At 34.5% G+C, this 1,153,433-nt stretch overlaps 3 protein-coding genes, 1 long non-coding RNA gene and 2 other non-coding genes across 10 annotated transcripts; 5 read left to right on the top strand and 1 right to left on the bottom strand.

The window, feature by feature from the left end:
• Positions 1 to 35,011: 35,011 nt before the first annotated feature.
• On the bottom strand, positions 35,012 to 126,543 carry LOC118195843 (adipocyte plasma membrane-associated protein-like). Of its 5 annotated transcripts, none has more exons than XM_085810054.1 (9): positions 126,368 to 126,543; positions 46,842 to 46,940; positions 42,426 to 42,538; positions 41,870 to 41,959; positions 41,419 to 41,535; positions 40,165 to 40,336; positions 39,950 to 40,084; positions 37,087 to 37,360; positions 35,012 to 35,640 (listed from the first exon to the last, which is right to left on the bottom strand). In XM_085810054.1, the coding sequence occupies exons 1-9, from the start codon at positions 126,526 to 126,528 to the stop codon at positions 35,443 to 35,445; spliced, it is 1,359 nt and encodes a 452-aa protein (XP_085666180.1). In that variant the 5' UTR covers positions 126,529 to 126,543; the 3' UTR covers positions 35,012 to 35,442. The 5 variants fall into 5 exon arrangements, with proteins under 5 accessions (XP_085666180.1, XP_035223067.1, XP_035223068.1 ...); XM_035367176.2 differs by lacking the exon at positions 126,368 to 126,543 and adding an exon at positions 51,100 to 51,255; XM_035367177.2 differs by lacking the exon at positions 126,368 to 126,543 and adding an exon at positions 49,485 to 49,602.
• A 283-nt stretch (positions 126,544 to 126,826) lies between these two features.
• Positions 126,827 to 166,030, top strand: LOC118184906 (uncharacterized). Its single transcript, XM_085810057.1, has 3 exons — positions 126,827 to 127,480; positions 160,220 to 160,346; positions 163,942 to 166,030. The coding sequence occupies exons 1-3, from the start codon at positions 127,190 to 127,192 to the stop codon at positions 164,184 to 164,186; spliced, it is 663 nt and encodes a 220-aa protein (XP_085666183.1). The 5' UTR covers positions 126,827 to 127,189; the 3' UTR covers positions 164,187 to 166,030.
• A 37,141-nt stretch (positions 166,031 to 203,171) lies between these two features.
• Positions 203,172 to 705,391, top strand: LOC146992778 (uncharacterized). The gene is made up of 5 exons (XR_015038827.1): positions 203,172 to 203,176; positions 203,387 to 203,481; positions 522,552 to 522,591; positions 616,440 to 616,548; positions 705,102 to 705,391. It is a non-coding gene; the product is annotated as an uncharacterized LOC146992778 (long non-coding RNA).
• Positions 379,928 to 380,000, top strand: TRNAR-CCU (transfer RNA arginine (anticodon CCU)). Its single transcript has one exon. It is a non-coding gene; the product is annotated as a tRNA-Arg (tRNA).
• Positions 705,392 to 706,750: 1,359 nt separating the features above from the next.
• On the top strand, positions 706,751 to 1,122,170 carry LOC118198020 (small conductance calcium-activated potassium channel protein 2-like). The gene is made up of 9 exons (XM_035369612.2): positions 706,751 to 707,185; positions 718,353 to 718,954; positions 980,910 to 981,005; positions 1,019,625 to 1,020,046; positions 1,076,587 to 1,076,722; positions 1,102,433 to 1,102,543; positions 1,105,306 to 1,105,433; positions 1,108,944 to 1,109,013; positions 1,119,716 to 1,122,170. The coding sequence occupies exons 1-9, from the start codon at positions 706,753 to 706,755 to the stop codon at positions 1,120,076 to 1,120,078; spliced, it is 2,361 nt and encodes a 786-aa protein (XP_035225503.1). The 5' UTR covers positions 706,751 to 706,752; the 3' UTR covers positions 1,120,079 to 1,122,170.
• TRNAT-UGU (transfer RNA threonine (anticodon UGU)) lies at positions 944,511 to 944,583 on the top strand. Its single transcript has one exon. It is a non-coding gene; the product is annotated as a tRNA-Thr (tRNA).
• Positions 1,122,171 to 1,153,433: the final 31,263 nt, after the last annotated feature.

The following is a 1,153,433-nucleotide window of genomic DNA, read 5'->3' as shown; positions in this document are numbered from 1 at the left end:
ACGTTTACCCTTTGGATTAAAAAATGCCCCATATTTTTTTAGCAAAGTTATGACTAAAGTCCTGGCTCGATGCGAAGGTTTCGCTGTACCATACCTGGATGACATTGCCATTTACTCAGAAAACTGGGAAGAGCACCTTAAAAACTTAACTTCTGTTCTAGAGAGAATACAGAAAGAAAATTTACGACTAAAACCATCAAAATGTAAATTTGCGCAAGATCAAGTGAGAAACCTAGGCCATGTTGTGGGACAAGGACAACGAACCCCGGATGAAGTAAAGATCCTGGCTGTAAAGGAGTATCCTACACCTAAAACCAAAACAGAAGTACGTGCTTTCTTAGGACTGGTAGGGTATTATCGCCAGTACATACCGAGATTTTCGGAAATTGCTTCACCCCTCACGGACGCTTTGAAGGGGGTAACAAAAAAGGGAAATATACAATGGTCTGAAGTATGTGACAAAGCTTTTAAAAATTTAAAAGAGTTGCTATGCAGGAAACCAATTCTGTATGCTCCCGACTTTGATAAAAGGTTTATTATACAAACCGATGCCTCAGACAATGGCATGGGTATAGTACTGTGCCAATTAGATGATGAACAACGTGAACATCCTATCTTGTATATAAGCAAAAAATTTACTAAGTTTGAAAAGAATTATTGTACTACTGAAAAGGAGTGCGCTGCTATCACCTACGCTATCAAGAAACTGCATTTTTATCTGGATGGTCAGCAAGAATTCTTGATTCAAACTGATCATAATCCTTTGGTATGGCTACAATCCAACGCCAAATGTAACTCTAGATTGATGCGCTGGGCACTTTCATTACAACCTTATAATTTTAAGGTCATTCATCGCAAAGGATCTTTGCACAAGAACGTAGATGTTCTGAGTAGAATTAATGTAATAACTCTTAGTGTATGTAACCACGTTCAGGATTTATTTATTTATTTATTTAATGTATACTCAACTGATGTATTTGAACGTTCTCCATTTTTTTCCTTCCTATTTAAATGTGGTGTAAAAATATTTGTTTAAAACTTAAAAATTTTGGCCTGAAGTTTGGAAATTTATCAGAGAAGTTACCTTTACTCTTTAAGCAATTGAGCAAGCCGAGCTTATAAACTTTCGAATTTTTACAGAACTTTTCCCTTCGGCAAAAGTCTCTCCGTTGGGGGAGAGGTTGTAACAGCTTTAAATAATATTAAAATCTTGTAGTTTAAATAATTTAAATAGATGAATATTAAGGTATTTGTGAATGGCAATATTTGAAACCAGACTCGAGTGCCTCGTGCGACTCTCGCACGAAGAATGTAATTTATTTTTAAATGATAGAATATGTTTTCTTTTTTTGTTTGTATGTCGCCATTTTGAGTGCTAAATAAAGTTTTTTCTGTGTTCCATCATTGGAGTTGCTTCATATTGCCAAAGAAGTATCACAAGGTTTGGTTATCAACTAAGGAATTGTTGGGGTGATTTTCTGAAGATCAGGGGTAATTTTATCAGTTAGCTACTTGGCTTTTCACTAGAGCAGTTCTCTTTTTCTCTTTCGCTTTTTCACTAGAGCAGTTCTCTTTTTCTCTTTCGTATCCGTTCACAGAAGTTTTGTTAGCGCTATGTTTTGATAGTTTTGAGTTGTAGACGTTCATTTAATTTTATTTAATAGTTTAACTTTTAACATATAATATTAGTTCCTTTTTTCTGATTTTCAGTTATTTTCCATATGGATCGGAGAGGTGTGGCCATTTCTGAAGCACTGAAAGTGCTACACGAATTGCCTTCAGATAATGAATCTGATACATATCCCGGTACATGTGCAAAACAGGCAGTGTTGGTCTGTGCTTTTTCAAAGATGGTGTCACTTTCTTCGAAAAGTGCCAACATGGGAAAAATAGACGAAAGTGTAAATATGAAATGCAAATATCATATACCGAAGTTACTTTTTTCTTCACTTATACGCATGTAATCATCATATTACCAAGAAGAGCTTTTTGGGGATGGGTAGAATAACAGGCCTGCCCGTTTCACACCCTGGGTAATGCTAAATCTGCTACGGTATTCAGAATCTATGTTTATTAATTGTAGGCAAAATCATTTACCATAATACGAGCCTCCCAGCAATGCTCGTTTCAGCACTTTTTTCGAAGCTCTATTCGGGGAGCCCGCTCCGGGCACACCCACAGAATTAAAACGGTAAAATTTACAAAATTTTACCTGTACACTCCTCTAGGCCTGATTAGACTGCGTACCATTTTTTTGGTCGAAACACCAACTATAAAATATAGTGTGCCGGAAAAGGTGAATGCAACTTTTGTTTGTGGAAAATCAATTGGAAGACCTAAGAAAAGATTAAGGGAGCGCCTGGATGAGAAGTTTGCCATTCTAAAAATTAAGAACTATAGGTCAATTGCTAGAATGAGGGTATAATGGAAATGGTTTGTGAACAAGGCAAGGGTTTCACAAGGGACTATCTTGCCAATGTTGATGATGATGTCTAACAAAAATGAAGCCAATGAACATTTCTAAACTGAATAAATTTAACTGACGACATTTAATTCAATCATTAAGTAAGAAAGGGAAAAAGAAATAAAAATATACATGGTAAGTAGTAAGTACATGGGTGACAGAAGTGATGTCACAGAAAAGTGGCGTGACTATCACTATCTTGGATCACGTGACGCCCGGAAATGACATCACCATCATGGAATCACCGGAAGTGACGTATACGTGTTTGAATGACGTCATGCTTTTCCAAAGTTCCGTTTTTTATTTTATGGTAAAGTCAATATGTTTTCAAAGTTTCGTTTTTATTTTGTGGCAGCGACTTCTTGAACCACGTGTTTCGATTGGCATAAGTTTTATTTCATTATTTTTTAATTATTCAAACCGTCAGTATTTTAAATTATTCAGTCCAACATTATTTAATCATTTAATTTATTCTATTATTTAATACAGTAATTTTTAATGAATAAATTTTTTGTAATTTTACAAATTTTAAAAAACAGCCCCCAGATGAGATTCGAACCTTCCATCTCCGGCATGAGAGATCTGAACGTTATCTCAAGGCCGCACTTTGTCTCTTGAATTCTATAATCTGATCTTGTCAACATCTTTATTACTTGACCTTGTTCAACGGAAATGACCGCGATACCACTAGGCACATGCGCGAACCTGCTCTTGTGTTCCAAAACCGCACCACAATTTTGAGCTTCAGCGACGGATGTATGCAATCTTAAGGACCAATCCGCTTCTCTCATTCCTGTTTCAACTCGTGTTTATTTTTTGTACTTCGCCTACATATTTCCTTGCTTTGACGACTGTAGTCATTACCTTATTCTGATTTCTGACTGGGATTTAGTTGATAGTTTATAATCTGACTGTTTTAGGGGTTAGAGAAAAATAGCTTATAAAAGCCTAACTTGGTTAAATAAGCATATCGCATTAAAGTATAAAGTACTACTGTGATTTCTGCTCTGGTTGCTGCAGCGCCGGATCTTTGATTTTTCTGATGTGGGGCAAAAGCTAAAACTGCTGCCCTCACCCATCATCCTTTAAGTTTCTCTAAAAAGTTTTAATTTCTTTAATAAATACAGAAATAGGTGGGGTTTTAGGTAAAAAGCTAAGCTCCATTTTATACTAAATTCTTAACGTGCCACTTTTTTTTTTCCCTATAAAGGAAAAAAAAACGTAACGAAGTTACATAATTCGAAATTCGTCCCCTCCCTAGGAGAATCGCCTTTCTGGTGAGCTTACTTTCGGATTCAAGCCTAATCTTAACTCTAATCCTGATTGCTTCTAACCCTCCAGTCCTCGCCACCATTCGTTTTGCGTTCTAGGGACAACGGGCAACCCCTAAGCTTCTCACTATTCCGTATTATTGCATTACTGGTTAAATTAGGTTGGGCTAGATTATATGAATATGGCAAAGACATGAGGACTACCTGCTTAGAGGAGAGGTGCTTTCGTGGAGGAACTTTTTAAAGGAAACTGGCTCGTATTCACATTGCACATGAGGAAATCCACGAAGAGAAACCACGCAGCCAGCCCGTTCTTTTGGGTTTGAACCCAGGCAAGGTCGAACTACCAGTATTTAGCGGTCGTAATCACTCTGCCATTGCTCAGGCCATTTGTTTGATTATTTACTATGTGTTTCGCCATAAGACACTGCATGGAAAGGGAGGAATGCTTTGTGGAAAAAATTTTTAAGGAGACTGACTGGTGTCTGCTTAGAGGAGAGGTGCTTTCGTGGAGGAACTTTTTAAAGGAAACTGGCTCGTATTCACGTTACACATGAGGAAATCCACAAAAACAAACCATGTAGCCAGACCATTCGCCTGGGTTTGAACCCAGGCAGGGTCGAACTACAGCGATCTTAATCACTCGTCCACTGCTGAGGACATTTGTCTGATTATTTGCTATGTGTTCGCCATTAGGCTCTGCATGGAAATGGAGGAATATCCAGCGGAAAAAAACTTTGCAAGGAAAACTGGCTTGTATCTATGTTACACACTGGGAAAATCACGGAAATATTCATACAGCCAGCCCATTCACCTATACTTGACCCTCGGGCCGAACTACTAGTGCTCAGCGGCTTTTATTGCTCACCCACTAATGGAACAATTGCATACAAAATATGGGCTATTGCCGAAAGGAAGTATTCTGAAACGATTATACAGAATATGGGTTATTACTGAGAGTATTCGTGCTTTCTGTCTTGTTTTTCGTACTTCCTATTTCATAAGTAATTTTAAATTCTTACCTGCCTTAACGCTATTAAAATATCACGGAATTAGTAACGAAAATTAAAATTTTACACTGTAAGCCTTTTGTTCTGCAAATAAGTGCATGGAATCATCATAATTTGATCTGCAGTTTGATTTTCGGTTGCCAGAATCGCGAGACTTGATAAACATTCCTGCTCACCGATGACTGTAGATATTTTTTAATATGTTTTAATTTGCTTAAACTTCGATCTGAAGAGGATGAAGTGTTCGTGATTCGTCCTCAAACAGTTCATCAGATTGCTTTTTGTGCTTTTGAATTCTTTATTTGTCAGAATATACTCAACTGCATTTATTTTGGCTATTGTTTTAGACTCTCGTATCCAATATTCCATAGGAGTTTTCTCTCATTATAATAATTCCTCAGTTTTGGTCAGTTCTTTCGTTAACTAAACAAAACGCGGAGGAGGATTTCCTTAAGAATTTCTATATTTACTCGATTGAATTATGGAAACATATTTGCAAAAATTTTCAGGTTGAGTAAATTCACAGCATGTAACAAATCTCCTACCTCATGCTTTGATTCCGCATCAAGAGAAATATCTTTAATTTCTTTTAAATATTTGAATATTTCCGGTAAATTCATTAGAAGGACTTTCACAGCCACATATTTTTCCGACCATTTCGTCTGGCTGCTTCCTTTTAAGTTGTATTTTGTACATTTTTTAATAATATACTGTCGAGTAGTGCATCCGACAAAAAAGCGAAGTATTTTCTGAGTAATTCCAAACAGATTAACTGCTTCGGGGCACGAAGAAGCAGAATGCATACTGACAAAATACGAGGAGTGAGCCAAACATGGCACAAATTCATCCAGCTTATTCATTTCTGTAATTCTAGCTTTTGCTGTTTTAGAAATGCCAGCCATATTAGACACGCTGTCGTAAGACTGACACCGACATTGTCCAATATCTAAACCATCAAGTGTCAATTAAGACACTAATTTTCCACAATGCGTTCAGAAATACATTCTCCTATCTTTCCACCAACTTCTATGAAATCAATTAAATTTTCCTTTATCTCACACAGTCACGTATTGAGTCACCTGGTTCATTTTTTTCTGTATGAGACACATATGGGGTAAATATGATTCCTTTCCTCTTGTTAGGTGCTTTGACTTGTTAGGTGCTTGTACTTAAGAGTTGAATTATGTTTGACAAGCGGAGGGATTAAATTCAAAAAATTTCCTTCGTTAGGTCGAGGACACTTTGTGAACAGGCTACTTGGGATTTCATCAGACCCACGAAAAGAGAGACAGATTGTTGAAAGATATATTACCGCATCCATGACTATATAGAATTTTTCTCCATTTTTCTTTCTCTGTATGAATGAGTCGCTCAGTGTCGTGATCGATGCCTTGGCACGATTTCATTTGTTGTACTCGAATTTTCCACTTTATCATGCGCCTCTGTGGATTCCAGACGGTTCGCGCTCAGTTAATCTTGCTAAAACGTTTTTCCAGTTAATGAATACTGTTGTATTATGTAACGTCAGCACTATGTTTCTGATAAATCTTCTTGCAGGGTGTACAAAAAACTGCATTCTTGTTTTTAGAATATGTAAACCAAGATCTAAGCTTTTTATTATTTACTAATGTTCTGTATAACATGTCAAATGTCTGCCATGACGTTCAATGGGATTGAGGTTTACGTTTTCCCGGATGTTTACCGGCTAATAATACTGATTGACTGCTTAAGAAAGATTGTTGGTGACCGTTCATTTTTTTTATGACTAGCGAATTGCATGCGTTCAACAAATCAAAAATTTTTAGTTTTTCGTCTTTCTGCTGCCCGCTCCCATTTAAATGAAGAGATCTTTATATCACGGTTTCATGTCCTCCAGCTATTCGTTTGATGTCGATAAAGAAGTTTATTCTTTCGAATGCTGACTTGTAGATTGTTTGGGTATGATATATGCAGTCATGTTTGGTCGTGCAAATCGCAAGAAATATTAATTCCCTCTAGAATCTCAGCACAATCGGAATTGCGGCAGGATCTGACGGTTTACTTCTTCCGTGAAATTATTTTTTCTTCTTAGCTGAAATTTGTTTTCTTTGTATGGCCTTATCTTTGGCTCGTTTTCTGTATTCTGCTTTTCTCCCCTTCGACGCGCAGATGGTTCCTTATCTAAATGAAAATCACTATGAATTGCTTAATGAGAATAACTAAGAATTGACATAATTACACTGAACAGTCCTAAATAAATGGTCGTGTGTAGCTAAATATAGTGCGGGCTATTAAAAGCAAGCATATCTTAAAAAAAAAAAAAAAAAAAAAAAGAGTGCAGAAGAGACCTAAAAACTAAAAAAAAACCATAGAAATAATAAATCTACCTTTAAAATCCAACATGCGTTCCACCGTTCCGAGTCAAACCAAAGGTGAGCCTAAGTTGCCAACTGGCTGCAAAAAAATCTAAATGCCTTTTTTCACCTTGAAGACATAATATCTGTGTCTTGTATATACTCGATGAATATTAAATTGAATTATTTCATTTGTCCAGGATGGCCCAAAGTTAATTTTTGGGGTTAGCTCTTAAAAAATACACTCATGTCCATAAATTAAGGATAATGCAAAATCAGGCAAAGGAAGAGTTAGAAGCAAAACAAATTTGACTCATTTGTAAAGCTTATTTATTAAAGAAACGGTAACGAGCAAAAAAAGATGCGATATGTTTGATATTATTAAAAAAATTAGCAATTTTTTCTCCCTGGAGCAAATTAAAAAAAAAAAAATACCTATTTACAAAAAAAAACAATATTACATGGTTGGTATGATTGTTAATACATTGTATGTCTCCCAGACGATGCAATACAGTCCGTACAACGCCTAGGCATGCTGAGTGTCAAATTATCGATCTGATCTTGGGGGATATTACACCACTCAAACAGCAATGCTCTCCGAAGTTCCGGTAGACATGTAGGAGAAGGTTGACGGGCTGGAACTCGTCGGCCAAGCATGTCCCACACGTGCTCTACTGGACTCAAGTCCGGTGAGAATGCTGGCCAGTCCATACGGGTGATATCCTCCGAAGGCATTTGTTTACGATGTTTGCACGGTGAGGACGGGCGTTGTCATCCATAAACACAAATTGTGCGCCCATGGAGCCCCGAAACAAACGTACATGTTGTTCCAGAATGACGTCTCGATAGATTTGGCTTGTCATGGTTCCAATTGGAACATGCAGGTCAGTTCTGGAACCCAGAATAATGCCACCCGAAACGAACACTCCTGCACCACCGTAACGGTGTCGTTCAATGATGTATTCTTGGTGGTAACGGGTACCTGGAGCTCTCCATATGAAAGTCCGGCGAGAATCAGACCGCAAGCTAAACCTGGACTCGTCGGAAAACATCACACAAGCCCACTGTTGTGGTGTCCACAGTGCATGCTCTCTAATCCAGGCTAACCGCAGGCGCCAGTGAGTTGCAGTAAGTGGAACGCATCTGACAGGTCTACGAGCATATAGACCAATCTGCCCGAAGCGTCTGTACACGGTCTGCCTTGAAATTGTACCAGTGGCTAAAGAGAGCTGACGAGACAGGTCTGAGGCTGTGCTCCGCCTGTTTCTTTTGACAGTAACTGCCAAATACCGGTCCTCATTCAGCGTTGTAACTCTGGGGCGACCTGTGCTGTAACGTCTACTCACATTACCATCATCTTGGAATCGTTGCCAAAGCCTGGAGATGACATCCAGTTGGGTAGCCCACATTCCAGACGGCCGATAATTCTACCACATAAAAAATCATCCAAATGCGTCCTTTGTGTCATAACTATTCGGTTATTGCTCTGAAATGCTTATAAAGTACCTGGAAACAATTTTACTTCTTTGCCTGTATTCCTTATATCACTCTCTTACACTCTCGTCATTGTGACGTACCATCGATGTCATCTGGTTACTTCCTGAAATTCGCATATGATTCTTGAAGATGTGTGTAGTGATTTTACAGGTGATATATTTATTTTAGAGTTCGATTTCCGCGTGACTCCGAATTATCCTTAATTTGGACATGAGTGTAGTTACAATGCTTCTCCATTTCCCAGCAGACATTGCTATGGGAACCAGGTGACTTCTTCTATCTATCCTTCCATTTATTATTTGAATACGCCCGGCCTAGACAGCAAATAATACAGGGACTCCAGCTATTACTGATAGGGTCAGTCTGATTCTATCAGTGACACATGGACTCCCTCTATTGGCCTCTTTCTCATCTTGTAATTGGCTGTACTTTATTTTAACTCATGTTCCTTTAAAAGGGTTCTTATTATTTAATTACAAATCTTCTTAAAAGAGGTTTTTAAACTTGGCCTTAAAACATTGTACTAAAATTAGAGAGCTGTTTTAGTGAACAACATACCAAAACGATCCAGCGTTATATTTGAATTTACCGCCCTCAAAAGTTGCCGCCCGGGGCAAAAACCCCGGCTTGCCTCCCGCTAGATCCGGGACTGGGTTGCTGTTGAGGGAACGTTCTTTTGACCTTGAGGAATTTTCTGCGCCATTGCGTTTCTTTCCTCGATGTCTACTAAACCATCTTATTCTGAATCTGCATCTAAAGTAAGCATTTCTTGCTTCTATCCGTCTCCCAGATTACCGTTTTTGAACACAAATGAATTTTTTTTTTGCATGTTTTTTTTTTTTTTTTTTAAATTTTTAATTGTTAGCTGCTGTTTGAAGATCACGATTTTCCTATGCGAGACTCTGATGACGACGTAAGACATCCTTTTAAACTTTATTACATCGGTGTTTAACTTTATTACATAGGTTGATCAAATCTTTCTGGAAAGACCCCTGGTATTGCCCTTCTGTTACCAAGTGAGTTCCTTATTTGAATTAAATATTTAAATCAATTTCGTTATTTTGTAGATTCTGTCAAAATATTTTTGATAAGTGTGGTACTAGAAAATGTATTTATTTATTTCAAATTATTTACTTACATTTAGACTTCTTCATCATCATCCCGTGGCTCTATAATATATTGCTGGTTCCGATGAACTTTCAGTGTGTACTTTAAGTGTGATTTTTTTGAAAATGTTTGATAACAATATTACCGAAAGGATACAGAGACAGTCCGGTAATTATTTGCACAATTCATTCGCCGGACAACAAGCTATTTGAACCAGTCGGACACCTTATACGGTTCCGTATCCAAGTAGAAGGCTTGGTCAAGCCCATCAGCAATTCCTTGACGGCTGTTTTGACTTTAACAATAAAAAAAATAAATAAAAAATTGGCAGCCGTCATGAAAGTGCTACAGTCAAAAGACAAAATCGAACTGGGCTCTGGATGGACGCGATTACATTTCGACGACCTGTGGGTGCCATACGAAACAAGAGAGTGATCAATGTTTTCGTGGATAGACTTAGTAAAAAGTCCATCTTGTCTATCCCTTACGATGACGAAGGACTGTGGTGTGTTAAGGCGGCTATTTAGGCCTTGACACATTTGAATAAGGATAGAACAGCCATTAATGCATTGAAAAATCGTGGTCGGCCAACTCTTGTGAATCATGCGAAGGAACTGCTCATGGCTACAAATGTAGCCTCAGGGTCTTAAACGTTTACTAAAATCGATACATCTGAAGACCACTTAGATATCCAAATTGGCGTTTTCTCTTGGGAAAATTTGAACAAGGTAAGTTAATTTTTTGTCTCAATAAATTTCAGATATTTCTGTTTACGAAATTTTTAATGTTTATTAATGGTATTCTACATTTTATGGCTTTTTAAAAACAGTAACTTGATTAGTCTGTCATTTTTCTATTTGGCCCACCAGCGGCCGAGCGGTAAAGTCGTTGAACACTGGTATTTCGGTCCGAGGTTCGAATCCCGCGAACGGGCTGGCTGCATGGGCGTTTTCGTGGTTTTCCCCATGTGTAACGTGTATACGAGTCAATTTCCCTTAGAAAGTCCTCCACGAAGGCATCCCTTCCCTTAGGCAGATAGCTCTGGTGTGCTTTGCCATAATTAAATACACCACACCATTTTTCTATTTTGTTTATTTGACAAACGTGTGACTATGTTCATGGTAAAACTAATTTTGGTGCTCTAATAATTAAAAAACATACCACTGGAGAGTTTTCAGTATTAAATACATATTTTCAATATTAATTAATTAATATAGATTTCAATAATTATAATATAGGATCAGTTTCAATAATAATTATAATTTCAGTATGGATAGAGAAAATGAGAAGACTAACATTATATTTTATGATCATTTCGTTATGCTTCCATGTTAAAAACATAAATTGTAAAATCAGAGTGCACGGTGAATTTTTATTTTTAGACTACTTTATATTTTATGCATGTCATTGTACTACAATTTTTTTTGAGTGGTTGGCAAAATAATGAAGATCATGCTAAGAAACTGGATGTATTGCAGGCTTCTGTTGAATTTAATTCTTTAAAGCCCTTCGCATCTCCTATGAACTTAATGCCTGATGCATTTTTTCATACAGAATTATTGAATAATACTAATAAGTCCTCTCAACATCCTGAATACTTAAGACAAGCTGCTCTGGAACTGATTAATAGGATGCCTGCTGAGGCAATTCTTATACATACAGACGGCAGCAAGAATGAACACGGGCATACTGGTAGTCGGGCTTTTGTTAAATTTGGTGTAGAGAAAATATCTCTCAAGCACGGAAATACCGATTTCTGTTCCGTTTCCAGCTCTGAATTAATTGCTACTGATATGGATTTAGAACTGTATGCCAGACAGACATTTATCCGGGGAAATCTAGATTCTTACGGACAGCCGAAGTGTAATTCAATACCTAGATAATTGAAGAAGTAGTATACGTATATCTGAGAGGAATTCAAGTAATAGAAAAACTCAAGACCTTGTTTCATTCTTCTGTTCTCCATATTTACAATGGCTACTATCTCATGCAAATCTAAAATATAATGATATAGCTGATAGGCTAGCAAAGGAGGATACTTCCATTCTTCAAGTTTATGCTGAACCTTTTACCTACCTTGAACTATACTCAGAAGAAAGGCTTAATTAACAGTTCTTAAAGACAACTACGACACACTCATGGTAGCGTACTGCAGGTCCTGGTACTGTTATTGGTTACAAGGGTGACAGGAAAGACAAAACGCCTTTACTCAGTTGACATCAGGAGATTTAAGGACCCTCAGATACTTTCGTGGTACTTAAAAACTCGCATCTTGTGCCAAATGTAAAAGCCATGATGCCAATCAGCTGAAGAGACCTAATTTCGTGTTCAAAGTCATGAAGGTGAATGAACTTATGGATCTGATCTAATTTAGATTGGTTTTGGTTTGTTTTATACGATTATGGCAAAGTCTTCATGGCTATCTGCCTACGGGAAGGGATGCCTTCGTGAAAAACTGTCTAAGGGGAACTGGCTCATATAAACACGTTAGACATAGGGAAAACAACGAAGATGCACATGCAGCCAGCCTTTTCGAGGGATTCGAACATCGGACCTAGCTACCAGTATTCAGCGACTTTACCGCTCAGCCGCTGGTGGGCGATCTGACTCAGATCAGAAGGATTAGTAAGAAGAAGAAGAAGAATTTTATGCATGTGATGCAATTCGTTTAGATGTTAAAAGTATACTGGATAAAAATTTGTAATGTATTTCGTATGTATAATGTATTCGCAATGTATAATATGTTCGTAAATAAAATACAATTGCTGAATGTATTTTATTTCTAAATTGTTCGATGATAGATTTTTGAATTAGTTTTAGCGAAAAGATTTGCAAGATGCATTTTTCGTTTAGATGTTAAAAAATTAATGCCGGTGAATTTTTATTTTTAAATTACTTTAACTTTTTAGATTAACTTTATATTTTATTCATGTACGCAATTCGCTTCGATATTAAAAAGGAAACTTCTCAAAATTGAATGGATGGGGAATTTTTATGTGACTAACTTTATATTTTAGACATATATGCAATTTGTTTAGATGTTAAAAAATAACTAATCAAAATTAAATGCACGGTGAAATTTTAGATGTCTAACACTATGCATGTAATACTATTCGTTTTGATGATGATCAGTGCAGATAATGCTGTCAAGTGATTCGACGGTAAGATTGCTCCAAAGATCTGTATAAGTGCGGAACTACCAAGTGTCCTCATTGCGACCAGCTTGTCTTGGCTACTGAGCGCCGTTGATATTCGCGATGCGTTGTCCTGAAGAAATCCGATGACAAGCTCAATTTTTTTTTTTTAAATTTTGAAACGCACTAGTCTTCGGGGTTGGGGACATCTCGTAAATTCAGTGTTTACGGGTTACAAGTCATGCCAAGATTTTGCACCTGGTTGTTTACATCACAACACAAGAGTTACACTGCCGTGGCACATAACATGAAAGGGTAAGATAAAACAGAATATATATAGTTTGCATGATTGATTTAATAAACCTGTTTCTTCAATGCTGTTAATAACGTTTTTCATTTTAATGGGCAGTTTGTGATCACACGGCTGATAAAGAAAGGTACAACGCCAGATGTGATGTCTAATGGGTCTGTGATCATGTTTTTAAAACGCCCCACTCATAACATCCAGGTCATAAACTCATGAAACTTGTTACCGATAGCGTTGTCCAATCTCCCGGGGTGCTTCGGTTTCAACGAGTTGAAAAAAAGAATACTTCCCCCATCTCTTAAAATCACGAGAAAATCAAAATTATGTCGGACCGCTGCCTGAGGCCAACTATTACAGCCCGAATACCATTAGTTGGTTATGGCAAAGCACACTAGCGCTATCTGCCTAAGGGGAGGTATACTTTTGTGGAGTTCTTTCTAAGGGAAACTGGCTCGTATACACGTTACACTTGGAGAAACTACGAAAACGTCCATGCAGGCAGCACGTTCGCCTGGAATCGAGCCCAGGCCAGAACTGCCAGTGCTCAGCGATTTTATCCGGGAGACATTTTTGGTGTAGCACCTAGGTGCCTGAGTCCGAGACCCTACCCCTCAAATCGAATATCATAAGTAGTTTTCGAAAGATAGAAAGTCAAATAACTGAACATATCAGTAGTAAGATAAATGATACAAAACAATAAGTACATATTTACAACACAAATTAATTTTTTTTTAAATTTGAAGTTTTTAAGGTAAGGTAAGAATAGATGGATCGTGCAAAAAACTCAAGAGGTCGCGAAAATGTCATCTGGAATAGCTGGTCGAACTGGTGAATAAACCTGCCAAGCTAAGAAATTGATTAATACACAATTAATACACAGAAAAGTAGGTAAGTGCAGATCCTAAGGTGAGCTATAGTAAAAGGAATTTAGGAAGAGATTTTGCATGCAGTAAATTGAGTGGAAAAGCATACATAATATTAAGCTAGAACACAGTGATTAATAGAGAAGAAAATACACACAGCTCTGTGATAAATACAAAAAAACTGGTTGACAAAAATTGTATGCCCACGGGCTGTGTAATCAGCAATGAGTATATATAGGATACAAAATAATAATATAGTAAATTCTAAGAAATAACATTTTAACAATCGTGTACATTCAGTCTTTTTAATACATATCAAGAATTACACGGTATTCTTGGAGCATAAAATGTCTTCAAACATTGAGAACAGAATAAACAGTTTATCAATTGCCTGTTCAGCTGCTTGTAGCTCAGGCATTTTCGCAGAGATTTTACTAATAATATATGTTAATGAAAGTCATTTAAATATGTTATGAGGTTCCTAGAAGAATTTAAGTACATCATTGAATGCATTGACACCAACATTAGTGGTTTGTTTTTTCACATTACTTTTATTTGGAACAGAACTATTTGACATATTTGAATTTATAGTATTATTATCATTTTTGCCTTTTGCCATACTGCCATAACTAGTACCAGAGACAACATGAGCATTTTTGTTTACAGTATTCTTATCAGTAACAAATTTTGGTATATGAGATTTAGTATTTGCATTAACAAATGTCTTAATGGATGGAAATTTCGGACACCTACGATAGTTTGCGGTGTATCCTGACTGTTTACAGCTACAACACAACATTTTCGAGCCTTTTGGTCGTTTTTGTTTCAGTTTGAGGCCCTGCACATTTAACGCAACAGGGCTTCAATTTACATGTATCAGATGAATAGTGGAAGTGTTGGCAGTTATGACATTGCACAACAGTTCCAGGGGCATTATAAGGAGTAACACTTACATCGAGACATATAAAAAATGACAAATCGTATATTTTATCAATACTAAGTTGATTTTCTACTTGGGTTTGGAAGAGTGGCATTGGCACTTTAGTTTTAAATCTGTAAATTTGTAATACCTTGAGTACTTTATATCCAAGTTTTTCTAGTTCCTTCTTTTAGTATCAGTCTTCAGGTTTTTCACAAAATCAGAGAATTTGGTTTGACCATGATAGGCTTAATTTTAGAGGCCACAACCTCCATAACTTCGTGCTCACCCTGTATGTTTACGTTGTCAGTATTCTTAGAAGTATTGTCCAGATCTTTCTTAGCTAGACTTTCAAACAGGAATGCCAATATTAGGTTTGATTAATTTAGTTGGCCTGGCCACATTACGAGGCTGCTTAAAGTCATCATCATCATTTAAATCGTTAGCACTGCGCTTAGATTTTTAAGGTCTTTTTGGTTTAGGATTATTAACAAAGTATCATAAGCAGTTTTCGAAAGATAGAAAGTGATGTAAATTGTGTATCTAATACTAGTGCAAAACTGAGTATTAGATACACAATTTACATCAGTTTTAACATTGCATGGAAATGATTTAGCATTTTTAGTACACATAGAAATAACATCATAAGCAATATTGTTACGAAATGTCCATGCGGAGTAAGATAGCTTCCCCGCAAAGCAGGTTTAGGCTTTCCAGAAAATGGCAAGAAAAGACACGGTTGCGATATTTTGCGAGGAATCGTCCATCTGGAGACGTTTGCGGCAAAATTGGTGATATGCCATAGACGGATGGAGAACCACCTTCTGGAACGAATTCTTACTGCTTTAGCCCAGAATATTCTCGAACACAAGCCATAAACTATATAAACCCTGTTGGTACGCGGAGAGTCCAGTCCGTGCGGAGTTAGTATCAAGTGGATAATCGGTCAGTGATTGCCTAGTCTAGTGCCGAGCTGGTCGTCGAGTGCATCGAGAGAGTCTCTTATTATGTTGGGAGCTAGTGCATCGTCGAGTTTGATCTTAGAGTGTGTTAAACGACTGAACCGAGTAGTCGGGAGCTGCACTATAGTGTATCGTCAAGTGCATCACGAGTTGGAGTGCATCGAATGGAGAGTCTCGAGAGTAAGCAGAGTTTCGAGAACAACCGAGCAGAGTCGGGAACTGTACTCTGGTGCTTTACAGTGAAGCTTTCTCCACCGTTATAGCCTGATAACCTGAAGGCTGTGCGCTGATTGTTCCAGCGTGTTTATAGTGGATCTTCGACGACTGTAAACGTGATTTTGGAGATGTCTTGAATAATACTAGCCAATAAAGTGTGTTTTCGTGCTGCATTAAGTGTCGTCGTTATTCACTCTAAATCCGCGCAAACCCATAACGTACGTGAAGAAGAAGAGAAAAACGTAACTATATTATCATCAGAACTGAGCACACCAGAAGATTCACACTAACCTTTAAATAATTGTAGGAGTTCTTGGTATATTCCTTTTTTATTGTGGTAACGAGTAGCAACGTTTGTTTATTATGTTCATTAGCGGCGCTAGCCAGTGTCTCATTAAAATCCATACCCATCTGTTTAATAGCATATTGTAGAATATGAATTTGTTAAGATGGATGCAACAATATGGAGGAAGATTACTTTCCTCCATATTGTTGCGTTTTTCACTTCTGACACCAGTTGTTACGTTATTTTTTCCCTTCACGTTTAGACGGGTTAGTGTGGATTTGGAGTGAATAATGAAACACTTCCTGATGAAGTATTGAAACACTCTTTATTTACCAATATTAATCAGGACAGCTCCAAATTCCCTTTTTACAGTCGTCGAAGATCTACTATAAACACGCTGACACAAGAGCGACACAGCTTTCAGGTAATCAAGCTATCACGGTGGAGAGAGCTTCACTGCAAAGCACAAGAGTACAGCTCCCGACCCTGCTTGGTCGTTCTCGGAACTCCACCTACTCTCGAGACTCTCCAGTACTCCCACGTACTCTACAACTCGATGACACACTGAGCACAGCTCTCGATTCTTCGGTTCGGTCGTTCCCGGAGCTCAGTACGCTTTCTCGACGATGCACTAACCGCGATATACGAAGACACTCTTTCGATGCACTCGACGACCCACTCGGCACTCGCTGCCCGGCTGTCAACTCGATCGACTCCGCACGGACTGACTCGTTAGACGAGACACTAACTATCTCGCACTCTCGAGGCACTCTGACTCGCCCTCTCGACGAGGCACTAACTGACTGCGGACCAGCAGGGCTTATATAGCTTTCGGCTTGTGTTCGAGAACATTCTGGGCTAAACCAGTAAGAATTCGTTCTAGAAGGTTCTCCATCCGTCCATGGCATATCGCCAAATTTGTCGCCAAATGTGGCAACCCTGCCTTCCCTTGCCATTTTCTGCCAACCCTAAACCTGCTTTGCGGGGAAGCTATCTCACCGCGCCTAACAATATCAAGTGTAATCCACCAGAATCGTAGATAACAGTTACCACAGCACAGAAATAATCATACACATAGACGACGTAATCCACAGGTGAAATGAGAAAAGCTAACTTTGATTTGCAGTGGTTACGGGTGAGGTTCGAACTCGCAACCTTTCCTTTTGCAATCTAGCACGTTGATCACTCAGCTACGTGTGATGATTTTAACCGCTCGATCACTGGTGGGATTAGTTGAGAATGACGACTGCGAAATGACGAATGAAGAAGTAGATGATCGTGAGCCAGCCGAGTGTGAAAGCGGTGACAATGAAGAAGATAAATAGCCTTTAAAGCATAAGAAGTTAAACGATTTATTAAAATAGGCACAGGAACTGTTTGATTTTGTAACGGAGATTGAACCAAAAGAAGAGAACACTTTATGACATGTTTCGAAAAACGTTTACCTTCTTACAGCGAAACACTTAATAAGTTGCATCACACATTGTTCCAAAAAAAGTCACCAGCTATTAAAAAAAATAATTGCATCATGTACCCACTTATTAAGCAGTACTAGAAATCCTTTCAACTAACATTTGGTTTATTTCCCCCTTTAATTACACTAATATTTGGGTTTGTAAACTTATGCATACTTCCTAAATCTGAACTGTACCTAATTCGTATTTTCTATAGAAAATTAAGTTTGCGAAATGCAATTTTGCTTGTACGTGCAATTTGTTAATGACGTAACCTCCTTGTTCGGCAAGAGTTTACTATATATATCTTCTACAAGAAAATAGTTAAAAGAAAATTCCTAGTTGGTACACCAAAAAGTTGCTTAGATACTGTGGTTCCGTGAAAATATTAACATAAATAAAGTGCAATGAAATGTGTAATAAAGATTAAATAAACAATATAAACACTTGAATATTTACAAATAAAATTACATATTGCTTACTAATTGTAAGCAATATGCAGATCAAAGTAAGGCATACTTTAAACATTAGAATTAAAGTGCGACAAATGACTTGAGCAAAAATTTAATTATTTTCTACAAGAAAATTATACATACAAAAGATTTCGTTTATTAAGTTTCCAATGTAAAAGCAAGCTTTAAGTTTAGGTAATATATAATTAAGATTACAAGAAGGGCTCATATTTGTTTGTTGCAAATCTTTGAATAATTCATATTTGTGAATTAAGTAAATCATGGTGGATTATTAGAGCAATTCCTTTTCGTACATTTGCCTATCATATCATCAATCAGCGAGTCAATAACTTACATAACCAGATATATATTTATTTCTTGAAAATCGTAAATAATAGTAAAATAGTAAGTAATAATAATAGTAACTTAGATTGGCGCAGATTTCATACAAAACTCAAAATACAGATTTCTGCAAAATCTCCACCAATCTAGAATTTCCTTCCTTTTATATTCTATATTTTACATATGTCCTCTTAACTCTACATTTTGCATGGCATGTTTGTTTTCTGTGTAAATGCACTTACTTGTCACCATAACTTATTAAAACTAAAAATGGATCCCATAAAAGTAAAGCTTGATTAACATCACCTAATGACTTAAGCTCAGAATCGAGGCACAAATATTTCTCCTTCATACTTTATTGACCTAAAAAATGCAGAAACAGGAAGGAATGAGGAGTATACAATTTTTCCAGACAAAATTCTGTTGTGAGCTTTCTACCTTGGCACGCATGTTTATATTCATAACGAATTAATCCAGAATTAACCCTGAATAAAAATAATGATTATTCAAAACTTTGGCTGCACTGACCTTTTTTAGTCTTTTGCTTCTGGAGTGCTAAAAATTTTAGGGAAGGAGACCTAGAATTTTTTTTTTGCATAAAGATCCAAAAACTAGGTACACCACTGAATACAAGCAATGAAGAATTTTTGTGGAATCCCCTTTCTTGAGCTCCTAAGCATTTTTGTGCGGTGCTTCCTTTCCTTGATTCACGAGCAAACTGCTATTAGAGATGATTTAAACTAATAAGAGGTACTTGAAAATTCTCCCAGACACATTAAATACTGCCCAAGCACTTATAGAGAAAACAGGGAGAGAATAACTAAGAATAAAATAACAAGAGACACAAGTTTAAAAAGAACCAAACAAAATGTTGAGAATGCACAAGTTGAGGAAGATAGTGAACAAAAATAAGTAGTTAAGTCAGGCTAACCCAGTTACCAATAATAAATATTAAATTTGGTGACACTGTGGTAGCAATGCTTGATACAGGTGCAAGTTTAAGTTTACTACAGCCAGACACCTTGCAATTGATAAAAAAAAAAAAAAAAAAAAAAAAAAAAAAAAAAAAAAAAAACAGTATACAAAGGTCCAGTACATAACCAGGTCTGTAAGAATACATACACTGAATAATGTCACCATCCCTTATCCCTCTGCTGTAAATTTAAAGTTTCGTTTAGGAAATAAATGGCAGGCAAAGTATTTTTTTTTACACAACACAACTGCAGTGCAAAAAGTATCAAATGTTTTAAGCTGTGACTTTATACCGCAAAATAATTCATTTATTGATGCAAATAAAAATCAATTAATTATTGATAGCACTACTTTGATTTAATAGACAGTAAAAAAATATGCTTGAGAACAATGTAGGAAAGGTGAAAAATAATGTCAAAGCAGATAATTTAGATATTGTAAGAGTAGTATTAAATATTAAAATTCTTCCTAATATTGCAGAGATAGTAACACTAAGCAGACCAGCTAACACTCAGCAAAACCAAGAAGTATATTTTCCATTGATTAAAAAAATTAGAAAAAATGGGTATGACTGAATATACGAGATAAATGATACACCAGATAAATGACAAAGAATATATTTTAACCATAACTGAAAAGAATTCTAATCATAAAATTATTTTAAGGACGGGTGAAAAGATTGGTAAGATATATGAAATAGAGGAAAGTCTATTTGAGAAGCCCATAAGGCAATAAAATTTACAAATTAACCATATAATATTAAAAGGAATTAGGCAGCTAAGAAAGGAGGAGCTAGTCCCCGATGTCTTTGATTTAAGCCACTTAGAGGCTGAACAAAAAAATCTAAATGACTGAAATGCTCATGAAAAACTCAGCGGTATTCTCGAAATCATACTCCACTCTTGGAGAAACAGATACTGTGGTGCCGCAATTTTATTTACTGTATAACTTCCTAATTCAGACTAAACCGTATACTATTCTTTGAATTTCTATGAAATATGTACAAGAGGAAATAGCCAAATTATTGGAAGCAGGCATCATTGAACTATCAACATCAAGTTATACAAGTTATAGCTTACCAGTAATTCTTGTAAAAAAATAAAATAAAAAATAAAAAGCACCACCTAATGCTGACCCCAGTAAATTAAAATTGAGGATGGCAGTAGATTATAGACTATTAAATTGCATAACGAGGACTCAAATCTATTTACTTAAGATTTCAGACATTCTCCAAAAAATAGCGAGTAAAAATTACTATTGTGTGCTAGATTTGAAGTCGTCATTTTTTTTCAGATAAAATTAGAACAGAGAGACAAGGAGAAATTAGCATTTTGCTTGGAACTTGCAGTTTTCGACCGACTAAGTTACCTTTTGGTGCCAAGAATTCATCTGCGTACTTTGCAACTCTAACATCAAAGTGTTTACTTGATATGCAGGGTCCAAATACACAGTATGTTTTAGATGACATAATTGTAGCAGCTGACAGCATAAATGAGCTAGTAAGTATTTTGCAAAAAGTGTTTGATAAGTTAAAAAAAATTCAACTTAACCGTGGACTCAGCCAAAATACATTTTTATAAGAAAGAGATCACTTATTTAGGTTTATGTGCCAATAAGAAAGGTTTTGTTCAATCAGAAGAGAATATTCAAAATGTGGTTAAATTTCCTAATTTTGATTCTATTAGGTATGTAATTAAAGGTAACTGGGGGTCGAAACTAAGCACTGGTAGCATCGAAGGCCTTAACTTCATGCATTCAAACACAAAGATGTTAAACTATATCATTAAAATAATGGGGAAAAAGTGTACTTACAATCAAATAATATTATGCAGATGGTCAACTGCAGTTGGAAAATATAAACAAAATAAAAATTAGGAAATTATAAAGGTTGAAAGTACGGGTGAAGGTAATAATAGCACACATAAATGGAATAAATAAGTACAGGTAGTAACAGTAAGATTGTTACAGAGTAAGAAAGATATAATATGTAAATTAAAATAGATTTATAAAATATAGACCAAGTAGGCGTTTACATATGAATAATAATTAACGGTCATAAAATGAGTAATTTAAAAATCCCGGTATGTTAAGTAATTTTAAAAAATGAAAAAAATCATGTAACATTAAGTTAAATAGCAAAATCATTAACATTATGTATTAGGATTACCCCAAAATGAATGTAACATGAACAGAAAATATAATAAATGAATTAATTTTTTGAGTACATAAAAAACTAAAAAGGAAAACAAAATGCTAAAAAATTTAAATATTACATCTAAAATTAAGTACAAATCATGTTTATGGTCGAAAAATATCATAAATAAGTTAAAAATTCGATTACTTTAAAATCATGAATGTTAAATTGTACGACCCAAGTTAAAAATTACATCTAAAATTAAATAATATAATAAGTTAAAAAACGCGTAATTGAATAATTAAGCTGGTAAAATTTAAAAAATAAGTTAAAACTTAGAATATAATGAAGATCACTAACATTAAAAAATATAAAAGAAGTTAAAAATTACATCAAATTCAAACAATATAATAAATAAAACTCGTATCCCTTTCCGTGTAGTGCCTAAGGGCGGAGCACGTAATAAGTAAAAATAAATAAATAAATAAAAAATAAAACTTGTATTTCAACAACTGTGCTCGTAAAATGCATTAAATAAATTAAAATTGAGAGCATGTTGGTTAAAAGGTATGAAAAAGTATTCCGTGTATAATGAAATAAAACAATAAAAATTAGTAAGGTAATTAAGATTACAGAAAGTAAATATTATGAATAGAAAATATAAGAAATAAGCATTAGAGTGTATGGTATAAAGGAAAGTAATTTAAGAAATTAAATATATATCAAATAGCGTGTATAGGAAATTTAAAGGCTTAAATTGTACGGTAATAACTAAACATTTTCAGCAAAAATTAAGTAAAGTTCCCGCGAATAAACAGGGTCGAAAGTAAGATATATTAAGGGTACAATAAAAAATTACGGAATAACATATTTGGAATCCAAAAGCTAAAAATCCTAAAATTGAAGTTGAAGATAATTATCGCCGAAAAATAAATAAAAGATAATCTGTTATCAAAAAGTCTCTTACCTTGATTTTCCCTCTTTCTAGATAGCTGGCCCATCCGCAATCCGTGTCCGGGCTGTTGTGCATTGCGCTTGCTACCAATGAACTGTCACTTCATACTATTCACATTATCAGTTACCAATTTCACTTCTGTAGCAATGGATTTTTTTCTACGACATTCATCCGAGGTCTCATTTAACAACCATACTAATCCCATTGCCGACAGCAAGGGATTTTTGCTTTTTAATTTTGTTACACTGTCCACGTGAGATTTACTATTTAAATGCCGATTTAAGAAATCCAGTTTTCAACTATCTGCCATTTTTTCCCCACTAACAAATCATTATTTCCACATTCATCACAACAGTAAACACAAATACTTTCTTCACACAAGTACTTTCTATACAAGTATTTCCCTTTGTCAAGTTGAACCTCTAATATTACCTTTGTTTAATGTAATTTAGAAAATTACGTATGGCAACAGTGGTGTTTTTTATATTTACGTTTTGAGCTTGTTCTTTAATTGAGAAAAGGACAAAAATGAGTTGCATTTCACATGTATTTTGAGAAATTAATGAGTATTATTTTACGCCATTTATATTTTGAGTGTTGTTTGAGATGTCGAAGCTTGAGTTGTCACTTATTGGATTTGTAAATAATCTGTTTGTGTTGTAATGAGATGTTTCATTGACTAATTGATTATACTCAATACTGAAGACGATAACAGATTTATGGACCTTAGACACACTTGGCATTACTGACCCATCAGTCGAGAAAAGCCACATTGAACTGCAAGAAGCTGCTCGTTTGTTTATATTTCCTAAATACACATGTAAGTAGATGATCGTTTTGAGGTTGATTTGCCCTGTTTGGAAGATCATCCACCACTGCCAGAATATTCTGATTTAGCCGAGAGGATACTGAACAAAACCAAGTCCAATTATGAAGATCATGAAAATGTTTTTAAGGGATGGCTAGAAGAGGGAGTAATTGAAGAAGTTGCTAAAATTGATCAAGGTCAAGTTCTTTATCTTCCTCATCGAGAAGTAACCAAAGAGAATAGTACAACAAAAATCCGACCGGTGTTTCACACTTCGACTAAAGTAAAGGGTTTTCTTAGTCTTAATGACTGCTTAGAAAAAAGTCCAGATCTAATAGAGAAGATTTCGAGTATTTTAACACGATTTCGAAAAGAAGGTATAGGTGTTATTGTTGATATACCAAGTGCCCTTCTACCAAATAAGTGTTTCACCCACTGGTAGAGATTTTTTGAGGCTCTTATGGCTTGATAGGTGATGGTCAGCTGAAAGAGTACAGGCACTGTCGTGTAGATTTTTGTGTAGCAAGCAGCCCTTTTCTTCTAAACTATACTATTCAGTTTCACTTACAAACTCTTTCAGAGAAACTGGTGAATCCTCATATCTAAAAAGTATCATTCAAAAACTTATGCACATTACTATGTTGACAACTGTGTCAGTTGTGTCAAACATGAAAACGAACTTGATCGTTTTATGAATGAATGAGGTGAAGTAATGGCTCTTAGACGGTGGGAATTCAATGATATTAATGATGATTCTTCTGGGCTCGGTTTAATATGAATAAACAATCTGACACTCTACGAATAAATAATGATAGTATAAAAGAGTTATGTTTTCAAAAAGTAACTAAGCGGTTAATCTTATCACAGCTCATAGCTTGTTTGGTCCTATTGGTATATGTTGTACTGTCATCCTTATCCTTAAGTTATTGCTTCAAAAAACGTGGATGCAGAAGATAATATGGGATGAAGAAATTGATACCTGTACGAGAACTGCATTTTAAAAATGGCTGAAAGATACTGACTATCTAGAAAAGATCCGTTTTCCCAGACATTTTGGTTCAAGGAATTCAAGTGAAAATACTTTAGTACGTATTTTCTGTGATACCAGTAAGCCGTGGCCGCTTTCATCCGAATAAAAACTTAGTTCTGTTAAGGTACAAGGCATTTCTCCCACTTCTCTAGCGTGCCTTCGTGGTGTAACGGTAGCACGCTGGGCCGGTATTCCAGAGGTCCGTGGTTCGATTCCCGGCGAAGGCGGGTTGCATATTTTTCATTTTTTCTGCTTCCAATTAACCTGACGACTCTACAAAAGTATAACTGATACAAGCCAAGAATAGAGTTGCAGCAATTGGAAAAGAAGAAACTACTATCGCGAGTTTGGAATTATTTGCAGCTTACTATATCATCTCGACTTTCGTCCTCAATTTTATCCGAGATACAGAGTGAAGAAGTTTATTTCTGGACTGATACTTCCACTATTTTAGCATGGATAACGAGATAAGAAGCATGGAATGTCTATCCAGATTAGAATGAAAGAAATAAGAAGACTAACAAATAAAAGCTCTTGGAGACATATTCATGGATGCATGAATCCGGCTGATCTCCCTAGTAGAGGTTGTTCAACTCTAAATTTATTGAAATCTTACTGGTGGCTGGTCAAAGTTGGCTTTACTTGCCTGAAGAAGATTGGCTAAAAGGTGACATAAGATTGTTAGAGAAAAGAAAAAGAACATAGTTTCATCTGTAACAAAATGTTTAGTTTCTACATGCTTGGTTAGCAAGAGAGATTGGTATTACTGATATTTTTCCAAGGGCAAAAGGACAGTTAATCTAATTGCCTGGATCGTAAAATTTGCCTACAATTGTCGATCTGAGCAAATTGAGAGAAAACATGAAAACCTTGATTCTGATGAAACTTTTGAGGCTGAGAAGTTATTGATTAAAACGGTTCAAGAAGACTGTTTTGTGAATGAAAAATTAAAATCTTTAAGAGTATCCAACGATGATCCCAATATTGGGAAATTTTCAACGGAGAAGGTGGGAGACGAAACTTGTGAAAGTTCTGCCTCTGGATGACGTACGTGAACATGAACCTCAGATTCACAAGACTAGAGCAGATCGTACTATCAAAGTACCTAAGAGACTGACGAATTATTTATAATTTTCTTATGTAACTTATGAACTATTTATAATTTTCTTTTGCAAGTTAAATGTTTAAGATAAAAAGTTAACTTAGGTGGAAGGATGTCAAGTTGAACCTCTGTCTAATATTACCTTTGTTTAATGTAATTTAGAAAATTACGTATGGCAACAGTGGAGGTTTTTTCATATTTGCGTTTTGAGCTTGTCCTTTTATTAAGAAAAGGACGAAAATGGCTTCGAGTAGCATTTCACATGTATTTTGAGAAATTGAGTATTATGCCATTTATATTTTGAGTGTTGTTTGGGATGTCGAAGCTAGAGTTGTCACTTATTAGATTTGTAAATAACTGTGTTGTAGCGAGATGTTTCATTGACTAATTGATTACACTCATTTCCATTACTAATTCTTCTGATATTCAAAGGCAAAACGGCACATCCTTAATGGAATTAAATTGTAATTTAGTTTTGCTATTTAACGTCTCTGTTTCAATTATTTCATTAAGTTGTTCTATTTTAAAATTATGCGATGTCTGTCATTTCATGATTTCCATGTAAATATATGAACATACAGTATAATGAATAAAACATATAGCTATAGTAGATAACGCACTGCTCAGCACATTAAGGGACAGCACAAGCGTACCAGTACAAATTCCTAAAATTTTGTGGCACAACACATGCGCGCGTATTAAATGTCTAGGAATATTTAACGAACATATTTAATAAGACTTACTTTAAAAGTAATGTAAAAATATAATTATTATTTTCGTTATTTTGGTTGACGGCGTGTCTGTGAGCTTGCTAGATCATTTTCTTTCTGCACTAAATCTTTCAATGGCGTGCATGGGCAAAAGCGCCCAATTTGGAGGAAAATTTGCTGATGAGTATTTCCCAGTCGTAAAATCTGTATATACATTTACTTTTTTTAAAGAGGGAAAGTCTGCTTTAGCTTAAACTGCTATAGCACATGAGATACGGTAGTGTCAGAATTTTTTGAAGCAAGTAAAAAGTTGATAGCGTGCTTTAGAAATTATATTTGATAGTTCTTCAACATTCTATTTCATTAAAAACTGTGTTAAATTTGTATTTCTCAGTCTATAAATACATTCGTTTGCCCACATTCGTAAATACTTTTTTTTTTTTTTTTACTTTGAATGCGTTTTTTTGAAAACCAATCTAATTTCAGTCAAAAGCCAATTATTTTATTCCTAAGGAATGCACTAAACGCTCAATAACAAGCTAATGTAATTTTTTACCCATAGCACATTTAAATCAGACTAAAAATTTAAAAACGTTTACTCAGTTGCCCATGCAAGCCAAATATGAATAACCCGCATTTCCCTTTTGCTACGCAAAGTAAAATCTTCAGTCGTGAGTTCGGATCTTGAGCTTAATTTGTTTTCAACGCTTCTGTCTAACTTTCTTTGCTTCGTGTTCAAACTGATGTAGATCAGACTGATGAAGTCTATGAAATATTACACTTACATTTCATAGACTTTAATTCTCCCCGTAAGAATTTATTAAATTTGAGATTATAACTTAACAAGAATTGATACCATATTGGCTATGTTTTCGTTTCACTTTTATATGAAATGTACACTGCGAAAAAAAAAAAAAAAAAGAGGGAACAGTTCTATACTTCCCGTTCTACTGGGAAAATTGATGAATATTACATTTTGTAAAATATGGTGCGAAATTTATGGAGTAATTCAAAAATTTATCTTGGCGCACTTTTTTCAGTTTGCGAAAAGAATAATTCACTTCTTAATTTATAGCAACCTATTTTTCTTTCCCTTTTTCATTGTACAGGAGCGGAAAAGTCATCGCCTTTCAAATCATTTTAACAAAGTGCATAGACACATTTGGAGTTATTATCGCTTATAACAAATATGCAGAGTTTCAGAACGCGCCAATATGTAAATTCACGTATATCTCAGGAAATATTGAATAAAACTAATTTTTCGTAGGTATGCTTGGAAACACATTTACTTTAAAATGACGGTAAAAATTTTATAGGTTATAATTCAAAATTTTTTTTCGAAAAATTTACAAAAATTATTTAAAAATACAAATTTTAAAAGTAAAAAATGGGTGAATTTTATTTAGAATAAATCTAAATTTCAAGATGTGAAAATAAGAATAAAAAGCTTAATAAAACAGATATTAATAAATATATACCAAATTAACATCGAGGAGCTGATTTTTTAAAAACAACTTGTGCGATTTTTACCAACCTTGGCAATCTGACATAATTTGAGTAGTAAAATCAAGATATGGAAAAATATTGGCTCATCATTTCAGAAAAAGTCAGCTTGTGTCAAAATACCTGTATTAGAACAATACTATGTATAAATCTAATACATATCCTAAGTCACGTTTTCGAAACATGAAAAACGTACGTTAAATTTCACGTCAATCGACCCAGTAAAACAATCTTTCCCCCCCTTTTTTTTTTGCGCAGGGTATATTGTTGCGTGCGTACGGGTTCGTTACGAAATGAATGCAAAAGACCGACGATAAATGAACAAAATTTATTATTATCACAACAAATATGCTTAAATTTCCTCAAATTATCGTGCAGAATTACAATATCTCACAGTAGTTATCTTTTAACTACTCAAACGTTTATTAGAACTTAATTCAAATAAATTAATTAAAGAAAGCTAATCCGCGAATTCGTTACAGTCAACAAGAGCAGTTTTCTAAACATCAAACTAAGTAACTACCACGAACTGAGAGGTTTTCCTCCTTTTATAAGATTTTAAAATCGCGCGCGAGAACTTTCCAGTACTTTCTCGAAATCAAAAGAGATATTTATTAAATGTTAAATGCACGCGCTCTTGTATTTTCAATTTTCCTGCTTAGCTTTCTTTTAATATTCGTCCCACGCTGCACTGCGCGGTAAATAAAACCATTTAATTTACAAATCAACTAACATAAGCTATTTATATACCAAATCCGTAACACTGTCCCCTTCCCAAGGACTGCACGTCCCGAGCAGTACAATCCCTGGACAGGAAGCCAAACTTACAATTGTGGCATAAATGCAATAATAAGCAGTACAATAATAAACAATAAATGCAATAAATAAAACAAATCAAATGCTGTCATATACAAATCAAATATTAAATACACATATAGAAACAAAAAGGACATGGTCTTACACTATTTACAATTACGTACTATGGCCATAGTAATGAGGTAACATGTCGTAATGGACGACTTTAGGTTTAGAGTTCGAAGACTTACGGATACGAACCACGACGTCATTCAGCCTGTTTAGGACTGTGTACGGACCATCCCAAGGTGACTAATTTCGGACAAAGTCCCTTCCGTCGAGTCTGATTCCACAACCACACCTTGTCTCCGTGGAATTTATGTTCAGTAGCTCTTGTGTCGTATCGGGTCTTCATCTCCGTCTCCAAGTTGACTCGCTCTCGTGCAAAGTTGTGCATCACTTCAAACCGGGCCTGGAGATCTTGAATATATTCCTCAGACGATGAAGTAGCATCCGGAAGGCGACCAAGCAATAGATCACAAGGCAGACGAAGGTCACGACCGAAGAGCATCTGTGATGGGGAATAGCCGGTAGTCTCGTGGACAGCACTGCAGTAAGCCAGTAAAAACAGTGGTAATTTCTTGTCCCAATCCTGTTGGTTGCTGGAAACCACTAATGAGAGGTTAATAAGGATGGTTCAATTGAACCTCTCTACCATGCCGTCCGACTGGGGATGTAATGGCGTCGTTTGGGTTTTGTCAATGCCGAGTAGTTTGCAGAGTTCTTTGATTACTGCCTACGTAAAAATTTCTCTTTTCAGCTATGGATCTAGGAAGTAAAAATTCGGTTCTTGCGGGTATTGTCTTGAGCTATAATGTTGTGGATAGATTTAACTTCCTCATTAACTCCAAATAACGCTATGTCCTCAGATGTAGAATGCAATTCGTTATTTTTAAAGTCCAAGGAAAAATTGTATTTCCTTAGGAAGTCGAATCCGAGTACGCAAGAATCGGTGATCTCTCCTACATATGCCGTGTGATGGTAAGCGGTACTTCCAAACGTGATGTTAACATTTTCGTCGATGTCGATCTTCTCACCGGACACAGTCTGAAGGGTAACGCAGGGTGGCGTCCAGATAAGTTTGTTTCCCAGTTGTTGAGCCAAATCTTTTCGGATGATGGTAACGTTGGCTCCTGTATCTATCGTCATATTGCAGGAAACTCCATTAATATGTTCTATTATGAAAAGTCCATTACCGCCGCCTCTCACTGCAGAAATCTGAAGAGCTTTAAACTGGGGCTTATTATCTGGCAACCTCCGCCCCGCGAGATGGCGACTAATTAGTTTCCCTGCTGTTTGTTAGGAGTGGTCTTAACATCCGTACCCTGGGGTATACTGCAGTTTCGTCGTATGTGTCCTTCAGCACCGCAGTTCCAGCACTTAACTGTCGGTTTCTTATCACCAATATTCCGTCTCAAGGCGTTCAGTTGTCTAGTTAAATCGTCTAGACGAGCGGTGACTTGATCCCCTGGCTCCTGGACTTGAGAGCAGCTCTGACTGGGTGGCGGTCTCGACGAGTGGCTTGCTGGGCAGCCTCGAATTTCATGGCGTACACTAAAGCGCTTTTCAAATCTTTAACATCCGCCATTCGTAGAGCCTTCTGTGTTTCGGGATCCCGGATGACATCGATAAAGTACTGCAGGAACAGGATTTCCCTAGTTTCTCTCGGGCACTCCGTAAAGGCGAGGTGGGACAGCCTTTCAACATCTGTGGCGAGTTCCTGGAGTGATTCGGTGGGCTTCTGTTGACGGGATTTTAATTGAAGCCTGCTGTAATCTTTTAAACATTTCTCGCCAAAGCGCAGCTCCAATGCGCCGGATAAAGCTTCGAAGTCAAGTCTGGTTTTCTGGAAGCGTCTACAGGATATCGCTGCGTCTGCTCTCAGAGAAGCGGCGAGATGACAGGCCTTAGTTTGGGAATCCCATCCATTCGCATCCGAAAGGATAGAAAATTGTGTCCTATACACTTGCCAGGAGGTCTTCCCATCGTATGTAGATAGTTTTAGAGAGGGACGAGCAGGCATTGGTAAAAATTAAAACCATCCGAATTGCTCCCTGCCGTCGCTACGAATTTCTTTAAAGTATCCAGTTCTTTCGCAACGTCTGAAACCCCATCATCAATTTGTTGTTCGACGGCAGAAACTCTTTCTTCCACATGTTCTTTTACAGAAGAAACTATTTCTTCTTTCACCGAAGAAACTTTCTTCAATTTGATCTTTTACCGAAGAAACTTTCTTCAATTTGTCCAACTTTATTTTCAACTGCGTCACTTCTGCCTTCCATAACCTCGAATTTGTTTTTCTATCACGCTAGTAATTTCTCTTTATTTTGTCATGACCTGCTTCAATCTTCTCTTGAACAGTCTTCATTTCTACTTTAACGGATTCCTGGCCCAATTTCATCTATTCCTGTGCCGCCTTCATTTCTTCAATAACGGATTCCTGGCCCGATTTCATTTCCTCCTTAACGGAGTTGACGGCCCCTTCCATCTTTTCTTGGAAAGCAGTAAATGCAGTCATTTGCCTGAATTGTTCTTCCATCGCTCTTGTAACTGGCATTCAAAATCCCACTTCTGACACCAAAAATTGTTGCGTGCGTACGGGGTCGTTAGGAAATAAATGCACAAGTCCGATGAAAAATGAACAAAATTTATTATTACAACAAATATGCTTAAATTTCCTCAAATTATCGTGCAGAATTACAATATCTCACAGTAGTTATCTTTTAACTACTCAAACGTTCAATAGAAAATTCAAAACAGCTAAAGAAAGCTAATCAGCGAATTCGCTATAGTCAACAAGAGCAGTTTTCTAAACATCAAACTAAGTAACTACCACGAACTGAGAGGTTTTCCTCCTTTTATAAGATATTAAAATCGCGCGCGAGAATTTTCTAGTACTTTCTCGAAATCAAAAGAGATATTTATTAAATGTTAAATGCACGCGCTCTTGTATTTTCAGGCTCAGCTTTCTTTTAATATTCGTCACGCGCTGCACTGCGCGGGAAATAAAACAATTTAATTTACATTTCAACTAACAAGCTATTTAAATACCAAATCCGTAACAATATGTTCAATGAGCTTTTAGAATATTTTATATCAAAGAAGAGACTTATATCTCAGTGAAAACCCTGGTAAAAATTTACCAAGCAAAAATGCTCCTAAAGAAAAAAAGAATGAGTTCATTTTTATAATTGGGGGGCTTATGAATTGAAAAATCTATAAATCAAACATAAAACTGCGCATAATGCATTTTAAAGTGCAGCTAGATAGTTTATTACAAATTTGTTATAACACGTAAGAAATTCATGTTAAATTTCATGCGGGTATTTTCTTTCCATTTGAAATTTAAGACATACTAGGTTTAAGAAATAAACGCTAAAATTTTATGTATTTTTAAATTGAGACTTAAGGCTTATAATTTACAATCTCACACTGCAATCATTCATATGTATCGAAAAATATAGCAAATATTGTGAAATTACTACTATTGGCCCCACCAGTGACCGAGTGGTTAAGACCACTGAATGCTGGGAGTTCGTCCTGACTTAGATTATAGGCAAACGAGCTGGCTGCATGGCTTTCCTCTCAAGCGTAATGAGAATACGAGTCAGTTTTCCTTATTAAGTTCTCCACGAAGGCATGCTTCAACTTGGATAGCCCTCGACTTTGTCATATTCTAATAACCTAACTTTCGCTACAACTCCTGTGCACTTTTAAAGCAGCAGATGTTTAAACTACTGCTGTGATTAACAGATATTCAGAATCCTCGTCGAAATCGCAGTAACCATACAGTAAAAAAGTTTGCGAATCGGAAGTGACGATTCCTAACGTTATGATAAAAAGAAACTTAAAAACAATCGTACGACACATGTAATGAGCAATATTGTAGTAAGCAATAAAATTAACATAAATTTCAAGGTTCTAATTTAAATTCCTCACCTACTCACTTTCTTACAGAGATAACAATCAATACACATATTTTAGTGCTTTTAACGTGAATAATTTTTCTTCAGGTCTCTACTTTTAGTACAAAATAAGATCACCGACAATACACTAAATAACAATTCATATACGTGATTAAAATTGGATTTTCAGTCTTTAACAACTTGTTTTGGCAAGCTGTCTATGGCCAGATTTCCAACTGAAGTTTTACAGGTACTCTTCTAAATGGAGACCGACTAACGTACTTAGAAAAACTATTTCCCAGCTGTGTGAAGTTGGCAGAACTTAATTTCATGACATATTAACTCAAATATGAAGGAAAGTTGTAGTTGGCGGTCTTCTGAATCCGATGGAAGAACGCAGAAGTACCGAAAACTGGTTGACATGTTCTCCAGCTAACCACTGGCGCAGTTGACACAAGTTTCAGCATTTGTAACTCTTTGCCTTTCCGTTGATTTCTGGTTCTAAGGTACCGTTCCTATAGATTGAACACTATTTTTAACTATTAAATACTAGTATTAAAATACTTTATAGTATTTCTAATATTACAAACTACCTTAGCTTCTTTCATATGGTGAAACGTCTAGATAACATTGCCTTAGTTCAAAGAGTGCAATTTGAAGCGATTCATCGGATTTCAGACCACGGCGTTTCAAAAACATTACACATACAACAGTAATGAACGGTGCATGAAGTTAATGTTTTGACTACTCGAAGGTTTTGTCCACTTCAAGTTTTGAACTTAGCTTCCCCTGGTAACACGACTCACGCCTACGCCCTATCAGAGGCCCGTTCAGATCTGCGCTACTGAACGCCTTTAAATGCTTTGTTAGCGATTCTGCAGCTCAATCGAAGCTTGGAAGCTTTTAGTTTGAAAACACGAAGAATCCACGATGTCCTGAAATCAAGGCAGTCATGCGTAGAGCACCAAAGCTTCAGCTCATTCGCCCGCCAATTTTAAAACTGAAATGCAGATGCAAGACAGCCGATGCTTTTATACATCATACTTTTAAAACCCGAGTCATTTATAATGAATCTGAAGTTATCTGGAGCAATTTTCGAATAAATCGACAACGTTGTTTCAGAAAACCATGCAGAACTGCAATGTGCTTGTACTTGGAAAGTTTTATTTACTTGGTGGTGTTATTTCTTCTATCGTTAAGAACGCCCACAATCGTCACAGCAAATATTAACAAATTCAAGCATACCAACTTAAAAGCTAGCAATTTGTCTTCTGTTTTTAAGACAATAGAAAGGCGAAAACTTTGTTCGAATTTGCAATAAGTAATTTACCACTACAAGAAGTTTTCTCGGAAGCCTATTTCTAACATGTTCGGGGTCATGCTGTTAAAAGTACTTCAGAGCTACCTGCCGAAACCGCAATTGCGTCACACAGAAAAACTTAGTTCGTGTTGCTTTGTAATAAGGCAGATTCTAAAGATTAGAAGAGGACATAACAGTATTTAAGATTTTAGGAGATTTCATGCAGAACTACTTACTTATTGAAGTCTGAAATTACAGGATTTCAAATCGCAAACAAAGCAACAGAATAATCAACGTTCTCACCTGGCGAGAAAATCCGGCAATGAAGTAAATCACTAGAATGCAAAGAGCTTATGGAAGCTGACGTAAAACCTAAAACAGTACCGTTAGAATTCCGAAAAAGCAAGAATTTCAAATCAAGCGATAGCACAAGCCCATGCCTAGCAACTTACCTCGGAAAGCTGTCGATGAAAATTAATGCTAGGGAAGAGGTTAGGTCAAATTTCAAGAACTCGAAAACAGTACACGAAAACTAATTCGGGCAGATTTAGAAAATTAAGATGGTGCATATATTTGGTGAAGCTTTAAACGTAGATGACTAACCGAAATTGATACATACAATTTTGAGCGATCTGAAAAAATTCGCAAGTCGGGAAGGAATTACAGTAAACGGCCAGTCAAAATAAGAAAACTGAAAACATTTGAAAAGGTCCTAAATTCCAAGGTTCGAATAGCGAATTCCGAAGCAAAGATGTTTTGGAGGGCGAAATTAAACAAGTTAGGAAATTGAAAATAAACTTAGAGTCCCCTTTCCCCATTAACATTCAGGCTCCTCTAAAGCTATTTCGTAGTCTATGAAGAAAGTTAAGAATTTTTTTAATTAGCAATAGCAAAATAACGGCAACTGGTTTTGAATAAACTGCTGAAGTATTTGTACATTTATGGTTGAACTACCGATTTCTTGAAGCTTTAAGAATTTCAGGATTTAAAGTCTATGGCGGTGATTATTTTAACCATAGTCAGTTATGTGAAAAAGATTAAAGTTTTAGTCTTGATTAAAATATCCAAGTTTCACACTTTGATAGTTTGCGTGTAGTTTGAGAAGTAAAGAATTCAGAACTCACTTTTAAAAGTTTATTTATAAAAATTGATTTTTCGGCACTTATATACATTTCATTCAAATTCACATTAGACATTGCGTACACTTAAAGACAATATATACAATATATCAAAATTTCTTAAAATTGCTTTCAGCGTTGTAAAAAACTTACGAGTTCAATTCCTGAAAGCTTTAAGTAATAACAAGCTTGTTTTAAAAACAGCTAAAATTTAAAAACTAGTTCAACTATAAAAATTTAAATACTATGAATATAAATTATGTCACAAAAAAGGAATGAGCGAGACTCGTCGCATACGTTTACAAATAGTTACCAGAGTCGACTCGTCAGAACAAGAACAGCGCTGTGCGCTTTAGGTCCAACAACGTAAGAGGCAACAATAAAAAGTTACATAAAACAGGTAAAACTGTCGTACAAGATGTCCGTTTAGAAATTACAACTTAAGGCGTCCCAAGTAGTCATTTATGAAAGATCCAAGATATAAATAACCATCGTGCTCTTTGACTTCAGACAAATCGCTGATTTTTCCGTCCGGAGAGTGAAAGCTTCGCAAGATTTTTCCATTTTCATCAAACTCGATGACAAGGCCATGCCGACGAAGTAATGGGAGGACGTAATCACCCCGTTTAAACTGGAAAAGAATTTCAAAAGAGTGCAGGTGTATATGCAGTTTACCCTTATCAAGCTTCAATTTCATATTTACAGAGAGTGTTCACACATTTTTGTAACGATTGATCTAAACAAACCTTAGAATTTCATTCAGATATGTTCAGTCTGATAGCCCTTTTGTTGAACTATCCTATTACATCTTGATTTCCAAGATAAGTCCTTTTCTTAAAACGTTGATATTATTCCACTTTTTCACAATCTTCCAGAGTCCATTCAATGTTTTTGGATACCGCTTATAAAGAGGTTGTTTAAAGTCCAAATGCAGAGTAATCCATGGGTGACACAGAGGTTGAGTGGTATGCATTTAAAGGGAATAGCTTTAATACCAGTTTTATCTTTTTTCAAAAATAGAGCAGTAAATCTAGAAGTATGGCTTGGAGCTTTATTCTGATGGAACTTAACAGTGAAGATTGGATAAAGAGATGAAATTTCTTTAAAGATAAGTGTTAAAACATTTGATAGTAATCCGAATTATTTCACATTTGTTTTTACTTTCCTTATTTTAAGTTTTCCGTTATAAGAGAATCAAGTAATATCCACAACACCTTTAGAAAAACTTTTGTTGTTTTCTCCGAACCAACATTTTTTGTAGTAATTCAATCTGTTTCTATTGCAGTCAGACAGTATATCCAAGCCTCAATTGTAACTATATTTAAGTTTTTCACCTGCCAAATAATTTTCACACAGCAATCTGCACATAGTCTTACGCTGAAAAACATCGTTACGCGATGGATACAATTTTTTGTTTTGATTAGCTTTAAATCAGATTTTTAATTTTTGTTCAGTCCATACAGAGATCTTTAAGAATTTTGCAATAACTCTTTGGAGGTGGGGGAGCTGGATTTTCCTTTAAAACACGAGATGCGAGTTTAGATTTAATAAGAGCTGTAGGTACCTTCGCTCGATATGCATTTTTGCTCTTTTACCAGTCGCGTGTAATCGTTGACGTTTCTTTCATATTAATTACATTTCTTATACATGTAGAAATATTAAAACCACGATTTTCGCATCTTTTTTTAATAATTAAGTATTTCTCCTCGATCCACTGTTTATTTTTCAGCGACATTTTATAGAAAAGAATACTTTTAATGCTGCAGATAATAAACCTTCGAATTTGATGCAAGTCACGTTTGTATTTTATAATATTTATAATTGATGGGAAAATCAAAATTGTTACATAAATGTGTGAACACTAAGAAAACTAAAATTGAACTAAAAATAATTTTATAGCAAGATTACAAATTTCTCTACTACATATTTACTAAATACAAAATTAATCTTAGGAAATTTTTAGCTACAGCAAGACTAATACTTTATTCCGATTTCATGAAGTTAATTTGAGAGTATTTAAGATACTGCTTATACAAAGAAACTAAAATTTGAAATACGAATAACTAGTAGAACTAACCTTATAAGCAACTTCTTTTAGAACTGGATAGGATGCCATTTCAGCAAGGCTCACTAGTAGAGTTCCGAAAGCATGATGCAGTCGCGCCCATATGATCTTAACGGTAGGATAAGGATTCATATAATCCATAAATAAGGGGTTTGTAAAGTTCCTTGCTGATGTGAAACCGACCCAATAAGTACCCCGTGAACTAGTTCTTATGTTATCAGGCTCACCAGGTAATACATCAGCAAATATTTCCAACTGACCCTTCTTGCTGCCTTTTAAATTATACCTACAAGTAGGAAAAATGAATTTCAGCATGTATTCCATTAATGCAGTTAAAAACTCACTTAAAACATCGAAGTTAGACTAGAATTCTGAGGTGAATAGACTGTAGATTAAACTCAAATTGCAAATTTAATACTATATTGAAGGAGGAACTTTAAACATACCAATAGAGTGGTCTCAAACTGGCAGATCTCGAAAAATATTACATGATCAGCGAACACTTTTAACCTATTCATTTGTTGTAAATATGCTTTACAGTTTTGTACACTTAGAACTATGAATTGATATCATGCTCAAAACGATTAGTGAAGGAAAAACAAAACGATAGATTGAGTGCTATGTCAGGCAAACTTCCCAGGTATCAGTAAATATAATTTCTCTAGGCACAGTCAGCCATTCAGTATTCTGGCATCCCTAGTTTTTTCCCCTTCGTAGAGTTTGCCAATATATGCATCTTTCACTTAAATCAATCATCGATTGATTAACCACATGCATAGCTACCCAAGTTCACTTTGCAATACAGATGACAAATTAACAGGACCTGTTTATTCCTGCTTGCCATACCTACACATCAATACCCATCGCTTAGAATTTTGCATAACACTGAATGTTGCTTTCATGCGGAAATTCAGTTGAATTAAAGTTATACATCGGATTTTAAGAGATTGTCCTTTTCATTCGCAGATTCATTTATCTGAAATCTGTACTAGTATTTTGCGCAGTAAAATTGCAAGTTTTATTTGTAATAAGAAAATCAGTTTAAAAAATACTCTGTACACGTTAAAATAAGAAATTTATAAAGGCAAGCTTCGGAAGAAACGTTAGTTTCTGAAATTTGGTTACTAAAGCAAATAATCTTGAAATTGATAAATTTAATTACACATATGTACATTTCTGTACCAGTGAAAGTAAGATTAGCTTCTCAGTCCAACCCAATTTAATAGTTTTCGTAGGTTTATGTTTACAATCCTAACCCAATTTAATAGTTTTGGTAGGTTGTTTATTTTTAAAGTTTACTGCTTAAACTTTATCCAGAGATACAACTTAAAATCAGTTCGTAAGCCAACACAAATCAACGAAACCCCAAGTGATTTACGATGTCAGTTGAAATTATAAATTGTTCAAGAACAGTTGAACCTTCCAACGCAGATATGAAACTAGTAGGTTTTACAAGAGGCGTTAGATTTAATTTGAAGGAATTTCGGAATTTTAAGAATTATTGGGATACAATTCCTCTGAAAAGAACCTGGTGCACACATTCTGAAACAGGAATATATAAATGTAGAATAAAATGGGCGAATTTGCAAGTGAAAATGCAGCTAACGTTTAAAGGATACTTGAAAAATAAAGAAAAATTCAGAACAGTTAAAGCACTGAAAGGTTTACAGATGTTATTGAAACACTGAAAAAATTGTCCATGGAAAAGTTTAAAGCCAGAACTTATTGAAATGCTAAGAAAGTGAAATCGAGTATAAAGGAGGTTGGGTGGTTGAAGCCACCAGAAATCTACAAACGGAGCTAATTTAGAGAGCGATGCAAGTCAAGTATATGATCAACTTTTGTTAGTACTTGTCTAAAGGATAACCTCGATTTTTTTCCTATAGAAAGCTTTTTTACGCAGTTTAATATTAAACCTTCGATTGACCGATGAGCAAATGCAATTTGTGATCAAGAGTTTGCTTCGGAGAAAAATTGATAGAATAAGAACTGAAAAGATGCTAAGGGAGCAAGAAATAAATTTAGTTACACATATGTACTTTTCTGTACCAGTGAAAGATTAGGTTCTTATTCTAGCCCAATTTAATAGTTTTCGTAGGTTTTTATTTTTAAAGTTTACTGGTTAAATCAACAGAACTAATTAAAACCGACAGTCTGAGAAATTAAACATTGAACTGTCAACTGTAACCAACATATTTCTTGCGGGTAGCAGCCTTTATATTTCAGGTAGAAAATGATACAAACGCATTATGGTTGATGCACATCTTGGTAAGAATTTAGTATGCGCCTCGGTACGTGAAGAAAACAAGAACATTTAACCGAAAGTCAATTTTAACCATGGAGGGGAGAAAAGCAAGTTTGTAAAAGTATAGACAAAGCATAGAAAATACAAATGGACATTGAAATAGTTCTATTACAAATTTTTAATAAAAGTTATTTCAAGAGAATTTCAAACGGAAACTCGCAATTGCGTTACGCAACACCAGGCTATAAAGGAGCGATACCCATACATATGGGTTAAGTACGATGAAATGTACACCATCAGGTCAGTTCCTACAGTAGTGGCAAATTCGGTCGGTATCCTTTCAAGTGGAAGTTACCTGTGCAAGGAGAAACATTACCCAATGATTTTATTAATGATGAAAATGATTATCAATTATTAAATTACATATTTAAAATTAAATGGATACTCTTAAGAACGGTCCCGTTTATTATCGTACAAAATATTTCCGCCCCGTCAGCGGCTTTAAGACCTTGCAATCGGTCCGTATGCAGTTGGAGACGAATGTAGAGATATAATTGCCACTTCAGCCAGCAGCGTAGCAAGGCAGTGTTGCATAGTGCGGAAAAAGCTCGATAAAATTTGAAGTCATACCTCAATATCCTTCGATTAGAAATCTCGCAAATCAGAAGGGCCGTTTTATCATGTGTTAGCTGAACACCATTCGGGAAATGAGAGCTCCGAACTAAAACTTCGGTTTCTCCAGAGTTCATATTATATTTAATTACACTAAAAAGGAAAAAATCAATGCAGTTAAAATTCTTACTTAGTTAAATTTGTCTTTTTATAATAGCTAAAAAGTTTCTTACCGACCATCTCCTTCATATTCAGTCATCAAGTAGTAAATTGTAGACAGATCCCACCTGCGACTCGCATCAGAAAAATATATGTTGCCTTCATCGTCTATGTCTAAATCATCTGGAAAATTCAAATTCCGTCCCTCTACTAGCACATTGGAAGGTAATATGCGCGTCAGAGCACCTAAAATATCGAGCTTAACTTAAATGGGTATACCACTGGGATAAATAAAGTATCAGATTATTCAGAGCACAGAGCAAATTTGAGGTTGGTTGACTTTTAATGGCACAAAACCTTGAGCTATTAGCAAATTTGAGGTAATTTAAGTCAAACTTCTGTTGCCTTCAGTTTAAGGCGGAATTTTGAAACTTTAGATACCTATGAATAGTTTAAAAACTGACATTAAGATCGATTGAATTTCCAAAGTACAGATTCAAGATAAGCACACTTATGCCAACACGCTAAAGATTATTACAACACATTTAAGATAATTTATTCGCCGGATAAGTGAGAATATGCTGCGGAAGAAAGCAATAGCCAATAACCAATAAATACGTAGTCCGTTTTCAAATACGAAATAAGGTATTTGAATAATTCAGTTTCAATCTTAGATTGTAAAAAGCATCTGAAAGATTGCCACTCAGAGTATTCTATACATACTGTAAAACCTGTTCACATTAGCGGAAAGAACTCCTTGGAAATATCCTGAACTTGATAGAGGTTCGTCAAGTTGAAGGATATAGCTAAATGTTAAGCTACAAAATAGGTTCCAATCTAGCAAATAGCGGTTACTTGTTTTGATCAACGTAGCAAATAATTTACGAGTTATGAAATGCTTTTGATATAATCCAATTTTTACTCGCTGTAGCATAAATATTAGGTAATGACTTCAGATTTATTAAAATCCGAAAGAATTACACGTGGGCGGTTGTGGAAAAACGTTAAATGGAAGAACGAAGACTCGTTAAGCATACATATGAAATACAAAATGCATCAAGATGCGACGGCAGATTTAAGAATCACGTTTGGCATTCAGTTGTTAGTTAAAGGCAAATCGACTCAAGGGCTATCTGCCTGTGGAGTAGGATGCCTTCGTTTAGGACTTTGAGGGGAACTTGCTCGCATACAAGCTACCCACGGAGGAAACCATGAAAGCAGCCAGCCCGTTTTGCCCGAGATTTGATCTCAGAGCTACCAGTGTCAAACGACTCCGCTTAATCCAAATTCGCTTCAAAAGACGTTTGAATTTATGTTTGATGGCTTACCCGTTGTAAAATTCATGCTGAAAATACCGTAATAGGCATCAATTACATAGAGAAGGCCATCTTTTCCTTTTCTCAAACCCAAGGGGCGTCCGCATAGTCGTTCTTCGTACGGCATGTCTGGAAAAGCAAAACATTGCACTAAGGAAAACATGGATAACATGCATGAACACCGAATTTTAATATTGGTTCTACATTGAACAAACCTTAAAAATTACTATAATAAATGTTTAAGATACAGTAAGGCAAATTAACATTAGAAATAAACTAGCTCATAAAAAAGAGTGGATTTCATGTCCTGGTAAAGAGGATCTGGTAACAGTCTTAACGTTACAGTAAAACGTTAACTACTTTGAATGGAAGAAACCAAACGAACAAACTGAACTCGTTCCACTTTTAGCAGCATACAACTACGAAACCGACCGAAATTTGAATAAATATTGCCGAAACTTACGGCAAAATCTACCAGTTTGAGCGACAGTTGTTACTTTATCATCCTTCACTTTGACAATTCTTCCATCCTCCAGCCCAGTGTACAAATATCCTGAAATGAAAAATTTGCTTTAAAAGAATATTGGCTAGCGACATCATAGTGAATAAAAATTATGTTGGAGATACTCAACTTATAAATTTAACAGCGCAAGTTACTTTTATTTAAGCCATGATAGGATATTTAAGGAAATTTCAAGTACATTTAAGCTATTGTACATAACAGCCATTCAAGTATTTAAGATATAAATTTCATGCATTTAAAAAAATCAGAAAAAAGGACAAAAAGTTGTTAAAGGAATAGCCTTCGAAATGACAGGGTTCTTTATACTCTACAGTAGCAGAAAGTAAAATACGAACCGTACAAGAAATGATCAGGGGATCATTTTCGAGGCATAGGTGCCAAACTTAAGAACGAAGACGAGTTAAAAGTTTTGTGTAAGAGAAGAGGTATGAAGTGATTTTAAAAGAACTTGAAGATTTGTACAGCATGTTCAGCGATTGACCTAAAGTAAACTTACCGTCATGAAATATAATGGATTCCGGTCCGTTCAAGATGCCTTTGAACAAACGCTCAGCTTCATTCAACTTCCAGTTTTCTTCTAAAGGACCGCGGAAAGCAGGAAATGGTATACTATAAACAGAATTTAAAAATCAGAATGAATTCACAATAATTTATAATACGTATAGCCTGTAGCTTTCCAAAATCAGTTCTTCGTAAGGATTTCCATCTTAAAGAAAGCGTTAAATTATAGTTTCAAGTTCAGCATCTTGTGACTTAACGTTATTTCCTAACGTTGCGAATGTATAATCTGTTGAACAGTTTAAAATTTGATGCATTTTAAAGTAAACAATCAACTAGTACCGTTTTATTTCTTGACGTCGCTGCAAAATCAAGCTAAGCTGTTAATGGTATTACTAAATCTAGGTATACGTAATGAAACAAATGCAGCGAACAAACAAAATGAGTCTTTAAAAGGATCTGCAAAATTTAAACGGTCAAAGGAAAAAGCAATTATGAATCCTGTAGGCAATTCAGAAATTTTCAACTTAAAGAGCTTAATTTCTCCAATAACACAGCCTATGGTCTAATAAGTTATCTAAAATGTGCAAAGTGTGTAATTGCCTACGGGGAGGGATGCCTTCGTGGACGACTTTCTGTACTTTTTTGCCGGCGCAAACGATAAAGTCGCCAATAATAGTACAACTGATGCCAAACTGAATACTTCGCTGGTAACCTTTTACGGCTCATTTTCAAAACAAGTCGCAGCCATTTGTTAACAGATTGATTGTTTCTTTCAATACTGGCATACAATTACATAGAATATTTGCAATAATAATTAAATTTTATGCCCTACGACCATTCGCGGTAATTAATGATGATGCAATCACATCGCTCACCCGAAGGCGAAAATATAGAAAAGGCAAAATCAAGGGTTAAATTCATCCATTCTAATGATAATGCACTACGAAGTAAAGCACTGCAGTTTTACAAAATTTCTGAGTAAGCTATTCGTACGAATTGAAATAATTATTGCATTTAAACTTATATTCCAAATTGAGATTTAGCTTGAAATTAATGTAGATCATTACCGAGGGAATGAGATTTATGTACCGTAGTTTACGTGAGATGAGATCACTTGGGGTCACGTGATACGAACCAGCGAATCAGGATGTTGAACCATGATAGCATAGTAAATTCTTAAATTAACGTCTTTACAAATTTAATGTCTTTATTGGCTGTTTACAAAATTTTAAACCATATTAATATGTTTATGCCTTCAAAATAAAAAATTCGTAGAACTAACATTTGTTAAAAATTTTTATGTGTAAACTATGTTGTCGCCAACAAAGTCTGCTTGGCGAGATTTGGGCCGGCGAAACGGAAAAGTACCCGACTTTCTAAGGGAACTGGCTCGTATACACGTTACACATGATGAAAAAGAGGAAAACGCCCATGCAGCCAGCCCGTTCGTGGGATTCGAACCTCGGATCGAACTACCAGTGTTCAGCGACTTTACCCGCTCGGACACTGGTGGGCCTAAAATGTCCAAAGATAAAGTGACAAACTTGTTAAGAACTAGGAAGTCATTTCGTCGCGTATTTATAGATTAATACAAGAGGAACAACTCTGGAAAATTATAAAGGGTCATGTTGCAATTGACAATTTCAGATTTACAGCAATAAATTCAAACTTAAACAAGATCTCTTCATACTAAAGTATTCGGTGGTCGTAAAAAATGAAGATTCATTAAATAAATGCCATTAATAGCCAGACTACCAAGGTATACTTGAGCTAAACCATTAAAGCAACTAAAAAATTAAACGTAGAAAAGTTATTTTAGAAAAATGGTTATTCCGAGTTTCGGAACCGCGAAAACGCGATTTTACACGAAGTAATCAACATAATTACTTACACACAATAATACAACGGACTAAAATGATATCTGCAAAGATACTTGCAGAATAAGAACAATTAGGCAACAATTTTAAAGCGGCGTAAGAGAAGTAAACTTTTACATATGCCAAACAAATTCTGTTGAATCTGCTAGGGAAATTCTCATCTGGCAAGTACGGAAATAGCGTGCTTAATATTACGAAATGATCGATAAAGAACAAGTTGCCAAAAGGTAGACTGATTAAGTAATCAGGGGGAAGTAGATTTTATAATATCAAGCATCAGAATTTCTGCGATGAATCATGATTAAGTTTAAAACAAAGTAAAATCTTTGGAGAAAGCTTATGAATATAATGCGTTACTCTAAATGGGGCTGATTAAAATACTCGGAGATTTGCATTAAGTGGTTGCGCTGAAATTGGATGAGATTACGGATGCATAATTTAAAGAAATTTGAAAACAACGGAGATAAATTGTGTCCAAGGCTAAAATTATTCGAAACACGGATCTTATTAAGAGTTATAATCTTTTATTACTTCTAAATGCCTTAAAATCAGTCTACATCGGAAATCCTGCACGTGTAGTGGAAGAAAGTGTTATAGAAGCTGCACATTTGAATAAAATCGATTGCAATATGAAAAAGGTGATCAAAGGTCTATGTTTACAGCAGCTATGCTAGCAAGATTTAATGAAACACATTAACAATTTTTTAATTTAAGGCCCAATATTAGGTTAGTTTATCATATTTAGAATTTTATACTTGTAACAAAGAATATTATGTTTCACTTGTACTAGCCTTTATCATTTTAAATAAAGTTAACCCAAATATTGAGACAGTATATAAGGAGAAAAATTACTCATTTCATGGTTCAAGAAATGAAAAGAAAGCTCAAGCAAATATTTTACGCTACGTAATACTTCGGAAATTGGAAAGTATCAAGATTCCACTTAAGCAATTCTTAGCAATTCTGTGTGCCGAGTTATAACAAAAGGGGAATAACTCGGTTTATTGCATATATATACTATATAAATGGACATCTATGTGACGGAAGATACAACTAAAGAACCCCTTTAACATTAAAATCTAATGAAAGGTTACATATAAACTAGCTAAATTTTTAGTATTGCGCACTTTCATCAAGTTTAGATAGTAAAGGTATGAGAATATTATCTTCCGAAGTTAAGAAATTTTAATTTGTGGTCATGTAATACGCGGCAGGCGTAGGCCGTCAAATTAGTTTGGTATGGAAAATTAACGCAGGGAGACTCGTTTTTATTTAATGGGTTAGTATTTTTTACTAAAGCCTAGAGAAAAGTCATGATGCAAGTTGACAATTATGTTTTGGAAGATGTTGGTTTTAATACGGGAACCACAACACTGAAAAATAGATATTTGACATTCTAGGGCTTCGAAATACAAATTGGTTACTGAAATAGGTAGTAACTGATGTGGAGGTTTGCAAGTACGAGAAAGATCTCAAAACTAGTTTTAAACGGATAAGACTAAAAATTCAGATGCCTCCATACAATATTGATAATTTGGGTGAAAAGAGTTAGTTTCGTAATGAAATTTGGGAGGATTGTCATGGCGCTATGGCTAACAAAGCACTTAAATCCTGTACTTTTACATGCTGCAACATAAGACTTTACAATTTTCTGAGTGCAATATCCAAAATGGATAGTAAAGTAGTTAGTGCTAAGCCACTCCTAGCTTTACAGAATAAATCTATTGTTAAATTACCTTTTGCCGCTAAGTTCACTGGAACTTCGAACCGCCACGAAATGAGAGTGCGTTAAATGTGCATGATAAGGCTGCGGAATCGTTATCAAAAAGTGAAAGATTTCAGAAATTTTTATATGAATTTATCCAAGTAATTCTCTATTGGTAAACCACCAGCCAAGTTATATGCGTCAAGGATAAAATATTCCTTATAAAGGACTTCGTGTTAACACGTTGAGCGCGGCACCGGAATTTTCGTTTGGCCGACAGTATTAAAGTTACAAAATAAACATAGTCTCAATGAAATGTGATCAAATTTAGTTTTAATGAAATTTATTGAAACGTTCTAAACAAAAATACGGCTTATCTCGCTGCCGGCTGGAACGGACAGCAAATTCGGCGCCGCGCTCAACGTGTTAAAGTTTCTCACCGAGGTGGTAAGTTTAATTCTTAAGAGTCATTCAATATTAATTAGGAGTGCAGTACAGATGAATACATTAATGAAGGTAGGAGCTGGATGTGAATACTGCTAAATAAGAACATGGCAGATGTTTAAAACTTTCTCCCAATTTATTCAACGGTTAGCACACTAAACTACTCTGTTATCGGAACCCGGATGCAAAAATTCATGTATACATGGTTGAGTGTTTTTAGGTATGGATGCACATATGTATTTACGCATGTACATTTCTAAACCCTGTCTCGATAATAGAGTACCTTAATTGAATTAGATACACTTTAATTCTTAAAGAAAAATCTAATTTCGTGAATGGATGCATGTGTTTGGTGCCCATTTTCTACTATTGTAAATAATTTTACCTGTAAGCCTTAGGCCTGAAGTCCAGAAACGTCGGTGAATACCTTACGACAAGATAGATCGCCGCCGTTAGGAGTAGGATCTTCACAAAAGTCTTCATTCTGAAATAAAAGTCACCATAAATAACTCAATTTTAAGAGGGCAGTTATGATTAGCCATTACATTCCCTCCGAGTTTATAATAAGAGTTCAGAAGGATTTCCGAACACTTTTGAAGTACTGAATTGGTGGATTATAAAAAATTGTAAAGGCTACCGAGACTAGTTGCTTGTTCAGAAATGTGGGTCGTTTTCTGCTAAATTACGGCTACTTTACGTAGAGGAAAACTTAAAGCTTCATCCTTTGACCAGCAGACAGAAGCACATCCGCATATCAAAGCATCTTGCTGCTTGTGGTCATTGCGCGTTTAATTCAAGTACATTTCTGTAACGGTGCCATGTTTGGTTTATTTGATTAGGGAAAGACTCGTTAGAGCTGTTTGCCGAATGGCACAGATACGTCAGTGGAAGTATGAGGGATATTGGCTCGTATAAATGTTACACACGGGAAAATAATGAAAATGAACCATGCAGCCAGGCTGTTCGACGGTATTCGAACCCCGGATCGAATTACCAATGTTCAGCGAATTTACCACTTGGCCGCTGTGGGCTTCAAAGTAACAATGTAAGGAGAAATTTCTGAAGCTGTTTCACGTGCAGTCAAGGTCGATTTATATTCATCTTAATACAAAATTTAATCTTGCGTCAAGCAACTTATTTTAACTTCAGCTGCACGGAAAATGTCTAGGGATCTGAGCACCCAAGACGACAGCATACCAACGCATAATTTGTTCTGTGAAAGTGTTCGGCAACTCCTAAAATTAATCCAACTCCAACTGTTCATTAAAAACTTGAAGTTACCACTTTGAACTCTTAAAGTGAAAACAACGCCCAGTAACCATCCAAACAGGATACATTTAAAATCATAGCTGAATATAATGCTGAGAAGTAAAGTGACAAGTATTGTAGAATCCGCGCACTTTTCATTAATACCCATTGACCATAACGAAAGAGTTTAAATAACTCGGAAGAAAATTATTCGATATTGCGCCTGCCTGCAGCATTTAGGCCCAACAACTCCACCCAATTCTAAAATCGGTTGTCAAGCATTAAAAACGCTTCTAATATTTCGCCTTAAAAAATATAGTGGCTCTCAAATTTATAATAACATGCTACCGAGTTTTAAAAAATCAAGTTCATTATATGAAGTTGGAAAGACAGTAGGAATCAAGTTAGATTAGTAAAAGATTCAATTTTTCCGGGCCTCGATAGCTAGCTGACGAAAGTGTTTAGAGGAAAGGAACAAAATACTCGTAGTTAAGTTTACAGCTTGGAGTTCTTAAAATTTTGAAAAACAGTGAATATTAATGGGCATTATCCTGTAGGATTCACATCCCGCGAAACTTCAGGTAAAAAACAAATTGAAGGAGACTTAGAGATTTCGAGACACAGAATTTTAAGACTCATTACTAGCTTCCTATATTTTACAATAAACGGGCTGTTTTTTTAACAAAACTGCTAGCAAATTTAAACTAACGCAATTTAAGAACTTAGGTTTCCAAGCGCAAAGGAGCTATTGATGTTGAACGTTATATTAGAGGTCATTCCCGCAAGATTATTGAGTAAAGATTTTTCTTTCCATCAACGACGGGGCATAGAGTAGTCCACAAAGGGCAATTAACGTATCGCCAGATGTTCCCCCGCCAACGGAATTAACTTTGCTATGTAGTATGAGTGTGACCACGAACACTTAACATTTACCGATACAAAAATATAAAATATGTTAAAGGCAATGTACATTGTTATTTATGGTTAAATTAGAGTACATGGATCCGGATACCCCGCATGAGCACGGCTCATTTTTACATAGTCGAAAACGATGCAGATAAGTCATGAAGGGTCCATGCCCTGGTTAGGAGCTGTGTTATAAAAGTGTTGAACCAAGTACTAATGGAGGGAACATTTTTCGTGAAATTCCTCTTAATTAAAATCCACGAGGAGTTATGAATATTCGGGACAAAATATACGAGAGCTAACTGCTTAGGTGAAGGAACGCCTTCGTGAAAGCCTTTCAAAGGAAACTGGCTCGTATTCAGGTTGGAAATGTAGGAAACAATTCTTTGACTATTCCAGTTTAAAGTTCAAATCGATTGCTATAGATTATTTAAATAGCAAAGCGCTCGAGGGATGTTTACACTTGAATGCTGCAGATATAGGTTAAGTACATAAGCATTATGCATTATGCATTATGCATAGACATTTCAGTTAATTCAAAAGTGCATATATCATTTACTACTTCCAAAAGAGTTTACACACACAAACTTGCGTATACGGTCACTTAATCGCATTTCGCAGCTACTAGATACACAAACAATTATAGTTGTCAAATTCTTACAGAATACACATCAATAAAGCTAAGGTTAATTTCTCAGTTAATTTTTAACTACGTAGTTTTTTATCTGAATTTACACGGGCCGGTTTTGTATTCGTGACTTACGCTGAAATTTTTATTTCAAAATTCACGCTATGCAGCTCAACTTTTTTATTAAATATGGAAATTCGTCCAACATTACGCACTTAATGAAATATTAGGTAGAATATAGCTTACCCGGAAAAAGTTACAAAATCAGAGCATTTCTCGTTATCTTCGTACCTTGGGCTTTAAGTGAGCTTCAAAGAAAGGAAACGCCGATTAAACACTTTCCGGAATGGAAAAAATTAATCTGATAAGATCCTAGTTATTGAAATAACGATAACCGTGCTTTACAGAACGAATGAGTACCTCCATTGTAGATAATTCTAAATAAGAAAAGCCAGAGTTTATGCCCTTTGTATTTCTTAATTGAAACGTAGGAGGCTACTGTTGCAATAGTTCAGAATTAAAAGAATGAACTGCAAGTAACGATTTTGGTTGATCGTTATTTAGCATTAATTTCCCCCCTTTTAACGCAATCTTCTCAATTAAGAGTTCGTTAGTTTAAAATGTTTCCGAGCGAAAAGACTAATTTTTAGTTCACACTGCTAGTGATAAGATGTTCAAGTTAATAGCCTAGAATCACATCGATACGTATTGTTGCAAGGATTTACTGCTTAGAAGACTGCTTAAGCTGGCTCAGTACCGTCTCGGTTATCAGTAGGCGGTAGTCATAAATAAAAAGGGGCCGTCACTGAAAAACATGTTAGTATCGCAGATATAGGGGCTGGTTAACTCGCTTAGTGAAGCCTGTGGCAAAACATGTTGTGCAAGCTTTCTTCCCATTTTTTTTCGAGGGAGGGAGATGAGTTTGGGATGAATAACAAACAAGTTACTTGCGTGAAATAGCCTTTGAATTGAAAGAAAATAAGTTTCTTTTTGCAAGTTTTGAGGGTTTCATCCTGCACCAAGATTTTTTCAGAGACATGAAAACGGAAGAACCTAAACAATTCTAGATTTAATATGGATATGATTAAAATAATCTGTTTATACAATGATCATTATATATGTATATATAATTTTTTAATTATTTTTTCCAAGATGTAGAAGTAATGGATTTTTCAGATCCTTACGATTTTAAAAGTAAGTTTATAATTAATTCTCATTCGTCATTACAAATTGTAATTAATGTCCGAAATTTTAAGTATAAGGATATTATACAGAGTTTCGCGGCTATTCCAAGAGACATAAGTGTTTTATGTTTAAAAAAAGGGACAAGTTACATACGAAATTTTTACTTGTTTCTGGTTTTATGTATTTAAAACGTTCAGAAATTAACATTTAAGACAAACAAAGTTTAACACAGTTTAAGATTTGGAGATCTTTGGAAGTAAAAGCATGCGGCATATACTTAGTTTGCCTTAAGCAAAAATTATGTAACAGACGGAGACTTCAGTTTTTAGAAGATACAGCACAAGAGATCTGGGAGGCATAATCGAAGCATTATTGAAAGTGTAAGATGAAGCGAGGAATATTTAAGCGCGGCTCTGATAAAGAAGCTGTAAAATTTTATCGAAACTCATATAGCAGAGATACTGCTCTAACTGAAAAGCACATATTTCATGAAATACCATAGTAACGAAAGCACGAAAATGAAGCAAACGGTTAAATAATGAACTCGGGCACTCAAAACGGTGCATGCACAAATGAAGCTGAACATAAACTGATTAAAAAGAAAGAAATGTAAAGCTACCATTCTAACAAAATAACTTCAATACAGAATAAAAAGCATATATAGCAAAACACTTACCTAAAAGCTAAAACAAATAAAAAATATCTACTAAAACCTTTAAAAACAAATATTCCAAACGACCAACAGCGAACTCTCACAGAGCCGCTGTTTTATGTACAGCCAAGCGCCACGGTAGTGCCATGTGAGTTATTTTCCGCTATTTCCGCGCAGCTTCACTGGGCATGACGTCATCTCCACCCTCATCTACATGATCCTGCGCTTGCAGTTAAAATGAAATTTATTTAATTTGTTAACGTAAACTATTCCCGTTTGCGACAGAGGGTGGCGAAGCAGTGCGCTCTTTTAATTTCAGAAGTAAAAGCAAATTTTGTAAAAACTTATTTCGCGCAGAATAATTCTGTCGTACTGCTTTGTTCTGATTTACAAGATGAAGCTCTAAAGTCTTCAGTCAGGGTTGCCGAAAATAAGTTATTTACTTTTTTTCTGTGCACAAAAATTTGCTTTCGTTTACAGGGGGGGGATCTCGCCATTTTTTACACAAGCATATTTTGAAATGTTTGAAAAATGCTTGCTTTGTTATTTGCCTGTTGCTATGAGCTGATGAAAATATCTTTGATTATATTCCGCTGGTAGTCGCTGGATAGCGTAGCCAGATTGTTAATCTTTCAATTTAAACTTCGACTTGCTTTAATCTGAGTCATCGTTGTCTATCCAACCTAAAGGAAGCGAAAATTAATTTTACTAATCGTTTTGTTTCTGTAACCTCAAGCTGAAATTAAAATTAAATTTTTGAATTGTTTTGCTTTACTTAGTGTTCTGGTATTGAGATAAAGACTAGAAGATAAATCGCCAGAGAGCCTAACAAGGTTTGACTAGTGTTTAGATCAAGACAAACTGAGTTCAAACTTGTAAATCTAATCTCAAGAACAGTGTTTCTCAGCCGAAGTTTCTTGGACCCTTGCCGGTTCGCAGGACATTGATAGGAGTTCCGCAAAATACAGCGATGATTAACTCGTATATTGATATATTTTTGAGTCACTTCTGTGTTGTATTTCATATTCTTGTTTTCCAATTTACTTTGATTATCTAAATTTTATAATTACCGTAATTGCTAAATTTTGTTTATTCCGCATGGGTACTTTCGGGGTTTAAGTGGTTAGAACTTCTAGCTAACTTTTGAAATACTTTGTGGTTTGAACCCAGGAAGAGGCCACGACTCATTTTCCATGTTTTTTGGTCCGAATTGTATAATGGTCTATATACAAATTCACATATTAATTACTTAATTCAACTTCTTTATCTTATGCTTTTTAACACTGTCAATATACCGTTAAGTCAGAGTGACTGCCTTTTCTATACTTCCATACTAGATCTAGTGTTTTTAACGTATGACTACATTTCTCCATAATGATATGATGGGAAAGCCAAAATTAAGACACTATTTGATATGTGAGCGAACGTGGGCACTATTTGATGTGCGCGCGGTCATTTTGAATGAATAAATTGAATAAATAAAAATAAAACAAAATAAAATATATATGTGTGTGTAAACTCTTTTGTTTGTTTTATTTGTTCTGTAACATCCTCAGATTTCCATTAGTAATAATATGCATTAAACACCAGCGGCTTTTTAAACTAAAAGAGGGAGGCCTACATCAGTTTTTTACAAACTTAGTGAATTATTTTCAGAAGTTAAAGATAGAAATAAATGTGTATAACATTAATAAAGTTGGGTAATCTTCTTTGATATCACGAAGTGGAACCGAACTTTAGCCAGACTGACAGCGACTTAGAATAACAACTGAGCCTTGAGCAGGGTGTAAAAGACTATTTAAAACTAAAGAACAGATGGCACAGAGGGTGCTTACAACTCAGGCAGAACATAGGCGAGATAATTTAAAATAACAGTGAGTTCAAATGTAAAATTTAAATTTTATTAACAGAAGGCTACAGGAGTTGGCTCAAAACCTAACCGGCGTAGATGTTAAAATGTCGGCAATTATAATGAAAGGCCAAAAATTACAAATCTTAGCTCAACTGGCAACCTTGTAAGATGGCCTAGAGAGGAACATGCTCTGTCTTACAATTTAAAAACCTCATTTTAAATATCCACGAGCTAATTTGCATTCTGGAGTAGAAATGGAAGAAAGAAGTGACAGTAAGGTTCTAAATCATAAAAATAACTGGTTAATCAGCATAAAGAAATTTTACGCGCTGATGAATAAAAGTAAGTATTAACACAAATTTACACGTATATATTATTTAAGACAGCAAGTGATCTTCTTTTGAGTTTGTTTCAGACAAAAACTTAAAATATCAATAACAAGCATCGTTTAAAGAATATTTTCCCAAGTCTGTATTGATTCTAGATTAAACTCTCTTCGAAGTCTCTGCTGTTGTATAGTAAAAACAGATCAATATGTTTCTTCTGCTAGTCTAGGACTTTAATTATGTCACGTCAAAATTCAATCCCATGACTCAACGATGCGTTGTGAAAGAACTACGAGTCCTTTAGATTCAGACTTACAGAATACTTTGGAGTATGAATTGGTGCAGTTTACTCGGTATGCGCTAGAATCTAGTATAAAATGTCAGACATGTTTTCATAAAAGATGGAAATGACATATTGTTACGTGCTTATAATTTTCGGCAATAATATTATTCCTGAATAAATTTTGTATAAAATAAACTTAAAAATTTCATTTAAAACTTTTTAATTTTAAACTAATTTTCCTTTAAATAATGTAAAGAAAATAATATTCATTTACGATATTAATTTAAAAATTTACGCTTTCATTACAATTATTACTTACTACAGAATTCATACTGTCCAAGTGAGAAGTCTGTAAGACATATAATGAAATACTTTTGCTTATGTATAAGCATTTACAATGAATTTAAGCTTATGTGAACATAAATCTGAAAAGCTTGCATTATTCGACAAACAACGGTATGTTTGCAGTCTTATGAATCTTCGTCTGAAAAATAAATACTGTAAGCATCCCTGGTAGTTCATAGACAAAGTTCTGCATATAAATATAGTGAAAAAAAATCGCATAAGATATATTCCATAATATTAATAAATAATGTTTTAGTAATTTATTGCAAATTTCAACTTTTTTCGTTTTTTGTAGTTTGGGAAAATGTTTAAAATATTTCCAGGAAAACATTTTAATACAACGAAAATGTTAATTGACATAATATATCAATAAATACGAGGCAGATACTTCGAAATAGACGCTTGTATAGCTAAATACTTCTACAGTCACTTCTTGGACACAGAGGTCCCACCGCAATCCGAATGGTTAAAGACTGCTGAATACTTGGATTAGACGCTTGGATTAGACGCTTGTATAGACCTCTACAGTCATTTCTTGGGCACAGAGGTCCCATAGCAAGCCGGAATGGTTAAAAACTGCTGACTACTGGGATTTATACCCGGGGTCAATCCCAGATGAAAGGGCTGATTGCATGGTTAGTGTTCATGGTTTTCCCATGTGTAGTTTTCCTCTCCACGAATTTAGGTAGCTCTCTTGCGCTTTGCCGTATTCAGACAACTCAACTCAATTTTAGAAAGACCTTTCACAGCTCAGAATTTTTGCGTACTACAGCTACTGTTTGCAGAATTTTTAGACAGTTTCATTGTATTTACAGATACAGTTTACCTAAAATTTTTGTGTTTTAAATGTTCTATTTTATAACCCTGATTCTTCACCATCTTTCTACACCGTAACTGCCAAGATAATAAAGCCTTTTGTAGTATTGGAAGATATATTTTATCCCATTTCTCTTGGATAGCTTTCCAAAGTCCAAACAGGGTTGTAGGTCAAAATTTGGTCAATTCGCTGTTTAAAAGTCCAAAAGCCCAAAAGTCCATGGGTGACATATTAGTAGGAATCCGAGTGAAGTGTATGACTTTGATATATGTTTCGTGCTTCAATTTTTCCAGGAAACTAACAGTGGGGTTTTACGTGCTTGCTTTCGCTTGATGCAATTTTACTGATCGATGGCACTGGGGGTAAACAGAAGGTATTTCATATTTGAAAATTGGGGCTAAAATAGTTTCTGATAGCATGTGGAGTTGATCTAATTGTATGTGGAGTTTATCTAAATTTTTCTCCGCTCTCTTTATTTTTACTTTGTCGTTGTATGAAAAACCATCAACAATCATAAATCCTTTTGAAAAACTTTCTTTAGATTATTTGAACTTTTCTTTAGATTATTTTTTCCTTCTCTTCGATGATAATAAGTGGATTTCCTTTTATCGCAGTCATTTAAATATACTTAAGATGCATCTATTGTGACAACATTTTACCATTTTTGTCCGGATAAATATTTCTCATAACGAATTCTGCAGCGCGTTCTATGTTAGGCTACATGTCGTAGAAAAAGACAATGCACGTTATGTTTCTTCGCCTTTTTTAGATTAAAATCAGCATTAAACTTATCAGGGTCAATGTTCCTTCTAACCTTCTTCGGGAACATGCAAGGACCTGACTCGGAACAGAGAGCTTACTAAAGCTATGTTCAAAACTGTGGGAAGTAAACAGGATACACAAGAAGGGTATACAAAACCCTTTATTTTTCTCTATTTACAATGACTTCCGTACTTCGGAATACACCGACCCGCTACTTGGGGTCAAAACGTAAAAGTATAAAAATAAAACTAAACTCCAATTTAACTTTAGAATAATAAACGTGGAAGATTGGCCTTATATTAACAGGAAGCGTATGTAGTACAGAGAACTGTGAACACTACAATACGTTTAAACTTTATCAAGAGGATTAAAACCTCTGGCCTGGAAGGCAACAAGCAACTGCGTAACTTCTAAGGTAAGCGGCCTGCTTCGACTCACTGCTTCCTCTCTCTCGCTTGGCAAAAAGCCACAACTTAAATACTTGGCGTTCGCCAGACAAACTTTGCATAAAAACCTTAACGCTTATAATTCTGGCCGGAAGTAGAAAATACGAAGTAATAGTAAAGATTTAAAATAAAATAAACGTTAGTAAAACTTAAGATCCTTACATACTTCCCGCCAGAGTTAATTAGTTTGAAACTGAGGTCTAAAACGACCTTGTTGAAAAATTTAGCTCTAGAATCTAACGCGAGGCCAATCTTTTACAAATATTTTTCGCTAGAAACTAGAAATTTAAAAGAAAGAAATTTGTTTTTACAATAGCAGCTCCCAGGATACAAAATTTTTTTTCATCTGTACTGCATCTAAACAGGAGCTTTTATTCAATTCTGGTTCCTTCCAGATCTCTGGAAGGAAAACTAGTTTAATGAAATGTTACACAATGAAATGGCAAGTAACATATATAATTATATTTAACTTAACATTCTTATTTCATTCATGACTATTTTAATTATCTCTCCCCGTGCTCTCTGACATGTGTTGTAAAAGAACACCAAACACGAATGTGTTTCTGTCTACGTGTTCCACACTTCCTCCTACAATCAAAACACTAACGTGTTAAAACTCAACATGCCAAGACCTCGTAACACACCCTAATTTCAACTCTAAACCCTGAGGTACTATTCTAAAAGTGTCCAACTCTGAAGTGTAGCGTCAGAGAGCCTAACTACATCATTCAACCTTTAACACATATTCACCATGATTTAATCTGTTTACAGTCACACGAATAAAAAAATTTTAACATTACTTTCACTTTTACCATATCAAGGTATTTCTTAACATTTAAAATAACAGTTCACATTGTATATAAGAACATATTAACAAGCCGTTAATTTTACACATTTGAAAACATACATTAGTAGTACATTGTTAACTTCTATTCTTTTCCAAGCAAGTGCCAATTCTTTCTACAATGAAATACTACATTTCAAAAAGTCTTTCAGACTAAAACTTCTTTCTTGCTAGAATGTTTTAAATCAAATTTATACAATAACTTTTTACAATATTTAAGTCTTAACACAACGCTATTATACATCAACTTTAGTTTTACGCGCGAGTAATTGAAAAACATAATACCAAAATCGGTAACAACTCATTTCTCGCCCTTTTGGCGATAAAGGTAGACCTCGCATGAGGTAAAACTTCTTGAAATCTGCCACTTGCAGTAAGAATGAAAGATTAACTTAAGTTTGGAAAGTAACATAAAATTTTACTTATCTTTGTGATATTCGGCCATTCTTTTCTGGGCCCAGTCCTTAAAGGTATTGCAGATAGTTGTGTGATTTATCCTCCTTCTTGTACGGGCTCGCCCGTACAAGAAGGAGTGCCTTCCTCTGGAAGCCTCAGTGCCTTCCTCTGTGCCTTCCTTCTCAGTGCCTTCCTCTGGAAGCTTCCTTTTTTCACCAGTTCGGTCACCCTTGAATACTTTCTTTTTCTCCTGTGCTTGTGGTCTTGGCCGTTTGATGGCAGCTGGTCTTGGCGGAACCGGGAAACTTCTTTCGTGTGCCTGCTTGGACCTCGTTGCTGGCCGTTCAAATTTTCCTTGTAACTTTTCTTCCCCCGCTGATGGTCCTTCCGCAGTTCGGCTACATTTGCTGCGGAGAGTCCTGTCGGATGAGTAGATCTTCCGTTTTAGAGCCGGGTTATAGTTGCCGTCATTTCTCCTGGCTCTCTTCACATACGTCTTCCTTCTCCCTTCTTCATTCTGGGGGTGTTCGTGAACTCTCTTTTCTGGGCGGTGGAACGGCTTCTTTTTCTTGCTACCTTCAATTTTTCCGCAGGGAAATTTTCTTTTCACTTGCTCCTGCCTCTTAATGGCTTGCGCTTGTACTTGTCGTTTTTTCACCTCTGGAGCTTGTGCCTGCGGTGTCTGCCGTGCCGGATCCTGCAAAAGATCTGAAAAATTTACATTTTATTACGATCGAAGTAGGGTTTGATTTGATCAATGTTTGCGGAGCAGGTTTCACCATTTCTGGCTTTTAAAACTACTACAGCGTGAGTTATTTTTTCTATAACATATGGTCCTTCAAATCGTGGAAAAAATTTGGCAGTCTTATCTTCTGGTGCTGAAGAAAGTGAATGCTTAATTTTTAAAACTTCATCCCCTTCTTTATAAGTTACTCCCCGTCGTTTCAAATCATAATAGAGCTTCTGTTTTCTTTGTGCTACTTCCGTATTCTTCTTTGCTTCCTTAATTAGTTTTTCTATATCACCCATTTTAAATTCTGGGGCTCTTTGTTGCACATAAAATAAAATAATTTATCTAACGGCGTTATAATCTTTCTGCCTAAAAATAACTCAGCAGGAGTTTTGCCCGTTGTATCATGTTTTGCGGTCCTAAGGGCGAAAGCAAATTCATTGACATAGTTATCCCAGCTTTTTTGATAATTTTTAACATAACTACGGATAATTTTCACTATATTTCTATTGACCCGTTCCGCTATATTTGATTGCGGCCGATACGGGACCATTTTTAAATGACGTATGCCCAGTTTTTGGCACATGTCTTCAAATATATCACTTACAAATTGAGGACCATTATCCGATATAACTTTTAGGGGCGCCCCGTATTTTAAAATATATTTATTTAAAATAGAATCAGTAACTAATTTCGCGGAGGCTCGTTTTAAGGGAACAATTTCGGTCCATTTACTAAAATGATCAACCATAACAAGGAGATAGCGACTTTTATTTAACTGACTTTTTGGGAAAGGGCCTAATAAATCGATGCCAATTATTTCATTTGGAAATTCGGATTTAATACTATTTAGAAACCCGGCCGGGCGGAAATTAATATAATTAACTGCTTGACATGTTGGGCAGGACTGGACATATGCTCTTGTTAGTTTTTGCAGTTCAGGAAAGTAGACTGCCTCGCGTACGCGTTGGATAGTTTTTCGAATACCAGCATGAGAAGCTAAAGGGCTGTCATGGAGCTCCTGCAGGATATTTAATCTAAGACTAGCTGGGATAACAGGTCGAAATTCTTTGTTGGAATTCGTAGTTTTTGTATAGAATAATAGACCATCTATTAGTTCGTAATGGGCCGCCCTATTTCTTATCGCCACAATATCTTGGTGGCTAAAATTTTCAGGATCCTTTAAATACTCATAAACGCTTCCAAACTCAGGATCCTTACCCAGTTCGGTTATTACAGTTTCTCGGGAATTTATTGTACATGCTGTGAGCATTGCCACCTTTACGGTATTACCTTGTTCATCTATTTTAATTCTTGATAGGGCATCTGCTACGATATTTTCCTTTCCGGGGGTATGCTTGATTACCAGATTATATTCTTGCAGCTTGAGTGCCCATCTTATTAACCTTGGGGATAAATTTTTCCCTGAGTACAATCTAGTTACTGCCGCATGATCAGAGTACACTGTTATCGGCGCCTTTCCAAAATAGACTCGGAACGTTTGCACTGCTAACAGAACTGCAAGTGCCTCTCTCTCGGTCGCGGAATAGTTTCTTTGTGTTTGATTTAAAGTTCGGCTAAAAAATGCCACGGGCTGCTGATTTTGCGAAAGTACCGCTCCTACCGCATAATCCGAAGCATCCGCTGAAATTTCTAAATTCTCATCCTTTTCAGGAAATTTCAACACAGGGGCTTGCGTTAATGCTTGTTTTAATTTTTCGAAAGCACTATTGGCTTCGGCCGTCCACGAGAATCTTGCCTTTTACCTTTTTAATTTTAACAATGGTTCAGCAATAGCTGCAAAATTTTTTATAAAGGACCTATAATATGAACAAAGTCCTAGAAAAGAAGAGAATTTCTTCGCCGTGGTTGGAGTCGGATACTTTTGTACAGCAATTATTTTTGATTCGTCTGTCTCGATTCCTTTCTGAGATATCTTGTAACCTAAATATTTTAATTCAGGGGCTGCAAATTTGCACTTTTCGACATTAACTTTTAGACCGGCCTCATTTAATAAAGAAAACACCTGTCTTAAATCCTGTACATGTTGGTCGAGATTATCACTAGTAATAATGATATCGTCTAAATAGATAAATGTGGACTTTCCAAGAACAGGTCTTAACACAATGTCCATGCATCGCTGAAATGTTGCCGGGGCCCCTGAAAGGCCAAACGGCATCCGCAAAAATGCATAAGTGCCAGACTTGGTTATAAAAGCAGTCTTAGGCACGTCCTCAGGCCTAACCCCTATTTGAAAATAACCAGTCGTTAAGTCTAAAGTCGTCATAAATTTGGTTGATTTTATGTTCCTTAGAATTTCTTCTATGATCGGTAACGGATATACCGGATATTTAGTTATGGAGTTTAATTTACGGTAATCAATCGCGAATCTCCACCTTTTCGGATGTGTCAAAGGATAGTCATTATTTTTCTTACATAAAACTACCGGGCTAGCATAACTACTTGAGATGGGCGTTATGATCTTTTTACGTAGCATATCGGTGATATGCCATTCTATAATTTTTTTATTATTCTTATCATACCGGTATGGTTTTTGGCGAACTGGCATTGCATCTCCGGTGTCAATACTATGGTTAGTAACCTGAGTAAATCCTGGAATATCACTAAATAACGAAGCAAATTCACTTACCACCTGTCGGATTCTTCCTTGCTCGTCATTAGGGAGGTGGTCAAGTTTTAACATCGGCGGTTCAGCCTTTTCAGTACGAACTGGTTTCATTGTCAGCTTAAGGGACGCTTCATTAAAATCCAGTGTTGCTTGTGCGTCTGAAAGAAAATCTATTCCTAAGATTATTTGTGCTTGCAGATTCTTTACTATAAAAAACATCACCTTTACTTGTTCGTCCTTGATACGGATATACAGAGGTACTTTACCTACGCACTTACATCTTTCTCCTTGCGCAGCTAACACTGTCGTATTATCCGAATTATATATGCGATATTTACGAAAATACTTCCTAAAAAAATCTTCTGCCACACAGGAACACTGCGCGCCTGTATCCAGGAGTGCGGTGGCTGGGAAATTATTCACCAACACTTCAATCTTCGGAAGAGTCAAATTTTTCACCATTACTGTATTTAACTTGTAGGAAGAGGGGTTTTCTTGGCCTTCGGATTTCCGCACCCTCCCGTCAGCAGAAATCCGTTTTAGTTTAAATTATTTTTCATTTCCGTGCTTTCCTTCTTTTTCCCCTGGCCTTGAGACTTTTTTCCTGGATGGCTATTGAACTATCGACGTTCGCCGGCTGTTTTTGAATGCTCGGGTTTCCTTGCCCACTGATTCGCTTTGCCTCCGTAGCCGTGTGCTTGAGTTTGCTGTAGTCTTGGCGTACCAAATTGGTTTCGCTGTTGATATTGGCGTCTTCTTTCGACGTCCGCCGTTCTTCTACTTTCAAACTGGATTGCTAGCTCAAATAACTTTTCCAGTGTAGTCGGATTTCTTAATTCAATAAAGTCTTGCACTTGGGGCAGTAACCTCGGTAAAATCACTTGAATTATTTCAGGATCCGGACGGTTTCCATACAAGAGCTTGAAAACGTGAATTTTTCTTAAAATAAAGCTCGAGAGGTTTTCGATTCTTTGTTGATGTATGCTGAAAAGTTCCGTTTCTAATTTCGCACGATCCCTTACAACAGGGAAGGCTTTTAGTAGGGCAGTCTTGAAGTTTTCGTAAGTATAAGTGGGACTTCCTGCTTGACCCAAGAGACTTCTGCCTATACATTTGAACCAGTTAAGCGCTTGGCCCCTCAAAGCGCTGGTAGCTAAGGTAACTTTTTGAAACTCGTGCACGGGGTAGAGCATGAAGTGGTCATCCAAATTTTCCAAAAAACTGGTTACCGGTGAGTTTCCATTAAATGTTGCTTCTGGTTTCATCGAAGCGCGCATGGTCTGGACGATGTAACCAAATCCTTCCAGGGCGGCAGCTGGCATTTCTGGATTCTGAGCCGTTTGTGCAGGCAGCACAGGTTCTTCTTGAAACTCGGCCATGGTTATTCTTCTTCGTTGGGCGCCGCTATCAGGTTCAATGTTCCTTCTAACCTTCTTCGGGAACATGCAAGGACCTGACTCGGAACAGGCAGCTTACTAAAGCTATGTTCAATAACTGTGGGAAGTAAACAGGATACACAAGAAGGGTATACAAAACCCTTTATTTTTCTCTATTTACAATGACTTCCGTACTTCGGAATACACCGACCCGCTACTTGGGGTCAAAACGTAAAAGTATAAAAATGAAACTAAACTCTAATTTAACTTTAGAATAATAAGCGTGGAAGATTGGCCTTATATTAACAGGAAGCGTATGTAGTACAGAGAACTGTGAACACTACAATACGTTTAAACTTTATCAAGAGGATTAAAACCTCTGGCCTGGAAGGCAACAAGCAACTGCGTAACTTCTAAGGTAAGCGGCCTGCTTCGACTCACTGCTTCCTCTCTCTCGCTTGGCAAAAAGCCACAACTTAAATACTTGGCGTTCGCCAGACAAACTTTGCATAAAAACCTTAACGCTTATAATTCTGGCCGGAAGTAGAAAATAAGAAGTGATAGCAAAGATTTAAAATAAAATAAACGTTAGTAAAACTTAAGATCCTTACAAACTCACACTTGACACTGAGTATTTTAATGAATTTGCAAATCTTACCTTTGCAAACATTCGAAACATTTCTTTTTTTTCCTTGGATTTGTAATTTGGAACAAATTTTCCACTTGAAGCAAAACTCGGAACTTTTTTTTTCCTGTTGATAGTATTACCTATCGTAGCTTTCGATATTGAAACGCCACGGGTTTCTCACCTTTTTTTAATAACATGATATGAATAATATTTTTCGGAAAGAGCATAAACATTGCCTTCCATCCACTGCTTCTTTAAAAGCGCCATTTTGCATGAAAACAAAACTGTCAAGTAGCAGACGATAATTTATATTTTTAAAAATATAACTGCGGTTAAAAGTAAATTTACGAGCTGGCAAATTTTGTTTTACAACAAAGCAAAATCGTCTAAATTTGTGTGAATAGCCTCTGTATATGTTTAGGTAATATTTTCATTATAAAGTATGTATTAGCCTCTAAAGAACAAAACAAACAAAAGGCTGACTAAAAACTAGAGATTTCAGACTTATTGAGCAAATTCTATTCTTCTCCAACACAATTTCGATTAAGAATGCTTTTCATTACTTGAATCATAAGCTAATTACATAAAACACATTATGTACGAGGAGCCATATGTAAGTATCGTTAACTATGTACTGATCTGCTACAGGGTGATCAGCGAATAAGCCCTGATTTCAAAATTAAATATCTCTACAACAAAGATCGATAGAATTATGCGGTAAACTGTACGATTATTAACAAAACTGTAAAAATGCTGTACAAAAGTTTAAAAAATTTAGTTACGAAAATCGTTAACAGTTGGCGCTCTAATCGCAATGACCTATCAATAGCCTTTAAAAATGTGCTTTGAATTCGAGAGTGATCAGTACGACTGATGGCTAGTGAGAAAAGGCTAGCGTAGAAAGTGAAATAATGTATTCCATTGAACAACGTGTTTTTTTTTTTTTTTTTTTTTTTTTTTTTTTTTTTTTTTTTTGTTCTGGAATTTCACCAATTAGAACACAGTCCTACGGCAAGTTTTCAAAACCGATTCAATGTTCCAGTTGGACCCGATGCGAAAACCATTCGCATGCTCTTCGCGAAATTTGAACGGACTGGCAGCGTGACTGATGATCGAAAGGGAAATGTTGGGCCTAGGCAAACTGCAGTCACTCCTGAAAATGCAGCCAAAGTTTCTGGAATTGTTCAGCAAAATACTAGGAAAAGCATCCGACGAATGTCATCAGAGACAGGTTTGAAGTATACGAGCACGCAAAAAATATTAAAAATTAGCCTACGGCTGTTTCCATACAAAATCCGAAGTCATCAGGCCATACCCATGAAAGCTGTGCAACAAAGGGTTGACTTTGCGAATCAGATTCTAACAATGGTCGGTGAGCTGCATCTGGTTCACAGATGAGGCACATTTTCATTTGAATGGAATCGTTAATAAACAAAACTGGAGACTTTGGGGTACCGAAAATCCTCATTTGTGTGAAGAGAAAGCACTGCATTCGCTTAAAGTTACTGCATGAGCTGCGGTACGCGCCAGAGTCATTATCGGACCATTTTTCTTACGAGAAACGATAACTCTGAAAGTTACGTTACAATTTTGGAACAATTTGTCAGCATTCAACTGACGTTGGAGGATCGACCAGGTATCGACTGGTTCATGCAAGATGGGGCTCGACCACATCGAACAGATAAAGTTTTCGCTTTCTTCATGAATACTTTGGAACTAGAGTAATTGCGTTAGATTATCTGCAATTTACTGACACAGGAATAGCTTGGCCTCCATATTCTCCCGATCTGAGTCCTTGTGACTTCTTTCTGTGGGGCGCATTGAAAGACACTGTCTATCGAAACAATCCCGCTACTCTAGATGAGCTTGAATCGTTGATTGATGTTGCATGTGATTCCATTTCCGTTGAGACGTTGCAAGACGTGATGTCAAATTTCATTGTTCGTTTACGCCACCTCATTGTTTCGAACGGTGAACATTTTGAAAAAAATTGTATTTTGATTGCAAAGGCTACTTCACTTTATTGTTTTTTTACTCCTTTCAGAGAAAGAGTTTCCAGTGCAGAGCGCCATCTATTAACGATTTTCGTAACTAAATTTTCTAAACTTTTGTACACCATTTTTACAGTTTTGCTAATGAACGTACAGTTTACCGCATAATTCTATCGATCTTTGTTGTAGAGATATTTAATTTTGAAATCAGGGCTTATTCGCTGATCACCCTGTATTTGTAACAACCTAAGAATATATTAGGTCATTCCGGAAGTAATGTCGCTTTCTCCACAGGACTTCTTGATCATATTCTAGCACATTTAGCCAAGTGACCTTTACAGCTGTATAAATACCACTCAGCAAAAAAGCTTCATTCAGATTCTGGCTTGCAAAGTCGAGGGTGCTAATTTGTTGTTTTAGTAGTCCCTCTCGAAAATGGCAGTCACCAGAAGAGCACATCACACACACCTGCTCTACGAGCATGCAATAGGGCAGTGACTGCCGTAAAAATGTGGAGAAAGTGTATGATAAAGCTGTTTGAATATCGTTAGCGATCTTTGCTTGACGGCAACGGCTGTGAGAGCCTTATCTATTTTGAGAATAGTGCTTTGAAAGAAATACGTATTCAGATATTGAAGGAGGTTTATTAATCATCAGCTATTCATTGCCATTTGAAGGAACTTGGAATCATGTCTAAGTTTGAAAGGTGGGTTTCATATGAACACATTGATGCTTGCTTATTGAAGAAAGGGATCAACTTTCAGTAAGGAAGGACAGTCACATGAAGATAGAGAATCAGTGTAGTGTTTGCCAGGTAGCAATCTAAAAGGTGGTTGCTTACTTTGTAGAGTCATTAGGATTTTTGAAGCAGGAAGACCTGAAAAATGTGCAGTGCCCCCTCCTGGACTCGAACACGCCCTAGTGTACTACCGTTACACCACGAAGGCATGCAGAAAGGAGGGAGAATATAACTCATAACTTATTACCTTGATAATTACACCTAATACTTTCAATATCCTGATTTAGTAAAGGGTTTTACCTTTATATCTGAATTATGTTTATATTTATAAACAGGTTAAATTATGCGAAAATATGTGGCGTGAACAAAATTTAATTTAAATTATATTTGGTGTTTGGTTTAATGCCTGCTATCGTCATGAGGAAAAAGAGCTTGTAACGAATGGTTCGATATAGAAAATGGATTCCATGGACTACTGTTAACTGATCACTTTAACTGTTTGTTGTAATAGAACGGTCGCTGTAATTAGCGGCCACTATAGCGAACGTCGACTGTAAAGTCAAATTGGAGGTATTGCATCCTTAGTAACATTTTAAGTGAATAAGAAAAACGGCATGCATTCTATTTTAAGGTAATATTTAACACTTTTTAACGACTTATTGATATAAATTCAAGCAGAAAAATCTTATATTATTCTAGCTTACACGCTGATAGATCAAACCAGTGTCTTTCAAACTTTTGTAATCGCGGAACACTTTTTAAGTTCTAAATCTTTTAAGGAACAATAGAGTAAATTTGGGTTTTTAATTCTAATAAATAACAATACAGATTTATTAGATAATAAAAGTAAACATTTATTCCAATTTTTATATCATACCCGTGACAGAAACGCTTTTAGTTTTACACAAAATTACACATAAAATTAATTAATGAAACAACTTATGTTAAAAAAAGTAAAACATTTTTTATTTCCAATTACTTCAAAGTGTTTGAGTTTTTAAATTACTAATTATTTTAATGTCAGGCACAATGATGAAAACCTCAATTCCTATATCAGATGCAATATCAAATCACTTTTCAATAGTTGAATGTTGTAGCAGCTCAATGCAAAAAATTGTCTCGCACAATATGTTGTTGCTGAAAAATGCGAAATACAAGCAACTCGTTTTGATAAAATTAAATATTTTTCTCCCAAACTTGTCCAAAATTTTTGTTTTATGCCAGAATCAATTGCCAAATCAATTTACTCCAGTTTCATTATTGTTCTCAGAAGACTTAGTGACTGTTTGCGGAACACAGTTGGGGAAACGCTGGCTTAAGCCATGTTGATTTAGCATACGAAAATTAAAATACCATTTTAAAATTGCGCAAATTCGTTACGCATAAAATGAAAATATTTCCCATAATAATTCAATATGCCAAAGTAAACGTGCAACGTTTATTTTAAGCTATTGGCTACTTTTCTTAAAACAGACTCTGTCCTGATTTCAAAATACAGAAGCACTCACTCAACCAGGTTACATAAAACAGCTGAGACTGAAAAGGAAACAGATATTAAAATAACACCTTAAGTTTAATATGAGAGTAGATTCAGATTAGAGATAGGGAGTTTGAGCAGTTCAGGATATCCTGCCTTCCGGATGTTAGAGTTGAACTTAACTAGGGTAGCTTGGTAAATTTTTTTTCCGACGGCCGGCAGTAGACATAGCGTTGGCCACTTCTAATGCGGGAAGCGGTGGTCACTTTATTATGAAAGCCCCTAATAGGTAGATCACTGTTGCCTCCTATGAAGGGACGAACAATTTACGTCCATGCAATCTCCGGGATTTGAGCGGATTTGTTGTTTATGTTTTGCAGTGTGTACAGTTGCGATAATTAGGTAGCACTGTTTTTCATCTCTAATAGGCCCAGTATATTCAGTGTTGTCTATTTCCGATAACCTGAGAAGCTTCATTTTGCGCTTTGTTCTTGTGTCAAAAACAATTCTTTAATTCATATTGTTACAGGTTGTCAATCACAAAAAGCCTTATCAGTAAGCAGTATCGGTTTTATTTATCTCCATGTTAATTTGTTTTGTAGTTAATAAGTAAGCATATTATAGGGAATAAATCTCTAACTAGGTACTGTAACTATTGGTAAGTTAGAATATTGACAGAGAAGAGCTAACAAACTAGTTATATATTATAAGTTATAAATATATTATACAGTATTTCTGAAAATTCAGAATTTAAAAAACGTGTAATCAGACGCTACAGAAATATTTTAATTGCCATTTTGAGTTCGAATCTAAGCAGAACTAAATGGTGTGGTGTATTGAATTACGGTAAGGCACACTAGGGCTATCTGTCTAAGGGGAGGGATGCCTTTGTGAAGGACTTTCTAAGGGAAACTGGCTCGTATACACGTTACACCTGGGGAAAACCACGAAAACACCCATGCAGCCAGTCCGTTCGCGGGATTCGAACCTCGGACCGAACTACCAGTGTTCAGCGACTTTACCGCTCGGCCGCTGGTGGGCCTCAGAACTAAATGTAAAATACTGTTAGAAAGTAAAGCACAATTCCGCTAATTTTAAATATGTATTTTAAACGTATATTATTTGAATATATTTCTGTGTTATTCTGGGAATTATAACATACTAATTAGAAAACGCAGTTTATAATTCGCCAAGTTTGTCTTGAACAAACAGAAATTACGAAAAGAAACACGAACATCTACAATCTGCTGTATAGCTGAGATCTGTTTGCTAATATTTATGAAACTATTGTTACGAAAAAGCAGCTCAGAAGCCTCTTGCTGCATTAAAATTAGTTCCTCTAGTTTGGTATGACAGGAACTACTCAATCTTATTAGAATATGTTGGCCCAATAAATCGACCATTATCGCTGAATGTATCGTGCCAATTTATTTTATGAAACTATAACACGGGTTTTATTTCATTATTAATATAGGTATAAACATTCTTAATATAAAGTGCCGAAGTTTATGAAAGTAATCTCAAAGTGTAGATGAATTCAGAGCCTTATAAAACTGGGTGCCCGAAGCAAATTTATTTCGGAGGACACTGGTAATTTTTTTTCAACGTAGTTAGTATTATTGATGCGTATTACATACAGTATTTCATTATTTTTCACTTAAAATTAATTAAAGAGAAAAATGTATTTCACCTTTAGTGCCTTTTATTTTTTACGTTTCGAGTTTATTTTATGTGTTGCTTATACAATTTAACGATAGAAACCTAAAAAAAAAAAAAAAAAAAAAACAGAAAAACTTAAACAATTCTTATTACAAACTCTAATTAATTAAATTGTAGAGGTTTAACGCAATAAAATTGTATATCGATTTATCAGGTTTAGGAATACAATCTAGACACAACAGTTTCAGCCCCCCCCCATCTGAAAGAAATCATTTCCTGTGACTGTTCTTCAGACATAGAAGAGATACTTATTCTCTGTTTTAAAAATTATGAAAATATGCACTAACTTTAAAGATACCGCTTATCGGTACTTTTCCGTTAACGGGGAAGGCCGTTAACGCTAAGCATGAATATTGGGGCGAAATCGAATAAGGTGGCAGCAATCCTAGCGATACATAAAAATCTTTATGGGGGAATTGTGCATTATTGTGAAGGAAAAGTAATTTATTAACTTTTTATTCCGATATTCTATATTCTAATTTTATAATTCGTAATTTTATATTCTGTTTATGAATTGTAAAAAAAATGTGTAGAACATATATATCAGCTAAAACATTATTTGATTCAAACAACAACAACATAATAATAATAAAGGTTGTTTTGTCTAAACGTAAGCGTCAGTTGACTGAATAAAGTCAGAAAACATTATTTGGCGTCAGCCAACCGTTATAGTGTCGCACATAAGAACAATTCTTTTTTTTTTTTTTTTTTTTTTTGGTTTCCCCAACGAAAGGGGAAACTGCATCAATTTATCGATTTTTTTTTTGAGAGTAGAGAATGTCTTTATTGTAAGACGAAGTTACGAGATCTAGTTCTTATTATATATATATATATATATATATATATATATATTATGAAACTGCGATAGTTTATTTTATTTTGATTTATTTGTGCTATCGTATTTTGTATTGCTGAATTGTGTTTCACATAAGTGATTCATTATTTAATGTGCATTTAAAGGAAAATATTATCAGTTTCAAAATTTAGTGAAATTAATTAAATTAATTATAACAAACCTCAATTACATAGTTCATACTTTAACTAAAGCTAAAAGTAAATTTAAGGAAGTATTAATACGAAATTAAGTTATCTTTAAAGAATGAGATTTATTTAAAATCGAACCATGGCTTTCATGGGACGTGGAAAAAAGGAAAATTTGTTAGTGTTAGCTGCTGAATTAGAAATTCAAGTGGATACAAGTATGAAAATTATAGCAATAAAAATAAAATATTTGAAACTGAGACATACGATAAAGCATTTGCTAAAGAAATATTTTTCGATCTTCACCAGCTGAAGACAATACTTCAAATTTAGCTGTTGTTAATCAGACTTCCCGACATAAAAACTGTGGAAACAACAAACAAAACAAGACTAGAATTTAGAATACTTCAAGAACAAGGTGAGACTTTATAAAAGTGCTCTGAATGGGCGAATAAGAATGAAAATTCATATGCTTTTGATAATAGTGTATTACTCCACTCTGAATATGTCGTTAGTGAAAACATTAAGCAAGTTGTGTTGATTTTAGGAAAAAGAAAGGAAATTCTGAGAATGGCGCATGAAATCCCTCTTGCTAGACACCTCATCGAGAAAAAGAAAATTTAACGAATCAAGTACTCATTCTTGGCCTACTATTAAACAAGCTGTTAAAAAGTTCTACGAAAGTTGTAAAGAGTGCCAACTGAGAAGGACGATTAAATAGAAAGATAGAATCCCAATTCAACCTATCGTTAGACCAGAAGCACCCTTGGAAATATGGAGATTGGATTGTATGGACCATTAGAATCTCCATCTGGAAGAGGTTATCGGTTTGTGATATGTGCAGTTGACCTATACACCAAATAGGAAGAAGCCACTCCGGTCAAAGAGTTAAGTGCGAAATTCCCAAAAATATGCAACGCTTTGATGAGGATTTTTTTCCTCGAACTGGATTTGTAAAGATCATTTGTTCCGACCAGGGAACTAATAATTTCGCAGCCAAACTCACCCGAGCTTTTGAGGACCTCCTTGGTGTATCCGCACGATTCTCCACGCCAGGATACCCCGAGAGTATGGGTGCTGTCGAACGTTGGAATAGAACCTTAAAAGAGGTGATGAACAAAAATGTCCAAAAACATGGGAGAAGTTGGGATTTGCATCTTCTCTATCTCCTGTTTGCCTATAGAGAAGTGCCACATAACACCACTGGTTTGTCTCCCTCCAGATGGTGTATGAAAGAATGCCACCAGGACCTTTATCCTTGTTGAAAGAGATCTAGACAGGTAAACGCAGCATTATAGTCACAGCTTTCGGTTTAATTGAAAATTATCTACAAGATCTTTTACAAAAATTTAAAAAAAGCTCGTGACATTGCGTCAGCAAACTCCAAAATATCTCAAGAAGAATACACTCCAAGATATAACTTATGTTCTAAATAAAAGACTTTCAATGTGGGGGACAAAATCCTCGTGTTAATGCCATCATCACCGCATAAGTTGCTCAATACTTGGTAAAGACTAGCTACTGTAATCGAACTTACAAGACCCCACTCTGCCAAAGTCGAAATGGAAAACGGAAGTAGCAGAGAATTCCACATATATTTAAGTTAAGACCTTACATTGCTCGTGTAGATCACTTTTGTATCATTTTTGGATCCAGATCAAGACTATCTGGTGCATAATGGAGATATCTTAATTATGCTCCATCCTATGAATGTGAATCCTATGAATAAATCTGCTGAAAATATCTGGACCTATTTAAAAAATTCGAAAGTTGACTTAAAACATTACCAAAGAAAAGGACTATTTAGTGTATTAAAATCTTATGCCAATATTTTTGGTAACAAACCGGGCCAAGCCAATGTCGATGGACATGACACAAATGTTACAGCAAAAAGATTAAGACAAAAAGTAGTCCAAAAAGATTAAGACCACTGGGCCTGTTTCGCTACAAGATGAAGTTGATCGCCAAGTTAAAAAACTATTAGAATGGGATCTTATAGAACCCAGTGACAGTGAATGGGCACATTCTATAGCATGCGTTGCAAAAAAGAATGGTAAGTGTTAGATTGTGCATAAACTTTAGGCTTTTAAATAGCTTCACAGTTCCCAATGCCTATCCGATGAAGATTGATAAAGATTTACTCTTCGAAATAGGGAAATCCGAAGTTATAACAGTTCTCGATTTAACCTAGGGATATTGTAAATCCTGATGAAAGAAGGAGCCAAGTCTTACACACCATTTACTTACACATCATTCTGGCCATTATCAATGGAAAGTTTTTCCCTTCGGTTTGAAAAATGCCGGAAGTATCTTTCAAAAATACATGTATAAGGTACTTACAAACCATAAGAAATACTTCTGTTCATACATTGATGATGTGGCAATATTTTCTGAGACTTGGGATGACCACCTCCATTACATCGACCAAGTGTTTCATGAGTCTGAGAAACGTAGGTCTAACCGCAGATCTAGAAAAATATGATTTCGGACTTTAAATGTCGCTTCACTTTTCAAATTGTAGCTACCAAATATTATCACCCGTGTTATATTTAAAGAAATTAAATAATGAAGAATCTGCATAAATATATGTATATTTCTCGCACTGTCATAAAACAACGGTACCTAGAGCTATCAAATTTTGAATAATATAATCTTCCACCAAATATGGGCATCTGGAAGCCCTAATTTGGAATATGAAATTCGTTTTAGTATCGATTTCCTATTTTGTAAGACTTCAACGAATTTTTTATTAACAAACTTAACGATTTCAAAGCTAGCAATGGCAAAACTATACGAAGGAAAGGGAAAAAAAAAAAAAAAAAAAAAAAAAACAGAAAAACTTAAACAATTCTTATTACAAACTCGAATTAATTAAATTGTAGAGGTTTAACGCAATAAAATTGTATATCGATTTATCAGGTTTAGGAATACAATCTAGACACAACAGTTTCAGCCCCCCCCCATCTGAAAGAAATCATTTCCTGTGACTGTTCTTCAGACATAGAAGAGATACTTATTCTCTGTTTTAAAAATTATGAAAATATGCACTAACTTTAAAGATACCGCTTATCGGTACTTTTCCGTTAACGGGGAAGGCCGTTAACGCTAAGCATGAATATTGGGGCGAAATCGAATAAGGTGGCAGCAATCCTAGGGATACATAAAAATCTTCATGGGGGAATTGTGCATTATTGTGAAGGAAAAGTAATTTATTAACTTTTTATTCCGATATTCTATATTCTAATTTTATAATTCGTAATTTTATATTCTGTTTATGAATTGTAAAAAAAATGTGTAGAACATATATATCAGCTAAAACATTATTTGAATCAAACAACAACAACATAATAATAATAAAGGTTGTTTTGTCTAAACGTAAGCGTCAGTTGACTGAATAAAGTCAGAAAACATTATTTGGCGTCAGCCAACCGTTATAGTGTCGCACATTAGAACAATTCTTTTTTTTTTTTTTTTTTTGGTTTCCCCAACGAAAGGGGAAACTGCATCAATTTATCGATTTTTTTTTTGAGAGTAGAGAATGTCTTTATTGTAAGACGAAGTTACGAGATCTAGTTCTTATTATATATATATATATATATATATATATATATATATATATTATGAAACTGCGATAGTTTATTTTATTTTGATTTATTTGTGCTATCGTATTTTGTATTGCTGAATTGTGTTTCACATAAGTGATTCATTATTTAATGTGCATTTAAAGGAAAATATTATCAGTTTCAAAATTTAGTGAAATTAATTAAATTAATTATAACAAACCTCAATTACATAGTTCATACTTTAACTAAAGCTAAAAGTAAATTTAAGGAAGTATTAATACGAAATTAAGTTATCTTTAAAGAATGAGATTTATTTAAAATCGAACCATGGCTTTCATGGGACGTGGAAAAAAGGAAAATTTGTTAGTGTTAGCTGCTGAATTAGAAATTGAAGTGGATACAAGTATGAAAATTATAGCAATAAAAATAAAATATTTGAAACTGAGACATACGATAAAGCATTTGCTAAAGAAATATTTTTCGATCTTCACCAGCTGAAGACAATACTTCAAATTTAGCTGTTGTTAATCAGACTTCCCGACATAAAAACTGTGGAAACAACAAACAAAACAAGACTAGAATTTAGAATACTTCAAGAACAAGGTGAGACTTTATAAAAGTGCTCTGAATGGGCGAATAAGAATGAAAATTCATATGCTTTTGATAATAGTGTATTACTCCACTCTGAATATGTCGTTAGTGAAAACATTAAGCAAGTTGTGTTGATTTTAGGAAAAAGAAAGGAAATTCTGAGAATGGCGCATGAAATCCCTCTTGCTAGACACCTCATCGAGAAAAAGAAAATTTAACGAATCAAGTACTCATTCTTGGCCTACTATTAAACAAGCTGTTAAAAAGTTCTACGAAAGTTGTAAAGAGTGCCAACTGAGAAGGACGATTAAATAGAAAGATAGAATCCCAATTCAACCTATCGTTAGACCAGAAGCACCCTTGGAAATATGGAGATTGGATTGTATGGACCATTAGAATCTCCATCTGGAAGAGGTTATCGGTTTGTGATATGTGCAGTTGACCTATGCACCAAATAGGAAGAAGCCACTCCGGTCAAAGAGTTAAGTGCGAAATTCCCAAAAATATGCAACGCTTTGATGAGGATTTTTTTCCTCGAACTGGATTTGTAAAGATCATTTGTTCCGACCAGGGAACTAATAATTTCGCAGCCAAACTCACCCGAGCTTTTGAGGACCTCCTTGGTGTATCCGCACGATTCTCCACGCCAGGATACCCCGAGAGTATGGGTGCTGTCGAACGTTGGAATAGAACCTTAAAAGAGGTGATGAACAAAAATGTCCAAAAACATGGGAGAAGTTGGGATTTGCATCTTCTCTATCTCCTGTTTGCCTATAGAGAAGTGCCACATAACACCACTGGTTTGTCTCCCTCCAGATGGTGTATGAAAGAATGCCACCAGGACCTTTATCCTTGTTGAAAGAGATCTAGACAGGTAAACGCAGCATTATAGTCACAGCTTTCGGTTTAATTGAAAATTATCTACAAGATCTTTTACAAAAATTTAAAAAAAGCTCGTGACATTGCGTCAGCAAACTCCAAAATATCTCAAGAAGAATACACTCCAAGATATAACTTATGTTCTAAATAAAAGACTTTCAATGTGGGGGACAAAATCCTCGTGTTAATGCCATCATCACCGCATAAGTTGCTCAATACTTGGTAAAGACTAGCTACTGTAATCGAACTTACAAGACCCCACTCTGCCAAAGTCGAAATGGAAAACGGAAGTAGCAGAGAATTCCACATATATTTAAGTTAAGACCTTACATTGCTCGTGTAGATCACTTTTGTATCATTTTTGGATCCAGATCAAGACTATCTGGTGCATAATGGAGATATCTTAATTATGCTCCATCCTATGAATGTGAATCCTATGAATAAATCTGCTGAAAATATCTGGACCTATTTAAAAAATTCGAAAGTTGACTTAAAACATTACCAAAGAAAAGGACTATTTAGTGTATTAAAATCTTATGCCAATATTTTTGGTAACAAACCGGGCCAAGCCAATGTCGATGGACATGACACAAATGTTACAGCAAAAAGATTAAGACAAAAAGTAGTCCAAAAAGATTAAGACCACTGGGCCTGTTTCGCTACAAGATGAAGTTGATCGCCAAGTTAAAAAACTATTAGAATGGGATCTTATAGAACCCAGTGACAGTGAATGGGCACATTCTATAGCATGCGTTGCAAAAAAGAATGGTAAGTGTTAGATTGTGCATAAACTTTAGGCTTTTAAATAGCTTCACAGTTCCCAATGCCTATCCGATGAAGATTGATAAAGATTTACTCTTCGAAATAGGGAAATCCGAAGTTATAACAGTTCTCGATTTAACCTAGGGATATTGTAAATCCTGATGAAAGAAGGAGCCAAGTCTTACACACCATTTACTTACACATCATTCTGGCCATTATCAATGGAAAGTTTTTCCCTTCGGTTTGAAAAATGCCGGAAGTATCTTTCAAAAATACATGTATAAGGTACTTACAAACCATAAGAAATACTTCTGTTCATACATTGATGATGTGGCAATATTTTCTGAGACTTGGGATGACCACCTCCATTACATCGACCAAGTGTTTCATGAGTCTGAGAAACGTAGGTCTAACCGCAGATCTAGAAAAATATGATTTCGGACTTTAAATGTCGCTTCACTTTTCAAATTGTAGCTACCAAATATTATCACCCGTGTTATATTTAAAGAAATTAAATAATGAAGAATCTGCATAAATATATGTATATTTCTCGCACTGTCATAAAACAACGGTACCTAGAGCTATCAAATTTTGAATAATATAATCTTCCACCAAATATGGGCATCTGGAAGCCCTAATTTGGAATATGAAATTCGTTTTAGTATCGATTTCCTATTTTGTAAGACTTCAACGAATTTTTTATTAACAAACTTAACGATTTCAAAGCTAGCAATGGCAAAACTATACGAAGGAAAGGGAAAAAAAAAAAAAAAAAAAAAACAGAAAAACTTAAACAATTCTTATTACAAACTCGAATTAATTAAATTGTAGAGGTTTAACGCAATAAAATTGTATATCGATTTATCAGGTTTAGGAATACAATCTAGACACAACAGTTTCAGCCCCCCCCCATCTGAAAGAAATCATTTCCTGTGACTGTTCTTCAGACATAGAAGAGATACTTATTCTCTGTTTTAAAAATTATGAAAATATGCACTAACTTTAAAGATACCGCTTATCGGTACTTTTCCGTTAACGGGGAAGGCCGTTAACGCTAAGCATGAATATTGGGGCGAAATCGAATAAGGTGGCAGCAATCCTAGGGATACATAAAAATCTTCATGGGGGAATTGTGCATTATTGTGAAGGAAAAGTAATTTATTAACTTTTTATTCCGATATTCTATATTCTAATTTTATAATTCGTAATTTTATATTCTGTTTATGAATTGTAAAAAAAATGTGTAGAACATATATATCAGCTAAAACATTATTTGAATCAAACAACAACAACATAATAATAATAAAGGTTGTTTTGTCTAAACGTAAGCGTCAGTTGACTGAATAAAGTCAGAAAACATTATTTGGCGTCAGCCAACCGTTATAGTGTCGCACATTAGAACAATTCTTTTTTTTTTTTTTTTTTTTGGTTTCCCCAACGAAAGGGGAAACTGCATCAATTTATCGATTTTTTTTTTGAGAGTAGAGAATGTCTTTATTGTAAGACGAAGTTACGAGATCTAGTTCTTATTATATATATATATATATATATATATATATATATATATATTATGAAACTGCGATAGTTTATTTTATTTTGATTTATTTGTGCTATCGTATTTTGTATTGCTGAATTGTGTTTCACATAAGTGATTCATTATTTAATGTGCATTTAAAGGAAAATATTATCAGTTTCAAAATTTAGTGAAATTAATTAAATTAATTATAACAAACCTCAATTACATAGTTCATACTTTAACTAAAGCTAAAAGTAAATTTAAGGAAGTATTAATACGAAATTAAGTTATCTTTAAAGAATGAGATTTATTTAAAATCGAACCATGGCTTTCATGGGACGTGGAAAAAAGGAAAATTTGTTAGTGTTAGCTGCTGAATTAGAAATTCAAGTGGATACAAGTATGAAAATTATAGCAATAAAAATAAAATATTTGAAACTGAGACATACGATAAAGCATTTGCTAAAGAAATATTTTTCGATCTTCACCAGCTGAAGACAATACTTCAAATTTAGCTGTTGTTAATCAGACTTCCCGACATAAAAACTGTGGAAACAACAAACAAAACAAGACTAGAATTTAGAATACTTCAAGAACAAGGTGAGACTTTATAAAAGTGCTCTGAATGGGCGAATAAGAATGAAAATTCATATGCTTTTGATAATAGTGTATTACTCCACTCTGAATATGTCGTTAGTGAAAACATTAAGCAAGTTGTGTTGATTTTAGGAAAAAGAAAGGAAATTCTGAGAATGGCGCATGAAATCCCTCTTGCTAGACACCTCATCGAGAAAAAGAAAATTTAACGAATCAAGTACTCATTCTTGGCCTACTATTAAACAAGCTGTTAAAAAGTTCTACGAAAGTTGTAAAGAGTGCCAACTGAGAAGGACGATTAAATAGAAAGATAGAATCCCAATTCAACCTATCGTTAGACCAGAAGCACCCTTGGAAATATGGAGATTGGATTGTATGGACCATTAGAATCTCCATCTGGAAGAGGTTATCGGTTTGTGATATGTGCAGTTGACCTATGCACCAAATAGGAAGAAGCCACTCCGGTCAAAGAGTTAAGTGCGAAATTCCCAAAAATATGCAACGCTTTGATGAGGATTTTTTTCCTCGAACTGGATTTGTAAAGATCATTTGTTCCGACCAGGGAACTAATAATTTCGCAGCCAAACTCACCCGAGCTTTTGAGGACCTCCTTGGTGTATCCGCACGATTCTCCACGCCAGGATACCCCGAGAGTATGGGTGCTGTCGAACGTTGGAATAGAACCTTAAAAGAGGTGATGAACAAAAATGTCCAAAAACATGGGAGAAGTTGGGATTTGCATCTTCTCTATCTCCTGTTTGCCTATAGAGAAGTGCCACATAACACCACTGGTTTGTCTCCCTCCAGATGGTGTATGAAAGAATGCCACCAGGACCTTTATCCTTGTTGAAAGAGATCTAGACAGGTAAACGCAGCATTATAGTCACAGCTTTCGGTTTAATTGAAAATTATCTACAAGATCTTTTACAAAAATTTAAAAAAAGCTCGTGACATTGCGTCAGCAAACTCCAAAATATCTCAAGAAGAATACACTCCAAGATATAACTTATGTTCTAAATAAAAGACTTTCAATGTGGGGGACAAAATCCTCGTGTTAATGCCATCATCACCGCATAAGTTGCTCAATACTTGGTAAAGACTAGCTACTGTAATCGAACTTACAAGACCCCACTCTGCCAAAGTCGAAATGGAAAACGGAAGTAGCAGAGAATTCCACATATATTTAAGTTAAGACCTTACATTGCTCGTGTAGATCACTTTTGTATCATTTTTGGATCCAGATCAAGACTATCTGGTGCATAATGGAGATATCTTAATTATGCTCCATCCTATGAATGTGAATCCTATGAATAAATCTGCTGAAAATATCTGGACCTATTTAAAAAATTCGAAAGTTGACTTAAAACATTACCAAAGAAAAGGACTATTTAGTGTATTAAAATCTTATGCCAATATTTTTGGTAACAAACCGGGCCAAGCCAATGTCGATGGACATGACACAAATGTTACAGCAAAAAGATTAAGACAAAAAGTAGTCCAAAAAGATTAAGACCACTGGGCCTGTTTCGCTACAAGATGAAGTTGATCGCCAAGTTAAAAAACTATTAGAATGGGATCTTATAGAACCCAGTGACAGTGAATGGGCACATTCTATAGCATGCGTTGCAAAAAAGAATGGTAAGTGTTAGATTGTGCATAAACTTTAGGCTTTTAAATAGCTTCACAGTTCCCAATGCCTATCCGATGAAGATTGATAAAGATTTACTCTTCGAAATAGGGAAATCCGAAGTTATAACAGTTCTCGATTTAACCTAGGGATATTGTAAATCCTGATGAAAGAAGGAGCCAAGTCTTACACACCATTTACTTACACATCATTCTGGCCATTATCAATGGAAAGTTTTTCCCTTCGGTTTGAAAAATGCCGGAAGTATCTTTCAAAAATACATGTATAAGGTACTTACAAACCATAAGAAATACTTCTGTTCATACATTGATGATGTGGCAATATTTTCTGAGACTTGGGATGACCACCTCCATTACATCGACCAAGTGTTTCATGAGTCTGAGAAACGTAGGTCTAACCGCAGATCTAGAAAAATATGATTTCGGACTTTAAATGTCGCTTCACTTTTCAAATTGTAGCTACCAAATATTATCACCCGTGTTATATTTAAAGAAATTAAATAATGAAGAATCTGCATAAATATATGTATATTTCTCGCACTGTCATAAAACAACGGTACCTAGAGCTATCAAATTTTGAATAATATAATCTTCCACCAAATATGGGCATCTGGAAGCCCTAATTTGGAATATGAAATTCGTTTTAGTATCGATTTCCTATTTTGTAAGACTTCAACGAATTTTTTATTAACAAACTTAACGATTTCAAAGCTAGCAATGGCAAAACTATACGGAGGTAAGGGGAAAAAAAAAAGAAAAAAAAAAAAAAAAAAAAAAAAAAAAAACAGAAAAACTTAAACAATTCTTATTACAAACTCGAATTAATTAAATTGTAGAGGTTTAACGCAATAAAATTGTATATCGATTTATCAGGTTTAGGAATACAATCTAGACACAACAGTTTCAGCCCCCCCCCATCTGAAAGAAATCATTTCCTGTGACTGTTCTTCAGACATAGAAGAGATACTTATTCTCTGTTTTAAAAATTATGAAAATATGCACTAACTTTAAAGATACCGCTTATCGGTACTTTTCCGTTAACGGGGAAGGCCGTTAACGCTAAGCATGAATATTGGGGCGAAATCGAATAAGGTGGCAGCAATCCTAGCGATACATAAAAATCTTCATGGGGGAATTGTGCATTATTGTGAAGGAAAAGTAATTTATTAACTTTTTATTCCGATATTCTATATTCTAATTTTATAATTCGTAATTTTATATTCTGTTTATGAATTGTAAAAAAAATGTGTAGAACATATATATCAGCTAAAACATTATTTGAATCAAACAACAACAACATAATAATAATAAAGGTTGTTTTGTATAAACGTAAGCGTCAGTTGACTGAATAAAGTCAGAAAACATTATTTGGCGTCAGCCAACCGTTATAGTGTCGCACATAAGAACAATTCTTTTTTTTTTTTTTTTTTTTTTTTTTTTTTTTTTTTTTGGTTTCCCCAACGAAAGGGAAAACTGCATCAATTTATCGATTTTTTTTTTGAGAGTAGAGAATGTCTTTATTGTAAGACGAAGTTACGAGATCTAGTTCTTATTATATATATATATATATATATATATATATATATATTATGAAACTGCGATAGTTTATTTTATTTTGATTTATTTGTGCTATCGTATTTTGTATTGCTGAATTGTGTTTCACATAAGTGATTCATTATTTAATGTGCATTTAAAGGAAAATATTATCAGTTTCAAAATTTAGTGAAATTAATTAAATTAATTATAACAAACCTCAATTACATAGTTCATACTTTAACTAAAGCTAAAAGTAAATTTAAGGAAGTATTAATACGAAATTAAGTTATCTTTAAAGAATGAGATTTATTTAAAATCGAACCATGGCTTTCATGGGACGTGGAAAAAAGGAAAATTTGTTAGTGTTAGCTGCTGAATTAGAAATTGAAGTGGATACAAGTATGAAAATTATAGCAATAAAAATAAAATATTTGAAACTGAGACATACGATAAAGCATTTGCTAAAGAAATATTTTTCGATCTTCACCAGCTGAAGACAATACTTCAAATTTAGCTGTTGTTAATCAGACTTCCCGACATAAAAACTGTGGAAACAACAAACAAAACAAGACTAGAATTTAGAATACTTCAAGAACAAGGTGAGACTTTATAAAAGTGCTCTGAATGGGCGAATAAGAATGAAAATTCATATGCTTTTGATAATAGTGTATTACTCCACTCTGAATATGTCGTTAGTGAAAACATTAAGCAAGTTGTGTTGATTTTAGGAAAAAGAAAGGAAATTCTGAGAATGGCGCATGAAATCCCTCTTGCTAGACACCTCATCGAGAAAAAGAAAATTTAACGAATCAAGTACTCATTCTTGGCCTACTATTAAACAAGCTGTTAAAAAGTTCTACGAAAGTTGTAAAGAGTGCCAACTGAGAAGGACGATTAAATAGAAAGATAGAATCCCAATTCAACCTATCGTTAGACCAGAAGCACCCTTGGAAATATGGAGATTGGATTGTATGGACCATTAGAATCTCCATCTGGAAGAGGTTATCGGTTTGTGATATGTGCAGTTGACCTATGCACCAAATAGGAAGAAGCCACTCCGGTCAAAGAGTTAAGTGCGAAATTCCCAAAAATATGCAACGCTTTGATGAGGATTTTTTTCCTCGAACTGGATTTGTAAAGATCATTTGTTCCGACCAGGGAACTAATAATTTCGCAGCCAAACTCACCCGAGCTTTTGAGGACCTCCTTGGTGTATCCGCACGATTCTCCACGCCAGGATACCCCGAGAGTATGGGTGCTGTCGAACGTTGGAATAGAACCTTAAAAGAGGTGATGAACAAAAATGTCCAAAAACATGGGAGAAGTTGGGATTTGCATCTTCTCTATCTCCTGTTTGCCTATAGAGAAGTGCCACATAACACCACTGGTTTGTCTCCCTCCAGATGGTGTATGAAAGAATGCCACCAGGACCTTTATCCTTGTTGAAAGAGATCTAGACAGGTAAACGCAGCATTATAGTCACAGCTTTCGGTTTAATTGAAAATTATCTACAAGATCTTTTACAAAAATTTAAAAAAAGCTCGTGACATTGCGTCAGCAAACTCCAAAATATCTCAAGAAGAATACACTCCAAGATATAACTTATGTTCTAAATAAAAGACTTTCAATGTGGGGGACAAAATCCTCGTGTTAATGCCATCATCACCGCATAAGTTGCTCAATACTTGGTAAAGACTAGCTACTGTAATCGAACTTACAAGACCCCACTCTGCCAAAGTCGAAATGGAAAACGGAAGTAGCAGAGAATTCCACATATATTTAAGTTAAGACCTTACATTGCTCGTGTAGATCACTTTTGTATCATTTTTGGATCCAGATCAAGACTATCTGGTGCATAATGGAGATATCTTAATTATGCTCCATCCTATGAATGTGAATCCTATGAATAAATCTGCTGAAAATATCTGGACCTATTTAAAAAATTCGAAAGTTGACTTAAAACATTACCAAAGAAAAGGACTATTTAGTGTATTAAAATCTTATGCCAATATTTTTGGTAACAAACCGGGCCAAGCCAATGTCGATGGACATGACACAAATGTTACAGCAAAAAGATTAAGACAAAAAGTAGTCCAAAAAGATTAAGACCACTGGGCCTGTTTCGCTACAAGATGAAGTTGATCGCCAAGTTAAAAAACTATTAGAATGGGATCTTATAGAACCCAGTGACAGTGAATGGGCACATTCTATAGCGTGCGTTGCAAAAAAGAATGGTAAGTGTTAGATTGTGCATAAACTTTAGGCTTTTAAATAGCTTCACAGTTCCCAATGCCTATCCGATGAAGATTGATAAAGATTTACTCTTCGAAATAGGGAAATCCGAAGTTATAACAGTTCTCGATTTAACCTAGGGATATTGTAAATCCTGATGAAAGAAGGAGCCAAGTCTTACACACCATTTACTTACACATCATTCTGGCCATTATCAATGGAAAGTTTTTCCCTTCGGTTTGTAAAATGCCGGAAGTATCTTTCAAAAATACATGTATAAGGTACTTACAAACCATAAGAAATACTTCTGTTCATACATTGATGATGTGGCAATATTTTCTGAGACTTGGGATGACCACCTCCATTACATCGACCAAGTGTTTCATGAGTTTGAGAAACGTAGGTCTAACCGCAGATCTAGAAAAATATGATTTCGGACTTTAAATGTCGCTTCACTTTTCAAATTGTAGCTACCAAATATTATCACCCGTGTTATATTTAAAGAAATTAAATAATGAAGAATCTGCATAAATATATGTATATTTCTCGCACTGTCATAAAACAACGGTACCTAGAGCTATCAAATTTTGAATAATATAATCTTCCACCAAATATGGGCATCTGGAAGCCCTAATTTGGAATATGAAATTCGTTTTAGTATCGATTTCCTATTTTGTAAAACTTCAACGAATTTTTTATTAACAAACTTAACGATTTCAAAGCTAGCAATGGCAAAACTATACGGAGGAAAGGGAAAAAAAAAAAAAAAAAAAAAAAAAAAAAACATTTTTATCTCCAGCGCGCGAGACTGTGTATTGGAAATTCTAAAAATATGCTCATTTTAAAATTATTTTGCTTTATTGCTGTTGAACTGAATTTTATAGTTTAAGTGCAAAGAACATTTAATAAATAAAAGTAACACACAAAAGGTTAAAAAAAGGCCCTTTGGGCGTAATGTAAAATCTGAAAGCTTTCAGATCTTTTTTTATTACTCCATTTCTATGAGCAAATCTCGCTGTTATATTGTCACAAATAACATTAAAAGAATTTAAAATAATTTTTCTTTACATTTAATAGTCCTTAAAAGCTACGATCGCGCTTAGCCTGAATGGCTTTTAAAGTGGCACATAATTTCGTAAGAAAAACACGACTTCCTCAGAGGTCATCTGATTTTAAGGACTGAATCTGTCGAATGATAATGTCTGTCGAATGATAATGTCTAAAGGTTTCTATTTTTAATAAGCCATTACTTCAGAAGCAAATTATCTTTCTGCTTGTATTCGCGTAAAATAATAAGCTAATTTTCTTTTCCTCCCCTTTAAACTGAACATATAAAAAGGAGCAGTTAATGAAAGGTTACCGCATTCGAAAGTATATAATTTCTATTTCTGTTCGAAAATACGTAATATTAAGAAAATTATGCATGGCTCCTTCATAACATCAAATGAAGTTTCATTTAATAGCGATCATGAATTCAGAATGTTTACATAGGTTCTGTAATTAGCGTTGATCTATGCTGATTTATCATACACTTGAATTAGAAATAAAATGCGAATACTCATCTTCTTAATTTCAGAAAAATAATAGGAAGAAGGGAAAAGTGCTATATGGGGTATCTAAAGATTACCAAGCAATAAGCCGCCACTTGCAGCGTACAGACACTGCTGTGCAAAGATGTTGTCAGCAATGGTTGCTACAAGGAAATTGCCGACGAAATGAAGGCTCTGGAAAGCCAAGGAGCACAAATGCGAGGCAAGATGGGATGACTGTTCGCCAGGCCCGGTATCACTGTAGACTATTCAACGCACCACAGCCACGTGTATACCTCCCGTGGTACCGTCCACCATCTCACGGCGCTTGTCGGAGGCGGGGTTACGCTCACAGAGGCCTTTAAGACGTTTGCCTTTGACCCCACAGTGCCGACGGAGTCGTCTGGAGTGGTGTCGCAGCCGATCATCATGGCTGCCATCAGACTGGCATCGTATAGTGTTCAGCGATGAATCCCGCTTCACTCTTGAAGCAGATGACCACCGTGTTCGTGTCTGGAGAGGAGGGGGCCAGCGGTCCCAATCAGCCTTTGTTTTCCAAAGGCATACAGCCATAACCTCTGGTGTGATGGTGTGGAGCGCTATTTCTTATGACAGCAGGTCATCTTTAGTCATCCTCCGTACATCTTCAACAGCTCAACGGTGTGTTGATACCATCCTGCGACCGGTTGCATTACCTTTCGTGGCACGTCATTCTACGGCCATTTTCCAACAAGATAAAGCCAGGCCACATACCGCTCGCATATCTCTGGACTGTCTCCGTGCGGTTGATATTCTTCCTTGGCCAGCAAGGTCACCAGACCTTTCACCAATTCAGCTTGTCTGGGACAGACCGCCAGATTCGAGCACCACAAAATATCGCGGATCTGGAGCGACAACTGATGAATGCCTGGTAAAATGTGTCGTAGGATGACATTAGGAACCTTTACCGTTCCTTGCCTCGACGAATTCAAGCATGCATTGCCGTCAGGGGCGGTTCGACCAACTACTAACTTGAACACTCAATGGGTGATTGTGACCCGTGAGCGGGTACTATGACCTTGATTTTTTAATCATTTTATTATCTGTGTATGAGCTATACGCATATTCAATTTCATCAAAAGCAGCCACTTCCTTCATGGTGCTTCGATTTTTTTTTGCAAAAGACTATACTGAGTATTTAACATTTGAACTATAATAAACAAAGTATTCTTTACCTGCTGTTCCTTCAACTAGACAGGAAAAAAAAATAAGTGTTTAAAGTATGGTTATTTTTTTTTATTAGTTCTCAAAGAGTATGTACACATCTTCTGTTTTACCCTACATTTTATACTGCGCCAAACAAGGTGGAAAATGGCTTTTTTACTTTTTCGTATGAAGTAAGAGAAATATTGTAATCGCGAAAAATTTCGGTTTTTATATTTCAACAGAAATATCCGTTTTGAACGTTCCCATAAGCATATTGACTTTTTTTTTTCGCGTGATATCTGTACGTACGGAAAAAATAAAGGACATTTTTTTTCCAAAACGGACTGTAAAATGGATTTTTCCGTGACGTCAGATTTTTTCGTACGTACGTACGTGTGCATGTATCTAGCATAATTCAAAAAAGATTAGCTGTAGAACGTCATAATTTTGTACATGGGACTGCTATAAGATATAATTATGCATTTCTTTTTTTTTATTGCGATACGGCGAACCAAAAGTTTTTTATATACATATACCCACCCCTCTCACCCGGCTTAAAAGTCCTTACCTGACCTTTATTTTCGCAATCGTTGGTAGTAGTCATGTACTTCATATTACATAAGTGTTTTAAATGACGAAATATTCATATTTTGGGAATGTCCAGTTTAAAATAAAATAAATTTTGGACAAATAACGAAATCTAACTTTTAATGCTGTCTCCTGGTTTCTAGATTTAATATTTGGGAAAGATTTTTACTATTTATGGAAAAAAAAATTGTGAGAAGTTTGACCCCCGGTAAATTGATCGGGATATTTAATTTCAAAATTTGCAATTTTTTATGTGATTTTCAACTTGCCTCGAAGGACCGGTTAATTGACCCTTTGCGGCACAGTGTGTCCGGTCTGGACACACCTAAAAATTTCCTTCTGTACGTACAGAAAAATTGAGTAAAAAAGGATTTATATTTTACTGTAGCTGAACCTTCTTTATTTATTTACTCTGAAAACTTCTTCTTTCCTCTTCTTTATTTATTTACTCTAACTCTTCTTCTTTATTTACTCTGAACCTTCTTTATTTATAGTAGATGGCAGCTCAACACAAAACAGTCCATATATTTTAGCCATGTTTAGTTTTTTAAGACCCTCATTTTTCAAAGAAATCTTCCACATTTTTTTTAGGGTATAAAAGGAATTATTTGAAATGAAATTTCTATGTTGTATTTTTGGCTGTATGCTAATCTGCTTATTCTATATTAGTTTTAAATTTTTACCTTGAAATCTTGCCTAAAATCAAACGGCGAACCCTAAACCGGGCTCACCGATAATCTAGGACAACTGAGAGTCGGTATTCTTTGTTTCTCCGCATCTCATCGGTCAGTTCATTGACAACACTGCTCGTTTCAGCACTCTTTTCGAAGCTCTATTCAATCAGTGTGCCACTTTGGGCACACCCACAGAATTAAAACCATAAGTGCTATCTTCACAAAATTTTACTTGTGTACTCTAGGCCTAATTAGACTGCCTACCTTTTTTTTTTTTTTCTTTTTTTTATCAAAACTCCGACTTTAAAAGGTAGTGTGCCGGAAAAGGTTAAGTTAGGACATTTCTAGGAAATAAATTTAAATATAGTGTAGCAAAAAGTGTGTATAATTTAATGGACCGTTATAGGAAGCCATGTGCTGTCCACATCAGGTTTTTAAGTTTAATAAGATTTTTTAGAAAACATTAGAAATAAGTTTATTCCTTGTGTATTAGAAAATCTATAGATTATTACGATTTTCATTTTTCTGTTATAGGCTTTAATATAAATTAGCTTTCATTAGAATAAATTCTATGAGTATTTAGTGAATTTCATTTTATAATCTAAAACGCGTCTAATTTCTTCAGATGTTTTCAGAGATTTCTAGTTGCGTTCATAAATCGAAATATTTGTTCATATGGATTTTTAATTTTAATACAGAGAAGTGGTACCCTGGTGTGCCTTGATGGTAAAAAAAACAGCCATTAGATACCTAGATATACTGGTAGATCAAGTGTACCACGCAATGTTGCATTTTTACCCTGATGGCGAAGAATACTTCATGGACGATAATGCAACTATACCGCGTGCAAGAAGTATTCAAAATTGGTTCGCTGAACATCAATCTCACTTCCAACACCTTCCCTAGCCACAAAATAGCCCGTATCGTAACCCCATAGAAAATGTGTGGGTTATGATGGAAAGACGCATCCGACAGTACTCTCCTCTTCCATCTAATTTACAAGATCTAAAAAGTTGCATAGCAAATTTATGGTATTCTGTGAACGTAAATGCACTCTAGAAGTATTAGACTCGATGCCCAAACGAATCAGAGCAGTTATCCGTGCAAAAGGTGATCCAATAAAATATTTATCTTGGGTTTCTAATCCATTTCTCAGAAATGATTGATTATGGTTTTATCAAACAGAACAAAATAGGGAAGGAAGTTCATATTGAGCTCATTGTTTCTGGTACTTTTTAACACTACAAGTAATAAAGGATCTAATACAATCATTAAAATTTAATAAGATTAAAATTATATCATTTAGTTTCATATGCAGATTGATTGCATTTATATGTGTAGGGAAAAAAAAGGATAAAATTATAGTTGAATTTTCTTTGGATTTTTCTCTTTTTTATTTTAATTTAAATGCATTTTTAACCCCAAACCACAAGACTTTTCCCCTACAAAGAATTCACTTCTTTTATATAATAAATTGAAAAAAAGTGCACTGCCCTACATAGGAAATGCAACACCGGTACTTTATTCATAATTCGATATTTCGTGTCGACATAATGAACCTCAAACGCCAGATCGATTAAAGTACCTTGTAGAGACATTAGGTATTTTCGAAGCAGGAGTGATGAAAAATGAGCAACGCCTTCGCCGGGAATCGAACCACGGCCTTCTGGAATACGCGCCCAGCGTGCAGACCACTACACCACGAATGCACGCTAAGAAGGAGGGAGAAATACCTTATATACTCCCCCTTTTTTTAAAGGGCGACTGGGGATTTTAGGGGATCCAATCGCCCAATCCTGGGTGTGGAGAATCATCATCCAACACTTTTTAGTTTGGGCGCCACTGTAGAGACATCAGAATTATTTTTGAAGAAGGAAAGATGGAAAATGAGCAATGCCTTCGCCGGGAATCGAGCCACAGACCTCTGGAATACGCGCCCAGCTTGAAGACCACCTCACCACGAAGGCACGCTAAGAAGGAGGGAGAAGTACCTTATAACCTATAATGAACTATTTTATAAAATATAGAAGCGAAGTGCAATTCATTGAAATTTGCCTTTAAAAATGCTTTTACCTTGTTATTTATCAACCTAAAATTGGAAATTAAAAGAAGAAAGAGAAGACAAATAAAAACTGAACTAATATTACACTGCTTCTTTGGAAATGGAAGCTAACTAATATAACGTATTTCTTCGCGTATTTACCTCCCCCTAGCCTTTTAGCACCAGGTTCTGAAAATTTTTAAATTATTCGCGTATTTTTTCCCTCATTGCGTTCAAAGAATGTGTTTCCCTAAATTTTAAAATGGATTTATCCCCGTAGTGACTGTTTTTATCTTACTAATAATGTCAAACCCGGGCAAACTACTTGCGAAGGTCACACTGATCCTTGCCAGCCTAATAGAAGAATCGACCCATCACAGTACAGCAAAGACGAATTGATAATCAATCTGCGATTTCTCTAAGTGATTTGCACATTCGTCTTCTATAATATGAATGATTTGAAGTCCAAGGAGTAGCCGAGACAACAGTCACAACGGGCGAGTTTTATTTGGTATTGTAATGTTAATGTTACTATGTCTTGAAATGTAGGTTTCTTTTAAAGAAATAACATTGCGATTGTTACCTGTAGTTTTTCCATGATACTTTTCATTTGTTATGTTCTTACTCTAACGGCCCTTTTCGGAAAGTGAACTATTCTCTTGTCGATTTTTGGATGATGAAATTAGAAAAGGGGGAAGATAGGAGAGGGAATATGATATTATGCATGGGAATGTTGCCTAATATTTGGAAGCGTTTGTATCAAAAAGAGACTGATTTCACGATTTCGGAAGATGAAGTGTTCCCGCTGAGACTGCTGAAGCTTAAAACATTTTGTGAGCGTCTCATATCAATGAAACTCACGCAGGTATGACGAGGAAGTCAACGAATTTTAAGCGCTCCAGTGGTTTAGGTGAGATGGGCTTCGGCTAATGACTGTTAGAGGACAGGGAAAGTATAAAAAATAAGCAAAGCGAGATCGCGCGACAAGTAAGATGCATAAGCAAAAGTAGGGTAAACAGGTTAATTCATTCGTTTACTGCTGAAGCCTTATTTCATTCAACGAGCTTATTTACTTCTTTTCTATTTTCTCTCATTTAAAGAGCATATTTCAGAAGAAACGCATTTGCTTGTTGAATAACGCAGACTGGAAGTGCGCGGTTTGATTTATACGCAGAATATATTTGCAATAAATATACTAGAAATTTTTTGTAACTATTTCTGTCTTCTTTCTGCGGAATTGGAGATTTCTGGCACTTCAAGAAGCTCGCAGATGAATAGCCGATTATTGATATTAAATAGATTGTGAATTTTTTCCAATAATTTCTGACTCTTATATGATGAACTGGAGATTTCTGACACTTTAAAAACCTCTCAGAGTAATGCACAATTAATTATTCACAATAAATATATTCTTTAATATGTTATTGTAGTATAATATGTAATAATAAGTATAATAAAAATGTTATGTATAAAAAATCACGTTAAAAAATTTGAGAGCCTTCATATTTTACATTACGCCCAAAGAGACGTTTCTTTAACGTTTTCTGTGTTACCTTTATATATTAAATATCATGTTCTTTGAACTAACCATAAAATTAAATTCAACAGCAATATCGCAAAATAATTTTAAAATGAGCAGAGCTTTAGAATTTTCGATACACAGTCTCGCGCGCTGGAGATAATTTTTTTTTCCCGGTACAGAGTTGTTATTGCTTGCTTTGAAATCGTTGAGATTGTGGATCAAAAATTCGTTGAAATCGATAATAAAACGAATCTCAAATTCCAAATTTGGGCTTCCAGATAACCGTGTTCGGTAGAAGATTACGTTATTCAAAATTTGAGGGTTCTAGGTACCGTTGTTTTATCCGAATGCGAGAAACATGCATACATTTATGTAGATTCTTCATTACTTAATTTCTTTAAATATAACACAGAGCGATAATACTTGGTGGCAACAATTTGAAAAGTGAACTGACATTTATAGTGAACCAACGCAAAATGACAAAACGAAATCTATAATCCTTCAGGGCAAATTGCCCCTTTGGACTAATAAAAACAATAATATATTGCTTTATTCGCAATATATTGTTTTATTCGTAGTAAATAAATTGTGAAACTATTTTAACAATTTCTAACTTTTTGCTCATGAACTGAAAACTTCTGACGATTAAAAAAAAAAAAAAAAAAAAAAAAAAAAAAAAAAAAAACTAGCAGATTAATACGTAGATTATTCTTAATAAATATATTTTTTATAAAATTTTCGCGATTTAACACTCATAAAATGGAGGTTTCTGCCATTTTAAATACCTCTCAGATGAATACGCATATTATTCACAATGAATATATTTTTTTAAAGATTTCCAAGAAACAAGTTTTTTAAAGATTTCCAAGAAACTGGCATTTAAAAAAATACGACTACAAATCGCATAACTTAGAAATACCGAAAACTTAGGTAAACATTTGGTGTGTTTTGATTAAAATGTGTCTAGATTCTTAACTATTTTTATTATTTATTCTCATAAAATAAGGGCCCCATTGGAGAAAAACTCATACTACATAATAATAAATTATCTCATTCTCATATGCTTGTACTTGGGGTGTAAGTAGAACACGTTCCGCAAAATTTGTGGCTCGAATCCCGGACGAGAACATACATGGCCTTTAAAATTTCCATGTCTTCGAAAAATCTAATAATCTCTTTTGTGGATCCCGAACTAAAGTAAGGATAATTATTCGCAACAAGAATTTTGTAGAGTGGGCCTCATGCCTTTTCCTAGTTACCTTTTAAATGGGGGTGAATGTAAAGAAATTGACCCCTGAATGTGCTGTCGGGGTATAAACGGTTAGCTCACTCATCTATCACTTAAACCTTCATCGTTCGTATGTTTAAGAAGGTACAAAACAAATGATGTCACGGTCGAAAATGTCTATCATCTGTACAACGTTACCTATGATGTGATTATGAATATTTCGCACTAGAAAGAAAGTTTTGATGTTATTTATACTATCTAAGAACTAATACTACAATACCATATAATCATTTTCCCGATAAAAAAGGTAAAAAGAGAAAAGAAATCCCAATTGATGATGTTTGCATATGAAAATATTACAAATAAATTATTGAATATTCTAAAGTTACTAATAATTGTAGTAGTAAGGCAAACTGCAAAAAATATGTACGTGATTGAAAAAAATACTAAGGCGGTTTTCGCCATTAATACCTCAAGAAAATGTAAATACCTTTTCAATAAATGAATAAATTAATTAAAGGATTTATGTTTTTATTTTAAAGAGTATTAAAGTAATTATCTCATTATTTTCTTTTAAACTTCATATTCGTTATAACCGTCGCCATTGATATGTCGGTTGCCAAAGGTTGATAATGCCGACAGCTCACCAGTGGCTGAGTAGTAAAGCCGCTGAGCACTGATAGTTCGACCTGGGTTTAAATCTCAATGAATGAGCTGGTTACATGGACATTTTCATGGATTTTGCCATGTGTAATATAAATAACAGCCAACTTCCCTTCAAAATTCGTCCACAAGGACGAGGTTTTAAGGACACAAGGACTTTTCCCAAACAGATAGCCCTCGTATGCTATGAAAATAATGAAGCAAACCAAACTAAAGCAACTATAATGCCGATAACTTAGCTATTCAGATATCGGTTAATGCAGGCACATTTGCGATTGTAGTGTCTTAACTGCAAGTTGGTACTTAATGTGTTCATCCACAGTCCTGTCGGATAACTGATGGTGGTTAAAAAGGAATATGAGAACCTCGGATTCCAACCTTTTCTTATATTACTTAAAAAGGGAAAACTCAATATGAGTTTTCAATGATACGCGTATAATCATCGGTTTTTTTATTAGGTACTTATCCTATTATTTTTAGTATTAAATTGCAGACAACAAAGAAATATTTTCCTGTGCAACAAGTTATTGAAGCATTCAGCCAATAGCATTTTATTCGATAATACGCAATATTTCACTTTACTATTGCAAGGAGGAGGGAGAGTAATTCTGTATTTTGTTGTACAAAGTACGATTATAAGTGTGGCAGGTAAGTGTTTTATCTCAACTGTTTCTTTCAGTGCACATTGCTATGCTATCTGAACAGGAACGAGCTTCTCCTAAGGGAAAGAAGGAGAACACTGATTACTTTTGTGTTTTTAACTTGCATGCATTTCTAGGAGTTCATTTTCCCTTTATTATTGTCTTCATGTTTTCCTCTTTTAAGGAATGGATATTGCTTTTACATAAGAAGAATTCATCAATTACATGCGAAAGAAGAATTTCATAGTTTAAAATAAATGTCTAAAATTTATGTTAATATTCTGATAAAATATACTTATTTTTCAATACATAAAAGTACTTGATGTAATTTATAGAAAATCAGTAATATGTATAGATATACACGCAGGATTTTCAAAAACGTAGCAACTGGCATCCTTTATTTAAATACTAGGCCTACCTGTTACTGACCCCTAAACACTGGTATTCGTGTCGAGTTTCAAATACTGGTGAATGGGCTGGCTGCATGGACTCTTTCGTGATTTTCTCCATGTGTAATATTAATACCAGTCACTTTCCCTTAGGAAATCCACCACGATGCTATTCCTCACCTTAGTTAACTTCACAGTGGTCTAATGAATTTAAACACAGTCCTTAAATGATGACCCAGACATATACTTCCAAATATGCTTTTGAAAAACTGCACAAAATATTATGAAACCAACTTAAACGGCGGAAGTGTGTGAAGAGAAAAGTAATTTTTTTAGGTGGTTCTTGTAGAACAAGATTCGCGGAGATATTCGAGAAGAAATATACTATTCTAAGATATTTTTAACTCACATAATTAAAGACTTAATGTCGACATAACTGAAGTCCTATTATAAGGTATTTCTCCCGCCTTCCTAGCGTGCCTTCGTGGTGTAGTGGTTCTGCACGCTGGGTCGGTATTCCAGAGGTCCGTGGTTCGATTCCCGGTGAAGGCGTTGTTAATTTTTCGTCTTTCCTGCTTCCCAGAATAACCTAATGTCTCTACACTATTACCAGCATAATTCAAGTCTTTTGAAGCAAAAGAACAGCTACGGAAAAGAAATTAATAATTTTGGTGATTTATGACATTTATTATTAAATATGTAACTGGAATTTTGTGTATTTATTGAATGTGCTTTTCTAGTGACTTCGACAAGTAAAGTTAAGAAACTTCTTGTTTTGAACCAACAAACCATTTTGTTTTACTAGCCTGAATACTGAGAATATTTTGTAAGGTTTTACTTTAACTGAAGAGCGATTTCTTTCGTTAAATCCTTCCTGAATTTGTATTTTTTCCGTCAACTCCATCGTATTTAAGTAAGTTTAAACAGACAAAGAGAAAGGAAAGTTAGGAGTATTGATTACTGGAGTTAGTTAGAGTTTTCAACCTGGCAGCTGTTCGTGTGCTGACATTTTCTAGTATTTACATTAATAGCTATGTTTAATTTGTAGCTGGACTATTACGTATTTTGTATTCCACTATTTGATTTGTAAATATGTAAATATTTAAAGTATTGTTGTATTCTTAGTTCGCAGGAAGCAGTTTTTAAATTCTCTTAATGTTTCAATTTGTAAACCACCATCAAATAAGCTTTTAGTTGATTTTACGATTATTGCATTCAATTTGTGTTACTGGGAACGGGAAGATAATTTGTGCGTACTCTGGGCAGGTTAAACTGGCTTTTAGCTTAAGTGAAATTAGGTTTAACATCACAGTTTTCTAACTGGAATTTGTTTTAGATCTGTGTTAACAATTACATTTTTCCCCCCTTCAAACCACAATAGGTTATTTTTAGTCCACAAAAATAACCTCCCTGTAGGCTTCAGCTTGCAGTAAGCCGAGGCTATTAGCTTACAATTCTGCACTTCATTTCTAGAAATTTTGTAATTCCAACTATATATCTACGATTTGACTGTTGAATTTTATGTGGCGTAAGCGGAAAAAGAGTAACGTTTAATAATTAAAAAGTTAAATAGACCAAATAAAAGTTGTGTCATCAGGAGTGAGTCGAGAAGGAGATTCGTAAATTGCGAGCTCAAAAAATTTAAACTCAATGGTGCAGCAGTCCATAGTTAGCCATGGCCTACAGTGACCTTAAATCTACTTTCTAGACCGTGAACCCCAGGGTGCATGAGCATCTACCGTGGACACGTGGTCAGCTTGCTGCATGTCCTCCCTCCCCGGTGTTTAGTCCCCAAGCGAAGTTGGCACTCATTTTATCGACCCACTCAAGGGATGAGTCAACCTTGCTCAGCCTAGGGATCGATCCTCGAACCTGTGGTGCTGCTGCGCAACGCGCTAGCCACTGCGCTAACAGGCTTTAAATTACGAACTCAGCGAGAGCATAAAAGATCTCAACAGACCCTCTGGTGGGAGGTTAAAATTTGAGTCCTCTCATATTTAATCTCCCTACACAGGTTGAAAGTAGTTTCTACCGAAATAAACTGCAGTGAATGCATTAAGATACTTCTTAGCTTCGTGAGGAATACCGAAATATTCTGCATGAGTTTATAACCAAAAATTAAGGAGTTCTTGATTGTATTTAACTCCTTCTTGGGTCTACTTGGGCGAGGTGAAGCGGCACGGCAACGTATGCTTCTTAAGCTGCTAATAGGCCCACGTTCCAGCAAGATTGGCGACTTCGGTTTCTGAACGCTATGGGGGTCCAATTATAGTTCAACGAAATAACACTGCAGTCACGACAACAAGTTCTATTTCTGGATGTTCACGCCCAGCTTTAGCGGTGAACCGTAATGATGCTGCTGAGTCAACATCTTCTAGCCTGTACGGTGTTGGCTGACTTCATATGTAGGCTGACTATGTATGTAGATTAGCTCTCCTGAATTGGTATAATTATATTAAACGTATCAAAATCTCTGGTGAGAGGCCTTCCCGGGAGTTCAATATTGCCATTTATTTATTTATTTATTTTTAACTTTGAGAATATTGGAATATTAGTCTACACTTGAGCTGCTTCTTAAAGCGAGCTTTCGCCACCATGGACGAGATGGCGCTCACAGTTAGATGAAATGTGACGTCAATCAGCTCCCGAGATCTAAGTATCTTAAAGTTTTGTAGTTAGTGGGAACTATAAGTATATCGATTCCATGCAGAGTGATGAATAATTCTAATTTATTAATCCGCAAGCAGCTTTTTTGTTATAGACCGAGGGGGTTTCTACACATAAAAGCAGATCTACTCTATCTTATTTTGGCAATAATGACAATAAAAAGTAGGAAAAATATTAATTAATTAATTACAGTATTTTCCGGCGTAGAAGACGCACTTTTTTCTTTGAAAAGAGGTCTGAAAAACGGGGTGCGTCTTATACGTCGATACTGCGTCTTATACATCGATATTCAGTTTTTGACTACATTCATTTCTGGAAATTTCCTCTATTCGCGATTTTCTTTTTGTTTCCTTGCAAAGTTTGGGAGTATTACAGTTACGTAGAGTTCAGTGAATGCGCATGCGCCATCATCGACTATCACAGCTGGGTTCGTTTAAACTTTCCATTTTTTTTGTGAACGACTTTTAAGTGTGTTAAATTTCTACTGCTCAATTTTCTTAAATCTGTTGGCAAGTTATGGCTAAAAAACAACGTCGATACTGCTATAACATAGCATACAAGCTATGTGTAATTGCGTATGCTAAAAAACATGGAAACAGGGCTGTAGATAGGCATTTCGGGCCACCCCAACTGAGAAAATGATAAGAACTCGGCGGAATCAGGAACAGGATCTAAAAAAAGCAACTCACAGTAAACATAACCTACAAGAGGGAACTGCACATTGGCCTGAATTTGAGACAGAGCTGAATACTTGGATTTTAGACCACAGAAAAGGAGGACTTTCAGTTTCTACAAAAATGATTATTCATCAAGCGAAAAGCGATGGTGACTTTGCCGATTTTACTGGATCAACATCATGGTGTTCAAGATTCATGAAGAGAAACCAGCTATGTATGCGGACTAAAACAAAAATATCGCAAAAGATGCCAGACGAATATGAAGAAAAATTATTGAATTTCATCGATTCATCATTAATGCGCGAAAACGAGAAAGTTTTATTCTTCAAAAGCGTGTATAAAAAGGGGGAAACGTCTTATATGCCGCTGTGTCTAATACGTCGGCAAATACGGTAATTACTTTAAATGTTTAGAAATGCGTCCCCAAGGTATTCAAAAATGTTTTCAGATTTTTATTTTGATTTGTAGAACCTCTAGAAGTTGCCAAGATTCCACGGAGCACAGGTTGAGGACTACTAGTCTATAATATTCTCTACCGAGACATATACATTCAATTATAAAGTTCCGCAGAAAGTTTGAATATTTAAGGAAGTGAGGCTCTAAGACATATTTAAATGAACACGTTTCTTATTTTAAATCTTTTCTGCCTTTCTACTGTATCGTCTACTCAACTAGAAAATATAAGTGAACTGAGTTTAACTAATGAACGAGTATTGAATTATAAAGAGAGAGAGAGATTTGGCAACCACAGCCTGCCGTGCTGAAACGCGTACAGTTCGTTACCACCGCATGTTCCTAAAACGTATTCGCTGTAACCTCCCTGATGAGAAAATGTTGAATCACCATTCGCTGATCCGACTGATACGTAGCAGTGTCACTTGTTTGGTCACGTGACAAACCGATTGGATAAAAGCCGAAAAGTACTGTGGTGCATGTTATAAAAGTTAATTTATTCGTTGCTGCATAAAACACAATAAACTTCATACGGATATACATTTCAAAATTAATAATAAACCATTAAAAGATATAGCTAGCAAAGAATATAGAACACGGAATTCTTCAGATATATACGCTTGAAATATTTTAATTGGACAATATAACAGGTATTTACTAGGAAGAGAAATTTCGTCGAACAAAATTTGTATAATGATGTAAAGGAAATTTCGTTACTAGAACGTAAAGGTAATAATAATTATGCATTAGATTACTGTAGTACGTTTTTAATTTAAGAAAGAGATTTTAATTTTTGGAGAGTGAGAGCTTGATATGAAGGGATGTTTTTTTATTTGTTTTATAATAAAATAAGAACGCTTTTGTATTTTTGAATATTTTTGGTAGAAGAAGGATTTAATGTTTTAATATTTCATTGGTACGTTAGCATTTTCTGAAATCAAAATTGTAAAATAGAATACTATTATCTTTTGCATTAATAACGGAAATTCTAATAAAGAATATTGTTTTTGATTATTTGAAAATATAAAGCAAATCCTAATGAAGACTATCTTTGAAAAGTTTATGAAAACAAATTGGAACATTACTTTATCACCAAATATCGTATCGAAAACCATTAAATTTTGGTTTTAGATGCGAGCGTTCAGCTGCACACCAAGTTATGCAATAACAGGAAAAAAAATTGAATAACTTGGAAACAGTCACTATGATATTTATAGACAAGGTTGACATGACATAATTGATAATTTCAAATATTGTTTAATTCATCATGTGTACTAAACAATTATTTATTTACATACAAGACTTTATATCATTCATTAATGCAAAATCCTTTACATAGTTCAAAGTCATAAGAATATAAGAACATAGAATTTTTCTGTATAAAAAATTATTAATACAGTCTTGATTTCCTTTAATATATGACAGATAGCTCCTAAAGGCTCAAACTATGGTGCCATCAATAGAAAAATAGTAAATGCACCCGCTATTAGACAGTTACAGGATAGATAATGTGTTTGCAGTGGTCTTCTGCTTCGAGAACGTGGAAAGTCCGGAAATATCTATTAATGGGGTGTACCCTGATAACAGGAAGTATCTGTTGCTGGAGGCTCGACTGTACCTTATGACTTGATACGTAACATTACAGAAGGCAGTAGATATCAAAGATAAATTTATTACACAAATAACTTTTATTACGTGGGTAGACTGTACACGAATAAACAATCAGTTAGATTTGGAAAGCATCGTTTAAAAAATCAGTTAGACTTGAAATATATTACTTCATACAGATATGACATAAAACTGATGCATAAAAATAAACAAGACACTGGATGTGCACCTGGATATGTGAGAAAATGGGATTTGAAAGTATTACCAGTGTTTAACTGTCTAAATATATGTCCCAGAACATTTGCTTAAATAAAACTATGATAACTTCTGTTGTTCTTGTTGAGCGTTACTTTTGCATAGATTATCGCAAGTTGCAATAATCTATGCAAGTAGATTATTGCAACTTGCAGTCATTGATATTATTTTGAAAGTTGTATTTGAAGTAAGGTGCTGCAACTTTGTTTTGATGTTTAGAATGATGAAAGACAAACCTGAGTGAAACTTATACTTTTCAACATCTAAATCTTCCAACCTTATGCAAATAATGCTTATTTATATCATCATAACATGGTTTGGTTTGGTTTATTAGATTACGGCAAAGCACTCGAGGGATACCTGCCTTAAGTGAGGGATGCCTTCGTGGAGAACTTTTTAAGGGAACCTGGTTCGTATACACGTTACACATGGGGAAAACCATGAAAACACCCATGCAGCCAGCCCGTTCGCGGGATTCGAACCTCAGACTGAACTACCAGTGTTCAGCGACGTTACCGCTCGGCCGTTGGTGGGCCCATCATAACATGAAATAAAAGTCAGAGAAGAAAAAAAAATCTAAATGCATTTTAATGAAAAACAAATAATTAACACCAAACAGCAACACTTGTTTTCAGGAACTGAGGAGTAAAGTGAAAGAAATATTAATTAGGAAATATGTAAACTAACATGGAAATATATGTATATTACAAAAATGCATGAAAGCTAATAATTTAGGTAAACTGTGTTTCAAGAAAGAGAAAAATTTCTGTTAATGATTTACTACGATTAAATTATTAGCATTTATGTGTACATTTGAGAAAAAAGTATGAAAAATATTTATTCAGCCAACATGTTTTACTGATATCAAAACTCAATATTTGGGAAACTCAAGGTGTACTCACGGTTTGGGAAAGAGGCTGGAGGTCAATAACACACCTCCAAAGAGCGTAACGCACATGTTGAGTGTGAGTGTGTGGGAGAACATGCTGATAATGATATCCCATTTGGAATATAGTTTCTTAAAGAAATTGCTGTACGAGGCGAGTAATGTGAGGGTGGGTCAAAATGAAGGTATCACCAATTGCGGCAGCAGACAGAGGAACAGTAGGATCCAGTATGTCGGTTTGTGTACCTTATTGAGAGCTCCATGTGGCAGAGTATACAGGTCTATGTGCCCAACTAAAGATACTCCTCCTCATACAAGAACACTATACCTCATGAAAAGATATCACTTTTCCGAATATTAGTCGGAATATATCAAGCTTTTACTTCTCTCTATATGTAAACATGTCGAGAATCAGTCTGTAAAGCAAAATTTAATTTATCAGTGAACTGAATAAATCTCAACTGATTTTCACTTCACTTTACATGATTTTGCTCCCAGTTCAAACGGGAGGCACAATGTCGGTCGTTTAGCATAGAGGCATCTTTCATGTAGCAATTTGAGTATTGTCGTGGCATACTAGTATTCTAGTCATTCATGTAGCAAAAATAAGCCCGGATCTAAGCTGAAATGGAATCACAGTCCTGTCGCAACGTACACGAAGTCGCAAATACCGGTCATCTGCAGAAGAGATAACTTTTAGCCTATCTTCGAGACTATCTTCGAGAGGCTAAGCCTCTCGAAGATAGTCTCGAAGGTAGTTAAGAATTGGTTCCATAACCAGCTTACCCAGAACTGTCGACATTTAGCCATCTTGCAACGCCAGAGCGTCGTTGACCTGCTTCTAATCGGCCTCTGCCTCGATAACGCAATTCTGATGACAAATGTTGCCATCTTGGATATCTCGAAAGTTTTTAATGTACTATCGTTCACTGAATAGCGATTCCCTCTTAAACAGCGGCTTTTAAACTGTATCGTATTTACGTAAAGCCATGGCAGCGTCACTATATTGTATAATGCTACTGGATGTATTTTATTTTTATTTGCAAGATATCCAAGTTTCAAGAATTTTTAACCACATTTAGACGATTTGTCGCGATTTTCCAGTTTGTTGCTAAATTTTCGGAAACCAGTGTATTTTAAAGAGACTTTTATATTTATATTTAAGGTTTTTATATTTGAGTTTTACTATCGAAATTGTATTTAGTTTATTTCCTTCCTTTCTGCCTCTTTTTGCCACGACGTTCCTCATTACAGAATATACGTAGGTTTGAGTAGCAAGCAGATTTTACTGTAAAGCTGAAAAGAATTACAAATAGGTGTATATAAGCTTTGGCCAGCTCTCCATGGCTGCCTTGCTGAGTGAAATATTGAGGACTCCAACGCTGGTCTTGATTAGGGTACTGCAGATTGAGGTTAAATACATATTTTGTAAGTCGTGTATTTGAATTTCAGTCGCAAGGTAAAGCTTGCAATCTCTACTCAGGTTAGTTTAAAATTGCTGAATTTATAGAAATTGAGAGAAGCAGCTTGTGTCGAAATCAGGTCAAGTTGGATGGTAAATTTGGGTTTGTACATTTTAATTTAATATCTGTCAAGTGGTGAAGAAGAATAAATTTGAAGTGTTTTTAAATCCCTTATCTATTTGTTTAGCATTAGACATTCTGGTGGGGATAATTCACTTGCGAAACAATCTAAGAACTTTTTAATTTTGGTTACCTAAGTTATTCATACTCACAGCAGGTGTTAAAACCTCTCTGACACAAGAAAGACATTAAGAAACATAATAAATTGTTATAAAAGTAACTTCCGTTAGATTCTAAGCAGGTTTCAAGCAAAATTTGTGTATATGTTGCCGCTAAAGCTTGAAACTCGTTAATGTGCACATTACATAGATGATTTGCAGATTAACTGATTTACTTCGTTAAAGTGCGGAGCAAATCAGTTAATCTGCAAATGCGGAATCAAGAGCTTTTCGCATTTTTTTTTTTTTTGTGTCATTAGGTGCACATTAACGGTTTCCGTATTGTTAAAGTTCAAAATTTTGTTTCTCTCATTTCCTTTTCTCACTCCTGATTGTTTGTTTGATTGTGCTAACTCGATTCTTTAGATATTGAAAAATAAATAAATAACATTAATTTAAGCGTACAGAAACGTTGCTGTTGTTCCAGCAAAGATCTCCTTATCACTTTAACGACTGCCTAGTAAATGTGAAGATTATCTGGATAACTTGCAGATTACCTCGTAGAGTCATTAGGATTTTTTTAGAGGCAGAAAAGATGAAAAATAGCAAACGCCTTCGCCGGGAATCGAACCACGGAACTCTGGAATACCGGCCTAGCGTGCAGAACCACTACACCACGAAGGACGCTAGTAAAGTGGGAGAAATACCTTATATACTCCCCTTTTTAAAGGGCGACTAGGGTTTTAGGGGACCTAGTCGCCAAATTCTGGGTGCGGAGAATCATTATCCACAACCCTTTTAGTTCGGGCGCCACTTGTAGAGTCATTAGGTTAATTGGAAGCAGAAAACATGAAAAATATGCAACCGCCTTCGCCGGGAATCGAACCACGGACCTCTGGAATACCGGCCCAGCGTGCTATCGTTACGCCACGAAGGCACGCTAGGAAAGTGGGAGAAATACCTTATAACCTAGGTAATTTGAGAAACGAAACAATTTTCTGCACTTTAACAGATCACCCTAGTTCACTGGTGGTGAACCTTTTGGGGGCCGCGTGCACAAAATGGAATGATCGCGTGCCACATTAAATTAGAATTATTCATAAGTTACCTCAAAATGCTTAGACCTGAAAACTGGAATCTATTTTAAAAATGAAAGTATTAAAACTCACCGGCAGTCTGCAATAAATTTGAATTCGTTCAGCAAACTTTAGCTGCTTCAACTTTGGCGTATTCTTTGACATGTAATATGATTGGCCCAAACAATTGAAACGTCATAAATTGGGTCAATAATATTTTCTATGGCGATATATGGAAATATTATATCTAGGCTTAGGCCCTCTTCCAAGTAGCATTATGTGATAAGTAAATGAAACGTTCAAGAACAGACTAAAACACTCATTTAAATTACATAGTATCATTTTATTGTGATTATTGATTAATGAAGTAATATTTTATTCGCGTGCCGGCTGATGAGGCTCTGCGTGCCTACTGTGGCACGCGTGCCATAGGTTCGCCATCACTGCCCTAGTTAATCTGCAGATTAGCTAGATAATCTACAGAAATATTAATGTCAGCAATTTAGCGGTAATATATATATTTCTAGGTTCTTATTAATAGCATCGGGAGATGCAGATGCTATTTTTAGTTAAAGTATAAAGGAAATGGCTTGTAAATAATTTAAATCATCTTCCAACTGTGCAGGAAAGCCTCCACATTATTCAGCATCAGGTGTGCTATCCGCAACCGATCAAGGACAACAACGAAAAAGATTGCAACAACCGGTTTCTCGCTCTTCTCTGCTGCTGGCGTTCGAAGGTGTAGGACGGGCTTCGGTCTGTCCTCTCCCTGGCCGATGCGATGTGCCATTTTCCTGCTTCTCTTTGCTGTTCCTTCGATGCTGTCTGCTATACATGAAAATCCTTTTCAGTGAGATTTTTACATGAAGATTCAAGAAAATAATTACTCCTGTTTCCTGTATATCGTTGCAGAAAATAATTTTTGTTCAGCTTCTTCCTCCTTTCAAGAACTCTTCGCGCGCACGTGTTTGTGAGATCTGAAACTTCCTGATTTAAAGAAGAAAAAGCAGAAATATCATGATGAATTAAATGCGCTTAATGACTGCCATCAGAATTTGATTGTTCCTTTTACACCAGGACTTTGTTTTGAGCTGATGGAGAAAGATTGACTTTATTCTGAGTGCAACATTAATTCTGGTGATGCGCATCACTCGTGCTTGATGTTCAAATTTATTCGTCTGTCTGGTTGATAATTTTATTAATATTAATGCTTATTTCTATATCAAAGATGAAGAATAAAATATAATTGATTCTGTAACATACAGTTCTCATACTTTGGGGTAAGTACTTTGATTTCATATTCCCTTCTAGATCTCACATTTTGTTCTGCACGTTAGTAAGTATTTATGGGTTATTGATACACAACGCGATTTACTAATTAAGCAATTCATTTGATTTACATTTGCTAATCCTTTAATTCAACACACCATCTATTATAACACCAACCAGCAAGAAGCGAAAGTTAATTTTGTTAATTCTTTTAATTTTTGCAATTCAAGCTAAAGTTCAAATATATCTTTTCATGTTTTATATTCTGATTTGATGGATAAAGTAGGAAAGATAAATTATACGGCAGTCTCAAAAAGGCTAGATTATTATATAGGTGATATCCTGCTCTTAAATCTCGTTTATCAGTAAAAATCTTTAGCAGACATTAGGGTAGCATGAAAAATTGGGTTCATTTAAATGAATGATAATCTTGCTACATTTTAAAATATATGTGTATAATTAAATTTTAATACAAAAGCTTAATCTACAACAATGGGATAGTCTTTAAAGAGCTAAACTTAGCAATGCTGTGGTGTTTTTGAATCATACTGCTATAGCTATTATAAAAATAACATGTGTCATTTTTTATAATATTTTAGAGTAGTTTTTTATAATAGTTATAATAATGTTATTTTTACAACAGTTTTACGATAGTTACAGTAGCAGTATAATAGTTATTTTTAAATTTCTAGGGTTATGCAAATGTTTCAAAAGAGAAAGTTTTGAATAATTTTCGTATCTAATCAAATTAAAAACCATACTTGTTACAAGCAATTGAGTAATTGCGATCTATTTAAGGTATGTGCCTACCCTAAATTCGTCGTTTCGGTGAAATTTTTTTTATTTATTCATTTTATAGGGGCCATACATTTAGGTTTCCAAAAATGCTTTATTTTTGTTTTTACGATAACTAGAAGCAAAGTTATAGTATATAAAATAAACCGGAAGTGAATTTTTGGATGCCGGAAGATGGCATTTAAATGGTCGTAAAAATATAAACAATAAGTTTAAACAACTATTTTCTAATTATTAAACAATATAAAAGCTGTAAAACAACACATCTTTCCCTGTGTGACACTTTGCTGATAAAATGCCTACATGAGAAGACTCAAAACAATAATGAGTGTTTTAATAACCTTTTGAGGACTATTTTATCTAAAGAAACTTTAGTCCAACTGAAAACATTGCTTTTAGATGCACATATTGCTGTATTATTACTTAATTCAAGATATTTAGGACTTTTACCTATTTTCAGGTACATAGAAATAGAAATTAATCCCAATATGTTTAAAGCTACATGGGAATAGACAAACAGCGAATTCTGAAATCGAAACGCCAATCTCTACAAGCAGCAAATTTATCCAGAAAAGTGCTAAAAGAAAGTCAAAATTAGTTAAGAACGAAGTAAAAGGAGGCCCTAAAATACAAATATAGCGAGTTTTAAACGTCTAAAGTGGCTACAAATTTTTTTGTGCTGTATTAAAATCTTTAAATGCATTTTCTGAGAAATTGTGTTTTTTTGTTACTTTTGATTGCGATTACGTTAATTTCTCAAAATGCATGTAGAATATTGAAATGAAATTTTGCCAAAATGTTTTATTCCTCTTTAGCTGTGTTCTGTATCAAAATCTGACCTCTTTGTATTTATTTATTGATTTTATTAACAGTATTTTCAAGAAATGAGGATTTTTTTTTGCTTTAATTTTGAGTTTTTGTACCAAGTTTTGAGTATTTCAAAAAATTTTATAAGTACAGCAAATCTTTTGCTGCAGAACACAGTTAAGTATGTTATTTATATACTATGTAAAGATTATTGAAGTATATTCATTATAATTTAATATAGATCTGGCGTAAATGAAACTTTTCACTTAAATTTTACTAAGTATTGCCTATATTTAAAAAATTAATGAAACGTTCTATAAAATCCCATTTAAATTCATAGTTTTATATCCCATCTTACTCAAAAACATGTGTGTTTAATTAAAATTTTATGAATTTGAAAAAGAGTGCTTCGTATGTAGGCACATACCTTAAATTGCAATTACTTTTTGAATTTTACCGAGACACTTTAACTGTACCAAAATTTATATGCTATATAAATTTTTTTAGATTAAACACAGCGGATAACTTAACCTAATTTACGTGTACATTTAAGTTAAAATGAAAAGACATTATTTGTAAAGCTGAAGTGAATAATGGCATTTCCTTGTGCTTGCTGTTGAACTGTAGTAGTAGCATCTGAGAGATCCGTGTTTCGATTTCAGAGAGCATTGCTGAATTTTCACTTCTTCATAGCAAAAACCTACTAGTTTCTACAAAGCAGATGGCTGTTCGAGAATATAGGGCTCAAACCCTGGTCACGTTTAGGATACTTGAATATAAAGCACACAAGTGCTATCGGCTTAATGAGCCTTTGGGGAGGAATTTCTAAGGAGAATTGGCTTGTATTGGAACTGACTCATTCTTCCGCTGTCTTAACCGCTCTGGCTTTGGTGGGGCGAAATACTGGTCGAAGCGCATATTTAGAACGCATATTAATTAATACTACAATAGTAGCACCATATTCTTCTCGTAAATAAGCTTTTTATTAAAGAATAAAGATTAAACATGTGTTGTATAGTATTTTTACAACAGCTCAAGAACATACTTAATAGAAAATAGGAAATAGTAACTCACATTTTTGGTAAGTGTGTATAATCTTTTGACATCTCTTTCCAGTACGCTAAAGAAGCTTAGCATAGTCTCTACAGCTTATTTCATTATGCTTCTGAGGGGAAATGCAACATATATTTATAAACGTATATGTCAAAATAAGATTCACAATTGGAAAGATAAGCTTTAGCAAAAGAATTACCTTTTTCCGAGACCATATGAGGCTTGTACACCATTTTCGTAACAGGAGAAAAACATGTTAGCGCTGACTGCTGCTTTGCATTTTTAATTTTTCGAAGCTCACCAGTGGCCAAATGGTTAAAGTCACTCGACGCAAGTAGTTGGATGCGGGTCCAAACCGAGGAAGATGTTGTGTGCATGGGTATTTTCTTAGTTTTCGCTATGTCTAACGTAAATACGAGTACGTTTACTTTAGAAAGTTTACCATAAGGGCATCCCTCTTATGTATGTTTCCTCGTATTCAAATGGCAAACAAATAATAACAGAAAATTTAGCAATCTGGAAGAACGAATTTAATTGGAATAACGAATCATTCCAGAAGAATACTGTTATATTTACCAGAATATTCTGGAGCTGCTGTTCACGGAATGCGTGCTCTAAAACAATACTGATATAACACTGATGCAGCACCATGTATAAAAAGTATTAGACATAAATAACCGGATCACTTTGCATTCAAATGAAAAAACAACCGGTATATGACTTGTCTTCTAGAAGCAAGAGCGTTTAAAATGCTGCAGAATGTGGATGCTCCGACGAAAAGTTAAAAACACTTTCAGGACATTTACAGACTCAGGAATTTTACAGTTATTGTGTTCTCACAGTCAGTAATAAACATATCATTATTAACAAACCATTATTCAGAGTAGAATGAATATAGTAAAAGTCATTCTGAAGCCCTCATCGAAACCTAAAATAAGTGTATAAAATAAGTTAGGAGTATGTGTTTCTGAGGTGGAGAAACTTGTTGAGAAAGAGCTATTCCAAAGCTGGTTGAAAAACTGGTTGAAAAACTCACGAATGCTAGCAATACATAAATAAAATGTTGTACGAGTGTGAATAATGTAAGGCATCTTTAAGGCGTCGTGTTATTAAATATCATAATGTTGAAGAATGGAGGAAAATAATTAGCGTGTTTTGCATTTTAAATTCGTTATTATGCAAGAATTTTATTTTCTAACTTTAAGTTTGAAAGTTTTAGATCAATAAAAATAATTTATTAAATTAAAAAACACATCAGTATTCCGTAATTGCTTGGGCGTGGCTAAGGTGATTAATACTTTCATATACTGATTTGAAGTGTTACAACCTTTCGTTGAGAGCATCAACTAGGCGTTCTTTATTACAGATGTAAAAACGTATTTGCGTCGTAATGAAAAACCGTATAATGTAGGAAAACACAGAAATTTCTATCTTTCTAATTAAAGGCATACATTTTTGTAAGAAACATTTGCTAAGAATAAATTTCTTTTTACTTTAAAGTACTGTGATTCTTTTCTAAATGATACTGTGTGTTTTAGTCATATATTTCCCTCTTCCATAAGAAAATCTAACAAAAAATTAAAACAATTAATTACATTTTGAAGTATTTATTAGTTTACATTTATTCTTAACACCGCAAGAAATGCACATATGCATACATCTGGCCATCAATTAATAAACCTTTAATTATTTAAAACTGTGAAAGTAATTTTATTATAAAGCAGTTTTATTATTGAATATTTTTTCTGAGGTGTAAAATCTTTAATATGATTTCAGTCACTTAACTCCCTCATTTTTAGGCAGTAGACTAAAAGTTTACATATAAAGATCAAAATGACATCAGTCATGGTTCTCGGTATAGAAAATCATCCAAGTGAAGTGAAAAGTCATTAGTTGCCTTTTCTGATCTAATTCTATGCTTCGTAAGATGACCAAATCTTATACACTAAAAAACGAATATAATATGTATTTTATAAAGAATTCAGAACATCAAATACACTAGAATTTATGAGGTATTTGACAAGTTCCAAACCCATCTAACAGACGAGTTTCAATATTTATCATTGAGTCCTGAAAAAATATTTAAAAAATGAAATTATCCGCTTTCTTTTCCAAACCTCTGAAAACAAATTAACCATTATTATATCTTCCATTTTTGATACCATCATCCTATATCTTATATTTTTTGTTATCATTCTATATTATAATCTATATTTTTGTTAGAAAATATTCATATTCTTTACCATTAAGATCTAATTTTGCTATGACTGAATTACCGTATTTTGTTGGGAATTTTCTCAAAGATATCAGCGGATATTTATCGGATGTTAATGCTTTTAATTTATGAATATCTTAGTACGATATGACACTCATTTACTGGTAAACGTGTTTTTAAAGGCTTTTTGTACAGTCCATATATAAAAGGAGAATTTAAAAAGAATGTCATGATATCCTAGAAACAAAGCTACAACGCGATTATCTCCTCAAAAATTGTATTCTCAACCATCATAACCTTTAATTTTATTAAACTCATTTAAAAATAATAAGAAATCAGCTTCTTTTAAATTTTAAATTTTATATTTTACAGCACAGTATTTATTACCTACACATGTAGAACTTTCTAATTATTCAATATTATATTTTGCAAGTAAATTACTGACTGTGTCATTTAGTTCCATTTATTAGAAATATAAATCTAACCATTCTTCGTAATCCATAACATCCTCTGTTTTTCATTTCTTTTATGAATTGTTTTCTGTATTCTTCATCTGTTTTTGATTCCCTAAATATTCGCTGAGCTGTGTTATTTTCTTGTTCTTTTTCAGCTAATTTAGGATTGAATCTGTATAATACACTGTCAATTTACAAAACCTTACACTTAGAAAACATATATCATTCTCCTGCTTTTAATTCTTCTTTTGATAAATTTATTAATTCATTTGTATTATTAGGTTCGAATCCCGCGAACGGGCTGGCTGCGTGTGTGTTTTCGTGGTTTTCCCCATGTGTAACGTGTATACGAGCCAGTTTCCCTTAGAAAGTCCTCCACGAAGGCATCCCTCACCTTAGGCAGATAGATAGCCCTCGAGGCTTTGCCATAATCACACACACACAACAACATTTGTATTATCATTTTTCAAATTTCTCTTAAACTCTATTACTAATATTTCTCTAAATTTAATATTATGAAATTCCTCATCGAGTATACAAATGTAATATTTTATATCTTATAATTTACGAATACATTCATATGAATCATATTTAATACCTGTATGGAGTAATTTTATTATGGAATTTTTCAATGATTTTTGAATAAAACTCTTATAAACGTTTTTAGAATCGTAAGAGATATGTATTATAATGAAATAAATGTTTTCTTAGAGTAGGAAGTAATATTACTATATATTCATCATAATGTACAGTATTCAGTCTAGGTAAGAAAATGATTTTATTTATCGAGTTTACATTATCACGATAATGCAATTCTTTTAAGTTTATTAAATTGTCTATTTCTTCAAATGAAGTTAATTTATTATTAACTACAACTTAATTCTTTTAAATATATTAACTTTTTTATGCCTTCAAGTGAAATTATATTATTGTCATACCATTCTAATATTTTTAAATTTTCTAAATTTTCTATTCCCTTAAGTGAAGTTATATTATTTACAGAAATATGTAATTCTTTTAAATTTACTAAAAATTGATTTTTATTCTAAATTTTTATTCTAAATTTCATTTTAAAATTTAATAAATTCTAAATTAAATAAATAAAATTAATTCTAAGATTTTTATTCTAAATTTAAACTATCAAAACTAAAAACTAATTAAAAAAATTAACTAAAAAAAGCGTGTTTCCTGTTTCTACAGAATGAAGAAGGTTTTCTATATCTTTTACTTTTCTACATATATTAACTAATAGATTAGTAGTAATTCTGTAATAATTTCTTTTAAGAAAATCATGTGATGCATGTTTATATAAATCCGGGCTACACCAGTCTACTTTATCTTCATTTTCATTTAAAATGTTTTCATTCAAATCTTGATTTTTAATTATTTCATTAGAATCTACTAGATGTTTTAACTCTTCTAGAGTATTTTCCGATAATTTCTGATATTTAGAAATTAATTTCATATTTAATATTCTAAAATTTTTTTAATGAAATTATTACTTAAAGTTTAATATTATTAAATTACACTCACGTTTGTGAAAATTGCAACACCAAGAAGGAATCGTCATAATTGAATGCAATTTAATACACAGTTGAGTGGTAGTGATACAAATAAATGATTAAATGTTCAAAGCAAACAAACAAGAACAAGAGATCAGAATCAGTATTTTGTGTGGCCACCACGCGCCGCAATAAGTGCTGCTACACGACGTGGCATGGAGTCAAACAAAGTTTGAATGTCTGACTGAGGAAGAGCATTCCATATCGTTTGTACGCGTACCCAAAGTTCGTCTGCAGACGCAACAGGACGAGGATCACGAGCAAGACGCCGACCAATGACATCCCACACATGTTCAATTGGCGACATATCCGGGGAACACGCAGGCCAAGGAAGAAGCTGTACCTGCTGCGCTGCAAAGAAGGGTTTAACAATCCGAGCAGTATGAGGGCGGGCATTGTCCTGTTGAAATACAGCGCCTGGCAAGCTTTGAAGGAAGGGAACAGCTTCGGGCTGTAGAACTTCACGGATATACCGGTTGCTGTTCAGATTGCCCACAATTCGTAGCAATTGAGATCGTCTATGATATGCTATGGCGCCCCAAACCATAACTCCGGGTGTTCGTCCACTGTGGCGTTCGATAATGCACTCCGGAAGGTGGCGTTCACCGGCATAGCGTCTGACACGAATGCGGCCATCATGGTACCACAAATTAAAGCGGGATTCGTCAGAAAACACGACATGCTGCCAATCAGCACGCCAGTCTCTATGCTGATTGGCCCATTGTAGCCGCAGGCGGCGATGGTCGTGCGTTAGGGGGATCCTGTATAAAGGAGTCCGTGCGCGCAGTCCACACTGCAGCAGACGTCTACGAATTGATGAAGCACACAATGAAACACCTGTAGCTATTGACCACAGTGCTGCCAATTGTCTAGAGGAAGCTGTACGGTCCGTCCGCGCCATGCGGACCAGGTGTCTATCATCGCGAGCTGACGTCACATTTCGGGGTCCACTCCCGGATTTCCGAGTTGTCCGACACTCGTCCGTCCACTGCTTCCAAACGCGCATCACTGTGCTGCTGTTACGCTGCACACGAGAGGCTACTGCACGATACGACAATCCAGCTTCACGAAGGCCGATGATTCTCCCTCGTTCAAACTCTGTAAGTTGTTCAAATCTCGCTCTCTTTCGTCGACGAGGCATAAGTACAGATTGAGTTAACGTTTACCACTAGCAGATAACCACCGATAACCATACACGCCTCGCTACAGCCGTCTATTTATTCGGATCCATCAGCCGTTCAGAGGGCGCTGCTCAGCATACGCATGCGCTACGGATTTGCAATTCTAATCATTTGCATATCATGCGCTACTTTGCATTTCCTGAAAATTTCAGCTCACTCGCGTAAGTCCTTCATGGTGTTGCAATTTTCACAAACGTGAGTGTATATCCCAATTTTTTGTCATCTAAAATAGATTTTTTGTATGATTCTTGATATCTAGCAATAATATCGGAATTAATGAGATTTTCATTCGTAATCATAAACGGTTCAGATAATTTTTGATAAACTGAAATATTTTTCCAAACCATTTTATCTTTCCATTTTCTTATGAAAGATTGAGATAATGTTTGATATTCAGAAATTAAATCCCAGTAAATAGCATTTTCAAAATTTCTAATTAAATCTTCATTTAAAACACTGTTTTTAGAAACCTCGCCCCAATTAACATCCATTTATTAAGGATAAAAATTCATACACTCCTAAAATTGTTTCCATTCTAACACTTCAATTTTCAAATAAGTTTCAGTAGTTTCCTTCTTGCTTCGAATTTTTAATTTAAACATATCACTGATATGAATATGTCCAAAAAAATTATTATCTATATTTAAATCTGCACCCAAAATAAAAAAATCTGCTTTTGAAAAGATGAAGAAATAACCTTACAGATTCATAAATCTAAAACTCCAAATTATGATATGTACTTAAGAAAAACGGAAAGTGTTCAAATTTATAAGGTGAAAAGAATTGCAATAACTAAAACACAATTAAAGAAAAATGGAGGATCTTTTTTAATTTTTAACGCTAATCATAGCCCCATTGATAGCTGATGCTAAATTTGCAGTTCCACCTTTAGGAACAGGTACTTTACTAGGTTTAGTTTGTGCAACGTACAAGAAAAGATGAAAGGATCTGAGGGCCTTAAAAAAGCGTGGAAAGGAAGTATATCATCTATGGGAATTTCAGGACAAATGGACTGAAGAAATTTGAAAAATGGTTTAGGTCTGTTTTTACATCAGATACATTACTTAAAAAAGATTTAAAAACTTAAAAAGGAAATTATTAATTTAGATGTATCTACTAGTCCTGGAATTCACTGAGGGTTCCTTATTATAATGATCCTAAATATACATATACGGAATGTTTTGAGCCTTTGGGTGACTATACATGAAGTAATAATTAAAATAAAAGAAGTTTTATTTCTGTGAATGTTAGGGAATTTCTTAATATATCTAATAAAAGCTATATTTAGCCTATATTGATGCTTTTTTACAACATCCTGCTTCTGTAAAATGTGGTTTTTATTGTGTGAAGTATATTTCTAAAAGAAATAATGATATTTCGCCAAAGAAAATACTCGCTTCTTTCACGAAAACCTAACGAAACATAGCAAACATAACGAAACTTCTAGCATAACGAAAATTTAGCTTTAAAGCGATAATAAATTAATACCATTTTTTTCAAAGATGTTGAATATGTGCGAGAATTTCCGATCTCTGAAGCTTCACTCTCAGAGAGCAAAACTGACAGCGGAGAAGATACAAAATTATTTGATCAGATAACCTTTTCGGATATTCAAAAACCAGTGATTTATTATAGTTTGGAAGGTGAATTTTTTATGACACTAACATATATATATATATATGTTTTTAAAACAGAGTATAATAATAGAGTATTTTTATTTAATAAAACTGAAAGAAAAATAGTGTTATTGTAATTTAAGAGGTTGACGAAATGCTTTTAAATTTCATAGATAAAACTCTTTATAAAAGAGTAAATAATTATTTATTTATTATAAAAAGTTTAGGATTATTATAATATTCCAAACAAAATAAATAAAACCTTAAAAAATAAAGCGAAAAATAAATGTGAAAATATTATTAATTAATTCTTACAGAGGAACGACCGCCTATGACTGCCCTTTACGACATCTGAAAATCATCGTATAAATCCAGAGAGTATTGTAGTACTTCCTTCTAGCCGAAAGGCCTTAAAAATAAAATCGTAATAAATGGAAACCACAAAAATAAGTTGTCGTTGTAAAGTTGAAAAACCATTAAAGGAGTTTTATACTCAGTTCCGTTATGCGAAATTTCATTATCACAGTATTTGTAATATTTGTAAATCAAAAATTCACAATGCAAAATACGATTAGGAATGTGGTAAGCAATATCCTCATGCTCATAAAAACGGCGTTTAAAGAGTAATTATTATAGCTAACCAACAATTTTTTCGCAAAATTTAGTTACTAATTTTATTTATTTAGATGTTATTATATCACGATATTTTATATATAAAATGAATAAATAATTCTTAATTAGTTAAGTATATTTTCCAATATATTTGGTTTTAAGATGGAAAACATTTCCTTTCAAAATGTTTCCTAATAAATAGAAGACACACTGAAAGCAAAGGCTGTAAATGAACGAAAAACTTTAAAATAACTCATTATTAAACAATCTAGCCGTTTATAAGAATGATAATTAAATTAAACTATTAGCCAAATATATGAGAAAGACATGTGAATATAAGTATGTTTTAGTAGATTTATTTAATTGAGGTATAACAAATTACTTATATAATAAAAATAAGAAAGAATTTATTAAAAAAAAACAGAAAAACTTAACAAAATTAAAAAGATATTTAACTCATTTCATTTGAAATATTATAAAGAAACAAAAGATTTTATATCTATAAAGGTAAAACAGATTATATAACCCGTTTGATATAAGTGTTTTACTTAATTCTCATGGCATATATGTAGATAGAAAACAAAAACAATTTATTAAATACCCTAAATAATTTAGAAAATACTACATTTATACTATTTGAGATTTAATAAAAAATACTAATGAACTTCAATAAGAACAAAAAGATGCTTCCATAAATCTGGAAACAGTTTTTGAACCAGATTGTAAAATTACAAGTTTTCATGAAAAATATATATAAAATGTCAAAACCTATAAAAAGTTATAGATTAATAGCATTAAAAGATTTGAAAACTGCTAAATATTACAATATTTTACGAGATTTATTTAGAAAAGCGATTGGAAACATAAACGGTTTCCAATCGCTAGTAGTAGTATCATTACACATAATCCTAAATTCAGTGATACATTTCATCCTCCAAAGCGATGTCCTCTAAAAATGCTCGCTAAATATATACAGATGCTTTAATCCATAAAACGGAATATAAAGAATTGGATATAACTGAGTGTGTATTTCAATTTACAGGCAATCCAATTACTTGAGGGAGATAAACTGAATGAAGAAGTATTTGTCAGATTAAAAATGACAATATCTGTTTAGATAAACGTATAAAAACGGCTCTAAAGATTCAATATCCTGACATTTTCTGTGAAAAATTGAATTATAAAAAATAACTAAAAATTATATTACATATATTAAAAAAGGAACATTATTACAAAAACATTATCTGTAAAATTACGTGAACTGTGTAATATTCCATTAGAAATATATTACTTAGAGCATGTTAAACTTTTTGAAGAATTTTTAGATATTCAAATTACTATATTTTGGGCAGAAAATTTTAATCAAAAATTATATAATGGAGAATATAAACTTACATGTATATACATTTGTAAAATTAGAAATCACTTTGATGTTACTAATTGTGGTACTGGTTTTTTAGGAAAAAATAACTATGGTCATTATTGCAAAATGACAAATAAAAGATAAACACAAATTTCCTTTAAAATGTAGCAAATATTTTGTAAAAAACAGTATTTGTCAAAGAGAAGAAATAAACTGCAATGATTGTTTTAGATCTTTTAAAGATACAAAATGTTTTGAAAATCATAAAAGAGAAAAAGTTTGTGAAACTCTATGGAAATGCCCAAAATGTAACAGGAATATTTCAAAAAAGGAAAGAAATACAGAAGAATATATATGTGGAGAAATCTTATGCAAAAATTGTATCGAATGAGGTCCAAAAGAGCATAAATTTTATTTGAAAAGAAGAGAAGCTAAAGAAGGTATGCGCATAAATAGTTGCATAAAAAAGAATAGACAATAGTGTGTTATGTAAAGAAAAAGACGGAACTAATTGTTTAAGTATGTGCGTGGATAAACTTAAAAATAAAAATTGGGGTTAAAATGCACATATGGAAGATTTACAGAAAAGTACATGCTTTCTTTTACTTTGAAACAAATCAAGAAACAGGTATTCATAAAGTTAATTTAGTAATAAATCATGATTTTAGAGGAGAAGAAAAAATATTTAAAAACAATGAAGAATACTGTAAGTGGTTATTCGATGAAAAACGTTATAGTTATACAGTAATAGTTCTTTATGGAAAGGATTTGATTTTCAGTTTTTTAAAAAATATTGTTTTAAAAATTAAAATATTAAAGTGTATGCTACCTATCAAGGAAATAAACCCATCTATATGAACGTTGAAGACTTTGGTATGATTTGCTAATTCTATTAATTTTACACTCGTACCCTTGAAAGACTTTCCAAAAACATTTGGTTTTAATGAATTAGCTCATTAGTTTAACGCATCTAAAAACCAAAATTATATAGGAAAATATCCAGGTAAATGCTATTATATTTATTATGTTTGTGATTATATAACTTCAAATTAAAAAAAAATCCTTATTGGTATAATTCTGTAAAAATGATTCTGTGAAATTCTTGATTTTCTAACAGAAATTATTAAATATTGTAGATCTAATGTAAATATCTTGAAAAAAGTATATTTAAAACTTCGGTAAAAAATTCTTAAAAATTGCAGATATTGATCCATTTAAATATGTTACATTAACAGGTCAGGGCTTAATTTCTGAAATTACTAGAAGAACCGGAGCCCTATGGAAGACCATCAGGAAAGAGGAACAAGAATAAATAAATTAATAAAATGACTAATAGAATCATGTATAATAAAAAATTAATTATTAAAAATATTAAAAATTTTTAAAAAATTCTGAAAGTTTTCAGATTTTACATTACGCTAAAAGGGGCACTTTTAAACGTTTTGTCGGTTACATTTATTTGCTAAATATCACGCTCTTCGCACTTAAGCCATAAAATTCAGTTCAACAGCAATATCACAAAATAATTTTAAAATGAGCATATCTTTAGAATTTCCGATACACAGTCTCGCGCGCTGGAGATAATTTTTTTTTCGTACAGTGTTGCCACTGATCGCTTTGAAATCGTTGAATTTGTTAATCAAAAAATTCCTTAAAATTTTACAAAATATGAAATAAAAAATAAAACAAATTCTAAATTCCAAATTTGAGCTTCCAGATGACCATATTCTGGTGGATACGTACGTTATTCAAAGTTTGATGGCTCTAGGTACCGTCGTTTTATCACAATGCTAGAAACATACATACATTTATGCAGATTCTTCGTTATTTAATTTCTTTAAATATAATACATGGCTGTAATTTTTGGTGGCAACAATTTGAAAAGTGAACCAACATTTAAAGTTTTCAACTAAATTAGGATCTCTAACGACTGGCTCCTCAGTTATCTAAACAGTTAAAATCGTCTCCACGCAGCAAAGCCAAGCCTAGAATGTCAATATAATCTGAAGGGTGTCTAACAACAACTAGAGAGCTAATTTCCAATACGGAGCATAAACTCGGAACTAACTCCGCTACTATTTCTCACGAACTCTTAAAATGCAGCTTAAACACTTCTTCTGAAACACAGATTTTGCATACTATGTCATTAAAATTTACATTCCGGCAGGAAACTGAAATCAGGAGGAAAAGGAAATTTGAACTAAAAATAATTGGTTAGAATAAAATAAGGTCTTTACAATATTAATATACAATATGCTTTAATTAGAGGAGAGAAAGACTGTATATAGCAGCTCATAAAGTAGATGGATTTTATGAACATGATGTTTTTAAATTTCATGGCTGTTATTGGCATGGGTGTACTAAATGTTTTGACAAAATTATAGCAAATATGCATAAAGAAGTATGTATGAAGACCTATATATGAGAAAGCAATAAAAATAAATAATAAGACGCAATATGGGACTATGATTTTGAAAAGCATAAAGGAATTAAAAAGTATATGAAAAAAAGAATGAAAAGATATTTAATGCAATCTTTGAATCCTAGAGATGGTTTTTTAGCCGATGTTTAGCTACAAAATTATTGTATGTAATGAAAAATAATGGAAAAAGGTAAATATATTATTGTTTGTTCACTCTACGCAGCTGTTAATGTCTTTCATAATTACCCAATTGGATATCTCTACAAAATTCACAATCCTATGAAATTTGATAAAAATTGGTATGATAAGGTACATACTTATATCATCCTGTATTGCATTTTAAAGAAGATAATTTGTTATTTTCATTATGTAAATCATATTAAATGCGAACATTTTAAAACTATTGCCGGAAAGAGAAAACACACAGAGTGTTATAAGTTAAGAAATAAGGGAATGTCAATTTATTGATGATTGGAGTTTCATAGGTATTTGAATAGCAGAAGTTAAATTAGCTATTGAAAAAGGATACAAAATTTTAAATAAATTTGAAGTACGGCATTTTAAAAGGAAATTGAACAATTTATTCAAAGAATATGTTCAAATGTTTTTGAAAATCAAATTAGAAACAGATGATAAATGATCTACCATTCTTAAAAATAAAAAAGTATATAAAAGAATTATTAAAGAAAATATATGACATAGATAATCTTCTGCGTAGAGGTGGCTTTATACTCATGGAATGGTCATCTAATATAACTTATGTATTAGAAGAATTATCACAAGAACTCAGAGAAAATGCACTTTAGTTGGACATTTTCAGGGAACAATCAAGGAAGGCGTTGGGAATAAATTAGCATCTCCACAGTGACACATTTGATTTTAATATGCTACCTTCTTTAATTTCCATTGTCACTAAAAGGAATGTGCTGTCTCAGAAGTTGCGAGACTCTTTGATCCCTTAGGCTGGTTAGCCTCAGTTGTTATTTCCGTAAAAATACTTCTTCAAGACTTGTAGACTGATAAGTTAGATTAGAATGAACCCCTTTAAGCCTCAAAGATCGGTGATTAGGCTCGCTTTCATGGGGAGTTAACTTCACTGAGTAAATTAAAATTCCTAGAGTGATTTTAATTAATAATTATCATAAGATAGAGTTACATGTCTTTTGCGATTCACCTGAGTTTGCGTGAATTGTGCAGCTATTTATGCTAAATCTTTTAATGAAGAAAAAATTAAGATGCTATTGATATGTGCAAAAACAAGAGTTGCACCACTTAAAGTTCAATCTTTACCAAGAAAAGAATCATGTGCTGCATTATTGTAGGCAAATTATTATTTCGCATACCTAAGGAATTCATTTTGAAGTCGTCGAAGATTTTTCCTCTAAGGCTTGTGTGAGAGGAAAAATTAATTTTTAAGCAGTTCATTTTGAAGTCGTCGTCGAAGATCTTTCCTCTAAGGCTTGTGTGGAAGCATTTAAAGGGTTTATAACCAAGAGAGGAAAAACCAAAGGAAATACGTATTTAGTGTCCGTGGGACGAACTTCAAGGGTACTAGCGAAGAAATACGCAAGGCCTTCTTGTTATGTAAAAAAATGAACATTTCCAATCTTTATGACTTCATAAAATATGATATGTAATTTCATTCCTTCAATCGCACCATATTTTGTAGGAATTTGGTAATCTGCAGTAAATTCTATGAAATACCATCTTCGAAGATCAGTGGGAGCAGTGATTTTGACTTATCCTGAATTCAGAACCTTGATAACACAGGCTGAGGCCTGTATGAACTCGAGGCCTTTGTATCCACAATCTGATGATCCAAACTATATTATTGTGCCACACTTTCTCATTGGTACATTTCTCTCGTCATTACTTGAAGAAAATTTAGAACAAATGAAGAACGTTCTTGATAAGTGGACAGTGAGACAACTAGTTTTCCCAAAATTTTGGAAAAAAAGGAGCCGACAATATCTGTCTGAGTAAGTTGTGGACATTCGAACTGCCAATGGAGAAAATAAAATACCTGTTGTCAAGCTCTGCCCTTTGCTTGTCAAACACTCCATGTTTGAACATTTTTGAACATTAGCTTATTATACGAGGGCAATCCCAAAAAAAGGTCTCCTATTTTTTTGGGGACGTAGAGAAAGTTTTAATACGGTTGTTGGCAACACTGTTGTGAGTGGTGCCTTCTCCGTTACCACATAAGCACGCAGGCGCTTCGCTCGGATGCTCAGTCTTGGCTTGGCAGCCATTCGAAATGGAGCTCCCGATAAACGTTACCGCCAAGTGCGAAGTGCGCGCAGTTATTCAATTTTTGAACGCAAAAGGCGTTAAACCGGTTGAAATTCACCGCTTATTGACAGAAGTGTATGGACAGTCGTGCATGGATGTCAAAAACGTTCGCAAGTGGTGTAGAGAGTTTACAGCCGGTCGTACTGAAATTCATGACGAAGAAAGGAGCGGGAAGCCATCAGTTGCCAACGAGAGAATCGCGAAAGTTGAGTTCCTCAACTTTCGCGATTGTTGAGTTCGTATTCGTTGAGTTTCGCGATTGTTGAGTTCGTAAAATTCGTAAAGATCGGAGGATCATCTGGATGCTCCTGAAGCTCCTCAACGCTTCCTGAAGGGTATGGCGGCAAGCTGGTATGACATGGGCATTGTAAAACTGCCACAGCGTCTACAAAAATGCATCGATCGAAATGGCGATTATGTTGAAAAATAAAGCATTCTGCAATCTTTAAAGTGATATAGCAATTATAGAAAATAAACGGTTCTTTGTATATCTAAAAATCTAGGAGACCTTTTTTTTGGGATTGCCCTCGTACCTTTCAGTGGTGTTATTTTGCAGGTTTTTCATCACTTGCCATTAATATTTCTTCAATCATTTTTCAGGTCATCTAGTTCGCTCCTTTGAAGCTCTTGGAGTGCTTTAAGGAGCGCGGCATGTTAATTTAAGTTGATGCAAGATGGCGCTGCTAGTACAAGCGCAGTTTATTTTTAGTTATCATGTGACTATCGCGTTTTGGCGACGAGAGTAGATGATTTGTGTTTTCGCTGTTATTCGTAACTTTTTTTTTTTTTTTTTTTTTGCTTGAGAATAGAAAACGCTTTTTTTTATACAGTCCACTGCTTATTAGCGTTATTTAGCATCGTATCATCAGTCAGAAAGAATATAAAGAATAACCAGATCTTCCGACGCGTTAGTGACATCAATTGTTAGCATGTCCATCTAGAAATTGGAAGATCCGAGGTCCATCTAGTAATTGGAAGATCCGAGGCCTGGATGCTGCTGATTTTTCATGTCTTCTACAGAAATACCCAAATGATAAAATTTTATATCTAAATAATCCTTTTTCTGTATATTTCAATGAAAATAATAACAGGGAAAAAGAAACAGAAGCTAGGAAGACCGTTTGTTACTCGGAAAATAAAGTTAAACAACACATTTTTGAGCGGTTTCATTACATATGCGGAAATAGTTATCCTGGGGATAACACCCAAGATTTCAGTCGTTTCCAAGAAATAAATTTATAATACATTTCTTATGCAACGTACAGATCCATTTGCTACTCCCAATAATCACTAGACAAGAGTTTAAAAATAAGTTCTAAAAACTAAGAAAACTGATGAACTAAGAATTGCTCATGTGAAACGAAACACATTAAGTGTTTTAAAAAGCTCCTTGTAGTAAGTTGTTCCTTACCTTATTATAAGTAGTCTTAGAAGGGTGGAATAAACCAGTTCCTCATATGTAATATTAAATCTGAAAATACTTGTAAGCAATTATATTTTAAACCTTTTTTACCCAAAGAATAAGTTATCGACTTACGGATCATATAAAATGAAATACCATTTAATAAAAACTTCGAGGTTTAGTATTGCTACAAATGGTAATGCGAATAAGTGCTTCTAAATCAATGTATAGTGTTTCTTATAAATTGGAATTGCTTAGGTTGTAGAGACATTAGGACTTTTTTTGGAAGCAGGCAAGATGAAAACGTAGCAACCGCCTTCGCCGGGAATCGAACCACGGACCTCTGGAATACCGGCCCAGCGTGCAGAATTACTACACCACGAAGGCACGCTAGGAAAGTGGGAGAAATACCGTATATACTCTCATTTTTAAAGGGAGACTGTGGTTTTTAGGGGACCCAGTCGCCAAATCCTGGGTGTGGAAAAACCTCATCCAACACCCTTTTAGTTCGGACGCCACTGTAGAGACATTAGGATTTTTTTGGAAGCAGGCAAAATGAAACACTAGCAACCGCCTTCGGCGGGAATCGAACCACGGACCTCTGGAATACTGGCCCAGCATGCAGAACCACTACAGCACGAAGGCACGCTAGGAAAGTGGGAGAAATACCTTATAAGGTTTCTTTAGTAATATTTTTTAAACGGTAACCTAATATATGGATCGGTCATATTTTGGATAATTTCAGCTTATGGGAACGAATTTCTTCGTGTTTGATTTATTCGGTTATGGATAATTTTAAGAAAAAAGGGTTATTTTTCATTAACGTTTTAATTTTCAAACGCAACCAGTATGAAATATTTAGTTTCTTAATTTTTTTCCCCCGATGTGATCTCTCCTAGATATTAATTTTCACAATCTAGAGCCCTATTTTATTCATGGAATAAAACCTTAATCATTGGTTGTAGACCAATAGTTAAGCCGGAACCATTGGTCTACAACCAATCAAACATTCGATATTTAATAAATCAGGCAATCCTTTTGAAATATCCCTCATAATACTATGATAATTTATTACCGTAAGATGTTCTGTAATAAATTCAGTTTAAGTTTCTCGCACTAGCTGCTGACTGGCTAAAACTACTGAACTCAGGTAATTTGACCTCAGTTTGAATACTGGCTGCATGTTTCCTTGCTGTGTAACATAAATACGATCAGTTTCCTTTAGTATTCCATGAAAGAATCTCTTCCTTTGGCAGGTAACTGCTATATGCCTTTGCTGTATACAGTCAAACAAACAGACAATTTAAATTTCAAGAGCAAATTAAAGGCATATGCCAAATTTGGGATTATTTGTCAAAAAAAAAAAAAAAGTTTACAGAAAGTGAGGAAATCCTTTGTAAAAAATTTGCCAAATTGATTAAATTCCTTAGGTATGCGAAATAATAATTATTATTTCAAAAGTATCACATTGGTATACATTTTAACTTCGCAGCATGAAAGCTACGTATGTGTCATAACTAATATGCAAACTTTATAAACTAGGAAGATAGCTGGGTCAGTTTTCTCTGTTTCTTATTTTGTAAAGTTAATCGTTTTGATAAATGAATGGGGTATTCATTGTTTACTTCGTATGTTGTCCTTATATAGACAATTTTATTCGGTACTCCCCATTTATGTATTACTGTAAAAACTCTCTATAGATAGCTTGGGATGAGTAATTTTTAATGTTAAAAACCCTAAGACAAAAATTTCAATAATTTTAAATAGGAATTTCTATTGTACCAGCTCTGAAAAAGTAATGACTAAGTTAAGAAATGATATGTCAGCTCAAATTTGAACTAGATTTTTCCTACTACAAGCAGGAAATCGGGCAAAAAAACTGTTATGCACAGAGAAAAACTCAGCTGTGGGGTAATCTATTGTATAGCAATCAAAGAAAAAGCACTATGTAGCAATCAAGCAAATTGTACCTGTGTACCAATCAACCTGACTTCTAAATTTTGATGTTCGACTAGAATTTTCGGTTCTTAAATTTCAAGTGAATGTTGGTTCTTAAATTCCGAAAGTTGGTTACACTATTTCGAAATTCTGTTTATGACTTTCTCATTGCATTATATTTACTTTAGAAATTGACTTTTTTTTTCAGCCTTCTTCAACTCAATTGTACGGAATTAACTTTGGTACATTAAACTAGATCTTACATAAGATATAATGAGATATAATAATGAAATTTAAGCATTAAAAGATTTTAAATGAATCGAATAACAATTAATCATGGCATTACATAAATTTATATTTCTCGGTTACCCCAAATCCATCCATTAATAGTAGTGGGATCGCGCAATTTATTTCAAACGTCACAGAAGATAAGATTTACTATACACTATCAAAGAATGAAGATAGCAAAATCAGAACCAGCTAAATGTTTTAACCATATGCCAACAAAGTAAAATACTCGAAGATTCAGGTTGAGCTATCTAAATAATTCTGAAAATAATTTTAAGCTCTTAGCCATCTAAAATTTGAAAGCGCTAGCTAAAAAGAGAACATACTGGAAGAGCTCTTTGAAGAAAACATTGGTACACTAAGGGTTTTCGTGCCGTTGACGATGACATTTTGTTTTTCTAAAAATGTCGAAGGGAACACCGTTGCTTTAGTAACGAGCGAAAAAGTAGTTAAACTTACTTTTATGGTGCACAGCAGTGAAAGAAATTAACTTTTTAATTATCAAGGAGTCACGTTTTAAGACAATCAACCTTTAAGCTTACCAAGGAGAAAGGTACCAGCGAAATTCGCATTGCAAAAGAGAAAATTTGAGCCGGAATGTTAGTTCCATCACAACATTTCATACTGAGCATTCTAGACAGTAGGAACTTCACTTTCATTCAGCTAATTTATATTACCGTTAAAAAACATTCTCAGTAATTAAAAAATTGCTTTAGTGACATTCACAGGTACTTTATAAATGGCAGTAAATGTGAGTCTAATTCTGATAACGTTCTTATCAAATAACACATTTGATTCATTTAACTATATATAGATTTTAAAATATAGATCCCATCAAATTTCAGAAAAATCATAAGATTCATATTCTCAGGACATAAAAGATTTTCCTCGCGTGTAATGTAAATACGAGAAGTTTAATCAAAGAACAATGGGAGGGATCTATGTATGAAGCCTTCAGAAATGCCCAATTGAGTGATTGTGAAAATAATTATAAATTATTTAAAATTATATCAGAATATTCCGACACTACCTTTTAGCCAATTTTTTATAATTTATTCTATCTTCTTTAATGGGTTTTAGAGGCCTAGGTATTACTGTATATTACTGTGCTTTCTGCTATGGTCTTAGTGGTGAACGTCAGCTAACATTGGAAAAGTCCATGGTTCTAATCTCAACGAGGACACAGTTGAATTTTATATTTTCTGCTACGAAAGGCCTGGAAAGGTTCTCTAATGGCGTTCTAACGACTGGCTTGGTTGAATGGGCCTTGTACCTCTCCCCACTCACCTTTTAAGTGGGATAAAAAGGAAGAGATTAACACATTTTACCGTGCTTGTTATCAAGATGTAAGTGGTTAACTTGAAAATTTCATGGTTCTTATTCTGACGAACGCACAGATGATTATCAAGTTCCGAAAAGCTTGATAGTCGCTATCAGGTGAACTGCGAATCTCATAATGGATATTTTTACTAGGAAGTATATTACAAAAATATATTATTTCCGTAAGACAACTACATCCCTTTAATATGAACAGTTAACAAGCAAAATAAAATCGTTGTGTTTTTATACAGGTCATATTCTTCTAAATTCCTGGCAGGGGATCATAAATATTAAGAAGCCCTGGCCTTCCCAGTTCTATTAAGGAAAATAAATTAATGACAATTTCAAAAAAATTGTTTTATCTCGAATGCAATTTGGAAGAATGAAGATATTACACCTTGTGCTAAATTTAATACTATGTTATGCGTTAAAATTGGTATTGGTTGGGAAGTTAATAAACCCGGCTAACTAACAATATAACAAAACAATATAACTGAGCTCACTCTTATTTGATAAAAAATCGCAATTTTTTAAAAATGAGATTTTCTATTTAAAAATTTTGTATGTGTGGTGGTAGAAATAAGTATTATTATTTATGTTAGTGATATAAACGTTAGTAACACTTATTGTAAAATATGCTTAACTATATTGTTTTTAGCAGTGGCTTTAAATAACTCATTATTTTATTACAAAGAATATACTGCCTCAGTTTGGTAGATAATGTAATGATCATGTGCCTGGTAAATGAACTGGAGGTTTTTGAAATAGTGGACTTGTAAATATTGTGGATGATTAATGCAATAAAGTAAAAATGAACAAAATAGTGATGCTGTAACCTAACATATGAATAGAAAAACTATGCTGCAGAAGTTTTAACATTCAAAAAGGAAATATTAAATGAAAGCATAATTCTTAAAGCATTATAAAAATCGTAATTTCGGAAAATTATTTGTCTAGGATTAGATAAAATCTATTTGTGTAATTTTAGAAATGTTAACATCTGTTTAAAAATGTAGAGATTTAAACTAATTTTAAAATGATAACTTATATGTACACAAATTGAAATGTAAGCTGATAATGTAAGCGTATACATATGTAATGTTTTTATCTGAAATTTACTATGATTTAAAAAGTTTTTCACAAGAGTTTCTAGAGATAGGTGTTTAATATTAAACAATGCTATTTTAAAACTTGCCTCATTTCGTATAATTTCATTTAATTTTATATACTAATAAAAATTCTTATTAAATTATGAAGTTAAAAACATTGTCTTACCTTTGAAACGAAAATCGACTTTTGAGTCCTTTGTCGAGCCATAATCCAAAATAAGTAACCGATTCCAATAAATCTAAACTGAAGAAACAAGTCCAGTCGAGACTACAAACATTGTAGATGAGAATTAAATGAACTCTGCTTTTTTGCTTAAAATAATCCATTATTTCAGTTTCTGCTTAGTTTCCAGCTCTTGAAAAAGATATCAGTTTAGAAAATAAATAAAATGTTTGAAAAATCTTCAATCTCTTTTAAGAGCTCAGTTTATTACTTAATTACTTTCCATTTAATTTGTGAGATAAAAAGGTGCTTTGCATTTGATGCAGCTTCATCCGTCTTCAGTGAATACATTTGTTGTATCACAGCCAGAAACACGATTTTCGCTCGAAGTTCTGCCTGAAGACTTCATCAGAGTATTACATATCCTTTGAATTCGTCTTTTCTAATGATCTCTTATCAGTCTTGAATAAGTTCAGCCACAAAAATCCGAATCCTTCTTACTTTAAAATCATTGATTTTGGAACTAATGCTCTATTTAAAATATTAAGTATTCCTGTGGTAGGGCATACTTGGTGAACACAGCTAAGCATGAAAATGCATCAAAACTCTTCTTTTTTGACTCGACCAAGGCATTCCGAATTACTAGTAGCAGAATTACTTGGCTCCCTTTTGCGTACTGCGAAAGCTCTCTCATGAAAGTGAGTTTAACGATGTTTCTCGCATGAGAATGACCCATTAAGAAATTTAATTATATAAGGAGAAGCACGCGGCGTGTGCTTCACACAGATAACAGCGAATTTGTGTCGCATTCCCGCACAAATCACAATGGACATTCTTGCGATTGTCTTGTTGGCCTTTGCCTACTTCCTCGTTGTGACTCCATTTAACGTACAACAGGATGCATTTACGCTACCGAAGATGGGACATCGTCTGAAAGGGAAGGAACTAAAAACGAAGCAAGTTAGGTCAACTTTTGTTTGCGCAAATGACTGCGTTCGTATACGAGAGTGCTCAGCATTCAATTACGAAGATATAAATGGCACTTGTCAACTAATGGCCACAGCTGATTTGTCGAAATCAGAACCGGAACCCAATTATCGAATAGTTAGAAAGAAGGTAGGCTCGACTATAGGTTTTATAAATATTTAAATTTTACCTGTAAAGTATCTTAGACAAATGCCTGTATTCAGATAATTCTACTGTGTTTATCTTTCTGGTTGTAAGTAACTTGTGATTTGCCCTATTGTGCTCAGGAGGCATATTTGGAGGAGGTTTTTCAGCTGATCTTTTCAGCTTTCATAATATGACTTAAACAGAGATAAAATTCAGCCGAAACCAGGCTTCGGTAAGTTTTAATTCTCAAAGTCAAAATCTTAATTTCATCTACAGTACCCTGGGGCACCGAGTAAAATGAGCTCCAGTATTTAACTGTTTAAATGAATCGCAATATGATCTGAAAATTCTGTACTAATACAACATTTCTTTTAGCTATTAACTCTCATTGATATTAGCTCTTCTGAGGACAAAGGTTAGCACCTGTCCAATAACTGCCTGGACAGTATCTAATAAATTTCAGAATGCTCTGTATTCAGAAAGAGGGATATTTTGGTGCAACTTATCCGGTTAAGAAAACTGAGTTTTTAATGAACTAAAAAGACAAAATCAGGGAGTGATTTTTATCTGACTGCTAAAAACGTGTTCAAAAGCCTTTTTCTATTCAAGACATATCCTTCCTTATTACTATTAATTTATTCACCTTTAATTTGTTTCATTTCAGGAACGATAATCTAAATTAATTTGTTATTCTTTTAATTATCCTTAATTTACATTAATTTTTGAATATTTTACTTATCTTTCTATATTTCATCTAATTTTAACTGTTAATTGTTTTGTTTATTATCATCTCTTCCCTTTTCCCGCAAGTCTTCACTAGAGCTTAAAATGTTAGAAATTAAAACCTGGGCTTAAATATTGTTCACGAAATACTCTCTTTTCGACACAATATACACAGAAACAGAGCAATGTGTGGGAGTGGGAAATTTTGAAAATTTCCTAATTCATGCTATATGAAGGTTCAGATATGCCATTTACATAAAAATAACGTCCTCTAAATGGCGTTCCTTTCTGAGGTAACATTTCTGAATTCGCGAATGGACATTTCTCATAACTTTCTGCAGTACGTCCGCAGTAAAGGGATCGAATCTTTTCACATATCGCAACTTTGAGTGCATCTATCATCTTTGAGTTCATCACATATCGCAGCTTTAATACATCCAAAATTTTCCAAGAAATTTTATATCTTCGTTATTTTTGGCTAAAAAAATTTCAGCAAATATTTGCCGACTGTTGAGATCACTATCCTGCAGTGTACGGATTACCTGGAGCTTATATGGATGCAGATTTAAATCTTGATGCAATATTCTACCCAAGCTCCGACTAATCCTAATAACTGTTAGTTAATCCTAATGACTTCAAATTCAATGTGACTTATCTCACTTGTTTGATAGTAATATCAGAACAAGCCTACGAAATTCATCGCGGCAAGGAGTGCAAGACAGCGCCTGTCGTTGGCAAAAGCCTTAAGCACTATACAGGTGACAATACGACTTCGCTCAGTTCTGCTCCCAGTTTTGATGAAGAGCACTCCGGGGGGGGGGGGGTCCAAGGGTCTTCCGCCTCTCTTTCCCTACCACCAGCCTTTTGAGAGGACTTTCGGCCGCATATTTACAATGCCCCCACACCACACAGACACTATACATTTACAAACATCCATACCTTATCCGGGATTCTAACCCGGGCCCTTCGGAACCGCAGTAGGCTAACCGCTATACTGTCTGGGGAGCTCAAGTTCAATGTTGACCCTGTTGCTTCAAATCTTTCCACCCATTTCTTCATATCTGAAATGGCATTGTGTATGCTACAGTGTTATGGTCTCCCCGTATTGGTATATTTAACAATGCCCGTGTATTACGCAATTCAAAATTTCTCACTCTCACGCCCACTCTGTGCATGATGTTTCAAGAAAAGCACCCGACCATTAATTTGTTGATTGTTTGGACACAAGTCCGGCTTATTTTAAGAAATGAATCAAATGAGGTATATTTTTGAACTATTTTAAGTTTGGTTACGTGATACCTATTCGTAAAAATAGTGGAAATTTTGCAACCGTTCAGCAAGAAATTTAAAATCATGAAGTTATTTCTGATCGTGCTGAAGACTTTCACGCAAAACTGGCCTTAAAAAGAAGTGTTAAAATAACACAATTTAAACTATTTTCAGCACTTTAGAAAGAGGCTGATTTTAGGTCTCATACAAAATTGTAACTTCATGGTACATAAATTTTGAATTTCCGCAAACAGGAGTGATAAATATCCTCATACATCAAGTTAAGCTTTGTACGTTTTTGTTAAAAAGTGTGACGCAAGGCTTCATTGTCAGAAAGCTTACCTCAACTGATTCGTTTTCTAAATTGGGGCTATGGGTCTGTGAATAATGGTTCGAAATGTGCTTAGCTTTTAAAATACCATGTACAAAAACACGTAAAGTTTTTAAAATGCCATATATATTTATAAACACTAGAGTTTATAAACACATCAAATTTATAAACACTGGAGTCTAATACTAGAGTTCAGCGTTTACTAAGAAGCTCTTAAAATTTTCTATTTAGCAATGTTTATTTTTTCTCGATTTTTAATGCACACTGCTTTGGATGCTATTGCTATTATATTTCATGTAGAAGTAGAGGCTTGTAAGATTCCAAACCTAGAAGTTACTGCTATGTGTCTGGAACGTTGAGAATTGGTAAGCGAATAATCGCTTTAGTTCAGTAGATAGAGCACAGATATTCGAGAAGGGTTAAATATCCTTTATTATTCCAAATAAAGTTCACAGAAGACTCCTTCTTCGAGCTTGCAATAAAGCCTCCAGTCGGGCTTGAGCTCAGGAAACTAAGGAATAAAGCTTAAATTATCAGGGTCAATGTTCCTTCTAACCTTCTTCGGGAACATGCAAGGACCTGACTCGGAACAGAGAGCTTACTAAAGCTATGTTCAAAACTGTGGGAAGTAGACAGGATACACAAGAAGGGTCTACAAAACCCTTTATTTTTCTCTATTTACAATAACTTCCATACTTCGGAATACACAGACCCGCTACTTGGGGTCTAACGTAAAAATATAAAAATAGAACTAAACTCTAAGTTAACTTTAAAACAATAAACGTGGAAGATTGGCCTTATATTAACAGGAAGCCGTATGTAGTACAGAGAACTGTGAACACTACAATACGTTTAAAAATATCAAGAGGATTAAAACCTCTAGCCTGGAAGACACCTGAGTAAACTTCTAAGATAAGCGGCCTGCTTCGACTAACTGCTTCCTCTCTGTCGCTTGGCGAAAAGCCACAACTTAAATACTTGGCGTTCGCCAGACAAACTTTGCATAAAATACTTTAACGCTTATAATTCAAGCCGGAAGTAGAAAATAAGAAGTGATAGTAAAGATTTAAAATAAAATAAACGTTAGTAAAACTTAAGATCCTTACATACTTCCCGCCAGAGTTAATTAGTTTGAAACTGAGGTCTAAAACGACCTTGTTGAAAACTTATAGCTCTAGAATCTAACGCGAGGCCAATCTTTTACAAGCATTTTTCGCTAGAAACTAGAAATTTAAAAGAAAGAAATTTGTTTTTACAATAGCAGCTCCCAGGACACAATTTTTTCATCTGTACTGCATCTAAACAGGAGCTTTTATTCAAATCTGGTTCCTTCCAGATCTCTGGAAGGAAAACTAGTTTAATGAAATGTTACACAATGAAATGGCAAGTAACATGTATAATTATATTTCTCTTAACATTCTTATTTCATTCATGACTATTTTAATTATCTCTCCCCGTGCTCTCTGACATGTGTTGTAAAAGAACACCAAACACGAATGTGTTTCTGTCTACGTGTTCAACACTTCCTCCTACAATCAAAACACTAACGTGTTAAAGTTCAACATACCAAGACCTCGTAACACACCCTAATTTCAACTCTAAACCCTGAGGTACTATTCTGAAAGTGGCTAACTCTGAAGTGTAGCGTCAGAGAGCCTAACTACATCATTCAACCTTTAACACATATTCACCATGATTTAGTCTTTTTACAGTCACACGAATAAAAAAAAATTAACATTACTTTCACTTTTACCATATCACGGTATTTCTTAACATTTAAAATAACAGTTCACATTGTATATAAGAACATATTAACATGCCGTTAATTTTATACATTTGAAAACATACATTAGTAGTACATTGTTAACTTCTATTCTTTTCAAAGCAAGTGCCAATTCTTTCTACATTGAAATAATACATTTCAAAAAGTCTTTCAGACTAAAACTTCTTTCTTGCCAGAATGTTTTAAATAATATTTATACAATAACGTTTTACAATATTTAAGTCTTTACACAACGCTATTATACATCAACTTTAGTTTTACGCGCGAGTAATTGAAAAAACATAATACCAAAATCGGTAACAACTCATTTCTCGCCCTTTTGGCGATAAAGGTAGACCTCGCATGAGGTAAAACTTCTTGAAATCTGCCACTTGCAGTAAGAATGAAAGATTAACTTAAGTTTGCAAAGTAACATAAAATTTTACTTATGTTTGTGATATTCGGCCATTCTTTTCTGGGCCCAGTCCTTAAAGGTAGTGCAGATAGTTGTTTGATTTATCCTCCTTCTTGTACGGGCTCGCCCTTCAGTTCCTCCCTCTAGATGCTTTCTTTTTTCTCCAGTTCTCTCACCCTTGAATACCTTCTTTTTTCGCTTCTGCCTGTGGTCTTGGCCGTTTGATGGCAGTTGGTCTTGGCGGAACCGGGAAACTTCTTTCGTGTGCCTGCTTGGACCTCGTTGCTGGCCGTTCAAATTTTCCTTGTAACTTTTCTTCCGCCGCTGATGGCCCTTCCGCAGTTCGGCTACATTTGCTGCGGAGAGTCCTGTCGGATGAGTAGATCTTCCGTTTTAGAGCCGGGTTATAGTTGCCGTCATTTCTCCTGGCTCTCTTCACATACGTCGTCCTTCTCCCTTCTTCATTCTGGGGGTGTTCGTGAACTCTCTTTTCTGGACGGTGGAACGGCTTCTTTTTCTTGCTACCTTCAATTTTTCCGCGGGGAAACTTTCTTTTCACTTGCTCCTGCCTCTTAATGGCTTGCCCTTGTACTTATCGTTTTTCCACCTCTGGAGCTTGTGCCTGCGGTGTCTGCCGTGCCGGATCCTGCAAAAGATCTTTAAAAATTTTCATTTTATTACGATCATAGTAGGGTTTGATTTGATCAATGTTTGCGGAGCAGGTTTCACCATTTCTAGCTTTTACACTACTACAGCGTGAGTTATTTTTTCTATAACATATGGTTCTTCAAATCGTGGAAAAATTTGGCAGTTTTATCTTCTGGTGCTGAAGAAAGTGAATGCTTAATTTTTAAAACTTCATCCTCTACTTTATAAGTTACTCCCCGTCGGTTCAAGTCATAATATAATTTTTGTTTCCTCTGTGCTACTTCAGTATTCTTCTTTGCTTCCTTAATTAGTTTTTCTATATCACCCATTTTAAATTCTGGGGCTCTTTGTTGCACATAAAATAATTTATCTAACGGCGTTATAATCTTTCTGCCTAAAAATAACTCAGCAGGAGTTTTGCCCGTTGTATCATGTTTTGCGGTCCTAAGGGCGAAAGCAAATTCATTGACATAGTTATCCCAGCTTTTATGAAAATTTTTAACATAGCTACGGATAATTTTGACTATATTTCTATTGACCCGTTCCGCTATATTTGATTGCGGCCGATACGGGACCATTTTTAAATGACGTATGCCCAGTTTTTGGCACATGTCTTCAAATACATTACTTACAAATTGAGGACCATTATCCGATATAACTTTTAGGGACGCCCCGTATTTTAAAATATATTTATTTAAAATAGAATCAGTAACTAATTTCGCGGAGGCTCGTTTTAAGGGAACAATTTCGGTCCATTTACTAAAATGATCAACCATAACAAGGAGATAGCGACTTTTATTTAACTGACTTTTTGGGAAAGGACCCAATAAATCGATGCCAATTATTTCATTTGGAAATTCGGATTTAATACTATTTAGAAACCCGGCCGGGCGGAAATTAATATAATTAACTGCTTGACATGTTGGGCAGGACTGGACATACGCCCTTGTTAACTTTTGCAGTTCAGGAAAATAGACTCCCTCGCGTACGCGTTGGATAGTTTTCCGAATACCAACATAAGAAGCTAAAGGGCTGTCATGGAGCTCCTGCAGGATATTTAATCTAAGACTAGCTGGGATAACAGGTCGAAATTCGTTGTTGGAATTCGTAGTTTTTGTATAAAATAATAGACCATCTATTAGTTCGTAATGGGCCGCCCTATTTCTTATCGCCACAATATCTTGGTGGCTAAAATTTTCAGGATTCTTTAAATACTCATAAATGCTTCCAAACTCAGGATCTTTACCCAGTTCGGTTATTACAGTTTCTCGGGAATTTATTGTACATGCTGTGAGCATTGCCACCTTTACAGTATTACCTTGTTCATCTATTTTAATTCTTGATAGGGCATCTGCTACGATATTTTCCTTTCCGGGGGTATGCTTGATTACCAGATTATATTCTTGTAGCTTGAGTGCCCATCTTATTAACCATGGGGATAAGTTTTTCCCTGAGTACAATCTAGTTACCGCCGCATGATCAGAGTACACTGTTATTGGCGCCTTTCCAAAATAGACTCGGAACTTTTGCACTGCTAACAGAAATGCAAGTGCCTCTCTCTCGGTCGCGTAATAGTTTCTTTGTGTTTGATTTAAAGTTCAGCTAAAAAATGCCACGAGCTGCTGATTTTGCGAAAGTACCGCTCCTACCGCATAATCCGAAGCATCCGCTGAAATTTCTAAATTCTCATCCTTTTCAGGAAATTTCAACACAGGGGCTTGCGTTAATGCTTGTTTTAATTTTTCGAAAGCACTATTGGCTTCGGCCGTCCACGAGAATCTTGCCTTTTTCCTTTTTAATTTTAACAATGGTTCAGCGATAGCTGCAAAATCTTTTATAAAGGACCTATAATATGAACAAAGTCCTAGAAAAGAAGAGAGCTTCTTTGCCGTGTTTGGAGTCGGATACTTTTGTACAGCGAATTTTTTTGATTCGTCTGTCTCGATTCCTTTCTGAGATATCTTGTAACCTAAATATTTTAATTCAGGGGCTGCAAATTTGCACTTTTCGACATTAACTTTTAGACCGGCCTCATTTAATAAAGAAAACACCTGTCTTAAATCCTGTACATGTTGGTCGAGATTATCACTAGTAATAATGATATCGTCTAAATAGATAAATGTGGTCTTTCCAAGAACAGGTCTTAACACAATGTCCATACATCGCTGAAATGTTGCCGGCGCCCCTGAAAGGCCAAACGGCATACGCAAAAATGCATAAGTGCCAGACTTGGTTATAAAAGCAGGCTTAGGCACGTCCTCAGGCCTAACACTTATTTGAAAATAACCAGTCGTCAAGTCTAAAGTCGTCATATATTTGGTGGATGTTATGTTCCTTAGAATCTCCTCAATAATAGGTAACGGATATACCGGATATTTAGTTATGGAGTTTAATTTACGGTACTCAATTGCGAATCTCCACCTTTTTGGATGTGTCAAAGGATAGTCATTATTTTTCTTACATAAAACCACCGGGCTAGCATAACTACTTGTGATGGGCGTTATGATCTTTTTACGTAGCATATCGGTGATATGCCATTCTATAATTTTTTCCTTATTCTTATCATACCGGTATGCTTTTTGGCGAACTGGCATTGAATCTCCAGTGTCAATACTATGGTTAGTAACCTGAGTAAATCCTGGAATATCACTAAATAACGAAGTAAAGTCACTTAGCACTTGTCAAATTCTTCCTTGCTCGTCATTAGGCAGGTGGTCAAGATTTAACATCGGCGGTTCAGCCTTTTCTGCACGAACTGGTTTCATTGTCAGCTTAAGGGACGCTTCATTAAAATCCAGTGTTGCTTGTGCTTCTGAAAGAAAATCTATTCCTAAGATTATATGTGCTTGCAGATTCTTTACTATAAAAAACATCACCTTTACTTGTTCGTCCTTGATACGGACATATAGCGGTACTTTACTGTAGTAAAAAATATTATTGAGAAGAGATATGCAGTAAAAAATAATATCACGGCACCATATGTTGTAAAAATATTAATTAGAAGACTTATATGTAGTGAAAATATTTGTAGCAGTAAAAATACTTATATATTTTAATTTCTTATGTAATGAGAAATGTGTTAATTTCTGTAAGCTATGAGAAATATTTAATATAATTATTCAGGTGTATAAGTGATAACCAAAATTTTGAATATCAATTTTATCAGCGATGAAGTTATAACAATGATTGAGAGTACATCACGTTGTTTCCGCAATAACCCGAATGACAGGGATAAAATATGTGACCCACAGAGGATAGCAAAATAAAGTACTTACCCCAGAGTATGACAACTGTATTTTACCAAATCAATTATATTTTATTCTTCATCTTTGATATTGAAATAAGCATTAATATAAATAATTTTATCAACCAGACAGACGAATGAAATTGAACATCAAGCACGAGTGATGCGCATCACTAGAGTTTACATTGCACTGAGAATAAAGTCAATCTTTCTCGATCCGCTCGAAACAAAGTCTTGGTGTAAAAGAGACAATCAAAATTTAATGGCAATTATTAAGCATACTTGATCAATCCTGGTATTTCTGCATTTTCTTCTTTAAATCAGGAATTTTCAGATCTCACAAACACGTGCGCGCGAAGAGTTCTGGCAAGGAGGAAGAAGCTCAAAAAAAATTATTTTCTGCAATGATGTACAGGTAACAGGAGTAATTATATTCTTAAATCTTCATGTAAAAATCTCACTAAAAGGATTTTCATCTATGGCAGACAGCATCGAAGGATCAGCAAAGCGAAGCAGGAAAATGGCACATCATCTTGGCCAGGGAGAGGACAGACCGAAGCCCGTCCTACACCCCCGAACGCCAGCAGCAGAAGAGAAAAAAAACCGGTCCAACAACTGCCACCAAGGGCTTGGACGATACGATGACGATTCTTGAAACGATATCGTCTGAAGGTAGATGCCGGCTTGCTAGCACATTCCCTCCGGCCAAAGAGAAGCACAGATCACCGCATGAACACTGCACTTCACTGACGCTGAGCACTGTATGATAAATTTCACCGAAACACAGTTTATTGCACGATAAATTTACTGACGCACAACACTCATTACATGTATGATCTGGTATAATAGTTAAATCAAATGAAAAATAGTCAAAAATTATTTTATCATAATTTCACTGTCTGGGATAAGTGCTACACATATGAAGTACAATCAAAAATTAATAACTAATACATATCATACAAGTTACTCATATAATTACAGCATACACTTTCATTACAATCTGTAGTCAAGTTACAATTTTCTCTTTGTAAATGGAAATTGTAAGCTAATGCCTATTATTACATTCATACATTTTCACTGTTAAACACAACTCTGCATTAATGATCATTTTCTTGAAAAGTTTCTAATTATACAGATTCTATAAATTTTTCTGGATGACATCAATTTGCCCTTGAAATTACTAAATTCATCTAGACCAATTACTCTACAATTTCATTTTTTTTAACACATTAATTTTCTTCTTCCTCTTTTTATTATTGTTATATATGTATATATATTTTACTACTCAAGCTTGTTTTAGTAGCACAATTTTCATGTCTAGCTCGTTACTTGTAATGATCACTAAGTGTACTGCACACTTTTTTTTTTTTTTTTTTTGTAAATTCCATGACATTAGTCAACCCGGACCAGCCTGCAGCCAACCAAACGTATGAGTGAAGGTGGCCAACCGACACCCGAACTAATCATGAAATCTCAAAAAGGAATTCTTTTGTTGGAAATAAATCCACTAAATTCATAACACTTACAAATGTGTGTATGTTTTCTATTTATTTATTTTTTTTAACTTAGTGAACAAGAAAAACAAGCTCGATGAAATAAATGTTCTTAATTAATCAAATTGAACCTTGGATCAACTCTTTTAAATAATTTGCTACAATGAATTTTTGTAGTTTTGTTGTCTTCGATGTTTTGAATTAAGTAGTTTTTATTTCGAAAAATTTTTATTATTTTGAAAGGTCCATTGAATTTTGGCTGAAAAGCATGAGGTGGTTGTAAAGCCTTTAAAAATACCTCATCTCCAATATTAAATTTTGGTGGTTCTCTGCCTTTAACGACTTTATTTTGAGACTGAAAATATTTTTCTTCGTTTTGTTTCACTAATTCTCTAGTTGCTTTAATGTGTTCTCTCTGACGTAACAAGTATTGTGAAGGATTATCTACCGTTGCCGGTTCATTATTTGTATCTAGAGGTGTATTGAGTTCTCGCCCAAAAAATAACTGTGCGGGAGTAAAACCTGTCACTATGTGTTTAGAATTGTTGTAATATAATTTGAAAAAAGCTAATCTATCTGACCATTCGATTACCTTATTGGATAAAGAAGCTATGCTTTCTTTCATAGTTCGATGAACTCTTTCTATGATTCCATTAGACTGTGGATAATAAATGGAGCTTTTTCGGTGTTCAATATTGAGATCTTTTAGAAATTTTTCAAATTCAGCTGAACAAAAATTTGAAGCATTATCAGATAAAATTACTTTTGGAATACCAAATTTTGAAAAATAAAGATTCATACACCTTATTATTGTAGCAGATGTAATATTTGACAGAGGAATAGCTTCTAAATATCTTGAATAATGATCAATAATAGTTAGAATGAAAAATTTGCCATCATGTGATCTGGGCAATTTACCCACAATGTCAATTGCTAACATTTCTCCAGGTGCTAAATCAGATTTTTTTATATTGCTTGTAATTGTTTTACATGACCTTGGTTTATTCTCCAAACACTGTTGACATTTTTCACAAAAGTTTTTTTGTATCTAAAATCATGCCCTTCCAGAAATACTTTTTCTTAATGAATTCATAAGTTTTACTAGTACCAAAATGCGGAGCATGAGCAATCTCTAAACAAGGTTTTACTAAAGAATTTGGAAGTAGAATTTTATTTTCTAAATGCCTTGTCTTTAAATGATGCGCTCTAGGTCTTAATTTTATCATTACTACACCATTTTTTTTATCAATAAAATATTTTCCACAAATATCAGCTTTATTATTGTTAATTTGGCTTAAGATATCCTTAATATTTTTGTCATTTCTTTGGTGATTAACTATATTTTGGATGCTTAACTGAGTATTATCTGAATGAAATAAGTTGATATTGTTTACACTATGAGATGCTTCAGGAACTCTAGAAAGAAAATCTGCAGGATTGGAGAAACCAGGTATATGTTTTAGAGAGTAATCAAAATCCTGTAAATACAACAACCATCTGGCAACAATGTCAGGCTGCTTATCCAGCTGCATATGAAAAGTGAGTGGTCTAGCATCAGTTAAAATAGTAAATTTTTTGCCATATAAATGTTTATAAAAATGCTTGACAGAAGAAAAAATAGCATAAAGCTCACGCCTGATCGATGGGTATCTAGACTCAGAAGGAGTGAGAAGTTTCGAATAAAATTCTACAGGAAAGAATTTATCATCAATCTTTTGTAACAGAATACCACACATAGCTACTTTAGAAGCATCAGTGATCAAAAATATCTCATGATTATCATCAATGTTCCTTATAGTTGGTTTGTCCAACATTATTGATTGTAATTTATCAAAGGCATCTTGGCAATCTTGATTCCAAACAAAGGGAACATGTCTTTTAGTTAAGTGTACTATTGGCTGAGTGATCTCAGCAAAATTATGGATTAAGTGTCTAAAATAGTTCATCATGCCAAGAAAAGCCTGAACTTGTTTTACATCCTTTGGAATAGGAAATCTTGTAACCTTTGAAATATTTTCTTCAGAAGGAGAAAAACCTGCTTGTGAAATATTGAAACCCAAATAAGTTATTTCAGAATTACAGAGCTGCACTTTAGCTGGATCTAGAGTTAAATTAAATGATTTTAATCTGTCAAACACTTTTTGAAGAATTACTTTTAACTCACTCATACTATCAGCTGCAATAATAATGTCGTCCAGAAAAAATTGAACATTACTACCTTTAATGTCATTTAAACATTTTGAAATTAATGTATGGAAATAAGAAGTGCTATTGCGAGCTCCAAAGGGAAGTCTACAAGGATGAAAATTACCCAGTTCGGTGCAAAATGCCAACTTTTCTTTATCGGAGGCCTGCAAATTGATCTGGAAAAAGGCTGACTTCAAATCCAGTACACAATACAATTTCCTACCAGCAATGTTATGCAAAATCTCAGAAATTTTTGGTAAACAAATTTTGTATGATTCTGTGATACAGTTTAATAGACGATAATCTACAACCATACGAAATTTTGGTGCATTTTTATCTTCACTAGGTAAATTCTTTTTCCTAACAAATATTACAGGAAAACTATAACTTGAAGAAGAGTGTTCTATTATGCCTGCTTCTAATAATTTTGCAATTTCTTGTTGAGCATACTGTTTTGCAATTTTAGGAATAGGGTAAGGTCTAGTTTGAATTGGGAAATTGTGAAGAAGTTTAAATTCTGGTACAACTTTATCAGTAGATCCTAAAGTATTATATGATTTTGAAAACACAGCATAGTTATTCATTAGCAATTCTATCATTTCATTTTTTGCTTGTTCATTTAAATGATCTAGTTTAAAGTCTGATACATTTAATTCCTCTTTTCTAAGTTTAATTACTTCTTGCAGATTTAGTGTGTTGATTTGTAAAGTCTCATGATTTTTGGGACTAACAATATCCTCAAAGTGAAATGGTACAGCAGTTCCAATAACAGAATTCTTCCTAAGAATTAATTTCTCATTGGTGTTGTTTTCAACAATAGTTTGAATGTGGTTGTGACAATCAACTATATGTAAAGATTCATTGATATGGCATTTATTTTTTGATGGCTTTGGAGAAAGCAAAATTTCTTTAAATTGTTTTAAAGCTTCAGGAACAGCTAAAGAAATGATTTGAGATTGACCTGGCTGGACAGTTATATTAGAAACCATTCTTAATGAGTTTAAATTACAATTTTTTTCTTACATTAACTGAGTTGCTTAATTTTTTATTGGGATAATTTTCTTCAAAGTCCAAATGAGTATTATCTACTATGAGTTTCTTATTTATGGAATCTAACAAAATTTTGTTACTTTGAATGAAGTCATAACCTAGGATTATCTGATAAGTGGAATTCCAATTGTTTTGGGTGACATAAAATAAATTAGTGAACCATTTACTTTGAATTTTAAATTTTAAATTAACTGCAGACATGTAAGGAATGCATGAATCTTCAATAGTTTTTATTCTTACCATCCGAGAAACAAATTCAACTTTAGTGAATTGTTTAATTTCCTCAATAACATCTGGTTGGACTAAAGATAAATTAGCACCAGTATCAAGAAGAGCCTCATAAGTCTGAGAACCAATTTTAAGTTTGATTATTGGCAGATAATTAGAATTTTCTGAGTTACAAGACATCAACAATTTGGTTGAGTTTCTATTATTACATCTTTTATTTTTTGCAAACTTGTGTTGGACATTATTGCTGTTACTTTTGATCTTTTTTGGATTATGATGTCTATACAAGTGTTCTTTATAACCCCAGTCTCTGCGGATTCCTGCAAGGGGTCTAAAATTTTTGTTGTAATCTATCTGGCAAGAATCCTTAGCTAGTTTAAATGCTTATTCTGACCTTTTTTGTATTGACTATTATTTCTGTAAGGATGATAGTTCCTCCGCCAAGTGTTTCGAAATTGTCTGTGTCCCCTGAATGTGTTGTTTCTAAAATTATGCTGGTCTTGCCTAGGAAAATACCAACAATCTGTTGTTAAGTGTCTTTTGCTACATATATGACAAGATACACTATTAAAGTTGCTAGAATTTTGAGATGTAGAAGCATTGTGATTTATTCTTGTATAAGATGTGTTTATAGGCTTATTTTGAGAAAGTTGATTTACTTTATCTGTTAGCTCCTGAATAATCTTATTCTGTTCAAGTCTTTCTTTGAGAAGATTATTAATCTCTAAATTTTGCTCAACATTTATACTGTTCAAATATGTTTTCTCATCATTCAATGCATTTTCTATATTACTTGCCAATTCTACAGCCTTATCAAAGGAAGATGGACCCAATTTCTTAACTTCAATCCTAATGTCTGTTCTGAGGGCCTCAAGAAATTTAGTGAGCTTCATTTTCTCTTTTAATTTATGTAAACTAGAATCCTCAACCGAATCTTCATTTATGTATTTTGTCGCTGTTGTAGTAATCTCGTCAGCTAATTCCCTAACAGATTGGTTACACTTTTGAGAAATGTTTGAGAATTGCTGTAGAATGTCCTGAAAGGATTCAACTCGTGCAAATTTATTCTTTAATAATTTTTCTAAATTTTCAAATTTATTTTCCTTAGCCACTCTTGGATCATTAATTAGGAAATCTAGAGCTTTATCCCTACAGTTTATTTTCAGAATGATTATTTTCTTTTCCTCTGACCATTTTTCTAATTTAGCAACACTATTTATTTGATCAAGAAAGAAATTTACATTTTCAGATAAGTTGCCACTAAATGTGGGCAGAGCAGAAGCTAGAGAAGTTGCCATACCAGTGTTAGATGTACTTTTAAGCTTTGACATGGATGAAGAAATATAGTTACTTATGTTGCATTACCTCACAATCTGCTATTTCTATTTTAATGTTATTGAGATCTACATTATTTTACACAAACACTTAGCACTCTCTCTGATAATTTACATATACATTTACCAAACATGCATATAAGAGTAGATAGCAAAGTTAAGGTAATTTTTTTTTATTTTTTTATTTAGTAATTAATTAGGATCTCCTGTAACTTTAACCATGCATATATCAAATTAGTGCTGCAATATAAGTACATTGATCATTAACACTTCTGGATTTTAATACTGCTGAACATTATTTTATCATTACATACCACAATCCAATGAAATTACTGAAATCAGCTTTTGATTCAAATATCTTAAAACTTTCTTTAAATATGCACATATATATAACAATACATATGAAATTGAATTTTTTGAATTATCCAAAATAGAATTACTCTTTCATGGCATATTACCCATCATTTATCATAAATTTTCAACAATATAAATCATATGTGTAGCAAATATACTATAGGTCACACATTTTATTTGAATTCTCAACCTGAACTAAATGATTTTAAGTTATTTCTTTTGTCACGGCACAATATGTAGTAAAAAATATTATTGAGAAGAGATATGCAGTAAAAAATAATATCACGGCACCATATGTTGTAAAAATATTAATTAGAAGAGCTATATGTAGTGAAAATATTTGTAGCAGTAAAAATACTTATATATTTTAATTTCTTATGTAATGAGAAATGTGTTAATTTCTGTAAGCTATGAGAAATATTTAATATAATTATTCAGGTGTATAAGTGATAACCAAAATTTTGAATATCAATTTTATCAGCGATGAAGTTATAACAATGATTGAGGATACATCACGTTGTTTCCGCAATAACCCGAATGACAGGGATAAAATATGTGACCCACAGAGGATAGCAAAATAAAGTACTTACCCCAGAGTATGACAACTGTATTTTACCAAATCAATTATATTTTATTCTTCATCTTTGATATTGAAATAAGCATTAATATAAATAATTTTATCAACCAGACAGACGAATGAAATTGAACATCAAGCACGAGTGATGCGCATCACTAGAGTTAACTTTGCACTGAGAATAAAGTCAGTCTTTCTCGATCCGCTCGAAACAAAGTCTTGGTGTAAAAGAGACAATCAAACTTTGATGGCAATTATTAAGCATACTTGATCAATCCTGGTATTTCTGCATTTTCTTCTTTAAATCAGGAAGTTTCAGATCTCACAAACACGTGCGCGCGAAGAGTTCTGGCAAGGAGGAAGAAGCTCAAAAAAAATTATTTTCTGCAATGATGTACAGGTAACAGGAGTAATTATATTCTTAAATCTTCATGTAAAAATCTCACTAAAAGGATTTTCATCTATGGCAGACAGCATCGAAGGATCAGCAAAGCGAAGCAGGAAAATGGCACATCATCTTGGCCAGGGAGAGGACAGACCGAAGCCCGTCCTACACCCCCGAACGCCAGCAGCAGAAGAGAAAAAAAACCGGTCCAACAACTGCCACCAAGGGCTTGGACGATACGATGACGATTCTTGAAACGATATCGTCTGAAGGTAGATGCCGGCTTGCTAGCACATTTACCTATACACTTACATAGTTCTCCTTGCGCCGCTAACACTGTCGTATTATCCGAATTATCTATGCGGTATTTCCGAAAATACTTCCTAAAAAAATCTTCTGCCACACAGGAACACTGCGCGCCTGTATCCAGGAGTGCGGTGGCTGGGATATTATTCACCAACACTTCAATCTTCGGAAGAGTCAAATTTTTCACCATTACTGTATTTAACTTGTAGGAAGAGGGGTTTTCTTGGCCTTCGGATTTCCGCACCCTCCCGTCAGGAGAAATCCGTTTTAGTTTAACTTATTTTTCATTTCCCTGCTTTCCTTCTTTTTCCCCTGGCCTTGAGACTTTTTTTCTGGATTGCTATTGAACTATCGACGTTCGCCGGCTGTTTTTGAATGCTCGGGTTTCCTTGCCCACTGATTCGCTTTGCTTCCGTAGCCGTGTGCTTGAGTTTGCTGTAGTCTTGGCGCACCAAATTGGTTTTGCTGTTGATATTGGCGTCTTCTTTCGACGTCCGCCGTTCTTCTACTTTCAAACTGGATTGCTAGCTCAAATAACTTTTCCAGTGTAGTTGGATTTCTTAATTCAATAAAGTCTTGCACTTGGGGCAGTAACCTCGGCAAAATCACTTGAATTATCTCAGGATCCGGACGGTTTCCATACAAGAGTTTGAAGACGTGAATTTTTCTTAAAATAAAGCTTGAGAGGTTTTCGATTCTTTGTTGATATATACTAAAACGTTCCGTTTCTAATTTCGCACGATCCCTTACAACAGGGAAGGCTTTTGGTAGGGCAGTCTTGAAATTCTCGTAAGTATAGGTGAGACTTCCTGCTTGACCCAAGAGACTTCTGCCTATACATTTGAACCAGTTAAGCGCTTGGCCCCTCAAAGCGCTGGTAGCTAAGGTAACTTTTTGAAATTCGTGCACGGGGTAGAGTATGAAGTGGTCATCCAATTTTTCCAAAAAACTGGTTACCGGTGAATTTCCATTAAATGTTGCTTCTGGTTTCATCGAAGCGCGCATGGTCTGGACGATGTAACCAAATCCTTCCAGGGCGGCAGCTGGCATTTCTGGATTCTGAGTTGGTTCTGCAGGCAGCACAGGTTCTTCTTGAAACTCGGCCATGGTTATTCTTCTTCGTTGGGCGCCACTATCAGGTTCAATGTTCCGTCTTACCTTCTTCGGAAACATGCAAGGACCTGACTCGGAACAGAGAGCTTACTAAAGCTATGTTCAAAACTGTGGGAAGTAGACAGGATACACAAGAAGGGTATACAAAACCCTTTATTTTTCTCTATTTACAAAAACTTCCATACTTCGGAATACACAGACCCGCTACTTGGGGTCTAACGTAAAAATATAAAAATAGAACTAAACTGTAAGTTAACTTTAAAACAATAAACGTGGAAGATTGGCCTTATATTAACAGGAAGCCGTATGTAGTACAGAGAACTGTGAACACTACAATACGTTTAAAAATATCAAGAGGATTAAAACCTCTAGCCTGGAAGGCAACCAGCACCTGAGTAAACTTCTAAGGTAAGCGGCCTGCTTCGACTAACTGCTTCCTCTCTGTCGCTTGGCAAAAAGCCACAACTTAAATACTTGGCGTTCGCCAGACAAACTTTGCATAAAATACTTTAACGCTTATAATTCTGGCCGGAAGTAGAAAATAAGAAGTGATAGTAAAGATTTAAAATAAAATAAACGTTAGTAAAACTTAAGATCCTTACAAACTAAGCTAAAATGATATAGCCGAAGCTATCAAGATTCCAACAGAGTTGGCCCCTTAACGGTAACTAACGGCGAAGCTATCAAGGGCCTAAAGTACGGCTGGTCGTAAAAAATCTCTTTAGAGAGAGTATAGCTAAAAGGCTAGCGCGCGCTGCACAGAATCTCTGGCTCTCTAAGTCAGTAGAACTTCACATTAAATACTCTTTCTCCTCATTTGCATTTGCCCGCGATTCTGAAAATACGCTCTGGCTGGAAGTTGTAAGCTAAATTCAGAGAGGATAGGAAAGTAACTTTTAACTAAAAATTAACTGTTAGATAAATTAAGATAAACCTTACAGGCTTTTTATACTTACAGTAACTGAAATTAAAACGTCTACTTTTTAAACACTTTTTGCAATGATTTATAATAAAAGAAAAGAATTTAAACAAAATTGTAAATTATTTTTTTAAATCTTTTAAAGCACACACAAATTCAAAAATTCAAAAAACAGTAAAGTAAAATCTTTTTGCAGGACATTTGAAAAAATGAAAGGTTCAGCAAACAACAAAAGTAATCACAAAATCATACGCGGACGTATTCATTGTTATAACTAATTTGAATTATTTAGATTTTGAAAATAATATTTAGTTTATTTGCTATAATACCTTTTAGTCCGTTCGGCATTGAACAGAGTAATTTTTCGCAGTTATTAAAACTAATTTTGATCACTCTTCTTTTAATACCTTTAAATGGATATGGCGTCGTTTCTTAATTTTTCTTCCACATGCGCACATAAATACTTAATTTCATTTGCATCTAGAAATTAGCGGTCCTATCCTTTACATGTGGTCAATTTTAAAGCAACTATAGTCTAACAATTAAGCCTGTTTATTTCGTGATCGTTGTTTTGATAAAAATGAAAATAATGTTATGCGCCCAATTTTTAAACATTTTCTTTCAGAATTTGTAAATATTTATTTTGATTTATTATTCCATCAACGATATAAAGGCTACCTGCTTCAGAGGCTGATATAGATCCCCATGTCATTATCAATCCACCACCAAATTTAAGAGTATGTTTTAAATTTTATTTTTTGTATTCTTTATATGGACTTTTACAAACAGGTGTTTGCTTTTCAGAATAAAAGCTATTAAATTTTCTTTCATCCATAACTACAACTTTCCTCTAAAATAAGTCCGAGGTTCGAATCCCGCGAACGGGCTGGCTGCATGGGTGTTTTCGTGGTTTTCCCCATGTGTAACGTATATACGAGCCAGTTTCCCTTAGAAAGTCCTCCACGAAAGGCATCCCTCCCCTTAGGCAGATAGCCCTAGTGTGCTTTGCCGTAATTAAATACACCAACACCAACACCACCTCTAAAATAAATGAAAAGATTTTATTTTTATGAAGTTTTGATAACTGCAAACTTCTCAGACCATTGATATCGCTCACGAACAGTTTCCCCCCCCTTTGTAACTTATCTGCTGAAATTATTTTTTTATCGAATAATTCTTATTGCTTCTAGTTTAGATATTTTTCCAAAATACTTTTCTGCTTTCACAGCCAATTTTTAGGCACTTAATTTCGGTTTCTCCATTACTTTCTTACACGATCCAATGCATTTCAGAATCTGTAAACATCTTTCGTTTGCTCGGTTTTTATTTATTTTCGACGGAGTTTCTTATCTTAAATCGTTTGATTACGTCCTGTACTGTTTATTGATTTCACTTAATTATTTTTACATTATATCTTACTGATATTTAAAATACTTTAATAAAAGCTCACAAATTGCTAAAGTCATGTGTCCATGTTTCATTCCCATCCTTAATTATCAAAAAGAAAATCAGCTAGCGAAGAACAAAGTAAGCAAATATCGCTACTTTTCCGTTTCGCTGGCGCAAATCTCGCCAAACAGACTTTATTGGCGACAAAAATACAGTATACACATAAAAAATGTTAACAAATGTTAGTTCTAAGAATTTTTTATTTTGAAGGTATAAACATTTTAATGTCGTTAAATTTTGTAAAATAGCCAACAAATAAAGACAACAAATTTGTAAAAAGAAATTAATTTAAGAATTTACTATGCTTTCATGGTACAACATCCTGATTCGACGGTTCATACAGGTTCCTGTATCACGTGACCCCAAGTGATCTCATCTCACGTAAACTATGCTATAAAAATCTAATTCTCTCAGTAAATATCTACATTAATTTCAAGTTAAATCTTAATTTGGAATACAAGTTTAAATGCAAGAATTATTTCAATTCTTACGAATAGTTTACTCAGAAATTATGTAACTTCGTTAGTGCATTCTCATTAGAATTGATGAATTTAACCTTTGACTTTGCCTTTTCTATATTTTCGCCATCGAGTGAGCGGCGTTATTGCATCGTAATTGACTCAATTACCGCCCGCGAATTGCCTTAGTGCATAAAATTGAACTATCTGGTAAAAATTATATGTAATTGTATGCCAGTATTGAAAGAAACAATCTGATAAGAAATGGATGCGACTTGTTTTGAAAATGAGGAGTAAAAGGTTACCAGCGAGGACATTCCGTTTGGCATCGGTTGTACCATTATTAGCGACTTTATTGTTTTCACCGGCAAAACGGGAAAGTACCCAATTATCTCAATGCTGAAAACAGGAAATTTATAAAAAATTTAAAATTATTGCACTGAAGAAAAATTTTTAAATTATAAACTGTCGAACTTTTACATTTCGACATTACATTATTTTTGCTATGTTACTAGATGGATATTCTAACTACTGAACTATATAAAAATTACAATACATTGCTTTCGCACTTACTATTTGAACCGAAAACTTTCGACTGCTATCTGGATATTCTAAGCACTAAAATGTATAATTCCAAGATATCCTTCAAAAATTAGATTATTAAAGGATCTAATTCTCCTTCCCCAAATGAATTTGGAAAATGCAACGTGTCTTTTGCAAATGCGTTAAGAGAATTAGTAATATGATACTTAGTCTTTGAAGACTAACTCTTGTAAAGAATTACAACATTCCTGTGAGGGGTTCTTAGAGTCTAGTGGTTAATGCAATCCAGCTACTCCTTAAAAGGTATCGAGTTCGATTCTCGGCAACGGCATGGTTGATTTTTCTGTTCTTGCTCATAGAAAGCCGACTTTACAATCATTATTACTATTAAATAGGCAATTGAACTAAAACGTGCTGAAAGATAATTGGTCATTACCTTGATTCGGTAGACTGGCTCTTGCCTTCTTTTCTAAATTAATATTAAGGGGGTTGATATAAAAAAATTAATGCCATTCTTTGCGAGTGTCTTTGGAATGCAGTGGTTGGTTAGAATATCTAGCTAACAAAAGAGTTTTCGGAATCTTTGGATTCTTTCTGTATGGCTAATTTTTCAAAATCCCTGTTTGAAAAAAAATTAACTACTCTGTTCCCTTGACTCTGTTCGTTAAGGTTAAACAATGAATTCCTGTAGTGAAAAGAGAACTCTAGATCTACATGAAATACGCATATTTATTATCCGGTGTTGTTCACAAGTACCAAGTTACATACTTGGCGAAAGATATGTGGTGACCAGTTAATAACACGCCACCACATATCACACACGGTTATGACCATATGACACCGTGTGACACATTATTAAAATGAATGATGCGAATGCTTATCACATGTTTACCAGTTTACGTATATATATATTCAAATAAATCAGTTTAAAATATATACTATACTTTATCATCTTTTTGCATTACTTACTTAAAGAAATGAAAATAAAAAACATAAAAAATAATAGCAAGCTGCATTTTAAATGAGTCGTGAAGGAATAAAAAGACAGGTTATCCGAGTAACTGGAATTCCAGATAATCAGAGACCGAATAATTTGAATCCAATAGACTTGGACATCAAACAATTGTAATTCTGGAATAAAGAAGGCTTTCTACCTATAATAGCAAAATTTTTACTCAAACTAGATGGTAATGAATAGAAATTCAAAAATTTAGTAAAATTCTGCATTCGAACTGTTAAAAGTTAATGAAAGGATAAAGTTGGCAAGTAGTCATTCTTGTTCTAAGAAAATTCTTACATTATTCTCATTTTACATTTATTTCTGTAGGGCAACAGGACTAATAACAATAAAAATCTTATCTTTGATGCTCTCGTTGTACAAATATAAAGACACTCAAAAAGCTAGACAAGATTTTAAACAACTCATTAGAAAAATTATTCGAGGTATCTTAACAATTTTTATCGCAAAAGAAATATGAACGTTTAAATGATTTTGCTACATTACGAATAGATTTCAGAATGAGCTCCGTTGGGCGAAGATGGTTTGGATAACGTATTTTTTCAGAATAGACAACGCTTCGTTTACATAGGCTCACGTAAAAAAAGTCTACTGGGGTAAAATAAGATCTCTTTGGACGGTAAAGAAATCAGTGGAGCAGATACATGGAGGTGGGGACGTAGCATCCAGAGGGCACAAAATGATGTTACGAAATTTTAGAATGAAACATTTTCCATTCTTGGCAAACAGGGTGGGGCGAGAGATCTTCCATTGTCCCTGGGAGCTGAGAACCAACCCCTAGCTACGGCTCTGTAAGAAATACGCCAGTCCTGCCCCAGGGCCAAAGGGCTAGTTCATCAGCTTCTCGCGGCTGAAACCGAAAGAAGAAACTGATGACGTAGTTGGGTTCGCTTGCTCAGTTCTGCTGTTCAGTTTCTTAAGCATTTGCTTGAGAATCAAAACGCTTTGAAAAATAGTTTAATAACCAATATGAGCCGAGATTTTAGCTCATGAAATTGCAATATACATGCATTTATATATGAACTAGAAATGAATTTACGTCATACCAAATTAAACTCTAATATGCATAAAACGTAAGTAAAACATGCATAAACATAACTATTTTTTTAATTAACAATGCGTAAACATAACTAATTTTTTAGGTCGAGTGTACCCTAAATGTAGTAATTCTTTTTCATAATCATCTTTTTAAATATATGTAAATAGTAACCCACCGATAACATACGTAAATTTCTACATTTACGAAGAATTTTTTTTGCGTTAAAATATAAGTTAGTAGCAAAGTAATTTGCATTATAGAAATATTAAATAAAAATATGCAAATACGTTTTGAGAATACATGCTAAAGACATTACACATCTAGCTAATTAAAAATTAGTTAATGCTAATAATAGATTTCATAACATATTAAAACGAAACAAATTTCATTTCTTCCATTTTTGCTTTTCAATTAGCGTTGATAATGAGTAGTAGAATTTTGTAAGCTTTTGCAATGTCTATTATGAAAGCAATATTATAGAACATCAGTATTATTATTTAACGTCAATTACTCAAAAAATAATGAAAATATTTTAAAATAGTATTTATATATTTTGGAATAATAGCATGTATTCTTACATTTTAAAAGTATATACTCTGATACTAATTTATGTTTATCAGAATTTCATGGTTTATTTTATATAGTAAAATTTAGCAGTCTAAATTAGTATATAATAATATATAATATTTTATATAGTAGTCCAAATAATTAACTGAAACGTGCATAAATTAGGTCACAAATTAAGTGAATAATAAAAAAAGTAATGTTTCAAATTATTATTTTTGGTAGGAATAATATGAATCAACTTTTTTCCTATATAGTTTGGCTCGATGATCCTCTATTACTCTTCATCCATTTATTTGCTTTCTGGTCAGCTTTTCTTGCCGATACAAGGGTTGCATTCTTATTCAAGTGCCGAACCCTTATAAATGTTCGTAAACGGCAAAATAAACGAATTGCACTCTTATTCACGGAGGGAAAACGTTTCTGTAGTTCAGAAATGAGATTTTCTGAAGTTCAGAAATGAGATTTTGAATTACACCTCTACCTTTTCGGAAAGAACTGCCATGAAAAGAACGGAAAACATTTTCCATTTTCATCATCGTTTCCATCCAAACTGGTGATGGTACAGTTAATCCTCCTTTAGATAATAAAAATATCCAATTTGAGTCGTTAGGAATATCTACGAATTTTTTTGATATTTCACCCAAAGTAGGATCTTTATCTTTCACACGATATGCAATATAATCTGACACATAAGCGAGCGATTCTTGTTCATATGCAGATATATCTTTCGTTGAATCATAAATTTCGGTTTCCCAAGGAAGTGACGTACATTCATCATAATGTCTTCGTAATTAATTAAATCATCTTCGTATAAGGAAGACTCAAACATTTGCGCTTTTTCATTTTAAGAAAAAGCTGTTTCTAACAGCTGTTTTGTCAAATATGCTTCAACTTTCTTCACATCTTCACAGTCATTAGCATTTGTCTTTAACGACAATTTAGGCAATTTGTTTGCCAATAGCAACCTTTTCAGACGAATTATTACGTCTCATGGAGACGGATGGTCATTAAAACGCCCTAGACCCCGAATCTGGCTGAACAAGCTTTCTAATCTGGCTGAACAAGCTTTCTAATACATCTTGGGTCAGTCTTGATGTTAAAATATATTTCACATTTATAGATTTTACATCGTCAAATAAACCGAAAAGCGAATTTATCGATATGATAATACCTTTCTGAAAAGGTAGCATTGTCTTCTTTCCGCATATTCTGAGATCAAAAATCATTTGCTTAATCTCATTTAATTTTTCTTTTTGTACTTCATAATAGCTTTCTAGGCCGAAAGCAGCTTTTAAAGGCTTATTGCTAGGGGGTAATGGTACACTACTATTCATAATGTCAAAAAAATCATCAACCATTGAAAAAAAATTACTTGTTTCAGCATTACCAGTCAAATGCATAATTGCTTTAGCTGTTGTGGAGGTAAATAATGCTTTTGCTGGTGCTACTTTCTGTCTCTCGTTCCCTTTTACAGATAAAAATTGAGGTTTCAGTTTATAGCACAGTTTAATTTCTCCGATATCTTTATTGAGTACTTCATTTATAACGTCTTTGTTTATAATTGTACCATTTCCGAGAATAAAACCTTTATCAAGAAAATGGTTTCTCAAAAGCTTTATGCAATGCGGCATATCAACGAAAACCCATATTTTGGTGCTGAACTTGGGACTGTAAAAGAAAGATTTATCTGTTGAAATTTGTAATTCTTTCCAGAGGGTCTGACTACCTCCCATGTCAGATACAATTGCTTTGACTCGAAGCCCAGACGATTCAAGTGCAAACAAAATGGAAGACAGAAGATTTTCCTTCATTTGACGATCAAAATCAAAATAAATGGGCTGTTTCAATTGCGAAATGGGTCCTCGAACCAATACAAATTGAGTCTTTTTAAAAGGACCTAATATCTGATCTAATTTTAAATCATAACAGAGTCTTGAATCTATATGAATTTCATCGAAACATAATACGCATAATCTTTCTTCGTCAGTTGCATTTTGGCAAGTTTTTTCATCAGTAACAGGCCAGGAATAAAATGCCAGGAATGCAACTGAATCTTGAGCACCATCTTTTCAGTGTACTTGCACTTGGAAGCGGAATACCTATTTTTTCTTTCCAGAAGTGGTATGACTTTACGGATAACGATCTGATTACTATGCTTTTTGAAATGTCGTCTGGAGACCATTTAATTCGCTTTTTTTTCATTAATGCATTTATTTGAGTTTCGATAAATATGTTTTGAATATACGTTTTCATTTTTCTTAGTTTTTCATTTTCTTGATTCACTTTTTTAATGTCTTTCCTCAGTTTCTGAACTTTTTAAATGCTGCTTTCTCTCAGTCTGTAAAACAGAAACCTTATTCTCAAGAGCTGATAGTTTTGTGATTAAATCATTCACATTTTTCTGGAGGTTGGAACAGTTACAACATTGCTGAGTAATAGTATTTTCAGTGAGCTCCTCATAGCTATTATTGTTATCGTTTTGAAGTTCCAGACATGCCCTTTTAGGACTTAAATTCTGAATTCTTTCAAATGCACTTTGTAAATTTTTTCTTTTTTGTTGCCTTTGCTGCCTTGGTTTGTTCTGATAAATGACCAAGTCAGGAATACAAGCAGTTGGAATAGCAGTTGACTTCAGTATCTTTTTTGCGGTAATCCTAGCAACCTATTTTTCATATCATCCTCATAATCAGATTCAGTGAAGTGATTGCTGCATATTCGAGCACTCTTTGTGTTAACAATATCCGCTCTTCGACACCTATGCAACCATTCTTTCGTTAACTGAATATTTTTGTACGGAAATCTATGAAATACCACGCTAGTTTCTTTCGTATTATGATACGCATTGCTACAGGTAGTAACGGCACACGATACCATTTTTTCAATGATTTCTCATTACAAGAACTTTCTAAATACAAAATCCATTTAAAAGTATCATCAGTTATAACTTTCAAGTAAAAAAAAAAAAAAAAAAAAAAAAAAAAAAAAAAAAAAAAAAAGCTCTTTTTCTGAAACTAACAGGACTAAAGAAAGAGAATCCAAGAACTAAAGATTCCATCTTTCGCACTTGATGCTCTGGTCAGTCGACGACGGGACGAACCCAGTGACGTCACATAACATCCGGTATGCTCCCCAAGAGGGGTTCGTGTCGGCATCGTTCTTCTCAAAGGGATGACCCAGCCCTTCTCTTTCTTTAGCCCTGGTCCTGCCCCGGGTTAAACAGTCTGTTCCAAGTCCTGGGGGCCTACCAATCCACCGACGTCATTACTACTGAGTATAGATTCTTGGCTTGCCAAGAACGGACACTATTCATCCTGACAGTCAAAACCTGTGCATTTTTCGATTATTTTGATATATGAACTAAAAAGAGAGATTTAGGATGAATCACAATATAATGATTTAAAACTGAGGGTTAATCCATTCCTAATAACAATAATTTTCTTCCGCAAGCTACCATATTCTTAATTTGAGGGATTTCAGACCTTTCTTTGGATACATACCTATTGTGCACTCTATTCTGTATTTTGCTATATATTTATGGATTTTAGAAGACCCTTTTAACGTTAAACATTTGTAGCATTAAAAGAGCGTAGAACTTGTTTCTAACATTTCTATGCTGTTTATAGCAATGTGTAACTCAGTGGTGATCATTTGCTTCTTATTTAACATGTATATCCATTAAAATATAGTATATCTGCGTACTTGCTGTGACAAAAGGGAAATGCTTTGAGTGCTGTTAAAGCATTTAATGGATATTTTTATTATGAAGTGCAAGCTACAGTTGTATAATGAAGACAAAACGTTATAAGGTTCAGTGTGCCTTAGAAATAATGTCACAGATTAGCAGTTCAATCAATCTAGAAGTACCTTCACTAAATTTTCAATGAAGTTACTCATTATTGCAATAAATTTATAAAACATGATGAAATCTCTAATTCATATGTCATTTGAATTCAGGGCTTTCATACAGAGGAAGAGCACATTTTCATGATTATCTTAACACAAATTAAAACGACATTTTTAAATTTAAAAAATTTTATAAAACAGATTTCAGTTAATTCCGTTTTACAATTATGATTCTAAAGTTAGAATAAAGGTCTGGAATCTATCATAAGTTGTTTTTGAGAATATCTTTAGTCGATTTTCAAAGTACAGATTTTACAACTGTGTAGTACTGTTTCTTTTCTGTTATTTCAGTATTTATTCGCCTGCCGTACTGATAGGCTCTAAATTTGAAATTATGTTTAATTTCGAATGCATAAAAATTGCATATTCAATATTCTTATTTTATCTTATTCTGTTATCTTCGTGAATATGTTTTTCTATATGAATTCTATTATTTCACGAATCTTATTCTATTATCTGTATCAGGGCTTCTTAAACTCTTTTTCATTCAGAACCCCTTTCTCTCATTGAGATTTTTTCCCTGTCCCACACACTAAATATAAAATAAAAATATGAAAATAAACATTTTTCCTTAAATAATTTTATTTCTTTGGTAAACAATATACATATGAAAAGCGGATCTTTAGGATTTGTTTCAAGTATATGAAAATTACTGAAATAAAATCACGTTTTAATGAGACGAATATGTTTGGTTTTTGCTGTATAACAAGTTAAATCTTGGTGCAATACTTAATACTGCTGGACATATATTGTCTGCTGCTTCTTTCAGCACTGAACAATATTTGAATTTAATAAGCGTTCAAGCTGGAAAAGCCGTTTCACATAAGTATGTGGTGCTGAATGGCAAAACAACAGTTAATACCATTTCAGAAACTGTGCGAAAATCAATTTCAACATCAATCTAGAATTCCTTCAAAGACTTTTATGAAATCTCAAGTTTTAGTTTAAGCTGCTCGAAAGCTCAACAAATTTCTTTAGGGCTTTATATGGAAGGTGATTAGTCTCATTAATGTCAATAAAAATGGTTTTTGAATCCAAAATTGTTTTAAATCATAATTCGATATAAAGTAAAGGGTGGTTATAACAAACTTCCCCAATATATGAACACCTAGTGTCCTATCCGCTGAACCAATCGAAATGACATTTCAGATATTATAATTCAAAGATATACTCTCTAGAGTGTGGGGATTTAAGACAACAGCACTCTCAAGTTTACGCTTACACTGAAAAAGAATTTCAAAATTTTGGAACGGTAACAAACGCTGGCCAATAACAATCCCAGTGGCTAGAGAGGACAGTCTAATGCTTAGCGTCATCTGCAATTTGAGGAAATATTTTCAGGACAGAAACTGGGAAAAGTAGACGAAGCACCAAAACTTCGTTTACTGATTTTCAGGTTTTGCTCCTCACTACAGTTTTAGGACACTGGATCCATATCGGAAAGATCTGAGCTAGTTCAAATTAGATCCACAACAACGAATGAGGATCGGTATTTGGCAGTTTCAACAGGGCGATACGGGACTGCTGCACAGCTCCCACGTGAGCTGTATGCTACCACCGAAACCAGAGTTTGCGGTCTACAGTTGGCCGAAGGCTTCGTGAAATAGGGCTGTATGTCAGAAAACAGACCCGCTGTTTGCGTCTCGTTCACTACAGCACACAAGAGAGTGTGTTTAGCATGGTGCAGACAACATCAGCCTTGAACTAGACTTAAGTGGAGCATTGTGCTTTTCACAGATGAGACGAAAGTCAGCCTGTATCTGGAGACAGCATGGAGCAGCACGATACCATCCCTCCTTCATCAGGAAAAAAGGATCATTACGGTGGTTGAGTAGTGATGGTTTGCGGTTGGACGGCCGTACATTCCTGCATGTGTTTGACAGTGGCTTCCTAACTGCTAAGAGGTATAGAGAGGAGATGGTTAGAGCCCTATGTTTGACTTTTTAGCGGTGCAGTTGGTCTATGGTTCTTATTAACGGACGACATCGCTGGTCAACATAGAGCTCAGCTGGTCGACGATTACCTGGAAAATGAGGATATTTGGGGCATGTATTTCCCAGTCAGATCTCATAACCTTAACTCTATACAGCATGTCTGGGATACTCTTGGGAGGAAAATCTCATCTCACCATCCCTCTCTGAAAATCATTCCTGAGTTTAGAAATGCTTTGCTTTAATGGTGGAGGTGGCTGTCAGAAAGACTCATCAACTACCGCTTGTCAAGTATGCCGTTACGTTGCGCGATCTTTCTGGCTGTGAGAAAGGGCCATATCCCATATTAGACTCATCTCAATTCGATATCATAACATGAATTTTCGACATCCCTTCACTATGAACTTTAGTGAAAATAATGGGTACATTAAATGAGTTTTGAATGGTACATCTCTTTCTGTATAATAAATGTATATTCATACCAAATTTCCTTCAAATCTGTCCATTGATTTTTCAGAAATTCTACATAAGGTGCAAATTCTCTTAATTTTACCGACAAGTGTATTTTACGAAATAAATATAGCGATAGAATTCCTAAAATTCTTTTGTCAAACAACGCTGTCGCCAATAGAACTTTGGAAATTAGCAACGACCATTTCGAGCAATTTATTACTTGACTTAAAGAAAGTGCAAAATTTACAATTCAATTTCACGAAACAAGCAATAATTAAAAAATAGCTCAGTTTTTAGTGTATGTACATTTATATAGAAGACATAAATGAAAAATTATTATTTTGTCGTTCTCTGGAAGACATATACACTCAAGTTGATGAATGTTTTAAAACTGAAGGATTAGAACAGAAAAATTGCATTGATGTTTGCACAAATGATGCAAAAGGCGATGACGGGGAAAAAGTATTGGTTTTAGATAATTTAGGTAAAGATATTGGTAATGATCATGTAATTTTTATACATTGCCTGATCCATCGAGAGGCCTATGAAGCAGCAAAATTGGCAACGGAGTTGAGCGATATTTTCAAAATTGGAAACTTTATTAGAAGCCGTCCCCTTAGCAGCTGTTTATTTCAGATATCCGTAAAGAAATAAATATGCTTTGAATTCAAAAATTTATCTTTACATGCAAGAGTAAGACTGATATCAAGAGTGTAAAGTTTGTTTAAGAGTATTGGTATTAAAAGACGAAATTGTTACATTTTTTACCGAACAAGCATCTAATCTTTCTGCTCTTTATCAAAATATGTTATGGCTATCAAATGCATGCTATTTGTCAGATATTTTGGAGAAGCTAAGCGATTTCAATTTTTCTCTTCAAGGAAGAAATAGCAACCAACTTTTGAAAGAATAGGGTGGAAAATGATTATCGACAGTTTTAAAATTGAAAACGATAATTGTAAAATTTTAATTGAAAAAATTATTATAGATAACTTAAAATTATAGATAACTGTTTATCAAATAGTATTATGTACAGGTATTTTTATAGTTGAAAAAGCATTATGTTCATGAAAGAAATGTTCTTAATAAAGAAGATATATTGTAAGGATCTTAAGTTTTACTAACGTTTATTTTATTTTAAATCTTTACTATCACTTCTTATTTTCTACTTCCGGCCAGAATTAAAGCTTTAACTTATTTATGCAAATTTGTCTTGCGAACGCCAAGTACTTAAGTTGTGGCTTTTTGCCAAGCAAGAGAGAGGAAGGAGTTAGTAGAAGCAGGCCGCTTGCCATAGCAGTTTTACTCGGTTGCTGGTTGCCTTCAAGGCCAGAGGTTTAATCCTCTTGATAATTTTAAACGTATCGTAGTGTTAACAGTTCTCTGTACTACATACGACCTTTCTATTAATATACGGCCAATCTTCAAGTAGCCACTTGTTTATTAATCCAAAGTTAAGTCTAGATAGAGTTTAGTTAATATTTTTATATTCTTACGTTCAGACCACAAGTGGTTGGTCTCTGTATTCCGAAGTCCGGAAATTATTGTAAAGAGAGAAATATAAAGGGTTTCGTATACCCTTCCTGTGTGTTTTGTCCGTTTCCCACATTTATTGAACATAGCTTTAGTAAGCTCCCTGTTCCGAGTCAGGTCATGTAATGTTCCCGAAGCAAGTAAGGAGGAATACTGAGCCTGATAATATTATGCATAGTAAAGCAACATTTTTACAAAAATGTACTATATACAGGAAAGCAATATACCTCAACGCTGATAAAGAGAATCTTTTTATTTTCTTCGAAATAATCAGTCTTGTTTGATAACTTTCAAAAACTTTTATGTATTTCTTTAAATTATTTTTATGCTTTTTATATTAATTTAACATCTTTTGTGTATTCAGAGATTTCAGTAAAGTAGCTTTCAAGTAGATACAATTAGGTCAGTCATATATTTAGTTATGGCTAAGTATCCAAGAGCAATGTAGTAGATTTTTTGAAGGTGCAAGCAATTTCCTGAAGATAAAAGCAAGTGCTTTTTTGTGAAGAGCTGCCTAAAGGAAACATCTTCGTAGTACATGTGGAAAAAATCGTTAAAACATTTATTTAGCTATCCAGTACAGTCAAGAATCGTACCTCTACGAAATTACCAGAGTTCAGTAATTTTCACCCTTCGTCAGTACGTTTGTCATTAATAAGCGTTTAAATAATTTACAGACAGTGTGACTGTATTTCGAATACAATAATCAATGAAAGTTTCTGCATGTTCAAATAACTTAAGAATTCGTTCTAGAAACTGATTTTAATTTTGCGTACAATTTACTTTCAAGTATAACTTGGCTTCTGTATTTTACACTCTTGTGTAAATGGTGAATATTTCCATGATATGATGAAAAATGACTTCACTGCTCAAACGGATTAATAAGAATGCGCACACAAATAGTTTTTCCTCATACCTGCCTCTTACTGGCATTTACGTAGCCATTATTACTAGAATATAATTATTTAGAGTCAGAAATAATTTTTTTCTTGAGTTTATTCTAAGTTATTTACTAGGGTATTTAAATTCTGTTTTGATTTTTCTGATTTCGTAGTCATAAGTTATTCTAGTTGTATGTGCAACCTGGTAGTTGAGTCACCGATTTTCCCAAATCTGTAAGCAACGTCAGCGTTAAAGCCTAAGTTGTTCGTCTACTGACCTTGATTAAACTGTTTGTTTTAAGCTAGATGGTTTAAGCTCACTACCACGGGAAAAATAAAATATAGATATTTTCATAGGATGTGACATTTTCTGCTAATCTTTTATTGCGTACAAATCCATCTGCCACTGCCTTTATTAAATATAAATAAGTATATTTGCAATATTTTTTGCCATTTAAAATAAATAAGTATATTTGAAATATATGTTTATTATTCAAAAGTGATCCATTTTTGTTTGACTGATTTATCCTATTACTCTAATACTTGCGGCAGAAACCAAAAAATAAGGGGGGCTACTAATATTTTGTATTCCCCACATTTTATATTTTTGAAAATTTAAACTACCTTTTCAGATCACTTGTATGCAAGAACCTTGCATGCACGGCGGAACGTGCCACGATGTTCCTACTTCCGTAAACGATGTCAGAGGGTATATTTGTTCTTGTCCATGTGGTCGTTGTGGTCGTGATTGTAAGAAACGTGAGTATTTGACTTATCAGATAAAAAAAGATTTAATTTTAACTCAATTTATCAATTCCTTATTTTGTTGACTTAAAAAACGTTACCAAAGTAGGGAATTGTTTACCTTTTCGATACTTACGTATTAACGCAATCATCCTGGTAGAAATCATCATATTTTGAAAACGCGCCCAAACTCTGGCAACCATGCACAAGATATTTCTTTAAGCAAGCAACATCGCCATTTTCGTTTATGTTCTTTTTGTGGGATTCGAATGGCTTTCATAGAATAAGAGTGCTATCTTGTGTTAAAATGAAATAAATGCGCTTATGGGATTTGCCAGCCGTGGAAGAGACTCTTGAAAAATTTCTGAAGGAATATAATATTTTGCTGAAAATTCACTCTGAATCCATTCTTAAGGCGATCGTCACGAAGACAAAGGAAGCAAAGACTCGCTTGTAAGCAAATGTATTTATTGATTTTCGGGACAAATGCTTAATTTAAACTTAAAAATGTATATCATAAATAATATTTTGTAGTCTTCTTTCGCAGTTAATTTATTCACTCCCAAGATTGCGCCAGGGTTATTGCGTTAATGAGTACCAACTGCGATCCTTGATTTATCTTTCAATTTAAAATTCTACGTTGTTTAACAAATTTAATAATTTAAAATTATTAATCATATTTCTTAATAATTCATATCTTTACCTCAGTTTTTAATGACATGTTGATGTGATTTGTAGTACATCTATTTGATCTAATTTATAATATATTTAGTTGGTAATTTAATTATATCATTGAAGTTGTAGATACATTAGGTTAATACAAAAGCCGGAGAGATGAAAAGTTAGCAACCGCCTTCGCCGGGAATCAAACCACGGATCTCTGGAATACCGGCCCAGCGTGCAGAATCACTACACCACGAATCCACGCTAGTAAGGCGGGAGAAATACCTTTCATACTCCCCCTTTTAAAAGGCGACTGGGATTTTTAGGGGACCCAATTGCCAAATCCTGGGCGGTGAGAAATCATCATCATCCACCACCCTTTTAGTTCGGGGGCCACTGTAGAGAAATTACGATTTTTCGGCTATGGAGAGATGAAAAATTAGCAACCGCCTTCTCCGGGAATCGAACCACAGACCTCTGGAATACCGGCCCAGCGTGCATAATCACTACACCACGAAGGCACGCTAGGAAGGCGGGAGAAATACCTTATAACGTAATCAACTAAAGGTGCTCCAGCATGATATTTCATGTGCTTAAGAAAAGGGTAATCATTTGTTTACTGCCTAGCGACACGTATTCTAAACTTTTTAACGCATTTATTACTAATATTTGGCAAATAAAACACAAGAACATTTTAACCACTTAAATTGTCTCAATGAAAACGAAATTTCTGGCACCACAGTCTACAGTTCTTAACTGAAAATTGATCTCAAAATTCTGACAGGGGCAAGGGTGAGAGGACTCTAAATCTCTAAATCAACAATGTAAATTTCAATTAACATATTAACATTTTCGTGACCCTTAATAATGTACAACCACCTTAATTTAACTGCAGCAAAAATAATACAGGCATACATCATATTCAGAAACTGTTTAGTATTATGTACCACTAAAAGTGAACACTTAAGTTCACTTAATTTTCAGCCTTATTTCAGCATATATACACACGTGCGTAAAATTAAGATAATTTGCAAATTATATCTATGTTTGCGAAAATCATTAAGTAAATGCCAAAGATACTAATTATGCTGCCGAAGATTTACGCAAATATTCAGAATCAAATACTTAAGCGTACTCATGCGTGTCTGCGAAGCTGTGATTGCGGAGGGGATATAAGCGCATGAAAAGTTCCGACGATTGGTCTGCTCGTCTCCTTCGCAACATTCGCCTGATTATCGCAAGAGATCGGTAAATTTTACAAAGTGTCGGTTCAAATGAGTAGCCACCAACGTATGGATGACGGAAGGAAATGAAGAAATACCGGTATATGAGGCAGACCAATCATAAGCGCAGGTAGTTACAGAGTTCAATGTAACTCCCATTTTCGTCTGCAATTTGTGGAAACAGTTTCACTATACTGGATCCATATGGAGAAAACCTGGATAATGTCGACCAAAATTCACAATGATGAATGAGAATCGTTATTTGCCCCTTTCAGCCAGTACCTCCTACATACATGTATGTAGGAGGTACTGTTTCAGCGCAACGACATAGTATTGCTACAGCTTCGCAGCTGTCACGTCAGTTTTATGCTGCAACTGAAACCCGAGTTTCACGGTCTACAGTTGCCCGAAGGTTTCATATGATAGGGATGTATGGAAGAAGACTAGAGGTTTGCGTCCCGCCCACTGCAGCACATGAGAGAGAGCGTTCAGCATGGTGCAGATAACATGCGCCTGTTCTGTCTTGAAAAACACTGGCTAATATGCATTATACCGCCATTCTTATAGCAATCTCTTGCTCTACATTTTCACCTTTTATTTAAGAGTTATGCCGTATACACATTTGGCATTTTTACCTTTAATTTTCCAACTTATTTTCTGAAAGATCCCTGTTAGACGTTTCTAGGTATATTTTCTCTCAGATTTATTAAAATTTTGTAAAGTTACCCTGAAATCACCCTGGGTTCTACTTACTGATATATAGCGAATAAAAGGCGTATCGATCAGTGAATTTTTAATTTAGCAGCTGTGTCATTTGGTACGTAGATGACGGTACTTACGGTATTATACCGTCGACCTTGAAAGCTAGTTACCATCGAATCATCAAAATTGGCGGAGATCCGAATAATTTTGGGCCAATTATTCCTGTGGATTCCCAGAGGAACTGACCTGTCTTTATTTAATAAACAACCAATATTCGGCACACTTTATTTTTGCGCTTCTAGAAAGGCCCTTTTTGATTTATACTATATTGTTCGACCCTCCAATTTTATAGGAACCTCTGTTTCGGAGGCTATGAGTAGAAACTTCCCACGGGTAATTTTTTCAATTTAATGTTGATTTGTCGGCTATATTCAGTTACTCGTTTCAACATTTAATAGGTGTTAATTCACTCGACCATCTATAAAGGAACGGAAGTGCAGTCACAATGTGATTCTACAGCCCACTAACAAAGCTCCTTTTCGAATGAAAGTTTTCTTATCACAATTTTTCATGTTGCATCGCCATTGCTTATTCTGTTTATAAATAAAATACTACATCGTGTCCATTAATACACAGTTTTTTAATTGTATACTTTCCTAACTTAATACTAAAATAATTTACTGCTTGCTGTTTTATAGAAGGCAGATTTTAAATTTTTAATCATTTTGTAAAAAAAAAAATACAATAGAAGTTAACTTGTAACTTTATTTACAAAAACCAAAGGGGCTTATCGAGAATCAATTGGGGTTATATTAAACGAAAGCGCAGATGTTATGAGTGCGTTGTTACGTGGCTCTCATCCATAACTGGCATTAAATCGCGTTGTTTGGCGATAGTTCACAGTCGACTGGATAATACTTAAGTACTTGGATGACCTTCCACGCGGAATACTTAAAGAAAGAGCTTAACTCAAACTTAAATTTAAATGGATTGCGAAACCTATATTTTTATTTATTTTCTAGTTCATTTTGGCCATGTGGAAAGAGCATGCATATACCTCTTCAATGCTGGATACCAGAAAGTGAAAAGCCCTGAAGAATGCATGTCATTTTGTTGGGATACTCAAGGCTGCAGATCTGCAGATTATATCAGTAAAGAAGGAGCCTGTTGGTTAAACTCCGTTACAGGAGACGAAGAACCTCTTACGATGGACTGTGATCAGTGGTATCCTGGAGTAGCATACCTGTTTTTTAACTGCACTTGCTGATCTCCTTACTAATAAAATTTCATATTTGCTATCAACATGCATAGGCAAATCTTAATTAAAATAATACACAGGCTGAATGAAAAATTTTAAGACTGACTCTATTTCTCTTCCCGAATATTAGGCATGGCAACCTTACACATCTGAACCTGCAATTGGACAGCAATGATAATAGCTATTATTTACAGCGACTGAAAGCACTTGGTACGTTTTGTAGTGGTGGGTTAGAAAGAAATCTTTATGACTACATCTCAGAGATAAGATACACACATATATTGATTGAAATTTTGAGTTAAACTTACGCACAGCCATCATAAAACAACTTAAATGCTAGAGCACGTTTTCATTTAGCCGTGCTTTAGTCCTTCAGTGATGGGAGCACTTCAATTCTATAAAACTAGTAAAAACGTACGTGACTGATAAAGTACGTTCTGGAAAGTTATACACTACAGTTACGGATGTCAACCAGCTATAAGTAGTGCATCCAAGAGTAGGCAGTAAAGCGTGACTTATGTAAATGCCTTGAAAAATATTTGCGTGGTGTCATAAAGACTGGATTTGCTGAAAAAAAAATAACAGTGGTTTAACTCTAGGACAATGCTAGGTGCTGCTGCTATGGCATTGACAGCACATCACGGGAGAAGATGTTCTCTTTAGATAAGATAGCGAAAGACGCCATGCTCTCAGTACTATGTCATGAAACAGTCTATATCATATTTTTAAAAAGCATGATGAAAAAATATAATTTAGTGAAAAGAACTGAGATTTGAAAAATTAAAAAAGGGGGAAAATGTGTAGAATACATAGGATTATCTAATTCTGAAAAAGAGAAACAGTCTTAAAACTTTACAATCAGCCTAGGTAGTTTTGAAGCGCACTGAAGTTTACCCAAGTATTTCGGGAAGGAAAAAAAAAAAAAAAAAAAACTTTATTCTGATGTTTAGAGCTCAATGTGTGGATAAACACGTAACTGATTTTATTTTTTCTGCTTATCAATCTGTTTTTAAGAAATATTTATTTTTATTAAAATGCTGTATTCTGTGTAGAAGCAGATTTCAATTACCTTAATAAACAGTGAAAATAAATTTGTTTTTGGAAATAAAACTATAAGAAAGTCTGAAACATAAAGCACAATATTGTTTGCTGCAGAAACTAATAAAATAAGTAGCAATACAGAGTGGAAAAAAATTTGCATTTTGTCGAATATTTTAATATTACAAATTATTTATGTGTGTGAATGTGATTTGAAATAACTTTCTCACTATATTAAACAATCTGAACTCACACAAAAAATGGTTTTAGTTTACTTTTCTACCTAAATATGTTGTTTCTACAAAATGGTATATTCAGAATGTCCAGAAAGTAATGCATATGTAGTTATCGAAACTCAGCTTATAACGTTTAGATAACTTGTAGAGACATTAGGTATTTTTTGGAAGCAGGCAAGATGAAAAATTAGCAATCGCCTTCGCCGGGGATCGAACCGCGGACCTCTGGATACCGGCCCAGCGTGCAGAACCACTACACCACGAAAGCACGCTAGGAAGCGGGAGAAATACCTTATAAAATAAATAATTCTAAATTTCTTCATTTCTTACTACAGCTTGATACTTGATGGCGTTTCGATTATAGTAAAGTTGTAGCCTTGGAGAGAAATTACTAGAAATTATCTTCGTCACAGATTATAGCTGCTCTTCGGTGAATTGTGTTTTTTCTTATTAAATTTTCAGCTGTGAAAAAAAAATATTCACATGTAAATGTTTTTTCCAAACAAAGCCATTATTATTAATGCAAATTTTGTAACTGAGCTTATTTATTTTTTGACAAATTCGAATAAAAGTTAATAAAATCTATATCTTTGACTTCTTGAATAACATTTCTATCACACTGTGACTTAATTAGCTCCATTTACAGATTTCCTGGTGCGATGTTTATGCTCGTTTTTCATGCTAATTAACATAATGTAAATTCAGACTTAAAATAACTAAGATACTAAAATCTTGAAATCTTTCAACACCGTATTTGCAACAAATGCATAATTGAAAAGTCTTCGCGGGTAGCACAAAATTGCTTCGAAGACCACGGGCAGCCCGCAATCCACCAGTTTCTAATCACTATTTTACAACATTTACAGTAGGTCACTTGTTACTGTTAGGTACAAAATAATGAAAGGGTCGAATCATTGACTATAGAGGCGCAGCAATTATTCAGATATTCAGTGATCAGTTCATCTGCAACTTTAATTAATCATTGGTAAGAAAAAGCATCAGAGGCATTTTCTTAACCCACCACTAAAAGTTAGGAAAGGAACATTTAAGAGCATTTTGTTTTACCTTTCCTAATTTCTCAGTTCTTAACTTCGTGTAATTTTCTGCTACTTTGGACGGATCTAATTCGATGTAGATGATTGCTTTAAAATTATCTGGTGTGCAAGTTGAAGAATTTTCTTTAGGTAACAAGAACGTAAAGTTCAATTAAGTTTTCGTAGTTCTCTTTTGGAATGAAAACACTAAAATGTAAGTGCATTCAGATTACACTTGACATATGAAATTTGTGTTTACAGTTTCTCCCTCTGATTATAATGATATTTTTCAAACAATGCATCTGCATGATCGAGCAAGTTATGGTTGACAGAATAACTTCTAGGTCAAAACATTGAAAAATCGAACTACTTTTCGGGAGGAAAAAAATATGAAATTTACTATATTGTTTAGTTAGATTTAAATCAGTATTCGATCAATAGAAATACTTTGTCATCTAATTTAATACCCTTGTTTGTTTATTTGAAACTGTGCATGCTTTTCGCTGTTTTGTTGTTTGATGTATTTATTATAAGTTCGTTGTAATGGATATATCATCAGTGTTGTCCTTCGAGTTTTAAACACATTTATTTAAACTAGTTTATTTCTCCATATTTAACGCGTCTATTGTAATTTAATTCAATCTTCTGAATTATTATTACTTGTTTATTACATTTAAAAACGATAATTTCCATCATTATAAAGCTTTTGAATTAATTTTGTCTTCTTGCCATTTATAGTATCAGACTGGTAAAATGTGTTTCGAAAATATATCTTCTGCAATAATTTATCGTCTTTCGCTACTCCCTGGTAAATGCATTTAAGGAGAAATTCTTGGAACCTTTATAATGTATTCAGCAAGATACTAGTTACCTGATGAACTATACTAGTTTTTTAGAGTGTAATTCTTGCAAAACGTCTTCCTATGAAACGTAGTATTTGAAGAGACAGCTCAAAATATTAATGTAGCAAAAATTGTGTAGAATGTAACATCTGTCTTTAAACTCATTCTTGATAAGAGATGCTATAATGAGAAAAGGAGTTATTTTCGCAGATAACATTTTGTTATTAAATGTTGTTATAAGAAAGATAACTTTCTGTTCTTTGATAATAAAGGAATAAATAAACAAACTAAATCAGCCAAACTAATGAATAAATTGAAACTCAGATTGAGATTATCAGAGAAAAAAATCATCAGGGTATTTTTTAACAGACAAATGCAATTTGGTCCCGGATATCCGAATATTTAGAGTTCTACTGCATATTCATAATTTACATTCTTATTAATTATAATTAATCCTTTCTGATACCCAACCAATCCGAAAAGCGTCATCTGTTACTACTGAGGGTTTCGCTCGCTAAAGATGCAACACATATCTCGGTAAACTATTTATAACTACAAAACTTAAGAGATTCGGAGTTAAAAGAAAAAAAAAAAAAAATCAGTTGAACTTACAGTTTCGATTTTCCTCTCAAAATACACTTAGTTTTCTAAACATGAAATAGAAGTTACAAATGCATTTCACAGCGAAGTTGAAAATGAGAGATAGACTGTGGAATTTGGATGAAAAATATGTATTCTCATTAGATTCGCAAGGACTCTCTGTTCAAGTAATGCTCGCCATTCCAATGACTGTGTATCTTTTCAAGCGGAACTAAGCTGAACATTCGCAGCCTATTCAAGTATTCATTGAAAGAGCTTTCAAAAGCAAGGGGAAAGTGTATCAGACACATATATGTGAACAATTTACTCCCGAGTTTCAGCTACAATTAAGGGCAATTTAGTTTCTTTCTTTATTGTAGTTTCTATTAATTTTGAATTTTTTTAAGGAATTAACGCATTTCGCAGTGCGTTTCCTCGTAGTGTAATCGGTTAGAAACACGAAAATATGTGCCCATATATCGGAGTCCCGGTGAGAGCAAAATAGATTTTTCACGTCCCCTGCTTCGAAAAGCGTCATGTTCTCTAAAGTGGAGTCCGAGATTCGATTCGCCAGCACCTGTATTTCATTGACTTGGTTTCATGCTCCTCTATTTTCAGTCGCTTAGAGCTTAGAAAAAAAATCTGTTGTATTCTACATATGTTATAGGGATAATAAAACTACTATTAAGAGAAATATTCTGGTTTTTAAACATTTTTCTCTTTCACAAACTTTCACATATCGTTCACAAGTATTCTTTCATTAATAAATTTCCTCAGGCCACATGTAACATTTATTAAGACTAATCTTTGCAGTTTCTTTAAACAACAACCAAATAATTATTTTAATATTTTAATTTTAGTGATTCCCAAATGAAATTTAAAAAAATATTTGATTTTTTTTAACTCACTGTTTTGCATTTTCAGCTCGTTAACTGCGAATTTTTTTAAATTCAGGTTTTGTCTTAAAAGTAGATTCTTTCTTCTTCCAGCAGGCCCATCTACAGTCTGTTACTTAAGAACAGGCACTTCAAGGTTATTTCCCTCCCAAACCTGACTCATAAATATGGGAACGATTGTTGAGGAAAAAAAGTCGAGTCATCTAATTTGCTAAAATTCCCCAATTTACTTTTTGAGGTAAAGACGACACATAGGACAAGCGTAAATGAGGGAGGGCCAAGAGGACCTTGAAGTGCCTATTTAAAGTAACAGACTATAGCTATTGGAGGATCTATGTTTCGACTCTAGTTGAATTTTCATGTTTCTCTCATTTCGAAAAGCCTAATGAACTCTGCCGTTCTTTTCCATGTCTTTCATATACTTTCATATTTTCATCATGAATCTTTCAACTTGTTCCTGGAAACTGTATCAAGTTTTTTTTTTTTTTTTTTTTTTCGAAAAAAAAATTAGGAGTGGGTGGAAAGAGAGTTAATACTGCAAGTAAATAATTTTAACTATTTAATCAAAACTTTCTGCTATTACATTTCAATTAGAGTCATTCTCATTTCGTAAAACGTATTCAGCTACTTTATGTATGCTTAGCAATGCTTCATTTTTACGAGTTTCCTTTATATCTCAAACTCGCTATTTAGCATTAGCTTTCGAATGAACTTAAATAATATTCCTACTTTAATTCTGGCTTTAGTTACAGGAGGACGTTTATATCAGGTAAGTTTAATATAATCATTAAGACTTTAAAAAGTGTTCCATTTATACTAATTTAGTGTAAGTGGTTGCAGCACAAGCCTTTTCGAAAGGGTCGACGTCTCAATTGTTTTGAATATTTTGTGATCCAGTTGGTAAATATATCCTGGATAAAAATGTTCCCCTTTTCCAGTCACTTTTTCACGCGATTATGCCATTCACATTAAAAGCCATGGAAATTTTGTGTCCAGATTCCTATGCAAGTAATGTTAGAATAACCTCTAAATCATGGCGGAACATAGTTGCCTGCTCTTACTACTTTATTCGTAGTTAAGGAGCTGAAAATGTACAACAATGAATTTAAAAAAATCAAACAAAAGCACAATATAATGGCAAGATTATTTAAAGTTTATTAAACGTGTCTGTTGGATGGATGCATAATCATTTCCATTATGAAGTAAAACTCCTTAAAAATTATTTTACATGAATCTGAAAATAGCCTGCATTCCGAAAGTGGTACAAAACAACAAAGAACTTCAACTGCTTCTGTTTCTTGCTTGCTGAACCATTTAGTGCCTCCAACACTGAAGGAAACATAGGAATGGGAACAGAAATTGTGAGCTGGGTTCGATTAAGCCAGTTGGGATCTTTTTCGGTGCTGATGGGGTCTAAAAGGTTGTTGGGCTTAGGAGCCCATATAGAATATTATCATTAGGCATAATAGTGAGATTTCGGTCCCTAAAATCTGGTGGACTTAAGTATGGGTCCATCATAATTTAGCTCTGATCATAGATAAAGCTTCTTCTTGGATATCAGATACTTTTTTTATTTTTTGTATTATAATTACCAACATGTATTACACAGAAATAGTCACATCTATACGCATTAAGAAAGTTTGCAGCTGTCTGTCTGTGGTTTAAATTCTCAAAATTCGCATAAATATAATAGCATACAGTAACATGTTTTTGCATAGCGCCATATTTTTGCATAACGTTATAACTAAAGAGATAAAAAGCCAGCTTCTCCACATAACAATATATGCATTAACACTAAATGATGGGGCTGAAGCAGTCGAAGAATATGAGACAGTTTTTCCTAGAATGTCTTCTAGGAAGGCATCCCTCCCTTCAGGAGCGGTAAAATCGCTGGAAACTGGTAGTTCGATCCCGGGGTCGAATGGGCTGGTTGCAAGGGCATTTTCGTGGTTTTCTTCATGTGTAACATGTATACGAGCCAATTTCCCTTGGAAAATCCTCTACGAAGGCATCTCTTTCCTTAGTCAGATATCCCTCATGTGCTTTGCCGTAATCAACTAAACCAATCTTCCCTTCATACTCTGACTCTGCTTTTATTTACTCTGACGTAACTGACGAAACATACGGAGCTGTTGGAGAATTACTGAAAGTCAACGTTATTATATTTATAGCGGCTCCACCTGTTGAACCCTGAAATACTTAATTCGAGATTCCTCACAGGGGCATTGTATTAATAATAAAAAAGAAGTTATATTTAACACTGAAAACATTTTACATTTTCTAAATCAGCACAAATATATCGTTAGCAATGAAATAATATCTCATATTTTACCTGAGACGAGTTCCTCATTCACTGCAGCCTAGTTACGACTTTGGTAAAAATAGTAACCTTAAAATCATATACAGTTCTTTTCGCAACCTTCCCTCAAACAGTTATTTTTGGTCAGCTATATAAAAAAAAAAAAAAAAGAAAAAAAAAAGAAAATGTTTGCCTTCAAATCTAATAAGTTTCAACTTAGTAACTCAGCATCGTTGAAAAACATTTTTGGTCATTGTAAAATAAGGATTAAGAAACTGAAATTTCTCTTTTCAGTTTTTTTGTGACTTATGAAATGTATAGACTTGCTTCATAATTTTGTTATAAAATACGTAACGTTATTAAACATGTGCTTTTGTTCTTCTTTATTTAATAATCTCAGAGACGAGAGAATATTCTTTGTTCTTCACTAGCGAATTAAGGAAGATCACTTCTGTCGACACGTAGGCAAGCACAACTGTGGAATATTGACATTTCGAAAGGACGTGGAAGTTGCTTTCTGCATGTGGCTGATTTAATTGCTTATTTACTAATTTCAGTTATCTAGCATTAGATAAGGGTGTAAACAGGACTTTTCGTTTATCTGACTGTTTTGCCTTTGAGAAGCAATGTGTAGTTTTGATTGGAATTATTGCATTTTCTTATGCGTACTCTCGTGGTGTAAATGCTTAGCACGTCAAAACGGCAGCTAGGAGATCGATTGTTGGAATCGCAAAGAAAGAAGAGTTGAGTTTACCCGTTTCCTGCTAATTAAATTCCTATACTGTTCTCTGTAGTGACGCCCAAATTAAAATGTTCCAAAACGTAATTCGTCATCCCCTGGATTTGGTCTATTGTGTCTCATATCTCTCTCCAGTCTCTCCTTTAGTGTATAAGGTATTTCTACAGCCTTCTTAGCAAGCCTTCGTGGTTTAATGGTCAGCACACTCGGCGCGTATTCGAGAGGTCCGAGGTTCAAATCCCGGCGAGGGCATTTCTCATTTTCCCCGTCTCCAGCATCAAAATAACCTAATGTCTCTACACTGACGCCCGAATTAAAAAAAGGTGGTGGATGAGGATTCTTCAGCATCAGGATTTGGTGATTGGGTCCCTTAATCCCCAGTCACCCTTTAAAAGAGTGAGAATGACTGGGGTTAGGACTATATAAGGTATTTCTCCTGCCTTCTTAGCATGCCTTCATGGTGTAATGGTCAGCACACTCGGCGCGTAGACGAGAGATCCCAGGTTCGAGTCTTGGCGAGGGTAGTGCTCATTTTTCAAGACTCCAGCATCAAGAGATTGTTTTTACTAGTGGAACCATTCTTCCGTGCATGCTGTCGCTGACGACCATTTGGTGGTCTATGTTTCGAATTACGGAGACGGCAGTGTTGATGTCTCTTGCTTCTTCCTGCAGTTGATGTTTCTTGCTTTCGAAAAAAAGTCTAATATTTTTCTACGTTTAGGCTTTTATAGTAGTAGAATATATAACTTGCTGAAAAATATTGTAATATGTTTTCGCACAGGAAGGAAAAATGTATGAACCTAAGGCGTGTGCCCAACAGCTATAAATGTTTAATGCTGACAGAACGTATATGTTTGATGAAGGTTTGTTGCACCGCCTATCAGGCTCTTGCACACTAAAAGATGTTAATGGCATCGATGTGTAAATTAAAAATCACCGATGTTTTGTCTAAGATTATCAAAAATTAAGCATTAGCTAGCTGTGGTTTAGCATTTTTAATAATGAAGACGTAGTGAATTTTTTGCAGCGCTATGCACCAAGTACGGTGTTCTGAAGAGGATTATGAGCCATTGTTAATCACTGATGAAGAGGAATACAGACATAGGATACAGACATTTTTTGTATACAAGTGTTGATGAAATCAACACCTGTCTAAAAAATTGTCTATTTTGGACCATATGCTGCTACTTATAAATATTTTCTCTTTTTACAGCATTTTAAGAAAACCTCAATAATTTACGATACTAAATTAAACTATAAAAATAAAAATATTTATAAAAAACAGTCTAATTGTAAACTTTTTTTTTTTTACACAACATCTTAACACACTCTTAAAATTCTTAAAATGTGATACTAAAAATATAAAGAAATACTTACAAAACAATGTACTTAGAAAGAAAAAAGTTTAAAATTGTCAAAAAACAAAGTATCCAAAAAGAGTAAAATTAGAATGTAATATATATTTGTTAATATAATATTTTAGTAATGTTTTTGATCGATATATGGGCGCACCATTCTTTAAAAGCACAAATTATTTGCAATTATTAATTGCATATTATTTGTATTCATGAAAAGTGTAATTTTAACACCCTGAAAAATAAAAAAAAAGTAGAAAGTAACTCTAAAGATACAAAAAAAGTTTAAAATAGTCACCTCAAAAAACAAAAACATCAAAAACGATTAAAATAAAAAAATAATACTTATTTATTTATTTATATTTAAAGTTTATTTGAATGTGTTTGAACACTAGGTGGCGGCACGAGTCTTTATATCAATTTCGTTCATTGCAAATTATTATCGCACCTCGTTGAAAGGTGTTTGAGACACCCTGTTGCCTCAGCCCAGTGCCCTACGCCGAATCGGAAGATTCAAAACTACAAAGTACTATGCTTAGTAATAAGTTAAGAAAAAAAAAAAAAAAATAACAGATCTGAATTATTAAGAATTTTTTAAAATAAATTATTAATGTTCATTAATTGGAGGAAGAATGTTCAGAAAGCTGATTAAGCTGGGAACATAAAGTACTTAATTGCACAATGCGAATGTAGTCGTAAAGTTAATTATATGTAATACACAATTTAAGAAGCATAAAATACAATAGTATACAGTAAAAATAATACAAAATAAAAAATACAGAAAGTAAAATAAAAAAATAATATGACACAAACTGCTAATTATTCCATGATTACCTTGGCTTAAGTATGGCTATGAGCCCCTTTTTATGAGGGACATCAAAATAGTTATAGTTATAAATCCGGAGATCAGGATGATTAAGACTTCTCATTTCTGCATGAAATTTTCGTGCAGGGTAGTAATAAAGTTGAACAACCTTAGTTGATCTTAGTTGAACAATGCCAAGTTCTTCGTGAATTACATTGTTACGAATGCACCAGTGTGCCTTGGAGATCTGCCGCAGGACGCAGTTCTGTGCAGTTTAAAGTTTTTTTTTTCTGTCAGATTTACAAACATACGCTCAGAGAATGAACAGGCATAACATAACTTGAGACACAACAGTGACTTAAAAATCGGTAACTTGTTGTCGATAGACAGAACGCTGTTTCGTGCAATTAAGAGGTATAATTTAACTTCACGAGCTCGAAACTTCTGGATAACAGAATGTGTGTGTGGGGTTGAAGTCAGAGAATTAGTGAGGATCGCTCAGAGATAAGGGACTTGCTCAGCCTAGGGCAGAGTTGTTCCATATAACTGCAAATACCGGTGAATATTCTTTTATCTGGTGAACACAACTGCAGTGGTCTCGTCCACGTTGACTTTGACTTTCCATTTAAAATGCCAGGCCTCTAGTGCACGCATGTGAAGATGTTGAATGACTGGACTAAGAAATGCGTTTTGTGGAAGGATCGCTGTATCATCAGTCTACACAGCAAGCGCAGAGTGGAATGTGCTATGAATGTCGTTCACATAAATATTGAATAAAGTGGGGACAAGTAAGGACCCCTGTAGTACACCTGCTAAAATAGCACGGTAAATTGATTGTGTATTAGAAATTTGAATGACAAAGTGTCTATCTGTTAGGTAGGATTTAATTACATGCGTAATTGCTATAAGGTATTTCTCCCGCCTTCTTGGCAAGCCTTCGTGGTGTAGGGGTCTGCATGATGGGCGCGTATTCCGGAGGTCCGCGGTTCGATTCCCGGCGAAAGCGTTGCTCATTTTTCATCTCTCTTGCTTCCAAAAAATCCTAATATCTCTACAGTGGCACCCGAACTAAAAAGGGTGTTGGATGATGATTTTCCACATCCGGGATTTGGCGATTGGCTCTCCTAAAACCCCAGTCGCCTTTTAAAAGGGGTAATATATAAGGTATTTCTCCCACCTTCTTGTCATGCCTTCGTGGTGTAGTGGTCTGCATGCGTATTCCAGAGGTCCTTGTTTCGATTCCCGTCGAAGGCGTTGCTCATTTTTCATCTTTCTTGTTTCCAAAAATTCCTAATGTCTCTACAATGCAATCTGGGAACTCCAGATTGTGAATTTAGTAAATGAGTGCTTCCATCGTCGATCGAAGCTTTGGCTATATTGTTGAACAGTCCTCTCGTGAATTTCTTTTTATGCAAGTCCTCTGAGATGTATTCAACAACACGGCATAGTTGATAAGAGGTAGACAAATTCCTGCGGAGCACAAACTGTTGAGGAATCAGAATATTGTTCCTTTTCAAATGATTTCGTACACATTTGAGGGTGACTGTTTCCATGAGCTTACTAAGGCAGGTTGGCAAACTAATGGGCCTATAGGAACTAGGTTCATTAGCTGGTTTTTGTGGCTTGAGAATTGCAGTAATTTGAGCTGTTTTCCATTCGGCAGGGAAGTATTTTCAACATAGTATAATATTAAAAACCTTTGTCAACTTGAAGATTATTTTTAAAGACAGCATTTTAATCATGTTATTAGTGATCTTATCGATTCCCCGGCTTTTTTTCGGTTTGAGGTCTTTTATATAGCCAGTAACTTCCAACGGCCAGTCTGGGGCAATGTTGTTGGCGAGTAGGTTTGTTGTGTACCTAGAATGAAAGTCAGATACTATATTTTTAGTGGTTGTATGATGAATGCTGTTTGTGCAAAATTGAGATTGCAGATGCAGAGCTAAGAGCCTTCTCAGTTTCGGTGTATTAGATCCCGTTGGGGCCTTTAAAGGGTGGAATAGCTTTGTAGCATTTCTTGAAGCTAGAAGCCGCTCTACAGATGGAATTATCATCAGTGCAGGATAAGTTCAGGTAACTAGCCCAGTCGTTTTGTGCTTTTGTGTTAATAAGAACTGACAGCGTCGTTTAGACTATTTAGTTGCTATTTATCTCCGAATGCCTGGTCCTTTGGAACTGTCTCCGAGGAACGTTACTTTTCTTTATGAGATGCTTTTGCTCAACACTTCTGTGAGATTTGGAAGCGTTAGCAGTTCTACTAGCACATTTATGAGCATGGCAACATAACAGTTTTTACGTAAAATCGCACAGTGTTCTTTACCAAAAAGTCATCTGCAATATCTCAGCCCAAATCCGAAATAATTAATCCAATATCAGCGTCATTTGCTTCCCCATGTGTAGGGTTAACATTTTCTTCGTGGCCGCTCTCCGGTAGTCGAGAATTCACCGCCGCTAGGCAGGGCTGAAACAAAAGGTCAGGAGAAGAATGGCAAATTATTATTGCTGGAAACTTTGACTTTTATCGAATTTGAACGAAAAAAACGACACAAATATTTATATTATTTAAAAAATAAAACAAAAATGATAATAAGACTTATAAAATATAAGAAAATTATGTTAAAAATTATAATTTTAGGTTCATTAAAAAAAGAGAATGCGAACGGGTCCCCAGAGTATACAGTGGTTAAAGGAATCGAAAAAAAAAGAGGTATAAGAAAAGAGGTATAAGATCCTTCTGGTATTGGTTTTCATTTAACGGATGATGAAAAATATGATACGAAGAAAAAAAATTAAAAATTGCTTAAATCCTGTAGATGATCATAATGCTACTAAAAAAAGTTTGTACTAAAATATATAGATATAATTATTTTGAATTAAAAAATGAATCAGTTGAAAAAATTACAAAATTAGATAAGAGTTTGATAAATTTTACTTAAAAAATGCAATACACATTGAAACCATAAAAGAAGCTGTAAGGATCCTAAGTTTTACTAACGTTTATTTTATTTTAAATCTTTACTATCACTTCTTATTTTCTACTTCCGGCCAGAATTAAAAGCTTTAACTTATTTATGCAAATTTGTCTTGCTAACACCAAGTACTTAAGTTGTGTTTTTTTGCCAAGCAAGACAGAGGAAGGAGTTATTGGAAGCAAGCCGCTTGCCATAGTAGTTTTAAGAGCTTTCACTCGGTTGCTGGTTGCCTTCAAGACCAGAGGTTTAGTCCTCTTGATAATTTCAAACGTATCGTAGTTTTAGCAGCTCGGCGTACTACATACGGACCTTTGTTAAATAAAGGCCAATCTTAATGCTAGGCACTTGTATACTAATTCAAAGTTAGTTTTAGTTAGAGTTTTAGTTAGTAGTTTTATATTCTTACGTTCAGACCACAAGTGGTTGGTCTCTGTATTCCGAAGTTCCGGAAATACCTGTAAAGATAGAAAAATAAAGGGTTTCGTATACCCTTCCTGTGTGTATTGTCTACTTCACAAGTTACTGAATATAGCTTGAGTAAGCTCCCTGTTCCGAGTCAGGACAGTTCATGTTTCCAAAGCAAGTCAAGAGGTGTTGGTGTATTTAATTATGGCAAAGCACACTAGGGCTATCTGCCTAAGGGGAGGGATGCCTTCGTGGAGGACTTTATAAGGGAAACTGGCTCGTATACACGTTACACATGGGGAAAACCACGAAAACACCCATGCAGCCAGTCCGTTCGCGGGATTCGAACCTCGGACCGAACTACCAGTGTTCAGCGACTTTACTGCTTGGCCGCTGGTGGGCCGCAAGTCAAGAGGAACACAAGTCCTGATAGTGGCGCCCGACGAAGAAGAATAACTATGGCCGAGTTTCAAGAAGAACCTGTGGTGCCTGCAGAAGCGGCTCAGAATCCAGAAATGCCAGCTGCCGCCCTGGAAGGATTTGGGTACATCGTCCAGACCATGCGCGCATCGATGAAACCAGAAGAAGCATTTAATGGAAACTCACCGGTAACAAGTTTTTTGGAAAAACTAGATGACCACTTCATGCTGTATCCAGTCCATGAGTTCCAGAAAGTCACCTTAGCTACCAGCGCTTTGAGGGGCCAAGCGCTTAATTAGTTCAAATGTATAGGCAGAAACCTCTTGAGTCAAGCGGGAAGTCCCACCTATACTTACGAAAATTTTGAATACTGCCTTAGTAAAAGCCTTCACTGTCGTAAGAAATCGTGCAAAATTAGAAGCGGAACTCTTCAGCATATACCAGCAACGAATTGAAAATCTCTCAAGCTTTATTTTAAGAAAAATTCACGTCTTTAAATTCTTGTATGGAAGCCGTCCGGATGAGATAATCCAAGTAATTTTGCCTAGGTTACTTCCCCAAGTACAAGACTTTATTGAATTAAGGAATCCGACTACACTGGAAAAGTTATTTGAGCTAGCAATCCAGTTTGAAAGTAGAAGAACGGCGGACATTGAAAGAAGACGCCAGTATGAGCAACGAAGCCAATTTGGTGCGCCAAGACCACAGCAAAGGCAAGAACACGGCTACGGAAGCTAGTCGAATCAGTGGGCAAGGAAACCTGAGTCTCCAAAAACAACCGGCGAACGTCGACAGTTCAATAGTAAGCCAGAAAAAAAGTCTGAAGGCCAGCGGAAAAAGAAGGAAGGCATAGAAAGGAAGAAAGAAGATTTAAACTAAAACGGATTTCTGCTTACGGGAGGGTGCGGAAATCCGAAGCCCAAGAAAACCCCTCTTCCTTCAAGTTAAATACAGTTATTGTGAAAAATTTGATTCTTCCAAAGATTGAAGTTTTGGTAAACAATATCCCAGCCACCGCACTCCTGGATACAGGCGCGCAGTGTTCCTGTGTGGCAGAAGATTTTTTTAGGAAGTACTTCCGTAAATACAGAATATATAATTCGGATAATACGACAGTGTTAGCTGTGCAAGGGGAAAGATGCAAATGCATAGGCAAAATACTCCTCTATATTCGCATTAAGGATGAGCAAATAAAGATCATGTTTTTTATCGTAAAAAATCTACAAGCACATGTAATTCTAGGGATGGATTTTCTTTCAGAGGCAGAAGCAACGCTGGATTTTAACCAAGCGTCCCTTAAGCTGACCTGGAAGAAAAAAGAGAACCACCCACGTTAAATCTCAACCACCTACCTACGGGAGAGCAACAAAAAATTCGCCAAGTGGTAAGTGAATTTGCTTCGTTATTTAGTGATATTCCCGGATTTACTCAAGTTACTAACCATAGTATCGACACACTAGATTCACTGCCAGTTCGCCACAAGCCGTATCGGTACGATAAGAATAAAAAAATTATAGAGTGGCACATTCGAGATATGTTACGTAAAAAGATCATAACGCCCATCTCAAGTAGTTATGCTAGCCCCGTTGTGTTATGTAAGAAAAATAATGACTATCCAGTAACACATCCGAAAAGGTGGCGTTTTGCAATTGACTATCGTAAATTAAACTCCATGACTAAATATCCGGTATATCCGTTACCTATTATTGAAGAAATTTTAAGGAACATAACTTCTACGCAATACATGACTACGTTAGACTTAACAACTGGTTATTTTCAAATCGGTGTTAAACCAGAAGATGTGCCTAAGACTGCTTTTATAACCAAGTCTGGCACTTATGCATTCTTGCGTATGCCGTTTGGCCTTTCAGGGGCACCGGCAACATTTCAGCGATGTATGGACATTGTGCTAAGGCCTGTTCTAGGAAAGACCACATTTATCTATTTAGACGATATCATTATTACTAGTGATAATCTCGACCAACATGTACAGGATTTAAGACAGGTGTTTTCATTATTAAATGAGGCCGGTTTAAAAGTTAATGTCGAAAAGTGCAAATTTGCAGCCCCTCAATTAAAATACTTAGGTTACAAAATATCTCAGAAAGGAATCGAGACGGACAAATCAAAAATAATCGCTGTGCAAAAGTATCCGCCGCCAAATACGGCGAAGAAGCTGTCTTCTTTTCTAGGACTTTGTTCATATTATAGGTCCTTTATAAAAGATTTTGCAGCTATTGCTGAACCATTGTTAAAATTAAAAAGGAAAAAGGCAAGATTCTCGTGGACGGCCGAAGCCAACAGTGCTTTTGGAAAATTAAAGCAAGCATTAACGCAAGCCCCTGTTTTGAAATTTCCTGAGAACGATGAGAATTTAGAAATTTCAGCGGATGCTTCGGATTATGCGGTAGGAGCTGTACTTTCTTAAAATCAGCAGCCCGTGGCATTTTTAGTAGAACTTTAAATGAAACTCAAAGAAATTATTCCGCGACTTAGAGAGAGACACTTGCAGTTCTGTTAGCAGTGCAAAAGTTCCGAGTCTATTTTGGAAGGGCTCCAGTAACAGTGTATTCTGATCATGCGGCGGTAACTAGATTGTACTCAGGGAGAAACTTATCCCCAAGGTTAATAACATGGGCACTCAAGTTACAAGAGTATAATTTGGTAACTAAGCACACCCCCGGAAAGGAAAATATCGTAGCAGATGCCCTATCCAGAATAAAAATAGATGAAGAAGGTAATACTGTAAAGGTGGCAATGCTGACAGCATGTACGATACATTCCCGAGAAACTGTAATAAACGAACTGGGTAAGGATCCGGAATTTAAAAATATTTATGATTATTTAAAAGATCCTGAAAATTTTAGCCACCAAGATATTGTGGCGATAAGAAATAGGGCGGCCCATTACGAACTAATAGATGGTCTATTATTCTACACAAAAACTACGAATTCCAACAACGAATTTCGACCTGTTATCCCAGCTAGTCTTAGATTAAATATCCTGCAGGAGCTCCATGACAGCCCTTTAGCTTCTCATGCTGGTATTCGAAAAACTATCCAACGCGTACGCGAGGCAGTCTACTTTCCTGAACTGCAAAAGTTAACAAGGGCGTATGTCCTGCCCAACATGTCAAGCCGTTAATTATATTAATTTCCTCCCGGCCGGGTTTCTAAATAACATTAAATCGGAATTTCCAAATGAAATAATTGGCATCGATTTATTGGGTCCTTTCCCAAAAAGTCAGTTAAATGAAAGTCGCTATCTCCTTGTTATGGTTGATCATTTTAGTAAGTGGACCGAAATTGTTCCCTTAAAACGAGCCTCCGCGAAATTAGTTACTGATTCTATTTTAAATAAATATATTTTAAAATACGGGGCGCCCCTAAAAGTTATATCGGATAATGGTCCTCAATTTGTAAGTAATATATTTGAAGACATGTGCCAAAAACTGGGCATACGTCATTTAAAAATGGTCCCGTATCGGCCGCAATCAAATATAGCGGAACGGGTCAATAGAAATATAGTGAAAATTATCCGTAGTTATGTTAAAAATTTTCATAAAAGCTGGGATAACTATGTCAATAAATTAGCTTTCGCCCTTAGGACCGCAAAACATGATATGACGGGCAAAACTCCTGCTGAGTTATTTTTAGGCAGAAAGATTATAACGCCGTTAGATAAATTATTTTATGTTCAACAAAGAGCACCAGAATTTAAAATGGGCTACATAGAAAAATTAATTAAAGAAGCAAAAAGAACACTGAAGTAGCACAAAGAAAACAGAAGCTGTATTATGATATGAAACGACGGGGAGTAACTTATAAAGTAGGGGATGAGGTGTTAAAAATTAAGCATTCACTTTCTTCAGCACCAGAAGATAAAACTGCCAAATTCTATCCATGATTTGAAGGATCATATGTCATAGAAAAAGTAACTCAGGCTGTAGTGGTGTTAAAAGCCAGTTATGGTGAAACCTGCACCGCAAACTTTGACCAGATAAAACCGTTTTATAATCGTAATAAAATGCCAATATTTCAAGATCTTTTGCAGGATCCGGCACGGCAGGCACAATCTCGAGAGGTGGAACAACGACAATCACAAGAGCAAGCCATGAGTAGACAGGAGCAATTGAAAAGAAAGTTCCCCCGTTGGAAAACTGAAGGTAACAAGAAAAAGAAGCCGTTCCACCGACCAGAAAAGAGAGGGCACGACCACCCCCAGAATGAAGAAGGGGGAAGTTTGACTAATGCAAAGAGAGCCAGGAGAAATGGCAGCAACCATAACACGGCTCCAAAACGGAAGATCTACCCATGGGATAGGAGTCTACGCAGCAAATGTCGACGAATGGACGAAGAAAAACCAGCCGCAGATGCAAGGAAGCAAGAAAAGTTTGAACAGCCAGCAACGAGATCCAGGCAACAACGAGACAGAGTTGTCCCGGTTCCGCCAAGACCAGCTGCCATCAAACGGCCGAGACCACAAGCAGATGCTAAAAAGAAGGTCTTCAAGGGTGACCGAACTGGAAGAAAAAAGGAAGCACACGGAGGAAGGAACCGAAAGGTGACCCTGCACAAGACGGAAGATCAACCAGACTGTAGTCTTCGCCACTTTCCAGGACTGGGCAGAAAAAAGGATGGCTGAATATCACAAAGATAAGTAAAACTTTATGTTACTTTGAAACTTTTAAGTTAATTTTTAATTTTTACTGTAAGTGGCAGAATTTAAGAAGTTTTACCTCATGTGAGGCCTACCTTTATCGCCAAAAAGGCGAGAAATGAGTTGTTACCTATTTTGGTATTATGTTTTTCAATTACTCGCGAGTAAAACTAAAATTATTGTATAATAGGAATGTGTAAATACTTGAATATTGTAAAAGCATTGATAATCTTTGAGAAAGGTACCTTAAGAAAATTGTAAAAATTATTGTATAAAATTTTATTTAAAAGATTCTGGCAAGAAAGAAGTTTTAGTCTGAAAGACTTTTGAAATGTAGTATTTCAATGTAGAAGAATTGGCACTTGCTTGGAAAAGAATAGAAGTTAACAAACAATGTACTACTAATGTATGTTTTAAAATGCGTAAAATTAACGGCATGTTAATATGTCCTTATGTACAATGTGAACTGTTATCTTAAAAGTTAAGAAATACTGTGATATGTTAAAAGTGAAAGTAATGCCAAAATATTTTAACTTATTCGTGTGACTGTAAAAAGAGCAAATTATTGTGAATATGTGTTAAAGGTTGAATGAATGTAGTTAGGTTCTCTGACGCTACACTTCAGAGTTAGCCACTTTTCAGAATAGTACCTCAGGATTCAGAGATGAATATAAGGTGTGTTCAGAGGTCTTGTTATGTTGAATTTTAACACGTTAGTGTTTTGATTGCAGGCGGTAGTGTTGAACACTTGTACATAGACACGCACGTGTTTGGTGTTTTTCTTTACAACACATGTCAGAGAGCACGGGGAGATAATTAAATAACGTCATGAATGAAATAAGAATGTTAGGAGAAATATAAATATTCATGTTACTTGCAATTTAATTGTGTAACATTTCATTAAACTAGTTTTCCTTCCAGATCTCTGGAAGATGAAAATTATTTGTCCATGGAGTTGATAATGTAAAAACGACTTTTTAATTTCTAGATTAGATAATTTCTAGTGAGAAATGTTTGTAAAAGACTGGCCTCGCGTTAGATTCTAGAGCTAAAAGTTTTCAACAAGGTCGTTTTAGACCTCAGTTTCAAACTAATTAACTCTGGCGGGAAGTATGTAAGGATCCTAAGTCTTACTAATTTATTTTATTTTAAATCTTTACTATCACTTCTTATTTTTACTTCCGGCCAGAATTAAAAGCTTTAACTTATTTATTCAAATTTGTCATGCTAACGCCAAATACTTAAATTGTGTTTTTTTGCCAAGCAAGATAGAGGAAGGAGTTATTGGAAGCAAGCCGCTTGCCATAGTAGTTTTACGAGCTTTCACTTGGTTGCTGGTTGCCTTCAAGGCCAGAGGTTTAGTCCTCTTGATAATTTCAAACGTATCGTAGTTTTAGCAGTTCCGCGTACTACATACGGACCTTTGTTAAATAAAGGCCAATCTTAATGCTAGGCACTTGTATACTGATTCAAAGTTAGTTTTAGTTTAGAGTTTTAGTTAGTAGTTTTATATTCTTACGTTCAGACCACAAGTGGTTGGTCTCTGTATTCCGAAGTTCCGGAAATACCTGTAAAGATAGAAAAATAAAGAGTTTCGTATACCCTTCCTGTGTGTATTGTCTACTTCACAATTTACTGAACATAGCTTGTAAGCTCTCTGTTCCGAGTCAGGACAGTTCATGTTTCCAAAGCAAGTCAAGAGGAACACAAGTCCTGATAAAGCAATTAAAGATGACAGCGAAGCCTTTGATGATATTAGAATAAACGACAGTATTTTAGAAATTAGAAGATAAATACTTACAAATTAAAGATGTTATAGATACAAAAGAGAGAAAAATACAAAATGTTGGAAATTTAATTAAAGGTCAGGATGCTGGAACAAAAAGGATATTTTTGAATTATTAACGAAGCTATTTATTCAAATGATTTTAGTCTTTTTTTATGCTCTTTGTATAGTCTTCTATTAACCTTAATACTTGGAATATTATTCATTTTTCAAGATTTACAAAATATGGAATATTGGATAAAGATTCTAAATTTTTAATAGATGAATGTATTAAAATTACATTATTTTTTGAAAGTTATTTTTTAGATTTTGTTAAAGTTCGAATTAAATTTAGTGATAATAATTATGAATTTGGTATACCTGTAAATAAAGATGAAACCTTTTTTACCCATACTCATAATGACGCTGGATTTAAAGTAGGCATTTGATAAAAAATGTCTTCCGTTGTTCAAACTTATTTTAAAAAATTAAGTGTTAGACTGGAGGTTTGAATCATAGTCCAAATAAACGGATGTAAATTGGGACGAGGTTTCTAGAAACAGTTGCTTAACTGAAGATTTAATAAAAATTTTGAAAATACTGTTCTCCGGGGTTTGACTTTTAGATATTAAAAATTATCTGAACCTTTCATCAGTGAATATAGAGTTTTTGGAGATAATATTTCACTTTATTAGAAATTATCCGAACCGGTTATCATTATGCATGAAAAGCTCATAAATTGGAGTAGAATATCTAGATATAACGTACTATCTGAAATTCATTTTACATAACAAAGATAAAATGAATTTAGATACAGTTTCAGAATGTCAAACTTTAAGTAATTATTTTATTTTACAAAATATTAGAAAACTGAATATGAAATTAGTTTCTATATATTAAAAATTAACACAAAATACTATTGAAGACTTGAGAGATATGGTAGATTGAGATGAAATAATTAAACAACAAGATCTGAGTGAAAACATTTTAAATGAACATTAAGATAAAATAGACTGGTGTAATCCTAATTTATATAAAAAGTGTCGGAAAATTTCATTATAATAAATTATGATAGAATTAGTATTAAATTATTATCTCACACATGTGCGAATCTTCAAAAATTGTTTTTACTAATAATGGAACTTATAAATACAGACGATAATTTACTCACAAAATATAATATTGAATATTTAGAAAAATCTGATGATAATAAAAATCATAGTGTAAAATATAAAAATTAAAAATTTAAATGACGATGATTTCTTTCTTTTAAAAAAAATTGAAGGATATGAAGGATAGGAACGTAAATTGTTAGATAATAATCGCATTTTAGACTATTTTGAATTCTTGTTTTATAGATGGAATCAAAAATCTTTTAAAAAGGGTTTACAAATAAATGGAAGAATTCAGTAATTTTGTATATTATCTTAAACTCTAAAATTGAAAGATTTAGAGTTTGGGAGATATAATCGCGTCTTACTGAGAAAAAATTAAAGTAAATTTGGTGATGAATGTACTATGAAAAAGAGGATTTTCTTAAAAATCGTCATGGAAAACTTTCTGATAGTGTAATAATGTAATCTAAAAAAGTAATAAAGAAAATTACATATTCAACTAAACGTATGATAGATGGAGAATATTTGTATGATTTGAAAAAACTTTGTAATTTCACTTATTATTTTTGCTATTAATTAATATTTCTCCTAGCAGGGGATCGTAATAGAAATATTTAAAAGTACATTATATTTAAAATTTTTCTAGTGTTACTTTCTATTTTTTTTTTTTTTTACTTGGGTGCCTTGATATTTTATAAATATTTTGATCTTTTTTCATGTTTTTTAGTATCATAATTTAATAATTTTGAGAGTGTGTTAAAATGCTGCGTAAAAAAAAAGGTTTTAAATGAAACTGTTTTTAATAACCTAAAATTCAGTATCGTAAATTATTGAGTTTTGAGGGCGTCTTAAAATGTTGTTAAAAGGCTTCAATGTTTAAAAGTACCAGCGTATGTCCCATAGTATAGGAAAATAGACATTTTTTTAGACAGGTGTTGATGAAATCAACATTTATTTATAAAAAATATCCGTATCCTATAGTATGGGGCATATGCTGCTCAACAGAGATGTGCAGTCGAGGTTTGACTAGCAAATTCGAGGTTTTCATGGCTTAAGTATGTGACCCCAGCTAAGAGGATTAAAAATATTAGCCAGAAAATATCTAAATTTCGGATCTGTAGCATTTCTTTTACGCATAAATAAATTTTAAGCAAAGTTAATTGGGAACTTTAAGGCTCTATTTGGGTAAATTAGCACGAGAATAAAATACAATGTACTTCGTTTCTTAGAAAGAAAAAAAGGAGTTTTTAGTTTTTCTCCTTCATTTTCGTTGAATTTGTAGTTTATCAAGGTCTTTAAAAAAAGAAGGTTGCAAAGGTTACAATTTCCTAGGCATACAAATTTCGGCTGATGAATAATTCAGTACACTTATTAACATTAACCATAATGCACTTAAATTAAGTAGCTGAAGAATACTTCAGATGTATTTTCGATCGAGGGGAAAAAAAAATAGTGTGAGTGCGTGAGAGATAAAAATACAGCTCGCCATTTTATTAGAAGAAAGAAAAAATGAAAGCAAGTTAATTTTTTCGTCTTCATCCTTTTTTCCATTTTTCCAATTAATCGATGATTACATTCAGCGTACATTGAAGAAAATGTAATGCTGGTGGCGCCATCTGTACGCTGTTGGAAGAAATTGCTCTTAGAGTTTCTGACTGAAACGAAGAGAGCTCGAAAAGGAAAGTTAGGAAGTTAATCTTAGCAGGGCCGGTGAAAGCGGCTCAAATAAGTTTTTATCATTAATTATAAGTCCACAAAATCAGTCTTTTTGAACATAATCCAAACGATTTTTTAATATGAAGTGTCTGGATTCCAAAAAGCAAATATTATGATAAAAATTAGCAACATTTTTAATAGTTTCTGATTTACAAAACAATGCTGCATCGTGAAATGTAGCTGTTTTATAAAACTGAAATGCATACATACAGAACTGCTAATGTTTTTAACATTTCCTATCTATAAATAAGGAGAATAGTTTGAAATGTTTCCTCTTCGATATTTAGTTCATATTGACAAAAGTAACATTTATTATTTTATAAAGTGTACTGAAAGTGACTGAAATGAAATATTTTGTTAACCAAATGTAATACATGAAACACAGGAGCGAAACACTAAAATAAATGCAAGGTACATGCAAGTTAAGATTCCACTTGTATGTATTCGTTTATTACTTTACATTTCGGCTCCGAGGATCGAACATTTGCAGAAAAAACACACTTTAAGATTTTGTAAAATCGCCAAATAGTCCGTCATAGTAGTAATCGTCTATTATAATAGTAAATAGTATGAGCGTCATATTTTATAGTTTTCATCTGCATATCTGTAGCATTTTGACATTTGATTTTTTTTATCGTTAGGTACTTTTAGCTAAGCAGATTAAAGTCTATATTTTTTAAAATATTCTGAGTTCAAAATTCAGAGACTGACGCATGTACTACTACTCACTGATTTTTGCGAACTCGTGTTTTACACTTCGCGCTATAGGATACTGCATGTGAAATAACCGTTATAATCCAAATAATGTACTGCTCTACAGGTATGTTTCTGATCTACCTAGCTATAGCATTTCTACAGCACATAGTTATATTTCTGCCTTTCTTAGATATGTGAAAATACTATGGTAATAACTGTTAGAATATGCTGGAGAATTTTAAATGTGCTTCCTAACTGATGAACAATGTACGATAATTTATTGAGAGATTTATTGCATGAAAATCTCAATGAATATATGACAATAATGGACTATATAAATATTTTCACAAATAAATTGCACTTCGTTGGTTTATTCAAGATTGACGAAATAATGTTTTAGAAGTTTTTTATTTATTAAACCACAAAGAACCTGAAAATTCTGAAAACATAGTGAACATCGTTAATATGCCGTAAGACGACAATTTCTGAAACTGAACAGTATTTCGGAAACAAAAAACATTATCTCTTCTTCACATCCATAAATCAAAATCCTCTGGATCCGCAGTTGTATTTTAAGAAAGGATTGCGTACATCCAAAGTTCCAGAAGAATGGGAGGGTACTCTTCTATTATCAGGACAGGATTCAGAAATAATTGTATGTATGGCTGTAGGTGTTCATGTATGCATGTATACATGTAGGTACGTATGCATATGTACGCACATACATACATACACATATACGCACATAAACGCGTACGTACATGCATGCATTTCCATCCGGTCCCAATAATAGAAGAGTACCAATGGAAGATGTAAAGACGTTATCAAGAAATAGTTAATTTACGTAGTATAAAATCTGTTTTCACACTCTTCTCACTTGCTGAGAATTATAGCCGCATAAAACTTAGATTAAATTCACCGGAATTCTAGTCATCGTCATAGACCTAGTTTAACACACTTGAAAAAAACTTGCACTTAAAAAATTAGAAAATGAGATTTTCTGTATTTTTCGCCATGTGTAACGTGAGTAAGAGCCAGTTTGACCTAGAAAACTGCCAATGAAGACATCCTTTTCCTTAGGCAGGTAGGCCTAGTGAGCTTTGCCATCACTAAACCAAACAAACAAAATTTGGAAAATGTGCATACTATCAATTTTAAACATATGAAATATGAGAAATGATACATATGAAAAATGATAAAATTTTATGAAGTCAACATCATGTAGCCTCATTGCCCCGAACAGCTCTGTTAATTGCAATAATTCTTATTTTGGTATTATGTATCCGAAACAAGAAAAAAAAAGAAGGTGTATAAAACAGAGAATTTCCTCTCTAATTGCCGTAGAAACGAAAACTGCTTACTTGCATATTCTATGTGTAGTCCTTCGGACTCAAAATTAAGAGCGCAAGATTTGCGCTTTTTGAGATTCGGCTAGCCAGAATAGCTACTAAGCGAAAGAATTATAACATAATTAAATGCTCCTTCATTTAAGAATGAAATTATAATATACTCGCTGTTTGGGGGAAAATGAAACGCAACTCAAGGAACATAAAGTATTTTTAATCGAAGTCAGTTAATTAAAAGTAACTTACACTTGTAGTTTTGAAGTTCTTTCGGAGAAAAAGATATGCGGATTTATTCCGAATATTAATGAGTATAGAATTTTAAAGGACTTGAAATAAAATAGATTTAACAGAGGCTTACAATGAGGAAAGCGAGATTGCCCTTTTGACTGGGATCTTAGTTGAGTTAGATTCAGGGCTAAGAGCCGTGAAAACGAAACTTGGTTAGACGGTAATTGGGGAAAAGAATTCATGTGCAGTTGATAGCATTTTTACTACTTTGTCTATGCATATATCATCAATATTTGGTGGTGAGGTAGGGAATAGAAAAAGAAGGAGATTTCACATAGGAATGCATGGGCGCATATGCCATGTAGTAGGGCAATGACCCCAGTTCAATGATGGAAAAAAAACACATAAAAAGGAAGTAGCAAGGAAAAAAAAAACATTTATTATCTTACATGTAACATTTCTTTGCATCGGTTTTACAGTCTTACAAGAGGTGCTCGAACTGCTGGCCATGTGCTAGAATGCATGACTCACAAAGGCTTTGCATGGACAACCGGACCTTCTGGAATATACCTGCCATTTACATGCATATCTGCGAGTTCATTTTACGTATACGGGTTCATGTTACTTCAGCAAAGTCACCTAGTCGAATGACGACTGGCTGTACACGTGCTTATGTATGGAAGTTGTGTACACACAGCGCCCTCTACATCACCATGCGTTTCGTCTGCGCCCATACTTTCCTATGTGAAAAATCTCCTTCTTTTCCCTATTGCCTACTTCCCCACCAAATACTGATGATGAATTCTGAATCACCCTGTAGATTGAAATTCCAGGAATAGCTAATTCACCCCAGGCTATTAAAGAGAAAGATAGCTTACTGATTCTGAAAAAAAAAAAAAGTTAAAATTCTTCCAGACAGAAGATACGAACTAGAATTGCCTTAGAAATGCGATTTTGCGCATTTATCTGATAATAAAGAACTAACCTGGAAGAGGCATGAAAAAGTGAATAATAAGTTAAAAAGTAGTAAACATTCATATGATTATCGAAAGGTGTTCCAGGAGTGGGAGAAAATGAGTATTATTTGAACGCGTTTTTCCGGAGACTGAAGTGAATAACGAATGTCACTATTTGCCTCATAGGCCAGTGATTAAATTTTAGGGTGGACGGAAAGTAACTCCTTATTTTGAATTTGGAATAGCTATTGATGTTATGTGTAGATTGCAATGAAAGTTACGTTGTTTTGTAGACTGTAGTATGGTATTATTTGCAATATTTTTTCCTTTTTCATATGTCTAATATTTTTTCTTTCCTTTTTACTTTTCAAAGATTGTCTAATTGACATAATTGTCTTTGCATCCAAAATAGCAAGTTTTTCGTGTTCACACCTCCACCGCCGTTGAACCTGTGTTACAGATTGCCACACCTCATACGTTGCTGCAATTTTCGCTCTGTCCTGAATACTTAATCGTTGTGACATCTCTCATTCAGATGCTCTGAAAAGAAAACGAAAAGGAGAAATATATTAGACATATGAAAAAGGAAAATATATTACAAATAATGCCACACTACAGTCTACAAAACAAGGTAACTTTCATTGCAGTCTATACATAACATCAATAGCTATTCAAATTAAAAAAATAAGTTCTTTTCGCTCACCCTAAAATTCCAAAAGATGGAAACGCTCTTTAAATGACTGCTTATTTAAAGGAATAATCTTGTAGACATCTGATATTCTTGATCGTTTTTAGAATGTATCTAGTCAGTTTAAGTGCTGACACTGAAAAGGCCTTTTTTATGTATCTGTTGCACCCAAAGAGAGAGGTTTGCTTAGAATTTTCCAGTGTAATGAAGGGCAAAAAATTTATAGAAATCGTCGAGCAGTATTTGGAATTTGTTTCAGCCCTTATTTGTTGAATGCATCTATAACGCATCTTTCAGAAAACTGACCACTACCGTTTGATACTAAAAAACTGGAAAACCCATTCGACGGTTACAGTTGTGCAACTGGAGATTTTAATTTTAATGTGTTCACTTTATAGAACAGGCAGAGTTAATCATGTCTGGAGGATGTTTTAATTTGCGCGGTTTTGGAGATTATAAAAATGTCACTTGTAAAAATGTTGACAAGAATTCTGGAGAAACTTCCGTTTTAGGAACAATATGGAACTTAAATAATGACATTTTAAGATAGTGTACTAATTTAGAGTCATTGGTATATGAAATGAAAAGAACCAAAAAAATTTATTTTGTCAGTTGTACCAAAGATTTCGATCCTCTTGGCTTGAACCAAGAACTCCAAGAACATTGCTTCTGCTACAACTGTTACAAGATTTATGGAAGTCAAAAATTATTTGTGATTGTGAATTATCACCAGATATTGTGAATAAATTCTCAAAATGGTATAAAGATGTACATGAACTAAAAAAAACGGAATTTTACCTCGATTTATGGCAATTAACTCGGTTTTTTGTATTGCATGCTTTTGTTGATGTTAGCAAAGGGGCGTATGCTGCTTGCGTCTTTATTTGACTAATAGCTAATTCTGATGTGAAGGTAGTTCTTGTTAGAGCAAAGTTTAGAGTAGCTTCTTTCAAACTTTGAGTATACCACAGTTGGAATTGATGGCTTGTAGAATAAGCGCTAGGCTTCTGAATTTTAGTATCAAAGCGCTTGGTGTACCAAAGTGTAAGTTTAAGAAATCTTAAACTTACACTTTGGTCTGATTCTACTACATCCATTTTGTGGATAAAAGAGCTGAGAAAATGGTCAGTTTTCGTGATCAACCGAATTAAAGAAATCTGTCAGTTGACAAATCTTCAGGCATGGAAACATGTTCCGGGAAATATGAGGGAATATGAATATTGTTGATTCTCTGTCGCATGTCTCTTCTGATCGAGGCATGATTGCTTCCCGATAGTGGCAGGGCCTTCGTGGCTAAACTAAAATCCGGAATGTTGGTCAGTTGGCGAAATTGATAGTCAGCCTATAAGAGTAGATGTTAGAGAAAAAAGATTAAAATCGTGGCTGCTGATTTGGGGAAAGACGCATTCCTTTGGGATCTAAACAGCATATCAAATTATGATAAATTATTTCGAGTCTTTACTTGGGTTTTAAGCTTTGTAATTGTTTTTTAGCTCCTTTTTATGTTTGTTTTCAAAAGCCGTGATTTTAAGACTGTATTAAAAAGGGAAAAAGTATCGAAATCGGTAAATTCGCTCTCGTATATATCTCTGCAATTTTATTTTGTAAAGATATAGAATTCTTCTCATTAAGTACTTAAAGTTGTAAAATTTCCCCCCTCCTTATTGCGTGTGAATTGGAAAACACTTCCAGCTAGCAGTCGGAAGTTCTATAGTTCCGACGAAATCATAATCGATTGTCTCACCTTAGTTGCTCCAAAAATTCCGAAATCTCTCTATATTTGCGCCCAAACTAAAAGGTGGAGGACGATAATTCGTCATCACCATCGTGGCGATTGGGTTCTGGTCTCTCCTGTTGTCTTTTAAGTGCGGGGGGAGGAGTATTTAAAGTTTTTCTTCTTTCTCAGCGCATGCTTTCGTGGCGTAACTGGAAAGCACTTCCGGCTAGCAGTTGGAGGGTCTAGCGTTCAAGTTCCGACGAGGAAATTGCATATATTTACGTCTCTTGCTGTAAAAAAAAATTGCTCAGATCAGTATATTGATTATTTTACCAACTGAAGATTGTCTTCAAATGGATCACACAGGAACGGAACATTTTTATGTGTTTCCCGCTAGGCCCACCAGCGGCCGAGCGGTAAAGTCGCTGAACACTGGTAGTTCGGTCCGAGGTTCGAATCCCGCGAACGGGCTGGCTGCATGGGTGTTTTCGTGGTTTTCCCCATGTGTAACGTGTATACGAGCCAGTTTCCCTTAGAAAGTCCTCCACGAAAGGCATCCCTCCTCTTAGGTAGATAGCCCTAGTGTGCTTTGCCATAATTAAATACACCACCACAACACACCACCCTTCTATATAGTGTTCATACAATTTTCATGAAATTCTGCATCTTGTTTTAAGAAATTTTACAACAAGAATACGTGTCTAGTATTTATATATATTTAAGGCAACAAGACCCGTAATGACTTTTCCGAACATCTTGTGTATTTCATATAATCTTCATTTGTCCAGAAATTTTCTTCCTAGTTCCTTTATCAACTGAAAAAAAAAATTAAATAAAAGTAAAATAATTAACATTACAGTGTTACATTTTTTATTATAATATAGTATTCCTCTTCCTCAATTAAAAATAATTGGCCCATATTTTAAAAAAACACTTATATCATTTATGTTTAGATTTTACTAAATTGTTATTTAATTTTCGGTCTGTTTTTTTCCACGCAGTTCATTCATTGCAGAACTTATGTAACTTTGACAGTTTCCCTGTAAATTTAGAGCTGTGTGTAAAAGTTTTGGCCTGCTAGCTGTTGCTTCCTTCCGAGTAAAGTGTTATGCCACTGGCGACTCGAAAGCTAGTCTCGACTTGAATATTGCATCTTATATTAGAAGAGATGAAGAGAGAAAAAAATGTGTTTGGCATAGACGCACACAGCTGATTAATGCTTTTATCCGAAATATTGTGAAGTTATCGATTAATTTGATGAGTTGATTTATTTTGTTAACTTTACTGCTCATTGTTGCGCAAAGTTTCAGTTATGTTGTAAAATAAAACAATAAAATAATTGATTCACCTTCGTTTAATCTTTATTTAATATCATTTATCTATTATTTATTTTCGTTTAAGCCTCAAGATGTGTATGCAACTTTTAAAGTTGAATTTATTCTGTCATTTTGAATTCTGATTGCCATGCAGTTCGAGTTTGTCGCATTCACTATTAGAGAATAGGAGGATTTTCTAGTTGGACAAGCCTGGATTTGGTATGTGTGAATTTCTGTCTCGGTTTGGTTTATCTGACTATGGCAAAGCACTTGAGGACTATTTACCTAGGGGAAGGGATGCCTTCGTGGAGGACTGTCTAAGAGAAGCTGGTTCGTATATACGTTACACAAATGGAAAAAGACGAAACGTCCATGCCGCCAGCCTATTCAGGGCGATTCGAAACTCCGACCGAACTTCCAGTGTTCAGCGACTTTAACGCTCGGCCGCTGGTGGGTATTTCTATCTCCTTCTGTGTGAAGATTCAGTTGTTAAATTTATAATAGTTGTAAAAGCAGCTTGAGAAGCATAGGCTAGTAAATTTGTATTTGTATATTTTAGTTTAGAAATTGGTGAAACAGAAGCAATTTACAGTGATTTTACTTCTGTGTTTCTTTATTTAGCGGGAGAAATTCTAGTGGTGATAATTCCATCCCAATACCCCTTCACATACGTACCTCATTATTTTTATTGGACTTCGGCAAACTAATTTTATTGTACCTATAGCAGTTGTTACATACTATATTTAACATTTTACATGTTAAGTTCCTTTATCAACTGAAATTTCTATGTACTTTGAATAGCATCATCACTCCTTTCGCCAAAGCTAGCGAGTACAATGCTAGCAGATCTTTTGAAATATAATATAACATTTACATTTTATTTATGTTTTCGGTATTCTGTTTGCTACTGTTTTATATAACTATCGTCTATTTTTTACAATATTTCAGAACTCTAAATTTCTTTTTGTTGACAATTGTCCAAAACAATAAAAAAACTTCAGAGACAAAGCTTTACAAATTCTGGTTTCCAAGAAAAGTAATTCTGAATTTTCAAAAATTTAGAAGAGTTTTTATTTTTATTTTTATTTTTTTTTTTTTTATTTTTTTAAATCTCAGAGAAACTTTCCCCAGTGTTCAACGCTAAGTTATATTACATTGCATATATCATCATCGCGACTAGGAAAATAATACCATTGCCAGAAATCCAAAATTTCTCATATTTATCTTGCACATGGCTTTGTTCTCAGAAAGGTTCATTAGGTGAAACGTAGCAACTTCATCTTTCAAATCTAATTTAAGTGTAATTACTTAGCAGTTTGAGAGCTCCACAAGTAATAAACGCAATTCTTAAAAATTTAAATCTTTATTTTATTTTCTAACGTCAGTATCTAATTAAGAGAATTTAACAAGCATTGAAATTAATGATATTCTAACTGAGAATTCTACAGCAATTACATCTGATACTTCTCATAAGTAAATAAGTTATTAGCAATTTCATAATGAAACAAGAAAATAGTATCTTTGACTTGCAATAATGCTTATTCTTTATTATTTCCTTATATTCTGGCATTTTGTTTCGAAAGAGGAAAGGTACACTTGGTTTATTTATTTATTACGGCAAAGCACTCGAGGGCTATCTGCCTTAAGGGAAGGATGTCTTCGTGGAGGACTTTTTAAGGAAAACTGGCTCGTATACACGTTACACATGGGGAAAACCACAAAAACACCCATGCAGCCAGCCCGTTCGCGGGAGCAAGGTACACTTGGAAAAAAAAAAACCTGTGAAGAATCAATTTATTCATATAACTTTCCTTGCTTCAAGATACCAAATTTCAGCCACTTGGATCTTTTTGATGCTTTGTCTCGAAAGAATAAAGGTGTATTCGAAAAGTCTTTAGAGAATCAGTTTAATATCATTCACAGAGCCGGTACAAGGGTGAGGCAACAGCGAACGGAAAGGACGGGCGCCAAGTTAGTTGCTAAAGTTAAACACACCTAAAAAATAAATTATGATTGTTAACTTTCAATTTTGAAACGTATCGAGAACCACTATTTTAAAATAAGATATTAAAAAACAATAAAAAGAGCTCAATGTTCCCTTGATTTGTATTTGTTCACTCGAGCGCTTTCCTTTAATCAGTTAACCAAATATAACCCAAAACTTGATTAACTGTTAATGATTAAATATTTGGAGTGGGACATAAAAATCATTATCATGTATTTTATATAATTTTTAGCTCATTCGTATTATTTTATACTCATACAAAGTTCAAATTAATATGAGATATCAAATCATAAATCATCGTTATGGGTTGAAAATAATAAAATCTTTAAATGTCTTTAAAATATTACAGTTGTCCTCTGGCATTTAATACTGCGAGAAAAAGGAAAGGTTAATAAAGCTTTGTAATCAAAAATTCTAAAAATATAAAAACTGTACATTTAACTGAAAGAATAATGCAATATTGAATCCCGGCGAATCTGTTGGTTGTATGGGTGTTTTTTTCCGTGTATGAGGTAAATACGAGCCAGTTTCTCTTAGAATGTTCTCCACGAAGGTATACTCCTCTTCTTAGACTGTGAAGAAAGTTTAAAAAAACTTAAGGTAAAAATAAATTATACAAAATCCTCTCTTTGAAAGGTGAAAACAAATCTTAAAGATTTCAGATTTTAATGGTGGCCCTAAAAAGGTTTATTAAGGTTTCTTAAGATCTCGCAGACTAACAGTCTGCTCTTGCATTCGCTCGTGGTGCGCTGACGCCACGTATAGTTCAACAACAAAAATCGCAAAATTTTCAAAAGCTATGTAACAGCATATGTTTAAAATCCCCAATGCAATGTTAAGTGTTGTCATACATTTTTATATTTTTTTCAGTCTTTTCTCAGCTGTTCATTTTTCTTGGTAAAAGGGATAACACAGTTTTTTCTTTTTATTAGTAACTTTTTATATGCTAACTTTATTTATTAAATTATCACGTTCTTCACCCTTCCGCCACATAAAATTCAGTTCAGTAGCAAAATTCCAAAATATTTAAAAACAACATATCTTTAGACTTGTCGATAGCGTTTTAAAGAATGCCATACGTCTTTTTATATTCGTTATTTATTTCTTTAAAAACTAGCAGCTAGCGCGTCCAGCCACCTAAATAGTTATTTTAAAAATGAAACAATATATAATGATCTTAATGAGCTGGTGTAATTCCATAAAAATATAGAATATTTCTAATTAGACATTTTATAATTTTAATACATATTTATTTAAATACCCATATTAAAAAGTAGAAAAATATTTTTAAGAAAAGTGTTTATTGCTTTTAAATAGCTTAATTTATTGCTCAATAACTTTCCAGATTAAATTTGAAAGTATCTTAGGCTTTACTGGAAGGCAACACACTGGAACGTTGAAGATAGACGTATATTATTTCCGGCCGCGTAGACACATTGCTTTCATAGAGTCTAGTTTGTTAATTAAAACTGAACTTTAATTATCTTACATTTTCCCTAAAGGCAACTACCGCGCTAGAGATAAAAATGTTTTATTTTGAACAGTGTTGCCACTGCTAGCTTTCACATCGTTGAGTTTATTAACCAGAAATTAATTAAAGTTTTACAAAATATAAAACAAATTTGAAATTCCAAGTGAGCATATTCAAGTGGAGGACTACGTTATTAAAAACTTTATGTATTATTAAGTATTATTAAGTGTAGTATTTTTTTCACAGTGCGAGGAACATGCATACATATACGAATGGAGATTCTTCGTTATTTAATTTCTTTAGAAATAATATAGAGCGATAATACTTCGTGGCAACAATTTGAAAAGTGGTTCGCTATATATATTGAACAGATGCCAAATCTCATTTCGAAACTAATATCACTATTTTTTATGTGGAACATAAATCACACAATCAAGTGGATTTTGAAAAAATATGGCGTATTTTATTTCCTCAAAATAAAATTAAAATTAAAAAAAAAAAAACACTTGATTACAAAAAATTTACAAAAAACGTCTTGAATATTAATGTGATGCTGTTTTTTGTTAATTATAATACTGTAATATTATTTTAGTGCTATTTGTAATTTATCGAAAAGCTACTTTCTAACGTTATCATTTAAAATTTATAAATTATTATATGTATTAACTTCCTGAATGCCTGATATTATGATTTAAAATATTATAAGAGAGATGGTATGATTTGATACAATTATCTTCGCTAAATATAGCAGTGTAAAAATGCATTTAATTTGATTCTATATAGGGGCGCGCATTTACCTTTTTGCCTTAAGTGAAAAGATACTTAGGTACGGCTCTAATTAGTCATATACCATTTTTTTTCTACAAGATCACATTTTTTCCGCTACTCGGTTCATTCTGATGCCTCGAAAGAGAATCCATTTTGGCTAATCTTTGGAATATGGTAGCAGGTAGTTTGGCGACATTTTGGTAAGGCGATAAAGGTTACTAGCTAGGACTTTAGCAGTGTACATGGATATAGTCAAGAGCGTGCGCAGTGCCATTTTTGTGCAATTCTGATATGATTTTTTAAATCAAAATAGGTCGACGTGTACATGGATGATACCGTGTATGTGCAATTCGTAAAAAAGCGGCAAGCAGTCGGCGATTCTGCACTTTGTCCCAATTTCGCACCTAATCTTCGTCATGATTAAGCACTTTTGTTCCATAAAAGTTCTAGCATAAGCGTAATTCAGCTAGCAGATTGTTGGAAAAAAATGTTGGAATTGTTGAGTTAAAAAAAAAAAAAAAAAAAAAAAAATGCCTTTACTTTGTGAAAACAAAATTGCGTCCAAACAAAAACTACCAGGTTGCTGTAGCAGGGTTGATCGCCAAATTTTCGCCAAAAAATCGCCAAGTTACCATAATCCAAAGATTAACCTATATTTTTTATTTAAATTAATCAGTTATTTATATTTTATTATTTAAGTTAACCAGTTATTTAAAATTTCAACTTTACTATAGCTTCTCCTTTCCGTTTCCTCACCAGAATGTGTATGAGGTTAGATACGTAGTATTTAATGCTTTTACGTTTTTGGTCTGCGCGGGCATGCTATGTTTAGTTTTTGTCAGCTCTGATAAATTGTATTTAATCGGCTTTACGTTATCGCTACCAACATTTGAATTTGATACGTCGTTTAGAATTTCTGAGCCAGCTTACATTAAAATGACTTCTATACTACGTTTCTACGTAGTACATATAGTCTACAACGTAATCTACTATACTACGTTTTAAATTAAAATCGATCATTACTTTAGTTGCATCACAACGAGTTGTGGCTGATTTCGTTAGAATAACAACATGCACTTATATAAAAGTTTATTTAAACCTTTCCAAGCCTCTGCAGTTCCTTCAGACCTAGCGATGATTCGCTTTAATGCCTGTTAGGGTATTTTTGCAAAATCCCGGAAGCCATACATGAAAAATCTGCTTAGAATCTGTTTAATGCTTTATTTTCTCCAGAATATAATCTTACTGCTTAGAATCTGTTTATATGCTTTATTTTCTCCAGGATACTATTTTATGCTACTCGGTTCATTCTGATGTGATGTTTTGTCTCGGAAAAGAAGTTATACTTGAAATTCTTGTAGAGAATCAATTTAATATCGTTTGTACCAAGACATGAGCTTTCGGGAGATATGGACGCATGCGCATGCTATCTGCTTAACGCGGTTTTCATTGTTCCACACTTGATTTTTTGAAAAAAAGAATGTAGTTTATTATGCATATAGATAATAATTTCTTCTGTGATTAAAAGATGAAATGGGAAAAGCACTGCTCCTGTCTTAAAAATCCATGATCCATGATCGGATAATAATCGGATCCATGATCGGATCTTATAAATCCATGATCGGATGTATATTTTCTTATGCATCTATGATATTTGTGTAAGTGCCAAAAACGAGTACTTAACAGTTAGAAACCTAGTTTATCTCTAGCAGTACTGATCTGAATATGTAGTGTTGTCTATCTGATAATGTAAGAGATCTTTAGCTATCTGGACTCAAGACTTTTAGAATTTTAATTAACCGGCTCGGTTCTTCTTTCTAGGCTTAGATATCTGGTGTTTTTAGCTTTCATGGCTGAAGTTAGAATTAACGTTATTCTGCTAATTTGTTATTTTACGTCAATAAAAGATTTATTAATTTGCCTTTAGTTGAATAAAAACAGGTTATACGTTTTGGTTTACGCGAATAAATACTAATTCCTCTGCTTGATTTTAGTGAATAAAAATAAAAGCAAGATTACATTTTTCATTTCAGAACCTGAGTAAAATCTTGTTTTTCCTTATCCATTTATGTCAATTGAATTAGCTATGGGTAATTCCCTTAGTCCAGTACTTGTTGACATTTACAGGCACTATTCTGAGGTCAAATTACTTTAAGAAACTTATTTTCGGTCCTGTGGATGACATAATCGCGCTTTGTGATGACAATAAAAGTTTAAAAGATTTTATCGGTTATGAATTTGATTGATTCAGTCAACCAATTTACTTTCGAAATTGAATCTGGCAGCTCCTTTCCTTCCTTTGATATTCTAATTTTGCCCAGTTAATCGGATTTCAGCACCATTGTTTATCATAAATCTTTTTCAGTTTCTTTGCTTTCCTACACTTAATCATACTACCCTGCTAAGAAAAACTTGGGTTAATTTTGCTCTTATGTACGTCCCAATTTAACAATTTGTTTTTCAGAATCTTTGCGTTTTCAAAAGCTCTATTGAAAATCGGTTACGACTGACAGAGGATTTTTTTTCCCATGGTCATTGGCCCAAAAAGTGTTTTTTTAATTGGTGAATTGCTTTTAGGTATCAAATAGGTTTGTAATCACGTAATGTATTACGTTCACTATAATCGTTATTTATGTAGATTAAAACTGAAATTATCTAATATTTCATAATATAAAACTTTCAAATGTTTCTGCCACTCCTACTGCAGGTCGGAACCCTTGCCTTTAAAAGCTATTGAGAGGCCCACCAGCGGCCGAGCGGTAAAGACGCTGAACACTGGTAGTTCGGTCCGAGGTTCGAATTCCGCGAACGGGCTGGCTGCATGGGCGTTTTCGTGGATTTCCCCATGTATACCGTGTATACGAGCCAGTTTCCCTTAGAAAGTCCTCCACGAAGGAATCCCTCCCTTTAGGCAGATAGCCCTCGTGTGCTTTGCCATAATTGAATAATCCAATCCAATATTCCTTAAAAGCTCTTGATTTAAATGAAGTTATTGAGCTTGATGACATTTCTAATCCTTTCATTATGCTTATTTGAAATAAGTTTTTATTTATTACTATTTAAAATCTTCCTTTGTGAAAACGTTTGGAAATATTTTGTCTGTCATAAATTTAGGCATTTTGCTTTCTGTTCAAGTGAGGTAACTAAACAAAATTTTCCCAGAACTTATGAGCAAGTAAAGATTTTATAGGAAGATACTACATAGGGATTATTAGCGTTTTTCATGTAATTTCATGCCCATGGTTCGTAAATTCGAAAAGATTTCAAAGTGTTATGAAAGGCGAAGAAACAACAGACAACCGTTTATGTGGAAATAGGTTGAGAAGAATCGAGATGCTTTGATCACAGTGTAAATATTTTCTTCCAGTTTCATATAAGACTTTATATAATATCAATAGAGACTACCACAGCGGAATAGCTCTAAAATCAGTACTGAAAACTTTCTTCCGTTGGCAGATACCTCAAATAACCTTATACTGGAAAAGGTGAAGAGAAAAAAATGCATGTGGGGCGTAGACACATTCAAGTGATCAGTGTTTATTAATGTTTAATAATGTTTTTACCAAAGCATTGTGTACACTGAAGTTTTTGATTAATTTCGTGAGTTGATTCAGTTAGTTCACTTTACTGAGCATCTCAGACGGTATAGTGGTTAGGAGCCAATTGCGATGCCAAAGGGCCCGGGTTCAAATCCCATAGAAGGCATGGTCCGTCCATTTATAGGAGGTAACGGTGGCTGTCTATTAATTGCCTCCAGAATAAAATGGCCACCACTTCTGACCTTAGGCGTAGCCATTGTCGAATAGGCAAGTGCCCGCCATTAGATTAAAAAAAGTTAACTTTAATCATCATTGTTGCACAAAGTTTGAATTATTCTCAACTTTTTAATTTGTCCATTCTCATTCTCATGTAGTTCATTCCGTAGCGAGTGTCGAGCGTTTGCTTTTGATTCGTTAGAGAATCGAGTGCTTACTAATTACTTTCATGACACATAATAGGTAATTTCAAGTAAATCTCTAGTCTTCACCGCTGCTCTGATTGTGATCGTCACTGTCGATTCGGTATGGCATCTTCTACAGGTGAAACATTCATTTGCCATCTTGCCCTCTCGAAAACAAGATATCTTTCTCCTTGCGGCCTTACCAGGTGCCAGGTACTTAAGCCCACTGAATACTGGCAGTTTAGCGTGGTTTGGATTCGATCCGAGGCGGACGGGCTAGCTGCATGGTTGATTTCTGTTATTTTTTCCAAGTGTAACATGGATACGAGCTAGTTTCTCTCAGAAATTTCACCTCAAAGACATCCCTTCTCTTATACAGATAGCCCTCTCGGCTTAGCTATATTTAAATAACCTAAAAACTTAACCTCTCCTTGTGACTTATTTTTGGTGCAAACTGCAGTCTATTATATCCATATATTTGATCTTTATAAATTTTGAAATCTTTGCAAACTTTATGATCGACCTGTATTTCTGATAAAGAGTTAAAGATGATAATAATTTTTTTAGCAGTTTGTTTTTGCCTTTTCCTGCAAAATTAAAAGCATTTTCCTGTTTATATTAACATATAGCTCTGCAAAATAATTATATTCTAAGCTGTATAACTATATCAAACTGAAATAACGCTCTTTTGGAATTTGGGATACTTAATTCGGCGACAGTCATAATATTATCATTCTAACATTTCCCCCTTTATTTTACTAAGAAATTTCAATTGGCAGAATAGAACATGCTGCATCAGTCTTGTACTGATGCTTTAATAATATTTCAAACTTAATAATGCAAGCGGCGCTATTTTTTACTCTTCATCGTCATTGTTAAGCTCAGTTAAACGAGAGCGCTTCCTGTTTGCCAAAATATCTTCATTTCTTTGAGTTCTCTTCTGTAACATCTAGATTTCTGCTCTTTAGTTTAAAAAAAATTACCGGCGATGCTGTTCGTTCCTTTCAAACTGCAACTTCAGCTGTCAATTACGAAGTTTCCTTAAGAAGTTGCGAACTGTACTTGGCGAGAAGTTTTTGGCGACTGTGTCGCCAACTTTTCGACGCGAGTGAAAGCTATATTATTGGAAAACATTGGCTGGTTTAGCCAGTGAAGGGAGCGGGAGATAATTTTTGAGGCTGTTTTCAGTATTTTGGGTTTAAGCCAACTTTCCACATGGTTAAAACGCTTCGTAGTTGTTGATTTCTATAAATCTACCATCCCGAAAAAGTGCAGCAGTTACTTCTGTCAAGAAGATGGTAAGTAAATATTACTTTGCATCTTCCGAGACTTTAACCATTTGAATAGGGTTTTTAGCCCGCTAGCTATTGAATTTAAAACACATGCACTTCTGAAAAAAAAGAAGGATGCAACAGAAAAATTAAAGTTGCTTATGTTCATTTTTCGGTAATTTTTATCTCTGCTATTTATAAAACAAGGAGATTTACAGATGAGATTGTTGTCCGTTATTTTCTTCGAAAATCTTTCTAAATTCTTCGATTAGCGGTACTTTAAAAATCTGAAATCTGCAATAAATTGCAGCTTTTAAAGATATTTTTTCTCTTAAAAATGTTTTAAACTCATCATACTTTCTAAATTATTCAGAATTTAATAGAAATTATGTAAGACCCATTTACATTTTCATATTTCTCAAAATGTTTTATGGACATTGGCCGGGGGTCCTGTATTCACCTAAATGAAGATTACAACATTTGAAGATTACTATTTAAAAGCTATGTCAAATAAATAATAAAAACTTCACCTGGTATTTTTTCATTTAAGAAAAAGAAGTGTAACAAAATTCATAGCAGCTATGAGTTATGCTATCATGTTTCTGTAACAATATTCAGAAAATTTTATATACCTCTTTTATGTTTTTATCATATCTTCAGACAGTTATGTAAACTGTTTGAACATATGTACTGGATATGTAAAGTCCAATTTTGTTTTGATTTGGACACCTGACGGCTTTAATATGAAGTAGGATTATCACAAGATCACTTAATTAATGCAGTGCTTTATTCAAAAGTATTTTTTAATTCATTTGTCCATTTTTGAAAATCGTCTGATAAAATTTCAAAAGGCCTTAATCATTTTCTTCAGAATTCCAAATCGTTTACTAAAAATGCATAGCACAGAAGGTTTCTTTTTTACTATAGAATCCCCGTCTCTGAAAACGTCTGGAGGCTGTCGCCACCAGTTGCAGTTTTAGAAACAAGGAGAAAAAAATTATATTTTGACAATATTTTGAAGTATGTAGCTCTGCGCTTTTAAACCGTTTCTGCAACGAATATAGATTTTTTTAACCGAGTACGCTAAAATTAAAGGATTTTTTAAAAAAATTGCCGTAAAAAATTTAAAGATGTAGACAATTTCTACAAATATTGATTAAACTTTGAGATAGACTAAACGAGCTGCAGTGATACATCTGCATCTAGCTTTAAAATAGGCTTGCCTTTAGCTGTGCGGTGAAACAGTAACAAACTTAGTTGCGCCCTAGCATTTGTTTGAACTGTTTATAAAGTGCCCCCGATAGAGCACTTGCTAATACGGCTAATTCAGTGCGATGTGCTTTATATATTAAGAGAACGAATTTGCTTATTGCCTCTTTTTACTTGTCTAGTTAATTGATCACTGTATATGTTTTATATTTATATAAGGCGCAAATTTAGCAGCAGCATTTCGTTTGCAAGTACTCCATTTTGTAATCAAATTCAAGTGTATTAGATTTGTGCATTTAATACGCTAAAAAACATACAACCTTATCGATATCAACAATTGTATTTCTGATAGTTTTTGATATAATTAAAATTTTGCTGTACTTCACACCGAGTGAGACTGCTGTTTTAATTAGTCCTTCTAGTAGAACAGTTCTGGAATTCATTTTCTGTATTAATGTACGCATTTTCTGAGTAATTATTTTATTAGCTTCCGAAATTCTATTGCTTGAGTAACTATCTAATTAGCTTAGTTATGAGTTCAGAACTTCTAAATATGCAGATGCCTTAAATACGTTATATTCATAACTCATTTCAGTGGGGAAATATAGAATGATTTTAAGTAAAATATCTATTTTGTATTATGTATTAAATTATAAAACACTTATTTCAGTTGATATTCAAGCTTTCATGTGTTCTTCAGCACATCGAGGTGCAGCGTTTTGAAGGATTCTGTAATTCATTGCTTAAGTTCAATAATATCGCGTTCTATAATTACGTAAATGGCAATTTTTTACCGCATAGAGATGCTTATCGTATTTCAATTAACATTAACCGAAAGTTAGCGTTTTGAAGACTCCGTAATTTATTTTTGAAGTTCAAAAATACCTCGTAATGTGATTATGCAGATGTTTGGAAATTAATGCATAAAGAAAACTGAAACTGAGTTTATATCACTAAATTGAACTGTCACATCACGTAAGTATTACTGTAAATTTCTTTAATTTTAACCTGTAAATTTCTTTGTGGATAATTTTAAAAAGAGCATACTTTCATAGTCGTATTACGCGACATTGTTGAACGTAAGAAATGAATTACGGAAATCATTACACCAGTAACTTCCAAATTACTGAAAAAACACGAAAAATTGAATTTCGACTGAATTTCAGTATATGCCAAAGAAGTTGCACAGATTGAAGTATTTTAAAACTTAGTATGTATGACAAAAACCATTTGAATGGCTGCGCAATGTAACATATTGGATTGAATATTTTGCTTTAGATCCTTACCATGCATCACTGAAATGAGCTCAATAATTTCATTACCCTGTTAATGGCAACTGGCATCGTAAGGGTGGGTAATTAAATAGAAGTGGACGGGAACACCTGCATAATCTTTGGTGATTAGTATTCCGTCTTTACTAATCACCTATCAGTAAGCGACGAAAAATGTTGAAAGGCAGTATGCATAAAAATAAAGGCTAACCTTTGGAATATGGTAACAGGTAGTTTGGCGACATTTTGGTAAGGCGATAGAGGTTACTAGCTAGGACTTAAGCAGTGTAATGGATAAAGTCAAGAGTGTACGCAATGTCATTTTTGTGCAATTCTGGGATGTTTTTTTAAGTGAAAATAGGTCGACGTGTACATGGATACCGTGTATGTGCAATTCTTAAAAACGCGGCAAGCAGCTTGCGATTCTGCACTTTCTCCCAATTTCGCACCTAATCTTCGTCATGATTAAGCACTTTTGTTCCATAAAAGTTCTAGCATAAGCGTAATTCGGCTAGCAGGTTGTTGGAAAAAAATGTTGAGTTAAAAGCCTTTACTTCGTGAAAAGAAAATGGCGTCCAAACAAAAACTAGCAGGTGGCTGTAGCAGGGTTGGTCGCCAAATTTTCGCCCAAAAATCTCAAAGTTACCATAATCCAAAGATTAACGAAAATGAATACAAATAGAAATCACTTTAATGTTATCGACTTTTACACATATAACGAACATGTTAGAAGTTTGATCAAATATTCATAAGATAAGCATTCTCTGGACTTCGAAATTCAAAAGCATGCATATATAAGAACTTCGAAATTCAAAGCTTTAAAAGGTACGATTTCTGCTTCTTCTGCGAATTCTATTTGATATGCTTAGCTTACGGTATATGACAGTTAACTTTTTATAGTTTGGTTTATTTAATTACGGCAAAGCACTCGAGGGCTCTCTACCTAAGGGAAGGGATGCCTTTACGGAGGACTTTCTAAGGGAAACTGGCTCGTATACACGTTACACATGGGGATAACTACGAAAACGCCCATGCAGCCAGCCCTTTCGCTGGGATTCGAACTCTTGTGTTCAACGACTTTACGGCTCGGCTGCTAGTGGGTCCTAACTTTTTGTGTTTCAGAGAAAGAAAATTGTCCCTAACCAGTATGGTCAAGTCCTATTGATGCATAACTATAATTATGCTATATATAATTTTTTAACTGTAGTAGTTTGCCGAACCTTTTCTATACACATCTAGAGTTTTAGATTTGAGTTAAAGGAGCGTTCCCCCCCCGGCCATTATGAAATATCGGGGAAACTTTGGGGCTTCTAAAGAAAGCTATAAACTGAAAAATATTTTTGCAGAAATTCATGATAAAATTGGCTGCATGATTAACACCTTTATTATAATATAGTTGTTTCCTCAGATGACAAAATATTCCCCAAGTAAAAAATGTTTAGGTTATTTTATAATAGCTAAAGGCATGAGGACTATTTGCCTGAAGGTAGGAATGTCATTGTAATGTAATGTAATATACGAGTGTGCTGCAGCCATCCTGGACGATTATAATTGGCCTCATGGTTAACGCAGCACGCCCGACACAGATTAAAATAAAAATACAATTAAAAACATCAAACCAAAATTTCCGATACTACTCTAATGCCATTTATAAAGTTCATAAAATCTTTTGCAACTCTTTCCTGCTGCCATAAAATTCCTTTATGTTACTCTGTTTTTCCGTAACATGTCGCAATAATGTGCAGTCTTCGACGAAATGTCGTGCATTGCCTTCAGCAGTACAAAAATTACAAGACTGTTATATTGCAAATTAAATCTTTTCAGGTACTCCGGAAAAGGTCGTATCCGGTAATTATTTGATTGTAATCAAAATCACTTATCATTCTCATATTTTTAGAAACTTCAAAGTTCAACAAATAATCTTTCCCTTTTCCCGAAATGTTCCATTTCTCTTCCCGGCAATCACAAAAGAAATCCTTGATTTGAATAATTCTTCTTTTTTGCACGTGAATATCAAACGCATCCCCGGATTAGTCATAGCAGCCTCTCTGGCCAGTATGTCGGCCCCACCCTCTCATTGCCTATAACACCAATGAGGGCTTTCACCCAATTTATTTTCACTTCATGTATTTTCTCAACTTTTACAAGGAGATCTTTTATATACGAGACTAAAATATTAGTATTATCACCGTCTGCTGGTGCTTCCAAACCACATAATGAGTGTATCGAATTGTAGGGTTCAAGTCTAATTTTGCCGTAGTCTATTCTGTACAAAACAAGTAAACCCCATACGCTGTACCAATTTCATTGTTATATAACTCAAACCGTCAGTAAATGTATCGAATTCCCCGCACAAATTTGGGCTCTGATATTCCACTGCTTTTCTTAATGCAGGATGTATACTGTTATTATTAAAGACAGAAAATCATATATTATATTCAGGTGACAGGTGACGGAGGACGGGGACGCCTGGTGTTTAACAGGGGTAAGCAGGCATATGTCCCACGCCTTCCACTAACCAGATGCAACAACTCCCTGGAGCCGCACAAGGCCGCACCTGGAGCTTATTGATATTCCATTCAGATTAAACATGGCCATACAAGGGCGACATTGTGCTACATTGAAATTTGATGTACATTTGTGGGTGGGGCAGTCTTGTTAGTACATTAAATAGAGCATAAACACACATGAAATGTGCACATAAATAAATAAAAAGAATACATGAATACTAAAAACACCTATAACTTTCAAACACCTAAGACGCTTCAGACACGTAGACACCTAAACACTTAAAGACACTTGAGAAGGTACACAAAAACAATTAAACACTTAATACAATACACAATACAATATGCAATTGAGGTAATACAATGTACAGTGACAATATGCAATAATAAACGCAGATAATGCAATACTCACATGCTCAGAAGATACGTAACGCAGTGCATATGTACACAGTACACATTACGCAGGACACATGAGTGATAATCTGAGATATTAGCATGTTAACGCGCGCAATGCAGTAGCTATAGTAGTGTACAATCAATGTGGCTGCAGAGGTAATACAATACGCAATAGAGGTAATACAATATACAATAATACAAAGTGCAATAATGAACACATATTATGCTGTACTCATATGCACAATTGATACCAGACGCAGTACACGGATACATGGGATGCAGTACGTAGGACACAGGATGCAATGCAATATGCAGCGGAGGTGATATAATATACAGTAATACAGTAATAATCACATATAGTGCAGAATTCATATGCATATAATTTACATAACGCAATACACAAATACACAGAACACTTTACTCAGGACTCATATGTAATAATCGGAGATATTAGCATATTACGCGCACAGTGCAGTAGCAATGATAGTGTACAATCAGTGAAGCCATAAAGGTAATACGATGTGCAATAGAAGTAATGCAAAATACAATGATATAAAGTGCAATAATGAGCAAATGTAATGCAATACTCATAAGCACAAAAAGTACAAAACGCAGGAAATGATATGCATGACGCATAAGTAATAAATTAATGCATTAGCATTTACGCGCGCAGTACAGCAGCAATAGTAGTGTACGAGCAATGCCGCCATAGAGGCAAGTACTTGTACAGGGTATACATATGATGCGATACGTATTAGACATACATAAAATACAATATGCTGGGATAAGCATATGTAAAGCAAGACTCATGCTCAATTGATACAAATCGCAATACGCAGATGCGCAAAACGCGTGTGCTTAATATACGAAACACTATACACCGACACATAAAATACTATACCCATTGCACATAAGTGACAGATATAAACATGTTACATACATTGCGCATTAAAACACATTACGCAAATTTCATTATACTCATAATTAAACATTACATCAACATAATTAAAACACCCAAGTAAACATAATTACACATAATTAAACATTACAATGTACACATTACGTATTAAAATCAAATATAAGCATTTTCCGCGCACAGTGTTGTTGCAATAGCATAATTACAAATCAAATGGCAATTTCCAAAGTTTGGTTATTTCGTACACAGGCGCACATTTCAATCTGGCGATAAATTGCAGTCTGGCAATTATTGCAATCTTGCAATTTACAATAATAATTACATATACACATATACTGTAGTGCAGTACTCATATGCGCAAAATATACAAAAGGTACAAGAAGCAAAATGCAGATATGCAGGAGACGATATGCGTGACACATAAGTTATAATTCGGAGACATGAGTATATTACGAGCGCAATATGTATTATATTCAGTAAGACCTCCGTAAATAATAAAATCAATAATTTATGAACGTAATTTAAATTTATCATAATAAAAAGATTAAATTATCGAGAGGGGCTGCATACCGGCGAATACGATTTGAAAACGATTTGGAGGGCTGTCTGAAGGGAAACCAGCTCGTACTCGCATTATAAAAGGCGAAACCCAATCATGCTACCAGTCCGAAATACAGATGAGGTCACGTGCCCGGCTGGGCAAATAAGTGATGCTCATGTATCTGAAGAATTTAAGTTTCCGAAAAGAAGTTCGAAGCTTCCGCCGATTGTCATTAAGGATTCAAACTGGAAATGGAAGGATATTACTGATCTATTGGATAACTCCGGCTACAGTGAATTTAATACAAAGATGAAAGCCGTAGATGAATTTGAAATCAAAGTCAATTCCAGTGAGACTTATCGTAACATCACGGACCTCCTTGACGACAAAAAGATTAAATTTCATTCATATCAGCTTGCTGAAGACAAAAACATCAGAGTCGTCATTCGTAGCCTTCCGATTGACACCCCAGTTACGGATATCCAAGATGCTCTCATTGCAGAAGGATACGCTGCTAAAAAGGTTGTACAAATGTCTCGCCGAAAAGGTCCTGAAATTGCCCCCATGCCTCTATTCCTGATCTTGCTAGAAAGGAATGAGAAAACCAAAGACATTTTTAATAATCTAAAGTATCTTATGAGGCTAAAGATAACAGTTGAAAGATACAGAGGTAGGCGCGGTATCACGCAGTGCTTCCGATGCCAAGACTTTTACCACGCTCAAAGTCAATGCCGTCACGCACCACGGTGTGTCAAATGTGGTCAGGGGCATGAGTCTCGTGACTGCACCAAGCCCAAGGATGTGCCACCAAAGTGCTGTCATTGCGGACTTCCTCATACTGCCAGTTTTAAAGGTTGTTCGTTCTACCCCAAGCCTCGCTCATCCTTTGTGCAAAAAGGCATATCATATGCAGATAGAGTAGTCAACAATAGTAATGCTACTCCCCCACAGATGGCGCCACAAGCAACCTTCTCACAACTCAGTGAGCTTCAAGCAAAGCTCGACGAAGCTAATGCGGTAATTCAAAAGCTCACAACAGCCATCTCTATGTTTGCTGATGTAGCGAAGGCAATTCCTACCGCCTCTATGATAGAGGACACAGTCAGGCCAGCTTCCCCCAACCATGGATAATCCCACCTCCCGGCAAAGTTCTCCTGTTAAGATCCTGCTCTGGAACGCGCAGAACGTTACCTCCAAGATACCGGAACTTCATGAATTTATCCAGCAAAATGACGTAGACATCTGCTTAATTACAGAAACCCATGCTAACCCTTCGCACTCCTTAAGGATAGCCAATTATTTCAGCTACCGTAGTGACAGACTCCACCACCGTGGTGGCGGAGTGCTCATTTATGTTAAAAAGACATTTGATTCATATCTGAAAAGTGCAGAAAATTGTGATGGAATGGAAAGTGTTAAAGTGATGGTGAATCTACCCAACATTGGGGATGTCACTTTCTGTGCGGTGTATAACCGCCCTGGGAACAAGCTCAGTGCTGAAATTCTGGATAGACTTATTAACTCAGACTCCCCCACCTTTCTAGGTGGCGATTTAAACGCCAAGCATCTCGACTGGGGATGCCGCAACTCGAATTATAATGGACGCATAGTGCATGATTTTGTGTGTAATTACCCTGTCTTTCTGCATGTGCCGGATGAGCCTACCTATAGGCCAAATATACTCAACCATCGGCCTGACATTCTGGATATTTTTATTACGACGTTCAATATTCCTATGGCTATTACGGTAACATGTGACATGTCTTCTGATCATGTACCTGTGCTTGCTTACCTTGGAGTGGAAAATGCTAAGAACCTACCGCCAATTAAGCATACTGATTGGAATCTTTATCATAATACTTTGATGACCACTGATTTTAATTGTGACGCGTTACAAAGCACTTCGGATATTGAACGTGCTATAACAGACTTTACTTCGTACCTGCATTCTGCTAAGTCCCTAGCTACGACTGAGGTTGACCGTGTCAGACATGAGCACACGCTTCCTGCCAATATTCGCGAAATAATCTGCTTTCGAAATCATCTCCGAAAGGAATTTAATCTCACCTGGGATCCTGCTATCAAAACTCAAATTAACAGGCTTAATAGGAAAATCAAGCAAAAGATTCAGGACCATCGTTCTAGCTTATGGCAGGATAAGATGGAAAAGATCAACAACGAACCTGGCGCCATCTGGCGTCATACAAGGACACTAAAACGCCCCTGCTCTGTCAGAAAACCGCTTAAATGCGATAATGGATTTGCTTACTCCTATCAAGACAAAGCGGAAGTCTTTGCGGAACACCTTTCTAAACAGTTCATTCCAAATTCCTTCCCCTCAGATCATAGTTCAGACATTCAAGTTCATTACCTTAACGATCAATGGCTGCACTCCCCTTCTACGGAACCTTCTATCAAACTAACCACGCCGCACGAAGTGCAGAACATTATTAAGGGACTTAAATTAAAGAAAGCTCCAGGAAAGGACAAGATCACGAACCAGATGCTGAAAAACATGCCTTTTAAGACCGTATGCAAATTAACAGGCATTCTCAATGCATGTTTGTATCAAAATTATTTCCCGCTTTTCTGGAAGCAAGCAAGCATCCTGATGATTCCTAAGCCAGGGAAAACACAGGATTACCCGGCAAACTTTAGACCCATCAGTCTGCTGTCCTCCATAAGCAAGATTCTGGAACGCATTATTTATCTCAGAATGCAAGAAAACTTGGACTTTCTCGTTGATCACCAGCACGGTTTCCGGAAAGGACTTTCGACCACAACGCAGTTAGTCAGGCTCACGGAGTTCATCGGCGCGGTTATGCACAACAGAATGAGTGTCGCTATCCTGATGCTAGACGTGGCAAAAGCTTTTGACCGCGTCTGGCATCCAGGGCTAATCTATAAGCTAATTCATCTCGGTTTCCCCAGAAATCTGATACTCATTATCAAGTCCTTCCTTGAAAATAGAACTTGCACCGTTGGAGTTGGAAATGCAACTTCATGTGTCAAAAATATTTACGCAGGTATTCCTCAAGGGTCAATTTTAGGCCCGCTTTTTTACATCATCTATACCAACGATTTCCCTTGCTTTTCCGAGGATACAAATGTTCTCGCAGCCAGCTACGCTGATGATACAGCGATAGCTACCAAGTCTCTAAACCCAGAGTATGCCTTGTCAAGAATTCAGGCGAAAATCCCTGCTATTGAGGGGTGGTGCAGTCGCTGGAAAACGTGCATTCAGCCAGAAAAGTCCAAGATTCTACTCATTCGAAATCGCAGACAGAGGAAACGGGTCAGAACTGAGGTTAAACTTTTTGGCAAAATCATCCCTACAGTTGATAAAGCTAATTACCTGGGAGTTACCCTTAACAAGAACTACAATTGGAAGGATCATATGCTTAGAGTAAGCGGAAAAGCACACGGGATCATTTTCAGGCTTTTCCCTCTCCTAAAGAATGAAAACCTCACCCTCAGACTGAAAAAGAGGATTTATGAAACTGTCATCCGACCCATTCTCACGTATGCTTCCCCAGCCTGGGCAAACTACAAAGCAAACGAAATTAGCAAACTCCAAGTGCTTCAAAATAAGGTGCTAAGAATCATCACAAAAGCTCCTTACTATGTTCGGAATAGGACTCTCCACTCCGACTTGAAAATAGATACTATTCAGGACTACCTCAGCAGAATAAACAACAACTTTTTTAATAATATTATCAATGTGAATCCCGTTAATTTCACGGACATTCTTATCTACGAAATCCTGGCTGAAGACAAAAACCTCCGCCCATTCGCCGCCCACCTCTTGAGTTCAGAATTCTAAGTTCCAGTTTTCCGGTTTTCAAGCAGCATCGATCGGGGTCAGTTTCTGGGAGGGTGACCTCCTACGTGACTGGCTCCGACGAATGAACAGTTAGTATTCGGGCTATCCTACACAGGTCATCCGAAGTTTCTTTCTCCGGCCCCTGCTTGGCGGATTCCATCCAAGATGTAGCAGTACTGGAGCAAAGTGCTTCTTTTTCTCTTTTTATCTCTCCAGCACACTTCTACCTCCACGAGAGAAAATTTCTTTCAGGTTTCTACTCTGTCAGGCCCCACATGGGATCACATCAGGAACTGGCAAGAGCAGGACTTTAATTTCCTGCTGAAAGCCAGTATAACCGCAAAGTTCCAAAGTTCCAAAGCTACCAGTCCGTTCGCCTATGCTCAAATCAGCGTCGAAGTACTAGTATTCAGTGGACTTAACCGCTCGGCCTTTAGTGGGGCCGAAGTAAATAAAGATGTCAGTTGCTTAACTAAGATACTGGTATTCTTTGGTTAAGTATTTACGATTAAAGATAACGTAACTTCAATATTTAACGGTTAAAACTTTTCTCGTTAATCTTTGAAAACATTTATTGAAACACTATCATCAGAGATAGAGGATTGCATATCTTAACAAATTTCACTAGTCTGTAAATTCTAGACATGTCTCGTCCTTTTTAGTTCATAGTCTGTGAAATTAATAACATTCAAGCTATTACTATCATTTAGTTTCGCAATTGATGACTCTAGTTAGTATGTTGTGGGTAGCATGTGCTATTTAAACATTACGTTCTAACCAATGTCTGTCTGCTTAAAGAACCACATGTCTGTCTCGTCTCGGCACTTTTATTATTTGCAGTAAATACAACGAACTTATTTTAACTTCAAAGGAAAGGATGAATTATTGTATGAATAAATGTATATGTATTTGAAAGCTTTGAAAAAATTAACTTTTATTTATACGGACTTTGGATCTAGTCTTATCAATTCAAGGCCAAGTATAAATTTAATACTGAGCACTATATAAAAGTATGCTTCAACGGGGATTTGCACCTGTATTTATTATTACTTAAAAGAAAATGCCACATCTGTACCTCCCATCCAAGAGATTTGCTGCTACATATGAATTATCTGTCGTCTCAGTATGTAAAAATACGCGATTTGCGATTTTTCATATTTGTTTTCGTATAGTTTTTAAAATGCATAAATTCCCCTGTCTGTTGAGTGTTTTTAATTATTTAACTACTGATGTTACCAATTTCGAGTATTTATAATTACTTTCATATTTCATGCAACAATTCATTTATTTAACTTGCTGCTTGTTCGGAATTTATTTAAAAAAGCAATCTGTTTCAGCGAAAATACGAATTTTTTTTATTTCGCTTTAAAACTTTTTTTGCACTATATTTCTTATTAATCCCATGCCTTGGAAGCCACAAGAATTAAAAATAAATTTGAAATAATTAGTTGGTAATTACTTAATGAGATTAGATATATGCTGTGCTTCCATACGAGGAAGAAAAGAAAGTACACAAAACTGTTTTCTCGTAGTAATTATATCTTTACTTTAGCGACATTAAAAATGCAAAAATTATCACAATTCTAACTGTAACTGAAATTAGTAGGTAACGGTTAATGTTTTTAACGAAAATTTTAATAATTTTAGCCTAGATGTGATTTAAAGGGAATCGCGTCTTTTATTTACTGTTGGTTATAAGAAAATGACATTCGCACGTTCTTTAAACTGTTCGTAACAAATCACTTTAATATACGTAGTAGGGCAATCAATTTCCACATTAATGTATAACAGTTCGCTGGTTTTGCTTTTGTTTTTGTTTCGAAAGTCGTGCTTTTGGTTTTGATTTTTAACAATTTATTTGCGAACATAATCTTTGAGAATTTAACTTGACAAATAAGTAATAAGTTCTTGTTGACAGATTCGTAACGGACATATTTCGAAGAACGTAACAAGCTGTCAAATCGATGGATGTTTGCAGGCAAACGTTTAACATTTTATTTACACTGTCATACGCAATAAAATAACCTTTCTGAACGTGTTCTGGTAATGTGACATTGATGGATGGTAAACTCCAGACCCTTCATTCGTCTTTGTTTTGGGTAGCTGACCAACGACAAAGAGGATCCGTAATGATGAATTCGTGGAATGAAACAATTCGTATCATGTAATAGGACCATTAGAAATACAGAATTACTAATTTCTTATTTCGTCCTGCTTCAGAACTTGGGCAACACTACTTCTATTTTACCGCAATAAATCTTCACTTAATAGGTTTTTACAACTGCGAACAACTCTTTAAAATGTGAATATTAACTGAAATGATAAACAATTCATTTCTATAATTGTTTGACAGAAAGAGATTTTTGAAATTTATTTAAGAGAAAATATTAAAATAGTGTTACTTACTGGAAATGTAGCTATTTTTGGAATGTTAGAACTATTTTTTTAAAAGTTCTTAAAATGAAATAATGCAAACCTGCGAGAAAATGTATAGATCCTCCCTCTTTGAATAATTAAGTTGCTTCTAACTAGGCTCGTCGTATAATTGGCCGAGACGAAACATCGCTGAATATTGCTAGTTTGTCCTGGGACCGGACCCAGGCGAAAGGGCTAGCTAACTACATGTTTGGTTTCCCCATGTAATGGGAATATGAGCTAGTTTCTTTTACAGAATCTTTCACGAAGACATCTCTCCATTTAGGCAGATAGCTACCATGTGCTTTGCCGTGATATTCAAGTAATCTTTAATCTGACAAGGTTAACCAGCGACCGATCGGCAAAGTCAGTGGAAACATAGTTCGATCTGATTCAACTTGCAGCGAATGCTGCGGCTGCATCAGAGCTTTCGTGCTTTTCTTCTTATGTAATAGGGATACAAGTCAGTTTCTTGGTAAAAGTCCTCCACAAAGATATCCAAACCCTTTGGCAGATAACCTCAGCGTCATAATCAAAACAATCTAATCCAGTGTTTCCCAACCTTTTTTGTGCTATGCCCACCTAATCCTCTCTAAAATTCTTAAAGCTCCCCCTAGCATATACATAATTTTTAATATTTAAGAATTGAAATGTTCACGAAAGAAACTTGAATGATAGCTTTTAGGAAGACATGACTACGAAATTTTCTGAGAAAACACGGTAAGTGAACTGTCAAAACATGGAGAACTGAAATTCAAGAACAAACTCATTTTAGTAAAGGTTTTTTAATATTATTATTAATATTATTTTAAGTATTATTATTTAAGTATTTTAAGTATTAGTAATTTTTATTATTTAAATTTAGAGAGTTCCTTGCGCTTGACTTGCTGCAAAGAAATTTTATGTCAGGTTCCAATTTAGATAACTTGAGTCTCAAGTCTCCCAGTTTCATTATATCTAACCGATTTTTTTAGCAGCAAATCATTTATGACACTAAATCCGCATTCAGCAAAATATGAAGATGAAACGGTAACAATAGTTCTTTTGCAAATTTTATTGCATTTGGATATCTGATTCTGGTTTCCTCACAAACCTATGTCATCGCTCCTTTTATATTAAATAAAGTTTTAATTGACTCATCATTCTGCATTTCTGCGACTTCTTCTTTTTACTGCATATTTGAAATATCAGCCAAGTTCACTAGCATTGGCTGCATCATCCAAGTTGGAAAATCAATTTGTTTTAAGTTACAAAATATTTTAAATCAGCCGATAAAATTTTCAGATGATCATCAATAACAAGTATAGCGGTAGTCGCATCACATTTTTGGAGCTAATGAAACTTTTCAAAATTTTTGAGGTAAATAGTATATGCCTGACATAATTCAACAAAGATAATGAAACCAAATATCTTCCTTTTGCATCGAGATAAGTTTTATTTGCTCCTTGAAGTTGTTCATTTAATATATTTAATTTTTCAAAGATATCGGCTAAATAGCTCACAATTGCCTTGTTATCATCCGTGAATGGATTTTTCACTTCAGGTTTGTCGCTTAAAAAATAACTAAGAGTATCAAATAGTTCCATAAATCTTTCCAAGCAGTTCCCTTTCGACAGCCTTCTTATTTCAGTGTGAAGTACAAGTCTCATATAGTCTTCATTTTGTTCTTCATAAAATAACTTGAAAATACGTTCACATTTGGCCCTAGCTTTAATAGTATTGATACACTTTATAACTGAATTTAGTACTTCATTTGGAACAGGTGAATTGTTTTTAGCTTCCAGGTTTTTTTCTATGAATAACACAATGCACAAGAAGCATTTCTGGATTCTCATCTTTTATCAATTTTAAGCAACCCTTTCTCTTATTCCGTGCTTTATTTTATTTTTCAACTATGATATTAGGAGCACCATCTGCAGTACAAGATGTATTATATTTTTTATTGGTATATTTTTTATATCTAAATAATTTGTTAGCTTACTATAAATGCCTTTGGAGGTAGTGGTGCTTTCTAATGATTTACAGAAGAACATTTCTTCGGCAAAATCCCGTTTATGAATATATCTTACATAAGTTACAAGTACGGCTTTACCGTCTCTCAAAGTTGGTTCATTTGCACCGAAAATGTTCTTGTTTTCAGCTTTTCAACAAAGTTGTTTTCAATATCCTCACTCATTTCATCTTTCTTCTGCAAACAGTATTGTTATTTAGTGGCATAGCTTTAACGTCTTTGTCATCTTTTTCTACAGCAGTTTTAAATGCTGATATTGATGGTTTGATTAAACTCTCCGCTATAGTACGGCTTTTCTCAGATTAAGCGATGAGTAATGAAATTTGATAAATAGCCTCAACAGCACGATTAACAGTTGCATTAGGAGCAGTAACTAGAGACTTTAAGGAAAAACTTTGAAAAAAGAGTAATATTAAAGTGTGAAAATAATTCAAATCTTAATTCATATCAGCAATATGTTTCGCATGTGCCTCAAGACGACCTAGTTTCATTGATTCGTTGGTCAGGCATTTATTGGCATAAAAGACAGAAGTTGACAGTTTATGCACCGGGTATGAAACCAAATTTTAAATATACCTCAATACCGACGAACTTTTTTCCTGCTTGCACCCCTCATTTCACTAAGGGCTGAAATAAATAAATATAAGATCAAAATAAACAAAGCTGAAAGCAGCTGCTGTTGCCATTCAAGGAAAATGGAAATAATAAGATAATATACCGGCTGCCATTTCTACAGTAAAAAATAAATTCGTTGGCCGAAATGTGCGAGAAACGTCTGGAAAGCATAATGTGTCAGTTATTTAAATGCCTTTTAAAAGCATTTAAATGTCCATGTCTACAGCGAAAATTCTTTATAAAATATTTAAAATGCACCGCAATTTAAAAAATTTTTCGTATAAATCACTTATATTTTTCTTTATTTTGGGGAATAAAAAATGAAATTTCGAAACATTTTTACTTCATGAAGCATATTTAGAAATTTGAACGTCCTTTGTCCTCTTAAAATCTGGACGAGTCCATTTTCGAATTGGTCCCCTTAACAGTCGCATTGCCCCCTTGTGGGGCGTGGGCCCCACGTTGGGAAACGCTGATCTAATCCATCCTTTCCTATAATTAGGCGTTCAAAGAAATGAAAACGACCAAATATTTAGTAAAATTTATAACTAATTGCATTCGACGGGTAAAAGGTGCTTTTAGAGTTATTCTTTTCTCAGATTTATGAAACAATTTCGTGTATTTATTATTTTGGGCTTATGAAAACAAGTGTTATATGTTTATGTTATTGGCTTTAATATTATATGAAATGAAGGATTTTCAAGCGTCATTTTTCTACAGTATTATATGGAAGTGCGAGTAAAGACCGACAATGATTATTTCTAGGATCAAGAAATTTGAAAAATCAATAATGCTGTTGCCGAGATTCGAATCGCTATTATCTAGTTTGCTAGTTGTGTGTATTAACTACTAACCTCATAACAGCACTTACGGGGAATGCGATAGTTCTTAACAATTTTAGTCAAATCTGGATTGGATTGTTTAAGTTATGGCAAAGCAGGCAAGAGCTAAGGCAAGGGATGTTTTTGTAGAGGAATTTATCAGGCAAACTGGCTCGTATCCACGTTACATTGGGGAAAGTCACGAAAATTTCCACACAGCCAGCTTTATTCTCCGAGTATTAAATTCTATAAAAGTACCACTGTTTAGTAGCTTTACTCCTTGTTGAATACGAGAAAGAATGGTAGGATTATGGGCATAAAGGAAGCCTTTGAAAAGAAGTTTCTAAGCGAATTCATTGTACATATGCAGGAAACCTTGGAAAAATGTCATGCAGCCAACTCCTTCTTCAAACTATCAGCTTTAAGGGATCTCTTTCACTCTCCAGGGATGTGCATCAAAGGAAATAAAGCCATTGTTATTAAGAAATTATCTGTAGCAACCTTATTAATATTTATTTAAATACAACAACTTCATTTTGCTCCTTTGGTTAATGTGGACTTTGAATATACCTGCACTAATACTAGTTTGACAAATACACCGAACACGGAAGGAGATGCACTAATTCAACAAAATTCAGGTGCAGTTTGGCTTTGAGTTCAGGGTGAGCATTTAATAGGTGAGTAGCTTAATTAAATGACTTTATCTTCAAACCGTCAATCCGTATTTCAAACCTATTTTAAGTTAAAGTTAACGTAACCAGCGGTCGAGCAGTAAAATCGCTAATCAGTGGTAGTTGGATCCGGCGTTCGAATCCAACTACCACTGATTAGCGATTTTACCAATCCCCGCCGAACCGACTGACTGCGTGGGCATTTCCGTGGTTTTCCCTATGTGTAACATGTGTAAAAGCCAGTTTCCTTTACGAAAGTCTTCACGAAGACGTACGCTTTCTTAGGCAGATAGTCCTCTAATGCCTTGCCAGAGCCATATCTTATTAGCACCACCGCTTTCGACATTTGGTGGAACTGCCGCGTTTTGGCGTCTATGAGTGTTTGTATGAGCTTATTGTATATGTGCTTGAGTACACTCGGATTTATACGCTTATATTTAATCGTTGTTTCGCAGAACCCGCCTGCTGTAAGAATGCAGCTAATATCTGTAATATATATGTTTGTTCCTTCTTCCCCTCAAGAAAATTTTGTTTCTTATAAAATGCTTTATTTTATTACCATTTATGAATAAAACAGTACCGTAAAGATAGCCAAACAATCTTTGTTTACCAATTCGCGAAGTCATCAATTCATTGGATAAATCATTCAAATCGTAGGGATGCGGGTAATCAGAAAGTACTGAAACATATTTTGTTTATCACACTTATGCATAAAATAGCACTACAGAATGTTATAAAGAATTAAAAAATATTATAAATGATTTAGTTTCCTACTCTGATGATATAATAATATATTTATAGCATAGAAGACAGAGAAGATGTTAACGCGTCAGTGATTGACTAGGATGCACCCTTATGTACTTGAAATTTATTTGGGCTCACCAGCGGCCGAGCGGTAAAGACGCTGAACGCTGGTAGTTCGGTCCGAGGTTCGAATCCCGCGAACGGGCTGTCTACATGGGTGGTTTCGTGGTTTTCCCCATGTGTAACGTGTATACGAGCCAGTTTCCCTTAGAAAGTCCTCCACGAAGGCATCCCTCGTCTTAGGCAGATAGCCCTTGAGGCTTTGCCGTAATTAAATAACCTAATCTAACCTGAACTTTATTTGTAACGGACAGGACTCCCTTCAAGGTTTTAAATGATTAAGAACTCTGAATAAACTTTGAAACTGAAACGGTTTCGATCTACTAGCTTTCTGTGTCTTTACCATTGATGGGCCTCGATCATGCAGTTTAATAATGTGGGTCGTAGGTGCCTTTTTGAGAAATGCCTTATGCTAAGGATTTCTGCTGAGAAAAACCGTCTCATTAAAACTGTCAGAGATCCCAGAAAGATAACTTTTTATCCATTTAGAACAGTGGAGCACCAAAATCATTTGAATCATTGAAAATTATACTAAAGCTATCAGTAATAAAAAGCAATGGATGATTTTTTTCAGCGTTTTAGTCTTCGAGCATTGCATAAAGTTATTTCTTGCAATCAGAAGACTGAGGCTAATCCGTGAATTCTGCTGATAGGCTAATTCATCTTGTAAAGACTTATAGGATAACAATGCAACTAATTCTGATTAGCCAGTGGTGCATTTCTAATACATTTCTATATTTATCTCGTATGAAAGATCCGGATTTTAGGCCGCGGATCAAGAAGGAGGTAGCAAATCATTAGCCTTTGCCAGGAGTTTGCACATTCTCTAATTAATGGTTCTGGACGAGAAACATGAGTTAAATGACTATGTTGGAGGTGACAGTTCTCCTGAAAATATACGTGCTGGCACTTAAGGAATAATAACTTATTCCTATTACCTCGAAGAGATGGTTTCGTTTTCAGTTGGAGATAAAACTCTTGTCCGTTATAAATAGACACTATTGCTAATCGATGTCTTTAAGATCTTTTATTTATAGCTGATATACTATTTAGTGTAGAAACGTTAACGATTTAAGAGGTCATTTTATCTGACCTTAACAATATTTTGTAACAAATGTTATTTTATAAAATAGGTTTTGAACACCGTGTAAATAGATAGAGTGCAAAAATTCTATGTCTAACTTGCGTGCATACTGTTGTGTGCATTCAAAATAAAATCGAATGGTTGATTAGTTTTCTAGTAACGGATACAGCCCAAGTCTTTACGTACATTAAAAAAAAATCGTAAATGTAACTTTTAAACCACGGGACGCATTTCTGCTTATATCAGTTTAAGCTCAAGGAAGAAATGCAGAAGCAAACGGCAGAGCTTGCTTTGAGTTGAATTCGCTTAGAGTTGAATTTAATTCATTTTTAACTGTAGAGATTTTCTGGCTCACTCCCGAGTGTAACGTAACTACAAAACCGTTTTCCTTTGAAATTCTTCCGCGAAGGTATCTCTCATCTCGGGTAGAAAGCTTTGGCGTGTTTTGTCGTAATTAGTCAATTCATACAATTAATTTTTCAAACTATGAGAACGTGTGTAAACACCTAATTTATAGCGTTACGTTCAACCCGACTACTTTACAATTACTAGATTTACTTTAAGACATTTACTATCAATTATATTCCATGCCAAACTTCAAACCTTTGTTAGCCCCACCAGGTGCGGAATGGTTAAGACCACCGAATACTACTAGTTTCCGCCCAGGTGTGCCGGCAGCTGTATGACTGGATTGGGTTTCATTGTTATCCCCCATAAGTAATGTGAATACCCGCCAGTTTCCTTTAGAAAGTCCTCTGCGGAGGCATTCCTGCACTTAGGGGATAGCGATAGCGTGCGCTGCCGTATTCAAATAAACCAAACCCCTTAGGCAGATAGCTTAGGTTAGCTTTCCCTATTCATGTAACCTAACCTAACCTAATCAGACCTTTGTTTATTTGATCATACATCTCAAGTGCTTCAACTATTTGAAATTTTAAATAATACTAACAACTCGCAAACGTGCATCCATTATTGTGCACTGAAACTGAGAGAAGGAAACTAAAGTTCGCAAATCCGATCTCATGAAGAAATTTAGAAACAAAATGCAGTATTCCAACTACAAGTGCTCCATCATAGTGACACTTGTATTTGATTGAAAAATTTGGTGAATAAAATTAAAACACTTGGTAATTATTTTACTTAACTTACTTTAACACTTAGCATTTGAAACACTTTGCAATTATTTTACGGCACACACAGACGCATTAATCGTCAAATAATCGATAACGATCAAAGATGTATATCTTTATTTTACGGTTATCTGCATATTACAACCAGAATTTAAATTATTTCTACATTGTAAAATATTTAATGCTGGTATTACACCGGTGAATGCAAAACGCGACAGGTAGTTTTACTTCAAAGGCCTTTTTTTTCTAAACTATTTAAAGGGCAGATTTTTATCAACAAATTTTTGACATTAGAGAAAAAAATTGTTTTCGATGCTATGTTGAAGATAGGTCAACCAAACAGAAGAAATAAAACATTGCCATACTTAGGTACGCTACATTTAAATATATAAAATTCCTAGAAGTAAAGATTACTTGAAGCCTCCTTGATCGGTATAGTGGTTAGTGCTGCTGGCCACCTTATCGGTGGGCTCTGGCTCGAATACCGGAGAAAATTTGTGTTTGCGCGGCATGTGGGTTCTTAAAATAGTAGCGAGCCGAAAGTCCTGTCAAGAGGCTTTGGTGGTAGAGAAAGAGAAGGTGGTGACCCTCGAATCCTTTCCAGGGAGTGTTATGCATAAAATCTGTAATAGAATGTAACCCGTTCTCGTGTTGTAAAAAATCGATCATTTCCCTGTGGTAAGGAGGAAGGGGACGTTCTCGATTATGAGATGATTCTCGGTTATAAATGACTCCCGACGAATGCATTTTAATCTTTCACTGTAATTTCTCCTTTCCATACTCCTCACCAGGATGAAATTAAGTTGTAGAGTGCCTAGACGTAGAGCTTTCGAGAGCGTCGCTTGCAGTATCGCCAAGTCTACCAGTGAATATTTCGGCTTCAGCATTCTTCTAGCCGACGTTAAAATGCACCATTAAAATACTGAGCCAAGTTAAATAAATATGTCTAGTCTCCGAAAACATTGTCTTTAGTTTTAAACTTCAGCTTTGTTATTTTAAATACTCTCAAGTGGCGGAATTCATTTTTTGTACACGCAAGTTGTGCATTGTGTTAATATCTTCAATTCTGTTGAGCATCCTGTCTAAAGATTTAATAAAAACGTTCTTAAGAGTTTTTAAATAATATTTTAGACGGAGAGATAGCTCGTTTGTCAGTCTCGTACGGTCAGAAAGTCTTTAATTTCTACACATATATATCTTATAAATATATAGTAAAATTTGTGGCGGCAGCTATCTGTAGAAATAACCAGTATTTCAGGTATAAACAAATATCTATATGGGATATCTCCTATATCCATTCCAAGGCGACCACCTCCACAAGAAGACGAGTCGTTTGAAAACAGAATGGCTGGTCGCCCATGGGAGATTTCATTGTAATATACGGGTTATTGATAAAACCCAGCTAAATGGGTTACACTAATTGTTTGAACAAATAAATATTATACCTTTTTTTTTGAGGGGGGAGTAAGCAAAAATTGCCTTTTGCGGAATTGATTTCTTAAAAACTTATAATTTTTGCATAAAGGGAAAGAAATTTCGAACGCCGCAGGTATCGAATTTCACATAATTGAAATCTACCAACAAAATTCAAAAGTTTCCCATTTTTAATTTGTAATTCAATATTGCCTAGTTTAGTTATTCTAAACAATTTTTCCGATAATAATTTGATTGAAATATTACCGGCAATGCTATTTCTAAAGATGAAATCATGCTGTAATGCGCAGAAGATGCGTGTCATTCTTCGTAATATTACTTTTAGTTTTTTATAGCAAGATGCCTTTTAATTATCTAAAATCTGGTTGATGTTACAGATATCGGTTCTTAATTTTAAGCTTGACCGAAAGCGCTCTTTTAGAAGTCATTTTAGAAATGCAATCTATGCAATGGATTTCCGGATAAATATTTGTATTATTCAATTCGGTATTTAATAAAATTCCTACGAAGAACTAATTGCCTATGATTTCATGCTTTATGGATAATGACATTTTGTGCTGTTATCCCCTCAATATTATTTCTGATTTGAAGCTGTACCTGCGTACTTACCCTTTAAATAACATTGCTACGAATTTATACAACACATGCACACATACTATCTACAGTTATTAGACAGTTTCAAATCAGTTCTTCCGTCATAGCTTACTTTGCGAAAGCTATATTTTCTGCACAGTTTATTTGGAATAATGTTTTAATATGGATAAAGAAAATTTGATTTGGTTTGACTTATTTGTTTATGGTAAAGCACTCAAGAGCTGTATGTCTAAGAGAAGACAGGCCTTCGTGGAGGACTTTCTACGAGAAACTGGTTAGTAACTACGTTTACACATGGGAGAGAAAACCACCAAAATCCCCATGCAGCTAGCCCTTTTTACTTGGAGTCGAACCCAGCTCGAACTACCAGTGTTCACTGACTGTACTGCTCAGCTGCTGATGAACGAAAGCAAAAATGTTGACGAATTGAGGAGAATTAATGAGTGAAAGTATCGATAATTTACTTTAATAACTACTGGCTGAAGTTGTCGAAAAGTAGAAAGTACCAATGATGACTGTTCATTCCTTTGCTAGCTAACTCGTTTGTTCTTTTCTAAATGTGTAGTAAAAATCTATCGAGGGGTAAGTTGCGCAGTAAGCTAGGTGACTTATTAGATTAAAAGACAAGGCTGAACATTGGAGTTCGAATCCCGGCCAATAGTCTGGTTGCATGGTTGTTTTCTTTAGGTATTATGGAAATGCCAGCGAACTTGCTCACGGTCCTCCTTGGAGATATTCTTCCTCTTCACCATAACCCTCTACTTATTTCCTAGTCAGATATACAAAAAATGCTAACTAGGTATACGAAAAAGCAGTATCGAACAGCAATTGAGTTCCCACTTGGGGATATTCACTGATATCCGTCGGTCCACCAACGACCGAGGGGTAAGATCGCTGAAGGCTGGTAAATAGACCCGATTTTGAGTCACAGCGAACGGGCTGGCTGATGGATATTTCAGTAGTTTTCCCATGTGAACGTGAATATGACCTCGTTTCCTTTAAAAAATCTTCCACGAACGCATTCTTCCTCTTCGGGAGCTAATGTTCGCAGATTTTTGCAAAAATCTGTTGAACAGAACTTAATGATCAGTCATTCTTTTCGTCTTTGTATTTGCGCATTGAAATAGTTATGATGAATTCGAAAACTAGCTAATTTTTCTTGGGGAAACTTTGCATGGGGATCTCATTCTCTTAAGCTTAGTCTATGATGGGATGCCTTATGTTTTAAGGGAAACTTAATTGTATTCACGTTGTACATGAGAAAAGAGGTTGAAAAAATCCCTGCAGTCAGCCCGTTTGTTGGAGGAGATTTGAAGTCGGGTCAAATTACCACAGTTCAACAATTTTATCGATTGGCTAAATATGTAAGGTGCGGAGTTTAACCACTTGCGCTAAAAAGACGTGCCACGCACGTCGAGATGCTTTTGTCTCAAACCGCGAGCCACGTGAACACCACGTCGATAGGCATTTATCGCAAAAATGAAAATAACGTGGTGCACACGTCGTCGCATAACAACGAGCTTGTTTATTTCTCGAGTTACAGCTATGGATTGCACTCGCAGACGCGGAGCGGCGTAAGTGAAACACTTTACCGCTTGTTATATTGTAGCGCATGGCACCGCAACCGTGAAGGTTAGTCGTAGCGCAAGTGGATAACTACAGGATTTTTTTTTTCGGGGGGGGGTGATTCTTGTGTGGAGTTTACATATGCTAATGCGAAGTTTGACTACGCTCTAAATAACATGACTTTAGATATTGCTATTGTTTTCTCTGATGTACAAATGGCCCACCAGTTTCTAAGTGATTAAGACCGTTAAACACTGATAGTTCGAGCGCCAAGAAACGGGTTGGTTTCATGGAAAATTTCCCCTTATGTAATTTGAATACGAGAAAGTTTCTCTTAGAAAGTCCTCCTCAAAGAAAGGTGCCCCTTCCCTTAGCCAAATAACCATCATGTACTTTACCATATATAAATATGCACAATACGCGTCTATTTTTAAAAATTAAATACAGCGACGCACACAGTCGTATCAACAAAAATGAGGGAATGCCCCATAGAGTGCTTTTAACATGTTGAGCTCGGCGTCGAATTTGCTGTCTATTCCGTTTAGCCGGCGCGAGCGCTCAAGCGGTGCAATGTTGCAGGATGACCCGCGACTTTATGCACTGAGTAGAGTTTATCTGTAGGTGAGCTTTGTCGGCTACCGACATACAAGCCCTGCCTGTACGTGTTAAAGCTCGTGGTCGCGAATGTTAATACTGTCGGTCCAGCGGACCGACGCCAGCCAAACGAAAATTCCAGTGAGGGACCGACGCCGGCCAAACGAAAATTCCAGTGAGGGACCGACGCCGGCCAAACGAAAATTCCAGTGAGAGACTGACGCCGGCCAAAAGAAAAATTCCAGTGCCGCGCTCAACGTGTTAAGAGAAATTGGTTCGTATCCACGTTTCACAAAGGGAAAGTCACAAAAACAAACAGCCAGCCAGTTCTCCAGGATTCGAATCCTGGAATAACTACCAGTATTCAGAGACTTCACCTCACGGGCGCTGGTGGGCCAATACCCGTTTATTGAAGCGTTGATGCCTAAAATCCTCACTGTCTGTGTAAGGTGCTTATATTAAACGGCAGTACTGTAAACTATCAAATTCTCACCCAGTTAATAAACGGATTCTATTTTTAAAACTGTACTATTATTCGCGACGAAAATTTTAATTTTACGGAAAGTGATTAAAATGGAAAAACAATTGAAAAATTTAGAAAAATATTTAAAAACATGTGTTAATCAGATGCGTGTAGAAATAGACGTGATACGATTTTTTTAAAAATTGTTTATATTTGTACCCCCATATTTATTTTATGCGTTCTATGCTTTTACAGTTACAGTACACAGTACTTGCAGTACACCCTACCTTTCTTCTATTTTTATTTTTTAGTTTTTTCTTACATATTTGCTGATGAAAGGCTTAAATTGTTTCCGAAATTTTGTGTCGCAAACTTGTGCACAAAATTTTTAAGCCTTGTATGGTATCTTTATTACGTATTTTATATCCGCATAATTTTTTGTACATGTACACACATAGGTAATTTTTTCCTATTGAATAAGTATTCGCTTTGTTTTTTCGAATTTGCTTTCATTGAAAAAAACTTCACTTTACAACTCGTGTTTATTTATGTCTGAGTTTCACCTAACAAAAGGGAAATACCATATTTACTGTATTAAAATATTCCATTGTACGAGTATATATCAATTTCTATGGAAAAATATATTCCTTTCTAACAGAAAGGGCGTAAGGTACAGATGGTTAATCCGTGAAATTTTCGTAGCCCCGGAGCATCTCAACATTCTTTCAGAATTTATTACTTTCTGTAGCCATGTATCTTTGTCAGGTTTTCGAAATCCTAAAGGAGAAATAAACTATTTCTATTCATGCTGAATCTTTTCTTCTTCAGCTGTTTCTTTTAGAAGCCAGAGGGTTAAATCACAAGGGTTTTAGTAGCATTCCTTTCATGTATGAAAATCACAGAAAGTATTCCCTTGTAAAAGTACCTAAGTGAGCTCACGCATAGACTTCAACCATCTGTTTAATTCTCAATAATAAACATCTTGCAGTCATTGCAAGTGCTCTCTGCTGGCGGCGTTTGAAGTTTATTTTCGTTAAACATACTTTAAGAGTAATTTTCACCAGTCATTTATCAAAGGAATATGTCTTAGAGGAAGAGTTAGTAATCCAAAAAGTATTGCTTTTTTTCCAGAATGCCGCTGTTATTGAATAGGAAGGTGAGATAGGTTCTATCAGTTTAGTTTACCTTGAAATTTTATCCTCGAAATACAGGGTCAAAGAAACAGCTAGAAGTTAGGTTTCTGCGCAAATTGTTCAGAAGGGCATATTTCGCACGTTTAAGTGTACATTGAAATTGGGGAGAAAGAATTTAGGAATAAGAGTGAGAGTTTTTAACATCTATGACGAGCAAACAGGAAAGAAATATTTGAAACACAAATCGGTATGAAATGTAAACTGCTTTTTTCCTTTCCTCCAATCCAGGATCTAATCCGAGCAAATGGACTAACATTATGCTTAATCTATTATTTTGTATATACATTTATATAGATAAATTTAATACACAATATTTATTTATATACAAATCTCTCTGTGTGTGTAATTTATTCCCTCTTCGTCTTTAGACCAAGGAATTGCATTTACATTAGCATTGAAACTAGCAAAGAGAATGAAATGGCTCATTTTCTGCCTTGTGAAATATAATTATAAAGCTAATTGGCAAGAATTCTAGCATTAAATTCCTGCAAAAGATAAATATGAAATATAAAAACTCTCCAGTTGAAAGAGGAAATTATCTACCTAAAGAGAGGAAATTAACTTTCTAAGAGTAGAAATGTATTTACGCAAAATATCTTAATATGTAAAACTTCGAGAAATGTATTATATTAGTAGAGTGGAGGATGTTGCACTTCTCGTGACAAAAAAGAACCTAAATGCATTTCAAAAGCAATTGTTGCTTCGTTTATGAATTAAATATTACGTTTTAATCTTCGTAGCATTACTAAAATATACGTAGACAATAAGCAAAAATTACTTTGTTTCATTTAGGCCTAATGGGAGGAGGCTGGTTAGGCCGTTGGGTGGAGCTTCTAAATATTATTTTTGTCGTTTCGTGATGTGCATTGTAAACAATTATCGTATTAAAATGTGTTATTCATTTGTGTCAGTTGTATGTAAACAGAATTTATTTTTCCTGTCTCAAAAAATAAGCAAAATTACGTCAGACTTTCAGTACAGTGCATTTGTCAACCAGTTCAGTTAAATGCACATATGAGCACTACCGAACCTGCTTTTAAAACCTCAAGGAAGAGTTACAGTTTACTGGCCAAGGTACTGATGAAGTATCCTGAAATGATGGAGTATCCTTTTTGTTGAGGGTAAGTGCAATGTTTTTAATAGTTTTTCCAGTGCTTTACCAAAAACGAGGATTCTGGTCTTATGTTTGTCTTATGTTTTCGATGGGCAAAATTTAGAGAATGTGGCTTGATCACACAAATATTCTGCCACTCTCAACTGCAACAATAATTTTTAAATTTCCGTTTTCTACGATTTAGATAAATTAATGAGATAAAGTTTAACTCAAAATTTTTGTTGCGATTATTTATTTTACACGTAAATTAATATGTATTCATTAATTTATGATTTTTAAAATAGTAAACTCATGTAGAAACTGTTAGGTTTTTTAGAGTGACAAATCAATTGTGCCTTCGCCAGAATTCAAACCATGGATTTTCAAATTGTTAACTGTGTGTTCTACCCCCTACACCAGGGTTTCTTAAACTTTTTTCAGTCACGACCCCTTTTTATTACTACAATTTGTTTCCCGACCCCCAGGACCCCATAATATTACAAAAATTTTGCGGTACCCAATAAGTATTGCGCAAATCCGACGCACGCGTGAGTGAAACTGTCAATTTTTTCACTTGTACTGTAATATACTATTCCAGTTTTAGGTCACTAACTTTAATTTCTAATTTTAAGACATAGAACAATGCGAACATTTTAAATAAGTAACAGACGAAATGGCAGCGTCACGTGCAAAGCAAGGAAAATGAACGTTTATATTTTAAAAAGAATGCGTCGAAACGTTTTCGATTTTTTTTGTCTGTATTGCCTTATCTTTATCTACTTTCAAATACATTGTAGAAAAATATTTGGTAATTATAAAATTATTATAATAATTTAAATAAATATCAAAACTGCTAAACTTTTGGCGACCCCCTGCTGCAGGTCACGACCCACAGTTTAATAAACCCTGCCTTACACCATAATAGTTTTCGCAGGGAATTTCGTTAGCAATTCTTTGTTGTTTAACAATCCTAAACTGAATTGCGCATTCAATCTGTTTCGTTTTTATTAAAAAAAACTAATTTTGTTATTTTTCAGTAAAATTACTAAATACGTTATGTGCAATCATGTACATTATTTTTAAATATATTCATCCTTTAATTAAGGTACGTTAAGTTACCTTTATTAGTCACTCACCTAAGAAGTCTTTCTGAAATATCAAATATAATCTCACGAAAACAGTATCAAGTTTAACTGAATTTAGCATATGGCTTAAAAAGCGTTAGGCTAATTTAAGGTCTAAATACCCCTATACAAACATAATAAGTTAATGATTAGTATTTGCTTTTGTACCAAAAAAAAAAAAAATCAACCGATTTTTATTTTATTTTGACTGCGTTCTTTTCAGTTTGATGGTCAGTGCTAGTAAACATTATCTATGTCTCGTTATTTGACATTAGTTTATATTTATCGATGTTAATTATAATAATTAACTATGATAATTATGGCGAAAATGTTGAAGGCAAATGAAATGAAGCGAAAAATTTGGAAGTACATTTGAAATAACATTTGTGTGTTGGTAAAATAAAATCGACTGCTTGACTGTAATTCTACAGATAGATAGATGTACGACCTGTTCTTGAACGATGACAGAAGGAGGTTTTTGTGTTTTTCCTTATGTGTAATGTGAATACGAACCAGTTTACTTTAGAAAGGCAAGGCGCAGGTAGCCATCGCATGCTTTCTATGTAATAAATTAACTGAGGCAAGTCAGTCAAAATGACAGTTGTTGGATAATGCTTTCGTTTTCAGGCAATGTATGTAGCAGTTAAGCATATCTTCGACGGGCCATTTTAACAGACTAGCGATTATAGACGGGTGACGAACGTATCACACATACAAAATATTTCGAACGAACAACTGCTTGGTACAATATTTCTGCTTTACCACATGATAAAATCACCACAGATCACACCGGGGTTATTATGTGAAAGAGAAACTGGCTTTCCATCATGATGCTGATGAGGGGTTTCAAATTGACAGCTGATTAGTTGAAAAGGAACAACTTACAACTTTTTGCGAAAGGACGGGAAAAAACACGAGTCTTTTTTTTTTTTTTCTGTGGTAAATAGGAAGAAAACCTGTTTGAAACAATTGGCTGTACGAAAAAAAATGAATGTGTGATAGCAGCCTTAGATTGTGCTTTTGCTTGAGTAAACTTCATACATATTGTAAAATGACTTTAAAAAAGGTAATTTAGCATGTCCTTTTTCAAGAATAATTTTCTAAGCTTAAAATAACTTGACGCGGCGGAAGCTATATTAACATTCATACATTTGTGAATCCATAAATGTTCTAGAAATGTCTCCTTTTATAGACTCTCAGACTTTTCTCACTGGCCAATGAATTGAAATTTCAGTCGCATAATTTTTATTCATTGCCAGATATTTCCAGGAATTTCTGTATGAAAATTATATGATGTTACTATTCTGGTAGATATAAATAAACCTGAAATTAGTTTAACGATTGTGAACCACGTTTGGGATTTGTAATGAAAAGATAATTAATTTTGAGGGCGCAAGCATATATATACAGTTATTTTGTCGGTGTGCAAGGTTTTATTTTAATAAATTATTTTATTATTTCGGCTGTTCGATACTTTCATCAACTTCTGTCACAATGCAAATTAGTCTAAAAAATAAATGGGAATTAATTTCAAAGTTTATCGGAATGCTTTTGTCAGCTCAGGCTGGCTGATTTTTTGTTATTGGCATTAGTTTGCCGGTAAAGATTTCCTTGCTAGGATTTTACGCGAGGAGGGAGCCAGAGTGTAAATTAGGCTTTGCTGAACTACATTCACTACATGAACCAAAGTACATTCGATTTACTTTGAATTTTTTTTTTACTCATTATGTGTAGGCACTACACGGAAAGTGAGGGATGCCTTCGTGGAGGACGTTCTTAGGGAAATTGGCTCGTATACACGTTACATATGGGAAAACTTCCATGCAGCTAACCCGTTCGCCGGGATTCGAACCCCGGACCGAACTACCAGTGTTCAGCGGCTTTTACCGCTCGGGCCGCTGGTAGGCCCTTTGAATTTGTTTGAGAAGCTGTTATTCTACCAGCAAGTTAGTGCAGTTTTGTTTCCGTGCATTTCACTTTGTGTAATTGTAAGGTCGACGTGTTGATAAATATTTTTATTTTGGATTTTACTTGGGTTGTGATACATCTGTCTAGGACGGGACGAAAATTGGGACGGCAGTCTTTTTTTGATACATTGATGAGCCGAATTAACGACGTAACCGTTTAAATGGAGAATTAGTTTCCTAGAATCATTTTATGACTTTAAAACATTAAATTTTAAGATGTATGTTTTTTAAAAGAGCTTTCCATTGAACATTAAATTATTTATTTTTTCATTCCATATGAATTTTTTAAATTGGCTTTTCAAACTGTAATCATGAAACCCCGAGAGTAGTTTTTTGTGCGCATAAAAATGTATATAGATCAATGACAAACTGTTCAGTTAATATTATTCAAACAAATGAATGTATGGCTATTATCTGAATATTTTACATTTCTCTGTTTCTTTAACTGTTAGGTCCTTCAGTAAAATTTCCGAGCTTAATTGAAAGTTTGAAAATCGATAGAGATGACAAATTAAATCGACGTTGACTTTTCTTCTCGATTATAGAGACAGATTCTTCTTAAGTTGCCTGATGCAATGAAAAAGAGTATGAAAATTCATTAGTTCTATTCAACTGGTGAACCTGAAGTCTCATTTAATTGCATTAATAACGAAAAGCCGCTTCAAAACTTTTGAGACTCACCCCTTTCACTCCTAGATAAACTCGAGAACACAGCAGATATATTGACTATTTTGAGAGTATGAAGTATACCTCTACATTATCCTTAGTTGAAGATTTATTGAAAACTGCAGCTTTCATCTTTGGCTACAGTGGTGTAGAGTACCGAAGAATATGAGAATTGGCAGTATTATTGCAACGTTTATTTTCTCTCCCTTAATGAAAATTGAAAACGAATCTGCGGTTTAAAAAAAAGGACTTTTCTATTTTGCATGTAATGCTATTTTCACGAAGTATACATGTCAAAAGGTGAATATCAAATATATGTGAATTTGTACATTATACAATAACATATATTTTCCTGTTTGCCTACTAAAATATTTCATTACCGCTATGTACTTTATACAAGGAATATTGAATCCACCCATGTAGAAATTTCGGCTAAAATCATTTATGAATATTTCAGTTTCCATTGCTTCATTTCACTGTTTAATAGCAATTCCTGAAATCATTGACTGTGCTACAGTTTCTCAGTAGTTTACTCAAATCTGTAGCACTGAACTATGAAACTGTACTACTAAACTCGGTAAACTACTAAAAACTGTACTTCAGTGCTGTTGTTTTTTGCAGATTTACTTTTCGGAACCATGTGCATCGAATATGATTCACAGCTTTTGTGTTGCTTGAAGTCGTGTGAATCACCTGTGCTTAACAAACACACAAATTTATGCGATTAAGATTATTTCTACGGCACCAGAAAGTTGCTCCATAATAATGATTTTCTGGTTTCTGAAAGTTTTTTGTGTAAAGTACGATATGATTTTCATATGTACTTTCATATAACTTCTAAGCAATTATCACCCACGTGGAAATAACTGCTGTAACTTCTAAGTAAGTATTATCTATATGGAAGTAAAATTAAGTATTGAACTAATTTTTGGATAGACGGGACAAGCAAACACTAATTAAAATCTGGTATGACAGAGTATTTTACCTGATTTTTGCTGTGACAGTCAATGTGTTAATCGAGAGTTTGAATTTTTAGAGATAGTGGTGTAAATGGGTGCATTCTGTGTATAATCATTAGTTAGCCTTTATGATCTGCATATATATTAGTGTAATAAAACCTTGTTTTATGTTTGTGTAAACATTACAGAAGCAAAATTCCGTAAATGCAGTAAAAAAAATTATTTTGTTACGTACATCAGTTTCATGCGGTTATGTAACTGTTAGTGCGACAAAAATTTATTTTGTGTGACTTAATCCTGGAATAATTCATTTTTCTTGGGGAAATTATAATTTATTAATGTTAAGTTATAACATTTAATCCAGGAAAGAATCAGCATATTTCTAAGTAAATGCATAAATCCTATCAGTAAAGAGTAAAATTTATATTCGCCTAATTCAAGACATCTTTTTTTTATTTTTCTTTAGATTTCATCAGATGTGTTGTATATAAAATGTTTAAGAGGTAAATTATTAATGTATGGGGAAGAATTGTTTTTTAAATCATAAAAACAAACCAGAATTTAAACCTGTAAAATGTTTCATAAATATAATTATCATTCAGTTATCATTATTTACCAGAAGTTTCAAATGTTTCTCAGATTTTTATGATAGTTATAATCATTATGTGATGCTGATCAAATTTGCTAATTTATAGATTGATAAAATTTATATACAGCGAAATATATTTAAGATATCTACTCAAAGTTTAGGTTGTTGGAACATGGAGTACACGAGGCTACCTAAGAGGAGGGATGCCTTAGTAGAAGGACTTTCAAGGAAAAGCTGGCTCATATTCACATTGCTTATGGGGAAAACAAACAAAGCAGTTAGCCCATTTGCCTTAGGATTGAACCTGGGTTGAATTCCTAGTATTCTTAACCATCCAGCCAGAGGTGGGGCATCTAGGTAACGAAAGCAGTAGTTTTGTGGTTGTAAATATTAACATTCAGTATTAGCTCTCATGGTGGAATTTTAAGAAACAGTTTACATTTATGTTATTTATTTCATTTATGATTGGTTGACAGATAATGATACCTTATTTATTTTAAGCAAGGAGAATAGCATAACTATGTGCAACCAGCTTGTTCACCCGCTTAGTATGGAAACTGAAAGGAATTATCAACATTTAACAGCTCGGTCACTGGAGAGATGAGAGTTTATGAAATGTGTTATCTACATTTATACTAGAGTATGGATAAAGATTTATACTAGATAAGGCCAATAGGACAAGGATGCCTTCGTAACAAAATAATTGAAACTGGCTCGCATTCACGTTACAAATGGGACAACACACGTAAAGCCGATGCTGAGCCCGGCGAACGGAAACTACCCCTGTTCAATGGTGTTTTCTCCTCCCGTTAGTGGGCTATATTAGAAAATCAGTTGTATGTATAAAATACACTGGTGAAATTAATTAAGAGAATTTGTATATTTTATCGAATTGCATGAAAAGAACTAAAACTGAAGGAAAATCACCACTGCTTCTTGATAAAAATGCCAATCTTGTACGGCAAATACGTAAGCGTACACGTGTGTGTAGGCTGAGCCAGCAGAAAAACAGGCTTTATAAGCGCGTGAAGGATAAGACGAATTGCGTTCGTTAGCACACCTCGGCGAATTTATAGGTGTTACCTTGCAGCAATCGGTTAAATTCACATTGGAGCAGTAAAAATGAGTAACCACCAACGTTTAGATGATGGAATAAGGTGGCGAATCGTAAGTCCAGACATCCAGAGAGTTTAATTTAACACCCAGCGTCATGTGTAACCTATGGAAACAGTTCCAGGATACTGGATCCATCGAGAGAAAGCCTGGGCAAGGTCGTCCAAGAGCCACGACGGCCAGAGAAGATCGCTATTTGTCCATTTTAGCGAGGCGTAACAGAGGTGCTACAGCTTCTCAGCTCTCTTGGGACCTGTATGCAGCCACAGAAACCTGTGTAACAAGAGTGACCAAAAGACTGAATGAGAGAGCGTCTTTGCGAGAAGACAGACCGACGAGTCCCGTTTTAGCCTAAACACGATTCTCGCCGTACTTTCATATGGAGAGAGCCAGGGACCTGCTACCTACCATCCAATGTCCGCGAAATTAACAATTATGGCGGTGTAATGGTCTGGGCAGGCATCATGTTGGATGGCCGCACACCTCTCCACGTCTTTGATAGAGGTTCTGTGACTGGTGTGAGGTATAGGGATGAGGTCTTGAAGCCCTATGTTCGCCTTTTCCGGGGTGCAGTGGGCTCCGAGTTCATTTTACAGGGCGAGAACGCGAGGCCACAGAGAGCTCTTCTGGTCGACAAATTTCTCGAGAGTGAGGATATTCGTCGTATGGATTGGCCAGCCAGGTCTCCAGACCTCAAACCTATATAGCATGTCTGGGACGCTCTGGGGAAGGCAACTGCAACTCGAGCCTCCTCTCCGAGAACCATCCAGGAACTGAAAACAGCGTTGCTGAAACAGTGGGACCAATTGCCACAGGCACTGATAAACTGCATTCTTATTTCCAGTATGACATCACGCTGCGAGGTCTGAATGGCTGTAAGAAGGAACCATACCCCCTATTAACCCCTCTCTTTTGTGTCTGCAACCACTGTTTCAGACCTGCAGACTCCCATGAGTGTTACACACGAACATGTGTGTCTATTGTAACTGTTGAATATTTATTTTGTTTGCATTATATCAACCTATGTTTATACCAAATTTTATTAAAATCTGTCCAGTAGTTCTGGAGATCGTAGAGGAAATATGAAAATTCTCTTAATTTATTATGTGAGTCTAGATATTTGGAAAAAACACTTCATAATTTCAAATTTGTGTTTTAGTTTAAATAAAGCTTGCTATAAAATATAATTGGTTATATTACAGGAATTTTTAATTACTATATTTCGAGAATTTAAATAGCAATATTGGACATTCTTATATTTATGCACAGTGAATAAATAATATTTTATGGAACCGAAAAATGAGAAATACTAGGTTATTATATAGAACGTAATTTAGAAATTAAAACAAACTTTTCCATAAGGTTTCATGACTTCGAATTTATTTGCTTTACATAAACTTTTATAGAAATTTTATAAATACTGCATTTTAAAAATACATAATATTTGGCCTTTTTATGTTACTGACCAGCAAATAATATTTTATGCAACTCAAAAGCAGAAAAACGAGGTCGTTACATAGCACGTAATTTAGGAATTAAAGCGAAATTTTCCTTATTTCTTCAAAAAAATAAATACATAGGAAAGCAACTGTTTTATTTCGCTGGATAATTTTCGTAGTAGGATGCAGACAAATATTTCCAGAGAGAAGCATTAACCAGCCTGTTCATGTAAAATTTCTGTTTTAAAGAGAACGTTCGAATAGGTCTCGAAACGATTCATCTTATTCTTCTACTCCTTAAATTTCAGAACCTTTGACATCATTCTTAAGGGCTCACAAGCGGCCGAGCGGTAAAGTCGCTGGTAGTTCGGTCCGAATCCCGCGAACTGGCTGGCTTGCATGGGCGTTTTCGTGGTTTTCCCCACGTGTAATGTATATACGAGTCAGTTTCTCTTAGAAAGTCCTCCACGAAGGCATCCCTTCCCCTAGGCAGATAGCCCTAGTGTGCTTTGCCGTAATTAAATAAACCAAACCATCATTCTTAAATACGTAATATGGGAATAACATAAACGAAAACGAATGTCTGCACGAAAGGCAGAACCTTGAAAGATTATTGTAATCTATTGTCAAATCTTTTGTCCCAGAATTTGTTAAAATAAGAAGAATGAGCAAATTAGACAGAGGTTTGTTTTAAAGCATAATAATCAATATATTATTAAAACCTTTCACTATAAACTTACTGTTTGCACATCACTGTAATTTTTTTTGTGTGTGTGTTGTACAGTGAGTTAAAATTTCATATAATGGAGATTTACTGAAATCTAATTTTTGTACTTGTAGGGAATGTTTATTTACATAAGGGTTGTGGGACTGATCATAATGTACATATAAGCTATAGCTGTCTATTAGAAGTTTTAAATCTTTGCTGTAACGTATAAATTCTATTTGTAATTAAAGGGTTAATGCGCTCAACAAAATATGAGATAGAAACTTAACGTAGTAGGGACGTAGAAGAGGTAGAAATACGTAGATAAACATTAAAAACTGTTTATGGTTCTGCAAATCTAAGCTAATTGAACGTTTTGAATATTAAAGTCTTGAATAAAAATTTAATTGCAGTATAGTAACGAATGCAATAAGGAAAATATTAGAAAATCAATATCATTAAAAAAAACAATATCTTAATAGTTCAGGCAACGCAAGGTTTTCTGTAAACCTTGGGTAAAAGGTTCCTTTTATAGGAAACATTTTTCTTGCTATTAAGGGAAACATTTTCCATGATAGCATGGGAAGAGATCTTTCATGGTTGTATGTATTATGGTTATATTCAAGGAAACTGAGACCTGTGTCAGCACGGAGAGAAGTTTCATTTCTTAAAATGGATCATTAAATCTCCAGAGTATTTTTAAAATTAATTTTGATGCAAAATTTTCGTAAACGACTCATAGTATCCAAATAATAATTTAGTTAAACGTTTAGTTTACGCAGCCTCGGGTGATAAACAGTACCTATGAATATATAAATAAAAAAATCGAGCGAAATATAATTAAATGTAAAACTGACAGAAAATCCTTTATAAAGGGATTTATTGGCTAGATTCACTAATTAATAGACGCATTTTTTCGAATACAAGAACAATCGCAAAGCGCTTCCAAATGCTAGAATGTGCAATTCAATTTTTTTTCCAATTTAATTTTAGATTTAAGCTGCAAAACTCATCTGTGGGTCTATTGGTGCATCATTAGTATAATGCAAACATGTTAGTAGAACAGTACAGCTGAAGTGCTTTTCATAAGTTAACTCAGACCATTTTAATAAGACTTAATACATCCCAGACAATTCCAGTTTGGCGTGAAGCTTTCCCACAGCGGGCCCTCGGTTTTAAAAACATTAAATTCAGTAGTTTAATACTCATGTCAATGCCCCGGAAGCAGCTTGCATTCATCTATTGTGACGGCGGTAAATGACCTTCCGGAGCCATTAGCATTCTAAAATCAATTCTTCATTGTATCTAAAGAGAATATGTCTTATCTGGTGGACTTCGACAGATACAAAGGAACTCTAAAATCTTCGGCTACAGTACAAGGCTGTAAATATTTACACTTGGTAGAACCAGTATGGGTTCGGATATTCGATTTAACTACTTAGAATCGAGTTCATTTTATTTAATAAAATGGCTCATTCGAGTAAACCAATTATTTTCGGAAGTGGCATCATTTATTTTTAATTAGAAATTTATTTTCAAGCCGTTCCCCCCCCCACTCTGTTCGCACTGTTATATTTTTCAACAAAACTAACAGAAAAATATGAAAATCTGTTAAATAAACACATAATAGTTTATTTTTTTCACATCTGTAAATAATGTTTTTATTCGTTTAATGTTCTTTAAATGACTGAAAACTATTTAATCGGAACCAGTGCTCTTTTTCGTTTAGATATCGATAATTAAGAATAACGAACTCACGAATGAGACCTTATCCACGTGTCCCAGTCTTGCCACTAGATGGCGGGAATTCTTCCTTTCTTTTTCCCTAATTGAGATCTGAGAAGGAGATTAGATTCGAGCCGCTCTGAGGAGCGTAAAGACGAACTTCGGATTTAGAAAACAACTAAAATGTACTGTCATTAAAGTAATTATCAACTATCATGTAAATTCTGTAATTATAAAGATGTGTGAAAATAAAAAGTCATTAAGACTTAATTGAAGTTGCAATTTGAATCGAACATAAATGCCGACATAGATCTCCCAAATAGAACTATGGATTAGAATCAACATCAAGCCTAGTGACTAAATCAGGTTGAATTAAAAAATTGGAATAAATGCTGTTGAAGCAGGGTCTAATAGGTGAATACGGCAAAAGTGGCTACTAGAAGTCTTACAAAAGTTTGAAGAGTAAATTATGCAGAATGAAATAAAGAATGACAGTAAAATTTCGAAGAAAATTCCGTAAAAGTTGCTTTTACTGAGATCTTCACCGATTTCTGCACAAATAAGTTTTAACGAGCTGGGATAACTAATGTTAGGATGGTTAAAATTATACTGCGATACTGTTAAGCCACTTCCATAGAAATTTGAGTTCCATATGGAGCCTGAGAAGGAATGGTACATAAAATGGTTACAGCCGAAAACATCGCAACAAAAACATCTCGGACGAAAACGTCGTGGAGAAAACAACGCAAGGCGAAAATTTCGTGGTACAAAACATCCTGGGAGAAAGGAAAACAAAGAGAAAAACTCCGCAGTTCTTAAAACATCGCGATCGAAAATAAAGCGGCTCAAAAACTTTGCCGTTTAAAAACGTAGTCGTCGAAAATACCGAGTTAAAAAATAAACTGACTACAAATCATCGCATAACGATAACATCGCACACATGCGATTTTGAAAGCCCATACTGACTTATTATGTAACTGACTATCGTTATAACTAACAAATCGAAATCCAAAAAACTGATTACATGCTATACATGAAAATGTTAACGACACTTTAAGAAGAAAAGGAAACAAAACAATGCACAGTTTTCACTAAAATGATATCAGATTAACCAATGTGAAAGAAAATAATTTGATCATTAACTAAGCAATTTTTATAGAGGTACCCTCATGCAGTTACTTATCTTCCCTTTTCTAAGCATTTTTAGGCTGTATTTTTCTTAAAAATTATCAGTAAAAGTTTATAAAAATGTTTAATTCAATAATGACCTTTGTTAATGTAACTATGTAAATTTAGAATTCTACTATGTTCTATAAGTCGCATTAGTTTTCTCATTTTCAATTTTTAAATGCTGATTTCTTATTTTTTCATCAAAACTTTATTAGTTCGTTCAAAAATATGAATATAGAAGCAAAAGAATCCCTCTTTCTTCTTAGGCTACCAAATCATTATACGAACATGCATTTACAACTTTTAAAATCTGAAAACGCATGTGTGTGATGTGTTATTGTCCCATACGATGATTTATAGGTACTTTATTTTTTACCACGATATTTTCGACGACGATGTTTTTAAACTGCGAAGTTTTTGAACCGTTTTATTTTCGACCACGATATTTTGTACCACGATGTTTTAGAATTGCGACGTTTTATCTTCACTTTCTTTTCTCCCACGAAGTTTTGTACCACGATGTTTTCACTTTGCGTTGTTTTCTCCGCGTTGCTTTCGGCGGGCACCACATAAAATGTGCCCCTCATAGGAGATCTTGGATGGTGAAAAGAAAGGCGCTTTGCCTCTGTGGCAGCTAGGGTCTTCACGCATCTGTTGCCATCTTATAGCACTAGTTGGATGGCGGAGAAAATGAGTGTTTCCAACTGTAAGAGCAGCGTCAGCTTCCAGGTAGTGGTATCCAATACAGGCAACACACGCGATAGGAAAATATTCATTATTTAACAAATTACATCATGAAGCACAACACGTAGTTCGGCTATGTGTAGGTGAGGGGTGAAACTGCATGTCAGGTGAAAAATCATTCTTGCCATAGAAGATGATGTTAAGCAAAGTGATTTAGCACCAGTTATGGATAAGCGTCGATATTATAACATACACACTTTCATTTTGATGTAACCAGGGATAAAACAGCTGCAATGCAGCGTAGAAAATTGTGTCAAGAGAATATCCATTTGAAAAGCAACGTGGATCGAAGGCTATGGAATAATATTAGTGGCAATACTCTGATTCATTTGCCGCTGGTCGAGAGAATTAACATCTGTTGAATGAAGAAAAGAACAGCTGGATCTGGCCGACAAAACAGTGATAGATTGGAAAAATTACTTTCTGGAAGTTTATACTCATAGTTTTATAAACAGAGCTTCCAGTTAAATCGAAAGGCCTTCGGAAGTAGTAGAAATCCACGAAAGCCTTTTCGCAAAGCTCAAAAACGAAGCAGATCGAATAATTCCTCCGCAATAGCTGTTTGGTGGATTGAGCAGAGAGGCTGACGAAGGTTTTATTGTAAGAGATGCAGATAAAAGTGTTGCTCAGAATTCTGCAGGAACGACTACCGCAACTCTAGCGGAATGTCTGCCAACTTTCATGGCTGGATGGTAGGCAGCTTTAATGGTCGACGGGATAATATGTAAGCACCGTAAGTTCTTATAACTATACAGCTTTTTGTTTTGTATGCTATTACTTTTAGTACTGAGCTCTTCATTACCGAAATTTTATGCAACTTTTTCGTTATAAATACCTAAATAGCTCTCATAATTTTGCGTGAAATTTCATTTTATAATGTATTATGCTATACTCTATTGACTATATCATAATTCTTACCCTACAGTTGCAGGTGCTTAATTTTTTATCTTTCTTGTTTGTAGACGCTCAGAACTCTAAGATTGTTTATTCTGAAGCGAGGTTTTTCATATGAACATCAAAATGTTCTATTTAACTAAAATAAGGATCTCTAAAAATAGTTACTTGGTTCTCCTACCTCAGTTTTGACAGTTTGTGGGAAAAATCAGCCACACTATAAAACGATACTACGGTTTCTTATACAGTTTGTTAGTAAAATATGCAGGCCTTAATTTATCAGTTAATATTTGAAGTTTTGAAATTAAAACATTACATTGGAAAAGATAATTATGTTGCATTTGTAAATGACTCCATTCTTCGATTGAATGCACGTGTCAGCATTTCGTATGGAAAAGTCAAAATTTATTAGGTTCACACTTGCAATGTAGCTAATTTCAGCTTTTTAGCTGAATGTATAGTGTAGGAAATGAATTTGAAAGGTTTGTACTATTGAATACCGTGTAACTAACAAAAACTAAATCCTTTAAGAAGTTCAAGGCACCGTCAGCTTCTATCAAATGGAATTTTAAGTTTCCGTTCGAATCATTCTTAAAAACATTTCTGCTTACATTAGATTCACGTTGCAGCTTAAAGCCGATTGAAAAGCTGCAACATGAATTTGAATTAAATTTTTGGAATGCAAAGCAGAAAGTAATAGAAAAACCTTAGAAATAATAAAAGAAAAGTTGCATTTCTAGAAGTAGATTAACGGAGTACATTAGTTTTTCTTAAACATGCGTGTCGGGTTTTGAATTCCTAAAGTTTTAAGTTACTCTAACAAATAAATATTTAGTGTTCTTTCTTTGTGTTTCGCTTCCAAATCTAACTATTCCAAAAGTATGGTAATTTGAGTGCATAAAACTCAGCCTGCGTCAGTGACATAGTAGTAGCGTGATAAGGGCAGAGAAGGGTCCGCTCGTGGTTCTTGAAATACCGTAATTATTGCCATAGTGTTGATCTAGTCCCTAGCGTGAGTAAGTGAAATATAATCCGTTGATGAAGCCTGAAGTTAGGTTTAATTTATTACTTATAGCCTCCAGAGCAGTGAACGGATATAGTTCTTTCGAGTGGAAGTCAAGTTGCGTGACTCAATTTTCGGTTACTTGCAGTTAACAGTAACCTTTACTTTTAAACCCTGTTAGGGGTACGAAAGTCTAAATTTTACTTTTGATTTAATTTTATTTAAAATTTTAGTAAAATTACAAGTCTAATTATTTCTAGTTGTTTAAAAGGTATTCATAGTTTTAGTGTCTATTAATACGTTCGTTCGTTAACGATAGTTTAGTCTTGATATTTAATGGTTTAGCATCTTAAATTTATTAAAACATTTCACTTCGGAATGCGCTAGTCAGTATATCAAATACTGAAAAGAGCAAATGTGCGCACCGCATTCTCCATGAAGAACATATGTAAGAGTTCGTGCGCTAAACGCAAGTATTTGTGGTCTTGTGGTTTGTTAATACACAACAGTGTTTTGCAATCGTGTTCCACAGAACCTTAGGCTCAGACGTGATATTTGTTTCATTTAAGATGACGAATACTTTGTCTCTTAAATGAAACAAATATCACGTCTGAGCCTAAGGTTACTCTACAAATAACTCCACAGAACTTAAGATGACTACTCTACTTAAACTCTACAAATAACTTCACAGAAACGTTTAAGATGATTTCAGGCACCTTCTTCAAGATCAATGTTAATTCTGGATTTCGAATTAACAGCAGAGTAAAAACTATTCGCATGTTGCTCACGGCACAAAGTTAAGATTATGATTCTAAATTTTCACATGTGATCAATGGGAAGTAATAGTAAAACTTCAACTATCGAAACTGTCGCGTATTCTCCAAACGGTTTTCTAATATCATCGATTTTTCAATATCCCATTTTATTTCGGGTTCTATGGTATGCGCTGATTGTGACTTCTGCGATTTCATAAATACATCTCTACATGGAATCAAATAATATGCTACAGTTACTGTAAGGAAAACTGTAAAAATAATTTTTAAGAAAAAGGAAACTACATCAAAATAATTTTAAGAGGCATTATTAATGAAGAATTTAAACAAATAATGAAGAAAATTGCCCAGTGATAATTCAGTACCCGGCGCAAAAATCTGTTTCATCATCCGGCGCGCAGTGTGTCAAATGTTAATGAAGATAAAGGATGTGGTGGAGATGCATCCTCTCACGATCATGTTTCCTTAGGCTTGGATTCCTTAAACTGTGTATAATTTATTTTTCCTAGCATAATTGAGTTTGTCCTTGAGACCGATTAATTTCAATCATTTCTTGCGGTCATTATTCTGCTACTATATATATAAAACGGAAGTGTTAAAGCTTGGGTCGGATTTTTGGACGTTTGTCAGGTGCTGGATTTAAAATGACTGGAATCAAGTTTGAACTCTCTTGGGACGGCACATATCACAATTAAGCTTTCGCTTTTTATAAGTTTTCTGCAAGTACAGGTAAAAGTATGGGAGACACGAGCGATGTACCATAGTTCAACTGTAATGCCTTCCCATACTATTAAAAAATTTGCAAGCTTTATTATTTACAAAGAAAAATTGAGAAAATGAGCAACAGAAGCTTTCTAAAGGATCTAGAGTCCTCCTATTTTGGTACACCACGCAGTCTGAGCATATACACCGCATCCAGTATTTATTAAAAATAATGATCAGGACATAAATGCATTACCATATAGTTTCAACACCATTTGAAATTCACAAATTAAATTGAACATCTTTTTGGTGTAATAAAAATAACACATATGTGTTATTACTTATTATATAATAAGTAACAGATAAACATAATAAATATTGGGAACACAATGTTACAATTGTAGAGACATTAAGATTTTTGGAAGACGGAGAGATTGAAAAATTAGTAACCGCCTTCGCCGTGAATCGAACCACGGACCTCTGGAATACCGGCCCAGCGTACAGAACCACTACACCACCAAGGCACGCTAGGAAGGTGGAAGAAATACCTTATACAATAACCTGTAATAATGATGCTAAAGAGGTCTCCATCGGGTTATTACAGTTATAAAAGTTTATTAGTTTATAAAGTTCACAAGTGGAATCCTTTTGAAAATATTCACAGGATGTATAGTTCATTAAATTTATTCAGTATGAGAAATTACACTTGACAAAGGTCTAGGCCGTAGGAAAGATTCGTTGCATAATTTTTTGAAACTTCGGATACTGATGTTTATCTTTAATTAGAAACCTTTGGAACGCCAGGAAATCAGTTTGTGTGGATTTCATGTGATTATCATCAGTTAAGGGGCATGAGAAAGTGTAATGATCAGGAGCTCTCTGTTCTCCACATATGCAGATGTCAGAGTTCGCCTTTTTTCTTGCGTAGAAATATGTGGGGAAGGGTCCGTGTCCTGTTGTATAGTAATTTAATGAATGATTCGAGTACAGAGATGCGAAGCTTACATTGGGGATCAAGTTATATGCCCGTCTTCCCTGTGAAGCATTATTACACGAATCTTGCCAATATTTTGAAACAGATCGTTTTAGTTGAAATCAGAAGCAGAAGAAGAAATTTTGAAGCAGATCGTTTTAGTTTTGAAGCAGATCGTTTTAGTTGATCGTTTTACTTGAAATCTGAGTGAGTCCAAGGAAAGGGGATTTCAATACAATCTTGATTAAGATCTGCTTCTTTGGCTAATTCATTTGCCTGATCATTGCCAAAATGTCCACTATGCCCGTTTATCCATGAAATTTGAATTTTGCAGTTTGAAATGAAAGAAAGGAAAGCATTTATGTCGGAAATCAGGAAAAAATTTCTAGCATACTGAAATTTTTATTTTGAGTTTCAAAGTGCCCAAAGAAAAACAGCTAAAAACAATTTGCCGGCTATTTACGAATTTGTTAAATTATAGTAAGTAGTCTGGGAAACTTCTAATAATGGAGTATAACTGTTTTTAAATTTAAAAATATAATTAGACAACTCTCTTTTAATGCAGAGGTTGTGGAAAAAAGAATAATTCCATTTATGAGAATGCTTCTGAAGGGAAAAAGTAATTTCTATCATATATCAGCTAAAGGTATTCGAGCGTCTTGGTTCGATTCTTGGCTACGGCGCAGCTGATTTTTCAATTTTTTCTGCTCGAAAAATCTGTTTACAATGAAAACTAAAATGACTGATTAGAGGAAAAATATGTTATATAAATGTAACTAGATCTAAGGGCTTTTACTTATAACTTAATGAATTTAATTAAAGCACTTTTATAAATTTAATGGTGTCACTGAGTTTCAGTTAAACAAAAAAATTTTTGCCCATTAACCCTTTGCACCAAGTGTGTCCGGTCTGGACACACCTAAAAATTTCCTTCTGTACGCACAGAAAAATTGAAAAAGGATTTATGAGTTACTATAGGTTCTTCTGAATCTTCTTTATTTATAGTAGATAGCAGCTCAACACAAACCAGTCCCTATATTTTAGCCATGTTTAGGTTTTTAAGACCCTCATTTTCCAAAGAAATATTCCAGATTTTTTTAGGGTATAAAAGGAATTGTTTGAAAAGAAATTTCTCTGTTTTTTTTGGCTGTATGCTAATCGCCTTATCCTATATTAGTTTTAAATTTTTACCTTTAAATCCTGCCTAAAATCAAACGGCGAACACTAGGTGTGCCCAGACCGGGCTCACCGATAATCTAGGACAACCAAAAGTCTGTATTCTTTGTTTCTCCGCATCTCATAGGTCAGTTTATTAACAACAATGCTCGTTTCAGCACTCTTTTTGAAGCTCTATTCAATCAGGGTGCCCACTTTGAGCACACCCACAGAATTAAACGATAAGTTCTATCTTCACACAATTTTACTTGTGTACTCCTCTAGGCCTAAGTAGACTGCCTACCCTTTTTTTTAAATCAAAACTCCAACTTTAAAAGGTAGCGTGCCGGAAAGGTTTAAGTTGAATGCCTTTTCAAACTGCTTGTTAGTGATCGCCTAGCTTATTCCAGGTTCGGTACCATACGATTAAAAGGCTATCTGTATTGGGTTTTCGTTTTTTTTGAGGGGGGGGAGTTGTGTATATACGTGCCTGTTTTCTTCAGTAACTCCTTCAAGATAGCATCTTCTGTCTAGCAGTTCTACTTAGTTAATACATTGAAGTATTTGTACTAAAAATGCATATGAAATGATTCCTGTAACATATTTGAATACGCTTTACGTCAGAGTTCAACATTTTTTGTGTTCAAGAAGTAAACCACTTTTAATGATACCCAAATATTTTTACAGAATCAGGTTTAAAATGTATTTTTAACTGTTACTATATAATTTTAAGGCTTGTAAGTTTATTAGAATTCATGCCTATGAAAAAAACTTTTATCAGCATTGTAACTTCTGATATTAATTATGAAAATATATGTAAGTTTTACGTATTTTGATATTCTAATACAAAACTTAACAAGCTCGAAAAAAATTGCACAAAACTTACGTAAATTAGTATCTTTTTTATTTTCCTTAGTTATTCAAATTATTTTGTTAGAAAATAAGTGTTGAAAAGCAATAAATATTTATTTTTGAGCAGCACTGGTAGAAAGTTAAAAAGTGAATGGGACTTGGGTATATGGAGAAGTGAAAGGGTGTCTGACAAGTTTCTTCAAAGTTTTTGAGGAAAATGAAAGAACTTCTTCTCGAAGTTAATAGGAGAATAGGTTAGGTTATTTAATTACAGCAAAGCCTCGAGGGCTATCTGCGTAAGAGGAGGGGTGCCTTCGTGGAGGACTTTCTAAGGGAAACTGGCTCGTATACACGTTACACATGGGGAAAACCACGAAAACACCCATGCAGCCAGCCCGTTCGCGGGATTCGAACCTCGAACCGAGCTACTCAGTGTTCAGCGACTTTACTGCCCGGCCGCTGGTGGGCCCTAATAGCAAGATTATAAAAAAGATTATAAAGCAAGATTATAGCGTAAGCTGAGAGCAGGAATAAATGGTTACAGCTGAAAACATCGCGGCAAAAACATCGCGGACGAAAACGTCGCCGAGAAAACAACGCAAGGCGAAAACGTCGTGATACGAAATATCGTAGTCTAAAGTACAGCGGTTCAAAAACGTCGCAGTTTAAAACATAGTCGTCGAAAATATCGTTGTAAAGAATGAAGTATCTACAAATCATCGCATGACGATAACATCGCAGACATGCTTTTTTCACGCTTTAATAATTGTAAATGGATATTCCCATAATGATTTGTGAGCGCAAGATGGAAAGAAGGATAATCTTTACTTTCATATTTTTTATTAACTAATAAATTTTTGCTGAAAAAGTAAGAAGGAAATTTAAGCATAGAAAATTAAGGCAACTTATAGCACTTAATGGAATTTTAAAATGACATAGTTAACTAACAAAGGTCATTAATAAATCATTTTTTATAAAGTTTTTACTGGTAATTTTTCATTAAAAGTATAATCTAAAAATGTTTAGAAAAAGAAGGTACGTAACTGCATGACCTTATCTATAAAAAATTGCTAATTATGAGATTATTTTCTTCACTTTTGTCAATCTAATGAGAATTATTTCTTGTTCTGCTTCAGTTTATTCTTAAGTATTAAGTTTCCTTCTTACTTTTTCAGCAAAAATTTATTAGTTAATAAAAAATATAAAAGTAAAAATTATCTTTCTTTCCATCTCGCTCTCACAAATCATTATGGGAATATCCATTTACAATTATTAAAGCCTGAAAAAAGCAGGTCTGCGATATTATCTCCTGCGATGATTTGTCGATACTTTATTTTTTACCGCGATATTTTCGACGATGATGTTTTTAAACTGCGAAGTTTTTGAACCGCTTTATTTTCGACGACGACATTTTGTACGGCGATGTTTTAGAACTGCGATGTTTTCTCTTTGCGATGTTTTCGCCCGCGATGATTTTGCCGCGATGTTATCGGCGGACACCGGAATAAATGTAATTGCATTCAAAAATGAAGGTTTTGTACAACTTTCAGTCACAGTGTAACATTTAAGGATCCTCTTTCTAGGACGCACATAAACTTAGTTAAAGGTTTATGGAACTCATTAAAATATCTCTGCATCGAGTTAGCCATTCGTGATTTAATACCTTTTGAGTTTATTGTGTCCGAGAAATGAGGTTTGCTATAGAAGTATATGTATATAAATGTGTGTGTTCAAAAGTAGTATGATTGGAGGTTCTCAGGGGTGGGATTAGTGAAATTGATAAAAGCAAAAACATAAACGTAGTAAAAGAGTAAATGTAACCTGAGTGTTTGGAAGGTGATTTTACTTTTCATTTTGAGTTTTTTAATGAAAGAACGAGGAAATCTCTTAAGTTATTATGAGACACGCAAAGCAGTGTTTTATAATTGATTACTATAAGGCATGTTAGCTGTCTCTTCAAGACGAATGATTATACATCTCAGTCAGCCCTACGGTCACATACAAGATACACAAAAGTAATCTCAATAACAGTGTTTGATATAATCAAGAATAGAACACAAACATTTGACACTCTATGTGGCTGATAAAACAAATCCATGCTTTCTAGTATTTACCTTCTAAAGAAACCGACTATTTATAGTTATCAAAAATAATGAATTTTGCTTGTCTGATGAAGAAATACAAATGCCTAAAATGGATGAAATGAAATGTTTCTTTATAAGATAATTGCTTATGAGAACTTTAATTTTCAAACTAAGTATGTCCAATAAAAAGACTGTAAAGTTAATCGTTCCATTTCGTTCTTCGCTTGTTGAAATACATAACCTAAGAGATATATCTCCTGCGTTAAGAAAATTACCTTGTCGAAACGAAGCTACTGGCTAAAATATATTATCTTGCTGGAAGTATCAAGTTGTTGCATATATCTTTCTAAGGAAAATTATTTGTCGTGTGTTGTCCTTTAATTAAAATGATCCTTTAGCTCAGTGATCATTAATTTAAATTTTTCTCTACAATGGCAATGCTTAAATTCAATCAAAAGCCTATTCTTTGAAATAAATAAGCTATTTTATAACTATTTTCTGAAAGTAATGTTTTGGCAATACTTGTTTCATGTATTTCAATACCGAAATTGAGTAAGATTAAGAAATTCTGAACGTGACATTCAGAGGACTGAAATTTTTCCAATTTTTTAAAATTTTTATTGGGTCACTGAATCTTTGAAACAGCGCTTTCTAACTGCGTTGTAGCATTACTTTTGAAATGAGTAATATCTAGATATTTTTTTTTTTTGCTTCTTAAATTTTAATACATAAAATATGCCTTATCTGCCAAAACGAGTCTTGTAAAAAAATATAATTACCTATTGAAATCTTACGTTTTTTTTTACAACGGAGCAAATGAAAAGTAATCGTTTTTGTGAAAAGACCACCGGAGCAGAAATCTCTAAAGCAATATCGAAAGATTCTAGTGTTTATATATTTAGTTTTCTGTAACAAAGATACGTCTTGTACTTTGCGGTGAACAAAGAATATCGCTAAGTATGTACAAGAAATTGTCAAACAACAAAAGAATTTTTAATGCGAAACGCCTAGAAGGCTATAAAATAAGGAAATAATTTTAATATTGTATAGATAATTTGTTTTTATTGCCTACATATCAATGCTTTAAGCACTTTGACATTCCAGAACGCAACATTATGCTTTGCGCAAATAACACGCTGTTTATCTAGCACTACTCCACCAATGACCGAGTGGTTAGAAAATGCAGAATAATAGGATTTCGATTCGGGTTCGAACTCAGGTGAAAAGGCTGGCTACATGTATGGTTTCTCCCAAGTGTAGTTTTACTTAGGAAGCCCTTCGCAGAGGCGTAACCCCTCTAGGCAGATAGTTTTCATGTGCTTTGGCCACACTCAGGTGACCTTGCCTAATACGTAAAAATTACGTTTATGAACTCTTTATAACTAGATTTTATAGTTCTAAGACCAGATCCTAAGAGTTCGGATGTTATAACAGGGAGAGCAAAAAAGAAAATACTTCATTTCTTTATAGATTTTAAGAAAAGACTTCATGGACATTAACAGAAGAATGTCTGTAAACTTTATTGGAGGAGTTAACAGGAATCAACGTTATATTCATAAATTTGCAGAACTAGTTTCGAAGGTTTAAATATAGAACCTTCTTTTTCAGTTGCAGAACTGAAAATGACGAAAGAGAAGCCAGTCATAGAGTAAATGCTATAGGAATGGAGAGGAAAAAACTCAAGCTAATAGCGCCGACACGTTTGGTTAGCTGATACTGTTGACAGAGGCTTTTCACCTAACATTTTTGACTAAGCTGTTAAAAAATTCTCATCTCAACACATCAAAAAACCATTCTGGTTTTAGATTATAAGAATTATGCTGTAGTTCCTTTCTTTCCATTGATTAGCAGTAAAGTTGAAAGCATTTTGCAGAAATTCAACTTTCGTGACATTTTCTCTTCTGTCGATAAAATTCGCAGATCCATGCTTAAGGAGTCCATTCTGGATATGAACCCATGGGTATTTATAGAATTCCTTGCCAATGTGGTTTAATTTACGTAGGTGGAACGAAGAAAGCCTGACAGTTTCGGTAAAAGGAATATGAGGCATATGTTAGGAAAAAAGAAAAACATTACTTCTTTATTGTCCAACACTGTTGGTCAGAAAATCGCATTTTCCTTTTTTTGTGCAGCCAAAATTGTTTCAAAAACATCTTCCGTCGGCGAATTAAATTTTCTCGATGCTTTTCATTTATAAAAGCTTTCAGTACTAGTTAATGATCCCAACTGCAGTATGTCTTTATCTCAGCTTTTAAGGAAATTATTTCATAATATTTTTCATTTTTCATCAACAATGTCGCCAGTAGTTTGACTTCTTTCTCTCATTCTTATCCCCTTATCTTATCAATGGCTCATTTGCACTTCATCAGCTCAAGAAGGTTCTGTATTTAAACATTCGAAATTAGCATTGCAAATTTATGAATTTTAAGCTGATATGCTTGTTGCTTTAATTCTTTCGATAATCGTTATTCAGCGTGTTATTTTAATTCAAATCTGTGAACTTGTTAAAGGAAAGACAGAATGTTTACTTTATGAACATTTACAGAAGAATATTTGTTAATTTGATAAATTTACTAACTAAGCAATATAGGTATAATATTTATAAGCACAGGACTGAAAATTATGAATGGAGTACACGAAAATCCTTTCGGAAAGCTAATACCATACAAACAATTCTTATCGCACTTTAAAAATTTCTTATATAATGAAATATGAAGTATTCGAAGATTTTAATAATAAATTGCTTTCGATGAACTGGACACTAAACGGGTTTTTATATAAAATCCAGTTACAAATGTTTATTGTAAAACTTCGTGTAAAATTTTGCATGTTAGATGTTTACACATTTTAACAAGAATTTCTTATGAACAAATAATATGGTTTAATTATACTGAATTTTCGCAGCCTAAATACAGGATGCTTTATATAACGCATTACCGGTTATCAGCATGTTTTCATTTAAGACTAAGATTCTTTTGACCTTTGTTTATGAGACGAAATCTTTTTGATTATACTTATCTAAAATATGATAGAATAATTTAAAAAAATAACTTGCAGTTTGAAAGGAATTTTGTGAAAGTTTAATTTCATTATTTTACAGAATCGTAAATTTTTTAACTTTGTTTATGATGTACCTGAAATTCACATTCCAAAATGAGTGATAATTTCTGTAGAAAAAGTGTGTAAATTACCGTACATTATTAAAAATTTCCAAAATATATTTTGGTGTACTGAACCTCTGAAACATCCATTCTCTAATAACAACGTATTCGTTTCTTATAGCAATGTATTGAAACACTTGACGCCCTAGGCAGATATATGTTGCAATAAAAAGTTTTGCTTGCCAACGCAGAAGAAGCTCTTCATAGTTAGTTTGTTCAAAATAAATAGCGGAAAAATGAGGGATGATGAAACATAAGTGCATCGGTCTTTAATAATGGATTGGTTAGATTAAGTTATTTGAATGTGGCAAAGCACACGAGCGCTATCTGCCTAGGGGATAAATACCTCCGTGGAGGAGGTAAACTGGCGGTGTCCGCTAAAACAAAATATCGTCACCGAAAATGAAGCGGTTCAAAAACTTCGCAGTTTAAAAACATCATCGTCGAAAATATCGTCCGTGATGTTTTTGCCAAGGAGGTTTCAGCTGTAACCAAACTGGCTCCCATTTACGTTATTCGTAGCGAAATACCCGAAAGCGAAACATTGGAGCCGTTCTGATCGCCTGGGATTGAACCCGAATCGACTTCGCGGTATTCAGCGATCTTAAACACACGATAACCATTGACACAACCAACATTATGTTTTAATGAATTATTTACCTAGGGCGCTCGAGGACTGTCTAAGCTGTCTCTCTGTTTTGACTCACTAGTGGCCGCTGAACATTGGCAGTTCGGTCCGGGTTTGAATCCCGGCACACTGGCCGATTGCGTAGGCGTTTTCGTGGGTTTCTATATTTCTAACATATATATAACCTTATTTTCTTTAAAATATGACAAAGCAAACAGGTAGCCTTTGAGTACTTTGCCATGTGCAATAAAAACAAAGGCGGGGATATTTGTAACCGAAAACATCCCATGGGAAGGAATCCGTGGATCTTATATATCTCTTTTCGCTAAGAACCAACCTCTCGACAGAAAACCTTGAATTATCGCAAGTAAAATAATTAAATGAAAATATTTAAAGTGTCATGCATTCATTCAAACTAAAGTAGCATGAATGTCAGTAAATATCAGTCTAACAGAGAAAAATAGTTTTGAAATTACTGCATCAATTCAGGGAATGTTCCATCGCTAAGAAATTTAAATAGCGGCTTGCCATGAGCTCCATTTTAGTTTTACAGTAGTTTTACGATGCAAATAAAACTGGCTGCAATCTACCATTCTTTTCAGAACCGACAGATTGACTTGCAGGGCATTAGATGTGGTTGGTTCTCTTTAAAAATGTTCTGCTCACTGCATTTCGAGGTTTCGGGCTTCTTTCTTTGATCTGGTCACGAAACCGCCTTATCAGCAATTCATCTTCATGTTTAAGAGTTGAACGGGAGATTCAGTTCCTTAAATATCTTGTGGTGGGAAGATATCCTTTTATTCGATTTGCTCTTGAATTATAGTCCGTTGTTAAAATATATTTGTTAAGATAGTGAATGAATACATTTTAAAGGACGGTAAGTAGGCAGACAGAACACTCTATTGGGCTTTCGAATCCTGAGCAGAGCATGGAAATATATGAATTTCTGTGAGAAATTGGAGCGCTTAAAATTTGCAGAACTGAAAATCATCTCTAGGAGCTGCTTAGGGAGGAGGAATATGAGACCCTCAGTTTGAATCGCCTAGAACGCTGTCAGGGAAATACATTTTTCTTATCCCATCCACATTTACCCTCAACTATTGTTCACGTACCTGTTTTTTATCATTTAGTCGTTTTAGTTGTGTCTATATTAGATTTATAATTACCAAGCATCTGTGGACAATTAGTAAAACATCAGCATCGCAAATTTTTAAAGCCATACAGCAAAATAACCTTTCCTGTAATACGAATCTGTCAAACTGCAAGTATTTTCAATTCAAAATAGAAGTCTTTTCAATGTATAAAAATATTATGTATTTCATATAACATATGCTTTTCGATTATCATCTAGAAATGTCGCCTATCTACCACCCCCAGCCTTACACCGCGGCTTAGTAATTAAGCAAAATTTACCATTGGGCTGGCTATAAAAGCTGAAAATTTTATTGCTGTTGAATACGTGAACAGCACATGTTTGCTAAACATAGTATTTTCTTGGAGTAGAATAAGTAGATTTGGTAAGCAATTATTCCCAAAACATTTCGAATAAGTCCTCCTGAGAGTCGAAGGAGGGCTTTCTAAGGGAAAATGGTTTGATCGACGTTATGCATGGGGAAAACACGTCGAAGCTAAGCCTCTTCGCCTGTAGCCGAGACTGACTCGAACTACCATAGTCGCAATTTCGCCTGTCCGCCGCTGGTGAGCAGTTTCATGCCAGCAGAGACCTTGCTTAATAGTAGTATTAAATTTAATAATACAATTGCTATCGAAGAATGAGTGGATCGTAATGAATGACTTTGAGCGGAGAAATAATCTAACTGAAGACAGCATAGTAACAACGTTAAAATATAATTCAGAGCTTAAATGGGCCATTCATTTCTTTTTTTCGATAGTTGGAACTTCCCACTTTTTTTTTTTGTTGTTGTTAAATACTTTATGTTCGTATATGAGCCCACCAGTGGCCGGGTGGTTAAAATTTGACAGTTCGACCGAGTTTCTACCTTGATGTGCGGTTTGGGGGACTTTCGTGGTTTCCCCATGTGTAAGGTGGATTAAGAGACAGTTTCTCTTAGAATGTCCTCCACAGAGGCATAACTCCTCTCGACCCTTAGGCAGATAACCTTGGTGTAATTTTCTATATTTGCACAACCTAACCTAATCAATTATATCCAAATAATTACGAACATTTCTTATAGAACTGCAGTTTTGACTATTTTATGCGTAATGACAGTAGTTCTGATGATAACTCGTTCAAAAAAAAACAATTAGTATTTTCTTTATGTGTATTATTAGATTTATCAGTAATATTTGATAAGAAATCCCTATTCAATAGTGATCTCAAGCAATCATTTGATGCTATGCTAGATTCCTTTTTAAAGTTGCTTAATTATATAGACTGAAAAGATGAATACAATTTTGAGAAAAGCTTTTCACTTTTCTGGTATAACTCTTGAAAGGTTCATTGTAACTTCTACTCGGACGTGAAAGTTTCCCATGTCCATATTTTTGAACTTATCGTGTCTAATAAAAAGGGACGTGGGAATGGGAAAACAAATGTGACTTCGAGCTTCGTCTGCTACACTTTCTGTTCCGTGTAAGAATTTCAGAAACCAGACGACATTCAAGTTCTTCATTAGAAAATAAGCAAAAGAATAAAGTCGACGGGATCTCTACCATTACGATGTCTCTCTCATAACAAGGAAAATCTAAAAATAAAAGGAAAAATATCACCAAGGAAAGGAACCATTTCAGAAAGTGACAAAAGATGTTTAAATACTTTTTTAACATTGTAACTTAAGAAGCATATGGAAAAATTAACGCCTCAAAAACAGTTTTAAAGCGAATATCTTTTATAAAATGAATGTATGACTATTTAACGGCAGCTAAACAGGTTATATGTATGAGGCTTTCATGCTTTAGGCTTGAGTAACGACCATGGAAAATATTTTTTTTATAAAATCAGTATGGAACACAGTGCCAGCTAGCGGCTGAGCGGGTAAGTCGCTAAACACTGATCGTTCGACCTGGGTTTGATTCCAGGCGAACAGGTTGGCTGCATGGGTGTTTTCCCATGTGTAACGTGTATACCAGCCAGTTGCCCTTAGAAAGTCGTCCACGAAGGCATTCCTCCCCTTAACAGAGAGCTCTAGTTAGCGTGTGATAGATTAGATAGTGTTCTTTGTGGTAATCTTAGTAAATCAAACCATTATAGAAGACAACGTTCTCTTTAGACTAATATTTTACTGGGATTTGCTGAAGTACGAGTTGCGTATATACCTTTAAACCTTTTCTGCTCCACTTATTTTTATTGAAACTTGGTAATTTTACCAATTAAGCAGAATAGTTTTAGAGAAAAATGCTACTATGCTCCTGCGCAAATATTTTAAATAGGTGACATTCAGTTAAGAGTGTAATAAATAACACATGCAGGAACACATTTCCGTGCTTTCTGATGTTTAACTACTGGATATTTATAGAAACGTCCGCACACGAACATTTAATAAAACTATTTCTTACTCTGAACTTTTTAAATCGGGCTTCAACATTTTAACATGCCTCTAAGACTTATTAAGAAAAAAAATATTATAATCATAATTATTCCATTCCTCAAAGGAAATGTATAGAGTCGTTAGTTTTTTTTTTTTTTTTTTTTTTTTTTTTTTTTTTTTTGCAGACTCTCTTTTGCTTGCTGCAGTTCTTTAACTAAATCTTCCTCGTAGGAATTTTTAAATTTTATGAAATGAAATATGGAGAGTTGTATATCTTAATAACTAGGTTTAGTTTATTTCCGGGAAGTTTACATCTGGATAACAAAATATAGCTGATTTGGAATACTTCATTTTAAAAATTTTGCGGCAAAAATGCGCTTTTATTCATTCTCGTTGCACAACAGCGGCCGAGCGGTAAAGTCGCAGAACACTAGTGTGTTCAGTTCAAGCGAACGGGTTGGCTGCATGGAAGCGTTTTTGCTTTTCTACATGTGTAACGTGGATACTACCCATTTTCCCTTAGAAAGTTCTCCAGAAAGGCATCCCTTAAATTAAGCTCCTCGTTTTTTGTCATAATCAAATAAATCAGCCTATACACTTATAAGTTATTTTCTTCCTCCTTGTCGCATGCCTTCGTGGTGCAACTGGAAGCATACTCGATGCGTATTCGCGAGAGTGGTCCAGAGTTCAAGTACCGGAAAGGGCACTGCCCATTTTTCACGTCTCCTGATTAAAAAAAAGAAAAAAAACTAACCACTCTATACATTTTTTTTTTGAGGAATGTAATAATTATGATTATAATATTTTTTTTTCTCTGCTTTTGAAATAAGTTAAAAAGAGAATTTTTCTACTCTTTAATTCTTAACAAAAATGTGATTACTCTATAGCTGATTAGAAAAACTGAGAAATTATGCAAAATCTTAGACTGCGAGCTTTGTTAAAGCATTTTATAGAATCTACTTTGATTTCGGATCAAAGTGCATTCATGATTCATCCGTGCGTTTCCGAAATGCGGGGGTTTTGTTTTAATTTCATTGTTATTTAATGGCTCTAAACGTGTTTATAAAACCGGCGAGAGTTTGCTCTTATTACATCTTAAACTTGAGAATGTAGTTTCTCTGCCCCAGTTTCGTGGAAGATAGAATTTTAATGGTGAAACTTTCCCGCTGATGGCAAGAGTTTCTTCCTGGCACATCTCGGCTGAGTTTAATCAGCTAGGGTGGGATGCTTCCAAGTCGGAAACGGACTTTTCCTAAATCATTTTATGAAAATCAGGTATGATTTCATGCTAGTTTCAGTCTCCCAACTGCCACTTCCCCCAAATAAGTTCTAAGCTTCAAAGGAAGAGAACTGCCAAGATTAGTGCGGAAAGCTCTTATTTGAGTGTTTCTTAGTCCAATGTGCATTTTCTTGCACTTCCCCTCTTGTGTATCAGTATTTTATTTCACTTCAGCTGTTCAGTTCTTAAACCTAATGTTAATGACATTTAACATTAGGTTTAAGAACTTATAATGTACGCAAGATTTTCAACGCTTTTGGTTATTTTTACTCGGCTATACACAAGACCAGAATATTCTGAATATCGTTTAATAATAATTTCATAAGGACTAAAAGAAAAATTTGTGTACTTAAGGTTAAATAAAATTTGGTATTTTACGCGAATATTATGCAGGACGTTGGAAAAAATTGATTACACCATTATTTCCTTGAGTATTCATGTTCCAAACACATTTTCATTAACGAGGGTTTTTTCAATAAATATCAGAATTCTATGAAAATTGTCTCAACTCCATGAGTATGAAAGTCAGTCTTTTATATGGCTTAATAAGGAGAGCGAAAATTCAAATTAATAAATCATCAATCATGCAGTAAGCAGTTAAGAGGAAAATGTTTCGTACCTTTTCCTGCAAAATTAACTAAGTTATGCTTAGTTGACATCTCTCTCCAAAACAAGGGAGATGATGCAAATGTAAACTTACTACACCAAAACGAGCAAGGGTTTGCAGCTAAACTTGTTTTCAAAACCTTTAAACTTAAAATGATAATAGGCATGGAAAATATTGTAGTTATTCAAGTCATTCCGAATGTCTATGAATTATTGTGCTTAAAATGTGTAAAATATTTCCTTTGTAACTAATTAAAGTACCACTGACATTTTATTAATTAGAATTTTTTTCTACAAGGTTCATAAAAAATTAGAAATTTAAAAAACCGTTAAACTATCAGAGTTGAAAATGTTTCATAAAATTCTGCTTCTTATTTTCAGACGCATTAGAATGCCCTTTATAAGAAAAATGCTTTTACAACATGGAAACGCACTGGGGGGTTGTGAGCAACCTTTATGTGTGAATTGACTTATTCTGTTTCCCGTCGATAGCTATATATCATAATAAAATAACACACACACATTACACAGTTTCAATACATTTATTTTCCATAGCGGCTCTCTGGCGCTAGGTTTCACCTTACAGCGTAACATATGAATCGCAACTTCCAATGTACCACAAAAATCAAATTTTTCACAGAACACATTTCAGTGCCAATTCCGGCGGCGCATGCGCCATTAGCCAAGATTCCACTCTGGCGCCAAGCATTTCTCAGCTAATACAAAACAATGTGCATTCTAGGTTTAAAAAATTCTAAGCTTCTAGCTATTTTGACCGAATACCTATACCACAAAATTATGATAATCTTTTTGTCATAACGTACATCATCAAAGGACTCATAATGAAAAAGCATTAAGTGAAATTATTGTATTCAGACTTTGAAATTGCATTGCATGAGTCTGTTTAGTTTTTGTAATTCCCCAAAATTCATAGTAATTCTAATTTTTCTTTCTGAAATACAAATGGTAAAGCAACCTATATTGTAAAACTGTTTTCATATTTTAGGCTTTGGTATTAAAAATTATCAGCGATCTTCTGTTCCGTTGAAGTTCAATGTTTCATACAGCAGAGCGGAGAATTTTAATTGTCATTCTGAGAGTTCCCCAGGAGTTTTAAAAAATACTGGGTTTCTTTAAAAGTTTTTCAAATTGCCCGAAATATGTTGGAAACATAATATTTTTGTAGCAGAGATTAATTTTTAATTGAGCTTATTATTACCCTTTTCCTTATTACAACCTGCTTGAATTAAATGCCACTGCCTCTATAAAACAGTTAATATTTTTATAGAAAATAGTGCTAATTTAACTCTTTAATGCAATAAGTAATAAGGTATCTCTTCCGAAATAAGCTTTTTAGCTTCTGTACTCCAGCTTAACGTCTTTTAATTCTTTTTTTATCAGATCTGGTAATTTTACTTTGGCGATTGTAACTAAGACAGTTACCTTTTCTCACTTGCGATCTTTGATTGTAGATAGCCCGTTATTTTCATTTCTTTATTTGGTAACGTAGTGAAAGATCACTCATGGACAAAGGTAATTGTACTCCCCTCTACTTATAATCTAAACTTTCCTGAAAAGGTTAAATTACCCGACCCGGTGGACATGTGTGAGATTGCTATTCGTATCCCCCTCGATTTAATAGCATTCAGTTTCTGCTCGTCTCCCATTTCCGTAGACCACATGTTTCTGGCACGAGTACAGTCATGACAGGCTGTACAGGGGAAATGGATTTTGACTATGTAATCTTTCTCCATTAGCAATCGCTGCCTACTATTTGGACGTCAAGGCTCTGTGCATTTCCTTCCCCTGTGTAAGAGGGAACTGCTCCCAAACCACGTATAAATTTGCTGCGCAATCATTTTGAGTAAACTGACTCGCGAAATCGCAGCTGATCACCAGTGCGTTCTCCAGTTTGGTAGAAAGAACAATGCCAAACTATTCTAATCTCGCCGAAAAATAATTTAAAAAATAATGTGGTTAGCTGATAATTTAGTGAACCCTTTTGTTAGTTTTAGAACAACTATGTTAAATACGGGTATCGGTTTATTTTTGAGTAAAAGTGACAATGTTTTAAAAAGAGCGGCGCAGCTTATTTTTTTGTCCTGATGTGGCGAGAATCGGGAGTCTCGACTAGATGTTATACTTGCACAGAAAGTATTTATTTACAATAGAACATTCGACTTAAAAAATCATCTTGTTTGAGTCAAATATGACTTTCGTCTTTTAAATGTTAACAGACTGCTTGTAGAGATGTGAGGTTATACAAAAAAAAGGTCATACGTTAAGTTTTGATGTTTAAGGTTGATGTTAAGGGTTAAAATTTAAGGCTTCAAATTAAAATTTGCAACAAATTCCTTTCTGCACGTGTAATTTATTAGATTATTTCTCCCTACCAAAGGAACTCGTCTTTTAAATATGATAAATGTATCCAAATAATACAGACTGGGTACTCTATAAAAACGGAAGGGAAATATTTTTTCAGTTGCGCAGAGATATAATATAAGTAAGTTCTGAGTTTTTGGCATCCGCCATCATCTTTTGCTCTCAAAAATGAAGTAGATTACTATGGATTTCACATCAGATATAAAGCAAATGCCTTAGAAAGCAGACTTCTCTCGCTGGAAACAGTAAATCAAAAATCCTAAATTAGCGTAAAATATATACTATTTAAGGATCTTGAAGACTCACCAGTAGTCGAATGGTAGAATTTCTGAACATTAACAGTTTAACCTGGGTTTAAATCACGGAAATTCTGCAGGGGTGATTTTGGGGTTTTCCCAGGTCTAATGTACTTACTAGCCGGTTTTCCTTAAAACTTCCTCCACGATGGCATTCCTCTCTCTCTCAAGCAGATATCCCCAACATGCTTTGCCAGAATCTAAATAATCCAGAAGTCTGTTAAACTCATAATAATATGCTCCTGCACCAAAATATATCCCAGTTAAATTCTTGCAGTAGTAGTAAGGTTTAAATGTTAGTTTATTTCCTAAATCAGTAATCGGTTGTTTTTGGTATAATTAAGGCTACGATGATTCTGTAAATTTCAGTACAATTCCAAACGTAATTCCGTAAAACATTAAAGAAAAAAAATCGTATATGATTGTTGAGAAACAGAACTTTACTTGTTTTATGCATTATTATTATGGTTTTAGTGTTTTTGAAACGAACTTTTTGCGTCGTCATATTTCTTTCCAACGATTATCATAATTTTGTTCTGACAACAATTGGAACTATTTTATATAATATCATTTCGAAGAACGCACTTCACTGGTTTTTGAACAATGAAGAATAAGTTTTAATCGCATAGCTAACATTTATGTTGCGTCAAGACTCATATAGTGTCATGACTCGTACTACAAGAAGCTGTAGAAATATTTTTATACCTGCATATGCTCTGACACAAAAACATTAAATAATCATTTTGGCTGTGTCAAGAAATGAGTGAAATATTTCCTTTCTCTGTCCCCCGCATCAATTTAAGAACCTTTAAATTGACATTCACAAGGCATACACAAAAGAAAAGTGACATTTTAAAAGTTAATACAAAATTTCTCACCATATAGGAAAATGATATGCGTCATAAGTAGCAAACTTTGCATAAGTAGATTACAATCTTTCAATATGTGTATTTTGCGTCTTTTAACATGCATCCACGTGGCAGTCAGATTCATGCCGAACTCGTAGTAGTTTGTCAGCTGTAATGGTCTACAGGACCTTACTTTATCACAGAGTTCCTGGGTAGCCGTAGGCAGTGGTGTTACGTAAGTGCTGTCTTAAACAAACTGGTAAAGAAATAGCGTGGCATAAGATCTGGGCAGCAGAGTGGCCAAGGGTCATTATATCCATCTGTAGCGTATCCGATCCAGTGTTGTGGACGAACACAGCTGAGTAGTACACAATTTGTAAATTCCCTTTGAGATTGAAAGAGAAGCTCCTGTCATTTGTAAAATGTAATCGTCACAATTATTGTTAATTTGAGGTATTGTAATTATTATCAATTTGAGTGATCAGTTTTCTTATGAGTCGAGAAAGAGTGGTTAATCTCAATTGCTCTGGAGGAGAGAAGGCATTTTCTAATGGGACGATTCGTGCAAAGTGTTGACTTGCAGAATTTAGCTTTTGAACTGTGCAATTACTTCATGCTACTGTAATCACAGATCTTGATTCTCAAAAACGGAGCATATAGAAAGCCTTCTACTGCTTCGACGCTATTTAGGAAACTAAACACACGGCCAGTCGCCAGTCAGTAAACACGAGAAGCGAGCTGTTGTTACTGCATGAGAAAATTGGAAAAGTAATGTTGCTGACTGGGTAAATTGTGCTTATGACAAGGTGAGAAATAACTTTAACTTTTGAATGTGCAGTATTCTGTTGCGTATTCCATATATTTAGTTATCTTATGCGCAAGTTTTCCTTTTCAAAGTGCTGGATTTATTCGAAAACTCCTGACTTCTCTTTGTTGTTACTAATTGATTTAAACTTATTAATATTATTGCAAACCTGAGTTCTAGTTTTGGCTTTGCTTTTACCTTTAGTAATAAGAGCGAGAAAGTTAGTTTTAAAATTTCGAGTATTTGGAAAATATTTCCTGTAGAAGCAAGTTTTGACAAGCTCAAGATTTTGTGTTTACAGTATGCAGACCTAGATCATTTTTAATTAACTTAATCACGCAACTATTTTCATAGAAAGTTTAAAAAAATGGGGTTTGAAAGCAAACTTTTATGTCCTTAAATATCGATCTTAGATATACTTGGTTATATGTATGTTAAAATAATTTTGTGAAAAGCTTGTTTTGTGATTTGAAAGATTCTGTAAATAAACGTGTAAAAAATAGATCTTTGACAGAATAAAATAATATTAATAATACGTTAATACCGCTGTTTTCAACCTTTTGACTAACACCTACCATCTAAACAAAATTTGAAAAACTTTAGTACCACCACTATATTTTATAATGATCATTTTTCAATTTCTCAATAGAAATATTAAAAAATATACATATATTTTCCCATTTGCACAACCTATTAGCTATTTGTATTAAATATAAACGCATAAAAATATTAAATTAAAAATTGGTTACCATTTTAAGTATCAAAAATTTAAGTTGTAATACTTTAATTTTAAAATATGGGCCTGTTTAGGAGAGATCAGTTTCTTTATGTCTGGTCTTTTTTCACTTAGTTTTAACCCTAAATTAGGATCCACTTTTAATTTTGTTCTGTATTTATTTTTCAAATATAACATGGAAGAAAATCCTCGTTCATATAAATAGGTTATGCAAAAAGGCAATAAAAATTTAATGGATTTATTTGAAATGCCTTTAAATTCTTTTTTTTTTCGGGTCAGCTAAAAATTAACAAGTGTGTTATTGTTAAAATCTTTAGTTAGAGCTCGATCACATGAAATTTCTATCTATTGTTTTTTCTTCTCGAGATAAAATTTCATGCACATTTGAACAAAATTGATTTCTAGTTCATTTCTCGTTTTCATAATGCTCTGGAAAATACAGTTTGAAATTATTTATCAATGAAAAACAACGATTTTTAATGTAGGATGCTACTTCTCCTTTTATTTTCAGTTGGAAAAGTTTTTAAAAGTAGTAAAATGCTTGAAATATTATTATCCAATTCCCTAATTATTAGCTCGACGTTTTTTACTATTGCATTAATTTTTCTGTAATGGTAAACAAATGAACACTTTGTCCTTGCAATCCTAAATTTAATTCATTTAACTTTCCGAAAATATCAGCTAAATATGCTAAAATGCCAACCATAATTCACTAAATAAACATTTTTGCTACTGAAACTCTGAATTACAGTGGAAAATTTGAATTTCTGATCGAAGTTCAAAAAGACGATTTACAACTTTGCCTATGGATAATTACCTTACTTCGGAATGGGGGGGGGGGAAGCCCGAGCTCCGTCACTACGTGTGACAATGCACTTCCAAGGAATATCATTCTCAGACATAAATCCAAGGAATATCAATAATAATGAATCCAAGGAATATCATTCTCAGACATAAAATTGTCAATTGTTTTGAAAATTTCATTTTCAAGTTGCTCTATCATGAACAGATTCATAAAATACTCTTGAAAAATCCTTTATCTTCTTCGAAACGTATGTAAGTTAATAACGGAACAAAGTTCGTTATATCAGTACTTTCATTCAATTGCAATACAAAATACTCACTGTGTTTTATTGCTTGAATAAGTGTCTTTTTTTCGGAATTTTTCATTTCAAGAATTCCTCGATTTCCTGTATCATTTGATAACGGAATATTAAGTTAATTAGCCGCTTTTTGTTGAATAATGTTAAAACGATATCTTTAGCTGACTGGTAATATGAAGTTTTATCCAATAGTGTAAGCTTGCCCAGTCTTAGCAATTCTTAATTTACAAAAAAAGTTTCATTACTTATTTACTATTTTTAAACTCCGATAATTTCCTCTTAAAACATTCTTTTCGATTTATCCTCTAAATTGGCATGCTTAGATTCAAGATGTCTTTTAAGAAACGATGTTTTCATACTTTGACTGGAAAACAGTTCACCGGAAACTACACCTTGAGGTTGAGGGTCCGTTTCATCTCCATTCCAAGTAAACCCAAATGATAAATACCTTTCGTTATACATCGGAGGGCCATTACATTATGACCACACTTTTAATAGCATGTAGGACCACTTTTAGCCATCAAAGCTGCCAGCACCCGGCTTGGCATTGACTCCATAAAGTGCTGATAGGTAGTCTGAGGTATACCTCAGACTGCAATTGCCGCACATTGCGAGGGGGGTAGCGTGGCAGCACGAATTTGGTTTTCTATGTGGGACCACAAATACTCTATTGGATTAATGTCAGGGGAATTTGGAGACCAAGACATGATTTGAAAGTCACTGAAAGAAAATTAAGAAATACTAAGCAACAAATAAACAAAATACCTGCTGTTAGAGAGAGCAGACCGACGTAAAAATTATTCTAATTGAAAAGAGAGCAATATGAAACCGAAAATGATGGCGATATAAAGTGTAGCTATGCTAATTAATCGATCAACTCTCAAAGAAAATTATGAGATACTATTATCTTTTTATAGGAACTTATTTCCTATTAAATAGAGCATCCATTGCTATTACCTCTTCTGAAAACATCGTTTATAACAAATTTTGTTAAGTCTATGGCTAAATATTTGTGAAAATACAAACGCCTATTGCTTTGCTTATATTTTTACATGAGCATATAGTCACCAAAATATACATTATGATAGCTATATAAGCTTTAGAATTATAGGAAGCTTTATCGATTGGAAACATTAAATATGCTCTTAGATTTGCAATTCGGCTTTGAATCCAATGATAAAAGTAGAATTGTAGAAGTAAACGCAAATGGAAACGTCTAAAATATGCTTAAATGCTGATATATGCTATATGATATAATTTAGACTGTTTAAGTACCATATGGTATAATTTATTGCATTTCTGCCTAAAATGTCTAATAATCCAGAAACTCACTACAATAGCTTAAAACCTGTTTTAAAAAGATAGTGATGAGGGTAGAAAAGCGTTTCATATTCAAAACAAGACTTTCATGTTATTAAAACAATGGCGTTAACATTTAGAGAATTCCTCCGAGAGATTTATTGAGTGACATGTTATTACACTACACGGTGAAAGGATTGTAAATGACTGCACGTTTTCCTGAACAACATTTTTCACACCAGACTCTTTCTGTCGCAGTATGTGATGTTTCATTCTTTAACGACGAAAGAATGTAATTAGGTTGAGTTTTTCCCTAAAGGGAGTTTACTGTACCGCCCTCTATTTCAAAATAATTATAACGCCTTTATTTCCTTTTGAATTTTGTTTAAACTGCTATTTTTATATGTTCTAGGAATTAAGATTTTGTGTGTCATAATTTTAAAACGCCAGGTACGCTAGAGTATTTTCGTAACAATTACTCAAACCACAGTTTTCCAGTACGTTGGTTAATGGTCCCATGCTGCTGGATAAGTAGAGAAGGCAGTCGAGTTCCTTTATGAATGAAGCAATGAAATTGAATTCATCGAAATATGAATGGATGATAATCGATTTCTATTTTGATGAGTCCTTATGAAAAATTTATATTTTGACGAGTTTTTATGAAAATCGATTTATATGATGGCTTCAGTTAGCAGTTTATAAGGAGTAGCTGGATTAGATTTACTCTAAAAGAAGAAAAATGTGTATTTCAGTTTTTATCACTGAAAGTACGATAAATCTATTTCACGATTGCTTTTAAAAATCTCATTACTCTAAAAGCTGGAGCTTTTTCTCTCTCATACTTTAATAATCTTACTTTTAGTATCCGTATATCAAAGGCTTATGAAAATCGAAAGAGGTGAACGAGTAATTTCTCGATTGTTTGCCGATGATTCTGCATATGCATTCAGTTCGGGAGGATTACCTCTTTTTTCAAATCAGATAATCGAATGCACTGAATTGCTCTCAGGTTTCTTTCTGAACTGCATGCAGTTTTTCTTTTACATACGAAGACTGAATTCATGCATTAGGCAATCTGCACATACTTTCATACAGTATTAAAACTGGAAAATTAAATTTACGTCTTTGCTGCGTTTCTATCTCGTCTAAAGAAAGCTAATTTTGATATTTAAAGCCAACTTTCTTAGTCTGTATTATTGCTTAATGTTATGAATCGGTGTAAAGTCTGAACTCAACACAGCATCTTAAATTGGCATCAGTATCTTTGGTTTCATTTATCGATTATATATCAGTAATAAAACAATATTAATATAAAGAGTGTTTATTTTTATAAGATTTGAAAGCATGTTCCTTCGGAGCTTTGTGAAGTATGAGCAGTTTGCTTTTTGTTAATCATTAACTGAAGTAAGGATGCCTTAGTTTTTGGCCAAGCGTAGAGTAATTATTATACAATGTGAGAAAAAGTTCTTTTAATTACAAAAGTGCACGGAACAAAAACTATTATAATTAAACATGTACATTTTTTGGAAATCGTAACTACAGTAATTTTTTAATGAATTGTACTGCGGTATTAAATTTAAACACGTGTTCCTTGTGTAGTTTGGAGGTCAAATCGTTCTTCCAATTCTCGCCCTGGATTCAGCATCTGCTCTGTAACGTTTAACACAGGTCCTCGAATATCATGTGTCCGATTCGCTAAAGAGTCAACCATCTTACCACTCGCAGAAAGCATGTCACTTCTTGGAAGGTAACCAGTTTCTTTTAGACATTTCATGTTGATTCTAGAAACTGGAGGGTTGCGTCCGCCGCTGATGGATAATTTAAGTTCTACTATACCCGATTCCCCACTAATTATTTCTTGCCGTGATATAGTGAAAAAATGTATAACACTAAGGACTGTGTAATGATAAACATTTCACATTTCGCACTTCTCAGGTTATTTTGTGTAATTTTTTTGTAATCAGGAAAGGACTTTTTATTTACCAGGTATTTACTGATGAAAAGAAATGGTAGTTCTTGTTTCTATGAAAGGGCAATGGAAGCGAGTGCGACTCTTCGAATCATAAATGTGAAGTGTTATTAGACCAATAAAGTTGGTTATTTGATTATGGTAAAGCACTTGAGGTCTATCTTCCTAAGAGGAGGGATGCCTTCGTGAAGGACTTTCTAATGGAAACTGACTGGTTACAGATGCGGACATTACAGATGGGGAAATCCACAAAAATGTTCCTGCAGCCAGCCAGTTCGCCGCGATTTGAGCCTTGGACCGAACTACCAGTGTTCAGCCACTGCACCGCTCGGCAATACACCTATAGTAGGAAACCTTTGAAATTGAAATGGAATGAATACGCTTCAGAAGTTTCGCCAGGAAGCACAAATAAAAACTCCTTAAACGGAAACAAGGCTTTCAAAGTTATAGTCTTCTAGGAAACGACTTATTTATAATATTAGTTATAATTTATAACTTTAGTAATTGCTTTGAAATTAAAGCAATATATTTTTACGCATAAGTTTAAATAATTTGTAGAGAGAATAAGTTAATAAGGAAGCAGGAGAAATGAAAAAGGAGCAACGTCTTCGCCGGGAATCGAACCACAGACCTCTGGAATACACGCCCAGCGCGCAGACCACCACCACTATGGCATGCTATTAATGCAGGAGAAGTACCTTATAAATCGATATTAATTTTATTTTCAAATTAATTACTGTTTTAGAACTTCTTTCAATTTGAATTTAATCATTTTAGAATTCATTATTAAATTTTATTTGAATATGCAAATACACTGCATTATTTAATGGACATTGTTTATGCTTTTTTTCAAATCTTTCATTAATTAAAACTTTTGTTTATTAATTAACGACGTTCGTTAAGTAATTTTGTAAAAGAAAAAAAATTCAAATTTCAGAAGTGGAAAATATTATTTTAAGAGATTGAAAAGTTGGACTGGCGTACTTTCTTCTACTCTCAGCAGCCTTTTTTTCCATACTGAAAATTATACAAGAAAGATGCAAGAAGGATACCGAAACTTAGAAGCCTTTTTCGTTATTTTAAATGATTTATTCGCTTAAGAATTTTCCTAACCTTTTTGTGATGGCAACTAGTGGTTATGAAGCATCGGCAACAATAGATTAAAGACATGAGCAGCCAAGAGACATTGACAACAAGAGACATTGACAGGCGCCACTGTTCTAAACAAAACTGATAACTTCAGTTTGCAGCTCAAACTGGGAAAATCTGAGTATCGCAAAGCATACGAGGACTGTATACTTTAAGAGAGAGATGCTTTTGTGAAGGATTTTCTGAGGGTAACTGTGTCGTATTTACGTTACACAGAACTGTAAAAATTAAGTACATGTGATATAATTTGATTAAGGGTTCTTCTACACCTTAAATTCTCAAAAACCAAATTTCTAAAATTTGTTTCATTTTAAAAGTATTTTTTCCCACCTCTTTTGCAACCACTCTCATCGATATAGTTGCAGTAGTTTTCTTTCTATGATCAAATATAAACAGTCATTTCACTGATTAAAAGATCTGACTTTAGCATTGAGCTGTCAAGGTGTTTATCATTTGTGCATCAATTACTATCAACGTTAGTTTTTTTAAAACATTACTCTAGCTTTGAGGTAGCAGCTTTGAAGCATGCTTATTTGGAAACTTTTAAGTGATTTCTTTAAGTGATTTAAGTGATTCTTTTAAGTGATTTAAGTGATTCTTTTAAGTGATTTAAGTGATTTCTTGTGATATCTGTGGATAATGATTTCTTTTAATAGTATTCTTTAGTGTTTTGGGGAGTTTATCATTTGCTAAATATGAACGACTGGGAAAAAATAAAACATCTACTACAAATTATTAAAATTTATATATTACTAATATATCATTTAGAAAATAAATACACTATGCTCATCATTAGAAAATTGTGATTAAGAATATATAAATTAAAATTAAATTTTTTCTCAATTTTTAAAATGTGCTTTTTCTCATTTGTACGCGTAACATTTAAAGCATGTTAAAGTTGTCCTTTGAAAGCTATATTAAATAATTTATATCTGTGATATACTTTAATACACTGTAGAGAACTTCAGCTGAAACACTTGCTAAAAGTAAGATTTACTTCAAAAAAAAAAAAAAAAAAAAAAAAAAAAATCATAGTTGTACCATTGGTCGTGTACAAATTTTAAATAATTTTCAGTCGACATGTTATATTTTGATATTAATTATGCTGTACCAGCTACTGGAAATTATATATTATGATATCATTTAGAAAATAAGTACTTTATACATTTAATAACAAGAAAAGTACTTTTAAAACAATTACATTAAAACTTGATTTTTCACTGTTGCGTGCATATTTTAAACATGATTAATGGCACATGCTTGATATTAACAAACTTCTTTATATGAAAATTATTTTCTTACTGAATAAAAATTAAAAAATTATGCATGGAACGATTAGACATTTTATATTGAAATGCATTTTATAAACTCAACTCAAAATAAAATGACATCCAAGAAATTCTCAGATTTTTGGTTCACAGTACTTTTCAGATGTTATAAAAGCGATATATTAAATATAAAATTAAAAATAGTCGGGCACTCCTAAGACCCGAGAATCCCTCGGAAATACGCAGTGTAGACTGTATTGGTTCATTAGAACCACCGTCGCGTATGGGACATAAATGCATTATTTGCACTGTAGATTTTTTATATGGTAGACAAGGCACTGCCAGTAAGAAATATGCAAACAAAAAGGACTTGCGATGTTCTCATGAAAGGTTTTCACCAAATTATCTGCAGTGACCCAAGGGACTAATATCATCGCGCAGCTAACGATTGCTTTTTTAGTCATCTGGAGAAAGCTTTTAGATTTTCTTCTCCAGCTTAAACCGAAAGCATGGGTGCAGTAGAAGAAGGAATAGACAATGAAAGAAATGTTGAATAAGAATATTCAAAATCGTTACTGGGATTTGCATCTTCCATTTTTGTTGTTAGCGTACCGTGAAGTTCTCCACAGCACCATTGTTATTTCTCCATACCAAATGGTGTATTGCCGTCTTCCAACAGGACCGTTGACATGGATTAAGGACTTCTGGACTGGTAAGAAAGAGATAACAGCCACCGCTACTTCTACCATTGAATCCTATTTAGACGATTTGCAAGATACGTTGCAAACTGTTCTTGATAACATGTATGCTCATGCATATGATAACGTCAATAAAAAGCAGAGCGATTACGCTCGTGCGTATAATTTGATATCACATTCAAAACAGGAGATCAAGTGTTGATCCTTGTTCCATTATCATCACATAAATTACTAAACACTTGGCAAGGACCGCCACTGTTATAGAGCTTACGAGACCACATTCTGTTTTATTTCGGTGGGAAAATGAAAATAAGAAGAGTTTCACATAAATAAATTACGTCCATATGCATTTAGGGTGCAACAGGTAGGGCTAACCTTTGAACAGGATGACGACATTGGAAACCTGCTGACCAAAATAAAAAGTTGCTAAAACATATTAGAAAGTAAACTGAAAATTGTCATGGACAACTGGTAAACAACAACATAATGAACTTGGTTAATATGTTATGCCAGTTTGCAGATGTTTATAGAAGCAAACCGTGATTACATTCCCAGTTTGCCACTTCAATATAACCCATGACTAACTTGACTAAGAAGAGAGTGCCGACTAACATCCCATAGAACAATGGAGAGTCATATGGAATGGCTGTTTATAAATTAAAACGTCTTTCCCACCTGCCATCACTATTCACTCCAGTACTAAATCAAACTTTCCAACTATACATTAACGCGTCAGCAACAGCTATTTGTACCTGTCAGTCTCAAACAGATAATATAGGGAACGAACGCCAAGCAACAGTTTTCAACAGAAAACTAAAAAGTTTCAAAGCAGATGGTCTACAATTGAGAGAGAAGCCTGAAGTGTTTTGGCAGCTCTTCAGAAGTTTGATGCATAAATTTTGGAGCAGAAGTCCAGGTCGTAACCCGACCATAATCCTCTTACGTAACTAGCTCAAACTCAACCCCACGGAGACTAGCTTCTACGTTGGGTGTTGGCCTTACAAAGGTATTGAAGCATAAATTATGCAATTATTTATGGTTGGCTTGGCACAGCGCGAGCGCCAAGACTCATGTGAATGACATGAGTCTTGGCCATTAGAGCCACTCTAATGGCATGCTATTGTACGTATATGCATGACAGCCATGTTTAGTGCAGTACATGAATAACTTTGCTGGAACATGTTACCTCCTAGATGCAGATTACCACAATCAATGTCTGTCTATTTGGTACTTCAGTGTCGCTTCTATTCATTAGTAATCTATAAATTTTATTGTGTTTACTTAATTTTTGTATTGTATTCTGTGTATTTCAATTTGCATATTGCCTTAGTGTATTGACCTGTTAAGTAGTAAGTTCGTTGTGTTATGTTTTCAAATTAAGTTTGCGGTATAATAGTAAATACATATATAAAGCTCTCGGCTAGTACCATGAAATATTGTGTGCAAATGTTTTGTTACAGTTTCTAGTATTGTGCAAAATGTAATAGTTTCTAACCAATATTCGTGGCCGCAGAACCAACTTTCTGATAAGCACATTGTATATTGATTTGTTATTTTGTAGTATTCGCCATTTTATTTCAGTGTATGTACAGTATTCCATTAAGTATCTTGTATAATTGATTTTATATTAATGTGGAGTATAATAGTTTAGGGTTGTATAATGATAAGTAAGTGCGATGTATAATAGTAGTATTGAACTAGACTTTCTTGGTTGTAGAACTTTGTAAATATGTATTGAAATGTTTTGCTGGATTTAATGTTTTGAAACGACTTGTATTCTAACTCTGCTACAATATATTATCCTCCTAATTATCACTATGACTGTTTCCAAAAGTTATTGTCTAGTGTTCTTTTGATTAGTTTTAGCGTTACAGTACAGCATCATGTACAGAATTGTCTATTTTTCTGATACGAGCAGTGTACATGTTGCGTTTTATTTGTAGTATCAGCTTTACTATGTCAGTGTGTAATTTTCTGATACAGGCAGTGTATATGGTGTGTTTTATTTGTAGTATCAGTTTTATTATTTTAGTGTGTTGTTCAGTATTACAGTAATATATTGCATAACATGTTTTTTTTTTAGTAATGTGCGGAATTATAGTAAGTGTATAATAGCAAGTCAGTGTGATGTATAACTGCAGGCTGGAAATTCCATTGTTAGTCTTAAATTTTACTGCTTTTGTTTTACCCTTACCAGTTTTGTATCAATGCAGCTTTATACTTCTAAGTATTTTTTTTAATCTATGCAATCAAGAATGTCATATGTATTCAAGGTAGTCCTTTGTATTCCCTATCTAGATGTGACTCTGTAATCTTTTTTTTTAAATTTAGACTTAATAAATGCCGTTATGTCTTCTGCAGGGCAGACATCATACTGCAAGGGCTTGTTCCCGGTCAATAGTCCTCCTTAGCAGTGTAAAAGTAAAAAAAAAAGTCAAGTGAAAACATTTTGCTGTGGAACTAATAAAGAAGAAACAAATAAGTTGATTTCGAAACTCTAAATAAGCCGTTAACAGATACATTTATGAAAACTGTAAGTTCAAGAATTATGTGATCTTTCTAACGAGTTAAAAAAAAAGCTTAATTCACTAAAACTTTCAGATAATGAATTTGAGAATCATATAGATTTAGATGAATTAGAACAGAAAAATAACCGTAGCCAATATTATCAAAAAGCCGTCAAATGGCAGGACTAGACAGAGAGGGAATAAAGTTGTATTCCAACACTGCCCTGAGTCTTAAATATTTCACAGAATGTAACTTCTGACAGGATTACTAGAAGTACTGTGAGATTGTCAAAGTTAGAAATATCGAAATTTTGTGGGGAACATAGTATGTGGCTAGACTTTTGAAGCAGTTTTGAAGTAGCAATACAAAATAATGAAACGCTGACAAAGGCTGAAAAATTCAACTACTTGAAATCTTATTTGTCAGGATAAATCTTTTTGTCTCTTACGACGGCTTCAGGAATTTCTTTTAAGTAATGAGGATTTTCTTTAAGTAATTTCTTTAAGCTCAGGATTTTAAGTAGTGTTATTGAAAAGTCGTACTAAAATGAGAAAAGCATTAATGTTGCACGACGAGTGGTTACAGTTAAGTAGCTTGTTAGGTTGGTACAGTTAAGAAGGATACCAACACTTAACATCACCGCAAGTGCGTACGTAAATGTAATATATTCTTTGATTTTGCAAAAATTGGCGGAAGAAATAAACCTGGAATACAATAAAAACTGCGATAAGAGAACTTAAGGAAAGAAGTAGAATGTAGAGGAACAGCTGGTTTGATGATTCATTCTAGTTATAGAAACGTTGATACTGGAATCTAGAGAAAATCTTCTAAAGGGAATACGGGAAGTGCCACTGCATTAACCAATTCGTAACAAGAAGACTATTATTTTTGTAAGCTTAAAGCACATGGTGCAGAAAATCGCCCATTGGCAGTTCCAGATGGAAGGCGAGAAACCAGATAGAAGGCGTTGTCTGAAACGTAGGCATATCAGCAAACAGTGTTGGCTCAAAGACATATGTAAAATATGCAACCAGCCACATAATTATTTAATTTGCGATAGAGTAGTTGAGAAGAGCGAAGCCACACCCGAATCGCAGAATACATCAACTTCAGTTTTTAACTTATTCACGAAAAGAAATATTATACTACAAACTAGTAAGTAGTGCTCTTTTAAGGGCAGGAAGAAAACAAGAATTTTTGGCAATTTTACATGTTTCTATGTGTCAGCGTTGCTTGGTTAGAAAGGAAATTGCGGATGCTTTAGCGTTAGAAGTGGTTAGGAAGGAAACATTTTTTTCCCTAATGGCAAATTGTGAACAGTTACAGTGTAACCCGGCCCTTTAATCTATACAAGGCCAGATGTGGTGGTCTCTTTATTATGGAGGCATCTAATATGTGGGCCACTATCGCCTCCTATGAAGGGCCGGATACCCGGATAGCTTACAATGACTAGTCGGGTGCTGTCCGGACCCTGCAACTATCTATAATGCGACACACTAATACTACAATATACTGCAAAATGCGACACACTAATATACTATAGACTAATATGCGTTGACACTAATACGTGGGTACGATATGCACATAAAAACACATTAATAAAATTATTCTGTTATTTTACAATAACTTACGCATGAATACGATACACTGATATATGTAGACACTTGCACTAAGATACGTAGACACACTATATTACGATATATATAAAATTAAGTATGGGTACACGTAGATACTGCGTAAATTCGATATATTTTGAAATGCACATTTATGTGAATATTAATAATACACTATATTACTACAGGTGTTACTCTGTATGTACTTATAAACTTTATAAACTTTCTTTTATAAACTTGTAATGTATGATTAATGCTTTGGTTTCCTCCCCTACATTTTCATCATTTGAAGAAATATCGGTGAATTTCTTTTACGATGTTATCTAATCCCTTTTCAGAACTGATAAGGCGAGGATTTTTTTCTCCCTGTAACTTTGCCATCCGTAAGTTTCCTTTGACTTTTAAATTTCAAAAATCAGATTTTTCAGCTAAATATCTTCTTTTGTAAAGCCTATTAATTTCAAATGTCTGGCTATATGATTTGAAAAGTATCCAAACCACATTGTATGTATTTATTACCTTCAAATAAAGTAGGATTAAAATTCTAATTCAAAGTTTCTTTAATTTTTAGACTTTTGTAATGAACTTGATTGCAAGTAAAAAAAAAATTCTCTTTGCAACCTTCTAAAATAGCAAAATACTGACAGAAGTATGCATTTAATGAAATATATATAATGTAATGTATATATAAATGTAACATAAAGCATAAAGAACGTGATTGTGTATACTTCATTTGATTAAGACTTTGATTTGAATATGAAGACGTTGACTGAAAGGACAAATTATAATGTTGCGAAGGGAGACTCTGTAGGAATATTTTCTTGATCCAAGAATATCGAATGAAGAGTTCTTAAAGCTGCGCAAATATCTAGAGAAAGTTTGCTTTTTCTAACTAAAATGTTTAATTTATTTTACTTCAACTGTAGAAATTTAGCTGTTAAGTCAATAGCTTTCTTTTCAAAGGCACTGCATTCTGTTTCACAAATCTGCTTAAAGGTTTAGTTCAAAATTTTACTGAAAAACTAAGGAAGCGTTCTGAATAAAGCAACGGAAATTATTGGAGTAGAGAAATGCACAGAATAGCTGCTAATGGCTTTTAACATTTAAAAGTAAACACTATTAAAAAAATTGACTGCAAAATCAAAGTGAATCGGAAATTGGTAATGTACAAGCTTAACTATTGTTACATGTTTACGGGCTCGTAATGGACTGAATGCACACAAAGCGATGACAGCTTAATAAAATTCATTTTACCAAAAGAAACCTCTTACAGTTCTGGAACGTTTCACAAAAGTACTCGCAGAGCTCTTCTCAGTATGGCAAAGCATAAACAGCAACTACAACTTCAAACTACTAAGAATGTCAAACACAAGACAATATAAAAAACGTCAATGCGTAATCTCCCTGAGTGATCTCTCAAAACTCTGAGCTAAACCTCTGAACTAAACTAAATTGATGTTACTAAACTCCGGACTTGCATAGATTTTCCCCAGCCGCCGAGAAATTTCCAGTACCTTCGGTCTCTCGAAATTGTTAGAAGGTTACAGTTATATAGGGTCGGCTACAGAACTTGGCCACCATTTTTTTCCTATTTCTATGTTAAAAAAAAAATTACATAGAAATAGGAAAAAATGGTGTTCATGTTTGGCAACTTTTGGCGATTACTCGCCAAATTTCTAAACATAAAGTAGTTGTCAAAACTATCGCAAGCTTGGCGCTACTTCTCCAGTTTGGCGAGATAGCCATTTACTTCAGTGTTAAATGTAATTGTCCTTGCAACCTTATTTTTATGACTGAGTTATTACATTCTTAAGACTTTTTCATGTTACATTATACAAGAGATACAAGAATTTACATATAATTTCACTGAACTACAGGTTGTCTAAAAATGTGGTTGCCAAACTTAGCATGCTGGTCTGCCATATCATTACAAACCAGATTATACGTAGAACTTGTGTCCGAAGATGCGAACTACTATCGCTAGAGGGCAATGCTCGCAGGCGTAGAGGGGGAGACAAGATGTCGAAAGAGGTGTTAATATGACTTTTATTAAAGAACATGATTAAATTACAAAAGATGTTCTAAACTCCTTCCATCTGCAACACTTCACAAACTCGGCGCATGCATTGACGGACCCGTTCAAAATCACCAGATGTGTCAGGGACACGTGCCGCTGCTTCCATAATCCTAGAAACGAGATCCATGTAGGTTTTTACGGTCGTTTCAAACACCATGGATTTCATGTATTCGCACAGATAGAAATACAGGGAAGTCGGGTCGGGGGATCGCGGTGGCCATGCGACTAGTCGCTTCTGCCAATCCAGGGCTCAGGATATGTTCTATCGAGATATTTCCGCACAGTGCTGCTAAAATGTGCAGATGCTTGATCATGGTGAAACTAGATGTTTCGGCGTTTAACTGCTGAAACGTCAGCCAACAGAACCGGCAACTCTTTTTCTAAAACAGTGCGGTAGGTTTTCCCATCGAGGTGTTGAGGTAGTACTTAATTGCCAATTAACATATCACCAATAGTACCAGCCTAAATGTTTATGGTGCAACATAGTTGACTTCCAGGGGTTCGTGTACACCTTTTTCGGTTTTGATGCACTCACTAGTGCATTTTCTGCAGGTTCAGGAAACTGTTCCGTGTAAAAGAGGCTTCATCGGAAAAGAAAATTCATGATGGAAAATACCGTTGTGCGACGCGTTTGGGTAATACCAGCGTGCGAATGCAACATGTTGGGGATCATCATCATCGCACAATGCCTCTACTGTTTGGACGTGGTAGGTGTGCAGCGTGACCTCCTGCAGTATCAGCATAACGACGGAGCCCCACCAGCGGCCGAGCGGTAAAGTCGCTGAACACTGGTAGTTCAGTCCGAGGTTCGAATTCCCGAGAACGGGCTGGCTGCATGGGCGTTTTCGTGGCTTTCCCCATGTATAACGTGTATACAAGCCAGCTTCCTTTAAAACTTCCTCCACCAAGGAATCCCCTCCCCTTAGGCAGGAGGCCTCAAGGCTTTGCCGCAATCAATAAAAACCAGCATTACGATGGAAAGATGTACACGAAAACGCGATCTGTTGCTTGGAGACTTGTTTGCAGGTTCATCCCTTGCACAGCTTCCATTGCGACAGGTGTGCCTGTAATGCTTTGTCGACCGATGTGGCTACTTACTTGGAAAACTCCTGCCTCACGCAATCTGCGATGCAATTAATTGTCCAAACAAAGTACGACTTGGCTGACGTGTGTTTGGGAACCGCTCAAGTTACATCCGACCAATTCCATCAGCAGTACCATACACATGTAATACATATCGGCCAATTCTGAGTTAGTAAACCTATTCAACCTTTTCCTGCAACGTCCTCGGCTGGAATGATTACCCTTCCCACTCTCCCGTAAGCCTGCCAACATTGCCCTCTAGTGATCATCGGACGCTCATTTATATGTAAATCTTGTTTGTCTTCGTATGACAGACCAAACTGTTAAGTTTAGCAACGACCTTTCGAGACACCTTACATTTACATGTATATAAAGTTCATAACACTATATTTGCCGATACCGTCTTGCTTTGGAAATTTCATGCAATTTTAAATTTTCGACGGAAAATTGGTTGTTGGGTTTTAAATCCGTGAGAAAATTCGCCCTTGGCGATCCAAAACTCCATATTTATAAATATTCGATTTTCTACAGAATATTAGCAGCGAATTCTCTTGCTGTTAAATATTTCTCGATAAATAGATTGATACATTTTTTTAAAAAAGTTGAGCATGCAAAAGTTGGAAGACCTCCCTTGTTAGAGGTTTCATGAAGGCGAGACTGATTTCGATTATCATTCTTTTATATGTAGGTTTGCCCACCAGCGGCCGAGCGGTAAAAGCCGCTGAACACTGGTAGTTCGTTCCGGGGTTCGAGTCCCGGCGAACGGGCTGGCTGCATGGGCGTTTTCGTGGTTTTCCCCATGTGTAACGTGTATACGAGCCAGTTTCCCTTAAAAAGACCTCCACGGGGCATCCCTCCCTTTCCGTGTAGTGCCTAAGGGCGGAGCACGTAATAAATAAATAAATAATATATGTAGGTTTGGTTTGGTTTGCTTTGGTTTATTTAATTATGCTTTTATATGTAGGAATAGCAAGAAAAGTATGTTACGTTTACAAGTATAGCATGATAAAAGTAAATACAACTTTTTTAGCTAATTAATTTAATTAGATATTTTCATCTAACCACGTATCTGCGCAATTTTTATTTATCCGCCAATTTCAGTTTGAATGAGAGTTGCGTTTAATAGGCTTTTATAGTCTATTGCTATTCATTAATGGTAAAAATAAATTATTACAGTGAAGTTCTACAGAAATTTATCATGTTCTTGCTTGGAAACAATTGCATACAATTCACAAAAATTTCTCTTCCACCAATGAATTTATTTGTATTACACGTTAACAAATCTAATTTCTAGAAAATCGTTATCTAAATACCTCATAGTTATTTTCAGTTAAATTAGTTTTAGTTTTTATCGTTTCTAAGTTAAGAAAGAAGGGGCAAAAAACAGAAGGGCACCAAAATGCTTGTCATTAAATATTGATATCCTCACTAATAAATTATTTTAAAAATCATTTCAAGTGGGTGTTGCGTAAGGCAAGAGAGCTACTAATTCAAATAGTTTTCATAATGCTGCCTATTGGCAACATTATCTATAAAGCATTTAAATTGATAAACTGTTGAAATTAATCTTTGTCCCTTAATTATACCTAATATAGCCTAGACTCTGGTTAAGGAAAATTAATAACTTAACAATTTTTTATATTTGTTTTCATTCTAACTGAAAGGAAACAGTTTTATCAATAATAAATTCAACTTTTCATCTTGAGATGGCTTTCGGTCGCTTTGTGCTCGCAATCTTCGATCAACAAAATAACTCGTATAATTATCTTTCAAGAAGTATTAAAGTGTTTGAGTTATCTGTAATGTTTTTCATTCATTTATTTAAAATACTTCCAAATATCGGATCATTAATTATGGCCAGTGTTTAATTAACGGAAAGTTTCTTTCGATTATTAAATGAACCGATAATTTAAAATAATGGAGGATTAAGTCTGTGCACTCGAGGGGTAGTTTAAGATATTTGTTGATGCCGCAGGTTCGTGCTGTATGATTTTAACCAAATACTGAGGAATAAATTCTGAAATATTCCAAGTTATTACTTATTTTCATTTATAATAAGCTTTTGTAAATAAAATTGCCCTTAGAATAGCATTACATCTGATACAGCTAAACTATTACAAGACCAATTCAATTGCTGAAAAGTAAAAATGTACAGCCTCACAATTTTAATAGCTATTTTTTTAAAATATTGGGTACTACTCTTATATGCGCCCTCAGATGTATGGCTTAGCCAAATGTGGCTATAAGTGTTCTGCGCTGGTTGAAATGGCTTATGCTGCCCTGAGAGACGTGGTGGCAAAATCTCAGTCACGTAATTTTGGATTTTGAATTGATAAAAATGTACAGCCTTACAATTTTAATAGCTATTTGTTTTTAAAATATTGGGTACTACTCTTATATGCGCCTTCAGATGTATGGCTTGGCCAAATGTGGCTATAAGTGTTCTGCGCTGGTTTTTGGCGCGATTGTGTGTTCTGCTATGGTTTTTGGCACGATGTTGTTCGTATGGAAGCCTTTTTACGTTGAAACTTGATTTTGATGGAGTGGTTTTATTTGTTGGTTGGTTTGGTGGGCGTTTTGAAATGGCTTATGCTGCACTGAAAGACGTGGTGGCAAAATCTCAGTCGCGTAACTTTGGATTGTGTGCAAGATAAATTTAGTATTAAAAGGTACGGACGAAATTTTATTCACGAATGTATGCTGGAATTTGTATGCTCTGTGTCTCAGAAGATAGAGGGGGATGAAGGGGTGGAAATTGATGAGTTCTGCTGATGTTTGAAATTGATATTTCTGCTGTTTGAAGAAGCATTCACAATAGTAAGTGATTTTATTTTATTGTTGTTCTTATTTTGTAGAATTATGTTTATTGCATTTTTGCTATGAATTTTTGTCGTTATTGTTGTTTTTTGAATTGCTTGTAATTAATTTCATTTTAGTTTATTATGTTGATTTATGCGCAGTGCCGAGGTTGTGTGCGATGCCTAGATTGTGCAATTCGTTGATTTGTTTTTAAAGTTACATGGTATATACATGGTTACATGGTAAGTAGTATGGCTGTGTATACATGGTATTATTTGAAATTTATTGTTGTTATGTTAGTTTAGGGTAGAGTAGACTTTAAGGTACCCCTTGTATTATGGCAAAGTTGTTGTTCCATTTATAAAGCCTGAGTAGCTAAATGTTATGGAAACCCTATTGTGACGTAATCGGGTGCATGATTCTGGGAAATTTTGAATCATGGGATGTTTTGTAAGCGCTTTTGTGGTGTGTGTTGGTTTTACACTGGTGTGCAAAAATTAAGGACGAAGTCGAAAAATTAGCATATCAGCTGAACGAAGAGGCAGAGCGGACAGAAAGACCAATCAGGAGATTAAGTAAGGTGATGTACGGTAGCACATGCGCAGATATGCAGGTAGACGTAATGGGGGAGTGTCTGAGTAGTATAAAGCATGTTGTCGGTGTAAGATCAGTATTTCTGGCAAAGAGATTGCACGCCGTATAGCAGTTAAAATCACACCGAGTTGAAGCCTCAACTAGAAATGTCGAATAATCAATCTGTTAGACGACATCTGGATGCTTTTACCCGAGGTCGAATCATTGGGAAGTTGGAGGAAGGCCGCAGTGTGACAAGTGTGGCTGCAGAGTTCGGAATTGCTCACAGCATCGTTTCACGACTTTGGACACAATTTCAAACTACAGGAACAGCTATCCGGGGGTTTAGTAGTGGTCGTCCACGAGAAACCACACCCGCAGATGACAGGTATATTGCCTTACAGGCCAGAAGAAACAGGCTTCAGACAGCGGGAGAAATCGCTAGACACACGACACAGGCGACTGGACGACCGATATCGTGTTTTACCGTGGCCAGAAGACTGCACGGTGGTGGTCAGTTTCCACGACGTCCTGTACGGTGTGTACCTCTAACGCCTGCCCATCGGAGAAGGCGTTCTCTGTGGTGCCGGGAACACCGGAATTGGAAAGACAATGAATGGGGACGAGTACTCTTTACAGATGAGAGCAGATTCAGTCTGAGTAGCGATTCTCATACTCATCTGGAGAGAGCGGGGAAGCCGCAATCATCCCTCGAACATCATTGAAAGGAACAGGTATGGAGGTGGCGGTGTTCTCGTTTGGGGAGGCATCATGCTTGGTAGTCGTACAGACCTTCACATCTTCGACGCAGGTTCAGTCAACGTGACTCGTTATTGTAACGAGATTCTTCTTCCATATGTGCGTCTTTTTAGAGGCGCTATGGGTCCGCAGTTCCTTTTCATGGACGACAATGCACCATGTCATCGCACAGTAGCTACCAAACAGCTCTGAGAGAGTGAGGATATTGAACGTATGGATTGGCCGGCACGATCTCCGGATCTCAATCCCATCGAGCATGTATGGGATTTTCTAGGCAGACGTTTGGCAGCTCGTACCTTACCACCAGTAACGATTCCGGAGCTTCGATTGGCGCTGCAAGACGAATTGGCAGCAATGCCTCAACAACTCATTGACACCCTCATTCTCAGCATGGACAGACGCTGTGAAACCTGCCTAGCAGTCAGGGGAGATCATATTCCCTATTAAAGACCGGATGTTTCTTGCTGGACACCCATCACAGGGATGTTTCGTCCTTCAGTCGCATTGCGCTCTATGCTACTTTTTCAATAAAGCTTCTTTTTATCCCTCTGATTTCTCTTTTAGTAAGTGTTGCTTACATTACTCATGTCCTTACGTATTGTGGATCTTATGGTATTAAATGTGTTGATTTGGAAAGCTTTTGTACAAAGTTATATTGAAAAAACAGTCTCGTCCTTAATTTTTACACACCAGTGTATTGTTTTGACGGTAGAATGGCTGAAAGTAGTAAGATTAATTTGAAGTTTCTGTACTATTTGGAACAAAAGGGGAAAAGAGCGTTAATTGACTGGCGTGTAAATGAAGGTTTACTTAGTAGCATTATAAGTGTCCTGTATGTAGGAAGGATATGCGTCTAGTCGAACGTAAAAACCGTTTAGATTTATTTGAATGGGTTTGTAGGAAGAAAGATTCATATGGTCACTATGTGAAGCGTTCGATCAGAAAGAGTACCTGGTTTGAAAAAAGTCATTTGAGTATGATTGATATTTTGATTATTACGTGGCTCTGGGTGTACGAAGCGAACTAAAAATCATGGTAAGTGAATATTTGCTTTTGGTAGTGCTTAAATGTATAACATGTTTTTCCTTTTTTGTTATTTTATTGTTTGGTTTAAAATGTATTTTATTGAGCTTATGTATTTTTTGTTTGCCTATATTGTAAAATTTCGTGCTCCTTTCACTTTTTAAGAAGTGAAAATATATCGATGTGTACAAGGACAAAGGGAAGGGAGTGCGCAATGCAAGTTTGTGCAATTCTGGGATTTTTTTAAAGTAAAAATAGGTCGACGTGTACATGGATAAAGTTAAGAGTGCGCAATGCCATTTTTGTGCAAGTCGGGTATTTTTTTAAGTGAAAATAGGTCGACGTGTACATGGATAAAATCAAAGGAGTGCGCAATGCCATTTTTGTGCAATTCGGGGATTTTTTTTTTTAGTGAAACTAAGTCGATGTGTACATGGATACCGATTTGTGCAATTGTTTGTCTTGTTATTTTGGCTTTGTGTAGCGGCGATTTTTGCCGCTTCGCAAGCCAAAATGAGTCAAAGAATTGCACAAAATCGGTATCCATGTACCGCCCAAAATCGCCAAGTTTCGCCAAGGAGTACCCTAAACTATACTTTTACCTTAGTTTATTTTAGCGAGGTGTGTGCAATTCTTAGATTCCTACGCTGCATAGATTATGCAGTTGTCTGTTTTTTTTTTTTAAAATCAAAACAGATCGCTGTGTACATGGATTCTTTTCGACTATTTTTGGTTAGAAACTTTACGTTTTTGCTATCTAAATTTTTTGTTTTTGTTTCGGATATTTGGCGTAAATTGTGTGTTAAAAACGTAGGTTCTGCACGCTCGAAAACCGCGTTTTTGGAAACATTTTAGGCTTAAAGTTCAAAATGTAGACAAAACATTTAGATAGTAATATTTAGCCGTGGAGTTTCTCGCCAACTGAGGGCGTATATAAGATTAGTTCCAAGTATTGTTACCGACTTATTACCAAGTAAATATTTTTCGCAATAATAGATCTCACCCTGAAACAAAGGGAACAAAATAAAGGCAAAAAGTAAATGTGTAAAAACTTAATTTTTTTAAAGGCTATTAAGTTCAAATGGCAGAAATTTAATCTTCAAAACAACACAGTTGCATGCTATTCATTACAGAAAAGTGTTCCCTAATTCCTTTTAATTTCTTTCGAAAGAAAAAGAAAACTCTCATGCTGTAATGATGAAATAAAAGTTTTTACGTATTATCCCGTCGAATATAAAACTGTCTTCAAACAGCACGATTTGCCGCTAGTTAGGAATAAGTGTGAGGTAACAACACATTTATAACATCTGGACTTTCGTGTAATGTAAACCCGATTGATTCTCTATAAACCATATTTTGTTTTTATAAACCAGTGTAATAAATTAAGTGCTACAGTTTTATTTTTTTTTTTGGTTTTGCATTTTGAGAAAACTGATGATTAAAATTTTCAAACTGCCTTTTGCAAAACAGCAAGCAGTGGATTATTTTTAAAGTTGGAATACGACTATCAGAAAAAGAAAAATGTACACAATATGGTCAGCTAGGTATGGCAAATAAAACGGTAATAGTTTGGAACATTTACCTGCCGGAAGTTTGTACTCACCGTTCTAAAAAGAGCTTCCAGTAAAATGAAAGGGCCTATCAAAATAGTAAAGATCGATTAAACCCTTTTTAAGAAGAACCAAAACGAAGCTGGTCGAATAGTGATTTTTATTAAATAGAGAAACGACAGTTCCTTCAGATTCCTCAGGAACGATTGGCGCAAATTTGGCAGGATCTCTGCCATCTTTCATGGCTCGATGGTGCCAACCTTCACAGACAACGGGATAATACGTAAGTACTAAAATAAGTAATTACAGTGGATAAAGTATACTTTAATTGCAGCAGTTATCATAAATCTCTAAGCTAGACAAAATTTTTTCTTTTGTCAACAAGAGCTGCTCTAACGCTCTACTTACATTTTGTTAATATTAACTGGTTTAAAATTCTTTTTTTTAATGTACGTATATATTCTTTTCCCATCTTTAAGCTATCAGATTTTGTATGTTTTGTGCTGAAAGGAAAATGCTTTTAGTGTGTTAAATTAAATGTACAAAGTCATGCATGTCAAAAGAATGCATAGATTATAAATTCAAAATGCTTAAACGCATCAAAACAAATCAAGCGTTAAAATATGGTAAAGCAATGTATTTTTCGCTAGAAATGGAGTAAAAATTGGGAACGAGAAGTTTCTGCACTCGTTTCGAGAGGGGTGGACTAGTCTCAGTTCAGCTGTGAAGAGCTAAAATTTCATACGCACCACCATAGTCCAGTTCCATTGACCGCAGCCTAAAGTAATTTAGACTTGCACAGTAAGAAGCAAAAAATTTATGTGTAGGAAGAAACACTGAACATGGTACCTACTCTAAAGGATTACAGCTACTATCAAAAATAACAAAATTAACCAGTGGGCTGAAAACAAGATCGAATAAAATTTTGAATTTGGACTTTGACGGTATGGCATTTGTAACAAATATTGAACCAAAAAACACAGGTAACCAAAAAACTTCAGCCATTGTTAACATTTTAACGGTCAATTCATTTGGTGATACTTAGTGATTTTTGAGTAAATATGTGCTTCTGTAATTTCAATATTATTTTTAATGAACATTGATAAAGACTCACTAAAGGGCGAGCACCAATTAGTTCTAACCAGAATTGAACTGCTTGTCAAATCTTGGGGAACATGGCTCAATGAGAGTTTTTATGGTTTTCAATTTATTTAATGTGAATACAACACAACTTCCATAGTCCTTCACGAAAACATGTCTTCGCTTGTGCTTTGCTATACTACAATAGTCCATATTAAAGTTTACATGAAAATAATTTCAAGACTGTGATACTGAAACGTATGAACATTGTTTTGAATGACAGATTCTAGTAATTCTAATTAACGTTACATGCTATTAGTATTTATATCAGTCATTTAAAAACATTTCACACGTGTCATTACAATTTCTGAAGAAAATGTCTTCATTTTCTTCAGTAACTGGCAGTTTGATGTCACCTGTCAATCAAAATATTGTCATTTATCATTCATTGTATACAAGCTTTACTAATTATTCCCGTACTTTTTCTATGCGATTCAAGTTAAAAGAGAATAGTATAAAAGAAGCATCTTACTATTTGAGCCCATTACTTGCGAAATTTGACCCTCTATTTTGTAAAATCAGAAGCCTTTATATTTCGTAATTTTTCTACAGACGTTTGGAAAATGATGATGTACCAAACAACATATACTTACAATGGACTCGAATATGAATTCGTCTTTGAGGGAGGATTCAGCTGCATGTTCTTTGAATTCTTCTTAGTGCATGTATATAGCAACACTGTTAATGCATAAATTAAGCTTTACGGTTTATCTAAAATAGATTTTATTAACAATTCATACACACATTCATATATATAATATACAAGTCGTTTAAAAACTTTTCACGAACTATCGTTCATTGTTTGAAGACACTATCTTGTGTCTTTATCACTAAAAGATAAATGTCATTCAAGTTTCCATTCAAGTCATTCAAGAGTTAAGTATTTAACGCCTAACATCGCACGCAAAGCAAGTGAAATGATTCTTTTTGTATCATTAAGACACAGACTCTTTTAAGCTCTGCAACGGATCAATTTGATTCTTACTCGCAAATCATGCATTATGACAGTGGGGTATGGTTTAAAAATTTTCTTTCCTTCTCCTTAGTATATTTAAAGCTCTGTATTAAAGCTACTCTGTATATTAAAAAAAAGTTACGTTCTAAGATGGTTAATTCCACCCATTTATTTTTATTGTTAACACGTTAAGAGTAATATATATATATATATCTGCTTACGTTAAGAGTAATAGATGTACATGTTTGAAATATTTCACAGACATTTTTTATTTCTTGTTCCTGAAATTAATTGGTATTGTATTTTAGTTTAGAAACTATACGTTACTACACTCGCCACAGCACATGTGGCGGGTGATTGAAACCAGTAGTTTGACAGCAAGAAGTTTAATTGTTTTCTTGATGTGCAATGTAAGTACAATCTACTCTAGCGTAGTTGAAAAAGTTTTTCATAAAAATACCATTACTCAACTGGATAGTCCACACTTTGCCACAATTAAATACCTAATGTAAGCTTCTCCATACATCCTAAAACGGACACCTCTCTCATGCTTTGCCATTGTCAGTTAATTAATCCACTAAGAAATTCCACAATCTTTTTCTGAATGAGCCTTTAAATTGTTTCGAGTTTTAAGATGTCATAAGATTTTTTTTTAAGTAGTGCTTCCTTAACTCTATTTGGATAAATTGTTGCAGACCCAACGATTTTAGTGTTCGACGGTTGGCCATGTAAATCGCCGCGTAATTTCATTTCTAGTTCATGTAAATGATGTGTTTTCGAGTCCATGTTTGCCTGAAAGCCCCAAAAATCTTAAAAATCATGTTATTAATATTGTGGAGATAAGGAGAGAGAGTAGACGAAGCAAGTATGACAAAAATATAATTAGTGACTTGACGTTATTTCTCAAATAAAATGAAATTGCATTCATTATTTTGTTAAACAGGAATTAGACAGTTTTATCTTCATTTTTATGTTACTTTACCTTTTGTGTTTGGAAATTATAAGGAAAAAAAGCATTTGCAACTTGACCATCATTTTATAGTTGCTGTGACATATCTCACTTGCCTGACAGCAGTATCAAAAGTCCAGGAATTTTATCGTGGCATAGGACACAGGATTGTGTCTGTTTGGCACAGGCCTTAAGCACCTTATTAATGATACTGTTACTTTGCCTACCTCTGTCCAATGTTTGAAAGTGAATACACCGGGGGACGAATCCGAGAGTCCCTTATCACAAACCACTCGAGGGAAGTGCCTTGCATGCCACGAAGATACTACATACTTAAAATTATCTATGCTTTCTCTGGGATTTAAGCTGTGGCCCATCGATACGACAGCCAGCATTGTTACCCATTATTATACTGACCAGGGCGGCGATATTGTCATTTTGAATAATCCTACGTAATGCTAATGCATTAAGTTTCTTGTTATACTTAAGTCATCCATTATCTTGTTTTGCTTTAAGGATCAATGAGAATATTTCCTTAAATTTAGGCGAGAGGTGTTGACCGAATTGGTATGAAAGATAGGGAATTTGTTTGTTTCTATTACCACTGAATAAATACCATTTAAGCGATTACTGTTTGTTCCGATAAAACTATTGCTACTGATCCCTTTTCTGTTGCATTTTCCGTTGGTTCTTTGCTGTATGAATCTATTTTTTACTAACAGCAGCTAGTTTCTGGTGTTTTCATAAATTTTTAACTGCATTTTGTGTTCTTACGGTAAGATTTATTATTACAAAAATATTGGCTACGCATCATTAATTTGTCAGTTTTAAATGTGATAACAGCTTCGAATGAAAGCCGGGCAATTTCTTAATGCAGCTGTCAGTCACAGCCTATATTATGTTTTGATATTTGGTACATGAAAAAAGACATTAACCGAGGACTTACGTTGTTTAGGCTAAATTTTTCATCTATAAAAAAGTAATACTCATTCAGTTCCAAAAATACATCACCTGTTCTTTCTGAAACTGAGTTGCTGCACTTAGAAAAGTAAGCATAAAGAGTCGATATCACGTACAGGACAAATTACATCTCGGTAGCTGAGGCAACATAAACCATAACAACGAGCTACGGAAACTTAAAACGGCCGAGTATATATATATTTATATCCGTATCTTTATGTCCTTCTTTCCGGATGTAGGACTAATCATTGAGTTCATTAAATTCTGAATTCGACCTTTGATAAATAGCACTTCAAAGGACGACAATCCATTTTTTTTTACGACATGCGTGATAGATATTCCTTAATTTCCCAGTGATACATCTGCTTTAATATGGTATATAGTCGACTGTAGTTATATCCATTATTTCTAGTATATTTGAAAAGAGTTTTTATTTTTAGTTTCAGCTTCACTGCCTAAATTTCCTCATACGTTTAATCCATTTTCATGCTTAGACATGATAGAAAATTTTATGTGCTGTAGAGATAGGAAAGTTTTCATATTCGGTCAGATGCTTCCTAGGGCAGTTACGTTAGTCTACTCACTAGAGTTTTGAGTATAGAGATAAAAAATATTTTTCAGTGAAAAATGCTTCAGCTAGCATTTATATATACCTACAAACTAAGTACTCCATTTGTAAGTACTCTATTCTCTCTTATCTCAGGCGGTGCTGTTTGCTATGAAGCCTCCAAGTGCCCTTATTAAATTCGCAGTAGTCTTTAATCACAGTCTCTAACGTTTAAAATACATAAAAAGATAGTTTTTAGAGATCGTTAGATATTTCATACCAAGAATATGAAAACAATGCGTTCTCCAGGATTCAAACCATAAATCTTCTAAATACACTTACTAATAAATAAATACTTGTCCATAAATTAAGGATAATTCGGAGTCACGCGGAAATCGAACTCTAAAATAAATACCGTATTTACGCGAATCTAATGCGCATCGTTTTTGACCAAATATAGTACTCAAAATTGGGGTGCGCATTAGATTCGATGGCGCATTAGATTCGAGTGCAAAGTTTGCCGATGACGTCAGCAGTTCGCCGATGACGTCAACCAAATTTAAATCGTAACAATGGATTACTGTATTTCTCGACTACATTTACCGTTACATTTATGGTTGACACATTATTGCATAGAGGATACAAACTGCAGAGTACGTAGTCACGAAATGGAGGGCAAGCAGAGAAGAATGTCATATGACGCTACTTTCAAACGTAAAGTAATTCTTTATCCTGAAAGAAATGGCAATAGAAAGGCTGGGAGAGAGTTAAACGTAGCTGAGAGCAATGTTCGCTTGTGGCGGCAACAGAAATTGGCACTGTTTGCAACTAAAACTAGTAGAAAGAAATTCACTGGCCCTCGCAAAGGAAGACACCCTAAAATTGAAGAAAAAGTTTTGGAATTTGTACGTGAAAGGAGGAAGAATGGACAACCTGTGACTAGTGACACTATAAGAAATAAAGCAAAAGAGGAGGCTGAAGTTCTTGGAATACCGAAACCAGAGTTTAAAGCTAGCCGTGGATGGGTGGATCGGTTGATGAAGCGGATGGGCTTATCTCTAAGACGCCGTACAACAATATGCCAAAAGCTTCCTGCAGATTTTGAGGGAAAACTACTAACATTTTAGCGGTATGTCATCACACTTCGGAAGGAAAAGAATTTTTCAATGGGGCAAATTGGCAATGCTGACGAGACGCCAATTTGGTTTGATATGCCTCCTAACTACACCATTACGTAGAAGGGGACTAAGGAAGTTATCATCAAAATAGTGAATAAAGACGTTTACTATTAATCACTGATTGTAGAAACTGTTAGATAGATAGAAATGTTACGATTTATTTCATGTTCATACTTTACGATATGTACCGTATATGCAGTAGTGGTAATTAACAATGATTGTTTCACATAACAATAGCCCACTAATAGGTTAATTCTATGTTCTGCTACTTTATGTATAAATCTATTGTTGTATAAAATATGGTATCTAAATTTAAATAAAATTATCATACCATTGATTGATAGTTTATATACAAATCCATTGTTGTATAAAATAAGATTCAATAAATTCCTCATACCATTGATGCGCATTACATTCTCCGACAAAAAATTGTTTTATTATTTAAAGTTTTAAAATGGGGATGCGCATTAGATTCGATGGCGCATTAGATTCGCATAAATACGGTATATCACCTGTAAAATCACTACACACATCTTCAAGAATCATATGCAAATTTCAGGAAGTAACCAGATGACACCGATGGTACGTCACAATGACGAGAGTGTAAGAGAGTGATGTATAAGGAATACAGGCAAAGAAGTAAAATTGTTCGCAGGCGCTTTATAAGCATTTCAGTGCAATAACCGAATACTTATGACACAAAGGACGCATTTGGATGATTTTTTACGTGGTAGAATTATCGGCCGTCTGGAATGTGGGCGTACCCAACTGGAAGTATCAGACGAACTTGAAATTGCCCAGAGTGTCATCTCCAGGCTTTGGCAACGATTCCAAGATGATAGTAATGGGAGTAGACGTTACAGCACAGGTCACCCCAGAGTTATAACGCCGAATGAGCACCGGTATTTGGCAGTTACTGCCACAAGAAACAGGCGGAGTACAGCCTCAGACCTGTCTCGTCAGCTCACTTCAGCCACTGGTACGACAATTTCAAGGTAGACCGTGTACAGACGCTTAGGGCAGGTTGGTCTATATGCTCGTAGACCTGTCAGATGCGTTCCACTTACTGCAACTCACTGTCGCCTGCGGTTAGCCTGGAGTAGAGAGCATGCATTGTGGACACCGCAACAGTGGGCTTGCGTGATGTTTTCCGACGAGTCCAGGCTTAGCTTGCAGTCTGATTCTCGCCGGACTTTCATATGGAGAGCTCCATGTACCGTTACCACCAAGAAAACATCATTGAACGACACCGTTACGGTGGTACAGGAGTGCTCGTTTGGGGTGGAATTATTCTGGGTTCCAGAACTGACCTGCATGTTAAAATTGAAACCATGACAAGCCAAGTCTATCGGGACGTCATTCTGGAACAACATGTACGTTTGTTTCGGGGCGCCATGGGCGCACAATTTGTGTTTATGGATGACAACGCTCGTCCTTAACGTGCAAACATCCTAAGCGAATGGGATCCTAAGCGATTATCGGAGGATATCACCCGTATGGACTGGCCAGCATTATCACCGGACTTGAATCCAGTAGAGTACGTGTGGGACATGCTTGGCCGACGAGTTGCAGCACGTTAACCTCCTCTTACATATCTACCAGAACTTCGGTGAGCATTGCTTTTTGAGTGGTGTAATATCCCCCAAGATCAGATCGATAATTTGATACTCAGCATGCCTAGGCGTTGTGCGGACTGTATTGCATCGTCTGGTAGACATACAATGTATTAACAATAGTACCAACCATGTAACATTGTTTTTTTGTAATTTGCCCCAGGGAGAAAAAGTGTTAATTTTTTTTAATAATACCAAACATATAGCATCTTTTTTTGCTCTTTACCTTTTGTTTAATAAATAAGCTTTACAAATAAATCAAATTTGTTTTGCTTCTAACCCTTCCTTTGCCTGATTTTGCATTATCCTTAATTTATGGACATGAGTGTACTTACTGAATGTGCTAACTACTATGTCCACAACATCATATATACGGGAGAGAATGCGATACTTCCATATATATATACTACTTCAAAGTCAGAGTGGTGAGTAATCCAGCTGAATGAATCCATGTAGAAACAAATTATCGTTCACCACATTTTCAGATTGGGTGCAATTATGAAGACCATTAAAGTTTTCGAAATATGAAATAGGAAAAATCAGCTGTGCTTTCGCCAGGATTCGAACCGTGAATCTTCCATTTGCTAGCTGGATGTGCTAAGCATTTATTCCACATGAGTATGTACAGGGGCGGAGTGCGATAATTCGTATTAAGTTTATCATTTATTCCTGAAATTTTTATCTTCAGAAAGGAACGTATTTAATCCGCCCATGAGAGTCCTTCTTTGAAATGTAGTTTACTTTGAGATATAGTTACTAAATATAGTTTCTTTGAAACATAGTAGTCTTTGTAATTTAATACAGTGTACTTACTATAGGGTACTGTATTTAGGGTTTATTTACTTATAATAATTACTATTATTGAACACCTTCAAGATATGTAAATTCACCTAACATTCGTCTTACTAAGATACTGTTGCGTAAAATTCTGAAATAAATTAGACCTAAATATTACAACAAGATCATGTAAGTTAAAAATACTGATGAAATACTAATACTAACTAAGGCTTATATTATGCTAAATGAAGATTTGTAATGTTTCTAACTACTTTGTCTATGCTGAACGTAGTGGAACTTATTGAACTATGAAGCAACTTATCGCCGAGTCCAAGTGTGTAAAGTCCAGAGAAGGGTTAAAATAGCCTTTTATTCCCTCAAAGAAATAATGACAGTTGGCCCCCTTCTCGGGCTTAACATAAAAGCCTCCCCTTGGGCTTTAAACTCAAGATAAGAAAATGAGAAACTAATCTAATGCTAAGCTATACGCAATACCGAAGCTATATGCAGTACTGAAACTATACGTAATGCACACAATTACCTAACTTTGTTGGCTCTTAATCAAATTAGTCGGCGTATATCAGCAAGCACGTAAAATACGGCAAAGCGTAGTGACTTAACAACGAAGCAGCTTCACTGCAAACACACGCCACTAAGAACTTATAAGCTCTTCTGCTGAAGTAAGCGAAACTTCCTTTATATATTCTTTTTACCTCAATTACACGCAGCGAGATACTAAAAACTCTTTCTGGTACGGAGTTGTAAGGAGGAAACAAGAAGAATTTAAAGGAAAGTGCTTCAAAATTTAAAATAATCCTTACAGATTCTTTAACGCTTCTTTATTTCTAAAGTATTGAATGGTAGGTCAGCTTGAATTTCTATATTAAGTTCTTAACCTTCCGAAAGCCGGACCCACGAATAACGCCTTAACCTTTTAATGCTGAATATACGCGGGGATCGTTCTTATTGCATCTGCAGAAAATGGGATTCGAAATGCAATTCGTTTCGCAGGAGGGAAAAGTATGAATTTTATACACTCTGTCAGATGGTTGAGACACACCGACCCACGAAGCAGCAAATAGAAACTAAGGAATGCTAGTCGAAAGATTTTGATATCACGGCGGAAATGCTTTCATCTATGGACTAAAGTTAAAGTCTAAAGTTTGATTCCAAATTTTTAAAAGCAGTTAGGCTTCAAGTGCTTTGCCATAGTCAAATAAACCAAAGCAACCATTGAGTAAAGTTTAAGGCTGATGTAGGAAAAATTCTTGTATAAGACAACACAATATTTGGAAACAGTACTGGCTGTCACATTAGTGAGTGGTTAAAGTTGAGGAATAATGAGAGTTCATCATTTTATTGGCGGCGGGTAAATGTGTTAACTGCATAATGTTTTTGCGATTTTCTCACGTATAATGTACATACCAACCAGTTTCCTGTAGAAAGTGCGCCTTAGAGCATCTCTCCAATAAGCAGATGACCTTTGTGTGCTTCACCATAATAGAGTAAAGAATTTTGCCGCAGTCAAATAATCCTATCCACTTCCCTTGTAGGAAGCATAATAGTAAGGTATGGATCAGACTGAAATTGTGAAACTACATCGCGTATTGTTTTGCAAATACGTATATTTTGAAGTTAGCTTAATATTTTGAAGTTAAAATAAAGTTTTTAGTTAGTTACTGAAAGAGGAAAAAGATTGTTAGAGTCATTAGGATTTTTTTTGATGCAGGAGACGTGAAAAATGGGCAATGCCCTCGCCGAGACTCGAACCTAGACCTCTCGAATACGCGCCAAGTGTGATACCGTTATTCCACGAAGGCATGCAGAAAACAAGGAGGAAATACGTAATATACTTTCCCTTTTAAAGAGCGACCTAGGATTAGGGGACCCAGTGACCAAATCCTGGTAGTGCATGCAGAAAGGAGGGAGAAATACCGTATAAAATTGCGTATTGAGATAATAAGTGCTACCTAACTTTACTATGGTGTCAATGCATATCAAACGTCATCTTCAGCATAACGGACTTAATTTCAGGAATTCAGCGAAGATGGCGCAGATGAAAAATATATTTAGACGCCACCGGGGTGTTGAAAGCATTTTTTTTTAGTACCTTTACTATACGGAGATTTTTTTTTCATATGAGCGCCTGGGACATTATAAACTATCAAATAAATATCTCTTGTATAAACGTCCTCGTAATGAACATGAATTTAGAAACTCATGGTTGTTAATTCATCTTCACTGCGAATCACTAGTATGTAGTGGGACGTTCGTAAGCGCTACAGTTTGCGGGTTTACCGACTCATTTTAAAGGAATATTACTGGTGGTATTGAGAAAAGCTAAATTACCGGATAAATTTGGTTGCATAATAACTACTTTTTCTGAACCTATTTCTCTGTATCGAAACCCTTTTCATTTTGAGCTCATCAAGATGTGACATTTCTTCTGCCAAACGATGTGCTACATGTACAGTAAGGTTAAAACGATGAATTTAGATTGAATAAGCTAATTTAAACAGAAGTAAAAATTCAAATCAGGGTCATACGATAATATATAACTGCAACTGATTTTGACAAAGTAAAGCAGTTTATTTTCAAAGCGATATGATACAGAGAAGCTGGTTACATAATAGATAAGTTTCTTGGAATCTAGTTATCAGTATTTTTAAGTAATATAGCTATTCTTAACATATTTATAAATCTTGAATTCTTCAAATGTACTGCAGCAAAGAAATAAGAAAATTAAATAAAATATTAAATTGTTTAACATAATAAATAATTTTTTAAAAAAATTTTGGCTTTTATATTGCATGGTTTTATAAATTTAATTAAGTTTTCTTATTAAAAGTTATCATGTTTGTATTGATATTCCTGTGCAAAGAATAGAAATTTTGATAACCTTGATACGAGATCTCGGAAAAAGAAAGTTTCTTTAGTTATGAAAGAAGGGTTCCTGTTAATTGAGAACTAAATCCAGAGAATAAAAATTGATTGCACCCGAGGGAACAGGATAAAATGAAAAATGCATTAGGCCTTAGGAAGCTTGTCTAGTTCCTAAATGAAGTTTCCTAACTAATTGGAAGGTTCGCTTCTATGTCCTAAAGTTTTTAACTTTTTATCTCCTTACTAGCGCATATCTGGAGAATATTTGAAGCACTAGGAAACTTCATAATTATTTTGACTATATAAACCCTATTTAATTTTGAATTACATATTTTTAGGAGATGATGTCATATTTGAAATGAAATTAAAGCGTATAAACGAAAGAGTTAAGGAAGTAATAATGGCATTTATTCTTAGTGTTAAGTTTGAGATTTTAAATGCCAGTCAAGCTAGTAACTATGTTACTAACATCAGATCGTTGTCTATATTTCTTAGCACGTATGCAGCCTCTTTGCTGCTCTTCTGGTCTAAGAGGAAAATATTAAAAAAGGTGTAGATTAATTAGAAATGTACGCTTATACTTATTTTCAGGCTTATGCAAAATGTTGGCGAGTCTAAACAATTCTGAAAATTCTACCCATGAATTAGCTTAATATTAAGAATAAAAAATTGACTGACTCAAAACGAAGGATTGAGAAGCCAATGCCTGGTATATACTCCACAGCAAATCTCATTCCCCTGATACTATTGCATAAATTATCTATAATCTTTTGAAAGGTTCTCGCTTCCCTACTGATGAACTAGTGATATTCTAGAAGGATTGTCCAATAGAGAACGAATTACTACTCTTCAGTGAAACTTTCATTTATTTAAATCGTAGACGGACTTCTCATTTCAAGTTTTATAAGCTCAGAAAGCACCGATGTTTCGTTCTGAGATTGATTTCTAGAGATTGAAAGTTTGTTTTGGTTTATTTAATTAAGGTAAAGTACACGAAGACTATCTGCCTAAGAGAACGGATGCCGAGGACTTTCTAGGAGAAACTGGCTCGTATATACGTTACACAGGAAGAAAACCGCGAAAACGCCCATGCAGCCAATCAGTTCGCCAGAAGTCGAACCCCGGACCTAACTACCAGTGTTCAGCGACTTTACCGCTCGGACGCTGGTTTGCCCATGACAATTGAAAGAGCTAGATGACTTCATGAAGATCTCAGTTGTTTAATATTATTTTATAAATTTACCTTCATAAATATTAAGAAATTGTTTATTTTTTGTGATCTCGTATTGATTAATCTTATGTTTTTTCTCTTTAATTTTTAAAAACAGTGCAGTTTTTTTTACTTAATTCAACATTTCCCGTACAGCGTCTTAATATTTAACTAACTGAGACATTTGTTTTCCCAATGGTTTATATTCTTACCTTATGAGCTAAGGGTTACTTTTAGCTTAAAATATGGTATTAAGTATTTTTATCTTACTGTAAATTATTAATGTTTCTTTAAAACCCTCATGAAGAGCAACGAAAAATACGCATCATCCAAGTAAAAAATACTGCAGTCTGCACGAAAACACAGCTACTTGTTCTTTGCTGTTATTAAACTGTATGTGTGTTTTTTTTGCATCTGACGGGAGATATTTTCTTGTTTGCCAATGGAATATTTAAGGATGGCGAGGAAACGCACCTCTAAGAAATTTTCAGGGGCAAACTTTCATCTTTTAAACTTTATCTCACATTAAACATTTTTTAACCTCATTTTCTAAAGTGAAACAACCGCTTATTTGTGTTACAATTTTTTTAATTCTGAATGTTCCACATAATAAGGTACTGATACTTTTTCTTTCTGTATACTTGATTCATCTCTAGCTGAGTGGATAAGACGCTGAAGATCAGTTCTCGTTCATCCTGTTTAAAACCAAGCTAGTTGCACTGCCGTTTTCGTTGTTTTCTCGATGTTCAAAGTAAATACGAGACAGTTTATCTCTGAAGTTGAACTGCAAAAAGTCTCCCATCTTAGACGCATAGCTCTCGCATACTTTGTTTCAGTTAATTAAACCGGTCGAGCAACTTTTTCTTATGTTGGTTAAACAGACGTAGTTCACAACTGCAATAAGATCAAATGCATAAAAATTCGCATATTGGATAATGTAGATAGGTAAGATAGATGATGATTCTTACTATTGTTAACTGCACCTATATATATGTATAGTTTTTCTCTTTTTTACTTAATTCATCGGTATTTATAACTGCCATAAGATTAATTACACAGAAATTTGCATGTGTAATATAGACAGACAATGTAAGTACTAACAGCGAGAAATATGGGTAGCTTAGATATATAGTAGCATAAACAGATATATATGATTATACTCCTAATTGTAATAAACAAGTAGACTTAGAAAGTTAATGTTCAAAGCAGTTTTATGCGAAAATCGAACTGAGCCTGTTATATAATTTTAGATGATGAATGCAATATGATAAAACATGTTTTTCTTCTGTCTCACAAATTCCTTTTCTACAAGACCTTCTTTTTGTTGAGATACAAGTTATGTAGACGGTACTAAAAACTAACTGATTCTTTTGGGGTAAATTAGTTTTAATGCTGTCTGAGATTGAGTACTGTGTTTATGGTAGTCTGGGAAAGCTAATTTCATCACGCCGGTAGTCTCAATGATTGAATATCAAATCTTACTCGAGTACTTTTTCAAAGTTTGGTGACTAAAGGAATAAAAAAACTCATCCAGCCGGCACTTTAATTGCAGCTTAGAGAAGGCTGAAGAAGAGCAGCAGAAGAGCATTATAGTTGTTGCCTTTGATGCAAGGTTAGTTGCTTGTTGTGTTTTGTGTATTTATCCTCGGAAATATTTTGAAGCCTTGCTATCATATCACTAGATAATTTTTCTGTGGCCGAATCTGTTCAACCATAGAAAGATCTATTTTTATTTTACAGTGCATTTTATTTTTTTAGTCTGTTGATAAGATTTTAAAATTAAATAAAAAAAGTAACTTAGTTTTATTCAAAATCTATGCCAAAATAATCGATTTTGAGGGCGATTCGTCACATGACTCTCTTCGTTAGCAGAAAAATAGTTTACGTGTTTAATATAGGCAGACATTATAGGTACTCTAAGATAGAAATGTAGACGATTTAGATACATAACCAACATAGATAGTACATCATATAACATAATACCCATTATTACAATAAAAGCCTAATCAATAGTAAACTAATTTCGTTTGGTTGAGACAAAAGCATTTTTGAACAAGACCTTGTATTCATGGAAAAATGAACGCTTTCAAACAAAATACCGTCCCCATCCAACCAAGCTGATTTAAACTAAGGCAAAGCATGCGAGGGCTATCTGCTTCAGCTTAGGGATGCCTTCGTGGAGAAATTAATTTTAGAAGAAAAGTAATCATGCTATACATATGGAAAACTATTCGACTGAACCAGTTTTCTTCGAATTGTATAGAGCTCTATAAAACCATGGTCAAAGTGCAAATCTGCCTAATTTTAAAATGCTTTTCTAAATCTGAATATCACACTATTAATGTAAGACCGTTAATTTGAATTTAGAAAATATAGCCGTTACTTAGGCTCGTAAATTTGAATTGAGTACTTTTATAAATTTAACTTGAAATGCCGTTCATGTAAATAATGAATAACCTAGAACCAAATGATGAAACTTTACGAACTAAAATAGATCGATGACCAGTGACTGTTTCTGGCTTGAAAGGCAAGCAAGTTTCTCCAAAATACATACATCATTATCTTTACTTAAAAGTATGATATTACTCACAAACAAAGATAACTTTTGGTTAACTTTCACGTTCAGATATCTTGCATTTAATTAATGTGTCTATCTCGTAGCCGATTTGTCTGACGCTTGTATCATAATCTGAAGGAAAGCGTGGGTATGCAAAAGGGTTTCACTGCGATTTTTCAATTGCGACGAGCTCGGTATGATAGGAATGCAGAAATGGTTAAATGCGATGCTACCAAAAATCCACTTGGAGCGCGAAGGAGAAACATTCTTAACATTCTTATGCCATATCATTGCTCATTGCACAGGATGAAACATGGGTGTGGTAATCGCCTCTCAGGAGTATAGCCCCGGGAACTATTGAAGAAAAAAGTTATATAATTATAACAGCCGTACAAATCAGTATAATCAGTACAAAAGTATTCCACAAAACGTAAAAAAAAACTGCATAATAATCACATATGTAGATATTATTTCTTTAGCCTTTTTTTTCATAATTTCGATTATTAGGAACATCGCAGGAACAATTTCTCATAGATCAAACTTCCGTAAAACTATATTTTTGTTTCAAATTTCCTATTTTGATGTTTGTTTTTGATCTACACGCATAATTAAATTATAAAAATTTTGCAACTAATAACTAAACTTCGTGCAAAGTTTTGCTTTTACCAGTTCCACGCTCGTTCTCTGCTCCATGTATTCCAAAGTTTTCTCATTGTAGAAAAGATATTTCCAACAAAACTACAGCGCACTGATATGGCAAAGATATTATGTACAATGGTAATTGGATAGTTAAAGTTACGGTTATCTTTAGCCGTCAAAGTACGGGTATATTGTACGCTACTTTGCCACTTAAATAACTTGCATCAGTGATCACATTTGCCGGACAGCACTGAGTATTTCTCAAACTGCAAGTGCTACAGGGGATAAACAATTGAAACTAATAGAATTCTGTTTCGAGAGCAAAAATGTTACAAGGTTGTTACTCTCCTCATCATAGTAGAGGTGATTATCAAATCACAATATAATTCATGTACGAAAAATTTGTTATTCAACCCGCTGATTCAATTCATAAAACCGGCGCCTGGAAATATGTATTAAAAGCAGGAGTCTGGCGGTCGAAATGGAAGAGTTGGTAACTGTGGACATAGGCCAGATCATACCAGCCAAAACTGAAAAGCAGTCAAATGAGTGGCGTCTATATGGCTCACTATGAAACTCAAAAATTCGTCAGTGTGAATGTTATTGTACTTGTTCGTATACCTGATGCATATAACCCAAGATAAGGCAGATAATGTACAACCCTACTGTTCGTTTCTATAACACATCCCGTATCGCGAAAGAAGTGGAGATGCTCCCAGTAAAATCATTCCATCAGTTTGAAGAACAATGCTCATGCGCAAATGTTTATTATTTCATACAATAAGAATAAAAAAATAGTCTACAACCCATTATAGTCCCAGATTTAATTTCGTGTAGGTATGATTTAATTAACAAGATAAAGGAAAACTTAGAATAGGAAACCTTGTTTTGTGGCATTCGTTTCCAAACAGTTTCAGAGATTCTTCAGGCAATACATGGCTTCTTTCGAAACATCAACAGAACAGACACTATTACGGATTTGGGCCCACCAGCGGCCGAGCGGTAACGTCGCTGAACACTGGTAGTTCGGTCCGAGGTTCGAATCCCGCAAACGGGCTGGCTGCATGGGTGTTCTTCCCGTGTCTAACGTGTATACGAGCCAGTTTCCCTTAAAACGTCCTCCATGAAGGCATCCTTCCCTTAAGGCAGATAGCCCTCGAGTGCTTTGCCGTAATCTAATAAACCAAAAAAAAAAAAAAAACCTATTACGGATTATATTACAGCTTTCACATTGTTGCCGACGGGTTGTATACAACACTAATGAATACACAAAAGGATAATAAAAGTTCAATAGAGATATGTCGTTCGCATCTCTGTAAATAATTAGCCACAGTTATTAAAGTTCCTACTCTCTTATCTTAAGATGTGTATATGATAATGCTCATAGCTCCAATCGCCTAAAGTGACGTTGCGGGCAGAAGAAGCACACGTCTTTCTCTGGTTTTTGAATTTCAGTCGCTTATCTTCATTTAGCATAATTTAGACATAGTTTTGTAAAAACACTCATTAGAGGAAGGACTGTGATTTCCTCTGTGAATTAGACATGGTGATACACATCAGCATTTTTCCTGTTTGCACGCATGCACGGCAGTGCGCTTTCATTTGAAGTTGCGCAGATGCTTTTTAGTTCCTGCGTAAAGAAATTTACCTGAAGCGAGACCGCCACCTGTACATCCATTCTGGTTTATTAGGTATCGCCGGGCCTTGATAACTATTATGATCCCGCGCCGCACTGAATTCCAAGAGAAAGCACTTTCGAGGGGCAGTCGGATGATGTCTCACCCTTCTTCTCCTATTAGTAATTTCTGTAGAGGATTTCGGCTAGCCGTGTACTTTGAGTGTCCCCTTTCCGCACAAACACGGTAAACTTAAACATCTATGCCTTCTCCGGGATTCGATCCCGGGCCTTTCGGTACGGTAGTCACCGACTCTAACCACTATCCCGTCTAAGCGGTTCCTAAGCACCGGGTGCAAAACGCCTACGAATGCATAGGCAACACATTCATGCTGATACTGCATATAATTAATATTAAACGAAAGAAAGAACGGCTTATCTTGGCATACAATTTATATAAAGCTCAATCTATTTCGAGAGCAACTGATACAGATCTTTTTTCAAGGAGTGAAGGTGGGGGTCACCCTCGAAATCGATTGAGTTTCATGTAAAATGTAGCCCCGTTCAAGAATTTGTTTTGGCCTAACTTCGTATTTCACATCGTCGTGTGTTTTAACCATGTATATATTTAATATTATCCAAGAAAGTTTTGTTCCACAGAAGTTTCAGCAGCGTGTAACTGTGAGAAAATATTGATCTACCATTAACGGTAGTGGTTTTCTAAAATCGCTCTTGGATCCTTCTCATGCTTAATAAACATTAAAGCTTGTGTTACAAATATTTAACATATCCAGGATTTGCGTGCCCATATTCAAAAATTGCCATTCCTCTGTAAAATAATCCAAGCTGTTGGCAACTCGGATGAGGCGTGACATTGAATACTAATAAAAATTATTCGCATCACAAAAGAATCATGAGTATAAATGTTAAAGTTTATACTCATGACGGGATGACATCATAACGGGATGAGTTTCTTTTTTGAAATTATTCCTTTCTCTCTTTTTTTTCTTTTTAAATTCAGGGACTAAAAGTGTAGTAGCCCATTGAAATAAGGTACATTTAAACGGAACAAAATGCACTTTTTTGAATTATATAATACTCAAAATTTTATTGAAACGTATGAACAGGATAAGAAAGGAACATTTAGATCGCAGGAAAATAAGTATCTATATGAATAAAAAATGGACATCTGATCTCATCCAGACGTTTTTGCTCTTACGATACAAGCTATAAACTCTATTAACATACAGAAATATTTTCCAAATAATTTTTAAGTTCGCCTGAACTAATACATTTGTTCTCATAGTAACGCTAAGTATAATTAATGACTACGTGTTTCAATTTTCTAGACGGTGATTTCATTTCCAAAGACGCTCATTTATTTACATAATAAATGACATCGTGGAACGTTTCCGTATTCTTTGAAAGTTAGTATTGCTCTTTAATCCTTCAAATGTAGACATTTAGATAGATGGCTAAAAATGAGGAAATTTTTTTTATGCAAACTAAATATTATTAGCTGCAGTTAAATTCAGAAAAAATGAATTGGTTAAATAATCATTTTAAAATTCTTAATCTTTAAAATATATCCCTGCCAATATGATTTTAATAACCAAAAATGTAAGCTGAAATTTTTCATACCTCAGTTCTACTAAAAGGCTGTTTTTTAGAATTGCGGCTTAAAACGTTTTCCAACAGATGAGATCGGAAGGCTAAGTTAGGTGATTTGGCTATGGCAGAGCATACGGAGGTTATCTGTCTAAGAGCAGGAAGGACATCGTAGAGGACTTTCTTAGGGAAATTGGCTCGTATTCAAGTTACCCGTGTGAAAAGCCACTAGAAATACTCCTACAGTCAGCTGTACGTCTAGAAAGGTTCAAATCTGGGTCGAACTACTAGCGTTCAGCAATCTTTACCACTAAGAACTAAGTAGAAAATTGATGCATCTATACGATTGATTAAAACCCTAAAATTAATTCAGAAATCTAAAAATTGAACACCATTTTATTCAAACGTATTACTTCATGCATTGTCTGGGAAAACGTTAAACATTGACAAAACTCGAATCCCGACAAACAACCTAATTCCCTGATTATTTCTTTAATAAATTCTGACACAGCACATGAAGGCTCTCCAGCAGCCGAAAGTCGCTGAACACTGGTTCTAGGCCATAGGCCTGGATACAAGGGCATTTTCGGGTTTTCCTATGTGTATCGTGGATGCGACCCAGTTTTCTTTAGAAAACCTTCCACGTAGGCATCCCTTCCCTAAAGTAGATTGTTTCCGAGAGCTTTGCCATAGTCGAATAAACCAAAATAAACAGACTCGGGCCTTGAAGTCCATGCGTCAGGGGGGAGGTAAAGGGGCGTCTTCGTAGAAGACCTTTTTTAGTGAGATTTGATTACAACGTTTTATTTGAATTCTTATTTTCGAAGTCTTTCTCGTGCGTAATATGAATATAAATGAATATTTGCACATCTAATATGCTTATGTCGAATATGATATAAGGGCATGTCGATAGCTTGCGAGATGGGAAATGTATCATGAGACTAGAAAATCAGTCTTGCAAAAATAGTGTTTTAAATTGCGTGCAAATATACATTAATTTTACGTTAGATAGGTTTTCTTTTACTACTTCGTTTTTCGTAATAGGAAACATGTTACGTAAAATAAAACTTTTGCTTTAAGAAGGGAAACTCCTTTCGAACATTGGTTTATAAGAATCGCGTTTGGTTATGTTTCTTCAAACGCTTTGCAAGCATTCTTTATCAATTCTGCAAAAAGAACATTTTGCTCTGCCATTTTAAAAGAAATGATCAAATTTAATATCACTTAAAATGCCGCAACTCAGTGAGTAGATAGAATTTCAAGCAATCAAGTTACTGTTTCCATTTATTTCATTTGCTAGTCATACCTTTGTGCTGAGAATGTCTTAATTAATGACGAATAAAATTAACAGTATCTTGCAGGATTCTAAAATAATACTTTGATTAGAGCTGAATGCATGCTGTATATTGAGTTACTGTAGCAGTGCCTTAACGTATTTTTAAAAATAAGTATTTAAAAATTCTGTTAAATACTTCGAAATGTCAATAAAACTTTGCTAATATTTTATAGTGGAGGTTACATTTTATTTCTGTTGCAAGTACGCTTATAAATAAGATTCGTAGCTTGTGTTTTAATCGCTTTTTAAGTAAGTGTATATAGTTAAAAATCATTCCATACACACAAAATAGTTAGTCTCTGGCGACTTGTATCGAAACGGGCTTCCAGCGTAAAATCCCTTCATGTTTTTCGTGGCGTGTTATGTGAAAACATCTCAGAAAATCCTTACTGAGAGGTATTCCTGCTCAATTAGTTCTCGAGCGCTTAGCTACAATTAACCTAATTAAACAATTTCATTGCTCATACTGTGTCAGAGTTCGCTCTTGTACATTCCGTTCCATCGCGTGCCTTGGATAATTGAGATCAGTATGATGGAATTCATGAGACAGGAATGAGTGAAAAGGTGAGCTTTTGCGCAGATGTAATTAATGTAATTAAAAGCCTTCATTGTGCAACGTGTCATAAAATAATACGTTACAAAAGATTCTATAAATAATCAGTATTTAGAGCTCTCTGAAAGAACTTGTATTCTGACAAACTTTCCAAAACTTGTGCTGATTTTATGAAAGGCAATAGTTAATTCGTGTATTGAGCGCAGATTTCATTCCAGCAGAATCAAGGTGAGAATTCCAATCTTGAATAATACTTAAAGCAGAACTGATTATTACTGTGAAATAGATTTACCAAGCTCTAAATCTTGAATTAATATCTAAGATGTCCTCCCAAGACGTTACTCATATTATGTGTATTCGATATATTTTTTCCCTTCACTTTTGTGGTCCAGCGGATAGAAGAGCTAAACACTAGTATTTCGAATGGAGTTCGATTTCGGAGAACGAGCTGGTTGCTTAGCAGTTTTTGTGGTTCTCTCTATGTGTAACATGATGTGAAACAGTTTTCCTAAGGATGCTTTTCACGAAGGCATCTTGCTGTTATTAAGATCACCCTAATGTGCTTTATCATAACAATATATGCAATTTTGTATTAGTTTACTCATTTGATTACATTGGTGCCCAGCAGCGAGCGAACCGTAGAGTCACGGAACACTGGTAGTTCGACCTGGGTTAGATTCCAGGCGAACGGGCTGGGTCCATAGATATTTCCGTGGTTTACCTCGTGTGTAACGTAAGTACGAGCCTGTTTTCCTCAGAAATTCCTCCACAAAGGCATCCCTGCTTTTAGGCAGATAATCCCCAAAGTTCTTTGCCATAATTAAATAAACCAAACCTCTTTATTGTGTTTTAAGTGTGCTCAGTTTCTGTCTAACATGTTCATTTGCTTCTTTTTTTTAATATATTAATAACTTGATCCTACTTGCTGTTCGCTGTTTACCATTGAAAAATATCATTAGTCTAAAACCCTAAAACGTCAAAGTAACAAAAAGGCATTTTTTTGGGGCACGCATCATTAGTCGTAATTTGATTGCACGGATTGAATAAAGAAACATTAAGTTTTTGATTGAGGCATTGATATGTTCCTAGTTACTCTACTTTACTCTCGTTCGAAATATCTGACCTCAAGTCTTTATATACATATCAAACGGATCAAGTCATTCCGAGGAAATATATCTTAACTGAGTCTAGAAAGAAATTTACATAATTATTTTTTTACTTATGTTACATGTTGTACTATTGTTTTCCTGTGACATGTTCTTCGTTACTATAATATGACCTAAACATCAAACATCCCAGTGATTAATCGCTAATTTCCAAGATTCTGAATAAATCAGAGAAGTGCTGATTGATTCTGAATAAATCAGAGAAGTGAGAGAAGGCCTTCTCGAAATCCAGACATGAGATCGCTTGATTTTTACTAGCGAAGTCACTAAAATTTTTCTTTTATTCCGAGATTACTTACCTGCCGCATGTGTAATATATGGCACCTTACGTTTGTCAGTAGAACATGTTCTTTTAGACGGACAGCATTGCCTGGATCTGTAAGCCCCAGACAAGTGAAATATTCCACGAAAATTCTTTTGCTAAGCTTTGAAGGTACCCTGTATACATAATATGCTAACGTAGATTGTAGATTTTTAATGGTTTTACAGTAGTTTAGTATTGTTTACTCAGTTAATAGTTACTATACGCGAAAAACGTATGTTAACATTAAATATACATCTGAGCTCCACAGGAAAATGACTTGAATTTTTAATGATATACTTGTTTAAGATACATCAGTGAACAAGTAAATTGAAGTGCCACTGAATTAGACATAGACTATGAAAACTGTGTCGTCGCATTGAAAACAAGGCGCCGTATTTATGTTGACGTGAAGGCGTTGTGGTAACTGCTTATATAGCTAAAACTATGGTTGTTGTTAATCAGTCGTCTCAATTACCAGTAGGGGTAAAACTTCTTCATCGCGGATAGACAGTAGGTGCTAGATGCATGAGCCATTCAGTTTCGGAAATCGTCAGAGGGCTAGGGTTTTCAAGATCAACAGTGTCAAGAGTATACCGAGAATACACGGATGGTGTGAAAAAGAACTAGAGATCGGGTAAACTGCAAAGGGCATAATTAGCCTTGAACGAGCGTAGCATGAGACGGCTCAGCCTCATTACACATGGACGGCTCAGCCGTATTGCACATAGCCGGCGAAGCCGAACATTAGCTCAGATTACCATCCAGCTGAATCAGGATACCAGTCGTATAGTCAGTAAACGGACAGTGTAACTCTCGCTTTGGAAGAGTATCATTGCTTAATGCATGCCATCCAGCTGCAATTCTTGCCTGGGCAAGAGAACACAAAAGACTGAAATCGAGTAGCCTGGAGTAATGAGTCTTGATTCTGACTGTTAACACCGACGGGAGGCTGAAAATATGGCGTCCAGGGTCATGAAGCTATGGATCCTGCATGTCAGGTTGAAACTGCATAAGGCCATGAGGCTCACTCACGGCCTCGGGCGTTTTCTGTTGGCAGTGTTTGCGATCTTTGGTATTCGTAAACAGCCTCCCTCAATATGATTCGGTATGTAGAGTTGTAGGGTGATCATCTTCATCAATTTATATTGTCTTGCCATTCACACGGGAATGGAGTATTCCAGCAAGATAACTGCACCTCTGACAGGTCTCGCTTGCCTACCGCCTTTTCGGATGAGCATTTTGTTGCCTTCATTGCCATGGAATGGCCACCTAGAAGTCCTGACTTAAATATTAACTGAGCGAGCACCTTTGGGGTGTTTTGGAGAAAGGTGTGAAAATACCTCACATAGAATTACGGTTAGCTCTATCCGGTTTCTGGCAAGCCATTTCAGTAGAATGCTTCCCCAAATTTATTGATTCTATACCTCTTCGTGTGGCAGCCATTAGCAAGGCCAGAGGAAGCCCACCTCGTCATTGACTTGCTATCACTAATTCAGTGGCACTTCAGTGTATGTGGATTATCACTTGACAGGTCGTTGAAGCATATGTATCGAGAATACCGAATATGTTTTAAATTCTTTCATTATTCTTTTCAGAATGCACTTTTAAAAATCTTTTATTTTTTTCACAAGATTTTTCAAGCTCAAATCTTCCTAATACTTGTTGAAACCTAAAATTTTAGGTTATCTATAAACTTTATGAGATCTTGGTAGCTTTCTTTGATGAATTTAGATTACTGAGCCTTCAGCCGTATGTACATATAAGTTCTAAAAGAAATCACTTTTTCTATTTTTTCTGATTAATAATAAATACATACATATTTTAATAATAAACTTAACATTAAGGTATATAATTCAGATATGTTACATGAACGTTTATTATGTTTTAAAAGGAAGAAAGAGTATATTATTAACCTTAGTGTAAAGTTTATACTGTGTGTTGAGTTCGGTTTAATTATATCTACAACTCTAAAAGTTTTACTGGTTTATTTCTAGGATGTGACATTATATTTTAATTAAAGACTTCATGTTATATGTAAGTGGGAAAAGTAGCCTTAACTGTCAAATATTTGCGCTGTTTTTTTTTCTGTAATGGACTTGGGGTGAGAGCATCCGTCGTGAAAGTAAGTTGGTGAAGCAGAATGGGTAATTTAGGGTCCATGCATTCTACTAAGATATACAGCTAAGGTATCCGCGCTATCATTAAGGAAATATGTGTGTTTGAAGATACTGCAGGATGTTCTGAAATTTCGCGTTGTTTGTTCCATATGAAACTAATAATGAAGAGATTAATATTTCAGAGTATATCGGTGTTTCGTAAGAGAAACAATATTTCATATATTTTGTGTTTTAACCACTGCTGAACTTCAGGAAGCATTGTTGGGTGAAGCAACGAAAATCGAACAAGTGAAGTATTGTCTTATATTATGGCAAAGCGAATGATTTAAGTGAAATAAAAATTCGTTTGTTCTGGGTCAAGAAAACAAGCAACAGTGTTTTTGGTCATACAAAAAAAAAAGGGGGGGAGGGCAAATACATAGTTTCTGAATATACAGGATAAGCAAAACAATCTTAACGAAAAAAGCAAACAAAGTTACTGTTGTTGGGGGTATAAAGTGGATATTACTACCTACTTCTCAACGTGTATGACAAACAAGATTTTTTTCTAGACATACGAAACATTTAACACTAATAGCCGTATTTGAAGGAAACTGCAAAAGCAAATGGACTCCGTAAGGAATACTTTACAACTCATTGTAGATAGCTCCACCATACAATCGAACGAACCAAAGTCCACATCTTTCATTTGCAACTACTCTCAATGTGACCGAGTTGCAGGATTTTATGCACGGTTTTATGAAGCAGGAAATGTCTTTAAGATTGTGTTTGTTTCAGTTAGAAAGAACATTGCCTCATGATAGTGTAATGCTGCACTTTCTGCCAAATAAAATCGCAACTCATCGTTAGAATTGTTTTGCAGTAGGCGCAAAATTTATCTGAAAGTATGTAAGAAAAAGCTAGTGCTTAGATTGGCTATTTCATTATTTCCAATTAGTGTGTACATATTCACACTTAGAGCTTATGGTTCATTCCCACTTAAAGAATGCTTTTAAGCTTTTATTTCTATAATTAAGAAAATTTTTTTTTGAAAAGCACTAAACTCTGAATATAATGGAACGGAGTGATTTTAATGTAGGATTTCATTGTAAATGATAATAATTTTTATTTGTAAATAAATTTGTAAATAATTTGTCCATTCTATCAATTGCGAAGCCGTTGAGCTTTATCAAAACTTTGCCATTTCATGCATATCTGCTTTGCCATTTAGGAGTCCCAAATCGGACAAACTTCAAATGCGCGCGACAACGAAATTTTCCCCCCTTACTGACCTCTTTTTACCCTTATTCTTTTAACGTGAGCAGAAATGACAAAATAATTGATCCCAATTTTTTATTCGTCATTCAACATTCCAGATAGTATTTTAGAATATATATAAAATATGTATTATTTCTTTGTCGTAAGTAATGTACTTTTACGTCCGGATCATCCAATAAATCAAGTTGGAAGGACAATTTAATTGACTGTCAGTCCTCACCCAAGTCTCGCTGAATACATTTCTTTTATCGATCGACTAGCAAGCTTTTGTAGTTTGCTTAGAGAGTGGCTTGTTTTTAAAATGAATACTCGAGTGTAAAACGTTTTATTGGGAATTTATAGGATAGGAACGTTTTCGAAATAATAATTTATAGGTTAAAGAAAAGTTTGAAGGGAAAAGTAAAAACGGAAATTTCCAGCTGAAGTTTGATTTACAAAAGAAGCAGCTGTTGTGTCTGTGAATCGGAAAAGAAATTTCATATACTACGGTAAGTTTTCGTCGTATGTATATATTTATTTATAATTATAAAGTAATAGAGAAATATTAAATTTTAATAATTATTACAGGTATACAAGGTAAATCAACCTTTATATGACAATATTCTAACCGCTCAAAATAGACCTGAAAGAAATGAGAAAGAGGTGCAGTCCAATCTCAGTTTTCCCATGTTTTCTAATTTACGTTTCTATGTTAAATGCTAATCTTTGAGTTAATGAGTCTTTGAATCTTACTACTGCGAAAAGGGCAGGGTCTGGTAACAAATCTCTTAAAATGGTAAAGACAGTGCAAAAATCTACGTGTTGTTCTGACGTATCTCACTTATCTGATAGTGTCATCAGATTAAGTTAACGATTTTTTACTATGGTAAACAGCGCAGAATTGCGTCTATTACTAGTACGACTTCTGGGCACCTTGGTTGGGAATGTGCAACTTCGTTTAGCTCCGTCCCAGTTTTGAACGAGAACTCCTCGTGGAACAAATGCATGAAATCTCCCTTCCTCTTTCCCTACTACCAAATCTCTCAAGACAATTTCCCTCTGATAGTGTTTTTAGTGCTCCTATGTCACCAGAGTCCCAAATATCCGAGCTTTCTCTGTGATTCGTGTTCAACGATACGGTAGCCAGCATCGTTAACCACTATATCAATCAGGGAAACCAACTAGAGTAATGAGAATATATCAACATAATCAAGAAGTTTATTCGAAAGAATAATGAAACTTAGAAACCGTTTTGCAGTTTTATCTACCATTCAAAAATAAAGACATTGAGAGGCGAGATGATTTTTGAAATTTAATTGAGAATGTTTTATAAAAAGGAAAAATTTCTCAAAACAAATCTTGATGTAGCTCACTATCCAGATGTGAATGATTACGTTAATAAATTGAAGCGGAAACATTAGAATTCCCACTTGGTTACTATAGCACATTAGGCAGTACTTTATAAGAAAATAATTAGTTCTACTATATTAGACCAGATATTTGCTTAGATATTTTTCGTACCATGCCTTACACTTCGAGTACTGTCACTAGGAAGAATTCTTTACAGTGTTCAGAATTAGAATTTGTACACATTTTCCGCTCAGCTGTAAATAACTTTAGATGAAAAAATAATTGCATAAAATTCAGAAATTTCGCTGTGAATTCTATCATACCGTCCCTATACTACCGAAAGAGTAAGCGTACTAATTGTTTTAGGTGAGGCTGGAATTAAGACGGTGATTATTAGGATAACCCCAAACTTATTTAACAAATTAAAGTCAACAGTTAATCGTGAGATAAAAGATAGACATTTTAATGAAGTATATCTTTTAATTATCAATTTTAGATGTTAGCTATATGTTTCTGATTCTTTATGAGGCAAAACGTTTTGAAAACTTTGCACACACTTTATTTATTAGCTAACCGAATCTGATTTAATTAGGTTTTCTAAATTTGAAATAGTATTTTATGTGTAATTACTATTATGGTATTTGGTCCACCGCGTATTCGCATCGATCGAAGTTTTGTGATTCGGGTTGTGATATAAAACTCAATTTATATGATTTGATGTAAAACTCAGTTTTAAATTTGCTGTATCATTATAGGACACATCTTAGTTGTCAATAATAAACGTGCTACAGTCTTCTCTTCTTTCGTTTCTATAAAGAAAGGCGCAGAATTTCAGAGAACAAGTTTATTTGTCGACTGTTTGACGAAGCGCTTCTCTTTAATGATTGAGAGCGCAAGGAAACACAATACTTGCAATTAAAGGAAGGGTGCTGACTAAGATGGGCCTGGGGTATTGTTCTACATGATTAGAACTTTGTTAAGTTCAAATAAATTTCCCCATTCTAGTATGGTGGCATAGTGATTGTATGTTTCGATTTCCGAGGATCTTTTAATATAAAAGTTGTTTCTAAGATTTAGCATTTTATACTTAAGTTTTAAATTGGTTTTAATTCAATAACAGGCGATAACTCGTACAGGTTTTCTCTTTTTCCCTCATTTGTAGTTGTACTGTAATCGTAAATTAATAGAATGCATTTCTTCATGCTATGTCAATAAAAAATTGGGAATATATAAGATTTTTTTGAATATTGTATTCATTGGGTAGACTTAGCTTTGCAGGTAACCGAGATTTAAATTTGAGTTTCTGAAAAGAAGGGAGTTTTAAATGAATTCTGTATCAAATTTTGTTTGCTATACAAGGGTTTTTAAGACAAGTCTCCCCCTTTCAACCTTCAAGAGTTGAGCTGAACAAAAACCAATGCTGAAACCTCGAAATAAGAGTAATTCGTTCCGAATTTGATTTATTTGTTTATGGAAAAACTCTCGATGGCTATCTGCATAGGAGAAGGGATGCTTTCCCGAGGACTTTGTAAGGGAATTTGATTTGCATCCGCGTTTACACATAGAGAAAACCACAAAAACGCCCATGCAGCCAGTCCGTTCGTCTGGCGTCGAGCCACCAGTGCTCAGGGACTTTATCGCTTGGCCCCGTAGTGGATTTCGTTTTCATTCGCTGATTGGCGTTTCAATTTCTTTCGAATACGCCCTAGCTCTTCACTTTAAAGATCCTTTGCTATGACTTATCGCTTCCGAAGAAATTTTATCGATTCAGTTTCCCATAAAAAGTAATTATCTAAATTTTTTTCAATATTGCAAATGACTGCAGAAAAAGTTGTAATATGAACACTGAAATGTTTAAAGACTTGTTAAATGGGTGAAATAAGTCTTGTAGGGTTTTACTTATAAGGAATTTAAAATCAATATCTTAAGCTAAAATCAATATCTAGCTTAAGCTGATTCAATTATTTAAATAGCGCGCATTAAACATCGGTTAGCAGAATGGCTAAAGCCGGAATAAACTTTGACAGAACTGGCGAGAAGACGTAACCTGCAAACGGAGGATACTAAAAAGCTATATCTTTAAAACATTCAAACCATGTTTAAATGCTGCTAACTAATTTGTATTCTGGTGAGATTTACTGGAGGAAGTTACAGTAAATTCAAACAAAGAAGATATTCTTTCGTTCAAATCATAATATTTGCTTAATTAACGTAAAACCTTTAGGAGATTTAGATAAAATAATGACTTAACTGTACATCAGAGCTTCTACTTAAATTTTAGGTACATAACGTAAGGTCTAGGGTATAACGTAGGTTCAGTAGAATTAAAAGATAAATATATGTTCTTCCGCCTGCAAGGGATTTAATTACTTAATGCACTAAATCTTTTGTTCAAGGGTCTTCGATTCAGGTTAGGCAGCTTAATAATAAAATTACAGACGCTTTTAATGACCAAATCATAAATAAACTAATTAGCGACTACTATTTTTTAACTTGATGAAAATTTTTCTGTTCTTTATAGAATTAGCACATTTTTAACAATAGAATATATCCAAACAAAATGTTTCTTTCCGAAAAAGAAACCGAATGGCCGGAAGTTATTAATTTCGTGAAACGAGCAGCTAGCGTATGGATGGATGGTGAATTCTTCAGTCATGTGTGCCCTGATGTAAATAAGTTCTTCAGAAGATAATCATTTTGTTGCAAAATACTGCCAAGAGAATTACGGAGTTCATTAGTGGTATTCCTTCCGAAGCCATCGAAGCAGGAGCAGTTTCATCGGTAAAAGCATAAAACATGTCATTTAAGCCCATTATTCGGTAATTTTCATAAAACGAGAAAGAAATGACTGCAATTTTTTATTTACAGACAAACTAAATGTGAGGAGACTGTATAAAAAGATATATTTCATTTACTTTAAGTTGGAGCTATGTAGAAGTCATTTATTTAATACTCGTATAATTGCAATTCCTATGTCTCGAATTTATGCTTAAAACTTTCTCTCATTAATTCTCTTTAATGACTTGAAGAAAGTATCCATTACGCAGTTGACGGAAATGCCTGTTTTTGCCTTATGTGTGATAACTTTCATTTTCTTCTAAAATGATTTTTCTGCAACGTTATTACCTGATATTTTTGCGCGTATCTGTCCGGGCATATATAAGTTTTCAACTATTCCTTTTTGTAGATAAATTACAATAACCACGAGGAAAAGGTGGGTTAAGTATTCGAAAAAAATTCGAGAATAATCAACCTAGTGAGGACTTTATAAAAAAAACGTGGTTGCTATTTGGTTGACTGACTTATTTGACTATGGCAAAGTACACAAGGTTAATCTACCTGAGGGATGCCTTCGTAGGGGACTCTCTAAGGGAAACTGACTCGTATTCTCGTTATACGTATGAAAAACTCCACGCAGCCAGTCAGTGGGATTCGAACCTCTGTCGAACAGCTAGTGGTTAGCGATTTTACTGCTCGGCTGCTGGTGGGTACTTGTACAGGGAGCCCAAAAGATAAAACATTCTGTGCAGCTAGCCTATTCGGATCTCCGAAACTGAATTCAAGACAGAATTATTTCTTCTGTTTTACCTAATAAACATGAGCGAACATACCTTTAATATGCAGTTTTTGTGTTCTGCCTATAGATGGGAAGTTGACCAAGATACATCTTGCGCATATGATAAATGCATCAACTGCCGATCATCAAAACTGCTGAGCACTGATAGTTCAGTCCGAGCTCATATCACGGAGAATAGGCTGGCTACATGGAAGTTTCTTTGGATTTCCCCATGTGTAATAACGAGCCTGTTTCACTCTGAATATATTTCACAAAGGCATCCCCCTTTTAAGCAGATACCCTTCACAAGCTTTCTCGCAACCTAAATACCCCACTGTAATTCTTCCGAGCCTGCCAACGGCTGAGCGGTAAAGCGGCTGAACACTAGTAGCTCGACCCGGGCTCGAATTCCGTCAACAGCGTAAGCTACATGGGCGTTGTTTCAGTTTACGCCATGCATAACGTCGATACAAATCAGTTTCCCTTCGAAAGTCCTCCACAAAGGCATCCTTTTCTTAGGCAGATAGCTGTCACGTACTTTGTCATAATGAAATAAACGAAACTTAATTCTTGCGTATGACGGTGTTCTCGACATGAGATTGAGTTGTAAATAATGTGTTAAAAAAATTAGTTAAAAGAAATGGTGTAAGTAGTGAAATGATTTCGTGACCCACAACGACGAAGTGAGCTTTCAGTAAGTAACATTAATATATCGACAAAAATAGTTATTTGATTTCTTATGGTAAACCGTTTTTAGAGTTTTATTTGTCACCTTATCTTAAGCACTGGCAACACGATGTTTGAAGTATTTCAAAGTTGTTGTAAATATTGAAGACTCCATTTCTAAACGATGTGCCCTTCTCTTTAATTGGGTGAAATTTCAGTACCGTTCCTGGAGCCGGCCATATATATGTCATGATATAAAATGAATGATTTGGAGCTTGGCGGTGGCGTAATAGATGAGTAGCAAAGAAACTTGGCAAGGCAAATATGTCAGGACTCAAGATAACTTTATTATTGAGGAAAGCAAGTCCGGATTCGCAATATTTTGTTCACATACGGACGAGCGTCTTATGAGCTCTACATTTTCGTTAGATCAGCACATATTCCTTTAGCCGCAAAGCTTCTGGCCAGGAGGAAAGCTTAAGCGAAAGTGACGCATCATTTCATAGAAAGAAGGGAGGGAGTCAGTTTTTAGTTATGGTTTACAATTCGGTGATTGGTCAAGAGGCATCTGCATTAAGAGTTACGCAAGATTGTATGACCAATTTGAATGACGCAGTTTAGACTTAAGCGCTATCTCTAGGACAGACAGATGAAGTTCCTAAATGAAACAAAAAACACAAGAGGCCATAGCGAATTAAATCCAGAAGTTTGCTCTCATATTTTCTATCTAGCGTATATGTCACAGCTACAACTTTTTCCACATCTCTAAGTATTGCATGGCTTATTAGCTACACAAGCTCTTCAAATTATTAATATTTTGCAAGGAGAGTTTCTGCTCTTCATTCAAAATGTCATTCATTCAAATGATATGTAGGCGAACTTGGTGCATTCGTAGGGAATGGCCGGTATCCATCGGTTATTTAGCCATCTCACAAATCAGAACCTTTCCCAGGACGCCCCACACGAATCGACCAGTTTTACATATGCAAAAACAGGAAAAATCTGACCCAGGTTTGATTAATAACAACCCAGGAGATGGATTCCATCACTTTTACGTCCTCATCAAACATTTCAAGAGGCTGTTCGGCTCTTCAGCATTTTAAGTGCCCTCATGCCTCCCATACACCATATATTTAAACAAGTCACCTAACAGCGCTAATAGTAGCGGTTCTTTAGTAATCTATAGAGGTATATTTTTCAAGGAGGGAAATTTATTCGTTAAGAAAATCGTGTGGCATATTTATATTTAACTGTAAAGAAACACAAATTAAATGCCTTTAAATTTAAAACACGCACCAAATAATTTGAGAACGGGTTATTCTTAGATAATTATGCGATCTCCTAGGATATTATGAGGTTTTAGAGATGTGTTCCTTTGACATTTCATTTGCACTCAATGTATCGTATTGAAAAGCCTTCTTACTGCTTTCATAAATACGCCATCGACTGGAAGTTTGAAATCATTGAGTAAGGGCTTTCATTATTAATATTCATTTCATATACATAGCGGGAGCTAAAGCGATGTAAAATTAAGGAACACAGCTCTCCTCTAGTCAGGAGAAAGTCATAATGTGTGTGACATTAAGCTTGCAATGTAATGTAATGGTCCTTTACCTCGAAACAGGTATCTTAATTAAAATAATTTACTAAGTGACAGTTGACAGTTGAGAGCAGAATCTGAACACCCGTGCGGCTTACTTATACTATTCGGGTCTAGTTCAGGTTCCGCAACTATCCGGGGCAACACCTCATGGGCCCTATAAGGGCTTGCATTGATCCTGTATACATGCTTACATAGTTCATAATACATGCTTAAGTTCATAATATATGCTTACATAGTTACGTTCATAGTACATGCGTATATACAAGTAGTTTATAATACATAGATCTTTCATAATACGTGCTTACACATTTCATACATACACATGCTTACATAGTTCATACTTGCTTACGTAGTTCATAATAGCCTGTTACCTAATACATACATAGTTCATAATAATTTTCATTGGTCATATTATATACATGTTTCATAATATATAGAGTGGGCCATAATACATGTTTCATGATATAGTGAGTGGGCCATAATACATGTTTCATAATATATAGAGTGGGACATAATACATCGCCAACTTGGTGAAGTTCGCTCCGATTCTTATGTAACTGTAAATGCTCGATTCCACAGTAACTTTATCTTGTCCTATGGAACTATAAATGTGTACGCCTTCCTGCAATTTCGAGAAATCGAAAGTACTGGAAATTTCGCGGCGTACAGGGAAAAATGTTACAAGACCGGAGAGAGCATCAGTTTTAGTGTTAGTTCGAAGTTCAGTTCAGTGTTTAGCTGAGAGAATTGGGAGTTCAAAGCACTGAGAGATCACTGTGCAAGCTTACACATTTGAGGTGTTTTTTTTTTTTTTTTTCGTATTTCCTTGTGTTCAACGCTCTTAGTAATTTGTAGTAATAATTAATGACAGTGCTCTGTCATACTGAGACGAGATGCACGAGTACGTTCGCGCGAAAAGTTATAATAGTAAACTATTTCTGGGAAAATAAATAAATTTCATGAAGCTATTATCGGTTCTTCGGACATTCATGCCGTGCGCACGTAACACCATACATTATATAGATGTGCATTTCACAAACACTGCACAATTAAATACGTCTTAAATTGTTTAACTTATTGGAACTGTGTGAAATGTTTGAACATAGGACTGTAGCTCTAATTTAATAAATCAATAAAATAAGTTTTTAAGATAAAATTTTTTTCACGCGATATCTTTTGTGAAGGGATAAATTTAGATTTTTATATGGGCATTCCACAAAGAAAGGTCCTAATGAGGAAGTCCCTGTTTATGATGTAAAAGTCTGTTTACATAACCAGATTCCTCCTTCCTAGCGTCCAAAACTGGCAGGGAAAATATGGTCATAAATATATAATTCGGAGTTTTCACTCTGGATGCAAAAATATCAGTTTTAAGGGTCGCGCAGAAGTTGAATATCTTTAACCAAACAATTTTGTTTTAAGCAGTCTCGGAAATTTGCTTTCGAAAATCTACTAGTAACATGCGTAGACATACCGGTGATCGAGTAGATAACACCGCTGAATGCTAAGTTAGACCTGGCCTCAAATCCAGGCGAAAGGGCTGGTTGTATGGGAGCTTTCAAGTTTTTCCTGAACTGCAAATAGTGTCAGTCTCTCTTAGAAAGTCTCCACAAAGGTTCCTCTCATACAAATAGCCCTAGTTTGCTTTGCCATAAACAAATAATCTAATATAGTCTTAGCTATATCTGTTACGATCGCTGAATACTATGGGTTCGATCCTACGTAAACAGGCTGGGTGCATGGCTAATGTTTGGGGTTTCTCTCAGGTCTAACATGAATACGTTATTTCTGGATATAAAGTTTTTTGGTTATAAGTCAGTGTCTTTGGTCTATTGAAAAGATAAAAATGCCCGAAACAGCTGTACCTTTTAAGATTACTTAAAATATTCAAGAACATACGCCCGAAAAAGGTCAGTCAGTGTTTATAAAGGAAAATTTAATACACGTGTAGTTCATCAGCTGTTATTAGTAGGCGCACGTACATCTTCTGGGATGCATATGTCTTCCGTGCTCATTAAATACTTGATTTTTTTAGGCATAGCCCTCTAGCGTGAAATTATCAAATGTTTTATTTGCTGTGAGAAAAAGCGCTTTGAAAAAAGTATTGGGTAATCTAAAACGAAGTAGTTATTCATTCGTAAATTTTCATTGTCATTTAATTGGAAGTAAATGCTACGATTTCAGTCTTGCGATGTATGAGTTGACATAAAATAACTGCTGCTATTGTCATCAAACATTCAAGGTAACAGAAAAAATAGTATTTCTACTATTCTAACTAATCCGAGTTAAAATAATACTCGGGATAACGATTGTTGGAGGCGGTAAAGTAACACGAATCATCGCATATTCGTAAATTTGCAAATTTAACAGATATTGTAATGATTCTTCTTGCCTTACCACTTACTGTAATATTTAAACTATTCTTAAAAGTATATTCACTCAACTGTACTCCAAGGATAATTATTTCCTTCTGGTTGCAATCAGCTTACACATCCACAGATTAAAATTCAGTAGCTTTGTTAATCTGCTATTGATAGATTACAACAGAAAGGTTATACTTATGTACTATAACTAGTATAGACATAGAGAATATAGTTTGCGCTTATGGGCGCGATTGCTACTGGAGGAAAAAGGATAAAATGAATAGGCTGGGGTTTTGTCTTTGTACTGTATGTTTGTACGTCTGGCAAGGTGAGTAGAATTAGGTGGGACCATTTTCCACGTTGGCGAAGTCGGTAAATTTAGTCTGCCACCCAACAGCTGGTGGTAGTCCTAAAATTTCCAGTTTTTCCTTTGAAGTTATTTCTAACAAGTTATTAGTGTTTAATTCAATATATTGGAATTGCCTAAAGTAATTGTCGGTCCAGATGTCAATACATGTGAATTACAAAGTACAACCCAAAAAAAATTTATGCAGTACCAATTTCCAGATTTTAGATAGAAAATAAATATAAATTTTAATTTTTTTCTTTGTGTTATTACTGTGTTGTATATTTTGTTTGTTTATAAATATTCAATAAGTGAAATTCAAAACTTAGTTTAATTTCATTTTTATGCTTGGGCACGTTACCTACTTTCAGATCGAGCATTTGAATTTGAGACCACTACTTTAGGTGACCTGCCCATCTAAATCAAATTTTGTAAAACGCTAAATACTATAAAAGAGCGTACTTACCAAAAGAACTGAGGCGACCTTCAACTAATAAGAATTATTTCCGCTAACAATGAATAGCAAGGGGAGGGGACTTTTTATGTCACAAAGCATGAGCTGCAATTAACGTTTAAATTCTCTCTTGCACGTTTTAATTTGCATAACTTTCAGGTTTGAGCAAATATCTGTGACGGGAATTGGATGAAAGTTATTACTGTATTTAAATTAAGCTTGATTGTTGATAAAATTTAAAGGCTGATAATTTGCTAAGTATCATATTCTAGAGGATTTAACAAAAGTGTACGAATCACGATTTTGCTTAGAATATCAGGTGATGAATATTATTTTTTATTTCTCAGTATATTAATTTCTTATTTAGGATAAAAAGTTAATGTACTCTTGCTCCCGAAGAAGAGGGATCTAGGTCTAATTGTTCTCGAAATCAATAATTTTATTCAATGTCCGTGACGATCTAAGATCGTTTCTTTCTTGTGTAATTTTTAGCTTTTACTTTGCGTGTTTCTCTTTCAGATAAAACGTATGTTGTTTTGTCACAGCACCGATTCCAAAAACGAGCAACTTGTTTGATAGGGTCTCTCTAATCTTTCCATTTTCTTCCTAGAGCGAAGGACCTTCAGTTTCTCAGAACAATGTAGTTTAAATCGATAACTTCATTCTTGAATATCGGCTCAGATTTCCTACGTAAGAGTATTAAATCTTTTACATTTAACTTGCTCAAATCTGATGAATATTTTACTTGTTGAAATTTCTGCTCTGTATTTTTGCACTAAGTTAGATTGTACGTTTACAGAACCCTCTGCTCTTCAAGCTATAGCACTGCAATTGTTTAAAAACAAATCTGTGCTTTATTTTGAAGCTTTTGACTAGATTTGTATGTCTGGGATCAATAGTTAAGGAAAACAATTATATTGCCACTTTTTTCTGAATATCCTGTATAATTTTACTGCTTCGATTTATCGATGTTAAACACAAATATCATTCTAGAGAAAATTTTTGTCACGCTTAATCTTAAGTTTATTATTTCAAATGGAAATAAGGCTAGGATTTGGAAAAGACTTGAGAAAAGAAAAATTTATAAATTTAGAAAAGATGTGCAAAATTAAGTGAACTTGCATTTTATGTCGAATTTCTAAAAAACTAATTTACAGATTTTAATGAAATTTGGTATGAATATACATTTATAATATATATATCTGACATTCAAAAGTATAATTTTAAGTACACATGATTATCAGTAACGCTCACAGTGCAGGGATATCCAAAATCCACATTATTATATCAAACTCAAAATGAGTCTAATATGAGGTATGATCCCCTTTCACAGCCAGACAAGTCGAGCAGCGTTACGGCATACTGGAGAAGAAGGAGTTGAGGAGTCCCTCTTGCAGTGGATCCCAGTTCTGCAGTAAGGCAGTTTTCAACACCGGGATGGCTCTCGGAGAAGATGGCGAGATGAAATAGCCCTCCCAAAAGCGTCCCAGACATGCTGTATAGGTTTAAAGCCAGGAGATCAGGTTGACCAACACATGGGGCGAATATTCTCAGTTTCCAGGTAATCATCCACCTGCTGAGCCCTATGTGATTGAGCGCTACCATCCATTAACATGAATTAAGGATCAACGGCTCCCCGATAAGTGAAATACAGGGCTCTAAAAGCTCCTCCTTATACCTCATAGCAATCAGGCAGCCTTTGACAAACTCATGCAGGGGTGTGTGGTCGTCGAACGTAATGCCTGCGCAAATCGTTACGCTTCGACCTCCGTAATGATCATTATTGCTAATAAGGGTGGGATGGTATCATGTTCCAGGTTCTCTCTGGATAGAGGTACGCAGAGAATCAATGCTCAGGCCTAATCTTGATTCATCTGTAAAAAGCACGGTGCTTGACTGAAGTCTGATCTATGGCACATGTTCTCGGAACCATGGCTAAACGCGCTTTTCTTGTGTGTTGCAGTAAGCGGGACACAAAGAGGGATCTTCTGGCATACAATCCTATCTCATGAAGCCATCGAGTAACTGTAGACCGTGAATCTCGGGCTGCAGTGGCAGCATACAGTTCACATGAGAGCAGTTCTGTATCGTCGCAATGAAAGTGCCAAATGACGATCCTCATTAGTTGTTGTGGATCTCGGTCGATCTTGTCCAGATTTCTCAATATAGAACCAGTGTTCTGAAACAGTTTCCTCAAATTGCAGACGACATATATACACTTAGCTCTGTAGTCACCTGCCTTGTAATCGACCTGCCTCATCTCATTCCCTTATCCATACGTTCGTGGCTCCTCTTTTTACGTTATATCTTACAAAATTTTAGAAGTCCAGCGAGAAAGGCACCGAATGCCTTGAAGGAGTACGAGCTCACAAATCCCCCGAAAACCTCTCGTGCGCTTTTATTTCCTCCACAATCAGAGATCAGGAGACACACACATGTACGATTACGTATTCGACTCTGAATATTTTTATAATTCTTTGTCGGCATAAATAGTACCTTGGCGTCAATAATTTTTGCAAAAGTAATTATAATTTGCAAATCCTCTAATTTTTCATACGAGGGTATATATGAACCAATTACTGTTAATATCTGGAATGATGGTAGTGCAAACTACAAAGCGGATAAAGCGATGACTACTGGTCGTTCGTCTAGGATTCAAATTCATCGTAGGGGCTGGCTGGTTGCATTGATATTTTCGTGGATTTTCTCATGCATAGCGTGAATATCAGCCAATATCTCTCAGGACGCCTTCTACGAAGACATTCCTACCTTTAGGCAAAAACAAAGATACCTTTGCCATATTTAATTAATAAAGCAATTAACCCTCGACACCATCGGGCGGTTATTAAACCTAGATGTTTTCCAATTACTTAAAATTTCAGTCTGAAGATGAACATGAATGGTGAAAGATGAGTGTGAATGGAAACCTAATTTGATTTTCAACCCACATTTTTATGTTATCTGCTCTTTATTCAGAGCTTAAATTGCGGCGGTACTTCTTAGTTTTTGAGGATAATTCATAATTGTAACCGGAGCCCTAAAAAAGAAGGCTCCGGCACTTCTTTTATGCAACTGAACAACAATCTCAGAAGAAATGTGATCTGGAAAATTATATTTTTAGTAATAAAATTATATTAAAAGTTGCTTATTAAATTTTAATTTATCTATTTGCATTTTCATTAATTTTAATTATTTAATTACTTTAACTATTATTTAATTATTTTAATAATTAATCATTTAATATTTTAATTATTAATGAATTTATTACTCATTTTATGTATTTATATATTTTTCGTCTTTCCTGAAGGTCTTCTATAGGGCTCCGATACTTCCAATTTTAGAAATTAATAGGGCTCCGGTACTCTAATTTTATAAATTAAGTCCTGCCTTTATTACATAGACAATTTTCCGCTGTTCTTTTTTACCCTCCTGGTTGTAAGCAGAGACGATCAAGTCTACGATATAATCATGGTAAAGAGGAAGATTGCGCCTGTTCTTGGCTCTAGCCTTGATAACATATAAGTTACAATACAACATCGCCCTCCTGGGCAACCACACGGACTCCCTGGGAGACAGAACTTAAGGATATGTAAAACATCTTGTAATGACCTTGCGGATTAATAAGGCACCATGAGGAAAACGACACCAACATTTATTAAAATTTAACTTTCAAAGAATAATGAAAAAAAAATTAACATTTAAAGAATAAAGGCAAACTCGGTCCTACAACATAATTAACCTACAACCTCGCTCCTACAACATAATTAACCTACAACCTCGCTCCTACAACATAATTAACCTACAACCTGCCTCCTCTGAGGCTAACATGCAACTGGCCTCTCTCACTTGCTGGGCTCTGCCAGGCAGCTGATTGGCTGGCTCACCGCTGCCAGATACATGACACCCCCCCCCCGGTAAAATTGTGCTACGCCAAAGCGAAGCAGAATCGGAAAACTGAACCAGCAAATACAAACTTAAATTGTATACTTTCACATACCAAATTAATTCAAAATATATGAACATGTATACATGATGTAATAACATACTATGAAATAAATGCAATAAACATTCATCTCACAACAGATGAACAGATGGCTTGATACAATACCGGAGTTCTGTAATAAAACATATATGCAATACTATTTCGAAACACACTATTATAATGCAATATTAAATGGAAACCAGTAATTTGATTTTCAAAACAGATGGAAAGTAGCTCTCGTACAATTCCGGAACAAAAGAAAGTAACTAATGCAAAGTTTTAAAACATATTAGTTCATACTTAGTTCACACCTATTTCATTCACCCACTAGTCTTGAAAGACCATCTGCATTTTTTAATTGTGCACCAGGGCAATGAGAAATATGAATATTATAGCGCTGAAGTGCCATTGCCCACCTCTGTAATTTGGCTGAATGCGGTGCCGACTTATACAAATATAATAATGGATTATGGTCTGTGATCAGCTCGATATTCGATCCAAACACCCAACACTCGAACTTTCTTAATGACCACACAACGGCATAAGCCTCGCGTTCAATAGTTGACCAGTTCTGCTGAGTTTTCGAAAGTTTTTGACTGGCAAAGCTGATAGGATGCAAACTGCCTTTGCTGTCTCGTTGTGACAAGCAAGCACCAACACCATATGAACTAGCATCACACTGTATGGTGTAAGGTTTTTCTGGTTCTGGAGTGTACAGTTTTGGTGCTTCACACAGTCTACGTTTCAGTTCTTTAAATGCTGATTCCTCGACATCAGTCCATGGAATTATCTCAGGAATTTTCTTTTTCGTAAGCTCCGTCAATGGGCGAGCTATTTCTGCATAATTCTTTATGTAATCACGATAATAGTTGAATAAGCCTAATGCACTCTTTAGAGCAGTCTTTGTTTTGGGACTTTTTATAATTTCAATGGCTTGTAATTTTTCAGGATCAGGTTGATGTCTTCCAGCTCCTATTATATGTCCTAAATACTTTATCTCCGAACGTGCAAAAACACATTTCTTCACATTCACAGTAAACCTGAGATCACTTAATGTAGTTAGCACAGCATCTAAATGTTTGAGATGCGAATTCCAATCTGGTGAAAAGATAGCAATATCATCAATATATGCTTTGCAAAAATCATTGTTTTCTTAAGGCATCATTCATCACTCGCTGAAAAGTAGAAGCTGCATTTTTTAATCCAAAAGGCATCACTTTCCAACGATATTGGGAACGATGTGTCTTGAATGATGTTAAATCACGACTTTCTTCTTCTAAAGGTATTTCCCAGTAACCTTTCAAGACATCTAAACAGGTGATAACATTCGCGTGTCCAATTTTATTGATTAGATCAGTCACATTCTCCATTGGAAAATCAACAGGTTTGGTTACTTAATTCAACAATCTGAAATCAATACATAAACGCATATTTCCGTCTTTCTTGGCAACACATACGACAGGGTATGCTATTTCAGCTTCACTTGGCTCAATAAGACCCAAGCTCTCCAATTCCTCGATCTTTTTATCTACTTCAGGTTTCAAAGATTCTGGGATCTTATAGATATATGGCTTTTTTTCTTTCAGCTCCAGGTAACAACCGAATTCTATGTTCACCAACGCTGGCTATTTGGATCTCCCCAGAAAATAACGCGATGTGCTTGAGTAAGAGCTCGTGTAATTCATTTTGTTTGCTATCCTCTAAATGACTAATATCCACCTCGATGTTCCTTTTAGTTACTGCGCAATCTCCTTTATTTGGAGTGGTATGAATTTCCCCAAACTCAGAATCATCTTCAAATATCACTCCCACAGTTTGTGCTCGAACATAAAATTTTCTTATTTTGTTCACATGAACATGCCTCACACTCCCATCGGGTAATTTAACTTTGTAAGAATGAGGATTTACTCTTTCAACAATTTCACCTGGACCTGTCCACCTAGCATATAGCTTGTTGCTAGAGTCTGGTATAAGTAAATATACTAGATCACCATTTTTAAATTCTTTCAAACTTTTGCGACGGTTAAAATAATATGCATAAGCTTCTTGTTTTTCCGCGGCAGATAAAGAAGCGAGCTCAGATGCTTTCTTTAAATTTATCTTTAATTCTTGTAGATAATCAACTGCTGAATTACTCAGATTAAGAGGTAATGGTATTTCACCGGACCATGATGATTTTAACACAGATAAGGGACCTCTAGCTTCGCGACCGTACATAAGCATAAATGGAGATACACCGGTAGTGCAATTTGGAACTTCACGATACGCAAAAAGTAAATAAGGTATGTGCTTGTCCCAATTAACAGGATCTGTGCGAATTACATGATGTAACATTTGTTTAAATACCCGATTCCATTTTTCCACTGAGCCGTTTGATGCTGGGTAACCAGGTGTCGAAAAACGAGGATGAGTTCCTAACCTTTTTTCGAATTCTTGAGTTAATTGTGAGGTAAAATTAGTGCCTTGATCGCTACAAATTATTTCTGGAATACCGGTTCTCATAAAAATATCTAAAAGAGCCTCACAAGTAGCTTTAGCAGAAAGACTTTTTAAAGGTATGACTTCTGGCCATTTTGAATGATTATCTATCAAACACAAACAATATTTATGTTTCCTTCCTGAAGGAGGTGAAATTTCACCAATAATATCTATATTTACCGTATGAAAGGGATATGGCGCGCGAACAATAGGAGTAATCGGAATTTTATCCGATTGTCTTTCCGGACTTTTTAATTGACATCTTTCGCATGTTCTACAGTAATTTTCTACATCTTTGGATATGTTCGGCCAATAAAATGAAAGCTTAATTCTTTCTTTAGTTTTCCTCATACCTAAATGATTTCCGAATATGGAATCATGAGCTAATTGAAGGACTTTATTTGGATAATTCTCGGGCAAAACTAACTGTTGTATGTTTTCCCCACAAATTTTTTCTTTATGAAATAATAATTCGTCCTGTAAAAAGAAATTATTCTTCCCTACTTCTGCGTCCTTAAAAGAATTTATTAACGTTTGGCAGTTTCTCTGATCGACCTTAAATTTATTCGATTCCGAATAACTGTTTAGTCTTTCATCATTCTGATTCGCAACTGAGCTATAAAAAAGATTTACATTTGACAGTTCAACGGCGCCAACCTCAAGTTGTTTTTGTTTATGAGTTTCCGGTTTCGTCTCGGAGAAGACTGTTGATTCATTCTCGTCTTCAAATATGCGATCCCATACATCTGGTGTAATTAAACATTGAACATTTAACTTATCTGTCAAGGCGAAAAGAGCTTCTACGCGCGAATATAGACAACTGTTTGGTTTTTTGTAATAAATGGGAATAGTTGCTAACGTTGCCTCTATGACATCGCCAAATGCGGAACTTAAAATGATTTTACCCTTACTTTCTATTTTTAAATCAGGAATTAATGTAGTGTTCAAAATTGGTATTTCCGTACCTGAATCTTTTATAGCTTCTACTTGCTTCCCTGCAATGTAAATAGGAATCTTTTCCAAGGAATAAAAATTAAGTTTTCCGTCGGAACACTCGGGTTTTTGTAAATGTTTAGAATTTACATTTGTAACAACCGCATTGTCCTTCGACTTACTTGAAGTGTTAACTTTCGGTTTGATTGGGAAATTATCGTTCTGTTTATTGGACCTCTCAAATTTATTTCGCCTGTTCGGGCAATCCTTAGCCAAATGTAAACTGCTACTACACACATAACATTCTCGCGGTTTAAACGAATGTTTCTGTTCATTTACCACTAAATCTTTTCTTAGCGCTGGTGGAATATATTTAGAGTTTTTGTTGTATGAATCACGAAAATTAGCGCGTTTTTCACCTCTTATGTCATCAAAAGATTTACCTTTTGCGATGAAATAAGTGTCGCATTCCTTCGCTAGTTCTTCTGGATGTAGCCAACTTTCACCTTGTCGAACTGCAACATGGCACGCTAAATCACTATCCAATGTTTGAAAAAGTTTGTCGGAAATTATTAAGTTAATTAAAGACTCAAAATCATTGACGTTTCTACTTTTACAATAATGGATCTAACATGATCTTAAACGAGAGGCGAACTGCAAATGAGTTTCCCCCGTCAACTTTTGAGCTTGGCGAAAATTTTCTAAACATATAATTGGCGATGGTTCATATTCCTTAAGAATTAAAGATTTAATTTTTTCATAATCTTTCAAATCATCATCTTTAATATATACTAGAATATTAGAAGATTTATCACCTATCAGTTTAAGTAAAATTTCAGACTTAAACTCATTTGGTACATTCTTATGCTTAAAAGCCCTTTCTATGGAATCAAAAAATAAGTTCCATGCTTCACCCTTTTTAGGTACAGAAATCGATAATGCTTGTACAGCTTTCAAAAGCTTATCTAATGAAAGTGTATTTTCTACGTTATTACTAGATTCGTTGCTACTTTCGATTTGCATTAAACGCAATTTCACAATTTCTTCTGACTTTTTCCTTTCTTCAACCGTAGTATTAAGAAATTCAATAACAAAATCTTTATCTTTCAAATATTCTTTAGAACTTAAAAGCTTATCTTTTAATTCTACAACTTTTAAACTAGAATCGGCTTCTTCACCTAGTTCCTTCAACACCGAAATCAAATCACTTTTAACTACTCCTTTAAACATATTTAGAAGAAATTTTCCTTAAAGTTACAACAAAAATTTCTCACCTCTTCTCCAAAATCCAGTCGGCTTCGTAAGCTCTGGTTCTCGTAAGAGAGCGTGCTGTAATGACCTTGCGGATTAATAAGGCACCATGAGGAAAACGACACCAACATTTATTAAAATTTAACTTTCAATGAATAATGAAAAAAAAAATTAACATTTAAAGAATAAAGGCAAACTCGGTCCTACAACATAATTAACCTACAACCTCGCTCCTACAACATAATTAACCTACAACCTGCCTCCTCTGAGGCTAACATGCAACTGGCCTCTCTCACTTGCTGGGCTCTGCCAGGCAGCTGATTGGCTGGCTCACCGCTGCCAGATACATGACACATCTTCTACCATCTGCCGTCCGACGGAACTTTAAAATGTCCCCCTCCGCAGAGATGTTAGGATTTTATGAGCATTTATACCTCCTCCGGGATTGGAAAGATACCTCAGCCGGCTTTCCTACCACCATGTTGAATAGGGCAGCGGGCAGCACTCGATTAAACAATTTATTATTATTGTAAGATTAAATGTATTTAATAAGAAATTAAATACGTATTTTATGTCAACCTTGTTTTAGATCTAGATTAAACAGCGACATTATTCCTAAATCTGTGTGTGGTTAAGTGTTAATTAACTGTAGCTTCCCACTTACTCAGCAAGTTTGGAATTATATTGTAATCGTTACTGTTTAAATATTTCCCACTGTTTTAATTTTGTTTCGATTTACACTATTTTGAGTATAAACTCACCGAACTTATCCAAGTAATTAAGTTAAAAGCAGCCCTTTACAATATACGCTACGATATTAGTGCTAAGCACTTTAATAAATGCTTCCACAGTTATTACTTCTTTCTGTGTAAATATGCTACCAAACTAATTTAATTGAGGCAACTTCAAAGAAGAGCAATTCATTATGTGATATTAAGGTTTACAAATAATCTCAGGTATACTCTCTCGTCTATATGTATACTCAACTTCGTTAGGTGGTCAGTTTAATTTCTGAAATGAAGGAAAGATATTCAGAAATTTAATATTCTCCTCAAGTCTTTATACGATATTAGATTAAAAATCTAAATTTTTAATAATGTTTTAAATCATATGCGAATGTAAACTGAAGCTATAAGGTATTTCTCCTGCCTTCTGAGCGTGCCTTCGCGTTGTAGTGGTCTGCACGCTGGGCGCGTATTCCAGAGGTCCGCGGTTCGATTCCCGGGAAAGGCGTTGCTCATTTTTCATCTTGCCTGCTTTCAAAAATACCTAATGTCTACAGTGACGCCCGAACTAAAAGGGTGGTGGATGATTCTCCACACCCAGGCTTTGGCGACTGGTAACCTAAAAACACCAGTCGTCCTTTAAAAGGGGGAGTATATAAGGTATTTCTCCCGCCTTCTTACCGTGCATTCGTGGTGTAGTGGTCTGTTCGCTGGGCGCGTATTTCAGAGGTCCGCGGTTTGATTTCCCGCGGAGGCGTTGCTCGTTTTCTATTTTGCCTGCTTCCAAAAATATCTAACGTCTTTACAAATCATTTTGAGATAAATCGTTTCAAAACTGCATTTCTGAATTTTCACTGGGAGTGTTATTTATACGTTTTAGATGGATAAAATTTTATGGGAATTTCTAATTTCTTATTTTTGATTCTGTTTCGTCAGTAATATCAGAACAACTTTATGAATTTTTATTCTGCCGAGGAGCGCAAGATTGCATCTGGTATACTCCTGAGCTTCGGATGTCCTATTAGTCAGTGGTCTCAAATTGGCGGCTGGAGGGCCGCATGCGGTTCTGAGGCAGTTTCATGCTACCCGAAAATACATTTCAATTATGTATTTATTGCAAATATGGTTTTTCTGAAGTTTCAAGGTATTGGTTATTTGAAGTTTAAGGGGTGTTGGAAAACAAAAAATTTTCAAAAAATGGTGATTTCGGAGTTTTGCATTTTCAAATTCTCTATGCTTTTATCTTTCAAAAATACCATTCTTTAATCTCCATGAAAATTAGAACTGTGAAAAAAAATCTAGTTTTAATTTGTCATCGAATGCTTTGACAAATGAGGATTTTTACATAAAAACGCGTTTTTCTTCAAACGTAATATTTTTATGCTCGATGTACCTTTTCTCAGGAACTACTGCTTACAGGTATCCAATATATTTATGGCTTATTTATTAGGTTTACTAATGTTTACTGAAATGAATTTTTTGTGATAAACTAAGGAAAAAAATTTTTTTTTAATTTCTTGTGGGAGAAAGGTGCTAAATTTTACTATACCTAACAAAATATTCTGTAAATTACTCTAAAATTCAAAATGTTTCAAAAGCTCATTTCAGTATAATCAGACAGGTATAATATAATTATACAAAAAAATTACAAGCGTTTATCTACAGCAGATTTTGAGAAAAGGTACATTGAAAATGGCCAATTTAACATTGTCGGCATGAGGGTTGCTGATAACCCTTAACATTATCTTCAAATATACGAGGGTCAATCAAATATAAACGAGCCTTTTGTATAAAAAAATTTATTTTACAAGAAAAAGTTACATTTCTACAAATTATTTTTCTATATAATTCCCTTCTTTTGTTATACATTTCTCCCAACGTTGTGGTAATTTTTTCCATTCCGTTCTCGTAGAATGAAGTTGTAAGAGTATCTAATAAGTTGGACACCAATGTTTGCACTTGATGATTGGTCTCAAATCGCTTGCCTCCAAGTGCTTCTTTGAGAGATCCAAACATGTGAAAATAACATGGCGATAAGTCTGGACTGTAAGGCGGATGATTGTTTTCCAGTTCATTTCAACCAGTTGCTGCTGCGTTGCAGCTGCTGTGTGAGGGCCTTGCGTTGTCGTGGAGGGCAAACACCTCGCGGATGGGACAATCTCGTCTTTTGCGCCGATACTGAAGCTTAACGTGATCCAGAATAACTCAGTAGTAGATTGCATTGATGGTCTGACGTCCGTGTAAGAAACCTACCCTCTAATCCCCAAAAAACCGTGGCAAAAAATTTCAAGCGTTTATCTACAGCAGATTTTGAGAAAAGGTACATTGAAAATGGCCAATTTAACATTGTCGGCATGAGGGTTGCTGATAACCCTTAAGTTAACATTATCTTCAAATATACGAGGGTCAATCAAATATAAACAAAATTTATTTTACAAGAAACAGTTACATTTCTACAAATTATTTTTCTATATAATTCCCTTCTTTTATTATACATTTCTCCCAACGTTGTGGTAATTTTTTCATTCCGTTCTCGTAGAATGAAGTTGGAAGAGTATCTAATAAGTTGGACACTAATGTTTGCACTTGATGATTGGTCTGAAATCGCTTGCCTCCAAGTGCTTCTTTGAGAGATCCAAACATGTGAAAATCACATGGCGATAAGTCTGGACTGTAAGGCGGATGATTAAGTGTTTTCCAGTTCATTTCAACCAGTTTCTGCTGCGTTGCAGCTGCTGTGTGAGGGCCCTGCGTTGTCGTGGAGGGCAAACACCTCGCGGATGGGACAATCTCGTCTTTTGCGCCGATAGTGAAGCTTAACGTGATCCAGAATAACTCAGTAATAGATTGCATTGATGGTCTGACGTCCGTGTAAGAAACCTACCCTCTAATCCCCAAAAAACCGTGGCTGACACTTGCCCCGCAGACAATAGAGTTTTTGATAGTCTTTCACGAGATAGTCGTTTTCGAGATAGTCTTTCACGGGGTTTTCTTCGCCTTTCTTTCTCCTCCATACCTGTACGCTTAGATTAATGATGCACCCAAGTCTCATCACAGGTGATAATTTTATGCAAAATGCTTCCCCTTCTTCAAAATGAGTTCGAAGCAATTGAGAATTGCGAACTCATATGGCATTTTGATCATCATTCAGCAGCCTTGGAGCCAAACGTGCTGAGATTTCTCTGAAGCCCAACTGCTTTCTGATCATTGATTGGATACTTCCATAGCTGACATCAGGTTCTTCCGAAATTTGAAGCACTGTGAAGCGTCGACCCCTTTTGATAAACTCACGAACACGTGCAATGTTTTCATAAGTCCCACAGGTGCAAGGACGATTCTTGATTCGCAACATGTTCACGGCCTTGCTTGAATTCGTTGCACCAAACCTTCACTCTTGACTAAGGGTAGCTTCCGCGAACTGAGCAAGCAGCCTGCCGTTAATTTCGGCTGGTTTCACGTTTTCACAGACGAGGAACTTTATAATTATGCGTTGCTCAACTGTTCTCACTCATTGTAAGGGCTACTAACTTAAGCACTGGACAAGCCGGCTGATGTGGTTTCTCTTCTCTAGGTATCCACCCCTAACGACTACAAATGCTCAATCATACACAAATACCCTTCCCCACTCTCAGCCACTAAAGGCTCGTTTATATTTGATTGACCTACGTAAATTAATCTCTAAATGGAGCTAATTAATTTACATAGTGATGTAAATCAAAGATTTGAAGAAACAGAATTTATGAACTTCTTTTTGTAATTCTTTTAAAAAAGAAAGAATCAAATTTAGGAAATTTTCCACTAAAAATAATCGCTTTGTTTGGGAATACAATTATATGCGAACAACCTTTTTTTACAGTTGAAAATTACTAAGAAAAGAACTCGAGTGACTAATCAGCATCTATATTCCTTGATGAAACTAATTTCTAGGGATTTCTCTCCAACGCTAAAACTTTGTCAGAGTGATGACACCATCAAGCAACAAACTCTAGTAAGAAATAAAGAAGTTTATGATTATTGGCATTTTTTTAGCTTAAATTCGAGTAAGTTACTTAATGATTAATTAAGCATATTGTAGAAATATTTAAAATAAATATCACTCTGCAAGTTCAATACCTGGCTATCAGTACATTTGAAAAACAAAGTGGAACCAATAAAAATGCGTTGCAGAGACGAAACTGTAAATTTCAGACAGAAATAAATATAAATTCAATTATTTTTACTTCCTTGTACGAAGTAAAAAGGAAGTATTGTAATCGCGAAAAGTTTCAGGCAGCATATTTCAACAAAAATATCCATTTTGACCGCTATCGAATGCAATTTAACGATGTTTTTGCGTGATATCTGTACGTAAGGACTAAAAAAATACTCTTTTCCTTCAAAAAAATTATAAAACTGCTTTAAAATTAATTCTGAAGAGAATTTTTCGTGACGTCTGTACGAACGTATGTACGTACGTACGTATCTCGCATAACTCAAAAAAGAGTAGCCTCAGAACGTTGAAATTTTGTATATAGGACTGCTATAACATGTAGATGTGCACCTCGTATTTTGGTTGCAATCGGCCGCACCAAACGTATAATATATATATATATATATATATATATATATATATATATATATATATATATATCCACTCTATCACCCGGCTCAGTAATCTCAGTTTCTTTACTGTTATATGTTTGTAAATTGTACATTTTTTGCTTTAAAAATGATTGAATTATGTTGTTTTTATCTTCCGGTTAAGGATTTTATGCCTTTAGTAAATCTCTGTGCAATATTTTTAGAATTATCAGCAATTTTAAAGTTATTTAATTGCCGCTAAGCCTGTTTTTAATGGCGGCCATTGATGTTTACATTTGAAACAGCAGATTAGTGGATTTGTTGCCAATCTAGAGAAACTTAACTTCGCAACAACAAAGGTAACGCATTCATTTATTATTGCCAATTAAATCATGCTTAATTCTTTCTGGAATTTTTTCGAGGAAATAAGCGTTTGAGATTTACTTCGTAATTTTTAATATAGATATTTTGAGTTTTTATGTATTTTTGCCTTCTCGCGAAGTGAGAACTGAATTAATTAAATGAGAAATACTCAATCGTCTGTGAAAAACTGTTTCTTTTTTGTTTTGTTTGTGTAATTTCTTTTATACATAGTTCGAGCTTTATTATAGTATTTGAATAGAACATGTGGCAACGATTAAATAATTTTTTAAATGATATACATTTTGTGCATTCTGAGTTATAATATGAATGAAATATAATACTGTTAAGTAAACTTAGCGCCAGAGTGTTGCTATGGTAAAGAAAGTGAATTTTAAAGAATGCATTTATTCTATTGTGGTTTATACGCTGTCGGCGAAGTAGGTTTAATTCAATCTAATAAGTTTAAATAAAATGCAAGAAAAAATGCGTATAATTTAATTTTCCGTACAAGTGTAGTGGTGTACACATCAGATTCTTTTCTTTTGGGATGAAAATTGTTTTAATCCTAATTCTGTACATATGGTTCCAGTTACAAATGGTCTTAAAACAAAATCTCTTTTGTAAACATTTTGATTTTGAAAACCTTTTGAGCACATTGAGAGGGGAATGAGAGACAAAACATTCTATAACTTTCTGTTGAACGTTTTCGATATACTGTGCACAAATTATCCGTCTGAAGTCGTTTTGTAAAAAGTTAACTCCCTCCTGTGCGTTCATTCATTATGCAAGGGGTTAACACATCCATCTAGCAAGTAGCGGAACGCGGTTCAAATCCCGGCGAAAGAACAGTTTATTTCTCCCATTTTCTGGCTTCGGAAATCCTAACAGTTTGTACAATTTTTTCCATATCGATCGTCTGCTTAAATTTATGATTTTTAAAGCAAACAACGAATATCTAGCCCATTTTAATGATTAAAGGTCCCATCTTAAGTAAAGCAGTTTTTGCCATTAAGATTTTGGCTGATGTATCATATATGAAAGCCTTCAAAGAGCATATTCTTGTGCATTTTTCGTATAACGGTAAAAAATTTTCTAGATAATTAAAATGTAATGAATGTTTTTTGGTAAGTGAATTTTTTTCTTCTGAAGGGATCATGGAAGAAAGATTCACAATTACTCCTTTTCGTACACTCTGATGTATAGAAGGTACAAGTACCTATATAAATTTTGTATTTTTATTTTTTGCTTCGATGACCTTAGGCATGTTTCTTCATTCTTATTTTAAACCAAAAGAAACTCTTCGACACTTCACCTGAGTTTTTTATTGAATTAGACAGAAAATATTTTAATACATTTTAATAGCGGAAGAGTTCGAAATGGCAAAGTGGTCTTCATTTTCTTAGGGTTATTTATAATTTTTTTAATACTCTAGAGACGATACTTTTATTTTTGTTCCATAAATGTATAGATTAAGAAAAGACCTTTGCGAGTCCAACATGGCGATTTTTTATTGCTTAGCAGTCAATCGTATTCGAACACGTTTCCGCGGAGTGTTGCCCTTCTAAATTGTGCTGTAACTGCTTTTTATTCCCTTCCCCTCCTTCTCTTTTTTCCGCGCGGAATTATGGTAGAACTTCGGAGCCTGCGCATTGCGAGCTGCGAATCCCCTTTCCTTTGTTGATCAAGTACGACAGTTTTTATGATGGTGGTATCATTCCGAATCTCTTCCGCCTCTACGCTGGGATGGAGAAGCAATTCGCTTCTCAGTAACAAAGCTTGGAAGAGTGAGCCAGTCGAGCTCAGATGGTGAGTATCTGTGTTTTCCTTTAGGCCAGCCTGGATTTTGCTGTCAACAATGAAAGTTCCTTTTGAGCTTTGTTTGTCAAATGCATAGACTCTGTTTATTGTATAAAACAGATTATAAACAGCGAGAAACATCTTTTGGGGGATTATTTGTCAATTGCATAATCTTTGTTTTAATGCAAAAAAGATGCTGGGTTTAAAAAACTGACAGGTAACTTCGTAAAACTTTGTTTACTCGAACTTCGGTAATGCAAAAATTTTCCGTAGGACAAATTGAATGTTCATACACACAACATTTATTAAATTTGAATGGTAATTTTTATTGACCATTTCTAAGGAATACTCTTGAGATGTTTCGTGTTTTTATTTTTAATGATTAAATAAATATTTTTAAATAAATCCTGCCCCCGATAAATTGTTGCTTTCAAACGACGATAAGTAATATCCTCGTTTGAATGTCGTTGAATATCGAATCATATAGTTCAAACGACGATAAGTAATATATTTATCTTCAGTATTATTATTATTAAGTAATATATTTATCTTCAGTATTGCAAACTACAGCATTAATCATTTAAAGAATCATTTTATCTGTACTACTTAACAATACTTTACAGGTGCTAATATATACCATGGATGTATTAAAGTTTGCAAGTATCTGTAATTAGATTATACAATTTTTATGTGCATTTCTTAGCTACCTCGCTAGCGTCTGCATTCAAGATTATATTTAATGATTATAATGAAATCAAAGTATACAATGTTTGTGTATTTCTGCTTTTATTTTAATTTAAACGGTAATATAATTTTACAAATATTTTGATAAATTTCTGTTTATACCACAATGCGTTAAAAATGGATAACTGAGAAACGCAAAATGGTAAGCCCTAATGAGCGGAGCTTTTAAAATTAAAATTCGTTTTGAATTTTCATTCGTACAACATTTCAACAGTAAAGATATAGTTTACAAGTTGACAGCTTTAAATATTGTTTTATATATAATAAAAGAAATATTTGTCTGTAAATGTGGTCTCTATCCGACAATTTGTTTTTACATAAAGCCCACCAGCGGCCGAGCGGTAAAGTCGCTGAACACTGGTAGTTCGCTGCGAGGTTCGAATCCCGCGAACGGGCTGGCTGCATATGTGTTTTCATAGTTTTCCCCATGTGTAACGTGTATACGAGCCAGTTTCCCTCCACGAAGTCATTCCTCCCCTTAGGCAGATAGCCCTCGAGGCTTTGCCGTAATTAAATAACCTAACCTAACCTAACCTTTCTTACATAAATTTTAAAACTTTATAATAAATTCTTCTTTGAGGATTAGAATGTAATCTAAACTTTTCAGATTGCATGCTTTTTACAACGTAATTTTGAGTTTTTTAAGCTCAAATTAATAAACTCACCGAACATTTGTCTATCTAAGCTGAAGTTGTTTTTATTCATATTTTTTCTCTTTCGATAAGCGTACGCCAACTATTACAAGCAAACGATAGTAATTAATGCTTCGAAATCCTTTGTGAATCCATAAATATGAAATGTGCATTCACCTGGTTTTCTGCGTCATCGTCATCTTCTCAGGTAACTAAACTTGTGTTGTTGGGAGTATTTAATAATACACTTAAATTGAAAACTTCAATTTACTTCAGGTATACAGTTCCTGGTTTTTATTACTCTAAGGAAACGTATGAAGTACTGCTTGGTATTTTTTAATTTGTATTTTATGCATTAAAAGCACTTAATACATATTTCTTACGAAACTGAACAATAACAGCTTTAGAGTATTTTTGTCAGTTAAACTGTTGATGATTTTACAATATTCTACTATTATCGAAATCGGAATTCAAAGAAAGTATTTTATCAGTTTTAATTAACAGTTTGAGAGGACTTACGCTATTTACTTCTCTATTGGAGTACATTTAAAGGCACCATCACTCCGTGTAGAATTTTTCTAATAAATTTCCAAATGTTCACAAAGTCTTTACCTGGCCTCTAGCTCAGCAACCGTTGGTCATAGACGTATATTTCCAACTTATATTTAGGATCTTTCGTACATTATTAACATTCTCGTTTTTTACAAAAATATACATATCTAAAATGTGACTCTCGCACGACAAAAATTGTACGAAATATTTCATTTCAAGATTGAAAACCAGTATTTAGAGGCTGTAAACAAATTGAAAAGTGAATCTGTACGTAATTAAAAATAAAATATCAATATAGAAAAAGTTTTCCGATGTTAACAAATTAAGGATGGAGATATCCCTGAAAAGTATTTATCAGTGTAAATTTTTGCAAAAAGAACAACTTATTAGCAGAATCTTATACGATTATGGTTCTAGAAAATACTGTCAATCTGTCAGAATTTGCATATAGAAAAATGGTAAAATTATTTGATTATTTGTGCAAACTAAAAAATGAAAAATATTTTTTGCTTGAAGAAATTTTTTTTTGTTGAAGTAAAACAATTTTCTGCGAGTATTGATAAAATTTATAACGCTTGGAAATTTATTTGCTACTTGTGTGAAAATTCTTTTGTTGTACATATTGTAACAAAATCATGAATTAATCACTAACAAATTACAAAAAAATCATTTCATCCCATTTAAGATGGAAATGCCAACCTTGAATTATTCTAATTTATTTAATAACTGACCCCTCAAGGCTAGTTGAAAATGACATATTCAGGTTTTAAATTACATATATTAGTCTATTTTTATCGCATAGTGTCAAACTTTTTTTTTAATAACCAATATAAAATTTTTAAATGCAAGTATAGAGTCAGGGGAATTGTACGAAAGTTTATAAAACTGATCGTTTTAAATTTTGAAAGCCAAAATATGAATATTTGCCTCATTTTTGTAGTTGGAAGTATTTATGCCTGCAAATGCCGAGACATTTATAGGCAGTGTAGCATTAAAAAATCGAATTTTTCCGTTTCGAATATATTTATATGGCATCGAAACAGTTCTCAGTATCGATGACTTGCGTTTTGTTTTGGGTTTATTATCTTTCTGTAAATAACCTACTTGTAGCATTCTAAACTCCATTATTGTTCGAGTGGTTAAGAAATCCTCGTAGTGCGTCCCGGTATCGCTCCAAGGCGAAAGGGCTTGCTGCATGATTGGTTTTCGTTGTTTTCCTCATATGTAAAGAGAATACGAGTCAAATTCCCTTAGAATGCCCCCCCACGTTGGCATCCTTTCCCTTAGACAAAATGCAATATTATAGCAACCGTAACCCAAAACATAATGGTAATCATATAGCAGTATGACGTGTTCCTAGGGGCAGTAAAACACAACCTTCTAAAATCTAGTTTCATCCCCCATCTTAAAGTTCAGTTCATAGGAATCCAACATTGTACTACTTAATTGATTTATTTAACAGGTAGGTTATCTAATAATATCGATGCATGTAAGCTACTTTTTTAATGTGATCCTCATATTAAAATGTAGCTCGCGTTCATGGAGGAATTTTTAAGGAAAATAGGTTTATATTCATGTTACTCTGCGAGGATATTCGTAAACACCCCTCCCATAAAGTCAGGCCTTTCACTGGGAACGGAACTCGCGACGAACTATCATGTTTAGCAGCATTTTTAACTACTCGAGCATTAGGATGCTTTGTTTGGCAGAAACATGCCTTGTTTTTCGTGTTTTATAAATAATTTTTGTGCCCATTTTGTACTGTAATTTCCCTAAAAATATTCAGTTCAAACAATGAGGACTGCATAAGTAATCATCGTAATACACGATAAATAATCACCTTAATACACGATATGGCCGCCATAAACTGTGCTTAAAATTTTGTGTTATAAGAAACATAAACTAGTGCACAATGCTGCTCATTAAATGTTTTTTCATCATCGTAGGCACCAACGAAATAAGTTATTTTTATGATAAAATATCTACATCTGGATCATTTGATTCCCACATTTATTCTTCTCTTGAAATCTATTTTCTCTGGTTCCCGTTTTCTTGACAAATATTTGTAAATTTCGTAGCCTCTAGAGAATCGTTTTCGGCATTCTTTTCCGAATGTTGTGCAAAATAGATGGCAGCACTTGGAAAAAAAAATAGAGTACACACTTTGAAATTTATAGCAGTGCTATTGTTTTACTATATGATTTAACTATAGATTTTATTTACGGGAAAACATTGAATTTCAGCTTTTCCGCGAGTGTTACTACCGTATTTTTATAATGTTTTTTTTTCGGTATTTTCTTAACGACTTTTAAATATCCTATGCTACGTCAATTAAATCTGCTTTATGCTGAAACATTTTTATAAAAGCTGGAAGTCAAAATAAACTCCGAAAACAACGAAGCTCCACATTAAATTAATTCAAGATTTTCATTTTTTTAACGTCCCAAGGGATTTTTGCCATAATTTGTGAGGAAATGTTTCGGCACTGTTTTTTTCGTACTGTTATAAAAAATATTCTCGAAAATGGGTAATTTTTTCCAACTGAGTATGAAAATATTTTTAACTTTTGTGTTGTATTTCTTTTCTAAATACTGACGCTTTAAAGCACTATGCGATAAATTTTTATCGTATGCTTTCCAATTTCATCCATAGCTCATTGGTTTAATTATTTAAAAATAATTACAATTTTTTAATTATGAATGCAGTGAATCCTCCTCTGAATGTCTGGAGGCAAATGTAAAGGGAAATTCTGAAGTTCATTTTATATACGAAACACATTCAAAACTAATGTTAATGTCAAACCTAATACGTACAAAACTTTTAATTTTGAAAAAAAGTGAAGAAAATGGCCTTGCTACTTTTAGTTTTGAATAAATGCAGAAATTAATTGCTATGCCGCTTTTAGCTCAAGTAATTGAAGTTCTACTTAGTTTGAAGAGTCATTAGATTAATTTCTAAGCAGAAAACACGATAAATCAGCGATATTGTAGACGGGTTTCTCTCTAGAGCTCCCAGTTGCTAGCTTGATGGCTTCCATTTACATAACTAAGGCAATCCATAAAGAAAGGAGAAAATTCCTTACATGCTCTTTCGCTTAAAGAGCGACTGGGAAAGAGGGGATCCAGTCACCAAATCCAATTGTCAAGAATTATCATCCACTACATTTTATTTCAGGCGCCACTTGTACAGCGATTGGATATTTATCGGAGCAAGAAACAATAAAAATTAGCAATGCCCTCGCCGAGGTCCGAACTCAGAATCTCTCGGTTGCTAGCCGGACGTGCTTCCAAATGCACCACAAAGGCACGAAGCAAAGAACAAGATAATTCTTTACAAATTTGTAAAATATATAAAAAAGCTAAAATTTTGGGTAACATACCACATTTCTTTTTGTTTATAATTAACCTATATTAATTCATTTTAAAGCGTGCATATATATATATGTAACTCACGTAGAGTAAGGTATACCTACAATAACACGGTGGACTAGTATAAACTTTAATTATTAAACTTCATTTGAAGAAATTTAACCGTATCTGTTACTGCTGTTGTAATTTATTTCATTTGTCTGATATTAATATCAGATCATCTTGATCTGATTGATTATTTTTTCAGAAAATTTATCTCTGCCAAGAGCGCAAGGGGTACACCTGCCATTGGTTTAGTAAAAGGTTTCACACCTTCATCCCAATATTAAGAGGAGAATTCCCTAGGAAATTAATCTAAGTGTTACCATATCTGTTCCACAAACTCTTGCGAGGACTTTGGGTTCGACCTTATACCGCGAAAACAGTATGCATTTAGAGACATCCATGCTTTCTCCAAGATTCGAACTCTGGCCAGCTTCCCTATCAGCACGCCGACAGGATGGTTAAGCAAATTTAAATCAATTAAATATTTTAATATATTACAGACCAAAGTAACTCAGAATAAGCATTAATATTAGTTAAGCTTAATTTAAACACTGTTCTACTTTACCTTGGATTTACGTCATATATATTCTTTACACCAGAAGGTTATCCAAATTTAAGCGCGCTCAAGAAAGTTTGAGAGCTAGCAAAGGTTAATTGCAGTGCATGCTTGCTGATCGAAGAGCCGTCTTGCTGTACATAAGAGATAGCACGGATCTTTTTGCAAAGAAAGGATACCGGCATCTATTCCCGTTGTTGCTGGAGTCTTCACAGGGATTAGCTACGAGACCTTCCAATGCATCTTATTTTAGAGGGTTTGATTCTTCTAACTGTTGTTTTAAATTCAGACGGCCTAACTTGTTAAAAACGTGTGATTTATTATTTATATCTGACAGTAACATCGGAACAAGTCTAGGAATTATGTTAGGGAAAGGAGCGCATGATTGCGTCTGGTTGTCAGCATAGGACTTGAAAACCTTTACACGTGACAGTAATGCTTTACACAACTTCGTCTCAACTTTAAAGAAAACTTTCCCTGTGCGTGGTCCCACGGGCTTCTACCTCTTCTGTCCTATCACCAAACCACTATGAAAATTAACAGAAGCCGGTATTTCTATTTGTCTTCCTGATTAATTAAAGACTGCTTTTATTTCTCAGTCGTAAGCGAAGAAATGGTGACACAGTTTTTAATCTGAAATGATGTAATTTTCCAAAATTAATGGTTAAAATTAAATTTTAAGTTATTAGTTAAATTTTATTTTCTCTTTCAAAATAACGAAAGAAAAACAGTCATTCAAATTCCTCGCTTCCATTCAAATTATGCAGGAACTTAGTAGGAATAAGGTATCAGATGAAATTAATAAAACATAAAAATAGTCCTTTCTAAAAATAAATTTTATATAAATCTAGTTTTCACCTGTAATTTGTACAAGGGAAATGAGAGTAAATTTCTGTTAGAGAGTCTTCATCTGTTTCCCTTAGTTAGATAGACTTTGCTTTATTATTTAAGCAGTTAATTATTTTTGCTTTATTATTATAAGCAGTTAATTAAACAAATGTATCAAGAATTGCTAATAAGTATAAATTGCATTGGTCAGCATGAGATACTTGGAGTTTAAAGTAGGTGATTATTATATTACGAGAAAGTTACTCAAATGTTATCCATTAAAGGATTTCAAAGAGAAATTATTTTTTTTACCAATAAATTGTGTTTCATTATTAATTTTTCATCACATTTGATAAGCACAGCTTAATGCGAATGAAAGCTCCGTATCTGCAAAGCTCATCATATGTGTTTTTTCCCTAACAAATTGCATTCATTTTTTGCATAACATTTATGTATTTAAAATTAAATTTTTTTTCAGATTAAGTTTTTTCTTATTTCGACTGATCTCACTTGTCTGACATCAGAACGAGACCACGAAATTCATCGTGGCATGAAGTGTAAGATTGCGCTTGCCGTTCGCTAGGGACTTGAACACTATACAGGTAATAGTAAGAATTTGCTCAGTTTCGCCCTAATTTTGATCGAGGGATCCGGGAGGGGGAACACCTCTTCACTTACTACCAACCTCTCGAGAGGACTTTCAGCTCGTTGTGTATTTAGAGTGCCTCCTGCATAGGAGCTATGCTTTTAAAAACATCCATGCTTTTTTCGGGGATTCGAACCCGGGCCTTTCAGTACGGCAGTCATCTCTAACCACTATCTCAGTTCGGTGGCAGAATAAGTTTTATCTGCTTCTATTGAAATAGCTAAAAACTGTGTTAGGATTAGATTATTTACGACAGTTCCTCATTAGTTGTCTTCTTTCGAGTGAATTTATTCGTAGAAAGTTCCTCTTCACTTTAAACTTTGGGGAAAAAAAGACGCGAAATCGTATGCAGGTAGTTTCTTTATTCCCCTAGAAGAGAACTTGAGAAGTAATAACTCCAAGTTTTCCCTCCATTCAGCCAATTTCAGGCCATACTTTTTGTTATCGGTCCAAGTGTTACTACATGATTATTAATACTAAAATTTTGGAAACTAGGGATAAATTAAAAATTGATATTCTGAATAGCCAGGATAAATTAAAAATTTATATTCTGAATAGCCAGGATAAATTAAAAATTTATATTCTGAATAGCCAGGATAAATTAAAAATTTATATTCTGAATAGCCAGGATAAATTAAAAATTTATATTCTGAATAGCCAGGATAAATTAAAAATTTATATTCTGAATAGCCAGGATAAATTAAAAATTTATATTCTGAATAGCCAGGATAAATTAAAAATTTATATTCTGAATAGCCAGGATAAATTAAAAATTTATATTCTGAATAGCCAGGATAAATTAAAAATTTATATTCTGAATAGCCAGGATAAATTAAAAATTTATATTCTGAATAGCCAGGATAAATTACTAAATTCATTTAATTTTCCTTTTTGGAATGCTTTAGCTTCTAAACATGAAACGCTTCCACGTATGATTTATTTGGTACGCAAACCAAGGAGCAAAATTTATGAATTTCCTTAAAGAGTGAAGAGAAACACACCAAAATAAAACATATTAGCAAAGCAACAACCTCATATTTGGCATAGATTTTTAATGAAGACTTACTACATCTCCTTAGTTTTTATTTGGTGTATTTGATTATAACAAAGCGCAGGAATTCTATCTGTCCGAGATGGGAAAACATGTCTTCGTGGAGAGCTTTCTAAGGGAAATTGGCTCTTATCCACGTTACGCATTGGAAAAACGACAAAAGCTACCATGTATCAGCCGCTTCGGTAGGATTGGAAGTCATAAGTTTCTTTCCGCTCTACACCTAAGTGTAAAGAATGTAACTTTTATGAGTAAAATACCTTTGTAAGATGTCCATTTATGTTTTTAGTTAATTTTGGTCTTAGCTGATCTTTAACAGAGATGTTGCTCAGTGCAAATTTTTTTTATACTTTGGAAATACTGGTCACTTTTGGAAGTGGTCGTCTTAGAGAGATGGCCGCAAGAGAGTTCATTGTATATGAAATGTTTAAAATTAATTCTTGGAAAATGTATTGAATCCTCTATAAGGAGACTTTCCACGTTTCTAATTTATTTTGGTCTTTGATGGAGATGGTGTAGAGTCCAATAGACGAACTTCTGTCTGCAACTAGAGTAGTAGGAAACTACACAGGAGAAGGGTTAAAGTACCCTTTATTAAATCTTTGGAAATTTACACTGCGTCTACTCGACGCTAACAAACTTCGTCTCTGTTTGGGCGGTAACTGAAAATCAAGTAACTAAACTAAAAATGTGAAGATATTAACAAACGACAGAACTAGACTACAGGGCTCAGCGAAATCTCGTAACTTAAACCTCCTTCGAAGCTAATGGCTGCAAATAAATGCAATTAGCCACTTGAACCGGGAAGAAACCATGACATCAACCTCATAAGATTTTTAAAAGACATCTCTTTTTACCATATGATTTGAAGTACATTTTATCCTGCTCTACCTGTGGCTAGAGCATTTCTCAGTCATTTCTCCGTGCCTTCATCTCATTGGAAGAAACCCCCACATCATCCTCATAAGTTTTTTAAAAGACATTCTTTTCTACCATATGAATTAAAGTTATTTCCCTTTTATCCTGATCTACCTGTTGCTAGAGTGAATGGACATTTCAAAGTCATTTCTCCATGCCTTCATCAGCACCTCAGGTCCATTTCATCAATTCACTTGATACAGTGTGTTTTGCATCTTGAATTTTATTCACCATTTGTCTGGCGCATAATAATTCTCGAGGTTTTGTGCCATTAAAAAAATCAATCAACCAACCAACCAAGCACTTGAACCAGCAATAAGCAAACGTACCTACGGCAGAGGTTGCGGCTAGATCCTAACTCTTTCTCCTACCGAAACTCGGCTTTTAAATACTTTCCATAAAGTAGAAATTTGCATTCCTTCACGCGCGTTACAACATTTAACTATTCTGGCACTGATTAGGGGGATGAAGGCTTATAGGAAAGTTTGAACTTAACCTTATAAATTGTTAGTTAAAATAAATATAAATCCCTACAATAGTCTTGGAGAGATGATGTTTAGTACCAGTGTTTGTTTCACTCATGTACTGGCCACTTCTGAACGTGGTCGTACCTTTGCGTTCATTATATATTAAATGAACTGTTTATTTTGAAAGTAGTGCAAGTCTATTTTTTTTCTGTTCGAGATATTTAAAAGTTAGCGTTTAGTCAATAATAAAGTATAAATAAATAAATTGTATTGTACTAAGTTTGCCAATGTTTCAACGAATTTAGAAATATGTAATTTGATTACATAAATGACTTTTACTTGAATTTAACTAAAGTGATATATTCTTTCCGGGTCTTAAATGGACACAACTTTCATAGTTATTGAATTGTAAAAATTATTTAATTCCAATAATCAAAAATTTAATTTAACTTGAAATACAACGTGTTTTGTTCTGAGCTTGTTTACAATAAATAAATAAATAAATAAAATATTGATTTTTATTCTCAACGGTCAAAAGATTTACTTATTGTTTAACTATTTAATGATAAGTTTGTCATTATTGCGAGCTTAACTTTAGATACTATTTTTCATTTAGGCTCATTATGTGTACGTTTTTTGAAATATTCGTGATACACAGGAGGTATATAAAGCAATAACTGCGTCATATCCTTATAGGTTTCGTGTGTAATGGGTCGAACATCTTTATACAAAGGCATTAGCGGAATTATTTCAAATTTTGGCGGTTTCCCTCGGCCAGTTGGTGATAAATTTGAAGTCTTAAATTCTCTCTCCTCCATCGATGTTTTTTATAAAATAGTACATTTTTCATTTTTATAAAGCCTCATACAACATATTTTCAGCCAGCTTACTTTTTATCCTCCAGTATTCCTTTTCTTTTTTTTTTAATTCCATTTTCTAGATATTTTGTTGAAATGAAATTTTCACGTTTCATTTCGTACCAGTTAAACTTGTTATTTCTTCAACATTCTTTTATAATTTCATAATAATTCTCAGTAGTGTACAAGAAATTCACTTTTCGCAGTGCCATTTCTATAATACCAAAATCTGCATCGCTTGGTAGATACGAATGCTCGGAAAGTAAAAATTTATGATCGATGATTTCAATGTTATTTTCCGAGGACTGGACAATTCTTAACCACATCAAAGTAACATTCTGAACACATTTGTTTCCTGTTGCTAAAGAACTTATGCTTTATTGGCCTTGAAACCAGTAAGTTTATTCAAAATTTCTGCTGATCTAACGTTGATTTTTTTGTCTAATTATTAATTTTACACTGGCATGTTTCTTTTTAGTTTCCTTTTCGAAACAGATATTTAAAAAATAATTTTCTAACTTACACTCGCATCTATATTACATTAAGTAAATACAATATGTAAGATTGCTGTCTTAATTTTGACAAAACAGCTTTATTCGCAGTATCTAAAAACAATTATTTAATGTTTCAAAAGTTGGGGCTAAGGAAAAAGGGCAATTACTTTGATGTTGTATTAAATTATAATTTATTTAAAATGCTCACCTAACACTTAACAAAATCGAATAATTAATCAGTTTTAAAGAATAAAATAAGAACTACTTTAAAAATGCTTAACAAAATTAATTCTCATTTGAAATATCTTTACGCAATCAGCTTCTATAACGTCAGGTAGAAATATTTCAAATCAAAACATATTTAAATGCAAATGATATAAATACTTACCTGCATAGGCGCACCGCAACTACAAGCGTATAAATTTAATTTATTAGCTGCCACATTCGAAGCAATTCACTTTTTGTCTTTTTAGATGCTTTCCTTAGGGAAAATAGATATGCATTTCCATTTAAGAAATGTGTCCTAATAAAAGTTCATAAATGTTCCTAATAAAAGCATTGCGCAAAATAAACGAATTGCATCTGTATTTACATCAGGATAATGTTTCGTCAGTAATTAAAGAGCCAGTTACATCCTTCCCTTTATGGTAAGTTGTACCATGAACTGCACAAAATATTTTTTGGAGCCGGTAAACTGTGTTCATCCATGAATGGGAAGCTACAGTCCAGCCTCCTATGGACAATAATTTAATCCATTCTGAATGAAATATTGTTTAATCAGCACAATTTTTAGATATTGTTCCCAATGATGAATCTTAGTCACGCACACAGTAAGCAATATAGCCTGCAACTTCTTTTTCTGTAGTCGAAAATACCTTGGTGGAATTCCATTCTTATTCCCAAGCCACTGGAAAAGACTTCTCTATGAAATCCAAATCATCAACAGTAGAATTTAATGGGAAAGCATCTTTCTCCTCAGTTTTCAAAGCCCTTTCAGTTTCGGAGCCATTTCATATGTTAAATATGAATCAATCTTTTTACTTTCTTTAGTTATCACACTTTTGAAGATAATTTTGGAAGCTTCTTAGCGAGTACTTATTGCTTTAAGCTGCGTAATAACTTTAGTAGGTGATGATGGTCATTAAAACTACAAAGCCTTAGAATACTACCAAAGAGACTTTGAAGTGCATTTTGAGTCAATCCAAAGGTTGGAATGTATTTAACATCATACGATAATTTCAAATTCTGGTGTGGTCCAAAAAGAGGATGTATTGAAATTATCATTACGTATTGGAAAGGCAATATTTTACATTTTCCCTAAACTCTTAATCCACTGATGACTTTTTTCAATAATTTCAAAACCTGAATTTGTTTCAATGGTCATTTAATCATAATGCTACTTTTAGCATTTTATCCGAGGGAGGGCATCGCTTGGTACTATTCGTAATATCGAAAAATTATCAATTAATTCAAAGAAGTCAGTTGCTTTCTGATTTCCTGTGAGATGGACTGTACCTTCTGAAGTAGTTCTTGAAAATTGCGTTTTCGCTTGGGCCACGTTTTGTCTCTTGGCGACATAAACTTGACCATTAAATGATTTGGTTTTATTTCGTGACACAGTTTCATAGGATATAACTCTTTGGCCACATAAACTAATCTAGATCCTACTAATGAACCTGGCGACTTCTCGCACAGGCGTGAAATAATACCAGCACAGAAGAAAGGTGAAAATAACCCTTTATTAATTTCAACTATAAACTTTCTGTTCATAGTTAATGTAAAGCACGTACTTCGTGCTTTACAATAACGCCAACAACCTGCGGTGGAACATAAACTTGATTACACAAATCAATTCAAGTCTAAAAAGAATAGAGCTGGACTAGCACTTTAAATTGCGACTAAACTAGGTTGACTCGACAACCTAGCAGGCGCGATAATTATTCAAATGGCCAAAAGGCTTATCAGCGTAAGAGCAAGGTCAAAAACGAAACATGCGCTGACTAGCGAAAACAGGCTCTGAATAAACTCCAAGATTCACCCGTTTAAATACTCACTTTAAATTAACTTTAAATTTACATCCTGGCAAGGAAATGCGAGGCGAAGTTGAGGAGTTCAGGAAAGATAACAAAAATTTGAATATTGGGTTAAATGAACAAAGGGAAACTCTACAAATCTCCTGAATCTATATTTAAAGCATCTTTAACAGTATCAGCATTTAAAAGTTTCATTTTCTAGAACAAATCCTTTATCCAAAAAAATGATTTCTCTGTAATTTGAGGTAGTGCGCTGAATATGAAAAACATGGAAGTACTAGATCCTCCTCAGATGGATAATTATGGCTTTCATTTCTGTTCCAGGTGATTGAACCAAATTTTCTTCTTTGGAGAGTTAAAGTAAGAAAAAAAAATATTGGCTGGCTCCAGTGCGAAAGGAGATCTCTGACTCAGACAAACTGCATTTTCTGAAAAGGATCGAGAATCTGGTCCAATTTAGAATCATAGTAGAGCTTTGAATCTATATGGATTTCGTCAAAAACTGAGAACAAATATTTTTTTCTCATTCAAATGTTCGCAGCTTTTTTACTTCCTTTTACGAAGTAAAAAGGAAGTATTGTAATCGCGAAAAGTTTCAGGCAGCATATTTCAACGAAAATATCCATTTTGACCGCTATCGAATGCAATTTAACGATGTTTTTGCGTGATATCTGTACGTAAGGACAGAATAAAATACTCTTTTCCTTCAAAAAAGTTATAAAACTGCTTTAAAATTAATTCTGAAGAGAATCTTTCGTGGCGTCTGTAGGAACGTATATACGTACGTATCTCGCATAACTCAAAAACGAGTAGCCTCAAGAACGTTGAAATTTTGTATCTAGGACTGCTATAATATGTAGATGTGCACCTCGTATTTTGGTTGCAATCTGCCGCATCAAACGTATATAAATACTATATTTATATATATATCTACTCTGTTACCCGACTCAGTGATCTCAGATTCTTTACACTTATATGTTTGTAAATTGTACATTTTTTGCTTTAAAGATGATTGCATTTCTCTTCTAGTCTAGTCATGATTGTATTATGTTGTTTTTATCTTCCGGTTAAGGTTTTTATGCCTTTAGTAAATCTGTATGCAATATTTTTAGAATTATCAACAATTTTAAAGTTGTCTAAGTGCCGCTAAGCCTTTTTTTATGGCGGCCATTGATGTTTACATTTGAAACAGGAGACTAGTGGATTTGTTGCCAATCTAGAGAAACTTAGCTTCGCAACAACAAAGATAACGCATTCATTTATTATTGCCAATTAAATCCTGCTTAATTCTTTCTGGAATTTTTTCGAGGAAATAAGTGTTTAAGATTTACTTCGTAATTTTTAATATAGATATTTGAGTTTTTATGTATTTTTGCTGTCTCGCGAAGTGAGAACTGAATTAATGAAATGAGAAATACTCAATCGTCTGTGAAAAACTGTTTCTTTTTTGTTTTGTTTGCTTAATTTCTTTTATACGTCATTCTAGCTTTATTATAGTATTTCAATAGAACATGTGGCAACGATTAGATAATTCTATTCTTTAAATGATATAAATTTTGTGCATTATGAGTTATAATATGAACGAAATATATAAGTTAACTGTTATATAATTATTGGATTATATAACAGTTAACTTAGTTTCCGTTACATAATTATTATATAAGTTAACTGTTATATAATTATTAATACTGTTAAGTGAATCTAGCGCCAGAGTGTCGCTATGGTAAATAAATACTAGAGTGAATTTTAAAGAATGCATTTATTCTATTGTCGTTTATGCGCTGTCGGCGAAGTAGATTTAATTCAATCCAATAAGTTTAAATGAAATGCAAGAAAAAAAATGCGTATAATTTAATATTCCGTACAAGGAAGTCATGTGATGTACACATCAGATTTTTTATCAGAGCAAGACCATCACTTCCTGGACTACACGGAAATTTAGCTCATCATCAGCTTAATGAGCTAGCACTAAATAAAGTAATTCCCATTTTTTCATTCTACGAATCGTAGCTTTTGGATGATAGAGCTCTTATGACAATGTAACGTGAAATATCTTCACTAGTTCATCTGATTTCTAGAAATGCGTTAATCTGAGTCTTGTAAAAATATGCTTTAGATGTTTTTCCAAATTATCCGATCTATGCTTTGTTTCCCTAAATTTCAGTATTTGAGAATTTTAATTTTTGATAAAAATTTCTTTGTGGATGCTTCCCACATTCTTCATCGCTAAGCAAACATTCTAAAATTTTTCTTTTTTCCATTTTTCAATACTTTAATGTAATTTTCTAAGGATATTCTGTCTTTCAAATTAACAATGCATTCTTATTTATCTTTACACTTAAGAAATTCAAAGTTATTTACATTGTCATTTGTGTGCTTTATTTCCAAATCATTCACTTCACAGTCATCGTTAATTTCGTATTCGGCCTCAAAATAAATTTTCTTTGGACGTGTAGTCTTTCAAAATCACTCTGCATTAATTTTCTTTTCTCTTGTCTCCGATTTCTTGGTGTTATTTCTTTTACACGGTAAATTTTCTTTCGGCACAGCATAAGATTTTTAAGAATTTCTTTTGCGGCAATGGAAGCATATTCATAATAACTATATAGAAATTGTTCACTACAAATTCTTGTATTCTTCACATTAATTTAATAGAATCCTGTCTTAGACATTGTATTCATACTATCATCAGAAGTAAATTATCGTTTGGAAAAGCATGAAATACAATATTCCTTTCTTTCTCACTTCTGTAAGTGTTACGGCACGTTGCTACTGCGCAAGAAACCGTATTACATAAACCATACTTTACAATATAGAATTTAAAAGCAAAACTGACTAAAACCTATGTGTGTACAATTTGTTTTACACATTTACATTACTAGAAAACAAATATTTGTGATTAAAATTAATTTGGGATATCCATACTTCTAGAATATCTCTCAGCAGACTGGAACTACTGTTTTAAACTCGCGAAATCAGAGCTGATGCAACATAGTCAGTCAACTGGATGCGTCAGATTACTTCCGGTTAATTCCCACTATCGCTTCGCAAGGAGTCACTAAAAGGAATGAAGTAGCCCTTCTGTTTTAACACTGGTTTCACTTAGCAACAGCTTAACTCTGAGCTCACAATGACCTCCTGGACATCCTCTATTTTTAGCATCGGACAAGCCACCAGCTGATTTACGTTCTTGGAGTTATCGTAAAGAAGTACATACTAGCCCGAAATTATGGCTGTCATAAGAAAACTTTTCTCTCCCAGCTTGGCGACATTTCTAAGCATGTCTTATTTATCCCATTGCAAAATAACGGTGACTGATTTTCCGTTTCCTTTTTATTTTCCCGATACTCTTCTATCTCTTACTTTTTTCCCTGGTGACAGTTTTTCATTACAACCATAGTAATATAAGCATTATGTTCCAAAAGCCATCCCATCAGAAAAGAAATAAAGGAACTTGAGACAAATAATTACGAAATTGCGTGATTCGGTCAAACAGTCTGTGCAGATGCAAGAGGGGGCAGAGAAAGAGTGCTCAAAATAGCTTTTCACATGCATGGAACTTCAGTAAAAGCTTTTTTACATTATTTTTCATTTAACTGTTTTCAAGTATTAGCAACTTAATGAAAGTGGATGTACATCTTTAAAAATGAAGAAATTTTATTATGTTTTTCAGGTGACTTTATGTAATCACGAGAGCATAGCCATTAAAGAGAAAGAGACGATACTGTTAACCAAACCTTCATTATAGCATATCCTTTGTATGTTTAATAATGCACTCAAGGCCATAATGAAATCTTTGTTTCCGAAAGAATTTTTACTGCTTCAAAATGATGAAAACTGAACTGCCATTTTTAAATGAATCCATTTATTTTATTTTTCGTTTTAAATCGGGGAGATTATCTTGTTCGATTGCTTTTTACTCTAGGTTGTATAATCAACTTTTATTAAGACCTTCATAGGTAGTTTCTGAATTCTTTTAATTTTTAAAAAAAAAGTACTTTAAGTGATTGGATAATTTAGTTTAGGCGAAGCACTAGAAGACTGCCCATCTCTGGGTAAAATTCAAAACTAATAAACAACTTCAGATAAGGGACGAAATATCCATAGGCTACTGTTTTATGAAAGAATAATATAATGTCCGGTTTCATAGTGGAATTTATGTTATATACATTTTATGAGGAAATGCTGCTCGTGGCCTTATAATGTTCGTTTATTTATAGCTTAGTGAGTCATTTCACTCTCACTTTTTTTTTTTTTTACAATCAACTTTGTCTATTAAGCCCCTGTTTCCAACAACGTGTACAACGCAAGTACATCTTAACTCACGATGGAGATATGTACTGATTAATGCGGCGTAAGCTGAAAATATCCTAAATGAAAACTCAAAAATGCATCCGATATGCCTAACCTAGCGAATACCATGATCTAGCCTGACATGAATGTATTCGGAACTTTCAGTACACATTAGATTACGACACATCTTTAAACAGTTAAAAAATTAAGTTAAACACTGTAGTATTATAACTTTGGTTCACGTCATATGTCTGAGACCAGAAGGTTATACAAATTATGATCATGCGAAAAAGAGTTTATATACTAGGTAAGTTAACTGTAACTCATGCCTATCTGTCGCCTACCATCTCAAAAAACGCTCCTTTTACATTGTGTTGGTCAGACAGCACAGTATTCCCGGTTGTTGCTAAATTTCGGGACTGACTTTAAATCTTTAGTTGTAATAAAAAATCAAATGCAGTGTTAATAAGTAAATTTGTAATCCTCAAATAGCTCTACACTAATAGCACCGTTAAGTAGCGAGAGAATATAAGAAAAATATAATAGCAAAATTATTTCATGCAAAATCTATTTTTTACAACAAAGTGCTGAGCACATTTGTAGAGCCATTAGGTTTCTTTCTGGAACAGGAGATATGAAAATTGAGCAATGCCCTCGCCAGAATTCGAACCTGGACCTCTTGAAACGCTCCGAGTGTGCTACAGTTACACTACTAAGGCAGGCTGGAAGGAGGGAGAAAATACATTATACCTTATTTAATATTTGAGTGTTGAAAGAATACAATAAAATTAGTGCACAGTTACGCAATATTAATGTAAACAACTGAAGTCAGAGAATCTAAAGAATAAATGAAACGTTTAATTAGCAGCGGGATGGTGGAGATATTGCTATGAAAACTTGATAAAAAATGTCTTGCTTCTGACAATATTCAAAAGTAACTAATAAAAAGCACTGCGAGATTTACTAGGAGTTCCAAGTTATAGTATCCTTCGAGAAGATAAAATTAATTGTTCAGTCAATGTTCGCTAATTCATTTTATTTATTTACTTATTTTATTATATAGATCTCTGTCGCAAGCAATAGCGTACATGAAAATCAGCACTGTTGGTCCTGTTATATCCTATCCTAGCACACAACAGATAATGCTAACACGGAAAAGATTTATAATTCAAAATAATCGTTGCTTTCAATATGCCTACATAAATAAAATCTATGCAAAAGATGTCATCTCTCTTTGCAGGAAAAACACCTGCCGGTAGTGTAAAAACAGCACCTTTTGCTGCTGCAAAAATGTTGTTTTTACACTACCGCTCAAGTTTGCAGACTTAGCTCCATGTTCAGGTTTTTGACTGTTGAGTAGATCTGCTAACAGTGATGTCCTACATTAAACTTCCTCCTCCTCCTTACTCAAAGAAACCAAAAGCATTATAATCTTCCATAAATTGCGAGCTCTTTCACGTCATTTCAACGGCAGAGGTTATAGATATTATTTTGTTTCGCAAATAGTACACTCTGTGGCAATTCACTGAAACAAATATAGAAATGTGATCTTATATCAGTTGCATGAAGAAAAATAACAATAACGAATTTACTAATAAAGTTGGAAATTATACTGTAGATTCAACTCACAAGGAATTTTTAAAAAACTACGCCTTTTCCCCAGTCCTAAAATACAATTTACTCTACAGTTTGCTTAAAACATCAAGTACTCAAACTGATTCTGAACGCCTGTTTTACATTACATATCACATTATGCCTACATTACATATCACATTATGCCTACATTATGCCTACATTAGGAGGTACAGATGATGTACATGTAAAACTACCAACCGGTAAGTCATGTAATAAACAAACGTCTGCACCTAGAATTGATTCTAAGTATTTTTATGAAATTAACTGCAATCCATATTTTAAATATATACTTCCTATAAATGAGTACTAACAAAAGGAACAGAATAATACACTATCTGCAACTCAATTGCAGTATAATTTCGAAAGTGACATAAAATATTCGTGACCTTGTCCATATCAGTAAAATAATTACGGAACTGTGTTTATCTGCATCAATTGTAATTAAAACATTCTTCATATTTGATATCTCTAATAAGGTTTCATTTTCTATTTTTCGAACACACTAGCAGGGCAAAACTAGAGGTTATGACAACAGGCATCATTCGAACCATCACAAAATTATAACTCAGCATCACAAGAGAACAATAATTGCTCAGGTGGCACAAGACCACAGCGTAATTTCATAAACTTACCTCAATCCTGAAGTTATTCCGAAGCACTTTTGCAATATTTGTGAATATCGATGAACGTCCTCGAAGAAATTCTTCGTTTCTTCAATAATTCTGAAGACTGGTAAAGCTGTTTTAGCAACTCATGGATTATGTTTCCCTTTACCATGACATCAGCCAACTGCAAGAGAGTTATCTGTTTGATGGTCTAACCTAGTTTTATCGAAAGTGTCCAGGTGGTGGAATTCAAATGTCTCAGGCACATCTTCTATCTTTCGTTAAAGAATTTTTATAAAGATTCATTACAGTGAGTAATTTTATCTGTCCATATTCTTCAAAGGTCCTGTATTAAAAATTTTTTTCGTTACTATTCGGGATTTCAAAACTAAGCATACATGCGATGTAGTCAGCGTTAGCTAACTATTGTACAGAATGGGACGGCATTAAGTACTGAGTGTACAAGATGTGCACAAACTCTTAAATATTGCTGTTGTGATTTATCACAGTTGTCTGACAGTAACATCAGGTAAGTCCAGAAATTTTATCTTAGAGAGAACAGCTGGATTGCGTTTGTCATTGAGATGGACCTTGGACACCTTAAAGATTACAGTACAAGTTCCCCCAATTTCGTCAGAATTTTGAAGGAGAATCCCCGCGGGGAACGGGTGCAAGAGTCTCCAACCTCAAGTTACTTGACTTTCAGCTCGCCATGCATTGTAAGTGTCCCGATGCAGCGAATACTTTACGCACCTAGAAATGTACAAGTTATTGTAATCAATCAAGAAAAAGGAATTTTGCTTATTTATTGAGAAGCACAGTTCGTTTCCATACGAAAGGAACTGATGAATTTGAAAATATGCAAGAATTCATAAAAATTATCTGTTTAACCTAAATTTCTATTTTACATATACATCCTCATTTCACTTCCTAATTAACAAAGAAGACGAAAAAATACCACTATTGGATTAATCTGCCTTTGTTAAAGCTATATATTTTGAATAGACTTCTTGAAGCAACGTAGATTAAACATAAAATTTACAACCGAATAGATTTTTCACTTTATTTACTTGTAGCATTTGTTATGCGAGGCTTTCTTACTTAAATTAGAGATGCTATAGTTTTATGAAGATACTTTCACAAGTTTTGATCTGGAAGTATAATTTAAAAGAAAAGAATTTATCTGGCCATCAGGTTTTTAATTTTTTTTGGAAGGAAAAGGAAGTCAATTGATGAAATTCTTAGCCTTTCAAAGCACCTCTTGTTCAGAAGCAACATGCCCACCCCAGAAAATTCGAAGAGTTTATAAAATAGCTCATAAACCCCAATGGTTTGCAAGATAACCTTTCACAGCAACTTCTAGGAACCATCTCTCCTGAATTGTCAGGAAGTAGTTTTGACTTGTACTGATTTTCTAAACAGCTTCCCGTTCCCTCCGGATTTCCGATCCTGAAACTGCTTATAGCGCTATTTCACCATCAATATATTCATTCTTTTCATTTTTTTTATATTTCCTGGTTACATAGGATGCTAAGCATAAAATACAGCAGTTTCTACGGAAGGGTAGAGGGGTTATGATTTTAACAACTTTCGGGCGGGATTATCATCGAAAAACACATTCACGAGGCTGTTACCATACAGCCCCCTCAAAAAATCAATACTACCATCTCCTAAGGGTTTCTTCAAAGCAGCACGTGGTACCCAATGCTTGCTTTGTTATTTTTCGATCTAGTTACCGCGCTTTCTTTTCTTCGGAAAAAAAATATTTACAGTTTTCATGAAATCTGAAAAATTTTCTCTTTTTTGCTGCTTTCGTATCTAAACATAAACTTTCAAAAACCACGAATAAAATATTACTTTCCTTTTCCTCTCTTCCTTTTCTTTCTTTCGTTGCTGAATGAAACATATCCGAAGTCTTTTCTTAACCTGTAACTTTCCTTTTTTTGTCGCATAAGTTGTAAGGCAATTTCAGTGGTACAAAAACGGTATGTGGTAAAGGGAATTAAAGTTTCACTGACAGAAATGCTTGGTTTACTTTTTTTTTTAGGATTTCATTTTTAGTAGTTTAGTAGTTTGCATAACAACGATAACAAAGAGGTGCATAAAACATTTAACAATAACAATTAATAATATCAACTATATTTATTTTTTAATTTTACTGAACATATTCAAATACTGAAATAAAAATTTTTTTCACGAGAGCATTTACACAAAAATCATGTTTTAATTAAAAATTATGATTATGTAAGCAAAGCAGTATGCCTGAAATTAACTGCGAAACCCCATTTATAGAAACTAATGGCGCAGAAAAATCCCAAACAAACACCACGATAAATATTTTCAGTGTCAACAGCCCAGCCTACTCTTAAATTTACCTTCCTATTCTCATATCAGAAGAGTTATGTGACTCTAATTGTCCAAGTCGTTTCAGAATCCTAATCTCATTCATGTAACTATTATAATTTCATAATAAATAATTTCCAACCCTCTGCCCCCATTCATCAAGCTGATATAATTTTAAGAAGTCAACAAACTCGTTTACAACGCAAAACACTGCTTTCACAACTCTACTTTCCTCAGACATCGTAAATAAAATGCATCGTGGTCATTTCAGAATAGTTCCATTAGACCGGTAATTGATGCTTACAGGAAAAATTCGAACTAATAACCAGGGCACAGATATTTACAAAACATACCATTAGAATTATTTATAATTAAAGAATTAAAGGTGCTAAAATACATTTGGAAAATAAACAGCAATGATCTATTTCCAGTTTTAGGAGTAACTTAAACCTTGAATAAAGAACGAAAAATTCTACCTATTTATGAACTTCGATCGATGAGCCGGTAACTACCTCAACTACGTTGAAATCTTTTCTTGAAAGTATTTGCTACTTTCACTAGTCTCTAATGGAAAGGAAGCCTTACACATACGATAGAAAACATTGCACAGGGCAATTTTCTGTTTCCTTTTACAACGAAGGCTTGTATCGATATCATCTGGCGTAGGTTTTTGTTTCGTTAATAGATTTCGAGACTCTGTATTTTTCTTCTTGTTAACTTAGAGCCTCTCGTTTCGTTTTATAATTAAAAGATGTTCTAAGTACCTGTCTGAAGGAGATACTAAGAAAATTATTAGTTAAAATTCTACATGTGAAAATGATTATGATTTCGGTAGCTTAGAAAATTTTGAAATGATCATCAAAACTCTGAAATTAGTCGCGTGCAAAGAACTGCAGCTATTGCTTTTATCCTACATACCGTGAACACTTTCAGTCCTGTTGAAGTGTCTATAATATGTATGGCTCGGTTACATTATAGTCCAAATGCAACTAAGTGTGTTATTTTCCATATACTAGACCTAATAATGAATTAAAGAGTTGGCATTTTGAAACTGTTAATTGTGTGTAAAGGTTTAACAGAAGATTTTGGACATTCAAGAAAAGCCTTAAAAGAATGACATTAAACGATGGGCCAAGATTGAGTAAAATCGTTTAATACGACTGCCTCTGGAAATCACTAGTATTTGTGTCAACATATTAAACAACACGGATACTCACATTTTCTGTATTGACCATCTATCCTGAAGACCAGAATAGTATGGAATAATGAATGTTTTTTTTTTTTTTTGTTTTTGTTTAACTGATTATGTAAAAGTACACTAGGGCTATCTGCTTAAGGGAAGGTTTGCCTTCGTGGGAGACTTCCTAAGGGAAACTGGCTCGTATACACGTTATGCATGGCGAAAACTACGCAAACGTCCATGCAGCCAGCCCGTTCGTCTGTAATCGAAACCAATGTTAAGAGATTTTACCGCTCGGCCGTTGGTGGGCCTCTGAAATAATGAAGTATTGCTTTAAGAAGGTTTTTATTGTATTTCAGTTTAAGTAACAGTTTGAGTTTGTCATGTCAGCGTAACATGACTAAATACCAACATCAGGGGGAGATTCATGAAATGGGAAGACAATTTGACCTAAAAATTTAGAAACTTTTACCTTAGGATACAGGGCACGTTTACTATTATTTTACAACACTTTTCTTTGAATCTGAAATGCGATTTAAGGCCTCTTAGAAATGTGGTACCCTTCGGGATCGCAGCTTGCACTATTGCATTTATCCACCTCTGACAAACATATTGAATTAAATACACATTTTATGCTATTTAGCGTGCCAATCTGTATTCAAAGCTTACGTAAATACAAAATGGGTACGATGTTCATCACACAGTAAAAAAGAAAAAAAAGTCACACATTTAATGAAAATATTCTGATTTTATAGTTATAGAAAAGTCACTTTTTCCGCATAATCACAAGCGAACGTAATATTCTGCAAAATGAGCATTGGGAAGAAGAATACGAGTCCAACGCTGTCCATATGAAACGAAAATACTTGAGGCGGAACTTAATCTTTTCGATCCCATAGATTTTTATGTCAGTTTTGAAGATGACGTAGGTGTTGGGGATGATATGGGTCGAAATATATAATAAAAACTCTTATTATCCATTTTATTTTGTCACATATACAGGAAGCACCGCTTTTGCAAGTTTTCCGGGGAAGGTACTTCGTATTTGATCCTAATAACACTTACCTTCTTAAGAATTACTTTTTGTGTAAAAATGTGCATTACTTCTTAAGAATTACTTTTCGTGCAATCATACTTTCCACCATATAAATACGCAGAATTTAAAAAATTACATCCTGTATACTGCTTTTCTTATATAATACTGTCCGTTAATGTTGGTAGAATTTAAGTTACCCTGATTTAATACATTTTTTAATACACATTTGTTAAAAATTAGCCTTCTCTAATTGCAGAATTTTAGAATAAAAGTCAGTAAATATTTACTGACTTTTATCAATTGAAGTATTTATTTTGAAAGTTAGTTTTTTAACCTTTACCTCTGAAGTGTTTCATGAAATAATATCTTTAAAGTGTAAATTCTATGCGAACGTATTTGAAATAAACAGAAATGTGTGTAAAATGATTGATTTTGTTCCTCAAATAAATGTTATATGTAAGGAAGTAATACATAGTTCTATTTGTAATACTTTATTAAAGAATTACGTTTTGACTCGTAAAATAATTGCATTTTTATCAACTCTATTTAAAAAAAAGGTATATCCGTACAATTAATAGACTTAATGCAGTCAATATAAATTTCGATAAAACTAGTCAAAGTACTAAAATTAAAAACGAAACTATAACTCTTTAAAAAGAATCCTCTCGGCTATTTACTTATATAGCTTAATTAACGTTGGTTTAAAATTCACATACCTATAAATTCGCATATATCGTGTACGTTTATAGAAAAATGCAATGCAATGTTTTCAAAGACAACAGATAAAATTCAAGAATGACATCATCATAATTACTGAAATTTCTAGAGTTTGTCAGAGAGTAACAGAAGAGGCTCTATTTAGACAGGGAATGGATGGAATGCAAAATGGTTAAATAGATAACAGGGCGCAAGTCCCAAACAATCCTTATACTAGACTGCTATTCGTAACAGCAATAACGCAGATTCCTGTACGAGCATTAATTTCAATTTTCAGAGGATTCTCTGATGGCACTGATGGGTATTAAATCACCTTGGCACAAATAAATGTTATTCTCAAATCTGAGTACAGTTAAGCACCTTAAGTAGTATTTGAAAATCTAGATTTTAACTGAGAATTTGATAATTATTTTAAAGGAAATCAATCAGATAAACTCGATGGCATTGTGGAGCCTACTAATTTCGAGTTCAAAGTCTCAAAATCTGTTTCTATAATTTATCTTTTCTGTACGAATCTAGCCTACAGTCTGTCGTCCAAAGGTAGTTAACGTACTTTCATCCACCATATTAGATACTGAGGCTATAATACTACTGCCATCAAATATATCTTTTCTTTTGGTAACAGAAAGTGACGCGACGGAGGTCTGATATCTCTCTGAGTATTGTTTAGATAACCTTAATCCATCCATAAAAACAGCAATTTAACGATTTGAGTGTTGAAGAATTTTCTTGCATATATGCTAAAAGTGCGAAATAAAATTTAGCTATTTTTTGGGAAGATAATAGAAATAGTTAACTCTTATTATTATGTAAATGTTATTTTTACCAATAAAAATATTTTTATTCTCACTTTTTTGTTCTGTTGCGCAAATTTCATGAATTTCATTTTTACATATAGCACAAATTAAGTTGGATCATCTAATGCCATTAACGTTTTTATTGCATACTTCACACTGCCGTTTCTCCCAGGCAGTTATTCTAAAGAAAACGTTTTACTTATTGAATTTTTACTTGTCACTTTTTACTTCTGTCTTTACAACACGTTGTAAAGACAAAAGAAGTGTGAAATACACCATACGAAAACGATTCTTCTATTCAAATGGTGACTCATTAGAGTGAGCCTCTATAATAGCGTATCATGCCCAAGAGATTAATTCTTATCTTATTAAAATCCACAACTGATATGAATACAACTACATTCAATTAATGCAAAACTTATAGTAACAAACAGCAGCGCGATCGCGCTTCTACCCATTTTTGGCACAACGCAAGATAAGCGAGATAACGCTTCGCCGAACTCAAAAGGTTAATTGATATGGATTTAAACAAATGATTCTTGTAGTTTCACATAAAAGAGTTTGAAAATATAGAACGAGAGAGGAAAGTACATTTACGCCTTTCAATATCTGTCCTAAGTTAAACTTCTCTTGGGCGAAATAGAAATATGTCTCGAATCTCGTAAGAATACTTGCCGGATGCTTGATACTTTGAAATACTGTATTTGATTTTAAACATCAGTATATTGCATTTTATGACTGAGTAAACTGAATTGTTTTGACTAAGAGAAAACACCTTAAGGCTACCTGCATAAGCGGAGGAATAGTTTCCTGGAGGATTTTCTGGGAAAAACTACCTTGTCTGGGTCTGGCTTAGAGTATATGTAATTTGGAAGTATTTTAACTGTCTCACACTTTTGACGAAAAAAATTGTTTTTCGAAGGGAAATTTTCCGAGTTAACTAACTAATGAACGTATGAGATTTTACTAAGTTTGATGAAATTATATAAATATTCAATTTTATAAAATTTACCATTGATTGTACAGTTCACACAATTTTCTAAAATATGTGTTTATAAGATATTCATTAACTACCTACCCATGTTCATCCGGGATTTACTTCTGAGGTATAGTTATAAAAACGAGCGGTAAAACATCACCATTGTTCATTTATGCTTTTTCCACGTCTTAGGTACCTTTTATTTTATCTTAGTGTTTGTAAAAAGAGTGAGAGTCGGAGAAATTTTGCTAAATACAGTTCATAGGGTTATTTCAATCGCAGTTTTGAAATGCATAGGAAATCTGAAAACACCCTTGAGTTTCAGTTACACTTGCAGATTAAAATCCCATTTCAGTCAGTTCATGAACAGTTATGTATGTTACTGTTTTTATATGAACCGGTTCAGTAGAGTAGTTAAAATTTTTTTAAATTGAATCTTAGAAAGAAAGGAGAAAAAAAAATCATACCGTGAAAAATAAACGACTGGCACAGGATTTCTACAGCAGTGTGTTAAATTAGGGTATCGGCAGACAATTTTATGATCATATTTGTGACAGGAATTGTAGCTTCCTCTAGCATTTAGGAATTAAACTATATGAGAGCGAAATGTCATCATAAAAGAAGGAAATTTCAAGAATTCATACCAAGTTTATCCAGCTGATGCTTCCGCTTGTGAACAACAATAATCAGTCTGACAACTCGATCAGAATAGTATTCGTTTAAAGAGGGGGTGGTCATGACTGCTTCTGTGAAGTCTTTATGCATATGAATTTTACAATATTGTGTAAAAATGTTAAGCAGTATAAAATATTTATAAAAGATGTAGGAAAATGGTGAAATGTCACACTGCTGCAGACTTAGTTTTGTTTATGGCCATCTAATACTCCATTTTGTATGTAAGGATCTTAAGTTTTACTAACGTTTATTTTATTTTAAATCTTTACTATCACTTCTTATTTTCTACTTCCGGCCAGAATTATAAGCGTGAAGGAGTTTATGCAAAGTTGTCTGGCGAACGCCAAGTATTTAAGTGTGGCCTTTTTGCCAAGCAGAAGAGAGGAAGCCGTGAGTTCGAAGCAGGCCGCTTACCTTAGAAGTTACGCAGTTGCTACTTTGCCTTCCAGGCCAGAGGTTTTAATCCTCTTGATAAATTAAACGTATTGTAGTGTTCACAGTCTCTGTGCTACATACGCTTTCTGTTATTATAAGGCCAATCTTATTCTAAAGTTAAATTAGAGTTTAGTTTTATTTTGATATCTTTTAAGTTAGACCCCGAGTGGAGGGTCATTGTATTCCGAAGTACGGAAGTCATTGTATATAAAGAAAAAATAAAGGGTTTTGTATACCCTTCGTCTGTATCCTGTCTACTTACTACAATTAGTGAACATAGCTTTAGTAAGCTCTCTGTTCTAGTCAGGTCATTGTATGTTTCCGAAGAAAGTTAGAAGAAACATTGAACCTGATAAGTTGTCTGGCGAACGCCAAGTATTTAAGTGTGGCCTTTTTGCCAAGCAGAAGAGAGGAAGCCGTGAGTTCGAAGCAGGCCGCTTACCTTAGAAGTTACGCAGTTGCTACTTTGCCTTCCAGGCCAGAGGTTTTAATCCTCTTGATAAATTAAACGTATTGTAGTGTTCACAGTCTCTGTGCTACATACGCTTTCTGTTATTATAAGGCCAATCTTATTCTAAAGTTAAATTAGAGTTTAGTTTTATTTTGATATCTTTTAAGTTAGACCCCGAGTGGAGGGTCATTGTATTCCGAAGTACGGAAGTCATTGTATATAAAGAAAAAATAAAGGGTTTTGTATACCCTTCGTCTGTATCCTGTCTACTTACTACAATTAGTGAACATAGCTTTAGTAAGCTCTCTGTTCTAGTCAGGTCATTGTATGTTTCCGAAGAAGGTTAGAAGAAACATTGAACCTGATAGTGGCGCCCGACGAAGAATAACCATGGCCGAGTTTCAAGAAGAACCTGTGCTGCCTGCAGAAACAGCTCAGAATCCAGAAATGCCAGCTGCCGCCCTGGAAGGATTTGGGTATATTGTCCAGACCATGCGCGCTTCGATGAAACCAGAAGCAACGTTTAATGGAAACTCACAGGTAACCAGTTTTTTGGAAAAATTGGATGACCACTTCATGCTCTACCCCGTGCACGAGTTTCAAAAAGTTACCTTAGCTACCAGCGCTTTGAGGGGCCAAGCGCTTAACTGGTTCAAATGTATCGGCAGAAGTCTCTTGGGTCAAGCAGGAAGTCCCACCTATACCTACGAAAATTTCAAGACTGCCCTACTAAAAGCCTTCCCTGTTGTAAGGGATCGTGCGAAATTAGAAACAGAACTTTTCAGTATATATCAACAAAGAATGGAAAAAAACTCGAGTTTTATTTTAAGAAAAATTCACGTTTTCAAGGTCTTGTATGGAAACCGCCCGGATCCTGAAATAATTCAAGTGATTTTGCCGAGGTTACTACCCCAAGTGCAAGACTTTATTGAATTGAGAAATCCGACTACACTGGAAAAATTATTTGAGCTAGCAATCCAGTTTGAAAGTAGAAGAACGGCGGACGTCGAAAGAAGACGCCAATATCAACAGCGAAACCAATTTGGTACGCCAAGACTACAGCAAACTCAAGCACATGGCTACGGAGAAAAAGCGAATCAGTGGGCAAGGAAACCCGAGCATTCAAAAACAGCCGGCGAACGTCGACAGTTCAATAGCAACCCAGGAAAAAAGTCTCAAGGCCAGTGGAGAAAGAAGGAAAGCACCGAAAGGAAAAATAATTTAAACTAAAACGGATTTCTGCTGACGAGAGGGTGCGGAAATCCGAAGGCCACGAAAACCCCTCTTCCTACAAGTTAAATACAGTAATGGTGAAAAATTTAACTCTTCCGAAGATTGAAGTCTTGGTAAATAATATCCCGGCCACCGCACTCCTGGATACCGGCGCGCAGTGTTCCTGTGTGGCAGAAGTCTTTTTTAGAAAGTATTTTCGCAAATACCGCATATATAATGCGGATAATACAACAGTATTAGCGGCGCAAGGAGAACAATGTAAGTGCGTAGGTAAAGTACCTTTGTACATCCGTATCAAGGACGAACAAGTAAAGGTGATATTTTTTATAGTAAAGAATTTGCAAGCACACTTAATACTAGGAATAGACTTTCTTTCAGACGCACAAGCTACACTGGATTTTAATGAAGCGTCTCTTAAGCTGACGATGAAACCAGTGCGTGTAGAAAAGGTTGAACCGCCAAGGTTAAATCTCGACCACCTGCCTAACGACGAGCAAGATAGAATCCGACAAGTGGTAAGTGAATTTGCTTCCTTATTTAGTGATATTCCAGGATTTACCCAGGTTACTAACCATAGTATTGACACCGGAGATGCATTCCCGGTTCGTCAAAAACCATACCGGTATGATAAGAATTAGGAAAAAATTATAGAATGGCATATTACCGATATGCTACGTAAAAAGATCGTAACGCCTATCTCAAGTAGTTATGCTAGTCCGGTGGTTTTATGTAAGAAAAATAATGATTATCCTTTGGAGCATCCAAAAAGGTGGAGATTCGCTATTGATTACCGTAAATTAAATTCCATAACGAAATATCCGGTATATCCGTTACCGATTATAGAAGAAATTTTAAGGAACATAAAATCAACCAAATTTATGACAACTTTAGACTTAACGAATGGTTATTTTCAAATAGGGATCAGGCCTGAGGACGTGCCTAAGACTGCTTTTATAACCAAGCCTGGCACTTATGCATTTTTGCGAATGCCGTTTGGCCTTTCAGGCGCCCCAGCAACATTTCAGCGATGCATGGACATTGTGTTAAGACCTGTTCTCGGAAAGTCCACATTTATCTATTTAGACGATATCATTATTACTAGTGATAATCTAGACCAACATGTACAGGATTTAAGACAGGTGTTTTCTTTATTAAATGAGGCCGGTCTAAAAGTTAATGTCGAAAAATGCAAATTTGCAGCCCCTGAATTAAAATATTTAGGTTACAAAATATCGCAAAAAGGGATCGAGACAGATGAATCAAAAATAATCGCTGTACAAAAGTATCCGACTCCAAACACGGCAAAGAAGCTCTCTTCTTTTCTAGGACTTTGTTCATATTATAGGTCCTTTATAAAAGATTTTGCGGCTATCGCTGAGCCATTGTTAAAATTAAAAAGGAAAAAGGCAAGATTCTCGTGGACGGCCGAAGCCAATAGTGCTTTCGAAAAATTAAAACAAGCATTAACGCAAGCCCCTGTGTTGAAATTTCCTGAAAAGGATGAAAATTTAGAAATTTCAGCGGATGCTTCGGATTATTCGGTAATAGCGGTACTTTCGCAAAATCAGCAGCCAGTAGCATTTTTTAGCCGAACTTTAAATCAAACACAAAGAAACTATTCCGCGACCGAGAGAGAGGCACTTGCAGTTCTGTTAGCAGTGCAAAAGTTCCGAGTCTATTTTGGAAAGGCGCCGATAACAGTATATTCTGATCATGCGGCGGTAACTAGATTGTACTCTGGAAAAAATTTATCCCCAAAGTTAATAAGATGGGCACTCAAGCTGCAAGAATATAATCTGGTAATCAAGCATACCTCCGGAAAGGAAAATATCGTAGCAGATGCCCTGTCACGAATTAAATTAGACGAACAGGGTAATACCGTAAAAGTTGCAATGCTGACAGCGTGTACAATAAATTCCCGAGAAACTGTAATAACCGAACTGGGTAAGGATCCTGAGTTTGGAAGTATTTATGAGTATTTGAAGGATCCTGAAAATTTTAGCCACCAAGATATTGTGGCGATAAGAAATAGGGCGGCCCATTACGAACTAATAGATGGTCTATTATTTTATACAAAAACTACGAATTCCAACAACGAATTTCGACCTGTTATCCCAGCTAGTCTTAGATTAAATATCCTGCAAGAGCTCCATGACAGCCCTTTAGCTTCTCATGCTGGTATTCGAAAAACTACTCAACGCGTACGCGAGGCAGTCTACTTTCCTGAACTGCAAAAGTTAACAAGGGCGTATGTCCAGTCCTGCCCAACATGTCAAGCCGTTAATTATATTAATTTCCGCCCGGCCGGGTTTCTAAATAGTATTAAATCCGAATTTCCAAATGAAATAATCGGCATCGATTTATTGGGCCCTTTCCCAAAAAGTCAGTTAAACAAAAGTCGCTATCTCCTTGTTATAGTTGATCATTTTAGTAAATGGACCGAAATTGTTCCCTTAAAACGAGCCTCCGCGAAATTAGTTACCGATTCTATTTTAAATAAATATATTTTAAAATACGGGGCGCCCCTAAAAGTTATATCGGATAATGGTCCTCAATTTGTAAGTAATATATTTGAAGACATGTGCCAAAAACTGGGCATACGTCATTTAAAAATGGTCCCGTATCGGCCGCAATCAAATATAGCGGAACGGGTCAACAGAAATATAGTGAAAATTATCCGTAGTTATGTTAAAAATTTTCATAAAAGCTGGGATAACTATGTCAATGAATTTGCTTTCGCCCTTAGGACCGCAAAACATGATACAACGGGCAAAACTCCTGCTGAGTTATTTCTAGGCAGAAAGGTTATAACACCGTTAGATAAACTATTTTATGTGCAACAAAGAGCCCCAGAATTTAAAATGGGTGATATAGAAAAACTAATAAAAGAAGCAAAAAAGAATACGGAAGTAGCACAAAGAAAACAAAAATTGTATTATGACTTGAAACGACGGGGAGTAACTTATAAAGTAGGGGATGAAGTACTAAAAATTAAGCATTCACTTTCTTCAGCACCAGAAGATAAAACTGCCAAATTTTTTCCACGCTTTGAAGGACCATATGTTATAGAAAAAATAACTCACGCTGTTGTAGTGTTAAAGGCAAGAAATGGTGAAACCTGTTCCGCAAACATTGACCAGATAAAACCATTCTATGACCGTAATAAAATGCAAATCTTTTCAGATCTTTTGCAGGATCCGGTACGGCAGACACCGCAGGTACAAGTTCCAGAGGTGGGAAAACGACAAGTACAAGGGCAAGCCAATGAGAGACAGAAGCAAGTGAAAAGAAAATTGCCCCGCGGAAAAATTGAAGGTACAAAGAAAAAGAAGCCGTTCCACCGTCCAAAAAACAGAGTTCACGAACACCCCCAGAATGAAGAAGGGAGAAAGGACGGCAACTATAACCCGGCTGTGAAACGGAAGATTGACTCATCCGACAGAACTCTCCGCAGCAAAAGTCGCCGAACTGCGGAAGGGCCATCAGCGGCGGAGGAAAAAGTACAAGAAAAATTTGAACGGCCAACAACGAGGTCCAAGCAGGATCACGACAGAAGTTTCCCGGTTCCACCAAGACCAGCTGCCTTCAAACGGCCAAGACCACAAGCAGAGGACAGAAGGAAGATGTTCAAGGGTGGCCGTAGTGGTGAAAAACGGAAGCTTCCAGAGGAAAGCACTGAAGGGCGAGCCCGTACAAGAAGGAGGATCAACCAAGCTACGGTCTGCAGCACCTTTAAAGACTGGGCCCAGAAAAGGATGTCTGAATATTACAAAGATAAGTAAAATTTTATGTTACTTTACAAACTTAAGTTAATCTTTCATTCTTACTGCAAGTGGCAGATTTCAAGAAGTTTTACCTCATGCGAGGTCTACCTTTATCGCCAAAAGGGCGAGAAATGAGTTGTGACCGATTTTCTTATTATGTTTTTCAATTACTCGCGCGTAAAACTAAAGTTGATGTATAATAGCGTTGTATAAAGACTTAAATATTGTAAAAAGTTATTGTATAAATTTTATTTAAAACATTCTAACAAGAAAGAAGTTTTAGTCTGAAAGACTTTTTGAAATGTAGTATTATTTCAATGTAGAAAGAATTGGCACTTGCTTTGAAAAGAATAGAAGTTAACAATGTACTACTAATGTATGTTTTCAAATGTGTAAAATTAACGGCATCTTGATATGTTCTTGTATACATGTGAACTGTTATTTTGAATGTTTAGAAATACCGTGATATGGTAAAAGTGAAAGTAATGTTAAAAAATTTGTTATTCGTGTGACTGTAAAGATTAAATCATGGTGAATATGTGTTAAAGGTTGAATGATGTAGTTAGGCTCTCTGACGCTACACTTTAGAGTTAGCCACTTTCAGAATAGTACCTCAGGGTCTAGAGTTGAAATTAGGGTGTGTTAAGAGGTCTCGTATGTTGAATTTTAACACGTTAGTGTTTTGATTGTAGGAGGAAGTGTTGAACACATAGACAGAAACACATTCGTGTTTGGTGTTTTTACAACACATGTCAGAGAGCACGGGGAGAGATAATTAAAATAGTCATGAATGAAATAAGAATGTTAAGAAAAGTATATTCTATATGTTATTTGCAATGTCATTCTGTAACATTTCATTAAACTAGTTTTCCTTCCAGATCTCTGGAAGGAACCAGAATTGAATAAAGCTCCTGTTTTGATGCAGTACAGATGAAAAAGAAAAAAGATTGTTGTATATTCCGGGAGCTGCTATTGTAACAAATTTCTTTCTTTTAAAATTTTCTAGTTTCTAGCTAAGTTATGATTGTAAAAGGTTGGTCTCGCGTTAGTTTCTAGAGCTAAAAGTTTTCAACAAGGTCGTTTTAGACCTCAGTTTCAAACTAATTAACTCTGGCGGGAAGTATGTAAGGATCTTAAGTTTTACTAACGTTTATTTTATTTTAAATCTTTACTATCACTTCTTATTTTCTACTTCCGGCCAGAATTATAAGCGTGAAGGAGTTTATGCAAAGTTGTCTGGCGAACGCCAAGTATTTAAGTGTGGCCTTTTTGCCAAGCAGAAGAGAGGAAGCCGTGAGTTCGAAGCAGACCGCTTACCTTAGAAGTTACGCAGTTGCTACTTTGCCTTCCAGGCCAGAGGTTTTAATCCTCTTGATAAATTAAACGTATTGTAGTGTTCACAGTCTCTGTGCTACATACGCTTTCTGTTATTATAAGGCCAATCTTATTCTAAAGTTAAATTAGAGTTTAGTTTTATTTTGATATCTTTTAAGTTAGACCCCGAGTGGAGGGTCATTGTATTCCGAAGTACGGAAGTCATTGTATATAAAGAAAAAATAAAGGGTTTTGTATACCCTTCGTCTGTATCCTGTCTACTTACTACAATTAGTGAACATAGCTTTAGTAAGCTCTCTGTTCTAGTCAGGTCATTGTATGTTTCCGAAGAAGGTTAGAAGAAACATTGAACCTGATAAGTTGTCTGGCGAACGCCAAGTATTTAAGTGTGGCCTTTTTGCCAAGCAGAAGAGAGGAAGCCGTGAGTTCGAAGCAGGCCGCTTACCTTAGAAGTTACGCAGTTGCTACTTTGCCTTCCAGGCCAGAGGTTTTAATCCTCTTGATAAATAAAACGTATTGTAGTGTTCACAGTCTCTGTGCTACATACGCTTTCTGTTATTATAAGGCCAATCTTATTCTAAAGTTAAATTAGAGTTTAGTTTTATTTTGATATCTTTTAAGTTAGACCCCGAGTGGAGGGTCATTGTATTCCGAAGTACGGAAGTCATTGTATATAAAGAAAAAAATAAAGGGTTTTGTATACCCTTCGTCTGTATCCTGTCTACTTACTACAATTAGTGAACATAGCTTTAGTAAGCTCTCTGTTCTAGTCAGGTCATTGTATGTTTCCGAAGAAGGTTAGAAGAAACATTGAACCTGATAAGTTGTCTGGCGAACGCCAAGTATTTAAGTGTGGCCTTTTTGCCAAGCAGAAGAGAGGAAGCCGTGAGTTCGAAGCAGGCCGCTTACCTTAGAAGTTACGCAGTTGCTACTTTGCCTTCCAGGCCACAGGTTTTAATCCTCTTGATAAATTAAACGTATTGTAGTGTTCACAGTCTCTGTGCTACATACGCTTCCTGTTATTATAAGGCCAATCTTATTCTAAAGTTAAATTAGAGTTTAGTTTTATTTTGATATCTTTTAAGTTAGACCCCGAGTGGAGGGTCATTGTATTCCGAAGTACGGAAGTCATTGTATATAAAGAAAAAAATAAAGGGTTTTGTATACCCTTCGTCTGTATCCTGTCTACTTACTACAATTAGTGAACATAGCTTTAGTAAGCTCTCTGTTCTAGTCAGGTCATTGTATGTTTCCGAAGAAGGTTAGAAGAAACATTGAACCTGATATGTAAAGTGTCGTTTTTTTACCAAAGAGGCCTTGAAATGCAGTTCATAGAATTATAGCACCTGCTTTTCCATCGACAGCAGACTCACTTTCAAACACAGCAATAAATTTATTGAATACGTTAAATTTCACAAAAAGAAATATGCACCAAAAGGAAATGGCGACATATTTAAGTGCAGTGACAATGCGTCATTAAACACCCATTCCATTCTCTGTCGCTGACTTCTGTTAATGACTTTGCGCCCCCATTTGTCTTTTTGATGTTCTCGAAGCAGATCCCCGTCAGTTGACTCCAACCAAATAGAGGAAAACTCTGACGATCTGTAAAGGGTCGTTCATACTGGGGTTTATCAGAGCTAACGGAGGTATCTGGCATAGCCGACGCAGGCCCAAAAGTAGTTTTTCCTCGTAGCACAGCGAGTTGAACTTCACGTATAGCGGAACTAGACGACACATAGAACTGACCCCGTTAGCGCAGATAAATCCCAGTAAAGGGCCATTCACTGAAATTTCGAGATGAATCCTAAGACTGTAACTGCTTTGTTGTCCACAGAAAGTGGACACAAAGCAGTTAAAGTTATCTCACCGTTGTAATTTTGAGCGCTTTATTAAACTTCGAAAAAATGGGTAAATATATCTGGCTAAGGTCGCTATTAAAATTCCTAACATTTTATAGATTGGTGTCAACTATTCATTATTACCGGGTTCTAAGAAACTTAAAAGTGGTCATGCTTGATACAATAAACTGAACCTTATCTCAATCTTAAAATGTATGATAGAGTTTAGATAGACCCGTACACCATTCCTCCAATCCCGTGACCACACTAAAAAAGACTGATATACAAAGCAAACGCAAATAAACTTTGAAACGTTATTACTTTTAGATTTTCGTTCCTGAATGAAAGCTTTTAAATTATTAAAATAAACGAAAGCTGTTTAAAACCGGCTTACAGTAGTTAGCTCAATAGCTCCCAGCAATAATCTTAGTTTGACTCTGAATTCAAATGGGAGGGCTTACAATATTTCCAAAGGTAATATGATGCAGATGTCTGTTCATGCAGATAAGATATCCTGTTTCTTCTTCGACAGCGAGTTGTTCAGTATAATTGTACAGGATATCACAGGTTGTACAGGATAATTAGAGATAAAAAAAATACAGAGGCTATTTGCATATTTTTAGACAACTTTGCTTTGCTCTAAAAAATCGCGTGCTGGAAAAAATACTTTGAAGGAAGATATGGACTATATTTGTGCTTTTTGGCGCGAAGTCATTAACAGAACTAAATACGAAGAAAATTATTCGTATTTAGTTATTAAAAATGCTGTGAACGTCATAATGTTTCGTTATCTAAAGCAACTCGGATAGTATTATCAATAAGATAAGAAAAAACATCAAGGTGTGACTTCAAGGAGAAAAATTTTTCAAATTGCATATCCAAGGAAAGAAACGGAATATTTCGAATGGTGCAAAAGAAAGAATTTTAATATTAAAAGACAATTTGCGAAGGACAGTTGCATTATCATCAAAATGCTCAGTGTCAACTGTAAACAAAGTGATTAATTCCGATTTAAATCACGGGCGAAAAAGCATAATGTGCATCCTCTTTCTGCAGGACATATCGCCGAAAGCTGAATGTGCTGCAGATTCTCTGTGAGGAACAATTATTCGGGAAAAAATGAAAAAAAAAATTTCAAATTCAATGAATCTTGTGTATATTTAAATGACTATAATAAAAAGAGATCCACTTATTTTCATCAAAGATAAGAAAAAATCTTAGAAGATGGTTCAAAGTATCTGAAGAAAGTTATTTAAAGGGATTTTTGATGTAACGACAAATAAAATTAAAGAGAGTGTAGAAACCTTTGAGGATAAACACCATGTATTATCAGGAATATATTTTATACCTAGTTTTCAAATACGAAATAACTTCTCTTTACCCACAATGCCATCAGTCAGTAGAACTGCATCAAGACAAAGGAAGGAGCCGCACTTCAAAATCCGCTGTTAATTTCCTGCAAAAAATGGAACAAGAAACATGTATCAAGGCCGTACACTTCACTCATATTCTTACTAAATCTGATGTATTATCCACGGATTTTTGCGCCTTTGGACTTTTAAAAAGCGATTTGTCCAAAGTGGACCTGCAACACTCCTTGGACTTTGGAAAGCTGTTCAAGAGGAATGAAATAAAATAACTCTTTGAGTACTAAAAAGAAAAATAAATTGGTGTCTCAGAAATTACGATCCAGAAAAATAGTTGAGAATAAGCTGTATCAAATGAAACTTTTAAAACACAAAATATATTTGTAAATACAATGAAAATCGTCTAAAAAGTGGGCGAACAGCCTCCGTAACTGATGATAAAGGTCCAGAATAGTTTGCGAAGATCAAGAAATTATTCTGAAGAATAAACTTAAACCCAATGGTAAAACGCTCAAGTCAGATTGCCACTGGAAATGAGCCCGAAACAACAGCTCAGTTTACCTTAGTTTTAAAGCTGACGTGCAATTCTAACATTTTTTTTTATCTAATAAATCTCAAATTACCGTTTAAGTTACACATAACATGAATCGTAAAATTCTCATGCAGTTAACTCGTTAACCCTACAGCAATACAACACCAGAAGAATTACCAGGGTTATGCGGCTTTAACCATTGGATTAATGGTGAGCTCCAAAGCTTTGCAGATATTAAAGCAGGAGCTGAAAACTTTTATGCATTTAACTATACAAATGAGGAACTACTCCCTGAGAAAGAGTGACATATTAAAATGGCAAACAAGAACTTAACGTAATTTTATAGATACTTGGCAGGTGATTACGATGCTCATCGAAAATACTTTGTATTTGATTTAATATTAGTAATAAATATTAGCTATCTCAATGAAAATGTATTTAAAGTTGGAATATACACTGCTCGACATTGAAAATGCAACACCAAGAAGGAGGGGTCAGAAATTTATGCAAATTTTAGAATAGACGTACGTCACAGAGTTATGCGAATGATGTGAAATGCGCAGTTCTCCGACGCACTTGAAGTAAGATATAAGGGAAGGAACGTGCAGAATGGGCAGTATTCGTGCCGTTATTTCTGCCAGACGAATTATCGAAGAAAGTTGGTTTTTGCCCCGGATGATACGTGTAATAGGAGAGAATGCCAGGCCGCCGTCAACGAAGGCACTTCCAGCAGATAGATGATTTTACGAGACCCGATAGACGATTTTACGCTGATCGGACTGAGGAGGGCGGGTTGGTCCTTACGTCAAATCGCAGCTGATACCCACATGGATGCGAGCACGGTGCATCGGCTATGGCGAACATGGTTGGAACAAGGCAATTTGAGAAGAAGGAGGGGTGCAGGTGCAGCCAGAGTGACGTCAGCACGAGTGGATCGACGCATCCACCGACAAGCTGTGGCGGTCCCTCAAGTCACTTGTACCGCGATTCTGCAGCATGTGCAAGATACCCTGGATGCTCTGGTGTAGACCAGAACCATTTCCCGTCGATTGGTTGATCGTGGCCTGCACTCACGGCGTCCGTTAAGAAGACTGCCATTTACCCCACAGCATAGACGCCAACGTTTAGAATGGTGCCGAACTGGAGCGATGTGGATGACAGAATGGCGAAAGGTCGTGTTCTCAGATGAGTCACGCTTCTGTTTATCCAGTGACAGTCGACGTGGAGACAGATCTAATTCGGCAGTAACTGTGGAACGCTCCACGGCACGACAACGTGGCATAATGGTTTGAGGCGCTGTTGCCTACGATTCCAGGTCACCTTTAGTTCGTATTCAGGGCACTATGACGGCCCAACGATACTTGGATAATGTACTGCGGCCGGTGGCAATCCCCTACCTTCAAGGGCTGCCTAATGCAATTTTTCAGCAGGATAACGCCCGACCACACAGTGTTCGCATCTGCCAACATGCTGTGCAAGGTATACAGATGCTTCCCTGGCCACCGTACTCTCCTGACCTGTCACCAATCGAACATGTGTGGGATGTGATTGGACGCCGTTTGCAGACTCTGCCCCTGCCTCGTTCAGAAGACGAAGTGTGGCAAATGGTTGAAAGGGAATGGAGAGTCATCCCTCAGGAAACCATGCGCACTCTTATTGACTGTATGCCTAGACGTGTTTCTTCGTGCTTCGCAGTTCGCGGTGGTCCTACATCCTACTGAGGCGACGCCGTTCTCGCTCTGTATTCTGACTAAAATCATTTTGAAATAAAGATCACTTATTGCTGCTTTCTGTCTCTGTCTTTTTTTCCAAATTTCATCACTTTCTAACCACTCTTTCTTGGTGTTGCATTTTCAATGTCGAGCTGTGTATAAAATTCTCTCTATGGTCGCAGCACTGATACATGGACATTTGCAACTGATTTTGATGAGGGAAAACACAAATTTGAGTCTCAGTTATATGAATCATTGTGCATAAGAAAGAAGCATCTCAATAGTATATCAAATTTCTATGTAACCATACTTCTAAGAGTTAAACTTAACGTTTTGTAAAATACTTCATTTAGCCAAGAATCTCTATTAAAAGTACTGCATAAATAAATTTTGTTTTATCTTTGTCTGTAAACCCTAAAATTAACTAAAACTAGGACTTTTACTAAGGATTTTTCACCCCTGTTCTAGGCTTATTTTTCAGCTTAATTTTTGTTCTACTTATGGCTGTGCTAAGAAATGCTGAAAGTTTCTTTAGGGTTCAAACTGCTGAAGGTTTTCTTTTCAGAGTAGCACATTTCCCTGTTAGTGCCTTTTACAGTGGTGATAATTCTGGGTTACTGGATACAAAGCGGAGAAATAAAATTCCATTTGAAATACCTTATTTTCTTCTTCAGTCACTTTCACCGCTGTTAATGTTAAATTAATTAGACCTCAGCAAGGAGAACGAACTTTATGGCAATCAAGAAACTAAAAGATCTCAGGATCGTTTATAAGGTATTTCTCCCGCCTTCTTAGCATGCATTCGTGGTGTAGTAGTCAGCACGCTCGACGCGTATTCGAGAGGTCCGTGGTTTGAGTCCCGGCGACGGCATTGCTCATTTTTCGCATCTCCTGCTTCGAAATAACCTAATATCTCTACAGTAGCTCCCGAACTAAAAGGTGGTGAATGATAGTTATTCACCACTGGATGGCGACTGGGTCCCCTGAAACCCCAGTCACCCTTTAAAAGGCATTTCTCTTGCCTTCTTAGCATGCCTTCGTGGTGTAGTGGTCAGCATGCTGGACGCCTATTCGAGAGGCCCGTGGTTCGAGTCCCGGCGAGAGCATTGATAATTTTTCCGATCTCCTGCTTCGAAATAGCCTAATGTCTCTACACGTTTGCTTAAAATCCTACATTGTTTATACGTAAGAATCTCTATCATATATACTGGCATCTGCAGAAGCTGAAATCAATAGCCGTCTCTCCAACGCACATAGATTTTCTTATCAATATAAAATGAATTTTAATACTTTGAAACTGTAGCAAGATTCGTTCATACCTGAAGCTTGAAATCATTCTTAAATTCTGAACTAAAGGAAATATTCGAAATACTTGGATTTCAGCTTAGTTCTCTAATTACTGGAAACAAACATATTGTAAAGTTAGTAACGAATTGAAGAAAGGAGTTTAAAAGTACTTAAAGTTAACATAGGAAGCTTATACAGTTTATATGTGTATAAGCTTCCTATTTGCTAGCTATATTTGTTTTAATTAATTCATTTTCTTATAATTAAGATCTGTACTGTCACTTCTTCTTTCGTTGGCCCTCACTAGGATGCAAATAAGTAAACGTGTTTAAAGGGAGAACTTTGAAAGATTTAGGATATAGAGCTTCTTGCAGTTAATGCTCGCAGTTTTTAACCTAACCCAGCTCTAAGTTTCTTATTATCAATTTTTCGAGCCGAAGATTAATGGCGCAATTTAAAGTTTGAGCCAACGATTAGTTAAGCCACTTACTGTAGTGTCCAGACACGAAGCCATTCAATTTGTAATTTTAAGTTTCTTTCGTCTACTACCCTCAAGTGGTGAAGATTGATTTTTGAGCACAATTTGTATCTTGGTTAAGTTCAAGTTATAAATAAAATTACTTTAATTCCTGCTTGAGTCTTAACAGTATTTTCACAGATGAAGCGATAATTCACTTGTCAGTTTACCAGGGTTTTAAGAACTTTTACAAAGGGAAGGACCAGCTCTACAGAAACTATTACCAATTCATGATTAGATAGGTTATTTTACTGTTCCTTATACTTGGCGTATATGTGAAAATGTGGATGCTGGAATCTTTATTTGATAGCTTAAATATTATTTTTTGTTACTAAATTCTTTCAGGAGACATTAAGCGTGGCTGTTATTTACTGTAAAGAACATAACGGGAATTATTACGCAACAGTTCAGTTAGTGCAGTTTACGTCAATACGTAATAATAAAATACGTCAGGATTATAAATTCCTGTCGAACATTTAACAACAGAACGTATGCGCTCATTATATAAAACTTGGTCCAAGCTGTAGCTATTTAAATATATTTCTGTAAAATAACCAAGCATCAGGGGAAAATAATTCACGTCGAAAAAATTCATTTCAATGTGAAAATGAATTCCACTCGGGATAATGCAAATTTTTCCTCACGTGAAGATAAAACGCCTTCACCGTAAACAAAATGAAAAATCTTCACCGTATTTGGTAGAAGGGGAGAGGTAAAGCTTATACACCCATAATAGCGCGTCAATAAATCTGTAGATTCAATATTTCCAAGATGCTGCTTTTTTTATTTCACTTGCACAACATAAAGAAAAAATGCTATTTTGATTTCTTAAAACAGATTTTCGAGAAATTGACTTGTCTTTTGTTAGGATCTGACATTTTTTTCTTTCACTATATAATTTCTAAGAGAATTTCCTACATCAGCAGTAAATGATACAAGATGATTGCTCAAGCGTGACTTTTAGAGGGGAAATTCTAGCTACGGACTGGAAGTACGTTAGGCGTTAAAAATTATAGTCACCTAAATCATCACGTTCGTGGTTAAGTAATAAATTACATTGTTGTTCGTCATATTGTTTCCCAAAGATGAATGATCTGCCATCTGTTGTATCGTGTCTATTACTTCAAAGAATAATCCTTTCAAATAACTTTACAAGACTGCAATAAAAATATTTATCAACCATTTGCTACTTCAAAAATTTATAATGTGTGAAAGTACTTGAATGTATGGAATGCATTCTGGACATAAAATCCTTCAATTGATAGTAACTATGATATATTTTCATAAATAATGAAATTGTGATAACCACACTATAATAAAAAAGATCTGCTACCTTTAAAATCTTAGCTTTAGTATAGCTTAAAATAATTTATACATTACTCCCGTTTTCTTACTAATGATTGTATGGAATATACATGCATATGAGAATGTGGAATAAGCAAAATTCTCGAAATTCTCATTAACATTTCGCTTAATAAATGAATAGGATAATGCCATGCGCTTTCTATCAAAGTTTCCTTGAAATGGTTTTTGCCTTCGAAAATAAATTTTGCCACCAATTACCATGCAAAATTGACGATAAAATATCTAAAGCCAGTTTATTAAACAAGATATTCGCAGAAATTCTGAAATATGCGTTAATTTCTGCAAATTAATACTCGCGTTATTTTAAAACAGATTCGAGAACTACGAATCTTCTTTTTTGCAAAATTGATTTTAATATGGTAAAAATATGCCTTTTCATTCGATCGGCTAGCATATCTATTAAAACGAATTAACAAAAATCATATTGCGTTTAATATTCATAAACAAAAAAGTGATTTGAAAAATTCTGAAGCATTATAATATTCTTTCACTGTAATTCAAAGTAAAACTCGAGACCTCTATTTCCTTACACTTTATGAAAGGGTTTATAATAATAGAAAATAATTATAACAATATCAAATTGTTTTCATTTACTGTGTAGAGGTCATAAAGTTTTCTTGAAGAGAGAGACGAGAAAAATTGCAGTACCCTTAACGGAACTCGACCCTAGACCTCTCGACTACGCATCGAGTATGCTTCTAATTACACCATGAAGGCATGCGGAGAAGAAGGAGAAAATACCTTGTAACGATTTTAAAGTGCATATGAATTCAAAAAAAGTAAGCAACTTTTTTAAATTAAGTTTGGAAAAAGAAACGTTCAACACACGATGAACAGTAATCTCGTTATCCGACCCAGACATAATTTTTTTGCAATTAACTTGAAATATTAAAATAAAATTTAGTACCTGGTTTGGTAAGACTAATTTGCTATAAATACCTCGTAATCTAATAAATAATAATTGAATGGACTAATTTTTAGCAATATGAGTAATTTTTGACCTATCGTCTTGTTGCTACTTATGCTCACTTGTCTGACAGTAACATCAACCCAAGCCCACGAATTTCCTCGTTGCAAGCAGCGCAAGATTTTGCCTGTCGTTGGCAACAGCCTTGAGCACCTTACAGGCGACAGTGCTTTTTAGCTCAGTTCGGGCCCCAATTTTGATGAAGAGCATCCCGGAGGGGGGACAGATCTGAGGGTCTCCCATCCCCTCTGTCTTTCCATCAAACCACACAAGAGGACTCTCGGCCCGCTGCATATTTGGAGTGCCACTATACATTTACAAGTATCCATGTCTTCTTCGGGATTCGAGGCCAGGCTCTTCGACACGGCAGTCAGCGATGTTAACCACTATACCGATTGGGCGGCACCTATCCTCTTAATCTATCTTAATCATCTAAATCTTTTGAATTGAATACGGTATGAATTTTTAATTTTTCTTTCAAATGTGTCCATAAATTTTCAACTGCATTTACGTCCGGAGATTGAGGGCCCTTATCTAAAGCACGTGGACAATTATAAAACAAACACAATTTAACATTTATCGCTTTGGATTGTTGTCTTGATGAAAATAAAAACAATCGTGTGTGCCCAAATTTTGTGCATTCTTTTGAAGATTTTACTTCAGAATCTGTAAATATAATTTTGATTCATTATTCCATCTGCGATATGAAGATTATCTAATCCAGCAGCTGGTACTTGATCCCCCTATCAATATCGATCTCCTATCATGTTTAAAAGTAGGTTTTATACTTTTCCTGTACACTTTTCATTTGGCCTTCTCCAAATATGTGTTTGCCAATCCGAATGAAAGATATTAAATTTGCACTCGTCCTTTTGATATTTCACCCTGTTATTTCAAAAGGCTTTGTTTTTATGAAGTTTTGGAAATTTCAGTCTTAAAATGATTAATCTTACTTAAGAAGTGTTTCTGTCCCTAGCAACTCGCCCAGTGAAAAAATTGTTTTCTGAAAATACTTCTGATTGCTTCCGGATTAGCTCATTTTCCAAAATGCTTTTCTGTTTCACAACCAATTTGTGAATACTTAATTTTGGACTATCTTTACTTCTGGAAGGGTCCAACGCTCCTCAGAATCTGCAAAAATCTTTGATGTGCTTGACATTTATTTTCTATTGTGTTTCTTGTCTTGAAACTCTTCTTTACGTCACGTACTGTTGAACAACTTTGCTTTACAACTTACCTGTCTCTTACAAACATCTTTACTTATTTCTTACAAACAATCCATATTAAAATATTTTATTACAAGCTCGCGAATAACCAGAGATGATTGTCCAGATTATCTTCTGATTCCTAATCATCAAAACGAAATTTAGCAAGCAAAGAAGAGATTAAACTGATATCTCAATGCTGATTATAGGAAACTCCTGAAAATTTTGAAATTTTTACATTTTAAAGAAAACTCGCAAAATTAAAGTTGTCTGACATATTTTGAGGCTAGTTTTCACTCTCTATAACTTAAGAATTTCTTTTTTTAATAGTGTAGGCTAAATTTAACTTTTGTTTATGAAAAATCAATAGGATTTCGATAGTTGATTTATAGGGATATGTTTTTTTAATTATGTCTTATGTTGAAAATTGCTTTATAAAATATCAAAATATCCGAACTTATGCTTTGAGCCATTATATTTTCATTGTGTTGCACATTTTCCACCATTGGATGTGGATTTTTGTAACGTTGAATGTTTCCTTATGACACTGGGCTCACTCTTTTCAATAAATTGCAGCATTATTAAACACTTAAACGAAAGTAAACATTCTGAATTTCCTCTTGTAAAATACCTAGTTGGATTGCCCTTTCCCAAGCGCTGCAGTTGGATATTCTTGCTAGTGTTACAAATATTACACTCGCATTTTGCTTCTAAAATGTAATCGACCCAAAAATGAATAGCACTTTTGGTACTTTATCCTTTACTGAAGTTTTGATACCAGTGATAGATTCAAATTTTTTGATCGTTCGTGTTAATGAATACGGTAAAATCTTCAGACCTATCCATATACAGATAAATGTCTACGTCAAGGACTTTGTAACTTTTTAAGCAGCCATGTTTTTAAGCAGTACCATATTTCCGCTAGTGAGAACTTAATATGAAAATCAATGATATTTTGGCAGCTAGTTGATTACAAATAAGTTTATTTGAACAAGTGCGCTGTCAGACCGCTTGGTGGTTAGCTGAAGCTGAATGCCTCGCAATTGTCACAGAGTTCCTAACCAAATAAGGCACAGAAGTTAGTCCCTGGGGAAAATAATGAAGCAAATCCCGAAGTTCTTTTAATTCTGGTAGATGTTTTTGTGTGGTAGATGCGGATTTGATAGTGGTAGAATTAATTAATTATGGGAAAGCACACTTGAGCTAGCAAACTATAGGGAGTTATGCCTTCATGGAGGATTTTCTAAAAAAGTGTCTCTTGTTTATGTTACATGTGAAGGAACTTGCGAAACTCTCATGCAGCTTTATATGTTCAAACGCTGGCATAGAAAAAAAAAGATAAACTACCAATGTTAGGCGGCTTTAATCACTCGATCACTGGTCGGCATTGTTGATGGTAGGGAAGAAGAAACACAAACCCATGGATTTGATTGACATTTAATCAAAGTTAAACTAGAAGTTAGGCAAATGTCATGAAGTCTAGTCAATTATTGGATATTTTGAAACAGTGTTTTCTCTGAAGAAGCCTATTTGCACTAAATTGCAGAATGACATATGATTCCTTTTCAAAAGTTTTGCCGAATATGGGAAAAATTGTATGAGGTAAGTTTTTACGAACACAGCATAACACGAAATATTTCTATAGGTTTGGCCGTAGAGACAATAATTGCGTGTACCTTTGGTAAAATTGGTGACATCCAACATTATCTGCTTTATTATATTCTTACCGGAAATAGCCATTTTCCTGGGTCTCGGATAACAATTTCTCAATCTGGAAAGGCAAAGATACACACAACAAAAATGGTTTAATGAAGGTCCTAAATGTAATCAGATTCATTAATGTATATAAACTTTGATAGATTTAATATTTTCAAAAAATATATATACATATATTGTTCTTAGTATTATTTACTCATGATTGCATCATTATATGTTCCAGCAACTATTTTTGAATCTTTATATTTTACTAAAATTGTATTTATGTTTCTGTACGGAATACCGTATATGCGTCTGTAGCTCGCAATTCTATGTATTCTCGTATTTATATGCATCATTTTATATTGAAATATATACATTTGTTCACCTCTATTTATCTAGTAACTGCAGTTATGTATTCTGTGCTTCTGCAGTGCTATATTTCTAATTCCTGTTCTTCTAATTCCAGATAGTTCAACACAAAGATACATTACTCTTTTGTACGTTCGCCAATGCAGCTGAGACTGCAAGCAATAAATCATTCCTTAAGTGCGCTGTATGCTTGCATGTAGTTCTATGAACCCAACCCCTCCTTGTTTCCTGGACTGCTTTGCTTTACTGTAGTTTCACGAGGATATTTGATCATTGTCTGTTCACGTCAGCATCGTTAAAACGTTGTTTTCTCTTTATTTCTGTTTATGTCAGTTACAGTTTTTCTAAAAATCATTCTTTAAAAAACTTTTCCTTACTACTATCATCATCTCCTTACTATTTATCATCTTCTGAATTCTGTCTTGCCGTGGCTACCTTTCATTTTATGTTTTCCTGTTATTTACCGGACTCTGTATTATCTTCGACGGCCGCTAGGTGGCGCTCTTGAAAGCCGTTGGGTTACATCGTTAATTTATAAGCGTTATTCTAAAACATTTTTATTGATCTAAGGCAAAAATATATAATAGTACAATTTGTATCATATTTTAGAAGGCTATTAAATTAAGTTCAAGGTGCATTGAATAATTATTAGCTTACAGTAAAATTAATTAAATATAAGCCAATAATCATAACATACACACATTCATCTCATTTAACTCAATTATTTGACATCACATACGTATAAGGTAACTCGTAGAATTATATTATGAAAAAATACTCGAGCGATATCTACCTACGTGTAGGGATGCCTTCGTGGAGGATTTTTAAAAAAACTGGATCGTAGCTACGTTACACCTTAGAGAAATTCAGGAAAACTCCTGAGCAGCCAACCGATTTGCCGGAATTTTAATCCTGTTCAAGCAACTAGCTTTCAGCTCCCATGCCACTCTACGTCTGCTGGGCTAAGATTATTCCTGTCAATGCATTCTTTTAAATGCCATCATAACCTTTCGCATGAAACTTTACCGCAAACTGCAAATGAAAATTGCAAAGTAAAATCTAGCCAGTATATCACACAAATTAATCTAGTTATTCATAAGTTGCTTAAACATTTAAATTAAAAACATTTTTGCAGCCAGAATTGCTAATTACTTGTTCTTTTAGATGTGTATATAGATCATACAACATATATATATATATGTGTGTAAATTGCCTTATTTCTATGAAAGATTTTTTTATTTAAAATATAAGGTATTCTAATTATATGCATTATGATGTTTCTCAGCTTCTTTAAATAATTAAAACCTATTATTTAAAAAAGCATAAAATTCCGAAATACCTTGTAAATTTGGCTGCAAAAAGCGCAATAAAATTTCTGTCCTGAGATCTATAAATACGCCATCTTGTAACATTTACGCGAAGCTGCTGTGTTCTTATCGAACTAACGTCCTTGAACGCGAAATTGTTCTCTTTAAATAGCAGAATATATGTCGCATCATCTACCCCAACCTTAGGGAAGTAATAAAGGGGAACGATAGAATTTAGATGCACGGTAAATCATTTTTGCGCATGACTTAGTTTTATGCTGGTTACGAGGTGTAAACATTTAATCGGAGTTTGCGAAGCGCATAATACCCTGAAGCACTGAGATATGTTTTTAGCACACGAGATAGTTAATGTCCTCAAGGTTAGCCGAATGATCGTATTATAAATCGATTCTAATGAGCAGAACTTTGTGGTTAATGTAATTTAAATAACAATTCAAACTTTATAAAATTGGTTGAAATTCGCAGTTTCGAAGACCTGCAAAGTTTAATAAAACCTGTGTTAAAAGACGCTTGTGACTCTGTTTATATCCATGTTCAGCTGTTCTGAATGATTAGTTTAATTACGAAACTATGTTTGTAAATCTGAGTGAATAGTTTCTCAAGGAATTACGGAATTTTCCCGGTCATGTTCTCGTTGTTTCAACGAGTCGCACACGTCGAAATGATTTGTAGAAGATCCGTGGTTCAAATCCCACGGATACAATTGAGTTTTTATGTTTTCTGTTCCAAGAATATCAAATAATCTCTTCAGTGGCTCCCGAACTAAAGTATCATGGACAATTTATCATCACCACTTAGGTTTATAAAATGTGATGAAAGACAAATGTCCCCACCTGAATTTGGTCGATGCCTCTTCCCATTCGCTCTTTGAGTGACAGTGTAAGGAATTATTGCATTGCTCGAATAAAACCAAATGGTCTTTGCAGTCTTTTAAATAACTGTTTAGAATTATCCAATAACTGACTAGACTTCATGACATTTGCCTAACTTCTAGCCCAGCTTTGATTAAAAGTCAATCAAATCTATTGGCCTTGTGCCTCTTCTTCTCTACCATCAACTGTGTCGCCCAGTGGTCGAGTGGTTAAAGCTACGTTACGCTGGTAGTTTATACCTTCTTTTCTATGCCAACATTTCAACATACAGGCTGTAAATTACATTCGTTATTCAAATTTTGCAATTATTTTGTCTTTTAACATGACCAGACTATAAAAGGGTTTAAAATGCAATTAATCGCTGCCTATGCGGACTGCTGACAAAGATTAGACAAAGAAGCTAGACATCTCAATAACTAGTCAAAAGTACTGTATCTTTCAGTAACAATATTCAGACACAAAGAAAATTCAATTGAAGGAAACCGCAGCTTTGTGAAATTAATGGCAATATATGTATGGCAACTCGACGGCAGGTGCTTTCGCAGAAAAAGCTAGTTTGAAAAACAAAGGCAGCAGAAGTTAGTGAAATTGGAAGGAGAAGTAGCGATATTACACCACGGTCGGCCCAGCTTTTGTTTTGAAGAAATCTGCGCGATTTGAATTTTTTTTTTTTTTGAAGAAATCTATACAGAAAGAAAAGTCTTGGATAAGGGTAGCGCTTTCTGCACTTACAACCTTGGTATATACCTTTCGACTTGTAATTGTCCCATTTTTTCCCTTTCTAACTTAGAGATCCTTTCGAGATCCACTACATTTTATTTGCTTTTTAAAGCAGCTGTCCGCGAGACCATCTGCCGTCAGGTTGCCACACGTGTATTGACATTCACAAAACTGTAGTTTCTTCGCAACTGGCTTTTCTTTGCCTAAATATTGTTACACTTTCAGCATCACGAAAAATACTGTATTTTTGACTAGTTAGTGAGATGTCTAGCCTCCTTAAACAAACTTTCAGCAATGTCATTGTCATCAGTTTAAACATAGAAAAGGATTAATTTTGTTTTATAGGTTTTATTCAAATGGACAATAATATCGAGTAGCTCACTAATATGTAGTGTAACTTTTGAGAGCCTTATTTTACTGCATTTGTGTCGAAGACAGTGGATTATTATAAATTTCCCTTTGTTCGTATTCATTAATAAGAGGTATATAGTTAAAATGTGGATTGGATTAGGGGAATTTTATAAAAATACTTAAAAACAATTATTAGATGCGCAAGATTTTTTATTTCATTACTTACCTGTTCATCCGCTTTACAAGTGCACCAGCTGTACCTTCTAATGTGTAATGTGATACGTAATACATAATGTAGACGTAAATTTGATACGTACTTCTCATACGTAATGTGATACATACTTCTCATACGTAATGTGATACTTAATGTAAAACTGGCGTTCAGAATCAGTTCGAGTGCTAATTTTTTAACCAAACTGTAGTGTAAATTGTATTTTAGGTCCGGGCCTAATGCGTAGTGTTTAAAAGTTTCTTGTGAGTCGACTTACCACAGGGTGTATTAGTTGCAAAACAAAACAACATCTGTAATCTCTACCATTGAAATGAAGTGAAGGAGCGTGATTGAGTTCTCAGTTCGTAGAAGATAATGATACTTTTTGTGCCTTAGTTGAAGGAGAAGAGAATTTAATGCAGGACCTCGCTAGGAGCAGATGTACTCAACATTCAGAAATCTGGACATGGACCTAGGTCTGTAAACAGGCCGCCCAGATGGGAAAGTGGTTAGTGATTCTGACTTCCATACTGGACAGACCGGGTTCGAATCCCGGAGAAGGAATGGATGTAAGTTATTTGTCAGTAGGTAGAAAATGCCAGCTCTGTATCACAGGGATCAAGGATCTGAGGGATCCACAGAGGACGGAGCTAATGAGGCGCTGTGGTGACGTGCTGCTGCTGCGTTATTAAGGACGCTTTACAAACTGTTACCTCCTGTTCGTGACGCCCTCTCAGATTGCAACATGCGGTGTCACGCTCATGTTGCATATTCTTCGGAAGGGAAGTCCTACGTCATACCGTGTTGCAATTTGCGGTGACAACACTCCTTTCAGAATGTTCAATAGTTGCCGCTAGCATGTTGTGATTGGTTGTTGTAGATACCAATAAGGCTTGAGAGACGCTAGATTGTTTTCCATTATTTCTTCTCATAGTGTTTACCCATCTATAATTGATTTTCACGATGTTTCAGTTTTAATCTTTTTCTTATTGTTTTTATATTCGCATATTTTTATCTTTTTATTGTTTAATAATTAAAATTTTGACAATTTTATTTGGTAATTATTAAATATTCCATATGTATCATTAAAGAAATCAACAATATGTTTTTTCAGTTTATTTTAATCTGCTGTTCTTTTGAATTTCAAACTAAATTAGTTGAATTTCAAACTAATTAGTTCTCATTTTCCGTACAACAATTAAGGTAGTATTCTTCATCAAATGCGAATGTCTTCCGAGCTAATTTTTAAGTGATTAGGTACTTCACTTGTGATACACTACTTTTCGATGTTTCATTTTTCATTCGAATCTGCTGCCATTCGGGAAAGCATAACATATTATTTTTTCATATTTAACGTCTCTTATTAATTAACAAACTAAACTATTTAAAAAGCAATATTTTCAGCTCTGAAGAATATTATTTTCTCCATTTTAATCTGATAGATTTAAATAAATATATATTTAACTCATGATAAATCTAATTAAAGGAATTAAATATTGTTTCACGTTTTAAATATACAGAAAATATATAAATTTCTCACGTTAGTGTAAATGCATATTCATCTAATATCCGATGAAATGTTCAGCTATTCCACTTGGGACATCTCTACTGATAAACCATATTAAACTTTGAAAGAACTCTTTTGGACGATCGTTAAAACCTCAAGCCTTTCAGGGCCTACGAAAGGCGGAGCGATAAATTCGCTGTCCGGCGAACGATCTGACCTTTAATCATAGTTCCTAAGTCATAGAAAATCCGACCATAGAAATCAGTGAGCATTATTTTGCAATGGGAAAAATAAGGCATGTTAGAAATGTCGCCAAGATGGAAGTGAAAAGTTTTCTTACGAAGACCATAAATTCAGGCTAGCAGGTATTTCCTGACGATAGTTGCAAAAAGGTAACCAAGCTGGTGGCCTGTCCGATACTGAAAATAGAGGAATGTCTAGGGTGTCGTTGTCAGGACAGCCTTAAGCTGTGCTTAAGTGAAGCACTGATTGTCGGGTATTTGAATAAGAATTAATCCGAGCGTTGGTATGCAAACAGTATTAAAAAAAAGTGTAGAAGGAATTTGAAGACACGATTTTGGATAAGAATATTACTCATGTTTTTACGTAACTGCAAAATTCTTTTCATTGGATCTTAATTAAAAGCAGCGTATTTGCATAAGATTATTTAGTTTAGCAGTCTTTAACATTGGATAGGAAAACAAGAGAATTACAGTAAAAATTAGGATGTTTATTTGAAAATAATGCTAAATTTAAAAAAAATTTAATTAGAATAAATCCTGTAGCTGCTCCATTTGGATTTAAACATTTAGTATATAATGTATCCTCTTGTGACAACCACCTTTATAAGACCACAATTTCCAAAAGTGACCAGTATTTACAAATGCATAAACAAACTCTTGTTTTGATTATCATCTCTCTGAAACGATCACCAAAGATCAAGACTAACTAGAAACGAGCGGTTGAGTCGCTAAACATTGGTAGTTCGATCTGGGTTACATTCCAACCGAAGAGGCTGACTCATAGACGCTTTCGTCGATTGTTCCATACGTAACATGGATATTAACCAATTTCCTCTAGAAGGCTCTCCACGAAGACATCTTTTGCCATGTGAAGCAGATAGATTTCCTCTGCTTTGCTATAATCAAATAAACCAAACAAAACTAAGAAAACATAGCAAGTCTTGAATTAAATTTACGCCAAACACAAGGTTATTGCTTTGCTAATTTTATAGAGCTATTAAGTTATTTGAAAGCAGGAAAGATGAAAAATGAGCATCGCCTTCTCCGGGAATCGAACTACGGACCTGTTAAATACGCGCAGAGCGTGCTGACCACTGTACTACGAAGACCTTCTAAGAAGGAGGGAAAAATACCTTATATACTCTCCCTTCTAAAGGGCGACTGGGGTTCCGGGGCCCAATTGCCAAATCCTGGGTGTGGAGAATCATAATCCACCACTCTTTTAGTACAAGCATTACTGTAGAGACATTAGGTAATTGGAAGTAAGAAAGATGAAAAATGAGCAACGCGTTCCCCGGGAATCGAACTACGGACCTCTGGAATACACGCTCAGCGTGTTCACTATTAAACTACGAAGGCGGGAGAAATACCTTATAACTTCATGGGTATGTTTTGTTTCATCTTTAAGGTAGCTTATTAATTTTAATTTCTGTGTAGGTACCAAATAAATCATACGTGGAAGCGTTTCGTATTTAGGAGCTAAAACATTTCAATAAGGAAAATTAAATGAATTTAATAACTTATTGTAGCTATTCGTATTCAGATTATCAATTTTTAATTGTTCAACAGTTTAGTATTAATAATCATGTAGAACACTTTTAGACCGATAACAAAAAGTATGGCCTAAAATTGATCGAATGGAGAGAGCTTAGAGTTATTTCGTCTGACGTTCTATTCAGCGGGGGTAAAGAAACTAGCTGCCTAGGATTTCATGTCTTTTTTATTCCAAAGGTTAACTGTGAAGAGGAATTGTTTCTCCACGAATGCATTAATTCAAGAGAAGACAACCATCAAGTGATTTGTCGTAAATAATCTAACCATAATACAGCTTTCTTCTGTTAAATAGAAGCAAATAAAACTTATTCGAAAAAAAAATTAAATTGATATATGTTATTGTATAAAAAAGTGGCAATTTCTTAGGGACGTAATATACGATTTTTAAGCGAAAATATACGATTTTGCCAGAGGCATTTCGGAAAAAATATTTTCCTAAATGACTGCAGCTAGCTCAGCATGTTACGCTCAATACCTCCCTCAAGGGATCCCGCTATAACCTTGCTCAATAAAAGAGAACTTTTTTTCCGGTTCCTTATTTTCCGGTGCCTTTCTCTCAGTTTCATTTTTTTTCTTTTTGGATGACTTTTTTCCCCGTGCACCTATTACTAACAGCCGAAGAACGAGAAGATGTTCTTATGCTAATCTTGTTCTATGAAAGAATTGGCTTTTTTTGTTTTGTTATTATACAGTGCGCATCCTTCTGGATTATTGTTTGACCATGTACTTGACATCAAGGTTTGCAGTTGTTTCTAAGATGCTTGTAATGTTCAGAACGTCAAGGTTATTAAATTGGTTTTGAAGACCATCAAGGTTTGCAGTTGTTTCTAAGAGGCCTGTAATGTTTAGAACGTCTAGGTTATTAAACTGGTTTTGAAGATTTCCATTCTGATAAATCTTCCAAATATCTCTCTTGATTGAATACAAGTAATAAGAATGAAGCTTTTTTAAATCGGTTTATTTTTTATTACTCAAGAAATGACTAAACAATAGGTTCGCTCCCCCATCAGATTTTCAATATGGGACCGATTAATTTCAACAAAGTGGTCAATTCATTAAAAAAAATAACTGGACGTTTGGAAACAGGGAACATAAAAAATCATCTGTCCCCTCTCTGTGATTCGAATCAGGGAATTTCTTCTTGCCAGTGACCACTTCCAAAGGCCACTTGCTTGTTTGTACTACGAGAGCAGCCATGGAGAAATATCCGTCCAAATCCGAATGTGGTGATGAATTATCGAGCAACACATTTTTAGTTCGGATGTCGATGTAAAAATTATTTGGTTTTCCGGCGTCAGAAAACATGAACAAAATTAATTCTATCTTTGCTGAGATACGAGCTACGTATCATCTATATCCTAAGACATGCTAATAACTTACACTGCGAGAAGAAGCACAGGAGAATAAGATTATTCCCTCCGTGTTCATTGATGAATTCTTGACTTATAAAATGTAAGTTTTACTTACACCTTTGCTATGAATTTGTTGTTATTTGACAAACACAAAGCATTCGAGAGCAAGCGGCCTAAGTGAAAGAATAGCTTCTTAGAGGTAATAATAATAGTCAATCGTACTCCGCATCTTCGGCACTACATGGACCGGTCCCAGCTGAGAATCCCCATTTCAGGCAAGGGGTGGGTCACCATTCAAAGTCTCCAAGAGGTAAATGTAAGCTAATCATGCTACCTCCCCGGCCCCCCCCAATCCAATGTGGCAGACTTAAAACTTTCTCTATTACCAATGCTACCTCCGCGTGCGCGGGGTCACCACTTCCGATTCCCAGGCACCGTTTCCAGGCACATCTGAAGATCTGACTGGTCGTCAAAATGCTATCCGCCAGTACTACGCGGGATGCCTAATGCCCACACTAGGTCTAACACAGGGCTTACACCACCTTGGCCTGTGGGCCAGTTGAGTTAACAATTCAAGATCACTTGCTTACACCCACAGGTTACGGGGAACCGCCAGGCTTGTGAGTTTATCCTCCTTTGGTCGAGATAGATCCTAGCCAGTAGCTTCATAGGTTTTCTTACTTCGACCAGTGAGGAATTCGTAGAGGTAAGGCAAACTAGTTTTTACTGACGTTAAATCTAGGGAGAACCAATTATACAGCTTACTCGTTTGCCTGAAGTCGAACTCCCATTATTCAGCAGTCTTAACCACTCACACACTGTGGGGGGGGGTTACATATGTAATTAAAGAGTTCCAAAGAGTTATCATTCTAACCAAATTGTGTGCAGATCACGAAGCATAAAACACGCTACAAAAATTCTGGTTTAAGTAATTATTTGAAATAAGCAATATTTAAATATACCTAAAATCTTAAGTAGCATTCTGAGAAACGTGTGCTTATAATCATCATCATCATCATCATCATCTTCGCTCGTGTAATTATTTTAAGGTCAAATACCTTACTGTAAGCAGTTTCTAATGAACTTGTTTGAAATTATTATAAGCTCAGTTTCTAATGAACTTGTTTGAAATTATTATAAGCTTAATCCATCTTTTGTAGCACAGGTACATTTCTCCAATTTCCTTTTCAGTACATTCTTTAAATATTAATTTTTATCAGTAACCTGAATCATAAAATCCCATTTCCTTATGCTAGCTCCTATTTCATTTTCAATTAATTTTAAGAAGTTTTAATAAAATACATTCAGCGTTAATTGCTAGGGCAGTAGCATACTCCCAGAGCACCTTTTCGACGAATGTTGAATAATTCGGGAAATTTCGAGTTTTTCCTATTATTTATAATTTTATTTTGTTAGATTATTATTATAGTTAAGTAATACCTATACTGCATTCCTTTCTTACAAAAATACATTAGAAAGTAAGCCTAATACATACGAAAGTAATCCTATTCCAAAATCTAAATTAAACCATTGAAAATACAATCCGTTTTACTGGATTTACAGAATACAAGAAAAAGCCGTTCCCGACGTTATATATAACTACCTTTCGTTACCCGTGAGCGCCGACAAATAGTTTCAACGCTGAATGATCCTTTTCTTAAAAACGTACTACTGATAAAGATAATCTGCGTATGCATGTTATAATGAAATGTATAAAACGCTGTTTTTCTTCATTAAGTATCCTTTGTAAACATTATATGATTAAATAGTAATCTTTATGTAAAATACCGGTTTTGAATACATTACCAGAATTTGATTGATTTATAAATGCAAATTTCAATTGAAAATGCACAATATACACTCATGTCCTTAAATTAAGGATAATTCGGAGTCACGCGGAAATCGAACTCTAAAATAAATATATCACCTGTAAAATCATTACATACATCTTCAAGAATCATATGCAAATTTCAGGAAGAAACCAGATGACACCGATGGTACATCACAATGACAAGAGTGTAAAAGAGTGATATATAAGGAATACAGGCAAAGAAGTAAGATTGTTCGCAGGCGCTTTATAAGCATTTCAGTGCAATAACCGAATAGTTATGACACAAAGGACGCATTTGGATGATTTTTTACGTGGTAGAATTATCGGCCGTCTCCAGGCTTTGGCAACGATTCCAAAATGATGGTAATGTAAGTAGACGTTACAGCACAGGTCGCCCCAGAGTTACAACGCCGAATGAGGACCGGTATTTGGCAGTTTTGGCAGTTACTGCCAAAAGAAACAGGCGGAGCACAGCCTCAGACCTGTCTCGTCAGCTCTCTTCAGCCACTGGTACGAGAATTTCAAGGCCGCGTACAGACGCTTAGAGCAGATTGATCTATATGCTCGCAGACCTGTCAGATGCGTTCCACTTACTGCAATTCACTGTCGCCTGCGGTTATCCTGGAGTAGAGAGCATGCATTGTGGACACCGCAACAGTGTGCTTGTGTGATTTTTCCGACGAGTCCAGGTTTAGCTTGCAGTCTGATTCTCGCCGGACTCAGGTACCCGTTACCACCAAGAAACATCATTGAACGACACCGTTATGGTGGTGCAGGAGTGCTCGTTTGGGATGGAATTATTCTGGGTTCCAGAACTGACCTGCATGTTCAAATTGGAACCAAGACAAGCCAAATCTATCAGGTCGTCATTCTGAAACAACATGTACGTTTGTTTCGGGGCGCCATGAGCTTTTTTGGATGACAACGCCCGTCCTCACCGTGCAAACATCGTAAGCGAATGCCTTCAATCGGAGGATATCACCCGTATGGACTGGCCAGCATTCTCACCGGACTTAAATCCAGTAGAGCACCTGTGGGACATACTTGGCCGACGAGTTGCAGCCCGTCAACCTCCTCCTACATGTCTACCGGAACTTCGGAGAGCATTGCTTTTTGAGTGGTGTAATATCCCCCAAGATCAGATCGATAATTTGATACTCAGCATGCCTAGGCGTTGTACGGACTGTATTGCATTGTATGGGAGACATACAATGTATTAAAATCATACCAACCATGTAATATTGGTTTTTTGTAAATAGGTTTTTTCTTGTCATTTGCTCCAGGGAGAAAAAATCGCTAATTTTTTTAATAATATCAAACATATAGCATCTTTTTTTGCTGTTTACCTTTTGTTTACTAAATAAGCTTTACAAATAAGTCAAATTTGTTTTGCTTCTAACTCTTCCTTTGCCTGATTTTGCATTATCCTTAATTTATGGACATGAGTGTATTTTTTATTTAGTTAAATACTAATCACTTATGCTATTGTTTCATTTCTATTATATCACCCTGGATATATTAATGAAAAATATTTCACCGCGAACCCTAAATTATTAAAATATTAATTTTAGGCCGTTGAAATTTCACTAATTCTGTCTTACCGTTCCTCTAATTTTGCCTTTTTATCACAATAAAATTTCTATCTGACTAACTGCTCTTTAATTATCGAGAAAGCAACATTTCGTTTCGCCTGCTGTGCAAGGGTTCGCAGTGCTACACAAATTATGATTTATTATACAGGATGTTTACAAAGGACGGGTAATATCTAAAAGCTCGATGCTTGATTATTCATTCCGAGTACTACACCCGTTAACTGAACTGTTCGCTGCATGAAGTTTCAGTGATTTTCCCTTCGTGTGGGGTAAGGCACAGGAGAGGCGCTGCGCTGATGGTGTTACTCCATGTGGTAAATTAGGTTGATTGCGTTTGTTAAGGTTGCTAATTTCTCATATACTGCATATAGAATAAAATATATTACTATATCTACCATTCTTTTTCAAGAAAAATAAACCCTAAGAAATTACATCCTCGTATCGCCCAGTCTGTCTCTTACTTTTCCTTACGCAAATTTTTGAAAAACTTATTCTTACAAGACTAAACTATCATTTTTACAATCATAAAATTATTCATGGAAATCAAATTTGTTTCATGATGATTAAATCTATTGATAGAGCTTAAAAAAAGGCCTACAATCCAATAGGACTAACTTCAACATTCTCTACTGATTTCTTTAGACAAAAAAAAAAAAAAAAAATCAGCCTTTGACTCCATCCGTTGGAAAGACATTCTTCTAATATTACGTTTCATCAACTGTTCAAACTATATATTATTACTCATTATAGATATCTTCAGTAGACTTCAAATACGGGAGTCCAAAAATATAAAATTACAAAAGGATATCCACAAGGTTCGCGTCTGGGATCTGTCTTATAGAACTTAAAGGGACTCATACACCTTAAACCCCTCATGATCTTCGAATACGTGACTATTGCAAGAATTGGGATATTTTATTTACTTTAAAAGCAATTACTTCCAACTTTTTACAGCTGACTACATGATATAGCTGCTTTGGAAACTAGTAACCAGAAAGTTTGTGCTGCCACAAATAATTTTGTAATTTAACCCTCTTCGTGACAAAATATTTCACCATGTTTCCACCTTGCGCGCATGATATTTTAAAAATGACTAATGGTACATACTTGAAATTTGATGGAATTCTTTATATGGGCACTATTTTCTAACTGAACCAACAATCTGATGAATATTTAATTATTGAAAAATTTCATGGACGAAAACATTACAAATTTTTTTTAATAAAATACATTTTATAAACTCAACTCAAAATAAAATAAAAATTTAACATGAAATTTTTAGAATTTTAGGTTCACAGTAGTTTCCAGATGTTATAAAAGCTATATATTAAATATGGAATTAAATTATGAAGCAGAATATTTTAAACTGTGCGCGCAAGTTGGAAACATGACGAAAAATGTTGTCACAAAGCGGATTAAATTATAAAACTATTAATGGCAACACAAACTTTCTGATTACTATTTCAGAAAGCAGCTATATTATGCAGGCAGCTGCAAAAAGTTGGTAGTAATTGCTTTTAAAATAAATAAGTTATCCCAATTCTTGCAACAGTCACCTATTCGAACATCTTATGGGGTTTTAAGGTGTATGAGTCCCCTTAATTGCTAATGAAGCATTCAAACGTTCAATGACAATGTTTCAGATATACATGTCCAAGTCTTTGTAGATGACGTTTTATTGATCTCTAGAAATCTAAACTCCCTAGAAATATTCCAATGATGGGCAAATAAATTTCAGTTAACAGTTCAGTTTCAGTCTATACAAAAACGCAAAATCTTGTATTTACTAAAACCAGGCTCCTCTTTCAGATGTATACGAAAACCAATAATAAGAATTTCACATGAAAAGATCAGTATCGAAAATAGCATCACGTATCTTGGCATAACAATAGAAAACAGCATCTTCTGGCATAAAAATATTAGCTATTTTCTTTACAAAACAAATTCTTTCCAACTCTCTGAAATCTACCTCAGGCAACGTCTGGGGAATATTCTCAAAACTTCAAAACATTCGGTATTTCACAGTAATAGGAAAAAGTTTACTTCACGAAATCCCACCCTGAGGCACAAATCTCAGTCACATGCTCAAATACATCTTCTGTCAAATCAAAGACTCTTCCTACTTTCAATAACAAAAGGTTACAGCACCACTCCTACAAACGCCCTGCAAATAATTACTGGAATTACACCATAACTCTTACACTACAAAAAGAGGCATTTAAAACAAAAGTCCCAAGACTTTATCACATAGGTCACTTTAGCAATACTATCTCTCTCCTCAGATTCCGTAAAGCAAAACTTGAGATTTACAAGCCTTGCTCAAATATAGAGACAACCTTATAATTAATACACATCTATACAATTATCCTCTGTGCATGATGTCTATACAGCCGGGTCAAAAAATTATATGGGAATGGGCAGTGCTTTCGTTGCATTTCAATATAACACAGAAATTAAAACATCGAACATTAAGCTTAACAAATTAAATTCAGTCTTTCAAGACGAACAAATAGCAACCACAGAAACCGTAATATTCACAAAGATATCTTCAGAAAAAAGCATAATTATTTCAGAGAGTGCCGTAGGAATTTAACACGTAGAGCGCGGCAGTGAACTTTCCGTGTGGCCGGCGTCGGCCCCTGGAGACCGGCACTGGAATTTTCGTTTCGCTGGCGTCGGTCCGCGGGACCGACAGTATTAAAGTTAAAAAATAAATATGATCTCAATGAAATGTGATCAAATTTAGTTTTAATGAAATGTATTGAAACATTCTAAACAAATATACGGCTTAGCTCGCTGCCGGCTGAACGGAAAGGACAGCAAATTCGGCGCCGCATTCAACGTGTTAAGCAATACTAGGTTAAAATCATTCACCACTAATGAAAGAAATCCAACATCTTCTCTCGCTTTATCCAAAATATTTAAAACCCAAACTGCACTACACTCGCGCACATGTAGGTACCACAGGAAATGAAATAGCAGTGATTTGTGATAGTATATTACATGGCGCAAAACCTTTAAGGCCGAAAATAAGTGAAAACATTCAAAAGAAGCGTAAACTAAAAACAAGCGGAACCGAAATAGGAGATCTAAAAGCAAAGGAAGTAGTAAATAGTCCTACTGTATAACCAACCATCCTACCTAATGCAATATTATATCTCAAATCAAAGCTTGAAACAGATCTTATATCAATATGGAAATTCAACTATTTCCAAGAAGAAACAGGTCGATGAACTTATAAATCCAAACCAATACCATCAAGAAGCCTCATATGATCAAGTCGCGCCCTCACCTTCTTAATAACAGCTCATGGGCCATTTGTCTCGTACTTTGTTTAAAAATATTAAACAGTGCGGCAAACAAAATTGTACGTAAAAAACTAGTAAATTTTATTTTTAAATAAATGCCTCAAATCTGGCCTTTTGCTGGGCATAGTATATACTAGATAGTTCCACGCAATGAGCATTAAATCCAGAAAAGTCTCCAAGACAGTGCAGCAGCTCATTTCGGGATCTCCTGCATACAGAAAAAAACTTCACTTTATATAAATCTGTGAGAAGTTCTAATAATACTAAAATAACCACAATTTTTATTGAATGCATAGGTAAAATAAGTACTGCAAGTTATTGTCCTCATTCTGTGAGGATCTTAGCGGCAAGAGTCCCTCTAACCAAGAGTTTAAGAGCATTTTTTGATGCTTTAATTTACAGCGGGAATTCATTCCGCTCTTACCAGAATTTATCACGGAATCCCACGAGAGGCCTCACACGTAAGGGCTCATTGAATTGTTCCACCATAAAGATGTGTACATTACGATAAAAAAATAAAAAATAAGAAAGCATTGAGATGCATTGTCTCTAAAATCTGACTGCAGAGCATTCTGAGTTCCTACCTTGTCTAAAATAGTTTGCTGACTGAATTAAACATGCCTTCTCATTTTTCCGCTTGTATTTTACGCCATCTGATTCCTTATGGTTGAAACAGTATCAGAGGAGCAACAGGTAGGTCCGTCAGCTTCCCTGAAATCGAGAGGCTTTGGTTACATATAGAGTACAGATCGTTAAACTTCCTTGACACTGACCGTGAAGTTATGATTCTTGTAATGTCAAGTGGAACCATTTTTAACTGAACGAATTATTGCTTCTACAATTCCAGAGCTTGTCGTGTCACACCTAGTAACAACTCGAACACTACAAGCTCTTTGGACCACTTGTGTGACGTCGCACTCGTCATGCCAATTTTACTTAGAAATAGATGATTGAGATTATTTGGATTGCAGCAAAGCATGTGATTTGTTTAGTGGGACATACCTTCCATGAAGCAATGGGCTTCATGGGAGGTATGCCTTCTTGGAGAATGTTTTAAGAGAAACTGGCTCGTATTCATGTTATGTCGTTTTCCTTTTACCGTGAATTATTGGAGACTTTTTACTGTTGTTATTAATAGAGGGAAGGGGAAATTCCGACCACTACAACTTGATACACATGTACGCTAACCGACAATATGTCCTCTAATCCAGAAATTTCACATTAGACAGCTATGATATCAAATTTAAAAAATTCGTGGTGAAACATCGAAAGATATATAACAGACTTAAATCCACTATCAAGTATCTACATCAAAAAGGCCTCAGCTTGTCTCACCCATAAATTCTACTCTCATAATCTGTAAACAGCGACTCCATGACAAACTTCTTGCAACCCCTTTGTAATTTCTTGTAACCTTTTTAATGTTATAAATAAATTTACAGTTGGAGGTCCTGAAGGGGCAGGACGGTTAGTGTGTCGGGGCTTTACTAATATTGTCTATGACACTATTCTGGTGCCGCACACATTTATTTCTTACCTGAGCTGCTGTTAATATTTGAATCTAACTTAGATGAGGCGGAATGTTCAAAATCAGGCATTTTTTTGCTTTCCCATTGAGCTAACAGCACAAGGTATAGAAGTGATACACATTTAGTATACACTGAATATGAATCTTATTTTTTATTTTTTTTTGGTGTCTGTGTTCTTGTTTTGGAGAATCTGCGTCAAACATCTTGTTGACACTTTTCGTTTCATGCTAATTAATAAAGACAGCAGCAAAGGTTATAGCCACAAATTCAAAGGTTGGAAGGGAGATGTGTATTAGAGAATGTGTATGTGTGAGATTACTGTGTAGACATCTGTCGAGTCACACAAGGTTCTTAAACTGAATCTTTTTGAGGTGAAGTAAAGTGATGTGATGTGATGTGAACAAAAAATAACATTTTTTTTCTCTAATCTTTCGAGCAGTATGAATATGTCGTCAATATTTATTTTATTCTTACTATAACAAATTAATGAAAAGCTTCCTGTCATATCCTGTGTAAATATCCTGGGCAATATGCTTAGAGGTGAAATAAATATTTAACTAATGAGAAAACATGCATCCATTATTTGCCCACAGAAAATGGTGTTTTTGAAATACTTCCTTTCTAAAACCATTATTGGTGAAATCAAGGAAAAAAACAAACATAAGAGACGAGAAAAATGAAGGGCGACAAAACCGGTCAAATATGCGGAAATGTTTGTAAATCAGTAAATGATAAGGCTGAGTAAATTGGTTATTATTCTAAACTAAATCATCTAGTATTTTGGCCCATTAATTTTGTAATTTGTCTTGTTGCGTTTATAATAAATCTTACCCCTGCATGACCTCGTTATATTTTATAAAGACACCTCGCAACAAGCTAGCTGTTTGTTAATATTTACATGCCTGTGTTCTTAACTGACAGCGCATAAAAATCTTTAGGTTCCTTATTTTTCAGATATTAATTTCTTTTTTTTCATTTCATTTGTTATTTGAATTTAAATGAATTCTTAAGTAATTTGTTTCATCAGAAAAGTAATACATTTTATTTATTGTAAGGGGACATTTCTGCGCATTTTAGCACTCTTTTAAATTCGAGAGGGAAACTGTAGAATATAAACTTAATTGAATTCAAATTCAAAACAATTACTTAATGATATATGGAGAAAGTTTAGAAATCCGGTTATGTTAGATTAACCCCTTAACCTACCGAAATTGTATACAAGCTCTCGCAGCATTCGGTACATTTGCCCGACTTGTGTAACACGCTAATCCGGGCAATCGTAAACATGCCGAATTATGTAATTTTCGAAGAAAGTATAGGCGAATAATTATTGATGATACATCCGATGACAATCAGCTACCAGAGTCCTGGCTTTGGAAAGAAATAAGAAATAGTCCAAAAATCTGGGACTATACGATGACTTCTGGCATAAGAGAGGAAGGCTTATGCCAATTAGGAGGAAGTAGAGGAGAATTTGATATATTTAATCTAATATTTGATGATATATTTTAGAACAGTATTGTAACCGAAACGAATCAGTATGCAGATCAAGCACGAGAAAATCCACATAGAACAGGAGTGTAAAAAGTGTAAAGTTCCGTTACATGTACCAGAATGCTTTGAAATATATCATACCGTTACAGATTACTAATTTTGTATTTTGGAGTTTTGTATAAATAAAAATTTTGTAATACTTGCATCTACCACAATTATTCCATCAGACTGTAATTGCGTATCAAATATTCCACGTAATATTCACTTCTGGTCCGATCACCGTACGCGGGCTATGCCCGTGGAAGTTAGGTTTGGCCCGACCATCGTACGCGGACCATGCCCGTCATTGTAGATTAAGGTGTTAAATGACCAAGATAAAATAACTCTAGCTTATATGGCCAAAGTGAAGGATGCCTTCGTGGACAACTTTCTAAGGGAACTGGGTTACACATAGGGAAAATCAAGAAAACGCCCCTTGCAGCCAGCTCATTCTCCGGGTCTGTCTCGAACTACCAGTGTCTAGCGAATTTATCGCTCAGCCTCTGTTGGGTCTTTCGGAAATCTGGTGTGAAATTAATCCATTAGTGAAACAAATATGAGTTAGATGTGGTGTCCGAACGAAAATGCTTGACGGAAAAACTGTGCGGAATTTTTTCCCCTCATAATACTTAACTAAATCGTAATGGAATATATAATCCCTAAAATTCTAACTGAATTTATCAAGTTAAGAGTTACTAATTCAGAATTTAAGACTAATAGTTCTAACCAATTCACTGAATTGTTATAGCATTGTTATGACTGAAGAAATTTAAAAAAAAAAAAAAAAAAAGTTCAATTATTAAGAAATTTTTAAAATATCCCTTTTTATATTTTTGTGTGTCCATTTGACTAATCTACAATGTAACAGTTTTAAAATATTTTAGTAGCATATTAAGACGTGATTTTCTTATTAATATTTTACATGTTAAAAAATAAATTTAGTAACAAAAAGTTTCTTTTGAATGTTCTGAAACTGAAAATGAGGGAATTTCCAGCAAAATAACTGCAGTTTATCGTTTTGCCAGTATAAACTGGCAAAAAAAACTATTTCTATCCTTCAGAGTTATAGATATTGAATTCGAAAATATCTAAAATATATCAGGTGAAATATATATTCTCCATGATAAAAATCTCGTATTTTTGCCACTGCAAACTTTTATTCTGAAGCACGCAATCTCGCTTCAAGGTGGATTTGAAAAATCTGCTAATTTTCTTGTCACAAAAGTAGTCGTATTAGGAAATATTGAGAGCGCAGCAGTACTTTATTAGGTTAGTGTTTTCTGCTCAAGAAGCGAGAACTCTAGCTCTTTCAAATCAGACATTCAAGTTAATTCTGCTTGCCTAATTTAATTCTAAAAGCCGGTTGATCAATTATTCAGTCATGTTGCATTAATGATTAACATATATCGCCGGTAGCGGAATGCATTATTCAATTCACTTTTCCTATAGAATGCTTACACGTGGACTTGCTTATATGCTACACATAGAGAAACTCGTGGCCAGTGTCCGTGTTCAGTTCCTGGGAGCTGAAGTCAGAATGAATTACAGATTACTTGCCGCTATGGGCATTTGACCATTTATGGGACGAAAACTCATTCTGCATATATTAACTCATTGTTTCTTAGAGATAAAAAGAAATGTTTCATTCTTTTGCTATTTCTATGCTTTTGAGATTCTGAAGACCTATTCCTTTTTTTAGCAGGTAAATGTTTTGGTTTTTAAATTATAAAATTTGCTCTTGATTGAGAAATTCGTTAGAATTCGTTAAATTGCAATTTAATCCTTTGTATCACGTAAATTCTTATCACTTGAAACCTTATTTTAAGTACGTTTTATTTTTAAGAAAAATTATTACAATTCATTAATTATCTATAAACATATCTAAATGTAATACGACAAGCAAGCACACACACAATTTACAAGTAACTGCTTATATATTCCTGACTTTATAATCTTACAAGCCAGCCGCAAGTTTGTAAGCGGTTATAATAGTAATTAATTGCATTGATGAGAATCTTTTTTTTTTATCCCAGGCCCGTTCGCGGCATTAAGCGACGAGCAGCCCAGTCAAATGAAAAAGAATCAAAATAAGAATTAAAACTAGCATCAAAAGTGTTGTCATTAAAAAATTTTAAAACAATGGGGGCAGTTCTTGAGATAGTCGTCATCCATGTTATTCTCATGACATAAAGGGCGACATAAATGCCTTTGTAAATAATCATGTCCAGTTAGTATTCGAAAACAAGCAACTCCAACAGATCGAGGCAAAGAACTGATAATTTTATTCTTTTGTTAAGCAGGATGTTCCACCTCTTACCCACAGCTGCATCTCTGTATAAGGACATTCTATTGTCCTTAATTTTATTCACTCTAAATTCCAAAGAGTCGTATCCGACTCCAAAGGAGTGACATCCCACCTCCCTCTAATGCCAAAATGGCACAAACCTCGAAGGAGCGACTTTTCGCTCTAGGAAAAAGCGGTCCCTTCTCACACAAAAAAAACCGAGTGACCCTTTTAGCGTTTGCTCTTCTCGATAGCGAGTTAACGCCCGAAATTCGGGTGAAACCACACACATTACAAGGAGTTATAATAGTCTTCTCAATCCTTGATGTTTCGATTTTTGTATACTTATTTTTTATTTATTTTATTTGCAAATTGAAAATTGGTATTTGCTGTGTGTAAAGTTTATGGCTGAAGTAAAGTTTTAGATTTCTGGTTAATATTATCTCTTGAAAAAATGCTTTACACTATTATTTAACATGCTATTGTGATTTTAAATATCCGACATATACATCTGCTTATGTACTTACAAAAACATTTATTGGTGATGAAGCAGATTATGAATCAAAGTAGACCATCACTGAAATAAAATGCATTGTTTTAGGACAATCATATCTTCATTGTTTGGACATATAGTTTTTCTTTCCAAACCTAACAAAATATATATTTCAAAAAATTACATCCACATTAAAATATTGGAAATTCCGTGTCATATTACACTATTTAACATTCTGAAATACTTAAAGCTATCAATTATTTTACAGAAACATGGGTTTTGCCTTTATCTATGTGTAGTAAGTACTAAAAATAAGGAAATCAATGCAACTTATACATAAAAATTGGAATAGCAAGAAATTTTCAAAATTTGATTTGAGAAATCAAAATGCTTAATTTCATAAAAAAAGTAAAAAATCATATATATATATATATATATGATTTTATCATATGTATTTAATCATATATGTATGATTTTATCATATATATTTAATCATATATATATATGTATATGATATCACTATATATACATATATATATATATATAGTCGAAACAGAAATTAAAATGCTGACAAGTAATGAGACGTAATACCTATTTGGTCTTAAAAATTTTTTGCGCAAAATGATGCAAAAATATGAAATAATAGGTAGAATATGAAATATGAAATAATAGGTTGCAAAAATATGAAATAATAGGTTTCGTGGAGCCACAGCTCCTGGTGACTTTTTAGCAAGCTCGCTGCAATATTTCTACCTATTATATATATATAGTGATATACATTTTGAATTTTGTATGCATACTTTAATTTTAAAAAACAAATTATGCTTATTCATAGCTTTCATTCACAAGATTAGAACATGTAATCATGTAAGCTAAATTTTCCGTTAAATAATCATAATAGTCGGAAAATTAATTTATTAAAAATATTTATTGAAATATTTTTTGGTCAGGAAAATTTGAATGTGCTAAAACAGCTGATCATATAGTATATATGTCTCAGTAAACCTGTATTATAATCTGCTAGATTTAACTTCTTAAAATGCTACTTATAAATGAATATTTTAATACAATTTGTGAATTGATGTTATAGTAAGTTGTCTACTTGAGCATAATATGCATAAAAAAATCGAATAATAAATTTTAATATACATTAAAATAAAAAAAATGTGAATTTAATTTGTCTTACATGAAAATTATTCAGCTTTATTTACAATGCAAGAGATTCAGAAACCATATAATACTCTCATGTATTTAACTCATATTGTATTTAACTTCATATATTGCACAAAATGTTACGAAGGAAATGTTTCTATTTCTTATTAAAAAATTATGAAGAGGTTAAAATTAATTAACCTATTACCCCAAATTATGAATAAAGCTTAAAATCTTCAGTTAGCTTATAACACTTTTACTTTTAAGAAGTTATATGCATACAAATTCCTATACATTAATCATTACAGGTGAATAAATGTTTACATATATTTTTAGACTATAACTTATTTTTATATATGCTAATTCTAATTCCAAGTCTCATATGCAAAGAGTAAAGTAAATTTTAAAGTGAAATAATATGGATTAACTCACGTGTGTAAGATAAAAATTCATTTTTCATAATTCTGCAGAAAATTCTTATGTATTTTATTTATTGATTAAATCTGAGCAGGAATCATTAACCTAACTGCAGAATTATAATAATTTCCCTGAACAAAGTAATCTAAATATAAATGTAAACAAGAAATGCATGAAAAGCGTTTTATTAGGAAATACATGTACATACATATATAAATGGACACTATGACACCAAAAATATGACAATAAAATGACATGACAAAAAATTACATTAAAAATCTAAAAATTAAAAACAATCTATTAAAAAGTACTATAAGTTGAAAACGATATAACTTTACCAGAGAATTTAGTGAAGTATATGATTTTTATTTCTTGCTGACATGCTGCAATTCTTCCAAATAATTTGCTCACTTGTGTTTTAAAAAATCAAAACTATAGTATGTATTTTTTTCACCGCTGTTGTTCCTATTTGAATTAAAAATACATACAAAACTGAATTTAAATAATTAAAATAGATAGTGTTGTGTAAATTGTACAAAAATAAAAATGATTTTAAGAAGTGTTTACAGAAGGTTTCATCCATGCATATAGCTTTTATCGTGTTAGCAGTATGTAATAAGTAAAACTACGTTACAGCACTACACTCTAAAGCAAATTTCAAGACACCTAAAAAAGAGCAAACTAAAACTTATTTTTATTACATCCTTCAATTTTTACATATAAATCTAACTATAAGACTATAATTTATAATGCTTAAGATATTTATATCAAGAAATAACTGTATATATGTTTTAAAAGCGAACTTACTTTTGACAAAGGAGCTACATCCATTGTTACGACTGCCTTCGCTTGAAATGGCGAGCTTCAGCAAACGTGTTCGGGAACTCTGCTTCGACAAGGGGTCTTCTGTCTCTTAACTCACTCCATTCTCCAATATCATACTTGCAAGTGGCGAAGCATATTCTTTTACCAATACAGTAAACCCGCGTTGTTTAACGCGAAACGGAACAAAAACTGCTGTCACTCTTCTAATCCCACTCTGAGAAGGGATTTAGACTATTGTTTACAATCCTTTTAATGTTACGCAAAGGCAGAGGATAATCAGGCTGAGTCATTAAAGAACCAGCTTTAGCAAGTATATCAGCTTGCTCATTACCAAAAATGCCATGATGGCTCGGAAACCATTGGGCGACGATGTTTTCTCTAGAATTTCTCAGTTCAAAAAGCCTTGCTCTCCAAGTATGGATATGTGTATTTTGAATTCACAAGCGACAATATAACAACTTGAGAATCAATGAGAAACACCATAATGAGATCAGGACTGTCTTTCAATTCATCAATTGCAAATGATATTGCCGCTATCTCTCCATCAAAATTGTCACAGTATTTCCTAACAGGATAGCTAATACTGAAAATACTTGAATATGCTCCAGCACCGGCGTTTTTTATAGCGCCTTCTGCAGAACTATCAATATACATATGTATCTAATCATCAGGAGGGTATCTACTATATACAGTAGCCAGAGCAGCACTTACTTTGTAAGGAGAGCTGTTTATTGACATTCCAAACAAGATCCAGGTGGTCCTCCAACATGGTTTGATCTAGAACAGGGTCTAGTTCCTGAGAGGAAACCTGGTGATTTGGGTGTAGGAATATCATAGGTATCATAAAGTTGGTGGAGAAATATTGCGTTTGCTGGTCTGTAATAATTTAGAAAATTATTTTTTCTTCGTAAGATTTTTTGAACAGTGTTTATGGCCCTTCCTATGGTACCTTTCACTTTTCACACGGTTCTAGTTCAGTCTGAAGTTCCATAACAACTATTTGGGGTTGATTTAGCGCCTCCAGTGATCAATCGCAAAATATTATTTTGGAAAAGGTCAAGCTTGTTCTTAACAGATTCTGAGGCGGTTATCAACGCCTTGTTTCCATATTCAACAGCAGGACTAGACTAACATAACTTTTATAGGTTGCACACAAGACATCTGGGATTGAGCCCCAAGTGACACCAGCTAAACGTTTCAATAGTCTTTGATCTGGCATATCCTTTATCAACGGCTGAATCAGCATGTTTCGTCCAAGTTAACTTTGGGTCTAAGTGAATAGCCAAGTAGACAGTATCAAAAGTTCTATTCAGGTCTTTGCCATTAAACTGAAGTTGGATGGCATGATATTTTGTACTGGGGGAAAAACTGAAAGGTGGTTTTATCAGTATTTACGACCACATTATTATCATAAATCCAGGTGTTAAGAACGTTTAAGGCCTGTTGTATTACGAGTTCCAGGCCAGCAAAGTCAGATCTTGTAACACTCATCACCGCATCACCAACAAATAGTAAAACATTTACGCCTAAGACAGAACTGGAAATAGTGTCTATTAAATCATTGATCATTATATTATAAAGAATCGGGCTCAGAACAGCTCCTTGGCGTAACCCTGTTCGGTTTAACCATAACCTGACACAGCATGACCATACTTAACACTTGTAAAGCGTTGCTCGAAAAAATGTTTAATTCATTTAAACAGGTAGCCTGAAATGCTCCAGAAAATCAGCTTCCTAAGCAGTCCAGCTCTCCAGACCCATCAAATGCATTTTTAAAGTCCACAAATACTGCAAGGGTACTTTGCCTTCTTTGAAAGCGATCTTTTATCTCTTGGGCCAAACGTACAATTTTTTAACTGCGCGTTTTTGTCTACGGAAACCCGCCTGGTTTTCAGATATTAAACCAATTTTGTTTAGTACAAAATTTAACCTGTTAGCAATCAAGCTCTCAGTTAATTTACACATTGTGCTTGTAAGAGAAATCGGGCGGTTAACTGCCCATATTTTCAGTCGGATTATTATGTTTGAGAATTGGTATTATCACGGCCTTTCTCCAAGTTTGGTTAATGAATGCCAACGAAGTTATTTTTGAATAATCGCCCAGATTAATACTGAACTCAGGTTGGCCAGATGAATAAGCCTCCGACTGGCACTTTTACCTTTAGCTAAGGCATCAGGGCCATTTTTCAATTCCCCAATAGAGAAATCAGCATTAAAAAGTTGTTCAAAAAGTGGAGAATTGTTACCCTGAATTGTTTTGGTTCACATTTTTTATTTTAATAGTAGGCCTGTAATTGCTTACCCTAGCAAAATGCCGATAAAAAGCGTTTGAAATGTCTTTGTCAGCTCTTTAAAACCTTTTTTAATTGATGATAATCAATAACACAAATTCATTCAAAACATTCCTCATCTTGCCATGATAAGATATTTTGCTATTACAGACAATTCTGCTGTTAAAAACGGTCGCAATATTTTTAATAAAAAAATAAAAAGTTCAATGTATTAATTAGCGCAAATAAACAATATTTATTGTTATTATTATTACTTTGTGGCTGATTATAATTTCGCTGGAGCTTTGTACAACATTATCCAAACATTGTTATTAGGTGATGAACGCGGTAGATGAACAATGTAGAACATGTAATGCTTGGTCCAAACAAAGAATAGCGGGGCTTGGAAATAAGTGTTTTTCTTGATTTCGATAGGAAAGGAGCAGAAATTGAGTTGATTTCTGCTAAAATTATACCAAAAAAAAAAGGGGGGGACGTAATCTATGAATAAGATTTCCTCGAATCTCTTCTCGATTACAAAAATCTTCCATCCTCACTTAACCATCTTTAGTTAATAACATTTGTTCAGTGTTATGCAAATTTTGTTCAACGTCACTAGGCTGAACCGCCGGCATGGTGCAAAATAGTGCTTTAGAATTTATGCTAGTAGTAGTAGCTTCAGTTTTTAAGTAGCTGAGTTCCAACTGTGTGTGTGCGTCTACGAGAAGTTTTTGCGAGGTAGAAATTAGGAGGTGTGCTTGGCGATTGTTGTTCTTCAGCCTATGTTTGATGTCGTTAAGGAATAATGAATAAAAGGAAGTTCAGCCCAGTATCATGAGTTTATGACTTCTTTTGTGAGTACGTTCTGCTGAAGTTTTAAGACGTTAACAAGTCTAAATAAAGTCTACTTAACATCAGAGACGCAGCAACATTAACTGCATCCGAGATTTTCACAAAGCTTTTAAAATTTTAATTTTTAGCTGTTTCGTTTGATTTCTGTTTGCTCAGTAGATGATATTATGTTCGTGTTTCGTCTCATCTATTCATTTTAGCTCATCCATTTGCTTGTGTTTTCTTTCCGACCCCAGCGTAGAATGTTTTTATTCCTTAAAAAAGCGGGAAAACTGTTAGGCAAAAACGACAAAGTTTATTTGATGTTTCTGCTAATCAAAGTTTTTTTTAACACATGAAATATGCGATTTTCTTGTATAAATACCTAGGTGTTATTACTTTACTGCATGAAAAATCGCGCATCATCATTATAAAATGCTCCTCTATGTCTCTGCGATGTATGATCTATGACGATCACTACAACTGAAAAGTGAGGATGCTGATGTCACTACCAAAGCTGTTGTTAGTTAACTATTTCAACGACTAAATTCATCGTCTAGACTTGGTTTGGAAAACCTATTATAGGTTGGCGTATAATAAACGTTGTAGTTAAATAATGAATAATTTTTTTCTTTCAAGATTATTTATTTTGCCGTACTTAACATTAAATAGAATTTATGGATTATATTTGCATATTTGCATTACGTTCAAAACACAATGAAAAAATAATCCATAACTATGTTATATGAACATATTTATGGATATGTTATGTGAACACATGTTAAATTAATATATTTGCATTATGTTCAAAAATAATATAGTGGTATATGGCGGCCATTTTTAGAATCCTATCTCTATTTAAGGATTTCTCCTTAAATCTTGTTAAACTAGCAGATCATAATTTTTTAATTTCTTGTTGAATATTGGCTATTGTATAGTTCGTGGCTGTAGCCCACAGAAAAAAGGAAAAAAAAAATTCTCGGTCGTAAATTTCACGATCACTGTATCCAGTTAAAATTTCAGAATTGGGAAATTAAACGATTGCCAAATTTTTCCTAAAGAGAACTGTTATTTGTTGGCGAAAATGTTGATCTAATCGGTAAATTACTGGTACACTAGGTGCATTCTGAACGTTAAAGAAATTGCGGTATACCTGATGAATCAAAATAATGGGGTGTGAGATCTTGGAGAAAAATTTGAACAATTTTCATCCGTTGCACGTTGATGAACGTTTCTAATCATAAAATCTTCAAGAATTGGCTGTACAATTTAAAAAAGTACAAGAAAAATTATTTATCATTTAAATGATAGAACTAATTGTACACTATTCTACATAAGTTCTTACTTAAACATTTGAGGCTGGAGAATTTTGACTATTTTGAGAATTTTTGAATTTTGACTATTTTGAGAATTTTGACATTTGAGATTGGTCGAGAATACTTTTGCTATGTAATATATCTTCGCCTATCAAATAACTTTCAGATTATCAAATAACTTTCAAACTTTCAAAGTGTATTCCTTATAAATTTAATTTAAAACTTCACAAATATGAAACGGTATAAAATATTTATTAATACGCACTTTGATGCTTTTCTGCATCAAATTACTTTATTTTTGTTGTTTGCCAGTATAACGTAAGGTGTTCTTCTGTTATCGGGAAGGAGTTCAGAAATGTATGAAATGTATCCATGTACAGTGGATGGACAAAAATATGGAAACACCTTGTGAAATGCATGTTTGAAAAGAAAGATTGATTTTAATGAAATATGTAGGTGACGCTGGGATTTTTGACTACTGACGCCACCTATACAACTTCGTAAATGTGCTAAACAGTTCAGTTGTTGTCGGAGTACTGTTATGTGAGGTTGTCATTGCATTATGTCAGAGTTAACAGACTTCGAACTTGGGCAAATTGTTGGAGCACGTATGGTAGGTGTTTCCGTAAGCAAGGTAGCCGAGGTGTTTAGTGTTTCAAGAGGTACTGTATCGAAGATTTATTCCGCATATTTGAAAAGCGGAAAACATCATCTGCTAAATCACAGCGCGGACGAAAGTGTGTCCTGAGTGATCGTGACAGAAGATCATTAAGGGCAATTGTGACGAAAAATAAGAAGACCACAGCTGCAAAAGTTACTACTGAAATGAATGTTGTGTTACCGAACCCTGTGAATACCAAAACAATTAGAAGGGAGCTTCATTCTGGCCGTGCTGCAATTGAGAAGCCACTCATCAGTGATGCTAATGCCCGTAACAGGAAAAGGTGGTGTTTAAGTCATAAAGCCTGGACTATAGAGCAGTGGAAGCAAGTAATATGGTCTGACGAGTCTTCTTTCACATTGTTTCTTACTTCTGGCCGAGTTTACGTCTGGAGAACGCCATCTCAAGCCTATAATACAGACTGCTTGTTGCCAAGAGTGAAACATGTCGGGGGTTCTGTTATGGTTTGGGCAGCCATATCGTGGTTCTCTGCTAGCCCCATGATAACTGTGTCAGGGCACATGACTGCCAAGACTTATGTGAACATTTTGGCCGATCAAGTTCATCCCATGGTACAAACTTTGTTCCCCGATGTTGATGGTGTCTTCCAAGACGACAAAGCCCCTGTTCACACAGCTCACATTGTCCAGGACCGGTTTTCTGAGCACGAGGATGAGTTGTCCCATCTCCCCTGGCCACCACAGTCACCAGACCTGAATATTATCGAACCTTTGTGGTCTACATTGGAACGGAAAGTGCGTTCTCGTTATCCACCGCCAACATCGTTATCTGAATTTGCCACCGTTTTGCAGGAAGAATGGTATAATATTTCCTTGGCAAACATACAGGAACTGTTTTTATCCATTCCGAGAAGACTGCAAGCTGTTTTGGATGCCAACAGGTTTCCTACACCATATTAAGCAAAGAAACATGTTTTTTTAAAGGTGTTTCCATATTTTTGTCCAACCCCTGTATATAGATGTATGTGTTCATATATGCGTGTATATATGTACGTACGTATGTATGTGCGTGTATACACACACATTTATACGCATAGACACATACACACACGTGCATATATACTTACATTTCTGAATCCAGTCCCGATAACAGAAGAGTATCTAACATAATTTTAGACTTCTTTTTACGTTTCTTGTCTTTGTCGATTCAAACGCATAATTCTCCAAAGGAGAATAAAAAGGAAGGGGTGAAGCGCAATTCACCGCTGTTGGTTTTATTCAACAGCCACGAACTGTTTCGTATTTTGTTTTATTTTAATCTGTGGAAAATTCAGTGTTTGAGTTGGCAGTTACAGATGATTTGTGAATTGCTTCGTGTTTTCAGGAACGCTTTTGTGAGTCTCAATAGCAGTGCCTGAGTTTTTATGGAATCTCTGAGATATAAGTAATTTTTTCTCGTACTTTTCACTTAGGATTTACAGGGTGATTAGTTTACCACTTCAAACGCTAGTGTATTAAATGTTTTCAGGGTGTATGTGAAACATAACTTATTGGAAAAGTTCAATAGTCTTAATATATTTATCGCCATATACAAACATGGCAAAACAAACAACAGTTCATTGAATTTTGTGTTAAGACATCATACACTTTTCTTCCTGTATCTCCATTATCCCATTCTTCTTGACACCGAATTCCGTCCTAATGTCTGATAATTCTCTCTAAAAAAGAAGTCGATATCGTTATATTATCGATGGTCTATAGATATAGATGTAAGGGTTGATTGTCTGTATATGTTAGAGTGAATACCCATTAAGACAACCATCCATGATTCCAGACGCTTTTGCTCAGTTGTGGAAGTTTTCATCCTAATGTTCAGTGTTTATATTTGATTATATTCTACGAAATACTGTTCATTTTCAGATGTAGTCGCTAGGCCAAGGTTCAAGGTACAACTCATAAAAAAATATAAACAAACGGGTTAAAAAAACGTGCCATGTAAATACTTTCTGAGACAATTTTTAGGAATAACCTTCATTCTTTTTTTTTTAAATCAAAGATTGCATATTTAGTCTTTTAAGAGTGACAGTTTTAATTTTATCACCGAACTGAAAAATTTTCTGAGAGTAAAGCCATTTTTTTCGTATTAGGGCTGAAAAACGTGAGGAAAAACTTTTCCTTCCCTTCTCAGAAATAGTAGCTGTAGACAATAAACAACATGGCGCGGTTCTTGTTAACACTGTTATGGGATGTCTGTGTTTGTGTTATGGTCTTGATGGATGGTACGCTGCAGTGATGCAATAAATAATATTTTTAAGGTTATTCACTGTGTAAGATGTTTGTAATGAAAACTCAAATACAATAGTGCATGCGAATACTAAATAATCTGCAAGGAAATGCCAGTAGAACCATTCACGTGTAAATGAGTCTAATGTTTGAGTGAACATCGATACTTGGAGTGTTATTTTGGTTCACAGTTATTATTAACATTACTTTTTGCTGACAATTGTAAAGTTCTGAAATGAAGTTTCTCTGGTGAGAAGAAACTAATGACTGCACCTGATTTTCCATCTTTACTTTTATCATAAGAAGGAATGCGCTTAGAGACTGAAAAGCGGTAATTTGAATCAGTGTGTTTATAGTATATGCAAAGCTTTTTTTTTTTTTTCAAATTTATTTAGAATGTATTTTTGAAAACTTGTTTTCAAATTACAATTTATAAATTCTTAAAGCTTCGTTAACGCAGATGTTTAATCATTTGGATATTATGTACTAATAAATTTTAGCATACCTTACTTAAAAATAGAAAAGTTTATGTGTAATTCAGTTTTGAATATTTCGACTACTTTTAATCTGATGTGGTTAGGTGATATTTGTTTATATCTAATAATGATGTTTTATATCTAATAATGATTTGTTTATATCTGATAATCTGATGTGATATTTGTTTATATATTTAAAAATGTGCTAATTATATTTCGCCAAACCAAAGGTAAGCTTTTTAATGAAGTAAACATTTAAATAGTAAAAATTTGCATTAGTGGGCAAGATTTAAGTAATAAGTTAGAAAAGATATGTAAACGAAAGAATCTTTTTTGTATTGTTAAAGTAATGTATGAAAATTTAGTAGAAGTAAAAGATGTAGTAAAAGATGATCATTTAGTAGTTTATGTTGTTTTCCTTTTAGCCCATTTTCTGTAAAAGCATGACATTAGAGTTACATTATGACAGTAAATATTCTGTTCTGTTTTATTAAAACATATGTAATCGAACGCTTTTATGCATCTTTTAATTTTCGTCATTATTAAAGTTTGATGAATAAAATTTCGAATGGTTTTGTCATACATTTCTTTTAAAATAGTTATAAATAAATAATTAATAGAGTTTATGTAATGTCCAATGTTCTAATCTTGGGGGTATAAGACCGAAATAAGAATAATTTATTTTAAAATAAATTAAGTGAAACCTCATACAAAAGTTAATTCCTTAAGATAGACCTCTCATAGTGAACCATCTGTCAGGAAGATAATTTAATAACAGCACTTAAAATCTCTGGTAGTTCTATGAGAAGACAAGAAATTGGCACTTTATCTGAAATTGGATAATTGTTTTATAAAAGTTTCTGTGTACAATCAATTGATTTAGACGTAGTAATTTTTACACGATTATGAATTATGTGAAGGTAATGGAAAGGTATTATTAGACAATTAAACCAAAGCTTTCTTTATAATGAGCTTTGTAAGGGCACTATTTTACCGTTACTTTCAAATATAGTTCAAGTAATATTTAAACGTTATTTTCTTACACTAAATATTGAATGAACTAACATTCACTGAAATCGAAAACAAGTTTTTTCTAATACTTACGCAACAGCTGCAAAGTAAATAATAATTTATTTACTAAAGAAATATTGATTATATTATCTCCTAATATAAATTTGGTAGAATGTACCAAAATGAGGGAACCCAGAAGTAGGAAGTTTAATTCCGAAAAAAATTTTTTAAAAAGGAATTTGAATGTAAATCATGAAAAAACTTTTTAAGGGGTCTTAAATTTAAATCATGAATAACAAAAATTCAAACTTTGAAAAATAAATGTTATAAACCAAGTAATTATCGTCATTGATCGGAAATTAGTTGACTTTTCAAGGGGAACAAACCAACTCCAGTTCAATGAACAATAATTAATAAATGCGAAGGTGTTTCGTCTTTTACTCAAGTAAGAATGCTGATGCCAAACTGGCAATTAAGTTAAGCCAAAATTGTAGTTTCGTTAAGTGAATGGATTTTTAGAAAATTTTGTAGAGGCATTAGGTAATTTTGGAAGCAGAAGTGTGTGTGATTATGGCGAAGACTCGAGGGCTATCTGCCTAAGGGGAGGGATGCCTTTGTGGAGGACCTTCTAAGGAAACCTGGGTCGTATACACATGGGGAAAACCACGAAAACTCCCATGCAGCTGGCCCCCTTCTCGGGATTCGGACCGAACTACCAGTGTTCAGCGACTTTACCGCTCGGCCGCTGGTGGGCCTCTTTGGAAGCAGCAGAGATGAAAAATTAGCAACGACTTCGCCGGGAATCGAGCTACGGGCCTCTGAAATATCGGCTCAGTGTGCTGACCACTTCACCACGAAGGCACGCTAGGAAGGCGGGAGAAATATCTTACAACTTGAGACACTAAAGCCAAATTAGAGTACCAAAGAAATCATTCTGAATGAAGCATTTTCGCTAATACAATAAATTCTTTAGAAATTTTGAGTGAATATCCAAATTATGTAGTAAGATTTACAGGATACTTGAGTAAATGTCCCCCGACACCCTCGCTTTTATGTATGTTAATTCAAGATTATTTTTATAAAAATAATAAGCATGATAAACAGTAGTAATCTTTATAAAACTCAAAGCAATAGAAATAAATATGAGAAACACAAGAAACATAATAAACTATGCTATCTTTTCAGAAACAAATCAAATAAAAGTTAAAAAATTGAAATATATATAATAAGAATTAATGAAATATGAAATGTACATAAAATATAAAAGACCAGAATTTTAATTAACTTACGTTCTTTCTAGTGGGATGTCGGTAATGTGTTTTTTTCTGTTTCTGACTCAGAAGGGGTGATGTAGGCCGTACTATCCGAAATTCCGTTATCGGCAGTGGGGAGTCTTTGAATTATTAGAGGCGGTGAACCTTTGAGAAGTTATTTTTGGTACGTGGGAAGGGACTTGGTATGGTTGAGGTGGGGGTTGTTGCGGAGTTTTTATGTGAGTGAAAGCGTCTGTTAAAATTTTGAATATACTAACTAATGAATGGAAATTAATTAATTTCTGGCTAGTTTTACATAAATTATACCGCAGAAATATTAGTTACAATATTTTACACCGAATTTATCTGTTTGGATAGATGGTTCTAAAGTAGATAGAACTGTTTGTAGAAACAATGTGTCTGTATATGCTATATTCGTTTAACTGGAATGAGAGTAACTGTAACATAAGGCTGTGCAGACGATTTGATTATACTGCACTTAAATTAATTTCATTTGGCGATGAAATACAGCTAATGCTCAGCACTTTTTGAAAGGTATTTTTATATTTTCCTGTATAGAGATTTAATTTTTATGGTATTTAATAAATAGCTAATTATAATTAGGTGTGCATGAGTGTGACTATATTCATACTTATTCAGAAACATAGAATTTTTGCAGAACAAAAGTTGATAATTAAGCTTTTTAACGTCGAGAACTACATATTGTATAAATACCTACAATGTTACAAATTTTATTTATATAAACTCTATAGAAGATTATATGGCAGTGAAAGTTATATACAAAATTAAATAATATACATTATATGCTGGCGAGATATTTCAGTAATTCCCAAACTGTGCGTTGGGAATCTTTGTTTGTTGAGTAACATAAATTTTTTAAAGTTTATTTGAAAACTTATATTATTAAGTTTCTTACATTTTTGTATTGATGTTTGTTTATATTCTGAGAAATACAGGTAATATTTAGAGATGGTTATTGTAGGAAACTGGTCGTCACACTATTTTTCTATTTTTTTAATACATTATATTCTAAGATTCTTTCTTTCTTCCACGCAGAGTATGTATGTGTTATAATAAGTTGCAGCCTGTTATCAGTGGTAAGCTATAAGGAAATACTATATTAAATTTGAACTCTTGTTAATTTCTAATTTGCAAGTCTCTTGTTCTTTTCTTGCTTGTTTATTTTATATTTTGACTTGCGATAGACTTTCTCATCCTGAAAATTAGAGTTTCCTCTAGTTTCATTTAAATTTGGTTAGTCCATTGTAGATAACTTAAAATTTAAGCGGATACTAGAACATGCTATTCGTTGGTAATAAATTTCTTCTTAGGTATAAATTGTTAAACAGAAAACTGGTGCGATGAAATCCCATAGTTTAACTTCCGAATAAAACATGTCAGTAAATAAGTTATTGCTAAATAATTTTAATATTTGTATTGAAATATTGAACACTCATTTTAAAATTACCCATTATTCTGTGTAGTTTTTCAGATATTTGGTGATTGTTTTTGCTTTTTAAAAATATTTCTAAAATTTTAGAATGTTTTTGTCTTGCACAATAATTTGTGTTTTCTGTTATTTTAAGCGAAACATTTAATTAGAATTTGATACATTTTTATGAGAGAAAGCTCTAGTCCTTTGTTGAAAGTTTCAGAGCTCATCCATTGGCTGCAATATTAAAATGTTTGTACCGCACTGAAATGCAGAGTGTTGTAGTTTATGCTATGTTATAATTTATGCTATGCGATGCAATACTGTATGATCTGATGGTTGTGAATCATGCCTATGATTGTTAATTTTCTGGTAACTGTATTTTAAAAATTATATAAGGAGAGTTGAAAATTTGGTAAAGGTAATTCATATAAATATTTTTTATAATACGTTTTTACTGACATGCATAGAGAAGGGCATATACCTCTGGGCTTCTAAATATTTAAAATTTTATTATTTCTTCCAGTACCTGAAGTATCATTTGAATGCCTTTAGATGATTAACAATAGCAAGAACAAACTGCATAGGATGAGAAACCACATTTGGACATATAAATGACATCTGAGTAACATTTACATAGCGTTAGACTAATAAATCAGATAAGTTTAAAACAATTTTGCAACCTTAAATTTTTATAAAAATTTGAAAAGATTCTAAATGATGTAGGATACTTTTAAGGCACTAGCATTTTCTAGTGATCTTTGTCAACTTGAACTTGAGACTAAGTCTTTACATTAAAGCCACAAGTAACTATGTTGCAGTTTAAAATATATAATCTGAAACTGCTCATAAATTACTTGGCTCAAGCGACATCATCTTAATACGCTAGAAGATTATGTAGATGTTGAAACAACAAAAAGCAACGCAATATTCGTAAATTTGTCAGGACTAGTTTCGAAGTGTTAAATATAGAACCTTCACCTTCAGCTGCATAAGTGCAAATCAATATAAGAAATGAAATTACATGAATATCAATCAATCTTAAAGAAAATATCATTCTCTTTATTTATTCCATTCGATAATATAAATGCGGAGGCTGCATGAGCTCGGTCTTCGTGCGTATGGTATACTGCAGTTAAACTCAACGCCAGTATACAAAATATAAGTAAATTTAAGACTAGAAACTAGAACACTTCAGTAAATTTAACACTAGAAAGACTGAAACTTAGTATATCCTGTATTGCCCAAAATGACTGCATTCTGAAGGAATAACTAATGTGTACAGAAATTTGTTTAAACTTAATTTTTAATATTTTTATAATATTTACAGTTATATAACAAGTTATTAGTAAATATTTACAATAAAATAATTTACTTCACTTGGAAAAAAATAATTTATGCATTATTATTTGTACATTTTTGGCAAATGAAAGTGGAAATCTTTTTATGTGTACATCTTTCGCAAACATACTTTTGACATTTTTCACATATATTATTATTTGTTTTGTTATTGTGGCAAGGTCGTATTGACGAATTTGCGTAGCCTGTTGCCCCTTTCCCACTCTTAAAACGTACAAGTAGATGATAATCTTTCACGAATACCATCTTCGTCAAATTTTGATCACACAGTACCATCAGCAGCTGTTTCGGTCTCCTGAAAGGTGTTTTCAGTTTCTTCATCAGAGTCTGAACTACTTAGCACTCTACACCTTTTCCTGGGCATATTGATGACACTTTCATTTTCATCGTTGGTGATCGACTCTTCATCGCTATCTTCAGTGTCAGATCTTTCACTTTGGACATAATCCGCTTCATCTTCAGATGATAGTTCAGAATTTATTGCATCTGATTCTATATTGGATCACTCTTATGTTCTTTAGTTTATGTTCGTTAGCTTTTCCAATAACTCCTTTCTATTTGACATTTCTTTCATGAATTTAGGGCGCAAAAGAAATAAAATAAACAACTTGTTGAAACAAGTATCGCTGCATAAAGATTCGAATAACAAGTGCTACTTTAGATTATTGAGAAACTGCAACTTATCAAGTATACGCCCAAATCGACAATTTATCATGTACTTGTATGTTATCATGTTACCGTAATCGTAAAAAAATGAAGACTATTTCAATATAGAGCCGAACTGGTCATATAAGAAATTTACTCATTTCAATAATAAGAGTCATTTGATTATTTAAAATTTTAATATATATTAATTAAATATAGGTATTACACATAAATATACCGGAAATTAAAGAGGGGGTAACTACAATTATTAATAAACGCATTTATATGTTGTACAAAAAGTCACAAAATTCTAAGAAATTGTGTTATTATATACATAATTATTTTTCTAATTGAAATTAAAAAGCAGTCAAAATGACTTCTTTGGACAATCCAGAGTTAATATTTAAAAGTAACCTTATAAGGTATTTTCTCCCTCTTTCATACATGCCGGTAGCACACTCGGCACGTATTCGAGAGGTCCAGGTTCGAGTCTCGGCGAGGGCATTGCTCATTTTTCCCGTATCCTGCTTCAAAATAACCTAATGACTCTGCAGCGTACATTAAAATGTTTATAATAGTTAAAAAAATACTTCACGTTTTGGAGAAGATTGGGATTAATTTGATTCAGGTAAAGCATACAAGGCTATCCTTGAGCTCCTTGTTACTCCTTGAGCTTCTGTTTAATTTTGACAGAATATTTTAAGAACAAAACTTAACTATAACTACTGTTCAAAGTGAGAGAAAAACGGCTTATTAGGCTAGAATGTCTAAAGGAAACATGAATTTTCTTCAAAAATTTCTAAACTGATCATTCTATGTACGCAGGAAAGACCAGTTTTTGACGCCAAAATAATCTATCGCAGACAAAATTTAGTTAAAAAAAGATGAGATTTACCATCTCATTCTTTCGAAGAAATCTAAATACACTCATGTCCATAAATTAAGGATAATGCAAAATCAGGCAAAGGAAGAGTTAGAAGCAAAACAAATTTGATTTATTTGTAAAGCTTATTTATTAAACAAAAGGTAAAGAGCAAAAAAAGATGCTATATGTCTGATATTATTAAAAAAATTAGCGATTTTTTCACCCTGGAGCAAATTACAAAAAAAAAAAAAAAAAAAAAAAAAAAAAAAAACACCTATTTACAAAAAAAAAAAGAAACAATATTACATGGTTGGTATGAATGTTAGTACATTCTATGTCTCCCAGACGATGCAATACAGTCCGTATTACGCCTAGGCAGGCTGAGTATCAAATTATCGATCTGATCTTGGGGGATATTACACCACTCAAAAAGCAATGCTCTCCGAAGTTCCGGTAGAGATGTAGGAGGAGGTTGACGGGCTGCAACTCGTCGGCCAAGCATGTCCTACACGTGCTCTACTGGATCCAAGTCCGGTGAGAATCCTGGCCAGCCCATACGGGTGATATCCTCCGATTCAAGGCATTCTCTTACGATGTTTGCACGGTGAGGATGGGAGTTGTCATCCATAAACACAAATTGTGCGCCCATGGCGCCCCAAAACAAACGTACATGTTGTTCCAGAATGACGTCCCGATAGATTTGGCTTGTCATGGTTCCAATTTGAACATGCAGGTCAGTTCTGGAACCCAGAACAATTCCACCCCAAACGAGCACTCTTGCACCACAGTAACAGCGTCTTTCAATAATGTTTTCTTGATGGTAACGGGTACTTGGAGCTCTCCATATGAAATTCTGGCGAGAATCAGACTGCAAGCTAAACCTGGACTCGTCGGAAAACATCACACAAGCCCACTGTTGCGGTGTCTACAATGCATGCTCTCTACTCCAGGATAACCGCAGGCGACAGTGAGTTGCAATAAGTGGAACGCATCTGAGAGGTCTACGAGCATATAGACCAATCTGCCTTAAGCGTCTGTACACGGTCTACCTTGAAATTGTCAGTGACTGAAGAGAGCTGACGAGACAGGTCTGAGGCTGTGCTCCACCTGTTTCGTTTGGCAGTAATTGCCAAATACCGGTCCTCATTCGGCGTTGTAACTCTGGGGCGACCTGTGCTGTAACGTCTACTCACATTACCATCATCTTGGAATCGTTGCCAAAGCCTGAAAATGACACTCTGAGCAATTCCAAGTTCGTCTGATACTTCCAGTTGGGTACTCCCACATTCCAGACGGCCGATAATTCTACCACATAAAAAATCCTCCAAATGCGTCCTTTGTGTCATAACGATTCGGTTATTGCACTGAAATGCTTATAAAGCGCCTGCGAACAATTTTACGCTTTGCCTGTATTCCTTATATATCACTCTCTTACACTCTCGTCATTGTGACGTACCATCGGTGTCATCTGGTTAGTTCCTGAAATTTGCATATGATTCTTGAAGATGTGTGTAGTGATTTTACAGGTGATATATTTATTTAGAGTTCGATTTCCGCGTAACTTCGAATTATCCTTAATTTATGGACATGAGTGTAGTTCAAGCGCAATCATTTAATTGCGCATCTGGCTAAAATGCAGTTTCGAAGAATGGAGTGTTTCCATAAGAATATATATTAATTCTGAAATTCACATAATTTTTAAAAACCTATAGCCATTCTAGTGGTTAAGACCAGAATACGTGGTAGTTCGAATCGGGCTTAAGCCCAGGCAAACGGGTGATCTGCGTGGTTGGCTTTCCCATGTTGAAAGGAAATACAAATCGGTCTCTCATAAAACATTCTCCACTAAGATATCCCTAACTTTAGACAGATAATGCTCTTTTTAAATAACCTAACCCAACTTAAAAAAATTCTAAGCTTTTTGGCCAAAAATGTGTTTTCAAACTAAAGCAAAATAGGATATACATTATTAAAGTGGTTGAAATACATTCGTGATATTTTCCTTTAGCATCGGCTGGAAGATGACGAAAACGTGTTTCACGTATTACGCTGCATTTATTTACACGTATTTTTATTTTCTCATAAATTTTATAAGAATTCATATTTAAAGAATACCTAATGTAGTATTTGCGAAATCTAAGTATGAAAGGCTCTAGAACAAGTGGCAGCAGAAAGGATGTTAAATTACTCGGATTTGATAATCTGGAAATAATCTTTCTTGTGACAATATCCTTAGGAAACTGTTCTATTAAATATTTCTTAAAACGATCTTAATGCAGGACTATATTTTTCTTACTCTGCGTGCAGCATTATTTTAAGGCGTCATCTTAAACAGAAGCTAGAACAGTTTATATTAGGCTTGCGAATATTAACATTTCCTCCCAAACTATTATTTGTGAAAAAGAAGTAATTAGACGTGAATCAAAGAGTGACATAAATCATTCTTTTACTTGTGAACTATGATTCTTACATTTGTAAGCTTATACGTAAGAGCGGCTTCATGTTTGTAAGCACATGTATTTTTACATATGTATAAACATATATGTTAGAGCGTTGAAGTGCAAATGAGAGGATTTCGTTAATCGTCAAATCCTGATATATTAGCATCTACGCATCGTAGATAGCTATTATTCTTGCACAAGATTTCTTAGCAGTTTAATGACTCAATTAATTTAAAGTGCAACCGTAAAAAAGGTAGAGGGCGCTGGAGAGTTTACTTATAAACTGTAATTATTTAGTAATTGTGAATGAAAGGAAGAAAGTTTTTTGTTTTATTTTTTAAATTTAAGCTCTCTAAGTTGAATTGTAATAATGTGAAGTTAAAACATATATATGTATACAGTGCAACGATACACATAAAAAAATAAATGAAAGTATTTTAAAAAATGAAGTAATTAAGAATAGTCGAAACTTTGAAATACGTGCTTACAGCTACTCTAATAATTTTGTGTAAATAAATATCGATGCAATGAAAATTAAATACTTTTGTCTCCTCCCCCGCGGACAACTAATATATGAAAATACAAACAGCAATTTTTTTCACTGCTGCAATGAAAAATGAGAAAACAAATATTATAATGAAAGCAGTGGCGTGCAGTTTCAATCCAATGTAAACGGAATCCACTGTAGTAGATGAAACAGAGAAATCTGCAAGGTAATTTGCGAAAAACAGTCCTACAAAATCAGGACTTTTCTAGTTAGCTGGAAACAATGTTTGAAATTCCAGTGCGACTTTGATAATTCAGAATTGAGACAGTTTACAAGAGACATAATGATCAAATTTATATCCTGTGTATGGAAGTTATATGACGATATTAAGGCACTTAGTCTTAAAAAAAACAGCAACTGCAATCTTTTTGTTCTATGTGTCTTTTTTTTTTTTTTTTTGGTAGTTCATGTAATGCTGTTTTGCTCCTTTAATGTCTTTCCTAAAATGTCTTCTCAATAAGGCTTTTCTTTTGTCATCAAAGGAGAGGAGGAACATCATAATTTTCTCATTTGTTATGTGCTTTGTCATTTTGTAAGGAGCTTTCCTTTGTTAAATGTGTTCTGTATCTAAAAGAGATGCTAGAAAATGGAGAGATTTTAAGCAATTTTATACCAAGTACTACTGATACGACAATTTTATACAGCTGTTTCTTCTTTATAACCTAAACATCATTATCAAGACATATTTCTACTATAAATAAGAAAAGGCTGTATAAAATTGTTGGACTCATAATGGCTAATATTAATACAAGGGGCTTCGATAGCGCAAATTCGATTAGTTTTTAAATTAGGAAAGTAATGTTATGGGATAGAGCATTGAGACTTCGTTTTCCTGTGCTTTGGAAGTATGTGCATTATTGACATTATTAAAAAGTCATATAACACTAATTTTTGAATGACTTCTATCAGAAATATTAACAAAAATAAAGTATAAATAGGTTTGTTACTTTTGGACAGGAAATGAAAGATTAAAAGGAAAGTTTTGAGAACTATAAGCATTTCTTATTTCACATATATACTTTGAAGCATATATAGGATGATTCAGTTAATCATGCAGAAGCTTTTGGGAGGGGTAGGTTGCGCAAAGCCAAATCAGAATCACACAGCTATAAAAATGCCAAATAGGAATCATACAGCTATAAAATCATACAGCCTGAAATCTTCCAGATTTAATATACTTTAAGTACTTTCTTTCGGATTACGTTAAAGAGGTGGTATTCAAACCCGTTATAAAGTGCCGAGGATACTATAGCACTACTCTTTGCAGCTGCTGGCAAGGGACGCCGGGAATTTTCGAAAATATACGTGATTCCATGCGTCGATAATATGAAGCTCATGGTGAATATCTTCTGTAATCTGCTTTTCGCAAATGGAAGTAATGAAAATCGTTTTATTCTCTTACATGGTCTTTTCATTTCTCGTGTTCTTTGCACACTAACAGAACAAACTCGGGTTTTCGACCCTGCATTGCTTCATGATTCCAATTTATAACTGAGCAGTGTGCATCTTCCAAACGTTTCTCACATTTAGCTGCATTGGACTGTGTTCAGATTTTGAAAAAGGAATTTTAATTCATTATTTATTAATCTTAGACGTATACTACCAGTAGTTTTCAAAAATAAAGTAAAGAAACTTGAAAATGAAAAAACAGTTTTAATACTGGTTTTTGTAAATACGGAAATAAAATTTTTGTACGTTTCCCTTATAGCATAACGTCCAAATAATAAAAATATGTGTTAAGTTAAATGTTCCTTTACGCGAGATTTTCGACGATATCAATAATTAATAGTTACATTTGATACGCTGTAAATTAATTACGATTTTACTTATTACAAATTAATAACTAAATTCAGCAGTTTTTGTTTTGCGATTTCAACTCTGTATCTAAAGAACAATCTACTCTAGCGCGATTCGGTTGAAATAACTGCACTTACAATATTTGCATAATAAGGTAATGTAAACCAACGCAAACTTTTATGCATTTCTGCGCTAATTGCATTACTAAATATTGAAAACTGACTGAAGTACAAACTAATTTAATGCATATTTAGTCTTATAATCACCCTTAATTATTAATCTAGAATTTTCTGAATTACATATACATATATCCTTATATACATTTTCTGAGTGGCATTTCGGCGATAGTAAAGATGTGTTAAACACTCAGTCAATCACATATAGGCCTACATTACACTTGAGTTTCCCTGTTGGCATGGTGATAGGAGAGTTAGCTGCCCTATCTTTGGGGCCAGGCTCAAATCCCGTAGAAAGGCATGTATATTTGTAAATGTATAATGTCTTTGCGGCAGGTAAAATTTTAAATACTGTTGAGCCGAAAGCCCTCTGAAGAGGATGGTGGAAGGGAAATAAGAATGGGAAACGCTCAGAACTTGGCTCCGAAGGAATAAATCTGAGATGGAAATGGAAAAATGTGTACTACTACTTATAAAGTGCTCAAAGAACTCTCAAACTTTTCTTTTGATAAATTTGGGGAGAAAGATTGCTTGGTAACATTGGGCCAAGATCTGGGAGGGGGGATAAACGCAAGCCCAACTCTTGCCCATGCTACAATTTGTGGACATGATCTGATGTTACTGTCAGACAAGTGGGAAGCCGCAACAACTACAACATAACCAGGTAATTTAATGTTGTAAGTACGCTATACGGTGGAGGAACTCATGCTTAAAAAGTGGTTTGGTTTTCCATATTTAGTTTTACGACTGCCTTTGGAGTAATCTGAACAAAGAAAGCTTGAATCTCGATAAAGACTTTCTATAGGACGTAATGATGATGCACAGTGAATACGTTAAAATTTTATCGCACTTTCATTTCCTTAAAAAATCAGTTTTTGTGAGCGAATATCTTGAACAAGCTAGGAATCAAGCCGGAGAACTTCTAGTTACTATTTGCATATCCTGACACCACCACAACAAGTACATATGGGAAGAACACCTTTAGTTCCTTACATCCTTTCCCAACACGCACACTTAATAAGCGTCTGGCTAGGAGACGAGGCCTAGTCAGTTAGGGTGGTGATGAATTATTGTCCACGCATTTTAGTGTCCGGAGCAGCGGTATAGTCATTTAGCTTTCCAATTAGGAGGAATCTTGAAAAATCAACCATACTTTATCAGGCTCGATAGCTTCCATTGACAACAAGATGTGTTGACTTCTAAACTGGAATGAAGGACAGGAGTTGTGTCTTTAATCCCTTGCATCATTGTTTAAAAGAATATATTCCGTAGTGCAGTTACGTTATTTATTTTACATGAACCATAATAAGAAACTTTATGGGACAGAGTATACTGAGAAAGAAACGTTAAATGATATGCAGGTTATCATGGGAAGAAATATTATAGATTTTACTTTAATAAGAAGTGCATTCAGCGAAACTAAATCTTACTGGAAAAGAAAAATAGGAATTCAGTGATTACTGGAAAAAATATTATTAAACATTATTCATTAGTTATTAAAACAGTATTAAAACAAAAACTAAGTTATTAATATTAAATTATTAAAACATTATTATGTTGGTCTTTGATTCTAAAGGATTAAAATATCATTTAGAAAAATTTTGCATTTCGATATTCGTTTTAGAACCATCAGCTATGAAACAATTTTTTTCCAAGTCTTGGAGCGCTAATGCAAAATGCATTCTTTCTAAAATATCTGTTATTTGTGTAATATGGTGTCATTAATTTTCGGTCTGATGAATTAAGACATTTGGATGTTGGCAGGTTTCTACCGTGCCGTATCCTATTGAAGCACTGGCTTCTAATTGTCAGTGCAGCAATTTCATTTGGAATTCTAATCTGCCGAACAGTGTCAAAAATGTTTGTAGGGTTCTTCTTGTAAAGGAGCTCCAGTCACTGTCTTTCAGACCCTACTAGTCTGAAGCAATTACAAAGTCGTAAGAAAGAAAAATAAACTTTTTATTTAACCTTTATCGGGATCCATTTCATTTACTTAAAAGTTATTTTATATTTAAACGGCTTTCCTATAGCTCTTGCTTTTAAATGGCACTTTCTTATCAGAATGCAAACTGACTAGCTCGGCGTGTATTCAAAAATAAGGTAGAAAGAAGTTAGTAATTGAGGAAAGGTTCTGAAAAGTCAAATCGGAGAGCGTTCTGTCTGCTTCAAGTCCACATTACTAACGCTTGATTCTCTAAAGATTAGAATTCTATCATGTTGAGCTGTTCCTGTCAGATTGTTAACGCTGATTTTCGAGTCAGGGCTAGCTTGCGCGATAGTTAACCTGAGAAGCCGTTAGATTATATTTAACTTCATTAATTTAAAGTGCCCACCAGCGGCCGAGCGGTAAAGTCGTTGAACACTGGTAGTTCGGTTCGAATCCCGCGAACGGGCTGGTTGCATGGGTGTTTACGTGGTTTCCCCCATGTGTAACGTGTATACGAGCCAGTTTCCCTTAGAAAGTCCTCCACGGAAGCATCCCTCCCCTTAGGCAGATAGCCCTAGTGTGCTTTGCCATAATTAAATACACCAAAAATACACACACACCATTAATTTAAAGTTATTGATTACCTTTTGGAGTTAAACCAAAAGTGTTGGTTTTTGCAAGCACGAGTTGGTGCCGCCTGTGAAACCAGATTTGCGTTAATAAAGGGTCCTTTAGACCCTTCTCCTGATTTTTTAGTACTTTAACGACTTGGTGGTTATTCATTAATCAATCTTCTAACGTCGAGCTCAGTTTGTGATAGCCATAAGTAATACTCATATTAATTGAACGCTCTTCTTATTCTACAGATGATCCTCAGCTACTTGAGACTATTTAAAGTAGCTTAAAAATGAAGTTAAATTTAGACTCATGTAACGTAGTGGAAAACTACACAAAATAAATTATTAAGAAATTAATACAGCTTGTTTTAAATGTCGGCTAGCAAAATGGCTAAAGACGGAAAGACTATGGCCGAACTGATGATAGTACGTAGCTTCAAGGAGAGGCACTCTGAAGCTCTAACTGAAACATTCAAACCCTCGGCTTCACTACACAGCAACTTATTTGCATTCTGGTAAGGACTAAGGAAAGAAGTTAAAGCAAAAGGTCAGTGCATAATAACTGGTTATTCAATATAATATCCTATAAAGTCAACATTATTAACGATTTGTTGGAAAATCTAACTTACGGCAGTTACATTGTTTTCAGTAGTGCGATTTGAAAAAGGCTTTTTTTGCCTTTATCAAAAACTAAAATAATTTGAAACTTTTTTTGGTAGCCGCGTAACTAGCGAATTGTCTCGAGCGTATGACCTTTGAAAATATTTGTGCTGGCTGTGGCATGGGAGTTTTGGTGTTTTCTTCCCCTGCGTCACATCAACGCGAACCATTCTTCATGGAAATCCCACCCCATGAAGGCATTCCAATCAGAAGCTCTTTCGTAATCCAAATTATACAATCGAATCCCAGAAAACTGCCTGAGAAACTGGCTGTTTGTTAGCTATATTACCTAACCTCTATGCTGTTATTTCATTCCACATTTTATTATCGAGTTATTTTCTAAAAACATGTAATAATGTTTTTCCCTACTTTCATTTCCATCGCTTTTCATTCGGAATTCCATGGCATCCTCGCTTTACGTTCGCAACTATCTTTGATAGCTAGTTTAATCCTTTTTAATTTAAATATAATTTAGAGCTTGAATCAACGTAGATCCTCATTCTTCCAGAACTGAGCGCAAAAATTACTTTCTATACATAGAAATTTAATTTTTTTGTCAGACATTAATGACATTTCCAAGTAAGGGGAAGATTAATAGAAGATTAGGAAACCAGTGTGATGATTGCATTCTGACAAGTCTGCCGAAAATGTCTGCTTAACGGACACCCACCTTTCGTCAGTGCGGGTTAAAATAAATATTTCATAAGAATTTTCCTAAGTAAATATATAAATAAGATGTCTTAATGTTTTCTCGTAACGCCATCACCACCTTGAATATTAAGGTCTCCAAAGTGTTCGTTATAAGACGGGATAGTTGATAAACCATTAAATTCCATTTAGTTTTACTGTCAGCACCTTTGACTTGTAAGGTATATTTTAATTTTATAACCGTTATTTTAATTTCAAAGTGATTTCATATCAATTCTTGTTTCCACTTACAACTCCCTACCAGAATGAGTTTTTAGAATCGCGTTGAATGCAAATGAGAGAGAAGTGGTATTTAAGGAAGGCTCAACTTATTTCGTGAGAGAGAGCTAGGAATCCTGAGTAGCGCGTGGTTGCCTTCGGGCTAAATCTTTCTTAAAGCTTTTACGCTCGGCCGTATATTACGTGCCTTTTGATATTCGCCGGCTAGTTTAAATTAAGGGCCAGCTACGTTAGATAATTGTGTTATCTTCAGCTACGTCTCTTAGTTAGTTCTAATTTAGTTTCTTATTCTGAGGTTAAGCCCAAGTGGAGGCTTTGTTGTAAGCCCTGAAAAAGGGCCATTTGCTCATCTTACTTTGAGTGTAATAAAGGGGAGTTAACCTTTCTTGAGTCTACGACTTTAATTATTTGAACTCAGTGATAATTCGCTTAACAGTTCATTAGGTTCCTCGACATTTACTTTAGCCAGAAAGAGTGAGGAACCGTACAAACTGTTTATCTGATTTAATGGGTTGAAAGAAAATCCTGGTTAGGAATTTCTTTGTATATTGATCCTAGACCTTAAATAAGGTAAAAAATGTTTGGAAAGGGTCTCAACAATGTGGGTGAGGAGATTTCCATCGGAATAAATGACCTCACTTTTCGGATCACCCACGGAAATAATAATTACTAATTACTTTCATATGAAGGATGTACTCAGTATTGAATTAATATTTATTCCTGTAAATACTTGTGTAGTAAGTACTGTTTAAGTTCTTATTATACTTATTAGCTCTAATTATTTAAAACTGAATCTTCCACACCTCATTATAGGCAATGTACAAATAGATATCTTTCAATTAGCATTTTTATCAAAAACTAAGAGGCTTTTTACAAATTCATAAACGATTGTTGTTTTTCGCAAATCAAAATTATTAATCACCGAAGCATGGGGCTCCCCATTTTTCAGAGGTCTATAATTTAACTACATGTAATATATATAATATATAATTAATAATTAAATAATATATAATTAACATAGTATATAATTAATGTGTCTATAATTAATATTTTCATACCTATCGACATAAGTTAAGCCTTATAGCCATGAAGCAATGAATTAAGTCAGTGAATTCATTCAAATATCTATCTGAATTTTGCAGGATCATATATATTATATTAAATTTAGTAGAACTCTGCCAGAAGACAACATTGAGAATGATTTCGTAAAATGTTCTATCGTAAATTGAGAAGCTTATGTGTAAGATCAATATTTTTGATATTTAAAGGAAATACAACTATTGGTTTTTTATTTTCGAATTCTCTCAATTCCGCAATATAAATACTCGAGCTTTCTGTATCTAATATTTACTCTCATATGCTGTTCGATTTTGGTGATATTGCGGCAAGTGGTTTGTGCTGCCGAGAAGATATTCTACTGCATTTTACAAAAAGCAATATGCAGCATTAATGCTTTTTTAAACCTTTTCTAATAAAGTAATTTGTTCGAGATTGTTCGGCTGAGTGAAGTGACTATGTCTAAGTACGCGACGGCTGTATATGTTTAAAAAGGGATCTTTTCATGAAGGGCTAAGGTAAAGATAATTTGAACGGAATAAAAAACTGCTGGTCAAAAGAATGAGCTTTTTAGAACCTTCTGAAGCGCTGTCAAATGATTAGATAAGCCATCAAATATTGCCAAAACTTGGTGGACTTCAGCAAATTCACTTTTATAGTTTTAACACATTTTTAAGGTTCCAACATCTATTTAAACTGAGTTATACGGACTACAAAAACATAAAGCAATTAAACATATAAAATAATATAAGAACCAATAATTTAAAAAATTCTCCAAAATACTCAAATAAAGTTGCCATAAAATAATTCACAAAATTAATAACAATAACTAAATAAAAATAAGAGCCTTATTATAAAATATACAACAACCATTACATAAGCAAAATTATATATAGTAACAAATAAACTCAAGTATTGGTGCAATCCGAAGCAAAACAGACATACTGCAAAAAGGGCACTGTGCCGTCAGGAAATGTATTATGGCTCTGCCTGTAGTGGTTAATTCCCTTGAGGGCACTGGGAGGAAGTTAAATGTCCTCCTACCTGTTAGCTCTTGTGACCAGTTAGTTTTCCACAGGGACATAAATTTCCAGGCTTGATTTAAGATGTGATAATGGAATTGGCAGAGAGATGGCTAGGGCAAGTTGTCGGTTTGCACCATCTCTTGCCAGTTGGTTGGCTGCTTCATTGCCCACTGAGGCCAGTGAAGCTTGGGACGGGTATTCTCTAGTAAACGAGATAGTAAGTGTTCAATTTAACTTACTAGTGGGGAGCGACTCAGTCCGATTATTGCATGTAGGCTTGAGGTACTGTCGGAAATTATAACGATTTTTTCTTGTTTCCTGGCAAATTTCACAGCTTCTGTGATGGCTAGCAGTTCAGCTTGGAATACTGAATTTCTGCTGCTAAGCTTTGTATGCCGTATTTTAAAGAGCAAATTAATTTTGTAGCCACAGAAGGTTCTTCTCAGACCCATTTTTGTTTTGATCCGCTCGTATAGATTCGAATTGGGAAATGGTCTATTGGAGAATTCACTATTTGGTTTTCTGTGTACAGATGGTTTGGATGTAGATCCAAATTGTGCTTATGTTCTTCATAATCTGTTGGATGACACGTCGTATTATTGAATGTGCTGGTTTGACGCAGTCGTTCTACTGTAATTTTTGTTGCCTCTTGTTCTGTTGTAATGGTGATCGGTGGAATGCCTGCTATGACATTTAAAGCGCTTGTGGGGGCCGTTCAATATGCCTTTGTGATTGCCAGGAGAAAAAGTCTTTGTACAGGAAGTAATTGCCTTTGGGAATGCGTATTGAGGATTTGCTCCAAGCTGAAACGCCATATAGTAGAATTTTTTCTGTTACTTTAAGGTACCATAGTTTTTGTAATTTTGGGGATATCGCTCAGTTGCTAGCAGTCGTGAATTTCTGATAGCTGCATAGGATTACGAGTTTGTCTCTGATATATTTTATGTGTTGATGCAAGGAGAGTCTGTTATCTATTTTGACTCTCAGATAAGGGATACTATTTTCCATTTTGATTTTCTCATTAGATATACGAAGGTTGCACAAAAGAGATTCGTACATCGATTTGCCATCGACGGTACAGCTAACAGCATCGGCAAGATATATTCCTTCGAAATAGAATGGGCCAACGATAAACGCTCCCGTAAACCCGCACTAAGTAATGACCTTTTCAGAATAAACAGGCAGTTCTTGCAATGAGAATGGATTATCCGTTGCCAATATTCTTCAATTTTGAGGATTGATAAAACCTTGGAAATGAACATGAGCTTCGTTTTCCCATAAAATGTTCCACGGCCATGCATTGTTCACTTTTATCCGAGCTAGAAACTGTAGGGTAAACATTTGGCGTACTGGGCAATTCAACAGGAAGAAATCCTGAGCTTGCGAAATTTTCAATGCATACCATTCCAGTACATTTCGCAAAACTGTCGAATAATGCTGATAGGCATGTCTAAAGATCGGGCAACGGTACTGCACGTTCCCACACCACGGCTCATTTCTTCTTGCAGTGCTGTCTCCACATCTTCCACTCACTTCGAAGCAGTTGCTTTTCTCCCTCTGCCACCTGTCTCGTCACATGAACCAGTTCTTCGAATTTACGAATCATCTTCTGCGGACCGTTGACAGACATTGGGTGAGGGCCGCGTCTTATACCCATTAATGTATGGAACTTATTTAAGGCAATTGACGCATAGTCATCGTTCTTGTAGAAAAGCTCCGCAAACAGAGCCCGATTCTTTTTTGACGTTGTGAGTTGCAAAATACCGGGGATGGCATGTACCCGTGTTTTTCTTATAAGTCTAACATGTGTTGCGTATGTCACATCTTTTAATTAGCATATCATTATGAGTACAGTGCATTTATTGATAAAGTTTTGAACTATTTTTGTTTCTTTCGCCAGATAAATTCCAATTACTTCTAGTATACTCAGGTCAAATTTCAGGTCATTCGGACCAGTAGTTCTTTTTTTACAGCCTTTTGAGTGAATATAACGGTGTAGGCTAATACACACATGAATGAATACGTGTTTGTCATTCGCTTGTTTATACCCTTCATACATTCCTCATTTTTCATTTCCTCTAAAGATATCATTTTTCATTTTCCTCAACGCATTTTTGGTAGTTATATTTAATTGAATGTTCATAAAACATTCATCGTAGTGTTAGTCGTACTTTCTGCGACGTAATTGAGCAATTAGTGCAATGTTACAAATTGTCCACTATAAACATTATTTCATAATTAAGTGACATAAGGGAATAAAAATTCGCCATGCTTCTTCATGCTTTATTGTTAAACAATTTCTTCTGTTGTTTAGCAATTACTGCTATTTGAATAATTCATTCAGATCACGTAATCAGGATATTGATCCACCGGAATCATTAAAAGGAGAAGCATTCAGATTAAACCGCGTTGAAGTTTTCGCACATATCTTGCCATTTAACGCATAATTTTGAGCTGATTCTTTAATTCTGAAAATCGATCGATTAAACGTGATCGATTAAAAGAGCTCTTGGATTAAATTAAAATATATTTCCTTATATAAAGCTTATGTATTACTGACATTCGTATATTTGTTAATTTTTACTATAAGCGTTAGAAATCCTATTTTAAACCATTACACTTCCTGTACGATACAGCTGTGTAAATGAAATAAGCCATTACCATAATTTCTATGAGGCGAGCTATAAGATAGATAAAAAAAAACTTTCTTCTATCTCTCTGTTTTTTTTTCTCTGTCCTGAAAGAGCATTCTTCTGTAATCAGCTCATAATATGTTTCATTCCATATCAACTCTGGTCAGTTGGAAAACTGAAAATAAGCTTTCCTAGGCATATTACTTTGGAATTTACAGGTAATCAGGATATTGGTTTACCGGTTATCCACTGAAGTTCTTATCCAACTTCATTCTCTAAAATTCATTCGCTAAAATTTTCTATAACACTGAATACTATTTAAAATAGCTGGCAGTGTAATTGTCTAGCGATCTACCTAACTTCAAAAGATTTAATTGTAAAAAAAAAATAATAAAGGAAAAGAAATGTCCCATATCCGACATTCTAGGCTATTCACTGAAGCAGATGAGTTTTGTTGTTCACATGCAGACAAACACCACGCTAGTTCATATCCTTCCCTTTTCTGACGAGTTTAATCTGCATTGAAAACATTTGAAATTAAACATGTGCTTCAAAATTATGTTTTCAAAGGTACAAAATGAAATTTGTTATGCACATAATACATGTTGCACATTTATGTCATGAATCAGTTGCTAGCAGTCGTCTGAGCCATTTGAGTTACCTCATATTGCAAATTTTGCATTTTGATTACAGAAAGCAAGTATTAACACACAACGAACGTTCATGTATAAAATTATCTTTAGATACATGAAATCATAGATTTCTCAGAAACTATGAATTATAATTTCATAAAATTGTGCGGAGTAATACATAAGATCATAATACAAATATACAATGGAAAAAATTAAAAGCATATGCATATGATATAAAACTGTAGCATGAAACAATAAAAATAATAATAAAATGTTACAAAGAGAGTTCAGAAAAAAAAAGAGAATGATTCAGAAAAAACATTAAGGCTTATTTCATATAGAAAGTTGTCTCCTGTGACTTGTACACTCCTATTTCAAAGTGTTCTCATGCTAGTAATAACATTGCTAACCACAATTTGAGGAATTAAGTTCCACTTCTCCAACAATGCAGTCTTTAGGGCATTTATATTTTCAGGAGGAAGATATTTAAGTGCAACTGCTTTATCAAAATACACCTTTAAGTACTTAATCAGGTTAAGAATGGGATATTTTGATGGTCATGGTGTTCCCTCAATGTCTTCACTTTCCGGAAATTCGTCAGGGAGTATTTTCTCGATGTAAACAAGTATAATCGCCCGTAAATAAAAAATCAGATCCATATGATCTGATAGTCTGTGAAAAGCTACATACTTAACATAAGGTTCTAAGACCTTATCCCGTTATCTCTAACGGGTTACAAAAATTCTGTTGACGACGTGTAGAGGCGTACGTCTATTACTCCTAATATCATCACACATGCATTACCGAAATGGTCATGTTCCATAACGTTTGAAGGAAGATTTTGAGTTTTCTTACTCCGTTCACATGTAAATACTTTTAGAATCAAATGTTAAACTAAACATCGACTCATATTAAAGAGAACATAGGACCATTAGTGTTCACTCCAGTTCTGATGTTCTTTGAATCAATTTAAGCGATTCCTCTTTTATTGGGAAGACAAGAAAGTATGTAATTTGACTTTCTGGCATAAAAGCCTTTTTCATTAAGTCATTTTTCACTGGATACAGTTTACGGTGATACAAAAGTTCGAATGGCTGTTCTGAACATAACTGCCGAATAGTAGACTAGCTGTTATTACGGACAGTTATTGCTATACATTAATCTTGAGAAGCAGTTGTTACTCATTTAAGACCTTGTGTAGGCCTCCTTACAACAGTTCCAGAGTTCTGAAAGTTTTTCCATAGCATAAAGACTGTCTGTTTTGAAATATTTACATATCTCGGTGTTTCCACGATTGTCTCCTTTGCTTCTAAACAGCCGATGATTCTACATTTTACATATTCTTCAAAATGATACTTCGTAGCTCTAACACACCGTTCTGAATCCTTTCACATCAAAATCAAGCGCTGTATTTCAGGAATTCGCTTTGCGCAAAGCGAATTTGGCATATGCAAGATACTGATTTGTATATCAGAAACCTTTTGATTACTTTTGATTGGATAAAGCTAATTAGGTTTTTCTTTTACATATTCCTACCCACCAGCGGTCGAGCTGAATACTGGTATTTTGATTCGGGGTTCAAATACCGGACCAACGGGCTGTCTGCATAAGCGTTTGGTGGTTTTTTTCATGTAAAACCTGTATATGAGCCAATTTTCCATAGAAATTCCACCACGGAGGCATTCCTTTCCTTAGGCAAGTAGCACTCGAGTGCTTTGCCATAATTAAATAAAGCAAACCGAAACTTTCGCAGATTCCCTGCAAAAATGGTTTATTTCGATTGGATATTTCATGAAATAACCTTATTTTGGAGCATGCAAAGATAAATTTGGACATGAGTATATATTACAAAAAGTAAATTGTGAAAAACTGTTATGCGGTACATTATTTTTAAAACAAGTGAGGTTTTCTCACTGTTATATGTAAAATGGCTGTAAATATGTTAGTTCAGAGAAATCATTGATTTGCTCTTGACGTTAGGCTCCTCCATCCCTTTAAAGATCAACTGGATAAAAGGGCACTCCGGGCAGAAAGGCAACGAACGAGCTAATGAACTAGCTAAGACCGCAGCTCTCAAACCAGAAATTGACAAGGAAGTTCCGCTTTCCGCAGAAGTTGCAAAAATGCTCCTCAAGACAACATTCCAAGAGACATTGTCATTACGATGACAGGAAGAAGAGACAGGAAGATTTACTTACAATATCTTCTCAATACTCACTCTCAAGAGGCTCAAATGCAACCGACTCTTCCTCCAGGCCTGTACCAACCACTGGAAATTCCTAGCGTATTACAGACGATTCCTCAGACGGGATGTTAACTGTTCTTCCGGTTTTGGCAGGGAAGATGTGGACGCACTTCATTACCTGCTCTCTGACAGAGCACCTTCGACAGCAGTTCTTTCCTTCCGACTACATCACATATCCTGTGAATAGGCTGTTCACGGACAAACAAGGGCATCTTAGAGATAAAGAAGCAAACGAATGAAAAGAATTATATCCAAGAAAGCAAAGATTAATGTAAAATGTAGAAAGGCGGCCTAACCGTCAGATTGCTAGCAACGACTAGGATGACTTCCTAACCCTGTATAGCCATTAACTTAGTTTGGAGGAACAGGTTAAGTTGCCATATCTCTTTATTGCTGAGATTAAGCAGCTTTCCTTATTAATAGGGAACTGGATAGCGTTTTCTGCTTATGGGCCTTTTCTTGTCAATAAATAATGATGGCGATTTTATTCCGAACGAAATACAGCACAATCTATTGTTACAATGATAAATTATGTTATGAACCCAGCACATAAAGGACTATGAACCAATTTGCGTAAAAGCTCCTTTCGTGATTCATACTGTTTGCTTTTCAATTTGCGAATTAAACCTCGATAGTGTTGCGTGCGTACGGGTTCGTAATAAATTGAATGCACAAGTCCGATGAAAAGTGAATAAAATTTATTCTTATCACAACAAATAAAACAAAGTGCTGAAATTTCCTCAGAGATATTCGTACAATATCGCAATTTCTCACAGTAGTTATATTTTAAACTACTAAAATATACATAGAACTCAAATTCAAAAACAAAGTGAAAGCTAATTCGATCTCACTTCGAATTCGCTACAATCAATAACAACAATAAGTAAACAACTGAATTGAGATGTTTTTCTGCAGCTTTTGTAAACTTTTTAATCACGCACGAGAACCTTCTCGTATTTTCTCGAACTTTCTGGATAGCAAAAGTGTAAAATTACGAGACTTTTATTTATTAAAATGTTAAATGCGTGTGCTCCTGTGTTTTAATTTTTCCGGCATAGCTTTCTCTTCAAATAAGTCTTGTGCTGCATTGCATGGGAATAGAAAACAATTTTAATTACAATTCTACTAAAAATAGCTAAATAAATATAAAAACCGTAACAATATGAACAGTTAAATGCGTGTCTGCAGTCAAGACGCAATGCTAGTAAATGTGTTATATAGTCTCAAAGTTTCATTTTCCTGTTCTAAATTATTCTGACGAATCCCATATAAAAAATACCTTTTGGTGAGAATGTTTAAGCAATGCTTTGCATTGTTATTTAAATTCATGTTTGGAGGTATTCGAATATCATTGACATATGAAATATTATGACAGATATTGGTCTGAAGACTGCATAAAATTGTTTCTGTGTCATTAATAAATGCTTATTTTTTCTGAAACTTCATAAAGGTATAATTATTGAAATAACGTGCGGGAAAACAGATGTTAAAGGTGCTATAGTAACAAGAATCAGCATTAGTTTAAAAAATTAGCAGGACTTCTTTCGAGCGTTAAATAGAATCTTTTTCTTCAGCTACTGGAGTGAAATGACGAATGTAAAGTATGTGATAACAAGAGGTAAAGAATTCTAGAAAGTTCCAGCCAAAGAAAGGGGAAAAGCTATTTACGTCATCCGTTGACAAAAACTGAAAACAACTGTGAAATAATTTCTTTAAAAACTGAAGGTAAAGAGGAATTAAAACTGGAATCATTAACCAGAACTGATACATTTTTATTAATGTGAATTATCGTTAGGAAATTTATTAGCCAACAGAAGACATTTTAAAAGTAATTTTGGCTGCAGAGAGACGGATAATGTGAATTTTTGACCAACACTGTTGAGCAATAGAGGATTTATATGTTTGCACCTAACATAACCGAGGTATAACAAAATTTTCATTCTAATATTCTGAACGAAAAATTTTAGAGAAATTTATATTTTGAGTGATTTTAGGTATAGATCTGCTGTATACAGGTGTGCTGTTTATATAAGGTACCACAAACATTCATTTCATAATATTGTTCACAGTTTAATCTGCAAAGAAATATAACATTCCCCATGCATGTTCTTACGTTGTAAGGGGTTAGTAGGTTCCGCTAGCAGTTTAAAGATCAGTAGTTTGAATCCGGGCGAAAGCACAGTTAATTTTCCATGTTTCTTGAATCGAAATATCTAATGGTATCTATCGTGAAGCCCATGACGCGACGTAAAATGTGATAAATGATAATTCGTCAACTTTCAGATTTGGTTGACTAGGCCTTGTGCCTTTGTTCATCCTTTAAATGTGAAATTATCGCATTTCTCCGTGCACTCTTGTGATGCAAGTGGTTAGCACATCTAGCTAGAAATCAGAAAATCCGTTATTCAAATCATGGCGAAGACTAAGCTAATTATTCAAGGTTCATGTTTCGAAATATCTGTATAAATCTAGACTGAAATGAACGCACGTATGAAGTAATATATACGCTGAAGAGCCAAAACATTATGTCCACCTACTCAGTAACGCGTTGGGCGGCTTTGGTCTGCAAAATAACTGCAACTCGCTTTAGCATAGACGACACAAGTTCTTGGTAGATGACTGGAGACAGGTTTTACCAAATGTCTAAGCAACGGTCAAGCGAAGTCGAGATATTCCGACATAGTGGTGTTTGAGCTCTAAGCTGCCACTCTATGACATCCCAGTTGTGGTCTATCAGATTAAGATCCGGCGGCGAGTTAGGTGGCCAGGACATTAGTTGGAATTCATCGTTTTGCTCCTCAAACCACTCCAATACAATTCTATGTAATGTGCTATGTAATTGCTATGTAATGTGCAACTGATCTGTAATTATATTCAGATAGTCCGCAGCTTTCATGGTCTGTTCTACCACAACTAAGGGTGGATGATGCGTGGACGTCCAACACCTTGGCATCTACTGCTGGTTTTACCGTCATTTATCCACTTTGTATAAATACTAACAATGGCAGATCGTGAACACACTACCAGTCGTGCAGTTTCGGAGATTTTCATTTCAAGTCTTTGGGTCATAACAATCTGAGGCCTAGCAAATTAGCTTAGATCAGCACCCTTTCCCATCACCCGCAAAAGTAAGTGCAATATTGATTCATTACCTTCACCATCAGCAGTTAAATACCATTTCCACTTAATCAATGCCCTTTTATTCATCCAGACGGATTCATTGAAAAATGTGGAGATGGTCATAATATTTCGGCTCGTCAGTGTATACTTTTTTTGTTACATTTCGATACAGTTAAATAAATGGATTAGAATACAATTTACTTTCGTTTAGTGCAGTTGATTATGACAAAGAATACTGAACTATCTACGTTTAATGGGATAAATTTCTTCATGGACTACGTTCTATGGGAAACTTGGTCGTACACACTTTACGCATGGGGAAAACTACGAAAACGTCCATTCAGTCACTCTTCGTGAAAGTCCTTTTTAAGGCTAGCTAAATTATGAAAGAGGGAAAGGTTTAAAAATCCATTGAGGCGATGAATTAAGTTGCTTGAGTCTGATATAAACTATCAGTGTTTAGCGTCTTAAACTTTCCTGGCCAACTAATAGCCAGCAAATTTTCTGAAATAATTGTGGGCAGCAGAAAAGTGGCATTTATCTTTATGCATCAGAATAAGTAATATAAAGTGTAAAACACGAGTTTCATTTCATGAATTTACATTTAAATTTATACTTTAGCAGTGTAATCCTAAGATATAAAAAACTAGAAAATATGGCATATAATCCTGCATGAGTAGTAGTCTTCAGTTACCTGTCGTTCTGAAGCATATGAAAATCGATCTCGGAGTGGAGTCACGACTTCAGGATGTCGTGAACATCATTTTTCTTTGAGACGAGTTACTTCTATTCGAAGAGCCTGGGGTAAAATTTTTCTTTTAAAAATTCAGCGTTATTGCGTGTATGTATAAGCAAATGGATAAAATATTGAATGAATAAATTCAAAAGGAATGCTCCTGTAAAAATTCTTTGAATAAATGGGCATAAGAATTTTAACTTTCAAGATGGTGGTAAAAATGATGGAAAGCTGACATGCAATTGTTGAAATTATTACTGTTACTGAAATTATTACCTTTCATTACTACTTTTTTCCCCAGTCTCTTTTTCGATTCAGATGTGAATTTCGTTTCGTAGAGAATGTTCTAAAATGATTTAAGATTTTTGGTAATCTCAGTTTGAGATTTTCCTTGCTGTTTTGAAAACAAGATTTGGTATCATTGATTAACACTAAGTTATTTAAGTTTTGACGTTTTCTGTAAAAACGACTTTAATTTTCGAAATTATCAAATGATTATCTCAATGCAATGATGAAGTTACCATTGAAACAAAGTAACTTGATAATTTTAATAAAACTTGTTTTTAAAAGAAAACGATAAAAATGAGTTATTGAATTGCTTGTATGCTTTTATTTTTTTACAAATTGTAGTAACTTAAAAAAAATTAATATTTGTTTACCGATAAGCATTTAAAATATTGGGGGATGCCTAATACTTTTGGTCAAACTTTAAATATATTTTAAAAATAGCTTTGAAAGCAGTAGTCAGATACAAAAATGTTTATCTGTAAACAATTATTAATTTCTTTTTAAAGTTACTACAATTTGTAAAAAATACAAGCACGCAAGGAATTCAATTCTTAACTCGTTTTTTGTCGTTTTCTTTAAAAAACTAGTAATACTCTTATATAAGACATTTTCTCTCTCCTTTCTGCATGCCTTCGTGGTGTAACGGTAGCATACTCAGCGTGTATTCCAAAAGTCCAGGTTCGAGTCCCGGCTGGGCATTGCTAATTTTTTCGTGTTTCCTACTTCAAAAATCCTAATGACTCTACACTCTTGGCCCAAAACTTTATTGTTTATCGAGATTAGAGATTACGCAAATAGGGCGCAGTTGCTCATTATATTAATTAAAACATTTTATTATGTAAGAAGTTCCTGGTTTACTTAACAGTTCAGAAGTATTATACCTTCCATAGTTTTGCAATGCATTGTGTTATGGATTAAAAGAAGTGATACCTAATTTTTTTTTTTTTTTTTTTTTCGCAGAGTGTGCAAGAGCTAGTCAACTACAAGCAAATAGTCGAAGTGCGTTAGAAGATGTGATTGGCAAACACTTCTGTGTGCTTTCTGAAATTGAGAAATTTTCTCCATTGATGAACTCTTGCACTGTAATATCTTGATAAAGAAAGCTGTGTTTGGAAATAAATGAGCTAGATTCGAACGTAATGTTGACAAAAGTAATGAAGACAATTAATGTAAAATCCAAAATCGCCAAGTCGACTTTATTTGCAGTTTTTCGTGAAATAAAGTATGAAAAAAAAAATTTTTCTTCTGCATAAAGGTAAAGATGTAAGGTATTTTCTCTTTCCTTAACGCGTGAATTCGCAGTGTAATTGGAAATCACGTTCGCCTAGTAATCGAAAGGTTTGGTTTGGTTTATTTAATTACGACAAAGCACACTAGGGCTATCTGCCTAAGGGGTGGGATGCCTTCGTGGAGGACTTTCTAAGGGAAACTGGCTCGTATACACGTTACACATGGGGAAAACCACGAAAACGCCCATGCAGCCAGCCCGTTCGCGGGAATCGAACCTCGGACCGAACTACCAGTGTTCAGCGACTCTATCGCTCGGCCGCTGGTTGGCCAGTAATCGAAAGGTCAAGATTTTGAGTCCTGGCGAGGGCTCTGTACAATTTTCATGTCTTCAAATAAAAATAGTCAATGGCTCTATTGAGTGAGTCTTTTAACGGGAATTTGCTTGTTTGAGCAAATGAAGACAAGAGATTCTTGGTCTCGGCTCAGACGGCAAACATGCGCTCAATGGCTGATTTAAAGACAAGCTTTGGTTGTTAAGACTAACTTTCTGGGCTGGTACCTTCTGTTGGTGAAGTAACTAGAGAAAGACCTTCAAGATGAAACCTCAGTATCGGTTCATGCCAAAATGCGAAAATATACAACTTAAAATAATGTTGTGAAGGGACCCCATACTAGGTATGCTGTTCAGCGGCACTGATTGCCATATCAGTGGGCCCGTGTTCGGGTCCTGGAGAAAGCAAGTAGGTTTTCTGCTGCTCCTTCTCGTTGATGCATTGTTGGTCTAACTCTACGATGCACACTGGGCAACGTGCTCGGTAATGAGACAGAAGACTTAATGAAACATGGGTTATCATCACTCCCGACTAATGACTACCTAAACTCTCTGAGCTCCGCGAATAAATGCTGAGATATTTGGGGGAGGGGTGAACCCTGCGAATAAATCTGCATGTTATTTTTCATTCATCAATTTTATTTCACTATCATATTTTACCTTTCTTAAGCATCACTCTTTTCAATTCCTGTCGATTTCGAGTATGAACGTTTTTTATCTGAAAATTTTTAAACTAATACCTTTAACTTTCACATATCCAAATAGCTTAATGTGAGAATTAATTGTAGTACCGTCTTCGTGATGGTTAAATGAAGAAGCGTTTAATGAGGTGAATTTGCATTGGAAGCTTATGCCGCAGACATGCATTCAAGGATAGACAGGCATTTTAGGATTTACACTAATTATTATTTAACCATCCATTCAGCAAACATTATCTGTTACTTTAACTTTTCCTTCATTTTTTTTTTGACATCAGAGCAGATTTATGGAGTCGTGCAAGTTGCATTAACGAGGAGCCTCATCGTATTCCATGTGACTCATAAATCGCTCCTCGGGATTCCAAGACAAGCAGAGTAAATACACTCGTAGACAAAATCAATACAATTTGCACATTATGTCTATTATCTGAAAATATAATCACCATACTTCAATGCAATTTGGTACGAATCTATAGTTAGAACAAAAAGAGGTGTATCATTCAAAATGCATTTCATGTACGCACAGATATCAGTAAAGCTCATAACGTTGGGATGTCCAAAATCCACGTTGTGATATCGAACTGAACATCAGTCTAATATGAGGTATAGTCCCCTCTCACAGAAAGACAGGGCGCGCAGCGAGACGGCATACTGGACAAGAGGAAGTTGAGGAGCCCCTGTAGCAGCCGATCCCAAACGCAAAAGATGAAAATTTTGCTCTCAAGATCGTCCCACGCATGTTATATAGGGTTAAGGTCAAGACATCTGGTTGGCCAATTCATGCTGCGAATATCCTCACATTCCACGTAATCGTGGACCAGCTGAGTCCTATATGGGCAAGCGTTGTCGTCTATTAATAGAAATGCAGGACCAACTGTGCTTCTCAAACGCCGAACATATTATAGTTCATAACAATCAGGGAGTATCTGTCAAACACATGCAGAGGTGTACATCTTTACTGCCCTAATGATCCTTTTCTCTGACGAGGGAGGAATGATATCGTGTTCGAGGCTGTCCCTTGATAAAAGTACTCCGAGCATCAGCTTTCAGTTTAAATCTAGACTCATCTGTAAAAAACGCGGTGCTCCACTGAAGTCTGATCCAAGGCGCATCCTGTCTGCAAAATGCTAAACACGCTGTCTTATATGTTGCAGTTGGCGGGACGCAAACAGTGGTTCTTCTGGCATACAACCTTGCCGCCTGAAGCCTTCGAATAACTGCATACCGTGAAATTCGGGTACCAGTGGCAGCATACTGCTCCCGTGAGAATGAAGTTAGAACAGTTCTGTGTCCTCGCAGTGAAAGTGCCCAAATAATGAATCGCATTCGTCGTTGTGGATCTTGGTCGACTTTCTCCAAGTCTTCTCTATATGGATCTAGTGTCCTGAAAATTTTTACACAAATTGAGGTGACATTGAACGTTACATAAAGCTCTGTAGTCACCTGCGCTTGTGACTAGCCTGTTTCCAATCTACCGACACTTCTAAATCTCATTCCGGTATTCATATGTTTGTGGCTACTCGTTTTCCCTTGTAGAGTTATTAGGTTATTTTGAAGTAGGAGGCATGAGAAATGAGTATTGCCTTTGCCAGGACTCGAAACAGACCTCTCGAATACGAGCTAAGTATGCCACCGTTACACCACGAAGACATGCGGAAGGTGGGAGAAATTACCTTATATACTCCCTCTTGGGGCGATTGGGAATTAGTGAACCCAGTCGTCAAATCCTAATGGTGAAGAATCATCATCCACCAGCGTTTTAGTTCGTGCGCCACTATAGAGTTATTAGAATTTTTTTAATGCTGGATACGGGATAAATGAACATTGTCCTCGCCGGGACTCGAACCTGGACCTCCCCATAAGAGCCGAGTGTGCTACCGTTACACCGCGAAGCCATGCAGAAATGAAGGAGAAAATACCTTATACTCTGCACGTATAAATTTTACCCAACTCTTGCGAAAAACATGGCGAATGTAGTGAAAGGTTAATCATAAATCTTCGAAAACCCCTCATGCGTTTTTATCCCCTCAACAATCAGAACCCCACAGACGCGAACGTGGCGCTTAAGTATTCGACTATTAATATTTGCATAATTTTTCAACGGTATAATTAGTACCTTTGGTTTAGTACATTTCGCGAAAATAAATATAAATGATGAATTAGCTTAATTTTGCTCCTGAATTCATTAACACAATAGCAAATATATCATATGTTTTTAGATTACGCCCCAAAATTTCGTGTGAAGTTATCTCCTTCTTCATAAATCTGCTAGTGTTTGGCATAGTGTACTCCGTTAATAATAAAGTTCTGTATTTTGTGTTTATCATAATCAGAAACATCGGCATCTTAAATTATTGATTTTAAAAATTTCTTTTAAACTAGCATTGGAATAATTAAAGTAGTCTGAGAAGTTTCAAGTTTTACTTGCTCGTTATTTTATCATTTAAATTTGAAAGGAAAAACCGATGTGTTTCACATTTTGGCCAGAAGAAAACAAATTTAAAAATCAAATAGCACCCATGACCTTGTAGTAAATTGAAATCATTTCTTTTAGCAAAACTTCGCATGCGAGGCGAAACTATTCTTTTTAATCCTTTGGCTCCTTTTCAGGAATGCTGCGATTGTTTCTATCATTAACGAATTCTTTTCTTTGAAAAGAGACCTTTAACCCTGGTAAATGTTTGCTCCGAACGTTTCGCACTGCTCATAATTAGGTCTCACTTGTAGTTAAAAAACTGGGTTGCACTTTTTGGTAATTTCGTTTTCCGTTGAATAAGCTCTAAATTGTTATTGCATAGAAAGCCTAATTTAGTCATATAAGTATTTAACTTTGAAGAGAAACTTTCACATCTTCGAATAGAAAAAGCTGAAACAGTGATTTTTGTATCTAGGTAAATGTCTCTATATTTAGCTGTACTGAAAAACAAATTTTAACTTAAACTTTTATTATTTTAAATGCGCGGGTATGACAGAGTTGAGGACAAAACGTCTGATCTTGAGATTTCTGGAGTAAAACTGTTTTGGCATTAGCAAACAGTTAAACAAACACAAACAGGAGTAGAAAAGCAAACTTAAGTTTTTAACACAAGTATACATACAAATACATATAGTTTCATTTCCAAATTTTCAAAAACCAAAATTTGTTTATTTAATCTATTATGACAAAGCATTCGAGAGCTAGTTGCCTCTGCAAAGGATGTCATCGTGAATTTCTCGAGAAAAGCAGACTCATATTTATGTTACACACAGGAAAAACATACAAAAGCTTCTATACAGTCAGTCATTCGCCAGGATTTGAACCCGGCGCGAACTTTAAATGTTTAGCTACTTTACCACTGGTGGGCCGACTTTCTAAGGAAGACTGGCTCGAATTCATATTGCTTATGAGAAAGTCACGAGAAGGCCTGGGCAGCTAATCCAATTCGTCGGGGCTCGAACCCGAGTCGAAGTACCAGTTTTCAGTGGACTTAACGAATTCGCCACTAATTAATGAAAAATGCCTTAGAAATTATTTTATGTCACTAAGCATTTAACATTTAAGATAATAGTGTTTAAGGGAAGAATTACCTGTTTTATAAATGAAAGAATAGTTGCATTGCTTGTTTGGATTTCTTTCATCAGTATAGTTCAGTTATATGTGTGTGTTTTCTAGTTATACTAACTGCTATGGGACCAGAGCTAGAGAAAATCATGCGCCTTTTACTAATAGAAATATTGAGCCTTTTACCTTGATTTTGTTTTGTACTAAATGCCATTGCGGACTGAGTTAAGCTTCCGTTTTCGTTTCTTTTTGAACAAGTTCTTTTTTAACACTACTCGATTAATTCATGGTATGCCTTAATGAATTACAGTCACTAGCTACAGGTTTTTTTTTTAAATTATAATCTGCCTTTAAAATCGTAAAAATGTTTTTTGCGAATATATAAATCGATATTGACACTTTTAGTTGACGTTTCAAAAAATGTTCTCTTATTAATCTTGAATTCATATATTTGAAAACTGTCTAGACTTTTTTTTCGAAGCATTTAAGAACGTACGTACGTTATCCTTTCTCTCAACATAAATTATAGGTATATGAATCATATTAGCATTTTATAATATGAAACTTTCGACTAAAATTATTTAATAATTACTGTTATTTACTTCTAAATTTCGTCCGTTGTTGAGCTTTTATATAAATAACTTAAAAAAGGTGTCTACAACGTTTATTCTTTTAAATATTGAATCTACACTATCATTCTTTTAAATATTGATTCTAAACTGCCAATATAAAATTGTTCAAATAAGTTATAAGGTATTTCTCCCACCTTCTTGGCGTGTCTTCGTGGTGTGATGGTCTGCACGCTGGGGGCCTATTCCAGAGGTCCGCGGTTCGATTTTCGGCGAAGGCGTTGCTAATTTTTCATCTCTTCTGCTTCCAAAAAATACCTAATGTCTCTACAAAGTTAAAATAATTTTATGGGAATAATTACGACGTTGATTCTAGAAGGGTTCTGTAAATGTAAAATCTACCGTTTTATGTAGACTCCGCCCAAAAAAGCGTGTTTTTTAGCATAGAAGAGCAGGGTATAAGTGCTATAAATTTCCTAGCCATCGCAATCGATTTTACAAAATTTTTACCCGCATTTTTACTTTATTAGCTAATATCTGTGTTTTCAAAGACGGGAAGGAAGAGCTTAGGGCGTTGTGAGAAGGCAGTTATTTGTATTTGGCTTCGTCGAAAACTAAACTGAACTGTGGGATCTTCGACTTGCTTGACCAAATACCATATCTCAGTAGTTAATGCAATACTTCATAAGTAATGAGTTCTTTTCATTTTTGAAACATTTCTCTTTGGGGTTTATCGGCAGGAAAATGATTATTTTCGATTAAAGAAACTGGTTTTGAGTAACACCTCAAGCTAGCATCAGATTCCAGAAATATATTTTTATGTTAAGTTTTAGGTTTAATTTATGTTTATTTGCTTAACGGCTTACTTATTAATCACTGCAATTATCGTCGGATTTTTGTTCGGTTATGACTCTGAGACCTTTGCTAACTCATTTTTGCTATTCATCAAAAATCCTGGAAATTCTCAAAGAAGAAATCTTTTATGAGGTATCATAATGAAGAATGAATGCATTGTTGAATCATTTATTTCGTAAATAAAAAATATTTTTAATTGAATAAATTTCTTCCGTCTTTCATAGCCACAGCAGACGAAGCTTGGCTCCTCATCGCATAATTAAAAACGAAGCAAGTGTTCTAGTGACTTCTGCTCCAAATTAACAATGAGACTATGTCTTCCTCGATATTGTAGTAAATGAAGTTGGATTACAAAGGAAACAGCAAAGTTTTGCATTGCTTTTGCGAGTCTTAATTCTAAGAGCTTAATTTAGGTCCTCATTGCAACTTTATTCCATTGCAATAATGGTAAGATCTTATACACATTATTAACGCTTTTAAATTTTTCTTTGCCCAACATTCGGAAACACAGTCCAGTACCTTCCTTTTTAAATAGAGAATTGATAGGGTATTAATTTAAATAATTTCCCCCTTCTTCCCATTGCAATTCTTGATTTAGCTACATTATTTTAATATTACTTTTTTACTTTCTTGATTTAATTTATTTACTAATCTGAATCGGTTCCTCCCTTTTCTTTTTTCAGTTTAATGAAATATTTCTTTAGCATTTTGCCTAGTTCATTATTTTACAAATTAACTCTGCTTATGCCTCCTAATATCTCGTGTGATAAGGGAAAAAGCAATATTATGCAAGTAGCATAGCCACAGCAGTTGTTGGGAAGTTGTTTTCCCAAGAGCGACTATTACTTTCATTAATTAATTAATTAATCAATTAATTTAAAATTCATTAGATTCTGATACTAGAATTTTGAATCTCATAACGCTGTGTTGTTTGATGTTCAATAAAATCGAAAATTAAGTACTTCACATATTTATCCTCAGATGTAAGTAAATAATATAAACGCAATAATATTAATATATATAATAGGGGGACCGGAAAGTAATGTCACTTTCTTACATTAAATTCAAACGAATACATTTTTAACAAGTTTTTATTTTTAATCAATAATATAATCACCCTCGTTATCAACAACCATTTGCCATCTAATGTGCAGATTTTCAATCCCGGACCGATAAAAATCAATTGGTTTTTGAGTAAAATACCTCGAGAGGACATTTTGGACACCATCCAGATTTTAAAATTTTTTGCCACTAAGAAAATGTTGTAGGGATCCGAATAAATGGAAATCCAATGCTGCGATATCGGCCGAGTATGGTGGGTGAGTATGGTAGTACCTCCCACCCCAATTCATTAATTTTTTCCAGTGTTCGTCTTGCACAGTGCGGTCTTGCATTGTCATGTTGCAAAATGACGCCTTTTCTGTTGACAATTGAAATTTTTCGATTAAAGATTGGTTCTCTCCAATTGTTCACAATAAAGGTCTGCGTTAACATTTTGTCCAGGTTTCAGCAATTCAAAATGAACAATTCCGCGAATACTCCAAACACCCAGAAGCGCCTTTTTGTCCTTTGTAACCCTTATTAAAACTGCCTTTTGAGTTTTGGATTATCATATAGGATTTATTTTTTTGTCTCCACTAATCAAACGATCAAAAAACGGTTCTGTATGGTGCCATTGAAGCAATACGTTGCATGTGATGGATAGGTTGGCTTTGTTCTTTTTGGACAGATTATGCGGGACTCAAACACCTGCTTTGCTTATTTTTCCATTCTGCTTTAAATGTGTTTGAAATGGATTTGCTTCCACTTCTGCCCTTAGCATGTTGTTGTTGTTGTAGTCCCCTCTTACAGCCAGACAGGTCGCGCAATGGGAAGTCTGAGTTGACAAGACCCAATTGAGGAGTCCTTCTGTCTCGGGATGATTTATACGAGGAAGATGACGAAATGAAGTTGTCTTCCCAAGAGCGTCTCAGACATGCTTTGTAGAATTAAGGTCAGAAGATCTAGCTGGCCACTTCATGCGGCAAATATCCTTACTTTCCATGTAATCGAGGCCAGATTTGCCCGATGTGGACAAGCGTTGTCGTCCATTAATAGGAACCCAGGACCAACTGCGCCCCTGAAAAGTCGAAAATAGGGCTCTAAGCCTCGTCTTGATACCTAATATTTTTGTCAAACCTATCTAAATTTATGGAGTCGCCCGGCATAATGTCTGCCCAAATCTTTACACACCCACCACCGTAATGATCCTTCTGCCTGCTGAGGGTGGGATCTTGTCGTGTTCCAGTTTTCCCCTAGATACAAGTACGCAGAGAATCAGCGTCCACGTGGAATCTCGATCCATCTGTGCTTAGTGCTTCTGACTGCCGTACGGAAGTGCCCGGGTTCGAATCCCTGAGAAGTAATGTTTGGAATGGATGTTTGTACATGTACAATGTCTGTGCGGCATGAGGGCACTCAAAATATTTGGCGATCTGGAAGTCCTCATGAGAGATTGCTGTTAGGAGAAGAGGAGTGGGAGACCCTCGAAACCTCCTCTCCAGGGTGCTCTCCTTCAAAATTGGGGGCGGAGCTGAGCAAAGTCGCACTGCCCTGTGCTCTTATCAACGACGTGCGCAGTCTTGCGTCCTTGCCATGAACCTTTATACCCTGATATCTTCTTTGTCTCCTTAAATACTTAAAGAATTTGCATAATTCAAGATTCTGGACAGAGTTGTATTGTAAAAAAGAAGCAGAGAAAAACAAAACTTTTAACTACAGCTGGTTGATTGAATTCTAAAACCTTAGAAGCTTTCTGCTTAGTGATAGTCAGAGTTAGATATTAATTTTTTGTCACGTACGAGATGTTTTGCAGTTGCTCATAACTTCTGTTACTTCTATCATTTCACTGATTCTTATCAGAGAAAATAAATCCTGGTGTTAGACTAGCAGTTCATTAGATCAACTTTTAACGGTAGGTAAAATAAAGGGTTCAACACAGGGAGAATTATTTAAATAATTCTACTAACGGAATATATATTAAAAGCTCTGCTTGAGAAACGGTTTGCGATGATTTAAAAGAATCCTGAATATGAAGATAAATGTTTACTAATCCGCTTTCCATGAGCATGGGTTTGTTAGAATATCAGAAGAAGAAAGAAAGAAAGAGCAATAACAAACATTTTAGCAAAGGAAATTGGTTGTCAGAACATCAGAATCAGGAGAAATGATTCACATAAATAGCTACTGAGAGCGAAATAGGACGGTGATTCATCTCAATAAATAATGTAATATTGTACTGGTTCAGTCGGAAGTAAGCATTCATGACAACTGGTGCAAAATACACAGGGAATTACTGCAAGTGACAAGTTTGCATTGCATAAGATTTGGGAAGAAACGCGTTTGCCCTTGCATTTCGAATATTGGAGAACTAATTATTAAAGTTAACAACATACCTGTTGTGTTTCTTTAGATACATGTTTAAAATTTAGATTTTTTTTTCCGTTTTTATAAAATCGTTCGCTGAGGTTCAAAAAGATGAATTCCCAATATATAGAACAAAAAAAGTAAATTTTATTTAAAAATAAACTAGTTGCTTGTATACAATATAAGGATTTCAAAGTAGATCCTTCAGAACTTTGAAAACATTCAGTGCCTAGCTGTAAAACAGTAATGATAATTTAGCATTAAGGAAGTGTATTTGCATGCCAGCTTAAGTTTTGAGCATATTCAGTTAGTCCATTCCAAACCCAGATACCTTTGAAATAGAGATTATTGACTCCCTATTAATTTCAGCAGGTCATATATTCGATTTCTAAACTTATATTTTCTGAAAACAAATATTATTTTATCACATCTATGATTTATAAAATGTTTCCTCTAGTAAAAGTGGTGGGTGTATTGACCTCTAGGATGGATGCATTAGCCACATGCTTAAATTTTCTCAAAGAATAAATCTCGCAAGAATAATCTAAGCTAATTCAATAATCAGATGTAGAAAACGGAATATATGATTTGAGGGGAATAGGTTTTAAGTATATAATAAAGGAAGTTAACAGGAATTTGGTTGATCCGGAATCCGTTGATTTAAAAGAAAAGAAAATTTTAAATTTAAATTTTTGAAGCTTATTTCATGCGAAATGTCTTCAAAAATAGCAGCTTTGTAGAAAAAGTACGTATAAAAGCGAATCATTTTTATTTTTCATGAAAATTAACGTAACTTAACAGCTAAGCCAGGATATAGTGAATCAGTGTTACTTTGCACTCAAGGCCGAAACCAAAATTGAAAGGAAAATTCAAATGTTTAAACGCTTGCTCTTTATTTTAAATAACATAAAATGGTAAAAACGTAATCAGTTTGCATTTCAGCGACCCTCGATATAATGATCTGTAAAAAGCTCCCTGACCAATCATCCACTATTCTAATTTTTCTATATTAGAGATACTTTAAGTAAGGTAAAACCAAAACCCTTCCCCCTATATTTTTCTTTTAATTTTTACTCAACTGCTTGTAGAGACATTAGGTAATTTTTGGAAACAGGAGAGATGAAAAATAGCAACACCTTCGTCGGGAACCGAACCACGGACCTCTGGAATACGCGCCCAGTGTGCAGACCCCCCACACCACGAAGGCGGGATAAATACCTTATAAGCTTCTCCCTTTTTAAAATATTTATCTGTGTCTTAATCGTGCAGTGTCGTCCAACTGCACGACTAAGGGGAATTCTCTGTTTTTTCTCAACGCCATGAGATGAAGGGAGCGTTCAGACACTTGTCACAACTGTTTCTTAGCTTTCTTGTGAATTGAGTAACAGGGTTTAAACTGTAGCCAATCAGGGGAGATAAGGCAGTGAATACGTGAATGTGCAGTTACCTCAGCGAAATCGTCTACTGTATGTCAGTTCGTGTTTATTTCGAATTCAGTGTGAATGGTCCGTTTGTGTACCAGGTAGCATAAAGATGAACCGTTAGAACATTTAAACTGACTCTTAATACCAATTTCTGAGACGTAATAGCTGGTTGTCTATCAGCAGAGCCTCAACTTATGTTGATTGGGATCATTAAATCCTAATGGGAACCCTCCATAAAGAAGAACAAAGTTTCGTCCCTTACTTAGTAGCACAATCGCAAGACACCCTGCTCTATTATTCAAAAGTGACACGATCCTGTTTTGTTATTGTGATATTGCACTTTGACACAAAAATGATTGATTTATTTCAAATGGGTAAAATTTAACTTAAGGGATTAAACTTTTTCACTGTAATGACCTTATTGGAAGATGGAGATAATCGGAAAAGTTGTTAAAAGCCTTCCTTACCCGGTCTTGAGATACTGCTAGATCTTATTGAACATTTAGATTTTCTAAACGCGTAGTATACGGAACGTATTAAATTTCTTTACCTGGATAATATGGTGGTTATGATTTGACGGTCTTGTTATTCATTAGTTCCAAAATTCTTCTAACGTTTGGGAACTAACCGTACAGTTCAGAACAAAATTACATGAACAATGTTAGTTGCTCTGAAAAGCAGTAAGAAATTCTGTCGGCTTTGTGTTTCAGCAAGGTCTTTCGTAGTTGCTAACGAAGCTTCAGTTAAGCGTTCTGATGTGTCATTCGATGCTAAACTAAAGATTTCGGAATATATAGTAGATAAGCGTTTCACATCGAAATCCGAAAGCGTTTCAGTTTTAAATTCATTGCTAAAATTCCTTTTCTTACGATTTCTAAAAATAGTAGTAATGCTGTAGTACATAACAATAGCACAATACCGAATAAATTGATGATTCAACAGGGCATGCAAAAAGGGAAATTGTGCAGCATTTATTATAACCAGAAAGTAATGTCCTATTTATTCGTCATATCAAAATAAATAATTTTATAATACATATTCGCTTTGAGCCAATGGCTCACTCTCTATGAATGAATCTTTGACAGCTATTGGGCAAATTTTCAATTCCGGATCTGTAGAATTAAAATGTTTTTTATATGGGAGAAAAATTGAAAATTCCATTTTTAATATCTCTCGCATTTCGAATTATTGCTCCCACGCTACAAATCTTGCAAAGATCTGAGAAACTGGAAATAAGGGGAGGCGATTGTAAGAAAAGTAAGATGAAAAGGTAAAATCTCCCATTGCAATCCTTTTATTTTATCCAGAATCTTTCTCGCAGAGTGACGCCTTTTGTGTCAAAGCTTGGTTTTCTTGGTATCTCGTTGTTGACAATAAGTTGTTCAGTTACAATTTGACCTGGTTCTAGCACCTCAAAATGAATTATCCTCCGAGTATTCACCTACGGTACTTTTCTATTCTGTAACCCTGGCTTTCGGGTGTTTTCAAGTAGTTTTACTGTTTAAGGAAACACGGGCTCTTTTATGAGTAAATAAATCTTTGCATATTAAATGTTTCTATCAGACATTCGTCATTATCATTATTTAGAACAAAGACCTAAATCCAGTTTGTTATTGCGCCAAAACATCAGTTCAAAAATGCTGGTTCTTTGATATTTTTTTTGGTGTGTGACACTAGCTGTAGAGCAGCGGTTCTCAACCTTTTGACTAACGCGTATCATCTAAACAAAAATTGAAAACCTTTAGTACCACCACTACAAAGTACTACTACCATCACCCTTCTTGAACAAACCTCAAATCGCTTAAATTTACGAGTGTTAGAGAAAAAATTCAATCAGGATGTTGGGGTTTAAATTTTTTAATTTAATAGTTAAAAATGTCTTTCTTCTTTGTGTACCACATCTTTATCTCTTGCGTACCACCAGTGGTACGCGTACCAGCGGTTGAGAACCTCTTCTGTAGAGAGTTATTAAAAATGAAATAAAGAATATTAGTAAATTCCTATAAGATGTAAACTTTATTCTGAGATTTTAGGCGGTTTTTAATTTTTTCTATCCTTGAAGCTCATCTGGTTTATATTGTTTGCGTAGTGTTGTAGGGTTCCTGACTCTTTCTGGTCTAAGATGAACGTCGAGGAACCTAGTGAACTGTTAGGGACTTATCTCTGAGTTCAAATAACTAAAGATGAAGGCTCAAGAAGGGTTAAATTACCCTTTATTTTACTCAAAGTAAGATAACAGTCGGCCCCTTTTTTGGACTTACAATAAAGCCTCTACTCGGGCTTAAACTCACAATAAGACCTAAACTATAACTAACTAAGAAAGACTTAGTGGAAGCTAAACAGAAGTATCTAACGTATTTGGCTCTTAATTTAATATCAAAAAGCACGTAATAATACGGCCTAGCGTAACAGCTTCAACAGAGACTTAGGCCGAAGGCAAACACGGGCTGCTTAGGATTCCTAGGTCTCTCTCACGAAGTAAGTCGAACCTCTCTTAAATGTTTCTTCTAACTCATTTGCATTCAATGCGATTCTGAAAACTCATTCTGGGAGGGAGTTGTAAGTGGAAACAAGAATTGATAGGAAAAGAACTTTAAAATTAAAATAACTGTTATGAAATTAAAATATACTTTACATTCACCCTCCCTCCCCAGAATTTAAGTACTCGAACAAAAAGGTCTCTCAACGACCTTGTAATGTTGCGCGCTTCCAACCTGCACGCAACAATAGTGGTGACTGCTGAGAACTGGAAAGTAGACAAAGTCTTGAGAAGGGTTTAAATCCCTTTTTATTCAACTTTAGAAATTACAAATGCGTGCTCTTGACGCTCACAAACTACGCCGACCCGGCGGTAAAATAAAAATAAGAAACTGAAAAGAGATAATAACAAGTGACTAACTACGAGGCTCTCTAAACGTAACTAACCTCACCACGTTCTAAGATACCGCTGATAATTCAGCAAACTTCTGAATATTACGTTGAAAGATTAACAATCTGCCGAGGCAAGCATACAGGCCGAAACGCGTGGTTCTTCAATTTCTAACTAGGCACCTCCACGCTCGTGAAGCAAGAAAGCACACTTTCGAACTCGTTTCCTTTCTATTTAACTCAGATTACTTCCGCTGACAATTCGAATCCTTGCGCGTTCTACTAAAATTTACATACTCTGGCATTGGCAATTCTAGGGGAAAGTAAGGCTTGACAGGAAAGATAGTTTAAACTTAAAATAAATGTTAGTTAAAATAAATATAAACCCTACAACCTTCTTGAGAGATTTAAATCTTAGGAAAAAACTTTCTATAAATTTTACTTTCAAATCATTTCAAAGTTTAGATTTCTCCAACTGAATTACACTACTGAAAATTGAAGTTTTAACTTCCTTTCAGGGCCAACTTTACAAAGTGATCTAAACCTAAGGTAAAACTAAGATAAATAAAATTATTTTTACAATTTTTCTTTCTTCGAGCTGGATCTATATCATTATCTTGAAACATTATAACAATTTATCTTGTCCTTCCAATATATCTGGAAAGAAAAAGTATTAGTAATCTATAAAGGGAAATTTTTTTCACTTTTTCGTACAATTTACATTTTATTGCATTTATTTGTTCCTCAATCAAATTTAATTCACTCATACTTTTAACTCATTCCCCCAACGCTCCCCAGAAGTTTGTTCTGTAAAGATGCGAATGTTGTGTTGAAACGACCAACACTACCATTTAGCCAACTTCCTAAAAGTAAAATAAAATCTAGACACTCTAGACCTAAAAGGACACTTAATTTCAATACTATACCTAGTGCGAAATTGTTTTAAACTGTAAAAAGAGTCTTAAACACACGTATGAAGGTATTTTAAACTTTCGTGTAATTGGAGAGTCTAGCTGTAATACATTGGCGACGGAGAAGATAAAGATCCTATCCGACATGAGAGAGTGACAAAGTGTGTTTATGTAATCTGATTCGACAGAAAGGATATTCTTCTAAAATACAGTCACCACAGGACGGTCCTTCCACAGTCCTAAATTGGCTGAACGACGTCGTAGTTCCATCCGTAGGTCATCAAATTCGAAGTCTAAAGTCATTCATTATAGTCTAGCTCCTTACTGTGGCCATAGTACGTAGTTCCCATACTGTAAACAATGTAAATTGAATACTAAGATTGTAATGTTGCGCGCTCCCAACCTGCACGCAACAATAGTGGTGACTGCTATGAACTGGAAATTACACAAAGTCTTGAGAAGGGTTTAAATCCCTTTTTATTCAACTTTAGAAATTACAGATGCGTGCTCTTGACGCTCACAAACTACGCCGACTCGGCGGTAAAATAAAAATAAGAAACTAAAAATGAATAACAACAAGTGACTACCTACGAGGCTCTCTAAACGTAACTAACCTAACCGCATTCTAAGATACCGCTGATAATTCAGCAAACTTCTGAATATTACGTTGGAAGATTTAACTATCTGCCGAGGCAAGCACACAGGCCGAAACGCGTGGTTCTTCAATTTCTAACTAGCCACCTCCACGCTCGTGAAGCAAGAAAGCAGACTTTCGAACTCGTTTTCCTTCTATTTAACTCAGAATACTCCCGCTGACTATTTTGAATACTTTGCGCGTTCTACTAAAATTTACATACTCTGGCATTGGCAATTCCAGGGGAAAGTAAGGCTTGACAGGAAAGATAGTTTAAACTTAAAATAAATGTTAGTTAAAATAAATATAAACCCTACATTTGCCGCTGCCAGAATTTGGTAAACTTGGAAGCAGGTCCTAGAAACGACCTGTTGAAAAGTTTCCACAATTCTGAACTAAAGTTTAAGAGCCTCGTTTACATAAAAAAACTGTCTTCTCACAAAAGGTAGAATAAATTTCTGTAGATACTTATTTAACCCTCTCTTCTTAGAGCAACCTTTCCTGGACTTCAATCTGTTCTCTTCCTTCCAGCATCTGGAAGGAATAAGTATCAGTATCTTTCTAAATACATTATAATTTACACTTTCTTCACACTGAATAAGTTTTTTGTTTTTAATCGATTTATTTTCCTTAGTTACTGCTTAATTCACATTCATTCAAGTATTCAAATATGAATTTAACTTTACCCTCGCTGTCCACCATATGTGGTGTCAAACGGGAATATTCGTGTTTTAGTATTGCAACACTTCCCCTAACCACAATGATTTGTTAGAATTCAACGACCAAATAGACACACCTTACTCGACATTCTAAAACTCGATGAGCTATTTTAACATTCTTAAAATTCAAGTGTAGGTGGAGAACACTACAAAACACATTCATTCTAAATTCCCCCTCATTCATCTTTAGACATGCAGGCTTTCGCTCTAAAGCATGATTTTATCTACAGTTTAATACTTAAATTTGAATTCATTTCTTTTGAGCATTTACTTTTAGCATCTAAAATTTTATGCTTCTAGACTAAATTGTACTTTTACATAACTTTCAAGTATTTACAAAATTCTAATATATATGATTTTTACAATTTACCATAAAATGAATAAGAGAAAAATAAATTTTTACTTTACGCATTCTTCGCCAAGTTGGCGGCACTGAAACTAAATTTCTTATTAATACAAGAATACAAAGTTATTTTTATCTTCTGCCAAATTTTGGCTTTAACATAACAGAATTAGTCTTTCGACCAACAGAAACTGCTTGTTCTTAGATTTTATACTTAAAGAAAATAATACTTTTGCCTTAGCTAAATAAAGTAAAACAAAACTAAGTCTCAACCGAGACAAATTGACTTCCGTCAAAACATAGAACTTCGTATTTACGCATAACATTTCGGAACAAAAGAAAAAAAAAATATAGAAGATTTTAACTTATCTTTGAGTTTTCGATGATTGGAACTCCGACATCCTATTCTGGCAGAACTGCTCCCATGATATGGAATTCATCGACGTCAGTCGTCTCCTTTGTGTCCTTCGAGTGTCTTCCATGTTGATATTTCTTTTTCGCCCTCTGCATGCTGGCCTCTTGGAGTGGTAGTCGTCGGGTTGCTGTCTTTTCCGTTTTGCCCCTGGACGGCTGGTCTTGGCGTCCTCCGGTCTGGAATCATGCTTGAATTTCTTCTGTTGGTGGTGGTCTTTTCGTTCCTCCTGCTGTCTTTTCGTTCTCGGGAACGGCGGCCTTGTTTGTACCTGACTCTCTGGCCCTGGAAGCGTTCTCCTCGATGCAGAATTTTTACTGCGATACGTTGTAAGTGGTGTTTTCCTCTTTACCAAAGCTTCTTTATGCGGCGGCGTTGCTCTCTTGTATTTCTTAAATGCTGGAGTCTGAACGTTTTCATATCTTCTTTTCGGTACCGTCGCATGACTTGTAGCAGGGCTAGGTTTCTTTTCAGTTCTCTGCTTCTTGGGTGGTGGAGCGGGTGACGTTACTTCTTGACCTTCCACCTCTTTTACGCTTGAATCCTGCAAGAAACTTTTAAGGATTTCAAAATAATTTTGATAATAATATTTTTTCACCTGGTCGGGACTTGCTTTACAGATTTCCCCTCTCTCGTTCTTAAGGTACAATACGACTCCCTTTATTTCCTGAATTACATAGGGGCCTTCAAATTTTGGAGCTAACTTTGCAGTAAAATTATCTGGGGCACTTGATAAAGAAAATTTCCGCTTCAACACTTTATCTCCAACTTTAAAATCTGCTTCACGGCGTTTTTTATCATAGTATAACTTTTGTCTATTTCTTGCCGTATCCGAGCTATTAACCGCCTGGTCAATAAGTTTTTGCACATCTTTTTGTTTAAATTCTTGCTCTCTTTGTTGCACAAAGAATAATTTATCTAATGGCGTAATTAACTTTCTGCCTAAAAATAATTCTGCTGGGGTTTTTCCCGTAGTATCGTGATTTGCCGTTCTTAAAGCATAAGCTAACTCATTTATGTAGCCATCCCAGCGCTTGTGATGTGTGCTCACGTAACTGCGAATTATTTTTATTATGTTTTTATTAACTCTTTCTGCTATGTTAGCCTGTGGTCTATACGAAACCATTTTGATATGGCGTATGCCAAGTCCATTGCATGTGTTTTCAAATATTTGACTAATGAATTGTTTTCCGTTATCGCTAATGACTTTTATCGGTGCACCGTATTTTAAAATGTATCTGTGTAAGAATGCATCTGCGACTGTTTTGGCTGACGCGCGTTTAAGTGGAACAATTTCTGTCCATTTTGAAAAATGATCTACTATTACTAAAAGAAAACGATTTTTATTTAACTCGCTCTGGGGGAAGGGACCAAGAAGATCTATGCCTAAAATTTCATTCGGAAATGCAGCGCGAATGCTATTTAAGTACCCGGCCGGGCTGTAATTAATATCATTTATTAACTGACATTGATTGCAGGACCTGACATACGCCGTTACTATTTTGTATAATTGCGGGAAATATACCGCCTCGCGTACCCTTTTTAAAGTCTTTCTGACCCCTAGATGGCCCGCTGTTTTTGCTTCGAGCAACTCCTTCAAAATGCTTAATCGAAGCGAGGCTGGGATGACTGGTTTATACTCAAGATTTTCGTTTGTTGTTTTCGTATAAAATAATAAATTATCTATTATTTCATAGTTTTTTGCTCTATTTCTTATCGCATCGATATCTGTGTGCTCAAAGCTTTCGGGGTCTTTCAAATAAGCATAGATATTTCCAAATTCAGGATCAGCTTTCAGTTCAGTAATAACCGTATCTCTAGAATCTAAAATTTTTGAAGTCAACACAGCGCATTTAAGTTCATTTCCTTCATCGTCCAGTTTTATACGAGAAAGTGCGTCAGCTACATTGTTTTCCTTACCCGGTTTATATTTTATTGTGATATTATATTCTTGGAGTTTTAAAGCCCATCTTATTAACCTGGGCGTCAGATTTTTCCCCGAGTAAAGTCTACCAACAGCCGCATGATCCGAAAAGACTGTTACTGGCGATTTGCCGAAATAAACTCGAAATTTGTGTACAGCCATTAATACGGCTAATGTTTCTCTCTCTGTAGCTGTATAATTCCTTTGTGTAGGCTTCGACTTTTTACTAAAAAATGCCAAAGGATGGCCATTTTGCATGAGAACAGCACCTACAGCATAGTCCGACGCATCTGCTGCAATTTCCAGGTTTTCGTCCCCCTCCAGGAATTTCAAAACAGGGGCATTGATGAGCGCTTCTTTTAACATTTCAAATGCGGTATTTGCTTCTGCTGTCCACGTGAATTTACTTTTCTTTCTTTTAATTACTAACAAGGGTTCAAGAATATTAGCAAAATCTTTTATGTATGACCGATAATAAGAACATAACCCAAGGAAAGAAGAAAGTTTCTTGGCGGTGTTGGGAGGTGGGAAATTCTTGATGGCTTTTATTTTTGAATCTTGAGTTTCTATACCCTTTTGCGAAATTTTATAACCCAGATATTTAAGTTCCTTAGTTGCGAACTTGCATTTTGAGGCGTTAATTGTAAGACCGGCCTCTTTTAATAATTTAAAAACTTCTTCTAGGTCTTTAATATGTTGTTCCAACGTACTACTCGTTATAATTATATCATCTAGATAGATAGATAGAAGTCGATTTTCCTAGGACAGGCTTTAGAACAATGTCCATAGCTCTCTGAAATATTGACGGGGCCCCACACAACCCAAAGGGCATGCGTAAAAATGCATAAGTGCCCGATTTTGTTATAAACGCGGTTTTATGTATGTCTTCGGGTCTCATAGCTATTTGATAGTAGCCAGACGTTAAGTCCAACGTAGTCATGTATCTTGTAGATTTAATCTTTCTAATAATTTCCTCTATAACCGGCAAAGGGTAAACTGGGAATTTAGTAACACTATTAAGCTTTCTGTAATCGATAGCAAACCTCCAAGCCCTTTTATCCGAAGGAGGAAACTCGTTCTTTTTCCTACATAGTACGACTGGACTCGCGTACTCAATATTTATGGGCGTTATTATTTGGTTCTTTAACATTTCCTGAATATGTTCTTCTATGATTTGCTCTTTCTAATTATCATAGCGGTAAGGTTTAGTCCTACAGGGTTTGTCGGCTGTTAACTGTATCTCATGCGTAACTATTTGACAACTACCAGGCCGTTCTGAAAACAAGTTTGAAAAAGTACTCACCACTTGCTGGATGGCTTGGCTTTCATAGTCATTCAAATGGCTAAGGTCGACTTGTGGTTGTTCCACTAGTTCCACCACCCGCCGATCCATCTCCAGCACGATAGAACTTTCCTGAAAATTCAGTTTGGCCTTCGCGGCTTTTATAAACTCCATACCTAAAATAAGTGGACTTTGCAAGTTTTTTACTACAAAAATTAATACTTTAAGGCTTTCGTTTTGAACCTGTATTTTTAAAGATAGCTTTCCAATACAGTGACAAGTTTGCGCTGCTATGATTTCTGTGTTTTTATTTTTAAATAATCGTAACCTATTAAAATTCTTCTTAAAAAAATATTACTCATAAAATTACCTTCTGCTCGTGTATCGATGAGGGCTTCTACTGGTACATCGCCAACCAGGACTTGTATAATTGGTAATTGTGAGTCTTTTACGATGACCGTATTTAAGTATCTTCTTGAGGGTTTTTTCAAAACTTCCGGGGTCTGAACCCTCGCTTTCCCCCAGGCCCCTCTACTCGTTTAAAGCTTTCCTTTCAACTTCTGCCTTCTGGGTACGCGGACGGTTGTTTTCAAATTTCCTTTTTGGGCCTTGACCTTCGAGCTTCGATGAGTTAGCTTGATAGCTCTTTCCCCCATAAGAGCGGTTTGCATTTCTGGTCTGCTCATTTGAAGATTGCCTTCGGATACTTTGAGAATACGATGCCCCTCTAGCTTTTTCCTCTATTCTGCGATTTTGGAACTTGACCGCCAATTCGAAGAGCTCCTGCAATGTGCTTGGGATTCTAATTTCGAAGTAATCTTGAGCAGCAGATAGCAATCTTGGTAAGATTATTTCAATAATCTCCACGTCGGGTTTCTTCCCATACAGCATATCCGTTAGCTTAATTTTTCGCAGAATAAAGTCCGTCAACTCTTCTATATCCCGTTGATAAAAACTATATAGTTCGGCTTCTAGCCTTGCTCGGTCTTTCACTATGGGGAAGGCCTTTAATAACGATTTTTTGAAATTTTCGAATGTATATGTCTGGCCTCCGAATTCCCCTAATAAAAATTTGCCTATATTTTTCCACCATAGCGAGGCCTGTCCTCTTAGTGCAGATATGGCGATGGCAACTTTTTGTCTTTCAGTCACAGGGTAGAGCTGGAAGTGATTTTTGAGGCTTTCTAGAAATATCGGTACCGAATTTTTTCCGTCGAAATTGACGTTTGGCTTGATTGACGCTCTCATCGTCTGGACCAGGTATCCAAATCTTTCCAAATGGCTTGCCATTTCTTGTTGTTGTCCAGCAGCTTCCATCCAATTTTCGGCCATTTCAATTCGACAAGTGTTCGGGCGCCAATGTAATGTTGCACGCTCCCAACCTGCACGCAACAATAGTGGTGACTGCTGAGAACTGGAAAGTAGACAAAGTCTTGAGAAGGGTTTAAATCCCTTTTTATTCAACTTTAGAAATTACAGATGCGTGCTCTTGACGCTCACAAACTACGCCGACCCGGCGGTAAAATAAAAATAAGAAACTAAAAAGGAATAATTACAAATGACTACCTACGAGGCTCTCTAAACGTAACTAACCTAACCGCATTCTAAGATACCGCTGATAATTCAGCAAACTTCTGAATATTACGTTGGAAGATTTAACTATCTGCCGAGGCAAGCACACAGGCCGAAACGCGTGGTTCTTCAATTTCTAACTAGCCACCTCCACGCTCGTGAAGCAAGAAAGCACACTTTCGAACTCGTTTTCCTTCTACAGTAAACTCTCGCTACAACGATACCCGATACAACAATAACTCCCTCTACTACAATAATATTTTTAATATTTTGTGGTCCCGGTGATTTTGCATATAAACTAATGTTAATCTCCCCTCAATATTGCTATATTCTCTAGAACAATAAACCTCTGTAAAACGATTTTTTCAATCTAAATTTCAGAATTATTTTCTTCCTTTAACCCCTTCGCGCCGACTGTCACGTATACGTGCCAGCAACGAACACACTTATCTACCGGCCGACACGCAGGCGTGCCAGAGCATTGTTGCATTCTCTACCGACTGTCACGTATTTGTGCCAGTATTTTGGAACGTTTTTCAAACTATAATTTCTGCCACAAGATGGCACTGTATGTCCATATGGTTTCAGATACATGTGCATTAGACCTTCTACTTGAAATGAGAGAAGCATGACTTACATACACGTGTTTTTGATTATATAAACAAACGGGGAACTAAATGTTTCCGAATCACGTGATTTATGATGTCTCTTTAAATCGCACTTTATTCGCACGTGGTAGTTGTTTATTGTAAGTACAAGTTTTATATGCGCTAAAGCGTTGAGTATTTCCGTTTACAGTTCAGTTTTTAGAAAATAATTAGATCTTGTTAGACGTGAATTCTTTCTGTTTTTACCGTTTCAATGTCGAAGCGTCGAAAATGTTTAACAGAGCATGAAATAGCAGAAATGATGCAAAATATTTCTGATATTGATTCTGAAATTCTGATATTCTGATATTGATTCTGAAAGATTAACTGAAAGACATTTTCCAAAACTTTGTTCAGAAGAGACTGATAAGAAAATGAGACGACGATGCTTCGTTTGTTCACATTCCCGGAAAAATCCTCCAAAACGGCAAATGAGTTATTACGAGTTCAAGGAATGTAACGTAGGACTGTGTGTAGATCCCTGTTTTAAAATTTTTCATACGAAAAGAGAATTTTAAGTAATATATTTAGTTTTCAGATTATAATGTTAAAAGTCATAAAATGGTGAGTAATTAAAATAAAATGTGTAAAATATGCATTTAAACAAGAAATAAGGTAATTAAAGTATATATATAAAAATATCTATAAAGCATACGCCGTTTAAATACTCTATAGAGCATTATTAAACAATGCGTTGATACTTTGGAAATTTCATGGATTTAGGCTTAGTAGCAAAAAAGCCCCCGGCCCTGGAGAGACGCTCGCGGAAGACACTGCCGGCCTCCGCGATAAGCGCGCGTTTTCGCTACCCGGCTCGAAGGGGTTATAATAATATTTTGATTTTCAAATGCTTTTTTTTTTTCGTTTTCTTTTGTTATTTTTTCCGTCTATTAAGACTCATTGTGGATATTCAACTTATCCCTGAATAAATAGCTATTGTTCAGATTTCAAAACAGATGAAGACCACCCTTTTGGGAATTGGAGTGGGTGAGGGGGGTGAAGTGTAAATGTATGCCTAGTCTCATTTCCCAGTAAGCTTTGGAATTCTGATAAGGTTTAAGGACATCTAGACCTGTCTGGTCACCTTGTCACAGAACAAGTGCCCTTTGTTAGAGGAACAGGGGAAGATGGAGGCGGGGTGTTGTTAAGTGACGTACTGAAAAGTGAGTTCAAAGGTTGTTTTATAGTCTTTAACGATTTTGAGTTCTACGCGAAGCATTTGGTTTAAACTTTTCTTTCTTTCACGCGATATTGTTCCCTAAGATGGCAGGGCGAAAGCAACTATCTTTTCGAGATAAACTGAACGTTATCAAAGATATTCATGAGGGAATGAAGCAGATTGATGCGGCTAAGAAACATGGATTGTCGCAATCTACAGTTGCAACGTTCCTAAAGAAGAGAAAGCAAATTGAAGATGCTGTAACTTCAAATGAAATTAACCCAGAGCGAAAACGACTGAAAGTTGCGACAAATGAAAACATTGATGCTGCTGTTTTAAAATGGTTTCAAGAGATGAGAGCAACAAATGTCCCAATAAATGGACCTTTATTATGAGCAAAAGCACGGAAATTTGCAGCAATGCTAGGGAACGAAACTTTCAAAGCTAGCAATGGTTGGTTAATGCGTTTTCGAGATCGTCATGGAATAACTTTCCAAGAAGTTCACGGAGAGAAAAAGTCAGCCCCGATAAACGACGCAAATGAATGGCGGCAAAACAAGATGAAAGAAATCTTAGAAAAGTATGCTCCAGAAGACATTTATAATGCAGATGAAGCTGGGCTGTTTTTCCAACTCCTATCCGATCGAACATTGGCATTCAAGGGTGAAAAGTGTTATGGAGGGAAGAAATCAAAGCAGAGACTGACTGTTCTTCTGTGTACAAATAGCACAGGAACGCATTGAATACAACCTCTCGTCATTGGTAAATCATTGAAGCCAAGGTGCTTTAAGAACGTGAAAAGTCTTCCCGTGGAGTATAAAGCAAATAAGAAGGCTTGAATGACGTCTAAATTTTTTTCCGAATGGTTACAGAAGTTAGACAATGAAATGAAGAAGAGAAAGAAAAAAATCGTTTTGTTGATCGATAACTGCGGTGCTCACATGTCATTTCCAAAGCTACAAAATATCGAAATCGCTTTTTTCCCTGCCAATTGCACTTCAGTTTTACAGCCTCTTGATATGGGCATAATTACGTGCTTCAAAGGATATTACAGAAAACGGTTGGTGGACTCCATACTTGTAAACTTTGAAAATAAAGTAGAAGACCCTTTCAAAGCTGTAAATGTCAAGGAAGCGTGTGACAATATTGCTGGAAGTTGGTGGGAAGTAACAGAAAAAACCATTCGGAATTGCTAGAAAAAGGCCGGTCTTTGTGTTATGCAAGATAAGAAATCTGATAATGATGAAAATTCCATAGACAATGATCTCTCAGATGATCAAGAATGTGTTTTGCACATCAAAAAATCCGTATCCCAACTTGAGGAAACAAGCGGTAAAAAGTTTGGAATTAGTATAGAAGACTATTTAACAGCAGATGATGATCTTATGGTTTTCGCAGGAGTTACTGATGAGGATATTCTCTCTGAAATTACTGATGAGATAGGAAACAATGATGAAGATGATGATGATATTGATGATGATAATAATACAGGTCCATCGCAGTCCTTATTGTCATCCCAGGAAGCTCTTCAATCTGTGAATTCTCTACGGACATTTTTTTCAAGCCTTCCGTCGACAAATGAAGAACATTTTCGTGCACTAAACTCAATGCATACAGTATTGGTGAACTTAACAGTTAAAAAAAATCAATAAACAAACAAAAATATTGGATTATTTTCAATAAAAAGTGTTTTCAGGTATGTGAATATTTCTGTGCTTATTTTCTGAATTTATCTTATTTATTTATTTTTTTAGTATTTAAACCACTATTATTAGTATTTTACAAATTAATTTCTTATAAATATAGACTTAAAAGTAGTATGTTATGCACCTTAAACTAATTATAATAATAAAAAAAACTTTTATTAAATGCTCAAAATATGTGAGCCCTCGATATAACAATATGCCTCTCTACAACGATATATTTATTTGGTCCCTAAAATATTGTTGTAACGAGGTTTCACTGTATTTAACTCAAATTACTTCCGCTGACTATTTTGAATACTTTGCGCGTTCTACTAAAATTTACATACTCTGGCATTGGCAATTCCAGGGGAAAGTAAGGCTTGACAGGAAAGATAGTTTAAACTTAAAATAAATGTTAGTTAAAATAAATATAAACCCTACAAGATCATGTTCCTATTTATATATAAAATTGCAAATTTATGCATTTATCTATTTTTAGTATTTTATTTGTTTTACTGAAATTGTTTAAGTACTGCATTGATTTGCCTTAGCTGTACGTTGGACTTCTGTCCAGAGATTGTACTGCCCTGGCCATGCAGTCCTTGGGAAGGGACAATGTTCCGAATTTTGTGCGTAGATAGATAGTTTTAGCGAAATTATATGTGAGATTGTTGCATTTTTCTGAATAATCTAACATGAAAAGCTTCAGAGAAACGATGTTCTGCTTGAAAAATAAGAATAACAGGGGCAAGTCTATTTAACATTGAGCAAATGGCTATCTCGCTAATTTGTCGACATATTGCCCAGCTGGCAGAAATTTTGTCGACTAATTTCTGTCGTCAAATTTGGCGACATTTTGGTTTGATCCCTGCATAACTGTTATAGAAAATGTAATTGAATAACTGTAATTGATTCCTATCTTAGCGGATTGACCCACCAGCGGCCGAGCGGTAAAGTCCCTGAACACTGGTATTTCGGTCTGAAGTTCGAATCCCGCGAACGAGCTGACTGCATGGGGCGTTTTCGTGGTTTTCCCCATGTGTAACGTGTATACGAGCCAGTTTCCCTTATAAAGTCCTCCGCGAAGACACCCCTCCCCTTAGGCAGCTAGCCCTTGAGGCTTTGCCATAATCATATACACCAACCTATCTTAGCGGTAACCGTACCCGGCCCTCGTATGCCTTCCAGTTATTTCGAGAAGGAGAAAGTGCTAGAGATTTCTCGGCGACCAGGGAAAATTATGTAAGCCGGGGAGACCATCTGTTTCTCTATAGTTATAATTTCAGACTTGAAGTCGGAGTATTGAGATATTCGAGAGAGCTTCGCCTTTTAGATGCACTTACCACTGCGTTGTGTTTAATGCTCTTAGTCGTTTGAAGTGTAATTAATGATTGTACCCTGCGAAACTATGAAGAGTTGTATGAGTAATTTTGGTGTTATCGCAATTACTTAGTTCTCAGATATAATAAAGTTTTGAGTGCACAGGTGAGTTGATTTATTAAACTAAAGCTTTTAAAGTTGCATATTAGATTTTCAGGAATCAATCTGAACTGATTTCCAAAAGTTGTGTAATAATTTGAAAAATCGAGGATAAATCTGGTAAAAGTAGTTCGAAATTCTAGGAATTTGGGTATATTACGAATAAGAGTCAGCTGCATCCAGTAGCACTATGGAGCAGAGCGGCGCTACCATCCCTTTGTGTAACTACGATACAGCTTAAAACTAACGGTTTAGGAGGGAATCGCTGTTCAATGAGTGACGATATATTAAACACTTTCGAGATAGCTAAAGTGTAAAAATGAGTTCGAGGCACATTTGCCAGCAGAATTGCGTTGCCGTAGGCCGAACAGAAGCAGGTCAAAATTGGCTAAATGTTGACTGTTCCCGTAAGCCGGTTGTAGAATCAGTTTGTAACTGCTAGTTCAACTTCATGAAGAACTACTCAAGGTAGGCCAAGAATGATCACTTCTGCAAATGACCTTATTTTCCACTTAGTGCACATCGCAACAGGACTGTAACTCCATCTCTTCTTAGATTCGCGCTTATTTCTGCTGCGGTAATGATAGTGTCAGCCACGACAGTATGCAGGAAACAGTAGACGACTGCAGTATGGGACCTGCCACTAGAGGGAGCGTTTAGATTGGACATGTAGTCATATAAACTGGATTGAAAATTAGTGGAAGTCTGTTCTGTTAACTGATGAGTACGGCTTTAATTTACAAACGGTTGTCTTATAGAATAGAGAAGCAAACACTTGACATATTTTCTCTAACATACGGGAAAGGAATACCTATGCAGGTGGTAGTGTTCTTATATGAAGAAGAAATATCTTTAGGTGCGTGCACTGACCTGAATGTGTTGCTGCTGAATTCTGAATGCTCAGGAAAACAGAGACGACATACTAGATCCTTTTTTCCACCAGTATGCTGCCGCATTTAGCGATACCTTCATTTTGCAAGCAAATAATACCCTCTCTCACGATCCTCTCTTTGCCCTCCAATTTCTTAAAGAATGTCAAAATTTAAAGGCCTTATCTTAATCTCATGGTTACGCGCTCTCAGGAACCGTGTTGCTGGCCTCAAGCCACTCCCCAGATTGGATTAGAACTGCTTTACTCGATCAATGAGCTTTGCTATCCATGCTCATGCTCATTTACATCATCATAAACAACATGCGACATCACTGTCAGACCTGTATTGCTATTCGGTGTGATTATGCTCGCTATTGAGAAATCCTTTGTATTTAAATTGTTTATCCGAATTCAGGAGATTTTATGCTACTGTTGATATCATAAAATATAGGTATAATAAATATTTTCATCACGTTCCGTTCACTTTGCTTGCGTACGTTTGACTTATCATCCTTTTCCGTTTGCTGCTTTACTTTTGATTATTATTTATAATTTTCAGCTTTGACATATATCATCACATCACAGACCGTTAGGTAAAACTAATTTAGTACAGTTCGAGTTAAAAAGCTTAATTTACGTAATGTGACGTCATCCATATTAAATTGGTATATGAGAGACGTCAAAATGTTTTAGAAAGGTAGCTTTCTTAGTTTGAAAAACTATTACACAGCAGTTTTTCATGGAGACTTTTCAAGGAGAAGTGACTTCCCGTGTTAGAGCTCATGCATCAAAAATACAGAAAAATATAACCAAAGGTGTAGGAATATGAGAGGAGAAATTCGTAAACTGAAAAACAATCATGATTAAAATTTTAGGCTATCAATTACAGCAGTTAAAATTTTATTTTACGTATATGTCTAGGAAACCTTTCAACGAGAGTTTAAAAGATTTAATAAATTCATCTATTATTTCACTTTATTGCTGATTTGCATACACGTGAAAACACTAAAAATACATTTCAAAAATTTTGTCTGCAGCTCTTGAACGAAATCTGTTAAGTGAACGATATTAAATATGTTTGCAGTTGTTCCTGTTTCACACTTGCGTAATTTTTCTCAAACCATAAATAATTTTACTTTTTATTAAAATAAGAGATAAATATGCTCTCTTTTGAATATGTTTCGTAAAATGAAACGTCAAATGAAGAAAGAAATATAATTTCACCATTATTACTTTCTCTAGGGTAGCACCATTAATGTATATTAAATTGTGTTTTACAAAAATTTTAAAACGAATTCGTGATTTTCTGCTTTGCAGCAATTTAAATCTCTTAGCGATAAATATTCTCTTCTGAGATCTTATTATTTCGAAAGAAAATTAAAAATTTCCCTGCTTTGAAACTGAAAAATTTCCAAGAAGTTTTCGTCTTTTTATTTATAATCATGAAATTCCCGACATGTTTTCCTGAAAGTAAACAAAATATTTTTATTCGTCAAATCATTTTTCGAATTCTTTATAGTTTTAACTTTAATAAGTTAAGCGAAATGGGTTCATTTTTTCCATTTATCTTTATAAAAATATTGTAAAATAGAAGAAATACTTTTGTTGAAACAACTCATAGTTTACTGGCATTCCAATTTTTTGTTTTTTTGGGGAAACTAATATTACAATTAAAATAATAAACTTTTATCGCTGCTGATAATAACGGGGTTCAGTAATTTGAAAAAAAGCTGATGAATTTTTTGCTGTGTCTAAAAATGCCTTAATGCTATCTCATTATTTTTATTAAGTAATTAAGAATTTTTAAAATTGACAAAAATAGAAATTCTTAATCAAAATATATTTATGATTGTCATTTCTGAAGAATAGTAATAGATGATAATGGTGATAAATATAGGTAATAGGTGATAGTGATCTTGCAATAAACAACAATAACAACAACAAAAAACTTTTCAGTTTGTAAATTTTAAGGATTTATTAAGGAAGATAAGTTTCTCGATGAAGGTGCTAGATGCTGTATTTCCGTAGGTATTGATACTGAAAACAGACTTCGAGTTAAAAATTATTAATTAAATTTCCAACTTTTTAATATAAAGAATAAAACGTTATTTCCTTAATGGCTGCTTTTCTAAATCGTTAAATGCACCCTCTTGTTGGAATTTAATGTTTTCTTTCCCTAAATTGTAAGATTTATTTTAATTAACACGTTTTTCTTACGTTAAAATCTGCCCTAAACACCTAATGCTCCTTCTGCTCCACTAAAATATGCAAATGAGATTTTTAAATGGAATTAAGAATCTAATTTAGAGAATTAGAATTGGTTATGCCATCCCACTTCAAAGAGATTCCTCTGTTTATTTTGGAGCTGTCTTTCTGCCAATTGTTTAGCTTCCCTTTTGTTATTAATCACTAAGTAACAGTTCGTGAAATTACCGAGCTAGGTACTTTGGGAGAATTTTAACATTGTATTTTGAAACCCGATTTTGAACCCGATCAGTGGCCGAAGGGTTAAAGACTACTGAATGCTAGTAATACAATCTGAGTTCGAACTCAGGCTGAATAATTGATTTTTAATGGTTTTTCCTATGCGTAACGTGAATACGATCCAGTTTTCTTCAGGAAGTCTTCCAGGAAAGCATCCCACCCCTTAAGCTGATAAACGACGTGTGCTTTGTCAAGTTCAAGTAACTAACCCATCAGCCTTATATTTTGAGCTGTTAATAATCTTAATTCCGCTTTGTTTGTCATTCTTAGAGCGGAAGTCGGTTTGTTTTGGCTAGTTTTGTGCTGTACTTTGAGCTGAAGTTAGCAATAAATTTCAGTTTTCTGATATCGATGTTAAAACCGGAGCAAAAGTTAGTCTTTCAGGCGAGAGGGTGAGACTAGTTTTATCCTTATAAAAATAATCCTTCATTCGCAAAAACTTTACCACTTGATTTTTTTTCATTCTTTCGTATCAGAAGTGAGTGTATTATGAAGCTGATTTTTTTATTTGAATTTAAGAGAATAGGATAATCTTAGAGAGATTTCATAGCACACATCAAGCTTATTTTATTCTTTCGCATTATATTAAAACCTTATAGAACGAAACAGAACTCCCTGTGAGAATAAATATTTTTTCTCCGTAGCTTCTCAGCCGGTTGGAAATTTCCATCTCTTCTTTCGAGTCGAAACTTAAGCTCTGATAATATTCGGGCACTTACGTGGTTGGATGTAATTCATCTAGCAATACCTCTCGATTTTTGGATGTGACTAGCGAAGTCGTCTAAATAATCTAAGAAGTGCTTCCTCTTGAAAGACGAGTAAGAGAGAAAAGAGTTTTGTTTTGAAAGAGAAAATTGGGGAAATACTCTTCTTCCTAGTAGAAATAAATGAAGTACCTTTACCTTTATTGCCAGAATGGATCCTGAAATAGTCACTGTACGGGTGTTTCCAGATTGTCTGAGAAGAGGCCTGTGTTATCAGGCATAATAGTAAAGTCTCTTTTATCTAAAATAAAGGAGGCGGAGCAATTTCGGATATGACTGTGTTTTAAATGGGCTTCAGAAGGTATTTTTCGAAGTTATAAACACAAGTTTCACAAATATTAAGCAAAACTGTGCATTGGGATTCACTCACATATTAGACATTAATGTATCTATTTGTTAGTTTAAAATGTGTGATCATTTCCTCTTTTTCTTTTCCTCTACTCCCCTTGCCTTATTTTTCTTCTTTCAGTATTGGCAAGTAAATATGTCGGGCCACTGCTTGATAACTCGTATGCTATAGCCGATTCATCGCTTTGTATGACGAAATATAAGGCTATAAGGAGTTATCACATCCCTTGCCTCCCATGCGGGATCTCGTAGTGTAAGTGGTAGCACGCCTAGCTAGGAGTTGGAAGATCGATGTTTTCGTATTCGAGGGAGGATATAGCTGCTTTCTGGCTCCAAAAAAAATCTTAACATAACTTGAAGCGTGACATAATTATCATGAATATTTGTCAATTAATAGATCGGTAGAACGTATCTTTGATACACACTTTTTGTTTTGGTTAATATGAACGTTAAATTAAGAGTAGTCTCCATTAGGAACAGTCCATGTTATCCAGTTCTCTTACTTTAAGTCATTCTGTTTTTCTATTAACAGTTGGGTCAAGACCTAATGATCGTAACTACTTTTGTTTTGACTTACGTACCACTTAAAAGGTTTTCTTCCGGTAAAGTTTTTTTCTTTTTACTGTAAATCAGCTTTACTTCTCTTGCATCATTGATTCTTCCTTGTCCTATTTCCCGTGCTACTGATTCTTTAGAAATCCTCCATTAAATAAACCGTGAAAGATCTGTTTGTATGATCTCTTTTTTTTTTTTTTTTTGTGTGTGAGTTAATATCTCTCAACTACAGGATGGAGAAAGCTGTAAGATTTTGATTTCTGAATAAATGTACACCGCATTTAAATTTCTTCCGCACATTGAGAGGGGGTTTCATCATATGACGCATTCTGACCTTTTAATACATTTGTAAATATCAAAGAAATGCCTTTTTTTTCGAATCAAATAATTTACGAATTGGAATATATTATTAAATTAAGGCAAAACCCACGAGTTCTTCCTGTTTAGTCCCGTCTCATGTTTAATCACAAACCCACCCGGGATTGAAATGCAAATTTTTGAACAGCCTCTTCCATTACAACTAACCTCTTGAGATTACGGTTTGAAAGACAGATTCTGAGTGCCAGCAATCTTCAAAGAATTGTAAATTCAAAGCGTCTGTGTCTTATCGAGGATTCATATTTGAGCTTAATAGTGTGTGCAGTCAGCCATCATTAGTCACCATGTTATCGGGAGCGGCCTAATTCTTTAAGATAATTTTTGGCTAAATAATGGATTTGTTTAATGAATGTTTTATCACTTTAGCTCTTTATCTTTTCTTTACCATAATTGTTTATAGGAAAACATATTTTGAAAATATAATACGTTTGAGATATATCTTCTTATCATTTGCTTTGTACCTCCTTGTTCCTATGCTTTCGAATATTTATAAAGATATCTGTTGCAATGCGACGTTTATTAATGTTATACGTTCAAAAAAAAAAAAAAAAAAAAAAAAAAAGCACGATAGAAGTGCTATAACTACAACTATGAAAGAGTAAAAGTGGGCTTATAATTTTTGTACTTAGTGTGAAATTACCCTGTTACATCCGCGTAATGAAAAGAGTTTAAATTTACTTAAAATCATCTATTTAGAATCAGCTGTTTAGAATAATATGCTTTCATATATTTCTTTTTATATTTGTATGTAGTTTAAAGTATTCAAAATAATCGTATTTCAATTAATTCTAAGTGTAAACCATTAAAATCTTCTTTTATTAGAAATTTGTAACAGTAAGAACATAACAATACCTGACCGTTTTGAAATTAATATTTTCCCTGCGAGGCAGTGAGTACTGTAGTACTTTTCCCATGTCTAGTACACTGACTACCAATAAGTATTGGGACACCTGTGATAGAAAAGAAAAACTGACTTTATTCAAAATCAATAGTTGGTAGAGCCTCCACGAGAGGTAATTACAGCGTGGACCCTCCGGGGCATACTTTCCACAAGTCTTTGTATGACAGCTAGTGGTATTTTCTTCCACTCGGCTTGGAGAAGACATAGAAGTTCCCTCACCGAGTTTGCACGGGTAGTGCACCCCTGAATTCGGCGATGCAACTCGTCCCAGAGGTTCTCGATAGGGTTTAGGTCTGGACTCTGGGCAGGCCAGTCCATTCGATGAACTCCATTGGAACCATACCAAGCCTTGGTTAACGTCGAAACATGACAACTGGCATTGTCGTCCTGAAAGTAACAGGGGTCCAAACCGTAAAACTGCCACAACGTAGGAAGCACATTGTCATCCAAAATAGTGCAGTAGGCATCGGAGTTGAGCTTACCATGAATGGGGACCAAGGGTTTTAGCCCATACCAGAAGAAACTCCCCCAGACCATAATTCCACCTCCGCCGAACTTGACTGTTGGCACAATTTATTCTGGCAGGAGACGTTCTCCAGGTAGACGCCAGACCCAGACCCTGCCATCCGAACGGTAAAGGGTGAACTTTGATTCGTCACTCCAAAGAACCCGTTTACACTGATCTACGGTCCAATTTCGATGTGCTTTCCACCACATTAACCGAGCAGCGCGGTTGGACTTTGTGATCAAAGGCTTATGGGCAGCAGCACGACCATGAAAACCAAGCAGATGTGCTCTCTTACGGATGGTATTCATTGAAACAATACTCTCGGATGCCTGTTGAAACTCCTCGCGGATGAAGGCCATCGGTATGGTGCGGTTCTTCCGAATTTCTCTGGACAGCACTCGTCGGTCCCTATCTCCCAGTTTCGTTGGTCTGCCGACTCGGGGCACATTCCGACACACACCGCTCACCTTCCACTTCTAATAGGCCACTGTCGGTTTTGGGTACTTCAGATCGCTAGATATGTCCCTTAAGGATCGGCCACATTTGTGATACCCGATAATTATACCTTTCTCGAAATCAGAGAGCTCCAAACTGCGAGGCATCTTGCATGCGACTAAAGCCGATGCTGTTTCCTACACGATATATACCGTCGGAATCTGTGAAGTACCTTAGGACCGAAGATATCGTCATTTGCATAGGTGTCCAAATACTTATTGGTAGTCAGTGTATAAGAGAAAAACTGTGTCTATGTTAAACTGTGTCTATGTTATAAATTTTCCTAATGCTTTGAAAACCCTCAGCTATGGAGATTATTATGATTGGCAAGTAATGAGAGGAGTGCCATTTTTATTGTTGTAAAATAACATAGGGGCAGGAAATAGAGACTCGGAACTGATTTTTTCCATACACTGCCTTGAAGCAATGACGCACTCCTCTTGGTGACCAAAACATTCAGTGACTTACCATTAACGTCAATAGATTTTGGCAAACTCGGAGGTAAACATTTCGTAAATATGTCGTAAATATAGGTATAAATGTATATATTTTCATTTTTTAAATATTTCAGAGTCCTAAATATGCGAAAGAATACCTTTTTAAACAACATTTTATTCTAAACCGAATTAAATGCTACACCTTTCCCAGAACAGATCGCTCAGAACACTTTTAATTTGAATGAAACTTTTTCACAAGTTTTCTCTAATTACATTAGGAAGAAATTTTAATGTAATTCTAATTTATTCAGTTAAATTAAAATTTATTTATTCCTTTAAAAATTAAAATTTATTCGGTTAGAAATTAAAATCAAAATTTATAGTATTGTTAATTTTAAAATTACTCATTATTTCTTTTCTTTTCTATTTACACATCTTCTTTCTGAAATACTTTCTCAAATATGAGATGATTTTCTGCTTCTGAGGCATTCTTAAAATCAAAAATCATAGTCACTCTATAATTAATGTTCTCTTCGGTTCATTTCAAATTAGCGCACCTTTTATTTTAATAATGAAATATGTTAAATATTGCTGCTGGTTTCTGATTTCTATGTACTTAATTTTCTATGAGTGTTTCTAAAAGGAAAGAGGTGTTGCTAATATTAGTTAAAACTTGTAGCTGATTTACTATAAAGTGCTAGGAAATAATTCTTTTAATACTTATAAAATTTTTTTACCCTTGATTTCAATAATAGAGTCAAAAAATTCTACTTTTCTGATATTCATAATTCTCCTTAAGTACGCATCTCATAGACTCTGCTTAAAAACATCTCTTAATAGATTCTTCTCCATTGCGAACAATTCTTGTATAATAATTTAATAGATATATTGGTCAACAGAATTTCAGTTTATGTTTACAATTAAATGTTAAGGTTATTATATACACTCATGTCCATAAATTAAGGATAATTCGGAGTCACGCGGAAATCGAACTCTAAAATAAATATGTCACCTGTAAAATCACTACACACATCTTCAAGAATCATATGCAAATTTCAGGACGTAACCAGATGACACCGATGGTACGTCACAATGACGAGTGTGTAAGGGAGTGATATATAAGGAATACAGGCAAAGAAGTAAAATTGTTCGCAGGCGCTTTATAAGCATTTCAGTGCAATAACCGAACAGTTATGACACAAAGGACGCATTTGGCTGATTTTTTACGTGGTAGAATTATCGGCCGTCTGGAATGTGGGCGTACCCAATTGGAAGTATCAGACGAACTTGGAATTGCCCAGAGTGTCATCTCCAGGCTTTGGCAACGATTCCAAGATCATGGTAATGTGAGTAGACGTTACAGCACAGGTCGCCCCAGAGTTACAACGCCGAATGAGGACCGGTATTTGGCAGTTACTGCCAAAAGAAACAGGCGGAGCACAGCCTCAGACCTGTCTCGTCAGCTCTCTTTAGCCACTGGTACGACAATTTCAAGGCAGACCGTGTACAGACGCTTAGGGCAGATTGGTTTATACGCTCGTAGACCTGTCAGATGCGTTACACTTGCTGCAACTCACTGTCGCCTGCGGTTAGCCTGGAGTAGAGAGCATGCATTGTGGACACCGAAACAGTGAGCTTGTGTGATGTTTTCCGACGAGTCCAGGTTTAGCTTGCGGTCTGATTCTCGCCGGAATTTCATATGAAGAGCTCCAGGGACCCGTTACCACCAAGAAAGACGCTGTTACTGTGGTGCAAGAGTGCTCGTTTGGGGTGGAATTGTTCTGGGTTCCAGAACTGACCTGCATGTTCAAATTGGAACCATGACAAGCCAAATATATCGGGACGTCATTCTGGAACAACATGTACGTTTGTTTCGGGGCGCCATGGGCTCACAATTTGTGTTTATGGATGACAACGCCCGTCCTCACCGTACAAACATCGTAAGCGAATGCCTTCAATCAGAGGATATCAACCGCATGGACTGGCCAGGATTATCACCGGACTTGTATCCAGTAGATCACGTGTGGGACATGCTTGGCCGACGAGTTACAGCCCGTCAACTTCCTCCTACATGTCTACCAGAACTTTGGAGAGCATTGCTTTCTTAGTGGTGTAATATCCCCCAAGATCAGATCGATAATTTGATACTCAGCATGCCTATGCGTTGTACGGACTGTATTGCATCGTCTGGGAGACATACAATGTATTAACAATCATACCAACCAGGTAATATTGTTTTTTTGTAAATAGGTTTTTTTTTTGTAATTTGCTCCAGGGAGAACAAATCGGTAATTTTTTTAATAATATCAAACATACAGCATCTTTTTTTTTTTTTGCTCTTTACCTTTTGTTTGATAAATAAGCTTTACAAATAAGTCAAATTTGTTTTGCTTCTAACTCTTCCTTTGCCTGATTTTGCATTATCCTTAATTTTTGAACATGAGTGTATTTAGATAATATTTACAATCATTATAAACTTATATATATATTTAATAACTAGTTTTCTTCACAGTAACATACACAGGAGTTTATGAAAGAATATATCCTTTATTTCCAAAAATGTTTATAAATAATTTAATAAATAGTTACGTATTTTGTTAAAGGCAAATACATGCTTTTTAAAAAGGTATGCATAAATACCCATATATATTTAATATTTTTTATTTTCAGTGTGTGCAAATCTTTAATTTCTGTACATTCACTATATTTTTCGAGTAAAGTAATTTAGCATATACCAAAATTCTTTACATAAGAAATATGTAAAAGTAAATATTGAATGAAAATTACCCTGTTTAAAAACCTTACCTATGTGCCTAACTGAAAATATTTTAACACTCATAAATTTGTATTTACATCAAGTTAGACATCACAGATATAGTGTTTCAAACTTTGGACTTAAAACTTAATTTTCTAGTGAATATATTATCGCAGATAATATATTCACTAGAAAATTAAGAAATCATCACTAGAAATTTACTAATTTATTCAAAACTTAGCCATGCCCATTTCAAACTTAGTCATACCATCAAATTGAAATTTCCTAGTGAATTTATTATCGCAGAGAATTCAATGCCTCTCTTAGGAATTTTATCCAGTTTAATAGTTCTCTGAAATTATAATAAATAACAACTATCCATTTCGCATTTAAAGCTTTACCTCGTTATGACTGAATCACAATCTAGATTGCCTTACTGTGCATACCAGTATTGCCTCACTTTTCTAAGTAGTTAAATCAACTAATTGATTTAAATTCCAAAATTCCTGAAATTTACATATTACAAGGTAATCCAAAATGCAACAATATGCAAAATGTGTCTACATACCACTTAATAACATTGACTTTACCCTATTTTCAAATTCCCAATCAGCTGTTATTATGATGTGGCACGTTCACGTGGTCATATCACCTTGAACGCATACGATACTTCCGCCGGATTGCTAAATGTTTCTGTATACAATATTACACAAATATATGGTTACAAATAAAGGGAAAGTTAACTTATTAGCATATCTATCTGCATATTTATTAATAAAGGTAAAACGTACTGCACCAACCAAACACCAAGACACCTCTCTACAATTTTTGGATCAAAGCTCATGCTGGATATCGGGGGAATGAGGTTGCAGGCGCTCTTGCGAAAGAGGCAGCCCTCAATATTGAGCACACCACGTTAACACCCTTCTTCTTAATAAGAGTCACATTAAGCGTGCAACATGGAAGGCAGCTATAACTCAATGGCAGGAAGATTGGGACACAATCCCACCATCTCGTTTTTGAGAGAGGTATTGCGGGCACCAATATCTATGTGTTTGAAGAGGTCGGAGAACCCGACCACTACCTGACAGCCTGCCCGCTCGCAGAAACCTGGCATGTTAGACTTCTAGCAAACGTGGTTGCGCACAAAAGATTTCTAGTTAAATATCCAATATTTCATAAAAATTTAAAGTGCATCATGAGCAAACTGGCAACTCAGGGCACAGAACTCTGCAGTATAGAGATTACTTCTTTGAAAATTTAAGTCGTAGTACTCTGCCTCTTCAGTAGCGTGCATTCAAGATTCGTAAAAACATTAAAGTTCATTTCAAAACTTAGCCATGCCCATTTCGTATATACTGTTACGGATTTGGTATTTAAATAGCTAATGTTAGTAGAATTATAATCTAAATTGTTTTATTCTCCGCGCAGTGCAGCGCGTGACGGATATTATGAGAAAGCTGTGCCGGAAAATTGAAAGTACAAGAGCACGGGCATTTAATATTTAATAAATAAATATCTCTTTTTGATTTCGAATTCTCGCGCATTTAAGAAGCTTATATAAGCGGCATGAAAACTTCTCAATTCGTTAGTTAGTTTTTGTTTTAAGAGTTTGTTTAGAAAACTGCTCTTGTTTGACTGTAGCGAATTCGCGGATTAGCTTTCTCTAGCTGTTTTGAATTAAATTCTGTTGAACGTTTGAGTAGTTAAACGATAACTACTGTGAGATATTGTAATACTGTACGAATATATGAGGAAATTTAAGCATTTTGTTTTATTTGTTGTGATAATAATAAATTTTGTTCATTTTTTTCATCGGACTTGTTCATTCAATTCATAATGAACCCGTACGCACGCAACAATACTATTTCTTACTGTGTTTTTTACTTATTCTAGATTACACATGTAGATAGCCGCGACCAGATCCCTGTATATAGAAGTAAGTAGTTATGGCAAAACTCTGCAAGCCAGTATTAATATTGATACTATTTGGGCTGTACATTTCCTACGCGGTCACAAGGTATGATTCTTATTGATGTCGCTGCAGCTTATTGTCTAACGCTAACATCTTAATTGTATGTAGGGAATATGTCCTTGTAACTCAGCATGTATTTTAGTGCATCAGTATGAGTGATATAACTTAAGGATTCGACCAGTCGTATGAATATAACGTTTTACTTGCATATGTAGGTATGTTTCAATTTACCTGAGCGCATCAACACATCTCCTAACGAAAGAATTGGTATAACTCAGTGAATCAACGTCTATTCCGTATTTATATAAAATATTTCTAAATGAACTTCTGATGCGGTGTTCGAGAATCAGGAGCTGCTTGCCCTAGACCGCTGTGGTCTCCGGACAATACCCGAACAGTCTATGCAAGCCGTCCAGGTGTCCGGACCCACTTTCACCTGTTATATGTATATTTATTAATTTTAACAAGGATTACAGGATTTGGAGGCAATTTCATTTTCCATTTAAAAATTTTTAAAAAGTACATATTACAGTAGTATGCGGATGACAAAAAGTGTATTTTATTTAAATCATTTTGGTATATGGAACATAAAAGAAAAGTAGCAAATACACTATCAAGGTCATTGAAAAAAATGTACGAATTTTTACGCTTATAGCAGTTATTTATAAGGAAACTGAGCTTTAAAGTGTGTTTTGTTTTTGTGGTATTTTGATGGTTTAAAGATACCTTAAGGCCTTTATCATTCTTTACACATAATATAAGCATTTTAATAAAATCCATATTTTTGTAGCCCAGTAGCTTAGAATTTTATAAAAGAAATTCATTATCATGGGAGGCTTGGTCAAATCTACTCCTCCAGCCTTATAAGAAGTTTTCAAAACAGTGAGATTGTGTAGCTGCATACGTACACGCCGGAGCACGTATAGAAATCATTTCCTTTAACTAATTATCCAAATAATATCAAGAACACATTTTTTCTGGTAATGCTGCCTGCATCTCGGATTATTATTGATGATTATTGACGTAACAGAAAGACTATAGAATTTGGAAACAGAAAACATTTCGGTTCATATTCTGCGTTTGATTAGTATAGTTGAAACATGCATTTGAAAGAGATATTATGAATATAATCTTACATTGCTTGTTTACAAGTCAGTTTTGATATATATGGCATTATACTTTGTTTTCTTTAAACTAGAAAACAGTAATTTGAAATCTGCAAAATCTGCACTAGCTAAACCATTATTATGAAAATGTCTTACACATACTATAACATACAGGAATACGCTTTGTGCTAGAAAATAATGTTGCTAACACTTTTCTTTTATTTCGTTATTTGCTAAGAAAATGTATTGTTGTTTTAAAAAAAGACATTTACTGCCGGGAAAATGTAAAATACGGCAGCCAGTAGCATTTCGGACTTGCCATTCTTTAAAAGAAACTTGTACGTTTATATAATTCACAGTATAGCATCAAATATTCGTGTCAGGAAAAGCGAAATGCAAATTGAAAAAGATTTTCTTACAATCCCTTTCCTTTTAGTGACGTGAGACCGAATTTGCATTCCTACAAAAATAGTGGGAATCAATGCACAAACGGTAATCTACATTTTTCCAAAAGGCGTTGAGTTAGCTTTTGTGGGGTTCAAATTTTCTAATTTACCCTAATCTTACTCACTTCACTTAAAAACGATTTTTGTAGTTTCCGAATCATGGGTATCAAGTTTCAAATTAAGTTCACTACGTAAAAAATTATATGTACCGCTGATATTTATATAATAATACACTATATTTAATATAAGTATTTCTCTTTGAGTATATATCATAAGAAAGCAGTTATTATAAAAAAATGTCGGATCTTTTCCATTGTAGGGCTACATAGGAAAACAGTTTTCCGCAGAAAGATATGTGCTGTATATTGGCTATTAAATATGTTCCTTTATCTTTTATTATAGTGTTTTTGTTTTAAAACTAAACATTGTTCATAAAAAATTTCAAAAGCGTCTCAATTTACTTAATTCTTGGTTTATTGGAATAAGTAACCTAAAAGGTGCATTTCTTCGGTTTAGAAGAATTTTCCCACATTCGAAATGAGAGGAGGATGGAAGCATGCTTTCTCACTGAAAATGTAAACTTGACTAATTTATCTTTCAAGAAGAATTTTTCTTGGCTTATGTTGTCCTATGACGTGAAAAGATCTAAAATTCGTTTCTTAGAAATGTAAACATTTGATGATAAACAATGAAGAGTCTGCATTTAATTAATATACCTTTCAAGCAAGTACTTATTTGTAATTAATGCAAATGTCAAACAATTATACCCTTCAGAAAGAACCCAAATAATGCTATATACCCATTTTTTTGGCATTGTAAGGAATAATCGCATTTCCTTGTGCACGCTTTGGTGGTGTAAATGCTTACATACCCCCCTGTGGGTCCACGTCGGCATGCTGAAGGGTTCCCCGGACTGGAGAGCTACTAACGGGTCCGCCACCAAGCAGCGGATGGCCTTCCCATCATGGCAAGCTTGAGCAGATCTTGGTGGTACACCTTTTAATATCATACTCACCTCGGTAGTGAGTACTCTGACTTGGCTGGCGATGCTCGTAATGGGGCCGTCTGGTCGGGGCAGGTCTGAGTGAGTGTTACATAACCGGTGATAGAACGTACTTTGGTCTTGGGACCGGTTAATTCCATATGGTGTTGTAAAGCTTGCACATCCGGTTAACGAAAGGAAGATTGCTGGTTCGAATCCAAGCGAGAACATAGTAATTTTCCGTCTTACGGCTCCAAAAATCCTAGTATTCTCTACAGTGGTGTCCGAACGAAAAATGTGGTGGACGATACTCATTATTGCTTGGTCTAAAGAAGATAAATTTGTAAAATTTAGTAATTATATTTGATCAAGGAGAGCTCTATTTGTCATTTACGCAGATTTGAATGTTAATTAAAAATGATTACCACTTGTCAACCAAATTCCGGATTATCTTATAAATATGAATTAATAATAATTTATAATTTAACAGAAGAAGAAATAGATAATGGATTGTGTAAAATCACTTCTGAAAGATAAATGTAATCTTAGTGAGGGAAAAATTAATAGAAATTGTTAATAATTATATAATGAAGACAAACTTGAATAAAAATTGTTATGCACCTGATAACAAAAGTGTTATTCAGGCGAATTAAGCTATTATATTAGCTAACCAAGAAAGTTTGTGCGGTTTTCGTCACACATCAAAAACGGCAAAAGAAAATCTCAAACATTCATTTCACTCTTTGAAATAATCAACACTGGCTTCAGTTACACATTGCCAACGAGACACGAGCTTACAAATGCACTATTTGAAAAAATCCTTTTTTCTGGAGTCAAAAAATTGTGATATAGCATTGAACTTCTGTTCCCGCAGGTTGTTATCCATACCCAAAAATAGGTAGTAGACAGATAGGGCGATATCCAGGGAATAGGGTGACTGAGATTGAACTTTCCAGTGTTTGATCACCTCTTTCATCTGAAAAGTGAAGACTTTTCAGATGTTCATCCAGGTTTTGCCGTATGAGGTCGGGGATCATCGTGGAGGAGGAAAACTCCTCTTCTGCTGACCAGTGCTGGCTGCTTCTGGTGCCAGTGCAGCTGAAACTCTTTGCCGGTTTGACCAGTAAACCTTTTTCCGCTTTCTAAATAATCATAGTATAATATACCAGACCTAGTCTACCAAACACACAGCATTACCTTCTTTTAATGAATGTCCGGTTTAGCGGCCAATGAGACCGAATGAGGAGTCGACCAATGATGTTTCCTCTTCCGGTTACCCTACATGATCTAAGTTTTGTCACATGTCAAAATTTGGTCTAGAAACGAGGCTTTGGAGCAGCAGCAAAGAAAAGCATGTGTTCAACTGTTAGAGCGTGTTCTCTTCGGACAGGACATGGGATACCCTTTTGCTTAGTTTCAGTGTCATCTCAAGTTATTAAGATACGATCGAATGGTTTCTTCAGATACTTCAAACATGTGTGCAAGGTCCTGGCAGGTTTTATAAGGATTATTCTTGATTTCTACCTCTAGCTGGACTTTGTCGAGGATGGATGGACGACCAACACGAGGCTTGTCTTCAAGGCTCTCGTCTGTAGAAGAAAATCGGCTGAACCACTTTCGAGAAGTTTGTTCACACTATGATGTATCACCGAGCACAGAGCATATTCGTTTAACGACCTCTGTAGCTTTATTTCCTAATTTATACTCATAAAGCGAAATAGGTCTCAAAATTTCCTTTTTAAACGACATGTTCTTTGAAGATTACGCATCTTACAAAACAATAGCGAACCGTGCGATGCACTGAAGAACTCTTTACTAAATAAGATTTGAAAAAAGTGTACAAATATGATGTCATCAGAATCAATTTGACCACACTAAAGCGCCAAAGATAACTATTCTCAAAAACCGAACGAACTTTCTCGGTCGCTTGGTATTGAGAAATTTAGTAAGAAAAAAATTGAAAGATATCAAATCTATGATTTTTGACGAAAATCATTATAAATCGATTACGAATATGTGAAAACAATTTTTACCAGAAGACAAAAAAATAATTGATCATTGTAATTTAAGTGGAAAATATAGAAAACTAGTGCACGGAGTTTGTAACTATAAAATTCCAAATTTTGTAGTTCAAATTTAAATTAATGAATAATGCACCATATGGGAAATTTATTGAAAATGTTATAAAGAGAATTGATGCAAGGTCATGTACTAAATACGATCAATCTAAAAAATTGATTGCTAAACTAAATAATAATGGTAGAACAATTTATTAAAAATCTAGTAACTATTCATATGAATAAGAGAAGTAAAATTAAATAAGCCGACTTGTATAGGAATGTGTATTTTAAATTTATCAAAACATTTAATTTATGATTTTCATTACAATGGTATGAAACCAAACCATAAAAACCTTGCATTACTTTATATGGATTCAGGTAGTTCAACATACGATATTAAAACAGATGTGTTTTATGAAGGTATGACAGGTATGATTGATTATTTTGATTCAACATATTATCCTAAAGCAAACAGATATAATATAGCTTTAAAAAATGAAAAAGTGTACATTCTTAGACAAAAAAAAAAAAAAAAACACCGAGAAGATATAAAGCAAATTGGACACAAATTGATATGATACAGGTTTCGACGGAAAATGCAAAATTTTACATTTTGGCTGCCAATGAATGAACGGTTGTCGCTACAGCGCATCTGATCTGCGCAACTGGCAGGATATTTAAGAGGAAAAATTACGATTCCAGGTCATGAATTCTTCATGAATTTCATTTCGTGTACTCTGGTAGACAGTAAATATGCCTCGCATGCAGGTGCAACGAACGATATGCGCAGATGTCAGATTTTGAGAGGGTCGTGTAGTTGGGCTCAAAAAAAAGCCGGTTGGTCTTATCGGCGAATAGCTCGACATTTGAGCAGGAGCGATGCTACTATTAGACGATGTTGGCAGGAATGGATGAAACGTGGCCGCACACAACGTCAAGAAGGAAGCAGGAGGCCTAGAGAAACGATAGAACGTGAAGAGCGAGCAATCGTCAGAGCGGCACTCACAGCCCCAGATGCATCATTATCATCGATTGTACGTGCAACTAGTGCTTCAGTGACCGCAAGGACCATTCATAGACGGCTCACAGAAAGGAACCTGAGGACACGGCGCCCCTTGCGCCGACTACCATTGACCTCTGTACAACGGCAAGCCCGTTTGCAGTAGTGCTGGGGCCATTCGCACTGGAATATCACTGACTGGAGTAGAATAGTCATCAGTGATCAGTCTCCGTTTTGAACTGAGCCCCGATGACCAGCGAAGGCGAGTCTGGAGACGCTCCGGACAGCGGTGTGATACCAACCTGACTCTTCCGGCAGATAAGCCGACAACCAGGAGTGATGGTCTGGGGTGCCATTTCATTTCATAGTGGGACCCCTTTGGTTGTCATCCGTCGCGACCATACAGCATAGCGGTACGTCGACGAAGTTCTAAGTCCCGTTGTGTTGCTTTTCATGTCACGTCATCCTGGGCTTACACTTCTGCAAGATAATGCCCGCCCCCACACTGCACATAATTCTACTGCTTGCCTTAGTGCTTGCTGAACATTACCTTGGCCTGCAAGGTCGCCGGATCTCTCTCCTATTGAGCACGTTTGGAGCGTTATGGGCAGGGCCCTCCAACCAGCTCGGGATGTTGACGATCTAACGCGCCAGTTGGACAGAATTTGGCACGATATCCCTCAGGAGGATATCCGCAACCTCTATCAATCGTTGCCTCGCCGAATAACTGCTTTCATAAGGGCCAGAGGTGGACAAACGTGTTACTGACTTTTTCACTTTGTGATGCTTTATCACTTCAATAAATCATCCAATTTTTCTCAAACTGTAATCATTTGTTTTTATGTACATATACATCACTTCTATCGATTTTCGTCCCATTCTGATAACTTTTTCTTGGTGCGTCTTTTTTTGGTCTAAGAGTGTGTTAGGTAAAAGGACAGGCGAAAACAAAGGTAAAATATTTATTGAATTTGTAGGATTAAAAATAGTAGATAAAAATGTAAGCTAATAAAATTGATGACAAAATAATTAAAATATCCGAATGAACTAAGAAATGTGTAGCTGAAAATAGAACAACTTTTGGAGATTATAAAAACTGTTTATATAATAAAAATGAACAGTATAATCCATGACTCTTATTAGAAGAAAGAATCAGCCTCCCAAGCGGATAGTGGTTAGCGACGCTGACTGACGTACCGAAGGGCCCGGATTCGAATCCCGAAATAGGCATAGATATTTGTAAATGTATAGTGCATAGATTTCTGTAAATGTATAGTGCGGCATGCGGGGCACTCTAAATATGCGGCTAGCTGAACGTCCTCTACAGAGGGTGGGGATAGGGAAAGAGGTGTGGGAGACTCTCGAATCCGTCTTCCGCCGGGTACTGTTCTTCAAAATTGGGGCCGGAACTGAGCAAAGTTCGTATTGTGATATGACGCTCAAGCTCTTGCCAACGGCAGGCGCAATCTTCACCGCTTGCCACGATGATTGGCGTAGGTTTGCTCGAATTAGAGATCTGATCTGATGTTACTGTCCATCGGAAAGAATCATGATTTATATTAATTTGAAATAAACAAATTATCATTACCTCAAGAAGATAAGATTTATACTAGACGATGGGATTCATACAAGAGCATTAGGTCATTATCAAAATAAACCTAAATAAATGATTTTAACCCCGACGTTTTTTTGGGGGTTAAGCCGAACATTTAGGAGCGAAAATCTCCGCTTTCTTCATCCTAATAAATGGATCTATTATTATTTTATCGCAATTGCCTTTAAAAATGTTTACCAATAAATGAATGTCAAATCATACCAAGAAATTCAGAGCTTAGGGAATTTAAATCCTGGAGAATATCAGGTGATATCTTTAAGAAAATTTGCTGCAAAATATGGTGATAGACTGTTGACAAAATTATAAATTAATGGTGAAGAAGATAACTTACTTCACCTTAATATTATATATTTTTTATTTTAGTGCTTTGCAACGTCCATCTCCATTTTTATACAAGTTCTTTTATTTTTTGGCCTATATTTTAGATTTTCTTATCTTAAAAATATGTTAAAAGCATGTAAAAAACCTACTTTTTCCACTTAAAATGAGAGACGTTCACGTTTTTGGAGAAGTACGTCATTTTTCACTGTATGGAACGTATTTAGGTGAAACATTTTATCCAGCTTATGTGGCAACAAAAGCAAAATATAGAAACCAATTAATCATAGAATATGAAATGCGACTATGAATAACATAAACAGAGCTGGACTTCAACAGCTTGTTTTACAAAATGCAAGAACACAGCTGTCACTAAACACCTGAGGTACGAGTTAATGCTATTAATGAGTAAGTTACGCTATGTTCATGTTACATTTTTTAATAAAAACTATAATATTTTCTTTAATTGTCTTTAAATACAGTACACATACCATATAGATCTATTTTTAGTATTTTAAGATGTTTTTGCTAAGGTTATTTGGGTTTCCCAAATAAACCTATAGTTCTAAGGATTCTCTGAATCCATAAAGTTTGAAGGCCACTGGGATATATTAATTAAAATTAGCTTTACACTAAGTTTAAAAAATTATTTAGTTTATTGCCGTTTCATCCTGCAGTAATATATTTATGATATGATAATTGTATGTAAAATATTTTACAGTCTGCCACTGCTTCCATAACTGTCAGAAAACTATTTACTCTTGAGATTGCTTTTCCATTAGAGAAAAGAGGAAATAACACTAAGTGCATTAAACAGCGAATATGAATTAGCCTCTCAACCGAATATCACTCATCATCAATTAGTTGTCTTAATTAGTTAAGTCACAAGGAGTTGGTATTTTCGAAATGCGTTGAGGTGATTTCTGTCTCAAATGCAGAGTTTAATTTAAACAGGTTGGTCGGATTGATCTCGAGGAAATATATTTCAGACCTCAGAACCCGCTTTTGTGATTTTTATAAAGCCAAAACTGATTTATGAGAATGTGAGATGATTTACAACATTTCTAAAATCTGGGTTTTATCCCTATAGGTGAAAATCAGAGTACCTGCTTTCATTCCATCTACTGTATTTTACTTGTAAGGCCTATCTCTATTCTTCCATATAAACTAAATTAGATCCTACAATGAACCTGGCGAATTCTCGCACAGGCGTGAATTAAATACCAGCACAGAAGAAAGGTGCAAAATAACCTTTTATTAAATCAAACTAATTTAACAAAAAGGCACGAACTTCGTGCGTTACAAAAACACCGTTCACCTGCGACGGTAACTAAACGTAGATTATAATACAAATCAAATCTGAAAAATAAAGAGTGGAAGAACGCACTTCAGTTTACGCCTAAGAGGTAGACTCACAAGAAAGCTAACCGGCGTGATACTAAACTGATAAGGCAAGAAGCTTACTATATAGCGTGACCACGAAATAACAACGAAACGTGCGCTTGGCTAGCGAAACACGCTCTGAATTAACTGAGATAATCACACGTTTAAATAGCACTTAATAATCACAAATTTAAATTTACATCGTGCCGAGAGAATGTGAGGGGAAGTTGAGAAGTTTAGAACAGGAAAACTTAAAATAAATTTGTTATGCAAAAAAAGGAAAACCCTACATACTAACCCAAGTGTTCTGCTCATACCGGATTAAAAAGCATATTATCTAGTGAATGCAAAATACTGTATCAAATTTCAATCAAAACTTTGTATTGAAAACAGCCAAATGTGGTACAGCTGCTGAAAGAACAAGGGTGAGTTATTCTAATAAAAAAATAACGCGTTTAGAGTTTTTCATGCCTTCGGTTTGAGACAATTAAAACTCACAACATGTTTACATGTATATAAATCGTAGAAATTAGCACAAAATTCCTAATTTCTTTTCGTTTCTAAATGCTAAATAATTAGAAAATTAGATAAATATCACTGTTCGTAAAAGTTTCTACTTTTCTCAAAGCTTTTCCTTGCTAAATTTCATTTCCTGAATACGAATATGCAATTTATTTTTAACATTAGTTCTTATTTAGAAATTGAAACAAGGCTCTTGTTGCATTTTGTTGTTTTGATTTACATTACTTCTCTGATAACATCAAACAAATCGACGGTTTTTTTGCATGCTATTGGGAGCAGATCTTTTGTGCAGGTATGACTTTGTCACCAGTCCGATTTTGCACAATTCCGTCCAATTTTGCAGAGCAGTTCTTTAGGGAACGGGTCCAGGGTTTCCAACTCCTCTTCCCTTGCCAGCAAACCACTCGAGAGGGCATTCGGCTTGCATTTATTTTAAATGCTCTAAAAATAGTACAGTGCCTCGTCTGGGATTCGAACCCGTGCCAGATGATTCGGCAGCCAATAACGTTACGCACTATACTGATTAGGACGGCATTTTAATTTGCGTTAGCAACGTTTTTCTCGTATTTTGAAGCTTTGGCATTATTGAGGAAAATAAATTAAATGAGTTTATATTCACTTCCTGATCACGAATATGCGATTTATTTTTTAAGATTGGGTTTTGTTTAGAAGTTACAGTAAACTTCACCTTACATTTTAACACACATTAGCAATGTTTTGCAGGTACTTCGAGAATTCGCCATATTATTATTTATATCCTATCGTTACTTCTAACTAATTAATCAAGGTAAAACAAAACTGCTTACCTTGTTCCAATGGGTTCGGCCAGGGCCACTGGATGCATTCTTCTCAGGGACTCTTATCTGCAAATCTTGAAAGAGATAATCCATAAATGATAAACTTTCTTAACACAAACCATATTTAATGAATACGCAAACGGTTACAGGATATTTACATAATGAAAAGGTTTAAATGTTCGGACGACGCAGCGTGCGACTTCCCAGTCCCCAGTTCTCGTGATCTCTAAGCGAGAGTTCAGAGTTCAAGATGACGTCACTCAGCCATCGGATCTCAGCAAGAGTTGAGTTGCAACATCCTCTCGCCCGGAAGGACAATTGCCGTAATTGTCCTTATTACATTCCAGCTCCACTGGATATAGTAATTGCACTGGTCTTTTAATCGTATGCCCATTGGGCAAGCGGACAGCACATGCTCTCACCTTGACATCTCTCATAGGAAAGACTCCCATTATGATCAGCCTTGGAATTTTATCTTCATGCACTAATACAATAGTTCCTTTCTTCAAACAGGTTAGTGTTTTCGCCAGTTTGGAATGATGAGCAGATTTTAAATTCATCAAATAATCCTGCCTCCATTTTCGCCAGATTCTTTCTACCAGCATCTGTTGATGTCTAAATCGACGTGTAAGACTCTCCTTTGTTGAAGTTAATTTAGAGATTCCTTGTGGCAATGATAGTAATCGTCTTCCTATTAAGAAGTGACCAGGGGTCAAAGATTCTGGCTCTCCTAGATCCGAGTATGTAAATGTTAAAGATCTGGAGTTTAATATAGCTTCCACTTCTGTTACGACTGTCTCTAATTCCCTGAATGTCAAGGATGATTTGCCTAAGATTCTCTTTAGAAGAGCTTTAACAGACTGAACCATACGCTCCCAAAAGCCTCCCCACCATGCCTCCCTCTCAACTATAAATTTCCATTTGATTCCTTGCTTAGAGAACTCGTCTTGAACTTCATTGCTTTTCATCACCTCGTTCAATAGTTCTAATTCTTTTTTCGCTCTTTTAAAGGTTTTGGCGTTATCGGTGTACACTATTCGGCACAAACCTCTTCTCACTATGAACCGTCTAAATGCAAGCAAAATTTTTGCTGTGGAAAGGTCAGCCGTAAGTTCTAAATGCACGGCTCTAGTTACAGCACAGGTAAACAGTAAGACGTATGTCTTAGATAATTCTCTTCCACTTTTGACATACAGTGGACCCGCGTAATCTATTCCGGAGTTCTCAAACGGAAAGGCTTCTCGGCATCTGTCTGGTGGGAGAGGTGCCATATCTTGTATGACAGGTTTAGTTCGAAATATTTTGCAGACATTGCAATTGTACAGAACACTTTTAATTTTTCGACAAGCCTTCAGCAACCAAAATTTATCTCTTATCTGATTTAAAGTATCTGCTATTCCTCCGTGCCCTACCACCTGATGACTGTGAAGAATAATTAGATCAGTCAAATGATATTTGTCAGGCAACACGATTGGATGTGCTTGTTTGTAATCCAAATTTGAATTTTCTAATCGTCCACCAACACGAATTACACCACTTTCGTCTACAAATGGATTGAGGGACCTTAGTTTTGATTCTGAACTTAATTCATCGTTGTTCTTCAATGCCCGTATTTCATTTGTAAAATTTCGCTCCTGAACACGTTTGATCCAATACGTTTCTGCCATTTCCAATTCGGTAACCTGCAAACATCCTGATAATTTCGAGGTATTTTTAACATTGTTGATGAACCTTAAGCACCATGCAGTAATTCGGTAAATTCTGTGTAAATTGCTGTAATTTTGGGTTTTAAATAAATCTTCGGAAGGTTCGGTAACGCATGCATTTACGAAAACTTCCTTTGATGTTTTTCTTAGTTCCTTGTTGGAATCTTCAATGTTCTTTGTGGAACATAAAGTCGGTTTTGGCCAGTGTTCCATTTCTTCTTTCATCCACGTGGGCCCTTCCCACCATATGCTATTCTGCTTCAGATGTTTGACATTTTCACCTCTCGTTAGTAAATCAGCTGGATTATGTTCACCAGGCGTATATCTCCAGTTCAAGACCTCTGAATTCTTCTGTATTTCCTTCACTCTGTTCTGAACGAATGGCTTCCACCTTTTCACATCACTTCTAATCCAATGTAACGTTATACTAGAATCGGTCCACATATATACAATTAAATCAATGTCACGAAGTTTCTTTTGAATGTAATTTGACAAGCGCCCATCAATTCCAATCTGGGAAGTGATAATTTTTTCAAAGGTGCTACTCGTGATTTTGATGTAATGAAACTTGTATGAATGACTCCATTTTTCGAATAACGAAAATACAGAACAGCCCCATAGGCCTTCTGACTCGCATCTGTGAAACAGTGTAACTGTAAACCATCCTTTATATCTCTTTTCCCAGCACCTACAAACTGATGTCTTGGTATTTCCAAACTAGAAATATGAGCTAATTCATCACACCAGCTTTGCCAATTCTTTCTGAGATTTTCTAGTATTTCAGTGTCCCATGCTATCTTTTGTTCCCATAAATCTTGTAATAAAATCCTAGCTCGAATGGTGCATGGATTTAAAAACCCCAGTGGATCAAAGAAACGTCCTACAGATCTCAAGATTTCCCTTTTAGTTGGTATGTTATCTATCCTTTTGGCATCTTTTACCAACTCTTCAATTTCTATCAAAAATGTATCATTTGACCTATTCCATATGTATCCCAATACTTTAGAACAAGTCGAATCGTGTGAAAAATCTTCTTCATTCCATACCCTTTGTAAATTCGTTTCATTCGTTTTCCACTTCCGCAAGTTAAATCCACCTTCTTTCAGTATGCGTTTAATATGTTCCGATTACTCGAATGCTTCTGATTCTTCATCTGCTCCAGCGATTAAATCGTCAACATACATATTTTCAGTTAGCATGGAAAATATGTTCGGATACTGTAACTTGTATTTGTCAACATGTACATTAAGAGTTGCTCTGAGAAGAAACGGACTAGATGTTGCTCCAAAAATTACCCTTGTCATACGAAGAGCCTTTATTTTGGTTCCATTTAATTCACCATCGTTCCATAGAAACTTGACTGCGTTTCTGTCTTCATCAGCAAGAGAAATCTGCAAGAATGCTTGTTCGATGTCATCTGTAAACGCAATTCGATTTTGACGGAACTTAAGAAGCAATTCCAGTATGTCTGGACACATCTTAGGACCTGAATGTAAACAGTCATTTAATGACAAACAATTCTCCGCATGTGACGAAGCGTCAAAAACCACACGGAGTTTTGTAATTTCCTTGCTTTCTCTTATAACGGCTTGATGCGGCATAAAATACGTTTTTGGTCCAATTTCAATGTTAGTCTCTTCGGCGATTCCTTCTTTTAAGTACCTATCAATTACTTCGCGATATCTGTCATAGAACTGTTGATTATTCTGAAATCTACGACTTAAACTCTTAAATCTAATTTTAGCAATCTCCAGATTATCTCCTAGCTCATTTGAATTATGATTCCAAGGAAGGCGCACCATATAACGATTGTTTTCAAATTTCACAGATTTTTTGAAATTATCGAAAACTAAATTATCTTCTAATTCGAGTTCCTTATCCGAATCATAACTTATCCCCATAGAATCGAGCTCCCAGAGATTCTTCAGCAAACTAGACAGTGATTCGTTCTGTGTATCTTCATTATTATAAACCACAATCTTCATCGTATTCACATTAGTTTGTGAAATTCCGTAAGCCCTTTCGGTTCCACTAATGGTCCAACCCAATTTTGTTTCAACCGCTACTAAGGAATTAGACAGTCTGTGAACCTTACCCGTAACTATCTTCCAATAAAAATCCGCTCTTATCAACAAAGAAATTTTCGGCGGTTTATTCCCTGGTCCCCATTCATCGGAAAGTTGTATGCCCTGTTTTTTAATAAGATTAACTATTTCATTTCTAGGGGAATGAATATGTGATCCATTAATGACAGGAATAATTAAAGCTTCTATTTTGATTTCATATCGATTCTTCGAATTACGCAAAATGAGCCTGGTTTTTTTTAACATTCTGCGCTTCAGACGTCGTGCAGCCGAAAGAGAATATTTTTATTTTTTCTTCTCCAATAACGGGAAGTTTTAATTTCTTACAGATGTCCTCTCTAATAAATGTTCGCTGCGATCCTAAATCAAACAACAAGCGAACGCTTTGCTGGCGCCAATTGCCTGTGTTTATAAGTTCAGCTCATGCTGTCAGAAGACATGAGTTATTTGCTGTTGCGCAATCGGAAACAGAAGAGACTACTGCCCTTTGGACGGGACTCTTGTCTGACGCATTCGTTTCGTCAGAGTGTATCAATGTATGATGTCGCCGATCGCAAATACCACAAGTTAGTTTTAATTTGCACATCCTCGCTAAATGGTATCCTTTGAGGCACCTGAAACAAAATCCCCTTCGCCTTAACGCTTCCCTTTTTTCTGGCACAGTTTTTTGACATGATTCTGACGTATGATTTTCAGAACAGAATAAACAGCTATTAGATAGTGATGTGTTTAACGCTGCCGCTGAAGGAATTATACCCTTATTATAATCCCGATTTCTTTCGCTGTCTCGAAAACGTTCTTCAAACTGCCGCTTATTTTCCAAATGGGATTTCTTTTCAGTGACTTCAGAATCTGTTGGCTTAATTAAAAATCCTGTACGTTCTCGACTTTCTATTTCTTTTCTTAGAAAATGGAGCAAATTCGTAATTTTTGTCTGATTATTATCTTCATATTTCCTATTAAATTCTAGTGCTAAATCATTCGGAATCACCTTTATTAATATAGGATATAATAAGGTACTGTACGAATTCGGTAAAATATTACACGATTCTAATCCTCTAATTTGTACTTCACAACGATCATATAATTTTCGAAGTGCTGTCACATCGCCAGACCTTTTAACCGAAGTCAGAGTTAATAAATTGTTCATAGGGGTATCTATTATTAGTTCTTTGAGTCCGAAGCGACCTTTTAATATTTTCACAGCCTTCTCGTAATTCTCCGCTGTTAATGTCAACCCTTGTATTGCAGTTTCTGCATCGGAAGTAAGAATTGACTTTAAATAGTTAAATTTATCTACGGCATGTAGACTTTCGTTTTCGTGTACAGCTGTCTCAAATCGTGCCCTAAACCCGGCCCAACTGCACACGTCCTTTCCCGAAAATGTTTCCAGGGCCAATTTGGGAAGTTTAATTTTGTTCTGCGATTCAGTGACAGTTCCATATGAAGTAGAATTAGCGCTATGTGGATTAGTATTTAAATATCCTTTCGCGCGTAATTTCCAAACAATAATTTTACTTTTATACTCTTCTCTAGACATTATTTCATCTTCTAAATTTGCTACATCAATTAAAGTTTCAATACTATTATCCGCTAAGATTAGTTCTTCTTCTTTACTAATTAACTGAGCAACCGTTTCTTCAATTACATTTTTATCCCCCTCATTAGCAATTTCTGTTTCTGTCTTGTTTATCAGCCTCGTAACTACTGCTCTTATAGCAGATCGTTTCTTTTTTAATTTTTCTAAATCCATGTTTTTGCTTAAGCAAAATCTATTAAATTTCAGTTCAAATTCAACCCTATGGCCCACGTTATGGCGCCACAATATTATTATTTATGTCCTATCGTTACTTCTAACTAACTAATCAAGGTAAAACAAAACTGCTTACCTTGTTCCAATGGGTTCGGCCAGGGCCACTGGATGCATTCTTCTCAGGGACTCTTATCTGCAAATCTTGAAAGGGATAATCCATAAATGATAAACTTTCTTAACACAAACCATATTTAATGAATACGCAAACGGTTACAGGATATTTACATAATGAAAAGGTTTAAATGTTCGGACGACGCAGCGTGCGACTTCCCAGTCCCCAGTTCTCGTGATCTCTAAGCGAGAGTTCAGAGTTCAAGATGACGTCACTCAGCCATCGGATCTCAGCAAGAGTTGAGTTGCAACACGCCATAACTGCTGAAGCTTTCGTACTGTGAAGACAGATGTTTTCAGCCCCACAGATAAAAAGGATTTTAATTCAAATAAAATAAGTAACGTAAATTTTGCATTGCCAACAGCAATTCTTTATTTAGTCATAATGTATCCACTTTCTGTTAGAGGCGAACGGACTACCTGCACGGGCGTTTTCATGATTTTCCCCATGTGTAACATTTATACGAGTCATTTTGCTTAGAATGTCCTCTATGAAGGCCTCCTTCCCCTTAGGCAGATAGCCCTAGTGTGCTTTCCCATACCTTTTCTGTTATACCAAAATCAGAGATATTTAATGGCACTTGCGCAATGATCCACCTCTCATTATTAAATATTGGGCACTTATACAACAAAATGTGTACAGAAATAGCGCATTTATTACTGTTAACATTTCGTATCTATTACTTAATTCGGAAGTCGAGAACAAAAATGCTTAATTTGTTCTAATGTTTAAATTTGACTTCTGTTTAAATAGATTATCAGTGAAAAATTGTATGTGTTATTGACCTTAGTTGTAACACTAAACGAAACTAAGGTAGCAACAAGAATCTTAAATGTTCAAAGTCTTTAGCCATTAATCAAACCGTAAGTAATTTAATGTTTTTTTAAATTTTTTATTGTTTAAGTTTTTCATTGTTGTTCATGGTAGTGACATTGTACTCTTGAAGACAGTATTGCGAAACTGTGATTCAGAGCTCGTTCTAATACAACGAGTATGAAATGCTCATATTATGGGATTACTCGTTCTAGTTCACAATCTACAGCAGGTTAAAATGGAAAAAAATATTACTTAGCTTCTATAGAATGCAAATAAAAAGCAATAATAATATTTTTTTATTGAAAACAGTAAATATCTTCTTATAAACTTTTGCTAATAAAGGAACAAGCGTTCTTTTTTTAATTAACGGTATAGCCTTTTTGCTTAAAGAACTTTGTTAAGTACATTTACTTAAAGGCTGAATGCGACAAGCTACCATCTAGTAACTAAATGAAATTTGACGTAACCTAAAAAATAACCAGCTAAAATTTCATTACCGCGACTTGCGAATTAACTTCTGGCACGTCAAATGTACAACTTCATAGCTATACCTAAAGCAATGTGTCAAGAGGACCTTACGGATGCTGTCCATAACAGATAAGAAAAGAGCCAGAAGAAACAATTTTTTTTTTAAGTTTCAAACAGTATAATTTATTTTGTTGATCATCCTGAATATTATTAATTGCTACGAACATTTAAATATGATAAAAAAAAATTCGCTCTTATCCATTTTCTCCCCCTTTCTCCCCTACTGCTTTCTCCGCTGGAGCAACTCAACTGCAAACAATTATTTATTTCTCCGAAGAAAAGGAAAAGAAGCTGCTTACGTGTAACGCTATGTTTGAATAAGCAGGCCAATATTCAACCACTTTGACCATATCTTTCAGGGGTATGGCAAGGAGGCTGACAATGCAACTAGAGTTGCTATGGTTACTACGCTTCATCATCAGGCTTTCACAAAGCCTTCGAAGTGTATTCTTTGAGGAATAAAACCCAGCATGTCGTCTCTTCCTTATAAGTACGTTTTTCTAGCAACTATGAATAGGATAAATGTGAGTTTTTTTCCTTTTAAAAAGACTGCGCAAGGAAATTAAGCTGTCTCAAAAGAAGACATTCGCGTGTTTTATAAGGTCGCGTGCACCTGCATGGTACACCGTCTTATTATTGTTTGAGACACTGTCAATCGAACGCAGTTAGATATAATGAAAGCTGGGGTGGATAAACAAACAGAAGTTGGTATACATTTTTTTCCTCCACCTTTAGCTAACAGATGCTTCTGCTTGCAGAAAGCACGTGCCAAGTGAAGCAAATATACAAGGATATTCAAAATAATTGACCCAGTTCTTCAGATGAAAACAATTTAGTATTTCCTGATCGTGTGGTAGGTGTTTGTTTGTTTGTGTGTGTGTGTGTGTGTGTATAAAATTAAAAATGAAACCTGCGAGTTTAATTTATGCCATACAAAGGCTTTAAAATTGTGACTTTTTGGAGAAAGCAGCTTCTCAACCATTTTTGTGCGATGCAGTTTTTCAGATTCCGGTTGGTAATCCTAAGCGATGGTTGTTTCTCTTTGATTTTATGAAATTGATTCCCCATTTGTTAAGACAGGGTCTGTGCTAGGCATTTTGCAGCTAGGTGCAGTCTCTGTGGGTCCTTAATTCTGGCTGCTTGTTGCCTTTCTACAGAGTTGTATCTAAGGGTTTCAGAGTCCCGGAAGAGCTGAAGATTTTTCGTCCTTCCTCTTTGCTAAGAATGGAAAATATTTAATTATAAAATTTCGTAACTTTACTTTGGCTCCCTCTGGATGCTGCCCCCAGGGACAGGTGCCCCCCTTGCCCCCTTTCTAGCTACGCCCCTGGCTTTCTAATTTCTAAAACTTTTAAAGCACCTACATTTTGCCTTTTGTAAATTCTAAACACATTGCCGTCTCTAAATTTTGCTGCTCGATGCTTCTCTAAATTCTAAACTTTTGCCGCCTCTAAATTCTGCAATCCTGTACAACCGTACCGATTACACAGGCTCTAGCGTTGGATCTGAAGATTATTCGTAGGTGGTATCGGGAGTTGTGTTGAAAATGCTTATGTAAAAGTAGAATGAAAAAGAGAGAGACGTCTCAAAGTTAATGATGCTATGTTCACGCCTCTTTTGTCCACAAACCCTTTACTCATTTATATGATCTCAAAAACTACCCAGGTATTTCTGTGGAGGCTGAAACAACAGATATACAAAAAAATATGGAGAGAATGAGTGACTATTGTTTTGATCACTATTCGTGGAAGCAGAGGAAGTTTCTTAAAATACTTAAAAGTTAAATTTGAATAATTATTCTTACATTGCTTGTCAACTTGTCTCTGTAAATTAAAAGAAAAATGGCATTTGAAATCATGCTATTCATTTTGATTAAATGTAGTATTTTTTACGCCTTCCGAACTTTTGAATACATATAATTATGTCTTTTCAGTCTTTAAATCAACAAAAAGAAGTACGACACAAAGGTTCAATGAATACTTGCATTCTAAATTTCTGACTTTATTAACACCTTATATCCCTGAATACTTTCTATCAAGTCGCTTTCGTTAAGAACTGATAAAGCATACTTTCATCTTTTCCCCATTTACTTTTCTAACAAGAGAGTAAAGACATTAGTTTTTTCTAAAGTTCAATATGCTCTGAAGGCACTAAATACGATTTATGATGCAGAATCTCTACCTTAAGTGTGTGTTTTTACATGCTAGTATAAAGGAAATAAATGCTTACTAAAATAGCAATAATCCTATGCAAAATGGAAGGGAAACATTAAGGTAACAAGGTTATGAGAAATTGTAAAATTCTCATCCGTTAAAAGCCGGTAGAGGTTTTATTTTATTTTGTTAATAGTTATTTTTATTTTTGAACGAGCCATTCCTTTACCTTCTTAATTCCCACGTTTTCCTGCCAGAACCAGTTTTTAGTATTACGCCTTATGCAAATAAGGTAAAAACTATCGTGTTTACTCGGGTGATAGTCCAATTTGTTTTGTCAAATTTTTTGTGAAGATCTAGGATCGACTGCTATGTGGGGAAATCTATTACACAATATTGTACACTCTAGTGCTAAAACATTACTGGTATAAAAATACATTATAATAAAATTAGTAACTTATTAAGCGTCTCCAGATTATGTGCTCTTTATTAAATAGTCTTTTTGCCTATTACACAGAAAAAAAGGCATTTTTCTGTTTTGGATAATATTTTTATGGACATAAAATTCATAAATAATATTTGTGAAAATTTTGACAAAAACTTTATTATAACATAATACATAATTCATAATAAATCACTTTCACTGAAGGTATCAGTATCACTGTTGTAATGTGAATCGGTGTCTGAAGGATCTCCGTCATTCCATAGCGTTGAGATACCTGTCTTTTTAAACCTTTCTGAAATTCTATCGCTTGTTATACAGCTTTGTAATATCCAACTACTCATATGGTTTGTTAACCGATACGTCCAACAGTTGCAGAATCAATACGAGTCCTCTAGGAACTATGATATGATCTTTTTTGTCTTCTGAAAGGTTCTTCTTCACATCATCAACAAGACGTCCTCGGAAGCTATCGAGTACCAGCATCGATGGTTTTATGAGCAATGCTCCAGACCTTTTGTTCCAAACTTTGCGAACCCAATCTTTCATAATTTTTTATCCATTCAACCCCTTTATTGAAATTGCATATGGATTCCAGCCAGTAATTTAATACCTTTAGGAATAGATTTTCTTTTAAAAATAACAAATAGAGATAGCTTACTTCAATCTGCTGTAATGCCGAGCAATGCAGCGCATTTTTTCATATCCGCTTGGGCACACTAAAAGCACCTTTTTCCGAAGCAGTTGGGTTACGTGGCATGCCAAAATAGACTGGCATCTGATCAGCATTTCCAATTCCGGATGGGAGATAATCCATTCTTTGCCGAAGTCGGATAACGTACTTGTGAAAAAGTAGAATTTTGTCCGTATAATCCGGTGGCAGTTTCTGGCAAACACTTGTCCTTCTTCTGATTGTTAAGTCGTTACGCCGCATAAATCTACTTAATCATGCACGACTAGTAGCTTTGAATTTTTTTTTATGGAACATCTTGCTTTATTGTAGTTTCCTTTGCATTTCATACGAAACAGTACATCCATCATTTCGTAATGCACGAACATAAGAAAAAAAATTCATTTTCTATCAATTATTATTAGTCAAAGTTCATTGCTACAGCATATGGAAAAATTTCATGCTTTGGACCTCTGAATGCTCGCCTATTTACATTCGTTTCTTGTAGCGATTGTTTGGATTTTCTCCAATTCCTTACTAATTTTTCACTTACATTTCATTCTTTTTCAGCAGCTTTGTTTCCATTCTCTTCAACATATTCGAAAATGTACAGCTGAACTTCCGCGGTATAACTATTATTTTTTTTTAAACTTTCCCATAATCAAGCAAAAAAGACTTCCAAAACACACCACCATGAAATTCACCGGAAAACGAAATATTGGCAAAGATTCTTTATCTGTACCTTTTTAGGTAAGTGCAGCCCAGTAAATTTAGAGCATGTGCATACTTTCTTTAACGAAGAACGAGTTGAAAGTTTCAAAATGAGGAGGGAATAAGAAATCCTGCACCAGGGAGCTCTTCCATCCTCCCAGGGAAAGCAAGCAATTCGTTATTTCGTTATGGAGTGACCTTTGAGAATGTCAATGGAGTGACAGAACAGATGAATCCATTATGGGCATTCTGGGAAGAATACGGCTGATATTTTTCTATTTTCTAGATGAAGGTCAAATACGCGAATGCGACTTTTATGCAGAGAAACTATTTTGACGATTTTTTTTTTCTGCTTCAAAACGGGCGGTGCGACTGTTACGCGAGGGTCATGAGGTCAGAGTTACTTTCAGTAGGACAGCATGTTCTGCCTTTCGGCCACGTTGTTGCTATTAGTTAATGCTTGCTATTCTACGGCCATACTTAATTCATGCCTGCTAGTGTACGCCGGTGATTCTTAATTAAGAACCAAGTACGTGATTTTGATTCTGTGCAGCTTCAGCTGATTAAATATATCTAGAATTAGTTTAATTTTATATTTTTAGTTAAAGCTCAAGTGGAGGCTTCTTGTACGCCCAAGAGGGGCCATCTGTAAAGCTATCTTGAGTTGGAATAAAATGGTATTTTAACTCTTCTATGGAGTTATTACTTACGCAACAAAAACTCAGTGAATAGTCGCTATATAATTCTTCAGTATCCTAGCTTTCAAGTAACTCTACTATAGCTAAGATATTGCAAGCCAAGAATTGAGAATAAAAAAAGAGAAATTTTATTTAGAGATTAATAGAAGTCTCCAAGCCCACTGTCATGATACTGATTGGAAGAGATGCCGAGCATGAATCTCTTATTGTGCTAGAGGAATATCCTTCTTAATCGTTGCATTACTACCGCATATTGAGAAAACGGAAGGATTAAGTCTTTATTTTTCGCTCCTAAAGAACGACCTATCGACGAGGAGGAAGGAGCAATCGACGCCTGTACCGCCAATCGCAATTACTGATGAATTTAGCTGCAGCTATAGACACAAACGGCCCTTTAAAGCAAGAAATCTAGGAAGTTTTAAAGCGAAAACCTAGGAAAAATAAAACGGAATTATAAAATGAAATTATTTTCTCTCCGGAGTCGGAAATAGATTCTCCGAAATCAGGCTCGGTTGTAATGAAAACTACCTAGATTTTGGTTTCTAGTATTTGAATGGACTAGTTTTTGGAGAAGCTTTCGTTCCCCTCCACCCCGCCAGATCAGCGAAAATACGTATAAAAGCAATCTAAGCATTCCGTCTTTAAACAGGTAGCTTTTATCTATTTTACTATAAATAATCGAATGCAATCCATGGATTCTTATCGATTGCTATGAAGTAATTATATGCAGAAATGTTGAATATGGCTGATTATTTTCCTTTTGCATCTTGTAGCATAATCTTACATGCAATAATTAATCACTTTATTATGCAATTATTTATAAATTAACTACACGGTCGGATTTTTAACTTAACGAATCGAAAGATGCTTCTATTCTTCGTCTCTATCGATTTTCCCAAGGTAACATAAAAGGTACACTCTTTTTTTAACTCATATTAATTTTTAAGACAATTTTGAAAACTGTTACATCCGAATAAATTTTTAAAAGCGGTACAATATACAGATAATGCATGTGATGATGAATTTAAGTAGCATAATGGATAATAAAAATAAGAATATATTGTAATAGTTTAGCTAAAATTGTAAATGTAAATTCCTTATATGTTTAATTATTTGTATAATTAGAAATTGAGTTGTATCATCTTTCCTTAGAATTGTAGAAGGCAATTCATTTTTAAGAAGTCTGTACACCGAATGTCGAAAACCCTTTTTCGGAAGGCGCTTTAATTTTTGAGCTAAGTACCGAAGTCATAATTTTAAATAGATATAAAACTTGCGGTTAAACGAGGTATTCATGAGTCACGCATTAGAATGCGCTAGACGTTCTTTTAAAGTAAGCACGTGGGAATTTAATTTGAAATAATATTATTTCCAACAACTTGGATTATTATGTTATTAAAATTAATTTCCAAATTTTACTAATTTCCACAATTTGAGATATCATTTATTCTATCACCTAAATAATATTTAGTTATAATTCTCTTCAGCAGCTGTGAAACTGCAAAAATGCATTTTCAATTTAATTTGCGTGTGCTACCATCTTTCAATATTGTGTGATGCTTATCCGGATTTCGAACCTGATGCCTGGCAATTATCTTCAAGTAACCACCACAACACCTCAATGAACGAAAACATTTTGAATTGAAAACAGAAATTTTTATGCCGAAAGTTAGGAATTTATTAACATGAGTTTGGTACTTATCATTTATTACTGTATGCATATAATGGCCGCGCATTTTTAGATTTCAAAATAGATTTTTGTCTTAAAGTGCTGAATATTTTTGGTAAATACTTAAAATTCATCGTATATCCTCGTGCGCGCTTTCCTAGTGTAAGTGGTTAGCACATTCTGCTAGCAAGTGGAAGTCGCATGGTTCGAATCCCTGAGAATACACGATTAATTTTTCATATTTCGTGACTCCAAAAACCTAACGATCTCTACAGATACACACATTTTCCGATGTGTGTCCTCTTGTTTTATTCGATAGTTCAAACAAAGACAGGGTGTTCCAAATAAAAATAAACCCAAACCAAATTGAAAAACGTGCTTTGACGTGAAAAAATTTGATTTGTGTTGATACAGTTGTGGACATTTTTAGTGCCATTGCATGCGTAGCAAGGCAGTAAGTTACACGTAGTTTCCATCAATAACATAAGTAGTAGATACTAAATTTATATTATAAGGTATATCTCCCGTCTTCTTAGCATGCTTTCATGGTGTACACACTCGAAGCGTATTCGAGAGGTCCGTGGTTCGGGTCCCGGCGAGGGCTTTGCTCATTTTTCATGTTTTCTGCTTCCAAATATCTTAATGACTTTACAGTGGTGGCCGAACTAAAAAAGAGGGTGGATGATGATTCTTCACCACCAGGATTTGGCGATTGGGCTCCCTAATCCCCAGTCGCCCTTTAAAAGGGGGAGTATATAAGGTATTTTTCCCAACTTCTTAGCATGCCTTTGTGGTGTAGTGTTCATTCGAGAGGTTCGTGGTTCGGGTCCCGGCCAGAGCATTGCTTATTTTTCATGTCTTCTGCTTCCAAATAACCTAATGTCTCTACAACATCAATAGAAGCAGCGTTTTGAAATTCTAAGCTTTTATTTGGAGCAGGCTTGAATTTTATAGCATGTTGGTTTTCATTCCTCGTTAGTGCATTAAAAATATTCAAAATCTGTCTCCTTTGATATTTTTATTTGTAGGTTATTCGTGAGTAAAATTTTGTTGATATTGCTTATTTTTCATATGCTGTGTGGAAATAACGGAAGTTTTTGCATAAACATGAATTTTTACATCGCCAATAGTATAGGTAACTTCTTTAGATCTTAATTTACTTATTATCACATTATTTTTTTCCTGGAATTGAAAAATATTAAATCAGCCGGTTTGTGTCCTTAAATAAGAAATTTCTGAATAAGGTCATAAGATTGAAGATTTTACAGTTTTCATTCATCATTCCTGAGGCTGTTGAGCCTGGTAACCGCAATCTAATATTCATAAGATACCGAATTTCTGGAAATGACTACTCTGGAAATAAATGAGATTCGCTGGAAGCGGTTAATGCATTTACTTTGAGAAGCTTTAATTGAAATTTCAATCCAAGTTGGAAATTTTACGTTAAACTTGGAGAAACTATTTCATTTAGATAGCTATACTCTAATGTAAAGAGAAAAGGGGAAGTCATTTCAGAAGCCACTAAATCTACAGTTTCAGTATCAACTGGCAAACTGAAGCGGTATCAACCGTTCATCCACTAGACTCAGTTACAATTTTATTTAAGTTTCTTGACTTTTTCAAGTTCACCTAATCAGGAAAAAAATACAATATGAGCGAAAATGTTCTATATATTTCGGCATTAGCAATCATTCACATGAAGCCCGGATATACTGTTTTCATTACTGAAATTTTTATACTGTCCATTAGAAATCTTATCAAAAGAATAGCCTTAAAAATTAAAGTGTTATTTGAATTCCAAATTTAATTACTTTAAATTTTTATAGCTTTCACGTCAAGAAATAGAAAAGAAAATAGCGCTAGTTATTTACACTAAAAATAAAAAAAAAGAGTGTTCTTTTTTCTGGGGGGGGGGGAATAATAATCTGTTACACTGAGATAGTGAATAAAAAAATTAGCTGTTTCTTAAGCTATAAAGAATAATTAATTTGAATAATTTTGTAATGTTTCCACGTGAGAACACTGTCAGCATATTACAATTATATAAGTAACTGGAATTTATAAAAATAAACATATACAAATATTACACAAATAAGCGGAACTAATGGTCTATTTCGTTATGAAAGGGAGGATTTATCCTAACTGACTGGCGAACAGTAAACGTCAATTTATGCCCTGGAAACCGTTGATAATCATGTGCTAAAGCATTTTAAAGACGAAGATTGTTAGTTTGTATTAAGCTGTCTGGCTATAACTTCGTAATATATGCAAGAACATATCTAGTCGTCTTCTCCTGTTATGGTAATTACTGCCGTCATTTACTATGCCTCTGGTTTTACCAGCGTGTTTCTGAACAAATTTATGACGGTGATTGATTACTTCGAAAGGAATGATCCATCCGTCAGGTGTAGTGATTAACGTTACGTTACCTCTATGCTCGATACTTCCTTCTTGAATAATGATCGGAATATGCTGAAGTAATGAATAAATGTGATTAAAATGCACTGTTACCGCTAACATGAAGGGAAGTAGATTTATCTGTATTTACGCATATGTGCGGTTATTTTGGAATAGTTACTTCAACTGCAAGAATTTCTGCAAACATGACTGATAACATGTGATGCTGTAACCTGTAAAACTGTTTAAGGCAGTCTAGAAGAGAAACACGTTAATGTGACAATCAAAATCGTAAAACCAACCTTGTATTTAGCGTAAGTATATTGAAACAATCAATCGATTTCGAGGGCAGCTAAAGGTCCCTCCTCATCAGGAGAAAGAAATACCTAGAAAGACGAAAACTAAAGGGGAAGGAGTCTCAGAAACACGCGGTCCTTATCAGCACTGCACGTGGTTATAACCGGATTTTTAATCAGAGTTACACTGGCCGCCTACTTTTACTGAGCCAGGCATCTGATCAAACATGTAACACAAAGGACAAAGAATTAGCGAAGTTAAAAATAGGGAGCGAGGGGCAACTGCACCTTCACGCTCAAAATCTGAACTTCGAAATTCGAAGTTCAGATTTTTCAGACCGCGTGCATAAGGACCACGTGTTTCTGAGACTCCTTCCCCTTTAGTTTCCTTCTTTCTAGGTATTTCTTTCTGCTGATGAGGAGGGACCTTTAGCTGCCCTCGAAATCGATTGAGTGTTTCAATATACTTACGCTAAATACAAGGTTGTTTTTACGATTTTGATTGCTTAGGGCAGGTTAAGTAATTATTACAAAGGCACTCGAGGGCTATCTGCTTGAGGAATAAATGTATCTTAGGTGACCATCCGAGGAAAATTATTTCTGTAACAAGCGAGAAAACCGCAAAATATCTTTTCTGGAGCTCGTTTGGGCAAAGCAGTATCTTGAGCGAACTAAAGTTTCACAGTTTTAATCAAGGTTACTGTACTATAAACTTCGCTCTTGTGTGATGTCACTGACTCCTAGTCTGCTCAAAAGTAACTATTTCCCTTTGTATCTTCATTTCTGGCACTTCTTAAGCAACGTCAACGTTGGGAAGTGCCTAAACCTTGTTTATCTACTGACCTTGGTTTTAATCACTTGGCCCCTCGTAGAGCTGTGAAAAGCATTTACATGGTAAGGCAATCATAGTATTCTTTATCTCTGAAATATCTAAATTTTCCTAAGGTTTGGTAATTTTGTGAAAATATAAATTCTAATTCTACTGTAGTAGAAAAGTTTTTTATTGTCTGAGTTACGATATTTTCTCAGCTCTAGCAATTTTATGGAATCTCGCGTACTTTGCTCTAACAAATTGTATGCTACTTACTTACCTGTCTAACTAGACCATAACACATGACTGAATTTCAGAATTGTCAAAATGAATTTGCGGCTAGATGTACGCATTGTCATAAACTGGGGCTTTAATACAGTGTTACGTTTAACTACTTCTGCTGCGATCTAAAGAGGAGCTAATTAGATTATTCTAAGACATTGGGACTGCATTAAATTTTTTTTTAGAACGCTGCGAACTTTAATAATTTTGCATGTCATTTTTACAGCACTTGCAATCCTGAGTTTCGGAATGCAGATTATTGTTTTTATTAGAAAAGGAAAATGATGTACTTATGAAAGATATAAAGTATCATTTAAGGTTCTAACTACTTATTTTATGGTCATTCCCTTTTCTAACAGCTTCATTTCAATTTTCTGCCAGAATGTAAATTTCCAGAGCACGATATTCAAAACTAGATAGAAAGAAGGAAGTATTTAAAGGAAGGTTTTTTTTAGGGGGCAATCAGAGCGTGTTCTGCCTGCTTGAAAGCCACATTGCTAACTTTGATTATCTAGTGATCAGAATTCTGTGGCGTCGATTTATTCTTCTTATTTGTATAGGCTTGTTTACGCCGACTTCGGCCAGAGCCAGCTTGCGAGCTAGTTATACTAAGAAGCCGTATAGCTAGCTGTATAACTTTATACAGCTATGCAATATCTTTTATCAGTTTTAGTTCCTCCATTATCTTTGATTTAAAACCAAAACTATTGGCTTCTGTAAGCACGAGCTGGTGCCGTCTGTTAAACTTTATTTGGATTAATAAAGGGTCTTTTACATCCTTTCCCTGTCTCTTTGGTAGTTATATGGTTTTCCCCATGTGTAACGTGTATACGAGCCAGTTTCCCTTAGAAAGTCCTCCACGAAGGCATCCCTCCCCTTAGGCAGATAGCCCTCGAGGCTTTGCCATAATTACACGCACACTTTTCTTTTTGGTAGTTATAAGACACAATGAAAGTTATCTTTTAGGGTTCTGTTAAACTTTATTTGAATTAATAAAGGGTCTTTTACATCCTTTCCCTGTCTCTTTGGTAGTTATAAGACACAATGAAAGTTATCTTTTAGGGTTCTAGTCTAATTTTATGCTGCCTAAGAAGACTAGATCTTATTAAGAAAAGCTGGATATTTTTAACTTTTACATTAAAATAAAATTAAACTATTAGAACATGGACTCTGATTCGAGTACCCTAAAATTAAAGCGTATTTATCTTGTCTTTGGAGATCAGTGTAACTGCGAGGTAAATAAAATAAAAAACTTGCTGAATAATCTAATAAACTGATGTAAGAAATTTGTACAGAATCAGGTAAAAACTAAATAGTAACGATTCCCACAGCAAGAAAATTTAATTTCGTTGGGAACGAACCTTGGAAGAGCGGACAACAAAATTAATGTTATTCGGAAGTGACTTTCAGTGTTTTAATTTGCAGAAATTTTACACACATGGGAAATAAAACAACAAAATAAATTTTCCTGTGATATGAATACCTATCAATGAATTGCTTAGCTTGCAATGGAATCAAAGGTTGGAATTTTTCAAAACTCTTATTTGTTACATGTAACTGTTTTATCAGAAAACACAGAATTATTTTTCAAAATTTCTTTAATTAAATCTTCATTAATATTTATTGGCTTACTGGTGTACGAAAAATATGCAATATCTTTTATCCATTATTTGAAAATAAATATTTTAATAAGGAATAATTACTGAATTTTCTTCTTATTAATTGTGAAAATTATTTCGATAGAAAATGAAATTGGTATAGTTATGATAATTAACAATGATTAAAAATAAAAATTGAGATATTTATTCTTCTATATAGCATTTTACTCTTTATATCAAGCAAATATAAATCAAATAGCCTTTTGTTAGAAACGGAAAAATGATGGCAATATTTGTATAGATACATGGGAGTGTTCGGTGGATAACAAAGTTTTAAGTGGACTAGAATATGTTATTTAAAATCGTCTGTAATTATGTCTAATATTCAGGCATTTGTAAAGCATCAAGCTTCGCTCACTTTAATTAATTTATGCAAAAATTTAAAAACGTGTAAATAAATAAAAGCAAGTTAATTTTTGAAAGAGAACAAAAATTCCGGATAACTGGGATTGTATATAACTGGAGATGAGGCCCGTAATTTGCCGTAATTCGCTCCAGTCCAATCCGTCTCATTTTATTCCACAGGAGAAGTGTAGGCAAAGTCTATGAGAAGAAATTTTGATAATTTATTTGTATTACTATAAAACACATTTAGACATTTCGGTAGTTCGCGAGAAACATAAAGCTTTTGTATAAATACCACAATAATAGAATTTTAGGCTTTTGTAGCTGACACTCGTTATAAAGACTCGCATTCTTAAGAAAAAGGATCAAGAAATAACAAGAGAGACAGATCATGTACAATAAGATCATATAACAAAAGATCGTTAAAATGAAAACTGATTTCATATACTCTCTTTAGGCGGAAACCCTTTACGCTGGTAGTTGTTGTGGAATGGTATGCGGTCATTATAAGTTTGCAGGTCTCACTATTTGAAAGCGTTTACTTTTTAAACATATTTTTATTTTAAAACATAAGCGTTTATATTAGGATTTGATCAGTCTTCAAAATTTATTTTGAACATGAATTTTTGGTTTGTGTCCATGGTTTGACAAGTATTGACGATGACAAAAAATACTAAATAAAGATGCGTTTTCTGACTTTTTCAGTGTGCCTATTTTTGAATTGGGCCGCTTTTCTGGGGAAAGATCGATTGTCAGTGAATTTATTTCTTTTTCCAAAATGAATAAAAAATATTCAAACAGAAATCCAAGCTCATTTTCAGCTGGAAAAGAATCTCATCTTGAAAGGAGACATTTGAAAATGGAGAAAACGGCGAGAGGTTCCCGTAGCAATTTCTACTGAAAAGTACGAGTTGGATTTCTTCAGCATGAAAATTTGCCACTCGATTTACCGAAAACATTCGCTGTGAACATGGCGTGTCTCGAAATATCGGTTGTGAAGTGCATGTAGAAGTCGTTCTTACTCTGATTAGTGGCAGTGTTGCCATAGCAACAGATGGCGTTCTGCACAGGGAGGGGATAATATCAGCTGCCTTAGCCGATACTGGAAAGTGGAGTGAATGAAGGAATCCATCAAGGGTACCTTTTGTTTAGAAAAGAAATTAAATGTACTTAACCAGAGTAACGCATTTTAGTGAAGGATATGGCCGTGAATAAATGCGCAGTTCACGACGGCTGAGACAAATGCTCTCTCAAATCACTAGGTACTTATTTGTGTTTTACGGCATTGCTGTTCTATCTTGAGATTAAGTGAACAGTGCGTTCTGAAAATTTTAGCTGATACTTAATAATAAGAAGAAGTAGCAATAACTGTCATTATCATTTGGAAGAATACTTGTAGCTGTTCTTTTCAAATTTGTCTCTATTTGTAAAATTTTCCAATTGCGGAAAATACTCGGAATTATGATAACTGTGAATATTTTCTGAACACTGTTAATGAACACTAAATGTCAAGATAATCTTACAGACGAAGCTGCAAAAATTAAGTAACGGAAAATTTTTTGGCCCTTTACAAAAACAGAATATTTTTTTTTAAATCAAATTTTGTATAAGCTCAAACTAAATATCTGAACTCTACATGAGTGGTTTTAAATAACTTAGATTAAGTTATAGTGTAAAGCACTTTAAGATTTCATATTATTAATTAATTTTATCAAGTCGATCACATTTAAATTATATGCATTCGATGAACAACGATCGACACAACTAGTTTCATTTCTTTTTTTTTTCCAGTAGGTTGACCCAGTTTTGTGGTACAACAATAGTCAAATTACAACAATTTAAAACTGAATTGCTGAAACTGGACAGTTAAAAATACTTGGTTTCCGAGAATGAATGGTGAAATTTCCTAAGGTTTCTAGGAAATATATACATCGGAAAGTGTTTTCAGTTAATTAAGTTACTCGAAAACATTATGTGCTTATGCATTAATGCTTTAAATGCAAAAGTTGCGGCCTCAATGTGGATGAAGCTTGTGCGAATCTCTACAATTGCCGAATTTGGTATTCTGCAAATCTGCGTATGACACATGAATACATTCAAGATTTTCCGAAAATCAGAATGTCAATTTTTTTCTTGAAACTAATATCGGCTTTATTGCGTTCTTAGATATCCCTGCACATTTTTCAAATCGAAATTGAAAAATGCTAAATTGTACGTCTTATTTCAATAAAATGCAGCACTACATTTCTTTATAAATCATGTGGGAGACAAGATGAATTGCCTATTTCCAGAACCATGGAAGGCTGAAATGCGCCTGTCCTATGGTCTGCAACAAGATCTGGTCTTACGTCCCGAATCCTCCAGCAGGCCTACAAATACAAATTCATCCAATAATATTTTAACTAAAGCCTTTGCGTAAGCATATACTCGTGCATTTTTTAATATGCCCAAATAATTAAGGCAATATATTAGAAGGAAAAATGAATCGAGCTGTAAAATAGCAGGGACATTACCTCTTTCTTATGGCACTTTTGGAATTTGAAATTTTGAGTCAAGCCGTTGGATGAGTGAAAGTCTAGACTTATTCCTTTTAAGGCTTTATCAAAAATGAAATTAAAAGTCAAAGAATTGATAATTTTGGCCATCTAAAGGAGAGAACTGCATGAGAATCTGCAAATACTACCCTAGATATTCTTACTAAAGTACGAACCGAAAATGCTTATCGTTGTGAGGCCTGTTATAGAGTTAATGGTGCACCTAATTAAAACTCATTAATTTTGTTCGTGATCTTTTTGAGGGTCTGAATTAAATAAGATCATATTCATCCCATTTCACCCATCATATATCTTCAGCAAGGGTTTATAGAATCCCTCCATTCATTCTTGGAAATCACGTAGAATGATTGAATAGTTGAGGTTTTAGAGTCATTAGGTTTTTTGAAGCAGGAAACGTGAAAAATTCGCAGTGCCCTCACCGGGACTCGAACACTTGACCTCTCGAATACGCGTTGGGTATGCTTCCAATTACACTACGAATACATGCGGAAAGAAGGGAGAAAATACATTATAAGGTGAGCAAATTCATGAAAGAAATGGCTAACTACCTAATTATATGTTCGTTTGGCTGCCACTCATTTTGTTTGCCTGAAATTTACTCACAGTGAAATCATGAGTCTGAAGCTTTTAGATCGTGGCAGAGATGACCAAGATTATCAATTCTTGGACCGTGGCAGAGATCTGAACAACTGATATTTTTGGTTGCCGATTATCTTGGAATCTGCTGAGAGAAACCTTTTAGTTAAATATTATGGTTTTCCCTCTTCAATAATTTTTTAGTCCCAGAACCGAGTTATTCTCGTCAGGCAAAGGCTCTTGTATACTGTAATTAGAGTTCAATGAATATGCAAGTAATGATATTTAAAATTTTTTAGCCTTGTTGATAGTTTTGCCCATCTTTCAAGAGCAAAAGAGATTTTGAAAAAATGACCGAAGGAATATTTAATGATTACACGAATTCATACCGCAACATGATTTTATGTACCGGAATCATTACCAAATTATGGGCACCATATGGATTATCTAGACAATCTGCGAGTAAATGGCCTGCCATATTATTCTCTCTATTTGTTGGCTCTCTATTTAATGGCCGAGTGTTTAATACCGCCTGTTGTTGGTGAAAGCGCTGATTACAGTAGTGCTTTAACTTGCTTCTTTCACGCGTAAAATATATGAAAAATGGTTTTCTTTCAAGTTCGAAATCGGCTTTCCAAAATCTCCATTTTCCCAAGTTATTTCATTCAATCCCGAAATTATTTTGGGAGCCCATGGGACGTGGAGTCTCTTGCGATTGCAGCTTGCGTAACTAGCTCTATAAATTCGTCTCTGATTTCCGCAAAGGTCAAGGGCAACAATAGTTTCTAAATGCTGCATTTTGGTGTGAAAATGCTATGCAAAGCTATTTAAATGGCTAAAAAACCTTTTCATGCAATTATTTCCTTAAAAATATTTTTCATGAATAAATTTTCTTTCAAAATAAAATAATGTTAAAACTACAGGGGGATTTTTTTTTAGAAGTGACCTATTTCATTTGGCTGTAGTTCTGTTAAAACTATCCGATTTTATTGCGGTTTACGGCAAAAAATTTAGGAAGGGTGCAAATTTAATGGTTAGTTTCGTTTTTTGATCTGCAATGTCGAAAAAAAAAATAACGAAAACCGCGACATTCCGTGAAATTCCATACAAGAGGGTCTGCATACCGTTGAAGTCAGAACAGCTTGATGACGTAATTTTTTATTCACTAATTGCTGCAATTCTTAAATTTTCACGAATTGCATGCTTTGGGTTAATATTTATAAACAGTGCAAGCTTACTATTGCATTACATTCCTACATGTTTGGGCCTATGGCTTGGATCTGCTTGTTGCCTTTTTTCTGCTTGTTGTTTTTCTTTGATTTTTAATTTATTGTTCTACTCTTATTAATAAAGTAAAACAAAAATTATCCATCGGCAGGTATATTGTAAAATCTTAAATTTCGATGAAGGAATATCCTTTTTTTTGCTCTATACTTTAGTAAACTGCGCTATAATCTAACATGTATAAGCAAGAATTCTTCAGGAAAGTCTTTTATTTTTAATGTTATTGTATTATTTAAAATATCTTATGAATTTTCTGTGAATTTCCTAACACTTTCTTAATTTATTATATATTGAAGTTAAAATTATTTGGTAATTGCGTATTATGCCGTCGACTTAAGCATTCATCAAGCAGAGCATACTCATCAAGCAGCGCGACTTAGTACCAGTTGTGGCTATATTGGGACATACCACCATATTCCTATCATCTGCGCTTTCGTTTAACGTAACCTATATTGATTCCTGATTAGCCAGCTTTTGTTTTTATAAATAAGGATGTAAATTAACCATTGTGTTTCTATTTTATGGCATTTTGAAAGAAATGATTAAAATTTGGGACCTGTTTCTTACAGAACATCAAGAAGTGGAGTATTTTCAAAGTTATTCGATCCTATCATAAAAAGTATGTATTAGAAGATGCGATATGGTCAGTTCAATATGCCCGACAATTAGTAGATTGCAACAGTTGCCTGCGGGAAATTTATACTCAAAGCATTCTAAAAATTGCTTCTGGTAAACTCGGAGGGCCTAGCAACACTTTTTACGAAGCGCAAAAACGAATTGGGTTGAATACTGATTGTTTATTAATATAAGAGGTGTTAGTTCCTTCAGATTTTCGCAGGAACGTTTGGCACAACTTTCATGGAATCTCGCCGTACAAACCAGAGTAAATATTTTCTGCCGTGCATGTTTTTGAATATACATTTTACGAGCATAAAGAAAACATAAAACAGAGGTTTTGAAACTAGTGCTGGAAGCCACCACGTAAAATATACTGGGCTCGCTGAAGCATTTAAAATTAATTAAATATATTTCGTACTTAAATAAGAATAAGTACTCCTAGTGTGGCTTGTACATTGTAAAATTCTTCTAAGCCCTTTTCATTTTCTCTTCAGTTTGGAAGTATCCATGTCCATTAGCAGTAAGTACAAAAAAGGTGACTGCATAGCGTTTTTTCGACTCTTCTACATGCATGATGATAGTTTCTTTGAATAAATTCTCCACCAAGCCATCTCTTCTTTAAGAGGACAGTCCTTTGCAGAGTTTGTATTAATCAAGATACAGACCAGTTAAGAGCTTTTGCGTGCTTTGTGTTATTTAATAAACCTATTTGGTAATTTGCGTTTTACGTACTACATGTAATTTCCTTTTAATAAGAAATTCCTTCATATTTTAATAAGCTAATCCTTCATATATAAAAGATATTCCTTCATATTTTAATAATTTCAAGTTTGTAAATCTCATTAATGGATTGTAATTTTTGAAAATTACGTCTACACTAAATGTACGGAATAACGGAAATTTCCATTTATTAAAAAGAATTTGTTAACGAGAAAGATTTCAGAGAACCTGCAGTGAATAATATGCATATATGCTCTTAACTTTAATACAAATTTAATCTCTATATGCACTGAGCTATCTAGCTGGTAAATAAGAAAAGGTGTGCATTCAAAATATATTGGCTGTGATTGCTGAAAAAAATATGAGCGCCTTTACATTCTTATGCGATGCGCATTACGGCGTTGAATGGAAAACTGCTATTCTTCCGTTTGACTTTCCAGAAATTTTCTTGAAATGATGGAAAGTTTTTATTAAATTGTTGTCGCTAAATTTTTATGGTTATGGGTTGTTTTGTTTTTTTGCTGTTAGACGCTTAAAAATGTTCCAGTTCTCCATTAAGAGAACAGCTTTTTCTTTGCATAAAAATTATTTCTTTTCAAGCTGCATTTTACCGTAATGTCAAAGCGAAGGCTAATACGTTTTTATATTTAATCTAAGACAATAATTCTGAAATGATGTTCGTAGGAATGGTGTGTGTGTGTATTGAGAATACGGCAAAGCACACTAGGGCTATCTGCCTAAGGGGAGGGATGATTTCGTGGAGGACTTTCTAAGGGAAACTGGCTCGTATACACGTTACACATGGGGAAAACCACGAAAACGCCCATGCAGCCAGCCCGTTCGCGGGATTCGAACCTCGGACCGAACTACCAGTGTTTAGAGATTTTACCACTCGGCCGCTGGTGGGCCCCTAAGAATTGTATAGTTCTAGAATGGTGTTTTATTGATCTACTAAAATATTTTATATAATTATTAAAGAAAAAGCAAAAATAAATTTAAAAGTTTCGGGTTTATTTTTATTTTTTATAGTTTTTATTTAAACTTTTGAAATTTTAAATTTTCCTTTAGTTTGGTTGACTTTATACATTTTAACGTGATATTATTTGTTAGCTTTCTGAATCTTCGAGTAGCAGTGAATGAGCTCTCTCGAGATTCTTTCTGTCCGCATTCACGTATTTTAAATAAAATATATTCTCCTTAACGCTATCGGTTGTATCTGTGACCTGATCCGTCACGGCATATCCAAGTTGCTCTCAAATCAAATTTGCGAGAATCGAATTACACTAAGGCGTGTTCCTCCTCAAGTATACCTATTTGCTTTCGAAAAGAATGGTTGAAATGCACTACTTTATGTCTACCGAAGGCTTCCTGCGAATCCAGCTCAACCCCAAAGGAATGAAATGGAAGGAAAGATAACCAACTGGGATATTTCCTCGCGATTAGCGTTATTTTTTAAACTTATCAAGACTGAAGTTCGATTGCAATAGATCTCTCTTGGAAAGTCATCTAGAAATGGAAATTTTGGATTCCTTCGTCTTTACAATATATTTTGCAAGAAATTGAGGCCATATTTTAGTTAGCAATAAAATTTCAAGTTTCTTCAGAACCGAAACTTGGTGAACAGTAAAAGCATTAAATTATTCTTTCACTATATATGGACTTAAACTGAAGTATCTTCTCTTAAAACGAATTGAAAGGAATACTGAGCAAGAACGTAAAAGTGATGGGATACTTTCGCTTATGTCAATTCCGCGCCAAGTGGTATTTCTACTCATCACTCCTATGGGAAAATGAAATGTAATAAGTTTAACCAATCATAGACAAAAAGTAACACATGAATAACACATGTACTGACATGATTTTTCTGAAGTACTGTCCATTCCTGCTCTGGCAGTTGTTCTGAGTATTTTACATGTGATAGTAGTTTTTTTCGCCTCCTGTTTAGAACGTTACATAAAATGAATGAATTTTTCCTTATTGAAACATCTAAGCTTGCGCAACCTACAATCACGACTGGTATCGGCAATTTCGTGTTGATGCAAATTCTTAAGTGACTACGTAGAGACGCATTGAAAGCGATATATTAAAACCTTCTTTTATTCCTCTGAAAATATAGCTCTGCTCAAGATTTAAAATAAAGAATTTTGTTTTAGTGATGATTAAAAAATCCTGTGATGGTTATTAAATACACTAGTATTTTGCTGCGGGTGTCTGAAGGTTAGATAAAATGTGAAACCAAATTACAAATGTTTATAAGATTTAGGCTTTGCCCACTACTAGGCCAGAGCGATGTTCATTTTATTATGAAGGCTTATAATATATGGCCACCATTGTCTCTCATGAAGAGAGAGACAATTTACATCCATGCCTTCTCCGGAATTCGAACTCGGGCGCATCTGTACTGATATTCATTTAAGGTATTTGAAGGTAATTTCGTCTTTAAGTTAAGGTCTCTCATAATTGGTTTTTTCCTGCTTGCGTCCAGAATCCTCATTTTAGGATATTTAGTATGAGTATTTTATTCTTTTAAAAAGATTTGAGTTGCTCTAAACAAAAATTAAATAATGAATAATGCATTTTAAAAGAAGTTTTATTTTCTTTTGCAGATACTAAGACATATCTCATCACTAGGCTTTACCGACCAAGGTAAGTTTAATAAAATTTGTATTTTTTCTTAAAACTGTACATATATGTGATGCAAAATATTATTTACTTTCTTTGTTGTAATTCATTGTAAAGCATTTATATACTTACCCATGATTATTTTATTCTTTTGCTGAGATACTGCGCAAAAAATCTATTTCTCTCTTACAAATACAATGACTTGAAATATATCTCGAAATCATGGACCTTATAAGAAATAGACTAACCCAGTGGGCGGGGCGTGCGGGAAGACATGTCGGGAAGAGAGAGTAGAGACGATTTAGTTTATCGTAACATTGAAACATATGGCGTTTGTATCACATAACTCTTTTTAATTATTAAATGTGATACGTTGTATAAATGATGAGGTAATAAAAATCACAGTTTTTGCTAATAAGATTTTATATATCTCATGAAACCACTTTTTAGTGCATTTTGAGTATTTTTTTTTTTTTTTTTTTTTACTGCATTTTGAGCATAAGCGTAATTCTTGTCTAAACATCATTACTTTGATAAAACGGAAAAACTCTAAACAAAAAATTTATGAATTTACTTTTGCCTACAAATGCTACATGATGCTATGAAACAAATAAGGTAAAATTAAACAAGATTTGGTAATTTTTTTTTTTTTTTTTTAATTTTATGAACATTTTCAGGCAGTAGTAGCAAATATTTATCATTTCAAATGTTTATAGAAACCAAGGATTGTTTTATTTATTTTTTTCTGTTTTCAAAATTATTATGGTATTAAAAGATGATCATTTATGACAATATTAATAACTCATAAAATTCGGAGCATAAACTTTTCTGAGTGTAAGGAAAAATTAAAAAAAAAAATCCGCAGTAAATAAAAAAATCTTATGCGGGACTAGAAATAAATTAAAAAAAATAATTACTATAAAATACAAGATATTATATGTCCAATCTTAAATTTTTTTTAATGCGCCTAAAGTAACCTTGTAATTTTATATACCTGTAAATACAGCAGAATGACTATACATCCATAAATACATATGTATGAACGTAAACAATTTAGGATATTTGTTGCATTGAAAAATTCGCTTACTTCACTTTTTATTTCAAATATTTGTGAAAACAAGATTACATCTATTTATCTATTAATGTAAATACACACACCTATATATATATATATTTAGAGAGAGAGAGAGAGGAAGAGAAACAGATAATATGATTTATTGATGCTTAAATAAATTAATTTAGTAAATCTGCTTCGAATATTTTCTCTCTGTTTAGATTCATTGTAACATGCAACTGCATGATGCATTCTGATTTTTAAATATTGAAATATTACTGCTTTAATTAATTTAATCAGGTGGTTTTTATCTGGCTCATCATCATAAATATGGTCTTGAAGAGAAGGAAATATATGTGTTCCTACGCTTTTTAAGACTTTTAGAGTCATGAAATTTATAATATTTTTTTATTCAATTTAAACTCCTTTTCAGTCTGCCTAAAAATTATTTCTGCATTTTTGCAGATCATTCGGACGTCACTGGAAGGAGAAGTCAAACCTTTACATCCAGATTTATAATATTTGAAACCTAGAAAACCATCATATGGTTCTGTTGAAACTAAAGCTGAGAAACAGATATTACATTTTACTTTATAAGCTAAGCTTTTAACAACAAAACCAGCTATATAAGATGTATACTTTTCGTTCTTAAATATTCTTATTTTTGATTAGTTATAATGCTAGGAATTAAAATTTACCTGTAATTTAAAAAAGCAGCAAAAATTTATGAATTTTAAAGAAAAACTTTCAAAAATTCATTTTTAGGCATTTTAGTATTTAGTTATAGTTTAGTATTAGTTATAGTTTTAGTAATTGTAAGAGAAAATTACTTGGTTGAATTTTTCTGTTAGTTCAGATTTAAACTATTATTTTCTAAAAGAAGAAGTTACAAATTCGCTTACATCATAGGAAAAGCTAAAAATATATACAAGCCTGAAAGCATGCATAATTATTTAGAACGTTAATTATGCTTGAAAACATGCTAAGTATTTAAAAAGCAATCTCAGTGTCAAAAATAAAAATATTTAAAAGTTCTTACTTGTGAAATGAGGCACTACCACCAGCTTTTTCGTGACAATTGTACGCGCTGCAATAGCCAACCATTGCTAATTTCTGGAAGTCGTCCCTACTCCTCCGGATGTGATCAAGGTGACAGCCGGGAACGCGCCAGACAAGGGAGAAAACGCAATTGGGTTAGTCTATTTCTTATAAGGTCCATGCTCGAAATAGCATTACGACGTATTGTTTCCAAACTGATTGCTTCTTAAAATTTAAGTAATTAATTTTTTAATGAAAATATCTCTTCTGTAAATCAGAAGTTTATGGTATTTTACTAAATTATATTTATGTTTGACAACAGGAATTTAAATTTCTTCACTGTAAGAGGGATTTAAAGCTTTCTACGACAGGTTATGTCTATTGACATAGTGGCTAAAATATTCACAATGCTTTGTACTTCCTTTATTATTTTTTGCATCTTTTATTTAATTGGCACCAAGACTATCGATAAATTTCCAACGCATATCACAAACGACCGGCAGTGCTTAGCACCTCTACGTAAATCGAAAACTGTAGGAATTTTTTGGGGAAAAATAAAATACGATAGAAATACAACGAGAGCATGTGCATTCATTAGAACATTTTTCGCGATAGGATGAACTGAAAGTGACCATGATTAGGTCTGTCGGGCGTATGGTGACGTTGTGCGCTGTCACTCTACGGATTATCTTGGTGCCAATTAAATAATATTAAGAAATATAAAAACTTTTATGCCATTTAAAACTGAGGAATTGACAGAATATTATTGTAGATTTTTAGCTACTACAAATAATTGAAGCTTTAGCGTTATTTGAGATTAAGGAGAACTCTTAACATTTTATAGTTTTTAAGAAAAAAGAACAGTGAGGGTTTTAAATTAGTTTCTTTGAAGATATATCTCCTTTTAATATTGCAATATCAATGTGTAAAAATAAAGCTTCAGAGCAATAAGAATTGAAAATAACTTTCGTAAGTGGAACAAAAATGAAGACTAAGACAAAAAAGGACTTAAAAGAATGGACGAATGAGAATGATTGAAAGGAAAAAGGAATTTCTTATTTAAAAAGATAAGGCATTCCCTCTTCTGTCAATAAAAATTAAAAATTTTTGTTGCTTAACTTAGATCAGCTAAATGTTTGTTCACATAAAAGTTTCTATAACGGCATAATAATTACTGCGACAATATGATTTAAAAATGCCAAATCCATGGAAAGAAATGTATATCTGCTCACCATATTCGTTTGAAAGAAATAACCGGAAGTGATGCATTTTTTTTTCTGCATTTAGAATTCCGTCCTTAAAAATTATACGATGATTTCAATCACATATATATGTTTAGCAAAGAAGAATTTAGGAGCGATTCATGCAATTTATTCTTTCATTAAGTGCAAATTTAATACCAATAATCTTAGTTATCTTTATTTCCTAAGAATTTATTTTGTTAAACTGCACATTAAATATACTGGTGAAAGAATAATGCTAATAATAGCTTTGTTTAATCTTTCATTTCCGACTAGAACTTAAAATTTTTTTCCCCAATGAATTTGTTTTTGTATTTTTATTATGAAGTTTCAGAGTGCTGAAGTATCTTTTTAAGTAGCACGTATTTTGTATCTCCATTCTTCAACTAGTTAATTCGCTAAATACAATTTTTATAGGTTTCAAAAAGTTATTATTAAATTTACTGATAACGATGCTTGTAAATAAGAAACAAATATTCGAAACTAATATTTACATTAATTTCAGCCCTCACACCTTTTCTTTTGTGTATGTGTGTGTGTTTTCATTTTTCAAATTGATTAGTGCGTCGTAATACTTGACGTAGTAGTTACTTCAGTTTAACTAAGTCCTTAAATATTAGAAAAACGTAAGGAATAGAATGTGCTTCTTTCCTTCCTGGTTTAATAAAACATAATGTTTCCTTCTTCTGCACTTTCGAGCCTGATGTATGCTGACAAAAGGAACCTATAGCTTAAATTGTTTTCCACCTACTCTTTAATTTCTTATTAGCCGTGTCTGTTAGTTATTGAGCTGCGATGCTGGATTATTCATGCGAAAAGCGAATGCTCCAAACTTCCGACTGACTAAATTTAATAATGTTCATTAAGATAATTAGGCACTATTGCGCTTCGTTAAAAATACCCTAAAGGGATTAAAGTATCTTTTTCTTCATTCCGCTGCGAGAAATATTTAAAATTAGATTTCAACTCATCTGAAAGTAGTTCACTAAGTGCTTCGTTTATATGGTCTTAGGTGAATAAGAGAAGAAAAAAATATTTCTTTAGATCCAGTATAAGAATAAAACCTTAAGTTAATGTTCTTCCATCTGCATAAGGTTACATCAAAATGCCTGTGTGGAATAGCATAAATTTTAGAACGAGCTGTAATTACTTTATGTATTTATCTATATTATAAATTATTTAATTGGTTTTCTTTTTTTATATTTTTGCCTTCATTTACTGTTCTTTATTTCTTAACTTTGAAGTCGTCTTCTAACAGCAGCCCACAAACGGCCGAGCGGTAAAGTCGCTGAACACTGGTAGTTCGGTACGTGGTTCGAATCCCGCGAACGGGCTGGTTGCATGGGCGTTTTTGCAGTTTTACCCATGTGTAACGTTTATATGAGCCAGTTTCACTTAAAACGTTCCCCATGAAGGCATCTCTCCTTTCAGGAATATAGCCCTCGAGTGCTTTGCCATAATCAAACAAAACAAACCATAAGTTCTAGCACCAATGTAGAGACATTCACTGTCGAGAAATTCATTGTAGAAGACGAGTGTAGAGAAAGTGAAGCAGAGCTAAATCAAGACAGTCTAGGACTCAGATCTTTAATAACCCCAATTCTCACGTTCGTAGTTTTCGTGAAAGAAATACAATATTCTTAAGAGTTGTAGGATGACTGTGGAGCCCCTAAACTTTCGGGCCTTTTGGTTGCAGGCACCAAATCACTTTTCATAGCTAAGAATAGTGCTTTCCATGTAGCTAAGAATTTTGAGAAACTGGCTCCTAATAAGATTACGCTCGCAATAAAATTGCTTTTGTATGATAGAAAATTTCCTTATAAAAGCTCATAACCTTGTAAAGATTAAATAGAATAAAATAAATTCTCAAAAACGCAAGCGTAATTAGTCTGTGAAAAAAACTTTGACTAATGCTCTTTCAATAGGCCCGCAATGTAAATGTCAATGCAGTTCTTTAGATAAATGAACATAGTTTAAGGGACAAAACAAGAAATATTATCTGAAAGATTAATCGATTTATATTTTTGCGAGACAAGAGAGTACAGCATTTGCTATTACGTAGATACATTATTATAAATTATAAATATCATTTTCAATTACATGTTGTAGAGTCATTAGGATTTTTTAAAGTAGGAAACACGAAAAATGAGCGATACTTCCGCCGGGACTCTAACCTGGACCTCTCAAATACGCGTCGAGTGTGCTATCGTTACACCACGAAGGCATGCAGAAAGGAGGAAGAAAATACCTTATATACTACTACTTTTGAAGGACGACTGGAGATTAGGGGAACCGGTCACCAAATCCTGGTGGTGAAGAATCATCATCCACCACCTTTTAGTTCAGGCGCCACCGTAAAGTCATTAGTTTTATTTTTTTGAAACAGGAGTACATGAAAAATGAGCAATGCCCTCGCCGGGACGCATATTTCGCAAGTGCACACTAGCGTAGCCACTGAGGGAGGGGTTTCGAAAATGAGCCAATGAGCTTCTATTGATTGCTCTTATGACGCTAAATATTCGTGTATGTGAGCGTATGTTGTTTACATTTTAATTTGCAGTTGTTTCGCAGCTATAAATGTATAGCGTAATAGTAGAAAAGCTCGTAGTGCTTTCGTTTTATGAGTTTAATTAATCGCTGACATTTCACTTTTGCGGTTTTCATTACGCATTAATATTTGGATTGATGTTCACGGCATATTATCGCTCTTTACATCGAGAAAATGACTCAAGCTACAATTAGCCTCGAATATTATGCATTTACTAACACCTGTGGATTAAAAAAATTCAAGTGTATAGTTTTTTTTTTTTTTTTTTTTTTTTTTATAATTGAGCTAAGAAGGACTGGAAGTGTTACAATTAATCTAGTGTTTTCTTATTTCAGTGCTTGCATTCTTTTGATTTTTAAAGTGTAAGATTCCGAATACATGCTGTGTTTAACCTGATTATATCCATTGTTAACATTAAAAGTTATATGTGAATAGATTGAATATAGTCGTTGTGAATAAGATAAATTCATTCTGTTTGATGAGTATTTCTTGTGTAGACAGTACATTTAAGAGTGATCAGTTATTAAATGTGAAATTAAACTCGCTAAATGTATACAAATGCAAATTAGTTAAGTTCGCGTTGAATAAAATTCTGCATTGGCTATTATTATAGAACATCTTTTTCATATAGACTGCAATAAAAAGTGCTGACTTCTATTTACATATATAACTGGAGTAAATATTTTTCTCATATGCATAGTTTTATGTAAAGATAGCATTTGGACTCAGATGTTTATCATATATTTCTTTCTTCATCTTATTAAGTAATATTTCACATGGATATTTTTGCGGGGTGTCCAGCATGTGTTTGTATTCATTTCAAATTCTTTCAACCAGGTAGTGAAATCTTCACAATTATTTATATTTGATCTAACTTCGCAAATGAAAATTTTCAGAATTGCGTGACAAAATATTTTCAGCCGTCTTGCGTAAATCTTAAAGCACGCGAAAGGTCATGTGACATGACAGAAATATTACTGGATGCCCATTGGTTCATCCTAGAAGCCACTCCCTCGGTGGCTACATGGATGCGCACTTGTGAAATATGCCGCCGGGACTACAACCTGAACCTCTCAAATACTCGTCAACTGTGCTACCATTGGAGCACGAAGGCATGCAGAAAAGAGGGAGAAAATACCTTATAATGTATTTAAATAATTTACAATAGCTTTTGCTTTTTACGAATAATATTCATACCATTGGTCAAATGAAAAATACTGCTAAGCACTGGTATCTAGACCCTAGTATAAATGCCGGTAAAGGGTCTGATTGCATGGATGTTTTGAGAACTTCCTCTCTAATATGGATACAAGCCATTTTTCTTAGGAAATCTTCCACAAAAGCATCCCTTCCCTCAGACAGATAGCTCGTGTAGTTTGTCACATTCATGTAAACAAACCTACGAACTAAATCAATATTATCTTTTTATTCGCGATGTTAACAACCTAACATTGATTATTTATCTTTTTCTTTAATACTGCTTATTTTTGCCATTTTAACATTTTGTGTGGTTTCCCAAATACTGAAACCGATTTACATTAAAAATTAAGCTAGAAAACCGGTTCATATTGCATCAAAATCTAAGCAATATCCATTAATTAAGCAGGCTGACCAATAATTTCTAAGCATTTTAAAGTATCTCCTTGAAATGAAAAATAAAGATTATAAATAGCATTTTGTGAGGTAAAACTAAGTGAAAAAAAATCTGACGAACAGCGATCAGCTTGAAAATATTTTCATAGATACAAAACAGAGTTTACCGTCAACTTTATAATTACTCTGCCAAAGTATTGCTCTAAATACGAATAATATGTGAAATTTATCTGGTATACTAGCTTACTAAATATACATTTAGGCATTAGGTGTACTGGACAGAGTGTATATAAAAAGTGTATATAATTTCTTAATAAGTCCTTTATCGAAAAATAACCTGTTCTCAAATTCATGTTCTTAATTTATGCGACACTGTATGCCTGTATTCTATGAAGTCTATTGGAAATTTGAGGAATAGAACAATGTTTGTCCTTTAGGGGAGAATTAATGCAAAAATGTCAGATTTGATAATGTTTTGTTATGGAAAAAATTTTACATGTCATTATAAATTAATTACCGAAACTGCACTTAAATTATTATGATATACTCCTGTTTAATAAACGAATTACTGTTTCCTAAATTGTTTTATCAGATTTTTAGAATATGAAGCATAAAGCGATCGTACGATTCATATTACAATCTTAAATCGGCAACAGTAAAAATTTTATGACTCGTCGGATCATTTTCGCGTAATGTATCCTAAACAGGTTCACAGATTTGCCTGAACATAGCATGGTTTGTCAAATAGAATCCAAAAGGATTTCAGATTTTTTCTTAAAATCTCTCTTAACGTAAATGACAATTAGTTTATAAAGTTTCTCGGCAATCATAAGCTGTAACTAAATTTTAGATAGACTGGCAGCGAAGTATTGTTAAGCTAAAATAACAACTGAAACTTAAGAAGGGTGTAAAAGACCCATTTAAAACTAAGAAGAACAAAGGGCTTACAAATCAGCGAACTACTTGTGGCGATGTAACTTAAGTAACAGTTAGACAAATTTAAAATTTAAATTAAATAAGCTAGTAGCCTAAAGTTTCACAATTCAATATAACTCGAAGATGACTCAACTTAACTGGTGTGGAGATTCAATATTGGCAATTATAAATGTAAGGCTGAAGATTACAAAACTTATCTTCTCTAGCAACCTAGTAGCATGATTCCAAGAGGCAGAACACGCTCTTTCTTACAAACTAAAAAACCTCACTTTACGCGCGAATTGATTTGCATTCTGACGAGAAAGCGAAAAGGATAATTTACAGTAAAGATCTAAAACATAAAATAGCTGGTTAATTAACATAAAGAAACTTACAAGCTGATAATATAAACTAACACATGTCTTAGTGGCTTGCATAATTTCTGAAATATCCTATAGCTCACACTGTGTTAAGCTTTACTTTTTTCTTTAAGGATACTTACAATGAAAAGACTGATTCAAAATAATGGATCAATAATGGATGGTTCGCGATTAATAGTATAAATATACATACCTGACTGTGTTATTTTCCAGATTTCTTTTTATATGTATCCCTGGGATATGTTTGACCAATTTTTCCCCCTTCCCCCACCAACCACCCCTGTCTAGCTTTTGCATGCTGGCAGTTGGCTTAGTGACGATTCGTCTAAGGACAAAAATCACTATTGCAAGCCTTGAAACTCCATATTGCTCACTCATGTGGCGAGAACCTATACTTTAAAGGTCGATTCGTTACATCATGCCCAAATTTAGAGATTTTATTTTAGTTCTGTCAACACGTTTTAGTACCGACCAAATATGCATTTATTAAAGAAAAAAATTTTATTAATCACGTCTTATTTAAGTTCTTGTATCAAACAATTCTACAGATTCGTATGCATTTACAATAATTTAAATTTATTATCTTTTTCTATGTATAGGTCTAATTAGATTGTAAAGTGGTTAAAATTTTAGATAACCAGTCATTTTATGATTTAGGTCTCTGCTGGCATTTCCGATTTCCTACTAGAAGGCAAATTTGGCAAAACTGAATTTAAATTGAGGAAAATCTAAGTTGTTAATTTGTTGTACGGTAAAAATGCCAGATACAGAGGTAATACAAGTTATACTGCCTAGATTTTTACCGCAAATTCTGGATTTTGAGTTAAAAAAACCCGAGCACTCTCGAACAATTATTTAAGCTCGCTGTAACGTTTTAAAGTAGGCGTAAGGTAGGATATGGCTAGAGATCAAATGCATATTTTCATAGACTTATAGCGTAAGGAAGCCCACGGTCTCACGGCGGCAGATGGTTTGATTGCAAAAAGAAACTTTCAGCAGCGAATGACCATCGCCGAGGTAATTCACAAAAGAGGAAACAGGGAAAAGCCAGAAAAAGTTTAAACTAGTAAGAATACTGAAGTACAGAGGGTAGAAACTCCCCGGGAAGAGCAAATTCCGTCTTAAATTTAGCTGAATGCAGTTTTAATCAAAAATTTATCCTTACCTGTAATTCAAATCCTGCTAAATAACGTGTTAATAGACGAATAGTTGGATACAGAGATAAAATATAATTTCTTGCAAAAAAATATTTCAGAAAGAACTTTAGTAGGTACAGGTACAGGAATGAGGGTTATTGCCTCCATGGTAATCAACGTCAATGTATAGGTAAGGTCAAATTAAATGTGCAGGGGAAAATGAGAACCACGAGATACCTGAAGATTTTGTTGTTGTTGTTGAGAAAAGTCTTCAGGCACCTGTAACTTTGAAAATAGATTTTTTAAAAGCGGCGAACTGAAAATTAATTTTCAGGAAACGATAGTGCAACTGGACATGATTAAATTGGAAGAGAAAGAAATTCAGCCTCCAGCCGTGCTCTTCAAGGATCTGAAGCCAAAAGAAAATGTAAGGATGGACTGCTACTTTATTGTGACGTCAAACGAAAGATTATTTGATGAAAGATTAAGTCAACATGACTACACTAGATCTCACTTCGGGGAATATATTTTCAAACATGTGTAAAACCAGATGTGCCAAAAACCGCATTACTACAAAGTCAGGCGTTAATGCCTTTTTGAGAAAGTCTTTTGGCTTATATGGAGCTCCCACTACGTTTCAGGGGGTGGAGCATGGGATATACTAAGAATTCACCTCAGAAAAAGGACTTTTACTTAGCTAGATGATATAATTGTAACTAATGAGACTAAAGACAAACAAATTAGAGATTTGCACTATGTGTTTTCGCTTTTCAAGGAAGCAGGATTAAAAATAAATGCTCCCAAAAGCAAATTTGGGTTACAGTCGCTGACAAAAGCGTCGCAGAGGAAACAACGCAAGGAGAAAACGTCGTGGTACAAAACATCGCGGGAGAAAAGAAAGCAAAGATATAACATCGCAGTTCTAAAGCATCGTCGTCGAAAATAAAGCGGTTCAAGTACTTCGCAGTTTAAAAACATCATCGTCGAAAATATCGTGGTAATAAAACATCTACAAATCATCGCATGACGATAACATCGCATACGTGCGTTCTTCAAGTTTCAAGTTTTAAAAAGGTGTAAATGCATATTCGCATAAAGATTTGGAAGTGCAAGAAATGTTAACGACACTTTACGAATAAACGGAAACAAAACAAGATATAATTTTCACCAAACAGTATGAGATTAAACAAACGCGAAAGAAAGTATTTTGATAATTAACTAAGCAATCTTTATAGATGTAACCTCGTGCAGTTACTTATCTTCCTTTCTAAACATTTTTAGGCTGTTAATAAGGTTTCTAAAAATTTTTTCATGAAAAATTATGAGTAAAACTTCATAAAAAAGATTAATTTATTAATAACCTTTGTAAATTAACTATAAACATTTAAAATTATATTAAGTGCTGTAAGTTGCATTGATTTTCTACTCATTTTCAACTTTTAAATGCTTAAGTTTCCTTCTTACATTTTCAGTAAAAATTTCTTATTTCATTCAAAAATATGAAATATTAAAGTAGAAATACCCCTGTTTCCTTCTTACGCTCCTAAATCATTATGCAAAATCGCATTTACAGCTTTTAAAACCTGAAAAACGCATTGTGTCATGTTATCGTCATGCGATGATTTGTAGGTACTTTATTTTTTACCACGATATTTTCGATGACGATGTTTCTGAACCGCTTCATTTTCGATTTTCATATTTTGTACCACGATGTTTTAGAACTGCGATGTTTTCTCTTTGCTTTCTTTTCTCCCACGATGTTTCGTATCCGCGACGTTTTCGCCTTGCGTTATTTCCTCCGCAGCGTTTTCGTTCGCGATGTTTTCGGCGGACACCCGAAGTTGTGGCCAAAGAACATTGTTACCTGATATATCTCAGAAAGGAATCGAAACTGAAAATTCCAAGAGAGTTGCAATAAAGCAATTACCTTCCAACTAATGCAGCGAAGACGTTAGTCTCATTTTTAGGATTGCGCTCTTATTATAGGACTTTTATCAAAGATTTTGGCCACATAGCAGAGCTGTTATTAAACATGAAAAGAAAGAAAGAAAGCCAGGTTTACCTGGTCGAGCGAAGCAAACACAGTATTTGAAGGATTAAAAACTGCATTGATGATTAAAATTCTCTGTCGCCAACGGGACATTTGACATTTTTGCAGATACTGCAGATTTCATGGTAGGAGACGTGCTCATGCAAAAGCATAAGTTGCATATTTTAGTGGAACTCTTAACTGAGAGGAATTAACGTCTACAGAAAGGGAAACGTTAATGGCGGTTCAGAAATTTTGAGTGTACAGGTACTTTGGGAAATCAGTAGCAATATTTTCACAGATCATGCTGATATCGCCCGTTTGTATTCCGGAAAGAATTTATCACCCAAACGCATAAGATAGGCCCTTAAACTTCAAAAATACATTTTAATATATAAACACACTCCCGGAAAACAGATGTGATAGAGGATGAATTAAATTATATGACGACGGGAATGAACTCAAATGTGCAATGTTAACAATAATAATTTTAAATTCCCGTGAAACTATTATTTCGGAATTACAAACAGACCCGGAATTAAAAAATATTTATGCTTACTTTAAAAGATTTTTATCATTTTGAACTCTATAATATATCGGCTACCAAAAAGAAGTTGAAAATTGCCAAATTATTGACAGTTTTTTGTCCAAAGTAACAAACGAAAATGACGAATTAAGATCAGTTATCCCAGCAAGTTTGATATTATGTATTTTACAGAAATTGCATAACGAAGCAAAAAACGAGTGAAACAGGAAATTAATTTTCTTTAAGAATCTAGTTTTCTGTTTATAACTAAAGTACAACAGTCGCTATTTATTTTAAGTTTTTGCCTTAAGCCCGGACATCGCAGTTTTGCTTTACAGCGAGAAGCGTTTAATTTAATTCTGCATTGTCTAAAAGTTTATTTTTTTTGTACAAACATTATATTGTGACTTTGGTCCAAGAGACTTTTGAGAAAATTCTGGCGTAGTTGCAGAATATATTTATTTAAGCAATATGTCTTCTGATGTAAAGTGCAAACTGAGTAATTTTCTGAATATTAATGAACTTTAAATGCTTCATGAAGTATGCTTGATAACTATTTGTAAATGTAAAAGTGTTCTGTTAATGATTTTGTATAAATAAAACTGTCGATGTATGCTCAAGATTGTTAAGTTAGCAAGTTCTGATAAAATAAGTTAAAGCAAAAGGTAGTGATGTGAATGTATTTAGCTAAAAGCTAGGTTCTCCAGCCAGTACTGAAGTTTAGTAAATTTTAAGCTTAGAATATTAGGAATAGTTTTGAATTTAAGATACTCGTTGAGATTTAGTGTGTCTTAATTATTAACATGTAGGATTTCAATCAGGAGGCAGAAGATGAAAATACTTGTATAATGGAACATGCTTGTAAGTACATGGCTGGAAAACAGGGAAGAGAAATAAAATTCTAGAATAACTGCAAAGGTTATGGAAGATTTTGATAAAGTTGAACCAATAACGAAAATTTATAAAACGTTTAAAAGTGTTTTGCTGAAGGTTTTCCTTCCAGACGCCCGGAAGGAGATGAGTGCTCGTCAAAATTTTCCTCAAGAATTGCACAATGATATGTAACGCCTGTAAAATTAATTTAAGATTTAGAAATTTCTTCTAAAAAGTTGTTTTCTGTTTAAGTTTAGAAATCAGAATCTTATCAAAGTCATTAAAGACCTATGTTGTGATTACTTAAATTCTGGTGGGGAACGTGGAAAGTTTTTTATGATTTAGATCTTTACTGTCACTAATCCCTTCCAGAATGCAAATTTAGTTTCAGAGTATTTAAGCTGAGGTTGTTCGGATTTTAAGTCAGAGCGTGTATCTGCCTCTCGAGACCATGTTACTAGGTTTCGCTAGCTCATATAAGATTGAGTCTTCGGCTTTGCATTATAATCTCCATTATATTTTAAATTATTATGTCAGTGAGAAATATGAGCCAACTTTAGGTTAAATCAGTTGTGTAAGACTTAGTTTTTAATATAGTTAGTTAATATTGAAGTTTGTTACTTACATTTCATCACCGCAAGCGGTTGGTTGATTTATCAAGTACAAGACGTGCATTTTATTATCCAGTTCTGATCTTTTTAAGACTTTGTAGTTTTTTTTAAGTCGAAGCGATAATTTGCTTGAAGGCTGTTAAGAATTTGGATATCAGTTTATGTACCACATAATACGAAACTCTGTAAGATCTAATTCATTTCGAGTCAATAAAAAGTGGCAAAACTTAAAGATTTGCTGTACTTTTTATAATTATGTTAGCAGTCAAATTAATTCTAATTCATTTTAAAATACAGCCTTTCTTAAAAACATCTATTTAGAAATGCTATAAAATCGTCATTGGTGAAATTCTATCATTTTGTGCTGTAGATTACCATTTTGTAAACTAAGAAATGTGAGAGAGAAGTTAATTTTTCCCTTACTTTTTCCCTTTAAAAATATTAAAAGAGTTCACATCTAAAGACATAAAATCCCCGTTATTTGTAAAGAACTATACAGAAATACCTTTTCATCTGAAGTCGCATTTTTCAAGTCATGCGTCCATAAGTAACCAATTAATTAATTTTCAAATGCGCATTTGCGATGTATTTCTTCAGTTGCAGTATCACGAAAATAAGCACTAGATAAGAAAACCCGCGAGCTGAATGAGTTAATTACGTAGTTATTTAAGTATGACACTTTTCTTCATATTTTAAATGATTAATTAACGAACATTTATTATTAAAAATCAACCAGATTCTACCAAGCCCATTCACGGAGTCACAGCCAATTATTATTTTGTTATTGTCCGTTCTTTTTCACAGAATGCTTTCTATGTTTAGCTATCATTCATGTATCATTGAGTTAGTTTCCATTTTATATTGCAGTATTTCGTTTTTCTTAGCGTTGTTAAGCTTTGTGCTATTTTCCGCCTCTTTTTGTTTTCTTTAGGGGCGTTTTTATTATAAACTTTTCTTTTTTGTCTTTTTTGACTTTTTTGTCGAGCATAAAAGAAACCTGTTACGTGTATTTCTTTTTCTTTTTTCAAGGTAATCCCGAGATGTTTCAAAATGCTGCAGTGTTACTTCACTGCTGTGTAGAAACAAACTGGGATACCTTGCAATCAGTCAGTTGTGTTGCAAGTAAGTTGCAGAGTTATTAAGGTTTTTGATGCTGGTGACGTGAACATTGTGCAGTAACCTCGCAGGAACTCAAAAATTGGACCTCTCAAATATGCGTCGAGTACGCTTCCAATTACACCCAAAATCGTAAGGAAAGGGGAAATACCTTGAAACGTTACCTACCAGCGACCGATTGGTTAAGACCACTGTATGCTAGGAAATCCACCCGGCTTCGATCCCAGGCGAACGGTCTGGCTGTATAGTTGGTTTTCCTCCGAACAAACGAGAATACGAGCCAGTTTCCATAGAAAGTACTCTACGAAGGCATCCCTTCCCTAGGCAGATAACCCTTGTACGCTCTTCCATAATCAAATAACCTAACCTGTATCACGGAAGCTTCGATTTTAAATGTAGATTTTAGAACGTGGCTCCATTTTCCACGACACATTTCTGCAAAATTTTGTTTTCTTCAATGGAAACGTTGAAATTTAGGCAGAGAAACAAACATATGCATTCTTAAGATCCTTTAAGTATTTAGTCTAAAAACCTCCGCCTTGGCAAAAATCAGCCAGAATAGATTTAATAGGCGGAATGAATTATTTGACTAGTGGAAAGAAAATAAAGACTTTGGTTACCTAACCTCCACTATGATTTCGACCCAGAGATAAATAGTAGAAGTCCTGGTTTCGACCTGGTTCGAATCTTTTCCAAGTCCTGGTTTCGACCGAACTCTTCAAAGGGGAGGAGGAGAATTATGAGCTTTTGCTACATTTTTTTTAATCCTCTTTAGAGGAAACTCTAAAGTTTTGCTGCTTTTAAATATTTTGTGATTTTGCTGTTGAACTGAATTTTATGTGCCGTAAATGAGACGTTTATGTGCCTTAAAGTTTAGAAGATATTTCTCCCCCTCCTTGGCATGCCTTCGTGGTGTGGTGGTCTGCACGCTGGGCGCGTATTCCAGAGGTCCGCGATTCGATTCCCGGCGAATATAGTAAATAATAGTAAAAAACTGGTTTTAACATGTTTATTTACACAGCACAAAATAAACTGAAACTGTGGAAATAAACATATAGAATAATGAAAATATAGTTTTTGTTTAAATAAATCTAAATAATAAAAAAATTATTAGGTTATTTACATAATTTCCATAAGGACAGGAATAAGTATGGAGGGAGGCTTCAACACAGAAAGCAAAATTGGTATAACCTTAGCTCAATAGTTATCTCGAGCAACTCAGATCAGCAGGAACCCGCCAGCGTCCTGCGTCAAGAATTTATTGAACGTTTAAAAGACGGGTAGTTAGAGTGCTTCGAACATATTTCCTGAAATGTTCTTCTACGGTTTCTGTCGTATCTTCTAAATTAAAAAAAGATTAAAGATTTAGGAGCTTCTATAAGAGGTTTTGCCTCAAACCTCCTGTTTTATAAATAGGGCCCTGTTAATTAATGTTTTATGGACAGTTTGGAGTTTTTTGGTTTATGAAGTATTTTTGCATCTGTGTATTAAAAACGTAATACAGGGTGGGCTACAAATTTTTGCAAACGACAATCATTTGTTTTTTAAAAACAGTTTGGGAGAGATCTGTAGGAATGACGGCTAGCGATACGTGAGTTCCGGGAATTTTATTTATCATGGAAGGCTTGAAAGGTTAACAATGCGCTTTTTGCATAAAAAACTTTTACAAAAGCACAATTATTTTGTAGCTGCATGGCTCATGTATTCATTATGCTATGATTTATATTAGTCGGTGCTCCGATATTAATTAAATCATGGAGCAGGAAATTCCTGCAAATTTATATACCATCATAAATGTGAGACAAACCCGACGGCCACGCTCTTAGCGTAGCGAGAAAATTGTGCAAGCAATTACAGTTCACCCACAGATGACAGGTTTCTTGTTGCAAGCGTGCTAGGAAAGCTCGATTCCCATTATAGGAGAAAAAGGAATGTTTCTAAGATTTCTTATCCCATGTAAACACAGATATACTTTCTTTAACATTTACAAGAAACACTCTGACCTTTCTTTGTGCCGTTTTGGTTGGCGTCTTTTTGAAGCCATATAATATTTGTTAAACAAGAAACTGCAGCAAGATCTTATCAAAACATGAAATAAACCGATGCATCTCCACAAAACTGACTACCCTGTTTTAGCAAATGGATTGTGTTTCTTAGCCCTGCACAGAAGCTTCGCGGGGATCAGCTTAACTTAGGTAAGCATTTGACAGTGGGACAAGAATTTGAAGACTATAGCAGAAATTGGATGCAGCAGAGTGGTACCGCATGCCGTACTTCAAACGTGCCCATACCACGTGGTTAAAAAAAAGTTCCCCAATAAGTTGGTTTCTCATACAAATAACATCCGAGATCTGTCTTGTGGACCTTTCTCTTAAATTAATTGAAGCACAACTTTTTGTAGTGAAATAGCCGCAATTCTGTGAACCATGTCACTGTGTTCTTCAAAAGCGGCTTTACCGGTTGCAAGAGCGCAAACGTACATGAAAGGAGACATCTGGAAATTATTTTAAAAAGTTAAATTCACGAATATAATTTTTTTGATAAATAAAGGCTCGATAAGTTAAATTAACCACACTTTTTTACTATTCGATTGCCAAAAATAGAAAAAATTATGACCCAACCAATACCGTACGACTAGTTATGATCATAGAAATAAGTTTTAACTTAATGGCTTTGGAAGGCTATTGCTAGCTTCCTCTTACCTTCATTACTGCGAAAAAGGTTGTCCTTGGTCTTTGTTCACTTTCACGTTGTGATATTCTCCCCTTTCTTTGCTGATGGAATCCACCCCTCGCTTCGAAAACTCTGTATAGGTCTTGCTCTTTATTTTGTTTCTGCACTTAATGTCTTTTATCGGATATTATTCGGACCATTATTCGCAGGAATCCCCGCAGAGTTGAGAAAAATAAATAACTATCTATCAATGGGTCGTAAAAGGGAATGAAGCTTAAGGACGAAGAAATCCTCTGCCCAGAAAGCTAATATGGCTCTTGGATTGGTTCTTAAGTCAACAATAAAGATAGAAAAACAAAATACGTAAACTTAAGGGCAAATTTTGAAAAGCAGCTAAAAATGATGAATAATAAGAAAGGCAGTGTCATTTTACGCAACGCGAAAATACAGCTTAAAATGACAGCAAAAAGTATGAAAAGTTAGAGATTAACAGGGTGAAAAGATGAGCTTTTGATATGAAGAAAATATAGAAAAATAAATGGCATAAGCTAAACGAATAAAGAAAAATATTTTGTTTGTTCAAAATTTTTCTTACTTTTGCGATCTTAAAGATTTTATACAGGATGGTCATCTAACTTCCCAGATAGATGAACACCCAGCAGCCTATCCGCTCAACCAATCGAAATGAAATTTCAGGTACTCTTATTTGAAGGTATGTGCTCAAGATTGTGATGATTTAAAGCAATAAAACGCTCAAGATTATAGTTCCAATGAAAAAAGTTCCGAACGGCAATACCGACTTGTTTGCTGCGCAGATTGATCAGCGCATTGAAGAAACATAAATGGCATTGGGACGATACATGCATAACAAAAATTGATGAAGTAAAATATCTGCAAAGACGAACATTTTAAAACACATATGACAGCAAGCAGAGGAGGTGCATTTGGCGCTGTTTTTATAATTCACAGAGATAGACAGAAGGTGTACCGACCACAGAACACCAAGCTCAAAGCTTTGCTTGTGGAAAACCATAATAAGCAGCGTGGGAAGACTGTTTCTTCAAACAGATGGGTTCGAACATGTTAACAAGACAACACTTGCAGGGAAAAAGCGAAATGAGGTTATAAAAATGTTTTACATGAATGGGGAAAATGCTGCCGAAGAAATTTGAGTTGGGAGAAATAAGCTAAGACAAGGCCCATGTTTCGTAAAAAATATACGGATTTGGTAAAACAAAAATTGAAGAAACTGGATGCACATGCGGTAGACCGCGATCTGAATGGCCATGTCTTCCTGTTGAAGATGTTTGGACATGCATAATGCTGCGTTACTGCAGGTCCATTGCATATCGTAAGCAGTGTTGCCCGCAGTTTGAGTGTACGTAAAACCACAGTCCTCAAGCTCCTGCGCTCTGTTCTGCGAATGTTTCCTCATCGATTCCAGCGCGTCCAGATATTGCAATCTGGAGACGAAAAATAACGTATCCACTTCGCGAATTTTTTTCTTATCAGATATGGCGAAGATAGCAAGTGGCCACTGCGGATATTATGGACGGATGAGCCGCATTCCTCATGAACTAGGAACGTAAACTCCAAGAACTGCATTCACTGGTCTGATAAAAATCCTCAAGATGCGCCACCAGTGCCTATACATGACGCTAAAGTGACTGTGTGGTATGGCATCGCCATCGCAAGCACATTCGTTCTCGGTCCGTACATCTTCGACGAGGTCCCTTCCGCAGGTATAAAAACGGGCTCCATTTCAAGTGCTCTGTACACAACAATGTTGCAGATTTGCGTAATTCCAGAATTGCAGCAGTGAGATGTCATTAATGGCATTGTATGGATGCAAGATGGAGCTCCAACACACGGAGCCACATGTATTCGACAAGTGCTCCAACAGCACTTTGAAGATAGTCATCTCCGTGTCTTTGCAGTTTCGTGGCCACCACGGTCCCCCGACCTCATTCGGATGGATTTCTGGTTCTGGGGTTATCTAAAATCTAAAGTGCAGACAACAAATATACGAGATTTTTCAGAAGTAAACGTTGTCGTAAATCGTGAAGTTATACAGATATCTTCTGAGATGTTGCATTCATCATTGTTGTCAACAATTTCCCGAATGCAACGCGTTATCATGTGTGAAGGTGGGCACGTCCAGAATTTGCAATTCCAATAATTTTTCTCCCCCCTGCCTTGTGTTGTCACTGGTTCTTTACAATGCGCTTCTTTGCAAATGTTTTACGCCGGCATTTTCGTCATTTGTGTTTAGTGCCAACGCCATTTATGGTTTTCCAATTCTCTGATCAATATGTATAGGAAAGAAGTGGGTGTTGCCATTGGAAGATTTCGAAATGTTTTCATTGTAACCGTAACAGTGAGAGTTCTGTTGTTGTAAATAATCACAATCTCGAGAGTATATCTTCAAATAACAATATTTGAAATTTTATTTTGATTGGTTGAGCGATAGACAGCTAGGATCTCTTATCGGAGGTAATTTTATATTACCATCTTATACTTACGTTCTGTTTCTAATTGTGGTTTGTAATCAAACAAAACATACAGGATATACATTAAAAACGATTTAAAATATTTGCGTTTCACACAAACTCTTTTCGTTATGTCAGTTTGTTATTTAAGAATCTAGTTTGTCAGTAAGAAAATGAATCAAATATTCATGAATTCACATGATTCATGAATTCATTATTCACTAAGCAAAACGATTTTTAAACATATTCAGATAGTTAATACATGCTACAGTTTTTAGTTAAAAAATGTCTTGTTTTTCACTGATAGCAGTGTAAGGTAATTCTAAAAGGAAACAAAGTGTACACAGACACATTAAATGCCCGCAAAAAATAATTATTTATACTAATTATAAGCTACCGAACAAAACTGCATAGGTTTTTAAGCGCTGTAAATATAAATAACTCGAACTCTTTCTCTCTCTGTCTATACATATATACCCGTATATGTGTTTGGCGTTGCTTACGTATCTCAGCTAAATGTCAAGTTCTAAGTTTGGGAGAACATGTCATATCTTAGGCAATTCTCTCCTAAACTGCCATCGCACATTTCGATTTAAATTTAAAGCAGGGATAAATTATTATAGCTGAAGTGGTGTTTAACATTTCCGAATGGCAGTCTGACATATCACATTTTACGTTTTCGTAAAATATTCGTACTTTTATTTCCTTTAGTATTTTTCATAGCAGTCTATATTGTAATTTAATCTGAAATGTAAATTACAAATAAGAGAAATCAGTATTTCTGAAGCTCTAAAATATTTACAAACACTTACTTTGCTACACAATAGTGAATGATTATTCAGACTAAAATTAGATAGCCGTAATTGACTCTGGAACAACTAAAGTCACTAAAAATTAAAAATAAGTAAATAATGCTAAACTATAGCATTTCAAGATACAGAATTTAACAAAAAGGCATTAATCATTAAAGGCATTGCATCTGAGTGAGATGACCTGCAGAGGAAGGATTATGAAAATTTATGTTATGGATGTTTTAGGATTTATGTTATTTATGTTTTAGGATTTAAGCGATATCTGCCAAAGGGTAGGGACGTCTTCGTGGAGGACCTTTCTTAGATAGTGGCTAGTAATCACTCTAAACATAATGGAAACTTCGTAAAACTCTCTTCAGCAGCTTGTTCATCGGGATTAGAACCCGGGTTGAAATGAAAGTGTTCAGCGGTTTTAACACTCGGCCGCTGTTAGAAAGTCCTCCATGAAGGCATCCCTCACTTAAGACAGATAGCCCTCGAGTGCTTTGCCGTAATCTAATAAACCAAACCAAACCAAAACCACTCGGCCGCTGATGGGCCTGGTGCATTTGGTATATTTTTAAACCGCTGGAACTCCAAATGTGACAAAGAGAATGCATACATAGGAAATGCTTGACTGAAGGATTGTTATGAACAGGATTGCATAAGGAATGGTTGTCAGAGTTCTGAAAATTTAGCAACTACTATTAAGGTTGTTGCGGTAACACGTAAGTACCAAATGATATGCATAAATAATTGTAATATAAAAGTGTACACTTACTCGAAGGAGAATGTGTTAAAATTTTTAAAAGACTGAAGTGTCCATACACCATTTCATTTGCGGTCATATTGCTTTACCTGAGGTTCGAATCCCTCGAACGGGCTGACTGCATGGGTGTTTTCGTGGTTTTCCCCATGTGTAACGTGTATACGAGCCAGTTTTCCTTAGAAAGTCCTCCACGATGGCATCCCTCCCCTTAGGCAGATAGCCCTAGTGTGCTTTGCCGTAATTAAATATACAAATACCATACCATATTGCTTTACCCTTTAAGATTTGTGTAATAAATTAAGAAACTGAGCTCGTGAAATAACAAAAATGGCTTCGTTCTTAACTTAATGTTAGTTCGTAATATGTATATTTATTTTTGACTTCAGTTTTATTTCCTTTTTAAATTTCTAGTATTTATTTATTTACTCTTCAGCTGTATGATTCCTTTTTACTCTAATTTTAATTGGCTCTTTAATTTTCCAGTTAGATCCTGTATAATCTGCAATAGACATACATATTGTCAATAAAAAGTGTTCCTTAAAAGTGTATATTAAACTAAGTAAAAATTATTTAGAGCTGCTTTTTCTTTTGTTCATGATAATCATCAATTTAAACGGTAATATCATCGACTTGAACGTTATGGGTGCTACACCCATAACATGGAAATAAGTATATTTATATTGCTGCGCAAATATAAACATGCATACCCTCATATGTAAATCATGCGAGAGGAAAACCTGGCTGTTATTTGAAGAAAAATCACATTTGCAGTTCTTACCCACTCTATCGATTGGCAACAGGCATGTCTTGGCGAAATGCCGTTACCACTTGATCACGTAGCTATCTATTATTTGCCTAAGGACATTACAAAATAGGAAATAAAACAATAAAGTTCTTATTTGGTATTATGCAGCATACAGTATTTCAGAATAAAATTTCAGCGACCTTTTTAAACAAGAATAGTGTGTAGTGTTGCATACATTCTAAGTTTCATAGAGTATATCATAAAATTTCCTTGTTGACCCAGTCTGAAAAGTTCTGCCTTTTGAAGTTTGACTCAATTTCCGGACGACTTCAGTATTTCTCAGCTTAAGACGTTTCGAAGAGGAAATGACTACAGATTATGGAAAGCCGATAAATTATGCCGAACAGGAAATTAAATGGCTGTCATAAGTGCATAACCCAAATGTACTACTCTTAAGCAAATAAATCGACTAGAGTATAAATCATCTCCAAAGTCTTGTCTTGAAGAATTTTTTAAATACATCTCTGGCTTACATACGTGTCTAGACTGTCTTTAAAAATTGACAGTTTTAAAAAGGGGAAATCTAGAAATGTGAAATATTTAATCCTACTTAAACAACTTTTTTCGAATTATTTAAAGTAATACAGCTGGGACTTCATTATCCCTGATATTCATGTCTATCGATATAATAAATATATTCCTTAGTAAAGGTCTTCTCATTATTTTGATCCATATCGTTTTATGCTATTAAGAAAATTTTGTACCATGAAATGAAACTTCTGGATGCCTCAGTCTTATTTTCAATAAAAGCGTTTTAATTCATCCTTTTTAATTTTTTCTTAAATGTTGCAATCCTCAATGTACTGAATGAATGCGTTCTCATGAATAGTAGGAATATTGTAATTAAAGTATCCAAACGTGTATAAGGACTTCTCATAAGATCCTAAAACTTTTATTTCGATTAGTAAAATTTATACATATGTAAAAATGTCATTAAATATGTAATTTTAGAGATATTTTATTTTCAGCACTTTAATTAAAAGCATATCACTTTTTTTCCAAATCAAAAATAATAATCAGCATTTGTCAGTTTTTTTTTCATACTTGCAAATGTTTGTTAATATTTATGCATCTATGCAATGGACTTAAGGAAAAATGTTGCTTGTATTTACTGCAGACAAATCGAGTTTAAATAGGATTAAGTATTGCACATTTCCTAGATTTTCCCCATTTTAAAACTGTAAATCTTTAAATTCAGTCTAGACACGTATACAAGCAAAAGACGTATTAAAAAATTCTTCATTTCTTTCATGTACTTTCTAGTTTAAATAGGATACTTTGCTAGCTAAAAATAACATTCGAAAACAGAAATATTAACCAGTTAACAATATGGTACTTCAAAACAAACTTACAACAGCTTCTGCGGTTAATTGTATAAATATTGATACATATTTCGAAAATTAGGGCAAGAGGAATAGCGCGTAAAATTATGAAGATTATTAACAACAATAAAGAAGCCATTCGCATTGTGTGATTCGTATATTTGTATAGTTGTGTGGTGATTTTTGTACTGGCGTAGCCCGTATAGGGTCATAGGGCAAACTTTGTTTTGCAAGGTGGACCGGGCTGCGCCCTAACGAAACAAAACAAAACAAAACATATTTCGTAAGTAAAGGGCATACATTTATTAATATATCAATTTCAGTTAGAGTATTAATAATGTACAATATATTTAGTTCATAAAAGTGTTTAAAAGCTCTCGCATGACTCATTTAATTACATTTTATTTATATTTAGATTATAAGGTATTTCTCCCGCCTTCTTAGCGAGACTTCGTGGTGTAGTGGTCTGCACGCTCAGCGCGTAATTGAGAGGTCCGTGATTCGATTCCCGGCGAAGGTGTTGCATATTTTTCATCTCTCCGGCTTCAAAATAACTTAATGAGTCTACAGTGGCGCCGGAACTAAAATTTCTCCCGCCTTCTTAGCGAGCCTTCGTGGTGTAGTGGTCTGCACGCTCAGTGTATAATTGAGGGGTCCGTGGTTTTATTCCCTGTGAAGGCGTTGTATATTTTTCATCTCCCCGGCCTCCAAATAGCCTAATGACTCTACAAGATGCACTTAATTAATATAAAGCGTCGTATCCTTAAGTGATTGCCCATCAGCGGCCGAGCTGTAAAGTCGCTGAAAACTGGTAGTTCGGTCAGAGGTTCGAAGTCGACGAACGGGCTGGCTGCATGGGCATTTGGCGTTTTCATGGCTTTACCATGCGTAACGTGTATACGACCAAGTTTTCCTTAGGAAGTCCTTCACGAAGGCATCTTTTCCCTTAGGCAGATAGCCCTCGAGGCTTTGCCGTAATCACATAAACCAAACCAAACTAAACCAAACCTTTAGGTGATTTGATATCTTAATATGTATTACTTAGACTACTACGGGAATTCTTTTTTAGGCAAGAATAATGTATTCCTGTTGGTACAAAAAGGAAAATTTACTTTCTAAAAAAGAGATTCTTGAGCAATTTATTTTAGGTCTGGAAACATTAGTATCTGCTTTGAGACGACTATTGCGTTTCCACTATCTGTATAAAGTACGACACACGTATTTACATTTCATGTTTACATTTCGTGTTTACATTCTAAGAGAAACTGGCTCGCATTCACTTTGGAATAGGCAAAACTAGGGAAAAACCCATGCAGCCAGCACATTCGCCTAAGATTTGTACCCGAGCCCAAGTACTAGTGTTTAGTGGTTTTATCTATTTGGCCAAGAATGAGTTAATACTGTATTATGTGGCAAGCAAGTCTGCATCCTCTTATCTGTTAATACATACATTGGTACTATCTCATATGGATGTCTAATATTGTAGATGCTATAAGTATACTTAACATTAGATTAACAAATGAAGGGTTGTTCTATTAGATTGATTCTTATCGTACGGTAGTGAATGATAAGATATGTGACTAATACCTACATACACTTTATACATTGATAACAAACTAAGGTATTTTTCAATAAATTCACCAGCTTAAAAATATCGAAATAAAAATGCTTGTTATTAATAAATGTGTTAGAATTTTACCAGAGTCGAAAAAAAAAAAAAAAAACGTATTTCTTCCGATATAATTTCGGCAGCTGATATGATTTCGGCAGCTTCCCGAGCTCGATCTTTCGGACAAGGCGTCGACATTTCCAGGCGAGGATCCCTTTTGAGGATGGATAGTCATGCCATCAGTTGCTGAAAGCAGCTTATTGTTTTTGAAATCTAAGGAAAAATTGTACTTCCTTAAAAAGTCCAATCCGAGTATGCATGGATCTGTAATATCCGCCACATAAGCCGTGTGATGGTAGGCGGCACTTCCAAACGTGATGCTTACGTTTAACTTCTCAGTTATGTCGATCTTATCACCAGACGCAGTCTGAAGGTTAACACAGGATGGCGTCCAAACAAGTTTATCTTTAAACTGTTCAGCTAAATCTTTCCTAATGATGGTAACATTAGCTCCTGTGTCAATGATCATATTGCAAGGAACTCCATCGATATTCCCATTAATGGACAGTCCGTTACTGTTGCCACTCACTGTATAAATTTTAAGCGCTTTAAAACAAGGTTTTTCTTTCTGTGGCAACCTCAGTTCCTTGATATGGTCACTAATTTTTTTCCTGTATTGTTGCTGGGAACTGGTCTCAATTTTCCGTACCTCGGGGTGTTTTGCAGTTTCTTCGTATGTGGCCTTCAACTTCGCAGTTCCAGAACTTTAGAACTAGTTTCTTTTCACTTCTGTTCCGTCTCAAGCCACTGACTTGTCTGGTAAAATCATCTGCTTTATATTCCGTACCCTGGGGCGTTCTGCAATTCCGTCTTAGGTGACCTTCACTACCACATTTCCAACACCTTAGAGCCACTTTCTTCTCGCTTCTACTCCGTATCAAAGCGTCGAATTGTCCGGATAAATCATCTAAACGAGCCATCAATTGGTCCCCTGGGTCGTGGACTCGCACAGCTCTGACTGGGTAGCGATCTCTAAGAGTTGCATGCTGGGCTGCCTCCAATTTCACGGCGTACAACAGAGAACTTTTTACATCCTTTACATCTGCCATTCGTAGAGCCTTCTGTATTTCGGGATCCCGGATGCCATCGATGAAATATTGCAGGGACAGGATTTCCCTTGTTTCTGTCGGGCACTCCGAAAAGGCGTGATGTGACAGCCTTTCAACATCCGTGGCGAGCTCCTGAAGTGATTCGGTGGGCTTCTGTTGACGGGATTTTAATTGAAATCTGCTGTAGTCTTTTAAACATTTCTCGCCATAGCGCAGCTCCAATGCGCCGGATAAAGCTTCGAAGTCAAGTCTTTGGTTTTCTGGAAGCGTCTGCAGGATATCCGCTGCGTCTGCTCTCAGAGAAGCGGCGAGATGACAGGCCTTAGTTTGGGAATCCCATCCATTCGCATCCGAAACGATACAAAATTGTGTTTTATACACTTGCCAGGATGTCTTCCCATCATATATGGATAGCTTCAGGGGTGGACGAGCAGGCATCGGTAAGAATTTAAAATCATCACTCCTGCTCCCTGCCGTCGCTACGAATTTCTTTAAAGTGTCAACTTCTTTCGCAACGGCTGAAACCCTATTATCAATTTGTTGCTCGACGGCAGAAACTCGCTCTTCTATATGGTCTTTTACAGAAGAAACTCTTTCTTATATTTCTTCTTTCACCGAAGAAACTCTTTCTTCAATTTGAACTTTTACGGAAGAAACCTTTTCTTCATTTTGCCCAACTTTATTTTCAACCACATCTATTCTGTCTTCCATAGCATCGAATTTGGTTTCTATTATGCAGGAAATTTCTCTTTTCATTTCGCATTGACTTTCTTCAATCTTTACTTGTACGGCTTTTATTTCGTCTTTAAAAGTTAATTGACCAGCTTGAATGGCCTTCATCTCTTCCTTAACGGATTCTTGTCCCGCTTCAATCCTTTCCTGATTAGATTTCATATTTAGTATTTGATTTGCATTTAGTATTTGATTTGTATTTGATAGCATTTGATTTGTTTTATTTATTGCATTTATTGTTCATGTTGTTCATTATTGTAATGTAATGCTTATTAATGCATGTATGCCACAGTTGTAAGTTTAGCTTCCTGTCCAGGGATTGTACTGCCCGGGACGTGCAGTCCTTGGGAAGGGGGCAGTGTTACGAATTTGGTATTTAAAAAGCTAATGTTAGTTCAATTATAAATTAAATGGTTTTATTTCTCGCGCAGTGCAGCGCGTGACGAATATTAAAAGAAAGCTAAGCAGGAAAATTGAAAATACAAGAGCGCGTGCATTAAATAAATAAATATCTCTTTTTGATTTCGAGAAAGTACTGGAAAATTCTAGCGCGTGATTTTAAAATCTTATAAAAGGAGGAAAACATCTCAGTTTGCAGTAGTTGCTTAGTTTTTGTTGTTTAGAAAACTGCTCTTGTTGATTGTAGCAAATTCGCGGATTAGCGTTCTTTAGCTGTTTTGAATTACGTTCTATTGAACATTTGAGTAGTTAAAAGATAACTACTGTGAGATATTGTAATACTGCATGATAATTTGAGAAAATTTAAGCATTTTTGTTGTGATAATAATACATTTTTGTTCATTTTTCATCGGACTTGTGCATTCATTTCATAACGAACCCGTACACACGCAACAATATCATCTGGTTAAATTCTATATGTAGAAATAATATTTGATATACTAATCGAAATAATGTATCGAAATAAATAAATTTATTTAGACATTTCCGGGCTGGTGAATTTAGTTTTTAAGTTTTAAACTGTTCGATATCTCCAAAACATTTTAGAAGATATTTTTTGAAAGTATCCGTGTAAAAATGAAGCCACGCACTTCAAATCTGCGTTGTTCAAGAATCAGTTACATGTCTAAATAATTCATGCAAATATGGCTAATGTTTTTTATCTTATTTTCATGTGTTTTACTAACATTGCAACTTATTTTTTTTAATCTGAGATTTTATCCTGAGATTGAATGAATTTTTTTATAATCTAGCCATCAAAATTTAATAAAGAGATTGTGAGGTTGAATAAAATATTTGTAAATAATTATTTCTTAACTTCAATATGATTTAGATCATCCTAACCGTATTCTCTTTCATGTAAAATCTTCCAAGATTCAGATGAAATTTTAATAAAATTAGGTGCTAAATAAATCTAAGCTATAGATCGCGCTATCAAGATCGGATGCAGTTACAGAGTTAAAAGAAGAATTAATAAGCCCTGTTAAAGGAATTTCAAAAAGAAGCTCAACTATATTTTACAACAGACAAAGTTACATTCTAGCATTAGAAACTTTATAAAGTTAGCAAAGAAAATTCTAGGCTTCCTCTAGTCATAAAATGATCTTTTTTCTGCTGATCTCGTGAAATTCCTTTCTGAGAGTTGAGACTTTCGTTTTAAACTTTGCTGGATAAGATTTTCTGAAAATCATTTTAAGTTCTTGTTATTGTGATTTTTTTTACTATGACTTAGAAACTTATTACTGTTAGATATCTATTTGTCAATAAACAATAATCTTTCAGAAAATAATGTTCAAATCTATATAGGATATATTTTTTTCGCATGTCCCAATGCGGTGCTAGAATAGTTCAAATTTGTGTAAATCTGAGCTGAGAAATACAGATGTACTTTTATAGCTATTAAATCCGAATCGTTTTAACATTGAATGTAATAAACAAGATTTAAATTTTAAGGAACAATTATTTTTCAGTTAAGTAATAAATCAGTATTCAACCGTTAAAATGTTTAAGAAGATAAAAAAGGTCATCAGAAACTTGATATTATAACTATAGAGATTGTAAATACTTACTTTCAGCATTTTTACAGACACTTCTTTAAAATGTTTGTTTCTAGCTTTCTGAGAATAGTAAACTATTTGAAGCACGGAATACGTGACGAGCTGATTTCTTGTCTGCTATTTGTTTGACTACGACAAAACTCTCCAAGATTATCTGATGCCTAAGGGAAGGAATGCCCTCGTGTAGAAACTTCTTACAGAAACTGACTTTCAATTCCGTTACACATGGAGAAGACCTCGAAGCCGCTTATACAATCAGCCCTTTCGTCAAAATATGAATCCGAGTAGAAGTAACAAAGTTTAACTTTCTTAATCATTCGGCAACTAGTAACCCAACAGTTTGGAGTCTGCATCGATTCTTAGGTTTGATACTAATTGGTTGTTTCATTAATTATAGCATGACATGGACATCGGCGCTTTAGTGGTTTTCCCTCATGTGCACCGTGTATACGAGCCAGTTTCCCTTAGAAACTCTTTAAGAAGGCATCCCTTCCCTGAGAAGATAGCCCTTGCAGGCTGTGGCATAATCAAATATGTCAAACCAACTCCACCCGCTAACAATCTGATCCAAATATTACCTCGATGCTAAAGTGATTCTTACACTGGAACAGCGTCGTGACTATAAATAGTTATCGAATGTGCTATAAACTACTACTGCTGATAAATTGAACTGGATTATTAAATTATTAATTTCATAATCGAATAATTAAGTTATTAATCATTTATTTGAAAAAATATTTGATAGATGCATTTTAGCGTTGGATTTCATATATGGTATTTGCCTAGAATCAAAGTCATTTTTCTGTTGATAGTACGGAAAGGAAAGGAAGGCGTCTTAGAATTGAAAGAGTACGTATAAGTGTTGATTAACTGGAGGTCAGTAAGTGAAAAATTGTATTTCAGTGAACTTACAGTGTAGAGTAACTCAGCTAGCACAAAATGCATAACATAGTGAAGGAGGAAAAAGGGTTTTTTCTTCTGCAAATATTTTTGTTAAAAGTATATTCTTTGGACGGTGCTATGGCTTAGCATCTTATTACTTGAGAACTTGAATTCATATACGTTAATAATTATACTTGAGTACTTGAGTTCATGGTTCTGCAAGTGAACTAATTCTGTCCTAGGTAAACTTTACATTGATTTGTCGCAAAACAAATTAATTCTTATCTTGTGGCGTCCCTTTATAAAATAAGTATTAAATTTTAAGGTAATGAGTCAAGCACGAGGTATGTATTGAATTTTAAATCATTCATTCACGGAGTATCACCATCTCATTATGAGTCTTTTATGAAAGAGTCTTCATGTACTCTCAATTTTTATCTTGAACTGAGTTCTGTCTGAATGTATATCCTGATCTAAAACCCAAGCATTCTAGACTGGAAACTCTCTGATGCTGATTAAAGAGCTATATGAATTCACGAGCATACAGAAATCACCACCTATTATCAGTGGCATAATTATATGAAATTGCCTATCGGGCGTGCATTAGTGATATCGGGCATTCATAAATGCTATTTCCTGCTTTTAAGCTTTTGTTCGTCTTCAGGCAGTTCAGGCGACATTCATTGTTTACTGTCATATACTTTGTGTTCTAGCACTGAAGAATTAACATTTAATAGACATAATTGTGATTAAAATATTATTTGATAAATTTTTAAATAATCCTGAAGATTTTAAGCTTTTTATTTTTATTACTTTAATATTAATAACGAGCACATGGTAAAATTTCTTTTTAAGAATTTACTAATATTTGGTTCATCCGTTGGTGTTTGTCGATATCTACTGACAGAAAATAAATACATTCATATCCGGGAAAATACTAGGCACAGCGTCCATTGCTAACTTAAAAATTGAAAATCACGGTTAATCTGAGAAGTTTCTGAAATCTGAAAAAAGCTGCAAAAAATAAAGGAGAGAGAATATCTATCAATGTAAATAATGTGTAGATAAGAATCTAATAAATAACTGTAATATTACTTGTTATAACTTTTGCTATTTCGTTTTTTCTTAAGTAGTTTCGTTTTACACTGAGGCCCACCAGTGGCCGAGCGGCAAAATCGCTGAACACTGGTAGTTCGGTCCGAGGTTCGAATTCCGCGAAGGGGCTGGCTGCATGGGCGTTTTCGTGGTGTAACGTGTATACGTGTCATTTCCCTTAGAACGTCCTCCACGAAGGCATCCCTCCCCTTAGGCAGATAGCCCTAGTGTGCTTTGCCATAATTAAATAAACCAAAAAAAAAACCGTTTTACACTGATGGTTTGTAATTGGTTTATCTTTTCCCAATAAACGAGCTTAACTTTTTTTAAATACTTTCCGGTAAATCCAGAACCCATTTCATTGGGTTTTAAATATGTTATATATAACTTCCGTACATTCCTGGTTCACTTTCACAGGTCATACGCTCACCAGGGCCGAGTGGTAAAGTCGCTGAACACTGGTAGTTCGGTCCGAGGTTCAAATCCCGGGAACGGACTGGCTGCATGGGTGTTTTCGTGGTTTTTTCCATGTGTAACGTGTATACGAGCCAGTTTCCCTTAGAAAGTCCTCCACGAAGGCATTCCTTCCCTTAGGCAGATAGCCCTCGAAGCTCTGCCGTAATGAAATAACCTCACAGGTCATACATAATCGTTGCATTCTGCATGTAACGTACATTTGCACATAAGTTTCACATTTAGTCTTGTTTAGTTGGCGTGTTCAACTATTCATGGGATAATAGGATACTAGTCTGTACATGGCATAAAGCTATACTAAAAGTTTATTTAATGTTATTCATGTTGATGATGAATAACGCAAAAAAAAACTGGTAATAAAAATAGACAGAAAAAAGTAAAATTTTAATTTTCGGTCGTACCTGCAGTTTAGATATATACCTTAAATTTAAACTTTTCACTCGATTCCATGTGGTATTTAGAGTTTATATTTTATGTATGAATTTTTTATGATTTATGAAAATAAAACGAAATGCATATTTTTGTTAGGAATTATGTTTCATATTTTAAATAAAAGGCGTTACTTATTAATATATATGACTGACACCATTACACTAATTTTTTGCATATTAAAACACAGTTTGGATACATCTTCCTAAATTTTTAAATGTAGTTAGAAACTAAGATCTTTAATAAATAAACATTATTCTACCACAACAGTAACATTCAGCCAAAATAAACGAAACGTTTTGGTTTATTTTATTCCTTTTCAGAGTCGGAGCCAAGGCTGAGTTCAAGGCAAATATTTTTGTTTGTGATGGCGTTCTTATATACGTGATCTTTCTCCGGCAAAAATCCACTCATGCTTCACCTAATAGAAAAAATATAAAAAATAGGTACTTTTATGAATTTAAAAGATTGTGTCCTTATAGCATATTTTTTATCGTTCGCTAAAAAGAATTCGTGTCTTGATTGGTTGTTAAAATCTTTTCTTCGACGCATATGAAGTTACGTTTTCTTAAGTGATCCGAACATATAAAAAACAAAAATTGCATCTCTTAATTAATAAATATATGTCTCGAGTGTTTTAATGAAGAGCTGCTTGTTTTGTGCCGAATCCGATAATTTTGTTGTTTTTTGAGTATTTAGAAATTACGTCCAAGGTATGATTATGAAGGATAACTTTTAATAGATTATCGGCTATAAGTTTGTGTTCAAAACGTCTTGAACTTTGATATTTTAGGTAAAGATAAGCAGTTTTCATTAAAAAAAGGCTACAGGAAAGTACCCGGTTCTTAGTCAAGTAGACCCGTAGTGTTTTATTACAATTTATAAAGAACTACATCGGTGGCTGAAAGGATAAGTACTGATACATTGACCCGACGATAACATCCTTGCAAATAGGTTTACTGTATGGGCATTTCCGTGGTTACATCTAGTACCCCGTTAAACACCGTTTTTAAAGGTGTTAGGCAACACCAAGATTGAATAGCGCAACAGTGAAGTGCGATACCCCTCGTGGATGAGAGTCTGCTTAAGCTTCCGAACGATTCTAGTCGTAACCTTTTCTGTAGAGATAAGTTAATGATGGCAATATGACATCCATAACGGCAAGCTGCTCTTGCCCTGACTTAATCATTCCCCATGTGTGTCTTTTCTGAATCACAATGGTTTTTATTTCTTTTTCTGAAAACAATAATGCCTCAGCACATCATGCATGTGCTGTAGAGTAATTATTAAAGAGTGGTGATATCTCTCAGCTGGACTAGCCTGCAAGGTCCTTACATCTCAGTTCTGCAGAAGATGGGTGGAATGCTGTAGGAATACGTCTCGTATACCACACACTATGTCCATCAACTGAAAAGAGCTCGTAGAGAGAACTAGCAATATATTACATTATCAGCCATCTTTTGTTAGGTGGGAGTAAACCCTGCAAATCCGCTATTGCTGTTAAGAAGTATCATAACCAGTACTAAATATCATCTCTTGCTTTCATTTCATCTATAGAACGAATGTATCTGTGCAATTACAAATCATGGCTTACAGCCTTGTTTTATTAAAACCTTCCTTTTCATATCTTACTCCCTTTTCTCGTTCTCGCACATGTTTTTTTTTCCCATTCATCATTGCCATATAAACCGAAGCCTCCTTGGTGTGACTTTCATTTCTTTACTTTGACGTTGCTGTTGCGAAGGTATTAGGGAAAAAAGTGAAATACTGAAGATCGAATGACTCCTTAACAGCCAAACGAATGATACTTAATATTTGGCCATCGAGGTCTATTCAACTGAATATAAACCATGGTTCTTTCTTTTTCAGATCTCGTTTTTATTTCATTCTTCTTAGTTTAGCGCCTTCTAGTTGCAGAATGGTTAAAACTGCTGAGCATCATTACTTAGACTGGAGTTTGGGTTCGAAATGCGGGCTTGGTTACCTGAATGTTTTTGTGGTTTGAACCGATATCAGTAGTCAACAAGGTTAGGCTCTCCTCAACACTAACGTCAATTACGGAAGTGCGAGAAACGAAGCCACAAAGAAAATATCGAGAAAACTAGTTTTGATAGTCTAAGATTAAGTGACGTCATATGAGAGTAAACCTTGTACTGTAATAACCTTGGTTTTTCTGTTTGTAACGTACATATAAATTGGCTTCTGTTAGAAGGTTCACAGAAGAAACCTTCCCTTTAGGCAGATACCCTTAGAGTGCTTTCTCCCATTTCCAATGAACAACTTCTTAGTTAAGGCCATGCCTAGGCTAGATTAAAAAAGAAGTAAAAAACACTAGAATTAATAATGTTGGCTAGCAATAAAAAAATAAATCATATACACTGCTGACCACCGAAATTGCAACACTAAGAAAGACAAGAGATATCACAACAAAATTTATTTAGTAGATAACATGTTGACCAAGTATCAAATGATTAAATTTATAGACTTCTGTGAAGTGCGGTTCCTTTTAGAATCAGTAGCCAGAGTATCCGCCCATTGGTTGAGATCACCGCTGCCACACGCCTCGGCATTGATTCAAAGAGACTTTGGATGTGTTCTTGGGGTACAGCAGACCAAGCAGCTTTCACACATTGCCAAAGTTGATCTGGTGTGGCGGCTTGAGATGTAATCTGGGTCAATCGTTCAGCAATTATGGACCACAAGTTTTCTATCGGCGAAAGATCCGGAGAGCGAGCTGGCCAGGGAAGCAATTCAACCTGCCGATTGACAAAGAACCCTTGGACAATGCGTGCCACGTGTGGTCACGCATTATCCTATTGAAATATGGCTGTGGGCAAGCCCTGAAAGTAACGAAGGACAACTGGCTCCAACACCTCGGAGATGTAGCACTGACTGTTTCAAGTACCGGCAATGCGTACTACAGGAGTGCGAGAGTGATATCTAATACCGCCCCATACCATAATACTCGGTGCAGGACCAGTGTGGCGGTGCATAACGCAGCTGTTCAGCATCCTCTCTCCGTGGTGTCTCCAGACTCAAATCCGACCAGCGTGGTGTTGCAGACAGAAGCGTGACTCGTCAGTAAAGACAATGTCATTCCATTCTGCCGTCCACATCCTTCTTTCATCGCACCATTGGCGGCGGAGACGTCTGTGGTTCTGCGTCAAGGGTAGACGTAGCAACGAACGTCTTGCGGACAGACCATTCTGCTGTAAACGGCGTCGAATGGTACGCGCAGACAATGGATGATGCGTTACAGATTGAATTTGCTGTGCTATGGTTCGTGATGTGACTGAGTGATCCGTCACTGCCATGCGCACAATGTTCTTGCCATCACGTGAAGTGGTGCCCTGAGGTGGATGCGATCGAACACGTCAGTCCGTCTTACCCTCCTGCATCCAACGGTCACATATCCGCATTACAGTTGTTTGGTTTCGTCCAACACAACTACCGATTTCCCTGAAAGCTAATCCACACTTTCTGTAGGCCACTATCCTTCTTCTGTCGAACTCGGATACTTGATCAAACGATGATCGCTGTTTACTACGAGACATAATTGATTTAAAAAAAAAAAAAAATTGCCAAACTTGAAATCGTCAAAAACTCTAAGCCTTATATAGCGCTTTGAAGAGGCGCCATAGTCGCGCGTGATGTGCGTATGTGCTGAAATTCTAATCGTTTGCATATCTCACCTCCGCTGATGCATGTTGTAAATTTCATGTTATTTGCATGTTTCCTTCAAGGTGTTGCATTTACGGTGGCCAGCAGTGTAGTTAAAACTCCTTAAGGGACAAAACAAAAGTTAACATATTAGATATTTCCTACAACCTTAAGATTGGAATTTGATTAAGTACTTTATACCGACTATTTTAGAAAAGTTTCTTTTTTATCAGTCACGAATTTCTTTAATTGATTAAAGCGCACAGAAATGGCAGCGACCTGAAATTACTCTTCTTAACTTCCAAGTTTCGAAAATTTCAAAGTGATTACATTGCTGCTTGACTCAGGAATCCCAAAACGAGACTGATTATATGAGATGAAAAATGGCGCTGTCGTCTGCCAATTAAGATATGGAAGTGAAAAAAGAATTTCTTCAGTAAACTCGTATTTCTAGATAGCTGTTTTAAAATAAGAATTGAATCAGACTAAACACTTGTCGCGTTATGCATAGTTGTTGCAACTGAAAGAAGACATAATTTCCTAAAATAATATCGTTATATGAAAAGAAAGCTGGAAACTCTCAGAAACTAAAAACAATGGGTGATAAAGAATTAAAACTATGTTCGCTGTTTTTTACGACAGACAAAAAAAAATAGTTCTTTAGACGAAATTTTGCCTATCACAAATCTTGACGACTAAAAGAATTCATGTCCACTGAGTTAAATAATACAAACGCATTTCAAATGGATATTCTGAAACCTCTTTGTCACAGAAAACTCGTGATAATTCAGTGTACCTAGTAGACTGGTTTCGACTTCACGTCAATAGTTCTCGAAATCGAAACCAGCAGCACTCACAAATATTATATCACACGATTCGTTGTTCGGTAGGTTTGTTCGTAAGACACATTCGCATTTCATCAAAGCTTTCTTATTCATTGTATTTAGCTCCTTATGATTTTTTCCCAAAATTAAAGCGCCATTTTAAAGTTCTATTGTGATGATTTATTCAAGATCCAGAAAATTGTGACGAAGGTTTAAGTAGACTTTCCTTCACCTGCTGTCAAGCAGTCATTCGATACACTTCTTGGTCGTGCAAAGCAGCGTATAGGTTGCAAACGGAAGCCTTTTCTCTTTCCATAATTTAATGCTGATTAATTTCATTAACTATTTTTTCTAGCATATCTCCTTTCCCACCATGTATACTCATTAAAACAGAGTTAATGCAATCTATTTGAAATAATATTCTATCTAGTAATTATTACATACGTAGTTATTTCGTAAATGTTTAAATACATCCCTATTCTAGTTTGTCGAATATGTGCAGAGAAAGTTAACTGAGAAATATGATCTTGTGCTATTATATTATTTTCTAACATAATTATTTCCTTCGGCAAGATAAGATTTCGCTTTCACTCATCCTAATTGCTTCTCCACGCTATTTATGCTTATGTTATTCTTGGCTGAGAGTAATCTCATTCAAAAACCGATGAAGTAAGCATCTTCAGAGTTTTCTTTTGCTAAGTATATGAAGATAGAAGGTTTTACTATTTAGTATTATTATTGATAAAATAACATGTACTATGTGTATAAATGTGATTCATACTTGTCCTAGTGGGTATCTTTGGTGGAACTGGTTGTATGCAAATGAATGAGCGAACACTTGTAACTGGAAGGTCTGACAGCAACCTTTAATAATTAGTTATGACATCTGTTTAAAGTATAAACAATAGATATTTATATGTTGCTGCACTTTACACCGTCCACAGAAGCAGAATTTTCGAGAATTTTTATTCTATTACTTTGTTACAAAGAAAAAAGCATCAGAAAATTATTGTTTCTATTGGAAATTTTCCGTGAAAATGTTCCATCTAACAAAACACGGAAAAAGTGGTCTAAAAAGTTAGAAAATGTTGATATTAACATAAATGGCAAAGAACACAGAAACCCCTAACAAACGTTTTTTTTTTTTTTTCTTTTCTGCAACCTAGTCAATTAGTGCTAAACGTTTCAAGTAATAATTAATCAATTTGAACAGAACACTAAAGAAAAAACGTCCAGAATATGCCGAAAGATAAGAAAAAGTTGTTTTCCATCCTAACAATTCTCACCCTCATATTGTGAGACCAGTTAAGGAAAGTTTAGGAGCACTTTACTAGGATCTATAGCATCACCCGTTTTATTTATCAGGTGTTGCACTTACAGATTACCGTTTGTTTTGATCCATGCAGACTTTCTGGAGAGCATTTAGTCCTTATAAGGATGTGATGAATTGACTTGGTAATAGGATTTTTTTCAAAACAGCAATTTTCTTTTTTTATCAATCGGTTTGTTGTCTGACTGATGGGCGCGTGATGTAACTTCTGATGGAAGATACTTTGAATAAATTTTTGTTTCATTTTGAAAACAAATAAATGACCTTTATTTTTTATAATGTGCGAAACTTATATATCCAGCATATTTTATATAATATTTTTGCAAGTTCTACCTCTAAAGAAACACTAGATGTTTTTCTTGCTCGTTTCATATTTATCTCATACAGATTCAGCTGCCAAACAAGCTCGTCAGCTTCTCAGCGGTAAAATTGCTGAATACTGATAGTTAGACCTGGGTTCGATTCCAGGCGAACAGGTTTTCGTTATTTTCCACGTGTGTAATGTTAATATTTGAAGTCCTCCACGAAGGCATCCCTCTTTAGGTAAGAAAGCCCTAGCGTTCTTTGTCGAAACGAAATCAATATAATAAATAATAAGTTGAAGCCGAAATCAATTACCCAAACTCGTATTGGCTCATCAGATCAATTAGAGCAACTACGTGAAAAGAAATATGCAGTCGCAAAAACTTGGGGTAGGAAAAATTTAATTAACACATTGGTCAGCATGGGGGTCACCGGTTCGACATCTGGTTGTTTTAGAAGAGTCGTGGGGGGGGGGTCATCGGTAACCGGCAAAGTAGACGGATCTTTGAACTATTGTTGATGGTTGCCGGTCACACTCTCTGTGTATTTCACTACACAAAGTGACCGACGTGGCCTTTCTACTTATTACTCCGATTTGGCTTGAGAATGTTATTTGAAAGAAACATAATATATGTTCAATATATAAAATAAAGTTTTCATCAAACTCATAATTATCAAACTGCATTTTGGGATACTAACTGTGTTGTGAAAGTAGTTTATACACTCGAAAGTTCAGGTTACGTTGTGCGATGAATATCTACATGTAACTGATAATACGCAAATAAGTAACTGTCACGAACGCCAGAATTTAGGTTGGCCGGCAAGATGATCCGTTCGGCGCATGCAGTAAAATTATTCCATTAGTACCGTGACGGACACTGGTGACCGCACATCAAAGTGACGTTAAGGGGTATCAGAAACCCCTATACCGACAATGTTAATTTGGCCATTTTCGATGTACCTTTTCTCAAAATCTGCTGCAGATACAAGCTTGAAATTTTTTCTGTAATTAAAGTATACCTATCTGATTATACTGAAATGAGCTTTTGAAACATTTTGAATTTTAGAGTAAATTCCAGGATATTTTGTTAGGCATAGTAAAATTTAGCTTTTTCTCACACAAAAAAATTTTAAAAATTTTTTTTCTAAGTTTATTACAAAAAGCTCATTTCAGTAAATATTAGGGAACCTAATAAATAAGCCATAAAAAGTTTAGATATCTGTGAGCAGTAGCTCCTGAGAAAAGGTACATCGAGTATAAAAAAATCACGAGTACATCGAGTTTTGGAGAAAAACTCGTTTTTATGTAAAAATCCTCATTGATAAAAGCAGTAGATGACAAATTAAAACTAGATAAAAGTGTAGAGAATTTGAAAATTCAAAAATCCGAAATCACAATTTTTTGAAGATTTTGGGATTCCAACTTCCCTTAAACTTTGCTAAAAAAGGGCACCTAAATAATAAAATACTAAGTATATTTACTTATCCTCACAGACTAAGCCTGAAAAACAATAGTCGTTTTTCAACCAATTTATATAAGTTTATAAGGTAATCAATGATTTAAAAAAAAAACCACATGGTTCCCGTAGGATAAACCTCCTCAGAAGAAAACGAATAATTCCGAACATCTATGATATGCTACCTAAACATATAAGGTATTTCTCCCGCCATCGTAGTGTAGTGGTCTGCACGCTGCGCACTTATTCCATAAGTCCGTGGTTCGATTCCCGGCAAGAGCATTGCTCATTTTTTATCTTTTCTGCTTCGAAATAACCTAATGTCTTTACAGTGGCGCCCGAACTAAAAGGGTAGTGGATGATGATCCACATCCAGGATTTGGCGATTGGGCTCCCTAAGAACCCCAGCCGCCCTTTAAAAGTGGGAGTATATAAGGTATTTCTCCCGCCTTCTTAACATGCCTTCATAGTGTAGTGTTCTGCACGCTTGTCGCGTATTCCAGAGGTCCCTAGCTCGATTCCCGGAGAAGACGTTGCTCATTTTTCATTATTTCTTCGAAATAACCTAATGTCTCTACAAGCATTTTCATCAAAACATTCACATCTGCTTATTTAATCAGGAATGGTGATTTTCACAATATGAACCCATCATTCGCCAAAGCGAGGAAATTGTTTTGTATTTGCTCCCTAAATTTGCATACAAGATTATGAATTTAAGTAGCTAATATTGCATGGAATTATAAACTAAATTATTGCATTCGTTCTAAAATATCTCTACAAAATTTGCATATAAAGGTACGAAATGTTTAGCTTTCAGTTGATTAAAAATGTAAGGAATATTTTAGCAACTGGAATTCTTTAATCTTGGGGAGGACAAGAGCATTAATTTCCCGATTCATTTCCTTCCATTCCGGGTAGATTGTCTTCCTAAGCTTTTGCACCTTGCTTCAGAAAGTTATGCAACTGATATTACATGTCAAGGATCAGTGTTTGAGGAAATAAAAATAGTCGCTACTTTTCCTTTTGAATACATTGTCGATTTACTGCTGTATCATGATCATATGTTTTTCGTGTTAAATTTGAATGTAACTGAACTGAGAAGAAAACCGTAATAGCTGAGAATTTGGGCAACTGGAAAAGCTGTGACATTCGGAATGTATTGATTTGAAGTTTTTCGGAAAGACATCGATTATCGCTAGGACTTATTTCGCATCCTATTGATTTCAGGCATTCTACGCAAAGACGTTTTATACGTAAAGTGGTTTATGGGCTCTCTTAACTGTTGCTAGACGCAATAATGTTCTTTACTATCACTGTGGTATAAATTCCAGCAGGTAACTAAACAATTTTCGAAAACATTCTCTCCGCTTTCAGCGATTAATAGCAAAAATTGATCAGCCGAAATACATAAACGGAACTTGGCTGTTGCTAATGGATACTAAATATACAAACAAAACAACTTATGTATGTTTCGCCTTGAGATTTCACTGTTTACTTTAATGCGGCCAAGAAAAAGATTAAAAGAAAACGTTTTTATTTGCATAAATGGCCCTTAAGCAAACAGCCGCCAGCAGGGGGACTCATCAAATTCAGTAATGGTTTCCTCGCTCTCTCCCTATTTATACCACTAGCTTTGGCAGATAAAGTTTAATATGAGCATAACACGTTTTTTTCTTTGAGCTTCCTCTGATTTAAAAGAAGAAAAACCTCCACAATATTCGTTTCCTGCAATTATATTTTTTGAACATTTTAACAAACTTTCGAAAGCCTGACTACAAATATAATTTATCTGTCACTTCACGCAAGCATCATGTAAACCACTATTGGTCATATTTTCTGCAAATATAGCATTTATGCGTCTGCACGAATGCATTGTGGAAATCAATGTTGACCATGCCTTCTATATACATACACAATATTTATGTATCTGCACGCATGTGACATGGAAAGGCTCATATAGTTGACTAGTCATCGCTTCGATAACCTCACCGTTCATAAAATGTGTCAAGAAACTCATTTTTTAAGATTTTTTATCCATCCTGAAGATTGCATAGACTTTCTGAAGTGAAAGGCTTGCACTGAAATACGATAGACACAATGGTATATAAGAAGTTAATGAAAGAAATACTATCTGTTTCCATAAAGGAAAAAATGACTAACGGTATTTGCATTTCAAAAATAAGTGAGCAAAATTATGGTAGAAAGGCTATCTTTTGCTTATTCTAAGAGGCTCTTAAAATAATCAAATCAAGATGTAAAAGCCGTTCCTTGATGAAATGTAAATATAAATCTAACAAATGTAAACCTCTGGAATCAAAGCATTTTGACATATTTTTGTTTATTTATGGAAATTGAACACTGGGAAATGGATTGGAAAACATTGGCAGTAGTTTCACTCCAAAGTTACACAGGAAAGAATTGCAATATTTGGCTTAATTGCATGAGCATCGTTTTTCCAACCGCCGGTATTTGTAACATACGGCTTTTTAGATTCATTTAAATAAGAGTTTGTATGTTGTTCAGCTTTGTAAATTCAATTTCTAGGAAACAATCTACATTTCAAGTTTTCGGCCCACAAATTGGAACCGAAAGTTTAGTTTAAACATGTAACTTCTCAAGATGCCTAATGCAACAATGTTTCTTTCGACGTAAATACTCGATGTCTTTACAGAAGGAATGTAAGTAGATGAGAAGCATGAGGAATGCATTATACATTTCAGTTATTTCCACTGGATGTAATTTTTGAGTATTTGAAATACATGAATCTTCAACATACATGAATCAATGTAAGGAAGTCAACTGTCATGAAATTCATTAATGTCTTGAAGCTTTCATGCGCAAGCTGTTCATTGGAAGAGAGAATTCAATACTAAAAATATCTTAATGTTTGAGGATTTGCTGTGCACTGAGAATACTGAGAAATTATTGTTTCCCCAATTGGTAAAAAAATGCATCATTGGAGAATACTAGAGATTGAATTCAGTAGCATGTTTCCTGAATTAAAGGATGGTGGTTTAGATTTTGTAAGAAAAACGTTAAAATATTCCGTTGAAAAACATTCCTGATGAATGTCAAGTTGGATTTCTGGAAGTAAAGAACTAATTCAGCAGCAAAATATAAATTCAATGAGAAATTAATCGGAGTTTCAGTTCTTAATGCGTAAATCTCATCCAAACGTTTGAGAAAGAATTAATTGTTTAATTCTTACATCTGCGGATATATTTTTGTGAGTTGAAATTTTCAGCTGCATTATAAATGAAGATGAAGCAGTGAAGTAGCGTGGTTTTTGAATATGATTTTTGTTATAAACATTTAAACCTCTCGCCGGTTATCAAAAAATGGCCAAGTGGATAAAACAGCTAACATCTCGCAGTTCAACTCAGGCTCGAATTCCGGCTCCAGATATTGTATGCATAAGCATTTTGGTGGTTTTCCCCAATGTATAACGTGAATGTGAGCCAGATTCCAGCAGAAAGTTTTCCAGATAGTGTACCTCTTCTTAGCTGGTAGCACTAGCGTGTTTTGCCGTAATCGAATAATCCAATCCAATGCAGTCCAGTCCACATACCTCAGATATGGTGAAGAAAGAAACAATCACAGATTTCTCATTGATTGTAAACTTTATCAAAACTGAATGAATTTCAAAATACCGTATACAGCACTTTTAGCAAATATTTGGTTGCAAATCAAATTTAGCCCGTTAAATAATGTATTCGAGAGTTTAGTTCAAATAATAGTTAATAAAGGAAATAATGAATTTTTTAAATTTTATTAAAAGTTTTACTGAATTGAAATGAATTTATATGTAATTCCAAAGTGCACTCAAATTAGGTATTTTGAATTTTGCAAATAATTTAGAAGGGATCTTAATGTCTCAACATGTTATAAAGGGGACGAATGATATTCTGAAGTAAGTGATAAAAGAGAATGGGTTATAAAGATTCAGAACCATTGTTTAAGATCACTGTGTTCGTGTAAAGGAAACTGCAATTTAGTTTTATTTCTATTATTTTATGGGGATGAAAGTTCATTGGCAAAAGAAAGGTTAATCAAGGAAAAATCAAGTATAACTGCCGAAAATAGATGTTATTAATTCATTTATAGTCCTTCTATTGTCCGTAGCTTGCCAAGACTGGCATAAATTGGGAAAATAATTTTTATAATTATTTTAGTTACTATAGTCTGTTTTCTATGAAAGAATTGTTTGAGGTTTTGTACAATCAGATAAATTATTGTTTTTTCATATACTGACAGACTTTAATCAAAACAGCTTTCTGTTTTGGTATAGCTTATTGAATGGCCTCATTATAGGTTCCTATAGGTGTAAATATATATCCATAGGAAGGGATATATATTTCTGAATGAAAGAGGAAAGTCCGATTGCACGCGATAGAGTCATTTGCAGTTCGTGTCACAGTATATTCTTTAAAAATCTCTATTTTTATACTTTGTGAGATTATTTTCGTGTTAAAGGGCTTCGCTTAATCGATTGCTCAGTTTCGTTATTCCAACTCACCGCCATATTCTAGAAATACTCTATTTCTTTTCAACCCTTCTATCACTTTCATCTTTTATTTTGACCTGTCATACTTCTGCTTTTTCTGTCCCAGTGCTCTGCTGAGAAAAAATAACGCTACCACTTTCGTATATACCGTTACATGTCAATTGTAGTGTATCTATGGAAACATATTTGATTTTTAAATTAATTTTATACGAGTCAGTAAAAAATAATAATTTCAAAATTTGTGAATATTGAATATTTCATTTTAGGTTTCCGTGACAAATAATTTGTCATTATAATATTTGTAACATTAATTCGCTTTTATAGCTCCTAAATTAAAGAAAATCTCATGTCGTTCGTTCGCGAAGAAATCGTTAATCTGATTCCTTCTTCTTGTTTTGGATTAAATGTATTTTCGAAGTCATTTATATTAAAAGATAGATGTCCATATACTCTGATAATTAAAGCTATCATACTTCACAACAAAAATCAACAAGAATGTCTCAGGAGTGGACAAGCATATAAAAAAAAGAACACGAGAGCGACAACGACGTGGAACATACTACCAACTACTTTAGAATTGTGTTAGCTTCGGGTAAATGTCTTAGTTAGTTTTTAGCTCTTACTTTTGAGTTTAAGCCCAAGTGGAGGCTTTGCTGTACGCCCAAAGAAAGATGCCGACTGTTAATCTTATTTTGACTGAATAAAGGGTAATTAACCCTTCTTGAGTTTTCACTTTCTGTTCTTTGAACCAAACGATTATTCGCTTAGCAGTTCACTAGGTTTCTTGACACTTAATTTAACATGATAAAAGTGAGGAACTGTAAAGTTAGTTATGGAATCATAAAATTATTTTCTATTCACCTTTGTTAATCTTATATTCTTTTAGCGAAAAATTAATCTTGCGTTGTTCCAGTTTATACGTCTTCTTAAATTTGCCATTAACATTAACGGCGCAGAAAAGTTGACATTATCAAAGCAACAGCCTTTAGCAACTTTATTAGGGTTTGGATGTTGATCTACACTCATTTCCATAAATTAAGGATAATGCAAAATCAGGCAAAGGAAGAGTTAGAATCAAAACAAATTTGACTTATTTGTAAAGCTTATTTATTAAACAAAAGGTAAAGAGCAAAAAAAGATACTATATGTTTGATATTATTAAAAAAATAGCGATTTTTTCTCCCTGGAACAAATTACAAAAAAAAACCTATTTACAAAAAAACCAATATTATAGCGATTTTTTCTCCCTGGAGCAAATTACAAATAAAAACCCTATTTACAAAACAAAAAACAATATTACATGGTTGGTATGATTGTTAATACATTGTATGTCTCCCAGACGATGCAATACAGTCCGTACAACGCCTAGGCATGCTGAGTATCAAATTATCGATCTGATCTTGGGGGATATTACACCACTCAAAAAGCAATGCTCTCCGAAGTTCCGGTAGACACGTAGGATTAGGTTCACGGGCTGCAACTCGTCGGCCAAGCATGTCCCACTCGTGCCCTACTGGATTCAAGTCCGGTGAGAATGCTGGCCAATCCATACGGGTGATATCCTCCGATTGAAGGCATTCGCTTACGATGTTTGCACGGTGAGGACGGGCGTTGTCATCCATAAACACAAATTGTGCGCCCATGGCGCCCCGAAACAAATGTGCATGTTGTTCCAGAATGACGTCTCGATAGATTTGGCTTGTCTTGGTTCCAATTTGAACATGCAGGTCAGTTTTGGAACCCAGAATAATTCCACCCCAAACGAGCACTCCTGCACCACCGTAACGGTGTCGTTCAATGATGTTTTCTTGGTAGTAACGGGTACCTGGAGCTCTCCATATGAAAGTCCGGCGAGAATCAGATTGCAAGCTAAACATGGACTCGTCGTAAAACATCACACAAGCCCACTGTTGCGGTGTCCACAATGCATGCTCTCTGCTCCAGGCTAATCGCAGGCGACAGTGAGTTGCAGTAAGTGGAACGCACCTGACAGGTCTACGATCATATAGACCAATCTGCTCTAAGCGTCTGTACACGGTCTGCCTTGAAATTGTCGTACCAGTGGCTGAAGAGAGCTGACGAGACAGGTCTGAGGCTGTGCTCCGCCTGTTTCTTTTGGCAGTAACTGCCAAATACCGGTCCTCATTCGGCGTTGTAACTTTGGGACGACCTGTGCTGTAACGTCTACTCACATTATCATCTTGGAATCGTTGCCAAAGCCTGGAGATGACACTCTGGGCAATTCCAAGTTCGTCTGATACTTAAAGTTGTGTACGCCCACATTCCAGACGGCCGATAATTCTACCACGTAAAAAATCATCCAAATGCATCCTTTATGTCATAACTATTCGGGTAATCTACTGAAATGGTTTTAAAGCGCCTGCGAACAATTTTACTTCTTTGCCTGTATTCCTTATATTATCGCTCTCTTACACTCTCGTCATTGTGACGTACCATCGGTGTCATCTGGTTACTTCCTGAAATTTGCATATAATTCTTGAAGATGTGTGTAGTGATTTTACAGGTGATATATTTATTTTAGAGTTCGATTTCCGCGTGACTCCGAATTATCCTTAATTTATGAACATGAGTGTATTTATGGGTATGGGAAGATGTTGAAATCTTATGGGAAGATGTTCAAAGCTGTGTTCATACAGTGTGGTGGTCCAAATCAAAAGACGCAACAAACTATGTATATAACAAGTTAGATACCAAAACTTTGTATTCTCTTAAATCTGTATGAACATCCGGTGATCAAAAGTTTCATTTCCAGGAAAATTATAAAAGCTCAATCTAAAAATTTCAGGAATGCTGAAATAATATAAAATATTAAAACATTTTCAGAAATAATAAAGGTTTTAAGACTATATATAGTAATTTTTAAGAATTCTACGATTATATATTGGACTTTCTATGAATTGGCTTGTATATTCAGTATTCTTAATGACGGAAATTCAAAGCTTTTAGTCATTTCTCTTGCCTGGAATGAAAGCCGAGACGATTTGTGATTGTTCTGCGGCTATAACCTATCTGCCAATGGTGGTTCTTAGTTCCATAAAAATAGTGTAATTTTATGGAAATAGGTGTTCTCTCCACTAGTGGCAGAGCGGTAAAGCCGATGAACACTGATATGAACACCGGGATTCGAATTCTCGAGAAAGGGCTGGTTGCTTTTGCGTTTCCGTTACTTTCTTCATGTGTGACGTGCACACGAGTCAATTTCCCTTAGAAAGTCCTTCGTGAAGGCCTTCTTTCCCTAAGACAGTAGGGAGATAGCTCTCGTAGTCTTTGCTGAAATAAAAAAAAGGAAACCAAAACTTCCATGTAATCCTGTACTGAAGAATGAAAAAAAATTATATGTGTAAAATGAAAGTGTAAAATGCATGACGAAAATAGGATACTTTGAGAAGACGATGCTGTAGTCAAAAGCCATAATTTTTAAAGAATTTATAATAACCGCTATAAATTACATTTTTTAATAATTATAAATACAGAATAAAAACATACAGAATATAATTATAAATGTAAGCCCTGGAAAATTATTAAAAACCTCAGATCTCTTTACCCAAATCTCTGAATTTAATTTTCATATTAAATGAGACAGCTGTTAATCTTTGACAATAAAAATCAACCTAATCTAGTGCCATTTATTTTACTGGATATTTATCTTGATCAATCTAGTTTCCGATTGTAACAATACTCAAAAAGATCTGTCTGGATAGCTGAAACTAAACTTTTTTCCTTTGAGAAAATCAATCACAGAACATCTTTATCCCTCTAGGGCATCTCTAGGACATTCTTTCCTCGCCAAAGGTTAAATGAAACTTTTGTGCTTAGGTATGGGTAAGAGTTTTTGAAAACTTCGGAAACAAGCAACTAGGAATAAAATGTGTTTACCCCAAGGTGAAGCCGAAGGTGAACTTCTTAGAATGCACAGTTTGAAAACCACTGATTTGTATTGTACTCAAACTGGGAAGATACAGATTAAGGCAAAGAACCTGCAATTTCACTAACAATGCAGAAGTAATGTTCAATAATTAATATTAATAGTTCATTGAAAATATAAATTGTTAATGTTTCAGCTGCTATCAATCACTAATTACGTTATTTATTTATTCATCACCATTATTTGTGTAATGTTCAGTCTTAAATATAAAATTTGCTCATTTATATTATAATTATTAATATAGTCATAAAAATACATAGCTTATGTAGCTTGATTTATAATTTTCTCCAGAATACTCCATTCGTTTTCCATTTCAAGCAGAAATATGTTGCAGCTCTTTCATAGAAGGAGAGTATATAATAGTTATTGTTTCTGCAAATGAAATAATGTATATAACAACCTATCTTAAGCTACTTGTAGATTCCTTTACTTAAAGAACTGTGAACTGATGCTGTATGTCCAGTCAACAAGTTATTGCCACGCAGGGAACTAAAGTAGATAAAAAATTATAATAAATTCATATTTAATATCACTACTTGTAGATCACTAAAATGAATAGGAACTTATGTAGCAGAGTAGTAACTGTAGCTCAATCGTTACCGGTGATCAGACAGTTAGCATTAAGTCAGCAAACTAATTTAGATATAACCGCTTGTAAATCTTCTGCAACTGAATATCAAACAAAAATAAAATTCTACAAGATACTACTTACTATTGGAAAACCTTTCTCAAGATACACATAATAACAAGAGAGCTAGAAAAAGTGAACATAGATAAATTTCACTTCAATGATCAGTTGTAAAAAAGTTAGCGTCTCCGAAATTAAATGCTGTTCAAACTCTACTACTTCTACTTACTAAATCTTTTGTGAAAGAGATCTAATAATGCCACAGTACAGAATGAAACTTTAAAATGACTGTTTTCAACTTAACGTAGTATGCATGAAAAGTGAAAGTGCTAAGACAAAAAGTTCTTTCCAATCTGTCTTTACTTTCAGCTCTTGAGGAAATTATTTCAAAGTTCTTTTCATTTCTCATCAACAGAAGCGCTAGTAGCTTGACTTTCTTCCTCTCATTTTTATAGTCTGAGTACGGGCTTCTCTTTCGTCTTTTGCACTTGTGAAACTGAAGAAGAAGGCTCTGTATTTAAATCTCCGAAACTACTCCGGCAGATTTATGAATATTGCGCTGATTTTTGTTTCTTTAACACTTCCAAAACTCATTATTCGGTGTAATATTTTAATTCAGATCATGTATGCAAATCTTTGAAATTTCGGGCTGTTATATTAAAGGTGTTTTATGAATTCGGAAAGGTACCAGTTCCTCTCATCCCTACTTTTTATCACTTTACTCTTATACTTACAGATTTTAACTTTGCTTTATTTTCAAAGGCTAGGTATTGTTATCATTGTCACAGAAAATGGTGGCTTATATTACAATTTTTTATGTGAATTTATACCTGGGTTTAAATTTTTTCGATTCTTGGGGGGGGGGATAGTTTGAATGTTCAGTAGTCCGCGACTACTTTCTCTGTTTAATACAAATTAATTTCAGATTTATTTAAACATACGATCCCCCTTAGAAATTTCTAAAATATCACCACTTTGCATGTATAATTTTAATAATATTATGATAAAGTGCGTTTCTGAGAGTAATATTTGTTCACATTTAAACATTCTTATGTTTTCAACAACTACCCTTAAGTAAAAAAAAAAAATTAATTTTTTTAATTTCATTTAATCTATATTATCTAAATTTGGAACACGCTCTGAAACACCAAAAATTAGTCATATTTAGAAACGAAACTGGTAGTGAAAGGCTTAAGAATTTGGCTCTTAGCAGAAATTTATATATGTATATATTTGGTAATCGAAATTTTATATTTTTTGGTAAAAGTAAAACAATTCTCAGGAGATTAAGATCCAGCATAGCTTAAAGGATCTCTTTCCATCCGCATTATAAGTAGCTTAGATAGAGCCTAGGCGGAAAGTTTGTGAGAAATTATCGTATTCTCCTTTGCCTGCTTTCGTGATGTAATTGATTAGGAGGTCTTGCTAGAAAATGCAAATGATCCTGATAACAAATGGAAGGTCCATGGTTTAAATCTTGGCGAGGACATAGTTATTTTTTTAACATATCCTGGTTTCGGGAAACTGCAGTGGCATCAAACGAAATTGTGGTGGAAGGCAGTTTGACATCACCTAGATTTGGTCGATTGGGCTCCGTGCCTCTGTCCAGTCTGCCTTTAAGTAGGAGATAATGTGCGGAACTATTGCATGTTTTCGTGCCTGCTGGTCCAACTACTAACTGGTAGATCTGTGGCCCTCAAATTACGGCGAGTTAAATACTCCAAAAATTCAATGGTCTTTGAAAACAAGCTTTCCGTAGTTGAATAAACTAACCTTATATCAAAATAATAAATTACGTCCTTCTAAATATACTCGTATCTCTTTTTCTTATGCATTTTAACAAGTTACAGATCTACTGATAGTAGTCGGCAAGGAAGATTTTAAAATATTAAAATATCTAGCAAAAAGGAACACCTGCCTATTATAGAAGGAAGCTTTATTTTAGTGGAAGTAACCTTTCGTATATAAATCTCCTGGTTACTCGAAATTTACCCATTAGCTCTCTGATGCAAAGAAAGGCAATAAAAAATTGGATATTTATAACATAAATTGAAAAGATGTCCTTTGCAGGAGACGAACAGGCTATCATTTCTTTATCTGGAAGACTACTGGCTTCAAACTGAAACAGAGCTCTTATTAGAAACAGAATAGCCTTTCTCTGATCTACCGAAAATCTCTGAATGGTCTTTAGATCATTCGTCATGTAGTTTAAGGTTTATCTTAATGGAAATCTTATTTATATAAAAAGTCTGTGACAACACTAGAGCATTAAATGTTCTTTATTATTTTCAAAATAAGAGAAACTAGGTCTTTCTTTTGTAAATATGGGCTACTGAAAAGTCATGAAACATATTTTGCATTATAGTAAAAGAGAATGGTATTTTAGCGAGAAAATCAAATAAATACGTAGCATAAGGAAAGGATAACACCAATTTATTTGTGGAGGCTAAAGAAAGGATAACAGCAATTTAACATTTTTAGTTCAATGAATTTGCTTTTTGATTGAATCGTAGCTCGTTTAGTGAGATCAATCAAACGCAAAAATATAGTGAGAGGGGACAGAGATTAGTCAATATTTGTTTTGGAAAATTGTTTTCTAAAGCACTCATAAAATGCAAATGATCGTGTGATTGTATATCAGGAGAAAATAGTATTTGGTTAATCCGACATGTTGAAGCACTGTTTTCCTTACTGCGTAGTTATACATATTTACCTACAGTAACGAATTTACTGATAATTAGTAATTAATTGTTCATAAAATATAGTTTTATTTGTACAGACATTAGGTAATTTGGAAGCAGGAAAGATGAAAAATGAGCAACCGCCTTCGCCGGAAATTGAACCGAGGACCTCTGGAATGCGCACCCAGCGTGCAGACCACCACACTACGAAGGCATGCCAAGAAGGCGGGAGAAATACCTTATATATTTATTAATATTTCATTATTATTTGCGAATCTCTGTTTTCTGTATGCATGTGGATCACAATGTTGAGAGAGTGAAACCATTTTTGAAACCTGACGTCGAAACTGGACTTGGGATCTCATTTCTGGGGGTTCGTGAGGGATCTTGTTTCTGTGGAGAGAAAGTAAGGTACAGAGTGCAGTGAAATTTCAAGATTGCTCCCTCCTAAATTTCTTCAATTCCCTATGTTTTGTTTTATGCTAAAAAAATGAGGACATAAAAAGTCTCCTGAAAGAGCTTAATTTTTGTTCTTCGTCATGATTCAAATGGCTTTGTGTTATTTTGATGATGTTGCGTCTATCAACCTTCATGATTATTCTCTATCGCAATTCGCAGGTTGACAGCCAGCTATAAAGCGATATATTATAATTAGCTCACTTCTACTGTATGACTGAACGCTTTATTCAACTGCATGTCACTATTTTAGAAGAAATCCAGCATAGCTTAAAGGATCCATGTTTAAATTTTTGTTTGAGAAACACCTTTCAAGTATCTATAAAACTTCAGTCGGAATACTTGATTATTGAGATTCTTTTTAATCCAACCCTTCGGACTTCAATTTGTGATATTTTTGGTTGAAAAAGGAATGTAAGCAAAGCAGAGGGCAGTATGAAATGAAAAAATTGATACCAATTGCGCAAAAAGAACTGTGTGAAAGAAATTCAGATTTCGAAATCACAAGTTACATACGTTTGCCTTTTTGACTACTTTCCAGAAGATAAAAAATTTGTTTTTCTCAAATGAGGTAGTAGTAGTGACGTATTGTTTTACGTAACATAACTCAATAGATGTTGTTAAGTAAATATAAAAATACACCTTTTTTGCTTAGTAATGCAAAAGAGAGAAATCCTATCAGAGAAGAGAATACTGAACGCTGCAATTAAAAGGGCCGTCAATTACGATGCCGATAGCCGGATGTATGTAATTTAAACTGTCAGATTTAAGAAGTAAACATGCGCTCACAAAAACACTGGATTTTCCTTTTTTAAATATCTTTTGACTTCGGTAAAGCAGTGAAGAAACATAAATTTCCTGTGCAGTAATTTTAAACTTCTAATCTGTTAAATGCATCAAGTAACTTATCTAACGATCTAAACATCCAACAACTAGGTTATTGATCAAGAGATTTATCAATAGTCCAGTTCTTAAAAATAATACAAAATTGTAAAACAAAGTACACCTAATCTAAAAAAAGAATAAGCATCATTTATTGAAAAACTGCTACAAAGTCTTTGGGCAGTACTCATCTATGAGGTATGTAATGTCTATATTAATTTCTCTAATCTCTGCACAGAATTTAATTTTGATCCAAATCCTTCTAGATCTTGACTGCCTTGCTTGGGATTGTATTCCTACTTTTCTAGGATAAAATAGCACGCTCAGCTGTAAAATTTGTTCTTTCAGCAGGCTGCATAAGGAATAATCACGTTTCCGTACGTCATATTTTTAGCAGTTTTCCTGTACATCAGGCTGAGAAACAAAAAGTGCAATGCATTAATATCAGTCCCTGTCAAACTGAAATACTGGTACACGTAAAAGGTACATTGTATCTATTGCTCAGGGATTTTGTGAACATCTTGTATGTATAGTTGAGACGCAAAAGCAACATTATAGAAGAACTGCTTCAGGCAACGCAGCATCAGTATACTATAACAGTTTGATTAGCTAAAAATGCATAATATTTAATATGCAGGTTAATATGAAAGCTGATGAAAAGCACTACCGATTTCTCCCATAAATACATACTAAAAAATATAACTAATCACAATCGCTCAGTTATCATATTGGTAAATTTTCCTTTATAGTAGTTTGGGAAGGCGATTATTCTTATCTATATGCTAAGCCTGAGCCACGCTGAATCTGTTTTCACTCCTACTTCATTTACTATTTATTTACTTTATTTCCTATTGATTAATTAGCTGTACATCTGGCTTGGAAAGCTTCCCTTTAGAATAGAAAGAGCAACAGAATACTGTTTAATTTAAGGAGGACTGATTCCTAACTTACAATACAATTTACAGTTTGGTAGACTAATATTCGCTTCTAGTTAAACTATTTTTCTCGTTTAAAACTTCCTAGCCACTACTCCTAACTGATATTGTATCTCACTAGCAAGGATTCTCTTTATAGTCTGGGAAACATAAATGCAAGAAATCGTGATTTGGCTGTTGTTAAATACTTGTGCGTGTAATCGTTAAAGCAGATACTCTTTTTCTATTATTCATTTGGCATTTAATACACTGATTCTTTAACCAAAAGTAAAACTTTTGTGTAGATTTGCTTAACGTAAGAAAAATAAACGAGAAAGGGCACATCTAGTTATTTACTCATGAAACAGGAAGTCGGATGCCAGGCAGAAACCAGGAAATTACGGAAAATGCCTTGAAGCAGAGAACTCATTCTGATAGCAGTGGGAGTGACAAAGAGAGGCTTCACACAAACAGAATCCAGTCACCAGTTCTGTTGACATTTCCTTAGACTCCTTTCATTTCTCACTGTATTGAATAACGTAATTGTTTTAATTCTCATTAATTCTTTTTCCATTTCGAAACTTACGCCAATTTTTCGTCGTTGATATTCATTTGGTAGTCTAAAAACGGTACTAAATTATACTTTTAATTTTTTTCTCTTACTACGGAATCGTGGACTATTCCATGGGTATTTTAGCCTGAACATGTTAAGCTGCATACTATGCATGTGCTGTGGTGAGCAGTTTACAGTGTGACTTTATGTTCTGTTCTGCATCTTCGTTATTAATCCAAAGTAACACACTTCATACCTAGCTTATGTCTCGGATTAAAACCTATCTTAATAAATTAAATATATGAAAACAAACCACATATTAGACATTACTTATAAAAGGAATAACGATGAAACTAATATTTGTAACCAAAACAAACAGCTTGGTTCCGTGATCACAACATCAGTTTTGGACCAAAATCTGTCCCTTCATGATCATAACAGTTGAACTTATAACAATATTAGCTATCATATTCATGTTAAACATACAGAAATTACTAAACGTTAGTTACTTTAATATAGGAAAAGATGTTGATCAAATTTATCTATTTTTAATAATATCATTACCAGATATCATTGTACACTTGACATTTCTTTGTTCAGTTACTATTATTTTGCATTAACCACTTATTTATAATTTTATCCTTTAATAAACGTTTCCTTTCTGTTTCCTCACCAGAAATGAAAAATGAGTTAGAGAGTATTTAAGCTGAGGTTTTTGGATTGTAAGACAGAACGTGTTCCTGCCTCTCGAAAGCATGTTAGTTAGTTTTGCCGCCTATTATAAGATTGTAGTTATTCGGCTTTGCGTTATAGCGGCTGTCATTTAAATTCTCATGCTGGTGAGAAGTTCTGAGCCAACTTTAAATTAAATTGTACATTGTATAGTTCTTGACTTTTAGGTTAACTTTTAAATTTTGTATTTGACTGTTATTTTAAATTGCATCGCCTCAAGTGGTGGCTGATATTGTGAGCACAAGAAGTGTGTTTATGTTCTAAGTTCTGTTAAATTAAAAGGTTTGTTAGAAACCTTTTCAAAGCTCTCTATTTCCTTTCAGACATAGCTATAATTCGTTTAGCTACCATTAGGAGTTTGATACTAGTTTAATCACTCAAAGAAAGTCAAAATCTGTACATCACCGGTAACATAATTATTTATTGAAAAGAAAATTCACTACTTTTAAATTGATCTCTTATTCAGTAGAATATGATAAAATCAGCTAAGGGGAGTTTATCAGCTTCAACGGAGGATTTGCCTTCGTGGAGAGCTTTTAAATAGAAACTGGTTCGTATTTATGTCTCGTATGGGAAAGACCATAAAAGCACCCATGTAGTCAATCAGTTCACCGTAATGTGAGCCAGAATAGAATTACTAGTGTCCAAGGGTCTTATCCACATTCTCTAGAGCTTAATTGGATTAAAGCTCACATTGGAATCGCAGGGAACGAAAGAGTACATTCCGAAGCAAAAAGAGCAATACAAGAAGATCAGATTGATGTTGAAGTGCCACTTTCAGAGATTTTGGCCAAACATCAAATCTTGCAAGAATCCCTTAAAATATGGCAGCAAAGATGGGATGAGGACTCTACAGGACATTCCACTTATGCCTTTTTCCCACAAGTTTCGCTCTCTCTTATACAAGCAGATCACATTTTAAATCAAGTCTTGACAAATCATTGTAAATTTCCTCAATATATTCAAAGATTTCAGTAAAAAGAACACAAAATGTGGCTGTGGGACAAGTGGAGAGCTTGCAGGAGCTCTCCATTACATCACGCCTTGTCCAATAACAGTAAAAGAAAGAACATCACTTTTCTCTTTTTCCATTACCATTGCCTTCACTGGGAACATTGGCAAAATGTAATTCTACTTTTAATACCATAAAGTCAATTATGCAACTTATACATGTAAACTTCTCAGACTTTATTGTTTATCGTTAATCTTACAATGTTTATGTCATTCTAATTGTTATTTTTCCTTCCATTCACTTCAATGTAATATTCAATTATTTAGTCACTATAGTGTTTACTTACACCTGCAGCAAATTGTATCTCTGTTTATATGTTTATTTGAATTTTTCTATTATTTTGTTATTATTTTTATTGGTTATTATTATTTTTTATAATTTTGTTATTATTATTTATTTGTTATGATTATGATTATTAATTGTATTTGTTACGATTATTATTTTGATTGTATATATGTTTATTTTAATTTTACTCTGCTTTAATTAATTGTTCATTTATGTAAAATGTTTTTTCTTTTTTTTCTAAATTACACTAGCATTGTAACCTTACTGGCTGTCCCTTCACTTCCTGTTTTAGCTGTCATGACTTCCCCCCCTTTTTTGTTTTAAGTTTACAAAGCTTTCTCTTTCCCTTTCGCCGTTTAGCTTTCCCTCTCAGCCCCTTTTAGTCGATAGGCTTTGCTTCATTTCGCCCAGTTCCCCTTCTTTTTTAGCCATGATGGCTCTCCCCTTCTTAGACCAGGTTTTAGCTTTTTGCTGCTTCCCTTTTTAGCCGAAAGGCACCCTCTCCTCTTTTAGCCGCTTGGCTTTTTTTGTGTCCTTTTTGCTCAGCTGACGTGCTGTGCCTTGTTTTAGCCTATTTGCTTTTGCCCACTCTGGTAGTTAGCACCTGTCTCCTCCTGCCTAATCCGGAGTGAGATAACGGAGTGTTTAACTGGCAGTAATCGTTACAAAACACCGCAGTTGCTTTCAGTAGCAGGAGCGGTTCTAAGATTTTGCTGTTGTATCTCTTACAAGACATTATCAAAAACTGATGCAGATGGATCACATTACGTGAGAACATTTATATTTTGAAAGGAAATAAAGAAGAAACAGTAACCGGTGTATCTACTTTAGGCGACGTTCTATTTATCTGTCGAAAGAATGCGTTTTAGGACATATGGGTATAGCATTCGTGTACTGTTTAATATTTAAACAGATACAGTATATCCGTATATTGTATATTTTTTCCTGTAAGGAAGAATTTGATAAATGTATATGTTATGTAGAGAAATTATCTGATAGCGTTATAAAAAAATTAGGTGAATGATTTTATGATTTATGGAAATTTAAATTTTATTTTGATTCTGAATTATTTAATTTAAGGCTTTAATTTTTGGGGAAAGACAGATGCTTCTGGGAATATTATTTAGTTTAAAAGAGTATTATTTATTTTCCTCTATTTGTAAATCTTGTACAAACTTTTATTCATTGTGAAAGAAGCAGGGAAAGGGAGGCAATTTTCGCCAAGTCATGATTTCGCGCGCTTTAGAATGTTCGAGAAAGAATTTTCATTGTTAGTTGACCTTAAGAGAGGAAAGTACGTGACGGAAAGGTCAAAGGTTGCTACTTGTCTTTCAATGTAAGTCATTCAGGTTTTGGCGATTGAGGGTCCGGTTGTTGGCTAAGTGAAGAAGGGCGCGCATGCGCGATCACCCTTATTTCCGCATTCTGGAGTTGAAAACGAAGATTTTGCCATAATTAAGGGGGCGATAAGTGAAGCCATAGTGGGAGCCCGTTTGGTGAAGGACAAGAAGAAAATTTGAGTTGGACACTTACTTTTGGCTGACTCTCGGACTGACTCGCTGATTTTTGGGCTTGCTGGACAAAATGTGACTCCGAGAGGTGTTTTCCGGCGGGGAGCGGCAAATATGCTCCCCGGCCGCGTTTGGTTTAGAGGCGAGACACACTTACTCTTGACCGGAGAAAGGAAAAGATTTAGTCGGCATCGAGCAGTGCTTCTGGCGGGGAGCGGCAATTATGCTCCCCGGCCGCGGGTTTTCTCAAAAATGCGAAGAAAAAAAAAACTGTTGAGCGAATAACAAAAAAAAATTAACAGAGACTTGGGTCTCTATCTGTATCGGCAAAAGTCAGGACGATGTCCTCTGAACTCCGACTTGAAAACAGAAGGAATTATGTCACCTTAGTCAACTGGAAGCCTGCGTTAGCCGTTCTCTAAAATGCCTAGCTTCATTGTCTACGTTTTCCTTGGTGGAGCTGAGAGTCTGGGCAGACAGCCGTGCGGTGTAAGCTGTTCTCTTGCTTCCAGTGGGAATAATTTTCTTCTATGGAAAACAGTAGCAGGCGTAAGATTTGACGGTATAGCTGATGTAATTTATTGTCGTGCCGTTCGAGTCTCTGGCTTGCGGATTTGCCAAGTGACGTAAGGATAGAGCTAAGATATGAGCTCTCCTCCACTTCAAGATGTCCACTCAAGATAAGTATTATTTTTTTTTTTGGTGTGGTGGAACTTTAGGCAAGTTTTTTCAAAAACGTCCTTAGCAGTAAAAACAACGTCGAATCTAAAATTTAACTCTCAGGCCATAAATTGTTTCCCTTTCCTTTCTTTTAAATCACCAGACAAACCTTAAGTTTTTTTTTTATGAATTTAAATGAACAGACTCTCAGATGAGGTTAAGATTTTTTTTATTGTGTTGTAATTGAATAAACTGATATTTAATCTGGAACCTCTTACAGTATGTTTTCTTTATATATTTAATATGATTTTTTTCCTTTATATCTTGTATATGTTTTATGTTTTCGATCCTCTCACGGCGCGGTCCCGGAATGCATTTTTTTTCACAACGCAAAAATGCTGTACACGTTTCACTATACGATCACTCCCTTTAACGGCAAGTAGTTTCATATTTAACATTTAACAATATAGGAATTTCAGATATGACTGGTACGTAGAAGAAAACTATTTAATCCTCTCACGAAACCATTTCATCATAACATATACATCCTGATACGTACTTACGTTTGTGCTTTATGAATAATTGATGCTTTTGTTTCGGGGAAAAATATATCTTTGTGTGCTTTTCCTATTTATTTTCTATTAGGTTTCGGTTGAGTTTGGATCACGTTAAATTTAACTGTGCATATTTTCATTTAATTTGAGTAAATTTTAGTTAATAATTCCTAAGTAACATTTTACTACTAAAATAAATAAGTTTTCTTCTTCATCTCTGTCACATTCTTGCCACTAGGTGGCGGGCATCTCTTCCTTTACTTTTGCTGTAATTAAGTTCCGAGAAGCAGTCGAGATTGGAACCGCTCGGAGGAGCGTAAAGACTCAGAGTTAAAAATGTACTGTCTTAAAATAATTATCACTTACCTTGTAAATAGTGTATATTAGCTTTTTATTTCAATAAATAATTAAAAGACAAGATGGCCTGCTAATTGTAATAGAAACTCTTACTGGAAAACGTGATTATTAGAAGCCTGGCGTCGAGAACACTGAAAATGCAGCAGGTAAGGAATTTTACATTAATTTTATTGTAAATAGAAGAACCTGATGCAACATTTTTATGGCGCCCGAACAGGGACGCCAGGTTTTTTGAAAAGTTCTAATAAAGTGAATTCAAAAGCTGAATATTAAAATTGAAGATTTTAATACTTGTTCTTGAAGTATTCAGCAGAAGAATAATTTTGTTTTCTAAGTAAGAGTTAAATATTTGTTTTTCATGAGACGTATATTTTTTGTGTAAATGTTTGAATCTAAGAAAGATAATGGCTGAAGTAGATAAATTAAAAAAGAAAAGAAGTATCTTAAGAACTGCCGTTACAAAACTATTTAAGAAAATCGAAAGTGAATTAAATAAATCTGAATGTAGTATTAATGAGCTCGAAGAATTGTTAGAACAGCTTAATGCTAAAACCGAAACACTAGCTAATGCCGATGTAGAAGTTGAACCAATTCTGAGTGAAGATGAATTCGAAAATGAATTCGAAATTACAGAACAATATCGCGAGAAGATAACGTTATGGAAATTCAGGCTTAAGAAACGGATTAAGGAACTTAATCATGACTTAAATGCACCGAACACACAGCAAAATATAAAAGATACACCTAATGTTAAATTACCAAAACTTTCGATTCCCGTATTTTATGGGAACAGTAGTCAATGGCTTACTTTTTGGAATAGTTTTGAGTCCTCAATGCATAATAACGAATCATTGAACAAAGTAGACAAATTTAATTACCTGAAAGCATATTTAGGAGGAACAGCTTCTAGCTGCGTTCAAGGACTTCCGTTATCGCCAAAACATTATGATTCAGCAATTCAAATCTTACACGACCGTTTTGGAAGGAGAGACATTCTTATTAATGCGCACATGAATAATTTGCTGAATATTGAATCATTAAAAAATGCAAATGACATAAAAACATTTCGTAACTTGTATGATAAAGTACAAACGCAGATTAGATGTCTCGAAGCGTTAGATGTTGTATCGGAATCTTACAGCGCTTTGCTGTGTCCGATGATTTTGAAGTTATTGCCTTCAGAATTAACGTTTGAATTTCATAGAACACAAAATGTTGGCACCGATTATAACATAAAAGATTTAATGTCATTTTTACACGCAGAACTTTCATCCCGTGAACGCACGAGGTCAACGGTTTCGCAACAGCAAAAAGTATCCGATCGGCGACAGTCTTCTTCCCCCCCTGCAACGAAAAGCGCATATGGTCTCTCAAATAGACATAATAAACCAAAGATTCCGACCGCTACAGATTTGTTTACAAAATCCGAATGCAGTGAGGAAATTATGAACTGCGTCTTCTGTAATCAATTCCACAAGATTTATGACTGTAGTTTCGTTTCCGGCTTATCATTACAAGAAAAAAAGGACATTTTAAAAAGAAAATGTGCTTGCTATAAATGCCTAAAATTACACCATTTGGCTCAAAACTGCAGAACAAAAATAACTTGTTCTATTTGTAAAAAACAACATGCAATTATTATGTGTAATAAACAAAATCCTTCTGTCGAAGTTTCGGAAATTAAAAAAGACAAACAGATAGAAAATAAAGTACTTTCAAATCAAGCAGGATGTTCAGAAGTATATTTGCAAACTTTAGTTGTTCGCATATATGGAAGAGGGAATAACCAATTTGTTCGAGCGATAATTGACACCGGAAGTCAAAACTCATACATAAGCAGGTATGCAGCAGAAAGGTTACAATTAAGAAGCTTAGGTGAACAAAGTGTAACCCACGGACTTTTCGGTGGCATAGAAGTTTCGGAAAAACATAAACGTTATAGAATAAAATTGGGTAGCGTAGATAAACGGTATAATTGCGAAATCAATGTATTGGATGAAAGAAAAATATGTTCTTCGGTCCCTAAAATCAAAAATATACACTGGATTAGGGAACTTAAAAGAAGAGGAATTTACGTCAGTGATGTTTTTGAAAATTGCAGATTATTTCAGGAGAACCCCCAAGAGATTCATTTGTTGTTAGGGGCAGATGTTGCTGCAAATTTATTTACAGGTAAAATCGAAGTTCTTCCTTGGGGAAGATTAGTTGCTGTAAGTACAAGACTTGGGTGGACAGTCATGGGGAAAGCGAACACTGACAATTATGAAATAGAAAATTCCTTTTCCACGCTTTCGTTATCTTTACATATTTCTGATGCCACTCTGTCAGAACTGTGGAGGCTTGATGTTATCGGAATAACAGATCCAGTTACAAAGAAGGCTAGAGAGGAAAGGGATTTGCAATCAAAATTGCAATTCGAAAATTCTGTATCTCTAAACGAAGAAGGGCGTTATGAAGTCGCACTTCCGTGGGCGGAGAATCATGTACCACTCTCCACCCACAAGGATTTAGCGTTGAAACGTCTACAATCTACCACCCAGAAACTTTTATCTCAAAATTTATTTTCTTCATACAATGCAGTTTTTAATGACTGGTGTAACTTAGGAGTGATCGAAGAAGTTAAAGAAAATATTGCGGTTGACTTTGGACATTATTTACCGCATAGACCGGTGATCAAAGAAAATAGCTCAACACCAATTCGACCGGTGTTTGATGCGTCTGCGAGGAAACAATCGTCTCCTTCTCTAAATCAGTGTTTGGAGTGTGGACCAAATTTGATAGAACTAATTCCATCTCTTTTGTTGAGATTTCGGGAAGGCAAGTTTGCTGCTATAGCAGACATTGAAAAGGCTTTCTTACAGATCAGTGTAAGGCCTCAAGATAGAGACTGGCTTCGGTTTTTCTGGTGGAATGATGTGGAAGAAAGGAAAACGAAAATATTTCGTCATACTAGGGTAGTATTTGGGGTTAAGAGTAGTCCTTTCCTTTTGGCAGCTGTTATAGAATTCCATCTACAAAAGTACATGAAAAATTCTTCATATGATACGGAGATAATAGCTAAACTCTTGCGTAGCTTCTACGTAGATAACGTTGTTGCCAGTTTTGACAAAGAATCCGAGATGATTCAGTTCATCGAAAAATCTCGAGAAATAATGAATGAAGGAAAGTTTAATCTTCGAGGTTGGTTACATAACGGAGATAACTTGAAACAGGAAACTATTTCACCCGTATTGGGTCTGTTATGGAACTCTCAGAAAGATAATTTAACTTTGAATCTGAATTGGCTAGAAGATTTTGAAATGGGTATAATAACGAAGAGAACAATTCTCGCTGTAACACACAAAATATTTGATCCTATTGGTATTGTGAGTCCTGTTCTCTTGTATCCTAAAGTATTGTTGCAGAACCTATGGAAAACAGGAATTTCTTGGGATACTGAAGTCGACAAGAGTACAAAACAAAATTTTGTGAATTGGCATAAAAGCCTTTTTCTCTTAAAAGAAATATCCCTCCTACGTTGGATACATTCCAGCAAGGACAATAGGAAGTTCTGCAGCATTCACACATTCTGTGATGCCAGTAGTAATGCGTATGCTGCTGCAGTTTTCTTGAGAACTGTGACGAATTCTGGAGTTGAAGTTCATCTGTTGGCATCGAAGTCTAGGGTAGCTCCCGTGAAATCTATTACGATCCCTCGTCTGGAATTGATAGCTGCCACGATAGGTGCCAGACTATGCTCTTCTGTTTTAAATGGTTTACAATGGCAAAATGTGGAAACGCATTTTTGGTCGGATTCTACAACAGTTTTGACATGGATTCAAAGGGAAGAGATTGTCTGGGCTGTCTTTGTGGAAAACATAGTCAGGGAGATTAGGAAACTGACGGATCCAAAAACGTGGAAACATATTGCTGGAACAAAAAATCCAGCTGACCTCCCATCAAGAGGTTGCACCGCTAAACAACTTTTAGCAGTTAGATGGTGGGAGGGCCCCAACTGGCTGAAGAAAAATCAGGAAGAATGGCCAAGACAAAGGGAAATACCGGACATGGAAATAGTAAATTCAGAAAAAAGGAAATCAGTCATTTCTGCACTAAATACGCAAAGGGTAGAACATTTTTTTGAGAAATATTCATCTTACCATAAAATGTTAAGAATAACTGCTTGGATATGCAGATTTATCAACAACTGCAGAAGACCAGATTCTAAACAATCAGGAGAACTCACGGTCCCTGAAATAGAAACTGTAGAAAAGAGAATATGCAAGATAATACAAATAGAAGCATTTGGCAAAGAACTTAAAGTTAGCAACCTTTGTACCTTTTTTGACTCAGATGGCCTTATTCGGTTAAAGACCAAGATTACTAGAAGAAGAGAGGAAGAAGAAAATTTTCTCTGTCCAATTGTATTGCCCTCAAATCATGACTTAGTTCATAGGTTAATTTTAGATTACCATTTGCGACTATCCCACGCTGGTGTGCAATTCGTACTAGCCAATATTCGACAGAAATTCTGGGTCCTGAGAGGAAGAAAAACAGTACGTAAAGTTCTTATGAAGTGTGTTCGCTGTAGAAGATATAGCGCAAAGAATATAGAGACTGTTCCAGCACCTCTTCCTGAAGATCGAGTTCGAGATGCTCTGGTGTTTGAAGTGACCGGAGTCGATGTAGCCGGTCCTCTTTATTTAAGAAAAGGAAAAAAGGCATGGATCTTGCTCTTTACTTGCGCGGTTTATCGCGCGATACATCTTGAACTGATAGAAAGTTTATCAACAAATGCGTTCATCTTGGGATTAAGGAGATTTATTGCCAGAAGAGGTCGTCCAAGTATTATTTATAGCGACAATGGCACTAATTTCGTTGGAACTGAAAATCTTTTAAGATCGATAGATTGGAAAGAAATAGAATGTAATTCAACTAGTATGAGAATACAGTGGAAGTTTAATCCCCCAACTGCTTCATGGTGGGGCGGTTGGTGGGAGAGGTTGGTACAAACAGTGAAGAAGATGTTGAGAAATGTTCTCGGCAAGTCCTGTGTCTCTTATGAGGAAATGTTGACTATACTTTGTGATATCGAATCAGTAATCAACTCAAGACCCCTTACGTACCTTTCAGAAGATCCAAATGATCTTACGGCACTAACTCCTTCAATGTTTCTACAAGATGTGCACGACGTCGGAGTGCCTGACTTAGACTACCTGGATACCATTAATCTGACAAAAAGATACAAGTTCTTGCAGAACTTAAGAGAACATTTCCGCAAAAGATTTCGTGATGAATATTTAGCTATCCTAGTGCAAAAAACCATCTAAACGATCTACTCGGACTATCAACAAAAATGACTTGGTGTTTGTCGGCAGCGACAACAAGAAGAGAATAGATTGGCCAATAGGTCGTGTTGTAGAACTATATCCTGGGAAAGACAACGAAGTACGTGTTGTCAAAGTGAAAACTGCAACGGGTGAACTCCTAAGACCTGTGAAACGTATTTATCCTCTCGAACTTGATAGACCTAACTTGTTTAGTGACTTCACCATGAACATAAAAAACTCTGCGGATAAGTGTTACAGTGATATGAACTATCAAACTAGATATGGACGTAAAACTGTAAAACCTCTTACATATTTTTAAATTGCTATACTAATTTTTGTTTCTTTTCAGTATTTTAGAAATTTAATTGTCCTAACAGTTGTCAATTGGAACATGTTATCTGGATATGGTATGAATGTAATGCAGAAAATGTTTAGATGTGTAATCCTTCTTTGTAAGTATTAATTTTAGAGCATTAGTTACTTTTCATATTTGTGAAAGTTGTACTTGAATTTTTGTTTGATTATTGATAAATTTTGTTTTGATTTTCCCATCTTATCGAGGTAAAATCAAAAGGTGGGAGGATGTCACATTCTTGCCACTAGGTGGCGGGCATCTCTTCCTTTACTTTTGCTGTAATTAAGTTCCGAAAAGCAGTCGAGATTGGAACCGCTCGGAGGAGCGTAAAGACTCAGAGTTAAAAATGTACTGTCTTAAAATAATTATCACTTACCTTGTAAATAGTGTATATTAGCTTTTTATTTCAATAAATAATTAAAAGACAAGATGGCCTGCTAATTGTAATAGAAACTCTTACTGGAAAACGTGATTATTAGAAGCCTGGCGTCGAGAACACTGAAGATGCAGCAGGTAAGGAATTTTACATTAATTTTATTGTAAATAAAAGAACCTGATGCAACAATCTCTGTCGAAAGTATATTCTGCTTTCCTGTAAATTCCAGTCCTATCTAAATAAAAAATATACTTTATAATAGCCTTACATAGACTTTCCTAAATAAAACATATTCTAGAACTATCGAATATTTACGTGCCATTTTCAAGCCAAAGGGGAGAGTGAATCAGTTTGATGCTTCTGGTAGTTTCGTGTAAAAAATATTTTGTATTACAGTAAAGCTTTGCTTAACGAAACTTCATGAACTAAAACCTTTGATAGATGATCTACAGGAATGCACAGTAGCTTCCAGCACGTGCTATGATATCATTGTTGCATGCATTATACATCTGCCAAAATTTGTATTACTACAGGTATCTTTGTATATATTCCCTGAGTAATTATTCATGTCATTATATTACAGACAAAATTAAAAATTTTATGTTTTCCAAATTCAATGTACTGCATTAATTAACGTAGTTAAGGAAACACAAATCTTTTGGATATTATAAACTAATATTTGAAAAGCATATGATTAACTCCTTTCCATTAATTTTTTAATGAAAGTTAACGAAATGATGGCACATTTATAAAATCAACAAATATATTATTAAAGCTTTGTTTAAATTTCCTTGAGGTTAATTATTTTACATCCATTATGAATTCTTGTATATCATCCACTATTACCGGAGATTTACACTGGTGATCAAATTAGGGAAATTTTCATATTTGATTGATTATCTCCAGAACTTATGGGACAGATTTTATGAATTTTTTTATATGCACAAGTTGGTATGATACACAAACATATATACATATAGTCATGATACATACACACAACCCTGCATAAGGCTCGTCAACGCAGAAAGGTTTGAAACAGAAGTTGCAAGATCATACAAGGAAAAGAGGCTATTAGAAGCACTCCTGCAGCAATTTTCAGATTCTGAAAGGTTATGGGAAGAGGAAGGCGAGTCGCATTTGCCCTCCCAAGAGCGTTCCAGACATACTCTAAACGATTTAGGTCTGAAAACTGGGCTGGGCAATCCATTTTACCTTTTCCGAAAATCATGCACCTGATTAGCCCTATGTGGACTAGCGTCCTGGTGCATAATAATAAAAACTGAGGGGGAACTGTACGCTGCACCTGATTATCCCTATATGGACTGACGTTGTGGTGCATAATAATAAACTAAGGGGCAACTGTATTGCTGCAGCAGTGAGAGAGCTAAAGAAGAAGCGCTGCAGCTAAAAAAGAAGGCGGCTTCCTAATGAGACTAATGCTGGCGCTGAATTGCAAGTAATAACAGTTGTTATCTCAATTAATTGAATTTTAACCTGTACTCAATATGAGAAAAATTGTTTTTATATATATTACCATTCATTCGGGATATTTTAAGAACTATTTAACCCGAAATTTTCTTTGGGAAATTTCATGGCTCTGTTTCATTAATTAATATCTTCTTCTGCCATCAGCAAAACCACGTCCCCCTCACAAGGAAAAAAAACGATCCATCTTAATTGGTTTATGGCAGATAGCTCATCTCTCCTGAGAAACAGCGTGCAGGAGCAGAGCGTAAAAAAGATGGTTTTCTTTCAAAATTTCTTCATTTATTATACATAATGCATTAATATTTGCATACGTATGGTTTCTTTTTAAACGAAACTACTTATAAACTTTAAAATTACATATGAGACGGATGATGAATGATAACATTTCTTTTCCTTAGAAATGTTTATCTTATTTCTTAGATTTTGCGCCACTCCAAAGAAAAATATTACTGTCTTTTTTCGTTTCATAATGAAGATTTCCCATTTCGGGTAAATTATCTGTTTTCAGTAGCTATTCTAATAATGAAAAATACCATTTCTGGAAATGGAACTCATAATTTAGATGTTGTTTATCCACAGTTGTCCTACGTAATTATAGGATTGTGACTAGCAGGGTTTTCTGCAGCAAACCTCTCTCTCACGAAAATCTTAAATACGTTTGAGTGTTTGCCCTACTACCAAAGATTTCAGTTTTAGAAATGAATCAAGTTAGGACGAAGGAAAATTGAGTCACTAGATACCTTTAAAAAATTATTCAAATTCCGGAATTTCATAAGAATATCATAGGAAAAAATAATCAACGAAGAAATGCTTTTTCGTAGTCGAATTAATAAAAAAATTGTCTATGTTATCATTTAGTTAAAAGTTTCGAAGACCGTATAGAATTAATGCTGAACATGTTTATGCTTCGAATTTAAATTTCGGAAAGATGCTTTTTACATTAAAAAAGCAATGGAAGCTCTTAGAAGCAATGGTTTCAAGTTACCTTTGTAGAAATGCGGAGATTTTAAATCTTGCATTTAATACAGTTTTAATTTCGTATGAACACAAATTCAGTTCTTATTCTTCCAGTAAAAATAGTTAAAAGTCATAACATTAATTACATCATAAAATCTTTCAGGGCCAGATTTGCGTATTGTGAAGCATTTTTGTAACCTGAAATATCTTTAGTAGAATCAGGAGAAACTTATTAGTGGAATTTTGTGTGCTAAGAGTCTGTGTAAGGTATAAGTTTTCTATTATTCTCCTAAAACATTCACGTAACAGAAATAGATATTTAATCTTGCAGCATTTTCGAAACGCCTTATACACTCTACGCAAAAAAAAAAAAAAAAAAAAAAAAAAAAGGGAATAAATCCTTCGGTTCTACCGGGCCGATTAGCGAAATTTAATGTGCGTTTTTCATGTCTCGAAAGCGCGACTTAGGATATGTATTAGATTTTTGTATATTTATATATAGCATTGTTCTAACGTAGGTATTTTGACACAAAATCTGACTTCTGAAATCACATAACTTCCTTATCTTTTCGATATTTTAACTGACTCAAATTAGGCCTAAATATTAAATTTTATAAAATTTTGTGAGAAATTGAAAAATTTATCTTGGTACACTTTTCCCAGTTTGCGCCAAGAATTAAAATTCCACAACCGCCAAGTGAATTTCGCAATTTCATAACTTATGGTAACAAGTTTTGTTTTCTCTTTCTCTGTGCGTGAGCGGAAAAAAAGATACATCGTTCAGTCGTTCAAATAATTTTAACAAAGTACGTAAACCATATTTGGCGTTATTATCGCTTATGACAAATATGCTAATTTTCAAAACTCCCCAATATATAAATTCACGTATATCTTCGGAGAATTTGAATAAAAAGCTCTAATTTTTTCTAGGCATACTTAAAAATACATCTACTTTAAGATGATGGCAACAGTTTTTTAGACTATTCAAAAAATCTTTCAAAAATTTATGAAAAGTGCTAAAAATATAAATTTTAAAAACAAATCAGAAAATAGCTACGAATTTTATTTGTTTTATTTGGATTGAACCTAAATTTCGAATTGTGAAAGGAAAAATCTAGGTAGTTTAATTAAAATAAGAAATATTAATAAATATATAACAAATTCAATTAACTTTGACGAGGTAATACTTTGAGACCTAATTTTTTAAAAACTTCTCATGCAATTTTTATAAAACTTGACACTTTGGCACAATTTGAATCGTAAAATCAAAATATGGGGAACAAAAAGTCGGTTATTTGACTAAAACGATTTTACTTTTCTCCCAAGCTTTCTTCTAATTGCGCTACATTCCATTTTATCCTCTTATTCAGCTGACATTTCACCGACCACCTCAGTATTTCAATAAGCTTAAAGTTATAAACGTAATGTGAAAAGGTATAAAATATGATGAAGAAAGGGTGCAGATTGCGCCCGCTATGATGTGTGTTTTATAATAAAGATTTACTTTTAAAGAATTATTTTTCTCAGAAATAAAATGTGTTGAATCGTCCTGACGGCTAACATTTCCCTGCAACTACTTAGTCGCTGCCACCTTCACGTGGTTTGACCGGTCTCTCTCGCCGTCGGCATCGCTCTATCTCAGGTATGCAGGCGATGTTCTTTCTCCCTGTCATGTAGTGCCCTCTGGGCAATAATTTTCGAGGTTTTTTAGTAAAATTCAAAAATTTGTGACTTCTTAAGGTAAAGGGATTTCTAGGAATCCAAAGTGAAATGACGAAAACAGTCAAAATGACTGCTCTGGCGCTTCTAGTTTTAAACCATACATAAACGCACTTTAAAGATGCAGCTTTATCTTTGTAAACTTATTTTGCATGTAATGGTTTTCTCCCGCAGCTCTCCCGCAAATAAAAAGTTTGAATTCATTCGATGATCCTTTTTACAAACCGCTGCTACACTTTAACACGCTAGAGTGTTACTGATAGAAATCTTAGGCTGAAGTGTTACCTCTAGAAATCCATACTATTTATTCCTATCGGACATGTCCAAACACCTTCATGGAGTATCTTTTCTGCATTTCTGTCGTTTTATCACTACCACGTGTGCACATCTTATGTCACTCACCTAGATCTGGACTACCAGTATTCAGCAGTCTTTAACCACTCAGCCATTGGTGGGGCACGATGGATAATGCTGTCCCCCTGACGAGAATATTATCCATCTCAATCCTTCCAAAATCTTTATTTTCAATTATTATGAGGTTCTCATTATAAGTTTTTCATTGTAGAAATTACCTTGTATAAACATTTTTCTCTTTTTAACGAATATGAATTATTACTCCGTTTGAATGTTTTTTAGATGTTTGGTATTGTACGCTCCATGGCAATTAAAGAAATTCACCACTTTGAATCTTTATACGCACATCTAGAAATACTATTTACCAACCAATTTCTATTCTATTCGCTTATTTATTTCCCTTAAATTCAGAGCCACTTCTCACTTCGAAGTGACGCTTGATATTAAACCACCGTCCTGACGAACACTAATCAAACCCTTAGTCATATTTTGTTATAGAAGCGCAAATATTTACTTAATAGCTCTCTAGCAACTTTCTTTCTAATCGAATAACGTTAGCCTTATTGGATCCTTACATGGGAAATTTTACAGATGCCACAGTACCGGATATTCAGCAGATTTGAAATCGTTCTACTTTGCTTCTGATTCTAACGAGAAACATGTAAGTTGTTCAGTTTTAAATTAGATGCACTTGTGTGTATCTGTCCCAATTCCTGTGAAGCCGTTACCTTTTGTAAAATAGTTATGCTAAGCGAAAAGACATTATTTGCATGAAGACTGCCTCAGCAGCACTATATATGCACACATACACACCATAGCTCAGAGATGGTGGAAAACGAGGTTTACACCTGCACACCAGCATACTCAGAACCCTAGGAAGGAACAGGAATTTTGGAAACTTTTCTGCATGAAACATATTTGCTTAGCTTTAAAATGATGATGCAAGTCTTAAATTTTTAAAACTGCTTTTTATAAGAATTCGTTATTTTACATGAAAAATGAAGTAAGAATTCGTTATTTTACATGAAAAATGAAGATACTCTTTTGATTGTAAAAATAAGCACAAATGTCTGTTTCCTATTGATTATGTGAATATACACAACTATGCATTCACTTGACGTTTTTTGACTGTATGAATAAATACAACTGTGCATTCATTTTGAGTGCATATATAAACATAACTGTAGTTTAACTGAACTGTATTTATTATTAGAAACGGAAGTTGTTTTGAAACTTATTTAGCGCATTATTTTAAATGATTTTGAGAGGCAGGCTTTAATTGGTTTGCATAATGAAATGAAAAATTGTGGTAAACCATTTTGAAAAAGAGGACCCATTTAATTGTTGGAAATTGCCACATGAGGGCAAAAGTAATGCAAAAAATAATACAGATGCACCTTTGATTGTGCTTACTTGTGGATCGTGTACGTAATGTCATTACTCATTCACTGAATCACAATTTCTTTGTATATGTGGTAGTTTTTATACTAAATTTGTTTTTGCACAGCGTTGGTTTATCTGGGGATTTTGGAACAGCTGTTTTATTCTAGTTAATGTTTTGCAACAGTTCAATTGCACATTATTCCAGAAATGAATATGATATTTAAATTTCTTTAGATTATGTTTTGAGTTTATAACATACATACACATTTATGGATGTGTATTTGTATGTCTGTGTACGTGTCTGCCGTGTGCATGTGTAACTGTACCCACAAACAAATGTGTACGTAAACGTTCTATATTATACACAAACATGTCTATATTATACACAAACACATTTATGGAAATTATAGTGTTATTTTCAAGTTTGCCAATCTGTCACGTAAATGCAAAATCTTTTTCTGAAATCTTACGTAAATCTATGACTTAAAATATCTGATAGCTATCTATGACCTGCTCTAAAATAGTTAATCTGATACAGCAGTGAGGTTGGATGATACTGTTAAATATAAAAATGAAGTACTCGCGTTCTGTCCATTTAACACTTCTCCTGCCTGCCTGTAAATAGGATGTCAAACATGTATTAGCCAACAAAAGTATTCGATTAACCAGCAATAACAGACAGTTTAATAGTCAGGAATTAACCCACATAGAGACAACGTAATGAAATGGTCTACAAACTGCCTATTTTTGTATGTACTTCAGCTCATGTTCGATGTCATCGCTAGATAAAAACACGTATCTTGACTGCAGGTCCGTAGCAGTAATACAGGATGGAAATAAGGCAAAAAGCAAAATTTAAAGAGTACGCAGTTTTACAACAATCCCTTCAGATGTAGGCTATTGACATATGTTCAGTATTAATGTGAGATAAAAGGTTTATAATAAAGGTAAGAGCTTAATTAATTTAGGATTTGGACTTTTCTTTAGATTTCAAGCTTTGAAGATTTTTTTTTTTATAAAGAGAGCATTTCGTATAATTTACGTTCTTCTCCATTCTTCTTTTGTTTTTGCTCAGCAACCCATTTCCAATCTTGCACGATTTGATTTTTTTCTCTTCTTATTTGATCAGTTTAATTTCGTACAATCATTTTCATTAACATTACATCAAAATACATGACACTAAAACACAGTTATGTTAGCGGAAAAATAAAGTCAGAGTTAATTTCACCATTATAATTGTTTCCAATTTCTTTTTTCCCCTTCTCCGCGTAAAAAATACATTTGAGTAACCATCAGAGAAATAAATTGAGAAAAGGTTTTAATTACAGGCGCAATCTCTCCTCCCGTCAATAGCTGAAACTCGAACTCAATTTCTCCAGCCGCACTCGTGTAAAAGCTGCTCTTCCCGGGATAATTCCCTAAATAAAATCATCTCATTAGTGTTCAGTGTTTAGAAAGAGCGTCATTTATTTTGCTCTCTATTGGACTTTTCTCTTTAGTTTATAATTTTAAATTATTTTTCCTAGTATTGTCACCAGTTTTTCTAGAACTCATAAACATGTATCTCATCTTGACAACTGCTTTCAGAGCATGTGTTTCTCTTCTTTTACATGCACACTAAGTGCTAAAAATGTGGACATGGACCATATGTTCCTATATATGTATAATTTATTTGCTACAGAAATATTGATTATATTATCTCCTAATACAAATTTAGTAGAATGTATCAAAATGAGGGAACCCAGAAGTAGGAAGTTTAATTCCGAAAATTGTTTTTTAAAAGGAACTTGAATATAAATCATGAAAAAAAAACTTTTTAAGGGGACTTGAATTTAAATCATGATTAACAAAAATTCAAACTTTGAAAAAGAAATTTAATAAACCAAATAATTAGCGTCATTGATCGGAAATTAGTTGACTTTTCAAGGGGAACACACCAACTCCCGTTCAATGAACAATAATTAATAAATGCTAGGGTGTTTCGTCTTTTACACAGGTAAGAATGATGATGCCAAACTGGCAAATTAAGTTAGGCTAAAATTGTAGTTCCGTTAAGTTATTGTAGTTTTACAAAACTTGAGACACTAAAGGCAAATTAGAGTACCAAAGAACTCATTCTGAATGAAGCATTGTATGAAGCATATAGTAAAATTTACAAGATACTTGAGTAAATGTCCCCCGACACCCTCGCTTTTGCGCATGTTAATTCAAGACTATTTTTATAAAAATAATAAACATAATAAACAATATTAATCTTAACCGGAATTATGAAATAGAACTCAAAGCAATAGAAATAAACATGAGAAACACAAGAAACATAATAAACTATGCTATCTTTGCAAAAACAAATTAAATAAAAGTTGAAAAATTGAAATATATATAGTAAGAAATAATGAAATGTGAAATGTGCATGAAATATAAAAGGCCAGAGTATGAATTAATTAACTTACGTTCTTTCTAGTGGGATGTCGGTAATGTGTTTTTTTCTGTTTCTTACTCAGGAGGGGTGGTGTAGACCGTACTATCCGAAATTCCGTTATCGGCAGTAAGAAGACTTTGAATTATTACAGGCGGTGAATCTTTGAGAATCTTTTTTTGGTACGTGAGAGGGTCTTGGTATGTTTGAGGGTGGTAATTCCGAAGTTCTTATGTGAGGGAAAGCGTCTGTTAAAATTTTGAATATACTAACTAATGAATGGAAATTAATTAATTTCTTGCTAATTGTCGTGGCGGAACGAGGAAGAAAAGAAGAAAAATAGCAATTTTCACTGCCAACGAGCTATTTGGAAGACTGTAGAGTATGAAGTTGGCTCATTTTTTTAGTAACAACATAGGAAAAGTCTGAAAACAATGATATTTTACATTATATACAATTTTGTAATTACAAATCCTCCAACTGATAGTCATCCAACTTATACCGTCTTTTGAGGTTTAGGAACAAATTATCATAGCCCCATCAGTTAAATGATTTAGAGAGAGTACTTAACGCCTGCTCTTTTAAGACAATGGTTAGTGAATTGATTAGGTATTAGATTATTTTTGAGAATTTTAATAAGGAGCATGATTTCGCGTTGTAGATCTACCGTACCTCTGCAAATATTTTTAATACGTCGTATTTGATTTAAGATAGTATTACTAATAACTTTTTTGGAGATGTTGTAAGTCCAATTTATTAATTTGTTAGTATTGAAATTGAAGTTTCTTGTTTTGTCATACAGTAAAATTTTTTGGTAGTTAATTATTTGAAGATCAAGATAGTCGATGTTATTTTGCGAATGATTGGTTTTATTAAGTGTAAGGCATTCTGGATAAATATCGGAGCATTCAATCTTATTAAAATTATTAAATGTAATATGATCATCTATATATCTGTAAGTGTGCTTGTAGTAATTTAATTCTTGCTGTTGTACATTTTTTTGAAAGGTAAATTCTTTGATAAATAAAAAGAGATTACAGATGGAAGTACTTGAATGTGCGCCCATTGGAAGTCCCCTGACTTGCTTAAAATGTTGATTTTGAAATTTAATGTAATTATGAAAAATGGTGCATTTTTAGGTAGGTTTTCCATTTACTAAAATTCATAATCGTGAGCATAGCAGGGAAGAGTTTAGGTAGATCTAGTAAACTAATATAGATTTCTTCTAAAGGAAGTGAGGTATATAAGTTTTCAAAGTCACAGCAGTTAATGTTTTGTATGTCGATTGTCTGAATGGCATTAATGACAGGAGTGTTATTATGGATGATACAGCAATATTAATGAATAGTGTTACAATCGTTGAAAATAATTCTACAAATTGTTTCAAGCAGGAGTGCAAAATAATAGTTTATATTTTTCTTAGTTCCATTTGCTATGAATCTGAATTTTTATGGTGTTTTATAGAATTTGGGAAGAGCATATAGGATTTAAAGAGAATTTAGTTTCTATGAAAAGTTCTAATTCTGCTAATTATAGACGTTTCTGTATTGTTTGCTAATTGATAAGTAGTTGCGTTGAAAAGTTCTTTATTAATAATTCTGCTTAGAATTGTTTTCATATAGTGCTACAGTTATTATTTGCTTTATCTATTTTGGTAATGGTAAAAAGTTTTTTTTAATATCAGAGAATAGCTGTGACCAATTTAATGTAATTTGAAACTTGCAAAACTTAATGTACTTTGAATGTGCGGTAGAAATGTGTTTAAGTATTTCCTCTTTCCATTTCTTAAAAGGTATCCTATAGGTAAATTCAGTTGACAGCTTGCTTTAACTATAAATTCGTTGATGCAGTTTTCGAAAGTCTTGTAACAGTAATTTTTGTTGATGTATCTCCCTGGTCTATATTTTACTCCATAACTAATTAGTATTTTTAGTTCATCGTTTTGTATGATATCCAGGTTGCCAATAATTATGTGCTGGTGTTGAGCATCTACGTAAGTACTGTAAATTGGTAATTTGCAATGTCATTCTGCCGACTCATCTTTTTCATGGCGGTTAATAAGCAAGCTGCTTAGCGTCTTTTGATATTTAAATAAAACTACTGGTTTGGTGTCTACAGCTGGGGAGTAAACTTTACATTCGTTGAGGATGCTAGAAACTCGAATATTGTCAAACTGCGGATGCAGAAAATTGACTTTAAAATAAAGTTTGCGTACAGACAGAAAAGTCTAAATTTACAAAAAGCCAGAACCATGTCTTTAACAATTTGTATTTCATCGTAGTTTTCAAGAATGAATTTTTTCTGGCTAAAGTGCCTATGAAAGTACCTTAATCATCAGCATTATGTATGATCATATGACATGGATTAATTTGGAAATTACGCAGCTGAAAGAGATTTAGTTTAATTAAGATTTAGAGATTAATGGAGTGTTAAGGGACTATTGCAAATTTGAAGAGAAAAGAAATGAGACAGAAGAAATTCAAAACTCCAGTTCCATTAATTGTGCACTAAATGCTGCTACAAATAAAAAAATTAAGATATTATTTATTAGATATTATTTTGTAAAAGCCTTCTTCATTCGCTGTACACTTGCCAACCACGAAGAATGAAATAATTCTCACAAAGTTGCTTGCTATATAGGTAAGATAAAGATTATGTAATGTAAACTTTGATATACTGTAATAGTAAAACTTTACTATACTGTAATAGCCATTTCAGTCTCGTTTTCAATTTAGTTTTCTTCTTTTTCTATCATAAAAATATACTCTTGCGCAAAATTAAGGGACTTTGTATATTCTTTCAAATTTTTTAAAAACTAATGGACGGATTTTAATTGAATTTGGTATGAATATATATTTATAACAGAGGACGAGTTGCACCATTTAAAAATAATTTTAAGTACCCATAATTATCAGTAAAGCTCATAGTACAGGAATGTCCGTAATCCGCGCGGTGATATCGAACTGTAAAGATAGGTCGCGCAGCATGACGGCATATTGCACAGGTGGCAGGTGAGGATTCCCTGTGGCAGTCGACCCCACTGTCGGTCAAAAAATAATATTTTCGTTTTTTCTGCAGCCAAAATTATTCAAAAAACCATCTTCCGTTGGGTAACTACATTTTCTAGAGACGTTTCACATTAATAAAAATCTTTAAGTTCTAATTAACGATCTCATTTCCATTCCGTGTTTGCCCTCAGCTTTTAAGGAAATAATTTCATAGCTGTTTTAATTTATCACCAATATATGGCGCCAGTAGTATATAGGACTTCCTTTTTCTCGTTCTTATCGCCTTATCTTATAACTGGCTTTTTTTTCGTCATCTGCTTTTCGGCAGCTGCAGAAAACATTCTTCCCCACGTACTACTTTGCACGAAATTTGAGCGATTCAGACAAGTGCGTATGTGGGGAAAAGGGAGACCCAGAACACTATATTTTCAAGTGCCAGCTCACAAAAGAGCTACACTGCAAAGGAAGGTCACAAATTACGTCTGAGTACATTAAATGCATGCTAACGATACCTCAATTACAACAAAAGGTTTCCTTGATTATGAAGAAACTTTTTGCATATAAAAGAGAAGACATATGTCAAGATGCTATCACATCTGTATAAATACCTCTTATTCTACAACTTGCAAAAATAATGCAAGATTTCAGAAATATTGCAAGTGTCTGAAACAGGCTAAATATGGTATAAATAGTTTTTATAAAATAGCTACATTAAGAATTTGGACTGTATTAGTGTAATAATTAAATCATTAATTAAAAAATATTATAAATAATATACGACTCTATTAGATATATTAGTGTAAATGTAAGTATTATGTGATTTTCTAATGTATATTTTCTGTATTTATGATACATTAATTTACAAAAATAATAATGTAAGACTTCAGTGCTGATGCATTTGTGTGTAACAAGTTAAAAAAATGAAAGGCAATGTATTAATAAGAGAATTCGCCTTAGTAATTCAACTAAGTATGATAAAATGCACAAAAAAAAAAAAAAAAAAAAAAAAACAATTCTTCAATTAGCTCCTTAAAATGATGTTTATTTTAATTCGATGTAACTAGATATACTAATGTAAATATATTGTTTGTATGAAGTACAATGTACAATGAAAGTTTGTATGTATGTTCGAAGTAATTATGTTATTTCAATCTGCCATAATCCAACTTTTGTTAATAGGTTAATTTCTTTGCAATAATTGTATGCTATGTCTTTGTAATTGTATATTCAATACGTAAGTCTAATATTAATGTAAAATTACTATGTAAATGTCTTGGTAGGCTAGCATCCGATGCGGGCCAACTAAAAGCCCAGCGGGGTACAGTAGTGCGGCGGAGCAACACCTGTAAAAGTCACTGACGAAGTTCTGGTGCTCCGTCCACTTTTCCCTGTTCCTGTCCCTGTCCCTGCAGAAAACATTCTACATGTAAACCTTCTAAATTAAACCTGCAAAATTATGAATATTACGCTGAATCTTGTTGCTTTAACTCTTCCACTAATCGTTATTCGGCATGTTCTTTTAACTAAAAAAAAATATGCTATCTTTTCCTAATTCTGAATCTTCTTTAAAAAACGAAGATTCGCTATTTCTTTTTATTTAAGTAAGTATGTCCTTAAATAATGTCACTATGATTTATGAAATGTTTACAAAAATAAATAAGAAAGTTAAGACACAAAAAGATTGATTTTCATGACTAGGATATTGAAATAATCGCTTGCAAAGTCGGGTGATCGCTTACGGTGACATATTTTTGAGTGTATGGAGGGGGATAGGAGAGGATTATAAAACTTATATCTGTTAATTTTTTTATTGAATGAAATACAGAATCATTCTCAAATGCGCGAAGTAAAAAGTCAAATGTTAATAATTCACGTGCTAAGAAATTGCTTTGATAATATCAATTTCTGATATAGAAATTGCCGGGTAGTACTCTCAAACTGGGGCTCTATTGCCAGGTAGTACTCTCAAACTAGTTAGAGTACCATTTTGTCTAGAGTAAAATCCTTGAGGTTCGCAGAAGCATTTAATTGTTATTTTTTTTAACATTTTGCACATCGCACTACATGCGTTACGTTACCCTCACACTAATCATGTCATCAACTTGGCAGACTGGCAGTAACCAGAGTTGTTGCCACTTATCTGGAATATTAACTTTCTCTTTCCAAATTAACTGTCTATTTTAAGACTGCTATCCATCTTGTAGATGGAATACTAAACGCAGTTTCTTATAACCATCAGATGGGATTTGTTAGGAGTTCTTTTCTTTACCGTATTTTAAATTTCTGTATCTCCTTGATGTAACTCATAATGTATTAATGATGATTTTTATACATCTACATAGTTATTATTAATCATAAAATACAGAATAGTTTGACCCATTTTTAAAGCCATATATTATACATGTAGCCACCCAGACGGTATAGTGGTTAGGGGACTCGAAGCCGGGCGAGTCCCGGAGAAGTCTTCTCAAAAGTCGTCAAGCCATAACTGATTAATTTCTTTAAAATAAATTTGGTGTGATTTGGCATTGAGGTACTTTAAGGAATCTCAGCAAAGGACTAATTTAAGTACCATCACTTCTCTACAGGAAGAGAAATTAATGAAATTAAGGATATTTGGTATTTGTTTTTCATCAAAATTGAAGTAAATGGTTAGAAACCCTATGAAGCTGATTCTCCCCCCCCTGAAACGTTATTTAGCTCACTTAGAATTATGCTTTGAAATTCTATTTGAATCTTAAATGCTAGGCGATTTTAAATTAAAATTATTCAGAAATAAGAGACAGTTCCTATAAAATAACTGAAAATATTTTAATACTTGATTGTAGCAAGTTAGACATCAGTAGTTTTTGCTTCTAATTATGAATATAATTCTGTCGAAGACCTCACATATTACCTCCATTTTTAAAAATATATTTATTTAGGAATGGTTTAATTTATTTAATTATATAAAAACACTCATGGGGTATCTTCCTAATGAGAGGGATTCCTCCGTGAAAGAATTTCTTAGAGAAACTGGTTTGTATCCACGGTTACGCATGGAAAACATTACGAAAACGTCCATACAGCCAGCCCGTTCATCGGGATTCGTACCACGGACCAAGCTACAAGTGTTCAGCGACTTTATCGGTCGGCCATAAGTGGGGCTTTATTTTAGGAATAAATCCTGTAGTCTTGGAATTTTGCATTTTTCATTCAGAATGATCCTCTCTGCAAAGTCTGCTTGCCTGATCCTTTCGTAGGTTTTTTACGATCTATAACCAGCAGAAAAGAGCAGTTGTGAACACATATGGAAGCCATTTCATTTTATGGTATATCAGAGGTTTTTCTATTGCTGAATGCTCTCTCCTAGAGATTGAACAGCATTTAGGTAGGACAAGGATTTTGCTTCCCTTATTACGTTTGCCTAAGTGAATATTCTATGAACCTAGCTTATTTCGCTATAAATCACATTCGTAGGATCTTGAATTAATTTCTCACTGTTATACCTAAAAACAACTAATGCTCATGCCATTCTTCTCAAACTGGATCCCTGAAGAACTTTTAGGATATTTTTAACGAATATTTGATGGAAAATTTAATTTTTTATAATGAATCTTCTTTGAAAACATCTTTTCATATGCTGCCTCTGTTAATCAAAGAAACTCGATAACTGTGAATGTCCGGTTAGATTCTGAGTGTGAGAAGGAAACAGTAATACATTCAGAAGAACAGCTATAGTTTTATGCTTTAGAGAGAGATGTATGTGTTTTTGAGTAAGTGTCTTGAAAACTTGAAAACCTCTGTCAACAGGCAATCTATTTGAAAATCCGAATTTGCATTCATTCGTATTTAATGTTTGACGTACTTTGTTTTGGAATGGAAAGGTGGTTGCATAACTTTCACACGTAGAGTAATTTTCTTCCCTTAAGTGTAACACATACTCCTTCTTATTAAATTTATTAGCTAAATACTTAGAGTATTGAACTATTGTAACTGATGTAATTTATTTGATTATTGAAATGATGTAATTAATTTGAAATCATGACTAGAATTTTCGTTCTTAACCCGACACTTATAGTGTACATTCCTTTTATAGAAATTTTGAAAACTCCTGTAATTTTATTGCTCGTATTTCTTTAAATTGCTATTCTGTCATCAGCATTGGTAATTGTGATGTTTGTTATGTACATTTTATTCTTAAAGCTTCATTATGATTTTTCTATCATTTTGTTTTATTTTGTGTGCACATACGCAGCGGCATATCTGTATGCGCCAGACACTTTCACGTTATAATTGACTGTACATAGTCCGTTTCTGAAGCTCCCAAATTAAAATTGACAGCAAATGAAAGAGCTAACTCAAAAACTTATTAAATTTAAATTAATATTACAATTTTTCAAGCCTGTAACCTAGTCTAACCTAGCTTATTCTCTCTGGATGTCTTTTGTATGCTTGCGTGTTGTGTAAAATAATTTATATATATGTTATTTTTATATGATATTAGAAAAAAAGAACTTGGAAATCAATCTAGCTGAGATGAATTAAACACGTAAGAATAATTTTATGGAACGGCATTAAAGCCGAACGTGTATCGTTCTATTTGCTAAATATTAGTCTATTTCAGTTTACTTTTTAGAAAATCATTAGGAAAAATCCCAGCGTTCTAAATTTCTAAACATGTGCTCTAGTACTATGTTATCGAAGATATCATTCTTTAATTTTGACTTCAAATACATGTACCAGGTGTCCTTTCAAACCGAATCGTCGTAGTCCCTGGCATTACCTTTTTTCCAATTAAAGCCGATGAATGTATTGCATTACATGCAGAAAATAACGTTTTTCTGAAACAGTGAGTGTTACTTGGAACTATTAAAGTGAATGTGTTTCTGTCTGTTCCACAAAGAAGCTCACCGGAGTAATTATTAATCGAGTCTTTCCCTTTGTTGTTAGTATAATTGGCGTGAATGGTCTTCGCGGTGACTGCCAAAGTTTTAATCAGGCAAAGTGCACATTTATTGCAGAGAAGATACTTTTGGGCAGGGGCACCTCTACTTTTTATAAAAGCTAGAAAGCATGCAATTACGAGAGTATGAAATTTATTCGCAGAGTTTATACTGTACAAATTTTACATAAAGAAAAATTCATGTGTTCCTCAAATGGTTGCCAACCTTCAACTTAACTTTCCTTCAGATGTACTTAGCATGCAGATTAGACCATTATATTACATTAAGAAACATAAAAGTAAACAGTTTGTCTTCCTTGGTTTTAAATTATATTCCTTTCTCGCAATTTGGACACTTTTCCTTAGATAAATTTACTCAGCTCACTTATTGAGTCGGATGTATTGTAGAGACATTAGGATAATTTGGAAGTAAGAGAGATGAAAAATTAGTAAAGCCTTCGCCGGGAATTGAACCGCAGATCTCTGGAATACCGGCCCAGTGTGCAGACCACCCCACCACGAAGGCACTCCAAGAAGGTGGGAGAAATACCTTATACTATGTTCACATTTTTTTCTTAACTACTAGTATATTTTGTTTTTATTAATAAGCTTCCTAATACGAGTTACACTGAATTGAAATAATACTAAAACTTAAAACTTCCAGTTAAACCAGAAGAAACTTAAAACTTTTTCCTTATATTTCTTCCTGTTTAAATTAAAGTGTCCAAAAAAACTTAATTTTTTGTCAAAATTGAAAAAAAAAAACTTTAAAAACGTAGTTTAAGCAAATCATATCGAATGATTAAAGCATGCCTTCTATATGAATCTTTTATCTATTAATGTGGTATGTTTGAGTCTCAAAACTTCTATTATCTTTTTACAGTCAGTTAATTGCTTCAGACTCAAGAACACAATCATATCAAAAATTAGCAGAAAAATAAGTTTTTGAAACTATTATTCTAACAAATAAGAAATTGAGTCTCGTATTTGCTGGAAAAAAAACATAGAAAATTCAATACTTACAGATTCACATGCAAATGTGCATAAAGGTCTCAAACTCAGTGGGACAGGAAACTTTAACCAAAATAAAATCATAGAACTTACGTATCCAAAGAGGATCAAATCTCCAGCCCCTTTCGGCTCTAAAGCTGCTTGCTCACCAGTGGTCGAGCTAAAGTCGTTAAACACTGAGAATTAGACCCGGGTTCAAATATAGCAAACGGGCTCGCTGCATGACCAGTTTCGTGGTTTCTCCCTATGTATAACATCCCCCCGGGGGTCGACGTAGAGAACTCTGCGAAGCTACTGGCTAGGATCTGTACCTAGGCAGTCTCGGCCACGGGGGTATAAAATTTATGAACTTGGTGGTTCTGAAGGCTCTGGGAAAGGTCACTTATTGGCCGGCCCCGGAGTCTGGCACGTCCTAGCGCGGCGTGGTTCTAGTAACCCGGGGGTCTCCTCCGGGGTCGCTGGGTAATGTCCCGCTGCGACGGGCTCGCCCAAGCGACTGGTAGGAGCATTAGATGACCGGTGCTGCCTGGGGCCTGTCCCCAGGTGGTGCGCTGCTCTCCTGGAGGGTAATAGTGGAGGTTGAACCTCCACGACGTGCCCAAAGGGGGAGTGGACCTGTAGTGGGCTTAAGTTCCCGGAGCAGGGCAGCCAAAATCCTCTATGTATAACATAAATACTATGTATAACATAAAATTTCCTTTAGAAAGTCCTACCCAAAAACATTCCTTACCTTAAGTACGTTAGGTTAGGTTTCATGCTTTGTCCAAAATGAACAAACCAATAAATCGGTTCTAAATCAACTAATCAACTAATCTAGTCTTTGAAATGATTATGAACAGTTTGCATTTTGGGTCCCAAGTGAGAAAACACTAAAACACACTAAACACTCTAGAGCAGCGGTTTTCAAGCTTTTGATTAACGCGTACCACCTAACAAAAATTGAAAACCTTTAGTACCACCACTATAAAGTACTACCACCACCACCACCATCACCACTCTTGAACAAAGCTCAGATCGCATAAATTTACGAGTGTTAGAAAAAACCTCAATCAGGATGTTGGGGTTTAAATTTTTGAATATAATAGTTAAAAATATTTTGCTTCTTTGCGTATCACCTATTTTTCTCTTGCGTACCAGCGGTTGAAAACTCCTGCTCTAGAGATAAAAACAAAAGACAGTCTTGATTGATGTTCCTTTCAGGGCAATTTTGCTTCGTAAACCCATATAGTCCTGCATGATTCTGGAGAAAATAATATGCATCAGTTGTAGAATCATAGTAAACATAAGTTAAACAAAATCTGTTAGGTGGAGAAATAAAATAAACCCTATAAATTAACGTATTTTGCAGGAAAAATTTAAGTTGAGCTGCAATGCAACAAGATCACATTGCATATCGTTAACGTGCTTCTATTCCTGGGCTATTCTAAACTAGACCAAATCCTCAGTTTCTTAACCAATCACCATTTCCTTCCTGACATTAAAACAAGGCTGGGCCGAGTTAAAAAATATAATTTAATTGGATTATGTATAAAAATATTTAAAAGAATTACCTTAAATTCTCAGAACATAATCATACACGTTAGTTAGAGAATATTTTGAGAACTCAGTCTATTAACATATGTTATTTTAAGACTTCCAATGCTACTACTGTTTTTTCACTAATTATTATATATGATGAAAAATGCAAAAGAAATCAATTTCATCAGATCAGTATCATTTTTATCTTAGAAAATCAGTGAAAGTTTCCTTATTAATTTTGCTATTAAGGAAAGGAAAGGAAAAACATAAAGAATTTTTTGAGTGATTATTTCTCCACAATTTCGTTTAAACCAGATATCAGTTAAACCAAGTTACGTTGAGCAGCGTTTTTCTGCATTAGCGGGGGATTCCTGATCGGTACAGTGGTTAGCAATGCTGTCTGCCATATAATTTCGGCCCTGGCTCCAATACTGGAGAAGACATTGAAGTTTGCAAGTGTATAGTGTCTATGTGGCATGGACGCACGTAAAATACTGCAGAACCAAAAGTCCTCTCAGGTGGTTTGGAGTAGGGAAAGATGGTAGAAGACCCTCAGATCCTCCCTCCGCTGTACTTTTCATTAAATTGGGGCAGAGTTACTCAGTTGTTGCGATCGGACTCCCTGATCTTCCAATGGTGAAATTCTTGGGTCCCATCCACTTCTATCTTTACCTGTATTTAGCGCAGTGAATGAGCTGTATGCCTGTCCAATATCTGGAGGAAAACTGAAATAGAAATAATCTTTTGGTAACTATACAAACATATTCTTTTATGCGATTTAAATGAATGTGTACAACAATCTTTTTTGTGAAACAATTGTTATACGAAATGGTTCCACTCCATTTAGTTACGGACTCTAATGTGTTATCGAAAATGTAAACTGTGAACTCTCCTTTTGTTTCACTTCTATGTTTTCTTATTTATAGTATCAGTTTTGTATTCTAGGGGAAGATGTCTATACTTTATAAGATATTTCTTCCACTTCCCTAGCGTGCCTTCGTGGTGTAACGGTAGCACGCTGGGCCGGTATTCCAGAGGTCCGTGGTTCGATTCCCGGCGATGGCGGTTGCTAATTTTTCATCTCTCTGGCTTCCAAAAAATCCTAATCACTCTACAAGGGGCTACCGAACTAAAAGGGTTGTGGATGATGATTCTCCGCACCCAGGATTTGGCGACTAGGCCCCCTAAAACCCTAGTCGCCCTTTAAAAAGGGGAGTATATAAGGTATTTCTCCCACTTCTCTAGCGTGCCTTCGTGGTGTAACGGTAGCACGCTGGGCCGGTATTCCAGAGGTCCGTGGTTCGATTCCCGGCGAAGGCGGTTGCATATTTTTCATCTTTTCTGTTTCCAGTTAACCTAATGACTCTACAACTTTTCTCCCAAAACATTAAATTGCTGCTATAAATACGAAAAATCACAGGATATAAAATTTCTGCTACAGTTTATATTCTGGGGGGGGTGTCTATACTTTTCACTCAGAATACAAAATTACTGCTATAATTAAGAGGCCGTGCCAAATGATATGGCAGCCAGCATCGCTAACCACTGTACTGTTAAATTTTGTAAAATAATTAATTCAAGAATTGTCATTGCATTGTGTAGCACTAATTTAAGAAAAGCAAGCTATCAAATATTAAATTCTAATGCTTTAGATTCTGTATTGGTAATACAGCAAAACGTGAGATGTCAAATCTTAGATCAGTAATTTAAGAAGAGTAAAACTTGAAACTGTACTAGTATTCAGTTCTAAAAAAGAAATAAGTAGTATTAAATGAAGTTAGAATGATCACCATGACAGAAACAAGAAAAAAAACTTAAAAAAAAAAAAAAAAAAAAAAAAAAAAAAGCACCTGTTAACTCCAGAGTGCATGGAATCAGTTGAAGTTGACGTGGATATAATATTTAGTTTATAATAAATATTTTCTAATAGCATTTAAATTAAACGTATGTAGAATGTGCAAAGGAAATTTAGTGCAACTTTTTAAACATGCTTTAATTTTGAATTCATTTATCTGTAATAAAATTACCTGAATATTGATTAACCAGTTTTCTTTTGCATTTAGTGATTAAGAATTTTGTTCTCATTGATGGTATTTCAAAATTTAACATCCTTTTATCTCCTGCACTGCAGAAGGATTGCAGATTTTTATTCGCATCAACAGCTATTAAAAGGAAAATTATTTTCTTCTTCCCTCCCCCCAATTAAAATTTATTCTACTTTCTTTTAATGCATTATTTTCTCTAGACAACTTCGAAAACATTTTATAGCACAATAAATAGAAAACCTTTTCGTCAGTACTTTTTTTTATTTTCCGATCAACAACCACTTTAAAAGAACTTTGATTAAAAGAAACTTGAGCAAAGAAAGTTTATTGAGCACTATCTCTGCAAGATACCTACCTCAGAAATAAAAAGTTCAAGAACTTTTCGAACTTAAAAATCTCAAAAATGGGTATTTTCTTCATTTCCTTGCTTAAAATTTGCTGCTACTGGCAGTTAAGAAACTCTCAATATCGATTTAAGGTAAGAAATTTGAAGTTGAATGTGCTCTGCTTCTCTCTTCGTATCCTGTTTGGAAGTGTCATCTGCAATTGATTGGGTAGCCTTCAGCTTAATGATTCAATTTGTGGATTCTCCTGTAGTATTTCTTCAAAGGGAGGAAAAGACTCATTTCTTACAATTTTATTTTTTGCTTTATTTGAAATTTATATCATCTCTGGAGTGCATTAAGGAGTGGATTATTTCCATTTTCCTTAGATGGAAATAAAAATTTCAATCTGATACCTCTCGGATCGTCTTCTCCTGTCTGCATCCTAGCACTTCATTTCAGTTTTTAATGTCTCTGTGTTCCTATGTGAATGTAAGTAACTTGTAATAAATAAGAAACTTTAAATATATTTTAACCTCGTAGATTCTGACTCTTTTAGGTAGCATACGCTAAATCAGGAGTCAACGATTTATAGCTATATCTAGTTAATCACACAGAAACATAAGAAGGGTGTAAACGACCCTTTTATTCACAACTCCAAACAGTTGGACAGAGGACACTTCTTGTACTTACATACCCAGCCAACATTTATGGTGTACCTCAAAAAGTAAGGAATTCAAATTTAAACTAAGTCTTAAAAGAGCCAAATTCTACACAGAAATAATTAGCGCTCAAGTTGGCTCAAACCTACACCGGTGTGACAAAAACTGTTGGCAAGAGTAAAGCAACACCAAAACGAGATTGCTAACGTAAGACTATCTAGTAACCTGGCCTTCAGTAGGAGGAACGAGGTCTATCCAAGCAATCAAAAAACCTTCTTTTAAATACTCTCACATTCTACCTTATTTAAATACGAGCGAGCTAAAATTAGCATCGTGGTAGGAAAACGGAAAAGAAGAAGTGACAGTAAGGGTGCATAACATTAAATAACTGGTTAGATAAAGTAAATAAATATTTTACTTTCCCTGCCAGAATTTAAGTAATCGCAACGAAGGTCTTTAACGACATTGTTAGGATGTTAAATTTTAACTAGCCATGAGCTAACTTCTTATAAGCAGCAGAAATTACAACTATCTTAAAGCTAATCTTAATCTGTATAACAAAGTGCTGTATTTCCATCAAACTACATTCTCAATAAATCAGCTGCTGATATCCTTCCAGTCACGGTTTTAGCGGAAAAATTCAACACGTTACAATATTTCAATACAATTCAGCTTTTCTGAACCTTTTCCTATTTAAACATTTCATCAAAATATTTTTCGTATAATTTTATCAGAATTTTCATTCATTTTCATTTATTATAATTAAATTTATCTTCCCTACCGCTCTCCAGTAAAATGTACTGAGGTGCATGAGCAAGTGTTATTTGTGTAAGTGTAGCAAAAGTACTATCCAACACTCATCCTACATTATAGAAATTTGGACTTACTAGACCTCAAAAACACCTTAATTTCAAAACTGCAACCAATGTGCTAACAACGCCGCTTAGACGGTATATTGGTTAGAAAAGCCTATTGCGGTACCGAAGGGCCCATGTTCGAATCCCGGACAAGGCATGGATGTTTATAAATGTATAGTGTCTTTGCGGCATGAGGCCACTCTAAATATATAACGAGCCGAAAGACCTTTCATGTGGTTTGGTGGTATAAGAGAGGGGTGGGAGACTCTCTGACCATCCCCCGGGATGCTGTTCTTCGAAATTTGGGGGGGGAGTAGAAGTCCAATCTCCTTGATGCTCTGACATGCTGCCATGAATTGCATGTACAAGACAAGAACAACAGCATGTGCTAACAACATAAGTAGTTAAACATTTGAGTTGGCCGGAGAGCCTAACCTTTGACTTTGTGCCTACTGCTAGCTTTTGCTTTTGACTTAATTTTCTCTTATTTTGCTAGCCTACATTTAAACATTTCATTTATATTGCACGACTTGTATTCTTACAAGTATGCAGACATTTAAATTTTTAACAGAACTTTTAACGTTTGCAATACGAAAAATGCTATATGAAACATTTAAGGTGCAGTTTTATTTTAAGAAAATTCAGTTTAAACTTTACATCATATGCTGTTTATGTTTCATCATCATATGTTTAAGGAAATAAGTTGCTTAAAGATATTTTACAATTTAGCGAAAATTTCCTCAACATTACTATTTTAGACTAAAACAGAATTTCTATTTCTGGACTAATTTAAAATCAAAGCGAATAAACATATCTTTAAATTCAGAGCTTTTTGCGGCTTTTAAGGACAACTAAAATTACCTCTCTTGAGGCAAAATTTTAAATAAATAGCAACTGCTGCCGTTTTCGACATAAAATAGACACTGAACCTGGGAAAATAAATTTCACTTATCGTTTGGTTTTTTTGGAACTCCTCCGTTCGCTCGGTAACGAAATCTTCCCGCGAAGGATAGAGGTTTTCTTGCCGCACTCCGTTTCACCGTCTTGTTGAACTTTCCGTTTTCTCTTCTGGGCTCCTTACTGGAATATTCCAACATTTCACTGTCCTTAAAGATTCTCTAGCTCCGCTGGATTGCTGATTTTAACTTGAAATTTCCGCTGGACCTTTCAGCTGCAACTTAGGCGACCGGATCTCTGGAACATTCGTCTCCTCTGCGGTGTTGGAGTTTTCTCCAATGGGCGCTTCTTCCATAGGACTTTCGGTGTGGCCCTGTCGTTGTAGTTGGGAACAAGCGCTTCACTTCCTTTCCGCACTTTGAGTGTGCATTGGTTGTCCTTAGGCTGTTCGCATGAACTCTTGGATCCTTGTACTTTCGGTTGCTTTCTCGACGTCTTGTTCCTTCTAGTATCTGGTCCAAATCTTAACATTTTTGTATTTTCTTCTGTACCAGCGGCCGAGCGGTAAAGAGGCTGAACACTACTAGTTCAGTCCGAGGTTCGAATCACGCGAACGGGCTGGCTGCATGGGCGTTTTTATGGTTTTCCCCATGTGAAACGTGTATACGAGCCAGTTTCCCTTAGAAAGTCCTCCACGAAGGCATCCCTCCCTTTAGGCAGATAGCCCTCGTGTGCTTTGCCATAATTGAATAATCCAATCTGTACTTGTGGTTCCCCTTCTCTTTTTTCCGGGAACATATATTTCCGATGGCAGTGGAACTTTGCCATTTATAGTCGCTGGTTGTGTCTTCTAATGTTGCGCTTCCTGTAAAACATTTTTAAACTTTTGAATATTACTTTGATCAAAATAAATCTTGCTAAAGTCTAGTCAGTGTCTAGCAATGCACCTGCAGATACATTATTTTTTAGCAATACATGTTGTACTAAAAAACACCAAATATTTTAACAAATACAGTATTTAATTGAATTTTAGCGGGATTTTCTTACCTTCTGGTTAACTGCACCCTCTTATCTTCAGTATCCCAGTTTAGTTTAATTTTGTCTTATTATTTTCCCTCTGTTTTCTCTTTTGCGCTTCATTTTGCTGGCCGCCACTCGCGGTTGAATCTTTTTGCCTACTTCCGAAATACTTCTTCTGGCCAAACTGTGGCCTTCGCTGTGATGCAAGCCTAAAATTTTGCTCATTTGGCCTGCCGCCATGTCCTGCCATACGTGTCTTTTCCACCGCACACCAGCTACGAATTTCACGGGAGCTCAAATATCTCAAGTATTGCTCAATTTCTTAATTCAAAGAAATCTTGTATTTAAGGCAGCAACATTGGTTCGCATTATTTCATCGTCAGGTCTTTTGCAGAATAACAAATTAAAAATTTGGATTTTCTGCAAAACAAAATCAGTCAGTTCTTTAACTTTAAACTGATACATGTTAAAATATTCTGCCTCCAGCTTAGTCCTTTCTTTTGCAATCGGAAACGTATTTCTAAATATTTCAGATTTATAGGTGTCGCTCGCTGGCTCACCGAGCACAAATTTTCCAATGCATTTATACCAGCTAGAAGATTGTCCTCTTAAAGCAGCAGTTGTTACTGTAACTTTCTGCAGTTCTGTAACTGGATACAGTACGGAATGCGAATTTAACTATTGAAGGAAATTATCCACTGAGGCTCTCACATCGAAAGTCACTTAGCGAGTTAATCACACAGAAACGTAAGAATGGTGTAAAATACCGTTTTATTCAGACCTCAAATAATTGAACAGAGGAAATTCTCAGGCTTGCAAACCCAGCCAACATTTATGGCGTAACTCAAAAAGTAAGGAATTCAAATTTAAACTAAATCTAAATCTTAAATTAGCCAAATTCTGCACAGAAATAATTAGCGCTCAAGTTGGTTCAAACCTATACCAGCGCCACAAACCGGTTTGGCAAGAATAAACTAACACCGAAATCAGACTGCTAACGTAGAATATATACTAACGTAGCCGTCAGCAAGGGGAATGGGATCTATCTAAGGCATCTAAAAACCTTCGTTTAAATACTCTCTCTTTCTACCTGATGCAAACATATCCGAGCTAAAATTAGTCCTCTGGCAGGAAAACGGAAAGGAGAAATGATAGTAAAGTAACCATAAAATAACTGGTTAGATAAAATAAATAAATACTTTACAACCTCTTAAGTGTTCTTTGAATTGTGATCATCTGTCTAAATAGGACAATTTTGACCCGGTTAACTCCCTTTGACATCAAAGTTAGAAAGCGCTAAAAGATCGCGGAATGAATCTGCAGTCTGACATCATCGTATAAACATTTGGTAATAAGCGAATAGAGTTTTGTATTTGGTCTTTTGTATTGTTACAGATTGCATTTCAAAATATCCAGTTCTGTGTCAGGTCAAAATTAGGGAAGTTTGATGCCACTCTACATGTATAATAATGTCGAATTAAAAAAGTAGAGAAGATTAAGTTATTTAACTAAGCGGTACGAATATCCGGATTCTTCCAAGCTTTGTTTCTAAAATGCATCATAATTGAAAGTTACTAAACAAAAACTAGAGGCGAACAAAAAATGTTTTAAATAGTAAAAGGTAGAAAGACAAAAATGGTAAACAAGTAGTATCAACACAAAGGTTAATCTTTTTTATTTAGAGCTTCAAAATGGAATTTGTCAAGAGAAACGTGTCCTGAAGCTTCGAACAATGTTGATTAACTAGACCAGTTAAAACAAGTTTCGTTCCGGCTAATTCACTGAGACTTAGAACGGAATAACGTAATTAAATCGTCAAAAGTAATTTGAAGACTGATGGGAGAAACCTTCAAAAATGGGCGTCCATCAGTCAACTCGCTAATACCTACCGTTCTCCAACACTCACTTTTCCAACCGGTAATGTTTTCCTGCCTATATATAACGTACTTTTTTTTTTCGATGAATTTTCTTTAGTAGTAGGTGTGTGTTTGGACGTTTGCTGCAGAATCCCAGGCGTGCAAGTGCAAGTCCGTATTATCAGATAAAAGTATGGTGTTGGTGATCATTTGCTGTTGCTACTATCTAAAGGTACATTTGTGCTGTCTAATTTTGCAAGTCTTTTCCCTTTTCATTCATCAGATACTAAATTGTTTTACATCGCTGCCTGCTAGACGTTGAACTGAATATTGTTGTACCACTTTGCGGAAACATCACTGGGCTTGAACATGCAGCTTTCAAGTTAAACGCAATTTAGGAAGCTGAAGTATCTTGTTCTGACAGCATATTCATACTGTTTTGGAAGAGTTAAAATCCTTAAGAATGCTTTTTAGGAAAATTTCATCGTTGTTACCTGTGTACTCTAGATTAGATACTCCGACCGCAAGAACCAAATACTCGGTTTCTCGATACATAAAGTTCTTACGTGCATGCCAAGCTTAATATCCTTTTCAGATCACACGGAATCGGTGATATGTGATGACTTATCACGGATTTCATATGACGCATTGATGAAAACCATCAAATAATATAGTTTCTTATTGCTTCAATCTCTAACTGAATTACACACTGGTTTTAGGGGTTTCTTCTTGTGAATTGCGTCTATTGAACTGTATGAAGGTGAAACGTTGTATGAATCATAAAATTAGCAAAGCAACAACCTTGTGTTTGGTTTAGATTTTAGTCAAGACTCTATCAATTTCTAGGCAAATTAGGTACAGGTCCCTCTGCATCAGAAGCAAAGAAATCAACTTCTGAAAATGAGGGAATCCCTCAACCACTTGGAATGGCGAAGCATAAACCAAATGCGCGCAAACGATCCATACTGGAAGAACTTTATTGAAATTCGGTTGGTAGCAAAAATCAAGACAATAGAAACACGCCAAAGTAATCTTTGCTTCTGATGAAGAGAGACCTGCACCTGATTGTCTCGATATCAATGATATCTTAACAAAAATCTACGCCAAACACGGTAAAGTTTGTTCCTTTGCTAATTTTATGTTTTACTTTGACGTGTTTCTCTTTTGTGTTGAATACGTGACATTTTGCTATTCAATCACGCAGATACCAGATCGTGAATTCAATAGGAATTTGTCTTGTAGGCAGGCAGTGGAGGACATCAAGCTCCAAAGTTTTATCCATGTGTTCGAATGATATCCGATAAACTGTGCTGAAGATTCTAGTAAAACCCTTCTCTAATTTTTAATCATAGGAGGTCCCCGCTTCTCTACCCTGAATCTTGCGATATTCGCAAGTTGTAGCATAGTGAAATTACAGTATACAATACAACTATTCAAGGATTAAGTTATCTGATCAGCGGCAATCGTAAGAGTTAGGAAGATTATCAAGGATATTTTGCTTTTCCTTGTGGAAAATCATAATTGAGAATATATGTGAATATAGCAGAGTTTAGCAAACTTTTAATAGGCAGTTATTTTAATTATTAGAATTCTGCAATGTTTGAATAAAATTAAATATACAACACTGTCATATCCCAAAAATGAATATTCCGTTCATCCGATTATAGAACACAATGCTAAATCATCGCCAGGTTTTGCACTGACTTTTCTTCGCCGTATTAACTGCTTACCGTTTTACGATAACATGGTTATGCACGGTGTTTTGTATTAAATTAACTGTTTACGTATTGAGATTTAATAACTTATTTTGTAAAGTCATTAAATTTTCTAATTTTTAAAATATGTAATCGAATTTAGAATTTAATTTTCTTTTTTCTTTTTTTAATGTTAGGATTCAAGACATCCTCAAAAACCAGTGTAAAATCATCTTCCAAATGAATAGTCCAGAATTTCAGTGGTGCTTAATGCTGCTTAGGATATTAAGAATTCATTTGCAAGTGGTGAGTTGCTTACAAAATCAAATATTATTAATTATAATTTTATAATCTATCAAGAACAGTACTTATGTAATTTTATAATCAATATTTATTTATTTTGTTGGTGTTTTTGTTTCACCTTAGGAGAAATATATGTTCAGTAATTCATTTCAAAAGCCATGAGTATTCATTCGTCCAAAGGGTAATTCATTCAACCGCTATCATTAAGATTTCTTCGTAAAATTTCAGCAAGATAAATTGACATGTGCACTTTTATAGAGTTAGTTTTTATTAGGTTTTGCGAAGCAGAAGAATTCGAATAGCTAATGTTCCAATTAGTGGCTGTGCTAATAACTTATATCACTAGAACTGCATTGGACAATGAAAATTTTTCCTTATTTCCTCCCCACTTAAATGGCGAATCAGAAGAGATACGACTCAGCTGATCAAAATTTATATAATGACGAATTATCCTCCACCACATCTCTGTTCGGACGTCACTGTAGACTTAGAAGGTTTTTTAAGAGCCAGAAAGCGCGAGAAATCAACTGTTCTTGAAACAATAAAGTTAAGAATCGTATTTATGTAACTTTATAAACAATATTTATTTATTTTGTTGGTGTTTTGGTTTTATCTAAGCAGAAAGATATATTCAATAATTCATTTCAAAAGCCTACAATGACTATTCATTCATCCAGTGGGTAATTTATTTAGCCTCTATCATTAGGGTTTCTTCGTAAGATTTCAGCAAAATAAATTGACATATGTACATTTGTAGAGTTTTATTCTACAAAGGACATCTTCCAACTGTTAGCTTATTAACTGCGAAATTTTATTCTCTCGATTTACATTTAATGCTGGGTGTCTAGATTGAAATAGAGACTGGAAATTGGAATATAGATGGAATCTGCCGTGAGCCCCAAATGGAGATCGACATTCAAGTAGCCCTCACCGGAAAAAAAATTCACATTGGCAATAAATAGTTAGTAAATATAATATAAAACCATTAGAGAAAACGGCAGTACACAGGAGTTGTAAATTATGTACATAATAATATTATATATCGCGTTTTGAAAATGTTTAAATCTTGAAACTCAGTAAAATTTTACTTCTTCTCACAAATAATACTCTCCAGCTCACTCATTTAACAACTACTACTCAACAACTCAATCAAAAGCTTGAGAAAGGTTTAAACAACAATGTGAAAAAGTAACCACTGTTGCCACGTAATTTAAGTTATCAAATTTCCGCTACTAAGACAAATCCTCAAACGGAGATCATGGCAGTTAATAGGTTAAAGTATAAGCCACTTCCCCCACGAGACTTCGCATGGAGGAATGCGAAAATTCGTCTTATCATTATTATTACTGAAAGTCAAATATTATACACTAAGGAAACACATATTCCTTTGTAAAAAGAATGCACATTCAATTTTCAAAAAAGGCACTAGTTCAATACTTTTTCAGAAACTGCATAAATAACCTTCGGGAAAATAAAATGCCTTAACTGCAGATGATAGATAAAACTCTCGTTTATAAAGAATTATGGATTTTTTGTGATTTAATGTAAGTAATAAAGCTAATCCAATTTTCCAATGCCAAGAATCGTAGTGGTAGTTTTTCTTATTTAAATGGAATTCCACTTCTTCACAAAAACATATTTCTCCTTGCATAGCATTTATTTTATGAATAATTCAGAAGTGATTTGTATAAAAACTCAAAGGAGCATTGATGGACTCGCAATGGCCATCAACACTCTTCGCGTCAAGTCATTTCATAAGGATATGGATCTCAACGGATATTTATTATCACTATAAAATCTGCGAATCGGATTTCCACCTTCTCTTTTTTTCTGTTATGGACAATTGTTATCAGAAATTTTAGGCAAAAATCTCATGAATGAAAACAGATATTTTATTAGATTTTTTGCAGTTTCGCAAGTTATTTTATGAATTCCTGTTAAAATAGTTTTGCAAGTGTTTGTATTTAATTACGTGACTACTCTACTCTGTTTTTACTTCTTACAATAACCCTTTAATATGCATTTATTAGGTAAATAGTACGTCTTATTCAATGCCTAAATTTATGAACACGAATAAACAAATAAAAAAAAATAATTATAATACTATGAATACGAATAACAAATAAAATATAATGAAAACAATAATAAATAAACAAAAGAGTCAAACATTTATTGGTTCATAAAAACTGAGAATCTACGAGCCGATCTCTAATCTACGGTGTCTCTAAAATATACACCATACAGGGTAGTTGAATGTTAACGAATGTTAGCTTTGGATATTAACGACAAAAATAAAATATATTGAAACATAGACGAGAATAATTAACAAAGCACAGAAAAATTTTCTTTTCTTGAATCCTGTTACAGTGTATTTATTGAATGTACTGTATTGAATATGATACAAGTATGGTAAGCCTAAATTATATTTAGACAATATTTTAGCTTCGCATTTTTTACAAACTTATATTTTGAAATATATATTAAATTTGGCATTTACTAAACGATCGTACTTTAGTTTTCACTAGAATGTATTACTTTTCTCAGGCCTCTTAATTCACAAGTAATTTTACAAATATGTCGAAATGCTAGACATCTATATCTGACGAAACGTTAGAAATAATTTTCTGGTGAAATATATGTATACGCTTCAGAATTTCTGTTAGATTGCTGGTATTAATTTCAGTTTCAGTATTTTAGATTTCACCCTACTTCTTCATTTCCAATTCACAGTGATATTGCTGGAGATCTGAGCTCCCAATTTTGTATGCAAAATTTTTCTGCATGGAAATTGAGCATTTCTTTTTCTAATATCTGAAGACTGGCGACTTAAATATTAGCATAAATAAATATTTAAACGACCTTCTGGGTATAGTTAAAAATTTGGGCGGAATTAAAGTGTTTGATTTTCGAGTCTATATTTTTTTTTTACTATTTAGATAGAATATTTTAACTACGATTATGGTTAACTTTAGTTTCCATATTTTGATTTCTTTGCATGTTATTATCTCACTTTGATTATAATTTATAAGATTTATTTTTCTATTTCTACATCTGTAAGTTAGCGTTTTAAGTCCCTTCTCCCCCCCCCCAAGAGAGAATAATTAGAGAGGAAATATTTCGTCAACAGAAAAAGTAATGCATGGTTCTATAAAAATAAAATGTTCAAAATTGCTTTATGAAAAGCAGCTGGGGGAAAAATATGCCTTTATAAGAAAAAAATAATTTAATCGGATATCCAGAGAGAATATATAACATCCTATGCATAATGCGATTTTCCCTTACTTAATGTTTTTGTTTTCTTTTCTTTTACAAATTTTCTTACACATTTATTAAAATTGCGTGTTTGGAGATAAGAATAATTTAAATGTATATATACATAGATGTATATGTGTGTGTGATACATATGTAATAAATAATTTTGAAGATGATCGATCGAAGATGTTGAATAAATATTTTTATGGGGATGACGTAAAACATGATGACGGAGCTTGAAGTGGTTGCAAATAATTTGCACCAACGCAATAATTACTAGTAATAGATAAATCCAGTTTTAGTAAACTTCCTTCCGAATACTTTCCAGAGTTATTAGGCTTGTCGAAGCAGTAAACGTTAGAGTTATGTAATGCCCTTGTCTAGATTCGAATTTCGGACCTTTCGATTGCTATCCGGACGTGCTTCCTATTACACTAAGAAACCTTACGACATTACCTTTAAGAAATTCATATAAATAAATTACGTACCGTATATGACCCGCTTTTCTTACCTTTTGAGTCATTCACTCGAAGATTTTTCCCAGGCTTTTTAACAATGGTATCCTGAAATGACAAGCGATAAGGAAAACAATAGTGTATGGGGGGAAATGTTTGAAGAAGTAAATAATTCTGCAAAGAGGCTGCATTGTACTCAATGCAGTTATGCAGCAGAATGTTATTCTAGGGTTAGGAGAAGAGGGGAACACAATTTTGGGGTAAGAAGGCACTTCCGACCAGAGAGAATTCGCCGGATTAAGGAGTCGGATGTTTTCTCTGCCATGATTTCGAAGTGAACATTGACGGCTTTAGTAAATTGCATTTGCTTTAGTTCAAATACAGCTGGTCTAGCGTTATTTTAGCAGTAAATATAGCTTCCGCGAAACGAAACAAACACAGTTTTGGTTTCAACCGCAAAGTGATTCAGTTTGCGAAAGAAACTCGAAATCGTGTTGCAGCAAGGATATTTGATGTTTGTAAAAGTTCCATATGTGTGTGAAAGAAAAATGAAATCGCAGACATCAATATGGCAAAGAATAAATGCACTTCGCGTAAAGGAGTAACGAAGTGGCCTATCCTAGTAAAAGGTGTTGCGAACTGGGTCCTAGACTATAGCCAGAATGGATTAATTGTTACGAGAAACAGTCTACGTTTATTTGCCTTAAAATGGGCAAAAAAAGAATGCAACATTAAAGTTACATTTAAGTTGGTGTAGTCAATTTACTACTTGGAGCAGTGTAGTTCTACGAGAAAAAACAAACTGTTTCGCAACAGCTTCCAAAAGATTTTTCAACGAATTGGTAAGTTTTCAAAAGTGTGCTATTGACCTACGAAGGAAAAAAAATTATTTACTGTCACATATTGAAAATATGGATGAAACTCCAGCAATGTCTCTAGAATGGGAAATAAACAAGTGATGCGAAAGAAACAAAAGCGGTTCAATAAAAACAACAAAAAAATCCCCCCCCCCTCATCTTAATGCTTAGCGGACGATAAAAAAATTAAAACCCATGGTTATTTTTAAAAGAAAGACTATGCCAAAATGTTATTTCTGAAATGGTGTTCATTCATTCATTCGTGTTCATGAGAAAGGATGGATGAACGGAAACCGTGTGAAATTGTGGATACGATATATTCGGCTAACGGTTCCTGTTGTCTTAAAGAATCCAGTCTTAAAGAAAAAAATTGAAGAAACTTAAAGAAAATTTAAAACGACAGTGTAATGCGTAGATGTTAGAAGTGTGAAAAAAAAGCATTTACGAAATGAAGCGAAATGCCTCATGCCGGTCTAGAAATAGTGTGTGAGTGAATTATAAAAGCATGGAATAAATTTAAACCCGGCATGATTCAAAAGTCATTTAAAAAATGTGGTATATCTGACAATCTAGATGGAACGGCAGATGATTATTCATTTATAGATCGGAGTAATTGTGATGGAAACCGAATTTGATGATGTGCCTGACGAAATAATGGAAGACGAATATGACGAACTTTTCATGTTATTTGATAAGGAAAATTTCTAAGTTCATAAAGTATGTCATTTCTTTTAAATGAACAGCATTTAGGTACATGTATAAATCTAATTTTTGTATGCTCAACGTTTTCTTATTTTTAAATCTATCATTTTTATATCTGGCGTATAACACGCACTCGTAAATTTCGATATTATTTTTTGCATTAAAAATCTTGTTATAGCTCGGAATATGCTGTATATTAATATCCGAGTTGTGCGAGTTCCCCTGTCTCCCCCCTCGTAACATGCAAGAGACCGTTGTGATATTGCAGACACAGTAAACATCTCATATAGGACAGGAAGAATAATATTTGCATCGTGTGGGCGGGTTCTGTTTTACATGAAGTACTAAGTGTGTAAATAGAGACCGACTGCTATTTTCAGATGTGCGGATATTTGATAGGCGCCGTAATTATTCTCCAAATAGAGCAAAATTGCTCACGCAATCTGTGAATGAATTATATGCAAGGAACTCATCTTTTATTAAAATGTGCTTAAAAAAAGGCCTTTATGTTCCACTAGAATTTTCGTTTCTTCAAAAACCATCATTACAGCTTTCAACTTCGGTTCAACTGGCCGTTTTCCGCCTTCTTGCAAATTGCTGTTACGAGGCAAGTTAATTTTAACATTCAGTTTATAATATTAAAAGTGTTTTGGAGTTATTGAATTGTATGACATTTTGTGCTCCACCCTGTACATTTCGCGAGAAAGCATACTTTAGTCATCATGTCATTTCGACTGTTTTCTAAACACAAAAAAATATATTTCTTAGATTAGCTATTTCAATAAACAAAGAACGAAAATTATGACATATTTTACACTTCCACGAGTAGATACGGCATCCACTAAATACTCCATACTGGCTTAATGCCGTTTCCAAGTATCTGTCATCCAAAGAACACGTCTCATTGGCTAGTGACAGTTGTGGAAAAGATAGCTAAGCTGGAGACCGCGCATTTAACTACTGCACAAGAAAAGTTCTTGACACGAGGAAAGTGCATTTGCTTTTTGTGGCCTATCATAGTTAAAAGTTTAATTAATCAACAATAAAATTGCATGTAGAAAAATAAGTGAACTAGATTACTTTAATAACAGGAAGATCTACCAATCTGTTTCAAATACTAATAAATGGTTTCTGTTTTGTCGTCTTTAAGGTGGAATATAAAAATATGGACAAATATCACATCTTAGCTAACGAGGGACACTGATTGGAAAAGCTATGAAGAAAGTTATTTTTATGTAAATACAGCACATCGAAAAAAGGCAGTTATACGTACCGATGAGAATCTGAAGAAACTGATGATGTTAACATCGGACCGTCAAATTCATTATTGACATGCTGATGGCAAATTTCGCCGTCTCAAGAGGGTTGAAAACTCCTTTTTGACAGTACTCAGATTAAAGCAAAAATATCATGCGAATAACGATTACTGGAGATATTAAGGAAAAAAAGAAAAATTTGCAGTTTATTGAAATTATTGAAGTCTCCATAATGGTACTTGCATTATAAACAAAAATTCTAGTATAATATACAGCAGCAACCCGTTGCTGCTATATAACGATAACCTACAGATAAAAATTGGTGCGTATTTCTTCCTGGAGAAAACTTTTTGTTGCGTGTTATGCTATAACGGAAAAAATCCAAACAATACTATTGTCAGATAATACCACGTGAAAATTCTAATACTATTCTAGATATTATAAATTTCTAGCTTTGTTTAAGTAACATATTGTCATTTCCCTGGGTAGAGTCTTTCTGTCATTGGCGAATTTTCGCCCTCATCTAGTTTTTTTACCTATTAGAACTAAACATCGAAGTACATTTTAACCTAAAAGTAAGTTATCGGCTTCTACTTTTCACTGACTTAAAATAATTAAAAATTCGCAACTGATGTATCCGTAGCAGCTTTGTGGGGTTGAGACGCAGCAATTAATTACAATGCAGTTATTATTAGTCTAATTACTAATACACCAAGCAATATGTGTTAAAGTAACAGCAATTAAAATTAATTATGTCATCAACTCATTTCTCCCTAATTACATCGATTTGAATAGTTTAGGTTTGGAGTCGTTTTCGGCAAACTAATGACAAGAGTATGGTATACTCGCTTCTAGCTAGAAATTCTTTGTAAATCTCCTACCTTTACGTACTTTACTACCTTGAAGTAGTAATGTACGTCTTCTTAAGCACACAATGCGTTGCATAACTTGAATTGAGAAGCAGAGGAAGGAGAAGGCTGTTTAGCGTCAATAACGAAATATACTATAAAGCAATGAAAATTCATTAATTCATTCAACAACGTTTAATTTATTTTAAATAACGCAATTAAGCTTAATATATATTAGTACATTTTCGTAGATCTTACGAAGAGTTTTGTAACAGCTCCATTTCTCCTAAGAAAGAACTCGTCCTTTTGCAGCTTTTTACCCATTTTCGTACACAAAATGGCTTATTCAAAACCGCGAAGTTTCAGTCGATTGAGTATCAGAAATATTTGAGATGTTTTGTCACCGATCAGCAAAAGTGATGCTGTAAGGTATCAGTACTTGGTCGCCACTTTTGCTTAGTAATTCAGAGCTGGATCTTGTAAAGAATCCCGATTCTTTCATCATTGTTACCAACATATCTGGCCAAGTTAGGCAAACGTTTGCCAATATAAACATCGATATTTCCAGACTTCTTGGGGTCTTCGTGTTTGTCCTTGCATATTAATGCTAATACAAGCCAGTTTCTCTGGGTAGCACTGTATTGTTTTCCTTAAACACAAATATTTAAAGATGTGGTATCCTTAAATAGATGTCGTTAGATGTACTAAAAAACTTCAAAAGGTTTCACGGAAATAGAAATGAGAATTAACAATGGGGAAAATTTAGAAAACACCTTTTCTAATGTTTTTGTTTCAGAATTAAAGTGAAACAGATTAAAGATAATAAGGCTTCTTAATTCGGAAAATTTTTCAGTTGTAAACTTTCATTCAAAACTTATTCGCTATCATTTAATTAACAGTAAGTTAATAAATGTAGTTCAGCAGATAATTATTTAAATGAACTTGATTGCGTTAATAAAAAACATTTCCGGGAAATTACAGTTCTGCAGAATTATCTACGCTTACTGGAAAGTATAACACACTTTTTAATACAGAATGTCCCAAGATGAATTAATGTGTTTCTTCACGAAAATTAATGCGCGTAAAAACACAAATTAGAAAAAAAGGGGACTTATTACAAAGAATAAATTCTAGTATTTATTATCATATATCTCTAAGTATACGTTTTTACAGTGTAAAGAATTCCTAGTCGATACTGTCTGTCTCACGCTAAATAACTTGCAGTATTCTTAGTTCGTGGAAGAAATGGAGCAGTCGATTTGGGTCCTCAAATAATGATTTTATGCTACAATTTTGTTTTTTAAAAATTACTATAAGTTCATTTGTGGTCACTATAATGGTAAAAAAATTGAACGCTTACGCCCAGTACTCCCTTACTTTGCCAGGATAAATCGCAGTCAACTTTATCTTAGTCTAACTACATCTTCTTGCTACTTTTTTTTCCTTAAACCACCTCGACAAAAGTCCTTACCGGCCTTTATTTTCGCAACCTCTGATTGTAAACGTAGACTTCTAATTGTATGTTTTAAATAACGCAGTTATACTTATTTTGGCAATATCAAATTTTAAAGTATCACCTTTTGGGCAAATTACGAAATCTAACAATTTATGCTGTCCCCCAGTTCTTATACTTATATTTTGGGAAATTTTATACTCAAAATTCAAATGCAAAAAGGCTGACTTCTGTAAACGTTGACCGAAATATTTCATTTCAAAATTTGCGATTTTTGACCCGTTTTCTACTTGCCTTGAGAGGTCGGTTAATAAATAAACCGAAATAATTCGAAATCAGTTTTACCCTTTAAATTAATTTCGATTATGTTCTACTGAGATTTACTAGGGTGTAACATTCTTTAACTTATAATTTTTTTACAACTGGTATGCCAAAAGAAATTCAACGCAATTAATTTGCAAATTTTCAAACGCTAAATATGCATTGCTATTATTCTCACACACTTTTGTTACTTTAGAATTACTGTGTTATAAAACAAAAATTTCCTTAAATTAGAAATAATTATAATTTTATGCAAGTCAGGTTTTTCAGTTGGCTTTGTGCCAATACTAAAGCTCGTCAGTGTTCTCTAGAGCACGAATTTCAGAAGACTTTATGAACAAGATCGCCTTTTTCATAAAAATTATAATCAGATCATAAAATAATAAAGATAATCTTGTAAACACGTACTTAAATTAATCTATTAGCAAAAAAGAAACCATTTTATAATCTGATATTTTATTTTTTGTTAATCTATTAACAAAAAAGAAACCATTTTATAATATGATATTTTATTTTTAATTGCGCACAAATGTAAATATTTCGCTCTTCAGTTTGTGTACCACCTCTTAATGTGATTTCCAACTTTAAAATAAAATACCATGTTGGTTTTTGTCATGTAAAAATAACACCTCTTTGTGTTTTATTTTTTATAATGAGTACAACTTTTTCCGAAATAAAAACCAGGAAATCGCATAAAAATTCGGATTTTTGTAATTTTTTTAAAAATTGATTTTTTTTAAATTTTAAGATGCCAGAATGAATAGTTGCACCAGGCTGAATGAAGACTTTTGGGGTCATATTGTACAGTTGCTGGGTTTGCTAAAAATTGCAGTTTATATGCACGTCTGAACCACTGCTGAGTTAAAATACTTGACATATTCTCATCAACCCATTTCCCTTCCCTCCCCCCCAAAAAAGTTCTGAAATCTCTTTTCTTGAAGTTGATGCTTTTTACATTGCCCGAGTTTCTCGCGCTCTAAAATACGACATAATTTCATAAATTAGCATTACACATCTTTAAACAGTCGTAAAGTCCGTCACTAAGTTTTGTTGAAACTTTTGAATGCGGTACTTTTGACTGACGAACGTTGTATTTTCTGGGTATTAGGTGTTTCCCTTTGTTTTTATGTTCTAATTTTACAATTTATTTCATTTCTGAAATTCCTTGCATACTTCTTTCAATAACTTTCCTTCCTTTTCCTTCTTTGTTCGAAAAGACATGTGTCAATATAAAAATAACTATTTTTATTATTAAATATTTAAATAAACTTAATTATTTTTAACGCTTTAGCCATAAGAGCATTTTAAATACTATTTGAGTTGAAGGAAATTAAGATATTATAATTATAAATTTATAACATTTGATTACCATAATGTCACACTTTTGGGTTATTTTCCTAAATTCAATAAGGTTTGTTTCAGTTTGCTTCTATGTATCAGTATGAGAAAGGGTTTCATCACCCAATCATATTAAAACAAAGTGCCGAAACCGATTCGATGTATGTGCCGATCTCAGACTTCAGCATACCAGCATACATCCAAACGCAGAACAAACAGCTGTGCTAAAATCGTCAGCATCATCCTTCTTATTAAGTGTGAGTACCAACATTTATTTAAGTTTTGTTAATAAGTAAAACATTATCCAAAAACTAATAGCCTCGAATTATTAAAAACGAATACGAATTTTTCTCCTGCTAATCACTTAATATTGAAAAACAGTTAAAGGAATTTTAATTAATTGTATTTTTAAAATGTAAGTATATTAGTCATAACAAACGCGAAAAATGTTTGTCTCAAAGAGTTTAAGGATATAATGGCTCACCAAACACTTCTAAAAGTTGTCTCCTTTAGAAGAAAGTTTGAGAAACGCTGATTTAATCGATACTTCTTGTTAAATATCCGATCCTTTTTATCTTTTAAGTCGAGTTGCGCTTATAGGAAATTGGGGTGATAAGGTAAGTTCCTTGAGAGATTTCGAGCAAGCTCTTTTGAAAGAATATGTATACTTAACGAGAAAAAGGATCTGAAAGCATTTCGATCTTATGACCCGTGCTAAGCCAATTTACTCCGTCAGTCACCTCAAAAACATCTCGATCATTTTTAATTACATCTTGGATTACGTGATTAGAAAACTTTACGCCTACAGTCGCCCAAGTGACACATTTTAAGGATTACAAGGAAAATATGTCTACCAACTGCTTTTGCTACTTTGTAGGTTTACTGTGCATTTTTCTTCACGACACAGTTCATGGTATTTTGAAAGAAAAGAAACGAGAGTATTACCTAAAAACCAGAAGAAAAATTGAAGAGTATTTTTCAGTGTTCATCTAGTTGTGTACTAAGAGTTGCATGACATTTTAAGAATTACCTGCGGAGGTAGTTATGTAAGAAACGCACTAATACATTTATTTTAATATATCATTTGCTAACCACTAATATGTAATTTCTGCGATTAATAGAGACAGCTGGGTTAAAAAATGCTATGAATTTGCCAAATTGAGAATTTCTGGGCATGTATGGATTTCATATTTCTGAAATCAAGAGTTTGAATAATTACCCTCAATCATCTGATATTTTAAATAAAAGAAAAATGTATTACCTTCTAGAAAAACTGATCCATCTATGAGTTGTGTCTGAATGGGTGTAATTAAAATTCATGAATAAATCCACACTTTTTTAAAATCATAAGGACTTGAACGTAATTAAATAGATAAGCAACGGTATAATCATTGTGAGCAACAACAAATGAGGTAAGTCGGTAAAGAAGAAAATCGATTAAATGACGTTGTCAACTTGAGTGATATACAAACATTCTTTATTCGCCATCGTTATCAGTTCACCGGTTGTTACCGAGGGATTGAGAAAAGACGTCAGATATAGGGCAGAGACATCGCGTATAAGTTTGACAGGAAAAAAAGAAGAATTATGTGAAAGTTTCACGTCAACATCTGTGTCGATTCCCAGGGTGACTACATTTTAAGGTCTATTCCGAACCAATATATATTATTACGCAGTGCTTTTTCCTTACGCAGTACTTACTCATTACCGACGAGTGGGGGTTTCTTTTATGCTATCCTTCATACTCCGTTGTTCGACTATGTTTTTCAACCTTTTATGTTACATGAGAAGTTAAACATTTGAAAACATGCGAAGAATTTTTATTTTTAGATTTTGCCGCTTACGTTTTGGTCAAAATTCATTTAAAAAATGCTATCTTCATTTCGGATATGGAGTCATGGAGTATCAATATTATTGATGCAGCTCAAATTATTTAATCCATTTTAGATAATATTTCAGCCATGTACGTTAGCTATATCCTTAAGCAATATTTGCTGCAGATAGGATGTTCTTCGATTTTAAATTTTGAATGAAATTCGTGTTTCGATTTCCGCTACAGTCACTCGATTCTGAGATGCGAGAAGGTAATGTCTTTAGCAGCTACCAGTTAAATGAATTCAGTAATCTCTATGGTCGCACTCTACGTTTGTAATGATGTAAAGTATTTTACATTAATTGACTAATTATTATGCTACAAATCTTTACTGTAAGTTCTCCCTTCTATAGACCTCACCAGAATGCAAATTAGTTTATTGAATACTTAAGTTAAGGGTTTTGAGTGTTCTAAAGTAAGAGCTTTTGGCTGCCTCGCCTGCAGTTTACGTTCTATCGCTCAGATCTACCAGTGAATGTCCCGGCTTTAGCCATTTGACTAACTGACGCTTATTGAACCAGCTTAATTAGATCACCTTGTGTAGTCTCTGACTACGATAAATTTAACTTAATGTTATTTCAAATATCCAAAAATAGCGGCGTTTTGTTTGTAAGCACAAATGGTGTCTTCTGCTTAACTTAAAGAGTTCATGAAAAAGTTATTTTAAACTTGCGTAGGACTTTGTCTTAATATTTTTAAACGGACAGTCTAATCGGGTCAGAAGCTTGCTTTCTCAGTTTAATAATGTCAGAAGGACTTTATTTTCTACATACTGGTAACCTGTAATGATTCCGCATGGATATTTAAAGTTTTATTGATGACTTCATTAATTTTGTAACCAACTCTAGAAAGGTCATTTGTTAAAATTGTTTTATGCATGTAGTCATATCAGGTGCCCAATTCATCGGTACCGGCTTAAGATACTCGACAAAATTCGGTGTTTGATAAATGTTTCTTTCAAGGACGTCTATTACTGAGGTACTATCTGTTATTTTAAGACCTGTTAAAGATCTGTTATTTTAAGATCTGTTACCCTGAGACCGTCTGGTCATGCACCCAACGTCATTCTCATAAAATGTGAAATGGCATGACCTTATTAAAAGTAAATTCTGGTTTGAGTTTGCTCGATTTCAGACACTTACTTTAATTCAGTGACTGCTGAGACGTGAATATAAAAAGACAACTCGCTACAAGAAGTAATTAAGCGTTAGAAGAATGAATGCTGGATTTGACTTAACTCACAACAAGAAATAATTAAGTATTAGAGAAATACATGATGCGACGTTACCTGGTAAGTAAATTTGGCGTGGTGATCCAATTTCCTGTTATTCATCGTCTGGTGAAATGAATCCTTTAGGCCTTTTCTTCTGGCAAAATTTCTCCTACAAAAGTTTAATATAATTCAGTGATGTGTAAAGATGTGAACGAATTTAAAGTGTCATTTCTTCCATAAATCCAACCATGCAACTTGATGTAAAACTGAATATCTATTGGTTCCTCCCTGTACCACAAACGGATCACACATTAAAAAGTTATATTCCCCCCCCCTTGCGTGTGGAGTGAGTTATTATTGGAAGGTAATCTTTTTAATTTACTAGGAGTGTTTATTTTTATACAGTTATACATTAATATTGGACACTTTTGAATGGGACCCCTTTTATTGTCTTTCACTTGGGGTCACTCAAGTTTCATAAGAGGGTCGAAAACCTTTTCTCGACGTATGGTCTAAATCAAGGGTGTAGAAAGGTTTTATAGAAAGAAGCAGATTTTAAAACTTTTAGGCTCGGCGAACCAAGTAGTAAGCACGAATGAGTAATTAAAAAAAATAGTAAAAAAAAACTCATTTTTTATTATGAAGTGATATTTTTACTTAATATTTATACATATTTTATTCACAAAAAACGTATAAAAGATTTACATTTACATTTTAATAATATTATTACTAAATTGATTAAAATTTCTAATGCGAAGACCGTAATTGTTTTTTCTCAGGTAATATTTCATCATGCAGAAGTTCGAAATTAGTACATCCTACCATTAAAGTTGTTTGCAAACGGTCATCTGTTAATAATGATCTGAATTACGATTATATATATTTCATTTTCGATCGCGTTGGTAAGTACTTCCAAACATCTCCCCGTACTTATGATTTTAATTAAGCTTATTTCTTTTCCGAAAGATATTTATAAAATTGAATTAAATCCTTTTCTTTAAACATAATTTTTAACATATCATTTTGTAAATTAGTCACTCCAGTTGAAGATCTAAAGTAAGCTCCTCAATTATACAGTCAAATGGATTCTGAAACATGCAAATATCTTTCCTACTTGCATCAAAATCCACAAAACACTGTTGTAACTATAGTATAAGTTCACAAAATACATCCTGCTTGATTTTTTGAGGAATGGGGATTTCGTTAATTTTTGAAATATTTTACAGCATGGCGTAGTTTAGTTGATTATGGTAGAGCACACTAAGGCTAACTGCCTAAGAGAAGAGATGTCTTCGCCGAGGAGTTCCTAAAGGAAACGGCACGTTGCATATGAAGAAAACTCCCAAGCATCAACCCCTTGCACCTAGAATCGAACCTAGGTCGGAAATACCAGTGTTCAGCGATTTTACGCTCGGCCGCTGGTAGGCCTTTGCATCATGAAAAGTGGTCAAATTTATTTAAAATTATTTTCATTTAAAAAATGGAAATTTTTGGCTATATGCCTTTACGATAGAATACATTTCACATGGGAGTACGTTTTTCTTTCTGATTTTAAATTGAATTCTTGATATCCCAAGACGTCTGGGGCAAAGGCTAAATTTCATAGCCAATTCGGTGTCTGATAATAAAGGTTGTGGTAATTTGTTCTTATTAAAAATACCTATGACTTCTTTCAGTTCAAAGAATCTCAATAAATTTCCCACTGCTTAGCCATCGAACAGCTGTATGATAAAGCAAATTAGGATATTCAGCTTCGATCCCTAACAAAAATTCATGATACTGGCAATGGTTAAGTTTGCTACTGATACAACTGGTTCAATTTTTTATGACAGATTGAGGTGTTTTCCACAAACGCTTGTTGGCAAATAATGCAGGGAATTACCACAGGTTTTAAACATTTAGCATCTTCACAAAACTTAAAAGTTTATCCAATTAATCCTTTCCCCGTTTCACACATATTTTTTCCACCAGCAGTTGTCACACATTTTAACGGATTCCATTGCAAATTTTATTGTATTAGCGTTTTCTCGACTTTTTTCCACCTGTAGTTGTTTCACGCAGACTACTCATGGAAGCTAATTCTTCATTCATCTTAAATTCAGCATTGGTCTTCGAATAAACACCAGCAATTGTGCAGTATTTGTAATACACTGACTACCAATAAGTATTTGGACACCTATGCAAATGACGTTATCTGCGATCCTAAGGTACGTCACGGACTCCGCCGGTATATATCGTGTAGGAAACAGCATCGGCTTTAGTCGCATGCAAGATGCCTCGCAATTCGGAGATCTCTGATTTCGAGAAAGGTATAATTATCGGGTATCACAAATGTGGCCAATCCTTAAGGGACATATCTAGCGATCTGAAGTACCCAAAATCGACAGTGGCCTATGTGATTAAGAAGTGGAAGGTGAGCGGTGATTGTCGGAATGTGCCCCGAGTCGGCAGACCAAAGAAACTGGGAGATAGGGACCGACGAGTGCTGTCCAGAGAAATTCGGAAGAACCGCACCCTACCGATGGCCCTCATCCGCGAGGAGTTTCAACAGGCATCCGAGAGTATTGTTTCAATGAATACCATCCGTAAGAGAGCACATCTGCTTGGTTTTCATGGTCGTGCTGCTGCCCATAAGCCTTTGATCACAAAGTCCAACCGCGCTGCTCTGTTAATGTGGTACAAAGCACATCTAAATTGGACCGTAGATCAGTGGAAACGGGTTCTTTGGAGTGACGAATCAAGGTTCACCCTTTAACGTTCGGATGGCAGGGTCTGGGTCTGGGTCTGGCGTCTACCTGCAGAACGTCTCTTGCCAGAATGCATTGTGCCAACAGTCAAGTTCGGTGAAGGCGGAATTATGGTCTGGGGGTGTTTCTTCTGGTATGGGCTGGGACCATTGGTCCCCATTCATGGTAAACTCAACTCCGATGCCTACTGCACTATTTTGGATGACAATGTGCTTCCTACGTTGTGGCAGTTTTACGGGTTGGACCTCTGTTACTTTCAGGACGACAATGCCAGTTGCCATGTTTCGACGCTAACCAAGGCTTGGTATGGTGTCAATGGAGTTCATCGAATTGACTGGCCTGCCCAGAGTCCAGACCTGAACCCTATCGAGAACCTCTGGGACGAGTTGCATCGCCGAATTCAGGGGTGCACTACCCGTGCAAAATCGGTGAAGGAACTCCTATGTCTTCTCCAAGCCCAGTGGGAGAAAATACCATTAGCTGTCATACAAAGACTTGTGGAAAGTATGCCCCGGAGGGTCCACGCTGTAATTACCTCTCGTGGAGGCTCTACCAACTATTGATTTTGAATAAAGTTAGTTTTTCTTTTCTATCACAGGTGTCCAAATACTTATTGGTAGTCAGTGTATCTGTCAACTCATCAAGAGCCATTGAAAACCATTTGAAATTTTTTGCTTTGTCTTTTAATTGACTCTTGATGTGACTTCCGATGTCTTCAAGTCTTCTAACAGTTGTTCTCGTCGGAAGATTGAAAGATCGAAACATATCTATTTTTCTGCGCACATTTCTTCTTTTGCTACAAGAAAACTTGATTTAATTGATTCCACCATCGGTAAATGGTTCTAATTTCTTGGCTAATTAATGAGCTATTCGTAAGGTGACTTTAGTTACCGTTTTATTATCATGATTTTTTTATTTTCACGAATAACTTGCGTTGTTATGACGCATTCTTTCCAATTTTAATGATCGTTCATTTTCTGTGAGAATTAAATACCATGTCGCGTGCTTAGTTTGGTAATGACGACGCATAGTGTACGTTATTATGTCGCTGCATATTAAACATAAAACTTTATCATTTAATTCCATGAAAAAAGAATTGGCCCTCCATTCTGCTTTAAAAGTATGACATTTTACTTCGTACTTGATTTTGAGAGTGACATTGTAACAGTAAGTAATGAATAAAATAAGACAAAAGGAACAAAATATCGCAGATAATTTTATAAGGTATTCTCCCACATTCTTGGCATGCCTTCGTGGTGTGGTGGTCTGCACGCTGGGCGCATATTCCAGAGGTCCGTGGTTTGTTTCCCGGTGAAGACAGTTGCTCAACTTTCATCTTTTCTGTTTCCCCCTCCCCCAAAATAAATACTTAATGTCTCTACAAGTGGCGCCCGATCTAAAAGGGTGGTGGATGATGACTCTTCACACCCAGGATTTGGCGATAAGTTCCCTTAGAAACCCAGACGCCCTTTAAAGGGGGGAGTATGTAAGGTATTTCTCCCGCCTTCTTAGCGGGCCTTCGTGGTGTGGTGGTCTGCACACTGGGCCGGTATTCCAGAGGTCCGCGGTTCGATTCTCGGCGAAGGCTGTGCTAATTTTTCATCTCTCTTGCTTCCAAAAAATCCTAATATCTCTACAATACATCCGACTCAATAAATGAGCTGAGTAAATTTATATAAGCAAAAGTGTCCAAACTGCGAGAAAGGAATATAATTTAAAACCAAGGGAGACAAACTGTTTACTTTCATGTTTCTTAATGCAATATAATGGTCTAATCTGCTTGCTAAGTACATCTGAAGGAAAGTTAAGTTGAAGCTTGGCAACCATTTGAGGAACACAGGATTTTCCCTTTATGTAAAATTTTTACAGTATAAACTCTGCGAATAAATTTCCTACGTTCGCAATTGCATGCTTTCTAACTTTTATAAAAAGTAGAGGTGCTACTGTCCAAAAGTATCTTCTCTGCAATAAAAGTGCACTTTGCCTGATTAAAACTTTGGCAGTCAACGCGAAGACCATTCACGCCAATTACACTAACAACAAAGGAAAGACTCCATTAATAATTACTCCGGTGAGCTTCTTTGTGGAACAGACAGAAACACATTCACTTTAATAGTTCCAAGTAACACTCACTGTTTCAGAAAAACGCTATTTTCTGCATTTAATGCAATACATTCATCGGCTTTAATTGGACAAAAAGGTAATGCCAGGGACTACGACGATTCGGTTTGAAAGGACACCTGGTACATGTATTTGAAGTTAAAATTAAGAACATAGTACTAAAGCACATGTTTAGAAACTTAGAACGCTGGGATTTTTCCTAATGATTTTCTAAAAAGTAAACTGAAATAGACTAATATTTAGCAAATAGAACGATACACGTTCGGCTTTAATGCCATTCCATAAAATTATTCTAACGTGTTTAATTCATCTCAACTAGAGTGATTTCCAATTTCTTTTTTTCTATTATCATATAAAAATAACATGCATACAAATTATTTTACACAACACGCATGCATAGAAAAGACAGCCAGAGAGAATAAGCTAGGTCACAGGATTGAAAAATTGTAATATTAATTTAAATTTAATAAGTTTTCGAGCTAGACTCAGTTACGAGTAAAATGAAAGCTCTTCCATTTGCTGTCAATTTTAATTTAGGAGCTGCGGAAACGGACTGTGTACAGTCAATTATAATGTGCAAGTATCTGGCGCAAACAGATATGCCGCTGAGTATGTGCACACAAAATAAAACACAATGACAGAAAAATCATAACGAAGCTTTAAGGCTAAAATGTACATAACAAGCATCATTGAATTACCGACGCTTTTGACAGAATAGCCATTTAAGGAAATACGAGCTCAACTTTCATCTTTCCTGTTTAAAAAAAAAAAAAAAAAAAAAAAAAAAAAAAAGAAGTACTTAATATCTCTACAAGTGGCGCCCGAACTAAAAGGGTGGTGGATGATGACTCTTCACACCCAGGATTTGGTGATTAGGCCCCCTAGAAACACCAGTCGCCCTTTAAAGGGGGTAGTATGTAAGGTATTTCTCCCGCCTTCTTAGCGGGCCTTCGTTGTGTGGTGGTCTGCACGCTGGGCGCGTATTCCAGAGATGTGTGGTTCGATTCCCGGCGAAGGCGTTGCAAATTTTTCATCTGTCCTGCTCTTTAAATAAACCTAATGACTCTACAACTTGATAAACGATACCGATTAGCAAAATCGCTATAGCAAAACTGCCAATACAACCGCGCTGGGCAGAACGCACAAGCATTCATCAGGTGGAAGTGCTCTTAAAAACAACGACAAACTAGAGAAAACGACAGTAGCACCACTAGCGGTTAATGTTCACAACTTTTCAGTTCAGTTATCGCATGTTCCATAATAACGCCTAATTTGATTTATAAAGTCCTTTTGTGCTCTTTAGTTTTGCAACTGTTAATAGTAGACATATACTTCTTATTTCAAAACTGTTTTAAATGACGTAAATATTCATATTTTGGTACTTCTAAATCTTAAAAATCCATTTTCTAAAAATTACGAAATTAAAATTCTTATTCTCTCCCTGGTTAGTATAGGTTATGTTTATTAAAAATTCATACTTATTTAAAAAATGGAACATAGTAAGAAATTTTCATGAGAATATTAATAACGTAATTTTGAACTTTGAGACCTTATAAATTAGTCGTGTGAAAATTCCTTCGGTTTACCAAATGTAACAAAATTATAAATTAAAGGCATTAATAAATCACAAAAGAATGTAATTGAATGGTATTTGAGGGAGAGAAAAAAAATCAACCTCAACGTATTATAATTTATTCATCAACCGATCCCTAAGTGCAAATTTAAAATGACGAATTAAATCACGAATTTTGAAAATGACTTTAAAAGTCATTAATTTTGAAATTAAGTATCTCATCAGTTTTTGCCGTATGTTAGTTAAGCATTTTGTGTTTTATTTTTTATAATGAAACAGTTTCCTAAACATAAGTATGGGGACCTGGGGAGCGTATAAAAAGTTAGATTTTCTGATTTTTACAAAACTGATATATTTCTAATCTAAAAATGCCATAACGTTAATAACCGTACCGATTAAAATATTTGTGTAGTTGGAAGAACATATGACCAACAGTTGAGAAAAATAACAGCCCAATAAAGAATTTTGTGAACATGTATGTTGTGTATATCTACATAACGTACAGTACGCTTAGTGTAGCTAGAGTATGAGATTTTCTTCTGAATCGAACGTAATATTGTCTTCCTTGGTGTTTTTCTTGAATCTATCTGCAGCTGCTTTATTGTTTATAACATTAACTTTGAATCTCTAATTCGCAAACCATAAAGTATCATTGTGCTAGAAACAAATAATTTAGATCAAGAGACCATTCGGCTTTTTTCCAAACGATGAGACGCGTATTTCTGCCAAAAATATTATACGTATTTAAGCTCATGGCTATATATTTCGGTATTCTAATAATTTTGAGACTTTAACTACCTCTAAAACTTGTTTCTATTCTACAAGCTGACGAAAGGTTCTTCATCGAGTATCCGACGATATTGCAAAAGTCATTTGCACAATTAGTCTATGAATGCAGTGGCTCAACAGCAAGCTTCAACGCACTTATTTTTAATTTACCTTAGCTTGCTTCGTAATTCTGTTTCACAACCTTTTAGAGGGTACTTTTCCTTCGTTTTCCAGCTGTAAGTCTGCACTTTGGGTTTTTTTTTTTTTTTTTTTTCCCTTTATTTTCTAGTTATAACAGCTTTGCCCTATAATTTTATCAATTCGGGGAAGTGCTTTTTATTAACATAAAACTAATATTTTCAATTCACTAGTCTTGTCTTTCAAAGATCGTGCACCGATATACACTTTTGTTTCAAACAAGACAAGCACAATAAATATATACACATATATGCAGAGAGAGAGAGAGAGCTCTTTCTAGAACATTCCCAAGGATTAATCTTCTCTGACTTAAATTTTAAAATTAATGGTAGTTTGAAGATTTTTCTGATGTGTAATCTCAGTTTTTTGCAGTAAAATTTGCGTAAGAATTTTTAAATTTCATAAAATGATAGCATGTAATTTATTTTTATGTACCGCTAAATAAATACTTTTAATTGTGAGGTTTATTTATCTATTTTTAACTAATAGTTCATCTTAAGTTTGACTACTTTCCTATTACTCTCTTTTCACCCATGCTTTTCATGCCAGAATGTAAATGAGATAGCGAACGCAAGCAAGCAAAGGTTTCGGACTAAGATTAAGCAAGAGTTTCGGAAGTTAGTTTTACAGCGTATCTGCCTATTCCAGGCCACGTTGTGGTGATTTTTAGCGGCGTTGAGTGTGTTTCTAGCCATTTAGCTTTGTCACGCCGTTTTACTACAAACCAGAGCCTTGTCTGCGCGTTAAATTTTTCTGTGAAGCGTTAGGCTTATCTACTATACCTTGAAGTTGTAATGTATCTGTGCTTGTGCTTGGCTTATGTAGGCCAGAAGTGCTTGGTTTATGTAAACCCAAGTTGGGCCATTTGTTAAGTTGTGTTCGAATAAAAGGGTCATATACACCCTTCTTCTGATCTCTGTTTTGTTTCACAAGGCTAGAAGATAATTCTTCAATAGTACTTTTTAAGTCTATAGTTTATGTTCCCAAAGAGATATAGACTTAACAAAGTTTAAACGTAATCACCAAAACTGTTCATTCCATTCTCGTTGCTTCCAATGTAGAAAGCCAAATTCGAAATTTTGCACACAGTCAAGCGTGTTTTCAATTTTTGAAATAGCCGAATTAAGTTTTCACAGCAGACTATTAATAAAAGCTTTCCAGATGGATAGCATCTTGACAATCGGAAATCTAAAAATCGGTCTAAAATCATTTTTGATCTTGAAAGTTTATGTTTGGCTACAGTTAAAATACATTATGGAACGAAAGACTTGCAACTTTTCTTAAGCATGTAGTTAGAACTCTATCTAATAAAAGTTTTAGGAAATCTATGCAACCAACTGAATTTATTTTAAACTTACTCATGATGAATAGTACCTGAAGAGAGTTTGTCAAAATGTTTAAACTTTGTTAAGATTCAAATCAAGATATTAAGATCAATTTCACTCAGGATGAATAATAGTACCTGAAGAGAGTTTGTCAAAAAATTTAAATTTTGTTAAGATTCAGATCAAGATATTAAGATCAGTTTCACTCATGATGAATAATAGTACTGAAGACAGTTTGTCAAAAAATTTAAACTTTGTTTAAGATTCAAATCAACAATACTTTAACTTAATTCATTATCTACCAAAAGTTCCAAATGTAAACAAACGACGACTTTGTTAGGCCTAGCGCCACTTAAACTTTTAAATTGTTGATAATTCTACAACTATTGCGTGCAAAATATCTAAAGGGATAAAATCCTTAACCGGAATTTAACAACATAATTCAACCTCTTTTAAAGCAAAAAATGCACAATATACCAACATATAAGAATAAAAGCACACAGCTCACCGAACCGGGAAAGAGTATGTGTAATATGTATGTTTGATGCGGCCAATTGCAACAAAAAGGGAGGTGCACAACTATATATTAGAGCTATCCCATACGCAAAATTTCTACGTTCTACTGTTAATCATTCTTGAGTTATGCGAGATACATACATGCGTACATACGTACGTACACACGTTACTAAAAAATCCCATTTGAATGCATTTGAAATCCATTTTACAATCCGTTTTAGATAATAGAGTCTTATTCTGACCTACACACAAAAAAAAAAAAAAAAATGTTTTTTCCATATGGATTCGGGTACGATCTACAAGGATATTTTCGTTTAAATGCGATAACCGACATTTTTTGCGATTACAATACTTCATTTTATTTCCTACAAGGAAGTAAAAACGTTAAATGAATTAATATAAAGCTTTTATGTTCCCGACAAAACTTCTCATACTACAAACCTTTGAATGTAAACAATAGGAAAAAAAAAAAAAAAAAAAAAAACGGGGAAAAAAACTGTATTAATCTGCATATACTTATAGTGTATAAGTATTTGAAATCGATAAAATCTCACCATGGCACGATCAGGATAAAATCCATAACCATCTACATTATCCAAATTTTCATTTTACAAACATAATATAATAATTATATTATTGCACTATAAATTTTAATGTAAACAATAGCAACTACAAAATAAACGCTTTGCATTGTGAAAATTACCTTGTTCAAAGCATCAGCACTGAATAGTATTATTTCAACTAAATAAAGCACATAATGTAAACAACAGTTTGTAACACAAATTATTCAAAACTTTCAATGAATTAACGAAAAAATTCGAAATTACCAATAAAGAAATATGCGCGCATCGCATGGGTGCGAAGCACTATTCGCAGGCAGAAATGTTACAGTTCTACGCTACCCTATATGGGAATTGCTTTAGGAAGCATTAAAACTCTATTGCTTTCTACTGGCTCAAAACAGTGTTGTTATCAAGATTCATAATTTAAGCAAACTATTTTCTATGCCTGACGCGGGAAAAACATTGAATAGTATTTTTCCCGGCGAATCGGATTGCGTCTTAGAGGATGAGGTTATACTCTTGGTTCATAAGATGCAGGCTGATTTTAGAGCTCGTTTTGGAGGGGAAAAAAAAAAAAAAAAGTTAGTTTTATGGGCCGGCAAATACGATATTTCCAAAGAAAAGTATGCCTGGAAACATTATTCAAAAGCTTAGTGGCGCCATCTGTGAAAGGCAGAGGAAGTGAAATTTAGAAAAGTTTTCAATTTCTTACGGTTTTCCTTCCTTAATCACCCCACGGGCTTACTAGAATCACTCCATTGGAAATAATTCATAGATTGTATATTTCAACTATTCATCCCGCAAACAGCTTTCGTTGTTCAGTAAAAATGCGAAATGCTTTGGTATAAGTTTGCCTTTCTTTTGTTAAGAGTATATTGCGAACACTTGTGGTATAAAATAATTAGTTGTACATTTGTCATTTACTTAAGATAAAAACGTATAGAAACTATATCATAGTGGCGTGGGAGGTAAACATAATTTTTGTTTATTGTAGAGCTGAATGTCAACTAAGCATTAGAAAGGCCTTGGTTAATAAAGAACCTTTAATTTCACATTTTATATTTAGGTTTATTTCATATATATCGTCAGAAATTAAATTTTTTTATTGTTGTTTTGCCCAAAGAGTAATTTAAACTCGTTTAATCCCTAAGAACGCATGATTATTTTTATTTTCAGTTCTCGTTTGTTTTGTCTGTTATTTATTCCCCTGAATTTAAAGATTTTCCTTACTTTTGTAGGGATTAATTGGGTAAATTTATTTTTTAACACAATGAAAGCCAATAGTTATAGAAAACGAAAAGCGGGATAACAGCCTTTAAATAAGCCAAGTGAAATCGAAAACGTAATGGCTCTCTTCCACTGTGTCATCAAAATCAAAAATAAACTTCGAAATACTCGTGTTATAAATTGAAAATGAAAATATGCAAAGCTTCATGTTCCATTTCTGTATTAACTTTCAAATACACAAATCTTTTTATTATCCAGTTATCCTTTTTATTATCCAGTTATCTCTCTAAGTTATATTTATGCTTTTATAGCACGTCTGGAAGAAAATAAAAGCAACCTTTAGAAGTTCTTCAATTATTCTCTGGAGAATGAAAATGTACTTTCTGCTGATGTCTAGTATTATTCAAATTAGTTTGAATTATTGCAGAAATAGTTGTTTAGACTTTATACCAACAGCGTACAGTTTAACTATAAATAAGCTTCACATTTTTTAATCTTGTTTCTTCAGTCAACCCGCCCATTTTTTTCAGATATTCATATCATTACATGCCAAATTCAAATCCTTTTCGCCTGATTATAATAGTTAGCTAAGTATTTATACAGTGAGTTCTAAACAATGTACTTGCAAAATCTGCAAACATTATTACGATTTTTTTGGTCAACTGATAATTTTATTCATTGCTTAAATTTGCGATCATTTACCAAAAGATCGGTTACAAAGATCGGCTGACTGTAAGTAAAAACTGCTGACTACAGAGAAATCTGCAGGTAAAATGTAAGGAAACATTAGGATGGAGAAAAGGCTAGAGAAATAATAAAATAATTGATGCTTAGTATTTTAATAAAATATAATAGCATGAATATTTTCTGATCGAGAATACTACAATTTAAATAAAAGTCTCCAAAAGATTAATATTGATATCTTCCTCCTTCTCACAAATAAATACATTTTAGTTGTAAAAGAAAACATTACTGCTTAAATCTTGTGTTTCTCACATACCTTCAGTGCTTTAGTTTTAAAATAAAAACATCATAACATCACATTTTTAAGAATAAATTGCCAAATTTTTAACGCATACGTAGACACAAAGAAAATAAACAGTTGTCTGAACTGATGCAATTATTCAGAGAGTTAAAGATTTTGTAAAATTCTCTGGAAACATTAAGGGAAATATGTATCAAGAATTAATTAAGAAATGTATCATTGACACTAATTTCCTCTCGGTTGGGAAAAGTTAATATTCGTCAATTTTCTCGTGGCTTTCTGTTCTTCAGAGTTGTATTTAAAAAAGCTGTCGTTTGCTCTGCCGTTTTTAATTTAAATGCCAACCAGTTTGTAGTAAAAATATTTGTAAAATATGTGATTCATAAGTATCAGAGTGGGAAAAAAAAAAAAAAAAAAAACAGCTAAACAGTGGTAGTTTCATTGGCTCGATTTTCGGCAAAAAATATTTTCGTGGTATTTTTCTAGTTGTTTAACTTAAATTTTAGTCCGTTTTTCTCTGAATTTAATTTCTCAGACTTCCATAGAAAGTCCTTCTGCCATAACCAATTAATCAACCAATCAGCATAAAAACATGAGACTTACTTTTAATTTCTGAGAGTGGGTTGCATTTTACATGTAGCATATTTCGGGAAAAGTCAAAATTCTTAGTTTTTAACTGTTGTAGGAATCTTTATAAGTATATAAAATCTTCTCATGCTTCGAAAATTTTACTCCTAGTTGCCGTAAACTGAAAAATATTAGAGCTTGCTTTGAAAGTGAATTAATAGAACTGCATTTAATTTGGTACTGCTAGGGCAAAATTTCCCACCATATTTGCAGGTCTTGTTTGCTTTTACTGACTTCGGTTTCCCCCCAAAAATATCTATAACTGTACGAGATTCAGGTTCTTTAAATTGTGAATAAAATTACAAAAATAATTGGTTCTTCTAGAATTTTTAAGTAAAAAATATTAATGTAGCTACGCTAAATAAGGACCAAATAGAAATATATCAGAAGAAGGTCAAATAAATTCAGTTTATACCACATTTATGCTATATTTTTTGATAAATTTTTCCTGATTTTTGTATTGTTTATTTTCTTTATATTTACTATTACAAAATATGAAAGGTGGTTCAAATAATATAAGAATGAGTTAAATACAAGAATGACCTACATATTCTTTGGAAAAATCATTTGTTGCTGCCTCGACCGTGATCTCAGTATTTTTTTTATAGTTACAGGAATAATTGAACTAATTAACTAAATTTTTTTTATTTATTTATTTTTGTTGTTGGTTCATTTTATTGATAATTAACTTGAAAGGGAAGAAAGATTTTCCTAAAATTATTTTTGTTAGAGATTAAAAAGCATTTAAAAAATCCTACTAAAATAATAACTCATCTTGCAGTGATTGATCTGTATCTAACTGTACTGAATTATGAATGTATTAATTTTATATTTCTGTTCTTGCACTTTGGAAGATTGAAATAAATATACTTCAATACAGTACTTCTCTCTACTTCGCTTACTTCAAAGCTTAGTGGCGCCATCTGTGAGAAGAAGTGGAAGTGAAATGCAGTTAATGATTTCATCTTTCGTACAGCTATCCTTCCCTTTAAGATGGTTCTTTGAATCACCTTGTAAGACCTATCTCTATTATTCCACATAAACTAAATTAGATCCTACAGTGCACCTGGCGAATTCTCGCACAAGCGTGAATAAATTACCAGCACAGAAGGGTGAAAAATAACCCTTTATTAATTCAAACTAACTTAACAGAAGTGCACGGACTTCGTGCGTTACAAAACACAGTCCACTTGCGGTGGGAACTAAAACGTAGAATATAATATAATAAACGTAGAATATAAACGTAGAATATAATATAAAGTCAAACCTGAAGTAAATAGTGCAAGAGCGCACTTAAGTTTACGCCTGGGAGGTGGACTCACAGAAGTCTAACCGGCGTGATACTAATCTGATAAGGCCAAGAGGCTTACTAGCGTACCGCTAAATAACAACGAAACGTGCGCTTGGCTAGCGAAACACGCTCTGAATAAACTGAGATATTCACACGTTTAAATAGCACTTCACCTAACTTTAAATTTACATCCTGGCGAGAGAATGTGAGGGGAAGTTGCGAAATTTAGAATAAGAAATAAAATTTTAAATAAATTTGTTATGCAAAATAAGGAAAACCCTAGAACCTCATGGGAAATAATTTTATCAGACTATGCATATCAGCTATTGATTTAACAAGCAACTTTTACTATTTCAGTTCAGCTTCCGTTTCATAATTTATTGATTCAACAAGCAAATTTGTTGTTTCGGTGAAGTTGCGACTTCAATAAAAGGGAGAAATAAGTCTTTATATAAGTTTCTGCTGTTTTTACGTAAAGTATTGAGAAATATTGTAGTACAAAACAATAATTTGGGCATTTCTCATCTATGTAACATAAAAAGCTATAGAAACTACAGAGGCTGTTCACACATTTTTAGACGATGTATATTGTATTCACAAAACTAAATTACATAAAATTCTTGTGTTTTAAATGTTCTATTTGACATCCCTTATTCTGAACTATCTTTCGACACCGCAATTTCCAGGATAATAATGCCTTTTGAAGTGGCAGAAGAGATATTCTACCACATTCCTCCCGAACAGCTTTCCAGAGTCTTGTTAGGGTTTGGGAACAACGTTTGGATAATGCAGTTTTTAAAAATCCGAAAGCACAAAAATCCATAGGTGACACATCGGGAGATTTAGTAGGGATATCATTGAAGGGTATGGCCTTGATACCAGTTTTTTGTTCCATTTCTTTTAGGAAATTTACAGTGGATTTTGATGTGTGACTGCTAGCTTTGTCCTGATGGAGTCTCACAGTGGTAAAGCGATGGTATTTCATTCAGAAAAATTGGAGATAAAATATGTTTCTGATAGTATTTGGAGTTAATCTTGACATTTTTTCCCACTCTCTTTATTTTTAACTTGCCATTATAAGAAAAACCAGCAACAATAATCAATCCCTTAGAAAAACTTTCTTTCGATTCTTTGAACCATGTACTTAAATTTTTTCCTCCCCTTTTATGATAATAAATGACTCTTTTTGTTACAATCATTTAAATACACCCATTCTTCATCTATTGTGACAATTGCTTTTCATTTTTCTTTGGATAAGTGTTTCTCATATAGAATTTTGCAGCGTATCCTGCGTTGAGCGATATGCTTTGGAAGAAGACGATGCACATTGCGTTTTTTCGCTTTCTTAAGATTTAAATCAACGTTTATCGTTTTGTTTACAGTGGACACCGAGCATTTTAATGATTTTGCATCTGTACTTTGACTAGGGGGATTTTCTTTTAAGATTAAACAACGTACCTTGGCAATAGTCGAAGATGTCCGTTTTTTCGTTGGATACTGGTTTGGAATTTTTGTCCCACTTGAGGCTCCAATTTGACGTTTTTTTCCTTTCTTGTTGATGATATTACCTATCGACGGTTTAGATATCACAACACCATGACTCTCACATCGTTTTTGGATAACGGAGTGTGCATATTTCTCTTCGGAAAGAGCGTAAATTTAGCCTTCGAATCACTGCTTTGTTAAATTCGCCATTTTGGATAAAAACAAAACTTTCAAGCCACAGACGATAATATTGACTTTTAAAAACATAGTACAATTACAATTACTTCTTTTGCAGCAAACGAGTTTTTATTACCGCTTACCGAAATCGACTAAAAAATGTGCGAACAGCTTCTGTATACCAAAGTGGTTGAGGGACGTTGGCATAATTTCTGTTTGTCAGCAGGTCGATGCAACATAAGACTCTTACACCCCCCGGGGGAAGAAATTTTGTTTCTAAGAGTATTATTTCTGCTATATTATTAAAAATTTATCATAAATCTTCTCCCGGAGTGTTATACCTCGTTGTGGTCAGGAGCCTCTTCATATTTGGAGCTAAATTACACTCCAAAAGTTTAAGCAGCTTAGACATCCTCCCGTTGAACGCATGGGTAAGAGAAAGAAGAGAAAAATCAAATCAAAGAAATGACTGAAGAAATGAAAGAAATGAAGATGAAGACGAGTCAAAAACAAATAATGTAAACGAATCATTCGATTAAAATTTGACGGAATCTTATATCGCTGATCATCACGTTCACGGATTATCTCATCTAGAAATTAAATCAGCAATCAAGTTAAACACTTCAAAATTTATTTGTTCAAGTAACGGAAAGATGTTCAGCATCGGGCGAAATCTTGTATTCCATGTCAAAAATCTAAAGTATCCCGGTATACGAAATCAGTATTTACCAAATATCAAAAGCCAGCAGAAGGATTTTGAGAAGTACATCTTAATCTTCTTGCTCCATTACAACTATCAAATAGTAACATCTATTGTCTGACATATATAGAGACAGATACACAAATTGAATGGAAACTATTCTAGTCGAAAACATTTCGGAAGAAACTGTAACGAACGCTTTCTACAGCAATCGGATTGTTAGCTTTGGAATTCACTTGCATCTGATTACTGATCGAGGAACTCAATTTTTATCTAAAATATTTCAAATCCTGGAAAAATCTACGGCATTAAGCTTTCACATTATCATCCGCAGTACAATGGCAAAGTAAAACGGCTCCAAAGATCAATAAAGGCTGCTTTGAAAGACCAAAATAATACAAATTTTGAGTGAAAGGTTACCAATGGTTCCCTTGGGCATACGAGCGGCAATCCATGACGATATTAACTATAGAACAGTGTAGAGATAGTATATGGAGAAAATATTAAATTTCCTGGAGAATTCTTTGAAGTAAAAATAAATCATACAACACCTGAAACTTTTATAAAAAAAATTACAAAAGTATATGGAATTAATCCGACCGAAGGAAACTCAACAGAAAGGTATTCCTAAATTATTTGTACATAAAAATTTATGATCAACCTTTCACGTTTGTCTTCGCAATAGCAGAGTTCAGAATCAACTCGACCCCCCATACGAAGGTCCATATTATGTTATCAATCGTCTGAATTCCGTTATATTTTCTGAATTTTGTAACAATGAATAGATGGAATTATTTTCGTTCAAGCTGTCGGAGACAGATACTTGTCTGCAGTGATGTGTGTCAGAAAGATTATTGCCTTCATCAAAAACTTGTTCACAGCAAATAACAGATCAGCCGAGATTCTGATGCAGCTGATTAAGAAGCACGTCGCAAAGGGAATGACGATGAATAACGAACATGTTCATTCTTAGGCAGGCATGGGTATTATGTGCATCAAGCTATTAATCACCGCACAAATTTTGTTAATCCGGCAACTGGTGCACAAACCCAGCCCAAAGAATTGAACAGGCAGTCTTGAAAGTAAAATTACGAAAAAGAGTGGTCTTCGCAAGGCAAATCTACCTGATCACGTACTTAAATACCTGTTTTGTCATGAAGTTAAGCATAACGGTAAGCATAGCTTAAAATTCCATTCACAGAAATTTTAAACTCGATTTAAACATTACATCCTTTCAGGGTAATACGTCTCCGGAGGTTTACTTAACGGAATAGGTTTTTAAAGAAAAGGGGGAAGCCTTTTTCAGGGCCATAAAATCTTAAAAAAAGAAATGAAATAATGCTAGGTATATGTATACAAGTTTTTTAAAACTTTTTTTTTTAAAATAGAATTAATTAGAAATATATTTCAATAATAATACTAACATTTACTTTCTTTTTGGCATATGCTTAACACTTTTTTCTTTACTTTTTTGCATATGCTTAACACTGTTTTCTTTACTTTTTTGCATATACTTAACGTTTACTTTGCATATGCTCAACATCCTTTTTAACCAACCTGAATTTAATTTTATTAAACAACATGTTTAACGAGCTAATTTTTAATTGCATATGCTTAATATCATGCTTTTCTGCAAACTGAATTTAAGTGCATTAATTGTCATATTTAACAAATGAAATTTGACTTGCATGTGTTTAGTATGTTTAATCAGCTAACTTCTTGTTAAATTTAACTCACATATGCTTAATATCATGCTATGCACTAAATATCATGTTCAAAACAAATTTGACTAATGTATGCTTTATTCAGCGGTTCTCAAACTTTTGACTAACGTTTACCATCTAACAAAAAATTGAAAACCTTTAGTACTAGCACTACTACAACCACCACTCTTGAACAAAGCTTTTCAGATCGCATAAATTTACGAGTGTTAGAGAAAAAAAAACTCAATCAGGATGTTGGGGGCTTAGTTTTTGATATTAATACTTAAAAAAACTTTGCTTCTTTTGCGTACCACCTATTTTTCTCTTGCGTACCACCAGTTGAGAACCTCTGTTTTATATCATAATACTTTATTTCAAAACTTACCGTATATCGTTACCGTTGGCGAGCTTGGCGACAAAAAAGGGCACTGTCGCCAATAAGTTCTCTGGGGAAGCGCGAACCGTTTCTTTGCGGAAGGAAACACAAAATTTTCATGTTGTTAAAAAAAAAGAAAAATGAGTTTGGTCCGTCTGCTATTTTTAAATTGTGCATCCATCCCGCATGTAATTTGACTTTGGAATGCATATTCCTAATTTGATCAGCCAATATTAAAATATAATTAAATGTAAAAGTTTTCGGCATATTTTATAACGCTGATATTTTATCAGTTCAGAAAGTAAAGTCTATTAAGACGTCAATAGTCCAATTTACATTTTCTACCTGAATTCTACAATGGAAATTTTTCTTAGAAACTTCTCAAGTTTTGAGCAAATACTTATTGGATGGTGCTGCCATCTACTGCTCAACTAGCTTACAATTTCTTATAGTTTAGTTTTATTGTTTGTCCATTTTGTATGCATAAGCTCATTTTTTTAGTACTAACTATAAAATTTATGAGTATTGATTGAAAAACAGAAGTTTCTAAATACAAAACGAGGTGTGTTTTTTCTGATTGCAATTATTTATTAATATGCTTTCATTTAAGTGCAGTTGCAATAAATTTGTTCATTCCGCTAGCATTCTAAATGCATTACCATATTTTTAAATGGAAGGAACATTGATTATTGGGTAAAATTTGTTTTTCAGTTTGCGTTAATTATTACCTCTAATTAGTATAGATAATAATTAAAATAATTTTACGCACGATATATAATACTGCTTTCAAAATTTGGTATTCTTAAACGTATGAAGTAAATACGTATTTCAAAATATTAAACTTTATACTTTTTTTAATAGTATTGTTGCGTGCGTACGGGTTCGTTACGAAATGAATGTACACGTCCCATGAAAAATGAACAAAAATTTGTTATTATCACAACAAATATGATTAAATGTCCTCAAATAATCGTGCAGTATCACAATATATCACAGTAGTTATCCTTTAACTACTCAAACGTTCAAGAGAACTTAATTCAAAACAGCTAAAGAAAGCTAATCCGCAAATTCGCTGCAGTCAACAAGAGCAGTTTTCTAAACAACAACAAACTAAGTAACTACTAAGAACTGACAGGTTTTCCTCCTTTTATAAGATTTTAAAATCGCGCGCGAGAATTTTCTAGTAATTTCTCGAAATCAGAAAAGAGATATTTATTAAATGTTACATGCACGCGCTCTTGTATTTTCAATTTTCCGGCTTAGCTTTCTTTTAATATTCGTCACGCGCTGCACTGAGCGGAAAATAAAACCATTTAATTTACAATTCAACTAACATAAGCTATTTAAATACCAAATCCGTAACAGTATATTACATCGCGTATGAATTAAATGCTTAACATAACTTAAGAGTATTAAACAGTTCAGAACTCTTCGTAGTTGGGTTCTCCAAAAATAATTGATAATCTTCTCGGTAGATAGCAGCACAGCATCCATTTTGAGGAGTAAATTCAGAACGCAAGTGATTGTAGTTTCGAAAATTCAGCACGTAAAAAAGTTTCGTCATTATCTCTGCTAATAACTTTTAGCCAGAAATTCTAAATAAAATTTACCTACTTATTCGATTTAATAACTAGTCGCACTTTCTAACCATGCCATAATTACAGTTTCCACCAACCTAATTTATTCCTATAAACCTGGCAACAACAAGCAAAACACCTGTCCTTGGGCTTAAAGAATAAATACAACATTCATTGCAGTTACTAAAACGATATACACAGTAAAAGTTTTTGTTTTCAGAATTATTCTGCCTAAGCCATTTTTAAATTTGACTTTTCATTTAATTGAATATTTTTTATATATTACGTGTACTCCTTTTATTTACATTTGCATTATAATGCTTTATTTTCACATTTTTACATGTTTTTCTCATCTCATTGATGTGATACTTACGTTTTGTTCTAAGAGTATTCTGGTATATAAATAAATTTTTTCATTCCAAAGAATTTAAATTAATTTACATCGTGTAGGGGAATTCTTGATTTGCATATGAGTACGTTAAATTTTGGGAATTGAATATTTACATTAAATTTCTACTTTAGATTTGCATATGTATAGCAAGGACGAAACACGATGTCTGAGCGATTGGTAGGAGAGTGAAATAAGCTAATTCCCCCTGAAGAGTCGGTAATCTTTCGGTTTCCTTTCAGTTACAAATGAGAGGAATACGACCCGATCCACCTGGTCTAAAAATATACCTTATGATCTTGTTTGGGTCGCCTCTTGGTTTCCTTTCAGTTGTTAATTTTTAAGTAATTAATTTTCTTTATATGGCTTTAATTATCATTAACAATTTTTGTCACAATTTTATGCATATCCAGTACTATTGGCCATTGCTGGTAAAGCAATTTTTCCACACCGATTTAACTTTTACTATTTAATACTTGTAAAATTTTTTCTAAAGCTTTTTAAAATTTAAATTTTTTAATATTACTTAAAATTTGCGAATTTGTAAATTGGAATTAATTTAGACTTCAAATTGTAATTCTTTTACTTTATTAACGTTCTGAATTGAATTTATTATATAAGAATTTTAATACGAATATTTACCTTTAATTATATTTATTATATATAATATTACTTCAGTGCTATATGCTGTTTATCAAAAAGGAAATTATTATTTCTTTTTTCAACACTTTTGTCATTCGAACGCTTTTATTCTTGATGCTTTTCCCGAATATAATATATAAAGCTGTGATTAAATATTCTTGTAAGATTTACAATATTATCATTTGAAATAGTTACCTTTAATGAATAAAAAATGTACAAATTATGTAGGGAGTGCTCTTAAGGTTTTATAAAAATTAGGAATATTGACAGCGTATTTGTAACATTTGAAAACTTATAAATTACATAAGATGGAGAATGGATGAGAGAATATGATGAGAGAAGGATGACAGAATGGATGAGAGAAGAGCTCAGAGTATTAGATACTGCCTTTATGCTTATATACTAAAGCTTAAAATCTAAATCTAAATACGTATGTAAAGCCATACGAAATATTATGTGCATGTTAAGTATATAAAAGTCTGTACAAGCTAGTTTCCGTTGACGTTAACCCTATATATTTATGATACCGTATATATTTGCTTTTTTTTTTTTTTTTTCAAGAATCGTATGTTCTTGTTTTGTTTTTATTTGTTGCCTTTTACTTATACATTTTGTAGACTGATATGCATAGTTTTTAAAATTTCTGTCAAATAAATTATATTTTAAAGGTTGTCTTATACTCTATATAATTTAAATATTTTTCCACCTTCCCTTTCGGAATAACCTTGTTACGCATGTTTTCTGTAAACATATTAGGGCCCAAGCTCGGTATTATAATGAGAGAGCATTGGGAATATTAATATGCATAAGATTTGAAATAATTAGATTTTAAATTTTGAATTATTTCGAAGAGGATTAAAAATTTAATAATCTATTTCTCTTATTTTGTCAAACCTTTTTAGAGATTTGTCGCTCTATAATAGTAAAATGTAGCAATAATGTGACATGTTGTTAGAGAGGTTCAGTCAGGATGATTAATGATTCGGTTTGAGGCTTCGTTGTGTTGGAAACGATTTTTAGTGTACTCTAAACAGAAGTATATTAAAAATCGTTTACGAACTTCATACGAAATGTGCAGGCTCAAAACGATATTTTTGTAGTAGTAGAAGCCTTATATCTGAGGACATTCTTTCTTGAGAAATTGTCTATAGCAGTGTACTCAGCTGATGAAGTTCCCATTTACGGCTTATATATTACAATTATAAAACTGATAAATAAAAGGAGGTGTGCGAGCTGCGCCATACTGCAAGAGTTTTAACAAATTATTTTCTAATCGTCTAGCAACCATGTGGTTATAAAAATAATCTACTTTATAACAAATTCACATTTGAATATATTTAAAACGGCGCCTTTAGTTCTTAAAGTTATTGAACAAGTATTTTTACATGATATTTGAATTTTATGTAACCCTTGAACATTTTGATACGTGAATTTGTGCACATTAGGAAAAAAACTTTATTTTGAGCCTCAAATGTAAGTGCATGCAGGATGTTCTGAGAAAAGTAGATAGAAACTATAGAGTATTTTATATTAATAAACTAGTTATTATGATTTAGACCTTTTTTTATAACTTCTCCTTTCCGTAACTCAGAATGCAAATTAAATATAAAAGTATTTAAATCGAGGGTTTTGAAGGTTTTAGATAGAGAGCTCATGGCAGCAGCGACACCTACAGTTTTTGTTCTATTTGCGAATAATCCGGCTTTAGCCATCCTGCTAGTCTACGTAGGCTAATTTGTGTTGCCTGCGACTATAATACCTCTAATTTGAAATTTCAGCTTTGTTTTCTTACCCCTAAGTAAAGGAGTTTATTTGTTCGGTTTTTCTGTTCATTTAAGAAGCTAATAAAAAGGTTGTTTAAACGCTCTTAGGAATTTTTCAATAACACTTCAGAAGGAATGATAATTCGCTTGTCAGTCTAATGTCCAAGTGTTTATGTGTAAGTCAATAAATAAGATTGCTTTCAGCTGGTAAGAGGTAAAAATCTGATATCCTGTGGGATAGACTACCATCAACTGCTCAGAGAAATCCATTCATTTAACAGCTGTATTGGTCATGAGGAAATCGATGTGTCCATAGCCTTTGTGTAAACTCGTAATATCTAAAGTGGCTTGAAATAACGTCTGAATTACTTTGAATTAGTACTACACAATTAGGTCCCTATAAAATATTGTTTTTCTGAATACTGTTCCTAGAATCCTTTTAATCAGAAAGTTTTTCAAAATGAAGTTAAAAAATTTTATGAACATTGTTTCAGCACTGGCGGTAAATTGAAAGATTCCATAAATATGAAATCTAGTTTTACATTTTGCTTCATAGAGTAAAAATTTCAATTAATAAAATTAGCGGAAATATTTTCGAGAATGAATTTAAAGATATAGATTACATTTCAGTACCTATTAGCGATGAAAGTTTACAAATTTTTGACAAAATTAGGGCGATTTCAAAACACTAGTTGCTTTTTTTCGATGATTAATGATTCTGCATTAGGTAAGAAACATCTGCATAATTAGTTTGCGTGTTTGTATTTCGTATTCCTACGAAGATTGAGATTGCTGGAGTGCTTCCCACCCACCTGATCACGAAGTGATCTTATGATCTTAAAAGGGCACACATAAAACCAAAAATAACTAACGAAAACCCATAAAACCAAAAATTCCTACGAAGATATTGAATGAACATTGTAGATACATTAGGTATTTTTGGAAGCAGTCAAGATGAAAAATTAGCAACGCCTTTGCCGGGAATCGAACCGCGGACCTCTCAATTACGCGCTGAGTGTGCTGACCATTACACTACGAAGGCTCGCTATGAAGGCGGGAGAAATACCTTATAGCATAACTGTTTAACTTTCGCATATAAATCTATAAAACTTATATATTGACTTATTGAAGCATGATGAATGCTTTATTAATTGAAAATTTCCTCTGAGGAAACGGTATAAACAAATTTTAAATTTGCAGTTTCTTGCCATTTATGCATTGAAAATAATTTTATTAAATTCTGTATAGCATATTGACAAACTTCGTAATGCCCATTCTTAATTTGTGAAGCTTTGCCTTGTCTGTCGTAGCTTAAAATTTACGGTCATTATTTACGAAAATAAAGCTTGTAACTACCTTTTAGAGCAACCTGAGCTATGGATTCAGTATTCAGCAAAGAAGTTCAAGTTTCATTTATCTAAAGCTTTCATATTTTATTCTCTAGTTTGCATCAGAGATAAGATACACATAGATAGGTTTCACTTCAGCTGATTATTAAAAGGGCTGAAAGCGAACTCGCTGAAGGAGCGATGATTTCAAATAAATGGTAGACTAATTTGAATAAATTCTCAAGTTAAGATACAAAAGTTTTTTAACCATATTTAGTATGTACGGAACTCACCAAAGAGATGCACCTTATGTTCGATACTTCCTGCCAGATAACATGAGGGAACTTATGCATGCTGTAAACAAGGAGTAGGAGAGTTTGCTCAAAAGCTCCTGAATCCTTTGATTGCTATGCCTTCGAAAATTTTCTCGTTTTATGAACAAATTTATTAAATTTAAATTTTATATTATTTTTTACATATTTTTGGTTGTCCGTGTCTACAGTTTATTTATTTTCAAGTTCCGTTACAACCGTGGAAATTCTTTTACAGAATGGTGAAAATACAGAATATCCTTAGAGTTTGGGCATAAGTGTATTATGTATTCATTCAACTTACGTATGCAGTTTGTTTGGTAGTTACGTTTAAAATTGTAGAATATCATTCTCACAATAGTGTACAGGTAGAAAGTGAAGTTAATGGAAGCAGCACGCATCCATTAACTTCATGCATGCGATAGTGCTATTTTTCAGAGTTACCTTTACTTAAAAAACAACTAGTTGAAACACGTTATACTACAACAGTAAAAAAAAGAAAAGTCCCCCTCCTCCTTTACCATTGCAGTCCAAGTGTTTATGTGTAAGTCAATAAATAAGATTGCTTTCAGCTGGTAAGAGGTAAAAATCTGATATCCTGTGGGATAGACTACCATCAACTGCTCAGAGAAATCCATTCATTTAACAGCTGTATTGGTCATGAGGAAATCGATGTGTCCACAGCCTTTGTGTAAACTCGTAATATCTAAAGTGGCTTGAAATGATGCCAAAACAGATATTATTTGCAACAGAATCAAGTTTCTATGAAGGCTGTATGGCACGCAATAAATTCTTCTTATATCAGAATAATGGAATCCCATATTAATAGAGTTAGTTAAATATAAAATATTTACAGCCTATTTGAAAAATTCTGCTTCAGGGTAGTTTCCACCAACTAAAACACTGATGATCCGTCAAGGTTTTTATTCCCGAAGAAAGAGCCGATTACTTGGTTTTTTTTGGTACATTTTTGCAACGTTTTAACATAACTATAACTTTTAGAAACATCCTCCAAATTAAATATCCATTCCCAGAATGAATTATCGTCCAGCACTTTAGCATAGTTAAACAACTACATTAATATTTAAACGCGTAGTCCTCGAAGCCTTGTTGTTTTGTAAAAATCAAAGCTATTTTTCGAATGTTAGGTGAAACTGCAAATTGTCATAGCATCTTGAGCTTTCATGTAACTGAATTGGAAGTATGTTAGCTTGAAGATTTTTAATTTATGCGAAAGTTTAAGAAAAAGAATTAGCTTTCGTATGCAAGCTATTTCACAAAGACTGCAAGAAATTGTATTTCATATTTAGGATATTTCTGAAAGACTGTATCTCTTGAAAAGTTGATTGCTTAGGTATAAATTTCAAATGATTTAAAAAATATATAAGAGGCATTCAGGAATGCTTTGATAGCCGAAACAGTATTAAAAAATCCTCATTTGATTCACATTAACCAGAGATATCCTTTACTGAAGTTTTGCGGATATTTGTTGAGGAGATATGTCGCTAAAGACATTTCAAAATTTCAAATGCAAATTACTAAAAGATACTTTATTCATTATGTAATGCAAAAATATGACATTCTTGTTTCCTTTCGTGGAAAGCGAAAAATTTGATTTTTTTATGAAATTAATTTTAATACGGGCATTAAAATTGACGTTTTCGATTAGGGTAAAAATAGTTTAAATCATATAATTCTGATAATTTCTTCAAGACCAATTTTCCTTGTTGTGGATTTTTAACATTCCATATAGGATATTAAACTGAGTTAGAATAAACTTTTGATCAATAGAAACTTTCTTTGAATGTAAAGTTTTTAAATATACAAATTTGTTTTTTTTTACTAAAGCATGTTATGTGACTAAGATCGTAACCGGAAAGCTAACCTTATTCGGTTGATTTTTTAAACGAAGGCCATGTGCCTACGACCAACCGTTCACAAAATACACTCGTGTGTAAAATTAAAAGAATTTACACATCATGTCGAATTTCTGATTAAATGAAATTTGGTATGGATATACATTTGTATCAGAAAAAGAAATATGCCAGTCAGTCTTCAAAAAGAAAATCCAAAATAAGTCATAAGTAATTTATAATTTTATGTACGCATGATTTTCAGTAAAGCTTATAGTGGAGGGACATCCAAAATTACCGTTGTGATATCGAACTAAAAATAGGTCTTTTATGGGGTATGGTCCCCTCTTACAGACAGATAGATTGCGTAACGTGGCGGCATACTGGACAGGAGGCAGTTGAGGAGATCCTATGACAGTCGATCCCACTACTATAGCAATTCAGTTGGCAACTCCGGGAGGGTTCTAGGAGGGGAATGGCGAGATGAAATTTCCCTACCAAAAGCTGTACAGTGTTAAGGTCGGGAGATCAGGTTGACCAATCCATGCGATGAATATCCTCATTTTCCAGAGAATCGTCGACCAGCTGAGCCCTCCGTAGACGAGTGTTGTAGTCCAATAACAGGAATCCAGGACAAAATGCGCTCCTGAAAGCTGGAACTCGAACCCGGACCTTTCGGACACTCGCCGAGGGTGCTGCCGTTACACCACGAAAGCATGCAGAAAGGAGGGGAAAAATACCTTATACAGTTTTTGAAAAGGATTTTAAACAATGTATTTTTATACATCTTTTGCACGCTATTTTTGTTAAATAAGTAAATTCTGTAAAGTTGAATATTTTCTCTGAATTATTTGACATTATAGAGTATATTCCGTGACACAAAGATTTTCAATCAGTGTTGAGTTTTCGCATGCTTCATTTTTTTAACCATTTAGCAAACATAATGTATGTCAGCTTTGGGTTTTCAAAATATCAGTTAATTTTTTGTATTTAATAACTAACGCGCTTGGTATCTTTTATTTGACTATTTGAGTCATTTTGCAATTCATTTATTCTTTACCGAGACGACACAGTAATCTTCAGCACATGTACGTAAGGTGCTCATACTTGAAAGTAACCTACATCGTGGAGTAAATATATTAACTATTTGGAATATTTTTTTATTTCTTAACGCAGTGAAAAAAGCAGAAATATTTTTTTTTAAATTTTTTAACGCAGTGTAAATAGTTATTTTTATTTCGAAGAACTGTTGTTACATATGGCTTTATTGGAAATATCAGTTCAAACATATGAGATAGCTCAAGTATCACACATGAACAATGATAAATAATAAAAAAGAACAAACATTTATAAAGTAAAAATCAGAATAAATGAACATGGGAACAAAAGTAAAAAGTCAAAAATTTAAACAACAAGGAAAGGAACATAACAGATGTGGTCTTACAAGAAGTTCATGAAGCTTTAGAATTCCAATATAGTTTACTTATCTCACCACGTTTCTGAGACTCTTTTATCTAGTTCTGGATATATAAGAAGATGCTCTGCATTCATGATGCCCCAATTGCAAATTTGGCATATACGCATATACTAGATGGAAGGATGCCAATTTTATTAAGATGATGTGCCATGCAATCGTGACCTGTTTGCAGTCTGAAGTTTGCCACAGCCTCTTTAAGGGGTTTTTGACAAAAGCTTTTCCATGTGTCCTGAATGTTAGCCCAGGATTTGCCTGTTGCTTTTGCTGCCTGGTCAGATTTTAGACTATCCATTAATTTCTCAAAAACATGCCTTTTCATTACCGTCGATACCTACATGGGAAGGGATCTATTGAAAAATGACCGTTTTGTTGTTTTATAAAGAACTTTCAAGATTTGTCTTATTTCTGAGATAATCTGGATAATTGTGTCATGATTTATAACTACAGCCTGGATGGCTGCTTTGAAATCAACTAGAAAAACTGCTTTAGAGAAACAATCTATCCTTATCTCAAAGTTTTCCAGAGCCAATGAGATTGCAAGGATCTCTGCATCAAAATTCGACATGATTTCGAAGAACTATTCGGATTAAATAAGTTAAGTACTAAATAAATTTATATATCGCAATAAGCTTTGAAGCAATATATATTTTAAACTTAAGTCTCGTTAAGATTTTTATGAAAATCCAAAGATTTAATAAAAAAATGGGAGCCATAGGCTGAAATGAAGGGCACTAACTGCGTATTTGTTCTCTTTCTTTCAGCCTAACAATGAACTTTAAATAAGCCATCCTGAAATTAATTACAGAGTAACGTACTTCAACAGTGAATATATATGATCTCTCAGATTGCAGTGTAGACTGTAAGAAAACTGCTAAAGTCTCCAAATAATTTTTAATCTTTTCCGAAATGAATTATTAATGTTACACTTTGTATTCAGTGATCAGTCATAATTTCGCAGTGCCGTATTCTGATTTAAAGTAATTATTTTTTACCTAAAAAATCGTTTTTTAAATTTATTTGCTACTTAAGTGTGTATGGCTTTTGCTGTTCGCTAACGGGTAGCTTGATGGGGTTTCGTGATTATATTCATGTTTAAATTGAAAATAAGTCAGTTTCTTTTAGAGTGACTTGCATGAAGACGACATTCCTTCCCTTAGGAAGGATCCCTTCCCTTACATACTTTGCTACTGTCACCTAACCAAGCCACTAATGCGTAAATACTACTACCATGTGAAATTTCATCTTCATTTTAACCCTTTTCGGCACGCTACCTTTTAAAGTCTGAGTTTTGATAAAAAAATGGTAGGCAGTCTAATTAGGCCTAGAGGAGTACACAAGTAAAATTTTGTGAAAATAGCACTCATCGTTTTAATTTTGTGGGTGTGCCCAAATGGGCACACTGATTAAATAGAGCTTCGAAAAGAGTGCTGAAACGAGCATTGTTGTCAATGGACTGATTGATGAGATGCAGAGAACAGACTCTCAGTTCTCCTGAATTATCGGTGAGCCCGGTCTGGGCACACCTAGGGTTCGCCGTTTGATTTAGGCCAGATTTTAAGGTAAAAATTTAAAACTAATATAGAATAAGGAGATTAGCATACAGCCAAAAAATAACATAGAAATTTCTTTTCAAACAATTCCTTTTATACTCTAAAAAAATCTGGAAGGTTTCTTTGAAAAATGAGGTTCTTAAAAAACCTAAACATGGCTAAAATATATGGACTGGTTTGTATTGAGCTGCCATCTACTATAAATAAAGAAGGTTCAGAGTAACCTCTAGTAACCTATAAATTCTTTTTCATTCAATTTTTCTGTGCGTACAGAAGGAAAGTTTTAGGTGTGTCTAGACCAGAGACACTGTGCCGCAAAGGGTTAAATGTCAGTAAAATAATTTCTTTCGCAAAAAATGTAATGTATCGATATTTGTAAATTGTTTTAATTCCACTTCTAGTGCACTTTTTCACTTGCAAAGCTCTGAAATTAAAATTAAAACAAATTAAACTAAAAATATGAAGTATTTTCTGGGTAATCACTTAAAGACATTCTGGAGGCTAAACGTTTGAGCAATCAATACAAATAAATTCATGAACGTGTACTTGAGTTAGATGTGGGTGTTCCTATGTGGGGAAAAATATTTTTATTTGTGGTAGATTTCTATATATAAAAGTTAAAGGAAATTTCGAGAAAAAGTACAATTTCTGCTACAACTGAACTTCAACAATTTCTTTTTGCCCCTTTTTGTGCTCATGTAATTCCATTATTTGGATTCTTTGTAAATAGCATGAATATTATAAAACTGAACATAAATTTTCAGATTAAATTTAAAAATCGTTTTAAGTCACACTTTACTTCAAATACTTAAAAACTAAAATAAAATCCCCCTTAACTATTACCTTAATCGAAGTACATCTCAATCGATGTAATTAAAGCGAAGTAAATAAAGGGAATATAATATGATTGAATTATTAAGTCTCAACATTACTCGCATCACTTTCTTTTTTTGTCAGCTTTCGTTATTGTGTCCAACTTAACGGTAAAGTGCACGTTTCTAAAGAAACCATGTGAGCATAATATATTTTATGCGAAATGGGGAACTGCGAAATCTCTGTTAAAGAAAAGGCTTTCCATAATACACTGGTTATCATAAATTGAAGGAAAATCACAAAAATCACGATTACTGAAAAAGTTACATGTAGAATTTAATGAAACTTACTCATAATATACGGCACATAGTAAGGTATCAAATAACATAAAAAGAATTTACCAGACAAATATGGTAGTATAGAAATTAGCACATGTACAAAATGAAAAAAATCGAAGGTGTCAGTTTGCTATAGGAAAAATACCTTCAGTATGGAATATAATCGCCTCTAGAAGCAATACAGCACATAGAGCGATGTGTGATGCTTTCAATTACGCGGTCTATCAGTTCCATAGGAAGCGAGAGCCATCGCTCTTGCAAAGCAGTTGCAAGCGCGACAAGGGTCTAAGTGGGTGGATTGAGAGCAGCTAGACATCTCCTTAAAGCATCCCAAACGTGCTCGATAGGATTCAAGTCCGGGGATCGAGCTGGCCACTCCATGCGCATAATTGTTTCCTGTTGAAGATAATCATCTATGATGCGAGCCCTGTGTGGTCTTGCGCTGTCGTCCTGTAACAGGAAAGCATCACCTATTATGCCTCGGCATATGGGCGCACATAAACATCAAGAATGTCATCTCTGTAAATCTGAGCATTCACGGTTCCACTTGGAAAGACATAGAGGTCTGTACGTCCACCCAAACACAGACACTGCCCTTTCCGTATGTATCTCTTTCACGGATGTTTGACGGATGATAACGGGCTCTAGGTTCTCTCCACACCAAATAACGCCTACTATCGCTTTCTAGACTAAACCTGGACTCATCCGTAAAGAGAGCCGCCCTCCATTGATCAGGCGTCCAGTGGACATGTTGTCGTGTCCACTGAAAATGATCCCTTCTATGGCGTGACGTGAGCGGCACGCAAATGGCTGGTCGCCTCGCATACAGACCACCTTCGTGGAGCCTTCTACGCACAGTTGACGTTGACACGAACCTTCCGGTGGCTGCAGCAAGGGAGGATCTAAAAAGAGTCGGAGTAGCGGTTCTATTCCTGCGTGCACATAATGTCAAATATCGGTCGTCGGTGCTCGTCGTAGCAGTTGGCCGTCCTTGGCTGAACCTTCTAGGTGCCGAATCTGTGGTTTGAAATTGCCTCCAAAGTCTATGAACAACAGAAGGACTCACATTTAGCCATTTGGCCACTTCTGTTTGACTTTGTCCTGCCTCTAGTCTCCCAATGGCTCTCCATCGCAGTTCTGCAGGCAAATGATGTGTGGAGGTCATTGTTACGAATTGGTTATCTCAGATTTCTGATTTCACTGTCACAGTGAAATATGTGGGCTTGCTCTGAAACATGGACTTTTATGCTCCTCGCAGATGACGTATTCCGAAAGCAGCGCCACTAATTTGCATATCGCAGTTTTACTCAGCTATTCTTACTTGGCAGCATATTAAAAGTTTACACGGTTTGGCTTATTTTTGAGAGAGTTATCGCTATTTTTGTGATTTTTCCTTAATTTATGATAACCAGTGTAGCATGTTCATTGAAAGAATTCCGCCAATTAAAAATATGTGGTAGATAAAGGTTTCTTTAAAAGTATAAAGGTTTCTTTAAAAGTCAATAAACTACAAAACTGGAGCATAAAAATTTCCAGTAAATTATAAGAACTTTTTGTAGTTTTGTGCATTTGGCAAATTCCAAGTAATTTTTGTGATTCTAGGAAGAAATTTAGCGTCAGTTGGACTGCCACTTCAACTTCTTGATATGCAGAAAAAGAAATCTGAAACTATAAACTTAAGATTATTTATGGTTTATTATTATCTTTTATAATTTGCGCTTTCCCTATCTTGCTTTGTGCTGCAAATACTTGTGCGTTTAAAGTATTGAACTATTAAAATTTTCAACATCATTATCCAGTTTTATTTATTTATTTATTGTAATATACCAGCAGAGGATCTCAGAAATCGGAAACGAGTGATTATTTATGGTTTATTATTATTTTTATACTATTTTGATTGTTTATAATTTATTATTAGTTTTTGGAATTCGCGCTTTTCATCACTTACACTGTTTTGTAAATACTCATGAACTTAAAATATAAAACTGCGCATTAAACTACGTATCAGTATGCAGTTTTCCAGTTATACTTAAGAAGAGTTCGCTTGGTTATTTAGAAACGAAGATTGTTATAAAAAGTAATATTTAACAATAATTTTGTAATTATAATTTTAACTGAATCTCAAATAAATACGCTTAATAAAAATTTTAAAGTTTAATTTACAAGAAAATGTATTAGAAATAGTTCTGAAAATGATTTTATTTTATGAAAAATAGTATTCAAAATAACATTAGTTTTGAAAAGGATGTGTTCAAAGATGAACCATTTCCTTTTTTTTTATGTCAAATTTGTTCATTTGTTATATGAAGGAATATGAATGTTACTCGAACTGCCTCTGTCCCGTTTTGCTGAAATACACGAAATTTTCCTGAATTTTTTTTTTCATCCAATTTGTTCCAGAAATTTTCTCAGTTTTATATGTTGCTTTCCAAAACGTATTTGTAATCTTTTGAGTGGTACAAATCTCCCCACATAAAGTGCTTCTTAGAAATTAAAAAGGGTAAAACTTCCAGAGAAAGGCAAATAAACAAACCCTCAAAACGACAGTCGGTCATTGGTTAATATGCCGTGATTTAAAATGATCCTTCAGTTTTGTTTCCATTTGTGAAACGAACGACATAGTGAAAATTTGGAAGCTTGAAGTTAACTCTGAGCACCTGATAGCACGAGTTCATGTATCGTCAAAACTTGCATACATAGATAACGAAATCGCATTAATCCGAAAGTTTTACCGTATGTTCGAAAGAAAATACGAAAACAACAAGTGTACTTTTTCTTTTCACTTATTACGATTAGAAAAGCATAAAACTTCAAATGATTCCCCCTCATTTGGGCTAGGACAACGTGTTAGGATGAAGGTGTTAGAATAATTCGTCCACTCACCAAGTGGCTATCAAGAGGTTTTCCAGCAGTAGATTATAGTAAGAGTCTGGAAAATGATGATGTTTATAGAATTGAAGCCGCTCATAATAATAAGTGACAAAAAGTCAGTCTTTGTGGCTTTCCGATTGTTAAGCCCACCAGTAACAAAAAGGCCAAACTCATAGAATAAAGAGCACTCGTTTCCCATCATTTTTGAAGAATTTTCTATAAATTTCAAGTTTTTAATTGACATAAAAGTGAAAGAGAGCCAATCGAAAATGTAAGTCTTTTAGAAGCTAAAAATAAATAATTGTTGGAATTTGGATCATAAAAGAAAACAAAAAAAATTTATGAATGTACCAGAGATTAGCATTTTCCGACCAACAGGAGGCGTAATGAATGACTGGTGTAATTCTTTTTTCCGAATGTAAGTTTCATGTTACAAAAGTTTAAGTCTTGCCTTTCCTAACTAATGCATATTAAACTATACTGCTAAGGAAATCTCTCGTAAAAAACTCACTTCGTACAGAGTTCTGAAAGGTTTAAAGTATGAATTATATTAATAAGAGAAAAGATGACATGGGAGTTAAACTCTCGAAGATAAGTTAACGTTTTGGAACAAAAGGCTATATATATATATATATATATACACACCCACAAAGTAAAAAAACAGTTCAAAACACAGTCCAACTGAATGCTGACAAGAGAAACACATGGTAATAATAATGGAAAATAAAATTTAAAAACCGTTTAAAATCCAACCCAGTTTTAATTAGGAAAACGCCACTCGCAAAATCCAAAGATTAGAAGCACAGGGACAAACTGCAAGAAAAAGGGGCGATAATATGTTATTGTATGGGTGTTGTATAATGAGAAAAACTTTTTTAATCGCTTTGTCAGTGAGATAGAATCTTCTGTCAAATCTAAGTGATTAAAATTCCTAATTCTTGATTAGGAGTGGGAAAAAAGGAAAATAAGGCGTAAACTGAACATGTAAAGAAACGAGAAAAGGGTAGAATTAAAACACTTTTGCTTAACATAAAGGATAAGGTTTGGCTAGAGAGAAAAATCAAAATAAGGGAGGTGACTCTAAGATGTCGAAAAACTCAAAGAATTTAAATCTCTCGAACTCAGTAGTGAAGTGAATAGTAGTACCTTTATACACGTATTAGAAGAAATTTTGATACATTTTTCTGTGTTGCTGTCAGATAGATGGACTGAGTTTTGAACTGTTTTTTTACTTTGTGGGTGTATAGACATATATCATCGACGCAACAGATTCAAAATGAAAATTATAGGCATTGTTATTATACGTTTTATTAATATTAATCTTTTAAATAATTCCGTTTTATACTAATGCAAACATTTTCGTAATTTCTTACAAGCTTTCGAAATATATATAAAAAATTTCCATTTCGATCAGTGATCTAAGATCTGGTCCTTATTTATTCTTAGCCTTTAAAATTGATTCTTCAGTGGCTTCTTGTTCTGTTTTTGGTCGAGATGTGGTTTTTCTTTCCTGTAATTTTACAAAATCTGGTCAAATGTTTTCTTTCTAAATTTGTGTTTCCGTATACGACTGTGGGTTTCGTCTTACTTGCAGCCGAAGAAAAAAGTGCAATCAAACATTCGAAAACATCCGTCGAGTCTGTTTTCCAATTAGGATTATTCGGCTTGTCTTACTTTTAGTATTGGTAGTTTTGACGGCGGTAGGGCATGACTGCAAGGATATTTCGTAGTTTTTCCCCTTTCCCTCCCTCTTGAGTCTAAAATACGGCGGAGTTTAGAAATTCTTCCACAAAGGTACCATTTTTAATGTAAATTACGTTCATATGATTTGGTATAAAATAGTAGAGTATTTCTGAAAATTTTAGCTTCTCAACTTACGTGTACAACGTGCACGTTGTGATTTATTATGACTCAAATGCATATTGTTGTTCTGGGAAGAAGGGGGGAAAAGTCTTAGAAGGGAATAATGAAATAACAAATAAATATGTATTATTCTTTAAAATTAGTCAATTAATACAAATAAATATGTCTAATAAATAATAATAAGTGCCCTCGTATCCGAGCACAATACGTTCCACAGCAGGTATGTAAAACTGCGGATAATATCGGACTCTGTATTTACGATGGATTCATAAATATGGTAAAACGTAATCAATTAATTGAACATCATAAGACATTAAAAACATAAAAAAATTCACTGATTATGCCTCTTATTATGTAATTTCACTTAAAGACAATTCTTAAAAGATTCTGGAATCTTAAACAAAAGGAATTCTGTGCTTACATTCTATATTATCACATATATAGCTTGAAAAGATGGGAGAGGGGAAAACGTTTCCATCAAAGCACTGACTAAACAATAACGCGGAGGTCTGAACAGAGCTTACGCAGTGGGACTGATGGTAATTATTGTTACTGGAAAAGCATATTGCAGGCTGTACTTCATTCTGCTACATACAACCTCACTTTAAGCGCATTTTGTAATTGATAAACATCTTGTTGGTAATTTTCGAGTCGTTGGGTTGCGATTAATCGCAGATATAAACTAAAAGAGCATGATTATAAACTCATAATTTGCATACCTTTTACGATCATTGAAATAGTTGCATTTCATTATTTGACTACCTAAATACCCGCACATAATCTTTACTATATCTCATTGTATTCCCTTACCATTATATTCCATTTTAAGCTAAACAATTTCGTCAGGCGAGTTCGGAATATCAGACAAAAATATTTACCTATTCTTTCCGAAAATGTGGAACATTGGTTTACGTGTTTTGAGATATTCATTAAAAAATAATTCACGGAAGTCCTTTCACTTCCATTGTTTTGTGCAGTACAGATCAAATAAGTGCAATTCATCACCTCGTGATCCAATAACAGGCATCGATTCATCTTCTTAAACGAAAGAAAAAAGTCCTTTCTATTCCCAGAAGCATTAATTCTGTCTCTGGTCATAAAAATTCACTTTTTCTTTTAATTTTCATCGTGCCATTTATTACGTCGTTTACAGGGAAGGGGCTATCGGATGGGACCTGACCTCAAAAAGCGAACTTTTTGCTCGCTGCTTTGCAATTTTTTTTTTTTTTTCGTCTTATCCGTTTTCTTCCCAAGGCGTGAAATTATTTTGTTTTCTTGCTTCATTTATTCTGCTTGAAATGACATTTTGACAGATGTGTATACGATATCTTATGATGTATAATTATTTAAACAGAGCAATCTCTTTTCAGATGCTAGAAATTTCATAGATCATGCGGATTCTGGATACTTTTATCTTTACAATAAGTTGCACTAGAATTTATCATGTCCATCCTTAGAAACTTTTTCGCTGCTGATTTTTCTTACAGTTTCTTTCATTCTGGTGCAAATGTCAGAAAATACTTCTGTTTACTTCATTGTGATTTTATTTTTATGTATTTTGTAGTGTAACGTATTGTTTTATTTGCTTGTTTAATAAATTTCGTGCAGTAAGTTTGGCATATGTTTCTGTTTCATCGAATTTGTGGCTACGGGTTTTTATGTGTAAATGTTTATTTCATGCATTATAATGTAGGTATTGTAATTATGAATGAATTGCTATTAAAATTTTGTCAATACCTCGATTGGAAGCTGAGATATAGGCAAATACTCTCCTGATGCAAATTAAGGGCAATTTTTGTAGCCAAATGAGCGATATTTCGTTATTTTTAACACAGTTAACGACATTCTGAAAGTTTTCGGTAAATATATTTTTTAAGCCCTTGGAAAACGTTTTTTCGGGGAAGTTCAAGAATTGTTGAGCCACCTTATATATATACGGCTGCTTTTCAACCGGGAGTGGATGGTGGCTAGTTAATTCAGAGAGTTAGTTTGTAGAGTCTGTTGAGCTTTTGGAAGCAGGAAAAATCAGTAGTGCTTTTCGCCGAGATTTGAACACTAGATTTTCTGATTGCTAACCGGACGTGATTCCAACTATACGATGCAGGCATGTAGTGAGAACAAAATTCCTTAAAAGTTAAGAGAATCGGTTTAGAATTATGTGATTATATTTAGCTCTTTCTCAGTGATTACTGTGTTATAGTTTACTTTGTGAGTGGTATTAGTAATCTGCGATATTCCTCCCATATTAAGGATAATTTGTCTCGCATCTTTTCTTCTCCTAAAGCTATTTAAAGCTATTTATTTTTATGTGAGTTATAAATTTCAATAGAATGTGAATATCTGCTTACTCATCTGACGAAATAATTAATCAGATCTCTAAGAACCAGTAACGCGTAATAATAATGACTATTTTTCTGGGTAATTTTAGCCTTGCTATCAGTATCATAACGTTATATGGCTGGAAAAGAACTCATCGTAAAATAAATTGCGTGTAACAGAAAGGTCTCGATCACGGTACGATTTCTGAAAGCACTGCTTTATTAAAATAAGCGTATATTGTTACTATTTTGGGCAAGATGAGCAAGATTCCAACAAACGTTCTATCTTGCTTGAAGTAAAATTTCATTCCTAAATTATGCTTGAACCGATACAGAAATCAAGCAGCAAGTTGAGATTTACAGTACCAGTAACTATGTTTTAGGAAAAGAATGATTTCGTAATTTCCAACAGTAAACCTTATAAAGTTTACTTGCTGCTCATCCGTAAAATATTAACAAAATTATTAAATATATTAAAAATTAATTTAAACATTCAGTGAATTTGTTTTTCGCTAAGAATTAAGACATCTAAAATTAAGCTGTTGCTTCATCTTTCTTGACAGTCTTATGTGGAAACAGCGAACATTTTTCCTAATACTGTTCGATAAGATAAAAATCTGAAATCGAGATTAGCTTCCCTAACTTGGGGTTAACATATTGGTATCTTTAAAGAATTCCATGAATTAATAAAAAGGGAATGAAATTTCTCAAGAAAAGTGACAACAATCAAGTGAATAAATTTAGGAAAGCATGCTCGCATGCAGCACATTTGTAATTCGAAGGTTCTCTCTCTCTCTCTCTTTTTTTTTTTTTTTTTTTTTTTTTTTTTTTTTTTTTCATTTTAGACTATTTTTCATTTCGTCGCTCGCAATCAGTTCATAATCAGGAGCTTCCTGAGCAAATTGCGAGCATTCTGTTGTACTGTTATTGATCTTTGGTAGCATAAACTCAGTCGAAACTCCTAACAGACTTAGAGCGAATTTTCGCTGTGTTTTAAAGAACTGCCATGTCTTAAGAAAATTTAACAAACTTTTTATTAAATCAGAACTGGAGCATAAATGCAAATTTAAATGCCTGCAACTATAATGCAAAGCCAATGAATATAATGTAATATGAGCTAGCAGAAACCTAGTAACATGGCCTCGAGAGGCAGAAGCACGCTCTGTTTTAACATCCGATAACTTCACCTTAAATACTTTTAACCTGATTTGCATTCTGGTAGGTAAACGGAAAGGAGACATGACAGTAAAAATCTAAATAATAAAATTGGATTAGATCAATATAATGGAACTGAACAGTGCGTTCAAGCAAAAGCAATCAGGACGCCAGTCAAGAATGTTATCCTAGATGGAGTGTTTAAGTCATTATTTACGACTTGCTTTGCCTGATGCTGTCAATCGAATAACACTTTCTTGACCTGAATTAAATGCTTGGATGCTTATTTTATGTTGTCGACCACTGCTGTATTTTTACGGCAGCAGTTTTACTGCCTGGCATGTGTTTCAACAGCCATGCGATTAAATTGCATGGCTGTTGTAAATGCAGTGTAGAGAGTCAAGTTTAATTTGATCCGCTTTAATTATCTACATTTTGCAATTATGGTTATATTTTTCCATTTATCCACAATAATGTCCACGCAAAATTATCCAGATGAAGCCCGGTGGCGCAGTGGCTAGCGCGTTGCGTAGCAGCACCACAGGTCCGGGGTTCGATCCCCGGGCTGGGCAAGGTCGATTGAGCCTTTCATCCTTTGAATGGGTCGATAAAACGAGAACCAAGTTATCTTGGGAACTAAACACCGGAGATCCTTGCGACGAACTGACCACTTGTCCAGGGGGCATATGCTCATGCTTCCCCGGGGCCCATGGTCAAGAAACCAGATATGGGGGTACTCCAGGCCTTGGCGCACTAGGGCTATTACGCCACAGAGTTTAGTTAGTTTTAAAATTATCCAGATGTCTTTTACATTGTACTGCGCCACTCGCCGTGGCAATTTATTTATTACCCCAAAGAGCGTTACCCCAAAAGAGCTATTAATTTCGTTTTGACAATTTGTGGCGTTTCACTGTAAACGGCTTTTCACTTTTCAAATTGCTACAACCAAATATTAGAGGCCTGCATTATATTAAAAAATTAAATAATGAAAAATCTGCATGAATGTATGCATGTTTCTTGCACTGTGAACAAACAATGGTATCTAAAGACATCAAATTTTGAATAACGTAGTTCCTCCATTCGAATATGGGTGTCTGGAAGCCCAAATTTGAAATTTGGAATTTGTTTTATTACCTATTTAATATTTTGTAAAACATTAAAGAATTTCTGATTAACAAACTCAACGATTTCAAAGCGAGCAATGGCAACAAAAACAAACAAAAAAAAAAAAAAAAAAAAAAAAAAAACCTCCAACGCTCGAGACTGTGTGATGTGGTGTGCGGAGCGCAGCTCGACCCTCCTGGCAGACTTTACATCGCCCTATGGCTTTTTTGCAGGCTGCACCTCGCGACCCGCAAAAAGGCCATAGGACGGATAAGAAGCAAAACGTTGAAAAGATTAACAGGACATTAGAAAAGTCAGTAAGAACATCTGTCAAAGTTTTGAAAAGATGAAAAAAATATTTGTAACTTCTAAACTGCATTCTAATACACAAGCGGCCGAGCGGTAAAAGGCGCTGAACACTAGGAGTTCCGTCCGTGATTCAACTCCCGGCAATCTGGCTGGCTGCATAGGCGTTTTTGTGATTTTCACCATATGTAACGTGGATACGAACCACTTTCCTTCAAAAATTCCTCCATGGGTCACCCCTCCCTTTGCATTGTGTATGTCTGTAGGGGAAGCACGTAGTAGGGGGAATAAAAAAGGTGCTTTTTACATCGGGCAGGGTGTCATTACTTCAAGTAACTGAAGCAAGTTTCGAAAAAAACGCAAAAAAATAAGTAAAATTTTCTGAAAAGTAATCTTCCGAAAACATATTTTGCAATCTTAAAGAAAAAGCTGTTGAAGATATTTACTGTTTATTCATTTTTATGTCCTATACAAGTGGCGGTCGTTTCTGTACCTTCTAAGACCTTGGGATCGCAAGAAGGGAAATGTGTTATATGCTCAGCAAATAATTTATGACCTGGAAAGTTTTGCGTTTTTTTTGATGATAAATGCAAATGGAACAATAAAAAAAAATGCAAACAGTAAAAAAAAAACAAGAAAATTTCATGGAACCAAATAAGCACCATTTTGCTGTATGACTTTTTCACATCTTTTGAGCAGGTGAAAATTTCCTTTTTTTAAAAGTCATTACATTCATAAAAACGTTATGGAGATCTTCTTTGACATTCTCTAAAGAAATGAACTCCAGGCCATTGAAGAATTTTGAAATAACCTGAAGAGACAAAAATCCAAGGGGGGTGAGTCTAGTTAATACATATTCAGGCAATTTCTGCCTGACATTCAGCATTGTCATTAAAGAAGGCAACACCTCGACCACTGGGCAGGGCGCTTTGCTTGAATTTCTGCTTTTAAAACTACCATTTGGGAACAGTATTTTTCCGAATTTATACGCTCAGTTAAAGGGTACAGTAGTGGATACTTTGTAGTCTGAACATACAAAATTCCCCCTCGATGTTACTGAAGGAGGTTTTCCTTGATTTACCCCATGACCTTTTCCTTGTAACATCATCTCCAGTAATGATCTGTCTCAGAAAAGGAGCTTTATCGTTTTTCAGCAAATAAGCGCATTTGAAATATGTGATGCCCGTACATTGAAGAGCTTACATATCAAATTTTATTCAAATGATCATGTACTGCACTTTTGAAATATTTAGTCTGTCTGATAGTTTCTGAACTGTATAGGATGGATTTTAAGCTTCTTTTAATAGGTCCTTGTTTACATAGGATGGTCGTGCAGAACGCGCATTATCTTCATGGCAGAAATTTCCATACTTAAATATCTCAAACCACCTCTGAACTATCAGAATCAGCACTTTACTCATATATATAGCACAAATTCCACAAGCAGTCTGACTAGTAAATTTTTTTACTTTTTTAGAACGCCATAATACGACCAAACTGAACTTCTGGATTCTCCATTTTTAGCACTGCACTTAAACAAAAATTAAGCTGCAGTACATGTTAGAATTACGCAACGTGAGCAAAAAAGAGCGTATTAAAACATTTGCTTCAATTAAAGGCATCAGCAGTGACAAACTAATTAAAGGAAAACGCACTTCAATTGAAAAACTGCAGAACTTTCCAGGTGCCCCAGTATTTAAGAATATATCCTAGAAATCCAAATACTTAGGAATATAAACACTTGTTATTTTAAGATTCTTGTGATATTAATTTTAAATACTCTTTGTATGAAGATACTTCAAATATTATTAGAAGTATGAAATACAAGTACAAACTATGAAATTCGGTCAAGAATAACAAATTTCGCTCACCTAGCTATGAGCCACCCCCTGTTGGCTATCATTGTTTCTTCTTATTAATTTTCTTATTTTCCATATATTTTAATATATCATATAATTTTGGTGATTATGGCAAAGTCTCGCAAGCTATCTGCCTAAAGGGAGGGATGCTTTCGTGGAGGACTTTCTTAGGCAAACTGGCTCGTATACACATTACAAGTGAGAAAAACCACGAAAACGCCCATGTAAGCCAGCCCGTTCGGCGGGATTTGGATCTCAGGCCAAACTACCTGTGTTTAGTGACTTTACCGCTTAGCCGCTGGTGGGCCTCATTTATTTTTTGTGTTATGCTTATCATTCAGGTTACTTATTATCTATCTTCTAATAATTAATTTAATTTGTTTATTATTATATTTTTACTTTTAAATAATGATTACTTAAATTTTATATTTATTATTAATATTAATATTTATTCATTCATTTTTCATCTTTGCTTTACATAGGGTTCCTACACTTTTGATTTGAGAAATTAAACCCTGTATTAAATTCAGTTATTTATTATTTTTTCATTTATAAAGAGATGTTTCTGCATTATATGAGATGTTAGTTGAATAGAATGACTAAACAACTTAACCGATCTGTTTTCATGTAGCGAAATTCATTTCCTGAAACCAGGATCATAATTTGATCGATTAGATTAGAGTTGGACGGTGTACAAATTAGAATCACGTTTCTATACACAGCTCATTCGGGGAACTGGTATGTCAAAAAATTAATCACCCTGCGTGATTAGGAATTAAACTGCACTAAAATACGGTGTCGTTCTCATCCCTATTTTCTTTGCTCTCAAATTGATCAGAAAATAATTAAAGCATTTTGAAAACTTTATTATAATTTCGAGACGTGTGTGTGTGTGTGTGTATTTAATTATGGCAAAGCACACTAGGGCTATCTGCCTAAGAGGAGGGATGCCTTCCTGGAGGACTTTCTAAGGAAAACTGGCTCGTATACACGTTACACATGGGGAAAACCACGAAAACACCCATGCAGCCAGCCCGTTCGCGGGATTCGAACCTCGGACCGAACTACCAGTGTTCAGCGACTTTACCGCTCGGCCGCTGGTGGGCCTATAATTTCGAGGCAAGAAACGAAACGTAGTTCAAGTTAAGTTATAAATAATATTAGAAACTGAAATGTAGTATAAAACACAATGGTAGATGTTCACAGTAGTTAACAAATGTAGCGGTTATTATTTACTGTCAAAAGTATTGATTTAATTTACTTGGAATACCATTAATTACTACATTAGTGACATAAAAATTTACTTTCATTACTTACAACAGTTATTACAAATATCTGAAAAGCATTAAATATCAGTAGTACAAATCTAAAAGCACACCTAAACTGGAGCCTCATTCAGCACTTGACTTCATTTTGTCCATTTTGCTTTCAGAACTGGAATGGATTACTTTCAAACTGGAATGGATTACTTTCAAACTGGATTGGGTTTATCAATGGCCGATCGGTAAAGTCGCCGAACACTAGTAGTTCAACCTGGTGTCGAATCCTGACAAACGGGCTGACTGCATGTTTGGTTTTCATGGATTTTCAGATGTGTAACGTGAATACGAGCCAGTTTCCCTTAAAACGTCTTCTACAAAGACATCCCTCCCTCTAGCCCTCGAAATGCTTTGTCATCAATAAACATAACCTAACCAAAATTTGGATTGAAGGGATTTCGTTGGATACAGCCTCATATTTGCTAGTACACGGATATAACGATGGAGAACGATGTGCAAAAATTAAGGAAGAAGTCGAAAAATTAGCATATCAGCTGAACGAAGAGGCAGAGCGGACAGAAAGACCAATCAGGAGATTACGTAAGGTGATGTACGGTAGCACATGCGCAGATATGCAGGTAGACGTAATGGGGAGTGTCTGAGTAGTATAAAGCATGTTGTCGGTGTAAGATCAGTATTTCTGGCAAAGAGATTGCACGCCGTATAGCAGTTAAAATCACACCGAGTTGCTGCCTCAGCGAGAAATGGCGAATAATCAATCTGTTAGACGACATCTGGATGCTTTTATCCGAGGTCGAATCATTGGGAAGTTGGAGGAAGGCCGCAGTGTGATAAGTGTGGCTGCAGAGTTCGGAATTGCTCACAGCATCGTTTCACGACTTTGGAGACAATTTCAAACTACAGGAACAGCTATCCGGGGGTTTAGTAGTGGTCGTCCACGTGGAACCACACCCGCAGATGACCGGTATATTGACTTAAAGGCCAGAAGAAACAGGCGGCAGACAGCGGGAGAAATCGCTAGACACACGACTAAAGCGACTGGACGACCGATATCGCGTTTTACCGTGGCCAGAAGACTGCACAGTGGTGGTCTGTTTGCACGACGCCCTGTACGGTGTGTAACTCTAACGCCTGCCCATCGGAGAAGGCGTTCTCTGTGGTGCCGGGAACACCGGAATTGGAGAGACAATGAATGGGGACGAGTACTCTTTACAGATGAGAGCAGATTCAGTCTGAGTAGCGATTCTCATCGCATACTCATCTGGAGAGAGCGGGGAAGCCGCAATCATCCCTCGAACATCATTGGAAGGGACAGGTATGGTGGTGGCGGTGTTCTCGTTTGGGGAGGCATCATGCTTGGTAGTCGTACAGACCTTCACATCTTCGACGCAGGTTCAGTCAACGGGACCCGTTATTGTAACGAGCTTCTTCTTCCATATGTGCGTCTTTTTAGAGGCGCTATGGGTCCGCAGTTCCTTTTCATGGACGACAATGCACCATGTCATCGCCCAGTAGCTGCCGAACAACTCTTAGAGAGTGAGGATATTGAACGTATGGATTGGCCGGCACGATCTCCAGATCTCAATCCCATCGAGCATGTATGGGATTTTCTAGGCAGACGCTTGGCAGCTCGTACCTTACCACCAGTAACTATTCCGAGGCGCTGCAAGACGAATGGGCAGCAATGCCTCAACAACACATTGACACCCTCCTTCTCAGCATGGGCAGACGCTGTGAAACCTGCCTAGCAGTCAGGGGAGATCATATCCCCTATTAAAGACCGGATGTTTATTGCTGGACACCCATCACAGGGATGTTTCGGCCTTCAGTTGCATTGTGCTGTATGCTACTTTTTCAATAAAGGTTCTTTTTATCCCTCTGATTTTTCTTTTAGTAAGTGTTGCTTACATTACTCATGTCCTTACGTATTGGGGATCTTACGGTATTAAATGTGTTGATTTGGAAAGCTTTTGTACAAAGTTATATTTAAAAAACCGTCTCGTCCTTAATTTTTGCACACCATTGTATGTAGCAAAGATTGTCCAGCTGTCGGTACGGGCTGCAGTATTTGACTACTAAGGCTATCTGCCTAAGTGGGTATACCTTCGTGGAAGATTTTTCTAAGGGAGAGTGGCTCCCTCTTCACGCTATACAAAGGGAAAACTACTGTCGGAAGTGATGTCGCGGAGTGAATTACTAGTACCTCATGAGCATAGCCACTCGGCCACAAGTGAACTTTTTACTTTAAAAATTTTTCGTTTAAAAAACAAGCTCTGGAATTTTAATTGTATTGATATTTTTTTGAGAAAAGAAAACGGTTGTCGTAATTTGAGCACTTTAATTCATCTAATGCATTAATGGTTAGTATCATAATTAACTAGAAATTTCGTTGCATTTTTCTTTGATTTCTTATAAATATTTTAATTCTGAAGACTTAACATATTTCTCCTTACTCCGAAACTAACTTTTTATATATGAAAAATTGCATTTTCTCCGATAGGGAGCATTTTAATTATTCTTGATATATTATGAATTCAGATTTTAATCCCGTTATGGGGCACCTAAAATAAGCTACAGAATAATCAGTCAAGCAATTAAGAAATAAAAGAAACGTCATCATTTTTTTAAATTCTTGGGCACGAAAACTTAGAAAGAAAATTGAACATATTATACACTGACTACCAATAAGTATTTGGATACCTATGCAAATGACGGTATCTGCGATCCTAAGGTACGTCACTGACTCCGTCGGTATATATCGTGTAGGAAACAGCATCGGCTTTAGTCGCATGCAAGATGCCTCGCAATTCGGAGATCTCTGATTTCGAGAAAGGTATAATTATCGAGTATCATAAATGTGGCCGATCCTTAAGGGACATATCTAGCGATCTGAAGTACCCAAAATCGACAGTGGCCTATGTGATTAAGAAGTGGAAAGTGAGCGGTGATTGTCGAAATGTGCCCCGAGTCGGCAGACCAAAGAAACTGGGAGATAGAGACCGACGAGTGGTGTCCAGAGAAATTCGGAAGAACCGCACCCAACCGATGGCCCTCATCCGCAAGGAGTTTCAACAGGTATCCGGGAGTATTGTTTCAATGAATACCATCCGTAAGGAAGCACATCTGCTTGGTTTTCATGGTCGTGCTGCTGCCCATAAGCCTTTGATCAAAAGTCCAACCGCGCTGCTCGGTTAATGTGGTGCAAAGCACATCGAAATTTAACCGTAGATCAGTGAAAACGGGTTCTTTGGAGTGACGAATCAAGGTTCACCCTTTACCGTTCGGATGGCAGGGTCTGGGTCTGGCGTCTACCTGGAGAACGTCTCTGCCAGAATGCATTGTGCCAACAGTCAAGTTCGGCGAAGGTGGAATTATGGTCTAGGGGTGTTTCTCCTGGTATGGGCTGGGACCCTTGGTCTCCATTCATGGTAAGCTCAACTTCGATGCCTACTGCACTATTTTGGATGACAATGCGCTTCTTACGTTGTGGCAGTTTTACGGGTTGGACCCCTGTTACTTTCAGGACGACAATGTCAGTTCTCATGTTTCGACGTTAACCAAGGCTTGGTATGGTGCCAATGCAGTTTATCGAATGGACTGGCCTGCCCAGAGTCCAGACCTAAACCCTATCGAGAACCTCTGAGACGAGTTGTATCGCCGAATTCAGGGGTGCACTACCCGTGCAAATTCGGTGAAGGGACTTCTGTGTCTTCTCCAAGCCGAGTGGAAGAAAATACCACTAGCTGTCATACAAAGACTTGTGGAAAGTATGCCCCGGAATGGTCCACGCTGTCATTACCTCTCGTGGAGGCTCTACCAACTATTGATTTTGAATAAAATTAGTTTTTATTTTTTATCACTGTTGTCCAAATACTTATTGGTAGTCAGTGTATAAAACTTTCAAGTATTTCGAACAAGAGTATTTTATTAATAACAGCAATGAGAGAAACATTTAAAAAATAGTATGGAAATGCGTAAAAGGCTTCTCGAATGCTAGTGCATATACATAGTCTGTAAAGAAATATTTTGATGTAGCTTGCTGGTATATACTCTATTTAGTTTCCCGCGGTTAAAGGAACATAAAAATTCAAATGTGTCCTTTCCAGGGCTTCGGCCATTGATTTTCCAATTTTAATAAATGGATCTGCTAACTATTTACGAAAAAAAAACACGCATGAGGAAATCAGATTTTTGAGACTATTGGAAAGAACTCGAGCACTATCTGCCTAAGAAGAAAGATGCCTTCATGGATAAAGGAAACTGGCTCAAATTAGTCCTACACAAAGAGAAAACTGCGAAAATTGCCATGCAGCTGGGGAGTTTGGAATGCTTCGCTGTTTTTAGTGTCGTAAAGAATAAACCAGTTGAACATAAAATTTCGACCAAAATCAGCTTATTGTAATTATCCCAGTCCAGAAAGAACAGTATTGAAACAAAGACATTTTTTTTGCCTTTTTATGGAAAACGAAAAATTAAAAAAACTGAAATGAAACTTAATTTGACTTGCCTTTTTGAGTACTGATTCTAAAAATTGAGATCTTTCATTAAATGTGTAGTTCAATGTAAGGAATTGGTATACGCGTTCAGCTTTAAAGAAAATATTTTATTGGTTACTTTGATCTAATTGTTTATGATATTATGTATTTTTCTAAATTTAGAGCACGCATTTAATAAGAATATGGATATTTTATAATTGTGTGTATCAGTAATGTCATTCATTTTCATTTTCATTGCAGCTAAGACTTTTCGAATTAGGTTTCCTTTCTCTGCGGCGTCAAATGTCAGTTAAACGTCCACCCCTAATACATTACTTTCCCACAGTTACATGTCACTTTCACGCATCAATATTTTTGTGTCAAAGTAGCTTCTTTTACGTCAGTGTAGTGACTTGTCTTAAATAAAATACAAGTAACTACCTTAAAATGCAGTCAATGTAACATATTGGACAATTTAAAGATTTATGTCTTTTCCTGACAAATCTATATCGATATTCACCGAAAGTAAGCGATAGGGTTTGAAATGTCCGAAAATTTATTGGAAATAGTGTACTGTTACGTTTAGAAAAAAGATTTCACATATCCAAAGTAAGAAGTAAAATTAAGTTTTCGGTCCCCCCTCAAGGGCGAATGGTTAAGGCTTTGAAACACTTGACTAGATTTTTTGACTATGCAAAGCAAATTAGGGCTTTCTGTGTAAACGAAAGAACACCTTCATGAACTATTTTCTGAGTTAAATTTACTCGTATTCATGTTACACATGGAAAATCCATGAAAAAGGCCTATGAAGCTAGTTTGTTCGTAGAGTTTTAAACCGAATCGAACAACAAGTGTTCAGCGGTCTTATCTACTTGGCCAGTGGTGATCCTCGAAACAGTGGATGTCTTGTCCTAAACTCGAATTTTAGCGGCAAAGAGGTTTGGCTGTCTTATTTTTACCTGGGTTTGAGGTATTTTTATCTGGGATGACCTCGGTCTGAGCTCCTTCTCTGGCTCTGTAGTACTTTTACCATATATAAAGTGAATATGAGGGACCTTATTTTAGAAGCCCCCTAGGAAAACAGCTTTCCTTAGGCAAATAATCACTTTTTTTTTTGTCATAAATTTATCCAAATTCACATTGTGGCAACGAAGTGCATATGCTGCTGTATTTTTGCCATATTTAAAATGAATATGAGGGACTTTCTCTTAGAAACCCCTTATGAACGAAGCTTACCTTTGGTAAATAATCTTCTCCTGCTTTTCCATTACTAAAACCAAAGAAATGACCGATTAGAATAACGCTCTTTGACCATGTTGTATAAAATGTGTCAAGCATGTATATGGAACTATGAGATGAACAAGAGGCTTAGATTTTAACTGCATCTTATATGTACACAAAATCAAAATAAGAAGTCAAAGAATTGCACAAACGCTGTGTCCATGTGCACATCGATGTGTAACATCACAGAATTGCACAAACTAGGCATTGCGCACTGCTTTAAATTTGTCCATGTACACATCAATCTATTTTCATTTTAAAAAAATCAAGAAGCTAAAACAAAGTATCATGATAACCAGAAATGAGGTTTCATCGCCAAAATTTAAAAAAAAAAAAAAATTGTCGCTAATCGAAGGGGCACCCAATTCTACATCAGAGCCCATTTTTCTTCTTCGTCCTTCCGCGAGACAGATTTTAAATTTGATAGCAAATGAATTTATATGCATGAAGGCGCAAATTATCATGTCGAGCGAGGGTTAAACTTCATTGACGCTTATAATAACAGGACAAATACTTTAACATTTGTGATTGCGAAATTTTGTAATTGCGTATTAAAATAAATAATATAAATCCACTTTCACTGGCGAATCGAATTGCGTGTGAAAACAAAAACAAAAAAAAAAAAAAAGTTTTTTATTCAAACTCTTTTTGGACGAGAAGAAAATTGTTAAGTTTTTCAATATATCATAAAAATTACAGCTATCACTAAACAACAGTCATTTTCTTATTTCAGAAACGTTTCCTCACAATATTCGGTTATTTCTTATATGCAGAATCAAAATCTAATACATGGACGTTTTCTACTTGACGTTTGTAAAACTTTAAAGATTTCAAGATCAAGCAGAATATAGTTCATGGTTATAATAATAATTATCATATGTCAAGGTACTCCACATGGTCCTCGTCAAGCTACTCCACATCCTTATCCTCTTCGCGGAACTTCGCGCGGGAGGAGCGAGCTCGCCTTTTACGAAGTTCCTGAGAGAAGAGTAAATTAGTCACACTCTGACGCAACGCTCCGGACTCCCATATTTTTTATAATCTCTCAAAAGATCCCAAAGAGTGTGGAGGTGAGCATAAGAATCCAGTGAAAAACTGGGCCATCACGCTATCCACTCGGATGACTGACGCCACTACCCTCCGGGATATCATAGACTGCCCTTTTGAGAAGTAGGAAACGGGTTCGTGAGTTTTATGCCTCCAAAGCCTAGACTGTCAGAGTAATACCTGTATCATGGTTAGTTTGAATTCTCTTTAAGTTACCCTTGCATCGTTTATTGTCTTAAACCACTTGCTGTTTTCTCTCGTGTTCAGATTTTAACTTTAACTTCTCAATAAATCTCGGGAGTTATTAAATTGGTATTTTATTTGCATGAAGTGAAAATTAAACTATTTTGATGCTTGAATTCAAAACTAATTTTAGTAATAAAATACATTCATCACTAAGTTTTAAGGGACAGTAGGCATTTTTTCACAGTATAATGCAAAAGTCTAATACATAATTAACCCTCCGAGCTAGAACATCGATACGTCTCCAAATGTGTCCCCTTCTTGTAACCGTGGTAAGTTATGAAAACAGTTCCGAATGTGAACGAGTCGTAACATGCTACAGCCCAAACGTGCTTAGTGATCACACAATCCTACTAGGATGCTTTCATGTAGGAAATCATCTAATATTCACGACAACATGAGAAAAACCATTAAAATCCCACTAAGCCAGGCCATTCACCAAGATTTAAGCATGACTCGAAATGCCGGTGTCTGGCGGTTTTATTTGTTTGGCGACTGATGGTCTACACGGCGCGGATTGATGTTTCATTGATTATGCAGAATTTTGATGGGGAGCATGTTGTTTATTTTTTAACCATATCTTGAAACTGAACATGATACTAATACTATACAGGAAAATTATGTTTTCAGTGCTATATCGTCTCTTGAGGATTTAGACAAAAATGTCTGAATCCTTTATCTTTCATATGTACAAGAGAAAGTATATTATAAACATGCAGTAGTTTATATTAATATTTTACTTTATATTGAAAGGGACTCATGGTATTAATTTATTGATTAAGCTTTATCATACTTATGTGAGTAATATAAATATCGCATTACATATAGTGTTCAGTCATATTACGTATAGCTTAGCAGCATTTATATACAAATGCATTTACTTTCCAAAACTCGTGTGGAATAAACCTTGTTAGATGAAAAATTCTCCCCGATGTCTGAGACAAGTATAGCGGCTCTCGGAGAAGTGGCAGCCGCAGGAAGACGGTTAATCTCGGCTCATTCATCACAACAGTTGAATCCTTGCCACATGTTCGTATTCAGAATCGTACTTGATGTTCGTATTCAGAATCATAGAACTTTCAGGTAGTTCACGAAATATCAAAAACGCCTATCTATAGTTACTACAGCTGATAATTTTTTCTATCATCAGAACTGATATCACTGGAGCTAGAGATAAGCAGTTTGTTTTAAAATCGAATTAAGGTGGTTTGCCCTAGCTTAACTTCTTTTCATTGATTTCTAATCCGCGCTGAGCAGTAATTTTTTCCAATTAGGTATCGTGTTTGGGAAGTGCACAGGGAAACGTTGTATGGATACTTACGTAAATATAGATAAACATTCATTAACGATATAAGAATTGTTCTCAAATATGCGCAGATGGGTCGAATTACTCTTATGTCGACTGTTGTCCCTTTTCAAGTACCTAATTGCGCTTAAAAAGAGTGTTTTTGAATTAACTGCGCTTGAGAAAAATAAACCATCATTTCATATTTCCATAGAATTCTATATCTAAATATTTACCAATTTATTAATTATTTATCTAGATTTATGTTTTATTAATTGATTTAGTATTTACTAATTTATTTTAACTTTAATTAATTTTAGAAGCGTTATTAATTTTAACTGATTCTGTTTTAAAATAACTTTAATTGATTTAATAGTATTATCACGATGTGGGATTGAAAAATTAATCAATATAAGTTTATCACGAACCTCTGTTTTATAAATTAATTTCTTTTTCCCCCGCTATGTGAAACTTATTGTTATTTTCCTGTGGTTGCAATCTGACTGGCGATAGACGAAGCGCAGTTAACCCTGTCTGTATTCTGAAACAATGATCTGGACGATGTTTTTCCATTTAAGGAATCCTCAAGACTAACTACCTATTTCTGATTACATTCATTTCTCGTAAGAGTGAAGAGAAGAATTTTCTGTAGGAGTTTGTTCTCATTAAGTTCAATCATTTTCCCTCGTGGAAGTTATTCGCAGATTTACTTTCGGCATTTTAAGGGAATTCTCATTTTAGAGAAAGCTTTTTGGAGTATATAACAGACAAATGTTTTCTAAAGGGATTCATGCGCCGTTATTTTTGCTTTTTTATTTAAATAGTGAACTTAGGCACCCTATTTTGAAATTGAACTTACTCTGCAGCCGATAAATAAACAAAACAGCCTAATTAGAATCAGAATCCAGTATCTTTATTCTAAAGGGGCTCATGAATTTCTAATTTCTGTAAAACTGCCGAGTCTTAATAAAAGTATTTGACGCATTTAGTAAAATAAGCCAATATCTGAAATGATATTGGCTTTTTTTTTCGAGAACTTGTAAACATTCGTAAAATGAAAAACTTCCTCAAGAGTAAAGATGACTAATAAACATAGATATCTCAACTAGAGCCCAATAGCATTAATGAAATACCCCGAAATTCACTAGAATATAGTTTTAAAAGCAAGTAAATAGCTTGCCCTGGAGAAATATGCATCCAGTATTTCCGTAGATGTAATATTTTCGAACTCATGAATTGCGGCTAAAATTTACAATTAATCTGTAGTGAAACTGCTCTAATAATAAAGACTATTTTTTACCCACAGTTTGTACTAATGGAACTTAATACGCAGTGTCTTTTATCAGAATTTTGTCTATATATAACACTAATCTACAATTAAGTGAAGGTGAGAAACTAACGCAAATATAATTTCTTGTAAAATAATAATTTTCAAACGAACACAAAAAAATATTTAAATGCAGTCATTTCATATTACTTCACCACAATGCTTCGTATTCCATGAGATTTAAGTTAGCAAGTTTTCAGATTTTCAGATATTTTGCAGGTACGACAATTGAAAACGTAGTAAAAGAAGGTAGATCGTTTCCTTCTCTGTAGATAAGTAGGATTCCTAATCCTACTTATCTACTGCAGCTCGTGCTACTAGAATAAATCACTGCAAAGGATGGCAAATAATTCTCTTCACTGAATTCCTGGATATACTTTGTGCTGTTACAAATGCTACTTAAGTAAAGTCAATCACAGAAGGCAGATAGTTTCTTCTTTGAACTTCTTAACTCTAATTTTCTGCTGAAATGCATGTTATTTAAGTAAGGTTATTTTACATATATCATTCTTTAAAATTTCATAATTAATTTTTTAAACGAAATGAGTGTAGTTTGAAATACATGAAGCTGCAAAAACTCGAAAGTAAACTTATAATAAATTATTTTGTGTTTGAATTTATCGAATAATGATCTGAAAAACTGAATTTGCTTTCCAGCTTATAGTGCATTAAATATTTTTCTTTCCTTCTATACATAATCACTGTGGTTGTGTTGCTCAAGACCACATCTTAGTGGAAATACGTAAAGACAACTCCTGATCAATTACGTAAATAGCGGGCACGACCTCAACAGTTCACCTAAAATTACGATTAATCTGAGAACAATTTAAAAATCACAGGAAAGAGGAACAACCTATTTTATAATTAACAGAAAAATATTGTAAAGTATCTGCCCGCATTTTGAAGTGGTTTAACCTGAGATAAAAGTTTATTTTGATATATGAATTTGTAAGCTTGCATATTTATTGATCATTTATCTTATCACTTTACTGTCACTTTTACATTCGTCGGCTCCACTAAGATGTAAATAAGTTAATATATTTAAGCACAGTTCTTAAGCTCTAGAAAGAGCTTGAGAGTTTTGGGTAGCTTCTGCTTCCCTCGACATGTGAATGACTTGAGTAGGCTTTAGTTTTGCTAGCTGTAACTGCTCTCAGAATTTGAGGCCCTCTAAAGCTTGTAAGTGAGCTTTGCCTTTTAGATCCACTACTTTAATTTTTACTTTAAGCTCTGTTTCTATGATTCCAACCAGCTGTGGAATTTCATTTAAGTTATTATACCGGTTGTGTAACTATTAGATTGATGAAATAATACAAATGTTTATTTTAAACCACCTTTCTTATTGGAATATCTTTACTGAAAGATTAAGACAAGGTGGTAAGTCACCTGACAGTCTTCATGGATCCGGATATTAACATGTACAGTAATTAAGATCTGTAGGAATTAAATCAATATTCGAAACAAAAAGACCAATGTGTTTGCTTATATTATCAGGTTCAATGTTCCGCCTTACTTTCTTTGGAAACATGCAAGGACCTGACTCGGAACAGGGAGCTTACTAAAGCTATGTTCAATAACTGTGAGAAGTAGACAAGATACACAGGAAGGGTATACAAAACCCTTTATTTTTCACTCTTTACAATAATTTCCGGACTTCGGAATACAGAGACCAACTACTTGTGGTCTGAACGTAAGAATATAAAATATAACTAAACTCTAACTTAAATTTGGAATAATCAACAAGGGCCTACGTGTAAGATTGGCCGGATATTAACAGGAAGCCGTATGTAGTACAGAGAACTGTTAACACTACAATACGTTTAAAATTATCACGAGGATTAAACCTCTGACTTGGAAGGCAAACAGCAACCGAGTAAAACTTCTAAGGCAAGCGGCCTGCTTCGACTAATTCCTTCCTCTCTCTCGCTTGGCAAAAAGCCACAACTTAAGTACTTGGCGTTCGCCAGACAAATTTTGCATAAATAAGTTAACGCTTTTAATTCTGGCCGGAAGTAGAAAATAAGAAGTGATAGTAAAGATTTAAAATAAAATAAACGTTAGTAAAACTTAAGATTCTTACATACTTCCCGCCAGAGTTAATTAGTTTGAAACTGAGGTCTAAAACGACCTTGTTGAAAACTTTTAGCTCTAGAATCTAACGCGAGGCCAATCTTTTACAAACATTTCTCTCTAAAAACTAGAAATTTAATTTTTTTTTTTTTTTTTTTTTTTTTTTTTTTTTTTTTTTTTTTTACAATAGCAGCTCCATGGACACCCAATTTTTTATCTGTACTGCATCTAAACAGGAGCTTTTATTCAAATCTGGTTTCTTCCAGAGATCTGGAAGGAAAACTAGTTTAATGAAATGTTACACAATGAAATGGCAAGTAACATGCATATTTATATTTCTCTTAACATTCTTATTTCATTCATGACTATTTTAATTATCTCTCCCCGTGCTCTCTGACATGTGTTGTAAAAGAATACCAAACACGAATGTGTTTATGTATACGTGTTCAACACTGCCTCCTACAATCAAAACACTAACGTGTTAAAATTCAACATAACAAGACCTCATAACACACCTTATATTCCTCTCTAAACCCTGAGGTACTATTCTGAAGTGGCTAACTCTGAAATGTAGCGTCAGAGAGCCTAACTACATTCATTCAACCTTTAACACATATTCACCATAATTTGGTCTTTTTTCAGTCGCACGAATAAGTTTAAAATTTTTGGCATTACTTTCACTTTTACCATATCACAGTATTTCTTAACATTTAAAATAACAGTTTACATTATATATAAGAACATATTAACATGCCGTTAATTTTACGCATTTTAAAACATACATTAGTAGTACATAGTTAACTTCTATTCTTTTCCCAGCAAGTGTCAATTCTTCTACATTGAAATACTACATCTCAAAAAGTCTTTCAGACTAAAACTTCTTTCTTGCCAGAATGTTTTAAATAAAATTTATACAATAACTTTTACAATATTTAAGTATTTACACATTCCTATTATACATCAACTTTAGTTTTACGCGCGAGTAATTGAAAAACATAATACCAAAATCGGTAACAACTCATTTCTCGCCTTTTTGGCGATAACGGTAGACCTCACATGAGGTAAAACTTCTTGAAATCTGCCACTTGCAGTAAGAATGAAAGATTAACTTAAGTTTGCAAAGTAACATAAAATTTTACTTATCTTTGTGATATTCGGACATTCTTTTCTGAGCCCAGTCCTGGAAGGTAGCGCAGATTCTGGTTTGATTTATCCTCCTTCTTGTGCGGGCTCGTCCTTCAGAGCCTTCCTCTAGAAGCTTTCTTTTTCCTCCAGTTCGGTCACCCTTGAATACCTTCTTTTTCGCCTCTGCCTGTGGTCTTGGCCGTTTGATGACAGCTGGTCTTGGGGAACCGGGACACTTCTTTCGCGTTCTTGCTTGGACCTCGTTGCTGGCCGTTCAAATTTTCCTTGTACCTTTTCCTCCGCCGCTGGTGGCCCTTCCGCAGTTCGGCGACATTTGCTGCGGAGAGTCCTGTCCGATGAGTCGATCTTCCGTTTGGGAGCCGGGTTATAGTTGCCGTTATTTCTCCTGGCTTTCTTTGCATTCGTCGTACTTCTCCCTTCTTCATTCTGGGGGTGTTCGTGAGCTCTCTTTTCTGGACGGTGGAACGGCTTCTTTTTCTTGTTACCTTCAATTTTCCAACGGGGAAACTTTCTTTTCAATTGCTCCTGCCTCCTAATGGCTTGTCCTTGTGCTTGACGTTGTTCCACCTCTGGAGCTTGTGCCTGCCGTGTCTGCCGTGCCGGATCCTGCAAAAGATCTTTGAAAATTTGCATTTTATTACGATCATAGTAGGGTTTTATTTGATCAATGTTTGCGGAGCAGGTTTCACCATTTCTGGCTTTTAACACCACTACAGCGTGAGTTATTTTTTCTATGACATATGGTCCTTCAAATCGTGGAAAAAATTTGGCAGTTTTATCTTCTGGTGCTGAAGAAAGTGAATGCTTAATTTTTAACACTTCATTCCCTACTTTATAAGTTACTCCCCGTGGTTTCAAATCATAATAAAGCTTCTGTTTTCTCTGTGCTACTTCAGTATTCTTTTTTGCTTCTTTAATTAATTTTTCTATATCACCCATTTTAAATTCTGGGGCTCTTTGTTGCACATAAAATAATTTATCTAACGGCGTTATAATCTTTCTGCCTAAAAATAACTCAGCAGGAGTTTTGCCCGTTGTATCATGTTTTGCAGTCCTAAGGGCGAAAGCAAATTCATTGACATAGTTATCCCAGCTTTTATGAAAATTTTTAACATAACTACGGATAATTTTCACTATATTTCTATTGACCCGTTCCGCTATATTTGATTGCGGCCGATACGGGACCATTTTTAAATGGCGTATGCCCAGTTTTTTGCACATGTCTTCAAATATATTACTTACAAATTGAGGACCATTATCCGATATAACTTTTAGGGGCGCCCCGTATTTTAAAATATATTTATTTAAAATAGAATCAGTAACTAATTTCGCGGAGGCTCGTTTTAAGGGAACAATTTCGGTCCACTTACTAAAATGATCAACCATAACAAGGAGATACCGACTTTTATTTAACTGACTTTTTGGGAAAGGGCCCAATAAATCGATGCCAATTATTTCATTTGCAAAATCGGATTTAATACTATTTAGAAGCCCGGCCGGGCGGAAATTAATATAATTAACTGCTTGACATGTTGGGCAGGACTGGACATACGCCCTTGTTAACTTTTGCAGTTCAGGAAAATACACTGCTTCGCGTACGCGTTGGATAGTTTTTCGAATACCAGCATGAGAAGCTAAAGGGCTGTCGTGGAACTCCTGCAGGATATTTAATCTAAGACTAGCTGGGATAACAGGTCGAAATTCGTTGTTGGAATTTGTAGTTTTTGTATAAAGTAATAGAGCATCTATTAGTTCGTAATGGGCCGCCCTATTTCTTATCGCCACAATATCTTGATGGCTAAAATTTTCAGGATCCTTTAAATACTCATAAATGTTTCCAAACTCAGGATCCTTATCCAGTTCGGTTATTACAGTTTCTCGGGAATTTATTGTACATGCTGTGAGCATTGCCACCTTTACAGTATTACCTTCTTCATCTATTTTTATTCTGAATAAGGCATCTGCTACGATATTTTCCTTTCCGGGGGTATGCTTGATTACCAGATTATATTCTTGTAGCTTGAGTGCCCATCTTATTAACTTGAGGATAAGTTTTTCCCTGAGTACAATCTAGTTACCGCCGCATGATCAGAATACACTCTTATTGGCGCCCTTCCAAAATAGACTCAGAACTTTTGCACTGCTAACAGAACTGCAAGTGCCTCTCTCTCGGTCGCGGAAAAATTTCTTTGCGTTTGATTTAAAGTTCGACTAAAAAATGCCACGGGCTGCTCATTTTGCGAAAGTACCGCTCCTACCGCATAATCCGAAGCATCCGCTGAAATTTCTAAATTCTCATCCTTTTCAGGAAATTTCAACACAGGGGCTTGCGTTAATGCTTGCTTTAATTTTTCGAAAGCACTATTGGCCGTCCACGAGAATCTTGCCTTTTTCCTTTTTAATTTTAACAATGGTTCAGCAATAGCTGCAAAATCTTTTATAAAGGACCTATAATATGAACAAAGTCCTAGAAAAGAAGAGAGCTTCTTCGCCGTATTTGGTGGCGGATACTTTTGCACAGCGATTATATTTGATTCGTCTGTCTTGATTCCTTTCTGAGATATTTTGTAACCTAAATATTTTAATTCAGGGGCTGCAAATTTGCACATTTCGACATTAACTTTTAGACCGGCCTCATTTAATAATGAAAACACCTGTCTTAAATCCTGTACATGTTGGTCCAGATTATCACTAGTAATAATGATATCGTCTAAATAGATAAATGTGGACTTTCCAAGAACAGGCCTTAGCACAATGTCCATACATCGCTGAAATGTTGCCGGTGCTTTTGAAAGGCCAAACGGCATACGCAGGAATGCATAAGTGCCAGACTTGGTTATAAAAGCAGTCTTAGGCACGTCCTCCGGTCTAACCCCTATTTGAAAATAACCAGTCGTTAAGTCTAAAGTCGTAATGTATTTGGTAGACGTTATGTTCCTTAGAATTTCTTCAATAATAGGTAACGGATATACCGGATATTTAGTTATGGAGTTTAATTTACGATAGTCAATCGCGAAACGCCAGCTTTTTGGATGTGTTAATGGATAGTCATTGTTTTTCTTACATAAAACCACCGGGCTAGCATAACTACTTGAGATGGGCGTTATGATCTTTTTCCGTAACATATCTCTAATGTGCCATTCTATAATTTTTTCTTTATTCTTATCATACCGATATGCTTTGTGGCGAACTGGAAGTGAATCTCCGGTGTCGATACTATGGTTAGTAATTTGAGTAAATCCTGGAATATCACTAAATAACGAAGCAAATTCACTTACCACTTGTCGGATTCTTCGTTGCTCTTCATTAGGCAGGTGGTCAAGGTTTAACATCGGCGGGTCAGCCTTTTCTTCTCGAACTGGTTTCATCGTCAGCTTAAGGGACGCTTCATTAAAATCCAGCGTTGCTTGTGCCTCTGAAAGAAAATCTATAATCTATAATAATATGTGCTTGCAGATTCTTTACTATGAAAAACATAACCTTTACTTGTTCGTCCTTGATACGGATGTATAGCGGTAATTTACCTATGCACTTACATCTTTCTCCTTGCGCAGCTAACACTGTCGAATTATCAGAATTATATATGCGATATTTACGAAAATACTTCCTAAAAAAATCTTCTGCCACACAGGAACACTGCGCGCCTGTATCCAGGAGTGCGGTGGCTGGGATATTATTCACCAACACTTCAATCTTCGGAAGAGTCAAATTTTTCACCATTACTGTATTTAACTTGAAGGAAGAGGGGTTTTCTTGGACTTCGGATTTCCGCACCCTCCCGTAAGCAGAAATCCGTTTTAGTTTAAATCTTCTTTCTTCCTTTCCATGCCTTCCTTCTTTTTCCGCTGGCCTTCAGACTTTTTTTCTGGCTTACTATTGAACTGTCGACGTTCGCCGGTTGTTTTTGGAGACTCAGGTTTCCTTGCCCACTGATTCGACTTGCTTCCGTAGCCGTGTTCTTGCCTTTGCTGTCGTCTCGGCGCACCAAATTGGCTTCGTTGCTCATACTGGCGTCTTCTTTCAATGTCCGCCGTTCTTCTACTTTCAAACTGGATTGCTAGCTCAAATAACTTTTCCAGTGTAGTCGGATTCCTTAATTCAATAAATTCTTGTACTTGGGGAAGTAACCTAGGCAAAATTACTTGGATTATCTCATCCGGACTGCTTCCATACAAGAGTTTAAAGACGTGAATTTTTCTTAAAATAAAGCTTGAGAGATTTTCAATTCGTTGCTGGTATATGCTGAAAAGTTCCGTTTCTAATTTCGCACGATCCCTTATGACAGGGAAGGCTTTTACTAGGGCAGTCTTGAAATTCTCGTAAGTATAGGTGGGACTTCCTGTTTGACCCAAGAGACTTCTGCCTATACATTTGAACCAGTTAAGCGCTTGTCCCCTCAAAGCTCTGGTAGCTAAGGTAATTTTTTGAAACTCGTGCACGGGGTAGAGCATGAAGTGGTCATCCAATTTTTCCAAAAAACTGGTTACCGGTGAGTTTCCATTAAATGTTGCTTCTGGTTTCATCGAAGCGCGCATGGTCTGGACGATGTAACCAAATCCTTCCAGGGCGGCAGCTGGCATTTCTGGATTCTGAGCCGCTTCTGCAGGCAGCACAGGTTCTTCTTGAAACTCGGCCATGGTTATTCTTCTTCGTTGGGCGCCACTATCAGGTTCAATGTTTCGTCTTACTTTCTTTGGGAACATGCAAGGACCTGACTCGGAACAGGGAGCTTACTAAAGCTATGTTCAATAACTGTGGGAAGTAGACAAGATACACAGGAAGGGTATACAAAACCCTTTATTTTTCACTCTTTACAATAATTTCCGTACTTCGGAATACAGAGACCAACTACTTGTGGTCTGAACTTAAGAATATAAAATATAACTAAACTCTAACTTAAATTTGGAATAATCAACAAGGGCCTACGTGTAAGATTGGCCGGATATTAACAGGAAGCCGTATGTAGTACAGAGAACTGTTAACACTACAATACGTTTAAAATTATCACGAGGATTAAACCTCTGGCCTGGAAGGCAAACAGCAACCGAGTAAAACTTCTAAGGCAAGCGGCCTGCTTCGACTAACTCCTTCCTCTCTCTCGCTTGGCAAAAAGCCACAACTTAAGTACTTGGCGTTCGCCAGACAAATTTTGCATAAATAAGTTAACGCTTTTAATCCTGGCCGGAAGTAGAAAATAAGAAGTGATAGTAAAGATTTAAAATAAAATGAACGTTAGTAAAACTTAAGATCCTTACAATATTTCGATAGTAGCCAATGTGAAACAGAAGGTTAATGGCTCTACGCTCGCTTGATTTATTTTTACGATGGAGCAATTTATATTTAAGGTGTTTCACAACCTTTAAATCTTTAAAAATATCTATATTTTGAAACAAATAGAGTTTTAACATTTCTGAGCCCTTTAAAAAACAGGTTAACATATTCAATATTCTTTAGGAGCTATTAAAAATGTAAACGTCACTGACACGATTATCCTTCCTGACGTATGCAAACAAACATTTGAAGAGACATGTTGTTTGTTTATATGTTTTCTAGCTGTTACATATCCGTTGCGATATTCCAGCCTGAAGATCATATTTTATTTTGTTAGCAAGAAGAAGTAAGATTTTTCCTCAACTGAACATTTATTATACATGTTTTCTATATCTTGCGGTTTCTGTGAATTATTTGTATGTTGCTTTATTCTGCATAGTTAAATTTACGTTTGCAGAATTAATTTAGTGTAAATTGACTTTTTGATTTTGTATTACTCTTTTTGAGGTAATAAATAATTGTGTTTTACTTGTGATGGGCAAATAATAAAAATGCTTCTGAGAAACGAGTTAAAAAAGGAGCTTCCCTGGAAACCGTTACATGAATAATATCTCTGAACTTACGCTTTGAAAGCTAATTTTCATCAGGTGATGATAATAATACTGACATTCAAAATGTGGAAAGTACATCCGAGAAAAACATTCACAATGCGTTGTTAAATGAAAGTGATAGTAACACAACCGTTTTCAAAGATACATTATTATGGATAAAGTCGTTTTGATACAATATTAAGGATAAAGTCATTTTTTGAAAGAGAATAAGATATGCAAATTATGTTCTGATACTGCAAATATATAATTGATAAAAAAACCTTGGATTTTTCACAGCAACTTCTGTTAAATGGGAAAAATTCAGTTTTAAAAATCAGTTCAGTAATTGAAATTTGAATGGGGGAACACACACAAATATGATACGAGTTTCAATGGCACCTGAATCAGGTCTAGAACCTCTGGGGACATTTTGTGGTGTAATAGATCTACCTAAACCTGTGACTCAGAACGCTTGTGATAAAATCTGCAAGCATGTATACGCAGCTTCTAAAACTATTGCCATTTAAAGCAGGAAAAATGCCGTGGGGTGGAAAGCAGCAGAACAACTCAGTTTTAAATTTTATCACTGTTAGTGGGGATGGAACAGGTAAAGTTTAGATGCTGAAGTTCTCTCCTCCACTTATAAAGGATGTGAATCGTAGAAGGACATGAAGCACTTGCCAGACTGTCAAAAAAAATTCATGTAGGTTCTTTCGGAAAAATGGAATTCGATGGTACGGTACAAATTTTTAACAAATAAGAAGCTGAAAGGAGTGTCAAATATATTGGGGAAGATAATTCTAAAACATTCACTGCTATTCATGATGGCAAACCATATGGTGATGAAATTGTTTCAAAACTGTTTGTTGGTCACCTACAAAGGAGAATGGGAACTCTACTGAGAAAGCTAAAACAAGACAAGAAAGCTAAAACGCTGGTTGATGATAAACTATTATCAGGCAAAGGACGACTAACAGACACCATGATAAATAAGCGGACTCAGTATTATCGAAATGCTATTCGTTCAAATGTTTCGTCATTTGATGAAATGTGTTAGAGTGTTTGGGCCGTTTATTTTCGTACAAGGTCATCTGATGCTGAGTCTTTATATACGTTTTGCCCTACTGGTGCAAAATGGAGGCAGTTTTAAAAGGCGAGGTAGGTAATTTTTATCATAAAGTAACTTTGCCAACTTTAGTCATTAATGTGATAAAAGCAATTTTTAAAATTTTTTGACGCACTGATTATTTTCGCAATTACATCAGCTTCAAAACGCATCTTAATAGGTGGCTTATCTGGTCCAACGTTAGATAAAATTATTCCTTCTGGTGGCAAGCTCTTCAATCCATTGTGGATCTGAAACCCTTGGTAACCGTGAACAAATCACTGGGGTATCCAATACCGAGACCATGCCACAAAATTACTTTTTAAGGCTTTCTAATGGCACATCATATCTCCAAAGAAATATTCTCTCCGCCAAAATGTCCTTGCGATAAAATTCTTTTCCAAGAGAGTGGTACTTTTAATTTTTCTGCAAGATTCTTTTCTATATAAGCGAACCGTCGTCCAACAGTGCTCTGTATAATTCAAATTCCCTTTATGTCGGACTATAAATATGTCATTTTTTAAATATATAATTTTCGTAAATGACTGCCTAGAAATCATAGAACTCGTAGTATCTCCAGCATTTTTAGAATCATTTTTGCTTTATTCTGTACATAGCAATGCGTACTGTCCTCTGTTACATACGATGCATTTTACAAAACTTCGACATGATTTTGCCATGTGACTAGATTTTAAGCAGGCCAGGAAACACCTTTTCCGTATAACTTCTGATTTCTTTTCTCGTAATTACATATGTGCAAATTTTGCACAGTCCTAGCTTTTATCATTTTTATCGCAAAATGGGCAATTTGTTTTATATGGTTTTATAACTTGAAGATGACGCAGACATTAAAGTCGATGTGGAAGGCATGGAGGCTTCTTGTATCTCTTGATGGGGTTTCCTAGCTTTCGAATGGGATACAAACACAGATTCTGCCGAACGTGCGATGCTCTTCTCCTTCTACCTCATTGAGTAAAATATCATCAACTCTTCTAACATATTTACTTTAATCAAATGTGAAGAATTCGTTATAAGGTATTTTCTGCCTCCTTCGAACATGCCCTTGTGGTGTAAGGGTAGCACAGTCGGCGTGTATTCGAACTCGAGTCCCGGCGAGTGCACTGCTTATTTCTCCTGTCTCCTGCTTTAAAATAATGTAATGGCTCTACAATGGCACCCTAACTAAAAGGTTGTGAACAATAATTTGTCACCACCAGGACTGGAACCCTAATCACTAGTCGCCCTTTAAAAGGGGGAGTATATAAGGTATTTTTTCCTTCCTTCCAGCATGCCTTCGTGGTGTAACTGTAGCACACTCCGTACGTGAGGTTCAGCTTCGAGTCCCGGTGAGGTCACTGCTCATTTTTCATGGCTTCTGCTTCAAAATAACCTAATGACTCCACTTGGTGTCTACTTCTCTATTTAATTTGTACCTATTCCACGCCTTAAAAATATTAGTTGGAAAACAAGACTGTACTGCTGGGTATAACATGGCTGCATAGTTTTCGATTGTTACACCTAATGTTTCCATTGCTCTTAAGTAAGTTCCTAATTGATCATAAGGATTACTCAAATTTATACTTGAACGATTGATCCCCAAAGTCAGTAAATATATATTCGCATATAAACTTCAACGCTTATAAAGTAGATCGCAACAGAGGCGCGGGAGTCCATATGTTACTTTTCCAGCCAAATTGATAAAATACTGATTTGTATGTGTGTGTGTGATTATGGCAAAGCCTCGAAGGGCTATCTGCCTAAGAGGAGGGATGCCTTCGTGGAGGACTTTCTAAGGGAAACTGGCTCGTATATACACGTTAAACATGGGGAAAACCACGAAAACGCCCATGCAGCCAGCCCGTTCGCGGGATTCGAACCTCGGACCGAACTACCAGTGTTCAGCGACTTTACCGCTCGGGGGCACTGATTTGTAAGTCAAACTGCTAAAATTAATGAAGTTGCTTGCGATATATTCATTAGAAGTAAGTTACTTTTCTTGTACATAGTGGCATAATTATACTTTCAGCTATTCATTTAGACACGCAGAACTTCTATTTCTCTTTAAGCATTAATTGCGCCATGTAAAAACATAGTTTCGTACAGGATATAAAAAGTGTTCTTAAAGGCTTTCCCATTTGCGATACAAACATGTCAATATACCACGAGCTTTTAAGAGTACTAAGCTACCGAATGGGATGTACTAAGCTGAAGGTTAGCGATAATGGAATTTTTTAGTCGTTTGTGAAAGCATTTTGTCCTTCCGATAGCTGTGTAAATAAGTAAATAAAAGAAAAGAATGGAATGAATAACGTAAAATTTTTTTGTCTAAATTGGGAAGTGTTTTTTTCCCTAGCACTTTATGTTCTATTCACTGCAATTAACTGCACTGGGAGCTATTCGCTATGACACGCGTCTCAGTTTTTGAAAAGTAGATACTTTTTCCTTTATTGTTCTCATATTCTCGATTTATGTTCAGCACTAGTATTTTTATTTATTTTTCAGAATACAAAATAACCATAACAAACTATTTGGCTTCCGTTGTCAAAATAAGAAGTGCACTCATAAAATCCGTTTTTCAACATCATATACTACATATAATAACGGGTTGGTCATAAAAACATTCCCCGATGTATGCACCCCTATCAAAAGGAAATTTCGTACATTGTTATTTGAAGGTATACGCTCTATATAGTGATGATTTAAAATAGAGTTCTCAAGATTACGGTGGCACAGAAAAAACATTTTGAAGTCTTGGTTTGGCAACATCTACTTTTTTCCTGCGGAAATTGATCAGCGTATTAAAAAACTATAAATTGCGTTGGAACGGTACCTGTATGACGAAAACTGCAGGCGTAAAACATTCGTAAATAAGAGAACTGTAAAGAAGCAGTGACAACACAAGAGAAAAAAAAGAGCGAAAAATATGTTTATTAGAATTAAAAGTATTCAACGTGTCCACCTTTGCAGATGATAATGCACTGCCCGCGAGGGATTCTCGACAATAATGGCCAACGTAACGTTACAGCGGAAATCTGTATAGCTTCATGCATTATGGCATCATTTAGTTCTGACAAATCTCCTAGATTTGATCTGTACACCTTAGATTTCAGATAACCCTAGAATCAGAAATAGGTAGCAATGACGTAGGGAGATCAGGATGACCACAAAACTGCAAAAAAAGTAAAGATAACACATTCTCCTAAGTGCTGTAGCTGCACATCCCGAACACATGTGGCGGCGTGTGGAGGAGCACTATATTGCATCCACATAATGTCATTAACGGCCTATCGCTGCTGCAATTCAGTAATTACGTAATTCTACAATATTGTTGTACGTATGTGCCCTATGAGTGGATCTCGTGTGGCCCTAATATGAGTCAGCTTTAGATAAGGGTGGACGTGGAGCTAAAACAATTAACTATAATGGTAAAGGTGTGGTGCCCACGTCCTCGGTCACTAAACTAAACTAAACTAAACTAAACATTGTTGTACACAGAGCACTTGTGATGGAGCATGTTTCGATATCTGTGGGAGTGACCTTTTCGAAAAATTACGAACTGAGAACGAATGCGCTTGCGATGCCACACCACACACTCACTTTAGCTTTGTATAAAGGCGCTGGTGCCACATCATGAGCATTTTCGTCAGCCCATTGAACTGATATTTTCATCATGTATGATGAGGAAAAAATTCGCAGAGTCGACAGGCTGTTGCTCGTCTCCAGGCTACAACCTCTGAACACACTGCAATCGATAAAGAAACATTCGCAGACCAGAGCGTAAAAGCTTGAGTACAGAGGTTTGGGTAGATTTAAACTGCGGGCAACACTTTTGGCAGTATGCAGTGGACCTATAGTAATCGTATTATCTGTTTCCGAAGCAACTTCAACAGAAAACTTGGTCGTCCATATTGCGGACTTATCACATGCGCATTAAGTTTCTTCAAATTTTTTACCTAATCCTGTACGGTTTTTACGGAATATGGACCTCGTTTTAGCTTATGATTCCAACGATAAACTCGAACAGCTTCAGCCATATTTCTCCCCTTAACATAAGCATTAAGTCTTTCTCTGCAGTCTGTCTGCATTGAGACATCTGCAGCCCAGTCGCTGCTCAGGACTAACACAATGACTTTCTGGCTATAAATAGAACGAAAGCGAGGATATGATGTGGTTCTTGGGGAAAGGGTGAAAACCTAATCACGCTTGAATCATGGTCAAGAAGCCTGTTGCTTAGATGACGTCTGCTGCAAAAATGACAACGGCTTGATATTTAAAACATTTTTATTTTTCACAGGAACAATTATTCAGCAATATATTTTTGCTTACAAATGGTAGAACACTAGAGGATCTAAACACGACCCACAATTTCGATATACTTAGTTCACATTTTAGACAATGAAGAAGATAAAGCGAGAGTCGTGGTTTATTCAGGCAGCATCAAGCGAGAAAAAGCTCACTTCGATCCTATTTACGTTAATCCTGTTATGTCATTGTGTTATTCCTGAGCAGCGATTGGGCTACAGATGCCACAGTGCGGAGAGATTGTAGGAAAAGATTAACGTAACATGGGCAGAGTGACGTCCTGAATCATCCTGAATACATTTCTAAATAATTTTTTTCTACATTTCAGCAATGCTGGTCTGTTGCTTGTTTCTCTTTTACTGCAAAGCCATTAAAAATGTAAACATTTCAAAATAGGCACGAGTAGTGTGCCAAGATGTTTGTGGACACAGCATATTTACTAAAATAAAAATGAAGATTCAATCTGCCTCAACTGCCAAGTTTAGTGTTCATTACGGTTTCAATATTCTACGTTCTACACCATTAATATTCCTAAGTCTTTTTTATTACAGGGAAAAACGCATAGCGACAGCGAAACCTTTTTAAAGAAAAGCGTTAAGCAGTAGCAAATAAACAGAAATGTAAATCAAAATTTTGATTAACATAATTAACTCATAATTGTATAGAACAGGTTTTTGAATATAAATTTTTTAAAATAATAAATGTAATTTTTAGAGTTCTATTAAATTTTAAGCATTTTAGTCCAGAAGTCCTTTTGCTTCCGAGTCCACATAATCATATTGCTCCTAGGAAGATTTTTGTTTTCACAGAGTATCACAAACAAAAACTTCTACACAACTTTTACCTATATTCTAAATAACTGCAACACATATAAAAATGAGGACACTTATTTTCACATGGATAAATTCTATTTTAACATCATAATTATAGGAGTAATATTGCACGAATTCTGATTTCATTGTTATTACCTTCATTTGCAATTCCATGTTCTACCATAATATAAGGCCCCGCAGTACTTCTAAACAAACTTTTTTATAGATAGGGCTATCCACTTGAGCTAACTAATGTGTTTGTTCTACACTAGTGTTTCAGGAATGCTACGGCAGTTCAAAATATCTTCGTTCCTTGCATAAGGTAAATTGTATTTGTGAAGTGCAGTAGTACATTCCATTAAATATATAAAATAATAATAATATATAAAATATTGCACTCAGTCATAAAATGAGAGCCTCCAATATTATCTTATGTGAGGAGGGCAAAAGAACCACTTGTACAAAGGTAAAAATAGACGTCTGTTTCTGAAGTGTACTACCTCAACATATTCTATACTTAACATATAACCACTCATAAGTTTTAACATGGATTTACTACAACTTCATTCTACACTGGTGCTCAAAAATTAAGGACGAAGTTGAAAAATTAGCATATCAGCTGAACGAAGAGGCAGAGCGGACAGAAAGACCAATCAGTAGATTAAGTAAAGTGATGTACGGTAGCACATGCGCAGATATGCAGGTAGACGTAATGGGGGAGTGTCTGAGTAGAATAAAGCATGTTGTCGGTGTAAGATCAGTAGTTCTGGCAAAGAGATTGCACGCCGTATAGCAGTTAAAATCACACCGAGTTGCTGCCTCAGAGAGAAATGGCGAATAATCAATCTGTTAGACGACATCTGGATGCTTTTACCCGAGGTCGAATCATTGGGAAGTTGGAGGAAGGCCGCAGTGTGACAAGTGTGGCTGCAGAGTTCGGAATTGCTCACAGCATCGTTTCACGACTTTGGAGACAATTTCAAACTACAGGAACAGCTATCCGGGGGTTTAGTAGTGGTCGTTCACGAGGAACTACACCCGCAGATGACCGGTATATTGCCTTACAGGCCAGAAGAAACAGGCGGCAGACAGCGGGAAAAATGCTAGACACACGACACAGGCGACTGGACGACCGATATCGCGTTTTACCTTGGCCAGAAGACTGCACGGTGGTGGTCTGTTTTCACGACGCCCTGTACGGTGTGTACCTCTAACGCCTGCCCATCGGAGAAGGCGTTCTCTGTGGTACCGGGAACACCGGAATTGGAGAGACAATGAATGGGGACGAGTAGTCTTTACAGATGAGAGCAGATTCAGTCTGAGTAGCGATTCTCATCGCCTACTCATCTGGAGAGAGCGGGGAAACCGCAGTCATCCCTCGAACATCATTGAAAGGGACAGGTATGGTGGTGGCAATGTTCTCGTTTGGGGAGGCATCATGCTTGGTAGTCGTACAGACCTTCACATCTTCGACGCAGGTTCAGTCAACGGGACCCGTTATTGTAACGAGCTTCTTCTTCCATATGTGCGTCTTTTTAGAGGCGCTATGGGTCCGCAGTTCCTTTTCATGGACGACAATGCACCATGTCATCGCACAGTAGCTGCCGAACAGCTCTTAGAGAGTGAGGATATTGAACGTATGGATTGGCTGGCACGATCTCTGGATCTCAATCCCATCGAGCATGTATGGGATTTTCTAGGCAGACGCTTGGCAGCTCGTACCTTACCACCAGTAACGATTCCGGAGCTTCGATTGGCGCTGCAAGACGAATGGGCAGCAATGCCTCAACAACACATTGACACCCTCATTCTCAGCATGGGCAGACGCTGTGAAACCTACCTAGCAGTCAGGGGAGATCATATCTCCTATTAAAGACCGGATGTTTCTTGCTGGACACCCATCACAGGGATGTTTCGGCCTTCAGTCGCATTGCGCTCTATGCTACTTTTTCAATGAAACTTCTTTTTATCCCTCTGATTTCTCTTTTAGTAAGTGTTGCTTACATTACTCATGTCCTTACGTATTGGGGATCTTACGGTATTAAATGTGTTCATTTGGAAAGCTTTTGTACAACGTTATATTGAAAAAACCGTCTCGTCCTTAATTTTTGCACACCAGTGTATGTATTTGTATTAACTTCACTTATTTTTTATATTCACTTCATTCTCAGTATAATTATAAAATTCTTAACAGTGATTCAAACATTTTTAAAGCAACTAAAAATGCAATGATTAACGACATTAGAATTTTATAATCTCCCCTGATAAAATACTAAAATTCCTTACTTGATTAATTCAAAAATAGTTATTTATTTTAATACCATAAAAATTTTAATCTTTCTTTTTCATAAAACAAAGAGATACTTTTAATCCTGTATAAGAAAAAAAAACAGTATTACGCGTTTAAATTTCAAAATAACATTAATTAATTAGTAAATTATTTAGTTTATAGTTATGAAAAAAATTTAAACATACTATGCGAGCAAAAAATATATAATAAGAAGCATCAACAAAATTAATAAATGTGAAACCATTAAATGAAAATATCAGAATAATTGTGTTCTTATTTTTTTAACACTTATATTTTGCGTTTTCTCAAAACAATAAGAAGAGGCAGAGCGGATCATATAAATCAGAATATAAATAAAATCAAATTGCGAATATTTTAACTAAAACACTTCATACAAAACTTAAAACCCACTGTATCAACATCAGTTTTGTTTCACCGGGAAAGGAGTAATTAAATACACTCTGACAGAAAGAAAATAATTATAAGGATAAAATATCTGTAAGTTCGGATATTAAAACGCAGAAAACAGAAGAGACTGGAAAGCACTTATCGTAGTTCAACACGTCCGAAGTAAATAACCCTAAAATTGATTACCTCTGTTAATTTTCGATGCATAAACGGAAGTGTAAGAAAGTATCTCGCTTATGGTAGTTGAAAAAAAATTATGAACAGACTGATGACTATAATGCTGAATCATTTTGTCGTTGACTTGAAATACCCCTATTGAGTTTGAAGAGCTGACTAACTGCAAAGCGCTGATTAAATCATAGACTAACGTAACTTTAAGGCAAAGATTTTTGAGACAGATTATACTTTTTCATTACATGTATAATAATTTGGATATATGTAGAAGAATGATAATGCGATGTAGATGCAGAATTGAACAAAAAATTTGCAATCATGCCGACATATTGCATTTTTTTAGTTGATATTTACGGCTGACACGTTAACTGTGCCTATTTAAGAACTTCTACAATTTTAATATTGTTACGGTAAAAAGAGAGTAGTGCGGCGCGTCTAACTAGCAAAAGTAGCATAGTGTAAATGTGACGTATTTCAAAATGGAAGCTTAGTTGAAAAGGAAAGTTTTGGTCTGCAATCTTGAATTTCATTTGGGAATTAACTACCTCACCAGCATCACGTAAAGGAGGGGGAAGGGTGATTTCCAAATTAAATTAGGGCCCACCAGCGGCCGAGCGGTAAAGTCGCTAAACACTGGTAGTTCGGTCCGAGGTTCGAATCCCGCGAACGGGCTGGCTGCATGGGCGTTTTCGTGGTTTTCCCCACATGTAACGTGTATACGAGTTAGTTTTCCTTAGAAAGTCCTCCACGAAGGCATCCCTCCCCTTAGGCAGATAGCCCTAGTGTGCTTTGCCATAATTAAATACACCAATACACACCAAATTAAATTAGAGGGTTAAGGGAGTATTGAAAATTAAAGTTAGCATTTTGTTTTGCATATTTTTAATGCTATTTATACACACTCGTGTGCAAAATTAAGATAATTTAAAAATTATGTCTATTTTTACGTAAAGTATGCAACAAAAGGTACTAAGTATGCCGCCGAAGGATTATACAAACATTCAGAGCATGGACTTTATAAGAGATAGACTAACCTAGTGGGCGGGGCGTGCGTCACCGACATGTCGCCAAGAAAGAGTAGTGACGATCTCATTTACTATAACATTGAAACCTATGGCGTTTGTATCACATAACTCTTTTTAATTATTAAATGTGATACGTTGTATAGTGATGAGATTATGAAAGGCACAGTTTTTTCCAAACAGGATTTAATATATCTCATTAAAGCACTTTTTACTGCATTTCGCACATTTTTTTCACGCGCGATTCTTGTACAAACATCTTTACTTTGGTAAAAACTCTAAGCACAAAATTTATGAACTTAATTTTGCGTAAAAATAAAGTAAAATTAAATAAATTAAATAAGATTGATAGTACGTGATACTTTGAAATAAATAAGGTAAAATTAAACAAGATCTGACAATTTTCTTTTTTTAATTTAATGAACATTTTCAGGCAGTGATTTTTCCAAACTATAATAACGTTCAAAATGATCATATTTATTTGATTATATGGATCATTAAATTATTAACATTAAAGTGGATTAGTTGTTTTAATAATTCATAAAATTCGGAGCATAAAATTTTCTGAGCGTAATGAAGGGGAAAAAAAAAAGATAAAATAAAATCTAGAAGCACTCAGATTTTATATTACGCCCAAAGGGAACCTTTTTTTTAAAGTTTTGTGTGTTTATTGAATATTTTTTTTAAGTTTCTATATTTATTGAATAGCATGTTCTTCGCCCGTAAACCACATACATTTGAAAACAGCATATCTTTAGAATTTCCGCACTGGAGATAAAACTGTTATTTTCCGTACAGTGCTCGCTCTGAACTCGTTGAGTTTGTTAATCAAGAATTCGTTAAAGTTTTACAAAATATGAAACAGATTGAAACAAATTCGAAATTCGGTCGTCCAGATGCCCATGTTCGGATGGAGGATAACATTATTCAAAATTTGATGGCTCTAGATACTGTCGTTTTTGTCACAGGGCGAGAAACATACATGTATTCATGCAGATTCTTCATTATTTAATTTCTTTACATATAATACAGGGCGATAATATTTGGTAACAACAATTTGCAAGGAGACACGGACATTTATAGTAAAACAGCGCAAAATGCCGCTTCGAAACTAACAGCCTTTCTAGGCTACCGCCGCTTTGGGCTAATAAATTAAATTAACAGTAAATAAAAAAAAATCTTATGCAGAACTAAAAATAAATTAAAAAAATAACCACTATAAAATACAAGCAAAATTAATTATTACGGTTAAATACATTTTTAATATTAGAATTAAATGTATAAAAATTTTTAAGGAGTCAAAGGTGTTTATCACTATGATATATTATGAAATATAATTGAAATAAAATTCCTTTATAGAAATTGTGCTGTAATACTCATCTATAATTTTAAAAAAGCAGCACAATATAGAATTTTAAACAAACTTTCAAAAATTCGTTTTTAAATATTTTAGTATTTTTTACTTATTTACACCAATAACAAGCATAAAATTTGCAAGAGAAAATTGTTTGTTTGAAATTTCTATTAGTTCAGATTTAAAATATTATTTTCTAAAAAAAGTAGTTACAAATTTCCTTACGGCATAGGAAAAGCTAAAAAAATATCCAGCCCTGAAAGCATGCAATAGCTTCATAATTACTTGGAAAGTTAATCATGTTTGACAAATATGCTAAATTTTTTAAAATCAATCTCAATTTCAAAAATAAAAATAGGTAGAAATTCTAATTTGTGAAATGAGGCGCTACAACCAGATTTTTCTTGACAATTATACATAGACAACCAATGTTAAATTTCTGCAAGTCATCCCTACTCCTCCAGATGTGATCAAGGTGACAGCCGGCAACGCCTCAGACGAGTTCATACAGCCCTGTCTCATGAAAGGGCTGTATGAACCCGTTTGGGTTAGTCTATTTCTTATAAGGTCCATGATTCAGAGTCGATTACGTAAGCGTGTCTGCGGAGCTGTGATTGTGGAGGAGCTACAAGGGCACAAGAGTCTTTCGGCGATTTCTGTGCTTATAGTCCTTTACGAAATTTGCCGTGTTTCTCACAAGATTGGGTAAATTGTATAAGATATCAAGTAAAATGAGTAGCCACGAACGTATGGATGACGGAATGAGATGGGGAGTTGTCGGTTGACTGGAGGCAAGGCAATCACAAGCTCAGGTGGCTACAGAGCTTAATGAGAGAGACACCCAGTGCCGTCTGCAATTTGTGGAAACAGTGTCAGGGCACGAGATCCATACCGAGAAAGACAGGAACAAGCTCGACCAAGGTCCACAACGAAGCGTGAGGATCGTCATTTGGCAGTTCCAACGCAGCGACACAGGACTGCTACAGCTTTACTATTCTCACATCAGCTGCATGCTGCCACTGAAACCCGAGTTTGACAGTCAGCAGTTGCCCGAAAGCTTCATGAGACAGGGCTGTATGAACACCCGCTATTTGCTTCCCGTATACTGTAGCACACAAGAGAGCGCGTTTAAGCATAGACAACATGCGGCTTGGACCAGTGGAATACCGCACATTTTACAGATGAGTCGAGACTCAAAGATGAACTGTGGCACATTGTTAATAGGGAATTGATATCTATCCCTCAGGAGACAATCTGTATACTCTTTTCGTTTCTACTTAGACGTATTGCTGCCTGTATTGCCGCAAGCGGTCGCCCTACAACTTGGTGAGCCTACTGTGCCTCACTAAGTCACTCTTTTTATGAAGTGCATCATATTGTAATAAATCACTTATTGTTCCTTAGAATGTCTCTCCTTTTGTCGATTTTCATCACTTTCTGCGTATGCATTCATATGTTGCATTTTCACTGTCACATATTGAAAATTCGCTTTCACGTAGTTGAAAATTGATTATTTATTGATGATAATTGTAATTTTATTATAATTTTTTATTTTTTTTATTTTTTATGGTTAACTGTCATTCTAATTTTGACTTTTTCTCATTTCAGATATATTCTACGTCGCTCAAAAATTCCGAAGAAATCGATCCGTAATTTTTTTATTTGAAGACTTTTAAAAGTTAGCAACAACTGGAAAAATATGGTACTGTAATGCAAAGTTTTCTCCGAGTTTCAGATGAACTTTTACAAAGGGAACTATTTTTTGGAACAAAATACAATTACGGTTAGTCTTTTAGAATTTCTTCTTTTCATCTGAATATTCATAAAACTCTGTTTTAAGTTAAAAAAGAAGAATTGTACTTTCCATTTATCTTTCTATTATCTTATCCAGATGACTCTGAAGTTTGGAAAAGAAAAACAAAGCTGCAGCTTCATTGATTTTTACTCAAGAAATGAGGTCAGGCTCCATGCACTTAATTTAAAACCTACGAAATAACCTTATAAATATTCCTGTTGGCGAGTTATCAATAAATAAATAAATAAGTAAATGAGATACAAGTAAGTAAAGGCCTGGAAATCGACATTTTGTGATGATTTTCCTTTTATCTTTCACGATTCACGATGCATTTGGCTAATTATGCTTGATTACTATTTCTTCGGAAGATATAAAGTGATTTCTAAAGTAAAAATTAAAACCTGTTCGTTCATTATGAATACTGATCTTCGAATTGCTTAAAGGAGATAGCTGGTCTATCAATGAGATGTGACCAATGTTTTTATGACATCAAAATAAGTTTTTATGTCCGTTCACTCTCATTTTTTGCCACTTAACAAATAACATCAAAAAGCCATTAAGATCCAACGTGTAATCATAGTGTTTTGCTGTATATGAGACACTCTATCGAGAGTGAAATTGCGTGGCACTTCGACTTATCTTCGACCAAAATAACTTTCGATTGTAGAGGCCGGGAAAGAAGCGCCCCACTACTATCGAATGAAAGCTGTGATAAGCTAGCTTGTGCTAGAGGGACATTTATTCTTTTTGGTCTCACTTCTGAATTATTACTCAAGGGGAGAAATTACATTACTTTATATTTGCTCTAATTTTCTAATATTTGATACGTTAATGTTAAATGACCAAGCTGATTACATCTATGTCAAAGCAGATTTTAAAAGAGTAGATCACTGAAATTAGATGCTTTAAAATTTTAATACTGTTATGGCAACCCATGTCATGTTGAATTAGAAATGAAGATTTTTCTATAGTGCATATCTTACAAAGAGCTTTCCAGAATTCATACTCACTTTTCTAACTCATCTGAAAGATAATTCAATATATTCTGCTACATTTATCAAATTGCACTGTCTCTGAACTCGAATTTGTAACAGAAATTTATAAGAATGAAAATATTCTGCTCTCTTTTGATATCTTCCAAGAGGAAAAGATGTTTTATGGTCTGGATGGATAAAAGCTATGTAACCTTATTTTGGAATACAGTTATTTGAACAACAAATTCTGCTTTTCTGACAAGCATAGTTGGATACTGTGATTCAAGAACTCGCGAATTTATATAAGTAGTAACATTCACTATTCCAAAAGCTTTTTTCTCTCGATTTATCACCTATTTAAAAGGTCATGGAGAAGCATTTGTATACATACTTTGGTACTCATAACTCTTCAAAGAATTGAAATCTCAGTGTTGCCTTAAAATATGATGGCCTCTTTACTTAGAATAATCAGCCCCTGAAAGTGTACGACATGTCCTTGGTTATGGTGACGCCTGCACCCGACGAGTCCGGTGTGGACAGCAGTATTTCTCAGCAACAAACTGTTGAACGACAAGATTCTCAGCCTCCACCAGCTTTGCCAAGTCTCAGTATCAGTGAGTCAGAAAACGCCAATGAAAATTTTTTGTTGGAGATGGGTAGGCAGAAGTCTGTTGACTCCACAATATTGTTTCCTCCAGTATATAATAACAAGAATGCTTTGCAGTTCGGGAGGATGCATTCAGAGCCAGAAAGACCTTTACCTTTGGTCGAGTTCCAGCCTTTAGAGCAACAGGCAGTTAATAACACCTCGGAGCTCAATGTCGGATCTGGCTCCCCTCAGGCGAATTACAGATCTTGTCCTGAAATACGGCCAGAGATTCAAGTGCAACCAGCGACGCTTCAAAGGGAAATTACGGAACGGGGTAAGTATTTACTACTTTTGAATAACATATTTTAAAATTCATTATTTTCTAATCTTAACAATTTTGATTCTTAAAGAAATTTTCCTACGTTATTTTATTTAATAGCAATCTGTTACTTTCGTATTTACTTGCATTAGCCGCGTTGCATTCCATATCAGCCCTGAGTACAAATATGATAGTAAGAACCTAACTTTTAGATTTTGTTAAGTAATAATATTACCTGATAATAAAACGCTTGTGTGTTGTAATAGAAATGCTTCAGCTTTGAGTGTCTAAAACCATTCACGCATGTTTTCTGTTTTTTATACTAGTGATTATAACAGTACTGAAAAATTGAACACGCTTTATTTACTTTGAATATAAACTCTCTAATATAAGTTGGCTGAAATATAATACGTAATATGCAACAGAATATATAAACAAAATACACGATACTGGATAATTTACAATTTTCTGTGTTCAGTATGTAGAGTTCCTCACTTTGGAATTCTAAGTTAATGTTGGAAGTCAAGAATCTAGGAACTGATAAGCGAATAATCGCTTGAGTTCGGTGACAAGAAACAAGAAGATAGAAGTTTAACTAACCCTTTAATATTGCAATATGATATAACAAAACTCCGCCTGGGAGTGTACAAGCAAAGCCCGCACTTGGGCTTGAACTTAAAAGACTAAGAATTAAACTAAAACTAAGATTAACTAAAGAAGTATAGCCGAAGCTATCAAGGTTCAAATCGAGTTGGCCCCTTAACTTATTTGACTACGAAGCTTAGCAAAGGCCTGAGTACGGCCGAGCGTAATAACAGCTTTGAGAGAGAGAGTGGCCAAAAAGGCAGACGCACGTAAATCAGAAACTCTGATTCTGTCTGACTCAGTAAGTAACTTCGTGGTTTAAATACCGCTCCTCCTCATTAAATATTCAGCAAGATTCCAAAACTACGTTCTGGCCGGAAGTAGTAAGTTGAAGTTAAGAATTTGACAGGAAAGGAACTTTAACTTAAAATTTAACTGTTAATAAAATTCATAATCCTTACAAGTATTAGAAGAAACTATTTAACAAAGGAGACATTATGAAATATGCAGACTTAGAAACAAAGATTATTAATATCAATAAATTTCAGGAGTAGAAATTATTACACGTTAAATTAAAAACAATTTCTTAATGTTACCAATATATGATACTGAAAAGAAGCTTTATAGATTCATATTATGAGATCTGCCTTTGAATTATAATTTTTAATCCTTTTCACAAAATACAAAGCCAGAAATGAAAAAGTTTAAAAGAACCGGTTTTGTAAATTTAAAGGCATTAATTGAGTTTGCTTGAAATAAAACTTTTCTTAATCAGTTTGTAATTGTCGACGGTATCGCTCTGGCATTTATGAAAATATCAGTGTAATCTTTTCAATTGAAAGCTAGAAGTTTTAAATTATTGCATTTCAAAATTCTGTTATTTTATCATATTTGTTTTAAGTGATTAAGGTTCAAAAATACGATAAAAATATGAGACATAATTTCATATTTGTTCCTTAATTTTATGGGCTCATTTAAGCTTCGGTCACTCGATAGTTTTTCGATTACTAGAAGTCTAAACCGAGCTTCGTTGCCTAGCAACCGCCTAACATCGTTCTATGACACGAAATTTGATTTAAGGTTGTTTTATTTGAAGACGGCAAAGCTTTGGAGGGATGTCTGCCTTTGTGGAGGTCTTTCTAAGTGATACTGGCTGGTATACACTTTATACATGAGGGAAAAAAACGCCCATGCAACCAGCCCTTTCACCGGGTTTCGAACCTCGGACCTAACTAGCAGTGTTCAGCAACCTTACCGCTCGGCCGCTGGTGGGCAGTGATTTAAGGATTTTATCTGAGCGTTCTAACTTTTCAACTTTATGGCAACTTGGTGCAACAGCCGATCAATTACAGCAAAGCAGACACAAAGTGACATTCGGTCGACAATATCTCTGAGTCTGACTGACTACTGCTTAAACCCTGTTAAACACGTGTGAATGGACTTAATGAATTTTATGCCATATTGTGGCCTAAAGCCACAAAGCCTATGACGATAAAACGTGTGTCAGAACGATGCCTTAGTCACAAGCCAAACATTCATTCCGGAGCACACATTCGGATGTGTGCACTGTGAAATTGTCGTATCATATTGATGAAGCAGTGACAACAGAACTGTGTATTTACTTCAAAATCGCACCGAAATAGTCACAAGACTATTAACCTTAAATTTCCTTTATATAGGGACAGCATAAAAATTTTAATCCGTTTTTTCAGAATTTTATTTATGATTTACTATATGTAAGATTAATAAGAATATAAACATTATTCCATAGAAATATAACCCAAGGGGATGCGTCAAGAAATAGTTAAGTTAATGTCTCTTAGAATTAATTACTTTTCCTCTTAAAATTTTATTCTTTACTGGAGTGCACTATAAACCGTGTTTTGAATGAAGAAGATTTTAAAATTACTTTCATTCTTTGTCATACAGATACTTGCTTCAGAAATATTAAGATATAAAAATATAAGAGCAAAATTGTGACGATATTTGGAAGAGAATTTTTATCGAAATTCTTGTCATTCTGCAAATTAGTCCACTAGTGATCATTATTAAATCGGCCCGAATTCGAATGCCGAAGAGAAAGCTGGTTGAATGGTTGTTTTCGCGGTTTTGTGTGTAATGTTAAAACTGGCCAATTTGCTTTGAAAAGTCTTTCACGAAGGCGTCCTTTTCTTTAACCAGACAGCCATCTTGACCTTCACCATAATCAATTAAAATGCAGGACCTGCAGATTAACAACACATATGAGACAATTATGAAGTCCATAAATGTGTTATAAAAAGGGTTACAAGTAACATTCCAGTGCTCCCTTTTTTGTTTAGAATATTTTAACTTGTATTGATTCGTTTTAAGAATTAAATCATTTCCTATATCATTTCTTGGACACAATTTTCTTCTTTATATATATTTGGTAACTGTTTGAAATAAAAGATAGTAAATAGAAAAAAATTAAATGAAAATTGAAAAATATTCTTCAAAATGAAACCTCATTAAAATTTTAAATTTGACACTCTAACGTTTTACTTGAAGTCAGTGTTTTTTTCTTCCAATGGCAGATTGTGAATAATTACAAATGTAAGGGTGTCTGTTAATCTATACAAGGCTGGATGTGATGGTCTCTTTATTATGGAGGTACCTAATAGGTGGACCACCATCGCCTTTCCTATGAAGGAGATGGACAGTTACAACCATGCCTTCTTCGGGATTCGAACCCAGGCCCTTCAACATCGCAGTCAGCTTCCCTGCCCACTATACCGACTTTGCGGCTGAAGTCCGTGTAATATGTGACATTTTAAAATTAGGTACTGATCGCCGTATGGTTCGCATTCCTGAAAAATACATCTCATTTGTCCTTGTCTATCCGAGGTTATCAAAGTTTGTATATGAAGACTCAGCTTCAAATACCGACGAGCAGGCACATGGAGAATATAAAAGACAGTTTTCTTTTAGGCCTCCTCCGAAGTATATTAGGCTAGAGGACTTAGGTGCTTTGCCATTAAGCAAAATCATTCCTAATAACGGAAAATTGATAATTTGTTAAATTATTTTCGTTTGATACGTCCTCCATATAACATTAATCGTTCTTTAGTAACACTGACAATCCAAAATTAAAATTTTTTACAAAAATGCTTAAATATTCTGTTCTATAAACTAAGCTTTATAAGGATGTAAATGTACACATGTATGCTGATAATTTGGTGATAGGGTGCTCAGCTCCAAAACGGGCTGTACGGGAGAATTACAAGATATGATTAATGACACTATGAAGAAATTCAGCACTTGGTGCCAATTATATGACATGAATGTAAATATTGGAAACATCTCTTGTCTGAATTTTTTCACTGTATTATAGACTCTCGATCTTGAGGTTTTATACAATCATATACCTGTGCTTCTGTGAAAAATTTTATTTGACACTCTTCTTAGACAAAAAATTGTCATGGAATTCCCAGGTGGAAGAGTTGAAGTTAAGAGTAAATAGGCATTTAAGCGTAATTAACAGATAGCAAGAGTCCGCTGAGATGTGTGACCTCCACCTTACTTACAAAATGCTTGTAAAACGTGTTATGAAATATTGCTACGCTCCTTTAATAACTGCTTCAGAAAATTTGAAAACAAGCTTCAATGTATGCAAAACCTGTTTATAGCATTTTACAATTATTAATCAGCTATTATGATTTGAACCTTTAGTTTAACCTCTTCCTTCCGTTGTTCTGTATTTGAACAGAAGATTTGAATGCTGTAGAATTCGAGCTTCTGGCAGCGATGCAATTACGTACTATTGCCATCTCTGCCAAAATTTTAGTCCGACTAAGGTACTTTGCTAGCAGACGTTTAAATACACCCGTGTTCAAAAAATCAGGAACAAATGCTAAAAGAAAACGTACCAATCTAAAAAGGGGAATTAAAACATACAATTTACATATCGCTAAATTGTGCCTTGGCATCATTGAATGCAAATAAGCAAGCCAAATTAGCGTAAAACACAATCCTGCAGTCACGCCTTAAAAAGGGACATGCTGGACCTATGCTTCAGTTCGCAAACAGCGATAGTACTGTGTAATTCGAAGAAGTCAAAGCGGAAAGCATGAGCCGAAGACACCATTTGTACAGTGAAATGTTTTGGAGGGTTGTCGGAATGTTGCAAGCTGTTGCAAGACAATTTTAAAGCAAGTACAAGCTCATTTCGGGGCTACGGATCCGATATCAGCAAATCGCGCGAGAGGATTTTCGGTTCACCATCATTTTACGTGTCCTCAAGCCGCTCGAACAACATACACGTGCAAATATCCGATTCTGTTTCGGGATTCGAAGTCATCGTAGATATCATAAGGGCAACATTTGCCCCTCAGTTGTGGTGCTTACAAGGCTACAATTTTGCAATTTGTTGGTGCTTACACTTTCTTATTACGGCCAAAACACTGGTCTGAAAGATTATAATCATGGGAACAAAACAAAATGCTGAATCCAATCCAGGTTGAAATACAATCAAATTCAAGTGTATTTGGGTTCAGAGTTCATCGTATTCTGTTGGCTTAGGAACTTCATAGCAGATACGCCTCCCATGTGCCTCAGTTAACCAAGTATTATTGATGTTTACAACTACAGAACATCATGGCTGGACCATACAAACAACAAAAAACAACAAAATTGTTGTCTGATAAAATGAATCTCGAATACGTTGACATCATTTTGATGGCTTTGTTAGGATATGCGATCTTCCAGGCGAACAGTTGATCGAGATATGGATACCGGAATGTAAACAGGCCCTGGTGAACGCATTATGTTTTAGGGATTTATAAGGTATTTCTCCCGCCTTCTTAGCGAGGCTTCGGGGTGTAGTGGTCTGCACGCTCAGCGCGTAAAATTGAGAGGTCTGCTGTTCGATTCCCGGCGAAGGCGTTGCATATTTTTCATCTTTCCTGCTTCCAAAAATTACCTAATACTTCTACAGATTATTCAGAAGAATATCCCGAGAACCGGTTGTTATTATCAAACACACTATGATAGGCTGCAGACTAATTAATGCCCATAAATGGGTTCCGTTTTACACATTGGAAATGGACACTTCCAATTGGACACATCTCCTTATCATATTATCAGACTTATTCTACAGCGGTTTCAGAAACAAGCTAATGAATTCTGGTCTCCTAACCCGCCAGATATTAATCCTATTAAACATATCTTGGATATCATGAAACACTAGCTCAAGGATCACAGTCCACTTCCTTGTAATCTATGGGAGCTGCGAGGATTTTACCTGTAAATCTGGTGCAATCTTCCATCGGACCAAGGATTTGTAAAATACGTATCACGACTGCTGGTTGCTGCTGATTGCGTTTCAAAATTGGAACAATACAGTATTAGGAGGGTGGTGGTAATGTTTTGGATATTTAGTGCATATATACGTTTGTACATCAGTTAAAATAACTTAGTCTAAAATTAAAGAAATTAGTTTAAAAAACAGCTTTTATTAAGGCTCAGGTGGCGTAATACCACTCAATTTCATGTAATTCGCCGCGGACTTTATTTCCAGTGACTGAAGAACTGTTTATATGAAGCTTTTCCATTATTCTGTTTTGGCAATTTTCACCTAACAGAAGTTTTACTGTAATAGCTTCTGAAAATAAATTAGCATCGTCTCAGCGTACGGCACTCTTTCTTCACAATGCTATCCATAGTTGTTCATAAAAGTACTGAAATAAAGAATTTTCTTTTGTTTTGTTTTAAATATAGATAATGCAATGAGTTTGCATAATATATCTATTTCAAAGGCGTATTTCTTTCTTGCTTTTCAACTTACATTTGACTTCCGTGCAAAATTACAGCGTTGTACTTAAAGTCTACTTAGTACTAACATTTTAAATTGACTTTTCCCTTCCTCTGATGCATGGTACAATATTTTATTGCCTTTTAAATTCATTTTAGATAACTCATAACTTTAAGGTTAATAATAATAATGTGACTTTCTTCAATGGTAAATTTCTACGTTTTTATGACTCCGCGAATAACCACAATACTTAATCTTCATGCTCAGTCATGAAGTTCCCACTTACTATCACGCAATACTCCACTTATGCAACATTTCACACGCAGTTCATTATCTCGATTATGTGATCAAATTTGTTTGGTGGATTTTTTTTCTTTCTTTCGAAGGGTTTTCTATCATCCCTTTCGATTAGCTGGATTCCCCAAAATAGGAATCCTCATCATCTCTCAATTTCATGAGATCTCATTCGTGAACGTACCTACGAATTCGAAGCATTTCTAAATTTTCTGTGTTTAATAACTCGTTTATTTCAATTACTATAGAAGTGAATTTGTTTTTAAAGTACCTAATTATAGCTAAATATGTTGTTATTCATAATTTTTTGTAACAGATTTCTCTTCAATGATTCTCTCTCTTCTGATTTCTCTTAAATTTCCTAACTTGAAAAACCACAGAATAATATACAAATAAACTGAGAACTCAAAATAAATAACTGAGTAAATAATTGGAGATTAGATGTGCGAATATGAGGAGCAATTGAGTCGATTAGAGAATATATATGCGCGAGCTTCATACAGGTTTTTCTTAATGAAAATAAAGGAAAGAATATATGTTTTTTCCTGCCATGTTAGATGCATTTTTATTTATTTATTTGGTAATATAAAGGGAAAGGAAACATTTAGCAAAATTTTAATTGTTTAGGAGATAAACGATTAGTCAGATTATTATACCAATAGAATGATTTAGGAGTTTTTATGGTTTTTCCCCTGTATTACAGGAATACGAATCAGTTTCCCTTAGAAGGGTTGGTGAAGGACTTTTTAAAGGAAACTGGATCGTATTTACATTACATATAAGGAAAACTATGAAAACCAACCATGCAGCCGTCTGAGATTAAACCCAGGTTCAACTGCCCCTATTCAGCGGTCTTAACTACTGGCAGTTTCCCTTTAATAACTCTACGTACGCATGCACCCCCTCAGGCACACAACCCTGCAATGTTTTGCCTTAATTAAACAATTCAGCCAATCCACAGTGGCCGAGTGGATAAGACTGCTGAACACTGACATTTTGACCTGGCTTCGAATCCTAGTGAGCGGTCTAGCTAGTGGATGATTAATGTGGTTTCTGTACGCATAACATAGATACAAGTCAGTTTCCCTTTTAAATTCTTCATGCAGGCACGGTTTGTCTTAAAGTGCTTTTCTTAATCATTTTACTACTAAATTAATTATGATCTCCTCGGTTAGGTTTAAGGGCCCACATGAACCCTTAAGCATTTGAAAATTTAAATAATCACCTTATTGCTGTATTTTAACATATTCGTAGTCACCATTGCTGGAGGTTAAAGCCATTAAACATTGGTAATAAATAATGGGTTCAATTCTGAGTAGCTAAACTGGCTATCTGTCTTGGAATTTCATTACTTCTCCCATCTGAAATATAAATATAATTTTCCCTTGAAAAGCCTTCCCGAAAGAATTTGACTTAGAGAAATAATCATGGTATACTTTATTTTAGTCTAATAATAAAATGGAATACAGTCAATACATTCATTAATTACGAAGAGTATTTCAACTGGTATTTATTGTTTGTGTCAAGTGATGTACGCTTTCACGCTGATTGCTGCGTGTTGTTCATATTCAAAATATTCATGCTCAAATGATATGAGTGCGAAGACAAGCGCATTATGAAAACTGAAATAAAGTTTAAAAGCTGCAATAGTTTAGGCAGCAAAGAATATAAATTTTTCAAACTCATATTTTTTTTAAAAAACAAAGAGTTATTACAGTAAAAACAATATCGTAACCCAACCTAAGATGAGCTTTTCCATGTTAGACTAAAGTAAATATCGAACATACGAACTATGGAATCTTAATTTTTCACATCGAGGTTATATTTCGAATAATATCGGAAAATTGCTTTCAAACTGCCCTGATTTAAGACATTTAAGAGTTCGTTTTGTCATTCCGATGTTATATAAAAAAACGGTCAAAATACTGAAATCTGGTGTAGGTTTATTTTGCTTATTGGAAAGCACGCTAAGGCTATCTGACGAAGGGGTTGATTTGGTTTATTTGATTATGGCAAAACAAGAGAGGCTATCTGCCTGAGGGAAAGGATGGATGTCTTCGTGGAGTACTTTCTAACGGAAACTGGCTCGTATCCACGTTATGTATGAGGAAAACTATGAAAAATGTCAACGCAGCCATCCTCTTTGCCTGGAATCGGACCTGAGTCGAGCTACCAGAGTTCAGGGAATTTTAGGCAGATGGACCTAGCATTCAAGTCACCTATATAATATGATATAGATGCTTTTTCTCACTATAGATCATCTTTGATCAAAAAAGGCATAGGTTCAAATACTTGCTAGGTGTCTTAATATTTGGTACAATGCTTGTAACAGGTTCGGTTATTTGTATATAGAAACGAAGACTATCTGACTAAGAGAAAGAATCCTTCTTGGAGAACTTTATAGGGGATATTGGCTCCTGTTCACGTTATACATTGGGTAAACCACGAAAATCAACCATGCAGCCAACCCATCCGCCTAGGTCTTACCATTCAGCCATTTGTGGGGCCCATGGCTGCAACAGATCATCTCTGAGTCCCTATAAATTTATCAAGCGCGGACTAGCTTCGTCGGGTAACTGAGCCCTGCTAAGGTGCTACAAAATTAATTAAAATCAGACACAATATTAGTTGGAAACGCATGACAATAAGATATCTATTTATGACTATTATTTTAAAATTTTATTTACACTTAGATTCGAGGTAAACCTCCTCGTATGCTTCTTGGATTATATCACAATATATCCCCAGACAAGCGTTACACGTTTTTATTGGCATGTGGCCTAGTAGGAGTTTAATCTACACTACAGCCTATTGGTTCGACTGAAGCTTAGCTGGTAGTTTTGTTGCTAATAAGTGCTTTTCTAGTACAGAGACAGAGTAGAGGACCAGGTGTTTAATTTTGAGATTAGAGCGTTATTTGTAATATACTGAAGTACGAGAGGAAAATGTATAGTATTTTTTTGAAAAAACAAATAATCGCTTTGATTTATTTTAAAATTTTAGCTGTATCATACTATAGTCCGTTATTTTATATTAGGCACTTCAAAGCCATCTCATCCACCCATAACCATGACTAACTAATAACGGCTCTCTGCGGAAAAACTTCGAATTCTCCAATTTGCTAAAATCCCTCAATTCCCTCTATGCAATGATACGACGCTCGTTGAGATCTTAAACGAAGAGAGGATCGCCACAATTTTGAATTGTATATTTTAAAGTAACAGATTGTAAGAGAAACTGAATAAATTTTGTTTTGTTCTGACAGTTATAATTGTTAAAGGCTATATCTCGTCAAAAACTTAATAACTCTGCGTAATAACTGTTAAGTTAAATATTCAGTCAAGTCAATTTCCCACCCCAGAAGTTATCAGTTAGCTTTAATTTCTTTTAATTTAACGTTACGTTTCGGCCATTATTAAATTAAAAGTATCTCGTATATCAATGTTAATCGTTTCAAAGTAAATATTGAGAATAAAATGCTTCTAAGTGCCTCATTCTATTTCATTCTTTGTTTGTCGACATAACAAACTTAAGACACATATTTCTTATACTTAAAAATATTTACTGCAGTCTAACAAGATGACGACGAAAGTATGTTTTCTCGAGCAATGACAAGCTGGCGCATATATCCTTGTAAAGGAAACTACTTGGGGCGTGTTTCTTTCTACAAGAGAAACAGTTTTAGTATCTTGATTGTCAGTTATAGATGAAGTTGAGAAATTTTTTTTGCAATCAGCATTAATAGCGAAAGGTAAAAAGTTGTATTCCACAGAATGTTTAGTTTCTGATATCCATATAAGTGTCTGATCTCATAGCATTCAATCACATGATTCTCCTGTTTATGAATATCAAGAGTAAAGTGTTATTTTGTTTGGCTGTAAATTTTAATATTATTATTGCTATGAATAAATAAAAATCGTTACTTTATCCAATTAAAAAAGAACTCAGAACGAAGCTATTACAGATCTTATCTGTAAATTATTGTAATTATAAGCATTTACTTATAAAAAACTATGAAACTACTTATGACTTTTCTAATACCGCCGTATGTATTACGAACCACAGAATTTAAATTGTACGCTTGTTTTCTTTTACAGTTTCCCTCTTGTTTATGTATACTTCAGAATACGAGTTCAATATTAATTAATTTATTTTGCTATAAAAATAAGCTTAGTTTTAGGTTCAAGCAAACTTTCTAGATCTATGTTAATTCGAATTCAGAATTATTTAAATTATGTTAAATTAAGTATATAAAAATGTTTAGAAAGTTTAATTTTGTCGGGGAGAGATATTCTTTAACTTGATAAACAATAAATATCATACGAACCTAATAAAATGTTAATATCGCTTACTATTTCCGAAAGTATTAGTGGACCCGTTTTCGACTGCTTCTGTGACAGAGGAGTGTATAGAAAGAGAGCTGTCTTTCTGTGTTACACACTAAAATCTTGCTAGGTTGCAATCTCTGTGAGGAATCTTTGGTTGGGCGAGAGACTGAATGTTGTGTTTATGTTTTCTTTTCTTTTTTTTCAGAGCCCGAGAGAAGACTTCTGAGGCAACCGCCGGTAGGGGGCTTCACCAGCGGCGGCCGAGCGTCGGTGGGCGGTGGCAGAAGTCACCTGTGGCCGCCTCACGCGAGGCTCGGCCTCAGCTCCCGTCTCGAACACTCGTTTCTGACGAAGACCGTCTCGCGGGAGAGCGTGGCTGCGTCCCTGCGCCAGCTGTACAGGGACCCGCCGCCACAGAGCAACGAGTTTGCCGAGATAGCTGCCGATTCCATGCGGGTCAATGGCGCTATTCGCCAGTTCAAGCAGCTCCGCAAGCCCACCAGTTACTCCTCGATCATGTCCATCGAGCATGCATGCTCTATGAAAGGCCAAAACTCGACGGACAGCGAAACGGCGGCCATAGCCCTGGTCGGCGTAACGCCGGAACAGCCCCTGTCTGAGGACGCGAAGAAGAAACAACCCTTGTCGGGATTTCACAAGCCCAGCGTCGGCTACCGCCTTGGCCGGCGGAAAGCCCTCTTCGAGAAGCGGAAGAGGATCTCCGACTATGCCCTCGTCATGGCCATGTTCGGCATCATTATGATGATTGTAGAAAATGAACTCTCTGCAGCTCTAGTTTACAATAAGGTGAGCTTACTTGCCCTTCCTTTCTGATAAATGATTTTATACGCATCGGCGTATATTTTCATTCTTTTTTTTTACACTTTGACTTTTTCTTCACATACGTTTCGCTATTCTAAAACTGGAAAGAAAGTATTCCGCTAAGACTTTTAAAAAATGTTATCTCTCTATATATATATATTATTTTGTACGAATCGGGAGTCTTGAAGTAATATTTTCAAAATTTGCCCATGAGTGAGGGAATTCTGAAATTGTAATCGGGGAATTAGTTCCTCACCAGATATGCTGTTGACACATTTGATTTATAACCAAGAAGCTTAAATGTCATCGTTCAAAGATATTGTCTTCATGGTGTACAAACTCAAATGTTGCTGCGGTGCTTTAAAAGAATTTAAACTTTGTTTATTACTTATATTTTAAAGATTAAAATTCTTTAAACATTTTTATAAGAACTACTTACTAAATTATTTAAGTTTCGAATTTAAAAATCAACTGCGTTGGAAATAAAGTCACCTTATTCAGTATCAATGACCTGAGATATGTAAAGAGTTACTGAATATTTTTAGTATGCATCAAATTTACCAGATTTACACTTTTTATATTGTCTTTGATATATGTTAAATTTCATTTTGTAAATATTGCTTTATTTTTTCCACAGTGCAAATAAATCGTATATTATATATATATCGACATTTCTTGTTCTAATGATATACGTGACATTGGTGTTTCATTAATGCTTAAACCTGGTAAATCGTATGTAATATTTATTGATATTCTCAGGCTACATCGTATCCTTGTCTTTCTTTACAGGAGTTTAGCCTTTTTTTTCTTGATACGAAAATCTGTTAACTATAAAAATTATGCATTATCGTTAGCGAAATATCTTGATTATGAATGAAGCTTACTCATGACTAAGTGTTAGCAATAAAGACGGAGTTACAAATCGGAATATTTTACATTAGGAAACTAAATGACTACTGCAGTTAGAATTCTGAAACTTCAATTTTTAATCTGTGGGCTGAAAAGTTTTAGCTTAAACTTTTAAATATGTGAGTGTTGACATCCAGGTTGCCTAAATGTACATTTGAAAGAGACTTAGGCAATAATATTTCAACAGTTTTTCTTTTTTTGGATGAATTACAACGGGCTGTAAAATCGAATCACGACATTTTTAGTTAATTTAATTTGATCGCTGATGTGATCTCATGTTTTAAAATATATTAAATTCTTTGGTTCTTAGATCATCAAAGTCATGAGCAACTAATATGTGTAGTCGTTGAAACAAAAGTATTATGTTTCAATTTGATGTTTTTGAGTATTTTCCCAACTTTGATAAACTTTCTAGTGCTTGGGCCAATGTTATTATTTTTTATCTGATTTAAATTAAACTGAAGTGAATCATAGAGGCTAGAGATTTTTAATTTTAGACCATTTCATTGATGTATTTACGTATTTTTAATAATTTCAAAGGCCTTAAAATTGCCTAATATTGAATTGAATGAGTTTATTATATGTTATTCAGTGCTTTGAAAAAAAAATCTAAATTTGATTTATAAAAATTCAGGTATTAATTTTATATAATTATTCTGTTTTTTTTTACCTCTATTCATTTCAGTCAGAAGTGATTAAAATGGATAAAACTGCCATGCAAAGCCAAAATAAACAAAATTAAGTTTATGCTGAAAGCAAGAATGAAAATTGGCCTTTAAATTCTATAGAATTTAATTAATAAAATTTATTTCTTTATTTCACAGTTTCCATATACACAGGAATCAGTGAAATGAAGTTAACTGACCTTGAAGATCTAACATCCTATTTAATAGCCTATTAGATGTACAAAAAACTTAATATAATGTCTCATTATTTCTTATTACTGAAGTTTTACGTTGAAATCTCTGTTGTATTTTTTCCTACATGCGACATAACAGTTTTCTTGCATGTTATTGTATATATTTCTGTCAGAGCAGTAAAATTCCAAATTAATTTTTGAGTTTTGCTTGTATAACAAGTTTCTGACTCAGTAGTAAGCTTTAGAATATCGATACTCTGTTATGTCCCTTTATTTTGATCATAGACCGCCAGTGATCAAGTTAAGAAGATAAGTGAGCAATAGTATTTCGATTTTGGTTTTGTCTATAAGTAACGTCAATACAGCCAGTTTTCAACAGAAAGTCCTCCACGAAGGCATATTTATCTTAGATTGATAGCCCTCGCTTGATTTACAGTAGCTGAACTATTTCATAGCTTGACTATTTACATTTGAATGACTGGATTATTTGCATAAACACATTTCGACCGTTCATCTGAGACACTGGAACCGTGATTATACAGATGTTACGTAAAAACATGCATCAATGTAGTTTATTAATCATCATTTGCAAATTAAGATTTATAGCTCTGTAAAACTGTTTATTCCCCCCCCCCACAATACACGAGACGGTCTTTTAAACTACCATGCGCTATTGTCTTTTACTTAAACTACTATCATTAAATTCCGTTCACATTATCTAGTACATAACCTTTATATAAGAGGAAAAGTTGAGATATCAGAATAAAACAATAAGCTGTAAATAGTTCCTTAGGATGCATGTCTAAGCAAATGAAACGAAATAAAGCTAAGCTAAGGATAAGTAAAAAGAGGTTAATAAAATAAGGATTTATAATTTTTCCTTATTTCAATATGTAGATATAGTAAAATAAGAATCTTCTTATTTAGAAATACGAAGAGAAAATTTTGTTAATCTATGTACAAAACATCATGAGGAATCAATAGATCTTTTCCCCTCCAACTGAAACATTCTCTGAAAGTTGTAATTTAGTTATGCTGTGCAAGCAAAGCTGGGTGTATCTTAAAAGTATACAGCTAAGTAAAATTTTAAACGAACATCATCCTCTCTTTTTATAGCACTGTTATTTATGTATTTATCCTTCAAACAAGTAGGTAACTATTACCTTTCTAGGTACTATTCGGTTTTGAGGGCCGTAAAATATCATTAAGCTATTGTTGATGCCACTGCTGCCAAAAATAATTGCGGCAACCCTAACGCAAGAAAGGAAGTATAATAGAAAATAACTATTTAAGATTGATGTTTTAATTTAGATGAAAAATTAATTTCATATAATACTCTTTTATTATTATAATTTATATAAAAAAAAGGCTAAACATGACTGAATGGAAGCATAAGAATAAATAACTATTTCAGATCATTATTATAATATAAAAATTGCTAAATATAACTGAATGGATGCCTGCATCGCTATTTTGCTACCGAGTTATCGCTAAAGCATAATTTCATCTCGTTGGTTGTTCAAACATAATTTTCTATAATGAATGATGCCTTTTCTTTGAAAAAATTCTCGGTAAAGTGCAGAATCACCCACTTATTTGTTTGCCGCTTTTTACAAGGGTAAAAACAATTGAATTTTTTTGTCAATTTTCTTTTACTTTATAACTGAAAATAGGTCGATGTGTACATAGATAAAGTCAAGCGTGTGCGCAGTGTCATTTTTGTGAAATTCTGGGAGTTTTTTTAAGTGAAAATAGTTCGATATGTACATGGATACCGAGTATGTGCAATTCTCAAAAATGCGTCAAGCAGTGGGTGATTCTGCACTTTACACAAAATTCTATTGCAGACTTTTCGTCATGGGCAATTCCCAAATTGTTAAATCCATAGGATATCAAAAAAGGATTTAAAATCAAACAAGGATTTAAAAATTAAACTAGTATTTCAATGGCGTCTTAAGAAAGATAGAACTATATAAACTTACGCAATCTGAAATCAGCGCGTACGCTAGATTTGGTGCGCTGTTAAATGGGCGCGTTTGCTAGATTTGGCGCTTTTGCGCATACATTTTCGCTGCAATTTTATTACGGTCCTCAAAACGGAATAGTACCTTTTTCTAAAACTAATTAAAAAATTAGGATCGATTTCCTCTTCAATAAATTTTCTAAAATTTTTAACCCTTCTTAGGATTAAATTACGGCTGTTATTTTCAAACTAAATTTAAAGTATCTGAAATTCTTTCTAAAAGGTTTAATCTTGTAACCGCTTACCCGCGGAATTCAGTTATGATTAAAAAATTAAAAATTTTTTCCTATTCCATTACTAACAGCTAACTACTTATTAAAATAAAGATGTTCAGTTGAAAAGAGAACTCCTTTATGAAATATACCTTGGAAACAGCAGAGAAATTTTGTATGTATGATGCATGCTTAAAGGAATGGTCCACTTTTAAATTGAACACCTCATGTAACTACCGGAAGTACGGAAACATTTTACGTCTTTTATTTCGAAAAACATACATATATAGCTTGTACATAATTTTTAGCGATAAATTAATGTATACTGCATATTCATGTACCTAATCGCTAGATATCGCTAAGATTTTTAGTTTAATTTCTTTAACGTTTGAATCCACAAATTTAAAGCAAAGAACTATCCCCAAAGGGCTAAATTTAAATTATAAGTGGCAACCTTTTAAAGTGAGACAAGTTGTTTTAAAAGTTAAGTTTCAGATGTAATTAAAATAAATGAATTATTATAAAAAATGTAAAAAATAATTAATTAAAAAAATTTTTACGTGCACCCCAGATGGGAATATTGACGAGTAAACAGTTAAGATTAAGGGCTTCCCGCGTCACTGATGTGTGTCTTCTTTCTTGGATAAGGTAATTAAAGTTTCAAGCGATGTAAGCTGATACCCTTCCTAGTAACAAGGGGAAAAAACATAAAGTTTCTTGCTGACTGAAACTGTCGGGTAAAAAAAACCAAATAATAATAGTATGCAAAATAAAAGACTGAGGTTTATCTTATACTTTTTCTTCTAATAATTTTGAAACTTTCAAACTAATTGTTTTCTTAACGAAATAGCTGTACTAATTTAAAAAAAGTGTTTTAGAATATGCGTCCAAGATGTTATGTTTAAAAGGTCGCAGACTCTAAAATATTTAAGAAGGCTTTTACTGCTAAAATTCCCAGCTTTTTTGAAATTTCCTTCTGATCATATTTCACTAAATCTTTAAAAACGTTAAAAGTAAAATAGCAGTAGCAACTCAGTACTTTAGTTGATTCACCAGTTAGAGTAGGTTTAAGAAAGCAGATTATTTGTATTTTGCGAATAACGCCTAAAATGCATCCCAAATTAAACAAGAAAATAAAACCTTTGGGGTTTGGATATAAAACGGATTAATTTTTACCGTTTACTTACCTTAAATACATCACAGATATTTCCCATTATTTTAGTATTCTGTTGAAACTCGGGCAGCTGAATCATTGCTTGGAAAGTCGCCTAAAATTTGAGGACCATTTTAAATAAATAGCTGCGTGACACAACGTATGGCTTACGTTCTGCTTTCAGCTCTGAAATCATACGAATCCAAGTTTAATTAACTCCAAGTTCCATTTAATGCTCTAAATGTGTGTACAAATGAATTTTCAGTACCAAGTAATCCTGTGTAAATCCAGATTTTGCAATGCTTTGTTTTGATAATAAGATGGGTTTGCTATTATTCTTGTGATTTCTTTACTTCCCCAAGGAAACTTAATTTTTCATTCAACGTTAATTTTATTTGTATGATAGCTTTCCATTATTGCTGAACAGAATAAGCAGAATGTAGTCTATAGATATATATTATATGTGTAAGATAATAAAAATATATAAATCAGCTTCGTAATTTAATTTCTTAATAGCCTTTTAATTCCTATTCCTCATTTTTAATTTGGGTAATTTCTCTCTATATTCTAAAAATAGTAGTAACGTTTCTGTACTGCGCATTTTCTAAATCAGTCTATATCACATGGCTTGCATAAAGTTCATGACGTAGTTGATTCGGAACTCGACCTCAAAATTTTGAGAACTGAAACTTTTGTAACCAAAACCTTGTCTTGGTGAGCTTTCATACTAGATAATTGCGCACTTACCTTGCCTCTGCTCCTGTAATTTCGCTGTAGTCTCTTCCTATCGCAACAGTATCAAAAATGTAAATGTTCTTGAATAGGCACGGTTAGAGTGCCAAGTAAATTGTGGCTACAAATGTCAATTTAAATAAAAATGGAATGTAATCCGCCTCGACTGCCAAGTTTTCTCTTCGATATAGATCGCACTGTTTATTTAAAAAATTCAAAAAAGTAATGAATTTGATTAATATACATATTAAAAAGGCTAAAATGAATTCATGGCGGTTCATGTGTGTTGGAAACGAAGGTTAGAAAAATGGTTTTCTGAATATGGTTCGTGTGCAGTCATGAGTTAGGCCTGCTGCTCGCGCTAAAAAAATGTATCTTTTTTTTCCTTAATTTTAAAGTTAGGAGGTAAATAATTTCTTTCCAAAGGTATTTTCATTGTGCTATCTCTTTTGAGACTTCAGAGACCCTAAACTCCAGATTATTGTTAAAAGCAACAACTTACATTACTGTAAAATTTCTGATTAAAAGAGTTTACATTTCATTTTACATTTTATTCTTTATTTTTTAAGGAAATTATTGGCGAAAATGCATAAATTATTTCTACAGACATTTTAGAATGAAATTATATATTTATTAGTATTTCATGAACAAATCGTAACAATTTTCAGCGAAGGATAATGTAAAGCAATAAAAATAGGATATTTAAACAAGCCTGAGCAATTTTTAATATAAATGTGCTTCCTTAACAGACTAAAAATGCTACAGAACATATCTTTGGAAACTTGGCTGATGAATTATTTTCATGGTAATAAAAAGGCAGACACTGCTAACGGGTAGCAAGCTGTATATAAACAATTTAAGAATCACTGATCTAAAAGGATTTTTATAGCAGTGTTTTCAAATGTTTAACAAACGAACTGAGCAGATTTGTAGGTTTGGTTTGGTTTGGTTTATTAGATTACGGCAAAGCATTCGAGGGCTATCTGCCTTAAGGGAGGGATGCCTTCGTGGAGGACTTTTTAAGGTAAACTGGCTCGTATACACGTTACACATGGGGAAAACCACGAAAACACCCATGCAGCCAGCCCGTTCGCGGCAGATTTGTAGATTAAGCATATATATTTACAAGTTTTCAACTAAAACATTGCCTCCAGTAAAGAACTTTTATAGTTAAAAATAGAAATATATTTAATTCTGCAACTCCCCCCCCCCCAAATAAAAATAACGTTTTCGCGTTTTTTTCTGTGCTAAAATCGGACCCTTTAACTATTTGATCTTTGGGAAAATAAGTTTTTTACGTCTTTTGGTCAAGCTAAAAATTCATTATTTCAAAGGAAAATCGTACTGTCCGAAAATAAAAAGACTAAAATGAAAGTTAAGTAAAATATATCTGCTTCGACGTTGGTTCCTAACTAGGAGAAGGCACGTCGCGTCTTAGTCCGTTAGAGAGAAATCTTTTATATATTGCAAAAGTTACTTAGTCCATTAGTGAGAAAACGTAACGAGCTCTGCTGTGATTGAATGTTTTTGGCTTCCATCTGCTGGTCAGAAGATGCCGTGTCAGAATCCCCTTTGGGATGACTTCCTAAGGCTTAGCGATTGGGAGACGTTTCTTAGCGAATCGGCCAAGATTAGTGAAACAAATAAAGTTCTGTCAGATCAGGAATCGTTTGAAAATTTGAATTTGTTACATTAGTGTAGATTCTACTTTATCGGAACTGTTTGGGGTAACACGTTCTGTCAAATAATTCACGGTAACTATTTCTGCTAATCAGAAATAAATAATAAATGTTGAATAAAATGTTGAAGGTATTCGTAATGAATAATAATAGTAAATAGCTACAAACTGCGTACTTTCGCCCTTTCACCTGCCTGCTGACAGTGTGTCACTCAGCCTCTGCTAGCTATTCCCCATTATTAAAAATGTAATTGCATATCTAAATTTATGGGGTGCGTTTAACGCCCCTATTCTTCAATCAGTTCTGAAGATATGTGGTAAGAAATTCGTTATCCAAAAATAAATGATGTTTAAATATCAAGCTGGTAGTGCTTCTTCTAAAATTCCAACGGATCATTCCACTATGACGCAATTTCCAATCATCTACGCAGCAGTATTTTCGACCATGAGTAGAACGTGAACTGTTTTTATCTCCCGTCGAAAGTCCAGCATTACATATATATGTACTGTAAATAATGTATAAATATTTGATTAATGTATATATATTTGTAGTATTGGATAGCACTTTTCCGACGAATAGTAGTGAATAACTATTTATATACGAATATCTACTGACCATAATATGGTCGATATGTCTAGAAAGAGAAAATTTTTTAAAATAAATTCTTATTTGTTATACAGCTGTATCTTCTCGGTCAAAATAAATGTTTAAAAATAAACCTTGAATTTTGCTTTAACAAAAAAGAAGTTGTGATAATATAAATGTATAAAACAAATGGCACAAAAATCTTTCGCACAAAAGCAGTATTCTTTCATCAGCAAATATTAAACAATAGAGAAGGCCCACTAGGCAGCCGACTGGTAAAGTCGCTGAATTCTAGTAAGTTCGACTCGGGTTTGATTTCAGGCAAAGAGGTTGGCTGCTTGAGCGATTTTGTGGTTTTCCCTGTGAGTAACGTTGATATGAACCAGTTTCCCTTAGAAAGCCCTCTAGGAAGGCATCTTTTCCGTTAGGCTGTTATCCCTCGTGTGCTTTCCTGTAATCCAATAAATCAAATTGTTAAACATAAGCGAAATGTAAAATATTCTACTTCTGGTTGATGCAAAAATCTTATTCATTAGATTCTGCAGTATTAAATTTTAGGTTATTTATCTATAAGTCGTAGAAGGGGTTTAGATATAACTCTTCAAAATGTTTTTGCTAAATTGGCAAATGCTGTTAAAACCTAACTAGATATTGCTAAAATGGACAGAACTCTCATAATGTCGGTTAATATGGTATTAGGAACTTTCAACATAACGTTATATGCGCTAATAGTATAGCTATTCAGCTAATAGTAGAGAAAGAAAAATATTACTTAACGATCGTCAAGAGCATCAAAGGAATGTCAAGGTAAGCGTTTGAAAATTCCATACAGATGCAGAATGTTTAACAGAGAAAAGTGAATTCGATAAAAGAAACTGTAGAGTATTCCGTTTAAACTCATTAAATGGCCAAGTTGCTAGAAAGAAGTCTCACGTACGTAGGGTGAAAAAAAAAAAAAAATGTAGGATTTGGCCGAAGACACAAAAAACAGAACTCCAGTTTCTAGGCAAGTGGAATGTGGTGTGATGAAAATAAATTTAATAACTGAGACTCTTTACTGAACACAAAATACCTTAGAGAAAGGCGAATACAAAAGACGGAAGAAAGAATTCAGTTCCATTTGTTAAAAAGGGCAAAATATCTATTTTAGAGTGAGATTGAAAGACAGGGCAGGGTGTTGGAATCCTGCGGATTACGTAGGGCTATAGATAAAACTGTCTGTTTAAGTATTTTGAACAGAAATTGAAAACCGAGAAAAATAAACTGAGAATGGCAGGCAGCACACATTTCAACACGGTATTGATTCAATTACAATATTAAATTATTTATTCATTTACAATATTTATTACAGTTATATAGGGACTGGACAAAAATGTCGCCAAAACATTTGACAACTTGGCGATATCTCGCCAAATTTATGTGATAGCCCATTTACTTAATGTTGAAATAGACTTGCCTCTCTGTTCTTATTTTTCCGGCAAGCTTCGCTTCTCTAGATTTTTTATGTTATATTATATAGAAAATACAACAATTTCACATATAATTTGCACTAAAATAATTATCTGAGTAGAAATTTCGTAACATTAATTTTCATTATCAAACTGACTCTAGTAGGTTTTGAAGTCTCGGTGTTTTACAAAAGCAGTGTCATAAAATACATATAAAGAAGGTGTTAGAACTATTTTCGGGTTAATAATTTTTAAAGGATAATGTTCGATCTGATGTTTTAAATGTTCGATCTGATAGCCTTTTTCCTGGACTGTGAGTTTGTATCGTGTTTTCCATGATAGAGATGTTTCCATAAAATTTCCAGGGTTATTGATTTCCATTCCTTTTCCACTACTTTCCAGAATCTATCAGCCGGGTGAGTTTGCGTTTAGAAAGAGCTCTTTTCAGGAGACCAAAGGCACAATACTCCATACGTAAAACGTCAGGGGACTTCGGAGGAATACGTTAAGAAGTATATATAAAATGCCTGTATCAGTCTTCATTTTTTCAAAGAATGCAGTGGTGCTTTACAAGTATCACTTGTTGCTTTGCGTTGATGAAGTTTCACTCTTTGAGAGTCATTAGGGTAAAGAAATGGAATTTCGTCTCTAAATATCAGACATAAAACTTCCTCTTGATAATTCGTTGAGATGTTTTTAGCACTTTTTTTCCTACTCTTCTTACTTTTAATTTCACATTGTAAGAAACTCCCGCGACAATAAGAAAATCCCTTGCTGAAACTTTCGATAGAACCAGGTTTGTACACTTTTTTTTCTCTTCATTTTCAATAATAAATACATTTTTTGTTGTTGCAGTCATTTAGTTAAACCCATTGTTCATCAAAGGTTGCAATGTATTTTCATTTCTCTCGTGCTAAATAGTTTTCAAACAAGGTTCTACAATAACAAAAAAAGTTGAGGCACATGCCTCAGCAAAATTTGGCGAACATTTCGTTTCAGCTCTTTCAAGTTGTAAATCCTGGATCATTATTGTTTTCATTGTTACTACAGATGTATTTAAAGACTTTGCAATTGATTTCTGCGTCGGCAGATTTTTCTCTTGTTACCAATGATTTATCTTTATTATTATATACCTTTTTAGGGTATTCGTTAGGAATCTTCTTTCCATGTAGAAGTAATGATTGCCGGTTTTCCCCTTTCCGATTAATAATGTTACTTATTGTGCACTTAAAAAATGTAATACCATATATTTCATAACGTTTTGAATAATGGGAGTAGAAATTTTCTTCTTCGGAAAGGGCAGAATTATATCCTTCAATCCACAGCTTGCTTACACGCGACATTTTAGAAGAAGAATAAATTTAAAAGTAGCAGATAATTATTGCGTTATTACTAGCATAGTGTTGACTGTTATTAGATACTTATGCTATTTAAATGCATCAATTAGTATGATTTTGTATTATCAATTAAGCAATTAGTGTCATTTGATGAGTATGCCAAATTGTATCATTCATTAAGCTTATATTTGTTTTGTTAATTACTATCTAATTAGTACTGGTTGACGTTAATTTAATTCTCAATGCGGTGATAATTAGTATCAATTTCTATCATTCTGTATCATTTATATGTGCACCATAAATGGCTGCATGGATGCTTTCGTGATTTTCCGCATGCATATCGTGTATGCAGTGTCTTCTGGATGCACACGTGAAAAAGCGGGCGCAGCCCACGCAAAAAAGCTGAACACTGGTATTTAGGTCCAACTTACGAGTCCCGGCGAGCAGGCAGGCTACAAGTGTGTTTTCGTGATTTTACGCATGTCTATCGTGTATGGAGTATCTTCTGGAAGAGTACATGAATAAAGCGGGCACAGCCCGCGCAAAACTGCTGAAAACTGGTAGTTCGGTCCAACTTTCGAATCCCGTGGAACGGGCTGGCTATATAGGCGCAATTAAACGTGGGAACACACGAAAAATGAAAAGCGGGCTTCAGCCCGCTAGTGTTTTAACTGAAATCCGTCAGAAAATTTCTTAAAATCTTATTTTAATAATTCGTAAATCGATATTACTAATCTGAGTTAATACTTTTCTCCGATGTTAATGTTTTACTTATTATTGTCTAGGTTCCTTTTTCGAAATATATAAAGGTGGTCAACAGTCTTAATTCTGCTTCTCCACAAATTATATTCAAATATATGTTCGTTCATAAAAGTTTTTTATATTTTGTTTGATATGTTTTAAAAAGTTATTTTCAGATAATTGGTTTTTTTTAATGTTTTGTTGCGTGTACTTATGTGAAAGATCACGTATGTATGAAAACTGAAAAGATTACATCCGATTTTAAAAAATAAAACACTGTTTGAATGAAAACTTAGTATTTTGGGTCAAACGGAAATGAAACTAATTCTAAGCACTCAACACACGAGCCCCAGCTTGGACGTACAAGCCACAATTTTTGTTGGATGACAAGAAATTACTCCATGTTTACTTACACACGTATTTTAGAGTAATTTGCTTTTTAAATGTTACTGTGTAGCCAACCAAGAAAATTTTCGTTTCCTTATTTCCGACAAGATTACTTTCGTTTACTTTCCAGTGTATCTATCAAATTGTTTAAACTATTACATCAGGGAAAAACGATTTTTCTTTTAGAGATCGAATGAATTTTAACGCACTCTCATCTCATTTTTCGCAGAAAACATACGTGAGCAGAAACTGTGTTACTAAATGTGCTAGTCTATGTTTTAACCAAGAGGAATGTAATTCTCTATGCACGTCTCTTGATTATTTACTTAAATGTACCTGAGCCACATTCACATTTTTCACATGTGCTGCACTACGTCGTATACTTTACACCACTTCTGTTAAATGTCTAGATGATTTGTAGTTCCAACGTTATTCTTTTTCTTATTCTTCGCAAAAGAAGCAACGACAAATCGACGAATCCATTACATGTCCAATAGATAAATTTTCGAATGAACCTCAGATAAATGAATCTTTCGGATTATCAAAGATTCGCAATGCAATCGAATTCGGTTCTTATTTCTTCATGTAGTTCTCGCTGATGTGGTTAGTAAGTTTTTTTAGACGGTTTATATACATTTCTCTGTATGGTATTGATTAGAGTGATTGACGCAGTTTTCAGGGAGAAACGTTTGTGCGCAAAATTAAATTTTACGCATTTTTTCATCGAGGCATTCTTTTGGAATCTTATGGTATAATTTTAGGCTATTCTAAGTGAGAGTTATATATGCAAAATATTCTTCTAACAATTTTCGTTTCTGAAATCGGTTGATTTATAAGGTATTTCTCCCACTTCCCTAGCGTGCCTTCGTGGTGTAACGGTAGCACGCTGGGCCGGTATTCCAGAGGTCCGTGGTTCGATTCCTGGCGAAGGCGGTTGCATATTTTTCATTTTTTCTGCTTCCAATTAACCTAATAACTCTACAATTGGCGCCCGAACTAAAAGGGTCGTGGATGATGATTCTCCGTACCCAGGATTTTACAACTAGGTCCCCTAAAACCTTAGTCGCCCTTTAAGAAGGGGAGTATATAAGGTATTTCTCCTACTTCCCTAGCGTGCCTTCGTGGTGTAACGGTAGCACGCTGGGCCGGTATTCCAGAGGTCCGTGGTTCGATTCCCGGCGAAGGCGGTTGCATATTTTTCATCTCTCCGACTTCCAAAAATCCTAATCTCTCTACAGATTGATGTTATACGTTATGCATCTTATCGACCAGTTCTACACTATTACAATTAAATGTTAGCGAATGCCACTAACTACATCAAAAGTTTAATTGAAAATTCACTCTTGTACCAGTTCAAATAATTTCTTTTTCGTTGAGGAAGCTAAAAGCATAATTTAATAAATCTGATGTGGATATAAAGTTATCTTGCGTAAATTCAAAACTTCCACATTATCCTCTGGAAAAGAAACGAAGAATGTGGACATTATATAGTCTAATTCAAATGTAACATTCACTCAGAACACAAGAATATTCAGCTGTCTGGCCTGCAATCTTAACCATCAAAGTCCGAGCAGAAACGTTACTGATGGTTCGACTCTGTTTCAAGCTCTGTTTCGACTCTGTTTCGAAAGGATTGACTGCATGGGAGATTTTGTGGTTTTCCCGAATGTGTAACGTGAATGCGAGCCAGGTTTCTAGCCCTCTATGAAGGTCTCCCTCCTCTTAAGCAGATAGTCCTCGTGTGTTTTGCTGCAATCTAAATAATTCTGTCCAGTCCTAATCTGAAGTCTAAAAACAAATATTTCAGGTCATATCTTTATTATCTAACTTTTGAATAAGTTTCATCTTACCCAGGTTTAAAGAAAAGTTTGCACCGATAAGGAATGTACGCTAACCTTGAATTGTCAGTATTTAAAAAAAAAGTATGATTTTTTTCCCTCTAAAAATAATGATATAAAAATTAGCTGCTGAAATGTCAAGGTATCTATAGGTATTTATCAGCTAATTTTAATTGGCATCATTCTTTCTAAATGTGCATACTTAACTTGTTTTCCTAAACCGATCTGAAGTGCAAGGGTGGCAGACCTTCCTTGCGAATTCTACCAATTTCAAAAGTTTTGTGGAGGTTTCCTTTTACGTAACATATACCTATAGTTATTTGAGTGAAAAAAATCATTAAAGGAAAGTTAAAATTGACATAGAAATCGTTTACAACTCGGATGTTATTTGGTTACTAAATAATTTCAAGTTCCATATAATATATACACACATGGCTACTTTTTTGTTATAGCGGCCCCCAACCATATGTGACGATTTTTGATTTGCACCAAGATCTCACCTGTAATTTCGTCAAGCTCTTGAAGCGCGAAATAAGAATAAACAACCCAATACATAATAATAACAATAAAATACTCACATGTCATGGCCTAAGAATCCTTATCTTTATTGATAAATTTGATTTTATCGCATGTAATTGTTCCAGTTAACTGCAGCACTTTCGCACATATAAAGCTGTTTGTGTTACACCATTTGATGGAAGCCAACTAACTGCCCAAGAATACCTAAATCTAATAGCAGTTGTAAAAACAGCATTTAGACAAAAGCGGCGCGAACAGAAACACAAAGCCATTAGACCTTTCTTTATCATTTATAATATCTTGTTATATATACATATATACAGCTGTCCTATTATAAGGTGGACCAACCTTCTGGGAATCATACTGCCTCATAAACCGATACGCGGTCCCCCTTTTCGTTCCTACATTAGGATGTATTCTACTGCAAAGCAGCGCCATCTACATTCTCTGTTTTCAATAGCAGTGACGAACGATATTCTGGAACCACTGAACCAATTTCCAACACGTAGGCTTTTTTTTTTTTTTTTTTTTTCTCCCAATTTTTAACATTGCACCTCCAAATGGTAACATAAAGTTTCCTGTTGTGGCCATTTTCGTATACTTGTAGACTCGCATACTCATAAAAGACGTCTTTCTTGAAATAAAAAGTGGCACCTACTTCCATACATTTTAAATTAACGAATACTAACGTCTCATTCACAAAAAAAAAATAAAAACAATGAGTATATTTTTAAATAATCAATGCGAATTCGGAAACCTCATCAAAAAATGCATAATGTAAGAACACGCGGCGAGAACAAAACTGTAACACGGTGCTAATACACGATTACAAGGCGAGGTATAAGAACACGCAGCCAGATTGTGGCGGGATATCCCTGTTGACTGGCGATTCATTCTTGGAGCCCGCTATAACAAAGAATTACCCACATATGCATACACATAAATAAGGATGCTTGTGTCGATGCACACGTTTGTATTGAAAAATAAGATACCAGCGGCAGTAGTATTGATTTAATTTGTCATTTCTGAGTCGTTAAATCTTACTAACATACAGATATACATATGTAAAAATAGAAAATATATCATATTATTTCATCTGAATGTTAATAAATCGTAACTTTAAGAAATAAATAATTCCCGAGTAATTATTTTCAATTTCTGTGCTTTCCAGGTCAAGAAATTCGAAAAAGTCAGAAGTACACGAAAAGATGCATTTACAGTAAATAATTTATTTTACCACTTAAAACATAATTTAAAAATCTGTACCAAAAGCTATAATTGAAATAAATAAAAATTTCGTAAAACTGGAAAAATAATTAGATAATTTTCCATACATATTACCCCAGTTCAAAATACTAGCAGGTAAACAGCACAGTAGTGTTAAATTTTAGAGAGCTATTTAATCAAATGGCGATTTATTTTTATGTAAAGCTGGAAGGACACACGCACTGAGTCCCTGAATATTTAACTATGGTTGCCTTTTAGTAAATTGTTTACCCTGCCCTGGTAGATGAAAAAAATGTGCGTGAGGAATTGGTGTTTCAGCTTATAATGAAGATAAAAATTTGATAGCCAAAGCCAAGTTTAATTGGAGTTAATGGAAAGCTAAATTACATGCCCTGTGAAAAGTTACTTCGTGAACTGTTGGTTCCTTGCGAAGTGTAGTTAAACGGTTGCAAGGAAAGCATCAAAATATTAGCAAGTTCTAATTTAAAACCAGTTACTTGTGAGAAAATCGAAAAGAAAGCGAAATTCAGATTTCAAAAGCGTATAAATTACACAGGGTGTTTCAGTACAGCGTTGACAAACTTTCAGGAGAGATACAGTACACCTAGACGATGGAAAATCACATGAGAATGCATGGTCGGAAACGCTTTCCTGGCGCGGTAGTCAAAAGTCAAGAAAGGGAGGACATAAACGGGGTGAGAAAACCATGTTTATTATTCGGAGTACAACAAAAAACAAAGAATAAACAACATTAAGGGACAACAATCATCATCAAAAATGTATTCGAAATTACAACCCGGACCGTGATGCAGGAACCGCGCGTCATGCATCCATTCGTTATGCAGAGTATAGCGTTGACATATACTCACGTATACTGATACACCCTATATATTATGCATCATGTTAAAAACCATAGTCGTGTAACTGTTGAAAACTAACCGTCTATAGGCAATCGGCACAATATTTCATATTATTACCCACAGATAAGCTTGAAATCCAACAGCCAGAAAGTAACGTAATGTATTCCGGCTTCTCATGAATATGGTAATTCTCGAAACTGGTATTTTCAGAACACACCTGAAACTACCAGTTTTGAAATTAGGGATTAGGTAACTCTGAAAAATACGTTGCTTTACGTTGACAAAATCAATTATCGTGTTATGTAATAGCTATTAATAAAATGAAACACATCTTAAAATAGCTCTCATTCTCTTATCGATCCATTCTTCTATCCACAAAGCTACTAATGCTTGTGCATCATAATTACCAGAAAATTGTTAGCATTAGGTTTGTAGTAACAGCTTGTTGAAAAACCTCGCTAGCTGTTAGAAAGTTTTGTTTCTACTCTGAATCTGAACTGCAACATTTATATCAAAATATTTCGATTCCGACCAGAAATTTCAGCATGTCTAAATCATATCTAGTAATTACACTATGTCCAAATATTTCATTTGCTTTCTGAAAGTGATTCATAATGCACTCTGAATGTTATTAAATGCAATCTTGAATGAAAATGTGTTTAAATAATCAGCCCTACGTTATCATCAACATGGAGTGCAACAGTAAATATCTCTAATGGGTTGTGCATTTTTTAAATGTAATTTCAGGCAGGAATTTAAGGCATTTCTCCCAAGCTCACCTACCTCTCAGAATGTTTGACGTAGTACCAAGATTTGCATCTATATAAAACAATTAGATTTCAGGAAATTGCGAAAACACTTCCAGGAAAAAAGTATTCTCTCCTTTTTACCTTAGTCCTCGGAATCAAATAGCAAAAAGGGATTTCATAGAACTGCTCATAGTTATTTTAAAAACATCTGCATTTTCATTAGCCTTTTGGAAGGAAATCTCAAACCTAACATTTGGAGACCTCTGAAATCCAGCATGGCCCACAAGCGGTCAAGCGACAAAGTCGCTGAACACTGATAGTTTGGTCCGGGGCTCAAATCCCAGTCAACGGGCTGGATGCATGGGCGTTTCAGTGATTTTTCTCTTGTATAACGTGTATACAAGCTAGTTCCTCGTAGAAAGTCCTCCATGAAGGCACTCTTTTCCTTAGGCAGATAGCCCTCGAATTATTTGCAAATATAATCAAATAAACCAAACCAAATAAAGTATAACGTTAAATATTGTAAAAGAAAACTCCTTCGAGAAAAGACCAGTTTTGAATTTTTATTCTTTCACAAGTTTTCGATTTTAGAATGATTCTCCTATCCTTAACTGCTGAAAATATCTGGAGATTGTAGAATTTATAGCTTCAAGTATTTTAATCTACCGCGACCAAAATCAAACTTTTGGGTCACTTATTGTTCTCTCCTACAAAATTTTCTATAAAATTTCTCTCCTTTCAAGGTCCTTCACCCTTGTTTATTAATATGCACAATATGTCTATGTAATATTCTTCAAGTTTTTCACTCCAATCCGCAAGCACACACATTTCATTATCTTTCTCTGTGGATGTAAAATCTTAAGAATCAGTTCTTTTCGTGGCGCATAGAAATGTTTTTCTTTTAGTACTATTCTTGAGCAGTATACTGAACTCAGTTTCAAGGGAAGTTTGAGGCTTCACTGCAAAATTCAGGGAGATATCAAAGTAACCGGTTACCCATTTTTCAAAGAAGCTGTCCCACAAAATTCCGAACTGTTAAACGTCAAACAAAAGCTTTTGTCTTTTAATTGCTTTGTCTCTCTTTAAAATCTTGAATTTAAATTGGTAATACTTAATGGAGGAGTGATCTTAGTTGAAAGGTTTTCTGTTAATTAACCAATTTCATTTAAAGTTAGCTTTCCTTTCCGCCTCTCGTTTCATTTCACCGGATTTTAGGAGATGGAAATTAGTTGGTATTACATTAAGTGTAGTGGATAGAAGGCTCTACTCTTATATGCGCCCTAAGATCACCAAATGTGGCGATATGTTTTACGCTGGTTTTTGGCGCGATTGCGTGTTGTATGGCAACACTTTCGACGTTGAAAACGTTTTTCCTGGAGTGGTTTATTTGCTCTTTGTTTCGTGTAGTGTGTGTTTTGAAATGGCCCATGTTGCAATGAGAGGCGTGGTTGCAAGTGGGTCTGGGCGATTATTTTTAGTGGCTGTGCATGATAGAAGTAAGGAAACGGTGATGCAGTGTATTAAAGAGTGGATTGAGCCTTGTAGAACTATTTTTAGGATGGCTGGAAATCTTACAAGAGTTTAGAAAAAGAAGGTTTTGAACATTTATTTGTGAACCATAGTATGAATTTTATGGATGGTGTGTCTGGCTGTCATATAAATACGATAGTGATTACGTGGCGGCAAGTTAAAGGAGGTATGAAATTGGTATTTCTGCTGTTCGAAAAAGCATTCATTCATGGTAAGTGCATTTTATTTTATTCTTGTTCTTATTTTGTAGAATATTATATTCATTGTTTTTTTCGCATTATTTTCTGTCGTTATTGTTTTTTTTAATTGTTTGAAGTTTATTTTAGTTAGTTTAGTTTATTTTGTTGATTATTGCGTAATGCCTAGATTGTGCAATTCGTAGATGTTTTTTAAAGTTAAAACAGAACGCTGTGTACAAGATATTCTTGGCAATTTATTGTTCTTATGTTAATTTATTAAAGCGAGGTGTGCGTAGTTCGTAGATTCTTTCGCTGCCTAGATTGTGCAATTCGTTGATGTTATTTTTAAGTTAAAACATATCTCTGTGTACATGGATTCTTGTCATATATTTTTGGTTAGAAACTTTACGTTTTTGCCATCTAGATGTTTTGTTTTTGTTTCGGATTTTTAGCTTAAATTGTAATTTCTGTTTGAATTTGTTTTCTCACCAAGAAAGCTGTGCAGTTACCAATAAATTCTTTTAGTTTTATTTAAAACTTCAGTCATTGAAAAGTGGTAACTTCAGGGTAATAACGGTGAAACCGTATCAACAACCTTTAGAGTCCAGTTGCTTAGTTAAGAGTCGAAAGCTTGCAAATTTTGGTTAGGTTCTCGTTAGGGTGCTTACGAGGGTTAGGTTATGTTATGCTCCAAACTCTTACAACCATGCACATGATTGCGCTCAAGTTTTAGCGAGCAATGTCACCATTTTTGTGTGCGTTTTTTAAAATTGTGTTCTGAGTTTCTAACAGCTTTTGTAGACCAATTGTGGTATTCTCCCCCTCGAAAATTTCATTTTAAAATATGCGCAGGTGGGACTTAACTACAACGAAAGAAATTGCTGCAAGAATGCAGTATTTTGGCGGCTAAATCGCTAAAGGAAATGGTCCATCAGCGACGGAGCGCTAAAGTTGTTGAACGATGGTATTTCGACCTGGATTCAGTTCCAGGCAAACAGGCTGGCTGCATGAACGTTTTCGTGGTTTCCTCTTTTTGGTAACATGGATACAAGCCTGTTTCCCTTAGAAAGTCCTCCATCCCTCTTCCTATGCAGATAATCCTCGAGTGATTTGCCGTAAGCAAGTAAGCCAAACAGCTTACGGGAACAGTACCTATAAATGTAATCTAAATACAATTTCTAGAAGATTTTTTTCCGAAATGAAGGGAAAAAAGTGTGCTTATAAGCAGGTTTTACCGATTGATTTTCGAGATAAATTACTAATTAGAAAGTTAATTATGTATGTAATTATATGTATGAGAGTAATAAACAGTTTTTTTTATAGCAATTGGTCATCATTCTTCTTCGTTTATAAAAGATTGGGAAACTGCGCCCAAGGTGCTTGTACTACTACCAAGAACCCTATAAAGTCAGCAAATTCAGTCCATGAATCCTGAAACAAATGAATTTATTTGAAATGGCTATTAGACTTTGTAGTCATTAACCAGTTAACTGTGATTGACGAGTATACTTGTCATGCAGAAGCTGCACGATTTTGTGTATTGACGAGTATACACGTCATGCGTATAAAGCAGTGTAACGGGTGTGTAAAGCAACGTAATAGAAAGAGAGAAAAGAAAAATAATAACAAAGAAACCGGAGCTAGTGATTGATTATAATAAAAAAAAATGGGTGGAATGGATATGAGCGATGGAATTATCATAGCGTACTCCACAGCGAGAAAACGACTCAAAAAGTACTACAAAAAGATACTTCTCCATTTCTTAGACATTATGTGTCTGAATGCATTCATATTATATAAAAAAATAATGGATCATTATCGCGTATCAACTTTTTGCTCAAATTTATTGAAGACACTTTTGAGACATATCCATTTGAAAGAAATAAATAGACACAAACTCGGCCATTTAGACCTAATATCAGCTAATTAGGCGGGAAATCATGTTCCGGATTATATACCCGAAACATCCAAAAAAAAAAAAAAAAACCTTTGCGAAGGTGTTTGCATTGCTACAAACGTAAGATCAAAAAGGAATCGCATTACTGGTGTTCGATTTGCAAAGTCCCATTGTGTATAGTACCCCGTTTAGTTGAATATAACTCCACAGCAGGAATTTAAATTCTTTCTTTTGTATGTATAATATTTAATTTGATTTATTGCGTTTTTAGTTTAATATGTATGTAATATATGCTTATATTAACCAAATAAGTGAATATTAGTAATAAAATTTTCAATTTTATAAAATAAACCCATCATTTTCATGCAATATCTTATCTTACCAGCGCAACTTCTCTGTGATTGACGAATATTCTCGTCATGGCTCGATTCTGGCGACACGAAACGGTGCGCACACTTAAACGAGGGCGCCACAGTTAACTGGTTAAGGGACCGTAAAAAAATGTTAGATTTTATTTTTGCAGAAATCTCTTGCGTACAGCGTTGATGCTATTTCATAAAATTCTTAATCATAGTTATTTTAAAAGACTTTGTTATGCAAAGTACATATCTAGAATCATTGATTTTTTTTTTTTTTTTTTTTTTTTTTTTTTTTTTTTTTTTTTGTATAGTTGTAGAGTATTAAGATGTACAAATTTCGTTATTCATTTTTCGTCTCTCTCTATTCATCTCTCCCATTAAAAGCATAATCACTTTTCTGTAAGTTGTGGATATTAATTTTTGAAATCATTCGTTGTAAATGAAGAAAAGTACTTGCTGGAACAAGAACAGATTATTCACAACTTTCGTTAATTATCTGATGTTCAACCAGTTTTTCTTTTTTTAAGTTTTAAAGTCAAAACAATAACACCTGCTGCACTCTTAGATATGAGATGAATGTCCTTTGTCGATTTCTAAGCAGTTTAAAAAGTAGCTCTACGTCAGCCAGCGAGGAAATGCAATGCGTGTTAGAGATGAAGCTAATTTTATTAAACAAATGTCTTCCATGAATTCTTGCGGAATTAAAATGAATTATTTGGCAACCAAGAGTACTGTAATTGCTTTCTTCTTGTCACGCTGTGTAATTTGCCACTCTGTTTAGAAACCGAGGCGAAGAATTTTCTCTGAACACTGACAACCAAGCAATCTTAAATTCGTGATTTTTAATGTAGATGCAAGCATTAGTCTTCACACTGTATATTTAAGAGCGAGTAAACGCAAGCATCGTTTTAATTGCAGAAACGTGGCTGCCGTAAGCACATTTTTCAAAATGTATTATGTTTAGGAATTTTTCATGGCTCTAGTAAATGAGAGTAAATACTTTTATAATGCTAGGAACATTCTGAATTTTAGGTTTTCGATAGATTTATCAAGTCTATCAAAATATTTTGAAATCGTTAAAGGCAAATGCTATTTTTTATTAATTCGCGTGAGTTGTTTCAATATATACAGGGCTATGTAAATAAGTCGAGAAGCCTCACAGATGAATAAATACAAGATTTTATTTACAGGGAAAGGACAGTCTTAGGTCCCATAAGCATACCTTATTGTATGAAGATGGCAGAGCGCCGGCATTAATTATATTGAATAACAGAATTTATGCTATGTATGGCAATGGCTACACCCCTCGAAGTTCCAAGTAATGTATAATATTCATGAGTTCTCCCAGAACTATAGACTTACCTCTTTAAAAATCCTGAAATTTACTTTAACATTTTGTTCTATGTATTCTTATGAGATTTAGAGGTCCACTAGCGGCAGAGCCGGTAAAATCGCTGATCATGGTAGTTCAGTCCGGATACAAATCCTGGTAAAGGGGCTGGCTGCATAGGTTTTTTCTATGTGTAACCTGAATACAAGGCCAGTTTCGCCTCCTAAAATTCTCCATGAAGGTATCCCTTACCTTTGAGTGTTTTGCCATAATCCAATCCAACCCTTACTTTTGGACTTAAATAATATTAAAAAGTATGCTTATTTGTGCTTTAAAGTTCACAAAGATACCTTATTACTTTCAATTTCATAGTTATTCATGAACACTTAGCAGGAAGAAGTCATAAAGTAACGTTAATCAAGCAGTATTTTTCAAGCAACCTTTTTTCAGTATGGTTTCAAATTTCTAAAGGTGAGGTAATTATTAGTGAACTATTTTAAGCTTACTTACCAACACATAAGTTACTTCACTTTTTAAATTTCATATTTTTGCATCACTGCGTACTTCTTTCTGTTTCTTTAATGAGCTTGTGGAACCTTTTTAATATTGAAACTCCTATAGTAACTAAAGCTGAATTATCATTGTTATTATTTTTAGCTTATTTAACGTTATTTCATTTCTTATATATTAACACAATTATTACTGTATTTTAAATTTTAAAACATGAATTTGTAAATACCTTTTTATTTCGAGAACGAAGACAGGCCAGTAAGGTCAAGGTAGACATTTTTCGAATCTATGATCTTCCAAACACAAAACTTTCTTCTTTGCGTTTCCCGGTGAAAACATGGCAGTGAGAAGACATCCCGACATAAATACATCATGGGATTAAGAAAAATCTTCCAGAGTTAAAACACTAATCATCATGTTAAGAAAGAAACGTCAGCAATACGACTCTTTCAAAACATCATCATGCAAATCGGTGGCTTAAAGAAAGCTTTAAAATATTATTATCCTATTGTGACTGATCATTTATTTGGAAGTTCTAAGATAAAGCGGCGATTTTGTTGGTAGGGGCGAACTAAATGTTAAAAAGTCAATAAAAATATGTTTTCGCAGTTGTCTTGTTTTTTAACCTGGATGTATTTGAAAATTGCGAAATTTTGTCGGCGTTTTCTTTTCTATAACGATATTTTGTACAGCGATAGTCATTTTTCTCTTTTTTTTTCCCGCTTAATTGCGACGCTTGGCGCTCCCTACCCCCTCTTGAAATGCCCTTCGCACTCCATCTCCCCTCTTAATAATGTCCAGTAAGCGACATTTTCCCTCTCGAATTGCTTTCACTGCTCTGACGGTTTCGCTTACGATGTTTTCTACGTGGTGATTTCAGTAGGTACAAATTAATCATCACTACCTTCGAAGCAAGTATTAAATTATATATGGTATAATGATGTATTCAAGCTAAATTGGTAGGTGTTCTTTCCTAGAACTGAGTCACCACATTTTAATATAGCGCCGTTTCAGATTAACTCTGAATCATTAATTCATAAATACTAAAATGAACTGCTGGTTCTCAGTATGGTGGTTAACGGTGCTGAATGCTATATCGTTGCACCCGTGTTCGAATTCCACAGGAGGTATGTACAATGCAAATGTACCGTGAATAATCGTGAAGTCAAGGTTTAAAATATGGTTTCCTTTACAGTTTGAAAGAACATACAAAAGTGAATAGATCAACTATATAAATATTCCTGGTTAGTGCCTGCTCTTTGAATGTAACTTCGTGGTCCAAACATTCTTCTTGAAATTTGTGAATTTTCTTCGCCTTTCGGCAAGTCCTGCATTCAAAATTTCACTCTTCAGTCTGGATATCCTCACCCTGAGTATGGATTGTACTTGGAATCTAACATTTTGGATAACAGCGCATCAGCGTGCGGTGGACGCTTTATTTTCAAATTTCATTACATGATCCGTAATGTCTAGCAGATTTTTCCAGTTCTGAATATCTATTTCTATCAGCATTTCTTGTCTTGTAGGGCTAGTACATGTCCATGTCTTTCAGAGCATTTCTGTGGATACCCCGAATAGTTTCATCTGCTTTAAACATATTTCCATTGAGTGGTGGTAAACAGCGCAGGTAGATTTGTTTGAAACTGTCTTTGCAGTTTAACTGCGTATTTCTATTAGTACATCAAGATACAATTTCTTTGTTCAGAGCTTAATTTAACCTCCGTCCCTTGTTAAGCCAGCAAGAAGAAAAAATTAAGTTAATTATCTGTTATTATAGAACTCATTTCGGAGACAGTCTATGCGCCTAATATACAGCAAACGTAATAGTTCCAGTTTTGCCAACTGACCTTTATAAACATTCATGTTTTGACAAATGAAAGATCCAAACAAGTCATCATAACAATAAATAGCTGCACCAAACAGCTGAGTGGTTTAAGACCACTGAATGCTAATAGTTCGCCCTAAGTTCGAACCCGAAGATCGTGTTGACTGAGTGGTTAGTTTTCTGTTTTATCCCATGTGTAACGTGAATACAAGCTAATATCCCTTAGAGAAGCCTCTCGCCTAGACAAATAGTCCCCCAGTAGTTCAGCCTTACTAAATTAAACTAACTTAACCAGAATAATAAATACAAAAGTTAATTTTTTTTTGTTTCATATTATAATGAAAGCAGAATATGAGCGAATTTACCTTAGAAAGTAATCCACAGAGGCATTCCTTCCCTAAGGCAAATAGCCCTCGAGTGCGTTGCCGTAATTGAATAAACCAAATCAAACCCAAAGATAATGAAGTGAATCGGGACAATGAACACGGCATTTGTACTGAAAGAGCCCATGTTCAGGAAGCGTTTTCAACAATCTGGGGAACTTTAATGACCTATTGTTAACTCAATGAGCTAAATATTCATATATATCTTTGACTGAGAAACTTCCGGTAGAATATTAAGAAGTTTTCCTCCTAATATCGGATTCCAATCACTTTACCTTTTTTTTTTTTTCATAATTCTTATATTACAGTTGTAAAGCTGCTTGTGGAAACAAGAATATTAATATCACAAAACGGATCTGACAGCTGCAAATTTCTCGTCTTGATGTATTGGTTTGTTTTTAGGTAATCAAAAATTTTGGGGTCATGACGGTACGCTGCGTTATGGGCGACCCCACGTAAGGGGTTGGTAACTGACTAGTTTGCGATTTGTTGCTGATGCTCACTTGTCTGACGCATAGTCAGCCCAAAACCACAAAATTCTTCGCGGCAAGGAGCACAATATTACACCTGTTGTTGGCAATAGCCTTGAGCACCTTACAGGTGACAGTGCGATTTAGCTCAGTTCCGCCCCCGATTTTGATGAAGATCACCGTGGTGGGACGGGTACGAAGGTCACCCAGCCCCCTCTTTCCCTACCACAAACCTTTCGAGAGAACTTTGGGCTACTCGCATATTTAGAGTGTCCCTATGCCGCACGGACACTATACATTTACAAGCATCCAAGCCTTCTCCGTTATTCGAACCCGGGTCCTTCGGCACGGTAGTCAGCGACCCTAACCACTATACCGGTTGGATGGCTTGCGATTTGTTTAGGTTGCGTATTACTTACTGCATATAGAACTAAAACATATTTATTATGAATCTATGAGAAGCTTTATTAATAATACATAACAACATTGAATTATTGTAAGTAGAGCTATTGTCCTCATTATGTGAAGATCTTGCAAGTTGAAGATCTTGAAAGTTTCTCTAGTCGAGAGTCTGAAAACATTGTGAGTTCTTACCTTGACTAAAACAATTTACAGACTGAAATAGTGATGTATTTTTAATTTTTCGGTTGTATTTTACGTCCTATTATAGTTGAAACGATATCAGAGAAGCCTTCTTGAAATGCACAGCCTTTGATGACAGACACGATGCAGATCGCTAAAATCTATTAATTGATTCTTGTAATAGCAAGTAGAGGCGTTGCTGAAACGAATTATTCTTCTACAGTGCCAGAGCATGTTGTTTCACACCTCGTAACAGCTAAAGAACTGCGTCTTGCGGGGAACTGCACCCCTTTGTGTGGTCCGCGGCATTCTCCTTGAATGATGTTTTATTTTATTTCAGCTTTAGAATTATTTACCTGTAGTTGATCCTTCAAGTTGTCCGTTATCCCGCAGAAAGCATTAACGCATGTCAAATTGTCCGAAATTTTTTACTTATCTTTCATTTAAGACCTCCAATAATGTGATCTGTTTAGCGTAATTCTGTTTTGAAATATTGCATAATTGCTAAATATACAGGGAGCATTATCTATAATTTTATTTTTACAGAGAACAATCTTGCGTGTGCTCCTTTCACACTATCGGTATAAATTCCAACACCTCTATAGTCTTGAGTACTTTTATTTCGCATTATTTACGTTCAGTAAATGATATGATTAAAATTCTACTCGCATGAATACACAATGAACAATTTTCCTTTACATTCTGAAAGAAGAGTCGGGAAGTACATTTCACTAAGTGTATTCGATATGCGTTTCTTTGCGATAGATCAGTTATGCGGGCTCTAGGAAAAAGCATTAACCAATAAAATGAATCTTCTTCCAAATACGCAGTTCACCTTTACAGGAAATAACCGTGACTGCGGTTTCTGAAGGAAGATAATCCCAAGCTGGCGAGCAGCTTCATAATAATACTCTTATTATTTTATTCCTTGATCTTTCAACTGCTATTTATTTTCGTTCTGGATTTCGGTGTGCTTCTCCTTGACATTTGTGTGCAGTAAGAAATATGCCTGCCTGAGGATTCTTAAATCGAAAAAATTCTTACTTGCTATGTATGAAACTTTAAACAGTGTAGCTGATGCTTTTTCTGATTATTTGAACAAACGGTTGATCTCCAGTTATCCAAACTGTAGGTATCCTAAGCCTCTCATTATCCAGATTGCAGACTCATTTTTTTTGTAAGTCAAATAAAACTAATCTTGTTGTCATTTTTAAATGTTTTTAATTTAAATAATAGCGGAAGATAACAGAGAGCACCAAACATTTAATAAATTATTTAAGCAAAATCTGTTAAAGTAAATAAATTGGCTTGATAACTAATGTGCTAGTAAATTAATTTAGTAGAATGTGTCCGATGTGCAGATTAGGACTCAGAATTCGGCAATATGTAGTAATCAAATAATATCGGCGGATCATTTATGGAAATAATATGCAGATTAACTTTATAGGTTTAGGTGCACAAAGATATGTTCCCAAAAATTTGCAATTTTTTTTTAAAACTGTTGTGAGACATTATTGCCGTGCATCGTTTAAACGGATCAGGAACGGTCAAAATGGATATTTTTGTTCAAATATCATATTCGAAATTTTTCGCGATTACAACACTTGCTTTAGTACCTACATAGAACTAAAAGTTTCAGTTATTTACGTAGTAACACACAGTAATATGATGTATTATTATTGTATATATTAGAGATAATACTAAGTATTATTATCAGGAAGTGTATACGTATATTACTTTTAAATCACTCAGGTAGTTACCGAGTCAACAGTTATAATTACAAAAATAAAGATATTGTAAATCATCATATGCCAATAATATCTCTTTGACCTGTCCATGGCTGATAAGTAAAAAATATTTTGTCTTTTGGAATGGTAAAGTCATACAGATGACAAAATATCCAAGAAATGGTGGCAAATATTGAAGAGTCGAAGCTACAAATGTTTGTAATGTTTGAAACAAAAGTGAGGCCCCCAAATACAAACAAAAATGCACTTTTTTATTTTTAGAAATATCAGAAATATCTTTATTAAAAATATCAATCATTCATGAGAATATGTATGAACGTTAAATAGTGTTCTCAATACTTGCGCTTTCTTTAGATAAAAAATTGTGTGCTTCCATTCTCAGAATGAAAACAGCTCTAGAAGCTTCCATGGAATCTATCAATCTTTATACCTAGTAGTGAAAGCAGCCAGTGACACACATAAATTGGATCATTTATGTGTTCTACATGTAAGCTCATATAAAACAGTGTCTCGGTGTATATTTAACAGTTTTATTTTTAATGGAGTCACAATGTCTTGATCGAACCCCATGTTACTCTCTCATCCATAGAGTGCTAGATGTAACAGATTTTTCCACATTTCTCTAGTCGTTTCAGAACAAAATCGTGTATTAGGAATAGCGTGTGGAGATCGCAAGTATTCATTTCATGTTAACATGAGGTAGTTGGCTTCCGTCTCATAAGTTTCTCAGAAGACGTTTAATTCTCTATTTTAATAGTACTCTTCCGTATTTTCAGCTTCCTATGTTGCAGTTGTTTCCACAAAATATGTTTTCACGTGTATTGTATCCCGTTACTGTAACTAAGAAGCTATCCTTTGATCTAAAGGGTGGAAAGTTTTAAAGTAATACATGAATTGGCTTTATGCTGGTGTTTCTGGTACACATGTAAAATTGTGACAGCTATAATTTCTTCATCCTTTATGCGACATGCACAGGCGAAACTGTTTTAATCATTTGAATACAACTGGTGCAGCATAAATGTCAGCAAGAACTTTATTTATTGGCAAGGCTCATAAACATCTCTAAGCCACATCTAGCAACGAGGGCCGTTTCCAGTAAGAGATTTGCAAAATAACTAAAATATCTTGTGAGGGAAGTTAAAAGGCTGTTATAAATAAAGAACGTGACTGGTTATTGTGTTTATCGATGGCACCAGTTTAGCAATATCTCTTGTTACTGTTACAAAATATTTATAATAAAAATCTATTATTTCTTATGTGCGGGAATTTTTACGTTAGCCTTAAATCTTCATGTTGGCATTTATTGGCAAAATTTACTCGTTGGTGTATTCCTTTTTAACGTATTTTATTATTTGTATGCCATATAATTTATTTCATTTTTTAGCCTTTTTTTATTGCTTGTAAGCCAAGTCATGAGTTATTTGTACTATAATTAGCGTTAAATAAAACCAAAAATTTGGTACTTGTACATAAATTTCCTCGTTGTGTACGTCGTTAAACTGTTTTAGGTCGAATAAGTATGTACAATTTTTATTAAAACAATTTCGCATGTTCTTATCTAAATATAAGTGTTGGTAAAGACTGAGTGTGTTGTCAGCTAAGTAAATATGTCGTTTAAATCGACTTTTTGGCTAAATTTGTCTGTCAACTCATATCTGAGATCGCTGCCCGACACAGAAGAAACGACCTTATTTCTAACTCAGTAGCGCAGCCAGTCTGCGATCTGCAGTCTAAGTGATAGTCTAACTGCTATTAGATCTGACAAAATTAAAATCTATAGTATTTCAACTGAATTCTATAGGTGTCGTTTCAGAAAAGTTAATTTGTCTGATAGTTATTTTCAGAGCATGTATGTGTCGTGACATTATTAATTATTCTTTACTATCTGCTTGTTTGGGGCCCACCAGCGGCAGAGCGGTAAACTCGTTGAACACTGTTAGTCTGGCTTACGTTTGATTCCAGGCGAACGCGCTGGCTGCATGGGTGGTTTCTTGGTTTTACCCATGTGTAACGTACATACTAGCCAGTTGCCCTTAGAAAGTCCTCCACGAAAGCATCTTTGTCCGTAGGCAGATAGCTCTTGCGTGCTTTGCTATAATTCAATAAACTAAGCCAAACCATCTGTCAGAACCTATGAACTCAGAAGATGATTTAGATTCTGAAAATATGATCTATCTGAAAAATTAATTTTCGTAAGTAAAAATTAGAAGTTTTCAGATCCGTTTTTAGAGAATATTTTGTGAAATATTAACGATTCATCATTGTAACCGAGAATACATTCTTTTATAAATCAGCTTTAAAAATTAGATTTTTTGTAGATATTACGACTGATATATTTTGTATAGAAAGTGTTATTGGCATTTTCGTTAATTTCGCCAGCCTCTTGTTTGATTAAAATCTGAAATTTCCTTCCCGTGAACAAGCTCTCATTCTGAGATTTCTGCGCTCAACATCCTGACAGAATAAATTGAGAATTCTAACTTCCAAATAGTGACATTTCGCGTAACGTATCAAACTGACAGAAACACTCATGGCGGTGGAAAATACTGATCTCATTTTGAATTAAATTGCGTAAACTTGGCAGTTTAGTGTGATGTAAAATGACTGCTGCTATCTGTCTAGCTTCCATAAATTCTCACTGCTTTCTTGTGCTTTATAAATAGGATTATTTAATAAGTTTATAAGTATTTCCCTTTTATTTATTTTCAGAATATTCAGTTTTCAAAACGTTCTTTTAGCATACTTTTAGAACCTGGTATTCTAAACAAAAACAAAACAACATCAACAAAAGAAAAAAAAAAACAAGTTCTTTATCTGTACTGTTTCAGGGCATTCTAATGGTTTTCGAAAAGAGAAGGCTTCTGATAAACTGGTTTGCAGATTAACCGGACCCTGTTAAATCTATTTGTGTCAAAAAACAAATTCTTTATCTGTACTGTTTCAGGGCATTCTAATGGTTTTCGAAAAGAGAAGGCTTCTGATAAACTGGTTTGCAGATTAACCGGACCCTGTTAAATCTATTTGTGTCAGGACAATGGAAATTTACTGTCACAAGTCATTAGCCAACTCCGGATTAACTGGGAGCAGATTAACCAAATCCTGTCTAAAATAAAGAATTAAATCTGTTTATTTCAGGACAGTGGAAAAATTACTATCACAAAGCATCAATTAATTCCCGGTTAATTGAGGGCTGATTATCTGAATTTCATATTAATCGGTTTCTTTATAAAAGAAAGAGTTAAGTCGGAATGGTGGAAAAATAATTGTGTAATCCTATCAGCGTAAAACAAAACTGCTCACACAAAATGCAAAAAGGCTAAGAAAATTGCTTGAGATAGCAGCAGTGAAAGTAGATGACGTTGTGACATTTAAGAGTTGTTTTTATCCACAATAGTTACGTTAATTTAATTGCACGTAATTTGGAATAATGCTAGTGTGAACTCAGTGGCAGTGTTCACTAGTAGATATTGTTTATTACTGCATTAACTTAGTTTCTTTATTTCTAATGATGTTTATGCTTCCATTATTTATTTGTATTACTTATGTTATCTGCTTTTTGTTTTGAAAGATAATTTATGCAAAAGATAACTTGTTCGGTTTAAACATCTTGAAAATAGAAGTAACGATAATTTTCTATTAATTCTTCTTCCTTGCGTTATTTGTTTCTGCCATCGGATTAACCGTGATTCTGCGTCAGCTGTAGACTACTGAGATTAAGCGGAAGTTGTCTTTAATTTCATAAACTTAAGCTGTGCATTTCATGAGTATCTTTACAGTATGCAGAAAATTGCTGTTTGATATAGATATATAGCGACAGACATGTATATCATCTATTTGTTATTTTTCATCTGTCAGATCTTCAGGCAGAATTCCGTGGGACTTCATAGTATGTAACCCGTTATCAATCATTTCGCAGCTGTCAGTAAGCATAAACATATGCTTATTGGATTTTTCTTTCCCTAGAGGAAAAATTATAGTTCAAGGGATGCTTACGTTTCAGTTTTGTAAACGAATTTTTTTATAAATTTGGTTTTAAATATGTTTGATAGCCTTTCCTTCAATTTAAAGATGGCATGGATTCAGTCTATATTAGCATTATCTCTTTCATATTTGTTTTTCGCAAAGCCTGAGAGTAGCTATGAGTAAGTTTGAAAAGCTGTATATGAACTGGTGTAGTTTTATCGCTTTGTTTAACGAAATGTAAGATAATCTGAAACAAAAGCTGTATGTCCCTTGCCTAAGACGGGCATTCCATTGATATGGCTTAGTAAAACTAGGATTCATAAAAAAGTTGACATTGTTCATTTTCGTCAACTTTTGGTTTTCAAGAAATAAACTTGAAAAAGTCCATTTTAAAATTTTTATTTTAACTCCGATAAAGAAAGTAATCTGCATACATAGTTGCAAAAATAACCATCAATTTTTTAATAATAATTATCACTTTTAATTTGCTGAATCAAGGTCCCATATGCGAAGTCAGAAAATTGCAGGAACAAAGACTGTAGCTTATAGATACATATTCGAAAAAAATTTCAGATTATAAAAATAGAAAATTAAAAAACCTGTACCATCCGTTAAACTAACTTTAATTTCCACTTTCATAAATCATTTTGAAAACTTCATTTGGGGTAAACTACAAAGTATTTCATAATTTATTGTAATTTTTAATACTTTTTGATAGTTGATTCGCTTTCAGCAAAGTCTTTTGCAATGCAAAGCTGTAATTGATATAATCAAGAATAATAAAAAACATGGTTTAGCTTATTTATTTGATTTCGAAAAGTACGCTATGGCTATCTGCCTAAGGGGGATGCCTTCGTTGGAGGACTTTCTAAAGGGAAGCTAGCTTATATCTACAAAAGAAGAATGTAAAAGAAGTTAAAAGTGCTACATAGATTCAAGAGCGACGAAAAATCTCAAAATGTTTCTCATTCTCTAAATGCTGCTCAAAAATTACTTCAAGATCATACACAAAAACAAATTTTTCATGTATTTCCAAAATTACGTATTGTAGATTATCTATAAACATTTGAGTAGATAGTGCTCCAGAGTGTTTGATGAAATTGCCTCAATGCCTGATATTTTCCTTTCTGCTCCTGTGTTAAATTTACAGGATGTTAATCTTCGTTTGCTCTGGGCCTCATATTTAGCTGTAAAAGCACCTTAACGCTTATATTCTGTTTTGTAATTCCGTATAACATATTTACATTCTAAAATATGTCTAAGTTTTTCTCATAAAATGCTTACACTTTTTAATAATCATTTACTATACACCTCTTTCTTTGCACACTCATTAAGTTTAATAAAATAAACCTAAATTTTTCTTATTTTTAGAACTAAAATATATAAAATTTCCTAATGCGACGGTGATTGTTTAGCCATTCTCTCCTCTTGATGATTTTTTGAAAAAGAAATCCTTCAAAAAATAGCAAAATAAATTCGTAGAAAATTTGAAACCAACCCAGGAAATGCAAACACCTGTCCCGCAGGTGAGATGTGCTTTAAACGCTAAAAGCGGCCTCTTGTTTTTCTTTTAGAAACACCTGTTTCTGCTTCTCATTAACGGAAGTTTTGAGGCTCGAAATACTCTTAGAAACACAAATACGCCATTGCGGTCATGTATGGTAGAATAATTTGATGGTGTTTACGCGTCGTCCGGCATTTTAAGTACATTTGAATCGAACGCTGACATGCATCAGTGTCAGCAAAAGGTATTCGTAACTCTACTAATACATAAGTCACCATTCCTCTCCTCTCCAACTCAAAACGGGGATAGATCTTAGGCAAGACAGTTTTGCTATGCCGTTATGAATAATCCATTACTGAATGATCCAAACAAGTTCAGAAACTGTATTACCTTAAGTGCATTTTTGAGTGTTTCCACGTAGCAAAGATGCAATATATCATACTGTACGTTACTGCAAGTCTTACCATGCATACCATATGTACTATAAAACGTTACGGCAGCCAGCTCTGTTTTATAGTACATACATGACAGCTTTTTTATTTGGCTTAGCGGAATTTCAGTGGTTTTTTATTTCCTCCATACATTCCCCCCCCCAGTGGCCAAATAGTTAAGACCGCTGAATACTGGTGGCTTGACACGGGTTCGAACCCAAACGAAGCGAATGACTGCGTGGTTCGTTTTAGTGGTTTCCAACATGTGTTAACGCGAATACGAGACTGCTTCTCTTAGAAAGCCGTCCACGAAGGCATCCTTCTTATCAGGCACATAATTCTCATGTACTTTGGCAAATTCAGATAATCCAATCTAACCTGCATATATCTACATTTCGTTGCTTGAAGTAGAACATTTTTATTTTCTTTTTTCCAGTTACTAATTAGAACGGTAATATGCCAGCTTCCCTTATGAGAGGATACTGTTGAAGAATGTTTTGAAATTTTATCAAATATTGGGTTAAAATTACATGGAATTCAATACGCTGTTTTTAAAATGATTTTTTGTACGTAAATTATACTCGGCAATTAAAAATGTTGAATGCAGCATTATATAATTAACTATAGTATAATTAGAATGTTCGAAAACAAAACAAAACAAAACAAAATATTATTCAATGGAAATTTTCTGCCAACTTTTATTATGCTCTCGCAATCTTAAGAGCTGAACTCTACTGTTCTAAAAAATGTATGTTGATCGTCGCTTTTCCCTGGAAACATATTTTGAATAGTTGAAACTGGTTCGTATTCTTGCTCCAGAGGGATCATATTGCTGTATTTCAAGGAACTAAGCAATTCCTTTTGTTCATACTCGTACTTTCATTTAAATTTCTTCGTGTACTAAGTTGCAAAATTCTGAGATTATAAATTTAAGTAATGCAGAATTCATATTTAGTAGTTTAAAATTTTTTAAAGACAAATAGGGATAACTTCTATTCATTTTTCAACGCAGTTCCTTTTTTTTTTTTTTTTTTTTTTTTTTTTTTTTTTTATTATTGGGGAGGTTGAGGTGTATCTATAAGAATTGTAAAGTATTTTAATTTTTCACATTATTATTTCAAACGTGGTCAACTTTTCCTGTTTCTTCATAATCTCATCATATTGCCTAATAACTGCAATAAATAATTTGCCTTTTAGCGGCTGAGCAGTAAATTCTCTGAACACTGTAGTTCGGCTTCTTAGATATGATTACGGCAAAGCCTAGAGTGCTATATGCCTAAGAGAATGAATGTCTTCGTGGAGGAACTTCCATGGGAAACTGGCTGGTATACACTTTACACATAGGGAAAAACCACGAAAACTCCCATGCAGCCAGCCCATTCGCAGGATTCGAACCTCGGACCAGACTACCACGTCTTTAGTTCGACATGAGTTGAATTTCAAGGGAACGGGCTGGCTGCGTAGGCGATTTAGTAGTTTTCTCCAAGTGTATCATGGATACGAGTTAGTTTACCTTAGAAAGGCCTGCTTGAAGACATCTCTGATCAGTTAACACGTTAAACGCCATGTCAGTAACTGATGACTAAGACTGCACTTCCCGTTCGGACCGCGTTAGTCGCTGTTGGTTTTCTAGTCAAGTGGTGGTGGATTTTTATCACTCTTGACGAGCAATATACAATTTAAAAATATATATTGCTGTGTCAAATTTATTCTCTATCGAATTTCACGCAGATTTCCGTCCGATGAAATCTTATATCCTGGGAAGAAACACATAACAGACGTGGCGCTTAGCGCGTTATAAGAATCCACTTCGAGCGACAGTGAGTCATGTACATTTCTTAAGAAAGATTTATTCTAATCACAGTCCATTATAGCAACTATCCATTGTAATGAATGTTGCAGAAAGTATCCAGTTGAGGTGCATGCATCAAATCCATTTTCTTTATAGCGACCACTCGTTATAACATGATTTTTCTTTAAGACACGAGGTGTCTTCATAAGCCTGTCAACTATCTTGACTGTTCAGATAACAGTGAACCTGAAAAGAAAGTCATTATTGGTAGTTATAAGTAATGCCACTCTTGGGTAAGTTGGGTGGGGGGGTTGTATGAGCATTATTTTGTAGTTGACCTCATGAGTGATGTAAATGTTATAGAAATATTTTCCTTAGAATGGGCTAAATACTGATAGTTCAACTTGGAATCCAAGCGAATGGGCTGGCTGCATGACTAATTGTGATTTTTCCCATATGTAGCAGAAATACTTGCCAGTTTCCCTTACAAAACTCTCCACGAAATGATTCCTCCTCTAATATAAATAACAGTCGTGGGCTTTGCCATTGTAGGGCCATTTGGTGTTTTGTGGAAGCAGGCAAGCAGGCTCCTTAGTCGGAAATCGAACCACGGACCTGTGGAATACTGTCCCAGCGTGCAGAACCACTACACCACGAAGGCACGCAATGAAGGCGGGAAAATTACCTTATATACCCCCCTTTTAAATGGCGACTGAGTTTTTTAGGAGGCCCAGTCGCCAAATTCTTGGTGAGGAGAATCATCATCCAACACCCTTTTAGTTCGGGCGCCACTGTAGAGACATTAGGATATTTTTGGATGCAGGTAAGATGAAAAATGAGCAAACGCCTTCGCCGAGAATCCAACCACGGAACTCTGGAACACCGGCCCAGCGTGCAGAACCACTACACCACGAAGGCACGCTAGGAAGGCGAGAGAGATACCTTATACCATATTTAAATACCTAACTTTACTCCAAGAAAGCATCACTGTCCATAGGAAAAATGTTTTCACGTTCTTTGAAGTAAACGACTGAGATAAACAAAACATGAGTATATTGACAGATGGAGAGTAAAGACTCTAAAAATAACTTTCCACAAAGAATTTTATATTCGACCAGCCTCAATGATCCACTATATGACTGAACTGCGAACGATGGCAAAAAACACAAAATAATGCTAGTTCATCACGGATTAGCACATTAGCGTTTGAACAGTCTCGCTGCAGGAAGTTTTCATAGCTTTTCTTATGCATGACTTAAACAGAATAGCCTCCATGCAAGCGTTCCTTCCCTGTTCTCCATGAAAGCGTTCCAGAAGAATAACCATCATATGCTTCTCCACGGTCAGCTAAACAAATTAATCTGTGTTTAGCATTAATAGTAGCCTGTTCTTGCCGTAATTTAATAATGCGAATAGTATACTAAATCAGTACAATTGCTTAATTATCAATAGCATTCAAAATCAAAGTTGTTTAAGAAGAGAGGAGCTGAAGTAGTATAAAATAATAGGCCAAAATTTATCTCAGGACTGATTCTGCTTTCTATTGAACTATACGGGTAACATATGTAAATTCAGATTCCCTGCTGCATTACTGCAAAACTCTAATTCAGTATTTAAACGGAATCGGGTTTCTTTCGGAGTTTATCATTAACTGAAGGTCATATTATGAGCTGAATAAAACACATTCAAAAGAATAAATCTTGGCATAATATTAGATGAACCAATTTGAGAAAATTATTCGGTTCTGTGCAAAGACACATATTGAATAACTTGAGATTTCCGACACTTTCCGTTTTGAGAAACTGCCTAACGCTTATGACATCGAATTTTCTTGGAATCTCTTTTCGCTGATTAAATATAATAATGAACTGGAAGTTTTCTGTTCATCCGAAAGTATTTTAGCTCTGTAATCCGTATTCTCATGAGAGTAATAATGTTCTAAGCACTTGGCTTCATTAAACTGCTTTTGCATTTAATAAATTACTCATATACATAGAGATACACGGTTCATCTGCTTGTTGCTGATTTATTGTCAATGTATAATATGCTTATGGTCCTACTTGTCTGTTAATATATTCCATTTTTTGTTCAATGTTACTGATTCCGTTTTCTGTTCATAGTTATTCTGTAACGGATTTATCGACTGAATTTTGTGTTGTTTCAATTCCATGCGACTGATATTATTCTGTTAGAAGAATATGCAATCAAAATTATTGGCTTTTCATTTGCTATCTTTAGAAAATTTAATCACGTTAATATAACGAAACGTAAATATAGCAAAAGCATAATATATTTTAATAACCCTTTAATCGAATTGTCTTCATCATAATTATTATTTTATAGAATTCTGTATATTTATTACATTCATGTTCATATACCTAATTGACTATCTTTACTTGTATACTGATTTATTATTTTCAATTATTACCTTAATGTATATATTATAAAACTCAAATTCGTATTTTTATATTCCTTATACTTATGCAGCTTCATTTCGAAAGTTTATATTCGCCAAAATAATTAGTCAGATTTACGTTTATATCAAATTAATATTTCTAAGAACTATGCTCACTTATATATTAACTCCATTACACATCATCTATAATTACAATAAATTGATGTTTAACCTGCCCAATTAAACAAGGTCCTCTCTAAATAAAAGTAAGTTTCTTTATTACGGAGCGATGATAAAATTATTGTCATAAAAACCATTAGCATAAAAAACAAACTTGTTTTCGGGGAGTGCAAAAAAAGAAAAGAAAAATGCGTGCCGCTAGTGAGCCAACCGTGAATTTGCATTAATCATGATTGTAGTGCCAAGTAATATTCCGGTTAATTGGAACAGAACTCTTATATTTACTTTTAAATACTATTCACTTTAAATAATATTTACTTTTTATACAAATCAGTATTACTTAAAACATGTACAAAGATGATACTGAAATAGATGATCATACATAGTACAAAATACTGCTATCATTCTTACATAACGATTTTACAGACTTTTCAATTAAAAAGGTACTAACCAAGTGGTATAGCGCAGGGTTTTCTAAACGTTTTTCAGTCGCCAACGCTTTTTATAAGTGAGAATTTTTTCGCGACCCCCAGGACTCCATAAAATTTACAAAAATTTTGTGGGACCTCATAAGTATTGCGCAAATCCGACGCATGCGTGAGTGAAACTGTCAATTTTTTCACTTGTACTGTAATATACTATTGCAGTTTTAGGTCATTAATTTATATTTTAAGACATAAACAATGTGAAAATTTTAAATAAGTAACAGACGGAAATGGCAGCGTCACGTGCTAAGCAAAGAAAATGAACGTTTATATTATAAAAAGAATGCGTCGAAACGTTTTTGTTTTTTTCTTTGTCTGTATTGTCTTATGTTTATCTGTTTTCAGATACATTGTGTAAAAATATTTGGTAATTGTAAAATTATTATAATAATTTAAAGAAATATCAAACCTGCTAAAATTTTTGGCGAACCCCTGCTGCTGGTCCCGCGACCCCCAGTTTAAGAAACCCTGGTATAGCGCAGGGGGGGCCCAAGAGCGATGCGCAGTGCAAGGAGAAAGTTATGCCACATGCGCATGACGTCATGTGGGTGACAGCGTTAGTTCTTGGCGTTTGTTTACTTTCGTTGCATCAACAGTTTGATTTGATTTGTGTTGTTAATTTGCTATTATACCTAGGCGGAAGTGGCAAATTGTGCTATAGCGTTGTGTCAGAATTATACACGTTAATACGTTTTTTGGCGGAAAACACTCTTTACAACCAGATAAAATAACTATTTTTTTAATGAATTTATGTAATTTTCATACATAAATGTGATGTAATTTTACATTTATTTTTCATTTTACTGCTATTTTACATTTAAATTGAAAAATTTCTCATTTTAAATCATTTTTTATCATAATCTTCATTTTGTGTATGAGACTTACATCGTAGTGAGATATTTAAACTCAGTGTCATGTTTACCAATACTGAGTACCTGAATGATTAGTTAATAAATTCGCGTATCCAACTTCATTCACATGTTTTGGTTACTTTCTTTACATCCCAAACGTAATTCTATGTATTGAAGCAGCGTCTGGGTTAAGCATTGCGAACTAAGTAAACTGATACATGCCTCACCGGTGAGGAAAGAACAATTTCTCGACCACACTATGATGCAAACATCGAATGAGTGAGTGACATATTTCCTTCAGTGTTATTTAACTGATGCATACAGGTATGTGTGATGTAATTTAATTGATATAACTTACACATACTTGAACCTGAAGGAAAACAAATCTGTGTATAATGCTAGAATAAAAATAGCGAAAGAGTAAGTAAGATATTCTGTTCAGTGTTATTTAACTGCTGCATATGTTTTAATTTTGATTCCATATAACTTGTTTTTAATTATACGAGACAGAAAAATAATTCAATATTGAACACATATTTCGAGTATAACAAAAGTATTTTAAGAAATAACCTGATAAAAATACATTAGTAATTAAAAATATTTAATTTGTGTACAGGCTGAATTGAAATTAAGATGTGGTGGTGTATTTAATTATGGCAAAGCACACTTGGGCTATCTGCATAATAGGTGTGATGCCTTCGTGGAGGACTTTCTCAGGGAAACTGGCTCGTATACACGTTACGCATGAGGAAAACCACGAAAACACCCATGCAGCCAGCCCGTTCGCGGGATTCGGACCGAACTACCAGTGTTCAGCGACTTTACCGCTCGGCCGCTGGTGGGCCGAAACTAAGATGTAGGGCAAGTTTATTATTATTATAATTGTGCGTATATGTGTAAGAAAATGTATTTTAATTGTTCCATTTTTTAATGTATGGAAGGAAGAATAGGATGCCAATATCGAAGATTATTTACTATAGCAAATAATCACGTCAGGATAAATGTTATATAGAAATCTTGTTGAGTGTAAGGGATTATAAGAGTACTTTTAGATTATACTGAAAATATACGCACTTCTGCTAAAATCTGAAGTGAATCAGTATGAAGTGACTTTTCACTTTAAAAAGAATGAGATAAGTATACTATTTAAAAGTATAATGACGGATATTAAGAAATTTGTAGAATTTTATAGTATTTAAATATGAATTTGTTAAGTCAAATCTTTTTATATATATTTTTGCTTGAGATATGAAATTTAAACTGAAATCACGATCATATATTTCTCATGGAATGTCAAAGTTCATTTGTATTAAAAAAAAGTGCATGAGCAATGAAAATAAATAGAATAATACTTTTTGATTATGTTTTTACCATGGTCTTAGCAGTTATGCCATCATGTGTTCTGTTCAACAAGATTTATTTAGTGCAAACAATACTACGAAAAAATATTGAAAAATACCTTGTTTTACAATATTTATTTCCCTTAATTAACTTAAATATCGTTTTTCATTTTCTAATGCTTTCCTTTACGAAAAGAATTTAATGTTTACAATTATTTTCAGCATTCGTACGAATTCTGTGCATAAAATAAACATTTTCTTTAACAAAATACTTAATCGGAAAGTATATACCCGGTATTTCCGGTGTATCTACCACATATAAAATGATCATTTTGCTTTAGTTTACATTTTTTCCATTACCAAAATTATGTAGCAGACGCGTCGGCCGATGCGTCTTGTCTCCCGGGTGACGTCACTACCAGCAACCAATGGCACGCTTTTTCCGTTCCTGGCCTAACCTTAGTATATTAAAGAACCTTGGGTATAGCGTATACTGTCATTGAGTATTCAAGAAATCTCAGTAATCAACGTTCTCTCATTTATGCTCCAGTGTAATCCGTTCTTAGAATGGATATGTTTGTTTTCAGCCCTTAGTTCTTCGGCTTTGTCAACATGACTTTGTTACATCAGACTTAAACTGAAATTTAAGTCAAATATTATTTCCGCTAATAACCTGAAATTTTAAGAATTTCCCCCCTGCTTCTTGGTTTCTTAAAACTTTTCATTTGCCTGCATATGCCTCTTTATATACCTTTGTATGAAGGCAGGAGCTAAACTATTAGGCTGTGAATCAATCACAAAGAAACTGGCTTTGACGTTGATAGATGAAAGGAAAAGCTGAGAGCCTCTTACGCATCTTTTTCGTTTCAAAACATTAAAAAATATTCACTCTCCTAACACCCTTATTTTCAACCATTTTACTGACTGTAAAACTGTATATGCAATACCAGTTTTTTAAAATTCAAAAACTTAAAAATAAGAAAAACTTGGATTCCAGTTATATTATCTCTAAGAAGCGTTTACCATCACAAAACTGTTAAATTTTTAAAAACAAAAGCATTTAAAAACGAATTCGAATACTTCGCTTTCCTTCTTAAATAAGACTAAAACTCCGAACACTAGTAAGACGGCTCGCGTTCAAGAAACAGGTTGGCTCATTAGTTTTTTGTGGACTTCATATGCTTTTAAAGTGACTACGTGACAGTCTCCTGTAGACAGTTATCCATGATGACATCCCTTTTCTCAAGCCGTAAGTCCTAGTGTGCTTTACCGAAATTCAATGATCCTAATAAAAGTAACATTTACTGTTACCAACAGATAAATCTAAATCTTTCTTGTTGAATAAATTTAGAATTTAACTAATAGAAATCAACTTTAGAAGCTTCGACATTTGTTTCTGTCTTTCTATATTGAACCTTAAAACAGTATGAATAGAAGCGTATCAAAATATTAAAGAAATATATTCTTGATCATAGAACGCACGTCCCGCGAAGTCCAAAATTATGGTACTTTTGTACTCAAGCTGGGACAGCCGATAAACGAGGATATAAGAATTTCGGCTGTAAAGCCTCGCCATTTGATTTGCTCCGTTCCAATTTTGATGGAGAACCCCGAGCAAATGAATTCGAGGATCTTCTATGCCTCTTTTTCTAACACCAAACTCGGAGACTTTCGCTTAGGCAGTACCTGAAACCTGAAATACTCCTATGCCCCAAAGACACTACACTGACTACCAGTAAGCATTTGGACACCTGTGATAGAAAAGAAAAACTAACTTTATTCAAAATCAATAGTTGGTAGAGCCTCCACGAGAGGTAATTACAGCGTGGACCCTCCGGGGCATACTTTCCACAAGTCTTTGTATGACAGCTAGTGGTATTTTCTTCCACTCGGCTTGGAGAAGACATATAAGTTCCTTCACCGATTTTGCACGGGTAATGCACCCCTGAATTCGGCGATGCCACTCGTCCCAGAGGTTCTCGATAGGGTTCAGGTCTGGACTCTGGGCAGGCCAGTCCATTCGATGAACTCCATTGGCACCATACCAAGCCTTGGTTAACGTCGAAACATGAGAACTGGCATTGTCATCCTGAAAGTAACAGGGGTCCAACCCGCAAAACTGCCACAACGTAGAAAGCACATTGTCATCCAGAATAGTGCAGTAGGCATCGGAGTTGAGTTTACCATGAATAGGGACCAAGGATCCCGGCCCATACCAGGAGAAACACCCCCAGATCATAATTCCACTTCCGCCGAACTTGACTGTTGGTACAATGCATTCTGGCAGGAGACGTTCTCCAGGTAGACGCCAGACCCAGACCCTGCCATCCGAACGGTAAAGGGTGAACCTTGATTCGTCACTCCAAAGAACCCGTTTCCACTGATCTACGGTCCAATTTCGATGTGCTTTACACCACATTAACCGAGCAGCGCGGTTGGAAATCAAAGGCTTATGGACAGCAGCACGACCATGAAAACCAAGCAGATGTGCTTCCTTACGGATAGTATTCAATGAAACAATACTCCCGGATGCCTGTTGAAACTCCTCGCGGATTAGGGCCATCGGTTGGGTGCGGTTCTTTCGAATTTCTCTGGACAGCACTCGTCGGTCTCTATCTTCCAGTTTCGTTGGTCTGCCGATTCGGGGCACATTCCGACAATCACCGCTCACCTTTCACTTCTTAATCACATAGGCCACTGTCGATTTTGGGTACTTCAGATCGATAAGTATGTCCCTTAAGGATCGGCCACATTTGTGATACCCGATAATTATACCTTTCTCGAAATCAGAGAGCTCTGAACTGCGAGGCATCTTGCATGCGACTAAAGCCGATGCTGTTTCTTACACGATATATACCGGCGGAGTCCGTGATGTACCTTAGGACTGCAGATATCGTCATTTGCATAGATGTCCAAATACTTATTGGTAGTCAGTGTATATTTTTATAAACATCCTTTTCCATGAATAATCCTTTCCTAGCCTTTTCCAGGATTCGAATTCTGGCCCATGGCTATACAGCTGGCTTCCCTATCACCATGCCAACAGGACGGCAAAATTATCGTATCAAAATGTTTAGAAATTTTGATTTCATGGTAATATCGTCTAGTGAAAAAATAATAGTTAATTATTGGTGCAGGTATTCGATATTTGGAATTGCTCCATTTATAGGAAATTGGAAAGGGTAAAACGAGTATTGCTGCAAGTGAGTGTTGTCACGTTCGTAAACTTCTCTACATAAAATGCGTTAATATCTTCATGTAATGTAAATATGCATGTTTCTCTATGCCTTCTTTCTAAATAGCAAGAAATGTGCACACATTTTGCTGTGCTTCTTGACACAGTAGTATGTGGCGTTAACCAATTGTGAAACACTACCTAAATCTGCAGCCATAACTCTTTACATCACGATTTCGGTTCGAGTCATCGCAATAAAGTTGACGCTACAAGAAAAGGACTTGCATGAGTTATAACAGTTTCTAGTTCATATTATATTGGATTACGACTTTTAACTGATGTGTTTCTGTGATGCATCGACTATCACTTTGTATCGGTTATTTACAGATCTTTTATTCTACTCCATATGAAGGCACAAATTATTTTCAAGGATTTGATCACTTCTAAGTTGTTAATATCCAAAGTGCAGTCCTAATGCTCTTCTATTTACGTTAGTTTTATTGTTTACAGAGTACTAATATTAAAGAACTTCATTGGTTATAAAGCTACTAGGTAAGATATTTTTATGATGATTAACTAGTTTTTATTATTTGAACTTTTACCTTAATTTCGCCTTTCCATTAGCCCTCACCAGGATGCAAAATTAGACTGAAAAGCATTTAAATCGAGGATGTTGAATGTTTTAGAGATAGAGCCTTAGGTAGCTACCCTTACAGGTAATTTTCTTCCTTTTAATGTAATTTGTAATTTTTCGGCTTCGGCCATTTTGCCAGCCGGCCTTGAAATGCGCCATTAAAGTTTTGATTCAACTTAATTAGCTCAGATGTGTATAGCCTCCAGTTATGATACTTTTAATTTGTAATTTAGACTTTGTTATTTTACTATCCTTAAGAAGCGGAGTTTTGATGTCACGCACACTTGCTACCTTCTGTTTAAATTCAAGTTAAATAAAAAAGTTATTTAAAACCTTCCAACCTTCATAGGACTTTGTTGTAGGACTTTATTCATAGGAATTTAAACTGATCTTGTCTGTCTGCTAGGGTCTCAAGGATATTTGAGTTAATATTTCGCAGTTAGGCCCTTATTACTGTAAAGCTGTTTCATTGTTCTTATCGAGCCCACCAGCGGCCGAGCGGTAAAGTCGCTGAACACTGGTAGTTCGGTCCGAGGTTCGAATCCCGCGAACGGGCTGGCTGCATAGGTGTTTTCGTGGTTTTCCTCATGTGTAACGTGTATGCGAGCCAGTTTCCCTTAGAAAGTCCTCCACGAAGGCATCCCTCCCTTTAGGCAGATAGCCCTCGAGGCTTTGCCATAATCACACACACACACACACACACACACACATTGTTCTTATCGCGCCGCCTCCATAACGGTGCCTTGCTGTAAATGTTTCGGAATTCTTATGAAAATCAGTTTCTAACTTACAAGAAACAAACTTTATAAAGGTACGGGCACGTCTATGCAACAATAAAAAAGGCCGTAAGTAACAAACCGAACGACCATAAAGGTTTCTGTCATTCGGAACTGTGTCAACATGCTTAAAACTACCGGCATCTTCATATCGGACATTTTTCATTATTTGTGAGTCGGCTGGGTTGTTACTTCGAATGTTTTTTTCTTTGCGTTTACATCTTGGTTTATTTTTAGATATATTTAGTGCTTCAAAATTATATAAACATTTAAAAATTATAGAAAAAAAATTAATTTTATGAGATGGATAATTTTTACCAATAATCGAATTTAAACATTTGTCACTTGAAGGTGTATTCTAGAGATTTAAAAGCTATCATACGAGTATATCAGTCCTTTATCCTACTTTATATGTAATAATAATGGAAATACTTGAAATAACATAAAAGTAAGCAGAATGTAACAGGAGGAACCTTTCGCAGGAATTTGCAATCTTTCGCATATAAAATTCTCAAAAGTGCACCAATCCATTGTTTTGGCACTGGATTGTCAGAATCTTCCAATTTGTAAAACAAATTAGCACTATCTTTTCCGAACAGAATAAAGTAAGATATTTCTGTCTATTTGCACCTTTCAAAATGTGATTAATATCAATGGGTGAAATTGTTGCGATATTACTAACCAAGCGTGGAGAGATTCAAAGTCAATAATTAGCATCAGTCCTATTATGTGCCGAACTGAAATGGATCGGTTTTGTCCAAATATCGCGGCAGTTTCACTTGACCTGCTCCTTTCATGCCCGATAAGTAAACAATCCCTAGTGCTACTTTCAATGTCTCTCCCGTTTGAAAGGACATCATTGATCGCCGTCTGCAGCCGCAGGGAGAGAAAAACAGCTGATCATTTTGGATTTTATTCCTGCTTTCTGAACGTGCTCAAAAAGCTAATTTTTTTTACTTCTGTTGTTTGTTTGTTGGGAAAATATAAGCTACTTTATCGTAATATGATCATATTTAATTGGGAGATAAGTCGCTACCAACTTCGGCGTTTGACACTTACCGCCAGGAGTAAAAGAAGGACGGTTGTTTCTAGATTAGATTTCTTCAGCTAAGGAAATGTTTTTTGTCTTCGAAATTATGGATTTGTGTAAAATAGAGCGAGGTCTTAAAATTTCGAATGCTAAACAGGTATCATTTAAACATAATTAACTTAAATGATTATTCGGTAAGCTGAATTAATTTCATTTTGATGCATTTATCCGTGTTTTTTTGCTTCCCGACTATAAAAAACCGCTTTAATATAAATTCGTATGAAAATCTATTAATTGAGGGGGGCAGATCTGAATTCCGAAGATTCCTTGGACAAATGGAATGTTTATATATTCATTTTTTTATTATGCAGTCATTTCTATGCTCAAATTTTGTGTATTTGCTAAACTAAATCTTATTTAAAACGAATATAATAACATCAGTGAATGCAGGGGTTAAAAATTTCCAACCGATGAGTAGAATTTCAGTGTATTTTAAATAGGTTGCTTATAAATAGTCTCTGTGCAAACAACATTTATTTTAAAATTTATCAACATTACTGCTGTGCTTAATTAATTACTTTTCTAATTAAGTATAAAATGTTAGCTATATTTTTTGTCTTGGCTCATCTTGTGAGTTACCGCATACGTCAATTTTTAAACTGCATTTTTTATATATTTATTTATATGCGTCTCCCGTTTTTCAGTGTTTGGCCAATAATAATGTCGTATACATAGTTAGCCTTTTTTATAACATTATGTCAAATTGCGATATTAGTGACTGACTAATATTCCTTGAATAAAGAACTGTGGGAAAATTTGCCATCTTTCGCTGCTTTAATAATTTAGTTTAGGTTTTCTGATATAAATTTGTTATTATGTTAGTATCATTAAGCTGTTTTGGTTTTATTAATTATAGCAAAGCACACTAGGGCTATCTGCCTAAGGGGAGGGATGCCTTCGTGGAGGACTTTCTAAGGGAAACTGGCTCGTATCCACGTTACACATGGGGAAAACCAGTTAAGCTGTTTTGGTTTAACAGAACTGAACTTGTTATCGTATTTGACGGCATATAAGACGCACTGGCATATAAGACGTACCCTTATTTAGACGGCCACATACAAGGAAAAAAAGTTTCAATAGCGTGGTTTCTTTTAGTTCTTACGTTTCGTAAAAGCCAAATAAACAATTATTGAATGCAATTACCTTCACGTATAAGACTGTGTCCTTCACGTATAAGACGCAGGTATTTTTTTGAGACCAAATTTAGGAAAAAAAGTGCGTCTTATATGCCGTCAAATACGGTAATTAAAAATTTGCTTTCTTTTCTTTTACTGGTGAATTTAGTTCGATTATCTAATAAATGATTAAGAAAATGGGTTCTGCAAGTGATGCTGTGTATACTTTGATAATTCATCGGAAAAAAACAAAATAATTATTCAAAATAAGTATTTTTAAAAATAAAAAGCATTGAATGATATAATTATTAAATATACATAAATGATAAATTAAAAATATATGTATGTTTTAGCGTCGCAACATATTCTCAAAGGCTCTCCGTATAATTGAGGCACAGCGCCTAAAGACCACAAAAGTAGGATTCACAAATGGTATTTCAAGAAACTTTTTACCCACAAAACTTAATAAGCAGACAATTTAAAAAGAATCAGAAACTCACATTCTTGGGAGCAAAACTTTCATAAAAATCCCGGTAAGCGTATTACTTTATTAGAGATTGATTTAGATATATTTTCTTCGAGGTTATTTTCTTCAAAAATCTATCATAATTTCATAAGCAGAAAGCGTTTCAATATGTATCTTTCTTTTAGAAAGTAAACAGAGGCAAAGATTTTATTTGATCTAATCCAAACTTCAAGTGATTTTTTTTTCAATCGATTTACTATTCAAACGGCTCGCTAAGTTTTTGCGTTCTTTCCCAAAATTGGAAACTAAATGTGAAGCGTTTTCCTGTTTTGCAAAGAAACAGTATTTCCCTCCAACAGTAATTTTCGAAAGACATCTGTGAGGGGAAATACGAGATAAGAGTATTAAATTATTTAAGACGGAATTTAATTACAGAAAACATAATAGAGACTTGGTCAGCAGAATAAAAATGATGGAATACTGTACAACAGACACTATACAAACTTAAACACGTATCTTTAAATATACCACAAGGAAACACTTGTCTTCCTCACAGTAGTTACACTATTCTACAAGACGAGCCTACATAATTTTCCACCTGAGACAAAGAGGTAAATTCGCGCTCCTGAAGATACAATGCAAGGTGACCGGCCATTCGATGATAGCTATAATAATAAAAAGAGACATTAATAAAGTAGGGAAAAGAAATGAATAATATATACACACAGTAAACATTAACCATATATCTGTACACTTTTATATTCACTAAAGATAACTATTTTAAATCTATTATAAATCTCACAAAAATATTTAATAACAGCTTTATATAAGCGGAAAAATGACCAAAGTGTTCGAATGATAAAATTTTTTAATAAAGAAATTAAAACTTCATTTTTGATGAACAGCATTTAAAACTGAATATATATATATGTCATAATAAGAGCAAAGGAAAAAACGGAACACTGTAGATGCGTGATTAGACCCATATTGAAGAAGATTTTGATTGCGCAGTATGCTAGTAATGCTAACTTGGTAACATCTAAAGAACTTGGCAATCGAGGCAGTTTTAATTCCATTTTTATTTCCAATTGATATTTGTGTCCACAATCACTTGGCACTCTAGTCGTGCCTTTCCACAGAAGATTTACATTTTTGATATTGTTGGGATAGAAAGCAAGCCAGCGAAATTACATCTTCGCACAGCAGAGAGCAAAAGCTGAAGTGCGTCGTTGTGAAAGATGGAGGCACACGAAGAGAAAAGTTTTGGTTTACAAGGACAGTTTCAGTTCCCAATGATTACGTCGTCAGAGCTGCGCCGATCATAGAGTGATCTAGAAATGACGCAATGCAAAGAAGTTATTACGATTTTAGAATAGAGAGGAATAGTTATATTATAATTCTGATTCATATAATTTTATCTTACATATTCCCCCCTTCAAAAAGAAAAAGGCTTAGCGACAGAGAAGCCTTTTTTAAAGAGAAAGAGTTAAAGCACTAGCAAATGTAAAAAAAAAAATAATAATAATAAATAAATAAAAAAATCATAAAATTTTTGTCCTGTAAAGTATAATTTATAAATATCAATTTTTTTTAAATAAATTTTTAATTTTTAGAGTCCTATTGAATTTTTCAGCATTTCGGTCCAAAAGTCTTTTTGTTTGAGAGTTCACATAATCATAATTCTTCAGGGAAGGTTCTTGTTATCGCAGAATATCACAAAATAAACTTTTACATAATCATTACTTATAATTAAATGTAATGCACATAAATATTTATTTCTATACTGATAAATTATAATTTAACATCATAAATGATAGGATTCAGAATTTATGGTTTCACCGTTATCATCTTTCATTTACAATTCCTGATTTTACCAAACTGGAAGCCTCGCAATACTAAACAAACATATTCATCAATAGGGCTGTCCTCTTGAGCTAACCAGTGTGTTCTCTGCACTGGTGGCCCAGGGTGCCTAGGCAGTTACTTGAAAAGGCCTCCGTTCCTTGCATTAAGGTAACTGGCTTTTGAGAACTGCACTAATACATTCCATAATAAAAAAAATAATAATATAAAAAATTTACATGCATTCATAAAACGAGGGCCTCCAACATTATCTTGCATGAAGAGGGTGAAGGGAACAACTGTACAAAGGTAATTACAGGCCTCTGCTTAGGAACCAGTACACCCACATCATACTATACTTAACACACAATAACCCATAAATTTTAACATGCATTTACCATAATTTCATATTACGTATCTGTGATAATTTCACTTATTTTTTACACCTACTTCATTTTTAGAATAATTATAAAATTAGTATTCAAAATTCTCAACAAAATTTCAAAAACATAAAAACTTATCTTAATATCCTTCCCTATGAGTAATTTAAATAGTTTCAAATTCGTTACTTAATTTGCTCACACATAATTATGAAAAATTAGAAACATTAATGAACAAGAATTTCAGATTTTCTCAAAACAAATTGCTGAAATTTTAACCAAAGTTGAAATGAAAACTATAGAATCCGCAGCACATTAAATAATTTAGTTGCTGAGCTAGATTCACACGAATGTAATAATTTTTGAGCTGTTGCAAAAGCGGAAGTGCAAATAGTAATTTTCTGTTGCACATACTTGCAAACACCAACTCAGATCGACCTTGAACTCGCTGTAATGCTTAATTCCTAAACGGTAATTCACTGATGATTTAAAGCACATTTTTTTCTAAATATTGTAGAGATCGGCGAAGCATAATGTGAAAGAAGTGAATCATCAAGTTTGTTTTTTCAGTGTTTAAAAAATAACAGATCATTCTTCTGCTGTGGTGTTTTGCAAGTGCTTCAAAAAAATAATAATCACGCGTAGTGTTTACAGATTGAAAGTAATCTCTCGATAAATTGAGAAGTTCGAATGCCTAGTGTGGAAATCATCAGTATGTAAGATAAAATTATATGAATCAGAATTATAATATAACTATTCCTCTCTATTCTAAAATCGTAATAACTTCTTTGCATTGCGTCATTTCTAGATCACTCTATGATCGGCGCAGCTCTGATGACGTAATCATTGGGAACTGAAACTGTCCTTGTAAACCAAAACTTTTCTCTTCGTGTGCCTCCATCTTTCACAACGACGCACTTCAGCTTTTGCTCTCTACTGTGCTAAGATGTAATTTCGCTGGCTTGCTTTCTATCCCAACAATATCAAAAATGTAAATCTTCTGTGGAAAGGCACGACTAGAGTGCCAAGTGATTGTGGACACAAATATCAATTGGAAATAAAAATGGAATTAAAACTGCCTCGATTGCCAAGTTCTTTAGATGTTACCAAGTTAGCATTACTAGCATACTGCGCAATCAAAATCTTCTTCAATATGGGTCTAATCACGCATCTACAGTGTTCCGTTTTTTCCTTTGCTCTTATTATGACAATTAAGTCGACAGGATAGTTTCCTGCAGCCTGAAACCTCAATGGAAAATTTAATTCAGCTCTTCAAATCATCGTTTTGTGATAAATCCAAGATAATATGAAAGAAGTTATTACGATTTTAGAATAGAGAGGAATAGTTATATTATAATTCTGATTCATATAATTTTATCTTACATATATCAACGTAATTAATGTAAAGTAGTATATTCCCCAAATTTTTCAAGCATTTTCAGTAGCTACAATTTTCTTTCTTTTTTAAGAAAAATTCATCAATAGTTTTTTTTAATCTACTTGATCACTTAATTCATGATTTATACAAAGAAAGGAAACATTTAAAAGTCTTTCTTTACCTGATGAATACTGTATTTTGTTTTATTACTTACTGAAGCTTTGTTCGCACACTAGCAACAGTAAATGATAACGTTAATAGTATTACTAATGCTGCTTCGGAATTCCGGTAGGATTGAACTATATTCGCGAAATGTTTTTAAAAGTTACAAGCTTGTATATGTTTTAGTATCCCGAAAAATTGAAATAGCGATGTTTTTAAAACTAGATATTTCTGAGTTAATTTATTCACCGTTTATATTATACGGATAATTAAGTGCTAAATAAAATTTTTGTTTAAAAATTAAACAGTTTCTTTTAAATTACTTAAATTGAATGATGTTAATGTCTCATCAGTTAAAAACTAAAAATTAGAACCTAGTGCTTTTAATTTTTCGTATTTGCATTTCAGTTACGAGATTAAATCATTTAACACTTCTTTAATAATCTACTATGAAGGAAATATTTTTCTAAAACAATCATTTTCATACCAGTTGGTTCTTGCCAATCTGAAAAGACATAATCTCTTTATTAAATTTGAGGCTCTGGCTTTATACCCTTACATATTTTGATTGAGAGGCTTAATTTATGTTTTCTGTTTCTTGCAGTATTTACACATATAAGAATCCAATATTAATTTGCTTCAAGGTACAGTAAAACTATTTTCCAGTACAATAGGCTCTTTATTCTAAATCAAACGGAAATTAAAAACGAAAGAATATAAACTGCTAAGGTAAGAGACGAAGATATTACTAAATAAATAAAAGTTATTTCGATGTCTTCTTAATCGAAAGGAGCATTTTGAGGTAAGAAAATAAGCTGAACTTTAATCAGATGATCATAGCATGGTGTTGGAAACTTAAAATTTGATTCTGTTGCCAAGTCATTGACATCTGTTACTTTAAAAAGCTCTCTAGTATCTATTAATTAGTTATATCTGCTGTTTAATTTAATTAGTTAATCACTTCGATATTGAACCAAAGTCTGAAAAATATCAACTGGAAAGGGGTTTGTTTGAGACATAAATCACGTCATATGTCTTCCTTATAAAATTGAAAAAAGCAATGATAAATTGATAATAAGAGATTATAACACTGGGGTAAATGAAACAGCGATAAATGCACGTGATACATTGGCGTTTAGAAACAGAGTACCATTTCAAGAAATTCATGAAAATGAGTAAATCTGTCGCTCTTTGCTTTCTTAGTGTTCTCATTCTCAAAGTTTATTTACTTTTAAAATTGTTTTATGTCTATAGGGAGTCTATTCGAAATTACTCCGACCACAGTAAACTGGGTCATTTATATGCACCGAGTGTTACCTGTGTCTTATTAGTTATGATTAACAAGACAAAGCGCATCGTACCATTTTCGATTTAAATTTGTTCCGCCTCTCAGTCAATTTTTGACCTTAAGTTAGCGAGGCCGATTTTCCTAAATTTCAATAGGATTTAATGAATACACGTTTATACTCTATTAAAAAAATTCTCCCCTTGTTTATCTCATTCATTCTAAATTTTCTCTGTATTCTTGTGTTATATATACTCATGTTCTCTTGCATTTTAAACTCTCTTTAGTCCTCTGATACTCAATAATTCAGCTATTTAAAAGCTTTTGTAAGTGACAGTAATTCCTTTCCTTTTCTTACTGGATAAATCTTAAGATATTTTTCTGTAGCTCAGAAAATATTTTCAAAGTATTAATAAGAATCATTTAGATGCTAAATAAAATTACGTAATTAATAATTTAATAATAAAATATTATTTATTTGTTAAGAAAAATATCCTTGAGTACCTTGACCATTTTCAGTTTCTTGAATAATCTTAAAAGTTTTCCTCGTTTTTAACACAAAACTTTTATTAAAATAAACACAAACTCTTTGTCATTTACTGTGCGCAATTACACAGGTTGATTTTGCAAATAATTTTCTCTCCTGTGAATGAAATTTGGAGTTTACTCCTTAAAGGCTCCACACCAATTCTGGATTCCTGGGTTTATTAACTTGCATACTTGCATTTCTAGTGTTATTTCTTCATTAAAGAAAGCGAGCTTTGGAATTTTGCTTTCAGCATTCCGCATAACGTTGATAAAATTGCTGCTACGTATAACTGTTGGTCTTGAAGAGAGCTTTTCTGTGAAATTAAGCCAAAAATTAAATTTTAAAGCAAATTTCTGTTAACTTTTCTACAATCAAAATCATTAGTTTCTTTCCCCCCACTTCCAGAATTTTGTTTTGTTTTCATCTCCGTACACCAAACATATATTGTGAAATACTACACTTTTTATATTGGATGCTTTAATGACTTAGGTATATAAAAGCGGTATAACCTATGTTTTCCTTCGAAATTCCTATCAACTTTTATATCGAAATCAATGCACATTTTTGAAGTAGGATTTATGAATAATTTAGAGGTCATCCAAGTTTAAACCGGCGAATGTTATATGCACTTACACTACACGCAAAAAAAAGGTCACTGTGCACCTAACCAAAACAGAAAATCACGCGTTTTTTTCGGCGTGACCTTTACTGTGATAAATTGATAAATAATAAAGTAATAAGTAAACCTATAAATAATAATAAATAAAAGTAAATAAATAAAGCTTTGACCTTTACTGTGTCTTCCCACTTTTGGTAGAAATATATGCATCAATTCTTCGAGATGTGTTTTCCGTAAGTTTTTGCAAGAGGGTAAAAAATATATTCTTCAGTTCTACTTGTAATTTGGTCACAAAGTTCTTTTGCATTGTTGGTCTAGGATTCGACCTGATTCTTCTGCACTTTATCATATTCCTTACATATTTTTAAGGAATGATGTAAGGAATTTTAGCAGGCTAGCCAAAATACAATACAGGATTACTAGCCAATCTTTCAGTAACTAATGCTGGTCTGTAGATAGTTGTTTGTCAGTTTGCATAGAACCACTACAGTGTTGGTGGGGCATTATTGTCAAGGATATCAAAACAGACTATGTGGTTAATTACCATCCACTGCAGCAAAGGGGCGGAGTCCCTATCACACTAAACACCTACTACAAGTGGTGCTACATTCAAACTTGTAAGTGGAAACTTCATTCTCAAGTAAATGCCGTTACCCTGGATGTTACCGTATACAAAACCGGCTCTTAGACTGGTGCTGACATTACTTGATTTCATGTTCAAAAGATTCGTCTTTTCTTCTCAGATGTCCAGTAGAAGTAAGTTTTGCATCGCAAGAATCGAGTATTGATGTTAAACATTACTAGAATAAAAATCCTTGCTATGAAATTATTTCTGAATGATGTTTGTGCTCAGAGAGTTTCCACCAATGTTACTCACTCTTGTGTAGAACACTGTCAGAAAATATTGAATATGAGAAATCGAAGTCTATCTCATGGCTCTTGAGACTTCGATTTAAAACAATATATTCAACTTTTAGATTTAAACGCTTTGCAACAAAAATTGTTATACGGAAAACCATCTTTGTAATCATAATTTCCTGAGTCACCTTTTCGAAACCTTTCCAACCGGATGTGACCTAATAACAGGAAAGCTTTAAGTTTATTTGTACATATTTAGAGAGTATATTACAGAACAGAAAGCTATAGACCATCGTATCTTCACTATTCGATGACGTTTTCTTACATAATTCTAGAATCTCTTAGCATCCACCAAGTCAAGTCTCTAAGTGTAGACGAATTATCGCTATGTCTAGATAAACAATAGAACATAAGAAGGGTGTAAAAGGCACTTTTATTCAGAACTCAAACAATTTAACTGAAGAAACTTCTTGCGCTTACAAAACTAACCAGCCTTTAGGGCGTAACTCGAAACATATAGAATTTCAAATTAAAACTGAGCTAAATCGTTAAGTTAGCCAAAAGCTGCACAGAAATAAACAGCGCGCAAGTTGGGTCAAACCAATAACGGCGTAATAAGCACTACTGGAAAGAATAAAGTAACACCGAAGACAGACTGTTAACGTAGAATTTCAACTAGTTACGTGGTCTTCAGCAGGCGGAATACGCTCTGACTAAGCAATTTAAAGCCTTCCTTTAACTACTATCTCAGTCTACCTCATTTAAATACGCGCGAACTAAAATTAGCATTCTGGTAGAAAAACAGAGAAAGGGAGAAGTGACAGTATAGATACTGAACATAAAATAACTGGTCAAATAAAATAAATAATACTTTACATAATATATTATGTAACGTGTAAGCTGAAAATCTCAGATAATTTCAAACATAAATTAAATGCTGATTAGTTAAGTAGGTAATGGAATTAAAATTTCCTTTTGATAGTTACTACAGGCAGACCATTAGTAATGCATTTATTCTTGCATTCCTATCATTAGATATATCAAAATTTGCGATAACAATGTAATTTATTGAAAAAGTTTCGTGACGACGAGAATTAAGGATGCTAATTTTGTTTAATTTATTTATTCAAATTTCGCCTCAAATACAAATAAAATGCTTTCTAGAAAACTTCTTTTATTCGTATTTTATCAGTGGAATTTCATCTCCTATGTCTTTACTTTTTTACAGCTTGTATTAAATTTACTGCATATTTAATTATGCAGTTCATTACTTTACAGTTTTTACAATTATACAGTTAAACGCGCTGTGTTTGTTTTCTAAACAGTTCGTAAAGTCGCAGCGTTAATTCATATATTTGAATAAATTATGCAGAATTGAAGCTGTAATGTGAAAAGCATTAATAAGAATGCTGACTCCTGATAGACAATAACTATATGCATTTCAAAGGAATAAACATTTATCTAACTTACTAAAATACATAAATAATGTTCGATAGCTGCAAATTATGAATTGAGCAAAAACGTTCTAGCGCTGGAGACTTTTCCTTTCCTGTTATTGATCCCGATAATGCTATTTCAAACCACTAGATGAAAAAAATCATCTCCACTGCATTACTGTGACTTTAAACTTTATGAAGAAGATCCAGTGGAAAGTATCAATAAAAAGAGAACAGAAAGTATAAAAAGAGCAGTACATTAAAAAAATAACTGTTACAGAAATACGAAAGGGAGCTACTCAAAAAGGGAGACCGAAATAATAGGGTATATAAACCGAAAAGATATAACAATATTTATAAACGATTTATAGAAGAACAAAATTTTAAGTGAATAGAAAAAGTGCATTTACTCTTCCTAATGTGTAATAATATATGAAATAGTTTCGATTAATGTTTTAGCCGGATTCTTTTCAAACATTTTTTATTTAAAAAAGTTCCACATGATTTTTATTTCTACAGGTGTTTTAAGGTTTTTATAATATTAACAGGTTTGCTTCATGAGAATGAAAAATGTTTAATAAAGCAGAAAATTTCGAGCGAATATGAGAATTAAAAATGCTTCAATAATGTTAATCTTTATAAAAAGCTGCAGGAATTTAATCACTTTAAAAAATACTTAAAAATTCGTTATATGAACATATTTCGAGCATTTTATAGTTCTCGAAACCTATGATGAATCGTACTGGATGCAGAACTGATACAGCTTTTAAATTTTCAGATATTTTATTAACTTCGTAAATTATCGAAATGCAGAGAATATGCTTTTGAAGAATAAACAGCCTTTATTCGATCTCCTTAAAATAATTCGAAATGAATTTCTTTAAGAGTTTGACAGGCTGTTTATTATAATTCTTAAACAAAGAATTATGAAAGTTTCAATACTCACAAAAGCTTGTTTTATGAGAGAAATGTATTTTGGAAATATTTTAGTGGATTAAGATTGAAATATTTATGAAAATCTTCTTGAGATCTGGATCCAAACACTCACTTAATAATCGTCGTCCTGTCTGTATGCACATGTCTTGCATGTGCTGTAATTCTGACATAATTCTTTCTGAAAACACAAATGTAAAATGTGAAAGTTTGATATTAACATCGCAAAAGTTTCCTTTCAGCTCGACTGTTCGCCGTGATTTGAACCTATGTGGAACTAGCTGTGTTGAGCAGTTTTGCTGCTCAGTCGCCGGTGGACTTACATTTTTTTAAACTTTTTGTAGTTTGATTCAATTCACTAATTGCATTATTGGCTCGTCGACGTAATGACCAGTTAGCTCCACTCCTACGACCAGCCTCCTTGGACTTCGACATTCGGACATCCATTTGGGGCTCTGCTTTCGAGATGAACGCATGCTTATCTTTCGGCTCTCGCCTAGCCATATAATTGCTGATACAGTAGCTTTCCATATTGCCATTATTATGGACTTTTTTCGCAGAGAAAAATTTTCGCAGAGAAAAAATTTTCGCAGAGAAAAATTTTCGCAGAGAAAAAATTTTTTCTTCATATACGGAGACTTATAAAATTATCTGACGAAAATGAGTTTATTGCTAGTCCTCACTTCAAAATTATGCCATGTTATGCCTATAAAAAGCTATGCAATTGCTATCCATTACACTCAGGGTGTGGCTATCGCATAGGAGCCTGGTTCTAGTGACATTTGCACCTGAATCTTCACTAATTGCACCTGGTGGAAAACAGATCCTCAATTTGATCATTTTGTTACTGCGTTTCATCTGTGAATTCAATGTGTAATTAGGGTATTTATTATCACTTAAAGTGTTATATCCTGCTAAAATGAATACAATGTGAACCATCTTGCCATAGTGAAATGGTTTTAATTATGATCTAATTTTTCAATGATTAAACTCCTCAGTTCTACTTAATCTTTGATTTTACATTTCTGTGTATCGATAGCCCAAATATTTTTTATTTTTTTGTTTCTTTCGCGTTTTTACCTCTTCATTCATTATTCTCTTTCGCTACATGAATGTACCGACTTTCCAGATTTTTCAAACCAGATTTCCAGATTTTCAAACCTGGTATCGTCAAATCTCGTTACTTATTCACAAATGTTTAACTGTCTGTCTATAAAATATTTGCAGCTAACTTTTTTAATGCTATATATTTCTGAATGATTAGATTCACATATTTGTATTTCAGAAAATTTTAGAATTCATGAATGGGAGAACAGTTTATTTAATTTTACGTAGTATTTTGTGAAGTTGCATTTAAAATAAGCCAGTTTATCACCTAATAAATGATTAAAGTATAATACAACTACAGTAGGCGCCGCTTAATGTAATCACGTTTTTCCTCGGCTGTTTTGAATGACTGTAACCGAATGATAACATTAAAAGATTTTGAACGAAAAATATCCTTCAAAAGAACAATGGAATTCAACAAATTTAAAATAAAATGACGAGGAACATAGAAATAGGTACTTTTAAAAAATTTGATTAAGAAAAATGCAGGAGTTCATTTATTTACTCTTCATTATGTCTTTAATGTAAACGTTCATTTATGAACCGTTCGTAATGTCCGTAATATAAAAGTTCATTTTATGAACTATTCATCATAACGTCTCTGAAACATTTTACCCCTGATGTTGCAAGCCCTAATCTTACTACTTGGAGGGCATTCCTCATTGGAAAAGAACATGCCAATTTAAAATTAGGTAAAAATACAACCTTACTTTGGCGTAGACATTTTCAGTGAATTTTTTTAGAGGGGGTTATGCAGAAATCCTTTTGTTACAGAAAAAGAGGGCCCTAGGTGTGAGCGCCCTCAAAATCTGCGTCAAACTGAGGATGCGTTTTTACCTGATTTTAAATGGCTGATCGAAGTATAGGGTGCGGCAGCGTTCATAGTAGGATATGAAAAGCACACCATAAGGCAGTAATTGTAATTTATTTATTAACTCTTATGTCAATTAATAGTTAGAGGAATGCCATTTACTAATGTGTAAGTCATTGTCCATTGCGTGGATTACTTTATGAATATGATGCCCCCTCTGCACAACATATTCATCTAGGCGGCGTTGGAAGCTTGCCATAACTCGGCGTAACGTATTCCCTGGGACATTGCCGACGACAGTTCGGATGCTATTCTTCAATTCAGGAATGGTGGCACAACGTATTCGGAAAACTTCTTGCTTCAGGTGCCCCCAAAGTCGGCACATGAAAGATCAGGTGAGCGAGACGGCCAGGAAATGTCACCAAAACGGGAAATTACTCTACCTGGAAATGTCTGTCGCAATGGTCAGTCCATCTGGAACTTTCCCATAACGTCCCAAGTTGAAATGTTGCCGAAATAGACGCTGGGTAGCAATAACAGAATAGTTATTCTTGAAATAACTTTCAACAGCAAAGGCACGCTGCTGTGCACTCCAACGATCCATATATCTGTCACACTCGAAATGGCATCTCATTAGTACACGAATGCGGCACGAGCTGTCGCTCATCCATGCAGTACGTCATTGTGCTACGCAAGTCAAATTACACTATGAACGCTGCCTCACCCTGTAGAATCCTAGCTGCCTGGCAACTTAATCCCTGTTCATTCTCTGTTATTTGTCAGTTTTTATAATCTATTTTAACTTTATTTGGCGAGCGTAGCTTTTATTTGACGACTTAACTTCAGTTAAAAGAATTATTTTATAATATTTCAATCTATTAACGGAATTATTGATCACAATAAGCAAAGTATGCAAAAAAACCCATGTTTTCGTATACAAAAAGGCGGGTCTGGAACGATTCGGTAACATTATCCGAATGATAGCATTAATTACGATAATATCAAGTGGCGTGAAGTGTAATTAACCATTAAACATTTATTGCTACGATTTGTTTGTAGAACTGAAGAGAAATTAATAACAGTGTCTGTATATCTTATATAACAGTGTCTATAGATCTTAACAGTGTCTGTATATCTTATATAACAGTGTCTATAGATCTTAACAGTGTCTGTAGATCTAATATACAAATTAACTAAAGTTCTGATACAACTTGATACGGATATACTCGCCTGAAATTACTTTACATTCACTATCAACTAATCGTTGTAATTTTACAAATTATATTGGAGTTCTTCTGTCAGATTTGCTTGGCAGCTGGTAAATTAATAGGTGTTATAGTTCATTTAAAGTAATTAAATCCCAGAATTACCAATTATAGCTAAACGGTAGTATTATAAATAATTAATTCTACACTAGTAACTAGTTTAAATTTTCTTTGGAAAGAAGCGTTTTGTGTGTGCAATATCAAAAAAGAGAGTATAGATTAGTAAATAAAAGTAATTAGTTAGAAATTTATAATGAAATTTACAAATTAACCTGCTATGAAATAATGTTCAGGAAATGCGAAACAAACTATATTATAGAAGAGAAATTAAATTATGTTTCTTATTTAGAATAAAGAAGTAATTAATTATTTCTTTCCGAAGGAAAAGACAGAAATGTACACTTCTTTTTCAAATTAAATATTTCAACTGTATTTTCTTAGCTTTTAAAAGTAATGTGTTTGAAAGAAATAATTTCATATCCTTGGCATGAAGTCGGTAAAAATCATCCAAAACTACTATCAACTGCACTTAATTTTGAGCTATTCGTTACAAAGACATTAATAGTTGTTTCTCATTGACGCATAATAATTAGTTTCGTCGCTGACTTGTGAAATAAAAACAGAGATTAGTATTTCGTTGACTCGCGTGTTCGCCTAGATGTTCTCTGTGGCGTATCATTATATCCGATATATGTGAACATAGCCATAATTTTGAAAGATTGTAATTTTGTTCTTATGAACCAAGCATTATTCACTATTATATATATATTTTTTTTGTTTATAAAAATAGTAATGCAATGTGGCGAGAAGTCGTCAAAAGTTGCCAATTTCGGCGACCATTTGCTGACACTTTTGTCCAATCTCTGTGTACAATTGGTACTGAAAATTTCTCGGCGGCCCCGGACAGAAACTATGTGTAAGACAGGATAGTGCCTCAGTTTTTAGTTCAGATTGAATTCGGAGTATTGAGGGATCTCCGTACTGCATTGTGTTTTGTTCAAGCTCTTAGTACACTGCTGGCCACCCAAATTGCAACACCAAGAAAGACAAGAGATATTACAACAAAATTTATTTAGTAGATAACATGGTGACCAAGTATCAAATGATAAAATTTATAGACTTCTGTAAAGTGTGTTTCCTTCCAGAATCAGTAGCCAGAGTAGCCACCATTGTTGGAGATCACCGCTGCCACACGCCTCCGCATTGATTCAAAGAGACTTTGGATGTGTTCTTGGGGTACAGCAGACCAAGCAGCTTCCACACGTTGCCAACGTTGATCTGGTGTGGCAGCTTGAGATGTAATCTGGGTCAATCGTTCAGCAACAATGGACCACATGTTTTCTATCGGCGAAAGATACGAAGAGCGAGCAGGCCAAGGAAGCAATTCAATCTGGCGATTGACGAAGAACCCTCGGACAATGCGTGCCACATGTCGTCGCGCATTATCCTGTTGAAATATGGCTGTGGGCAAGCCCTGAAGGTAAGGAAGGGTAGCTGGCTCCAACACCTCGGAGATGTAGCGCTGGCTGTTTAAAGTACCGGCAATGTGTATTAGAGGAGTGCGAGAGTGATATCCAATACCGTTCCGTACCATAATATCCGGTGCAGGACCAGTGTAGCGGTGCATAACGCAGCTGTTCAGCATCCTCTCTCAACTGTATCTCCAGACTCGAATCCGACAATCGTGGTGTTGCAGACAGAAGCGTGACTCGCCAGTAAAGACAATTTCATTCCATTCTGCCTTCCACATTTTTCTTTCATCGCACTTTTGGCGGTGGAGACGTCTGTGGTTCTGCGTCAAGGGTAGACGAAGCAATGGACGTCTTGCGGACAGACCACTCTGCTGTAAACAGCGTCAAATGGTACGCGCAGACACTGGATGATGCATTACAGACTGACTATGCTGTGCTAGGGTTCGTGATGTGACTGAGCGATCCGTCACTGCCATGTGCACAATGTTCCTGTCATCACGTGATGTGGTGCACTAAGGTGGATGCGATCGAACACGTCGGTCCGTCATACCCTCCTGCATCCAACGGTCACATATTCGCATTACAGTTGTTTGGTTTCGTCCAACACGACTACCGATTTCCCTGAAAGCCAATCCACACTTTCGGTAGTCCACTATCCTTCCTCTGTCGAACTCGGATACTTGATCAAACGATGATCGCTGTTTACTACGAAGCATAACTGATCGTTTTTTTTAAAAAAAACCACGAAAAAACACAATTACCGAAATTGAAATCGTTGAAAACTCCAAGCCTTAAGCGCTTTGAAGTGGCGCCACAGGCACGCTTGATGTGCGTCTGCGCTGAAATTCTAATCATTTGCATATCTCACCTCCGTTAATGCATGTTGTGAATTTCATGTTATTTGCATGCTTCCTTCAGGGCGTTCCATTTACGATGGCCAGCAGTGTAGTTTAAAGTGGTGACTACTAATTTTGTTCTGTCATAGAGCTGTATGAGTACTTTTGTGAAAAGCTCCAAAACTGTAAAGTGTTTTTTTTTTTTTTTTTTTTTTTTGAGGACATAAATTTTAACAAGCTGTCATCAGTTCTTCATTCATTTAATACATTACGAACACGTACCCCCATAATAACATGTAAAAGAGATTTATTTTAATCAAGAGTAAAAATCAGTTAATCTTATGAGTTAAAAGATGGAGCATTAGCAACACTTGGCAACCGTAAAGATTATATTCGTCTTGAGTGATATTTCTTCTGATTGGTGCGTTTTTTCTTTGATAGTGAATACTAAGTAAATACTTCGTCAGTTTTAACGAGCTAGGTACTTAGGTTCTAATTGTGAATTGTAAATAATACTGAACTTGCACGTGAATTGTTATCTTTGCGTGAAGCACGAGTAAATTTGTGCTCGTTAATTTTAGTTTTGCATTTCAATTTGAAGGCATAATAAATTTTAATTGTTGTAAACATTTCATATTTTGACATTTTAGTAAAAGCCGTCATGAAAATTCGTTTTTCATATTAGTGGGTTAGGCTAGTTGTTTTAAGCAAGATAGTGTTTAAGATTATAATTATGTCGCTTATTTATTGCAATGAATATCCTAACCAGACATACCAGAAATTTGTTCCCCACATTCTGTTACTGAAAAGATCCAAAACATCTCTTAGACGCAATATAGTATATATATATATATATACATGTACCTTCTTTCCGTTATCCTTCAAGAATACATTTACGTCCTTTTTTGGATTTTCATTTTATGAAATGCTTTTGAAATTTTTCTTCATCTTAATCGACTTTGGTTTCATATGAGCAAGTATCAAATTAATTTATACTTTTTAAGATATACAATTCTTAAATGTTACAAGTTTATGATAGTTTGATGATATCAATTTCAGTTTTAAAATTTACTAGTTTAACTACGGGCCAAATTAAATATAATTTCTATCAAGCGTTAAAAGGTAAAACACTTAATAAGATATATTGTTTACTCATGGAAGAAACGTTTACGGGATTAAAAATATAGAGTTATATCTAGTGGTCTTTTCTCACTTGTCTGTCGATAGCTAACAATTGTTAAAACTTTAGATAGTAATTAACGACGACCAGCAAGCTTATGAAACTTTCTAATGTATTATCGCATTAATAGTAGGAAGTTCATTTTTTCACTATACAAAACACTCAACAATAGTTATTCATAATTCTAGGAATATGGGGAGATTTTCCCTTTTCAAATCTGACTTTGCATCCGCTCCTAACAAGTTCTTTCAAACAATTTACAACTTCTCCCCTGTCAAGGAAAAGAAGATTAAAAGAAATTAAAGTATATATTGCTTTTTCTTTTTTTTTAAAAAAATATGCCATTCTTTGTTAATTGTTACAATCATACAAACTACGGTTATACTATTCTTATACAAATTCTTACAATAAAGATTATTTTTCACGGCATGTGAGAATTCCTGATAAACAGTCATTAATTCTAAGTCTTACCATGATAAAGGAACTATTGTTTGATCTAGTTCGATTAACATATTGATCAGATGTCTACACTATAAAATGAGAAGCACGTAAAGTGTCTGGATAACGATTACATTAAATTAAATCAATTGAAATTTCTGATACCTGTCAAACCTGTTTTAAATAGGAAGAAGTACTATGTTGCATCAAAGTCTTTCGGTTATTCAAGAAATTGAAAGTTTCACTAAGGACTTTTATTCTAGTTGACTTTCAGTTAATGATATTTCGTATACTTCTTATTGCATGATTACTTTTACTTATTCTTCTGTGATTGTTGGTAAGAAGTAGAAACTGCAATTTTATTATCCCCAAGATACATATTCTTATTACAATGAGTCTTAAAAACTGCGATTTACATCTTCAATAGAGCTCTCTCCTTTCAATAAGTAACTACCGAAGGCTCCCTTGAACGTTACTTCTTCAAAAAGATATGAGGCCAAAAATAAAGTATTTCATGTTTTTTTTCCATTTATGGAACAATTATTCTGTAATAGAAATATACACTAACCCTTTTAATATCTGAGATTTCAATCTTTACCAGGGCCCACCAGCAGCCGAGCGGTAAAGACGCTGAACACTGGTAGTTTGGTCCGAAGTTCGAATCCCGCGAACGGGCTGGCTTCATGGTGGTTTTCCCCATGTGTAACATGTATACAAGCAAGTTTCCCTGAGAAAGTCCTCCACGAAGGCATTCCTCCCTTTAGGCAGATAGCCCTCGTGTGCTTTGCCATAATTAAATAATTTAATCTTTACCAAGTAATATAATTTGAATCATTTCGTTGTTTTCGAACTGCAATTTTATGAAAAGGTTAACATAACTGTTATTTTTATCATCGACAGAAAACATTTCTTATAAAAGTGAGAAAATTAATTTTATTCTTTGCGTTTATTTACATATTGTGTCTATTTCAACTGACATACGTTTAATTGCGTTATTTTCTCACGTAGCATGTCAAAACAAAATAAGCACACATTTTACTACAAGTTTTATTCTTAAAAGTGCAAAAAAAATCGTATTTATTGCATTATATTCTGAATCATAAACAAAAATCATTGCTTAGCGTTTTTACAGTAAAAGTAATGCCATTGTAGCAGAAATGCAGATACAGACAACTCTAGAACACTGTATATAAAAAAAAAAATTAAATAATAAACTAGCACATTTTTATTTTCATATATCATATTTAATAACTTCGGGGTAAAAAAAAAATGTGACACATGAACATTTAAATACCGTATCCACTGAAATTTGACAAAAGATCCGAAACTGTTAAGTAGAAGTTCACAGTTTGGGGAGCGTTAATCTGGTTAGGCTTTGATTTCTACAATCATATATTCATGTAATTAAGACTATGCCTACGGGAAACTAGTAGAATCCAAGAAATCGAAAATCTTCAGCGTAAGAATGGTTATATGAATGAAATCAACGGAGAAGTAGAAAGCAGCCAACAAAACTTTTCTCCTGCCGCCCGTAAACCTTAAATGTATATTCTATTTGTTTCAGATATGCAATTATTCACACAGGAGATATCGGAATTGTATTCTTTCTCCCTGTTCACTACTTTGAGTTAAATTAATGGTGAATCTTGCACTCATTGATAGTGGTTGTAGGAAATGACGAAACTTTGGCACGTAAAAATGGTCTTGGTTTATTCTAAAAAGACAAAGAAATCAGGGTAAGGCAGCTTGTTATGAAATTATTCTGCTATGCTGATAAGATCATTGAAACTTCATAGCAAACGTAGGAATGAAACATTGGTGCACGTTTCTTGATCCAAACGCGTTTTGGAAAGTTTCGTTCTCATCCACCTAACCTTAACGTTCTTTTGACCCGTTTAAATATTTGAATCAGATTTGTATGCTTAAATAGTTTTGAACTAATGCTTATAATCCCAGCATTCCTTTTCGATAACTTGTATTTTATGCGTAACAGAATCCACAAGAAAAAATTATTTCATCACATACAGTTTTAAATTTAATTTGTCTAGAATTTCCACAAAGATGTATTTAATTGTAGATTTCCAACTGATGTTCATAAAAATGTGCTGGACAACGGTGAACAAAATTTCCCTTTAGTATGTAATAAGCAAACTACAAATGTAATGTCGCTACATTCCAATCGCTTTGTGTAGAATACTGTTTATTTTTTATGCAGAAAGGCTTGAATATCGTTCCTTCACATGAAAAGACCAGAAAGTATAATAAAGGAATGGCCTATCGACCGCGGTTTTGACTTATTGTGGCTCAGAATGCAATTTTTCTAAGTGAATGCGAAACGAATGCTTTGTACTGTCAAACATGTTGAACGACGTTATTTAGGGGTGATATATTCCGTTTCTTTCACACATATATGTTTTTTTCAGATGCTGATGTATAACATACCTATATTTGGAATTTTGTCAAATTCATAGTTCCAAATTTGCTAAGAGTAACTATCTAATTGTTAAACCTGCTGCTGATTCAAATCTGTCTTTTATTTAATATTATTTAAATCAGCAGCCCCGAAATGCACAACTCTTTATTAGTAAAAGGCGCTGAAAAACTTTTATTGCTATATGACTATGCGTATGGCAACCCAAACTCCGTAAACAAGGTCTTTTAAAAACGGCTACAAGGTTTACTACATTACGCTTACGTCGGACTAAAGACTTTAGCGGTTGAAGATGACAATTGGACTTGAGTAGAGTCCTACATATCCTCCGGTGATATATTCTAACACAGGTTTTATTTTCTTACGTGTCTATTTCCGTAAGTTGCTGCATTGTTTACTTCCTTGTGTTAACGTTAAACTACAGAACCTAGCTAATAACTGAACACAATCATCTGACTTGAGTACAGCACAACACTCGTTATCCGGGGGGGGGGTAATACATTCCGAGACTTATTGTTGTTTTGTGGCATAGCGGATAATACCAGAAGATTTAAACGACTCGCTTTTACGACGGACAGAAGATAAGACTGAATCCTCTAAAAAGCATGTAGACTGCGTCAAAAAAAAGGGGGTCAGTTCTGTATCTCCCGTTCTACTGGATCGATTGATAAAATTTAGATTGTGTTTTTCATGTCTGGAAAGCGCGGTTTAGGATATATATTATATTTATATACAGCATTGTTCTAGCATAAGTATTTTCTAAAGTAAAGTAAAAAAAGGGGGTCAGTTCTGTATCTCCCGTTCTACGGGATCGATTGACAAAATTTAGATTGCGTTTTTCATGTCTGGAAAGCGCGGTTTAGGATATATATTATATTTATATACAGCATTGTTCTAGCATAAGTATTTTGACACAAAATCGGATTTTTTCTGAAATAACATACCGTTTTTTTTCCATATTTCGATTCTACGACTGAAATTATGCCTAGATATTAAATTTAATTTTCTAAAATTTGGTGCGAAATTTACGGAGAAACTCAAAAATTTATCTTGACGCAATGTTTTTAATTTGCGCCAAGTATAATTCACTTGGCGCATTTCTTCAGGACTTAAAAGAGACTTCAGAACTCTATTTATCCCTGGCACTTCTTAATATATACTATATAGCAACCAATTTTCCTTTCCCTTCCGTTATGCCGGAGCGGGAAAAAATGCACCTCTTTCCTATCTTTTTATATTGTGAATTGCCGGCAAAAAGTCACATCGTTCTTACTTTCAAATAATTTAAACAAAGTGCCTAAACCCCATTTGATGTTATTATCGCTTTCAATGAATATGCCAAATTTCAAACGCGCAAATGTATAAATTCATGTAGATCTTCTGAAATTTTGAATAAAAAACTGTAATATTTTGCAGGTATGCTTAGAAATACGTCTACTTTAAAATGATGGTAAAAGATTTATAGATTATAACTCAAAAGTTTTTGAAAACTTTATAAAAGTTATTTAAAAATACAAATTTTAAAATTAAATCATAAAAAAATGGGTGAATTTTATTTGGAACGAAACTGAATTTCGAAATGTGAAAGGAAGAATCAAATACGTTTAATAAAAAAAAGAGAGATTAATAAATATATACCAAACTCAATTAACTTTGAGGAGTTAAAATTTTGAGAGTTAATTTTTTAAAAAACTACTCGTGCGGTTTTTACAAAACTTGGTAGTGTGGCGTAATTTGAGTGGTAGAAATGAAATATGGAAAAAAACTGGTATGTTATTTCAGAAAAAGTCCGGTTTTGTGTCAATACCTATATTAGAACAATGCTATATATAAATCTAATACATATCCTAAGTCGCGCTATCGAGACATGAAAAACGCAAGTTGAATTTCGTCAATCGGCCGAGTAGAACGGGAGATATGGAACTGTTCAATTTGTTTTTTTCGCAGTGTACATACATGCATTGGCCCACCAGCGGCCGAGCGGTAAAGTCGCTGAACACTGGTAGTTCGGTCCGAGGTTCGAATCCCGCGAACGGGCTGGCTGCATGGGCGTTTTCGTGGTTTTCCCCATGTGTAACGTGTATACGAGCCAGTTTCCCTTACAAAGTCCTGCACGAAAGGCATTCCTCCCCTTAGGCAGATAGCCCTCGTGTGCTTTGCCATAATTAAATACACCAAATACACCATACATGCATTGTTTTTGCACGATTCTGATAATAAATGAATAATAGTTAATTTTTCAGTATTTTGTAATGTTGTATTTTGTAATGAATCATCAATATGAGTTTTAATTGTTCACTTGTTATTTTTAATTAAAGCTATTCTTTATATGTTTCTGTTCATATGAACATAAGAATATGCTAACTTTATAATTGTATATATATGTAGTGTATATGTAAGTTGATACAAAAAAGCTGTTTATAAATGTCACGTAAATTTATACATTCTTCAACCATTTTAAGTTAAATAGCAGCCTAATTTATAAAAAAATATGGTCAAAGACACCAAATATTTAATAAGAGTCCGACTGATGTTAGAATCGACTAGTGCCGCTGGAGCACTAGTCGATTAGCCCTAGGACAGGACCTCTGGAGCGGCACTTGTCGTATGTTGAGGGCTACCTGCATACAGGATGCTCGAAAAAGGAGTTATTTCGGCTACATTTTTCAAAATGTTTCTATAATAATGATATTTTATAAATTTATAATTAATATGGTATAAATTAGCATTTTGTTTACTGTATAAGGTATTTTCTCTCTCCTTCCAGTATGCCTTCGTGTTGTAACAGGTAAAACACTCAGCGCGTATTCGAGAGGTCCAGGTTCGTGTTCCGGCGAGAGCATTGCTATTTTTTCAGTCTCCTGCTTCAAAAAACCTAATGACTCTACAACTGGTACCTGATGTATAATTTGAAACGTGTTTTTTTAAAGTGCCGTAAATGAAAAAAGTACCACATTTTCTAAATACTCTAAAATGTTTAGATGAGCATTTTCCACATGTAATTTCTTTAAAAACGCAAAATTTGTAAACAGTACCTTCTGTACTAAACACTGTAAAAACATTCCAATGGTAATACGTACAAACGGTAAATACCATGTAAAGACCTTATTTTATTCTAATCAATTAATTTTACTTTTACTTTCCTCTTCCTCCTGATCTCAGTTTCCTACCGGAATGTGAATTTTAAATGACGTAGTATGAAAAATCAAAGAGTGTTTCAGAAGTAATATTTAAGCTGCGTTTCAAGAGTTCGTGAGAAGTAGTAGCGGAGTTAGTTCCGAGTTTATGCTGCGTGTTTGAAATTAGCTCTCTTTAGTCGGTGTTAGACACCTTCAGTTTGTACCAATATTCTAGGCTCGGCTTTGCTGTGTGCAGCCGATTTAGCGGTTTAGATAAGCTAAGGTGCCAGTCATTAGCTATTCAAATTTATTAGTTATTTGTTAAATTTTTATTTTCTGTTAAATTTAAGTTAGCCACAAATAGTGGTAAATTGTCAGCACAGAGTGCGTGCATCTTGTTAAATTTAGTTCAAATAAAAAAAGTTTTTAAAACCTTATTCTGCAATATTTAATCTTCAGACATAGCGAGTATTCACTACTTCGTGTCCTACGTAGGGTCTACAACTTAATATGCTTCCAAAAAGAGTGAGACTGCATAATCACAATGATTATTTAGTTACACATCGAGATTAATTTATCCAGATCCATGCTTTTCAGATTGAGTATGCACCTTTGCTTGTGGATATTTGAATTTCCAGGAAAGCGTTAGATAACAAGGGATTGGCGCTTTAACATATCGCATTCTGAATAATACTGCACTTTGCTTTTCTGCTCTTATTAAATTACATTATTATCAGTAATATAATATACCTAAAAAAGCAGTCTTAGAACTAGACGCAAATTTTTGGCAAAACAAAGAAATCTGCAGTAAATTATTGTGAACGTCGTGATTTACAAATTGGTTACTATTAGTACTGCTGAGCTACAACGCTATGTCTAATATTGCTATCTTCAAAGATTACTCATTTCATTCATTAAAATAAATCTATTACTATTGTAATATTAAGAGTATTCGCATTTTATTATATAATTATTTTTATTATATGCCATGCATGTGTGTATAATAATTATTATTGCGACGGATTTATATTACCTTACTTACTACTTACATCGCGAATATTTTTGGAAAGGAAATAGATATAAATATTTAATCACTTCTAATATAATAAATTATTAAAGAACATATTAATTAAATATAACAATTTGCTTATGCTTAGAAAAACATAGGGATGCTCCCTCCTAAAAACTGTTCAAGCAAGAAAGCGCTGATTTAATAATTTGGGAAATATTTAAATTCAGAAAATAAAATAACGTTTTATTTTGGGCTTTAAATCAAGTGCTTATTGAAAATTCAGTTTGCTCATCTGCTTTAACAAACGCCTTAAAACCTTTTAGGAGAGCGCACGTATAATATACAGAAGTGCTAGTTCAGGTATCATTTGCGAAGCCATATTTTACAAATGCCATTCGCGACAGGCTGAGGAAATCATGATTCCGTGTGTTAAGAATGAGCTCCGAAATCTCCGTCCCACGTCGTCAGGATGGTTACACTTTGGCACGGTATTCAGAATATTATTAGCGCTAGCAGCCAAGAATGCGACTGCAGCGACGAAGAAACAAAATCTTTTTAAGTTCCCCTTCTTCCCTAAAATGCACCTCGTACCCCACTTGGCGACCTTTGATGCTTTGTGAAAAGGAGTTAGTGCCTTGGACTAGAAAAAGAAAGCATTTATTAGTTAGGTTTTTGTCAGGTTTTTATTGTTCATTCTGAGGAATGAAGATCGCTTTAAACGTCTATGCAATTACGTAAACAACCAAACTTTCCTTGGTATTTTAATGTTTTCAATGACGTCTGTTGACATTTATATCTGGTTGATCCTGGTAATCTGCTTCTGTGTACGTTAGTAGTTACATTTAACAGAAGCGTTTTTTGCTACGAATTTATTTCCACTCCTTCATCTTGTACTACCTGAAGCAGTGTTTGCTGATTTCTAACGCTATCCTGTCAGCTTCATTAGCACAACTGCGGAACTTCAACTAGAATTCTCTTTGCTAATACATGAATGGAATTTTCAAAATACTTAGAGCAGTTTTATTGAAGCTTTAAAAATGATATGCGATAAACAAAACCCAACATTTGTAAACATGCTTTAATATTCAAAAACGCATTACGTGAAATAATTGAAGGCTTTAATAAGAAGACTATAAATTATCCTGATGCATGGAAGATGTAAATTAATTTATGAAACCTGAATTCATACATTAGGAAGGGCATTTTAGGAAATTCAAAATTCAATTTGTCACGAGATGGATATACAGGAAAAACCATTTTCATATAAATATATGCTACCAACGGGCGATAAAATACAAAACGCTTTTTAAATCAGTCAATATACTTTATTCATGCAGCTTTAAAATTGTTTTTGAATGTAAAGATCAAATGTTCGCACTTAATTGATGTGGTATTGAATGGATCAGCTTTTCATATCACTCAACTGACAATTAACAGATTTGCAAATTTAGTACTTTAAATTAATCCAGATCGCATGAATTCATTACAACAATCAACTGTTTTTCTTAGTAATTAGGAAGCTCATTTTCTGAGGGGGAAAAATTACCTGTTGCTTTTAAATTCAGGAAGTCCTGAAATTTATTTGCGAAATTAAAGTTGGTCTCTGGTTTTCTTCCAAAAAGGCAATTAGAGGCAAATATATACATGTATGTTTATATGCATATCAGGTTTTATGTAATCAATGGAAAATATTTTTCTGCTGTTTGAAATGAATACTAAAAAAATACGAAATGAAACATGATCACAAGTGAGAGTTGTAAGATAGTTATTTTATGCTTGAAAGCACCTTTCATTTTTAATAGAACGCAGCTGTAGAATGATTTCTAAACCGAAGCTTACTGATTTGAACTTCAAGAAAGACTCTAATAATGAATGTTTAAGAGTAAGAAAGAGTAATTAAAATTATATTGAGATCCAACAAATCGAATATTGTTTGATACTTCAAGGGGTTCCATGTGTCAAAATTTTTTTTTTTTTTTTATATTATGATGTTTAATAAATTCAGATCATATAAGAAATGTTCTCTAAACATTAAACTTCCTTAAGCTTTAATTTTCATGTAGTGATACGTGTAATAACTTCTGAAAAACATTAGTAAAGAAAGTTATCTATATGTGCATTTGTATCAATGAAGCTTGAAATTTTTTTAATAAAATTTAAACACAAAATAACTTTAAGTTGGATTCCTATGAATTAGGTTTCCTCAATAATATTTATCCGTTATAGTAGTGGTTTCCAACTTGCAAATCACAGCCCAGATATGGCGCCTGCACCAATTTATGCGGCCTGCAAAGGATTTTCGATCATGTATTCGTTGCAAATATGGTGTTACAAAGATTTCGAGATCTTAGTTATTTGATGTCAGGGTTTATATTATTTTTTTCCATTAGAAACGAACGTGACTTATGCACCAAAAAATCTATAAATGGAACTAATTAGTTAATAATTTGATATAAATTTTATTCAAAGACTTGAGAACACAGATTTTATTAACATTTGTTTCCACTTGTCAAAAAATAAATAAGCTCAGTTACGAAAGTTTGCACTAAGAATAATCGCTTTGTGTGAGAATATATTTATATATGAACAGCTTTTTTTCATAGCTGAAAAGTAGTGCGAAAAGAACCCGATTGACCAATCATGATGAAGAAAATTTCTAGTAATCTGTCTCCAAAGCTTTACCATGCTCCATAAGTTAATCAGAATCGAAACGCCATCAAATGTCAAGCTGTAATTTATAATTAATTACATACAAACATATGATTTTTTAACTATGCATCGAAGAAAAATTTAATGTATCAGAGAGACTAGGTAGTTATTATTTATTAAGTTGTGTGTCACTTGTTAAATTTTACCTGAAAACATTAAACTGTTTTTATTATTTGCTGTTTTTTAGTTGAAATTAAAGTAAGTTACTTAATAATTAATTAAACATGATTATTTAAAAGAAATTATAGTCTAAGAATTTAATCTTTAGCTGTAAATATATTTGAATTACTAAGTGTAACCAACAAAACATCTTATACTAAAATTTATATTTCTGGTAAACAAAGGTATGCATTTGATTTTTTTCCTTGCGATATTATTATTATTGTTTATGTATGTTTTGATATTTAATATGCGAAATTTCAATGCTATTTAAATTATTTTTTACTCTATAAATAAGTTTTTGGGGGTTAAAAAAATTCTGGCCCGTCAACTGTTTTGACATCTTGCATCCAATTTGAATTGGAGGCCATTGCCATAGAGAATATTTTTAATAATATGACAATTAGAAATGACGAGCTTAGGGTTTTTTGGAAATAGGTATCTTATATATTCTGTATTCAAATCAAGCTAAAACTGTCGAAAACTGATAATTCGTTCTGCCTTCTATTCTGCAATTTAAGGATTTTCCTCCCCATAGTTTTGAAAGCGTTTTCAATTTGGAATAACCCGGGTTCAAATTCCGACGCATAGGCTAGTTGCATGGATGATCTCAAGGTTTGCCTCGTGTGAACGTGACTCTGAGCCAATTTTCTTTAGAAAGTCCTCCACGAAAGCATCATTCCTTCCTCAGGGAAACGAGGTCCTGTGGGTTTCCCCGTAATCAAAACAATCTAATCTCAGTGTAGAACTAGTCCACCAGTGGCCGGACGGTAATGTCGCTGGACGCTGCTGATTCGACCTGGATTCGATTTCTGGTAAACGAGCTCATTGCATGGACATTTTCGTTGTGTTACGTGGATATGCTCCAGTTTCCCTTAGAACATCTACCAAGAAGACATCCTATTCCTTAAGTAGATAGCCCACGAATACTTAGCCATAATCAAATTAGCTAAACCAAACCAAAACAACCCAATGTAGAGTGTGAGTAAGTAAGCTTCTCTAAGAAAATTCTTCTCGATTGCATCTCATGTCTCAGAAAGAGCGCCGTTATTTCATTTTCGCATATCTAACAAATCTACGAAATTTATTCAGGACAAAATTAAAACAGTTATTTAGCAGTTTATGTCGTCCCTAAGCAAATCAGCTATCAAATTATGTTTCTGCAATCTTTTCTCTTTTTCAGCAACCTTTAGTATCTCGCCCAGCAGCTGCATTCCAAATTGATATAATTTTATGATGCAAATTTTTTGCTGACGTTATTTCTTGAGGAATTCAAAAGGAAATGGAAAAATAAGTAAAATAACTTTATTCATTAAGAGCCATTTCGATGACTTCTTTTGCATCAGGCAGAATGTTTTAATGCGGTGTGTTTATTTATTAAAAAGCGAAATAAATGCTGACCTTGGTGATAAAATGGTACGAAGGCTGCATGTGTTAAAAGGAGTTTTTGTTAAAATACCCAGTGACAAAGTTATTTTTGATTGTTTACATTAAAATTTTAAACAAATACGCTTCATTTCTTAAAAAGAAACTTTAGATTTGGTTTTTTCCATCAATAAATAAAATCAGGCATGTAGTTTTTACTCCTGTGTTATTTCATATAAATCAGCGGTTCTTAACAGGGGGGACTTCATAACTAAAGGGGGGAAGACGCGGTTAGCTTTGTATTTAACTGCTAAGTATTTAGTTTTAGTTTACGAATATTAAAAAAACTATTTTTATTCAAGTTTTGATACTTATCAGCATTTTCTATATTATTTGTTGTTAAATTTATCAAACAGTCTAAAAGGTATGAATATATATATGTATCTATGTATTTTTAGAGTTTTGAAAAGGAGGAGGGAGGATGATCTTCTAGCCGAGGTGAAAGGGGTGCATGGGGCGAAACAGGTTGAGAACCATTGGCATATAAACTATATAATTTTATAGCATAAGAATACATTATCATATTTCCAAATTTTTGAAGATATTTCTTGGATTTCTGAGTCTAGGAAAGGTTTCTGGGAAAATTATGGGAAGGCTTGGGATAAAAATGTGCAATAGAAAGTCAGGTAAAAGCACTAGAGACTATTTCACAAATAATGAAGTATGTCGTAGGTGCTACTATCACTATGTCATCTAAATATTTTCATTTGAGCGTTATGTACATTATCCTATTTAAGCGTTATGCACATTGGATCATTTACAGTCTAAGCCCTCTTTTTTTGACTCACTATAACCTCTCACTATAACTGTAAAAAATAGTACCGATTTTTAAATCTCTGAGTTGTTATTTTCGAAATAAAGCAGATGGTGTCATCATAAAACTGCTGATTAAGTACTTTATTCAATATGTGCAGTTTTCCTTTTGTACTTAAAGAAAACTGGCTTTGGAGTTATAAATACAAATCTTTCCACAGCGAAATCTTTCCTGCTAATAGCGCGCGGGTTTCAGTGTTTATCATACAAATGACAAGGCAGGTATCACTTACAAACGAATTACGTATGCACATAAAATCTTTTATCTTTCATACGCACCGAGAAATAACCAAATCCCAGAGTGCTGCCTTTTAATCTGACTTAAAATCTTTGTTTTACCTTTCAAATTATAACATATTTGTTTAAGAAACTCGGTGATTTAAAAGTAATGAACATGTTTCGTTTTTAATGGTATGTCTATTGATACAATTTTAATACGTTTAATTGATATAAGTTATAATTCAGTTATTGATCTTTTATGTGTATTTACATCGCTGCTATAACTGAGAAAAGATGTTTGTAATATCTTATATTACGATCACGCATGATAATCTTTTATAATTTTTTAAAGCCCATGTAATATTATTGTAATAAACTTGTTCTTTTTAGGAAGGAAGAATTAATGCCTGTGTCTCTGTTCATTTCAAACAGGCATAATTTTTTTTTAGTTTTTAACGATACATTATACTTTCTGTTTTATTGTTAGTACTACTAAACGGTAATTATTGTTAGATTAATTGTCATTCTGATATATGCTAGATTTATTTTTCGTTAATGTTTTCATAATTTTGTTACAGAGACCGACTATACATCTGACTCTACTACATAAGGCATACATTCTTATAGTAGATAGGGCCCACCAGTGGCCGATTGGTTAAGACGACTGAATACTGGTAGTTTGACCTACCTTATGTTAAAACTCAGGTGAACGAATTGGCTGCATGGCTGGGTTTTCATCGTTTTCCCCATGTGTAGCGTAAATAACGAGAAAGTTACACCTTTTGTTGTAACTGAATGGATTTTTAAACTTGTGAAACATTTCAGTTATTTATCAGTTATTATTATAATATTTAGGGACTTTAATATAACAAAGGACGGGATTTTAATTAATCTCTTTCTCAATAATGGAGAACAACGTATGAAAGATAACATGTTTATTAATTTATAAACCCAATGGCTCGTTTTTATCCAACTTTCCTATCAGGAATGGGAGAGAGGGGTAAGGAGAGCGAGAATATAGCTTCAGGTTAACGACGAAGGAAGTGTGCCAAACTGCTTGAATAATAAGACGTTAATTTTTAAAAAGAAATTATTGATATTTAAATACTTGTGTATGTTATAAATTAATTTATGAGATTACCTACGCTTCTAATCATTCAATAAGCTCAAGGAACTTTTTTAAACACAGAAATTATATTACTGTCAGAAAATAAAATTCATTGCGTAGCTATCGGCAAACTCCGAATAAGCAATTACGGAAAACTTTTGTGTACTCCCCATACCCTCGAAAAAAATCGCGACTGAATTAATGAGAGCTAAATTCAGAACGTTAAATAATTCTTTGAAGTACTGAGTTTAATTTTCTTAGCACATCATATACAGCTTTTCAACAAGAAAATTGTTATAACCAACGTATGTGCTTTTGTGCAGTGTTTTATTCTTTGCAGAAACAGAAATTATTTTTAAATGAAGTCTGAGTTTGTTTCAGATTTTGTTTTTTAATTTTATTCAATAAATACATGAATAATATCTGGAAGTTTATTCTTTACATCATTATTTCCTTTATCATTTTATTTCATTTTATAATAAAGTTAAGAAGGCGATTTATGGAGAACATAAAACTGAATTTTTGAATGATTTCGAACGGCAATAATTAAAACAGAGCGTACTATCACAAACCAACAAAAGCGTTACCCACGTTATAATTAGTTTACGAGGTGATACTTATTCCTTGTGTTTACATTTGATCTTTTCTGTTAAGTTTATTACATTTTTAGATTATTTATTTATTTCTGAGAAAAATAAATAAAAATAATAAATAAATAAATAAATAAAAATATCTTTTAAAATGCTTTTGTGCATAAAAAGGATCACCCATGTATTTATGTATTCCTATGTTAAGATATTTACGTGGTCAAGAATATTTGTTAAACCATGGTTATTTTTCCCATCCAAAATGTGTTAGGTAGTGAAGTAATCAACCTAAATAATCGAGGTTGATTTTGTAAAACAATGTAGGTGACGATTTTGCTATGTTAAAAATGGGGAAATTAAATTACCAGATATGCTTGAAAATTATTTGAGTATTTTGAGCTCTGATTTTATTATTGAGTTGCTACAAATGAAATCGCCGACTTGAAGATTGAAAAGAGAAAAGCTCTTTAATCAAAGTAGATTTCACCAGTATTAATCCATTGTTGCCGATAAGTTGCAAGTCCACTTACCACCAGATTTGTAAAATTCATGAAGTCATCCAGTACCTGATAAACTGATGCGTGATTCACAGAGCATTTCTTTGACAAAAAAATGTTTCAGATACAGGAAAACTGGTAACCTCTTTGGAACGTTTCCAGGGGAATATGGCATATGAAGCATAATTTCGTATTCTAAATTGTGGATCTGCTGCATGGCTAACACTGCCATATGTGATCAAACGTTTATCTTGAAGCAACGCGACTGTGCCTGTTTGCAAGGCTAATTCCTTAAGACACAGTTTGTCATGCATTTGCTGCTTATCCGTATAATATTTAGTTTAATTTATTATTTCACTTCGTGACACCAGTAGATCACCATACAGTTAACATCTTTGATGTAAAAGCATCTTTGGAATACTCCTTTTAGCGTTTTTTACTCGCAGTTACTGCGACGAGCATGTATCATTGTCGCAAGATATTCAGTTCATATTCACAGCAACAGTTCATTGCTGGAACGTTTCTTTCTTCCTTAAAAGAAGAGGGTACACTTCCAAAAACGATGTTTTATTTTCATTAGTTCGTGAGGCACCCACCTGTATAGCTTCCCTTTTCCTTTTGGGGCTAAGTGCCGTTGAAACATTTAAAAGGTGTAAATTCAGTGTCTCGCAAGCTTTCCTACAGTTTATTGTGAATATGATTCCCTTAATTATTTAATTTTATTCGAAACAATGGAGGAAGGACGAAAGCCATGGGGTTCGTTGTGTAGCCTTCACACTTCTGAGCTATATTTTGAAAATTAACGGTAAGTGGATCTACTAGTTTGAACTCGTAAATGTATAGAAATCTTAATTGACTGGGTTAGATTGTTGACTTGATGTAGGTAGTGTTCGATATATAATGCATGTTGAATAAAACAAATACTAACTATATGTGTCATCACCCGTATGTGATGCTGACCCAATATTTTTGTATTTACTTTTGACTGAACTATCAGTGGGCATGATATTATCTTTAAATTGTAATCATGTGCACTGTTTTATAGACATATGAAACTGTTATGAAAACTGCTTTAATACTTAAATAATTCCCTGAAATTTATTTAAATGAAGAATGTGTACCACTAATTTCATTCGTTATTACTTAACTGCGGGGACAAGATTCCTTGTGTTGAACTGAAAATGAAGGTTTTCACATTGAAAAAAGTATTGATGTGAAATAAGAAACGCTTATGCATGAGTTATAGCAAAAAGGAAAAAAAATCAAAGGAAGAAAGTGCAAGCATGTTTCATAAAAATGTCAATAGCATTGTACAGACATTAGGTATTTTTTGGAAATGAAATATTTGCAACGCCTTACCCGGATTCGAACTGCGGACGTTCGGCAATTACGCGCTGAGCGTGCAGACCACTACACCACGAAGGCTCGCTAAGAAGGCGGGAGAAATACCTTATATTCCCCCTTTTAAAGGGCGACTGGGGTTTTTAGGGGACCCAATCGCTAAGTCCTGGGTGAGGAGAATCATCATCCAACACCCTTTTAGTTCGGGCGCCACTGTAGAGACATTATGTATTTTTGGAAGCAGGCAAGATGAAAAATTAGCAACGCCTTCGCCGGGAATCGAACCCCGGATCTCTCACTTAAGCGCTGAGCGTGCAGACCACTACATTACGAAGGCTCTCTAAGAAGGCGGGAGAAATACCTTATAACATGTATACGTATCTTTTGTTTAAATAAATAGAATGAAAAATTAGTAATTTAATGGACACGCACACACACACACTTTTGATTTCGATGAAATCCACTTTTAGAACTGCTAGAATGCTAAATGTGTCATTTTAATATTACGTTATTCATAGGATGAGACGCTGACATAGGATTGATTGATTAACTATAGAACAGCACTCGGAAGCTAATGCACCTTAAGAAGGTATGCATTTGTGAAGGGGAAGTGGCTTGTATTCAAGTTGAATATGCAAAAGCTTAAAAATCTCATCTGTCGCCTCTTTCGTCAGAAACAGGCTACTGTTGTTAGGCCACTGGTAGGTCTTTAATTCTTAAAAAACAATATTCTGCTGCTAGACGTCTTATTCAGAAAGCATTTTATTTATAAACTTCCCGAGGGGTATTTGTTGGCGGGAAGAAATGCCTTCAGTTGAAGGTCTTCCAAGAAAAACTGCCCACCAGCGGCCGAGCGGTAATGTCGCTGAACACTGGAAGTACGGTCGGGGCTCGGCCAACGGGCTGGCTGCATGGGTGTTTTTGTGGTTACCTCATGTGTAACTTGTACGTGAGCCAGTTTTTCTTAGAAAGTCCTCCACCCGGGCATTCCTCTCCTTGAATGCTTTGCCATAATCAAATGAACCAAACTATCCAAGAAAAACTGGCTCATATTCATGTTACGAATGAGAAAAACTGCAGAAACTCCCATGCAGTCAACGAGTTCGCAGAGATTTGAACACGGGTTGAGCTATCTATGTCTACTTTCCTACCATTCGGCTGATGTTGGGATATGGATTTAAGCAATGGTTCTGCATGTTCTGCATGTATGTTCCGCATACGTACTATGCATGTATGAAATTATGGTTTATTTTCTTGCTTCATTTAAACATAAGAAATGGAGCCATGTTAACTTACGTTTTGTGCGATACACCTTGCAACTTGTACTTCATTTTCTCTTATTTTCATAATGTGTTGAATAAAAGGCATAAGAAGATAGCCTGAAATTTTATTAAAGAGATGTGGGTGCATAATTGTTTTCTTATTTTAGGTAACTATTTTTTGTATTATTATTCCATAAACTTTACATTCATTACAGCATGGAGTGTCTGATTTCTTTGACAAAGTGACAGCGAGTGAACTTTGTTCTACGTGTTTTTCTTAAAACAAATTAACTATTTAAATTATTTTAGAGCTATATTTGCCTAAAATTCGATACCGTGGTACATCGACAGCTGTTATGAGAAAGGAGTACTATATATCTTATCTTAAAATTTGTATTATATACAGGTGCGAGCATTTATTTTTCTGCTTCAAATCAAAAATATATTGGCCCGCTGCTACTTTCTATGCCAGAAAGCAAAAAAAAAAGCAAAATTATTTTCTCTCTTGATTTTTTTCCCTCGCAAATAAATTTTATCTTCCTGGTTCATCATTTAATATTAAAGTATTTTTTATTCGATTGTGATAAGTTGTCCTGAAAATTCCAACAGAAATGCGACATAAAAAAAAGAAGGGAAAAGTGGAAAGGCAAAAAAAGGAGAGTTTGCTGATAATTTTACGATAAAAAGTGGTAATTATTCCTCGCTAATTCTTGCAATGCTTTTCCAGATCTTAATTAAATAGGTAGAGCGTGAAGAGGAATACCTCGTAGGTGCGAATAGGCCTTTTGATGCTCTGGATGCATGCCAAAGTAATTATCATTGATCAATGCGTAATGATTTTTTTCCTCTCTAGGTTCAGTATATTGCCTCAAACGGTATTAAACTCTTATAATGGACTCGCATGAGTTTAGATAGTTTTTAATGCTCTTTATTTCCTACTTTTTATGAATAAAAGCAAAGAAGTAGAATTTTTTTAAACTGTATTTGATTCTCATTTCTGGTCTCTGCCATTTAGGCTTTTAGGGGACATTCGCCATTTAGGTAATATCACGACATTTCCTCTAAGTCTTATTAATTCAAATCTGAAAGCAATATAACAGTAATTTCGGAAATTATGAACTTCTATTACAAATTTTAAACACATTTATTCCAAAAATTTTCCGAATACAAGTTTGCTTGTTGAACAAGTGCATCCTCTTACGATTTTTAAAAGATGAGTGTTTATTGAACTATTCCCTACGTTCCGCCAATTACTGGAGAATGTAACATTTAAAAAATATGTAACGATACTGTCTTACTTATAACTAAAAATTTAGATAGACATATATACTTGTTTAGTTTTGTTTGACATATATGCTTGTTTAGTTTTGTTTTGCACTTCTTCAGTCTCTAAGTGCATATGTTCGCTACATTACGTGAGCCACAACATTATGCTATAAATTATATAATTATATAAAAATAAAAAAATCCTTATGGATCCAAGTTATAGTTTAAAATTTAATGTAATTTGTGATAAAATAATAAAGTTCCACTATTTTTGACTGATCAGATTTATAATTGCCACCTACTACACTAAACAGTTAGTTAACCGAATTCTGTTCAAATTATTCACATATTTCATTTTAGAATAGAATGCTTCGTAAAGATGTGTTTTGCAAACAATTAATGTATAAAAGCAAAACTAACTGTTTACCAGTCGAATTTAATTGACTTTCCCCCCACAAGATACAACACATTGGATCACACCCTCTTATTTGAATTATTTTTATAACTCCTCCTGCTCTTTTCTTTTCCGTATGTAGGTATGAATGCAAGTGTTATATAATTTTATTAATATTATACAACTATTTTTCATTAATATCAATTTAATTTATTATTTAAATATAATGATGCAATTATATTTAATAATTTAATTAACTAAATAAAATTATATTGAAAATGATTTTATTTATTATTTCTTCGAAAAAAATAGCTAGAACAAGTCACATATAAAACATAATTCAATATCATTGTAGTAAAAATTACATAAACGTAGTTATAAAATAGTAATGATGCAATGTATGCAATACAGTTAACATTGCAGGAGAAATAATATTTTAGCATTTAATTGAATGGAATAAGAGTTTGGCGAGTAATTATCTGTTATTGGGATTGCGATTATTTAGTGTACATCTAATGTCACCAAGTTTAAATAATTTATTCACGATTTCTTTGTTTTTTTCCAAAAGCTGACAGCTCTAAAACGACGTTATTCCGTTATCCTATTAACGTTATTTCGACGTTAATAGGATCCACAAGCGGATAAGAGGTAAAATTGTTATAAATACTGGGAGTTCGAGCAGAGTGAAAATCCTGGTGAACTGGCTGGTTGCATTGGAAGTTTTGTGGTTTTTCTCATATGTAACGAGATTACGAGCCAGTTTCTCTTCCACAGAATCATCCCTTTGCTTAGGCGGATAGCCCTCGCATGCTTTGCCATAATCCTAAATATGATACTGGGAATAATATTTCAAGAAATAAAGTGAAAAGCCCAATTCGTTTGGAATATTATATGTTTGAAATTGTCGACTAAATTATGTCTTCTAACAATTTTATTATAAATTTATTGCCAGTGTTGCTTCCATTTCGAAATTCTTTGAGAACCTTCTTAATTCCTAGTATACTAATGGATAATTTAGCTGCTCTCAAGAAGTTAGCACTGCCCACATTAAGAAACACTAAACTAGAGGAAAATATTATACCATTATGATAAAAAATAATTTAAAAAAATTGCTTTAGAATAACCTCATGTGGAAAACGCACGTCTAGCTTAATTGATATATGTAATTCTTTCACTATTTTATACCACTCACTCATAAATCTAATGTCGAGACGAAATCGAGTGGAAACTGATAATGTTCTTTAGTTTCATCCGTAGGAATATTGATGTAATAATAAGGTCCTGTTCTGGCAGATGTTGTGCAAGACTCCACTCTTTCGAGAATGATTTTGAAAAAGAGAAATTTGACTAGTTAATTATTAAATCGAACACAGTTCGATTATGCGATTAAATCAAACTGCTGCGTTGTGTTATATCGATTGATTTCAAATATCCCATTCGTATAGTCTGATAGTCTTATGTGTTCTCTTGTTCTCATAACTCGTAACTCACAAATAATTACATCCAGTTTTCAGTTTCATTAATTTTAAATTATTTCCTTTCGAAGTGAAAAATTTAAAAGCATTAAAAATACTTCAACTAAACTATTTACAATAGATAAGTAGTTATGTTTTATTTTATTTATTTTTGAGACGAATTTTTTAAAAAATTACTTTCATACAAGTAGTAATTAAAATTCTTGAAGTAAAACTCCAAAAATAATTAATTTAATTTATTTCCTTATAAATGATCGCAACTGGGAAACCAGACAAGTAAATGATTAAGCGCAACAGAAAGTTAGTTGTTCGGATTAACTGAGACTGCAGTCCACTCAGGTAGTCGGAAAATTTAGAGTAATCTTAAAAGTAATTGGTTACCAGAAAACAACTGCAAGCAAAATTCCCAGTTTGAAAGTCAAGTGAGGAAATTTTATCTTTGGTTCATCCATGAAGCTAAATTTAAGTTCAATAAGCTGAATGAAAAAATAAGCTGAACTTTACTGGGCTGGAATAAATAGTAATTCATATAAGTTGGAATTCTTGTTAACCGTAATACGCCATTCGTGAAGAAAGGCCACCTGCCCGCTAGGAATCGAAATCGAGTGGAAACTGATAGTGGTTTTTGGTTTCATCCGTAGGAGTATCGATGTAACAAGGCTCTGTTGTGTCAGGTGTTGTGCAAGAACTCCACTCTCTGGAGAATGATTATAAAAAAGAGAAATGTGACTAGTTAACATGCGATTAAATCGAACTGCTGCGTTGTGTTACAGCGATTGATTTCAGATATTCTATTTGTATAGTCTGATAGTTTTATGTGTTCTCTTGTTCTCATAACTCGAACGCTTTAGGTTTTCGGGATTTCCTCTGCCCAAGGACAGAAGCTTGATTTAAATTGCTACTTTATGCTCTTTTCTAGCGTGAACGGCAGAATTCTCTTCAGATGGACGACACTGCTAAGGTTAACATTTCATGTGCAGAACTACAAGCATTTGTGCTACGAAGACATATTCAAGAAAATGTTTAATGCAAAATTTTATTATCTAGCAGTAGTAAACAATGAGAAGTAAAAATCTGTTCCCCGTATTTCCTAATACTAAAACTAATCACCTATGCTTGTCTTAGGATTGGTCGCTTTTGATTTCATTATAATGCAATAATTGAAACAATCAGGTAATAGTTTTCAAATGTATCATTATCCACATCTACAGTTAAGAAGCCAACTAAACCTCTGGAAAAATCAAAAGTTGAGTGAAAGGAAAAAAAAAAGATACAAAAGAGTACTTGGCTTTTTTTCTTTCCGCCTTATAATAATAAAAGACGGGAATAAAGCTGAGAAAAATATTCTCAAGATTTTTAACCCAACCATGTTAAGAACTGCCAATAAACGGCTTAAATCGAAGCATTCTAACAGAGACAGCTAAAAAAGCGAACTTGCCAGACATCTGTTCTTAAACTATTGTAAATATTTCTTAAATTTATTGTAAACTTTTCTTAAACTATTGTAAATATTCCTTAAATTTATTGCATATCTAAATATTGTAAGCTAATATTTATTTATTTCACATATCGTGTCATTTATTCTGTGCAGCTATCTTACTAGCTGTATTTTCCTAACGATTTGATATTCATAGTGCGCCACTATTTTTATATCTAGAATTGCGCTAAACAAATTGTGCTTGTGCATATGCAAATAATAAAAATTTTATGCTATTTATAACATAAGTTCCATTGTCAAAGCCATGGAATCTTTCCAGATTCATTAAACGACTAACATTAATTTTAATTTCAAAATTTAATGAGTTTTCCTTTTCGTGGAGCTTCAGCTTCCACCTGTGATCGCTCTTTTCAGGTGAGGAACGACTTTTTTACCGTTTTGTTGTAAGTGACACAAACACATATAAAACTACTATAGAATAAATTTGAGCTTTTTTATATCAATTAAATATGTACCTCTGTGTCAGATGCTCTTTCTGAATCCATGAGCGAAAAACATCTCACGCAGCTCTTCCTATTCCAGTTATCCAGCCAATATTGCGTGTGGACAGGAAAGTAACGTCTCCTAGGCAATGAAGTTGCGTACACGACGCCTCACAATTCGAGAGGAAAAATAAAAAAAATTTGTAAGCTTATACAAACATACTTTCTGATAAACGGAAACTTGGATCCTTGGCACGGAAACTTGGATCTCTGCTTGTTGGTGGCAACCCATTGAAATAAATTTTCACATTATATGACATTTCTAGAATTTTTGTTTTTTGGCGATATGCATTATTATTGCAGAAACTCTTTTATTTATTTGTAATACAGAGTTTGTCATTTTCTCCTGAAAGATAACTTTTGAGCATTGCTTATTCCAAATTAACCACCAAATTACTTATTCCATTAACTTATTCTAAATAAGCTTCCTTTATTAGGATATTGCAGTTTGTCGTAATATACTAGCAGCGAGAAAGGCTGATCTGACCATGTTATCTAGGATTTCGAATTTAAGACGCCTGTTAAATAATTTATAAGTGTAACGTAATTTCTTATGTGCTAGCCCAAATATGGACTCAATGTTTGAACTTGTGGAATCACCCAAATGTTTTTTGACTGCCGACTCCATCAAGAATTTCTCAGTGTTTTATCAAACCCTTCTACTTTACTATTACACACTTATAAAAGGACTCCTCACCTCCTAAAAAACTGATTTTTCTTTTATTTATTTTACTATTTTTAAACTGTAGTTTTCTAACATATTTGTACCTAATAAAATCTATCCGACTCCAGTAATAAATTTAGTTACAACTTTATTTTGCTGAAATAATGAATCTTTAAGGTTTTGAAAGGAAGGGAGATTTACAAAACGATATCTCTTAATTTCCCTCTTTAATTTTTCTTTCACTCAGATGGGAAATAAAAAATTTAAATCAAAATAATAGTACATCTTACACCTTGAATAAACTGCTTTAATATAAGGAGTTTCAATTTGGTAATTTCCCTGGGGTTGATTTCAGTTGGATTATTTACATTTTTACAACAAATATAAAATACAATAAATGAATTCTTTTCTTTTATATAACGTAGTTGCATATTTATAAATGTATCAAATAACTTTTAAAATTAGAAGTCTCTACAATTTAGTTATTTATTATATTTGTGATTCTTTAATCTACCTTTTTCCATAGACACCCCTCTCAACGTCATATCGACCACACTGGAGAATTCTCTGATAAATGGTCTAGTGAGATCTATAATTAATTTTTCGATGTAAATTGAAGTAATCAATAAATTTGAAGAATAATATTTGAAAAAAAACTTACTCTTCATTTAGCATAAAAATAGCTCCTATAATATTAGTCATGAATTTCTTTTGTGGAGTCCAATATTATTTTCGTATGAAATACATAATTTTTTGCTGGCTGTGTAGTTGCTTATCGTAGCTGAAAAAAGGCAGCAAAATAAATATTTTTAAGTCATCTAAATTTTTTAATCTTATAATCTAATTATTAGAAAGCAGCATCTTATTTTTATAATATTATAAAAGTCTTTAAGACAAAAATGGATTCCATGTGTTCATTACGGTTTAAGCAAAATGTAGGTTTCTGACATTTCAAACTAGAATGTGAATGTTAGGAAAGCATAAGCCAATACAGTCCTATTAATCAAACTAACTTTATTTGAATAAGTACTTCATCACCATAAAATAGAAATTAACTTCAACTATTGTTTTAAAAGCAAATGTCAAATTCAAGCCACTAAGAATTTATCATTCTGCTTACTTTCGTTCTTTTTATGCATGAATCTATCTTTCTTAGTCAGCGAAACTGTTTTTCGATTTATTCTATGGCAGAAAGAAGAATATCAATCATAAATAAATCCTGTTTTAGAATTTTGATAATTGAAAATACAAATCTTGAAATACCTGTATGTAACATAAACATTATCTAAGCAAAGAGGTTGTGAATTAAAATTTCGTTTCGCTTGGATGAATGTACTATACAAAATGAAAAATGGTAAAATGTCTCAATTTCTCAAAAATTTAATACATTATGTTAAAAATCGATAAGCCAGAGACTTTTAGCCTCTCAGTTTAATCTTTCAATAATGTATAGTGAATGCAACATCAAAGCAGTCACTGTTAGAACTTCTAAGAATCTCTTACTGTTTAAAATTTGGGAGCTTCAACAAACCAGGAAAAAATTACTAAGCATACCATAGCCGTAAAACTTCGAGCAAAATTTCGCTTATCCAAGGACGCAAAAAACATAGAGCAAAATTCTGCTGGATTAGCCTCCTTTAAAGGGATCTCACTTTGCAATGAACTTAAATGACTATTTAATCATCAAAGAATTCTGTTGACCGCTTATCTGTATTGTCAGCCTACTTAAAAATTCCGTTGAAACGTGATTTGACATGAAATTTCTTTGAATTTGGATGGCTTGGAATGGCCATAAGCTGATATGTATAACGACCTTTATTAGTGTCTGAGCTAAGTCTAGTTCTTTTTTAGCTGCACACTTCCACTGAGCACTTTCTGACCCCCTGTTTACCCTTATAAAGTGCGGTAAAAGAGATATAGATATTGCGTATGTGGCTTCTGGGAAAGATCGCTTCACTCTTCCATCTGTGCTGCCTCACTCTCCAACATCACATTCTAGCAAACTTTGATTGGAAAATCTTTTAGCTGGGCAAAATTCATTTAATATCTTTACATACTCTTATAATTATTATTTTGATGGTACTTTTCCGTTTCGCCGGCGCAAATCTCGCCAAGCAGACTTTGTTGGCGACAGCATACAGTATACACATAAAAAATGTTAAGAAATGTTAGTTCTAAGAATTTCTTATTTTGAAGGCACAAACATTTTAATATGGTTTAAAATTTTGTAAAAAGCCAATAAATAAAGACAGTAAATTTGTAAAAAGACATTAATTTAAGAATTTATTATGCTTTCATGGTTCAACATCCTCATTCGCCGGCTCGTATCACGTGACCAGAAGTGATCTCATCTCACGTAAACTACGCTACTAACTCTCTCAGTAATTATCTACATTAATTTCAAGTTTAATTTTAATTTGGAATACAAGTTTAAATGCAAGAATTATTTCAGTTCGTACGAATAGCTTACTCAGAAATTATGTAAAACCGCAGAGCTTTACTTCGCTAGTGCATTCTCATTAGATTTGATGAAGTTAACCCTTGATTTGGCCTTTTCTATATTTTCGCCTTTGACTGAGTGGTGTGATTGCATCCTAATTAATTACCGCGAATGGTCTTAGGACATAAAATTTAACACCAGCGAATATATTCCGTTTGGCATCAATTGTACCATTATTGGCGACTTTATCGTTTGCGCCGGCAAAACGGAAAAGTACCATTTTGATTACGTAATCAGTATATATTGTCTGAAATCGCACTATTATAAACTGTGACCAGTCTCATTATTATAAACTGTGACCAAACCTTTCACTATCATAAACTTTTCACTGTTATAAACCTTCGGTCCGAGGTTCGAATCCCGCGAACGGGCTGGCTGCATGGGCGTTTTCGTGGTTTTCCCCATGTGTAACGTGTATACGAGCCAGTTTCCCTTAGAAAGTCCTCCACGAAGGCATCCCTCCCCTTAGGCAGATAGCCCTAGTGTTCTTTGCCGTATTCTCAATACACACACTGTTATAAACCTCTCACTATTATAAACCTTGACCAATTATAATCTCACTATTATAAACTGTGATCAAACCTTTGACAGAGATTAAGCGACTTATCGCTAATCTAAAAGTAAATGCAGAAACTTGGAAAGAGTGTAAAGACCCTTTTATTTTAATCTGAAATTGATGCACAGAAGGCAAACCTGGTGTTTACAAATCCGACAGCACTTATGGCGAGAAACTTAAGTTGAAATTTATATGTAGAGCTAAATTTAAATAAGTAATAGCCAAAGGCTACACCAATTAAATCGCGAAGTTGGCCTGGAACTCACCTACGCCAATTTAGCTATCGGAAAACAGCAATGCAACTCTTATTTAGAACAGGAAAATTAATAACGTGGCCTTCAAGTGGCAAAACACGCTCTGACTTCATGCTTCCAAACCTCCACTTAAATGCGCGGGAGCTAATTTGTATTCTGGTAGAAAACCGAAAAGAGAGAAGTGACAGCAAAGCTTCCGAAATCAAATATATTAAAAAAGCTTAATTTTAAACGGTTGCCATGTAACAAAATATTATCTGTATATCTACTGTACTGACAAAGAAATGTAGATTAAGAGGGTACTCGGTAGACTGATCTTCAGTTAATTTTCTCTCAGTAAACAAAGGAAGATGAAGAACACCTATTTAAGTGCATTGCGAATGACAGAAGGTTTGAAGACAGATCGCTACAAGGAAAAGTTTCCCTTATTTCCACAACGCATATGTAGGTATTTCAAATCTTGGAAAAGCAAAAATTATTAACTGTGATGAAAAATATAAATTTTTATTTAACGATGTATTGGATTTTTGTGTCTATTGTTTTATTACCATTGTTTCTCTGTTATTCGACATTTACTGCTTAAAATTTTAAAAATAGGAGCCAAGATTGATTAATTTCTTTTTAGATATGATTCTTGAGCTATCTTTTCATCGATGATTCCAAATATTTCGTGCAGGAAAAATTTGCTTGCATGTATCTTCATTTCTCCGATAATAGCATTTAGATTTTTATTTTAGGAAAAGGTTAGAAAATTGATTTTCAGAAAAAGGTATATAAAAATGTCTCCTAATAGCACCTCTTAGAAAGTGCTTTATGAAGACATTTTTTAAACAGGTATCCGCTAGGCTGTTCCTGGACCTGAATTGGGAGGGGAAAACTTCTATCAAATTAAAACGCGTGCAATCGCATACTCTAGGTTGCAACTTAGGAAGCAGCAGAAAACATTCTAAGGGGATTTTATCTGCATTGCAACATAAAGGAAATAAGTATATAATGTGCTACATCATTTTCGACCGCATAGAGCAAAGCACGCGAAGACTATCACGACCTAGTATGATTTTGTGTACCTGAATTCAGCAAAGAACCCGCGGGCTATCTTTTGAGCGAAGGGATGCTTTTGTGGGTGACTTTTTAAAGGAAATCCTCTGCTATAATCAGATCCCCTGCTGTCTTTTTATATTTTATCTGCATTTAGTTGTTTTCTTATTTTACTTTATAATTTTTTAACTGATCGTAAAAATATCCAGTCAAGCGACCAAAACCAAATCTCTACTTCTCTTTGCCCTTATATTCATTTCTCATCTGAAAATGAAAATGTCATAAGATTAAAGTAAAATCGCATTCTCATCTACCGGCTTCTAATTCTGAATACGAAACGAGACATCAAGATATTTTGAACGTCAAAGTCGTAGACATGTTATAATTAGAGAAACGACAATTAGTCTAAGATGATAGCATTTGATGTCTACTCAGAATGGCCACTACGAAGAATTTTAATTTAAAAATAACTCTCAAGCTAGTAATTTCGAATACAAACACCAGTTCATGAAATATTAACGCCTTTAATACTGTTTTAAATAAGTGCCAGTGCTGCCAAGTTTTATTTATTGCCTTTACATTTCATTCATAATAAGCACCTTACGCGCGTAAACGGCTTGCGCTTTTGACATGCGACAGCGAGTATAACGACGTGCCAAGTTGAAAACCTTGACGACTATCAGGCGAATATCGTGCCATAAATATAGGATAGTCTTCTATTAGAATGCACCCAAAGAAATAAAATAGAAAAACCTCTGTCATTTTGCCTTGATGAGTTTCAGCTCTCAACATGTTCAAACATTTTCGGAGCATAGACTTAAAAATTGCATATATTTGTGTCTCTCCTCTGTAAAAGAGCAATTGAGTGCATAACTTAAAATATGTGCAACTTAAAATAATATCCCAGTTTAACGGAACATGTCGTTTGTGTCACGTAGCTCAATTAACATATATAATATGATGAAAAATAAATATTAAATATGGAAAAATTTTAGCACATTCAAAAATAATATTATTATTAAATTATATAAATAAATCTCCTGCTTCTAAATTCCAAGGAATATTTTTAACGCGCATACACATAAACACGCGCATACATATGTATATACTGAGAGAGAGAGAAATGTATAGGATAATAATTATTCTTCAGAATAACAAATTTATTGAAAGAGTATAAGAGGCAGAAAGATACAGCTTCTCATATATCTAGTCAAATTAAGCGTTTGTCAACTAAACGAGGTTTCCAAAATGATTGTCTCCAGTGACGATGACGTGATGAAGGTGCTTATCACTGTTATCGATGACAGATGCAATATTGCTATGAAGTTTATAAACTGCATTAACAATGTTTAATTTATGGTCCCCAGTTGATTCTCAATCGAAAGAAAAAAAATCTAAAAATTTCAAGACTAGGAAATGTAGAGACCTCTGCCATGCTACCTGGTTATGATTTGGATAGTCCAAGCGTGCGACTTTTGTCCTGAATGGTTGAATAGGTAGTATAAAAAAACCCAAAGTTCTGTGAAGGAGGGCTTCATTCTGTTAGAGCAAATAATTTCCCATCCTACTTAATTGTTGGATATTAACGCAACTACAATGGCGTAATTTGGCAACTTTTGTACAAATGAAAAGTTAAAGGTTGCTTATCGGATGAAAGGTGATGGTTTTCGAGCCTTTTTTTAGCCCAAACGGGCAATTTGACAAGAAGAGCTATTAATTTCGTTTTGGAATTTTGCGTCGTCCACTATAAAACGGAGTTTCACTTTCCAAATTGTTACCATCAAATATTAGAGCTCTGCATTATATTTAAAGAAATTAAATAATAAAGAATCTGCATGAATGTATGTATGTTTCCTCATATTGTGAAAAAACAATGGTACTTAAAGACAACAAATTTTGAATAATATAGTCCTCCATCGATGAACATCTGGAAACCCGAATTTGGAATTTGTTTTATTATCGATTTCATATTTTTAAAACTTTAATTAATTTTTGATTAAGAAATATGACGATTTCAAAGCGAGCAATCGCAACACTATACAAAAGAAAAACATTTTCATCTCCAAGGCGTGAGACTGTATCGGAAATTCTAAAGATATGCTCTTTTAAAATATTTTGTGATACTGCTGTTAAACTGAATTTTATGATTTAAGGGCGAAGAACATATTTAATATATAATGGTAACAGAGAAAATGTTAAAGAAACGCCCCCTTTGGGCGTAATATAAATTCTGAAACCTTTCAGACTTTTCCAATAAAGGTTTCCAAACTATCAATAGTCGGGAAATATTATCACCATATGAAAAGAAAACATCCATTAACGATTATACTCAGAAATATATTTAAAATATAAAACACATTCTTCTTCAGATCTTTCTGTATTTTTTTTACGTTATATTCTCCCGAAGTACACAGCGGTCTGTTTTCGTTTAAAAAAATCAGACAATTGCAGAGACTTGCTTCTTGCAAACCTCGGCTACAACGACCATCTAGGAAACGCATTTCTTCGTTTTCTCTTTAGAAACTTTTCCTCAAATTTCCGTATTCTTGCGAAAATTTTATCGCACTTTCTTCCATAGCTGGCAAATTCCACAAGCTTATATTTTAAAACTAAGCTTAAGGCAAAAAGTATCACAATTTGTTTATAAAAACAGTTTCATCATGGAATGCAACGAACAAGAACGCATACGAAAATGGCGGCGTTGCTTGACTGAAACAATTGTTTATAAGCATGGTTGCTGGAAGAATGGTTATGCGTATGGTTGTCAGATTTGGCACATTCTGATAATTTGACAAAAGGTGGTTGCATTAATACACAAGTACTAATTTTTGACCAATTGGGATTACTCTTTTCCAAGAATATTTTTATTGTGCTGAAGTCAAGGTTTCTTCAATAAAAAATCTGATGTGTACACCACATGACTTCCTTGCACGGAATATTAAATTATACGCATTTTTCTTGCATTTTATTTAAACTACTTGAATTATCTACTTCGCCGATATCGCATAAACCACAATCGAATAAATGCACTCTTTAAAAGTCACTATATTTGTTTACCATAGCGACACTCTGGCGTTAGGTTCACTTAACAACGTTATATTTCGTTAATATTATAACTCAGAATGCACAAAATTTATATCATTTAAAGACTTATCTAATCGTTGCCACATGTTCTATTCAAATACTATAATACAGCTAGAACGATACATAAAAGAAATTAAACAAACCAAACAAAAAAAAGAGTTTTTCACAGACGATTCAGTATTTCTCATTCAATTAATTCAGTTCTCACTTCGAGACAAGGCACAAATACATAAAAACTCAAAATAGCTATATTAAAAATTACGAAGTAAATCTTAAACACTTATTTCTTCGAAAAAATTACAGAAAGGACTAAGCATGATTTAATTCGCAATAATAAATGAAGGCGTTACCTTCGTTGTTGCGAAGCTTAGTCTCTCTAGATGGGCAACAAATCTACTATTCTGCTGTTTCAAATGTAAACAAACATGTCCGAAGTGTTATTTGAAAATTAGGCTTAACCGCACTTAAACAACTTTTAAATTGCTGATAATTCTACAAATATCCCTTGCAGATTTCCTAAACTCATAAAAACTTTAACCGGAAGAAACGAACAACATAATTCAGTTATTTTTAAAGCACAAAATGCACAATTTACAAACATATAAGAGTAAAGAAACTGAAATCACTGAGCCGGGTAACAGAGTGAATATATATATAAATATATTTATTACGTTTTGGTGCTGCCGATTGCACCCAAAATACGAGGTGCACATTTACACGTTATAGCGATCCTATATACAAAATTTTAAAGTTCTGAGGCTACTCGTTTTTGAGTTATGAGCGATACATACGTACGTACAGACACCACGAAAAATTCTCTTATTAATTCATTTTAAAGCAGTTTTATAATTTTTTTGGAGGAAAAGAGTCTTTTATTCTGTCCTTACGTATAGATGTCACGCAAAAACATCGTTAAATTGCATTTGATAGCGGTCAAAATGGATATTCACGTTGAAATATGATGCCTGAAACTTTTCACGATTACAATACTTCCTTTTTACTTCGTACAAGAAGTAAAAAACGGACCAAGAACTATTTTAGCACTTGTCAAGAAATTATGAGATGTTACCAATGACAACCGATTTATGAAGAACTAAATGCAGTCGTACCAGGTTGAACACTTTGTATTCTTGTTAAACATTTTTGATTGCGGGACTGTTAAAATAAGTGCAAAAAAACGCGTCTTGCTCTTGAATAGTTACATCGGTTCTTTTAAAATGGTTGCAAATGTATCCGATAAATGAAACAGCTGCAGGTGAGAGCATTATGTCAAGGGAAAGAAGCCCAAAAGGGGTGCTTAGATTATATTTCAGATTAACACTAATTAAATTTTGCTTTAGCACCATTCGAATTGGTTGTTTTAAGTTTTAATTCTCAAAATTTGAAATTAATTTTGGCTGAAGCCTTTACGTATATGCATCATTGATGTATAAGAATCATATGAGGAGAGTTAATTTTGAAATGACGCAGTTTAGAGAGATTTACTGTAAGCAGTTACTATTTTTATGGCAGGAATGGAAATAACAAATTAAAAATGTGGAATTAAAGTACTATTGCGAATTAAAGTTACAATTTTATCTAACCTATTTTTTGTTTTACATACGAAGAAAGTTTTGCACAAAAAGCTTTTTTACCCCTCCCCATCACCACCACTCCGAAAAGGTTTCCTTCAAACCGCATTAATTTGTCCAATGATTTAAAATTAATTAATTCTTGGATTCTGAAAATGCAACTGTTCATTTCCAAATGAATAGCAACAATATGAATAATAAAACCTCGAATTAAAGCACTTTTATTATGCGCCTGTCAGTTTTTATCTGAGAGCTAAGTTGTTACATGAAAATTTTAATGTTAAACGTAAACAGAATTTTAGTTGCTGCATAATCTTCGAATATTGTTTCTGACCCCAAACAAATTGCTAGTCATTACTGGCAGATTACAATTTACAAGGTAAAAGAAAGATCAACAAAGCCAAAAATGTATACGTAATAGAAAGCGGTTAATTAAGTAAGCTGAAAAATTCAAAATGCAGCTTTGAAACTATTTGCAGAAATTTTTATTGTTTATTTTTATGAATGGTTTGCTATTTTATTCGAAAATAAAATTAGGATATAAAACTCCATAAATAATTTAAATTGCTCTGAAAAAAGAAGTTATTATTTTAAGCATAATTTGTTCCCTCTTTTGCAGAAACGTTTGGATCACGTGTTGCAACCGTGAGTACAATGCGCAAACAATTTTACACAATAATTAGTTTTATTCCGCCATAAATGTGAGTGGGCATGAGTTGGCTGTCGCTCTTTACATTCAACATAATGTAACCTAATCTCTTTCGAAATTCTTTCAAATTTGTACCAAGTATCGGACGTCAATGTCCTGTTATATAAGTAAAGAGTTTCAGTGTAAGAATTGTTCCAAATTTCTGTATAAGAAGTACCAAGCGGCGTGATTGTGCTTCTTTCAAATTGAAATTGAAAGTTCTGTACAGCGTAATACAGTGTTTAAATGTGTATTGGCGTTGTTTATTAGTAATAAAACTTTCCCGCGAACGTTAGAAGCAATGTGAAATAAGATTGCGAAAATATATCGCAGTCTTATTCACATTGCTTCTACACATTTTACCTATCGCAAAGATAAAAAATTTTATGAAATATTACTAGCAGTTTTGAACGACAAATAACTCTAAAAAAGATATGCTTCAAGAAGAATAATGAATTAGTATGATTATAAATATTTGTTTATTGTAATTCAACTAGTATAAACTCTTTTAGCTGTAGAAAACAGAGCAATAATCTCTAGCTACCTCAAACAAAATATTCATTGCAAGACAAATGAACGCTTTATTCAAGCGTCGGCCTTTTTTGTTGCAAAACTTCTAACACGATGTCGAGGGCTCCGATTACTTGTTGCACATCACCAAACGTGACTGAAATTACGATGATTTAGATTTTTGTTCAATACTAGCCTTGCGATGCCTTTACTTGACCTTATCTTCTTTGCATTTTTTGTGGTCCTAGTGTGGTGCATCTGAAAGTCAAAATAGACTCACGGAGACTGGTTTAATTGGTTAGAAATTTAAAATAAATCGTGTAATTTTATCTTTTAAAAAGCTAACATTTTAATTCGTAGCTGATGAATTAAAATTACAATGCTGTAATGCTGAACATCATTTTTGCTATGGATCGCTTTTCATGAAATCCGTCACGTTTAACTCTAGCGCTGCTAAATACTTGCTAGTGGCCATTTTTATAGCAAATAAATAGTGAAGCTTTCTTTTGATCTCGACAAGTGGCTGCAAAATTTCTATGACCCTAAAAAATCTTAATATGTATATTAAGTATTCAGATATTTTAGGTAGTGTTAGTTATTACGTATATTACGTAGTTTTCAGATTTATAAAATTGCGAGGGAGATATTTTATCAAAACTTAGAGAAAAGTCTCGCTTGATTATTTAGCTGAATTTTCAAGTGTCTGTTTTGTAACCTGAGTGATTAATTCTGTAGTCGTCGGTAATTAACAAAAGTGTAATTAGACCGGTATGATATTGTTGCTGGAAATTTTGATTTTTAGTTGATATCCTTTCTCCCTGAAATCTTCTTTCAAGAAAACATGTGGTGGTAAATGGTAATTAACATGCCACTTTGGATATTAGCCCTTAAAGATTAAAGCATACTAATCAATTAGCTATTTCCAATTTCTGTCATCATTACTGGTGATTGGCATTAAATCCCTCACGAAGTATTGGCGGATTTCATCTTTAAATGATGAAATCATTGTTTTTGTTTTCCAAGAATAATGGTGTTTAGGATTTATACTTCTTAATAATTTGAAAAGAAACATCAGTATTTCAAAAAGACACATTATTTTGATACAGTCAAGTATCAGCCATTGCGCGTTATATTTATCCATTTTAAAACATCCTAGCGAGACATTTACCTGAGAAGCGTAAATGATATCGGTTACCAGCAGTTACCACCGTCACTGCTGTGAATAAAGTGATAATAATCTTACTAGATAATTATTATTATACATACGCAAATGTGCGTCAGAATGGTTATTTTTATTTCTCATTTCTTTGTAGCAAACCTTTCATATTACTCTTTGAGTAATATTAAAACCTTTCATATTACTCCTTGAGTGCAGTCGAGAAAAGGGGAAATTTCTTTTCGATGGGCATTTTTATGTTACTTGTCGTCAACTGGTAGCCGAAAGAAATTGCATTGAAAGGCGATAGGAAATACCATGATATTTTGCGCTCTTTACTGCGTGTGTTTGTGTGATAATGTTAACTTATCCTTTGCGGCGAGATAGTGCTAAGTTATGATACCCATTTATTATGAAACAGGAGTCTTAAAGCCATTTTCTGTCTGAACTTGATTTAAGAGCAGTTTGTTAAATAAGAGACTTACTTTAGTTCAGTGAGCAGGGTCTGATTTATTTTAGTTGCACGATGGCACTCTTAAAGCACATGTTTGAAAAAACTTCTTTTCCACTTTTTTCAAAAAAATACTTTTATCCTCTGCCCTTCTGACCACCCTTAAATGTGCCCCATTGCAGTAATTCTTAAGAACGATATTATGGATAGGCTGGTAATATTCCATACGAAACTCGTCCAAATTTATGGCACGAAATTTTAGCAATTTGAAATGCCAACTTTGAAAGATGAAAGATTGGAAAAAAATTGCTTTGTTACTGAGAAGTCGTAAGATTTAGGACGCGACCACTTATTCATACATATTGCGTATCGAAATTATAGTAATGAAGTTGTTGAAATTTTAATAAAGTGCATTTTTTATTATTGTGATGGTGTTTGAAATAATTAAAATCGTACAAATACTTCAAAAGGATTGTACATCTAGTTTGCGAATAGATACAGGCAAAAATCATGCAGTGCCATTAATTCATACCCAAATTTTACTAAGATTTAGTGATTTAAAGCTAAGAAACGTTAACTAATATTAGTGTTGCGCCGTGTATTGACTGAATCTGGCACTGAGATTTTGACTCGTTTTCTATATAAGCGCATGGCGCCTGCAGGTTAGCATCATGTATATAATCAGCCTTATTATGAATAAACTCTGCCAAAAGGTAGCATTCACATTCATGCATCATTTTAACTGCTTTTGCACACAGCCAATTTGATTTCCTGCAAGCACATATTCTAGCTGCAGCCGTGTTTACCATTTATTTTCTTTCCATTGAAAACTCTGTAAATGAATATTAATTTATAATGTGGTCTGCTTTACTATCTCCTATCTCTAGATTGGACTTCATGTTTAGTTTTTTGCATCTTGCAGACACTGAACTCAGATGTTCATGCGCGTCAGTTCTCTATTAAAAAAAATTGTTATACGACTTATATAAATGCAAATCAATTGTTTAATAAATATTGTAGTTGCTATTATGTGAACCCTTCGGAATATGTGTATTCGAGCTAAAAAGTAACATTTATTATAAATTTTTACAAGTGAATATTTATGAATATTTTTAAGAGGAGATGTTTTTAATGAATTATGTACTTCATATTTTGGCAAGAAAAGTAAACAGAATAGCACACTTATTTTTTTATCAGGATAAAAGTGCTTAACGTTTAGAAAAGTAAGTCGACGCTTAACCTTCATCTGCTTTTTTATTTATCAGTATTTAAAATTGCAAATGAATATTTTTAGACGGGCAGAAATTCAGTTTTCATTAAGAATTCATAATACCATTAAGATTAATGTCAAATTGTTCAGTTCTTTTGCAAAACAATCTTTTACCAAATTTTATTCTGAATCAAGCGTATGTGATAGACGTGCAGATCGTATCAAATGACATCCAAATCTTACTTTCAATACACGAAAATGCTTGAAAATATCCAAGATCGTTTTCATTAATAGCTTTACGCGTTAGTGTTCCAAACATGAATATTTCTTTAAAATTTAATCAAATAACCTCCCCTCTGAATGTCTTATTTTTAACTTGTTTGAGTTACAACTAAACTGAAATTTATTTTTAAAATTATACGTTTCAGCTAAAAGCAATATTTTATTTCTTATAGTAAATAGGTTATTTTTATGTACCTATGTCCGTATAAATAGGTATTTGATAAGTTTTCTTTTAAATATATTAACACAGAAATCACATATAAAAACAATGCTTTAAAATTTATAAATATTACTGGCCCACCAGCGGCCGAGCGGTAAAGTCGCTGAACACTGGTAGTTCGTTCCGAGGTTCGAATCCCGTGAACGAGTTGGCTGCATGGGTGTTTTCGTGGTTTTCCCCATGTGTAACGTGTATACGAGCCATTTTCCCTTAGAAAGTCCTCCACGAAGGCATCCATCCACTTAGGCAGATAGCCCTCGAGGCTTTGCCGAAATTAAATAACTCAACCTATAAATATTAGTTCACATTCACTTAGCTGAAACTGTACAAATTAGATTTATGAATATATAGCGCAAATAAATTCATTAGTGAAACATTATGTGTGTGAGCTAGTGTGGCTGTTCCTCAAATTAGCAGAAAATTATTCTGTATTAAAGTTTTCCCTTACAATAATTAAATTTTTTATCTTAACTGGTAGGTAAGAGAATATAACACAATAAAGAACTATAAAAGAAGTATTAGTAACATTTTTAAAACTGAATTCACCGCGTAGGTAGTCTTTAAGTTAACATGGAATTGATTCTATCTGTTTTATATTATGTTTCACCTAAATTGATGGCAACGAAGTAGAAATTCATGTGATGTTCATTAAAAAAGAATGATTTAACTATGCGCATGAAAAGATTCTGTACCTTTTAATACTGAAAATATTTTACGCCTAGCGAGAATACACATAACCATTCAATAACTTTTGAAATGTTGCTTGCTAAGGTTAAATTCCTAAATTCCTTCTTATATTTACTCCCAGAAAAGCTCTGAGCTCTTAATTGACGAGCATTTTAAGCCTGAAGAATAAACTATTATCCTAAAGGCTTAGAAACTCCCCCTCTACTGCACCTAGGGCTACGTTTAATTGACGATGCGTAAATTCTTTTTTGGATTGACATGTTTACTGTGATCTCTCCGTTACAGTGTAGTGATATGCAGATTACTTTCCTGCACTTGGTTCATCATCATTAAAATGATGTTTATTACTCTGGAATTTAAGACTGACAAATATCGACTAGGGGTGCATAAGAAAGTGCGAAGAGGAAAGTTGGGGAATGAATAAATTAACCAGATTTTCCTGATCCAATCCTGAATTAAATATATTTAAATAGTTTTTTTAAAAAACTTTCTTCATGCACAATACGTTTTATATCAAATGATTAACCGCTTAATGGTTTGTTTAACAACTCTTATTCCTTCCATTAAACTTAATAGCAATCCATTTGGCATTCCTCTGCTTAAATGAATTTACCTTATTATTCCTCACGTACATTTTATTTAAGAATTCTTTATATCACACTTCGCATGATTCAGCATTTTATATCAAATTATTAATTTAATTTTTATTCCATTAACCGTAACAGAAAAATAAATCGCCAATCCAAAAGGATTTCACCTTACGTATGATATATTTTATTTAAGAATTCTTTGAATGCTTTTGTGAACCCAATCCATTCTTGGCACGATTCAGAAATATATTATCCACAGGCTTACTGTCGATCTTTATTTAGATCTTTTCAGGTTATCATATGTTATTTATTATGGAAAGTGCAAGATTTGGTGTTAGATTTTTTTCCGGTTAACGTTTTAGTAATTTTGCACCTGTGAAGAAAATAAAAGGTCCATTTTAAGGGAATTTAGACTTCGACTTTTTCAGTAGTTTTTAAATTAAGTTTCAACAGTTTTTAAATATGATAATTTTTACACTAACTACTTATCTGATCAAAACAAAATCACTTAACCAAAAGGCTTTCTAGCAAAATTTAAGCTCTTCAGTTCTTGTAATAACCGCTCTCAGGCCCTGTAATAACCGAGTGGTGAGACCATTGTTAAGCTATCAGTTTGATTGGATTTTAAATCATGGCCAGCGGAAGTTTTCTCGGGTTTTCCCCATGGATAACGTGAATACGAGGCTTTTTCCTGTAAAAAACTCTTCACGGTGGCTATCTCTCTTTGATGCAGATGGCTCAAAGTGATCTTCCATAATTTAAACAATGTAGTCGAAGTCGTTCTACAACGTTTTCTAGCATGATTCATTTAAGATTCTTCAACTGACTGAATTCTGCTTCTTGATTTTTTTAGAACCCACCAGTGACTGAGTGGATAATAACTCTCACCAGCCATTTTTTGGGGGTGGCGTGCGAGTTTTGTTATGGTGTAATCCAGAAAAACCTTCTCTTCTAATCCCACACAAATATATCCTTCCTCTATGCACTATCACTAGTAAAATTTAGTCTTTACAAGTCTTCCGAAATAAAATATAGTAAACACCATCTGGATTTGTCGAATAGGTCTCTTGTCGCCCTATCGCATTTTCTTATGCGCGGTTTCCTGTAGTAAGTAGTTAACGCGTCCAGTGAATAAATTTGAAGATGCGCGGTTTGATTCCTGGGAAGAATACAGCTAAATTTTCATTCAATATAATTGTATATATACATCATTTCCAATATTGCAAGAGTGAAACAGTGAAATTTATCGCACGTATAATATTCGAATATTCTTTGAGAACTACGTGATGTTTGTAACCTTGCTCGGAACTCTGATATTTTCTAAAAATACAGAAGTAGTCTTTTAAAGCAAAGGCGAATTCATCAAAAAGGAGAAGAGAATGGCTTTTTGGCCTTTTTTATTTAGCCGATATTACTAACAATTCGATCAGTTATTTCCTATAGATGCTCTACATTTCATATATAACAAATTATTACTTGATTTACTCGTTTCAAACAAATAAGTTATAAGAATATTCAGTTTTATGGAAACCTCCCTGTAGTATTTGATTGGTGATTATATTATCCATCGGTACATTCTTTTGTAAAACTCAGACTGTAAACTCAGTATGTAGGTTTTATGTTGTGTGAAATATTAATGTCATATAACCAAAGACAAATAATATTTTGCAAAGCTCTCATGTGCATTACTTTCAGTTAATTAATTTTTCAGCTTGCTTCTTTATTCGTTGAGGCCTACCAGTGGCCAAGTAGATTAAGACCGCTGTACACCCTGATAGCTCGACCCTGATTTAGACTCCTTGTTGACTGCAGGGGTATTTTTGTAGTTTTCTTCATATGTAAACACGAATACGAACCAGATTCCCTCACGAATTCCTCCAGGAAAACATATTCCCCTTTACATAGAGAATTCTGATGTCCTTTCCCTTAATCAATCAATTTATATCCATTAGTAAGTTCTCGAAAGGAATCTGCCCACACTGAATTTGCTAATAATAGGAATGTAAAAAGTTTTATAAAAAGAAATTTCCGTGCTTTTTTATAAAAGAATTGTTACCTAAAATTATTTCTCGTTTAGCTTTTTTTCCATAAAAATATTTCATTTATTCACAGATTCGCTGTTATGAATGCTTTCGTGTTTTTTCCTTACATGTAAACGCGAATAAGAGCCAAATTTCCTCAAAATATCCTTTACGAAAGCAGCCTTCCCTTAAAGATGTAGACTCAATGAGCGTTGTTCTAATAAATTAGCCTTTATTTATTGATAAAGTTTCGAAATGAATCAGGCCTCTAGAAATTTACCAACGTTAGATGCTTAAAACATTTCGAAAAGCTAAGCTTTTTACGGCTTTCAAAAGGCATCTTTAAAATTATTTTAAGTTTAATCCCCCTTCCGTTAAATACATATGTCAAAGATTGAATTAAATTAAATACATTATAAGGTAATTCTCCCGCCTTCCTAGCGTGCCTTCGTGGTGTAGTGGTCAGCACAGTGAGCCGGTATTCCAGAGGTCCGTGGTTCGATTCCCGGCGAAGGCGTTTGCATATTTTTCATCTCTCTTGCTTCCAAAAAATCCTAATGTCTCTACAACATTTATTAATTAATTTTCCTAATACTTGCGAAATAGCTGCAAAAGTAATAAAATAATAAATTATTTACTAATGGATTCTTGAGTATATTATTTCCTTAGGTAAGGTTAGTACAATGAAGTAACTTGAAGCAGTGCAAATTGTATATATATACTATTTTAGGTATTTAAGAAGTGAGTGTATGTTTTACATCGATTAGTTATAATTGATTTTTTTTTCAAGTTGCAGTCGTGTCCTATACTTATTTTAAATTAATAGCTTGATTGAAAAACCCAGTTTTGCAAGAAATAATGTGTTGAAAGGCAATCAAAATTTGATCACTTTTTCTGAAATGTATTTATATTCATGTCTTCTACTTAGCCAAACAATTACGTATGTAAGTTATGTTTTTTAACTTATTCGTGAGATTTCTGTCACATGATATAGCTAAAATTTGATCTGTTTCTTAAACTGAAACATTACGTAGCACAGTATTGGAAGTAGGAAAAGGATCTCATATCTTATTTTCATTTTCTAAGTTTCCAGAAATGTAGCAATGAAAATTATTAACAAGTCCCATGCGACGTTTTAAGGGTGCCGAAACGGAAAAACGCATATATACTTAAATAATAAAGATTAAAAGAAAACGTTCAAAAAGGCGCCATTTTACATTCATTTTGAACAACCATGAAATTCTTTTATGTAAAACTTGTGCCCCCAAATATAATGCGTACCACAATAAATAGTATGCGTACCACAGTTTAAGAAACCCGATGTAAATGATGAAAACTATTGGCATCGCAGTTTAATGAAGAGTCAACACATAAAATATCTTTAGCAGGCAAACAATAAATTTCGTACTAAATGTCAAATACTTTCTTTTGCTGCTTTACCCTGTAAAGTAAAATTATGATCTTCCTGTGTGAAACGTTTGCTTGAAGCCTTAATTTAAGAGTAAATCGTCAGCTTTCAACTGAAGATATTGGGAGAAACCAACAAAATGGATATAGCTAGTGTGCAAAACTTTTCAAGAATGATCGATTGGGCCGATTAATTTCCAGTCTTCGTCTAGTCTTCAAACTGTCTGTTTCACTGGAGGGAGGGGATTAAGAATTTGCCAGAACATGTCTCATCAATTAGAACAAAAGATCTAGACGTATTAGTTAGTTGTATAAATTCTACCATTTAAAATGTCCTTTTCTGGATTTTATTACACCGCTTAAAATATTACTTTTTGTGTTTATTATAGAACACAAGTCATTATCAACATAATGTAAACATTTCTTTACTCTCAATATATATATATATATATATACCGAAAAAAGTATTGTTGAGGTTAGATCCACGAGAATTCACAGCCTTCTAAAATAGGGCTATACATAATTAAATATAAAATGTAGCCTATTTTTCTCTTGCGTACCACCGGTTGAGAACCCCTGCAATAGGTAGTTCACTGAGTGTGAAGTTACCTTAGAGAGCAAGCAGACTTTTAAGAATAGCTTAACAGCAGAATTATAATTGACCAGCTATTTATGTTAAGGATCTTCAGTGAGATAAGTGACAACCCTGCAGTTAGAACTATAGTAAAAGTCACGTTTATTTTGCATATTATGAATGTGTTAATATTTAATTTCGTATATTTTTACTAAATTATGTGCCGTGGCCAAACATAACATAATCTAAAAAAACCATGTTTGATTCATCTTTTAAACTTTAGCTGTAGATTTAAGTCAACAAACGAAGAGATTTTTTATCGTCCAATATTTCAAGTAAAATTATTTGTAATACATATAACACACAAAATGCATCTTAATTCACTATGTTTTATAGATAAAGACTGGATTGGATTTATTAGATTATGAAAAAGCATATTAGAGTTATCTGCCTAAAAGAAGGGATTCATTTCTGGCGGACATAAAAAACCGGCTCGTATTTATGCTACGAATGAGAAAAATTACTAAAATTCCCATGTAGCCAGTTTGTTTGCCGGGACCTTAACCGGGTCTGAGCTACCATAGTTTAGCAGTTTCATCTGCTGTGCTGTTGGTGGACTTTATCGGTAGTGCTTCTGTTTAAAAATAAGTAACAGTAGTTACTATTCGGAACAAGCGAAAGCTAAAGATGAATCTCAAACATCAGCTGTGCTTTAAACATTAAGTTACTACATATACCGCTTGCAAAATTAATATTTTATGAATTACAGTTTATTTCATTTCAAACTGTTTTTCATCTAATAAACTGAAGGCGTGCATCCCTACTTATATTTATTAAAATTAAACCCAATTAACTATTAAACTATACCCTGTTAACCTATTTCGGGAGAACGAAATTAATTTTTCACAAAAAATAGTTGAAAAGATCTGTTGAAATTCGAGCGAAAAATTTCATTGTTGTATTTTCTTTTGTGAATTAACAATGAAATGTCAGAGTCTCTTGTTATGAGAGAAAGGAATAACTTTAATTTAATTATTCTTTTACCCATTTATTAAAGTCTTCACAAATAAAAAATATCCCAAAAGGCTAACTTAACTACAGTAACAGAGAAAAGCTGCATTAATTTGTAATAACTGAAAGGCTTACTGAAAACTATGTCTTATAACGGCGACTAAATATTTGAAAATCCTAGCCTTCAAAATTCAGATATTAATAGCTCTAAAAATAAAATCAATCTCTTACTTATCAACTCTGTTCGGAAAACAAGCCTTCAAATCTCCTTTTTTTTTTTCAAAGAGACACCATATGCACATACCATTACATACAGTCCTGTTAAGTAACGTTTCGTCATCTCAGGCTAGCACATTATAATGGGTACTTACCACAATACTCCCCATAAACTACAGATTCCATAGCTATTTAAATTCAGCCTAATTTACATCCTGGTGAAAAAAGAAGAAACTGCATAGCAAATAATTAACATACAAATGATGTGTTAGTTAAAATATACCTTACATATGAAGCTATTGTTTTATTTGTTGTCAGATTTGATGCATAATTTTAGTAGTGCCACACTGTCAGTAATTAATCAATCAAGTTTTAACTTGATCGTATATATGGCATAAATATCGATTTATATATAGCTTTCAGTACTTTTAGATACTGTATAACGCTTAAAAATTTAGTATATGACACCAAACAGAGAAAGAGTAATGTATGAGAACTATTTATTCTAGTAGGGAAGGATTCATCTTGGAATTTTTTTAGATTTGTTTTTCTTTTTATAGAAAATAACTGCAAAAAAATGGATAATTTACTAACTTTTAAACGTAGGTTCAAAACTTACACTCTTTTCAGAATTTACTAACCTGTAAAAAATTTACTAACTTTTAGACATAGTTTCAGCACAGAAACTGCTCACTGAGCTCTAAATTTCCTCTTTTAAATGATGGCAAAAAATGTCAATTAGTCTGAAGAGACAGTGTATCGAATACCTTGCGACATATGTACTTAATCTTACGTTTTTAAAGTATTGTGTATAAATACAAAAATTATGTCAAGAAAGCTTCAACTAATGACGTCATAAAATATTTTGCGACTCTTGAAATGCAATGAAAACGTTGGTGGTTTATATGCTGTGGAAATCTGGTGCAGAGCAAGACTGAAATTTAAGTGACTTAGTACCTAAAGCTGGACATTTATTTAGTTGGTTCAGGGAGTCGCATCTCTCCCTCATCTGCTCCGCAAAGAGGAGGAGGAAACCATTTAAGAAGGATCTGCGAGGTGAAGGTAATTACTGTACTAATGCGCACGTGGCTGTGAAGAGTTCCGAATAAAGGAAGCAGTAAAATTTGATACCATTTTCATTCTGGGATATAACATTCTTCTTCGTGCTCGTATTTCAAGAATGTCACATGAATGGGTTCCGAATGTGGTATTTTGCATCATGAAATATTTCCAGAGGAGAAACATTTAATGCCATTATACACTACTTAATTCTGCAGAAAAACCGTCGCGATGTGAAGTGGATGTACTGATAAAGACGGTAGAGATGCAATACACAATATTATTCCCCAAAGAATAGCGGAATTAGCTACTTATCGTAGTCGATACGGAACTGGTTATTACTGCTACTTTCGACTGATCGTGCATCAGTACAGGATATTATTAAATATGTGACTGTTATATGTTTTACTTTAGAAATGGTAATGTTCAAATGTTCGCTTTCACCGTGAATGCACTTCTGAAGCCTAACCTCAGCATTTTGTATAGTCCTTACTACCGTCGTCTGAACTAATGATGCAAATTTCTCGAGGATTGTGTTTCTGAATTCTGTCAATTGGCTTATATTTCTGTCCGAAGATTTCTCTTTTAAGTTGCGCCATAGAAAGTCATTTAAGTCCAAGGCTTGCCAACCACAGAAATCTTCTTTCAGGTAGTGGGTAAATGCTGTTGTTGTGTAGGATCAGATTTGGCATTATGTATACCAGAATAGTTCTACACTGACAAACGATAAATGCAACCTGTGCTCCTTCCAGTCAAGCAGTAAAATTGTGTAGTATATCTCTGTTGGCGTTGTTACTTCCATTTGATTCTAGGAAGTTTTTTACAAACCTCTGCATTTTGGGAAATAATGAAGTATATCTTTGAGGACTGCAATAACTAATTTCACTGGAAGAAAAACGAAAGAGCTTCTCGAATCTAAAAAGGAATAAATTGGTACTCAACTAACTATGAAGTTAAAGAAAATTAATAACTCATAGCTACTGATTTCTTTATTATAAAACTAATACATCCGGTTGAAAAACTGGAGAAAATACTCCGATATCTTGTTTTATTATTATGAATAATAAATAAATACTGTGAATATTTACTCTAATTCTTTAAATTTCCTAACTTTCAGTGCGTGAATGCTAATGATACATTTTGGTAGTGTTACATTGTAAAGTTCCTCTACATTAATTATCAGAAAGGTGTAATCTTAGTCAATGACGGCGAAGCTATGAAAACATGTCAACTTCGAGACACCCTTTTTTGATGTTCTTGGTGATACGTCGATGATCATCAATTGCTGTCTTTATTTGAGAACATTTTAACTTTTGAATTTGTGCCAAACAAAGCTAGATTGCGTGTATTAATTGCGTGTACACAAGTCCATTTACACTACGTTGCAGTTTCATATTTTTCCATTGCAATTCAGCAACAAAGGTATCCAGTAATTTAATCACTCTTTAGTTAACTGAATCTGCAACTATATATTCCATCTTTTATTCGCATTTCAACTCAAAATTGCTCAGAAAAGTAAGGTATGTTGAGTGTAATGTTTTTATATTCGCTTACCAGCGTGCATATCATTTTCTGTATTGTAAATCGATATTTTCTTTTAATTTTTCTTATATTAAACTTCTCTATATTTGAGGTTATCCATCTTCCTTAATTAATGCATTGCGTGCCAACATTCAATAAAGCATTTTTTTTCCATTTATAATTCTATTTGACTAAGATGAATTCCTTTTATTTTCATTTCACGCGCGATTCATTCACTTATAATTATTTTAACTTTCTCAAGATGCCTCACTAGTGACAAAGTATCTAAGACCGCCTCATGCCGATAATTGACTCTGGTTTCGAACGCAGGTGAACGGGCTGGCTGCACGGTTCGTTTTCGTTCTTCCCTCATGTGTAATGTGCATACGAGTTTGATTCCCTCAGAAGGTCCTCCGGAGGCATTCTCTTGAGCAGATACCCTTGAGGCTTATTCATATCACTATCACTTGTATAGTAACTGAGAGGAAAAATTAGTCGATGCAGACGCTTAATGATTTTACGTATAAAAGTTTTTCAGTATAGTTAATGTTATTTAATTTTTTTTATTAGAGCCGCAGTAATCTGCTCTTATAGAGTATTTCGTCTGGTTATCTCGATGTATAATATAAAATCAACGATAAGTTGGACTGGAGGTTCAACTAGTGGCTGAGTCATTAAGGCCGCTGAGTGCTGTTAGTTTGCTCTGGGTTCGGAAGAACCCAAATGAACGGGCTGGTTGTATGGTCGGTTTTGTGGTTTATCCCATGTGAACATGAATACGAGCCAGATTCCTTTAGAAAATTCTCCACGGAGGCACCTCTTCCCTTAAGCAGACAGCTCTCGTGTGCTTTGTAGTATTCAAATAATATTACCTAACCTACACAGGATACAATGGATAACATTCCTTTTGAGAGGAATTTTTTGTGTAATAAATTAATAGATTCAAAATGGTTTCTTTTTTACTCGGGAGGAGGATGGGACATTATTTAAAGTCCAGTCTAAATTTTAGATTCAAAGTTTTTTGAAACGACTAGTTTTAAAAAATTTGCATCAGTATCAAGTTACTAACCATTTTCATAAGTTACTACCGATTTTCATTAAAATTTTTTTTGCACGGTATTCTGCAAATTATCATGAGGAAAATGTTTTAAAAAATGCACAAAATTATAGCTGGGTTTAAGAGATAACTTTCACTAATTTCTTATCTTCGAAAACCTTCATATAAAAATAATACTTATTTAACAAAAAATTGCAGATTTTTTCAATAAGGTTATTTTTATTTAAGTTAAGCGTTTAAAAGCATAAAATCACAGCTATTTTAAATATACCCAACACACATGAAGTAATGTTGTTCGCTCTAAGTAGATCCCCCCCCCCAAAGAAAAGAATTCTTGAAAGGCTGCAGTTCTCAACTTAAAACAATAAATCGCTTTATCAAAAACTTCTAAGAAATTATTGTTACTGATTTAAAAGACTAAATCGTATTATATAATACCTTATACGTTAATGGGTTTAGTCTAAAGCAGATTTGCTTCAACGGGAACGTTCCTGGACCCAAGTGCACATTTTAGTAAATTTTATTAGGCATTATAAATGGCAAGACAGTTTCTATTAAAGTAAATAAGGATAAATAGCAGTTCTTACATTAATATTAAAATTGTAAATCTTTTTTCATTAGCTTTCGTCACTGTTTTTTCCTCTTTAGAGGAAGCTAGGAAACAAATTGCATCAGTGTTCTTGAACAGAAGTAAAATGTCAAGATAAAAATTGTAATTGATACTATGCTACAATGATGAAGTTTTTTTTTTTTTTTAATTTAGCACATACGAAGTATTGCTCATAATTGGAGTGAGTCAAACTAGCGATTTTGGATTTTTTTCTCGTATTAATTTGACTATTTCTGTTTCATAGTAGCAATTTTAAATCATTACAGTGTACTATCAGTTTAGCACGTAGCAAACAATTAAATATTTCTGGACACATATTTTCGCTTTGCTCATAATAAATATACAGGCTAATTAACGGCGGAGCGATAAAGTCGCTGAACATTGCCAATTCTATCAGGGATCGAATCCCGGCGAACGGGCTTACTGTGTATTTGGTTTTCGTGGTATTTCCCCATGTGTAACGTGGATACGAGCCAGTTTCCTTTGAAAAGTCCTCCACGAAGGCATCCGTTTCTTTTGGTAGAATATCTCTCATGTCGTTTTGTCTTAACAAATTAATCTAACCTAACCTTATCATGATCATATTACTCTATCTAGTAGCAACTATTCTTTTTTTCACCATCCGCAATTTTATATATACCGGAGTATTTTGAATTTTAAAATAACTAAAACGTCTTAAGTTTTTTTTTAAATTATAATTTGTGATTTTCCCATTTTCCGGACATTTCCCCCTTTCCCCCCCCTTATTAGCTGTTGAAAGGATAGTCGGTGCCTGCATGATTCAGAACGTTACTGGCTTATAACATTTGGATGCGAAACGAGCAATGCGCCGCGTGTATGAAACACTGGGTGCAAGTAAGACTGCATTGTTTCTGAAACAATTATCAATTTGTATACATCAGAATTCCAAAACTCCTAAATACGTAATTGCAAACTTCGTCATTAATCAAATAAGTAGAATTAGTTAAATACATATGCAAAAGAAATAATTTCCAGCATGAAACGTGATTTACTTGTCAACACATTTCTGGATGGTCAAATACCACTTAAATTATTTTACGCTATATCACAAAAATTAAATGTTTATTTCACATGCTGCCACTGATCTTTTATTTTAGTGAAATTTATTGATCTAAACATTTTTGGAGCTAAATATTCGATATTTGGGTGCCATTTGACTTTTGTAAATATTGTTACGAGTTCTGTATTTTAGTGAAATTACGTAACAGTTTAGTATGTAATAGTTTTAATTAGTTTTGTTATAGTTTAGTATGCAAATAATTTTAGTGAAATTATATTCAAACTATAGTATCTCTTGTACCATGTAGCCCGAAAGGCCTTAGGATGCGAAGCATCGCCGGAGGAAAAAGGTTGCAGGCGTAAATCCATTTAACGCTGAGGTAGTAAAATGGCCATCTCGGCAAACTGGTGACATAAGGCCAAATTGGCGATCTCTCTGAGGACTAATTTTTGTTGCCAAATTTGGCAAGAAATAGCCAAAAATGAAGAAACATAGCTACCATTTGGATCCAATTTCTGTGTAACTGTAACTGGCCCGATCTCTATATAACTGTAACTACTATGTATGCCTTCTAGCTATTTTGAGAAATCGAAGGTACTGGAAATTTCTCCGCAGACGGAGGAAAACTATATAGGGCTGGAGAGAACATTTTTTAGGTTTTAGTTTAATGTTGAGTTATAGGGTACTGAGATTTCACTGTGCGAGCCGATGCATTTAAGGCATTTTGTGTTGACTTGTGTTCAGTGTTCTTAGCAGATTGAAGTGGTAACTACTGATTGTGCTGTATCATACTATGAAAAGCTGTATGAGTACATTTATGTGAAAACCTCCAGAACTGTAAAGTGTTTTTGAAAAAATACATTTCATAAAGCCATCATCGGTTCTGGGTGCATTCAATCTATTAACCGTACGGTTACACGCACGTAACAATGCGTTAACACTGCGTTAATTTTACATGCTATCGCTAGTCTTTGGTTTTAGTAAAATATATTAATGATTTTACCTAAACACCTTTGGAAGAAATATTGGACACATGGATGCCATTTCACTTTTGTAAACATGTTTATACACGACTTATTTCACTACTTATAGCCACATTCACTTTAAAGACCTTTGTTCATAATTTAAATCTTTCTCTTCCTTTTAGCCCTAATTGCTTCTTTCTCAGTGCCTTTTCGTAATCTGTTATAGATTTTTTACTTCTTGAATTCTCAACAATATGCAATACTATACCCCTTCCACTGGAAGACTATCCATCCTTTCATCTTCCTGAGTGTCAAACTTAAAAGCATTTTTCCTTACACCTCAGATCTGGTTTCTACATCTACATCTCGATGCTATTTCATTCTTGAAAACTTTTATGTCGTTGCATTAAAATAGCTATTGTTATTTTGTTTTCATTTTCTTTCCTTGTTTTAAGAATTTATGCATTATTTGTTCACGTGATTTCTTACATTTTTGCTTTATTTCTGCGTATTTATATTATAAAATTATATTTAGTGCTTTCCATATATTGCCTTAGCTATGTCACGTACGTTTTTATTTGCTTCTATGATAATCGATTCTGGTTGAGAATAGTTTTTGACCTTTAATTATATTTATCAGATTTTTTTATGTTTAAATAACTCATTCTGATGTTTTTATTCCATAATTATTCTCTGTTTTTCTTTATTCCATAACATAATCAAAGGCAACAATACTTAAACTAGAATATGGTCCATAGCTGCCTGGATAAATTCTTTTCTCCTAAAGAAGACCGTTAACAAGCTTTATCCCCACTACTCTTAATTTTCCAGAAAATTTCTATATAATATTTTGCATTAATTTCATTGCATTTTTATCGTAAATTTATAACTTGTTTTCCCACTACTGAAGATTGTTTGCGTAGTTTGCAATTTCAGTTCTAAACATCATATTAAAATTGTTTACTTTATACATATATCACAGAGCTTCAGAGTGTAAAAGAAGGTAGACCCACCAGCGGCCGAGCGGTAAAGACGCTGAACACTGGTAGTTCGGTCTGAGGTTCGAATCCCGCGAACAGGCTGGCTGCATGGGCGTTTTCGTGGTTTTCCCCATGTGTAACGTGTATACGAGCCAGTTTCCCTTAGAAAGTCCTCCACGAAAGGCATCCCTCCCTTTAGGCAGATAGCCCTCGTGTGCTTTGCCATAATTAAATACACCAGAGTGTAAAAGAAAGAATATGATCTACACAGTTACGTTGTTTAAACTGGATTCGATGATTGCATGACTGGATTCGATGATCCAGTCATATATGACTTTTGACAATACCTCTAACCAAACAGTTCAGCGTAAGTTGATTAGATTGTTTCTTTGTTTAATGGAATTGAATTCTACAGATTCATTTTATTTTATACAATTTGATGCAGGATGTTTCAGGAATATATTTATTATAACCCAAATTTACAATATCAAAATGATCAATATACTTAAATGAACTTTGACGTAAAATAAGGATTTATGTAAACTCGGACTCCTTTAATATCCTAAAATTAATTTTGGCAAATTAAGCTCTCATCCAGTTGTTCACCTCACAGTGTTTCTTTGGGTTGATTCCTTCAATTGCGGAGTTTTTTTTTTTTTTTTTTTTTACGTGATTGTCACGTTCAGCCAATACAGATGGTTCACAAAAAGATTTTGAATGCCGACAGCATCTTCCTGTATCCTTAAATTAGACATCCAAGCATACATTTTAAAGGACACTTGGGAGGAATTTGCTGTCTGAACATTTTTCTTTTATAGACGATTTTCTTTCAATAAACTCTAATATATTACATTGCGTTTTTCTCCGTATTGTGGCCATTTAAACGGATTGCTAATACTGTCCCTTCCTCACCCTTAAAAATATTCGTGCTAAATAAATCTCATTTCAACAAAATTTTATTTTATCATTTATCCGTTTTTCAACAAATTGTTCTGTTCTTATATTGAGCGTTTTCATAATAATACTTCTGTTACACACTTTTGATAATGGGGTTGTGCTTTGCTGATTTGTTTCTTAGCTTTTATATTTCTCGGGTAGCTTATATTTCTATAAATAATAACTAAATACATAGTAAAATGCTTTCATATTTTAATGCAATCGCTTAATTTTGATAACAAACGGGCACTTTGTGAAATCGAAGCTTAAATGTTTTTGTGACCAGCGACTTTCAGTGCTATTTCGGAAAGAAGTTATGACTTTATTTATATCAGTGAGTTGTATTTTTGCCAGCTTTTAATATTTTTACTGTCGCACTATATACTTTTTTCGAATACATGTTCATTTCAGTCACTCTCTAGTTTCCTGCGGTAAAAGCAAGTTTAGCAGGTATGGAAATACCTGGAAATTCACCACAATAAGTGTATACTCAGTTTAAGATTTTATGCTCTGAAAGTGACAAAACTGTGAATTTCAAAATAAATCTAATAATATGTGGGTATAAATCAAATACGTAGTTACCACTTATAATTATTTGAAGCTTAAAGAAAATATAATGTACACTGCTCAAAAAAAAAAATGGGACAGTCCTATATCTCCCGATCTACTGGGCCGATTGACAAAATTCAAATTGCGTTCTTCATGTCTCGAAAGTGCGACTTAGGATATATATTAGATTTATATATAGCACTATTCTAACATAGGTATTTTGACACAAAATCGGACTTTTTCTGAAATAACATACCAATTTTTTTACATATTTCGATTCTACGACTCAAATTACGCCTAAATATGAAATTTTGTAAAATTTGGAGCGAAATTTACGGAGAAATTCACAAATTTATGTTGGCACTTTTTTGTCAGTTTGCGCCAAGAATAGTTCACTTGGCGAACTTCTTAATATATGGCAACCGAGTTTCCTTTCCCGTTAGCGGAAAAAAAGTCACCATCGTTCCTTTTTTCCAAATAATATTCTTTATATTATATTTTCAATTATAACTTATTATTTTAAGTATTTTTTTCTTTTTCGAATTTCATTTTAATTGTTTAAGTTGCATGGTTTTTTTTTCGAATAACTGTTTTAAAAATTTCTACTTACCTATTCGAACCGCGTAAATAAAGGTGCAGCATTTATTTTTTTCAAATAGTTTTCTTTATATATATATTTTGTCATAGTTATTATTTTAGGTAATTTTTAAATTCTTAACTTTTATTTTAATTGTTTGTGTTACATTGTCTCTTCAGATAGTTGTTTTAAAATTTTCTATTTATTCCTTCGAATTGAGCATTTTAAATATATTTATTAATATAAATTTTCCAGAATTTGATTTTATTTATTTGAATTGCGTTTCTTTCGGAGGATTACTTTGTAACCCAGACTACGATCCGTTTGAAAACTGCATATATTAAAAGAGAAAATACAGTAAAGCACAGTTAACACGCCTTTCAATGTTCCGTTCAGAAATGATATATATAAATAAGAGAGACATTTAACTTAGGATTGCGACATTTTAACTTAGGATGACTTGCATACACTGCTTTAAACAGTTTTATCATTGTGCCCATTGCTTTACACAGTTTTATCCTACATTTGGCTTCTTAAATGTTATTCATATTTTAGTCAAATATTTTATTTTTGAAATCGTAAAAATCAAATATCATAAGATTAAAAAGTTTTAAATTTAAAAAAAATACAAATACTAAATTTTACCGTAAAATGTATTTTTTCTTCTCTTTTTCTTCAGGCATTCTACTTCATTCTTGTTCTTTTTCTTTAGGCATTCCGGAAGTATATTAAAAAGCATCCAAATTTTCGAAATATCTTGATATTTCTGACAATCATTTTAAATAAAGTTATCGCTTTCCATTTCATAAAGGTCCACAAACGGCCGAGCGGTAAAGTCTCTGAACACTGATAGTTCACTCCGGGGTTCGAATCCCGGTAAACAGGCTGGTTGCATGCCAGAGCCTTTATCAGTCTTTAGATGCTAAACATTTTGAAGGTATGAGATGAAAGGAAAGACTGGTTTCATCAAGAGGTTTTGGTTTATTTAATTATGACAAAGCACACTAGGGCTATCTGCCTAAGGGAAGGGATGCCTTCGTGGAGGACTTTCTAAGGGGAACTGGCTGGCATACACGTTACACATGGGGAAAACCACGAAAATGCCCAAGCAGCCAGCCCGTTCGAGGGATTCGGACCTCGGACAGAACTACCAGCGTTCAGTGACTTTATCGCTCGGCCGCTGTTTCATCAGGAGGAAAAAAAAACATCTTTAGGTGACATCCACATACATCACTGGATAAACTCCTGAATCTTCAAATAATTCGAATGAAAAAATCATGGGATTCTCCATTTATGATACGATATGATGTTCTATAACGTAATTTAAATTTATACAACCAAATAGTCTAAACCATATTGTCTTTTCTGTTAACCACAAGCTCAATTGATGGTATTTGGTGTACACGTTCAAGTGTTTTTTCTTTGAACACCTAAATTCATTGAAGTATCCTGAAAGTATCTTCAAAAGCGTCCAACTTTTTTAAACACCTTGGTATGTCTGACAGCCAAATTTCCCTGCAAATTTTTGCTTACTTTTCTCCCTAATTTTCTTCTTTCCTTCTACAGTTATTTTCAGTGCACACACAAGAAAATTAAGATTTTTCGATTGCTAGACTTCCATAAATTTTGCTTTCTTGTCAATTTTTTAAAATATCAATTGCATGAATTGCGTTTCAGCTGAAGACAGCTTTTCATTTTCTAGTCATTTTAACTATAAATAAAAAAAAGCGAAGTCCAAAGGATAAATATTTTAATTAAAAGATTTTTGCTAAATGACAAAGAAATAAAACAGTCCAGCAGGGTTAATTCTGTACCACCGAGTGACTCGATTCTTATATCGGCTGAAACAATCTAAATCATATTAAAGATCATGTTTTTTTATACAATCTATAACGCGAGAGAAAAATTAGCTTCTTAAAACATTCTTTCTAAGAGGATTACTATAAAAGATTATATTTATATATATATATTTTTAAAGCTGAGACTTTAACCAAACTGTCAAATTTTTAAAGTTTAATTTACATGGTAGTTATAATTAAAGTTCAAATCTGAAATGGTCATAAAAGGAAAACTACCGTACCAAATGTTATCAAACTTGGGAATCGTGTAAAGGAGGTAATGGGAATTTATTTTCAGCGAGAAAAAAATAGTTAAAAAAACTCATCACCAGGGGGAAAATGACGCTGTATACAAGATTCTTAAATGAAATAAGACACGAAAACATCTGCTTAAAATGTGTTTAATATTTTCCGAAACGTGTTACAAAGCATGTTGAATGTAGCGTCTAGCATTTTCCGAAAGCAAGTTAAATCCTGTTACTGCTTTCTCAACAGCAGCTCTTAGCATATCGGGAGGAATGTTACGGACATGTCAGTGTTTAACATTTTTCATTTCTGCCAAATTGTTTAGATTATCACCATAAACAGTGCTTTTGAGAAAACCCCATAGCTAAAAGTCACAGAGGTTGAGGTCTGGTGGGAAGAGGGGAAGTGTTGGCGTATAAGACGTTCATTCGTGAAATGTTGCCTAAGTAACTGTGCGACACACGTGAGGTGGGGCCCAGCCGTGCATAAAAATCGTAGTATCTAAAATGCCACATTACTGCAGTTCGTGTATCACGAAACATTTTAACATTGACTCTAAGTGAGCTGCAATCACAGTGGTCCAGCTGTCGACTGTTCTTCAGAGAAAAATGGTTCAGTTATAAAACTAGCTGTCATTCCACACCAAACGGTGTGGAATGACTGCTATGCAATCGAATGTAGTAGGAGAATGCAATGGAACTAGATAGATAACATGAGGAATTTTTTTACCTCAAATCGATTAAAAGCGTTTTGAATCAGTATCTTCATGTTTTAGGGCCGAATTCAGGCTTCAAAAATTACAAATTAGCGATCGGTAAGAAAACGATTTCCAGATTGTACGCACTTGTGCGAGTGATTTGCGATCTCACATTTTCTAATCGCTAATTCGTGGTTTTCACGGACGAATTTCTCACTTACACGGATGGCGCACTCGACGTTTATCGAATTTAACGCCTTTAAATGGTAATTTTCTTACTTCAAAATTTCTTAAGGGTATGCAACATATTAAACCCGTGTAACAAAAGGTTTCGTGTAAAGATTCCGACCCATATTTCGTTTAATAATATTGCATACAGCGCCATTTTCCCCCTGGTGGTGAGGTTTGGAACTTCCCTTTTTTCGCGGAAAATAAATTCCTATATCTCCTTTACACGATTACCAGGTTTGATAACATTTGATCCAGTAGTTTTTGTTTTATGACCGTTTCAATGTGGAACTTTAATTATAAACACCCAGTATATTATTAAATTTTAATTGAAGCTATGCGTTATATGTGTACCATGCGTAAGATTTCCGCTTTTATAGAAAAAATAAAGAATCGAAGCAAATATACTTAGGATAATGGAACAAAACTGAAAAAAATTCCCCTACCTCCGAAAATAAAATATTGAAACTTCGACCTTGAATTTATTGGATTATCGAAATATTCAATATGACCTATCTTCTAAGTCCTAGTTCCGACAACAATTTCGTCAAAAATTCCGAATTACTTAAGCTGATGTAAAAGATTTAGTATATATTCACTGTAGGTTAGTAAAGTAATCAGAGTGTAATAAAAATAGATTATAGAATTTACGCTGATGCAACCTTTTGTCTGACTGCACAACATGTAATGGAAGAGAAGGCTTGTAGAGATCTGTTTTTGACATGCCTCTAAAAGTAGATGTCATACTCCTTTTGTCTCTTCAATATCAAAAAACTTTCCTTTGAGAGGCAACTTTAGTTTTTGGGAAAGAAAAAAAATCACAAGAAGACAAATTTGAAAAACATGCAGGACGATTGAGTACACATACTTATTTTCGGAACACAAGCGGTTCTCCGACTGGTTATTGAATAATGAAAAGATGCATTATCATGCAATACAAAACATTTGGAATACGTTGTCTGACTGAAAACGTAAGATTAAAAGTCATCTGCTTAATTCACAACCATTTACAAGTCAACTACTGGGGCAATTGCAGAATCGTTTTGATCCTGAGCTTCTAAGACAAACCTTATATCACTGGATTTAAACACTTCTTTAATCTTCCGAGAACGTTCCTTCTTTAGCTCATATTCCAAGAATATTAAGTGAATACAATTATTGTAAAAGAAAATGAATATTCATTTGCACTACGGCTTGGTAGTTCTGCTTTTTGTGTCTAAGTATACAACAATATTTTAAATATTTACAAATAAAATATTAAATTGGAGCCTCACCAGTTGCCAGCATTTGAAGATTGTTAAATACTAATTGTTTGTTGCGAAGTCTAACCCAGGGGGCCCACCAGCGGCCGAGCGGTAAAGTCGCTGAACACTGGTAGTTCGGTCCGAGGTTCGAATCCCGCGAACGGGCTGGCTGCATGGGTGTTTTCGTGGTTTTCCCCATGTGTAACGTGTATACGAGCCAGTTTACCTTAGAAAGTCCTCCACGAAGGCATCCCTCCCTTTAGGCTGATAGCCCTCGTGTGCTTTGCCATAATTAAATAATCCAATCCAATCCTTAATTAAATATAATTGATTTGTAACTTCTACTAGAGCTGACGGTAAAAATTGAAGTGCAAATAAATAATATCGTGTGCAATCTTGATTAATATAAATTAAAAATTTTGCATAGAAAAATATTTGCATTCAGACAGAAAGTTTTCTGAAATATTTGCAATTACTTTATAAGAAGGATTTATTAATAACCGTAATAATTACTTATTATATTACTGATGATTAGGATTCAGTTCTTGACAATTACATTCTAAGTTAGAATTTTAAGGATATAATGAAAATAAGCTACGCGCAAAAATACATTTTTACAGATTAAATTGACATTAAATACAAAAATACAGAATGTTGGGTGTCGTTTATATAATTATTCTTGCTTGTCCACAGAATCTGCTGACTTATCCAGCCATTAAGTAGCTGCAGATCATTTCTACATAACCATTGAACTTCCATTAATTCAGTCTCTACAGGGTTGTATGTTTATATCATAATTTGACTTTTATAAAAATGATTATTCTAAATCTTATATCTCTATAAAAATATACTGTGCTTTAAAAATATGGATGATAGTATCTGCCGCTCTTTCGGCCACTTCAAAAGCAACAGTTTGTTTAGAAATAAATTATGCAGTTAATGTCATAAAATATTTTCATTAAATTCAAATAAACATTAAACGAAAATTCTCAGTTTTAGACAATTCGATTTAAACGAAGTAAAGTAGCAGACGATAAAACGCCGAAGGTAAAAATTTACTCTTAGAAAAACGTACTCTTATTTTTTTAAAAAAAAGGAAGAAAGAGAGAAATTTAAAAAAATTGTTAAAAATTTGAATAATATCATCTATAATTTAAAAAATAGATTTTCATATAGTATTAATAAATATTTATTACGCCTTATTGTGGGAAAAAATTTCATATAATTAATTCTCCGTAAAATTTTACTTGAAATTTAAGGTTAAAAATAGCTGTGGCAATACAGTGTAACAAAAATCCATAGACCACATTTGGCGTTATTATCGCTCAAAAAAAAGATGCCAAATTTCAAAACGCGAAAATATGTAAATTCGTGTATATCTTAGAAAATTTTGAATAAAAAAGTAATTTTTTGCAGATATGCTTAAAAATACACCTACTTTATGATGATGGTAAAAATTTTATAGGTTATAATTCAAAATTTTTTTCGAAAAATATATAAAAATTATTTAAAAATAGAAATTTAAAAAATAAAACACAAAAAATGGGTAAATTTTATTTGGAATGAACCTAAATTTCGAAATGTGAGAGAAAAAATAAAAAAAGTTTAGTAAAACAAGAGATATTAATAAATATTTGCCAAATTCAATTAACATTGAGGAGCTAAAATTTTGAGAGCTAATATTTTAAAAACTACTCGTACGATTTTTACAAAACTTGGTATTCTGGCATAATTTGATCCGTAGAATCGAAATATGGAAAAACATTGGTATGTTATTTCAGAAAAAGTCCGATTTTGTGTTAAAATACCTATGTTAGAATAGTGCTATATATAAATCTAATATATATCCTAAGTCGCGCTTTCGAGACATGAAAAACGCAGTTTGAATTTTGTCAATCGGCCCAGTAGAACGGGAGATATAGCACTGTCCCATTTTTTTTTTTTTTTTTTTTTTTTTTTTTTTGAGCAGTGTACATCCAATTTCTTCAGATCTTCTAGATTCTATTGTACTGTAATGAAAAATTTCTTTTGAACATTTTCCTATCTTGTTCTATTATTTTATGTTCAACTATTATATGCTTAGGATATGACCGACACAGCAATTTAAAAAATGGTCGTTTATTCTTTCTTTTTTACAGGTAAGAATTTTGGATTTTTCTGATAGAAAAATTTGGAAACTTAACATGCAGTTTACTGATAAGAACATGATTTTGGTGAAAATAACCAATGGAGGTACGGCTTTGCAGGTGTCTTATATGGGTAATTATGACTCATATTAATTTCAAATTAATTATTTTTATATAGCATTTTTTTAAATATACGTATTGTTATAGCCCAAACATGTTATATACAAAGCATTGCCGTGGCGATAAAACTGTAGAAACCAGACACTGTCTGAGGGGAAGCAATTGTTTAAAAATATGATAACATTTACACGTGTTCTGACTTACAAAACTCGAAACTTTCATTTCGTTTACCCAAAATGGGCCTTATTTGTTTCAGTATTATAATGTCATGTAATTAGCTCCTAGTTATTCAGTTAACTACGTTAAATGTAGATAATTCTATTAAATCTATCGGTTTTTAACTCTGTACATTTAAATATTTAGTATTTTAGATACAATAACTTATGCTATGTTTCAAGTTAATTTCTATGATTAAAAATGAGAACTGAGCATAGCAGAGGTTTAATGAACTAAGTTTTTAGGTTTATAAGTTATACCAGTTTTGATGTTGAAGATTCAAACTTTGAAAGCAAGTTATGTTGAAAGAAATTTTATAACGTAGTTAAATCTTGATAGTTGAAAATATGCAGCAGACTTGTTAATTCGTCTCCAAACCATTAAACTGTTTTCAGGTGGCATTGCAAACTTCTTTTAATAACTACAGTAATGTTTCAGATTGTCGTAAAAAATATCAGTTATATGTATTGTTGCGTGCGTACGGCTTAGTATTGGATTAAATGCACGGAGAACGATGATTGTTTGATAAAATTAAGTTTACCTAAAGAAACATTTTTGAAACTTTACACAAAGTTACTCGTACTGCTTTTCTTAGTATCACAGAGCATGATCAGTAGTTACACTTCAAACTACTCAGAACGTAAACATAACATGGACCGGACCGAAATGTCGCCAAATGGTCGCCAAGTTTGGCTACTTTTGGAGATTTCTAGCCAAGTTTGGCGGCAAAAATTAGTTGTTAAAGCCGTTGCCAGCTTGGCGATATTTCGCTAATGTAATGAGATGGCCATTTACTCAGTGATAAATATACTAGCTCCTGAATTCTTTTTCGCCAAAAAGATTTAGATTTTTGTTTTACTTTATATAAAAAAATACTACCATTTCACGAAAATAATTTACATATGTACAAATCTATAACAGTAATATAAATTAAATGCATTCCAAAATGTGTTAATTAGATACGTTATAAAAACTCAAAAGACTCTGGAACCTAGCTACGTGCAAAAAGAATGGGAGACATAAAAACACAAGACTCTGGAATGCAAGTTTCTCTTAAGAAGTCCTCTATGAAGGCATCGCCTCTTAAGCAGATAGCCCTAGTGTGCTTTACCATAATCAACTAAACCGAAGCAAATGAGTTAACCATAAAATAAGATAAAAGAACTCGTGATATAATCTCCATCCACAAGAGATATCTCGGATGACGAAATGAATTCTTTACTTCCTCAAATAGCTTTGAACAACTGAACTATATCGAAAATTTGTGGAAAATCAAAATTGACATGAAAGATACTTGTTAAATTTCTAAACTTTATTCATTGTTAAATCTTAAATCAACTTTCAAAGAGTTACGAGACAGGATGGAACACTGGGGCTCCTTTTCTCTTTTTTTTTTTTTTTTTTTTTTTTTTTTAAGCCATAGGAGACGATGGTGTTGACAAGCAATACTTTTTCCCTTGCAGACAAGCGATAAAGAATTATTAGTCAATAATCTGGGCTTTAACGACACCGATCAAATGGTTATCGGCTTCGGGGATCTCAGCATGTCTCAGCGCTGCTAAGTGAGAGTTCTGGCTTTGATCCTCAGCCGTAATGCAGGTGTTTAAAGTGGGACACAGCTGAAGCAGAGCGTTTCAAGTGTTGAAACTTTCTTCACCGCCTTTGTGCGTGGGTCAACACGTCCACTGTGTGACTATCGCATCCCGTTCCATGAGCTATCAGCTTTTACAGCAAAAGAGTCGCATGATTTCACCTTTTACTGTAAAAGCATAGTCATGCGAAATTGGATAGCTAGGTTTTTAAGAAAACAATATCTGCGAAGAAGAGGTCCTGAGTTTGATTTCTATCTAGGGGCTAAGTCCATACAGACGTATTTCTGTATGCTAATGTTTTATTTATATGTTGTCCCACTGGCTTCGAGTTCTTTCGCCATTATTAAATTAACCATTTGGACTTGAATTTACTTGAAGCTGTTGAGTTGCTGAAATTTCGAAGTGTTAATGATATTAAAACTTTCACGCAAGTCAAGAATGTGACGAACTTATTAAAGCAATGGAGGATTGATAAAATTTTGAAGTAATCTTCTTAGTATTGTACCATTATATTTATCAGGATATCTCAACTAGGGACAATTTCATAGTTGCAGGGAGGGGGAAGGTCATCAGCTTTTTATTTGCTTGTTAAGTATTTAGTTTTAGTTTATGTATATAAAAAAACTACTATTATTCAAGTTTTGGTATTTATTCTATACTTTTTCTTATTTAACTCATAAAACACATTGAAAATATATGTATATATCGAGTTGTGGCAAGGAGGGGGATGGTCGTCTAAGCAATGCTGAAAGTGGCTGCATGGAGCAAAAAAGATTGAGAACCAATGATATATACTTACCTGAAATTAGAAATGAATTATATTTATAAATATCAATTTACTGTTAATAGATATGTATGTTTATTTACTGTTTTTTTATTATAACATTGCTTTCGTCTATAAATCATCTTTTTAACTTTCTTTTTAGAGAAATTATACCCATGTGGGTCACGATAAGTCACAACTAAACGCATTTGGATCTCGAGGTTTAAAAGACCAGGGAGCTGTCTTGTAGGAAATTAAAGCAAAAATGCATCTTTTGATTTCTATTTTAGGAAACTGAATTGCATGTTTAAGCAAGCAGAGTTTAGGGAAAAGATGGTTATGAATTTTGTTCCCTTACATATTGATCCTTCCCAGTTACATAACTTCCTAAAACAATGTGCAGAATTTTATGAACACAATCTGAAAACTACGCATGAGGATAGTAACTTTCAAGTGTTCGATTTTATTTAACATTTATTATGTATGAAGAAAAAAATTTCAGTAGCAAAATAATGACTGTACATTCATTTCTTAAAAATTCTCATGCCTTTACGTCCAAAATTCATCGCTATGTTAGGGTATGAATTTAATACCCGTTTCTGAGATCGTTTTTCTGTTCCCACTTCCGGCTTGAAGTTAAAAAATTTTGGTAATTGATTTAGGGTGTAGGTGCAGAGATAGAGCTGTTCGTATTGAGGATTAAGAGTTCACTTTCCCGTAAATAGAGTTCCTTATTAAATTAGTAATTGTCCCATATATTCCGAGAGCAAATTTTTATTGCGAATACTTGAATTTATCCCGTGAAGCCAAAGTGCAGATAGTTTTGCTAAGTATATGTATATTTCATTAACTGAAATTTTTATCCTGTGGCAATTATTTAAAAAGTTAGATTATTTTGCATAATCCTTTCCGCCTACATAGTTTCCATAACTTTCTGCACCGCATTTTAAGAAACTATGTAATTGTAGTATAATTGCTGGATTAATATTTAAAGAAATAGAATCATAGTGACAAGTTAAAGGCAACCATTTTATATCTGCTGTTGATGATCTTCAGTTTGATTAAGGAATCGTTGCTGATCTTCAACTACTTTACGACACCCTATTATAGATGCAGTAGCTATTAGAAATAGCAAGCTATTTTGTCAGTTGCTTTTAAGGGATTCAATGATTAGTAACCTACCTCGTCCAGGTCTTAGTGGCCAAAGCTTAAAACTCTGGGAATTCACCATTAGTTCTATTCCCGTATTCAAAAAAGAGGTCTCCTGCATGAGATCTGCATGGGTTTCCTCACGTATAGTTTGAACAGGAGTCCTAGACAGACCTTCATGATAGCATCCCTCACCATAAGCATACAGCTCTTGTGCGCATTGCGCTAATTAAGTATTTAATCTAATTTAATGCAGATGTCGGCTGACTAGGTGGATAATGATAAACATTAATGGTCAATGAGTTCCGGTAATCATTCATGGGGCTGGTAAAAGCTGAATTCAGAAATGCATTTTTTGTTTCCCTCATTTACAACTTTAGCGCAAGTTTAATATCCGTTAGAATGTTTACCAAAAATATAATTCTCAAGCCAGTTGAGTTCTTTGTCATAATTAACCCTTTCCGGCACGCTACCTTTTAAAGTCGGAGTTTTGATTAAAAAAAAAAAAAAAGGTAAGCAGTCTAATTAGGCCTAGAGGAGTACACAAGTAAAATTTTGTGAAGATAGTACTTATCGTTTTGTTTTAATTCTGTGGATGTGCCCAAAGTGGCACACTGATTGAATAGAGCTTCGAAACGAGTGCTGAAACGAGCATTCTTGTCAATGAACTGACAGATGAGATGCGGAGAAACAAAGAATACAGCAGGTGTCTTAGATTATCGGTGAGCCCGGTCTGGGCACACCTAGGGTTCTCCGTTAGATTTTAGGCAAGATTTTAAGGTAAAAATTTAAAGCTAATGTAGAATAAAGAGATTAGCATACAGTCAAAAACATAACATAGAAATTTCTTTTCAAACAATTCCTTTTATACCATAAAAAATCTGGAAGATTTCTTTGAAAAATGAGGGTCTTAATAAACTAAACATGGCTAAAATATATGGACTGGTTTGTGTTGAGCTGCTATCTACTATAAATAAAGAAGGTTCAGAATAACCTATAGTAACCTATAAATCCTTTTTCATTCAATTTTCAGACCGGACACACTGTGCAGCAAAGGGTTAAATGCCTAATACTACATAATCTTATGAACTGGCTAATGATTGAAACGGCTATGGTTTTGCATTCTTATTATTAGACTTGCTAAAAACTTGTTGTGTACATTACGCAAAGTCATATAGAAGCAAAATTTTATGAAATTCAAGAATTCGGTGATGATAATTGAAAAATATGCGTTATAAAGAATACGTTTGACGTATAACTAACAAATATTTCACTAAATTCTGAATAGGGATTTATAGTATTTAGATAATGATGTATTACTTTACAGTTAATTATTTCCTTTATCCCGCCTCATTTCGGCGTTACATCTCATAACGTCGCTAGCGGGTCGTTAGAAGTTGCGCAGTTAATCGAACATTTATCCTATACTAGAAACAGACTTAACGCGTAAAGTCTGGAGTTGTTCATTTCCAAATAAAACGTATGCACACGGACTTTCCTTGGAAACATCAACACAGAAACGTAATCTTGTTTCTTAATATCAGACTTATTTAAACGCTTTTAACCAAAAAGAAAGCGTAACATAAAAAAGCTCGAAATTCATTGCTGGTTATTAATACATTTCTAAGCAAAGGTTTTCAGACACTTCATAATTTTCAAATATAAAATATCTGCAGTACAATTAACATTTTTTAAAATTCTTCTTTCATTAGAGCTGTAATATTTTGGCATTATAGAGTATTACGTCTGAGTATCTCAATGTATAATATACGCATACAATAATTTGGGCTAGAGGCCCCATCAATGGCTGAGTGGCAATCGTCGAATGCTGGTATTTCGTCCTGGGTTCGAATCTAGGCGAATGGGCTGGCTGCATGTGCGGTTTCGTGTTTTTCCCATCTAAACGTGATTACGAGCCAGTTTCCTTTTCCACGAAGTCTTCCACGAAAGCATCCATTCCCTTAGGCGGGTAGTCCTCGTAAGCATTGCTATATTTCACTAAGCATAACCATAATTTGGTCTGGAAATTTTCTGTGTCCAGCTGTGCCCTGAATATTCGACCCAGGTCCAAATCGAAGAAGTTGACACATGGGGTTTTTGTATTTTTTCCTCATGTGTTACCATAAATACGAGTTAATTGCTTTCAGACAGTCCTTAACGAAGGCATCCCTCTTCGGCAGATAGCTTTCACATGCTTTGCATAACCGATGAGTTACCTCGAATACTTTATTTTCTTTCTAGGCTAAATTCTTTGGATTATTTGGATTTTCATAAGGCACACGATGGTTAATATCCTACTGGCTGGTAATTAAATCATAAATGCAAAAAAAAAAAAAAAAAAAAAAAATACTCGTTTAGTCATCCCATTTGCAGGGATTTGAACACAAGTCGAATTATGAATGTTCAGTAATCTTTCTTCTCCTCCATTAGTAGACTAGCCAAATATAGTTAGGTTTGGTTTTAAAATTTGTTCACGTGTTCTACGATTTTATTTATCTTATGATTGCTTAGTTACCAATTTTTTCGTTAATTAAAATATCATCTAAAAATAATGTTGTCTAATGCATATTTAAAGTTAATTACGTTAATTTTGCTTTGCCATCAACATTCGACGAGTGGTTAGCCTATAAATAGTAAAGGAAAATGTTAGGTTATGTCGATATGGCAAAGCACACGATTACTCTCTGCGTAAGGAGAGGAATGCCTTCCTGCTAATGAAAACTTGCTCATATTCCCGTTACACATAGGCCATGCAACCAGCCTGTTCGCTTGGATTCGAACGCGTAAAGAACTACCAGTATTCAGCAATGTTTAACCGCTGGGATACTGGTGGAGCCATGGTAATGGAAAAACAAATACGCATGATGTCATCAGTTATCCGTTGCTTATAAAACTGGAATATGCGTTTCTTTTTAAAAGTTGCGAAAATAAAATTAATTTTCTTGTTTTAGTGTATTGAAATTGAAATGTTTGTTTATTGAGTTAAATAATTTCATTTTTGAATTCTTGAAAAAGTGTGTTTCGTATTATGTTTCACAGCAGTAAAATTATTCTGTATTTTTAAATCTATAATATTTGTTGAAATAAAATATGATAAACTATATAATAAAATTCCATACATATTTAACTAAAAAAAAAGGAGTGACGATTAAAGTATTTGAATTTGTCGAATATTTGAATGTTAGCTTTCAACTGTAAATAGGAAAATCTCTCGCTTTCAACCAATTAGTTTATTTTGGGATTTCCAACTCGAATTCTTTTTAAAGCGAAGATGAGATTATGTGTGACCCCCCCCCCCAACATCCAGGAAGCGCCTGTTCTGACCTTTGACCTTTTAACTATCGCCAGAACAACGTGTGCTTCTCTCCAACTTCGCTCATTGAGCTAGTAATTGCTGCTCCCTTTCATTGTGATGAATGCTTTCTCGTGCTTTCTGCAGAGAGGTAGCTTCCAATTAGATGTTCTAGGTTACAGCAGAAAACACCATCTCCAGATTAGTGATGAGGAGTAAGTGTTACGACTCTCAAATATTAGGCTGAGAATTCGTAATTTTCCTTCGCAAGTTTTGTGCTCTATAATATGTGGTGCAAGGATCAATACCAGTTGTAAACATTATCACATATCAAATTAATCACCTCAGTAGCAGAAATTTGCACAAATTGATCACATTTTAATGCACGGAGGTGACTACTATCACCTGCACTGGAACCTGTCTTTTATTTAATTCTTTAACTATTCTGTTCCATAAAAATAAGTGCTTGCTTTATGTTAAAATTAGTTGAATATCGGTATTGCTTTAAACTTTTACAAATTTTAAATGCACTAACCCTTTTACATTTAGAGTTCAAATCTCATGCTAAGCCTCAGATGTTTGTAAGTACGCCATACACTTTATATCGAAGAAATTCTTTCATGCGCTATTTACAGTTATACATAAAATGTGACTGAATATGAGTAGTAAGTCAGAAATGAAAACTTCGCCGTTTGTTGTATGCTCGAAATAAAAAACATGAAATACAGTGGAAACACTGGGATTAACTGGCACAACAGAGATGCGGATAACGGCAATATCCAAATAACTGGTTACTTTTTTTATTTCTTTTTCTTATAAGCCAAATATGTATTTATTTTAATACGAAAGAAGACATTTTGCTTTTTTAACATTTTTATTTCAACGAATGTTATGCAGTTGAAAAGAATATATCTTGATTTCTATCATTTTACCTTTATTTCCGTTAACAAATGGAAAATACTCTTCTTGCAAAAAAATTAAATGACGAATTTATTTTTTATTTGCTTAAGCTTGGTATTTACGAGCAGACAGCACTTCCATCAAAAAATAAACACACACTAAAAAGTGTTGAAATGTATATCAAAAGTCAACAGTAAGAAACTGATTCCAGTTAAAAACATGCAGTGAAAGAATAAGACGTTCATGAATTCTTTGCCCGTAGAGAAAATAAAAATAAATGTCACCAAGATGTTTACTCCATTATTTCCAAGCAATAATTCGAAGGATAAACAAATAATTCTAATCTTCCATACAGTATGTGCAATTGCTTTTCTTTTAATACTTATAAGCTATATATTTTCTAAATGATACATGGTAACTTGCTGTTGATATATAATGACATGTTATTAAATTAAATGAGAGAAATGTGTTTGCCATGCTTAAAATTATTTTTTGTTCTATGCCGATACATATGCAATGTATTTTACTTTAAATTAACTTCCTACAAAGTATATGCCTACATACATATATGCAGTATTACAGAAATATTTTTAGTACAAATATATCCCAAATCATTCCCGCGCAAAATGCTGCTGAACTATTGATAATTTCTAGACAAAAAATAATATTTTTAGAACCTAAACAACAAAGACATGAAAGAAATGAAATATAAATCAGTACAATTCTTAACTCTTCCAATAAATATGAAAAAGACTCTATCAACTCAGTGTATTTAAGCCAAAAGAAAGCCCTAAAACAAAAAATACAAAAATATATAAAAAAAAAAAAGAAAAGGAGGAAAAACACTCGAAATATGATTCAACGTTATCAAGAGGAGGTCGATCAGATTTCAACTTTCTAGGAAAATTACTGTGTTTCTGTTCGCTCAAAATTATCTGATGAACCTTTTAAATTATTTAATCATTATAGTTCATCCGAAAATTCCAAATGCCTCCTCTGCGCAGTAGAATTCCAATCAATAATACGTAAAACAAATTTAAATGAAATATATGTAATAAAGTAAATTTACCTAATAAAGCCAAAAGCCATACATATATAATTACTAATATTAAAATAAAAAATTTACTGGACGTAGAGAATTCAAGTAATATTTAAACAAAGAACGAGAACACAAGTGTTAGAACTTACTGTTTTCAGAACAAAGCAAATTGATTCAAAATTGGGAAAGACAAGTCTGATGTTGATTGTTTGGCGCAACTGGCGATAAATAAATTGCGTTATTCAATTTTAAACCTTTCCAAAGGTGAATCTACAGTACTATTTTTAAAAAATAATTTTAAACTGGAAGGCATTAAAGTAATGCCAGAAAGAAATTAAAAGGAAAGGAAGGTCAAATGTTAGAAAAGAATAAAATTTTAATGCCATGCATGGGCTTATCATGACGATTTAGAATAGAAAAGGCTGTCAGTGAATAAAAGTACAGTTAAGAAAATAGAACAGTAAATTTACAAATAAAACTATAAATATTTTTAATTCATCCTTCTTTTATTTGGTCTTTCAGATAAAAAATTCATTACCTTAGGTTAGGTTATTTAATTACGGCAAAGCCTCGAGGGCTATCTGCCTAAGGGGAGGGATGCCTTTCGTGGAGGACTTTCTAAGGGAAACTGGCTCGTATACACGTTACACACGGGGAAAACCACGAAAACACCCATGCAGCCAGCCCGTTCGAGGGATTCGAACCTCGGACCGAACTACCAGTGTTCAGCGACTTTACCGCTCGGCCGCTGGTGGGCCCACCATTCACTCATTACCTTAAAAAATTGTATAGGTATATATATATATTATAAAGTTACCAAAACGCTAAAAACACATAACTATAGTAACGGTTACAGCCAAAAACATCGGAGACGAAAACGTCGCGGAGAAAACAACGCAAGGCGAAAACATCGTGGGAAAAAGAAAGCAAAGAAAAATCTTCGCAGTTCTAAAACATCGTGGTACAAAATATCGTCGTCGAAAATGAAGCCGTTCAAAAACTTCGCAGTTTAAAAACATCGTCGACGAAAATATCGTGGTAAAAAAATAAAGCACCTACAAATCATCGCATGACGATAACATCGCACATATGTGTTTTTCCGGTTTTAAAAGTTGTAAAGGCATATTCGCATAAAGATTTGGAAGCGCAAGAAATGTTAACTACACTTTAAGAATAAACGGAAACAAAACAAGGTATAATTTTCACCAAAACAATATCAGATTAACAAACGTGAAAGGAAGTACTTTTATAATTAACTAAACACTTTTTATAGAGGTAACCTTATGCAGTTATTTATCTTTCTTTTTCTAAACATTTTTAGGCTGTATTTTTCATGAAAATTTATGAGTAAAACTTTATAAAAAGATTAATTTATTAATGACCTTTTTTAATTAATTATGTAAATTAAACATTCTATTAAATGCTATAAGTTGCATTAATTTTCTACTCATTTTCAATTTTTAAATGCTTAAGTTCCCTTTTTACTTTTTCAGCAAAAGTTTATTAGTTCATTCAAAAATATGAAATATAAAAATAAAACTATCCCTCTTTCCTTCTTGCACTCCCAAATCATTATTCGAAAATGCATTTACAACATTTAAAACCTGACAAAACCGCTTCGATGTTATCGTCATGCTATGATTTATAGGTACTGTATTTTTTACCACGATATTTTCGATGACGATGTTTTTAAACTGCGAAGTTTTTGTACCGCTTTATTTTCGACGACGACATTTTCTACCACGATGTTTTAGAACTGCGAAGATTTCTCTTTGCTTTCTTTTCTCAACACATGTTTTGCACCACGACGTTTTTCGCCTTGCGTTGTTTTCTCCGAGACGTTTCGCGATGTTTTTCTCCCGATGTTTTCGGCGGACATCATAATAACTAACGCTATAATTAAAACTTAATTTTTAGTCGTTTTCCAGCAAAGAACGAGTAATTTGGATGGATTTTTTTTAGATGAATCCAAAAAAAATCCATCCAAATTACTCGGATGGATTTTTTTTCCCTTCCAAAACTTTTTGGATTTGTTGTTTTTGGAAATTTCTAATTTGGATGGTCTTTATCTGTTTTCATAAAACTTTTTTAAAAATTCTGGAGTGAAGTTGCTTTTGTTTAATGAACTTTACCATTTTTATAACATCATCAAATACACTCCGTAGTTCATTAACAACAGATTTTGGCATCAATACTTCTCTATATATAAAACAATGTGTGGAAGCAACATTGGCATTTTTTACTTTTAAAAGCCATTTATGGCGTTAACCATAGATGCAGCACCTTCCGTACAATTGCTAATACAATTCTACTAAGAAAGTTTTTTTTCAGATAATAAGGCAAAATATTAAATATATCTATTATTCTGTTTGTCTCACGTAATGATTTACAGCAGTGGAAGTTTTCATAAATTTCTCTGTCATTAACAAATCTTATGATTGCCAGAATATAACGTTTTGTTGTTTAAATCTGTTGACTCGTTCACCTGAATTGCAAAATTGCCATTTTTCTATTTTTCACAGAAAACATCTTCAGCATCATGTGACATATCATCGATTGATCAAGTTATTGTGTTGTTCGAAAATAGAATATTTTCAACTTTCTTACTTGCATCTTCTCCCAACATTTCACCCACTATAATTTTACATGAGGGTAATACCAGATTCTCACCGACTGTGTGACTTTTCTTGCGAATGTGCTTACAAAAGCTGTACTCTGTTTACTTTGAGATTTTTAACAGAGTTTTAAAATAATCAACATTTTTTATTTTTTATTTTGTACATTCTTAGACAAAAAAAAAAAAAAAAAAAAAAAAGAAGAAGAAGAAGAAGAAAAAAAAAGACGCATCAAGAAGGAGTTATCCGAATGGGACGAATGTCGGTAGAAGTGACGTACATGTACCGAAAACGAAATGATTACAGTTTGAGAAAAATTGGATGCTTTATTAAAGTGATAGAGCTTCACAAAGTGAAAAAGTCAGTAACGCGTTTGTCCACGTCTGGCCCTTATGAAAGCAGTTATTCGGCGTGGCGACGATTGATAGAGGTTGCGCGGATGTCCTCCTGAGGGATATCGTGCCAAATTCTGTCCGACTGGCGCGTTAGATCGTCAAGGTCCCGAGCTGGTTGGAAAGCCCTGCCCATAATGCTCTAAACGTGCTCAATAGGACAGAGATCCGGCGAATTTGCTGGCCAAGTTAATGTTCGGCAAGCATTAAGGTAAGCAATCGAAACATGTGCAGTGTGGGAGTGTGTGCATTATCTTGCTGAAATGTAAGCCCAGGGTGGCGTGACATGAAGGGCAACACAACGGGCCTTAAAGCTAGCTTCGTCGACGTATCGCTGTGCTATAAGGTTGCGACGGATGACAACCAAAGGTCCTACTGTGAAATGAAATGTCAACCCAGACCTGCCGGAAGACAGGTTGGTATCACATCGCTGCCCGGAGCGTCTCCAGACTCGCCTTCGCTGGTCATCGGGGCTCAGTTCAAAGCGGGACTCATCACTGAAGACTATTCTACTCCAATCAGTGATATTCCAGTGCGAATGAGCCCGACACCACTGCAAACGGGCTTGACGTTGTACAGAGGTCAATGATAGTCAGCGCAAGGGGCGCCGTGACCTCAGCCCCCTTTCTGTGAGCCGTCTATGAATGGTCCTTGCGGTCACTGAAGCACTAGTTGCACGTACAATCGATGATAATGATGCATCTGGGGCTCTGAGTGCCGCTCTGACGATTGCTCGATCTTCACGTTCTGTCGTTTCTCTAGGCCTACCGCTTTCTTCTTGACGCTGTGTGCTGCCATGGTTCACCCATTCCTGCCAACATCGTCTAATATTTGCATCGCTCCTGCTCAAATGTCGGGCTATTCGACGATAACCGCCTTTTTTTTAGCCTCACTACACGACCTCTCTCAAATTCTGACTTCTGCGCATATCGTTTGCGCACCTGTATGCGAGGCATAATTACTGTATACCAGAGTACACGGAATGAAATTCGTGAAGAATTTATGACCTCGAATCGTAATTTCTCCTCTTAAATATCCTGCCAGTTGCAGATCAGATGCGCTGTGGTAACAACCGTTCATTCATTGGCAGCCAAAATGTAAAATTCACATCAATTTGTGTCCAATTTGCTTTATATCTTCTCGGTGCGTTCGTGGTGCGTTTTTTTTTTTTTTTTTTTTTTTTTTTTTTTGTCTGAGAGTGTATGATTTGTAGTGAAATATGTGTTCAATTTTGTTGAAACCATCATTGTATTTGAAAGTTCTTTAACCACAAACGAGATACAGTGAAGCAAGATACATTCCGTCCATGTTAAGCCCATTAACAAATACCTTTCCTTGCAACGACGAACTTTTTCTGCACCTCTTTTTATCGTCAACTAGACTATTGTCGCAGTCATACCTGTTTCCCCCACCGAAGTTATCCAAGTAAAATACCGAATCACGAAAAATGTTTTCCCTTTTATGACGTACGTGAGGTCTCTACAAGTACGTGCAAAGTTACGTGCGGCAGTTTTTCTACAATTAAAAGCTACATGGATACGAACTCACTATTTAGTGTATTTATGTTACAGGTGCAGAACGAATACCTTGTATTGCATTTTCTCACAGTAGCCTTATTGTATGCAGTATTAAAGTTTCGATTCAGGATTCTTCAGTTCTGATTCGAAGCGTTAGAACAAACAGCTTCTTGAAAGAGGCATCAGAGCTCATACTTAAAAGATGCTTTTATCGATAATGCAGTCCTCCGGTGTTTAACCCCTTCCTTTTATAGACCAACCAGTAAAAGAGCGATTAAAGACTGCTAAATACTCGTAGTTCGTTCCAGGTTCGAAACCAGGTAAAAGAGCTGGCTGCATGATTGGATTTTGTCCATTTCCCTATGTGTATTGTAAATACTAACTAGTTTCTCTTCGAAAGTCCTCCACGAAGGCATACGTTCCCTAAGCCCCCTCGCATGCTTTTTCATAATCAAATAACCAAGCTATTCCTTTATATTCCCCAATAGCAAAACTTTCAGAACATGTCGGCAAAAAAATATTTTTTGCTAAAATTTTAAAATGACGCAAAAACATTTCTAGCAACCTAATATTTCTTTTCGTTCCAGCAAAGAAAATTATAGCTTAAAATATTCGGAGAAGCATAAAATGAGAAAAAAAAGGTAAACAAAAATAAAATTAAAAATATCTCCATCCCATTTCTTAAAAAGAATTTAATAAAACAGAGGATAGGAGCTTAGAATGTCAAACAGTTGAATTTTACTTTATTCTAGACAAATGTATGTACAGAAAAATATTATACACTTTTAATGTGCATTATTAGCAGCAGATTACAAAATAAATCATCAATTATTTATCTGGGTTATGCTTTTCAATGCTCACTACAGCAAGAGCGCATTTTCTTCAGAAAATGGCAAAATGACCCAGAAAACAACGGGAGTGCCAAATGACTTCATAATTTTAATATTTTGGTAAGGAGGTTTTAGAAAAATATCTGATTTTTCTTTATCGAGAAAGATGTGTAGAGAAAATAATTTAAATCTTATCTGGGAAAATTCGATTTTCAAATATTTCGAGCTAAAGAAATTTTCCTTATTGAGAAAAACTTAACATTGATTTCTAATACGGTTTGTCTTTAGAAATCGTTAAATTTCGTTCTTGTAAAATTTCGAGCTATCGAATTGTTAACGAATGAATTTCTACTCTGTATTAAACCTTCGTCTTAAAATAATAAAGGGAAAAACTAATTATACAGTCTTTTTTGGAAAATTTTCCATGTAGTTATAAAAGACTGATAGACTATTTAATGTTACAAAAGGGATGTAAAAGTAGCAGTAGTTTTAATCATTTTGTTATAAATTACAACCCTTCAATAAACATAAAAATGTTTTTCAAAGAACCGGCTCTTACTCAACTCGGAACAAACAACAAAAACTTCCTCCATGAAACCCGTCTCTCTAACAGTAGAAGCTAAAATAAAACTATTAGCGTTTTGTGGTTTTAACTGCTTAAAACGTTTTGGAGCACTAAATAAAAATAGATAAATAGTGCACTGAATAAATTCAGGAATGAATCTTTCCCTAGTTCCTTTATAAATGAAAAGATAAATTCTGGGAAACAAATTTTTAAGTTTTTATAAACCATAGCCTGGATTTGTATGAATATATGACAGATACAAAATAAAATTCCTATTTTTATCGTCTTATGAGTTACGGATTATTTTTTATGCCCATAGTGTGCATTGATCTTGATTTTTACAACACATTCAATGTTTCGGATGATTAGGTTCAGGTATAAAATATTGATAACTATTTATTAGTCTTCTTTTTCAAAATTGTTGCATACTGAGTGTTCGACTCCACGCGAACAAGCTGGCTGCATTGTTTTCGTGGCTTTTCCTATGTGTAACATAAACATGACCCACATTCCCTTAGAGATTCCTCCATGAAGGCATCCCTTTCCCTTAGGCAGATAACCCATATGTGCTTTGCCATGTTCAAATAATTTAACCTAACCTCTGTTTCTATTCAGTGTTTTGAAACACTTTGTTACGTACATGTCTTGAAAATATAACATTATCAAATACATTGCGGAACAAAGAACCATTATCATGGGATTTTCTGTTCCATTTTTAGGCAATAAATTATTTTAAGCTTACTTAATGAGGAAATGAATTTTATTATAATGCCACTGAACGCTAAACATTTCAGCGGAGACTGAATTCCGTTCATTCAAAGTACGTAAAAGCCTCAAATCATTCAGAATCCAAGCATATTGCTTTGAAGAAATTTTATCGCTCTAACCTGTGTTAAGTGTTCAAAAGCTGATATTTGAATGGAAAAAAGGGCTTTCAAAGAACCTATCTTTCTCGAATCCTAAGGTAGATGGTATCTGAATCGTAATTGTATTTTTATGTGTAACTTCAAAATTTCTCATTTTTGAAGACCCACCAGTGATTCAGTAATGAAAATCACAGAACAGAAAAAGTTCATTTCTTTTAAATTCATCGCTTCATCATCAAATTTGTTTTTATTACAACCACGAATAAGCGGTTCGTTATATGGGGTTTCACAGTTCAATGAACTGAGAGACGGTTGCCTCACAGAAAACCACCCACTTTTGCAAAGCTTTTATATGGAAACTGCGCATTCTTCTTACTATACTTCACTATTCTTTGCACTATTTTTCTTTTTTAAAAGGAGTTATTATTTTCAGTTAAAGATAATATCCTTATAAATAAAGCTAAAATGAAAATGAGAGAAATGAATGAGATGAAATGAAAGAGCATGTTATTGATCAATAGACGATGCGTAAGAAAAACTATGTATCTTCGATACTGAAAAAGGTGGGTTTCTGATCGCCGTAAGAAAATTTATAACTTAAAACAATTATTTTACCTTGCAGGTATAATTTTATAAAACTCATAAATCAAATATAGGCTGGCGCATGAAGAACTGATCCGTCTGTGCACTACGAGACTTTAGTTTTCCGGTTCTTTGTTGTAGGGAATATATCTCACTGAAGTCCTTAATATGAGTTTTGCAACTTCTCTTTATGGCTATTATAATGACAATGAGCTAGTCTACAATAGTCTTATCAGTGAACAAATGAGATGAGCCAACATCTGTCTGTAGAAGCACGCGGGTCCGGTTTTTCATGCTTCGCCTTGTTATGTTTCTAATGCCTTGCAATATACCGATTGCAAAATTTCTGTCGTCTATATCCAAGATAAACTGAATGTTGATGATGAAATTTCATAGTAACTTTCTGATAATAAATCTCTTTCTATATATTCTAGTTTTCTTAAACTGGTAATATTTTTTTAAAAATATTTTGAAACATTCTGTTTATACCATTTTATGTTCAAAAAAGGAGTTCAGATCTAACGACCAGAGCTTTCAGAAATGAAATTAGTTACAAGTTGAGTTTCCACTTTGTTCGGCAATAAAGATTTAGTTTTATTAATTAGGAATAGCAGACAATGTTTTTTGTTTAAGGAAAGGAACGCAATATATGTATGTTTCTTTAATCCTTTTTTAATTTTTAATGATATATTCTCGAGGTGTTTGACAGTAATCTGGAAATTTCAAACTGCGCGTTAATCCAGCATGCGACACATTTTTTAAGTTGTTGAGCCGTTTAATTATTTCGTACACAGTATATTATTACAAAAATTTTCCTAGCCTTACGAAACATACTGCAGAAATCTCTTCACAAAGAATGATTTAAATGTGCACATATATCTTTGACCAGTATATTAAAACTTGATCTTCCCGATAAGCAGAAACCTTGAGACTTCAGCTCGAAAAATATTATTACTTCTAGATTGTTTTGGCTTAGTTATCTGCATATTGCAAAGAACACGAGGGCTGTCTGTTTGTCGGAAGAGATGCCTTCATGGAGGACTTTGTAATGAAAATTATTTTGAATTTAAGTTACATAGGGAGTAAAACTGCGAAAATACTGTCGCAACAAATCCGTTCACCAAGATCTGAATCCGGGTCAAACTACCGGTAATGAGCGGTTTTGATCATTCGCCCACAGGTAGACTACATTTAGATAGTAATATCAAAAATCATTAAACATGACTGATCTCAAAAAATAATTTACAGTTATTTGACGAAATGTGTGTTGAAACAACTAGGGTAATAATAATTCTCTTTCTCGGATTACGGGAATCTTTTTTTTTTCCGAAACACGTAGACATTCCAGTTTATTTGGATGACATGTTAATTATGACTATTGAGTTTAATATGAGAAACTAATATTATTCTCATAATTTATGGGATAGGAACTAGACCTTTTTTGCAATTAAAAAAGCTGGAATAAACATGCACAAACAGTTTATTAGTCTCATTGGAAACAAGTGAAATGCAGCAGAGATTTGATCATCTCAGGATCTATTATTCGAAATATTGATTGTCCGGCTTGTTGTAGCTGGTTCGGAATATCTAAGCTTCTGGGAAAATTCCAGAAATGAGGTACAAATGTCCCGAATGAAATTTTTCCTATATTCTTCCGGTCAAATAATATAATTTAGTTCATCGATGTTTACGAATTTCTTGTGATCATTATTCCCGATTTCATCCGTTTTTACCCTTAAAGCGTGAAAACAAAGTTTATACCTTTTTTTCCTGCGAAACTGATCGCGGTTGAAATATCAGCTTCTGCTGACGTAATAAGTACGTTCCCTGCGTATCTGCAGCAAAGAAGGTAAACGCGATATTCACGGATCCCACGTTCGGAAGGTCAATTCTGCCTTCATTCCTGTCATTATGACCCACCAGTGGCCAAGTGGGCCAGGGCAAGTTATCAATACCTCTTAGTACTGATAATTTGCCTCGGGTTTTCGGACCCAGGCAAACAGGCTGGCTGCATGGTTGGTTTTCGTAATTTCCTGATGTGTAATATGAATAGGAGTTACAAAGTCCTCAAAACGAAGGCATCCTTTCTCTTAGGCAGATAGTCTTCGTGATATTTAAATAACGTAATCTAAGCTGCCATCACTATTCATGACTTTTATCTGTTTTACTTTGCCTTCCTTCTCCTGTTTTATTCATTTAATTTTTCCCCCAAATGAATTAAATGGATGAAAAGTCTCTTTTACATGTGCATTATTCCTAGTTATGTCACCCGAACTCAAAGTAATTGTGTTTTCAATTAAAAGCAAGTTATTAATGATTTGCCTATAACGGCATTGGCCACTATTAAGGCCAGAAGTGCTGGCACCTAACAGACGGCCGCCGTTACCTCCTATGTAAATCTACCTCCTCTGATAATTTAGAGGAAAGTTAGAACAGCAACTGCAATGAATTCATAACACGCGAAAATCAAAACAAATGCGGGTGTTGCGCTTTTTCTCCTCGTTTTACTAAATTATTTATTTGAATGTCGAAATTTGAAGCAGAAAGATCATGAAAATGAAGTTCTGTTTAGTGAAGGATGCTTCCCTGCTCAGCTGATTGCTCCAGTACTCTAACTAAACCATAATTTGCTTTCGTTTTAAACTCAACTGACATGAATTTTCGTGGAGGCTGAGATAAGAAACAGAAACTAGTATAAAAAATTGACATAAAAGTAACGTGTTAAATAAAATAAAACGTATACTGTTTATTGCGTAAAATATTTAGTTGACTTTTTCCAGTTAAATGTTATACTTTTCTAAATCCTTACCGCCTGGAAACTAGAATTGTTCTGATAGGAATAAACATTTGTGATTAAAATAATTTTTCTATCATAAATGGCAGACAACTTAATAAAATATTAGCAACTGTTGCAAGATAAGCACAATTTCTTGTTTTTTTTTTTTTTTTTTTCAAAATGTTGTCCAGAAGGAATTCTTTTGTTAAAAGTAAACACAAGTTATTAGTTTTGAAAAATGATAAGCTTTTTTTAATCTCTCTTGCATGTTTAACACTGGATATTAAAATAAAAATATTAATAACCGAATATTCTAAAAGTATCTAAATTATACTAGGGAGAAAGTATTTGTCTGGTATCTCTAAAATTAACGAGACCCTTCCAGATAAATTGCTTTAAGTATTCTAATGATCTGAACCCCCGGAGCGCTGGTAATTTTAAAGGTAGAAAGTTACAGATGGCTTTGAAACGCTGTTCCCGCTCATGTTACTTTTTTCATTAATTAATTTTACCAAAATTAAATGCTTTATAATTTTAATGCGACTTGTTACGAATTGTGCGGTATTTTATCCTAAGAAACCAAGCGCATCCGAAACAGCCCAGGGTAGTTCACTTAAAAGAAAAATTATTAACTGAAATTAGAATTCCTTTGATTATGATAATAATTACAGTTAACCATTTCGGAGTACACCATTTCCTGTCCTTCGTCATTTTTCGTGGATAGTGCCAGACACAGTTATATTAATTAAAAATTCCTTATCTCAACTAAAATCTTTAGAGTCCTGTTCAGTATTTAATAAAATGTTAAGATTCCACTTTAAAATATTGCTACAGAATAACTTTTTTAAATTTCGATTTGAAGCCATAGTACTAAAATTTCGTTGTAATGAAAGAAATAATTAAAGCTTTTCAATCAATCACATAACTCGGTGAACTCAAATTGCGTGATCTGAAAGCAGTTGAAGGACCAAAACCCTTTAGATATTAAACTAAATTTTATATTACACTTATTAAATATCATTCAAAACGTACACGAACAACTATAATAATAATGCAAAGGAAAAATTATAATTTATATTTATTTCCTTCTGAAGTCTAAAGGTTGGTACCTGCAAGAAATGTTTTTTGGTTATACTTTGTAAGTCAAAAGTACTGACAGCTAAATATTAAATTTTGAACTGATATTATTTTAGGTAACTGAGGTGGCCACTGAATACCTTACTTTTAACCTAAAATAGAAACACCAGAATACTGAAGCACCTCCAGTTGTCAGCTGGAAAATTAAATTTACTGACTCTACTTCTTTTATTTTATTTTATGATGTGTACCGCCGTAAACATATACGTTATACATGGGAAAAGCCACGAAAGCGCCATGCAGCCAGCCTGCTTGGTTGGACTCGAACCCCCGACCGATGTTTAGCGGGTTTTACCTCTCGGCCGCTCGTAATTTACTGATTCTACTGACGTGAGAAATTCTTCTACCTTACCTTAGTTATATAGCCAGACAATTCAAGTATACAGTTACAAAGACAAAGCCCTAACCTATTCACTCTACCTTTTTGCCTTCAATAACGAACGCAACCATAATTTTGGTCCATACCTTTATGTTTCTAAAACTTTATTTTTCCAATAGCGGGCATTTGCCTATAACGGCATTGGCCACCATTAAGGCCATAACTGCTGGCACCTAACAGACGGCCACCGTTACCTCCTATGTAAGGGACGCCCACCAGCGGCCGAGCGGTAAAGTCGCTGAACACTGGTAGTTCGGTCCGAGGTTCGAATCCCGCGAACGGGCTGGCTGCATGGGCGTTTTCGTGGTTTTCCCCATGTGTAACGTGTATACGAGCCAGTTTCCCTTAGAAAGTCCTCCACGAAAGGCATCCCTCCCCTTAGGCAGATAGCCCTCGTGTGCTTTGCCATAATTAAATACACCTACACCTATGTAAGGGACAGACAATTTTACATTCATGCCTTCTCCGGGGATACGAACCCGGGCCCTTCGGTATCGCAGTCAGGCTACTCTAACCACTATATCGTCTGGGCGGCTATTTCTAAAACTATAAGCCTCATATTTGAAACAAATACATACTAAAATTTGTTCGTTGCCCGCGAGTTTGAGACTACTGGCAAACCTAATTTTCGTTTGATCTATTAAAGAATTATGAAGTGCGAACGCTGAAACTTCTATAAGTCTGACATATAACTGTAGACAAAAGGAACTTGAACGGCTCTTAAAGATTTTCACATTTGCAGTTCTGTTGCTGTTGTTATTTTCTTCAGACAGACGGAAATTCACCAATTTCAAAAATCAATATTCTTCAATAGCTATAGTTTTACAAGAGGTATTACACTCATGTCCATAAATTAAGGATAATGTAAAACTAGGCAAAGGAAGAGTTAGAAGCAAAACAAATTTGTCTTATTTGTAAAGCATATTTATTAAACAAAAGGTAAAGAGCAAAAAAAGATGCTATATGTTTGATATTATTAAAAAAATTAGCGATTTTTTCTCCCTGGAGCAAATTACAAAAAAAAACCTATTTACAAAAAAACAATATTACATGTTTGGTATGATTGTTAATACATTGTATGTCTCCCAGACGATGCAATACAGTCCGTACAACGCCTAGGCATGCTGAGTATAGAATTATAGATCTGATCTTGGGGGATATTACACCTCTCAAAAAGCAATGCTCTCCGAAGTTCCGGTAGACATGTAGGAGGAGGTTGACGGGCTTCAACTCGTCGGCCAAGCATGTCCCACACGTGCTCTACTGAATTCAAGTCCGGTGAGAATGCTGGCCAGTCCATACGGGTGATATCCTCCGAATGAAGGCATTCGCTTACGATGTTCGCATGGTGAGGACGGGCGTTGTCATCCATAAACACAAATTGTGCGCCCATGGCGCCCCGAAACAAATGTGCATGTTGTTCTAAAATGACGTCCCGATAGATTTGGCTTGTCATGGTTCCAATTTGAACATGCAGGTCAGTTCTGGAACCCAGAATAATTCCACCCGAAACGAGCACGTCTGCACCACCGTAACGGTGTCGTTCAATTATGTTTTCTTGGTGGTAACGGGTACCTGGAGCTTTCCATGTGAAAGTCCGACGAGAATCACACTGCAAGCTAAACCTGGACTCGTCGGAAAACATCACACAAGCCCACTGTTGCGGTGTCCACAATGCATGCTCTCTACTCCAGGCTAACCGCAGGCGACAGTGAGTTGCAGTAAGTGGAACGCATCTTACAGGTCTACGAGCATATAGACCAATCTACCCTAAGCGTCTGTACACGGTCTGCCTTGAAATTGTCGTACCAGTGGCTGAAGAGAGCTGACGAAACAGGTCTGAGGCTGTGCTCCGTCTGTTTCTTTTGGCAGTAACTGCCAAATACCGGTCCTCATTCGGCGTTGTAACTCTGGGGAGACCTGTGGTGTAACGTCTACTCACATTACCATCATCTTGGAATCGTTGCCAAAGCCTGGAGATGACACTTTGGGCAATTCCAAGTTCGTCTGATACTTCCAGTTGGGTACGTCCACATTCCAGACAGCCAATAATTCTACCACGTAAAAAGTCATCCAAATGCGTCCTTTGTGTCATAACTATTCGGTTATTGCACTAAAATGCTTATAAAGCGCCTGCGAACAATTTTACTTCTTTGCCTGTATTCCTTATATATCACTTTCTTACACTCTCGTCATTGTGACGTACCATCAGTGTCATCTGGTTACTTCCTGAAATTTGCATATGATTCTTGAAGATGTGTGTAGTGATTTTACAGGTGATATATTTATTTTAGAGTTTGATTTCCGCGTGACTCCGAATTATTCTTAATTTATGGACATGAGTGTACTTCACATGATGATTTCTGCACGAACTAATATGATTACGGACCCCTCTAGAAATGCCCATTAGAGAAAACCATAGAAAAGTGATAAGTTTATCTCGGTTCTTAAAGTCCTCCTTGTAGGCATTTGTTTGTTTAGGCAGCTGGCCCTCTCAATTATTTAGATTGTGCTTTGCCACAATCTAATAATATCCTTTGCCACAATCTAAACAATCCGAGGCCAGATCACTTTGATGCTTGTGAGTGAACGCACTGATAATGGGGAAGTTTTCTTGTTTTTCCGTGTGTAAAAGTAATTAAAGTTGATTTCCCACAAGAAATCCTTTACGAAGGCGTTCTTTTTAAATGGTGGCTTACAAATTTTGGTGCGAAAGGGAATTTTAGGCGATGCAGTTAAGAGTGATTTGTGTCGTTGAATGAGAAATCACAAGTTAGCATTCAGTCAGCTGCTATTCCGCGAATTCGCACTTAAGAACCACATGGTCAGATATTGCCTAGAGGGGTGAACCATAGAAGGATCATAAAAACTCCACTCGAATGCTTTGTCATTGCAAACTACTACTTATTACCTACTGTTATAGACAATATCGGAACCATAAGGTAGGAATATTTTGAAAGCTGGAATCCGTTAATATTAAAAATAAACATATACTTACGATTGTTAAATTTCTGAACACCGCAGCTGTGGGTATTACTTAAAACCCTCCGCTCACCCCCGTCCTTCGTATACGTTCAATTTATTTGTCTTAATGCTTTGAATAAGGACACATACTTGCATTCCGATACGTGCCTAAACCATTAAGGCAACATGAACACGGAAGAGAGTCCAGATAAAGAATTACTTGGAGCATTATGGAATTATAATGAAGAATATTCGTTTTTGTCATAGGCGTTTTGGAATTTCTCTGACAAAGCCCCAGATTACTGGAAGATTCGAACATTTTAAAGAAACCGCCAGGCCGATCGTTTGTGTAAGCTGGCTACAACACTGATGACCATGGTCTGAAATTTCGGATAACGCATTAATGTCTGAGTTATCTGCGTGACAATAAGCATTGGGTTACAAGTATACGTGAATAATCTTTGCGGAATGGGCGGTCGTGTAAAAGACGAATGTCTCCCGACTAGCTAGTGACGGGGAAAGACTTCAGATCCCTCACAGATGCGCCTAATGAATATTTATATGAAGCTGATCAATATGTCATTTCACCATTGGTAAAATCAGCATTGGTGCGTGCATTACACAATTTATCCATGATTTTTTTTAAGGCAGTTCGTAGATTGAATACGCTATTGGCAATTCAAAATCAAAAAACATTATTAGCATGTAGAAATGTACCATTTTTTATAAAATGAAATACTTTTGGGTGCTTTTTCTAATCTTTTCTCTGTATACTTAGCTAAATTTATGTAAAAGAATAGGGGCTGAATCATAATTTGCAAAGAAGAATTTTAAAGAATAAGAAATAGTTATCTATTTAGTAAAATATTTGCACTAAACTTTCATATAAAAGTTCCCTGTTGTATTTTGGATAGGGCAGGCAAAAATACTAAAGGTTTAGTTAATGGACGAGAAATTTCTTCTTGTTGAGGGAGTTAGTAGAACATGACCTCAAGAAGGAAATATAAATAGCGAAAAACTGTGGTTCAGGTTGAGGTGAACGTTAACTAATATAACTTTTACAATAGATACATGATAAACGGATTTTAAACGACATTGGAAATTGCCTAGTTAAAGCTCTCGAAAGCTTGAAACGAGGAAATTTAGTATTCTGTAAATTTAAAAAGTTTTAAAGAAGTATCTGAGCATTGCTTTCGAGAATATTAAAAAAGTAAAATCGTTATAAATACAATACCTCTTTTTAACGCCATTATTTTTCATTATTACTTAGAAGGAAGTGTTTGGGAATCTAAAATTGTTTATGAGGGTTACTGTGCGTGGCTTCAACTAAAGTCGCAATCACATTATGTTTCAGCTACGAGGGAATGACGTCGAAAGGGCCAATTCTCAGAAGCCGCACATTTCCAGGAAACCCACGTAGCTAAGTTAGCAGTTTCACTTACTACAAAGACTTGAACGTCAAAAAGTAATCGGTTATCGCTCAGATTGTGATCACGTGATCCTTCAGAAGCAGAACTGTCGTCTGATTGGTTGATCTCTACCCGAGACAGAGCTCCAGCCGGAACATTGTCGGCGAAGTTTAAAAAAATCCCGAGTAGCCGGTACATCGTTTTCGTAACTACAGGGGACTTCGCTTCCAACGAAGCTTTTTTTTTTTTTTTTTCTTTTTCTTTTTTCTAGAAATCCTCCCGTTTAAACCAGTGCTACCAGAATCTCGTTTCTCAGCAAAAGTCCCGCCTAGCAGAGACCGTCGCTAGATGTGATAAGGACCTTTAGATGCGTAAAGTATTGGTATTCGTTATATGGGCAACTATTACTGAGCAGCCTCTATATATGCGAATAATAGTTGTAAGAAAAGATACAGGATTCTCTGAGTAACTTTAATAGCAACTGTTGTTGAAATAATCGTTGGCATAATATTCTATTAAGTAATGTAATAACTGTACTTCTATTAAGTAATGTAATCTGAGGTAATACATTCTATTAAGTAATAGTAATGTATTACTTCAGATTTCAGGATTCCAATATAAACTTTAAATGCTTATTAGAGGGAGATTGCGGTCGAAAGTTAAAACTTAAATTACCATGCAAATTAGGGGTTTACATAATAACTTTAGTTTTGATAACTATTTATTTGTACTGTAACTTACTTTTTTTACTTTATTTAAATCTTACTTTTTATTTAAATGCGTATTTTATTATATACATAAACTAAAGTTTTATTCTTTAAATACACTGAATCAAAAAAGTAAATTTTTATAATTTTTGTGTTTGAAGACAGATCAAATTTCTAAATTTGTGTTGCCAAATTAAAAAATTCCTCAAAAATTAGTGTTCTTTATTAATGATGTTAAGAAGTATTTAGAAACATTATTGCATATAGCACAATTCTGAAAGTACACTGCTTAAAATTTATATAATCAAAATTAACTTAATTTTAGAAAACTGTGTTCAGTATTTCTTTGGATTCTAAATATTTTTCAGTCTCATAGAATATATTTAGAATCAAAATATTTAGAATCAAATATTAAGAAGGCAAAATTGGAAAGATAATGTTTTTATCATACGTATAATAGGAAATTTCCATCTCCTTGATCGAACATAGTGGCTTTCTCATCATCCGAACTACAATTTCCTTTATTTATTTACAAAAATATTTGCGGATCATAAAAAACCTGCAATACAGACTTTTCTGCAATATAGAAGTCTATCTTTAGCTCATAAGTGGTGATCAAAAACAATGTACAATGACAAAATGCTACTGTATGTTGTTTAGTGTAATAACAATAAACAACTAAATAAACAATATCCTTTTGGCTCAAACACTGCGTTAAAAATACCATTTGGCCGAAATCAAGCCCCCCCCTAATTTTACTTTAAATTATTAATGTATTATTACATCATAATAGTTTTTAGCATTGGAAAAATTGGGTATTTAAAGGGCAAAGATCTTGTATCTTTACTTAACGGAAATTTTGTATCTTTATGAGGAAGTTGTTGAAGAGCCTTTATCACTAAATACGGAGCGGGGGTAGGTATCATAAGTAACAGTTTTTAAACGATATTCTTCCATTTTATCGTTGGGAGACCTTCTCCAAACTATACTTTCTAAATCAGCATCAGTGTCAAATGTTAGTCGATACATTTCTCGATATCGGAATGAATGGCGTATTTGTAACAACGGAATCGAATCAAAATGCCAAAGATATCATCCTGCAATTCAAGACCTACCATGGCCACCCAACCAGTATAGTGGTTAGCATCGCTGACTGCCGTGCCGAAGGGCCCGGGCTCGAATCCCGGAGAAGGCATGTATTTTTGTAGATGTATAGTGTCCGTGCGGCATAAAATATGCGGTGAGCCAAATGTCCTCTCGAGAGTTTAGTAGTAGGAGAGGATGGGTTAAAGACTCTCGAACCCGTACCACGGGGTGCTCTCCATCAAAATTGGGTGCGAAACTGAGCTAAATTGCAATGCCACCTGCAAGGTGTTCAAGGGTGTTGCCAACGACAGGCGTAAACTTGCGTCTTTGCCACAATGATTTTCGTGGGCTTGAGCTGATTATAGGTCAGACAAGTTAGCATTAGCAGCAACAATAACAGGACCAACCATTATTTTACCATTGGGTAATATACCTGATGATATTAGCGCGAAAATATTAAAAGAAAAAAACCTCTAATAGCGGTTGTTTTACTGTCCTCTTTTCATTACAAAATGATGAGGTAAATAATTTGCTTTATTTAATGTTTTTTCTTTGGTGAGATAGTAAAATTTCCATTTTATTTAATTTTAAATATCTGTTCATGAACTCATTATACATTTCTCGATATTTTGAATTCCTCTGTAATATTTGTTCAACGCTCAGAAATTTACTTGTAGCCATCATTTTTGGAAAAACCCAAATTTTTATCGTCAATTTTATTGGTAGCTTAACTCAAAATCTACTTTTAGGAAGCCTAGTGTAGGTTTGATGAAAGTGTACCCTCATACTTAACCTTCTTCCAATATAATGTATTTTATCGGTTTAATGCCCCTAAGCTCTCAGAACTTAGACAATAAATTATTTAGATTTCCGTTAACGGGTACTGATTCAGAAACGAGTAATGCACTTTCACCGACACAAGAATTTCTAACTTCAATAGAATTAAATTGTGATTCATTACTTGCATTTCCGATGAGAGTGTTCCCAAATATAGTTTCAATACAGAAACAGACCCTTTAAAATTTTTGTTTTTATTTCCGATGTTTACACTTTAAAAGGCATCTGCTCCAATTAGAATGTCGACCCTTGATCCCAAGCCACCCCGGAAAGACGTATGTTTCAAATATTCGTTTTTCGGGCATAATTTGTTTATTATTGTTCAAAATAATAACACGTGCATTCGTGATGTTGGCAGTAACTAAGAGTTCAATGTTGATCCTTTTTTCGCCAGTAGTCAGTATTTACTAGCGCTAGTAACCGGATATTTTTTTAATTGGGTTTCTAGAACCGAAAATAAATAAATACCTTCAATTTATCTGTTCTAACAATCAGTAGCTTCAGTTTAGTTAAAACCTCTTCATGTATAAAATACTTAGTAGAAGCACTATCTAATAATATATCTATATTTTCCTATTTGGAAGGTAAACCTCATTTATTGTTTGGTTTCCAGCATTTAAATGAGAAACATTTCCTGTCGAAGACATTCCTAGAACCAGAATTTGAATTAGAAACGGTTTCAGTTGTTTTCGTTTTCGACAGACAAACTGATGTATGATAAATATACTCCTTTAAATTTTTACACGGGTTCATTTTTGATTCTAACACTGAGAACTAGGGAACGCATAAAACAATTTAAACATCAACCTTCATTTTTCAGTTTTGTTCTTTTCTCCTGCACAGATATGAGATTGATGAGAACTGTGATTAAGATTACAAAATAAACAATTATACTTTAAATTAATTGTAAATGCTGCAGCTGTTGGGCCATAATTGTTTGACTTTTTTCTATTTGTTCCGAATTTAGAGAAATTTACATTTTTGACCTTCGTAGAATTATTGTTATGAAGAAAGTTTCGAGACCATGGTTAAATAGCTTTACTTCTAGGTACCAGTTATATCTGAAATTCCTATTTTGTTAAATGTTAAATATGAAACTACTTGCCGTTAAAGGGAGTGATCGTATAGTGAAACGTGTACAGCATTTTTGCGTTGTGAAAAAAATGCATTCCGGGACCGCGCCGTGAGAGGATCGAAAACATAAAACATATACAAGATATAAGGGAAAAGTTCATATTAAATATATAAAGAAAACATACTGTAAGAGGTTCCAGATTAAATATCAGTTTATTCAATTACAACACAATAAGAAAAATCTTAACCTCATCTGAGAGTCTGTTCATTTAAATTCATAAAAAAAACTTAAGGTTTGTCTGGTGATTTAAAAGAAAGGGAAGGGAAACAATTTATGGCCTGAGAGTTAAATTTTAGATTCGACGTTGTTTTTACTGCTAAGGACGTTTTTGAAAAAACTTGCCTAAAGTTCCAACACACCAAAAAAAAAAAAATAATACTTATCTTGAGTGGACATCTTGAAGTGGAGGAGAGCTCATATCTTAGCTCTATCCTTACGTCACTTGGCAAATCCGCAAGACAGAGACTCGAACGGCACGACAATAAATTACATCAGCTATACCGTCAAATCTTACGCCTGCTACTGGTTTCCATAGAAGAAAATTATTCCCACTGGAAGCAAGAGAACAGCTTACACCGCACGGCTGTCTGCCTAGACTCTGAGCTCCACCAAGGAAAACGTAGACAATTAAGCTAGGCATTTTAGAGAACGGCTAACGCAGGCTTCCAGTTGTCTAAGGTGACATAATTCCTTCTGTTTTCAAGTCGGAGTTCAGAGGACATCGTCCTGACTTTTGCCGATACAGATAGAGACCCAAGTCTCTGTTAATTTTTTTGTTATTCGCTCAACAGTTTTTTTTTCTTCGCATTTTTGAGAAAACCCGCGGCCGGGGAGCATAATTGCCGCTCCCCGCCGGAAGCACTGCTCGATGCCGACTAAATCTTTTCCTTTCTCCTTCGCAACACCCACAAGTTTTTTCTCAGTCTCCGTCAACAAGTCCGTCAAGCCCGAAAGTCAGCGAATCCAAGCAGTGAGTGTCTAAGCGAGTCCAGAGTAAGTGTGTAAGAGAGTCTCGCCTCTTAACCAAAACGCGGCCGGGGAGCATATTTGCCGCTCCCCGCCGGAAAACACCTCTCGGAGTCACTTACATTTTGTCCAGCAAGCCCAAAAATCAGCGAGTCAGTCAGAGAGTCTGCCAAAAGTAAGTCCAGAGTAAGTGTGTCTCGCCTCTTAACCAAACGCGGCCGGGGAGCATATTTGCCGCTCCCCGCCGGAAAACATCCCGCATCGTAATTACATTTTGTCCAGCAAGCCCGAAAATCAGCGAGTCAGTCAGAGAGTGCCTAAGCGAGTCCAGAGTAAGTGTGTCTCGCCTCTTAACCAAACGCGGACGGGGAGCATATTTGCCGCTCCCCGCCGGAAAACATCCCGCTTCGTAATTACATTTTGTCCAGCAAGCCCGAAAATCAGCGAGTCAGTCAGAGAGTGCCTAAGCGAGTCCAGAGTAAGTGTGTCCAGAGTAAATGTGAATCCAACTCGAATTTCCTTCGTCTCCTTCCCAAAACGGGCTCCCACTATGGCTTCACTTATCGCCCCCTTAATTATGGCAAAATCTTCGTTTTCAACTCCAGAATGCGGAAAAAAGGTGATCGCGCATGCGCGCCCTTCTTCACTTAGCCAACAACCGGACCCTCAATCGCCAAAAACCTGAATGACTTACATTGAAAGACAAGTAGCAACCTTTGACCTTTCCGTCACGTACTTTCCTCTCTTAAGGTCAACTAACAATGAAAATTCTTTCTCGAACATTCTAAAGCGCGCGAAATCATGACTTGGCGAAAATTGCCTCCCTTTCCCTGCTTCTTTCACAATGAATAAAAGTTTGTACAATATTTGCAAATAAAAGAAAATAAATAATATTCATTTATACTAAATAATATTTCCCGAAGCATCTGTTTCTCCCCAAAATTAAAGCCTTAAATTAAATAATTCAGAATCAAAATAAAATTTAAATTTCCATAAATCATAAAATCATTCACCTAATTTTTTTATAACGCTATCAGATAATTTCTCTACATAACATTATGCAGTATTGATGAAATCTAGCGACATTCATCTTCATCCTTAAAGAACGTAAGCAGTTGTTAAACATTAAATTTCCTTTTTTTAATCATCATTTTTGGCTGAAATCTAGAATTAATTTCAAAAGAATTGCGTATAACAATTGTCCGTAAGTTTCAGATTACATTTTTTAACTTTTGAGTGACAATTTTAAGTTCGTCGTACAGATTCTTTAAAGCTTTTAACACTGTTACAATTGTTCACTGGTTCTAAAGTCAGTAGCTCAGTCATGTGAATGTTTATAATTATGTCCTTCATCTCAAATCTTTCGTTCAAGAATTTAGTACATTTGCCATAATTTTCATGAGCTAAGGTAAAACCCATAATAGAATTTAATGCAGCTCCACCCAACAATGGCTTCAAGGAAGTAAATTTCTCGATTTTACTTATAATACCATTGTTATTAATAGTATTGTCAAACTGGCTTCAAAGTTGCAAAAATTTCTGGATTAACCATAACATTTTGATATTAGGAATTTCGGTAATTTAAACGTATTAGAATTATTTGCTTTAGCGGTTTCCATGCTGGATTCAACAAACCTTTTATTTTGTTTTCTTTCGGTTTCAACAATAAAACGCGAAAATTTCTCTTTGTATTTAACTATTTTTTTTCACGAACATCAGTTGCTTCATCTTTGGGTAAATTATCAATTTTATTGAAATGTTTCATAGTTACATGGTTATTCTTGACTTTTTATATTTCTATAATTTTGCCATTTTAAACTGTATTGATAAACTGAGTTCGAATTCATGGTATCGTAACTTTGTTCAATGTTTGTTCACTGCCATACAGTATGAAAGAATATCAACAGTAATTCAACATTCATAAATTGCATTTGGAGCTCCGTAATTCTTTGATTTTTAACTTCAGTAACTGCATTTCAAAAGCACCAGTTTCAGTATTAAAGGAAGAAAATTTCTATTCTATTATGTAAGCAACGAGAGGTTTTTTTTTATCAAAGGCAAACGCTGCTATGCTATTTCTGAATTCCCGATACTTCCATAGAAAAGCTTCCTTCATATTTAAAACTGCTGTTTTGTAGTAGCAAATGTCAATTACCGATTGACATTTACCCAGGCGATGTTTCAGCAAACTTGAAAAAGGGATTAAACTTCCTCTTTTGTGCAAAACGTGATAATTTTTTTTCGAACGACTTGACTTTCAACATCGTAAAAATTGTGTTTCCATTTTACTATACACTTAAGAGCCAAAACTTTATGACCAGCCCTAGATTTTGCGATGAACGCTCCTGGATGACGTGGAAGGCACGTGATCAGATGGAAGTGGTATTTAACTGCTGCTGGAGAGTCTGAAGAATCATTCTTTCACTTACTTCTGTGTGTGATGGCTGCGGATCTAAGCGACTTTGATAGATGGCAGATTGTAATGGCTCGAAGGATCGGAACAAGTATTTCCGAAACTGCACGACTCGTGGGTTGTTCGCGATCTACAGTTGTTAGTACGTATGAAAAAAAGGATGAATGACGGTGAAACCAGCAGTAGACGACATGGTCTTGAACGTCCACACGCTATCAAAGAAAAAGGTCGTCGGAGACTGTCTCGCATGGTGAAGCAAAACCGGAGCCAGACAGTGGTTCAGCTGACAGCCGAATACAATGCAGGGCCAAGTAGAAAAGTATCGGAGCACACTGTTCAGCGAACACTGTTGGATATGGTGCTACGCAGCAAACGTCCCACTCGTGTGCCTTTGCTGACCAAGCGTCATCGCCAACTGCGCCTGTGCTGGGCCTGGGAACATCGCGACTGGTCCATGGATCAGTGGGAGAGAGTTGCCTGGTCAGATGAATCACGGTTTGTCATTCCTCACGTCGATGGCCTTGTCAGGATGCGCCGTCTTCCAGGCGAACAGTTGCTCCCTCAATGCAAAGTAGGTCATACACAGGCCGGTGGTGGCGGTATTATGCTCTGGGGGACGTTCTGTTGGGCGTCTCTGGGACCCGTGGTTGTAGTAGAGCAGACCATGAATGCTACAGGGTATCTGAACATCATTGTGGACCAGTTGCACCCTTACATGGTCTCTGTTTTTCCAGCTGGAAATGGAATGTTCCAACAGGACAACGCCCCGTGTCACAAAGCTACAATTGTGTTGGAGTGGTTCCAGGAACATGATGCTGATTTCCAGTTAATGTCCTGGCCGCCTAACCACCGGATCTCAATCCGATAGAACACATTTGGGATGTCATGGGACGGCACCTCAGAGGTCAAAGACCACCAATTCGCAATATCTCGGATTTGCGTGACCGTTGCTATAATATCTGTATAATCTGTCTCCGGCCATCTATCAAGGACTTGTGGCATCCATGCCAAGGCGGGTTGAAGCTGTGTTGCGCGCCAAAGGTGGCCCAACTCGTAATTGACCGGTGGTCATAATGTTTTGGCTCTTGAGTGTAGTTTACTGTTATGATTATTTAGATGAGATATAACATGTGCTATGAAACAAAAATTTTAGAACTACTGATCGTCCGTTAGCTCATGACACTCAACACCCATCTCAAGAAGAAATATTTTAAATTCTAACAGTAAGAAAGTAAAATGCCTTAAAACGTTTCCTCTTGAAATCCAACGTATCCTTTTATGCAGTAGAAAATCTGCGTATTCACTTTCTAGTTCATCTAAAATTTCTTTAAACTATCAAAGAGAGCTTTAGCTACAATGTATTGACAATCTGAATTATTAATTATATAACATAGCAAATTCTTTCTCAAAATGTCTGTGCGTACTGGCTGCATGGGCATTTTCGTGGTTTTTCCCTTGTGTATACCAGCCAGTTTCCTTTAGAAAGCCCTCCACGAAGTCACCCTTCCCACTAGGCAGATAGCGCTTGAGTGCTATGCCACAATCAAATAAACCAAACCAAACCTACCACTAAAACTCTCAGCAGGACTTTCGACCGCCAGTATTTTAAGTACCCCCAATCCACACAAACAATATAGACTTACAAACGTTCAAGCACGAGCTCAACAAAAATTTACGTACCATCTTTAACCACCGTATCGATTTAGGGTGGCACATAAATATCATGTACCACAGTTACACTGTTACTGCAACAATGGTTTAATTTACAAACCACTGTCGGTGCAGCTACAGACTCTAAAGAAGAAAATCGAATATTTTTATGCCCGTTCTACAGTAAACTCCAATCAGTAAAATATTCGTTAGGCTTTAATTCGTCAGAAGCGAAACGCCTTATACCGTTCTGGACAAAATTCGCTGAGGTAATCTTGATATGCATTTTGGACGAAGTTAAAGGAACCGAATCTACTGACAAATGCTGTTTTGCTCAAGGCAGAGACAGTAATAGCGAACAAGCACAGCTTTTAAATAACTCATTTGTATTTTGTTTTCGAAACTTCCTGAATATAAGTCGATAAATTTTGGGAACTACTCCAAAATTTTCAAAATAAATTTATGAAGCATTGAACTAATTACAGCATAATGAATATTTATGAACAGGCAATTTTATTGTGCGGGGAAAAAAGGTTATTATTTATCATCCATATATATAAAAATTTGATATATAAAAATTAAAAAAATTTAACCGGAAGCCTATATTGAAATTCATTATTAAAGCATTCCACCCCATGAATTCCGATATTAACCCCTTCAGTTACCTTCTACCTCAAACCGAATACCATACCATCGTTTCCTCTCTAAAAAATCAAAGCTTCTATTAGAATGACTCTTCTGAAAGATGGCAGCGCCTTTTGCTGAAAAAAGGCCCCTAGATATTATGTGAAGACTTTTCCATTAAGCCAACATCTATTCATTGTCGCGGAAGCAGTAAAAAGACTTCCCAATGCTCGAGTTACTGCTTTCGCTAATGGGTCATTGTGATTAAGGCAGATTGCGTCAAGCATTCAGATCGCCAACAAAAGGAGACGTGCCTATCTTGAATAAGAACCTTTCTCTAACTTTGCTATTCCGGTAACCAGGAAAAGGAAGCTTTGGTATCCTGGTAATTAAAAGCTCAGGTTCTGTTTAAATGACCGAGAACACCTATAGCACTCACCATCATTAAGAGAGACAATTTAACTTGTAAAATAGCTATAAATTATTCAAGAACAAGAAGAGCGTATGTCAACAAAGACTTCAGTATTTTTACAATATCCCTGACTAGAATTTTTTTTCCTCTAAATGTACGTCAGTTTATTATAATACAATCAAAATTTATAAGTTAATTTTCCAAGAAAAGAAGAAAAAGAATCCACTAGAAATTTTTAAACACTTCCTTAAAATTACTTAAAGCAGAAAGAATAATAACTAGCTAAAGTAATACTTGTATCGTAATTTAAATTAATTTATCTATTTTATCAATTTATTTCGTCGAAGATATAAATTCGTAGCTTTATATACATATAATTGCAAAAGTGATAGAATTGTTTGACGCATTTAAGGAGAGAAACTGTGAGGAGCAGGTTAATATTACCTGACATGGATAGCATGAAACATAAGCGCAAACATGCATACATGATTAGTTTACCAAACAAAGCGGATGGGTACGATTCAGGCTGTGCGGACAGATTTTAACGTTTGAAAAAAATTTCAAAATTGCATTCTGTAATTAATTTTTTACTATTTGCATATTAATACACTCGTGTGCAAAATTAAGTGAATTTACAAATTATGTCTATTTTTACGAAAAGTATTGAATCAAAGGTAATAATTTGCCGCCGAAGGATTATGCAAGACTGCCCTTCAGAGTGTTCTGTCTCAAAATTGTGGCATAAGCTCAAAAGTTAGTTAGGCTTAATAATATTTCAATCTCATGTGGTACTACAGAGGTGCTGGCGTATCTTCTGCCTGTACGTGTGTTTATTTCAAAATATTTACATTAACATATATTGTCTTGCTTGAACTTTCAGTTTGTTATTCCTTTCTTGACATTATAGTTGTTCCTATATGATCTGATGTTAAAAATTGAAATGTTTTCCTAACTGCAATATTTTAATGTATTTTTTAAATACTGTACATATTATATTAGTAATCTTTCAAATAAAACTTCAAATATTTAAATACTCAGACTCGAATGAATAAGCGCATACGTTCGTATCTGCGGAGCTGTGATTATGAAGAATGTTTAAGCGCGTAAAATGTTTTCAGCGATTCACGACATTCGCTCTGTTTCTCGAAAGAGCTGTGTAAATAAGATATCAGGTAAAATGAGTAACCACGAGCGTATGAATAATGGAATATAATGGAGAGTTGTCAGTAGACTAGACGCAGTTATTACAGATCTCAATGTAAAATCCAATGCCGTCTGAAATTCATAGAGATAATTTCAGCGCACTGGATCCACATCGAGAAAAGCTGGACAAGGTCGACCAAGATCCGCAAAGACAAGTGAGGATCGTTATTTGGCGCTTTCAGTGATGCGACACAGTGCTGCTACAGCTTCACAGCTCTCACGTAAGCTGTATGCTGCCACTAGAACACGAAGTTTAAGGTCTACAGTTGCCCGAAGGATTCGTGGGATAGGGCTGTGCACCAGAAGACCCGCTGTTTTTCTCCTGCTCATTGCAGCACACAAGAAAGCCTGTTTAGCATGGTGCAGACAACATGCGCCTTGAACTAGACTTCAGTGGAGTGCCGTGCCTTTTTCAGATGAGTCGAGATTCAGCCTGGACTCTGATTCTCGGCTTATCTGTAGCTGGAGAGAGCCTGTAACTCGGCACCATCCCATCCTCAGCAGGGAAATGTATCATTACAGTGGTGGAGGGTAATGGTTTGGGCAGGCTTTAAGTTAGACGGTGCATGCCCTTGTATGTGTTCGATAAAAGCAGTCTGACTGCTATGAGATATAGAAAAGAGACCTTAGAGCCCTTGCTTTGACTTTTCAGGGGCTCAGTAAGTCCTGTATTCCTATTAATGGACGATAACATTCGTCCACGTAGGGCTCAGTTCGTAGATGGTTATATGGAAAGTGAAGATATTGGTAAGCTAGATCTCCTGACCTTTAAACTCTACACAGCATGTCTGATACGTCTTGGGAGGGAAATTTCGTCTCTTCACCTTCCTCCGATAACTATCCTTGAGTTGAAAACTGATTTGTTGCAGGAGCGGTATCGACTGCCACGAGGACTCTTCAACTGCCTCCTGTATAGTGTCCTATCACGCTGTGCGGCCTATTTGGCTGTGAGAGGGGAATATATCTCATACTAGACTCATTTTCATTTTAATATCATGATACGGATTTTCTACATCCGTGCACTATGAGCTCTGTTGATAATCATGCTTACATAATACTTTCGACCATTACATCTCTGTTATAAACGTGTATTTATGCTGAATTTCATTAAATTTTGTCTATTAGGTTTTCAGAAAATCTACATAATGTGCAAAGTCTCTTAATTTTGCACTCGAGTGTATTTTATAAATCGTATATTAGTATTGCTTATCTTTTCTATATGTGCTGAATAGTATTGTATCTGAAGAAAGGGCTCGACTAATTATCCGTACGTTACGGTGTGATTTTTGCAGCTGGTAGACTTTTAGATTTTCAATATTTTCCTCTAAGTAAATTCAAAAAGTAGTACAATAGGTAGTGCTTGTACGTGTGTGTGGGGGGGGGTGAATTTAACTGTCAAAAGCTGTGAAAATTTTGCTGAAATCCTCTCGTTTCTGGGTAAACTTCAAATGCTTGTTTTTTCTCCGTCTGCTATCCCAGCTAAATGGATAAAATAGTATTTAGGCTGAATATCAAGCAGAGTCCTACTATTTGTAGTCAGAACTTAAATTTAATCCCATTTCGCGTTCATTTTGACACTGGCCTATGCTTTGCAATGGCTCTCTAAAACGGCAGTGGTAGTCATAGTTTGCCTAATGTTAAAGTTTGGAGGGTCATTAGTTTATATCGATGCAGAAACGTGAAAAATGTTCAATCCCTTCATCTGGATTCGAAATTCGACCTCCCGAATATACGTAGAGCGTGCTTCCACTTACACGACATTGGAACATAATCTTTTATTAAGTTTCAATTTAAATTACTTAATTAAATATTAAGAACTTAATTGAACTTTATTACATATATAGGTTTAACAAAAAATCGCAACCTGTGAGTGTAAATATATGCTCCCCATGTATATGCAAGCGTTTTTAAAGTATGATAATAGTGTTTTTTTCTCTTGATATTTAAAATTCAGAACTGACTTTCTATCAGGTGTATCATGTTAAATAAGTCACTAAACATGGGATAACTGGGAATCATTCAAATGAATTTACCTCATTTTTCGTAATTAAGAACTGCGATGGATCGACACGATGAAAGTAGTTTCACAATAGGCAGTCAAGAAAGTAAAATGAAACTGAGAAGCTCTTTCAGCGATTATTTTTACCACATGGAATTATTAGGGAAGTATTTTGAGATTGAAATTTCAGTTGAAACTAATTGCAGTTAGGGAAAGGAAAGTAAATGTTATATCATCAGATATTGGAATGTTGATGAGAAAATCTTAAGCAAACAGTTTTATTATTCTTAATGAGACTTTCAGTTGAATTCTTAGTTGCCTTCATAAACAGGTTCACGGGTTTTGGAATTCTAGTTATAAGAAATTCTTACAATCAAAAATCTTATCTATCGTCTACTCGCTTTAATCTAATAAAATGCAACACAGTTACCATCATCTTAGTTTATAAGGTATTTTCTTCCTCCTTCCAGCATGCCTTCGTGGTCTAACGGTAGCACACACTTGGTGCGTATTCTTGTGAACATGTTCTTAATTTAAAATTTAAATATTTTCCCTCGTTGATTGACAGTTAATATCGAAACCATTTAATGCTTATAAATACTAATACAATATTTTTACATTATTTGTAATCTGGAACTGCATGGAAGTAATTTAAAAGTTGTACTTTTAATTCGAAATCTTTATTCATCTATCATTCTAAGGGAAATCTTCATAAAGGAAAATCTTCAGCTTCCCTTTATAACTTCAAATATTCGAAATACCTAAGTCTAGACTTCGTGTAAAAGTCCGTAGCAGAATGAAACTATAGCTTAACGTAGAACACCGCAATTTATTTTGAAGAAACAGGCTGACTAACTCAAAGTCTTTTCTTATTGAAATTAAACAGAACTTAATTAATTACCTTAAATTAATCTATGTATGACTTCTTAAATTAATCCAAATATAAGCAGCTTAAAAGTGTATTTTTAATAAAATTTTTAAACTCCTTATGTTCAAAATAATCAAACTATAACTAATCCAAATGTAATATTAACTTAATTCAAATATAGCTATTTTAAAAGTTGTATTTTTAATTCGAAATCTATTTTATTTTATTCTTCATTTCAGGTCTTCAGATATCCCAAATATGCAAATTTGGTTTTTGTATAAAACAGCCCGTAACAGAATGAAACTTTAAATTACGGAGTGAACCTCGCAACTTTTTTAAAGGAAAAGGTTAAATTATCCCAAAGTCTTTTCTTGAGGAAATGGAATACAGCTTAATTACTTTTTGTTTATATGATGAATAAAAATGTAGAAAGTGTAAATATTAGGAGACTGACACAAAAGTTGCAATCTCGTTTACTCGAACGAGCACATAAATGAGACCGTATCCCAGAAGGAAAAGGTTTATGCTTTTCCCAGAGGGCATTTCTTGCTTGAATCTGAAAATAAATTTCTGCAGTTTTAAAAAGGTATTGCTATAAAATAATATTTGATAGTTTGTACCTTTTAGTTTACCTAAACATCACCTCTTGTGGACTCCTCTGTTGAATTTTCTTGCCTCATAATGGAACGCGAACTTAACACACAATCTAATCTGGAAGTTTTCAGCCAACTTGGGTTTATGAAGTGGAAACACTTAAAGATAAAGTATCATTTTAACTGCTTGGACAGTCAGTTATCCCAGCAGAAAGAGCATCCCCTCTCAAGGCAATAGTGTTTCTTCCTACTTTTAGGCGTCCGAAGAAGAGTTTCTCGCGGCAGAATGCCAAGTGCGCCTGTATTGCTGCATCCACGTGTGAGCTTCCAAACCCCATGTGATGGCAGCTGCTTCCATAGCAACAAGGATGCTGTGTTGTCATGGCAACCTATTTTCCGAAGGGTACATGTTCCTTGACTTCGGGCCATTGGGTGAAATATGTACATTATACATTCTCCGGTACATCCTCACGTGTAGATCTCATCTTTGAAACGCCTCGCTCGAATACAAAAAGATGTTTTCCGATTTTTTTCATTTGAATTTATGCAGAACGTTACTTTTTAAGTTCTGCATTTCTCATAAAAAGCCGATAAAATAAATAGATGCTTCCTGCCACAGGAGGTTAATAGCTGTTTATGTATAAAGGCAGATCAAACGAAGTATTTTTTATGGAATAGATAAAGCTTCAGATAGTTTTGTTGGTAGTTAAACTGACGGGGATCAAAATGTTAAAATTCGTTTCTTTGTGCGTTTTATACCGCAAGATGTTAGGGACAAATAAGTTAGGACTCTTAAACAAATCTGAATGTCGCGTTCTTGACGCTTCGATTTTTAACGTGCATTTCAAAAAGCTTTGCAAGTTTAAAACAATTATTTCTTTGGTTCAGTGGATCGACGGCAGAATTTTGACCCATTCTTTATATGGTCTGTTCTTGCTAAACAAATAAAAGTTTTAATTCCGCTTACAGTAAAAAAAAAAAAAGAAGCAAAATAAAAGTAGTTTATTTTTTCAGGGTAACTAATAATTGTGAGTATGCTACTTGATGTAATAATTTTGCGCTATGTAGTTTACGTTTGCAAATCTCTTACTGTTTAAACCTAAATGCAGTATTTTTAGTGCTTTATGTCAGAATCGAAGCATACATATTTCCGTTGACTGATATAAAAATTTTTTATTAAGTTTCACATTCTACCTTCGATTGACAACATTACAGACAATATGTTTCGAGGTTTAAATGCCTGTCATTCCGCACTTGATTTTTACAACCAACTTTTCGATAAGGCATTCGTATGTAAGTGTTCCTTACCCTGTATAATGCCTGCATTAGCTTTTCATTACCTACATGTTCTTTACAATGAACTTCTCGATAAGGAATTCGTGTGTAAGTGTCTCTTACCCTGAAAAGATATCTTTGCTTTGACGAGGGTTCGATCCTGTGTTTTACAACTTTAAAGATTCGTGGCTTAGGCAGGATGCAGGAATTATGTGTGAAGGAATTTTCTTAATATATATATAAGGAATATGCTGATGGTTAATATTGTTTATTATTTTAGTCTTTGCTTGTTTAATGAAAGGCGGAATTGTTCTGAAATTTAGTTTGTAGAATCATTTAATTTTATGCTGAACTTTTTAATTGTTCCTTTTCCTTTGCTCCTCAGTTATCTGGGGCCCACCAGCGGCCGAGCTGTAAAGTCGCTGAACACTGGTAGTTCGGTCCGAGATTCGAATCCCGCGAACGGGCTGGCTGCATGGGCGTTTTCGTGGTTTTCCCCATGTGTAACGTGTATACCAGCCAGTTTCCCTTAGAAAGTCCTCCACGAAGGCACCCATCCTCTTAGGCAGATAGCCTTAGTGTGCTTTGCCATAATCAAATAAACCAAACCTCAGTTATCTATTGAGCATAAAGACGCTCAATTTATTTACAGTATACTTACTATATGTATACCCACCAGTGGACGGGCGGATAAGATCACTGAATCGAGAAGGTCGACTCAGGTTCAAATCCCAGCGAACCAGCTGGCTGCGTTAGAGTTTCCACAGTTTTCCCTGTATGTAACATGAATATCACTCAGTTTCCCTAAAACAATTTTCCAAGAACACATCACTTTATCAGATAACCTTCACTTGCTTTGCCATTATCTAAATAATCCAATCTCTGGTATTGGGAAGATTATCTTTGCGTTTTCGTGATTTTCTCCGTGTGTAATATGTGTTCACTATTTATGATGTTGCTAATTCTATGGAGAAGGTGGATAATATTTTTGCCGATGAAACAGAGCATTAAATAATTAGCATTAAAATAAGGAATTGATTAGATGAATAAGAAATGGAAACTGAATAAACAATTCGGATTCATCTTTTTAATTAAAAACTGCAAATTTGCGGCTTGAAAATTAAAACAGATAACCTTTTCCTTGTTTTACAGAATATAAAATTTAATGTAAATTTTAATATAGAACTTAAAATTATTTTAAAAAGAGAGAAAAATATTTAAATGAATGAAAATTCCAATGGTCTGTTCCCGGTTTAAAAAGGAAATAACTTGCATTAATAAAATAGCTTATAGTTTCAAAGAATGCATTTTTAATCCGTTCGAACTTTTTAATCCACTTTTTGTACTGCAAGGTAGAAAAACAATTTTATATATAGTACTACTAGACACGCTAGAATTTTGCTGCATATGAAATGTACATAAATCTTGCAATCTTTAAATAGTCCCTGATTTTGTTAATGCCCCGTTTTAATGAATGCTCTGGAAAATTATCTCGGGTTTTGTAAATAATAAGATGAATACCTTTTTTAAAACTTATATACAATATATTCAGTAATCAAGTCATCGCATTTGTCTAGACATACTTTTTTATGCTACTCGCCCGATTCACAATCAATTGTGGTGTTTTGCGAAAGAATTTCTACATTTCGTACTTGATAACGTAGGGAGCATAATTTATTCTTTTACTCAGTAGCCTGTAATTCAAACCGCATGTGGACAGAATGCACGATCTGAAAGAAGCTTACGGGTCAGATAAAAAACCTTGCCTCCTCAATTTTTTAAACGTAAAAAACTTTTTAATTAAATTTTGAAGTTGGTGTCTGTAAGAAATTTCTGATCGTTACACTTTGTAATTCAAATGTATTGACAATTAATATTAAATTTTCAGACTGACATTTATTAAAACAATTCTAAATAAACCATTGAGAAAATTACTTTTATCATAAACTAAAAAATAGGAAAGCTTTCCAAGTGGAATACAACTTGGAAATAAATAAGAACAACCTACTATTCTTTTTCTTTATTAAATCTTCTTTCGACGAGTAGACAAAAAATATGTGTAATTGTATAGATATAATTATAAACTTCTTTATATGTTAGTACAACAATCAGTTTCAAAAACCTTATAATGTTTCGAATTCGCTAAATTTAGTAAACTTAGAGAAAAGTTACGAGAATCCATCTTCATCACGAACTGTAGATGTTTATATCTCTCAATCTGACTTCTTTTTATTTATTTAAAATTATTAATTTTCAGCTGCAGAAAACGAAGACTGTCCACGTGCAATGTACTCCCAAGGAAAAATCGTTCGTACTGTAAAAATTTGTAACTGTAGATATTTGTCTTTCGACAAGTACGAAAATAAGTTAATCAAATCTGTGTCTTCAAATATTTTAATACGATTTATTAATATAAATCGCATTCAGATATTAAGTAATCGTATCAATCTCAGTATAAAGTAATTAACTTCATTTCTAAATTTTATGGGGCGTTTACTCACGTTTCTTCATCGTACTGAAGGTAATATAAAATTGGGCTCCAAATCTTTAAAATCTTAATCCTTTCTTCATAACTTCATAACATCTTATATCTTTTTGGCACAATAATAATATCATACTAATGTTAATTAATTTACGAGAAATGTGTTTCGCTGGCCACATGGAAATGGCTTCAGCGACCGCTATTTTGAGACCACTGGTTTGCAGGACTTGAAGTGGATCGCGAAGAAAAATGTTACGGAATGGAATTGTATCAAGGAATGTTCCAAAAATATTTTGATGAAAGAGACTGTCCTCTAATGAATTCCTCTACGAAATATGTTGATTAAAATAAATGTTATAGTTAAAAACTGTCAGCAGCAGTTCCTATACAGATCTGACATTAACGCGAAACGGAGCGAAATTCTTTCATTTTGTGTTTTGAAAAAGTGCTGATAAAATAAAATACATTAGGGGTTTTGAAGTAAACTATGCGCTAAAGCGTTTTTAATTTTTTTATTTGATTTATTATATAACTTACTGAAGTTGCCTTGCTTGCATGCCTTGGACAATTTGGATCACTTATATGTAGGAAAATGCCGATTAATGCTCTCGGAATATAATTCTGTTAACAAGAATATTTTTAAGCTTTAGCACTGCTAATTTGTATGCACTCCTTAGTATCTTATACTAGAAAAGGCAAAGGTAAGAACAATGTGTGTGGCGTGAACGCACTCTCCTGATCTTACAAGATCAAAAGGTAAACTCTCTCCCCTCATATTCCCCCGCAACGTGAAAAGAGCGGACGAATTTTTCCCTACCCTGAATGGGTGCGCTTATCGCATCAGGTGGAAGTAAATTCTTTAGCATTATATTTGGCACTATTATTATTATATTTTAAGCATTAGTTTTAATGATTAACAATTCTTTTATCCAAAGATTATGAACAGTGAAGTTTTTGATTAATATCATTAGTTTGCTCGTTTTGTAAACGTTGCTGCTCACTGTTGCACAAAGTTTGAGTTATGTTGTAAATCAAAACAGTAACATAATTGGTTCACCTTCGTTTAATCGTTATTTAATATTTATTATTTAATCTTATCGCTAAGTCTTAAAATATATATAAAATCTTAAGGTTGGATTCATGCTTAGCTTTCTCCCATTCTCATTCCCATGCAAACCATAGGGAGTTTCATGCTTTCGCTTATTTAATTCGTTAGAGAAGCCAGTGCTTACTTGTGTTCTAAAAATGGGTGTGTGTAATTATGGCAAAGCCTCGAGGGCTATCTGCCTAAGGGAAGGGATGCCTTCGTGGAGGACTTTCCAAGGCAAACTGGCTCGTATACACGTTACACATGGAGAAAACCACGAAAACGCCCCTGCAGCCAGCCCGTTCGCAAGATTCGAACCTCGGACCGAACTACCAGTGTTCAGTGACTTTACCGCTCGGCCGCTGGTGGGCTGTGTTCTAAAAAATGTCGAGGCTTTGAGATATCCAATCTATTTACAAAATGCTTTAGGACTGCAATTATGATTTGTTTCTGTATTTATTTACTGTTGCTGTTTATTCAATAGCATAAAAAGGTAATGTTTAATACATACATATTTTTAAAGAAGCTGTCAGATTAATTTGAAAGAATGCGTATACTTGTGGAGCCACGTATTGAATAAAACATCTTCCGAATTTCTGGAATAAAAAAGATAATTCTTTTTTACCTTTTTCGTTAACTTTTAGGTTTATTACAAACTGTAAGTGCAAATGTTTAACAATATTGTTACACACTACGCTGTTAAGAATAGAAAACGGGAAAAATAATCTGCGTTTTCGCCGGGATTTGACAACGGTGTCTTCCAGTTGTTCCAGTAAGCTGGATGTATGTAGCGTCACAAGAGTTAAATGCAATAATGCAATAAATTCTTAGACTACTAATTTTATTATTTTACGTAGCTGTAAATGTCTTTAATTAAATTGAGTACTTACAATAAAAATAAGTTACAACCTGCTATAGAAATAAATAAAAACTAATTCTTTTAATTAAGATATAATAACATGCCGAACATATATTAACTTAGAAGCCAAACAACAAAAAGTCAGCGTTATATTTTCAAATTTGAAAATAATTTATAAAAAATTTGAAAATATTACGCTGATTTTTTGTTGTTTGGCTTCTAAGTTATATTAATTCTTTTGTTTAAATAAACGCATTCAAATTAAAAAGGTAATGAGTTTAAACTCAGGGGTAGATAAAACAATTTTGTTATTTTATTTTAATTGGCATAAAAATGAATCTCTGAATTTAAAGAAATAAAAAGTAGCTTGTAATGTTTTTAAAAATTGAATGTAAGGTTGTAGCTCTTAATTTTCAAAAACCCTTTGTACCACTTCAAACCAACCTAATGGTCTAACGTAGACTATACGAAAACCAAAGCAAGTTATTGCCAGTTCAGACACAAAAACAAGAGTTTACAAAACAACTTAGTAAACAATAATTAAAATTTTAGTTTAAACACAGTTTGTAATACACAACTTAAAATATATTACAACACAAATTGAAGAATCTTTAGCTTCCGACTATACTCGCAACAACACCTAGCCTAAAGTCGCTAGCATTTACATTGAAATAATTGGCTAGATACTTTTAATATTCTAATTCAAATTTCAGTTTCAGTTTCACTTTTCACTTAACCATATCATGATCAATTAGTTCGCAGTCAACGAAAAGCGCAAAATGAAAATTCAAAGCTATGAGTGCTTTGCTGATACTAGAAGCATTTTCAATTGCGACACTATTTTTTCTTCTCCCTTCCAAATGATCGGATGTTTACTTCTCACGCATTTGTCAGAAATTTTTCCTTTAGCCATCTTGTCATCGACAGCGTTACCCTGGAAGCACAGGTAGACCGATATTACCAGGGTTAAAGAGAAGGGCTAGGTCATTCCTTTGAGTGACCCCTCGCCGACGCGATCCTTGTAGGGGGAGTTAATAGGAAGTAGTCTGACGTCACTATGTTGCATCATCTCTAAATTTCCTTGTATAACACTGTAGTACCATTCTGCTTAATCGATTTCTAGCAATGTGGACATTCCAAATTAATTTTTATCACATATATTTGTTTTCTAATAAAGCAGTGTCAAACTGACGGCACTCAAAGTACATTTATGCAACCCGCGAATTCATTTCCTGTAAATTAAGCACCATTATTATGACAAGAATTTGAAGAAAACTTTTAAAATTTTAATACTTTGAAGTCCAGTTTTACGTTATTTTCCTTATCAAACACGAACGTGAGTAATTCTTCGAAAAATCTAGGACTGGAGTGAATTAATTTGCACTGTGATATAAATCTCATTCACAGATTTGAAGATACAAATTTGATTGCTTTTACTAGCACTTGTTAAAAGATAAATATCTTCAGGTACGAATTATCGCAATAACAATACTCGCTTGTGTTTGAATATATTTACATAAGAACAGTTTTTTTTCGTAGTTGAAAATTAATACGTCTACGAAAAGAACCAGAGGGCCGCTGAATATCTACAATTTGTGATTATACTTTCTAGTAATTTCTCTCCAAGATTACAAACTTCATCTTAATCAAAACGTCATGAAGTTTTGTAGCTGAAAGTTTGAACAACAAAGATGTTTACAGTAATTTACATAAAAATATTATTTTTTTGAGTGTGTCATAGAAACATCTAATAAATAAAAGAAAGAGAATAGGTTGCCGTTGTTTATTCTTTTGTCCCTCTTGGAAAGCTTTCGTATATTTCGTCTTAGTTAAAATTAAAAGTAAGCTATTTAGTAGTTACTTCAATGTATTACTATTAGTTGAATAAATGCCAATTTTAAAATTTTAATATTTAGCTGCAAAATTTTATTTAGCTGTTTGAGTTACAAATTGTAACCAACAGAAATTTCTTGCAGATACCAACTTTTAGATTTCAGGCAAACGATAACTATATATTTGATATTTTTCTGAGTTATTTTTCTTTGTATGTTCTGACAAATATCTAGTAAATATTTTTAATTTAATTAGCAAATTTTGTTTTCTTAAAAAATTCCTCTGTTTTTATAATTACTGCCCGTCAGCTACTTTCAAATTGTGCACTGGCCAGTGTGCAATGTAAGTGTGTTGTAAAGTACCGTTTATGCAATATGTCTTCTTGCGTTGTAGCAGAGTGCCATAAAATTCATTGAACTGAAAAAGGTAGGCATATTGTATTCCATACTTTTCCAAAAGGTCAATCTGCGTTTGGCGAAAAATTGAATACATGTGTCGCGAAATCTATTAATGTAAATAACGCAAGAATTTGTAGCGAACATTTTCTATGCAGCGATTGTGAAAATGACGTAAAACGTCACTTGCTTGGATTGCTGCGAAAGAAACTGTTAAAATCCAATACTCTTCCAAGAGAAGAAAAATAATACTAATAGAATGCTTTATTTTCAGGTTATAACTTTCGACAATAAAGTTCGTAATTTCGTTTTGTGTCCCATAACTTAAAATTGATCTTCCAACTTGATTTTTAACCATAGAGATAACGAAGTGGGTTGGTGAGTTACTATTAATACAATACACAGATCCAAATTCAAAATGAAACATATGTTTGTGCCCCACTGGTGGTTTTGCTATCTTAAAATGATAATGCAAACAATACTTGTTACAAGATGATGCAATTTCCTTAGTCGATAACTTCAATTGATTTACACAATAGCCTATTTTTAGGAGTATACCGTTTGAGTCGGTTATGCTGTATCTAAATTCGTAATACAACTTATCATGGTGCAGCAGTGCTAACTTTAGTTTGCAGGGCTTATTTATTTGAATTAACTAGTTTTTTATGTTCCGAAACTGTACTTTCAGTTTTCCTGCCACAATACAAATTAGCTCGTTTGTATAGAAGTGAGGATTTGAAGTTTAGTCAGAACGTGTTCTGCTTGCTGAAGGCCACGTTACTAGTTGTTATATTAAGGTAAGCGTTCTGTCTACGGCGTTGCTTTATTCTTGCCGATACTGCTGTCACACGGTGTAGGGTTAACAGCCAAATTCCGAATTTAAATACCTCTGCGTTGCCTTTGGTTAATGCCTACTTAGATTTAGTTTTAATTTTAAATTCTATTTTTGAGTTTACCATATAAATTCTAGCTGATTTGTAAGCACCAGGCGTCCCTTCTATTCAGCTTACTTTAGTTTTAAATAAAAGAGTCTTTTATACCCTTCTGTTTTAGTCACAGTCATAAGTCGCTTACACGTCTATTGAGGATTTGCCAGAAGTTACACTTAATTACAGGCATAATCCTCTACAAGTGTCATCTACAACATAGCAATAACATGTTGCATCTGCATTAAGCTCACAGTTAAGCTTAACCCTCCCCCTTTTAAACTATGCCGCTTGTTATTGCAAAATATTCATGTCTGAGCTCTTATTGTGACAAAAGCCGAGAAAGACAGGATATACTTTAACTCAAAACTGCTGTTAGTAAAACTTGTGAGTTATTGTCACAAGTTGTTCTTAGTTTCGCCCTCTAGTGTAGATTGAGCACATTAACTACTTATATTTAACTACGCCTGCTTTTATTTACAGCATAAACTAACAGTCAGGTATTTTTTCTACATGAGCTATGCTATTTTTGTCTTTACGAGGGATTATAAATAATTTTATTCTTATGAGCGGTGCTATTTTTGTTCTTTGCGAAGAATTCAAGTAATAATAATAGTAATTCGACTATATACATTTTAACAATGATGATTTCCTATATGAAAATACAAAACTAATTTATGCCTAACATATAAATCTTGCATCAACTCGCATATGTCCAAAACAAAGCAGTTAGAAATTTGACTTTAAACATCACAAATCTTCAAAACTCGAGATTTTATGCCTTGTCTCTGATATTCGAATGACGCGTGGGTGTACACGTTCAAGATAATGAGAATCGTGAATTATTTCTTTTGCTGACGCGGAATTCCCCAGTGGAATGCTCTTCCTAAAAGGCATTCTTCCAAAGCAGATAGGCATCGCATGTTTTGCCGTAGTAAGTTAACTGCTGCTATTGACGATTCATTTCACTTAGCTCATCTTTAGGTAAAGATCATAGGGGGAAAATCAAATGTAAAACTAGTATATTGTAAACAGCAGACGGTTGATTCACACCAGCTTTGGAACCCCGAATGACGAATTCATTCCTTTTTTAGAAGATTACGTGGTGTGATTGGAATTTTCAATATTTTTTACCTTTAGGGAATTGGGAAAGCAATCCACTGCTTTTCTGTCATAAATTTAATGAATTCTGATCGCAACATGTAAGCTCTGCCTCGGGCAGAGAGCCAAAGTGCTATTCTGTAGGCATTCTCACTTCACGATAAGTGTTAGCATTTCCTTTGGGAAAACTTTCGAGTCGAACGTTTTGTGATATAACTTCCCATTTAAAGAAATAAGTGTCTGAAAAAGACCTTCACTTTTATTTCCTGAATTGCATTCTCTCCTGTGCTCGCTTTTCATCAGCAGTTCTTCTTTATATGCTTGAGTCCATTGGAGTAAATATCAAATAAACATAAACTCCACTCTAGAGTGGTTTGTCTTTTTTTTTTTCTTTGTTTGTTTGTTTTGTTTGTTTGTTTTGTTTTGTATTCCTTTTCTTTTAGCAAGACTTTGTGTTAAAAATTGAGAAGAAATGTCAAAACATTTTACCTGGTAAACTTTGGATGCTCAACCTAGAAATGAAAATACCTTGCTCTTGAAATAAATATTGTTGTTGTCATTTCAAGAACCGTGATGGTACTTTTATTTTGTTCGACCAACTCACCAATATTACATCTAGAAGAAATTTCATCTACCATGCAGCCCTATTTACAGCAGACCTTCTTTTTAGCCTTTACAAAGCGCAATTTGCACATCCTCATATGATTCTGGGGCGATAAGCTGAATGTTTTATCTTTCGAAAACACTCTTCAGGCTCTCGATACATTTCCTCCATTGCGGTGCATACTCCCCACTTGTTTGGCGTTTCCTTCATTTCAACGAAATTTACTTGTATTCTAAGTACAAATCCTCATAGGATCCTTAGATTTCAAGACATGATAGTAGCTATAACCAAAATTTTGCATATGTGCCATTAGCACCTAGACTTCTTTTGACTTGAAATTTGTGTAAAGGTATTTGATTATACCCTCTACGGCAATGGTGGACAGCTTCTGTGTCTTCAAGGATCAATTTAATCTGCTTCTTGGGGGAGGATTTCAGAATTTTAAATAATTTTTGAATGGAAGTAGTCTTGAGATAATTAGAAGTATGGAAATATGCATAATTTCGGAAATCGACCATTAATAATAAATTTATTAACCTACTCTCCAGTTGCAGACACGGGTGTCGACCAAAAGTGTCGCTTTCCCAGTTTTTCCTCACACACTCTACTGAATCCCACTTTAAAAAAGTATTGTTTGAGTGGCTCCAGTCAACATACTCAGTTGTTGATTAGTATTTAAAAGCCATGTAAGAGAATTATCTAAACTAGAGGAGTGGTGTCTTCACGAAATGTCAGATATAAATCAGAAACAACTTTGGGAATTTGCTTTCCTCAAACCTGTAAGTTGCAAAAAGAACCATTTCTCGACTAAATATTCACCGATACCGATAAAAAGAAACGTAAAAGATAAGAAGAATATTAAACCTAAAATACGATAAGAATATAAAACTTAAAATAAAAGTAATATTAAAAAAGGCACCGTCGGTAGCACTAAAAGGAGGCATTCATGCACCGAATATAATGCTGCAAATTTAATAGGATATGAATGAAATTTCTGATAATGAGATACTTTCTGAAAATCAAACCATCACTGAAGAGCTATTTTGTGGACAAATCATACAGCTAAAGAGAGTTTTTGATGAATAGAACAAATAATCCCGTTAAAGCTTCATGCCACATCATCAGAAACTCTGCAAAAAGAATGACAATTCGAAAAGAAAATTATGGCTCATTATCGTTTTCGTTTGACATCGCAAATTTCCATTCTTTTGGAAGCCTTTAAAATATTTTAATGGGTACTTTTAAATTCGAAGTATGACATCCTAAGGGAATTAGATTATTTCTTTGAAAGAGAGAGTACAAGAGCTTCGCTCTGCAAGGTACTCAAAATTTTAAATGTGAAAAAGTTTTGAATAATAATGATAAATATCTCTTACATGAACATTTCTCCGTCACTTCAAGAATATCACTGACAAGCGTGTTCCAAAATTATTAATATTATGATTTCCTCCCACGTCTCTCTAATTTTTCTCAATAATTTTAATGCATAACTGCTAAAATATGTGTAAAATTTTAAACCTAAATCTCATAGAATATTCAAAAGAAATATAAGCATAAAAATGAATCAAAATAAGTTTTATAAGTGTTTACATTGCGGGGAGATAATTTGTATTAAGCATTAAGTCCTAGGTTTAATATCTTTTTCAGACAAGGGCGTTTGGCAAAATCTTTAATTCAATGTATTTATTAAAATAATTTTAACTTGAATACATGGTCAGAGAGATATCATGAAACAAAAATGTATCTCGTAAATTTATTTACTCGAAAACCAAACGTTGGAAGATAAGCAAATAAAGCAATGATACAAAACATGTCGTAGGTTATGGATGATTTTCTAAATATACTAGTTTTAAAATATCACATACATTTCAGTTTCTGAATCATAATTAACAGCGTCTACAAGGAATGTTTTAAATTGCTTTCCAGTAGCTGTGTTTCAAAGCTTTTTGTATATCTGTGGAAACAACATTTAACCAGATATTCTTTATCTTGAAAATACAATAGATTTTCTTTTTAAGCTTCATGAGAATGTGTCACGTATGCGAGTATCAAATCTACATCAAATACAATTAATTATCGAACTAAACTCATCAGTACTCATTATTCTCTTTGGTTCGTAGTAACAGAATAATTTATTACTAATTTACAGTTATATCCATCTACTATCTAGGCAGGCCCCCACAAGTGGCAACGCACTTCATATACCTAAATACTGCTTATTCATCATAGATTTCATTTCCAATGAACGGGCTTACTGCATGAGGTTTCCATGCTGTTTCCACAATGTGTGGTGTAAATACAAACTGGTTCCTTCATATCTCGCACGAAGGCATCTCTACCTTTAGGGAGATAGCCTCACTCGCGTACTTTATTTTAGTCAATCCGCCTATTAATATCACTGGAGCGTCAGTCTTAGGTTGGTAGTTTTAGTGTCTATTGCCCATTTGTTGCTGTTTATAAATAAACATGGGGATTCATAAACCTCGTAATATTCTAGCTAAATCTGTAGTCTTTGAAAGAATACTTAAGGACTGTGTAGCGAATAGTCGCTGAGTTCTCGTATTTAAATTACAAGTCCAGAGACAAGTTAAATTTATCCTTTATTCCAACTCAAAAATGATTAACAGATGGCGCCATCTCGGGCTTACAGTAAGCCTCCGTTTGGCCTTTAACTCAAGATAGAAAATAAGAAGCTAATCTAAAGCTAACTAAAACCAGCCGAAGCTGCACAGAAACAACCAACAGTGTTGGCGCTTATTAAAGATCACCTGCGAATACTAGCAGGCACGTAACAGTACGGCCGAATTGTAGTAAAATTAGACTTTTAGTAGCAACGTGGCCAGAAAACAGAACGCGCTTTCGTAACGCTTCACTAGGCCCTTCTAAGCTATTCTACTGAAATGTACGAGACTTCAACTTAAATATTGGTTTCTACCTCATTTACATAAAACGCGATCTGAAAACTCATTCTAGTAGGGAATTGTAGGTGGGAAACATGAAAGTAAAGGAAAGGCTTGTTCCAAAATAAAAATAACTATTAGGAAATCAAAATGAACCCCTACAACTTCAACAGGGGATTTATTTATTTATTTAGTTAGTTAGTTACTTTCCATAGTAGATAATCCAAAAAAAATGGATTTTCCATAACGAATATAAACATTCTAAGATTCTATAGGGATAACTGATAAATTATTCTACGAATGCCCTATTGGTTTATAACCCTAAGTTGTTAAAAGAATGAAATTACACGGGAAATACGAAATTTTCCCCGATTTTTATATTAACTCTGTAGAGACATTAGGATTTTTTGGAAGCAGGAAAGATGAAAAATTAGCAAACGCCTTCGCCGGGAATCGAACCGCGGACCTCTGGAATACCTGCCCAGCGTGCAGAACCACTACACTACGAAGGCACGCTAGGAAGGCGGGATAAATACCTTATATACTCCCCCTTTCAAAGGGCGACTGGGATTTTTTTAGGGGACCCAATCGCCAAATCCTGGGTGAGGAGAATCATCATCCAACACCCTTTTAGTTCGGGCGCCACTGTAGAAACATTAGGATTTTTGGAAGTAGGAAAGATAGAAAATTAGCAAACGATTTCGCCGGGAATCGAACCACGGACCTCTGGAATACCGGCCCAGTGTGAAGAACCACTACACCACGAACGCTCGCTAGGAAGGCTGGAGAAATACCTTATAAATCACTTTAAATATTATTAAGGACATTGACTTGAAATTTCACATATTAAATCTTGAGCAGCTTATGAATAAATTCCATCATTTCGATTTGTCCGATAGTATGAAGTATTTTTTTTTCGTAGCTTAAAATATAGAACTTTGCTAAGGTTTTAGAAAACAATCAAGCGATCTAATAAAAAAAATCAAAACTGATCATGTTCTTTGCGCCAGTGGACTTCGAAAACATTAGTCTTCTTACCATCTCCGCTCTCGGACACGTGTTATTGTGACATTGCCACTCAGTTTTGTCGGTGGCAAGACTACTGGTCGTATTCATAGAAAACCAAACAAAAGTCCCACAAAATGTCTGGATAGGACATCCTAGATGATAGGTTTTCCTTTAACATGATGGCAGGAAATCGATATAAGTCTTTACTACCCTCCAAGGAGACGCGATTCCCGTCCCTTGATGTTTTATTACTTGAGACGCCAAAAAGATATATTTATGTGTTCAGAAATAGGGGGAAATAGCTGCCGCGGAAAGAATCATGCACTACCTCTTCTATTTTTGTTACATGGGAACTGCACGCTCGGACGACACATTTTACAAACTGCTTGCTATCTTATTTTAAACTGGTCAGGTATGAGGAGTTGTTAACTGACATTTTAATATTTTTTAACACTTCACGATGTTTTCTCGTTACAAGTAGATACTTATTTTAGCTATTAAACGCAGGTAAATTTCAGTACTTTTAACTTAAAGTTTTAAAATTCAGGTATCATAAACAATTTCAGGTTTCGTAGTATGTTATATTTATTAGAATCTTTTGTGGTTTTTTGAACCCTTCAGACGTTGCAGAAGCTTATTTGCTCTAAGAGGGTCTGAATTCATCACAGTGTCTTATATCACAAACAGATTGCCTTTCACTAGCTAGCTGATAATAGTTTAGATCCCGAAGCACCGGCAGTTCGTTTTCGGTTTTGTTCCGCTGCATGGGGTTTTCTCTCCCTCTGGAGTAATTCAAATACAGCTATTTCTCCAAGAAACTCCTTCAGAAAGACATCTCTTTTCTTAAAAAGTCTGTTTTCCCCACGATCTAATAATTCAATTCTTTGTCAAAAAAGGGCTTGCTGCTTTCCCCCTCTTTTTTGTTTGTTTTGTTTTTCGTCTTTATCTATGTATAATAATATGAACCAATGTCTCTTAAAAAGTCTTCCATAAAGGTATTTTCCTAGTTGTCGTGTGCTTTATCCTAATCAGTTATCCTATTAACGTCAAATATGTTGCTGCAGAATATATTCGATTTCTGTATATTATATAGAGATTTTTCTTTAATTTACAAATGCTGTCAATAAATAAATTTTAGCATTTATACTTACCTGCACTTACTTTCTATTTATGTGCACTTTATCTTATTTTTTTAACGTTACAGCTTAAGATACATTATAATAAAATGCGAAGATTGAAATATTTAAAACTAGATTGTAGTTAGTTAATTACTCAGATTTAAAGGGAATTATAAGCAGACATATTTTGTCATAAATTCTACTGTAATTAAGCTTTTATTAGAACCAAGTTTATCGGAAGCTAAAGGAAAGGGGCTCATTTTGGATAATACTTTTTCCCCGATAACTCATGGGATATCTTATCGGCAATTAAAAATAAAAAATAGACTCGTGTAGCATTGCTACTGATCTTTTGGTGCCCACTTCGCCATACAGCGGTTATAAGCAGCTATTTCCTGTCACCGTTTGGTGAGAGGTAAACACAAAGGACTTTGGTTCTGACACAGATTTTACAATTCACTATTTTTGCATACTACATACTGAGATCATTTATATAAATAATCATCACATCAAATATTCCTGATTTTTAATTACAAGATTACATTACAAAATTTAGATATCAGCTGAAGCAAGGCAAACGTGTTAGTTCTTAGTATAAGTAAATCCTTATATACTGTTGTGTTTAGGAAGATTCGTAAAAAGTTTTTTTTTTTTCCCGCTACTAAGTATTTTGGTAATCCAAAAAGTTTTTCTCTGAATAAATTTTGCGGCATCCGCTCTTTTTTGTACGTTATGAGTTCGTTGTTTTCTTCAACCGAAACACTGGCATCCATTACATGCCATGGAAAAAGAAAGTAGTTTATTATTGTTTTTATCTAAGGATGACCTGAGCCAGCAGATGGTTTCCGCTATTACTCGGGATCACGTACGATTATTTTTATTATTCCTGGTTCTAGAGGACTCTCGGGGCTTAAGCATATAGTCTGAGGAAAATAGATATGTTAGGGTGTGATGTTTAGAGCTTGTTAATGAAACGATCTGTTTATTTCATTATTAATACAGTATTTTCAAGGCAGTTGTTTGATTTTATTTTAATTCATTTATTTATTTATTTATTTATTTATTTATTTTGGATATAACTCTTATTTGAATGAATAATATTTTTTTTAGATTTCTAGATGTGTTTCGTTTACTCGCGAGTATTATTTTTCATAAGACGTAAATGTAAGTATCAATATCTTAATCTAAATACTTTAATTTTATTTTCATAAATGTATTTCTCATCTACAACAGTTCCTCAGCTATAAATGAATATTGAAACAAACACTGAATAGACTCCCAGCTAAGACTGAAGAGTCATTACGTTTATTTTGGAGCAGGAAACATGAGAAAGTCAGCTGTACCTTCGCAGGTATTCGAACTCCGGTCCTCCCAACTGCCAACCGGATGTGCTTCCAATTACACCACGAAGCACGCGGTGTTGATGTAACAAACTTCTTACAAGGTTAATAAACTAATATTTTTGTCCTAGTTGAATTTTATACTGCCGTTTGATGAACAATAAGCCTTCCTTCAAGTCCATAAAAATCTCAGCTGCAGCATTTATATTTCATTTGTCATTTCCGCTTATGTTTCTCATGATTTATATGAAATCGACTGCTGAACGAGATTGTAACCAGTTGGGAAGACAGTTATGTTCAGAGAGTATACTTAACAAGAAAATATATAATTTCTCTTCTTACCTTAGATGAAGTAGCATGCATTTCTGCACGAAATAATGATTTTGCAAGCAAATAAAATCTACTTCTTCTTGAAACTGTCTGTATGTATACCAGTGAATAAACGTTACCCTTAAATACTGCTAAATTGTTATGCTTATGCCTGAAAATTATGAATCTATTCTCTTAAGACTCTTAGACTGAAATTAAATAATTAATAAACTAATATTTATGAGCTATGTCAAGTACGGAATTTGAATTTCAACTAATTAGCATTTAATTCTTTCTTCTCGTCAGTAGAAGAGCGACCGACCCACTGGAGCGTTAGAATATCGGCCGAAAAGCCCCACTGTTATATAATCGTCTTGTAAGACATAGGATGCGTATGTTTAGAACAGTCTTTGTCGAATACATACATTACTCCAACTATCGAGGGAACAAGGTTGTAACAAATTTATGATTTGACTCTATTTTATATTTTGAATTTAAATTAAATTAAATAATTTTAGTTTGCGGACTTAGTTTATTCAGATTATCCCTTCTTCAGCTTCTTCAGCTATATATTAATGGAAAATGAAGTATAGCTTATCCCATTTTTATTTGGAGGCCTCTCCACGCCTCAATTGTTTTTTCATTGCGACGAAATTTCTTTCTCCTGTGAGAATTTAACTAATTTACTCAACAGTTAATTTTATTTTGAAGCAACCTTTCCTATTGCTTATGCTTTCCTATCACTCTTTCTTACCAGAATGTAAATGAATTAGCGCACCAGTATTCGAATGCAGTTAAAAGAAGTTAGTATTTAAGCGAAGGTTTTTTGAAAGGTGATTTCAGAGCGTGTTCTGTCTACCTGTCGGCCAAGTTGCTATCTTTGATTTACTAGCGATTAGAGTCTGTGGCGTTAAGCGCTTTTTGACACTAGGTTTGTTTACGTCGTCGATTTTTACGAGTCAGATCCTGCCTGCGCGATAGGTAACCTGTGACAAGCCGTTAAGCTAACTTAATTCAATTTAAAGCTACTCCTTACTTTTTGAATTAAACCAAAAGTGTGTGCTTTTATAAGCACGAGTAGATGCTATCTTGGAATCATAACTGAAATAAAGGGTTCTTTGCACCCTTCGCTGGACTTTGTCGTATTTGAGAACTAGGGACAATTTCCTACACAGTTAACGTCTAGTTAGTTTAAACTTACCTAAGAATACGAGTTACCTAAGTCGTTACACTCGTTCTAAGTTTCAAAGATTCATAGTTATTTTATTCTACTCGTTCCAACCAAAATCTTCTATCTAGTAGCCCTGTACGACAACAACGGGGCATTGGAGTCCCTAAATAAAACTATCAAATTTCGAAATCTTAGAGACAGTACCCTGGACAATTTCAACAACAACTTCATAAATGTGTTGATGTAGATTCATTATGAATATTCATATCGCAAAATAATACGCCCACATCGAAAGCGGTTGGTATTGGGCTCAAATTCCCCGAGTCGCTTTCTTTCGTCAAGGACAGCTCGGCGTGTGATTGAACTGACGAGGCCTCACCATTGGCCTAGTGATTAAGTCCCCTGAACACCGGGAGATCGACCTGTATTTAATCTTAGTCGAACGGGCTAGTTGCATGTTTGTTTTTCGTGGTTCTTTTCACGTCTAACGTGAATAAAAGTTAGTTTCTCTTGTAACGTCCTCCACAAAAGCCTTCCTTCCCTTACCCAGATAGTCCTCATGTCTTTTGCTATATAGCAATCACCTAAGCTAAACTAACATAAGCTTGACGAGTTTCCTATTTGAAAGTATAGCCCGATATGAATCATGGACTGATAAATTTTGTTTTCAGGTCCCTAGAGTGTATACCAGTAGTATGAATGGAAATCATCAGTCATATCGCTGAAACACCTAAAAAATTAAGCATGTGATAAGAAATTCGACATCAATGAAACAGTTACGATTTTATTGACACAAAATTTTACATGAAAGTAAAAGTTCATGACATATAGAGTCATTAGATTATTTTGAAGCAGGAGACATGAAAAATGGGCAAGGCCCTCGCGAGGACTTTAACCAGGACCTCTCGAAAACGAGCCGAGTGTGTTAATCGTTACCCATGAAGGCAGGGAGAAAAGAGGAGAAAATACCTTATATACTCCCTCTTTTAAAGATCAACTGGGAATTAGGGGAACCCAACCGCCAAATCCTGGTGGTGAAGAATCATCATCCACGACCTTTCTGTTCCGGGGCCACTGAAGAATCATTAGGTTATTTTGGAAAAGGAGACATGAAAAATAAACAATGCCCTCGCCGGGGCTCGAACCTGGACCTCTTGATAATACGCGAGTATGTTAACAGTAACACCACGAAGGCATCCAGAAATGAGGGAGAAGATACCTTAAAGACTAGAGTGAGCACAGCCGAGTGGCAGAAACCCTCATGCTAGAGATGTATATAGTATATACACATACATACGCACTTTGTACACTCAAGAAAAATTTCAAGCTATGCAAAAAAACAAAAACTTACGTTAATAAAAGGTAAGAATGAGTCTGACCTTCAGAAAAAGTTTTGAAGTGGTGTTTCATATCCTTCAATTAAGTGGTCAAGTGCACCAGATAATAAGAAGTTTCATCTAATAAGCAGTTTCCAGGTCTTTGTGAGTTGTTTGAGGGCGTACATTGGCAGAAATAGCGCATCCAAAATCCTCCAAAAGAATTCTGATGTGGTTAATTTAAACAATGACTAATTTTCTTACTTGTGGAGACTAAAAGTTCTTATTGATCACATCGGAGGATATTTACAGATTCACTTTTACATCCATAAGTCATATTCTTCTTTCATTTTACTAAAATCCTTCTAGTTGGTTTTTAGTTTTTCTGATTTTTCACCAATTTAAGGAAACTAGCATAGTTAGTAGCTACTCAAAAGTAACCAACCGTAACCTCATAATATCCTCATATCTCAACTGCGATATATCATCGCCAGCCCTTTGAAAAACTGATAAAGTATGCGGGTAAGTAACTAAAACTAATGAATATTTAGCTTTTAACTTTCACTTTTATGTGCAAATGGCCATTTATGGAAAACTGAATATTTTTATTGAAAGGCTATTTTGATGGCTATCGTTTATTTTCTCTAAAAATATTACAAGTTCCTGAAATATTCATAAGCTGCTGTTAATCACCTTCTTTCCTTAAAACTGAGGTTAAAAGCGTTAATATGTAATTTTTTGCTTCCCTTAAGAATATTTAATGAATCTTATCCGAAAATCAAAGCCATAGTTGTATGCCATTAAATAAAGTTATCACTAAAGTCATAACTGCTGTAATTAGTTTTATGATGTACGCCGCTATGGATTTTTAGCAGGCCTGCAGTTTTATGGACCTCCGTTTCTGAAGTTCACGTTTCATTCATCCTTAACGGCATTAATCACCGCTTTCCCTTGAGCTCTTTCAATAATAAAATTATTACTGCGTTTTCCTGGTTAAATATGTGCTTGGAATTAAGTCTAATGATTCAAGCGCAATTTAATTGTACTCTCCTGCTTGTTTGCTTGTTCTAACCTTGATAAAAACTGCACTATAAGTAAACCTTGGTTGTTCGGCTTAAGATTTTTCAGTTTCCCCGATGTTTTGAAAGTTCAATAGTTCTCCGAGTTTTAGGTTATGACCTTTTATAAAGTATCAATATTTCATAGAAAGCTACGGTACCGTCAGGTACGGATGGGGCTATTGGGAATTCCGGAAATTTCCCGAAACATCGGTACCCTTAGGTCCGTCTTGTTACATGATATCGATTATTTGAAAACAGATGAAATATTAATCATCATTTCAGAATTATGTATCAACAAAAATAAAAATAATAAAAGAGAACTCGTTGAAGAAGAAGATTTAATGATGTTCCTCTGAAAAAAAAGAAAAATCCAAAGATAAACGAACAGTAAAACCTATTAGCTCATCGTAGATTTATAATAGTTCGATCTAATTCTTTATGTAAGAGCATATAAAAATGGACACTATTCATGTCTCGCCGTCCCGACGATTTCATAACAATGCCCCACCTTTATGCAGGTCGGCAAATGTTCACTTAGATAAAGGTCTTCACATGAGTTCCGGTATATTGATGAAAATTATATCCTTCATGGTATAAACTGAATTTCATGAGAGAACTAGATTTCTCTATGTCTTAGCGAACAATGGTCCAACGTGGAAAGGGTACCATTGTGTAAATTGTTCAGGCTAGTCAGCCTAGCCCCATTCGCTCCTGTTTACAGTATCTGCAGAAAATATTGACAGTGACCTTGCCATTGAGATACTAAAGGAATTCTCGGTCAATTTTAGTAACATCTTTTCTCTGCTTTCGCAGCCGCTTCATTAAAGTATAATTTATTTGGCGAAAAGTGCAGCACATTAATAATAAGATTTAGGGAGCTTTATAAAAACGGAAAATTACTTTTTAAGTAGACGCAGAACAAATCCTAATTTTTTTCGAATCAAATACTTTAAGTTTCTGAAATCTTTCAAATCTTACATAGGCTCATTAGGCTTCAGGGCTTACATAAATGAAAATTAATTGCATGGTTACAGTTTACTTGAAGTAGAAATAGGTTTCTGTGTTTAGTCAAATAAAAAACAATTTCGTCGTTAGATACTGCAGAAATAAGTGTGTTTCGAATTTCTTTAAATGAAAAAATTTTACTCTCTTTAACGCAAAATTCCCTGATTTACTTCTCAATATTAAGAGAAGATTATTATTAATAGTTTTCAATTATTCAGATAGATTATAGTTCCAACTAATGTATATTACTGGAATTCTATTATTATTCTTGATATCGCTTTCAGTCGCTACTCGACTTTCCACACGATATTAAGTGACGACTGGTAGTCATTCTTCAAATGTTAAGTGAGTGTAAAACTATCCAAACGAATACGCCTATAAAACACGTATTGCGTTAAATGATCCCCGATTGTAAGCTAATTTTCATCTTTGAGCATTCTGGGCGCGTATTTGGTACCTTAGGGGTATCAGAGAAATTTTCGACTAAATTCATGATAATGTTTTCAAGCTGAAACACGATCTAAGTTGAAGAAGCACAGCATAGAAAAATCTAGAACTCGGATACTTGGTAAAAGACTTTGTCCTTGCTTTAAAAAAGCGGCAAATTTTTGCTGTTTGTTTTTTCTACTTAAGCATTCTTTCCTTTCTTCAATATCGAGAGATGACAAAATAAGAGAAATAAGAGCTGCTTGAATTGAAACTATTAGCCGAATCATGCTGCATATGGTTGAAAAAGGTAGATTATCTAAGTGGCAGTTCACGACACATGAGCAACAATTTTATTTAACATATAATTACGTATTTAAATATTTTCATTCACTCTTTTAAACTTGTTAAATTGCTTCTTAGAAGCGAATCATTTATCGACTATCCTTTTTTACGTTAACCATAGTGTATTAAGGATATGCTAATCAGTTTAGTTTAATGTAACAAAGCCCTCAAGAGCTAGCTGTTTAGAAATGGATGCCTTACTTTCCACACCAGTGTAATGTTTTGGCACAACATTTCTTCAGTTCAATTCTCAAGTGCTTTCAATTGTTAACTAAGCGTCCAACTAATCATCTTTCTTCAATTTAATTAGTCAGTTTTTCAAATAGTTTTATAACTATATTCAAATAAATATTTACTCTCTTAGAGAGGTCTCTTTATTTTCCTTTCTGTTAAAGTAGTTTCTGGGTTTCGAAATGCATATGTACTCCTTTCAAAATGAATCTATAGGATGTTTCAAGAAATTGATGGAAAAATATTTGAAATGTGTGAGGACTCATCGCGGAAAGAAGGAACCAGCTCCAGAGCTTTTCTAGCAGAAAACTTGTATTTAATTCTTTAATTAGTTATCTATTTACAGCAAGAAATTTATTATTATCGCTCTTACAAGTAAAACCTTGTTTAAAGGTACGCCATTATCTTGATCTCCAGGTGGCTAAATATGTGCTTCCGTGCGCTTATTCAGTGCTCAGACGCAAAACGTTTTCCCTAAACTTCATGCTCTAATTAGTGCAATCAAAAATGCAGTCCATGTCACTATCATTTAAGTGTATCCATGCAAACAATTAAGGCATATAGACAATTAAAGAATGTAAACAACATGTAAACAATTAAGATACTGCAAACACATGGACGTGCTTACGTGCATATTTCTTCAAACACAAGTATGTTTGAGGTAGTTGCAAAGAATCAGTAGTATTTATTCTGCATATTCCCGGCTTAAGTCTCTGCCATGCCTCGTGCTGACAAAATAGTTAATGTAGTTAAAACAATTTGGCGGAGAATAAAATGTGAACTTCTCTTAATCACCAAACTGGGAATACAATCAACTGTGGGCATACATGTGCAACCGAAAGATAAGGTGTCAAATTTGTAAATATGCCATTTGAATGCATGAACATTCTCCGACAAGTAATATAAAAGTAATCTTAAGGAAAGGAGTGTGTTGTTAGAGTAGTTACGTTTTTGAAAGTTAAATGTAAGAAAAGACAGAGTCACGTTTTTACGATAATTCAGCGCTTTATTAGAAAGCCTCTGCTTATGGATTCTAATATTGGGAAAGTCTAAATATTTATTGAACATTCAATACCCACATATTTATGGGGGGGGGAGATTAAAATGCCCAGGGTAAAAGAGCCGCTCATTTATTGTTCTTGTAGTTAAGAAACCTTAATTTAGATGTGGATTCTGAAACTGAATTTCCTTTCACCAGGCGAAATTTTGCTGTAGTGCGTAATTATCTTGCATAATTTTTCATGCATGTTTTGGTTCTTTGTAAATAGTGTTACTGCACGTGGCTAATTCAGATAATGAAATATTAACTGCGACTCAAATTAAGAACTTTTGAAATTGCGAAGAGAAAATATTACTTCCCATAAGATAACAATATAACAAAATTTGATGTTTTTGTTTTATAACTTACATTACAAGGTAGCGGAAAATCATATTATTTCATGTGAAACTATTCAGAATGAACAAAAGACCTGAAGGAGAGCTTGTGCAGGTGTCATTCTTATCAGGTTTGGGGCTGTAAATAATAACAAAAACTACTCAAATCCCTATGATTTTTAGTAAGTGTGTGTCTACAAAACTTTAAAAGCTAAGTTGCTTTCGTTCTATTGAAAACTGTTTCGAAACGGTTGAATGATGTATGTTTTATTTTTAAAAAGCATCTTGCATAAAAATCATGCCTCTAAAAATTAGAAGGTATAGAGTAATTAGATCTTTTTAAAAAAGGATATGTGAAAAATGTGCGATGCAGTCGCCTGGACTCGAACTCTGAACCTCTCAAATAAATTTCGAATATGCTTGAAATTACACCATGAAGACATGCGCAAAGGAGGGATAAAATACCTCATATACCCCCTTTTAAACGCCGACAGAATTAGAGGACTCAATCGTCAAATCCCGGTGGTCCACCACCTTTTAGTTCCGGCGCTAATGTAGAGTCATTAGGTTTTTAGCTGCTGGAGATGGGAAAAATGTGCAATGGCCTAGCCGGGACTCGAACCTCGAATACACGCCAGGTGTGCCACCTTTACACCACGAAGGCATGCTGGAAAGAGAGAGAAAATACCTTATGTACTCCTTTTTAAAGGATGACTGCGGATTAGGGAAACCAGTCGCCAAATCTTGGTGGTGACGAATTATTGTCCACCACCTTTTAATTCGATAGCCATTTGTAGAGTCGTTAGGTCTTTTTGAAGCAGAAGACGTGAAAAATGTGCAATGCCTTCGCCGGGATACGAACCCTAGAGCTCTCGAGGAGGCTTCCAGTTACACCACGAAGGCATGTGGAAAGAAGGGAGAAAAATACCTTATAAATTTATTAATTTTATGGTAATAGCAAAAGCCTAAAATATTAAAGTTACTCAATAATGCAGTTAACATTTTCACAATCTTGTATAAGTAATAAAAAGCATTTTTACCGCTATGTATTATGCACCTCTCTTGAAAAAAACTTTAATATCGTTTTACATAGTTTATAGATAATGAAATAAAAGATATTTTTTGTTGTTGTTATGAATATTATTTTAAAGTTCTATCTTATCTGATAAGGAAATTATAAATCACACAGAGCATTGCGTTAATTTTATTTAATGCATTTATGTATGACTCATGGGCGTTTATTTTTACTGGAGGGAGAAGAAAGTAGCTTTTCGTACGTAAGTTTTATATTTACGAATTCGTTTGTTCTAGGGAATTCAAATGAACGATGATTTTTAAGAAGTTACACTTGATAATCCAATACCATTTATATGAGAGGAAAAGAGATTTGAATTTATTTCTCTTTAAACACATAAATAAAGTTTATTATGATATTTAATATTTTGCAAATCTAAGATATTTTTATAATCGTTGCACTATTTTTTAGATATTCGTAATAAATCCTAGTTCCTTCCAACCCTCTATATGCAATATAATTTTATTCAAGTTTAATACAGTGATTTGTTTTCAGTTAAATTTTAAGTGTAAAAAATGCATTTTACAGTGTGAAAAGCCTTACTCTTATAACTGTCTATAACACGATATTTAGAATGTAAGGTGTTTCTCGAATACTTATACGCTAAAGGGTAAAAGCTAAAAGCCGAGCCTGATATTATCTTTTTAAATTTAAAAGGATGGCGTTGCATCTTACACGTAAGCGTAAGCAGAAACGTGATTACGCGATTTGGATCTCCCGAACTAAGAGTCTTCTTTCTGTAAAAGACAGATGTAAAATTGTATTTTACGTAATCTCACTACACCCAGTAGCTTAACTTACTCATCTGAAATCTGTCAACTCGGTAATGCTGATGTAGGTACAAACAATACAAGAGATTCACTTTTGAAACTAAAGAATTATGCTATGTGTATAAGCTTGTGTCAATGTCCAGCAGACTATAATAAACTGGAAGCGAGTTATCGCTTTAGACTGAATACAGTCTTAAGAAAGTTAAAATAGTTTTTTTTTATTTAATTCTTAAATGAACAGAAGGCGCTGCTTGTGCGACAAACGAACCTTCGCTACTTTCGGGTATTTAAATTAATGTAAGATAAAGTAAAATGTGGATTACGTGGTCCACAACAGACTAAATTCGTTCAAGATAATTACAGTGCTCATATGGCAGTTTTCGCACAAGTAGCATTTGCGCACATCAACTCTGCTTTATCATTAAATTTTCTAACAAGTGTAACCACTTATGGACAATATGTGATACTTCCACACAGCCTGTCAGAAACAATCAATCAGCCTTATGATTTATTAAAAATGATTTTTTTCAAGTGGTGATTTTCTCTTATGATTTTCAAAGAAGCCTTTTATTTTCTCTTCTTCAAAGGTGATGAAATCGCTACTAGCTTCAACGTTAACAAAGATTATTATTAACCGTAATGCGTGGATAATTTAGCGTTTTATTCTACGTTAGGATCATTTTCGCGATTTGAAAATATGAGTAGCAGAACGGAAAATTAATGAATTTGCCTGTCTTCATGATTATTCAGAAAACTTAATTAACTTGCATTATTTTTAAAACTTTAAAATTTAAGCACTTAACTATATTTTGCTAAAACAGTATATTCAAAATAGCATTCTAAATTTTTACTTGTGCTATCTTACATATAGTCTTAATGTTGTTTTACGAGCAAAAATGTACAAACCTAATTTGAAATAAAGATACTTATTGTCTTAAAATAAGCCATATTTGTCATTGTAGGTTAAGTTCTAATCAAATAATATAGTGCACCACACAGCGCAATCTTATTTCGGCCTTATGATATACCTTGCGTAAAGTGAATACGAGCGAATCTCATTTAGAATGTCCTGCCCACCAGCGGCCGAGCGGTAAAGTCGCTGAACACTGGTAGTTCGGTCTGAGGTTCGAATCCCGCGAACGGGCTGTCTGCATGGGTGTTTTCGTGGTTTTCCCCATGTGTAACTTGTATACGAGCCAGTTTTCCTTAGAAAGTCCTCCACGAAGGCATCCCTCCTCTTAGGCAGATAGCCCTCGAGGCTTTGAAATAAACACACACACACATTTAGAAGGTCCTCTACGAAGGCATCTCTCTCTCTGGAAGATATCCTCAATGTGTTTTGCCATAATCTGATACATAGAAGTTGAGCTGAGCAACTTTAGATTATTGTTGTAAGAACACAATATTTACGTACCGTACTATATATGTGCATATAGATATACATTGTACAACATCAGCATTAATAAGCGTACAAAATTCGCTGTTAAGCGACTTATCAGAGAAAATTCTTGCTAACAGCAATTTGTTAGCAATTAAGCTCGAGAAATTTCACTATAAGCACATCTAATCCCTCTGTTGTTCCACGTATCAGTATTTTTAGTTTAAAATTTTCTAATTCACTAGATAAATAACTGCAGGAATTTCTGCTTTTGATGAAAACGACATAGCACATAAGTTGATAAAAATATCGAGCTTTCTTAATCCTATTCAAAATATTTTGAAAGCAATAAAAAGCTAAAATTTTAAAAAAATATATAGAGCTTAAAACTGAGCATGAAAAACGCATTAAAAAATGCAACTTTTGACGTGGTCTTGTTCCTTTGCATTAGCCTATTTGGCAGATACTTTGAGGCTGAATCGGTTTCGTTCCAGCCCCTTATCGATTTTGAAAATCGGAACTGTAGTATTTGAGCTTTTAAGTGAGAGGTATAGCAAATAAGCTTTGAATTGAAGCAAAAAGAACACTTTTTAAAACATTCGGAATTCGATCTTCTTTTCCTTTCTTAAAAATCTTTTAAGTCCAAAGATTTTTTTTTTCATTCTTAACTTCTTTCTTTTGGTTTCTTTGGATGGGGGTTTGGTATTAAAGCTAATAGTTAAGTACTTTTTACACGAATTCTTATTGGCTTGATTATGGTACAAATAGATTCTTAAAAATTTTCATATGAACGTTCAAGGGTTGGAAAAAAAGGAAGAATGAACAACGAAAAGAAAATTTGGCCTGCAGTATCAGCTTCATCAAGTGTGATAAAAAAATTCCCAAATTGAAAGATTAAGTATGGGAAACCTCAATAGCTTACATTTTGAATCTGAGCTCTTTCTTTTTTCCCAGTATACAAGAGTTTATCATTTTTAATTCAAAGTATTCAAAATTTTTATCTGCACCTAACTGTATTACATTATATGCCAAATTAAGACATGAAACCGAAACGCTGTTAGTTCATCCTATGTTTGACACTCGGAACTGAACGGAACGTTGGGTTCAAGACGTTTTCTTCCAAGAGATTATTACCGAATTTACGCTTTTTTATGAGTAGTTTTCCCGCCATTTCTCTAAAACTTTTAATGTGTCTTTGAGAATTTGCTTTGAGTTTCTGAATTTCTTATTCTATTTCTTTAAAATAACATATTATACGGTAACAACATATTAAATCATCTTACTTCTCTTCTTCATATTTTCAATATGATATTTTATTTGCCGAAGGCAAAGTAAACAAGCAACATTTTACTGCAAATGGTATAGGAATAATTTAATGATTACATATTTTAACTGGTTTATTACCGAGACATATAACCACCGCCTGTCTTCAGTTTATTTCATAATCATTATTTAATCATTTCGTAACCCCACTAGTGGCGTAGTGGTTAAGACCGTAAGACCGTTGAATGCTGGCAGATCGACTCAAGTTTGAAACCGAACAGGCTGCTTGCATAATTGGTTTTCACGGTTTCCCCTTGTGTAACATGAATGCGAATCACTTTCTGTTAAAAAGTCCAAGAAGGCATCTTTTTTCTTAGTCAGATAGCCTTCTTTACTAAATACACATAGCCTAGCATTCATACTCAGTTATAAATTACTTCCTGAATACAAAGATTTAAATGATTTTTTTCTCAATTTAAATATTCATATTGCCTTATTTAATCATCTGAAGGCCGTATTTTCATATATTGTTGCAAGCTACTGGTTTGTTGGAATCTCTTTAAATAACTGCTTCAATTTATTATTAAAATTCACGAAAAACAGCAAACAAATTGTTATAAATAGCTTATAAGCAATTCCTCCATAGCACACGAGAAATGTCTTCAATTATCAAAATCACTTACAGAAAAGTGAATGAACACTTACAGAAACTTCTGAATCGCAATTCAGCTCAAACTCTTTAGCACTAAAGCACTTAACAACTAACTTGTCTAACTCTCTGAGCCGTATTTACACAGTGTAACACAACCACTAGTCTGACACGAGCTTCTGGACGCTTCGGAGAAAGTCTTTGAGCAGCGTATTTGGTCATATCTCATTTTCTGCTTGAGCTATTTGTGCAATTTAAACGTTGTTGTACTCTGGATTGAAAGATCTACAGTTCTATATAAAAAATAAACACTTAACTATAAAACATGTGGCCACAAATACAAAAGAAGACATCAAATTATCATCCTAAAAATAACAAATAAATAACTAAATATAAACGAATAAGTAACTAAACATAAACAACAATGCAATCAAATTAATTTAAATATTATTAGAAACTTAAAAACAATATATTTTATATAAATAACCTATCACTGTTATTTCCGAATGTTTGTTCCATTGAAATGATTAACCGTATTTTAATAAACAGTATGGAAGATAAACCTGTGGTAAAGAATGTAAAATTTCTGCTCAATTTCCAAATGGTTTGCAATGACACAGCCTACTCCCCTTCATTTAATCCTAAACTTTCAACTCTGCTTGTTCCATCTGGTGACGGGTATCTCTTGTTTTAATAAATGGCAATCGGTTCTGTAACGAAACACTAAGTTAAACCATGCCCATCTTCCTCGCAAAGTAGATTAGTGCTCATTTTATTAACTGAAGTTATTTATTTCACAGTTGCTGTCTTTCTTGGCTGACGACCAGGACAGTAGTCTAGAAGGTCATTAATTTCCGTTTTGTGTCTCTAGATTTTATTGTGTACAGAACGTTTAAGTTATTCATTATTTTTAGAGGTTGTTTCATCGCTCTTCGAATATCGTTGATTTTCTGAATCAAATCTGTGAATGTTTTGAATTATTTTGCGCTCCAAGTTCAAAATGTGCAACTATGTATCAGCTTTTTAAATATGGAATTTATAGTTTATGGCTTTGATTTCACTCAACTAACCATAACATTAAGCCTAAAATTACAAACTACGAAGATCGTTGAATGATAGGCAGGAATTTATCAGCTAAGTTTTATTTACTGAATATAATAAAGCAACTTTGTCTTTGTGAATCAAATGAATGAACAATCATATCTTTGTGGACTGACAGAGACACTCACCTCCAAATCAACTTTAAAGACTCGAATAAATCTGAGACAGAATGGTAGCTTTATTAACATTTCTGTAGAACTCCTACTCTGACATGTTGATTTCAACTAACAATTATAATGGATAGCTACTGTTGTTGATAAGCTCTAATAAGTATGTGTTTGCCTAATGAATCTTGACTACGTTTAACTATTTACAAGAACGGATGTTCTCTATATCTCTGTAGTAGTCATAGAAAATTCTTCTCTATATCTTTGCAGTATAATGGTCCATAAAGACACTCGATCTCAAGCTTAAGTTAGTACTGTCTTCTATAGTAATTAGTAAGCCCCAATTCTCTAGCTGGTCGAATAAACGAACGCGTGAAAATCGCTGTGATTGTATAGCGGAACTAAAAAGTAGAGAATAAAACCGCCTTCAGAATTGCATATGCATTTTGAGACTTGATAATAATATTAAATGATAAATAAATAATATTAAATAAATATCAAACGAAGGTTAATCAATTATTGTTTTATTTTACACCAGAACTGTGCGCAAAAATGAGTTGTAACGTTAACAAAATAAAACAAGTTATCAAATTAATCAAAGCCTTATGTGTAGATAATGTTTCGAAAAGTTGGCGATCACTAGTCCTTTTTAGGCTTTCGCCACTTCTAAGGCCAGAAGTAGTGGATTATTATAGAGTCACCTCATAGGCGAGCACCGTTGCCTTTTATGAAGGGACAGACAATTTGCATTCATGAATTCTCCGGGATTCGAGCCCGGGTCCTTCAGTATCGCAATCGGCTTCCCTAAACACTACACCGTCTGGGCGGCCGAGTAAAAGCGTCGTTAAGCATTAGTAAACGTTGATCAGCTGACTGCATCTACTTCACACATTTGTTCCTCTTCGCCTTTTCTAAGCTAAGATACTCCGGGATGAAATTCGATCTTAAATGGAAACACAAGACAACGATTGTAAAGATTTTCAAGTGTAGATATCATTCCTGCCTTTCAAGTTTATATTAATAATCTAAATATTTTCCTCCTTTTATAAAAAAAATTATGCTGTCACCGTAATTTTTGGGAATACGCGTTGAAGAAATGGAACTGAAGCAACATAATTCAGGCAGTTTATTAGCCAAAATGAAGAAGCACATAAATTAACATGAAAGTTTTATGCTATATTTTTAAATCTGCAGTTCATTTGTTGAGAAATATGTATTTGAATTAAATTGTGGCATTACGTTTACTACAGTTCATATTTTGAAGAAAATAGACTTTCATCGTAAGTTTAAGAGCCAAAATCATTTATTTAGAAGATAAACTATTTCGAGCTCATTTATCATTTCTTTGTACCAGTAGATTGCGTGGTTAATACATTAAATAAAGACTAAAAATTAGCTAATTAGCTAAAAGAGTTTCGGTCGTGTTTTTAGCTTAAGGACGATGCTAATTGCTAACTAAATGCAGCTGATCACAGATTCGTGGCATGCTATAGACATGTATTAGCAGACAATTTATATCTTTTGGAAATTAAAATTTTAAGAGAAACTAAGTAGTCGACAAAATTTTATTCACTCTCCTGCTAGACACATTAGTGCTGCATAAGAAATCTCTGTAAGCTTTTTATATTTCTGTGAAAAGGTAATAGCGTGGCTGTGGAAACAATGCTCTAAGTTATCTTTTAAGGTATTTTTATCATTCCAATTTTATGCTTCCAGATATGCCGAAATGCTTCACGAAATGCGAATTTTGCCGTGCACCAACATTACCTTTTTTCTCCAAAAACAGTTTCTTTCTTTCATGTTCAATATTATTCTTTTACTAGAGCTAACATTTTCTTGCTTAAAAAATTCTTTTTCCTCGGTAGAATTGCATAAAATATTCATATTTCCTTGTTACATGCAAGCACAACCACTCACATCTGCTGTAGAAATGCAATATTAGTAGAATTATTGCGTTTAATGTTTCAAGAAATATTTCTGTTTTTGTGGCTCAGTAATGATATGAATTAAACTGGTTCATCTCTTAATTTATGCTAATGAAACACGTAGTATGTTGCGTGCAGTACAATGTGGGATTTTAGTTTATCCGCTGTGTCCATATCACTGTTATTCACAAAAGTATTTTTTTGGCTCTTTTAATATGTGCCCTATAATTAGGGTTTTATTTCTTTGTGTTGACATATATATTATCTCATTTCCTTTGTTTGTCCTCATGTAACTGTGGTTGTAACTACTACTGGGTATTCAGTGGTACAGTAACCGTGGTTAAATGAAACCACGAGAAGAGAAGGAATCGCTCCTTTTAGAAAACACGATACTCGTACAACATATATTAGTTTTTAATTGATAAGTTTAGTATAGCATTAAATATAACCAGCTGCAGATGCGCGAAAAAACATTTTAATGCATATAAACGTCAGCTTGAGCTACCAGACGTTTGAACTGATCTTCAAGGACTTCTGAAAACTATTGCTGCTGCATTGTATAGAATCGTGTGCCTCAAGGGTTGACAATGCAATAAAATTCATGCCTTCCATCAAAGCACTGCATAAAAAGTGAAATATCCTTTCGAATCGAATATATGTGTTTATAGTTACAGGCAAACTTCCATAGAAAACGGAACGATTTCCCTCTAGTAAGTTATATCAAAAATGCTGCACATACGTCAGAAAAAAATCTGCAGATTTAAATGACATTTTAGGTATGTTTTTCATTGAAATAAAGTATGTATTATGCTTAGGGTGCAATTACAAATCAGAGTTGCTTGTTTCAACGATTACAGGTTTTGAATTAGATAAAAGTAACTGATTATTAATAATGCATGAGATCTTGAAAAAATATTAAAAACGAATACATCTAGAAATTTTACACGTATTCGGTGCGTAAGGTGCGGAGTTTTTTGTATTTAGTAAATGGTATTAATAAGTTTGCTGTAGAGTGGCGCATAATTGCTGTTAGTTTACATAATAGCGCTTTTTAGTGTAATTTTTATCTTAAAATTAAATACAATTTGAGAAAATATTGATTTCATTACATTTTATAAATAATGACCAACAAATTTTGGCTAGTGTTAAGGGGTGCCCTACAACTTCCATTGAAATTCCAGGTCCTCATTCTTGAACTGCTTGTCGAGTATTGGCGTTATGTTGTTGACATATCCATGACTTATTTTTTACATACACCTTTCCTTTCAAGGAGTCCCAAAGAAATTAAATTTGGCTATTGCAATGGCCAGTTAAAATTTACAAATGAAGAAATAATAAGATGGTCAAAAATCTCCCTCGAGACAACCATTGTTTATCGCTGAAAATGTTGCACGTTCCTAGCATTAAATAGCTTTCAATCTGTTTGTTGCATCAAAATAATATTGTTGCGTGCATACGGGTTCATAATAGATTAAATGCACCTAGAACCGACTGTAGCTTGATGAAATTTGTTTTACAAAAAGGAATACGTTACAGTTCTAGACCTTTCCACAAAAATACTCGTACAGCTGTTCTCAGTATCACAGAGCACACTCTGCAGCTACACTTCAACACTTCAAGCTGCTAAGAAAGTTAAACAGCAATGCAAAGCGCATTTAAAAAGGCGAAGCTCCTACGGAAATCTGGCTCACCAGAGGCCGAGCGGTAAAGTCGCTGAACACTGGTAGTTCGGTCCGAGGTTCGAATCCCGCGAACGGGCTGGCTGCATGGGCGTTTTCGTGGTTTTCCCCATGTGTAACGTGTATACGAGCCAGTTTCCCTTAGAAAGTCCTCCACGAAGGCATCCCTTCCCTTAGGCAGATAGCCCTCGAGGCTTTGCCATAATCACACACACACACACACCTACGGAGATCTCTCAGTAATCCGAACTCACGTTAAACAAACAACTGAGAATTTGATGTTCTCTTCGGTCTTATATAGTTTTACCCAGGCCACCGAAAAATCTCTAGTACCTTCCATTTCTTGAAATTACTGGAAGATATATGAGGGCCGGATACGGTTACAGTTACTTAATCTACATTAATTACATTTATTCAATCACAATACCAGTTACTGTTATGCCTGAACCGGACCAAAATGTCGCCAAACTCAGCGATCATTTGGCGACTTCTCGCCAAATTTGGTGACCAAAATTAGTCGAAAAACCGTGAAAGCTTGACGATGTCTCGCCAGTTTGGCAAGATAGCCATTTACTCAATGTTAAGTGGACTTGCTTCTGTATTCTTCCTTTTCTAGCAAAGCTTTGTATCTTTAGATATTCATTTTACATTGCGCAAAAAAAGGGGGTAGTACAATTTCACGTATAATTTCACTAAAATTATTTACATATGTACAAAATTTGTAACAATATTGTTGATTTTTATCGTGAAATTTAACAATATTCTTCCTTTGCTTTGGGGTGAAGCTTTTCTCCATGAAATATCTAATTGTTTGCTATGTAGTTCTTAAAAAAATAAAAGGACAATACAGGAAAGAAGTTATTTACTATTTGAATCATAATTATATGCCAACCTATAGTTGGATTTTTGCTTTTCTGGAAAACATAGAAAATTATTGTATTTACAGCATTCTCCTAACCTCGAGGCTTAACTGCACTCATATAATTCTTATTTTGAAACGTTTTGTTTTGGTAAAACATGTCTGGGATCAATACTTAATAACACAGAACGTATAGCTATTTTTTGACACTATAAGGTTTTGTTTGTATGACATTTACATCGCATTTATTTCAATTATAAGACTCTTCAGTTATAAGACTTAATAACACTACGAGTATTATTGCAAGAAAATGTGAGATTCAAAGGATTGAGTATTTATATATTTTGCGTTCTCGAGCTCGAAACATTAAACTGTTTCGAGATTCACTCGCTGCTCGCAGTACTGCTTTTTAAGGGCAAAGAATAGAACTACATCTTGCATAATTAATGTAGACTCTGACAGAAGTCAGCGGGTCCGAAAAGAAGACCGTGCATACTGATGAACATTAACCACGATTTGTGGTCTCAGTGCGTGAAGTACTTGGCGTCCGGTGCTGGCTCATACGAAGACATAAATTTTTCAGCCATCCCACGTGATTGACATAAAGTATGACACTTCTCTTCTTATCAGAATAAAAAGGTGAGGCATCTCGTGAATCTTGATTTTTCTCGAGCATTATTCTTGTACCAGTTTCTGTTAAGCATTCATGTCTTTACCTTGAGATTAAACTGTTTAACTATGAATTTAGGGCGGTAATGAAGAGGATTTTGTTGGAAGCTTTACTCTCTTTGCGTGCAAGTGATTCTAAAACTGCACGAAACTTCGAAAAAGACAGACGCTTCGCATGAAAGAAAAACAAAAAAGTAACGGATATTGTAAAAAAAAAATTGCTTAAAATTCCCATTATATTCTTAAGATTGCAAATGCTCTTGAGGTGCTCAAGCATAAGTATACTTCTATACACACCGGCTAAATGAGGAGAAAAAAAACAACCGTAGCAAGAGTCAGACACTGCTTGAACACGGCCAAATTGCTTCATCAGCAGACAATGTCGTTCTAAAATAGCATGTAATGCTAGACGCAGACAATCTTGGCGTTTGTCATTTTGTAATAAGCGAATGGGATAAAATGCACATGTCTCATAGCTCATACTCGTGGATCGTACGTTCATACTTAACGATATACATTCGTTTTTCACGTTCCTATGGCTGACCTGAATTAAGAGTTATTACGGTTTTATTTTCTCTGCTTTGATACAAGGTATATTATCCACTGGCTTTTCTCATTATATCACATACTGCATTATAAATAGTAGTGAGCTTGTGGGCGAACAGGTGTTGTAGTTTCAGATTAGGATCGTATAAATAACTAGTAAGCTGTCGATTTTCTAACAAATTGAATAAGCGAACGAGTGAAATTCGGTACGGTATGAATTGTACGGGAATGAGAATGGGAGAATTAAAGAATGGAGAATAAGTCCTTATACTTTTTGAGACTTCACGATAAGATTAAACGAAATTAATTAATAAATAAATGTTATTAAATAAACATTAAGTGAAGATGGATCCCTTATTTAATTTCATAATGTACCTTTCTCTAATAATGAGCAGTCAAGTTAACAAAATAAAGCAACTCATGGAAAAAAAAATTAGTTAAAAACTTCTTTACCCAATATTTCGGCTAAAAACATTGACAAGCATTGTTAAATAAAACATTGATCAGCTAATAAAGTGCTTCCACGCCACACACACATTTGTTTCTCTTCGCCTTTTCTAATATAAGATTTAAATTGTAGTTAACAAGGCAAGTATCTCACCCCATAATTTTGTGTAATGATAAGTAAACCGTTTTAATTTTGTTAGCTGGTTTGCTTTATTCGTTTATGGCCAAAGCACTCCAGGGCTATCTGCCTAAAGGGAGTGATTCCTTCGTGGAGGACTTGTTAAGGGAAACTGGCTGTTATACACGTTACACATGGGGAAACGCGAACGGGCTGGCTGCATGAGTGTTTTCCCCATGTGTAACGTGTATACGAGCCAGTTTCCGTTAGAAAGTCCTCCACGAAGGCATCCCTCCCCTTAGGCAGATAGCCCTAGTGTGCTTTGCCATAATTAAATATACCACCACCACACCACATGGGGAAACCCACGAAAAGTTCCTTGCAGCCAGTCCGTTTTCCCGCGGTTCGAACCTCAAAGTCTGAATTACAATTGTTTAGCGACTTTACCGTTTGGCCGCTCGTGGGTTTTAATTGTGTTAGCATTTTAGTTTGTAACCAACTAGGAGTGGTGAATTAAATATTGATATGATATTAATTGTAGCTGTGCTTATACTGACAGTTAAATGATTGTAAGGACGATAATTTACTAGAATATAAGCTTGCCTATTTCATCCTCTTTCCTAAGACATTACCGTATTTGCTTGAATATTTTTCCCTTTATTTTTACTATAAATCAAGAGTTTTTAAATGATGTGCTGAAACCTCCAGGAGGAAAATACGCGAAGGTAGATAAATATGCCAGTAATTAAACTCGTCGTCTTTGTGTAAAATTTTAGAAATATTAACTGAAAAAATATACTCATATGTTTAATTACTAATAAAACTCATTAAGGTAACGGCTAATTAAAAAATAACCTGCCTAAGCGTCTAGTATTTGAAGCATCTAATCAATTTTCTCTAAATGCGTATTTCTTAAGAAATTTAGAAGAGCGAAACTGATCTATTAAATCAAACTAAACAGGAATGTGAATTTTTTAATTGCTTTTAAAATTATAAGCATGGGATAGGTAAAAATTGTAACCTTTAGGAAACTCTAAGTCTACATAATAAGGTTACCTTGCTAATTACTGCGCTTATTTATTTGGAAACTTAGTACCCGTTCAAGTTCCTTTCTGCATGATATACTTGCACATGTATAAGTACTTGTGCGATCAGGTTTGTAGTAGTGATTACCAAATTACGGGTCAGGAGGTAATTTCTGGCGAATCGAGAGATTATTTTCAAGTACTTTTTTTCTTAGTATACGAAATAATTACATATTTCTATCTCTAATTACGAATTAATTTATACTTAGCAAATATTTGTTAGTAGTTAACACGTATGTATATATTATTACTTAATTTTTACATTAATTTTGCTTCAAAATCTCCTTTCTAACTTCTTTCTTACAGAGTAATTATATGTCTGTGGATCGCGTGAGAAACTCCATGTTAATCGAGAATTTGGCTTCATTCAACGACGAGTTTAACCATTATTAGCGATGCGCATTATCTACCATGATGACGCAATGATAAATGATGAATCTCCTTCCCTATTGTGCATTTTAAACCGAAGAAAGCCAAAACGTTTATGCTAATGTGAGTTTAAAGCTATGAGTTTCTGTAATATGCTATAAGTAGTATCTAATCTTACGAATAATTCTGCAGAGACGTTTAGGCTCTTCAGTGCAAAAAGTTTGAAATTAACGATACCCTCTATTGAGTTCGAACCAGAGATCTTCCATTCGCTAGCTGAATATTCTTGCCAGTTTAAGTATTGCAAGAGCATGCGAGATTTTTCTTAAAAACCTGTGATGGCCGACTGAATATGAACAGCAGATTCTGCATCTGCTGTAAAGAGCATTATAGAGGAGCTTGTTGTTGATAACTGAATTTAAAGATAATTGATAACTTAATATACAGTTTTATTGCAGTAATACGTAGACAATACATGGAATAGCTGAATTTTAAAGCATTTAAAATTTTCTTGTAGTGCTTTCCAAAATTAAAAGCGTTTGCAAAGGTATTTTTGTTTTGTTTTTGTTTTTAAAAGTAAAAATAAGATGTATTGCTATTGCATCTGATGAAGCTGATTGCAGTACTGATAAAACAAACAGTAACGACAAAAATGGTACCTCTGTGTAAAAAACAGATGTCTCCTCTCAAGTAGTTTTACTCACTAAGACGTCTGATTATGAAACTCCGGAGTAAATCTGCTCAGCAGTGCCTGAGTGGTTAAGACCACTAAACACAGATAGTTCGACTGGGCATTGAATCCCGGAGAAAGGGATGGCTGCATGGGTTTTTTCCCCCTAATGTGTAACGTGATGTGGGATAATTTCCCTTAGAATGTTCTGCACGAAGGCATTCCTCCCGTTAGGCAGATAGTCGTCACGTGCGTTACTATAATCAAATAAACCAAACGGGTTTTAAACTTGTAAGGGGTAGACTAATACTTCTCAGATAACATTAGATTATTTAAAAATAGCAAAACATCCGAGACCTATCTTTCTAACGAGAGGGACTTCATCATGGAGGACTCTTCAAGGGAAGTTGACTGGTTTTTACATTACACACGGAAAACCATGAAAACACTCATATAACAAGCCAGAATTCGAACCTCGACCGAAATACCAGTTTTCAACTGTCGGCCACTTTTGGATGTTTCCCTCATAAAACATTCTTGTTTACATTCCTGTTTATTTAGTTTTCTCACATATGATTTGGTTTGGTTTATTTAATTACAGCAAAGCACACGAGGGCTATCTATCTATCTAAGAGAAAGGATCCGTTCGTGAAGGACTTTCTAAAGGAAACTAGATCCTATTACGTTACGCATGGGAAAAACCCCGAAACGGCAGTTCGTTCGCCGGGATTTGAAATCCCAGTCCGAAATTCAAGTGTTTAGCGATTTTACCGCTCCGCCGCTGGTGGGCCTTCTCACAAATGAAGCTCAATATCATGATGTAAACTGTTCACATTTTTTTTTTTTTTTTTACTTTTATTAATTTAAAGTTTTAGAGACATGTACAAAGAATCTGAAAGTTTTATATATTTATTATTTAAAATTTTTTGCTTATTTTTTTTCCAAGGATGAAACATTTTTAAGTTTCTGTTAATTGACCTATCTTTTGCAATGGTAATTACCTATTACATAAAATTAAGTAAATGTTTTGAAAATATAAGGAATTAACCTTTTAACTGTCATGCCCGAGATAATCTCGGGCGCAGCACTGGTGTTCGAAAATGTCACGCCCGAGTATTACTCGGGGTAAGTTTTTTTTTTTTTTTTTTTTTTTTTTTTTTTTTTTTTGAGTGCATCGTATTGTTATACCCGAATATATATCGGGAGACGTTTATTTCGGCTTCATCTCTTTGTCAAACCCGACTGAATCTCGGGAAAAGTTAATGTGCGCTCAGTTCAATAGATGACAGCACTTTACTGAAGATTTCAAAGGTTAGAGGTTATAAGTTCTTTGGTTCAAAGTGCATGGGATCTTTTTGTTGTAAAATGGCGTCCAGTTCTTTGAAACGTTATATAGATGATTTAGATTCTTCAACCGAAGATGAAGGATGTGTGTTTGATGAGCAGTATTCATGATACTTCCATGGTCAGCCTCAAAAATAAAAAAATGGAGATATACTCAAGGCGAAGATTGTTTCTAATTGCAGTCTAACTATGGGTGGTGTAGATCGCTGTGATTAGGAAATATCCTTTCATCCAACAATCCGTTAAACGTCAGAAAAAATATTATAAAAAGATATTTTTACATTTACTAGACAAGGTACTTTGGAACTCATATTTGCTCTATAAAAATGTAGTTGGGAAACATATTACATTTCTAGAATTTCGAATCCAAGTTGTAGGTAGAAGAGCTTTTACATAAATATGATGATGCAGCTTCTGGACAAAAGAATGTTGGCAGACCACCTACAATAGATAACCCTGCCCGTCTTACTGAACGATATTTCATATCCCATATTCCTCCTACTCCTGCGAAACGTGCGCATACAAGACAGTGCAAAGTGTGTTGTTCGAAAAAGGATAGAAATGAGGAAAAGATAAGGAAGGAATCACGATTCTGGTGTAGTGATTGTGGAGTTGGTTTGTGCTTGGAAAAGTGTTTCCAGTTGTACCACACAAGACTGAATTACTGAACTACTAATAGGTATTCACTTATATTTATTTCTTTTTTAGAAAATAATAATTTTTTTTCATTTTTAGAAAATAATGCTCCACTAGAAGCGAACTTTACAACTGCCATGTTGAGTGGCAGCCGCCTCAAGCAAATATGCAGTGGCTACAAAACTTTAAAAATTTTACCCATGTACTTCAAAATATCAATTTTTAACTACTTAAGAATATTTTATTTTGTACTAAACATTTGATTTTTGCAATAAAAAAATTTGACAATTTGTGTACCCAAATCATCAAAATAACTTGACAGTTAAAGGGTTAAGGCATTCTTATCGTATGTACTGCTGTGGTATAGTTATTAGCACGTTTCTCTATTAAATGGAAAATCCGCGCTTCGATGCTCGGGAAAGATAAACTGCACTTCTTACGTTTCCTGCTCCAAGAACCAATAGTCTCTGCGGCGGCGTCCAAACTAAGATGTGGGGATAAGTAACTGGTCATTAAACTGATTAGGCTAAGAGGGACTCCTTTAATCTCCCCAGTTGCTCTTTAGTAAGGAAAAAAATAAGACTTAAGGCGATCCTCCGTGCGTGCCCTTGTGACGTAATGGTAAAGGTATTCATCTAGCGTTTGAAAGAGCTGTAGTTCTCTTCTCATTGAATTCGCAGGTGATTTTCTAATTTTTCTGCTCCTAAAACCAAATAGCTGCTACAAATGAATGGAAAATTGGTTAAGTTAAGGTGGGCAAAAATTGCAGTGATATAGTCAGCTAACTGGCTATATGCTGTTTGAATACAGTGTTTCCTCACGTATTTCCCCCTTATTTTTTATTAATGTATAAAGAACTATATAAAGGTAACAACTATAAATTAAAAAATTACTTCTTGCAATCTTAATGTCTCCACTCAAATCTCCCATCAACGAATATTCTTTCTCTGCTATCGGCGACGAGACAGAATAATCGCAGCAGCAATGCACTTTAAGAAAGATCAGTTCAAACTCTTTATCGAGCATTATTAATCATTCGTCATCAGTCTGACCTTCATGTTAGCTAATTTACATCTTTTGAAGTGAATCTTGTACATACATAATTACAAGGAATAAAGCAAAGAAAAAATTTATAAAGAACTGGTTAAAAGCATAGAATAAACATTACGTTTACGTAGATACAATAGTTATATATATATGAAATGTAATTTCTCATACATTATTTGTTTTGTGCAGCCGGGGCAACAGGAATGAGACAAATTTTGGAATATAAAGCGGTAGGTTTATTTTAGCATCCATCTCACAAGCGTTCTCCTCGTACCTTGAGCAGAAGCCCAATTTATACATATGTGTACGTCACGAGGCTCCTCCAATCAGCGATATTAATTGAAATCACGAGGTGACGCTATCTTCTCATCAGGAGTGTTCTTAAGTACTTTATGTAATATGACAGATTTATGAGTTTGGCGATTTGGCGGGCGCCAAAAGGTTAATATATTTTATACTAAAGAAAGGATTTCGCCAAAATTTAGGAACAGGGATGCAATTTAGGTAGAGAATCGCCAACACATTATTAAGCAATATTAATAGAATTTAATTTAATCAATTGCTTTAAAAATATCATTACATATATATATATATATATTTGCATTTTGCGTGAACTGCATTTTCTTCTGTTTGTTGCTCTTGGCTTTCGTTATTTGTTGATTGAAATGCATAAAAAAATTGTTTTGGATGTTTCCATTCAAATGAGTATACACGTAATGTTTTTCTTATATTAAGTAAATATTCAGAATTTTCACTTAGGATTCACTTCAGGTATAATTCACACATAACCCTGGTCTTAGTCCCTGCCTTATAACGAGAATGACTTGCTATTTGTCAGCCCGGTTCATTACCGAACTTCTGAATACAGTGTTCCCTTTACTTTTTATTAATTTTATCATTAGACAACTGAGAGGTGAAAATTATGCAACTAATTTAATTTTCGAAGGACGCGATTACAGTAAGATCATAACAAATGAAAATTAATCGTTGATAAACTACAGGTATCTATCACAATTTTATTTTCTTTAAAAAAAAACTTCATTCTAATAATAATTCATAATTCGTAGAAATAGTATATTAATATTAGAATATCTAATGAGATATCTTAATTTCTACTTCCTTGTGACTTGAATCTCCCCGTTCCCCGTTCTTACTGTTGTCTTTTTTTACTCCTTAGGCTTCAAATAACCCATAAATAATCAGAGGAGGTGAATGTGCAACTGACTTAGTAAAATCGCCGACTGTATGTCAGTTCGTGTGTGCTTTGCTGTGATTAGTGAATTTTTGAATTTGTCTGGCATAAAGGGAAGCAGTTTGAAGGTAAAGTTTCGGCGTGATTTTCGCAGGTAGTTTACGAGGATTTGTTTTTGTTAATAACACGAAAGCAATCACTACGTGCACGAATCCATTTAGAATTTAGGGGAGCTCATTTTTTGAAATCATTAACCAAGGGGAAATTATGCTAATATTTTAAAAATTTTCAGAATGTGACGCTACAACGCTAAGATGTAAATACGCAACAAATACCGTACGTCTGTTTTAGAACAGAATATGAACGGAACGAAGTGCTGACACAAAGTAAATTCATTTCCTTTTACTGTATTGTGTTTTGCTCTGTGTACGCCGATGAAAAAAGGATCCACTTCAACTCTAAACCCATATTTCTCGTAGAAATGGTTTTTCTAAACAACCTCTGAATACGTAAATAAAAAGCAATTTTAGATATTGGATTGTATCTGATGCCAATTAAAGAATGCAAACTTCGCTTTTAAACTTTTCTGTTAGGCATTTAAACAGTGACTGAATGAATTCTTGTTAAATTATATTGAACGTATGGCAGTGGTGGCTGGGGAAGTCGAGGGGAACAGCTGGCTTTTGAATGGCTTGACGTAAACTATTGTCTGCTTAATAGATTGCTCTTGGTAACCTTTCAAACTGAATTTCTCACAGACTGACAAAGCTCTAGTTGAATAGGAAACTTAATTAATTGTTTCATTTCATGAATCGTGGCCTTTATACATTCCTTTATCTCTTAACTGCGAAAGGTAATGTCCATCTATAACAATGCTCAAATATTTTTATGACTGTTTTTGCATGTATGTTTTAAACTGCGACATGGATAATTGATCTTCTTTTTTTTAATATGCCTAATCTGTTTTGGCAAAAATAAACTAACAAATCTGAGGCGCGCAAGATACATGCTAATTTCTGCGTTGACAAAGTTGATAAAATTATGTAAGCTGAACGGGCTTGTGCCTTGAGCATTTAGTATTTGACAGGCTATTATTGCCTCAAACAGCATTCATTAGGATATCTGCTGGGCTTATTTTAGTTTCAATAAAAATGGCTAAACACATTTCAGAAGAAAAAAATATTCTTCTTAGTCAGCTGCAAAAAATTATTCCGCATGTTTGATGTTTGTCGCTGTCCCATAAAAATGTGTATTGCGGACGAACGATGATCCAAATTTCTGCTGAACTAAGTCTAGCTTTTTTAATAACCTTTACGTGCCAATGGCGTACCAGTCGCCGTGCGGATAAAGCCACTGAATCCTGATATTTCGAACCCAGTTCGAATACTGCCGAACTAACCAGCTACCCGAACATTTTCCAATATGTGAAACAGAGAAATGTCAATTTCTCTTAGAAATTTCTCTACGAAGGCATCTGTCCTCTCAGACAGACAGTTTTCTTGGCCTTCCACTGAGTAAGTAATTTATTGCACCAATCAACTAAACAAACAATCTGAACACCAATTTATAACAAATTATTTAAATTAGCGCAAATATTCTTTAATATTTAAGATATTTAATGTTTAAATTTTTTTAATATTTACGATATTTAATGTTTAAATTATTTTTAATATTTACGATATTTACGAGCATTTTTTCTCTATGATTTAAAGCAAACGCGTTTCTGAATATAATTAATTTCTTGATGTGGAAATCATAAAAACTCTCAGCAATTCTATTCAAAATGATAGCTTAATAAATACTAGGATTCTAAATATCAGACTAATGACATTACAATTAGATTAGCAACTAGGCTTTACAAGTAAATTTATTAATAGTCTACATATAGTGAACTAGATGGACTCAATAGAAACATGCTGAAGAGTGTAAAAATATCAAAATATATTTAAAAAATAGCTATTAAAATTCTAGTTGTAATTGAACTCAGTGGATAAAATAATTCATTTATCACTGATACAAAGCGAAATTTTTCTTCTCGTCGAAGCTTCGAGACCATTGCTAGGGTATCTGCTAAGTTATTTATTAGCGTATCTGCTAAGTTATTCGAGACCATTGTTAGGGTATCTGCTAAAGCACCTGTAGTTTTTGAGAAAGTAGTGCTTATGATGAGTGTAAGCGTATCAGATGCGACTACCGCATATAAAAAAGCGTCAAATTAACTTTTGTACTCAAAATATCGACCTCTTTTAAGCCGAATGTGTTAGAAGTTTTTTTCTTCAAAGTCATTAATATACACTCATGAATGCAATGCAACTGAACTCCACCCTTTTACATTGTCAGTCATAATCAATTCCACTGCAGCGTCTGTTAATGGATTTTTAACATTTTAAATAATAATTTAAAAGACAGAAGCACGTTTTTCTTTTGCGATATTTTACACTGTTGATTCTTTGTAAAGTTAATTGCACACTTTCAAATCAGTTAAAAATTAGTGAATAAATTGAAATTCAAATTTTAAGAATCTAAAATTGGCAACTTCGATAGATCATTTGATTTTTTTTTTTATTATGGTAGAGCGCTCGAGAGCTGCCTGCTTAAAAGAAGAAGGGTGACTTCTAGGAGGAGTTTCTAAAAGAAACTGATTCGTATGCACGTTACACACGAAGAAAAACACAAAAACGTCATGCAGTCAGCTTGTTTGCCTGGAATCGGACTCAGATCCGATTGCCAGTATTGAGACCACTCGGTCGCTGGTGAGCCTCAAATTCGGTAAAATTTGATCGAAAAAAAATTTAGAAATAGGACATTGACTTCAGATTATTTTTTATTGTCTAGTAGAGATCGTGTGAAGAGATCTAAGGGATATCCTTGTGACGTCATAAGTAAGACTTCGAAATCCTCACACTATCCTCATAAACACTCGGGGGCATCACTTACTGGGGTATCACAGCACGAGACTTGTTACATTAAGAAGGTTGTTTCGAAGAGGTGAGGGCAATTCAGTTTTCGAAGATGTCCTAAAAATATGCGGTCAGAACGTAAGCAACATCCTTATGATAACTAGAGGATGTTTAATGATAAATATTCATTTAGTAGGGTAGCTCTGAAGTAACTAAGTGAAATGAAATTTAGAATAACCATTAATTAAATGTGTTATCTTTTGTAGCTTTAACCTGTTGCGCCGGTCTTAAAATTGCCTTCGTTAAGATTTCTTTGCAATGCTACTAGGCTCTACTGATTTACTAAACACTGATGTTAAATGAAAATTTTAGTTAAATAAACATCTTTCAAATACTTAAAAATAAGTAAAATTATTTCGCGATTTATACAAATTTAAATGAATTAACTGTATCAGTAAATGAAACAGCTGACGAGAACATGGAAGTTCCCTTCTACCCCCCAACCTCCCCCCGCCAAAAATTTTTTTTCACTTTTCACAGACACCATCTGGTAACACTGTGTTTATTCTAATATTTCTAGAGCAGTCGCAAAACGTTTAGTATTATTTATCGTTAGAACATGAATATGTTTAATATCGAAGGTTTGAGCCTTTGCATGTATATAATAAAAAATACGAAATATAAGAAGTTACAACCTAAGTAATTGTTTGCTGATACTTGCAGCAACTGCTGGTAATACTAAACCAAATGCATAAAAATCCATTACATATTCAATCTGGATCATCCTTTACATATTCAAACTGAATCAAACGATAATCATAAGCAAAATTGGCTGCATAAGCAAACAGCAGTCTGAATAAACAAATTAAAACAACATTGAGATGAACGGTAAACAAACACATAAAAAGTGCAGACAATAAAAGCAAAACCGTAAACTGTGAAAAACCAAAAAAATAGTGTAAATAAAATTGAAATGCAAAGACTTTGTACTTAACGGCACATCTTAGTCAAGGGGTTGATGCAGCAAGAGAAATAAATGAAATAACCTTTCTCTGAATTGACAGTGACACAGTAATGCAAATTAAGATAAACTTAATATAAAATACAAAACAATTCCCACCTTCATCAGTTCAAACACAACAGGCTGAAATACGAGGGCCACTCTGAAATTTTTGGGATACACATTAGTTTTTAAAGTTAGGCTTACGAGATTTTAGGAGTTTTCAAAGTGGTCTCCTCCAGCATCAACGCACTTCTGTACGTTAAGTTTACAAAGATTAAATGCCTTAAGCCATTCATTTCTTTAAATCAATGAAAAATGTATTTATAGCCTCCTCAATCTCATTTTTGGAATGAAAACGATTCTCACGTACAAGTTCTTTTTTAGATTACAACATATCCAAAAAGTCACACATAGTTAAATTGTGCGAATAGGGTGGATGTTCTGTCACTTTCATGTGTTTTTGTTCAAAAACCCCAACTGTCAATCTTGCTAATGAGAAAACGCGTTGTCTTGGAGCATGAGTCCTCTAACATTCACTTCTTGAAGACATTTCGTGGTGTACCAGTTAGCTGTGACTGTCCCTGTCGTTCCTGCTTGATGGCTTTGACCATTCCTGTACTACTGAAGAAAACGGTATACATTACTTTTTTCCATAAAACGCTGTCTTTTCATCATTGTGGGCCTGAGATCATCTTCAAAGACCCTTACTTTACTTTCTTGAAATGTTGGAAAGTCGAAAAATGGTATGTACGCTTCACCACCAGATATGATATTATAAATAATGCCGTGGCCAAGTTAAATTATGAGGAACTCAACGGCAACTTATTCTTTCATATACAATTCTTCATGAATAATTTTATGTATGGCAGCGGATCCAGTGTTGAGTCATTCTGCATTATTTAGGATTTAGGATTTAGGAACGGGTAAGACGGGCACCACACCTTTACCATTTGGTTAATTGGTTTAGCGCCGTCTCCCCACTACGTGATCCCAGCCGTTTATTGATATTAGCAAACAGATACATAATTTGAAATGAATACAAAATTGGAATGATACATAATTGAAATGAATACATAATTTGAAATGAATACATAATTTGGAATGAATACATAGTTTGGAATGTAATACAAACATTTGAAACATAATGTAAAAAATAGCATAATTATAAACGTACAGAATTTTGAATGTAATACAAAAATTTTAAACATAATATATGACATAACTCTTTAAAATATGTGCGGAATTTTGAACATAATATGTGACGAAAAGAAAAAGTTGTGATGAAGAGTAGTTTGTAGTTTCAACAAAAGTCTATAGTTCAAAGTCTATATTCAAAATTCACAGTTCAAAGTCTATAGTTCATATTCTATAGATATAGTACAAAATCTATAGATCAAAGTCTGCAAGTTAAATATTTTGTTTATGTAATTCATATATATATAGCTCAAATTTGCAAGTCAGTAGGATGTAGTCGGCTCAGTAGGATAAGGTTCTTACATTCAATAAAGAATTGTACAATACAAACTGGCTAAATAGTTGGGAGCCCGATGCAGGCTAACGTGACAAATTCTTACTACATTAGATAAGTTCAAAATAAATTACTAACATGATGCCATCAAACTAACATTTACAATTTCTGGTATGGTAAAGAGCTGACAGAAATAATACAGTTGAACATATAGTACAATAGAACATAGTAACATGGTGTACTGATAATGCTAGATTTGTTGACTGGATGATAATGCATGCTAATATAATATAAAAAGAAAAGCATACAACAATTATTTTCTTATAGACAAGTAGATAAATGAGAAATGCATAAGAACAGTAGAAAATACAGTACAGTACAAACATACAATTTCTGGTATGTTAAAGAGCTGACCTAACATATAGTACAATAGAACTTAGTAACATAGTATACGGATAATGCTATACTTGCTGACTGAATGATAATGCTTGCTATTATAAAAAAAGGAACTAAATGAAAAATGCATATGAAGAGTAGGAGAGTACGGAACAAATAAACAATTTATCTGTAAAAATACGAGGCTCAAATATGCAATAGTTAAACAAAAACATATACAGAGGCAGAGAGTTGCTTACAAACAAAGAAGAATTTGCGGAAAAAGCTATACTTGCTGACTGAAACTATCCATATTATCAACAATAGCTATAGTACCGATAGAACTATATTACTGACTGAATGCGATATTTGCAGACTGACTAGAATTATTTAGTGATAATGCTATACTTGCTGACTTAAGAATAAAACTAGCTAACAGGAGACAAGAAACAATGATATTGAAATTGCGTACTAAATAAAAAGTAGACAGATTCTTACTACATGAGACAGATTTCAATGTAATTAGATTAACATGATGCCATCAAATAAACATTTACAATTTCTGTTATAGTACAAAAGTTCACTATAGATTACAATAGAACATACCAACATAATTTAATGATGATACTATACTGAATGAAGATACTTGTAAGCATGATACAATGGTTAAGATAATGATTGTTATAGACAATCAACTTAATACGAAAAGCATACTATCGATAGAAGAGTACAGTACAATCAAACCAATATGAGAACTATGTAAAAGCATGGCTTTAATAATAATAATAATAATAATACAAAATCGATTAATATATATATAAATAAATAAAAATAAAAATTTCTAACAAACCTAAAAAGGTGATAGAAGGAGTTCGATACACTCAAACTAACGTAACCTATAAAGAGTGTCCTTACACTATCCGCAACTAGAATGGTATAATAAGAAGAAGAGCACCCTGTAGAGAGTGTCCATATGCCACATATTGCTAATAAGACATATAGTGTAGATTAAACTTGACATAGGTCAAGCCCAATGCTGGAGACTTTCTCCATTACGCAATTTAGTTTGCGGATCAGGTGTCTTTGCTTAACTAAGAGTTTTCAAAATGCCTGACGATTTTGCGTAGGAAATCGTATGTGTAGGCCTTCTGTCAGGGGACAGTTGGCTAAACAGTGCTCCGGAGAGCCGAGTTCACCACAACTGCAGACATTGGTGTCACTAATGCCAAAGCGTGCGAAGAATTCAGGAAAAGTTCCATACCCCGAAATGTAACTGGAAAAATTGGGCATTGCCACAGCAGCGATCTGTCGACACATACGAAAGATGGTAGAAAGTACGTCGACCGGTGAAGCTATTGTCCCATTCCTCTTGCCACTTATTAATTGCTCGAAGACGTAAAGTTCGCTTGAGAAAAGCATGTGGCCAAGGAATGGATATATTCTCATCAGCATCACCAGAAGCCGCTTCCTTGGCATAGGCATTTGCAAGTTCGTTACCATATTCTCTCACATGCGCTTTAACCCAAGCGATATGAATAGTGAAAGACGGAGAAGCACGTAAGTCTTGTTGAATGTCTCGTATAATTGGAGAGGAATGCTCAGGATTGCCAATGGCGTGGATGACAGATAGGCTATCAGAATTGATTGTCGCTTGTGTTATATTCTGAGTCAGCAAGTAGCGGATAGCGCGTGCTATCTCCACTGCTTCTCCTTGAAAAGCACTATTCTGCATAGGTAAATGTCATTTCCAGTGGGCTAGAGGAAGATTATCATGAAAAGCAACAAAAGCGCTTCCTACGTTATCATCTATCTTTGAGCCATCAGTATATATCACGTGGCTTGAAGAATTACGGAACACAGATGGTGGAATTCTGCATTATTTAGTAAGTGCAGGGAATATCATTGCTTAACATTTCTCGAATGGCAGACACATTATCCGCATTATCTGGGATTACTGCTGACAGCGGCCTTCCTGTACATTCTTCATCCTGAAGAGAGTTGCAACCTCTGAGAAGTTCTGTAAGCTTTAAATACAGTATCATGAGATGGAACTTCATTTCCAAATGTTAATTGTAGACATTGAATGCATTGTTTTTGTTTTAATCCCACTTTAATATCATACAAGTACAAGTGACGGGGGACGTGGGCACTGTGCCTCTACCATACTGGTTAATCAGTACAGCACCACGTCCACCATTAACTGGAACAGCCCCAGATGTCAAGAAGGGGGCACATTGGCACCTCGCCGATTTAGTATGCATTGATTATACAGAGGCTGTTAGCACATTTTAGACGATTTTGGTAAGCGGTAATAAAAACTTGTTTGCTGCAAAAGAAGTAATTGCAATTGTACTATGTTTTTAAAAGTCAAAATTATCGTCTGTGGATTGAAAGTTTTGTTTTTATTCAAAATAGCGAATTTAACAAAGCGGTGGTTCGAAGGCTACATTTATGCTCTTTCCGAAGAGAAATATGCATACTCCGTTATCCAAAAACAATGTGAGAGTCATGGTTTTGTGGTATCTAAAGCTTCGATAGGTAATATCATCCAACAAGAAAGGAAAAAAACGTCAAATTGGAGCCTCAAGTGGGACAAAAATTTCAAACAAGTATCCAAGGGAAAAACGGTCATCTTTCGACTATTGCAAAGGTACGTTGTTTAATGTTAAAAGAAAATCCCGCTAGTCAAAGGACAGTTGCAAAATCATTAAAGTGCTCGGTATCCACTGTAAACAAAATGATAAACGTTGATTTAACTCTTAAGAAAGCGAAAAAACGCAATTTGCATTGTCTTCTTCCAAAGCATATCGCTCAACGCAGGACACGCTGTCGAATTCTATATGAGAAACACTTATCCAAAGAAAAATGGAAAACGATTGTCACAAACAGATGAAGCATGGGTGTATTTAAATGATTTTAACAAAAAAAAAGAGCCATTTATTATCATAAAAGGGGAGAAAAAAATTTAAGTACATGGTTCAAAGAATCGAAAGAAAGTTTTTCTAAGTGATTCATTATTGTTGCTGGTTTTTCTTATAATGGCAAGTTAAAAATAAAGAGAGTGCAAAAAAATGTCAAGATTAACTCCAAATACTATCAGGAACATATTTTATTGCCAATTTTTCTGAATGAAATACAATCGCTTTACCCACAGTGCCATCAATCTGTGAGACTCCATCAGGACAAAGCTAGCAGTCACATATCAAAATCCACTGTAAATTTCCTAAAAGAAATGGAACAAAACACTGGTATCAAGGCCATACCCTTCACTGATATCCCTACTAAATCTCCCGATGTGTCACCTATGGATTTTTGTGCTTTCGGACTTTTAAAATCTGCATTATCCAAACGTTGTCCCAAAACCCTAACAGGACTCTGGAAAGCTGTTCAGGAGGAATGGGATAGAATATCTCTTCTGCCACTTCAAAAGGCATTATTATCCTGGAAATTGCGATGTCGAAAGATAGTTCAGAATAAGGGATGTCAAATAGAACATTTAAAACACAAGAATTTTATGTAAGTTAGTTTTGTGAATACAATATACATCGTCTAAAAAATGTGTGAACAGCCTCTGTATTTATAAATACAAGGTCTTATACGTCGTTCAAGGTACATATTACAAGATTTCTTACATTGACCTTGATGACAATTATAATTACCCGCACAAATTATAGTTACACATATTGTTACATTGAGTAATACTTTCACGATATATGACTTGCTTAAAATATGCCTTGAAGTACTTTTAAAATATGCATAGAAATATGAACACTGATACGCATGATATAACACTGATTATATATATTACATATAGCTACTTAATATAATAAGGGCAAATACATAACATTATGCGGTTCATGATACATTACCACATAGTAGAGAATACAGGACTCGTCGCAAAATGTTATGATCATAGTGATTTGTCTTGGATATATAAAATCACCTATAACTTGGATTACACTAACATTACGCATGCATAGATAAGTAAAGAAATACTGATACAGGGATAAATAAATATGCATACATTAAATGCATGTTGGAGACGCATTATGCATTAAGTATATAGCACATCCAGACGTTACACTAATTGAGGTAATTAAATTAATTCATAAACATGATTGAGTAAGCACGCATACTTAGAAACATATAATGAAGTTTATAATGTTTTGACTTGGATAAATAAGGTCACCTATATTAGATATACATACAGGGGTATACATTTGCATGAATATGTGCGTACGTATACGTTCGATACACATTGAATATGCATTGCGCATTGAGTGTATTGTATACAGCCTAGGTTAGTAAGTTATTACACACCTTGCGCTTTCAGACACGTTACACATATAATTATTGTAAAGAGTTGACTTGGATATGCATAGTCATCTATTAGATACACATTAAACATACTGGGGTAGATAAATAAATACATATATATGTATATAAGGTACACATACATTTGGTATACATTGAATAATAATTGAAGATTTGACTTAAATAAATGAAGTCACCTACATTGGAAACGCATTACACATGCAGGGGTAGATAGATTAAAAACATATACATGGATGAGTAATTACACATACGTTATTAAATACACATACGCTTTTAGATACACGTTGTGTATAGGTACACATTGTTATTAGATACACACTTTAATATCATACAAAATCATAGTGAGATAATGTTCTCGCTTCAACTCCATTTTTTTTCTTTTGCCTAAAATTTATTCTACGCCACTTGCAGTTGGCCAATAAAAAATTCGTCTGCTAGGCTAAAATCGTTCAATTTTCAATTCTAACTGTTAAATGTTTTCTGTCACTCATCATCTGCGCCTATGTCAAACATTTCAGAGTGAACTACGCAATAAGATTAAAAAGACGCACATTTCCAAGTTTCGTAAAAATCTGAAAATTGCAAAACAATTTGTGAAAAAACAAAACAATTCATTTGATAAGAATATAAAATAATCAAGTAGATAAAATCTAATTTTAAATATAATAAAACAGCAACACATAAGCATACAATACACGAAACATGAAACCTAGCTCAGAGGTTGAGTAAATTTGTGTCTTTAACCCGCGCAAACGGAATTAATGATGACATAAACCAGACGTATATAAACATCAAAAGTTTTTAACTTCAATCCGTATCGATATAAGACATTAAAAAAGAAGTTAATGGGGACATGGACCAGCCCTATTTCAAAATGATACATTTTGTAACTTCCGTCAGCGCCATTACGTGGGAGGAGACATTAAAAAGGAAGCTAGTAGCAACATGGACAAACTGTATTTAAATACGACACGTTTTTAATTTCCATCTGCGCCATTACGAGAAACAACAGTTTAATTACGAGTCTAATGTTGATATGCATTAGCCCTATTTAAAATTAACCCCTTTTTTTAAGTTCCATCCACGCAAACAAGGTACCAGACATTCAAGAAGAGGCAAATCTCACCAATGGATCAGCCTTATTTAAATATGATAAGTCTTTTAACTTCCATTCATGCCATTACGAGAAATGACAGATTAAAAAGGAGGTTAACAGCGACATGGAAATCCATATTTAAATATTTGCACGTTTTAAATATTACAAATATTTATATATTTAATTAAATACACTTTTTCTGTCTATCATCGGAGCAGATACCCACATACGATACATTAAAGAGAAGGAAAATTGGCATGAGGACGAGAGCTGTTTCAAGATGGCATATTTTGTAACTTCCATCCGGGCTATTAGCAAATACGAGACATTAAACGGGATACTAATGGCAACAAGGACATGCCCTATTTTAATATGACACATTTTGTAATTTTATCTGTGCTTCTGTAAGTTTCGCAACATTAAAGAGGAAGCGAATGTCGATATAAGCGAGGCATTGAAATATGACGCATTTTTATATACCATCTGTGGCATTACGAGATACGAGACATTAAAAGGGAAGCTGATGGTGACGTGGAACATTGCTATTTAAATATGATACGTTTTTAAGTTTCTTTCTGTCAGCGGAAGATAGGATACAGTTAAGGGATGCGAATGGAGACAGTAAAAACCGTATTAAAAAGGAATCGTTTTGTAAGCTCCATCTGTTTTTCTGATACCCGGAATCCTGTAGCTCGAAAAGTTACACGATTACATACAAGCTTTGAGCAGTTGTGATTTTTAAGTTCTTTTCAAGTTCCTGAACATGATGGAATAAAGGGAATGAGCTGGAATCACAGCGAAGCTCGCTGTTGAACTCTAGCCAGCCTTCTCCTTTGACCAATTTTAAAAGGGCCGTCAAGGATCCTGAATCAGTGGTCCAAAGTCCTGAAGTCCTGAACCAGTGGCAATTACTGCCGGACGTTCAAAATATACATTCCTGCTCAAAAGATGTGCAACAAGGGCAATAGACGGAATTAAACAAGAACTATTTAATAGATATCCGTAAAAATGATCCACTAAGTTGATGTGGCATTACTAGACCACAGAGCAAACAATAAAACATACGTATCGTGACTATCACATTGCGAAAGACCAAATGGGTCGGAAGCATGTGCAATGAAAACATCTTATCGTCTAGCTAAAATGCATGCCTCGCAACGGCGAGACAAGTTGGCAATAGTGTCGCTCATAGCTTGTTGAGGCAGAAATGCCTATCCTTGTAGTAATGCATGTCGGATCTTGTGGAGGATGCCTGGCGGCACACTGCGACTTGCTATTCATCGGCCAACATGCCTCACACATGCTGCATGGAATTCAGGGCTGATGATCTAGCAGGGCATGGCAGATGTGGAATGATGTCATTCTTCAGATAACTCCGCATCATTCGAGCTCTTGTGGGTGGGCGTTATCGTCCATAAGTATCGCGTCAGTATCCATTGCAGGGATAAAAGGTCGTACAAGAGGTTGTAGCATTTCGTCGCCATAGCGGAAGACTATGACAGAACCAGCAGTAAATCACGTAGAGGTCGGCGCGGCCGTTTGTTCATATTCCAGCCGATACAAGTAAGCCTCCTTTTCTTTAATGGTCTCTTTCGATGGTATTTGGTGCCCGATAGCATGTCCTTGGCTCTCGCCATATTGCCGTTTGGTAATTATTCTGAATGTTAAATCAAGACTAAAAGAGTACGTGGCACAGCTGCTCTGATGTCCAGCTGCGATGTTCACAGCCCCAATTCAAACGTACTCTGAAATGCAACGGAGTCAAAGAAATACAAACCACAGATCATCGGGCTCATCAGTTCACCTTTTGGCAGTCGACACGACACAGTTTACCGAAATATGGGCCGTCCTGCAGCAGCAAAGAGATGCGACGACAGTTTTACTACTTCTTGTACATAACAACAGGAAGCGATCTTCTGCCGGTGTGGTAATCCCCCGACTTCCAGACCCACGTCTTCTGGTATTTTGATCTCCTTTCGTAACGATTCCAGAACCTACTGGTGACACTACGGTGCGCATTCAGCTCTCTTGCAAGAGCGGATTGTCTTTCACCATCTTGTATCACCCCGAAACCCTCCAACGCGTTTCATCGTGCAGATAGTGTCTTGGGCTCATGCTTTCCGCTTTGGCTATCTCCGATTACACGAAACTATTTCGCTGCTTGCAAACTGACACATAGGCCTGTCAAACCCCTTCTTAACGCGTTGTGGTGTGACTGTGGGATTGCGTTTTATGCTAGATTTTGTTGCTTGTTTGCATTCGGCAATGTAACATCTTCCTCATATGCTGCTTATTTTTTTAATACGAATGCATAATAAACTGAGAAGTGTAAAGTACGGGGTAGTATATTGGGAAGCAAGTAAGAATCGTAAAGAGGAATTCCTGTTAACTCACAAAAAAACTGGTCTTCCTCAAGTAACGCACAATTACTTCTTAAAAGACCTGAGTGAACCAGTTTGTCACAATTTTAATGCAGTGCTGTCAGTACGACAAATTGTGGTCGAGTTTCCCTATTTCAGTAGTCTTTGTGTGAAATGTTTTCAGGGTGCCGATTAAATCTTGACCGTTTAATTTGAAAAGTTGTGAATTTTTATTCCTTTGAATATTTTAGGCAGATCGGTTTTTATTGCTTAATCTGAAATTATATTAAATATTTATATGTGTTAAGATTTTATCTAGTTTTATATTTTTATTTATTATCCTTTGTTTATTATGACTTGTTTTTTAACTTCCATTCGTGCCGATACGAGATACAAGGACATTAACAGAAGGCAAATGAGGACATGGATACACCATATTTAACCAGGACTGTTTAAATATGACACTTTTTGTAACTTCTTTCCGTAACAATACGTGAGCTGAGACACTGAAGAAGATGCTATTGGCTGCGCAAACTAGCCCTATTTATGTATGATACGCTCTCTATGTTCTAAGTTTTGTCAGCATAGTTTCATTATAACGCGTTTTGTAACATCCGTCCGTGCATTTACGTGAGATCAGACATTAAAGAGGGGACTAATGGCAACATGCGTTACCCTTATTTATAAGGGAAGCAAATTGTGCCATCGACCAGCACAATTTAAACATAAAACGATTTTTACTCCCATTCGGTCATTACGAGCCTTTGAGGAGGCTAACGGTGACATAGGCCATCTCTATTTAAATGAGTTTTTTAACCTCTCTGTTACATTTCGAGATTCCAGGCATTAAAGAAGCTGCTGTCGATGTGGATCAGTACTATGCCAAGTAGTACAAAATGTTAAGTCGCATCCTTCCCAGTACGTGGCATTAAAGAGGAGGCGTGTTGGAGATATGTAAAAGCTTTACATATAAATGAAAACTTTTGTAACGTATGTTCGATCCATTACGAGATTCCGTACATTAAAGAGAGGTAAACGGCGACATGGAATTCGCTACTACCTTTTTTTAACTTCGTGCCATTACGAGATCCATGCGAACCCTTTTCAACTTATTCGTGCCAGACATTAAACAGGAGGCAGATGGCGAAGTGGTCTAGCACTATGTAAGTATGACGCGTTTTGTAATTTCAATCCGTATCATTATGATTGGTGCAACATTAAATGGGTGGCTAATGGCGGCATGCAGAAGCGCTTTTTAAACATTACACAGTTTTTAACTTCCATTCGTACCGTTTAGACATACGAGATATTCAAAAGAAGACTAATAGGGACATGCGCATTGAGCAAGCCCAATTTAATATGTAGCGTTTTTTAACTTCCGTCCGTGTCATTAGGTGATACTATACATTAATGAGAAAGAAAATGCCGCCGTGGAATAGGGCTGTATTTATCTTTCGTGTTTTTTAATTTCCATTCGTGCCGTTACAAGATGCGTGTCTTTAAAGAGAAGGTTAATAGCGACATATACCATCCATATTTAAAATTGTTTCGTTTTTTAAACTTCCATATGTGGCATTACTAAATACAAGACACTGAAAAAGAAGGGGAATGGCGACGTGGACCAGTCCTATTTATGTAAATATGGCACGTTTTTAACTTCCATCCGTGACATTAGGAGACACAAGACATTAAAGAGGACGCATCTTTCTCACTCATGGTCTCTTTTATATTTTATGGTTTATATGTTGTATGCTTATTATTTAATGCATTAAAATTACTCTTGATTTGCGTGGCTTGTTTTGTATTTTAATCAAGTAGATGATTCGATGCAGGTTTTTGGAAATTTTTTTGGTAGTTTTTTTCATTTTTGATACTCGTGGAAAATTGTGCAATTTTGTTTCTCTTATTCCAGCCTGTAGGGAACGGATTTATTAAGACATACACTTACTCGTATTTATTGAAATTTTAATTGAATTTGTATTATTGTGTCACTGCTAATTCAGATACAGGCTCTTGCATTTACTTCTCTCTTGCAACAACTCGCTGTCGACGATGTTCCGAGAGATGTCATTTCTTTACAGTTCAATTTCATTTGCGCTATTTTTTTTTTTTTTTTTGTTTGCCTGATTGCTTAAGGCAGTGGTGTCAAACTTAAATTGCTTGCTGGCGAAATGCACGTCTTAAAGCAGCTGACGGGCTAGAACATTTGTTAGAAAAGTTTAAAACCGTTTTCAATTAAATAAATGCGAACTAAGTTTTAAATTTTACTTCCTGGGAATTTATCAAAACATTTTTAAAAATAATCATTTTAGCAGAAATGACAAAAATCCAATTTTTATTTATTTTTTATCTGAAGTCCGATAGTTAGTACCTGCAAGAAATTTCTGCTAGTTATACTTTGTAATTCAAATATGCTCTTCGCTAAATATTATGTTTTACTGACATTTATTTGAAGTAATACTAATATGTTGAGTTAAGCACTAAATAACTTTCTGTTTTAATCGGAAAACCGAAATTTCAGAATACAGAAGCTCCGAGCATCTGTCCGCAGGCAAACTAAGTTTACTGACTGTACCAGTGTGGGAAATTCTCACACCTTATCCTAATCGCGTGGATTGGAGTATAAGCACATATTGACAAAGCCAAAACCTCTTCATTCCTTTTTCATTCAGTAACATTACAGTACATAAGCACAGTCCACATTATTAAAATTATAAGCACCGTACTTTCATGAAATGCACAATTGAAAATTATTCACGGTTGGCGTAAAATTGCCTGCATGCGGTCCGTTCACTGTCTGTCGAAACGTTACGAGGGCTATCTGTTTAAAGTTATTCGAGGGAAAAGCAGTAGCACAAATATAGGCGCGAAGCAATATAGCCCTCGTATATAAAGTACATAAAAGCTATCTGTCTAAAACAGTTACGTTTTCATGGAGCATTTTCTAGAGAAAATTTGCTCATATTATTTATACAAAAAGCTAAAAAGCTCCTTGAAACCAATCAGTTCGCCGGATTTAAATCCTGGGTTGAACTCTAAACTGTTTGGCTCTCTTATTCCCTCAGATATTATTGGGCATAATAATGAAAAACGATAATAAAGTGAATAAATATAGCAAAATACATGAGTGAAAAATTTGAATAATATGTATTACGTAAAAGAACAATCCAATATGAGATATAAAAGAGAGCTATTATAAAATCAATACTAATCCATGGTTAAATTTTATGTATACATGTTACATCGTTAACACGTCAGACGCCGCAAAACAGACCACGCAAATAGGCTTCGCGTTTGAAGTATTAATCTCTTTATTTTATTGTTTTACGCCAGTTAAGAAAGTTAAGTCAGTTTCATTTCAATTGAATAAATATAAATTATTCGAGTTACAGAATTGAGTTATGTGTTTGTACAACTAAACAAAAAATAATTTCATTGATCAGATATGAACCGAGCTTATTCTGAGATATGGACTGTTTGAAGGAAAAAGGAATGAATAGCCTAAGGCTTTGTCAATGTATGCTTGTACGCCAGTGTACATGATTAGTTAGGTGGGAGAATTTCTCACGTTAATACAGTCGGTAAATTTTGTTTGCCAGTTGGTAGCGGATGACTATTCAATATTCTGCAATTTTCTGGTTTACAATTAAAGTTAAATTATTTAGAGGTTAATTCAATATATTGGAATTATCTGAAATTAATATCTAAATATTAAATTCCTGTTGTATTTATTTTCTCGCGTTCGTGAAGCGGCGGACTTTTCATGCAGTCGAAATAAATGTGGACCTGAAGTTAAATATCTAGCTATCAGTGCGCTTAAATTACGTAGCATAATGAACAGAAATTTCTTGAAGGTACCAACTTGTAGATTTCAGACGGAAAATAAATTGGAAATGTTTCCTTTGTATTGTTATTATCATTGTTTGTGTACATTTTGAGAAATATTAATAATTTCGTTTGCTTAATTTGTCGAAAAATGTCTCATTTGTATTTTGTTCTACGGAAACTAAAATGTTTTAATTCTTTCAATTACATAATTATTTTAAAGACTAAATATTACAATGGGGAACGCAAATTTTTTCAACTGCGCAATAATAAACTCACTTCAGTTATAATTTTATATAAAACTGCGTCCTATTTTTCATTATATTAAAGTTTCCTCCGCTTGCTTTTCTAAAGTTTCAAAATATTGAATTCCGGTATATTTATTTTCTCGCGTTCTTGAAGCGGCGAATTTTTCATGCAGTCGATAAAACGCATGCTCAGAATTATTATCGACATCTTTGCAGTGCGAACAAACATTCTATAAATACGTATGACTACTTTTTGTTTTTTTCTGCCACTAAAACTAAATGAATCGAAAATATACTTCGCAAGTTCCAAATTTATCCTCGTGTTCCGTATTCAAAGTAGTGAAAAATGCAGTTACTATTTTCTTTCCTTTTTTTTCCGAATGAGGATGTAAGTCGCAGCTGTTACTTAAATGAATGCCATCGCGCCGATGAAACACGTTTCAAATTTGATTAGGCGCCGTTGCGTAGGAAACGTTTTAGTACGCTGCTCCTGTCATAGTATATATCGGTGAAACCTCTTTAAGATTGTCATGTTACCCTCTGTCTCTCTTTCGTCTTAGTTTCTCTTTCTCAAACCTCTAACATATTTTTTCTTCATTTTGAATATATTTTTGAAATTCGGATTGAGATAAAATTAATTGTTATAAACGAAATGGCATTTGAAGTGAATGAAATGAAAGTAGAATTTTTAGAAAAGAGGAAATTTTTTTTCCGTGCAAGTGGGCATATTCATACTTTCAAAAATAATTAATTACACACAAACAATGAGCAGGTTCTAATTACAGTAGAATCCGTCTTAAGCTGTAACAATGGGACCTCAGCAATTCCGGGTAAAAGATTTTTCCCGGTGGACCGCCCAGACGGTATAGTGGTTAGAGGAGCCTGACTGCGATACCGAAGGGCCCGGATTCGAATCCCGGAGAAGGCATTGATGTAAAAGGTGATCCACCTGTTGGGTGCCTCCATAATAAAGAGACCACCACATCTGGTCTCAGGAGTGGTAGATGCCGGCATATGCAAATACCCGTCATTAGAAAAAAAAAAAAGATTTTTCCTGGTAACTGAGTGCGTATCTCTATAACTTACCTTTTCATGTTTTGTAATGCTATCTTAAGAAATGCTGTAGAATATGCCAAGTCTTTTGGTGCTATTTTTCAATCTAATAACCACTGTTAAATAAATAACGTAAAACACTGTATAGATTATTGAAAATTTAAAAGTATACCCATAATTTTTACATTTTAGAAAAACAAAATTTTTAAATTACATATATATTATAACATGTGAGTTACAAATTTCTTAGTCCGTTGCCATGTAACTTCGAATGTCTGCATGCGACTGTCGCCGTAGTTGAAAAATTCGCTATGTATACGATGAAGCTTCATAACAACATTCACGAACATAGATGAACATTTCTCGGCAAATGAAAGTCTGCAGTTCTTCATCAGCTTCCTTCCACGTAACTTTCTCGATCCGCGTATCGTCATTATCCTCCTCTTCCTCATCATCATCGTTTTCTTTCCCAGTAATATGTTAATATGTCCGATTACTTCGTCGTCATCTTGAGAAAAAGGTGTTTTTAAACCAAGAGAATCTTCTTCACTCGACTCGTCATATATGAAAATGATCACCGGCTGCAGTTTACACCAATAGCAATGTAGCGTTCTTTCCATTTTTCGAGGAAAGTGGCAAAGTAAATACAACGTCTTTCAATGCGAACTGTTTTTGAAAGTCATGGTTACTACCTTCAAAGTTCAAGCATCGACGCATAAAAAAGAATCGATAGTTTAACTTCAGGATAATATATAGGATTGATAAGACTTGTAACGTTAGGCGGCAGGAATATAACACAAATAATTTTCTCATTTAAGTCTTCAAATTGCTAAACCAGTACATACTTTTTATCTGTTCTAAATTTTGAATTTAAATTTAGATCTTCAAAAGTGCCATTATCTTGATACTGCTGGTTACGTGGGATTATAATGTATTTGTAAACTATAATTCAATTGTATATTTCGTACTGGTATCTCTGTTCAGTATGTTGGCTAGTAGAGCCAGCTGCCATATCGTTGGACCCTGGCTGAAATCCGGAAGAAGGCACAGTTTTTTATTGTTGTCTATACTTCTGTGTATAATATCGACTTTATGTAGCCTGGACAAAACTCTCCCTCAAAAGACTGCTAATTGACCAACAAATTTGGCCAGTACCAACTAATGCTTAAATGTTCCCAACTAATGCTTAAAAAAGCAAGTGTATGGCTTAGAATAAACCTATCAGATATTTCTCTCGCTTTCTTGGGGCCTTCGTGGTGTAATGGTTAGCACTCTCGGTTTGTATTCGAGAGGTCCGAGGTTCGAGTCCCGGCGAGGGCATTGTTCATTTTTATCATATCCTGCTTCCAAAAAATCATAATGTCTCTACAGTGGCGCCGGAACTAAAAAAGGTGGTGGTATAATAATTCTTCGCCACCAGGATTTGGCGACTGGGTCGACTTCGTTTTGAAATGGTCAGCACACTCGCCGCGTATTCGAGAGGGCCGAGGTTCGAGTCCCGGCGAGGGCATTGTTCATTTTTCATGTCTCCTGCTTCGAAATAACCTAATATCTCTACAAACCAATATTCCGTAGGAAGAAACATTTTGTGAGGTATAACTTCTTAATAACCAGTAACTTCTCAACCAATAGTTGAATTCCTGATGATATTTTAATTATGCGTTTTCACATAAGTGATTAATTTTGAACTACTACCCTTCTGACTTAAAATTCCTAATGTATAATCCCATAAACCTAATTATCCTCTAAGATCATTATTAAACTTGATTTCAAATACACGAAATGACTCAGGTATTTTTCTTGTGCACAAGCAGCCCGTACTTCTAAATTTCTGACATTAATCTTTAATAGATTTCCTGCTTGAAAGAAGTGATTGTGTGAAATCTGATTAGAAATTTTATTATGTATGGCAACAGATGCTTTTCTTGAATTCGAAAACACAAAATACCTTTTCTACTGCAAACGTGACTATTTTATCCACTGAGTCATGGAACAGAGATAATCGGCATAGTCTTCAGATAGAATGCTGGGGAAAACTTCATAACTGCACGCACATACGCCTAAATGTTGCATCGTGATATCCTTCGCTGTGCTTCTTTTAAATTATTGAAACAGCTTTTACAAAGACCCTGTATTTTATAATATATTACCAAATGTCGCAATTGTGTGGAGCTATTATTGACCTGAAATAATGGTAGCGTTGTTTGACTTCATTTCGACAATGCTATAAAACTGCGTATTTTTTCCACAGAGGGATACGGGGTTTTGTTCAAGATGATTACATGCTTTATTTGGCCTGAAGCATGCACTTTCAATTACGATATTTCGCGTAATAAAGTATTCTCATAATAAGGTATAAAATTTTATAAGAATAGGTTCTATTCTTGTGGTAAGAAGGTTCTGAAGATAGAAAATTTTAATTTTTACTTAATTCCAGTGCATAAAACCCAGATAGGAAAATTCTATTTTGCCTAAATGTAAAAGTTAAATGTAAAAAGTTCTCTACCTCTACACAGAAAATTTATAAAAGTGTTACAAATTTTCTGACTTATATTATTTTTAACTAGTATTTTTGACCGAAATTAAAAAGTCCTAAATTTTTTCCTTACTTCAGCTACACTAATGATGATTAATGGTTATGTGTTGAATTAACAACACTAATTATAAACTTTGTAGTTATCTTTGAAAAATTATAAATTACTCATATTTCATTGCGCGTTACTCATAAGAGTACTGAACATTTTGCATAGAACTTATTAAAACATAATGTAAATTTTCTAACTGAGTGTTTACTTCGACTAGGAATGTATATAAAGTTAAATTTTTATTTTAAAAACACCACTCCTAATATGGTTTTGAAAAATATCTTATCTAGAATGGTTTTGATGACCGAAGATCATTATCTGAAAATAGCGATGAAACGTCTCTTAACTTATTTAGATGAAACTTATTTAGAGGAACTCCAGTACCTAGCATATCGACACAATTTAAATTCATTTATCGATTCTATCAAATGCAATTAGAATTCATTTGACAATCATTTTTTAGCACGAGAATGTACAAATAGCCAAGAAAAGCTTCCAGATCATTATATAAGGTTTCTCCAGCCTTCTTAGCATCCCTTCGTAATGTAGTAGTCATCACGATCGGCGCGTATTCGAGAGGTCGTGGTTCGCATCCCGGCGATGACAGTGCTCATTTTTCATCTTTCCTACTTCGAAATAACCTAATGTCTATACAATTATACCTCATTATTTCAGAAATCTATCTGAGCTAAAGTCTTAACTTGCTTCAAAGAGCAACTGTCTAACTTTATTCACAAACATTTTCTGTCTCAGACTCATTCTGAAAATCTTTCGCAAGGGTATTTAGTAAGACCTTAAAACTTTATTTGGCAAAAAGTCATTATTTTGGTATCAAACATAGTACTTACAAGATAGGTTATGGCTATACTAAAAAAATTTGGCCCTTAGCCGATATTTAACCCACAGTATTCTTGATATTATTTGTTGTGCAGGTGCAGCCAATCTGCACTAACTAGTCTGCAGTTCCTCCCAGTTTTGAGGGAAAACATTCCAGGAGGCGCTCCAAGAGTCTCCCATTACCACTTCTTCTACTAAAGGACTTTCAACTCACAGTGCATTTTGAGTGTTCCCTTGCAGCACAGACATTATACTCTTACAATCAGCCATGCCTTCTCCGAAATTCAAACCTCAGCTCATCGGTACGGCTGTTAGACTCATATATGCCATTTTAGTGTTTATATTACATGCTCATATCTGCATATTATGCGTAGTATGTGCATGCGCAATATATACAGTATGTATACATATGTTTTATATTTAATATTGGCACATTTCAGGAAATAATTTACGTTTTATTATGGTTTCAATCTGTGTATATGCATATGGTTTAAAATGTGTTTACTTGATTTAATAAATGTTGCCCGATCTGTCGGTCTGGCCACGGAGATGTGGTCTGGCAGGTAGTAGTTAACATCTGCTGGGGTGGTAAACATTTGTGCCCCGATTTAGATAATATACCTGGGTCGAAATCCAACTTAGTGGTTTGCGTCACTATACATGATGGACGGCATATTGCGCAACCTGAATGCTCTCATCCATTAAGTTATTTGAAGTCGGCAAATGCTATTTTCATTTTAAAGCCGAAACACCAAACTGTAACTTTGATGGTCTGAACATAATTTGACCAGACGACCTTTAACAGTATAATCAATTATATGTCATTTTGTAAATCATATTGGAAATTTTCTTGAAGCAGGAGGCTTGAAAAATGTGCAGTGCCCTTGTTAAGACTCAAACTTCGAACCTCCTGAATACGCGTCAAGTGTGCTTCCCGTTACACCCCGAAGGCATGCGGAAAGGAGGGAGAAAATACCTTATAATATGACTACTTCAAACTTACTGAAAATTTGCTACGTTCTTCTCATCTTTTTCAGAAAAAATTTCTGATACTCGTTTAATATTATTATTTTGATTGGATATTGAATTTCATATTTTAAAGTTTTGAGTATTTAACCCTCACTCTTTTAACTCGTCCAGTGCATTATTATATTATTATTATTTTGTCCCATTCGTCTGTTAACAGTGCCTTTAAAACACGCAGTTGGCAGGTTACATTTTGAATTATGGTAGGGCGCATCATGTTTACATCAGGTTTGCCAGATGGGTATTTTTAAACCAAATTCTAAAAATTGGCCCTTTTTGAGTGTGGTTGGCGACAGAGAATTTATTAAAGCCAGGCTTGTGTTAGGCGACAGAGAATTTATTAATTCATTTTATTAAAGCCGGCTTCCACCCGCCTTTAATAAAGTGACAATTATTTGCAAGAAAATCATATGAAATTATATTATACTCGCCATTTAAAATTTAACTTATGTAAGTTAATATTGCTTCCAGAATCAAAGATTTTAAAATTTGCACTTTTTCTTTCACAAATTTTGTTGTTTGGAGCAATAATAGTAATATAATCGACTTTTTCAATTTAATCTGCGCATAAACTCTGAAGTTTCTGAAGGGGAATCATGATCTTGTAAATCAACCATGAAGTATTATTTTTCCTATAAATATTCTTACAAATTACATTGTATTTTATTAATTATTATTACAAAATATTTATACTGTTGTTAGAATACATTTACTACTGTAAAGTGAAAGTGGACTTGATTGGGTTTACAGAAATTAATAGAACATTCTGCATGTATGAGACTAAATTTATGTAACGAATCCCATTCCTTTGATACTGATGACAAAAATAACTACAATCTGGAAACAAATAGTCTGACGATAATATTGTAAGGATCTTAAGTTTTACTAACGTTTATTTTATTTTAAATCTTTACTATCACTTCTTATTTTCTACTTCCGGCCAGAATTAAAAGCTTTAACTTATTTATGCAAATTTGTTGGCGAACGCCAAGTACTTAAGTTGTGGCTTTTTGCCAAGCGAGAGAGAGGAAGGAGTTAGTCGAAGCAGGCCGCTTGCCTTAGCAGTTTTACTCGGTTGCTGGTTGCCTTCCAGGCCAGAGGTTTAATCCGCTTGATAATTTTAAACGTATTGTAGTGTTAACAGTTCTTTGTACTACATACGGCTTCCTGTTAATATACGGCCAATCTTCCACGTAGGCCCTTGTTTATTATTCCAAATTTAAGTTAGAGTTTAGTTAATATTTTTATATTCTTACGTTCAGACCACAAGTAGTTGGTCTCTGTATTCCGAAGTACGGAAATTATTGTAAAGAGTGAAAAATAAAGGGTTTCGTATACCCTTCCTGTGTATCTTGTCTACTTCCCACATTTATTGGACATAGCTTTAGTAAGCTCCCTGTTTCGAGTCAGGTTTCGGAGAAACACTGAACCTGATAATATAAAGAATATATTTAAATCTGTGGGTGCGAGCCAGTTTGCCTAAGAAAGTACTCTGCAATGGCCTCTCCTCCCTTAGGCAGATAGCTCCTCAATTGCTTTGCGATAATCAAACAATTAAACCTATATCCTTCCTACTTGGTAAATGGTAAAGAAAAGGACGTGTCAAGTAAAAATGAGGGCAAGGAAAACAAAGTTTAATAGACTTAAAGGGAATTTTCGTCAATTAAACGCTGTTTGTCATTAAACGTTGACAATTTATGTTAAAATGTCAGTGTTGTTCGTCAGTTGCAATGTTGTTTCTCTTGCACTCTATTCTTCGTGTTTATTTCTTTCTATTTTAAATGTTCTCTAAACATTTTCGGTGAGAGTTAATTAAACCTTTCTTTAAAAATAAAGATTTTCTTTTACTGAATTGGACTTCATGCTGTCTGTCAAGTAAAGGTAAAGAAAACAAATCCAACGGACAATTTTTGGATCACCTTAAAGAATAGGTACTTGCCATACATTGAATGTTGTTTGATTAGAATAATGCAACAATCCGGAGCACAACAAAAAAACAAACAAAAAGTTGAAGATTCTGTTTACTGAAATTTGCACAAATGGGATTATTTGTCTCTAAGAGCTTATAATTGAGAATTTCATAAAACTTTTCTGTGTGTGGACTCATGAGAACCTTCAAATTTATTGCAAGCGGGTTTAGTGGGTGGACAGCTCTTCTCAAAATTATCGACTGACTAACGAATTGATTTTATAGCTTGTTGATGAGATTTAACCATTAGAAAATATTACATTTACAGCTAATTAATTAAATTTTATCTTTTAACTGCGAAAGAACCGATTTCATAGCTTACATCTAACATTTCACAGTCTTATTATTTCTGCTATGGGCAGGCATATTTCCAATAAATATGGCAACTGCTAATCATCTTAAAGAATTAACCTACGCTTTCTCTGAGGTTATAAGGTATTTCTCCCGCCTTCTTCACATACCTTCGTGATGTGGTGGTCTGCACGCTCAGCGCGTAATTGATAGGTCCGTGGTTCGATTCCCTGCGAAGGCGTTGCAAATTTTTCATCTTGTCTGCTTCCAAAAAAAAAAAACCTAATGTCTCTACAGTGGCGCCCGAACTAAAAGGGTGTTGGATGATGATTCTCCACACTCAGGATTTTGGTAACTGGGTCCCCTATAAACCCCAGTCGCCCTTTAAAAGGGGGAGTATATAAGGTATTTCTCCCGCCTTCTTCCATGCCTTCATGGTATGGTGGTCTGCACGATCCGTGCGTAATTGAGAGGTCCGTGGTTTGATTTCCGGTGAAGGCGTTGCAAATTTTTACATCTTGCCTGCTTCCAAAAATACCTAATGTCTCTACAAGGTATCATGCACAATAATTCACACGCTAAATTTCAGTATCTGCTAGGAAATTTCTGAAATCAAAGTAGTCGTATCCATGAACATTATTGGGTAAAATATTGTTGAAAATTAAAATTAAATGTCTTGATGATGCTCTCCAATTATGTAAATGCTTTATTCATTTTGTGTGATTACCTTTACCCTAAATACTATATTTCATGGTTTTATCGTAAGTTTGAATGATAAATAAGAAAAGCGATTGGATCCGCAATTTCTTGGGGCAGTATATTTCTTAAATAACAACTCAGCTAAATAATAAACTATACTTTATATCCTACCACTTTAAGTCCTATCATCCCCTTTTTCGTCACCTTTCAGAAAGACGTTTGGAAAAGGGGCTTATTTCATGCTACAATATAATGTAAAAGGGTTATTTCATTCTCATAACATTTTAAATATTTATCTCATACGTTTAACATCTCATACATTTTAAAGCTATTATAATATTTTCCTTAGTAGAGTGACATAAGATTTGTACATTTGCCTTTTCACCTCTCTAACGTCTGACATGATTTGTAGAGAGTCATATTTCCTAAATGAGGAATAAACATTCACTAGAGGAAAGTGAAACATAATATAAACATTATATTTCGTAGAAATATAATTCCATAATAGAATAGGAGTAATATATAAATAGGGATAATATAATATTCCTATTAAGGAATATTTAAACCTAGAAATATGTAAATAGAAATAATAGGAATAATAATTCTGTAATAAAATAGGAATAATATAATATTCATATTTTCTTGGCCATGAAATAATTCGTGGATTTGATATAATATGACTGTCGGACGAGTGAGATAAATCACAAAATCAAAACAATACTATATTTTCTAAATATTTTAATTTAGGTAATCAATAAAGCATTTGGTTTAAATTTTTAATCGAATAATACTTTGACTATTCCTTAATATTAAAATTGACAATTAATTAAACTACCTAGAGTTTATCTTTCTACAGAACTAAATTAAGCACATGAAAAGATTGTGTATGTTTCCCGGGTCGAGTTTAAAGCAGTATCGTCACACGAAATGTGCAAGATGTTCAACTTTTTTAACTGGGAAACTCGAATTTATTGCAGTAATTTACAAAACATATCATCTTAATCAAAATTTCCTTTTGAATTAAACAAAAAATTAAATCCTAATTTGATTTCTGAAACGTTTCCCTATAGTTATTTCTATGTAAGCCTGTATACTATGTAATAAAACTTTATTCGGTGATGAATTTAAGTGAAATTGTAGTATGATCGATCCCAGTGGGCGATTATTTGATATAACGTAAATAAATTTCACATAATATAGAAATATGATGAGAAATATTAAATCGTACCTTGAAGTTCGAAATAGCTTTGAGATTTTTTAACAAATGTTTCGAAATTTGTTTAACTTATGATGGGATTTCAAAACATGTTCTTAACTTTCCAGGCTCACCTCACCAGTTACTGAAGTCTGAGATAGCTGAACAATAGTATCTCGACTCGAGTTCAGATCTTGGCTACATAAGAGTTTTGTGGTTTTCCTCATGTGTAATGTGAATACGGGCTAGTTTACTATGAAACATCCTTTATTCTCGCGTGCTTTGCTGTAACTCAAATAACCTAGCCCAATATTTTTAATTTATTCGATACTTTTGAAATGCTTTTTAATTTACATGATACTTTATAAAATCCTTTTAATTTTCTTGTATTTGTATGTAGAGGCATTTTATCCAGGCAAACTGTACGAAAATTCAAACATAGAACAAGAAATATAATTTTAATTTCATTTTTAACTTTCTAATCTAAAAAATTCAAATTTCAATCTAATCTATGCGACTTGTTTTTTAAATGCGGAAAAGTTGCTTTTTCATTTTTGCTTCATTATATTATTTCACATGAAGTTCACAATCCAGCACTGTACATTGAAAAAGAAAAAAGCTGGCAGCATAAAGGCTGACAAAAAGTGAAGAGAAATTTGGAAGAGATGGGGCACGAAAGCATCATCAGCTCAAAAGATGGGAGCAATTAGGTTGTCAGTCGGAGTACAACACCTTTTAGCGGAGGAAAATTTAGGCAGAAAGTCATTTGTTTGAATTGTCTCTGCATTTTGACATACCCAAATCTTAACTGCTGTTACCGAAAACATAAATATTCAACAGTGCCTTGACAGTGACTTAAATAGTCGATTATGCCTTGCTGATAACTTAAATAGTCAATTACGCATTACCGATTACGTAAATAGTCTATTATAACTTGTTGATAGCATAAATAGTCAACTAACAGAAATTCAATATGTCATTAGTATTAGGTACTGCATTCTTACAGTACAATAAGCTAGAGTGTAGAAAATATTATTCAGGGCATACTATAAAGAAGAAAAAGCATTTTTTCGATAAATATCGTATAATTATCGATACTTTACATCCTCTATATGGAAGAAGAATTACTCTTTTGCATCACTGTCTATATCTCATGATATGCACGACTTTGCCTTACAAGTATTGATAATATTAGCTGCGATACTTCCTTGCGAGTTTTTAAAGTTGTCTCATATTCGCATGTTCTAATGTCAGTTGGTTTTAGATATATAACCATTTCTGATGAAATGCTAGGAATACGGCTCATTACCCTTTTACTTTATGCAGTAAACCTCTATAACATGAATCACGAAGACCCGAAAAATCAGGAGTTCGGGTTAAAATATTAATGTTAACTGGGGACGCAAATTTTATTTATTCTTTTTCTTCACTTTAACCGTTTACAGTAAATAGTTACATAAGTACTATAATACATTATGTATGTCGTGATAGTAAACACTACCACTACTATATTAACTACTGTACCCTGTGATTTGAAAAATGCACTCATAGATCTTTTTCTCGTGAAAATTCCTCTATATTGCGACACGAACAAAAAATGCCTAGTAACTTCACGGCCAGCTGCACCCATGACTTCCGTAAAACTTACAGCCAATTCCGATGCTGCAGCAAAACGTTATACCGTGTTCAGGGCGTATAGCATTTCCTGGCCGGGTAGGGGGAAAAGCATTATCCTCCTCACTTTCTTCTAATAACATTTCTTGTACTTCAGATACAACTGCTTGTGCATCAAATTCCACTGGAGTGTGCACGGCAACATCATCATCTCCATTAAGAGATACCTCGAAACTAACAGCAGGGGACGAAACGTCTTGTAGACTATTTCATTCCCTAGGTGAAGTGGTGTCATTGTCATCATCTAACTCGTTAAAAGGATTAGCCTCTTTCTGAAATATTTCTATATGTATTGTGATAATTTGTATTTTCAGGGTGCTACGATAGCTTTTATTGCATCAAACACATTCCAGGTTGGAGCTTCCGTCACTTTTTCAGCAATGCAAAATAGATCTCTCACAAGTCGCTTGCAATAAGACCTCTTCAGACCTGCAAGAGTCGCCCAGACGGTATAGTGGTTAGGGGAGCGTATTACGCTACCGAAAGGATCGGGTTCGAATCCCGGAAAAGCATGGATTAGTGTCGGTGCGGCATGGCGGTATTTTAAATATGCGGCCAACCGAAAGTCCTCTCGTGTGGATTGGAGGAAGGGGAGAGGGGAGGGAGACCCCCGAATTCTTCCCAGGGTGTTTGTTCTCTCTCAAAATTGAGGTTGAAAATAGAAGTCCAACTTCTCTTTAGTGTAGGCTCTGGCAACCATTGTTACATGTAATATGGACAAGGCAGCATAATTGCAATAATGCCTTGATTCAAAGGCTGCAGACGACTTGTTGCATTTTGGAGAAAAAGGTGAATCTTTACATTCAGATCATGTAATTAATGATTAAGTTCAGATCATATATGTTATGGGGCCGTGTACCTGCTAGTGCCATGTGAGCCTGACTGTCATGAGCCACTGTTCGACTATTAAAACGAAGAAGCTACTTAGGAAATGATGAGCTACACCTTAATCTTGGCCAAAAGATCTAGAAGCGAAATAATGAACTATCGATCCAAGCTTTTTTATGGTGAGAGCATATGCGAAGTAAACTATTATTCATTTTTTAATCAACGTCAATTTTAAATAATGTGTAGTTTTTAATAAACGTTTTTAAACAACGCTTATTTTCATGGATTTGCTGATCCCCCAAGGACAGTGTTTTTTGCCGTCTACATTATATACAAGGATGAATGTTAAACGTTCTTTACTGCTAGCTCCACCATAGTGCTTGTCACCTTTTGTTACGAAGATACGACTTAGTAAAATATTGTAAAAAAGTCCAGTTTATTCCATAGTATAGACGTCACACGATGCATAATTTTCTCTATTGTTCAAATTCATGCAACCAGTTGTTTGCTCCTTCTTCATCAACTTTATTTGCTTCATCATAAATCACTAATAATGAAATCGAGTGTCTCTTTTGGAAGAGGTATAGCCATACAATGGAACATCTGAAATCTCGAATGTCTAAATTTTATGCAACTTCGTATGCTTTGGACTGAATTATAGGTCAACTTATATTACATTAAAAGCTCACATATGGTCGAACCAATCTAGAAGTAAAATTTCGGTATTTTCGTATACTGTGAAGTTACTTAGCTTTGTTCTCGGAACCCAATGCAGGATTAAGAATTTTTTGGTGATCTTTGAATATAGTGATTAAAGTAGACTCTACTTTCCTTCAATACATTAGGGTCTACTTCTTCTAGGAATTTTAGTTTTGTTTACAGATATATACCTGCCTTCTTCCTCTTGGCCATGAATCACTCTCTTTCTGCTTGCAATTTAACTTTAGTTGTTGCATCCTAGAAGCTACCAGAATGCCATCTACAGGTTTGTCGAACAGGGCCGCTAGAACTTTTAGAGAACAAAGGCATGTCATTGCGCGCTGAAAATTCATATATAAACTTCAGTCCAGTAAATATATGTAAATATTTTAATATAAATGCAATTTATTTAATTTTTAAATAGAATTATTCATTTAGTACGTTGTGTCCTGCTGCGTTTTAGGAAAACATTAAATACTAACTCGCCCAGGTGACCATTGTAAGAATAAGACAGATAAGTAATTTTACCTCATTAATTCAGAATTATTTAAAATTTAACATTAGTCGTACTAGCTAACTTTTAAAGAATAAAAGAGTACATCTGAACACAGGATTGAATTTGTTGATTGAAGTTCATTGTTAAGACATAAGCTCATACTTCACGGATGATCGCGATTGTCAAGCAATATTACTCATGCTGGCTATGTTTAAAAGAATACAGTATATTCTGTGAGATTTTCGAATAAACGGGACGGAACATTTCTGAATAAAGACCTAACAGAGAAACCATAGGCGAAATGTGAAAAACTTTGAAAGTTCGTGTTAAATTTTAAAAAAAAATCTAATGACGCAACGGATCATCCTTGCCGGGGCCAACACGTTTTTCTTGTTAACCGCGTGGTTGCCTTAAGCGAGTTCCGTGTTAAGGGGGGGTTATTGTGTTATATAAAAAAGTAGCATCGAATTTTGCGTTTTTCGGTGTTCGCAGATGTTTCTTTGTAATCTACCAGTGGATTAGGATTATTTTTAATATAGCAAAGCATTTGAGGGCTCTCTGTCTAACAGAGAGGTGTCTTTGTGAAGGACTTCCTAAGATGCTGAATCGTGTCTAATTGATACTATTTAACTATTCTAAACTAGCTCGTACCCACGTTACTCATAGCGAAAAAAACGAAAATGCGCATACATGCAACCAGCGTGTTCGCCCGGAATCGAACCCAAGTCGTGTAGGATCCTATTTAGTTTAACTAATAGTTATTTTAATTTGTGAGTCTTTCCTGAATTCTTTTATTTCCCCTAGCATTTTCTCGCCGAGATGTAAATGAAGTAGTTGAACGAGAATATTTAAACTGTTGGAACGAAGAGGTTAGACAGAGCGGGATTTCGCTAGTGAAAGTGCACGTTTGCTAGTTTTCTCAAGCTGTTAATCTTAATAATTGGCTGCGCATTCTTGCCATCGGGTTAGTATCCTGCCGCTGTAGGTTTTCTGAGTCATTCTGTTAATTTAAATTGAATAGTGTATTCAGGCACTATATCTTTACCTTTAAATTCATTGTGAAATTAACTTTTATGTTCTCACCGCAAATGGTCCGTGCTATCTTGTAAGCACACAAGTCCGTGCCTTCTGTTAAACAATTTATGATCAATAAAAAGGTTTCTACACACTTTCCCGGGTTATGCTCATCTTCAAGCCTGTACGAGAAGTCGCAAAGCTAACACGTAAGTGAAATAGTTACCATTTTATGATAGCGAAACTTGCTAGATCTCACAGTCGAGCCAAGCAAAGTGTTCAGTGACTTTACCGCTGGTAGGCTGGATGCCTTTATGGGAAACTTTTTATAGGAAAATGTGTCGTATTTACATTACGCATGGCGAAAACAAAACAAAAAAAAAACGCTCTCATGCATTCAACGCAGTATTCAATTATTCATTTTCAGTAACAAAACAAGTTAGAGGGAGAAAAATAAGGAAATATTAATTATATGACTGTAATTAAATGATCAAATAAAATAGGATCTACATGCATTTTACGCATGCATGACATAACTGAATTTTTACGATATTTCTAATCTAAACGGTGTATCTAGGAGATTTTTAAAAAGTGTCACTAATTTCTAAAAATATTCCCTAGTGTGATCATCACTAAAATAAAAATTCATAAATGGAGCTACGTAGTTCAAGAGTACATTATTCATGAACAGTATTTCTAAATTTTGGGTAAGAATATATCCTATAATACATACACGAGGCTTTTCAGGAACTTAACCACTGTGTTATGCGGGTTACTAAAGAATGGAAAAAGACGAAATAATGGACTAAAATAAAACAAAAATAAACTCTAAATTTCTGAATGCTGAGACAAAAGCGGTAGTGTAAAATCTAAACTCTAGAGCCGATAAATGTTCTTGGGAGATAAAATCCAGCGGCGTAGAATTGTACCTTAGAGGATGAGGCTGAAGGATATTGAAAATAAAGCTGAAGAATACCTGTTCTTAGGCGTTGGGTACGAATGGCAAAGAATGAAAGAAAAAGGCCTAGCCAAAAATTTAAATAAAAAAAGAAAAACTTGCACGTGCGGGCTTTTTGCCAGAAAGTGAAAGGGAATATAGAAGCGCAGATTCGAAAGATATCTTCACCCCTACATCTACGGATTTTGAGTCGAGTAAAAAACAGGATGCTTGTTTGAACTGATTTTTTTCCCTCGTTGCTTTGTAGGTAGCATGTAAAATGTTTTCGCTAACTACGATGCGTTTTTTTACCTCGATCCGTTTTTGTCTTGAAAGAGAATGCAGTTCAGGTTTCTTAGTCATGCTTCTTGTGTCACATTACTGCGTGCGTCGTTTAATTCACAGCTATTATTTCGTTATTATAAGTAACAAATGCTTGTTCCACTTTCATTTGCCGCTTCATGCCGCGATTTTTACATGGATAGCCCTCGTGTGCTTTGCTGTATTGAATTAAACAAAACAAGCAAATACTTTTGCAGCAGAAAATATTTGATTATTGTGACTTTTTATCCAGTTTCTTAGTTTTAATATTTTAAATATATCAGCATGCTTGATGATTTACCTTTCAAGTTTCCTTTATTTATAATTTATCTTGTAACTCTGCTACTTAAATACACTTAAATTACGTCAGCTTAGCACTACTTCACTTAAAGTTACTTTTTAATTACCAGCGATTTATGCACAAGCACAGATTTAAAATTGAACAAACTTTGCATCACTTATCTCGTAACACTGCTACTAAACTAAACATAAAGCATGCCCATCTGATAGTACTTCATCTCAGAGTTACTTCTTATTTGTTGGATAGTTATTGCTTTGAACTGAAATCAACTTACATCCAAGCATGAATTTTAAATTCAACAAACTTTATTTGTTCACTTCTGGTGGGTAACAATGAAAGCGAGAATATGCAATTAAAAGGCTGATTTGTGATTTACAAGTTCAAAATCAAGTCTCAGACAAATAGAAATGAGATCTATGGTCTTCGACAAATTTCTGCTATTGTTGATATTTATATCACTTATCTGACAGTAACATCAAAATAACTCCACGAATTTTATCATGGGAAGAAGTGCGGGAATGAGTATGTCGTTGGTGTGAGCCTTCGGTATCATATAGGTAACAGCATTACTGTGCCCAGTTCTGTCTCAGATTTGAATGAGAAACTCTTGGACCCGAGAGACGGGTCCAAAAGTTTTTGACCTCTCTTCCCCTACCATCAAACCACTCGAGAGGCTTCAAGTTCACCGTGTATTTTAAGTGCCCCCATGCTCCAAAGGCAACATCAAAGCCTTCTCTGGGATTTGAATCCGGGCTCAAAGATTCAGTAGTCAGCAACACTAACTACTATACCGAACAGAGCAGTCCAATAAATTTCTCTTTGAAACCAGACATGCGTTTTAAGGCCAGTAGGTACTCTTGCGGTGAGTATGGAAGGCTCGTTGCTCCCCAACTTATGAGGAGAGAATATATGTGATGTGAAACAAAGGAATATAGAACGGTGTTTTAAATTAATATGAAAATAATAAATTTAGGTAAAACTCAAACTAATTACAACAATCTTAGCTTTATTAGAGTCTATTGTTGCTACAGGGTTGAGTTTCTGGCTGAAGGAATCCAAAATATTCATGTGGAAACCTAATCTGTATCAATACGTAAAATCTTCTGAATATTTAATAAGAGCACTGAAGTTTTTATATTGAATTTATTGTACGATAAACAGAACTACAAATATTTTTTCCTTTAAGTATGTTGCGTAAATCGGAATTCTTTTCCCGTTTAATATATTTCGTATATTGATATTTTGAGGAAGAGTGCGAAAAGCATAATCCGAGATGCATCGCTGTTTACGCCTTTGGTACGAAACTGACGAGCTAATTTTGTTAATCCGATGCATATAATTACTGTAGAAGAGCGGTGCTCACTCCCTTTAATTAAAAATACGAAACGCGCAGCTTATTCCCGAAGCTTATTTTCCGATAGCAAACCTGAAAATTTTCGTCTTTCATTTTACCTATCCATATACTCTCAGATAACTAGCAAAGTTTAATGGCAATTAAATGTGCTTTTGCTTTTCCAGTCACATAAAACTCTAATAAAAGTTCTAGTAAGTGTTGGAATTCGCATAAATTCACTTGAAGTTGAAACTGCAGTTCACTAGTTCGCTTTTGTCAGATCTAAAGTTCTTTAGTGGTCGGGCAGAAGGCAATTAAGGGCAATCCCAATTCCTCACGAAACTAATAAAACGCTACTTACGTTCAAATACGCAGCATATATCTGCTTAACCTCAAATCCCATTCAATCGGTAAATGTAGATTTAATTCCGGTATAATCTCTTTTACCAGACTTTAGTCAGAGTGACATGGTATTATTTGGTTTCGTCATTCCATTCTCTTAATGAAATTTAAAGCTAATGATGCATCGAAAGAATTTCACTTATTTTTCAATGCATACCTGATGATTACCCTGGTACTTTGAAAAGAATTCAGTGCTATCATTTACGTCGAAAAAACGATATCTGGATAAATTATACTGTATATACACTCAGAGGCGTTAGTTAACATTAAAACTTTTAATTACCGCCACCTATTGGTATTTCTTCGCTGTAGTTGGCGCTCATCATTTATTTTTTCAGACAAACTACTTTTTTTCTATTAATTTGTTTAATATTTAAATGTGCAAATATGCTGTGAAAAGTTAAGAATCTGATACAGTAACTTACCTGAACTGTACAGATAATGCATCAATACAAAACCGAACTGCTCCGACTTCAAGTTCTTAAAGCAGTGCAACTTAGGCGTGGATGCATTGTGCAGGATGTAAATAAGCTAATGTCCATTTATTCCACTGATTCAAAAATTGCTGCTAGCCAACAAACTGAGGATTAAAACACTTTTTAATGTTTAAATAAATACTTAATCGTAAAAGAAAGATTCGAGCCGGACGAGTACGGGAGATATCATGGCGAAATGCAACAATTCAAACCCGTTTAATTTGTCAGATTTCATATGAAAAACTTCCCACTGTAATAGGGAACACGACACTCATATATACGAAAGTAACTACGGTAGTTAGCATTAACGTATTACGATGTTTTTCAATATTCTATCTTCTACTGAGGATTAGAGATATAAAACCTCAAAACCCCAAAGTGCTTTACAGTTATGCTGTAAGTGTATACACATCGTTATATTATGACTGTTAAGTACAACATATTTTATATATGTTTATCCTATTATATATATACACAGAGAGAGGGAGAGAATAAATATATTTTATATTGTTTAATGACAGCAATATCTAATCGACATTAAATTTACAAGTAATCTTAGCTTGGTAATTTTTTATTTGTTACAAGTAAATCGGGCTTTATATAGGAGTAGGTATCGGAAATTGTTTTCCACGGATACAGCGCCAGAGCTTCTGTTCTTTAAATATTCATTTGCATATTTCGCCCGTTTTTTCCCAAACTGGATGAAGTGGGACTTTTATTCAGAGAAAGTAAAAATAGGGTGTAACAATTTTTTCCTCCTTCCCACGTGCCTTCGCGGTGTAATTGGAAAGCACGTTCAGCTAGCAATTGTAAAGATAGTTCTGAAGAGGGCATCGTTCATTCTTCATGTCTCCCCGGCTTTAAAATATATAAAAAGCTCTAAAGTTTCACTCGAACTAAAACGTGGTGGACGGTATCCATGACTACCAGAGTTTAGCGACTGAGTCTCCTTCTCGCCATTTCCCCTTTAGGTGGGGGAGAATGTAAGTTTTTTATCTTTTCTTACTGTGTGTCTTCGTGGTGTAACTGGAATTTAAATCAGGCTAGCAATCGGAAGGTCCAGAGTCCTAGCCGAATACATTGCTCACTTCTTCAGGTTCCTGGATTCTAAAAATGCCTAATTATCTCTACCTTCTTTTCTTTTGCCCCAGCAGTGATTGATTTAAAACTAATGAATACTGGTCAACTTTACCTGGTTTGAAGCTCAGGGGAGTGGGCTGGCTACATAGCTGGTTTTCATGGTTCCCCAAAAATATAGCGTGAATGTGTTCAAGTGTCTTTTAGAATGATCTCCGCGAAGGCATTTCTTCCATTATCAGATAGCCGTATTGAGTACTGCCGTATTCAGAAAGCATTAACCTTAATCTTCCTTTATCAATTAATTTCAGAACGCTATAGTTAAACTCGCAAAAAATTCCGCTAAACACCTTGATTTCTAATATAATTCTAAATACAATTTTTCTATGAAATGATGACACAGAAGCCGACTATATGATGATCAGTCAGTTAATCAGTTTCGTGTTCTCAAAACTCGTGGAAATACCAAGACCACTTATGAGCCTGTTCCTCTTCTTAAAATCCAGCAATGCTCTCCATTTTGAAAAAAAAAATTAAAGAAGTAAATGCACTCTTAGACAAAAAAAAAAAAAAAAAAAAAGAAAGAAAGAAAGAAACACGACGCACCAAAAAGGAGTTATCCGAATGGGATGAAAATCGGTAGAAGTGATGAACATGCACAGAAAAAGAAATGATTACAGTTTGAGAAAAATTGGATGATTTATTGAAGTAATAGAGCTTCACAAAGTGAAAAAGGTCAGTAACGCGTTTGTCCACCTCTGGATCTTATGCAAGCAATTATTCGGCTTGGTATCGATCGATAAAGGTTGAGGATGTCCTCCTGAGGGATATCGTGCCAAATTCTGTCCGACTGGCGCGTTAGATAGTCAAGATTCCGAGCTGGTTTGAGGGCCCTGCCCATAATGCTCCAAACGTGCTCAATAGGAGAGACATCCGGCTACTTTGCTGGCCAAGTTAATATTCGGCAAGCACTAAGGTAAGCAGTAGAAACATGTGCAGTGTGGAGGCGGGCATTATCTTGCTGAAATGTAAGCCCAGGGTGGCGTGACATGAAGGGCAATACAACGGGCCTTAGAACTTCGTCGACGTCCCGCTGAGCTGTATGGTTGCGACGGATGACAGCCAAAGGGGTCCTACTATGAAATGAAATATCCCCTCAGCCCATCATTCCTGGTTGTCAGCCTGTTTGCTGGAAGACAGTCAGGTTGGTATGACACCGCTGTTCGGGGTGTCTCCAGACTCGCCTTCGCTGGTCATCGGGGCTCAGTTCAAAGCGGGACTCATCACTGAAGACTATTCTACTCCAGTTAGTGACATTCCAGTGCGAATGATCCCGACACCACTGCAAACGGGCTTGACGTTGTACAGAAGTCAATGGTAGCCGGCTTCTTTGAGCCCAACTACACGACTTTCTCAAATTCTGACATATGCGCATATCGTTCGCGCACCTGTATGCGAGGCATAATTACTGTCAACCAGAGTACACGGAATGAAATTCGTGAAGAATTTATGACCTGAAGTCGTAATTTCTCCTCTTAAATATCCTGCCAGTCGCGCAGATCAGATGCGCTGTAGCGACAATCGTTCATTAATTGGCAGCCAAAATGTAAAATTTTGCATTTTCTGTCGAAACCTGTATGCATATAAATTTGTGTCCAAGTTTCTTTTACATCTTCTCGGTGCGTCGTGGTGCGTGTTTTTTTTTTTTTTTTTTTTGTCTAAGAGTGTATTTCATCGAAAATGGTATTCACAACGGTCTTTTATATTTTTTTGTGTGTGTTTATAGTAGCGGTAAAGAGAGAGTTCTGCATCAGCGGGTCAGGGGCAGGGCAGTGACGTCAGACAGAAGTCGTGACCAAGTGAAACGTGCAACGTCATCTATAGCGTCAGGAGTGGAATTGAGCTTTTTAGGTTGCTGCTTAAAAGGAGTTCACTTTCTGCTGTATTTAGTTTCACATTAGAGTTTAGTTTTTTTCAAAATTTGCAACGGTGCGAGAGGAATTTTCTTGCATCTTAATTCAGGAGATATGTTCATGCTGCCCTCTGTTGATGAAAAAGAGAATTGTATATTTTAGAACTTAATTTAAGTCTGCCGTTTAAACTATTCAGTGCTAGTTTCTGAAAACAATGGATATTACAAGTGAAAAAATAATAAAGAGGACTTGCCTCTAATGGCAATTCTTCATGAAAATGAAGCTATATGAAAAAAAAGTAATTTTTTTTAATTGTTCTCAAACACCACCCGATAGCATCCTGTATTGATGAAAAAAGGAAATGATATAATTCGGAATATTTTTTAAGTCTGTAATTTAAATAGTAATTCTTTGAGAACAATGTGCATTAGGAGGGAAAAAAATGAAAGCAAATTTCCTCTAAAGACAATTTTTCATCTCACAAAAATTAAATTATATGAAAAAAATTTTTTTTTACTTCGATTTTCAGTGAAATGTATCTTATGGTACTGCAATTATCATTCAAATACCTTTTATTAAGAGAATGAAAAACTACTTTTTTTTCCCGAATATACACTAGTTTGTATCAATATGCACTGGATAATTGTTGACCAGGATAAAGATATAATTCATATGGGTAATCTTTAAGTGAGCTTATCAGGTTCAATGTTTCTTCTAACCTTCTTCGGAAACATACAATGACCTGACTAGAACAGAGAGCTTACTAAAGCTATGTTCACTAATTGTAGTAAGTAGACAGGATACAGACGAAGGGTATACAAAACCCTTTATTTTTTCTTTATATACAATGACTTCCGTACTTCGGAATACAATGACCCTCCACTCGGGGTCTAACTTAAAAGATATCAAAATAAAACTAAACTCTAATTTAACTTTAGAATAAGATTGGCCTTATAATAACAGAAAGCGTATGTAGCACAGAGACTGTGAACACTACAATACGTTTAATTTATCAAGAGGATTAAAACCTCTGGCCTGGAAGGCAAAGTAGCAACTGCGTAACTTCTAAGGTAAGCGGCCTGCTTCGAACTCACTGCTTCCTCTCTCTCTTGCTTGGCAAAAAGCCACAACTTAAGTACTTGGCGTTCGCCAGACAAACTTTGCATAAAATCCTTAACGCTTATAATTCTGGCCGGAAGTAGAAAATAAGAAGTGATAGTAAAGATTTAAAATAAAATAAACGTTAGTAAAACTTAAGATCCTTACAAGCTTCGTTTTAAATTTTCTAATGGGAAAACTGCTCCTTTATAAAGTTTAATTTTTAGTATATATATATGAAACATCGTATTTTTTATTTATATACAAACTGTCTATACTCTCATTTACGTAAAATGGGTGCTTCATAGTTATAAGTAAAAGAGAATTAGTTATAGCTTAAGAATGACATTTAAACAATGAAATATTAAAATACACTTTCTACTTATGTTTCACAAAGCAAGTAAATTATTTAAAGAAAAAAATTTCGTCTTAAATAGTTAAAGTATAATTCCTTTTACTTTTCATCTTAAAAATTTGCAATTAAAGTTTTCATCTTTGAAAAAAGTGTAAGGGAAATATTTTCATCTTAGAAAAAATATAAGTGAAACATTTTGTTGTAGAAGGACTTGCAAAGTGAAACATCTATGAGTCGAAAAATCTTTTCAGTCTTAAAAGAAATGGAAATATTTTGTTTTTCATATTTGAAAAATGTGAATTGGAGGTGGGAGTAAGTGAAATTTTTCGATTTGAAAAATACCTAAGTGTAACATTTTCAACCTAAAAAATTTCTAATGAATTCTTTTTTTAATTTGGTAAAATCAAAGTGTAGCATTCTCCCCTTATATTTTGAAATTAATATAGGTCTTTGCATGGACAAAATAAAAATGGAGATTTTTCTCGCAAAAAAAATATAAATGAAACTTTTTAGACTTAAAACAATTTAAATGATTTTTTTTTAGTTTGTAAAATCAAAGAGTAACTTTCTCTCCTTACATTTTGAAATTAATGTATTTACATTTTTCTAAGATGATAAACTTTCATTACAGTTTTCGTTACGAAACATTTTGAAAATATAGAGAAACATTTTGATTTTTCTGAGATGAAAAAGTTTAACTTTGATATTTTAGGGTGAAAAATATCCACTTTTATCTATGGAAAAACAACCATGTTACTTTCAAAATGTAACGAGAAAAATTTGCATTTTGATTTTACAAATTTGAAAATAATTCATTTAAATCTAAGTTTAAAAAGTTTGATTTTTAACCTTTTTTTTTTTTTTTTTTTTTTTTTTTTTTTTAGGAAGAAAATCTTCACTTTTATTTTGTCTATGGATAAACCCATGTTAATTTCAAAATGTAAGGAGAGAAAGTTATACAATTATTTTACAAAACTGAAAAAATAAGTCAAAAAAAACTTGCTTTCTACTTTTTAGGGGGGAAAATTTACAGTTTTATTTTACATTTCATTGGAAATCAAATTTTAAAACATTTATTTTCATACAATATCAATTTTATGAGACGAAAAATTGTCTTTAGAGGTAAGATGCTTTTATTTTTCCCCTCATAATTAATATACATCGTTTTCAAAGAATGATTTTTATTGACAGACTTAAAAAAATATTCCAAATTTCCTTTTTCTTCAATAGAAGGTGCCATTGGGTGGGAACTTGGGAATGAAACCTTTTTTTCATACAGTCTAACTTTCGTGAAATGAAGAATTTTCATTACAGGCAAGTCCTTTTAATTATCTTTTTCACTTGTAACATGTATTGTCTTCAGAGACGTGCACTGAATGTTTTAAACGGCGGACTAAAAAAAAATTCTTAAATATATATATTTCTGTTCTTCGTCAACGGAGGGCAGCATAAACACATCTCCAGAATTAATATGCAGGAAAACTCCTCTTGCTCTGTTGCCAGATTTGAAAAAAACTAAATGTCAATGTGAAACTAAATACAGTAGGAAGTTCATAACTCATTTTAACCAGCAGCCTAAAACAACTCACCAGGCTAAAACACTCGTGACATCATGAATGACGTTGCACGTTTCATCTGGCCACGCCTTCTGTGTGACTTCACTGGCACGTCCCTGACTCGCTGATGCAGAACTCCCATTTTACCACTACTGTTTATGCACGACTACGTTGTTCTTCTCGGTGTTGTTCCATATACATAGTTATTTTATAAAGATAATTTAAAGATGTATAATTATTTTGAAATAAGTGAAATTTAGTACATATCTTAAACTAGCAGTCGTATGTGCAGAAGTTTGTCATTTTGTATGAAATCTTACTAGTGGTTGAGAGAGTAAAAACGTCGCACACTGGTACTTTGAATCGCGGTTAACGGTTTTAATTTCTTACATGTGTAGCTTAAATACAGACCAATTTCTTTTAGAAAGTCTCCCCGCTCCTCAGAAACCAAGCAATAAAATTCTTGAAAATTGGTTGTTCAACACAGGTTCAAATATGGCAAAGCATTAGGGCAGGATGCTTTTGCGGAGGACGCTTACCCGTATTTACGTTATACGTGGTAGAAACCATGAAATCACTCGTGTGCCTATATTATGCGTCGGAATTCAAACTACTACTGCCCACAGCAGTCATTCCGCCTCGAATGCAATCCTCCTTTTGTACAACTTGCGTTGACATCTTTTGCCACGATTAACTAACCGATCCCTGACGTCCATAATTATTAAATGTTAAAAAGTATGTGCTAAGTCATCAGAGAAAGACGCAATCACTTGTCTTTATTCCGGCCATAATAAAAACTGATTGGAAAACCCAATCTTCTGTCAAACTGGATATAGCTATAGAAACTCGGAAAAAGAATTGGGATTGGCATCCATCCAGTTTGAAGCGACTGATAACAGACCCGTCGAAGTTCGTATTTTAGAATATTCGCATCTGAAAAACCCTCAATATCATCTCTTTTATATTCTTTTACGTAAAGCTTCTGCGAGTTTCTTCTCAACTTACGTCTGAATTCTCGAGTTTTACTCGGTTGGTCACAGATGTGTTGTCATCTACGATCCTTTCCGCTGCTTAGACACCGTGCTGTGTTCTGTATCTGCTGTCTTTTCACATTCTTTCCATTATTTTTCGATTACCGCGCCATTTGTTTCGTTCGTTTACCCCCTTCATCATTCATCTCGACGCTTTCGTCGCTATTCCGGCTGGCTGAATGAGGAGTTTTCCGTCTCCTCTCTCTTGGCTCTAAGCAAAAATGCTCGGGATGTAGAGGATGGAGAAGAGGAGGCTAATTTAACGAACGCTGAGGTACCACTGGGCCAAGGTCAGTCGTGAGTGTCGTTTCCACAGCATAGCTGCAGCTGCGGTATCGTTGCCATAGCGACCCATCCTTTTCCTTTTTTTCCATCCTTTGCGGGGTGACGCCATTAAGTGCCTCAAACTTTAAACAAACTCTCCCTTTATAATTCTTCTCAAAAAAGTGTTTAATACCGAGCAATCACATTATGCTTAAGTCAACCTTACTTTGAATGAAGTACTGTTATAGATTAAGCTTATGCTTAGTGGAATTTGAGAATTACTTAGTTTTTCCTTCCGAATAATTTTCTGTGAATGTTTAACTGAATTCCGTAAGCCCGAAAATAATTCTTTGAGGAAACTGATGACTTATATTCATAATTTCAAAGTTAAACAATATCTAGAAAATTTCTAGAAAGCAAAGAATGTTTGGAAAGCTGCGTGCACGTTTTACATTAGTTTATTTAAGAAGAAGTAAAATCATATTTCTTAATTATAAAACTAAATATCTTATACTTTTCACTAAAATTTGTTTCTCTGTAGTCTTAATTAATACAGTAGAAACTGCTTTCTTCCTCGTAAACCTCTTTCAGACAGAGCAAGAAAATGACATCAGTGTGTTTTGAACCCAAAATTAGTCTTAATTAATACAGTAGAAACTGCTTTCTTCCTCGTAAAACTCTTTCAGACATAGCACGAAAACTACATCAGTGTGTTTTTGAACCCAAAATTAGGTTCGAACCTTTCTTCAAGTTCGAGTGGTAAAATCCTCGAAACACTGGTAATTTGAACCAGCCTTTACTCCAGCCGGCTGAATGGACTAACTGTATGGATTTTACACGAGTTTCTTCATTTCATTATTATTACAGGACAGTTCCCTTTGAAAAGTTGTCCACGAAAATTTTCTTTCAGTTAGGTAGCCCAATTTGTCGTGCTTGATTATTTTACATAATTTGATTTTTTTTAGGTCTAATTCTAAATTACTGTAGCTTATTACAGTGTACTACAACTGTTGCCTTTTCTTCCTCGTTATTATTATTAATACACTGAAGTTTAAGTAGAAGGTAATTTAGTGTTCTCGGGCAACGTCTCGGGTCCCCCCCCTCCCCCCATCCTCGCAAGAAAAACAAGGAAAACTTGTCAGAATTTTGAGAACAGAAGATCACGGATACCCGGAATTGAGAGTTTACTTGGTTTCTTTCAAATGGTAATATTGCCGAATATGAGTTTAATGGGAGCAAATGTTAAATATAAAAAACGAAAAATATTTTATCTTTCAAAGTAATCGTTTAAAACAGTAAACGTTTTTCATTTTTTCATTCTAAGAAAATTTTTCTTGTATAAGAACTTCTTTGTTGTATATAATGCAAAAATATACTATTTCTCTTTACTTATATTAACGCTTTTATTGAACTCAGATTTAAACAGAAAGAAAGTTTGAAAGTAATTTTCCGCATATTTTACTAACACTGCAGGTAATTAAACCGAAAATAATAAGTTTATAACAGATTTGTTTTAATCGTTTATGTTACAATATTAATCAACGCAAACTATTACGGCGAAAACACGCAGACTTCTAATAAATGGTTGGAATTAAAGAAAGTTTGTTTTATTTAGTAGCGGCAAAGCACTCGAGGGATATCTGCCTACAGTTATAGAAAATGGTGTCTAAGTCTTAATCGCTATAATAGGTTTCCCGAAACAAATGTAAAACATCTACCACACTGTTTTTTCGGGGGCGGGGAGTAACCATTGTTAAGAAACGGTCTACGACAGTAACAAAGAAACGAAACTGCATATACGAACTGAAAAGAACGTTTTACCCGCCTATTTCATGTGAGAAATGATTCAAAAGATACAGAAGTAGCGAAATAGTTTTTAATGACAAACCGCATCAGGAAGACCAGAAGAATTTAAGAGCGATGGTTAACAATTTCTTGGTAAATGCCCGGCTCAAATGTTGGAGTATTTGAAAAATTAATATGTATGTTTTTTCTGTTGATTAAATAAACGTATTTAACATTGCGGTAAACATTTTGCAGTCACTTAATATTATATTTCTCCGTGTACCTTTTTCCACCACTTGTTGGTACATTACATATTTTTTACTTGTTGGTGCATTTTGTAGCATTACATATGTAGAAAACTACAAAGTCCCATGTAACCCTCTTTCAATCACCAAAGCGGATATCAGAGTGGTTATTATACTTTTGGTGCTGCAGATTGCAATCAAAAAGGGAGGCGCACAACTACATGCTACAGCAGTTCCATATACAAAATTTCAACATTCTTAGGCTACTCGGGTTTGAGTTATGCGAGATACATACATACGTACGTAAATGCGTACAAACTTCACGAAAAAATCTCTTCTGAATCCATTTTAAATCCATTTTTCAATCCGTTTTGGGAAAATGGGTCCTTTATTCTGTCTGTACGTATAGATGTCACGCATAAACATCATTTAAATGAATTCGAGGGCGGTCAGAATGGCTATTTTCGTTAAAATATGATACCTGAAATTTTTCGCGATTACAGTACTTCCCTTACTTCGTCCAAGGAAGTAAAAACTGGAATTCATAATGTACCAAAAGTTTACAATTGGTCTTGTTGTGGAATGTTCAAATAAGAATGACACTGTAAATCGTGATGAAGAAATAAGGGTGAACCCTTTGTTGAAAGAAGATTTGCGGACTAAATCACCTGTAAGAAAGAAACCAAATATTTTATTGACGATATAAGTGGTGAGAATAAAGGATGAACCCTTTAATTAAAACATGATTTGTAGACTAAATTACCTGTAAAGAAGAAACCAAAGAATATATTGTATGATATAGAGGGGGAGATGAAATCAGATCATGAAGGCTTTAGTACGGTAAAATGAGGTCTTTAATGAAGGGGATGATGTAACTTACAGTTACACCTAAATCAATTTCGCTTTAAAATTCAATTCAATATTCAAGACAAATATAGTATTTAAAGCTTCTTACCTGTCAGATGAGATCAATTCAATCTGTGTTATCTTACCCAGTTTTATTTACTGCACAAACAATACATGACAAAAAAGAAAACACTTATAAATCCAGTTATACAGGGTGTTTCAATAGATCGTGGGACAAACTTCGAGGGGTAGTGGAGCGTACTAAAACATGCATTTTTTATAGGAATGTAGGGTCTAAAGTGACGGGTTACGGCAAGAACGAGAAAAAAAACCGACACGAGAGGAAAATGTGTTTATGTACAAAATCAACGCAAAGTGCTTCTTTGTAGCAATACAGTATTCACAATAAATGTTCAAAAATGCGACCAGCAGCAGTAATGCATGCTTGGTAACGTCGCAGAAGGGATTGACGAAAATTTTGAAAACGACAGGCATTGCGCGCACGCTGGCAGTCGCAATGGATAGTCGTGCAACGAGGTCCTCCAGTGAGTCAATGGAAGTCTCGTAAATGATGCTTTTCAGATCGCCCCATAAAAAAATCCAAGCTGGATAAATCTGGCGAACAGGGTGGTCATCGAACGGGTCCACCACGGCCGATCCATCGGCCCGGAAATGTCCCATCCAAGTAATTGCGGACCCGCACGTGGTTATGGGCTGGTGCACCATCATGCTGGAACCACATGCGATCACGAATGACAGCCGGAACATCCTGCAGCAATTCCGGTAGCACCTCTTGCAGAAAAATATAACATAAGCCATTTGTACGTGCAGGTAAGAGGTATGGGCCTATGAGGTAGTCGTTAACAATACCCGCCCACACATTCACAGAGAAGCGGGTTTGGAATGCATGTGGACGTGTGCCGTGGGGATTATGAGTTGCCCACACGTGCATGTTGTAGTTATTGAAGATGCCGTCCTGTAAGAAAGTTGCCTCGTCCGTGAATAGCACATCCAATGAGAAATCCGCCTTCGCCGCACACTGCTGCAAGAACCAATGACAGAAATGAACTCGAAGAGGATAATCTTTCTCTTGCAAGGCTCGGACTGTCTGCGAATGGTATGGGTGCAAACCATTTTCATGCAATACTCTCCAAACGGTGGAATGACTCAGCTGCAGACGACGTGCAATAGCTCTTGCACTTGTCTGAGGTGATTCATGCACAGTGTTCAAGATGGATTTTGGATTCTTCAGTGCGAGGTTATCATGCACTTCTTCCACTCCTAGTGTCAGAGGTGGCTTCAAATGACCCGTTTTCACAAAGAGACCGATGCAACCTCTCGAACATTGTGTGCTTCGGCATACGCCTGTTCGGAAACCGTTCCTGGTACAACCGTAGCGCTGCTCTGCCGTTCCCATTAGCAGCACCGTACATGAGATGCATGTCAAGTTTTCCCTGTGCGTAAACTCACCCATCATGCTCGACATCAGAGTTGCGAAAGAATCTCTGATGCATCGGATCGTCGTTTGTCCGGCTCACTACCGCCCTCTACCGCTGCATTGCCAGCCAATCACAGCTGTAGTTCTTATTACTGCTAGTGTTCCCTTTTTTGAACATTTATTTTGAATACTCTGTTGCTGCAAGTATGACTAACGCATTGCGTTTTGTTCCGCATGTTAAACGTAATGTGCCTAGGTGCGTTCATGTTAAACATAGTGCGTTTTGATTCTCCCGTGCTCTCATGTATTTTTCGTTTTCTTATATAAGTTTTATGTGTTTAATGTAATGTGTGTGTTTAACATAATGTTTATATATGTTTTATGCTGTTTAATGTCGTATTGTGTGTACTTTGTATCGTATACTGTTATGTTTTGTATAGTGTGTGTTGAACTGTGTTTACTCTATGTATATTGTCATATTTATTTGTCATGTATTTCAAATGTGTATGTTTAAGCTGCATGTATGACTTATCATTAAGATGCCAAATCGTATGTCTACCAAGTATCCATTGTACACTTAAGACGTCCCTGTTTGGCCACGTGAACTAACTCATTTTAATATTTCAATAAACTCCCGGGGCTGGCCTCTTGCGGCTCCAGAGAGTTGTTGCCACTAGGTAGGGTAGGGCGTGGGACACATGCCTGTTTACCCCTGTTAAACATCAGGCGTCCCCGTCCTCCGTCACCTGTCACCTGTATTCCTGCAAAGAAGCATTTTGCGTTGATTTGCTACATAAACACATTTTCCTCTCGTGTCGTGCCCACCAGCGGCCGAGCGGTAAAGACGCTGAACACTGGTAGTTCGGTCCGAGGTTCGAATCCCGCGGACGGGCTGGCTGCATGGGCGTTTTCGTGGTTTTCCCCATGTGTAACGTGTATACGAGCCAGTTTCCCTTAGAAAGTCCTCCACGAAAGGCATCCCTCCCCTTAGGCAGATAGCCCTAGTGTGCTTTGCCATAATTAAATACACCACACATCCTCTCGTGTCGTATTTTTGCGTTCCTGCCTTAATCCGTCACTTTAGACCCTAAAATGCATGTCTTAGTACGCTTCATCACCCCTCCAAGTTTGCCCCATGATCTATGAAAGACCCTGTATAAAGTTTGCACTTACAAAAAGTTTTTATTCGACATTGTTCTAAGTATCTATATCGATAGAATCTTTACCCCGAAAGGAAGTGAGACGCACAGCGCCATCTGGCTCCTATAATTATAATCTCTACAGGGGGTACTGAAGTATTATTCTCCATCAAAAGTGAAAACGGCAGATTGCATTAGGTTGCTCAAGTGCAACCAGAAATGTCTGTCGTTGCGCTTAGAAAGGTCAATTTAAGATTGGTTCGAATAACTGTAAAAGAATATCTGTATATAATCAGATGTTTAATTGTTAAGGTTTTGGACATTTTCAGACGAGATGTGATAAGTAGCAAATATGTGCTCATTGCTCAGGAGCCTCGGTTGACCATAAGAGTTATTCTGAAGATGCCGTTTGTATTAATTATAAGAATGCAAATTTGAGGTCTAAGCTGGAACTTCAAGTGAATCATTTAAGTTTATATTCTAAATGTGCATGTTTAAAGAGATAACTGGAACTTTTAGTTCGTAGAACCGATTATGGCTCTTAAGTAAAATGGTTTATGATAGGTGTGAGTTAAGGGAGACTCTGAATGTGAACTTCAATTTGAAATGTTAAAATAATTAACGTATTTAATAAGTAAATTTTGACATACAAGTTGTACGAAATGAAAAGTTGAGAAAAATGGTATCTGTATTTAGGGAAAAGATAAAATAAACTGTATACAGTCTAAGGTATTGTGGTTATGTTTTACGGGGCATGATTACGTGAACAAGATGTTCACTGTGTATGGGAACGAGATGCTCTAAACAAGGTGTTCGTGTATTTTGTGTTGTTATGTATTATTATGTTATTTTGTATTTTTATATGCATTGACAACTCTGTATAACTTTTTAATTTTTGAGTTCTTTGTATGACAAATTTTATATTTTGTTTATTAATAAATTTATTTGTGGGCGCCCCCAGGGATTTACCAGTCGATCAAGGAGAGTCTGGGGCACGGTGGTTGCATTTCAAATATATTTATCAGAATAGTTCCAATACGCCCTGCGTGTGCCTTTTAAGCCAAACAGATACCAGTCTTATCCTTTCAGCCCCTATGGTCGTTTTTCGTATTGGCTCAGATCTGCGCTCTGGCAGTCTCTGCTCTGGAGCTATAAAATGCGCGAACCTGGGGTTTCTACAATCTATAAAAGGGATGATAAATGACACAAGCTTAGTCCAAAGACAAGAGAACATTCATCTCAGAATAATTTCCAATTCCCCCTGGTACGTACGAAATTCGGTCATTCATTGAAGCCTTAAAATAAATTCAATAAACGAAGAAATCCATAAAATATCGGAAAAATTTCATCACAAGTGCGATCATCATTCTAACCAAGTCATCAGGAAATTAGGAAACTATGATATCAAAATCAACCAATCCTTCAAAAGACCTCGCTCAATATTTTACAATAATAACTGGAATTAACTCCCTCAATCATCATGTAAATAAATGTATATTCTCATTAATCCTGGGCAAGCAGGAATAGACTTTCCGCCTGATCAAGCAGGCTTATGGACTTGTTGTGCACAAATTTTTATTACCTTTCATCCTATTTACTCAAGATTTTCAATTTTTTATGTTTTATCCTACAAATTGTATCGCATCAAATTTACAAAAAATTTTCTAAGTCCAATTTCATCGAATCTGATCATGTGACCTACGAAAAAATCTCTGATTGGTTTTCGCCCTCTAACGAATTCAAATAACTAGAGAGTTGTAAATATTAGCTTTTACTTTATTTTACAATTATTTTACTTATTTTACTTATCTTACAAATGTTTTCTCTCTGTGCATCAAGTGTAATTCATCATTAACTTTCATTCTCATCTAAAAATATGCCTTTTCAATTGTATCGCATCAAGTTTACAAAAAATATTCTAAGTCCAATTTCATCGAATGTGATCATGTGACCCACGGAAAAATTTCTGATTGGTTTTCGCCTCTAACGAACTCGTATTACTACAGACTTGTTTATATTAGCTTTTACTTTATTTTGCTTTTATTCACTTATTTTAATTATCTTACAAATATTATCTCTCAGTGCATCAAGTGTAACTCATCATCAACTTTCATCCTCATCTAAGGATATGCCTTGCAATAATTGCTTGCCAAAAAATTTGCTTTCCTCATTCAACGCTACTCTCAGCAACTACTTGCACCTCAACCAACAGATAGAGCCACTGGATCCTGACAAAATTCTCCTACTCTAGAAATTTTCCACTTTAATTGCTAAAGTGGATTCATTTCATCACTAAGACGGACCCCATAGGGTAAAAAATTTTCAAAGTCCCTAGGACTAAATACTCTTCACCACCTCAATTCAATTCACAAGCTTAGTAAACGGAGCCTAAAGCTTAGTAAAAAGGGGAGTTGGTGTCAAAGCTCTGTCTGGCGAGTAGCAAATTCGACGACCAGTCTTCCTTCAGCTCCATACTTTTGGTAGTGTGTTAGAGGAAATTTTTTAATACGGTGGCCTGAGGTTGAGAAGGGCGGGGTGTGCAGTGTACAGCTGTGGTGCGAGCTCGCGTCTTCTGCCCAATACGGCATGCTTCAAAGGGTGAGTCATGTAGTGAACCTGTCAAAGAGTGCTGAATATGTAATCATATTATTACAGTCATGTGAGCCATTAAAGTTAACAGAGAACATCTTGATGAGTCTGGATATAACCGTAAAACCATTATGAGAAGTTTTAGCTATCTTCAACAGAGCGTTGAAAGAAACATTTCCGTGAGTCTTCGCTTCCAGAATATCTGATTGGTTATATTACTCGAAGACCTACGCAAGACAGAGCTGCAGCGGAACGTTTTTCCTGGCTTAGTAAAGCATCGCGAGTATGTATATTTAATTGCCCTGTCTAAAAATCTTCCGTTCAAAATAGTGTTGTAAGAAACCCGTTTCTCAGAAAACTTTCTTCTGGCGTCGCTGTAGTTGATAACCCATAAAGGACAAAAACTTACTTTGTGGCAAATGAGTGAGTGGCTATCAGCAAGAGTATGTATATTTGTACGTCATCTTATTGTATTCTGACAAATCTGACGCATACAATTCTGTAAAAGTGTCGCTAAGGAATATAGTTAGAAGCGCGTACTTATGTTTATTTTGGTTTGTGTTTTGTTTAGTTTAAATAAATGTTTTGTTAGAGTTTATCCCATCCTTATTTGTTCGAAGAACAATGCAATCTCTTTAAATGACCATTTTGCCTCAGTATAAAACGAAGGATTAATTAATAGGAAAAGAGTAATAACATTCCCTACTAAATCCTCTTTGTTTTGCTTGTCCAACTGTGTTTGCATAAACACATTCGATGAACTGAGTCGAAATTTTGCGTTCAGGTAGACAGCGATTTGGAGTAATCGAATTTGGATCTTCCTTTCGAATTTCAGCCCATAGAATATCGAAAAACTAGATAGACAGAATTGTTTCGATCATCGATGAGTTTTCTTATTAAAAGAAATTGCTACATGCTTCCCATTGGCCCGAGTTACAGATGTTCGAAATTACGTAAAGACGTAATTTTAGGAAAGCAGGTTTTCACAATTATCATTGTAAGGAGAATTTCAAAGAAATCTGGCAGCGGTTGAAAGTAAAAAAATATTCAAAAACTAAGGTACGAGATTAGGAAAATATGAAAGAGTTCTAAAGATAATTTTACTTTGTTTATAACTTTTGAGGTTGTGTATGTATGAAAGTAACAGATTTTAGCGCGTTTTAGAAGTTTATTATTAATAATATTGTTGTTGTTGCTAATAACTCTTAATATTATTTCCATTGCAGGGCCCAAAAGTTTGCTATAGTTACACCATTTCTATCCCTATCTAAAAACAGTATGTAGGTGGAGATTAAGCTCCGCACGTTTTTGTACTACTGCCTACCAGCAACTCCGGCACATTTTAGCAGGATTCGGTGTTTTTAACTGCAGCATCCAGAATATCTGCATGAATCTCTTTCTTGTAAATATTTTACCAAAGAAAGGGATGTGACTATTCTCCTTAACTGACCAATAATCCTGCATATTCGCCAGGGGTATCGTACCCATATTGATAATAACTCCAATAAAAGCCCAAAACTCATCCTCTTTCACCGCACGCCACGTTTTCCAAATAGAATTACTAGATATTTCTTTATTCTTTAGAACATTTTGTGCGTAATTGTTGGTTTCTTTTATAATTTCATTTACCAGTTCGTTTGTGAAAAATAATTTGAAATATTATGTCGGCTGTACAATATTTGTAGGAATTTGTGGTCCAATGACCTTTGACGATACACTAAAATGTATTCTATCCGGAATATCTAATTCTTCCGTGACATCGCGCCATTCATCTAAGTCTTCCGGCGACTCTTCGCTTTCACTTTCAATAATTACCATTCGTCGTCTCTTTGGTAGTATATAATTTCGGAACCACTATTTGAAGTGTCAGAATTATAATCAACATTGTCTTCCACAATATCTTCTAACAATGAAAAATCAAACACATCTTCACTATCACTCAACTCTATATTCTCATCACAATAATTATTTTTCTCCATGTTGCTAACCATAAAATGGGTCAAATAATGTTTCAATCGTAACAGTAGCGAGACTGAGCACGTTTTAAATACAGATAAGAATTGCCAACGTCGACGATTTCGTAACATCTTAAGCTTAATCATGCTAAAAACATTAGGCTCCGCAGCGGAACCTACGGAGTTACGGAACAAATGACGGTCGGCTCCGCAGCGGAGCCTACGGAGTTACGGAATAAATGACGGACGGCTCCGTAGCGGAGCCAACGGAGCGCTAAGGGTTAAAAACTACCAAAGAGTTCAAAAGTTGGATTGCAGAAGTAATTGCTTTACAACGGATCTCATCAGTTTTCGTTCTTTAATGAAGGAATGATATCTTTAAAAAAATAGAAATCATGAACTTTTACTTTACAATGTAATAATTTGTGTTATTATTCACTCGAGTGAAAAGGTTTAAAAACTCATTGCCTTTCTTTCAATTGCTATCTCTCGTATTAAAATTATTTCACTATTATTAGCAATTTAAGTAAGAAAGGTAGAAGTTATGTTTGTATGAATATGCTTCATTTTTGTATCCATTCAAAAATATTCATTACACAAAAAAAAAAAAAAAAAAAAACGCTTAAAATTCGCATATCAAAGAACATTCTTTGTTGAATACGGAGGAAGAGCGGCAAAAAATATTATTTGAAATAATCGCATTAATTAAAAAATAAAATATCCTCCTCTTTGAAATACTTTCATTTTTTTTCATAAACTGCTTTCTATTTTAAAAAACTATGTAAGTATATAAAGTATGTGTCCCGCCTTCTTAGCATGCCTTCGTGGTGCAATGGTCAGCCCGCTCGGGCTCGATGCGTATTCGAGAGGTCGGAGATTCAAGTCTCAGCGGGAGAATTGCTCATTCAAAATAACTTAATGACTCTACAGTGGCACCCGAACTAAAAAAGGTGGTAGATGATGACTCTTCACCATAGTTTTGGCGGATTTGGTGATTGTGTCCCCTAATCCCAGTCTCCCTTTAAAAGGGGGACTATATAAGGTATTTCCCCCACCTTCTTAGCATGCCTTCGTGGTGTAATGTCAGCACGCTCGGAACGTAATCGAGATGTCCGAGGTTCGAGTCCCGGCAGGGCACTGCACATTTTTCACGGCTTCTTCTTCAAAATACATAATGCAAACGTTGCGCTTAGAATGCAGAGTTGGGACTTTTAATTCTTTCTGAATTCTAACATATGGCTCCTACGCATATAAAGTTCTCCCATCCTATTCACGTATTACTGGACACCAGTATCTATTTTCATAATAATATCATGATTGATTTTTTAAGGAGTAGGTTAGGTTAAGTTATATGATTTGGGAAAGCAACTCTAGAACTATCTGCCTATGGTGAGGGATACATTCGTTGAGGGCATTTTAATGGAAATTGGCTCGTACCCACGTTCACATAGGAAAACCTACGGAAATGTCCATACAGCCAGCCCATTTCTTCGGCATCTGAACCCGATTCGACCTGCTATTGTAAAGTGATTTTACATTGGTAAGTAGAACTGGTGTTCAGTTCGGTCGGCCACTGGTGGGCTATTTTTTATTGGGAGGATTCAGCCATAAAAGCCAGAATTTGCTTCGTCATGAAGTTATTTAGAGCAGAGAGAGAACTTAATCTTTTACAGCTGGTATCATGAAATTTTTTGTGGTTTAAGCTACTGAAACCTACTTAATTTTTTAAAATTTCTGTCGCTTCTGTAAAGTGTTCTAACAGTCTCAACTGATATGAAATCTAGCTCAAGCAATTAAAGTGGAGCACTGATGAAATTCAGTTCATTCTTCCGCGAGTTTAATTTAGTCACAAGTTTAATGACTTAGTATCTGAACTCTGAAACCTCCCCATTGACAGGCTCCATCGAGTTACTTGCGATTTAAACTGCAATTACTTAACTATGATTCTTACTTATAATCTTCACAGTTTTTCAATTTTTGCACACTTTCTGTATAATATTTTGCAAAATACTAAAATTTCTCCTTAAATATTTTAGCTTTGAGACAGCTGAGCTTTATTTATTTAGTTTTTTTTATGAAACTTTAACACAGCTAGGGTATTCTGTGTTAGGAAGGCCTTAATAGTCTTGTAAACATAACGATATTCTTCCTTACTGTCTTTGAGTTTCGTATGCTTGTAATTTTAAAGCGGTGAGTACTCATTATTAAAATGCATCCTTCTTTTAAAATGCTTTTTTGAAAAGCGTTCTGTATTGAAATTAATAAATAACCACTATTTCTGAGAATAGAAATAAATATTAAATGTCACTGCGTCCACATCTGCAGAAAGCCACAATGATTTGTAACCGCGGGTGATTTCTTAGAGAAATTTATTCATTTATTTCTATAATCCAAGTACTTATAGTATGCAACAACTAATAACTAAAATGAGTTTCCGTGTGACAAGTAAGATAAAATAATGGTTTCAATTAAAAAACACAAAGGGTTCATGCATTCTTACCTTTCTGTAGTTGTTTATGTAAATCTAAATTACTTTTCTAAAATGTTCTTTTTGATATTTTGATAAATTCTTCACCTTTTACCTAAATACACGGCTGAGATATTATGCATTTTATTTGAGAAGAATTCGCTTTGGATACTCCATGATCAGGCTTCACCGAGTTAATATTCTTAGACCTACTTTTTGATATTCTTTAACTGAGCTGTGTACTTAGCTTATTTATTCTGCAGTTGAATTCAGTTTATAAAAGTGTGTGGGATGGAATCGTTTCGTTTTCGAATAATTCAGACTCGTTTTCATAAACAAAGCAAAAAAAAATTACATATAAAAAAAATTCTTAAGAAAATAAAACGAATCATGGTGTGTGTGTAATTAATTGTTCGCAGTAATGTTACTTAGGATACATTTTGCATGTTCAATGGCTACCAGACAGGAACGACGTTTCTTGACATTTTTTAAAAATTTGATTTTATTCATGCATGAATACTTGTGTAATGCCGTTTTGTAGTGTTCTAAAATCCAAATAACTTAAACTAAAATTTCTATGGAGGTTGGTTATCAAATCACGCTTTTATAATGTGTATTAAGCATTTTTTGTTTTGCTTTCGAAGATAAATTATTGTAGTTATATGATAATCATACTTGTAATTATAACTCATTATAATAAACTTATTTGAGAAATAAAGATTGTATTCTGCTTAATTTCACGCTGAACTGTTTCATCTAATGTCCTCAATACTAATTTGCAATTACGTTTTCTTTCTATTTTTAGGCTTCAGTATTTTCTACAGCTGTGAAAACACTGATTTCCGTCTCTACGCTTATGCTTTTAGGACTCATAGTTGCTTATCACGCTCTTGAAGTACAGGTAAGCTTTATTTTCCCTTTTAATTCCAAGTACCTATATGCACATGTGATATACAAAAGGTTTCGGCAGGCATTTATGTGTTATAAACAATTAAAAGAATTTTGTAAAAGTTCCGATTCTAATTCCTATCGACCATCAGCTTTTCAAGAATTAATTTCCTGATTACTCTTAGTTCATTTTTCGGTCAACACCTGCGCAAGTAGCTTCGTTTTCCATCATATAGTTAAAACTTTCTAGAATTATTTTTCAAATGTAAGCACATATTTCGATGTTTTCCTATCTTCATTTTCACTCCCGTTCCTGATGAGGGAGATTAACCTTCATATCCATAATCCTCCAAATTTACTAATGTTACTTCAATTCCTGTTGCTTAAAATTAGTGTAAAGACCGGCGCCAGAGCATTTGAAAACGGTGCGGCTGCACCCAGCAGCAAAATGCTTAGAAGTTAGAAAGGAATTTGGCTGTAGAATTTTGGAGTTGCGGGGCTTGCACCGGGCGGCAGAATGTTTAGCGCCGGCCCTGATTAGTGTTTAATATTTATGCTGGCTTTTGAAAGAAGCGATTAAGAACTATAAATACTTATCCTGTATTTAGATAACCATTTGTAAAATACCTTAAAATAAAATACAGAATTCTGTGAAGACAAGCCCAATTTTACGAGTGATAAAAATGATATAATATGCCCCTTCTATGTATGCATTTCAGTCTGGAAAATTTTTGTAACGGTTTATTGAGCTAAAATCAGAACATTTTAAATCGTTACATGCAAAATTTTCTGAAATATTTAAAAACTAAATCATTGACTAAGATCTTTCTTTTATGCCAAAATTCAGTAGAATGGGAACAAAACAAAACAAAAATTAGGGAGCAACAAAAAAAAAGCTGCTTGCTATGACAATTAATGATTTCACATTGGTAAAAATAATCTATCTCATTAAATTTCTATCTTCTCTGAATGTCCTCCTTTAAGCAAGTAGTCCTCGTGTGCTTTGCTATATCCAAATAGCCTAACTTACTTTAGCTACTTTTTTATTATTTTAGGCAAAACGCATCGTTTCTGTTATGAAACAACGTGAGACCAAACAATGTTCTTTAGAAAGATATACACTCAATTGATATATCCAAAAAGAAAGCATATACCTGCTCATTTTGAGTGTGATAAAAATTTTCTAAACATAAGAAATATAGCTTTTCGGTCAGTTATTTTGATAAACAAACAACGGAATAAAATTGCAGATTTTAATTTTTTAATTGTCAATTTTTAATGTTAAAACAAAACCACTGATTCAAAATTTTAAAATAAATCATTTTAGCAACTATATCTCCGAAATTTGTTCGTAAATACATCGCTCTTTTTCTTTTAATTAAAAAACGCATACTGAATATTTTCTTAATTATATTGTTTATCCTTTCGAGACACCGTTAAAATTTAGTTTTCCCAAACCATCCTCAGCTTCCCAGAATATTTTATCATATATACCAGCGTTTTCCCAAGTGTGGGTTGCTACCCGGCACCGGCTCGCAGAAAAATTTAGCTGGGTCGTGGCAAAAATTGTAAAAACACAAAAAATCTATAACATTTTGCTCTAAATTTAATATTTTTCGAAACTTTTTCAAGTACTGCAGGAGGCAACCCCTTTACCACCGTTTCCTACCAGACCGTTTAAATTCGGATGCTCTGATTGGCTGATTTCGAGTCGTCATTCAGTGCCTTCTCCGGTACGTGCGCCGTAAACTCACGTGTATCAAAACAAGGTTAAGTTTGAATTGTTGTTACCTATTTTATTTGACAATAATTATTATTACCTATTTGACAATAATTTCATATTGGTAAGTAATAAAAATACTTTTTCTTATAAATCATTAATAAACAAATTCTTTTTATTAAAGCTTTCAACATTTTTTTAAATGGATAAATGGTTAATCAAGAAATCCACACATTTAAATGATGATGATCAACCAAGCACGAGCAAAGCTGAACATCGTGAAGAAACTATGCCTGAAGCACCTAAAGCAGATATACAGCGCCAAAATAACAAGCGTAAAGCTACTTGGACTCGCTACTATTGTGACGAATATTTACGCTTAGGGTTCATTGCCGGCGGCAGTAAAAATATAATTTGCCGCTATGTGCTATTTGTAATGAGCAACTTTCAAATGAAAGTATGAAACCGTCAAAGTTGAAACGGCATTTAAACACACTCCATTCTGAGTACTCTAACAAGCCAATTAACTTGTTTACTCATAAGAAAAATGAATTGATTGCTGCTCAAACAAAAAATTGAAAATACACTCTTACCTCACCAAATACATTCTTACCAGTCAAATAAAAACCTCACTTTGATATCTTTTTGAAATTTCCAAATTAGTAGCTGAAACTGCGTATCCTCATAGTGCTGGAGAAAAATTAATACTTCCCGCTTTGAAAATTGTCGCAAATCATTTATGCGGAATAAAGGAAAAATTTTTATTTTCGGTGATACCATTATCAAATAATACAGTTAAACGGAGAATTGATGATTGCGCGAAACATTTAGAAGAAGAACTAGTTGCTCAAGTAAAAGAAAAACAAGTTTTTTTCCTTGCAAATAGATGAAAGTACAGATATCGAGGATAATGCAAATCTAATGTGTTTTATCAGATATATTGACGAAAACACCATACAAGAAAAATTTTTTTTATAAAAGGCTACCGACAAGAATGACTTCAGATGAAATTTTTAAGGCTACCAATGATTTTGTCACTAGTCACGGTATTAATTGGATGAAAGCGAAGTAGCGACGGAGCACGTGCAATGGCAGGCTGTCATAAAGGTTTGTTTAAACAAATTCAAGAATTAGCAATTAATTGTGTATTGGTACACTGTAGTATCCATAAACAAGCGTTGGCGGTAAAACAAATGCCTTTAAATTTAAGCATGACTTTGGAAGAATATGTCAAATTTGTAAACTACATAAAGTCTCGTCCATTAAATAGCAGACATTTTATCGAATTATGCAAGGGAATGGGGAATGATCATAAACACCTACTTTTGCATTGTACTTCATGATGGCTTTCAAAAGGAAACGTTTTAAAACGTCTGTTTGAGCTAAAAGACTAAGGCTTGGTATTTCTGAATGAACACCCACCCCATCTAAAAAAGATGCTATTTTTCCATTTAAGGATAGATTCCGCGATTTCGAGTGGTTAATAAAAGGAGCTTATTTGTGCGACATATTTGCTACATTCAAAGAATTGAATTTAAATTTGCAAGGCTTTGGTTTAAATATTTTCAACATATCGAAAAATTCGTTGCAATAATTTCATATCGGAAAAATTCACTGTAATAATTAAAAAATGGCTCTGTGGAAACAACGACTTCAAAAGGAAATTTTAAATCTTCTGAAACATTACATAAATTTATTGAAACCCATTCAAACTACGATGAAGAAGATTTACATCTTGAAACATTATCAGTTTCAATTCAAGAAAATCTTTCGGAGCTAATAAATAGTTTTAAAGACTACTTTCCAGATATTCTTTCAAATAATATGTGGATTAAAGATCCTTTTTCTGTCGATATTGAAAAGGAAGAAATGCTTAATCTTAGTGAAAAAGAAGTTGACAATTTAATTGAAATTTCATGCGACACCGATCTTAAAAAAGTGTTTGAAACTCTACCACTAATTAATTTTTGGTTGCGCTGTCAAAAGGAATATCCAAGCGTAAGCGAACAAGTGATACAATTTTTAATGCCTTTTGTCACCACTTATACGTGTGAAACTGCGCTCTCAGCCCTGGTGTACTTAAAAAATAAGTATCGAAACCGATTGGATGTCGAACCTAATTAGAGAATAAAATTACTATCATTAAGTCCTAATTTGAAATTGCTGTATGATGAAAAACAACATCATCCTTCGCACTAAGGTTAAAACATGTAAAACAAAATTTACTTTATTTACTTAGTTTTAAATGAAGTTTAAATGAAGTTAAATTTGTTAAGTTTTAAATGAAGGTAATGGATTGACTTTAATTACTTATGTTTTTTGTTATATAATTATCTTGCAATTTTTGTGTATAAAATAAACAAACAAATAACTTGAATTTTTATTTTTATTAAAAAATAAAATTTCTTTTGTAAATAAATGTTTTTTTAATAAGGTGTGTCGCGAAAAAATTTAAAATCTCGTATCGGTCAAAAACGTTTGGGAAACGCTGATGTATACTATTAAAGTCTGTGTGCGTCTGTCTATCTGTTTGTTTGTCTCCACCGGAACGGCGGGGAGTTGAGTTTCGAGAGCGATATCTCCCGGATTCCAAAAATTCATGAGAAGCCATTTCAACCATTCTCATCTTCGTACGATTTTAATCAGGCGAGATATTAACTGAAAACTCTAAAAACGTTATATTGACAACAACAAAAACATTTTTACGAATTAGTTGTTGCGTGTTGCACGGCATATTAATTATTGATTGCTGCGGGTTGTTGACGAGATATTAAAAACTCTGAAAACGCTAATTTGGTAGCAAAACATTTATTTACGAATTGGTTGTTGCAAGTTGCACGAGATATTCATTTTTGATTGTTGCAAGTTGTTTCAAGATATTAATTAAAAGCACTGAAAACGCTAATTTGGCAGCAAAACATTTATTTACGAATTGCTGAATGCTTGAAATCCCTTCTCGTCATTCGGACTTGCCCGCTAGTTTCATTTTATTTTATGAAACTTAACAGCGAAAATACATGTCTGGGATTAACATTTATGGCAATAAAGCCTATGGCCATATGCAACGAAAGAACACATCATAGAAACAAACGTTAAAGCAGCTAGTAATAAGCAACAAAACTCTATGTAACGCGAATAAATTTGAAGCTTTATACTTTCGAAGTTTAGCTAGAACCTTCTTCCTCTATGGCAATAAACCTTTTCCAGGGGGGTGGGACATATATGTCCTGCACTTTCACTACTTTAAATGTATCTCAAGAAATTTCAGTAAACTATGGAGATTTAAAATTTACTCCTTAGTATGGATTAGGAAGTGCAAAACTCTGTCGATTTGTTTTTCTGTTCCTTTCATTTAAAATAAGTGACTAAATGCTCCCTATAGCCCACGGGAAAAGGTAAAAGCCGAACCTTCGGACTATAAATGCATTGCAAATTTGCAAAAGGTTTACCAATTCTTGATGCTTATTATCAATTACTTTAACCCTAGGGTTCTTAACTAGGAAGGAATTTCATACTTTTAGAGGGAGAAAGAGATCAGCGTTCTGCTTACTTGTTAAGTTCCATACCTATTAGTTTTAGTTTATGAATACAAAAAATTCTAGGGCATCTATTGCACAATTCTGTGGAGCTGTCTGCTGTACCTTCAAAAAATTTTCAAATAGTTGCAAGGTATTTCTATGTGTCTTTTGTGATGTTAGCTAGTTCGTGAACTGTTTTTAAGTACTTTAAAGCAATAGTAAGACATTTCTACATCTTTTCTTTTTCTGCGCCCCAGTCCAATAAATACAAAAACCTTTTCTTTGGCTGTGAGCCATAAACACCATATTCGTTGCGAATAGACAAAGCAGAACTTATGAAAATATTTTTAATGGAGTGTCTGGGCGAATTTCTGAGTAATTTATGCAACACTCGCTTACCTTGTAGAGTCATTAGGATTTTTTGAAGCAGGAGTCTTGAAAAATGAGCAATACCCTTGCCGGGACTCGAACCTCGGACCTCTCGAATACGTGCCGAGTGTGTTGGCCATTACACCACGAAAGCATGCTAAGAAGGCGGGAGAATTCCCTTATAACCTATAGTTGATAATAATACAAAAAAACGGCGAAATATTTGTCAGGTTCCTTACTATAAGTGACTCAGAGTAACCGCTATGCATCAGGAATACAATGAATAAAGAAGAGAGATCAAGATTAGATAAGGTTTTGTATAAAATTAACAAATTTCTAACCTTAGTTTGGTGTTGATTTTATGGATAATAGATTATCTTTTCTTTTTCCTTTGAGAAGAAGGAACTTGGTACAAGATTCTTTCGGAATCGACATGGGGCACCTCAAAATGACTCATTGACAGCCTTGACTAAAGAGCTAGAACAATTACGGGGCAATGGCTTTTGTCTTTGTATTATAAATATCTGATATTCTTAATATTTCTAATTTTGTAATTTCCCTTGCCAATGTAAATAAAACTGCAGCCCCCTACAAAAATAAAGATGAATAACAACTTGTAACGCAATGGACAGCTTTAAGAAATAATTTTTTCCCGAAGCTTTAATGTGACTATCTTAACCCTAATCACAGCTGTAATGTCGTGCATATTTCAGACAACTGCCATATTCAGCGTGAATCAGATCCCCTGGTAAAGAACAGCCTTTTTATAATGTAACTTCCACGTAACTGCATCTCATTAATTCAATACCATGATAATGGTGTGTTAAGCTCTTTGAAGGAGAGGTATCGAACATTACATCCATTTTCATAAGCCACCTGTTGATTGTAGTTGAAAAATTTCGTGATATATATATATATATGATTTACTACTTTGTAGAGACATTAGGTATTTTTAGAAGCAGGCATGATGAAAAATGGGCAAACGCCTTCGCAGGGAATCGAACTACAGACCTCTGGAATACCGGCCCAGCGTGCAGACCACTACACCACGGAGGCACGCTAGGAAAGCGGGAGAAATACCTTATATACTTCCCTTTTTAAAGAGTGACTGGTATTTTTAGGGGGTCCAATAACCAAATCCTCATCCAACACCCTTTTAGTTCGGCGCCACTGGTAGAGACATTAGGTTTTTTGGAAGCAGGCAAGATGAAAAATGTGCAACGCCTTCGCCGGTAATCGAACCGCAGACTTCTGGAATACGTGCCCAGCGTGCAGACCACTACACCACGAAGGCACGCTAGGAAAGCGGGAGAAATACCTTATAACTTTACTGTTGCTTTGAAGTCTGTAAAGGCATCCACAAAGAAAAAGTGCATGGCGGAAATCATGGCCTGCATTAACGTTCGTATTTGCGCTTCATGAAGACAGATGTGACTTTTCAAGGTTTTGGACTTTAAAGACGAACAGATTATGCTGTAATTTTCCCCCCGTTTTACCATTTTCTACAACTAACGATATTGCATAAAGATTTAAGGAAAAATAATGTTGAGGAATAGATGCCTGTTGATGAATATGCACCATCTTAAAATAGTCTTCCGAAATGCCCTATGAAAATAAAGACCGGCCTTAATATTAGCCGCATATATATTAGACGCTTCCAAACGTTCGTCATATTGCTAAAAAGTACAAATGTTTTTGAATTAGAAGTTTCATTTTAAACAAAGATTCATAAATTTAAGAAAATACTGCGTCATAACATTAAATTTATCTTCGGCGTCTTATGCAGCAGCGTAACTTATCATTTTAACTGTTTTAACATGCATAAAAACTGAAACCCGATAAATTGGATGTATACCATTTTTGTTAAAACTGACATGTAAACAAAACATATCATTTATTCAGTCCTGTGGAAAGAACGTTGTATCCTACTGTGTTTGTCAGAAGTTGTTTAAAAGTCTTAGATACGGCGATATTGACATTAGAGTTGAACTACATTCAGAAAAACGGAAAGTTATTGAAAGTTATGAATTGCAAGATATCTTGACAGAGAAACTAATCAATCGTTGGAGGATTTGAATAATGAATATGTAGGATTTTTCTCTTATGTACTTACAAATCAGGCAAAATGTGCAATATGCATATATTATACATTATCCTTAAGAAATAGTACATATTAATCTTAGAAGATGAAACTGTAGAGACGACGGTTCTTAAAAGTCTTAAATAAAACCAAGATTCTTTAATGTGATATTTTTGATGTGCTATACCTTCGTGTAAGTGAACTAATTTGATTATTTTTTTTAAGGAAAAGCACATTAAATGTTGCTGTAAAGCTTTCAAAAAATTGTATCAGAAGAATAATTTAATATACTGAATTTCATGACTAAAATGCCTTCCTCTTTTAAACGTAATGAACTTTGCTTAGAACTAGACAACTGAAAACAAAGAGATACTTGAAACGTAGCTTCGAGCTCTCGAGAAAGTATGTATATCTGGGCCCTATTCATTGCTTGAAGAATGTCCTCCATTATGAACGACCAGCCGAAATTCGCCTGTCAGTTTCAAAGGTTCATGATTTAACGGCTCAATATCCTTTACCAAATAAGGGACCATTATATGGACAGTTAGCTGTTATATGAACTGACTGAACATCAAAAGATAAAGGAAGTTGAAGCCAATAATAGGTGACTGACGAAGCAAGCAAAATGTATTACTTTTAATTTTATTTATAAAAGATTAAAGCAGAAATCAGCAGTAACTTTCTAAAGCGCTTGCGACTTGGAAGTGTTTTAAGCAAGTGGCTTTAAATGATCCTGGAATATCATACTTGAAGTACTCTACTACATGGCTTGCTGCTGGAAAAATTATGTATTAGCTAAGGGTATTTTTTTAACTTTGAATTTATGTGTTGAGCTAAATAAATGGTTTTTCTGTTTATAATAAAGTCAGAGTTACAGGGACAAACGTGCGCGAAGCGAACTGCTAATGTAAAAAAAAGTTCAGTTTAAAAATGGTGTAGATATAAATACCTAAATACAAATTTTGACTTTTTATGTTAAAATGTTGGAATCTAAAGTACTGGAATTCGATTCAACTATGGTAATAGAGAATCATATAATGTAGACATCATGCGCTATAAAATAATACATTATTTAGATGCTTAAATGTACAACTAGTACGCACAAATTAATGCAAAATGTGCAAGAAATACACACTTAAGTTTCCCAAAATAGAATATGAATAAAACTAAGCACTTATTAATAAAAATCCAATATTTAACGAAATGGGAGCAGATATAAACAAATAAGCACAAATATTTTCCTAAATATGCAACATAATGTATTTCATAATTTTGTATACAATGGAAGAGATATATGTGTATGTTATAGAAGGAGATGTTTGAACCACAGTTTCTCATTATGATTTCTGTGCGTAATCAAAACCTATATCAAATGAGGTAATCCGTGCTGAAATTTGTTTACAATCCTCTTAGAGAATGATTTATTCTGAGTTTGCTGCCAATAAACGTCCGCCTCGGTGATACCACTGTCCGTGATGAAGTGACATCCTTGAATTGAGTTCTTCAGGACAGGGAATAGATGACCATTTGACGGCATCAGATCAAGTGAATATGGTGGATGAGAAAATGAGGTGAAGTTGCATTGATGCAGGATGACTCTTTTCCTAGATTTACATATGCGTCGTCTTCTCCATATCATCTCTGAGTTTTTATATTAGATTGGTATGATATTCCACGTTGATAAAGGAACCTTTCACAGCAAAATCAGCCAAAATTACCTTTTTTTTTCCGCTGGTGAGCTGCTGTTGCAGTGAAATTATTCCCACAAAGGTACCAAATCGTGATTTTGTCAGCCATGCTCTTCCCTAACACTTAATTCATTTTCAATTTGAAAAATAAACAAAGAATGTTTGAAAAATAAACAAAGTTGTCAGTTTTATGGAATTTCGCACTTTGTGTCACAGATCTTCAGCCTAACATCCTACAAACATTTAACTACCTAGTGCCTTTTCTTGTCTGTCAGGCTTAAATCTTTTCATCTATCCTACGCACTGTGAGCAAAAATAGAGAACTGTGAATTATCTAATTAGAAGATGTGACTTTCAAAGTACCTGCACTCGCTGACATCAGTTAAATTTAGGCTGTTCTAAAAGTGTTGTCTGAACATAAGTAAACGTCTGAGCATGGAAACTGTCCATAATTCTAATTTATTAATCTGGAAATAAAAAGGGGGATGTATCTGTTACAGATGAATTTGAGATATTATTTAATGAAATTGCTTAGTTTTCTATTGCTGATGTTGTCAGTATTCAAGATAAATATTTCGAATATTATTAAAGACTTAGGGTTTTTATGAAATATGTAACAGCTCTATTTTTTGTTGCCTTGTCCATATTACATGGAACAATGTTTGCCAAAATCTACTCCAAAGAAAGGTTGGGCTTCTGTTTTTCCACCCACCGTTTTGAGGGAGAGTAACCACGGGGTATCCGGGGGCCTCACACTCCTCTCCCCTTCCACCAAACCCCATAAGAGGACTTTAGGCTCGCCGTATATTTAGAGTGCCGCCATGCCACACCGACATTATACATTTACAAACATCCACGTCTTTCTCTGGATTCGAACCCAGGCCCTTTGGTATCGCAATAGGCTTCCCTAGCCACTACATCGTCTGGGCGATAACAGCTCTATTTAGTCTACCCTTTTTAAAAGGTGTTTTATGCAAAAGGACAAAGATCTGAAAGAAAATTACTATTTTTTTAATATTATTGGTATGTAAAATACATTGTGAATAATAATAATATAGATATAGCTTTGTGTTATAAACTGCTGCTCTGATTGGTATAATGAGTAGCGACGCTGATTGCCGTACCGATGGGCCGGGGTTCCAAACTCAAAGAAGGCATGGATGTTTGTATGTGTAGTCTGTGCAGCATAAACTCAAAATACTGGCGTGCCGGAAGTCCTCTTGAATGATTTATTGGTAAAGGAAGATTTAGGTAGGAGACTCTCAGGTCATCCTTTGAATATGCTCTAGATAAGAAAAACCGCGGCGGATCTGCACAGTTAGGGAGATGGGACTATGCCTTTATAAGATACGGTTAAATTCCGGTTTGCTGTCCATTTGTATCTGTATTATAAGCTTAATAATAATATATATAATAGATTTAAAAATTTGTAAAACTATTATAAACGTTTACCTTTAACTGCTAAAAATAATTCCGGTATTACTGTCAACAATTATTTTACTTCCTTTATTTCCGATTAAAATAGTGAATGTGGCCCACCAGCGACGAAGCGGTAAAATCGCTAAACGTTTCATAGTTTACCCAGGTGCGTTTCATAATTTACCACGTTTCATTGTTTACCCAGTACTTGTACAAGACAATGATTGTAATCAACATATCTATGCTTATACACAGGCCTTGTATGCCCATGTAATATTTATATATATATTTTTACACGGAGGAAATTTTCCCTTCTGCCAGGATGACTATTAACACTGTAAGACTTTTACAACAAAATCAGGTCAGTGGTTATCTCAGGCGGCGCTCAGTTTACCCAGGTTCAAATCCTGTAAACATCACCAACAGGCTAGTTGTGTGGAAGCTTTTGTGGTTTTCCCATGAGCAATATAAATCGTGGTCTGTTACTCTTCAACAGACATTTATCCTGCAAAACATATTTGGCTTGTGTGTGGGAGATTATTCCATTGGGCGATGACAGTGTGGAGATATGACGGACTAAAAGGGATAGCGCAAGCTAAACAAGGAAACTCGTAGTGGTGACGAAGATACGAAGATGCTAAATGATTTACATGATCTCAGGAGAAATGGAATTTCTGTCAGTCCTCGTTTTGATGTGTTGATCTGAGATGCTCCTTATTCATGCTTGCTGACTTTTTGGGACATAATCCGTGGGAAACTACTAGACAGTTAGAGCTTATCCATGATCAAAACACGTACGAGTATGTAACTGGAATACTAACGAATTTCCTTAAAAAAATTCCTCCACGAAGACATATCTTCTCTTTGGCAGAGAACACTCACGTGCTTTCCCATTATCCTCTACAATCCAGTGCAAACTGAATGTGCTTCATTTAATTCGGATAAACGGGTTCTACTATATTATGATTCCTCTTAGACTGTGCTTGCTAAGTAATATTACTTTCTGAATGATGTAGAAGCATTGGCTTTACATGAGGTATAATGCATAATCATTAACAAGAATGTAGAGGTTTTCAAAACATATTACTTTAAAACTGTTTAACTTATCAAAATGATTAAATTATTAAAATTTCTACAATATTCCGTAAACTATTATACTAATATTTCTTCATCTGAATTCATTAACTCAAAGCATTTTTGTACTGTAGTAAAATGTTTATTTCTTGACGAATGTTTTAATTTTTCTTTCTTTTTTTTTTTAATTAAAAATACGCTTACTATCTTTAGGGTATATTTTATTCCTTTCTACTTTCCCTTGGAACAAAATAACTGGAAATATGTTGAAATTGGAAAAGATCACACAAGGTGCCCGGTACAAACCATCAATTTATCCCCGAGTACGTTTCTAGCGTGTCTGTCTTCAATGATAGAGTTCGATGACGTGACAAGGATCACTTGAGTCGCATGCCTAGTGCCTAATTACTGGGCTTTCTTTTCTTTGGCTCCTGAATTGAAAGCCTCATTACCTTTACTATGGCTCCAGCACACTTTTTCAGTTAGAACAATGTAATGAAATGACAACAGCAGATCCGAAACAGTGGAATTTTCGACTTATGACTGGGACTGACATTGCATCCGTTTCTTGAAATGATCTCTGGAAATGAAATTGAGAGTACATTGCGAGAAGAGTTGAGAGTATATTTATCGCAACTTTTTAAGAAAACGAACTACCGTAAAGAATCACGCGCTACAGTCAGACTCCAAATATCAGGACTAAATGAGGCTTCAAGCTATCCAGATAGTGGCTTTTTATGCTAATATGAACTATAGCCACTATCCAGATAGTGGCTTTTTATGCTAATATGAACTATAGCCACTATCCAGATAGTGGCTTTTTATGCTAATATGGCTTTTTATACAAATATGAACGCAATGTAATACTTACTAATCCCCCCGGGGGTCGATGTAGAGAACTCTGCGAAGCTACTGGCTAGGATCTGTACCTAGGCAGTCTCGGCCACGGGGGATAAAATTTATGAACTTGGTGGTTCTGAAGCCCCTGGGAAAGGTCACTTATTGGCCGGCCTCGGGGACTGGCATGTCCTGAGCGGTGTGGAACCGTAGCCGGAGGGCTAGTTCCCCTCGGTTTGCTGGATAACGGCCCACTGTGACGGGCTCGCCCATGCGACTGGCAGGAGCAACTGACGACCGGTGCTGCCTGGTGTCTTATCCAGGTGGTGCGCTGCTCCCTTGGAAGGGTAATAGTGGAGGTTGAACCTCCACGAAGAGCCCAAAGGGGCAGTGGACCCGTAATGTGATTGAGTTCAAGGGGCGGGGCAGCCAATATTGTTGTTGTAATACTTACTAATGAAGTCTATTACTTACTAATGAAGTCTATTATGTAACTGCCATGACTAAAAACTGGTTTTTCGAAATTTATATCAGCATAATCAAAAGTTTGCCCTTTGATTTCTTTTTATTAAAAATTTAATTTTATTGGGTAGTTGAATGACATGTAATTTAACTGACTTTAAATTAAAGAAAATTCAGTGTTTATAATATATTTTATAAATACTTTGAATATTTTATATAAGAATTATTTTATATAATTTATTTTATTTTATAAATACTTTGAAGTGAGAATTTAATTTAATTTTGTTATTTCTTCAGTAAAAGCAAATCTAAATTCATTATGATCTGCGCGTATATTCCCGCGATATTTACCTATTAGTAGGAAATGTCGTTAATTTTTGGAATTATGTCTGAATAGTGAATACCGTGCGTTCTGGGATTAGTAACAAGTAAACCAATAGGTATTTTCAAATTTACTATTTCCTCTTGTGCCTCGTCATCATCAACAGTGTAAGAGAATTTTTTGGTTACATGCCTACATTACAAGAGTTTGAAGTTCTCCGAATGAAACACTGTTATAGAAATAATTCTCTTCTACTCCTTGATATAAATAAGGATCATATAAGAGATGGAATAAATTTAGAGATAATAGAAATAACCTTAATATGTGCTGCATTATTTTAGATTAAACTCTTATTATCCGATTCTGTATTTTTCTCGAAACTCTGTTAAGAGTTCCAGTAAAGGATCACTTTCAATTTCTCATCTAATTCCTATTTACTCTGCCCTCACGTGCTTTGCCATAATCAAATAGATGAAACCAATAGCTCGTTAGTCTAAGCAAAAATATTTAATTTTACTCGATGAATGCATTGAAAAGTATCCAAATTAGTAAATTCCTTTTCAAGTATCTTGGCAAATTTGCAGGACCATCACTGACCGAGTGGTTACGAAAACTGAATACTGATATTTTAACGGCTTGAGTTCAAACCTAGGTAAACGGGTTGTTTGTATAGTTGGATTTCCCCATATACACTGCTGGCCACCGTAAATGCAACACCCTGAAGGAAGCGTGCAAATAACATGAAATTTACAACATGCATTAGCGGAGGTGAGATATGTAAATGATTAGAATTTCAGCGCAGACGCACATCACGCGCGCTTGTGGCGCTATTTAAGGCTTAGAGTTTCCGACGATTTCAAGTTTGGCAATTGTGTTTTTCTTGTGGTTTTTTTTTTCAAAAAAACGATCAATTATGCCTCGTAGTAAACAGCGATCATCGTTTGATCAAGTATCCGAGTTCGACACAGGAAGGTTAGTGGCCTACCGAGAGTGTGGATTATCTTTCAGGGAAATCGGTAGTCGTGTTGGACGAAACCAAACAACTGTAATGCGGATATGTGACCGTTGGATGCAGGAGGGTACGACGGACCGACGTGTTCGATCGCATCCACCTCAGTGCACCACTTCACGTGATGACAGGAACATTGTGCGCATGGCACTACGGATTGCTCAGTCACATCACGAACCATAGCACAGCACATTCAGTTTGTAACGCATCAACCAGTGTCTGCGCGTGCCATTTGACGCCGTTTACAGCAGAGTGGTCTGTCCGAAAGACGTCCGTTACTTCGTCTACCCTTGACGCAGAACCACAGACGTCTACGCCGCCAATGGTGCGATAAAAGAAGGATGTGGACGGCAGAATGTAATAAAATTGTCTATACTAGCGAGTCACGCTTTTGTCTGACACACCACGATGGTCGGATTCGAGTCTGGAGACACCGTGGAGAAAGGATCTGAACAGCTGCGTTATGCACTGCCACACTGGTCCTGCACCGGGTATTATGGTATGGGACGGATCACTCTCGCACTCCTCTAATACACATTGCCGGTACTTTAAACAACCAGCACTACATCTCCGAGGTGTTGGAACCAGTTGTCCTTCCTTACCTTCAGGGCTTGCCCACAGTCATATTTCAACAGAATAATGCGCAACCACACGTAGCACGCATTGTGCAAGGGTTCTTCGTCAATCGCCAGATTGAATTGCTTCCCTGGCCGGCTCTCTCTCCGGATGTTTCGCCGATAGAAAACATGTGGTCTATGGTTGCTGCACGATTGACCCAGATGACATCCCAAGCTGCCACACCAGATCAACTTTGGCACCGTGTGGAAGCTGCTTGGTCTGCTGTACCCCAAGAACACATCCAAAGTCTCTTTGAATCAATGCCGAGGCGTGTGGCAGCGGTGATCTCCAACAATGGGGCAGCTACGCTGGCCACTGATTCTGGAAGGAACCACACTTCACAGAAGTCTATAAATTTAATCATTTGATACTTGGTTAACATGTTGTCTACTAAATAAATTTTGTTGTGATATCTCTTGTTTTTCTTGGTGTTGCAATTTGGGTGGCCAGCAGTGTATAACGTGAAAGCAGCCGAGTTTCCCTCAGAAATTCCTCCGCGAGGGCATCCCTTCTCTTAGTCAGGTAGCTCTCGTGGCTTTTCCATATACTAATAACATAAGCTAACCTTGGAAAATTTGCACTTACAAGTGTGAAAATATATATTTATTCTATTAAAGCATATAAACATTTTACTAATTCTACTCTTTTCTATACAGTGCCTGAATAAAATGCTAAATTTTATATTTATAGAATATTTTCATAACCAGTGCAGAAGATGTTTTCATACAATTCTTTATCTTACCGTGAGATGTTTTGTATTTGAATGTCTAGGATAAATATTTAAGAAAGTAAAGTCTATAATCATTTCGAACGCCCTACGTATAGCTTTCAGTATTATCGACGGCATATTGAAATATACGTTGTGGGAAGATTTTTGAATGCAATTAAAATATGGGTTCTCCGTTTTGGAAGTGAACTATTTGCCTAAAGGGATAATAATAGCTAACCGTGTTTTCATTTAGGTCAAAACTTCTTTATTTAAACGCAGCGTTATTCGCTGTTGATAATCATTCCACAAATATGTAAATAAATTTTAAAAAGGCTTTAGAAATCGAAAGTTTTAAATTTCGAAAGTATATTAAACCAGAACTTAAGGAGATAGATTTTTTAAAGGCGTTTTCTTACGAAATTGACATAAAATTCAATATTTTTTATAAGTATTGAAAAGATAATTTCTTGAGCAATAACTTTAAGCAGCATTGGGCTAGAATTGAATTCAATTTTACTCTTGCACAGAATGGGGAATTTAACGTTACTCATTTTCAAAGGACAAATAACGCATTTATTCTGTACAGCAATAAATTCAATTAAAAACAGTTAGGTATGACAATGTCTTGGATTCACAAGACAGATTTCACATTTTGAATGAAACGTCTTTGGTTATACTCACATATTAACACAACCACTTTCGCGCAGTTTGGAAATTTAAATTTTCAAAATTTCAACTTTTAATTTCAAAATTTATTTATTATATGCATACATATTACTGCACACATATTTTGTATTTTAATATTTTTAGTTAGCTATTTATTCAGAAAATCAAAATCAATTAAAAGCCTATTTAAAAAAGTTGTTAACTAGAGCAAATTTTGAAAGCGATCCCCTTCAGAATACAGTCAGAACTAAAAGAAATGGTGTCCGCCGATAACATCGTGGCAAAATCATCGCGGGCGAAAACGTCGCAGAGAAAACAACGCAAGGCTAAAACGCCGTGCTACAAAACATCGTGGGAGAAAACATCGCAGTTCTAAAACATCGTGGTACAAAATATCGTCGTCGAAAATAAAGCGGTTCAAAAACTTCGCAGTTTAAAAACATCGTCGTCGAAAATATCGAAGCAAAAAATAATGTATCAACAAATCATCGCAGGACGATAACATCGCAGACCTGCTTTTTTCAGGCTTTAATAATTGTAAATGGATATTCCCATAATGATTTGTGAGCGCGAGATGGAAAGAAAGATAATTTTTACTTTCCTATTTTTATTAACTAATCAATTCTTGCTAAAAAAGTAAGAAGGAAACTTAATACTTAAGAATAAACTGAAGCAGAAGAAGAAATAATTTTCATTAAGAGTATTAGATTGACAAAAGTGAAGAAAATAATCTCATAATTAGCAATTTTTATAGATAAGTTCATGCAGTTACGTAGCTTCCTTTTTTTAAACATTTTTAGATTATACTTTTAATGAAAAATTACCAGTACAAACTTTATTAAAAAATGATTTATTAATGACCTTTGTTAGTTAACTATGACAGTTTAAAATTATATTAAGTGCTATAGTTGCCTTAATTTTCTATGCTTAAATTTCCTTCTTACTTTTTCAGCAAAAATTTATTAGTTAATAAAAAATATGAAAGTAAAGAATATCCTTCTTTCCATCTTGCGCTCACAAATCATTATGGAAATATCCATTTACAATTATTAAATCCTGAAAAAAGCATGTCTGCGATGTTATCGTCATGCGATGATTTGTAGATACTTTTTTTTTTTACCACGATATTTTCGACGACGATGTTTTTAAACTGCGAAATTTTTGAACCGCTTTATTTTGGACGACGATATTTTGTATCAAGATGTTTTAGAACTGCGATGTTTTCTCTTTGCGATGTTTTCTCCCACGATGTTTTGTATCACGACGTTTTCGCCTTGCGTTGTTTTCTCCGCGACGTTTTCGTCCGCGATGTTTTTGCCGCGATGTTTTCGGCTGTAACCAAAAGAAATTGTTTCCTATATCAATTTTGCTTACAATACTATGCTGCGTAATTTCTTTCCTTGCAGACAAATTCCGCATAATTTAAAACTGAGTTTAAGCCAAAAAATATAACGATTTGTCTATTAAAACCATTGGAATCTGGAACACAACAAAGGGAATACACAGAAATATTGTTATGCGCATGGTTGGTAGAATTAAGCGCATTCTGAATTCGCCTTTTTAACAAGGTAGTTGCCTTAATACCTAAGTATCCGTCTTGAAGATGTCCGTCTTTATGACATTCAAGGCATTGGTGCCATCTGCCAGGTATGCGTGTCAAGATGTGATGTAAAATGTCCAGCATAATGTTCGATGTCTTCTGACGAATTACATTTTTAAGGTAGTTAATAGCAGGTGAAATATATGCGATTTCTCTTTTGGTTTGGTGGCATTCAAATTTCTCATTTAGTTACCCGGACCTTACCTGCAGTAGACATTTTGTAGGGTTATTTGAAAGCTTAAGGTTTTCACTCACATCTTACCGGATCTATCTCTCGGTGCCGAGACTGCCAAGGTACAGATCCGAACCAATACAATAAAGAACTGCCAAGTGGAAATGTTTTACATAAGATGTACGCCACATCATAGCAGATTAGTATAAACTATAGTAATATTGTATACAAGTGTACCTGACATATGGCAGCAGCACCTTTAAAGTCATGGAAGGCATCTCGAAAGTATTGCATTGAAAATGTAAGACCTGTATTGTAAATCCAATGCACTGACTTACCTAACCAAGGTCAATTATATTTATGTATAACGTGATTTTTTGCTGTATACCATAAATGTATTATTTTGTTTTGATAATGGCTGGCGTGAAATACCGCAGGCAGCAAATAGCCTCCAGAACTCATTGATAAGTCCGCGGTCATGTAACCGAAAATCTGTTGAATGCATGAAATGTTGACATTACAAGTGAAAAAAAAACTATTTGAACGATTTTTAGAGGGCGATTATGAAGCATATATTTTTAACGCCAAAATCAACTAAAAAATCTTGCATAAAAAAGTTAAAACATTCGTAATATTATTATAAGTGCAGCAATTTAATTCTCTCTACAAAGTCATGTAGACAGCGAAACGTACGGTGCACCTGGTTTTCATGTAATCAATGCACTATATACATTTCGATATTTTAGACAGTACCATTTACATTTCGATATTACATCCGATACACCATTCTGAGTTGATCCTAGACAAATCAAAACGTTTATAAATTTAAATGTGTTTTTATCAGGAAGCATTTAGCGCTACTTTGTGAGTGCTTTTGACGTTGGTCGAGGTATATGGCGGCTAATCAAATTGAAATCACTTTTTGAAGGCTTGAATATGCAAAAGCGAATCATGTTACTGTTGTATGACGCCTTTTACCTGGTGTAGGCGGAAAGTTGTTTCGGTATTAGTTCGGCCGTTAAACAGACGAGAATATTTTTCTGGCATATTGGCCACTAAGAACTCCGAAATTCTCACCATGTGGCTACTACTTCAAGGACCGAGTTTTCCTTCTTCTAGGTTTGGATGCCCTTAAACAACGCATTACAGCAACTGCTGCGACTGTTGACATAGACATGCTGAAACGTTTCTGAGAAGAATCTGACTACCGTACTGATATTTTTCTTACAAAATGGTCACACTTAGGAAATTTGTCATTTAGCTACGTGAATTTCGTATTCTTATAATCATAAAAATTTCAGCGATAAACTTGTGTCTTTAAAATTTTGAAAATGTCTTTCTTATAGACCCTGTACTTTCTTTTCATAACATCTCCTTTCCTTGAAAGCACCTATAAATGCGTCTCTCCCATGTGAATGGCACAAAAGGGTTAAATAAGAGAGTAACTAGTTCACTTTCAATATATATAATTTTCGCAACCACTACAACGCATGTCAAATTATATATAGGTGTACCAATATTACAAAAAGTTTAATGTTCACGTTAAAAGTTCATATTTTTCTCTAATAATTGCCTTTTGGGTAAAAATATGAATGAATTTTAATCAGATGCAGAAGTAACAATAGTTATTTCATGGTTGTTAATAAATGTTAAATTAAGTGGGCTGTCCTTTGCATATTTTTCAGGTAGTCCGGTCTTTAGCAATTTTTTACTGCAAAAGAATTCTCAAGATTTTATAGCTTTATATCATTAATGATTTATTTATTAATAAGATATTATTATAATTATTTTTTTAATTTTTGCTAAGAAATTGAACGTTATTACTTTAAAACCATTTGTGATGAAACAGAATATGTAAAACAGGGATAATTCAGACTGTTCAATTGAAGTTGTTTGAACACATTGTGCAGACTTTTAGCCTTTTCGGAACATAAAACCCGAAAAATCAACTGTACCGTTTCTGGGATTCGCACCACGAATCTCTCACTTTGTACATTGATATGCTAACAGGTATACCACACAACACATCTGGGCGGAAAGGCGTGATTTGTTGCATTCTTCTTATCGCTGGCGGGATCCTCCACAGCTTGGGTTCGAACCACGAATTTCCCGCTTTGTAGTATATGGATATGCTAACTAGTAGACCACAAAACACATTTAGACTGAAAGGCGTGATTTGTTGCATTCTTCCGCAAAATGGCGATTGAAAACAGTGGAAGAGATTCAGTCGGCCAAATCCCATTTTTAGCTCGGCCACTGAGGGAATTCTATTAAGTTTTCCAAGCGGAAAATAATTTCCTATCAATCAAAATCGTAAAAACAACCTTGTATTTAGCGTAAGTATAATGAAACAATCGATTTCGAGGGCAGCTAAAGGTCCCTCCTCATCAGGAGAAAGAAATACCTAGAAAGAAGAAAATAAAGGAGAAGGAGTCTCAGAAACACGTGGTCTTTATCAGCACTTCACGTGGTTATAACTGGATTTTTAATCAGAGTCGCACTGGCCGCCTACTTTTACTGAGCCAGGCTATCTGATCAAGCATAAAGGACAAGAAAAATTAGCGAAGTTAAAATAGGGAGCGAGGGGCAAATGCACCTTCACGCTCAAAATCTGAACTTCAAATAATGGAAAGCAACCACTGAACGGATTTTTATACCCTCTGGTAGTACCAAACGCGAGGAGGTAACGCCATCTATCGGCAAAAATAACTGAATTAAGATAGTAGAATTTTAAAGGCATTGGGAAGGACTGAATTGGACTTCAAATCATTAACTAAACCTGCTAAATCTTTGTGAATGTGAAAAGTCTCAAGAAAATCCAATTCACCTATGGAAGAAGCCTTTTGGATAATTTTTGCAGACCCAAAGTCAAAATTATGGTTAAATGTCCAACTATGATACGCTATTGAAGACTTGTTAATTTCGCCTTTTCTGAATAATATTCATGTTCCTTGATACGAAACTTCAACGCTCTTTTTGTTTGGCCAATAACCTTAAACCACACTGACACGATATAATATAAATTCCCCAAAAATTCAAGACAGAAACGCATTCATTTAGAATCGAAGGGTGAATTTTATTAATAGGGGAGAAACCGACTTGAAAATTGAATATCTGGAGAATCCGTGCAATTTTATAGTTAACAGAAGGATAAAATGGAAGCACGACAAGGTCATTAATATTATTTCTAACAGTGGAAACTCGCCCCCGAAATCGATTGAGTGTTTCATTATACTTAGGCTAAGTACAAGGTTGTTTTTACGATTTTGATTGTCACATTAGCGTGTTTCTCTTCTAGTCTAATTTCCTATCATCCACAGGTGTTGATACTAAATGAGAAAGCAGACCTTATGCAAAGGAGATTCAGAAAAGAACACATTCGGGAGTAATGCAATAATATTACGCCTTCGATTTCTACTCTATATGTATTGCAAGATGTCACACACATGTTCTTATTATATGGTTAGTAAATTCAAGTGAGGGAGGGGTCCTGGTCAATGGGCCGAATGTTTAAAACCGCTGAATACTGGTAGCTTGGTTTCCAACGGACTGGCTGCACGACTGGTTTTTGTGATTTGTCCAATGTGTAATGTGAATACGAGCAAGTTTCCCTTAGAACATCCTCTACTAGGGCTTCCTTCTTTGGCTGAGAGCTCTCTTAGTTTTGCTATATTCGGATAACCTAACCTCAAGAGAGGGATTTGGGAAAAATTGTGTAGTAGAGGTTCAACCTGAAAATTAGCACAAATAAATAAAATATTATTATGGACATTAAACATCACCATAGGTTCCTTAGAGCTGAGTATAACATTACCAATCCATTACCGTTATGCTCAACGCAGAAGCTGCAGTGCCTCCTGAGGAAATTGGAGTGCTCATCGGAAAAAAAAACTAAGATGGGGAGGTTGCTCGCATGAATTAGCACCTTTATTTGGATTTCCTAGAAACATCCAAAACTTTCATGCATAGGAACAGTTTAAAGACTATGCTTCTTTTCATTTAATGTTGAAGACGCGGGAAGACATGTTCCGTGCCGCGTCTTTCTTCTTCGAACAAGCACTACAATTTTCGCGTGAGGCACAACTTTTGTTGCCTTCATCGCTTTATCAACGCTCAGCAAAGTTGGACGGAGCTCTAGCCAATTACAGTCAACGATAATTTTTAAACTGTTGCTTATTTATGCTATTTTTTTAACTACTAATGAATGAGTTTCAGGGAAATTATGAAGCTAAATGTTTTGCGCAAAAATGCTGTTTTATATACATATATTGTTACGATTAAGTTATTCTAAGTCCATCTAGGAGCATCTGTAAAAGGTTCTCTAAAGTTCTTTCAGACTTGCAAAAATCTACGCAAAACCAATATGTGTGAAATTCAGAATTTAACTACTGCGATGCAATCAGCGTACCACGATACACCATTGAATAATTATTCTCGGTAATCAAATAATCTTCAACCAGGTCTACATATTCTCTGTAACCAGATGAAACATTAGGAACAAATTTATAATTGCTAACTAGCTCTTGATCGAATATTAAATATCAATTTTTCAATTTATATTCAGTTATTTCTTTTATCCACTTTCAGAAAAGCAGTTATGCTTTTTTTTCCATCATTTATTATTAGTAGTAGTAGTTTCTTACACTAATGTATCATTTTACGTTATCGCATGAGAAATATTTTTACCTGCTATAATTTTTTATTATTTCTGATCTTATATAGTATTCTTTTTTCATTTCTTATATGATCTGATGAAATCGATAAAGCTAGATCCGCTTTCGTCAAACGTCCCTAAAGAAATATTTTATGCAGTCAAGGAATTGTTCCTTACAATCTTCCAGTGGTTTTGCTTCTTTTGTTTCATTTCTTTCAAAGAAAAGCTTTTCTTTCTTCCGTTAAAGAAAAGAAATATTTTTCAATGTGCAGAATTCTAGCAGTGTCTTACAAAAACAATAGATTTCGGATTTATCCATTGAAAATCTCGAATAAGCTCAAAACAACGAAAAGTCTTTCCTAACTGTAAACTATTGTTTCCTTGAAAACTAAGAATTCAATTCAAATTCTTCACATATTAATTGCTTATCGTGATATATTTATTAAAAGCATTATTTTATTCTTGATTACTTTTAAACCTCTGATGACATATATTCGCACTAATTCTCCAAACTCAAAGCTCTTTTTATCGAGAAAGCTTTTTATTCTGAATCGCTTTAGCATTTATTCCTCTCAGACGTAAACAATTTCAAGCTGTTTTTTTATCCTTATGTCTTTTGCATTAAGAGTAAATTTTACTAGAAATATTTTAATAATTCATCTTTTCGATATAGTTTTGTCATTTAATCCATGCATCTACAGTAAAAAATAGCTATTGAGACACAAATACTTGGTTCAACATTTCTGCTTTTAAATAGCGTTAAATATAGTCTCTTACATGTTAAGCCCGCATACCAGCGCCTGAGAGATTAGATTGCTGAACGCTGGTAGTCTGACGCTGGTTTAAATTCCAGTCTGTGGGTTGTCTTGTATAGACGTTTTTCGTGGTTTTCCCTATCTGTAACTTAAAAATAAGACAGTTTCCCTTAAAAAAAAGTCCTCCACGAAGTCGTCCGTTCTCTTAACTTTGTTTACTTTACCATAATCTAAGTAATCCTAACCATGGGAATTATTCGTAACTACTATATATGATAAAATTTCAACTTTTTTAAATATACGAAAACGTCTAAGACACATAGATTGCAAGAGTTTTCTTAACCAAATATATACGTATTTTTGATTGACTTGTATACTATCATTTCCAGCAATTTTTTATAATCATATAGCTTTTATTCTACGGCTATGCAAAATGACTAACAGTACTTCCGATGAATCAACTTCCCATGTTTTCTGCTCGTTAAATACCTCAGAGTGAATTTTAGAGATGAATTGTTATTGCCTATAATCTTAGAAAGTTAATATCTGTAAATTATTCTATTTGATGTACCTAAACTCTGCTTTTGCATGCTACCATATTCACTTCAGTTTTAGATACTTGCTAGTTAAAAAAATGACGATGGACCATATAAAAATAATCAGACCTAGTTTGAGGTTCCAAAATTTGATCAACGCACTTTTTCCTCTGAAATCTGTACGTAGTTATATATTTCGTTATATACTTTTTTTGTGTTTGTAATCCTAATTACGCAGTTTTTGTAACTATTTAAATCTTTTTTGTATTTTTTATTGTTTTTATATAAAAATGAACTAAAATTTATTGTCAAATTTTGAGAGTGTCTTAAAATGTTGCTAAAAGCGTATAATGGTTAACATGTACGAAACAGACTCTTTTTTTTTAGACATGTGTTGATTTAAAAAATATCTGTCTGTAAACTTTTGCCAGATGATAATTTATCATTACTTGAATAAATGGAAGCAACTGCCACACATCCTTGCATCGAATTAACTGAAATCGAACGGTAAATGCTGCTTTGCGAACGCAGAGTAGCCAGTTTCCATTGATTATTACAATTGTAGCTTGCATTGTGTCGAAAAATAAAGATTTCGGTGCGAGGAAACCATTATTTATTGATGTGAGAATGTCGAACTCGTTCGGGGTCCGTATGGAATTTTTCCTCTTTAGCACTTAGCACTTTTCGTTCCCGATATTGTTTATCCTCGCAACGATGGCAACTGCGACCTCCTGCTGATATAACGTTTCCCGGCGTTCAAGAGAAAGACTGACTTTAGTAATCGGGTAATATTTTCCGCTTAAGCGCTCCGGGTACAGGTCTTCTCAAATATATCGCTAATAAATTATTCACAATTATATGGAGCTTCAGTGAAAAGTGTGAAGGAAACTCTGTCGTGTAAAAGCAAAATGCTTTTTCGTAAAATCACTCCTATAACTTACGAAAACTGGAGATATTCCAATGTAATCTTTCTTGAGAACGTAGTTTACTTATAAAGAAAAACAAATTAAGCAATAAGAACATTTTCAAGAAGAGGTGAGATGGAGTTATAATTAATTTCAGCTGCTTGCAACATTTATTTTATTTCTTGTGTTAAATCTCTCCAGCAATTATGCTGTTTTCGATTACTTCACCAGATTGTATCAATGAAAGGAGTTTAAATAAGGAGCGATGATCTAAAGTTGAGAGAACGTATTGGCATGTTTAGCCTGCCGTGGTGAAACTCGTTATATACTAGCTGCCTTTAGTGCTGTTGCTACGGTCTTGTAAGTTTGTATCTTATTGACATTATGTTTGAAATCAGCGCAAAAACAGATTCAGGTTGTTAAGATGTTAAGATTATCGATGCGATCTCTGTTATCGATGCGAGGTGTGTAATCAAATAAAATCAACAGCATGTAGTTGTCTGCTCTGGAGCTCGTGTTAATTAGTTTGTAGAGACGTGAGTTATTTTAGAGCAACAGAGATGACTAAAGCAATTGTACCCTCGCAGAATTCAAGCCACGTATCTTCCAGTTTATAGCTGAACATGTTAATCACTTGCACTACGACGGACTGCACGGGCATGCGATAATTTCTTATACGTTTAATTGAAAACAAAATATATAAAATAACGTATTTCTCTTTAACTAGGTAACAGCATAATAAATGATAAGTAATCATGAAAGCTTGTGTAACATTAATAGATAATCTCGAAGAACGCCTGCGTCTATTGAAGAGTGTTAATATATTCAACAGTACATAAATCTGTGTATGCTTAAACAGCACTAATGCGACAGCGATACAGTATTAAATAAATAAAGTATGCGGTGTTCTAAAAATTAAAATGTTTTAACTAAACTAATGAATGTTTCTCTTTGACAATTCTCTGAAAACTCATGTAGTGAATTTCTTTTCCGTTAATTTAACCTCTAAAGTTAGTAGACTTTGCAGTCATTTTTGCTGCAGTTTTTGGATATCATGGCCCGTGAAAAAATCCCAACTTAGGATTAAAATTATGTTTGTTAATAATCTCAAAAAAACATAAGGACTTACATGGCCCGTTCCAACAAACCAATAGAAAAAAAAAACATTCTGCGCATAAAAATATAAGCATCGAAATATCGAAAGTTGACTCACATTTCTTTCTGGCAAGAGAAAGTGAAATAGAAAATGCTATGAACTGGCCGTCTTATTTAAAATTATTTCTATTAGTGTCTGAGGCATAATATTTATAGACATAAAATCAGTTCTGGAATTTTAATCAGGTAGGGAGAAATTTTCTAAAGTTTTGGTCGAGAGGATAAGGCCATTGAGCATTTTTAGTGTTGCCCTAAATTTCGATTCATAATGGCAGAATGAGGTAGTTGCACATAAATTTTCATTAGTTTTTCAACTGTTAGTACAAATATGAGCAAATCTCTTTTATAGCTTTCCTTCCCTTTCCCAAAACAAATAATTCCCTAGTATTAAGCCGTAATACATTATTATATATATTTATTAGTTAACAGGTGAAAACGATATGAAATGAACCGCTGTTGTTTAACACTGAAGATATAAATAACTAGGCACGTGGGAATAATGGGCAATAGTTGATCAAAAAGCGAAAGATAATCGAGAATTTTCTATACATCGCTTTACTTTTTTTTCTAATCTTTTGTATTCATCTAAAGTTAGGTACCCCCTTAGGACATTGTAACTTGTATGTATTCTTTTCAATGTGTTGTAATAAAAATTGCTGAAAATTGACTACCCAGAATTAATATAACACTGAATAAATAAACGGGTCATAAAATGTTAAGGTTATTGAATAAATACAAGCGCGTAGATGAATTTTCTTATTGGCATTTTGATGTGACAAATAAATGATGAATACTGAGCATAATGAGACATATTGCAAAAGTGAGCAAAACTTAATAATCTCATCGTAATTTGAGAAAAATACGTTTGAGTTCGAAATGCTAGTATGTTCAATTTGCAAAATATTCCAAGTATTTATGATATGGGATATCCCGTGTTTATTGAAACGGCTCAACAAAATCTTCATGGAATAATTGAACAGATTTCTGTACGTAAGAATTTGGACAATTTACCTCAGAAAAGCGACAAAGTGGCGCGTAATTTCTCGGGAGTATCTGTAGTTCACTTCCATGCATTTCACCGAGCTGAAAACTGCTGACGTTGACGTAAACATTCAATACCGAGAAAAAAATGTTATCAAAGATGTACGGTGATGTGAATAAAACGTTGTGGACTGCCAACGTCTTCTGGATGCTCTGTAACGTTCATATTCCCTCGCAACATGTGCAGGTTAGCTTATCCACAATAACAAATGCATCTCAAACCCATCACACATCCACACTGATGACATCATAAGCAGATTTTGTAGATAAGTTCTTGATTTTCTCTAGCCATTAATTTAGGTATATTGTAACTACAAAATAAATACGGCTCAATATAAGGGAACCGTGTCGTGCTAATCAGTATTATAGTAAATATTGGTCTACCTAAAAAAATAGATCTAGATATTTTCTTGTTAAGCACAGTTTACCTCACCACTAATAAAAAAATCTTATCCATTCTGCATATGAATAGAGAGATGAAGCAGCTGCCGTTCTTCTTCGTCGGCTCAGGCAATCTTCGTTGTAGATGCAAATAGGGACACACGCTTTTGGCGCTACCCTGGTCTAATTGTTAGCCGATTTTCTATTCTATGTAAGTTACGAACAAAACGTGATGGCATAGTCCATTCAAAAAGAATAAGCAATTAAATAGCAAATGTAGAAAATCAGCAAGTCCAAAGTAGAATTGTATAAGGAATCCAAACGAGACTGTTGCTGATATACCAAGTCCAGCGAAGGAGAGTACAAGTGAGTAATTCGTGAGGCAGTGCGGAGTTTTAAAAAGAAACGCACAGTATTGCAGATGAGATGCCATGATGACGTGTGATCCATAAATTGTTACATGACATAGGTGTAGCATAAAGAGTTACATATAAAATAAGTGAAAAGCAAGAATCAGATACATACAGAATGACAAATGAATGGGAGTATTATGCAAACATAGAATATACACAATATACATAAATGATGTTAAATGCAGTGGGGTACATGGAGCATACAGTAGAGAATACATACAAACATAATAGGTTACAAGAGGGGTATATTTTTTTTTCTTTTTTTTTCTTTATTTATTTATATTTAATTTAGATGTCTCAAGACCGCTAAAGGCCTTTTCTTATACGCCAGTTAATGAATGTCATAATTAAGTACATGTATTGTGGGGTTCATAACCTGTGGTAATTTGTTAAAAAAATTATCAGCCAGAGAGGCCATATATGATGTAAATATGGAATATTGAGCTCACGGTGGATCGACGAGTTCCTAATGAACCACGGACAGTCCATCGCTTTCATTAGTATGATATTTCCCAAGACTTGTAGTTTTTGAATATTAGTATCACTTGGATATCCCCAGACAGGACAGGCATATGTGATGATGGAACGTAACATGGCTTTATAAATGAGAGATGAGCTTTGTCTATGAAGGGAACGCTGTTTCGAGCAATTAGGGGGGCGAGTGTACGTTTACGCACTCGGAACCTGGCAATGAGCTGTGTGATGTGGGTGGTCCACGTGAGACAATGATCAAGGGTAGCGCCTAGGTAACGGGCCTGCTTGTTCCATGGGATAGAAGTGCCATACATGTTGATATGGATATTGTAGTCAATATTTCTTTTCCTCGTGAAAAGTATAGCTTCTGATTTTTCTACATTGATTTTGATCTTCCAAGCCGTAAGCCAGGTCTCTAGTGTATAGATGTGATTGTAATGTTTGGTTGACTGAGCCGTGAGATGCGTTTTGCGATAGAATTGCTGTGTCATCTGCATACATGGCAAGGGTGGTATGTGGTGTATGTAGGATGTCGTTCGTGCCTTTCTTCCTCGGACACTTTCTTTGAGTGTCATTATGGAAAAATTCTGAGACTTCATTTTCACGGATCCTTCTTCTTTTATATATTGGGAATCCCGGTCAGTCACTCTGAAGTCGCTCTAATACTTAAAAAAATGTTTGCACCTAATACACCAAACTTTGCTGGTATAAGATAAGAGAAGAAGACTTATCTGAATTCAGCATTCTGAGAATGCTTAAATATCGTCTCTGCATTGTTTTATGCCCGCTATTACCATCCTAAAATGCATTTTCTGAGTAACTTATGCAATGACTAAATTCTATTTTGCTTGTCAGCATAAATAATTTTCAAGCTATGAATCTCATTCCATTTCTGTAACAGAGTTTTAGATTTATACAGAGACAGGATTCTTCTTGCCGTTTGGAAATATTTAAATTGAAGTTTCAAGCATTTATTAAAACCATTTCTTTGAAGTCAATGAATGAGTTTTCTAGAATTAAATAGGAAATAAATCCCTGTGTTACATGTTGTCTTCTTACCTTTGATCGAGATGTTTGTGGAATTCAACATATCCTTTCATTCCACTTAAACTCTCCAGTTGAATAAAATGAAAAATTCGACTTTAATATAATACCTCAATTTATAACATATCTCAAAAATCCTGCAATTTCGCGAAACAATTTCGCTCTTCATTTATATTTCCGCAAATTCCTTAATTTTTATGTACAACTGAACACAAAATGCGTGTATGTCACATAATAAAAGAATTACTATGTTTATAGTAATTAGTTTTTCAGTTTAAAAATAGGTAGTTTAGAAACTAATTTAAGAACAAATAAAAAAACCTTTTACTGTATGCCATGCACTGGTTTCCTTTGTAAAGATTACTTTCTTGGATATTAAAATTGATTTCGAGTATAAAAATTTCAATGTTTACTTTCTTGGCCCTTTTCCAAAGACTTTCTGAATGTGCTCGATTACTTTATGTTCAGTTCCTTCACGTATGACGGCAAATGCTTTAGAATAATTTTATTCTTTTATGAAATAGTCGAAAAGAATTTCACGGCATCCTTTCTTTTGAAAGTCGCAAACATCAATTTGCTGCCGAGAAAATGAGCTAATAACGTTTAAAAAGATCTGCCTGCGACCGCATTGAAAAATACGATTTGTTTAAGCTACCTGAATAAACTGCGCTATTCAGGTATGCTTGAACTATTAAAACTGATTTCGAAAAAATAACATTACCTTAGCATTTTTAATGCAACTCTTATTTCTTAACCTTTCCTGTTTTCTGCTTCGATAAATCTAATGAATTTACAAGTGGTGTTCCCACTAAAATGCGGTATACTCACCACCTAAATTTGGCGACTAGGTGCCCTCCTCCCCAATCGCCTTTTAAATGGAGGATAATTTAAGGAATTTTTCCCTTTCCATACCATGTGCCTTAGTGGTGTTGTTTTAAATGCTTCCAGCTAGCAGCTGTGAGATCCGGAATTCGAATCCAGGCGAGGATTTTCCTATCTCCTGTTTCGATAAACCTAATGACTCTGCACATATTTTGATAAAACTATTAAAAAATAACAGTTTAAATCGTAAAATGTTTAGTTCTTTTCCTATGAAGAAAAATTAAAAGGTTCCAAACATTTTCTTCTGAGTTTTAAAACACTACTAACCTAATTTACCTATCAAAATAATTAATCGCAACTATGCAGCTAGTGCTTTCATTCACGCGTTTGCAGGAGCTCGTGGCAAGGAGAGCAAGTTTACGCCTGTCTTTGGCAACAGTCTTGAGCACCTTACAGGTGGCAGTGCGATTTAGCTCAGTTCCGTTCCCAATTTTGATGAAGAGCAACTCCGGGAGGACGTGCCCAAGGGTCTCCCACCTCTCTTCCCCTACCACTAATATCTCGAGAGGACTTTCGGCTAGCCGCATATTTAGAGTGCCCCCATGTCGCACGGACTCTATACATTTACAAACATCCATGCCTTCTCCGGGATTAGGACCCGGGCCCTTCGACACGGCAGTCAACAACGCTAACGACTATACCGGTTGGGCGACTGAATTTTACTATTAAATTTGCTGCTATATGAAGAAAATTTCATAATCAACTATTCCCTGTTCCTTGTGCATGCTTCTTGGGTTTCGCTAAAATAGCACACTTTGCCTACATAGTAAACTTGTGTGTTTTTAAACTGATCTGTAGACATTGAAGATACTATTCAAACAAAGAAATGCATCTGATGGTTAGACTGGACGGTTTTATATCTAATAAAAGTGGAAAATTAGTTGGTAACAAAATTATTGTGGTTTTTCCTAACACAAAAGCTTTTCATAGTTGTAAAAAAAATATTTTAACCCTTTGCACTCGAAGTACTCCTCACAGACACTGCCAAAGTTTGGTGTTGTACTCGAAATGTACCTCCCAGGCACACCAATAATATACTGCACTGAAGCTCACATGATTGCAATTTACAGTTAAAGTTTAGTTACATGCGATTTAATGTTTCTTTGATTTCAGTTTTTAGTCATTTGCTTGGCCGACGAAAATAAAAAAAAAAATTCTATTCACTATGGCAAAAAATGCGATGGAAGAAGTGTTGTTTCAAGATAGTAGTGGTGGCAAATATAGTGTGGATGAATATGAAAATGATTCTGATGACAGCGACATTATTCAACCAGTGAAGAAAAAATGAAAAGTATTGCAATAATAGTGATTCTAGTAAAAGTGATGAAAACGTGTCAGAAAATTTAGTTAGTGTTATATTTTTTTAATTTATAATTAAAATTTTCATTTACAAAATGTTAACACTACGATAATAACAAAATAACGTTAAAAATACCTTTCCTTTTAAATTGTATATGCAAATTTTACCTCCAGATAAATCACACATTACATAGCCAGATACACCAAAAAATGCTGCTGAAAGCTTTAGGCGATAAAAAGTCCGGGGGCAAAGGGTTTATTAATAGCAGAAAGAGAATAAACCTTCTTCCACAGCTGCAGCTTTCAAAATTGTATAGAACAAACATTAAGAGCAGGAAAAAGTGCGCATAGAAAGTAGATATTTGTTTCTCAACGCTGCGATAAAATTTACACGGATAAATAGAAAATTTTACCCTTAAAATTCAACTCTTATTACAAGTCGAGGAAAAGAAAGGAACTCAAAGTTTTAGTTTGAGTATTGAACTGATTAGAAAGAAATTCATTCTGATCAGTTCAATACTCAAACTGAAACATAAAACGTATTTGTTTAATAAGCGTCTTTGGTATATAAAGCTTGGTTTTCTTAGCTATCAATAAACTAGGTCCAAAATCTAGGGATATTAACAGCGGCTTATCCCTACGTCTAAACACTGAGACTTGGGGAGTGTGTAAAGAAACCTTTATTATAACTAAATTAGAACAGAATGCACACCTGGTGTTCACACACTCATACAACACTTATGATGATGTAACGTATAATAACAGTTAAATGTAATTTAAATAAGCTAATAGTCAGAGACTAAACGATTCAATTTAACGCGAAGTTGGCTCATAAATCTAACAGCCGTAGATGTTCAATATAGGCAGTAAATAATGCAAAGCGAAGAAATTCTGGATGTCAGAACTGGGAACAACGTAACATGCGCGCACAAAGGCAGAAACAGGCTCTGTCTTAGAATCTAACAACCTCAGTTTAAATATTCAATCTAATTTGCATTCTGGCGAGGGAATGGAAAGGAAAAATGACGTTAAGGATAAAAAACATTAGAGAACTGTTTATTGAAAAATAATAGTTACCTTATAGGTATCAATAAAGACGAAAGTAGTGTCAACATGGCGGACTCAATATGATGAAAAAAATAAATTTTTAAAACTATTTCAGGTTTGAAACAGAGGACGCAAATTTCAACAAACAGAGGAGGAAATTACACAAATACTCGTCTAGAGTCTTTTAGCGGAATCTTCAGTCTCTCGATGGTTATTGTATCTAAAAATAAAGTTGAATTTTTTAAGATAGGCTGAGATCCCATCTTTTAAGATGAATTGATAATAGATATTTGTTCCAGTTTCAATACAGGCAAAACAGATTTTTTTAATGTAATTTCTAGGCATTCATTACTTCGTTATGTAAAATACTGGTAAAAGGTATTTAATAAAAGACCATTATTGAAATTTTAGGAGAGATATTTTTAGTATCCGCTTAAACTACGGACGTTCTGTTTGGCGAATTATGCATACCAGACCAAAGGCTGCCAGAGTTATTAATATCTTTTTATCGTTCTTATTATGAAACAGGCTAAAATTTTTGTTTTATAATATGGTGAAGATTTCAAAACTTTGAAAGATGATACATTTTTTGATGTTGGAATTTTCAGTCCTGAAACAGAATATTATACTCAATAAAATTAAGAAAATCAGCTCTTAAAATGAAATGCTGAGACAAAATGTATATAAGCTTATGTAATGGTAAAAAAAAACTTGGTTTGCCACTGCAGATATCAGTGCAAATGATTTTAATCACCAGACAATCATTACACTGAGTTGTTTTATAATATACTGAGTTATACTGAGTTAAATCGGAAAGGAAAAATTAGATTATTATAAATCCGGATTTCCTGATTGCTAGATAGATGTGCTTCCAGTTACAGCCCGAAGGTACGTAGTAAGAAGGGAGAAACTCCTTACATTCTTCCCCATTTAAAGGAAAACTGGGAAGGCGGGCACCCAATTCACAAATCTTGGTCTTGAGGAATTATTGCCCGCTGCATTATTGGCCCTCTGCAGAGTCATTAGTTTTATTTCGGAGCAGGAAATATGAGAAATAAGAGATGCCTTCTATTGAATTCGAATTCCGGACCTCCGGACTGCTAGTTGGACGCATTTCCATTTGAACCACGAATTTAAGCAATAAGAAGGGAAAAAATACCTCGCAATCTCCTGATAAATGATGACAATGTTAAGCTATCATTTTTAAAGTAAGCACTCTTTTTCCTCAAATTCTTTTTTTTTTAATCTCTTTCCTTACCTTAACGCCTTTAAAAAATTAAGAAAACAAATCTATTTTTCGATGGAAGGAAAGGCTTCTCGAAAAATTTGTGCTAACACCTTAAGTGGGAAGTACTTTCTTAAATGAGAACTTCTTAAATGAGTTTTACTGTATATGCATGTTTCTAAGATTTGCATCGTAAATATGAAATTTTAGGACTGCGTGTACTAAAAATGAGGTTTACACCGTTTTACAAATCTAAGGCCTTCATATCCAAATGTCAAACCTATAAATAGTTCATTTTTCTCTTTGCGCATATTCTCTTTCAAACCTTCTACCGGTATTCTGTACAATCTCTTATGAGCTTTGTTTCTAATTAGATAATCTGCATTACACCTGCTTAAGTCATTTCGTTTATAAGCGCGAATTCCATTACTTCAGGCCCTAAACTATTTTCATATTCCCATTCGTCCAGGCATAGAACTCAGGGACGTTATTGAATGAGGAGCTCATTTATCTGGATTATTTCACATGCTTCCTCGAAGAATAAAAGCTTTCATCTACTAACTATAAATTTCGGCAAATTCTTCTCGAATTCCATGCATTTTTGATTACTTCTACCGGGTAAATTAAATTTATGTTTCTTCTGAAGCTGCGATTCTATTTCTGTGATTAAAGTAATTTGTTATATTTCGGAAGTAATAAGGTTGGGCAGTGAGGTGATATATGTACGTTTTGGCGAGAAGATAGAATTTCATGAAACGTTATTAGTTGCTGATAGCACTTCCGCTAATTGAAATTGGAAATTTATTTCTTAATCTTGAAAGTGAAAATGCATTTTTCCATTACATGATGAAAATGAAATGCTTCTTTTTTTAGAATCTCTCAGAATTTTAGACTGATTTTATTTTCTGACTTAATCTTGTGGTAATTTTTGCTAGTGCATTTTCAACTTTAATGGTTAAAATATTTTAATTAATCTAAAAACGATTTCTTTGAAAATTTTATTTAAAACTTTTATGCACATTTAGTTATAATTTCTAAGTTAAATTGCCTTTCTATATTGATATGAAACTTCTTTAGCATTTGGTTTGAATTAAAGACCAAAACGTTTTGAGCAACGAACGCTTGAGATACTTTTGTCTCAGAAATAGTTTACTTTTCAATTGTTTTCTCCATTTTTTAAGTAAAATATCCACTGGCTGCAAATATATGTAAGGTTTTGTCAACGACTGACAAAGGATATTATGAGGGTGGATCCAAAAAGAAAAGGTTACAATGGAAATAAAAAATTATTTATTACACTATAGGCAGAAAATAGAAAAGGGAATTAAAAGGCATACTAGCTATCATTTTTACCCGTAATCACCACGTCTAATTTAAGCATTTATCCGAGCTCAGGACGAACGTGTTTAACACGGCTTAGTAGAAATCACGTCCCTGCCCATTCAGCCAATTTTCGGTGGCTATTTTCACATCACTGTATGAAGAGAATCTCATTCTAGATAAATGTTCCTTCAATTTCGGAAAGAAGTAATAATCACTAAGTGCTAAACGTGTGCTATATTGGGGGGGGGGGGTGACTCCAGACTTCCCACTTAAACTTTTGCAGCTTTTCATGAGTTTGGTGAGCAGTATGGGGGCCATTGCAGGAGGATGACACCATCATTCAACATGCCAGTTGCGTGGCATGGCTTCACGTAACCTTCACGTAACGATCGACAGTGACGTTATGGCCACGCTACAGATACTCGATCGGGACAACGAATCATAGCTTGCACTTCCAAGCGAGACCACTTTTCTAAACGTCTTGCAATTTCAATAGCTCTGACGAGTCTGCGAACTTACTGTATCTACTCGCGCAACCGCTGCTAGACAACTAGTGTCATCTGCTTATACTCAAGGGATTATGGATCCTTTCCACAATAATTCCTTTTCAAATTCTGATGCTTGTAACTTTTTTGGAGTGGATCCACCTATGTACTACATCTGTTGATGCCGTCAAGTGACTTACATAGTCGAAGAATATTTCTTTCAGTTATCATTATTCTAAAGTATAAAAGTCCAAAACCAACTGACAGTGATAAAAAATGCTTTAAAATCGATCAGTTGACCATAAAAACAGAAGATCCTCACTACATATTACATTAGACGATTTTTAAGATTAATACGAGGTAAATGTTTCTTTAAAATATTTTTCTTGCTACACACGGTAATATGAAAATAATAAAATTTCGGGATAAAAGATAAATTTTTTATTGTAAAAATATATTCATAAAATAAGTACAAAAATATTAAACAACAACTAAATTTTGTAAGATTGAAATATAAAACCACTTTTTAAGATTAATTTTTGAGATAAAAATATTTGATGTGTCCATCTTTGAGAGAGGTTTTGGTTTTGAAGTATTGATTTTGAATTGACTCTTTGGTTTTGAATCAATTCTGGTACTGAAAGTACTAAATTTCGCATTTATATGTCACTCCGAGATTTCTCTATAGTATTCAGAACTTATATATTTATATCTTCAATGATTTCTATGTTACATTCTTGTTAATCATTGTGTAACAGTCTAAGATTTTATGACAGATTACAATATAATATTGAAACACAAAGGTCTCGTTGACGAGCTCTTCTTCAACTGTCGGATATAAAACATTACTCTACAACTTTACTGTTACATCTTACAGAGTTCAAACGAAATTTATCAGCCTTATATATGGCAGGCAATTTTGATTCATTAATAGGGTACCCACGAAAACACTCCTTCATTTGAAGTGAGTATACAGTGAAATTTTATTATAATATTCTTTTACTTTTGTTGGATGCAGCTTCATTAGCTCATCAAGTTTCATGTGGTATGTTCTTTTTTCCCTAATGGCGGGCACTTGCCTATGCCGGCATCGGCCACTCCTAAGGCCAGACGAGGTAGTCTCTTTATTATGGAGGCACCTAATAGGTGATGTGGTATGTCCATTAATTGCAGAATTGAAGACTCTTTGCATTGTTGCCTGGTTTTTATCTTCTGCATCAGCTGCAGGTTTTAAAGATAGAAGTGTAAGCGATTGTTTAATATTTTAATGTTTGTACATTTTTTAATTTATAAATATCTGCTATCTCTGCCCTTTGACTTTTTCGGGCTGACGCGACCAACAACAGGATTAAGTTTGGTGTCTCTTTCTCTAGTCACAGATGCATCCCTTCTCAAGAAAACTGTTATACCACATCAAAACTGACTTCTGTCTATGTGGGTTCACATTAAATTTGTGCTTGAAAGCATGCTAAAGCAACAAGGCACTTTCTGTTCAATAAAATTCTAACATACACCAGTTGCGTTGTTGACGCATGAGTGCCATTTTTGAATTTGATTCCACTGCCTCCCAAGGAGCCTTCAAATTAAAAAACATGTTATAATTCATCCACCCTGCTAATTACCATAGAATACGCTTATTAATATAGAATATGATGAATATGATGCAGTTATTATGAACTTTTCCCTTAGCGTCCTCCACCCTTAGTGTCATGATCCTGTGTTATATGCGAATTATGTCTTAAAAAATTATCTTTCTTCGTATAATTTCCTCTCACTTCTTACATTTTATCCCTTTCAAAACATTTTATGTCTGCTTAGGAAGTATAAGTTGCGGCTTAGTAATATAATATATAATTCACTTCATTGCAAACATGCATTTGCTCTTGAAGATGCCTTCACTCCTACAATGTTTGAGCATGCGGAAATGTTGAAGTCTGATTACACTTTGTTAAGTGTTACTGTTTTAGTAGCTATGAGCTATATAAATCTTTCAGCTAGACTTAATTGCTTTAATTTGCATCTATTTTACATCAGATTAAGAATTATCAAGTGCATCCTCTTTGTAATTCTGGACAAACGATGAACAATGAACATTTAAGCATGTGCACTTAAAGTTTTTAATTTTGTTAATCAGCAGTATTGAGAGACAAAATCGTAATACTAAACGTTAGTTTGAAGATAATAATATTATCATCCAAGTAGCAAATAAAGCACGAAATCTCTAAAATATTTCTCTTAAATTCTTTGAAAAAGTTAAAATCATTTCGGATATTTTATTTATTGGTTGCAGATACAGGCAGTGCTGTGTGATTCTCTTTTGTCAGAGCAATTTTGCGCTGTACGTATAACTTTTCTCACTTATCTAATGATTAGGTGTTGCCCAATATACACAGGGCACGTGTTGCGTCATGAATGATCTATTTCATTTGGGGCCGCCCAGACGGTATATTAATTAGCGGAGCCGACTGCGATACCAAAGGGCCCAGGTTGAAATCCCGCAAAAAGCATGGTTGTAGCTGTCCGTCCCTTCGTAGGAGCAAAGGTGGTCCACCTATTAGGTGCCTTCGTAATAAAGTGACCACTACTTCTGGCCTTAGTAGTAGCCAGCGTCTATGATGACTTGTGCCCGCCAATGGAAAAGCAAAAAGTGTTTCGTTGTGGATTTTTTTCTCTTACCATTTGTGTGTATATAGTTGTTTATAATATTAGTCTGACTTAAAGATTATAAAATTCTCTTTCTTCTATTGCAGCTATTCATGATCGATAATTGTGCCGACGACTGGAGGATTGCGATGACACCTCAAAGGATCTCACTCATCTTCCTAGAGTTGGCTGTCTGCGCCGTCCATCCCATTCCTGGGGAATATTATTTCACGTGGACCACTAAGCTGGCAAACCAGAACGGCATCGTCGAGTCACGTAAGGTGCCCATTGACGTAACTCTGTCCTTGCCCATGTTCCTACGCCTGTACCTCATCTGCAGGGTGATGCTCCTGCATAGCAAACTCTTCACCGATGCGTCATCCAGGAGCATCGGCGCTCTGAACAGAATAAATTTCAACACGAGGTTCGTCCTCAAGACTCTCATGACCATTTGTCCAGGAACCGTGCTCTTGGTCTTTATGGTCTCACTTTGGATTATTGCATCTTGGACGCTCAGGCTATGTGAACGGTAATGATTTTACCTTTTCTTCTTAAAAATATCTGTAACCTCTAAGGAAAATTCATTTATTAGCTTTTGCTTCTTCTTGAATTCTCGTACATGCATTCACGTTAATGTAATTCGTTATATCGTTTATGAAAAAAATAGTAGCTTGCTCTTGTATAATACTTTGCATTTTCTTATCGTAATTAATTTATGCTCTCAAAAGAGTGAACCTTTTTATATAATATGCCTGTTCATGTATATTATCAGCAGATGCTAATATGAAGTTAATATATTTATTTTTTTCAGCAAACATAATTTAAAATGATGATTAATAAGTTTTTTCTGCATTTTATTTATTTCGTAATTCGTGTTTCTGAAAATGAGCATTTCATGTAAAAGTTACGTTTCGTCAGTACGACGTAAGTACATCTTAAATTTCTTCGTTTGTATTATTAATTAGATTTTGAAGGTAAGTTTGCTTCTCAGTTTTTTTTAATCAGTTCAGCATTTCTAAACATACGGCTGTGCAAAATGGGGTATGTACAATTTTTAATATTCAATACTGTACTTTCAGTCTGTGGCATAACATGAATAGCTGCAGCATACTTTCTAACTTCAGAGTGTGAAAGAAAATTGTTCATTTTCCAGATACTGGATTAAGTATAAATACAGTGTTCAGTGTTAAATTTTTAGCGCTTTTATCAAAAATGTTAAAAGTTTCCTTTTTAAAATTATTGCTTTTATTTGTTTCTATTTCAGAAGAAGAAGCAGGTATTCTTCAATGCTTCTAATTATTAAATAATTATAATAATTTATCATACGTTCTTACTGTTACTTTTGCGTATTACTCTATATTGTTATATCTATAATAATGTTTTAAGGATAAATTCTTGGTAATGTGGAGAAATTTTTGCTAACCCACAAGAAAGACTTTGCATTTATATATTACTTGCAACAGCTGTCAACTCAAATATCTTTTAGTTGCATTTTCCTCTATCAAATTAATTACTTTTGTGATTCTGAGGAATAAGTATTAATTTTAAATAATAAAACTTGGAAGGTCAAAACAGCTTTGAGCTCAGCAAGAAATAAAGTCTTACTTCACTTCAGCTTCTTACTTCACTTCAGCCTAAAAAAATGCAAATTTTGTTTTTATCTGCAATAATAAAATAATCCAACTTTTTGAAATATTCATTTCTGAATAAGATATTTTCTTGAGCCCCTCCATTACTTTTTGTTATAAATAAATAAATTAAAAATGCAAATCTTCTTCCCTTCCCTAAGAAAAGAAATGGAAAAAGTAAATAAGCTGTTTCTCTCAAATGTGTGGCTAGTTTAGATAAAATGTAAAAATTAATAATACACGTATTAGTGGATAACAGCAATCAACTGCCAAGTAGTAACCGGAATAAAAATAGCAAATATTTCCTAATTTTGTTACTCTGATCGCAAATATCTCAGTTTAAATTGTTCATTAATTCAGTTTTCGAAAACAATCATTGGAACGTAGGTAATCAAAGACAAATGCTGCACCGAAAGATTTTTCCCTATTATTAATGTAATAATTAATTATGAATAAGGCAAATGTGTCTTATACTGTCATTTTTACGTATTACCTAATTTTATAATAAACATATCTTACAACATGTCAAAATGTTTAATATGAACTACCTAAACGCATTTGATAAAGTGGCATTTAGATATGGCACCAAAGTTAAGCCCTAAAATGTTATTAATTTAATTTAATTGATCAACGAAACTTTAATTTAAGAACTATAAATAATCCTGTCATAATCATCATAAGCGCCTTAACGAAATATATTTAGCATCAAGGGTACAGGAAATGATTCAAAATTTATATTTTTTATGTAATGTGTCAATAAATCCCTGAAACTCCGTGGTACCCTTGGGATAAATGCGTCTGAAATATCCGCCTATTATAGCCTATTCTGTGTTTTATAATAAAGAAACTGAATATTAAGTACTTGTGATAAAATATAACAGATAAAATATAACATTTTAGGGCTTAACTTTGGTGCCATATCTAAATGCCACTTTGTCAAATGCCTTTAGGTAGTTCATTTTTACACAAACTTGAATGCAGAAGCAACATTTACATAATGCATTGAGCACGTAGTTTTTGTATGTATGCCTTTTCCTGAACTAATATAATTTGAACAGGAGAGTTTTTAAGTCTTTTAAACACGTATTTACTTCTCAAATAAGAGCTAATTACTGTCCAAACAGGGCGAAAAATTTACTTCGGTTTATAAAGTTAGATTTTTTTTAAATTTCTTTAAATGTAAAATGAAGTGATGACACACTATAATTAGGGGATGTTTTATGCAGTTTTCCTTGCTATTTAAGCTAGCATTTATACATCTAAAGGTCTAATCCTATCATAAGTTATCAAGTTGATAACATAACGATATATAATAATAAATAAAACTTTACAAGATGCACAAATAAAACATAAATTTTATATTGACTGCAGTTTCTTTGGAACTTCCCGCAACTTTATCCAAGAGAACTCAAATCAATTTTATAAAATATAATACTTGCAATGGAAGATTTAGTACTTAGTGCGGAAACCGAAGTGCTCAACTGGAAGAAAAGAAGTGGGGCTGGAAAAGGTTTTATCCAAGCCCCTCTTCCAAGAACAGATTCATTTCGCAAGGTAGTTAGTTGCCTAAGAAGTAAAATTTACGAAACTTTAAGAGAGTTAAGACAGTGAATGTAATAGTAAATTTACCTCACGACTGGGGAGATGCATGTTGTATATTTTATCTTCATTGCACGCAATGAAAATCTGTCTCTCCCTTTAACGAAACATACATTAATCTAGAGATGACTATACCCGCAATTTTTATTTTAAATCAGTTCATAAGAAATCAATTCAACAAGCAATTCAAGTAAAATTATAAATAAAACTTAACTCACTAGCAAGAATGTTAGTGAACTTGCAGCTCACTAACAAGAATGAGAATTTTCCATGAACGTATTTAATTTCTAATACGATTTACATTCAGACTACTATAATATTGTTAGTAATTTTCCTATTGAAAATAATTGTATCTTCTTGGTTACTGAAATATTTAATAGAAATCTGCTTTTCTCATATGAATAATAATAAATAACCGTAATGATTAGAATATTATATAATAAATCAACAATAGTTTTTCATATAATGAAATTTTTTATTTAGAAGCTCCAAAATGAAAGAATGCCGACTAATAAAAATTAATTTTCGTTACATGTCCTTCTTTTGAGGCATTCTGAATTGCAAGGAACATTTTTCAGTAGCTAACATATTTAGATAATTTAGTTTAGTTGTGGATTTTTTCTCTCTTTTTGCATATATGCCTATTGAAAAACCCTCCGACACTAAAAATTAGGCCACTTGACCAGGAATTAATTTCTTTATTTATTTATTTTGATTTCCAATACTTCAATGAACTTTTACTTGTAAAGACCGAATCACCTGATTTAACATAATTCATTTGTATGTGAAATTCTCTAGTACCTAAGTATTACAGCCTACCAACGGCCGATCGATAAAGTCAGTGAACACAGGTAGTTTGGTATGGGGTTAGAATCCCTGCTAATGTTTTCGTAGTTGCTGCATGGGCGTTGCATGTGTAACGCAGACGCGAGCCAGTTTTCTTTAGAAATTCCACCACGAAGGCATCCTTCCCCTTAGACAGATAGTTCTCAAGAGCTTTGCCGTAATCAAATAAACCAAACTAAACCAAACCTAACTACTATCTGTTGTTATCGAATCTTCTATTAATTTTCAGAGTAATACCTTGGAATGAAACGTTTGATACATTTCAGGAATTTCTAGCACAGGATGAAGAATGCGTTTTACCTCATGTAATAGATATCTTTTGACCTTGTTCAATCATGAAATATTTCAAGAACTTATAATCGAATATTAGGAGAACTATCTTCAGCAGTATAGTTCCTTATTTGAAAATGTGAACTATTATTGTTACTTTAACAATCAATTCGACTGGTACAATTACTTGCTTTTACCCATGTATTATTAAGACATTAGTGACAAAAAAAAAAGGACCCGAAGTAACGAATGTATAGAGAAATTTCATATTTAAGTAATAAATGTGCTATTTTTAATGTAACATTCCAGTGTATTTGAAAATTTACTGTCACCCACATCCATAAAATTTCCGTAAAGAAAAGAAACAGGTAACTCTTCTCTTTTTTGTATCTCCTTTTTGTCAATTTATTGAAGACCTTAGGAATTTAGTAAAAACCTAAAGTAACGAATATGTGTGTATATATATATATATATATATATACATGCAACTAAACTACAATTCTATTAGTTTTCACTACAAGTTTTTCCAGCGGCGAAAATCATCTTAATAATTTAAAAGCTCAAACTCCGCAATGTAATTGAAAGTATAGAGGGCTTTTTAATTAAAAATGAGTAGTATTTCCTTTATAATTGGACTGAAAATAAAGAATTTAAAAACGAATTTTGAACTTTATTCTTAGCTTTAAGTATTAAAAAATATTGTCGAACATAATAACCACCGGAATGAGCAATTTACATATTTTATTAAATGGGTTCTTCCTTCCGTTATTCGAAAGCAATAAGCTTAATTCAACATGGCTGCAACTGCATTAATTCCGAAAAACTAGATTCTTCTATATTAGTCAATTTCCTTTATTAGTCAAAGAATATTTTCACGAAAACTATCATCGCAAAGACAAATCAACTTCATGTTTCCGCAATAAGTGTAATTTAGTAAAACAATTTCTTTTAGGTACAATTATTAGAAATTTCTCAGTCCCTAAACTATCCGTAATATGAAAATTTAGTATAAAAGCATCTATGCGAATCCATCTTATTTATCGTTTCTGTCAGCATTTACTAACTCTTATCAATTAACGTTTTTTTTTTTTTTTTTTTTTTTTTTTTTTTAAGGTTATTATTGAATCTGAACATGTATTTCATTTAATTTCTTTAATGATGATAATTCCGATACATTCAAGTAGACTTCAAATTTTCGTTGCAGTCAAGTGAGGTTATTGAACCGCATTAATATTTAAGATTAACCATATGTTGTATAACCTTTTTTTCAAGAGACATAGACATTCAAGCTCACTCCGATTAAATATGCCTTCAGTTGCTTCTGCATTAGAAATCAGATTGCCTACTTAATCTTGCCTTATTAGGGTGATTCTTTCCATCACAGAACACTTTTTCATTATTATATTGACAAACGTTTTTGAACCTATAAACAACTATTAGGTTTGAGGGGGCAGGAAATTTTAAGAAATCGGCTGCGCCCTCGCTGAGAGTCAAAGCATGGATCTTCTGATTGCTGGCTGGATGTGTTAACCCTTTGCATCACGACAAAAGGCACGGGAGAATGCGATAATTCGTTATAGTTAGCTCTTTGGGAATCTATTTCACGTATGTAATTAAACTATTTTAGATCAACGCCTAGTTTATTTAAGGGTTTTGATCGAAATATGAATATGGTCTACCATGAAGAAAACTCGTTAAGTTAGAATTGATATTTTCCAAACATTGTACTGACATAAATTTAGGTTTGGCAATTTCTATGGACTGCCGAGGGCGGTCTAGCTCTCCATTTTTTAAACATGATGTTTCCTTTAAAAAAATGAAGTATTCCGGAGATGTGTTTTTAACTTGGCGAATGTTAGATGAAATTGCACTTAATTTTACAATATTACAACATACTTCAAGTTTATGAAGACATCAGACACATCATCAGACAAGTTTATGAAGACATCAGACATAGACACGACAGAAATATGAACTATTATTATTATTATTACTTTTCATGAAAGATCTGTGCATGCTTGTGGAATTAGCTCTTTTGTTTGGTACAATTTGATAGTAAGAAGACTGTTTAGTCTTGGGTTGTTTCTATTTTTAGTATAAATTTTCAAATGGGGTTTCATTGGAGTAAAGACGTTATCAAGAAAAGATTTCGTCGGAGCTGTTGATAACTAAACTGCAAATGTGTTAAATATTATTGCAAGACCCAGTGTTAATTTTCATAATTGGAAGTTTTTTTTACTTTTGCGCTGCATTGTGAGCATGCATTATTAAGCATGCTCACAATCCATCTATATTAAGCACAAGATGCTCGAGCATGCTTAACAGACAACCGGGTTCTCGATATTTTGGAGGCAAATGAAAGTAACTCCAAATCACATTTATGGAAGGATTTTTAGTTTGAGACAAACGATGAGGAAATACGCAAGTTCGACTAAATTACTACTTATAGGTATTAAATTCTGTTGAATATTTGGTAAGAGGTAGAATTTCGCTTTGCTTTCTCTTATCTGACGAAAATTATCCGTAATTCAAATTTTCTCTAATTTTTCACCTTCATTTCAATTGCTGTTAGTTATGTAAACTTATGTTAAATGTTGATTAAATATCTCCGTTTGAAACATGTTGCATCAGTTCATGTCGTCTGATGTCACTGTATATCAATTATTCTTGAGTAAACTTCTAAGGATTATGTCCATTTTATTAACAGTTAAGTTTTAAGTTAAAGTTCCTTTTCTGTCGATTCTTAACTTCAACTTACTACTACCGGCCAGAACGTCTGAATACATAATGATGAAGAGCGTTATTTAACCGCGAAGTTCTTTGGTCTTAGTGAGAGAGATACCAGGTATTCTGTCTGCACGCGTCCGTCTTTTTAGGCTACTCTCTCTTAAGGTATTATTACGCTCGGCCGTACTTTAAGCCCTTGATAGCTTCGCAGTCAGTTAGCGTTAAGGGGCCAACTCGGTTAGAATCTTGATAGCTTCGGCTATATCTCTTTAGTTTAGATTAGTTTTAGTTTAATTCTTAGCCTCTTAAGTTCAAGCCCAAGTGTCGGCTTTTATTGTACACTCCAAGACGGAGTTCTTTTAAATCTTATTTGAATAATAAAGGGTTATTTACCCTTCCATTTTGTTGTTTCTTGTCACACGAACTCAAGCGATTATTCGCTTATCAGTTCATGAGATTCTTCACGTTCAACTGTAAATTAGCATTTACAAAGTAAATAACTCTACAAACTATTTGCATATTCCTAATAAAAGTTCTTCCAGTATTCTAATAGGTTTCAAAGGTTGCTGAAGTTTCCCATTCGGCCAAATTTCATTACGTTCTCTCCACTGCTGCATGAAAAGTGAAAGTTTTATGACAGATGATTCTCTACTTCTGTGTGATCCCTTTCAGTATATTAAATCCAAGAAACGTATTTCTCAGAACCCTTGTACAAATATAGGAATTTTGGAAATATCTGACCACTACACAATAGAAGGCAAAAGAGTGTGTTTGATTGCTTATATCCTCTACCAAGGTCTCCGTAGCAGTGAGTGTTTCGAGTACTCCTACATGAACCTCGACATTAACTTTAATATTTTCATCTCTCAGCTTCTCCTAAGAATAAAATGAAGTCGCTAGAGCCTAAATGCCAGCTCTATGAAAATTGTTTGATCCAGTAATTGCACACTACGGCTATCTACTACATAAAGAATAGATAACTTCATAGAGCTTTACGAAGAATATACCTGATCAAATAAAATCAGCAAATTTGGCGCGTGTTAGCGCAGTTCAGAAAGGAAACGTTACTGAAATTTTAGCAACTTACAAACCACAAAGTGATTCAGATAACATGTCATACTTTTCAATGACATTAAATTTCAAATGTATATACAGATGCGATATTATAGCTATAATTGATTGGATTTAGATCATGGATAAAATCGTAAAACCTATCTAAGCTGAAGAATGCTTTCGGTAAGGACTTTCTAAAGCAAACTGGCTCCTATTCACGTTACACATTGTCATTATTGGTACAATCATTATTATTGTCATTATTATTACAAGTGTAATAATATGATAACCACTTTTTTAAGCCTGATTTAGTTTGGCATTCAGGATGTAACAGTGATATAGTACTCTTCTAGTGTTTTTGTCTTTGCAGCTCTAAACAACACTAAAACAGTAAATTCTAAACAAACTAAAATGTGTGTGTCGTTTGAAGCTCTAAAACCAAAATAGTGTCGAGGACAAAATTGGAGTGCGATTGAAAAAAATCAGTTCTCTTGGGAAGCCTTTGCTCTAGCAGTCATGGGTAATGAAGCATGTCCCTCGTTTCCCTAACAGTTATCTTAAAACATGCAAATTTTATTGCTTCTCACCTGGAAGACACCATTTTCGAAGTTGTAGAACCCCTGTTTTCAAAGTTACGGTAGATTTAGCTAATTTAACGCGTTCTGACAAAAGCCTGTGAGATATTTTCAGTTTTCTGCTTGTTCAGCTGAAGGAATATACTCGCAAACTCTATAAGGTATTTCTCTCCTTTTTTCACGCTTTCGTGATGTAACTGGAAGCACGCTCGACGCGTATTCGGGAGGTCCGGGGTTCGAATCCCGGTGAGGGCACTGGGTATTTTTCACGTCTCCAGCATCCAAAAAAAAACCTAATCACCCTACAGCTTTCTTATATAACGTACAAAATCCGTACGCGCAAAACATTTCACGGATTTCACTGGGCATTTGAACTGACTTCTCTCGTGCAGTTTTCGCCAATTCAAAGAGAAAAGTATATTACCAATATCTCATTTATTCATCTTGGAACTCAATAAAGGTTAAATAGCCCAGAAAATTATATTCAGAAACATTCCATTAGTTTCACACTGCATTGCGGAGTATTGAGTATAATATCGTCAAATGACCGAAACATTTAGGCACTCGCCATTGATTTCATTTCGCTCTTTAAAAAAAGGGAGTGTGAAGTTCTCTAGAAAGCTTATTAATTTTGAGCTGAATTTTGAAGAGGAAAGGGATATATCTTATAAATGCTTTCGATTATAGTTAATACCCCAGAAGCTTGTTTTTAATGGCACTCTAGAGGCATGGTAAAAAATTAACATCAAGTTTTTTAAGTATGTGCTATGCTCAAAATTACCTCTCTAAATGCTGTTTTAAATTGTAATAGGCATGGAAGAAAGAAATAATATTTGGTACAGTAAATTACAGGTTTCGTTTCATTTAATTACAACGGTGAGGTTTATTAAAATCTTGCGATTTACATTATATTAATTCTTTTTATTTATTTAAATTTCTGAAGCAGGTGTATTAAGGACAGCTGCCATGTTATGAGTTTGGGAGAAAGTAAAGTTCAATGAGTAAAAGTAGAATGAAGAGTAAAATGGAGCAAAAATTAAAAAATTAAAATAATGAGTAAAAATGGAAAACTGCTATTGCTGTGTTATTTGCATTTTCTTTAATGATATCCGCATTGCAGATAATGCACTAATATCTAAATTTTATAACAAATTGATGATTCGGTATTTCTCATTTTTGACTAACCGTTCATTAGTTTAGATTGCTTCAACGCAAGAGAAAATAATCCATTTGCTTGATTATGTATACATTGAGTACCGTCCTTGAATTTAAAACGATGTATTATTATTTCGAATCTACACCTGCAACATGAGCAACATCTTTTCTTTCAGTTGGTTGTTTGATATACTACGGAAAAACCGAGTGATCCAAAAGAAAGCAAAAAAGGGAAAATTCAAAAAATTCGAAATATATAAACAGGAGCACGATACGTCAAGAGCAAAGCCATGGGCATGACATGCAGATTTCTCCCGGTCATTGGAAAATATTCAAATCTTATCTTGCGTACCAAAAAACATATATATACCACTTGCATTCGACCGATACTTTGTTATGCTGCTCCTGCTTGGAACATGGTCTCTCAAACTCAACTGCATAAATTACAAGTAGTGCAGAACAAATTTCTGCGCGTTATTATTGATTCACACTATCTTCTCCGCAATAAACTTTTACACAGAAACTTAAAACTTAAGACGATTCCAGATTACATCAGAAGATCTATGAAAAATTCTTCAACAAAGCTGTGCAATGTTAATTACTCCCAAGACCTTAATTCTCTTCGAAGATAGAAGCGTCAGACCACTTGCAGCTCACACCTTCATGGGAGGAGACGACAACGTTTTCACTTAGCTCCTCAATTGGTAGCTGTTTATACTTCCAATGCATCTGATTTTGATTGAAGTTCTTCTGTAGCTTGAATATCATTCTTGGAAATTGATAAAACTAATGCTGTGAGAGCTTTCGCATTGTGATGATATAGTAGTGTTGTAAATAGGTTGCTTAGGTTGTTGTTGAGTTGATGTAGTGTATTACGTTGGATAGTTGTATTAAAATTGTGTTGTATAGTTGTATTGTATTGTGTTGTATTTAGCACTTTTGATCGAGGTTGTTTAGTTGTATTTGAATTTGTCATTGGAACTACTGCTGTAGTGTATCTTCTCATATTGTTGTCATTGATTTGCATTGTCTTGGGTCCTCCTTGAAAGCTATAATCGCTCGTCACGTTTTGCGAACTTATCCGATTGGATTGTCTTGCTCCTTTTGGTACTTCTCTTCTTCCCTTTTTCTCCGTTTTCTCATCTGAGATTTTCTCCACGTCCGGATTTCTTTATGTCAAGTGCCCTTGGGCTTTAATTCTGGAACCGGCAACATTGTTCTTCGCAATAGCTCGGTCAATTATAAAGTCTAAGGTTTTCACAAAATTGCAAAGAAAGATATTTGATTTTTTAATAATGACTGAAGTTTTATTCATGTTTCACAGAGAAGTGGTTCCTCATTTTTATCAGAAGTTCGTTCTCTGGCGCATCATAGTTCATCAACGCAGCAAGGATTCACGTGACGGCTGTCAGATGCGGTATTATACTCTGCTCAGTATCAAAGAAAGTTTCATTTGCAATACTTGTCAAATTATCGCGAATAACTTGTTTCAATACGTCCAATAACACTGGCCGACTTCTGTACACCTGTGATTTCAACTAGCTGTATAACCAAAAACCACAAAGTGCTAGGTCTGCATACCTTGGTAACCATTCGTCTAAGAAAGAGCGACTGAGAACATGGCCATCGTCAAGTGTCGATCGCAGTAGTTTGTGCTTCGCAGCAGGCAGGATCCGTGCGGACGTATTCCATCCTGCATAAATGTCATACTAGGAATTAATTGTCTCTTGCTACAATACAATAGAATAATGCTCTCTCTTGAAAATGCTGCATTAAGCTCGACCGTGATAGAAACATTTCGAAATATATCACTGTGTTCCTTAAGGGAAAATGATACAGTGAACCTGCACCATCTTGTAATTTTTCTCTGATGCAAACGATTGTCCGCAGTCCTGGACGTGTTCTATTTCAACCAGATGGGGCAGTTACGAGCATTTAAGCTTCCAGTAAACGACAAGTGCCTCTCGTCAGTCCACAGGACATTTGACGTCTAGTCTGCTTTGTTTTTCATCTGTAGAAAAGCCCAATTCGCAGTTTCATGACGTGTGACGAAAACGATATATTCTGAGTGATTGCCACGCAGTCCCTTATGAAATGCCTGTTATCTAGAACCGCTACATCATCGGTGAACAATGACTCTGTTCTGATAATATAATTTTTCAATTAAAAAAGGCCATGACTTTCTGAGCATTTCTGTGAAAACCACACCATGCTATACTGTGTATACTTGTCGAATTATTGAATTTTTACTTTATCTGTTACTTTTTAATCACTCGGTACATTGTCTCTCTTAATCTTGAAGCCTCGGTTTTAAAATATGAATGAAACAATTGTCTCAGTTCTCCTTTTTTTCGAACCCGTGCGTCCACCAGCAAATAGAGTGGTAATATCATTGAATACAGGTATCATTGAATACAGGGTTCTCACCGGGTTAAACTTCCAGCGAAAGAGGTGGTTGCATTGGAGTTTTCATGGTTTTCGCCGTGTGTAACGTAAGATGTCCTCTACAAAGATGCCATTACCTTAAGCTTGTGCGGGTTTTACCGTAATTCAAATACTCCTCCTCTTCCGATCATTCATGAGCACTGGGTTTTAGCTTAAGACAGTCCGTCTAAGTCTTACAAGTAATATTGTAAAGACATTAGGTATTTTTGGATGCAGGAGTCATGAAAAATTAGCAACGCTTTTGCCGGGAATCAAACCGCGGACCTCTCAATTACGCACTGAGTGTGCAGACCACTACGCCATGGAGGCCCGCAAAGAAGACGGGAGAAATACCTTATAATATGTAGAAAATCCTTTCACTATTTTAGTATAGTAGAATCAGAATCTTTGTATAATATGTTTTTTGCTGCTTCAAGTCCATTTATATAAGACAAGAACAAGATAAAATGTCGGAATTTACAACCATGTGAAAGAAAAGAATTTATGATGCCTTGGAAACAGAGTAAGACATATTCTGAAATAACAATGGATATCAGTAGGTTAAAAACTTTTTAAAAGCAAGCAAAATACAAATTTTGTGTATGTTGTGATGAATCAAAAGGCGACAGATTACGAAAAAGAGCTCCAAAATGCATCTTAGAATCCACTACTTAAATAAAAAGATCCCTTTCGTTTTGTGGTTGTGATTACCAGCGGGCGAGAGCTTAGTCGCTGAACACCGGTAGTTTGACATAGTTTCAATTCCTGGCGAAAGCTTTGGCTGCATGGACGTTTTCGTGGGTATCACTTTTATCTTTTAGTATAACATTTTTATCTCGTTATAAATAGCTAATAGACATAAAAAATAGATAATATACATTGATAATATAGTCCTCTCATATTTAAAACGAGCTATATCTAGTTATTAAATAGCTGATAGATATAAATAATAGATCTCGTTATAAATAGCTCGTAAATAGCTAATTGACAGAAAAATAGTTTATTCTAAAGTAATCCATAAAACTAAATTCAAAACAATTAGATTTATAAAGCTACATGTATGAACGCTTACGTAAGTTTTTGCTTTTGGTAATTTTAGCATTTACTCATGATTAATATGCCAGTCAAAAACAAAAACTGTGCTTGACAATTAATTATATAAGTGTGGTTGATTTTTTGCAATCATATGACCAAAAATAAGGCTAAGTTAAAATTTTAATGCCATTCTCTATTGAGAGATAGCTAGAGAATTCCTATTTTAAGACTACTAAGAATCTGAACGACTGAAAAATCTGACTCTTTTTTTTTTTTATAATCGAGTTAAGCAGTGCACAAATTTTATTCCCAAAGATTGGGTAACTTACAAATTAAATATTTCAAATTTACTTCCTTTTTCTGGATGCCGCTAACAGAGTCTGATGGCACCTGAATGATGTTTCAATGTAAACAAAAGCGTAAGAAAACTGTAACTAAAGCACATGAATGCTATGCAGCAGAAATCACTGTAATATGAGTAAAACAGAACTTCACCTGAGGACGTGAAAATGGCGATACGAGTGAAGCTTCCATATACCTCAGAACAATAAAATATTCAAGAATGTTTCGGCTAAATAATAGGAAAGGAAATACCTGGCTCCATCTGTTGACCAAACAGTGAACAAAAAATTGCTAAAAAAGCAAATGCTTGAAAAGTTAACAGCGAGAAACGACTGGAATTGGAATCAGTAATTAGAATCGAAAGAGAAATGTCTCCAGAAATCTAATTTGCTGTATAATTCGAGATGCCGAGAAAAGGAACTTGTAATTTTTTTTTATCAGTAATGATGGGAAGTACAGAATATATTTAAATTATTCTAGCTATTTTTCTATATTTAGCATTCAGAAATTCAGATTATGTTCGATAAGGGACTTCCCGTTTAGTAAAAATTCAGTCCAAGACTGGAGTTAAAGAAAAATCCTATACGCATTTAGAATCGTGTTCCTAATTCATCGGTCCCATAACCATTCTTAACTTTCATCAGCTGAAATTATTGAGAAAACGCTTTCAACTGGCAAACTGCATTTGTTTCAAAGCCTTTCATATTCACCAAAATTGTCACTTTTACTTAAAGGTTTTATTTTTTATCGTTTTCTTTCAGAGATGGTGTTAAAGATTTTTCTCATAATTTTCATTTCTTTTTTGTTCTAATTAGCTCATTAGATGGCCCAAATAACGTTGCTTTTTGATATATTCGTTTACTTTTTTCGTAGGTTTAAGATATTAAATTTCGACGATCTGCGCGTTATAATTTTCTCCGCTTCAGTTCCTCTCGAAATGCTTGCGTGTAAAATGAACGCCAATCAAAGGTTAAAATTTGGCTAATTCTGTGTGCTTCTCTTGCATGTATTATTGCATAAGAAATATGAAAATATCATTGCAGATACAGATATTAATAGCTAAAAACGTTGATAATTAGAATGTGAACCATTGCCATGCTTCTCATGACTCTTTTTATCTGGTCATGATATTTTTTGTTGCTTGGTATATATTAGCTTATAATATAAATTATTTTATTTTCTTACTTTCATCAATGATGTAAATATCATCTTAATGAATGGAAGCTTGTGAAAATAGAGACTAAAATAAGTAATCAAACAAATTTAGCTATCACGAGCCTATTTAAATGAAGTTTTTCATTAGGAGATCCGAAAACCGTGCCACTCAGTGATTGAATTTCAAAGCAAATGCCCTTTTCTCAGTGGAAGTGTAGATAATTCCAGTATATGTTTCAAGATTCATCGCTGCATAAGGCAAATGGTATTAACTCCACTATTAACGAATGTAGCTAAATGTATATGTGGAAATTCGAATAACAAACTTTCGGTGCTTTAGTATCGAACACCTAAATTTACAAACTGTGCTTATAATGACAGTGTTGTGCTTGGGCATAGAATCCTGTTTTGTTACAGAGCTACAACTAAATACTTTCATAACAAAAATGTATTCTTATTAAACTTCAGCGTCTAAATGTTTACTGTTTGTGCAATTTATTGTCTTCGTCTGGACGTATGTTAAGTTATTAGCACTAAAGCTTGAAGAAAAAGTATTACTGTACCCCCCCCCGCAGCTTGATAGATACCAGTAGCTTGGAGGGGGGAATGCCCGGAGAAATATGATATTAAGGTGTTCTCACCACATAATTCAAACTGAATTTCAAACCTCCAAGTAAAAATACATATGCGAACTATGCTGCTACAAAAAGAGAAAGATGACCATCTTGTAAAATCAGAAAATACGAGACAGTATATGATTTTATTATCGAATGACATTCTTCCTATGCAGAAAAAAGTAATATTTTTATGCATATGTGAGAAAACGAAAGAGCCCCGAAATACCCAAAATTATTTCATGTTTGAAGCATATGAAGAAAATGCAGAAATTCTTCATTATTCATTGCATATTTTTATTCATGTGAAAGTTAGATTAGTAATTGCAAAGTGCGACTGGGTGTCCGTAGCTAAACCTGGCCTGCTCAGGGTATTCCGTAGCTGCAACCGTTAAATAGTTTAGTTTAGTGACGGAGGACGTGGGCGGTTGACATCAGGATTTATGCAAAGCATTAGAAAAAAGATTTTGTGAGGAGAAAAATTTAGTTAAAAATACGTGTTCTCTAGGTGGCTGTCTTTATTGTGAAATGCAGTAGAAGTATCCTATTTACTAAATGAAACAAAACATAGTGAAACATTTTTATGCCCTTTACAAGCATTACGACTGAAGTAAGAGGGGGAAATAAGCAAAGAAACACAATATGGTTTGCATAAGTGTATGGATTGCTAAGTACTATGCATGATTTGCAAAATCAGACACCAGTATTCGCACAGGATAATTTGCTATACTCCATCTTGAATTCGTACGAGTTGAAGGCAATGAATAATATGTTGATCGGTAAATGATTTTCTGTGATGCCTCACGACAGCAGTGAGATAATATCTTTCAGTTCTGACAAAGTAGCAACTTTTCCAGGATGAACACATCCGAAGTGGACCCAGGCTCAGAAACCTCATGTATTAAGATCGAATGGGCGTAGTGGCCAAGTAATAGGAAGCAAAGCGCTGTATGATACCTTGGTCAGCAAAACATGTGAACAAAAATGTAGTAAGTGACACTTCCTTCTCTGATATCATGCTTGAGAATGGTATAATTAAGAAATATGGAATTTTCCCCTGCTTGGTTCCTGTTTACTACATTTTATCGTAAAGCGCTTTTTAGCTGACGTGTTTTTAATTAATCTCCCGTGCAGAACATTTTATATTATCATTGGATAGTGCATGTATAAATTTTGAAACTGCTTTGTTCGCCATGATAGGAGAGCCGTTGGGCTAGGTTTCGAATTCGTATAAGGCATGGATGCTTGTAAATATACAATATCTTTGCGATATAAGGTATTTTAAAATAAGACCTTTGGATCCGACCACCGGGATTATGCCATCAAAACTGAGACGAGGATGGGTGAACTCGTACTCTCACCTATAAGTGTCAAGGCCGCCTGCGCCAACTGCTGTTTAACACTAAGACTTCGTGGACCTGTTCTAGACTATATTCAGATCAGGACGATTAATCGCACCAACATAAATTTTAGTGTCCATTGATGGTTACAGCTGCAGAATGCTCTGAAGATATTCACTTTATTTAGAACCATCCTTATATTTCCTCGCTCCAAGCGCTGACGACTGGGATTCGATCCCAAAAGCTGGCTGCATAGTTGTTTTTGTGGTTTTTTCCTTATGCGAGATGAATGCGTATCAGTTTTTCTTAGAAATTCCTAAACGAAAGTTTCCTTACCCATAAGCAGATAGACTCGTATGCTTATCCATAACTTAACCTAATCTATCTGGTATGTTTCCTCAGGTAGTACAAAAATCGGACATGAAAGCGGATGTGATGAACTACAAATTCGCGGCTGCTGGCCATAATCGTGTTGCTTACAGTAGAGATTTTTATTTGTAACCAGTTGTAAAAATGTTAGATTTACTCTCAAGTTGGCAGTAAAAGTAAATTGAAAGCTCATTTCATTGTATAGGTAATGCATAAAGAAGAATTTCTCTCAATGAAGAAGGTTCTTCACACTAGCAAGTGAACAGAGACTTAATTACAATACCTGGAAGTCAAATGACTATGGTTTGAAAGGGTAGCAACATTTTCCATGGAATTTAAAGATTTTTTTCATCCGTAATGTTAAGCTTCATGTGGTGAACTTAATAAATTCAAGCAATGTTTAAATTTCTTCGAAGCATGACACCTCTAAAACACGACAACTCTATAAGATTAGATCTAATCTGGTTTTTGCAAATATACCATATATTGAATGAATGCTAGTATATTACATATACTTACTACAAAATAACCGCGACAAAATTACAAAACCAATGTAATTTTCAAATGAATGTGGTTTCAAACAGTAGCAATTTTTCCATGGAATTTAAAGATTTTTCATTTAAAATGATAAGCTTCGTGTGGTGAAAATAAATTCAAGATCTCTTTTCGAAGTATAGCACGTCTAAAACATGAGCAATTGTATAAGACCAGATCTAATATTGTTTTTGTCATTATTTTTGCAAATTTATCTTAAACTGAGTTACTACTAGTATATTACATAGCGGCAACATTGCTCAGTGAACAACCGAAACAACTCCATGAATTGTCTTCCATTATTTTATTTTATACGTCATTTTTATATTCGCGATGGTTATTTTTTTACAAGATTGAATAGATCTGAATTCTTGTTATCAAATATAGGATCCGAAACAGTTTTTTTATTGAGCTTAAATAAGCATACCTTTTTCTCAAAACTTTCCTAAATGGAGTACGCCATTTTGTGCTCTGAACCCATCACATATAAAGCGATGTGTATAAAATCGTAAATAATACTGGATGCTACATATAATACGATATTGTTGAGATATGCATAAATATAGCTAAGTCTTAGCTAATATAAAGTATTAAATAAAGTAATAAAAAACGTTAATAAGTGCCTCTACATTATTGAGAAACTCAGAAATTGAAATCCACACTACGTATTAAATAAAGAAGTCTTAATTTTTATTCTGATTTTCAAGACAAATTACAGCAATGACAAAATACTCTTTATGAAATGTCTAGTATTATCATATATACTTTTAAGAAGGGATAGAAGGATAAAAATCGTGCTTTTCCATCCAGGACTACCAGACGCCAACTGCATAATTTAATTCAGCACTGGTCATTTGACCTGGTTTATAATCCGGCGAACGAGCTTCTCTACATATATGTTTCCATGGTTTTCTTCGTAAGCAACGTGAATGCATGTCACTTTCCCCTAGGAAGCCCTCCATAACGACATCCCTTTCTTTAGGCAGACAGCCCTTATGTGCTTTGCTTTATCAGACATAACAAATAGAAGTTGCGTATATATACTCAGTTTTGGGATTACCGTAAAACAGGTTGTACGTGTTGCGTTTGCTTTCTATTTATCACCCTTACAAAATGCATCCAATGTTGAATTTCCTGTAACAATTCAGGCACTTCATTTATAAACTATCCAGTTATCAATTTATAGTGGCACCATGAGCTGTCGGAAATGCATTTAATCGAGTAAAATTCAGACCAAATGAATAGAAATTACGAGTGAAGCTTCCGACAACTCTTGGACTGTCGCATTGCGTTGCACTATCTTGCATTTATCGTTCACGCAACTTAACAAATGCTATCAAATTAATGGCGAATTTCTTAAAGTTTTCCCTAAATCTGAATCTGACCACAGACTAATCTCTAAATATTTAGATGACTATCAAATTGATTAGTCGTTTTCAGGGGTCTCGCCATCGACTGTTCAACTGATGGAATGGAGGAAGAGTTAGAAAGTTTAGGGTAAAGTAAGACAAATATTTCAGATGCATAGGTTTAAAACAAAAGTACCAATGCCATTATTTCAGGTACAACTCGATAATCTGCCTGGTATTGACAAAATTTACGACATATCATTCTTCATGTGTTTTTATGTGAGTGTTGCTGCTTATAAAATAGTGTTGTACAGTGTCATAACTGTCAGCACTTCCACCATTCTTCTTATAATTGTAAACTGAAGCCCCGCTATGTCAGATGCGCGGGGCCGCACAAAACTGAAAATTGCACAGCTAAGAGACTTGAGAACGTAATGTGCTGCAATTGTAAACAATCAGGGCATACTGCTAATTATGGTTGTTCGACGTTCCCATCTGTTAAAACTTATAAAAACATGACTAATGTGTTAAATTCTGACTCTGATAATAAAAGTAATAATAAAGATTCATATGTTATTCCTGGACTTATATAATCCAGTGTGGCAAAAGGCAAAACTAGTAAGAAAACTGTACAAAATGTGCAAACACCTAACAAAGCTGTTCCTGATGTTAAAAGTTACAATAAACAAACCACTGAGGTGGGCATTAGTGCAATTACAGACATTCTCAACCTGCTTAAAGAACTCTATGACATGTTCAAAAACTTTCCTGTTACATATTAAGCAAAATATCAGCAAAATTACCTGAGCTGCATACAGCTGAACATGCTATTGACAAAGTATTTATATTGTTCACAATTTTTGAAGAAATGTTTAAGAACACAATGTAATCTGTTTGCAATATTTCTTTCTCATATTTGCTCATAGTATTATATGTCTTTGATTATGGATATTGGCCATTCTATCTTACCTACATTACTAATTAGTACTTTTATCTCAGCATGGTTTTGGTGCATCTTTCTTGTTGTTTTGATCTGTGTTTAATGTATTATGCATCTTGTATTGTCACCATTATTTGCTAATTTCTTATCGTAAACGCACCTTAGGATTTACACCTAAGTTTACTGCTTTTGTATGCAAGCATTATTATCCTGATAGGTTAACACCCGCTCGACAGCCCCCTTTTCAGCTTTCCAGATGGCATTTTTAAGTCTTCTTGAATTTTTGTATGCTCCAGTCTTCTTAGTTCTTATCTAGTTCACTAAATATTTGTTAATTAATCAACCCTAAAAACTACTTAAAAATCACTATTTTAAAAAAAGTTATGTATATAGGTACATAGATTTACTAACTTACGGCAGTTATTTTCTTGTAATAATTCGCATACTACTTATTATTCGATAAGGGGTAGGGTCTTTGACCCAGGTACCCTGGTGCTACACCACTCACCCGCGTACAAATGCTATTAGTGCGCTGCAGCACCATTGTCCGAGTAGTTAAGGCCGCTAAATAACGAGAGTTTTACTCAGTTTCTATGCCATGCGAACAGGCATGGTTGGTTTCGTGGTTTTCCCCATGTCTAATGTGAATAAGAGCGAATTTCCGAAGTAAGAAGAGAGGTCCTAACTGGTTTTTCTCATTCACTGGTTTGAAGCAGTGGCGATCTCTTCGTGGACACCAAAACATTCAGTGACTTACCGCTAAGGGGGGGGGATTCAATGGGTTTTGACATGATCGGATGTACACATTTTGTAATTACGTCATAAATATATGTATACATAATTTTTTTTTCTTTTTCTACAATATTTCAGAGTCCTAAGAATGTGAAAAGAATGCATTTTTAAACAACATTTCATTCCGAACGGAATTAAATGCAGAACAGTTAGCTCAGTCTTTTCGCAGAACAGTTTGCTCAGAACAATTTAATTTGAATGAATATTTTCACAAGTTTTCTTTAATTACATTAGAAATAAATTTTAAGGTAGTTCGATTTTATTCAATTAAGGATACAAAAACTAAGATCAAAGTTTATAGTAATATTAGTATTAAAACTACTCATTATTTCTTTTCTATTTAAGTAGCTTCTTCCTAAAATATTTTCTCAATATGAGGAGATGTTTTAGCTTCTGAAGAGGCATCTTTTAAATAAAGAGTCAGTATATAGTTAATACTCGGTTCGGTTCATTTCAAATTAGAACGCCTTTTATTTTAATAGCGAAATATGTTAAATATGGGTGCCGATTTCCATGTACTTAACTTTCTGTAAATATATCTGAAAGGGAATAAAAAAAGGATTCTTTTTTTAATATTACCTTTAAACTTGTAACTGAGTTATTATAAAATGTAAGGAAATAATTCTCTTAATACTTACCATATTTTATTTACTCTTAATTTTAACAACACATATTCTAAAAACTGTTTTTACTACTTAAGTACGCATCTCATAAAATTTGCTTTACAATACCTTCTAACAGATTGCTTTCCAGTACGAACAATTGCTTAAATAATTTTATAAACTTACTATTTGTCAATAGAATTTCAATTTATGTTTACAATTAAATATTGGGTTATTATATATTTAGATAGTATTTATAATCATTATAAACTTAGATATATTTAATAACTGGATTTCTTCACAGTAGCTTTCACAGGAGTTTATGAATGAATAAATCCTTCATTTCCAAATACATTTGTAAATAAATAATTTAATAAATATTTGCGTGTTTTGTTAAAGGCAGATACATGCTTTTTGCAAGCATATGCATAGATACCCATATGCATTTAATGTTTTTCATTTTCGACGCGTGCAAATCTTTAATTTCTGTGCATTCACTATCTTTTTCGAGTAATATAATTTACAATAATTTAGCATATACCAGAATTATTTACATAAGAAATATTTATAAATATAATCTGAATGAAAATTACATGCATTATTTTTAATACCCACTCAAAGGTCAGTTTTCCTTCGAAATTCCTCCACGATGGCATCTCTCCCCTTAGGCAGACAGCCCTTTCATGCCTTAGGCTATTTAATAAAAACTTAACCTGAACTATGTACCCAATTACAAATATTTTAACATGCATGCCTTTACATCTAGCCATCAAGTTTCAAACTTTTGACTTAAACACGTTTTAGGATACATTCATTATCAAATTCAAATTTTCTAGTAAATGTACTTTGGCAGAGCATTCAATAACTCTTTTAGCGATTTTACCCAGTTTAATAGTTCTCTGATAATATAATAAATAATAACTATCCATTTCACACTTGAACTTTAACCTCACTATCATCAAACAGCAATCTTGATTGCCTTACTGTGCATAATATTGCTTCATTTTTTAAAACAGTTAAAACAATTAATTGATCTAGTTAGCTAATCTAAATTCTAAATTGATCTAAATTCACAAATACCTGAAATTTTTATACTGCGAGGTAATCCAGAAGATAAGATATGTAAAGTATAATGATATACCGATTAATAACATTGGTGATGCTTTTTTTCATGTCTTGAAACTCTTTCCAAAATATCAGACCACTACTCAAGTATATGTATTGAATAACAAATATTTCTCATTCATAATTTTGTATTACATTTATGCTAAATAAATTTTTAAAACGAAAAGACAGAACTTTATTTTTTTCGTTTTTTAGTTAATCCAAAGTGTAAACCCAAAGTGATTATTTTTCATTTATATAAAAATAAAATGATAATATGTAGATGACAAAACGTGTATTTTATTTCAAACATTTTGATGTTTGGAGCGTAAAATAAAACTAGGCAATGCTCTCTCAAGGGTATCGAAAGACGCATACAGTTTTAAAGGTACCGCAAAATCGCTGTTGCAAGTCATCGAAATATAACCAAGATGTGACTTTTGCGTAAATGTCACTAAACTATGCAAATTTCTATTATCCATACAACAATAAATGTTTCTTTTATGCGGAAGTGTCCCCCGTTTCGATTTGTATGGAACTGTCGTGTGTGGAAATACAATCAAAGCGCTGTCGAGGAAGCTCTAGATATAAACAAAAAACACCCAATTTGGAGAAGTTTGGGAGCAGTGCTTTACTCGTAGTTGCGAGGTTGGCCCTCCTTTTATTCTTACCTCCATAGGCAGTGTAAATTGTGCTTTGCCCTATCCAAATAACCTAACCTAACATAGCTACCAATACGAGACAAAATTTCTAATTTATTTTACACGCCACATAGCAAATTGCCAGTTAGCAGAGAGCTGCGATTACTATTATAATGACCCGTTCTCCCTTTTTGCGAGTTTTATAACTGATGAAACTTTTTCTTCTTTAATCCAATTTCTTCTTTAATCCAATAATTTTTACTGTAAATGGTACATTTAAAAAATTAGAACGACGGATACGGAATCATGGACAAGTTCACACAACAGTGTATCATTTACGAATGCTAGTCAGTGTTTTATACATGCGCGTACGAAATATTATAGGTGCAAAAGTACAATAAAAATAAAAGTCTGCATTCACATTTACAGAACATGACGAAATAAGGCAAAGTAGAAAATTGTTGTTAGCATATTCGTTTCCTCTTATATATATATATATATATATAATGGCCAATCAATTTTTAAACTGTTTTAAGAAATCAGTTTCTGAATTCGAGATAATAAATCTCGCAAATGAGAATAACTGAATTTTAATCTATAGCCATAGCCTCTCTATAAATCATTCATCAGCACATACTTTCACATAAAATGAGATATGGAAATATATTCCTTAATGTACCACGTTAAATATCGTGCTATTTTAAAGCCAAAGTTCTCAAAACACATTTAGTATATTTCGTTTGCTTTAGCGAAAACAGCGTCACTAAGCAGCAAATAATTACTCCAATGACATTAATATTTAGAAGTTAACTATTATTTCGTGCCCGCAGCTGTATTTTACCGAGGACTATTGCGTGTCAAACTCGCATATAGCGTGCTAAAAAGAGTAACAAGCACTATCTCATTTGTTATTCCTGTGCTGCTGAGCAAAGATAAGCACGTGACTAGTGTTTACACACTTTTCAGATTGCTTTTGAAGAGATCAAGCAAAAAAAAAGAAACTTTCAAAAATTCTTCGAAATAGTTAGTTTACTTATTACAGTTATTTATTCAGATTATATGTGTATTAAAAACTCGGTTGCTAGTAAACAAGTAAAGCTACTGCAATGCATCCTCGTACACAAAGAGTACTTTTTTTCTTCTTGCAACCAAATTTGAAATAAGTGAAGAAATCTCCTCTTAAAGTTCAAGATTTACGAGCAGTGTTTTCCCCTTAAGTCCATTCCTTTTCAGAAATTATTAAAATTTGCGAGTGAGTTCATGATATCTTATTTACATTTTTGAAAAATCCATCTAATATTAAACCCTCCAGTGAAGATTCAAATTTTGACTTTAAAAGACTTAAGCGAATTTAAGCCTCAGGCAGGTAGCTTTCGCATGATTTTTCCATAGTCAGTTGAACAACAGCAGGATAAAATGTAGTTATGTGAAACGTTTCCCAATAGGGGAGTGATCGCTAATAATTATACACAAACACACACACACACACACACATATATATATATATGAGTATGTGTGCGCGCTACTGGCGATTAGAATTGCAACACATTGAGGGAAGTAGTTGATCGATGTAAAATTTGTATTATTGATTGAGAATGTTATGGCATAAAATGATGAGCATTGTAGCGTATATGTAAATAACGGGCACCTGGTAATACCATCTAAAATCAGTGCAAACGAGAACAACAGAGGACGGAGTTTTCCCGCGGTCATCACACTCACTCCTTCGTTCGTTTGACAAAACTATTAAGAGTATACCTCAAGTAAGAAGACGTAACGTACAGCAACAGTATCTAACTTTGATCTTGAAAGAATAATACCGTACTGTGACTACATGTCACGCGCCTCACTCAGCGTACATTTCTTAAACACACAACAGATAACAACGACAGTCAAAGATGTGACACATAAATGTGACCATGTCCAACTCTCCTCAAATGACACATCAAGCCTATTTCTACTGCCGGAAAACGCATTCCTGCCCCTAGCCAGGGCTGGATTAACAATTAAGCAATATGAACACATGCTAAGGGCATCGAGAAAAGAGAGCACTACAAAAAAGATCCCCAAGTAATTTAAGAAATAGGGGTACTAAATAATTGACCATCTCCGGTTTTACCATGGAGTGCATGGTTCAGCTAAACCAGGAGAGAGCAGGAATTAAAAAAAAAACACGTAAACATACGTGGGGACACCAAACTCTTTTAAGTGCTCAGAGCCTTTAAAAGTCTTATCAGGCTGGCCCTGCCCCTAACAAACCAAATTATCAACCTTTTTTACACATAGTAGAATAATATAAAAATCGAGAAACAACTGCAACTACGGAGGTAGGGAGTGGCTATTATAATGGACGATTTTTATAATGGCTCTTCAAATTCATCTGCGGTGTCGAATAGACTTGAGATGAGAGACGTTATGTTGAGCTATGTTAATTGTCGTAATTAGCCACATCATGACGGGAAAAAAGGTAGCAGATTTCAAAAAACTAAAATACTGTTCAAATTTTTATATCACTGAACTTCTTGTATATATCAATTAGTATAGTGTACTGTATTCGTGATTTTTCTGCACAAATCTCGAGTATAATAATATTTCACCTAATAAAGCATTATTTGACAGCAATAAAAATCTCTGTGATATGTTTTAATGATGGATATTATATATTCTTGTACATTATTTTAATTTAGAACATGACAGTAATTCTCAATTAGACTCACAAAGTTGTTATTGTTCAAACTGTTAATATTGACAGAATGCCTATGATATATTCTTTATTACACTTTTTTGAAACTCGCATTAATCTGTTAATAAGATGAGTTAATATCACAATGTTACAAACTGCAAGTTAATATCACAATGTCAAAAAACACAAATTATATCTATATTTACAGGAAGTACTGAACCAAAGTGCCATCGAAGAATTGTGCAAATATTCAGAATGGAATACGTAAGCGTACACATGCGTGTCTGCGTAGCTGTGATTGTTGAGGAGATATAAGCGCATGAGCAGTTTTCGGCAATTTCTGTGCTCGCACTCCTTTACAACATTCACCTGTGTCTCGCAAGAGCTGGGTAAACTTTATAAGGTATCAGGTAAAATGAGTACCCACCAACTTATGGTTGACGGAATGATATGGAGAATGGTCAGTAGATTGGAGGCAGGCCAATCACAAGCGCAAGTGGCCACAGAGCTCAATGTAAATGCCCAGTGTCATCTGCAATTTGTAGAAACAGTTTCAGGGTACTGGACTCGTATCGAGACGACTTGGACAAGGTCGAGCAAGGTCCACAACGGCGAATGAAGATCGTTATTTGGCACTTTTAGCGCGGTGACACATTGCTAAATCTTCACAGCTCTCACGTGAGCTGTATGCTCCTACTTTAACCGGAGTTTCACGGTCTACAATTGACAGAAGACATTATGAAATAAAGGCTGTACGCCAGAAGACCCGCTTTTTGCGTCTCACTCACCTCAGCACATAAGAGAGCGCGTTTAGCATGGTATAGACAGCATGCGCCTTGGACCAGACTTCAGTGGAGCCCCATGCTTTTTACGGGTCAGGAAAGATTCAGCTTGGACACTGATATTTTCGGTTTACCTGTATCTGGAGACAGCTTGAAACACAATATCATCCCTCCATCAAGGAAAAGGATCATTACAGTAGTGGACATGCAATGGTTTAAGCAAGTATCATGTTGGGCGACCGCATACCCCTGCATTTGTTTGACAAAAGCTCTCTGATTGCTATGAGGTACAGAGAGGTCTTAAAATCGTATATGCGACTTTTCAGGGCCGCAGTTACCCGTGGGTTCATGCTTATGGACGACAAAGCTCGTCCACGTAAGGTTCAGTTTGTCGACGATTACATGGATAGTGAGAATATTCGCTGCATGGATTGGCCAGCCAGTTCTTCTGACCTTAATCCTATAGAGCATGTCTGGGATATTCTTGGGAGGGTAATTTCCATCTCGACTTCCTGAACTATCCCAGAGCTGACAGCTGCTTTGCTGCAGGAATGAGATCGACTGCCACAAAGACTCAACTGTCTCATATCCAGTATGCAGTCACGCTGCGCTGTCTGTCTGTTGTGAGAGGGAACCATACCCTCTCGCCCGGTATCCCAAAGTGGATTTTGGACATACCAAAACTATGAGCTTTACTGATAATCATGCGTACCAAATGACGTTTGAATGGTACATCTCTTTCTCTGTTATAAATGCGTGTTTTACCAAATGTATTTGAAATCTGCCCATTGGTTTTATAGAAATTCCATATAATTGGATACAAATTCTATTGATTTTTCACACGAGTGCACTTCCAATTACGAAGGTGCTTTCAATAAATAAATTTTTATATTATGGCAGTTCTAAATTTAAAATTATAAGTTTTGTAAAAATTTCGAAAACTAACCTTTTTATACGCCCTGAGGTCTCTATAGTCATATTTAGTAAGCTTTTATACTTTTAAAAATTAAAGCACAAATGTTTGACTTTCGTACGAAACAAACTGAGCGAGATATCTAATTTTAAGGTCTGAAATCACGTTCAAATGTCGTACACAAGTTAAAGAGGGAAATATTTAAGTTTTTACGCAATAAATATGAAATATCAGTTATAGTGCAGAGAAGTGCACTACTGTAAACGACGTTATCGTGAAGAACACTGATCAGCATAAATATTTCGAAAAGCGAGATCTTATTATTCACAGAATCTTAATAGAATACGTGTTAATAGACAAAGCGACATGCTTCAGTTATAATGCATGCTTCAGTTAGGAATTATACATGGGCATAAATTAAGAATGACGAATATTTCTAGTCTAAAGATTCCCCTTCCTTTTTTTTTTTTTTTTTTTTTTTTTTTTTTTGTTTTTTTGTTTGTTCCTTGACTGTTAGATCATGATCTTAAAGTAATAAAGCTTCGTGCGAATATTATTAACGCATTACATTACTTTAAATCTTATGAACTAGTTATATGAAAATTCTTTCAGCATACTAAATGTAATAAAATTATAAATTAACGCTTAAAAGACGGGTGACCTAAGAATCGGCCAGAGCTGATGTGTCTCAAAAAGACGGCTGTGGCCGAAATATCGGCCAGAGAATTCCTCCCCCCCCCCCCCAATTTTTGAGGGTGCGGAGATAGTCATTGTCCAAATAACCTCCCTTGCCAATTATGGGAGATGACCTTCGCGCGTCCCAACTGTGGGGGTTCGTAAATTCCCTTTCGTTTCCCTCAGCAGTGAAATCTTAGCTCGGGGCAAAATCTTTCAGTTGTGTCAAAGAATATTTGTTCTTCCTATATGTTCTTTGGTTGCGTTTTGCGTGATTTATTTGCTCTCTAGAACTCTGCACTAATACTTGGCTGTGCTTTACTTTCGCTATGTATAGAAGAAAGAAAGGCTTAACTCAAGAAGAAATCGAGAAATTGCTTCAAGATCTTGAAAATGAAGCTTTTGGTAACAGTGATTCCGAATGCGAAATTGATAATGATGAAGGAAAAGAGGTGTCTTCCTTTACGGAATTTCAGTCTGTTTCGGAAGATGTTGCAGATAAAGGAAAAAATATTAATGAATTTCATCTGGAAGACATAGATATAAATTGGGTTGATCCTGATATTTCGATGAAAACGGATACCTATTCATTTAAAGGAACTAATGCATTAAAAGGAAATGCTGCAGAATGCAGTAATGAAATTGATTTTTTCGAATGCGTATTTCAAATGCATTTACTCGATTTTATAACACTCGAAACAAATAAATATGCCGAGCAATTTTTCGAGTTAACTGAAAGTGTTTCTAAAAAAGCTCATTCTGTGAAATGGAAAAATGTAAGTGCATCGGAGCTAAGGAAATTCTTAGCTCTGACTCTGCTTATGGGGCACATTGATAAAGATAATTTAAAAGACTACTGGTCGACTGATGAGATGATCGAAACCCCATTTTTTGGAAAAGCTATTGCAAGAGATCGATATTTAAACATTCTTCGATTTCTTCACTTTTCTGACAATAAATTAGCACCGAATAAAGAAGATCCCGAGTACGACCGCATGGGGAAGATTCGAAATGTCTTTGAAATATTAAATTCTCGCTTCATAGAAATATATGACCCTACAGAAGAACTTGCGGTTGATGAAGTTATCGTTGCTTTTAAAGGTCGAGTAGTCTTTCGGCAGTACATCCCGAAAAAGCGAAAACGTTTCGGTATTAAAGTCTACAAACTTGCAGATAAAAATAGGTATACGTTCAACATGCGTGTGTATCTGGGGAAGGATAAGGTTTTAGGCGATGGAGAAAAATGTTCTGCACATCGAACTGTCACTGGACTTGTTGAATGTGTTAAAGGAAAAGGACATAAACTTTTTATGTATAATTTCTTTTCACCCCCACAATTGTTTCTTGAACTTCACCGTAAGTATAAAATAAACAGCTGTGGTACCGTTAGGTCAAATCGAAAATATTATCCGAAGATTCTGGCCTCTCCACGAATGAAAAAAGGTGAATGCAGAGAATTATATTCACAGGGTATGGTAGCTACGTGCTGGAAGGATAAGCGAGAGGATTTTATGCTGAGCAACATGCATAATCCATCCAAAGAAATAGAAACTGGATCCGAAAAGCCAGATGTAATAGCTTGTTACAACGCTAATATGGGTTATGTAGATCTCAGCGACAGAATGGCTAATAGCTACACATTTGGGCGGAAAACTCTGAAGTGGACAAAAAAATTATTTTTCCTCTTATTAGACCTGTCTATTTTGAATGCTTTCATTTTGTTCAAAATGAAAAACCCTGGGATAAAACATAAAAATTTTCGACAGAATTTAATTTATCAAATGGTTCAGAGAAGTTTTGCTGAAGAACCAAAGGTAATGTCCTCGCCTAGAACTTCACAATCCGTTAAACGGAAACTTTCAACGAACAACCTCGACCAGCACTGGCCATTTCAAACTAAAGTTCAGAGACGTTGCGTAGTTTGTTCTAAAAACGGAATTAGGAAAAGAACTTCAGTTTCCTGCAAGAAATGTGACATTGGACTATGTATAAATTGTTTTGAAATTTATCACACTAGTAGACTTGAGACAGATATACAAATTTAATTCGAGAGTAGCTATCATATGAAATATATAAATTTGAAACAAACAAAAACAGAAAAAAAAAGGCCTATTTTTAGGCTGAAATTTGAAAATAAGATTCATTTATATCCAGTCAACCTATACACCTGCACACATACATATGTATATGTAAATATGTACATATATGCATATATATATGCGTAAGTACACATATGTATAATGCACTTATATGTATATATACATACATATATACATGTATATATACATACATATATACGTATATATACATACATATATGCGCGTGTAATACATATACAGACACACGTACGGTTATAACGTACATATTACAGGCGTATGTATATACCAAACACGCATACTGATATATATATATATAATCTATCAGCGGTCGAGTGGTTAACATCACTGAACACTGGCAGTTCGACTCGAACCTCAACAAACGAGCTGGCTACATGCCTGGTTTCCTCTACTGTAGCCCACAAACCAGTTTCCTTAGAGTGGGGCCCACTAGCGGCCGAGCGGTAAAGACGTTGAACACTGGTAGTTCGGTCCGAGGTTCGAATCCCGCGAACGGGCTGGCTGCATGGGAGTTTTACTCGTTTTCCCATGTGTAACGTGCATTCTAGCCAGTTTCCCTTAGGTCTTCCACGAAAGGCATCCTTCCCTTTAGGCAGACAGCCCTCGTGTCTTTGCGATAACTGAATAATCCCTTAGAATGTAATCCACGAAGGCATTCCCTCCTGTGTGCTTTGCCATCTTCACGTAACCTCACTATACTAATATGCTTAAGCGTATGGTATATACATATGTAAATGAGGGTATGAGTGCATATACTTGAAAATCACAGATTTAAAATCAAATATTATATTAATTTATGTTTTCTTTCGCATTCGGCATAGAAGTTTTATTCAAAAATACGAAAGAGACGAAACGCGATAATATTCCAACTACTGGTTATTTTATGGAAAGAGTAATTCCGCTTACAAAGTCAAGACTTTCTGTGAGTTCAGCAGTAATTACTCTTATATATTTGCTTTCTATATTTCTTTTATTATAAATATTTGCAAATCCAAAATGTGGCAAGAAAGCAAAATGTGGAAAATGTATTAAATTACAGTTTTACAGCATTTACTAAAATTTAACTTTAAAAAAATCTCTCATTAAATTAGCATTTACTCTTCGTTTCTTAGATGATCAAAATGAATATTAATTAAAATATAGATACATATGTAGCCTTTTGTTTCAACTTCTTTCTTATAAGAAAATTAAACTCGTATTCCCGTACTGATAACAGTAATGGGATATCAGTGAAATCGATATACACTGGTGGTTCTCAAAGGTTCTATTCTCCGTTTGATCTAAATAAAGCATCTGCTATTTCTTTCACGTACACATGAGCAAGAAATACATGGGCCAGTTTCACGTAGAAAGTCCTTAACAAAGGCCCATCAGCGGCCGAGCTATAAAAGCCGCTGAACACTGATAGTTTATTCCGGGATTCGAGTCCCGGCGAAAGAGCTGGCTGCATAGGCGTTTTCGATGTTTTCCTCTTATGTAACGTGCATACAAGCCAGTTTCCCTTAAAACGTCTTCCATGAAGCGTCCCTCCCTGTCGGTGTAGTGCCTAATATTTTACCGAGAGACAGAATTAATTTTCGGTACAAGCCTTTTTTTTAATTAAGAATAAAATTTTCATCATTATGGTAAAGTAATAACCAGAAATGCTATTTTAATAACATTTGTAGTTTCAGTATTCCTTACATTCTTGTGCATAATGAAAATATGAGCTAAATTCCTGTAAAAGGGACCTGCATAACAGCGTCAATATTTTGACAGGATTATGTTCTGTTTATAACACTTTCAGTCTTTATACGCATATATAAATAAAAGTGGGAATATTTGGATTACGACCAAGGCACAAAGGGCTATCTGCCCAAGGGAGAAGGGGCTTCATGGAGGTCTTTTTAAAAGAAATTGGTTGGTACTCATGGTACACATAACGTCACATGCAACCAGCTAGTTCTCTCTAGTAACGAACTCTAGTAAGTCTGTATAAATAAATAAAGTTTATAAATCCGCTTAAAATTTTACATTAGTATTAATTTCACCAATTTTTCAATGTCATTAAAAATGTACTTTTTCTTTATATTTCCTCTTTCTATTGTAATTTTTGTATTTAATATTGCTGTTTGAAACATGCAAAATGCAAGGCAGTGCAATGCAATGAAAATATAATCAATAAAATCTGTTTTTATAGTAAAGGGAAAACAATTTAAAAAAAAAAAAGCACGCTAAAGGATAAAAAAAGCTGCTATCACAAAACTGCAAGAAAGAACAATGAACAATAATGTAGTTGAAAGATGAAATAACTTACCATACAATGGGGGGGGGGGGGCAATAAATTAAACTGAATAAGAATACTAATGAAAAATGTAAACGAAACTAATATAAGAAAAATATAAAGGGATTTATTTAATATATAAATATAAGCTGTTACACAATGCTTTTAAACAAATGAAAGCGAACTGCCGATTTATACGAGAAAAAAATAGTTAAACATCATTTTCGTGCATAAATTAAAAATGTTAATTAGTACATGTATTTCTAAACTAAATTCAGTTTGGAAACAAATAAAAACCGATTAGACTATGGACTGATTATAGGCATGCATTTGTTGCTAAGGCGTATTTTCATTGTGACGCAATGTCAAAAGTTAATATTCCAACATACGACAATTATTTAGCTACGAAATCTCACCATCATATGTTTTTCTAGTTTAGGGAAAAGAAACAGCAGAAAAGAGAAGAAATTCAACAAATTCCTTTGTATTATTCCCTAGTCTCTTATCTGAAAACTAACAAAGGCGACCCCCAAGGGCGACTTAGAGGAAAAGTTGCAAACGAGTAGTAGTTTCCCTTTACAATGGCAGCTAAAAGGGGGTGGAAATGCATTTGGATTTCCCGTCTTTTTAAGTGAAACCTTTCCAAACTCCACAGTCTCTTAAAGGTTAAAGACACTAGTAAGTCATAAGAAAATATTATTGAATGGCATTGGAAAGAGAAACAAAATCAGCCTATAAGGTATTTCTCCCACTTCCCTAGCGTGCCTTCGTGGTGTAACGGTAGCACGCTGGGCGGGTATTCCAGAGGTCCGTGGTTCGATTCCCGGCGAAGGCGGTTGCATATTTTTCATCTTTTCTGCTTCCAATTTACCTAATGACTCTACAAGCCTTGCATTATTAGAATTTATTTTTTAACCGACACCTCAAGACGAGCCGAAAAATAATGGCAAAATCCCAAATTTTTAAATTAAATATCTCGGTCATTTTTTGCCGTGTGGAAATCTAACTTTCTGTATTATATTTTTATACTGAGGGTAAATTGTTTCTCATTATAGAAAGTAAAATGCAAAAAGACTTTTCATGTTTCCTACATCAAAAGAGTCCTGTAGTTTTTATAATATGTATTGCAGATACTAAACAATATTAATAGCTTCTGTAGATATGATTATTTTAACTTTTACCCCAAAACGTTTTAATCGAGCAATTTAATTGAATTTCTATTTAGTTTATTAGAGAAGAAAATTAATTTGATGCGAAGTATCATGGGAAATAATCCGTGCTTGTCCATACTAAAACTCGAGGTCTTTGAATTGTGCACTACTCATTATACTCTATTGATGCACTCATTATATAAGGTGTTTTAAAAAAAAATCATCCGATTTTTTAAAAAAATTATTATTATTCAGCTTTTGAGCCATTTTGATCGAATAATGTATAGGTAGAAAGAGGAAAATTTCAAGTTTTCTGCAGTTGTCAAAAAGTAGCGCTAAAGCTCTTCCGTCACCCACCATTTCAGTTTTTGTCTATATGGCGACTACGCGATATAAATCGTTTTGTTTTCTACGCTTCGCGAAGTGTGAGGGCTTAACAACTGTTCAGCGTGATTTTTGTTGACAGAACCCTGGTGTTCAACAACCTACCTTTCAGAGCATTAGTCAATAATATCAAAGATTCCAAGACACGAGTTACCTATGTAAAAGGAAATCACCTGGCCGTCCCTACGAAAATGTGGAGTGCATCTGACAGAATTTCGCACGTAATCCACAGAAATACGCATGCTGTACCTATAGGGAACTTGATATTCCTGCAATATTTGCTTGGCGGTGTTTTAGGGCGATGTTTGTTTTTCAAACCAAACAGAACTCAACTGTTGAAACTCTTCATACAGGTAACAAGGAACGACATGTACAGTTCTGTGAATTCGTCCTTCAGAATGTGTCACAGGATAACTTTTTAACACGCTTCGTGTTTAGTGACGAGGCTAATTTTGATCCAAGTGTCAAGGTTAGACAGTATTAGAATGCTCTACAGTGTTAGAATATAGAGCATCCACATTAAATTACACAGCGTGAGACAGACTCGCGGAAAGTTAGGGTTTTGCTTTGCTTTTCTGAAAAAGGTGTATTTTCTTTCTTTAATTGGAGGCTACTATTACGAGAACCGCATATCCCGATATGCTGGAAAATTGTTTTTTCCAGCAGTTAGAAAATAATTCGGATGCCTTCGTTTTCCAGCAAAACGGGGCACCACCACGCTGGATCTTGGACGTTCGAGAATTTTTGAACAATCGTATTCCTCAACGATGGATCGGATGTTTGAGACCTGACGATTCAGTTAAACAGCATTGGCTTCCAAAACCGTTGAATCTCTCAGTGTGCGATTTCTTCTTTTATAGACTTCGTTTATAAGCTTCCTCTACCAGCTACATTACTGTTACTACTTAGAGAGAGCATGAAAGTATGCCTTAGATTTTTGCAGCTATGTATGCATTATTTAACAACTATAATGTCATCTTAATACAATTGACGATTTTATTCCCTACTTCATGACCTGATATCCTTTTATGAAGCGAAAGAGCCTGAAACACTTCCGTGTCTTCCAGAGCTTTGAAATATATGAAGGTTTCTAGCAGTTGAATGACCATTGTTATTCCTAGAACTTGTTTTCATCAAGAAAAATTGTGTTGAAATACATTTAGATATCGAAGATCTTTGATGATCTTTTATATTATAACTTTTATTTATCGTAACAGAGTATATTTAGCAAAGATGTGCATACAGGTTGTGCGGTGCGCTCTTCCAACATGCAGAATCCCCAGAATTATTTTGCACTCATTCCTTTTAAAGAACCCCCATAATAGTTTGATTGTTTCGCATGGCTTGTAAAATTAAACATAATATATTTATGCTTCATAAATAGAACATGTTTCGGCATATAAATATTTTATCCCATTCAAATTAATAATCGGTTGTGTTGTCACATATAGTTACAGGTGGCAGGTGACAGGTGAATGCAGGGCCCGGACACCCGGACGGCTTAATATGTCAAATCGGGTGTCGTCTGGTACCCGCACCTATCTAGATAAGCGATAAGCAACGGAGGACGTGGGCACTGTCCCTTTACCAAAAGGTTAATCGGTATAGCACCACGTCCACCTATATCTAGAGCCTAAAGAGGAATCACAAGACGCCACGCACCGGGCGCCCAAACCCAAAGCCAAATTCAACCCGGGGGCAGTCCAACAGACTAAATGCCCACGAAAGACAGTCCCAACAACCGCCCAGGCCCCACATTTATTAAATAAAATAACAAAAGCGTGCAGGGCCAAAAAGGGCGAGTTTTGACAATAATCAAAAATTTTACAAAGGTGTAATACACACAAATATAGAATATACATAAGCTAAAGTACAGTCTGATGTTGGGCAGCCCAATAATATACAATGAGTAAAATATAGACAGTAGAATTAGACTTAATGACAATATAACATAAAAATAGAGAACATAGTGACATAATGAATGTAAATGATTACAGCAATACACAGAGGATATACCAAAAGAAATAAAAATAAAAGAATACAATAGCCATCAGTGTGTGACTGGAAGTACTGATACATGAGAAATGCGTAAAGCATTCAGAATTCGACTTAATTCAGAAGACTAACAACTGGATCGGGATACATTGCATAGCCAAGTACATATATTTGACAAAGCAACATATTGAAAGTCAGTGTAATAAACTAGATATTCGCTATGACAAAGTCATGTTACAATACTGCAGGTAGTGATGTGATACAGAAGAAGTAGGTAGCGTACAATATAATTTGATCTCGGTACGCATTCAATCCCTATAGTACAACAATAGTTAGGAAAAAGGAATATGTTATACAAAATATATTTAGCATGCAACTGTGTTTAAGATATACAAAGGTCGATACATTGGTTACTACCAATTATGGTACAGGGGATTCGTACCAAACTTAGTAACAGAATGCAATAGCGGTGCAATACAATTGATCACGTGGTATTGTGGGAAAAACATGCAATAAGGCTAATTACACGATTATGAGGAATAAAAATAACATATTTAGCCTGCATAAAAGTTAACGAATATAGGATACCATACAATATTACAATACAATACAATACAAAAAAAAATAACCTATTTAACCTGTACTAAAAGCCAACTGATATAAGATACTATACAATACTATACAATACCACAATATAATACGATACAGTAGATGCTATACAATACTATACAATGAAAATACAAAATACATTCAGTGTTGATGACACAAAAATACATTTAAAATTGTCATGACACTAGTTATCCTAATGCAGCAAATAAATTGATGCAGTTACCTGCATAAAAGATAACTAATATAAGATACCATACAATACTACAATACAATACAATACAAAAGCTAATTAAACGATTATAATGAATAAAAATTAACATATTTAACCTGTATAAAGCTAACTGATATAAGATACTATACAATACTAAACAATACCACAATACGATACGATAGCACCTATCTAGAACAACACAACCCTCCCGGCTTCCTGCGAGGCTGCATCAGGAATATATTAATGGAGAATATGGGGTTTTGACATGGCCAAACAAGGGCGAATGCATATATGCTTCAGTATACAATTAATAAAAAAAAGTTTCATATATAGGTACATTGGCTGTTATAGGTACATTGGATACATATGTATATTGGTCTAAGTGGTTAATGAGATAGGCAAACAATAAACACTTATAAATTAAAAGAAATGATACACTGATAATGCAAATGGCGCATTAATGCAGAAGATGACAATTAATGAATACACGTAATCGCGTGTCATCCTGTATGACTATATATAAAGTACTAAAAATGATATGCATAAAAACTTATACATTAATAGCAATGATATTTTGACAACGACATATGCACAGTAAATGAAAACACATAATCATGCATAATCATGGAATTAAATAAGAAGACAAAACAGAAGAAGTCAGGACGATAGTTTTCGTACAGAAATGCAGTCGCCCAATTAACGAATATAAGCAAGTTGTTTTATGACTGAAATTTTTACAGAACTTTACATTAGAAATACTCAAATTAGTAAATTAAAATCGAACAAGCGAAGTCATCATTAGAGAAACGAAAATCAGATTTAGAGCGGTAATAGATAATTTCATGTTATTCGAAACACTTCTCTCACATAAAAGTGAATGTTTCTAAATTCTAGGACACCCAATTACGAGAACCCTTAGATGTCAAAGGTATTAGTTTATACAGGGTGTTTCCGAACTCGACCGACAAATTCGGAGGGATGATAATAGGCATCAAGAGGATGAAAAATGACCATAGAACATGGGGTTGAAAACCACATTTAGGGGATGAAAATCGCGAATATAGACGTCGAGAGAACAGTGAGCCTAACAAAGACAGTGGCCAAACAAATACGAGGATTTTTAGGAACACTGCTGTCAAGAAGACAAAACCTTTTCGTATGCAGATTTCTGATGCATATGGCGAAAATGAAAGCAGCGGTGGAGAAGGAAAAATCCTTTTCGTATGCGAATTTCTTATGCGTATGAGGAAAATAAAAGCTGCAAGGAAGTATTCATCAGTGGGTATTGCAGAATTCTGTAGTGTTAAACTTCGTTCGGAAACAACATGTTAGATTACACAAACGAGGAATATGCGAATATGCATCTGAATTACATCTGAGCATGTGTCAATATACGCCTAGAACAAAGGATGTACCAAAAGGAATATTCGAAAAAGCGTTGTCCGCACCATACCACGTTCACGAACATTGATTGACGACTGCAAGATATGGGATCTTTCCAAATAACGAGGGTAATTCAGGGCAAGAACGCAGTGTGCGCACACCTGAAACAGAAAAACGAGTATTGCAACGGTTTGCCGTTTAACCGTTGACAAGTACTAGATCGGTTGTAGCTAAGCTGGGTATCTTTCATAAAATGGTGTGGAAGCTTCTGCATGCAGAAAAAAATGCACCCCTTCCACAGGCAGAAGGTTCAACTCCTACTGAAGGCCGACTACTCCTTTCGGGTAAAGTTCGTACGCTGGATGCTTGTTGCCACACAGGATGATTCAGTTTCCCGCAACTGTTTCATTCTCAGATGAAGCCTGCTTTACGAGAGAAGGCGTAGTCAACATGCACAATGCGCATATGTGGTAGCCCGAAAATCCCCACAGCACAGTCTTATCGAAAGTGCAACACAAGTTCGGTATTAACATATGGGTAGGGATTCTAGGAGATCATCTGTTGAGACCTCAACTTCTGCCCTAGAGCCTCAATGACGCAAATTACTTTGTTTTCCTTCAGCACATCCTCCCGGATTTAATGTCGAGAATACCCGCCGCTGTGCGCCAAAACATGTGATTCGTGTATAATGGTGCATCAACACATTTTGCGATTGCGGCACGTAATTACTTTGATGCTACATGTTCCGGGTGGTGGATTGGACGCCGCGGACCTGTTGCTTGACCTCTACGTCCTCGTTATTTTTTACATCAATCCCTTGGATTTCTTCTTTTGCTGCTACCTAAAATCTGTTGACGCCTGTGGATACATTAGAGGATCCTGACAGCACGGGATCGTCGTCGCTTCAGGAGACATTGCCAGCACACCAGGTATGTTTGAACATGCCTAGCAAACTTTCATCCGCCGCCGATGTGGCTGTGCAATGACCTTCGCGGCCGCATCTTCGAACATTTTAAAATGCTCTTGTCGCCTCCTTTCTAACGTTAATCTATGATACATTGTAATCCTGCTTTATGTCAAATAAATGTTTTTTACTTATTATTGGCCCGTTTTGTTCCATTCGACGTTACACCTTTAATAACGGTTTTTGCAATTTTCTCCCACTAAACATGATCTGTTACCCGTTTTCTATGGCAGTTTTTCCTCCTCTTGATGCCTAATATCACTCCTCTGAATTTGTTATCTAATTCGGAAGCACCCTTTATAATTGGTGAAGCTCCGAAAGTGATGAAGAATAAAAGGCTATGTACAATATTAATTGCTTCAGTGCTACAATCTTAGGTGTGAATTAAATCCATGATCGTTCAGATGTCATAAATGGGGAATGCTATCAGTTTCATTAATTTCTGTTTTTGTTTTCCAAGTTTCATCTGTTTTGCATGAGTGCAAGACGAATTGATCTGTTTATGACATCATTATAGAATTTTTAAATTTATAATTTTCCGAAAATAATTTGTATGAAACATTAAACTTTTTTTTCCAAGTGGTTATTCCTCCATATTTTTCTGCATGATTGTACTTAAAAATCACACAATACGAAAGATCGATGTCTCACCGAAGTATTTATTTGTATAATTCTTTACCATAATCTAGCCCTTCAAACAAACGCTAGTGGCTTCGGTAAAACATAACTGTATTATAATATATTCAATTTCACATTTCTCAAAATAGCAAAAAGTTACGTTAATTATTTAGATATATAAAAGATTATTTAGATATATTAGATATACTCTACAGCATATTTTCCAGTTACTAGTTGAATCTGCTACTGTGCTTATGTCCCAACAGCACGCATTTACATCCCTCCTCTTCTAAAGGGGGCCAACCAGCGGCCGAGCGGCTAAGTCGCTAAACACTGGTAATTCGTTCCGAGGTTCAAACTCCGCGAACGGGATGATTGCATGGGCGTTTTCGTGGTTTTTCCCATGTGTAACGTGTATACGAGCCAGTTTCCCTTAGAAAGTCCTCCACGAAGGCATCCCTCCCTTTAGGCAGATAGCCCTCGAGGCTTTGCCCTAATCATATTGCACACACCCATATACACACCCTCTTTTAAAGGGTGACTTTGGAAAATAGAGACCAATGAATCAAATCTGGCCGACGAGTTATTTGCCACATTTTAAGATGAGCTTCACTCTAGAACACCGTTGAACTTTTCGGAGCTGGAAAAGGAGGATATCAACTCTGTCCTAACCAAGATTCGACCCACTGGTCTTCCAATTAGCTAGTTGGATCTGCTGACACGCGCTTGGTCGTGCGATAATTCTTTACCATATATCCGAAGTTATTCTGCAGTTTGTAGTATTGGAATAGCTAAGATAAAATTAGTTCACCATGTATTTTTAAAGCTTTCAAAGAGCGATGAAATGTTCTTAAAGAAGCAAGACTACATTCAATCCTAGAATAAAGAGATGAAATTTGCGAAAGACTGGTAATTTTATTTCAAGTTTGATCTCTAGTCCCTGAACAGGCTTGCTGCGTAGTTTTCTTGATTTTCTTCAGCCACTTTTCCTTAGAATCCTGAAGAAGCATCCCTTTCTAGTAAGCGAATCCTTTGCATAACTAAATAACTGATATAGTAAGCAACACGATATCAGTGATTATTGAATTAGATCTGATTACTTAAACTGAGAATTTGTCCAATGTTAATTTTCCTATTCCTATCTCAGAAAATAACATATAAATGCACTGATAAAATGTCTTTTTTTTTTTTCTTTCTTCAATTAGCCCGGTAAAGTTAGCCGGTAATTTTGTGCTTAATTCCGATTTTAAAAGTATATAAGTGAATTTCAGAAGTATGAAGTCTTATTAATGTATGTATCATATTTTTTAAATGTTACAGAAGTCCACCTTGCTGAAGATATCACTAATCTTGTTATGAATAAACACGCTTTCCAGTCAAACTTAATGCATCATCAGAGCGATGTCAGTTTATTGTATTCATTTAAAATTTTTGACGATATCATTTAAATTTTCCATGCATAACACATATGTGTGTTTGTTGTATTGACTGTATGTTGGCCCTCGAAGTGTTAATGACCCTTTGTTTCTTAATTATAGATTAATTTTCCATTGAAATGTTACAGAATGAATTCATAGTCTGCTTTATGAACATGGAACATGTGTTTAGTGCAAAGCGTATTCGATGTATCCACCATTTTGTTTCACTTATGCTCCCAATGCACTGTATTCCACCTTCGCAACGTTCAAGAAACCGACGTAACAATACAGTCTCATTAAACATCTCATACAGGAAATCAAGAAAAATCTTTGTATTGTTTGAGCGGGCTCTGTCTAGATTTAATCACTGAATGAGTAAAAGGGTACCTACTGCCATTTTCAAGTGTCTAGACAGTTAAAGGACGCCGCAACGTTCCTTATGGCTGACGCACTAGCAAATGCTTCTTCATCTGCAGCATTATCTGGAGCACACCTGATGATGGAGTGGATAACAGTATTTAACGCTGTTAGTTCGACCAGCGTTCAAATCCTCATGAAGGGACTAGTTGCATTGATGTTTTCGTAGTTCCTTCCCCATCTGTAGCATAAATACGAGCTAACTTCCCTTAATAAGTCTTCCAAGAAGGCATCTCTTCCCGTAAGCAGATAGCCGTAATGTTTTGTGTTAATCAAATGATCCAAACGAATACTGTAGTGGCCTACTAGGAGCTGAGCGGTAAAGTTGCTGAACACTGGTAGCTCGGTCCGGGATTCGAATCCCGGCGAACGGGCTAGCGACATGGGCGTTTTCGTGTTTTCGCCATGTGTTACGTATATACGAGCCAGTTTCCCTTAGAAAGTCCTCCACGGAGGCATCCTTATCCTCAGGCAGATAGCCCTCGAAAGCTTTGTCGTACTCAAATAAACCAAACCAATTCGGCAGTATACTTGCATTATCCGACTATTTGCGTATAGTATCACCCTTGCTTTGTAGTTTCTTACTGAGGAGATTATTGTGAACCATGTGTGCGCATTCATGACATCTTGAAGACAAAAACTATGCTTTTGAGTTCAACAGTATACGAAACTCTTTCAAGGGAATCTTTGTCTTGAAGCAAAAAATACTTATCCGACTTTATCTCTAATTTGGTCTATGTAAACATTTTCCCTGAAGTTTTAATATTGTTAATTATTATGATTAGAGGGTTCTAAAATATTTTCCTTTGCATCTGCACAACATAAACTGTAGATATGAACTATATCATATATTTCCATTAAAACAATACTAGTTGCAACATGAGGTAATTTCTTGATTGCATCATATCCCTACTATCTTAATTGATGACATTTTGGGTAGCACATTTTATCGGATAGCCCATGGGAATTAATATTGCCAGTTAAACGTTGCAAGGAGTTGTTGCATTCCCCCGTGAATGTTCTTGTGGTGAAAATGGTAGTACATCCCTCTGCTAATTGGAAGATTAGTGGTTTGAATCCAGAGAGAGTAAACTTTATTTTTAATGTTTCATGCTCCAATAAGCGTAACGGTGTCTGCACTGGCATCCGAAAAAAGTTATGGTAGACACAATACTTCGTCACTGCTTAGATTGGTCGACAGAGTCTCATGCCACACCCCACTCACCTTTAAGTGGGAGAAAATAGAAGAATTATCTAATTTTCTTATGTGTACTGTCATGGTGTAAGTGATTAGCACGTCCATCTAGCTGATAGAAGAACCAAGGTTCGTATTTCGGCGAGAGCAAAGTTCGTTTTTCATTTTTATGCTCGCTGCTCCGAAAATGTAATGACCTCTACAAGGTACAGATAAATATGTGCAAATTATTGAGCCAAAGTGGGTGTTACAATATGTTTACCTGCTAGCAATAAGTGATTTTCATTTTTTCGTAACACTTGCTAATGTCTATTTTGCCCCTGTGTTTGATGCGCAATCTACGTGAAAGTCATCTCTTGCGCAGATATTTCATATCTTTTTATTTTTGCATACAATGTACTAAAATAGCTTTTTCATCATCAACTGCAGTATAGTTTCAAATATCGAAATATTAAAAAAACTTCTACATCCATGAAGAATTTTTCGCCTTCCTCCTAGGATTTCAAAACTGAGACTCATGCCCTTTTTGATCCCGACTATTCAATTATTCTGTAGTTTCTGCGTCAATTCAGTATCTCAGCTACGTTGATCAATTCAGGATCTTTCAATCCAGTATCTATACGATTAGATATTAATCTTCAGTATCAGTATCAGTTCAGTATCTATACAGTTAATTCAGTATCTATATTTCAATTCAATATTCAGTTTCAATACGTCAATTCAATATCCTTGATATTGAATTTACTGATCATCTAATTTAGTACCTCTCTATTATTCAGTTTTTATAGACTTTATTTGTAAATCAGCCACAATGTACGGCAATGCAAAGATTTAAGAATTATTAATAAATACTAGGCCTCAGCTACGAATCACATTGGCTTTATCAACAAACCAACCAAGACCATCTTCCTTGAATTAGTTTAATAAATTCTTATTCAAAACTAGCCAGAAGTTCTCAGATTTAAAGTCTTGGATTCTTCCTTGATATACAGGTTAGACAACACTGTAAATATTAGCAAATTGTTTTTCAGAGCTGGAAAGGAAAATTTCATCTGTGGTTCTTCCCCATCCCTTGGAAATCGCACTATTAGTTTTCTAATTACTAAAGGAATGTTCTAACATTCACTGCATCTCAAAAACACACACAGAAAGAATGCCCTATATTTTCTACTTACGAGACCCATTTGGCTAAATCCAGCAATGATGAGTTCTGATCCGCTACATTTTAGCTCGAGTACAACTGAAGAGACTATTCAAAAGCTTTCGGAGCGAGAAAGGAGAAATTAACTGTGCCTAGTGGGAACTGAACCATGTATCTTCAACTTGCCAGCTGGATGTGGTAACCACTCTACCGCAATAGCCCACTCAGGAGAAAAGCCATACATATCTCCTTACAATATTTCCTTGCTTAATTTTGTATAATGTGAAATGTAGTATAAAACTGCAGTTTAATATCTAATAAGTTTTTATTTTTTTCTAAATTACTCGGATACAGATACTGTATTATTGTCTTCCATAAGAATATAATGAATTCACAGGAATGTGTGATGGCGGTCACACATTCCCGCGAATTTTTTTTGTTGGGGGGGGGAAGAGGGGGCCCCAAAAAAACTATGTAACAATTTTATAATTAATTTTGTACCTAGCTCATTGAAAATATTAGGTTACGCACATCTCTACTAATTTTGCCACACATATATTAACTTTTCCGTTTTTAACTCACTGAAAATAGTAGGTGCTTTAATAACTGGAATATTTCCTCTACAGGGAACATATAAAAAATTAGATTTCGTATTTAGAAAACTCTTCCAAAAGTAGTGTTGAAATTGTTTTCATGCAGAAGGTTGTTCGCACTTTATAATTATGATTTTGTACTTAAATGTTCTAGTTACTAGTTTGAGATAAAGATTTGGGATTTTCAGTATAATTGTCTGCTACTGTTTTGGTGTGAATGCAGAACAAGATATTTATGTTGGAAATGGCTTTTGAATTTGATAAATGGCTCGAAAGTTACTGAAATGCACTTTTCGAAAAACAAACCATAAAGCGGTATAAAAACAGAAGTTATTTCATTTCATAGAAAGGTATTTTTACATTTTGCATTTGAAAGGGGGAAAAGCTTCTAGCTGAACATAAAAATGAAAATATTGGCCGCAAAATCGCATTCTAAGACCGTTCAAGCGCGGATAAATGTCAAGAAAATTAAGTCTGTGATCCGAAACAAAATCCACCGACACAAAGATCCATTGCATCGGAAGTGAGACTATCTTCTAGCACTGTATGTAAAATCATTTACTAAGCTTTGAAGTTAAAAAAGTGTTTAAGCCTAAAGTTCATCTGCTTCTTCCAAAGCATACTGCGGAAAAATGTGTAAAAATTATATGAAGAATACTTAGCTGCTGATAAATGGAAATTTGTGGTAGCAGCTAATGAATCACTGGTATATTTAAATGACTGTAATGAAAAAAGGTCAATAGTTTATTTGTGAATTGACAAAAATGGCCGTTGTTATACAGAAAAGTTCCCAGAGGGATTCATTATAGTTGCAGGATTTGGCTACAAAGGTAAATTAAAACTCAAAAAAGCCTCAAGTAAGGTTAAAATTTATTCACTCTATTACCAACATAATGCTTTAAAACCAATTTTTCAAAAAGAAATTCGAAGTAATCATCAGTAAAGTTGAGACATTAGTATGGATAGAACCTCTAATCATACGTCTAAGCCAGTGCAAAAAAATTAAATCTCATTTAACGAAATGCCCGTGAAATCCCCTGACGCTTCTCCTGCGAACTTGTGAGCTTACAGTTTATTAAAACCAGCGTTCGGAAAACGCCATCCAAGAACACTGAACGAACATTGGAAAACGACCCAACAAGAGTGAGGTAAAATTGACATAACTTTGCTAAGAAAAGTGGACTTTCATGGAAAATTCAAGCTAGAACTAGAGCCAAGAATGGCTATCATATAGAAGCAAACTGGAACGAGAAGTACATTATGCATAACAATTATCAGAATTGTTTTCTTAAAGTGTTTTTGTAAAATTCTGTAGTTAATTTTACAATTGCTTGTAATTAAAAGTAGAAATATATAGGAAAATACAGCGTTTTTCATATATGGTTCATGTATGTATACGTATACATACCCATATAAGATTTCACATATTTAGAGAGGAATTAGAAATGTCTTGTACATGTATTGCAATCTATAATTTTGTTGCTTATAAAAGAAATCTTTACTGAATTTAAAGTAAATAAAAAATTACTACCTTTGATATATTTGCAAAATACATTACTCATGTACTGAAAATATTTCAAATTATTTCTGCAGTGAAATTTGTGAATGCCGATGTTTTGCGAGGTAGAGCAAACCCTTTTCTTTTCAGTAATTCAACAGAATTAAATCAGAGATTTAAGTTGACCACACTTATAATGTAAGAATGTCTGGAAGATGTGGCTTGCACTAGTCTTGAAAATTTTCAGCTCTGTATTTATCTATATTTATATTATTATTTCGATTACAAATCAAGAATAATTCTTCTACTTTTAAAAAGACAAATAAAGAAGACTTTCTTTATCTAGTACTGAATTTTCTATAAAATCATTTTCCAAAACTCGAAATTTGCAGCAGATGAAGCAGACCATTCAATCTACTTTGTATAATAACAGATCTACAGAACCAGAATATTAAGATTTCAATAGATGAAGAAATAAACTTGAAAATAATACATGTGCGAATACAGCTCTCGAATAAATGTTTCATAAAAGGGCTAAATTTGATTTAACTCTTTTATGAAATAGTAATTGCATTGCAATGCAATTTTGTGAAATCGAGCTCAGAACCCTAAGTATGAAATAAACTAAATGCTACACATTTATCATCAACATCATTACAATTAAAATAATCATACATTAAAAACTATATCATATTATGCGCTTTATATTTTGAATACCGAATTGGTACTTTCAAATATTGGAATAATTAGCCATAAGAATATTATATAAAACTCTTAATGGTGGTAACATTTGCTATTTTGTTTAAACTAAAAAGTTCATGACATTCATAAAACTCTGAGTTCTCGTTATCAGGATAACTCATTTTTAATTTTAAAAAAGCAAATCATGCGTAAGTTATTTATTCTTCTATATAAAATATTTTTGAATTATTTAAGCGAATATTTGAAACGATGCTTATTTTCAGAATTCATGAATAAAAAAATTTTTATTCTCTGAACAAACGAAAACATCAAAAATATAAATTCTGTTTTGTACGTATATATCTGAAAGATCAATAAAGAGATGTCATTCTCTTTATTTTTAATCTGTTGCTCGGGAGATAGACATATTTTTAAATGCCACATAGTACACCATTGTGAAATCGAGCTCAGAACTCTAGAAATGAAATAAACTACAATGCCGCCCATTTATTACAACTAATTAAGCATAACACTGTATCTGTAAACAATATCTGGTCTAACACGGTATATGTAAATGAGAGTTCAAAACGACCTCAGTTTAATAAGTAGCTTGTATAATTACTTAAATATTACCTACGTAAGCTAAATATTTGTTAATGTTTTTCAAAAATCAATTTCTCATCAGAAAAGAACAATTTTTGACTACAGTTTAAACGTGGGTGGTAAACTATAATTTCTAACTATTTATTAATAATCATATTTGAATCATCTGAAGTTATTATTTTATTTCTTTTATTCTTCGCGGTAGATTTCACAATTCAAGGGTAAAAGATTAGACGCTTTTTATCATACGACTCTCTAGCTGACTAGGCCATGTGTTTCCAGTCAGTCATGAATAAAATCAGCGTGGGTCGAAGCAATCCTTCATAAAAACTAATATCTGTTTTGTCAGTGCAATGAAATTCTTGACTTGATATAGTGAAGCAGAAGTAGCATGTAATCGAAAGAGAAACATACCTATGGAAAATTTTATATTACGCAAGAAAGAAGCCTTAGATTAAAGTAGATTTTGAATAAAATTATTTCGTTTCGAGAGCTATTAGACATAGATCCATCTTCCTCAAAAGAAAAAAATTGAAGATAAGTTATAACCTTTTTTTATCTATATTACTGAACGAAGCAAAGCTTAAAGCGAACATAGCGCCATCTGTCAAGGAAAATAGAAATAAAACGGGATAAAGCTGAGCTATAAGAAATTTTTAAAGCATTGGGCAGAATTGGGTTGGAATTAACGCCATTAGAAAAAAGAAGGTATTTTTTCCCTTGCCTAATTTTAAAGATGCAGCATGTGTAAAATTAAGTGAATGGTCCCAACGCTTTTCGGAAACTATATTGAAAATTGAATGGATCAACGTTGTGAAGCTTAAATCACAGCTCTGGAAGAACACTTTCCCTCATTCAGATATATTTTATGAACCACCTAATCAAATGCAGAACTGTGAAACATATTCACCTTTTCTCTTAAACACTTCTAATGTATAGAATGCTATTCGATCTAAATGATTTCTATCAAAGTACGTTTCGGCATAGAGCTGCCAAGCCGCAGCTAATAAATAGTGCGTACATTCCGATCATAGAGAAGGTATTCATCATTCGAATATACTTCTGATCCATTTCAAAGTAAAATGAAACTGGAGTTAATTAATTGTGAAAAAAGTAATGAAGAATATCTTTCAACTTCAGATACTCAGTGTACCTTAAACATAGAGATATTTCGTTCATATGCAAGATGACAGAAACTTAGATACTGAGTGAATACAAATTTATCAGTGGACTATTTTTTAAAACAACAATTTTGGAAAGGCAGTTTTATTTTTTAAATTTCCTGAATTTCAAAATGTTATTTCCCGAGCCCCTAAATAAAGATTCGCAATAAAATAAAGATAAATAAAGATTCGCAATAAAATAAATAAAGTAATAAATTAATACAATATAAGCGAAAGGTACCCCATATTTTTTGCCCAGATATAAGAAAAGGATATTTTTTCAAAATGTATCCTATGTGTGCGCATAATCTTATTTTTTCTTTATAGAGCAACGAAACAAGATGTTGTAAGGCCCAAAATAATGCTATATTGCAAGCTCTAGACCTTTTAATTGGGCCTATTCAACATTTAAAACAGATGGTGGATCAATAAAAGAAAATTCTTCGTTTCGATAAAATTTGGCATTCCAGGGATTATATCTGTTCATTATCTCAATGAACCGCTAACCATCTCTCCGTGTGTCCTTGGCTTGTGGCTTTGCGGTAAATCTTTGCCACTTTCTGTCTCCAGAAACTTTGCATGCCATTTCTTGGTGCTTTTTACACCTTGAGCTCTTTTTGACGTACACTAGTTATATTTGACACATCAGAACTCGCAGTTTCAACTGTGCGCCTTCTCTTTAATTGATATCTTAGATTTATATGATTCTCTTAGTATGCAGTGCTGCTAGGTAAAACTTTAAAGACTGTGGTGGAGTACAAACTTTGTAATGATCGGAGATAGTTCTCTAAAATAAGATTAAGTTGGATTCAAATGTAGAAAGGACTCTGGGAAAACCTGTATTTGTAGCATAAAGGAATATTTAGTCCTTAGCCTTACAAACGATCTTCCAGTAGGAACAATAAGTTTTGTTTCGCTAAATTAGATGTTGAGAAAAATAGTATTTATTAAAGCAAGGCATCCAATAAGAATAACATAGTTTGTATTGTAAACAGTACCAGAAACTTTAGGAACAAAAATATAGCTGTCAAAATCCTGAACCTTTGATTGCAATCGAATAGTGTACCGTATTCCCGCATATATTTTTCGCTCTATTTCTACTTTTTTTTTAATTAATTGAAAATCGAATTGTGAAAAATGCTCCAATTTCTAAGATAAGGCTTTATTGGTATTAATTCTTATAAAGTGCCTTGGTTAATAGAAGAAGCCATAATTTTCTAAGATAAATATAATATCTCAAAATTTAAAACTTATTTTCCAAACATTTTGAAAGTTGTTTTAGTAAGCAGCTTATATAGCTATTAGCTTATATAGCTTTCATTTCATTTTTCTTTTCTTGTGTGTAGAACTTATTATCGATATCAACATGTTTATTTGCAATCAGTATCCTTCCTCTCTTTTACGAATATTTTAGTGAAGAGAGGTACGCATAGTTCATTCGTACAAATGGCGATATGTAATATTAAAGCCCTTGCCAAAATTCAAGAAACCTAATTTTGAAACTGCCTCCAGAATGCGTGAAATTCTGAAATGCACCTTGTAGTACAAAGATGCAACATATTGCAATCAGGTTCAAGTGATGCAAACAGTTCGCATTCCATTTGGCAACCTAGTGTGTTGATTATGAATTAAAGGTAGAGTAAATACTGAGTTGCAGCGAAAACATTTATCAAATCAAATATGGGCTTTATTATATCATATATATTATGACATCAACTATATTCCACGATTTGAATCAAATTGCAGGTTTAAAACTGTTAAAATAGATGCAATTTGTATCACAAATTCAAATTCAAAAAAAAAAAAAAAAACAATAGTTTATTTTTACGTAAGCATATGTAAGTAATTAATAATCAAACACTCACAAAAGCAAAGTGTACGAAGTCTGATAGCTGAAAAGCATTGCTTAAAAAAATTAGTGAAACGTTGAGTGTTTTCGATAAAGCAATTTTGAATGACTTTGGTATACAAAACAATATTATAGTTTTCTGAATTGTCTGTAAGGATTCAGTAATTAATTAAAAGTGACACCGTTTTTTAGTGTGACAGCGTAATTAAAGGAGATAATAAATGTTTAGCATTGGCGATACTTTTTTTCAACCATTCATTTTAGTTCGTGATCGATGATCTTCCTTATGTCTTACTCTCAAGTCATATTACGTAATGTGGAGTCAATTCATGATTGTCATTATCTGATATGAATATTCAATTTCAAAACTGATTTTATGCTGCATTTCAAATTTGAAGCGAAAATCAAAATAAGAGTGCTTAGAGAGCAAGCAGTTTCATATCGCTTGGGAGAACAGGCTTACGTATCAGAAGCCATCAAAAATTTTGGACTAGAAAATACGAAGAATCAAGCTGTTCCTTTGATGGGATTCAACAACGAATCTCCACTTTCCAGATAGACGTGCTAATCGCTTACGCCATGAGAGTTCGCCGCACGAGGAATGCGATAATTCCTTATATTCTTCCCCACTTACATCGCGAGTAAGGAAAGGCACGAGATTTAATCAAGGTGGTCACTAATCACCGTCCACCATATTTTTATTTCCGATACCACTGTGGACATTATTTAGATATTTCATACAGAAACAAGAAAAATCAGCTTTGCTGGGTAATATTTCAACCAGATCTTTCAGTTCGCCTGCTGCGTGTACTAATGAATTAACCACGAGAGCACGCACGGGGAATACAATAATATTTTACATATTTACAAATTTGCTTTATTTCTGACGAGAAGTAAGAAACTATAGAGTACAACAAACAAGAAAATATAGCAAGAAACTGTTGAGTTTCAGCAGTGGTTCATGATCATCCGTTTTATATATATATATTTTGCAGCTCAATGCGCAAAATTCTTGACCTCACAGGTCCTTTTAAGTTTAGTTAGTACGCCTTTCTTACATTATATATATATGTAATAAATTCAGGACCAGGAACAGGAATTTTGATGCGTAGAAGTGATGATCCACAATGAATAAGAAATTGGAGGCGAATGCAGATTAAATCTTCAGTTTTATTTTCAGCTACACACAAGTCGGCACATTAAATGTGCCTGTTCCAAAAGGCTTACATTTTCGGTAACTTTGTAGCAAAAAAGAAGAAGCAGACAGACAGCAGTGTAGCTAGACCAAAGCGTGGAAAGCACGTGCGTAATGTTCAGGATGAATTCTCAAGTCAGACTGAGTTAGTTTTGGTTCTCAAAGGATTCTGATTGGATGGTTAATATTGCTGTAAAATTATTATTGGCTGTTAAGAGTTTTAGTTCCGTTTACATCCCCAGAACTACGTAAGAGTCATATGACATAGATTTTTCTCGAAATGACGCAGTGCAGAGAAGGGTTACTATTTTTAGAATAGAGAAGGGAAATTTACGTTGCTAATTTAATCTTCTTTACTTTTCTTACATATATATATACACATATACACATACAGATGCATAGTCTAACACATAAAACTACTGTGGCAGTTTTAAGCTTTGTTTTCTACACGAGTGAGATTATACAGAATCTGGAAAATTATCTGGAAAGTAAGAAGCCATGTGTAATTCGATACCTATTCAATTTTGAGAGTTGCACTCAACGAAAAACTTCACTGGTTATCTCTGATAACGACTAGCATATTACGTTCAACCTGGGTTCGATTCCAGGCGAACGGGCTGCCTGCATGGACGTTTTCGGAGTTTCTTCTATGTGTAGCGTGAATATGAGCCAGTTCTCTTAAAAAGTCCTCCATGAAGGCACCCTCCCTTTTAGGCTATTTGCTCTCCTGTGCTTTGCCATAATTTGCCAAAAGAAAAAAAGGTTCCAAGGTATCATGTAGTTTGAAATCTATAAATCTCTATATAAATTATTATGACACAGTATCTCATATTTTGAAATGTATATATATATACATATATATTTGTTACAAACATATAAAACAGAATTTATTATTTAGCGTGTGATTTTTCCCCATCCTAGAATAAATTATAAGCTAATTTTCCTCACAAAATTCTCCGGGAAGGCAGATTCTTCCTTTGGCAGATAGCCCGTGTGCTTTGGCATATTTAAATTAAATAAACATTTTAATGTAACTTTCAGCTTAGTAGAAAGTGTAAATCTGTTAACAGGTAATTGGCATTAAGTTCTCTGTTAGGTACACTAGTTATATCATATCATCCGTAATACTTATTTCTTGTAGTGACTTATCTCTTTTTCTCTTTATCTCTTTTCTCTGACATTAACATCAGAAAATATCTGCGAAATGTCTACCTCATAGGTCTCAGTGGCGGCTCCTCTGTTTGTGCACATGAGCACGTGAAGCACAAAAATACGTAGAAATAAATATATTAACAAATTAGATAAAATGATATTAAATACACTTTGATACTTGTCAGTTTCCAGCATGAGTTTTTCTCTCGCCCTGACTTTTTAAAATACGCTAAAACGCAGCTAACGTACTGTTTTGTAGGTTACTATAACACAGAGAACTTAGTTTTTCCTCAATCGCACGTGCGATCGAAGAAAACCAGTTTCAGCTCGAAGGTAAAACGCACCGCTGATATCATTCCATTTGCACATTACACATGGCTACAGTCCCTGCTACACGGGACTTTTCTGAGAAACGAGATTCTGGTAGCACTGGTTTAAACGGGAGGATTCCTAGAAGCGAAGTCCCGCCTAACTACAGAAGCAATGTTGCGGCTACGCGGGAGTTTTCCAAACCTCACCGAGAATGTCTCGGGTCCCGGGTAGAGACAACCAATCAGACGAAAGTTCTGCTTCTGAAGGATCACGTAATCCCGATTTGAGCGATAATCGATTACTGTTTGGCGTTCAAGTCTTTGTAGTAAGTGAGAATGGTAACCTATCTACGTGTTTTCTGGAATTGTGCGGGTTCTGAGAATTGTCCCTTTCGACGTCAAGTCCCGCGTGTACCGAAACATAGTGTGATTGGGACCTAAAGTGCGCGGGAGCTCGCTTTGTTCGCAGTTATCTCCTCGGAATTCTCCATTGGTTTGCTAGATTCGGTTAGTTAAATCATTTTTCTGTTTTCTTCTTAGTTTTTTTTATTGTTATTATTTTGGGATAAATATTTTTTCGAACTAGTGTAAACAGATAACATGGCACTTATTAAATCAGTTTTCGTAACTAAAGCAATTACGCTTTTCAGTATTGCCTTTGGTAGGAAAAACTGAAATGAAATTACTCAAGCCAGGTACCTTCGATAAACTTTATGCAAGTGACGAAATGTAAGACTGGAGATTTCCAAAGGGAATTCATATCTGATTTATATGAGAAATGTTCATGGGTTTGTGGGTGCGAATCAACAAACAAGCTGTTTTGTTTTCCATGCCTCCTGTTTGCAAAGCAGAATGGTGTTTCAAGTTAGGTGAGTTAAGTGTTGCTAATTTATCACATCTAACTCAGAAAATAAAAGAGCAGGAATATTCACAATCACATTTAAACACCATCTTAGCAAATTAAATTCTAGGAAAGGCGGATATTCAACAACGGTTCAACAGTGCATTTCGTTGAAATGTTAAAAGGCACAATGAGAGGTTTTCCAAAAATTGGTAGGCACTAACAAAAATTATTGATTGCTTTCTGTTTCGCAGTGTATTTAAGCTTGTACTTCAAGGATGCGCCAGGATTCGTTAAATCCAGGAGTTTTCAGGAGTCTTATCAACTTCTCGGCAGAACTTGCTTCATCTTTTAAACATCGTCTCACTAATGCCAATGTTTTTCAAGGAACATCAAAGGAAATTCAAAGTGATTTATTAGACTGCATGCTCGCTATTTGTCAAAAACACATCAAAAGTGAGATCTCAAAAGCAACAACAAATAAAAACTACTGATGTGTCATCCACTTCCCAATTGGTTGTCATTTTTCGTCGCATTTTACCTAACGGACATCCGGTTGAGATATTCTGGGTATTCACGAAGCCACATGGCATGATGCAAAATCTATGGTTGAATGTATCCAAGCAAATTTGGAAAACGTAGTGGGCAAACCCGAAAAATTAATATTTTAGGGCTATGAAAGTGCAAGCGTACTGAGTGGTCATCACAATGGTGTTTAAGCTTTTATTTATCTACCTACAAGAATGCACAGTTTGTACATTGCTACGCACACCATCTCAGTCTCTTTGTTGGGCAACGCATCAGTCAGAATCAACGAATGGTCCAGCTAGTAGATGGAATTTTAAGAAACGAACTATCAATACGGGGTATGAATATAGGGAACAGTTGATTGAATGCATGGGAAAAAATACAATATATTAACAAGCTGTGGCAATAAATCAAGCAGGGGCTATTCGCCACACGTTTAGAAGACTCGAAATTCATATTTTAGCTTACAGTGTTTCACAATATTATGCCACATGTCATGTATGTTATACAACCAGCTTCAGAAAGCACTAACTGATGTAGCACTCATTAGAAAGCAAGTAAACGTTTTCCAGCAGTCATTAGAGGAAGAAAGGAATAAAATGAACACAGTCTCATAGTAGATATCGGAATCAAATGAAGCTTCAAGAAAAAAGAAAAGTGAAAACGTTCATATAAATAGAACTGTGTCAGAATGTATGTGATATTATCCCGAAACAAATAAAAGAGAAATATTGTTTTATTCCTCACTACTCTGTTGTTTCTCTCTTCGAAGCTCAAACATTCCCGAAATATGAGAAAAATTTTCCAGTTCAGAAATTTGACCAAACTGATCTTTATACCATTATAAAAGTATCGTCTGAAATCTGAACTAGGAAAGTAATTTACAGAAAATCAGATTTCAGAAATATGACTTGTGCCATTAGTCTTCTACAATTTATTATAGAAAATAACTTACAGAATACGTTTTCGGAGACCTACAAACTATTGTTAATTTACTGTTACTATTTCAATGACTATTGCTGAAGATGAAAGATGCTTCTCAACTCTAAAACGAATTAAGACATTTTTAAAGAGGAACTGTTTGCGAGGACAGACCAAGCGCTCAAACCAAGTTCTCAACTGAAAAAAGCATGATAAATTACCTAAATTCAACGAAAATGTACGAGTATAATGCCTGGACAAAAAAAAAAGTCGAGTGGATTTAATTTGCAAAAATTAGGCTTGACTATTTTGTAATCAACGTGTAAAGAATTTTATGTTAATTAATCATGTATTTACAATTTCAGTCTTTACTATAACTTTTCCTTTCCATATTCCTTGCCAGAATTTAAATGACTAGCCAGTATTTGAACTTTTGGTTTGCTAGATCTGATAGTTGTAATTATTCGGCTTATGTTCTTTCGCTGCCGGCAGTAGAGTAGTGAGCCAGCTTCTAGTAGTATTTAATTGTGTAGTCCTTGACTACTGCTCATTGATTTAATTTTGACTGTTCTATTTGGTTGCATCACCGCGAATTGTGCCTTTCATTGGCTTTAACACAAGAGAGTGCGGCTGTGTCCTAAATTCTGTTTAAATAAAAAGGTTATTTTAACCTTTTCACAACTTTGTCATTGTTTCAGACACAGCAATCATTAGTTTCAGATCTTTTAGGGTTTCTGGAATGTTTAGCATTACCAAACCAAATATTACAGTACAAACGTTCAAATACATAAATACATACTATAAGCAATAATTTCCATTGAAAAAAAATAAAATGTCATAATTTTCTTACCTATGAGAACTTGTTTTCTTTAGTTTGCATTGATTTCCTGTAAATCGTGAAAACACAAATGTATTTTAACTTGTAAGTTACGTCGTATCTGCATATTTCATTATCAAAAGATTTATTTTGTGAACCTCCATTTAACTAACCCACGATCTGCCACTGGGTAACATCACGACATTGTCCAGTGCTATCCTAGATTTGAAGAAGAATACTCCGGGGCCCCGGTTTCAGAACACCCACTCATCGTCCTTTGTAGCCAATCCACTCGACAGAGCTTCGGTTCGTCGTGTATTTTAAGTGCCCTTATGCCACACGGACACTATGCACTTACAAATATCAAACCTTCAGGACTAGAACCCAGGTTCAACAATGCAGCAGCGAGCATAGTAATCTACTGTACCGATCTCAGCACGGCTAATTTCGAGATTACAGGCAAAAAAACAAAGAAAATTCGAAAATGCAACTGTAAGCTATAAATCTTAGTTAACTACTCTTACGTGTTAGAATGGCTTCAGTTTTTAATGAATCTTCCGCTTGAGTTTCACGAAACATAATTATGAAATATTTTTCATAATGCTAAGCTAAAATTTGATCAGTATGAATAGAGTTAAAAGTAGCATTTTGAAACAGGGGTGGTGTATTTATTCCCATACAATGGATTTATGGAGAGAGTTCAATAAACTGAAAAATTCAATTTCTTCGTAGTTAATTAAATTAATTAATTATTAGAGTTTAGCATATTTTAAAAAGAAGTATAGCTCATCAGGAATAAAAGTCCTTTTTGTTTTTACTAGTCCTTCCCCGAATTTTTCATTAACTGATTGCAATTGGAAATACTTTTCTACAATAACTGAAATCGTTGCAAATTGTTTTTCAGATATCATGACGAGGAGCACGCCAACTTACTTAATACTATGTGGTTGACGGCCATTACTTTCCTATCAGTCGGCTACGGCGACATAGTGCCCAACACCTACTGTGGACGCGGCATCTCTGTGAGCACGGGGCTGATGGTAAGTTGCTTGTTTTACGTCTGTGTCTGTTTGCTAAAAATAAAGACAGAAATATCACATCATTGTAGTCACTCGGGAGTTTCGGTATCTAACTGATTTTAGATGCTCTAGTATTTAACCGCTGGAGATAGAGAGACGACATTCATAAGGAAAGCTATCGAAGTTTACTACGACAGTCGCCACGAAACTTTCAGGGATAAACAAGAATGCGAACAGGTGCAAAGTGTAGCATTTCGCAATCGCCCCAACCTCTAGAACTAAGCATATAAATTGTCATGTATTTGCAATACTTGCAGCCATGCATTGGGAGTGTAATGTATGTTTGGAGTTTGAGACCACTGCCCCCAGTGAAATCATATACCGTACATAAGTTTCTTATGTTGTACATATACGTCATTCTGTTTCATGGTAATGTAGTAGGACTAGACAGGTATGCGAGAAAGTTGGTGCGTGCAGGATGGTAATGACCGTCTTGTATGTTGTTGCTTGTAGTTGTACTATGTCAATGTCTGTTGGGTGCTTCTGCGTTCCCTTACATCACTTATGTTTATACCACAGGATTAAGATTGCAAGCAATTTTTCTAATCATACAGTATATACTTTTAACTCCGCAACGCAACGTGTTAATAGTCGAATATGACAGTCCTGTGCACCATATCGCTTAGCTTAAAAATTTGTCACTGCCGTAAGATAACCATATGCTACCTGCCAGGAATGCTCCTTATCATACAACGAGCTCGTTACTCACAGGTACATTATACTTGCTCATCTGTAACTGCAAATACTATAGGTGCGTGCCACTTCACACGTCCTGTTCTAGAGGTTACAGGGCGATATCAAAATGCTACCATTTTTACCTGCTATTCTGTTCACATGCTTCATCATTCCTGAAAATTCGGGACGATTATCATCGGGAAGCTAGATAATTTTCCTTGTAAGCAAGTGAGTTATTATATTGCAGCGATTCGTATGGCGATTGTGAGATAATATTAAAGATTTTTTTAGATGTTTTTTATTAGACTTCGTCCTATCTATCACAGGAAAATAAATGTAGGAAAAATTCGAAATAAAATTAGAAGTTAACCATGAAGAAACTTCAAGGAGATTGTATTCATTGATGCTGTTATCATAAATGAAGGAGTAATTATTGTGATTTATATTTGCAGTCGAAACTAAACAGTCGAGAAAAGGATTATGACGTTATTGGGAAAGCGTCGTTAATTTTCCAGTAATCTGTGCATTTTTTCGTATAAATTACATATCGGCAAATGGGAATATTAAAATACATATTTTCTCGCTAATAAAGTGCATCGTTTATTATTGCGCAATAATGTAAATGGAAAATAGCATGTAAAGTTTGTTTTATTTTATTTTTATGAGTTTGTGTAGGTGGACAAGCAGAAATCGTTCAGTATCGCTTAAGGAACTCAAATTTTAGAAAGGCTTTAGTCATCCAAGATTAAAATCCATTAATAAAAGATGGTGATAAAAATAATTAATCTTCATTTCGCCTCTCACAGTCACCACATGATGTGCCGCGATATGTGGAGTGACTACTGAGAGTCGTCTACTTAAATGCAAATAGTTAATTCTTTCTTTCGCATAAGGCTTGTAAATATCTGAACACAGAATATGCATCCATATATTACTTCTTTATTACTTCCTAGCATTTTTAGAGGAATTAAGCGTACCTCAATTTCAAACCTTAACTTAGCATTGCATGGGCTTTTTGAAGTTTTTCGTGGATTAAATCTCAACGAATTCAGTCAAATAAACTCAAGATAAACTTTTAACTGAAAGCATACATAAAAATTTTTATTTAAAAATACGTGCTCGCAGTTCCATGTGCAGAATGATTTCAAAGAGATCAGATATAAAATAGAGTATTTATCCTCGCAGACTGTTGTAATCCATCATAGTAAATCAGTTTGTTGTAGTATTCTTTGTTTAGTAGTACTTAAAACTCTAAGTAAAAAAATTAAATAGAGCCCTAGATAATGTTATCAGGACTCCAAGCGTATTTATTTGCCTGCACATACTCGTACAAAATTTTCTGCTAATAAATATTGAACCTAAGGAAGGCAATTAAATGAACCAAAAATCTGAGAGAGCTAACTTCTTTATCACTATTTTAGTGGTAATTAGGGTTAATTTATTTACGCTTAGTGGTTGTATCTCTGTTTAGAAGTAATTAGTTTACAGTTGTGACAGAATAGTTTTTCGTGTCAAGGCTAAATTAAGCTTTTAAATTTGAAATAAAAAATCCGCTTGAGTTTATACTTATTGCTTTAAAACTCTGAAATTAACAAATTTGCATTAGAAATATTTTATCTACTATATTTATGCTTCATGGAATATTTATAATGAGATAATGGGTCACTGGTGACTAAAGAGGTTTAAATGATTTTTGGTATCAATCACTAAAGCTGAAAGAAAACATTCTTCTATTCTATTCTATTATTATATAATGAAAGAACAGCCTGTCATATTTTAGTAATTTTGATTCCAATCTATTTGACTTGCATTTTCCAACATGCACATATATTTACTATTATCGTTTTAAAAAGATCTCAACCAGGTCCAATTATTATCTCTTGGCCTCATTATGACCGGGAGGTACTAGTCACCTATAGATGGCGGAAGCTTTCGGGATCTTATATATGACAGTTCGATTTTTGCTCATCTTCGTTTCAATTTTGATGGAGGACGGTTCCAAAGTTCTTCTCCCTTCTTCCGTTACCATCGATCTTTCGAAAGTACATTCAGCTCGACAGTATTTTAAGTGCACCCGTGCCACAAGGGTAATATACACTTGCAAGCATCTATGTCTTCTCCGGGACCCGTACCAGAGTTCAAGGCGACGGTCGCCGGCTGACCTACTACCTTGTCGACGGGGTGGTGGTAAATTTATCATAGTTTACGTACTATATTTTTATATGTGTGTTTATGTCGTTCAAGTGAACAGAATCAGAGGCTTGAATTCTCAGTAAAATGAGTTCTCCGCTGTAAATTTCATGTGGTTTCTTCAAGAATAATCTAAATATTAGTCATTTTCTTGCCAGGAGTCTTCCATAAAAAATTTCCTTTATCCAAGAAGAAGACGGTAGCTTGCTGTGCTAACTACTTATGAGGTAACGTTGTCTCTTACGCTTTTCTTTTTTCCTGCGAGTTTCAAAATCTAATCATCTGCTTGTTAGTGTACTGCGGTATCTTTATTAACTTTTAGTATAAATCAGTTCTTTAATTATCTATCAACTTTGTGGGTACTTATAAGGATATTAGACTTTCATTTCTTTATGTACGTGTAAGTGAAAAAATGAAGAAGTTGTCATTTGCAATAAATTGAATGTGCTTATTGTGCAATAAATTGAATGTGCATATTGTGCAATAATTTGCATGTGCATCTAATGTATAAAAAAACTCGGATTCTGTAATATCACGCATCGGAATAGAGCAAATTATTTTACTCCTAGAGTTTTTCCTAGAGTTCCTAATTTTGTTCTCCTAGAGTTCCTTACTCGAAAACGGTTTTGGATTTTTACATATAAATTTAAGTGTTTAATTACTCTGCATGTTTTCTAAGGGTTTATTTCAATATTAAATTTGCTACATTCTTGCAATGAAATAAATTTGCTCTACAGTGCATGCCTCGATATATTTTTGTGGAGGGGAAATGAATCTAAATTAAGTTAGATGTATTGGCAAACGTTTGGGCAATTCAAGGTAAGTAACTTTATTGATCTCCAAGGCCCATTTCCCTAAAAAGCGATACTGTGTCGAGGTAAAGATAAGTGACTGCATGATTTGTGAATCTAGCTGTAAAAGAGCGTTTTCTCTAAAGTTTCTTTAAGAAATTCCTATAAGGTAAGTTCCGCAAGTACGACAAGATATTGCTTTATAAAATTTTATCTTTCTAAAAACTAAACTCATCCATTTCTTGCACTCAAGCGAAGAACTGTGTCAGCTTTAAAATCTTTACCACGGTAACATTAAGCGTCGTAAATCTGTAGGCATTGTCACTTTTATGTATCAAGATATACAAAATAGTATTTTATTCTCGTTTTATATGAGGAAGGATGCAGGAGTGCTAAGTACTTTCTGGTCTTAAGTGATGCTAAACTAACTTACTTCCATCCCCCATGCGTTCAGCCATAAGTGGCGTTAAACCGCCGAAATTCCGTCTTTTTATTTCTATTTTAAAATATTGTTTTCAAAATATTCCGAAATTTAGGCTTTAGGAAATTTGCTTGCGAGAGCCCTTGTCTTCAAACCTTATGGAAGACAAACGCTACCTTTACGTTTTTCAAACGATTGCATCTGATAACGCTTTATCTCATAATCCAGTACTTTGCTGCTATTATATAGTATATTTAGTCAAGTCTCAATAATCTGAACATTCTTGAAAACATGTAGAAGTATGTAAAGGTGCGAATTTAAGTCATGCTTATATTTCTGTTAAAATTTTACTAGAGAAGATTCTCAAATGCATGTTCATAACAAAATTTATGCCAAGTTTCTTTTCGTTAAAAATTTTCAGAGAAACATCCTAACGTATTGTATTTTGCAATGATAGAAATAGAAAATTTTGCGCATAATAAATGTCATCCAACTTTATTAAAATTTTAAATAAAAGTAGTTTCATGTGATGGTGTTTCCTTAAAGGACGAATATGTTATAAAAATATTGGCAACAGGTCTTTGTTTCCACTCAGTGAATAACAGGCGTTCGATTGAAGGGAATAAACTATGAAATACAAATCATATCTTTCCGTGATCTAACGTTAGGATATCTAATGCCATGGGACCCGAATAGCTTTCAAGCTCGTGTTATTTTCAGTTCTTATTTTTTAAGATAGAAAAGCACTGCTATTTTAATGCTTAGTACTTTTCTTGCTTCATCTCTTTGTATGACATCGTGTCTTGAATGATAACAAACTAGTTCATTTTAACTCGCTTTAATCTGTCAAAAAATTCGCAGAAAAGGAGAAAAGTCTAGCATATAGTATGATAGACATTTTTATCGAATATTGGCATTGGAGACAGTCAGAAGAAAAAATAGCAAGTTTAATATTTTCTTACTCTACATAAATTTTGTTACTTTGAAATGTTACTCTCATTCCTGAAGAATTTTTCCATTAAAAAGCATCGGAAAAGGTTTCAAATATTATAGTTTGTGGATTCTTAAAGATATTAGAAGCTACATAACAAACTTTAATGAGGTTTATATTATCTTCCTTGGTCTCATCAGTCTTGCTCACTGCAAATATGGCAGATCTGGAATAAAACTGTCAATCAAGAGTTCGCCAAATCCAGAATCTAAAAGTATTAATCAGTCTACCCTGTTTGATCGGAAACCCATTATCTTCCCTTTCACTGTAGAACAGCTTCAGGGGAGGGAGGATTCATTCTTATCTTAGTGCAATTATTTCGCAGGATTAAGCCAACAACATTGTCAATAGTGAATACATTTGCGATCTGTATTCCCTTTGATGCAAGACTAGAGTAGAAATTTCAAATATAACTCAATAACTAGATAAACTCCGTACGAAGATTCATTGTAATCTGGAGGTTTGCAGTGCCACAGTTTAGAGCAACCATCGAAACCTACAAAGGAAAATCGAAAACTATAGGCGTTTCATATTACTTATAACATTTCGTTCACTTTGATGTGTTTTTGAGTATCGATCGATCACTCACTAGTATCACTTCCATATATATGCTTTTATAGCTTTTGAGTAATATGTTTTTATAACCTTTTTAGATGACCCTATATGTGATAGTATACACTTAGAAATGTAAATTCTTTTACACTATGGCAAGTAATTTGCTTCAAGCACACGAAGCTGATTTTTCTATTAAATGTGATATTTTATGTCATCTTTATAAAATGCTTATGACAAAACATTTGCGCATCTAAATTTTATTAATCTTAGTGTACTGAGCACGATAATAGTAGTTATTTTTTTATTAGTTTCATTTTTGAAAGCCCATGAGGGTCCAAGGCATAAGACTTAATTAACTGAATTAGACTATTTCACAACAGTTTTCTTCCAAACACTATAGAAAATAAAATGAAATTAATTTCAACTATTTTCGTTTATTTACTTTTACTTTTGAAACTATTGTGCTTTTAATAATTATTTAGTTTAAAACAGAAAATCTGGAAGCACTGGGAGCGTAATATTCAGTTTTTCTGCTTTGGGTGCAAGAAGAAGTTTTATCTGTGAATATTATTCAAAATAGAATAATTGCTTTAAGTAATATAATCTTTAAAAATATTTTGATCTCTAAATTTGATTTATAAAACTACTTTAACATAGACATGATATCTGTTAACATCCGAAATTCTTTATAACGCGAATCCATCATAACATGAACCGTGATATCCATTAGAACCGAAATCCTTTATAACGCGAATCCATCATAACATGAACCGTGATATCCATTAGAACCGAAATCCTTTATAACGCGAATCCATCATAACATGAACCGTGATATCCATTAGAACCGAAATCCTTTATAACGCGAATCCATCATAACATGAACCGTGATATCCATTAGAACCGAAATCCTTTATAACGCGAATCCATCATAACATGAACCGTGATATCCATTAGAACCGAAATCCCTTGTAACATGTGAAGTCCACATAAGCATTCCTAACATCAGGTTCTAAGATACATACTTTTCTTTTCTGGTGAAGGGCAAGATAATGATGCTAAAGATAAAGATTCTAAAATAAAGCATCAAGGTTAAGATTACAAGACAGATTTTTAAGATAAATATTTTTTCAGATAAAGAGGGTTTTTTTTTTTCGATAAAGAATTTATATTTTTTTAAGCGGCATTCAGGATTTCGTAATATGCAAATGTACAAAAAGATGCCGAACTCAACTATGCAGGTGTGAAAAGTAGAGTTTTGTTCCAAAAATGGAATTTATGGTAAAAATTAATTTTATTCGTTATGTAGTGTGTATTATAAACAAAGGCAGAAAGTCTTGCCAACAAAGACAAAGGAATTGAATTGCCCTGAAGATAAAGAACCGTTTGAGATAAGAAAACTTTGCCTTGCTTTGCTTGAAAAGTTTATTGGTAGCATAATATCTGCTTTCACTAATAGTCATTCATCGTTTCAAATGCGAGCTATTACCACTCTCGCCATTTAGCATTATTTAATTTTTAATACTCCTAAGCTATGTTTCTTCAAACTATTAATGATTATGCTAAAATTTATCTTCCACAAAATGCTTTCATAAATTTTATGTCGACAGAGAATTTCCATGTAAATATTCCCTTACACACTTGAAAATACTTAAACGTTAAGTAGATAAATCGATAACCAGTAAAGCACAAATTTAATTGAAACTTTTCCGACAAAAATTAGTCATATCCATTCCTATTCCGCTATAATGGTAGTTTATTGGTTGATTTGTTTTCTATCTCATTGTAAGAAAAGCTGCATGAATGTCAAGTTGTAATAGTATTTTCCGCTATGCAATAGCTGTTAGACGAACACATTAGTTAAATTCCATTTTTTTAGAACAAGAAGAATCTGAGAATTGCAAATTTTAGACATAATGGTCACCCACAGAAAGAAAAAGGGGGGAGATTGTGAGCCTGAGTTTTGAAGAAAACAACTCGGATAAATAAAACTTAATTTGTAACTGTCCACTGTCATCCGATGCAGAAAATAAGTGTTTTGAAAGCTGTGATTTCTCGTGCCCTGAAGATAAAAGAACCCTGTGAGATAAGAAAGAGTGGCGCATCCAGAAATAACTTTACTAGATGTAGTTGCAGCGAAGAGTGTGCTACACGAGCTGTGCAGAAAACGCTTAAATTGATATCAAAATGAATGAAAGGACAGTGATGGAAAGTTAATGTTATTTTAATCCTAAATTATTAAGTAAATGAACTTAAAATAGTAAATAAGTTAATTATACATCATATATGTCTCATCTAACAAAACAAAACAGGAATAGTATTACAAATTACGCCTTTTGATGCGAAACTGTATGACCAAAACTCCTGAGTAATTTCCGAACGGTTTAGGCCATTATTAAGATTTAATACCCTTTTTCAGCAAAGGTAGGTTTATTCCTTTTTCAGATATGGCTGTTTAGCTCATTATTTCCTTTTTACTTTTATTTCATCATTACTTTATTTTTATTCTGTTCTTCCATGGTTATTCTCCATTTCTTGTTGCTCTTAATTTGCTAAGCAATTGTAGTATGTAAAATAGTATATAAGATAAAATGTTAAATTTTATTATCTGTTTATTTTTCACATACTTCACAGGTTCTATATGAAAAGGGAAACTATGTTCAAAACCTTTAGCTGCGGCCAATAGTTTCTAACAACGAAATGTGTATAAGAAAAAATGTTAAATTTTATTATCTGTTCATTTTTCACATACTTCACAGGTTCTATATGAAAAGGGAAACTATGTCCAAAACTTTTAGCTGCGGCCAACAGTTTCTAACAACGAAATGTGCTAGGTATAATAATGGCCAATTCTGTAAAGATTATCTTTGGATCTTATATCTTTATATCTGTATTTTTGGATTATGTACTCCAGAAGTAAAGTCGAAATACAGTTGATATTTTTAGGAATAAGTAGATGATACTATGTAAGTAATGCCAGGTGACAGAATGTAGTAAGATGTGTCGAAGAAAGCCAGTGGCAATCGAATCAACCGAAGTTTTATATGTCAATCATTTCGTCATTTGTCGCCTGTAGAAACGGTATCGAGGTGAAGGAGTGATGTCAGATGGATCCAACAAGTGCAGATGCAAGCATCACAACTTCTTAGGCAGATCATTTTCTTTGTCTGTAGGCAAGACCTCGCGAGTCAATCATTGTACATCAACTTGCTTCTGACCTTGCTATGTCAACAGAAAGAGAAGATCTCTGCAGACAGTTTTCAGATGACTGGTGAAGTCACCTGATATCTAACGTAAATAAACAGGCATATGTCCCACGCCCTCTCCAATCCAAAGCAACAGCTCCCAGAGACGCTGGCCAATTGTACGCAAGATTTTCCACTGATACCTTCGCACAGAGGGCCCCGCTTAAGCTAGTCTCGAAATAACCTCAGCTGAACTTTACAACAATGAGATACTGTGCTATTTGAGGATGAGTTACTTAATCACTAACTCACTGTCATCTCAGTTGGACTTTGCAACAGTGGGATATTATGCTGCTTACAGATAATTACGGTATAGGCTATAGACTAACTTCCCATGGTTATTAGTCTGGAATGCATTTTGTAACTCATTAATCAAGTCAGTAACATCCCCGAAATGAACTCATACAGAAATGGTGGTTTTATGGTTTAAGAGAGATTACTCTCAGCTGCCAACACTTCTCCATACCTTCTGATGGCTTCATAGATGTTCTCCATATCTTCATTTACCGTATATAAATCGTATTCTTGTTCACTATATTTTTCTATTTCTTGCTTCCATTCTATTTTTATGGAAGATAATACTCGAGTTCACAAGTTCTTTGCTTAGAATCGAAAACTATATTCATATGACGTGGCCATCGAGTTCACCAGACTTAAAAGCTTATAGAGTGCGTATGGAATATACTTGAAACATGTTTCATTTCTGTACATGGTCCTTCCCGGAACCTTTGCTTCTGCTTCGTGAATGGGCACAGATACCTCGAAATGCCGTAAATGTTATTTTTCTCGTAAATTGATGCTTTTGAGCATGTATTTCCAGCGCAGATCATCACATTCTGTATTTTGAATTTCCACCAATGAACTCTTTTACAGCCTAAAATCGTATGTTTTGTTTATCTGCAATATTTATTTATGTATGGATAATTTTCTTTGCGTTTTCCCACGCTAATATCTTTTATTAATACTCCATTATCTTTTAAAATTTCAATGAATTCGAATAATTACTTTTCATTCCACCCGCTTTTTAAACCTTTCTTGATTAACATTATGGCGTTTCTAAATACATATGCCGTCTGTTTCTCAATTCACACTCACAGCTAAGAAATTTCCATTGAAAAACGGGGTGCACTAACTCACCCATCGATGCTGTAAGCATTGCAGATTATAATTCTGCGCGCAATAATTAGCGTTCTGTTATACACTGAAGTGCCAAAAGTCATGGTATACCTCCTAATATTTTGTCGGTCCTCCTTTTGCCCGGCGAAGTGCAGCAACTCGACGTGGCATGGACTCAACAAGTCGTTGGAAGTCCCCTGAAGGAATATTGAGCCATGCTGCCTCTATAGACGTCCATAATTGTGAAAGTGTTGACGATGCAGGGTTATGGGCACGAACTGACCTCTCGACGATGTCCCATAAATGTTCGATGGGATTCATGTCGGCGATCTAGGTGGCCAGATCATTCGCTGGAATCGTCCAGAATGTTCTTCTAACCAATCGCGAACAATTGTGGCCCGGTGACATGGCGCATTGTCATCCATAAAAATCCCATCGTTGTTTGAGTACGTGAAGTCCATGAATGACTGTAAGTGATCTCCAAGTAGCTGAAGGTATCCATTTCCAGTCAATGATCGGTTCAGTTGCACCAGAGGACCGAGTCCATGCCATGTAAAAACAGTCCAGACCATTATGGAACCACCACCAGCTTGAACAGTGCCTTGTTGACAACTTGGGTCCATGGCTTCGTGGGGTCTGCGCCACACTCGAACCCTACCATCAGCTCTTACCAACCGAAATCGTGACTCATCTGACCAAGCCACGGTTTTCCATTCGTTTAGGGACCAACCGATATGCTCACGAGCCCACGAGAGTCGCTGCAGGCGATGTCGTGCTGTCAGTAAAGGCACTCGAGTCGGTCTTCTGCTCGCATAGCCCAAGGAAGACAAATTTCGCCGCACTGTCCTATCGGACACGTCCCTCGTACGTCCCACATTGATTTCTGCGGTTATTTGACGCAGTGTTGCTTGTCTGTGAACACTGACAACGCTACGCAGACGTCGCTCGTTTCGGTCGTTAAGTGCAGGTGGTCGGCCACTGCGCTGTCCATGGTGAGATGTTATGCCTGAAATTAGATACTCTCGGCACACTCTTGACACTGTGGATCTCGGAATGTTGAATTTCCTAACGATATCCGGAATGGAATGACCCATGCGTCTAGCTCCAATTACCATTCCGCGTTCAAAGTCTGTTAATTCTCGTCGTGCGGCCATAATCACGTCAAAGCCTCTTCACATGAATAACTTGAACACAAATGAAAGCCCTTCCAAAGCACTTCGCATTTATACATTTTCTACGCGATACTACTGCCATCTGTATATTTGCATATTGCTATCCCATGACTTCTGTCACTTCAGTGTATTTGAGAAAGACATGCTTACATATAGATCTGAATATTCCTACCAACCGTAACCTTTATGTTAACGACAACTTACAGTTTCTTCAAAAGAATTAATTACTCAGAGTGTAGTAAAATTCTCTTGAATTTTGATCCGACAGACGAATATGCCTTCGTAGGGCCTTGAATTATTTTCCATCGCTGCAACTAATAAAATTTTATGTTTGCTACCTTGATTACAACTGGATCTAATGTTTTCCTCAAAACCGGCCAGTTTGGGATCTCCACCAAAGCAAAGTTAGCTGTTTGTGCCAGCTTACAGTATTATAATTATACACTTCAAAATAATACTATCTTGTTGAAAGAAACAACGATAAATAAAATATGACGCAACTATAAAGTCCTTCATAATCAGACGCTTAATTGCAGTGAAATCACTTGACTTAATTTAACTAGAAAATTTCTTCAACTACTTCTTTTACTCTGCATATTAGTTTACTAATATGCATGTGACAGTGTCACAAGAGTTCAGATATTCCAGTTTACTTCAGATGCTCTCCAGTAGTTTTAAGCACTTAGGACGATCAGTGGCCAACTTAATAAGATCGCTGTTTAGTAATTCCATTACGTATTTTGTAGCTGGTACTCGGTAAATTGAGGTTTATGACCGCCTACCATGCCTTCTGTATTTACATTACGCTACTAATTTTTTAAATATAGTATTATTTTTGGGATACTTTTCATATTTTAATTGACAGTAATTTTTGAAGCATGCTGGAAAATTTACAGTCATTTACGTGCATTAGCAATTAGTGATACTTGCCTTATTTCGCTTCTAAAAAATGTCCAACACAAACCTCTTTCGTTTTCCGGGCAGGCTGCATTCAAACCAGTACTAATATCTAATAGTCCTCAAGAGAAAAGAAAAAAACAAGTACTTTCTACTCAAATGCTTTGGTACAGACAAAAAAACTGGAGGTGTCTCTAGTTTACTGTCCTTATTAAAAGATGCTTGTTACTAGTGTTTTGATAACTATTTAAAATCAATCATTTCGTATCTTATTTAATTTTATACTTCTCATTAATTTAAGATTAGTGCTACTACTACTATTTTAGTTAAAATTTGAATACCGTCTTTCGGTCAGTAAAGTCAAATGTTCTAGAACACTTCTCTGTGCTTTCGTTTTCATTCCGTTTTCATTTACTCTATGTACATTAAGAATTCTTCAAATGTCGAATTTCCTAAGTCTTTGTTTTTTTACTTCCCCCTTTCCTTTTTCACCAGGCTGTCGACTCACAGCGCTGAAAATTTATCACTCGAATCTATGGCGTATTTGTGAAATCTTTCCATTTCTTAACAGAAATCAGCTTCTTGGGAAAGATCATAAAATTTTAAATATTTTCTGCGCTTAGTGAAAGAGAAGTTTCCAAATTTCTCTCTATTCAAGACTCAAGAGTACAAGGCATTCATCCATCATTGTTTGTACCGAATTAGGATGGATGAAATGCAGGCTCTCTTTCCATGATGCCCATAAAAAGTTCGCCTTAATATTGAAAGTTTGAGAAAGATTTGAAAATTTTCTGTTACCTTCCGTAATCTTTCTCAGACTTTGAGCCATTACGTTACAGTAATTAATAAAAGAAGTGAATAATCACAAAATACGATTTTAAGTAATTCATGATCTTAATTATTCACATTAAATTTGAAAAGAATAGCAGAGTATAATTCTCAATTCCGTTGTACTTTCCTGGCTCGATCTTCATTACGATGTCTTTCTGGAGATTTTTCGGCATAAATTTAAAAAAAAAAAAAAAGAAAAAGAAAAGAAAACTGAACACATGTGAATGCATAGTGTTCAATTTATTCTGTGCAATTCATTCTGTGCATTCATAAGGAATGATATCCGTTAAAATTAGTTGCTAAGTACTCGTAAATAATCCAGAAAGTATTAAATAAAGAGATCTGATCACCAGTAAATATTTTGACAGAATTTTAAAATTTCAGAAAATCTTGGAAACAGCGCTTAACCACAGATATATTTTAGTACGCATGTTTTCAATCGTGAATTTACATCTTTTCAACTAATTTTTTTAGCACTGTGCTCTTTTAAATGAGACGAATTATTTGCAATCGTTTGTCATTTACGTATTGGCTCAGTTTATAATATTCATATATGTTTACATGAAAGCAAATTATTATACTGCAGTTCACTTACGTTTGCAGGTTTTTTTCATTTCTCGAGCTGATGCTGTATCTAAGTCATAATGTGCAACTGCTGTAGTTTTGATCTTTTCCTCACAATATCTTACTAATTATCACTTATAGGTACTGATTATCACGTGATTCTGCAATGTGAAGTATCTTCCTACAAAATCATTTATTATTTATCAATGTCTCTTTTCATTTATTGTTTTATATTTTTGCTTCAAGAATCCGTCAATCTGTTCTTTGGAAAAAAGCCAAATATTGGTGTAATCGAAACATTTTTATTTGCTTACCTAACAACATTTTGTATCATAACATTCGTTTAGATGAGAAGATCCATACATACTTTTGCAAAAATACTGAAAGTTCAGCACTCAAGGTTTGCATTTCTTTATTGTTTATAATCCACAAAAAAAAAAACTGAACCGTTCATTTAGAAAAGAATGTATTGATAGTTTTAAAGTAAGCTTTAAGTGGGCTGTTTCTGTTGGAAACTTCATAGCAAAAACGAGTTTCATATTGTAGCCGTTAAATAAAAAATACGCACAAACACCACAAAAAATACATTTATTTAACTTAATTTTTAATAATTTAAATTGAACTTATTTCAAACTCAATGTGTTTCACTTGAAGGGAAATAACACTGCTGTTCTCTAAAGACATCTTTAAAATTGTTTCTTTGCAGGCTTCTTCAGAATTCTCTGCAATTACTTATTGCGTGCCGAAGGTTTGCATGATATTTTCTTTTTTTCCCATTTTCAGCTGCAGAGTTAAGAATCTTCATCAGTTGTAGCTGAGACGCAAAGTTCATGCGTTTTTCATAAAAGTAACTGCTTAGAGCAGGAAATATATACTGGTACGGTATATTAATGAAACGTTCCTTGATTTTCTTACAAATTAAGACCGAAAACTGAACTAAATGTGAGAAACATAGCATGGCAGAATTCTCATAGACTTTCTGAATTATTCCACTAGAGAGGTGAAAGCAAAATTGTATGGTATAGAACATTGGACATTTTTCAAAATAAAGTGGAACTATGAAAGATGAAAACCAAATTACGTTATGTTATTACTGCAGAAAAAAAGGCTACGGCTTTTTTTTTTTTTTTTTTTTTTTTTTTTTTTTTTTTTTTTTCTGTTTGAAAATTTTTTTCTCAGACTCCTCAACAACTCCACACCATAATTCATATCCTTTCCACAGTTACAAAATCGGAACAATACAAGAAAATCCCATGAAAATTTTGTGATGTTCAAACATGTACCCAATGCTTTAAAATAAAATACAAAACATTTAGTAAACCAGTGCTTAGGTGTCTACGAATCATTTAGGAAGACGTCAGGTCTTCCTGGAAAGAGCCAGTAAAATGCTTAAAGAGCCGTTTTTAATTCCATGAACATAAAGTCAAGAAGATACAGTTTGTTCCAGGCAAAGAATCCAAGGGCTTATGAACCTGGGGTAACTTTGCAGCACAACAGGATTCGATGAATTACATATAATTTGGCAAAACAACAACCTTATGTTTGGTTAGTCAAGACGCTAAAGATTTCTAGGACAAACAGGTACAGGCCCTTCTTCATCAGGAGTAAAGAAATCTGCAACGAAGCGAAGGCTAGGGTTGTTGTACCCAAAAGGAGTAAAGCGAACGAGAACACCTTCTTTATTTTAGTCCTTTGCGGTATAAGGTTTTGGGTTTATTTCGTAGAGACGTTAGGTTTATTTTGAAGCAGGAGAGGTGAAAAATGAGTAGTGCTCTCTCCGGGACTTGAACCTCAGACCTCTCGAATTCGCGCCGAGTGTACTGACCATTACACCACGAAGGCATGCTAAGAAGGGAGAAAAAATACCTTATAACTTATTTTGGGTCCTTCCGTGGCCTTCTCTTAGTTGCAAATTTCTTCCCTTTTGATGAAGAACCCTATAACTTTTTGCCTTCAAAATCGATACAGGCTTGACTAAAATCTACTCCAAGCCCAAGGTTGTTGCTTTTCCTAATTTTATGTTTTAATTTGGCGCTTCAATTAATTAATTAGAGGGCAAAGCATGCAAAGGCTGTCTGCCAAAGAAAAGTATTATTTTCATTAAGGATTTTACAGTGGGAACCGACTCATTCTTTCGTTAAGCAAAAAGACTGAAGCACCGTGTACCAATCAGCTCAGTCACCCGGGAACTGAATCCAAGACTCATTAATTTAGGGGAGTGTCCATTAATGAACTTTCTAAATATTAAGGAGAACAACATGCTATTTATTTTCCGCTACGAAGCCTACACAAAACCTCTTCTCTTGAAATCAAATTAGGACGATACTGGCAGTGTTTAAGTCTTATAATTCGGTCATTACTGACCATTTGATTTTCATGTATGCCCCATGATATATCTTCCAGTTTAAATGCTTTCAAACATTCTTTTAATTTTCATAGTTTAATTTATTTCCTTTAATTTTAACATAATTGCTTTCAAAACTCGCTTAGTCATAATAACATAAACATAAGAAAGCACTGCGCTTCTGTTCAGTTAAGGCAAATATACCCAAAATAATTTTTTCTTTAATTTTGCTAGAAGCGCTCAGTTATTTCTACCACTGACATATTACGAATATGAATACTATTCTCCGATGTTGTAAGTTTGTCCTTCAATTCGCTCCTATTTTTCTTGTTTCCTCCTTTTGGAAACTCGTATAATTTAGTTTGGATTACTAAACCATAATATAGCCGTTTTCTGCATTGATGCCTGGTCATAAAACTCTCTCAGACTGCAGTTTTTGATGTTTCTTTATAAAAAGATGAGCCTATATCAAGAATAAGAATAAATCTGACAAAAATCCGAAGGCTGAAACTCGCAACCAAACAAAGATAATAATCGTTAAAGTAAGCGTTACTGGATTAAAATTAACTGCTTTTGCTGATTAATAGTTTAAAATCAAATTCTATTTAAAAAATTGCCTGTAACATTATGCTAATAAAAAACATTTTAAACATTCGTTTCTTTAGCTGCTCCCAGTTCTGAATTCCACTTCATTTCAGCTCACCAGCGACCAAGCGGTATAATCGCTGAACACTGGCAGTTCGAGCCAAGCCGAATGCGCTGGCTGCCTGAACGTTTTCGTAGTTTTCCCATGTGTTATGTGGATAAGATGTCGTTTTCCTTATAAAACCCTCCACAAAGGCATCCTCCTGCTTAGACAGATAGTCCTACCATGCTTTACCATAATCAAATACACCAAACACTGGGCCTCACAATAATGTCTGTAACTTTATTAAACGTTAATTCATAATAAAAGGGTTTCGGTATTCTAAAAAAATGTTCCCTGATAAAAAATCTCAAACTGAACGGCCGGAATTATTATAAAACTGTCCATTGTAAAGATATCATACATGTATAAGTGATGTAGTTAACAAATATTAAAATTGTCGAAATTAGAATCATGATGCTAGAAACAAAGATTATGGATTTGTGAACCCTTAGGATTTCAGCATTTAAGCTTTCCGAGTTTTAAAATAAAATTAGCTATTGAAATAACTGATTTATGTAAATTATCTGTAGATAATTTCTACATCTTCGCAGAGAATTTTTTTAAATTTTTTCTTGCTATGTACTTCATATTCTCAGCTGTAATTTTCTAGAAGTAAATATGCAAAACATTTGGTCCCTTTTCTTCTAAAAAAATCTAACAAGAATCGGAAAATAAATAAAATGAAATTCTAAACAAGAAAATAAGTTGTAAGCTTAACAAGAATAATAGTTTAAAATAATCAGACGAAAATATTTAAACATTCATATTCCTTTGCATAACCAGTATGTTACTAATGTATAATTACTAATGTAAATATGTTGTTATTTTTAAAGGGTGTAGAATCATTAGTTTATATAGACGCAGGAACGTGAAAAATTTGCAATACCCTCGCCGGGATTCGAACTCTGTACTTCCCGAAGACGAGTCGAGCGTGCTTCCAGTTACACCACGGAGGCATTCGGATGGGAGGGAGGAAATACCTTATAAGATAATAGAAATATGGTGATAATATTATCTGATACATATACTGTTCTCATGTCCTTGATACAATGGAGTTAGTGTCGAAGTTAGTTCATGAATCTACAGAAAATCACCCAAAAATCATTCAAATTCATAATGTAAATGACAAAATATTCTCACAAACAAATTAGTCTATATTCATGAGCATAATCTCTTCACATTATTCCTAGGAAATTCGAAAAATTTCCTGCATGATATTTTGCACGATGTCCTGCCTTAGATAAAGGGCTAGAAATTCATTTTAAAATCTAAAGGGAACTTATAAAGCAACTTTTGCACCTAAATTTTTATTTATTTTTATATTTATTTATTTAATTTTCAAATGAACTAAATTCCAAAATTTCATACTCTTGTAACGTCGTATATAGCTAACATAAAATGTTCGCAACGTTGAAGACTGTTGATGAATTATCACCAAGTCGTACTACGAAGTGAAGGATGTAAAGAATGCTTTATTAACTCAAAAGTTTAACACTCGGCACCAACTCGTGCTTACAAAAGCCAACATTTTTGTCTTAAAAGATAATGAATAGTTTAAAAATTGATGAAGTTAACGGCTTCACAGTTTAACTATCGCACAAGCTAGCTCCGACTCGAAAGTCGGCGTAAACAAGCCTAATGACAAGAATAACTCCGCGCCGCAGAATTCTAATCGTTAGAGAATCAAAGTTAGCAACGCGGCCTTCAGGCAGGCAGAACACGCTATGATTTCACCCTCCAAAACCTTGCTTTAAATACTTCCTTCCTTCTACCTAATTTGAATATTGTGTGGGCTGAAAATTCGCATTCTGGAAGGGCAATGAAATGGGAATTGAAAGGAAAGGTACTTTAACTTAAATTAACGGCCCAGAAAATTAAATGATACTCTACATGCTTTACTGTGTGTAATAGTGATTCTTTTCTTCTTTCTCATTCTTCCAAAAATTTCGTTACAGCCTTTTACACTGGGGCAAATGACATATTGAATTATAAATTCGAACTTGAACATTGACTATTTCTGTCTTCCAAATGTATAAAACTTTCACAAAAACATGTGTAATTGAATAACTACTACAATTAACTATTAAATAATCTGTTTGGGAGGTTTACTGCTCATTCACAACTGCAGATTGACTGCATACAATCAGCAGAACTGATTGTATGCAGACTTTGGAAAGGAGAAGCGAACACGTGTATCCCCACGAGTCATTAAATAAGTCAAATAAATGAGTAGTACATCCTATTCCGCAATCAAATAAATATACGTCATACATTTGAGCAATTCAATATTGTATTTCAGTAATATGTGCCATTTTCATTTTAATATTCCGATTTGAATGCAAAATCAGTGAGAATACTTTTCACTGTGAATATTTTCATTCGCGCAAAAAGAAAAGCATTTTCTCCTTCAATTCTCGAAAAGAATTACTCAATTTTCTTCCTGAGTTCCGTGAATTGCTCAAACTCTCATAAGTCAGCCAACTTAGCACCAAAGTAGATATGACGATATAATCATTCCAGATTATCATTTCGTTTGCGTCCAAGCTATATTCCGTTGTTAAAACGCTATATTGTTTTCATTGATGATTTTTAACTCTATAATTGCCTTGTATCCGTAGAAGTAGCGTTGGGTTGTATCAGTGTCGCCATTTCTTTGGTAGCGCCATCTATTGACAATTCCGATAACATTCTCTAATATTCGTGCAAGAAATTTATTCAGTGAATGTATGACTTAAGCTACAAAAGTGAAGCATAGCGTGCATGTGTTCATTTCTTCACAAAGGTGAAAATAGCTTTTTTATAAGTTCTGATCTCGGTGTAAATCTTTGGCTCTTATTCGAGTCCCACAAGAAACGCGAATCTGACTGTTAATTAGTAGAAATATGAAAAGTGCCGTCATGAGCCTTAGAAATCTCTCACATTACCATAAATTTGAGAAATTCTGGTATGACTATTAAATAAAAGTCTAAAGATTTTTTTTTTTTTTTCCTTTTTAGAAAACTTATTTGTTACAGTTTAGCAACGGAGAAATTCTTGATCTATATCTCTTCCAAAATTATATCGCTTTTACTATTTTTCGCTCCTTTTTCTTTTTTTGCGGCAATTTATTTCCCTGTATGGATGCATATTCTGTTAACTTAGATTTTGGAAGCATTTTAATAATCTTCATTTGACTAATATAATTTTGAATGTTAGACATATTTTATTTTTAGCACAAACTATAGAAACTTACATTCAGTTTGATATGTTATTTTTATTCTAATATTTCTCTTTCGCTTTTATTAAATATAGTATTCACAGTGCGTCTGCAAAGTTCCAGACTCAGTTCATAAAATTTAATAAATAAACTGATATTTGAAAAAGCACTATTCCCATTGATCAGTTTTCTACATACCTTTCTTCTATTACCATATGTTTTGGGAGTAGGTTCATAAAATTCTTGATGATTTCCTATGTTCATAGAGCTCCTAGATGATTTCACAGAAGCTTGCTGTTGAAAAGCCTTTCTCTTTCCTTTGCTATGCTTTCCTGACCTTTTTAAATGCTGTCAAAATTGTGTTCTTTAATGCATATTTCCCTTTAAGAATGAGAAAATAGCCTGAAAGTTGTCAAATCAAACCAGTGAGGAGATGATTAATAAAAGTAATTTTTTTTATATAATTGAAAAGTTGAATAGTAATTGCACTGCGGGACGGGACACTAGACGCATGAAGCAATAGATTAATTTTAAATAATAAAACCTTTAACATAACTACTACGCATTAAATTAACATAGATGCACGAAACGAGGTATTTTGTGGCCACTTGCAGTTACAGTTAGAGATACGGCACGCGGTTGGCAAGTAAAGCCAAGTTCACTTAAAGTCGCCACAGGGGCTAAAGCAAATGCATTGCTTGATGGAGCCATTTCTGAGCTAAAGGGACGAATGTGTGTTGTGAATGTTCTTAAATGTTAAATTCATTGACCTGTCGTATTGAAGATAATTAGTTTAGAGCAGTAAAATTAAAGCCCTAAAACTGTATTTCATTGTTACATTGACGGTGATTTTAGAAAATATAACACTTTTGGTGACTCATTACTTAAGCACTGCACTTTCTGAAACCACCAGCAGTTCATATTATAATCATCATTTTTCTAAATATACTATGTGGGTGTCTTTCTACTTTACTTTAAGAATGACACCAATGTTAAGATTTAGTATTTTAATGAAAAAAAAAAGAAACATAGAAAGATAAAAAGAAGTAAGATAAAAATTTAGCTCCATAGCCATAGGGTGGCATCACAATAGTGGTAATCCTCACACCAAATGGGGATGTTTGAAAGTCTCTTAACTACTACGTAATAGTTTTTAGGATCCGTTCACCACGTTGCTGTCGCAGCATCTCTCACGCGCAGAAGTGGAGAAGTTAACTTATCACACAGCTTCGAGAATCATCTAGCTGCTGATGCGGTTGCCAGGTGCAGGAAGGAGAAAGGTGGATACGTTGTAAGATCGAATGTCCACACGGCAATTCTGCCTTGCCGGGCGTCCTCGCCTGGAGGTTAATCTGAAAAGAACGAAAAAAAAACAAAAAGCAGAGAAAGTGAGAAAAAAAATCAATGTCCAGGTGGCGAATGTTAGCTTTGTGCACCACCAGTTCATCTTATCAGTACAGGTTGACATCATAATGGTGTCGTCATGGCGTATCTTTCGTACTTCGTAATAATCAGAGGGATGAACTGTCTCATAAAGACTGAAGAATTTGGGATGAAGTTGAAGTCCAAGTTTCAGTTCAAGTCGAAGATTCAGTCCAAGTGGAAGTTTCAGTTCAGGCTGGATTGGCATTTGGTGTCCAAGTTTGTATTTTCAGGCAGGTTTGCGACGTTTCTTATACTGTCGTATATGTGCTTGCCGTAAACGGAGGAGGTTCCGTTGAGCTTCAATGCATAATGCAGCGTTTTCATCATCATGCTGTGTCAGCAATTTCATTGTCTTTGAAGTTCGTTTAAATTTTCTTCGTTTATACTTCCAGGCTTTCTTCTTGCGTTTCTTTGGCTGTGAAGCGGATAAAGTATATGAAACATTAATTTTTCTTCCAAATATTTCAGCATTCTTTGTTGCCTCAAAAGCTTCAACTGGAATGCCAGAGACAAGTAGTTTCCTTGGATTATTTTTCTGTTCTTTGGGAATTTCTGCACTTTAACAGGTGTTTTCTAGTTGCTTGATCAGCATATGCTTGTTCAAATTGATTCAGTTTATTTGTCGCAGTTCCTTCATTATTCTGCACGTTTAGATCATTATCGACATCATCATCATAATCATTAGTCTCATGACTGTCATCAGCATCATCGTCGTTGTCATGAACATCAACTTCATTGACATGACCTTCTTCGTTGTCCTGATCATCTTCGTTGTCATCAACATCATCTTCATTGACATGATCATCAGCAACAAAAGCAACGTCATCTTGATCAACATCAATAACACCATCTTCATTAGTTTCATGAGCGCCATCATCCTCATCAGCACCATTAGCGTTATGATTGTCGTCATCATCAATATCATGATATTGATCCATGTCGTCGCCTGCGTCATCACCATCTTCATCAACATCATCGTCATGAGCTCCATGATTGGTATCAGCATCATCTTTGTCATCGTGATCATCCAAATCCAAATTGTCATCATCTAAATCCAGTTTTAAATCGTCATGTGCAGCATCATCATTTTTCTTACTTGTTTTCTTCAACTGATTTTCATTTTCTCTTATTTTCTGAAAATCTTCCATAGCAGTGTCAACTTCGTGTGGTTTGTGAGGAGTAATGATATGTGGAACTTCTTCGAGAATTTCCGATTTTGAGATGTGTGAAAGATCAGGTGGAAATGTGTGATCATGAGTAACATTAGCAATATTAACAAAAATTTGATCATTATTATTGTTGCATAAATGAATACCGTCTTTATCAAATGTAAATTGAGTTTGTTGCAAAAAGTCAATTCCGATAATCGCATCAAGAGGAATCATATAGTCTTTTACTACATGGATTTTAGCAGGTAAAATAGTGTTTTCAATTTGAATGTAGTCCTGAAAGAATCCAATACTTTGAACTGTGTCTCGGCCAAGTCCTGAGAATGTAATTCTGGAAGGATGTAATGGTGGAGAATCAATTTTGCGGTATGTTTTCTCCGTAATAAGTGTTGCTTGTGATCCAGTGTCATAGAGAGCAGTTAACTGAGTCCTTTAAGTTGAATATCAACATGCATCGGATGTTTAGAAAAATTTTGAGTAGAAAGTGCATTTATAGTACTATCAGATGTAGAACAATTACCAGATTCAGTGGTAGAACTACCAGAACGTTTGGGACAACTGGAATGAACGTGACCATAATTGTGGCAGCCATAACATAATTTGCCATTAGATTTATTAGGACAAGTATTGCTTTTGTGGCCTTTCAAACCACAGGAATAACATACTGGTTGAGTATCTGATGTACGTTTAGCATCAATTTTAACATTGGGAAAGGAATTTGTAAATTTCTTTGGAGTATTTTCCTTCAAATGTTTTGAATTGTTAAAGAGTTTTTCATAAATCTTCAGTTTTTCTTTAAATTCAAGAATGGATTTACAACCGTATAAAATTATTTTGTTGTTTGATGAATCAGGAATACCGTTTATAACATAATCAATCAAAGAAGAACCATCCATAGAACCTTTGTGTGCGAGGTCTCTCATAGCTAAAAAATATTTTTGTAAGGTTTCAAATGGTTTCATGTGACGAGATTCCATTATTTTATGTAACTGAAGGCTATTAATTTTTTTCCGAAAATTCATCGAATAAATGGTGTTTCAAGTGTTCCCAATTAGTAATTCCACGAATTGGTCTAATTAATGTTAAAGCTGGACCGGTAAGACATTTTTTAACAAAAATTACTTGGTGTACAGGATTCGTGATTTCATAGAGATTAAAATTATCTTCTATGTCAGAAATAAAAGTTTCAACGCTGTAATTATCCCGAGAGGAAAAGGGTTTGATCAAATCAACAATGTCTTTTAAGCCAAAACATTGAAAAGGAACAGTCTGTGTTTGTGAAAGCAATAAAGTTCCAGGCGCGCTTTCAAGAGAGATTTTTGCCTCCATTTGTTTACATAAAGATTCATCGGGAGTGTGATTAATGGCTGTTTGGGCGACGCTATGCATCGAGGGTGAACTTTGCACCAAAGCTTCTTCTTCAAGGTCGCTGTGGTCAGCGGAATCTGATTTTAATAACGATACATCAGCTAGATTCGTAAGAATATTGTTAGCACAGTTTTCAATATCGGTGGAAAATTCTAAATGCAGTACGCTACATATGGCAATTAAATCTGTGAGAGAAAATTCTTTGATAATTTTTTGTTTCGTATCTTTAAGTTAAATGGTTTGGGAAAACAAGAAAAATTGCGTAACCTAGCACGATTCTGCCGATCACCATCTGAGCCAAAAACTAAACGATGTAAAAGCTTGATATGCTTTGTACTGGCAGTTTTTAATGACTGTGCAATGTTGGGATAATCGTTAAGTGTAGCCATTAGTTATCAGTTTTGTTTTAACCAAATATGAAATTCCACAAAATATGTATGTTTCGATTTCATCAAATATTATTTATCTGGTTTCAGAAATTAATATACCAAAATATATTCTTAATTTTTCTTATTATTCTTCAAAATAATATTAATTCTTCTTAGTATATTACACAATAACTATGATGTTAAAACACTCAAAATCATAAATGAAATTGTGAACATATGATTCAAACAAATGGTAAAATATATTGTCAAACAAATCTTCATATAAGACTATGTTAAGAATGAAAAATTGAATTTCACGTTAAGATATGATATCAAAATTAATAACTTAAAATAATATTCTACAGTCCTTGTAAAATATAGGCATCACAAGAAATAAGAAATTTATGCACCAAATTCGAAAACGAAAGTAATTCTTCAAAGTAACTTTTTTAATATATCACAATTCTGTAAATAGTCAGTAATGTATTTCCATCAAAATCAAATACCTTCAGTTTATTCAATTAAACTTCATCAAAACTGTTTAATTAATTATCATCAACATCAAATTCGAAAAAGGAAGTGTTAATTCTTCAAAGTAATAAACGTTCAAAAATAAAATGAATTTTCATCAAAATCAAATGCCTTTTGCTTCATCAAATAAACTTCATAAAAAGGCGTCATCAAATATTCATAATAACTTGAAAGAATATTACTTCCTCATTAGTATTACTTCATCAAATAAAATTAGCTCTACTTACGTGCTGACGAATCACAACAACTGGAATCTTGCGATATTATTCCACAGTAGTCCATCATGTATAATTATACTCGTTATCTTATATGGTAGTCTAGGGGGTTTAAAAAGTTGAAGAAAAGAACAGATTTTAGTTCAAGGAGTCGAGAGAGTTCGTGGGGCCGAGCCCCCATGTGGGTGTCTTTCTACTTTACTTTAAGAATGACACCAATGTTAAGATTTAGTATTTTAATGAAAAAAAAAAAAAGAAAAGAAACATAGAAAGATGAAAAGAAGTAAGATAAAAATTTAGCTCCATAGCATAGGGTGGCATCACAGTAGTGGTAATCCTCACACCAAATGGGGATGTTTGAAAGTCTCTTAACTACTACGTAATAGTTTTTAGGATCCGTTCACCACGTTGCTGTCGCAGCATCTCTCACGCGCAGAAGTGGAGAAGTTAACTTATCACACAGCTTCGAGAATCATCTAGCTGCTGATGCGGTTGCCAGGTACAGGAAGGAGAAAGGTGGATACGTTGTAAGATCGAATGTCCACATACTATTATTACGGAACAGTAATGGCATAAAAATAGAAAAAATGTTTCATACTAACTTAAAAAGTTATTTTATTTCCGTATAAACTTATACAGCGGGACCTCCATCAACATATACTTCAGTTTAGCAGGCATTTCCCATTAGTAGACAGTTCCTGAGCTCCCGCGCAGTCGGAGTAGACTATCATTACACTTCTATTTAGAGGATATTCCATGAAAACGGACAAATTCCTCTGTCTTGTCAGTGTGCACTAACGGAAGTTTCTGCTGTATTTACATGTTACAATGCCACATTAATGCAAATATTGCATTCAATTAACTTCAAAACCTCTTTTATAACTTTAATATGGTGCATGTCACTGCGAACTTTTCTTTCCAGGGCGCTGGGTGCACGGCACTGGTTGTTGCTGTCATCGCCCGCAAACTCGAGCTTACCAGAGCAGAGAAGCACGTCCACAACTTCATGATGGACACTCAACTGACCAAAAGGGTAACTTGTGAACTTTAATTTTCTTGTGTATCTCACTAGTATATATGCTGTAATATGTCAAAGCACAATAATTCTTTTAAATAAGCAGCGTTTTATGTGAAAAGGTCCGTGCACTCTCTATTGATATGACACTATAAATGGGTGCCTGCCAGATACACTGATTTTATCTGTACAATTTGATTTATTTCATCTATTTAAAAAGTAATGTTTAACTAATTAATGTATTTGTTTGCATATAAGCAGTTAAATACCTTTTATGTAATTAAGGATTTACTAATACATTATTGCTTTCACTAACTAAAATATTTTATTCAGGCTTGAAGAATATCTTGCCGATTGATTTATCTCGTAGTACAACATAAGTCACTTTGTCTTCGATGGTTTATCATCCTCCCCAAAAACAAATGTATACCTCCATTAAAGGTTAACTTTCATGTTTTTTCCTATTAAATGATTCATTAACTTCAAACGAAGCTTCATGTTCCACCTAACAATTCAAACAAATATGATGTAATATAATCAGCATCAATTTTTATTCATCCTGTACACAAAAATATTCCTGTAAACAATTTAGAGATGCCAATAAAAGCTAATTTAACTTAAGATAAATTGACTTTAAAAACGCTGGTAACATTTAACAAAAACTGTATGCAAATATGAAATATGGAAACTTCGCAAATATTAAAAGTGGATTCCCACACAGAATGTAAATTACAAAATGTAATCTCATTAATTACCAAAACAAAAAACTAATTAAAATGAATGTGTATCCAATTGATTTCTATCTTTTGCAACGTATTTCATGATTATCAGATTTTTTGCATGCCGTATGAACAACATAAAATCTAATATATCGCCTAAAAATATTTTATTGCTATCTTGGAAAAATAAATGTATTTGATGTTTTGCAATAAAATGCAAGGTGAGATGTACTTTAACAGGCTCAGTATGTCACTTGTAACATATTCATACAGACAACTTCACTTTTATATCGGATATTGAAAAGCCTGTTTGGTGAAGGATATCCAGCATTTAACACAACAAATAAAATGGGCATGAGCATGGCTTTCCATATTCATTGATCAGGTAACTTCCAAAATGTTAACTTACCTCATAAGCACACATTCAGAATATATTTTAGCGTATAGATAAGTTTTTAACTGAGGAAATTATGTTTTTCATATTCATATTCCAGTTGGTTTTGATCGCATTTTTTTTAATACTGAAGGAAATCGTTATCATTTTGATTAAGCCAAGCCTGCATAATTCTGTGAATATTTTAGCATTGTGTATGAAATGGAATAAAAGATCTTCAATTACATCAATTATTGTGATCTATATCACCTTTTAAAAACAGTTAATAAATTAATATCTGCAAAACAATTTCAAATAAAAGGAAAGTGGAAAAACATTGTGCAATTAACTAATAAAATTAGCGTTTATTCAGAGGTGAGCTGTGAAAAGTTTAATAAAGGGCTCACACTTTATCAAACTAAGTAAATAGTTTACTTTTTATAAACATAGAAAATATAAATAATTTTGTAGGAAAAAGACCATTTTTAAATATTAAAACTAATTCCTTGAAATTTAAAGGTAAAATATCATAGAAATTATATAAAATAACGAGCAAAATAATTATCTGGCATAATTTATGCCGGAAGCTGCCACACATTATTTTCTTCTTTTATGTTAATTATTTTTCTAGGAGGCTCTGAGGTCAAAAGATGATTTTTTAATAAAGTTTTTAACATGAGTATTAAATTCTCTTAGAGGTCTTCCATTTAATGAGATTGTCATTGAATCTGAAGTGCGTTGTACAGTCAAAGAAAACCTCTTTTTTCGGTAACTAGCATTTTTCAAATAGGCCACTAATTTCTTTCTGCATCATTCTGTTCAGACAGTCACCTCTCTTTAAATTTCGAAACAATGTATAATAACGTATTGGCATTTTTAATACAAAACTAAACACGGGACTTCATCCCATCACCTTAATGATGAACAATTTGAAACCCAACATTAAATTTACTAAAAACGTACGGCATGCTCGAGTATTTATTTAAAGTATAGGTTTTCTACAACGCGTTTGATCGAACTTGAACGAAACTAGGCGAGAATTTAATTCTCAGGAAGAGAAAGAATACGATTATGACGGGCAAGACGAGGATTCAGAATTACAACCCGCGTAAGTAGTATGCAAATGACACGCTTTTACTTGAAAAACGTAAGCAAGCAAATAAAAGGAACAGGGGGCTTGCAGATTAGAATTCAGTATTTATATGCTAAACCTTAATTTTCAGGTTTCTCAATTTATCACCATGTATATGAGAGCAAATTTTTCAGTTATTACTTTTACAACTTTACATTTTTCCTTCTTAAATCAGAATTTCCTTTTAGATTTGTATTTTGTAAATGCGACACTTATATATTCCGTGAATGAATTACATGCCGATTAATACATTTCATTATTATTATAATTTTTTGTGTTGAATTTTCTTTCTGTTTGTTTAAATCAAATATACCATTAATAAAAATAGTGGTTTCTTTACATATTGCTGATTTACATTACTATGTGAAATTTATCTTTATTTATACCACTATTACATTTTGATTCATTTATTCAGAACTGTAAAGGAGCATCATGTAATAGTTGATGAAAAAGAAATTGTAGTGTAGAATATTTTACTTTTAAGAGAATTTTAATGTAACCACAGAAATTTGTTGTTATTTATTTCATGTGACAATTAAATTGCTTTTTTTTAAAGTTAAAGAATGCCGCCGCCAATGTTCTCAGAGAAACGTGGCTCATTTACAAGCACACTAAACTGGTTAAGAGAGTAAATCCATCAAAAGTTAGAGCACACCAAAGAAAGTTCCTGTTAGCTATTTATTGGTAAGGTTTATAGATTTTTCTATCAAATTCAATTAAATTGCTTTTAGTGTTAAGTTTGTAAATTACGATGTTAGTTTTTGTAGCTCGTTACTAAGTATTTATCATACTTCGTAATTAAAAATCGTTATATTGATTATTGGTTTAATTGCTTCATCACATTTGATTATTATATTGTATATCCACGGCTATATTTCTATTAGATTTCGTAGCGAAAAAAGATATACTGTCAGTTTAAATTATTTCATCTGTTAACATATCGTGTGTGACTGTGTACAGGTGATAGATGTTCTATCTATGAAGTTTCAGGAATTTCTTATAGTCATGTTTAGCCACTGAGCATTTCTGTGTAATAAATAGAGTGAGTGTGACAACTGTTTTTGTTTTATTTAAAGATGTCTCTGATTTAGAGTTGCATCACTAAAACCAGGATAAACACTTGTATGCAAACAGAAATTTCAGGTAAAGTCCTTTATAAGAACGTAACAGATTTATGAATATTTCTATAGCTTCTGGATTTTAGGTAGATGAATTTACTAAATGTGTGCAATCGCATGTAATTTCCAAAAACTTATTGTTTCATGCCGCACTTATTGTTCACGTCAAAAATGTCAATTATTTAAAATATCAAAATAGACTGTCGTCTGGTCTGCATTTCCCATGTTTCCAAGATTGTAGTTGTGATTTTTGCGTAATTTTATAATATGCAGCTGAAAATTCAACAGTTTTTCAATAAAGTCGCCAGGAATTTTTTGCGCGAGAGTTGTCCGCCGTTGTAGTGATAAACCATGCCGTTTTACCATTCTTCTACACCAATCCATACTTGCTTTTAAGTCCTTTTTAGAAATATTTAAATGAGCAGCCTTTTCTAACGCTTTCAGTTTTATAACTTCCCGGCATATTCATTTCACTTTTCTTTACCAATTTTAATATTCGCTGCCTAATTTCGTTAGCCTTTCTTTTTCGGACCCACTAAATGATTTTCTTGAGGAATTTGCATTCTTATATTTTGTTAAATCATTTCTCCAGAGACGGATGTTTATTTATGGAACACCTTATTTCCTTGAAGCTCTCAAATTGTCTATTCTCTCTGCCTCATTAGCAACCGTAATTTTAAAATTCATATCGTAAGTTCTCTTGATACCTTTATTTATTTGTGTCTTTGATGAGGCTTTTTTTCACAACACTACTATTATTAGTTGCGTCCATTTTTTATGGGCAATGAAGAATAAATTAGATAACCGTCACTAGAGCAAATATGCAATTGTATATTTGCTCTAGTGAACGGTTGCTCTATAACAGTTACGAAAGATGCGGAACACGGTTATCTGTGACTCAAAGACGCAATATATAAATCGGGACTTCCCCAACTTGGCTTGAGTAGCGGTATGGTCGTTACGTTATTCCAAGCCTTTACACAGGTCGGACGGAGGTATGGGCAAACCAATAAATTGTTACTAGAACTCGAATTTAGTGAAAATCAGTTTTCTAACAGTAAATAATAAGTCACAAATATCGTGTTAAATTCGGGCTCGGTATGTTTCTGAGATAATAAGTTGATCTCAGAAATTGTGCCAACTATCTAAAATAGATTAGGTGTAGTAATTTTTAAATCTTTTCTAGGAAGTTATATAGCTTATTTTAAGCATACATAGTCAAAGCCATCATTTTTACATATTTCCTACAATCTTTTTTTATAGTCGTGCCTTGAGCTAAACATTGTGAGTCTGAAACCAGCTCGTAGTAAAAGAAGCAGAGTATGGGGAGACATTGTCCTTTTAAATATTACAGGTCATCATGTATAGTTTCTTGGTCTATGTGGATCCTATATGGAAAAGAAAGAATCGCTCAGAACTGCTTGGTTCATTTTTCTAAAAGTTGGCTTTCAAGCATTTTTTGACAATTTTCTGTATTCACTTTCTCACTTATTGTAACCAAATTTGTAGTCATGACACCTCATATCATTTCTGAAATTCCACCAATTTGACCTTTTTATCTCATGTTTTGTTCTGTCCTGAGATCACACTAATAATGGTCTCGAGACCAACTATTTTGTCCATCAAGGTCGAAATCTTTCTCGTCACTAAATAAGACTTTTATTTATTGTCTACTCAACTCACCTAATCGCGAATGAATTGCATATGGACAGACCTGTGAGCTCAGCAAGAGCTAGTTTCAAGGAAAATTTGACATATTTGCCGCATTTCTTTCTCATGTACAGATCAACAGATACGTTGTTTTGAGCAAGGAAAATTCAAATCTCACTATATATACCCGCATGGTGAACATTTTGGTTTAATTGCTCCTTAAGAAATGCATCGTGGATTTCGAAAAGTAAAAGATTCTTTGGACACAGTTTTTAAAACTTTTTTATCGTTTTTAGAGAATATTACAAACTGTAGAATTTGTACTTCCAGTTAAAGGTTTTGCCAATTAATTTCCCGAAAGCTCTCAAGCGTTCATTATTACTCTTTCTCGTCTATTCCATGAGCTACTGCGAGTTCATAAAAATACAGCATGTGGGAAGTCTAAATCGTATGCAATCAATTCCCGATTATCCGAGAGCGGAATAGCCGAGTTCTGTCCAGAAAAGGTTTATATATTGCGGAATGATGGAAATTTTATTATCACAAATCATCAGCGTGAAGCAAAACTGTCTGAAGGACATACAAAAAGGTCATAACATTAGGGAATTATCTTATCCATAACAGTACCTAATAAAATTATACGTAATTCGGAATATATAAACATCATTAATCCACAAAACTAAATTATAGTGTTTAAAAAATAAGCCAAGTGTACATCGATAATCCTCTATTTCACATTGATTCCAATCGAAATACAAGAGCAATGTAAACAAATGGATCGTAAAATAACGGAGAAACATAGACAGAAAGACAATTTTGAACACGGATTTAATTTAGATAATCAAATAAACAATGTAGGTTAAACTGCTTGAAAATACGGATAAATTGTTAATGGCATTGTTTTCTGTTAATTACAATATGGCTTATTTCTCTTTCCAGAGTTTATTAAATGGCTCTCAGATTAATTGCGATTTTGAGTTAACCGTGGATGACGTCTCGGTATTACCCCGCAAACCAATAGTTGACTTACTGTATTGCGAAACTGAGAATATATTCTTAGGCGAATTGTAAAATTGCATATTGTTCAGAATGAATACATTTTATTCATAGAACTACGAAACTCTTACCTTGCATTCTTCCTTAAAAAGTAAATAAATATCGAATTGCTTTTTGCATGCTTCTAGATTTTATTTAAATACTTATTGGAAAAAGTGTGAAATTGTCATACGTGTATTCATTATTAAAAATGAAGAGTAAACTGAAAAGGATAATTTTAGTAACTTTTGGTAGAATGATATATAATTTTGAGAACTAGACCGAATAGTTCCCCCTCCTTTTTTTTTTTTTAGTTTGTTTTTGCTTTTAAATCTATAATACTTTAGTGATCTTCTCAAGTAAAAGTAATTCTTTGTAATGCTTTATGTAGTTTGAGAAAAGTGAAAATGGATCAGAGGAAGCTGATGGATAACGCAAATACTATAACAGACATGGCAAAGGTAATTAATTTATATTCTTTTTATCTAAGTTTCCTAATCTAATAGCTTATAGAGTGGACGTCGCTAATTGTTATTTATTGTTCGGATATTTTTATCGAGTTGCCGAGTATATGAAACCATTGAAAATACCTTGATTATTGTGATCAAAAATTCAGTTAACATGATCAAAATATTACTAATAATTTTTAAACTGAAGTAAATAACCAAATAAAGTCAAAATACATTATAAAAACTGCTAAGTGACAGTAAGGGATTAAGACACCAAACTGCTTGATTTCGATCTTAGTCAGCATTTAAAATTAGGCAAAAATGTAACCTCAGTTTGACGTAGATTTTGAATACTTTTATCGATTTTGAGAGCGATAAGACACAGGTCTCTCTTCTTCAGGAGCAAAAGCAATTACTACAGTTAACAGTTGAGAGCATAATCTGAACACCCGTGCGGCTTACTTAGAATACTCGGGTCTAGTCCAGGTTCCGAAACTATCCAGGGCAATAGTTCATAGTACATGCTTATATACAAGTAGTTCATAATACATAGATCTTTCATAATACGTGCTTACATAGTTCATACAGATACATGCTTACACGCTTGCTTACATAGTTCATACTTGCTTACATAGCTCATAATATATTGAGCCTGTTACATAATACATACACAGTCCATAATAATTTTCATTGGCCATAATACATACATGTTTTATAATATATACAATTAAAAAAAAAGAGAGAGAGAAGAGAGATTGACTGGGAACTATTCCACGCTGCACAAATCTGTCCCCAATTCCTCCAATTTCTGCATTATCTTGCATATTTTGCTGCGAAATGTTGGCTGTTTGATCAGATAACCCTTATGAGAAACTGCCTGTTCCGGAAGCTGCACATGCCACTATGCGGTTAGAGGGCATTGGGTCAAGTAATGGTCTGGTTTACCAATGGCTCCACAGACACAACTTTTGGTATTTGCAATTCCTCGCTCATAGTAATAGGAGGGGAAAGGCCCGTGCCCCGTCACAAATCTCGTTATTTTTGCGGATGACTCAAGACGATCTATCGAAACTTTATGGTAATATTCGTAGGTCCTCCTGCTTTGTTCAGTAGTGTCCCATTCCCATTGCCACTGGTGTTGAGCTGCTGTCCTTGTCACTTTTTTTAAGGTGAGACCACGGGAGTTTGGTAATAACGCTTTGAGCATCGATATTGTGAGCTGCTTCTTTTGCTAGCCTTTCGGCTTCCTCATTGCCTTGAATGCCGGCATGCACCTTTATCCAACATATGAGGGTATTCGTTGTCGGCGAACGCTCCATCAGCATGTCGTGAATCTCCGCTATGATAGGAGAAGGATTTCTAGGATTTCGTAAGGCATATATGACCGAGAGGCTGTCTGTAAGAATATCCCCCCCAGGAGTTGACTCAGGCAAATGCCTGGGAAGTATTGGTTAGGATCTGTACTTAGGCAGTCTCAACCACGGGGGTATATAATCACTCTTCACAGAAGGCCTGAGGGGTCTCGAGACAGGGTAAGGTTCGGCAGGGACCGTACTGGTACTGTCTTGTCCGCCCTTGCTCTGTGGGGTCGTTACATGGAGATTGATCCAAGGGCGGGGCGGTATTAATCCTGTTTGGCACCCTCGAGGTTGCATTAGGTCGGGAGCCGTCTCGCTCCAACAGCGTTGTCTGTAAGAATATTAATAGTGGATCCTACTGGAGGGCTTGTTAACTCGATAGCTTTGCAAATCGCAACTGCTTCAGCCTGGAAAACTGAATTATTCTGTCCCATGTGACCTTTCCATGTTATCAGTGTTTCCTTGTTCTTAGTTACTATGAGGCCACAGCCTACTTGTCCGTCAACTTTTGAACCATCCGTGTATACATAGCATTGATCCTTTATGTCAGAGTCATCTTTCCGTGATGTGTGAGCCGAGACTCCTTTTCCGTAGTTAGACGAATGGATGACATTTACTGGCCTTCTTTCTTCGTGGGGGCTGTGCTGAGAGGTGGTGTGTGCTATAACCCCTTTTCCATTGTGTGAAGAATGGGTTGCATTTATGAGAGTTAAGCAATTTCTACAGAATATTTTCCCCTGAAAAAAAAGAATTCCTTGAAAACATCTAAGCAAAACTTGTAAGATTCTGCTATTGTTACTAGGCTGACAAGCGAGTTATCGTTCCAGCCTGAATTCAAATGACAGTCTCAGAAAGGTTAAGTTATTTTTCTGTTAAACTCTTTAAATCAACAGAAAGCATCCCTTGTACTACAGAATATAACTATGCCATTTGCAGGTATTTAAAACAGTATAAGATAAAATTAAATTCCAATTTAAATAACGTAATCCGAAACTTAAGCTGGTTCAAGTAAATAACGGCGCGTTTTTAACGCTGGCTAGCAAAATGGCTAAAGCCGGAATAACTTTGGCAGGGCTGGCGATAGTATGTAATTGCAACGGGAGGCTGCCAGAAGCTCTAACCTTAAAACATTCAAACCCTCGGTTTAAATACATAACAACTAATTTGCATTCTGGTGAGGACTACAGAAAGAAGAAATTAGTGGTGTAATAGTGCAAATCTTATTAACTGGTTAATTAACACAAAATCTTATAAACTAGGTTGCTTTTTTGTCTAATTTTAAATTTTACATTGGCCTGTTTTCTTCCACCAAGGGATATCATCCGAATATTAAGATTAAAGACACACCATCGGTGAAATAATTTACAGAAGCGCTATATGAACAATTCGTAAGTGAACTTTGGCGTGAAAGACATTATGAAAAATTCGTAAACAAATGCTTTGCATTTTCTAATTAAAATGCTGTGAAGATATCTCTTTATGTATCTAGTTGTATTTGTATTAAATTAGTTATATCACATTTTTATTTTGAAGGATATTTTTTTAACGCTATCATTCCCTTAATGTCATCAAAATAACCATAGACAAATGTGATCACATTACACCGCGTCTGTAGAGAATTGTGCCTTTAGAAAGAAAGAAGACGAAGAAACAATGTACTTAATATCATTTTATCTTAAACAGGATACATATTATGATTATTTCACATTTTGGTGCAATGTTCGGAAAGAACTACATGCAAAGCTTTTAGATTTGCGAAAAAGCAATTAGGGTATTTTTTTAACTTAAATTTCTCAGTTTATTCTGTTACTTGTGTTGACTAGTCACATTTTTTGCGAATTAGGAAAGACAGTTGATATGTTATGCATGTGTCGCAAGTAACGAATCCTTTAAGCTGAAACGCAAACTGCAGTATTAGTGAGCTTGAATTATTGACATTTGGTGGTTGTTTTGTGTTGTCTTTACTTCTTTAGTGACAATAGCTGCGATAGATACTTTAATAGCTAGTAGGAGGCATTACACTTTTAGAGACATTAGGTAATTTTGAAGAAGAAAAGGTGAAAAATTATCAATGCCCTCGCCGGGACTCGAACCACGAACCTCTCGAATACGCGCCGAGCGTGCTGACCACTACACCACGAAAACGGGAAAAATATCTTATAGATTAAGATTGCCAGTTCAAATTATAAGGTTCTCTAATTACACGTAGTCAAAATACTGAATAATCTTACTAAACACCGGATGAATTTTCATCCTGTCTTAACTGAAAATTCTACATCACAAACTGATAACAAAGATGTATATAACCAACTAAATTGTTTACTGTTATTTCCGCTTGAAATTATAACTGAGGAGACTAAAAAAAGTTTATTTCCACAGCTTGCTGCCAGAGAATATGATAGTAGCTTAAATTACATACAAATCAAGTAAAGACTAAAAACATGGCTCGTTTGCTAGCGCGACTTCCCTCCTAACAAAGAAAAAGAAAATGGCTCCCCAACAGTCAGCCCCACACTCCGGCAAAAAGAACAGGAATTTCTGTGCTCAGGGCCTCAGTTACCAAAGCTCTCTCTCTAAACTTTCTCATTGCACATCTTGCTCTCATTGCATCTCACTGCACATCAGTGTAGAAAAGCGAATCATTTAAAATGCGATGGTATTTAAAATTAAGAGAATTTTCATATTTTGGCGATTTTCTTGAAAGGTACAGAATGAACGGTACAAATTATGATTCCAAACAAAAATACAAATCTTTACTGTCGAATACTCAAATATGTACTTGCATGTGAGCATTAGTATTTACGAAAAGCGTCGTTAAAAGCGCATGTGACATTTTACATACTTTGTTCGCTTGCATTTCTCGGCGACCTTCTGTGGTGTTTTTCAACATTTGGTGAAATTCAAATGAGCGGCTGTTGAAGCGAGCGAACACCAAAGTTTAGATGATAAAATTGTAGAGACATTAGGTATTCGGAAGCAGGAGCCATGAAAAATGAGCAACGCCTTCGCCGGGACTCAAACCACGGACCTCTCGAGTACGGGTCGAGCTTGCTGACCACTGCACCACGAACGCACGCTAAGAAGATGGGAGAAATACCTTATATACTCTCCCCTTTTAAAGGGCGACTGGGGTTTTTAGGGGACCCAATCGCCAAATCCTGGTGGTGAAGAATCATCATTTACCACCTTTTAGTTCGAGCGCCACTGTAGAGACATTAGGTATTTTTGGAAGTAGACAAGATGAAACATTAGCAAGGCTTTCGCCGGGACTCGAACCATGGACCTCTCGAATACGCGTCGAGCGTGTTGACCACTACACCACGAAGGCACGCTAAGAAGACGGGAGAAATACCTTATAAAATGAGGTGGAGAACTGTCGGGAGTAGTTTCTAGTGCACTTTGCTAAAGACTAAAATGTAACGTCCAACAACATTTGTAACACATGGAAACAGTTTAAAGATATTATAGCCGTAGAGTAAAAGGCCTGGGCAAGATCGGCAGTAGCCACGATGGCTAAAGAAAATTGATATTTGTTCATTTCAGCAAGACATAACAGAAATGTAAAAGCATTTCAGCTCTTTCGCTTTAAAATTTTCATATAGACACAATAGATAGCTCTTCATATCGGAAGCTTGAAATATGTTAATTTTGGGGTGGTATTTTGGCTTTTTACGGTTAAATTTTTTAATTAAAATGGATCCATTTCCTGCTATATTAAAACTTATTTTACTTTTTGCTTTATGTAGGCGAACCAAAAATTAACGGCTTATATTAATATGTGAAAGATGACTGCAGTAAAGAGATGCAAATAATTTAATTGAAGATATGCGCTTGAGCGACATCGAAATTCACGCCTCATCAGTTTGATGAATTTCTAACTCTCGTTAAACCATTTATCCAAAAGCAGAACACTTATTCTTGTCAGAATATGGCAGGTAAAATTCGTTTGGAAAATAGGAATAGGACATCAGAGAAAAGTATCACTGTATAAATCTAATTTACTTTATTAATGAATTTTGTTGAATGATAATTAAAAATTCTTAACTGCATAATTCGAATTTAGGGAGTGAATGTTTCATCGGGTAAAACACCTTAAATTGTTTTGCATGAAATTCCCTTGATATAATTGGTTTAATTAATGTAATAAAAAATTATATTTTGTTTAAATGCATGTGGGATTTAATAAGATTACTGAACTTAAATATCACACTTTGAAAAGGGGAATAGTTACTTAAAAAATCGTTAACAAACAATATTAATTTAAAAAAGCGTTTTAAGGCATTTTTTTCCTGCCGTATATACATATTTTTTAATTTAAATGTAACTGTAATTACTTCAATTAGTCATTCATATATTAATGAAAAGCCACTATCTGAAGTTTTATTTTATAAAGCCACTTTGTCTAAACCTCATTGAAATAATTGTCTTTTATATAAATTTTTTTCTTTGCTTTAACCCCTTGCCTGTGACGCCCGAACTCAGTTCGGGCAATGCAAATGCGCCAATTTTGGAATGCCCGACCTGACATCGGGCAAAAGAAAAATTCGGTGTTTCAATTCCGTGAAGCCCAAACTCAGTTCGTCCAATGCATAGTATGTAATTTACCATTTTACCAATAGGTAGTGATACTTTTCCGCGAAATGTTCGGCAGTTTCGCGCCATTTGTCGGATTTTTGCAATTTTGTATTTCTTCCCAAATTTCCTTCAACCCACATTATATGTTCACAATGTCGGTATCAGACGGTGATGAAAAATGCTTGTTGAGCTTCTCATGCTCAAAAACCAGTATTTCAACAGAAGAGTGTGACTATTCCGAAAGTGACGACGAAAGTGAAATTCTTTCAAGCCAAACTTGGATTCCGCTATGTTTCAATTACCTTTCTCCAGCCGCTCCATGATTCCCATTCCAACATCCACAAGTCGGTGCAACAGTTGACACTTCTAGTTTTTACTCAAAAAAAAAAAAAAAAAAAAAACAATATTTTGAGCTATTTCATTATGACAATTTGATTCACACCATTACGGAAGAGACTAATAGATATACACAGCAATGCATATGGAAAGGCAACATCTGAAGCGAAAAAGCCGATAAAAAATGTGGGTGCCCACAAATGACCATGAAATGAAAATACTTCTGTTGCTCCATGTTTAGCAGGCAGACATTATTCAGAATTATTATTGAGACATTATTCAGAAGCCCAATGTCTCAATGTTTCGGTCAAAAAAGACATGTCTTGAAACGCCATTCTTTCGCAAAGTTATGTCCTACGACAGATTTCAAATGATAAGAAAATATTTACATTTTGTGTATAATGAAGTCGACCTTGAAACACACCCTTATGCAAAACTGCACAAAACGTGGCCCATTCATGTAAAAATCCACTGTAAAAGTCTGTGGGACATGAAATTCCTGACAGTTGATATAAATAATAATATTGTTTTATTAGTTTATATTTTTTATTAGTATTCTGTAAAATCCGGTTCTATCTAGGGTTGAATTCTGTCTTAGTTTAAATGTCACACACCGGCAAGCTTCCTTGCTGTATAAATGATAGTTTTCTTGGTTTTATATATATATATATATATATATATATATATAAATGGCTTACTTGTCACCAGTCGTTTAAAATTAAAATTAAGAACTCACCAAATTTCTTAAATTAGGTAAAATAGCAACACTTTATACTAATACAAGTATCGCTTTTGCTAGTATGGCGTCAGAAGAAAAACAGAACAGTCATATCATCTAATGAATTGTGCCATGATAACGAGCCTTTGCCATGCAATGCTGCTTGGAAGGCGAAAATTATGTTTATTATCAATGAAAAATAAATGCAAACTTCTTGTGCATAAAGAAAGTCGCGGTAGATTAAACAATTTTATTTATTAACACCAACATCAAAAGTGGAAGAAGCAAGGCCTGAACCCCCAACAAAAACATCTAGTATCATCTGAATTTGTTTCATTACTCCCGCTTTAGAGGTCTTACGTAAAATGTTGCTTTTCAGACTTCGCCTTCAGGAAACTGATTAACTCTTTGCCACTCTGAAACTAATTATGAATTTTTCTGTAAATATTTTTTTTAAATACAACGTCGCTCTTAATGACACTTGAATCCACAATCTTTGACACCGGAAGCCAAGTCTTTAGCCATTAGGAAACAGAAGCAACTTTAAATTGACGCAGATTTTAAGTAAAATTCAAAATCCGAAGATTTCGAAATCTGTTATTATTTTCTCGCAGCAATAGCTCGCAGCTTTAGATTATTGTGTAAAAATTATCAACCATATATCATTAATGGTTGATAATTAAGATTTAAAGTTTATTACTCCTAATATTCTTGAGAATTTGCCTTTAAATAATTTATTAAGATTCTCCATTAACTTTTTTAATTATCATCTGAAACTTTTACTAAGATTAGTCTATTTGATTTTATATTTTCCTCAAGCGGAATTTTGAAAGTATATTCTTTTAAAAACTGTGGTGTAAACTGGATAATTCAAAGGAGATACCTGAAACTGGCGTGGTAAGCGGCTAAAAGTTGCAATTCAGTCAACTCGCGCGGTCTCCGGTCATCCGAAAAATACCGCCTCTGAATTTGCTTCTTATTGGTAACCGCTTCCCACCTGAACGCATGATCGCGTTGGTGTGAATTGGCAATAACTTCTTAAACTGTTTAAGGTGGTGTTGTCTATTTCTACGCTCTGAGTGTACGCACGTACTGAGTGTCTTGGCCCTACGCAGCCGTCACCATAGCAACCGCGAAGAGCTCGGGTGTGTGGGGGGAGGAATGAAATTGTCCCCGAAGGCAATTCTGGACAGCAGTGCTCGAAATTGTAACGGTTATCGCATATTGCTAATGAGATGCGATTTATGCCATGCGAAAATACTGAATGAATACTGAAATGAATAAAGCACCTGAGCAGTTGCAAAGACAGCGTATAGCTCTGGACAATAAAATTAGAATTTTGAATAAATTGAAACCTGGAGCGAAAATTTCAATCATTGCTAAAGAACTGAACCTACAAGAGTCAATAATTCAAAGAATAATACAAGCAAAATACGAACGATGTACATCTTTATCAGATTTGAAGAAAGTTGCTCGAATAAAAGACATGTTAGAGGCTAAGATGGAAAAGTATTTGATGGCATAGATTAAAGACTGTTACTCAAGAAATTAATACTTTAAATAGTGCTGCCATAAAATAAAGGCACTCAAAGTTTACCAACGGTTAAAGAATTCTGAGAGCATTTCATCTAATGAATTGTATCAACCCGAATTTAAGGCCAGTACAAGATTGTTTAACAGATTTAAGACGAGATTTTTTTGCGTAATATGAAAACTATTGGAAAAAGTACATCAGCGGATAAAGAAGCAGCTCAAAGATTTGCAGAAATGTTTTCGAAAATTGTAGAGGAAGGCAGTTATATACCAGAGCAAGTCTATAACGCTGAGGAATTTGCTCTGTATTGGAAAACAAAATTGCCCCGCAGGACATGCGAAAAATCAGACCTCTGCTTTTGGTTTCAGGGCATCAAAAGACAGAAAATTTTTGTTTTGTATTTTAATGCGGCCGGAGAGCATGTAACTAAGCCGATGTTAATTAATCGTACATTAAATCCACGTGTAATGAAAAACGTAGAAAAGTCGATGCTTCCTGTTCACTGGCAAGCCAATAAAAAAGCATGGATTACATGCGAAATGATTCGGTTTTACAACTGTTCTGTACCAGAGATCGAAGGTTATTTTACAAAGAAAAATATTAAAGTTTTGTTACTGATGGATAACGCACCAGGCCATCCTATAAATTTAAATCATTCTAATGTTAAAATTGTTTGTCTGCCACCCAGCACAACTTCAATTTTTCAACCACTGGACCAAGGGATGATACAAACAGTTAAAACTTTTAATTTGCGTCGTACATTTGAAATTATTTTTTTAAAAATAATTGTAATTCTAATGCAACAGTTCTGCAAGTTTCAAAGAATTTTCAGTACTAAACTCCGTAGAACTAATAAATATATCTCTTAAAGAATTGAAACCTTCAACGTCTGTTGGGAAAAGTTAATGTTAAATGGCATTATAACACCAAATTCTCCAACCCCATTAGAAACAGATGTAAATCGCAAAATAACTGCTGGACAAAATATTGGTGGAGAAGGTTTTGCTGATGTGAATAGGAAGAAAACTCAGTTCAGATTTTTAATGCGCCAAAGTAATCTTTGAGTTTAGAAGATATAAATAAAGAGTTGCAAAATAGCCAAAACGATAGAAACACATTTTATGAAAATTGATTCTTCAATAGAATGTTTTTCGGAATTTAAAAACAAACTGAAAGATTGTCTACCTCCATATTTTCAATCTAAAAATCATCTGGAGAAAGAACTGTTTTTAAATAACGATAACAATCAAGACGAAACTATAGACTATTCAAACGATGGATCTGTACAATTAATATTAATAAGATGGCGTCGTTAGAACTTTGGACTCCCTTTTAACTGCTCTCCCGTACTTTTTTAAACTGTCATCTTCACTGTTTATGTAGTATAAACAGCAGGTAAATGTATACCTTTGCTGTTTTAAACAAAAAAATCAGAAAATATGTGAAAATGTTAAATTTATCTTAGGCGTTATAAAGAACTGTTTATTACAGCTGTAGGATTACTAGTCGCAATTTTTTCGTCACGTTATAGTAATTCGCGTTCTACGGGAGTTCACCGTACTTTAATTGATTTTCTGAGATTATTTTAAGCATTAAACTTTAATTTGTGTGCTCGTTACTTCAGAAACAGGCTGATATATTTAATTCTATCTTTGCACTATTCCCTTAATGACGATGTAGAGAAAGATGTAAATTTCTTTTCTCATTTTCTTTTTTGGTTTTGTTCTTTTTTGCCCGTTTCATGCAGTTTGTGACTGTGCTTCTGGTCTTTGTTCTTTGCATATGGTTTATTCCAAATTGAATATGGGATGAATTTATCTATTTTAATTTTATTTTATTTGCATTTTATATGTGTCAGAAATTTTTAAACATAACAAAACAATCCGCAGCAAAACAAAATTTTCTCTTTTAAGTTCTAATTGCGATCAAAGGTTTTAATTTGTTAAAGTACTTTGACCATATTGAATTGTTCACTGGTTAGCTCAGACACATGAGTATAGTTTTTTATATTTCTCGGGACACCAACCTCTTGTTGCAGCTGTGACGATAAAAAGTTCCTTTGCTTGCGCTGTCAATGAAATATGAACTCAAAATTTAGACTACTTTATTCTTATTAATTTTATGTACACATAGTTTATATATGAAGTTGGTGTATGTTTGAGTTAAATTTTTAAAATTGAATTCTATTTCCAGACGCAGAATTCCGTGTATGAAATGGTATCTGAAATGAACCAAAGACATGAAGTTCTAGAGGCAAGAGTGCTGTCATTAGAGGAACGTTTAACTGTTATTCAAGAACAATTAGAAGCACTTCCTGATGTGCTGACTAAAGCATTATCAGTCCTGCCACATCTAAGTGCAAGTGAAGCCCATCAAACAAGTGATTCCCAGCAGCAGACGGCTCAGCAACCTAGCAATCGTCATGTTTATCTTCATCCTGATGATGCAGCATCGTTAGCTAGCCGGCCGAACTGGACATCTGTCAATCTAGGATGCAGTAACAGGACTGCTTTACCTCCACCCCTAGTACCCCGTGCATTATCTACAGAAAACTGACATTTTGAAATTATATTTCTTTACCTATTATGGTGCAGCTATTTGAAACAAAATACCTCAGTGCTGGGTCAGAAAGAGCTGCATAAATGGTGACTGCTTAAATATGGTCATATCACATAAATGCTATTCAGAGACACAGCAACTGAACAGCACATTTGGCATAATTTATATCTATGTTCTTGAAGGAAATGCAGATGAACTTGCCTTTATTCCAACAGGGGTTTTAGCGCAATGTGAATCGAAATGGCAAATCATGGCTGGTGTCGTCTTTTAAACATGCATTACTTACATGGCGCACTTACTGCATTTAAAGGCACGCTTCAAAAAGACTGCATAGCAGGAAATTATTGATCAAGCACGCACAACAATCAAATGCACGCAGTTAGAAAAAAAATAATTCTCTAAAAAATAGTAAATATATCTTGCTTACAAAGTTCTAAAATGTACAAAATTTCAACCATAAACAAACGGCAGAGAGCATCTTTTCATATATCTTTTACCAAGTTCAGTAAACTATTATATAAATAATATTAATCATCATAATGTGATTAATGTTGAGGGGGAAAATAATCATATCACTTTATTCAACAAATATCTAGTCTAAATACATCAAGTGTGTGTGAATAAATTTTTTAATATTTTAACACTATTTAGAACGAATTTCATACCAAGATAATATAACTTAGTTCAGTTGATATGTGTTCACAAGAGAGCAAATTAAAATCATTAAGGCAGTTTTAACCAGCATGGTTTTGTCTTTTCGATACCAGTGCAACGTTACCTATTTTGTAAAGCCTTCGAACTCTGACTTAGAAGTAACTGTATTCCTGCAATGTTGTTCACAGCCTTAAGAAAAAGTACAGAAAGTCTTGCATTGTTATATAGGAAAAAGATATTTCCCTTTTTAGGGTACTGGTCAGCCTACACAGATAGAATTTAGTACAATAGGTAATTTGAAGCAAATTCTGTGAATTTCACTGATTCTGGTTGCAATATTGAGGAACTTCACGGCGCAGATTTTCTAGCAACATTGTCCAGTAGGTATTAACCACTTAAATGTTCTGGAAAAAGAAGGTGATAGAAACGTCCACAGAATGTTCTTTCTCTTGGTGCTTCGATTCCGAGATTTTTCGAGTGAACTGAGTAACTAAAGGCCTTATTTTGCTTAAACTTCAATACATTTACTATGTGTTCAATATAATGAACAACACTGTCACATGCTTTGTAAGTTATGTTGCTGTTCTTTAAATCTTGGCAGCAGTTTCTTTTCCTTTGTACGATGCTGCAAAACATAGTGTCGTATATTATTGCCTTACGCTTAGACGTTTAAATATTCCATACAGTAAGACTTAGCAAACATAATAGTGCAGCATTTTCTTGAGTCCTAGATCCATGTGTATTATGGAATTAAGTACTCGAAATACTAGGATCAAATAGCTAGATCTCTTAAATATTTGTAAAAAAATTGTGGAATGGAGATATCTAATGTAAATATATGAGTGAAGCTTAGCAAGTGTAACTAAATAATGTTCTTTAGCAAAACCTTGCAAGAAGTGATTAACTATTTAAAGCTTGTTGAAAAGAAGGAAAACTTGTATTTTTGGATAAATCACATGTGATATGAAAGACGTGATGATTGTTTTGGCCAAAAGGGCAATTTTACAGCACATTACTATAGGTTAGTTGAATTATCACAATTTTTCATTGAATTCCATTACAGATTTTTGCTTTTATTTATGTATAGGAATTCAGTTTGAACCAAAATAAATAATCACTTGCATATTTAAATATGACAAATGAAATATATTTGTAACTTTGTATTTTTTCCTGAGAAAATCATATCAGATATCAAAACTTATCCATAAGCAATTAGAAGTAGTTTCCATTTACATAAAGGGACTACGCAAGACAACTTTAGAAATTAAAACTCCTGGTTCTAAATATACTTGTCAAATTAGCTTACACCATTCATTTTGTAAATGCTTTTGAATTTCTCTCTCATTTTTTAATATATACACATATAAAACCCATAGAAATCGAACATATTTTGCATAATAAATGTAAATCATTAAAAAGTTGAAACTGCTTAGAATCTGTTTATTTACTTAATCGTATGTGTTGCAGCTCTTTTTATCTTCTTGGCAGCCATTCTGTGATGTAAAAGATGGCTCACAAGTATCACCTTTTAATCTTATAAATAATACAACTTTACAAAGCTACACTTACAGAACTGTGTATTCCCCCTGTATGGGAAAAATACAGGATTATTTAGAATCATTTTCAATTGTTTATGTTTTTTTAATTTATAAAAAAAGACACGTAAAGTCTTGACATACTTATTCCAGCATACCTCTTGTTTCCGTCTCACTAGTAGTAGTACTGCTTTCGAGCTCACACATACTTGTGGACAAAAGTGGCACGAACACATAGTTCATGTATTTTCAGAAGTGAAAGCCGCATGATATTACGAGACACAGACTCAGGAAACCAATTGCAGGGCACAGTGTCAGCGCGTTTAGTGTGACGTATCCAACACTGAGAAAGAAAATCATCAACAAGTTATGATACTCTATTTTTAATTTTTTTTAAATCGGAGATTTTTATTTTGTTTACATCATATGTCTAGAGAAACCCAGTAATAACTATATGGATTAAGATAAAATAACACGTATTAATTTAGAATTCAAACAACTTTCTTATCTTATCACAATATCTTATCTCGTTCATTTGCGCTTTGTCAGCTGAGGATGATGGTTCCGCAAAACCATCGAAACTAGTCCTGTGAAAATTTGTAAATATAACGCTGATTTTTGTTGTTTGAATTCTGAAATAAACTATATGGATTGCCCGTTAATATCATATTTAAGAAATGCAATTAAATGTATCAGGAAACTTCCTTATTATTTCTTCAAAAGACTACTATATGCATTAAATACTCTAACATACTTAAAATCCTTTGCTGGCAAGCATTAGTTTTTAAGAGATTAATATGGAAATAAATTACTGTTTTACAAATCTCAGGGTTAAAATACTTTGCACAAATGCGCATACGTGCGTAGATAAAAGGCTATTATATCAAATTTTACTCATTTTATAAGCATTTTTCTGCCACTAAAAATCTGTTAAATAAGCCCTTTTGGTCAGGAAAGGGTAATATCGGAACAATTAACACCTACTGCCCGAACCTCATTCGAGAAATTTGCGACTCGTTCTTTATTCACATTTTTTGCTAATCTGTGATTTTTGAAATCTATACATTATCTTATAACAGAAGTATAGCTTTTCTTTTACATAGCTTAATTTGCTCTACTTTTGATAATCTATAAATAAAATGATAATTTATATATAATAAATGATTAAATATTTAGCTGTTATGTTAGCTACAGATAATAAGTAATAAATATCTCACAAATACGATGAGGCCACTTTTGTCCAGCTGGAAGCAATGGAGTTTCATAAGATAACAATGAAAAATAGGTGTATAAAAACTTTTAATAAGCATTGTTAACTAAATGTTTACAGATTAGTTAAATACTGTCTACCCAGCAACGAAATTTATAAATTCGATATCTGATCAAACATAAGGATCTTATATCAAGCTACAATAATTACGGAAGCTCACGTAAATTGAGAAGAGAAAAAAAAAACATGGATACAGTGTTTGTCCGAAATAATGGAAGCACTTAAAAGTACGAAAAATGGTGCACTTAATATTATATTGGAGCACCTTTGGCATTCAAAATTGCTTGAATTGGAAGGGAGGCATACAAGTTCCGAATGGAGGTAATTTGAATATTTTAAACCTTTCTTCTGTCAGAAACTGCTCCATTTCTTTGAGATGCTTGAAGAGAAAAACGAGTTCTCATTCTATTTTTCCAGCACAGACCCCAGTGGCTCGGCTCAATAACATTTAAGTCTGGTGATTGTGCAGGTAAGATATGTAACTTCATGTGCTTTGAAATACAGCCGAACAATGTGATTTCCGCGAATGAAGGCATTATCATCTTTAGAAATGCAGTTGCTTTAGAAAACAGTATCTCGGTCACTGAATGAATTTTGTTACTTAAAATAGTTATGTAGTCAATGATATTTATATCTTTAATAAAATGATAACTGGACCTGCCAAAAACAACGATACAATACCTGAAAGCATAACTCTATCACTACTCAATTTTACTGCTCAAAGCAGACAGTATGCGTTTAGGCTTCTTCAAGTATTTGCCGCACATATAACATAAACTCGTCTGAAATGTGAACCAGTGTGATGGCTGACTTATCTGAAACAGTAGTTGTTTCCATTGATCAACATTCCTCTGTTTCTGAGATCTCTCATCTCTGTTTTCCATTTGTTTTGAGACAGCATCTCAGCTGTAAATATTCTGATTAAGCATTTTCTTTCATACTGTATACGTCGAAACTAGGTTCTGTAAATATATATTAATCTCAGCAATGACCATCTTCGCAGCAGTCCTTCTTTTTGACATAATAATCCTGTTTAACATCCTTCTGGTTATGACTATGCGTTCCGTTTTCCCCTAACAATTATGTCTCGCAGACCATATTTTGCCGTTCATATTATATGCCGTTATGAATTTAGACACAGTACCTCTTGATACCTGAAATGTAATTTTACAGTTGAGATTATAGATGCAGAAAGAACCCGAACATCCATAATCTGGCTATTGTGGGACTCGGTCAAATCATTCATTTTTGTCGAACTGATTTTTACAAACCACAATCGAAATTTCTTATTTTAAACAACCTTGATTATATATATAAAATAATCCTACGAAAACGTGGGGACACCTTGTAGATTCATTAGGTATTTTGATGTTGGAGACGTGAAAAATGAGCGATGCTCTCGCCGGGACTCGAACCTGGGCCTCTCGAATACGCGCCGAGTGTGTTCCCGCTACACCACGAAGGCATGCTGGAAGGAGCGGGAAAATACCTTATGTGCTTTTATATTCTTTAATAAAAACTCTCGTTGGAAACAAAACTATCAAGCTTAGCGTTTCTACTATTTTGAACAGCTCCCGAGTGTATCTTTAAACAGGGCGAATTCAAAAGTTCTCTAACTCTGATCTAAAACGCACTTTTACTTTACTGCTGATTTATTTCGTTTCAGATGTGCTGTATTAAGTTATAGAATTACTAAATTACAACAAGCGGGAACAAGAGCGTAACCTACTCTTTCACAGAAGCTACAGGAAATAACCACCGTATTCTTTAATTCACAAATCCACTCAACGACATACATTTCTTGCTACAAAGTGCTGTTTAGGATATAAAGCATGGCTGTTTATGATAATATGTCACTGATCTTTCAGCTTCTAATACAGTTTTAATACATCAAACCTCTGTTTTTGAGTGAGACTTAGACTGACTGCCTTTCTTCCCAATTCCCTCTTCAGAGTATTTGATATTCTGCAATGCATGTACTTTGCCGAAGTTGAGGCACATTTACTCAAAGCAGTACCATTAGCAAAGATTTTCCAGTGAAAACACTCATTAATTTTTACACACGCAAACGCTTACTTTTGTTACTATAAAATTTCTAACGAAAATTATTATACACTTGAAGATGGCTCTTAAATTAAGAAAGAATTATTTATTTGTTTATTGCATTTTAATGAGTTATACGTCAAAAATATTTGCTCAAAAATTCTTTATTTCAGTTCTCTGTATCGTTCCATATATGTACTCCCGAAGCAACTACAATTTATTTTATTTTAATTCTGTTAGTTTTGCCTTTTTAATTGCTATTCGCTTATTGTTGTAACGAATGTGTTGAGAATAGTTTCGTCGTCATTAGACTGTACGCCACGGAACAGACTTCCGTCCTAGAAATGCATACGGAATGATGCTTGTAGCTTTGTTCAGATGATGCCTGTAGTTTGTACAGACGTAGCTTTGTTCATTGTCACTGAAGAGTTTCATGGCTAGGGTAGGTTATTTTTACTTAGTCACCTTGCATAAGAATGCCACGATTATTCGTACGGGGAATTACTTTTGACAATAATATGCCTTCGTGTTTGAATCGCTAAACGCGTCCATAATCGTAGTAAAGGTAAAAGTGAAGAGTCCAAAGTTCTAGGAAAATACCATGGTGCCTCTGTGGATTTTTCCCTCGAATTATTCCTAAGAATAATGCACAATGATCAGATGTTAGTAAACTGTTATGCTATTATGCATACCTATCACATAACCTGGTTACGACACATAAATTACATACATTATCAGTGGCCTTTCCATGGGGATACATACCACAGTTATTAACAAGTTAATATGGATAGCTTCAGTAATACTTTAGGTTATAACAGATATTAGAGGACTTATACTAAGTATCTAATTACAGACATGTTTGAACATAAGCGCATAGTATAAGAACAGTATATAGTATAACAATACACACATTCGGTATACAATAGTATAAAACAGTACATAAGGAAAGCGTAAACCAAGTATCTAAATACTGACTACCTATCACATAACAGGGCTACTGTACATAAATTGCATGCATTATCGGCCTTTCCAATGGGGATACATGCTACAATTATTAACAAATTAATGTGGGTAGCCTTAGTAATACTATAGGTTATAACAGATAATAGAAGGCTTAAACTAAGTATTTAAATACAGACATGTTTGAACATAATTTCCTAGTATAAAGAACAGTATATAGTACAACAATATATACATTCTTTATACCTAGTATAAAAACAGTACATAAAGCAAAATATAAGTACTGATGTTGCATGCATTAAGCATTACCAACACTACTAAATATGATATAATGAAAAATTTTACAAAAATACAATAATAATTTTACAATAGTAAGTTACAACGATTGTAGGATGAAAACTGAATGAACTGTTCAGAATATACGCTGTTTCAAAATATTCTACGATTTTTATAAATCGACATCAATCACTTTTAAAATGTAACTTTTAATATGTACAATATTTACATATCATTAATTACAACATTCGTTGGTTCGGTGATCAAACAAAACCTGTATGCTTTCACAATTGAAAATCGAAATCTTTTAAATAGGAACCGAAGCGTGTCTAAAGTATGCGAAGCATCTAAACATCCATCTATCGAGCTGCCGGTGGAGAGTCTATGGAAATTCAGAAGGCACGTCGCGTTTAATACGCGACGCCATCTATCAATTAATCAAAATAATTTCCACACACTCCCCACCTGAAGTCTGTGAAGAGTTCACATTAATCTAACAACAATCAGATTTATATCAATAAGTATTTTAACATATAATTATAAAACAATTAATAAGTATATTAAATGAATAGAAAATATACTCAAATTATAATCATTATACTAAATTCTAAAAAATGTATGTTAACATCAAATACAATTTGACATTACATCAGTAAATCTAAACTATTCTTAATCTAATCATATAAAATTAAACTATAAAAATAAACAATCGCAAAATACAATCTTATTCAATTCAAAATTCAATCTTATTCATATTTTGAAACAATAAAAAAATGTTTTTAAAGTTCTAAAGGATACAATAATTGAACTGGTCGTTTTATTATTGTTCCATCAGCAGTTTTTAGTTCACAAGAACGAACTTTGTTATGACGACTACGAAAAACGTTTATCACTCTACCATAGTTCCACAAAAGTTTGCACTTGTTGTTGCCTTCGATAAATACGAGATCATCAACTTTTAGATCATAATAAACGTTAGGATTTTTTAATTGATGAGCTGTCCGAAGATCCATCAAATATTGTTTTTTCCATTTAGTCCACAATTATCTAACCAATAAATCTTGATAAATCTTTCTTTTGGTCAGAGAGGACTTGGTAGAGCCATCTTTAACAATGGAGTTAAAGTTAATAGGTAATGTAGAATACTTTTTTCCGAAAATCAAGAAATTGACTGGTTTCAGTGGTAATGGTTCCTTGTGGTCATTGTACACATAGGTCAAAGGACGAGAATTCAAAACAGCTTCCACTTGTGCTAAAACCGTTGACAATTCTTCAAACGTTACTGAAGCTTTACCGAGAATTTTTCTTAAGCACTCCTTCACTGATTACACTAATCTCTCATAGAAGCCTCCCCCATCAAGCCCCTCGTTCTATTATAAACTTCCAACTGATTCTTTCATTCGACTGCGCGAACGGGCTGGTTGCATGGGCGTTTTCGTGGTTTTTCCCGGTGTGTAACGCGTATACGAGCCAGTTTCTCTTAGAAAGTCCTCCACGAAGACATCCCTCCCTTTAGGCAGATAGCCCTCATGTGCTTTGCCATAATTAAATAATCCATTCAATCCAATCTTTCATTCGACAGAAAATGTTGGAATTTCTCATTCGACAATAGTTTAGAGAAATTTTCGAGTTTCTTTTTTCCCTTTTTAAAAGTTTTTGCGTTGTCCGAATAAATTACTCGACAATTGCCTCTCCTAGATGTGAATCATTTGAATGCCATCAAAAAAGAATCCGTAGAGATATTTGGTACAAGTTCCAAATGTATTAGTGATAGCGCCAAGTCCATAACGTTGCATAAGCTTTTTGAATTCCTTCGATGTTTTTTACGTAATTCGGTCCAGCGAAATCTGTGCCAGACACGTAGAATGGTGGTGTCTCATTAATTCTATCTTCTGGAAGCTGAGAAGTGGTCTGGTTCGCACACTTCAATGAATATCTTTTACAAACAAGACACTTGTTTATTAGTATTTTCTTGACAAACTGACGTCCTTTTGGGATCCAAAAGCAACTTCGAATTTCAGCTAAGGTAGTTGCTACTCCTCCGTGCATCATTTTAACATGTGCACTTTCTACTAATCAAATTCGTTAGCCAGGAGTCTCTTGAAAGAATTGCCGAATGTTTTTAATCATGTGACAAACTAGAATGTTCTAATCTTCCACTTTCTCTCAGTATCCCGTTCTGGTCCAAAAATGGGTTAAAAGGATTTAAAGATGATTTCTTTTTGACTTTCTTCGCTTTCTTCAGAGACTCGATTTCTTTGGGATAAAAGAGTTCTTATTCAGACAGAATCCAATAATTTTCGGCATCTACTAATTCTTCAGTTTTTAATGGACCTGTCAAATGGTTTGTTTTCCTAATTTTACCAATGAATCGCTTCATTCAACCAGTTATTCTTAACAATTTTCTTAAATTACTATATTTTGAGATGTCTATAAGCCTTTCTTCAACTGCTGTGCACACAAATTCATAAATATCATTTATGTTTCTGCGGTATTCTAATTCTTCTTCAATGATAGGTTTCTCTTCATTCTGTCGAGGCCACAATTCAGACGACATTCTAAGCCATTCTGGTCCTTGAAACCAGATAGGATTGTTTTTCAACTCATGAAGTTTAGCTCCTCTCGAAGCCAAATCAGCGGAATTACATTTACCGGGGCAATAATGCCTATTTTCTGGGGATGTTAAATTTTTTATTTCTTGAATACGATTTTTAACGAAGAGCTTAAATTTCTTTGCACAGTCTTTTACCCAGAAAAGTGTGATTTTCGAATCAGTCCAGAAAAAACAAGAAAGTTGTAACTTCAAAACTTTAATGATGCTAGTGCCAAATTTAGTTGATAAAAGAGCTTCCATTAGTTTCAATTTAAATAAGGTGAGCGGTTTTAAAGGCGCTACTCTAGTCTTTGAAGCAACAAAAACAGTAAATATTTGTTCATTGTATAGAAATTATACGCAGATACGCTACTGTACCATACGCCTTTTTGCTAGCACCAGAAAAACAGTGCAGCTCAAATCCTTTCCACATCACTATTACCGATTGCAGAAAAATAATATCGTGGAATACGAATTTCGTCTAAATTGGAAACTTCTTTGCACCATTTTTTTCCATACAGAACATAAATTTTCTGGTAGTTCATCATCCCAATCTAAAGCAAGTGCCCAAATTTGTTGGAATATGATTTTAAGTACAAACGGTAGTAATAGACCTACAGGATCAAAAATTCGTCCTATTGCTTGTAAGACAAAACGTTTAGTATTAACTTGTTTTGATAGAAATTTTATCAAATTTTTAACATTTAAGTTGTACGTTCCATTGTTAAAAATAGTGGACTGTAAATTGACTTTATATTACTTCAGTATAGAACCCAAGAAACCTCAGAATCATAACGTTGACCGAAACTTCTTTATTGACTTTCAAAGTAAGTTAGTTGAGGAACGGCGAAGACCACACTGCCAACTCCGAACTCAGTAGCGGCTTACCAACACAAACTCAGAAGAACCTCTGCCTAGTTGAAACTCCAGTAATTCACAGCAACCTCAAAGCTCTAAACGCGAGCTTTAAAAACCTAACAAATTTGCGTCTGCGCCGCTCCTCGGTACAAAGAAAGAAATACGATTTGCATAACATCGAACATACCCCCAGCCTTGAAGTCCCAAGGGGGTTCAAACAATAAATTTAAACTGTTGAACTGCATAAACCTGAAAAATAAAAATTAAAGTCTCTAAATCAGGAATTAAATGGCAAAGCACATAGCTTTGCTATAGGTCGTTTTATTTCACCATTAGACGTGCGTAAACTCACCACTCGAACTTTCTCATCCAGACCAGGATACACTTTAATAATTCTACCTAATTTCCAACGTAGCGGAGGTAGATTTTCGTTCTTAATAAGAACCATATCACCAATCTTCAGATCTTGTTGTAACTTGCACCACTTGGGTCTCTGCTGCAGCTAGATAAATACTCACTGCTCCATCGATTCCAGAAATGTTGAAATAACCTTTTCACGTTCCTCCAACGGTCACTGCAGCTCATGGTTTCTTGAATTTGGTTAGATTCTGGAATAGCGCTTAAAGCCGCTCCGGTTAAAAAGTGTCCTGGTGTTATCGCCTCCAAGTCGCTACAATCACTTGTAGCTGGTACCAAAGGCCTAGAATTAAGACAGGATTCAATTTGGGTTATTAATGTCAGAAATTCCTCGTAAGTTAAAATAAGTGTTCCTAAACATCTTTTTAAGTGATGTTTCATAGACTTGATACCCGCTTCCCAAAGTCCTCCAAAATGAGGGGAAGAGGGAGGATTAAACAACCATTTAATATTTTCTGAAGAAATATAACCCTGTAGCTGCTCATCACGTTGAACAATAGAAAAGGCTTTCCTTAATTCTTTATTAGCTCCTATAAAATTCGTTGCACAATCACTGTGAATTTCACACGGTTTGCCTCTACGAGCTATAAACCGCTTAAGTGTCGCGAGGAATGATTTTGTTGAAAGATCTCCAACTAATTCTAAGTGTATTGCTCTTGTAGTAAAACAAATAAATAGACATACGTAACACTTAAAGGTTTTGACTCCTCTACCAGGACGATATTTAACGTTAAATGGTCCTGCTAAATCAGTCCCTACACGAGAAAAAGCTCTACTTTGAGTAACTCTTGAAGCGGGTAAATCTGCCATTAGCTGAGTTGCAGTTTGCGCTCTAACTCTACGGCAGATAACACATTGGTTTATACACTTTCTTATAATATCTCTAGCATTCACAATCCAAAATCTATGTCGTATGACAGGAGTGAGTAGCTGCGTACCTGCGTGAAGATACGTGTCATGATAATGCTTAATAATTAAACGCGTAATATTGTGATTCTTAGGTAAAATCATAGGATGTTTCTGATTATTTGAAACTATAGAGTTTCTGAGCCTTCAGCCTACACGCATTACTCCCGCGGAATCCAAGAAAGGACTTAAAGACAGTAATTTACTTGATGTCTTCAAGGGTTTACTAGAGTCTAAACAGAATAATTCTTCTGGAAATTCGGCTCTTTGCACAATCCTAACAATCATAGAAGTAACTTCACAGAATTCTTCAGTAGATAAATAACCCTTTATACGCTCTGTAGGTAACTTACTACAATTATTTCTGAATCTTAAACACCACGCTAACACTCAAAATGTCAGGATACTAATTTGGACCAATATGCAAGCAGTCATTCAACGAAATTTCACCAGGTTCATGTGAAGACGCGTCGAATGCGATACGCAGTTTACCAGTAGTTCGATTACTACGCACGATTTCTCTGTGAGGCAAATAAAATGTGATTTGAGTTTCACTATCAACAGTGTCTGGAACTAGTTCAATGATGTTTTGTTGTAAATAATCCTGTAGAACTGTTTGCTACGAATAAAACAGTTCGGGATTATTTTGAAATCGCTTTATAAGTTTTTCAATTTGTTTCAGAGCAATCGTTTTATTATCATGTAACTCATATTTTCTATCAGACTTCCACGGCAGCCTAACCTTGTAGCGAGAATTTTTGTATAAAATTTCCAACTCGAATTTTTGCATTATAGTATTGTCTAATGGGTCGGATGATTCATTTTCAGGTTTTATACGTAAACTTTCAAGCTCCCAAAATTTCTCTATCTGATCGGATATTATATCTTCCTCAACTACGATATTAAAGGCTGTGGAAGTATATTTTGTACCTTTAGTGTAACCTAGCAGAGACTAACGGAATAACGTTTCAGCAGCTACCAAATGTTTGTCTAAACGCTTACGTTTCCCAGTTACTATATCATAATAATAATCAGCTCCTATCAAAAGAGTTATTTTTTCTTTACAATCCCAAGAGTAGCGAGTTGTAAACCTTCTAACTGTTTGCCTAAAATGTGTCTATCCAGATTAGGAGATGGTAAATCAAAACTCGAAATTTGTTCAGTCCCGAGAGCTTCAACTTCGATTTTCACATTCGGTGTTTCCTTGTTCTGTAATTTTATTTTAACAACGTCAAATGTTTTTCTAATGGGTGTTTTATTTCCAAACGTAAATACTGAAAGAGACTCTGTTCGAATAATAGGAAGCTTCAATTTATCCGCGATTTCTTTTCTCAGGAAAGAACGCATACTACCTGAATCCAGTAGAGTAATTAAAACCGACTGCGTATTTGTTCGAAGCGTTACGCAACACGTTTGCAGCGAAATAGTTTTGATTTTGCTCCGTGAGAAAGCTGAAAGAACATGCGAATCTTGTACACTTTTATTTTTTTTATTTCTTTCTCAGAGCGAAAGCATATTGAACGGTTATGTCGACCTTTGCACTTGGAGCAGACGAGATCGCTTCGACATTGCTTCACGCGGTGGTTTGATTTCAGACAAAGGTAACATCTTGCATGTTTACGTAATAAATTTCTCTTCTCATCAACTGTCAATGATTCACAGTCTTCAGTAACAAGTTAAGATGTATTACAAAACAGACACCAATTAGTACTTTTGTTTTCAGTAACTGGCGTCAAGAGCTGGTAAGTGGAATAGGTGATACTCCCCTTCCCTTCCTTCTCTTTATAAACACAGGAAGTGTTTTCTGATTTATGAGTATAGAGTAAAAGATGCCTTCTCTCGCGACTTTCCAGTTCTGAGCGAACAAACTGCAATAACTTATCCACATCAAAAAAAGATGACGAATCCGTTTTACGGTTGAATTCTAAGGTTATATCAGACGGCAGAGTTTTCATTATGGCCGGAATCAAGATATAACTGTATTTATCCGGTGTAACTTCTAATGATTTCAAGCTGCGTACTTGAGTTTCTATAGTGTCACAAAGTTTGCGAAGTTTCAAAATGTCACTGGATTTGGTTACTGGCGTAAGATTCAGGAATTTTTGAATGTGTGAGTTTATGATGATATCTTTCCTGCCAAACCTGTTTTTAAGTATTTCAGTAGCTTGATCGTAATTTGGTTCCGAAATACAAAAACCTTCTATCGAGTTTGCAACGTTGCCGCCTAAGTACGATTTTAAATATTTTCGATTTTTGTTAAAGATTCATTACCGTCGATTGCTACTTTGAAAGAGTTCCAAAAACTTGTCCACTGGGTATAATCTCCATAGAATTTAGCGATGGTTAATTTTGGGAGATGCGCACATTTATTGCTTTCGTTTTTACAGTTAGTTTCATTAATGTTTTCATTATCCGAATTTGTTACTTTATTTAATTCTTTCATTTTTTTATTCTCTCTGAATTGCCATAACTGAATTTTCTCATCGTATTCCATACAAGATAGAATTTCTGTTTCAAATTCTTCTGCTTCCGATTTCAACTCACGCTCTATCTGAGCATCTAACTCACTCAGAGCTTTCGATTTCATTATTAATTGACCTAAACTTTCTTCCAATGTACTTGTATTAATTTCTTCTTCATTCAATTCCGTTTCGATTTTTTTTAGAATCTTGGAAAATTTATCAAATGGTCCTGATAAATTTTCGTTTCGATTTTAATTTAACAACAGACTCTTCCGCCATTGTTACTTTAAAAAATAGAAAATTTAACCGTACCTTTGCTGTCTTCGCTCACTTGCAATGTGCTAAATCCAATTTTGGCGGCCCTATGCACCAGCTGTTTCAAAATATTCTAGGATTACTATAAATCGACATCAATCACTTTTAAAATGTAACTCTTAATAAGTACAATATTTACATATCATTAATTACAACATTCGGTGGTTCGGTGATCAAATAAAACCTGCATGCTTTCACTATCGAAAATCGAAATCTTTTAAATAGGAACCAAAGTGCTCCTAAAGTATGCGAAACATCTAAACATCCATCTATCGAGCTGCCGGTGGAGAGTCTATGGAAATTCAGAAGGCACGTCGCGTTTAATACGCGACGCTAGCTCCATCTATCATTAATCAAAATAATTTCCACATACGCTGGTATATTAATAGTAGTGCGTACTGCAGCACTGAAATATATTGATCAATTTATTAAGTGCACCTTTTTGCCTCATTAAATGCAGTGTTTATTTTTTCCAGTATAAGGCTTGGACAAGTGGTGCCTTTTTGTAAACTTGCCGGAGAATGCATAGTGGTGAGGATTCCCTTGCTGACTATACTCGCATGTATCGCTTTTAACAGTTCCAAATTGGTGCAGATACGTCGAGAATGGGCGGTGGCCATTGAGGAAGGTAGTTAGCGCTGACGAAAACGAAGGTACTTCTGTGGAAACGTACGGTAGGAAACGAAGAATTCGTCTTCCGGTGGTTGACTCATTCCATATGGTTTGCCATTCGGAAATTAGATGTGCTATGTAGTCTTCTTGAGGTAGGAATTTGGGAACAAATGTGAATGTTCTTGTAATTGTGGATGTAGGTAATTATTCATTGCTGCTTCCTTAACCCAAGTTCGTCTGCAATTTCGTTACCGATGATGCGCTGGAACCTAGCGCAACTGGGACCTTAGGTCCGGCGAAATCTTAAACAGTTGTTTTTGTATTGCATAAATAAGTGGGTTTCTGCACCTGGTACCACCAATGGCTTTCAGACTTGAGTTCGAGTCGTTCAAAATTTGCACAGGTGCATTAAAGCGGCTGGAGAGGCTAATAGGTTATATACACACACTGTTGCGTGCCCACGGGTTCGTAATCGATTAAATGCACACAGAGGCGATGATAGCTTGATAAAATTTATTTTACTAAAAGAAACATTTTACAGTTCTGAAACTTTCGACAAAAATGCTCGTACAGCTCTTCTTTGTATCACAAAGCACAATCAGTAGTTACACTTCAAATTAGTGAGAACGTTAAACACAACGCAATACAAAAGCACATCCAAACAGCGAAGCTCACACGGAGACATTTCAATACTCCGAAGTCGATTCTGAACTGAAAAACCGAAAACTCTCTCCCGGCTCATATAGTTTTCCCCCCGGCCACCGAGAAAGCTCTAGTACCTTCCTTTTCTCGAAATTACTGGAAGGCATATACCGTTTAAGTTAAGATACGGATAAGTTAAGATAAGAGCTGGATATGGTTACAATTACATGATTGAATTGCAATATCAACTATAACAGAGACTAGACCAAAACTCGCCAAATTCAGCAATCACGCCAAATTCAGAAACATAAATCTTTGGTGGTTGTGTACTTACTGCATAATATATTTTAAGGAAACAAGGATAGACATTTCAACTATAACAAAAGAATATATTAAATACTAAATTACAATCAAAAATACATTAAGAGAAAACGAAGTAGAGCTCGGAACGCAGTTCATGCCATCGTCGCGTACAGTTTCTATACGAAAAGTCCGCGTGATCACTGGCGTCACTTCACTGCTTTGATTACGAACTGGATTTGGTGGGTGGTGCCATCTCTTGAATAGAAGTTAAAGTACCTGTGAGAACGCCACAAATCAGTCGCCAAAACCATCGCCAACTTGGCGATTTCTCGCCAATTCAACGAGATAGTCATTTACTCAATGTTTAATAGACCTGCCCCTGTAATTTTATTTTTCCGTCAAATCTTCGCTTCTTCAGGCTTTTCATGTTACATTATATAAAATTCGTAATATTAGATATATATGTATACGCACCCTGTCCTAAAAAGTCCCTACCCGGCCTTTAATGGTCGTATATATGTAGGATATAATAAAATATGATGGCTATGCTAAGAAATAATTGGCAGCCTCAAAACTGACTATTCTAAATTTTATGTCCTCCCCTAAGCTCATCTTTTCTCCCAAATTCGAGATCTTTCCATATTACACAATACTGCTTGAAAAAGGTAATTAAAGCTAAAATTGACCAATCGCAGCTTAGCTGTACTATGCATTTACCTAGCCAAAATACTGTTTCGCAAGCAATTACGTCACTTCTTTTTAACTTCTCCTACCATGCAAAGCCTCTGCGCTGCTATGCTCTGTTGTTCTTTACCTTAAAACCCGTGTACATAATCATTATTGTTGCTAACTATGATCTAGATCTATTTTGTCTACAAAAAACTGATTTAATGTGCATTATCATGGAATGGAATTATGTTTTCAAACGGCCACGACGGAAAGTTTTTGATTTATGCATCCATCTTTCTAACTACGCAGTAAAGTCTCTTCGAATGCCGGAAATTAAAAGTATCGGGTTATATAAATATATATTTCCAGTTATAAAAATGTTGTAAATACCTCAAAGATTTGTGTTTTTGTATTTTGAAATAAAACAAATTATTTTATTTAAAATTCGAAATCTAACTTATCTAACTTTTCATACGTTCTTCAGGTCCCTATACTTATATTTAGTGAAAGCTTTGTATTCGTTATAAAAAATAACACGCATTAAAAGTTTGCCTCCCATAAAACAAACACTGACCGAGATATTTGACCTCATTTTGAATTTTCGTTGAATGGTTGGCTAGTAAATAAATTAGAATAAATCGAGTTTGATTTTTCTTCCCTTAAATACCATTCAGTGATATTCTTTGGTGATGTACTAGACTTTTATTTAAAATTTTGTTTCATTTGGTGTGCCGAAAGAATTTTCACGCAAGTAATTTATAAGTTTCAAAATTAAAAAATACATTAGTAATATTCTTAGGAAATTTTTATTACTTTAGAATCATAATCTGGTAATCGTACAAAAATTTCTTATATCTACAAATATTTCCATTATTTATTAATACATATAACACTGCGAACTGGCTATGTGTCAATACTGAATCCTACCAGTGTTTCCTAGAACAAGAATTTTATATGACTATGAATAAGACCTCCATTTTGAATATATATATGCTGAGCAATATTTTCCATAATAATTTATATAATAATGCTTATCAAGAAATCTCTTAACATCAGAAACCTTTTATTAGCTGCTAGAGAGCGAAATGTTTCATGCAAATGCAAACATTTCGCTCTCCAGCTTGTGTACAGCCCCTGAATATGATTCTCGAGTTAAATACCAAATATTTCGGTCAATTTTTGTCGAACGAGAGTCAAACTTATTGCGTTTCACTTTCCATAACAATTACAAAATTAGAAACCTGAAGAACGTATAAAAAAGTTGGGTTTCATAATTTTTACGAAACTGATGTCTTTAAAGAGACCAAAACATGAATCTTTGCATCATTTAAAATATTTTCGTATTTGGAAGTATATGTCTACGACCGACGTTGCGAAAATTAAAGGCTGGATAAAGCCTTTTTGTGGACACTGTGTGTATACTATATACACTCTTTTGCAAAAAAATCGAAGCACCATGAAGAAAGTGCTTGTTTTTGATGAAATTGAATATGTGTATAGTTCATACACAGATAATAAAATGATTAAAAAATTAAGGTGATAGTACCTGTTCAAGGCTCACAATCACATATTGAGTGTTCAAATTAGCAGTTGGTCGAACTGCCCTGGCGGCAATGCATGCTCGAATTCGACGAGGCAAGAAGTGGTACAGGTTCCTAATGTCATCCTGCAACACATTCTGCCAAGCATTCAACAGCTGTCGCTCCAGATCTGCGATATTTTGTGATGCCTGAAACTGGCAGCCTACCATGTCCCAGACATGCTCGATTGATGAAAGGTCTGGTTACCTTGCTGGCCAAGAAGGAGTATAAACCGCACGGAGACAGTCCAGAGATATGCGAGCGGTATGTGGCCTGGCATTATCTTGTTGGAAAATGGCTCCAGGATGACGTGCCATGAAGGTAATGCAACCGGTCGCAGAATGGTATCAACATATCGTTGAGCTGTTAAAGATCTACGGAGGATGACTAAAGATGACCTGCTGATATAAGAAATAGCACCCCAAACCATCAGGCCAGGGGTTATGGCTGTATGCCTTTGTAAAACGAAGGGTGATTGAAGCCGCTGACCCCATCCTCTTCAGACACGAACACGGTGGTCATTTGCTTCAAGAGTGAAGCGGAATTCATCGCTGAACACAATATGATGCCAGTCTGATGGCAGCCGCGATGATCGGCTGCGACACCACTCCAGACGACTCCGCCGATGTTGTGGGGTCAAAGGCAAACGTGTTAAAGACCTCTGTGAGCGTAACCCCGCCTCAGACAAGTATCGTGAGATGGTGGACGGTACCACGGGAGGTATAGACGTGGCTGTAATGCGTTGAATAGTCGACAATGATACCGTTGGGGCGGTTCGGGCTTGGCGAACAATCATCCTATCTTGCCTCCCATTTGTGCTCCTGGCCTTCCAGAGCCTTCATTTCGTTGGTAATTTCCCTATAGCAACTATTGCTGCCAACACCTTTGCACAGCTCTGTGTGTAGGATGCAGGTGGCGGTTTATTGCTCGGTATGACCACTCAGCTTCAGGCAACCCTACAATGCGACCACGTTCGAAGTCGTTTAGTTATCTGCAAGGTCTTCGATACCGTCGTAATGGCATCTTTAGTTGCTTCCTTACGGAATTACAATGGCAGCAACAAAAAAAGATAAATTTTCCACCTCTGTTACTGATTCGCAAAGTATATTGAAATTAATATACTTTGCGAATTGCGCACTAGAAATGCGCGCTATGATCGCAACTCCTGTTCATTTGCCTTGAAACTTTGATCATTTGCATGTTCGATCAAGATGTTTTCGCATACCAAATTTCGTCACGATCAAAAAAGTCCTTCTTGGTGCTTCGATTTTTTCTACGCTGCTAATAAAATAATCTGAGAAGCGGAAAGTCGCTTTATTCTCTTTTTCCCTTCTTCCTCTATTATTAATTTTTGGCAAACCTTTTCGACTTTTTTTCAATAACCTTCCAGATTAAATTTGAAAGTATCTTAGGCTTTACTTAACAGTAACACGTGCGAGATAAAAGAATTTTACTTCCGGCAGCGGTAACACATTGCTTTCTTATAGTAAAGTTTATTAATTAAAATTGAAAGACAAATAAATAGCTTACATTTTCTCGATTGGCAACAGTCGCATGTGCAGAGATAAAAATGCTTTAATTCGAACAGTATTGCCACTGCTCGCTTTCAAATCGTCAAGTTTGTTAATAGAAAATTCACTAAAGGTTTAACAAAATATGAAGTAAATAATAAAAGAAAATCGGAAACTCAAAATTTGGGCTTCCAGGTGCACATGTTCGGGTGGAGGACTATGTTATTCAAAATTTAATGGTTCTAGGTACCGTTGTTTCTTCAAAATACGAGAAACATATATTCGTACAAGCAGAATCTTCATTATTTAATTTCTTTAAATATAATACAGGGCGATAATATTTGGTAGCAACAGTTTGAAAAGGTATACGCCGTTTATAGTGAACCAACGCAATACATATTATGTTAAACTGTAAGAATCACTCACATTGATAAATTTAATTTTAAATTTAATACTAGGACTGATTTTTGGATTTGGTTTAATGGAAATGTTAGCAACATTAAATATATGAACAAAATTAAACGCTGCAAATGACATAATCTGGGTATAATAAAAAGTTACTATACCCGTTTTTAGGCATTTTGTAGTTGTAGTCTAATTATCGTGTCACTGTAGTTTGATTTGTCTTCCATTTAGTAAAGCAAAATAAACATACTAATAAATTTTTATGCGGATCTTATGGAAGCAAATGTCTTATTAATAAATTATTCATTGTGTTTTAATCATATAAGTAAAAATTTCCACACATTTACGTGCAAACTTTGCGAAGATTCAGTAGCTAATGAATACTTTTTAGAATCTAAGTAACCTTGTATTATAAATGTCCCTTAGCTTCTTTAATTTGTTGTAATTTGGTTCCCTCCTCTCGTTTCTAAAGCCAAGTTTTTCGGCGAAACCTCGGCTCCTCTTTGATTAAGTGTACTCCTACATAAAATAAAACTAGTACAAATGCGTACAAAAATGTCTTTTTAAGACAAAACATTTGTAGAAAATTCCAGAAAAAACATTTATTAAAAGCTTTTAGGTAACATTCTTACTTGGCCTATATCATTATGAAAAACTTCCATTGGATCTCTTCCATTTTTCAGGAAAACATTCATTGTTTATGTAAAACAGCTGATTGTTGTGTGTGTGTGTGATTATGGCAAAGCCCGAGGGTTATCTGCCTAAGGGGAGGAATGTTTTCGTGGAGGACTTTATAAGGGAAACTGGCTCGTATACACGTTACACATGGGGAAAACCAAGAGCTGATTGTTGCCTGCCCCCTTTACATTTTCTCTGATTTCGAAAGTGAATATCTAAACAGTTACATTCTAAAAAAATGCTAGAAATGTTAGCACAATCGAAGCTTGTTATAACGGCCGCTGTATTACAGTGACCAGTATAAAAACGCTACAATTGATGAGAGCCTATTTTAGGTCACTTTTCGCAATAACTGTCATTGGTTAGAGCTTTTCTTCTTTTCTATGCGATACAGAAAGTTATTTTCACATCAAATCACAAATATATTTACACATCAATAGCTTATACATCATATCGAATAAGATTACATTATGAGTTTAAAAAATAATTAAGCAAACGTATTTAGATGTTTTTCCCAAAATTATATAGACAAAAACTAGCATTGAAATTAATGTGCGTCAGAAGAGTTATAAACTCTTCAAGCCTGACGACTGGGGGGGGGTGAAAATCTGTAAGAGTAGGAAACAAAAAGAAAAGAAGACGACAGATTTAATTTTTTTTATTTAATTTTCTTCCGAAATGAACCATTATCATGAAATATATATGAATAAGTTAATTTTTAACGAAGTTTTAGAACAAGAACTAGTGTGAAGTCTACAAAGCCCAGTTGAAGTAGTAATTTTTATTTTACTCTTTTCGCATACGAGAATAGTTGACATGTGGCTGCAATACAAAATTATCTTCATTTTTGCTGCTTTGTCACGTGCTCGCCTCAATAAACCCGAGCAACAGACTGGCTCCGGTTATAGCTAATGACATGAAAGCACTCCTTTAGAGGGGAGTCAAAACAAACAAAAAGCACACAGCCCTCTTTTTTTTTTTTTTTTTTTTTTTTTTGTGTGTGTGTGTGTGTGTGTGTGTGTTTTGTGTGTATTCAATTCAACACTGAATTCAGTATGTTCGTCTGCTTTTAAGGGCCCCTTATCTACGTCATATACATATTTAAAAGAAGATTGATTTTTTTACATATATCCGTCTTCTTTTAAATTTAAACATATAAACGTAGTTCAGCAGGACATTCAAGGGCCCTCTAATCTATTGGGCCCCTATGCGACGTCATTCCTTGCATACCCTTATTTATACCACTGCTGTTTGTCACAGCCAAGTAAAAAAATTATGTCTCAAAAGAAAGTTTTGCTTCAATAATGGTAGATGAAACTACTGATGTGTCATTCAATTCCGAATTAGTTGTCGTTTTCGGTACGTTTTAAGATACCGGACAATCAGCTGAGAGAATCTGGGAATTCACGAATCCAGCTGCGCATGATGCAAAATCTGTAGCTGAATGTATCCAAGCAAGTTTGGAAAAAGTAGTAGACAAACCGGATAAATTAATATCGCGTAATGAGTGGTCATCAGCTAGTGTTCAAGCTTTTATTCAACGTACCTGCAAGAATGCATAATTTGTGCAATGCTACGTATATCAGCTCAAATTGATTGTTGGACAAGGAAAGGTATTTTTTCCCAACCTGAGTAATATTACTACCATTTTTATTAACTCTTTACAGAGAATTGTTATTCTAGATGAAATTGTTAGAAAAAGATACTTATGGTTTAACTACTAGATGGAATCTTAAGAGTCGAACTATCGACACAGAGTATGAATATAGGGAATTGATTGAATGCATGGAAAAAATAGAGTCAGCATCTAAAGAAGCTGTAGCAATAAATCAGGCAGAGGCTATTTGCTGTATGTCAGAAACCTCAGAATTTGTGTTTTAGCTTACAGTATTTTACAGTATTATGCCACATATCGACCTGTTATAGTACCAGCTACAGATAACACTAACTGATGCATTACTCAACAGAAAGAAAGTAAACGCTTTCTAGCAGTCATTAGAGGGGAAAAAGAAGAAAATGAATACAGTGACGGAGGAGATATCAGTCATATGAAACTTCAAGGAAAAGGAAGCGAAAGAAAATATTCACATAAATAGCACTGTAGCAGCTAAAGATATATATGATATAATCACGAATCAAGCAATAGAGATATTTTGTTTAGCAATAGGGATTACTACTTCCTACTCAGCTGTTTTTCTTCTCAAAGCTCCAAAATTCTAGGCGAAAAAGTTTCGAAATTAGATTCATGACCAAAAAGCTGATGTTTATTCCATTTTACAGAAGGATCGCCTGAAAACTGAATTAGAACTAATTTATCGAACATCACATTACAAAAATATGACTACTACCATTAGTCGTCTATAATTTATTACAGAAAACAACTTACAAAGTACGTTTTCGGAGACCTACAAACTGTTGGTTATTATAGTTTCTATTCCAATGACCACTGCTGAAGCTGAGAAATACTTCTCAACTCTAAAACGAGTTAAGAAAGTTTTGAAAAGCACTACAAGCGAGGACTGACTAAGCGAGCTATGCTGCCAATTGAAAGAAAGCAAGACAAATGAGCTACCTCAATTCAGTTAAAACGTTATTAATTTTTTTGCCTCAAAAAAGGACAGATGAGTAAATTTAGAAAAATTGTATTTGAAGCTTTTATAATCAACATTCAAAGATATTATTGTAAGCAATATTGCAGTTTTATTACATTCAATTGTAAGAAATAAAATGCTACACTTTTATTTTTTGCTCATGAGAACTTAGTTCCTTTTAGTTTGCACACTTTTCTTTTAATTTATGAAAACGAAACTGTATTTGAACTTGTAAGTTACGTTGTATCTGCATACATAATTTTGTAAATTTGTTTTGCGAACCTCCATTTAAATAGCCCACCACCTGTCATTGATTCGAAGGAATGTTTTTACCTTAAAGGTTGACAATTTTATTTCCTAAGTAATTTGATCAATTGAGCAATCTATCAGGTTATCCGGAAAATAATGCAGGTTTTTGCAATTGTTTATCTTTCCTGTACATTTTTAGCAAGAAAAATATTTTGACTTACATTAGTTTATATATCATTTTGAAGCTCTATTTTCGCTCTATATTTCTATAATAATCATTTTGTTCCAAAATTATTTTTTAAAATATTTACTAGGTGTTTTTGTTTAGATGTCAAAACGGGATTTTCTGCAAATTTACTTTTATGAGTACAAACTAGGCCACAGCACAAACGGCTCGAAATTTCCACGAAGCATGGGGTGAGAAAAGTGTTAATGAATCTACAGTTCGACGGTGATACCAAAAGTTTCGTCATGGAAAATTTGACCTGAACGCTCTTGATCTTGCATAACTGTTTGAGAGATTGGCGTTAGTAAAAAAAAACGATTTCTGGTCACTTGAATAGTATAGGAAAGTCAAAGAAGCTCGATAAGTGGGTGCCTTACGAATTGAGCGAAAATAAAAAAAATCGCCGTTTTGAAGCGTCGTCTGCTCTTCTCCGCAACAAAAACGACCTTTCTCTTGATCGAATTGTTACGTGCGATGAAAAATGGATTCTCTCCAACAACTGGCGACATTCAACTCAGTGGTTGGACCGCGGTAAGACGCCACAACACTTTTCAAAGCCAAATTTGCACCAAAAGAAAATTATGGTGACTGTTTGGTGGTCTGATGTCGGTCTCATCCACTACAGCTTCCTAAATCTTTGCGAAACGATTACGGCAGATATGTACTGTCAGCAAATCAACGAAATGCATCAAAAACTGCAACGCATGTGCTCGGCATTGATCAACAGAAAGCGGCCAGTTCTTCTCCATGACGATGCTCAGCCGCACGTCGTGCAACTGACCCTACAGAAATTGGACGAATTGGGATACAAGACTCTCCCTCTTTCCCCATATCCGCCTGTCCTCTCGCCGACCGATTACCACTTTTTCAAACATCTGGATAACATTATGCAGAAGAAATGCTTCAGAAACCAAGAGGAGGTCAAAAACGTCTTTGACAACTTTATCGCGTCCAGAACTCCAGAATTTTATACTACCGGCATAAAGAAACTTCTCGCTGGAAAAATGCATTGATTCGGCTGGTGCTTATTTTGATTAATTTTTTTTTTTTTTTTTTTTTTTTTTTTTTTTTTTGAGTTGAGTTATGATACTTTAAAGATTTAGGTTAAAAACCTGCATTATTTTCGGGACAACCTAATACAAGGAGACTCCTGATCATAACTTTAATTGATTTTTCAGATTTTGGAAATATAACAAAGTTTTGAATAATTTTCTGAGCAACATAACTGAAAATAATTCTATGTGAGTATTCATTTCTTGCTATAATCTTAAAAAATTCGCCATTAACATAGTCTACGAATATTGCCATACCTGGGAATTTCTATCCGAGAATTTAACCTTCCCGATTTGACCATAATTGCCTTTAGCCTACATGGCTAAAAAGTTTGGAGAAATTCCGCGTGGTCATTCTGAATATTCACACTCCTATCAACATTACAATCAGCATCATTACGAAAAAAACTAACACTGTTACTAACAGGTTACATTTCACCATTATAGTAAGCCAAGAAGTGTTTCTTGGTAATTTAAAACCTGCCTTATACAATTTGTACTTTTAATTTAGGCTATGCTGTTGTGGCTTTTTTAAGAGTTGCTTCCGTTTAGGATTTACATTGTTTGCATTAGGTACATTAACATTTTCAATTTTACCCTTAACAAAATCATTATTACCAGAAGGAAATCATTTATTTTTTCATAATCATTGCAGAATCATTAATACTAGAAGAATTACTATTTGTATTTTAACTAACAGAATTCTTATCAGCAAGAATAATATTATTTTTTACTGCTGAATCGCGAATTAGTAATAAATTCCTTATTAATTAAGTTTTGGATACCAGAAAAGCCAATGTTACCTCTAATAATATTTAAGATATTGTCAGCTACCTGTAAAGGCTTTTCAAACGCCGCAGCACGGCAGTGTAATCCAGGGTCTGTATGCTGTGGAACAGAACTGACTTGAAAATGACTTAAAACGTTGACGGCGGCGCTTGAATTAGCGGTCCGTTTCATGGATACCTTAATACCTTAGGAATCTTATTTAATGCAGATTTCAAAGGGTCATTTCCATCGCTGTAAAAAGGTCCAGGCTTCGAGCGTTTTTAGAAGAGGTAACCATTGGAATACTTATCACGTCCTCTGTGCCATCCAAAATGGGGCAGAAAAGAATTAAATATTAAAATATCTGACATGGGGTTCATTAATCGTGATAAAAAGTTTCAGCCACTGCATTTGAGATAAGCACGAATGATAAGAGCACTTATTAACAAAGATGGTTTAAATAGAGGGGTGACTTCCTGCATGCAGTGCTACGGAAGATTTCCCATCAGTAAATAAGCTTTATACTTGCCTCTGGATTGAAATTTACTTATTTTTCCTCCAAAAATTGCTTGAAATTTCGATTCAACGAGGATTTCAATGTCTGATTCACTTACATTGTAAATTTTTAAAAGTGTTTAGCCGCAACTACCAACGAAACTAATTTTGCATTAGCGCGATAAATTCTGTTCAAGCGCAAAATAAAAGAGTATGCCTCTGCCAACGCGGTCCAGAGGAAACCAACTGGAGCATCCAGTTGTCCCCAAGTACATTATGTGAATGCGATTGTTCCAATATGCACCATGAGGATGCTTACCTTATATTTTATTATATACCATGCAAACGCTTATTTTACATGGTCATATGTTTTATATGTTGGAACGAAGTGGTGGATGTAATAGTTCTGTCGTTAAAAAGTAACCTACCGAATATCCTCTAGGATCCTTCTGATTGAAACTTTTAGCTTTCATTTAACTGTTTTTTTCTGCGGCAATGGTTAGAAAGAGCAAATTGAAAAGACTTTTCGCAGAACTAGAAAAAGATAAATGAAATGAACATGAATTCAGTTTAACTGCGCTAAAAAATTCTTAATTAGTGTTAAAATAAATTTAAAAGAAATATAAATCGATTTGAATATATCAAATTTAAGGAATCCGTATTTTCGCATTTATTTCATTTCAGATGTTAAACACAGGCATACTCCAACCGTTTTGTTATTTTCCCATTTCACACTCAATATTATCGAGCTTAATCCAGTATTTTCATTATCCTGAATTCAAGTGAATCTCAAAGAATCTTCCGTATTCTGGATACAAGTAAAATGACCAAATCCTCCAAATACATTAAAAACATTAAAAATAGCACACCAAGAAGGAAGAGAGGTAAAAGTGCGGAACTTTTCAAATACGTGCAGCGAGGTCTGATATGTAAATCATCCAAATTTGGTGTCAATGCGTATGACCACACGTCCTGCAACCAGGAAGTGGGTCCCATATGAAACGAGATTCTTAGACGAAGATTCGTAAACGTGAGGATCACATTTCAACTTTAGGAAGAATTTAGTAAGCGAAGAATGCCAGGTAGATATGTGAGAAGACATTTCTCACAGTTAAGCGAGTTTGAGTGAAAAATGGTCGCCGGCATGAAAACTGCAAGCTGGTCGACGTGTCGTGTTGCTCGCCAGATCGATCGTTCTGAGTGTGCCGTCAGAACATGTTGCGAGCACTGGACACGAGATGGTATCGTCGTGCGCAGAACCGGGTCTGGGACGACCACAAGATGACGAAGCGAGAGATAAGGATCGTACGGCACGCCTTTGTGGATGCCACAGGGACTCGTTCCGCGATAAAATTAGGTGTATGGGGTGCCCGTTGCTTCATAAACCATTTCCAGACGCCTTGCAGAAGCGAATCTGCAATACAAGAGCTCTTTTCGTGTGCTGCCCTCAACGCCGAATCATTGGCGACTCCTAACACCCCGCGAGGAGTACTAGTAGCCTCGGCAGTCGTCGATTTATTGAGGATAGTTATCTCGGTGAGATTTACCAACAACAGTGATAAAGTAATAATAAGCAGCATGTACTCCAGTAACCGGCGTTAAACGAAACAGTAACCCTTCAGAATCTGGGTCTTCAGAGTGCCTTACACAACTAAGCGATGAAGGAAGGAGTACTGCCAAACGTGTTATTCAAGAATTCCAAGATGTTTTCTCCTGCTCGTCTTCTGACGTAAGTCGAACCAGTTTTCACACAGCATAGAATTCATACCGTGGATCATCTACCAATCAAGCAACATCCAAGACATCTACCGATTGCTAAACAGGATGAGGTACGAAACTTCTAAAGGACATGCAAGAAAGCGAAGTCATCGAGCCTGCAGCAAATTAGAGATGTGTAAAACCGCTCCTTTAAGGGGCCAGATACGAACCGTTCGCTCACTGAAGTGAATCAGTTCTTATTAACGATTCACCGCTCACTAACAATGACCTTGATGAATACGCTTGTTACAGGCGTGGATGAAGGGCGGCCTGCAAAGATGGAGGGAAAAGCAGAAGGAATAGAACAAGCATGGGTGGAGCCAGCTGAAACCCCAGATGATGCCATGTCACTCCGTACATGATTTGGAAGTGGCTATTCAAGATTTGTGGACCTCTCTACCTCAGGACAACATGAGACGTCTAGACTCAATGCCGGACGGTGTTGCGGCATGTATTGCAACAGGAGGCAGTCTGACACGTTATTAACGTCGCACACTACTTGTTCAAGTTAATATCATCTCTAAGTGCATTAAATTTCATTTCAATCCAATGGCTCCCATTTTGGTGCGCTACTTTCAATGTTCTTGAGTGTACAAAGGCTAGGATTCGGAATATGCAAAATATTTTGAACAATTATTCGATCATATAACCTTGAGGATTGCTCGCAGGAAAACATTTCTACTTTACTACATTTCATATCAAATCAGCCATGGTGAACATGTGTGTGTACTTTTCATATCAGAATAAATGCAAACATACCTCAGACCTCTTTTTACTGTTTTGCCATTTTGTCTAAAACACATTCGATCATAAAAGCTTATAAATGAGTTAGTGAGAGAACAGTGAGGCTACTACTAGTCCAACTTTTGTATCAAATGAGCCATTTTTAGTGCATGAACACATATTTGGGAAAACACTAAACTTATCTCTAACTAGTTCATATATTGCTTTACTTTATGCAACATATCCTCCAACAAAGATCTGCATGTCGAACTGAAAAGACCAGAGAAGTAGCGCCTTGTCACATACCTTCTCTCTCGAAAATGTCACATGCACAAAGTAGCATATTCAAAATAGCAATTAGATATAGCACAAACTAACTTTGGACTGCTTTTTGAGACTACCCTTGGTACACCATTAGTCTCTTGAATCAGCAAGTGCCAAATTCAAGAAAACGACGTAAATGCAAACAAACCCCAATTTTTCGAAATGCAATTTGTGGAAATTTTTCCTCTTTATGTTGCCAAACTCCATTTATCATCAGAAGCATCATGATCGGCATGTGTACAATTTCTTTGAATTGAAATGTACGGATTTTGATTTAACTTTCAGCTATGCTCAGCGAAATCTTTTTCAATATAAAATCTTTAGGGTGAATTACAAAGAACAAAATAGTTATGCTTTGTAAAGAATACATGTTTGTTAAGAAAACATTATTTTTTCTCTAGAGTGATCCATGATCACCACAGAAGCCTTGTCATAAAGGAGTAACTGGAAATTTACCCCAACCACTTTCCTCACATTTTAAGCAAAGCACCTTCAAAATGATATTTCAGAATGAGTTGCACGAAAAGGAAAAACAATTTGCCTGGGATCTCTTCTGTCAGACCCTCCAACAAGACTCTTAATCAGCTTGATGGATGGTAAAGATTTCTTAATTATGTACTTTTTAAGTTTAATACATAAATAAAGTCAGGAAATTGAGTGTATACTTAAGACCTTTTTATACAAATTATCAAAAATTTTTATCGTTATTCTTACTTTTAACATACGGATTCGCATAATGCTTTATTACTATGCTCACGCTTTTACGTATAACTAAAATTCTTGTTCCAAAACAAAATTTCTATTTCAGAACTACACATCTTATTCTTAAAATTGATGCTTCGCAAGATCTGCATTAAATTAAGTAGGTGCCTCCTGTAAAACTTTCATTGTAATTTGTCTTATAGGTTGCCGGACTTTTTCTGTTTCATCGAGTGTTGAGGCTAAATGAAGACTCAATTCCTGAACAATATATAATCAGTACCAGATAAGAAAATTTAAGCAATGACTCTTTGTTTAGCAAACGGTGAGAGGTTAGGATTTTTATGGCAAAATTTGCCTGGGAAATGAAATGTGATTTCCTTTTGTTAAACGGTTCTTGTTCAGTAAAAGATAATTATTCTTTCTTTGAAAATCCAGTAACTGAAGTAATTTTTAATAAGCAATGTATTTTCTTCAGTGTACAAATGCTTAAGGGTGTAATTTTTTCTTTAAATTTTACTACCTTTCAAGTTGAAATAATTTCTTGCAGAATGGCATATTATTCATTAACTTGAAATTGTTTCATACGTTAAATAATCCCAATCTGCTCTAGGCCCACCAGCGGCCGAGCGGTAAAGACGCTGAACACTGGTAGTTCGGTCCAAGGTTCGAATCTCGCGAACGGGCTGGCTGCATGGGTGTTTTCGTGGTTTTCCCCATGTGTAACCTGTATACGAGCCAGTTTCCCTTAGAAAGTCCTCCACGAAGGCATCCCTCCTTTTAGGCAGATAGCCCTCGTGTGCTTTGCCATAATTGAATAACCCAACCCAATCTGCTCTAACAAGAGCTACTTCATATCAATACATAACATTTACAATACTCCCTGAAAAATCAGAATTTTTATTATTAATTGCTAGAAATGACACACCAATCAGAATATATCCAAATGTGCCCAGCCTCTCTACCCTACTTCTCTCTGCAAATATTCTCAAACATAAATGTTTGAGGACGAGTCATAAGAAATAGAATAATAAACCTATCCTTCGCTAAATTGTTGCATGCTCTCCCAAAAAAAATGGAATAAATGCAAATTTACTGCAAACTACTTTTTTCTGCCTTTTGGTGCAAATTAGCCTTGAATGTAAAAGGTTAAAGATGATTCCCACCCCCAAAAAATGTGGTTAAAAATTACCATTGTCTCAAATGCATGCAAATATGGTTATACAGTGCATGCAAATATGGTTTATGCATTCTTTGTGTTCTGATAAATGCAATTGTGTGCGCAAATATCCAAAGCATTTGATATAAAATATGTTTTCATAAAACATAAAATTCCTGTTTACTAAGTGTACCTCACCACTTTTCTATCATTTTGAACTAAATATCCTTGATCAAAAATGCCTGGCAAATGATCATAATAAACAGTAAAATAATGTTAGCTCTTGCAAAATCTTCCTAAAATAAGCCTTGCAGAGAATGTAAAAGCACATTTATTTTTGCATAGAATAAACAACTGTTGGGATATGTTTACTCGCAGATCAGAATAAAAGGACTATTCCAAAACTCTATGGGTTGAAACTACTCTCCCTTTCTCTTAGACAGCCATAGTTAACAAGGCAAAATATTCAAGGATGGATAGGACGTGAGGAAAAAAATATTATCCTGTGTCACATTTTCTCCATAATGATCAATGCTCAGCATATTCTTGTAGTCTTGAGAAAGAATGTGGCTGCAGTCCTTGACTGCAGTCAGAGCCAGTGCAGTAAGATTTAAAGGTAGAAACATTTTTAGAATTTAGGAAGAAACTGGCTGCAAAATGCAGGAGTCGCAGAGATTGCACTGGGTGGCAAAAATCCTATTCTGGACCCTGATGCAATCAAAACAGTCAAGTTATTTAACTGGATTATTCCGACAGTCACAAAACTAATTTTGAGAAAAAAGACCTCCAATTATCTAGCTGCCCATTATCTGGAATCCAGTAGTCTAGACCAGTGTTTCTCAACCGCCAGACGGTGGACCAACATTAGTCCACAAGAAATATTTGCCGGTCCACAAAATATCCAGTCTTCCAAATCCAAAGTGTCATCGACCAAAATCCAAAGTGTCATCGACCGACAATTGACATAACAGCATCTGCATTCCAATTACTATTTATTTATGTGGAAAAATTGTGCCAATGGGTCGAATTATTAAACTTACCAGTCCCCGAGAACGTACTGAAATATTTTACCGGTCCTCAAAGTAAATCCATTTGAGAAACACTGGTCTAGATCACCTTTTCTTTCTAAGTAAGTATACTTCCACTTGTTACTAATTTGTTTTTCAATGTTCCATTAACTTTAGTATAATATAAATTATATTTTATTATTACTTTACATCAAGTTAAACTACTTATAAATTTTCTTTCATACCAATTAAGAGATAAAAGTCTCAGCTGAATAAAAACTGAATAAATAAAGTTAAGCTGAATAAAAACAGGTTATGCATTTTGTTTTACTCATGTAAAAAACAAATTAATTTAGCAGAGGCAAAATAAAAACAATGTGTTATAGCCATTGTAAATAAAAAATTTTAGTTTATTCTTTTTATTTAACTAGAAATAGGTTATGTTTGCATGCAAATACTATTAATTCATTCTTTAACTTTTCTCAAAAATGTGTTTTGCATTTTGTTAAGTAAATTATTCTATTAATTTTTAACTCTTTAATTTTTGTTGAAATCAAATATACATAAATAAATAAATTTCTCTCATATGTATTACAGAAAATATGTACTTGGATAAGAGAAAATGGAAAATCAAAATCTGGTTCTTTTCATTACCCATATTAGATTGTGATTCCAGTTTCAGGATATACTTAAAATATTACCGTAATTAATAGTCCCAACATCATGTAAAAAATTACATTAAAACTATTACTTGGGTATTTTAAAACATACAAAAGTAATTACACTGGGAGACAAGGACATATAGCAAGATGACAGAATATATGTCAAGTTATTTCTTTTAATTTATCTACATGAGATGGACTACTATAAAATCATTATAGTTTCTCTACATAGGCATTAATTATCTACATAAATATGCATACTGTATGAAAAGCTATCACAGTACAAATCTTTACATATTACACATTGGTTACTCACACAAATAGTGCAGTGTTATTGAGCATGTTTTAAAGTTCCAATCTTGGAAAAGAATCAATATAGGCTTTCAGATATGACAATTTAGTGACATGAGATTATTTAGCAAAACAATACAAAACTTAGATTTTTAATCATGCGCCTTGCAAATAGAATCATTCCTCATTCTACTAAACATAATTTTTGAAAATTCATGTTCTAGATCATGCAAAGTTAGTGCAAAAAAACTTCATATATATACAACTTCCATTTACAGGGATAAACATTACATATAGTGTTAGTACTATTAATTTTTTTTAATTTAGAATTTTGCAAATAAGAATTGGAAATTTAACACAGATGAACAGGTTTGATGCAGGCACATTTTCCCCACATGTAATGTGAATGCAAGCCAGTTTCCCTTAAAACGTCCTCCACAAAGGCATCACCCTTCTCAGGTAACAATACTTGCAGCACCCAATCTTCCCTAAATGTATGCTTGTCTAACATAAATAGTGTGTTTTCAGAAGCTTAAAAGTACAACAGCCTCCAGCAATATTTGGATTCAGCCTCCAAAATCTGAATTAATAATATCTCAGATGATATTGACTTCATAGTTATTTTTGGGCAAATTTGGAAAACATGCTTTTTCCTTTCT

The sequence above is a fragment of the Stegodyphus dumicola genome, chromosome X2 (assembly GCF_044657685.1).
Source record: "Stegodyphus dumicola isolate Sdum_Otavi_A_Nest chromosome X2, ASM4465768v1".
Classification (NCBI taxonomy): Eukaryota; Metazoa; Arthropoda; class Arachnida; order Araneae; family Eresidae; genus Stegodyphus; species Stegodyphus dumicola.
This window is presented reverse-complemented; position numbering and strand designations above follow the sequence as displayed.

Coding starts and splice junctions, on each gene's coding strand:
- LOC118195843 (XM_085810054.1), bottom strand. CDS start 126,528: ATGGATTATTTTAAGCAAAAAAGCAGAGTTCATTTAATTCTCATCTAC. Junction 40,085..40,164: donor GAATATGAAGGAGATGGTCG/GTAAGAAACTTT, acceptor TTTCCTTTTTAG/TGTAATTAAATATAATATGA. Junction 37,361..39,949: donor TCTAATCGAAGGATATTGAG/GTATGACTTCAA, acceptor TCCTACTTGTAG/GTATAATTTAAAAGGCAGCA.
- LOC118184906 (XM_085810057.1), top strand. CDS start 127,190: ATGGACATTCTTGCGATTGTCTTGTTGGCCTTTGCCTACTTCCTCGTT. Junction 127,481..160,219: donor ATCGAATAGTTAGAAAGAAG/GTAGGCTCGACT, acceptor CTACCTTTTCAG/ATCACTTGTATGCAAGAACC. Junction 160,347..163,941: donor TGGTCGTGATTGTAAGAAAC/GTGAGTATTTGA, acceptor TTTATTTTCTAG/TTCATTTTGGCCATGTGGAA.
- LOC118198020 (XM_035369612.2), top strand. CDS start 706,753: ATGTCCTTGGTTATGGTGACGCCTGCACCCGACGAGTCCGGTGTGGAC. Junction 718,955..980,909: donor CAGCTCTAGTTTACAATAAG/GTGAGCTTACTT, acceptor TTCTATTTTTAG/GCTTCAGTATTTTCTACAGC. Junction 1,102,544..1,105,305: donor ACACTCAACTGACCAAAAGG/GTAACTTGTGAA, acceptor TTTTTTTTAAAG/TTAAAGAATGCCGCCGCCAA.